The 1,153,433-nt window shown below is 41.0% G+C and overlaps 12 protein-coding genes, 4 long non-coding RNA genes and 2 pseudogenes across 59 annotated transcripts; 10 read left to right on the top strand and 8 right to left on the bottom strand.

Annotated features, from left to right (window-relative positions):
• Positions 1–90,357: 90,357 nt before the first annotated feature.
• On the top strand, positions 90,358–201,752 carry ARMC2 (armadillo repeat containing 2). 3 transcript variants are annotated; one of them, XM_032338874.1, is made up of 18 exons: positions 90,358–90,665; positions 98,253–98,514; positions 98,997–99,069; positions 109,312–109,483; positions 118,083–118,290; positions 132,521–132,597; positions 137,088–137,186; positions 140,449–140,624; positions 146,285–146,387; positions 148,084–148,307; positions 163,581–163,726; positions 169,073–169,172; positions 183,679–183,994; positions 190,378–190,500; positions 190,812–190,925; positions 193,016–193,148; positions 193,481–193,641; positions 200,283–201,752. In XM_032338874.1, the coding sequence occupies exons 2-18, from the start codon at positions 98,297–98,299 to the stop codon at positions 200,438–200,440; spliced, it is 2,601 nt and encodes an 866-aa protein (XP_032194765.1). In that variant the 5' UTR covers positions 90,358–90,665; positions 98,253–98,296; the 3' UTR covers positions 200,441–201,752. The 3 variants fall into 3 exon arrangements, with proteins under 3 accessions (XP_032194765.1, XP_032194767.1, XP_032194766.1); XM_032338875.1 differs by lacking the exon at positions 90,358–90,665 and adding an exon at positions 92,181–92,341; XM_032338876.1 differs by lacking the exons at positions 163,581–163,726; positions 169,073–169,172.
• Positions 201,753–227,982: 26,230 nt separating this feature from the next.
• SESN1 (sestrin 1) lies at positions 227,983–348,547 on the bottom strand. Of its 2 annotated transcripts, XM_032338860.1 has the most exons (11): positions 348,087–348,547; positions 347,601–347,940; positions 240,802–240,867; positions 239,835–240,035; positions 239,076–239,258; positions 237,182–237,424; positions 234,653–234,800; positions 233,394–233,506; positions 231,114–231,304; positions 229,750–229,894; positions 227,983–229,153 (listed from the first exon to the last, which is right to left on the bottom strand). In XM_032338860.1, exons 2-11 carry the CDS (start codon positions 347,877–347,879, stop codon positions 229,067–229,069), a joined length of 1,656 nt encoding a protein of 551 aa, XP_032194751.1. In that variant the 5' UTR covers positions 347,880–347,940; positions 348,087–348,547; the 3' UTR covers positions 227,983–229,066. The 2 variants fall into 2 exon arrangements, with proteins under 2 accessions (XP_032194751.1, XP_032194752.1); XM_032338861.1 differs by lacking the exons at positions 347,601–347,940; positions 348,087–348,547 and adding an exon at positions 248,250–248,520.
• A 736-nt stretch (positions 348,548–349,283) lies between these two features.
• Positions 349,284–422,222, top strand: CEP57L1 (centrosomal protein 57 like 1). Of its 11 annotated transcripts, XM_032338865.1 has the most exons (14): positions 349,293–349,378; positions 376,578–376,666; positions 377,555–377,685; positions 391,945–392,027; positions 393,241–393,406; positions 395,770–395,949; positions 397,062–397,183; positions 405,485–405,601; positions 408,724–408,801; positions 409,708–409,794; positions 412,994–413,071; positions 413,187–413,431; positions 414,443–414,587; positions 416,764–417,989. In XM_032338865.1, the coding sequence occupies exons 4-14, from the start codon at positions 392,025–392,027 to the stop codon at positions 416,980–416,982; spliced, it is 1,440 nt and encodes a 479-aa protein (XP_032194756.1). In that variant the 5' UTR covers positions 349,293–349,378; positions 376,578–376,666; positions 377,555–377,685; positions 391,945–392,024; the 3' UTR covers positions 416,983–417,989. The 11 variants fall into 11 exon arrangements, with proteins under 11 accessions (XP_032194763.1, XP_032194762.1, XP_032194753.1 ...); XM_032338864.1 differs by lacking the exon at positions 376,578–376,666 and having other exon boundaries at positions 349,306–349,378; XM_032338866.1 differs by lacking the exon at positions 376,578–376,666 and having other exon boundaries at positions 349,306–349,387.
• LOC116588136 lies at positions 411,388–411,931 on the bottom strand (annotated as a pseudogene).
• On the top strand, positions 419,510–603,262 carry LOC116588132. The gene is made up of 49 exons (XM_032338859.1): positions 419,510–419,597; positions 431,571–432,079; positions 448,854–448,942; positions 450,329–450,478; positions 452,671–452,743; positions 453,109–453,219; positions 455,824–455,937; positions 457,271–457,465; positions 458,958–459,111; positions 460,138–460,295; positions 463,765–463,917; positions 465,662–465,763; positions 477,794–477,955; positions 484,966–485,078; positions 485,466–485,601; positions 485,871–486,074; positions 493,542–493,734; positions 495,789–495,916; positions 503,077–503,277; positions 504,021–504,142; positions 506,518–506,746; positions 510,281–510,483; positions 512,748–512,903; positions 515,070–515,163; positions 516,103–516,240; positions 522,185–522,342; positions 523,429–523,540; positions 524,856–524,905; positions 526,074–526,250; positions 534,817–534,934; positions 537,770–537,935; positions 542,864–543,002; positions 551,281–551,434; positions 553,311–553,406; positions 554,456–554,620; positions 566,561–566,790; positions 567,736–567,874; positions 569,106–569,226; positions 578,853–578,962; positions 586,234–586,383; positions 587,249–587,302; positions 587,969–588,136; positions 591,297–591,449; positions 591,704–591,835; positions 592,476–592,628; positions 594,042–594,251; positions 597,659–597,779; positions 601,093–601,220; positions 603,042–603,262. The coding sequence occupies exons 4-49, from the start codon at positions 450,348–450,350 to the stop codon at positions 603,150–603,152; spliced, it is 6,585 nt and encodes a 2,194-aa protein (XP_032194750.1). The 5' UTR covers positions 419,510–419,597; positions 431,571–432,079; positions 448,854–448,942; positions 450,329–450,347; the 3' UTR covers positions 603,153–603,262.
• Positions 486,070–494,067, bottom strand: LOC116588137. Its single transcript, XR_004284797.1, has 3 exons — positions 493,903–494,067; positions 490,144–490,214; positions 486,070–486,266 (listed from the first exon to the last, which is right to left on the bottom strand). It is a non-coding gene; the product is annotated as an uncharacterized LOC116588137 (long non-coding RNA).
• Positions 603,263–614,244: 10,982 nt separating the features above from the next.
• Positions 614,245–626,261, bottom strand: CD164 (CD164 molecule). The gene is made up of 6 exons (XM_032338857.1): positions 625,963–626,261; positions 623,282–623,365; positions 621,605–621,676; positions 620,371–620,406; positions 616,632–616,688; positions 614,245–614,943 (listed from the first exon to the last, which is right to left on the bottom strand). Exons 1-6 carry the CDS (start codon positions 626,153–626,155, stop codon positions 614,777–614,779), a joined length of 609 nt encoding a protein of 202 aa, XP_032194748.1. The 5' UTR covers positions 626,156–626,261; the 3' UTR covers positions 614,245–614,776.
• Positions 626,262–626,377: 116 nt separating this feature from the next.
• On the top strand, positions 626,378–666,610 carry LOC116588130. 3 transcript variants are annotated; one of them, XR_004284795.1, is made up of 4 exons: positions 626,378–627,077; positions 632,489–632,655; positions 641,000–641,096; positions 666,428–666,610. It is a non-coding gene; the product is annotated as an uncharacterized LOC116588130 (long non-coding RNA). The 3 variants fall into 3 exon arrangements; XR_004284793.1 differs by lacking the exon at positions 666,428–666,610 and adding an exon at positions 650,208–650,616; XR_004284794.1 differs by lacking the exon at positions 666,428–666,610 and adding an exon at positions 643,937–644,555.
• Positions 631,006–666,763, bottom strand: PPIL6 (peptidylprolyl isomerase like 6). Of its 4 annotated transcripts, XR_004284789.1 has the most exons (10): positions 666,610–666,763; positions 663,061–663,156; positions 659,891–660,079; positions 656,122–656,184; positions 655,849–655,996; positions 648,987–649,043; positions 639,484–639,619; positions 634,737–634,815; positions 634,295–634,491; positions 631,575–631,593 (listed from the first exon to the last, which is right to left on the bottom strand). XR_004284789.1 is itself a non-coding variant. In XM_032338856.1 (9 exons), exons 1-9 carry the CDS (start codon positions 666,742–666,744, stop codon positions 631,543–631,545), a joined length of 954 nt encoding a protein of 317 aa, XP_032194747.1. In that variant the 5' UTR covers positions 666,745–666,763; the 3' UTR covers positions 631,006–631,542. The 4 variants fall into 4 exon arrangements, 2 of the variants coding, with proteins under 2 accessions (XP_032194747.1, XP_032194746.1); XM_032338856.1 differs by lacking the exon at positions 634,295–634,491 and having other exon boundaries at positions 631,006–631,593; XM_032338855.1 differs by lacking the exon at positions 631,575–631,593 and having other exon boundaries at positions 632,779–634,491.
• Positions 666,764–667,266: 503 nt separating this feature from the next.
• Positions 667,267–670,128, top strand: SMPD2 (sphingomyelin phosphodiesterase 2). The gene is made up of 10 exons (XM_032338854.1): positions 667,267–667,388; positions 667,595–667,691; positions 667,795–667,871; positions 668,213–668,306; positions 668,452–668,541; positions 668,777–668,859; positions 668,989–669,121; positions 669,216–669,320; positions 669,473–669,626; positions 669,726–670,128. Exons 1-10 carry the CDS (start codon positions 667,339–667,341, stop codon positions 670,109–670,111), a joined length of 1,269 nt encoding a protein of 422 aa, XP_032194745.1. The 5' UTR covers positions 667,267–667,338; the 3' UTR covers positions 670,112–670,128.
• Positions 670,129–670,264: 136 nt separating this feature from the next.
• MICAL1 (microtubule associated monooxygenase, calponin and LIM domain containing 1) lies at positions 670,265–680,856 on the bottom strand. 4 transcript variants are annotated; one of them, XM_032338842.1, is made up of 25 exons: positions 680,722–680,856; positions 678,882–679,221; positions 678,576–678,783; positions 678,205–678,309; positions 677,749–677,853; positions 677,475–677,630; positions 677,129–677,229; positions 676,277–676,534; positions 675,886–676,001; positions 675,567–675,693; positions 675,382–675,463; positions 674,685–674,832; positions 674,150–674,352; positions 673,913–674,001; positions 673,750–673,791; positions 673,491–673,574; positions 673,211–673,367; positions 672,856–672,929; positions 672,295–672,571; positions 672,068–672,174; positions 671,700–671,813; positions 671,503–671,596; positions 671,246–671,345; positions 671,070–671,143; positions 670,265–670,539 (listed from the first exon to the last, which is right to left on the bottom strand). In XM_032338842.1, exons 2-25 carry the CDS (start codon positions 679,137–679,139, stop codon positions 670,391–670,393), a joined length of 3,228 nt encoding a protein of 1,075 aa, XP_032194733.1. In that variant the 5' UTR covers positions 679,140–679,221; positions 680,722–680,856; the 3' UTR covers positions 670,265–670,390. The 4 variants fall into 4 exon arrangements, with proteins under 4 accessions (XP_032194733.1, XP_032194735.1, XP_032194734.1 ...); XM_032338844.1 differs by having other exon boundaries at positions 678,882–679,191; XM_032338843.1 differs by lacking the exon at positions 680,722–680,856 and adding an exon at positions 679,921–680,630.
• Positions 680,857–681,030: 174 nt separating this feature from the next.
• LOC116588129 lies at positions 681,031–689,430 on the top strand. 2 transcript variants are annotated; one of them, XR_004284791.1, is made up of 3 exons: positions 681,031–681,446; positions 687,236–687,306; positions 689,321–689,430. It is a non-coding gene; the product is annotated as an uncharacterized LOC116588129 (long non-coding RNA). The 2 variants fall into 2 exon arrangements; XR_004284792.1 differs by having other exon boundaries at positions 681,031–681,455.
• A 216-nt stretch (positions 689,431–689,646) lies between these two features.
• ZBTB24 (zinc finger and BTB domain containing 24) lies at positions 689,647–701,094 on the bottom strand. Of its 9 annotated transcripts, none has more exons than XM_032338848.1 (8): positions 700,921–701,094; positions 700,390–700,608; positions 699,273–700,255; positions 696,758–696,925; positions 696,212–696,295; positions 695,228–695,311; positions 691,379–691,460; positions 689,647–690,364 (listed from the first exon to the last, which is right to left on the bottom strand). In XM_032338848.1, exons 3-8 carry the CDS (start codon positions 700,225–700,227, stop codon positions 689,659–689,661), a joined length of 2,079 nt encoding a protein of 692 aa, XP_032194739.1. In that variant the 5' UTR covers positions 700,228–700,255; positions 700,390–700,608; positions 700,921–701,094; the 3' UTR covers positions 689,647–689,658. The 9 variants fall into 9 exon arrangements, 7 of the variants coding, with proteins under 7 accessions (XP_032194739.1, XP_032194738.1, XP_032194737.1 ...); XM_032338847.1 differs by having other exon boundaries at positions 700,429–700,608; XM_032338846.1 differs by having other exon boundaries at positions 700,429–700,483.
• A 9,266-nt stretch (positions 701,095–710,360) lies between these two features.
• AK9 (adenylate kinase 9) lies at positions 710,361–830,551 on the bottom strand. Of its 11 annotated transcripts, XM_032338831.1 has the most exons (41): positions 829,865–829,942; positions 829,348–829,381; positions 822,483–822,610; positions 820,734–820,797; positions 818,860–818,912; positions 818,660–818,756; positions 811,905–812,017; positions 809,062–809,250; positions 807,680–807,808; positions 805,085–805,159; positions 802,484–802,582; positions 799,111–799,250; positions 798,850–799,030; positions 794,673–794,817; positions 792,566–792,676; positions 792,375–792,470; positions 788,116–788,279; positions 780,319–780,475; positions 778,809–778,923; positions 777,032–777,105; positions 773,725–773,883; positions 763,823–763,912; positions 762,941–763,144; positions 762,457–762,578; positions 755,297–755,509; positions 753,551–753,811; positions 752,499–752,623; positions 749,080–749,299; positions 745,419–745,484; positions 733,093–733,299; positions 732,314–732,532; positions 728,984–729,197; positions 723,302–723,503; positions 721,204–721,350; positions 720,881–721,101; positions 716,649–716,845; positions 715,176–715,345; positions 714,857–714,955; positions 712,740–712,842; positions 711,454–711,568; positions 710,361–711,051 (listed from the first exon to the last, which is right to left on the bottom strand). In XM_032338831.1, exons 3-41 carry the CDS (start codon positions 822,597–822,599, stop codon positions 710,849–710,851), a joined length of 5,676 nt encoding a protein of 1,891 aa, XP_032194722.1. In that variant the 5' UTR covers positions 822,600–822,610; positions 829,348–829,381; positions 829,865–829,942; the 3' UTR covers positions 710,361–710,848. The 11 variants fall into 11 exon arrangements, with proteins under 11 accessions (XP_032194722.1, XP_032194723.1, XP_032194721.1 ...); XM_032338832.1 differs by lacking the exons at positions 829,348–829,381; positions 829,865–829,942 and adding an exon at positions 830,134–830,551; XM_032338830.1 differs by lacking the exon at positions 829,348–829,381 and having other exon boundaries at positions 829,865–829,955.
• On the top strand, positions 711,566–712,662 carry LOC116588131. The gene is made up of 2 exons (XR_004284796.1): positions 711,566–712,063; positions 712,524–712,662. It is a non-coding gene; the product is annotated as an uncharacterized LOC116588131 (long non-coding RNA).
• On the top strand, positions 779,224–779,732 carry LOC116588128 (annotated as a pseudogene).
• A 114-nt stretch (positions 830,552–830,665) lies between the features above and the next one.
• On the top strand, positions 830,666–957,308 carry FIG4 (FIG4 phosphoinositide 5-phosphatase). 4 transcript variants are annotated; one of them, XM_032338827.1, is made up of 23 exons: positions 830,666–830,976; positions 848,184–848,282; positions 849,732–849,855; positions 858,340–858,496; positions 862,991–863,041; positions 867,948–868,096; positions 871,236–871,364; positions 873,684–873,784; positions 875,045–875,207; positions 876,702–876,799; positions 880,501–880,634; positions 882,144–882,260; positions 884,101–884,146; positions 884,828–884,976; positions 886,364–886,530; positions 901,568–901,706; positions 908,527–908,585; positions 909,796–909,943; positions 910,996–911,079; positions 913,346–913,541; positions 915,823–915,905; positions 919,803–919,889; positions 936,965–937,019. In XM_032338827.1, exons 1-23 carry the CDS (start codon positions 830,911–830,913, stop codon positions 937,002–937,004), a joined length of 2,586 nt encoding a protein of 861 aa, XP_032194718.1. In that variant the 5' UTR covers positions 830,666–830,910; the 3' UTR covers positions 937,005–937,019. The 4 variants fall into 4 exon arrangements, with proteins under 4 accessions (XP_032194718.1, XP_032194716.1, XP_032194720.1 ...); XM_032338825.1 differs by lacking the exon at positions 936,965–937,019 and adding an exon at positions 956,967–957,308 and having other exon boundaries at positions 830,667–830,976; XM_032338829.1 differs by lacking the exons at positions 830,666–830,976; positions 848,184–848,282; positions 849,732–849,855; positions 936,965–937,019 and adding exons at positions 850,488–850,583; positions 956,967–957,308.
• Positions 957,309–1,050,169: 92,861 nt separating this feature from the next.
• Positions 1,050,170–1,052,150, top strand: GPR6 (G protein-coupled receptor 6). Its single transcript, XM_032338317.1, has 2 exons — positions 1,050,170–1,050,325; positions 1,050,954–1,052,150. The coding sequence occupies exon 2, from the start codon at positions 1,050,973–1,050,975 to the stop codon at positions 1,052,059–1,052,061; it is 1,089 nt and encodes a 362-aa protein (XP_032194208.1). The 5' UTR covers positions 1,050,170–1,050,325; positions 1,050,954–1,050,972; the 3' UTR covers positions 1,052,062–1,052,150.
• Positions 1,052,151–1,153,433: the final 101,283 nt, after the last annotated feature.

Raw genomic sequence — 1,153,433 nt, 5'->3', positions numbered from 1 at the left:
GACTTCAGTATATTCATCAGATGAGGCTGGCTGTGATTTCACCTTCTATGTGTGTCACAGGATACCTAGCCAGGCCCATGGAGGATCAGTCACTCAAGGGCAGGCAGTGTCCCTTGTCTACCAGGTGTCCCTAGTACAAATAGTACCTAGGGGGCAGGATAATGCCCAATTTTGAGGTTTGAGGGTCTTAGGAAATGTGGGAGCAAATAAAGAGAAGAGCAGAAAAATCTCAACCACCTCAAGATTGGCAGGGAGCTGGGCAGGGAGGGGACTGTTGACTACCGATGCCTAGTGTCCTACAGAGATGGGAGACAGGGCTTGGCTTTATGTCCTGGAAGACCTCCCCCCACAGCCAGCAGGACGCCACACCTTGACACCCCGTGCAGGACTAAAACGCGAAGGGAAAACTCACAGGATGCAATGCAAGATGGCATGAGATGGTTAAAAAAAAAAAAAAAATTGCAGTATACATTCTTTGCATATGGCATCAAGTTTTTGGTAAAAAAGTTTTCTGGTAAAAAAGTTCTGTCGTGCATATTTCATGGGAAGCTCCAGGCCTTTATAGCATTTTTGACTCTTCTAGTCTTTTTCTCATTTTCTTAAACCAAAGGGTTCTTTGGTCTTTACTGAACAATTTAGGCCTTGTTCTCATTTTTCACTTGGGATATTTAAAATGCTCTCGGGAAACAGTCCTGCCATTCAGAAATTACAAATATATCCGTGAGCCTTTATTATTCCTCAAGGTTACAGGAATTTTCCTTGGAAACTGTTGGAATCTGAGTGGATGTTCTGCCTTTCACGTCTCCTCGTGCTTTTAAAATTGCTTTCAGTGAATTGCCATCTCTGAACTTGTAGTTACTTGTTTATTTTACCACATTTAGTTGGTCTAAATATGCTTTGTCATTAAAAAACAAACAAGCAGAAAGTAATTTCAGGCACCCCCCCTCCGAAATTGCGTTTTAAAAATTAACCCGGCGAGCTATTACCGTATATCATTTGTTACCTCCAGCATGAAGCCGGTATTGACGTTAACAGATGAAGCCAATGGAACTTAAAAAAGACATCTTTTGGCATCTCTTTTAACAGTCTGAACGAAACCTCGAAAGCCATTCCATCTTCTGATTCCCAACTTTGTAAATGAGACCCTGGACTCTGCCAACTTCTCGTAATGAGGTGCTCCTTGGAAAAGAAGGCAGTCTGGGGGGTCGTGGGGGGTGGAGACAAGAGTCCCCCCATCTGAGGCGCCGAGGGGCCAATGCTGTCGGTCTCCATCTTCGCCTGACACTCTGGAGTGGAAGATTGACAGCGCTGGCACAGTAACCTCGCCCATACGGCAAGCGCGTCCCAGCAGTCTGTCCTGCCCAGGCGCTGTGCAAGCTGTAGAGGCTGACTGGGAGCCAGATCCTGCCAACGTGCTCCGGGGCTACACCCGGGAGCCCAGAGGAGGCACCGAGTGTAGCTATGCGGGGAACAGGAGCACTGCCTTGCTGCAGTGAGCCCAGAAGGGGCGGCATTGAGGGACTCCTACAAAGGAGGAGACCTCTCGCCTCGCGCTGGCCTTTAACTGAAAGGGACATCGAGGGGGGCCTGATGTGGGCCCCGGGCTCTTTTTGCACAGGCAGTTTTGTCCAGGTTTGGTGAGAAGCTAACCTGACCGAAGCTCACCATCATTTCCCCTTCAGTAGCTGTGCATCCTTAAGAACATCACCTGACTCGTCGCCAGGGTGACTCCATGGGTTCAATATCTGCCTTCAGCTCAGGTCATGATCCCACGGTCCTGGGATCGAGTCCTCCATTGGGCTCCCTGATTGACGGGGATCCTGCTTCCCCGTCTTCCTCTGCCCCTGCTTCTGCTCTCTCTCACACTCTCAAATAAATGAAATCTTTAAAAACAAAACAAAACAAAACCCCAAACCGTCATCTATGGAATGTAGATGATAATGTCAGGCCTCCAGATCACTGTGAAGAGTAGGGAGGCATTTGGTAATTCGCAAAATGTTATCAAACAGGGTGCGGTGGCATTATGACTGTGAGGGGCTCTGTGCGCAGAGGCTCTTGGCAGCCGGCTCTTGGCTTGCGTTTAGGGAGACATTTGGCTTCATGCTTCTGTTTCAAGGCCCATCACCCTGTTCTAGTCTCCCCTGTCCTTCTGCTTCCCCCCGGGACCTTGGCCAAAGCACTCCACCTGTGTTTCTGTGCCTCAGCTACTCCATCTGGAAAATGGGTCTGTTCTGTAACTTCACCTGTCTCAGGGAGACCCGGCAGAGCAGATCACATTCATTCCCTGAGCCAGAGCTTACTGAGGGTCTACTCTGTGCCTGGCACTTAGGGTAGGATTAGGAATCCAAGAAAACCTCTGCCCTTCTTCTGAAGAAGAAACAGGCTAGTGATTGGTCCACTCCAGGCCAATGCAGTTGGGTGACACAGAAAAATGGGAATGATGCCCACTTAAGTAGCAGAATTAGAAGGGACCTTCTTGCCAACTCCATCTCACTGACTCCTCTGCAAAAGAGCCGGTGCTGTGCTCTTTAGGGAGACACGGTGAAAACAGGAACCATCTGCCCTTCTCACACAGGGTTATTCTCTGCAGCCTGCAGAGCCCCAGCGGGGAGAGGCCGGTACACTTCCCCTAGTGTTTGGAGAGAGTCTTGCATTGCACAGAGAGTGTCCCAAGCAACCCCAGGTGCACTCAGCGTAGGGTGGTGTCACACCTGGGCACTTGGCTAGCTTGGCTGCTGAAAGTTCTCTTTTATTGGGGCCAAAGTCACACTAAGCATTCCAGTGTTTGAGAAGGGGGTGGTGAATGATCAACCCACAGCGAACCTCGGAGAAGTCAGGAGTGGCAGGAGGTCGTTCTTCCCTGACTCACCGACTCGGTGACTTTTCTGGCCACACCTCCAAGCTGGTACGGAGGTCCCATCCTGTCCCCCGCCTGCAGCTGAGGCGAGGACGTTGTCTGGATATAGGTTGAGCGGGGCCGCTGTGGTAGGCACAGAGCCAACTGAATTACACAGAAATGATTTCTTCCGTTCATGCAAGCACGTATCCTGCCATTTACTTATAACTGTTGTACTGAATGGGCTGGGCTCGTTGGGGTATAACAGGAAAGAGCGTCTTTTTTCTCTTGCATCACTCTCTTTCCAGACTCCTCTGTCCCGTCTTTCCCTGGGCAACATCTCAGGCAGCTCCCACGTACTCTCCAGTCCCTTTCAGGTGTTAACGAACAGCTCTCGTGTTGCAGTATTGAAAAACCTAGTCCAATATACGCTTACAACTGTTCCCCATCAAACCTGAAGCTATTTCCCCTCTCCCAGCTCAGGCTAGCCCCAAGCTCAGAAAGGTGGCACCGTCTGCCTTTTATCATTGCGTTGTCTCTTGGCTTTCATTAGCTGGTTCTGACTCCCCAAGGTAGGGCAGAGAGCGGGCAGAACAGGAAAAGGAGCAAAATAGATCAGCCCTTGGTGTCCTCTAAATACAGACGCTCAGATACTGATTATTTCCTTGTAAGGCACCTTGGTAGGTCCCTTGGATGTGCCCGACCCAACCCAGGGCCTGTGCCTCGAAGTGTCTACACTCAGACTGATGCCCTCCCTGGCTGACTCTTATGATTCCACTCTAACCCCGGTGCCACGGATACTCCATGGGCCATCTAATGCCAGGTGCTCCTCTCTTTGGCAGTAAGGCCCTGGCCGGTTGTATCAAGAGGACTTAAGCCCAGCTGCCATCTGCAGAGTCCACATGGCCCACAGAGAAGTTTTTTACCCATTGTCACAACAAACTCCGGAAGTGCAGGCCTTGCCCGAAAACATTTTTCCCCCCAAGATGGCGGAAGCCATGGCAGGCCTACAAGACCATGCAGCTGAGCGGGCATCTGCCAGAAAGGAAGATTTCAGTCTCTGTTCCTGGCACCCTCCCCTGTTCTCTGAACAGTCGTCTTCTGGCCATCTTTACTTGGATCAGTGATGGGATGAGCACTCCCTCCCCTTGCCCAGTCTGAGAGGAAAAGGAAAATAAATGCACAATACTTCTTACTAGAACTCCCTTACAACCAACGCAAAACTATGTCTATGTTCACTTCTATAGTTTTGGCCAAATCTTAACAAATCCTACATGGATGAAAGCTGCATCTCTCTTTAGAATCTGGGGTCTCTTGTTACCATCTCAGCTTTTGGCATCAGCAGAAAATCTCAAACAACAAAAACATTCCAATTTAACGCTCTGCTTTTCATTAATTCATTCGTTCATGCTATGCCGTCACCAAATACCCAGCGTGGACCATGTGCCCAGGGCTATTGCCCAGGTATGCCCAGCAAGGAGTAAGACTGGCCTGGATTTGGCCTCTTCTGGGTATGCTGGGTGCATCCACCACATGCTGGCTTCTTGAAACCTCTTCAAACCTCTGCATTTGATTATCTCAACATCCCATGAATGGGAACTCTGTCATTCTTTCGTGGTGTGTGACTACAGAGCCAGAGCTTGGTCTCAATTGCAGCAAGATCCCAAGTGCCTTTGGAGTCACTGCTAATAACTTGATCATCACAACTCTTTTAGTCTTGAGTGTGTATTGTTGATACCTGATTCTTTAGCGAAGTATGAACTTCCTTATGAGTCTATCTTTATACTAAATAGTTGTAAGCTCTGAGACAGAGGTGGTTCCCATTGTCAGAATGTATGCTAAATCCTGACACCCCATTATTTGAGAGACTGAGTTCAGGACTTTTTTCTGTTTGTTTATAAAGTAGTTCATAATTCAACAAAAGGTGTATATGTGTTTATACATTGTTCCCACTTTGTTGTGTATTTTCTTTTATTAGATTGAATTTTCCTGGTATTTTTCCTTTTATCAAAATAAGTAAACAAGTAAAGTTGCCCACTTTCAGTCTTAAATGGATAACTCATTGAAATGATTAATTTAACTTGATATTTTAAAATGCAAAGTCCTATGTTTTTAAAACACTGCTGCTGTTCCTGGCACTGCCAGTCAGAAACATTCAACTCAGAATGTCAGCCTTCTTCCTGAAGTTGGATTCTAAGTGTTTTGATTTTGTGGGAATTTTTTTTCTCATCTCATTAAACCTCTGCATAGATGAAAAGTTTTGATCTCGTCCAGGGGAAAACACCAGAGAATCTTTATTGTTGCCAACGATTACATTTTAAAAGTCTTGCTTTCTAACCCTGGTTCCCTGATGTAATATATAAATCTTGTTAACCTTATAAATATGATTTTTCAAGAGCAAGAAACGTCTCCCTGCTTCCTTTATTATGTCTAATTTGCATACCAGCACATAGTCCAAGTGTTGGCAGATAATAATATTTTAAAGGGCATTGAAGTATAGGAATAACTACATACTTGCAGATGTGTTATGAAATATACCCCGTTAGTCACTTTTTATTTGAAAGGCAGAAAACTAGGCACCTAGCAATAGCATGCCGTCATTCAGGATTAGAGAAAAGCCATTCTACCTCTAGGAGATAGATGTTACCCCCCTTTTGGGGGCTGTCGGACTAGTACATTTAATTACACAAAAGATCCTCACAAGGGACCCGGCTGTTGATTGTCCATATGCACAGTGAATGGCAGTAATGACATCCTCCAAAGGATGGCTTTTGGCAGCAGCGGCTGACAGGGGGCTTCTTGTTGGAAGCCTTCCAGACAGGTTCACAAGTCAGTCCTGTGTGGGGAGACTTCGAGGCTCTGCTTGAGAACTGTGCTTTCTCTTCTGGAAAGCCACCATCTTCTTCCTCTCTGCCCCTCTGAGTAGATTGGTAGGAGGATGTGGACCCCCCACAGAACCCAGAAGTAAGGATCCAGCACCCAATACTCATGCAGGACCTGTCTTCTCCTGTCAGCCACAGGGAGAGCCCACATTAACATCCAAATAGACCAAATTTCTAGAAGGTTCTTTTCTCATACCAGTTAGGGCAAGTAAGAAGTAACAGCAGGCAAGTAAAGGTGATAAAGAGAAGAGAAATCAAAATCTAACATTCCACTGGGAAGAAATTCCTTCAGGAATCCCCACAGGTGCTTGTCACACAATGGGGGCCAAGGCCATTCTGCAGTCATTTGCTGAGCCCCATGGCAAATTCAGGGGTTCAGGTTGAGGATATATAGCTCTGTACTCAGGCAGGTCCCTTTCAGGCAATGGAGCTTGGCATCAGAAATGTTCCAGAAGAATTAAGTTCTCTCTGTGTCATGGAGACTTTCAGCAGAAATTCACGTAAGATCAAGTCAGTATCTTGCCTTCAAGTCTTTTCTACACTGGTTAAGTAGAAGAGTGTAGAGGGGAGCAGTACAGTGGGGATTCATCTGCTCGGGGAAGCTGGGGCTTGGGGAATGGGCTTCCTTCTCTCCTTAAAAACAAACAAGGAGAGAAGGGAGGGAGGGAGAGAGAAGAGTATAAGAGCAAAAAATTGTACCCATGAGAAGTAGATACTGGTCATGGTTGCACAACATTGTGAATGTACTTAATGCCACTTAAAAATGGTTAAAAGGGGGGTGCCTGGGTAGCTCAGTGGGTTAAAGCCTCTGCCTTTGGCTCAGGTCATGATTTCGGGATCCTGGGATCGAGCCCCGTGTCAGCTTTCTGTTCAGCAGGGAGCCTGCTTTCCCCTCTCTGCCTGTCTCTCTGCCTACTTGTGATCTCTCTCTATGTCAAATAAATCAATAAAATCTTTTAAAAAATGGTTAAAATAGAAAACCTTATGTTATGTATTTTACCAAAATTTTAAAAATACTGTAATATACCCAAACTCACTGAAGTGTACATTGTTATGTTAATTTAAACATTTTTACTTTTATTCCAGTATAGTTAATGTACAGTGCTTAAATATTAGTTTCAGGTGTACAATATAGTGATTCAACAGTTCCATACATCACCCAGCGCTCCTCAGAATGGCAGTCTGCTCTTAATCTTACATCACTTATTTCACCCATCTCCCCTGCCACTTCCCCTCTGGTAACCATCATTGTTCTCTGTACTTAAAGTGTGCTTTCTTGTTGTTTGTCCCTCTTTTTTTTTTCTCCTTTGTTTATTGGTTTTGTTTCTTAAATTCCACATATAAATGAAATCATATGGCATTTGTCTTTTTTTGACATACTTAGCATTATACTGTCTAGCTCCACCCATGTTGTTGTTAATGGCAAGATTTCATTCCTTTTTATGGCGTGAATAATATTCCAGTGTGTGTACGTGTGTGTGTGTGTGTGTGTGTGCACACACACATATATGTCCCATCTTTATCCATTCATCTTTATCCATTCATCTATCAATGGACACCTAGGCTGCTTCTGCAGTTTAGCTCTTGTAAATAATGTTCAATAAACATAGGGGTGCATATATCTTTTCAAATTAGTGTTTCCATATTCTTTGGGTAAATACCCAGTAGTGCAATTACTGGGTCCTAGGGTAGTTCTCTTTTTCATTTTTTGAGGACTCTCTATACCATTTTCCACAGTGGCTGCACCAGTCTGCATTCCCACCAATAGTGCACAAGTGTTCTTTCTTTCTCCACATCCTCACCAACACTTGTTGTGTCTTCTGTTTTTGATTTTAGACGGACTGACAGGTATGAGGTGTGATACCTCACTGTAGCTTTGGTCTGCATTTCTTTGATGATGAGTCATGTTGAGTATCTTTCCGTGTGTCTCTTGGCCATCTGGATGTCTTTTTGGAGAAATGTCTGCTCATGTTTTCTGCTTGTTTTTAAATTGGCTTATTTGTCTATTGGGTGTTGAGTTGTATCAGTTCTTTATATATTTTAGATACTAATCCTTTATTGGATATGTCATTTGCAAATATCTTCACCTACTCAATAGGTTATTTTTTAGTTTTTTAAATTGTTTTCTTTGCTGTGAAGAAGCTTTTTATTTTGATATATTTCCAATAGTTTGTTTTTGTTTCTCTTGTCTTAGGAGACATACCTTGAAAGAAGTTGCCACATCTGATGTCAGAGAAATTACTTCCTGTGCTCTCTTCTAGGATTTTTATGGTTTCAGGTCTCACCTTAGGTCTTTCATCCATTTTGAATTATTTTTGTGTTTGGTGTAACAAAGAGGTCCGTTTTCAATCTTTTGCATGTAGCTGTCCCAATTCTCCCAACACCATCTGTTGAAGAAACTTTTTCCGATTTCATAGTCTCACCTCCTTTGTCAAAGATTAACTGACCATGTAATTGTGGCTTTTGGTTTTGTTTTTCTTGTTCAAGATTGCTTTGGCTATTTGGGGTCTTTTGTGGTTCCATACAAATGTTAGGATTGTTTGTTCTAGCTCTGTGAAACATGCTCTTGGTATTTTTATCGGGATTACATTAAATCTATGGATTGCTTTGGGTAGTATGGACATTTTAGCAATATTTGTTTTTCCAGTCCATGAGTATAGAATATCTTGCTGTTTGTGTCTTCAGTGTCTTTCATTAGTATTTTATTGTTTCCAGAGTACAGGTCTTTCACTTCCTTGGTTAAGTTTATTCCTAGGTATTTTATTATTTTGGGTGTAATTATAAATGGGATTATTTTCTTAATTTCTCTCTCTGCTGCTTCATTTTCAGAGTCTATAGCAATAAAAGGATTTCTTTACATTTATTTTGTGTCCTGCAGTCTTATTGAATTCATTTATCACTTCTAGCAGGGATTCTTTGGATTTTCTGCATATAGTATCATGTCATCTGCAAATAACAAACATTTTTCATATAAGGCCTTTATTATGTTGTATGTTCCCTCTAAACCTACTTTGATGAGGGTTTTTATCATGAATGGATATTTTACTTTGTCAAATGCTTTTTTTGCATCTATGAAAGTGATTATATGGTCTTTACTCATATTCTTACTGATGTGCTGGATCACATTGATTGATTTGCAAATATTGAACAATCCTTGCATACTGGAAATAAATCCCACTTGATTGAATAGTGATATTTTTAATGTATTGTTGGATTCAGCTTGCTAATATTTTGTCAAGGATTTTCACATCTATGTTCCTCGGATGAATTGCTTTTGTTTTTGGTATGAGGGTAATGCTGGCCTCATAGAATGAATTTGAAGTTTTCCTACCTCTTTTATTTTTTTGGAACAGTTTGACTGAATTGTATCTTTTAAGTGGGTGAATTGTACAGTATCTGAATGTATATGTCAAAAAGCTGTTTTTTAAAAAATAGTGTCCACAAGTTGTGTACGTGTACGTGTTTACATGCACATGTGTGTGCGCTAACAGGAGAGACTGCCAATTTCCGAGTTAATCAACCTTGCAGAGAAAGTGTCTATGAGGACCAGACAAAGGTAGGGAAGAGAAATGTAACCTGTCTGCCCATCGTTCATGGGTATCCTAGAGGAAGAAAGATGTAAAATTCAGCATATGCTAGAGTGGTATCGTAATAGTACTAACTCCACATATTTTTTTTTAAAGATTTTATTTATTTATTTGACAAAGAGGGACACAGCAAGAAAGGGAACACAAGCAGGGGGAGTGAGAGAGGGAGAAGCAGGCCTCCCACTGAGCAGGGAGCCTGATGCAGGGCTGGATCCCTGAACCCTGGTATCATGACCTGAGCCAAAGGCAGACACCCAGACGCCCTCCACGTATTTCTATCAGAGGGAGGATTCCCCCATGAAAATGTCCATGCCTGATTCCGCTTTCTCTGTGCACCTTATTTTCTGAGTCAGAGGCATGGCCAGCTCTGCCTGCACAGGCTCATGAAGGTGTGGCCACTAATGACCCAGCTGAAGCTTCTGTTTTCTTTTTGAAGCACCTGCTTGTGCTTAGGAATGCAATACATCACCTTTGATTACACCTTGAGGCCAAAGTCCCTGTTCCTGGAAGCACACCGCCACAAGTCAACGTCTCAAGGTAGAGGGGATGCTGGGCGTGGGTGGAAGACCTCTCTCCCTGCCTGGGAGAACTTGAACTATCATCACCTGGGATTCTGGGGCCATCCCATGCAGATGGTGATACTTCCCTTGCCTTTTCCCTAGAGTAGCACAAGACACAAAATCTAAACATGGTAACATGTAAAAGCGTTCAGTAAACTGTGAATCACTGTCTGCCTTCGTGGAAGTTCTCCTGGACGCGTGTGAGAGAAACCCAATAAATATGCAAAAAAGGAAGGCACTGGCTTGAAGGATCTTGGGCCACGTCTCAGAAAGCATGGCCGGAAGGGAGGCTAGATCCAGAAATGGAGTCTGGAGAGTGGGGACCACAAGCACCTCACTCCCTTTGGCTCCTCTGATTTTCATTTCTCTCTCTCTCTCTCTCTCTCTCTCTCTGCAGACTGGCTTGCAGGGCCAAATATCGTCGCTCCGTGGCACTGTGATTACACACCCCTATGTTCAAGCCACGAACCCAGACTTTTATATCAGGTCCTAATTCATACTGGTTGAGCCTGGACTGGGGGTTCACTCCTTGTGTGCTGAGTCGGCAGTGTGGGTGGGAGTCACAAGACATAAACGCGGCCATCCTTTGGCCATCACCCTGGGGATGAGCTGGACAGGCCCCGGGGGAGGCACCCGCTACAAAGATTGGGGCAACACCTGGTGGTATGATTACAAAAGTTGGTGGAAGAGTGAGTCTTAGTTTTAAGAAACTCCCTTCATAGTGTCCCTGTCTCTGCTGTCATCTGTGAATTCTATCATGTGAGCTCTGTAGAGGCTGGTCAGGGCTGGGCATTGAGGCCCAAGTGAGCAAAGGTGACGTTGGAAGGCCCAGTCAGTCAGTGGGGCAAGGCCCACGGGGTGCCCTGGGGATCCTGCAGCCACCTTGCCCCTCCTTCAGCGTGACCAGGCTACTCTGTTGGGGCCCAAGGTGTCCACGTTGCATTTCTCACAAAGTATATTACAAATGAGAGTGGGTCCAAGTCATAGAAACTCATCCCCAGCTAGCTTCAACAAAAAAGATCATTCTCTGGCTTCTTCTCCAGCTCCCTCTAGCCTTTCCTGCCTGCTGCCCTCTGAGCCGCTCCGCTCTCCAGCTCTCCACCCAGAGACAGACATGGCTAGCGATCGGCATTGACCTCCTCCTGTGAAAGGACACTGAGAAGATGCTGAAGCAAGGGCTGCTGATGCTTTTTTTCCTGTCTTTTTCTTTCATTGCCTGTGGTCTGCAATTACCCATTCCCCTCTTGGCCTTCATAGCTGTGAGAGGGTGAGCAGGTGTTGAGAGCAACTTTGTTCTTTTTGAGTCAATCTCGTTACATGGCAAAGCTCCAGCTCTCTCTGGGTAGCTGGCAGCTCCTCCAAGGCCAGACCACTGGGCAGAGATCCCAAGAGCAGTGCTAGTCTGTTTGGAGTCACAAGGAGCTGGGCCAGGCCTGCTCGTCCCTGCCCCCAAGAGCAGGCTGCTTTCAAACAGATGTACAAATAATTGGATGCCTTGGATAGAAAGCAATGGTGTAAGGTAGCAACTCTAGTGGCTTGCAGAAAAGTAAAATCTCCAAGCTGAGGACGCTTCCTTTGTCCCCCTGGCCCCCCCCCTTTTAAGATTTTATTTACTTATTTGAGAAAGAAAGAGAGAGGAAGTCGCTGAGTGGAAACTTGACAGCAGGGTTCGATTCCAGAACCCTGAGATCATGACCTGAGCCAAAGGCAGCCCCAGGTGCCCTTGTCCCCCTCAGTGCTCTGCCATCCCTCGGTCTCATCTGTCCCCCTCTGTGGCTGAGCATAGGTAAGCCAGAACTTAGCCCCTGCTAGTAGACCTCCTCCTGCTACTATCAAAGAAACTGGCGATAGGACGGCCAGGTGGGAGAGTGAGCGAAGGTGTGCAGAAGATAGGGTCTTTTCCCTGCCCAGAGTCCACCTGGGCAAACACATTGTTCCCTGCAAGACTTAACCTTTTTTTTTTTAGATTTTATTTATTTATTTGACAGAAAGAGACACAGCAAGAGAGGGAACACAAGCAGTGGGAGAGGGAGAAGCAGATTTCCCGCCCAGCAGGGAGCCTGATGTGGGGCTGGATCCCAGGCATGACCTGAGCCGAAGGCAGACGCTAATGACTGATCCACGCAGGTGCCCCAAGACTTAACTTTTAAGAAGCCACAAAGTTCAACAAGTACATGATTACATTCAGGGCTATTTAATAATAATAATGATTAGCATCTGGTCCTGGCACTAGTCACTTCACATTGGTCAATTCATTGAATCCTCCCAGTGCTTTGAGACAGACGCTTTCATCAGCCCGTTGGACAAGCAAGGAACTCCAGGCATAGATTGGTTACACAGCGCGCCCGATTTCACACAGCGAGTAAGAGGCAGAGCCAGGCGTTGAGCCCAGAGAGCCCATCTCCAGAGGACTACACAAGCTCTCTCCCACGTCCTCAGCCTCTCGGGATGCAAGTAAAACGCCATGGATGGGAGGGAATCAGTCTTTGCTGCTGTGAGCCCATGATAATTTGCTTGATTAAAAGATGCCACTAGAGAGGAGAAATATTTAAAAAATCTAACCAGTGGAAAAAGGACTTTTAGTGACTAAGCATTTCACGACCGATCCAAAGCTCAGCAGTCAATCGGCGATGCTGCTCTCTTCCCCTGGGAGTCACACCGGCCATTCTCATGGCCATTAACGAAGAGGGGCTGTGACCTTGACGTGCAAGGGTGTGCAAGAGCAGGAGGGAAGCGGCCGTTATTTAAGCCATGTGATCTAAAGGGAGGGGCTGGAAAATGAGCAAAGGTGGGAATTATTCCATAGCAGCTCAGTGACGTTTATCGTGATTTACAAAGCTGTGAACATATGGTAACTGCTGGAAGCGCGGAAGGGCAGTTGGAAATGGGTAGGCTTGAGGGCAACCAAACCAGCCACTCATCCTTCCTCCTCTTGGCTGCTGCTTCGCCCACAGCCCAGAGACTGCAGTTGTCTTTCTAGCCACTTTTGCTCCCAAACCTGCAGGAAGCCCAGGAAGAAAGGCCAGGACAAAGTAGCCCCTTTTCCTTAACCCATCCCCCTATTCGTAGGTGTAAGAGTCTCCGCTTCCTGCAAAAGTTGGTATTTGGTTCTCAGCTACTGGTGTCTCTCTCGTGTGCTGTGCCCTCCCCTGGTTTTTGCTGGATTCTTTGCTTCAGGTGGTTGGATGGGGAGCTGGAAATGAGGGGGTGGCACTTTGTCTGGGATCCCCGGTGGCCCTTGGGAATTCAGGACAAGCACTGTTTCTCTTGCCAGTTGAGAGAACCCTACTATGTGCTAGGCAACAACCCCCCTCCCTGTCCCCTTCCCCTCTGTTCTGCCCAGAAACCCTGTATCTTCCCGCTCCCTTCTGATGCCTCTGGGAGCGGCCAGGTGATGACGACCACGGTCTTCTCTGTGCCCGGTGCTGATGCACTTAGCTTCTGTCTTAGTCTGTCCAGGCTGCTAGAACAAAAGTCCCAGAGACTGGGTGGCTTCTGAATGATGGAAGCTTACTTTTCTTCTTTTTCTTTTTTTAAAATTAATTAATTTTTTTTTACCCAAATAAGCCCCCTGGCTGACTTTGTTTTTTCTTTAAAGATTTTATTTATTTTTTTGACACAGAGAGAGAGAGACAGTGAGAGAGGGAATTCAAGTACGGGAGTGGGAGAGGGAGAAGCAGGCTTCCTGTCCAGCAGGGAGCCTAGTTCAGGGCTCCATCCCAGGGCCCTGGGATCATGGCCTGAGCTGAAGGCAGATGCTCAACCAACTGAGCCACCCAGGCGCTCCCCAAAAACTTATTTCTCACAGTTCTGGGATCTGGGAAGTCCAAGATCAAGGTGCTGGCAGATCCCGTGTCCTGTGAGAGCCAACTTCCTCCTTCATGGATGGCTGCCTTTTTGGTATGTCCTCACATGGCAAAAGGGCCAAGGGAGTTCTGTGGGTTTTTTGGTTTTGTTTTGTTTTAAATAAAGGCACTGCTTCCATTTATGAGGGGTCCGGTCTCACGATTGCATCACCTTCTGGAGGCCCCGCATCCCTAACACCACACACTGGGGGGGATACATTTCAACTGATGAGTTTGGGGTCAGGGCACACATATTCAATCAGTGACAGCCTCTCTGATGATCTGCATGTTTTTCTCTCTCTCCTAAATTTTAAGATCATGGAGGTTCAGAACCACGTGTTCTACTTGCCTCCTGCCTCACGCCATCAAGTCGCGCCTTCTGTGTCTGTGAGCACACTCATCTCCGCATGCTCCATGCTGAGTGCACTGTCTCTCATCAGGAAACGAATCTGCTGCTTCATTCCCTGTTTTCAGAATCCTTTTTTCCTAACTAAGTGTCCTCAGGAAGTAGGGATAGTCCTGGAACAGAGGCCAGTTTTGCTCCCATCTGAGTGAGAGAGGTCTGAAAGTCAGTTTCATAGGTAAACTGAGGCTCCTGCCGATACCTGCCCTTTCACATAACAAGTTATCCCAGAAGGATCAGGCCAGGCAGCAACTTCTTGTCTAAGCACATCTCTCTAGGAAGTCCCATACAGAGAGTGCTAGTTTCCTTGCAATTTCCACTCTCTTTCTTTCTGAGTAACGGAGTCCCAGTGCCATTTTAGGTGACATGCATCCAGTGTAAAGACTCTCTTGTAGAAGACAAATGCAGAAATTGTTGGATGGAACCTCTGGGAAAGCTTTTTGTGCCATTCCATCCTACCTGCTTCCTGTTGTTTGGGTTGTGGATATGATGGTTGGAGCTGCCACAGCCATTTTGAGGCCATGAGGAAAAGACTAGGAGAATCACAGAGACTCAGCTCTGATTTTCCTGATTTCTTGATTGAACCAGTAATTACCCATGTCTGCATTTCTCATGACAGGGAAGAAAAGAGCCTTTTCTTATATGTTTATAAGAACCTTATATGTTTATAAAAGCCTCTTCTTATATGTTTATTTTATTATATGTTTATTATATGTTTATTTCTTATATGTTTTCTGTATCCAGCAACCAAAAGCAATTCCAAATTGATACACCAAATTAGAAGGTAGTTCAGTGATATTCAAAGGCCTTAGCTACAGGGAATATGAGCTCTTATGAAGCCTCAGTTCTCAGAATTTTTTCCTTTGCTGACAAACCCTAGTGTTACTCTTCTCTGAGTTAAGTGACATCCTTTTTGGTGTTCCCAAATTTAACTTCTCTGGCGAAAGTGAAACACGAAAGCCACTGGGCTCCCTCCCGAGAAGCAGTTTTTAGGAAAGCAAGTCATCATTTCCCTTTGACGTGTAGTCACCTGCAAAAGCATTGCTGATACCATGCCCATGAGCTCCACGTTGAAGTTCTCCAACATCTGGCAGCTGAGATGCTACTTGCTTTTTTAAGCACAAGTAAAACCAAGCATTCAAATGTTCCCAAATTAGCCTGCTAAGCATAATGTTGGGTGTCTCTACCTTGGCCCACAGCTGTCAGCAATTCAAAGCTCTCTCTCCGACAGGCATTTTTCATGTTTTTAGTCTGTGCATTTTCTTCACTCCCAACTGTGGCGAGGTCGCATTGGAGAACCTTCAGAGAGGGGACCTCTGTAGTGCCTTACCAGGAGTAGGTGTCCAACAGCTCTCTCTGGGGATGGGGCAGTGGGAAGGATCCTCAGAAGAGGACAGAAAAGGCTGCCCACGAAGCCAGAAACCCCATTAGCTATTAACCCCCTTTGAAGAGCCTCTTCCACTCAGTAACCAGGTCCCCCTCTCAAGTAGCCAGTTTAAGTAGTCGTGGGGCCATGGTGGTGATGGCAGCAGAAATGGCAGCCCCCACCTTCTTTTTGCTTCCTACCTGGGTGGGCTGAGAAGCGAGGTTGGTAGGAGGCAGAACTCTGGAGCAGATGAACTCCATCCTCCAAGGCCAACCATAATTTGTCAGTCCTCCCATCCCCCAGTGATACTGCCCAGGGCCTGAGGGCTCTTAGACTGCCCTTGACCTCCCGACATTGTTTCTCCTGTCACGCTCTTGTGAGTGCTCCTTCTGCCACAAATGCGTGGAATCAGAGAATATCCAGAGTAGAGGGAGCCTCAGAGATGGCCTCAGCTCACTTTTTCATTTGACATATGGATACATTGAAGTCTGTGGCAGAGAGACGACCTGTCTCAGGGCACGTCGCCGGTGGGTGGCCTAGCTTGAGGTCCTGGCCCCGGGCCAGCATGTTTTTCTAGGGAATAAATGATAGCTAATTCTTATATAATGTGTGCAATGTGTAAGGTCCATTGTAAGATATGGGTACACACACAGAGGCGTATTTAAGCTTTCCCATTTTATACATGAAGATTATAAGGCACAGAGGGGTTTAGTAACTTGTCCAAAGTCACAGCTAGTAAGTGGGAGAGAAGATCTGAACTCAGGCATCTTGGCTATGTTCTTGGCATTATACTGACATATTACTGTCCAGTCCTTGACAATTCACAGCAGGTTTGGATGAGGGATCCTTAATAAGTTCCTTGGCCAGAGGATTATTGGCTTAATGTCTTACCTCTGGAGGAGCATTTTCCAAAACATGAAAGCAACAGGTAATCAACCAACCAAAACAAAAACAAGAATAAATTCCATGGTCAAGTAAATTTGCAATGTTATATGAAACCATGTTCAACAGGGTCTTGTTTTGGTTTTTGTTTTACTCAGAACTTCTCAGAGCCTTTAATATGCTAGTGGACACTGAATTCTCTAAGAATGTCTAAAAGCATTTGCTAAACTCTTTGGACCACAGAATCTTTTTTGATGTAAGGATGTCATCACCTATCATGTGGCCTGTGGAAAACTCAGCTGAGTGGAAAAGGTAAATCGGGTCTTATTATGAAAATAATTTTGATCTCAGCAATCTCTTAAAATGGCCTAAGACCTCCCCCAACTCAGGGTTCCCTGGAACACACTTTGAGAACTGCTGTCCTAGGAAACCGTATTAAAAAAAAATAAGACTTAAAGCACATTATCTTGGGGGTAAATATTATCTTGCCTCTTGCAAAGGACAAAAGAGAAAAGCAGACAAAAGAATGTGGGTCTGTGTTTTGAGAATCAGTTGCTCATTCTACTAATACTTTGTTTCCTTTTTTCTTTCTTCCCTTCCCTCCTTTCTTGTCACTTAAGAAGTTTTGTTCCGCAAAGGATTTAAGGTAGCTTACTCTTCTGTTAAGTCAACATTCTTGTTGACATACTTAAGTCAAGTGTTATTATTTTGGGGAGACTCCTGACCTTCTACCTTATCCCTTAACTTCTCCTTTACCAGTGTCCAATAGGTCAATCCAAAATTTCTATCATTAGCATTTTGTTTATTTGGGTAAGGCCATGTCTTTCTAGAAAGAGGCCCAAGCTCAGACACAGCTTCAGTCTGGTGAGAGGTGTGAACACATCGGGTTGATACCTCCTCAACGTGTGTGTTACTCAGGTTACAGAGCCCATCCAGGGAGGGCATCCTGAGGGACAGGGAGTCAGGCAGGGAAGTTCTACAGTGGGTTCCTGCGTGGAATCCTGCAGAATGAGATTCCATAATAAGAAGTAACTGCTCTTTCCTTTTCAGGGAGATGTCCAAAGATGCATTTTGTTCATTTAACAATTTTATCTAGGCCCTGCCCTTGGTCGGAGGTCATTGTGTGTTTACCCTAGACCAGAGGTCTTTGAACCTGATCTCAAAGCTCAGGTCAAAGTTAATGTGGCATTTTGGGTATTGCACTCAAATTCGACAACCCGGACCAATGGCCACAAATGAAATGTGCTTCGGGTAGGCAGTCCAGGATCCCCCCTTGGGATACTGGCCCACAGCAATGGAGCGGCAGGCTTTGCTCACAGGCGGGGAAATCCCAGGAGGAAATTCCATTCTCCAGATGGAGAATCAGAGACTAGAGGGGATCCCAAGTGTCCTCTCCCCCTTAAGAATGCCACCATTGCCTTCCATGCTTCTTTGTCTTTCCCATCCTCTTGGGTTTTAGGGCTCTGACAGTTTGTCATTGGCAAGTGAGAGGGCAGGCCTGTCAGGCGATGCTAGCTCGGAATCACCAGACTCTTCCACGCTTGCCATTGTTGTGCAGGATTCAAGCTCCGGCTGCAGGCAAGGTGAGTCCTTTGCTGTTTGCCTGGTCTTGTATGGTTGGTGTGGCCAAGGTAAACTCATCCATCAAAATATTTTATAAACAACAAAACAAGTTGATGAGTTTTCCCACATATATTAGTATACACATTAGTAACATACACTCCTTTTAGAACATTTAGAAATTATAGGTGAGACAATGGAAAAATCATCCATAACCCTATTACCCAGAGATGACCACAGTCTGTTTAAGCTAGAAAACCTCCCTGCCCCTCCTTTCTCTCTTTAGCTCTGGCTTCATACCCAGCTGCATACCCATGTGACGGTCCCAGATGGGATCCGTCTGTGGCCAGAGTTTGGGCCCCTCCCCCTACATCACCCCCTGCATTGATTGGCAGCCCGGCCTGTGCAGGGAAGAGTCCAGGTTTTGTGTTGGGATTCTCAGGCCTGGAGGGTAAATGGACTGGACAGCATGGAATCTGGCCCCCTTTCTGCCTCAAGGGTGTGTCTGGCCCAGAGGAGAGAGAAATGCACACCCCGGTCTGGGTGGAATTTGAGTGCGGCTCCTTCCCAGAGAGGACCCAAGCTACAGCTCTGCTCAGACAAGTGAAGGGGAGGGAGGATGTTCATTCTCAACAATTCCTGAAGCTGCTCTTTTTGGTCTTGGCACACAGTGGTCGTGGAGCAGGGCCTCCAGCAGGGATCCCGCCCTCTTGGCCAAGTGCCTGCCGCTCCGAGTCACGGTTCCTCCAGCGCTCACCACTGATGCTACTTTGGTCTTCCTTTTAGATTTCTTAGTTCAGAGTCTATATTTAGTCTTTTCTGCACTAGAACACACATAGTAGTTAAATATGAAATCAAAGACGTCACAGACCAGCAGCCTGCTACTCCATGGAAAATGTGCGGAGAGACATGAGCTTTCACGGGCTGGGATGAATCACCACAGGTTCTCAGCAACCCACCATCACTTTTCATTCTTCAAATTAAGCAGGGAACGAGCTTGGGGGAAGCTGGGCTCTTTTAAGGCCAACACCAGCCAGCTAGAGTGAGGTTCCTCTCTGTTGGCTCAGCCTCTCCCCAGGCAGCCCCTGCTGCTTTACGGGTTTATCTTGCAATTAGTGCTAGAAGGAGACTCATGGGGAAAGTTTTGCTTGGGGGCCCAGAATTTATATGTTAAAACTGCTCCCCCTCCTGAGAGCACCAGATTCTGTAGGAGGGTTTGAAAGCAATAGCTCTCAGTACTCTTTCTAAGGAGACTCTTGAAACTAATCATCGGTGATGTCAATATCCACAAACAAGGCCCTTCCCGTGACTCCCAGTTCCTCGACTTCCTCTCCTCCAGCAATCTTGTGCTTTATGGTATTGTGGCCCCTCACACCATGGCTCTGCCCTTGACCTTATCATTACCAACAATTGTGCTCCCTCCGTAACTTCGATTTCAAGCATCCCACTCCACTGTCACAATTCCTCCTTCCTGCTCCGTCCTCTGCTCTCTCCGGTGGTTTTTCACCCTCACTGAACTCCACAGTTGATTGATTTCGCACGTTTCCGCTGTTTCTCTCCACCCCACCACTGGCTGCAAGTCCTCACTACCCTCCTTACCCACTTGGATTCTGTGGTCCCTCCTGACCCCCCACTCATGGATATATAATCAACACCCTTTGACCTCTCTCTCCCTACATTGTACTTTCCTGGCAAAACCATGACCTTGACTCAATCTACACTCTGTCCACCACGTGTGTATCTGGACAACCGGGTATGGCTGCCTGGTCTTACTTTAAATTTAGCACCACAGCCGCTGGCGGGTCCTTGGGGCTCACCCGCACTCCTGTTGACTTCCCTACACCACTGTTCTCCCATCCTTCAAGACAATGATTTCACATTTTCTCTTTCCTCCATCTTCCTTCCTTGCCATCATTTTCAGTCGATGGCCTTGCTTCCTAATCCACGGAGATTATAGGTCAATGAACCACGAAGTTGCACATTTCCTCCACTATACCCACCTGCTCACCGTCCTCTCCGCCTGTCCACTCTGCCTTCTCTCCTAGGAGAGGATGAATTCCCAAGCTTCAATCAGTGCTACTTAAGATGTGGTCCTCAGTCTTGATTGGCAGCATCAGCAACACCGGGGAGATTGTCTAAGATGTAAATTCATCAGCCCCACTCCAGACTTGCTGAATCAGACTCTCTAGGGTGAGGTCTGGGAGTCTGTGTTTCAATGGGCTCTCCAAGTGATTTTTATGCATGATGAAGCTTAAGAAGCACTGAGCTAGGTCCCCTTCTCTTGCACCTGCTCAAGGATGTCCCTCCGGAGGTTACTGCCTTTCGTGTGCATCATCGTACTATCCCCTTCTCTCCTGGGTTGTTTTCAATTACTGTATAAACATGCAGGGAACAAAACAAAACCTCTCTTGATCGCAAATCCCACTTTAGCCACCACCCCATTTCTCTACTTGTCTTTTTTTCTTGAACTCCCCTCAATCAGTCTTTTGGTCCCCCTAGACCCCAAAACTGATCTTGCTAAGGATGTTATGGCCAATTTCTATTGGCCAGATGGTCACAAAACTGTTTCCTCTCCCTGGACACACAAATAAATGATGTTTCCCACTTTCTTTGCATCTAAATGAGACCATGTGACTAGTTCTTGCCATTGGAATGTGAGTGAGGGTAATGTGCCAGCTGCAGGCTGAGGCATTTGAGTATGGGAGTACTTCCATATGACTGTCCCTTCCCTTTCCAAGGTGACCCTGGAGGCAACACACCCAAGATGGAAAGAGTTTGACTACCCTAATCACCGCATGGAAGGTCATCTACTAAACACTTGACTGCACTATAACATGAGTGAGTCATAAGTTTTTATTGTGTTAAATCAACTGATTTGGTGGTTATTTGCTACAGAAGTAAGCCTATCCTAATAAAATGATCAGTGAGCTCCAAATTCCCTAAATCCAATAGTGAATTCTCAGTTATTTTAGCAGCATTTAGCCAAGTTAGTCAGTGGTTCCTTCTTGAGAAATTTTCTTCACATCCTCTTCAAGACTTTTTTTTTCTTTCTTTCTATCTCCCTTTAATAAACCGTTTGCTCATCTTTCCTTGTATTAGCTCAGCCCAGAGCTCAAGTTCTTATACCTTTTCTCCATCAGTACTCACTTCTCTGGTAATATCATCCTTGCTCTTGGCTTTAAATAGCTTCTCCTCGAAGATATTCCCAAGTTTACATCCCTTGCCTGGACCCAAGACTTGCTAACCCAGTGGCCTGCCAGACCCCTCCACTCAACTTCTAGCAGACATCGCAGACTTGGCGCATCTGAAATCATTCTCCTGATGTCTTTTCCCCTACTTCCTCCATAATCTTCCTCTTCTCAGAAAAATGCTAACTCCAAAACTGCTAACTTCCAACTGCTTAAGCCAAAAGCCAGGGACTAATCCTTGACTGTCTCTCATTTCCCACATCCCATCATTATCGATTCCTGTAGGTCTTGCTTTAGAAATGTCAAGCTCCTCTCCTCGCCCTCACAGTGCCCTGTCACGGTGCAAGCTGCTGCCACCATCTCTTTCTTGTATTATCGTGGGGTCCCCTGATAGTCTCCCTGCTCACATTCTTTCCTGCCTACATTCTGTTCTCAGCAGAACAGCCAAGAAGAGCTTTATACACATAAATCAAATTATCTCACTTTTCTGTTCCAATCTCTCCCCCTCCCTTGACACACAGGGTTTTCCCAGATCACTCAGTATTAAAACCAAAGTTCTTAAAATGGCTCTCCGGCCCTGCACGAACTGGCTCCCCATTACCTCTCTGACTTCATCTCCTCGGAGTCCCTCCTTGGCTTGCTCCATTCCTGTAACAATGTCTTCGTTGCTGTTTCAAGTACGCTCTTGGCGGGAACACACTTGCCCAGAAAGTCGTCGCTCAGTGTGTCACTTCCTTCAGACCCCCAGTCAAACTTATCTTAATGATGTCACCTTCCCTGATTCAAAATCATGCTCCCCCACACCTACGCTCCTTGTGCCTCTTAGCACTTGCCACTACTGGGCAAACCCTAGATTCAATTATTTATTTGTTTATTGTTGCCCCGCTCCCACCAGGAAGTAAGGAGAGCAGGAACTTTGTTTATTCTGTGTCCTCAGGTCAGAGAACAATGTTCAGCATACGATAGATGATCAGGAAGTAAGCGCAGAATGAATGAAAGGATGAGTAGCTAAATGGTCCCCTCTATAGCCTTGTTGGCCCAGGGGAGGAATCAGGCCCCACAAATTGATTGCATGTGTGCTTCATTCCTGGTGAATCTGGAGTCCTTTCTTGCTCTCCCAGAAAATTTCATCTTGAGAATCTCATCTTCAAAGCCTTTTGGTATTCAACTTTGAATTGTCCCAGGAGACTAGTCTACCTTCTCCTAGAGTTGACCTCACATATGTTTGGTGACATCCTGTGTGAATCTCCAGCACCAATTCTTGCTCGTGAGGCTCCAGGGCTCCATTTTACACTGGGGGAATGGGGGAATGGGGTGGGAGGTGCTGATCCCCTGACCTGTTCTCCTACCGGAAATACCTTGAGATCTGATCATGAGAACAATGGACAGCCTGGGTTCTGCTTTTGAAAGAGTGCAGGGAAGAAATCATGAAACTTTCAGAAGAGAGGATGGAGATTTGGAGACCAATTTAGTCATAGTTGTAAGGAGAGATGAGCAAGATTGGGCGGGTTTCTAAGAGGTGCTGCTTCCTGGTCCCCCCCCCGCCCTCCAACTCTGTCTCTGGGAAAGGTTGTTGGAACCAGAAAACACACATGCTTGGCGGATGAAAAGCCTGTTTATTCCTAGTACACTGGACACTTTGTTCAGGAATAGTTCATCCATTTGAAAATATTGCCCTTGTAATGGTGCCAAGGTCGTTGCCTGCTGGGGTTATCAGCAGAGTACGTGCCAGCTCTGACTGGGGTATTTTAATAGGTGTATCATTTCCCTGCCAAAGTGACTACAGAACATTGCATAGCTAATTTGTATTCAGTGCTCTCCCTGCATGCATTCTTAATATTCAGTTTTTGTTGGGACTTTAAGAGGAAAAAAGAAAAAGAAATGAATAAATAGGTTAGGATACAATGAACTGTTTAAAAAGGAATTTTAAGTGATACTGAGTCATTTTGGAGTTCTCCGTACCCATTTGATACAATAAACATTGCAAAGCATTGGATAGTTTAAAAAAAAATTATATTCATTTTCTTCCTTTGATGCTCAATTCAACCCTGTAACGTAGGGCAGAGTGGTCCCCTATTTTCAGTGACAAAACTGAGATAAATAGAAATTAAATGTCAGACAAGGTCAAGGACTTAAATATGGTGGAATGAGTATTAGGGCCCAAGTCTCTTAATGTCTGGGTCAGATCATGTCAATCCCATCATGGCCAGCTGGACAGATATAAGGGGGGGTCCATGGAGGAGAAGGATCTGGCTGCATTTGGTCAGAATCTCTTGAAGTCTAGAAGTGAAAGTGAATAGAAAGCAACTTTGTTATTCAGTATAGACCTCTGTGTTAGCCAAAGCAAGGTAATAAACACAGATTCTTGCTGTGAAATCTGTGTGAAGACCCTACCTGTGGAGTGGATGACGAGCATCTGCTCAGGTATAACAGGGCCTGTGAGAGGTAAGCACCCTGCATGGTGGCCCCATGGCACTGTGGGAAAATCTCCACCTGGGCTTCAGGAGACTGGAATTCCAGTGCCATTCCCACAGTGCCTAGGTCAGCTGTGTGACCTTGAGAAAACCCCACATAAGACATATTTGATCACATCTGCTCACTCCCTTGGTTTATCCGGCCAACTTTTATTGCAATGTCGTCAATACAGAAATAAAAGGTAGACCCATCGAGTTTGTGAATGCCACGCTGCTGGAGAGTGTAGCTAATAATGACACATGATGGGTCAGGTTTCTAGATGATCTTGAGACTGATCAGAACACTGGGATGAAACTTCTAAGGCAAATGGGCAGAACTGTACTCAGGTTTAATAATGATGGTGCCAGGGGTGGCACTGGTCGTTGATCCATAGCTTTCTTACTCTGGGAAAGGCTTTGAGAAAGCTAAAGTCACATGCTTGGACTGGAGAATATTGAGGAGTTTGGGGGGACTGGAGGCTCAGCATGACTGGCGTTGACAGTGCAACCCAAAGCTCCAGGACAGAGGTGTGGGGCCTAGAAGGACTCCCCCTGGAGTTTGCATGCGTGGCCATGTGAGCACTGGGTTCCAAAAGAATGTTCTTTAAGAGCGTCATTGACAAATTGGAGGGGAATACTCTGTGGGGGGGACTTGATGGTGGTCTTTATATAATTAAATGGTCAGGGAGATGAAAAAATACAGAGTCTATGTAGAAAGCGGCAGGATCAGAGCTAGGCCGGTGAATGGAAACTAGAGGGAGAGGAGTTTAACTAAAAGTAGGGATGGGAGGTCTGGTGAGGGGGTGAGCTCCTTCCCATCAGACGGGCAACAGTCTGACTTCCTGGCAGGGACCGGTGTGTGGTACCATACACCGTGTGGGACTGGAGCTAAGCAAGGTCACTTGATTGACACTAGTCATCTAGGAGGTGACAGAATGTGTGTGACACAAAATTTAAATGCTGGGTGCAGGCTGCCCCATCTGAGAGAGGAGCTGTAGAAGCTGTAGAAGCTGCCTGCATCTGCCTTCATCAAAACATACTCCGTTATTCCCACATGAAGAGAGAAGAGTCTGTCTATACTCACTCTTTACTGGCCTTGGAAGCAGTTGCTATACTCTGCCCATCCCTCTGGATGTGCCTGGAGAAAATAATATTGCTTAGACAAGACTTAATGAGTGTGCTTCATTTTCTTTTCACCACTGAGGATGTTGGAGTTCCAAAAACTTCAGGGTGGGGAAGAAATTCAGAGGCAGCTCTTGTAAGAGCTCACCCTCCTGTGTGAATCTGTTCTAAGTAAATCAGGTAAGTTGGAAGCTTTGCAAACATGAATTTATTGGGTGTCCTCATCCCTCGCTCTAAGAATTGCTGCTGCCCCTGGCCAAGGGTGTGCTTCTGAGCCAGGTTTACATGCAAAGGCCCTGCTCCACCTTTTTAAAATTAAAAAAAATTTTTTATTAACATATAATGTATTATTAGCCCCAGGGGTACAGGTCTGTGAATCGTCAGGCTTACACACTTCACAGCATTCACCATAGCACATACCCTCCTCAATGTCCATAACCCAACCACCCTCTCCATAACTCCCCCTCCCCTCAGCAACCCTCAGTTTGTTTTGTGAGATTAAGAGTGTCTTATGGTTTGTCTCCCTCCCGATCTCATCTTGTTTCATTTATTCTTTTCGTATTCTTTTCATACTTACCCCCCCAAACCCCACACGTTGCATCTCCACTTCCTCATATCAGGGAGATCATATGATAGTTGTCTTTCTCTGGTTGACTTATTTTGCTAAGCATTATACCCTCTAGTTCCATCCACGTCATTGCAAATGGCAAGATTTCATTTCTTTTGATCCTGCCCCACCTTTGACTGGGGAGAACCCGTCTATAAATTAGGCTGGACCAAGCCCAGACTGTCTCCTGGAAAATGGCATTGGGCCTGGCCAGTCTGGTGGTCAGTGGCTGGCTGGAGCTGGGTGCAAGACGGAGGCAGGGTTGAACCAGTCATTTCTGATCTGTGCCTTCAATCAAACAAAACCCTCCCACTCAGTTGTAAGAGCTAAGTGAGAGCCTGCTGTGGACATGGGTGTCTCCCTCCTTCCCCTCACTAACTGTGATTTCCCTGGGACGTCATTGCTAAGAATGAGCTTGTTTTCACTGAATTCCACCACAGTAATAACCTGGGTGCTCTTGGAATTTATTGGACTCTGTATCACGGCAAGTACATATAGGTGGTTTTGAGTTCAAACTGAGAGTCATTAGCTGGCGTTATAACCTCGGACTGTGTATGAGACATGCTGTTCTCTTAACCTTTGTGATGTTGGGGGTCAGAGGTTGTGTTAGTGACTAATCTCACAGGGCTCCCCAAAGGCTTCCTTTCAGGTTTTTTAAATAATAGGCATGCTTATAGGGCTGGTGGTCATTATTTTGATTCAGGTGCCAATGCCTTACTCTTCTAATTACTTTTGCAAAACATTAAAACTCATTCTGAGGTTGTCTTTTATAATTTTTAAGACAAATGGTGTATTGACAAGAAATCGCATTTCGCATTTGGCTGTGAGTAACAAAGACCTGAAAAACGGAGACATAAGAAGTTAGAGGCTTTATTTCTCATGTTAAACAGAAACCTCCGGGTGGCATCCAGGGCTTGGTATGGTAGCTTCACGGCCCAGTTTCCTCCCATCTGCCGTCCTTAGCATGTGGTTTCCATCCTCGAGGACGTCAGATGGCTACCGGAACGCGAGCCATCAGGGCTGCATTGCCAATGGAAAAAGGGGAAGGGCCAAGAGCACAATGTTAGTTGGGTCCCTCCCAACAGCTTCTACTGATATCTCATTGGCTAGATTTAGTTCCAGGTTCATCTGGCAGGGGAGGCTGGAATATGGAAATATTAAACCTGGCTCATAGCTGCCTCAGAAAAAAATTAGAGTTCTATTAGCAAAAAGGAAGTGGGGGTGGGGAGGAGGTCTAGCGATCTGTGCTCTGTGTCTAAAGAAACATTTTTGTAAGAAATGTTCTATGGGCTTAATATTTTATCATCAAAACCTGTTTGAATGTCATATAAATTTTTCATGTAATGTTGTGAAATCTCTGGTAGGGTTTCCACGGCTGACTTACCATCACGTCAAACCAAAGCCATAATTGGCTTCTTAATCATCCCACCCAAATGGCTCTTGTTAGCCAGTTCCGCAGACCCAGCTCCGTAGTTTGCCCTTTGTTTCCCTTCATCCTTCATGTTCACCCACCCCCAGATGTTATCTGCTTACCGTCCAGGACACGTCTGAAATCTATCTGTTCCTGTCCAGCCCAGCCGTCAGGCCGACTGCACGTCCACTAATTCAGACACGGTGCTAGGCTCTGCATATGCAAAGGTCATTAAAGCCCTTGGTTGTAGGACTTCAGTTCCGGGTTATGCACCTGCACCGGTCCAGGAGCTAATCTTACTGATTCCACTTCCACACCTGCCACTCCTTGTGCGGACAGCCCTGACTCAGACACTTCATCCCCTCCTTCCCCCAAGATGGGGTCAAAATCTATGTTTTTCAGATGCTCCACAGCCTGTGTCCATTGCAGTTATGAGTCTTGGCTTCCTCTGGCCAATTGGAGGGAGGGCAGATTCTAGAAAGATCCCTGTGGTGCCACAGCAGCAGAATCTCTGGCTGCCAGCGGTGAATGGTGATGGGTAGCAAGGAACACTGCAGTGAATTTGTCAGAAAGAGGAATAGCAAGAGAATGTGAAAAGAGCCTCCTGTTTTAAGAAGGTACTTGACTACCTTTGGATCACTTCAGAGAGCCTTCAATGAGTCTTAAGAGGATTAGGCCAGAGGACTTCAGTGAAACTTTTGTGCTTTTGTTTCCTGGGGTGGAAACCCTTGATGAGTGTTACAGACAAACAACACTTCAGGTGGAGCAAGAGCTTTTCAATGACCAATTGGGGGCCCAGAATGCCATTCAGCATCTCTGAAGAGCTTTAGAGTCTACAAACATTTTCAAAATATTTCATTTAACCTTCACAATCATTGAAATGCTTTAAAAATCCCACATTTTGAGATGTCTTTACCAGAAGCATCACCAGCATCCTCAACAGTCATTCAAAGGAAGGACGTCTCCAGGCCTGTCACCCTCCTCCTCTTTTAGAGAACTCTTTAACTCTTTAGAGAGAGTGCTTGGAAGGAAGTAAAGTGAACATCTAGCTCTGTCTGCAGTTGTGGGCATTGAGACTTCATGCGGTGAAGTGAGTCTTTTGGAATTACACCAGTAAGGGGCAGAATTAGGGAGTGAAATCTGGTCATCCAACTCTCGGTGTGTGGGCAGATAGTGAGAGAAAAGGAAATGGTGACAGTGAGGAAATAAAACCCTGTCATCCTCTTGCTACTCCTGTCGCAAACCTTGCTAAGATTTCAGAGTGACAGGAGAAAGGGAACACATGGGTAGGGACGTGCTAGTGTTGGGAGAGCTGTATGTGTGTTCTGGAGGGGCTGGGTATCAAGCACATGGCTGTGTGAAGGGAGCTGGGGTCACAGATCCAGAAGCAGGATCCCAGAAATGGACTTAGAGGACCAAAGCAGGAAGACTATAATCTTCCAAGTAACTTTAGGGAGTGTGGATGTACAGACTGGATTTGGCCAGAGAAGTGAACACCTGTTCTTTCCGTTGTCCAAAACCAGTTTGCTTTCTCCTGTTCATAACCACGTCCTAACCTCCTGCTTGGGAACTACCACCGACTCCATTCGCAGTCTATGGATTTCTGGAGGAACTGAATCTAGCCCTGGCCTGGGAATCAGGGAACTGACATGGGCCTAGGTTAATCACTCTATCAAATTTCCCTAGGCGAAGTGACTGATTGAGGAATGGGCAGTGACCCAATTGGAGCCAATGAGGTTTTCCACATTCCTTTTCTGCTGGGTGTGGACCTGGAAGGGTGTAGTTCAGGGAGTAGCTGACAGCCATCTCATGGTCATAAGCCTGTTTGAGAATGGCTTTACCATTCTACATGAAGCTGAGCAGAGACGAAGATAAAATTGGATCCTGATAAACTTCATGTGAAATCTTGTACACAACGATCTTCCTCCTGAAATTTTTGGTATATAGAGCAAAAAAAAAATTTGTTTGTTTGTTTGTTTAACCCGGTTTAGGACGTGTCTACTCTCAACTGCAGTCAAATGGGTCCTGCTTCATAAAGTAAGATTTTAACTTTACATAAACTGTCTACGGAGTAAATGTTTGTTACATAGATTTCTTATAATGAAACTTCTTTCTTTTTAATGGAATTGTGTTAGAAAGGTTCAGCAGAGGGCTTCTGCTTCTGGCTAAAAGGGAGTGGCTCCTAACAGATTACCTTCCTCTCAAGAGCAACCATGAAAGCTGTCCTTGAAAATACATACAGCTCTTTGACAGCATGGAGAAGTGTTGAGGCAACCAGAACTGCAGGGGATTGGATCTCTGAGAGAATGAAGTACCATTCTAGATATAATTCTAGAAGTGGCACTCTACACTGAGTTAAGGAATATGGTTGAAAGCATGTTTTGGTGGAGGGGTAAAATAATGAATTAGGTTGAGGGCACATTGACTTTGAACTGCCATTGGGACCTCTTATTGGAAATGTAGGCCTAGGGACGAGGAGAGAAATCAAAGCAGAGATATAGATCTGGGAGTTGCCATGTGTATGGGACATGGATATTACATATTTTCTCAGATTCTCTTGCGACCACTGCCCGTTGGACCCTTGACCACTTGTTCTGCTCTAAATGGGGTCATCACCAGTTGACTGAATCTGCTTGCACTTAGGCAACTATGCCAGACACCCCCTCCTTGGTCACCCCCACACAGTGCTGCCAAATGACAACATATTGTAGATTCGGGCGCCTCCTGACACTTCCAGACTTGGATGAAATGGTTCATCACAGTTCATGGGTCCTGGCATTCCAAACAGTCACCAAGAGGCCAATGATATAATCTGAGAATGGGGGGGAGCTAACTCCCTATGGAATAAATGATGACCAAGGCGTAATAAGAGAGCAGAGGAAATTTCTATGTCCTATGAACTGATACGGAGGTATAGTGTGTCCAGCTGGCCTATTTGGAAATATCCATGTGGTCAAGCAGACATACTTGCTAATAACCTGTGACTCATCACAGTTCATTATGAAGCAATGACTAGTGTCATTGCTAGTGATGCATGATCTTGCATTTGCTTCACATTCTTCCCTTCCTCACTTCTCAAATAAAGCATAGGTACCTAATCCTTGCCTCAGGCTCTGTTTTTGAAGAAACCTGATCAAAGACAGCAGCTGATAGGTGGTAGCTGAAGCCAAGGCTATTGATGAATAGGCAGAATATGAAGAGAGGCAAGCCTCATAAGAGCCATAAAAAATATCATTAGGCAAAGGATGAGGGAAAAAGAGGAACCAGAGAAGAAGACCAACACAGAAAAGTCAAAGACACAGGATGAGCCCGTCTTCAGGGGTGAGAAGTTCTTTCTACAATGGATGCAATTAATAAAGTCTAAAGACATGGATCACAGATATTATACTTGGTAATAGGGAAATTGAGGACAAACTGTCCCATGCTTATCTTGTGTAGTTTTTAAAAAACTGTTATATATCTTCTCTTCAGTTGTTTAAATTTGGGGAGGGGGAACAAGAAGTTACATTTGTCTCAAATAGATATTACTATAAAACCTTACCCGCTTGAGAATCCTTATTAAAGTAGATCATGTTAACAGTGTGTTTTGATGTCTCTGGAGTCAACAGCCTCCATCAACCAAATGGCAAAGTCCCTCCCTCTCTTGTATGGCTCTAGGAGCCCTCCAGCAAGAAGAGGAGTGGATCACATAAAATTTCTGCTACTGCCAGGTCCCAACCATTCCTCTGCTCTAGCTGAAGCCTTCCTTTTCCTTCATAGCCATTGTTTCCATCCGTTCGATTGGTCTGTTGATGCGACCTGCCCCATCTACTTCCATGCCTTGCTAATTCTTCCCTACCATCTGAGGGTGTCTGCCACTAACACCGGGAAGAACCCCAGCACAGCTGCCTGCAGGTGTCCAGTACTCTAGCATAGCTAGGCTCCGTCGACGTGTTGTTTGGGTATCTATTGCAGAGATTGGCACATGGTCAGTGATTGATAAATGCCTGCTAAAGGAACTATTAAGTAGGAGAAACAAAGTAATAAAAATGGATAGGACATTGGTAAGCATGTAGCATAGAAACAAAACACTGTATCCTTCTAGAGTAAATTTTAGCAAAAGATACACAATCCTTATGTCAAGGAAGAAAGAAGCCTGTCAGGTTTGAGGGGAAAGTTAATGAGGGTGAAGTCAGGGAGGCTCTGAAGCCATCCCAACACATGGAAAATTAAACAGGAGGTAGGTTACATACTTTTGTGATGTCTCTGGCCTTTTACCTTGTGTAATTTCCTTTAAAATTTCTGGCCTTGTATTTTGTAGATATTTGGGGACTGTAAATCATCTTAGATGTGTTATTTGTGGATAACCAGTATATGTCACTTTTTTCAGTTTTGGTGTTTTTGCTTGCAAAGTGCCACAGCAACTCCCACTACAGTTTAGTTACTATACTGACAGCTAGTGTTAATAAGCAGTGATGCAAGTTTGTGAGTATGGATGTGATTGTGCGTGATGGTATATGAGAGAGAGACAGAGACACAGAGAGAGCCCAGTGATGAGCAGTGCCAATGTGGTGAATTTAAAACATGTCTGAAAATTCTTTGATGTTTGTCCCGTTGAGAATTAGGGTGACTATCTCCTCCCCTTGAATTTGAGCCTTTGTGATTAGTTGATCAACCTTAGTGACCGATTGGCCGATAGAGTAAGGCACAAATTACACCCCGTGTCTTCTGGTGCTAGGTCATAAAAGGCAATGCAGCTTCTGCCTGGTTCCCTTGGAATTCTTGCCTTCGGAGCCCAGAGCTGCCAGTAAGAAGTCCAAGGTGATCAAGCTGTGAGGAAGTCCCAGCCTCACAAAGCTCAGGCGTAGGTGCTCTGGCTCATAGGGCCGACTGAGGGACCAATGGACACATGAATGAAGATGTCTGCAGATGATTTCTATCCCTACTCGCTGAGTTGTTCCACCTCCAAGTCTTTCAAGCTGAGACTATAGACATTTTGAGGTAGAAACAAGCTGTTCCTACCTGGTCTTTTCCAAATTCCTGACCCACACAATCTTTACTACAGTGATTGTCTTTTACTGTTGAATTTTGGAATCGTTTGTTTGTTTAAACAGTCATAGAACTTTTATCAGAACATAGTTTTCAGTAATTATGCTTACCATGAACGAACAGTTGCTTTTATGCTTCACATACACGTCTATTTAGTATCTAATAGTTACTAAATAAAACGAAAAGTCAATTTCAGTGGCTTCTTAAAGGGCAATCCTAAATACAATATTCCTTGCAGGGTCTCCACCCCAAATGCCAAATATGTGTACATTTGTACTGTCTTGTTTATATGAACTTTACTCATAAGATTGAAGTAGGAAGACACACATAACATATTCATACCCAATTTTTAAGTAAGTGTTCTGCATTTTGATTTAGACTCAAAGGATATTTATTATGGTCTAGTATGATGCCGCTGGTAAGGGGGGCTAACATGCTAGTTCCTGTGGAGGTAGAATAAAAATAACTCAAGAAATGAATATAGGTGAGCTGGTGTTGAAGGCGAGAGGCAGAAAGCAGGGAGGAAAACATTTCAATGGTTAGAAATGGCCAGGCTAAACTAGATATTAAAGTAAAATGCCCGAATGGAATATGGATATGTATAGATATATGAAACACACATGTCTTTGAAACTTGAAAACAAAGATAGGTAAAATCATACAAAACAAAGAAAACAGAAAAATGGGATTGATCCCCCAAATCAAGGTTGAATTAAAGACAAAAAGCATTAAGTTCAGCACTAGATTAGTCATTAAGACAGAGCATCCTGTTTTAGAATGATAAAAGTGTAAATCACAAAAGACATCTAACAATTACAAATATATAGTTAATAATATACCAACAAATTAATGAAGCAAAGGCTACAGAACATAAAAAAAAAAGAAGGAAAATATCAATGGTAGATTTTAATTTTTTTTAAATCTGAGCCCAGATAGGTACATAAAAATAAAAATAGTAAAGTCCTAAATAACATAAGAAGATAGACCTCATGAATATATATTCAAACACTATATTAGAGAATATATCTTCTTTAAAGTAGAAGTATTCAGGGGCGCCTGGGTGGCTCAGTGGGTTAAAGCCTCTGCCTTCGGCTCAGGTCATGATCTCAGGGTCCTGGGATCGAGCCCCACATCGGGCTCTCTGCTCAGCAGGGAGCCTGCTTCCTCCTCTCTCTCTGCCTACCTCTCTGCCTACTTGTGATCTCTGTCAAATTAAAAAAAAAAAGTAGAAGTATTCAAACAATAGTCAGAAAAATATCACTATATTAAACTGAAAGAATATTTTATTTACTTGAAAGATATGGAAATAGTGCAGGTCAAATTCTCCAACACTATTTCAATAAAACTGGAAATATGGCCAATGTAAAGTGAGATGTGCTGTAAGTATAAAATACACATCAGATTTCGAAGACATAGTATGAAAAAATGTAAGACATCTCATTAATTCATCTTACAGTGATTATTTGTTCAACTGATAGTACTTTATTAGGTTAAGTAAAATACCTGTTTTTGTTTACTTAATGACAAATATGTTTTGCTTTTATGGCTTACATTTATTTCTATTGGACAGCACTGCTCTAGATCTTCTAGGTCTAGTCTTCTCCATGGCGAAACGACATGGCAGATAGGAAAAGAGAGAGGATGAGGGGGTCACTTTACCTCCCCTCCCATTCTTAGCTACACCCAGTCACATGTCCACACCTAACTTCAAGGAAAGAGGAAAAATGTAGTCTAGCTTTGTAACCAGGGGGAAAATGGATTTGGTTAATAACTAGTTATTCTCTTGCACAAATCCCTAACTCACACCTTATACCAATGTTAATTATGATAAAAGAGTAAAATGTTTAAAAAGAAAGAAGGGAGGGAAGAAGGGAGAAAGGGAGGGAAGAAAAGAAAACATAGATTAAATTTTTCTAATTTTTAAAAATAAGTTGCAGAAATATTTGGGGGGATTATTTTTTTTTAATCTCAGAGTGAAGACAGCTTTTCAAAGTCTGACTTAAAATGTAGAAATCTTAAAAGGCAAAGAATGATAAATTTAACTAATTTCAAAATTAAAACAATTCTCAGCCAAACAAAACAAAACACCAACAGTAAAGTAAATACCAGTCAAATTCTAACTGGGTGGGAAAAAATCTAGCACATTGAAATCTCAGCCAAAGTGTAAATTTCCTAAAGTGTAAAGAGCACTGACAAATCAATTTTAGGAGAGCAAAAACACTCAATAAAGTAACGAGCAAGGGATGGGAAAACAGATCACAAGGAAGGAATCAATGGTTCTTAATGGTATGAAGAGATTCTTGACTTTGTTTACAATAAGAGAAAAGTAGAACTACATCTTTAACCTGTCAGACAAAGAGGAAAAGACTAATAACACATCGTGTTGGCAAGGGTGTGAGGCCATGCTCTTGAAGGTACGGATTGTCTGACCTCTATGGAGAGCAATTCAGCAGTAAAATGCAGCATACCCTCATCCTTAGATCCAGTAAGTCCACTACTGGACTTTTTCTATAGAAATTTTTTTATGTACAAATATACTTGTACCTAAATGAAAAGACAAACGACAACAGTACAATAATCATGGTGAAAGACTCTATATACTTAAATGTTCACCAATGTGGAAACAGGGAAATACAATGGAATATGATAAAGCCATAAAAAGAATAAGGGGAAATAAGTCATGAAGAACTGGTCAAGATACACTCTCAGGTGACTACAACAATGTAACGATAGTGTATCTACAGAATGGAATGGTAGAACAGAGATGGACTTCTGGGACTGGAATGGGAATCTGGAAAATAATTAGGTGGCTGGAGGAAAGGGGTATGGGAACAACTTTCCTTTTATAATATACCCTCCTTGTAAATGTTGTACAGTTTGAATTTTTTAGACTGTGTATGGATTGCCCATTCAAATAAGTAAATAAGATCCATTTTTAAATTCTGGAAACAGATGCATTATTTGGGTCCTCTGAGAAGCACACCCCCAAATGAAATAAGACACTCAAGTGATTTACTGGGGAAAATGGGCAGCGAGAGCCCTCAGATGGTGATGAAGGTCTGACTCCTGAGAAGAAGAGAGGGAAGGATGGAAGGAAGTTCTGGCAGGGCCAGTGGGGGTCCTTGAGGTAAAAGGCCAGTTAGAAGAGTCCCACCTCATGCATGAATGGGTGTGCCTTAGTCTCCCTGCTGCACTTGGTCATTGGCCAGGAGCCGCTGAAGAAGCATCTTCAGAGCTCCTGGTGGCTTCATAGCTCAGCAACCAAGGCTCTCGATCGATCGCAGTGCTCCCTACCACAGATGTGCTGTCCATCGCAGCTCCAGAATCTGTTTTGACCATTCCTTTGGCATGAAGTCTGCCAATACTTCTCTTACATGTTGAATTCCTTTGATTTTATTGTTGTGGTGACTTGGGCTTTTCTGGTTTTGAATGCTTTTTTTTCTTAATCATTCACTCATGCATTTGTTCATCCATCCATCCATCCAGCATTTTATTAAGTACTTACTATATACTATCCATTTTGCTAAGTGCCAGGGACACAAAATTGAGCAAAACAGACATGGGTCCCAGACTCGTGGATCTTATAGCCGGTTGAGCTGGTTGACATGAATCAGGATCAGACAGCATGTAATTTCAAACTCTAGCAAGTGCTGTACAGAAGTGTAGTAAGTCATGTGCACATCTAACACCACTCTGGGAGGTTGGAGAAAGCTCCCCAAAAGGAGGGAAACACTGGAAGTATCTGCTTATTCAGAAAACAGGGAGAAGACAGAAGGATTTAAAGAACAAAACTAAAATCACCTAAAATTCTAAAACCCAGGGATAACCTCAACTAGAAATTTTCTTCATTTTAAAAAATGCAGTTGTCTAATATAGCACAGTCCAAAAGAAATAGATGTGTACTCTATATTTAATTTTAAACATTCTAATTGCCATGTTAGAAAAAAAAAAGAAACCAGCGAGATTAACGATAGAATTGATTTAGTCTAATATGTCTAAAATATTGCCATTCATGATGTAATCAATAAAAAATTATATAGATAATTTACACATCATTTTTTCATACTAAGTCTTTGAAATCCAATATGTAGTTGACACAGCATATCTTACTTTGGACTAGCCTAATTTCAAGTTCCCAATAGCCACGCGTGGCTGGTCGTGATCATATTAGATAAAACCAGTTATATACACATATATAGGTATATAAATATGTATATACAGGTATACATAACACCAGATTTGAAATCTTAATATATATTCAGTTTTATGTCTTATTTTTCAGTTAATGCTATATTGTGTACACTTTCCCATGACAATGTTTTTTTAAAAATCATCTTACTACACGGCAGCCAACTATTCTACGGATCTGCCATTATTTGTTGAACCATTTCCATAGTGTTGGAGTTTAGGTTATCTTCAACTCTTCAGTGTTATAAATCACACTCATTGCAATGGTCATAATAATAAAAATAACTCTTCATTTGCCTCGCGGCTCGTTACCTTGCAAAACATTCTTGTTGGAGTTACTGGATCCAAGCGAATGAAGATTTTTCAGGCTCCTGAGATATTTTATCAAATTACTTTAAGAGAGGCTGTCCTCCCCGCACCGCTGGCAGTGAGCATGTACGTCTCACTGTGACTCCGGCAACAATGAGTACTGTTAAGTTCTTCTAAATTTGCTAATTTGATTTTGCCAAATTTGACATTTCCTTATTTTCACAGGCAAGTCTTTGAGTTTCAGAGGGGCTGAATGTTCTTTGTCCTCCACTTCATTAGCGGATTCATTTCTAGTTTTAAATTACTAATTTTCTTCTGTTTAAAGTGAATTAGTGGTGCCTCTTCTATGGAATAGGGAAGGATTAGGCCTGACATTTGTGTTTATCTTTGTAAGCTAACATGGTTTGACTGCAAATTCCGCCAACAATTGTTGAGTTCTTCGAACTGGGCGACACTGGGCTGGTATTAGAGGAGATCCACAGAGACATGGACGATCGTCTCCAGGAGCTTAAGCTTGTAGAGGAAGGCAGGCCACACGTGCAGTCTGCTCACCCACCGGGCTGTGATCAAAAACAATGGTCTGGAGGTCCCCAGGGCATATGAGAGCACAGCATGGGTCTTGGTCACCTACTCCAGAGGGATCAGGCTTCAGGAAGGAAGCGAAATTTGAGACAGGCCTTGAGGACTAAGGATCTCTGGGCAAGTGGAGTAGGGTGAGAGGGCCCAGCAGACGCACAGAGGTGTGGAAACGCTCCTGGTATTTCAAGGACAACTGGGATGAGTCTGATAAAAGGTCAGTGATAGGAGATGAAGTAGGAAGGCTGCTGGGCTCATGTTCCAGCAGAATTTAAATACCCTGGTAAGGCTTCATTGTATAGATTTCGAGGATTGGTAGTGCTTTTAAGCAGTTGTTTTTCCACGAGAGAGAAAATCTGAATCCATGGACTCTTTCCTTTTCAAGGGAAAGAGTCTAAAGAGAGGAAAGATCCTACGTTCTCTGATCAGCATTTGTTCCCCAGGTTGATGGGCACCTCCAAGGTCAATGGAAATGCAGAATGGTAAATTATCACAGAATTATAATGAACTCAGATCTGATCCAGATAGAAGAAATCCTGTTGTTGTTTTACAACATGTTCATCCACAGAATCTTTGTAATGTTGGTTTCCACAAACGATTTTCTGGGTCATAAAGGAACATAGCCACTGAGATAGTGGACCTTCCTGATAGGGTCCAGCTCATGAATAACCAGGTCTTCCCATCTCAGAAATTCTCAACTAGGGTTGAAAGTGCAGTGACTCCAGCTCCCTTGTGGGTATGTGCCCAGAGGGAAGCACTCCTGGCTGGCTGCCCCCTCACAGGGTTCTAGCCACCAGGCACATCCTAACACCCCCAGCTAGACAGCAGGGACTGTCTCCCCTGAAGTCAGCCAAGCAAGAAGAGATGGGCTTTGGTTCCTCAGAACCACACCCAGTGAGTCCAGTGCATGCCACGGACTGGCCAAGTGACCAAGGCAGTGTCGGAAGACTCCCGGGGCTGGTAGAGGCTTCCCTGTCATGGCGGTGGCTCGGTCAGGTTCCAGCTTGACCCAGTTTTCTGCGAGGCCTCTTCTAGTCCTTCTTCCACCCCGTGCACTCTTTCCATCTTGACCCTCCACCTCAACCTTCTCCTTCTCCACTACCCTCCGTGTCTGTCCCCTCTACCTTCACCTCCTCCACCAGCCCCTCCACCTTCACCACCAGCACCACCCCCGCCCCGCCCGTCTCTAGCCTTCTGGAGGAACACGCGTTGGCCCGCCTTTGGAATAGGCTGACCACTGACTATCTCTGACTCAGGAATGCCTCCTGTAACACTTGGGACTTCCTGTATCTTCATTCCTCTAAACCTAATCAACAATCTCTGAGTCCTGTGAGTCCTACCCACCTCTGGACAAGGGGGAAACAAGGCATCTCGGTTTCTCTCTGGAGAGGGGAAGTACCTAGAAGCAGAGAAAGCCCCCTTTCAAGGAAGTCTTTTCCTTAGTGTCCTTTCTAGAACGCAGGTGTTAGTAACATTGCAAACACATTCTTTTTTTTTTTTAAGATTTTATTTATTTATTTGATAGGCGGAGATCACAAGTAGGCAGAGGCAGGCAGAGAGAGAAGGGGAGGCAGACTCCCTGCTGAGCAGAGAGCCCGATGCGGGGCTCGAACTCAGGACCCTGGGATCATGACCTGAGCTGAAGGCAGAGGCTTTAACCCACTGAGCCACCCAGGCACCCAAACACATTCTGCTTGGGAATTCAAGTGGAATACACAAAACCCACCCCAACACCTGGTTGTCTGTTGTTGTAGAGGCAGGTTTTACAAATGCTAACGAGCCACTCCATTTGACCTCCTAGGCAAGTACATCCTGGATCCTCTGGCCATTTGACAATTGCTAGTGCTTGAAACTCACTTTGGCTTCTTAAACCTTGGGTGGCAGACCAGAGGGGCAGGCTGGTTAGAAGCTCAATGGCCAGACTCTCCTAGAAAGGCCTGGCGATGGGTTAAGTGTTCCTCTGGCCTTCTGTTCTCTGGTGTGGAGTGGGTAGAAAGAAGGTGAGAAGGTGGTACTTTTCTTTCTCTCTCCATTTCCCTCAGACTTTCTATCTAGAATTCTCTGCACAAGAAGGAGAGGAGGATTCTTACACACATGCACGCACTCCGCATCTCTGCCTGTCACATAGGCTCTGTGAGGGGCTAGGTGAGGGCGGGAGCATATCTGGAGAAGAACGCCTAGTCACAATCCAGTCCCAAAAATGAATCCCAAATCTGTGGGTGTGTGTTGGCAGAGAGGTGGGGGCAAGACGAAACAGACTTGCATTAGCACGGTTGCTTTTTAAAAAGTATAACAGTTCGAAAAGGCTTCATTTTCTGTTTAGAGTGAACGATAACCCTTGGTGCCATTTACAGAGCAACCCTGCGAGAGAGCTGTCCTGCCGTTCTGAAACAGTAGCCAAAGGGGAGCACCACCAGGCCCTTCTGACTTTGGCTGGTTGCAGACAAAGTTTCTTGTGTCACTGCTGCTCTCCCTTACCCTGGGCTCTACCAGCTGGGTGCGGGGAAGTGGATTTGGGGGGAAGTTGGTGGGGGGCATGTTAAATCCTAGGAAACCGGAAGAAAAGAGCAGAGGAGACCTAGAGTGCAGTCCGCCCTTCTGAGGTTTGTGGTCCAGGAACAATGATGGGAGACTGCCACCTATGGGCCAGGTTCCAGGGGAGCCCGCACGTGGGGTTTGGCCAGGCCCCCATCTTCCCATAGAAGGGGTTCTTCGTGGCACAGTCACTGTACCATTGGCCCGAGACAAAGCAACTCGTTTGGGACAAGTGCGCATTTTCCTGATTGAAAGAAAACTTTTCCTGCAAGGGAATCAACTCGTCAGCTGAGTTCTGTGTATAAAGAAAATAATATAACAGACACCTCTGGACCCACCATCAAAATTAAACAGATGTTCACATCATTTGGCCACTAGGTGCCACAGGCAGAGCCCCCCTCCTCCCCCTCCGCACAACACCTAAAATTTTATGGCTGCTTCATAAAGATGAATCAGGGTCATGAATCAGAGATAAACATCATCTAGCGGGGCCATCCTAGTAGACAAGCAATAGGATAAATAACAACTGGGCAAACATCAAAGACATTACAGAGGACGCCTGTGAGGGGCGGGAGGGCCGGAAGAGTGGAATCAGGCACGAAGGGGAAAAATGAAATCGAGAAAAATAGAACTAGAGAGGGGCCTCCCAGAATGGCGATAGTAATGGGCTAAGAACTGAATGGTATAATTGCATCAACTCTGCTCCTGAAGTGAAAAAGAAAAGAAAATTCACAGGATTTGAGCTCGTGCAAGAGGAGGGGTCTGTTGTGTTAAGTGGTTTCAATAGTATCGTGCAATTGTCCTTTGATATTTGAGATCTATGTGTTCGTGACAAGTAAATTCTATTATTCCTGTTGTGTTCCATTATAAAATCAGATCTGCCACACAATGTCTACACAATATTGAATTTTGAGTGATTCAGCAAGCCGGGGTCCTGTTGCAGAGAAGGGAGTGGTAGGTGTGTGTGTTTCTTTGTATGTGCTAGTTTGTGTACGTGTGTGCATGTGTGTATCAGTGTGTTTGTGTGAATATGAAAGTGTGTGTGTGTGTGTGTGTGTGTGTGTGTGTGTGTGTGCATGTATGTGTGCACATCTTGAATAGAGGAATCGAGGAAGGATCATGGTTCTGGAACTCCAGGCTGAAGGAAGTTTAAAAGGTCCTCTGCCTGAGGTGGCAGCTCCTAGAGGAAAGCTAAGTCCACCCAGGGAAGCGGCAGCCCCTGAAAGGCACAAGGGTAGGCTCTCTGCGTGTGGCTCAGAGGCATAGCAAAGCTATAGAATCTTCTACAGAAGTCAGCAGGTAAAACTTGGGGTGTCGGGCTGTACCTCTGGGGGATGCCCAAGGAAACACAAGGGGATTTCCCAGTGCAAGCCAGCCTAGGTGCCAGAGAATAGTCCAGAAGCTGCAGGAGAAGACAGGAGCCTGTCCAGAGCTGTTCTGTCAGCCCCGCTGCTGGAGGGTCATTCTCCTTGATTCCTTAGTGAAGAGGAACTAGCTCTTGATACTAGAATCCACCGAATGTCTTTAGGGTTCTTTGTACCGAAGCACACAAATAGCGCTCATTAGTGGCTCAGTTCTCAAAAAGCCCTTTTATGTTTTATGTGTGAGCTCAAGGACCTCCAGGACACCTGGACGAGGAGGCGCCTCTCTCTCCGCCTCAGAGGTGTGAATAGTAACTGGTAAGATTTTGATATCTTTAATGCATTTGTAAATAATATGTACTATTGTCTCACTTATTTTCATTTTTATGTAAATGATACTGCATATAAATATTTACTTTGCACCTTTTTAGCTTATCATTATATATTTTGGATTTATCGGAGGACAGAGAGGTAGTTCACTCATGTTAGCCACTGTGTGGTGTGGCATTGTATAAATAATGCACATTTGGGGGCACCTGGGTGGCTCCATCATTAAGTGTCTGCCTTCGGCTCAGGTTTTGGTCCCAGGATCCTGGGATCAAGCCCCGTGCTGGGCTCCCTGCTCAGCAAGGAACCTGCTTCTCCCTCTCTCACTCCTGTTTGTGGTCCCTCTCTCGAAGTTTCTGTCTCTCTGTCAACTAAATAAAATCTTTAAAAAAATAAAAAGGGGGCACCTGGGTGGCTCAGTGGGTTAAAACCTCTGTCTTTGGCTCAGGTCATGATCTCAGGGTCCTGGGATCGAGTCCCGCACCAGGCTCGCTGCTCAGCGGGGAGCCTGCTTCCTCCTCTCTCTCTCTCTCTCTCTCTCTCTCTCTCTCTGCCTGTCTGTCTAACTGTGATCTCTGTCTGTCAAATAAATAAATACAATTTTTTAAAAAAGATTTTATTTTATGTTTTTAAAGGTTTTATTTATTTATTTGGCAGACAGAGATCACAAGTAGACAGAGAGGTAGGCAGAGAGAGTTCCTGAACAGAGAGCCCGATGCAGGGCTCGATCCCAGGACCCTGAGATCATGACCGGAGCCAAAGGCAGAGGCTTTAGCCCACTGAGCCACTGAGGTGCCCCAATAAAAAGATTTTAATAATGCATGTTTTATTCCCCTCATTTTACCCCTGAAGGCCCGGTGGCTTGTCACTACTTTTCAGCTTAGCGTATGGAGTGCTGAAAAGAATGTTCTTTTGTTTGTATCTCCTTGGGCCCATGTATCTCTAAGGAGCTTCTAGATACATCAAAGCGGAGTCATTCACAGGTTATGCATTCACTTTACCAGATATGGCCAGATCATTGTCAGTCATGGTTATAGAATTTTACACCCCCACTAGCAACAGATGAAGGTTTTTCTCTCTCTGTTCTCACCAACTGGTATTGTTGGTAATGTGAGCATTAAACATTTTTTTTTCCACTCTAATAGTTGTGACATATTATCTGTTTGTTGTAATCTGCCTCTCTTCCCCGTCTAGTGAAGTCGAGCCTATTTTCATGTGTCTCTTGACCTCCCCTGCTAATTGCTTCTTCATATCCTTTGCCTTTTTGGTATTTTCTTATTTCTCTTCTTATTTTTCGGAACTTACTGTACATTTTGGATACTTACCTACTCTTGGAAGAGTAGGTTGCAGATATTTTCTCTAAGTGCTTGTCTTATTACTTTGTTATTATTGTCATTTGTCTTGGAGAAGTTTTTAAAAATTACATAGTTCAGTTGATCACTTTTCCATGATTTTTGTTGCTTTGCCCTCCTAGGATGTTACATATATTTTCCTATGTTTTGTCTACATGTTTCCAACTTTCTCTTAACATATCTGAAATTTATTTTTGTGCATGCTGTGAGGTTTGAATATAATTTTCCCCCTTGAGAATGTTGTTAGCAAGGAGTCCCAGTGCTGTTTATGAGATAGTCACCCTTTCCCTACTGATCTGTAATGTCCCCTCTGTCACATTTGAAGTTCCTATGTGTATAATATTTCTAGGTTTTACAGAAAATCTCACCCATTGATCTGTTTACTTAGATACTGATACTAGAGTATTTTAATTGCTATTAATTTACGATGACTTGAGATTTGTTAAGGTGAGGCCTTTCTGTGTTTCAACATCGTTTTGGCTATTCTTGGGCCTTTACCCTTAGAGCTGCATGAACTTTATGAGCTGCTTTTCTGGGTCAGTGAAGGAAAAAAAACTCGCCAGGGACTTTAAATATTACTTATTAAATTTATAGTGTAAATCTAAGAGAACATTTACTGTGAAGCTCTTGTCTTCCCATATATGAACATATGACTCCATTTACTCAGGTTATCTTTTATATCTCTCCATAAGCTTTTAGAGTTTTCTTCATAAAAGTTACATCTTTTGCTAAATTTACATCCAGGTACCGTATAGCTCTTTTATAGTGTTGAAATCTTTTGACTTCAGCCTTTAACCGTGTATAGAATTCTAAGTTGGCAGTTATTTTCTCTTGACATTCTGAATATAATTTCTCTTAGTGAACTAAGAATAGATGGGAGATTCCTTAACCTGAAAAAGAGTATCTACCAAAACCATAAAAAAATTTCTTTTTAAATTTCAAGTTTTCTTTTTCTTAAAAGATTTTATTTATTTATTTGACAGAGATCACAAGTAGGCAGAGAGGCAGGCAGAGAGAGAGGAGGAAGCTGGCTCCCCGCTGAGCAGAGAGCCTGACAAGGAGCTCGATCCCAGGACCCTGGGATCATGACCTGAGCTGGAGGCAGAGGCTTTAACCCACTGAACCACCCAGGCACCCCTAAATTTCAAGTTTTCATTTAAATTCTAGTTTGTAGCATATATGGTAAAATTGGTTTCAGATGTGGAATTTAGTGATTTATCATTTCATACAACAACCAGTGCTCAATACAAGTACCTCCTTAATACCCATCACCCATTCAGCCCATCCCTCAACAAATATTCTTCTTCTTTTTTTTTTTCTTTTCGAAGATTTTGTTGTTTCATTTATCAGAGAGTGCACGCACAGCAGGGGAGTGGCAGGCAGCTGGAGAAGGAGGCTCTCTGCTGAGCAAGGAGCCCAACATAGGACTCAACCCCAGGACCCTGGGATCATGACCTGAACTGAAGGCAGACGCTTATCCAACTGAGCCACCCAGCCATCCCATCAACAAATATTATTCCTAATGGTGAAATGCTAAGAACATCCCATTTAAAGTCAGTAACAAGACCAGGAAAAATATTCAAATGCAAATCATCCTAATTACCAGGAACAGACAAAAAATGTAATTAAAAAAAAAACACTATGTACAGCTGGATTTATTTAAATCTGAGTCTCAGTCTTTGACCTGGTATATTTCATCCATTTACATTTTTGTGATTACATATAGTAATCACAAGTGGACTTATTCTTTTATTGTGTGCTTTATGTTCACCCTGTTGTTCTTTTCTCTCCTTTTCTTCTATAGAACTAAAAATGTATTTCCTGTAGTGATTCTATTGCTATTTTTTCCTATTTACTTTTAAATATAGCAGGCATCCTGTTCTGCAGTCTTGTAAGTTGATCAGTAGTCCTTGCTCTCCTTTCAAATAAAATAAGGATCTTGGGATACTTTATCTCTTATCAGTCTTCTGCTGTTTACATTTATTGTTGTTGCAGCGTTTTAATTCCATCAAATTTTATAACTTCCGTGAGTGCTTTTTCTACTATTTGATACATTTAATGCTTGTTTAGATTTGACTATATACTTATCAAGTTATTTACCCTCTATTACTTTTTAAAAAAACATATTTGCTAAAATATATAGTCAACTCTTGAGCAACACAGCGGGTGGGAACACCGACGCCCCACACAGTAAAAAAATCCATGTATAATTTTTGACTGTCCAAAACTTAACTACTAATAGCCTACTGTTGAGTGGAAGGCTTACCAATAACATAAATAATCATTTAACACCTATTTTGTGTGTTATATGTATTATATACTGTAGTCTTACGATAAAGTAAGGAGAAAAAAGAAAATGTTAATAAGAAAGTCCTAAGGAAGAGAAAATACATTTACAATACTGCCTTGTATTTATTTATTTATTTTAAGATTTTATTTATTTATTTGACAGAGAGAGATCACAAGTAGGCAGAGAGGCAAGCAGAGGTAGAGAGAGGAGGAAGCAGGCTCCCTGCCGAGCAGAGAGCCCAATGCAGGACTTGATCCCAGGACCCTGAGATCATGACCTGAGCCGAAGGCAGAGGCTTAACCCACTGAGCCACCCAGGTGCCCTAATGTGTGCGTTTGATATCATATCTAAGAAGTTTTTGCCTAACCCAGTGTCATTAAAATATATCCCTATATTTCTTCTAGGAATTTTATACTTTCAATTCTTACATTTTCATCTATGATTAATTGTGAGTTAATTTTTTTGTATAGAGTGAGGAATAAGTACAACTTCATTCTTTTACACATAATTATCCAGTTATCCAGAACCATGTGTTGAAAAAGATTATTCTTTCTCCATTGAATATTTTGTACCCTTGTTGAAAATCAATTGACCATAACTCAAGGGTTTATTTTTGGACTCTATTCTGTTAATCTGTGTGTCTATTCTTAATCTAGTATCACACTGTCTTCATTACTATAATTTTGAAATAAGTTTTGAAGTCCAGAAGTGTGAGTTTTCCAACTCTGTTCTTGTTCAGAGGGCTATTTGGAGTCCCTTGTACCTAAGTGTGAATTTTAATATCATCTTGAGTTCTGTACAAAAAGTCAGATAGGAAAAAAAAAAAAAAAAACCAGTCAGATAGGATTTTGTTAGCATTGTATTGAATCTGTAGATGAATGCAGGAGTATTGTCATTTTGACAGTAGTATCTTTCAATCCATGAACATGGGATGTCTTTCCATTTATTTAGGAATTCTTTAATTTCCTTAAAAATATCTTGTAGTTTTTAGAATACAAGTTTTGTACCATTGTACTTGTACTTTTGTTAATTTATTACTAAATATTTTGTTCTTTTTGATGCTAGTATAAATGGAATTGTTTTCCTAATTTTTTTTTTTTTTTAGATTGTGCGCTGCTAATTTATTGCTTATTGAATCCTTTCTCATGGGTTCATTTTTCCTATTCCCTGAAGTATATCTTTATGTAGTTCTTTTTTTTTTTTTTAAGATTTTATTTATTTGAGAGAGAGAGAGAGAAAAAATATACCAGGAATGTGAGAGGGAGAAACAAACTCTTCACTCAGCAGATAGCCTGATGTCAGGCTCCATCCCAGGACCCTAGGATCATGACCTGGGCTGAAGACAGATGCTTAACCAACTGAGCTACCCAGGTGCCCCTCTTTATATAGGTCTTTCATTTAGAATCTGTGAGTGGAAAATTATCTTAGTCTTTGTTTGAAAATGTCTTTATTTCATTTTCATTTTTGAATTATAATTTAAATGGGTGTAGAATTCTAGGTCTGCAGTTCTTAAAATATTTTCCTATTTTATTTTGGCTTCAATTTTTGCTACTGAGATGTCAACTCTCAGTCTAATTGCTGTTCCTTTGCAGACAATGTGCTTTTTTTACTGACTGTTTTTACATTTTTCTAAGATTTATTTTTGAGGTTCCACAGTTTCACCATATATAAGTGAGTCTTATTTTATTTATTCTAGTCAATGTTTGTTGTGTTTTTTCAATCAGAAGATTTATTTTTCTTATTAATTCTAGAATATTCTCAGCTATTAATATTTGGATATAGTAGGCTCTAGTCTCTTTCTGCAACTCCTGTGAGTATTACACTTTCTCATTTTAGACTCTCATTATCTTTATTTTGTTATTACAAAAATCTCATTCTGAATTGCACTTAGAATACTTTTCAGATCTATATGCTATTTCTTTCTTGTGATTTTTGACTTAATACAAAGTAAGGGGATTAACTCTCCTCAAAAAGAATATTAAATTTGAAAAGGAGGACTGAAATTTCTTTGTGGGGGGGAATCCCCTAAAAACACTATACCTTCTCCAATTCCACCTTTTAAAAATAGAGAATAGTCCTACAGTGGCTATAATCTTTTTAACAGAATATTGGTTAATTAATAGGATCTATGCTAGGGGAATATCTCTGAAAATAGTTGGGAGAAAAGACTGCATATTTTACACTTTTAGCTGTTGAGCCTGACAGATCAGGAGGATGCAAAAAAGCATATACTTTGGGGTCAGCTGACCTTGGGTTTCAATGCCAGCTTTGCCGTTAATCTGTTGTGGGACTTGGGCAATTTCTTTTAACCTCACGGAGTCTCTCTGAATTTTAATTTCATCATCTGTAAAATAAACCCATCAGCATCAACATGAGAAACCAATGATAAGGTATATATAAAGAGGCTTGTGCAAAGTCTGGCTAATGGCAAGAGCTTCATAAGGGGTATTATTATTTCTTGCATGAGAATCTTAATCAGAACTGGTGCCATTATGTGGGTTATCCCCATTTAGTATTTGAGATCGTCTCATTAGTCATGTCCCATCATAACCCCTTTGCTGTAACTCTGATCTCCCTAAAATACACAGATTAATAATTAATCTAGGTAAGGGGTAGAATAATTGCTTGTGGAAATGTCTGCGGTAAGTGATATTTCACACACTTTTCTCCTGCAGTAGTCCCCTTGGACAGCTACTGAAGGCCCAGAATAAAACACTGTGGGGTCCTTTCTTGCAGCAGAAGATGTCATACAAGTCTATCTGGGAGACACACCATATGGGCAAGACCTCTAGGACTCTTAAAAGATAAACGCTTAGAAAATTGAGTCAATCAAAATGGAGCTATTATAAACACACTTTCCTTGTAATTTTTCAAATGAAGATATTTAATTCTGTCTGGCAGTATCCTCTAAATTGAATTCATGTTAGATAGATGAGTCCATTGGAAGAATATAATATATTGATCAAGGAATTACTCTGCCTTTGGTGGGGCACTCAGTATCTCGAAAATTGAGGCTGCCTTGTGCTCAGGGTCTGATGGCAGATTCTGCCTTTCCTAGGCTGCTCTCATGAATTCTTTCCCTAGTGATAATTATGACAGGAAATGGAATTTTTTTTCCTGTTAGCACATTTTAATGACTAACACCCCAATCTGTGTAGTATTTAGGTCTTTTTGTAGATAGTCTTCTTTTCATGGATGGGTACAGTCACTTGAATGTAGAATAGATTCCATCTTTAGTAAACAAGATCAATTAGTGTATTATCTGCAACCCACTCTTGTACATGTCGTCATTACCTAGAGCCCAGAGAATGCTTGAGCCCTAGGTGAAACAGGGACCCCATTGTTAATACTATTAAGCTATTTAAGGTGGGGAAACTGTAAATAATTAAGGGATTGTAATAATCATAATAGTTAATATTATATGGTCTCTGTGTGTCTGGTATTACGCTCAGCATACATATATTAATATATATCTATATGTATATGATATATATTAAATTTAGTGGACATAGTAACTCTGTGAGGGAGATACTATTATTGGCCCCATTTTACAGAAGAGGAAAATGAAGCACAGACTGCATACATGTGAAACAACTAGAGAATGATCAGCTTGTGACAGTGTTTGGTCACAAGCTGATCACACTTTAGGTTGCTTGGATAGGATCATTTCAACGTCTCCAGCCTCTTCCTTATACATGTTTGGCCTCAAGCCTTGCCTCTGCTGGTGTTAATGTACCACGTTCCCTCTCTGTGGCCTTCCCAGCCCGTTGCTTGACTCTGCCACAGTCCTCCCTTCTTTGTTGCTTGGGCCTCCAAGGGCCTTCCTGATAGAGAGGGGCCAAAGTACCCGAACCAAGCTGGCACTGTAAATTTCAAACCACTTGAGGTGAAATGGAATTCCACTTCCGAAGTTGACAGGAGGTACAATAAGAGCATTAACTTGGTTTTAGCACACAGACTAATTCACAGATATCTTCAGAAGGGCCTGGAAATGTTGGACCATAAGCGAGCATTTCAAGAAGACCTTCTTAAATTTTGTTGCAGTGATTATAAAACAAAGAGCTTTCTGGTCTCCTCCTCTGTACTAGTTTGTATTAATCAGTTTGGGCTGCCATAACAAGATACCATAGACTGGATGTCTGAACAGAAGTTTATTTTCATGGTTCTAGAGGCTGGGAAGTCTGAGATTGGGGTGCCAGCATGGTTGGGTTTTGGTAAGAGCCCTCTCCTGGTTTGTAGACTGTCAACTTCTTCTTGCTATATCCTCACAAAGGATGGAGAAGAAACTCTGATGTCTCTCCATCTTCTTATAAGTGCCCTAACCCCATCATGAAGTTGTATTCTCATGACTTCATCTAAAACTAATCACCTCCCCAAGGCCCCACATCCCAATACTGTCACATCAGGGATTTGGGCTTCAATATATTTAATATCCCAAATATTTTGGGGACACGACCATTCAGACCATAACATAGGATGGGGTACTTTTAGCTCATAGAAGTAAGAGCAGCCCTCTGGCTTCTTGTCACCTCCCTAAACCCACCCTCCACTTCTTCACTGTTGGAACCTCCACGACTTCCCAGGTGATTCACTACCACATGGGACATTTACCTATAAGATCAGAATAACTGATCTTCCCACCATGGCCACTTCACAGACCAAAGAAAGTATCTTATGTAAATATTTTATTCCATAGAACTTCTGAGGAATCTAGCTTAGATATTTTTCCTCAAAATTATTTTTTAAAGGTTTTATTTATTTGACAGAAAAATCACAAGTAGGCAGAGAGGAGGCAGGCAGAGAGAGAGGGGAAGCAGGCTCCCCGCCAAGCAGAGAGTCCGATCCAGGACCCCGAGATCAAGACCTGAGCCGAAGGCAGAGGCCCAACCCACTGACCCACCCAGGCGCCCCTCAAAATTATTTTTTGTAACCCATGCATAAAATCAAAGAGTACAAAAGAATATAACATTCATTTGTCAAAACTCATCCAGTATGTCTCAATGAAGCTGACTTAAATCGGAAAAAAAAAAAGTTACGATATTTAAACAAGTCCCTCTCACATTCCTGTTCCCCAGACGCCCTAAGCCTCCCTGGAGGCCACAGCGGTTATCTTTTTGGGAGGTAGGGACTGGGGAGTAGCCTTCCAGAAAAGTTTCCTGCATGCACTTAAAATCTTCTGTTTAAAAAATATATCTATAGATATATGTATCCATATATATATGGCAGTATTGTATACACTCTTATCCCCACTTTTGCCTTCTTTTTTTTTGTTTTTGTTTTAAGATTTATCCATTTATTTGAGAGAGAAAGAACATGCATGCAAGTGGAGGGAGGGGCAGAGGGAAAGAATCTTCAAGCGGATTCCCCGTCCAGCATGGAGCCTATGTGAGACTCGATCCCATGACCCATGAGACTATGACCTGAGCCAAAACCAAGAGTCTGACACACAAACAACCGAGCCACCCAGGTGTTCCACTTTCGTCCTCTTAATAATGAATTGTGGAGATGTTTCCATGTCATATAATCAGGATTACCTCATTCTTTTGATGAGCTGCATGGTTTTCCCCTGTATGGATATAGCATTCATGCCAGTTCTTTTTTTTTTTTTTTTTAAAGATTTTATTTATTTATTTGACAGAGATCACAAGTAGGCAGAGAGAGAGAGAGAGGAAGGAGGAAGCAGGCTCCCTACTGAGCAGGGAGCCTGATGTGGGGCTCGATCCCAGGACCCTGAGATCATGAGCTGAGCTGAAGGCAAAGGCTTTAACCCACTGAGCCCCCCAGGCGCCCCTCATGCCAGTTCTTTTTAAAGAACTTCCAGGATGTTTGCCATCTTCCCTTGTTTCAAACAATGCCTCTATATAAGCATAGTTATAGAATACATTGCCATAAGAAGAATTATGGGATCAAATGGTATGTACACTTTAAGAGCTGCAAAATAGTTTAAATATACAAAAAGTATAAAGATAAATGTGACTAACAGTCCAACCAACTATTATGTTAGAGGAGTATTACATCTCCACAAGGAAAATCATTATTTCATTTAGGAAACCCCAAAGTGTAAATTCACTAACTCATGGCTTATACATTAGTGATTTGGGATAAGGAGGTGATCAGATCTTGCTTTAAGATGTTTTGCATTCAGATGCTGCAAGGATGGTAAATGTGTTCCATCTAGCGGCCTCAGGGATGTCCAAAGTGGATTGTTTTTTTTTTCTAAATCATCACCCATGTGTTCCTGAATATAATTCTTTGGTGTGCTTGACCTTAAGCAGGGGGAGTACCCGGGCCTGGCCTGATGGTGAGGAAGGCTGGAAAGAGGCCTGAATTAGCTAAAAAGTAACTACTTGGACCTCATAGAGTGTACTCCAAGAATCCAGCTATAAGAGTAAGTGACTTTATGGGGATTAGTTCTGTGCCTTTTAAAATGGAATAGGAGGGGCACCTGGGTGGCTCAGTGGGTTAAGCCTCTGCCTACGGCTCAGGTCATGATCTTAGGGACCTGGGATGGAGCCCTTCATCGCATCAGGTTCTCTGCGCAGCAGGGAGCCTACTTCCCTCTCTCTCTGCCTGCCTCTCTGCCTACTTGTGATCTCTGCCTGCTGAATAAATAAGTAAAAATCTTTATTAAAAAAATAAAATAAAATGGAATGAGCTTTCAATTTTATTCTTATCTCTTAAATTGATTGTGGCTTAATATCTTTGTAAAGGGGTGTGTGTGTGTGTGTGTGTGTGTGTGTGTGTAATTTCCATTATACTTTATTGCATTTCTTCTGCAAAGGTTTAAATAATGCTTTTCTTTTTTTTTTTTTCTATCACTCTGTTTTCTTTTTTTTTTTTAATTTTTTTATTTTTTATAAACATATTTTTATCCCCAGGGGTACAGGTCTGTGAATTGCCAGGTCTACACACTTCACAGCACTCACCAAAGCACATACCCTCCCCAATGTCCATAACCCCACCCCCCTTCTCCCTAAATAATGCTTTTCTGAATAGGAAGCGAGGCGTTCTGTCTGTGCCCATTCCCTGCTCCGTTGTGTTCACTTTCCTTGCAGGCTGCACGGATAGGGTTAAGGTTTTCCAGTTTTCCTTTGAACGATGATTGCCGTATCAACACAGCATGCTAACTTTCAGCCTATTATTTGTGTAGATGGCTCTCCAGTGCTTTTAAATTTACTTAATTAAAATTCGAGAATGGTATGATTCCAGTGGGTTACATTAGTCTCACTCTTACCTTCCTCAATCAGTTTTCTCTTACAGCCGTTTTCTTCGCAAGAATTCTTACTGAACATGACTATAGCCTCGCAGACTGCTTAACGCGTAATTCATGGCTTAAAAAAAAAAAACTACAATAATTAAAAGCGTTCATTTTTGAGCAGAGTGAAGTTAAACTCAGCTTGATATTTATGCCATGCTATATCTCACTGCCCTTAGGATGGAGCTAACTTATCCTTAAAATGAAAAGAGAAAGGCTGCAGTTTCCAGAGATTTCCTATCCATCTTTTATTTCTTTTTTTTTCCTTTGAGCTGAAATTATTCTATCAGTGAACCACCAAGTTTGATTTTATTACTGGCTTGCAGTTCAACAAGAGGGACCAAAGGATGTGTGTGATCTTTTCCTTTTATACCCAAGACATAGCAAAATTTGTACACCAGGCATGCAAGTATGGCCAGGCTCAGGACTGACCTCTTGTCCCTTTTATGTTCTTCCCTCCCTTAGTGACAGAAAAGCCACTGAACCCTAGTAGCAGCTGAGCTCTGGCAGCGACTGTCCCCAAAGCTGTACCTCCTGCATTTGAGTCCCTTGAGGCCAGCAGGGGCGGTAGCCAGTGTGCCTCTATCTGTGTATCTAGGAGAGCATGGCACAGGTAGCCATTTAAACCCTGGCAGGATGATGTAAGCAAACTGAACCAAAGGGGTTAGGAGAAAGGGTAAAGGAAAGGGGAGAAATCTCATCAGGCTGCATTATTTACAGAGAGCCGTGTCCAGGCTAAGCTGGGACTAACGCACCCCACCACCTGTGTCCTGAGCTAAATTCCTGGCACTCCGTGCTGCCTCCTCCTGGCTTCCAGAAAGGAGGAATGACTGCACAAAACAACCCCATGCTGAATTCTGTGGGGAGAGATTCATTCTTCCGTGATTTTTTTTTTTTTTTCCAACTGGAAAAACAGGTCTCCACTTAGATAAAGACAGGCAGACCCACTCTGGTCTGCAAACTGCTTGGGTTTCACAGGAAAACTGGGCGGTCTTTTGCTCCAGTAAGAGGAAAAGCCTTTGCTCCTGCCTCTGGAAGTCTGCGGCCCGCTAACCCTGCATGAAACTTGCAAACAGAGTTCTCAGCTTGGACGCCGTCTTGAAGCACGAGCAAATGTTCAGGCTCAGGAAATGATGCTAAAGACATTTTGAAAAAATGTAAGATGGGCTTGACCCAGCGTTGGCACAGGATATGTGACGGGAAGCAGCGTGCTGAGTGGAGATAACGGGCCCCGGGGCGGGCAGGGAGCTGGTTTCACACCCGGAGCCCCAGCCCCCACAGCAGGAGCCCTGTCGGAGGCGGAGAGCGGAAATCTGGCCATGCCAGGCGGCTGAGGGGACATGGCAGGGGACAGGCCATGAGGAGGGAGGGTGAGGCCACCCAAGGGCACCTTCTGACCAGCAAGGACTTGACAGATCACCTGTACACACATCGCACTTTCAAAAGTTGTGTCGGGTTTGGTTGTTGGGGACTCCGCTCACACCTACTTCTCTAGAACACCTGCTGTAGACCAAGCTGGCTGTCCTTCGGGTCTCTCAGGGAGAGACTGAACAACACCACTTAGGAAGGGGCTCAAACAAAGTGAGGCGGAGAGGACACACTGGTTACTGTTAGTGACAGGGGAAGATGGTAACTGTGAGATGGGTCTCTGCGCAGCCCCGCCCCAGTGAAGGAACCTCCCACCCATCTGCTTGGGGAGGAGGGCTCTGCTTGCTCTTCTTCCAGATGGCCGACGCCTTTGGTGGGAGAAGGGCTTTCCTTCAATGTCTGGTGCTCCTGGTTGTGATGCAGACGAGGAATCTGCTGTCACTTGCCACTCTTACGAAATCAATGTTCTGGGCACAAGAACGGGAGCTTTGCAACCCTGAGCGGTTTGTGCTTATTCACGTACATAGGGCCATTCATTTAGTAACTTCCGCTGCAGAGAGGAAAGGGCAAAACTTGAGGATGAGATGAGGAGTTCAGAGCGATTATTGTATTGGGTTTGGGTTTCTCGCGCAAAACTCTTCCTTTAAGAGTAAGCAGGGAGGTAGTAACATCTATTTGCCATTTCACTTCCCTGATGTTGTTATTGCTGCTGCAATTTTAACAGGCGTGGGGAGGCAGAACCGTTGGAGGACCCCTTTAAGCAGCAAATTTTTCATGAATTCTGTAGGGGTCACTCAATTTAAATGATACAAAAGAACCAGTTTAGGTAATGAAGTGAAGAGCGTAATCCCACGATGTTGCAAAATCAACAGACAGTATCTCATCTCTGTCAAGCAAGCCCAGACACAGGAAGATAAACATCTTTACTTCTAGATAGACATAATTCCTGCTTTCAGGTGCTCAAAATCTGAAAAAGGAGACAGACACATATACAAATAATTGTAAGACAAGGCACATACATGACAAAAGTAAAGTGTAAACCAAATCAGCAAGGGTGTTCAGGAGACAGTGATTCATTCCAGGACTGAGGCCTCGGAGGTGGGATTAGAGATAAGAGGATTCCCACAGGCAGAGTGGAAGATTTCCCCTATGAAACTCTGCTGCCTTAAAAAGGGGATACTCAGAGCGCCTGGGTGGCTCAGTCGGTTAAGCGGCTGCCTTCGGCTTGGGTCGTCATCCCAGGGTCCTGGCACCAAGGCCCACATCGGGCTCACTGCTTGGTGGGGAGCCTGCTTCTCCCCCTCCCTCTGCCTATGTGTGCTCTCTCTCTGTCAAATAAGTTGAAAAAAAGGGGGGGATACTCTGAGTCTATACCAACACATGGGGCCCCCTGTCTGATTTAGACTACATATAAAAGGCGGTTACTCAGCAATGCATGTAGAATTCTTAATTTTAGAGTTAAAAAATAGATAGATGCATAATAGTTGAGTTTTTAAGCTCCACAGGCAGACTGGATTAAAATGTAATCTCAGGACTTTCAGTGGATTGTGTTATTATTGAAAATATTTACTCTCTTTCCGCAGGGGGAAGCTTTTGTTTTCCTGTCCATTGATACGGGCTGGTCATGTGACCTGCTTTGGCTAGTGAAATCAGGGATGAAGTGAGGCAGGCCCTTGTGAGTAGACCCTTTAGGAGCCATCATTTGCTTCTATTATGTGCTCTTTTCTCTGTATTCTGATGATTAGCTAAGTCCCTGATAGAAGGTGCTCTTTGGGGGTCAGTCCGTGTCCTGGGATGAAGACAAGACAGGTTGGAGCAGAGCCACATGTGAATCACAAGGTTCATCAGCATCAGCAAGAAACAGACCTTTGTTAATGTCAGCCACTGAGATACTGAAGATGCTGTTACCGTGGTGTAACTCAGCCTACATTGGTTGATAGCTACTTTACAACCTATGGGATCTTCTTCGACCTTTTAAACCTCAGTTTCCTGGTCAATCAAATGGGGGTAATAATAGTACCTCCCTGGGAGGGTCAGTGTGAGGTTAAAATGAGTCCACTTTAAAGCATAGTGCATGGTGTCTAGTCCATAATAAGAATTTGGTAAGTGTTTGTTATCTTTAAATATGCACAGAGTTATGTCTGGAGGAATCCACACTAACTTGTAAACAACAGTTCTGTCTTGAATGTGAGATTATAGAGACTTACAGTTTCCATTTCACTTATGTCTTTAATCAAATTGTTTATGATGAACATACACTATTTTTTGAATATATACTATCTTAATAATCATAAAGGAGGGTTTTTTTTCCCCCACTTTGGAAAAGAGGAACAATAGGACCCCATACACAATAGCATCTCTGTCACAATGATTATCACATTGCCTGTGGTGGTAGGGTCTGGCCCACTGGATGGCACCAGATAGGTGCTCAAATGTTGCTACAAGTGTGATTGATCAGTTTCTCCTCTGGATAACAGGGTGGATGACAAGTAATGATGCACTATTTCTGAGATAAAAAACCCGAAGATAATACTACATAGAGCGCAAACTTAGAATACCGGCATTTGGAGTTTTTCACTGATCAATTAAATGTGCACTGAAAATATTAATTTGGAGATCAGAGACAGAGATGTGGGGCTCATCTAAGTAGAGGTGATTGGCCGAGTGAGTGTAGAGAGGGAGCATGGGCTTTGGGTTTTTCTCTAGTCCCCCTGCCCACAGTCATCCCTGCAAAGCCAAGTCCAAATCTTGTGTCAACAACAACATTTATTCCACAATTATTTACTGAACCTCTACCATGTACCAGGTCCTTATGGTACAAAAGTAAACAAGAAAATAAAATGTCTGTACTCTCAGCAGTTTATGTATTATGGTAGAAGGCAGACAATAGGCAATAGCAAAATAATTAAGTAAAATACAGAGTGTATCCTATAGTGATAAAGACAAAAGTAAAACATGAAAGGGGGAAAGGGAACATGGGACGGGCGTGTTGCAGTTTACAACAAGGTAAGTCAAGGTAGGCCTTGCTGAAGATACGACATAAGACCTTAAAGACAGGGGCGCCTGGGTGGTTCAGTGGGTTACAGCCTCTGCCTTCGGCTCAGGTCATGATCCCAGAGTCCTGGGATCAAGCCCTGCTTCAGGCTCTCTGCTCAGCAGGGAGCCTGCTTCCCCCCCCCCCCCGCCCCACCCTCTGCCTGTCTCTCTGCCTACTTGTGATCTCTGTCTGTCAAATAAATAAATAAAAATCTTTAAAAACAAACAAACAAAAAAACCTTAAGACAGGCAAGGAATCTCTATCTTTTGGGGGGAGCAGTCCAGATAGAGGAAACGGAAAAGGCAGAGGCCCAGAGGGGTAAACATGCTTGTGTTTAAAGGAATAGCAAGGCGGTCAGTGGCTGGAGCAGAATGAGTAAGGGGGTCGGTGGCAGAAAGGTTCAGAGAGACAGTAAGAGGTGGAAGAGGGGCGGTGGACAGATCACCCATGATCTCACTGGCAGACTGTGGGGGGCGTTTTGACTTTTATTCTAAGTGACACGGGAAGCTCCTGAAATGTGATTAGAGGAGCAGCATACTCTGACTGTGTTTGAAGCTGACCAGTGTAGTTACTCTATTGAGAACAGGGGCACGGAGAGCAAGGACAGAAGCTGGCGAGCATGAAGGAAGCTGTTACGGTATTAGGCGATGTGTGGGTTGGGCTGGCATGGTGGCGGAGAAGGAGATGAGAAGTCGGACGCTGGGTGTATTTTGCAAGTTGCACCCAACATGATGTACTCAGGGATTCGATGTGGCCTCTGAGAAAAGTTGATGAAGCAGGGATAACTCCACGGTGTTTGGCTTTGGCAACATAAATGATGGAGTTGCTGAGAGAGCAGGACTTAAAGAGGACCAGTTTGGGGCCGGAAGTCAGACGTTCCCTTTTAGACAGGATGACTTTGAGACGCCCTTGGGCATCCAAGCAGAGATGTGGAGTGGACCACTGGAGGCCGGAACGTCGGGCTCAAGGGAGTCCGCCGGGCTGTGTGCGCGCATTTGAGAGTTCTCCGCAGGTGAGTCGTGTCTAAGTTGTGAGCGTGGAGAAGACCACCTGAGGAATACGTACAGCAGGAAAGGGAATCCGGGCACTGAGCTTTGAAGCCCCCAACACAGACAGCAGGAGGGGGGAAAGATCGAGCAGCAAGAGAGAGGAAAGTCGTCAGCAATGGAAGAGGAGAGAGGCAGAGGGGAGCAGCGTCCCCAGGGTAAGTGCAGAAAATGGTTCAAAGAGGAGGAAATGCCGCACAGGCCCAGTGAGACGAAGGCTGAGAATTGTCCGCTGGCTTAGCCGGAGCGGGGAGATCACTGATGACCAGACGGGAGCTATGGAGTGGCATGGGGGAGTGGCTGGAGAAGCCTGACCGAAGGAAGTTTGAGAGAGAACTAGAAGAGAGGAATCGGAGATAGGGAGTGAATTTAAACAACTTTCTGGAGGAATTTTGTGGCAGAGGAGAGTAGGAAGCCTGGGATGGTAGCTAGAGAGACAGATGAGACCGAGAAAGTATTTTCTTCCTTTTTTTCTTTTTTTTTTTTTTTTCAAGATGGGAGAAATTATAGTGGTTCGTGTACTGATGGAAGGAACACATTGGAGAGGGACAAAGTGGTGATGCGGGGATGTTGGTGCTCTGGACGTGGCGGGACGCGAGGACGTGGGGTCTGTCGCACGGAGAGAGGCTGCTCTTAGATAAGGTCTCCAGCCGTAGATGGGAGAAGCAAAATGCGGGGCGGCGCCCAAGGACACAGGTGCTGGTCATTTGGCAGAAGCAGTGGCGGAGTGTTTGAGCGTGTGCATTCTCTACTGATTGTTTCTTTTGCCCTCTGGGAAGCCGGAAGCAAGGTCATCAGCTGAAAGGCAGAATGGAGGAAGAGACCCATAGGGACTAGTGGAAGTGTCAGCCAGGCCCTTCTGTACCCTGAGTCCGGTGGCCATGAATTGAAATGATCGCCGGGGTTGTGAGCTGATCTCCACTGTGGGTGTTGGGCGGAGGTGTGGAGGTGTGGGTTTAAATAACTCAGAAGCTGGACCACTAACCTGACAGAGAGGAGGGAGGAGTGGGATGAAGGTCAGATGTGAATGGGCTGGGGCGGGGGTGGGGACTGGAAAGGACTTGGGGAAGCGTTTATGATTTCTGAGAGGAAGGAAGGAAGGAGGCGTGTATTAGTTATCTTCTGCTGTAGGACAAATCACAAATGCGGCGGCTTAAAACAACACGCATTTATTACCCACTGTTTCCTTGGGTCAGGAATCTGGGCATGGTCCTCTGTTTCAGGTCTCTTTCGAGACTGCAGTGGGGAGTTAGGCAGGGCTGGGGTCTCACTGAGGCTTGAACGGGGAAGGTACACTTCCCAGCTCCCATGCCTGTTGGCAAGATTTGGTTCTTTGTTGGCTATGAGACCGAGGGCCTCCCTTTCCTGCTGGCTGTCAGCTGGGAGGCTTCCCTCTGCTCCTGGCCACATGGGCCTCTTCATATAGTGGATTCTTTCCTGCAAAAGAGAGTGTCAATAGAGAGAATCCGCAGGCAAGAAGGAAATTACGGGGTTAAATAATGTGACTGCAGAAATGCCATCACCGGGGCACCTGGGTGGCTCAGTGGGTTGAGCCTCTGCCTTCGGCTCAGGTCGTGATCCTGGAGTCCTGGGATCGAGCCCCGCATCGGGCTCTCTGCTCGGCAGGGAGCCTGCTTTCCCTTCTCTCTCTGCCTGCCTCTCTGCCTACTTGTGATCTCTCTCTCTCTTTCAAATAAATAAATAAAATCTTTAAAAAAAAAAAAAAGAAAGAAAGAAATGCCATCACCTTTGCCATATTCTTTTGGTCGGAAACAAGTCACAGACCCCATCCTCACTCAAAGGGAAGGCAATTTCACAAGGGTCTGAATACCAGGGGGAAGGGCTTATTGGGAGCCATTCCAGAGTCTATCTGCGATAAGGAGAAATGGATGAAGTGTATTTTTGAATACAAAGAAGGGAAACTGAGGAAGTTAAAACAAAAGAGAGGGCCCCCCCTCCTAGTGAAAAAAGAGGTGATACCACCCCTTGACAGAAAAAAGGTCAAAAATGGGGGAAAAAGGAGGGGGATGTATGTGACAAGCAAGCGAAGGGAGTCTGTAGGTTGAGTAGGTGAATCCCGAACAGAGCCGTGGGGCCAGCTGGATTAGAAAGTGTGGATTTGCTATGGGACCCATTGGCTGTTAAGTGATTTGCTCTAGCGATAGATGGTGCTCTGTTTTCAGCCTGAAAACTAATGGATGGAGGGATTGACCCAGGGCTGGGTGTGTCAGAAAGTCAGGGTCAAGAGTCTCTTTGGTGCTGATGAGGAAAAAGCTCAAGTAACTCAGAGTCATTTTTCTATTTCCGACTTCCACATTTCTACTTCACCAACTGTTCCAAAGTAAGTCTGGAGGTGCCCAGGCTGGCCTGGCTCTGTGAAGGCCAGCAGTCCACCATGATGCAGCAGTCCACCATGATGCATGGTCAGGTTGCCACAGGGCTTCCCAGCAGCCTCACTGGGGTCACTGCAGTGTGGAAGGTTCTCTGTGGAGCCAGGATCTCCCTTGGAGGCCCTGAAGTCCCTGCCCTACCTCCAAGAACCTCTTGCTGCTTCATCAGATGCACCAAGGTCTCCATCAGCCCTTCCTCAGGAGCCAAGACCTCTCCCACCTGCACTCTCCGCTTCCTCATCCTCTACCTCAGCCAGGGTTCGTCATGCTTCTTTTGGTGGTTAGCCCCATTCCGGGCAGTGTAAAGTGAGTTCTTGCCTGTCAACGCCCTGACCTTAAATTCACGACTATCCAAGAGGTTAAAATGCTGAAGTAAGGAGAAGATATTCTGATTAGTTTGGTAAGAAATTTCATTCTCCATTCCCTGAGTTGACTTTGAGCAAGGATGGTAGCAGAAAGAATAATTCTGTGTGGGAAGGCTCCAGGAGGAGAACATAAGCCTTGGCTCCATGTAACTGATGATTGAGAAGTGTTTTATTTAAGGCTTGGACTCAACGTAAAAGTTTTCTTGCTTTAGAAAAGTCTTAGAGAAAAGATAACCACTTCCCACATGAAAAGAGCTATGTTGGGTCTCATTCATCCTGGTACCCCCAACACCCAGCCCATCGCAAGCCCTAAATACTCCTTCAAGAAGCATCTGCTGAGCTGAAATGAGTGCTCTATGTGTGAGACAGTAGCAAATCCGAGTTATTCCTGAATGATGTCAAATAAGTGAAAACGAAAAGAAATTCTGGGGCTTCTTATATTTAATATTAGTGCTTGGTGAGTTGCTGCTATGTGGTTTCCTTTACTGTCTTCTGGCTTTAAAAAGACACTGCATTTAGTTATTTATATATTTATCATCTATTTGCTTATTTATTTATAAATTTATTTTGAAGTGGGCTACATGCCCAGCGGGGAGCCCAATGCGGGGCTTGAACTCTTGATACTGACATCAAGACCTGCGCTGAAATCTAGAGTCAGATACCTAACCAACCGAGCCACGCAGGTGCCCCCCCAAAGACCTGGCTTTTTAAAGACACAGAGTCAGGCTCTATTTTTAAGAGAAAACCCTGGAATGAAATTTTTTAAAGGCATGCAGATATAGAGAAGAAAATCACAAGGACCTACCTCCTCGCCAGGCAAAATTAAGTACTATTAACATTTGGGCATATTTGCTTCCAGCCTTTACATCCAATACTCTGTTTTTAAAACCAATGTTAGTGCACTGATGTGCTGAAAAATATGAAGTGTGTCCGTTGTGTGCCCATGTGTGTGCACACGCACGGGCACAGTGTGAACTCACAAATTTGTTCTCGCACATTTGTGGCATTTTTGCTTGTTCCTTCCCAGAGTTTCTGAGCTGGAAAGGGCTCTGCCACCAACTACTGCGGCAATCACGGAACGATGAAGCCATGATTTAACACGCCCATGTAGGGCGCACTGTCCAAACAACACATTTTTAAAGCATGAAAACTCTAAGTAATCTGTACACGCTAGAAAAAAAAATTTATCGTGACCCTTTTTCAGTTTTTCTTTTCAGAGGCAACCAGGATTACCAGTTCCTGGTGAATGTCTCCAGCGAGATAATTTGCATAGACAAACATATATTTCCTAGATCCCTACGCAGCTGGTAGCGTCCCATGTATAGTGTTTTACGCAGAAGCAGAGTATTTTGAAATTTGGGGAAGTATTTCTTAACAGTAAGGCGTTTTATCTTTTATTTTTTCTTTCTTTAAAGATTTTATTTATTTTAGAAAGCGAGTGCACGTGCGCATGAGCAGGGGGAGGGGCAGAGGGAGAGGCTGGCAAGCAGATTCCGGTGCAGGGAGCCCTACGTGGTGCTGCTTCCCAGCAGCCCAAGATCAAGACCGGAGCCGAAACCAAGAGAGGGACGTTCCACCCAGTGAGCCATCCAGGCGCCCTAACAGTAAGCGTTTGTTTTTGTCTTTTTCTTTTTTTTTTTTAATTCAGTTTATTGAGGTGTTTAAAAAATTTCACTTTATTGTATTGACATACAAAAAGTAAGTTTTGGGGCTGTGTAAATTTGACACCCTGGACTTCCTGCGTCCTTAGTCTTACCTTGGGAGTTCAGAGAAGGTCCTCCGCGGGCTGGACAGGCCCCCCCAAACTACAGATTCCCATGTCAGCCCTAGACAGTATGCTCTTACTCTCTCTGGTTGAACTCACTTACAGGCCCATAAGGAAACCCTTTGTACTTCTGGTAACTAAACCTAAATCCTGTAGAACACAACAAAGCCAAACAGAGGGAAATTTGGGACTCAGCTTAGAATACAGCTGGCCAAGCCCACACTCAGTTGCTGGAATAACAGCCAGCTGGGAAGGCTAAATTTAGCTTGGAGCCTTAAATATGGTCAGCTCTAGAGTGGCCACGGCCCCTCTGCAGACGACTGGTCCCCCTCTCTAGAGCCGGTCGTCAGAAAGGAACAACGTTTGTCCAAAGCGCTGACTTTGTGAAACCTGCCTAGTCGATCTGGTGTGATTTAATAGGCTATAAAATATTTGATTTACAGCCAATCAATAGGCAAACAGTATGATTTGTTGTTGGGGGAATACAGAGCACCGGGACCAGGAAGATGCCAAACAGTAGGAAAGGTTAATTAACATCGTAGAGTTCATTTTAAAGTCTGATTTTAAAAAAGAAGACTAGACTGGAATAGGAAGCGGGTCCTCTGGCCTGGAGGGAACTAGAAGGTGAGCAGAATGGGCTCCTCTACGTGGTCCTCTTGGGAGGCCCCCCGACTCACGCTCTGTCCCAAAGGACAGGGAGCCCCCAAACAGGGCCTCAAGTCTTGACGTTACAACTTGGTTAGCCTCAGTTTCCCCCTTTTTCCATGCTAGAGGGCTGGAGATGAACCCTGAGCCTCCAAACCTCGAGGTTTGGGATTCTTGGTGCTTTTGCCTCCTACGACTAACTGCCTCCCCACCTCATGTTGCTCTATACCTTCTACCCTCGCCCTCTGGAATCCCAAGTGTAGTAAGCACAGAGGCCTCAGTGCCTCAAAGTGAGACCTTGTTTTGCAAATCTAACTTGATAAGGAGGGAACACAAGGACCCTGAGAAAGCCGGGCATCCACCCCGATCCTGCAGACGGCACCAAAGAAGGCCTGACAACCCACGGCGCACCCCAGATGTCGGCTGGGCCTCCTCTAGGAGAGGAATGTGACACAGTTTATGGAAGATAAACAGGACGAGGTTGCCAAGTATGGCCTGAGTGGTACCCAGGGAACAATTGCAAAGACTTGTGATTTACTTCCTACACTCACACGTGCAGAGAAGACGTCTGTCTTGGTCCTCCCGAGGCCCCTACCCACAGGATGGTGGTAAAGAGAAGGCAGATGGAGCCTGACTGGCTGAAGACCGAGATGCAGTGATTTAAATATTGTCTTTAGGGTTACTTCACCTCCGTGGTTCAGTGGCTCAGTTTTCTAGGCTTCTCTGCCGCTGCCACCCCCTTCTGCTCCTCTCTTAGAGGGTGTCTAGTGGAGGGAGTGGCAGAAAAGGCTCTGCAGGCTGTCATGGCCATTGAGGGGTGGAGAGGGTGCTCTGGTCTCATGCCGTTCTGCATGTGCGGACATTCTCCATGGCCCCCAAGCTATGGCTGGGTTGGGTTGGCGTCCTCTTGGTCTCAGTGGCCTATGCACCTCCTGGTGCATTCTTTCTCAGCCTATTTGGGGGCCCACTTTCCCTCCCCATGGATCTGGGCTCCCCTCGCCTCTTTTTGTCATCACAGACCACCTCTGAGACCCTATCAGCCCTCCCTCTGGACCCTGGCCAGGCTGCCCTCCAGGGCCTTGGCAGCAGAGTGACTTTGCCTCCAGCCCTCTCGGGGCCCTGATGTAAATTACTCTTCTCCACCTGTGAGCTAAACATCTTGGGAGGGGTGGGGTGCAGGGGGTGGGTGTCCTCCCAGAGGTGGCGGTGCTGCTTCAGCAGGCCCTGGGGGAACAGCAGAAGTCCTGGGGGCGAGCACTGTGGCCAGGAGCCTGAGTTCCACAGTCTCACGGGCCCGGCTTCCTCTCCATTGTACTTGGCACTGGTGTAGCTTCAGACCAGGGCCTTGACCATTGGCTAACCGGAACAATACACGAGGTCATGGTCAAGGAGACTTGTGTTCAAGCAAGCAGCTCCCCTGCTGGGTGAGGCAGGACAGCTGGGGTGGAGAGGAAAGAGGCATCTGTTGCTGGTGAAGCCAGGGGAGGCCACGGGCTCCCTAAGAGTTCTCATCCCAGCCCTGCCTGTCCCCACGCAGCACCCTGAACTGCTATGTGCCCGACTTCTGCTTTCTGTTACCTGTTTATTAAGGACTCAGTGACTGAAATGCCACTCTCTGATTGGCCAATAAGCCATTTTTTAAAATAGCAAATTTTATGCTACCTCAATTACCACATCTCCTGGGGACGAAGTCAATTTATACAGCGACTGGTCGACATTGCAATAAAAAGGGGCCACTTCCTCTCAAGGGCCCAGAGGCAGCTTGCAGAGATGCGACTGACCGCACCAAGAAGCTTCGAGACGCCCACAGGCACGGGACTGGTTAGGGTGCCTCTCTCAGGAAAATCATCAAGAAAATGGAAGTCAGTTTGTGCCCCAAGGATGCTTGCTCCTTCTGATTTTGATTTTGGCAAAATCAAAATGAAGAGACGAGGTTCCTGCATGAAACAGCGGCCAGGGGTGCCCTGACCTACGTCCCCAATTCTGCCAACCCAGTGAAGCCTGCCATCAGGGGACTGATGAGTGAATGGGAACCAGACAACTCCCCCATTGGGGACATGGCTAGCTATCACAAATGGGTGAATTTATGGAACCAAGGGAAGGGAGGTCATGTGACCCAGCATTGCCTTCCTTGGGCCAACCCCAGGCACAGCGTGTTCTGTATTGGGTCCACTGAAGGTCACAGGGTGACTCCCCAGAGTCTGGATGCCTTCCAGGTCCCTCTTTGGAAGTAGACTCTTCCCTTTCCAAATGCTCCCTTCTCTCTGTAGGTAGTCCACGCCCAGGTGAGTCTCCAGTCCCCTGCTGCTACCTTTGACTAGAGGGGAGGATAAGGTACCCACTTACTCATCAGAAGTTTTAACCTGGGCCGCCTGGGTGGCTCAATTGGTTAAGCATCAGCCTTCTGCTCAGGTCTTGATCCCAGGGTCCTGGGGTCGAGCCCTGCATTGGGCTCCTAGCTCAGCAGGAAGCCTGCCTCTCCCTCTGCCTCTGTCCCTTCCCCTGTTCATGCTCTCTCTCTCTCTCGCTCTCAAGCAAATAAAATCTTAAAAACAAACAAAATAAGAAGTGTTAACCCGGTAGGATTTTCATTTTTAGCCTTCTAGCAATTGAAATGAAAGGCTTTTTCTCTCCTGAATGGGGTTTTAGGTCTTGGTAGGGGAGGAGATGTTCCATTTTATGGGCAATGGCCCCGGGTCAGTAAGTGCTCCTGGAATTGGCCCAGGCCTGGGTGGTGATTGGTTGACCCTTTGGGAACCCAGCGTAGGGAGCCAGAGCCTAACGGTCCTCTGCTTCCTCCAACCAGGGTGGCCCAGGCAGCGTCAGGCTTGGTCCCAAAGGAGCCAATGAGAGGAGAGCACTCACACTCACTTCTCGACCTAAAGACAGACCCACCTCTTTCCTGTGTCCTCACATAGGTCCCTGCCTTGATTCCAAGGCTTCCATCTTTGATTCCAAGGTTTCGAGATACAGACATTATCATACAAGGGACAGCATTTTATTTTATTTTATTTTATTTTATTTTATTTTATTTTATTTTATTTTATTTTATTTTATTTTTAAAGATTTTATTTATTTATTTGACAGACAGAGATCACAAGCAGGCAGAGAGACAGGCAGAGAGAGAGGAGGAAGCAGGCTCCCTGCTGAGCAGAGAGCCCGATGTGATGCGGGACTCGATCCCAGGACCCTGAGATCATGACCTGAGCTGAAGGCAGCGGCTTAACCCACTGAGCCACCCAGGCGCCCCAAGTGACAGCATTTTAGATCACATTTAATGATTTCTTTGTACCAAACCTCCTAGCCTTATTCCCTCTCCTCTACCTCTATGTTAATGTTCCCTCTACTAATAAAATGCCTGTGAGGGGAATGTCCCTGAAATCATCCTTTTTGTTAGTAGAGGTATTGTTTTATAGAAAAGCCATGGAGGCATTCAGGGGGACCTGCAATGCCACATCAATCATATAAGTAGAGCAGAAGGGCTGACTAGAGAATGAGATCCCATAAGAGAAATTAGAAACATACTGTCCGCTCAGCTTTAGGGGCTGGAGAAAGGAAGGTGGCGATTTAATTTAAGAGCTATTCCTGACAGGGAATTCAGTCATGTCAAGAAAGCTGCAAGTCAGAGGAAGAATTCTGTAAAATCAAAGGAGGCTTGTTGGGTAACAATGCTGAAAATGTCAGCCCTCCTCTTGGAGGTGAACCGACGCAGTCCAGATGAAGGCAGGCGGGTTAAAATGTCACGCTGCTTCGCTAAGGGGACCTGCCCTCCCAAACACGCTATTTGACTTCTGGATCCTTCTGTCCATGATTCAGGTTATTTATATACCATGTACAATGAAAACAAGGCCATGACGGCTCAAGAATAAATGGGTTCATTATCGGTTTGTAGAAGTGTCCATTGGGACTTACGCTTTCCATTCCTCTTCTTTTCTTTCCTTTTTTTTTTTTTTTAAATAGTTTTATGGTTTTGACATAAGCTACCACAAAACCTAATCTGGAAGTGTGTGGTGCAAATAAAATTAAATAAAAATTTCTTTGCTGTCAAACACACAGTTCTCCCATTGCAAATTCTTTTGTGTCCGTTCCCCCCAGCACTGACTGCAAAATTGAGAGTGAATGCCTCCACCGTACATTCAGGAATCACTATGGCAGGCCTCAGTGGGCCTCACTGCTTCGTCCTCTGTGTTCCCCAAGTGGAAATATCAAATCTTCTTCCATGAAGCCAGTGCTTGTGCCAGCTCCCAAACCAGAACCTCTCTTCCAAGTTCACAAATGCTTCTCCTCCTTCTTCGTATGCTCATTCTGAGTTTATCTTGTAATACACATATTTACTTATTTTTATGTCTCTCTCTCCACCTGTACCATCTTGCAATCCCTACGTTGTAGGCTCTTGGAGGGCAAGAACTGAAGTAACTTATCTGTAATTCCTTGGAAGCAGAGAATAATATCGTGAACATAGCTCACTCCTGATAAGTGTATGTTGACTGACGGTGGGTCAAATTTTTATAAGGACATTATCAAGAAAGGGACACCTCAGCCATTCATGGAAATGGTCTGTGCTCACTGTAAGGCATAAGGGATAGGAATTCCACAAACCTACCAGAGAAGACCACTTTTTAATCACTTTTCAAGAAAGCTTTTATTATTTTGGCAACTGGAGTACAATGTTTCTGCAGTTTTTCTTATTTTCTCTAATTTTAACTTTCATAAAGTTAGAGAGAAGCTAGTTGACCCTTTATAAACTTGGAGCATGATATTAAATCAGAATTTTCCAAAAGCTAGTAGAGCAATTTGGTCTGAATAGGAAGGAATCAAAAAACCCAAAGGTGACTGGGCTTTGAGGTGGGCGGGAGGCCACAGGGCACATTGAAAAATTGTTTTCTTATTTAAAAGCAAGGCTTACTCTGTAACTCATTTGACGAAGCATACCAAAATCTCCAGTTCTTTGTGCCAAATAGCAATGCATACTCGGGCTATTAAAAGACAATCTAAAGAGACCTTATTTATTTCCCCTACCTTACTCCCCAAAGGATCAGAGTTGGCTTTATATAAATATACACAATACAGCAAACAAAAATGAACAGAGATAGGTCAAAAGAAAAATAAAGAAAGAATAGTAAAATAAAGGTGAGGATAAAGTTAGCACGCTGACACATATGTTAAAAATTCTTGACTTTCTCAGGGTGCCTGGGTGGCTCAGTTGATTAAACATCACACTCTTGATCTCCACTCAAGTCTTGATTTCAGGGTTGTGAGTTCAAGCCCTGTGTTGGGCTCCACACTTGATGTGGAGCCTGCTTACAAAGGGGGCACCTGGGGTTCTCAGTTGGTTAAGCAACCCATTCTTGGTTTTGGTTCAGGTCATGATCTCAGGGTCATGGGGTTGAGCGCCATGTTGGCCTTGGTGTGAGTCTGCCTGTCCTCCTCCTTCTGCCCCTCCTCCTGCTCTCTCTTTCTCCTAAATAAATAAAATCTTCAAAAAAGAAATTCTTGAACTTCCCAGTTTGGATCTGAGTTTCCTGGGGACCAAAGCAAGGAAGGGACAGAATTTCACAGTGTGTTTAAAAATCAAACCTAGTTCTTTGTGTTCGCATGCTGGACACTGCACCCCACTTCTCAAGTGATTTTCTGCATTTAGGACTGGTTAATCTGGTGCCTGCCATGGTGAATAAATGTGTCTGGAACTGTAGGATAGAGGGGAGCCCTCGGTGTCGCCTGTGGTGCCGCTCTGTCAAGCATAACGCCCGTTGTTGTCATGAGTTGACCCAATGATGCCCGTTTTGTAAGAAAGGTCAGAAAGAGAAGTGACTCCTTCTCCGTGGCAGTGCCACAGGGAGGACTGTCAGCCGTGGTCCTAGCAGTGAGGGTTACCCCCCAGAGAGACCCTAGAAAAGTCAAAAGGGGCAAAAGAGTCTTTAACATATTCTTGACAGTTGACAACTCTCCTCTTTCTGTCTTCCAGAAACAAGGAGATTCTCTGGCGCTGAAAACCCTAGTCTGCTTCTCTCAAGTTCCTCCACAGGTGCCCCCTTCTCCAGAGGAGGAAAAAGATGACACATTCTCCCTCAGAGAGCTGTGAGGAGGAAAGCCATGTACGCAAAATAATGAATTTAATGATGTGCTGGACTGACAGCTACGCCTCCCAGGAATAGATTTTATTTTTTAAGAGGGGCTTTTGAACCCACTTAAAACTCTCGTTACCTCACTCGAGGGTTGGCTGATGACTAGATGGTGAGTTTGTAGAGCAGAGTTAGAGATTTTACAACAATGACACCTTCTCTGTATCTCTTGCACATTTTAGTGACTGCTTTGTCACCCATCAAAGACAAAGGATGCCGCGACTTGACCTCCGGCTTCTAAAACTTCACGACTGTGGCCCTAGGGGTACAGGAGACGTACTGGAGTCACTTGAGTCGGTTACCTCACTCAGATCTGATGTTAGTTTATAAAGAGGAATAACCAGAGAAGCCATTTTAGGAAATTCGGACATGAAAGCAATAGGAATACTTCCTCTTCCCTCTTTTCCTGTCACTCGTCCTCCCTCCCTCTTCCCTTTGTCAGAGGCAAACCTGATTAACGACTGGGTTGATGCTTGAAATTGGATGCCCTTAAAAGCACTTCTCTTTCCACCATTCCCAACACTGCTTTGCTTCTGGACAGTCTACAGTGTCTGCTCATGTATCACTCCACTGTCCTATTTCCACAGAAATCGTTCCGTTTGCTACTGTCTCATAGTTAAGGCCAAGTCCCAAGGTCAGTTTACTCAAGCCAAGGGCTTAGATGTGGGGTACTCACTGCTCACCACTCAAGGGGGCCCATAGCCCTTTCCCCAGTCTCCTTTGTTCTATTGCACCTGCAATTGGAATTGTCAGCAGCAATTATCGAGGGACAGCATCTTGGGATACATATATCCCGTGCAATTTTTTCTTTTTGGTATCAAGGCCCCAATTTTGTTTTAGTTTGTCCTATAGATAGCTGGGTTCCAAATATGAGCATATGGCTAACCTCAGACTTCTCAATACACAATTCCCAGTATTTTGAACACATTTTATTTATGTATTATTTTTAAATTCCAGTATAATCAAGGTGCAATGTTATATTTCTTTTAGGTTTCGCTACAGTGATTTGACAATTCTATCCATGACTCAGAGCTCATCATAGTAAGTTTACTCTTAATCCTCTTCACCTATTTCACCCATTTCCCCCCACCCCCAGCTGCCCCCTAGTAACCACCAGTTTGTTCTCTATGTTTAAGTGTCTGGTTTTTTGTTCGTCTCTTTTTTCTTTTGTTCGTTTGTTTTATTTCTTAAATTCCACAAAGAAATGAAATCATATGAATCATATGATATTTGTCTTTCTCTGACTTATTCCACTTAGCACTAAACCCTCTATGTCCATTCATGTTCTTGCAAATAACAAGATGTCATTCTTTTTTATGGTGAGTAATATTCCATTGTATCTACATATGGTGTATGTACAAACCATGTCTTCTTTATCCATTCATCTGTTGATGGACACTTGGGGGGTTTCCATAATTTGGCTATCGTAAATAATGCTGCTATAAACATAGGAGTGCATGTATCCTTTCAAATTAGGATTTTCATATTCTTTGGGTTAAATACGCAATAGTGGAATTACTAGACCATATGATAATTCTATTTTTAATTATTTGAAGAACCTCCATACTGTCTTCCACAGTAGCTGTACCATTTTGTATTCCCACCAACAGTGCACAAGTGTTCCTTTTTCTCCACATCCTTGCCAATACTGGTTGTTTCTTATTTTTTGTTTTTTAGGGTTTTTTTTTTGTTTTGTTTTGTTTTTAGCCATTCTGACAGGTATGAGGTAATATCTCATGGTGGTTTTGATTTACATTTCCCTGATGGTTAGTGATATGGAGTATCTTTTCATGTGTGTATTGGCCATCTGGATGTCTTCTTTGTGGAATTGTCTGTTCATGTCTTCTGCTAATTTTTAATTGGATTATTTGTTTTGTAGTGTGCTGAGTTATATAAGCTCTTTATATATTTTGGATACTAGCCGCTTATTGGATATGTCATTTCCAAATATCTTCTCTCATTTACTAGGTTGTCTAAATTTTAGTTTTGTTGATTGTTTCCTTTGTTATGCAGAAAAAGCTTTTAATTTTGATGTAGTCTTTATGATTTATTTTTGTTTTTGTTTCCCTTGCCTTAGGAGACATATGTAGAAATGCTCTGGCTGGTGTCAGAAAAATAACATCCTGTGCACTCTTCTAGGATTTTTATAGCTTCGGTTCTAACAAATTTGGTCTCTAATCCATTTTTTAGCTGATCTTTGTGTCTGGTGTAAGAAAGTGGTCCAGTTTCATCCTTCTGCATGTAGCTGTCCAGTTTTCCCAGTGCAGTTTGCTGAAGAGAGTGTCTTTTTTCCACTGCATATTCTTGCCTTCTTTGTTGAAGATTGACTATATAAGTGTGAATTTAGTTCTGGGCTCTCTATTCTGTTTCATTGATCTATGCATCTGTTTTTGTGCCAGTGCCATACTGTTTTAATTACTACAGCTTTGTAGTATATCTTGAGTCTGGAATTTTGATACCTCCATTTTGTTCTTTTTATTTTGAACATATTTTTAAAAGATTTTATTTAATTATTTGAGAGAGAGCGAGCACAGAGGGAGAGTGAGGCAGTGAAGCAGATTCCCTGCTGAGCAGAGAGTCTAACTGGGGGGAGGGAGGACTCAATCCCAGGACCCCGAGATCATGACCTGTGCTGAAGGCATATAGTTAACTAACTAAGCCACCCCTTATTTTGAACATATTTAAAAATAATAGCCATTAGTGACAGAGTACATTGGTTAGACAAGACTTCCCAAATACTAGTGATATCTGGGAGAAATTTTTTAATAGAAATGACTATTAGAAAGGACTGAAGAACCAAAGCTAAGAGAAACTAGACAAGAATCTATCCTCGTGAGATTCTCTCTTTGCAGCAGCTTTTTTTTTTTTTTAAAGATTATTTATTTGAGAGAATGAGAGAGAGAGAGCATGAGCAAGAGAGGAAGGGCAGAGGGAGAGAGAGAAGCAGGCTCCCCACTGAGAAGGGAGGCCCACTGCAGGGTTCAATCCCAGGACCCTGGGATCATGACCCAAGCCAAAGTTTGATGCTTAACCAACAGTCACCCAGGCACCCCATGCAGCAGTTTTTTGTTTTGAGATAACTTTTCAATCTATATATAGCTTTCTTCCAGGGACAGCAGAAATCTAGTCTCACTGGGTCGAGGAGTCACATGGCAGGGTTTAGGGAAGAAGAAAGATTTAGGAAGGGAAGGAGACCCAGAGACCGTGAATACAAAATCTGTTAAAAAAAAAAAAAAAGAGGAAAATCTTGGACTGACCATTAGATGATCCACTTGTGAAGAGATCCCAGGGCCTTAATGGAAAAACAGTAGCTAGAAACAAAATTAGCAAGCTATGTTTCAGCCACTTCCCATCACAGGGAACGTAAAGCTTGAAGTTTGAGTTCAATAATGTTAACTATTTGCTAAGACAAAAATTACTCTTTAGAGTAACATAACAGAATCCAGAGTTCTCACATGGAATCATTTACAATGTCCCTATGCATTTTTTTAAAAAGTCACTGGGTAAGACAGAAACCGGAAAAATGTGACCCATACTCAAGAAAAAAAGTTAGTGAATTCTAATGCTGAGAAGTTACAATAGTGGACAAAGGTGCTATTGTAACTTTGTTCAAGGAGTGAACGAAAACAGTACATGATAAATGAACAGATGGGGGAAACTCAGCAGAGAAATAAGCTGCACAAATAAAACACATGGAAATTCTAAAGCAGAAATGTGTACAATTAAAATAATAAATTCACTCAAAGTTTTTAATACTGGATTGGAATTGGCAGAAAAATGAGTCAATGACTTGAGACAATTCAATAACAATTCCCTCAAAAGATGAGAGAGTAAAAGCTGAAGAAAAATAACAGTCCTAGACTTGTAGGATAATATCAAATGGTTAACATACCATTAGAGTCCAAGAAGGAAAAGAGAGAGGATGAAGAAGAAAAAGTACCTGAAGAAGTAAAAGTCAAACACTTCCCAATTTAGTTAAAGATATGAATTTACAGATCCAGGAAGCTGAATAAAGCCTTAGGGGACTAAATATATACTTAGTGGGATAGACAACCATATCTCGGCACATTATTCAAAAACTCATGCAATCCAAAGATAAAAGAACGTTTTAAATGTTTCCAGAGTAAAACAACACATTTCATTCAGGAAAACAATAATATGAATTACATTCTCCTGTACTAAGAAATAAGAGAAGCTAAAAGACAGTGGAATACAATCTTTAAAGAACTGGTGGAAGAAATAAGATAATCCACTGGTGAATTCTATCAAATATTTAGTGAAGTAATAATACCAGCTTCATACAAAATTCTTTAGAAAATAAGGGCAAAAAATACTTTTTTATAAGGCCAGCATAATGCTGATACCAAAAATCTGACAAAGGCATCAATAGAAAAGAAAATTAAAGATCAATATATCTCATAAATATTAAACACAAGAATTTTTTTTTTTTTTTTTTTTTGAGAGAGGAAGGGAAAGGAGGGCAGAGGGAGAGAGAGGGTCTTGAGTAGGCTCCATACCTAGCGTAGAGCCCAGTGCGGGGTTGATCTTATACCCTTTAGATCATGCCCTGACTTGAAAACAAGTGTTGGACTCTTAACTGACTGAGCCACCCAGGTGCCCCAAGACACACAAAAAATTTTCTTAAAGATTTTATTTGCCAGAGAGAGAGAGAAAGAGAGAGCGAGCACATGAGTGGGGGAAGGGGTAGAAAGAAAAAGAGAGGGAGAAGCAGACTCCCCAGTGAACATGGAGCCAAATGAGGGGCTTGATCCCAGGACCCTAGGATCATGACTTGAGCTGGAGGCAGATGCTTAACTGACTGATCTACCCAAAAATGTGAGATTAAATTTGTGTTTTAAGCCACTACTGTGACAGCAACCTTAGAAACCAACATAGCTGCTATAAAAGACATACATTATAAAGCTACTATAATAAAGACAGTGTGATACTAGTGTAGAGATAATCATAACAAGTAATGAAACAAAACAGAATCTAGAAATAGAGCCCCACATATACAGTCTATTGATTTTTTTTCAGAAAGGTGCCGAAGTCATTTAATGGGAACAGGATAGTGTTTTCAAAATGGTGCTAGAACAACTGGATATGCACATTTGAAAAGTGAACCTTTATCTCACATAATACACAATAATTATCTTGAGATGGACTAGAGATATAAATATAAAAGCTAAAACCAAAAAGCGTGTGCAGGAAAACCCAAGATAATATTTTTATATCCTTGGATTTGGCAAAAATTGCTCAGATAGGACACAGAAAGTAATAACCATAAAAGAAAATAATTAACAAATTAGTCTTCCTCAAAATTAAAATATTCTGCTTATCAAAAGACATTTTTAATAAAGTGAATTGACAAAGCACAGACTAGAAAATATTCATAAACATGTTCTGACAAAGGTCTTGCATCAGAATATATAAAAGAATCTCTAGGGGTGCCTGGGTGGCTCAGTGGGTTAAAGCCTCTGCCTTCAGCTTCGGTCATGATCTCAGGGTCCTGGGATCGAGCCCTGCATTGGACTTTCTGCTCAGTAGGGAGCCTGCTTCATCCTCTCTCTCTCTCTCTGCCTGCCTCTCTGCCTACTTGTGATCTCTATCTGTCAAATAAATAAATAAAATCTTTAAAAGAATCTCTACAACTCCATAATTTAAAAAATGAGCAACCCAATTTATTAAAAAAGGAAAAAACTACTTGAACAGACATTTCACAAATGAAGACACACAACTAACCAATAGCATATGAAAAAGTGCTTAACCTCATTAGTCATCAGGGAAATGGAAATTAAAACCACAATGAGGTACTACCCTATATCCATGAGAATGGCTAAAATTTAAAAGATGGATATAGCTAAATGTTAGCAAGGCTGTGGAGTAACTGAAATTTTCACATGGCTGACCTAGAAGGTTGGATGTATGTGTTGGACTATAAAATGGTACAACCACTTGCAAAATGGCTTGGCAGGGTCGTACAATTAACACAGAACTGCACTTTTACTCAGGAGTTCCATTCCTGGGTATTTATTTATTCAAGAGAAATGAAAACTTACATACATGTACACACACACACACACACACATACATACACACACACACACAATTTGTACAAGAATGTTCATAGCAGCCTTCTTCACAATAGCCAAAAGCTAGAAGCAAGTCAGTGTCCTCCATCAGATAGTAGGAACCTTCCTACAAGGGTTCTTCCACCATAAAAACCAGTGTTCTCACAGTGGACTACTGCTCAACAATAATAAAAAAGGAATGAGTCAAAAATATGGATGAACCTCACAAAAATTATGTTGAACGAAAGAAGGCAGAGTCACAGGAGTATGGTTTCATTTGTGTGAAGTTCTAGACCAGACAAAAATAACCAAAAGTGAAAAATCAGACTGGTGGCTGTCTCTGAATAACTCGGAGGAGACATGAGGGAACTTTCTGGGGAGATGAAAGTGTTCTACATTGTGACAGGCGTGCGGGTTATGTGAGAGTATCCATTTGTCAAAATTACACTGTTGACATTCGTGTACATTAGTGTAGAGGTTACCTAAAAGAACCAACAGCAAAAATTATAATAACTTGGTGTCTTTGGCAGGGCGGGATGGGGGGTTGTTTGAAGAAACAGATGAAACCATAATGGCAGAATATTAGCAATTGTTGAAGCTGGGGCTTGGGTGCATGGGGGTTCATGATACTGTTCTGTTTGCTTTGTATACATTGGACATTTACCGTAACAAAGTTTTAAAAAATATAATAATTGATATATAATTCCTTTCAAGTATAGCAAGATCCACTGAACATGATCTAGTATATTTGATTAGCTGGAGGTTAAAAATGAGAAATTAAGTGGCTTTCATCAGGAATGTGTTTTTCTTTATTTCTTGGATCATCTTCATTTTTTCAATGTTCAGAAATAGAAACAAGGCTGTCACTTGAGGGCCAGAACCCTGAAAGAAAATGTATTGAGCTTATAACTAACATTGTGTCAGAGAACAGATTCAAGAATCTGATTTTATTAGAAAATTCACAGGTCTTCAAACTATACGAGAATATATTTTATAAACCCCAAACATTAAATTGTCTAATTTTTACCAAAAAAATGCCACTAAACTGTACAATGAAAAATGACTAGGATGTTAAATCTTATGTTAAGTGTATTTTACCACTATTTAAAAATGATTATGTAGGGCGCCTGGGTGGCTCAGTGGGTTAAAGCCTCTGCCTTTGGCTCAGATCATGATCCCAGGGTCCTGGGATTGAGGCCTGCATCCGGCTCTCTGCTCGGCAGGGAGCCTGCTTCCCCATCTCTCTCTGCCTGCCTCTCTGACTACTTGTGATCTCTGTCTGTCAAATAAGTGAAATCTTTAAAAAAAAAAAAAAAAAGATTATGTAAGTAAAAAGTTCCAAATGAAGAAATGAAATGTTTTTTTTTAATTTTTCCTCCACATACTCAATATTTATTCTGTTGCCCTCATGTGTCACATGGTACTCATTAGAGTTCCTGGAATTAAATACTTTTAAAAATATTCAAGTAATTGTCAAGTCCCCAAAAAGCAAAAATCTGGGATGCCAATATTCTCTGAAATTTGTAAACATAAATGTTTCATGAACAGTTGACTCGTCTACAAAAACTTCTAGATGAATTTAAGTTTAGCAGCCTGTTTTGTACCAGCCTTTTAATGTCATAATTTAAAAACCCTCAATTTGGGGGTGAGGGTAAGAAGAAGAAATGGATGGATTCCATGTATAAAGAATATTTCCATAAAAATTCACTGAAGCAATCCTTAGAGAAAGAGGTGCAGTTGTAGGACTGACTTTTCACAAGGTTCTAATTTAGATTTTCTTCAAGTGTGGGAGCTTTCACACTGGAATGTCTCTGGCCAGGCTACCGGGAGTTTTGAAATCTCTGTTCCCTGGGAACATGGTGGTTTTAGAAACAGAACAGATCTTCCTCCAGGGCAACTTTGGGCAACCAGGCGTCCAGAACAACTCAGCTGACCTGGCCAGGTAGTAGGGCTAGAGTGGGAGTTTTCTGGAATACATGAACACTCACTGCTATCTTCTGTCCTCAAGTCACTTGGTTGGAGATGTAAAGTCTTGAGGGAAAGAGTGTAATGGACTGAGCTTAGGTCTTGAGCTTGCTGCTGGCTATACAGGGGGAGGGGGGAGTGACGGGAAGTTTCTGCCAGAAAGAACTTCCAAAAACTCCTTCAGCCTTCTCAGTGGTAAGGCAGGTTGTTTTCAATTACTGAACATGATGGAGGAAATGAAATGCCACAAAAGGAAATAGAGTGCTGTTGCAGAAGGGGTGTAGAGACTGGGTCCACTTCTGAGAGGGCAAGCTGTTTAGAAGGGACTCTGAATATGGCCCCATGTTACCCATCCACTTCATTTTCACTAATTTAACTCAGGCTCCTTCAGCCCCCAAAGATGGTCATGCCTGTGTTCCTGTTTATCTCAGTCATCCTTGCAACACCAGACTGAGTGGGTAGATCAGGGCCCTGTGGGCTGCAAAGAAAACCTCAATTCCATTGACTTAAATAATCCAGAAAAGTATTATTTTCACGTAACAAGATAAGATGGGTTGGTTGAGTCAGTAGCTAAGTAATGCTGTCAAGAATTTAGATTAATTCCATCTTCCTGCCTTGCCATTTTAATCGTGTCGGTTGCTAGATGCCTACGGCAGCTCCAGACTTCAAACCCCCACACACCACTATCCAGAGGCAGAACAAGGGGATTATTGTGCCCTTGCGTCTCTTTTTAAGAGCTGAGAAATGTTTCTCAGAAGTCCCTCAGCAGATGTCTCTTCATGCCTTGTTGGTCAGAATTGGGTCACATGCCTCTTTTGCATCAAGGAAAATGGAATTTCCATTAACTGGCGTAATCAAATTTTTTTTTTTTTTTTTTTGTCCACCTGGTCAAAGTTGGGTAATGTTTTGTGGGCATTTGTCATATTTGAGGTTCCCTATATTCGAGAAATTTCCCACATTCTGAGTCCTGGAGAGCCAGGATGGAAGCAAAACTCAGCAGTCGGGGGGTATATTTGGGTGCAGGTGTGTTGCCTGGACGCCACTAATTAGACACACCTGTGCAAGACTTCAGTTCAGAAGAGAGGGAAGAAAGGAGTTAGATGGCAGGCAGAATCCCTTTTCCAGGGAAAGTGGAGGAACACCACAGAAAGACAGTGTGGTTTTCGGAGACAATTGTGTGGTGACATTCTGCGCCCGGCAGCCATGGTACAGGTGGCAATGGCCGCGCGTCTCCACTGGAGCAGTCTGGTGGTGTAATTTGGGTACTATCCCAGATTATGTAACTTTCAAGCTTGATATTCTAGTCCTCCTTGGGATCCTGTGAGCATCATCTGTCCCTGATCAACTCCTTTCTGGCTTAAACTAGCTCGAGTTGGATCTGTTATTTATTACCGGGAACTCTGCAAGGAAGAAGTAGAGAATGCTGATGGCAGGCGAAAGCCCCTCTACTCCACGAGGGGTTCAGCAGGTACTGGGCGTTATAAAGTACCACTGGACTGTATTCTGTTGGGCGCACCCCACTTACAGAGAAGACAATGTGAACGATGCCCCAGAAGTGGTACCAAGAATTCCTTGAATTGTTGCCCAGCCCGGCTTCCTTCAGGATGAATCTATTCTTCCTAGTGCTCTCCTTAAACATTTTCCAATGAATGCCTTCATGCCCTAAGAATTTTTCCCCTTGGCCTCATGGTTAGGTGTCACTCAGTAGTGTGTGGAAGACATCACAGACCAGTCTAGCCAAGTCAAGCTACGCATAGATAAAAAGGTTGAAAAAAATGAGATACTATATACCCTTCGTTTTGTGTCCTCTTACAAATAACTAAAAGGAAATGAACCTTGCCTGCAATTTTTTATAAACAATTATTTTATAATTTATTTTTAGAAATAAGAATAAAAATTTTTATTAAGCAAAAAAAAAAAAAAAAGCATGGAGACATTAATGCAACTTCCAATGACAAGTAACTGGGCTTACAATTCTGTCCCTCCCCCCACGACAGAACTGCTTGTGCCTCATAACACTGCATTATTTGCATATCTCAGCTGGGCCTGTATATTCATTAAGTCAGTACGATATATTTCCCTAACCACCAATCACCCCTCCTAGATATTAGGAGGCTGCCAGCTTATAAACACTCTTATATTAGTTTTGTATTAAACAATTGTAAAACATTGTCCTCCTTTTGGAAGATGCAAATCACTGAATCCTCTGAAAATTTGGAATAGATTTGCCTGGAATTGCTGTTTTGCATTGCCAACAGCAATGTATGTGTGGACCAGATTTACCACACCACCTCTAGCAACGAGTATGTTTTAAGTATTTTATTAATTTAATAGAAGCAAAATGGAACCTTATTACTCTTTTATTTTGTCTATTTCAACTGTTAGTGAGGTTTTCCTATGATTCTGAAGGTAAACACTCCCTCAATTAGTATTGTCATAGAATGTTCCCAGAGTCAACACCCGGCTCATGGATTGCAAATGTAATAAAGACGTGCACATTATCAAGAATGTTTCAGACAGTGCCATGTGGTTTTTTTCAGGAGCTGGTTTTAGGCAGAATTAATCCTTTTAGAGGGTTATTATATTGGATTGTCCCAGTTATGTCAAGGGATGGCCTGGGGGAGGGGTTTTCTTCATTTGTCGGAACATTGCTGTACATTTAATTCCAAATTTTCTGCTTCGTGCATAACGAAAAACGTTCACCAAATTTGCAGCAGCAAATGTAAACTGTATTTTTGACGTTTGAAAAATTTAAAATAGATTCATATTACAGAACTGCATAGGTTCTCTCTGAAATCCCTTCCCCAAAATAAAACTGCTATTTTTCAGATAAATTACTCCTCCCTTTTCCTTTTTTTCTCTGCTAGAGACATAAGCAGTCACTTAAAAAAAAAAAATACCATTGAAAGAAATTTACATTCTGGCAAATGTGGCTTAATTTTGAATGCTGGTATAGAATTTCTCACAGAAAGCCGGGGTCCTGGAAACAGAATGTTCTTTTTTGAACCACATTTTGAAAAGGGAAATTAATTGTAACTCTTGCTTTTCCAAGCTGTGCCATCCTGGGGGAGGACAGGCAAAAAGTAACTAAAATAGTTTTTGGCTCCAAGGGCCCACCAATGGAAATATTGAAATTCCTGTCCTCAAAATCCTTTCTTCTCACAGAGGCCCCTCTGGATAAAACCTGCACAGAGCGGAGGCTCTTTCACGGGCTCCGCTTTGCTACCCTCCCCGGCTCCGAGCCCACCCCCCCCCCCACCCCGCCACCCTGCTCAAGCTTCCGCGCCTTTGACCTTGTTGCTGCCCCAAAGCCACCTGTTCCCTGTGGCTACCCCCACCCTCAGCTGCAGGTGTCCGCCCAGCTGTTCTGGCTGAGTGACGAGCAGGCTTTGTTTCCTCCTGTGCATTATGGCAAGCACCCTGGGGGCACTCTCTGATAAGCTCACACCCTGAGGATCTTATCCTGAAACACACCACTCTGGTTCTCCCTGCCCAGCTGGGAGGACAGGAGCACGGCAGACGGAAGAAGGACAGAAGGACGTGTTCCCATTACCAGCACTCTGTCTAAGAATGAACTCCAAACGGCTTGAAGCCGTAAGGGCTAAAACTATAAAACTCCTAAAAGAAAACAGGAGAATAGCTTCATGACCTTGGATTTGGCAATGGATTCTTAGATATGACAACCCAAAGCATAAACAATAAAAGGAAAAAAATCTGCAGTGTGGCCAGCCATCCTGTATGACCACACAAAAGAGCCACATCTGCTCTCCCACCTGCCGAAGCTCCTGGAACCTGAGGGGTGAACGTACCTTACAAGGCGTCTATTACCTCTGCACTTGCTGCATGAGTCGCCCCTAGAGCTTCTGGGTGGGCTGTTTCCTCCCTATGCCCGCCCAGAGGAACATTCCCTCCCATGCCTTTCCTGGCTAACGGCTCATTTCCCACCACTAGGTTTCCTTCCTGTGCTTCTTGTACTTGTCTTCCCTTCTCTCTCATAAATCTCGTGGCACCATAGACTGCTAAAACCTATTTTATTTTGCAGACCCAGAAACGGAGGCCATGGAGCTCCCGTGATTTCGCTCACATTACAAAGCTGTTGAGAGAAAGGTGTGAGGCTTGACCTTGGACCCCAGGCCCTGAGCCCAGGGCTTTTTCGATAGGACTGTGAGATCTGGGAAGCTGGTGACCCCCACAGGTATCCATTTGCGGAAGTTGATTTGCAGGAGCACCTTTGGCTCTGGCTGATGGGAAAGGAAGGCATTTGTTGGTGTGGAGAGGGAAAAATATAGAGTGACAGGGAAGTGAGAGAGATGCAGGAGACTGACCCTTAGCCAGGCCAAGTGACAGGTTTTGAGCCTCAGGGCACTGAGACGGGTGTCACAGAATCGGGGAGCCTGCCTCACCTCAGGGTGGCGCCAGTGGGGAGGATGGCCAAACCATACTCTCCCGAAGGAAGGGTTCCCGCAGCTGGGGCAGCAAGGGTCTTTTGAGACGGTGGGAGCGGGGGAGCATGAGTGAGCCCCGTCCTAAGCACAGGGGGATGGCAGGGCCGGGGCGGGGGGCACACCCAGAAATAACGGGCAGGAGGCTGGGGCTGACTGTCTATGGAAAGGCCTGGATCCTAAGCGTTCCATATTGTGATCTCGGGACTGCAAGTATCACGTTCTCAAGCCTACATTCCTCTGTTTACTTATTCAACAAATACTTCTTGGGCATCTCCATGTTCCAGGTACCGTGCTGGTATTGAAGACACCCAAAGGTGAGCAAGAGGGACAAGAGCTCTGTTCTCAGGGGCTTACCATTCCATCGAGCTGAGCATTCCCATTCTCTTCTCCAGGTTCTCCTCTCTGTGACCCAAATAAACAAAAAGTATAATACATGGTGGGAAAAAAAAGTGATCAGGGCGCCTGGGTGGCTCAGTGAGTTAAGCCTCTGCCTTCGGCTCAGGTCACGATCTTGGGGTCCTGGGATCGAGCCCCACATCGGGCTCTCTGCTCAGCAGGGAGTCTGCTTCCTCCTCTCTCTGACTGCCTCTCTGCCTGCTTGTGATCTCTGTCTGTCAAATAAATAAATAAAATCTTTAGGAAAAAAGAAAAATCAAAAAAGGAGACACTTTAGAGCATCTTCTAGATCTTCCCATAGAGCAATAACCTTTCTCGGCAAAGTCGTTGAAAGTAAGGACTGCGTGTTGGTGTAGGACTCCTGTACCAAGTGCTTGGGGACATGAAATGATGCTCTTCCCTTTGGGATGAGCTTTCCTTGAAACTCCTCAGGGTGGGTTCTGGCTGGGGACCTGCCGGGCCCTCCGTCAGGAGCTGTTCTGGGAGACCAGCTGGTACCGGATGCGGTCACGTGGCTTCTTAAGCCCTTAAGCCACTTAGTGCAAAGCCTGGCAGAGCCTTAATGTGGGAGCTAGGCAGAAATAGGAGGTGGTGCGTGGCGTGGTCAGTCACAGTTGGCTGGGGGCTTGGTCCCTGCAGCTTAAAGGGCGCGGGAGACAGGAACAGTGTGCAGCCTGGAGCAGCAGAAGGAGGTGGGGGAGGGGGCGGGCGGGAGTCAGGGGGTCTCCACTCCTGATGGAAAACGAGCTGCTTTGAACACCGCTGTCTATGCCAAAAATTCCTCCTCTTAATTTGAGTTTAAACTCCCATCATCAAACATAGTTTAAAAATGGAAAAGTTTTAGGGTGCCTGGGTGGCTCAGTTGTTTAAGCATCTGCCTTTGACTCAGGTCCTGATCTGGAGTCCCAGGATCAAATCCTGCATCTGGCTCCCTGCCTAGTCTGCTTCTCCCTCTGCCCCTTTCCCTGCTTGTGCTCCCTCTCTCTCCCTCTCTCTCTAATAAATAAGGAAAATCCTTTAAAAAATTGAAAAGTTTCAATATAAACTGTGGCACTGAAATGTTTAAAAAAATTATAAGTCATTTATACCTCAAGGAAGCTGAAATTTTTAAGAATAAAATGTTAAGAAAACTGTGATTGACACATTGTTCATTTTAACAGTCTCTGGCTGTGAATTTAGAAAACGCCAGGAAAGAATGATTTCACCGAGACTTTCAGGGCTGAAATCCACTTTTTTTGGTCAGTTAAGGCCGGTCCACTGGTTCTCAGGTCTAAACAGAAATTGTTTTCTCCAGAGTGCAACGTGAAATAATCATCCTGTTTATTTCTCGACTCATATTTCTTCTATGTTTGCATTGAGGAGCTGTGCAGAAATGAAATAGGAAATGAGAGAGTGAAGTGGTTTATTTTAAACATTTTATTTTGAGAGCACTGTAGATTCATATGCAGTTGTAAGAAATAATATAGAGAGTGGGGCCCCTGGGTGGCTCAGTTGGTTAAGCGGCTGCCTTTGGCTTAGGTCACCATCCCAGAGTCCTGGGATTGAACCCTGAGTCGGACTCCCTGCTCTGTGGGGAGCCTGTTTCTCCCTCTGCCTACTCCTCCTCCTTCTTGTGCTCTCAATCTCTCTCTCTCTTTCTCACTGTCAAATAAGTAAGTAAATAAAATCTTGAAAATAAAAAAGAAATAATATAGAGAGGTTCTGAGAAGTCCCACTCACCCTTTGCCCTGATCCCTCAATGGTGACATCGTGCAGAACTAGAACACGATACCACAGCCGTGATAATGACATTGATAGTCCCTTGCTATATTTGGATTTCCTCGGTTTCACATGTACATGTGCATGTGTGTGTGTTGGTGTGTGTTTAGTGCTGTGAAACATGTTTTGAGCTCTGATGAAGGAAAGTGCTTTGCGAGTGCACAAGTGATTATCATGAGGCTTTAATTTTTTGTGTGGTTATTACTTTTGCATCATTGGTAGTTAATATGGTGTATACCCTGTTTATGTAATACCTTTTGTCTGAATAGCGTTAAGAATTCTATGACCATTTTCCCATCCCAGTGAGATATGTTTAACATCTTTAGCTCTTAAAGATATTGCTATTAGAAGCCCAAATACATTCAGTTAGATTTGGGACCTGCTAGGATTCCTTCTGTCTGAATATTTAAACATGAAGCTAGACGGTATTTCCTGGATCATCTGAATTCCAACAGTTAAATGACACTCTTCTCTATTTACATTTCCTTCTTGTTATATTGCCAAGATAATATATTTTTGGGCTGATAATTCAATAGTACATAAGTAGATTGTTTAAAAAAAAATAAGCTGAATTTAAGAACCCCAAGAAGTGGCCAAGTCAGTATCCTGGGTGACCCTCTCTAAGCCCACAGGTTCTCTAACTAGTTAGGGGGTTCCTTTTCTAACTGACAGTTGCCCTGACAGCAACTGAGAAGCAGGAGGCCTAGCTCTCCTAGAGCCTCAGGCCCTGGGGACTGGTAGCTTTTTCTGGGGCTGCAGGTTCTGCGGGGGAGGGTTGAACTAGTCAGCAGGTGTCATTAACACAGTATAAGGTCTTGAGGAACAAACTACTGACAGGTGGGGTTCTTCTGTCTGTTTACGCTCTGTCGGTGCCCCCCATCACCCTGACCTTCTCCAGGAGAGCAGTCTGCCAGGCCACACCCTGGACCCCATTATCTGGCTGTCACAACTGAGTCACCCCTAAAATCTCTTAACTCTCAGCCCCCTCTGATCAACCCACCTCATATGCTCTGGGAGGGTGTGACCTCCTTTCTCTCCCAGGCCTCCCACACCAGCACTCTCTCCTCTCCCTCTACTTCCCCATGCAGCCCAGGCCTGCAGCCTGCCCCTTCCGACTGTACTCCCCCAGCTCTCGCCAGTCCTAGGCACTGCTCTTCTTCCTGGGCTGTGGGGCACTGTAGAGAAAGCCATAGAAGCATCTCAACTAGATCCACCATGAACTTGACCAGTGGAAAACAGGAGGCAAGAGGGAACAGGCAATATATTCCAATTTCTTTGTCTCTCCTGTGGACGACCCCAAGGCAAGTGCCTCCTTGCAATTCTTCCAGGGTTCCAGAAACATCGTTGCCGAGTGCCCAGGCTTTCTGAGGGAGAGGCACCAACCAAAGGGAAGGCACAGAGGTGGGGAGATGCAAGGAGAGTCCTGGCAATGGCAATAGTCGGTTTGGCTGAGCACATGGTGCGTGTAGGTTTGTGGCCTCCGCAGTCAGACTAGCTGGGCTTACCTCCTAGAGCCGCCATTTTTACCACCTGTGTGACTTGAGGATCCGAAGCCTCAATTTCCTGGCACGTAAAGGGAGGATAATAGTTGTGCTTTTAGTGTTGAAAGATTTACTGATTTAAAGTCATCAAAACACTTAACCCTGGGGTCTGTTGGAACCCTCGAATAAATCCTGGTTATTATAATGAGGGAGCAGTACAGGCAGTGGGACAGACAGCGAAGGGTCTAGGATTTAATTTGGTCAACAGGCAGACTTCGTGAGCAGAGACGGGCACGTCTGGGAATGTGGTCTAGGACAGTTCCTTTGGTTGTTGAGTGTAGCGTGGCCTCGGAGCAGGGGTGAATGGAGTGGGATCTGAGGGGCCAGTTGGAGAGTAAATATAAAAAGTCCCCAAGATGGCATGAGAACAGTAGGGTGGCCTATCAAGGACAGCACAAGAGTCTGTGAGACCCGTTTTTTCCATCTCTGGGTCATGCAGAGTTCTATTCCTTCTGCTCTGAAAGCCAAGGATTCTTTTTACTGCTCTGCTTCCTGTTGGGTCCTGGCTGAGGCCCTCTGGCAGGAGAGCCCTGGCCTTCACTAGGGCTGCTCTATATACTGGCTGCTGCCCAGCACAGGGCCCCCACAGCTCTAGAAACCACGAAACCCATTCCCCTGCTTGCTCCTCCCCTGCAAGGGAATCAGAACACCTGGGCATGGGCAGAGATGGCTCACTGTGTGAGATGAAATCCTCCGCCCAAGCCCCAGGGGATGAGTCCTGATTGATATAAGTCGATCATAGTAATAGTAATCCATTCATCTCTGGCTGGGGCTGTGGGCATGTGGGCATGTGACACAGTTCTGAACAGTGATGTGTGGCTTCTGGGAAATTTCCCCTTTTCCCCGTAAAGAGGTATACGTGGAGAGGGTTCAGCCCCTCCTCTCTCTTCCCTGCTTTGAGACATCTCATGTGCCCCTGCAAACATCTTGTGACCATCACTGACACTTCCTAACGCCAGCCCTGAGTTGCAGGACCAACCCTGAAGCAGCCCGCTTTGAGGCTGCTTGTTAAAATAATTAATGTCCTTGGTATTGAAGCTACTGTCGATGGGGCATTCCGTCATTTGCAGCCCCAAGCTCCCAGACTAGCTCTCTTAGTAAGGTGTCACAGGTGAGGCTGGCAAAAAAGGAAAAAAAAAAAAAAGCCAGTTTCTGATCGTCATAGCAGGCTCTTCCAACATAGAAGAGGGAATTTGTAGTTGTTGAAATGAAGCAATTCAGAGTTAAGACTCCTATTGACTCCGTCCCTGAAAACTAGAACCCTCTCCCCTCTGATGAAATACCAAGTAGAGACTCTGTAATAAACTGGTAATTAAATGAACCCTCATTCATTAGCATCCCTAGCAACAGTTTGACTTGACTGCTCCTAACAGTGTGCCCTGGGGTCCTGGAACTTCTGTGCTGGGGATAATGTGCTTAAAGGCAAAGTAATACTTCAGATGCACAGGTGAAGCCTGAGCCCCATTAAATAGAGAATCTTCATGTAATTCTTTTCAGCTGATAAGTTTTAGGACTATTCTACAGTCTCGTATCTATGCAGTTCCATGAAGTTAGTTAATTTTCATTGCATTGTAAATTTCCACCAAGTTGCATTTTAATGTATTTGTACCTTGAAATTTGTATGCAGATACTGCATAGGCTATCAATTTGATGAACTCCTCACAGACATTATGTGATAAATATAATTAAAGCACCGAGATTCCATATTGACAAAAGCAGAAAGTGTCTTGAAGCGAATGTTAGAATTCTAAATTGGTGATTTTTATTCCATGCCAGAAGCAATTTTTTTTTTTCCCTCTGTGAGTCCATCTCTGTTAAAGTTGTAAAAATCATTGAGGGAATTGTGAGCATTATTTATTCAACATACATCTTTTCAAAAATATATCTAATATATAAACCCAGATAAGCTTATAGATATTAAACATGAGATGTATGTGATGTGCACTGTTATATAAACTATAAAGTCCACTGGTAGTAGGTGAATAAAATTATCTAGGAGTTCAACATTTTATTGCATTTTTCCATCTTAGAGTGTGTAATTCTCATCTTAATTCAAAATCCAAAAGTCCAGCAGGCACTTTCAAGTTGAATGTAAAGATTCCCAAGTTCCCCCTGATCCCTGTAGCCCCACACAGGATGTACTCTGAGATAAGTGAAAAGAGAAAATGCAGGGCATATTGTAACAGTTTCAGCAGCCTAGGAAGTGCCTCTCAATGCTGTGAATGAGAGGCTTCAGCCTAAAAAATTGTATTTACCCGTATACAATGGCAAGTGGCACTTGGGACTTGGGCATTGAAAACACCAGGTCTCACATCGCTTTACCAGCTCTGTGACTGTGTGGCAGATCACTTACCCTCTGTGAACCTCAATTTTGTCCACTTTCAAATTGGGATAATAATCCCTGAACTAGTCACCTCTCAGGCTAGCTGTAAACTCCAAATAAAACAATGAAAATGAAATGCTCCATATGGAAGCAAATTGGAAATTATAAAGTGCTTTATAAATGTTAGATGCTTACAATTAATATTTTATTTTCCTCTTTAATCTTTCTAAGGTATAAAAAAGATAGCCATTTTGTTTCTAAAATACTTTCAATTACAAATTTCATTATATCAAATTCTGTTAAATAGCCATCAGGTAAGCGTGGAGGAATAGCCAGGTCAGTATAACAGGCCATTGCTATGATAGCCTCAATGTTTTCTTGTGTCGTGTCATTCATTGAGGTAAGCTGGGCAGCTTTATTTCTTTAAATAATTGTGTCCTATAATTCTGCCCTTGTCACTCTTTCCTAATTGTTCTAATTTGCCTGGCAGGCATTTTCTGGCCAACTGAGTTGGCTAGCTTCTGGTTCCAGTAGTGAGCTTTCTTGTCAATTTTAGACCAAGACCCTAGGTGCAAGACGATAGTTGGTAATTGGTTCCACAACAGCTTTTTAAACTGTGGTTTCAGCTGAGATGATAAGTGAATAATCACCAGTTCCAAAGTGAAGGCGAGGCAAAGTCTCCTTAGGGCAAGTTATAAAGAAATATATAGACTCCCTGGACCAAAGGGTCTGGGCTGAGGCTAGAAATGAGAAATCAGAGAATACAGGGGCAGGATGGGTGAGGAAGTTTCTTTGGAGAGGAGTGGGGGGGCACCCCTTTCATCTCAAACCCAGTGAGAAGCCTTCCCAGAGGAGCCTGCCAGGGACTGAATGAAGTTAGGTAGATCAGAGGACTGGAGTCTGACTCACTCCGGGAAAGCTAAAGCTAAAGCTCCATCCCGAGATAGCATGGGGGAGGGGGGAGCGGGAAAGGGGTGACAGGTGGGGATTGCTGCCCTGGGATGGGCCTGCATTCTCAGAGTTATGAAAGAAAGAGATGTATGTGGTTGGTTTTTGTTTTGTTTTGTTTTTTGTTTTTTGTTTTTTTTTGGACTAGGTATGGCACCATCTTGGGACCCATCTAAAGGGGTTGGGGTAAAATCTGGATTTCTAGGGTCAGAGAATGGGTTGTAAACAAGCAGTGGGATAGCTCAGCAACCACCTGAAGAGTTCCCTGGAACGATGTCTTCATTAATAAGAAATGCTGATGAACCCAGGAGGGCCCCACATGGGGTGCTTTAACTCTAGCCCAGACACAGCAACCTCCAAGCTATTCAAATGGGGGTGGGGGGAAGTGCTCCATCTCTTGGCTTCTTTTCTCCCCACTTCCTGCCCACCTCCACCCAGGTTGCGTCCTAAAGTGGCCTCTAATGAATGGGGGAGTGCTGAGCCTAAGCCCACTGCATCTCTGCTGGGAAAGGCATCTGGAGACCTGAGACAGGAGAGGGGGATGAAGTCTTATTTTCAAGTAAAGTTTGATGCATTTGTTTATGTCTTGTATCCAACATTATAATTTTGGAATGAAGCTGTGATTGAGATTTAGTTACAATAGGACCATCCGTTATCTCCAAATGAGCAAAAAATACATGGGCGTTACCCACTTTCCATCTAGGGACAGGGGAAGACAACCAACACTGAATGTATCTTAAAACAGCTGTGAGAGATAAAAAGAAAGTTGCATTTTAAAAGACTTTTTTTTAAAAGATTTTATTTATTTATTTGACAGACAGAGATCACAACTAGGCAGAGAGGCAGGCAGAGAGAGAGAGGAGGAAGCAAGCTCCCCGCCAAGCAGAGAGCTGATGTGGGGCTCCATCCCAGGACCCTGAAATCATGACTTGAGCTGAAGGCAGAGACTTAATCCACTGAGCCACCCAGGCGCCCCAGAAAGTTGCATTTTAGTCACATCTCCCAAGTTGTGAATTCAAAATATTAGTTATGTTTTTATATTAAATGGCAAAGTTCCCTTGGTATAATGGAGTCCAGTGGCCAGTGGGACTTGATGATGTGATGACATGTTGACTCACTTGGAAAATTAAAACCTGGAAGAACACAAATACTTTGTTTCAGGCCTTAAAATTACCCAACCCACTAATAAGTTTTCCTCTTGGATCCTTTGAAGAATACTTACATTCCTTTAGTTTAGGCTAGTATCATTTCTCACCTAGCATGATGGCTTACACATAATATGTGCTCAAAAATATTTTCAATTTAATTATTCTTTACAAGATACTTAGCACCAAGGCATGTGGCATTTTTTAAGTTGACAACAACACTTCAGCTGAAAAATCCCCATATTTATAAAACGTGGTGTCAACTTGAATGGAGTGTGATTATGGTCTCACTTGTATTTCACACTGTAAAGTGTTGCTGAATGGTCTAATAGGAGAGAACGGAATTTAAACCGGAAACATATAAACGGGATTCTTTTTGCCAATCAGCTGTGATGGTGCAGTAAGTACAGAAAAAATGTTTGCCCACAGGGAGGCTAGACTTGAATCTACCACTGTCATTTGCTACACTTCGGACTGATGTTTTGTCCCCTGTGAATGGGGATGCCAGGCTTGCTTGCTACCTCAGAGTGGTAGGGACACTTAAAAAGAAAATATACAATAAAATATCCTTGGCAAACTCTAAAGTGCTTCCCCAGTGCAATTGCTTAAAAACAGCCAAACGTTTAACTTTCATTCATTGCCATATGCATAGCGCTCTATATCTATTTTCTCATTCAGTCTTCGCCACAACCACAACCAGTAGTACCTAGTAGCTAGGCACTACTAATTCTCTCCATTTTACAAATGAGGAAACTGAGAGAGTAAGCCAACTAGTTCGAGGCTATACGGGGCTGTAACTTCAATCCAGTAAAGCCTGACTTTTAACCCTAAGCACTAAGCTGTCGTCCTGCTTTTTGTTGTTATTAATATAAGTGCTGAGATCTCATAGGGTCTCAACAAATTTGGTTCGGTAAACTGTTAATTTATAAGGAACTCCTCCCCACACCTGTCTTCCAAGCGGTTCCCTCGCACTCCACCTCTCCAGCCCTCTCCCAAGACCCTCCCTTCGCTCCGCCAGCTCCCTCCGCTCCGCCAGCTCCCTCCGCTCCGCCTGCTCCCTCGCCCGCCTGTGGCCTCAGCCTTCCTACGCATGCGCCGGGGAACCGCGCAGGCCCAGTGGCCAGGCGGCGCCGGGAAACCTCCCAGTCTCTTCTCTCCCGGCCCCGCCCCACTTCGCCCCGCCCCGCCCCGCCCCGCCCCGCCCTGCTGCTCCTTCGCGGCTGCTGGCTGCCTCTGGAAACCTAAAGGATGAGCTGAAGCTCCGCAGCTGTTACTGTTACCAGCGCTAATCACAGGGGCTTTGCGTTTGGCCGGAAGCCCCTTTCCCTGCGCCGGGTCCCAGCTCATTTCCTGTCCGGCTCCGCGCGTCCAGCAGCGACCTGGCTCTGCAGGCAGGCGGTCCAGGCGCCCGGGGTAGGTAGTTTGTGTACGGTTACCATGGAGACGCCGGCCGGCCTGGCAGAGCCGGCGAGCTAGGGGGCTGGCAGGAGGGTGGGCTGGCAGGCAGTGACCGCGCTGCTGTGCTGTGTCCTGGCCTGAACCCGGGGAGGAGGGGACATTGCCGGGAGCGGGGAAGCCTCTGTCCGTACGGGAGGTGAGGCGTCTCCTGCCTAGTCACCCGGGACCTTTCCTGCTGTCGCCTGCCTTTCTGCCCCCAGAAGGGTGTATGCTCTCGGCGTCGGTTCGGGGCTGTCCTTATTTCTGTACACCGACTGTGTAGTCCACTGTGTGGAGCTTCACAGAAGCTTGGAGATATTTACTGAATGAAAGTGGTAAACCAAGGGGTTTTGTCTAGGTAGACAGCGACCTCGCCACGGTCACACAAATTGTACCTGGGCTCTTAGGCAACAGATAGGGAGGGGCCCCCCCAAAAAATAATGTAACAGTATACATTAAAATACGTCATGTGTACATATAATGCCTTTGATCGTCCGTTCCCACGACTGTCACAGCGGCTCTTCCATCTCACTCTAATTTATAATTATTTTAAATTGGTAGAAAAGCAAGAAGCACTCGATTTGCATCCTATTTTGTGAGCCTATAAAATTCTGATTAGCTATTGATTTGGCATACCTGATATTCAATAAAATACTTCATAAAAATTCTTTTTCACAATGAAACCCTGCATTTAAATTTTAATTTACAAAAATTTATGGAAACACTTAACAAACCTCATTCCCTTTCATTTGCAATTTCTTTCATTAAATGCAGTTTTTATTCATGGGAGAATTTTTATTATATCCGCCTGGGTCGTAGTTAACTTTTTCTTAAGGGCTAGGCACCACGCTAAAGCACTTTACAAGAATTAGGTTGTTTAATTATCAGAACAATCCTATAAGGCAATTATGGATATCCCTGTTTTACGGATGAGGAAACTGAAGCTTAGAGGCATTACCGTCTTTGCCAATGTCACATAGCTGTGAATTGCCAAGAGAATATTTGAACCCCTTATCCAGCAATGCACTTAACCACTGCCTCTTTGGGTGCTCATGTTAACAGAAAGGTATTTCAGAATCATGGAAAGGGTCTTGAGTGCAGATGGCCTCGACTCACCATGGTTCAGCTGAAAATTTTCAACTTTACTGTTGGTGTGGCAGCAATTTTTAATGCAGTAGAAACCATACTTTGAATTTTTATCTTTTCCCGCGCTGGGGATGGGCTCTGTCATACTCTCTGGGGATGCTGGGTAGTTGCAGCTACTCACTGTTACACACTCGCAACCATTCTGTATCTATACAGCCATCTGGTTTTTTAAAATTTCTTTTTAATTTAAAGATTTTATTCATTTATTTGAGACCCTGCAAGCAGGTGCTGAGTGGGGGAAGGGCAGAGGGGGAAGCCGACTCCCTGCTGAGCAGAGATTTTTTTTTCCCCAGGGTAAGGGGGCTCCATCCCAGGACCCCAGCATCAGGACAACAGAAAGCAGCCACTTAACCAACTGAGCCACCCAGGACCCCCACCCTCCGACCCTCCCGCAAGCCATTCTGGTTTTTATTTTAGGCACAGTATTCCATAAATGACGTGAGCTACTCAACACTCATTATAAAATAGGCTTTGTGTTAGCTGATTTTGCCCAACTGTGGGCTAATGTAAGTATTCTGGGTATGTTTAAGTTAGGCTGTGTTATACTATGATGTTCAGTAGGTTGGATGTATTGAATGCATTTTCGACTTAATATTTTCAGTTTAGGATAGGTTTTTCAGGGTGTAACCCTATCACAAATTGAAGATCTGTATTTGATTTGCAGGGAACAGAGAGTGGAGAGGATCAGCCTTTCTCTGGTTGCAGAATATCTTGATAGAGTAATGCTGCACTTAGCAAGGAGACTGGTTTAGGTAACTCTTAGTGGCAGAGAGAAAGATGGGTCCTGATAATTAGGTACGAATTTTCACAAATGAGGACTCCGAAAATTTCCCCCAATGAGTAAGAAATATTTTGTTAAAAATGAAGATCCCAGTTTCAGATTTCCTACCACTGGCTGTGGTCATCTTCTAGAGGTCCTGCGGACATCATCAACTCAGGACAGTGATGTAAGGCAGCTCATAGCCTTTTCCTTCTTTCCCTTCAAAGTCTACTTCTCTTGTTTTCTTTTAAAAGGTCTCTTGGTCCTCTGACCTCGGTGCCCCTCCAGGTTTGCATAAAGTGTCACGTCTGGCTTCTTCCTGTCCTCTCAGCTGCTAAATCCTGTTGGTTCTTCTGCTCTTGTTTTCCCTCACTTGTTCTCATGTCTCTTCTTACCTCTGTTTCACCTTTTCTCCCTCATCTCAGGCTTTCAGTACCTCATTCACGGATCACACTGTTTATCAGGTCTTACTCCCTGCCAGGCAACTTGCAGTAAAGGCAAGAAAGGAAAAGGGGGCTGAATTTGCTCTCATATTACCACTTGGCATCAAGAATCAAATGCCATTTGACAGGGTGCCCTGCTGGCTCAGTCAGTAGAGCATGAGACGCTTGATCTCAGAGTCATGAGTTCAAGCCCCACTCTGGGCATGGAGCCTACTTAAAAAAAAAAAAAAAAAGAATCAGATGTCAGATGCCATTGAAATCAAGTCCCATATGCCTTCCTAATCCACTGTAACAGATGTCTCCAATGAAAGAAGCCATATTGCCTTCAGCTTGATATTGCTTGACTCAGATCTGTATTGGAAAATGGAGTTCAGGGGCGCCTGGGTGACTCTTGATTTCAGCTTAGGTCATGATCTCAGGGCTGTGAGATGGAGCCCCAAGTCAATGTCTGAGCTCAGCGGGGAGTCTGCTTGAGATTCTCTCTCTCCCTCTCCCTCCACCCCTTCCCCTTCTCATAGGTGCTCTCTCTTGCTCGAAAAATAAATAAGTAAGTCTTAAAAAGAGAGAGAGAAGAGAAAATGGAGTTCGGCGATTCAACAAATGTTGACCTTCAACCGTGCCTCACAAAAGGAACTGTGGCTCAGAGTCTGGTGAGACAGCATAGGGACACAGTGGGAAGGTGTACTGACAGAGGCCAGCTGCTGACTTGTAGAGTATGGAGGAGAAACACCTAACAGGCTAGAGGACAGGGAAAGCCATATCCAGGGATGCTTCCTTGAAGACCTCTAAGAATTAGTTGGCTCATTACATCAGAACTACCTTCTTCTCATCGTGCCCTCTCCTGCCAGATCACATCATGTCTCCAAATCTATTAATTTACTCACCAGCTTTTTTTTTTTTTTTTAAATTTCTTGACCTGCTATTCAGTTCTCTCTCTGGTCCAACTCCAATCTGTATTTCCAGAGCTCATTCTTCTCCAACACACATCCCATATGTTCTTGGCACTCTGCCTTGGCTCACTCATTGACTTTGCTGGAAATTCCTTCTCTACTCTAGACCTAATGTCTGCCATTGCCACATGCTTCAAATTCAGCCCATTTTCCAGAACCGAGCTCAAGCATCACCTCCTCCGGGAAGCCTCCCTGACACTTCCTCCCAATCAGAAATCCTTTTTTTTTTTTTTTTTTTTTTTTTTTTGCAATCACATGGGAGTTATTTCAGTTTTTTCATTGCCCCTACAAGTTTCCACCTTGTATTAAAATCATTTGGGTACAAGCAGAGTTGACATTGTGCTGGTACACTCCAAGAAAGCCGCTCCAGTTCTGGAAATATCAGCCTGTCTCTATATTGGTACAGACATAGCCGCAGCCCCAAGGCCTCTGGTGGCCCTGCCTCTTTCCACCCCATCTCATGAGTATAGCTTCAGTATCATCTCTGGACATATGTCGTAGCTTCTGTGCTTTGTCTAAAACCTCATCCTTCACAAAACTGTTGTAGGGTTTCAGTGAGATGATGTCCTCGAGACTGATTGGCACAATGCTTGGTAGTAAGGCAAATATTTAACTAGCATTAGTGGCCTTCTTGGCTGAGAGTTGAGACAGTATTCATTCCTGTGTTCCCAGGGATCCAAGCAGAGGGCTTTGTACATAGGAAACAGTTAATCCATACTAGCCGAATGGATTTGTTCCAGTTGTCAAGAGAATTTTTGTAGAGTGAAAATTTCTGTGATACTATTGTTTTATGGTTCAGGTGTCCTTTACTATAACAGACAAGCTTTCCAACTCTGAGTGATTGTTTAAGTTGGCAAAAATCCTCTATAATAAGAATTTATAATCTAACAAAGAAAAAAATCCTTCCCTCTCCCCTAAAAACATGCTTCTCAGTTCATTTCGTGTCCCTGAAAATTCAGTCTCGAGGACATCATCTCAATGAATCCCTACAACAGTTTTGTGAAGGATGAGGTTTTAGACAAAGCACAGAAGCTAAGCTATGTCCAAATATGGACATATGTCCATATTTGATTTAGTTCATGATATATTAACACGAATAATAATAGTAGATTAACTGTGCAGATCTTACATTATTGAAACTGCTTCTCACAATGTAACCATTAAGGTTTGGGAGAAAGAGAAAGGAAGAGGGAGAGAGAAAGTTGTTTTAGAATTTGTGGTAAAAAAATTTCTGAACAAAATGATTTTTAAGCCTACTGTTCTACATTATTTCCACCAATATTTGATCAGTCTAAATTCCTGTGTGCCCAAATAAAGTACAGGACTGTTAGCACTCATCCTGAGTGAATGTCCCTGCTTCATGACTTTATGGAAGAGTGTAGTTTTCCACAAACTGAAATACAGGGGCTCGATCAGGAGCGCTACGCCATGGTGTTCATCCAGAGCACTTCCTCTAATATTTATTAGGTTTGCCAGATCACCTTTGACATTGCTAGACTTATTAGAGCTATGCGGGGCCAAAGGAATCACAAACCTGATTTGGGCTCAGGGAGAAACCTGTTCATTGCATAGGAACTTCCTCTCTCTATGTGGTGTACTTTCCTACTGCACTCGGCCTTTTATTTTTTTATTTTTTTTTTTAAAGATTTTATTTATTTATTTAACAGAGATCACAAGTAGGCAGAGAGGCTGGCAGATGGGGGGGTGGAGCAGGCTCCCCGCTGAGCAGAGAGCCCGATGTGGGGCTCGATCCTAGAACCCTGGGATCATGACCTGAGCCAAAGGCAGAGGCTTAACCTACTGAGACACCCAGGTGCCCCCATGGGCCTTTTAAAAACAAACAAACAAAGGAAACTGGTATGGCCGCTTGAGTTAGATGTAATGGGACTGAATTTACATTACCATGCATCCAAAAATAATACAGGTATCCCCTGCTTTCTGACTTCGTGCTATGTCACTTTGCTTTTTTGCAAGATTTACAATAACACCGTCTTACAAAAGCGAATGTCCTCTTCAGATTTCTTCTGGTGAGTGAAAACAGGTGTTAATGCAGGTATTTTGTAAAAACAAAGTGACAGAAAGCGGTGGCACCGTCCTCTTCACACTGTTTTGGCTAATCAGAGTTTTCATAGGAATGCGCTCTTTTAGATGGCAAGGGAAACATGTATATATGGCTATACAAAAAATACTATACATATTTTTAATAATCAGCCTTGAATATTTTAAAAATAAATAGCTAATCACATCAGAAGAATTAGAAGTAAAATGTATTTGGCCTGTCATAGTTTTTTGTTTGTTGTATTAATGTGCATGATTTTTGGAGACCTTGCTTAATTTCCAAATCTTATAACAGAAATTCCTAGAAAGAAAACACCTAGAATAGGACGGCTTATCTAGGATTTTTTTTTTACTGTTTTACCTCACCTGGCCTTTCCATATGAAAGGAATAGCATAAAAATCTGCAAGTCTTTTTGGTTTTAACACTGAAAAAATTTTGAATTAAAAAATAAAAAATGTCCTCCAAAGGCTAGTTTTTTTAAAGTGTTAGTGTTTCTCTGTAAATATTTATCTGTGCTGGCCAATCAGGTATTATGGCTGACTAAAAATAATCATGTATGTGACCAGTTTTCAAAAGTAATAAAGTACATTTAATATTTAAAAAAGAAAAAAAAGGAATGGCATATTGTTTGTAGTTTTCATCATGCTCTTTACCTCAAAAACTCTTAGGGTAGGGTCTGGATAGAACTAAACAAATGTTCTTGTTGTCTGTTGTTACATAACAACTTAATGTATAGAATCACAATATAGTAAATCCTCTTTACTTGTCTAAGGAATCATCTGTTGATTCCACTTATGGAAATGAAGTCTTTTTAGTTTCCTTGGGCATATGTCACCAAAAAATGTTTCTTTTTTGCAAAAGTTATTCTAAAATTGGGCACTGAAATATAGGAAAAATTTCCAGGCCTCTTTCTCCTTAGAGATTTTCAGGGATCTAGGTTGTTGTTGTTGTTTTAATGAACACCTATTACCAAATAGTAATTAGAATTATGTTTTTTAAATCTCGGCTGTTCCCAAGTTTAGAGCTACATAGGTGTCCTGCCAAGTTATCCAGGCCTCCCTGGGGACATGCCAACATTTAAGAAGGATCTACATTCTCATGGCCCTTGTGCATGACTTTAACTGAGAAACTAGCCTGGGAAAGAATATTTGATGTTGATAATTTGATATTTATTCCTCTAGGACACTATCTCACATGGACAGTGATTTGAATCCGTTCATTCAAATACATCATGGTAAATGTGGGGCTGAATCTTTCCCTGAATTTACAAACTACATTTATAAAAGCAAATAGAGCTTGGAAATAGGCCCCATCTATCTAAATCTAACCTTATACTTGCAGTTTGCGTGGAGGACAGCAGAGGGAAAAAAGGAAAATTTAGTTAAAATTTTAACAGAACCCCCCAGTGTTGTTTTTTTATAGATTGGAGAATACGAGATAATTTTTTCTTGCTCGTCTGTCCTCTTTCACGATTTCTCCTCTTTGTCTCCAGGTTTAGCTTTCATCCTGGCTCTCTTCCCTGCACACCATTTCCCCGGAGTGCATATATTCCCATAGGCATAACTATGCACATCAACCTATATTTTTGAAAGCTTTTCTTCCACCTTGATCTTCTAACTGTAACTGCCTGGTAGCTTTTTAATTAAAAATTGTTTGTGACGGCATACCGGGGTGGCTCAGTCATTTAAGCCATAGGCTCTTGATTTTGGCTCAGGTCATGAGCTCAGTGTCTTGAGGTCAAGCCCCACATTGGGTCCCACACTCAGTGCAGAGTTTGCTTGGGATTCTCTCTCTTTTCCTTTCCCTCTGCCCCTCCCCACTCCCCTCCCCCATCACAGGCTCTTTCTCTGTCAAATAATAAATTAAAAATCTTCTTAAAAAATTGTTTGGGCACCTGGGTGGCTCAGTGGGTTAAGCCGCTGCCTTCGGCTCAGGTCGTGATCTCAGGGTCCTGGGATCGAGTCCCACATCGGGCTCTCTGCTCAGCGGGGAGCCTGCTTCCTCCTCTCTCTCTCTCTGCCTGCCTCTCTGCCTACTTGTGATCTCTCTCTCTGTCAAATAAATAAATAAATAATCTTTAAAAAAAAAATTGTTTGTGACTTTTTCTAGTTTAATATCGAGGAATGGTTTAAACATATGGGTTTAAGCACTCTTTTCTAAACACCTGGATGAAAACAGTTCATATATTGTATCATATATTTGCAGCCTGTGGTGTCTACCTGAAGAACATTTTACTTTAAAAGGAAAAGATGCTATCTCCAAATGATAAAAAGTTAGAAAAGCTGGATCCATTTTATCGACCTTCTATGTCCAAGCAGAAGACCAGCGCAGAAATCATAAGTGAAGCACGAAATGCATTAAGAACAGTTGGGACGCAAAGACCATTTACACCACGGGAAGACCAAAGAAAACTCTTTGGTCCTGCATCTTCCAGAACACCGGAAAACAGACCTCCTTCTTCCTTCAGGTAATGACGTTTCTCTTGCTTATACACTTGGCTCTGTAAGCCACCAGAAACGTTTTCCCTTAATTCTAGGTATGAATAGTTGCTTTTTAAGTTTGATGTCTGCTAATTACACCTCTTGTATCTATTCAGAGATTCCTAAGGGGAAGTCCAGACCTTGGGTCCAACAAGTTGCTTTGGTTTGAAATGGTGAATGGTGGTTGTCATACCAACTCTATAAAATGATATGAACAGAACTTTTTTAAAAAAAATCACCATATGCATTTCTTCTTTTCATTATTCAGTATTTTTTTAATTCCCCTACAAGCAATGAACAACCTTATTAATAAAATGCTCTTAAGAACTATGATTTTTTAAAAATTGCTTCTTCCTCAAGGCTTATGCTTTAAATGCTTTTACTTGTTTGGGGACTAGAGTTAACTAACATACACTAGAAATAAATAATTCTTCACAAACTAATATTTCTTTTCCATCTCCTGTGCTAGCCTTCATGCATCCAGTTTTGAGTCATCTGAGTCCAGGCCCATCTCTGGTGCTCGTCTCAGTCCACTAGATTTTGTGAGTACCTTATATTACCATCAGTGCTGTGAAATGGAATTGGCCCAAAATACTTGAATCAGTACTTGTATATGCTAAGAAAAGGACCACATAGACTTAAGTATACTGATAATTTAATATGAAAACAATTTCATTTATATTTTTTCAAATGTTTCAAATCTTGATGATATACTTCTGTTATTTTCCTATAATTTATTTATTTTTATTTTATTTTATTTTTAAAATATATTTTATTTATTTATTTGACAGAGAGAAATGATGTGAGAGAGAACACAAGCAGGGGGAGGGGCAGAGGGAGAAGCAGGCTTCCTGCAGAGCAGGGAGCCCAACATGGGGCTGGATCCCAGGACCTTGGGGCCATGACCTGAACCGAAGGCAGACCCTTAACATCTGAGCCACCCAGGAGCCCCTGTTTTCCTATAATTTAATAATAAGAACATCAGAAATACATAGTAACTTGACAAACAGAATGTTTTACAATATTTTTTGTTTTTCACAATTTGTTTTGTTTTTTTCTTAAAGTTATACATATTTTATTTTTAATAGAAACATATACAAATAAATTATATATATATGTATATATAAAGGGTCAGAGGTTTGTTACCCAAAACACTCCAGGGGCCTCCTGTCCCCTTATTCTTCATTCTACTCTTAACCAGTGACTCTCACTTTAAACTCTTTTGGCATGTTCTTTTGGTATTTACATCCAAAATTTTAAATAACAATGTCTTGTTCCTCTCTGACTTGTGAGTTTGAAGAATTATCTAATGACTTCTCACTAAGGAAGGTGAAAATTTAACTCTTGTCTGTCTGCCCATACATCCTCACAACAGTCATCCTTTTTGGCCCCAGTGCTATTCCCAGTATAGATATATCATCACTTTGGTTAGATCCCTTTTTCTATGATTATATAAATCCTGTTTACAACTGAGTCTGGAAGTAATGATGATTACTTTCCCTTCCCCGTACCACTTTTTGTTTTCCCTGGTGTTAATTGTTGCCTTGCTTTTTTGTTCTGTATTACTGCCATCTCAACCCCAAACTCTTCTCCAGGGTTCTAAATCTACTTCACATATTCAGGCACATGAAGTATTCTATTGATTCATCTTTTTGGAGAACTTTCCCCACTTTCTCCCAGACCATTTACCCTTGGTACCTGGCACACAGCTTGCTTCTCCTTCTTGTGATGGCTTACCTATCTCCTGTATCCCAGGATTTACTTTTGGAGTACTTCCTCTGGTAGATTCTAGAGAAAGGGTTTATGGGAAGTACATTATTTGAGACCTTGATTGCTGTTTTTTCTCTCTAGAAGTTTGTAGGCTATTTCTCTTTGTTTCCAGTGTTCTAAAATTTCATGATAATGGACCTTTGTGTTAGTTTATTTTCATCTATTGTGCTGGGCACTTTCAATGGAATCTCATGCCCTTCAAGTCTGGGAAATGTCCTTGAATTATTTTGGTGTATCTTCCCCTCTTTTTTGTTCTGTTTGCTCTTTCTGGAATTTATTATCCCAATATGTAGGAGTCGCTGAACTGGTACTTCAGTTTTCTTTCCTTTTTAAAATTTTTATTTCCCATATTTCTTTGGAAGAAACTTTATCTTCTAATCCTTTTATTGATTTCATTTGTGCCATCTTTTTTTTTTTTTTAAGATTTTATTTGTTTATTTGACACGGAGAGAGAGAGATCACAAGTAGGCAGAGAGGCAGGCAGAGAGAGGCGGGGAGCAGGCTCCCTGCTGAGCAGAGAGCCCGATGCGGGGCTCAATCCCAGGACCCTGAGATCATGACCTGAGCCAAGGGCAGGGGTCTAACCCACTGAGCCACTAAGGCGCTTCTCTGCCGTCGTATTTTTAAATTATTTAATTATTTTTAATTTCCTAAAAGCTTTTTCCCTGCTCTAAGTCATCTTTTCTTATGTATAGTATTCTTGTGTTTCATGGTTGTAACATATTGAATGAGTATATTAATGATAATTTTGATTTTTGAATTATTTCCTTTTTCCTTTAAAATCTCTGTTGTGCCGTGTGTGTCTGTGTCTTAAACAACAGAAATTTATTTTCTCACAGTTCTGAAGTAGAAGTCAAAGATCAAGAGGGCAATAGGGTTTGTTTCTACTGAGGCCTTTCTCCTTGGCTTGTAGATGGCCATCTTCTCCCTGTGTCTTTACACGGTCCTCCCTCTGTTTCTGTTGCATTTTAATGTTTGCTTTGGTTTCTCTTTTTAATGTCAGAGGCTCTCCTCTGATAGCTCATGCTGCTTGTTTGGCTGCTCTTATTTGAAAGTAGAAGCATGTGGAATAGACAGGTCGACCCATAGGTGATAGCTAACCCCATCAGGGAGGACTGGCTGGGCTGTGTTGCTTATGAAACCCCCAGCAGCAGTATCTTCAAGGATTAGCAGTATCTTTAGGGATTTACTTGTGGCAAGTTAATTCTCTGTAGAAGTATATTCTAAGCTCTTGCCTAGAGGATAAAGGCTGGTTGCTATCTTCCAAGAACCAGCTGGAGGAAGAAGGTAGGAATACCTAGCATTCAGTAGGTAAATATTCAGTTAATTTCTATGTTTATAATAAGTACCCTGACACTTAACTCTGCATAGTTAGCCTGATTCAGACACCTCTGTTTTACCCTCTCTATGGAGCAAATCTCCTGACCATGTAGCATAGCTACATGGAGCTGGGAGGGAAGGAGTTACACAGACTTTCAGCCAATCCTCCTTATTTAGGTCTCTTCCCCTTTTAGCTCTGCTGCCATAAGTACCTAGTGATACTAGTTCCTTAGACTGTCATGGAATCGGGGTAGTGTTCAAGCTGCTTCTTGATTTTTTTTTTTTTAAGATTTTATTTGTTGATTTGACATAGACAGAGATCACAAGTAGGCAGAAAGGCAGGCAGAGAGAGGGGATGGGGAGAAGCAGGCTCCATGCTGAGCAGAGAGCCCGATGTGGGGCCTCAATCCCAGGACCCTGGGATCATGACCTGAACCGAAGGCAGAGGCTTTAAACCACTGAGCCATGCAGGCACCCCGCTTCTTGATTTTTATTACCGCATATATGTGTGCTTATTTGCATGTGTATATGTGTTTGTTTTTGATGAATTATTTGTAAGTAAGTTGCAGATCTTTTAAGACTTCATCCATAAAAATTTAAGTGTGCATCTCATATGAACAAGGACACTCTCCTACATCACTACAGTATTATCATCAGAGCTCAGAAAATTAACATTATTCAGTAATATCTAATGTACAGTCCATGTTCAGATGACCCCAATTATCTCCAAATGTATCTCATATTCTTGAACTACTCATCAAAATGCTTCCATGAGGAAGATTATGCTTGTTCTTATATTGTAGATGGTAAAAATAAGGTTCTAATATAGTAAGCACGAATCAATGTGCAATAAACACTTAGTTAGCCATTGTTGACATGTAGTTTCTTACACTTACAGTCTTGGAAACCTCTTGGATTTTGAGCCAGCCACAAGAAGCCCCCTGGTTTGGAAGCCCAATGTGTTTACCTTGTTGTAGAGTCGTTCTCTGTGTTCTGATTCTGTGATTTGACTCCCATGAATTGTTTTTAGTATTCTATAGTTTTTGGAGATTCACTCAGTTTGAGCCTATTCTATCCTAAGAATCTCTAGTTCTAGAGTTAACCTAGTCAAATCCAGCCCTTGTCAAACTGGTACAGTCTTTGGACTGCAGGATTAGATAGTAGGCAAGGATAATATTGGCCTTTGCTTCTGTTTAGGATCATTATAATTATATTTCTTTACTGCAGAATGGTTAGGTGCTATGTGCAAAGTAACAATAGACTCAGAAATCCCCATGTTGAGTAAAATAACTCCTTTAGTTTGAACTCCTTTTGTTATAGTAGATTATGTAAGGGTCTTACGTATATATTTCATTTTAAACTGTAATATATATATTAAATATATATATAACAGTATATTTAAACTAATTAATATATATTAATATTACGTATATTATATTACATATATATAACATATATATATAGTTTGAACTCCTTTTGTTATAGTAGATTATGTGTCTTAAGTATATATTTCATTTTAAACTGTAATATATATATTAAATATATATATAACAGTATATTTAAACTAATTAATATGTATTAATATTACGTATATTATATTACATATATATAACATATATATATATAGTTTGAACTCCTTTTGTTATAGTAGATTATGTGTCTTAAGTATATATTTCATTTTAAACTGTAATATATACTTAAGACCCTTACATAATCTACTATAACAAAAGGAGTTCAAACTAAAGGAGTTACTTTACTCAACATGGGGAAAGTTTGGAGCCCCCAGTCAAAACATTCTGAAAGTGAACTTATCCTAACCTGCCGTTCCACCTTCTGTCCTTTTCCTTTCCCCTTTGAGAGAACTGTGTGACTCCGAGACCCTCTCTCCTGCCAGAGGAGGGAGATGAGGGGAAGGAGGAGTGCGGGAGGAGGCGCGGGAACAAGGAGCCAGCCGGGGCCGCGGGGACAGGGCGGTCTCCTAGTTCCCGGCCCACTAGCTGAAAGAATTTGCGAAGACCTAAGCCACCGACCTTCAGCCCTTTCTGGCTCTAGGTGACTTTCTTAGGCTAATTTGCCTTTTAATAATTCCTCAGCTAGCAGTCAATCAAGGAAGAGGGACCAAGAAAGCACCCCATTCCAGCTGCTACGTTGAACAAATCAGCTCTCCTCTGTGAGCTTGTAGGTTTTCCCCGTATCCCTGTTTTGACTCCCGCCACCACCCCACCCCGGGGTCTGGCCTGTGCTCCTCCCCAACCCCCACACCCTCTAGCAAGTGGTGGGCTGCCTCTACGCAGGGGTGCCCTGGCCCCTGACCACTCGGGCCTTGGCTGCCTGGCCTGACTGGGCGAAGTTCCCATTAGGATCTGTAATCATATCAGACAGGAGGGAAACATGTATACCTATTTGCTGTATCAGTATGACCGGTACCTCTGTTTTCTTCTGTAGCAGCTCCCCACCTTCCCTTGACAGCTCTGAGGCATGGAGCTGTTGGGTAGTAGTAGTTATTTCTGTTTTCATTCTGCTACCCTGGTTAACTGGTGTTCAGATTTATATACACAGGAACTGCTGTAGGAAAAGAGATGTGACCCTGTGAATGAATAGGAGATTTTTGTCTTTCATTGTGTGTGTATGTGTGTGTTTTTTTTTTAAGAAACAGATTTATTGGCTCTGTGAGATTCTTTTTTTTTTTAATTTCTTATTTTTTTAATTAACATATAATGTATCACTAGTCCCAGGGGTACAGGTCTGTGAATTGCCAGGTTTTTTCATCATTATTTTTGTCAAAACAACTCTTCCTGTGTTTCCTAAACCTACAAAGTCTAGTTGGTTTAAGCCTCATACATTTTTATTAAACTTTTTATTGACATGCAGAAAAGACACAGATCGTAAGAGTGCAGCTTCGTAAATTCGCACAGACTCACCCCACTCTGTGATCAGCGTTCAAAAAGAAAAAAAATAGGTCATTACCAGCACCCCAGAAACTGCCTCCCCAGGGCAACTACTGTCTTGATTCCTCACAGCATAGATTAGGAGTTTTTTAAATTGCATTTATTTATTTTAGAGATCATGAGTGAGCAGGGGGAGGAGCCTCCAGAGGGAGAGGAACAAGCAGACTCCATGCTGAGTTCAGAGCCTGACAGAGCATTTGATCCCAGGACCCTGAGATCCTGACCTGAGGTGAAATTAAGAGTCAGAGGCTTAACCAACTGAATCACCCAGGTGCCCCAAGCATAGATTAGTTTGAGTCCTTTTTTTCCCCACGTTTTACAGGAACCAAGTTCCAAGTATTTGACAAGTTAAATAATATAATATATTCTTAAAAGAAAGGGATTTGGAATTCCCTATGTACCTTGGGGATAGGGGAAATCCAGGTTAAGAGAAAGCAGAATGCGAATGTCAAAGCAGTGTTTTTCTCTGTCACTTTTTCTGAATGGGAACATTACAGCAGCGAGTCACATGCTGGGAGTGACAGAGGAGCCCAGCACACCTGTGGACAAAAATCATAGTGATAGAGATGCACATACAATTGCCACATCCAAAGGTTATGTGCTGGTAGGAAAATTTTTTTTAACAGCTTTACTAAGGTGTAATTGATACACAATTGTATGACTCAGCGTTTCCAGAAAATAAGAACCAGTAGTCAGATAGATAGATAGATGCATACATACATACAAACATACAGATACATAGAGATTTGTTTTAAAGGATTGCCTCACGTAGTTGGGGGGTTGTTGAGAAGTCCCTCGGTCTGCTGGCTGCAAGCTGGAGGCCCAAGCAAGCCAGTGGTATCTTTCCAGTCCAGGCCTGAAGGCCTGAAAAGCTGTGGCGGACAAGGTAGCCGGTGCTGGTGGTGTGAGTCCCCGTCTGAATGTGAAGGCTCGAGAACCGGAAGCACCAGTGTTCAAGGGGAAAAGATGGATGTTCTGGCTGAAGCAGAGAGGACAAAAATACCCTTCCTCACTTGCAAGAGTTTTTGATATTTGCTTTCTAACTTCCAAGAGGTCTTTTAGTGTGCGTGTGTGTGTTCTGTTGCTCTACAAATTAAATCCTAGCAACTTTCTGAGGTGGGATGTGGCAGACCCCCCTTCCTGTATAGTAGGGAGGACCCTGCCTTTCCATCTGGTGATCCAGAGAGGCCATGTCCAAAACTGGTCAAGGCCCGCCATGCTTGGGTGAGAGTCAAGGCCAGGCACATTCTTTAAATGTTCTAGGAATTTTGTCTCATTTGATTGGGTTGTTCTATGAGAACAGTCTCATTCTTCAACAGACATTTTATCAGCAGGAACAAATCCTACCATCTGACTTTCCCAGTGTCCTTGATTATACTCGAGTCACTGGAGTGTCATGGTACACAACACCAGGGAGGTGAGGTCCTCAAGTTCTCTGAGTTCGCAAATGAAGTGAATCTTGTAACGAAACAGTTTTTACTGTTTTGCTCCATAAAAGCCGATTTGCTCCACAAAGGGGAAGGGTGTGTTGTAGAAGCTGGCAGGATGGAAATTGATAGCCTGTTTAGTAGTTTTCCCTCAAAGAACTAAAAATGCTTACATGTATTACTTTATACTTTACGTAGTCAAGTGAGATACACGTTTAAATGGAATAAATAATTTTCATTGAGGACGAGAGTCACATGGGACTAATTTTTCATTCTACAAACAGTGACGGATTTTGCACTAGGAAAATAATGTCTTTTATCAAGAAGCAGTTAAAGGGTTTTATCTTGCCATCCAGAGATCATGGAGTTATTTTCTTTTGGGTAAAAATTAGCTTTGTACATGTTCCCTTTATATAAGACCTTTTACTTTGTACCCAAAACATTTAAAACAGGGCATCTGTAAAAGAAACCATTTACTTTATTCACATTATTATTATTTGGCAGACTTTTCAATCTTTGTTTCAAGATTCAAGGTACCTGCAGAGTACAGGCTTTCTGAGATAAGAAAATCTCACATCTACATTTAATACTGACATTATCCATATATATTTAATCTTTCTTAACTATAACTAAAGCACTTATTTTCCTGTTTATACTCTTAACATTTTTGTTACTATTAGCTTCATGGGCCAAATCACATTCTTTTGAATATTTTGCAACAAGTTAGGGAGAGTAGAAGTAAAGGGACTATTAAGTAAATATAGCATAATTTATGCAGACAAGTGAGTGTTGTCTCCCTTAGAAGGGACCCCTCTGAATTCAAAATCTTTTCCACAGCAAGGTTGTGTCGGAGGCTAGGGTCTTGGCTTTTTTTTTCCTTCCCTTTTTTGAGATTTTATTTATTTATTTGAGAGAGAGGAAGCAGGAGTGGTGGGGGGTGGGGCACGAAGGGGCAGAGGGAGAGCAGGAAGCAGGCTCCCTGCTGAGCAAGGAGCCAATGCAGGACTCCATCCCAGAGCCCTGGGAACGTAACCTGAGCTGAAGGCAGAGGTTCAACTGACTGAGCCACCCAGGCGCCTTTAAAGGGCTTGGCCTTTTTGAAGCTTGGAAGAAAATCTGGCAAATATAGTGTTCAGGGGAGCTAGCCTTTCTCCAGCCTCCGTAACTGAAGTTGTTGGTATGTCAATGTCCCTGCTAGATGGTGCCAGTCTCCACTTGAGAGCAGGGCAAGTTCAGAGAAGTAAATGGCCTGGCCACAGTCACATAACTAGGAAATGGATTATACTCCAGTGTGGTTTGATCTCAGGGTGATTTACTCTTTCCGTGTATTAGACTGATTATTTTATTTTCCCTTTTTCTGTGTTTAGAAAAAAATGTGTCTCTAAAGTCATGAAGCTAATTTTTTTCCTGCCTGGTTGATGGATTGATTCTGGATGTAAATGAACAAGAGGATACAAAAAATATTTTGAAAACTATTATCATTATTGAAGTAAACAACTTCTTGGAAGGAGAACTCTAATATGTTCTAAGTTCTATTAATGTATATGAGAAATTGAGTGTTTGAAATTGAGTGTCATATACAATACATAACCTCACCCATTTTTCCAGAGCATCTGGCTTCAGTTTCAATCAGATTTCTAAAAAGTACACTGATTCACCTATTAGAATGACAGTCACTCTGTTCATATATTACATAAGTGACTTTAGGAACTTCAAGTCGATTGTTTTGGGCTAGAGAGCTAAAAGCACCTGCTGCCATAACACTACTCTTTCATAAACAGATAATCATGTTAAAGTTAGAGGGTGGAAGGGTGGATCACTAAGCAACCCCCAAAGTGGGAGTTTAGGTCCCTGCGAGGTTCTGGCCCTGGGTTAGAGGCTACCGCCATCTGGAAGTGAGACTACTAGATGCTCTGGTGGCAAAATGCCCAGTGTTTTGGTGCTGGTATTTTTTAAAGTCTTTAAGGAATTGGAATATTTGCCAGTAATGTTCCTTTTCTAAGGGTATCAGCCTGGAATTCTTGAGATGTGGAAAATAAAACATTTTTAAAGAGGTTTTATTTATTTGAGAGAGAGAAAGAGAGCACAAACAGAGTTGAGGGGCACAGGGAGAGGGAGAGGGAGAAGCAGATTCCCTGCTGAGCAGGGGGCCCGACGTGGGACTTGATCCCAGGACCCTGGGATCTTGACCTGAGCTGAAGGCAGACACTCAACCAACTAAGCCACCCAGGTGCCCCAAAACATTTTTTAAAGATTTTATTTATTCATTTGAGAGAGTGAGAGAGAGCACATGCACATGAGTGGGGGAAGGGGCAGAGAGAGTGGGAGAGAGACAGGCAGACTGGGCACGGAGTAGAACATAGGGCTTCACACAGGGCTCCACACGGGGCTCAATCCCAGGACCCTGGGATCAAGACCTGAGCTGAAGTCAGGCCCTTAACCAACTGAGCCACCCAGGTGCCCTGAAAATAAAACATTTTTGTATTGTAAGTCCAAAACATCTTCTTGTTCTTTTTTTTTATTATTAAGATTTTATTTATTTATTTGAGGGAGAATGAGTGAGAGAGAGCATGCGAGAGAAGGTCAGAGGGAGAAGCAGACTCCCCCAAAGAGCTGGGAGCCTGATTTGGGACTCGATCCTGGAAGTCTGGGATCATGACCTGAGCCGAAGGCCGTTGTTCAACCAACTGAGCCACCCAGGCACCCCGGCTTCTTGTTCTTATGTTTTAGACTTTATAATCTAAATTATTCAAGAATTCTTATATTCTTGAAAAAGTAGTTTTGCGGAGTACAAAATATGTAACGATAGTCCTTGGTGTACATAGGTGCTCAGTAACTGCTTTCTGAGCTGGCAAGAACACAAAAATTTACAAACCATTTTGATCATATTGTATCAAATGTTAGTCTCGTACAGATATCTGTTTCCGAGCATGGGTAAGTTGTTTTTCCAAACATGCTAAGCATGGTAATAGAGTATTTAAAATAGAATATTTAAAATAATGTTTTTATATTTGACAAAAACTATATATACTATATTAAATACGAATATGACAGAAACTATATATAATATATAACATATACATAATGTGATATATATGTGTGTGTGTATATATGTATATATGTATACCACATGTCATATTAAGTCAAATGGGCCAGGGAGGTGTAGAATTGGGTGGCCAGAACGAGGCCAAGTGAAGCAGTGAGCCCTGTGCTCATCCAGAAGTATCAACACCAGCGCCGGGGGGTGGGGGGGTAGGGGGGGTGAGTCTTCTTTGAGACACGGAAATGCTCGCCAATCATTTGAAAAATCTCTTTCCAGAAACCGAAAGCTCTGGCATCTCCCACCACGGAGGAGGATCCTTGCCTTGCCTTTCCCAAGCCCCCAGTGGACCCAGCGAAGATCAGAAGACTAAGCAGTGCCCGGGCTCGCTTATTCAGGGCAGCCTCCCAGGGGGCCCTGCTGCCTGACAGAACCCTGCCTCCTGCTGAGTGTAAGGCTGGGTCACTTCCTTTGAAATCTGGGGGGCGGGCATGTTTTTTTGAATGGGCACACAAAAGCTATTTTTACATGATTTTTTTTTTTTCAAACCCTACAGGATTTTTACATTAGTGAACCCTTAGAGAATATTGTTATTCACCAGGTTATTCACCAATATTGTTATTCACCAGGTTATTGTTATAACCTGGTTAAGAAACAGGGTTCATATATTTTTCTGGGCATTTAAGAAGAATACCTAAATGGCCAGTTTTGTTTTGTTTTAAAAAGTTACTTGGTAGGAAAAGAATATTACGGTAAGTATTTAATAACGAGGAGGTTCACCTGAGTTGGAAATAAATGATTTTTAAATCAGAGTTCAAACAGTTGTTAATTTCATTAGGCACATTTAAGATTCATACGATGTGCACTGAGCTGAGGTCTTTGAAAATACCTTTCCAATCCCATGGGATGATGAAGCTAAAGTTGGATGGGGCCTTCCTAGTTCTTTTCCACAGAATGGCTAGTAGATTTCTAAACCTGGAAACAAAGAAGCTACAAACCTCAAGTTCTAAGGTGTGCCCCAACCTTTGGAATCACCCCTGCCAGAGTATACTAAAGAGTTTTTCAAATTCTGCGGGAAATGACCCATTAGTGAGATGGCAATCAATTTAGTGGATCACCAGCATTTAAAAAAAAAATGAAGTAGAATAGAATGGAGAACATCAGGGCAAATCGCAGACAATAAGCTAAGTATTGCTTCAAGGAGGCCTACTGTAGTCGTGTACATGCGTACTCAGGGTCGCATTACAAATTTGTTACATATTTATATTCAACTATATTGTGACTTTATTATTATTCTATGTAGTCATAACGTTGGAAAACCGTTTTACCAGGGGCTGACCACCCCTGCTCTCCTTCACTCAATAAGGCTTGAGGAAGAAGGCTAGGTTTACAGATGTAGAGAGGAGATTATCTGAGGACGGATCCCAAAAGTTCCAAGTCACTGCCCAAGGATCCTACTTGCTTGACATAAAAGCATTTTCCTTTAATTAGTCACTAACGTTTAAATGTAGAAGACCTCATGGAAGAATCCAGATTCACAACCTCTTCTGGGAAACTGGAAGACCTGGCAACACTGGGCCCCCGTTCCGGGGAGCACCCACCCCCGTTAGCCCAGAGTACAAGCCGCGGCTCCCCATGTCTCCCCAGCCTGCTTTCCTCATTTCCTGACCCCTCCGATCCCTCGTGAACCCTGACATCGCCGAGGAGGTAGAATCAAGAAGGAAGGAAGAGACAAAGAGGCAAGACAGGGTGTGCAGATCACGCCATTACGGTGCTGTCTCAGGATGTGTGATCAGGCAACTTGCTTTACCCCAGGTGTCCCAGTGTGTTTCTTTTCTGTCAGGCAATCAGATATTAACTGAGCCCCTTCTAAGTGCCAGACGGCACCCTCGGCCCACAGGGTCCTGCTCTCAAACAGCTTGTGAGGTTTGTAAACAGTAAGTAGGAAAACAAGGAAATAAGATAATTTGGGTCCTGATAAGGACGGTGAAGAAGACAAGTGAGATAATGGGCTGGAGAATGTCCGCGGCAGGAGTACTGTGTGTGAGATCCGGCGGCACTAGAATGTGTCCTTGAGGAGGTGGCCCTGAGTTGAAATGTGACCAGTGAGAAGAAGGCGGCCATGGTGAAAGCTGAGGACAACGAGCCCAGGCTGGAGGCACCTGGAGGCTCAGAGACAGGAGGAGGGTCACTCAGGTGGTGGAGGACCCGAGGCCATTGTGGCTGGAAGATGGTTTACCCTGGGGACATGGAGGGAGCCACCGCCCCAATGGGCCAGGCAGGGGCAAATGGCCCACACTCTGTGCTGCTTGCCCTGAAAAGCCAGCGCAGGGTTTAAGGAAGGGACAGACCTCCTCTGACTTCAGTTTCTCAGCTCTAGCTGCACTTAGAATCCCCTGAGGAGCTTTTCAAATGGGCCTTCCCTGGGGACCCCGTCAGACTGAAGACATCAGAGAGGAGTGGGGATTACAGGACCAAAGTCCTTGTCATTATGAGGGGCACAGGATCTGGAGCCCGGGGTTGGGAGTGAGGTCAGACCTCTCTAGGAACTCCTTAGAAACGGGGGTGGCAGGGCTGGTGTGAGGGTAGTGTCGCTCACTAGATGTTTTGCTTCTGAGCCTGGATGCCGCCTAGGCATTTTGTGCATTTAACTCTTGGTAGCTCTCAGGTGAGCGCCCTGAGGCTCACGGAGCTGTTCGGGTGTCTGTGCGGGTGACTGAGGGATTGAGGCTTCCCCCACCATCCTCACCGTCTCTGCTTCCCTCGGGGCTTTGTGCCTTCCCTTCTGTGCCCCCACTCCCTGGCTGTTGTCTGCACACCCACTGTGGCTGCCATTTCCCAGCACTGAGACCGTCCTCATGCTCCCCGAAGGGCCAGAAGCATGCCTTTGTTGCCATTCTTGTTGCCTTGTTCGCAGGTGTCCAGGGCTCCTCATCCCCGAGGTCCAGGTCGAAGTCGGGGTCAGCACTCATGAGACAATGACAGTAAAAAGTCATTGTCATTTTAAAAGCACACATTGCCCCATTAAAAACAATATACTCGGGGTGCCTGGGGATGGCTCGGTGGGTTAAGCCTCTGCCTTCGGCTCGGGTCTTGATCTCAGGGTCCTGGGATCGAGCCCCATATCGGGCTCTCTGCTCAGCAGGGAGCCTGCTTCCTCCTCTCTCTGCCTGACTCTCTGCCTGCTTGTGATCTCAGTCTGTCAAATAAATAAATAAAATCTTAAAATATATATATATATATTCTAAGACTCCAGCCTCAGCACCATTGTCATTCGTGCAGGGGCCTCCTGGGCTTGGTATTGGAGTCTCTGCTGTCTAGCGAAAATGCCTTTCGGTGGGGGACTGAGGCTCTCAAGGCAGCTGAGCGGGGAGACAGAGGGTGTGTGCCTGCCTTTCGCATGAAGTCATTTGTAGCTGACTCTGGCACAGGCAGGGAGAGGGGTGTGGTGGCAGGTTGGGAATTTCTGACTGAAGAAAATGAAAGGGAAAGGGACGCGTGTGGCCGCCTTCGTAGGACCCGCAGTGTAATTGCTGTGTGTTCACATGGGCCTCTTGGCTGGAGGTGGCAGTGTGACTAACCCCGCCCAGGTGCTCGAGCTGGACAGAGGCCACAGGGCCGTCTCCCCCTTCTCACCATCCCTGTCCTCTTGGCCTTCGCCAAGCCCTCAACAGGCTCCTGAAATGGGCTTCCGAAGCGTCTCCTGGCTCTGCACGTTCTTTTGCCACCATTGCCGCACTGCCGTCAGCCCCCCTCACGGTGCCTGGTCTCCTGGCGTCCCTGTCTTGCTCCGCCCTCCGCTCACCGAGGACCATGCTCCCTTCGAGCAGCCAGAAGAGCCTGGAGAAACCAAGCTGCCAACCGCACACGGCTGTGAGCAGCAGCCTCATCCCGTCATCCCAGTGGACCGTGAAAAATGATTATTGTGCGCCACATGGGACACGGGGGCAGGAGGCAAATAAAAATCAGATTGCATCATCCTCTTGCTGAAAACCCTTCGGAGGGCTCCCTGTGTCTGAAGGAGTGTTTGCCGAACTGAGTCCCAGCTGTCCCTTGGACGAGGGGTCCAGTGCTCAGATCGGTCTGCCTGCTTCCTCCCTCTCGTGGAGAGCCCCAGAGCACATGGGCCTAGCTGAGGGTCAGTAAAGATGCCCATTTCATCTTAATTCAATCCAGCATTTTATTTATTCATTCATTCATTATTCATTTATTCATTTATTTATTACCATGTAAATATTTACTATGCAGTGGCTAAGGGTATGCAATGGTGGGCAATGTGGTCAGTATTTTTTTAAATTTAAATTTATTTTTTCAGTGTTCCAAGATTCACTGTTTATGCACCACACCCAGGGCTCCACGCAATACGTGCCCTCCTTAATACCCACCACCAGGCTCACCCAACCCCTCACTTCCCTCCCCTTGAAAACCCTCATTTGTTTCTGAGAGTCCACAGTCTCTCCTGGTTCGTCTCCCCCTCTGATTTCCTCCAATTCACTTTTCCTTTCCTTCTCCTAATGTCCTCCATGTTATTCCTTACGTTCCACAAGTAAGTGAAGCCATATGATAATTGACTCTCTCTGCTTGACTTATTTCACTCAGCATAATCTCCTCCAGTCCCATCCATGTGGATACAAAAGTCGGGTATTCATCCTTTCTGATGGAGGCATACCATTCCATTGTATATATGGACCATATCTTCTTTATCCAGGAAAAAAGACAGTCTTTTTAATAAATGGTGCTGGGAAAATTGGACAGCTATGTATAGAAGAATGAAACTCGACCATTCTCTTACACCATACACAGAGAGAAACTCGAAATGGATAAAAGACCTCAACGTGAGGCAGGAATCTGTCAAAGTCCTAGAGGAGAACATAGGCAGTAACCTCTTCGACATCGGCCACAGCAACTTTTTTCAAGACATGTCTCCAAAGGCAAAGGAAACAAAAGCAAAAATGAACTTTTGGGACTTCATCAAGATCAAAAACTTCTGCACAGCAAAAAGAATAGTCAACAAAACAAAGAGGCAACCCACAGAATGGGAGAAGATATTCGCAAATGACACTCCAGACAAAAGGCTGATATCCAAGATCTATAAAGAACTCAAACTCAACACACAAAAAATAGATAATCACATCAAAAAATGGTCAGAAGACATGAAAAGACACTTCTCCAAAGAAGACATACAAATGGCTAATAGACACATGAAAAAATGTTCATCATCATTAGCCATCAGGGAGACTCAAATCAAAACCACATTGAGATACCACCTTACACCTGTTAGAATGGCCAAAATGAACAAGACAGTAAACAACAAGTGTTGGAGAGGATGTGGAGAAAGGGGAACCCACCTACCCTGTTGGTGGGAATGCAAGTTGGTGCAGCCACTTTGGAAAACTTTTTCCTCAAAAAGTTAAAAATAGAGCTTCCCTATGACTCTGCAATTGCACTACTGGGTATTTACCCCCAAGATACAGGTGTAGTGAAAAGAAGGGCCATCTGTACCCCAATGTTCATAGCAGCAATGGCCATAGTCGCCAAACTGTGGAAAGAGCCATGATACCCTTCAAACCTAGCATTTTACAAATGTACTTGACGGGGGAATCTGTGTTTTGAAGAATGCAGTTTGGGAAATACTGACCTAGCAGAAGAGCTGGCACACTTTTTCTGTGAAGAGCCAAAGAGTAAATATTTTAGACCAAATGGGCCATATAGTCTCTGTTCAACCTATTCAACTGTCCTACAACTCTGTTGTAGTGGGAAAGCAAGATAGACCGATTGATAGGCCCCAAAACTTGAAGTTCTTCTCAGTTTCACATGTTTTAGAATAGTGTTCTCCTTTGAGTTCTTCCCAGCCATTGAAATATGTAAAAACCATTCCTAACTCGCAGGCTATACAAAAACAAGGGACAGGCTAGATTCAGTGGATGGTTTGCTGACTCCTGGTGGAGGGGATGAAGTCCCTACTCCTCTGCATGCACTGCTCTCTGGCGATCTGGCCCCAGACTAACATTCCAGGCCCTTCTCTTGACTCTCCTTTGCCTCTCGCCCACAGCCTGTGCACCAGCAGTATGGACCTCCTTGCAGTTCCCTGGACCTATCCTGCTACTTCAAGCCTCTTGCAAAATCGGCTCTATCATTTGCTGGACCCAGTGCAAAATGAGAATGCAGAGCTCTTTGTTCAAAAATTATTGAGAATTCCAAGATGGCAACAGCAAAGCATTCAACCAAATGCAGGGCCCTTCTAAGTAAGGGACCCAGCTTGACTGTACAGCTTATATACACACGAAGCTAGCTCTGACTCCAGACTTTTGTTCCTTTTTCTCAGAACTCCTTTTGGCCTCCTGTTAATCCTTCAGAATACTTCTCAGGCTCTGCCTCCTCTATGAATCCTTCCCTGAACAGTTCCCAACCCTTCGGGACTCTCTTGTTCTCTCTACTGCCCTTACCTGGCCCTGGGCCACACTGTACGACATTTCTCTCTTTAACACTTCTGCCTCTCTGTCTCCCCTATTAGACTCAGCAACTTCAATAGGAAAAGAGGATTTCTTTTACTGGTAGCCTGAGAACCTAAAACGGGGACTGGTATATGGTTGGTGCCAAAGCAGTATCTGTGAAATGGAACTCTTTCCGCATGGTAGCCCTGCTTGTTGTAGACTTTTGAAGTTTAACCCATGATCCATTACGAAATTAGTACAGTGTGCTACGGACGTTTACCAGGAACACAAAGGGCATTGGTACTCATGCTCAGTTTTATTGTGGACCTCCATCGGGGGAGTCAGAGGGAGCAGGGCAGCTCCTCACTGCAGTAATAACTGACAAGCTCCCTCCAGTAGACTGTGAAGTCAGAGGGGCAGCAGCAACTCCGCCCCTGAGTATGGGTCCACTTACCCCCTACAGCAGCAGCTCTGCATGGCTGGGATTCCCTACTTCTCCCCCACTGTTAGACCGCTAGCCCCCAGAACAGCACCCAACACAGGGCAGCGAGTACCTAATAACTATTCCTGGAGTAAACGAATGAAGGAAAACAATGCTAAAATGTAGGAATAGGCTAAAACTGCATTACTTAAGACAAAATCTGGGCTTTGTAATTCAGTAGTGAAGGTATTTAAGGCAGCGTGGTGCCACGGAGAGAGCCCTGGACCAGAAGTTGGGATTCTTGGGTTTCCTTAGTAATACTGACAATAACTTCTATGTTTGTAATAAATCACTTTACTAGACCATATCAGTTCATTCTTAGCACATCCCTAAGAGGTGGGAACCACTGAGGAAGATGAGAGAAAAGTTGAGTGACCTGCCCGCTTCACTCAGCCAGAACTTGACCCTAAATCTGATGGAATGCAAAGCCCACGCTCTTCAAGCTGTACGGTCCCGGCCCGCCCTGAACTTGCTCTGTGAACTTAGACTGGTCACGTAACACTCAGGTTTTCAGTTTTCTCATCTGAAAAATTAAGTTTAGACTAGTCCATCTTGAAGGTTCCTTTCAGCTTTAAAACTCATTGTTTCGAAAGCAGGGAGCTTAGTCGGAGTGGACTAAGTGGTTTTGTTGGTTTTTATTGGTTTGTTCAAGTGCAAAAAAGGAAACTTTGAGTTGCTCTGGAGAAGCTTGCAAAGCAGTATTTTCTATATGAACCTCATCCCTACATTCCCCTTTGAAAAAAATTTTTTTAAAAAGATTTTATTTATTCATTTGAGAGAGAGAGAGAGAGAGAGAGAGAGAACAAGCAGAGGGAGGGACAGTGGCAGAAGGAGAAGCAGGCTCTCTGCTGAGCGGGGAGCCCGAGGTGGGGCTCCATCCCAGGACCCCAGGATCATGATCTGAGCTGAAGGCAGATGCACTCAGGCACCGCTGAAAAAAAACATTTTATCAGAGACTCAAGTGTGCTAGCAGCATCACAAATGAGCTATTCCTAATGGCCACTGGCTGATAAAGAAAGAGTGTTGTATCATAGGTCTAAGAATCTGCAGTCATACACACAATAGTTGTTTAGTTTAGAGACTGGACTTCTGTTTGCAACTATTATCCTCTTAGTCCTCTTTAGAAAGACTTAGAAGCCAATGCCTTCCTCTTCCTACCAGCTGGCAGTGGTGTCTAGGTCCTCCCTGATCTGGGTGCTGTCCCTCTGATCAGCTCTCTTCCTCTTCTCCCTCACATACTCCGCTCCTGTTGCGTCTTGAGCATGCCAGACGCACTCCTGCCTTAAGAGTGCCCTTCCCTCTGCAGGGAATTCTGTCCCTTGTCAACCAGTGGCTAGATGCCTCACCTCCATTGCTTACCATGTCCACCCTCTTCAAAACTGCTGTCTACCCCCATCCCCAACCCTCTTTAATTTTCTCCATTTTTCTACTTTTGCTTTATTTCCATAGTACTTATTATATTATATCTTGGACCTCATTTATTGTGGTATATTATTTATTATCTGTTTATGCCTATTAGGATATAAGCCTACAAAGTCAGGGATCTTTGTTTCATCAATGATACCTTCCAAGTGTCTAGACCAGTGTCTAGTCACTCAGTACTTTTTTTTTTTAAGATTTTATTTATTTATTTTAGAGAAGTGGAGGGAGGGAGAGAGAGACAATCCCAAGCAGGCTCTACACCCAGCATGGAACCCCCGATGTGGGGCTTGAGCCCATGACCCACGACCTGAGCCGAAAGCAAGCGTCAGACACTTAACCGACTGAGTCACCAGATGCCGTAGCACTCAGTATTTTTTGAATGAAAAGTTGTTAACATGATCAAATTCAGGAAAAGGAGTCATTGTTCTGGGACGCAGAAGTATTTCTGTGGACTGGGTTAGTCATAAACCTCCATTCAAGTTCATGTAGACTCTGAGAGAGCAGAGAGAAGATCCCATTCATCTTAATGAATCGATGCTGCCAAGCCTGAAGTAGTGGGAAGGTCTTATAGATTTTGGCAACACAATTCCAGACTAGATTATAAGTAATATAAAAAATTTTAAATTGTATAAATTCTTAGATTGAGAAAAATATTGAAAGAATGATTCCAAAAATCAAAAACACTTTGACCAAACATCTCCTTGATTCTACAGCAAAGACGACGGTGGAACCCGAGGAAACAGTTGTGATGGGGGACCCTATGGTGAAAATAAACGGGATTTATTTAACAGAATCAAGAGATGTTGGCCGCTTAAAGAGTCACCCACTTCAGCTAACTTATGATGGAGGCTTCAGTGAAATCAAGAAGCAAGAAATGCTCAAAGGGACAACCACCTTGCCATCTCATCTCAGAAGTGGAGGGTCAGTATTCTTTTGATTTAGTTTTCTGTTTAGGATAAACTGTGTCATATACTAGTTTGTTTCCTAATCTTATGTAGATGATTGATTTGCATTTTCCCTTATACAAATACATTTTTAAGTTAATGACGCATGAATAGGAAAGATTTTTTTTCTCATGGCTAAATGGAGTTGGTTTTACATCATTCCCTATTTACTCCTCAGGAAAACATTTATTCATACCCACTGAACGTTGCGTTGATGGGCCTGTCAGAGTAGTCTTTGCTTTAGTTAGGCTGTTCGGCCAGCCCTCGAGTGATGAGTGATTATTCTGTTTGTGGGTTATTTGGGATTCCTGGCTGGCCTGGAATCTCACATTCCCTCCCTTGGATTAGTTCATGCTGTTAATTCCACCAAAAAGTAGACACTTTTCTTTTTCCCATGTAAAAACTTGGATTCAAATACTTATTTTGCAAACAGGTAAATAGTTAAAACAGGAGAATCCCGTACCTTTCTCTTGTCCGTGATATCCCTCTCCTAATCCCTCACAAAATTAATTATTGGGAATTACTTTATTTCATACCATGTTCCTAGACAGGGCTTTCTAGGGCTTCCCCTAGAAAATCGAGGAACAATTTTCTTACCATAGTAAGATTTGTGGAGAAATGTTCACTGTACGGACCATATGAATTCTCCGGTCCCCTCTCTCGCCCCCCACCACTCCCCGCCCTGTGTTTTCCTAAAGAAGTCTCTCGAATGAAGGGGAACTGGGGTGGAGGATGGGAGTAGAGAGGGCAGCCTCTGTTCTCTAGCCCCAGGCCAATAACGAGGCTAAGATATGCAGAAGGTCTTGGACTGGCCTGGGTCATTCAGTTAAAGTTATTTTTCTAGGACTTTCCATTGGGTCACTGTGGACAACTGCCCGGTTCAGCTTTGCCTAATAAGATTAAATTCCATGAGCCATTTTAAGACCGAGGACTTGTTGCCCTCACTTTAGATTTTGGGTCTGACTTTGGCTCGTAACACACGCCGTGTGCTTAAAACTTTTCCCGGAACCGGCTACTTGGCAGCTGGTTAGCTTAGCTGAACTGACCTTGTCTGCAGACGCAGCCCGAAGAGTGTCACACACACGGAATTCATATCAGGCAACCTAGTTGTCCTGGTCATGTTGCTTTGCATTCAGAACATTTTTTAAATTAAAGGAAAAATGAAATAACTCCTTAAGTGGAAGAGAATGACTTCAAATTGGGACTCTGGGAGCTGAGCACAAAACATCAGACTGGCCATTGCAACCGATCTTTTCCAGTTGGTGACTAAGAATGGGCTGCAGGCCTCAGAGCTTAAACATAAAAGACCACGGGAGAGCTTGAGTTTCTTCAGCGCTGAAGTGAAAAGGAAACATTTATCTTGCTGCACCCATCCTTACAGTAATTAAAGTTGACTAGGAAAAAACCAGACAAGAGCCGTTTTATTTTATTTTATTTTTTTCCTGCAAACCTTCAGATGTTGCAGAATAATCTGGCAAGCCAGAGGTCATTCTGTCTTCCTTTGCTGGGATCAGGGAGGGCATTTTCAGTTGCATATTTTATCCCACCAACAGCAAAGGAGAAATCAGTTAGGGACTGGAAGCCCTTCTTCCTGACTGTCCCAAATTATGAGGCGTCGGCGGCCCTAATTGTTTTCCTTCTGTTCGGTGAGGATGGCTTTTGCGTCGTGTAATGACTGTGTCTGAGTCGAGTTTGCAAGGCACCCTGGCGAGTTTAACTTCCAATTACATGTCTGCTTTATGAGTCTTTACCTCCTTGAATCACGGATGGAGTTTGGTTGACGGGGTGCCAAAAAAACAGTTTATACAGTAGGATTAAAACAAACCAGAAAATGGAAACTATTAGCAATTCTGTCATTAATTACATTTGTGAATCAATCTGGGACACTTGATAATTGTTTCTCGTAAACATTTAAGTGAAGAATTCCAAGAAATGATCTTTGCTATGCAGTGGAGTAGTCCCAGTTTTGATGCCAAAGCCTTACTCAATTAACATTTTTCCGTCTTTAATCCCTAATGTGGTAAATGACGACTCTTGTCAGTGAGCCCCGCTGGCCGGGGGAGGAGGGGTAGGGAATGCAAGAACTAGAAAAGGAGGAGGCTTGAGGGGACACTGGCTGGAGGAGGAGCACAAGCGGGTCTTGGAAAGAGGAAAGAGGAAGTGAGGACCAGCGCCCCGCCCCGCTCGTGCAGGGTCCTTACCCACTTGCTTAATGTGGGGGAAGTGACCACCTTCACGCTGCCTGCTTCTGGGCTGGGTAGAGAAGGAGCGGTCTATTCCGGCGAAGTAGCTTTGATTTGTACCCCCCTTAATTTAGAGTATGGATAGCTCAGACCCAGGATGGACTGGAGTTTCACTTTATGCTGGTCGTGATGGAAAAAGGATTTGCTAAGCAAGCTAGCATCATAAAAGAGATCTTGGAGGACTATGTAACTTTCCCAAAGAGAATATACTCTGAAGAACTTAGCCAGCTGTCATCTTCAAACAGTCTTGCAACTCCGACGCTCTCTCTGTGTCCGGTTAAGGGCCCATCTAAGCTTTGGCCGGCTTGCTCCTTAGGGGCACTCCATTTTCTCTTACTTTGTGTTGCCATGTGGATTGAAAACAATAAAGCTTCCATTAGAATATGAATGTGTATATATGTCTATCCACCTAGCCATTCATCCATCCAGTGGTTCAATCTGATGAACCCCTTGGTATTCCTGCTTAAAAACCTTCTAAGGCTTTCAGTGTAAAAACAGTTAGAACTATTGTTGTTTGGAAATGTGATCTTCAGGAGAAAGGCCCAAGAAGTCTTCATTTGATCTTAACCAAAAGGCCCAGAAGCGATAGTCCAAGAACTCTTTGCTGGAAACCATGATCCTTGGATTTAGGCTTGGTTCACTCTCAGCCCCTTGACTTACCTGTATGCTCTTTGGCAAGTCCCTTACCACTTTCAGGGGCTCAGTTTTCTAATCTGTAAAATGGAAATTACTGGGCATCTTCACTCCCATCTCCCCCCTAGCCTTCGCCAAGGATTGTGGGATGATTAATAAGGCCTGAAAGCCTTATCTGTAAACTGTCAAGGGCCAATAGTATTTTTGGAATCAAAAAGGAGAAAAGAGGGCTTCTGGTAAAAGGTGATAAAGCAAAGACATTCTGCAGAAACTGAACACAAGCAGCAAAGAATGAAAAACACAAAAATAAATGCCATCAATGAAGCAGAAAACCTGTTCCATCCAAAATGGCAAAACATGGAGCGAACTTTATACTGCAGCGTGGGCTTGATTTTTTTTTTTTTTTTGTCTACCCGGCATTCTTGCCTTTGGAGAGCAAGCTGTCTTGCATCATGCTCACTCCAGGTTTAGAGAAGGGCTGATCTTATCTTCCCTGCCCACCTTCCCTGGGGGCCCCGGGTAATTATGTGGCCCCAGACTGGCCTTCCGAGTTCTCCAATCCACCAACCACAGCAGTTGGTTCAGAGGTGGGCACATGATCCAAAACAGGCCAGCTGAATTCCTCTCTGGGCCTTTTGCCAAAGCCTTTGAGGAAAGTGCTCTTTTAAGTTCATAAGCTGTAAAGATGATGTGGTCTTAGAGCCAACAGTAGCTATTTCATTGCCTTGTAGAGGGTGATTTTGAGGGGGGATGTGATGTATAAACAGAGCTAAAGAAATGGAGATAGTGACCAAGTTCAAGGACGATCCATAGATACCCCTAGATCCAGCAGTACCTGAGGCCACCAAGTCCACATCACAGACTGCTCTGTTTTGTGAACCACTATGTTCCTTGTTCTTTTTTTCTTTCTTTCTCCCTCTTCTTTCCTTCCTTTCCTTATTTTGACAGGGACAGCATGTAGTATTTCAGATTAGGTTTTTGTCACTTGAAATAGTGCAAGCAGGTGTTTTGTTAGCCTGCTGGACTCTACAAAGTATAGATGAAAACAAGGGGTCATTTGAGAGCAGACACTGACCTCCTCAGATCTAGAGCAAGAGACAGATTTCACTAAGAGTGAGTCTCTCAGTTCAGACAGGTGGACACCAGTAGTCTTTAATTCAAGAAAAGAGACTTGAGGGTGTGGGCCAGCCACGGGAAATATGGAGATGCCCCTGTTAAGACCTCATTCAGGATCTAGATGGTGAAAGGGCAGGGGGGTGGAGCTGAGAGTGATGATCTCCTCATTTCCTGGAGGCCAGCTGGTGCCTGCATGCGTACCTGCGTGCATGCCTGCGTGCGTGTGTTGGCAGGGGAGGGAGTTTGCTAGGTTAGAACTCTAGGAGCCTATCACGGAACAGATTTTTCCTATGAGTCACAGTAGTACGCCACACACAGACCCAGCGGCCACATGCTTCAGGTCAAGAAAAATGACAGACTTGGTGAATGGATGTTCAAGGAAGCTGACTCAAGTTGAAGCTGTAGAACACCTGATTCTCCCCCTCTGTGGCTCCTGTTTATTCTTCAGCAAATAAATGGCTCGGTTTTAAAGATAAATAAATAGGACAAGAGTTAACATAGAACTCGAGCACAGATAAATAAAACACATAACAAAAGACAGATGAAGAAAATGGATCACAAAAGGAATTGCCCTCTAAAATAAGAATTAAAACAATTTTCCATAGTGTCAAAATTTTTTTTTAAAGATTTTATTTATTTATTTGTCAGAGAGAGAGCGAGCGAGAGCGAGCAAGAGCGAGCACAGGCAGACAGAGTGGAAGGCAGAGTCAGAGGGAGAAGCAGGCTCCCTGCGGAGCAAGGAGCCCGATGTGGGACTCGATCCTAGGACGCTGGGATCATGACCTGAGCCGAAGGCAGCTGCTTAACCAACTGAGCCACCCAGGCGTCCCCATAGTGTCAAAAATTTTTTTTAAGAAAAAAGGAAAAAGGAGCTCTTCTTTGGGTTATAAGAATTCAAATTCGAGATTCTAAGCCCCCTAAAGAGATGAAAAATATGTTTGCAGTTCTCAAGAAGTGAAAGAAAAATGTATAAACATGGAGAGGAAAGTCGTATTAGAAATAAAGTGAGAATAAACACAGTTGAAAATGCAATGAGACGTGGTGTACAGGCTGGAAGCAATCCGACAAAAAAGAAATGAATGCGGAGATGGGAACATGATTAAAGCAACTGGGATAGATACAGGAGGCATGGTGGCACTTGTAGTCTCGTAGTCTTCCTCCTTTCCCCACAGCCCGTCCTAGTACCAGCTCACTTTCAACAACTACCTGCCTCGCACTCTTCCAAGCAATTTACATGTGTTAACTCATTTGATATTCACAAGAACCAACTGACAATGGAAGAGACAAGTTTCTGAAATAGCAGTTTGAATCTGAAACTCAGTGGACATATCAACTAAATTTTACACGGAGTGCTCCACACCAAGTACTCACAGCCATGTTCAGCAGGAGAACACTACCCGGGACGGTACACCCTCAATTAGTAACTGTTGATTGAGTGGATACATGGAAGAAGGTATCCTATGGCCAACCAGGCTGAATAAGCAAGTCACATCAAAGGAGAAAACGGCAGGCTGCCTCTGGCTTTATTAGAGCACTTCTCGGGGTCAGAAGACAGTGGAGTAAGGACTATGAAGTCCTACGAAAAGTAATCCAAGATTGTATTGCCAGCCATGGTGTTGCTCAGTAAAAAGGCAACAGATGTTTCCAAAAGTGATTGAACTTGGGAACTATATCATACATGCACTTTCTAGAAAAAAATTTAAAAAAAAAAGATTGTATGTATGTATTTGAGAGAAAGAGAAAGAGAGGAGGGGGAGAAGCAGAGAAGGAGACTCTGTGCTGAGCGTAGAGCCCACTGGAAGCTCATCTCTTGACCCTGAGACCAAGACCTGAGCCAAAACCAAGAGTCAGATGCTTAACTGACTGTGCCACCATCCAGGCAACCCTAGAAAACTCTTTTTCATCAAAATGATGTGTCAAAATTCAGAAATGAGGAGGCATTCCTGGTGAGTATCGACCTTATTTTCATAGTGAACTAAAACTCTGAAAATGATGGTTATGGAACAGAAACCTTAATGATGTAATAGTAATATAAATAACCCAGACTGGTACTTGGGAGGCAGTGCAATTAGTTCACTTGATAAGAGGGAATAGATTTGTCAGTAGCTACAGTCTGAAATTGAAATATAAATTTTAAAAAGAATATTTCAGCATTCTAATGTTTTTCATTATTTTTTTTTCTTAACTTCAGAGAGATCTTTTAGAAACTAATATCTCTTGGGAAGACCCATTCATCTGAAGTTCTGCAATTCCTTCAGTTTCATCTCAATTTCTGTTTCTCTGTCAAATTCAAGTAAAATTTATACTTAATACTTTAAAATTACAGTGACATGTATGGTATGATTCTGTTTTTATGTATCCTTTGCCTGCCCTCCCTCCAAATCACTCCTCTGTTCTTTTCTTTTCTCTTTTCATCTGAATATGTGCAAAATATGTCTGGAATGATGTTTACCATATATTAGTATTTATTTCTGGGTGGTGGGATCCTGGATGATTTTTTTAAAAAAATATCTTCTTTGTACTTTCTTATATTGTCTGGCCTTAAAAATTAATAAATACATCATTTTTTCAAAAAAAAATGAAGTCATTATTATTTGAAACAATTAAGGGTAATGTGGCTGAGAAACCGTTTTCCGTTCGGAAAAGAGAAGCACCGGCCAGAATTGTTTTGCAGATCCCACCTTGTTCGGCCGTTTCCATTTAACAAGCATTTCTTGGGAAGCAAGCAGAGCCCTATGAGGGCTCAGGGAGTGGGAGACAGAGAAATGGATCCCGCCCATGAGGCGCTTTCACCGCAGCTGCCTCCCAGCTGGCTTGCTGCTTAGGCGTGGTGGCCTCTAGAACAGCTGCGACACCCATCATGTGGGAGCTTGCTACAAATGCAGAATCTCAGGCCCCATCCTGGACCTAGGGGATCGAATCTGCTTTTTTATAAGACAGCCAGGTGATATGAATGCACAGGAAAGTTGGGAAAGCATTGTTCTGTGATTAACTCTGAAGCTGGCGTATGAAAGCGCATGCCCTGGGAGTTTCAGTGGGAGAGCACCTCATTCTGACCTGAAGATCAGGGGAGGTTTCCTGAGGTCCATGGGTTTGAGATGCCTCCTGAGGCGATTTTCAGCAGGGTGGGACATGGTGTTCTTTGCTGAAGGAGCTGCAGAGGTCGAGGGGTATCTGATCTGACTTGGTGGTGGCAGTTTGACAGAAAGGCAGATGGGCTGGTGTGGCTGGATCCTGGGTCCTGAGGCTGGAGGCTGCAGGGAGCCACTGGGAAGTTTCCAGGGGGAGACTGAGTCTGGTAGCGGAGTGAAGGGCCAGGAGAGGGGAGAGCCCGGGCCAGAGGAGCCGGTTGGGAAGCAGAGTTTGCAGCTGTTCTGGTGGAAGATGGTGAGTGTGTGAGCGCCCCATTGGGAGGGTAGGGAGGAAAGCAGAGGTGCGGGCCCGCGTCCACTCTAACGTGCTGGGGAAGAGGGCAGTCTCAGCCACTCTCCCCATGAGGAGGGCTGCGGCAGTGGGAAGTTCCGGGGCTTTTCACACCAAGTGCCTTGAGGCCGTGGGGCTGTGAAGGTTAAGGGAAGCATGAACCCATGCTTGTACTGGAAGCCAAGGGAACTGGAGCTTAACTAAGTGAAGCAAACATGGTTAGCTACAAAGTCATGTCGAATCAGGTCTCTGCAAGTAGAGTTGAAGAATAACCACCTCATGACAACTGAAAAAGATACTAAGGCTATAGGTGTAATTTTTAACTATGGAATTTTTATTTATTTATTTATTTATTTTTTTTTTTTAAAGATTTTATTTATTAATTTGACAGAGAGAAATCACAAGTAGACGGAGAGGCAGCCAGAGAGAGAGAGAGAGGGAAGCAGGCTCTCTGCTGAGCAGAGAGCCCGATGCGGGACTCGATCCCAGGACTCTGAGATCATGACCTGAGCCGAAGGCAGCGGCTTAACCCACTGAGCCACCCAGGCGCCCCACTATGGAATTTTTAAATCTTGGGCTGCAACCCAATGCTATAGATACCTTGGAGGACTTAAAATTTTGACCTTATGAACCTTATTTTGAAGTCATATTCTTTCATTTCACTGGGCTTATATATAACTGTTTAAGTAGAATTCTATTTTTTAACACTTGTTATTAAGACAGAATGCCCATGTTCTTAATATGTCTAGAAACTATGTATCTGGTGCTTCGGGCCACAAAGACATGATGAAGGGACCTCCCCTTCCCCCCACCCCAGCACCATTCCTTGGTGTGGCCTTCTCAAATCACCCGCAAAGAATCTTAAGAGGCGATGAACGGGGGAGGGGTAAGCAGCCTAAAACCCATGGGCCAAATCCAGCCTAGTACCTTTTTTTGTTAATAAAGTTTTATTGGAACACAGACATGTTCATTCAGCTCTCGTCTGTGGCTGTGTGCACACTACCAGTGGAGCTGAATTGCTCTAGAGACTGTACGGCTGCAAAGCCCTCAATATTTACTTCCTGACTTGAATCTATTTAACTTGAGTCTAATTCTAAAAATGAAGTGTCTTTTTCTTAGAGAAAGGGAAAGTTTGGCTCAAATCTGCTAAATTTTTCTTTTTATCCTATGCTTACAATAACGAATCCATTTAAAATTTAAATGTGCTTTAAAATTTTTAAATATACCTTTAAGATTTCCTTTCCCATTTTCATACATGAAATTTTTTTCCAAATGGAAATAAATTTATTGCTTTTTTTCCCCCTTAATTCCAAATCCTTCTTAATGTCTTTATAGTTACTGCTTTAAAGCAGGAGTCAACAAAGTCAGGCCGGCGAGCCACATCTAGCTGGCCACCTGCCTTGTTTCATTTTATAGCCCTTGTGCCAAGAACGATTTATACATTTTTAAGTCATTACATTTATTTCTTTTTAAAGATTTTATTTATTTATTTGACAGAGAGAGACACAGTGAGAGAGGGAACACAAGCAGGGGCAGTGGGAGAGGGACAAGAAGGTTTCCTACTGAGCAGGAAGCTCCATGCAGGGCTCGATCTCAGGACCCTGGGATCATGACCCATTCTGAAGGTAGACACTTAACGACTGAGCCACCGAGGTGCCCCAAGTCATAACATTTAAATGGTTACAGAAGTACCTACGTGGTAGCCTCCATTTTGCCATCCGGCCTGTGAAGTATAAAACATATATTGTCTGGCTTTTTAAGAAAAAGTTTGCTGACCTCTGACTTAATCATTATAATTGGAAAAACTGTCTAAATAGCAAAATCTGAGTTTTTGAATGTTTTAAAAGAAATATACTTTATTTCTTCCGTGTATATATGGTCCAGAATTAGACGTTGCCTATAGGACTGAGTGGTGGATGAGCACTAGTGACTCAGTCAGTCTGTGTATGGCATTGCCTTGGCTAGAGAGCTTGGTTCTGGTTATTCAGTGAAATGTGGGACTCCTGTAAGTAATTGGGAAGAAAAGACGTTGCTTTTGCTCTGAAACATGTTGGCAATAGATCAGGGACCTGGGAATGCCATAGCCATCTTGCCGTCTTCAGTGATCCCACCTGCACTGAAGGAAGGGCAGAACTGAGAGAACTGCAGAAGGATGGAGCCAACGCCCTGATCACACTATACCTAAAATCCAGCCTAGTGTTCGACTTTTAGGTTATATGAGCCAATACATTTCATTTACTGGTTAAGTCTGTTAGAATTTTTTGTTGTTGTTATTTGTAGATGAAGATACCCTAACTAATTAAATGGTGTTATTCTGCCTCTAAGAAGAAGTTCACAAAAGAGCTTTAAAGAATAATTTCTGGAATTATTTTATTGTTGGACATCAAAAATCATTGCACAAAAATTAATTATGGTCTGACAATTTGGAACAGGAAGCTGGGAAGAAGAATTATATTGGATGACTGAATCCAGATCTAGACATGTCTGATAGACAGGAACCCTTTGCCAAATATAACACTGTGAAATTTAATGAGTCCACTATGGATGGGAGAAATCTGCCTTAGTTGCGTATGAAAGAAAAAACAAGAATTGACTAATGTTGTGATGTGACCACCAAAACCACTAACCTATTCTTAGGCTGTGTTATTCAGAATCTCTCTTCACTATTCCTCAGCCGTATCTTTAGCTTGGTGCTGGGTTCCAGACTTTAAAAGGAATCCAGACAGAGTGATACTCGCTCAGAGTGACTGAACAGGCTGACAAAGAGATCTGAAACCACATCCTAGGAGGAGGAGTAGAAGTTTGTCAGTGACATCAGTGATGACACTGGCAATGATAAACCCTTACTGAGTACTTACTAGGCACCTGGAATTCTGCTAGCAATTCCACATTTTATCGTTTGATCCTCACAACAACCGTATAGAGTGGGTTACTAGAATTTACCACTCCCTCAGATGTAAGTGAGGAAACCAAAGCTTAGGTGAAAAACAGGCATGAAGTCACACAGCTAATAAATGCGATCATAATTAGCTGATAACGTAGCTAATAAAACCATGGGATTTAAACCCTAGGAGAGGACATTAAGTGGTGAACACCATGTTTTTAAGTATGTGGAGAATTATTGAGAAGAAGGAGGATAAATCTTTGTTTCCTGTGGCTTCAATTAGTACAGAGAACTGAGAAGGTTCTTGGGAGAACAGATTTCCATTAACTGTAAGTGCATCTGTTCTCTTCTTTGGCTGAGAGAAGATTTTCTTTTCTTGATGCCTCTCTCCCCACCTCACTCTGGTTGTGGGACTTCAGCTGTACTGCTTCCCAAACGCCCTTGTGGGGCTTACTCTGGTCAGGTGGTAGTTCTTCCTCAGCGTTCTTAGCAGTGTTTGACCTGTTAATCATGCTTGCCTTCCCAGCATGCTTGGGCTCTGTGAGAATATATTTTATTTCTCCTCTTCCTTTGGACTTCTTTTCCCCTTTTCTATCCTTTACATGAACATCTAACAAGGCTTGGACCAGAGATTCTGGTCTTTTCAGCCACAAACCTGATGACTCCAGCCCCTGTGTACCACTTGGACCTCTAACAGTGCTCTTTCCCTGATTTCCACAGCTCCTTTGCCGATCCTCCATTGTTCATCCGAAACTCAATATGGCAGACATCGCACGTGCTTCACTCCTCAAACTGTTCTACTCCCTAACCTTCCCATTTCTGTTGATGGCAACCCTGCTCTCCTGTTCCTCCAGACCTACCTTCTGCTCTTTCTTCTGCCTGAAATCAACCACTAGTCCTGTCAACTGTTCATTTGCAAGATCTCTTCAATGTTATCTCTAGTCCTATTGGCAACCCCCCAAGAATTAGTTCTTGCTACGTGCTTCCAAGTCTCCTAAATTCTCTTGTCACAACTCCAGAGCCCACTACCTTCTGTTTTAGAACCTATGACAGCTCCTCATTGCCCATCTGATGGGGCCATCACCTCCCCTGAGTTGCAGGCAACGGTTCCCACATGTCCCAGCAGAAATCTCCTATTCCTACCTTGCTGGCCCTGTGAAGTTATCCCCTGCCCCGAGTCTCAGGCTGCTCACATTCCTCTTTGCCTTCACTCGTGATCCTCCCCTCCTGAGGGTTGTGCTGTCACTTGCTGGTCCCGCTTTACTCTTTTAAGACCTGCTCTATGGCCTGTTTCTCCCTCTCACTCATCACTTCCTTCTCGGCATCCGTCTAGTTCCTGTAACCTGCTGGCTTTCACAATCTAGCCCTTGATTAGAGACTTCCTTGGAACTTTCCATTTTAAAAAGTTGCTGAGCTCCTCAAAGTAGCTTTTAGACTCCTTCAGGGCAATGCTTTGTACATTCTTTATCACAACAGCATCCAGCCCTGGACTATTCAGACAGGTTCTTATTGATTCAAAACAAAAGAGAAAACCAATATTGACTATGAACTTTTTCAGAGGTACCAGTCACTGTACTAAGGAGAGGCATTGCCCTCATGTCAACATAAGAAGACCAAGGCCAAAAGCTTAAGTAAGTTCCCCAAATCTACCCAGCTGATAAATGTTGGCCCAGGACCCGGTAGTTTGGGTTCAGAGCTTACAAGTTCAACAACTGTACGAAGATGATCAGAGCGAGTGTTCGTAGATCCCAATCCTGTGCTCTTCTTGAGAACCAGCAGGACCCAGCACTGCTGAGCTTTGGTATATACTAAGAAGGACCCTTCGTCTTTCTTCCTTTCTTCCTTTTTTTTTTTTTTTTTTAACCCCTTCCCATAATTGGGATACACAAATGTGTTAAATAGGGAGGCAACCTCATCAACATCCCTGACTCTGAAAGAGTGGCCCAGTGACTTTGGAAAGCCATGAGTTGAAAACTAGCTTGCTGGTGTTCAGTAGTTATTTAGGACAATAATGAAAAGAAGGCCTTGCCTCTATTGTTCTGCCTTTCTTATTATATCTAGGAGTGAGAAGTGCAAGAACTTCCTTGGCTTCACATCCTGTCAAACTTGGTATTTTACCTTCTCATGGGGTAGATTAGATCTGTTCCATTTGAATCTCAACTCTGAGAGCATTGATGCACTAGATCCCTTCCACATACTCTTCCTTTGATTGGCCTGGGACCCCTTGGTACCAGATCTATGTTTTTACATTGCGTAAAAATAAGGCAATTGTTTCATAGTATGAAATAATTGCACATTTTGGGAAAGATTAACTTGATCTTTTCTCTACTAAATGATATGAAGTGTTAAATCAAGTGTTTAAAAAGGGGGCATGTTTATGGGAAAAAATGGTGTTTGAAGAAGCTAGTCCTTGGGCAGCAGTACAAACCAAGGGCCAAGACACAGCACTAAGTCTATCCCCAGGCTCTTACTGCATTGGCGCAAGTGTGGGGGCCACACATGTGGGTGTTTTTGAGTGACCCTGGCCCCATGTATATGCATTCTTTATGATTTTGTTAGAGCAAATCTTTTATTTGATGACAAAAATTTGTTGTAAAACTTGCACTGTGTTTTATACTTTGGAATTGTGTATAGGTATTTATTTATTTTTAAAAAAAATTTTTTTTAAAGATTTTATTTATTTATTTGTTAAGAGAGAGAGTGCACCTGGGAGCCTGCTTCTCCCCCTGCAGGGGAGGCAGGGGGAGAAGCAGGCTCCCTGCCGAGCAAGGAGCCCGATGTGGGACTTGATCCCAGGACCCTGGGATCATAACCTGAGCTGAAGGCAGCTGTTTAACCAACTGAGCCACCCAGGCGTCCCGAGTGTATAGGTATTTAAATGTAAGTACTTTTAAGTGTCAGCTGTAGTTAAAGGAAAGTTGTATCCTTCTTGGGCAGTCTCTACATTAAATAAAACCTTAAAAACAAAACAAAACAAAAATCCAAACCAACCTGGCAATATAATCCTACTATTGGCCAACCGCTATTCTTTTATTTGGAACACAAAGTATTTGTCATCTGGAGGCTGCGTGAATTTACCTTCAATTTTTCACATTTCAATTATTTGGAAAAATAAGGAATTTTTCAAAGAATATTAACTGAACGCATTTTTAAAAGTGGAAACAGGGCACTCTGTGACAAAGTAGAAAGAGCTGTGAGTTGGAAATCGTGAGATCGGGCCTCCAGATCTGACGCTGGTTTGTGACTTGGGGCACATCCAACCAATTTGGGAACAACTTCCTTGTGCACAGGGAGACAGAGAGAAAGGGTCCCTTCCAGCTCTTAAATGCTAGTCTTTTGTGGGTCCGGCAGACCTGAGTTCTTTCTTATTGTAACAGTGACCTCTTGTGGTATATTTCCTTCATCAGTTTGTTTGGGGTTTTTTTCGTTTTTTTTTTTTTTTTTGGATTTACGAAGTAAATTTGGGATTTGTTCGTTGTTGTTGTTTCTAGTAACTGTATTTAATACTATGAAGCTGCTCTGTCTTTTTTTTTTTAAAGATTTTATTTATTTGACAGACAGAAATCACAAGTAGGCAGAGAGGCAGGAAGAGAGAGAGGAGGAAGCAGGCTCCCTGCTGAGAAGAGAGCCCGATGCGGGGCTCGATCCCAGGACCCTGAGATCAGGACCCAAGCCGAAGGCAGAAGCTTAACCCACTGAGCCACCCAGGCACCCCTCTGTCTTGTTTTTTGATAGATAAATCTAAGCTGGAAATCAGACCTTGATTAAAGGACTGTAGAGTGTGAAACTCCATCTTCTAAGTAATCCTCTGTGCTTTCTTCCCAATCTGCCAATAGCTGATTCTACTCGCAGAAAGAGAAATGCTCTGGTTTTTATGCTGAGCATTGTTGTATTCCTCTTCCTCCTAGGGACCAGGGGAAGAGGAGTTCAAGAGCCTCATCTTGTTTCAACAGCTCAGACCTGAGCCGACTGGAAACCAGAGCAGGTGAGGTGCACATACACTGCGAGGCCCCAGAACTTCACCTTCAGCATCTCCACTTGTAAGAAAAACATTTGCACCCAAGATGTCTCATGTTGACTCACTGTTTGAAAACTCCAGTCACTTCTTCCCACTTGGCCACGCATCAACATTTATTTTTAGAAATTTTTATTGTTTTCACAACAGTCTTAAAATTCTTACCATTATCCAGCTCTGGGGCCTCAGACATTTATAGATCATGGTCTTAGTGAGCATGAAAGAAACGATTTTGTAAAAGCATTCAGAAAGTTGCAAAAGTTGACATTAGCATAATTCTTGAGTTAACTGGAAGTTCAAAATCATTGTTCACTTAAGTGAAGGTATATTAATTGTGTGAAGACAGCCTGTGAGGTCTTTAATCTGTTTGAGAAAAAATATAACAATATTAGTCACAGGCTAGAAATGAGGCAACTTGTATTCATGCAATGAAATATAGCAGTCACGCTTATAATATCGACTGAAATGAGTACAAACAATATTACGTGAAAATGTTAAGTTGCAAAAACAGTGACATATGTTGTTTATGGAAACAGATCTATGTGGTGACATGTAAAATCCAACATGATAAAAATAACCCCCTGATTTAGAATGGTGGTAATCCTTGGAAGGAGAGGGAGGAGGAGAAGTGGATAGGGGGAGGCAACTGTATCTGTAAGGTTTATTTCTTCGAAATAAAGGGGAGGATAAAAATACCATTAGTATTTGACCAAACTATTTGTGGACACACAGGTGTTTGTTAGTTTTTCACACTTTTTTTTTTTTACAGACATGACATTCTATAAAACCAGACTAAAATCAGATTGAAAAAATGTTTTATTACTTTCAAAACTAATTTCTTATCACTAAAATGACTTCTGTGGCCAATAGGAGTTTCTGTAACACTCAGAAAAATCTTAGACTGATTTCCGCATCAGCATTGTTGCTAAGGATTTTACATGCACTTGCTAAAAACATCAGCCAATAAACATTGTGTCAAGTTTTTGTGTCCAGAACTCAAAGCTGTGGTTAAAAACTATAACCACTGAGACAGCAAAATCGTCAAAAACATGCTGAAATTTCTGCTTGACTTACCCAATTTCCTGTTGAATCATAATTTTTATATTTAGCAAACTGTGAACCTAGATGAAAGTGCTTTCTAAAATATTAGGTTGTTGCCCAAGACTGAGGCAAACTTTATTTAGTTTTTGTAGATTTTCAGGAGTAGTCACAGGATTCCATGCTCCAGTTGCTGGAGTGGAGAGTGGTTTAGTTATATAAAATGGGATTTCTGCAGAAAGCAGCGTTGGAGGGGGTGCCTGAGTGGGTGGAGGCATGGAAAGGTCATGGCTGGACACAACCACTTGCCATGCAGTTCTTGGCGGAGGGTTGAAAGGGAACCCTTACGCCACAGTGTCTAGCTGACTTCTGCTCTGAGAAGGAACAATCTTAGAACCATTCAGAAGGGCCTGTAAGGGCCTTTCCTTTGCCAAGGTTAAATAAGTGCTCTGTGATTTCTGGCTCACCCCTGTAATTTCACTTTTCCCGGGGTGAGCGCATTATTGATTTTGTTTGCCTTAAGAAACAGATTGATAATCATTGTTCCTCATAGAGCTGTTCTATTAAAGTGCATACTGCTTAGAAGGTAAAAATGCTGATTTGAACTTATTGGACTTGGAGTCTGTATTTCTAGTAAACTTTAAGTGTGCTGTAAATATTTGGTGATTAAGTTATTTATCTGACTTACTATCTTCTGGCTTTTCACTTACCTTGATATATGCTGACCGTATTCACATGTTCTAGACTTGGTCATGTACCTGGGACTATGACTAGCCATGGGTTAGGGTTGCTTGAATATTCAGGTTTACTTTTTGAGTCCATACCTATAATTTATCAAAGTTAGGGTAGACTCATAAAAGTAATGACCCAAAAGATTGAGATGATGGTCTTCCATCCATTATCTGCAGTTCTGAAATCCCCAAACTGAAGCTTGGGAAGGCTTGGAAAGCTGAAGTGTTTTTCGGACTCATGTAGTGGCAATGCTTGAGCCCAGCTGATGGGAAGCCAAGAGTCGTCTTTGTTTCATTCGTGTGAATTTGCATGAACCCTGCCGCGGGGTGCAGCCCCAGAAGAACCTACTCGGGGTGCTGTGTGTGTTACATACTGTGTGTGTTACACAGTATGTGCACCCTATTGCCTCATTAAAATCCAAAATTTTTGGATTCCCTAACCACATCTGGTCCAAAGGCTTTGGCTAAGGGATTGTGAACCTGTACTGATATGGACTGACGTTGTCCTAAAGACAATGCACCATGCATTTCATGAATTCTTCCTAATGGGTTAGACAAATGATGGGAAACTTTGCTATTAAAACTACAGACAACACACCTATACTACTGAATTACAGCTTTGTTGATACCCTCTGGCTACTTTTTCTGCTCAAGGGCTCCTCATGCCTAGTGTGCCTGGACCCCTTTTGGTGCCAGGGAGGTTTGAGAAAAGGCAAACCTGGACTCACTGCCCCCTGGTTCTGGGGGGGGTGGTATTTCTAGTGTGGAGGGTTCGAGGGGGGCCCATGCACTGGAGAGGATGGATAAATCGCATAGCTTTCCTGCTTCTCCTGGGTGATATCATCACCGTATGCTTGGGAAGTTTAATAGGTATTGTATGTTTTTTTTTCCTTCTCAAGAGTAGCACAAATGAATGAGAGGTTTTGGAAAATGTGGATCGCATAAAATAAATGACCCATAATCCCAGTACTTGGAGATGACCTTCGTTACCCCATTTTATAGAGGGAAAGTGATGCAACTTGCCCACAGTCGACCAGCAGAGCGAGGATTCAAACCCACACAGTGACTCTAGAACCTCTAGAACTCTTAATGGGCCTCCCTAGTCAGCTGGTTTCCACCCCGACCCCCGCCCCGAGTTAAAATAACCTAAAAATATGTAGGCCATATGCCTTTTCATTGTTCTCACTCTCTTCCCCTCTTTCTATGAAACCCTGATTTCCCTATTATTTCTAACTCTTTGGGGGACATTTTGGGATCTAGGCACCCATGGTGGGCATTTGATTGATTGGTACCAGGTCCACTGTGAGCAGGTACAGACTCTGAACCAGTATAGACCGGGCACCATGAGAGGGCCTTATGGGGAGGGAGAGAGGGAGCGGTAGGGAGAAGGGAAACTGAGGAATGTGTCTTCAGCATTGCTCCGCACTGGGGTGGGGGTAGGAGGGACTCTCCGGCTACACAGTCTGTGCTTTAGATAGTGGGGTATTTCCTGTGTGACATGTAATCGTGATTTGCAGTTTCTAATACAATTCACACTGCCTTCCAAAGTCACCTCTCAGTTTACTGATTTTGCTGTGGGGTGGAGTAGCATGGAGGTCAAGAGCAAGGGCTACGGCTCTGTATGACCTTGGGCAGGTAGCTTAATGCCCCTGAACCCCACTTTCTTCATCTGGAAAATGGAGACAATTTGAGGACCTCCTCATTATGCTATAAAAGTTAAGTAGAGGCACGTGACCTCTTACGGCGCCCAGCCAGTGGCAACCATTCCTCTTCTAGGACCTACGACGTTCCAGGGCAGCATCTAATCTCATTGATTCAGTGGTATCGTGCCGCCGGATGAACGTCAGACAGCGGTGGCCTGTTGTTTTTTAATCAGGAAAATGAAATTCACATTTATTGAGTGTTACAAGAAGCCAGATGCTGGGAACTGAGCTTTACCTATATCATGTCTTTTAATTCTCGGAGCCCCACAGGCAAAGATTTTCATCTCTGTTTCACTGATGAGGCACAGAAAGGGTAAGAAGCCAGACCCCCGGGCAACCAAGGCATCTATTCCAAGGCTGTGATTTGGACTGAGATTCACAAATTCACTTGGCGCTGATTACAATGGCCTTGAAGTCATGTGTCCATTTCATTTCCTATAGGAAAGAAAGCCTCTCTGCAGGCCTTCCTTTTAGAAAAGTTTTCATTGAATGTTTTCAGAATCCTTATTCTTTACATATCTATAGTTTCCTATTAATTCCACGTTACCGAGTAGTAAGCTTAAATAAAAAATAACTCCAACTCTTTGCCTTATGGGGGCACCTGGCTGGCTCAGTCAGTGGAGCATGCGACCCTTGATCTTGGGGTCGTGGGTTCATGGCCCGCATTGGGTGTAGAACCTACTTAAAAAAACAAAAACAATCATTTGCCTTATGACAAAAATTCCAACACTTAACAAAGCTTAAGACATCATGCAGTGTCCTAACGAGAGTTTCAAGTTCTGATTTCTTTACATGACCTTACCTGATTTTGATGGGGGGTGATTTGATTAAAAGACAGTGGTTCTAATTGGAATTAGCTGGGCTTGGGGGGCAAGGTATAATTTAATTCCAGAGCTGATTAATTTTGGTGATGAATAACAAAGACTTGACGTACTCCTGGTGTACCTCCTTGTTCATTGCTTTCTCCTGGTCCGGATTTCTTTTGCAGCCTCAAAAGCTGATGTGCAAGAAAAGGAGACAGAAATAGAAGTAGATGAAGTCTTTTGGAATACCAGGATCGCACCGATTTTGCACCAATTAGAAAAGGGTAACACAAAAAGTTTTTGTTTTAAATTGAGAATATCTGTGCTTATTTCTATATTCCTCATTGCCCTGATATTTTTAGTGCACTTTGACTACCATTTCTGCAAACGTGTTCAGAAACAAGTGAAGTGATCTCTATATTCACCCACTAATGTACATAAGAAATACAGGTAAACAAGATTTTTAGTGAGTAAAAATTACACTTTAAATTCAGGAGGAGAGCCTGCTTCTAAAACTCCCCATGGAATACATATTAACTATCACCTTCTGTCCGCCCAAGAAAATGTTGGTTTGAGCTCTCTGGCATGGTGTTAATACATGAAAGTGAAAGATTAAAACAGATTTCAGGCCCCTGAAACTTTGACTAAGTCTCATGGACTGGCATGCTTGGGCGGTGTGCCCATGGTTTTCTAGATCTAAATGTGTGTGTCCTACTTTCCTAAGGTTACCACAGCTCAAGACCCCAGTGGATGACTTTTCTCCTTCTGGAGTTCCTGATTTCCACCCTCAGCTTCACTTGGGGCCCTTTATTTTAGGAGACGTGTGCAAAAACTAGTGAGGAGAGCAGTCAGTCTGAACAAAGGTTCAAAAGGAGAACATGCTAGCGGAGGAAGGCCTGCAACACGGAGGCCTGGGCCAGAGGAAGTCTTCAGTCTGAAGGACTTTAAGAGCGCTCTGAGGACACCAGCAGAGAAAAGGGAACCGGAGTTTGGGATCTGGAATGTGGATGAATCTCCCTTCTCAGAGGATTGGGGGCCCTGAAGCATGGCTTCTCTCCCATCAACTTAAGAACAGTGAATGGTGGCAGGACTGGGTTTACTTGAGCTTTTGAGGCTCTTTCTTTCTTGTTTTCCTTTTTATTTTGACATAATTTCAGACTTAGAGGAAAGTGTCAAGGGTAGTACAAAGAAACCCTGTATGCCCTTCCCTCAGATTCCCCAAATATTAATCTTTTACCACATTTGCTTCATTACTCCCTCTCTCTCTTCCTCTTGCTCTCATTTCCTCTGTAGCCCCCACCACACACGCACACACACGCACACACACACACTCCATACATAAACATTGTTTTTTTTTTCCTTTTAAAGAAAACCATTTAAGAACAAATTGCCAAGTGATGTCCCATACCCCTAGTACTCTAACATATATTTCAAGACACAAGGACATTCTGTCACATATCTGGATACTACCATACCTTACTACACAAACCTTATTGAGTTTTGCCAGTTATCCTCATAATTCCTTTTATATAAAAAGAAAATCCTGGATCACAAGTTCAAATTATTTGTCCTCTTTTCATGATCTTGACACAGTTGAGGAATACAGGCCAGTTCTTTTATTTACTGCCCCCACAATGGAGTTTGGCCTGGTGTTTTCTCACACTTAGACCGGGATGAGGCATTCGGGGCAGGTACACGGCAGGCGTGGTGCTGTGTCCTTCTCAGTGCGTCCTAGCGGTAGGCTCGTGATGCTCATCTGGTCTCTTACTGGGGGTGGGAATTTCGATCACTTGGGGAAGGTGGTGTCCAGGTTTTTCCACTCTAAAGTTACTATTTTCCTCTTTGTAATTAATAAGTATCTTATAGGGAGCCACGACTTTGTGGCTACATTGCTTTCTATGACTTCTCCAACTTTTACCTATTAGCTCTAGCCCCCTGAGAATCTTGAAAGCTCTTAAGTTCAAGTTGTCTTTCAAGGCTCTATAGCCTTTACAACAAGCCGACTGACATAAAGAGTTAATTTGATCAACAGTTTAAAATCTGACCCATGAAACTTCCTTTTTTAGTTTCTTTTAAACTAAGGCAGCTACTCCTCATTGAACCCACCAGGCTGAAGAGTTTGCAGAGGGAAGTGTTAGAAAAATGCCTTGAGATCTCCCCATGGCCAGAGAGTGGCTCACGGCCTGAACTTGGGGTTTGTGAAGAAACTGCCAGGAACAGAAGAATAAAACAACAAAACAAAAGTGTTCTTACAATAGAGCTCAGGTTTTTCCTTTTATTTAAAGTGAGTCTAAGTCATTTCCCAAAAATTCATTTATTTAAGTGCATAACCAAAAGCCATTGAAGGTTACCAAGCTATTGAGGTTTAACATTTTTTCTTAGATGTTATTGTTGAAAAGAGCTAAAAATGGCCTGAGTCATTTCCTTCTTCAGGCGCACACTTCCTCTATGTGGGCTTTTAAGAGCACATTATGGTATTTATTTAAGGTTGGTTTCCTAATTTTAAGTTTTGTGATGGGATCTATCAGATAATATTTTTCAACTGAATATCTCAGACTTGGATTCTTAGATTTCCCCTCAGGTTCCACTTTGTGTGCTTTCTTCTTCATATGCCTACTGGGATGGATACCACATTCAAAGACGGCTGTCCTCAGAATTCTCACTGTAAAATAAAATGTTCTAGGATTCTCCCATTTCCCAACTACAGTCTTCTAATCCTTCTCTCTTGTAATAACCACCTGCAAGTAATAGTGGCTGAGGTGACACTGGTGAGATTTCTGTCCCCTTGGAGCCCTCTTTTCCTAGATAATGAGCGTTGTTCTCACAGAAAAATATGGATCATTGTTTTTGTCACCAGATACATTAGAAAACAAGTATTTATTAAACTATGTTATAGGTTGTCAGTACAGTATTCTCACTGAACCATGTTCTGGTGATACAAAGATACAAAGACAAGATTCCTCCTCACTTAGCGTGACATCTGGGCGAGGGCACTGGACATGGAACACGGCATACATAGATACGTAAGGAAAAACACAGTACGAAGTAATGTTCATGGAATTTGGAAAGGTACATCTTTTCTGGAGGAGCCAGAATGTAAACAAAGCCTTGATGGACCCAAGTCAGTAGGAATGAAGGAGAGGAGAACATTCTGGGCCAGTGGAACTATGCCCCAGAGGGCTGGAGGTGGAGACACTGTGGTGTGCTTCCCCGAGACTGAAGGGAGCACCATGAGGTAGAGGGTGTTTGGGGAGTAAAGCAGGCCACCTGGGATCGGTACAGTTCTATTCTTTAACACACTCTTTGAAAGACTGTGTGTTCTAGATAAGCCGACTGATGAGTAAATAAGTCAACATGTAGGAGGTAGATGGAAAAAAAAAAAAACAAACAGGTAGATGGAAACTGCAAGAGAAGGGAAAAAACATAGTTCAGGAATTTGAAGATGTTTGGGGAAAGAATTAGGGGGTTTTACTTACACTGTGTTTGACACACTTGAAGACTTGACCTTAATTAGTAAGTGCCGCTTTACTCTCTTTGCTCTGACAGAAGAAAACATTGAAACGATTTGTGCTGCTTGCACACAACTTCATCACGCTTTAGAGGAAGGAAACATGCTTGGAAATAAATTTAAGAGAAGAAGTGTTCTCCTGAAGACCCTGTATAAACTAGTTGATATTGGTTCAGACTTGCTCAGCCTTAAACTTGCAAAAATTATTCTAGCAGTAAGTTTTTCTTTCCTCTGGTCTAGTAGACTATAGCACATAAAAGTTCTATCTAATGCTTTATTTGTAAGTCTTACAGAGATCAGAAATGCATTGTGTTCATTTAGAATCTTGAAAAAAAATCAGGGTAATAAATTGCCATCTCCGAATTTGACTAGGAACACTGTCTGAGGCTGAGGTCGTGGAAAATGTTCAAATAAGCTCTTATATTTGGCCTGTGGGTAGGTTTAAAAAAAAAAAAAAAGGTGACAATAGGCAAACACATTCAAAACAGTTTCTCAAGTAACTTGACTGGAGATCGGTATCAGGGAACCCAAGCTTGTGGTTTCTGCCCTACAGTTTCTGCCGGGTCCTTAATTCTACTCCATGATTTAGTAAATAACCGAGGGTACCCTGGACCGTGGGCACACCGGCCAGGTGCCTTATGAACCAGTGTGAAACAGAGAAGCAGCTGCTTGTGGTCATGGGAAGGCGGTAACAGAAGGCTCCCGGGACGTGTTAGAAGAAAAAGCCAGACACCAAATAAAAGTCTGGATAAGCTCTGTCTCGGACAAAATGATACCATTGTTTGAGGGGAACACTTTGTTGTCACAGCCATAAGCGGTTGGAAACAAAAGATAAGACAGAGTTATTAGAGAACCTTCTAAAAGAGCCGCTAAAACAAATGAATGAAGCTTTGTTTACCTGGTTTCATAAAAGTAAAAGCTATTATGTTAACACCCATAATTCATATAATTTAAAATCCAAAAGTACACAGGGAAGGTAAGCGTTGGCATACTTACTAAGAACTCAGTAAGAATGCCCAGTGTTCCTTATTTTGATGTCTTTCATGAAAGCAAAATATCCTGACTACATACTCCATGTAATTTGGGGGGAGAAGCTACACCTTTACTGAGCTGTCATCACAAACTGTTCACCCTCTTCTAAAACACTGTGATATGATATATGACTCAGAAAGCAATACTTCTTTGAAATGGTGATTTGAGATGTATTTTGATCCCCTCACTGGGGGTAACCGATCGGTTAGCTTTAATGAAACAAAAAAGAGCAGAAGCCACAGAGATCACTGAAGTTAAAAGCTGTAGGTAGACTTACGTTAACTAACTGGAATTTAAATAATACTTAAAAAAGAATTAAAAAGCTGACGGGTAAAGGTGAAAAGGTATCTGCGTGCTTGCCCCATTTCCTCTCTGGCCCTGGATTTGGGGTGCCCCCTAGGCCCAGGAGAGCCCCTGTGAGAGGCTGGAAGTTTCTACCAGCATAGCTACCCTGGGGAGACCGAAGCTCTTAGCTGCTGAGCAATCCATTATTTTTGGTTTTTCATCTGGATCCCAGACATTTTGCTCCCTACCAAGCCAAAAAATAGATAAATGAGACAGAGAAGGAAAATGTCATGAATTCATCAGTGCTTTCCCGAGAGAATATAATTTTGGCTATTAAAGGTGCCATTCAAATTAATTAGATATATGATACTATTTAACTATTTTAGGGTAAAAGGCTAGGTCATCTCCCAAGCAGTGATCCCATCCTGAACTCAGTTTGATTAGATAAAGCTCTCTGTGTGGCGTTGACTGCCTTGCAGAATCAGGGGTGATTTTGAGCGGGCTACACTCCAGAGTGCAGACATGGGCAGGCTGTCCGTTCTGATTAGCTACAGAATCAGGTCAGGAAGGATCTTCAAGGCCATCCAGCCCAACTTCCCACCTGCTACCTGAATCTCTCCTTAATGTTCCAAACAAGACATTGTTTTGCATAGGCCTTGGTGATGGAATTCTATATAAGTTTTAGAAAGACCATATCATAAAAAGTTAAAAGAAAAGCTAACTAACAAAATATATATTTTTTATATTATATATTATAATATATAATATATATGTTATATGGAACTAAGGTGTTTTTAATATCTTCTCTAGTTTCTGCTAATACTACCAGTTTAGTATTAAAGTTCAGACATTTAAAATTATTTATAGTTAAGGGGCACCTGGGTGGCCCAGTAAGTTGACCCTCACAATCATGGTCACGATCCCAGAATCCTGGGATCGAATCCCACATCAGGCTCTCTGCTCAGTGGGGAGTCTGCTTCTCCCTCTCCCTCTGTATCTCCCCCTGCTTGTGCTCTCTCTCTCTCTCTCTCTCTGTGTCAAATAAATAGATTAAATCTTTAAAAAAAATTTTATAGTTAAAAACATTCAGGGAGTATAATATCAGTTCTTCTGCTTTCTTGCATTTTTTTGGTTAAGTTAGTTGGAGGTTTTGCCAGACAGTCATATAATTTTAAACTTTGTGTCAAAGGATCTTACAAAAATGTATCAGTCTGTATTAAGAATTTTTTTAAGTATAAACATATATGCAATGAATGCAACTATATATTCAGGAGGGGGAAAAAAATCTGGTACTCTAGGTAGTGGGTAAAAAGAAAACAGAAAAGAAACCCCACCAGTCTGTCAAGAGTGATTATATATAGTAGTAGTAGTAGTGTAAGTGTTCTTAAACTTCTCTTTAATTTCCCAAATTTTCTTGGAATAGAAAAGACTGCTATTTTTAATGTAAGAAGTAAACTACCCCAGTACAAGAACATACTCTGTGCCAGGGACTCTTGATGCTGGGAATACAAGTGAATAAAATTCCCTGTCTTCCCTCCTGGCGCTGTATGTAGCAGGAGAGGCTGTGAAAATGCAGAGAAATGGTAGGGGTAGGGGTGGGATGGGGAGGGATGAGGGGTGGGGAGCTGGGGCCAGCACGTTGCTGAGAGCAGAACGTGAAGCACAGGGCAGGGACTGGTCTGGGTGCGAGGAAGGGCTCTTCTATGTAAGGTTGTCCATGTTCCTTGCATGTGACTTAGTATCTTACTATATATTCATGTCTCAGAGTCATAATTTTACAGTTACCAAAAGAGAAGGTATAGGAATGTGCTTTGGATGTAAACTGACCTTATAGCAGGCTTGGAAATCGTCCGGTTTTTGTTTGTTTGATCTTTAATGAAAACCCGGACGTGAGTTGTCATTTTCCCTTCGTCACTTTTTACTAAAAATAGAAGACTTGGGCAGAGATTGAGGTTAGTTGTCGTCATTCATTTCTTCAGCACGTTTTATTAAGCACAGAACACATGCTACATTTCACACACACACACACGGAGGCTCACAGTATAGCAGAAGATGGTTAACTGATTAAATATATTCTCAAGTATTAAGAACAACATCTATTTCCACTGATAGAGAATTTATTTCCACTCTCTTTAGTCAGCTCATCTTCTGGGTTTTTATTTTATTTTATTTTTAAGATTTTATTTATTTGACAGAGAGAGACACAGCAAGAGAGGGAACACAAGCAGGGAAGTGGGAGAGGGAGAAGCAGACTCCCCACTGAGCAGGGAAACGATGCTCTGCGGAGCTCGATCCCAGGACTCTGGAATTATGACCTGAGCTGAAGGCAGACGCTTAAGGAATGAGCCACCCAGGTGCCCTTATCTTCTGGGTTTTTAAATAATTTTTTTGAAACCCTTGAGCATTCCATTTTTTTTTTTTTTCCTAATTCCCATTTCCTTTTCCCTCCTGAGAACAGAAGGAGTGGCCAGCCTGACACAAGTAACAGTTTCCGATGCTTCCCCAACAGTCTCAGACTTGCACAAGCCCTGATCTCCAGGGAGTTTGCTAAAATGCAGATTCTGATCCAGCAGAGCTATCTGGGGCCCGAGAGTCTGCATTTCTAATACTTACAGAGACTCCCCAGGTGCAAAACCGGAAAGAACTCCTAGTTTTCGAGGTTGCTCTGAGATAACCTGTCCAGGGCCCAAAGCAGGGAGGCAGATGGACACTGCTGTGTGGGAAAAGCTTCCCTCCCTCTGCCCCTTGGCACCAGGCTGACGGCGCTCACCCTCGAATCTCCTACAGCGAACAGCCCTGTACCTGGTCCGCAGCAGGAGTGCAGTAATATTTGTGGATCAAACACACAATGAATCTTTTTTTTTTAAGATTTTATTTATTTATTTGACAGACAAAGATCACAAGTAGGCAGAGAGGCAGGCAGAGAGAGAGGAGGAAGCAGGGTCCCTGCTGAGCAGAGAGCCCGACGAGGGGCTCCATCTCAGGACCCTGGGACCATGACCCCAGCTGAAGGCAGAGGCTTTAACCCACTGAGCCCCCCGGGACGCCCCCACAATGAAACTTTAAGAACAAATTCCATTCTTTTTTTTTTTTTAAACTAACTGGAAAGTCATTAATAAAATTAAAGGTAATTGAAGGTAATTTTGAAGATGCTTTTTAATGATAAAATAATGACCCATAAGATATACTTATTTGTTCCGATGACCTCATTCCTATAAACATATTTTACATTCTTGCGATGAGGGCTTATAATATTTCCATCTTACAATAAGTTATAAATGTCTTTTTTAATTGATTTATTTATTTTAAAGATTTTATTTATTTATTTGACAGACAAAGATCACAAGTAGGCAGAGAAGCAGGCAGAGAGAGGAGGAAGCAGGCTCCCCACTTGAGCAGAGATCCCGATGCGGGGCTCGATCCCAGGAAGCTGGGATCACGACCTGAGCAGGGGCTTTAACCCACTGAGCCACTCAGGTGCCCCTAAATGTCTTTTTTTAAAATATGGTATTCATAGTTACACTTTCTGGGACTGCTTGATACAAATGGTATTGTTCCACAATTTATTAAATTATTCCCTAATGATGAACACTGAGGATATTTTTTAATTTTTATTACTTTAGATAAATAATACAGCGAATTGAGACTCTTTGATGTAGTTAATCCCCCTCTACTGTGTCTTTTTTTTAGAAGTATGCTTCCTTATTGTCCCTGTGTTTAATGTACTTGACTATTTTTGTCTGATTTAGAAGGTAATTTAAAATTTTGAACACTATTTGCCATTATCTCACAGCATTCCAGATATAGTCTGAAAAATGAATATATATGTATTATCTAATAAAAAATTACTTTTTTGGGTTCTTTTTATACAAATAATAAAGAGAATCATACTTCCCCTTTCTTTACTTTCCTTCAGCCCTACTAGGTTCTTTTCTAAGTTAGTCTAATCTAAAATTTTGGTATCTGTCTTCCTTTACTCTTGTGTGTTAGAGCAATTATTCTGCTTAATTAAACTTGTCAACATCCTCCCCCCTTTTATCCTCATATACACTTTAGAAAGTAACTAATAATCTCGTGTATAAGGATAAGACTTTATGAAGCAAGAAATAAATGCTTATCAGTGAATGTGCATACCCCAAAGATCATTTATACTGTATTTACCATGATTTAATGAAATACTATAGATGGCAAATGCTGAGCCTAATCTTAGATTTGTTCTTTATGGTTTGTTTGTTTGTTTTGTTTTGTTTTTTAAAGATTTTATTTATTTATTTGACAGAGATCATAAGTAGGCAGAGAGGCAGGCAAAGAGAGAGGAGGAAGCAGGCTCCCCACCAAGCAGAGAGCCCAATGCAGAACTCGATTCCAAGACACAGGGATCATGACCCGAGCCAAAGGCAGAGGCTTTAACCCACTGAGCCACCCAGGCTCCCCTTCTTTATGTTTTAAAAAATACCCTGGAGCACTTTTAAAATAGGTATTTGTGATAAAAAAAAAAAAAATGATGGCACGTCTTTATTTCCCTCTGCAATAAAAACGTGTTTTCTTTCTCTGCAGCTTAAAGTGAGTAGAAAGAATCTTCTTAATGTCTGCAAACTTATATTTAAAATCAGCAGGAGTGAAAAGAATGACTCTCTGTTTGAGAATGACAGCATTCTCGGTGAGTATCATTCAGCGCACGGGGCCCTTGAGTATGAGTGAGAAGTTTGGGGAGTGAAGTTGTCATTAATGGTGGCTAGAATATTTAATTTTCTCCTAATATCCAGAAGTTATGTGATGCCTAGTTTTGCTCTGTCCTTCTCTGTGTTTTCCACATTCTGTTTAATGTGTATCTTTGGAGCCAAGGATTGTTGGCTGTTTGTTTTACTTTTTTTTTTTTTAAAGATTTTATTTATTTATTTGACAGAGATCACAAGCAGGCAGAGAGGCAGGCAGAGAGAGAGGGAAGCAGGCTCCCTGCTGAGGGCTCCATCCCAGGACCCTGGGATTATGACCTGAGTTGAAGGCAGAGGCTTTAATCCACTGAGCCACCCAGGTGCCCCTGACTGTTTGTTTTAAATGCCTGTAGTAACATTATGTGACTTTAGCAAGTGTTCCCTACTTAAAAATCCATTTCCTGGTCTCAGATCGATTATCAGACGAAATACATATAATGGTATTTGACATAATTGAAATTTGGGGGCTTTTGATGGAGTAGGAATGACTCAAACTTGGAAGACAAACTGGAAGACGGCTATTGTAGACGTTTGACATCAGAGTGTCTCAAATGCATTTCAGATCTATAGAGAAATTTGATTACATGCTGCCTTCCTAACTAATACTGTTTGAGTCTTGGTACACCCTTAAATAATTAAGATGCTCAAATAGTTACCTCAATAGAAATCTTTTATGAATTCGCATTGCTGATCTAAGGCAAGGCAGCAACAAGGAAAATGCCCTGAGTTCTTTTTTTTTTTTTTCTTTTTTTTTTGTGACCTAGGATGAATGATCTCTTTTTTTGACGCCAGCAGACAGGGACAAAGAAAGATTCTGACAAATGATCACACTGACATTAATAAAATTAAATGGGAAAGAGGCATGATCAATCCTATCAGAATTGCCTGGGTTACCCCTAAAATCTAGTAGTTGTAGCTATTCAGATGGATGTTTTTAAGTTGTCTCCGGAACCAGGTGGATGTTATCTTACAAGTATCGTTTTCTGTGGTGATTGAGATTTCTTAAAAGACCCTGTCTTGATTAATTTCCCATTCACACAGCAACTAGTAGGTCCTCAAAAGTTTGCTGGAATTTAACTCTTGGGTGGTTCAGTTGGTTAAGCATCTGCCTTCGGCTCAGGTCATGAGCCCAGGGTCCCGGGATCAAGTCCCACGTAGGGCTTCCTGCTCAGCAGGGAAACTGCTTCTCCCACTGCTTTTCACCCTGCTCGTTCTCGCTCTTGCTTGGTCCCTCTCTCAAGTAAATAAATAAAATGTTTTAAAAAGAAAAAGGAAAAAAAAGAAATTTCACTCCTAAATTGTTTCAACTATCAATTATTCTATAATAACGCAACTTTTTTATAACTAAAAATCAAGGTTGGTAAATATTAGTAAGAGGCAAGAAATGGCATTTTGATTAAAAGAAGGTGTTCTTATTTATAAATTAATATTCTCAACCTTTTGCTGTCATTATGATTACAGAGATTTGTCTCTGCTGCAGGTAAGCTTACCTCTTCATCCCACAAGAATAACACTTAACAAGCATTTGAATGTAATATTGACCAACATTTTACAAATTGTGTTTGACGGTCACACACAAGTGCTTTAAAATAATCTCTCTCCAGTCGTTAACACATTTGTAATAATTCATCTTTTTGGCAGAATCATTGTTGGAGGTCCTGAGAAGTGAGGAGCTACAGACTAACATGGAAGCTTTCCTATACTGTATGGGGGCTATCAAGTTCATTTCTGGAAATCCACGATTTCTCAATGAAATGATCAGCAAAGGTGCTGTGGAAATATTGATGAATTTGATCAAGCAGATAAACGATGACACCAAGAAATGTGGCACCTGCTTGCCTAACTCAGGCCACTTACTAGTCCAGGTAAGTATTTTAATTGAAAAGGTTGTATGTGTCAAATGGGTTTTCATGTTCCCGCGTACCCATTACCTGCCAGGTAGCTGTAACAGGGAACAGGTGGGCTGTTACCTACAGCCAGGTGGGGGGTATCTGGCATTAGGGATCAAGAGAAGCAGCCATTGCCCCCCCACACCCCACGTGTGTGTCCCCTGGAAAGGCTATTTCATGGCTGTTCACCAAGCATCTCTCTGCACAGCTTTGACATCCATTTCTGCTACTCTGCAGGGGAAGCAGGCCTAGGAGAATAAAAGGAGAGCATCTCTCTGCAAAATGATTTCATGCTATCATCAGAATTTTAACAGGCAGAATTTTAATCTTTAGAGTTTCAAAGACTGGATATCATTCATGAGGATGGGTAGCCAATGTCATGAATCTTGTATCTGCCATAAAACGTAGAAGTTAATGACGTTGAGTGGACGGTCGTTGGGGGCTGTGTAGATGACCTTCAGGCCTGAGACTACAGTAATGAAGGTAGCAAAACTAGATACATTTAATATGACCAGGGGCAAGATGAACAAAATGTGTTCTGTGTTACTTTTATTACTTCTTTTGTGGCAGATTAAATTTCATAGTTAAACTGTTTTCACTGGAGCTGCCTCAGCTCTCATATTCATTTTTAGATGAGATTTTACTTTTTAATAGCATTTGTATGTCAGATAATATCATCTTTGATGTAATAATTCATGAGATTTGAAATGTGCTTGTCAATTAATGAGGATTGATTGAGCACTCAGAGTGCTTGGAGCCTTTGGGAGAGTGTGTTAAAAATTAGATTTAAGACCTGCCTTAAAGATGCTTAAAGTGTTTATGGTGATCATTAATTTTGGACTTTGTGGTCTGTCTCTGTTTTGAAAAAAAAGATTGGGAAACCCCTTTTAGTTGTGAATGATTCAGAATTCTACTGGATATGCCATCTTTTGTCTATGAAGACTTAGAAACCTCATTTTCATGCTGCCAGTGGTAGTGAGTTATTCAAAATTTTTCCTCAATGAATATTGTTACTTTGGTTATATAATTATTATATTTACTTACTAAAATGTAAAAAAGTACAAGGAAGAATGTAAAATCCCCTGAAATATTTTTACCCTGAGATAACACACCTCCAACATTTTTATAACCATTCTTCCATTGCATTTTCATGCAAATATATACTCACATATGCATAATTTTATATAATTCTTGATTTTTATCATGGACTGTCTTATTTTTAATAGTTGCTTTGCTTATTTTCCATTATTCTCTTCCTTCCTTATTTCTTCTGTTCTAACCAGTTAGCCCACATTGTTCGCGCTGATGTGCTCAGCACCTTTTAGTGCAATCATAGGTTTTCAAAAATGGGATATTCTATGCACTTCTGTGTTCTCATGTAACAATACACAGTGAGAACCCCTTGTAGATTCATTTTACGTTTTTTAATGACTGCCTAATATTCTACGATAAGATTATACCTCAGATTCTGAACTGTTGTCCCATTGGGGTGTTCATTCTTTTTCATTTTTATGCAGCAGCTTTTAAAATTCTTGTCTGATTAAAAAAACTGTTTCCAGGGCTGCCGGGGTGGCTCAGTTGGTTAAGCAGCTGTCTTCAGCTCAGGTCATGGTCTCAGGGTCCTGGGATTGAGTCCCGAATCAGGATCCTGGCTCAGCGGGAAGCCTGCTTCTCCCTCTGCCTGCTGCTCCCCCTGCTTGTGCTCTCTCTATCTCTCTCTCTCTGAAAAATAAATAAAATCTTAAAAAAGCTCTTTCCAACCCATTTATATACATATATAAAAATATATATGTAAATATATAATATATTATAATTTACATTATAATATATAATAAAATACATATAAAAATAAAATAAATATAATTTTATTTTTATATATGTATTTTATTTATTTTTATATTTACATTTATTTATATATTTATAATAAAACATATCATATGTAGAAGTAAGGTCATTTGGTATAAAGGAACATTGAGTATTATTGTGACCTAAAATACATCCAGTCCAGAGCTAGGACCTCTGGTATAGCCGTAAGTACAGTCCTATTCCCCGTGTTCCTCTCTTTCCTCCCATTTTCCCTCATTCAACATCCTTAAGTGCAAACTGACTCACTGGGTTAAATACCCCTCTCCTTTCCTGACATCCATGTACCCCTCTAGGGGGTGTGACAAGGGACACTGCAGTAACTTCTTCCTCCCTGCCTGCCACTTCTCACCAGGCACTGTCCTGGTCTCCAGGCTTGCTCTGAAGCTGCCAAGGATCTGGCTTGGGCAGCCTGTACGTGCCTGAGGTTTCTCCCTGGGGCACAGTCCAGCAGGAGGAAGGGCCACTGCCTGAGAGCAGGATCCCACCATGGTCACCAAGCCCCATTTGCATCAGCTGTACAGTGTCACTCCGTGTGTGTGGGGTGTGTGTGTGTGTGTGTGTGTGTGTGTGTTCACAGACCTGGGGGAGATATCGTTGGAGGGCCCCCTGACTTGGACGTTCCCTCCTCTTTCATGAAATTGAAGAAAAGTTGTTTCATGTCACATGATGGATGAGACGTAAGCCACGTGTGTTCACGAGAAGAGCAGGTGAAAATCTGCTCCTGTAAATGTGTGAGGCTGACTGGCTCATCACTAGCCCGCTCGTGTGCACGTGCGACCAAACAGGTCTGGCCACGTGCGGAATTGTTTGTTCACACCAGTTTGTGGAACTCAGTAACTCTAGTTCGTGAGACATTTTTTTAAAGCAACTTTGTTCAGTAGAAAAAATCAGTTAATTACTGTGGCTATACCAATAAAACATCTATGAGCTGGAGAGCACGTGGCAGGGCCAAAAAGACAAAGACAGGCAACAATGGCCAGTTGTGAGAGCCTCTCTTTCATGACTTTCAACCTGGAGAACCTCAGTAACTTTAGCGTACTTTCTGGGGACCTCCTCTTACAAAACTGTACACTCCAGCATCTGGGGCAAATGCTAGAGTCACTGTGTTTCCCTAAAGCTGCCCTTTTGGACGTCTGGAAGCTGGAGCCTGAAAGTTGTATAGGGTTTGGGAAACCGGCACAAAGGGAAAGAGATAAGGTGTGTTTGGGGCATAGGAGGAGGTAGGTCGGTCCAGAACAGAGGGGTTCCGTGAGAATCCGTGAGATTCATAGGCCACAGCCCTGAGTCTCAAACACCGAGCCGTACAGTGTGGACTTGGAGAAGTCGCTGGAAGTGGGTGTGGGGGGAGGAGGAGGTGAGATCAGAGCAGCAGAAGGATGACTGTGCATGAGACAGGAAACTGATCACGACCAAAATGCTGAAAAGTGATGGGAAGAGAATGTATCAGGGGTGGGAACAGATTGGAAGGCTAAGATCTCACACACAGTAGCCTCAGTTAAGAAGTGTTGCTAAGTTATTAGATTTGAGGCAGATTATCATAGAGCTAAAGGAATGAGGTCCAGGAATGGGTGTGGAAGAAAAGCTCCTCCACAGCACCTGAGCTAACGCGACCTACAGGAAAAAATACTGCAGTTTTGAGATTTCTTTCTTTATGTTGTTTCTATGTGAAAGGCTCTCTTTATCACACACACACACACACACACACACACACACTTGTGACCTGTAGGGGGCCTTGAGTTTTACACACCACACACACTCACACTCACACACACACACACACACACAATTGTGTGTTTGTGTTTGTGTTTATCACTGTATGGCTGAAATCAAGAGACATTCATTTCACGGATGATGGGAGAGGGGCTCCTCTGTGCCAAGCGTATCCTGGGTAGTGAGGAAGATAGTGGAGGACAAGAGAGCTGCCAGTAGGGGCCTACTCTTTGGAGATTCTTGTGTCCAGATTATGGTATTCTGATGCCTTGTTCTTCTACAAAAGCATGGCATTTCCACAGGTGCATTGCTGCCTTAAGTTCTGCCAATCAGATGCGTAATAGCATTTTAAGAGGCTGAGTGTTGCTGCTTGGGGGGTCTGAGGACCACCACCTTCACACCAAGTGGAAGTATTAATACTTCCAGTCTGGAGATATGACTTTGTCTGTAAAATTGTAAGAGTGAAGAAAGTTAAACCATGCACATTTACTGAATTCTGGAATACTAGAATTTCAAGAGAGCTCCCCAAAACTGGGAGAAAAAGAAAGGCCAAGTAAAACTCAAGGCCCCCTACAAGACAGTAACGGATTGCATCACCCCAGGAGGTGACCGACAGAAGCAGGGATTTGTCAGTGTCCTTCTGGAATGGATTATCAGGAGGTGTCAGGGCTCCTCTCTGATTTCTGAGGCTAACATTGGGAAGGTGTAACACAGGAAAATGGCTGGAGTCGCCTCCATCAGAAAGTCTGCTGTTGTCTCCTTCATGCCCCGTTCCAGGGGAACGGAGAAGACCTTCTGTATAATTCATCATCACAACCAACCCCTGATTCCTCTGGTGTCTCGTTTGTCCTCTGGTGTTTCGAGAACACCGCGCAGGAAGCTGCTTTACTGTTATTGAAGAAAATCTCAAGGTATCACATTTGCAGTTAGGTCCTTTATAGATATATAATGTAACTGGTAAGACCCAGATTGTCTTGAACTAACATTCCTATGTTTTTATTCCTTTGTATTCCCAAGCTTTCTTCTTTACAGCCTGCCTCATTTGATTTTGAGTTCAATCCTTAGAGAAGTATATTCTTACCCTGCTTCAGATACATCTTTGAAGTTAGACTGTTTTGCAACACCCGGATACCATGGTTTTGTTTGCCTCCCCACCTCTCCTGCCGGGCTCACTTCTTGAGGTCTGCAACCGTCCCCCAGAGGGTCCTTCTGATCCTAATCTTTCCCCCTCCTTTGCTCAGTACATCTCCCATGTCATCTTCTTCCTTTTTCTAAGAGGACATTTCTCGGTGATGTCGGTCACCCTGGCCCTCGTCACTCTCTGCTCCATTCCTTCACCTTGGCTTGAGTTTGGGGAAAAGGAAAGTGAATTAAGCAAAGAGAGATGAGTCAGACATTATGAGCCTAGATGGTTCAGAAAATGATATTATTACCATGAGAAATTAGAGAGTTATACAAGGAACTGATTTGGTGAGAGGAAGAAATTACATAACTAATCTTCATTGAAAACTTGAAGATGCCGGCAGAAGAGCCAAGTGGGGCGGTCCGGTAAGTGACTGGAATTAGAGACTAGTGCTTAGCAGAGACAGTAAAGCTAAGAAAACAGATGTAGGGTCATCTGCATGGAGGCAATAGTTGAAGTCAAGAAAGCAATGCAGCTACTCAAGGGGAGAATACAGAAAGATTACAGAGGAGGGCTGAGAACAGATTCTATGAAATGGCCAAATTTGTGGAATGTGAAAAAAACAAGTAGCCAGAAAATGAAGAAAGGACAATGTATAGGAGAGCAGAGATCTTAAACGCACGGATTGGATTGGTCAGCTTTGGCTAATGCTGTGGATGGTACCCATGGGAAGAGGACTTCTGCTCCTTTGTGTGGAGAAGTTTGAGCAGGCGGGCGGGATGGAGTCATGCTGCTAGTGGTCCATGCTCTCTTTGAAGCTTGCCTGAGTTTTTATCTCTGCATCTTTAAATTACAAGGTGTTCTGATACAGTTGGTTTTTAAAAAGCATTTCTAAGCCTAGCATTAAGTCCCTGCTTTGACTGATCTGAATTTGCTGCTGTATTCTGTGTCCCACTCCTCCTCTACCGCATCTTCAAGAGCCCGATGGTCCATTTGGCTTCTTACCTGCTCTTGAGACAGGGCTCCCTAGTGAAGAGGGGAACGGCCTGAGCTGGCCTTTCAGCTCTGCCCCCGGCAGTGCTTCTCAGTCTCTGAGCCTTCCTTCCTTCATCTTTCAACGACCAGCTGAGGGGTGTCTGGGTGGCTCAGTCGGTTGAGCATCTGGTTGGTTTTGGCTCAGGTCATGATCTCAAGGTCATGAGATCAAGCCCCAAGTTGGGTTCTGGGCTCAGTTTGGAGTCTGCTTGAGATTCTCTCCCTCTCCCTGTGCCCCTCCCCCAGCTTGTGCACAGGTACTCTCTCTCTCTACCCCTCAAGTAAGTAAATAAATAAAATCTCTTTAAAAAAAAAAAAAAGGACCATCTTTTTTTTTTTTTTTTTTAAGATTTTATTTATTTATTTAACAGAGAGAGAGAGCACACGCAGGGAGCAGGGGCAGAGGTAGACTTGATTCCAGGACCCTGGGATCATGACCTGAGCTGACTTTACTGAGTCACCCAGGTACCCAGTAAAGGACCATCTTCATGAGTAGTTGGGAAAATTAAATGAACTGACCTATGAAAGCACTACAGAATAGGACATGGCCCACAGCTGTACAAGCTGGCATTCAGCAGAAATTTTTATTAAACAAAGTAAGATCAGAGTTACCAAAACCTGAAGCTTCAAAGAGCCATTTCTTCTGAGGAGAAAAAAAGTTAAGCACAAGAAATTAAGGTGACAGAGTTAGAGGTGAATCTCAACTGTAGGATCTTTTTCATTTTTCTGTCTTTGAGAAGGTATGTGGAGAACCATACTGAATAGAAACTAAAATTGGAAGGGGGTGTTGTATCAGCAGCTTGGGATTCTGGGTACTTAATGGAGCCCAAGTCTCAGAGCCAACTGTTCCCGCTTCAAGATTCTGGGAAAAAAAAAATTTTTTTAAGATTTTATTTATTTATTTGACAGACAGAGATCACAAGCATGCAAGAGGCAGGCAGAGAGAGAGAGAGGGAAGCAGGCTTCCCGCTGAGCAGAGAGCCTGATGCAGGGCTCAATCCGAGGACCCTGAGATCATGACCCAAGCTGAAGGCAGAGGCTTTAGCCCACTGAGCCACCCACGTGCCCCAAGATTCTGGGAAATTTAAGAGATGCCTTTGACTAAAGTCTGGAGATTCAATGAAGCAGTGATTTACCTTATGTTAGTAATTAACAACTGTACCTAGGTGGTAGGGGTCCTTTAAATCTTTCTTTAGTTACATTTTATAGTTTTAAAATGTAGAGATTAATACATATTTAGGTAGTTAATTATTATGAGTGTGCAGACTTAAGTAGGAAAGTATGTTAACTCCCTTTCTCTGGCTTACCCTTGCCTATGGGAAGCCCACCTCTCAGACCATAAAATCAGAACCAAGGCAATAACTTCTACCTGAAGAAGAACTCTGGCTGTTGGAGGAAATAAATTGCACACCTATGAGAGCAAATATTCCCATAGTTTTATTTCTTAAATTCTTTTAAAAATATATTTCTTAAATTCTTCTAATTTTATTGGAGATTTGATGATTAAGCAGAAAAAAAAATTAGGGGCACCTGGGTGGCTCAGTTGGTTAAGCATCTGCCTTCAGCTCAGGTCATGATCCCAGGGTCCCAGAATTGAGCCCCAAATCAGCAGAGAGCCTGCTTCTCCGTCTTCCCCTCCCCCTGCTTGTTTTCTCTCTCTCTCAAATTAAAAAAAAAAACTTTAAAAAAATAAACAAAAAATATTTTTAAAGCGTCTTTTTGGAAGATTTTGTTTGAATAGGAAATGAGGTCATTTATTTTCTTGTTGTTTTAATTGCATATACTTTCTAATACAGTGAAATGCCCAGATCTTATATGTTTGATGAGTTTTGACAAGAACATCCAGCTATGTAATCCACACCCCTATCAAAATGCAGAAGAGTTCTATCACTCCAGGAATTTCCTTCCTCCTCTGTCCAATTAATTCCCACTCTCCTTCCCCACAAAGGGAACAATTTCTTTCTTTCTTTTTTTTTTTTTTTATCCCTTTTACCATAGATAAGCGCTGCCTGTTCTGGAATTTAAAATAAATGGAACATACAGTGTGTGCTTTTTTGTGTCTGGCTTTTTTTTTTTTTTTGTAACTTTTATTTTGAACTAAGTATAGGTTCACAAGTTGTTGCAAAAATAGTACAGAAAGGTCCTGTGTCCCCATCATCCAGTTTCTCCCAATGGTGACATCTTACATAACTACAGCACATTATTAAAACCAGCAAATTGTACAATGTTGCTGACTAGAGTACTATTTCTGGCTCATTTTGCTTATAGTATATTGTTTTTGAGATGGGATACAACTTTCTTGGTCCTAATCTTTGGTATTGGTTCTTAGGCTTGCTAATTTTGTAATGATACACTTGTTAGTGGGCAGGGGACCGCTATTTGCTACGTAGGAAGCTTCTTTTCTGGAAGGAATAGCGGTATAGTTCTATAGCTAAGAACTTCCTCACCCAGCTAGCATGAGAGAGTAGGCAATCAGAGCTCTGGCGCTTCCTCTCCACGTCTCCTCCCCTTCCTGGGAAGGACCTGTGAACAGGTAACTCATGTTCCCCTCGAACTTTCTAGGGATGGCAGATCTAAAGATCTGGGGAGACTCAGACACCCCAGACATATAATGTAATGCCTTGGGTTTTGAACTTGGAAATAAGAGAGAAACAAAGGCAAATGAGTGGGGGAGAAGATTATCACCACATTGAAAGCTGTAATTTATAGAGGAAGCAGGCTGCCATTCTCATCCTGAACCCCTGGATTAGACATGCCCCCCCCATCACAAGATGCTTCTGCCCCAGGAGGAACAAGGGAGAGAACCTCATACTCCGCAGTCAGGAAGTGAGGAACAATGGTGGCCAGGAGTATCATGATTAAGAATATCTCTTCACAAGGAGCCTCAAGCATTGGGAAGTAAATTTTCCTATGCCTGTTGTTTCCAGGGAGAGACATTTTCTTCTTAATTGCTGTCATGACCATTCAACCTCGTCTCTTCGTTGTAGACAAATTAGTTGTGGCAATAAAGAAATGTCAGTGACTTTAACGTGGAATCGGGGAAAATCCGTGTTAGTACTTGGTAGTTCTCGGTATTATGTTATCTTTCTCAGACTCATTTCCCTCCAGCAGGAGCTGGAGAGTAACGAACAGAGGCAAGTGTGGAAGAGAGTCCCAGAATAGGGCTCTGGGGGTCTGAGGAGGACAGAACCATTTCCTGCGGAAGTAGGACCCCATAGTAGGAAGGTGCCAAATGGGCTCCACAGCCAGGCACCAAGCATTATAAAGGATTATGAGTTAATATTACTTTCATATGCATAGATCTTAACTCCAATAAATTGCTTAGGAATTTAGGGTGCTAGCTTAGAAATTTCCTGGGTACGGTGGCATCTTGTCGTTGCTGCCTCTCTCTCAGCCAGAACTGTATGAACCATCCATGAGACAATACGAAACTCCTCCGGTTACCACAGAGGCTCTGGTTTGGGCATATATGTGGTCGCACATGGGCACAGATCCAGAAAATGAATGCACTTTTATTAATAGGGGGAGATGGTTTTGCTGAGGTTGGAAAATGGTGTGGCTTTGGTTCTTAAATCATTTGACACTGTTTGTGGTCTCTGGTGGCTGTATTCATTCTTTCACATCATCAGTGGGAAGTGAAGCATTTTGCAGTTGGCAGTGAGGTTGAGATAAAGCTCGAGGGATTTTGGTTATGGATGTTCCAGATGATTGAGAAATAAAGTGAATGCTTTTAGAGACAGCCAAGTGGAACGGAGGAGACAACAGACAAGGAATCAGAGCTTAGAATGCCCACCTACCTGGTGGCTGGTGGACTTTCTGAGACTCAGTTTCCTCATCTGAAAAGTGGGACTCATAATACCTTTCTTGTCTGCCTCATGGGCCTGATTTAGGGAGCAAATGAGATCAAGTTTACAGGGTAGCTCTATAAACCATAAAGCGGCTCAAATTCTTTCCATAATCACATTCAATGTATAAAAGTAAATAAAACTGAATCCTCATGCTGATTTTGGGAAAGGAAAACGTAATAACTTGCAGACTATTGATGGTGCGGTTTTTAATTGCACTATGTTCCAGAGGTTTCTTTGAAAGCTGGTTTTCTGAAATTGGGAAAATGTTCCTCCAAGGAACAATATCATGATTGATGGTGACGTTCTTAGGCTAGCCAAAAAAGACTGCTTAACTTGTAATGCACTGAACTAAGAGTTCTAAGGTGAGCTGTGAGCTCCAAGCCCTTAGTGCTCTGGGGCAGCTCTGGTGGCTGAATGCCTTCTAGGGCAGAAGCTGGTGGGCTCCCTGGAGAGTGAGGATTCTAATAGAGGAAAAATGCAAAGGGAAGAGAGAGGGCCAGCCACTCTGGAAATGAGCAGTGTGCACAGGCTCAAATCAACCACTTTGCGCCCATCCTGCCTTGCACCCATCCCACTGCAGTAGAACATGCCGGAATGGGGCCCCAGCTGCCGGGCTTGTTTTGCCATCCTTAAGTCTCATGATATCAATCAGGAGGGTCTCATATTTTAAGACAACGATTTCTTGCATCTGCTAAGGTTTTTCTTTTCTTTTTCTTTTTTTTTAAGGATTTATTTGCTTATTTGGCAGAGAGAGACAGCAAGAGAGGGAACACAAGCAGGGCGAGTAGGAAAGGGAGAAACAGGCAGGGAGCCCGACTCAGGGCTGGATCCCAGGACCCTGGGATCATGACCTGAGCCAAAGGCAGACGCTTAATGACTGAGCCGCCCAGAGACCCCAGGTTTTTTAATTAATAGTTGAAAACACAATCAGAGATCAATAACTAAATGCCTATAATCAATCTGAAAAAAAAAACCAGATGCTTTTTAATTCTAATTTTGCTATACTAAAATGATGTTTATAAATTATAAAAGCCTTTATGAATTATCTAATCACTTCTCAGTATAATTCTTCCCTTTATAATGCATCTCCCAGTGTTGAGGATGCAGTGAGAACTTTCAACGTTAGGGTTTTTGTCAAACTCTTCGGACATTTTTGCTTAGAAATTCTGATTGAAGGTGGGGCCCAGTACCTCTTGTGACCAAGGAAATTTGGGGACCCAGAAAGAAGAAGCTGCCTCAGCAAAAAGATGAGCACCATAAAGTTCTAGAGTGTAGCTTGGTCTGTTTTCAGGAGCAGATTAATAACCAGAATCCCACCACAATGCTTCTTTCTTAGCTTATACCGAAAATGAAGGGTGATGCCTCAGACATCATCTAACAGCTGCTAAGAAGCAAGGACACCGAAATTCCTATCAGCCATCTTTGTAGATGATCAGTTCGGTACTTTCCATTCTCTTCTTCCCTCTGCTCGCCTCGCTGCCCCACGCAGTCACGCATTAGGAGATGGGAAAAAAAAAGAGACATGCTTTTTCTTTTTCTTTTCTTTTTTTTTTTTAAGATTTTTATTTATTTATTTGACAGACAGAGATCACAATCAGGCAGAGAGGCAGGCAGAGAGAGAGAGAGAGAGAGGAGAAAACAGGCTCCCCACTGAGCAGAGGGGAGCTCAACCCCAGGACCCTGGGATCATGACCTGAGCCAAAGGCAGAGGCTTTAACCCACTGAGCCACCCAGGGGCCCCAGAAACATGCTTTTCTGTTTTTTCTTTCTTGGTGGGATGACACGTGGAAACTGCTCCAGAGAGCCCTTTGGAAGCTCAACAGACATCCATAAAATCATCTAACCCGCATTTCTTCTTCAGTCCTAAAGGATTTGAGACGATTTAAAAGTTTATAGACAGTAAAACAGAAAAGTACATAACTAAGCAGAGTTAGAACCCATATAAATTCGAATGGAAAGTTAAGAGCCCTGTCCACTTCTGCAAGCTTAAAGCTTGGACTTTGGTGAACTCCTGCTTTGGGGGCAGGCCCAGTGGGTGGGCTTTCCTGGCGGGGAGGGGGAGGGCAGGAAAACTCATTTGTGATTTCCGCAAATATATCTCTGTTAAAAGTGGGAGCAAGGTTGCAAGTTAAGTGGGTTGACTAGAAATTCGTCTTTACTGTTACCACAGTATTTAACGAGACTCTCCTCCTACCGATCTTGATACATTTTTCCCAGAAACAGCCCCTTGTCTGTGCTTGGCAGTCAGAAGCCCCCTTCCGTCCACCCCCGCAGTGAGATTCCTGGCTCTCAGCCCGCCTCTCAAAATGGGGAGCCTGCTAGGCTGCCTCAGCCTGGTGACCTCCTCCTGATCCCCAGCCCTCAGGGCTTTAAGCTCAGGCCTCTTCCAACCAACACCCGCCCCCACCCCCCACGCCCGCCCTTTCTTGCCAGAGGCTTCTTAAAGGAGAAAGTCCTCCTTTTCTGCTCCCTTGTCCCTTCCTCTCCTCCTCCTCCTCTTTTTCTTCTTCTTCTTTATTTTTTTTTTTAAGATTTTATTTATTTATTTGACAGAGAGAACACAAGCGGAGAAGGGCAGTTGGAGAGAGAGAGAAGCAAACACCCCACAGAGCAGGGAGCCGGAAGCAGGACTTGATCCCAGGACCCTGGGATCATGACCTGAGCCAAAGGCAGGTGCTTAACCGACTGAGCCACCCAGGCGCCCTGTTTTAACTTTTTGTAATGAGATGAGAAAAATAGTAGAAAGAGAGGAAAAAACTGAGGTCGAAACAAGAAAATAAAACCTCCTGAGAGCACTACCATCCCTTTTGCTGAGATGGTGCCTTGCCAGACGTTGGATGTGGGGAGCGAAAGGATGGTTGTAGATTGAAGTCCCCAATCCGTGAAGCCGTGGGAACCAGGGAAGAGGGCAGGTTTCTGCGTGTGATGGTTCGAATGGGTATTGCACGGCCTCTAGCTGCCTGACTTCAGGTCAGGATTCACAAGGGCATCTGGGCTCTTTGGACTCCTGGTGCGGACGCTTGTGAGTCATTCCTGGGATTGATGTAATCCAGTTGCACTTGACCACTGGGCTGTCTCTAGAGAAGGAGAACAGGTAGAGCCAGGGTCAGATGATGAGAATTTTCCACGTTATGGTGGTGATGGCCTGAAAAGCCTAAAATGACGTATTAGCCTTCCCAGAAGACCATTCCTTAGCTGGGAAACCGTGCTTTAGACCCACAGTTAACTAGAATGCTCGAGAAGTTTGTTTTCCCCTCCGATATTTTGGATGCTGAAGCTTTCAGGGAGTAATTTACTGAATTGCTATATAATGGAATTGACTTCAAAAGACCTGAACACATTTACTTGAAGCATTATTTTTATTTTCTCTGCTTTTAAGGGAGTCAGTTATATTTATCTTGCTGTGGTGACAAAGGAAAAGTAATCAAACATATGTATCTTAATTGTTTTTAAAGTTGATTAACGATGGCCATAATGAAGCTTATATTTACATAAGGCTTTACAGTACACAGAGACACTGTTACATGTTTCCATTGTCTACTCACAACCACCCCAGGAGGGGAGCAGAGACCGTAGCTGCTTTTCACAGGTGAGAAAGTGGGAGAAGAGGAACGCTGATGGGGGCCTCAGTCACGTCACCAGAGAGAGATTTAAGACTCGAATCTCTGTCATCTGACTCGAAGGCCCGTGATCCCTCTTCTGCATTTTGGGTGTAAAGTCACACAACACCGAGAGGGGAGCCTTGATGATGTTTGACTCCTGTTAGGTGATGGAGATTGGCAATGCCCTTCCCACATCTCGTCTCGTCGAATCCTCACAACTCCAGGGAGCTGGCACCATGCCCACTTTTCTGAGGAGGAAACGGTTCCCTGGGAGGTTCACTTGCTAATCGAGGCTAGTAGATGCTGGGGCTGGGGTTTGACCAGGTGTCCAGCTCCTGAGCTGACTCTTTTTTTTTTTTAGATTTTATTTATTTATTTGACAGGGCTCATAAGTAGGCAGAGAGGCAGGCAGAGAGAGAGAGGAGGAAGTAGGCTCCCTGCTGAGCAGAGAGCCCCATGCAGGCTCAATCCCAGGAACCTGGGATCCCAGGTTCCCAGGATCATGACCAGAGCCGAAGGCAGAGGTTTTAACCCAATGAGCCACCCAGGCACCCCTGAGCGGACTCTTTTTCACCAAGAGCCTGCCTCATCCTGTTCCATGAGGAAAGAGCACACTAAGTGTCGAAAGTATTAGAGAACTGAAGCATTGGTTTTTCTGACCTTTACCTTGAGTAAATTGGATTTATGGGATTGTTCTCTACTTTTTTTTACAGATTTGTTTACTTATTTTATTTATTTATTTTTAAAGATGTATTTATTTATTTATTTATTTGACAGAGAGAGAGAGAGAAAGAGATCACACAAGGGGGGTGGGGGGAGAGACAGGCAGAGGGAGAGGGAGAATAGGGAACCCAATGCAGGGCTTAATCCCAGAACCCTGGGGTCATGACCTGAGCCGAAGACAGATGCTTACGGACTGAGCCACCCAGGCAACCTGTTTACTTATTTCAGAGAGAGAGGGAGAAAGCAGGGGGATGGGCAGAGAGAGAAAATCTCCAGCAGGCTCCCCACTGAGCTGAGTGTGGAACCCCACATGGGGCTTGATCTCATGACTCTGAGGTCATTACCTGAGACAAAACCAAGAGGCAGATGCTTAACTGACTGAACCTCCCAGGCGCCCCATTCTCTTCTCCACTTTCAGACAAAGATAGCTTTCCTGAGCATTTTTTACAAAATAAGACAAATTTGGGGGTGCCTGGGTGGTTCATTTTGTTAATCGTCTGCCTTTGGCTCAGATCATAATCCTGGGGTCCTGGAATCTAGTCCATGTCGGGCTCCTGGCCCAGTGGGGAATCTGCTTCTGCTTCTCCTTTTCCCTCTGCCCCCTTCCCTGTTCATTCTCTTTCTCTCAAATAAATAAATACATAATTTTTTTTTTTAAAAAAGACAAAATTTCAAGAAATCAGTACTTGTCTCTTGGAAAAGAATGAAACTAACAGTCTTAAATCTCCTTTGCCCAGGGATGCCTGGGTGGCTCAGTCCGTTAAGCATCTGCCTCCAGCTCAGGTCATGATCCCAGGGTCCTCGGATAGAGTCCCACATCGGGCTCCCTGCTAGGCGGGGATCCTGCTTCTCCTTCTGCCTGCTGTTTGCGCTCTCTCTCTCTCTGACAAATAAAATAAATAAAATCTTTTTAAAAATATCCTTTGGCCAGAACATTATTTGATGCTACTCTTAAGCCTATAGAATGAGAGGTTTCTAATCTGTGGAACTGATGTGTCATGTCTCAGGGTAAAGTGAAAGTCTTATGAGAGATAGCTAACAAACCCAGATGATGATTACTTAACCCTAGGGTTTTGGTGTACTAATTGCTTATTAATATGAACTTCTCATTCTTTGCCTTAGAACCAAAGTAGTCTTTCTTTGCATTCTTTTTTTTTTTTTTTTTAAATTCATGCCATTTGTCCTCAGGCCCATGTTGTCTGGTAGGAGATGCCTAACAGGGGCTTGCTTGGTTTTACTACTGATTTAATGAAGCTTGTAGGATGAATTTTGTGGTACGGATTCGTGTTACTGTATTTTCCAATTAAAAAACCAAAATGGCGCAAACACGCTTTTGTCCTAGATGACGGCTACACTGAGAAACTTGGTTGATTCACCACCAGCAAGAAGTAAGTTGCTGAGCATCGGGGCCCTTCCCCAGCTCTGCTCGGTGATGGGACAGTACATGGCTGACAAGGATGTCTGCACCAATATTGCCAGAATATTCAGGTAGGTGGACTAGGAAAATGAAGTAACCTTAAACAAGTGCTAAGGCTTAAATTTGGGGTTATCTTTAATATTTGTGTGTGTGCAGCTTGCAAGGAATCCTATTTTTGCTTCTTACTTCCCCCAGCAAAAAAAAAAAAAAGAAAATCTAGTGGCCCATGTTCAAAATAAATGATGTAAAACTAATGACCCCATTTCCCGTTTATTCCTAATGTGATTCTAAACTCATCCATTGTAAGTCACCTTAGTTCTTTGGTGAGTTGTGAGTTATCCTGGGGTTTTTACAGGATAAACAAAAATTCCTCTTAGCTTATTGGAGATCAAGAACTGTATCACAAAACATGATGAACTTTCTAGTATACTTGGAAATAGTACTTAAGGATTATAATTCAGAAAGGGCAGCATTGCTTAGAAAGTCTGATCTGACCTGATTATTTGATTTCACTTGTGCGACTGAATTTGGGCTCATATACTCACTTGTCATGTTTACACTTCAAGCCAGAAGTGAGGACCGTCGGCATCAAGGTCGCTTCAAAGCAAGATGTTAAATTTCAGAACTGTCTTTAAATTATGCATTTATATTTCCTCTCTCACTGCTCCTTGCCCATGTTTTTACATAATTATCATTCTCAAGAGACCTGGGCCTTTTTAAACTTCACTGTAGTTGTTTAGTAAAATAGAACATTCTCTGAAGACCCATCGGTAACTGACCCTGGGATGAGGATGGGAGTCCAGATTTGATTTTTTTAGCCCTGTGCTTTCCCTTCTGGGTACTTAGCACTCCCATTTTGAAACACTATAAAATCCTACATTTTGGTTTTGTATCTGGTGGTGTGCAGGGATTCAATTTAATTTTTTTCCCATATGGCTAGTCAGTTGTCCCAGCACCTTTTATCAAATATACCATTCTCCCCAACTCCTCCCCTGCCCCACCGGTGATTCTAAGAGCTTAGCTATTCAAACACAAGATTCCATATACTTGTAGGCCTGTTTCTGGGCATTCTGGCCCATCCTCAGATCAGTACTGCACTGTCTCTACTGTTATAGATTGAAGTCTTGCTATAAGATAAGATGAATCCTGGGGTGCCTGGATGGCTCAGTGGGTTAAAGCCTCTGCCTTCGGCTCAGGTCATGATCCCAGGGTTCTGGAATCAGGCCCCGCATCGGGCTCTCTGCTCAGCAGGGAGCCTGCTTCCTCCTTTCTCTCCGCCTGATTCTCTGTGATCTCAATCTGTCAAATAAATAAATAAAATCTTAAAAAAAAAAAAAAGGTAAGATGAATCCCTCACCCCTTTTCTCCTTTAAGATCCAAATTCTTCCCTCTTTCTCAAGAGTTGGAGAATCAGCTAAAGTTTGTGGTAGGAACTTTAGGGTTTTTCTTGGAATAACACTGGGTATGTAGAGCAACTGGGATGCAAGTGAAGAGAACGGACACATTTATGATACAGAGTCTTCTACCAATAAACATTTATGATATTTTCTTTTATATCTTCCCATAAAATTTTATAATTTTCTCCAAAAAGATTTTGTACATCTTTTATTAGATTTATCCCTTCATGGCTTTTGCTGCAACTACAAATACAGTCTTTTAAACATATACATATATATATATATATATAAAAGATTTTATTTATTTATTTGACAGACAGAGATCACAAGTAGGCAGAGAAGTAGACAGAGAGAGAGAGAGGAGGAAGCAGGCTCCCTGCTGAGCAGAGAGCCTGATGCGGGGCTCGATCCCAGCCTGGGATCATGACCTGAGCCGAAGGCAGAGGCTTTAACCCACTGAGCCACCCAGGCACCCCTAAACATATTTTTAAAGGGGATTAAGAAGTACAAATTTCTATTTATAAAATAAGTCACAGGGAAGAAAAGTACAGCACAGGGAATATAGTCAATAATTTCATAATAACTTTGTATGGTGACAGGTAATGACTACACTTATGGTCAACATGTTATAAATGTATAGAATGTTGAATGACTATGTCATATACCTGAAATTAACATAGTAGCACATGCCAACTATATAATATGTGTATAAAATACTTCCTAATAGGTTGTTGCTGGTTTATATAAATAGTATTGATGTTTGCTTATTAATCTTTACCAAGGAATCTTGAAATTTAGGGCCAAGAGTTAGTCTGTAGATTTTCTTGGATTTTCTAGACAATTTGTCTGCAAATAAAAATAATTTGTTATTTTTTCCCCCAATTATTACAACTCTTTCCTGCTGTCCCACCTCTTCCTTACCACCTCGCTCAGGATGTCCCATTGAAAGCTGTAAGAGTGTTGGACCTGCTGCCTTGCTCCTGACTCTTCAAAGGAAATATTTTTGTGGTTTTACCAATTAAAAGTAATATTTATTGTAGGTTTTTGTCTAAACCCTTCAGAAGGCTAGGGAAGAATTTTCTCACACTAATGGATGTTAAATTTTCTTGAATGCTTGCCCTGAATCTATTTTGATTACGTGGATTTTCTTTTTTTAGTTCATTAATATAGAAGATCACAGATTAATAGATTTTCTCATGTTAAGCCACTATATACGTGCTAAGTTTAATTGGCTAATATTTTATTCAAGATTTTTCATCTGTGAGTTAGATTAGCCTGTACTTTTCCTTTTTCATATTGTCCTTGTCTGGTTTTAGTATCAAAGTTTATTCCAGCCTCATAAAATGAGTTGTGAAATATTCCCACTTTTTTTCTTTCCTAAAAGAATTTGTGAAAATGAAACTTACCTATTTCTTGAAAAATTTGTAGAACTTGTTTGAAAATCTATTTTGTCCTGGTAGGTGTATCTGCACATTCATGTGTGATTGTCACTGACTACTGATTCACTTTCTTTAATGGTTATATATTTGTTGTATTCTCTATTTGTACTGGGGTTAGTTTCAGAAAGTTATATTTTTATAGGAATCTGCCCATTTTATCTAAGTTTTCAAACAACATAAAGTCATTCCAAATATTATCTTATTATCCTTATAATCTTTGTTGCATTTTGAATCATGTCCCCTTTTATTCTTTAACTAATAATATTTACTACTACTATTATTTTTTTTTAAGATTTTATTTGTTTATTTGACAGAGAGGGAGATCACAAGTAGGCAGAGAGGCAGGCAGACAGAAGGGGGGAAACAGGCTCCCTGCCGAGCAGCGAGCCTGATGTGGGGCTTGATCCCAGGACCCTGAGATCATGACCCAAGCTGAAGGCAGATGCTTAACCCACTGAGACACATAGGCACCCCTACTACTAATATTATTTAAGAAATACTTAGATAACGGCTATCAAGTGCCAGGCAGTGTTCTGAGCACTTTCCAAATATGAAATTATTTATTCCTTATAACAACTTTAAAGGTGGGTACTATCCTTATTGTCTTCATTTCATATATAAGGAAACTGAGTCATGCAGAGGCTTAGTACTGTTCTCAGTATCCCACAGTTGGAAATCAAACCAGGCCATCTGTCTGGCTCTGGAAGCCGTATATTTAAGCATTAGGTCACGCTGACTCTGCATTGTTTATACTGATTTTCACTCCTTTTGATTGCATATGATGTTTCTCCTTTTTTTCTGGGTCAGTCTTGCCAAAGGTTTGCTAATGTTAATAATTTTGGTAAAGTATCAGCAGATTTCTTGATCCAATCCATTGTATGTTTGTTTTCTATTATATTCCTTCTGTCCTCATCTGTATCAACCCTTTTCTTCTACTACCTTTGGGTATATTATATTTTTCTTCTATTTTAGTTAGAAATTTCATTCCTTTTTTAAAATCCTTCTGAAGACTAGAAATTTTCTTTTAAATGGTGCCAAAAAGCATTTCCTTTAAATGCTTTAAATGGTGTATCTCACAAATTTTGATTTGTGGGTTTTAGGTTTTTTTTTTCAGTTATTCGGGTCTCCGTGTTTTATTTTTAAACCTTCATGTTTCTCCGTCCCATAAGTTATGTTTTTAAGTTTTCAAAAGTAAGTTTTCTAAGATATATATTCTTTTTTAAAAATTATTTTTATTAACATATAATGTATTATTAGCCCCAGGGATACAGGTCTGTGAATCGTCAGGCTTACACACTTCACAGCATTCACCATAGCCCATACCCTCCCCAATGTCCCTAACCCAACCACCCTTTCCATAACTCCCCCTCCCCCCAGCAACCCTCAGTTTGTTTTGTGAGATTAAGACTCTCTTATGGTTTGTCTCCCTCCCAATGTCATCTTGTTTCATTTTTTCCTTCCCTGCCCCCCAAATCCCCAACCCTGCCTCTCAAATTCCTCATATCAGAGAGATCATATAATAATTGTCTTTCTCTGACTGACTTATTTTGCTCAGCTTAATACCCTCTCGTTCCATCCATATTGTTGTAAATGGCAAGATTTCATTTCTTTTGATGGCTACATAGTATTCCATTGTATATATGTACCACATCTTCTTTATCCATTCATAAGATATGTATTCTTTTTTTTTTTAAAGATTTTATTTATTTATTTGACAGAGAGAAATCACAAGTAGGCAGAGAGGCAGGCAGAGAGAGAGGAAGGGAAGCAGGCTCCCCCCTGAGCAGAGAGCCCGATGTGGGACTTGATCCCAGGACCCTGAGATCATGACCTGAGCCAAAGGCAGCGGCTTAGCCCACTGAGCCACCCAGGCGTCCCATAAGATATGTATTCTTATGTTGATTTCCTAACCTAATTGTTCTTTGACCAGAGAATATAAGCTCGAAGACACTTCTCTGAAAATTTACTGAGACTTGTTAATGGCCTCGTACAAGGTCACGTTTTTACAATATTGATGATGTTTTACCTATTAATCTATCACTTAATGAGAGATTTAGGAACATCTCCCAAGTTGATACAGGTTTGTCAGTACTGCCTTGTGGGTTTTGGTTGGTTGCTTGTTTGCATGCCTTCAAAATTTTGAAGCTGTTATCAAGGCTTTTAACTTTCAGGACATTTTGCCTCTTATCGCTGTATCACTATTGAACAGTTCAACATTTGTTTCTGATGGGGTCCCAGGGGATTCAGTGGTTGGTATCTAAACAGAATTTGTGTAAATTTCTTAGCTTGTGTTTTCTGAACCACATGTGTGGTGTAAATTCACACTGAATACATGTATCAGAGACTTTGGGTTTCTCTTTTTCGAAGGATCCCCCCTGGCCCCCACCTCCATGCCCCCAGAGACTAGAGCAGACAGCAAGCCTCCTTGTGTCTTCTCTGGACTGGCGTGCGGAGTATTTCTAGCCTCTTTTTCAGGCACGGGCAACCCTTTGAACATCTGCATTTGGAGTAACCATATGTATATTTGAACTTAATGAGAAAAAAAAGTTTATTTTTATTTTCCCATTTGGCATTTCTGCAGCAAACTTACCTCTTACCATGACTGCTGTGTAGCCTTGGCCAACTACTCCAGATGTTACGCCTTGTTTTTGAAACTGATAAACAAATACCAGAAGAAACAGGTCAGTTCTTCATGCATATAATTCTTCAGAATGTCTTTGTATTGGTGTGTTCTTGTGAGCTCATGTCGGGTAGTTTTATGTTTTGAAGGTACCAGTTTCTTTGAGAAGCTTCCATCTGATGTGTTCACGGGCAGACCAAGGAGACTATTACTTGTAGGAGTTGAAGAGGGAGTAGTTTGAGGCAGAAAGGTCTACAACAGGATGGTTGATATAGTAAGATTCCTGGTTTAGGGAACAGTGTCGTTCCTCCCAGTGATTTATAGACCCTTACTTGAGAATCCTCTTGGGGTGGGATGGGCGTCATTTCCAGACCCCATCCTCAGCCTGAGTCAGATGGGTGGGGAGAGGCCTGGCCATCTGCACTTCAATGAGGACCGCTGGAACCTCTGATGCAAAGTACAGTTTGGGAACCCTGACAATGGGTAGACTCTAAAGATTCTTCTAGCCCTGAAATTCTTTAGTTCTTTGACACTTTAGTATTTAGAAGATGAAATTCTTCCAAAGTAAGGTAAATATCAGAAAGAAAATAATTTGGGATTAATGGATCAGGTAAAAGTGTATATATAGTTGTTTAAAAGAAGGAAGAAGTCACAAATGACCCCACCTTCATAAAATCATAATAGTACAAACATTAAGGTTTATTATAAGTTCTTGAATATTCATTAAATGCAGTTTATTTTTATTCAGCTTTATAAATGCTTAAGGTGACATCAGCTCTTTAGTGAGACTTTTTTTTTTTTAAGATTTTATTTATTTATTTGACAGAGAGAGATCACAAATAGGCAGAGAGGCAGGCAGAGAGAGAGAGAGGAGGAAGCAGGCTCCCCGCTGAGCAGAGAGCCTGATGCGGGACTCAATCCCAGGACCCTGAGACCATGACCTGAGCTGAAGGCAGCGGCTTAACCCACTGAGCCACCCATGTGCCCCTAGTGAGACATTTTATACATGAACACAATATATATTCATTTCCAATATGGTAAAATTTCAGAATCACTAAGTTTAAAACCAAATAATTTATGTGTATACTAAGAACATTTTAATATAAAGCTTTGTGTTTGTTTATATTGGACATCTCAAAACCACCTCCGAATATAATCCCCGTTTGCCACAAATAGCATGTAACTTATTTTTACCCAGCCCAGTACTTCTGCTGAGAATGACTAAATTTGTCAGATTTGATGCTATTATTAGCAGATTTATTAAAAGGTTACTAGTTTCTTTTTGGTTATACAGATGACAGAGAAGTTTCTATGCTCATATTATACCATGACTACATCTTGAAGATGATAAAACCTTGCTTAAAGTGTTAAGTTTTCATTTAGCTTTTAAGCAGTGATTTACAAATATGCACTTGAGTTTCTGATTCCGAGTATTTGGGCTGCAAATGCTTTCCCCTACATATTTAGTGTTTTCTCTAAATTATATTCTTTGTATGATTTCAGGGTATAAGAATTTGCTATGTTAGTGGAAGAATCGATTTGATTAATCTACCCGAAAGTATTTCTGATCTGCTATTAATTGAAGTGTCCATTAAACATTTATTAATCTAGAATTTGGTACAATATATTATCTGAACTGTAATCTTTGGACAAGTGACTTACTCCAGCAGAAAACTTAGGCACTCCTATTCTTTGTTGTCTTTTTTAAGGAAAAAAATAAAATGGTAGAAAAGATACTTTACTATAGCATTAAAAGAATTCTTTTAGAACCTGTACTTAAAAAGTTAAGTTATAGATTTTATTTTGAAGTGTTATTTTATGGACTTTCTTTGTAATTTTATTTTGTCATCATTATTCTCTTTTCCTTTGGTGTTTTGATCAGGGATGATTCAGATAACTAGAACTGGAGAGGACACCTTTGCTTGCACTAGAATTTTCAAAAGTGCGTGAAAGAAAACATTTCTGTTTAACAGTTTGATTTTAAGTTATGTCAGAACCTGTAATTTTTTAAAAAGGAAGAAAACCTATCAGTTCAGTGCTAACAAATAGCCCTGTTGTTTTGTAGCATTACTAGTAATAGCTGTTTGTTTTTCTAACTGTAGCTTGGATGATGGCCATGTTTAGTAAACAGACAGATCCCCTGGTATCTTGCCAATATGAGACACTTGTGATGTCAACATAGTTAGGAGTATGCTTTTTCTGATTCAAGGGATGAACCTTCTTAAAGTTTAATTGGCACAAACTTTTACCATGCCTCTTAGTGAACTATTTTTCACTTTGGACCAATAGTTATCTGTAAAGCAAAATTGGTGTTTCAGAGCCATATTTTTCCTCTGTTGATCTATATGATAATTTTGTGTTCCTATTAAAATTATTTTGGTTCAGAAGAATGAAGAACTCCTTGCAAACTATGTGCAGTACATATTGTTTCCAGAATCATCAAAGAAATGCATAACTTATTAAATTATTTTTATCACTGTAGTAAAAATAATATTCAGGGGTGCCTGGGTGGCTTAGTCAATTAAGCATCTGCCTTTGGCTCAGGTCATGATCCTGGGGTCTTGGGATTGAGTCCCACATCGGTCTCCCTGCTCAGCGGGGAGCCTGCTTCTCCTTCTGCCTCTCTCCCTGCTCATCTTCTCTCTCTCTCTCTCACTTTCTCTCACTCTTTCTGTCTCTCATATAAATAAATAAAAACTTAAAAAAATCATATTCAGATATATTGTATATTTCCTTGTCTTCTTAAAGGTACTAAAAATAATTTAACCTCTTCTTTTTTAAAAAATAATTTTTATTAACACATAATGTATTATTTGCCCCAGGGGTATAGGTCTGTGAATCATCAAGCTTACATATCTCACAGCACTCACCATAGCCCATACGCTCCCCAATGTCCAAACCCAGCCACTATATCCCTACCTAATTTAACGTCTTCTTTTTTAAGATTTCATTTATTTATTTATTTGACAGACAGAGATCACAAGTAGGCAGAGAGGCAGGCAGAGAGAGAGGAGGAAGCAGGCTCCCCACTGAGCAAAGAGCCCCGATACGATGCGGGGCTCAATCCCAGGACCCTGAGATCATGACCCAAGCTGAAGGCAGAGGCTTAACCCACTGAGCCACCCAGGCGCCCCTAATTTAACCTCTTCTTGATGCCCAAGGTCAATATTATAAGTATTACTCATTGCTCTAGAGGGTATCTCTCCCATCCTGGGAGCATGAATCTGTTGATGAGATTCTTTAAATGTCTTTTTGTAGATTTCTCTCTCTTCCCTTTCTACTGATTGTTAACTCTGCCTTTGGTAATCTTTACTTACATTTTGTGATTATTTCCCTGCAGTTAGGAGAGGAAACTCACAATAAAACTTGTTAAAAGTATCACTTAAAGAAGCCTTAAATACAATTGAATATGAATGGGCTCTTAATGAGGGGACCTGAGGGGACTCTTAGATGCAATAGCCCTTGTCATTTCTCATCTTCAAGGGCCAATTAGTAGTACAAGATGTAGCTCTCCTTTATGAAGCTTTTGAAGACCCTCAGTTGCTCCCACATCTGTGCATCATTTTAAAGATTCAAACATAGCCAGTACACCCAGCTAGCACACCCAGAGCTAAGGATGTCCCAAGCAGAATGTCCCTAGTCTTAACCACTTCACGGTAATGAAGAAAAATTACTCAAAACTTAGAAATAAGCTGGGCTGGGAGGCTACATGTCCTGACAAAGCCATGCTGGGGAACTGTTTAATTCTGCAGGAGAATGTATCTGTGTTTAAACTTGCTATTTACTATTTGATTAGAACCCAGGCCCTGTAAAGTACATATTAATTTGTAGATTTTTCTCTGGTAGACAAGATAACCTCAAAAGTTATGATTGTATGACCCTGGGGACTATTAGCCAGGTGCGTATCTAACCTAGTAATCGAACATTCTTTTTAATGCTTGTAAGCACCCAATTCTTTAATTGTTCTTGGAGCCAGCTTAACCATTGTATTGGCTCCCTCATTAATGAGATAAGTAATTTTTTTAATGTGTTAATTTTATATCTGTATGAGAGTCATGTTGTTAACTCTTCAAAAATTCTACATTGACTCTGTGCCGTGTTTTACTTATCCTAAAGAATGAAATGTTTACAGTTTTGATCTCTGATTTTTTTTTTTTAGTAAGAAAAACGGACACATAATTTATATTATATTTAGAAGAGCAGGGTAATTGTTCAGGCCATAAGGAAGTAGTTATGTGTCCCAACTACTTCCTAAAATCATTAACCAAAAGCTCCATACTCCATAGGTCTTTATAAATATTTCTTTTGTGATTCTCCAAATGGTTGTTTTTTGTGTAGCTGCCTCGCCCACTACTGGGAAAATTCCTGAAGGACACAAGCCTTGTTTTGATAAACCTGAGATGATGCTTGGCATACTAGATGCATGACAAAATGCTGAAAGAATGAATTTTGAGTATTTCAAATGCTTTGGAATCCGTAAAGCATGAAAAAATATTTCTTTTAGTATTATAGTACTTCTTCCTTAAATACTTACTTTCCTTTTCCTGCTTTGGAGGAGGAAATAATAATAATTTTTTCCCACATTTTTCACATTGGTGAACTGTCATACAGAGGACTAAAACAGAAGTAAGGGATTTTAAATTACTTCAGACCAGGATAGCGTCTTAGGTTCATGTTCCCAAATGGTCAGGGGAATATGATTTGTATTTCCTCTCTTTTAGAAATAAAAGTAAATCCAGAAAACCCATACCAGGCATGTTCTGCTGGGAATGTATTAATCTGCAGTGGCTAAAAACTGCTATACCTGAGATTTATTTGGATGTTGAGGCTTTGAACTAATCTTTGGAAAACCCACCAGGCTTTCAGCAACTTACAGAATTGTTAGTTCCTACAATTTTTATTTTATTTTATTTCATTTCTTTTCAGTGTTCCAGAATTCATTGTTTATGATTACAAAAATCCTAGACTAAGTTGGGTTGTAGATGTATACTTTGGAAGACTGGTAGTCTCTTAATAGACATAGCTATCACCAAGCGATTAAAGAAGCAGGAGGAGTCTATATACCTTATCTTTCTTCTGAGGGGTCAGTATTAACTTTATCTTAAAAGTCTGAAGGCTACACTGGGAATCAGCAGAGACTTCATTTTTCTGAGACTAATTTTTGAAGGAAAGAGTGTTCATGTCTAAGCATTTTTTTTTCCAAGAATACAGAATAAAAATTTAAAAAAAAAAAAAAAGGAAGGAAAAAGAAAGAGCCCTCTGCATACCTCCTTGAGTGATTTTATCAATCTGGTGAGGAGCTCTGCAGGAAATTGTGTCGGCCACTTCCATGGTCCAGCAAGGGGGAAATTCTGTTTTGACTCAGGTAGTGCCAGAGCTGATGGCTGCAGGGAGAAGTAGAATATTTCCTCCCCGTATCTGCTGATTTTCCCACTGAAGGAAAAAAAAAAAAAGAAAGGAAGGAAGGAAGGAACAAATTTTGCATGAGAAAATGTCAAAGGTTAAAAAAAAAAAAAAAGAATTCCTTTTTTTTTTTTTTAAACATTATTCATATTCATCTCTTATCAAGGTAAAGTCTGACTTCTGCAAATAAGACCGGGTCTTTTTAAAATGTACTTCATCTATGTTTATCAGGTCAGTGATAATGAAGGGTTGAGGGGCATTTTCACTTTTATATTCTACACCTCTGTGTTGTGAAAATCTGTTACAAGGAACATGGATTTTTATTTTTTAAAGTGATACTATAAACACAGACAGTAGGTCTTAAGATGGAGAGATTTCTAATTCTTTCTTGATAATAGCTCCTAAATGATCATCAGAATCACCCTGGGAGCTTTAAAAATACACATTCTCAGGGCCCCACCTGTGGAGATTCTGGTTCTGGGCTGGAATGGGGCCCAAAGGCCTATTTTTAGAGGTCGTCAAGTGATTGAAATGCATAGCAGCTTTGGGAACCCTGTGGTATAACTTATTAAAACAATTTCTCCAACATCGACAGCGGAGAGTTTCTATAAAATCTCAAGAGATTTTAACATGATGAATCCGATCAGCCACACAGGGTCAGTCTTTCTCTGAGGGGCCTGCGACTGACAGTGCATCTCCCTTGCAAAATCGGAGCCAGACTCGCAAGACAAAGCAGGTGCTGATGGGAATGCTGACGGGAAAGGTTTCCCCAGCAAGGAGGGGTAACCGGCCCTTTCGCTTTTTGCACCAAGAGCTGAAGGCTTTCTTAGCTAGAGAAAATGAGATGGTTTATTAGATGCTTCCATGAATTACCCCCACCGCCCCGCCTCGCTGGACTTGTGTCAAAACGTCTAGTCCTGGATAAAAGAAAACAAACAAAAAAGGAATCGCAGGACCACTCCCAGAGTTAGACTGACAGTGCTTGACAGCACGGCATCGTGTTGGTGAGTTTTCAGACGTGGGTCGGGAACCACTCAGGAGAGGCAAGTTCAGGCTTCCTCCTGCAGGACCCTCAAAATGGCCTCAACCTCAGGTAACTAGACAGACTCTGCGTTGTGGATTTGCATTGAGCGAAGTCACCCCCAGATTTTATTGGTAAAGGAATGTTCCTGCTGGTGTCCTGCTCTGAGAAAGTTCAGTGTAGACCCATATCCAAACTTCGTAAGTTTGCAGCAGATACATCTGAGGAAGACTTGTGTGTGTACAAAACATGGCCAAGTTGGCTCCAGCCCTCTTTGCACACAGCCCTCCAGCAAGGTGGGCCTGTCTGTGGCGGACGGTTGTGGTACCAGCCAGGGTTTCTGGTTTTTCAACAGTCTCAGAGAAAAGGAATCCACTCCTCCCAGCTCTTACAAAGGACTTCCTCAGGGAGAACAAGAGAAACGTCTTTGGCTCCTGTCTGAGGAGGTTAATTGGTCCAAGATCCACGGTACGACTCATAACTCCGGTTCCCACACACACACATGGAGACCAAAGCACAACATTTCAGTCAGCTTGATGCCGCCCGAAAGCTAAACGGTAGCACGAGGTAGAGCAGCTATTACAAATGCTAACCAAAACTCGATTAAATGACACGTCTCATTTCAGAAATGTGCATATACTGTATGCTTTATGGTGTAAACTGCATTTGGTAGAAACCAAATGTACCAACAGATGGTTCTCGAAACACAGGAATGAGCAGGGTCGGCAGCATCCTTGCAAACCGGGGCCTACCTCAGAAGGTGCCCCTGACGTCAGCATCACCACAGTTAGCGTCTCCACAAAGTATGCTTGGGTTTGTTTTCTGGAAGAACATGAAGGGATTTTCCCCACTTCTTCTGGAAATATCTATTGGGCAGGAGATCCGGTAAAATGCCTCCAAGAAGCTTTGTGAGATGGGCAATATTTCACAGAGGTCATGGTCCAGAAACAATAACCTTTATCTGCATTCCCATCACTTGCACCCATCGAGCAGCTGCCTGTCTAACCCTCTCCATTTTTAGATGGGGTCAGTTTCTTGTTGTTGTTTTTTTTTAAAACCGGAACTTCCAGAGGCAGGCCAGTCATCAGAGTACTCACAAACACTGCCTGGGAATCGCCTGGCGTGTCCTTGCTTGTGCCGCTTTCAAAGTCAGGCCTCCCTCATTCCATGTGGTATTCTTTCCGGCGAAGCGGTCATGTTCAGCCTCGCACGCACAGTGAGCCCCGTCTGATCTGGAATGCCTGGACATGGCCGTGTTGACCGCAGACCTGGAATGTCTACGGAGTGTGGGCTGACCGCACCACCGTGTGCCGTCTTTCTAGCTGTTTCCTCCTTAACGCAACCACAGGGGTGCAGCCGTCCAGAGATAGCGTGCCCTCTCTCTCTGCTCCACCTTGTGCGGGGCCAGTGAGGATTGGCCAGGAAGGCACCTCTACCCCTTCCCCTGGAGCCTTTATATGGCAACTTGGCTCCCAGCTCACCCTCGGCCTCCCGCCTGGTAGGAGCGGGCCCGTGGCTCTCTTCCCAGCCACTCTGCAGGCACATTCCCAGTGGGTACTGCTAGCATTTGGCTGCGCTCACTCCTTTTCTCAGCCTTGGCCTTGGTCTGCACTCCTGACCGGGCACGCAGCACAATAAGCCCTCAGCGTGTTCATTCTTTCCAGCTCCTGCTGCTTTGCCCTTGTGGAACTGGCTCTTCCCCCACGCAGCACGGAACCCGGACGCCTGATTGATGTCTGCGGACTTTAAAAAGAACAGAGCCCAGTGAAATTCTAGCCCTGCCTGGCACTTTGGAGTGATCCAGGAGCACGTAGCTGGGGCTTGATGAATGACTGCCGACGGGATGGATAGTTGAGGCATCCCGTGTGGTGTCTTCTGGTTTGATCGTCCACTTAGACCCTGGGTTTTGAGTCTCCAGCATCTCGGATTCTTCCGTCTTGTACAGGTCGGCACTTCTGCAAACCGCTGACCCACCTTCAGGACCCCAGGGTTAATTAGCATTTTTGCAGGAACACAGTCTGCCTGCCATGTGGGTAAAACTGATCTGTTCTTCAAGCCACCTGTAAGTTTGATTCACATGGACGATTCATGTTGACCTTTCGTTTGAGGCTGGGAATTTGGGTAAAGGTGGCAAATTGCAAATCCCAATTAGCTCTCAGATCCACGTTGCATGAGAAACTCTTAACCCAGTTTTAAATGGGGCACCATGAAGATCTTTGTAAAGTTTTCCTTTACTCACTAGACGTGGTTCTCTCTTAAGTAAGTGGCATCTGCTGACCATGATTTATTCGTTCTGGGATAGTTTGATACAGTTCCTTCCCTGGGGTTGGCGTGATGCACACCAGTTATTTTAAGGCTGGGTAGGAAGGGTGTGGGCCTCGAGGAGGAACATGTTGGCTTTGGCTGTCCGTGGCCAGGGCTAATAACGTGAGGTCTGTGGAACTGGTCGCACGGGGCCAGATGGTGCATCAGACGCTAGCTTCGACATTTACTAGGCAGTGCATGTTTTTGAGCAAGGTGATGATGTAGGAGCCTTAGGAAGCGGTGTTAATGTTGATCCCAGAGGGAGGACCCCATCAAGGGTCTGTGGCAGGTGTCTATAGATAGGGACCTCCCCCCGGGGGGGGGCAGGCATAGGAAGGAGAGGCCGGGAGATTCTGAGATGGCAGAGCAAAGGGACCTCGGCGACTCGTTGATGAGTGGAGTGAGGAACCACAGATGTCCGTGGGGCCAGGTCTGGGGGACTGGACAGGTGAGGGTGATGGGAAAGGACAAGAAGGGCTAACGGAGTTTGGGAATCTGTCCGTAAGCACAGGTGCTCCGAGTCCTGCCCCTTCTCACCGGGCTTGGACCTGGGGCTCGGTGAGTGCCGGGAAGCCTGAGTGCCCACATCTCTGAGAAGGAAAGTCCCCTTCGCTGACTTGAGGCCAGTCTCTCCCATGTGGAAAGCAACATCAACATGCCTGCCCCTTGCTTTTTTCCAGTTAAAGCAATTTCATTTATAGCAGCACGGGGCCCACTGAGACTGAGTACCGTGCTTGCTCGTGAGGAAGAATTTCCAAGACTAAGGAGAATATCCCACACCATGACTGGAAGGCACGTTGGAGGTCAGGGCTCTTGAGAGAGATGGACCTGTTTGTCCGAGCTCTGGTTGGCCACCGCTGTGGCTGCGCCAAGTCCATTTTTATGCACAACGAGAAAGTGCGTATGAACTCGTGATACTAGACTGCTTTCTTTGAGCAAAATTTTATCTCTCCTGATTCATCTTCACTTTGCTGTTTCAAAATTCATGGCTGGGGGTATAAATCTGCAAGCTGGTATTAAATTTATTAAAAATGTTCCAGAAGTTCAGGGTTGATTTGGAGGGGGCTCTCCGAGACAATCTGAGAATAAAGGAGCAAATCTGTACCTCAAAGGAGACCTGTCTTCTGCTGAAATGATTTTCTGCTGTGGATTCAAGCCGTGGTCTCCACACATGGTGACTTTGGGCCTTTGTCTAATTCTTCAAATCTTTATAGAATATTTAATCAAGGGGTACTCTGTGGACTCAAGAGGGATTGGGCTGTGGGACAATAAACGACCTCTCTGTGCTGCAGTCCGAGGCAGTCCTCCGCGCAGGGCCGACCACCCAGGGCCGGCCTCGGCCAGCCGGGGCCTCTCAGGGATTCCAGATGAGTCAAGACAAGCACCACCTCTGCCAGCCTCCTGGGAGACGGCTTCTATTTCGGCCTCGTCCATGTTCCCTAGCTCTGTAGAGAATAGAGTCGAGGAAGGTGGTGGAGGGGGACTGAAAAGCTGCCTGAGCCAACCCCGAGGAAGAGGACAGACCCAGTGAGCATAGCAGTTGCTGGAAGCTTGGTGCCGCAAGCCGCGCAATCTGCCATCCCCGTTTGTTGATCTCGCATGCCATCCTTCAGTTGGCACCACGGCTGCCAGGAACCACCCCCTCCTTTTTCCATGCGAAGGCAGGGAAAGAGGCATTGTGGCAGAGTTAACTCTTCCTGCCCCGAAGTCTAGAGTTCCTCCTTCCCCAGGCCCCCTGCCCCAGGTGGGGGGTTGGGACGTTGGTAATCTGTGCCATGTTAGGATCCACACAGATATTAGATTTGAAGGATTTCAGAAGTCAAAGGGGCCGAGGGAATTTTTCCGAAGAAGAAAAGCAGCACTTTGTTGCCCCCTGATTGGACCGCACGCGGCAGGGGCTGGAGGTCACCTGAATTTGGAAGGACAGTGATCGCTAAGGAAAGCTGCCTTTTTCTCCAGCCTGGGATGATCTGGGCCAAATACTCCTGACAAGTCAGCAAGGACGGGTAGAGACGGCACAGGCCAGAGACACCTGCTGCGGTCTACGAAGGAGGAAAACACACACAGGGAGGCAGAGGTGAAGAAGCCAGTCCTGGGAAGGGGGTGTGGCGGGGAGGGGAGAGAAGAAATAATCCAGCATCCTTCCAAAGGCAGCTGTGACCCTTTACAGGGTAAACTGAGTAGCCTGATGTGATTTAGCAGAAAGAATACCACTACTTTTTACATTTTTTTAAAGAAGTCATTGAAAATCACATAGAAGGCCTTTCCTGTGTTGCTTACCATGCTTCTGAGGAGATGGGAGAGGGGTGCAACCTGGGACCCGGCGTGAAGTCCGGGACCCGGCTGTCCTGGGGGGTGTGCGGGAGGGACTACCTGGAGCGTGGGACAGGACTGTTCAGAGGAAAGGGCTACAAGCTATCACTGTTATTGAACTAATTTGTATATCTGAATGCTTGGCACAGTGCCCGGCCCATCATACACGCCCTGGGTTCACTACTGCCGCTGTTACCACCATGACAGCTGACTACTGTTAAGTTTTCGGAGGCAGAACTCACGTGGCGGGTCTTTACTCAGACACCGTACCTCAAAGTTGATGCACAAAGCTCCTCTTCCTCAGCTTAGGAAGCATAAAACGGAATAGCCAGGAGGAACCTAATTCTCAGAAATACCCTCTGTCCTGTTGGGAAAACGTCCTGCTTTTCCGCTGGGTGTGGCCAGAGCGCAGGGGCGCTTTCCTTCCAGAACCCAGGGAGGAGCCTCTGCTCCTAGGAACGATGTGAAGTAGCCACTGGTTGTACGCGCGGAGACGGATGTTACAAGGGAACTGCGTGTGCTTGTGTGAGATGTAAGATCCACAGACTTCATCAGATTTTTCAGGGAACCATCTGGTGATCAGACACCGACAAAGGGACCTCAGTTCCCAGCGAAGGGACTGTCCCAGGTCCTCTTTCTCAAGACCTGCTCCTTTCCACTGGCCAGCCTGCCCCGGCCTCCCCTCCAGAGAGCCGTATTTTGAAATTACCTCCAACGGATCTGAATTCAGCCTTACCCCATAGATGTTAGCCTCATCCTCGCAAATGGATTAGAAGCTCTTCAGAGCCCCTTGTCCCATTTTTTTTTTTCCTGGGAGTGTATCCTTCCAGGCCCTCAGCATGGAGAGTTATCTACGGACTGGCATTCGGGTCCTGGTGGCCCAGGAGCGGGTTCTCCCCACCGGATGACTGGCTGCTGTGGGTTGCCTGCCCAGCAGAGGTTTTTCCCAGTGTGAACTCTCCTGGACCAGCTCCAGTTCTCGCTGGTGAGTTAGCCTTCGACTTTCTTCATGTTGACAGATGGTTCCCAGCTGCACAAGCCGCGGCCTCGCCTCTCCTCGGCCAGTGCCAGGGGAAACTTTTCTTTCAAGAACAAGCAGGAACAAGTTGGTGTTGGCCAAGTCACCCCAGGCAATTCCAGAAGTCTTGTCCTTTGTCTGGGACCCTCCGCTCTCTGCCACACGTGGTCCCTGCGCTGCCCACCCCCCAACCCCCAGGTCCCACCTAGACCTGGCTCCCCGAATAAAACAGGTCTAGGCCTCTGCCCTTTGTCCCTCGTGGTTGAGGCTGCTAATTACTACAGATTCGATAAGCAAAGCTGCGTTTACTGGGAATCCCTCCTGGTGATGTATTTGCATTTTATTTTTATTTTACTTTTTTAAAAAATTGTATTTATTTATTTGAGAGACAGCACACACAAGCGAGGAAGGAGCAGAGGGAGAGGGACAAGCTGACTCCAAGCTGAGTGCAGAGCCCAGCTTAGGGCTAGAACTCACAACCCTGAGGTCATGACCTAAGCCAAAAGCAAGAGGAGTCTTAAGGGTCTGAGCTACCCAGGCACCCCTCATATTTGCTTTTTTTTTTTTTTTCAAGATTTTTTTGTGTATTTGACTGAGACACAGTAAGCGAGGGAACACAAGCAGGGGGACTGGGAGAGGGAGAAGCAGGCTTCCCACTGAGTGGGGAGCCAAACGTGGGGCTCGACCCCAGGACCCTGGGACCATGACCTGAGCAGAAGGCAGAGGCTTAATGACTGAGCCACCCAGGCGCCCCACATTTGCATTTTATAAGGAGATAATTTCTTAACTGCTCTGCAAAAGGCTAGGCAAAGGAGGTCCTTACAGGATAGACTTTGTGGGAGTCAGGGCTTGGTTGTAGAAAGGTCAGGGGAATCCTGGGTTCAAATCCTAACTCACTCCTCACTAGCTGTGTGACCAGGCAGCTTCTACAAACCCCAGTTTCTGTCAGATTGCACGGCGCCTCGCACTCTGATAGCATCCAAATCGGTGAGAGCCCCTCCATGAGTGTCTCTTCAAAGTCCCTTCCTGGGGTCCCTGCATGGCTCTGTTCGTTAAGCATCTGCCTTCAGTTCAGGTTGTGATCCCAGGGTCCTGGGATCGAGCCCCGAGCCCCACATCAGGCTCCCTGCTCAGTAGGGCTTCTGCTTCTCTCTCATCCTCTCCCTCCCCCTAGCTTGTGCACTCTCTCTGTCTCAAGTAAATAAATATAATCTTAAAAAAAAAATAAAGTCTCTTCCTCCCAGAGGAATTCCCTTACCATCCACGGGTAGCGGGGAGGCCAACTGTATTCCGTCATCTGTCTGTTGTTGTAGAATTAAGAACATAATTGTTTTTGTATCCTGTTCAGTTATAATTGCTCTCAGCTTGGGATTTTTAGAAACATTTATTGTGAAATATAGCTGACTTGCAGAAAAGTGCATGAAACACACATGTACAATTTAGCAAATCGTGATAAAGGGGTTGCCCACGTCACCACTACCCTGGTCAAAGACGAGAAGTACTGCTTTAAAGCGTAACATTTATGACACAGTGATTCTCAGCTGAGGGTCACTTTGCCCCCAGCGGACGTTTAAACCTTTTTGGTTGTGGGGGCGCCTGGCTGGCACAGTTCATAGAGTGTGCAGTTCTTGATCTTGCTGTCGTGAGTTCAAGCCCCACGTTGGGCGTGAAGCCTACTTAAAACAATGGTTAACCCTTCTTGGTTGTGATGTCAATGGAGGCACTACTGGCTTCTCTAGTAGGGGCCAGGGTTGCCGCCTGCTAAACACAGCCCCCACAGCAAAGATTCTCCTGCCCTCCGAAGTCTGCTGAGCCTGGGTTGGGGAAGCCTGATGCAACACAATCTGATGAACCGTTGTGCAAAAGACCTGGTTTCTGGAAACAGTGCTTCCCTAGGAGGCGACCTCTTAGTGAAAGACGTAGGTGCTCAAGAAAGCTGTTGGTGTTAATACATATACATAACATGTTATTAGTGATGCCATCCCACTCAACTAACTGTTCTCTGGGGGATTTAAAAAAAAAAAAAAAAAAGGCCAACCAGAATTTCAGATGAAGGATCTGAAGTTAATAGCCCCTGCTAAGTACATCCCTCAGTTTGTAGTCTCTCACTGTGGCCAGATGCTTTTAATCTCCCCTGTCGATTTGCACAGATCTTGGGAATCAAATATTAGACACATTAGGAGAAGCCAGATGTGTTCCATCCTACTATTAATTAACTCGGGAATAAATTAAATACTGTACTCTTTCCAACGACTGGTCCTACCCTTGGTTTTTGTTTTGTTTTTTTTTTAATTTATTTGAAGGAGAGAAAGAGAGAGCGAGCACAGGCAGGCAGAGAGGCAGTCAGAGGGGGAGGGGAAGTGGCTCCCCGCTGAGCAGAGAGCCGGATGCGAGGGCTCGATTCCAGGACCCTGAGATCCTGACCTGAGCCGAAGGCAGCCACCCAACCAGCTGAGCCACCCAGACGCCCCCGTCCTGCCCTTCGTAACCCGCTTCTCTCTACTGCAGGATTTGGTCGTCCGCATTGTCTTTATTCTCGGCAACCTGACCGCGAAAAATAACCAGGCTCGCGAACAGTTTTCCAAAGAGAGAGGGAGCATCCCGACCCTGCTGGCATTGTTCCATGCATTCTACAAACTGGACCTGTGTGCGGAGAAGCCGGCGGCGGGAGCGGAGCAGCCCCAGACGCCCAGGCCGCGGGCCCAGGCGGAGGACGTGCTCATCAAGCTGACCCGGGTGCTCGCCAACTTAGCCATCCACCCTGGCATCGGCCCTGCGCTGGCCGCCAACCCGCAGGCCGTGGGTCTGCTGCTTACCACGCTGGGTAAGGCCCGCGCCGCCGGCCGCTGCCTGCAGGGGACTCAGGAGGCCTCAGGTGGCCTCCCGGGCGTGGGGACGGTTTCAGTGGTGAGATAGGCTCGCTTGAATGAGCTGTCTCAGCTGCAGGTGGGAAAATCCCTCTTCTGCTCAGAACTGCCTCCAAAGTAACCCAAGTTAAAAAAACATATATATATATAAATACACACACATATGTATATATGTATGTGTATGTATATCTATGTATTAAATATGTTTTAAATATATATATTTAAAATTTAAATTCCACATTAAAGATACATAAAAATATATTATTCTCATACATATATATCCGAAAAGAAAAGAAAAAAAAAGTTACTAAAATCCACTGAAGTGTACACCTTGAAAAGGGTTTATTTTTAGAAACACTTTTTTTTTTTAAAGATTTTATTTATTTATTTGACAGACAGAGATCACAAGTAGGCAGAGAGGCAGGCAGAGAGGAGGAAGCAGGCTCCCCGCAGAGCAGAGAGCCCGATGTGGGGCTCGATCCCAGGACCCTGAGATCATGACCTGAGCCGAAGGCAGCAGCTTAACCCACTGAGCCACCCAGGCGCCCCGAAAAGGGTTTATTTTATGGTATGTGAATTTTGTCACAATTAAAAAAAAGAAGGTACCAATCAAATTGCCAAAAATTGGCCAAACTAAGCGCAAACAGTTTAAAATCCTTCATTTTTCCTGCGTTACTCCACGGGATGAGAGTGTATCTTTTTCTTAGATTTTTACAGTACCTGTAATTATGGCCCCAGTCACTCTGGTCCCATTTCTCCCCATTATTCGCCACTGCACTCTTCCATAACAAACTGCCACAGGCTGGGTATCTTGACCCAGAGAAATTTGTTTCTTGTGATTCTGGAGCCTGGAAGCCCAAGGTGGAGGGGCCTGCTGGTGGGGTCTGGGTTGAGAACTGGGTAGAGGCTGACTTCTCACTGGGTCATCACGTGTCATCAAGACACATTTATTCCATTTCAGTAACTTCAGAAGTTTTAATTCATTCCAGCATCAACTCTAAAATCTAAGAATCGACATCCCATTTAAATATCATCTAAGTCAGATATTGTGAGACTCAAGATATGGTACATCCTGAGGAACAATGCCTCTCCTATGAACCTGTGAAACCAGACATGTTACATACTTCTGAAATACAGAGTTGGGCAGGTCCATTCCAAAGGGAGAAACAGGGAAAAAGGAAAAGATTGCAGTTCCCAAGTCTGCAAGCTAGCCAGGTGAATGCCATCATAGTTTAAGACCTGAAAGCCATCCGCTTTGGTTCAGTGCTCTGCCTTCCAGAACCCCTGGGGCGGGGGCTGACTTCCACATCTCTCTGTCCACGTACCGGGGCTCTGCAGGTTGGTCTTGTTCTCAAGGCTTCAGGGTGAGGGTGTCTGGCCTGTTGAACCCGAGGGAGGGGCCCTGGTTGTGATCTCTCACCTTTGGGGTCATTTCCATTCTTCTAGAAGAATAATGCCCACTCACAGCCCAATAGCTCCCTCGTCCTGACCTGTCCCATGCAAGGATAGCCTTCCTGTCTCAGAGCCTTTCCGTCCCAACTGGCAGTGTTTCTGCCCACAGAACCCCAATGTGTATTGATTGATATTCCAAACGCACATTTGGTTCACTCTCGCATCTGCTTTTACACTTTTTGCCATAGGGATAGACTAAAAATCTTCCAGATCTTCAGGTTCTACTTCTTTTTTGCTTAACAATTCTTTCTTCATCTCTCTCTCCTCACATTTTACTGTAATGTCAGGAGAAGCCAAGCCGCTCCTCAAACACTTTTGCTTTGAGATCTCAGCTTAATATCCAGTATCGTTGCTTGTAAGTTCTACCTTTCACAAGACACTAGAACGAAAACAGTTCAGCCAGTTTTTCGCCACCTTACAGCAACCATCACCTTTCCAGCAGTTTCCAGGAACCTGTTCCTCCTTTCCTCAGAATGACCTTTTATGTCCATATTTCTACCAACACTCTGTTCATGATTACTGTTGTGTTCCCTAAGAAGACGGAAGCTCTCTCTCCCGCTCTCCTCTTTTCTTTCTGAACCCTCATCCTGCCTCTAACATTTCTCATTTCTGCCATGCACCTCAGATTCCTCCAGCCTCCCGTTATCCTCCAGCTCCAAAGCCGCTGCCACGCTTTTAGGTACTTGGTACAGCCGCAGCCCACTTCGTGGTTCCAACCCCCATCCCAGTCTGCTACGATGGCCGTAACAAAAGAGCGCAGACTGGGTGACTTCAACAACAGATTTATTTCCTCACACTCTGGAGACCGGAAGTCTCAGATTGGGTGGCCATCATGGCTGGGTTCTGGTGCAGTCTGTCTTCCTGGCTTGAGGATGGCAGCCTTCTGTCTGTGGCCTCACACAGCCTCTGCTGGCATGTGCCCTTGGAGAGCATGTGCTCTCTCTCTCTCTCTTCCTCTTCCTTTTTTATTTTATTTTATTTTTTTGAAGATTTTATTTATTTATTTGACAGAGATCACAAGTAGGCAGAGAGGAAGGCAGAGAGAGAGGAAGGGAAGCAGCTCCCTGCTGAGCAGAGAGCCAGATGTGGAGCTCCATCCCAGGACCCTGGGATCATGACCTGAGCTGAAGGCAGAGGCTTTAACCCACTGAGCCACCTAGGCACCCCTTTATTTTTATTTTTATTTTATTTATTTATTTATTTGTCAGAGAGCACATGCTGTGATTAGGGGGAGTGGCAGGCAGAAGGAGAAGCAGGCTCCTCACTGAGCAGGGAGCCTGATGCTGGTCTTGATCCCAGGACCCTTAGATCATGATCTGAGCTGAAGGCAGATGCTTAAGCGACTGAGCCATGCAGATGTCCCTCTTCCTCCTCTTATAAAAGCCACTAGGTTTATTGGATAAGGATTCCACCCTTATGACCTCATTTAATCTTCATTAATCTTCATGTAACCTTGTATTTCCAAATACAGTTACGTTAGGGCTTCACCATATGAACATAATTCAGTCTCTAGACCCTTCCACTTTTTAGGCCTTGTCATTTCCCACAGTCACACCTGCACACCCATGTGCAGGGAAATTAACTACTACACAGAGGGATCAACTTAGCTACTACTTACCAGGCTCTGACAGATTTTTTCACTGCAGAAGAAACATTAATACCTGATGAAAATGATGTTTTGGGGTAACCTTTGGACTTGGCCCCCTGCTCTTCATTAAGATCCATTATTGAGTACTTAGTGCCTAAAGAATCCTATGCTAAAGGAGGTTTATCTTAGTCTGCTCAGGCTCCCGTGTAACAGACCACCACAGACAGGGTGGCTTAAACCACAGACATGTTTTCTCACATCACAGTTCTGGAGGCTGGAAGCCCAAGGTCAAGGTGCCAGCAGGGTTGGCGTCTGGCAAGGATGCTGTTTCTGGCTTGTAGATGCTCCTTTCCTCCTCTTCTAAGGGCAGCAGCCCTATTGGACGAGGGCCCCATTCTGATGATTCATTTGGCCCTTCATCACCTCCTCGCGGGCCCTCGCCCCAGATGCAACCACGTTGGGGGTGACTTCACACTGGAGCTCCTCCATATGAACTTGGAGAGGAATACCAACCTTCAGGGCATAGCATAGCTTAAAAACACATAGTGTCTGCTCTTCAGGAGCTCTGGGTCTACAGTGGAGACATGGCAGGCATGCAGGCAGGAAGCCGATGGAAGCACCGGCCTCCAGGCCGACACAGGATATGTCGAGGACTTGGAGCCCCAGCACTTGTCTCTAGACGCCAGTCTCTTCGCAGAAGTCTTTGAAAATTAAAACAAAACAAAACAAAATGTTTCTAATAAGGACTGGCCCTTTCAGCAAGCTCCCAGATTTAGAGATTTGCTGCCTTAGTGGCCAGCTCCAAATTCTAGACTTTGTTATATCCAAGAGCCAGCTACACAGGGCTCTCTCAAGCCCTCTGGCAGCAAATGCTGGCCCCAGGCAGCTCTACTGGGCACTCAGGAAGAGAGGTAATGGGAAAAACACATGGTTGAGTCAGGTATACCCGGATTCAGATGTGGGTTCTGTGAAGTCAGGCAAGGTATGGAACACCTCTCAGCCTCAGTGGTCTCATATGTAAAATGGGCATATTAGGAGGTTGATATGGACTGAATTGCACCCACCACTCCCCAGCTCCAAATATTGAAGCCCTAATCTTCAGTGTGATGGTATTTGGAGATGGAGCCTTTGGGAGATAGTCAGGTGTAGACAGGGTCATGAAGCCAGGGTGCTTGTGGTGGGATTAGCATCTTTCTAAGAAGAGATGCCAGAGAGCTTGCTCTGGCTTTCTCATTACCATGTGAGGATATGGCAAGAGGATGGCCATCTGCAAGTCAGGAAGGGCTCTCACCAGAACCCAACCACATTGGCAACCACATTGGTGTCCTTCCAACCTCCAGAACTCTGAGAAAAAGAAATTTCTGTTAATTAAGCCTCAAATCTGTGGTATTTTGTTATGGTGGCTGAGCTGAGACAGATGCACCTTTGGAGTATGAATTATTATGGGCTCAAATGCTTATAAGTGCATGTACGGCATTGTTTTTGTGGCGCTATGTGCCCGTACAGCCCTTGGTGCTGTTGTGATGGATACCTTGTAGCAAGTTCCTCTTGCCTAGATGCCAGACCCTATACAGAAGGCGGTAACACAGAAGAGCTACCCTGTCTTTTCCTGGACGAGCTAATGAATTCTCCCAAGGCAAGAGAAAAAAATCAGATTCCCGAGCACTGCCCAAGGTCTAGTGCCATCAGTCTGGGGGTGGAGGGAACAAGGACTCCTCAATGGCATTTCTACCTCTGCCGGGAGATGAGTGTGGAGGCTGAGTGGAAGGCAGGGACGGAATGACCAAGGGTCTCCTGTGCGGAGTAAGGGTTCAGTCCTCCACTTGTTGTTGCATTCAGCAACTATTTATTGAGCTCTCCTGTGTGCCAGAGTCTGCTCTCGCTGCTGGGAAGACAACAATGAAGAAAACAGTTTCACATAGCTTCCATCTTAGGACTAGAAGACAAACATCAAACACATAACAGGTCAGATGATTATGTGTGCAATGGAATAGATAAAAGGAGGGGAAGGGAAAAAGAGGAACGGATGCCATGTTATAGAGGCAGGTTAAGGAAACTGTGTTCTGTAAGATGACAGCTAAACAACGACCTGAAGAATGAGGGGAGTGAACCAAGTGGGCACTGGAAACACAGTATATTCTAGACAGAAGGAGCAGCGGTGCATGGGTTCAGGCAGGATCATGCTGATAGGTTTAAAAAAAGAAGAGGGCACCTGGGTGGCTCAGTGCGCTAAAGCCTCTGCCTTCGGCTCAGGTCATGATCCCAGGGTCCTGGGATCGAGCCCCATATCAGGCTCTCAGCAGGGAGTCTGTTTCCTCCTCTCTCTCTGCCTGCCTCTCTGCCTACTTGTGATCTATGTCAAATAAATAAATAAAACCTTTTTTAAAAGGGGGGTGGGTGGGCAAGAAGACCAGTGTGGTGAGGGTTGGAATAGCAAATGAGGAGTTCGATGTCAGAACTGGGGCTGCCTAGGGACGTCTGGGTGGCTCAGTCTGTTAAGCATCCAACTCTTGATGTCAGCTCAGGTCTTGATCTCAGCTCAGGATCGTGAGATCAAGCCCCACATTGGGCTCTGCACTGGGCATGGAGCCTGCTCCATATCTTTTCTCTTCCTCTCCCTCTGTGCTACGCCTTCCTCAAAAGAAGGAACTGGGGCTGCCCAGGTAGGACCTGAGGCTCAGGTAGGACAAGTGATGTTAGTTGACTATTAAAGGATCGTGATAAGGATAGACTCCGGCAGGAAGGTGGGAGAGGAGAAGCCAGGTAAGAGGTGAGGGATGGGCTAGGTGGTAGCAGAGGAGGTGAGAAGCGATCAGATTCTGTGTGTTTGGAGGGCAGCACGGTTAGCAGTTATGAACAGATTATGCCCTAAGGGTCATTCTGCTGAGAGGTGGAGGTGTGAGGAACAGACTCGCAGGGTAGAGCCCTCAGGAAAGCTCAGAACAGCGCAGGTCGGTTGGGGTAAGACGCAGATCAGTGGGGGTGAGACACAGCTCAGCTTGTTCATGTATTGGCACGTGCACTTGACTATAACTACAGAGCCTAGGTCAGCCTAATTTTTCCAGACGCCCTGACTGGAGGGATTGAGCTTAGAGTGTTCTAGAACTTGGTCAGGAGTGGTCCCCTGTGTTTGGTGCATTTCCCTGCAAGAAGAGTCCTGGGAAGTAAAGCAGTAAGCAAAGCCCCTGCACAGACCTTATATGGGACAACAACTTGACCCTGGCATGCTGGGGCAGCTAGGAGGTCATGTTTCTACCTCTACAGTGAATCTTTCATACCCTTTTCCTAACTTTCTTCCAGAACACAAGTCAATTGAGGATTGTGAGGAGCTGGTGATCAATACTACGGCCACAATCAACAACTTATCTTACTACCAAGTGAAGAATTCTGTCATTCGGGACAAAAAGCTATATATTGCTGAATGTAAGGTTTAGAATTGGGTTTGGGCAGATGCATGGTTGGTTAAGATTTTGACTTTTTTAATGAAACACAGAACTGGTGTCCTTCCTATTTTCTGAGTTCTTGTACAAATATCAAAGAACCTGATTTGCTTCTAAGAATTCAGAATATGGGGGAATGTTAAGGTCTTGGTTCTCGCTAAAGTCCCTTATAGTTTGTATTTTATTGTCACTTGAAAATTTTGAGCTATCGGTATTTAGAATGATGCTGATGGCTAATAGTCTTTAAATGAAAAGTTAAATTCAGTGATTTATGTCTCTGGTTCCCAAACCCAGTGCTCATAAAGCTTCTTGTGAGTAATAACATGGATGGAATCCTAGAGGCTGTGCGTGTTTTTGGAAACCTCTCCCAGGACCATGACATCTGCGATTTCATTGTGCAGAAAAATGGTGAGTTAATGACACTTCAGGTTCATAAACATGTTCTTCTTGCCAATAAACATCTAAGCAGCGTTCGAGCTTGGGTCATGACGATGTGATACTTGTCTCTGCTCTGGGACAAGTAATGCTTTACATTCTGTTCCATCCGTCCTTAAGGCCTTCAGCTCAGTGTGCCAAGATAGATCTGGGCGGGGTTCCCCCTGTTCCTCTCTCCCTTGCGAGTGCTCTGAGATGGTGTGTGGACGTGTGTGTGTTTAAGGGAAACAGGTCATCCATAGACATCATTATTGTCCCTGAGAATGGACTCAAGAGACTTTCTCCTTCATGTACTAGAACATCCCTAACAGTACGGCTTGTAATTGCAAAAAAATGGAAAGAACTTAAATGTAAATACATTATGATATTCACACAACATAAAGTTCTATATTGGGATACCTGAGTAGCTCAGTCGGTTAAGCATCCAAATCTTGATCTCACCTCAGGTCTTGATCTCAGGGACGTGAGTTCAAGCCCTGTGTTGAGCTTTACCCTAGGCAGGGGAGTCTACTTAAAAAAAGAAAGAAAGTACTACATCAATTAAAATAAATGAACTAGAGATTCACTCAACACGAATTAGCCTCAAACATGTAATACAGGAGCGAAAAAGCCGGTGATAAGAGGGTATATAAAGAATACTATCATTAAATATGTTCTAGAACATACATAACAATCATGAGTATTGTTTATGTAACGAACTTAGTAATGGTATAAGGTACAAATGGCATTTGAAAATAGTAAGACAGAAGTCACCTTTGAAGCGGAAGGGATGCCCAAAGATATCAATTGGATCTATAACGTACTGTTTCTTAAACTGAGTGGCAGGTATCCAAGATAACCATCCTCTGTATGTCTCAAATATTTCATGTATGAATAATAACTAAAAATTCCCAATTATCCATGATAGCAAATTTAGATAACACAGATATTAGGGGGGAGAAAAAGCAGCAGCAGTAAACTGTCACCCATCATCTCACTCCCCCAGAGAGTATAAACTGTTAATGTTTTGATGTACATTATTTAGACTTTTTTTTTTAAAAGATCATTTATTTATTTGAGAGAGAGAGAGAGAGGCAAGAGCTCGCATGTGCTCGAGTTGGGGGAGGGGCAGAGGGAGAGAGAGAAGCAGAACTCCCCACTGAGCAGGGAGGCCTAAGAGGGGCTTGATTCCTGGACACCTCCTCCCCCCCCAATCATGACCGAGCCAAAGACTGGGACTCTGAGGATCATGACCTGAGCCGAAGGCAGATGCTTCACCAGCTGAGCCACCCAGGTGCCCCCATTCTTCAGACTCTTAAACACAGGCATAGATGTGTCTGATGATCCCTGGGACCAAAGTCAGAGCAGGATGGCCACCTATCAGGTGGGGGCAAACAGGAGGCAGCAGAACACACACTTTATCCAACCTTGCCCAACCCTTTGCCCGACCTCTGCGGGGGCTGTTAAGACAACAGGACGAGGAGTTCCATTTCCTGGAAGTAAAGGAAAGTGGTTCTCGAAGTTAGGGGGCCTGTCTTGATCTGAGCAGCCCCCCACCCTGGCAGTCCTGCTTTGCTACAGGCCGGTTTCCAGCCCCTGAGCAGGTTCTCTCTTACAAACCCTGGAAGACTTTAGAGAGGATCTCAACAGGAGCCTCCCTTCCTCCCCTGAGGTTGTGTATTTCAAGAAAATTGCTGATGACCGTTCAAAAGGGACCTTGAGAAGAATCAGATGTTAGAGATGAATGTCACCTGTGCGGTTGGACCCAAGATTTTTTTTCCCCCCTTTTCTACCAGAAGGGACAGTATCACTGCCCTGGAGAGGGAGCTGCTGTCTAGGTCAGAGACAGAACTACATGGGCACCAAGGACTTGGGGTTTGGGGAGCAAGTTCTAGATGCAGTGGATGTTGGTAAATCTGCAGCTGGGCATGGTGAGAAAGCTTTAGGAAGAATGGATTAAACCTCCTAGCAGAGTTTCCAGTTTTGTGAGCCACTCCCCATCTTCCCCTATTCCCCTTTCCAAAATAAGGCACAGCTGGGAACCCTAAGCTTTATTGGTCTGCATTTGTTCTCTGCCCTCCCAGTACACAAGTTCATGATTGCCCTGCTGGATGCCAAGCATCAGGATATATGCTTTTCTGCCTGTGGCGTTCTTCTAAATCTCACTGTGGATAAAGAAAAGCGTGTCATCCTAAAAGAAGGAGGTGGCATTAAAAAGTAAGTTTCAAGGCATGGAGTCCTGACTCACAGTTTCCCCAGGGAGTCTGGGCCCTTCTTGTGCTTCTCCTGGCGTGGAGGTATTTCAACGTTTGGAACTGCCAAGCTACTACTTAAGAGGGAATTTAGGTTCTCCTGGACCCTTAAAATAATTCAGAAGTTGGTTGTTGCTATTTTGTAGCTGCTTAAATTTGTAGACATGGAATTTTTAAAACTAACCACTGAATTACATATACCTATTAAATAATACAGAAGGAGTATTGTCGTTATGCTGAAAATATAAGAGAGATTCTGACCTAATGACTTCTCAATTTGACTTTTCTTAAACTCAGGTTGGTGAATTGTTTAAGACATTTTGGTCCTACTGATTGGCAGCTGGCCTGCTTGGTTTGCAAAACTTTATGGAACTTCAGTGAAAATATCACCAGTGCTTCATCGTGTTTTGGAGATGAGGACACCAACACGCTCTTAGTCCTGCTGCCATCATTTTTAGGTAAGACTGTGAGTCTGTGAGTTTTATCAGAGTAAGAATTTTTTTTTTCTGTGACCTGCATGAATAAAGATTGGTATGTGTTTGAGTAGCTGTGTAAATTTTGAGATATCTGGAAGAGGTTGAGTGTTATTTACAGTGGGGACACAAAGACTTTTAACTCCTTGGACACTGTCATGATTTCTGCAGCATTTCCCCCCCCCCTTTTTTTTTGTTTTTTGCATTTTTTATAGACTGTCTAAATCCAAGATTTCAGCCTAAAGTATTGCTGCTGCTTAAAAATATATAGATGTTTTAATTGAGAAAATAAGGCTAAAAGCTACTCTGAATTGTCATGATTTTTATGTACCTATGCATTTTATTTTTAAACACTTATTTATTTTGAGAGAGTGTGTGTGAGAGAGTGAGCACTGGGAGTCAGGAGGGACAGAGGGAGAGGGAGAAAGAGAATCTTAAGCAGACTCCCCGCTGATCAGGGAGCCCTCGCAAAGGGCTTGATCTCAAGACCCTGAGATCATGACCTGAGCTGAAACCAAGAGTCTGAAGCTTAACCAACTGAACCACCCAGGTGCCTCGGGATCCATACATTTTAATTAGCAACTATATTAATTATAATGTGGAGGAGCGTCTGTGAAACTATTTTGACATTGCAGTGGGGTTCAGACCACTGAAAGGCAGGAAATCTCTGATACAAACTAAACGAAAGAGGATAGTTTCTTAAATTTAAAAAAAAAAAAACGTTCTTTAGGAGATTTTTTTTCATCCTGGGTTACGTCTGAAAACAATGATTTGAGTAAGTAAATGAGCATTTTCAATAACCCTTTCCCCCAAACGGAGGCAATGTCTCTACCATTGCCCAGCCACTGTGTGGGATCAGCAAAGCCACGTGGAAAGGCTCAGTGTGACTTAGCAGTCATGGATTCAAATCCTCGTGCTCTCTTACGGTGTGATTTGACAAGAGAATTTTAGGACCTGTCTTTTCATCCCCATGATGGGGACACAGTAATCCCTGCCGCGCTCCAGCCAATAGCGAGCCTCCATGAGACCTCTGTGCGCATCATGAAAAGACCAGACAACCACAGCTGGACAGTTTTGAGTTTAAAACCTTGCTTTTGGGGGCGCCTGGGTGGCTCAGTGAGTTAAAGCCTCTGTCTTCAGCTCAGGTCATCATCCCAGGGTCCTGGATCGAGCCCCGCATGGGGCTCTCTGCTCAGCGGGGAGCCTGCTTCCTCCTCTCTCTCTGCCTGCCTCTCTGCCTACTTGTGATCTCTGTCAAATAAATAAATTAAAAACAAACAAACAAAAAAACCCTTGTTTTTGGCCCTTCTAAGTTGTTGGTGTTGGGCTTAACCTCCCTACATGTATCTTTTCTCATCACTAAGCTAGGGACAGTCGATGGGCACTTTGCAGTTGTTAGAGTGGTGAGAGGAGCCGTGTGCAGAGAGCCTGGTACAGTCCGGGCTCAGGGGTTTATAAATTCCACGTGTTGTAACAAAGTTACTAAACAGGAACTCAGAACCAGAAGTTACCTGAAAGACTGGGGACCGCTGAGCTGATGTGAAATTTGCTTTTTTGCGGTAAAAATAATCTTGCATGTGTAGGAGTCAGGAAAAAATGAGCATGGTTTTAAATGATTGAGGTTAACAGGGTGCTCTGAGAACGTGGGGCTTCCCCAGGCTGCCGGGAGCAGAGGGCTGTGCTCGACTTGCCTGAATTCGGTTCTCAGGTGTGGTAGAACATTGGAATCAAGCGTGGAATTTTAAAAACACACACTTGTCCTGACCCCATCCCCAGAAATTCTGACTTAGGAACTCTGGGGTGAGGCTCTTTATCTGCATTTTTTGCAAAGTTCCGCAGGTGAATTTGCTCCGAGGCCAAGCTTGAGAACCCTTACTCTGGTTAATGAAGGACTTTAAGGGAAGGGTGCACCTTGCCCAAAGCCTGCTGGAGAGGCACCGGAAGGGTGTTCTGGATGAAGCCAGAGTCCCTGACTGACCCCTTCAGTAGCCGGCCATCATTTCTCCACCAAGCTGGAGATGTCACTCTGCTCTGTCTCGGTTGTTATGCAAAAAGTTCCCGTGGGCTCCCGCTTGGTCCCAGCTTCAACTAGGTCAAGGCTGCTGCTTGCTGCCCTCAGCGTGAGTCTCCTCTGCTCTTGGCTCACTCTTTGTCTCCCACTTGGGGGAAGAGGTGTGATTGGTTCCGTGCATCATTCCCTTGGGCTGTAGGCCCTTCCGGGTTTAGCCGCCTCTCTCAGAGACTCTCTCCGGCTTGGTCTGGCACTTAGGTCGGGGCTGTTGACTGTAAATAGCAAAATCGCTAGGCCATGGGACACAAAGGCCCCTTTGAAGAGGTATGGGCATGACCAGGTCTTCAGAAGGTACGGAACCTGGCAAGTGCTTCTTTCTAGAAGGCCTAGTGCCTATACCCTCCCCCCCGCCCCACCCCCCAACCTTCCCTTAGAACCAGGTTGGGCCTCTCCTTCTGCTTCCCCAGCCTCTCAGACTTTGCGGGTGCCGTACCCCTTATCTGCCTAGCCATGTGCTGTCTGTCCAGGCAGACCCTTCCCGAATCCCTTTTCAAGCCCATGGCCTGGTCCTAGGAAATCCATACTTCTTCAGTAGCAATATGAACCATGTAACTTCTCCTGTATTATTATTTTGTAACTTTTATCTTGTTTCCCCAATCCATCTGAGCAACTCTGGGGAAAGGATATTGCCTCCTACGAAAGAGGTCCTTGATAGATGTCTGTGGACTGGCTAACTTTCTAAATCCCCTCCTGCCAGCCACCCTTCCCCAGCCCCTCGGAGGGGACAGTGGCTGGATAACAGAAAGAAAGCAGGTTGATCAGGGAGCAGAGTAACCGGCACCATGGGTCAGCGAATCCTCACCTGATCGCCAGGCCCTCCTTATAAAGCCTAAGGACTGGGCTCCTTCCTGGTTTCTCCCTCCCCAGACCCTCACTTCCGACAGGGCTGTAGCTGTGTCCGATCAGTGGGCAGCAGCAAGTCCTGCGGATGGGGGGTGAGAGTGGGCTGGAGTTTTAGTTCCTTCCCAAAGATGGCTGAAAAGCTGGCCATTTGGAAAACAGGACGAGCCGTTAGATCACTGAGCCCTGTGCCAAAGTGTGAGTGCTATTTTTAGAAATGATGACAAGGTAATCAATATAGAAATGTAAGTCATTGGCTTTTTCTTGATGGGTGACTGAGGGGAGAAAAAGGAGAAACTGATGGTCCTCAGCATGGTTGGGGCATGGGGATGTTGACGTTGTTTTTGGAAAGTGGCTTAAAAAGTATGTTGTCTAGAACTTTCTGATGGATTGCAGCCACTTCTTACGAACTCATCAGCAGTGTCTTTATCTTGAAGTTCTTAAGTGGTGTACCCTGGCATGCTGCTCTACCCTGGGCTGTTTTCCCGGGAGCTGGTGATTGGGGTGTGCAGTTTATTGTGAATGTAAAGGACACAGGTCGCATTTTGTTCATTGTGAGGTATATACCACTTAGCACCTAGATTATGGGACAAGAGGTAGAGTGGGGCCCGGTGTTCAAGTTGAAGGATCACCTTAAAGGGGCTCCTGGCTGGCTCAGTCGAGTGGAGCATCCAACTCTTGATCTTGGGGTTGTGAGTTCGAGCCCCACACTGGGTATAAAGATTACTTAAAAAAGTAAATTTCTAAAAATACAAGAAAAAAGAAAAAAAGGATCACATTAATAAGCCCACGCCGAACAGCATGCACCATAAGTGTTGTGCCTTATAATAGGGCAATAATTAACCCTCAGTAGCTCCCACATGCTGAACCCCAGCTAGAAAATCGTGCAGTGAGTAGGAGAAGCTTTTATTGGTGGTGCAGGATACTTAAGTGATAATCGGGACTGTGCTATAACGATCACTGAGAAACTTATTGTTTTGACTTCCTTACCCCTTTGTAAACCTTTCTAACACCTTCACTCAAATCCTAGTATTAAAAGTATGCGGTACACGAAGCAAGCTTAAGAATGATTGGTTATCTAAACTCGTACTCTTCACACTGTGTCCAGCATCTTTAAAAAATGAGGTCGCAAAGAAAGAAAATACCAGAATCTATCCCATGTAGCAAAGCATTCTACAGTGAAATGGTTCTTATTTTTACATAAGTCGGTAAGTCACCAAGTACAGTCATGACCTGTGTACTTTTTAGGTCCCAGGCCAGAGTTTGAGAATCACAGATCTCAACTGTTCTTGAATCCACCTCTGCCGTTCTTGGTGGTAAAGTTCCAAAATTTAATACCAAGCGTCATAAGGCGCTGGTTTTTTGTTGTTGTTTAAAGATTTATTTATTTATCTATTCAAGAGAGTGAGCATGAGAGGGGGGAGGTCAGAGAGAGAAGCAGACTCCCTGCTGGGCAGGGAGCCTGATGAGTTCAATCTCGGAACTCCAGGACCGTGACCTGAGCCAAAGGTAGCTGCCTTACCAACTGAGCCACCCAGGGGTTGCGTCACAGGGCACCTTTTTTTAGGTATTTGCTGTATCTACTTTCGAACTGCAGACTGCCTTCCTCTTACCCATAGTTCTTTAGCCCCTTTTGTTATCCTGGTTTAACTCATTTTACAAATTAATAGGGTCTGAGTGTGGATAAACGAATCCGAGGCCAAACCTCAAGAAAAATAGCAGTCTTGACCTAAGATTGAAAAAAGCCCCAAAACAACCAAATCGAGGTTTACTAAACCTACTAATCCTAACCAAAGCCCCAGCAGAGAAGGGAACTGCCTGGTGCTTGGGCAGCCGCTGGCCCTGAGCCTCTTGAATAAGAGATTTCATGGTCTAATAGCAGTGTGCTCAGAAAGCCTGGAAAAGAGCGAGCCGGGAGATGTTCTAGAAGTCCGAAACTGCCGTATCTCTCCGGCTCCTCTTGGCTGGAAGGAGCCCGGTGGGAAGGGCTTCAAAGGCATCAAACACTGGTTGCTTTCTCCTTTCCGGGCCCTGATTGGCGTGTGGCTGGGGCGATCCGGGCCTCTGTGGAGCACCTTGTGTGACTGTTTATGTCTGTGCAGAATTTATCTCAGTGCTGCAGAGCTGGCCTCTCGTTCGGAGGACAGGAGGGGAGCGGACAAATGGGGATTCAGGTCCCCTTATCTTACTCTGCGGGCTGATGCTAACACCAACCACACCACAGGACGCGGGGTCAAGGAAGACATCTAGTGCAGAAAATTTGATGTCAACAGTAATGAAGCATTTTATAATGGGATTTTCATGGCCCCCGTGGAAAAAAAGTTTGCTGGTTATGTAAGAAGCACTAATTGTGGTCACTTTCGGGCTTAGTGGTTCTCACTCGCAAAGTCGGCTGCGGCCACAGACCTCAGAAGTAGAAGCGTCAATCTTCTGACCTGCAGGCCCAGGCATTTTCCTAAAATCCTTCCCATGGGGTGTGAAGCCGTATAAAAACAAGTAAACATGCTGTGGCCGGTTGGCACAGAAACCTTTGTGGCCACTTATCTTCCTATTTGGGTTGGATATACTTCCAGGTTGGCAGAACTCAGGGTGCCCTTGGACTAAGAAGCAAATTAAGGTTGTAATTTTCCTTTTTTTTTTTTTAAACTAATGCTTTTTGCATTATACATAGAGTGACTTGGGATTCTAATACTCCCTGGGATTCTCAAAGTCTCCTACTCTCCTACTACTGGCAAAGGCATGGGGGATTCCCTTTCAGTACAACACACTGGGGCTCCTTCGAAGTCGCAACCTTGATTTTCAAGTCAAGTTTACAGCATCAAATTCAACTGTGCTACTTTCCCAAAAGATTTCCTGACTCCTTTTATATCTGTGGATTGCTAAAGTAATTAACTTTTCTAATGCCCAGAATAAGGAAGGAACTATTAATATTTTGCCTCTTCTGAGAAATTGTGATCTGACTTTTGGATATGCCCTTACATCGAAACACTTAGGGATTAGTTAAAATAAGAGCTCAATTCAATCTAGGCTTTTTTTCTTTTGAGAAGATTATTGTCCTTTTTATTAAGAGATTATGAATATTATAAAATAAGTATAGTTCAAAGTGCCAAAGAGAGTAAAGAACTCCTTCTTTTAAAAAAAATTTTTTGGGGGTTGGGGGGAACGCCCAGGTGGCTCAGTTTGTTAAGTGGCTGCCTTCTGCTCAAGTTATGATCCCAGGGTTCTGGGATTGAGTCCCGCATCCAGCTCCGGGCTCACCGAAGAGCCCGCCTCTCCCTCTCTGCTTGCTGCTCTCTCTGCTTGTACTCTCTCTCTCTGTGTCAAATGAATAAATAAAATCTTTAAAACAAAACAAAACCATTTTAACCCCCCAAATCATATCTGTGTTGTCTTGGAATCAGAGATGACCCAGGATGAGTTTAACATAGGCCAACAAAAATTAAACTTTTGGGACGCCTGGGTGGCTCAGTTGGTTAAGCAGCTGCCTTCGGCTCAGGTCATGATCCCGGCGTCCTGGGATCGAGTCCCACATCGGGCTTCTTGCTCTGCGGGGAGCCTGCTTCTCCCTCTGACTCTGCCTGCCACTCTGTCTGCCTGTGCTCACTCTCTCTCTCTCTGACTAAATAAATAAAATCTTTAAAAAAAAAAAATTAAACTTTCCCCAGCAGGGTGACACTTTCAAATAATTGCTGTAATTTTAATTTTTCCGATACAGATGAAGAACTAGCACTGGACGGCAGTTTTGACCAAGACCTAAAAAACTATCACAAACTCCAGTGGGAAACAGAATTCAAACCTGTGGCACAGCAGCTTCTAAATCGAATTCAGAGTCATCACACCTTCCTGGAACCCCTGTCTATTCCTTCTTTCTAACACGATGCAGCTTCACAGAAACAGGAAGTCAGGTCTCCTTCATTCTTAAGCAGTGGTAACAAGCACAAACATTTGTTTCTTGGTATTGACAAATACTGAAAGTTTTTCAGATACTGATTAGGGAGTAGTCTAAGGTTTTTAGAAGAAAGAAGCAATTTTTTTTCTCATTAGGTATTATGGAAAAATGAATATAAATGTCCTTTCTGTTATGAGAAATGTAAGATGAAAATATATCCATGGGTTTTCTAAGTAAATGACTTTTTCTTCTGTTCTCTAGTCAGTACTTCAGTTCTAATCTTAAAATCCCGACTGAACAATTCTTGAAGTGTTTATCTGTTCTGTAGGTAAGTGAGCTGTGCGGTGAAATTAGATTTTTGTATATAGGAGGAATGGTGGTCAACGCTATGAGGAACACATTCCTACATAAATATCCATACTAATTCTTCTATCCTCTAAGAATAACTTTCTGGTTATGACTAGTATTTTTCTGGTTCTCCAATTAAGAGCAAGAATAAGCCAGAACATTTAGAAAAGACTTCTTTGGGCAATAAATAAATAGGTAAATAAATAAGTAAAATAGGTGGAAAAGGGAGTATTTTATCTTTCTTCTCACTGGAAATAAAATGACTAGACCAGACAGTCCTTCTAATTGTAAATTTCTGGGACTAAGAGGTGATGTAATGTCCTATAAAAGGGACTAGGCTCAGGCATATGGCAGAGCTCAGTTTGAATCCTAGCTATCTCCTGCTTTGGCCTTGGGCAAGCAGCTTAATTTCTTTAGCTTCAACTGTAACATAAGAATACTTGATTATAGTTCAGTTTGGGGGAAAAAAAAACCATTAAATGGGCAAATTGCCTAGTACAGTGCCTGATGTGGTTAGTAGGTGCCCAATAAATGATAACATTAGGATGGTAATTAGTTTATTAGTCTGCCATTCTTTGCAGGGTAAGTTTGGCCTTTGAATGAATGACAAAAGCCAAAGAAACTGAGATGGCCATTATCCTATTAGCCAAGTGAGGATTTGGAAATAAAAGGAGATATACTACTCTGCTTGGAAAAAAGCTGTTATTAATGGCTCCTCACCTTACCAAATGCCAAAACTAATGGGAAGAAAGCAGATACCCCAGACTGAAGCCCAGAATGGCTTTCAAAGGCCATTAGAAAATACCTAAATTTCCAGGAAGAAATAAACTTTCCTAGAGCCCTTCTAACCTGGGGCTTGTCTCTGACAAGGGCTCAGCACAATCCCCTGGGGCCATGCCTTATTGTAGAGTGTGATGGGCTCATCTCTCAAAACCATTTAAGGATCTAAGTCTTTAAATTTTTTTTTAATTTTTTATCTATATCAGATTATATATATATATGTATATATATATGAAAAATATATATATATATATATGAAAAAGATTAAACTATTTCTCTTGCTAACACGGCCCCCTCAGTACTTATAATTAATCTAATAACTCATGGTAGAATACCACTATATATGTTCTCCTTCATATAAACTCCTCACCTTCGGACTCATATACAAGCTGGAGTCAGCGATCTGCCTCCCCCACCTTTTTTTTTTTTTTTTAAGATTTTATTTATTTATTTGACAGAGATCACAAGTAGGCAGAGAGGCAGGCAGAGAGAGAGAGGAGGAAGCAGGCTCCCCGCTGAGCAGAGAGCCCAATGCAAGGCTCTATCCCAGGACCCTGGGATCATGACCTAAGCCTAAGGCAGAGGCTTTAACCCACTGAGCCACCCAGGCGCCCCCTCCCCCACCTTTAAAGATTTTATATTTTAAGTGATCTCTACATTGAACATGCGGTTTGAACTCACAACCCCAGGTTCAGGAGTTGTATGTTCTACTGACTGAGCCAGCCAGGCACCCTGCCTTTTTAAAAAAGGGATAAAGAACACATAACATAAAATTGACCATACTGTTTTCAAGTGTACAGTTCAGCTGTGTTAAGTATACTCACATTGCTCTGCAATAGAACTCTAGAATTTTTTCATCTTGCAAAACTAAAACTCTATATCTGTTTAAAAAAAAAAAAATCCCCATATCCCCTTCCCCCCCCCAGCGCCTAGCAACCACCATTCTACTTTAATTCTATGAATTTGATTAGTTCAGACACCTCCTGTAAGTGGAATTTGGCTCTCTGTACAGGCTTATTTCACTTAGTATGGTGTCCTCCAAGTCTGTCCGTGTTGACCGGATGTTCTTCCTTTTTATTTTTTTATTTTTTTTTAAAGATTTTATTTATTTACTTGACAGAGAGATCACAAGTAGGCAGAGAGGCAGGCAGAGAGAGAGAGGAGGAAGCAGGCTCCCTGCCAAGCAGAGAGCCCGATGCGGGACTCGATCCCAGGACCCTGAGATCATGACCTGAGCCGAAGGCAGCGGCTTAACCCACTGAGCCACACAGGCACCCTTTCTTTTTAAAGCTGAATAATATTTCCTTGTATGTACTTCTCATATTTTGTTTATCCAGTCATCGATCAATGGGCGTTTGGGTTGCTTCTGCCTCATGGTTATTGTGAATCATGCTGCTTTGAACATGGCATGTAAAATTCTTTGAGATCCTGCTTTGAATTATTTTGGGTATACATCCGGAAGTGGAACTAGTGGATCATATAGTGGTTCTATTTTTAATTTGGGCGGGAATATCTATCTATACTGTTTCCCATGGAGACTGCACTGTCTTACATTACCACCAACAGTGCACAAAGATTTGAATTTCTTCACATCTTTGCCAACACCTGTTATTTGTTTTTTATAGTAGTCATCGTAAGAGGTGTAAAGTGGTATCTCATTGAGGTTTTGATTTACATTTCTCTAATAATTAGTGATGCTGAATATCTTTTCATATGTTTGTTGACTGTGTGTCATCCCTGGATTAATGTCCATTCAAGTCCTTTGCCCATTTCTCAGTTTGGTCTGAGTTTTTTTAATTGTTGAGTTGAAAGAGTTCTTTATATATTCAGAGAATTCACTCCTTATCAGGTAGGTATGTCGTTTGCAAATATTTTCTCCCATTCCATAGGTTGCCTTTTCATTCTGTTGATTGCACCCTTCCATGCACAGAAGGCTTTTTTTTTTTTTTTTAAACTAATCTCTATGCCCAATATGGGGCTCGAACTCACGACCCAGAAATCAAGAGTTGCATGTTCTACCAACTGAGCTAGCCAGCCCCCCACGGACGCACAGAAGTTTTGGAGTTTGATGTCATTCTGTTTGTCGATTTTTTTTTTTACCTTTGCTTTTGGTGCTATAGCCAATAAATCATTGACAAATCCAATGTCTTGAGGCTTTTCCTGTGTTTTCTCCTAGGAATTTTAGTTTCAGCTCCTACATTTAGGTCCTTAATCCATTTTAGTTGATTTTTGTATATGATGTAAGGTAAGAGTCTAACTTCATTTTTTTGCATTCCTGGCACCCTTGTCCTTCATTTGGCTACTTGCTTGAAGGTTGATTTCTGGGCTTTCTGTTCTATTCCAGTGCTCTTTATGTCTGTCTTTTTTTTTTTTTTTTTTTTTCCTATATGTCTGTCTGTATGTCAATACCACACTATTTGAATTACTGTAGCATTGTAATATGTTTTGAAATCAGGCCATGTGAGACCTCCATCATTTTTTTTAATGGAAGTATAGTTGACCTACAATATTATGTTAGTTTCAGGTATACAACATAATGATTCAGCAATTATGAAATGCTCACCAAAGGAAGTTATCATCTGTCACCATACAAAGTTATAACACTATGGACTATATTTCCTAATGCTGTACTTGTCATTCCCATGACTTCTTTAGAACTAGTTTGTACCTCTTAATCCCCCTTTTTTAAAGATGTATTTATTAGAGAGAGAGCACGTGTACGTGAGTGGGGAGGGGCAGAAAGGAGAGGGAGAGGAAGAGAATTTCAAGCAGACTGTACTGAGCATGGAGCCTGACATGGGGCTTGATCCCACAATCCTGAGATTATGACCTGAACCGAAACCAAGAGTTGGTACACTTAACCAGCCAAGCTACCCAGGCACCCCGCTCTTAATCCCTTTCATCTGTCTTGCTCATTCCCCCATGCCCTCAACTCTGGCAAGTACCAGATTATTCTCTGTATTTTTTAGTCTCCTTCTGTTTTTTTGTTTGCTTATTCATTTGTTTTTAAGATTCCATATATAAGTGAAATCATGCAGTATTTGTCTTTCTCTGATTTATTTCACTTAGCATAACACCCTGTAGGTCCATCCATGTTGTTGCAAATGGCAAGATTTCATTTTTTATTGCGACATAATATTCCATTGTGTGCATGTATACCCCAAATTCTTCATTCATCTTTCAGTGGATGCTTACGTTGCTTCCCTAACTTGGCTATTGTGAAAAATGCTGCAATGAGCATAAGGGTGCATATATCTTTTCAAATTAGGGTTTTCCATTTCTTTGAGTAAATACCCAGTAGTGGAGTTACTTGATTATATAGCATTTCTATTTTTAAATTTTTAAGGAACCTGCATACTGCTTTCCATAGTGGCTTCACCAATTTACATTCCCACCAACAGTGCGGGAAGGTTTCCTTTTCTCCCCATCTTTGCCAACACTTGTTAGTTCTTGTCCTTTTAATAGTAGCCATTCTGAGTGGTGTGAGGTGATCTCTCATTGTGATTTTGATTTGCATTTCCCTGATTAGTAATGTTGAGAATCTTTTCATGTGTCTGTATGTCCATTCTTTGGAAAAATGTATGCTCAGGTATTCTGCCTATTTTTAAATTAGATTCTTTGGGTTTTTTTGGTGTTGAGTTGAGTGAGTTCTTTATATATTTTGGATATTAACTCGGTATTGGACATATCCTTTGCAAGTAGCTTCCCCAGTCAGTAGGTCGACTTTTCATTTTGTGCACTGTGGCCTTCACTGTGCAAAAGCCTTTTAGTTTGACATAGTCCAAAAGTTTATTTTTGCTTTTGTTTTTCTTGCCTGAAGAGACTGATCCAAAAAATGTTTCTAAGCCTGATGTCCGTGAATTCACTGCCTATATTTTCTTTTAGGAGTTTTATGGTCCCAGATCTTACATTTAGGTCTTTAATCCATCTTATTTTTTCTGTATGGTATAAGAAAATGATCTAGTTTCATTCTTTTGCATGTTGCTGTCCAGTTTTCCCAACACCATTTATTGAAGAGACTGTTCTTTCCCCACTGTATATTCTTGCCTCCTTTGTCATAGATGAATTGACCATTTAAGTGTGAGCTTATTTCTGGGTTCTCTCTTCTTCTCTGTTGATCTATGTGTCTGTTTTTGTGCCAGTAACGTACTGTTTTGATGACTTTATAGTGTAGTTTGAATCTGAGGTTGTGATATCTTTAGCTTTGTTCTTCACAAGATTGATTTGGCTATTTGGGATCTTTTGTGGTTCCATACAGTTTTCAGATTATTTCTTCCAGGTGTGTAAAATACTAATGGTATTTTGATAGAAATTGCACTGAATATGTAGATTACTTTGGGTAGCATGGGCCTTTTAGTAATATTTTCCTGTTCATGAGCATGGTATATTTTTCCATTTATTTGTATTGCCTTCAATTTTTTTCATCTATGTCTTAACAGTTTTCAAAGTACATCTCTTTTGTCTAGGTATTTTATTCTTTTTGATGCAATTGTAAATAGGATTATTTTCTTAATTTTTCTTTCTGCTAGTTATTAGTGTATAACAATGCAATAGATTTTTGCATATTAATTTTGTATCTTGAAATTTTACTGAACTTATTTATTAGTTTTAAAAGGTTTTTGGTGTCATCTTTGGGATTTTCTGTATATGGTATCCTGTCATCTGCAAATAGTGATAGTTTTACCATTCTTACCTTACCAATGTGGTGACTTTTATTTGTTGTCTGATTGCTGTGGCTATGACTTCCAGTAGTATATTGATTGAAAGTGGTGAAATTGAAAATCCTTGTTCCTGATCTGAGAGGAAAAGGTTTCCATTTTTCACCTTTGAGTAACTTAGCTGTGGGTCTGTCATATATGGCCTTCATTATCTTGAGGTATGTTCCCTCTACACCCTCTTTGTTGAGAGTTTTTAATCATGAACAGTTTTGTCAAATGTTTTTTATACTTCATTTTCTTAATGTGATTATCATGTTGATTTGCTAATAGATATTGAATAACCTTGCATCCCTGAGATAAATTCCACTTGATGGTAATAAGTAACCCTTTAAATGTATTTTTGGAATTCAGTTCGCTAAGATTTTGCTGAAGATTTTTGCATCTATGTTCATTGGAGATATTGGTCTGTAATTTTCTTTTTTTGTGGTGTCATTGTCTGGTTTTGGTATCAGAGTCATGCTGGCCTTATAGAATGAATCTGAAGAATTCCTTCTTGTATTTTTTGGAATAGTTTGAGGATAGGTATTAGCCACCTTTAAATGTTTGGTAGAATTCACCTGTGAAGCCATTTGGTTCTGGACTTCTTTTTGTTGGGGGTTATTTATTACTGACTAGTAACTAGTAATCAGTTTGATCAAATTATCTATTTCTCCTTGATTCTGTCTTGTAATATTGCATTTCCAGGAATTTTCCATGTTTACTAGTTTGTGCAGTCTGTTGGCCTATAGTTTTTCATAATAGTCCCTAATTATCCTTTGTATTTCTGTGGTGTCAGTTTGTAAATTCTCTTCTTTTCTGAGTTTAGTTTTGAGTCCTCTCATTTTTTTTTAAAGATTTCATTTATTTATTTGACAGACAGAGATCACAAGTAGGCAGAGAGGCAGGCAGAGAAAGGGGTGGGGGGAGGCAGGCTCCCTGCTGAGCAGAGAGTCGGATGCAGGGCTCTATCCCAGGACCCTGAGATCATGACCTGAGCCCAAGGCAGAGGCTTAACCCACTGAGCCACCCAGGCATCCCAATTCCTCTCATTTTTAACTGATGAGTCTGGCTAAAGGTTTATCAATTTTGTTTATCTTTTCAAAGAATCAGCTCTTAGTTCAATTGATATTTTCTATTTTTTAATTCTCTACCTATTTCCACTCTGATCTTTATTATTTCCTTCCTTCATTAACTTTGAGCTCTGTTCTTTTTCTAATTCCTTTAGGTGTGTGGTTAGATGGCTTATTTCAAGTTTTTCTTGTTTCTTGAGGTAGGCCTGAATAGCTATACACTTCTCTCTTAGAAATGCTCTTGGTGCATCCCAAAGATTTTGAACCATTGTTTCCCATTTTTATTTGTCTCCAGGTATTTTTTTAGTTTCCTTTTGATTTCTTCATTGACACACTGGCTGGTTAGTAGCCTGTTTATCCTCACCTTATATCTGTGTTTTCCAGTTTTTTTTTTTTTTCCTTGTAACTGATTTCTAGTTTCATAATGTTACGGTCAGAAAAGATGCTTGATAGCATTTTAATGTTAAATTTACTGAGACTTGTTTTGTGGCCTAATATGTGATCTGTCCTGGAGAATGTTCCATGTGGGCTTGAACAGAATGTGTATTCTGTATTTGGATGGAATGTTCTGTATGTATCTGTTACATTGTTCTGGTCTGTGTTATTCAAAGCCACTATTTCCTTATTGAATTTTCTGTCTGGATCATCCAACTATTGATGTAAATAGAGCATGAAAGTCCCCTACTGTTATTGTATTGTTGTCAGTTTCTTTTTTTTATATCTGTTAATATCTGCTTTATATATTTATGTGCTCCTAAATATTTAGATATTTACGGTTGTTTAGATATGTTACAATAGCATAGATATTTAAATTGTTATGTCTCCTTATTAGATTGATCCCTGCATCAATACTATAATGCCCTTCTTTGTCTTTTGTTATAGTCTTTGTGTTAAAGTCTATTTTGGTGTAAGTGTTGCTATTCCTGCTTTTGTTTTCCACTTCCATTTGCACAGAATATCTTTCTCTAGCCTGTTACTTTCAGTTTTTATGTGTCCTTGGTTCTGACATGAGTCTCTTGTGGGCAGCATATGAATGGATATTGTTTTTTTAATCCATTTGTTCTTTTGATTGGAATATTTAGCTCAATTACAGTTAATTATTGGTAAGTATGTACCTATTGCCATGTTAATTATTTTCTGATTGTTTTTGTAGTTCTTCTCTGATCCTTTTTTCTTCTCTTGTCTCTTGTGATTTGAAAACTTCCTTTAGTCTTGTGGTTGGATTCCTCTCTCTTTATTATTTGTGTATCTCTTATAGACTTTGGGTTTGTGGTTGCTCATATATAACTTCCTCTGTATATAGCAGTCTATGTTAAGCTGATGGTTGCTGAAGTTCAAACACATCTTAAAAGCACTGCCTATTTACTCCCTGAGTGTTTCATGTATATGATGTCCTATTTTACATACTTTTGTTTTGTGTATCCATTAACTAATTTTTATAAATAGAGATGATTTTACTACTACTTTTTGTCTTTTCAGCTCTATGCTAGTTTAATAAGCAATTCATCTATGTTTTTTTATGTTTGCTTTTTACCAGTGAATTTTTTCCTCCCATAATTTCCTAACTTCTAGTTATGGCCTTTTCTTTTCCATTTAAAAGCATCCTTTAAAGATTTCTTCTAATGTTTAGTGCAGTGAACTCCTTTAACTTTTGTCTGGGAAACTCTTAATCTCCTTCAATTTTGAATGATAACCTTGCCAGGTAGAGTATTCTTGGCCACAGATTTTTTTCATTTCAGCACTAAATATGTCATGCCACTCATTCTTTCCTGGCCTGCAAAGTGTCTGCTGAAAAAGCAGATAATCACCTTATGGGATTCCCCTTATTTATAATTATTTGCTTTTCTCTTGCTGCTTTTAAGATTCTCTCCTTACCTTCAACTTCCAACATTTTAAATTGTTACGTGTCTTGGTAAGGACCTCTTTGGGTTCAACTTGTTTGGGACTCTCTGTGATTCCTAGGCCTGAATGTCTGCTTCCTGCTCTGCAATAAGGAATTTTTCAGCTATTATTTCTTCAAACAAGTTTTCTTTTCCTTTTGAGAAATTTCCTTTTGGGACTTCTATAATGTGAAGTCATTATTCTTGATGTTGTTGCAGGGGTCTCTTAACCCATCCTCATTTAAAAAAATTCTTTTTTCTTTTTGCTGTTCAGCTTGAGTACTTCCCATACTCTGTCTTCTAGATCACTGATCCATTCTTCTTTACCCTTTAATTTGCTGTTGACTTCCTCTAGGGTATTTTTTATTTCAGTTATTATATTCTGCAGCTCTGATTGGTCTTTCTTAATATTTTTAAAAAGATTTTTATTTAATCATTTGAGAGAGATACAGAGACAGAGATGGAGAGAGAGAGCACAAGCAGGAGAGAGGCAGAGGAAGAGGGAGAAACAGACTCCCCACTGAGCTGGGAGCCTCACATGGGGCTTGATCCCAGGACCTAGAGATCATGACCTGAGCTGAAGACAGATGTCTAACCATCTGAGCCACCCAGGTACCCCTTTAATATTTTTTATCTCCTTGTTGAAGTTCTCACTGAGTTTGTCTACTCTTTTCTCAAGTCTGGTAAGTATCTTTATGACTGTTACTTTTAATTCTTTATCAGATAGATTTCTTATCTCTATTTTGCTTTGTTTTTTTTTTCCCTCTGAGGTTTTTTTGTCTTATTCTTTCATTTAGAACATATTCCTCTGTGTCATCATTTTGTTTGACTCTCTGTATTTGTTTCTATGTATTAGGTAAGTTAACTATATGTAATAGTCTTGAAAGGAGTGGGCTTATATAGACAGCATCTTGTGGGCTCCCAGTCTCCCTCATCACCAAAACCAAGTGCCCTTGCAGTGTCCCCTGTGTGAGCTGCATGTCCTCTCCTGTTATGACACAACTGCTGTGTGTACACTGGTAGGCAGGGTTGGCTCCCAGTATGGCTGGTTGCAATGAATGACATGATTATGGCAGGTGCACTAGTGGGCAGATCTGGCCTCCTGTTGTGGCTGGTTGCAATGACCAGTGCAGCTATTGCAGGAAAACTGGTAGGCAGAGCCGTCCTCTGGTGTGGCTGACTACAATGACTGGCATGCCTATTGCAAGGATGCTGGTAGGTGAGGCTGGCTCATCTCTTTCCCAGGAAAAGATTTGCTTTGGAGTGGTGCCAGTACTGCTAGGGCTGCCCATGGTGTAGTGGAGCACTAGTGACTTTGGGGGATGCTGGTCCCAACTGAGGCTACCTGCCCAGTATGGTGGGGCAGGAGCCAATTTTGGAGGCTATGTCTGCTGGGTGGGCCCTCAAAGAAATACCAGAATAGCATGAGCATTACTAGCAAGGTAGATGGAAAACAATAGAACTGGTTCTTGCCAGCATCAGGCCAGCTAGGCTGAAGGAAGGTAAGAAAAATTGGTGCCTATTTGCATTTCTGTTCCCGGAGAAAGCTCCTACAGATCTCTGCCTCTCTGGCACATACAATAAAATTAATTAATGAATCCCTTTCATGTATAATCCAAGCACTTTTCAAACTGCGGTTTCTGTACTGGGTCTTGGACAGAGTCATAAATCACTACCTCTTTAAGAGCAAAGTCTTAGTTTCCTATAGCTCTCTAGCTCTCCTGGAGTTAAGCCTCACTGATTTTCAAAACCAGGCAGCATGGGGGCTTGTTTTCCCAGTGCAGGTCTTCAGGGTTGGGTTGTCCAATATGGGGCTTAGTGTCTTTGCTCCACATGGAGAACATTTACACCTGTGATATCCCTCCTGCTTTGAGTGGCTATCTTGGAGGTTTCATTCCTGACCATGTCTATTCTCCTCCTACCTTTCTCAGTGTGGATTCTTCTTTGTCTTTAACTATCAAAGATGGGTTCTACCATTCTTCAGGTCATTTTCAGATTGAGTTGCATTGGTGTGTCCATGGGAGGAGATAAGCTCAGGATCCTCTCACTCTGCCATCTTCTTGGAATAAGCCAACCTTGTTCTTTGGGGTCCTTTGAGACTCCATATGAATTTTAGGATGGATTTTTCTATTCTTGCAAAAAATGGCATTTTCAGAGTTTACATTGAATCTGTAGATTACTATAGATATAGTGACATATTAACAATATCCTAAAGTCTTTCAATCCATAACCATGAATGTCTTTCCACTTATTTGTGTCTTCTTTAATTTCTCACAGCAATGTATTGTAGTTTTCAGGGTATAAGTCTTACATCTTCTTAGTTAAACTTATTCCTAAGTGTTTATTCTTTATGATGCTATTATAAATGGAATTTGTTTTCTTAAGTTTCTTTTTAGATTGTTCATTTTTAGTGTATAGAAATGCAACTTATTTTTGTGTGTTGATTTTGTATCCTGTAACTTTGCTGAATTTATTAGTCCTAACAGGTGTGTGCATGGGGTGTGTGTGTGTGTGTGTGTGTGTGTGTAATCTTTAGGGTTTTCTGTGTTTAAGATCATGTCACCTGCAAACAGATAATGTGACTCTTCCTTTCCAATTTGAAGACCTTTTCTTTTTCTTACCTATTTTTTTTAAAGATTTTTTATTTATTTGAGAGACAGAGATCACAGGTATGCAGAGAGGCAGGCAGAGAGAGAGGGGGAAGCAGGCTCCCCACCGAGCAGAGAGCCCAACGCAGGGCTTGATCCCAGGACCCCGGGATCATGATCTGAGATGATGACAAAGGCTTTAACCCACTGAGCCAACCAGGCGCCCCTTTCCTGCCTATTTGTTCTGGCTAGGACTTCCAGAACAACATTGAATAGAAGTTGTGAGAGTAGTCATCCTTGTTTCTGATCTTAGAAGCTTTCAGTCATTCATTGAATATGATGTTAATTACAGGCTTTTCATATTTGGGCTTTATTACATTCAGATAGTTCCCTCCTAATTCTATTTTGTTGAGTGTTTTTAATCCTGAAAGGGTGTTGAATTTTGTTAAATGCTTTTTCTGCATCAATTGAGATAATCATATTTTTTTGTTTTTTGTTTGTTTTTTTGTTTTTTTGGCCCTTCCTTCATTCTGTTAATGTGGTGAATTGTGTTGATCATTTGTAGTATGTTGAACCATCCTTGCATTCCAGGAATAAATCCTATGTCATACTTCTAATGTGCTGTTGAATTTTCTTTGCTAGTATTTTGCTCAGGATTTTTGCATCAATATTCATCACAGATATTGGTCTGTAGTTTTCTTGTTATGTCTTTTTTTAATTTTAAGTTTTTATTTTAATTCCAGTTAATGTACAGTGTTATATTAGTTTCAGGTGTACAATACAGTAATTCAGCATTTCAATACATCACCCAGTGCTCATCATACCTAGTGTACTCCTTAATCCTCATCACCTATTTAACCCATCTCCCCTCACCCACCCCCTTCTAGTTACATCTGTTTGTTCTCTATAATTAGGAGTCTGTTTCTTGATTTGTCTTTCTCACTCTCTCCCTTATTTTTTCCCTTTGCTTGTTTGTTTCATTTCTTAAATGCCACATGACTGAAATCATATGGTATTTGTCTTTCTCTGACTGACCTATTTCACTTAACATTATATTCTCTAGCTCAATCCATGTTGTTGTAAATGGCAAGATATCATTTGTTTTTATGGCCAACTAATATTCCTCTGTGTGTGTGTGTCTGTCTGTCTGTCTGTGTGTATACATGTATGCCACCTCTTCTTTATCCTTTCATTAGTTGATGGACACTTGGGCTCTTTCCATAATTAGGCTATTGTGGATAATGCTGCTATAAACGTAGGGGTGCATGTATCTCTTTGAATTAGCGTTTTTGCATTTTTGGGGGGTAAAGATCCAGTAGTTTTGATTGCTGGATTGTAGAATAGTTCTATTTTTAACTTCTTGAGGAAACTCCATAATGTTTTCCAGAGTGGCTGCACCAGTTGCATTTCTACCAACAGTGCAAGAGTGTTCCTCTTTCTCTACATATTCACCAACACCTGTTATATCTTGTGTTGTTGATTTTAGCCATTCTGACAAGTGTGCAGTTTTGATTTGCATTTCCCTGATGATAAGTGAGGATCAATACATTTTCATGTGTCTCTTGGCCATCTGGATGTCTTTGGAAAAATGTCTCTTCATGTCTTCTGCCCATTTCTTAATTGGATTATTTGTTTTTTGGGTGTTGAGTTCTATGAGTTCTTTATAAATAAATATAGACATATTGCATATGTCATTTGCAAATGTCTTCTCCCATTCTATGGATTGCCTAGTTCTGTTGTTTCCTTTGTTGTGAGAAGTTATTTTATTTTTCTTTTGTTTCCTGTGCCTCAGAAGACCTACTAAAAGAAATTATTACATCAGATGTCAAAGAAGTTAATGTCTGTGTTCTCCTCTAGGATTTTAATGGTTTCCTGTCTCACATTTAGGTCTTTAATCCATTTTGAATTTATTTTTGTATATGGTGTAAGAAAGTGGTCCAGTTTCATTCTTTTGCATATTGCTATCCAGTTTTCCGAACACCGTTTGTTGAAGAGATTGTCTTTTTCCCGTTGCTTATTCTTTCTTGCTTTATTGAAGTTTAATTAATTGACCATTCAATTGTGGGTATATTTCTGGATTTTCTATTCTGTTCCATTGATAAATGTGTCCATTTTTGTGCCAGTACTGTATTCTTTTGATTACTACAGCTTTGTAATATAACTTGAAGTCCAGAATTGTGATGCCTCCAGCTTTGTTTTTCTTTTTCAAGATTTCTTTGCCTATTTGGGGTCTTCTGTGGTTCAATACAAATTTTAGGATTGTTTGTTCTACTTCTTTGAAAAATGCTATTAGTATTTTGATAGGGATTTCATTAAATCTGCAGATTGCATTGGGAAGTATAGACTTTTTAAAAAAAAGATTAATTAGTTTCAGAGAGAGAGAGAGCATGCACATGAACATGCAAGTGGGGGGAGGAGCAGAGGGAGAGGGGAGACAGAATCCAAGCAGACTTGCACTGACCAAAGAGCCCGGCATTGGGCTCAGTTCCATGACACTGAGATCATGATCAAAGCCAAAACCAGGAGTCAGATGCTCAACTGACTGCACCACCCAGGTGCCCCAGGTGGTATAGACATTTAAAAATATTCTTCCAATCCATGAACCTGGCATGTCTTTCCATTTCTTTGTATCTTCAATTTTTAAATTTTTTTGAATTTTAAAATTTTTAATTTTTTTTTAAGATTATATTTATTTATTTATTTGTCAGAGATTGAGAGAGAGAAGGAGACAGAGAGAGAGCACAGGCAGGCAGAGGCAGAGAGAGAAGCAGCAGGCTCCCCACTGAGCAAGGAGCCTGATGCGGGACTTGATCCCAGGACCCTGGGATCATGACCTGAGCCAAAGGCAGCAGCTTAACTGATTGAGCTACCCAGGCATCTTGTCTACTTCAGTTTTTTTAAATCAATGTTTTATGGTTTTCAGAGTACGGGTCTTTCACGTCTTTGTTTAGGTTTATTCCTTGGTATCTTATTATTTTTGGTGCAATTGTAAATTGAATTGTTTTCTTAATTTCCCTTTATGCTCCTTCATTATTGTTGTTTAGAAATGCAACAGATTTCTGTAGATTGATTTTATGTCCTGAACTTTACTGAATTTATCAATTCTAGCAGTCTTTTGGTGGTGTCTTTGAGTTTTCTCTATATAGTATCATGTTATCTGCAAATAGTGAACGTTCTACTTCTCCTTACCAGTTTGGATGTCTTATTTATTTTGTTGTCTGATTGCTGTGATAGGACTTCCAGTACTCTGTTGAATGAAAGTGGTGAGAGTGGACATGTGTGTCTCGTTCCTGAGCTTAGGGTAAAAGCTCTCGGTTCTCCCCCATTGAGGATGATGTTAACTGTGGGTTTTTCATAGATACCGTTTATTGAGTTTGTTCCCTATAACTCTACTTTGTTGAGGATTTTAATCATGAGTGGATGTTGTACTTTGTCAAATGCTTTTTCTGCATCTATTGAAAAGATTGTGTGGTTCTTATTCTTTCTTTTATTGATGTGATGTATCAGATTGATTGATTTATGAATACTGAGTCATCTCTGCAAGCCAGGAATAAATCCCACTTGATCATGGTGAATGACTTTTAAAATTTTAACCTATTGTTGAATTTGGTTTGTTAGGTTGTTTTTTTTTTAAGATTTTATTTATTTTTTTGACACAGAAGGGGAGAGAAAGAGAGAGACCATAAGTAGGCAGAGAGAGAGGGGGAAGCAGGCTCCCTGCAGGGAGCATGATGTGGGGCTTGGTCCCAGGACTCTGAAATCACAACCTGAGCTGAAGGCAGAGGCTTAACTCTCTGAGCCACCCAGGTGCCCCAGTTTTTTAGTATTTTGATGAGGATTTTTCTATCTATGTTCATCAGAGATACTGGCCTGTAGTTCTCTTTTTTTGTGATGTCTTTATCTGGTCTAATTCTGGCCTCATAGAACAAATTTTGAAGTTTTTTTCCTTTTCTAAGATTTTGTAGTAGTTTGAGAAGAATAGGTATTAACACTTTTTTAAATGTTTGGTAGAATTTGCCTGTGAAGTCATCTGGTCATGGACTTTGGTTTCTTAGGAGTTTTTAGATTACTGATTCAATATCTTTGTTAGTTATCAGTCTATTCAAATTCTTTCTTCCTGTTTCAGTTTTGGTAGTTTATATGTTTCTAAGATTTTCTTCTAGGTTGTTCAGTTTGTTGGCATATAGTTTTTCATATAGTTTGTTGGCATATAGTTTTTGGTATTTTTATAGCGTTATTTTTCTTCTCTCATTTGTGATTTTATTTGGGTCCTTTTTCTTTTTTTCTTGGTAAGTCTGCCTAGAACTTCATCAATTTTATTGTGTTTTTTTCCCCCCCCTCAAAGAACTAACTCCTGGTTTCATTGATCATTCTATGTGTTTTAGTTTTCATGTAATTTATTTCTGCTCTAATCTTCATTATTTCCTTCCTTCTACTAGCTCTAGGTTTTGTTTGTTGTTCTCTTTTTAGTTCCTTTAGGTGCAAGGTTATATTTTTTTATTTGAGATTTTTCTTGCTGCTTGATGTAGGCCTGTATTGGTATAAATTTCCCTCTTAGAACTGCCTTTGCTACATCTCAAAGGTTTTGGACCTTTGGGTTTTCATTTTCATTTGTTTGCACGTACTTTTTAATTTCTTCTTTTATTCATGATTTACCCTTCATTGTTTAGTAGCAGGTTATTTAACCTTCCTCTATTTGTGGTCTGTCCAGATTTTTTCTTCTGGTTGAATTCTAGTTTCATAGCATTGTGGTCAGAAAATATCCATGGTGTGATTTTGATCTTCTTGAACATGTTCAGGTTTGTTTTCTGGGCTAATATGTGATCTATTCTGGAGAACGTTCCATGTACACTTGAAAAGAATGTGTATTCTGCTGTTTAATGATGGACTGTTCTGAATATCTGTTAAATCCATTTGTTTCAGTGTGTCATTTAAAGCCATTGCTTTTTGTTGACTTTCTGTTTGGATGATCTGTCCATTTCAGTACAGGGGTGTAAAAATCTCCTACTATTGTATTACTATCGATTAGTTCCCTTATGTTTTTTGACTGTTTTATGTACTGGGGGCTTCTATGTTGGGTGAGTAAATATTTATAACTATTGTATCTTCTTGTTGGATTGTCCCATCTATTACTGTATAGTGTCCTTCTCTTTTGTTACTTTCTTTGTTTTAAAGTCTCTTTTGTCAGATATAAGAATCGCTACTCTGCTTCCTTTTAATATCCATTGATGTGATAGCTGTTTCTCCATCCTTTCACTTTCAACTTTCAAGTTGCTGGTGTCTTTAGGTCTAAAATGGGTTTCTGTTGGTAACATATAGATGGGTCTTATTATTTTTTTTAATCTGTTCTGTCACCCTATGTCTTTTTTTTTTTTTTAAGATTTTATTTATCAGATAGAGATCATAAGTAGGCAGAGAGGCAGGCAGAGGGGGAAGGGGAAGTAGACCCCCTGCTGATCAGAGAGCCTGATGCAGGGCTCAGGACCCTGAGACCATGACCTGAGCCCAAGGCAGAGGCTCTAACCCACTGAGCCAAGCAGGTGCCCCACCCTATGTCTTTTGATTAGAGTGTTTCGTCCATTTACATTCAAAGTAATTATTGCTGGATATGTACTTATTTCCCCTTTATTACTTGTTTTCTGGTTGTTTCTGAAGATTTTCTCTGAGCCTTTCTTGTCTTTCTTGTTTTGGTCATTTTCTTTAGTGATATGTTTGGATTTCTTTCTCTTTATTCTTTGTATATTAGTGTTTTTCGATATATATAGTTACCATTAGGTTTGTATACAACCCCTCCTCCATATAGCCATCTCTTTGAAGTTGATGGTTGTTTGAGTTTGAACTCCTCTCCTCTCCTTCCCATGTTTTAGATATATGTTATTATATTTAAAACTTTTTTTGTGAGTTCCTTGGCTGATTTTTTTTTTTACAGAAATATTCATTTTTATAGCTTTTTGTGTTTCCTACCTCTATGCTGTCACTTTTGGTCTCCCCACTCAGAGTCCCTTTTAATATTTCTTGTACATCTGATTAATGGTCATAAAGTTCTTTAGTTTTTGTTTGGGAAACTCTTTATGTCTCCTATTCTGAATGACAGCCTTGTTGTATAGAGCATTCTTGGCTGCAGATTTCCCCCATTCAATCCTTTGAATATACCATGCCTCGCCCTTCTGGCTTACAAAATTTCTGTTGAAAACTCTCCTGGTAGCCTTATGGATTTTCCCTTGTAAGTTAATGACTTCTTTTGTATTGCTGCTTTTAATTTTTTTTTTCCCTTTAACTCTATATTTTACCAGCTTAATTACAGTATGTCTGGTGTGGGTCGTCTTTTGTCGATTTTTGTTGGGGGTTCTCTCTGCCTTCTGGATCTGGATATCTGTTTCCTTCCCCAGGTTAGGGAAGTTTTCAGCTATTATTTCTTCAAATAAATTTTCTTACCCCTTTTCTCTCTTTCTGGAACTTCTATAATGTGAGTATTGTTACATTTGATGTAGTCACTGAATTTCCTAAGTCTGTTCTCATTTTGCATAATACTTTTCTCTCTCTTTTGTTCAGCTTGACTATTTCCCATCACATTGTCTTCTAAGTCATAAATTTGTTCCTCTGCTTCTTCCATCCTGCTGTTCATTCCATCAAGTATGTTTCTCATTTTGTTTATTGTGCCCTTTATCTCTGCTAGATTATTCCTTATCTCTGTGTTAAGGGACTCATTCATGTCTTTTACTCCTAAGTTCATGAGTATCCTTGCGCTCATTACTTTAAATTCCTATCAGGAATGTTATTTATATCTGTTTCACTTAGATCTCTGGCTGTGGCCTGGCTTATTCTTTCACCTGGAATAAATTTTTCTCCTCATTTTGTCTGCCTGTCTGTTTCTGTGGGTTAAGAAAGTCAGTTGTGTCTTCTGCTCTTGCAAGTTGTGACTTTACAAAGAGGTCCTGGAATGCCCTGCAGTGCAGTGTCCCCTGTTCACCAATGTTCACCACTGGCATTTCAGGAGAGTGTCCTCTTTGTGCTTCTTATGCCCTGCTGTTGTGCTTGAATCACTCTTCCTTTCAGTGCAATTGTCTGCACTGACTCTCTGCCTGTTGTGGGCTGTGCTTGCTCTCTCTGGTGTCAGTTGGACTCAGGCAGACCAGCCTGGCAGACCAGGGTGGCAGTGTTAGCAAAATTTGTGCTGGGCCACTAGTCCTAAGCTGAAAACCCTGAAGTGCAGTGGTGGTTGAGGGCTGTGAGCCCTGGTAGGGGTGTGAGGCTGGGCATGGTCAGCCAGCGCTATGGCATGTTTGGGGATGCCCGCCTGGGCAGAGTGTGGCAGTTGGGCACAATGTGGAGGGGCAGCTGTGCACCTGGTGGCTGGGTCGGACACCTGTGCAGCTTAACAAAGTTTGCCCTGGGCCCAGGGCTGGGACTAGCAGGCTTGGAGCAGGTGAGTCCTTAAGGAAAACCCTTGGGTGTCATACATTGCTAGCAGTTAGATAGAAAGTGTTTGTGTGATCCCAGCCCTGCAGGTGGTTCTATGTTTATGCTGGGGGCAAGGGAGGAAAATAGTGCTCACCAGCTCCCTTGTTTTTGAAGAAGTACCCCAACATGCTCCAAAAGCAGCATGAACTGATCTGTCTCCTGTTTGCCCCCAGCATTGTATAAACTCCTGGTTTTATGTTGTCTCTCCACATAGGCTGCTGTCTCTTTAAGGGTGGTGACCCAGCTATCACTTGCCCTCCTGGCTTGCCCAGTGCTGAGTCAGCTGAGTTAAACACGATTCAAGTCCCACTCTTTTTTTCTGTTTGTTTGTTTCAATGAGAGCTTTATTAAGATGTAATTCACATACCATAAAATTTACCCTTTTAAAGTGTACAATTCAGCAGTGTCTTTTTAAAAAATTCTCTATTTAAATTCAGTTTAGCTAACATATAGTGTATTAGGGGGTAGAATTTAGTGATTCATCACTGCATACAACACCCAGTATTCATCACATCATGTGTCCTCTGCAGTGCCCAGACCCAGTTACCCCATTCCCTACTACCTCCCTTTCCCTTCACCACCTCCTCCAGCAGTCCTCAGTTTGTTTCCTTTGGTTCAGCATCTCTTATGGTTTAACTCCTTCTGTTTTATCTTACTTTATTTTTCCTTCCCTTCCCCTATGTTCATCAGTTTTTTCTTAAATTCCACGTATGAGTGAAATCATATGGTAGTTGTTTTTTCTAATTTATTTCACTTAGCATAATACCCTCTAGTTCTATCCGCATCATTGCAAATGGAAGATTTCATTCTTTTTGATGGCTGAGTATTATTCCTGTGTGTGTGTGTGTGTGTGTGTGTATGTATGTGTGTGTGTATGCACACATTTTTCTGTAATATACAGAAATATACATGTGTGCATATATACATATTTACAATATACATTTTATTCATTTATCTGTCAATGGACATCTGGGCTCTTTCCATAGTTTGGATATTGTGGACTTTGCTGGTATAACCAATGTGGTGCAGGTGCCCCTTTGGATCACTACGTTTGTATCTTTGGATAAATACCTAGTAATGGAATTGCTGGATCATAGGGTAGCTCTATTTTTAACTTTTTTGTTGTTGTTATTTTTATTAACATATAATGTGTTATTTGCCCCAGGGATACAGGACTGTCAATCGTCAGGCTTACAAACTTCCCAGCACTCACCATATCACATACTTCCCCAATAGCCAACCACCCTATCCCTAACCCCCACCCCCAGCAACCTTCAGTTTGTGAGATTAAGAGTCTCTTATGGTTTGTCTGCCTCCTGATCCCATTTTGTTTCATTTTTTCTTTCCCTACCCCCCAAACCCCCTACTCTGCCTCTCAAATTCCTCATATCAGAGAGCTCATATAATTGTCTTTCTTTGAGTGACTTATTTCGCTCAGCATAATACCCTCTAGTTCCATCCACGTCATTGGAAATGGCAAGATTTCATTTCTTTTGATGGCTGCATAGTATTCCATTGTGTATATATACATCTTTATCCATTTATCTGTTGACGGATATCTAGGTTCTTTCTACAGTTTGGCTATTGTGGACATTGCTGCTATAAACATTCAGGTGCACATGCCCCTTCGGATCACTATGTTTGTATCTTTAGGGTAAATACCCAGTAGTGTGATTGCTGGGTCGTAGGGTAGCTCTATCTTCAACTTTTTGAGGAACCTCCATACTGTTTTCCAGATTGTCTGCACCAGCTTGCATTCCCACCAACGGTGTAGGAAGGTTTCCCTTTCTCTGCATCCTCACCAACATCTATTGTTTCCTGCCTTATTAATTTTAGCCATTCTGACTGGTGTGAGGTGGTATCTCACTGTGGTTTTGATTGTATTTCCCTGATGCTGAGTGATGTTGAGCATTTTTTCATGTTTCTGCTAGCCATTTTGATGTCTTCTTTGGAGAAATGTCTGTTCATGTCTTCTGCCCATTTCTTGATTGAATTATTTGTTCTTTGGGTGTTGAGTTTGAGAAGCTCTTTTTTAGTTCTTTATCTGATAAAACACTTCCAAGTCCCAATGGTTTTGCAAACTCACAGAACTCGTCTTCTCTGGACTGTCATTTATTTTTTAAGTAGGCTCTATGCCTACTTTGAGTAGGGCTCAAACTCATGAGCCCAAGATCAAGCATCCCCTGTTCTACTGATTGAGCCAGCCAGGTGCCTCAGGCCCTCTGGTTTTTAAAGCCAAATGTTATGGGGGATTAGTCTTCCTCATGCAAGCTCTCTGGTATGAGGGCCTGTCTCTCTGTTTTCTTTGCACACACAGCTTCCTCCCTCCTATGGGCAGCCTCCTTCCACCTTTCTGGCCCTCCTAACCTTTCAGGTGCAGCTTCTTCTCTGTATTTAGTTGTGGAATTTGTTTTGCCAGTCTTCAGATCATTCTCTCGTTTATTGACTTGGATGTGGATGATATCTGTTTGAAAATGTGGGATAGAGTGAGCTCAGGGTCCTCCTACTCCACCATCTTCCCAAGCTCCTCTCTTGCAATGTGTTTGTCTGGCTTTGGTATCAGGATACTGCTGGCCTCCAAATGAGTTTGGAAGTGCTCCCACTTCTTCAATTTTGGGGAAGAGTTTAAGAATTAGTGTTAATTCTTTAAATGGTAGAATTCTCCAGTGAAACTCTAATCTTGGGCTTTGTTGGGAAGTTTCTGATTACTGATTCAGTCTCCTTAGTAGATATAGGTCTGTTTAGATTTTCTGTTTCTTCATGATTCAGTCTTGGTAGGTTGTGTGATTCTAAATTATCCAATTTTATTGCATAGAGTTGTTCAGAGTATTTTCTTGTAATACTTTTTTGTTACATTGTTTGTAATATCCCCTTTTTCATTTCTGATTTTACTTGACTCTTCTTTCTTAATCTATTTAAGGTCTGTCAATTCTGTTGATCTTTTTGAACAGCTCTTAGATTTTATTGACTCTCCCCACTCCATAGTCTGTTTTATTTATTTCTGCTCTAAATTTTATTTTCTTCCTTCAGCAAGCTTTGGTTTAGATTGTTTTTATCTGGTTCCTTGAAGTGTGAAGTTAGATTGTTGATTTGAGATTTTTCTTTAGTGTAAGGGTTTATAGTTATAAACTTCTTAGTACTGTATCCTATAAATTTTGGTATATTGTATTTTCATTCTAATTTGTCTTGAGGTATTTTCTAATTGCTTTTGTGATTTCTTCTCTGAAGCATTGGTTTGAGAATGTGTTTACTATTTACATACTTGTGGACTTTCCAGTTTTTTACTACTTATTTCCAGTTTTATTCCTTTATGATCAAAAGTTACTCTGATTTAAATTTTTACAATTTTTCTTGACTTGTTCTGTGACCTAACACGTGTTCAGTCCTATAGAATATTCCATGGGCACCTAAGCAGTCTGTTGCTGATGCATGGAGAGTGTTCTGTATATTTCTGGTAAGTCCAACTAGTCTATAGTTGTTAAAATCTTGTTTCCTTAGTCATCTTCTGGCTGTTCTACCTATTATTAAAAGTGAGTTATTGAATCTCCTACTATTATTGTGTTGCTATCTATGTCTCTCCAATTTTTTTTGTTTGCTTCATATATTTAGGTGCTATAGGATTTGTTGCCTATATATTTATAATTGTTATAGCTTCATGGTGAATTGACTGCTTTGTCTGATATTAGTATAACCACCTCTGTTCTCTTTTGGTTATCATTTGCATAGAATGTTTTTTTCCATTCTTTCACTTTCAGCCCGTATGTGTCCTTAGATCTGAAGTTGGTCTTTTGTAGATAGCATATAGTTAGATCCTCTTGTTTTATGTTATCCATTGAGCCAATCTTTGTCTTTTGGGGAATTTAATGCATTTACATCTAATATAATTACTGATATGGAGGGAATTACTATTGACATTTCATTAACTGTTTTCTGTATATTTTATAGCATGTTGTCCCTTATTTCCCCCTTTTCCTTTGTGTTTCATTATTTTTTTTTGTAGTGACACGCTTTGATGGCTTTCTCACTTCTTTCTGTGTAAATTCTAGACATATTTTATGATTCCCATGGGGAGCATATAAAAAAAATCTTAGTTACAAAAATCTATTTTAAATAGATATCTTGCATTACAAAAACTCCACTCCTTCACATTTCTGGCCACCCCCACTTTGTTAGTGATGTCACAAATTATATCTTTATATATCTTGTAACCATTACCATGGATTTATATTTTTTATGCTTTTGTTTTTGAATTCAATACAAGAACTAAAAGTGGATTTATGTGCCCAAATTACAATAATCAAGTTTTCATATTTGTCACATATTTACCGTTGTCAGATGATTTTATATTTTCATATGGTCTTGCATTGTTTTGTAGCATCCTTTTGTTTCAACCTAAAGGACTTACTTGTAGTGCAGGTCTAGTGATAATAAATTCCTTCAGATAAATTCTGGGAAAGCCTTAACTTGTCCCCTATTTTTAAAGAACAGTTTTGCTGATACAGTATTCTTAGTTGGTAGTTTTTTTCCTCTCAGCACTTAAGAGTATATCATTCTACTGCTCTCTGGCCTGTACAGTTTCATCTTTTTTTTTTTTTTTATTTAAGGAGTCTCTATGCTCAACATGGATGGGCTTGAACTCACAACCCTGAGATCAAGTCATGTGCTCCACCCACTGAACCAGCCAGGTGCCCCTCTGGCCTGAAGGTTTATGCTGAGAAACCTTTTGAAATCTTGTAGATGCTCCATTGAACAAGACAACTTCCAGGATTTGTTTTCTTTGACTTTCATCAGTTTGGTAATAATGTGTCCTCCCGTGGGTTTCTTTGGATTTATCTTGGGATTAGTTGAGCTTCTTGAATTAGTATGCCCATTTCTTTCCTCAAATTTGGTAAATTTTCATTCATTATTCCACTAAATAAGTTCACTGCTCCTTTTGCTCTCTCTTCTCCAATACCAGTAACATGTATGTTGGCTTGCTTGATAATGCCCTGTAAGTCCCTTAGGCTTTCTGCACTTCATTTTCCTTTTTGTCCCCCTGCCTTGATAATGTCCAAATACCTGTCTCCAGGGTTGCTGGTTCATTCTTCTGTCTGATCAAGTCCCTGTTGAGCTCCTCTACTGAATTTTTCAATTCAATTGTTCTCTTCAGTTCAGAATTTGTTTTTTATAGCTTGTCTCTTTGACAACAATCTCATCTTGTTTGTGTGTTTTCCTTCTTTGTCAATTATGTTTTAGTTCATTGAGTATCTTTAAGGCAATCGTTTTAAATTCTCATCAGTAAATTCAGAGATCTGCATTTCTTTAGGGTCAGTTTCTGGAGATTTTTGTGTTGTAGAGTAGGCCACATTCCCTTATTTATATGTTTTGTTAACTTTATTGGGATATGGGCATTTGAAAAACAGTCACCTCTTCCAGCTTTTACAGACTGGCTTTGTTCATTAACCCAGCTAGAAGTTCTGGAACTTCTCAAACCTTTTTTGGGGGTATATCCCCTCTTGAATTTGTGTGTGTAGTTTCATTTCAGGATATACATCTGCTTTTAACTGTTTGAATTTTCCTAAGAGGCTTGCCCCTGTTTCTTCTCAGGACTTTTCTATTTCAGTTTTTATTGTATCTGTTTGTACTTTCTTGCAACCTCTGCAGTCTAAACTGTAAACTCCCTGCTGTTCTAAGAAACCATTGTGCTCACTTCTGCTTTCAGTGGCTTGTAATCAGCCAATCCAAACCATGCCACCACTCCCACTAGTGCTCCAAGTCAGGTCTCAAGCAGCACCAAGACAAGCCAGACTGTTGGACACAAATACACAAGTTCTACTTTTTCCTTCCTGCCCGGAGGGAGGGGCCAAGAATTGGGATTTATTTGTGCCATGCTGTGCCTATACTAGAGAGAGGGGCAAGGATAAGTGTATTTCCATTAACTTCCCTACATGTTTTGGTATAGCTTCCTCCTGGTTTTAATTCTGCCTGGTGCTGTAGCTTTGCAACTGGGTTCTAGAGTCTTCACAAAGGTATTTTGGTTCTGTGCTGTTGATAACTCAGTGTCTCCATGGGAAATGAGGACCTGGTGTCCTCGTTTGGTATCACTTCCTACTCACTTGGCTTTTGCTATCTCTTGATTGATACTCATTAGTCACAGATATGCCAATAAGCTTTCACAGTATCTTCATGTTGGAAAATATGCTTATCCAACAACTTTTCTTTAAAACTAATTTGAAATGCCTAAACCATTAGAAAAATAAAACTCTCTCAGCTTTTAAATGAATTTGAAATTATCACCACCATTTATATGAAGTTAAACTTAAAAATTACAGTAAATACAGATGTGTTTGGAACTTAATTCTTATAATAAGAGATACTGAATTAAGTTTGGCCTGATAAAAAATTTCCCCAATTTTTACCACAAAACCTCTCAGATTAAAAACAAATAAATAAATCCTGGAAACCTCAACCAGAAATCTTTTCACGATTTAAGTAATTTTGCTCTTGTGGGGGAGGTTTTTGGTATCCAATATTCTATTTTGCCTCAATTATTTTGTCAATTCTTAGTTTAAAAGATTGTAGTAACATTACAAATCCTGTGTGTTTAATTTTAAGAAAACATTCTGAGGAACAGGAAATATCTATTCAATAAGGTATTGAAACATCAACTTTGTATCATAGGCATGCCTTTATTACTTTAGGTATAGGCATACTTTTTTACTTGTTAAAGTTTTCATTTCAACTTGTGATTTCTTAGTGATTCTATAAACTTCAGTGGACTAAGATAATGCATTTGGCTGATCTTGTTTGGTGATCATCCTGTTATTGATTAGAACTTCTAGCAGAGATTTTAAGAGAAAGTGTAAAGAACCAAGAGCAGAATAAGTAAAACTTCAACTATATCCACTGTAACCTCACTTATTGGGTTCACCTGTATTGTTATAACTCAGCAGCAGTCAGAAAATGGCAAAGGCATGATGCAAATTCAATGGGTAGGACCATGGATATATTATTGTAAGCTAATTAGAAATGGATTTAGGGTTATTTTTTAAGGTTTTATTTATTTGACAGAGAGACACAGTGATAGAGGGAACACAAGCAGGGAGAGTGGGAGAGGGAGAGAGAGAAGCAGGCTTCCTGCTGAGCAGGGAGCCCGATGCAGGGCTCGATCCCAGGACTCTGGGATTATGAACTGAGCCAAAGGCAGACACATAATGACTGCACCACCCAGGCACCCCTTTAAATATAAAATATATTGATAGCAACAGTCTTGTCTTCTCACCAGGGTATGTAACTTTGAAGGCAGGAACCAATTCTATTTAAAATTCTGCCTCCCTCCTCTCATCCATACATGATAAATTTGTATGCACTGGATTGAGCTCAAATGTTCTGATAAGTAACAGTTATTACAATAGCTTTGATTATATTTAGAGCTCAATGATTTAATGATTTAAATTTGACAGTATCTTTTTGTTCTGTCATCAAATTAGACTTTGTTTCTAATAATTCTTTTTAAGCTTTTAAGTAATCTCTATACCCAATGTGGGGCTTGAACTTACAACTCCAAGATCAGGAGTCACATGCTCAACCAACTTTTAAGGGGGTGGGAGAGAAGTTTAATACATTCACCAAATTAAAAGACAACATACTATAGACACTTCAGAAATCTAAATGAAATGCCAGGTGACCAACCAGTGAAATTCACCAAATTTTGGTTAAGAAAATTTTACAGTAATAGAGTAACACCCATGCCTCCTTTTCTAAAAATTACAGCCAAAATTATAATTCTTTTTTAAAAAAAGATTTTGAGAGAGCGCATAAGCAGGGGGCAGGAACAAGCAGACTCCCTGCCAAGCTGGGAGCCTGATGTGGGGCTCGATCCCAGAACCCTGAGTAAGTCAGGTGCTTACCACCGGAGACACCCAGGCACTACCAACAATTCTCATTCTAGCTTACATTCAGTATTAACCTGTGTGAACTGTCCCACATGGTAAGATTCGACAGGTCTATAGATCAATTATTATGTGGGGATGAGCCAGCCCAGTGTCCCTTGATAATCCTTATTTGAAATCTGAAACATCTCCGTTCAAAAGCACAAAGCAGGGGTGCCTGGGTGGCTCAGAGGGTTAAAGCCTCTGCTTTCGGCTCAAATCATGATCCCAGGGTCCTGGGATTGAGCCCCCCATCAGGATCTCTCCTTGGTGGGGAGCCTGCTTCCTCCTCTCTCTCTTTGCCTGCCTCTCTGCCTACTTGTGATTTCTCTCTGTTGAATAAATAAATCTATAAAAAAAAAAAAAAGGGACAAAGCATGAGGCCATAAAATAGTCTTATCTAAGACCATGAAGGTGCACTCTTCTTTGTAACTTTTAAAAGGACATTAAAAGTTTGCTATTTAATAGTCTCTCATCTGATTACAGCATTATTTAAGTGTGAATCTACTTGGTTGATAAAAGTAAACAGAAACTCAGAATGGTAACTGATTGTGTAGTCATGACTTAAGAGCTTGAAATAGGGGGCACCTGGGTGGCTCAGTGGGTTAAAGCCTCTGCCTTCAGCTCAGGTCATGATCCCAGGGTCCTGGGATTGAGTCCCACATCGGGCTCTCTGCTAGGCATGGAGCCTGCTTCCCTTCCTCTCCCTGCCTCTCTCTGCCTACTTTTGATTTCTCTCTCTGTCAAATAAATAAATAAAATCTTAAAAAAAAAAGAGCTTGAGATAGTACATAAAATTGGAGAAAAAAATGATTCTTTATTGAAAAATACCAATAATACTGACAGACTTCAAAAGCAATTCACGCTTCCAGAATACAAAGTGTACTTAATACATTTTTTCAATCTTTTTGCATTTCAAACAAAGTTAGCATTTTTGTAAATCAAATTTGATAACCCGACTAAAAATATTTTCCAGCTTTATTATTTAAACGGCTCCACAATCTTTAAAGTGGGGACCATGAGGCGGGCAGGAGCAAAGGGGCAGAATGCACCTGGGACTGCGCAGCAGTCTACAGCAACATTTCCCACAACTTCAGGCTGGAAACAAAATACTGCACAAGACAGCTGCCCTCCAGTGTCAGAGAATCTTGGGAAAGAGCATATGAAAAGATAGCTAGCTTTCCTTACAATTTATACTCTTTCATTTAAGATTGCTTTTTGAACAAAATCTTTAAGAATGCCACTGTAATTTAATTCATCCAATGAAAGAAATGAACTGTTACCATCAAAATGGCCTTTGCTGAGCTGTAATAATTCTATGCTTTTTAAAATGCAAAAAAAAATAACACATATGCAAGTTTAATTTGAAACCACACAAATTAGGTATGTAGGCTCAGATAGTAGCAGTGTTCACTTTTATTACTAATAGCTTAACTGGAACAGCCACTCTATAGTCATTCCACCAGCAGAAATAGCAGCACCAAGATCTAAAATTCTTTATGTATAAAAAGCTTATGTCATTATCCAAGTCCCATTCTCTGCATGCTCCAATTCTTGTTATCTTATTTAACATAAAAGCAACAGGATTTGGAGAGTTACTATTTGCTGTATTAAAACAGTTATACAGCATCTTGTACTGTCAAAAAGCAAAATACTGTGAACGGCAGCCCTTCTTCACAGCTCTACACTTGAAGCTGCCAAGCATTCACTGCTCGTGCCAGCAGTGGTGTTTCCACAGTAACATAGCAAAAACTAAAGGAATCATGGCACAATGGATTTCTGAATTCTTTTATCTACCATTGGTCCTGGGGCTTAGTACCATCCCCTGTAGACTATATCTGCTGATCATTCCATTATCTTTAATGGAGGAAAGGCATCAGGTCATATAGCGGGTAATGGCTCTCAGAGCGTAGAGGAGTTCTGCTTGCATCCGAGCTTCTATAAGAAGCAGATTAACATGAACCTGAATATAAAACACAATATAATTTAAGGTAGGGTAATAAGCATCCCCAATCAGTTTCTCAGCACAGCTAAAACCCCCTAAACTAAGTACATTTTCTGAGTGCTACTGAATAACTTAGAAGTCTTGACTTTGTCTAAAATGAAAGCCATCTAATGTTCTTCTTGGATAGACACTGGCTTATATTTATATCTGATCACATCCCTTCTTGGAAGTTTGTTACACTTCAGAAAATCTAGACATTGCTTTATTAGAATACCAACTTCCTCTGCCAAATCATTTAATAATTTAATTTTAAAAAAGATGGATCAAAGACCAGACATTTCTATCTATAAACAAGTAAAAAAGAGCTCTTGCAAAATGGTCGTCTTTCTCCCAAGCAGTGACAGTCAGGCCAGCACTTCTGAAGTGAGACCAGCTACCTGTTTTTATTCTTTTACTCTAACACTATAATGAGGTTCCTTCCAAGAGATATCAGGGATAGATGTGCAGGAATGTTCTTCTCTGGGCTGGAAGACGTGACGGAAAGGATTTGAGGGCCATTAGATAGCTGAAGGAGAATGAGAGTCACTGCTGAACAAACCACAACAGGTACATACCTTCTCAGAGTGCTTAAACTGCCTCCAGAAGCTATCATACATTCTTTTGGTAACTTTTTCGGGAGTGCAAACAACAGTTTTGATATAAACTTTAAAGCTACGGTCCAATAGCTGGTTAATTTCACCATAGTCATAGTCATCATATCTGTTAAAAGACAAAATGAGAATTATATTTTCAATATATACTCTTTTCTTATGAAATTATGGACAATAATAGTAAATTCTTCTTCCCTCTCTGTCCCCCAAATAACTGCTTTACAATGTTTAATTGGGGGTGGATAAGTGAACAGAAAGGGATGAGAAACAGAAGTTAGGGAGAGGAACAAAATCTGCCAGTGCCCAAGCAGGAGTATATATTTATAATCATAAAGAAGCAAACACACTGAGGAAATTGTGGGAAAAGCGTGAGAACTGCTGAAGTTAAGAATTCCACAAATCAAACAATATTTATTATTGGTTACTCTTGCAATGATATATAGATGGTAATCCACTTATGTAAATGAAAACAATTATAATTATCCCTTTTTTCTCTCATGTTTCCAGGAGTTTCTGGGATCAGATGAGGAAAAAAATGGTGGGGGGTTGGCAGACGATTATTCCAAAGAGAAGGATGATCTATAGATGGCCTCATAGCGTCTACACTTAGGAAAGGCTATTCTTTAAGCTGAGATGGTTGTATGCAGCAGTGTCTGCTCTGTCCCAGTGGGTGATGGTTTCTAGAACAGCCAGAGACTGAAGTGTCTTATTTGGTATTCAGTGGAAAAGGAAAAAATATAACAAAAAAACTCTTCCAAAGCTGGCTTTACTACTTTTCTGGAGGTAGTGAGTCAATAGTCTGGTCACTGATAAAATTAACAGCAAGATTTTACAGCTAAAATAATCAAAGTCTTACAGTGTGGAGTTCGTGTATATATGTTAGAAGGTGGTATATATGTAATGGTTGCATTTCCTATATAACATAATATGGCTGAATACCTAACAGTCGGGACATGAAAATTTTGCATTTTGATGATGTATCATGGGATTAGGTAGTCCTCAGAAGGAGCTTGAGAAGAGCTAGGAGTGCATTATAAGGGTACCAATTTCCAAGGAGATGATATCAAAGATGTTTGAGGACACACTTTTCCTTCATACTCTAGGACCAGCTTGCTTGCCCTCATCTTCCCTGGAGGCATCTGTCATTTAACTCTTGTCAATGTCCCTCACTCCCTTCTGCCTAGCTAGGAAAGAGTGGTTCATAAGCAGCATAAAAATAAGCTATTGTGATGGGAGCATCTGTATATGTGTGTCTTGCATGTGTGTTCCAAGCACCTGAATAATTGAGTCCAGAGGAAAATATTTCTTTATAAACATAACAGACTAACCTTATTCCAAACATGCAGTGAATATAGTTCCAAATAGCTCGTCTAAGCATTGAGGTATCGACATCTTTGTGCATTGCCATTGTATTATAAGTAAGATTGTAAGCAATGTGAAATTTTTCATCAATCAACTGTCCCACATCTGGATAAAGGCGATTTACCAAAGAATAACCATGGTCTTCCCAGCAATAGTCCTAAGTACAGAAAACAGAACAAATTTGAATAATTAAAATGTGGCCAAGTATATAGTTCTAGGTCTACTGTTCTGTCGATGGTGAGATTACTGGCAGTTGGAATCTCCTGCCTTTCTAGTGCATCCTAGTTCCCAGCTTGACCTGCAGTATAATCTGATGTTTTCAATTTCTATACTGCAGCACACAAAGCTTTCGTAACTCAGTGGGTATAAAAAACCAATGTGATTTTTTCTTACACACAGACTACCCATTTTCAGCTTCCTCTCACTCTGTCCTCATTCAGCCTCCAGAGGCAACCTCTCTCTTTTTCCCTCACTGCAGCTATTCCAACAGTCCTCAAATTTTGTACATTTTTAATTCAGAACCACCACTCATTCCTTTTCCTCCTCCTTCCTTTCTCTTAGTGCTGAGTTTCCTAATTCGTTTTCCTACATTAACTCTTCCTGCTTCCTTTATTTCTACCTCAAGCAAAGTAAGCCCCTACACTACTAGGTTGCTCTCATATTAATTTTCCTGGAACACCTCTTTGGTATGTTATCACTCTGATCCCCAAACCTACAAACCTGACCAATTTTAAACTAGCTTCCCACTAATCAGAAGTAGGGATCCTTTTCTTCAAACACTCAGCATCCAGCCCATTTCTTTATGATCCCTTCCCCCACTCTGTCTCTCAACTGAAGCTCAATTATTGCCTGTAGTCTCCTCTGCTTTCCAAAGCCCATGCTTCTGGATCATTTAAATCTTTCAAATCCTAATTTACTCCATAAAATTTCTAGTCTACATGATCTCTTCAATTCTATTTCATGACACAATTATATTATCAAGTAGGAATATTCTGTAACTCTTCCTTGTGCCAAAATTTTTGTCCCTATAAACACCATCTTCATCACTTGAGCAAAGAAACAAAATCCTATAGGTCTCAAATATTCACATTTCTGATAAAGGTTATTAACATTAGCCCTTCACAATAATTAAGGAAGCTGGATATCGACTAATCTGAATTAAATACTTTACTTACCTTACCTACCTAAATATTTATGCAATAGACTATTTAAAAAATACACTTAGGCTGCAGTATGTTTCTACTAATCAATTGGATTGGAAGCAGTCTTACAAAGCTTAGAGTATGGAATAAATATTTGCTAATTGATGATTTTCAACTTTTATTGTGGAACCAGAGAACATAGCTACTGAGAGATGTTTGTAAAACACTTTTAGCATCATGCCTCCTGCTAAGCAAAAACAAAGGAGGAGCCTGGTATCCTAGAGGATGACTAGGTCCCTAAGTTTCATGAACTCAATATGCACACAACTGTACTGAGGGAGTTTTACTGTGTATTTCAAAGTTAGTGACTGGGGAGCTAAAGAAACTGGGTCTACCGACAATAATTCTATTCCCTATATCACTTAATTTTATTCACTCTAAGAGATAAGTGCTAAGTACTTTTGGACTAACATTTATGTGAATCCTCATTGCTTCCAATAACACTCAGTACATATTTTAAAGGGAATTAGGATACTGTAATTGTCCTGATTAATTTTCTATTGTATCTATAAAAACTCACCCAATTAAAAACAAAACAAAAAGAAAACAAAAACTTACTCTCTCTAAAAAGAACAAAGCATATCTTTCACTTCTGATTTTTTTTTTTATCTTCTTTCCTTCCACCCACATACATATAATGCTTGAGTTGCTGGGGACATTTCTCTTGCCACTCAGGCCTGGTGCATATCAGGACCTCGTTGTAGCACTGGCGCTCAACAGGAAGAGGGGAGAAAAGCCAGTGCTCTGCATGCTACTGTTATTCGTGGCCCAGATATATCAGGGACTTGAGTTTTAGCGCACCAGGTATCTGGGAACCTAACCTAATATTACGATTTAGTTTTATGGATGAATGTATTTTGATTTCTGATTCACTGGTTTATGAACTTTAACAATAAATATATTTAAGGGAACTGCCTGACATAGAAAAGTTATTTCTTTCTGCAACATTTTGTAATTCTCAAATCCAGGGGACTTTTTCTTATTTTAAGTCAGATTGACATACTTCTAACCTGTCAGGTGCATAACACTAAGTTGCAATTTTACCTGAACTCGAAATGTTGGCACATGCATCCCATGTCTAGAGAAATCCTTATAGCCGTAACTAGTATCCTCAAAGTGACGAGACACATCTCTTGCTGGTGTGACTTCTTCATCATCTGAAATAATTAAACAAAAAAGTCACTGAAAGCTTTTCAAAAACAGGATGCTAGAAATTCATTTTACCTACAACAAGTAAAAATAGGATAACTCTGACACTGAGTAGTCAACTAAAGTCTTAAAACCACAGAGAGAAATCGCTTATTTACCAGTGAATGGAATGTAATAAGATTCTCTGTTATAACAAATATTCATGGTTGACTTTACTATGCTTTGCATTCCTCTCTTTCATATACCCTCTGATGTCCCCACTGTAATTTTAGATTATCAAGTGCTACTTTAAAGTAAGCACACAAAATCTTAACATACTTTTGGATAATCTTTATGGTGATAAATCATCTGTGCTCTATAGTGTAACACTTAAAGACTATTTCCGGTTGAATATCAATGTCCTATAATATATAATATGATCTCTCTAACACCTCAAAGGTCCTAGAAACAACTCTGGAATGGTGAATCACTTTATAATGTTTCCTGAACTTTTGGGATTATTTTCACGTTTATCTGAAGAAAATAGGAACAAAAACTTTTCCTCAGGGAGAAACAAGAGAACATCCAACCTTCATTTATACAAATTTCATTTTTTCTTTGCTATTAGGAAATTTGGTGCTTTTAACACATCTACTCTTTTCCCCACTCTATTATCAAGACATTTTGAGATACTTTAATTTTTTTCCTTTAAATTACCTGGTTTAAATATTAAATCCTATAGCCTGTGTATAAAGGCCGAACATAAAGGATTTAAGTTTGTTGTTAGCTGTCTAATAAATAGCTCCTTTGCATAAACCATAGAATTCTAAAGCTGAAAAGCAACCTTAGAGCTTTATGAACTCAATTTCCTAATATTAAAGAAGAGGAAAAAGAGCATTCATATGTTAAGTGACTTACATTCACAAAGCTTATTGGCAGTGAATTTTAGTACTAAAACTCAAATATCCTCTTTTAGTTTAGTGCTATTTATACTATAACATCCTTTTCTCGGTTGCCTGCTTTATTTATAAGCAGGAATACCTATGTAATAATAGCCTCTCTAAAAGGAAAAACATTTGATGTTTTGAAACTTTTATTTAAATTCTTTAAATAAAGTGGGGATCTTTTTGGGGAAGCAACAGAAATTCTGTTGACTATGTAATGACTGCTTTTACCTGAAGAGAAGACAAACATGCTCTCTCTTTTTTCTATTTCAAAACGTGAAGCCATCTCTTCCTGACTTGCCTCTTCTTCATCTCGACATTCTTGTAACTGCCTCATCTTTTCCATGAGGGCTTCAACCTCAAAGAAGGAATCACTTACCTAAAGAGAAAATACAACTAATGTTACATATGTAAGATAAAGGTTGAAATTTTAAAATTTTCTTATTAGGATACAAATTCTTATGAAACAGAACAGAATATAGGAAAAATAGATTGTATGATTCTTAAAGTACAAGAATGATTAAAAAATGGAATTATTTTGGCCTGTTACATATATAGATATGCAGATTTAAAAAAATGATTTTAAGAACACATTTTTACCTTACAAAATCAGTAATAATATCATTAATAGCATTAACAGTAAGTTAATGCTAAGTTTTGTTTTTTTTTTTTTAAAGATTTTATTTATTTATTTGACAGAGAACACAAGTAGGCAGAGAGGCAGGCAGAGAGAGAGGAGGAAGCAGGCTCCCTGCTGAGCAGAGAGCCCGATGCGGAACTCGATCCCAGGACCCTGAGATCATGACCTGAGCCGAAGGCAGCGGCTTAACCCACTGAGCCACCCAGGCGCCCCAGTTAATGCTAAGTTTTAAGAATTAAAATTTAAAACTAGTTGTCAATATAAACAGAAACTGCTCAGTTAAATAAGATACAAAGTAAAAGTGGTTTTGCATCAACTATGCACACTGGTTGTATTGTCATTTCATGATCATGATGTCTATCATCTTCAAATTATAGTAATCAGCTCTAATTTGCCAATTAAGAATAAAACCTGGGGTGCCTGGGTGGCTCAGTGGGTTGAAGCCTCTGCCTTCCGCTCAGGTCATGATCCCAGGGTCCTGGGATTGAGCCCTGCATCGGCCTGTCTGCTCAGCGGGGAGCCTGCTTCCCCCTCTCTCTCTGCCTGCCTCTCTGCCTACTTATGATTTCTGACAGTCAAATAAATAAATAAAATCTTTAAAAAAAAAAAGAATGAAACCTGTCCTTTCAGGGCTGGAATTCTCTATCTGACCTCTGCAAATGGGTCTGGCAGTCACAATTTGTAGTGAACTGATTCCCCCAAAATATACTACAACTCAAGTTGACTTGTTATATTCAAAATCCTACTTCTAAGTAGTCCGGAGTACATATATACATAGTGCTAACTGTACCTACCTACAAACTAAAGCTACTGCTCATTCGTCTGCTGTCCAAAAAAGCATTCCTGCCTTTCTGCACAAATACATACTCAAAGAGTACAAGTTCTGGAATTTTCAATAATGAAACAAGGTTTTTCATTTAATACATATCATTTCAGCATTAAGAGGTGGCCTCTCCATTCATATGTATGTATGTATGTATGTATGTATGTTGTGTGTGTGTATATATGTATATATATGCACATATAAATACATATATGTGTGTGCATATATATGTGTGTATATATATATATGGTAAATAACTTTTTCTTTTGCGTAAACCCATCTTGCATTTTAATTCTCTTAAGCACTAATAGACAAAATACCTATTAGTTGAAGATTTAAGGCAAGTTCTGGCCCTTCCAAAGGTGCTGTGAGACTCCCCCCCACCCCATGATCTTCTTTAGCCTTGTTCTAAATCCATCGTGGGGAAGGACAACAATCCAACTCCAAGCATCCTAGCAACTGATATACACTCTGCCTTAGACCATCTCATAACCCTTCTGTTTTAATAATCAGTGGCCAAAGGTGGGGCTATAACATGAATCCAGGTAGCTCAACAGAGGGTGAAACTGATGGTCTTGAACCTTGTCAGCACAGCAGTGATTAACTCTGGGAAAAATATTTCCCTTCATGTGCTAATCTCACAATATGTAAATGCTACTTCTTATTTAGCACCCAAAGGAATTTTGACTCATCATATTCAGGAAATTAAAACCTGCTTATAGAAAATTCAACTTGTTCTAATCTGTTTCAAAGGAATAACAAAATTAAGAAAATATAAAAGCCAGAGAAAAGGAGGAATAGAAGTGAAAATGTTTTAATAAATTTACATTCACTTTTATATATATTTGTGCCAAGTTAAACATGAGAAAGAATTTTAAAAGGAGAAATTTCCAGGTAAAGGCTGATTAAATCTTCTGAAAGATAATTATGAAACCAGCCTGTTTCTTTTATGCAAAAGGAAGGAAAAGAATGTGATCAGCATCAGGAAGTCTTGGACCGCCAAGTTGCAAGATCTCAGCCTCCCCTCATCTCACTGCAGCACCCATCCAATACTAGCTGGCTCTGCTGGGGCACATGCTGATGGCTCCTGATCCTAAAATTACTTGAGGGTCTTAAAATTTTACATATCCCTTAGCACTAAATGAGTGCTGGGCATTTAGAAGAATGAACAGATAGAGGGGCCTAATATCTCTATGGACTTCAAGGGTGGGTTTTCTAAGTCACATGAAAAAAACAATAAAACAGCAATTACTGTGATTAGTCTTATGATGATAATCCTGTAACAGATAATACTTACCGAAACATTTCCTGCTGAGTTGACCTGCATCTCATCCACACTGTGATTGCCGTTTGTAATGTCACAGATGCAGTAGTTACTAACTGAAGGAGGTCTGAAGGTGTGGCCACCATCACAATGAATTTCTGGACTGATTCCACAGCCAAACGTGAATGAGGCAAGAGAATGATAGTGTGTGAGGAGAACTACTGCATGTACCAGTTCTGCAAGGGACCAGCTGTGCTCTTCAGCTTTTAAAAGTCCCTTAAGGAAAAAAAAATGAGAACATATTTATACACTGGGTTACGGTGTTGGTAAAAGTGAATAGTTCATCTTGGTATTTAATCTCCTTAAAACAGGAATAGTCACTACATAAAACCTAGAGTAAAATTATAATTTGAGACATGCAGAACCCAGAATTTGCTAAAATAATTACTTATTTTCAAATAGAGCTTAACATAACCTGCTAATGACACTTTCATTATTATTCTGATTTTCTGAAATCCTGATTTAAATGTAATAGAATGCACTTTGCTTAAATGCAGTTGCCATATTTCAGATGGTGGATTATAAATGCATTAACTGCTTTTAGTTCAAAGTCTCATCCAGGTGTATTTCAAGTGACAGCTACTGAATAAATATGCCCGTGTTTTTCTCTATTATCAAGCTTTCTCAAGAAATCTTAAAGACAGTCGTTTGAACAACTTGACTCTGAATATTCCTAAATCATCAAATTATAATTATTATTTAAAAAACTATACTCAAGGTAAAGGCTACGAGTTTTCAGTCTTACAAATTTGTATCCCTTCTGCTTCATTATCTGTTTTATAATCTTGTATAATCTTCCATTACCAGATGATACAACAGACACTATGTTAATCATATTCAAATTTTATATCTTAATCAGATGCTTCAATTATGTAATAATATCTGAAATGTTCTATGAAATAGAAAGATAAGCCCCCAAATATGTTGTATTTTTAAGAATTTCTACTACATGGTAGTTACTTTTAGGGAATGTCTATCTACCTTTATTCTATTAGTAAACAGAACCAGAAAGAACTACTTCAAACTGCATTTGAATAAGATGCCACTTCACACCTATCAGAATGGCTAAAATCTGAAACACTGATATATCAGATGCTGGTAAGGATGTGGAGAAAAAGGAATGCTCATCCACTGCTGGTGGGAATGCAAACTGCTGTAGCCATTTAAGAAGACTGTTTCAGTTTCTTACAAAGCTAAACATAGGTTTGCCATGCAATCCAACAACCATATTCCTAGTTATTTACCTGAGTTGAAAACTTACAGCCACCCCCCCCAAAATATACAAAATGGTAAATAACCAGGATGGCTTTCAAATAAACTGTGGTACCTCCCTACATTGTATTATTCAGTAATAAAGAAATGAGCCATCAAGCCCACAAAATGCACAGAGGAATCTTAAATGCATATTGATAAGTAAAAGAAGCTCATCTGAAAAGGCAATATATTGTATGATTCCAACCCTAATATTCTGAAAGGGCAAAATAAATGACAGTAAAATGATCAGGGGAGAGAGATGAATTAAGTGGAGCACAGAGGATTCTTAGAGCAGTGAAACTATTTTATATGATAATATAATCGTGGACAGATGATATGCATTTGTCAAAACCTATAGAACTGTAGAACACGAAGAGTGGACCCTAATGTAAACTACAGACTTTAGTTAACAGTAATCTATCAATATTGATTCTTTGATTACAGCACATATACCATACTAATGATAGATGTTAATAGGAAAGACTTGGGGGTAGGTTCAAGGGAGTGGAATACAGGAACTCTGCACTTTCTGTAAACCTAAAATTGCTCTAAAAAATAAAAGTCTATTTAAAAAATCTCTAAGGGACACCCTAGATATGTTACTTCTACTTACCTCAATATGTTCTTTGGTAATAAGCCAAGGTCTATGCGCTAACACTTTGTTAAGTTCTCCTAAATTTTGTAGTTTTTGAGGAGCATTCTCTAAACCATTAAGCCACTTGGGGTCCCCACCAACATGAAGGAAATCATTTACATGGAGGTTCACTAAGTAGGAACACTGGTGTCTTGCTGCAGCCTTAAAAGAAAACAAAAAGATCAATCCAGCTATAAATATTAAAAGGTTCTGATTGGTATTTTTGCAAAATTTCCATAAACTACAGAAACAGTTTCATATAAACATTAAAAAAGATCACACATACCATAGAAAGCACCTCCAAAATACCCCAAGAACAAACAAAATATATGGTAAAAGTATTTGAACCTTAGAAACTGTATTTATATAACAACTTTCAGATCCTCAGATTAACAAACTTTTAATAAAGGTGCCAACCATTAAATAATGGAGTATAATTTAAAAACTGAACAGGAGTAGCACCACTTATGTCAATGTGAGCTATCTGTAATAGTGGACTAAATCATTTGCTCTTCTTTATTCTCATTTAATGGAAAATGGTTCTCAAGAGTATATAAATACATATTTCTTTTTACTGTTACACTTGAGAGTATACTTATTTAGAAAGAGGAAAACCACATAATACCTAACAGGAATCCAATTAAAAGAATATAAGTATTTATCCTGTATTTAAAGCATTAGCCATCTCTTAAAAAGATTAATAAAGGAGGCAGGATTTTTCACTTTATGTATACAAACCATTATTCCAATGTAGTGCCGATAATGTAGGGGTAATGGCCCATCCATTTGCAGTAGATAGTGTTGAGTTTTAAGGAAACTTTCTAGATATTGTGGGTGAAAAACCATCACTAATGTAATGTTATCCAAACGACCCAAAGCAGCAAAAGAATCTGCAAATAAAGTATGCATCTGTGCGTCTTCACTACCCACTTGGAGAATCTGTATAAAAGAGAAGAAAACCATGGTTACATAAATGTAAATTGGTTTTAGAATGCAGTGTATACCTATTTTCTTTAAGTGTCATCTAGAAGCAGGTTAAATCTGACTTGAGAGAGGTGTGAAATCTGAAATCTGAAAATTTAACTCAACTGGTAGCGAGATAGAAGAATAAACAGTCACATATTGTGTAGAAGGAGCTAAACAACAAAGGTTGAACATTAAAGGCCATCTAGATAGGTTGCTTGCAGACTTGGCCAGAATCCAGATAAAGCAGCAGATTTAGATGATCAAATTTGCAGAGCTTGCAAACAGACACTAAAGCTTTTCCCCTTTCCTTATAATGCCTACTCTCACTCATTTAAGGAGAACCAGAATTAACATCAAACAATGCTTAAAAACAAAGCACAGAAATTTCTACATATTTAGAATTAAAGATCCAATCTTGCACTGATACCAGTCTGTGGAGATGGCTGACCAAGTAACTCAGGTATGGGCAGACACCTAAACATCTAAATATAAGGAGATGGAAAATCACTGGTCAAAAACAAGTCTTACCTTTCCTTGATTAAATATGGGTGTTAGAAAAGCATCATGAAATACTAGAAATCAACATGACTGTAACAGCTTCCTAATTCACTGCCAAAGCATGATTATTAACTCTGCGTAAAACATGTTGTCCAACAGTTGTTCAGATGCCAGGATGTGGGTCATGAAAGCTTTTCCTTAAAAGCATACAGTTCACTATGTACTTTCACAAACAACATACCTCCTTTTCTGGGATGAATCTGCTTGGTCCGTGTCCTAGTGGTCGAGGAATTCTAATTCCAAGTTCCTAGAAAAGAAAATTACACCATCTCAAGCCTCCAGCAGTAAACAACATGAACTGAGGCTACAGGAATGGGAGGGAAAAACAACCAGTTGAACAGAGACAGGCTTGTTTTGGTGGTTTGTTTTCATTGCTATATATACATACCACTCCTCTGTTTGCATCGCATAGCTGATAAGAGCTTATAATATGACTAAAGACAATAAAACCTGCTTCACTAAAAGCAGAGTTTTGCATAAAGTACTTGGCAGAAAGTCTAGAACAGAAAGTTCAGCACATAGCAACCAACCCTGTGGACTGTCAGTGATACAAAATAAGACTAATGTGTTTGTACATCCAAAACTCAACCAACCAAAACACTAATCCCTGTGTATCTTGTCAAGAAATGAGAAAGTCCTAACTTCTACCTAGATGTCTTAAACTAAAAGGAGTGTAATTATCATTACAGCTATAATAACACTTCACAATAAGAGAAGAGATACTATGAAATATAGAAAGCAGTGACTTAAATCCACAAAAGAGAAATTACTGCAGGGCATGTTTTCTCTGTGGCAGAGTAAAACAATCTTAGAGAAACTAATTTTGTAAGTTTGCTTTAAGTTTTGTATACACTATAATGTTATCATCTTTGTTTATATATATTATATATATATGTATTAAAGATTTTATTTATTATTTGACAGAGAGAGATATAGTAAGAGAAGGAACACAAGCAGGGAGAGAGAGAGAGGGAGAAGCAGGCTTCCCACCAAGCAGGGAGCCCGAGGTGGGGCTCAATCCCATGACCCTGGGATCATGACCTGAGCCACCCAAGCACCCCTCCTTATATTTTTGAGAAGCTCAACTAATTAAGATATAAGAAATAAAGGTTTTCTGCCCTTTGACATAGTGAATTTAGAATCCTGTATCTGGAGTCTACTAGAATCCTGTATTTTATGTGACAGTATAATATGGTTAACAAAAACGGATATCAAGCAGTCGGGTCCATCTTTTCCCCCAATACAGAGTGCCACAGAAACAAAACTAAAATAATACAACTTTTTTTTTTTTTAAGGTTCATGTCTTATCAATCAATCTGGTTTCAAAGAAAACAAAAATAATATCTAGAATTTACACATCTAAATATCAACCCTTACTTATATAATTACATACAAATATTATTTCAACCCTCTACTGCTTCCAAAAGTCCTTCAGGATGTTCCTTTCAAAGAAAAAAAAAGGGGGGGGGGAGCAAACAGAGATGGATATGTGGCACCAATTCAAAAAATCTGGTCCAAGTGAATGAAAACCTTTTGAGCAGAATGGACTTTTTAAAATTAAGCAGGCAGGACAAAACTGAAGTAAATCTTTATTGGGAGAACTTAAGACTTGGATTCAAAGTAGGCTATAACTGCCAACTAAATCTATGAAATGTAATTCAAATAGCCATGTACTGGAAGCCAGTGATGTCTTACTCCAGTTATTCCTCACTGAGACTCAACACAGCAATGCTCTGAAGCCTTCATTAGAGCAGGCACTCAATTCACTGGTCTGGCCATGTGCATGTCTTGATTTTAGTAGCCTATAAAAAACTGCAAGAAAAAAACCCACATCCCTGCTATTCAATACATCACCTTGGCACAAATGCAGCCATTTATATAAAAACAATGACTCTATTAGCCTTTCTAACTGCTGAATTTCTGATCCAATTACATAGATTTCAAACAAAATATATTGGGCAAAACATTAAGATTAAAATCAATATTTATTCCTTCTAATTTCTTCACTATCTTATTTAAATAAGATGCATTTTAGGAATACACCCATTTCAAGGGTTTATTATTCATTTTATACCTAAGAGACACTATTACTCTTGAGGCCTTAGTATATAAAAAGGTAGCATTTCAAATGGAGGAGAAACAGATTATTCTACAAATAATATCGATACAACTAGGCAGCCACTCAGAAAAAAGTGAAGTTGGAGCCATAAATCATACTTGACTCAACACTTCAGAGATAAGTATAAAAACAAAAACAAGAAAACATTAGTGTTAGAGGAAAACACTCATAGAATGAAGTTAGGCCTAAGAATGCCATAAAACCCAGATGTTACAAAATAGAAGACTGATAAGTGTGATGACATAACAGACTTTCACATGGGAAAAATAAACATATAAAAAGTCAAAAGCAAACAGAAAATTCAAAATATATTTGCAACTCCTATATCAAAAGAGCTAAATTTCTTGAATACATGAAGATTCCTACGAATCAGAAAACCCCCAAAAACCTGACAGAAAAATGAAGACAGTTCCAAGAAAAGGAAATACAAATGGCTGAAAAATGATAACCTCACAATCAAACTCCCAAGTTAACTACACTGAGCTACTATTTTTCACCTAAAAGATTGCTTTAGATTAAAAGTTTAATAATAGGCTGTGTTGAAGAGGAGGCAGATAAACAGCCATTCATTACTTACACATTTCTGATGGGAATGTTCTGAAGCGTGAGGAAATGAGATCAAGAAATATGTAAGAAGTATAAACTACTACAACCTATAGAGTGCAATTTGTAATAATGAGTGAAATTAAGAAGTCAGAAATCCTTGGAGTCAACAATTTTGTCTTACATGTTAACCTGTACTCACAGAAATGTCACATGTAAAAAGACAATCACTCCAACATTGTTTTTAATAGTACAAGATATAAAACCACCTAAGTACCCAACAAGACTGTTTCAATGTAGTATGACCACAGACTAGAACAACATGTAGTCCTTACAAAGAATGAAGTAATTCTACATGAGTTGGCTTTAAAAGATCTCCAGGAGATAGAAATATACATACACATATATATATGTATATATATATATAGTGGGGGAGCAAAGTGCATAATATGTATGTATTAAGTTACTATCTGTAAAGAGAGGGGGAAAATTTACAATTCCATTTCTAGGACTTTATTTTACAACTACAGCAACATGTGGGTGGCATATACATATTTTTAATAACAAGACTGATAGCACATGTGCCTTAAAGAGGTTGAATTATATTACTTGGTTTTGTTTCTATACCAAAAGTATATTCAACTATCATAAAAGAATAGCTTTAGAATTCCAAGAAACTGGCTACCAAAGTTTCAGAAACGGAGTACTTTCCTATAGGTATGGCAAGGGTCTTTTCGATGATCCCATGTAATTCTCAAAACTGTGAAAGTCCGCCCCTACAGCCAAATTTGGTGGTTATGTTGGTATTACTGTCTCCCTATTCCTTGCCTTCAATGGGCAAAACCTTCCTTCCTTCTTGGTTCCTTTAGAAATATATTCTTCTAGAATGAAAACTATGTGTTTCAAAGTAGGATGTTAGTCAAAAGCAAACATGGGAATGGATTATAGACCCATTATGCTAATAACCTCTTAGTTCTAAGGTCACATTCATTCTTTGATGAAGTACCAGTCTGGCAAGAAAGCTGGAGACAGAAAGTAGAAAAACTATCAAAGGAAAGGAATTTCATTATTTTACTTAAGGGTAGTTCCAGGTAAAATAGAATTTTACGCAGCTCACACTTAGACTACCAGGGTCAATTTCCTACCTGGCTGACGAGGTTGTGAAAGGTTTGTGCCATGTAAAAGCAGAAAGAGAAATGGTAGGAAAGAAATGGAGAGGAAGTGAAAGAAAAGACTGGGGAAAGGGGAGAAGGGGGGTGGATACCCACATACTTAAAAAAATCAAGTCTTTCACAAAAAGAGTTGGTCAAGATGGATATAATGGGAAATAGAACTGTTCTAGACTCACATCAGTTTATTCTCCTACATTTGGAGGTTAGACTCAAAAAGATGTTCTTTGTTCTCTTTCTTAATAGACTAGGAACGTGAGAAGGATACAAGAATATGATGAACTCTAAGACTCCATTCCAATTTATCCCAGTCCAGATTCAGGCAGTCAGGAGATCATTTTACAAATTATTTATATTTTTATATATCTCACATTACATATATATATAATATTTCTATAAAATAATTATAATTACATATATATAAATATATGTACACAATTTAAAATCAAGTACCTAGTTCAGTATTATGAGTGGTGGAGATAGAGTCTGAATCCAGGAAATCCAGAAATCCAGTTGGTATCTTTAATTATTACTCTTTTGAGCCTCTTTAAAGAGTTTTTGATACCTTAAAGGTCCTTTTGGATACCTCTATTGTCATACAATAGTATCCTTTGTTTCTAAAAGGTTAAAAGTTTCAACTTTCTGGAAAATTCATTTTTGGGAAACACTTCTTTTCCTAGGCAACATGACAAAATTAGTTACGCTATTTTCTAGCAGGTACTGATTTAAAAAAGGTACTGCAGGTTTTCAATAGGGTGATCATAAGCTAAACGAACCACATTTCATAACTTCCTGAAGGTTACTTCGATTATGCCTTATCTGTAGCTGTTAAAGAAAATGAATTACAGACTTGGAGCAAATTTTGGCCAATCCAGATTCTAAGAGGCAGAACTGCCAACAGCAAGTGGTCTTGTTTGAAAAGCAGATGTAGATGCTAATCACAGCACAAAGCTCACAGGCTCTCCCTGAAGGTGTGGCTGGAAAAACTAACATGGGAACTAACAGTTCTTTCCTCTCAACAATCCTCCTAATCAGCATTTTGAAAGAGAGCAACAGCCTCTGCCATGACAACACTGCTGCAAAACTCTGCCATAAGATCTACTTCTTCATTAGTGTATAATATTAACACACTAATTTTCACTATATAAAAATTCTTAAATGCTGACTTGATAGTATCACAGAAAGACTATATATATCACTATATGAATCAGTGTTTGTACACAAGAAGTATGTTCTAATCATAATTTCCAATGTATTAAAGATACAGTTATGAATCTATAGCACTATCCTTAAGTGAAAGAATGAATGATTTGCCACAAATGCAAAATAAAAGCATTTCTTTGCTTTTGGTATTTATCCACTTGCAAAATTAGTTGAAAATTAAGTATAATTAGGTCATTTGAATGACTTTTCTCACTGCACTTAGGGCACTTTTAAAAAACTAGACGTTTTATACCAATATAAATACAGTATTAATTTTGATTTTAAAAAATTACAAAAGCAGTATGTGCTTTTTGAAACACACTTCAACGAAACAATAATAAATTGTGTAAAATGTGAACGCTCCCACTCCACTCTCCCTTCTTCAGGAGAATCACTTCAGAAGAATCACTTATAGGTGGGTGCTAGCCTTCTGATACTCAAAAATTTTTAAAATGAAGAGATGTAGAAGTGTTATTTAAAAAAAAAAAAAATCCTGGGCACCTGGTAGCTCAGTGGGTTGAGCCTCTGCCTTTGGCTCAGGTCATGATCTCAGGGTCCTGGGATCAAGTCCCACATCAGGCTCTCTGCTTAGCAGAGAGCCTGCTTCCTCCTCTGTCTCTCTCTGCCTGCCTCTCTGCCTACTTGGGATCTCTCTCTGTCAAATAAATAAATAAAATCTTTTTAAAAAAATCCTGCTATAACAAATGTACTGGTGCTTCTTTTAAAACTGTCATTAACTCTACTTAGGAACTTAGAAATATTCAAAATTACCTCGTTTTCCCAGTATCCAGTCTTCTATGAAATGCATTCTAAAAAAAATAACTCACAGACTTCAAAATACTAGATTTGTAAGGCTGACTTAGCCATATGTGTATTTTATACTTTGATCAGGAGTTCCATCCCTGAAAAGTGTCTCATTTTAAAGCACTATGTCAGTTTGCCATTTGAGAGTCATGTTCTTAATTCTTTTGTAAAGTTTTCCTATAAAGCACTACTTCCTAACTTATTTTCCCACATGCTGGGTGTGTTAAAAATAAAATAGAACTCTATAGCCGCTTCCTAAATACAATCCCATAAGCACTGTAATCAATGTGCAAGCTAAAATATATCTCTTTATCTTCCAGTTTACATGGCTATATTTAGAGACTGTAGATCTGGGCCAGAACCAGGGTTCTGTACACAAATACCACCAGAAATAACAGATCTATTCAAGCACAATGACTGGGGATCACTTCTATTCAAAATGAGAAAAGATCTCTTATGGCCTGCAAACAGAAACCATAAATGCTATTTCAACACTTTCATACAGTTTTCTCTCTTTGATAGAGTTTCCAAACAAGCAGTTATAACAATTTTTTTTTTAGGTTGTATTATCTGTAAACAATCAGGAGTGTATTATGTACCTATGAATTTTAAAATCTAGAAAAGTTTGTTCTAAAAACCTCACGAGAAGGTGTCTTCATTTAAAGTTAAACGACAGGGGTGCCTGGGTGGCTCAGTGGGTTAAGCCGCTGCCTTCAGCTCAGGTCATGATTTCAGGGTCCTGGGATCGAGTCCCGCATCGGGCTCTCTGCTCAGCAGGGAGCCTGCTTCCTTCTCTCTCTCTCTCTCTGCCTGCCTCTCAGTGTACTTGTAATTTCTCTCTGTCAAATAAATAAATAAAATCTTTAAAAAAAATAAAGTTAAACGACTATATGTGGTAAAATCACAATGCCGACTCCATCTACAAAAAATATAAATACGAAAACAGTCATTTAAGTGGGCAATGCTGCAGACAAACTACTTCCTATTTGGATTTCTTGAACTAAGCCAACACAGCATTCTGATTTCATTTCAAATTTTAATAACTATTTCTCTACTTTCTCCTTGTCACCTTTTGAATCAAGAGCCTTTTAAAGGTTCAAATTTTAATCAGGTTTATTTCTAAGTTTCAAATAGGGCCCTATTTACAACCACTTAGGAAAAAAAATACAAAATGTGACAATTAAACAGCTTTCTGAAGGCCATTTCAGACACAAAAGGGATGGTTAATAAACAAGGGTGAGCACTGCATAACGTCATAGAGCTGGCAGAACACACGTATTCCAGGCAACATTATCTTTCAACGGACTCCAATGTATTTTTTTCTTTTTTTAAGTAGGAGGCAAAGGGGGAGGGGGTCACTGATACTCTGTTTTGACAGGACGCTGAAGGGGGGAAAATCCACAGGCTGTTCTACCGTAAGACTAGAGCTTTGTTCGGTTCTGACTTGTGGAGACTTGTACAGAAGACAACGTTATTTACGTTTTCCATTTAAAGGACCGAGGCAGCTTTCGCTGCCAGCCTCAGCCCTTTCTGCCCGGGCCCGACTCACGATGGAGACCGTCTCTCCACCCACCACAGGCCGCCCCTTCCCCTGAGGGGCGCCGGCCAGCCCGAGACGCCCCCGCCGGGCTGCGCGGCCGGCCGGGCGGTTGCTCCAGGGGCGCCCTCCCCGAGAAGCGTTCTCCGCAGCTGTTCGGTAGGGAGGCGGGGAGGCGCCGCGATCTCGGGGCAGCCCGGGCAGCTCGGGCAGCTCTGCCCGGTCCCCGCCCTCCCGGCCCCTCGCCCGGGTACCTCGTCCTGGCCGCGGCCCCCGCCGCACTGCTTGCAGCCCAGCAGCTCCGAGACGGCCAGCGAGGCCGTGTACGCCTCGTTCGCTGTGGTGGCCAGGCGCATGTCGGCGCGGGGAGCACTGCCGACGTGCAGGAGAACCGCGGCGGTGCCGAGAAGGCGAGCGCTGACCTGACGGCCGGGGCTCGGGGCTGCAGCGCCTCAGTCAGCGCGGACCGCGGCAGCGCTGCGGCCCCGACAAACAAGCCGCGCAGCCCCGCCCCCGCCGTCACTCCGCCCGCACGGCGGCCGCATGCGCCAATGCCGGCCCGCGGGGCCGCGGAGGGCCGCCCCCTTAGCGCGGAGGAGCGGCGGGTGACGGGCGGTCTGCGGCGGCCGGCGGAAAAACAACCTCGAGCGTCCGAGCTCCCCCCAGAAGCTAATTCTCACGCCGGGAGCGGGTTCGGCCGGAGGGCGCTAGGGCTGAAGGTGCGGCGCGGGCCCTTAGGCGTCAGGGAAGGGCAAATGTGCCCCTGCCCTAGCGTCCGCAGTCGAGAGCCTGACCTCCTTCCACCCTCTCGGATTCATTTACCTGGAGCGAAACGGAGACCAGCCTCTCTGTGCTGACCCTGCCACCCCCAGGAAGAACCAAGTTCGCTTTACATTTTATGAACTATTGCAGTCCCCTTCGCCCTTTCCCAAAATGCCCAAACGACGCTGAATGGGCACAGAATGTTGGAACAAGTACGGGGCTATGGCCTATATTCAATATAAAATTAGTTTTGGTAAGCGATGTACAAACTATAAAATCATTCTCCTACACAGATAATAAGCCTTGGTGCCAATCTCTGAATTTCCTTTCTCTTTGCGAGTATATTCGAAGGCTTTAAAATTTCTAATGTTCTCATAAGTGCCCTGGGTTCTAAAGAAAGAATTTCTCACTTTGAAATCTAATGAGGAACGCGAGAAAATACAGGTTTTAAAGGAGCATAAATAACTGACATTGCTGGCCTTGGAACACGAATCTCTCAAGTCCCGTGTTAACACAATTTCCTTACACGGCTTCATTAACTTCTTTTAAAAATCAACTTTTAAATAAGATCTCTTTGTGCATGTTTGCTCTTGTGTTTTCACCAAAAGCTTACATGTTCAGGTTAAGGAAAAAAAAAAAAAAAGCTGGAACATTCTGACAGAAGGAAACAAGCAGAGTTTAAATCAATAAAAACTGACAGACACAGAATCAGGAGTCCTAAATGCAAGTAAGTTTCAGTCTTAGAAGTGAGGTAACAATGTCTCAGAGAAGAATAAGTTACTCTTACAGCTCTTAAAGTGTCATATTTTAAAAGCAGGTTAAAATGGTTATTTTTTATCTTCTCCAGATAAGGTAAATGCTGTGTGTTCTCATACATTGCTTTTACAAATTGCAAAATCATGCAAAAAAATTTTTACTGATCAAGAAAAGCAATTTTGGGTTAATATTAACACAGAAGAAAAGGCTACAGAGGCTTCCAAGCTCTCTTCCTCCGAGAACAACCACAAAAGCAAACAATATAATCAAATGCCCACTCAGTCACAAACAAACAAGCAGCAAAAATTAACTCAGTAAAACACTCAATTTGCAGCAATACCCTCCAAGATAAACTGGTTGTAGAGGAATTCCTTGGAAACATAAATGGACTTGATATATGAGGTTGTGAGCCATACTGCTAGATAATGAGAGAAGTATATGAAAATGATGACTCTGCTGTAAGAGTTGAGCTGTGATTTTTATTTTCTGGAAGGGATAAACAGTGGGGTCAGTTGTCTACTAGGGCATAACCTTGTTTGTGACATTAAAATGATACATGTGCAAAATGGAAAATGCTTAACTTTCTATTTTTTAATGAGAGGCAAGGCAAATGCATGCATTTAGCTAACCCAAAAATGGTTTAAAATAGTTAAATGCAAATCAAAACTGCAAGCTATATATATAGTAGGGTTTGATCCTTAGAGCTTGATAAATACTTACTGAAGAAGCATACAGTAAAATTGTATAGGAAGCTGCAATTAGGATTACTTTTCCTCCCAGAAAATTTCAGTTTAATTATTTATTTTGATGCTGCCTTACATAAAAAGAAAAATAATTTTAACTCTTATTCTAACTCAGTGATTTACTGAGGACCTTTAAGTTATTAAATGTCAAGATTCCTTTATGGTCTCTATAAAGACTGACTTAAGTTCTTCAAAGAGTACTAATTTCTGCCCTTTACAATATGGAGTATGGTGAATTAGTTACTTTATTCTCCAACATAAAGGGTTGCCTCCAAATAAATCTACAGTTACTAAGAATTCCTAGCAATATATTAACCTGCAAATATCATTGTGTAGATTTCACTTCTGGAAATGTTTTGTTTCAAATCTTTCAGTAAAAAGTCTGTAATAGAGTTCACTTCTTGAGTAGGCTAGATGTCCTGAAGGTGCTTCTCCTAACAAACCCGCAGTGCTAGGCATGTCTTTGCATGCAATAAACATCTGCTAAAAAAATGAAGTCCTGATCACAGAATAATAATTGGAAAGCACTAGGCTTTTGATATTTATCACAGGTTAACATTAGAGGTTAGCAGTTGCTTTATAAAGTCTGCTAGTACTTAAATATTTCAACATTTTATTTCTCTAGGAAGAATCCTGATTAATCCAAGAAATAACAGTAATTCTGAGATATCTCCTGTCCCCTAAAAATGTTTTGGTAGACTTACTCAGTAGTATCAAAGGGAGGTTTTTACATGTAATTATTAGTAATGGTCTCAACTCTTAATATTCTCAAAAAGGAGCTGACATACCTATGTAAAAGCAGGGTGGTGTCAAATTACTTTATCTGAACTGAGAACTATGATGTATTAGAGAGTTTAGACTTGAAGCTGTGGTGTAAGACAGGTTTCCTGAAGGAAGAACATCTGAGCTGGGGCTCAGAGTATTAATGGAGAAGCCTTGGCAAGAAAATTTGTGGGGGTGGCAGGAGGGAAGGCTTGAGAGATAAAAGTTCTAAGCCAAGGAACCAGCATGTGCAAAGGCCCAGAGGCAGGAGAGAGAGAGAGAGGCCCAAACACAGAAGCTGAATAAAGGAAATTTATTTGGTCTGGAGTGCGGGGGGTGGGGGGGCGGTGGGTATAGACAGAGAATAGAGTTCAAGTAAAAGACCAACAGTAAGGAGGGACCTTGTTCAAGATTCATTAAAGAATGTAAATTTCATTCTTAAGACTACTGTGGACTTACTCAAAGTTTGAAACAGTAGAAAAACATCAGATTTGCATTTCACTACAGTTTAGAAAAATATATTGCAGGGGGCAACATTTGTGTCAGGGAGAGGTTAGCAAGGCTGCTGAGGCAATTTTGGCAAGGCAATATCGTGGGTCTGAAGAACAAAAGGAACGAAGCAAAGTGTAGGGATGAAGGTGGATTTTGTCTAACATAATACGTTTCTTGAGAAAGGAAATCATGCCTCATACTCTTGTTTGAAATTGAGGAAATAAATCTCAGATTAGCTGCTCTCCTGACCAAATGGCTTTCCTACATCCATTAGATTTTTAAAACTAGTTAATTCATGGAAAAGAATAGATGTATTTTAGTAGAATGAACACTTATCAGTCCAACAGGCCTAATAACACTTTCACAAACCACATATTAAATCTTGAATTTTCCCTTTTACCTTAGTTATTAAAGTACTACAGATTTGTAGATCTATTAATAATTGGTTAGAAAACATATAGCAGTGGTTTCATTCATTAAACCAAAGAATGCCTTTAAGAGTGAGCATTTTTAAAGCATTCTTTAAAAATGCCCTATTGTCATTTAAAACATTTTATTTAGAATGCTGGTTTATAAGATAACTTCTGCTTACTAATGTTGTCAAGATTTTTTTCCTCTAAAAGGGGAACGAACCCTCCTACACTGTTGGTGGGAATGCAAGCTGGTGCAGCCACTCTGGAAAACAGTATGGAAGTTCCTCAAAAAGTTGAAAATAGAGTTACTCTACAACCCAACAACTGCACTACTGGGTATTTACCCCAAAGATACAAATGTTGTGATCCGAAGGGGTGAGTGCACCCCACTGTTTATAGAAGCAATGTCCACAATAACTAAACTATGGGAAGAGCCTAGATGTCCATCAACAGAAGAATGGATAAAGAAGATGTGGCTACACACACACACAGGAATATTATGCAGCCACCAACCCCCCCCCCCTCCGAAATCTTGCCATTTGCAATGATGTGGATGGAACTAGAGGGTATTATGCTAAGCAAAATAAGTCAATCAGAGAAAAACAATTACATGATCACACTGATAGGAATCTGAGAAACAAGACAGAGGATCATAGGGGAAGGGAGGAAAAAATGAAGCAAGATGAAACCAGAGAAGGAGACAAACCATAACAGATGCTTAATCTCAGGAAAAAAACTAAGGGTTGCAGTAGTGGAGGGGGTAGGGGATGGGGTGGCAGGGTGATGGACATTGGGGAGGGTATGTGCTATGGTGAGTGCTGTGAATTGTGTAAGGCTGATGATTCACAGACCTGTACCCCTGAAACAAATAATACATTATGTGTTAATTAAAAAAAATTTTTCCCTCCAGCTCATATCTTCCTGTTTTTATATATATAGCTTGTCTGCTAAGCACTTTTTTTCCTTTCAACATCATGTTTTGAGTACAGTGAGATCTTTTTAGCACTGAACTTTAATTTTACGTTGTTCTCTTATTTGTCCTCTACTTTTCTCACTTCTTCAATTTAATTTTTAGAATTTATCACTTATAAAGGAGCAAGACTGTTGACTGATTTTTGCTCTCATTCTCTCTGTTGGGGTTTCTTCTTTTAGAAATGCAATTTTAAATCTCTGCATAGGGTTTTAGAAACTCATAGGCCATCACCCATATTTGTAACTAACAATATTCCAAACAATGTTGTGGTTTTAAATTAGAAAAACACTTCCCTCCAAAGAATAAGCATGTTAAATTGTGGTCAGGTTTTCCCAGGTTAATAAGACTAGTAACTTACCAACTTCTACCTGTCACACACTAAAGCAACTGACATATTTAAGGCAAATATTCACTTCTATTTCCAAATTTATAAAGCAAAAACTTCTAAAATATGGGTAACTTGCCCAAGATTATAAAAGTATTACACTTCAATCAGGGATTAGAATGCAGGTCTGTCTGAATCCTGAGCAGCAGAAGGTGGGTTGCTTCTTTCAATGAGTATTTTATAAATTTTGATAACTATGTATTAGTCTTAGTTCTTGATTCTGAGGACAAAAGGAAAGGAAAAAAATCTATCTCCCTTTTTTAACATTCAGGATGAGATCTGGGGTTTGTGTGTGTGTGTGTGTGTGTGTGTTTGGTTTTTAAGAAAGAAATGATGAAATGAGTCATCTCAGTGTTTGAGAACTTCCCTCCTCTACTTTTCTATCCTGTCACTCTCCTTAGTGTCTTTTCCCAGGCCTTTGCTAACCTCATGCTGATTAAAGCTCCACTACAGAACTCACCTGAATCTGCCCTAAGACCCTACCTAAGTCTACTAAAAGGTACTCATACTACCTACCCCTATTCCTCTTAGAATAACTGGTTGATGTGGTGGGAAGAAAGGCTTCTTGAAACAGTTCACACTATTTATTGTATGAAGTACTGATACCTCATACTACTTTATTTAGTCTGATTCAATAGAATATAAGCTCCATAAAATCAGAATTTTTTTATTGTTCACAGCTGTATTTCCAATGCCCAAGTGTCTCACACATAGTAGACCCTCAGTAAGTATGTATTGAATGAACTCCACAGAGATTATTTCTATTAAAAAAAAAAAAAGCTTAACTCAAGTGAAAGCTTAACATTGAACTTCAAGTTCAATATTCAGTTTATGAAAGATTTGGGCAAAATCTTTGGGACAAAGATTTTTGGACGTTTTGGGTCTAGTATATAAGCAGGCAGGCTCTGCTTGGGAATCAGCCTGTCCTTGGGCTCAGCTCTGCTAAAGCAACTTCTATTTTTCCTAGTCTCTCCCCATTTTCTCCTTGGAAACCCACAAATAGTTCCAAGCTTCTTTGATTTTTCTTTGCTTGCTCTCCTTGCACTACAAAGATAGCTTTAAAGGTTCAGGCAATGATATATATGGCTCACTTGTTAAGTCAGGCAGGTACTTACAAGTCAGACACTGCCTGTATACATATCACTGTTTGACAAGATTCATGAACATTCTGTAACCAAGTTTGGCTTTCAACATCTTTAGGCCTAAGGTGAAATGACAGGAAATAAAGTATCTATTGAGATCTCAATATTAAATGGGAGAACTCATTCAAAAATGCTATAATTTTTAGAGGTGAACTACTTTCCAACATTATTATTAAGTTAAATAATAATCGGTTTAATTTGGAATAGGCTGAGATTCAGGTAAAAGGTGAGTGTTGGGGGAAACAGAGAACTTTATCACATATGTACTTAGGAGCTACTGAAAGTTTTAAAGGAGGAGGAAAAGGAAGTGATACAAACTCAAAAAAAGGTAACCAAAGATACTAAATATATGACACATATATCTGAGAAAATATGACTATACACATATACTATACACATATACTACTATACAGACTATACACATATACTACTGTACAATTTTTAAAATACTTTTTGAGGAGCTGGATTTCAACTCTATCTAAAACCATATATGGTTTTATATATATATATATATATATATATATATATAATATATATATATGGTTTATATGGTTTATATATATATTTTTTAAATTCTCAAAGTACTTCTGGTTTGTGAGCACAAGGGAAGAGCTGGTTTTAATACGTAACCTATAATTTTTTTTAAAGTTCTTTTACTTATTTATTTATTTTTAGTAATCACTACACCTAATATGGGGATTGACCTCATGATCCTGAGATCAAGAGTCGGATGCTCTACCAACTGAGCCAGCTGGGCACCCCTTAAATCTTTTAATCAAGTTATTTTTTTATTTATAACTCACTGACCTCCCTATCCATGCCCACCCCACCCTATGATTATTACTATTATGTAGTGAATAGAGATTTATAATGTGTTTTTCTTGCACAATTCAAAGAATCCCCACTCAATTCCTCTGTGATAATCTTTAGCTGTAGGCCCTTTAATCCTTTAAATTACCTTCTTTCTTTCCCTCCTTCTGAGATCTCTAGTTTTCCAAGAGGGTATTAAGAGCCTAACCTGGTCACAAAGTACAAGGCCACATCCAGAGACGACTTGCATGTTATTAAGCTTCTTAGAAATAAAGTGCCATTCACTGAACTTTCCCATCTGTTCTGCCCTCCAAAATCCTCACTGTAACTCTGTGGGCCATTTTCCCCTTTGTCCATAGAGTACATATACATTTGTAGTTCAACAGAAATGTTTATTTTTACTTATCACTACCATCTTTCTGGTTAGCTAAAAATATTTTTTAAAAAAAGAGGTAAGGCCACTTAAAATTATATTTTTTACAGGAGCTTAAATTTGAACAGAATTCAAGATCATTTCATTTGTAGTAACAGAAAATCTGGTTTTCCTAATTTTTGGCAACTGATTGAGAAATTCTAAAATGGGATTTTATTCAGATATTACAAATTGGAGAAGGTAGTATTCTTTCTTGTTACAGCTCAAATTTTGAAAATACATTTTGGCATAGGTTTATGTACAGATGTCAATGCTATTTTATCAATTAACAGAAATAATATTATGTAAACACTTAGCATTCAATTATGATTTATAGGTATTTACTGAATGCCAAATTACATGCATTTAATTTCTTAAATCCAATGGACAAGCAGAAATATCTTAATTTGAGTCTGGGTGTCTATGTTATTTAGATTTACACCTCTCATATAAGCCACACAGATTGGCAGATAGCTTGGGACTCTGTTAGGGAACATTAAATGGGGAGTCATCTAGTTTACTGCCCAATTTTGAAACAAACAGAAAAACAAAAAGCAGAAACCCAGTCTGTAAATCCCTTAACAGCCCTTCCAGTTTTACCCCCTTCAAAAATTTTTTTAAAAGATTTTATTTGTTTATTTGACAGACAGAGAACTGGGGCCAGGGACTGGAGAGGGAGAAGCAGGCTCCCTGCTCAGCAGGGAGCAGGGCTCCATCCCAGGGCACCAGGATCATGACCTGAGCCAAAGGCAGAAGCTTGACAACTGCACCTAGCCCCCTCAAATTAAAATGAAGGGCTGGTGAAAGCCTTATTCTCTCAAACTTTATTTCAGCTCTAAAGTTCTGTTAATATAATTTCCTGATTTTATCAAGAGTTAAGACTAACTAGAATTTAACCTCCTCCTGCACCAGGCTTGTTCCATTACCAGTGGTTTTCAAACTATATTTCTTAGGATCCATTCCTTACAAGTACTTTACAGTTATTTTTTTAAAAATATATTTTATTTCCCTCTCTCTCTCTGCCTGCCTCTCTGTCTGCTGTGACCTCTCTCTGTCAAATAAATAAATAAAATCTTAAAAAAAAAAAATTCTTAAAAAAGGGGCGCCTGGGTGGCTCAGTGGATTAAGCCGCTGCCTTCGGCTCAGGTCATGATCCCAGGGTCCTGGGATCGAGTCCCGCATCGGGCTCTCTGCTCAGCAGGGAGCCTGCTTCCCTCTCTCTCTCTCTCTGCCTGCCTCTCTGTCTGCTGTGACCTCTCTCTGTCAAATAAATAAATAAAATCTTAAAAAAAAAATTCTTAAAAATATATTTTATTTATTTGACAGAGAGAAAGCGAGAGAGGGAACACAAGCTGGGGGAGTGGGAGAAGGAGAAGCAGACTCCCTGCTGAGCAAGCAGCCAGATGCGGGGCTTGATTCCAGTACCCTGGGATCATGACCTGAGTTGAAGGCAGACATTTAACGACTGAGCCACCCAGGCGCCCCTAGAGTTATTATGAAATACTAGATTTAAGCTTATTTTTTCAAAGCAAACTACTAATGTATATCAACATTAAATGCATTAGAAACTACCATAATAATCTGTTGCCACTAGTAATTTCAATTCCTGGACTAAATAAAGCTTCTTTTATCATCTCTGTGAGCAAATGTTTGAACATTTTTGTGAATTTGTCAATGATTAGGAAAGATATAGTTAGTGTGTTCTAGCCTTTAAAAAAATTCATGGCTCTCTCTACATCTGCTGGAGTAAAACTATAGCAGTGATTGGACTGCTACAGCATGTGGGTACTTTGCTGTCTGAATCTAGAGTTCCTGTATATTATGCATACCAGAAAATACAGAATATTGTAGCCAGAATTAATAACCTCTTAATTTCAAATTTGTTTAAAACATAACATAGTGTCATTCACATAGACCAGTGGAACAGAGTGGAGAGCCCAGATATGGACCTGCAACTCTATGGTCAAATAATCTTTGACAAAGCAGGAAAAAATATACAGTGGAAAAAAGACAGTCTCTTCAATAAATGGTGCTGGGAAAATTGGACAGCTATGTATAGAAGAATGAAACTTGACCATTCTCTTAACACCATACATAAATATAAACTCGAAATGGATAAAAGACCTCAACGCGAGGCAGGAATCTATCAAAATCCTAGAGGAGAACATAAGCAGTAACCTCTTCGACATCGGCCACAGCAACTTCTTTCAAAACACGTCTCCAAAGGCAAAGAAAACAAAAGCAAAAATGAACTTTTGGGACTTCATCAAGATCCAAAGCTTCTGCACAGCAAAGGAACAGTCAACAAAACAAAGAGGTAACCCATGAAATGGGAGAAGGTATTTGCAAATGACAGTACAGACAAAGGGCTGATATCTAAGATCTATAAAGAACTCCTCAAACTCAACACTCAAAAAACAGATAATTATGTCAAAATATGGTCAGAAGACATGAACAGACACTTCTCCAAAGAAGACATACAAACGGCTAACAGACACATGAAAAAATGTTCACCATCATTAGCCATCAGGGAGATTCAAATCAAAACCACATTGAGATACCACCTTACACCAGTCAGATTGGCCAAAATGAACAAGGCAGTAAACAAGTGTTGGAGAGGAAGTGGAGAAAGAGGAACCCTCTTACACTGTTGGTGGGAATGCAAATTGGTGCAGCCACTTCGGAAAACAGTGTGGAGATTCCTTAAGAAATTAAAAATAGAGCTTCCCAATTGTACTACTTCCTCCCAATTGCACTACTGGGTATTTAGCCCAAAGATACAGATGTAGTGAAAAAAGGACCATCTGTATCCCAATGTTCATAGCAGCAATGGCCATAGTCGCCAAACTGTGGAAAGAGCCAAGATGCCCTTCAACAGACAAATGGATAAAGAAGATATGGTCCATATATACAATGGAATATTATGCTTTCATCAGAAAGGATGAATACCCAACTTTTGTATCAACATGGATGGGACTGGAGGAGATTACGCTGAATGAAATAAGTCAAGCAGAGAGAGTGAATAATCATATGGTTTCACTTACTTGTGGAGCATAAGGAATAACATGGAGGACACTGGAAGATGGAGAGGAGAAGCTGAGTTGGGGGAAATTGGAGGGGGAGATGAACTATGAGAGACCGTGGGCTATGGGAAACAAACTGAGGGTTTTGGAGGGGAGGGGGGGTGGAGGGGTTGGGTGAGCCTGGTGGTTGGTATTAAGGAAGGCACATATTGCATGGAGCACTGGGTGTGGTGCATAGATAATGAACCTTGGAACACTGTAAAAATAAAATTAAAAAACAACAACAACAACAACAACACAGTGTCTTTGTTCACATTGACTTGATAAATGATTTATTTAAACTTAAAGACATCATTAATAAAATGACAGTTTTAGATATTGCATAAATCAGAATTCTGATAATACTATTCGACTAAAGGCTGTGCTGACAAAAAAATTAGTAACACATTTGAATATCACTGCCTTATATATACCTCACATTTCCTAATATGTAATCTAGAACTCATAGTGGGTTTGGAGGATCCACGCTTGTCTACAGTTCCCTACATTATCCACCCAAGGCTTGGGTCAGGCTTTAAGGTTCAGAGAAAGATTCAAGGATTTCTGTGGGTTCCAGCAGAATGCAATGGCTGAGGTGGGGAGGAAGGTTGGTGCTTAAGTTCAAAGTCTCTTTCCCATCCATGTTAAATAGAGCCTTAAAGAGAAAAGGTTCTTAGACTTAGAGTCACAGTGGTTTATGACAGTCTACTGAATTACAAACCAAACTTGCTTTCCAATAGAACTTTCATTTAGCCTGTCCTGGATCTGGTCTACAACTGAAAAACCACAATCCTTTTAGCCCTTCTCCAGAAAACATAAATAAAGTCAATCTTATCCTTCAGTGACACACATGCCAACATGAACAATAACAGCTTTTATCATAAATCACAAAAATTTGACCCAAATTTCTTAGTAAAGCTACAACATAGTACTTTGAGATTGTTTTTTATTACCAATGAAGCTATTACTGATATCCAAATAATCTTTTGTGTTTAAAATAGGTAGGTTCTCAAAGAATACATTTGTTCTCTACAATTAGTGCTGTCTGTAAGAAGCTTCAACTTTCAAGTATCCAATGAGATTTAAAAATCAAACCACAGTACTTTAATTTGCATATTACAAGTATACAATTAAAACTATAAAACCTGAAAATATCACACATTAAATTTACAAATTGGGGGTTTGAAAAATATCTAAACTTCAAAAGATATCATAAAAAAGTATGTGGATCAGGAAAAAGAGCAAAGCAGAGTCAAAAGCAGGATGCAGTTCAAGTAGGTCACACTCAACTTTTAACTTTTTCTAAGAACCAAAAAACAAGCTTAGCAACAGCTTTCAGCCAACCACAAAGCAAACAGGTAAGGACTCAACCAATCCAGACACCAGTGAGGTCCAACCTTCAGTGTTTTTTTAAAAAAAATTATAGAGTCAGAGCAGAGCACATTATAAAACAGGATATACTGTCCTGAGTTAAAAGGAACAAAGATAAAAATCTCTTCACCCATCCTTAAAAAAAAAAAATCAGATTTTAATAACATCGTGGTAATTTTGTTTCCACCCTCTTGTGCCAGACGCTGTACATTAAAGTCACCTTTAAAATAATGTGTAATTGTAATAAAATATAGAATTTTATTTCTTGTTTGTGGTTAGAGGATAAGAGTAGGGAGATCTGTAAGAAAAGATTCTTCTCGTTTTAAATTCCCTGATACTCAATTTCCAATGTTCATTGGGGGTGGGGGCAAAAATGAAATGTTACAATCCAAATCCAAAAGTATAAGTACAAACAGTCACATCCAAATACAACCTTCAAAGCAACCAAGGAAATTAGACAGGCTGCACAGTGCTATTCTATGCAATTTTTCCTCTATATGACTCAATACTTATCCTTCTTTGAGAAGAAAAATTTCTGAGGATTTAGAAAGGATTTTCAAGAGCTACAGATTTCATCATTGTAGTGTTTAGTGCAAACCTCAGTATTTGTTCAAAGTGACAGAGTGCTACTTGCAATAGAAAAGTACAAATACTGAAGCAATACTCCATAGTTTTCTTCATTTTGCCTTTGGCTTGCCAAATTTACAAAGTATTCTAGAGCATTTACCAATATTTTCTCGAAAAATCTTCAAGAAGCAACTTTTGTTTTTTCTTCAAGTACTGCTTAAATCACTTGCTGGTTTTAGTTCCCTAAAAAATAATTATTTTAAGTAGATCAGCTTGACTTGTCATATCAATTATTTCCTGTACTATAAAACATAGCTGGTTTTCTACTAATACTGAAGGATGCTGTCCAAAACATATGTGTATTTCCCCTTAATAGTTCATTACATTCTATACACCCCAAGGAAGGTGGGGGGAAAATTAAACAGTATTTGGAGACTAGCTCTAGATTTTATTTATTGGTGATACCCTCACTTTATCCCTTTCCTCTATCCTCAACTGTCCCAGATAACTAAGCTGTGTTGAATTAAAGAAAAAGGTAATTTCAATACATCATTTGGGAAAGACACACTTTACATCAAACTCATATCTTAAATCTTAAAATCTTTCAACAGTATCCACGGATCCACCCAAATCTTACTGAAGGTTTTATCAATTACTTAACACTCATAAATGTATATACCAGGACTGGTTGTATATGTTTCTGTTAAATTCATGAACCTCTCTATTTATTCAACCAATAGTAATTATGCATCTACTATGAGAAAAGATTTCCCCCCGCCTCGGTCTGTCTTTGAGAACAATATTCATGTCTTCGTCCTATTTCCTCCCTCTCTTTTTTTATGATTTCCTATGGTGATCCACCCACTATAGTCTTTTTGCTCATAAAGGGGCCCCTGGACTAAAGAATGCCTCAAACTATAAACACAAAGAGGTACAAAGGGCTTGGAAAGCAGGATTCTGAGCTAGAGTGAGCATCTGATAGTTATTATAGCAGTTAGGTAATTTTGTGCCAACTGGTGAGGAGCTTTAAAACTAGCAACTCTGATTTTTAGTTTCAGACTTGACTTTGGAAGTAGACACACACTATACTACATGGCTTCAGATTTGATAATATTAATAAAATAGACATACTGTTGCTAGTATGTATCAGGTACTCTTCTAGCGCATTTTACATACACTTCAACTCATTTAAACTCATTTAACCCTCATAATAAACCTTTAGATAGATGCTCTTTTTACTTAAGAAATGGGAAATGGGGCACCTGGGTGGCGCAGTTGGTTAAGCAACTGCCTTTGGCCCAGGTCATGATCCCGGGGTCCTGGGATCGAGTCCCACATCGGGCTCCCTCCTGCTCTGCAGGGAGTCTGCTTCTCCCTCTCCCTACTGCTCCCCCTGCTTGTGCTCTTTCCCTCTGTGCCAAATAAATAAATCTTAAAAAGAAAAAAAAAGGGAATGGGAAACTGAGGGACAGGTCAAGTATCTAACCCAAGATGCCACGGCAAGCAAGCAGCTTAAGGTTAGAACTCAAGCATGTCTGACTCCAAAGGCATGTTCTTTTACTATACCATGATGCTGCCTGATAATGTTTTAGTTCTCTCTCCACGGTTAATATTCCAGTGACTGTGCCTCCATCAGGAAAGAGGCCAAGGGACCATGAACTCTTCTCTTCATCCCTTCCTATCATACTTTGCACTATTTTCCATGCAATCTCTTCTCAAAGACCGACTGTTCATCCCATCCTCCGTGTCCAGCTCCCTTCCCCAAATCACTAGAACCTCATTCCTCTCCAGGAAACCTGAACTGGCTCCTCACCGAGTCTACTGCCAAAATAGAACACATTTTGGTATCCATACTATCTCTCTATATTCCTTCTCCCTGGCTACTGGCTTTCTTATAAATTTCAATCTGATCCCTGTTTCCTTTATTCCACTTCCCTACTTTGGGTCCCTCTCTGAACCTTTACTCATTTCTCCCTGACACTTGAAAACATTCTTCCCTCACAGTTTTGCTAATGATATATTATTATAACTCACTTCAAAGGTCCTCTAAAATTTCATCTTCTGCAAAAAACTCTGGAAATTTTGTCATGCTGAAATGAGGAAAACCTTCTACTACTTTTACAGTTCACCACACTAATATTGTCTTTTAATCTCGAAAATACCATGCATTTTGGATTCAGTTAATAATTACTATTTGTGAATTTATTTATGTTATGTTCACAGTTTTAAAGTACAACCACAGAGTATTTATATGTCCCTTTTGGGCTGTGTTGAGAGTACATTCTATTTTTGATGCAAGGATTTGGGAAATGGAAGTGTGTTAATCTTGCTTTGAAATTATAAGTACTAGCACATGGTACAAGTATTTAAAAATAAATTTTCATTTTATTATAGGATTTGTACACAGGACACCAAACAAAAAGCAATAGGCTTGAGTCTAACTAAAACATCATCAAAATATTTAAATGAGTAAAACTGTCTTTTAGCATAAACAAAATGTAACATTTTAGGTAAAAAGAAAAAATGAAGACATAAATGAAGACAAATTGGCACACAGTCATTTTATTAATTAATAGGAATTTGAATAAAAACTTAAACCTTTTTAAGTACAAAAAGAAATAAAGTCACTTTAATAGACTTAAAAAATTAGAAAATACCTCAGTTTTTTTCTTAGTGGCTAAATATGGTATTGCCTACTCAAAAAAATTAAAGAATTCAGAGTGATTTATTTGGTAGGATTAAATCCAATGCTTTCTCTCTCTCTCTCTCTCTCTCTCTCTCTCTCACACACACACACACACACACACACACACACACACACTCTTTTTCTCTCTGTCTCTCATATACCTTGAGATATTTCCACCCACATTTGAAAATTTGGCTAAAATAGCTATTATAGACTATTGTTATAGTAATACCTCATACAACCGAATTGATTCTTTTGGGGTGAATTCTAGAACAGAATCTAGAATAAGAAAAAAAAAGAAGACATAAAATAGGTGTAACAGAATTTATATACTAAATATGTACCATACTCAGAGGAAAACTTTTGGCCCACCTCTCTTACAGACAATTCACTTTTACTTTGTGCAAAAATATAACAAGCTTATTCATCTAGTTTATAAGTTCACAGTGATTTTTTTTTTAATTTCACATTGATTTAGAAGGGAATAGGGACTACTGTTTAAACAGATAGCAGAGAAAGTGTGATGGTCAGTCATTTAATGACAAGGGAGGAGTCAGAAAAATTCTAAAAAGCAGAAATAAGAACTTGGACAGCACAACAGTAGGAGGCCATTTACTGTAAGGATACTTAGTCCTGGGAACCCTGATAGCACCACTCTCTGACAGATTAGGGTAATAACTAACCTCCATAATAATGATTCTTACTCATGTTGGACAAACCACCTAAATTAGTTGGTTGTAAAATGTATGGTTGAACTGGCAAAGTAGCAGAAATCCTCAGAAGTTAAAAATGACTAATGGGAGGAATCCAAAGAAGTAATAATTACTGAGGTTGGTAGTTATGGATCCCCAGTAATCTAGAGCAACAGTATGGGGAAGAGAAGACAAAGCCTAGGACTTGGGAAATAGGGGGATAAACCAAGATCTAGTCATGAAGCCAAACCCCAAGGGGCTATACTATCAATGGACACATAAACTAGGAAAACCAGTCTATCTACAAAAGGAGATAGAAAATTTGCCTCTTTCAACTTTTGTTCTTGGTGGAGGATTTAAGATCCCTATCATCATTTTTTCCCAGGAAGCACACTGAATCCCATGCAGAATAACTGAAAGGAAATTCATGTCTTGACATACAGTAAAACTGAAAAATTCCAAGGAAAAGGGAAGATCTTAAAGGTTATCCAAGAGAAAAGCCAGATTACCTACAAAGGAAAAACTAAACTGATAGTGTAATTTTAAAAAAAGAGTTATCTATTTATTTTAGAGAGGGAGAGAGAAGGGGGAGAGGGAGAGAGAATCCTCAGCAGACTCCCTGCTGAGCACTGGAGGGCAACAAGGCCTACCCTAGGACCCTGAGAGCATGACCTGAGCTGAAATCAAGAGTAGGCCGCTTACCTGACAGCTACTCAGACACACCTGACAGTCTATTTTTTAATAATGGAAGTCAGACAACCACGGAATATTATCTTCAAAGCACTGAGAAAGAAAATGGCCACTCTTAAATTACATTAACATATGAAACCGTCTTTCAAGAAAGTGAATTCAAGAAACACATTTTAAGATATAAAAAGTAAGTTTGCCACGGACAGATCGTCACTGAAGGAACTTCCTTTCAGGAAAAAGCAAAATGATCCCAGAAGGAAGTATGAAAAATACCATTAGCCAACAAAGAAAATGTTCTTTGCATTTGAGACTTTCATTCCATGGGTAAAATTCTTACCCATGCAAAATAGTACATTCTTTAAGGATTTTGAATAGCTTTGTGTGAACGTACACTTTTACTTCTGTTGGCTTGGAGAGAAATGGCTGGTTCCTAAATAGTTATAGTTTTAGCTTTTCAAGAAACTGCCAAACCACTTTCTACAGTGGTTGTACCATTTTTATGTTACTACCAGCAATGTATGAGAGTTCCAGTAGCTATAAACCTACATCGACACTTAGCATGGCCAGTATTATTTTAACCAATCTGACAGTGTAGTAGTGCACTGGTTCTTACCTGGGCATGATTCTACCCCCTAGGAAACATTTGATGTCAGGATACATTTTTTATTTTCCCAAATGGTAGGTAGGTGGGTTGCCACTGACATGTAGCTGGTAGAGGCCAGGGATGTTCCCAAGTATCCTACAACATGTAGCACAGCCCCTCATAATAGAGAATTATCTGGCCCAAAATGTTAAGTGCCAAGGTTAAGAAGCCCTTGTGTAGTAATTTCTCATTATGGATTTAACTTGTACGTCTTGAATAAATATGGGTATTAATCACATTTCAGTGTGATTATTGGTCATTTATGTGCTCTTTGGGAAGTGTCAGTTCAAATCATTTGTCCACTTTAAAAAATTCTATTGGTTTTCTTGTTACTGAGTTGTAATTCTTCATACATTTTGAATAAAAGCTGTTTGATATATGTGGTTGTGAATTATTTTCTTCCAGTCTATGGCTTGTGATTTTGTTTTCCTAATGGTGTCTTCTGAAGATCTTAAAACTTATAATTTTAATTTTTTAAATTTTGATGTAATCCAATTTATAATTTTTTTCCTCTAATGTTTTATGCTTGTTATACCGTAAGAATAGCCTTTGCCTGCCCCAAGGCCGCAAAGATTTTTTTCCTGTTTTCTTCTAGAAGTTTTATAGCTTTAGATTTAACATGTCATAGACTATATAAATTTTATTACATCTGAAAATCAAACTGATAAAGTATTTCTCTCCAGGGAATGGGATTACGGGTGGGTGATATTTATTTTCTTTCATATCTATTATATTTATCCTTTTGCTATAATGATTAAAAATTCCACATGCAGGGTTGCCTGGGTGGCTCAGTGGGTTAAAGCCTCTGCCTTCGGCTCAGGTCATGATCTCAGGGTCCTGGGATCGAGCCCCGCATGGGGCTCTCTGCTTGGCAGGGAGCCTGCTTCCCTTCTTCTCTCTCTGCCTGCCTCTCTGCCTACGTGTGATCTCTCTCTGTCAAATAAATAAATAAAATCTTTAAAAAAAAAATTCCACATGCAGATAACTTTCTGTGAGGGGCGGGGATGAGAACGGATGGGAGTACAGCTCTAACAGGGCTAATTTTGCCTTCTTGTTCTAGGGACCAGACCTGATCCTAAAGTCTGCTCATACACTGCCAGATACACATGTTAGCATTTTCTACATTAACACTGTATAGCAAAAAGTAAAGGGTCAAGGGTCTTTCTTTCCAAAAAATCTGCAGCTGAAGAAATGAAAAATGTTAATGGAATTGTGCAATGGTGTGTATTGGTAACATTAGAAAAGGTATTTTTGAACTGGGTTTGAAGATTACCTTGAAAAATGTACATTAGCTATCTCATGTAGATTTAGATTCTAAACCGTTCACTTATAATAGTCTAAAATTCTCACAATTTCATAGCTACTCTGAAACAGAGAATGTATGAAGATGATGATTTCAAGATACTTTTCCACCCTCTCCACTTAAGAAAATTGTTTACTATAGAACATTTGCAATAATGTAAGCAGTAAATGGGGGATCTGAAGTAGCCAAAAAGATCCTAAATTCTATAAGGAATTTCAGAGAGTTACTATTTCTAAGGATTTTAGAGCTCTGTGTCCTGAAAAGACTTTTTCTTAGCCAGTGATAACTAAAGATGCTATTAGAAACAATGGAACTCATGGCTTAAAATACAGTAATTGTACTAAAAAGGTGATCTCCAGGCTAAAGACACTTAGTTCATAGCAGTTTTACTATTCAGAACTATTCTGAATAGTGGCAGGGATGATTTTGCTTTATTAAATCTTTTTCCTGAGTACAAATTATTGCCAGAGATGCCACAAATGCTAACTTTAAAATGTTGCCACCTTTCTACTACCTCCTTTCCCTCTGATCCAACCTTTCCCCAATAAACAAGCAGATCTATCTATTCTCTGTGCTTTTCTTAGTTAAGAAAGGAAATGTTCTTTATTTTCTTATATAAGTTTGTATTCAATTAGTCTATTTTGCTGAGCTTCTTTACCCCCTCAGTAAGGTTCTTAGATACAGTCAGAGATTGACAGATAACACAAATTCTTAGATATTAAGGTAATCACCTCAGAATGTTGGACTCCCTCCTTCCCTCTCACCTTGCCCCAGTACAAGTGGCAGGTAAACATTAATAAAACAACCTTTTAACTTGGCCATAGCTTTTCCTAACACTTGGGAATTAGACTCACATGTCTGCTTCCTCTGATTCTCCATTCTTTGGTCCTGTGTTAACATGAGCAAGATCCCTAGCTCTGGAACCCTCGGAATCTATGCTGTAGTATCTGACAAGAAGTTACTGCAACGGCCCCCTTGATCTGAGAATGTGGTCTAATGAAGTACAAAAATCAAGAAGAATGGGTTCTGGAGAAGCAATGATATCAGAAAACAACTTAGGACTATGAATGTCCACAGAGGCATGAACAGTGCTCTGTGTCGATTAATGTAAAGATATAAACTGCTATGGGATGCCTGGGTGGCTCATTCAGTTAAGCATCTGCCTTCCGCTCAGGTCATGATCCCAGGCTCCTGGGGTCAAGTCCCACATCAGGCTCTCTTCTCCCTCAGTCTGCTATGCCTCTGCTTGTGTTCTCTCTGTCTGACAAATAAATAAATTAAATTAAAAAAGATATAGACTGCTACTAATGCATTCTTATGCATGCAGAGTACAAGGTAGAAGGAGACAGTGGGAGATTTAGTGTATCGATAGATGAGGCAACCGAACTTTTGTTCATGTCTTAAAATGTTATTTTCTTAGCCGCCTAAAATGATTTCATCCATGAGTTTGAGGATAGGGTAGATAGGAATGGGTGAAACAGAGAAAGAACAAAAATAACCAGGACCTGGATTAAAAAGAAGTCACAGAGGAAAAATATATGTCCGGAATTCTCAAGATCCTAAGGTTTTGGAAAGAACCATAAAATACCATGTTATGTAATGAGTATGACTCTACATAGGAACGGTGAGACAAAAAGTAAATAATATATATGGAGTTTTACAGTCCACGAACTTCAGAGTGACTTGTGCAACTTCTCACAACAACCTGTGAGCTAGATCTCATTATTCCTGTATTACCCAAGAAGAAACTTGTCGTGCCTCTGCAAAGTGGCAGAGCTATGAGTCCAAAGCAAGTCTGTGTGACTTCAGGTCCAGTGCCCTTTCCTTTCCATCTCTCAGCAGGTACAAAGGCAGCTTCAGGACTTCAGTGCATTGCCCACAGGGAGAACATGAGTTTTGTTGCTCAGCACCCAGCTGTTGGAACCTGGGGACAACTTGGGGCTGAGACCATCAGGAGGAAAAGTTTTCTTGTTCACAGTCCTGACAGCTGAGAAAGGGGCTCTGATGAGGTTTCTCCCAGACATTTAAAAAAAAATAGATTGTTTCTGTAGAGGAGGCCTGATGAAGATTTATAGAGGGGAAATAGACATACAGTTCTGGAAACTTCCAGCTGAACGGCTGTGGGCATAGCTTTGTGTCTGACCTTGGAAGACAGATGCTCCTGTATGTATGCTTTTAAAAATTCTTAATGATTATTTTCCCATGACAGTGATGTAATGGAAAATACACCGAAAACTGAAGAGTAAGATGTAGTTTAAATATTTAATGGTTACCAAAGCCAGTACTTTTAAGAATTTACTATTTTTTAAAAACTTCTTTGATTTTCAAATTCAGAAAGTATGTACATATGTGTTGTTAAAGTTTTACCATCACCTAGCCTACTTTTATTTTAAAGATTTTATTTATGTATTAATGAGAGAGAGAGAGGAGTGAGTGAGCAGGGATTGGGGTGGGGGAGTGGGACAAGCAGACTCTGCGCTGAACATGGATCCAACATAGGGCTTGATCTCATGACCCTGAGATCATGACCTGAATGGAAATCAAGAGTCGGAGGCTTAACTGAATAAACCACCCAGGGGCCCCAAGCATACTTTCAAATTTGCCTGCATTGGTTGTAAAATGAGAACAAAACATTTGATAATTATGCTGTTTTACAAACTGTCAGGAGTTTACAGGGGAGTCTTAAAATTGTTAGGAGAGCCCTAAAATTTAATTCACTTTGCTCCAACTATCCCATCACTAACCTGAATGCAATTCTCTACTCTTTCTGCAGGAAGATGCTACTGATTTCAGCATAGTGTATTTTCACATTTGATTCCATGGATGATTATTTGAGTAATGTTATTAAAAAATAAAACCAAGTGAAATGCAGCTTCAGAGCCAGACCTCAGGGAACTTAGAATCCAGTTGATAATAAAAGACACAGAAACAGAAGGCAATACTGGACAATATGTAATTATGCATTAAATTACATGCCACAAACTGCAAATATCCAGGAGTATAAACTATCAGCAAAGGCTTTATTTATTATTTAAAGATTTTATTTATTTATTTGACAGAGAGAGATCACAAGTAAGCAGAGAGGCAGGCAGAGAGAGGAGGAAGCAGGCTCCTGGCTGAGCAGAGAGCCTGATGCGGGCTCGATCCCAGGACTCTGGGATCATGGCCTGAGCCAAAGGCAGAGGCATTAACCCACTGAGCCACCCAGGCGCCCCATCAGCAAAGGCTTTAGAAACAGGTAGAGGGGAGTGGAGTGGAGGAGAGACTGTAAGGAGACTGGGTTCTGGCAGGTGGATGTGAGTTAGTAAACAGTGGGAAATAGGTTAGGGTCATTTGCAGGGAGCCTAGAAAGCCAGTGACAGAGGAGACTGGACCAAGCAGTAATGGAGCCCTAGAAGATTTCTGAGTGGTGGCATAAAGTGGTGAAAGCAAGGAGTTTCACAAGTGCACAAGATCAATGCAGGCAGGGGAAACTGTACATCTAAGAAAGAGGTAGTGAGACTAACCGCTCTCCTTCCTCTTCAGTCTCATGAGTTTACCTAACTTCACAGTCACCCAAAGAGATCATTCTTGGATTTGTGTATATGCTCTTCCCTTTTCCCTCTGCTCCTTGGCCCACGTCTCACCTTCATTCTGAAGTTAGACATCACTGCCTTGGAGAAGTCTGTGCTGACCACTCTCCGTGGGTTAGATACCTCCTTGTATATTTCCCCTGTTACAGCACTTATCTCTCTGCACTGCGCTGCAAGTCTTAATAGGCCGGCCAGTCTCCTTTACTAAACCAAAAACTCCAGGGGTAAGAAATGGCCTATCTTTCCCAGCACTGAATCCCTTTGGATAAATCAGAGGACTTAAGGAGGGGTAGAAGATCAGGAAGCAGATTTAGGGGTTACTTTTCCTAAAATCATATGAATAGGTGAGAAGACAGATACATATTTAGGCATGCTAAATTAAGGAAGAATGTAAACTGGAAGATGGCCTCAATCTCAGTCAAAGAGATTATTTTCAGCCTTTCCTTCTATCTACCCAAGCCCTTTAATGAAGGGGGAGTTGGATTAGGGTCACAGCAGAGGTAGGAAGAAGATAAACTTTTTATAACCATTGCTTGAGGGTAACAGCCTATAATTTTTTTGAAAACCACATTTTGGCCTTAAAGAGATCAAAGAATTTAATAATTTCCATTTAACAACTATCTATAAGGAGCACAGTGCTTTGCAAGAATCCACACAAAATATTTCAAAGCATTCAAAGATGAAAGAAACACAATTCCAGCCCTAAGGGACCTTACCATCCAATAAATACACACAGTGGAGTGAGGTTACAGGTATATAAGTAGGGCTACAAATTCGGAAAGGAAGAAGTCAAGGGATCATAAAAAAAAAAAAAAAAAAAAAGTTCCAAGCAGGGAAATGAGGAAATGAGGTTACCAAGCTTTGATTTGAGAAGATTAGGAGAAATTGCCAAGATGGTCTGAGTTGTGAGGAGAAGCTAAAGGCAGGTAGACTATGTTTAAGATAGTGCAAGGTCTAGTTAAGAGGTAACTGGGGTATAAACCAGAGTGATAAAGGTAGAAATGGAAGGCAATAGACATAATCAGTAAATTTAAGAAGGCAGATTCTCAAGAATCCTTTGCTTCTTTCTACTTAATACCTAAACAAATACCCAAGGTTTTTTTGGTTTTGTTTTGTTTTTTTTTTTATTATTTTTATTTTTATTTTTTTTAAAGATTTTATTTATTCATTTGACACAGAGAGATCACAAATAGGCAGAGAGGCAGGCAGAGAGAGAGAGAGGAGGAAGCAGGCTCCCCGCGGAGCAGAGAACCCGATGCGGGACTCGATCCCAGGACCCTGAGATCATGACCTGAGCCGAAGGGAGCAGCTTAACCCACTGAGCCACCCAGGCGCCCTGGTTTTGTTTTGTTTTAAGACTTATTTGAGAGAGAGAGAGAGCACGAGTCAGCTAGATCATACGGGAGAGTGAGAGGGAGAGAGTAACTCAAGCAGATTCTGCATTGAGCATGTAGCCCCACCCAGAGCTTGATCTCAGGATCCTGAGATACAACCTGAGCTGAAACCAAGAGTCGGACACTCAACTGACTACACCACCCAAGTACCCCTCAAAGATGGTTTTGATGGAGATGCTTATGGACACAATACTGAAGTTACTTTTATTTGTAACTGTTTACTTGTAGACAGAGGCCTCCATTTGTTTTTATTTCACAATGTCCCTCTGCAATTATCTCCTGAGCTCAAAGCAGCATAATTACATGAAAAGAATATAAACTTAAATGAAAAATCTAGATTCCGACCCTTGTACATTATTTTATCTCTTCATGACTTAGAATTTTCATTTGTAAAATAGGAGATACTTACTTCATGGGTTTGCTGTAAGAACAAAGTATGAGAATATGAAAACTGCTATTTGGGGCGCCTGGATGGCTCAGTAGGTTAAGCATCCCAACTCTTAACCTTAACCAAAATTTGGGCTCACGTCATGATCCCAGGGTCGTGGGATCAAGCCCCATACTGGGCTCCATGCTCAATATGGAGTCTGCTTATCCCTCTCCCTCTGCTCCCCACAACCCCCACTCGCACGCACTCACTCATGCTCTTCTCTCAAATAAATAAATAAATAAATAAACTCTCTAAAAAATATATGAAAACTGCTAGAAATATTTACAATAGTGACAGTGCCAATATTTTGACACCTTCATACTATCAGATTGCTGTCTGGACAGGAGAAAGACTCCTAATAAATAAACAAGCATTTAGTAAGCATGATCTCTCACAACTGATTCTAGCTGTGTTCTCATGAAGGTACAAGGTGGCACTCAGACAGACTATACTATTAAACATTTATAAAGGAAAAAGTAGTAAAGCATAACGAATAAAGTCATTGTCATTAGAGTCCAACACTCTGGGATCCAAGGATAAATGAAATCTTTTAGCCTTAATGTCCTTACCTGTACAATGGGAATGATAATATAGCAGCAACCTTAGAGGGCCACAGGATTACATGAAATCAAATACAGTGCCCATAAGTGATCAGTAAACAGTAAATGATCCCTAAATATTAGCTGTGGGAGTTATATAGTGAGAGCTACAATACATTGAACCAGGAGCTGTATCATATTTGGAATATAAATCAAACAACTATTTAGCATAGCATTTGTAAAATACTCTGATTTTACTCCTCCTTTTAGTGTTTTAGGCTTGAACAACGTGCATTTAGGATAAAAATTATTAGGTATCAATGTAATTTTTAAAATTTAGTATTTGTTTGTGATAATTCTAATTATAATATTTATTATGTATCTGCAAATAATTTTAATGTAAAGAAAAACCTAGCCTCAATGATTTTATAAATAGAATATATCTTAAAAATAATACAGCACTGAAAATCTTCTCTAACAATTCTTTGGCTATCTTTTATTATTGATATTTTCCAAGAAAACCCATTGGTCAATGTGGTAGGGAAGGCTAGTTCTCCCTAGAGTGTCCTCTGCTTCTCCCATAGTTAAGAAAACCCTAAATCTGTAGCTGGGCACACTGCCACGTAGAATAAAGACATCCAGTTTTCCTTGTAGATAGGTGTGACCAAGTTAGTAAGCTTTGGCCAGTGCAACTATAAAAGGGAATGGCGTGTGCACAGTAAATGTCACTAAAATGAGGAAGCATATACCTCATTCTCCCAGTAAATTCCTTCTCTGTCTAAAATGTGGACGTGATTCCAGAGCTTGGACAGCCATCTTGGACATTAGTCTTAAGAGACTAAGGCCTCATCTTGAGGCTGTTTAAAAAATGTAGAAGGACTTTGGGTACCAGGTGATTACATGGAGCTTCTAAATCAGTCCCAGACTGCCTTCCTTTGATATGACAGAGAAAGAAATTGTCCTGTAAAAGAAATCTTATGTTGGGTTTTCTGTCACTGACAACCTAATCTAATTCAATCCTAAAAAGTACAGACAAAATGAAAGCCAAATTTTAAGTTCATTTGCTTTCTTCATAAGTTTGTTCTCGACTTATACAGGTCTAGTCTTTTTATGTCCCCTTTCCTCCTATCTCCTCTGTGGACTTCTGGATTCTTGTAGATATTACCTTTGATTTGTTTCCGGAGCGCTAATCGAGGGAGAGAGAAGAGGTGAGTTCATTCAGTTGCTCTGCCACTGACATAGTTTATGTCATATTTGTTTAGTCTACCCCTGTAGGGCCCATTTTATTCTTCATCCTAGAAGTTCAACTCCATAAGAGAACTATCATCAAAAATAGCATTTATTTGTTCATTACTCCCTCAATGTATTTGTGAGCATTGATTGCATGCTAGGCATTTTGTTAGATGATAATTAGAAAAGATCCTGACTTCAGAGAGTTACTATTTTAAAATCAAAATTGAATTATGTTCTATTATTTGTACACTACACCTCTGTGGACCCATATTTTCCTATAGGACCACAATGAAAGACAAACAAATGTAAAAGATTGGAAGAAAGCAGGATATATGGAGAGGGAGCAGGAAATCAGAAGGTGTCGAGGAAGACTCTCAGAGAAAAGGCAAAGACATAACTATAGCCAAGGAAGAAGGAGGGAGAAAGAAAAGAAACATACTTATTGAATTTTACTGGGCTTCATATATCTATACAACCTCTTTCATGCATTAATGATTAACAGGGACAAGCTTATTAGACTTCTGGAACTTCTACAGCATAGCAACTACCCTTATTATTATTATTTTAAGATTTATTTATTTAAGAGAGAGCAAGAGAAAGAGAACACAAGAGGGGTGGGAGGCAGTAGAGGCAGAAGGTTAAGCAGACTCCCTGCTGAGCAGGAGCCAGACATGGGGCTTGATCCCAGGACCCAGAGATCCTGAGCCCAAGTCAGAGGCTTAACCGAGGTGCCCCTACCCTCATTATTATTACACCTGCCTTTTGCATTGCTAAAAGCAAAGACCTTCAGAAACCCTCAAAAGGCTCCTTACAATTATTTCCCAATTTTGGCCCCCATTCAGAACTTCTAACCCTTTCCTACCTCTCATTGGAACTTACTTCTACCAGTGTCTCCTGAGGGAAGAGGTGATTCTGGAGAATGAGGAGGGTATAGTTGAAATCCCCAGTTAAAATTTGGGTTAATTATTTCATAAAACTGTTGCTATAATAGAAGGCAAATATCACTTATGCTACCAAATCTACAGTCTAGCAACCTCATGCAGAGAAAATTGGCTTTACTGGATTGTCTTTAGGATTTGCCAGAGGAAGGAAATACATCAGAGTTTCAAATAATTAACATGAATCTAAACTTTGGACTGTGGCCCCTCTGTGACATACAGAAAACCTGAAGACCATTCTTTGCCTAAAATATGAAAATGGTACCCCTATTGTTAGACACATGGCCCCAAGAAAATGAAAACAAAAATCAAAAACCTAGCGACTCCGCTACTTACGTTGGGATTTGGTACTTTTTCTTTGTCATTGCCATTTTTATCTTATGTGAGGGAAAGTGTATTAAATAATACTAAAGCAGTTTGGCCTTTAGTTCTTAATACTCTACAATACGACATTATGAATTTTTTTTCTTAGGTTGTGGTTTTAACACATCACAAGTAGTTTCTTTTCCTGTTAACTTTCAGACAACTCTGCTTAATCTTGAGCTAAATACCTGGAGGAAGTGCTACCACAATCTTAGCTTTCTTGTTTCTAGTTGGGCAGTATTAGTCTCAACTTCTCTGCATTAGGAAAGTATCATGTTTGTTTATAGTTCTTTTTCTAACACTCTTGGGGCACCTGGGTGGCTTAGTCAGTTAAGTGTCCGGCTTGATTTCAGCTCAGGTCCTGATCTCAGGGTCCTAAGATCGAGCCCCACATCAGGCTCTGTGCTGGGTATGGAGCCTGCTTAAGATTGTGTTTCTCTCCCTCGGCCCCTTTCCCTACTCTTCTCCCTTCTTCTTCTCTTAAAAAATGCTCTTAAAAACAATCATAGTAAGGAGCACCTGGCTGGCTCAATTGGTAGAGCATGCAATTCTTGATTTGGGGTCATGAATTTAAGCCCCATGTTAGGTGCTTTATTTATGAACCATGTTATTTCAAGATTCTGTGATGTAACAATATTCAGTTACTATTTTCTATAAAAATGTATTCTTTCAATTGAAATCTTAGCTCAAATGTTGTACAACAAAACCCTAAAAAAAACAGTTGGCTTTTTTGGTGGTTGTTTTTTTTGGGGGGGGGGGGTCTTATCTTTCTAATTGGATTTAGGGCATACAAAAAAGTGTGTTTTTATTTCACATAGTAAATATCACTAGGCCCTAAAAACTACAATTCTCTACCAATTAGTATCTTTTCCTAGCAATAGTTATGGCAATCTTAATTCATGGGGATAACTCTGATGTACCACAAGGTGTTAACACTCCTCAGAATAAACAGTGCAATTATAGTCATCATCTGGTCCACAGCTGACATAATAACCACAGAATTTCAGAGCTAAAATTATTATAAAATAAACTGAGTAAAGCTAGAATGGGAATTTGGATAGTGTCTAAGTGGCAATGTTTTTATTCTATAGATGAAATAAGAACCAAAGGCAAAACATAGGGTTTTAATGTTAATGTATTATCATGGTAAAGTTTTAAGAAATATGGACATCTATGTGTAAAATCAGGCCCGACCTTAGGATTTGGTAGATTAAGTGGTTGCTTATTTGATGTAACTTTAGAAGTGCTTACAAAAAAAACATAAAAACTTGTCATCCAAGTTCTTCCGCAGAGATGAAAATGGTAAAAAGATACATCGTTGTCTTTCTTCTTTATGTTTAGTTGAGGTTTAAATAATGTCTATAATTCCAAAAATAGATGAATTCCATTATTTCCTGTTAAGATGTTAACACACTGCAAAAGAGAAAACTCACTGAATAATATGTAATATTCAAACCTTACACAGGCATTAAGGTTAGAAATCATGTAGATAAAATTCTCCTTGAAATCTCTTTGGAAGGTACCAGATTAAAAGACTGATAAGCCACTTTTTAATAAGTCCAAAGTAGAGATTTTGTCCACCACTATTAGAACAAATGTTCAGTTAGTTCAGCACAAGCTGGGATTCATTGGGGTGTATTTAGGAGCCTTATATACAAAAGTACATGTCTTTAACATCTGAAATACCCTCAGAATGGTGAGATGCTCAATCTATGAGAAGCCAAAAGGAACTCAGATCAATGGAGAACACTACAACTTTCTGTTTCTCATTTCACACTCACTTGGGGTATATATTCATTGAGTAGGATGTCAGGAAGAATTGCCCATGATATTTACATTAAAATATTTTGTCTCACATATAAAAATTTTTGATGAGCAAGAATAAGTGCATTTGCATAAGTTAAATCTATTAATGATGTTAATCTCTACTGTAAGGGTCACTTCCTTCCTTAAAAGTAGTTTGTTTTTTGTATAAGATTTTATTGACTTATTTGGGACAGAGAGTGGGGTGGGGAGTTGGCAGAGGGAGAGGGAGAAGCAGTCTCCTCACTGAGTAGGGAGGCCCATGGGATGTGGGGCTCAATTTCAAGACCCCAATATTATGACCTGAGCAGAAGCAGATGCTTAACTGACTGAGCCACCAGGTGTCTCAAAAGTGGGTTTGGTTTTGTTTTATGATTTTATTTATTTATTTGACAGAGAGAGACAGCAAGAAAGGGAGCACAAACGGGGAGTGGGAGAGGGAGAAGCAGGCTTCCCACTGATCAGGGAGCCCAATGTGGGGGGCTGGATCTGAAGACCCTGGGATTATGACCTGAGCTGAAGGCAGATGCTTAATGACTGAGCCACCCTGGTGCCCCAAAAGCAGGTTTTGATGTGCATCTTTTCTGACCACAATGCTATGAAACTAAGGGTCAACCACAAGAATATATCTAGAAAGACCACCTGCTACTAAAAATGCGTGGGTTAGCCAAGAAATAAAAGAAGACATTTAAAAGTACATGGAAATAAATGAAAATGAAAACACAATGGTTCAAAACCTTTGGGACATAGCAAAAGTAGTTCTAAGAAGGAAGTTTATAGGAATACAGGTCTATAATCAAGAAGAAAAACCTCATACAACCTAACCTTGCACTTACAGAAACTAGGAAAAGAACAACAAACAAAACCTAAAACCAGCATAAAGAAGGAAATAATAAAGATTATAAGAGAAATAAATGAAATAGAAACTAAAAAAAAACCACAACAGGTCAATGAAACCAGGAGCTGGTTCTTTGAAGATTAAAAAATAATAATAATAACATTGATAAACCTCTGGTCAGACTAGAGGATTATCAAGAAAAAAAAGAGAGAGGACCCAAATAAATATCTCAAGTGGGGTGGGGGGGGCTAACAACAAATACCACAGAAATGCAAACATTTATAACAGAATTATTACGAAAAACTATGTCAACAAACTGGAAAATCTAGAGGAAATGATTAATTTCCTTTTATCAAGAAAAAAAAGAGGACCCAAATAAATAAAATCACGGGGCGGGTGGTGCTGGGGGAGACTAACAACAAATACCACAGAAATGCAAACATTTATAACAGAATTATTATGAAAAACTATGTCAACAAATTGGGCAATCTAGAGGAAATGGATTAATTCCTAGAAATATATATAATTTTTCTAAACTTAAACAGGAAGAAAGAGAAAATTCGAACAGACTGATTACCAGCAAATAAATTGAACAAGTATTCAAAAAATTCCCAACAAACAAAAGTCCATGGCCAAATGACTTCAGAGGCAAATTCTACCAAACATTTAAAGAAGAGTTAATACCCATTCTTCTCAAACTATTTCAGAAAACACAAAAGGAAGGAAAATCCCCAAATTCATTCTATGAGGCCAGTATCACCTTGATACCAAAACCAGGTAAAGACATCACAAAAGAGAACTACATGCCAATATCTGTAATGAACATAGATCCAAAAGTCCTCAATAAAATACTAGCAAACCCAATCCAACATTACATTTAAAAAATCATTCACCATGATCAAGTGGGATTTACTCCTGGGCTGCAAGTATGGTTCAATGTTTGCAAATCAATGTGGTACATCCTATCAGTGAAAAAGGATAACCACCATATGATTATTTCAACAGATGCAGAAAAAGCATTTGACAAAGTACAACATCCACTCATGATAAAAACCCTTAACAAAGTATGTTTACAGGGAACATATGTCAACATAATAAAGGCCATCTATGAAAAGCCTACAGTTAACATGATTCTCAATCGGGAAAAATTGAGATCCCTTTCCCCTAAGGTCAAGAACAAGAAAAAGATGTCTACTTTATCACTTTTATTCAACAAGAGTACTAGAAGACCTAGCCACAGCAATCAGACAACAGAGGGAAATAAAAGGCATCCAAATTGGTAAGAAAGAACTAAAACTTTCACTATTTGCAGATAACATTATACTATATATAGAAACCCCACACGATTTCATAAAAAAAAAAAAAAAACCTGCTAGAACTGATACACAAATTCAGTAAAGTTGCAGGATACAAAATCAATCCACAGAAATCTACTGCATTTCTACATACCAATAATGAAGCAGCAGAAAGAGAAACTAAGAAAATAATCCCATTTATAATTACACCAAAAATAATAAAATACCTAGGAATAAACCTAATCAAAGAGGTGAAAGACCTATACTCTGAAAATAATAAAACATTGATGAAGGAAATTGAATAAAAGCAAAAATAATCTACTGGGACTTCATCAAAATAAAAACTTCTGTACAGCAAAGGAAACAATCAACAAAACTAAAAGGCAACCTACTGAATGGAAGAGGATATTTGCAAGTGACATATCCAACAGAGGTTATATCCAAAATAAAGAACTTTTATAAAACTCAAAACCCCCAAACCAAATAATCCAATTTAAAAACGGGCAGAAAAGATGAACAGACATTTCTCCAAAGACATCCAGATGGCCAAAAGACATGAAAAGATGCTCATCATCACTTATCATCTGGGAAATGTAAATCAAAACTACAGTGAGGTATCACCTCATACCCATCAGAATGGCTAAAACCAACAACACAAGAAACACCAGCTGCTAGTGAGGAAGCAGAGAAAGGGGAACCCTCTCTCACTGTTGGTGGGAATGCAAATGGGTGCAGCTACTCTGGAAAACTATGGAGGCTCCTCAGGAAGTTAAAATAGAACTACCCTACAATCCAAGAATCATCGTACTGGCTATTTACTCAAAGAATATGAAAACACTAACTCAAAGGGATACATGCACCCCTAGGTTTACAGCAACTTTATCTATAATGGATAACAGATGAACTATGGAAGCAGCCCAGTGTCCATCAATTGATGAATGAATAAAATGGATATAGATACACATCTTCTTTATATGTGTATATATATATATATATATATATGTGTGTGTGTGTGTGTGTGTGTGTGTGTGTGCATATGTTACATGTATATATACACACACAATGGAGTATTATTCAGCCATAAAACAGAGTGAAATCTTGCCATTTGCAATGACAAGGCTGGAGCTAGAGAGTATTACTCTAAGTGAAATAAGTAGTCAGTCAGAGAAAGATGAATACCATATGATTTCACTCATAAATGAAATTTAAGAAACAAAACAAACAAGCAAAGAGGAAAAAAAGGGAGACAAATCAAGAAACAGATTCTTAACTATAAAGAACAAACTGATGGTTACCAGATGGGCGGTGGATGGGAGAATGGGTGAAATAGGTGATGGGGATTGAGTACATCTGCAATGAGCACTGGGTGATTAAAATAAAAACTTTATTAAAAGGTAGGTTTTGATGGCATCTTAGGGCAAAAGGAAAAGGAATATTCTCTGAGAGCAAGGAAGGATTCCATAGTGGGAGTGGGGAAAAACAATGGCCAAAGATTAACATTTACAAATTTAAAGATACAAAGATAAAATTTAGAAATTTGTTTAGAGTACAGATATGCATATGCTGCATAAAACCTTTAAGTCACAATAGCTTATTAATCATAAGCTCCTACCTTCTCAAACATGACAGGTAATAGAGTTTACTGTAATTTCCGTTCACTTTTGCAAATAGTAACTATTAGTGTCAAAGTGTCATCCTTACATTTTATTTCAGTTCAAGAGGAGGTCCAATTTATAGTAACTTGGAGGCAAGAACATCAAATTTCAAATCCCAGATCCCTCTTATAACTCTTCTTATTCAGTACTGTCAGCGAGTACTAGCTATGTTTCTCTTGATAAGCACTGCTGAAGCACCCCGAGTGGAAGGGGCATAGTCCTAGGTTCAGTATTAAAAATCCTCAGACACCAAATTATATAAAGACAATTTATACTTATAGATTCTAAACTGGTTGACCCATTAGAGCAAAATAAAGTGGCTAGTAATGGGAAGAAGTATGTTCATACATTTCCAAACTAAGTTTCTATTAAGAGATGTTTTGGCTACACGTTCAGTTTTTCAAAAATCTTGTTGATGTATTTTTTTCCTAACTATAGTCTTGTTCATGCAGAAAATACATCCGTCAAGTGAATTCTTGTGGGTTCCAGTGTGAAAAGGAAGCAGGGATGGGAGAGGAGAAAATACAGTTGAGGGGGATTATTTCATGGCCACACATTGCACCACAGCTGTGCTGGGCTTTCACATTTGTACCATCAGTGCAAATGGAGGACTATGAGAGAATGTGGATGGCTGAGCTCGCTCAGGAACCATGACTGGGAAAACAACTACCTGGAAACATGTGCCCTATTGATAGTAAGTATTATCTTTATCATGAAACCTTCAGTCATGGGATTACAGATTACTATTTGAATTGCTAGTCCTCAACTATAGCACTAATGAAAGTTATTTAAGCAACAACAACAACAAAACAACTTCCCCCTTTTTTTTCCACAGAAGAAATAATTCAGTTCGGCCGGTCTCCTCTCACTTATAGGACATCCCCTTTTGTTATATTTAAATATGCTTCTTTAATTAATTAAGCACTAGAGTATCAAACTGAAGGTTTTTAAGGCAGTGGTGGGGGTTGAAAAAGGATGAAAGGACTGCATTCAACGTTTAGGCTTTTGATTTCTTTGTCAGCTTAGTTGTTAAATATACAAAAGTTATTATGAATTTATCAATTTAGTCATGCCACCCTGTTCTCTGTGTAAACATTTGTCCAAGGACTCTTGGGGAAACTCCAGCAAATTACATCAGTTGTTTTGCTATAATGATTAAATTAAAACAGGAGTCCTTGGTATCAATTCCTTGATTTTAACTTCTTAAAAACAAATGAAATATTAACCACCTATATGACAAACTAGCATAATTTTTAAATAATATATCTTCAGTTTGTGAAGTGTACATCATTTTAAGTTGGAACACAAAAATAGAAGACATTTTACCATTTCTTCTTTCCAAAAACAACTCAAAGATCACCTGTATAAACACTTGTGCCACTAACATGTAACCACTGAGCCAAAGGAGGGATTTTTGAGGGCAATAAATAAGTGCTAGAAGTTTCCAGAACATGGAATCAAAGTGCAGTTACAAAAATTCCTCATGTCATAGGAAAATGATAGGACCCATAATCAAAATGTGAACAATATATTTTAATAATATATTAATGATCAGTTTAGAATTGTGTAGCTAAGAAACCCAGATCTCAAATCATGTCATACTTCTTGAAATGTTTTAAAGTTCCATAGCAAAATATTCCAACACAGCATATAAAAATGATTTTTAAATAATAGCAGTAAGAAAAAGGCAACAGATCTAGGGTATAAATCAAATTAATATAATTCAGCAGGTAATTTTCCATGCATCTAATATCCTTATGCTCAAGAGCTTATGCAAACCATTTAAAATACTGATGATGAATATATGAATGCTCAGATAGGTAAACACACCCACTTATACCAGAAGAAATGACAAGTCCTTCTTCTTTTCTAGGATAGGGTCAGAGGAGGTCTAGAGGAACGTGAGGACTCTTAACATAGCTCAGTAGTAATGAGGTTACCTCTACCTTATTATGCCACAGGAGTGGTAACAAGGCATTCCTTACTCTTTCCATCCAGAAAGGCATTGTTGGAGGCCTGGTGGAGAGCTGGAACTTGCACCTCTTCCCAGAAGTTAACAAGGAGTTCCCCTTATCCCTCTGCTTGGGTATTGCTGGAGGCCAAGCAGAGACCCTGGATTTCTATCTACACCATGCAAAGGAGGCAGTGCCTGCTCTTTCCCCTACTGGAGAAATGTTAGATAAAACAAACTAAAACAGGGACACCTCGGTGGCTCAGTCATTAAGCATCTGCCTTTGGCTCAGGTCATGATCCCCGGGTCCTGGGATCAGGCCCTGAATCAGGCTCCCTGCTCAGCTGGAAGCCTGCTTCTCCTTCTCCTTCTCCCACTGCCCCTGCTTGTGTTCCCTCTCGTGCTGTGTTTCTCTCTGTCAAATAAATAGATAAGTAAAATCTTAAAAAAAAAAAAAAAAACTAAAACAATATTTAAGTTCAGTTTCATTAACATAATAACCCAAGTATACAGATTTTAGTAGAAAATTATTTTTCATACCGAGAACCATGAAGATCTTAAACTGAGTGGGAAAAAAGGCAATTAACAGATGCCAACATTCAGATGACAGAGATGTTAGAATAGTTTTAAAGCAGCCATCATAAAAATTTTTTTTTTAATTTTTTATTTTTTATAAACATATAATATATTTTAACTCCCGGGGTACAGGTATGTGAATCGTCAGGTTTAAACACTTCACAGCACTCACCATAGCATCATAAAAATTCTTAAACAAGCAACAAAACACTTGAAACAAGTGATAAAATATAAAGTTGCAGCAAAGAAATAAAAGTTATAAAGAAAAACTAAAGGGAAATTTTAGGATTAAAAAATATAATTGAAATGCAAACTCAATGGATGAACTGAACAGCAAAATGTAGTAAAGAAAAGAATCCATGAACCAGAAGACAGAATGACAGATATTATCCAATCTAAACAACAAAGAAAACAGACTGACAAAAAACAGAGCTTCAAAAACCTGTGGGTCCGTAACAAGAATCTAACATTTGTATCATTGGAATCTCAAAAGAGCTAAGATGGTAGGAATGAAAAATTGTTTGAAGAAATAATGGCTGAAAACTTACTAAGATTGGCAAAAGACGTAAGCCTAGAAATTAAAGAAGCCAAGTGAACTCCAAACCGGATTAAATCCAACATGAAAACAAATCATAGTCACTTCCAAGAAATAAAAACAAAGAAAAAAACTCTTAAAGTAAAAGAAATGGCACTTTACCTACAGAGAAAAACAATCTAAAGTACATATTTCTCATCTGAAACCAGAAAGAAGCTGTACAATTCTCAAGTGCTGAAAGAAAAGAACTATCAACCTAGAATTTTATATCCAGTGAGAGAATCCACCAAGAATGAAGGGGGAAGGGTGTCTGGTGTCTGAAGGGGCTCAGTGGTCTGGGCCTCTGCTTTCTGCTCGGGTCATGGTTGTGGGGTCCTGGGATCGGGCCCTGCATTGGGCTCTCTGATAGCAGGGGGTCCTGCTTCCCCCCCTCTCTCTGCCTGCCTCTCTGCCTACTTGTGATCTCTCTCTCAGTCAAGTGAATAAATAAAATCTTTAAAAAATATATTTAAAGAATGAAGGGGGAAACCAAGTCATTCTCAGATAAAGAAAAACAAAAAGAATCTGTTAACAATGGAAGAATAAAGGAAGTTCTTAAACAAAGATAATAATAATAATAATAAAGACCCCTGGGCTATCAGGAAGAAAAAATATGGTTGTGTCAGCAGACTTTCTTTCTTCCGAAGTTTTCTAAATTATGTTGGATCACTTGATGCAAAAATTGTAACACTGTCCGATGTGGCACTAAATGGACACTGAGGGAATACTTAAGGCAATTATAAATAGGTGAGAGCAGAGAAACATACGGGGAGATAGTTTTTACACTTCAAGCTAGTCAGTAGACTGTGGTAAGTTATGGATATATAATATAGTACATAGAACAAACACTAAGAGATTTTTGCAAAGAGATACTTAAAAAAAAACCCTATAAAGAAATAAAAATGGAATCCTACAATAATTCAAATAACCCACAGAAAGGCACTAGAAAGAGCAGCACCTGGTACCACATTGGGTTAGGTAACCGACTCTTGGTTTTGGCTCAGGTCATGATCTCAGGGTTGTGAGACTGAACCCTGCACGGGACTCCAAGCACGGAGTCTGTTTAAGACTCTCTTCCTCTGCCCCTCCTCTGCCACATGCTCTCTCTAAAATACATAAATCTTTAAAAAAAGAAAGCAAGAGAGACAGTAAAAAGGAAATAAAAATGGATAAAGAGAACAAAGAGGAAACAAAAAAAATAAAATGGCAAAGGCAAGCCCTAATATACCAATAATTATATTAAATATAAATGGTTCGTTATAGCAATTAGAAAATAGAGGATTTTGAAATGTATAGGCATATGCTGCCTACAAGACATTTCAAATATAATATAAGCAGGTTGAAAGTAGAGGACAGAAAAAGATGTATCATGCAAGCATTAACCAAAATAAATCAAGAAGTTCTGAAGATGGATGGTGGTGATTGTAGCCCAACAATGTTAATGTACTTAATGCCACCAAACTATACAGTTAAAAATGTTTAAGATGGTCAATTTTATGTGTGTTTTTTGTAAAGACAGAAATCCCTATAGTAACACCAGATAGCATAGATGTCAGAGCAAAAAAATTTATGAGAGGGAGAGAGAGAGAGAGATGAACATTATGTCACAATAAAAAAGATCAGTCCACTGAGAAGATACAGTAACCTTAAATGAGCATTTACCAAAGAGAGATGAAAAATATATGAAGCAAAACTTGATAGAACTGAAAAAAAAAACCCAGACAAATCTAAATCTATAATTATAGTTGGAAACCAAAATCCTTCTCTCAACAACTGATAGAACTGGACAGAAATTAGGAAAGATGTAGATAACAAACTTAACAATGCCACCAACCAACAGGATCTAATCAACACTTAACAGAACACTCCACCAACAGAATACACATTCTTTTCACATGCCAAGGGATATAAACCAAAATTGATCACATCATGGCTATAAAGCAAAATCCAACAAATCTAAACGAACTGAAATAATACAAACTGTGTCCTCTGATCACAATAAAATCAAACTAGAAATAAATAATATAAAGATAACAGGAAAATGGAAACTTGGAAACTAAATAGCACACATACATAATTCATGGTTAAAGTAAATGTATCAAGGAAGAATTTTAAAATACATTGAACTGAAAGAAAAAAATGAAAATACAACATATCAAAATTTTGGGGCCATAGCTAAAACAATGGTGAAGCGGCATTTATAACACAATATGCATACATTAGGAAAGAAGAAATTTTCAAGTAAATAGTTTCAGTTCCTACCCCAAGAACCTACAGAAAGAAGAGCAATATAAACTGAGAAGCAAGCAGAAGGAAGGGAAGAAGGGAATAAAGACAAAAACAACATTAAATAAAACTATAAACAAAAACAATAGAGAAAAGTGAATGACACAAAGTGCTGGTCCTTTGAAAAGAAAAAAAAAATTGAAAAATCTATCAAGACTGACAGACGAGTGAATGAGTGAGTTACTGAGCAAGTGAGAGAAGATACTCTCTTGTTACCTCTTATTACACACTCTGATTACTGTGTCAGGAATGAAATAGGAGATTATCATTAAAGAAACTGTAGACTGTACAGACCAAATAATAAGGGAGTACTCTGAACACTCATAAGTTTGACAATTTAGATGAAATGGATCAAGTTTACCACAACTAACCTACTATGAAATAGATCATGTAAATAGGCCCATATCCATTAAGGAAATTGAATTTATGATTTTTAAAAACATCTAAAAAGCAATTTTTCAAGTCCAAGTGCTAATTATCCAAGTCACTGGAATTCTACTAAACATTTAAAAAATTAACTACCAGTGGTAGTTACACTTGGGAGCACAGTGTATATAAATCACTATGTTGTACACCTGAAAGTAATGTAACATTGTGTCAATCATACTTTAAATACAGAAAGAAAGAGAAAGAGAGAAGTCAGACAGAGAAACAAATACTGTGTGATAACACTTATATGTGGAATCTAAAGAAAGCCAAATTCATAGAACGGTAGTTGCCAGGGGAAAGGGGCACGGGAAATAGAGAGATACTGGTCAAAGGGTACTAAATTCTAGTTTTAAGTAAGTTCTGGATATCTAATGTATACCATGGTGACTATAGTTAGCAATATTGTGCTGTAAGCAAAAGTGCCTATGACAATAGATTTTAAACAGTCTCATCAAAACAACAAAAAATGAGATTAAAGATGTGTTAACTAAACTTATTGTGGTAAACACTTCACTATCTAGGTATCTAATCATCGCTCTATGCCTTGAATTTACACAATGTTATATGTCAACTATAAATAAACCATCAGTAAAGGTGGAAAACATCATCTTAATAAGAACCACCTTAACAACAAAAAGAATACCAATTTTACAAGGTCTCTTCCAGAAAATAAAAGAGGATGGGCACACCTGGATAGGTCAGTTGGTTAAGTGTCCAACTCTTGATTTCAGCTCAGGTCAGGGTTGTGAAACTGAGCCTCAATTCATCTTATAAAACTAGTATTAAAAACCAAAACCATACAAAGACAATACAAAAGTATAACCCTCATGAATATGAATGCAAAAACCTTAAGAAATTTGCAAATAAAATTCAGTAATATTTCATTTATTTATTTATGAAAATAAACTTGAAAATTTTATTTTTTCTTTTTTATTGGTTTTTTGTTTCCCTCTGGATGCAACATAATTCTTATTTATTTACTTATTTGTTATGTTCGTCACCATACAATATGTCATTAGTTTTTGATGTAGTGTTCCAAGATTCATTGTTTGTGTATAACACCCAGTGCTCCATGCGATACATTTCCTCCTTAATACCCATTATTGGGCCAACCCAACCTCCCCAACGCCCTCCCCTCTAAATTGCTCAGTTTGTTTCTCAGGGTCCATAGTCTCTCATGGTTCATCTCCACCTTCATTTTTCCTTCTTTTTTCCCCTTCATTTTTCCCTTCTTTCTCCTAATGTCCTCCATGCTATTCCTTATGTTCCACAAGTAAGTGAACCCATATGATTATTGACTTTCTCTGCTTGACTTACTTCATTTAGCATAATCTCCAGTCCCATCCATGTTGATATAAAAGTTGGGTATTCATCATTTCTAATGGCTAAGTAATTTTCCACTGTATATGTGGACCACATCTTCTTTTTCCATTTGTCTGTTGAAAGGCAACTCTGCTCTTTCCACAGTTTGACTCTTGTGGACATTTCTGCATGAACACTGGGGTGCATATGGCCCTTCTTTTCACTACATCTGTGTCTTTGGGGTAAATACCCAGTAATGCAATTGCCAGGTTATAGGGTAGCTCTATTTTTTAATTTTTTGAGGAACCTCCACACTGTTTTTCAATTTTGCTGTACCAACTTGCATTCCCACCAATAGTGTAAGAGCATTCTCCTTTCTTCACATCCTCTCCAACACTTGTTTACTGTCTTGTTAATTTTGGCCATTCTAACTGGTATAAGGTGGTATCTTAATGTGGTTTTGATTTGAATCTTCCTTTGTTTTACTCAACAAAGAGTTGAGTAAAAATGAACAGTTTTTCATGTGTCTGTTAGCTATTTGTATGTCTTCTTTGGAAAAGTGTCTGTTCATGCCTTCTGACCATTTTTTGACTTGTTTTTTGGGTGTTGGGTTTGAGAAGTTCTTTATAGATCTTGGATATCAGCCCTTTGTCTGTAGTGTCATTTGCGAATATCTTCCCCCATTCTGTGGGTTGCCTCTTTGTTTTGTGGACTGTTTCCTTTGCTGTGCAGAAGCTTTGTGGATCTTGATGAAGTCCCAAAAGTTCATTTTCACTTTTGTTTGCTTTGCCTTTGGAGACGTGTCTTAAAAGAAGTTTCTGTGGCTGATGTTCTCCTCTAGGATAGACTCCTGTTTCATATTGAGCTCTTTCATCAATTTTGACTTTATTTTTGTGTATGGTGTAAGGGGAATGGTCAAGTTTCATTCTTCTGTATATAGCTGTCCAATTTTCCTGGCACCATTTATTGAAGAGACTGTCTTTTTTTCCACTGGATTTTTTTTTTTTCCTGATTTGTCAAATATTATTTGACCATAAAGTTGAGGTTCCATATCTGGGATCTCTACTCTGTTCCATTGGTCTATGTGTCTGTTTTTGTACCAGTACCATGCTGTCTTGGTGATCACAGCTTTGTAATATAGCTTGATATCAGGCAATGTGATGCCCCCAGTTTTGTTTTTCTTTTTCAACATTTTCTTGGCTATTTAGGGTCTTTTCTGGTTCCATACAGATTTTAGGATTGTTTGATCCAGCACTTTGAAAAATACCGATGGCATTTTGGTCAGGATGGCATTGAAAGTATAGATTGTTCTGGGCAGCATAGACATTTTAACAATGTTTATCTTCTGATCCATGAGCATGGAATGTTTTTCCATCTTTTTGTGGTCTTCTTCAATTTCTTTCATAAATGTTCTGTAGTGCCTAGAGTATAGATCCTTTGCCTCTTTGGTTAGGCTTATTCCAAGGTATCTTATGGATTTTGGTGGTATTGTAAATGGAATCAATTCTCTAATTTCTCTTTCTACAGTTTCATTGTTAGTGTATAAGAGAGCAGAAGATTTCCGTGCATTGATTTTGTATCCTGTCATGTTACTGAATTGCTGAATGAGTTCTAGTAATTTGGGGGTGGAGTCTTTTGGATTGTCCACATAAAGTATCATGTCATCTGTGAAGTGAATGTGACTTCTTCTTTACCAATCTGAATACCTTTTTCTTTTCGTTGTCTGACTGCTGTTGCTAGGACTTCTAGTACTATGTTGAACAATAGTGGCAAGAGTGGGCATCCTTATTGTGTTCCTGATCTTAAGAGAAAGGCTCTCAGTTTCTCCCCATTGAGAATGGCATTTCCTGTGGGTTTTTCATAGATGGATTTTATGAAATTGAGGAATGATCCCTCTATCCCTATACTCTGAAGAATTTTAATTAGGAAAGGATGTTGTATTTTGTCAAATGCTTTTACTGCATCAATTGAGAGGACCATGCAGTTCTTTTCTCTTCTCTTATTCATTTGTCTATCACACTGACTGATTTGCAAATGTTGAACCACCCTTGCATCCCAGGGATAACTCCCACCTTGTCATAGGTGATAATCTTTTTAAAGTACTGTTGGATCCTATTAGCTAGTATCTTCTTGAGAATCTTGGCATCTATATTCAAGTTCTTTTTCATGTGGTCTTTGCCTGATTTGGGGATCAAGGTAATGCTGGCTTCACAGAAAGAGTCTGGAAGTCTTTTGAAACAGCTTCAGGAGAATAGGTATTATTTCTTCTTTGAATGTTTGGTAGAATTCCCCAGGGAATCTGTCAGGTCCTGCACTCTTGTTTTTGGGGAGGTTTTTGATCACTGCTTCAATCTCATTGCTAGTTATTGGTCTACTCAGGTTGTCAATTTCTTCCTGTTTCAGTCTTGGAAATTTATAGCTTTCTAGGAATGCATCCATTTCTTCCAGGTTACTTATTGGCATACAGCTATTGATAATAATTTCTGATGATTATTCCTATTTCCTTGATGTTTGTCATGATCTCCCCCCTTTCATTCATAATTTTATTAATCTGGGCCCTTTCTTTTTTCTTTTGGATAAATCTGGCCAGTGGTTTATCAATCTTATTCTTTCAAAGAACCAGCTTCTAGTTTCATTGATGTGTTCTACTGTATTTCTGGTTTCTAATTCATTGATCTCTCCTCTAATCTTAATTATTTCCCTTCTCATGCATGGGTTAGGCTTAATTTGTTGTTGATTCTCCAGTTCTTTAAGGTATAAAGAGAGTTTGTGTATTTGAGATTTTTCTTTTGTTTTTTTTTTTTTTTCTTTTCTTTTTTTTTTTTTTTTAGTAAGGCTTGGGTGGCTACGTATTTCTCCCTTACGACCACCTTTGCTATATCCCATAGGTTTTGGGCCAATGTGTTTTCATTCTTGTTGGTTCCCATGAATTGTTTAAGTTCTTTCACTTCCTGGTTGACTCAAACATTCTTTAGCAGGGTGGTCTTTAGCTTCCAAGTGTTTGAATTTCTTCCAAACTTTTCTTGTGATTAAGTTCCAATTTCAAAGCACGGTGATCTGAGAATATTCAGGGAATAATCTCAATAATCTCAATCTTTGGTATCAGTAGAGACCTGATTTGTGATCCAGTATGTGGTCTATTCTGGAGTAAGTTCCATGTGCACTTGAGAAGAATGAGTATTCTGTTGTTTTAGAGTAGAATGTTCTGTATTTATCTGTGAGGTCCATCTGGTCTAGTGTGTCATTCAAAGCTCTTGTTTCTTTGTTGATTTTCTGCTTAGATGAAATAGAGCTGAGAGTGGAGTGTTTAGGTCCCCTATGATTAATGTATTCTTATCAACATGTCTCTTTATTTTGATTAACAGTTGGCTTATGCAGTTGGCTGCTCCCATATTGGGAGCATAGATATTTACAACTGTTAGATCTTCTTGCTGAATAGACTCTTTAAGAATGATATAGTGCCATTCTGTATCTCTGACTACAGTCTGTAGCTTAAAATATAATTTGCCTGATATGAGAATTGCTACCCCAGCTTTCTTTTGTGGTCCATTGGCATGAAGGATGGTTATCCTACCCTTCACTTTCAGTCTGGATGTATGAGTCTCTTATAGACAGCATAGGGATGGGTCCTGTCTTTTTATTCAATCTGCAACCCTGTGCCTTTTTATGGGAGCATTTAGGCCATTCACATTGAGAAAGATTATTGAAAGATATAATTTTACTGTCATGTTGCCTGTGAGGTCCTTGTTTCTACAGACTGTCTCTGTATATTTCAGTTCTATATCACTCTCGGGAACTTTCTCCTTTTACAGAAGCCCTCCTTAATATTTCTTGCAGAGCCAGCTTAGTCATCACATATTCTTTCAGTCTCTGCTGGTCCTGGAAGCTCTTAATCCCTTAATCCATTCAAAATGACAGCCTTGCTGGATCAAGTATTCTTGGCTGCATGTTTTTCTCATTTAGTACCCTGAATATGTCTTGCCAACCCTTTCTGGCTTGCCAGATTTCTGTGGACACGTCTGACATTATTCTGATGTTCCTCCCTCTGTATGTAAGGAATCTCTTCCCCTGGTTTTCCCTGTTTTTAAGACTCACAAGTTTCACTATTACATGCCTGGCAGTCATGATCTTGGGGGGTGTCCTCTCTGCCTCTGGGATATGAATTACTTGTTCATTCCCCAGATTAGGGAAGTTCTTAGCTAGGATTTGCTTAAATATATCTTCTAGTCCTCTCTCTCTCTCTCCACCCCCTCAAGGATCTCAATAATTCTGACATTGGAAGTTTCATGGTGTCATTTATTTCTCTAATTCTGTTTTCATGGATTCTAAGCTGTTTGTTCCAGGCCTCCTCCTGATCCTTCTTTTCTTTCTTTCTTTCTTTTTTAAATTTCTTTTCAGCTTAACAGAATTCATTGTTTTTGCACCACACCCAGTGCTCCATGCAGTGCGTGCCCTCCATAATACCCACCACCTGGCTCCCCCAACCTCTCACCCCTGCCCCCCTTCAAAACCCTCAGGTTGTTTTTCAGAGTCCATAGTCTCTCATGGTTCATCTCCCCCTCAACTCCCTTTTCCTCTCCATCTCCCCATGTCCTCTGTGTTCTGCTCCACAAATAAGTGAAACCATATGATAATTGACTCTTTCTCTGCTTGACTATTTCACTCAGCATCATCTCTTCCAGTCCTGTCCATGTTGATACAAAAGTTGTATCAAAGGATACATCATCCTTTCTGATGGAGACATAATACTCCATAGTGTATGTGGACCACATCTTCCTTATTCATTCATCCTGATCCTTCTTTTCTATCAGTCTGTCTCTAGATCACTAATTTGTACTCCATTTACCCTAGCTGTCAGAGTATCGAAATTAGATTGGATCTCATTAATAGCATTTTTAAGTTCTGCCAGATCAGCTCTCACTTCTGCCCTTAGAGAATCTATGTTGCCATTAATGATTTTCTCCAACCTAGGTATTGTTGGCATAACTGTTACCCTGAAGTCTATTTCCAACATCTTGCTTATATCCATAGCCATTAGTTCTGTGGCAGAGGTCACAGTCTCTTAATTCTTCCTCGGTTGGGGGTTCCTCCTCCTAGTCATTCTGGTGAGAGGTGGTTGAAGAAACAGAGTCTAAACTATTGACCAAACCCAAGCAAGATGCACCTGTTTTATACAGACCTTAGTGTTGTCAGTCTCTTGGTTCTTTCAGCCTATCTTCTGGGGGAGGGGCCTGCCGCACTATTATTCAGGAAACCCTATTTGGGTAGAGTTGCCCTACCCCCCTGTAGTGGGGGATGGGCTCAGTGAAAACCGGTTTTGGGGGACTTCTGTTCCCTGGCGGTTTTCCCTGGTGGCATTCTATGTCTCTACCAAGAGTCAGAGCAAAACTGACTATATCCAATCCTCTGTCTCAGAACAAAGAGATCGCAGTCTAGTCTCCAGAAAGTCCCCCAGGCCACACTGATTCCGTTTTTGTCTGTGCTGCTAAAAACCCCAGCGTCCTGAGTTGTGCACCTCACAGCAGTACTCCCAGCCCTCGCTTCCTCCCCTCCCCTGCCCTTTGTGCTTCTAAAATTGCCTACTGCCCCCAGTTTGCAGGCATGCCCCTGCAGCTCCTGGGCTGCCCTAAAGTTCTTTACCTGTGGCTACTGGTCTGTGAGTCTTGCCTGGTCCCCAGGGCAAGATGCCTTTGTACTCCTGTGTTATTTCACCTATCTGGTGCCAGCACTTATGGCGACTCCCCACTTCATACCTCAAAACCAGCTGCTGGAGATATTCTGTTGGTATAGATCCTGATATATCTTTTTACATCTCAGGCTGATTTCGTGGGTGTTCAGAGTAGTCTGGTATATATCCAGCTCAATTCAGGAGACCATTTGAAATAGGGTCCCCTTCTCCTCTGCCATCTTGGCCCCCTTCCCAAAATTCAGCAATATTTTAATAGCATTATACACCATGACTTAGTGGGACTTAACTCCAGAAATGTAAAGGTGGTTCAATGTCTGAAATAATATCAACAACGTCCATCATATTTAACAGACTAAAGAAGAAAAATCACATGATCATATTATCAGTTAATGTAGAAAAAGCATTTTGGTAAATTCCACTCTAATTTCTAATAAAAAAAATTATCAGAAAAGTTGCAACACAGGGAAATTTCTTCAATTTAAAAAAGAACATTTATAAGAAACCTATAGTTGATTTTATACTTAGAGGTGAAAAACTTAATGTTTTTCCCTTACACTGTGAACAAGGCAAGGATGTCTACTTTCATCACTCTGATGCAGCATGGTACTGGAAGTTCTAGTCAATGTAATAATATAACGAAAAGAAATAAAAGGCATGAAGATCAGAAAGGAAAAAAATAAAACCATTCTTATTTGTAGCTGTCACAACTGTCTATACAGAAAATCAAAAGGATAGAAAAATAATCCACAAAAGAAAAGTCCTTTTAGAACTAAATAAGGGAGTTTAGCAAGGTTGTAGGACATAAGGTTAACATAACAAAAGTCAACTCCTCTTCTATATGCCAGAAATAAACTACTAAAATTTGAAATTAAAAAAAAAAATTACACCAGTACAGAAAAAACAGAAAATACTTAGATATAAATCTAACAAAATACATACAGGATCTATATGCCTAAAACACTAAAATACTAAACTGATGAAAAAACAAAGAAGATTTAAATAAATGTAGAAATACTCCATGGATTAGAAGATTCAATACCACTAACATGTCAGTTCTTTTCATCTTGATGTACAGGTTCAATGTAATGCCAATAAGAAATCTATTTTATTTGGCTAAGATCAAGTGTAGATATAGATAGATTCTATAATCTACTGGATTCTGAAGTTTATATAAAAAGGCAAAAGACCTAGAATAGCTACACGAATAGTGAAGAACAGACACACTACCCAATTTCAAGACTTACTGTAAAGCTACAGTAAGGAAGACAGTATGGTATTAGTAAAAGAATAGACATGTATCTCAATGGAACAGAGCAGAGAGCCCCGAAACAGACTCATACAAATATAGTCCAGTGATTACTGACTGACAAAGGATCAAAGGTAATTAAATGAGGAAAGGATAATCTTTTCAACAAATGATGCTGGAACAACTGGAAATGAATATACAAAAAGAAAAGAAAAAAGAAAAAAAAAGAACTTAGACATACACCTTACACCTCTCATAAAAATTAACTCAAAATAATTTTTACTTAGGATAATAGACCTAAATGTAACACATAAAGCCATAAAAAAATTTTGTTAACAAAACAGAGAAGATCTAGATTGACATCTGATTTGGTGACTTTTTAGATACAACACCAAAAGCATAATGCATTACAAAAACGTGGTAAGCTGGTCTTTATTAAAATTAAAACCCCTTCTGTTTTGTGGCAGAAACTTAAGAAATGAAAAGACAAGCCACAGAATGGGAGAACATATTTGTAAATCACATATTTGATAAAAGAGTTATATCTAAATTTAAAAAAAAAACTTTTAACATTCAACAATAAGGAAACAACAACCCAATTAAAAAGTGGACAAAATACTTAAACATATACCTTGCTCAGGAAAATAGAGACATGGCAAAAAGCTTGTGAAAAAATATTGTCATCAGGGAATTACAAATTAAAATAACAATAAAGCAGCATTAGAATGCTGCTTTATTAGAATGACTAAAACTTTAAAATTTAAAAAATTTTAAAAGTTGACAATACCAAATAAATGCTGGTGAGGACGCAGAAACAGGAACTCTCATTCATTGCTGGTGGGAACGCAAATGGTACAACTACTTTGGAAGACAGATTCCTAAAACCTTAGATAGCTAAATTTTTACCAAATCTTAACATACAATCCAGTAATCATGTTCATATGCTTTTACACAACTGATTTGAAAACATGCACATGAATGTTTATGGCAGCTTTATCCTTAACTGCCAAGCACCAGAAGCAACCAAAATGTCCTTCAATAGATGAAGGAATAAACAAGTTGTGATACAACCATCAATGTAATATTAAGTGATAAAAAGAAGCTATCAACCCAAAGAAGGGCATGGATGAAACTTAAATGTGAAATGCCAAATGAAAAGAACCTGTATGAAATGGCTACCTACTATATGATTCTAATTATACGACATTCTAGAAAAAGCAAAACTATAGAGACAGTAAAAAGATCCATGATTGCCAGACGTTTGGAGGAAGAGGGGAAGATTGATTAGGTTAAGCACAGGGAATTTATTAGGCAGTGAAATTATCCTGTATACTACTGAAACAATAGATAGATGATATTACACATTTGTGAAAACCAAAAGAATTTTATAGCACAAAAATAAAACGTTACACAAGTTTAAAAAAAAAATCATTTAGAAGACAGGGGGATCCCAAGAAGCAATGCAGACTGTTAAAAGAGAATTTAACTGAATCACAAATGTATGAAATAACTTTGCTGATGGGATGGAGGAAAAAATGTGCTGACCTAAGCAACTTCGAAAATGAGTCGAGTCTGGGGCACCTGGTGGCTCAGCCAGTTAAGTGCCTGCCTTCAGCTCAAGTCATGATCCCAGAGTCCTGAGATACAGCCCCACATCAGGCTTCCTGGTCAGCAGAGAGTCTGCTTCTCCCTCTCCTACTGCCCTTCACCCCCTATCCCCCCAGCTTGTGCTCTCTCTCTCAAATAAATAAATAAAATCTTAAAAGAAACAAAAACAAAGACAAGTAAAATCTATAAGACGAAAGCAAAAGGAACTGCATATTAAGAACTGTGCCCTCAAATGCAACTAATGAATCGTTGAACACTACATCAAAAACTAATGATATATGTTAGCTAATTGAACATTAAAAAAACAAAAACTGTGCTCTCAGGACACCCTGGTAACTCAATTGGTTAGGCGTCTGCCTTCAGCTGGGGTTATGATCCCAGAGTCCTGGGATCAAGTCCCACATTGGGCCCCTTGCTCCATGGGGAGCCTGCTTCTCCCTGTCCCTCTACCTGCTGCTCCCCCTCCTTGTGCTCTGTCAAATAAAATAGAATCTTAAAAAAAAAAAAAAAAAAAAAGAACTGTGCTCTTATTGATAAAGTTGTTTCTCACAGGGGTATGGGTTAACAATCCTAAACTGCTGTACATTTATGCTAAAATTAAATAATTAAGTAAACGGGTTGTGTATGGTGTGAGCCATCCACTGTTCTCACTCTTGAGTGGTAATTTTACAGATAACTCAGGGTGGGGATCTAGAATGATCCATGTCGTAATGGATGAGAGTTAGAGACATCATTACAGTCATGCTTAGCTTAACAAAGAGAGAGATGGTTACATATATTTATAAGTATGTGCATATACATTGGTTAGTATATACATATGTTTCCTTACGTGTATATATACATATACATATATTATATAGTATAACACATATATATTTTCTTGCTTTGTCTTCTAAAAGATCTCAAGATCAATAAATGACACCCTAGTAGCAAAAAACACACTAGTTGATGTTTCTCTAGTCATTTTGGTAGTCAAAAACTCATTCTTGGGGCACCTGGGTGGCTCAGTGGGTTAAAGCCTCTGCCTTCGGCTCAGGTCATGATCCCAGCGTCCTGGGATCGAGCCCCGCATCGGGCTCTCTGCTCAGCGGCGAGCCTGCTTCCTCCTCTCTCTCTGCCTGCCTCTCTGCCTATTTGTGATCTCTATCTGTCAAATGAATAAATTAAAAAAAAATCTAAAAAAAACCTCAACTCATTCTTAAGTAGATTCTATAGGATGTATTCTTAGGAAATAAATTCTCTGACCTCATACATATGAGTGAGTTCGTTGTTTATACTTGAAAGTTAGAAAATTCTTGGTTCACACTTTCTTGGGAGTATCTTAAATATATAGCTCTATTTTCTTCTGGTATTGTTATCAAAAAGTCTAATGCAAATCTAATTTTCCCTGGTTAGGGAAATGCCTCAGTCTGAGTCTATATTCTTAAACACACATTATATTCTTTCAACGTACAGTTTTTCTTTTAGTTGCCGAAAAGTTTTCTTCAGTAATAGTTTTTATTAAACATTCTGTTCACTTGCTCTATTTTTTTCTTCATTGACTTCTATTATCTGAATGTTGGATCTTCTCTGCCTATCTTTAATATGTCACTTCTCACAAATTGTTTAAAAATTTTTTGCCATTTACTTCCATTTTTAAAGTTTTCTACTTTTCCACCTTCAATTTCTCTTATGGTGTTATTTGGACTCATGTTCCTTCTAGTTTAATCCATTTTTTAGAATGATTTTTTTTTCTTTCTTTTATTATATTATGCTAGTCACCATATAGTAGTACATCATTAGTTTTTGATGTGGTGTTCCATGATTCATTAGTTGCGTGTAACCATATTATGCTAGTCACCATATAGTAGTACATCATTAGTTTTTGATGTAGTGTTCCATGATTCATTGGTTGCGTGTAACACCTAGTACTCCATGCAATCTGTGCCCTCCTTAATATCCATCACTGGGGTCACCAATCCCCTTCACCCTCCCCACCTCCAAAACCCTCAGTTTGTTTCCTGGAGTTCACAGTCTCTCATGATTCTTTTGCCCTTCCCCCTCTCCCTTCCTTCTCTGAATGTCCTCCATGCTATTCCTTATGTTCCACAAATAAGTGAAACCATATGATAATTGACTTTCTTTGCCTGACTTACTTCACTTAGCATGATCTCCTCCAGTCCCATCCATATTAATGTAAAAGTTGGGTATTCATCCTTTTGGGCAGCTGAGTAATATTCCAGTGTGTACATGGACCACGGCTTCTCTATCCATTCGTCTGTTGAAGGACTTTTTCTTTTACTTCCAATCCCTTGCTGAGTTATGTTACCTCACACCTGAATTTCTAATTCAGGTTTTTGTTGTTCTTTCACTTGTGATATCATTTCTTAATGTTTTTTAACTTGTTTTGAAAGAGTAGGTTACAGTATTTGACTTATCTTGTAAGCATGTTTTCATTTTCTGTAGATATTACTCAACTCTTTTCCTCTTGTTTCTTATTATAACTTTGTGTATTGTTCATTTTTATGTGAAATTAGCTTTCTTGAACTGTTTGAATGAGATAGGGTCAGCATAGATTTTTTTAACTTCACAGAATTGCATTTTCTGTTGTTTTTGTGTAGTATTCAAAACTATAGCAGATTGCTTTCTGCAATTTTGGGGGGCTGCATTCTTCTCTGCCACGGACTTTCTTTTCCTTTCATCTCTCGTGCCCCTATTCTGCTTATTTCCACTCCCAGCACCAGAGGACCATGTCCTAGAAAGAAGTCTCACAAAGGTCAGTTTTAAGAGTTCATAAAAGCTATACCACTCCAGCTTATTCGGTTCTTCTTATGGTGAACCTTTTGTACTTACCTATCTTTGGGATGCACAAAATTCCTTCCAGTTTCAGCTAGTGTTTGCCAACTGGCCTGCTATATTTTCCAATGAGTATCTGTTGGCTCTTTTAGGGTTTTCCTCTTCTTAAGTCTATCAGACACTGCCCCGCTGCTTTCTTCTTTTTACTTCCATCCCAGGAACTGATACCATAAAGGTCTTACATTACTTCATTTCTTCCACAATTGACAATGCTGACCAATTCTTTTTTGAAGTTTCTCTTCCGTCAGTATCTGGGATAATATCCTCTTTCAGGTTTCATCCACTATTTCTGGCCACTCAGTATCAATCTCTTTTATTCTTCTTCCTCTGCAGTTTTCTTATAAATAGATATTCTCCAGTGTTTTATCTATCCTCAGCCTTCTTCTTATTGTAATATCTTCTCCCTGGTGATCTCATTCTTACATAACTTCAACAATGAATGCTGATCAAGGCTATAATTACATTTCAGGCTTTTCTCCAGAATTTGAGACCCATTTATCCAGCTACCCAATATATTTCACCTTGTTATCTCACAGCCATCTCAAATCTAACACTTAAAAGCCAAACTCATCAGCGTTCTCCCTTCATGCCTCTATATTCTTCTTATGTTCTCTCCATGTAGGTCTCATCATACATCCAATTATCCAGTTGCAGAAACCTGCAAGTCCTTATCTAGTCTTCAATGTCTCCTTTACTAATCTCTTGCCAAGTTCTGAATATTCCACAACCTAAAAACTGTGAACTCTGGTTCCTTACCCTCAACCCCAACCCCATCAGAGGATCTTGTCTATGTCTCTCCTATGTCTCCTCTGTAAGAGCAGCCTCTTTTCTGTCTCCTTGTCCATTCCACCTTCACCCTGGAGCAATCTTTCTAAATTGCAGATCTATGATATTCCAATCCTTCAGATATCCCTTAACTTTCGAAATAAAATCCAGATTTTTTACATGGCATACAATTCCCAGCTGGATCTTGTCTCTGACTACCTCTCCAAATCATAGTGTGTTCAACCTACAGTTTCTCACACATGGTAACTCTCATGATTTTGTGCTATCATACATGCTAATCTCTCTGACTGGAGCACCTTGACTTCCACCTCTTTAACTGGCTACTCCCCAGTTAGGCTTCAGGAGCCAGTTGAGGCTTTTACTCTTCTACAGTCTTTCTTGATCCTTCACTTCCTGTGTTGCCTTATTTCCAACCATTCAAAGTCCTTAGCAGAACCTTCCTTCAGAGACTTATTGCCACCCATTACAATGGTCTGTTTACCTGTCTCTCCCTCTCTGCCTATGAGCTCCTGGAGAGTGAGACCCTTGTCTTATCTCTTTCCCCAGCGCATGGGAAAGAAATGAACTTTTAGGACTTTTAAGAAATGAACTTTTGGGACTTCATCAAGATCAAAAGCTTTTGCATAGCAAAGGAAACAGTCAACAAAACAAAGAGAAAGAGGCAACACACAGAATGGGAGAAGATATTCGCAAATGACACTACAGATAAAGGGCTGATATCCAAGATCTATAAAGAACTCCTCAAACTCAACACACAAAAAACAGACAATCATGTCAAAAAATGGTCAGAACACATGAACAGACACTTCTCCAAAGAAAACATACAAATGGCTAACAGACACATGAAAAAATGTTCACCATCATTAGCCATCAGGGAGATTCAAATCAAAACCACACTGAGATACCTTATGCCAGTTAGAATGGCCAAATGAACAAGACAGTAAACAACAAGTGTTGGAGAGGATGTGGAGAAAGGGGAACCCGCCTACACTGTTGGTGGGAATGCAAGTTGGTGCAGCCACTTTGGAAAACAGGCTGAGGTTCCTTAAGAAATTAAAAACAGAGCTACCCTATGACCCCTCCATTGCACTACTGGGTATTTACCCCAAAGATACAGATGGAGTGAAAAGAAGGGCCATCTGTACCCCAATGTTCATGGAAGCAATGGCCATCATTGCCAAACTGTGGAAAGAGCCAAGATGCCCTTCAAGAGATAAATAGATAAAGAAGATATCATCCATATATACAATGGAATATTATGCCTCCATTGGAAAGGATGAATACCCAACTTTTGTATCAACATGGTTGGAACTGGAGGAGATTATGCTGAGTGAAATAAGTCAAGCTGAGAGAGTGAATAATCATATGGTTTCACTTACTTGTGGAGCATAAGGAATAACATGGAGGACATTGGGAGAAGGAGAGGAGAAGTGAGTTGAGGGGAATCGGAGGGGGAGATAAACCATGAGAGACTGTGGACTGTGAGAAACAAACTGAGGGTTTTTGGAGGGGGGTTGGATGAGCCTGGTGGGTATTAAGGAGGGCACATATTGCATGGAGCACTGGGTGTGATGCATAAAGAATGAATCTTGGAACACTGAAAAAAAATTAAATTAAAAAAAAAGGAGAAATGTCTCTTAAATAAACAATGTGAGGCATGATATGGAAGAACTCAATGGAAGTAAGAATTTACTTTTGAATCTGTATGGATTGAAAAAAATGTATCCCATCTTTTGTTCTAAAAGAAAGATCAATGTCTAAATATTCAATAATTCACACACTAGAACACAAGAGGTAGAAAGTGTTAACATTAAAAAGATTTTTAAAATCTAATGTAATATTTTGGTTTTGGTTAACATTCACTGAAACAGTGGCAAGAAAAATGTCCTTCATAAATGAACCACCCCCAATGGCTCTGCTTATAGGTAGTGTAGGCAGTTTACCACAGAGGAATGATCTGAAGATCCACCTTCCTGAAACCTTCCTCCATGATTTTGCCTATTTAACTTGAGATCGGTACCATCAGTATTGTTCCACTGGGTTTAGTCACCAAAGTGGTAGAACTACTTCTCAAGGCCTCCTGTTAAAATGGAGTGACTATCAAGGAAATAAAGCTATTTGTATTTGTATCCCTTTTGCTTAGCACATTTCTTTGCACAAAGCTGGCTGTCAACAAACAACTGTGAAATGTGTGTATATGTTCATATATATGTATTCATATATACACATCTAGATGTATATATATATATGAACGACCTCATTCATATATATAGATGCATCTATATATATGAAGTCGTTCATATATATATATACACACACACACACACACACACACACATCTAGATGTATATATGTGAATATAGATGCATCTATATATATGAATGAGGTCGTTCATATATACATCTGTATATATGTGAATGAATGATAAACAATGTCTGCAAGACTTGGAAAACATCTTGGCCATCACAGTAGGAAAAGGTGGTATTAAAATAGGAAGAGAGCAGATATTATTTATGTTAATATATTATATAACAGTATATGTTGATATATCACACAATCAGTGAAGTAAATTATATATTATATTAACATATTTTAATACCATAGAACTGAAAGGAAGTTAACTTACATAGAACTTTAAAAAAAATTTTCAAAAAGAAAACTGCATCATATGAATCAAATGTCAAAACAAACATAAATACCCCGAGAAGAGGCAGTAAATAAAACTACATATCTGACTTTGATTTGAAACCTTGGTAATAGCTTTAAGAGATATTTTAAAATGAAGATTCATAAATAAAACAGTTATTAGATTAGAAAATACATTAGAAACATTAGAAAATGTTAAATACATTAGAAATGTTAGAAATACATTAGAAAACATTAGAAACATTAGAAAATACAACAAACAAAAACACGAATAAAAGAAAGGAGGTAAATACAGGCACAACTGATATTTAAAACTGTATTTGAAGCAAAAATATTGGTCAATTTAGTGAAAAGCCAAACTGGTGATCAGGCATCTGACTTAACCACTCTCAATTTTCAACAGGTTTTGTGGTAACAGCTGTGCTCTAATCCCATGATAGAGACAGCCTGTGGAAGGGAGTAACTTCAAATCTAAATGTGTCCCCAAACAGAGCAATAACCAGCCCAACAGGGAGCTCCTTAAGGATTGACCCAACTGTGCTATCAGCTGAGGTGGTGTCTGTCTGCAATAGCACCAATTATGTAGCAGTAAACCCATTCCAAGCCTAGAAAAGACATATGGAACTTTTTTTAGTAACTGGAAAAAAAAAAAAAAAAAAAAAACCAAAACACCACCCCACATTTCAATTTATAGTGAGTTACTGATTTACCATGTGGCGAAGGAAAGAGACAAATATTAAAAGCAGACCTTGAATATATAAAAAGTATTGCAAAAGGAACAAAGTTACTTGGAATGATCTAGAAAATGGATAAAATTAACTTCCTAAGAGAAACAAACAACAAAGCAGTCTCCAACTTTCAAATAACCTATCTGTACAAATGGGCAAGCAGCATTAGTTCCCTCCCACCATCCATATCACAACACCAGACTTATTAACCAACTTTTCAAAGCCTGAGAGCAAATGTTCTGTTTTCCAGTTTGACCACAGGAAAAGCAACTTTCCAAGAGAGCCACCTTCTTAGTAAGCACCGAGAATTAATAAAATACTAGTGCCAACAAATAATTACTCATTACTAGCATCCCTTCCTTTCCATACTTTCTTTCCAGTCTCTGAATCCCAGTCTAGAATGAGAAGGCAAGAAGAAAAAATGCCAAGCTTCTATTGGGATATGTGATATTTAAAATACACATTTCTATAGGAATATTACTACAAGCAGTAGTTTGTTATGGTAAAAACTGTGCAAGTAGTGTAACTTCTAGTAAGAATGGGCTGAATACTTTTTTGGGGGGAGCTGATCCTGAAAGCTAATCACCAAGTATTAATACTGCTTATTCATAAAAATATAAGTTGAGTCCTAAATAAGTGATTTATAAACTAACTTCTGGAATAAATAGGAAACCTATTCAGACACAAAAGAACTCATTTAAGAAATTAGTTTCACAGTTTAAAAATTCTTTTTTATCAGTAGCTTTAAAGTTGGTTTTACAAAATAGCAGGATTCCATAAAGTTTCAAAGAGAATTAGAAAGACTTAAAAATTCTTTGTTTATTTCCTGAACATTTGAACTGAGTCAGACTATAATGATGCCAACTCTAGTGATAATGTAACAAATCAGCTGATTTTTTTTTTAACATTAAGGGAGTTTGGATAAGCTGCAACATTGTATACTGAGTAACACTATGTGAATTGATTCTTTGAAAGAAAAAAATGTAACCCTTTATAGAAAGTTTAAATTGGATCCCGCTTATCACCTTTACATGGGACTATTTATGTTAAAGATAGGATTCCAGGTATGAAAAACATTAAAAGAATTGTAAAACTGCAGAGCCTGGTAATCTGGTTTTCTTTTTTTTCTGTAACTGAATAGAAGATAAAAATGAATAACTAAAGTGACATCAATAGTTTTGAGGAAAGATGAAGAGGAGTTTCAAACCAAAGTCACACAGATAGCTGTGGTATCCCAGAATGGAAATTCTGCAAAGACAGGGATTTCTGCTTCATTCCCTTGGCCCAGAATAGTGCTTGGGACTTAGCAATGGCTCAGTAAATACCTGCTGAATAAATCAATAAATGAAAAGTATCCCCTATAAATTTCAGAAGCATGTAAGGAAGTTTTAAAGATAATTTTTGTTAATATAAAACTAACAGTTTTGCTGTGAGAAAACAAAATTATCTATTCCTATATCTTTATAGACATGTCAATTTTAATTGATCATAATTCTACCACTCAGAGAAAGTTACTGTTAATAATATACTTCTAGTTTTTTCTTATGCATATTTTTACACAGTTGAGATAAAAAAATACTTATAATAGTCTATCTAGCCTTCACTGTACACTTACATTTTTAGTGTAAGCCTTTTCCAATGTTATCAAAAGCGCGGATCTTCTTTATTTAATACTTTTAACATGTTATATTCAAACACTCTGTAACACTGAAAACAATTTTTAGTTCACAAATCAGTTTTATATAAAGGTACTGGTATTAAGTTATCCCCTAGTCATTGGTATTGAATTTGTGATTTAGAGGCTTAAACATTTAGAAGCCTGTGATTAAAAACTTTAGGAGAGTCTTAAGGAAAGACTATTTTATAAGAATCATTAACATCAGGTATGCTGTTTTGAGAGGAGACAGGGTATGTTTCTAATTTATTCATTTGTTCATCCACTTATCAAATATTTGTTATTGGTTTACAATCTAATGAAGGGAGACAGACATTAACTGACCAATCAACAAATTAACTTAAAATCACAACTGTGGTAAGTTGAAAATGTTAGGAGTAAAAGTGTATGGTTATATGTCTCTATATAATAAAAGAAGTCGTCTAGACTATGTGTGTGTGTGGGTGTGTGTGTATTAGGGAATTGGGGGTAGGTGGTGGCTTGGAAGTAATTTTGTCTGACGTTTATTGAGTACTTCATCCAAATGATAGTCAGGCACTGTGTTGGATACTTTACACAGCTTACTTCACTTTCTCATTTAATGATCACAGTTATCTTATGAAAATCTAATGATTTTTCCCCATTTTACAGATAAAGAAATAGAGGCTCAGAGGGAAGTCAAATAAATTATTTAAGATTATAATGCCAATAAATAATGACCTGGGAGGATAACTCAGACAAGGCAGCAGGGTATGAAGTCATACTATATGTGGTACATCCCACTTTCTAGCATAATTAACATTTATACTGAGATATAAGGGATTAGTTAATGTTAATATAGCATCAGGAAGGGAGGAAAGGGGAGAGAACATTCCTTGCAGAAGGAGAGACATGAGAAAAGCTCTGAAACAGAGAAGGACACTGTGGTGAATCGAAGAGGGAACAAAAACAGTAACAAAGCCAGTGGACTAAGCAGGAACACAGAGTTAAGGGGAAATACAGAGATGAGACTTGAAAAACAGGCAGGACCCAGGCAGTGAAAGCCCTCATGGACCACATTAAGGTTAAGGATATCAACTTCAATCCTAAATGTAATGAAAAGGCACAAGTTTCTTTTACTGCTTTTATTTGAAATTCAAAAATTTAAGGGGAAGAAAATTCACAAAGGTTGGAATGAAGGTACAGAAGAATGAATATTTGCTCAGTTTGAAAATATTTTCTGGAACCTATTGCAATACTTCAAAAACAAAAATGGTGGCTTTTAAATACCTTTTAAAATAAACTCAAAATAAAATAAACTCAACAAATAAATTCAAATGAGAAGAGGATCCTATAAAGGGAGAGTACTAGAAAATGGCTTTGGGCCAGGTTGTAACAGGTGTGACTGATATTTCATCAGCTGATATTTAATACAGAGGAATGTGGTGGCTGGCCCCAAGGATGAGCTAGAAGCAGGAAAAGTTGACATCAATTTCAGATATAGTAGTAGTACATGAATGTACATGAATGTAGTAGTAGTACATGAATGATATCAAGAGTTATGAAAATGGAAACAGTACAAGTACCATTAAGAAGCAGCCGGGGGATGCCTGGCTGGTTCAGTGGGTTAAGCCTCTGCCTTCAGCTCAGGTCATGATCTCAGGGTCCTGGGATCGAGTCCCACACATCGGGCTCTCTACTCAGCAGGGAGCCTGCTTCCTCCTCTCTCTCTCTCTATCTGCCCCTCTGCCTACTTGTAATCTCTCTCCGTCAAATTAATTTAAAAAACAAAACAAAAAAAAGGATAAGCTGGAAAAACCTGGGCTATTAATCAGCTATTAATCAGGAATTGAGAGGGGAGGGGAGGGGAAGTTTATAGTAAAAGATATTTCTGAGATAGCATCTTAAAATATCCTTCCTATATGCCAACCATCTTAATATAACAAGATTGTATGTCCCACAGACACTGTTACTTATTTATTTGAGAGAGCCAGTGCAAGTGGGAGGAGGGGGGAGAGAGAGACAGAATCTCAGGCAGACTCCCCACTGAACATAGAGCCCAACGTGGGACTTGATCCCACGACCCTGAGATCATGACCTGAGCTGAAATCAAAAGCTGGAAGCTTAAACAGACAAACCACCCAGGCACCCTGAAACTGTTCTTTACAATGGATTTGACCCTTGGATAATAAATCTTCAGTAATCTCTGTTAACATGCAGATCAGTTGCCATATGCATTTATGCAATCCTTTGAATCCCACAGATGCAGAATGTTTGACTTCCATATTTCTGAGTTATTAATTATGGCAATAATAATAAATTTCATTTAGAATGTATTTTCTGAAGCAACTGAATTCTATGATCAATTATATAGTAGAGTTATAACTACTAATTTTTTTTTCAATTTTTGGTTTTCTTAAGTTACTTTCACTGAAATTCTTTGTCCATAAATCTTAAAATGAAAACTTAAGTCATCTCTCATGTTTTATCTCTATCAAATTTTATCCTCCATATCAAATGTGATCAATTTTAGACTCTGCCACTGTGAATTGTCTTTCTGGCTATTATTTTTACCATGTCTAATTTTCTCAAATGTGATGAGAAAATTTCCTTTGCTTTTCTTTTATTGGCAAAATTACTTTGTACAGTTTTAGTAGTTTTCATCTTTATTTTGGGATTATCTCTTGCCCCAATTTTCCCTTGTCGGTTTTTCTATTTTTAATGTTACCAGCAAGATGTCCCTATTCTTTTGTCTTAGGGTTTTTTGGGGGGCAGGGGTGACCTGATTAAAACTCTCTGAACATAGTTCTAAGTTATTCTCAATTTAATTTTTGTTAATTATTTATATCAATGATGAACCACAAATTCACCTAAATACAGAACTAAGACTAATTCTGGGAATTTTGTTCCTGGAATAGAATTTAAATGTTGTAAGTATTAAGAATATAAAACAATAATTTGACTAAAAAAACAGAAATTGAGAGGTAGGAAGGAATAAGTTTATTAATTTTCTCAATTTAATAGAGTATAAAGTTCAAACATATACAAGTTTTAAAAGATGTTTTATATCTGATTTTTGTAATCCTTTAAAAATTCAATTAAAGTACTCTGTTAAAGCTCTATTATAAAGAAGTGCTATTTTTGTTCTAAGTGGAATTACTGAATAAAATGATTTGAAAGAATAATAATTTTACATCAATTTACGTGCAGTATATCCTAACCTACATGGAGATTACTACTCTTAAAAAATTCCCAATGTAACAAGAAAAAAATAACTTTTAAAATTTTCTTCTACTATTATGAATTTGACCTTCTCACAGATTTGGTGGCAATTTTGCTTACTTATAACCTATTTATTTTTGTCTTTTGATTTTTCTTATTGATTTTAAGAGCTTTTAATACATTAAGAATATTAATTTTTTTCATATGATTCAACTTTTGTTTCCAATTTGTATTTTAATTTTATAGTATTTTTGTTAATTTTTACACAATTAAAACTATCTTTTCTAGCAAAAGTTTCTTCCCCTTCTCTTCATGCTTTAAAGGACCCTCCCTAACTGGAGGTCAAATTAAATAGCACTTATATTTGTCAGTGTGAGGTAAGTTTAAACTTCTTTATTTTCCCCAAGAACTAGAATAGCTGTTCCGGCACATTTACAGAACAAATCCCCTTTTCCAACAGAATATGTTTTTGATGCTTTAGGTACCAATCCTCACTTCTACTTGCCATTGGCTATGTGGTGCCCCTTCCTCTTCCTTTTCTGCAGAGAGAAACCCCCTTCCTACCTGATCTCTGGGGAAAGAGAGGGATAATAATTTCCCTTTAATTTACTCTGTGCATCCAAGTCCTTCTCCTGTCCTCTCCAAACCTTCAGATTCATGTTTTTAAGTTATATGGTATTTTTCAAAAATGTACTTAACTTACATTAAAATGTATGGACTATGGAAGTGCCTGGCTGGCTGAGTCAGTAGAGCATATGACTCTTGATCTTTGGGTCATGAGTTCAAGACCCATGTTGGGCATAAATCTTACTATAAAAATGTATTAATTATATATTAATATTGGAGGCATCAATATTGTTAAAATACCCATATTACCCAAAACACATTTAATGCAATTCCTATCAAAATACCAACAAACATTTTCCACAGAATTAGAACAAACAATACTAAAGTTTGTATGGAACCACAAAAGACCCTGAGTAGCCAAAGCAATCTTGAGAAAGAACAACAAAGCTAGAGGTATCAAATTCCAGATCTGAAGGTATGCTACAAAGCTACAGTAATTTAAAAAGTATGGTACTGGCCCAAAGACACATAGAGCCATGGAAGAGAATAGAGAATGCAGAAATAAGTCCAGTGGTTTATGGGTTAATTAATGGTCAGAGTCACTAATGGTTAATTAATCTATAAAAAAGAAGGCAAGAATATAAAATAGGGAAAAGACAGTTTCTGCAACAAATGGTATGAAAATTGGACAATAAGAAATGAAAGAATGAAACTAGACCACTTTCTTACATCACTGACAAAAATAAACTCAAAATGGTTCAAAGACCTAAATTTGAGCCCTGAAGCCATACAACTCCTAGAAGAAAACATGAGCAATAATTTCTTTGACATCAGATGTAGCAACATTTTTCTAGACAGGTCTCCTTAGGCAAGGGAAACAAAAGCAAAATTAAACAACTGGGACTACACCAAAATAAAAAGCTTTTGCACAGCAAAGGAAACCACTAACAAAACAAGGCAATGTACTGAATGGGAGAAGATTTGCAAATGATATATCCAACCAAGGCATTAGTATCCAAAACATGTATATAAAGAACTTGTATAATTCGACACCAAAAAAACCAAATAATCCAATTAAAAATGAACAGAGGAGGGGTGCCTAGGCAGTCAGTAGGTTAAGAGTCCGACTCTTGATTTCAGCTAAGGTCATAATCTCAGGGCTGTGAGACTGAGCTATGCTTTGGGCTCTGCGCTGAGCACGGAGCCTGCTTAAGATTCTCTCTCATGCGCGAACCCTCTTACACTCTTGGTAGTAATGCAAGTTGGTGGGGCCACTTTAGAAAACACTGTGAGATTCCTTAAGAAATTAAAAATGGAGTTACCCTATGACCTTGCAATTGCACTACTGGGTATTTACCCCAAAGATACAGATGTAGTGAAAAGAAGGGCCATATGCACCCCAATATGCATAGCAGCAATGGCCACAATCACCAAACTGTGGAAAGAGCCAAGATGCCCTTCAACAGAGGAATGGATAAGGAAGGTATGGTCCATATATACAATGGAATATTATGCCTCCATTGGAAAAAATGAATACCCAACCTTTCTATCAACATGGATGGGACTAGAGGAAATTCTGCTGAGTGAAGTAAGTCAAGCAGAGAGAGTCAATTATCATATGGTTTCACTTACTTGTGGAGCATAAGGAATAACATAAAGATATTTGGAAAACGAAAGAAAAAGTGAATTGGGGGAAATCGGAGGGGAAGACGAAGCATGACGTCATGAAAGACTGTGAATTCTGAGAAACAAACTGAGGGTTTTGGAGGGGAGGAGGGTGGAGGTACAGGTGAGCCTGGTGGTGGGTATTAAGGAGGGCAAGTATTGCATGGAGCATTGGGTGTGGTGCATAAACAATGAATCTTGGAACACTGAAAAAACGAAATTAAATTTAAAAAAAATCTCTCTCTCTCCCTCTGCTCTTCCCCTCACTCTCCCTCCAAGTAAATAAATAAATAAATATTTTAAAAAATAAACAGAGGAGGGGCACCTTGATGGCTCAATCAGTTGAGTGTCCTACACTTTATCTCAGCTCAGGTCTCAGTCTCAGGGTCATGAGTTCAAGCCCCGCATGGGCTCCACACTGGGCATGTTGGCCGTTATATCTGTCAGGGTGAGGTAACTTTTTTATTTTCCCCAAGAAGTATAAGAGCTGTTCCAGCACATTTATGGAACAAACTCCCTTTAAAAAAAATGAGCAGAGACCCTGATAGACATTTTTTTCAAAGAAGACATACAAAAGGCCAAGAGACATGGGGAAAGATGCTCAACATCACTCATCATCAGGGAAATGAAAATCAAAACCGCAATGAGATACCATCTCACACCTGTCAGAATAGCTGAAATCAAAAGACAAGACATAACAAATGTTGGTGAGGATGTGGAGAAAAAGGAACACTTGGGTACTATTGGTGAGGGGGATGCAAACTGGTACAGCAACTATGGAAAACAGTATGAATATTCCTCAAAAAATTAAAAATAGAAGTACCACATGATCCATTAATTCCACTAGTGGATATTTAACCAAAGAAAATGAAAAAATTCAAAAAGATATATGCACCCCTCTGTTTATTGTAGCATTATTTACAATAATAATGGAAGCAACCCAAGTGTCTATCCATAGATAAATGGATAAAGATGGGACACACACACACACACACACACACACACACTAGAATATTACTCAGCCACAAAAAAGAATGAAATTTTGCCATTTGCAACAACATGGATGGAACTAAAGGGTATAATGTTAAGTGAAATAAATCAGAGACAAATACTATACGATTTCATGCATATGTACAATTTAAGAAACAAGATAAATGAACAAAGGAAAAGAGAGACCAAAAATATCAGACTAATAAACACAGAGAACAAATGGGTAATCACCAAAGAGGAAGTTGGGGGGGGGGGGGGATGGGTGAAATAAAGGGGATTAAGAGTACACTTATCATGATGAATACTGAGCAATATGGAATTGTTGAATCACTGTGTTATATACCCAAAGACAGTGTGCCACTGTGTTAATTATACTTCAATAAAAAATAAATATATTTTAAAAAATAAAAAAAAATTTAAGTGTAATACCTACTGAAAAAATATATGGGAACAAATATGGTCATTCCAAATAATAATATAATTCTCAAAAATTTAGTAATCATCAGAAAAGGAATGATCATCAAGTGAGACTGTGCCTGGAAAAGATTTCTTCAAATTTTCCTGAAATTTTTTAAGTTACTAATTAACTGCACAGGATATATAGTAGACACTCAATAAATGTTGTTTGTAGAGAAAAATTTATCTTTTAGGTCTGAAAATATAGACATTTGGCATAGTTTCAAGTTTCTGAATTTTTACTGTCAGAATATTTTGTGCAAACAAATATAACAGAATACAGAGGGGCAAAATAACCTAAAATGTCCTCCTGATAAACTACATTATGATTCATAAATAAGTAAACTTCAGATATTTTCTGGTAGGTAGTCACCAGTAAGAGCTTTATCCTATAACAACTAGAGGAATCACTATACCATAAACCTTAAAAAATTTTTTCAGGGGTCCTCTTATACATACTTTTATTGATTAAATCTTCTCCTAGAAAGGTACTCTTAACTCTAAGAATAGGAAATACAGGCAAACTAAAAGTAGTTACAGTTATCAAATGCCCCGGTAGTGGCATACAATGGACCTTATCAGTCCTGCCCAAAGTCCATTTTCCACCTTCTTCTCCCAGCCTGTCTCCACAACAGAGGCTCTAGAAACTAAACACTTCCATTTCCCTACCTCCCTCTCAACTGAGAGATCGTATTAACACAGCTCTGCCCAATGAGACACAAAGAGAAGTCTGTTAGCACTGCCTCTTTTCTTTCCTTCTTACCAACAGAACATATTTGTGATGTGTAGTAAGCAACCTCCAAGATGGCTCTAGGATCCCTGCCTACTATTAGTCACACCTTTGTGTAGTTCTCTCCCAAACTGTATCAGTTTGTGTGACCAACAGAACATGGCAAAAGTGAGGATATCGTACCTCCAAGACTAGGTTATAAAAGACTAACAGCTCCCCACCCCCTGACATCTGCCCTGGGAAAGGCACACTGCCAAGGTCATGAGCAGTCCTGAAAAGACATTCATGTGGTGAGATGTGGTGGTCCTCAGTTGGACTCCAGCCAAACAGTCATGTCAGTTAGCTTGGAAGCAGGTCTCCAGTTCAGCCTCACCTTCACTGGACCACAGTTCCAGCTGTTGTCTTGACTGCAGCATCATGAGACACCCTGAGCCAGGACCTCCCAGCTAAACTATTCTCAATTCTCAACCCTCAGAAACAAGGTGAGATCATAAATGTTTGTCATTTTAAGCTAATATGTTTTGGGATAATTTATTATGCAGCAACATATAACAAATACAGTGATGTCTTAAGGTACAACAGCCACCTGGTAACCCCCACCCCCCAGGATGAGAACCACATTCTAAGGATGGAAGAGGTTGTTACTGATAGAGCTGAGCACTAATTCTTTACTCCTAACATTAAGATTTCTTGTCAAGGGAAACTTCTTTCTGTTTAAGTCACATAGTAAAGTTTTCTGGTGTTTGCAGCCAAACAGATTCCTAACTGACATACTCAATTCCCAAAACGCAATTTCAGTTTACAAAAGAAGGTTCCTTTTACTCAAAGATCTGCCACTGCTCTGAAGCTCATACTTCTCCTATCTTCTAGAACCCAGTTGTTCATTTCCTGATGCAGAAAAAATACCAAGGCTGTCCTGCAGGCATTTCCAGTATTGAAAGGCAAGGGCTAAGATTATCCCTTGCACTCAAGAAACAATTACAATTCTTTTAGTAGAAAACCTACATCTTAAAAGATGTTTCCCTTTGAGTATCCTTTGAAAAACTGCATTTGGCTATACTACAAAACACAGAAAATTCAGTTGTGAACTGGTTTATATAATCTATAGGGAAATGGGTACCTTGATGATACTCTGCTTTATCATACGGATTCTTGGATCATGTTTCAGTCAAAGAGCAGAAATTGGTTGTCTCTACCCTGAATGAAATACAGAAAAAGTAAGCTTCAGTTCCAAAAAAAATACAATACCCCCCTCCTCTTAACTGCAAACCTCTCTCTAGATGCCAAAAGATGCCAGAACTGTAACATATAACAGAAGGAAAGTTTCATTTGGCAAAGAAGTAAAAGTAATTTAGATCCAGTGACCTTGCTTTGTTTTTTCATTCCAAGTGTACAATTGCTCAGAGATAGAGGCAACACAGCCCCAGAAGAGGAAGAAAAATTACAGGAAATCCTGATCTACACTTGTCCAAAATCATCAAACAATCTGAGTAACTGGTATTCACTCATATGATAGCTTTTAAGTTGTCAGCAACTCTTGGCAAATATAAGAACAGAAAGTAACTTCAGCAACTCTGAGCTCTCAAAGGCTTAGTTTTCTCATGGGTCTCTTGCCCTTAGAAAAAGGTAAGGAGTAGGAGGATCTACAAAAGGAAGTTTAGCCAGAAAGTAAACCTTCTGCTCTAAGAGATAGCATGAACCGAGATACCAGACATACTATATTTGAGAAAACATTAAGATAGTTTTCTAGAATTATGTAACTTCAAATATATAAAATTAGTAGATAATAACATCTTAGCATGTAACCAACCCAAGGAATTCATTTTTTAAAATTTATTTTTAGGAAAACTGCAAAAATGCTTTGCGATGTAAAAAACATTCTAGGATCTTTGAAGGCAGCTGGAGCATACTCCTAGATTCTAATGGTAGCTTAGTCATAATCAAGCAGGCACAAATGGCATTTTGCAGAAATGTGAGAGTTGATATTCCAATGATTGGGAGATTTGCTTTTAAAGTTTATTCAATTGCATATATTCAGAACTAATACGGCATGGACTGATAAACCTGGAACACCTCCTTGATTCTAAACATGGTCATTTGCACAACAGCTACATATAAAAAAGCAGAACAGGCAGGCAAAATTTAAAATACTAGTTCCCATCTCGCAGAGACCCACACAGCATCCCTTATACTTAGAGAAGCTGTCATATTTATGTACTGTTTTTGCTTTTGATCTGCGGAATTTAGAACTAACTTCGGTTCTAATTTTTATCTTCCTTTCGCTGCCGTACCAACCCTCTCAATAACTGACAATAACATATTGTTCCAAAAAATGACTTGTGATAATATTCCTGAGATTTTTCTGTAATTTGAGTATGTCTTCCATTCACAGGAAGACAGGCCTAGACCATAACAATGAAAGTGAACTCCACCAGAGGCAGGACAATATGAGTCAGCGCAGGGACTTCCCCTTTGCTACACCGTGGTACTCTTTGACCTACTTTGGCTTTCTAAAAATCACTCCCACAGTTCTCAGCCAGAAAGCACCAAATCTAGGCCTCTGCTGTGCACTGTACATTCATAAACAATAACAAGAACACGCATATACATTTACATTAAGGAATAAGGAGCTCATCTGTGGAGAAAGCTACACCACTAAATGAAACATTAACAAATGATAATTTGTTGTTGTTGTTTTCCCAAAATAAATTCTAAAACATTTACTTAACAGGGGACTTTTAAGAGAAGTATCATAAGAAATGTTGTCACACAAAATCTTTGGGAAAAAAAAAAAAAAGAGGTGGGGGGAGCCTGGATGGCTCAGGTCCTGATTCTGGAGTCCTGGGATGGAGTCCCACATCGGGCTCCCTGCTCAGCAAGCAGTCTGCTTCTCCCACTGACCTCTCTCCTCTCATTCTCTCTCTCCCTCTCAAATAAATAAAATCTTAAAAAAAAATGTTTTAACAGCATTTTAAACTAATGCTTTGTGTATGTATTTCTGATTCAGAGAGCCCATCTTTTAAGGAGTCTGTTTATAAAACTTTACAATTTCTAATTGCCAAGTCATCTTTCCAATGGGAAAAGATACAATCTGCCTTTTTTATGGATTAGTCAGTACTGTGGAGTTTTATAAAGATACTAGAAAAGCATCATGTGAAAATAAATAGCATGACAGTGAACTAATCTCTTTTAAAGGGAAAATTCCTTAAAGGCAAAGACAATTCCCTCCCTTCTTTACCTTTCTGGGTCAGAAAAAGTAGGCCATTAATGACTCAAATGAGTACAGCATCTGTAGGATGTTCCATTCTACTTTAACTATACAGAATAATTTGATATTTAAATTATAATTAAATGATATCATTTAATCAATCAGTATTATGTCATTGAGCCACTAGTAAGCTTCTGAAATATTTAGTACTAGAAGGTAGCAATTTTTCCCCTAAGACAAGTAACCAAGAGAATCAGGAATAATCACAGGTTTTTTACTTTTCTTTTTCAATGTCTCAAGAAGGCAAGTATATACTATACTCTAACTTTCCCTCCTAATCTTTTCATCAGAATAGAATGACTTCAAGTCAAATACTACAAATGGTTAATTCAATAAATGTGCATGAGTCTTGATTTAATTTGTGATTAAGGGCACCTGGGTGGCTCAGTGGGTTAAAGCCTCTGCCTTTAGCTCAGGTCATGATCCCAGGGTCCTGGGATCGAGCCCCACATCCGGCTCTCTGCTCAGCAGGGAGCGTGCTTCCACCCCTCTCTCTCTCTGCCTGCCTCTCTGCCTACTTGTGATCTTTGCCTGTCAAATAAATAAATAAAATCTTTAAAAAAATAAAAATAAAAAAAATAAAAATGAGTTCAATGCTTAGAAATAATTTACATGTACTACTTATAACTCAGATGTACATCTGATTTTTAAATGTGCATAATCTTAAAGCAACAAGTCTCTTCTAAAGTTTCTTTAAGAAAGAAGAACAATGAACTAATATAGATACTTGTGAACATCTGATTCCACAGACTGAACCTAAATAATTGAAAACAAAAATTATTTCAACAAATTTAGTGAACTTGGAACTTATTTATAACATAAAAGTAGAAAAATTTAAAATTTTGAACTTTCAATTATAAATATAAATGTATTATTTAAACAATACAATTAAATGGAACACATCAGAATTGATTTCACCTAAATATTCTAGGTTATGCAGTAAACTTGATCTTCATCTTCTTCTTTTAAAGTAACCAATCTGGGGCAATTGGGTGGCTCAGTGGGTTAAAGCCTCTGCCTTCAGCTCAGGTCATGGTCCCAGGGTCCTGGGATCAAGCCCCACGTCAGGCTCTCTGCTCAGCAGGGAGCCTGCTTCCTCCTCTCTGTGCCTGCCTCTCTGCCTACTTGTGATCTTTGCCTGTCAAATAAATAAATAAAATCTAAAAAAAAAAAAAATCTACATTAAAAAAAATAATCAATCTAACAGATATTTTATTTATTTACCTTCTACTAGGTGCCTACTAGTGATGTAGAAATAAATGATGAGGAAATCTGACGTGGTCTCTACCTATGGGAAACTTTACCCAAGTGGAAGACAGCCATTAATCCAAGAACTAACCAAAAGCCATAAAAGTATGGTGCTCTGAGGAGTAAGAGAGAATGGAGCTAGTCAGGAAGGTCCGCGGCTGCTTATCTGAGGAAGTTATCAGTGAGTGACATCTGAAAGATGAGTAGGAGGAGTTTATCAGGTGAAACAGAGAGAAGCTCTTTCCAAGGAAAGGAAAAAGCAGGTATAGAGGCTTTCTAGTGAGAGTAAGCACTCAGAAGCACAGTACACTGGAAAAACGAACCGTAGTCAGCCCGTGCCCTTGGGCCAAAGAGTGCAAGGAAGAGTACATTGCAAGATGAGGCCCAGAGGTCAGTAGGAACCAGCCCACACAGGGTCTTATGGGAAGGGTGACTATTCATCCCGGCTTACTCCTGCTGACCTGGCTGGCAATCTGTCTTCTCATAACAAATGTCCCAGTCTGAATGACAAATTATGTGAAATCATGTATAGAATTTTGTCCTTGCCTAAAACACCATTGGAAATGATAAAAGATTTTAAAGTTGTGTGTGTGAGACAGAGACACGGAAGAACCCACTGAGCCACCCAATTGCCCCAGAAGAAGAAAGCCCAGGGGAGCAGAAGGCCAACAATGTAGCCATACTACAACATTAATTTAAACATAAAAGTAAATATACAATTGCTAGAGATGTCCCCCATCTGTAAACTCTGAAATGTACTTCACAGTTGGTGTCAGGGGGAAAAAACATCTGAAATTGTGCCCAGTGAATGGGCAATAAAACCTTCCTGCAAACAGAAACTGCCCTTGGGCACTCGGTCACTGTCCTAGTTTCCCACTGCCCTTAGGGGCTGAGTGGGCTTCTGGCCTAAAGATAGGGGACAGGAATATGTCTGTCAGCCGCAGTGGCAATGCTATATACATTTATAGGAGATAGAGAAGATGACTGCTAGGATACTCTCAAGAGTTACTGTTTAAAAAGAAATAAGTTACAGGGGTTGGTGGGGGAGTAGGGTGGGCGGCGGAGTTAGGGTAGGGGAAAGGAAGGGCAGAGAATGCAGAAAAGAGAGAAAGCCCAGGGGAGCAGAAGGCCAGCAGGCTACCTGAAGTAACAGACCAACAATGTGCCCTGAATTCCCCATGGGCCTTACCTAGTATGCAGTTCAATGTCAATGATGTAATGGGAGAGGATGAAGCTGATACAGAAATGTTCATGAAGAAGACGAGAGCAATCAAGAGAAAGTTTGGGGGACTACTGGCGAGGAATTGCACATCTTTAGCGGAAACTCACTATCACGACATTTGCCAAATTCTTGAATCCTGAGGTTTTTTTTCTGAGATTAACACAATGACCACTACTGCTTTTTCTTTGCATTTTTCTGGTGTACCTTTGCTGATTTACTCTGTATCAGGTGGGTCTTCTGTTACATCATCATCATCACCTTCTTCTTCTTTTTAAGTTTTATTTATTTAAGTAAGCTCTACACCCAGTATGGGGCTTGAACTCATGACCCCAAGGATGAAGAGTCGAACCCTCTTCTTCTTCTTCTTCTTCTTTTTTTTTTTTAAAGATTTTATTTATTTTTTGACAGAAAGAGATCACAAGTAGGCAGACAGGCAGGCAGAGAGAGAAGAAAGGAAGCAGGCTCCTGCTGAGCAGAGAGCCCGATGCCGATGGGGGGCTCGAGCCCAGAACCCTGGGATCATTACCTGAGCCGAAGGCAGAGGCTTTAACTCACTGAGCCACCCAGGGACCCCCGAACCCTCTTCTGACTGAGCCAGCAAGGCATCCCTTCTGTTACATTATCTAATCTGATTATCCTTCCATCCAGTTTATTAAATCCTCAACAGGGAAGCTTTACCATTTGCATAAAATATTTCCATCTTATATTGTGAAGTTAATAAAGGAGGGGGAAAAAAGCCTTCCACAAGTCATTTGGTATGTAAAAATAAATGAGAACAGAATATATATATATACACACAAATATATATGAAGAGTGACACTTTTAAAGAGGAAAAAAACCTTTGAAAATCTAAAAAATTAAGGTTTTCCTCTGTTTCACTCCAACTTTCAGCCTTTTACTTTACTCATATCACTGCTAATATAAACATAAGACAATTGAGTCATGTATAAGAAGTAACTGAAATCACATGGAAATTAACAACAAATGGGAAATCATGATAAAAAGATCTTAGAATCTTAGTGAACTATTATTTAGCTTTGTCACTAAACTGCCTTTATACCTGCCAACTTTAAGGTTTGCACCAACCCCCAAACCATTTTTCCTATAGGCTATGATCATTCCAAATCCTCAAACAGCTATACCTTTATGTTCTTGAATCATATACCAAGATGACATAATATGGCTTATGGATAACTGCAGAATTAGATCAGAGTCCATAAACCTGAAGGTGACTCAGGCCACCTATCAGGCTGTAATGAGAGGTAATATACTTGACCCCCCAAGCATCACAGGTTCATCTACATAGATAATACTCTGCCCCATGATGTACTGACAGCAAATATAAAATAATTTAAGGATAATATATAGTTAAAAGCAAAAGGCAAGATCTGAAAGCCACAAGGCATAATCAATTACCAAATCAAAACATGGATCATAATCAGTTTTCTATAAATATATACAATGGAATATTACTCAACCATCAAAAAGAATTGAAATCTTGCCATTTGCAATGATGCATGTGGAACTAGAGGGTCTTATGCTAAGCGAAATAAGTCAGAGAAAGAGAAATACCATATGCTATCACTCATATGGAATACAAGAAACAAAACAGATGAACACAGAGAATGGAAAGGGAAGATAAAATAAGAGGAAAACAGGAAGACAGACCATAAGAGAGACTTAACTGCAAAGAACAAACTGAGGGTTGCTGGAGGGAAGGTGAATGGAGGGATGGGGTGACTGCATGATGGGCATTATGGGGAGCACTTGAAGTAATGAATGAGCACTGAGTGCTGTATGCAACTGATGAATTCTACCTCTGAAACTAATAACACATTATATGTTAATTAAATTAAAGTTAAATACAAAATTAAAAAAATAATCAGTTGGGGTTTTTTAAACCAGTTTAGAGAATATCAAATGTTAGAAAGAAAAAAAGAAAAAACCCAGAGAGAGCGTATCAAGTGTAAACAAGTCTACTTCATTGACAATACACTTTGGCAAAGTCTGTGTGGTGATAACGTGGTAACATGTGAGCAATCTCTACATATGTAACAGAGGCAAAAACAAAAAAACAAAAAAACAAACAAAAAAACCCCACAAAAAATCCAAAAAACAGCCCTCTTTTTTACACTTTCTACACACATCTATCAGCACGTAAACCTTCAGATTACCAAATAGATGATGATAGTTTAAAAATAAGGAAATAATTACCAATCATACACCTGGGTGCCCTTTTTTCATCAAGTGTGACATACAATTTCTTCCACATAAGAAATTGTGCTATCTGAATAAGACATCTGAAATAACTAGGGTAGTTTTTTATCCTATAAATCCAACTACTTCTCTGGCTATTGGACTAAACTTCTAATCTGCCAAGCTCACCATTTTACACTTATTTTCAGTATCTCCCTTTCAGTCACCAAATTTAATAGCTCCTTAACTCTTTTTTTATTCCCTTTTCCGTTGTTTATTTTCACATCTATTACCTTAACTTTCATAAGCTTCTATTTTAAGTATAGGGATATTTAGGAATCATTATCATTGTTGTGTTCTTACAGCTTTATAAAAAACCACTATTTTCTCTTAATGCAGTTATTATTTATTATTTACCCTTTTCAGCTTTTTTTTTTTAAGATTTTATTTGTTTATTTTATAGACAGAGATCACAAGGAGGCAGAGAGAGGGGAAGGGAAGCAGGCTCCCTGCCAAGCAGAGAGCCTGATGCGGGGCTCGATTCCAGGACCATGAGATCATGACCTGAGCCGAAGGCAGAGGCTTAAACCCACTGAGCCACCCAGGCGCCCCGCCTTTTCAGCTTTTAAGAATGTTATTTAGTTTCTCCTTTTCCTATCTCCAGGTACTCATTCAATTTTCAGGGATCAGTTTCTTTTTTAGGTGAGCCTGGGTGGCTCAGTCAGTTAACGGATATGTTTCTTTTTATTATTCAATTTTAGAAGAAATAATAATCTACTGTGTTCTAAATAACAAATATAAACTTATTAAGTTTTTAAAAATCTTTTTAATTTCCCTCTCACACATTCCTTTCCATTTGATCGTGGAGACATGAGAAGGAAACTCTGAAGCAGAGTCATTCTTTCTGAAATAGCTTCAAAGGTGGAATGAGATGACCAGAAGACTAAAAAATGACAAAAAATAACCCCCAAGATTATTACTGGGCTTAACAGGGAAAAGACTGCAAGCCAAAAAAATAAAATACATGTGTACTCAGGTGTCGAAAAGGCTCTGGATCACACATTTGTCTTTCAGACATTTGTGGACAGAGTGATATTAATACAGCAATATTTTTGGTGTCACAAAATACCTCCCATTTATTAAAGATAGAAAAATACAAAACACAAGAATAAATTTTCTTTAAAATACAGTAATGCCTTTTATCTATAATACAAATTACTATCTATAATTATAGTCTAAAGCCAATATATTGAATGGTTTTTTTTTTTACAAAGATTAAATTTAGTCTAAATTTTAAAAGATTAACTCAGTCTAATTAAGATAAGAAGGGCCAGGGGCGCCTGGGTGGCTCAGTGGGTTAAGCCTCTGCCTTCGGCTCAGGTCATGGCCTCAGGGTCCTGGGATCGAGCCCCGCATCCGGCTCTCTGCATCCGGCTCTCTGCATCCGGCTCTCTGCATCCGGCTCTCTGCATCCGGCTCTCTGCTCGGTAGGGAGCCTGCTTCTCCCTCTCTCTCTACCTACTTGTGATCTCTCTCCATCAAATAAATAAATAAAATCTTAAAAAAAAAAAAAAAAAAAGAAGAAGAGCCGGAAGTAGCTAAAAATGAGATCGCCTTAAAATTCTGAAAGAGGCGTATTTAGGATGGATAGAAGGATTACTACTATACATTTAGTGGAATGTAAAACTATAAAACTAATATAATACTCTAAATCCTGGTTTTGCATTTAAATTCTCTCCAACTAATAATCATATTGACAGGTAGTATGAATCCTTTGAAGATTTTTTTATTTTTTAATTTATTTATTTGACAGAGAGAGATGACAAGTAGGCAGAGAGGCAGGCAGAGAGAGGGGAGGAAGCAGGCTCCCTGCTGAGCAGAGAGCCTGATGCGGGGCTCGATCCCAGGACCCTGGGATCATGACCTGAGCCGAAGGCAGTGGCTTAACCCACTGAGCCACCCAGGCGCCCCATGAATCCTTTGATTTGTATCTTGATTTTTGGTTTAATAAGATATCCATAAACTAGTAACAAAAATACACAGAGCAACAATTTCTATCAATATCCCTTTCTCCCAAGAAACATGCTATAGCCCAAGATGCTTAGGAAGCACAGATTAAAGTCACTAAGGGGTTTTCTTTTTTGGCAGGGGGTGGGGTGGGGGGATGGTTGGGAGGTCTACTATTTCTCTTTTTCCCCTGTAGTGAGGGTAAGGGAGGCATGTGAATCCCTTTAGGATAGAATGAAAAAGAAAGAAGGTAGGAATCACATGTGGGCCTACTCTATTTCCCTTAGGAAAATTTGATCAATTTGAGCAACTGAGCGCTGGACATGTATCACAGCACTGAGATTATCTGATGGCATTTGAACTTAATAAAAATAAGATGAAGCCAAAGAAGTCAAGTAGATAGTCTTCTATTTTCAGTAATGTGTAATATGAAACGAAGAAAAGGAACTCATCTTGGAGGAGACTCTGAAGACTACATGATAGCAAACAGATTACATAACCTAGTAGCAGAGTGTAAATCCAATAAATTTAACAAATAGCTATTTAATTTTAGAAAAAAAAAGTTAATGGGATTTCTAGGAAGTTGATGATATAAAGTACAAGATAAATGATTATTCTTAGGAAATCTACCACAGAATAACTGAACTAACAGAATCAATGAAAAACCACAAACCTAACAAGACAAAGTTAAGGACATCATACAACCCTAAATTGGTTAAATTAATTCTAATGAACAAGTATTAAAACCAGAAAGAGGAAGGAACGCTGCAAGGGGTCCACAAAGACACCTAAAATGGTGGAAACAACTAAACCACTCTCAATAATCAACAGATATAAATGAACATTATTTTCAAAAGATAAAAGAAATAATTACTGCTCCCAAAAGGGATGCATTACAATAGAGAAGTACAGTGTTAAATGTTTTAGAGAATCTGTGTGGACAAAACCTGATTTGCCTGGTTAAGTGTCAGTGAAGATGCTCCAGTACAGCAAACATAAAACACACCTGAAGTAGCAAAAAGATGCCTGAACACAAAAGAAATATCCAGATGTGGGGGAAAAAATGTAAAAATCTTTCATCATCTCATTACCTCCTTAGACATTTGGAGAAACAAATAGAGAATATCTAGTATACCTATTGATTTCTATTGCAATATTAACAAAATCAATTATGTTTCCTTAGACAGTTTTTTAAAATACTCTTTTTAACCTTTCATTCTTTTTTAAAAAATTAATTTATTTATTTTCAGCATAACAGTATTCATTATTTTTTCACCACACCCAGTGCTCCAGGCAATCCGTGCCCTCTATAATACCCACCACCTGGTACCCCAACCTCCCACCCCCCCGCCACTTCAAACCCCTCAGATTGTTTTTCCGAGTCCATAGTCTCTCATGATTCACCTCCCCCTTCCAATTTACCCCAACTCCCTTCTCCTCTCTAACACCCCTTGTCCTCCATGATATTTGTTATGCTCCACAAATAAGTGAAACCATATGATAACTGACTCTCTCTGCTTGACTTATTTCACTCAGCATAATCTCTTCCAGTCCCATCCATGTTGCTACCAAAGTTGTTAACCCTTCATTCTAATACCACTTCACTTAGTTCCTTTTCTGATGAATGAAAGATAATATAAACCCAAGAGCCTACAGTCTGGATGTTCCACTGTCCTGCAGCCCTTACGATTCAACAAAGTAACTTGAACAACGTCTCCCCACTCATCATATCTTCTCCTTCCCATCCACAGAGATTCAGCCTATCTAGGCACAAAGGATTGTTTTACCTTTACTGCAGGGTCCTCCCACTGTAACCCACTTCCCTAAGCTCTCATGGCACTCTCCCTGCACAATGACCACTCGCCATCATTCCCCAAAGCACCACTACTATGTAGCCGTTGAGTGTAGAAGTCCTTTACGGGCACTTTGGAAGTAAAGGAATTACAATATATATAGAATGATCCTCTAAAGCTGGATGTTGTAAATACGAGATTCTCCTCCAAAACAAAAACAAAAGCAAGAATGAATGTAAATACTTCAAAGGGATCCATTTCATTGGCAGACCGTCATTCCAATGGCTATATCCCCATCTTCTCCTCCCTCTCCAGACTTCTCCTTCCCTTGTTCCTCAGTACTTAAGTCATGAAAAATCCTGCCCCCCCAACAACTGCTCTTATCTTGACTATTCACCAGAGCAATTTATTTTTGCAACTGCCTTCTAATCGGCCCTAAGTGATACTTTTCACAACCCCCATCCACCCATTAAGATATATTCTAAATACAGGTATGCTAGATATTTTATATTTGTTTCTACCCATCATCTCTCTGACCTATTCTACCTCCTTGTATGCTTCAGAATGCTCACCTGCGTGGATTGTATTGTTGGGGTTCCCTTGCCATCTGGCTTATAATTAGGTTATTCCAATGGGAGACACTAACAAATTGAAGGGCAGGGGAAAGAAGGTCAAGATACTCATTATCCTACTTTCCTCCCTGCCAGGCTGAGGGCTACCAATGGGTATACTCCTCTACTGAAGGCCATAGATCCGGTTGGGCAGGCAGCTTTCTTCTTTAGCTGTAACTCACAGGGTTCCAGTAACTACTCCCAACACTTGTTCCTTGAGGTTTGCAGCTGTTACTAGTCCAAAATGCTTATGATCCCATTCTGGTTTCCCTTAACTCTACCCACACCTCAGGCATCCCATTTGAATGTGCCAACCATTCCCTGCCAGGATCCTGGCTGACTAAGCAGGGAGGAAAAGAAACCAATTAAAAATTATATTGCCATCTTCAGAGAGATTACAGAGAATAAAATACTCATTATATAAGAACTGGTTATTCTGAGAAAGGAACAGTAAGAGAAGAAACAGTTTTTGAAAATTAGAAGCATGACTGTTGAATAAATGTGTTAATAGATGTACTGAATAGAAGAGCCAGGCTGAAGAGCAAATTTACAATCTAGAAGATAAATTCAAGGAACTCTCCAAGGTTTAGAATGAAAAGACAAAAGGTTAGATGGAAGTCTAACATTAACAAGAGGTCAAAAAGGACAGATATAACAGAGATAGTGGAAGAAAAGAAATAAAAGAATAATTTGAGATTCATATCTTTGTACTGAAAGTGTCCAAGTGCACAGGATTAATAATAAAAGGTACGTGGGGAGAGATACCTACTCTAAAATATACAATAAAATTTCAAAATTCAAAGGATTAAAAAAAACATCTTAAGCTCCAAGAATGTCCTTACTCTTAGAGATACATGATAAAATATTTAGGGGTGATATGTTTGTAACTTTCAAGAGGTTCAGCAAAAGAAGGGAAGAAAATTAGAGAAAGCTATTATGGCAAAATGTTAGTATGGGAATCTAGGTGAAAGGTATGTGGTATTTAGCTGTATTATTCTTTAAGCTGTTCAATATATTTTTTAAAAAAGAGAGAGAAGAAAGAAAAACAAGGCTTCCAGAGAGAGGTAAAACAAACAAACAAAAATAGGTTTCATAAAAAAAGAATGAGACCCAGGCTGGTATTAGATTTCTCAGTATAAACACTGGATGCAAAAAAAAAATAGTGAAACAATGTCTTCACAGTTCTGAGAGAAAATTATTCTGGCCTAGACTTCTACTGAACTATAATGAAATGTGAGGGCAAAGTAAAAATACTTTGAAATATATAAGGGCCAGAAAGCTTAATTCTCACACACTCTTTTAAGAAAAAAGAATAATAGCTTATGTAATCTAAACAACATAGCAGTGAAATACTTAAACGAAAAATTAGTTGAAACTACATTTTTATGCTAGATCAAGCATTGCATCAATTATTGCTGAAACAGTGCAATATCCTTTTAACTGGTCTTTATGCCTCCATTGTTGTACCTCCCCTATCCATTCCCACGAGGTGCCAATGTAATTTTATTTTAATATAATCTAATGTTCCATTTATTTTTTTATGTAGGTAATACATTCACTTTGAACAAAATATATTCATGTGATTTGAAGGTACGAGAAGGGATTACATTGCTAAGATTCAGACCATGGGGTCCAAGCACTTTTAGAGAACTCACCATAGGCCTCGTCCACCTGCACCCCTCCAGTTGGAGAAGAGTCCACTTGAACCCTGGGAGTCTCTCTCAAACAGGCTAAGCCCACTCTCAGGGCCTGTACGTGGGTTGTGCTCCCTATAGCCTAACAAAGGTCCCATCGGCATACTCCTAACACCCAGGGAGTAGGCAAGTGGTAGCTGGATGTGGGAAGTGCACAGTTCTGATGTGAGGCCAGGGTGTCCATCCTTCATGGTGTGGGGCTGGGCTGGGAGGACCGGGTGGAGAGACCATACATACACCGGCCAGGGCCCACCATATCAGAGTGGGCCTGGGAAAACGTACACGGCAAAAAGCCTCAGTCCCATTCTCATCCCCACCCAAAAGGCTTCCTTTCCCAGAAACAAGCACTGTTTCTGACTCAAGAGTAATCATTTAAAATCACAAAATCTGAAAATGTAGTCTCCAACCTAAGATATTTTAGTGGTTTTCCATTACTGTTAAGATAAAATCCAAAAATCCTTACGATGGTCAATATGGTGCTTCTCAAACTATAATGTTTGTTATAGTCACCTGGGGGATTCAAGTCAGATTTAGGACAGGGGTGAGACCCGAGATTTGGCATTTCTAACAAGCTCCTAGGTGATACAGATGCTGCTGGTCTGTAGGCCCTACCTTGAGTGGAGAGAGCCTATAGGAGATGAACATTCCTTTTAAGTTGTGATTTCAACTAACCCAGTTAGGGAAGGAGTCCGTTCTTTCTGGCCTGCCCACGTCACTTAAAAAGAAACTGCAGTTGGTCCAGGCAAATGGGAGGGAAGATAGATAGAAATCGCCAAGTCATGATAATAACTAACCTTTATTCATTCATTCAACAAATAATTCCTGGACATCTGTTTGTATGTGCTACCGCTGGTCTAAAGAGCCCAGTAGTGAACAAGAAAACATGTCCATCTTCGTGGAGCTTACAACCTACTAGGGTAGACAGAATCGACAAGAAAATAAATAATGTCAGGTAGTGTTTGAGACTAAGAAGGAACAAAACATCAAGATGAGGAGCTAGAAAGTAAGAACAGGTGTTATTTTAAACAACTGAGACATACACAAGGACAGATTTAGATTTTGTTTTGTTTTGCTACATTAAGTACTAAGGTGCAGGCAACTGTGTTAAGCACCTTAAAGAGATCAAGGCATTGTTATTTCAGTGATAGGAATTGCTAGTATCTTATTTTGCAGATGATGAAACTGAAGCTTAGAGACGCTAAGTAACTTGTCCAAGGTTAGACAGCTAGGCAGAACCAGGATATGGACCCTGGCAGTCTGGTTATTACCCATTTCTGTTTTAATTAGCTTCTGCTGAGGAAAAACACAACCCCCCAGACCTGTGGCTTGCATATGTATTTCTCACTGTGTTACATAAGGCCTGGCTCTACCATGCTCAGCTGGGCTCCTTGTGTTCTACAATTCTTGAAGCAAGACTTGAACTTTTTTTTCCTTTCTTTTAATTTCAGAGGCGGAGTTTAGTGATTCATCAGCTGCATATACACCCAGCGCTCATTACATCAAGTGCCCTCCTTAAGGTCGCCCAGTTAGCCCATCCCTCCGCCCTTCTCCTCCAGCTGTCCTGTTTGTTTCCTAGAGTTAAGAGTCGCTTATGGTTTGTCTCCCTCTCTGATTTTGTCTTATTTTATTTTTCCCTCCCTTCCCCTATGATCCTCTGCTTTGTTTCTTATTCCACATGTGAGTGAAATCATATAATTGTTACGTATACATATATATGAATATTACTCAGCTGTCAAAAATGAAATCTTACCATCTGCAATGACGTGAATGGTACTAGAGAGTGTTATGCTAAGACTCAAACTTTTTAAGCTCTAGGCTGCCAATTTATGACAAACATCACAAATAATTCAAGTACCAATACCACCAGACACACCCACAAGAGGATCAGCAGACCAAGAGGGATAAGCTAATACTGAATCGGTAAGATTTTCCCTCTGCTGGTTTAAAACCCCTGAATTTTGATCACTTAAACTTTTCTCTAAAGTTTAAAGAAGGTGAGTTTAATATGCAGTCGGTCACTCTAGTTTAGTGGTTCTTAATCTTTTGGAGTTACAATCTCTTTGATAATCTGATAAAACTTGGGCTCTGTCCTGAGAAAAATGTTCATTACACTATACAAAATTCTGCATTCAATTAAGGGACACACAGGCTCCTAGAAATAGCATAATCTTCCAGTTTGAGAAACCTTAAATTGTTGCATCTTCCAAAATAAATCTCTGCTCTGAAAGCTTCCTTCTACTCCCTGGTGAACAAGAATGAGTTTTTTAAACTAATTATTTCATTTAATGAAAAGACAGTTTAATTAGCATATCAATTAGCATATCAAACACATAGTCTTGTTATCTGAAACAGTTCTATAGCAAAAAAGAATAAGGACCTAGCTAGCTATTAAGAACTACTTATTTCAGCTTCTCTAAAGGCAAGTTTTATTTATCGATTACCTGTGTATAAATCAGTCACCAATATTTTTATTCTATGGTCGCTGATTTTCTTCTATACTCAGTGGCTTACAACAAGAATGTTGTTTGATTCAACTCTGGTCCCTGAGAAATACAAGTACAATTGTTAATTATCCTAAGTCATGTAAAGCTTTTTCTTTTTTAAGAGAAGGTACATTTATCCTTTCCTAATCATGAAATGCATCTCTAGACTACTAAGAAATGATTTAAAGTTCTATATCATTTTTAAATTTCATAGCGTATTACTTTAAAAAAATACTACTAAAATATAAAACAAAAAAAATAAAACAACATGGTGGAGCAAGCAGGCAAGTAAAATAGTAATTTTTTTTTTTTTTTTTTTTAAGATTTATTTGCGAGAGGGAGGAAGAGAACAAGTGCTTGAGCACACTTCTGCACTAAGCATCGAGACCGGCAGAGGGCTCATTCTCAGGACCCTGAGATGACCTGAGTCCAAATCAAGAGCTGGAAGCTTAAATGACTGTGCTACCCAGGCACCCCAATAGTAATTTTTGATACATATTACCCCAATGTAATTAAATTACAATCTGGTAGAGCTCTCATTAATAATACATAGCTAAATTATTACATGGCTAATACAAGGAGCTTAAACAGGACTATAAGGATGCTTAAATATATACTTAAACAAGGCCACCTGTGTTTGTGACTTGATCTACATTACCTTGTAAGAGAGCTAAGACTTTGATAGTTGACTACAGAATCATTAAAAAATAGGTATTTTGGGGCGCCTGGGTGGCTCAGTGGGTTAAGCCGCTGCCTTCGGCTCAGGTCATGATCTCAGGGTCCTGGGATCGAGCCCCACATGGGGCTCTTTGCTCAGCGGGAGCCTGCTTCTCTCTCTCTCTCTCTGCCTGACTCTCTGCCGACTTGTGATCTCTGTCAAATAAATAAATAAAATCTTTAAAAAAAAAAATAGGTATTTTACGGGGCACCTGGGTGGCTTAGTGCATTAGAACCTCTGCCTTTGGCTCGGGTCATGATCCCAGGGTCCTGGGATTGAGCCCCACATCCGGATTTCTGCTCTGCGGGGAGCCTGCTTTCTCCTTTCTCTCTGCCTTCCTCTCTGCCTGCTTGTGATCTGTCAAATAAATAAATAAAATCTTAAAAAAAAATAGGTATTTTACATCTTAAACTAATAACACTGTTAATTATACTTCAATTTAAAAAACAGCATCTTATTTAGTCAGTATTTTTTCAATAAAAAATGGTAATAACATTTGAATAGATCTAGAAACAATTATAATTAAAAAGGCAAATTTATATTATTTGCACTTAACAAAATCAGTAATAAAATATTCTCTAGTTTTGAAAGGCAGTATAGTTTGGAGAGTAACAGACCAAACCCTGGAGACCAAATGCCCAAGTTTGAATCCCACCTCCACTGTAGACAAGCCAAAGGAACAGTGACAAATTTAGATAACCACTCTGTGCTTCAGCTTCCTCTCATTAAATGACTGTGGTAATGAGTGAATGCAAGTATGAGAGAAAGAAATCCGAGCACTAGAATGTAAACTCTATGAGGGTAGATTCTTATCTTTTTTTCTCACTAATGTACATAGAGCCCAGAAGAGTGCCTCATGATAGTAGGTGTACAATAAATATTTGTGCAATAAATGACCGAGATTATAATTATTAATACAGTGATTTCTGCAGCAATGGAAAAACTAAACCAGTTAAACTCAGCTATTTAAACTTGGAAACTTCCCCTTTCTCTCCAAACTCCCTCCTTTAAAACAAAATGGAAATATAAGCTTGCTTAAGCTGCACACCCAAAAGCCTAAAGCCCACAGCACCAAAAGAACAGTAATAAACTAGTTTTCAGTTGAGCAAGAGTGCCATCTAGTGTTCATAAAAACTATAATCTATAGACTGAAAATCTGGAGTAAATTTTCATCCAGCTTGATGCAAGCAGAGGAAAAAAAACCCATAAATGCAAAATCCATTAGAAAAAAAAAGTCTGCTTTATTAACAGACAAAGTCTTTGAAAGAAAGGTAATTCTAAAGGCAATTCAAGAATTGTAACTTTTAAAGTTAGTATATGCCACATTAGAAGAAACAACTCAGAGTATACTGCAGTTCTACTTACCACCCACTGAGCCACCCAGGCACCCCTAACTCCTAGATTTTAAATACATGTGGGAAAATATTTTAATTTTAATCAAACATTTGGCCAAGAAATTAAAAATTTTAAAATGAGAAATGATTTTTAAAAATTAAAAAATGAGGGGCGCCTGGGTGGCTCAGCGGGTTAAAGCCTCTGCCTTTGGCTCAGGTCATGATCCCAGAGTCCTGGGATCAAGCCCCACATCAGGCTCTCTGCTCGGCGGGGCGCCTGCTTCCTCTTCTCTCTCTCTCTCTGCCTGTCTCTCTGCCTACTTGTGATCTCTGTCAAATAAATAAATAAAATCTTAAAAAAAAAATTTAAAAATGAGAAATGATTTTTAAAAACTAAAACAAAGAGCTTTCCATACAATTGAAAAACCTTAGCCTCAAATAAAGATTGTATCCAGTGGAGTAAAAATTTTTTTAAACGGCTATCAATTATGTAATCATTTTGTTCCAGTTCTGCAATAGCCAAACTCCTTAAGGAGTTGAAGCTTATAAAATGAAAAAAGATAAATAATTTTATCTGTTCCCTCTCAGATACCATTAAATTGACAGTAAAGTATACCAATTTGAGTTTGGAAGATTTGAATAAAAATTTGGGTTTGCAATTATGTTTAATCTCATTCATTATTCATTAGAGAATGCTCATAAGTTTTGGGCTTTATTTCTAATTCCTTTTCCTCTCAAATCATAGACACAGCTGAGATGTGATTCACAGCTCATTAGATAGTCACTGAATGATGAAAAGAAAGATGTTTGCCACTTCCCACCTTTAAGACCAAATGCTATTTTACTTTTAGTACAGAATGGGAAGTAGGGTATTTCCTAAGGTTGAGCAGGAATAATGGAGGTGGAGGCAAAAAAATCATGGGGGTCGGGGGCATGAAAGAAGAAAATCAAGAAGCTGCTAGAGGAGGTGTGGGCAGGCCACTCCAACTGAGCCTTGGTGGGCCCCAGCTGGGGAAGGAGCAAGACCTGGGGAAGGGCATCCATGGCCAGGCTTGTGGTGTGAGGCTCTCTTTCTCTCTGGAACTTCTCAGATGCTTTTCATGAAGAAGCAAATGGAGAAATCCACATGGCACGGAACTGAAAGCAGCCTCCAATCAACTGGCTTTAAGAAACTGAAGCTCTCAATCTAAAAGCCCTCCAAGAATTGAATTGGTTAGCTGACATTTTAATGAGTTTGGAAGTACATTCTTTTGCATTTGAGCCTTCAGTTGAGACCATGGCTCTGGCTAACACCTTAATGACAGCCTCATGGGAGACTGTGAAGCAGAGGTCCTAACTAAGCCAGATTCTCAACTCACACAAATTGTGAGATAATAAATGTGTATTGTTTTTAAGCCACCAAATTTGTTAGGAAGGAATGGATAACTAATTCAATTGTTAAACCAAAAAAGCTGCTCAAGCCCACCTGAGTTTTGCCCCCATGCTTGCAGCAGTTTCCCCAGTTACCATTAAGGCCTGGACCCTGCTTTTCTTCTTGGCAGAACTAGGTGCTCCTTTTGTGGGTTTACAGATTAGGTTCTTCTTAGTTCACCTGCCTGGTCTCTCTCTCCCACCCAAGGGCTTCTGTACCTTCGGCAGCATGAATAATAGGACATATGAGGAAACTTCCTAGCTTCAGTGACCAGACCATCCTGGAATCTAAGTGCATGTCTGGATTCTAAGATAAAATATAAGATATTATTAATTTTATTGCTTTTTGCAGTTTCTATTCACCATTTACCAACTGGTATGAAAATACTTCCGTATTGAACAAATATTACAGTGCCAAGGCATCCTGGGTAACTGTCAGCCCTGGTTTATGCCATCAGGTTAATTCCTCAGACAAGATTCAAGATCCCGGGATGCCTGGGTGGCTCAGTTGGTTAAGCAGCTGCCTTCGGCTCAGGTCATGATCCCAGCGTCCTGGGATGGAGTCCCACATCGGGCTCCTTGCTCAGCAGGGAGCCTGCTTCTCCCTCTGCCTCTGCCTGCCATTCTGTCTGCCTGTGCTCGCTCTCTCCCCCTCTCTCTCTGATAAATAAATAAAATCTTTAAAAGAAAAAAAAAAGATTCAAGATCCCAATTCTACTTCCCTTCAGTTAGTTTTTTAAAATAATTAATGTAATTTTTTAAAACTTCTTTTGGACATTTCACTCTTTAAATTCTGATGGTATTACCATGTGGAAACTGCAGAACTGGAACTATTATAACGCCAGACAATGTAGTGAAAAGGAGCTTTGACAAAAGTCATAGTTACATGTTCCTACAGGCACTGACAGATGGCAAAAAGAAAATAAAAGGGGGCCACAAAAGGAAGCAAAAAATGAGGCCAAAACTTAGTCTGCAGGAAAGTACAACAGAGCATTAATTATTTCTAGCCAGTCATCAGAGGTTTGGTTTGGGCATGCTGGAGATAGGATTGTATACTTGTGTAAACAGATGAGTTGAGGAGAAAAGTTAATTATTACAGTAAAATTTATATGCTCCATTAAGCTGTCTTTGTTATCCTAACCCATCCTGGTCTTTCCTCACTCTGGGTTAATGTAACACTCTATGTATCATATAATTTTTCTGTCCTTAAGTCATTTCTCAATATAAAATATATGCTCATTGCAAAAAAAAAAAAGTTATACGAAAACAGATGAATGTTTAAGAACATAGATAGATACTTAGGAGTCAGACATGCCTTCTACCTTCCCAGTTTTCACCACTTGAGTTATATAAGGTTCACCTCAGAGCATTGTAGGTATAAAATTAGGTAATGAAGGGAGATGGGCCTTTAAATAAAGTGCAGTTTGTATCAATTCTTCCAGAATGTGGATATAAACCCCGAATATAAAAAGGCAACAGTATAGCAAAAATTGAATTTTGTAAATCTTGTGTGACCCAGAGAATGTCTTTAGCAGTTGTACCCATTAGGCCTGGGGGCCAAGGAAAGCAGTATCCAGGAAGACTGAAAGTGCTTCTTCTTAATGATTCTGAGAATGATTTTAGATTTTGAGAAGTTCTTGTTTCCTTGGCTAAATAAATCGGAATCCTATTCTAATCTTACAACGAGTTGGTGCATTTGTATTTGTATATTTGTATATTTGTTTAGGGAAGATGTCCTCCTCAAAACCTATAATCCACCTGAAATTTTGCACATATTGTATATAAAATGCTTATTGGCACATTAATAAGCACTCAATAAAATCAACCAATTATTAATAATTATTATAAAAGGAAAACTAAAATTTCCAATAATCCTGCTCTAAAAGAGAACAACAGTTAATACTTTGGTGCACGTAATGCATTTGGTGCTTCTACTCCGTGTGGTACATACATATCTCCCCTTTCTACCAAAAATATATATTTGGCACTACTTTAAAAATTTATTTTTCACTTAAATAGTCTTTTCTTTTCTAATAAATGTGCTTTAAAAGAATTTTCAGTAACTGTATACAGCCCTTTATAAATATGTATTATAATTTATTATTTAATTATTGGATACTCAAATTATCACCCACTTACATAAAAATACATATAGGTAACACATTTACTTTCTAAACAGCATTGCAGTGATTATCATCATACATAAAATTTTCAAGTGATTTCCTAGATGTGGAGCCATTATGTACAGATTCCTTTAGCAACAACTGCACTTTTGTCAGCATGCTATCATAAAACTTAAAATTTTTAGTCAGTCTTGATTTGCTCTTAATTTTTTTTCTCTACATCATCGCAAAATTCTCAAGGGCAGTGGGTGTCTTCTACTGCTTTTTATATCTCCCACAGTGCCAGAACAGTGTCAAACACAAAGAAAAATTCAAAATGAATTCTTACTTTAAAAAATAGACTCATTTCAGCCTTAGGTGGAGAGGGAGGCCAGCTAGAGGTGCTGTGGGGTTCAGAAGAAAAAACAGTAACCCTGTCATTAAGTATTTTAACAAAGGAAAAGCCACCAACTATAATTTAATTTCATTCCAACCAATGAAAAGCATTTGATATAAACATGTAGTACTAAAATAAAATATTTATTTCAAGGTTGGACTCTTCACATTTTATAACACATCAACTCCCAAATTCAAAGAAGCAGCCATTAAAAACTAGTATAGATTGGAATTAGACACCCCTTAATCTTAATAATCACCACTAAAGAGATAATAATCTAATGTGCAAAAGGAAAAAATAAAAAAATAAAATCAAGATTAAAATACTCACTATGTGTTGCAAAAGCCAAACACAAGTCTAGTTTGGGGTCAAACTTTTCTTTAGAAAATTACTTTTATATGTTAAACTGAAGGGAAAAAAGGGTTTGCTTTATATCCATTCTCCAATACTCAGTACAGGCCCAACTGTGCAAGGTTTGTTTAAATCTTCAGTGTGTAAAGAAGATGAACTAAACTTTTAATGGAGCATTTAAGAAAAAGCAAATGGAATTATTTGTTAGTAGCTGTTACTAATAAAGGAAATACAGTATTTAGATTTTCCATCTTCTTTGACAAGAGTCATTGTCAAAATCATTTTGATTCATCATGCTATACTAGATTTTTTAAGGCACATGCCATAGGTATCAAAACTCTGACCTAACAAGTGGTATACAAAATTATGCAAAATGGCAGGCACTATTATGAATTTGAAAATATTTTGTGCTTAGCAGTATAGTTATGATGAAATTTACAACTGGCTCAATTATAACTGTGGCTCAGTTGGTTAAGTGTCTGCCTTCTGCTCAAGTCACGATCCCAGGGTCCTAGGATTGAGCCCCACATCTGGCTTCCTGCTCAGCACGTACCCTGCTTCTCCCTCTCCCTCTGCCTGTAGCTCTCCCTGCTTGTCTTGTGCATGCTCTCTCTCTCTCTCTCTCTCTAAAATAAATAAATAAAATCTTAAAAAAAAAATACTCCAGATAAACCAAAATTAAAAATTTTTTTTAATTTAACTTGCAACGTATAGGCATCAAAGTTAAAAACATCTCAACAATTATGTTAAGTACACAGTTCAAATGGAGTAATTTCTTAAAATCATATAATTTATTTCACTATTTAAACAATCAAGATTCAGATGTTCCATTTTGATCAGATAAATGTTGAACTGTGGAAAGGATAAGGAAAAAGTACTTTTCTACACTATTTAAACAATCCTTTATTATGGTTCTAGTAACAATTTTCCACAATAATGGAATAAAAGAACCCAAGAACTTTAAAGTATGCATGGGAGACATACAAACAGAAAAATGATTTCTATATGAGCTCAAAGTAATGATACAATCTGGGCTTGATTTCTAAAAAGACAATTGAGGCCCCTTTCTTTTTAGCTGTAAACAACTTGCTGTTATGACATGTAATGCAATACCATATTTTGGGAAATTTCAAACATTCACAATCCACAGGAAAAATACTCAATACTCCTACACTATTTTTTTTAAGCCCACAATAGTGCAGTCTTTCAGCTACAAAGCCAGAAGCCAGTTAAAAAACCAGTACTTTTCCACTAGAGTTACTTATGGGGCAGGGAAGGGGATGTTCGACACTGCAAACGTTAGGGTCTAAAATAAGATCATTGCAAGGAGTTACTACAACACTCACACTGCCAGCACTGTCATGGCAACAATGAACTAGCTAGGAGAATGCTCTTTTAACATTCAAAGCTAACCTTGAGTCTATTACTCATGGAAATATACCAAATTTTCTTTTAGACAGTTCACTAAAGAAATTATCTTACTTTGTAATCTCTTAATGTAAAAGTAAACCTTTCATACCCCATATTTCCAAGATCACAGTCCAGAGTCTCCCTGTAATCAGCTGAAATTTATAACGATGACATAATAAAAATTATGTACAATGAAATGTGAAATTAATCAGGTTCCAAATGCAATTTTCAAGATGGGTCAGGGTTTAAATAAGAATTTGGATATGCAATTTATTCAGTGTTTCTTCTAGAAACACCGAAGTTATACATTTCATCCTGAAGGAAAATTAATTTGGAACAAAAAGTAATAAATATTTTCACTGCTAGGAGCTTTATATTAAATTTTTATTCAGAAAGAGCAGTATAGTGATGAAAAGGGTGGTCCCTGAGGAGTCTCAATGGCTGGGAATGAAACCTGGCTCTCTTACTAGCTACGATACCTTGGACAAGTTATTTAACCTATTTGGGCCCTGATTTTTCCTCATGATAAAATAGGGACAAAATACCTACTCTTAAAATTTTGTTGTGAAAACTGAATGAAAAAAAAATGTATCTATGTATGAACATTTGTATCTAGAGGGCTAAGAACTAGGCTTCCCATAAAGAATGCCTAATCTTTCTACACTGAAAAGTTTACATTCTGTCAAACTAGAAAGATTAAAAGATTGCTGCAGATGACTTAAGGTAACTTGGTTCCAATGCCACAACAGATTTTAAAGGGGGACAGGCATGGCAGCTTAGGAGAACACACGCCACACACAACCAAGCAAATTCAAGAAATCTAACATGGTACAAAATCTCTTCAAGCCCTGTTACCTTTCTTGAGGTATCTTTTCCGCCAAGAATCTCTGATTAGTTACTTTGTTTTAATCATATCAAACTGTCTAAGCTGGGTCACTTACCTGGCAAGAATGAAAGGACTGTTTTGGGGACTTTCAGTTGAGTATGTCAGGATCCCACTGTGGGGAGCTGAGCAGGAACACTGATAGTGCGGATCCAATCTCCTCAGTAGACCTTCAAGGCTAACACTCTCTGCAGCAGGTAACTTGCCTGAAGATTCAGTTGCTTCCTGACAACACTGACATCCAAGCCATGATTTGCTTTTCCTACATTATGTGTCCCTGGAGATGTATTTGAAAGTCAAATGCTCACAAGTGGAATAATAGACTAACATGATATCAAGGGAGGAATCGAGTTCCCAGAAAGCTAAAACAGTATATATAAAATCCTTAATTTGCTTCCAAGAGGTGTTTTTTTTTTCCTCTAGGGTGCTATCCTCTAGGCCAGGAAACCTGGGAAATGGGTGAAAATTTTCCCCAGCTGCTCAGGAACCTGGGGTACCCTACAAAGCGTATCATGTTGGTGGCTCAATTTCCCATCTTTTTTCTATCACACCGTGGGGGCGGAACAGAATATTAATAGTTAACATTCACTGAGTGCTTACTGGATTCCAGTAAGCGTTGCACATGTTACCTCATTTAATCCTTTCAGCTCTATGAGGGAACTGAGGTTTAAGGAGGTTATGTAATTTGCCCAAGGTCACAGAGTTTGGCAGAATAAGAACTAAAGCCAGGTCTGACTAACTCCAAAGCCCATGATCTTGACAATTATACTCTAATCCTATCCAAATACTAAAGCAAAGGCCTTGGCCATGGACCTCCACATGGCCACCTGGATGACACATGCAACTCCTTCCGGCTGGTGCCATCCTGACATCGCAGAATGGTGTTAGACTCCCAGGAGGGGATGGATGCCACAAATTTGCCAATCACCGCTACAGCAAACCTCTGGGGGAGCCAACACCTACCTGGGGGCAGTGGCTGGTTTAAAGCACCCTCTGCTAATGCTGGACATCAGCACTAATCAGCTTATATATGAAAATTCAATGTACAGAAGACAACTAGGAGTATTAATACATGTGGATACAGAGTATAAGATGTACAAAAAAATCCTGAAGTAATGCCAGTTTGGAGCTTGACTCATTAAACCACCTAAGATCAAGTTTATCATCATCAACATCATCACTAGTATTTATTGAGTACTATGTATTTCTACATGCTTTGCATGTTCTACCCTGAGTTTGGTATTACTGTTACCCTCATTTTACAGGTAAGTAGTCTCAAAAAGTTTATTCATAAATAAATTTTGGGTTGCAGAATACTGAAAGTTACAAAATGCTTCTCCAATATGATCTCTTTTATAATCAAATCACAAGGTAGACAATTATGTAAATTCACAGATGAACAAATGGAGACTACTGAGGTTAATTTACTCATGAGCAAATGGCTGGTAAAGAAAATCCAATAGGATCTTTATTTTTTTTCCCAGTAAGATGTTTAAATTACTCTGAAGTAATATCTCTAGGCAATGTGAGTCTGTACACCCCGAGTAGTTAGAAAACAAAATAAATTAAGAAATGTTTTTCAATCAGAATCATTATTAAAACTAAGTGAAAACAGTCTCTCCCTCTGCCACGTCAAAAGATAGATAAGCACAGTGTTTGGCATATATAAAGTACACAACAAATACCTAATAAATGAAATGAGAAGAAATAATTCACTAGGTTCAATGGTAAAAATCTACACTGTCTCAAAAAAAAAATTCAATTATTTCTCCTACTCAGAACTTCTGTCATCAACAAAACTGAATCAATACAGGTTATATTTTATAATTTAAGTTTGCCAATGCACACATTACTTGTTAGATGAAACAGCAGACACACCGTAATTGGTGAGGTGTAATCACTACACAACTTTGAGAGACCTTGTTTTGTAAGAAAACCTGTCTCTCTATCTTTTAAATCACTTTTTACTTTTGAAAGGCTTCTCTTAAATATGTCCTTCAGTACCATTGAAAATATCACTCTACCACTATTCTGCAAGGCTTGGCCTTTATCACATGATTGGAAGAATATCTTGCTGTGTTTAGGCTATGAATAGCATTTGAAAAAATACTCAGTTATAATTATAGACAGCTAACACCTGCCAACTTGCTAGAAAATGAAATCATGTAAAATTTTAAGATGAGTGTGCACTGCTTGTCAAATGCTTAAGATTCAAAACAGTAAATGCTTACTTTTAGTGGGGTAAGCTAAGATTCTAACTAGACTCTACTGAATATTACACATAGAATTGACACATTATCCAAGCTAAGTTTTAGAAAGTATATTAGCTCATCAACTTAAACAATTTTAAAGTTAAAACACTAAATGAACACTATTTATACTATTAAATGAATATTCTTATTTAATGAATATGTATATATGAAAGTTGATTTCTGATTTCTGAAAGCTGAAGGCAGATGCTTAACCTAAACACTGAGCCACCCAGGTGTCCCAAAAAACAAACATCTTTTAAAAGATTTTTAGGGGCACCTGGTTGGCTCAGTGGGTTAAAGCCTCTGCCTTCAGCTCAGGTCATGATCTCAGGGTCCTGGGATCCAGCCCCGCATGGCTCACTGCTCAGCAGGTAGCCTGCTTCCTCCTCTCTGCCGGCCTCTTTGCCTACTTTTGATCTCTGTCAAATAAATAAATAAAATCTTAAAAAAAAAAATACACAAACAAGAAGCCTGAGTGTCTCAGTGGGTTGGGCCTCTGCCTTTGGCTCCAGTCATGGTCTCATGGTCCTGGGATGGAGTCCTGCATGGGGCTCTCTGCTCAGTGGGGAGCCTGCTTCCCACTCTCTCTCTGCCTGCTTCTCTGCCTACTTGTGATCTCTCTCTCTCTATCAAATAAATAAATAAAAATATTTTTTAAAAAATAAAATACACAAACATTATGAAAAATGTATCTTTATCAGCACTAGTTTAATGTGGTGTAGTAACCAAAAGGAAAAAAAGCAAAGCATGGGATGTTTCCATAGTACGCCTAGTTAGCTGAGTTTTTCATATTTCAATTTCCAGTCTGCCTAATGCCCCCACACAATGCCATCATCAATATTCTGAGGGACTTTCAGATGCCCCTGAGTACACTGTGCCTGCATAATTAAAGTACTAGGAATTTTATCAAGGTCATAAAGGTCTCAATGTAATAAATGTAGTCCAGAAAAGTTGTGTCAAAGTAAGACCTATTTTCTATTGACTTCCATTAAAAAAAGCAAGTATTTTACCATATGGTATGACAAAAATAGACTGATTTGAGAAATTGTGACAAAGAAGAGATTAAAACTGGTGGCAAACCTTGTTTGTTGTACTTCCATCCTACTATGCATTTTAGGTACTGCCCTCCTCCCCCAGCATCTCCCTTGTCCTTCTACAAGTTCCAAAAATTTCCGCATTTCTCTGGCTCCTCCAGTCCATGTTAATTTGCTTCCACATAAACACTGCCCCTTCTCAAATATCAAAGTCCTTTATGATTAAGACATAATACCAAACAGGACCCTTGTATATCAAAGTTTTAGGTGACTGATAACTCTTTATTATATGCAAGATTCCATGTCTACTTTCTGTTCAGGTCAGCTGCAGCAAATCCTTAAACTGGCTACTTGAGTTATTAATTTATTTTCTATTCAAATGGTTAAAAGATATTCTGCAAATTTCTAGAGGTTACTAAAAGGAAAATGAACATAACTCCAAAAGAGAACAGCACCCCCACACCTATTTTCTCATTCTTCTACTCCATGAATGATCTGTAGAGCACTTTTAGGGCACAAAGTGTTAAAGATGAGAAAATAATTCTAATTATGCTAAACCATTGTTCCAGAGGGTCCTTCGTGATGGAATGAGCAACCCATGACCTTAAACTGAAATCTAATAAGCAAGTGTTTAACATCCCATTTTTCTGCAAAACACCTAATCCCATTTATAATTTAAATGCTTTTAAAACACACACACACACCCCATTTTTAAATTAATCACTCCGGTTTTTGTTTCTTTCTTTTTCTTTTCTTTTTTTTTTTTTTCATGCTTGAGACCATCTGGGGCACTGTAACTGGAATATTTGAAATCTGAAAACTTAAAAAAAAAAAAACACTTAAAAAAACTAAAAAAAAAAAAAAGGGAGGTATCCTTGTTAGTTTCAGTCTTTTCTCTAAAGTCAGAACAAAGGAAGAGGACAGGATGTATTTATATATTATAAAGAGGACACAGAGGGTAGATAGTACAGATAGGATTCATCCTATAAGCCCAAGGGCAAAAAAAAAAAAGATAAGCTCTTTGTCTGCAAACCATTTAGAAAAAAAGTTAATAGCTGCCTTCAGTTTCTTCACATTCTCCATTCAAAGAAACACAGACAACCTGCGGGTAAATAGCATTCTCCACTGAGATCAAAAGCTGCTAAAGAAAGTGGTCAAAGGTAGGAATGAGAGGAAGCACTGCATAGAGAAGTAAGCCAGGAAGCTTTCTGAAGGAAAGGGACTGAGTTCTCAGTATATTAATAAAATAAGAAAGGCCAGAAAATAGTAGATATGGAAGAGAGAAACTTAGCGTAAAACTGAAAGAAGACTCATATTGCTGTGGCTGAAAGTAGCAGTGAATTATTTGAGATGCACTACCTTAAACTTTTGGCTTTGACTAGACCTAACAGTAAAAAAGAAATCAAAACAGAACAATCAGTTTAAAAGCCCAAATCTGCTTCTAGAATGTTCCTAATCTCATGTTACATTTTATATCACTATGCTTCTAATCTGAATCTAAATTATAACTAGGCCAGGGGTGCCTGGGTGGCTCAGTGGCTTAAAGCCTCTGCCTTCAGCTCAGGTCATGATCCGGGGGTCCCGGGATGGAGTCCTTCATTGGGCTCTCTGCTCTGCAGGGAGCCTGCTTCCCTTCCTCTCTCTGCCTACTTGTGATCTCTGTCTGTCAAATTAATTAATTAATTAATTAATTAAAAGTAAAATAAATTATAACTAGACCAAAGCAATACTTTATCTAGTGAGATATTAGATCAGTTCTAATAAGGCCTCTGACTAAACTTGACCACCTTGCATCCCCCTTCTTCCTCACCAACAGAAATGTTTTTGTTCAAGTGATGGGGGTGTCCTGGCTGTTAGGGGATGAATGCAGATTAGTCCAAACCAAAACCAGAAATGCCCAATTTCCTTGCCAATGACTAGCTTAGAAAAGGGCATGTGACCCAACCCTAGTTAATAAAAACTGACAGGAAATCTGCTGGAGGCTAAGAAAAGCTTTTCTTCCCTGATAGACATAAGAGAAGAAACTCTTAACTGCAGATTGGTCATGAGTGCATATGGAGCTTGGAACTGCTGGGGCAACCTTGCCACAAGTAGAGACAACACTTCCTATGCTGAGGGAAGGAAAGAAGAAAGACAGAAGTCAAACAGGTAATGTAGTTTGATAATGAATCAATCAATGACGCTTAAAATTACCCAACCTCAAGATTTATTATACTAAGTAATGAATTTCTTATTGTTAAACCTACCAACTATATATTACCCAAATTTGATATCAAATGGATACTCCAACTGCAACCCTTAACAACTGAAATGTGCATTTTACCCAAGAGTTAAAGTTTCATTTCTCCTTGGGGGGTAACAATTGCTTCACTAAATGAAAGCCTCCTCCACCCCACTTAACAAAGATATATACTTTGTTACTTATTCTAAATTTTCTAAAGCCAAATTACTTTCAGATAGTGTTAGTTGCTGGCATGTTTACAAGAAAATTTAATACTTTTCCTTTCTCATAGTACAGAAATGAAAATGATCAAATGACCATTCTTAGAAAACTACTTGGCTGTTTTGAACACTCATCTTTTGATGAATATTTACACACTTACATTCCTCCCTTTATTATGTGCATCATAAAGACTACAGTTCACCAGTAGACTATACTAATGTATCCGGCCAGTGTTAATATACCTGTTCCTTAGTTTAGAAAACCAAACATTAAAAAGGTATGATGGGGTTAAGAACAACAACAAACACAGCATAAATAAAGTCTACTATGAGAATAGAAGACCCTCCTCACCCAAGCAGGGAACAAGTCTTACTGATCTCCCAGTCCAGCACCTCTCACAGAACAGTTCTCAAAAATGTGTTCTACAGATTTGAGTATGTTGATGGGAAACCAATAAATTGAGAACAGGAATAGAGAGAATGTTCTCTCCCAAGATGCCAATTTTTTACAGGTTTAGCCATTTTTAGTTGAATCCATCCTACCCCTACCCCACCAACTCTCTTCCTATGGTCGTCTGAGCTGATTTATAGCAATTAAGAGCAGGAACAGCTACAGGAATTGCAAATTCAGTTCAGCTTCTGCTGCTTTACCAATGAATAACAGAAAGCATCATGGACACTGTATTTTATTATTTGGTTTCTCATGTGAGGCTGCAGCAGTATATAGAAGCCAGATGACAGGGGACCTTATGTAACATCTCAAGAAGTTTAAATTCTATCCTCAAGGATTTTAGACAGGAGAGTAACATGATCAGATTTCATTTCAGATAAATGACTCTGAAGTTATGATACATCAACTTGGAGGATGGGTTAAGTCTGGAGAAGTGACAGATTAACAATGGCAGAACTACAACCATAGTGGCAGAGGCAGAAATCCCTTCAGGAACTTTTTCTAATCAGATGTATCATAGGCAACTTAATCTCAACAGGTCTAAAACAGAACTCACCACCCCTCCTAAACTGATCCTTTATAACTCTTCTGTCTCAGGAAATGGCTGAACTATTCACCAAGTAGTTCAAGCCAGAAACTGGAGAGCATCCTTGATTTTGTTATATTCCCCATCTCCTGCATCCATTTCAATACTATATCCTGTAGCTTCTAATTCTCAGCAATCTCCTGGACCCATTCACTGCTTGCCACTTGTTCCCACTATATCCTACTTCATCATAATTTTTGCTTTGGACTAGTGGAATAACCTCCTAATTGATGTTGCACATCCACTCCTGACCCCCGAAATTTATTCTCTGTATTGCTCCAAAAGTAATCCTTGGAATACACCGTGGATCATGTTCCCATCTTGTTCAAAACGCCTCAGTGGATGTCAACGGTTACTAGGATAAAGTCTACCACTTGTCCTATAAGATCCTCTGTTAACCAACTCCTGCCTAAAGATAGTAAGAATTCCTAATATTACTGAGCATTTCTTATGCGCTATGGCACTGTGCTGTGTTTTGGAAGCATTGTTTCATTTTATTCTCACTGTGAGCATCATCTTAATTTTGCAGATGAGGAAACTGAGTCAAGGACAAATTATGCAACTTATTCAACATTGCAGAGCTAAAAAAGTATTGGAGCCAGATCGGGCAGAGAATGTGCTTACGTTTTCATTCTCCCTTCAAAAACATGCTCCAAACACACTGTGTTACTTTCCGTTCCTAGAACTCATCTGCTCTCTCTTGCCATGAGGTCAGTCTTCACACAACTGCTCCCTATGTGTGGAATGTCCCCCTCACAAATTTCATTCTTGCCTGGATTCTATCTATTCATCTGTCAAATCTCTGCTTAAGTATCATCTCTTCTCCAAGTCGTCCCTTACTATCTGAAATTACATTATTTGTTTATTTCTTTATGGTCTGTCTCTCCAGTAAAATATCAAAACTGTTCACCCCTGGTTCTTAGTTCTTAGAATGGCATTCACCAGGGGTTCAATAAACATTTGCTGTATGAAGGCATGCATGAATGACTGGGGATGGAAACTCCCTAATCTGGTGACTTTATTCAGGCTGATAAGTAATAAAAAGAAGCCAAATATAAATTTGTTCATCCACTGGATATTTAATAGCTTCCAGGTCCCAGACAATACTCTTGAGATCTTAACGGCCCTCCTGAGGAGACAGACATAAACAGGTGACGACAGCACAATATAGGTAGAGTGCCTGTTACAGCAGTAGCAAGAATTAAGTGCAGTAGATGCAGAGATGCAAGAAGAGTATAAATCTATGGAAAACCTTCAGAGTGGAGGAGACTCTTTAATTTTTTTCTAGGATGAATGAATCCTAAAATATATATCACAAAGTCCAGGTCTTTCACTTACGAAAAAGGGGAGAAGCATTCATTTTATACTGGGGCACTTCATGTCTTTAATTCTCACAACAGCTCTTTGTTATTATTCCCATTTCATAGATGTCGGAATCCAAACTCAGAGAGAGCAAGTAACTTAACTTGTCCACGGCTACGAGGTATGTTAATAAAGGAGGAGAAATTTGAGCCCAGGTCTGACTCTAGTACCCATTTACTTACCAATATATCAGTCCTTTGACCCTGCACTCCCCAGAGCCTAATTACTTCTGTTTTCAATACAATTCTTAACTAAATTGGTTATCTGCTTTCCCATTTGAATATAAATAAGCAGCAAAATTAAAGATTCAGGAAGAGAACAAAGTGAAGTATACTGACAGTAAGAGGAGAAACAGAAAAACTATTAAAAACTCAACACAAAAATTCCAAAAATATGGACCATGTAGTCCCATATACTCCACCCTCAGCTAAACAATAGTACTTGATGTGCATAATGATGATCCCATTGTGGAAAAAAATAGTTGTTCTAGACACTACAGTCTAAGAAAGAGAGAAATAACTTTCAAGGCTTTAAAGGGTAAACTTCAGGTATCTAGAAAATTCCTCTCTGATAACTCTGGATAAATGAATTGTAACAACTGTTCCCAAACTGTTTGTGAGAAGAAATATCCCAAGATCTTGAAAAGAGTCTTCATTTTATGGACTTGATTATTTTTCTGTTGCTGTAAACTAACCAAAATAGAAAAACTATTAATCTTAGCTTACATATCCGTGTGTGTGTATCCAAGTAAACTGTAAGTTTTAAGAACTTCTCATAAATGAATTTGAACAACACATGGATTGAGTAATTTAGACTGACCAGCATAGTGTTACTGACCATTCTTAGGATCTAAAAACAACCTTTCTCTAAACAAACAAGCCCAAACAAAACCCTTCTAATAAATCTTCCAATAAAACAGGAGAAATTGATCACATACAAAACAGGAGGAAAACTAATATTTTTCATCTGTTACACTGAAACTTAAGTAGGTACGTATGTGAAAAAGAAAAATCAAACAATTGAGGCAAACACAGAGAAAACTAATTGAATAATTTACCATGAATGTTTCTACCATTCACTCAACCTGGATTCAACTTTTTAATTTGAAGATGTTAGCTTCTTTGTAACAGAGGCTTTCATTATTTTATGTAATTCCTTTATTTTTAAAAAAAAAAAAAAAAGGTTTTTGGAGAACAGACCCTGATTTTTTGTTTTGCTTCAAAGAACATGAGAAAATAGTTCACCAATTATCCTGAACAAGTGAAGAAACATTTAATATCCTTTATCATTTGAGAGGCTTTTAAATGAAGAAACTTTCCACACAGAATATTGTTAGTAACAATGTGAAAAGTATACTGGCTATACTTACTAACAATATGTAAAAATGAATATAAGGAAAAGCAAGTCTTTACTTGCAATTAACTGTAACTTTCTCATATTTTTCTGGGAGGAATACAGTTTCTGCTAAAACTCTCTAGAAGGACAATTATTGTTTACTTATATTTGAAAACTGCTTTTATTTTAGTTCTACTTGCACAGTTTCAGCTCCAGATTCAACGTCTTCCAAGCCACTCTAAATTTAAGCTGTAGAATGAATTTGTAATGGGTTCGCAAAACCACCTAGCAGCAAATACAACGTGAATAACTGCAGGTAAAACTGCACTGTACTAGATGGAGATGGACGGTTGTAATTACAAGGTTTTCTTACCTGGACGCTCTTCAAAATAAATTCCGTTTTCTCTCTTACATCTTTAAAGGGACATCTCTTAGAAAGCATCAGCAGATGAGCAAGAAGTTTATTCAACCCATCCAAAGAAACAGCATTTGAAAGCCCGTCTGATGGACGAAGAGGTGTCTCTTTCACCGAACGAAGATACTCGGTTTTTCTCAAAATGGTTTGCTTTATGTTTTCCAGTGCTGTCTCTCTAGTAGTTGAATCTCTACTGCACAGTCCATCCCATCTCACTTCATTCTCCCCTTCAGCCATGACAACTGGAGGTTTTTTTCTTTGCCGTCTTCAGTTACCTTTCAGCATGTCCCCAAAAGCACTTTGTATTTTTAAAACGAGAAAAAATGTAAGAATAAAATCAGAGAAATCGAATCGTCATGAAAACACAAATGTCTGGGAGACATCTGGAACCAGAAGTGTCTTTTATATTAATTGCTTTCAACCAATCTGCGAGACAGAACTCACCCTCTCCTACATGAAGGGGCAGTCTTCTTGTCAGAGACTAAAAAAAAAGTTGGAAAGTTGAAACCCGAAAGCGCTGGCTCTGCTGCACAGGCAGTCCCGGGGAAGTGCTCTCCTCCGTCTCGCGGGGTCAGCGGATATCCTCACGTTGTGGAGCTGTCAAATCCGTGCTCTGCCCAAAAAGGCTGGTAACAGTTGAAGGCGCTCCAGCCATTCGGGGTTTTTTGTCTGGGCAGCCACCGGGTTCTCAGGAACATTCCCACCCCGCCCCTCCTCCGGCACCAGTCCCCGCCCCCTGCAGCTCCTCCCTACCCCTCAGCTGCCGCCGGGAGCTGGTGGGGAAATCTCGCCAAATCCTTGCTCACTGGCTGCCGCGGCCGGAGACCCAGTCGCTCGTTGGGGGCGGCCGCCTCTGGCAGCCGCTGTCCCGGCTGCAGCGTTGGAGGAAAGTGTCTCCGGCCCCAAGATTCCGGATCCCCGAGCAGACGCCTTTTCTTTTCCTATACCTGCGTCCTCGCCCACCGCCCACTAAACCTGACGGGCACAGGGCTGGGCCGCAATCCCCAAAAGCGGGGCCGGGCCGCGGAGCTGGCGGAGAAGCCAGGCGAGAGGCGCAGAGCCCGCCCCTTCGCCCAGCCCCATCGGTGGGGCTCGGCCCAGAGGGCGGGAGCAGGGAGGGAAGATGGGGTCCTCACCCCCCAGCCCCTCCCCTTTCTCCGCCCGACATAATCCAGGAGCCGCCCCTGCCCCAGCGCCCTCTTCCCCGCCCAAGCAGACGCGACCCGCGGAGGCAAAGCCATTGGAAAAAGCCCCGCCCTCCAGCCGGCTACCTCCAGACCCCAAGTCCGCGAGCGGCCGCCAACTGCTGCTGGCTGCTGCGCATGCGTGACGAGAGCAGGGAGCATGCGCCTAAGGGGCATTTTTGCGTCGGTGGCGTTTCTCGTCCTCTGACGTTGGGATTCTCCCGGTTGGAGAAGGGGAGAGAAGAGTAAGGAGTTGAAGTACACTGAAACCGTTACAGACAAGACAAGCACGGCAAAGAAAGAGGGCGTAAACACACATCTGGAAGAAATTGAATCTAAATTTAAAATTAGTCTGAAAATAGTGACAGTCTCATTATTACGCCAAATCCGAGATTTAAGAGGGCAGGGCGTCCTCGCATTGACTTCTGGGAAATGTAGTTTTGATGTACAGACGCGTTCTGTAACTACAGTCCCCAGGAGCCACTGCGACGTCGCCTGTAGCGGCCTTCGAGCCAACGGTTAGCGCGGATGGAGGTTGAGAGCGTCGATTTGGTGAGCACTGTAGGTTTGGCTGCCAATTTTTCTTTGACAGGATTTTTTCCTTCTCCCGTTTCCTCAGGTATTTTGGAGACCAGGCTATCTAGAGCTGTCCTCCTTAGTCCAGGGGTAGTGTCCAGTAATCTGCCTGGGAAGGAGTAGTCTGGGTGCCCAAGGCCGAGGGCATATGAAGGCGCGAGGAATGATCGGGACCCCAAGGGGCTTAGAAAGCAGCAAAAGGCCGGGCAAGAGGGATGCTGTAGAAACCGGTGCGTCTTGCTGCGGCTTCCGCTTAGCCCTTTGAGGTGGACTCGCTCGCGAGGGATTAGGTATCCCTGTGCATTGCACTTTTGTTTGCCATTTCATAGGGGTGTTTTGTGTTGTATGCGCTCAGTAGAATGAAATCCCAGGCAAGGCTTTGAAAGCGAGTTTTAAAATCCATTTTGTATGAGAGTAAGGGGGAAAGAAGCCCCAGTATTCCTAGATAATGAATGTTTGCAGAGATACTGCATGAAAAAAGACCTATAAAAATTTCCAAAACTTAGTACATTTAGAAGATTCATTTGTTTGAAAACTACTGTTTGGTTTTGAAAAGTCATTCCTCTTGAGAAAAGTCAAGGTAGTCAATGGACCGAGAACCAAATTCGATTTTAATTCTTCACATTGCGGAAGAGATTTTTTTCTAAAAATTGAGCCCTGGGGCGCTTGGGTGGCTCAGTGCAAAGAGCATGCAACTTTTGATCCCCCGGGGGGTGAGTTCCAGCCCCATGCTGGATATAGAAATTACTTAAATAAAAACTTTTAAAAAATAAAATAAATTAAAAAATGAAAAAGATGAAAATTTAGCCCTGTGAGGTACTGAGTACACAACAGTGGCAAAGACAGTCCCTATCTAGTTACATAACCTAATGGTTAAATGCACAGTTTTAGTACAATATGATATCTGGCTATCTGGCATGGCTAGGATTTCACCAGGGAAATCTTCATCCTGGGAAAAGAGGGCTAAAGCGACAGCATAGGGTGAAGGCTAAAGGGACAGCATAGGGTGAAGCCTAGAAGTGAGAGAGGTATGAAACTTTCAGGAAACCAAAATAAGCCAAATCACCCATATTTGGGGAGGGATGACTTTTTATCTACTGATGTATTCTGTAGCTGTGAGGAGACAAGTACTGTGAATTTTCCAGATAGTTTCTGAAAGTGACATGTCCTTGAACAGATAAGTTTTGATGAATTGGTGTAATTCGGAAGGCCTTGGGTATGGTCTACATTCTATGCTACTGGTTTAAATTCTGCTACTGATTTAAATCAGATTTTTTTTTTAAATGAGAAGTTCTTATGAATATGATTTCAAAAAATAAAAACGACATTCTTTTTTTCGTCTTTTTTTGGGCTCGTCCTCCTTTGGCCAATGCACAAAGAGTAGGGTAGTTTCTCAAATCTCGGTCCCCTTATCACATAGTTGAATATGATCCCTTCCAAATCCATGGTTTCACTACCACCTATGACTTTTAAATGTATAGCTCTATCCTCCTTTACCTTTCCAGTTTTCATATACCCATTTCCTTGATATTTCTTGTTTGATACCTCAGAAGCCTCTCAAGTTCAACATGCCTAAAACCAAATGGATGGTTATCTTTAATGAGTCTGATTCTTTTTCAGTGTTAACTATTTCAGTTAATGATCCTACCATCTACTTGTGAAAATTTGAAAACTACACATTATTGATTTCTTCCTGTCCTTCATGCCTTTATAGCCAATTATTACCAAGTCCCTTCAATCTCATCTCCCAGATAACCTCCAAATCCACCCTTTTCCCACAGTCTGCACAAGCACAGTCTTTTCCAAACTGCCATAGTGTGTTGCCTAGATCGTTGCAATAGGGATAATTCACTCTGGCCTTTCTCCACACTGGAGTCACAATGATCTTTTTGAAATGCAAATTTGACTAGACTTTTCACTTAAAATCATTCATTGCTATCTCACTATTCTTAGGCAAAACTTCTTTGTAAAGCATAATATCATTCTGTCCCTTTCCACCTCTCCAGCCTCACCTAATATTATACCTACTACTCTACATCTATCTCTGCTTCAGCCATACAGATCTTTCTTCGGTCACTGGTTCTCATATTCCCTTCATCCATTTATACACTCAACAAACATCTTTTAAGTATCTGCTATGTAATGGGAAAATCACACATCATTGAGCACAATATACATTGACACTTGAACATCATGGGTTTGAACAGCAGAGGTCCACTTACATGTTCTTTTTTTTTTTTTTTATAAATACAGTACAGTAGTGTAAATCTGTTTTTCTTATGGCATTCGTAATAGCATTTTCTGTAGCTTACCTTATTTTAAGTATACAGTATATAGTACAAATACAGAATATGTGTTAATCAATCATGTATATTACCCATAAGGCTTCTGGTCAACAGTAGGCTTTTAGTAGTTAAGTTTAGCGGAGGCATCAAAAGTTACTTGGATTAAAAGTTGTGGGATTTTTTACTTCCTGGTGGGGAGTTGGCATTCCTAACCCCCACAGTGTTCAAAGGTCAACTGTTCAAAAGTCTCTACTCTCATAAGAGCTTGCATCTATTAAGGGGAGATCAACAATAAGTATGTAATATATGTGGTAAATGAAGGCAAATGTGGAGAGAAAAAAAGAGCCAACCAGGAAGGGGACTAGGAAGTGCCAGATTGGGGGGGCAAGGTTCACTCTTAAATAAGGTGGTCAGAGAAGGGGACATTTGAAGGGATCTGAAGTAGGAGGAGGAATAAACTGTGCAGATACTTGGAGGAGGAACATTCTTGTGAAGAGAATAGCTCGTACGAAGGCCGGTGGGCAGGAGCAAAGAAATAGCAATGTGGCTCAAGCACAATGAGTGCAAGGGAGGAGAATAACATGAGGACAGAGGAAGGTCGTCACATAGGTGATTGAAAGGACTTTGACCTTTTTATTGAAGGAGGAAGCCATTGGAGGGCTTCCAGCAGATCAGTTGCATTATGCACTTTTTAAAAATGATTACTTCTTGGAAATTGTGTTGAGCATAGACCAGGGGGAAGCAAGTGTAGAAGCAGAGACACTAGTAAGGAAGCTAAAGTAATACTCCAGGTTAGAGATGATAGTGGTAGCTTGGACCAGGCAGCTAACTGGAGGCAGCGGGAAGAGGCCCACAGTCTGGATCTGTTAGGATAGTTTAGACAACAAATATTACTGATAGATTGGATATGAGGTATGAGAGTATAGGAGCCAAAGATGACTCCAAAGTTTTTAGACTGAACAACAGGAAGTAAGGAATTTAATGTTGTGGGAAAGTCTCCAGATTTGTGTATGGAGGTAAGGAGGTGGAAATCAAGAGTTTGTTTGGCCATGTAAAGTTTGAGATGTCTCTAAGATATTCAAGTAGAAGTGTGGAATTGGCAAGTTGGGTAAGTGAGTATAGAGATGAGCTGAAAGACCTGGCTGTAGATAGAATAATTGCATTTCATAGTAGTGCTTTAATAGCAGTTAAAGCCTGAGAGTAGTTGGTATCATAAAAAGAGGCACTCCTTAGAGTTTGGTTGATCTGGGGTCATCTGCAAAGGGGACTATGCAGGAGCAGCCGGTGAACTTAGAGGAAAACCCACAGAGTGTGGTATCCTAAAAACCAAGTGAAAGTGGTTAAAGAGGAAGGAGTTCTCAGTACATGAAGTGCCGCTCTGGACCAAGTGAGGTAAGCATTGATAACTGACTGCTGTATTTAGTAATATGGAGGTCATTGAGGATCTTGAGAGCAGTTTTGGTTAAAGGTATAAAAGTCAGATGGTCATTTTATTTAAGAGAGAATGGGAGAAGAACTGAAGTCAGTGAGTACAGATGTAGTACCTTTGTACTGTTTTCTTTGTCCAGACTTTTTTAGCCTGTCTTTGACTCTCCTTCCTATAGATCTTAGCTCAAATACCACTTTCTTAGTTTCCCTGATCTGATTAAATGTCCCTATAAAAATATACTCTTATTTTACCATGTCTCTACTTGCTAATGAGCTACAAATGTAGTTTTATAATAGTCTGTGATAATTTTATGAAAGTGTGCCTGCTTCTTTTTAAAAATTTATTTATTACTTGAGAGAGAGTGTGCGGGGAGGGGTGGGGCAAAGGTGGGTAGAGGAGAGAGAGAGAGAAAGAATCCCAAGCGGACTCCACACCCAGTGTGGAGCCCAGCATGGGGCTTGATCTCATGACCTTGATGAGATCATGACCTGCACCAAAATCAGGAATCGGATGCTTGACAGACTGAGCCACCCACGTGCCCCAGTGTGTGTTTGCTTCTAAAGCTTAAGCACAGAAGAGCAGCAGCTGTGCTGATTTTTGCTCATCCTCTGCAGCTCTGAGTACAGTGCTTCGCATCTAGTATGAACTTAGTACATATTTGATGGGTAAATGGAAGAAAAATACAATGTCACAGAACTTTCAAAGGTATTGTATATTTACATGTAGTTAAAAAAAAACAAGACAATTGGTAGCAGGTACTTTATTATAGTGAAAACACTTTAGAAAATTTGCCTCTTTTTTAAAAAAGATTTTGTTTCTATATTTGAGAGAGAGAGTGCATGTGTGCACAGGTCCTGGGGGAGGGGCAGACTCCCCGTCGAGGAGCAGGGAGCCTGAGACACAGAGGCTTAACGGACTGAGCCACCCAGGTGCCCCAAGGAGTTGTTGCCTTAAATGAAGAGTGCTTTAATCAAGGAAAAAGTTGACTGGCTAGTCCCTAAGAGGCCTTTATTATGAAATTCATTGATGAATTTACCATAAAAAAAAAACAGTACTCCTAAATCTTGTGAGTTTAGAAACAATCTTGCTAAGTTTATGAGAGTTTGTAAGATGTGGAGATTGTGTGTGTGTGACTGTGTGTGTGAGTGACTGACGGATTTATCAGGATGCCAGTTTATTAGTATACTTAGATATATTTGCCAAGTAGATAGCAGATAGATTCTCTGACCAAGGAGTTTTCTCTGTAAGAAAATTACATGAAAAATCATGAGATTGCTTAGAACTTGGAATCAGAACAAAAGAAGTTAGATATGTGTTATGGTCACTTAATAGCATTTAGCTAAGAGAACCTCCATCATAGAGCTTTAATTACCTCCATTTTTTTCTTTTGAGTTGCTTTTCTCTTTTTCCATTCCAGACTCTTCTTTTTAATAGAAACATTGTTAAATATGTTATAACATTTATTTTTTTAAGATTTTATTTTATTTGTCAGAGAGAGCGGAGCAAACACAAGCAGGGGGAGTGGCAGGCAGAGGGAGAAGCAGGCTCCCTGCTGAGCAAGGAGCCCAATGCAGGACTCAGTTCCAGGACCCTGGAATCATGACCTGAGCTGAAGGTAGACGCTCAACGGACTGAGCCACTCAGGCATCCCTGTTAAAACATATGCATTGTAGCCTAGTCTCTGACTCTATAAGCTAACTTTGCATATATCTGCTTTGGTCCATTATATACTGATTTATAGTTGAGCCTTCAGAGAGAAATGTTATTCCCAAGTTTTCCTGGGCCCCACATCTCATATGGAGGTACATTGGTCTTAATTAAGCTCAGCAACAACATCTGAGCTAGAGATACACATTTGGACACTCTAAGTCTTTTGGAATATTTTGTTTTATTTTGCTTTTAAGCTACTATATCTAAGTGCTTACTGTGTTTCAGGCACTCTGTTTACACTTTGCATATAAATTATTTTATGCTTACATAGCTACAAAAATCACAGAATTGACCCAAAACTTACCCACTATGTTAGCATTATACTATAACCACGCAAGTGAATATACTTGGCTATGGAGGGAATTCAGAATAAGAACTCAGCCAGGGTAGTCTGAAACTAACTAGAAAAGAAGAAAATAATCAGGAAGCCAGGAGATGGGTAACTAAGAGATTTGAAAATTTCAGAAGGAATGATTTGTCAGTATGTATAGTACTACCGACAAGTCTAGAAAGATGAAGTCTCTAGGTGGGTTGACAACTAGTAGCCCCGTTACAGTATAATATATCCATCTGGCATATATTACCATATTAATATTGAATTACTATGCTGTGTTGAGATAAAGATAGATTGACTTGGGATGGCCTGTAGGGTAAAACCATGCTGCTCCCTGAGGATAGGAGGGTCTCTCCTAAAGGGCTGGCATTTCTCTTGTTCCAGCTCAGGAAACTGAAACTCAGTTAAAAGAATTTAAGTGGGCATGGTAACTCTGGATCTCTCTGGGCTTTCCTAGATTTAGTCTTTAAGGAGGGGATGTGATAGGCATGGATTCTTAAGTGGTGGGTGCTAAAAATAATGCGAACCAGTTGAAAATAGATAAGTAACTAGGATAGAATGAGGCCTCAAAGCCCCAGAGAGAAAATTTGAAGATTTGCTACCTGGTTTCCTTTTATTATCTGTGCTCTTTTTTATTATTCTCTAGCTTTAGTAAAGTCATATTTAAATTTTATAACTTTTTATTTACTATATCAAAATACAGAAAGGAGTCATATGATCATAGATCTAACTATGAGCACCATAGAAGGAGCAGCACTCTCCCAGTGAAAGCCAGTGGGGAGGGACAGTGCTAATAAGATCTCCAAGGGGAACTCGAATACTGAGAACAGTAAGAACTCAATAAGTTGCCCTTCTGCATGTGGAGATTTTTCTTTCATTGTCAACCTCAGAAGATCTGGGTTTTATTTACCAAAGAAGACAGTACAGTTTTGATATCAGAAATTCATCAGTGACCTTTTTCAATGCACTCACAGGGGGATGGAAGGATGGAAGCCAGACATTTGCATTCATTTATTCAGCATTTATTGAAAACCTACTACAGGCAACTCTGATTGGCAATAAGTATATAGCAGCATACTTAAAAAATTCCTGTTCAGATTTGCCCTTAAGAAGCATAAAGTCTAGGGGCGCCTGGGTGGCTTAGTGGGCTAAGCCTCTGCCTTCAGCTCAGGTCATGATCTTAAGGTCCTGATATCAAGCCCCACATCGGGCTCTCTGCTCAGCGGGGAGCCTGCTTCCCCCTCTATGCCTGCCTCTCTGCCTACTTGTGATCTCTATCTGTCCAATAAATAAATAAAATCTTTAAAAGAAAAAAAAAAAGCATAAAGTTTATGTATAATATAGCCCACTCTTTGAAGAAGCTTGGCTGAGCAGTGAGCCAGAGAGATAGAGTAGTAGCTGAAGGTTTATATGAGAGATATTGAAGAAAGGATGATGTTTAGGAGGTAGAATCAGTAGAATTTAATGACTATTTGGATATGGGAGTTAAAAAAAAAGTCCTGGGTTGACTACTCTCCAGATGGTGAAGACTTAACTCCTTCCATTAATAAGAGTAGGGAATATACTAGAAATGCCAGTCTTGGGATGGGAAGATACTGAGTCCAGGTTTGCACATGTTAATATCTTGTTTGAAGGACTTAAAAGTCATGCGAGTGAACAGTACCTAGTACTGCTTTGGAACAACTTTTGCACATGAAATCTTAACTTGTTGAGAAGTATAGCTATATATTCAAATAGTGAGGAGAACATGGACCTCAGAACCCCATAATCTTGGATTTGAATCCCAAGTCTGCATTTTGCTAGGTGTATGAATTTGGCCAATTATTTAACCTCCCTAATCTTGGATGTCAGACATGAGATAGCCTTAGCTTTCTTAAGTGTACAAGGAGGATAATTACCTACTTCCCAATGACTATTGTGTAGATTTAATGAGGTAATGTATATAAAATGTTTCGATTTGCATCTGGCATATATTGGTACTCAAGATATTGTATCTTTTAAAATAGTCATCTTTGGGGCGTCTGGGTGGCTCAGTGGGTTAAAGCCTCTGCTTTCAGCTCGGGTCATGATCCCAGGCTCCTGGGATCGAGCCCCGCATCGGACTCTGTGCTTGGCAGGGAGCCTGCTTCCCCCTCTCTCTCTCTGCCTGCTTCTCTGCCTACTTGTGATCTCTGTCTGTCAAATAGATAAATAAAATAACTTTAAAAAAATAAAATAATCATCTTTGGGGGCACCTGGCTGGTTCAGTCAGTTGAGCATCCAACTCTTGATTTCAGCTCAAGTCATGATCTCAGGGTCATGAGATCAAGCCCTGCATCCGACTCCACACTGGGAATGGAGCCTGCTTAAGATTCTCTTTCCTGTCCCTCTGCCCCATCTGTCCCCCACCCTCCACCATGCTTGCTCTCTCTCTCAAATAAATAAGCATCTTTATGTAAAGTAATATTTGTCACTCAGTTCAATTGAGATTAATGAAACGTTTATAAAAGTGCTTTGTAGATGAACTGAAGAGCGTTATTTTGTATAATCTTAATATTGCCAGCATTCTCTAAAATTTGTAACGAGATCCTTGAATTATATTTCATTTTTTTCAAATTTAAAATTCATTTTTAATATTTTGTGTTTTAAGCTTTTTAATTGGGAAAGTTATAAAAAGTAAAAATACAGCAATTATTTTTTTCATAAAATAGCAGCATAAAAGATTCTATTTCTTAGCAAGACCTCCATGTCCAGCTTTATTATAAAAATTACTGAAAACACCATGTTTCATCAATATACCTATATGATATGAAACATTTAAAGAATGTATTGTTCAGGGAAATATAATTAATACATAAAATTTTATTTAATATGATGCAGTTTTACACTGTTTAATTTAGAGTCTTAGTTTCATATTGTCTGCTTTTTTTTTTTTTTAAGATTTTATTTATTTATTTATTTATTTGACAGAGAGACACACTGTGAGAGAGGTAACACAAGCAGGGGCAGTGGGAGAGGGAGAAGCAGACTTCCCACAGAGCAGGGAGCCCAATGTGGGGCTCGATCCCAGGACCCTGGGATCATGACCTAAGCCAGCGACTGAGCCACCTCGGTGCCCCATTGTCTGCCTTATTTCTGATACAACAAATAAAGTAAACAGATGTTTTTGAATTTAGAAGAACTGCTTTCTGTTGGTAAATTTTCATAAGTACATGCAGAAGATTGGGAAGCAGAATTTTTCCATAGCTGAGAACAGATTGAGATGTTTTGCTAACTTTGGGGAGAAGCAGCGTAACAATTCCATGAGACCATTGACTTGAAGCTAGACATTTAAATTCTTGCCTCTGCCATTTACCTTATTCATATTGCTAATCTTTCTAAAGCCCCGCCCCGTTTTCTTTATCTATAAAAGACAGAACATGTTGTTACCCATTTCTGATCTTTGAATATACCAAATTTAAGATCCTTGCATATGCCGTTTTCTCTACTCAGAATGCTCTTACCTAAGATTTTCAAATGACTGCCTTCCTCACTGGTTTAGACCTATCTCAAAATCTGTATCTTCAGAGATGTTTTCCCTGACCATTCTAGCTAAAGCAGACCACCTAATACCCTTTTTAATACCCTTTTTAATCTTCATCACAGCAATTCAATTATCCACTTGAACATATTTATCTGTTTTATTTTGTATTCTTCTCTGTGAAGGATCCTGTCTTGTTTCCTACTCTACTTTCAGTGTCTCAAACAGTGATTTACACATGGTAGATGCTCCTTAAATCCTTGACCCACTGGCTGACTCTCTACTTCATAGGCTCGTTAAGAGGACTCCATAAAATAATGTACATAATGCATTTAAGTGTGCAGCACCATTCTTCTGTTTGTATATTTGTTTTCCTATGTCCTATCTAATCCTAAAAACTTTTAAGACATGCTTAATACACATTCACACATATGTAAAATATAAGTTATAATTGCTGTTATCAGTAGTTAATAATATTAAGTGTGTTTACTCTGTGCCTGTATTATGCCAGGTGATTTATATGGATTTTCTTTCCAGTAACTCTATGAAGTAGGTAATATCCCCATTTTCACAGATAAGCAAGCAGAGGCCCCGAGAGTTTAAATAACTTACCTCAAAACACCTAAACCAGTAAATGGCAGAGCTGGAAGTGGAAACCTTGCCTGTCTGCCTCCTGACAAAACTCATGTTCTTCTTTACAGTGCTCTTTGCCTTCCCGCCAAAAGGCGGGTATTCAGAAAAAAAAGCAGTAGCTTTTTTCTGATGACATGTGTGGGGGGGGGCGGTAACAAACAATGGAGCATAAATACCAAGTTAGAGCCCAAGTGTTCATTCTTCTGCCTTCCCCAAAGAGGGGCTTTCTGCCTTCTTCTTCTTCTTTTTTTTTAATTTTATTTTTTTTCAGTGTTCCAAGATTCATTGTTTATGCACCACACCAGTGCTCCACGCAGTACGTGCCCTCCTCAATCCCACCAGGCTCACCCATGCTTTCTGCCTTCTTGAGGTGCCATGCCCACAGCTCTAGTTTCTTGGCCTTTTACTCATACTTGTATTTAAAATGGAAGAATCAAAACTTAAGCTGAATTCTTTATTCTTTGTACCCTTATTGTGTTTAATATCTCACATGGTCAGAAAGCCTCAAAGGTCTTTAATGGTAGCCCAACTCAAGTCTTAACAGGGCTGAATTAAATCAACAAACAGCCCTCTCTTTGACCTTTATTCATAATAACAGACTATAACTGAGGCCCTTAATTTTCTGTGTAACTTTGGGCACGTCTGTTGATCTTTCTGGGCCTCAGAGTCTTCATCTGTGAACTGAGGGCAGTTGAAGTAAATTTTTTTTTTCTTTCCCCAACTAAAGCCCATAATTTGCATTAGGGTTTACTCTCGTGTTTTCCATTCTTTGGGTTTTGACAAATGCATAATGTCGTGTACCCACCATTGTAGGATCATATATATAGAATAGTTTCATACCCCTGAAAATTACCCGTGTTCCATCTATTTATGCCTTCTTCCCTCTCCTTGAACCCCTGGCAACCACTGGTCTTTTTACTGTCTTGTAGTTTGGCCTTTTCCAGAATGTTGTATGTTTGGTATTATACAGAAAGCTGCTATAAAATACATTTATATTCAGGTTTTTTTGTCCATAAAATTCAACTCATTTAAATAAATAACTGGTAGCATGATTGCTGGATTGTGTAATCTTGTGTTTGGCTTTGTAGTAAATTCCCAGCTGTCTTCCAAAGTAGCCATACCATTTTGCATTTCCATCAGCAACGAATTCCTGTTCCTGTTGCTCCACATCCTTACCACCTTTGGTGTTGTCAGTGTTTGGGATTTTAGCCCTTCTTGTGGGTAAATGATGATATCTCATTTTAATTTGCAATTCCCTAAAACAGTATTGATCATTTTTTCATATGCTTATTTTCCACCTGTATTTATCTTCTTTTGGTGAGGCATCTGTTCACATCTTTTGCCCATTTTAAAGAGGCACAAGTTCTTTATCAGGTATGATAAAAACAGATATTTGTTTTGCAGATATTTCCCAGTCTGTGGCTTGTCTTTTCATTCTCTTGATGGTGTCTTTTGCAAAGCACTTTTAAATTTTAATGAAGGCAAACTTCTCAGTTTTTCTTTCATGGATTATGTTTTTTGGTGTTGTATGTGAAAAGTCACCCAGATTTTCTTCTGTGTTATCTTCTGGATGTTTTACTGTTTTGTGTTTTACACATAGGTTTATGCTCCATTTTGAGTTAATTTTGTGTGAAAGATGTAATAATGTCTGTGCCTAGATTTACTTATATTTTCATTAATAAAGTTTCTACGGGCTCTGAAATTATTAATTATTTTTATCAATAATGTTAAAAGGTTAAAAAAAACTTTTAAAAAGAGTATACTGGATACTTCAACCATTTAAGCATTGTTTTCAAAAATATCCCTTGGGAGTGAGGCTTTAAGTCAACCCAAAGATGGGACAAGGAGAGCTTTATCAGGACATATCAGGAGACTGTACTAACAGTTCCATTTCAGTGCTGCTTTACTGTTATCTGTTGCTAACATGTGCATTTGGATGAGTGTTACACGTGTAAATTATTTGTTGGGGAGACTTCTTACCATTAGGAGTAGATCCCCGTTATTTGTCTACATTGCCATTTCTTTGCTACTTTTCTGCCTAGTGATACAAGTTTGCAAAAGCCCATCGATGGTTTCTCCCCTACTTTCACCTTTCTGTGCCATGCTGAAGCCATCTGAACCTTCAATATTTCCTTATGTGATGACGGACTTCAATTTGTATTTAAAAGAAATTATGTTAATTGTCTACTGTTTAGTATCACAAGCAATTTTTATCTCCAAATGTTTACTTGTTTTTTCTTCTCTTTTTCTTTTTTGAGTAATAGATGACAATGGAATTTTACTATTTTTATATTAGAGCAAGATTATTGCATTGCACATTATGATTTTAGAGGTAGCCTGCCATGAGCAATTGGTGATAAAATTGTTGACCTTCTTAACCTGCATTTATAGTGATCACATCAAACATAAGAAGTACATATTAGTTCTCACTGTTTTATCATCCATGTTTCTTGAGATGCATATTTAATCAGAAGCCCAGCATGAGGGGCGCCTCAGAGGGATGGCTCAGAGGGTTGAGGGTCTGACTTCCACTCAGGTCATGATATTGGGGTCCTAGGATCGAACCCCACATGAACTTCCCACTCTGTGGAGAGTCTGCTTGTCCCTTTCTCTCTGTGCCTCTCCCCTGCTCATGCTCTCTCTTTCAAATAAATAAATATTTTTTTTTGAAAAGCATGATATTATGAGTTTATGGAAAGTGTGTACTATTACCTAGGAGATTAATAAAATTTCTTAAATTTTTTGTTCATTACTTCCTCCTGGTTTAGATTTGTAAAAGACGATAAAAGTAATTAAATTAGATACTACTTTATGATTGCTGTTGTGCAGTACTATTACAAAATCACTTCCACTTCATGGAACAAAAGAAAAGAAAAGGAAATAAAGTGAAAGGGATGGAAAAGGAGAGTCTCAGCAGTGAAAGGTCTGATTTTCTTTTTCAGAAATTAATTTTGTAGTTGAAAGAGATGTACATATTCCTTATGAATCTTTAGATAATAAAGGAAGCTCTGTGGTTACTTTCTCAGGTGATTTATTTGAAGACTTTTTTCTTTTTTATTGAGATATAGTTGACATATAACATTGTATTAGTTTCAGGTGTACAACATAATGATTTGATTTTTGTATATATTGTGAAATGATTACCACAATTAAGTCTAGTTAACATCTGTCACCATACATAGTTACCCATTTTTTTCTTGAAAAAAGACTTGTAATATTCAAGTTTTGCCTCCAGCTGCTTACCTAGTTTTTCTTATTTTGATTTGTTAGAAAGTAGCACAGCAACCAAGTGTTATGTGTATACCTTAGATGTATATATGTATGTGTGTATGTTGCCCAGGTGAATCCCAGAAGCTTTTCTATTTGAATCTTTAGATTTTATTTTTAAGATGACCCTAGCAAAATTGATTTGAATTCTTTCCAGCAAGATCAGTTTGAATTCTTTTCTTCTCAGCCTTTAAAAAGCTTATTTTCTCATATATACTAGTCTTAGAATATAGTGATTTTCTTTCATGTGTGTTATTTTCTTTCTGCAGTAAATGAATGAAATAAATGAATCAAATTCACTCTTTAGGGGCGCCTCAGTGGCTCAGTGGGTTAAATTCTCTGCCTTCAGTTCAGGTCATGATCTCAGGGTCCTGGGATCGAGTCCCGCATGGGGCTCTCTGCTCAGCGGGGAGCCTGCTTCTCTTCCTCTCTCTGCCTGCCTCTCTGCCTACTTGTGATCTCTCTCTGTCAAATAAATAAATAAAATCTTAAAAAAAAAAAAATTCACTCTTTAATTTTTTCCAGTTCTTCTGCCTTTGGTGTCTCCCAGGTTACTCTGATATGCTTGGAATGTCTAAATTTCCAATATTTCTGGCTATTTTAATACATTTATAAAAAATAAAGTTGTTTAATATGTATTTATTTTGCCCTTTCTGAAAGATTTGTGAGCTAGCTCTAACATGTATGTACAATTTATGACATAAATTTTGGAGACCGATCTCATTGCTGGCTTCATTCTTGTTTTTCTACTCTTTTTCTATTGTTTTCTACTGTTTTTCATACCCACATATTTTATGTGAGTATATACATATCTAGGTAAGATTTTAAAATTTTGTGTCATTTAAAAATACTAAATATTTCAAACAAAAGGAAAAAAAGAGTAATTTAGTAAACACTGTTTTGTAACTTTTGTTCAAATATTAACATTTTCCTTCATTTTTTTTGATGGAATAAAAAATTACATGTATATAGAAGTGTCCTTAGTATTATAATATATTGTTTTCATGTTTTAAAAAGATTTTATATAAAAGACAACTTATAATACTGTCATTCTATAACTTGCTTTTTTCACTGAACAATATATTTTTAAAGTTTATTTATGTTACTAAATGTGAATCTAATTTTTTATTTAGTTGCCATATGATGTTTCATTATATGAATGTGATACAGTTTATCTCCATTCCCTTGTTGATACATAGTTAAGTTGGCTTTTTTTTTCCCCTTTTTTTCTACTGCAAGCAAGGCTACAATTAACATCACTGTATACATCTACATTTTTTTCTAGGCTTCATTCATAAATACTGAGAAGTAGGGTTGCTAAGTAATAGGGTATATACAGCATCACAATTTTTAAATTGTCTTCCAAAATTTTCTGCCAGTTAAACTCCCACCAGTCGTTCATGGAAATTTCCATCTCCCCACATCCTTGCCAAATATTGACTTTTTTCTAAGTTTTTTTTGTCTGATGGGTGTGAAATAATTTTTCATTGTTTTAATTTCCATTTTCCAGATTGCATGGCATTTCCTGAAGTTGAGTATCATCTTGGCTTTTGGATATCCATATTTCCTCATCTGTTAACTACTCTTCATATCTTTTGTACCTTTATTGAGCTTTTTCTCAAAAATTTGTAGGAGTTTTGGTAATTCAGTACTAATCTTTTATATGTTACATGTGTTGCTTTTTAAAACTTTGTCAGTGGTATCTTCGGTTGCATGGAGTTTTAATTTTAGTTTAGTTGTTATCACTTTCCCTGTTTGTAAGTTGTCTTGTTTATTATGAAGTTTTTCATACCCAAAGTCTGAAACATATTCTATATTTTCTTCAAAAACAGTTAAAGATTGTTGTTTACATTTAGGCATTGAGTCTAGCTGGAATTTATTTTTGTGTTTGGCATGGAATAAAGATAGACGTTTACTTTTTACAGTATGGATAGTGTGTTATCCTGGCACAAATTGTGAATAGTAATCCTTTTCCTAAGAAAATGCCCTCATATTCATATACCAAATTCCCATAAATACCAGAGTCTATTTCTGGACTCTGTTTTGTTCCATTGGTCTCTTTTTCTCACCTTGTGCCAATAATTACTAACACTCTATAATGAATCTTTTTTTTTTTTTAAAGATTTTATTTATTTGACAGAGAAAGAGCGAGAGAGGGAACACAGGCAGGAGGAGTGGGAGAGGGAGAATCAGGCCTCCCACTGATCAGGGAGCCAGCCAAAGGCAGATGCTTAACAACTGAGCCACTCAGGCACCCCTATAATAAATCTTAATAGTTAGAAGAACAGTCCCTTCTTTTAATAAATCTTGTTCACAAAGATTTTACAAATTTTATTTGGCTTTACCCCATGATTCTTGTGATTTTTTTACTACTGTCTGAAAAAAAAATATGTATTTTATATATATATGTATATATATATTACAGTTTCCACATAGATTATCCAGATGATGATGATGATGATGATGATGATCAAAGTAAACTGCACACCCAGTGTGGGGCTTGAACTCATTACCCTGAGTTGGAGAGTCATATGCTCTACCACTGAGCCAGGCAACCACGCATATGCAAATTATCTTGACTTTTCTATGTAAATAATTGTATTGCCTACAAATAACAATTTTTTTTCTTTCCTTTTGAATTCTTATCCATCTTAGTTTCTTTTCCTGTTTTATTTATCCTTTGGTGTACTCTCCAGCTCGATGTTGAATACTACCACTAATAGTGGGAATCCTTGTCAAACTGTTGTTTTTAGTATCTGAGGTACACATTTGGTCTTGAAAAGTAATACTTTTAGTTTGTTTTAACTAGTTGTAATTTTAAAAGGCTTTATTAATTTATTTCTTAAATTTATGAAAGTTTATTAAAGTTGCAATTTTCAAAATGTTTTTCCTAAGCCATTTGAATTTAACTTAAAAATTTTACGAGATCATATTTTAGATCTAGTAGTCTTTGCCTGGAATTAGGACTTTGGCTTTTTCTTTGATTAATGCTAGTTAACTGGTAAACCTAGTAGATTAAGTCTTCCTTAAACATGAATAGCACCTATAAATTTAGGTACGCTAGGTATTTCAAACTGCATTTTTCTATTTAGCCTATCATATTTTCTCAAATACTTTAAACAACTATCAAGGCAGATCTTCATTTCCAATAAGTAACATCTTTCTAAGTAATTAAGCAGCTTTTGTCAATTTAATACATTAGACTTATACATTTAATAAGTCTGATTTTAGAAGTCATTTTAAACATTTTTAAAAACCTAGCACCCTTTCACCAATATGGCTTAACTGTTCTGTTTTTGGCACTTAACCATTTCTCTTTCTTGCATTTGAGCTTGGCTGTTTACTTGCAAATGTTAAATATTATCCGGTATTTCTATATTTAGATTGGAGGTGAACTTTTCTCCTTCATATTAATTCAACATTTTGTCCGAATTTTTCGTATTTTATTTTACCTACCTTTTTTTTTTTAAGATTTTATTTATTTATTTGACAGAGACAGGGAGAGTGGGAACACAAGCAAGGGGAGTAGGAGAGGGAAAGCAGGCTTCCCACCTAGCAGGGAGCCTGATGTGGGGCTCCATCCCAGGACCCTGGGATCATGACCTGAGCTGCATTGAGCCACCCAGGTGCCCTTACCCTCCTTTTTTATATGTAACTTTATAAGTCATTTAAAGGTCTTTCTAGAAGGAGGGTGTTGTAAACAAATACTTGTTGAAATAATTAAAACTATGTATTCTTTAAATGTTTAAAATCTTAATGGTTGTCTAGATAAGATTACCAAGGTATTTATAGGGGTATTCACTGCAAAGACAAAATTTTAATTGTTTTAGAGCTCAAAAATATGGCTTCAATAGAAGTTTAAAAAAAAAGTTCAACATGCAAGTAAATTTGCCTCTCTTTTAGTAGAATTTTAAAAATGGATGAAAACTTCAAGATAACTTAAATCAACCCTTTTATTTTGTAAATAAAGTTGGGAGGGGGTTTAGGTACTAATTAGGATAAGGTCACAGAACTAGTTTGAACTAGTATTATCACCACTGCACTGGTGAATCCAAATATAATGCCCACCAATAAGTAGTAGTAGAGGGAGGAATCTCTGGCCCCAGGGTGTATAAAGGCTAAGAATTTAATGTTACTCATTTTTCTCATTTTGTTTGAACCTAATTATATTTCCTTATATTCCTCTATTCAAAAGGGGACGATGATGGCTGTGAGATCTTATTGTGATATATTCTTTTTTTTAGACTCTATTCATTTAGAATATATGAGACAAATTCTACTTCTTGCTCCAAAGTACTTTCACACCAATTGTTTGAATTCTGTTGCTCGGTTGTACTCTTTTTTATAAACCCTCCTTGTTTCATGAGTTGTGTTAATGAGATAATGTAGTATTGTCCCAATAATTTGACTATCTTATGATCTGTCAGGTACTTTTGAAAGTATACGACAGTTTTTTGGTGCCATTTAATTAGATATACCAGAGTGGTTATTTACTAAATCAAGTGAGCTTAAATATAAGATCATTACAATTTTTAACTTTTTTAAGAAGGAGGTTTCTTTTTCTTCCTTTACCCTCCTATTATGGAAATAGGAATTTCTATATATGCAACAGGATGTTTTGGACAATTTGCTATTTGTTTTTTCTGTTAACACTTGTTATTTCATGTTACCAGTTACGTATCATAATATTTTGATAGTTGTCTTCTGTGTAGAGCTACTTTGAAGATTCTGTATATAGATATTACCTAAAGTCTGTTCTGTGGAATGCTCGTTTCTCAAGAGGATACCCCAAAAAGGTTTCTGTTGCAAATAAGTTTGGGAAATGCATGCTTTATCCCTCTTTTGGAAATTCACAATGATAGTAGAATGTTAAAGATAATAAAGTGGAATATTAAAAATTAAAATCTGTATTAATATTAAAGAATTTAAAAAAAAAACTTGCAGGTGAAGAAGTTGGTTAATTTTGTCTTACCCATTTCAACAAGTTTATTTGCTGGAAATTTATTTAATTTAGGGAGTAACTTCGATTAATATCCTATGAAGCTAGTGTTTTGGTAAATACTGTTTAATAGTATGAATCCTTAGTGAATGGTAGATCATCAATACTTAAATATTAAGGTAAGTATTTCTTTTTGTTTCTTTAAGCCTAGTTGTCTTTATAATTTGTTTTTTCCCTTTACAGCATTGATCATTCCATTTCCCCCAGTCATTCTTTTCCCCAGACCAGATGTTTTTATTCATTTAGCTCATCTTTATTGTGCCCCTAGAGAGCACATACTAGAAGTACAAAGATGAATAAAATAAAGTTCTGGCTCTCGAAGACCTAATTTGCTGATATATTTTTTTTTCCTAAATCATTGATTTCGTAGAGCAGGGGAAACATCTGTAAGGCACACCCCCTTACATCTTTATGTAATTTAGAGATCCATGATCAGCACTTTGCATTTACTTACTCAATTGCATGAAAAGAATGTTCCTTTTTTTTGTTTTTAGAGATTTTATTTATTTATTTATTTAACACAGAAAGAGATCACAGGTAAGCAGAGATGCAGGCAGGGGGTGGGGAGGAAGCAGGCTTCTTGCTGAGCAGAAAGCCCAGTGCAGCTGAAGGCAGAGGCTTAACCCACTGAGCCACCCAGGCACCCCAAAAAGAATGTTCTTAATGTATATATTTTGTAAAGACTTTATTCATTGAATCCAAGATGCCAACGATTATAAGGCACAGCATTACCTTATGTCCCACAGTGAAAAAAAAACATATTGCCAAATATAATTTAAAGGTGAATCCTTGGGGAGCCTCGGTGGCTCAGGCAGTTAAGTGTTTGCCTTCCACTTAGGTCATGATCTCAGGGTCCTGTAATCGAGCCCCACATTGGGCTCTCTGCTCAGCAGGGAGACTGCTTCTCCCTCTCCCCCTCCTTCTGTGCTCTCTCTCTCAAATAAATAAATTAAATCTTTAAAAAAAAAATAAAGGTGAATCCTGATTTCATAGAAGTAAAATATATGCATTCATTTATAAATAAATGTTTGCTAACTGTTAGTCTTGTATTTACTTATTTCTACTGCATTTATTGATTTGAGGACATCAAATGCTTATTAAATGACTACCCTATAAGTCCAGTGGATAACAGAATAATGAATAAGATACGGTCCCTTGCTGTTGAGGGATTATAGAGGAAGACAGATATGTGCAGACATTGCTAAAATAAAATTATGTTTGTTAAGGCAACTAAAATCAAATCACAGAAACTATAATACATTAAAGATAATTTTAAATTAAAGATAATAGATGGCTTTGGAAGAGTTATGAATTACCAACTTCAAAAAATATTGCTAATTTTTTATTCTTTCATTGTCAGAAGCAGTTGAGGGATTAGTGGATAGGAGCGAGAAATGGAAAGAAATACTTATTTGGGGGTATGTATGTGTATTTTTTTTTAAAGAAGAGAATAGAGTTTATTTTAAAGATGTTTTATGTTTTTCTCAGTTGTTATCTCCACAGGAGTTCTATTTCAAGGGAAAACAATTCTGATAGTTGTAATGTTTGTTTGCTTTAGAAATTTTACAAATTGAATTATACTCAGCCAAACATGTTTCTCTATGTGTGGATTTATTTATACAAGGGAAAACTGTTAACCTTAAGTTGGCATCTGTCTGTTGTCAGCAGCTGTGTTGGTTGGTCTACTCACTGTCTGTGTATGCACTTAAGGGAATGCAAGCTTGCTTTAATTTTGGCTTAAATAGCATTAGGAAAATTAATCTGTTAGTTTGTTTTTTCCTGAAGCTAATATAGGGGAAAATTGGATTAACTACAATTTATGGAAAGCAGTGCAAAAACAAAAAGGGCACCATATTCAGAGTCTAGAAACCCGAATTTGAATTCTGGTTTTGCCACTTATTACACATATGACGGTAAGCAAGTTGCTTCATCTTTTTGCCTTGGTTTCCTCGTGTGTTCAAAAATAACTATAATGATATTATGCCACTTTATAAGGCTAAGTTAAAATTTGATGTATAAAGGCTTTGTAAATTTTAATACTTTTCAAGTATTGATAATTTTAGATTTTGCCTTTTAGTACAGTTGCGAAGAATATACTATGTAAGACTATATACATTTTACTTTTTTTTTATTTTTTAAGATTTTATTTATTTGACAGACAGAGATTACAAGTAGGCAGAGAGGCAGGCAGAGAGAGAGGAGGAAGCAGGCTCCCTGCTGAGCAAAGAGCCTGATATGGGGCTCGATCCCAGGACCCTGGAATCATGACCTGAGCCGAAGGCAGAGGCTTTAACCCATTGAGCCACCCAGGCGCCCCAAGACTATATACATTTTAAAGAATTGAGTTTAGCAGCTTTGACTTATCTGTATTTGTATAAACTTTAGTCAAAAAAGGATGTCATTTTCTCCCTTTTAAGCATTTCAGAGACTTTTTTTTAAGAGAGAAAGGGAGGCGGGGGCAGAGGGAGAAGGAAAGAGAATCATAAGCAGGCTCCATGCTGGTTGTGGAGCACAGTTCTGGCCTGATATGGGGCTTGATTTGGAGACCCTGGGGTCATGACCTAGCTAAAATCCAGAATCAGATATTTAACAGACTGAGCCACGCAGGTGCCCCTCTCCTCTGCCTCCTGATAGGCTGTAATTTGCAGCTGATAGGAAGCTTTTAACTAAAGGATGAAAGTTGGTCATATTAAAGGAGACTAGGTTTCTTAGCCAGGATTGGTCTGGACTAGACTGGCAAACTTGGTCAACTGTCTTGATGAAATCAGCATCATGAAGTCAACCCTCTACTTTTTGCAAGGCACCAAATCTGTACTAGTTCAAAGCAAGTTCAAAACCCTGAGTTGTTTAGGCATTTCATTTATTTCACCTGAGACTATAACCTCTTCCTGTCCACCTCCATCTCTTAGCAAAAAATCTGACACATGTTAGACACTCAGCAAATATCATGGGAATTGAAATGGAATGAAAACTGAAAATTGTGCCAATTCCTAACATTAGCTTTCCTGAAAAGTCATCTCAATATTTTATGAAGCAAATTATGTAGACACAGTCACAGGCAGCCTCTGTTTGGATGCAAGAGAAATTCTTAGGAGCAAGAAAGATCCCATGCTTAGTCATCATAAGGTCTCTTCTATGCCTCCTGTATTTTGGCTGTTGGGGTACATTGGAAGGTCCTCAGCACTTGCAGCATTTGGCACAGTCAGCTAAAAGTAAAGTATGCACATTGAAAACTGCTGAAGAACTAGAATATTTAAGAGGAAGCTGATACAAATTTTCAAAGGTGCATTTTAAGTAAAATGTATTTTGATTATCTTAATTAAGCTACCCCAGCTAGGCAGGAAAATTAGATTTTGCCCTTTTGCCCTCCATGCAGTTCAATAACATATGCTGTTTCTCATGTTAAGACCGTAGCAGCTGTGCCAACAAGTCTGGTTTAGGGGGAAAATAAATAAATAAATAAAGACTTAGTGGTATCTCTTTACAGATCAGCTTGTCAACAACTCTGTTCATCAGTAGATTACATCAGCCCTTTTGTGAACAGTTGTTCACTTCAGATATATGAATCAGAAGTTGGTGTGCTTAAGATACTGCAGCTTGCTAGTAGGTGTAAGAATTGGAATTATGAATATGGAGTTCTGAATACCAAGGAGAGCAATGCTATGACAAACCTAGGTATTTGTGTTGCTTGTTGACAGAATAACTCATACACTACTGTTAGTCATTGGAACTCTCTTTTGTCTGAATGGCATAGACATCTTCCTTTTACTTTCTATTGAGGTGACTTGTTAGTAGGATTTATCTTGGAGCTCTACATGGCTTTTTTTTTTTTTTTCCTACATGGCTTTTAACTCATTTCAGTTTAACAAGCATTTATTAACTATTGAATTGAGTGCTGAGATTATAAATATGAATGAAGCTGGATTCCGGTTTTTAAGGCTTGCTATTTAAGGGAAGGACATGAACAGAATATTTCTTTTTTTTTTTTTTTTTTAAGATTTTATTTATTTATCTGCCACAGAGAGAGTGGGTGAGAGAGAGAGCACAAGCAAGGGGAACAGCAGGCAGAGTGAGAAGCAGGCCTCATGCTGAGCAGAGAGCCCAATGTGGCACTCAATCCTAGGACCCTGGGATCATGACCTGAGCCAAAGGCAGATGCTTAACAGACTGAGCCACCCAGGTGTCCCAGAATATTTCAATATAATGTATTAAGCATATAAGTATGCAAGAGGAGAGTTAGCTAGCCCAGCCACGGGGAACCAGGAAAGGGCTCAGAGATTAGTATTTGTAAGGACAAATTGTAAGGAAACTGAAACTCCAAGAAAATATCAGAGAGTTTACTATCATTGCTACTTCCACCACTGTATATTTATAAAATAGTTAATATTTTTCAAAACTAAGAGAAAGGAAATGATATAATTAAGATTACATGCTGTTTAAGTATTAGGGGAGGAAAAAAACCCTAGGTCTTCTGATTTTATCCAGAGCCCTTTCCATTACATCATATTCCTTAGTGAAACCATGCAGATGCAGAGAAATGAGGGGGAAATGCCTAAGAAAAGAGTTAGTCTCTGGTCACTAAACCCCAGAGACTGTCAACGGCTTTAAGGGATGTAATGGTAAAGAATGAACTGTCGTGCTGTAATGAAATGGATTACCATGCTTCTAGAATCTGATAAATCTGATGAATCTTTCTTTCTGATCTCAAGACACTGTTGATGGTTGTTATCTTCAGAGAGGGGAAAGCTGTGGACATGGTTGGGAATCAGTGGTCTAGGAGTAGAAAATATTTTACTTTTTATTTTGTGCATTTTAGTGCTGCTTAAGTTTTATTACCTGATACATTACTGTTTAGTAAAAACATGTTGATAGGGATTTCTGTATAGTGGGATTATAGGCCACTTAAAATTTTTAAATTAAAATACTACATAGTACATGCTAACAAATTTCATCTGAAAAGTTACTGCTGAGTAGGTTGACAGGGACAGAGTGGATTTTCCATAGATCCACCTAGAAACTATTTTTATAACATCCTTAGAATAGCAGTGGCACTATAAAACCAGTATTCCCTTATTTCTATGGAAAAGTGAATATTAAATTATAGATAAGGATGTGAGATACTTCATTTTCCACAGTCTTAGAAAAATCCCTCTATCATAGATACAAGTACACATTTGCTCCTGGGGTAAACAGTTTTCCTGAGTGAAAGAGATTCTCTGGCAGGGTGTGACAAGAGTGGAAATCAGATTTGAATTGTTGTATTAGTTACTTTAGACAGGACTGTGCTGTGAGACGGACTTTGAGGACATTTACCCACCAAAAGCAGGGAAAAGCTAGCAGTGGTTGGTTGAATAACTGGTTTCTTTGTAAAAAAAAAAAAATTTTTTTTAATGAGGGAACTCCTCACAATGATCAGTTGGTGCTTATTATCATTCTAAAGTCATTTTAGTCTTTTTTTTTTTTAAAGATTTTATTTATTCATTTGACAGAGAGAGATCACAAGCAGGCAGAGAGGCAGGCAGAGAGAGAGGGGGAAGCCAGCTTCCCGCCGAGCAGAGAACCTGATGTGGGGCTCAATCCCAGGACTCTGAGACCAGGACCCAAGCCAAAGGCAGAGGCCCAACCCACTGAGCTACCCAGGTGCCCCGCCATTTTAGTCTTCTAATAATGATGTGCTTGTTATACAGTGAAATTGCAGTTTTATAAGATGCCAGAACAGCTATGGCATATAATTTGTGCAGTGTTTATCCTGTCCTTGGAAAAGATGGAAAATGCATGCCTGAACTAGGAATACACAACTTTTCTGGAAAATTATAAAAATGCTAAAGGAATTTTTTTTTATGGTGGCATTGTTGAAAAGGGATTAATTTTTCTTAAAAAGGGCCAGAATGCTCTGGCTATAATACAAGTATTTGGTTAGTGTGTTTGTGGCCTGTGAGTAAAAGATGAAATACCGAGTATTGGATTGGGACTATAAATCATCATCCTTGGCAAGAGCAAAGTTTGCTCTTTCTCCTGTTGTGTCTGGACAGTTACCAGGGCCTGTGGGGAGCTTGGCAATCTAGTTCTCAGAGTCCCAGAGAATATTAAAGCATTTACATAAAGTTGGGATGGCAGTGGTCTGATCTCAGTTGTTGGTTGTTTAGTTCATTTTGTAATTTTTTATGGGTGAGATTTTCATATTTGGGGGAATTATAAAACATTGTTAAATGTGGGAAGGGAAAGGATTTTTATAATTGTTAATAACCTTTTATAGTTCTTACCACTAAATATAATCAATACCCATATGAAATTATGTATGGAGTACATTTGAGAACTAGAAATTAGCCTTTCCGTCCCAGTTGCTGGGCATTCAGAATAGCTTGCTGGACTTTCCATTTATTGTGTTTCAGTGATTCTAAGACTTTTTTTCAGATTTAAGAAAAGTTCTAAAATAATGATATGTCTTATAATCATTATTGGCCTGAATTAAAGTAGGATTACTTCAGAGAGGTTTTGCATTTTCCTCCTTCAGTCATTTGCATGACTACCAACCTGGGACCATTTTAAATTAAATTCTCTGTTTAAGAGTTTGTTATTAATCTCACAGGTAGTATGAACTCAGAGTATAAAGCAGTGTAAGAACTGTCTTTGAGTTAATATTCCCTCTACTTTGTGCCTAGTACTTGAAAGGTAGAGATTTTCAAGTTTCCTTGCTGTTTCTTTCTGCATGGTGGGTTTATTTTCCATTTCATTTGTAGCCTTTCTTTTGTTTCAGCTTTATTTGAGAAGTCTCCGGGTTTTTTTCTTGTGGTACACGAAAAAACAATGCATCTTATAGTAGATGGTGGCTTAGATTTGAGAAAAGACCCATCAAGACATTTGGTTAGGCCTTTACTTAAGCATCGTTCTTTGGCACTTGTTTATTTTTATGGTAGACACACTTCTAAGACACAATGTCATTGTTATACACATTTTTTTGTTCATTCCTCATTGGTGATCTTCAAACTTGAATGTGCATGAGAATCAACTGGGGAGTGAAAACTATTTCCAGGCCCAAAGTTCTGTTTCTGTGGACCTAGGTGATACCCTCTCATCTGCACTTTTGACAAATACCCTCAAGGTATCCACACCTGGAGAAAAACTAATTGCATTCTCTATCTCTAAGTGAATACTCATGGTTTCAACTGCCATCTGTATTTATTGATGACTTCTAAATTTTTATGTTGAGTCTAAACCATTTTTCTTGGATGCTAAATCCATCTCTACAACTGATGTGGCTCTATTAAAGGCAGAATACTCTCTGACCCAGGCTGCCTTGGTTCAAGTCCCAGCTCAGCTACGTAATAGTTGTGTGACCTTGGGCAAAGTTAGCTTCTCAGGTGCCTCATGTAAAATGAAATTTGAATACCTCAGAGGATCGCCTTGATAATTCAGTGGATTCACTCATACAAAGTTCTTTGACCAGAGTCTGGCACATGAGAAGTTCAGTGTAAGTGTTGGCTGTTTTTATGTTGTTATTGTTCCAAAAGCACCTCAAACATGTCTAAAATGAACCTTTTATACACCTCCAACACCCTCCATCTGTTTTCTCCTTTGACTACAGTTTTATTTAATTTCTCCCTATCACTGATTTTCCTCATTTGGGTCATACATTTTATGAATTCAACATCATATTTATCTTTAATTTGTCCTCTCCTTTATTTCTTTGTTTTTTCCTTTCCTTTTCTTTCTTTCTTTCTTTTTTTAGAGAGAGCATGGATACTTGAACAGTGGGGGTGGGGAGAGGCAGAGGGAGGGGGAGGAAGTCTCAAGCAGGCTCTACACCCAGCACAGAACCGAAGGTGAGGGGGTGGGGGGGTGGGCCTCAATCTCACAACCCTGAGATCATGACCTGAGCTGAGTCGGACACTTAACTGACCAAGCCCAGGTGCCCCTTGTCCCCTCCTTTCTATTCCCACTTCTGTTGCTTTGGTTTAGGTCTCTATCCCCTCTCACAGAGTTTTGGAATAGCCTCCTAAATAGACTTCTAGCCTCTGGTTGTTTTTCTTCATTCAGAGCTCACAGAAATCTTTATCAAAGGCAATCAGATCCTGCCATTCGGTCTGCTGGTTTGATAAACATGGTAAAATCCAAACACATGCCTGGCATACAAATCTCCTTTGAGCTAGTTTTTGCCTCCCTGTTCTGCAACACTCATTTATCATCTTCCCGCTTTATATATTACTTGTAGTAGATTCTCTTTTGCTTTCATAACTTTGCATAAACAAGTAGTATAGCATGGGAGTCAATAGTGTGCGCTCTAGAGCCAGACTGCTTAAGTCCAAATCCTGACTTTGCAGCTTAACTAGTTGTGTGAACTTGGGCAAAACACTTTTTCTGTGCCAGTTTCCTAATCTTTAAAATGGGAATAGTCGTGCCTCATAGATATGTTATGAGGATTTTACTAAGTTAATTTACATAAGCATTCAATAAATATAAAGTATTGTTTTTATTATTACCATGCTGTTTCCTTTGACTGTACACTTGATCTTCTCCACTACCCATTCTCTCACTGTCTTTTGCCTATCAGGTCCTATTCATTCATCTGTCATAAAGAGCTACCTCCTCAGTGCACTTGGGCGGCTCAGTCGGTTAAGGGACCAGCTCTTGATTTTGGCTCTGGTCATGATCACGGGGTCCTGGGATCAAACCCCTAGTTGGGCTCTGTGCTCAGTCTGTTTGAGGATTCTAACGCTCTCTCCCTCAGCCCTCCCCCCTACCACCACTTGCATACTCTCTCTCTCTCAAGTGAATAAATAAATCTTAAAAAAAACAAACAAAAACAAACAAACAAAAAAAAAAACTACCTCCTCCAGAAAGCCATTCTGAAATACCCACATTCTCTTATGATGATCCTCTGGGTTCCCATAGCACCCTTTTGTGGTATAATTAAACTCTGAATGCTTTAAGGACTACCAGTATTGTTCATATGTATTTTTCATCTCTGAATGGCCAGAGAATGAGACTTAATTGTTTTGTTCTTTCTTATTTGCTATAGATTAAGAAACCCAAAAGAGGAGGGATACTCTATTAGAGACAAGTAAACAGATACTCATAAGCAGACTGGAAAGCAGGAAATAGCAAGAGGTGAAAAGACAGAAAACAAAATCTAAGTCTGGAGCTTTCCAGTGAAGGGACAGACAGTCCAAGAAGTATCAGTGTGGTTCTCCAAGTATCATAGTATATAATTAAAAAGCTATAATATCCTAAGTCATCCCAAAGATCAAATTGTATAGAGTATACTTGGCCTAAAAGGAAGGAAAGTAGCTTAAACATTTTAGAAATATTTCTTTTAAAACCAGTTGAAATTAATTTTGGCAATTATGTAGATGAGCTTTCATTATTTATAATTGTCCAACAGCTCACCCCCCTTGGGCAGCCTGAGTAATCATTGCACTCCTGTAATTAATTCTGGCCATTGAATGTGCCCAATTTGTGTATGTGGATATTGGCCGGGGTCAGGGAGAGGGTAGGAAGCAGATTGTAATAGGCTAACAAAGTGAATTTGTGACAATTAATATGAGCACTGTTAACTTTAAAATTCATTATTTGTTGGCTCAAATTTCTAAGTTCTTTATACATTTACTAATGTTGCCATCAACCTTTCTAAGGAAAAATGGTTAGAAACAGATTTAAGCTCAACAGATAAATGTAATGAACATTGTAAGAATGTTGAAACTCTTTCAAAATAACTGATTTAAAAGAAAGAACTTTCTGAAAAAATATTACCAGTAATAATTTAAAATCCTAAGATTTATGATTTGCTTACTTAAGTGAAATATTATAATAAAACATTGTATACAAAATACATACCAAGGTACAGTATGTGACTATTTTTACAACTTAAGGCAGTATTTATAAATTGTTGGATTTAACCATAACAAATATTAGCATAGAGTAGTAGGGAAAAGTTGCTGATCTAACAAATTAGTTTCAGGGGATTCATTTTACAAATTTTTTTTTTTCTTTGATTAGGCCCTGAGGATACAATGCCCCTTTGCAGAACACAGCAGTTTGGACTGCAGGAACTTACAAAAGAAATAAACATAATTGCCTTCCCTGAGTTTCTATTGATATAGGAGACATAAGACCCCTAAAAATGAGATGTAAGTGCCCCAACACATATCCATATAAATTATCAATATTGTACATCTTCAGCTATTTTCTTCCTCTGCAGAAATCTAGTTGAGGAAACTATTTGCATGAAAATACTTGTTATTATAAAACTGATATGTGTTTATTATAAACAATGTAGAAGAAGGTTGAAATAAGAAAAATGACGGTCTCTTGTTCATCTATTAACATTTTAATATATTTAATAGTCTTTTATATATGCTTTATCACTTTTAAAAATTGGACTGTAATTATATAATTTTATGTTCTTTATTTACTCTATATTAAATCAGAAGGATTTTCTCATGAACTAAATATTCAAGATAAACTACAGGTAAAGATGGGGAGTCTAATCATTTAAGTAATCTCAGACATTGTAAAGTCTGAAACTTACTGGATTCAGATTCAATAAGGAAATTTCTAACTTTCTAATTAGATAAAATGTTCATTAAGTCTAGATATTTTAAATTCAGCAATTGATAAGTTTGCTTGGAAATCAGCTCTTATTGCAAGGCATTGAGTTGAATTAACTGTGCACATAACAATTAGATGCTCTGTTTTAATTTATAAAATAGTTGTAGAAGATTGGCATTACTTTATATTCTTTAAAAAAAAACTTAAATATGGTTGTACTCATATAATCATATTTCTCCTCTCCAGACTCATTTAAGATAATGAATGTGAGAGGAATGCACAAGAGCACTTCCCCAAAGCCATTGGCTGGGAAAGAAAATGGGAGGGGCTGTTTTCCTGAGTCTTGTATCCAGCAGGGCTCAAAAACTGGAGCTGTAGAGGTCAGCAGGGCTTGGCTAGGATAGAGCTCTGAGGGCACTGCCTTGCTCCTGCAAAGAAGGCAGGCAAACAACCCAGAGGCAGACCTGTGGAAATAGCCATCTGAGGAACGCCTGTGAGGAATTCACACACAGTGAGGAAATAATTCACTCTTCCTAGAGCTGCCCCTGAGAGGTAGCTTCAGGAGATACCTCTCCAGGGACAAAGGAGCAGGAGCAGGTGGGCACTATTTCTCGCCCCCCCCTATCGTAAACCCAGAGCCACCTGTGGAGGGCAGCTCACCTCAACACTAGCTGCCTAGCTTGCTTGCAACAAATCCCACACCTCTGTGCTCTGGTGCAACAGTCCTTCTCAGTCAAACCTCCCTCAGTCCTAGAATGGTGAGACTCTCCCCCAGAAGATCAGCACAGGCCTCTGCCCGCACCACATGCCTAAAGCCTGGAGTCTTGGCTAGATCCAGGAGGGTACTGCGCTGCCCCCGGAGAGAAGGCAGGCAAACAAGCTGGAGCCAGATAGTGTGGAAACAGTGATCTGAGAAATGCCTGGAACACACAGAAAGGAGATTATTTGCTCTTCTTGGAGTGATTTTCTGAGAGCAACGGGCACAGAGTCCCCTCTCTAGGGACAAAGGAGCAGGCGGGCATCATTTCCCTCCCCACCCTCAGCATAAACACAAAGACACCTGTCATAATCAGTACAGCGCCAACACTAGCCGCCTAACCTGCTTATACCAAGTCCCACAACCCTGCATTTCGTTGGTACCGCCCTGCTTGATCAAGTTTGCCTCAGTGCCAGCACGGTGGGCCCCTTCCCCAGAAGATCAGCAGAAACCCCTGCCCACATCACCAGAGAGTTCTGCAGGGCTTATTTCTACTGGAAGTAGTAGCAGATCTCATTTAACAAGTAGACCAGAGTATGCCTAGTTGAAACATACCACATTCTGGCCAAGGACACAACACTGCCCATTGCAGGCAAGGAGAGCCTCTGCATACAACTGGCCTAAAGGATAGAGCAGCCAAAACACAGCAGCAGAGTACATGCAGCAAACACTAGAAACCTACCCTGAAACACCAGGCCCTCGACACTACATGACCTTTCCTTCATTAAGCCATTACTCTTAGGAGCAGGAAACAGAACAGGCTTTTTTAACCCACAGAAGAAGATGGAGACTAAGACAAATGCCAAGACAGAGGAATTCATCTTGAAAGAACAAGATAAGGTCATGGCCAGAGACCTAAGTGAAACATATAAGTAACATGCCTGATAGAGAATTTAAAGCAACAATCATAAGGATACTCTCTGGGCTTGAGAAAAGAGTGGAAGATTTCGGGGCAGGGGGGCCTTACTACAGAGATAAAAGAGTTAAAAAGCAGTCAGAAATGAAAAATGCAATAACTGAAATTCGAAACAGACTTGATGCAGTGAGCACAAGTGAAGAAGCAGAGGAATGAGTAAGTGATATAGAAGATAAAATAACGGAAAATATTGAAGCTGAACAAAAGAAAGAACTGTTGTGGAACACAAGAAGAGACCTAGGGAATTTGGTGACTCTATCAAACGTAATAACATTCATATTAAAAGAGTCCCAGAAGAAGAGAGACAGAAAGGGGGCAGGAAATTTATTTGAGGAAATAGTAGCTGAAAACTTCTCTAATCTGAGAAAGGAAACATATCCAGATCCAGGAGACAGAGGACTCCCCTCAGAATCAACAAAAGCAGGCCAACACAAAAACATAATGTAATTAAATTTGCAAAATATAAAGATAAAAAACCCTAAAAGCAGAAAGAAGTCCCTAACTTACAAGGGAGTACCCATTTGGCTAGCTGCAGATCTCTCAGCAGAAACTTGCCAAACCAGAAAGGAGTGGAATGAGGTAGCCAATGTGCTGAATGGGAAAAATCTGCAGCCAAGAATACTCTATCCAGCAAAGCTATCACTCAAAGTAGAAGGAGAGATAAAGAGCTTCCCAGACAAAAAATAAAGGAGTTCATGACCACTGAACCAACCCTGCAAGAAATATTAAAGGGGACTCTGAGTGGAAAGGAAGGTCCAAAAGTGACAAAGACTAGAAAGGAACAGGACAAATCTCCAGAAACAAAAACAAACAAGTAATAAAATGGCACTAAATACATATCCATCAGTAACTACTCTGAATGTAAATGGACTAAATGCTCCAACCAAAAGACATAGGTGTCAGAATGGATTATTAAAAAAATAAAAGAGGCGCATCTATATGATGCCAATAAGAGACTCATCATAGACCTGAAGACACCTGCAGATTGAAAGTGAGGGGATGGAGAAGCATTTGTCATGCAAACGGATATCCAAAGAAAGCTGGAATAATAATACTTCTATCAGACAAAGTAAATTTTATTTATTTTTTTTTTAAGATTTTATTTATTTATTTGACAGGCAGAGATTACAAGTAGGCATAGAGGCAGGCAGAGAGAGGAGGAAGCAGGCTCCCCGCTGAGCAGAGAGCCCGATGCGGGGCTCGATCCCAGGACCGTGGGATCATGACCTGAGCCAAAGGCAGAGGCTTTAACCCACTGAGCCACCCAGGTACCCCCAAAGTAAATTTTAAACCAAAGACTAACAAGAGATGAAGAAGGGCACTGTGTCATAGTAAAAGGGACTGTCAACCAAGAAGATCTAACAATTGTAAATATTTATTCCCCTAACATGGAAGCACTCAAATATATAAAACAATTAATAACAAAAATAAAGGAATTAATTGATAATAATACAATAATAGTAGGGGACTTTAACATCCCACTGACATCAACAGACAGATCATCTAAACCCAAAATCAACAATGGCTTTGAAGACACAGTGGACCAGATGGACCTAACAGGTATATTTAGAATGTTCCATCCTTAAGCAGCAGAATACATTTTTTTTTCAATTCCAGAATAGATCACATACTAGGTCACAAATCAGGCCTCAACAAGTACAAAACGATTGGGATCATACCATGCATATTTTCTAACCATAATGCTATGAAACTAGAAAGAAAACAAGAAAAAATCTGGAAAGACCACAGATACATGGAGGTTAAACAACATGTTACTAAACAATGAATGGGTCTACCAGGAAATAAAGGAATGAATTAAAAAAAAAAAAAAAAAAACCCCACCTGGGAACAAATGAAAATGAAAACACAATGTTCCAAAACCTTTGGGATTCAGCAAAAGCAGTCCCAGGAGGAAAGTATATAGCAGCAATACAGGCCTACCTCACAAAGCAAGAAAAATCTCAAATAGCCTAACTTTACACCTAAAGAAGCTAGGGCAACAACAAGAAACCTTAAAGGCAGCAGAAGAAGGGACATAATGAACATTAAAGCAGAAAAAATGATACAGAAAGTGAAAAAATAATAGAACAGATCAATGAAACCAGAAGCTAGTTCTTTGAGAGGTTAGTAAAATTGATAAACCCTAGCCAGACTTCTCAAAAGAAAAGAGAAAGGACCCAAACAAAATCACAAATAGGAGAGGAGAAATAAAAGCCAACACCACAAAAATACAAACAATTATAAGAGAATATTATGGAAAACTATATGCCAACAAATTGGACAACCTAGAAAAAATGGATAAATTCCTATAAACATGTAAGCTACCAAAACTGAAACATTAAGAAATAGAAACTTGAACAGACCAATAACCAGCAAAGAAATTGAATCAGTAATAAAAATATCTCCCAACAAAAGTCCAGGGCCAGATGCCTTCATAGGTGAATTCTACCAAGCATTTAAAGAAGAATTAATACCTCTTCTCAAACTATTCCAAAACAGAAGTGGAAGGAAAACTTCCAGACTCATTCTACAAAGCCAGCATTATTCTGAAATCACAACCAGATAAAGACTCCACTAAAAAAGAGAACTACAGGCCAATATCCCTGATGAACATGGGTGCAAAAATTCTCAATAAAATACTAGCAATTCGAATCCAGCAGTATGTTAAATGTATCACTCACCATGATCAAGTGGGATTTATCCCTGGACTGCAGGGGTGGCCGAATATTTGCAGATCAATCAACCTGATACACCACATTAAAGAACAAAGGATAAGAACCATATGATCTTCCCAATAGATACAGAAAAAGCATTGACAAAGTACAACATCCATTCATGATAAAAACCCTCAACAGAGTAGGTTTAGAGGAAACAGACCCCAACATAATAAAAGTCATATATGAAAAACCTATAGCTAATATCATCCTCAATCAGGAAAACCAGAGATCTTTTACGTTATGGTTAGGAGCAAGACAGGAATGTCCACTTTCACCACTGTTATTTATCATAGTACTGGAAGTCCTAGCCTCAGCAGTCAGACAACATGAAGAAATAAAAGGCATTCAGATCAGCAATGAGGAATTCAAACTTTCACTATTTGCAGATGACATAATATGCTATATAAAAAATCCAAAGACTCCACCAAAAAATTGCTACAACTGATACACAAGTTCAGTAAAGTCAGGATACTAAATCAGTGTACAGAAATCTGTTGCATTTCTATATATTAATAATGAAGCAGCAGAAAGAGAAATCAAGGAATCAGTCTCATTTACAATTGCATCAAAAACCATAAGATGCCTAGGAATAAACCTAACCAAAGAGGGAAAATATTTGTACTCTGAAAACTATAAAACACTGATGAAAAAAATTGAAGAAGACACAAAGAGGTGGAAAGACATTCCATGGCTGTGGATTGGAAGAACAAATATTGTTAAAATGTCTCTAATTCCCAAAGAATCTGCACATTTAATGCAATCTCTTAACAAAATACAAACAGCATTTTTCACAGAGCTAGAACAAACAATCCTACAATGTGTGTGGAACCACAAAAGACTCCGAAGAGCCAAAGCAATCTTGAAAAAGAAAAGCAAAGCTGGAGGTATCATGATTCTGGATCCAAGTTGTATTACAAAGCTACAGATATCAAAACAGTATGGTACTGGCACAAAAATAGACACATAGATCAATGGAACAGAATAGAAAACCCAGAAATTAACCCACAACTATAAGGTCAGTTACTATTCAACAAAGCAGGTAAGAATATGCAATGGAAAAAAGACAGTCTCTTCAACAAATGGTGTTGGGAAGACTGGACCACTTTCTTACACTAAACCCAAAAATAAATTTAAAATGGATTAAAGACCTAAATATGAGACAGGAAACCATTAAAATCCTAGAGGAGAACACAGGCAGTAACTTTTTTGACAACGGCTGTAACAACTTCTTTCTAGATACGTCTCCTGAGGCAGGAGAGACAAAAGTAAAAAACTATTGGGACCTCATTTTCCCTAAATGTGTCTGTGGGGCACCACAATGGATAGGTAACAGTAGCTCTCTAATAAACAAAGGCATTAAATCTCAGCCACTGCTTTCCTTGTACACACACACACACACACACACACACACACACACAGACACACACTGAAAATTGCTAATCTTTATACTGTCCTTGGGTGATCTAATTGATAACCAATTTTTGTCTCTAGATCTAGCCTATCCCGCCTGCCTTAACACGGACCGATATTTCATTCTGATTGCTGAATAGCTTTGTCTCCAGTACCTCAAACTTGACGTATCTAAAATAGAATTCATTGTTTTCCGATAGACTTGTATCTCCTTTTATATTATTTCTCATTTCCATGAATGCCATTGCCATCTCTTCACTTGCCCAAGTGAAAATTTTGGGAGCACTTTTTTATTCTTGCCTCTCCCCCATTTTCCCATTTCACATATCGAGTTGGTTCCTAAGTCCTTTCGATTTTATCTTCTCAGTATCTTTTATGTTCCTCTCATCTACTCCAGTCTTAATTCAAACCTATATTTTTCTTTGTCTTAATTGCTTCAGCAACCTCTTTGTCCCTCTGTTAATAATTTCTCCCCCACCAGTCCATCTATCTCATAGCCACCTGAATAATCTTGTCAGAACGTAAACATGATCATGTTATTTTCCTTTATATCCTTCATTAGCTCCCCATTGCCTGATCCTATGGAAGACAGACTCTCAGTGTGATGTGCAAAGTCCTTTATGGTTTGGCCCTTACATTCCTTTTTAGCCATCTCTTACTGCTAGCATTTATTCACTGTGCTCCAGCCAAATTCATTAGGGTCTGTCATGTCCCTCAATGATTTTACATCCTGTCTGACTAAATATTTCCAAATTTCATGTCCTGTTAAGCCTCTTGTTTGCTTGTTTTGGTCTCTGTCTTTCGTATCTTACCTCAATGTCTGGTAAGGCTTGATTAAACAACTTAAATCTCGGGCACCTGAGTGGCTCAGTGGTTTAAAGCCTCTGCCTTCAGCTCAGGTCATGATCCCAGGGTCCTGGGATCGAGTCCCACATAGGCTCTCTGCTCAGCGGGGAGCCTGCTTCCTCCTCTCTCTCTGCCTGCCTTTCTGCCTACTTGTGATCTCAGTCAAATACATAAATAAATATTAAAAAAAAAAAAAACAACTTAAATCTCAGAGTCAGGTACTGAAAAACTGATTGGAAACTCCAAATCCATACAATCCATTTATTTTATCATCTTTAGTATCTTTGTTAACTTGGACTAGTCCTATTCCCTTCATCAGGATATTCCCATCTCCACTTGGATATAATCTAGACTACCAGTGTTCTGAGAACTGGAATGTTCCTGCCTTGAGTCAGGTGCCACCCTCATCTATGCTGGGAGTCCCTCAATTCAGACAGAGACACTCTGTCGTTCCCTTTTAGAAAAAATAAAACAAAAGTTCTAGTCTTATTCCCAGATGGGGATAAAGCAGTCTTCTGGCTTTATAGAGAGACAAAGAGAGTTTGGGCATACAATTTACTAACGTAAACTTTCATAACTGTTTTCTAGTGTTTGGCTCTATCTTAACTCTTACCTTACAGAGGTGCAGCTCTGTCTCAAGCCATTTGGAGGTTTTGCAGAGTAAACTTAAAAGTCACTTTTCTTCCTTGGGTTAGGAGACTGCCTTTTTTGCATTAGCTCATTCTATTACTATTTGTACATCTGCTTTCGATTTTTCCAGAGTTGTTTTGTTGTCCTTGCAGGTTGATACCTTTTTTAAAAAAGTGTTTTAGTATTATTTTAGTGTGTTTCCAAGAGGGAGCAAATTAGTATGTATGTCCACTCTGGCATATTTACCTAAACTCCTCTTTCAAAGCTGTAATTCTAAATTAGTTCTGGCTTTTCTTATTTCTCCATCAATCAGGAAGAGTTAGATAATATCTTTTGTATTCCCATGGCACTCTGTGTACGCTTTTGTTATGGAACTGATCCCATTCAGTCATATCTTATTTTTAACCTGTTTTCTCCACTACCACATATTGTTAGGCAACCAATCTACAGAATTTTTTCATCTGGGAAAACCGAATCTTTATAACTCCCCATTTACCCTTCCACCATTCTGCTTTTTGTTAATATGAACTGGACTACTCCCAATACCACTTATAAGGGAATCATACATTATTTTGTCTTTTTGGTTGTGTATTTCACTTAGCATGATGTCCTTAGTGTTTATGTTTCAGTATGTTTCAAAATTTCTTTTTTCTTAAGGCCGAATTATATTCCATTATATGCATATACATTTTGTTTATCTATTGATGGATATTTGGGTGGCTTCCACCTTTTGTCTATTGTGAATGATGCCATTATGAGCATGGATGTACAGATACTTTCTCAATTCTGCTTTCTTCAGGATATCCTGAGAAATGTCATTGTCTTTTAAGACTTTTTTGACATTTCTTGGGGCACCTGAGTGGTTCAGTGGGTTAAAGCCTCTGCCTTCAGCTCAAGTCATGATCTCAGGGTCCTGGGATCGAGCCCCACATTGGGCTTACTGCTCAGCCGGGAGCCTGCTTCTCCCTCTCTCTCTGCCTGCCTCTCTGCCTACTTGTGATCTCTCTGTCAAATAAATAAATAAAATCTTAAAAAAAAAAAACAAAAAACAAACTGGTTGGTCTAAAGCATTTAGCATCTCTTAAATATGTCTGAAGTTGTTACATTTTCAAGCCGCATGGCAGATTAGATGTTCAGAGAAACCTCCTCTGGTAAAGAACATAGAAATGCTGTATAGAATGTTAAAACAATTTTTGAAAAGCATGACTGAGTTGGAAGCAAAGGCTGTATGTAATGAGAAAACCCAGTTCCACAGAGATAAATGAGCCCTAGAGCCCATTTTATCCCTGAGGACACCTTCTGTGATCCTTGATGGCCCAGAACCTGGGCATTAAGGAGGTATTTCTGCTTGCATGGGGCGAGGGACAAATTCTAATGGGCTGCTCGTAAGTTTGGACACTGCAGTGTAAAAAGCTGGGATCCCCAACGGAAAAAAACCTATTAATGACAGGAAAATAACCTGCTCTTCAGAATGACACTGTTTGTTTCATCTTTGGCTTTGGATGAAGTGGACAAAAGAATCTTTCCTAATCACATGTGGGATTGGACTTGGAATTCATACTGCACCAAAAAACAAAACAAAACCTCAATATAAAAGCTATTGAATGGCGCGTTGAGTTTGGGGTGCCCTATGGACCTAGCAGAAACAAATAGAAATCTTCTCTGAAGAAAATTGCTTTAAATACTGGTTTTGAAGTATTTTCCTAGTTAAAGGTCCAAGTATACACATTCATTAGAAACTATTCTTGGGATCAATACATGTAGAAGGGAGAAGAAGGAAGCACTGTTAGGCAGAGAAGTCCAGCTTCGGTGAAGACCCAACTAAGGTTTCACTACTACTATAGGGAGCTCTGGAGATGGGTGATCCTTCGTTGTTAACTTGACTTAGGACAAGAGGGTCAGGCATTTTTACCCTCATTGGATGTGGACTGCCCCTGGAAGGAGCCTTGACCTTAGATGAGACAGTATTCTCTAGACAAAGCAATCACCAAAGAGGGCCAGCAGCCCAAGAGCCACTTTCTGGCAGCTTTCCCAGGAACTGGGAAAAGTTTACATTCTTGAAAGGGAATCCAAGCAGTGCATCATAATGTCCACCACAATGAGCAAAGAAAACTTGTAGGTGAATATAGCAAACACCGACTTTATAAATCAAAACAATATTGTCTAATTTGTGTAGTTAAAATAAAAATTAAAATTTCAGAACCATAGTATTATATGAGTCTGGAGGGGAGTGATGGAATTAATGCCTTCTAGGATCTGTGTTCTATAATTGAATACTATACAGAAGTGAAAATGAATACCATACAGCTTCATGTTCCAACATAAATACCAAGATATTTTGAATGAAAAAAGTACGGTTCCACTTATAGAAAGGTTAAAAGCCATCAAAACCAAACAATATATTGGTAAGGATGCATACAAATATAACTAAACTTAACAGGCATTAAAATGAGCAACACAAAAGTCAATGCAAGAAATGGGGAAGACACAGAGAGGGTTTCAACAGCACTATCACACTATTTCTTAATCTAGGTGTAGATATACAAAAGTTTGTTTTGTTATAATTCCTCTAACTATACGTGTATGTATTATGTATATGGTAAATTATTTTTTTTAACTCTATTAAGTTATTAAGAAGAAGGGGATCTGCTGGTCTTGGTGACCAGAACATACTAGAGTTGTCTCCTAAATTAGAATTCAGCTGTGCTAATCTGGATCTAGTCCATTCTACTGAGATTTAATCAGAAATAAGTTATCAGTTGTATGATTGAGTCATCTCTATTTGATTTATCAATTTTGCCCTCAGTTAGGGGATGGGATTACTCTTTTACAGGGTTGAAAATGATCCTAAATTCTGCCGCAAGTTTTTTTTTTTTTTTTTAAGATTTTATTTATTTATTTGAGGGAGAGACAGTGAGAGAGAGCATGAGCGAGGAGAAGGTCAGAGAGCGAAGCAGACTCCCCATGGAGCTGGGAGCCTGATGCGGGACTCGATCCCGGGACTCCGGGATCATGACCTGAGCTGAAGGCAGTCGTCCAACCAACTGAGCCACCCAGGCGTCCCCTGCAGCAAGTTTTTGTTAGATGAATTCAATATGTAATATAATAGTTACCATAGTCAATATTCAATGCAACCTCTCTATCAATAAGTATAGAAGCCCTACTTTTTTCCTCACAAATTCTGTGTAATCTATAAGAATCAGAGACAGCAACTTTGAATTCAGCATGAGGATAGTGAGTTCTGTCTCTCTGGAGACCTATAGCAGAGCTTAGATGACTTGTTAAAGATAGTGTGAGAATAAGTTTGTGAAATTTCATTTAGAAAATAGATGGCCTCTAAGATGCTCTTAGGCTTTACCAAGATTACATGATTCTATGCGTGATTCAGTGTTTCTTAAATGTCCCATTTTTCTCCAGAAGGCATTTTCCTGATGACACTCCATTAGGGTAGTTTCTGTTTAGATAAATATAAACAAAGTCCATAAGAGAGAATATTTTTCTCTAGCTCCATGGATTTTGGAGTGCAGGAAACTTGAGCTATGTGATTAGTAATTAGTTAGTGTCTCTGGACTTTGGCTTCTACATCTATAAAACAGGAAGATTGCAGCTGATCTAAATTTTAAATGGATATATGAAATTTCCCTGTCAATTCTAGAACTCCCAAATATTTATGACTTATACAGATTTATGGTACCATGGACTTCTCAAACATTTTGAATATAGTCCTCATTGTTTCAAACTAAATAACTTGAAATATATCCTTTGTCACCCTCTTAATACTTTTTGGAGGAAAGTGTTAGGTAATTTGTTTTTTAAGATTTTATTTATTTATTTGACAGATAGAGCTCACAAGTAGGCAGAGAGGCAGGCAGAGAGAGAGGAAGAAGCAGACTCCCTGCCAAGCAGAGAGCCCGATGCAGGGCTCGATCCCAGGACCCTGGAATCATGACCTGAGCTGAAGGCAGAGGGGTGAGGGTCAGAGAGAGAAGCAGACTCCCCTCTGAGCAGGAAGGGAAGCCTGATGAGGGACTTGATCCCAGGACTTGAGGATCATGACCTGGGCTGAAGGCAGTTGCTTAACCAACTGAGCTACCAGGTGCCCCTCTTCTCTTTATTTCTGACATCGCACTTTTATGGTTCTTTTCTGTCACAGGTTTCTCTTTCTCTTGTTTTCCTTCCTCACCTGAAATCTTTTCTATTTATACTCTTCCTTTTAGGTGACTTCTATTCTCTGTGGTTTTCTATACCATCCATATGCTGACAATGCCATTCTTTGTATTTCTATACTAGATCTCTCCTCCAAGCTTTAGAGTCTTCTAACAAACTACCTATTTCATAATTTAACTCGGATGTCTCACACTTAGACTGGTGTTTGACACATGTCAGTACTATGTGAGTAGTCATGGTCTTTGTTTTTTGTTTTGGTTTTTTTAAATTTATTTATTTGACAGACAGAGATCACAAGTAGGCAGAGGCCGGCAGAGAGAGGAGGAAGCAGACTCCCCACTGAGCAGAGAGCCCGATGCAGGGCTCGATCCCAGGACACTGGGTTCATGACCTGAGCAGAGGCTTTAACCCACTGAGCCATCCAGGCGCCCCGGTCCTTTTTTTTTTTAATGAAAGACACTATCATCTACCCAGTTATTTAAGCTGGAAAACTTGGTTTCTTCCTTTTCTTCTCCTCTTAATCTTCAAGATGCATCTTGCTTCTGTACACTCTCTTCATCTCCATTGTCACCACCCTAATCCAAATGCAGCATCATCTCACACCTGACTAACTGCAAATGTCCCCAAACTATGGGCTATTAAATATAGTGCTTAAGAACCCACACTCTGGAATTGAACTGGCTAGTTTTAATTCCTGTGTCCACCACTTGCAAGTTGTAATACCTTGAGTAACCTCTCTGCCTCTATTTCTTCATTTAAAAATAAGAATAATAATGATAATAATAATAATAATAATAACAGAGCAGTGTGGGAAACAGAGAGTACCCTATTCCTAGAACCTATTGTAGTATCTCTGTCTCCTAATGCTGTCTCCCTAACATTCCTATGGGATTATGCAGAGATGATGGCACAGTCAGCCACTAGCCAGAGAGACACTGGTTTTTAAAAAGGACTATTTTGGAACAATTGTTTCCCTCAAGAACAACTAAAAATGGTTTTCAGTACAATATTTATGACAGGTTTTTTGGGGGGTGGTATTTCTTTTTGTAGTGGCTCCTTAGCTGCATCCCACAAAGATGTCTTAATTTTATGTATTGTATAGAGAAATGGATTATATCCCTGTTTGTTTACAAGCTGTGAGTAATGGTTCTAGTTATAAATTGAATTTCCCTAAGTTTTACTAGGCTGTTGATGCAAATGAGACCCACATTTCATAGACTTTTGCCCCCATTTGCAAATCCTCTGAAGTGCTCCACAGGATTTTCTGAGGTCTTTTCAATGACCTGTAGCTAGGCTCCACACCAGATTGGTCAGAATCCTTGGAGGTTGGGGCTTAAGCACCTCTCTACTCTGAGAAATTTTTTCTCTAGAAATTTCTGTCATACATGTCCGTGAATATGTATGTCCCTTCCAGCTGCTCCCTTTCTTGCTGAATGGTACTAACAATGCACCAGAGCCCTCAAAACATCAAAACTGTTGTTAGTGATCTCTAGCAATTTTCCTTTTTATTGGAATATACCGTTCTACACAAGGCAGGACAGCTAATGTCCCAACCTTTTATAGAGATATTGGTGAAATATTTCTCAGTTTTTTACTTATAGTCCTCCCCCTTCCCCACACCCACGTTTGAGTCCACGAGACCGGGTGAGAGGTGAATTAGAATGACCATGTCTGTGCTTTACTCAAAATTACTCCTCCCTTCCTCCATCAAGTAAGGCTTTGACTTTGGATCAAGCTCTCTGTACTTCTTTCATCTTCCTTCAGAGTGAGTTTTTCTCCTAGAATGCCACAGTTCTTTATGGGTATAAACTTCTGCTGGGTGTATGCACTTGTTTGTAACTTAGACTAGATTGTAAGGGTTACGCTAGAACCTTTATTACCGTGACAGCCACTGAGCATCGTGGTGTGTCTTCTCTCATTTCTATACTGTTTTCCTTTCTTTTTCTTCACCTACCGGTGGGTTGTTACTCTGGTTATCCCCGCTTTAAGATGTGTTTACACATTTAAATAAATTTTAGTTCTAATTTTTAACTTACTGGCATCTTCTAAGTAGTCATTTACATGAAAAACTTCAAATTTGAATTTGTTTTTTAACTGGTACAAAATTTAGTTTCTGAAATAAATACTTTACCTCTTTGGTAAAGAGGAAGCAGAGTCCTCCCCAAGGACCTCAGGGTACAGTGACTTATGGCAAAACTTCATTCTTTTTATTAGAGAAACTCACCAAGAGCTGAAAACTGAGATACCTTGAGTAATTCCAAGGTTCTTGGGATAGCTTCAGCCACACACCCTCTCTGAAGATGTACAGCCATGTTCAGAACTTCTGTACTTTGGGGTCCTACCTCTATTTCATTGTGAGCCAGCTGTGACTAACTTTGCTTTCTTATTTTTTGAGGGAACAGCAACTTAGATAGATGCAGTCTCCCATGGGGAGCACACAGTATCTGAGCAGCAACAACCCAGAGGGATGGAGACATGGTTAGTAAATGGTAGCTGATACTAATAACAACAGCCAAAAACTATTGCTTCTCAAGAGCAAAAAGCATCAAATATTCTAGCAAAGCCTCCTAGGCTATTTAACTTTTATTTATTTTATTAAAAATTTATTTACTTATTTTATAGGCAGAGAGTGTGTGTGTGAGCTTGGGAAGGGACAGAAGGGGAAGGAGGGGGCAGGAACCTCAAGCAGACTTCCTGCTGCGCATGGAGCCCAACGCAGGGCTCTGTCTCACGACCCCGAGATCCTGACCTGAGCCAAACTCAGGAGTCATTTGCTTAACTGACTAAGCCACCCAGGTGCCCCTTTTCTAAAGTACTTAAATTACGGAAAGGACAGTAAGTGATTTGGGGGAAATTAGATAGGATATTGCCTGCTAAAATGGTTATAAGAGCTCTCCTAAAAAATAAAACATTAAAATTAAATAAAATCAGAATGACAAAGCTATTTTAGATTCTTCAGATTGAGAACCATTCTAAACTATGATTAGAATGCCGGTGCATTGGGGCACCTGGGTGCCTCAGTTAGTTAAGGATCCAACTCTTGATCTCGGCTCAGTTCTTAATCTTACCACCTGAGTTTGAGTCCCACACTGGGTTCCATGCAGGGTCTAGAGCCTACTTAAAAAAAAAAAAAAAAAAAAAAACTGGCACATTAAGTGGAGTCGTGTCATACTCAGTGATTAGATTCAGAGATTGATATATCCAAATTACCCTTGAAAATCCCTTAGGAAGCCAGTACATTGGAATTCAATAATCTGTCTTTAAGAATTGGATTATATGGGTGGCTTGTGTTTCAAAGCTATGTTGCCTTTTAGAATATGTACCTTCCCTGAGAACCCTAGAGTCACACTGTTTGTAGAGAGGTGCTTGGATGACAAGAGGTATATGAACTTACGATCAACTGAGTAACCAGCAGATTCACCCCACCCATATAATTAATACTCACTCCAGAGCATATGCTCACTGAAAATCAGGCAGAATTATCCATACTATTTATACAGTAAATAATAATTTTTCTCTCTTGTACTGGTGAGCTTATTATAGTTGAATTTGTGATAATTAACCTCATAAATAACACCACAGTATATGATAATGTATTATGTTACGTTTCACCTAAATTTTTGTCTAATATTTTTGTCATTTAAATAGGAAAGAATGATGCTATACTATACTATTCCTTTATTCTCTACAGATAATGGATTCTGAATTAATGCATAGTATGGTAGGAAGCTATCATAAACCTCCAGAAAGAGTATTTATTCCATCATTTACCCAGAATGATGCAGCATCTCAGACTCACCACTCCACAAACTTAGAAGCCACCACTCCTAAAATGCTTCATAGTCCAAACAGCCAAGGTAATTCTAATATGAAGTCATATTTAAAATTAGAGGAATGATATGAAATATGTTATATAAAACTTTACATTTTTATGTAGAAAAAAGTATGATTGTTTAATCTTAATAAAACTATTAGTTTTGACTCTGATGCTTAAAGTTTTTATAAACATAGATAAGTTATTTAACATTTTTTTCCCAAAGATATTATTTATTTATTTGTTAGAGAGAGGGGGAGAGAGAGAGCACGAGCACAGGCAGGCGGAGTGGTAGGCAGAGTCAAAGGGAGAGGCAGGCTCCCTGCCAAGCAAGGAGCCCGATGTGGGACTCAGTCCCAGGATGCTGGGATCATGACCTGAGCCGAAGGCAGCTGCTCAACCAACTGAGCCACCCAGGTGTCCCAAGTTATTTAACATTTTTTATTTTGGCTTCTTCAGATGTAAGATAGAAATTAACCAGCTAGACACATAATTACAATTTTATCCTAAAAAATCATGAGAAAATAGGAAAATACTCTTTGAAGAATCAAAGGTCCGATTTGGAATCTTTCTAAACTAGATGATTAGAATATTGGTGAATTAAGTAAAGTTATATCTTATTCAAGGATTAAATTCAGAAATTGCCTATTTTCAAAATTATGCTTGACATTGGAGTAACTATGAAATAAAAGTATTGTAACTTTTTTTATCACAAGTAGGCAGAGAGGCAGGCAGAGAGACGGGGTGGGGGGAAGCAGGCTCCCTGCTGAGCAGAGAGCCCGATGCGGGGCTTGATCCCAGGACCCTGAGATCATGACCTGAGCCGAAAGCAGAGGCTTAACCCACTGAGCCACCCAGGCGCCCCAAAAGTATTGTAACTTTTAAAATAAAAACTTAGGAGGATATCAGAATTGAATTAGGAAAACATACCTATGCCATATGAATTACCTTCTAAAACGCTGGTTATCATCTTTTTTAAAAATACTCTCTAATAATGGTTACCATTAATAAATAGACTAGCTTTGTGGAGGAAAAAACCACAAGAAATATTCCAAATCAGCAAATTAGGTATTGCATATCTGAAAAGCAATAAATATAATTTCTTTATCTCATTTGTTATTAAAAAAAAAAAAAAAACCCCAAAACCTAAAAAGAACCAAATGGTAATCTCTAGCAAACATCTTTCTCATTGGATATGAACTACAGGCATACCTTGGATATATTGTAGGTTTGATTCCAGGCCACCACAATAAAGCGAATATATCACAATAAAGTGAGTCAAATGAATTTGTTGGTTTCCCAGTGCATATAAAGGTTACATTTAGACTATACTATAGTCCATTAATTGTGCAATAGCATTGTGTCTAAAAAAACAAAGTACTATATATCTTAACTAAAAAATACTTTATTGCTAAAAAATGCTAAGCATCATCTGATCTTTCAATGAGTCCTAATCACTGTTCACAGATTGCCATAACAAATATAATAATAATGAAAAGTTTGAAATAATGAAAAGTTTGAAACATTACCAAAATGTAACAGAGACATGCATGCAATGAGCAAATGCTATTGGGAAAATGGTGCTGGTAGATTTACTCAACATATGGTTGCCACAAACCATTGTTCAATTTGTAAAAAATATATTATCTATGAAATTCAGCAAGGTGAAGCATAATAAAACAAGGTAGGCTGGCATATGAAAATTAACCTATAACATTTACTTATATTCCATTCCACTCCAGTTTTATAGTTTGAAGTTATAACTGAATAGAAAGTTATTTGAAAATTTTATAACTCTGAACATACCCGAACCATGATGATATTAATATAGCTGAATAAAAATCACAGTTGTACATGTGTACCACTTAAAATCTTTCAAGCCTGACGTGATTTAATCTACTAGGTTATAATATTTTTTTTCTGATGGAAGAAATTGTTGTAACTCATATATTCTGATTATTAACACTCTATCTTAGACAAAGAAACAATAAATGTTTGTGATTTAACTAAAATTGGACATATCAAGAACTGAGAAAAACCTTTAACATTAAACCTAAATTTCCATGTTAATTAGTGACACAGCATCTTAAGTTTCTTTATCTGTACTCAGGCTCTTATGCCTCCTAGACTGTATATTATTTGATGATATTTATTTTATTGAGTTAAATTTTGATTATTAGCTACCTCAAACCTAAAAAATTACTAAATACAATAATAAATATATTGTTTTTAGAAGATATGTTAGAAAAAAACTTCTCTTTTTAGAGTTTTAGTGGGTTTTTTTGAGAAATATATATTGCTTGTATGTTTTTCTGGATCACTAACAAAAATACTGTTCAGTTTTATTGCTACTATATAAGTGTTCAGAAATTTTCACTAAAGTAACAAGCAAATTTTTTTCAACAGCTCTTATTTTAGCCTTAAAAACTCTTCAGGAAAAGATTCATCGTTTAGAGTTGGAGAGAACACAGGCTGAGGATAATCTAAACATTCTATCCAGAGAAGCAGCACAGTATAAAAAGGCCTTGGAGAAGGAAACAAATGAAAGAATTCTGGCACACCAGGAACTGATAAAACAGAAAAAAGGTAAGGAAATTCAATAGTTCTCAGAAACAAGGAGTTATCAAAATTTACAACTTGAAAATAAAAAGCCCAGTCTAAGATTTACTCAAATATCTTTGTTCTTATATATATTCAAACCTTGAGGCCTTGTTCACAGACAATGTGATATTTGCATTAAATAGATATCACTTTGAGCTTCTATTGTTTATTATCCCAGTTCATAAATTCTTGAAATTAAAAGACAAATTAAGTTTTTAGACAGATTGTGAAATTAGGCTATTTTCAGAATACCAACAAAATCTAGTTTTACCTATAATATAATTGAAATACTTCACATATTCAGTCAATACTGGTTTTTAAAATTTGAAAATAGAAAGCAACACTAATAATTAGACAATACAGAAACCATAAAAATACATTAAAATTTTTGTTAACTTGAAAGATTAATTAGAAGAAATGGACAGGTAAGTAGAACTTTCTGTGGAAATTATGAAAAAGACATCTGGACCTAAGTTTTTAGAGATTTAGAATATTAGTTCTTTGTATAATTTTTACTTCATAATGTATGGCTTTCTTTTTCCTTGTACTACATTCACCTTCATAAATAATGTTCAAGTTTGTATTTCAAGTTACAAATAGAGTGAAGAAATGAGAAAATTTTTTCTAAGGTAATTGGACAAAGTAGAATAAAGAGCTGAGGAAAGTAAAAAATTAAAAGATTAGAAAGATGTTGCTTACTTCTTAGGAAATAACCATGCTGTCAGTAGTCAAGTCTTTTTCTTTTCCTGAAAGATAAAAATTTATTGATAGGAAAGAGACTTTAGGTCCTCTATTTTTCTAGATAATGTCATTTCCCAGGAACAGCCAGGATTTTTATCATTCTACAAGTCACTGACATCTTACTCTTTCAGAAGTTTGCCCTGCGGGCCTTTTAGGGGAAGACAATGTAAAACTAGTATTATGTAGTTAATGAGATAGTCACAAAATAAATGCCCACAACACTTACAGTCAGTATTTAGAACTAAAGAGTCCTGGAGCTTTTAGTTCTTGATTGAATTTATATAATGTATTTCTGTGACTACCAAATCTCTGATCTGTATGATAGCCCAGACATTATTACTTTTTCTTTTTCACAGATATTACTATACAATTAAACTCAGCTCAGTCTCGCTGTACTCTTCTAGAGAAACAACTAGAATATACGAAGAGAATGGTTCTCAATGTAGAACGAGAGAAGAATATGATCCTAGAACAACAGGTAAACACATTTTCTATAGGAATATAATATCATTTAATGTGTTTTTGAAGAATATTTAATGTCATGAGAAAATTGTATTATAATCTTAATTAGGATAGAAAGCTATATTGAGGAGATTTCCACTTACAGTGAAGCAGAGTGGGTCATTTGGACAAGCTTTCTGTGGAAGAAAACATGAAAAACTGGATAGGATATTAAAGAGGAAGGAAGGAAGGAAAAAAGAGAGGAAAGGAAGAAAGAGAGACAGGAAGGGAGGATTAAAAGGGGAAAATACTTAAAGGCATTGGAGAGTTAATGAAGTCATGAAAATCACCAATTCAAAATCTATGTGTATGCTTAAATCCAAAGAGTTTAGCCTCCAGAGAATGTGATTTCAGGCTTCATCTTTCTTAGGGAATTTCTGATTCCAGAAGAGTCCAGAGACTAAATAATGCGCTTTTTTTTTTAATATTTTTATTTATTTTTTGAAAGAGAGCAGAGAAAGAGCTCGCACATGAAATGGGGAGGAGCAAAAGGAGAGGGCGAAACAGACACCCCACTGAGCAGGGAGCCTGAGGCTGGGCTTGATCCCAGTATCCTGAGATCATGACCTGAGTGGAAGACTTAGCTGACTGAGCCACCCAGGTCCCCCTAAATAATGCTTTTAAAGCTATAGGGCTTAAGCAATTGAAGTTAGATTCCAGGGCCTATCAAGAGTAGGAACTCTGATAATTTTCCTATGCTCTGAATTCTTTGTAAAGGTGAACAAGAAAGAAAACAACCCAAATTACAACTCTCAGAGTAATCTGGAAAATCTTGTTCCCTGAAATAGAATTAAAGTGATCGTGGATAGCTAATGTTCCTGGGGACCTCAAATTATTCCTACGAACATTTAACACAGGAATAACTTTTGATCAGATATAACGATGCAGCTGGAGTTAAGACCCTATGAAAATTGTTTTCGTTAGTGTTTTATAGTTTTCAGAGTACAGTTCTTTCACCTGTTTGTTTATTCCTAGGTATCTTATTATTTTTGGTACACTGGTAAATGGCATTTATTCCTTTATTTCTCTTTGTGTTACTGCTTCATTATTGGTGTACAGAAATGTAATGGATACGTGGGTGGCTCAGTCAGTTGAGTGTTCAACTCTTGATCTCAAGAGTTGTGAGTTCAAGCCCCATATGGGGCTTCACATTGGGTATATAGCCTACTTAAATAAAAACATTTTTTAAAAAGAAAGAAATGCAATCAATTTCTGTACATTGATTTTATATCCTGCGACTTCACTGAATTCATTTATCAGTTCTAGCAGTTTTTCAGTAGAGTCTTTAAGGTTTTCTATATACAGTATCATGTCATCTATAAATAGTGAAACTTTTACTTCTTCCTTGTTGGAACACTGATGAAAGAAATTGAAGAAGACGCAAAGAAACGGAAAAACGTTCCACGTTCATGGATTAGAAGAACAAATATTGTTAAAATGTCTATACTACCCAAGCAATTAACACATTTAATCTCTTAACAAAATACAAACAGCATTTTTCACAAAGCTAGAACAAACAATCCTATAATGTGTATGGAACCAAAAAGACCCCAAATAGCCAAAGCATCTTAAAAAAGAAAAGCAAGGCTGGAGGCATCACAATTCTGGATTTAAGTTGTATTACAAAGCTATAGGGATCAAAACAGTATGGTACTGACACAAAAATAGACATGTATCAATGGAACAGATTAGAAAACCCAGAAACAAACCCACAACTATATGGTCAATTAATCTAAAAACAAACTGGGAAAGACTATCCAATGGAAAAAAGACAGCCTCTTCAACAAACGGTGTTGAGAAAACTGGACAGCAACATACAAAAACAATGAAACTGGACCACTTTCTTATACCATACACAAAAATAAATTCAAAATGGATTAAAGACCTATGTTTGAGACAGGAAACCATTAAAATCCTAGAGAAGAACACAGGCAATAACCTCTTTGACATTGACTATAGCAACTTCTTTCTAGATATGTCTCCTGAGGCAGGAGAGACAAAAGCAAAAATAAACCACTGGGACTTCATGAAAATAAAAAACTTCGTGGCAAAGGAAACAATCAACAAAACTAAAAAGCAACCTACGGAATGGGAAAAGATATTTCCAAATGATATACCTGATAAAGGGTTAGTATCCAAAATAATATAAAGAACTTACAAAACTCAACACCCCCAAACAAATAATCCAATTGAAACATGGGTAGAAGACATGAATAGACGTTTTTCTGAAGAAGACATCTTGATGGCCAACAGACATATGAAAAAATACTCAACATCACTGATCATCAGGGATATAGAAATCAAAACCACAATGAGCTATCACCTCATACCTGTCAAAATGGCTAAAGTCAGCAACATAAGAAACAACAGGTGTTGGCAAGGATGGGGATGGTGAGAAAGGGGACCCTTTGTGCACTGTTGGTGGGAATGCAAATTGGTGCAGTCACCATGGAAATCAGTATAGAAGTTTCTCAAAAAGTCAAAAATAGAGGTACCCTGCGATCCAGCAATCACACTACTAGGTATTTACCCAAAGGATACAAAAAGGTTAATTCAAAGGGATACATGCACCCTGATGTTTATAGCAACATTATCTACAATAGCCAAACAGTGTGAAAGAGCTCAAGTGTCCATTGACTGATGAATGGATAAAATGAATGTGGACCGTTACTTGGCTATAAAAAAGAATAAAGTCTTGCCATTTTCGATGACATGGCTGGAACTAGAGAGTATAATGCTAAGCATAATAAATCAGTCAGAGAAAGACAAATACCATATGATTTCACTCATATGCAGAATTTAAGAGACAAATAAGCAAAGGAGAAAAAGAGAAATCAAGAAACAGACTCTTAACTATAGGGAACAAATTGATGGTTACTAGAAGGAAGGTAGGTGGGGGGATGGGTTCAATAGGCGTTGCGGATTAAGGAGCACATTTGTTTGTGATGACCACCAAGTGATGTCTGGAACTGTTGAATCACTGTTGTACACTTGAAATTAATAGAACATTGTATATTAGCTGGAATTTAAATAAGTTTTACTTAAAGAAAAAAAGACACTATGAAAAGAAATAACATACATAACAGACTATATAAGCACTCTTACAAGTTATTTCCAGCTTGGTGCTAGCTCTAAAAGACACAGACTTTAAAATAATTATGCTTGGGGCACTCAGGTGGGTCAGTCAGTTAAGTGTCCAACTCTTCGTTTCAGCTCAGGTCATGATCTCAGTGTTATGAGATCTATCCCTGTATGGGCTCTGCACTCAGCATGGAGTCTGCTTGAGATTCTCTCCCTCTCCCACCCCCTCCACCCCTTTCACTCACTCTTTTGTTCTCTCTCTCTCTCTCAAATAAATAAATAAATAAAATCTTTAAAAATATAGTAATTATGCTTGTTATAATTAAGGAGATAAAAGACAGGATTGACATTTTCAGGAAAGCATTGGATACCAAAAAGGCAGAGCAGATTTGAAAGAGAACCAAATAAAAATTATGGTACTGAAAAATACAGTATATGAAATCTAGAACTGAATGGATGGATCTAACAGTAGATTGGAAGAGATAATTAGTAAACTGGAAGGCAAAATCATCCACATGAACAAAGAGGTGAAATGAAAGTAAATTGAGAAGAGAGAGAACAAGAGGCTCTTAGAGTGAGAAGGTCAAACTTAAGTGTAATTGGAGTTCCACCAGGAAAGGAGAGAAAATGGCACAGAAGCACTATTTGAAGAGATAGTGACTGAGAATTTTCCAAAATGGATTAAGAAAAAATCACACCACAGATTCAAGAAAAACAATCCCACAAAATCTATAAAACTAAGTCAGGATGAATGAAAAGAAATATATACCTAGGTACCTCATAATGAATAATAAGACAAGCATAAAATCTTAAAAGCTGGTGGGGGGAAAAGATTACATTTAAAGGGACAAGAATTAAAGTGACAATTGACTTCTCAAAGTACTGAATTTATAAGACAATGGACTCTGATACAGTTAAGTAGTAAAAGGAAATACCTACCAATCTAAAAGTCCTAAATCTGGGGAAAATATCTTTTAGAAATAAAGATGTGGGGCACCGGGGTGGCTCAGTCAGTTAAGCATCTACCTTTAACTCAAGTCACTGAGCCCTATGACAGGCTCCCTGCTCAGTGGGGAGACTGCTTCTCCTTCTCCCTTTGCACCTCCGCCCCTATTCTCTCTCACATATGTGCACTCTCTCTCTCTCAAATAAATAAAATCTTAAAAAAAGAAAGAAAGATGAAATAAAGACATTTAAAGACTAACAAAGACCAAGATTATCTGTTAGCAGGAGATCTGTTCTAAAGGAAACACTAAAGGACATTATTCAGAGAAAAGGAAAAGTATCTTAGATGGAAGGTCAGAGATGCAGGAAAGAAATACGGGCAGCACAAATAGGGTGTATGTAGGTGTATGTAAATCTAAGTGAATATTGTATAAAACAATAATGTTTTATGTGGCTTAAAGATATATAAAGGATTAAAATTAATGAGGACAGCAGCTTATAAATTAGGAAGGGGTAAATGTAGTTTAAAGCGTTGTAAGGTTTGGGGGCACCTGGCTGGCGCAGTTAGAACACACAACTCTTGGTTCTGAGTTCAAGCCATATGTTGGGTTTTGAGATCACTTAAAAATAAATTAAAAAATGAAAAAAATACTAAGTATTGTAAGGTTTTTTCATTGTTTTGGAAATGGGTAACAGTACCAATCAGTACTAGATTTTAATGGGTCAAGTATTTAATAGGTTTTTTTTCCAGGAACTGTAGAAGTTGACTCTAAGATTTAAAGGGAAAAGCAAAGGTCCAAGAATAGCAAAACTATTCTGAAGAATAAGGTCCTGCTCTACTACATATTGAAACAAATTGTAACTCTAACAAAATTAATATATTTGTATGGATAGACAAAAAAGAATAAACAAACAGAATATACTCAGAAACAAACTCACATGGAAAAAATACAGCAAGAATGCCATTTGCAGATCGGTGGGGAAAAGATAGACTTCAATAAGTTGTTTTAGGAAACTGGTTAGCTATGTGAGGAAAAAAAAAATGAAATTGGATCCCAATCTTACATCGTACACAAAACCAATTCTAGGTGGGTTAAAGATTTACACATAAAAGACAAAACTTTGTAATTTTTAAAAAGCAAACGCAGAACAATGTCTTGATGACCTTGGCATGGAGAACAGTTTCTTAACAAGATATAAAAAGTAACAAAACAGTAGGAAAATGGGCCCAGTTATGAAGAGGCATTTTGCAGGAAAAAAGATCTTGCAAATGGTCATATATTAATAGAAGAATTGTCATTCTCATTTAGTAACTAGGAAAATGCAAAATAACAGCACAACAAGGAACTACTTCACATCCAATCCACCAGATTGGAAAAAAAACCTATAAACCTGGTAATTCTGAGTTTTATTTATAAATGAGGGTGCAACAAGTAGAAGAGCAACCACTTCATAAATTACAGAAGATAAAACAGAACTTATTATATAATAATAATTATAAAATATGTTATATTTTATTATGAACTAACCTAGAAATTCCTATCTAGCTAAATATTGTAGATCAGTGACTTTCAACTGTTCTTTAAATGTTTTTTTATTGAGGTATAATATTTTTTTGAGTTATAATTTTTATATGGTGAAATGCAAAGATCGTAAGTGGAACGTTCAGTGATTATTGATAAATAAATGTACTCATACAATCCATAGCCATACCAAATAACAGAAATTTTCTGATAAATCTCTGTCAAGATACTTGCTGCTCTACTTCCCAATAAGGCAACTACTATTCTGCCTTACTTTTTTTACCTTAGAGTTTTTGCCTGTCCTAGAATTTTATATAATTGGATCATAGAAAATGTACTCTCTTGTTTAGCATAAAGTTTTTTAGATTAAGCCATGTTGTTGTATATATAAATAGTTTTTTCTTTTTATTGCTGTCTAGATTTTGTTATACAGATATGCCATGATTTGTTTATTCGTTTTTCATAAAATTAGTTGGGAAGATTCTTTCTTCTGTTTTCTGAAAGATCTTTTGTAAGATTAGCATTATTTCTTCCTTAAGTGTGTGATAGAATTCAAATTTGATAGAAGCTATCTGGGACTGCCATTTACTTTGTGGACCGTTTTTAGATTATGAGCTCAGGTTTTTTTTGTTTGTTTTTTTTAACAGGTATAGGCTACTTGGATTTTTTGTTTTCTTTTTGTGTCTTTAGAGATGTACCCTCTTTCGTTTCTGATATTGCTAATTTATAATTTTCCTTTTTAAAATTATCTACTCTCAGTTTGTTTTTTTTAAAAAGCAACCTTTTTATTTTTAACTTTTTATTTCCTACTTAGCTGATTTCTACTTTATTATTTCTTTCCTTCTACTTATATAGGGTTTAATTTGCTTTTCAACCCCTACCTTTGTATGTTGGAAGTTTAGTTGATTGATTTTAATACTTTTATTCTTTCTTCTAAATGTTGCATTTTATGATGAAAGTTATCGAGGTCTCCCTAAATTGTTTTACCTGCATCCCACAGATTTTTATATTTTGTATTTTCATTATCATTCAGCTAAAAATATTCTCTAACTTCTCTAGTAATTTCTTTTTAAATTTTATTGACTTCTTCTGTCCTCTGGTAAGCAGTAGCTGCTGTACAGGTTAAAATATGTATTCTTAACTTACCACACTCTGCCATGAATTAGTATTAAAACATCTCAATATAATGTACTATCCTTACTAAAGTATGCTCTACTTGTCCCCCTTTGATCTACAGCTTCCATACATTTAATTCTGCTTTTTTGTAAAACCCACAAGACATCATAATTATTTCTGCTTTAAAGGTTAATTATCCTTTAAAGAAAAGCTAAATAAGTTGAAATACGTATCTTTTTATAATTTCCAGTGTTTTTTATTTCTTTGTGTAGATTTGATTTTATGTCTGGTGTCATTTCTTTAAGGCCGAAGTACTTCCTTTACAAAAATGCTGGGAATTCTCTTAGCATATATTTTTCTGGAAAAGTCTTTATTTCACCATTATTGGATAAGGATATTTTCACTGCATATAAAATTCTAGTTGACAGCTTTTTTCTCTCAGCATATTAAAGGTGTGGTCAAAGTTGTCTTCTGGATTTCATAGTTTCTTTTTTTTTTTTTTTTTTTTTTTTTTTTTTTTTTAGTTTTTATTTATTTATTTGACAGAGAGATCACAAGTAGGCAGAGGCAGGTGGGGGGTGGGGAGAAGCAGGCTCCCCACTGAGCAGAGAGCCCAATATGGGGCTCAATCCCAGGACCCTGAGCTCATGACCCGAGCTGAAGACAGAGGCTTAACCCACTGAGCCACCCAGGCACACCTGGATTTCATAGTTTCTAATGAGAATTCTTACCTTCATTCTTCTGTGCATAAGGTACCATCATTTCTCAGGCTGCTTTTAAGGTTTTTCCTTTATCACTGGTTTTCAACAATTTGATAACAATGTGTCCAAATGCGGGTGTTTTTGCATTTGTTCTGCGTGGATTTTTAAATTTATTATTATTATTGAATCTGTCAGTTAATATTTTTCATCAAATTTGGGACATTTTTAGTCGTTATCCTTCAAATAATTATTCTTGTCTGACTTCGCTCTTCTCTCATTCTGTAACACCATTTGAATGTTAGATCACAGGTCACCAAGACTGTTTGATTGTTTCAGTTTGTTTTTTTTTTTTTAAGAGACTTTATTCTTTAGGACAGTATTAAGTTTATAAAAAATTGAGCAGATAGTCCAGAGAGTTTTCATATACCTGCTGCCCTCTCACAGTTGTCCCTATTATTAACACATTGCATTAATATGGTAATAAATACCATTAGAAAACTGTGTATAGGTGTGAAAATATATGTATAACTTTCCTTCTCTCCAGTTTCTCTATATGCTTTATTCCTCTGATAGCTGCTTTTCTGTGCTATAACTAGAGGATAAGATAATAAGGTTTGATCACCTTACAAATTTAATATAGATTTCACTGTTGATGTTTTCCGTAGTAGAAATGTTACATAAACATACATAGAAGAGTATGTTCCATTAATGCTAATATAGCTTATCTTTTTTTATATGTTTGTTCTTTAAAAGTATTTGATTTTCTTTTTTACTCATAATTACCTAAAATATGTACATGTACATACGTGCTTCTTATGACAGATTTATCGGGCTTTAACTCTCAGAAATTGTATTATTTTTGAGCCATTGGCATCACTTGCCAAATTCAGGTTTTCTTTTTATCCTTTCCAGGCCCAGCTTCAAAGGGAAAAAGAACAAGATCATAGGAAGCTGCAAGCAAAACTTGAAAAGCTTGATGTCTTAGAAAAAGAATGTTTTAAACTTACAACCACTCAGAAAACTGCTGAGGTAAGCTTCCACTTATTTCTTTGAAGTGATGATGCCAGGAATAAATCTTTAGTGTTAAATAAGTGTTAAGCCCTATATGTGAATATACAGTAAATCTGATTTATAAAACTTCTTTAACAGCTCTTAGTAATCCACATATGAATTTCTGCCTGTGGAGATAAAAATTTAATCTATTCTGTCATGGCATGAATGAGCTTGCCTTTTGATGTAAAATTGTAATTTTGGCTTCTTTTGAAATGGCAGAACATTTTCATTTGTCAGATAATTTGCCTAAAGGGTCTTGAAAAGATCGTCTTTCACTGCTTGCAGTTAAATCTATCCTCGATCCCCCCTGAAATGCCCTCTCCTATTTTAACCTACATTTTATACATATCATAGAACTTTCTCCAGGTCCTGCTTCTGCTATGAAGCCTTCCTTGAAATCTCCAACATAAAGGGAGCTCTCCCTTTGAAATGTAACTGTCCTCAAATTCTGAACCATACAATGGGTATAAGATGAAGTACTTATATGTGTAAGTGTATACATGGTCTGAGTCAAATTATACTCATTGTTTTGTTGTTTATTTCAGGTATGCTACTATTGTTTCCTTAAGTACAGTATAAGCTCTCAAGCAACAAGGAACATATCTTACGTTTCGTTTTGTTTTTTTTTATCTTTTTTAATTGAGGTAAAATTGACATAGAGCATTATATTAGTTTCAGATGTACAACATAATGATTTGGTATTTATATTTTTTTATATTTGTATATTTTACAAAATGATCATCCCAGTAAGTCTAGTTAATATCCATCACCATATGTTGTTACACAATTTTTTTTAAGTTTTTATTTAAATTCCAATTAGAGGGGGCACCTGGGTGGCTCAGTTGATTGAGTGTCCAACTCTTGGTTTCAGCTCAGGTCATGACCTCAGGGTCATGTGATCGAGTCCCATATTGGGCTCTGGCATTCAGTGGGGAGTCAGCTTGGAATTCTCTGTCTCTTTCTCCACCTCTCCCCCTGATCCCACACTCTCTCTCTTTCTCTTTCAAGTACATAAATAAATCTTTGAAAAAAATTCCAGTTAACATACAGTGTAACATTAGTTTCAGGTGTATAATAGAGTGAATCAGCAGTTCTGTGCATCACCTGGTGCTCATCACAACCAATGTAGTCCTTAATCCCCATCATCTATTTAACTCATCCCCCCACCCACCACCCTTATGGTAACCATCAGTTTGTTCTCTATAGTTAAGAGTCCATTTCTTTTTTTTTTTTCCTTTATTAAAGATTTTTATTTACTTATTTGACACAGAGCGAGAGAGATCAAAAGTAGGCAGAGAGACAGGCAGAGAGAGAGGCAGAGAGAGAGGGGAGGCAGGCTTCCCGCCAAGCAGAGAGCCCGATGTGGGACTCGATCCCAGGACCTTTAGATCATGACCTGAGCTGAACGCAGAGGCTTAACCCACTGAGCCACCCAGGCACCCGCTAAGGGTCTGCTTCTTGATACGTCTCTCTTTGTCCCTTTTTTCCCCTTTGCTCATTTGTCTCTTAAATTCCAAATGTGAGTGAAATCTTGTGGTATTTGTGTTGCTCTGACTTACTTATTTTGCTTAGCATTATACTCTCTAGTGAAATTTCAGCTCTTTCTGCCTTCAAAGTAAGGTTGGAGGTCACCTATCTACTTTTCTGTCTTGCAAAAATCATTGCCAACTTTTCTCACGTTACCTTGTGATGTATTTTTCCTTTGGTATTTAAAACTTTCTTATTCCATCCATGTCATTGTAAATGGCAAGATTTCATTCCTTTTTTTGGCTGAGTTATGGTTCATTGAAAAAATATATATTTATATATGGCAATATATACACACATCCTTTTTTTTTTTTTAAGATTTTACTTATTTATTTGGCAGAGATCACAAGTAGGCAGAGAGGCAGGCAGAGAGAGAGGAGGAACCTTTCAAGACAAAGCATCTGAAGTAAATAGAGCTCGCTGCTGAGCAGAGAGCCCGATGTGGGGCTTGATCCGAGGACCCCGGGATCATGACCCGAGCCGAAGGCAGAGGCTTTAACCCACTGAGCCACCCAGGCGCCCTTATACACACATCTTCTTTATCCCTTCATCAGTTGGTGGACACTTGAGCTACTTCCATAGTTTGGCTATTGTAGATAATGCTGCTATCAACATCAGGGTGCATGTATCCCTTTGAATTAGTATTTTTGTATCCTTTGGGTAAATACCTAGTAGTGTGATTGCTGGATCGTAGGGTACCTCTATTTTTGACTTTGAAGAACTTCTATACTGATTTCCACAGTGATTGCACCAGTTTGCATTCCCACTAACAGTGCACAGGGGGTCCCCTTTCTCACCATCCCATCCTTGCCTATACCTGTTGTTTCTTATGTTGTTGATCTTAGCCATTTTGACAGGTGTGAGGTGATGGCTCATTGTAGTTTTGATTTCTATATCCCTGATCAGTGATGTTGAGTATCTTTTCATGTGTCTGTTGGCCATCAGAATGTCTTCTTCAGAAAGATGTCTATGTCTTCTATCCATGTCTTGGGGGTGTTGAGTTTTGTAAGTTCTTTATATTATTTTGGTTACTAACCCTTTATCAGATATATCATTTGGAAAAATCTTCTCCCATTTAGTTTTATTGATTGTTTCCTTCACTGTGCAGAAACTTTTTAGTTTGATGTAGTCCGTATCTTATATTTCTATGTCTTCCTATCCCTTCCCTCCGTCAATAGCTGCACCCTTAATAATATGCACACAGTAGACATTTCTCGTGATTTGTCTATGTTTTGAATGAAACATTGAGACCCAAGACTATGATCATTTGAACTTTAAGACATTTAATACCCCCAAAACTTCATTATAGTTTTGTTGCTAGAAATTAATAATGTCTTTGCATGTACATTCTTTGCTTTTCCTTTATTCTTCTTATATGTAATAGCAGGTAAAGAAGCATAGGAAGAAAGCCAAGAAAAATCATAGTATCTTTTGACATTTCTTTTTCTGACTTTCTGCTTTAATTTGCTCAACTACTAAGAATCAAGACTTGAAGACTCTATGTGGAAAAAGAACAAAGGCTATTTGGCTCTAGTTTTTATATGAGAATCTAATTTTTTGTTCTTTTGCAGGACAAGATTAAACATTTAGAGGAAAAACTTAAGGAAGAAGAACATCAGCGTAAGCTGTTTCAAGACAAAGCATCTGAAGTAAATAGAGCATTATATCATTTATCACAATAAACCACATATGTTTCATTATACTTTGTTTTTATTATCTGTAGACTATATTTTAGACTATAATTTTGCTTTCTAGCTTGTTAGTTTTGTCTCTTTTTGCTATAATAATGAGATTATCAGTAACTCAACCATACTTGGATGCACTGCCAAAAGAAGTCTTGTAGTCTTTTGAAATTCTGACACATACACACAGAGATATGAATGTATATATACATAAATATATATATGATAATACCTGATATAGATTGTTTTCAATTTGATTGATATATATGTGTTAATGCATTATTTTATAAGCAGAAAATGATTACAGTTGCCAATAGACTTAGTAGCTTTCACATACAAAAAATAGTATTTGGGTTTTTCTTTTTTCTTTCCTTTTCTGTCCTTTCTTTTCTTTTTAAGATTTTATTGATTTGTTTCAGAGAGAGAGAGTGACCATGAGAGGGAGGAGGGTCAGAGGGAGAAGCAGACTCCCGGCTGAGCAGGGAGCCTGATGTGGGACTGGATCCCATGACTCTGGGATCATGACCTGAGCCGAAGGTAGATGCTTAATCAACCTAGCCACCTGGGGTTTTCTTTTTTTCCTCAAAAAGCACTTAAAAAAAAAAAAAAAAGGTATTGTTTACTTATTTTAGAGTGAGAGCACATGAGTTGCAAAAGGGGACAGAGACAGTCTTAAGCAGGCTCAGCGCTGAGCACAGAGCCTACATGGTGCTTGATTTCATGACCTAAGCCAGGTAGGTGCTCAACCAGCTGAGCCACCCAGGCACCCCAAGCATTTTGTCTTCATAAACTGAGACTTGATTTCTTATTATAATGTTTTTGGAGAAGTTTGTTAAAAATCAGTCATATAAAGCTTTTTCTTTAATATTGTAGCTCCAAACTGGACTTGAAATCAACAGAATTTTAATGTCTTCAGTATCAAATCCAAAACACTCTAAGGAAAAGAAGAAGTCTTTGAAGGTATGCAGATACTTCATTCTTATTTGCTAATGCTTATTTACTTTTTAAACATTTATACCTATCCATTTCCAAAAAGAATTTGAAGAGATTTATAATAAAACACATGGAATAGTGCTTTGAAATGTGAATAAAAATTGATTGAGTGGTTTTAGGTTTGAGGATAGAAAATTCCATAAAATATAGTTAAAGAAAGTGTCAGCAGTTGAGCACAAAACCTAGGTTGGTTGGTTGGTTGTTTTTTAAGATTGTATTTGTTTATTTGTCAGAGAGAGAGAGCACAAGCATGGGAAGTAGCAGACAGAGCAGGCAGAGGGAGAAGCAGGCTCCTGCTGAGCAGGGAGTCCAAAGTGGGACTTGATCCCAGGACTGTGGGATCATGACCTAAGCCGAAAGAAGATGCTTAATTAACAAAACCATGCAGGTGCCCCAGGCAAAACCTAGTTTTGAGTTTACTTGACAACCAAAGCAAAAAAGACCATGTGACAGTAGGTATATTTGTGAAACAACAGTAAGCATTCCAATTTTTCTAGAAAGATGGACGTTTTCCTAGTACTAAACTATTTTTTTCGATTTGTGCAACTTTATTGATAGAAAAATAAATTTAAGTTACTAGCAGAGCTATTAGTTGATCACTGATCCATTGACAACTTTTATCATTTGCTCAGTGCTATATTAAACAGTGTATTAGAAGGTAGATTAACTATGAGCTCCAAGCCTCCTAATAATTTAAATTAAATGAAAATTAAAAAAAATATTTGAGACTCTGTTTTGGAATGCAAAGAGTATTTGACTTCCAATTTCCATTCTCTGTAGAATAAGAACATATCATTCCATTATTAACCTGCATAAAATACATCATAGTTTCTGTTCTGTTGATGCTATAAATTAATACCAATTCTCCAGTCATAGCAGTTATGAGCATAAAGTATATCATGTAACCCAAATCTCTCTTGGTGGAAGGCTAAAGAATGGATGCTTAAATTACGTTGCTTGCTCTCCTGTGACAACTGAGCATCCATCTCCACCCCACCTCCCATGATTTCTTCAGCATGTTAGAGCAGGGAGGAATGGTTTTCATCTCATAACCAAGTTAGAGTGAAGACACCAGCCAAATAATACACATGTTCCATTTTTTAAAAAATTCTGAATCTTGGGGGTAGCAGGTGTCTCAGTCAGTTGAGTGTCACCTGATTTCATCTCAGATCATGATCTCAGGGTCGTGGAATGGAGTCACGTGTCAGGTTCAGTGCTTGGTGCAATCTGCTTGAGATTCTCTCCCTCTCCCTCTGCACAACTCCCCCATTCCCACCCCCCCAATAAATAAATAAATAATCTTTTTTTTTTTTTTTAAATTCTGAATCTTGGGCAACTCTTCTTTTATAAATACCTTGTAGTTTTTAAAAGCAGTTAATGTCTAAAGCTGGAAGAACTCAAGTCTTTGTCAGATGAGCGTGTGAATGAATGGAGGGAAATAAACAAAAAATAAGTCTGACAAGGATAAACTGGATAAGAAAATCAAAAAAGGAACAGTAGTTTAAATTTTATTCCAGCTATAATGCAGGTTATTCTGACCTTATGGTAGCATCACATGACCTACTTCTGAGTCCGTTTCCAAGATACTCTGTTGTACTTATCTCTGTTTTATAGAACCAAGCAATCTCTGGGACTAGGGGGTCACGTAACAGTGAACAAATAGATGAAAGAATTTTAGAAATAGTTAAAGCAGCACATCACTGTGATCTTAGAACATTGAGACCAATAGCTACCATTACTGTTAATATCAGGTTGATAAATTCTTGTTGCACATGCAAACTTAGGTGGTTTGAAGGAGTAGACTACAGGAAAACGAACTGTCAAAAAGAATACACCAGCTTGATAAGGGCTGTCATTAAGTTCCATGATTGTGGCTTGCTAATGAAAGGTATCATCCCCAGCAGACCTGCAGAATATTATGCTAGAGGGTTATGGACCGAATCACTAAGTTCCGTATTAATCCACTTCAGTGTCATAACCAGCGCCTTTCGTCTGGCTCCTCACTGTCTCAGTGTGTGCTCAAAGGCTGCATGGGGAAGGATCGTCTCTTCATCTCACACCAGCTCTGCCAGACACAGGCACAGAGGGACCAAGGCCTCCCTCAAGCTGCCCCTAGTACTAAACTCTTATAGAAATGTATTCTGCAATATTTTATAAAAGAGGCACCAAACGGCACAAAAGATGATAACAACACATTAGATCCTAGAAGCAGCTTTTTATAACTTAAGGTCCCCAGACCATATCTGTTAGAATAACAGTAATATTTATCTATCAGTTCAGATCTTGGAAACACAGAAACCCCTTAGATCAGAAAAGTAGTGATTATACACAGGTGGAAACTTAAATACTATCAATAAATACATTGAAAAATCAGTGACAACTACTCTGCAGATCCAAATAAATCCAAATCTAAGCAGATCTTGAAGAATTCATAAGTGACATTGTTCTTAACACTGAGAAGAAAAAAGATACTTATATATCTTGCTACTTCTTCTGATAAAGAATGAAGATATTTACGTACTCATTTGGTCTAGCTCATCCTGCATTGCTGTCAGTGAGTAAGCTGTGGTACATCCATAACACGAAATACTACACTGAAATAAAAGGCATGTGTTGGTATTTGCTGGATCCGGTTGAAGGAGATTTGGATTCATTTCAGCTTTTGACTATCACAAATAAAGCTGTTATAATCATTTGTGTGTAGGTTTTTGTATGAACATTGATTTTCATTTTCTGGGTTAAATGTCCAAGAGAGTAATTGCAGAATCATCATATATACTTACCATATAAGCACATATTTAGTTTTATAAGAAACTGTCAAATTATTTTTGAAAGTTTATAGTATTTTGTATTCCAACAAACCATGCGTGAGCGATCTGGCTTCTCCACATCTTTGCCAGCATTTGGTATTGGCACTGTTCTTTATTTTGGCCATTCTGATGGGTATATAGCCATGTTTCATTGCAACCTGCATTTTCCTAATGGCTAATGATGTCGCAGATCTTTTTGTGTGTTTATTGGCCTCTCTGTGACCTCTTCAGTGAAATGCCTATCCATATTTTTTGCTTATATTCTAATCAGATTGTTTCCTGTTGAACTTTGAGACTTCATTATATCATAAATGTCTTTTAAAACAATTTTTGTTTACTTTTTTGTCAATATTTAGAAAACTAAATGTTTAAAGGGAGGACCACCTCAGCAAACTTACTCAAAGTTTGGATCACTGCCTATTGTGACTGAGAAGGTGAGAAGGGAAAAATGAAGGTACTTGTTCAGACCCACTCCTGCTTTGTTGTGAGTGCTATTTAAATGCCATGAGTCATTTGAAGCTGTTCTTAGCTATTTCTTTTCCCCTAAAGTCTGCCAGTGCGAGCTGTTCTGTGAATTCAAGTATGCAAAGCCTCCTGCAATTGATGCAACATTATGGGCCACATATCTGTCAGAAACTTCCTGAAGTTACTGAGCCTCCATGTTTCTACAAGCCTCTTAGAACAACTTCCCAGGGTAAAGCTGAACCTTCTGATTCAAAAATTTCCATTTCTATTGGTGACAGTTTATCTGAACTTTTGATGGCAATGCAGGATGAGCTGGACCAAATGAGTATGTAAGTATTTCTATTCTTTATCAGAACTAGCAAGATATATAGCTATTTTTTTCTTCTCAGTCTTAAGAATAATTCCACTTATGAATTCTTAAAGGCCTTGCTTTAGATTTGGATTTATTTGGATCTGCAGAGTAGTTGTCACTGATTTTTCACAGTATTTACTGATAGTATTTAAGTTTCCACCTGTGTATAGTTACGACTTTTCTGATCTAAGGAGTTTGTGTTGCCAAGATCTGACCTGTTAGAAAAATACTACTGTCATTCTAACAGATACAGTCTGGTGACCTTCAATTATAACCCACAAGTGCTTTTATAAGAAAGATTCTCCTTTTGTTTTTTATAATCTTTTTAATTAAGTGAGATTTCATTAGACAAGTAGGAAAGCAATTCCTTGTTTTAAACTCTGGCTGGTCTGCATTATAAGTTTTGAAGCATCCATAGTAAATAAGATTCTGAGTGGGATACATATTTTAGGCCCCTACTTTAAATATATATTCAACAAGAATTCCAGGAAATACGAGATTTGGGTAGCTAACTCGTTGAACTAAGATGTCTGTAGAAGATACAGCTGGTTCTCTTGACAGCATTCCTTTAAGTGGGCTATCACCAAATCTAGAGATTTCTTGGGCAAATATTTTTATAGCTGCAGTTCTTCCCAGACACCCTATATTAAGAATTCCAAAGTTGGAACTAAAGAGAGTCCTTTAATGCTTTTAGCTAAGGACATCAGAATATTTTATTACATTTAGCTATGAACATCAAGAATTCAGACTTTATTTTAAGGTTCTTTAAGACCCTAAGTCTAAGATATTTCTAAATTTATCTAATCTCAAATCATAAGAGCCTTTTATATTTACCATAGATTATTAGATAACTCTATGTAAAAAGACTGTCTCTGAAAATTAATATTTAATGGACAAAAATTTATGATTGAACAGAATACTGTTTAATTATATCAAAGACATATAGTATAAGTCATAACAGTGCTTGATATTTGCTTTTCTTTCATAGGGAGCATGAAGAACTACTGAATCAAATGAAGGACACTGAAAGTCATTCGGTCTGTGAAGACATTGAATGTGAACTAGAGCATTTAGTCAAGAAAATGGAAATTAAAGAAGAACAGATTTCCAAACTGTTGAAGCATCAAGACAATGTAAGAAGGCTTTAGTAAAAGATTTTAATAAAAAGATACATCATGAAGGACATGGGGAGATGGAGAGGAGAAGGGAGTTGGGGGAAATTAGAGGGGGAGAGGAACCATGAGAGACTATGGACTCTGAAAAACAATCTGAGGGTTTTAAAGGTGCGGGGCGGGGTGGGGGGGGAGTTGGGTGAGTCTACTGCTGGGTATTAAGGAGGGCACATACTGCATGGAGCACTGGGTGTGGTACATAAACAATGAATTCTGGTACACTGAAAAGAAATTTAAAAAATAAAAAATTATTTTAAAAAAAAGATACATCTGGAGTCAGTGTTCTATTTCGGTATGATCCTTCAAATTTAAAGTCTGTATGTGTAGCTTAGTAAAAAGATGGCAGGAATCCCACAGGCCTCTTACAGAGCCATCTATTCCATTGGAATAACATTGCCTCCCACTTAACGCTCCAAGATAACGTAAAGTTAAGAGGAACAAGAAAGTTTAGTTATGTGTTCAAAAATGGCCTTGGGAAAATTGTGAGGAAGACTGTTTGCTTTGCAGCCCTCCAGGTTACCCTTTTAACCATTCTTTCCCTTTATCTCTCCTATCCCTAATGCCTTAATGAAGCCCTTTATGTTGACAGGTCTCTACTTCAGTACCATAGATAAACCTGGCTCCTCAAGCAGTACTCTAATGCTAAAACCACTATTTCTGCTTTCCCAGATCAAATTATGCTGTGTTCCATTCCCTGGGGACCTGTGCTTAGCCAGCTACAGTGTGATGTTAAGGGGTTCTCTCTCCTTGCACGTGAATTCTTAATAACTAAGATATATAACAGTTTTAATATTTTAACAGAAGAATCATGGAATATTGTAATCATAGAATATGGAATATTATAATCATGGAATATTCTATTTTATCCCAAGACAATGATTCCATAGGTTGGAATTCTAGCACTGTTAAGCTGTTGGAGCAGAAGGCAGAGGGAGTCTTTCCAGGAACCTTCAAACCACATCATGTAGCTTATCTGCCTATAGAATAATCAGCATTCATATAAGTTGGTGGTATATTAAGCTTACAAGAAAGCCCTCCTCACTTTTATAGAAAAGTAATAAAGGATTCAGAATTTTACTGCCTTTTTTCTCCTATGACCAATAAAGAGAAAAAGAGGAAATGAGACTTTTGAAGCAAATATTTCCACTTTACTGGCTTTTAAGGCTCTACTAAAGTAAATTTTTTTGTGTGATTGTGTTAGGGTGAAGATTAACTTAAACACTTTCTTAGAATTGCATAGGAGAAATTTGAAGAGAGTAGAAAAATAACCATATTTTTAATGCACATTAATTATATTTTGAAAGATATTATTTATGTTCTATTACAGCCGTAGCAGTATAAGTTTTCAAGCATTTTATCATGATAAATTTTAATCTCTGCAATTAAAATGGCCTTGGGCAAATACCAGGTTCTTAGCCAATGTGTGGATCAGCTCTAGAAAATTAGGCCTATGCATGAGTGAAACAGACTAAGTAATGGACTAGGCTTGGCAGAAATGAGTTTTGGCAAGTTGATAGGTTTTATTTTGTTTAATTCTGTCTACCCAACTGTTACCAAATACTACTGAATGAAACTTTTTTTTTTTTTTTTTTTGCACTGGCATTCAGTAGTACTTTAAATTCAGGAATTTATATATAACACATTTGACTCTGTAAATTCAATTCTAATTCCTAGTACCAGATCTTTGCTTTGCTTAATACCACCTGAAAGGTCCTTTTTCTCTCGTCTCTATTCTCCAGTTTTACTCATTTTATATCCCTTACAAATCTTCCTGTCCGCTTTTCTGAGTTCTTGATTTTCTCAGCCCACATTGATCTTATCCTACTTTAGTCTTCTCAAATAAACACTTTTTGTCCTACTCAGAGTTATCCCAGCCTAAATTATTTTCTAGTTGTTGTATATATGCTTTTCTTTCAGTGATAAGAGCAATAAACTTTTTGAGAGCAAGGATTGTTTTACTCATGATATTTTTACCTAACGAGTCCAGTGTTAGGCATATAACAGGTATTCAATAAATAAAGATCTAATGAAATTTTTAAATTTCATGTAATCTTTATAACATCAATCCACCTATTTTAGGGTATATTTTTAATATCTTTTTTTACTAAACTGTTAGATTTTTTTTTTTTCTTTGCAGGTCCGTAAACTGCAGCAAAAAGTTCAAAACTCAAAGATGAGTGAAGCTTCAGGGATTCAGCGAGAAGAGAACAACCTTAAAGGATCAAAGCCCATAAAAAACAGTCCCAGAAAATGTTTGCTAACTAACTCTCTTCAGAAGAACAACAACTTTCATCCAGTACAAGTCCATAATCTTCAAATGAAATTGAGAAGAGATGATATCATGTGGGAACAGTAACACAATAGTAAAACTGTCACCTTAAATGAACTCTGTCAGTGACATCTTGAATTGTCTAGAGTGGTTTTAATTTAATATACCTTTAAAATTTTGAATTATGTTTCTAGTCCCTATAAAGTGTCAAGTTGTAGTATTTTTTAAATTAATGCTTAATGACCTTCTACGAGTCACAGATAATAAATGGCTGTGCTTTTTTTCTCTTACTGACTGAAATACCTAATCTGTCCATGTTTTAGACACATTGTTCACTTTGCAGATTTCTTAAACTAAGTCGAAGAATTTGTACTGGATTAGTGATATTTAAAATTGAGTTAAATTTTGAGATAAAAGTACCATTCCACTTTTTCATTTAGTAGGCCTGTAACCTTAAGAACCAATGTAAAATGAACACAATAATGAAAGTCTTTTACTTTTCGCAATGCTTCCTCCCTATCTTACTTTAGAGCTGTGAAATACTTTTCTTTTTTGGAAATATAAGAGCTCTGTAAAGAGGCCTTTAGCCCAAGTTTTTAATGTGACAATTACAAATACAAACTCGTGGTTACTTTATTTTTAGATTACAGTAACTCGAGTACAGAAGCGTTTTTCTGTAGTTCCTGTTCTCTTTTACAAATCCAGGGCTGCTTTTTAAAACCAGTGACTCACCTTATTCCTTTATATCTAAAACTTTTGATGCATTTTAGTCTTTGCATTGTATATAATCATCAGTATAAATTAAGAATATGAATTCCAGTACCCACTTTTATAACAAAGTATAGGAAAAGTAAATTGGACATTTTATTACCTATCCAATAAAAAAAACTCAGAGGAATATGATACATTTTTAAAATATTTTAAAATCAGTGATGTCCTAAGTGATTTCTTTGTATATGAATGCTTTATAATAAATTTACACTTGTTGACCTATCTTTTTAGAAACTTATGGAAACTAGTATGCTCTTTAGAACTTTTTTGGTTTTTCACTGAAATCCTTTGGGGCAACTAGAGAATTGAAGTCCTCAGCTGAAGTAGAAATAGAAGACTGACAGAAAAGGCGTAATAGAAGGGAGGAACTCAGAAGCTCGGGTAGCAGTTTAAGAGATGGTGACTCCAAAAGGACAGAGTTGGAGGTACATTTTATCTACAGCTGGGGGAATAATCAAGCTATAGGTATGAAAGAATTTTCAGGGCAAGATCTGGAGGAGCTAGGAAAAGCAATTATGTTAAAGACAATCCTCCCAGGAAAATCCCTAACAGAATGTAGAAGAAAGGGGGTAATTATGGAATTTCTGGTGAGGGAAGAGGAAAACTCTGATTCATTCTCATTGAGAGAAGAGGTGTTATGTAAGAGGACCTTTCCAGACCCGAAGTGGGGAAATAACTGAAAATGGATGAATACGTGGAATTATCCTTGAAAGTAAATTATGACAGAGATGAGAGATTCTCTCTGGCTGAAGTACTGCATGTGTCCTTCACCCACTCTTATTCCCTCTCCCTCTACAGCTTCTTCAACCCCAGAGATGTTGCTTCATCTAAATTCATTTTCATCACTTTATCTACTTTTCAACTTTGCCTTTCCTCCTCAAGAATGTGAGTGCTATCGTTTCAACTTAGGGGAAACCTCACTAGACCATAATGCAGCCGGATACCCTTCTGTGCCTTTGTTCTCTATGCATTTAGGAAGGTGGTTGGCTCTACTTAGCTTATCAGTAGTGAAGTCATTACTTGCAAAAAATGTATTGCTAAAACAAAAACAGAGTCATTTTAGGAATGCTTGAATATTTCAGTTAAGAACTGAAGAGTTTTCTTGGAAAATCGGTGTTGTGTAGGAGAAAAACCGTAAGACTTCAGAATTAGGAGACTCGGGTCTAGATTTTGACTCTAGGCTTTTAATAGCTTGGACAATCAAGTAAATTTGGAGGCTCCATTTCTTATTTGTTAAGTAGGGATTATATTGTTAACCTACCTCACAGGACTGTTGCGAGGAGTAAATGAAATAACACGTCAAAGCCCCCGGCAGAAGGGTTGGTGCTGAGTAAAAATTCAATAAATATTAAATCTGACTGCCCTCCCCGACCAAAAGTGGTCAGAGAACCTGAGTTTGCATGGCTTAAAGCCTGAAAGCAGGAAGCGAAATGTATTCTTCGTAAAAGTGGAAATATTCTAATTACTTGGATTTGGTTTTTTGGATTGTTGTTTCGTTTGTTTTTTTTTGCTTTTTTGGTTTTTTTGCCTGTGTGTCTGGGAGGAGGTTATTTTGGCTTATTCCCTGGCTCAGGTTTCTAGTGAGGTGGGGGAAGAATACGGTCTTACCATGGTGCAGAAGAAATACACAATCCCACACAGCCACTTGGTTTGGAGACTGGGTTGTTGGGTAACAGCTATTATGGAGAGACACTAAAAAATTGTCTCTTGTTGCTCCATCACAGCTACTGAACTAAAAACATGTCCGGCTTGCAGACGGCTGCTTGCCAGAGCCCTTGACTCCTCAGGGGGTGGAGCGAGTGATTTCCTTCCTGGACAGGGGCAATCTGTGGTCAGTGTTCCCGAGTTACTGTAGCAACCCCGCAGCTGTGCTCTGCCTAGCAGAAACTCTGTAGGATACCATTGATTTTGCTCACTTCAGTGAAAAACAGGTTTGTTTGTTTTTTATTTAATCAGAAATGGAAAAAAAAAAATGAAGTTGGAACTTTCTAGGCAGGACCGGTCTCAGATTTGATGAAACTGTGAAACTAAGAAGTTTGAGTGTTTAACCTCGCAGGTATTGTGAGTACTCTAATCGTAGAAACAGCAGTTGGAATCTTGAATTAACTGTACCTGTGTGGGTCGTTGGTAACCTAGTCCATTTTTATTAGGTTGTGTAGCTGAGGATAGGAGGGTTGGAGGGAAATGTTCGGTTTTCAGCAGAGCAAGATTAAAGGAGATCTTAAAACAGTGAGCTTTAGCAAGTGGTGATAGTGTACTGAAAAGTTTTTGAGATTTTTAGAGTCATTTTCCTCTAAAACTTCAATTTGAACTCTAAAGGAGTAGTCTTAATCTGTGATAAGACATCAAAAAATTACATTAAAATTTGACTTGCAGTGTGGTGAGACTCAAACTAAGGGGAAAAGTCTGGTTCGTTACGCACAATGAAAGGAGTGCTCACTATGGCCAAAAATGTGCCAGCTGCTATTGTTGGTGTAGAGTAAATAGTGAAACTCCTAATGGGGTTTCCTGGAACTCTATTCAGCTGTAACTAAAGCTGTATGTACTGAGAACATTTAATTGTATGTGAAGTTTAGATAAGTTCAAGCTGACTCCCAGAATGTATAACAAGACAAACCTCTCTATGGAATAATAGCATCTGTGAGGGGAAAAACAAAACAAAACAAACAAACAAAAAATACTCCATATGGGTGCCATGGCACCTTTTGATTAAAATGAAATGAGGATAAATAAAAGTAAAATTGACTGCCATCGATGTAAAACTAGATTTATTTCTTGGTGATTAAACAGACCTTGCCAAAGCTTCAGCCTTTTTCTTCATAATCTATAAACTTATGTTCATGTAACTTTTCTCCTTTAATTCCTTTTTTATGTTTTGTTAAAGAAGGAGAATTAATCATAACAAAATTGTAAAGTTTAAAGTTTTATAATATTGTCTAGGGCAGAGTTTGTTTTTATTGTATTTGTGAATTAGTCATTTAAAGAATAAAGTGGATTTTTTGTTTCCCTGGTGGGATTTTTGGGAATGTTCTGCTTGTTCATACAGAGTCCCTGAATTCTCATTTGGTACTAGATCCTACTAGGTGCCATAGGCAATTATTAGAATTACAATTAGCACACACCTCCCAATTTATTTTTTATTATATACAAATGGTCCACTGGGTACCTGTGTGCATTAACAATTTCAGCAGAACATAACAGAGAAGCAAATTGATCTCTTGTTACTTTATACTCTGAGGCAGTTCTGTGACAATCCAAGTTCAGCGGTCTACCATATTAATGACCCGTTCGGCACTCTACAGTGTTAGGAGACTGGACCCAGTGTGGTTAGAGAAGGGATGTTAGGAATTAAGAATTATCTGTCAAAAAAAAAAAAAGATAAAAAGTTCTGATTATCTTTTAAATAAGGGTAAAGTTGTCCTTCTTACTCTCTGCCTAGGTTTCTCCGCTGTAGATACTGCTTATCTATCCTTCCCCCATTCTCCAGGTCTCAATGCACTGCTTCCTCATGGAAGTCCTCTCTAAGTCTCCCCTTCATACTCCTCTCCCATCTCCCAGATCTGGCTTCACTGCCACTTCTAGGTATTTCTCCTATCTTTGCACCTCGAACACTTTCTTGTTATCACTTGTTTGTCTTTCCCATAGACTGAAAGTTCCCTAAAGGCAAGATCCTTTCTTGCTTGTTACTGTAGCCCCGCACCCACATAATACTTGCCTGTAAGTAGTAGCCTTCTCAGTAAATATTTAATAATGACATGTCATGAAATTGTGTTAACCGCCTTTGGTGATCTCATCTGAGTAAGCATATTGGGTCATGTACAGCTGCTTTAGGCACCAGTTCAATTGTGCTACTGTTGGATCTTTCAAGGATATGTGACCAAATTTTACATAATTCCTGGTTAAAATATGCCAGTATTTTATTGTTTGTTTGTTTGGGGGTAAAGAAAAAAGGCAGTCAGGATGATGCTTTCTTTGATTTTATGATGCCAAGAGGAAGAGGTTAGAGAGCCAAGGTAGTTCTTTATTTGTATATTGGTATGACAGACTTGTTCAGTCAGCAAGTATTTCCTGATCTCTAATCAAGTCTTTGTTGATCTCCAAGATACTGTGCTAGATGGGAGATTCAAAGCCAAATTATGCATGGATTCTCTCTTCAAGTTGCCCATAGCCTGATAAGAGGAAACAAATATAACAGAAGGAAGAGAACAGTAGGTGACATAGAGGTATAATGACCATTCCAGAGAAGATGCTTAAATATTTGGCTACTAAATTTTTGTTCATCATCTGTTGATAGGTAAAGTTGAACCTATTTGTATTTCTTCATTCTCTTTCTTGATATATATAGCTTTCATTTGCTTTTTCACCTGGTGGCAGTATTGGTCTAGGATTCTTAATTCTTATGGATTCTTAATTCTTATTAATTGACGATACCAGTTCGCTTAGCATGAATTTCAAACAAGTGTTGTCCACATAACCATGTATCAAATTATGAGTAGAAAAAATGGGTATGAAACACCTAAGTAAAATGGGAAGAATAGTAGAGAATGAAGAGGGTAGAAAAAAAAAAGCAATAATGACTTAGACTAAAACAGAAAAATAATATTTTACAGAAAAGTTGTATTCTAGAGACCAATTATTGGCCTGTACAGAATTATGCAAATGATCACCACTCACTTTTCTTATGAACTTAAGCCACTCGATTTCCTCACTCTTCAGCGTCCTCATAGGTTGCACTAAGTCAGTGTTTCTCAAACTGCAGGTCATATCCTATTAATGGATTGTGAAATCCATTTAATGGGTCTCTATGAACAATTTTCAAATACTAGCATAGCACTGAAAATACACAGAGAAGGTAGTGTTTTTGTGAAACTCTGTGAATACTGGATTATAATTTAAAACGTAGTCCTAAATGTTATTTAAGGAAGAAAAAGTTGGCTCATAATAAATATTCAGACAGAATGAATTTGAAAGACGTGGGGGAAAGAGAGAGAACCAGTTTAAAATAGGAATACTCCCGGGATGCCTGGGTGGCTCAGTCGTTAAGCGGCTGCCTTCGACTCAGGTCATGATCCCAGCATCCTTGCTCAGCAGGGAGCCTGCTTCTCCCTCTGCCTTCGCCTGCCACTCTGTCTGCCTGTGCTCACTCTCTCTGACAAATAAATAAATAAAATCTTAAAAAAAAAAAAAATCAATTCAGTCACCTCTGTAATGTCCCTTTAAAATAAAATAAAATAAAATAGGAATACTCCCCAATCCCATATATGGCTTGTGACAACCCATTGCTTATCCTGGTAATGCTACAAATCTGTTTTATATATTTTACAGATAGAAGTCCCATTTTAATACCATTACATTTCCTGGTCTATAGAATACTCTTTTCAAACACTGAGCAACCTGTATTAGAGAACTTTCACTTCTCTAATGTGGGCACAAATAAGTGTATTCAACATGAATCCCTTAACGCATGACCTCATTATTCCTCATCCATTGTTGCTGTCTAGTCACTGCCTCTGTGTAGAATCTAACCAAGTATGGGTCTATGGTTAGGAAACAAATTTGTTCTGTTTTAAGACAGTTTTACAATTAATAAAGATAGGAGATTTGTGAGAAAAAGAAACTGTGCATGTCCTGAATCTGAAATGAGCAAAGATTTATCCTTGACAAACCTGAGCATCAACATTCAACACAAAGAAAAAATTAAAAATCTGATATATTACCAATGTGGCACTTTTTAAAAATCATGTCATTTTACTGAGCATTAGACCTGATAGAATAATTTTAAATGAGTGAGCAGATGGAATAGATAATAAATATCTTACCTGAAAAATAGCTTCATTAAATAAAGTACTACTCAGGGGTTACATTTCTGTGACTTCTGATATCCTCCTCAATGTATTTCTTGGTAGCCATATCAGCTCTGAATTATGGTCAGAACAAAGGAAGAAGTGCCGGAGGGAAGTAAACATTGGAACTGTGTTCATTACAATGGGACTCTACCTACTTGGCAAAAGTTTATTCACTACAAATTACTCAAGTTGCTTAAACAAAGAGATCTTAGTCTTTAGGAAAGGAGGATGGTCAGGTGAACAGGCCCTCTAGTCAGAGCTAAAATAATAAACTTTTGACCTAATTTTACATAGCCAGATGAAGTAAATTTTAGGATAACTTCAGAAAAACGCTGGAAGGGATTTTTTGGTTAGTGTTCTTTAAAGTTAAATGGACATTGACTTGTATGGTATTTCTTAGAAAAATCTATTACTGAACTGGTACAGAATGTGAATCATTTCTTGTCTGAAGTAAAAGATTGATGTTTATAGGGCAGCTGTCCAGAATCATCTTGCTGAACTAGAAAGTATTTCACTTCTCTTCACTGTAGGTCCTTTTAACTTTACAAATGTGTTATTTAAAACATAAATCATATTGGTACACTGGAAGCCCATTTTAAATGAAATTGAAAAACACTCCTGAGGATTCCATGGAATATTTATGGTTTTATAGTTTATAATTTCTAGCAAAAGAAAAATTTTTAATACCTTAAAAATATTTTCAGAAATAGCCAAATCTAAAATATGTAATGCCTATGAGAGAACAGTGCTAATATCTTAACTATTGAATGCTTGAACACAACATAAAAAGGATTATCTTCTGCTTTCCCAAAAATAAACTACAAATTTGAAGCTAAGAAATTCAGTACCAGAGTTAAAAGAAATTATTTCCAAGTTCAGAATTGCTTTTAATCTCTAAAGTAACAGGTATTTTAAAAACTTATTCTATGATTTTATGTATATAACTTCTCTGTTCGATAAACTTGGAAGAATTTGTATCTGTTATCTTATACCTTGATTCTCTCTGGTATGATTTAAATGCTAGGCTCCTACGCCACATTTTCAGATAGGGTATTTTCTTTTTGTTCATTTACAGTATAGGTCTCAAGTAGATGGAGGGCTGTGTGACTTTGATATTTGGGTAGGATAGTTGCCTGTCATTTCAAAATTCTCAGAGCCACTTCAGAACATTCCTAGGAATGTTCCGCACAAAATAGCATTTCTCTTAACCAATCTACTAAAATGCTGTTGAGTCAAGCTACCATCTACTGAAATAAAACTTAAACTACTTAGAGACCAAAGCATTTAGAAAAGAGTTTATATGCAAAGAAAATCTGCAAAGGAATCAAGCTTTAGAAAGACAGCCTTAATTAAAAGTATGATATACATTTAAAGGAAAAAAGCAACCTACAAACTTATCAAGGTCACCGAGTTTGCATTTAATCTCTTCATATCCAAAAAGGTCATCACATATCTTCAGACATCAACGTTTCCAAAATCGGGGCTATAGTTGTTTTCATTAGAAAATAACTTACAGGAAAGACTCAAGAGTTCATTTATTTGAGAGTACCAGACGGGGTTAACTTGTTTGCTGATGTTACTTTATCTCAGGGTTTCAAAGTGTGTTTGCAGGGAATCCCCAAGATCACCTTTGTATTCAGTGATTCACTAACAGGACACTCAGAACTTAGAAAAGCTGTTATATTCACAGTTAAGGTTTATTAGAGCAAAAGGATACAGACTTAAAAAAGCAACTGAAAAAGGGACACAAGGCCAAGTCCAGGAAACACCAGGCAGGAGCTGCCAGTTGTCCTCTTCCCGTGAAGTCATGCAGACAGCACTTCATTCTCCTGGCAATGATGTGTGATGATACGCTTGCTGTACCGCCAAGCAGGGAAGCTCCTCCGAGCCTGTGTGTCCAGGTTTTTCCCTGTGGGCTGATCACACAAGTGCACAGCTGACTGCCCAAATGGCTGACCTTCAGTCTCCAGCCCCTCTGCGGAACAAGCTGATACTGTATGGCCCAAGGCCATGGTGGATCATAAGTCACATTGTCACCATAGACTACCTGGTCAGGCCTCAGGCCCTTAGGTAAACAAAAACATTATCAGACAGGATATTCCAAGGGTGGAGAGGTCATCACTTAGGAGCTGAGTAAAGACCAAACCTTTCTTTGGAATGTGAAAGGTTTGCACAACTTGAGCAGTCTGTGTTGACCCCTTACTGTATAGTGTTACTTCGTTTTGTTTTCTGACTCTGGAATGTGATGCGCATTGCTTACCCATCTGGTTAGATGTAAATCTTGCCTCCAGATTTCCTTTTAAGCCCGGCTTTGACTGCACAAATTTGCCTAGTGATTTTATGGTGCAGTTTTATTACTTTGATGGTTTATTTGGTCAGTTTTATTATATGAATGTGATAAAGGGTGATGCTTAAGCACAGAGACCTCTTTATAATCTGTTTAGTGAAACTAAACAGAGCATGTGATACTAAAACTTAGGGGTTAACTTTCAAGGCTTTGTAAAGACTTTAAGGTTGACATTGGTTTATGTTTAAGATATTGCGCTTAGGCTCATATACCAAGATCGGGAACCAAGAGCCATTCAGTTCACCTCAGTCAAGTTACTTGGACCTTGTTGCTTAGCAATGGGCTTGCCATACCTAATTTAATTAGATTTAAGGCATAGCCACAGACTCAAAAGCAATTTTTAAATTACTGTTTGATAGGAAGGAGAATAAGATCTTTATTGAACTTACTCAAAATAGCTACATGGCTGTCAAAAGTCAAGGAAACTTAATAAAGGCATTTTGTGTAATATTTAACCATTTTTACTATTTTGTGGTACACATTTATGTCATTTTCTCCAGTATCAATATTTTTATGTTTTCTTGACAATATATTACTTATAAATTATATCAAGAATTTTCAAAGAATTTTTTTTCTGGAATTCCAAAGGGTCAGTTGGAACATACCATTGAAAGAATGTTTATACCAGTTTATGTAGTGTAGCCAATAGATAGTTCAAAATAAAGAAGATGTCCATTAGAAATAAAGCATTAACCATAATTAACTCATTTCATCCTAGGTAATTATTTCTTGTTTTTCTGATTTCGGGTGGAGCACTCTTTCACAAAGTCATTTGCTTCTGGATTTAAAGAATCCTAGAAATCCTGACTCTTATCTTTTGGTAGGCTGACAGGTATCTTTTTGTCATGCTGACATCAGTTTATACTGAAAAATCTGTTATCCATGAGCCTACGCCCTATAGAGTCAACAATTATGAGTGTGGTAAAAGTCTTTACTGAGGCTTTCATTCTTCTCATGTTTCTTCCAGAAGATTCAGTTTTTGCTCTGTAGCTTATCATGGGGACTTCAGGCAAATGTAAGAAAAAAGCAGAAAGTATCTGTGGATGATAAGACACAATGGCTTAGGTTAATGTGTAAAGGCCTAACAATACTAGAATAGTGGGGGGTGGAATTGTTTTTTTTCTGAAGTAACACATAATCCCTTTGCAAGATTTTAGTCAATGATTATACTGAGAGGAAAAATACTTTATAGACAGAGTAGGCATTAAATTTCATTTAATTAATGTCATAAGATATTTTAGGATTGTCACCTACAAACAATTTTTTTTTAATCAATTTTTAAAAAACAGTTACTGTACCAATCTTTGTATATGGATAGGTGTATGCTTCTGTCCAACCTGAACGTTAGACAGTTGGTAAAAATATCTTTATATTTATAGTAATACATTTTCCTTAAACGTAATTAACTTGGGTTAAACTCCTCTTACTCTTGTATAAGTTTTTTTCATATTTAGGAGGGGATAAGCTGGATGACTTTTACGGTAGCTTTGAGCTAATAAAAAATCTGCAGTATACCAACCAAACATATCTAATTATTTTTAGTATTCCTCCTTTCATAGGATAAATTAGCAAAACTTTGGGGCTTCTAGCAACTGTTTGGGAAACCCCAAAGAAAATTATTATGTAAAAGACATAGTAATAGTTTATTATTCTGAATTTGGGAAATGCCATATCAAAAAAGTTATCAGGGCGTGCCTGGGTGGTTCAGTGGGTTAAAGCCTCTGCCTTTGGCTCAGGTCAAGATCTCAGGGTCCTGGGATCCAGATCCGAGGCCAGCTCTCTGCTCAGCGGGGAGCCTGCTTCCTCCTCTCTCTCTGCCTGCCTCTTTGCCTACTTGTGATCTCTGTCAAATAAATAAAAATATTTTTTTTAAAAAGTTATCAGAGGAGAAAACATGAGTAAGTGACTATAGAAAAAAGGTTACAGGCAGTATTTAAAATAAAGTTAGCATCAAGTAATGATACTAGAAACTTTTTCAGAGGTAAAGGACTTTGTTTGAGAAATAGTTCAAGGAAAAAAAAAGAAATAGTTCAAGGGTATGACAAAAGCACAAAATGTTCGGCTCTCAAGAGTGATAATATATAATAATTATATATATAAATATTTATATATTATAAATATAAATAATATAATTTGATAATATAAGAAAACCCTGCTATTTTTAGGCACTAAGTACCTCTTAATTGTTTTTTGTTTAAACATTTACTTATGGATTTGTCAATTTAACAGAAAATCCAAATTCTAGTTTTACTCTTTGGGGATGCCATCCATATTTTATAGAGTAGGATTCACAAGTCCTTTTTTCCATCCTATGAATAAATTCATTTTTATCTAGCTAACTTTATAAAATAAGTTAATACATTTTTATGCTTCTTTTGAATTGATTATTCGTGAATATTAAAAACCAAGACAAAGTCCATTTCCCTTCATACCTTCTACAACCTGTTGTATATATACCCTCAAATTTGGCTTTGATATTTTCTGTCACATTCTGGCATAAGCAGACAATTTGACTTTAAGACAAAATCAATCTTTTTCCATGATAGACAAATAAAAATTTATTACTTTGGATTTATACCTCTTGACAGATTCACAAACATTATTTTACATTTCTTTCAAAAAAGAACATGTATACCATATGTATCTTTTCAACCTATTAATTAATGGTCATTTACAATGTATAAAAACAAAAGGCAAATCTATGTAAAAACTGTGGTTGTTGAACCCAGTATTTATTTTGTTCTCTACAAATGAGTTTCTTAGATATAATTTATATCCAAAGATTATTAATTAAATGAGTAATTCAGTTTAATATTAGTTTAGGAATTAGAAAAATATCTATAAAGTTCAATTATGTAGGCTTTCCATGAAAAAACAAACCCATCTTGCATAAGTTAGAATAGTATACTAACATTTTAATTCACCCTGTAATTAAATCAGGAAGAAGACATATGGTTGTTTTAATACAGCGTTATTAAACCAATCTAATTTGTCCAAGGATTCCTTTTAATTAGGAATATGATTACTTAAACTTTTCTATTTTTCATATTTTTCTATTTCCTAAATATTTAGGAACTCTTCAAGTTTTGTTTAAGAATACTAAAGTTTCCTTTCTATTTTTCTCTTTGCTATCAAATTGCATTTCATTACTTACTTGTCAACTTGTAAATAAGGCTATTTTTATGGTAATTTTCCAGTCAGATTGTAGCTTGAGCTAGAAGCACAGCTTTAGATTTATTAACACCTTACTTTGGGGCATCAAACTCTTTCTCACATCTTTACCTGGCTCATTATTTATGCTTTTCTATTTTCTTTTGAAAGACGAGAGAGTAAAAGTTATGTACCCAGACTTTATAGATTTCTTGCAAAGACCGTGAAGCTGTAGGAGAGTCAAGAAGCAATCATTCTCATTCCATCACAAATTCAGGCTTAATTGAATGGTTGTACCATTCAAGCAAAACCTTCTCTAGTCTCTACCCTTTGTCCTAAAACTAGGTAGAAACAATTTCAAATTTTATTCATTATGTATATTTTGTTCTCTCTGAATTTGTCTGTTGGAATTAGATATCCTTACATAGTGTGTTCAAATGACAGCTTTTATGGCCCATTAATCTCTATTAGTGTCCCAAGGGACAGCAGAAGTTGCTGTCAGAGAAAGTTTATAATTGTAAATAAATAGGCTATTATAAAAAGCTATGCCTTTCTTTTTGAGGAGGAAAGTCTTTTTAAAATGACACTAAAAGAACCATCAACTTTGATTTTATAACATTAGCCACAGATGGATCAAATGTAGTCAAAGTACACAAAACTGGCTGATGGTGGCAGCTCCAGATCTCCAATAGCTGCTCTCCTCTCCAGAGGGCACAAAAATATGTTTATCTTGATTTGAGTCAGAGTGGCACACAGCATAAAAAACAACACAGAGAGTTTCACCAATAGTAAGGCAGCAATAAAATAAATCAGTACTGGATTGAGTGATACGAACAACTTTCCAACCTCCTGGTGAAACTAAATCAAGGTCTCAAGACCCAGAGGCAAAGAAAGAGATCATCTAAATGACAGGAGCTAACAGAATTCTCAAGACAAACATAAAATACAATCAAATACGTGTCACTTGTTACCTCAAAAGACCATACAGGCCATTAAAAACTACATTATCAACACGGCTGCTGCCAAAGGAGAAATAAGGGTTGTGTAAAAATCAGAACCAGCATGAAAACCAGAATTAACCGGGACACAAAAACCAAACAAATGGTCATAAAAAGAAATAGAATCAACTAGATTAAAACCCTATTTCCACAAGAGATTCACTCTAAGACTGGGAAAAGTTATACCTCAAAGAGCCCTGAGTTGCAGTTTACTCAGCTCCAGCTACTCAATACATCTCTGGTAGATAAATACATAAAATCTTGGTAGAATCTATAGAATTGTCAAAGAAATACTCAAAGACACAGCATCTAGTAACGAAAAGTTTACTCTCAAGAAAGGTTTATAAGAAACTCCCAGGTTTTAAAATGTCTGGTTCACTAAATAAAAGAATTCAAGAATGGAGGAACACAAAAGAACCAACATGACTAGCTCGTAGTCTGCTCATGGAAGAAAAGATACAAATTGTCTTACAGGGTTGTCATAGCTACAAAGGTTATTATGAATTTTCAGCTATCATCATTGCAAAAACTGATAAAATTGCTTTTATGAGGGAGTCAGTACTTATAAACAAAACTTAAGGGATTCTTTTATCTTGGGAAAGCGAACTAGACACAGTGACTCTGCTTTTGTTTACTTATTTCTCTGTGCAAGTTGTTTTATTCTCTGATTACGATGTATATACACCCTGATGCAGCGAAGCGACATGTCAGTTTTGCTGCCACACATGCTACTTTTGGTCCTTGGTTGAAAACCCTTTCACAAATACTGAATTATTATAGCTTAAGGGAAAAAAACTAATAATACAGAGGAAAAGGCCATGTTTAAGAGAGGTACTTTGGAGAATGGATTCTTTTTTAAAGAAATTGTCTTATCTTTGTGGACAAGCTAGTAAAAACTTTGGATTAATGGGATTATAATACGAATGACTAACACAAATCATAAAAATTTGATTTTGACTGAGAAAAAAGGCTAGAGAGAAATGGTAGAACAAAATGAAATTTGCCCTGCCTTTCAGTGAGAAGTTAATTTGAATTCAAAAGCTGACTTTGTCAGACTCAAGGAAAAATATAGACAGAATTCCATACTTCAAGGATTTGTATACTACTAAGAGGACTGAGGTTCATTTAGCCCATATCTCTTTGATGAGCCTCTTCCAAACAGCAAGACAGGTTGGTTTTTCCCAGAGACCTGTTTAGATCAGCTTTGCTCAAAATGGGACTGTGATTCAAAAGTGGATCCTGACATTGATTAATAGTGAGCTCTGACCAGCAGTTTGTTTTTAATGAAACAGAATAGAAAATAGATTATCTGTGGTACCCCTAACGCAAGTATTGAGACTTCTACTTTAGGTAGGATTTAGTAGAAAGACTAGGCTCCCACTGAAACAAATAAATTACAAAGTTGAATGTTTAAAGTTGTTGGAAAACTGTGGGCAGAGCAAAGCCTAGAAGAACTAAATTTCTAGAGAAGGAAAAGCTCTCCTGGAGAGCTACAATCCCTGGCTCTTTTATTCCTTGGATCATTTACCAATTCTGGTCATACTGACTCTGTTTTTGGCATAGGGACTCTACTGGGCCAAAGAAGAAGCCAGGTGAGTTTTTGAAGACAATAGGTCCAGGCATGCCAGATTTGACTCTAAAGAAGCCTGAAACATACCCTGGGTATTTGCTGAATGTTGAAGTATAAAAGAGCCTGGAGAGCTGGTCCAGAAAGGCAGAATAAAATCTTCAATTTTATGATGCTTAGGAGACAAATTCCCTCTAGAGAGAGAGACCGCACCAACCATACGACAGGGCTTTCCCTCAAGTTTTTGCCAGATCCTGAACTTGATGTTGTGAGAGACTAAGCTCAAAACTTTTGAAGGACAGAGTTTCAGGGATGAGGACAAAGAGAAAAGCCCAGCTATCAATCAAAAACTGCAGAAGGCCACACTCGAGAAGGAAACTGGATTGGAAAGGTAAGGTCTCTCCAGAAAGCTTGGAGACAGAATCTCAAAAGAGACAGAAAGCCAGCATGAACACTTGGCCAGGCTCTCTCTCAAGACATCTGCCACATTTTGAAGCTGCGTGAGGTAGGAAACTAATGAGCTAAACTTTAAGCCTCTAAAGGGAAGAACTGATTCTCTCATAGTTTTTAAAAGCTGAAGGAGAGAGACCTGCTAAACTATCAATCAAAAGTCCAGGTTGATTTATAGCTGCAGTGTCTACAATAGCCAAACTATGAAAAGATCCTAGATGTCCATCAGCAGATGGATGTATAAAGAAGATGTGATACACACACACACACACACACACACACACACACACACGGGAATATTATGCAGCCATCAAAAATGAAATCTTGCCATTTGCAATGATGTGAATGGAACTAGAGGCTATTATGCTAAGTGAAATAAGTCAATCAGAGAAGGACAATTATTATATGGTCTCACTGATATGAAGAATTTGAGAAACAAGAAAGACAATCATAGGGTAAGGGAGGGAAAATGAAACAAGATGAAACCAGAGAGGGAGACAAATCATAAGAGACTCTTAATCTCAGGAAACAAAATGAGGGTTGCTGGAGGGGAGGGAAGTAGAGGGGTAGGATGGGTGGCTGGTGGACAGTGGGAAGCGTTATGTGCTATGGTGAGTGCTGTGAGTTGTGTCAGACTGATGATTCACAGACCGGTACCCCTGAAACAAATAATACATTATATACTTAAAAAGAAAAAGTCCAAGTGAGCCACCTCTGAAGAAAAAGGACAAAGGAGAGGTAAACTAAGTCTAACTAAAACCAGAATGCAGCCCCGATCCAATTCAATTCCTAATGGGCTTAAGATGATCAGTCCTTTAAATTATGCATCTAACAGAAGAAAGGGAGAAAGTTTACAGGGGGAAATAATACCATTATTAGTCCAGTTGGTTATTATTATTATTTTTTATTTTTTAAGATTGATTTTAGAGAGAGAGAGCATGGGGTGGGGTCATGGGCAGAGTGAGCAGATGCCTCACTGAGCATGGAGCCTGATGCAAGACTTGATCTCACAGCCCTGAGATATATGTATGCATATATATGCACAAGGAAAAGGGGAAAGATGGACAAATTGGATAAAATGATGGACAATTTTTGCAGATTTGGAACCTATAAAAATAATGTACATTATGTAATTTAAAAATACAACAGCTAAAATTGAGAATTCACTGGATAGTTTTTTTTTTTTTTAATAGCTTAGACTGAGCAAAAAATACAGTTAGTGAACTTAAGGACGGATAAATAGAAAATATCCAGAAATGAGACACAGAGACAAAAAGAACAGGATGAATAAAACTGAATAAAAGAGACATGTGGATGGGACGCCTGGGTGGCTCAGTTGGTTAAGCGGCTGCCTTTGACTCAGGTATTGATCCCAGCGTCCTGGGATCGAGTCCCACATCGGGCTCCTTGCTCGGCAGGGAGCCTGCTTCTCCCTCTGCCTCTGCCTGCCACTCTGTCTGCTTGTGCTCACTCTCGCTCCTCTCTCTCTGACAAATAAATAAATAAAATCTTTAAAAAAAGAGAGAGAGAGACATTTGGAATATAGATAAATAACCAAATGTACGTTTAATTAAGAGTCCCAGAAGGTAAGAATGAAAGAGAGTGGGGCAGAGCAATATTTCAAGAGATAATAATCAAGAAATTTCCAAAATTAATGACTCACATCTGCCCCAACATTAAAGGTCAGTGAACCCCAGTACACAGCAAGGATATATACAAGGGAAGCCACAATTAAGCACATTATGGTTGAAACACTGAAAGACAAAGATAAAATCTTGAAAGCAGCAAGAGAAAAATAAGTCACATCTACTTTCTACAAAAGGAACAGCAAGATAATTTATTTTCTGACAAATTATGGAAGCCAAAGAGAATAAAAAGACATTTAAAGTGTTAAAAGAAAAAAAAATCAGTTTATACCTAATTAAAATATCCTTAAGAAATCATGATAAAATAAAAATTTATTCAAACAAATAAAAACTGGGAGAATTCATCATCAATAGACCCAAACTATGAATACTATTAAAGGTAGTTCTTTAGACTAAAGGAAAATTAATTCAAATGCCAACATGGCTCTTCAGGAAAGAAGAACAGCAGAAAAGATAAATATGTGATTAAGTTTTTTAGATTTTGAATTTATTTATTTATTTATTTGACAGAGAGACAGAGAGAGAACACAAGCAGGGGGAGCGGCAGAGGGAGAAGCAGGCTCCCTGCTGAGTAGGGAACCCGATTTGGGGCTCAGTCCCAGGACCCTAGGATTATGACCTGAGCCAAAGGCAGATGCTGAACCAACTGAGCCACCCAGGTGCCCCGTGATTAAGTTTTTAAAATTGAATTTCAAAGCAGCAAAAATAAAACATGTTGTGGAGGCCACCTGGGTGGCTCAGTGGGTTAAGCCGCTGCCTTCGGCTCAGGTCATGATCTCAGGGTCCTGGGATCGAGTCCCGCATCGGGCTCTCTGCTCAGCGGGGAGCCTGCTTCCCTCTCTCTCTCTCTGCCTGCCTCTCTGACTACTTGTGATTTCTCTCTGTCAAATAAATAAATAAAATCTTAAAAAAAAAAAAAAACATGTTGTGGAGTTTATACGCAGAAGTTAAAGAAAAAATAACAGTTGTATGAATTGTAGGAGGGAGATAAATGTACATAAACCATCGTAAGGTTTTTATCCCTTGGACAGTGGTTTAAAAAAAAAACAAAAACAAAAACTAGAGAGGCTTCTGGGTGGCTCAGTCAGTTGAACATCCAGCTCTTGGTTTCTGCTTAGGTCATGACCTCATGTGTCATGAGACCAAGCCCCATACCCAGCACTGTCCTTAGTGGGGAGTGGAGAGGGGCTGCTCTCCCTCTGGTCTCCCCACACTTGTGTGTGTGCTTTTTCTCTATATATAAAATAATAAAATAAATAAATCTTTTACAAATACTAGCTTAATGTAAGCTGTAATAAGCCAAGGATTCATATTAAAATCTAGAGGAATGATTATCAAAGTATAAGAGTTAACAAAGTAACAGTATAAACATCATTTGGGAATTTTTTAGAAGTAAAAATTCTCAGTCCTCCCTCAGACTTATTAAATTATAAACTTTAAAAGTAGGGCCCAGAAATCTATGTTGGAATAGTGTTCTAGGTGATTCTGATGCACACTAACATTTGAGAACCACTGCTCTGGGTAACTACCAAAAGAAAACAAACAGGTATAATTAAGAACCTAATAGAAAAGGTCAAACAGAATAATAAAAACACTTGTTTAATCCAAAGTAATGAAAGGAGGAATGGAGGAAGAACGGATAAGACAAGTAGAAATAAAAACAAAATGAATAAAATAAAATTCACAGTAAGATTGTGAACATAAACCCAACTATAACAGTAATCACATTAAATGCAAATGAACTAAATGTTCCAACTAAAAGACAAGATTTTCAGATTGGATTCAAGAAACAAAAAGGCACAGATAATTTAAAAGGATTAAAAAGACATACCATATAAACACTACCCCCCCCAAATGCTTGTGTGATTGTATCACTAATACATACATTTTACTTTAAGAAATATTACTAAATGGGGGGAGACAAGATGGCAGGGAAGTAGGAGGAGGCACCGTTTCAACCTGTACCCTAAAGTGAGCTGATTACCTACCAAAGAACTCCGATCACCCATGAAATCAGCCTGAGATCACAATTATACACGTCTGGATCTCTACAGGGGCAGAAGATGCCAGTGGGCAGGTAAAGCAGAGTGGGAACGTCGGACTGATGTTGGAAGATAAACAAAAGGGGGAGGGAGCCACCAGAGGTGACCGATTGGAAATACCCCAACCCGAGAGTGCCCTGCATCTGGGGACCAGCATTAACTTGGAGACTGGTTGAAAGCATTCCAAAAGAGCAAAGGATCGTGGGGGGGAAATTACGGGAATCGGGGCAGCTAGGGACAGGGCCTTAAGTCCCCGGACCCAGGGCAGCCTCCCATGGCGCTGAGCCAGAGAGAGTGCCCCGGAGAAACCAGCTCTTGGTCCCTGAGCCGCCAGCGTGCCCGAGAACTCCTGGGGTCCGGCTCCTGTGAGGGGCTGCAGCCTCGCCAGAGGGCAGAACGCTGTGCCACGCGCTATCAGAGCCCGCGCACGCCCCACACTCTCCCCGGAGACAGGTGCGCCAAGGCCCAGCCTGGTGCTCTCGGACCCGCGTGGTGCTATCAGAGCCTGAGATGCGCACACCCCACAGCCTCCCCTGAGAGAGGTGCGTGCAAGGTGGGCACTCTTAGACCCAGAAAGACCAGACACTCCCAGCCCGGGCCGGCGGGGAAATCTCAGTGTGCGATCTGCTTGGAACCTCTCTGGTGGTCTGGAGCTGCCCAGACAGCCGCTGCTGCCGTGGTTTTGGGTACAAGCAGAAGAACCTGCGTCCCCAGGAACTGTGACTCAGAACCTGCTCTGCCAGCGGCCAAGGGGGAATTTATATGGGCTCTGCGGCACCCACAGGGGAGCAGACTGAGGCTTCTCTCTGAGAGGGAGGTCAGGGTGCAGTTTGCTTTCCTCTAAACCTCGAAAAACCATCAAAAGCGGTCAAGGTGAGAGAAAAATATGTGAACAAACATAAAAACCTCCAGAGAACAAAAACCTGAAAAAACCTGTTTCCTCAGAGCCCACCCCCTTGAGGGGGGCAGGAAGACTTAACTCAGGGAACATCATTGACTAAAAATCCACGTGGCAGGCCCCTCTCCCCGAAAACCAACCAGGAAAGAAAAAAAAAAAAAAGACTACAAGAAAACAACCACCACTACTTCATAGGACAACTTTTATTTTTAACTCATTCCCACTATTCTGGTTCATTTTTTTTTTATATATATAGATAATTTTTTAACCTATTGACCATTACAGTGAGATGTCCGTACATCAAATTCCATAATAACCTTCTAACCTGAACTTTTTGATACATAAATTTTATACATACACCTGTGTTTTTCTATTTTTTTAAATATTTTTAAAATTTTAGTTTAGTTTAGTCTAGTTTATTCCTTTTTTATTTTTATTTTCTAATATACATAGAGAGTTAAACTTCAAGGTAACTCCCTTTGCCCAATCAATGCTACCCCTATAGGTAAACCAATTTTTAATCCCCCTTTATCTTAGGAAAGTTGAGTCCTTTAACAAAGATATCAAGATACATCCAGGAAGAATCAAAATAACCTTCCTCACCCACACTGGGAATTTATAACTACTCTCCCATCTTTTTCTTCTGCCAGTGTTTCTGTGTATTTGTGTTTGTCCTGATAGTATATAAATCTTATACTTGGGGTTCTTTTTGATGAGGTTCTTCCTTTTTTTGCTTTTATATATATATATATTTTTTTTCCTCTTGTCATATACTTTTATCAGTCTTTTTGTCTGTTTTTGTTTGTATACTTCATAAATCTTACCTTGGGGCCCATTTGGGCTGAGCCTTCTCTTTTATCTTCCCTTTCTTTCCTGTCTCTCTCTTTCTCTTCTTTTTCTTTTCTTTTTTCTTTCATTTCTTTTCTTTCATTCTAAGCAAACTTGATTGCTCAGAAGCGTTCCAGGGTGCACTTTGACTGCACCACGGTCAATACATCCATCTACATCTGTTCAGTCATCTCTCACCAAAATGACAAGAAGGAGGAATGCCCAACAGAAGAAAAATACAGCTCTTTCTGCAACAGAGTTAATGGCTATTGACATAGACAATATGTCAGAAAAGGAATTCAGGCTAACAATTATCCAGGCAATAGCTAGGTTGGAGAAAGCCGTGGATGACCAAATGGAATTGACTAGGGCAGAACTGAAAGCCACCAGGGATGATGTTCAAAATGCTCTCAATGAGTTCCAATCTAATCTAAATTCTCTAAAAGCTAGGGTAACTGAGACAGAAGATAGAATTAGTGATATGGAGGACAAACAGATAGAGAGAGAGGATCAGGAGGAAGCCTGGAACAAACAGCTTGGAAGCCACGAAAACAGAATCAGGGAAATAAACGATGCCATGAAACATTCCAACGTCAGAATTATTGGAATCCCTGAAGGGGAGGAGAAAGAAAGAATTCTAGAAGATATAGTGGAACAAGTTTTCCATGAAAATTTTCCCAATCTCACGAATGGAACCAGCGTTCATGTACTAGAGGCAGAACGGTTTCCCCCCAAGATTATAGATTCTTGAAAGTCCTCGAGACACCTAATAGTAAGAATGAAGAATTATAATTGTAGGCAGACCCTCTTGAAAGCAGCTAGGACAAAGAAGCTCCTTACGTACATAGAAAAGCCCATCAGAATAACGTCAGACCTGTCCACAGAGACCTGGCAAGCCAGAAAGGGCTGGCAAGATATATTCAGGGCACTAAATGAGAAGAATATGCAGCCAAGAATACTTTATCCAGCAAGACTGACATTCAAAATGGATGGAGAAATAAAGAGTTTCCAAGATCGGCAAGGCTTAAAAGAGTATGAGACCACCAAGCTGACACTGCAGGAAATATTAAGGGGGGGGTCTATAAAAGAGGAAAAATCCTAAGAATAGCATTGAACAGAAATATAGAGACAATCTACAGAAAGAAAGACTTCAAAGGTAACACGATGTCAATAAAAACGTATCTATCAATAATTACTCTCAATGTGAATGGCCTAAATGCGCCCATCAAATGACACAGGGTTGCAGATTGGATAAAACGACAGGACCCATCCATACATTGTCTACAAGAGACCCATTTTGAACCTAAAGATACACCCAGACTGAAAGTGAAGGGATGGAGAAGCATCTTTCATGCCAATGGGCCTCAAAAGAAGGCCGGGATAGTGATTCTCATATCAGATAAATTAGATTTTAAACTAAAGACTGTAGTCAGAGATACAGAAGGACACTACATAATTCTTAAAGGGACTATGCACTAAGATGATCGAACAATTGTAAATATCTATGCCCCCAATAAGGGAGCAGCCAATTACATAAGAAAACTATTAATCAAGATAAAGAGTCATATTGATATGAATACATTAATAGTAGGAGATCTTAACACACCTCTCTCAGAAATAGATCATTGAAGCAGAAAATCAAAAAGAAACAAGAGCATTGAATGACACATTGGAGCAGATGGGCCTCATAGATATATACAGAACATTCCACCCTAAAACAACAGAATACTCATTCTTCTCAAGTGCACATGGAACCTTCTCAAGAATAGACCACATATTGGGTCACAAATCAGGACTCAGCCGATACCAAAAGACTGAGATTATTCCCTGCACATTCTCAGATCACAGTGCTTTGAAACTGGAGCTCAATCACAAGGAAAAGTTGGGAAGGAACTCAAACACCTAGAAGCTAAAGACCACCTTGCTTAAGAATGCTTGGATCAACCAGGAGATCAAAGAAGAACTGAAACAATTCATGGAAACCAAAGAGAATGAAGACACTTCGGTCCAAAACATATGGGATTCAGCAAAGGCAGTCCTAAGGGGGAAATACATAGCCATCCAAGTCTCCCTCAAAAAAATTGAAAAATCCAGAATACACCAGCTGTCTCTACACCTTAAAGAACTGGAGAATCAACAACAAATCAAACCAACTCCACACGTAAGAAGGGAAATAATCAAGATTAGAGCAGAGATCAATGAGGTAGAAACCAGAGATACAGTAGAACGTATCAATGAAACTAGAAGCTGGTTTTTTGAAAGAATCAATAAGATCGATAAACCATTGGCCACACTAATCCAAAAGAAAAGAGAGAAAGCCCAAATTAATAAAATTATGAATGAAAAGGGAGAGATCACAACTAACACCAAGGAAATAGAAACAATCATCAGAAGTTATTATCAACAGTTATATGCCAATAAGCTAAGCAGCCTAGATGAAATGGATGCATTCCTAGAAAACTATAAACTACCAAAATTGAACCAGGAAGAAATTGACAACCTGAATAGACCGATATCTAGTAACGAGATTGAAGCAGTGATCAAAAACCTCCCAAAAAACAAGAGCCCAGGACCTGACGGATTCCCTGGGGAATTCTACCAAACTTTCAAAGAAGAAATAACACCTATTCTCCTGAAGTTGCTTCAAAAAATTGAAGCAGAAGGAAAACTTCCAGACTCTTTTTATGAAGCCAGCATTACCCTGATCCCCAAACCAGGCAAAGACCCTACCAAAAGGGAGAATTTCAGACCAATATCACTGATGAATATGGATGCTAAGATTCTCAACAAGATCCTAGCAAACAGGAGCCAAGAGCACATTAAAAAGATTATCCACCATGACCAGGTGGGATTCATCCCTGGGTTACAAGGATGGTTCAACATTTGCAAAACAATCAATGTGATAGAGCAAATCAATAAGAGAAGAGAGAAGAGCCACATGGTCCTCTCAGTTGATGCAGAAAAAGCACTTGACAAAATCCAGCATCCGTTCCTGATTAAAATGCTTCAAAGTATAGGGATAGAGGGAACATTCCTGAACTTCATCAAATCTATCTATGAAAGACCCACAGCAAATATCATCCTCAATGGGAAAAAGCTTGCAGCCTTCCCGTTGAGATCAGGAACACGACAAGGATGCCCACTCTCACCACTCTTGTTCAACATAGTATTAGAAGTCCTAGCAACAGCAACCAGACAACAAAGAAAAATAAAAGGCAAATTGGCAAGGAAGAAGTCAAACTCTCTCTTCACAGATGACATGATTCTTTATATGGAAAACCCAAAAGACTCCACCCCCAAACTACTAGAACTCATACAGCAATTCAGTAATGTGGCAGGATACAAAGTCAATGCACAGAAATCAGTGGCTTTCTTATACACTAACAATGAAAATACAGAAAGGGAAATTAGAGAGTCAGTTCCATTTACTATAGCACCAAGAACCATAAGATACCTGGGAATAAACCTAACCAAAGAGGTAAAGGATCTGTACTCGAGGAACTACAGAACACTCATGAAAGAAATTGAAGAAGACACAAAAAGATGGAAGACCATTCCATGTTCTTGGATCAGAAGAATAAACATTGTTAAAATGTCTGTACTACCTAGAGAAATCTATACTTTTAATGCCATTCTGATCAAAATTCCACCGGTATTTTTCAAAGAGCTGGAGCAAATAATCCTAAAATTTGTAAGGAATCAGAAGAGACCCTGAATCGTTAAGGAAATGTTGAAAAACAAAAATAAAACTGGCGGCATCACGCTACATGATTTCAAGCCAAAACACCATGGTACTGGCATAAAAACAGACACATAGACGAGTGGAACAGAGTAGAGAGCCCAGATATGGACCCTCAACTCTATGATCAAATAATCTTCGACAAAACAGGAAAAAATATACAGTGGAAAAAAGACAGTCTCTTCAATAAATGGTGCTGGGAAAACTGGACAGCTATATGTAGAAGAATGAAACTCGACCATTCTCTTACACCATACACAAAAATAAACTTGAAATGGATAAAAGACCTCAACCTGAGACAGGAATCCATCAGAATCCTAGAGGAGAACATAGGCAGTAACCTCTTCGATATCAGCCACAGCAACTTCTTTCAAGATATGTCTCCAAAGGCAAAGGAAACAAAAGCAAAAAGGAACTTTTGGGACTTCATCAAGATCAAAAGCTTCTGCACAGCAAAGGAAACAGTCAATAAAACAAAGAGGCAACCCACGGAATGGGAGAAGATATTTACAAATGACAGTACAGACAAAAGGTTGATATCCAGGATCTATAAAGAACTCCTCAAACTCAACACACACAAAATAGGTAATCATATCAAAAAATGGGCAGAAGATATGAACAGACACTTCTCCAATGAAGACATACAAATGGTTATCAGACACATGAAAAAATGTTCATCATCACTAGCCATCAGGGAGATTCAAATTAAAACCACATTGAGGGACGCCTGGGTGGCTCAGTTGGTTAAGCAGCTGCCTTCGGCTCAGGTCATGATCCCAGCATCCTGGGATTGAGTCCCACATTGGTCTCCTTGCTCAGCAGGAAGCCTGCTTCTCCCTCTGCCTCTGCCTGCCACTCTGTCTGCCTCTGCTCACTATCTCTGACAAAAAAAAAAAAAAAAAAAAAAAATTTTAAAAAATAAAAAATAAAACCACATTGAGATACCACCTTACACTAGCTAGAATGGCCAAAATTAGCAAGACAGGAAACAGCATGTGTTGGAGAGGATGCGGAGAAAGGGGAACCCTCTTTGGTGGGAATGCAAGTTGGTGCAGCCACTTTGGAGAACAATGTGGCGATTCCTCAAGGAATTAAAAATAGAGCTTCCCTATGGCCCTGCAATTGCACTACTGGGTATTTACCCCAAAGATACAGATGTAGTGAAAAGAAGGGTCATCTGTACTCCATGTTCATAGCAGCAATGGCCACGGTCGCCAAACTGTGGAAAGAACCAAGATGCTCTTCAACGGACGAATGGATAAGGAAGATGTGGTCCATATACACTATGGAGTATTATGCCTCCATCAGAAAGGATGAACCCTGAAAACATGTGAGGGGCCCCTGGGTGGTTCAGTTGGTTAAGTGTCTGACTCTTTGTTTCAGCTCAGGTTATGATCAAATGGCTCGTGGGATTAAGCCCCAAAATTACTTTGATTGGAGGGCTTAATCCAGTTACATTTATTATAATTACTGATATATTTGAACTTATTTCTACCATACTTCTTTTTCATTTTCTCCTTTTTTTTCTGATTTCTTTTTTTTTCTGTGCTATTCCTATCAGTTTATTTCTTTTATGTTCAGTTAGCCACTTCATAGTACATAATTAGTTTTTGATGTAGTGTTCGATGACTCATTAGTTAAGTATAACACCCAGTGCTCATTACAGCATGTGCCCTCCTCAATACCCATTGTTTTTTGGGGTCCATAGTCTCTCATGGTTCATCTCCCTCACTGATTTCTCCCCCTTTGGATTTCTCTCCCTTCCCCTATGGTCCTCCTTGCTATTGCTTATATTCCACATATGAGTAAAACCATATGATAATTGCCTTTCTCTGCTTGACTTACTTCACTTAACAAAATCCCCTCTAGTTCTATCCATCTTGAGGCAAATGGTGGTTATTCATTGTTTCCGATGACTGAATAATATTCCATTGTGTAGATGTACCACATCTCTATCCATTCATTTGTTGAAGGGCATCTTGGCTCCTTCCACAGTTTGGTTATTGTGGACATTGCTGCTAAGAATATTCGGGTGCACATGCCCCTTCTTTTCACTAACTTTGTATCTTTGGGGTAAACACCTAGTAGTGTAATTGCTGGGTCATAAGGTACCTCTATTCTTAACATTTTAAAGAAATCTCCATACTGTTTTCCAGAGTGGCTGTACCAACTTGCATTCCCACCAATAGCATAAGAGTGTTCCCTTTTCTCCACATCCTCATTAACATTTGTTGCTTCCTGTTTTGTTAATTTTTGCCATTCTAACTGGTATAAGGTGGTATCTCACTGTGGTTTTGATTTGTTTTTCCATGATGGCTAATGATGTTGAGCATTTTTTCATGTGTCTGTTGACCATTTGTATGTCTTCTTTGGAGAAGTATCTGTTCATGTCTTCTGCCCATTTTTTGACGTGATTATCTGTTTTTTGAGTGTTGAGTTTGAGGACTTCTTTATAGATCTTGGGTATCAGCCCTTTGACTGTAGTGTCATTTACAAATATCTTCTCCCATTCTGTAGGTTACCTCTTTGTTTTGTTGACTATTTCTTTTTTTTTTTTTTAAGATTTTATTTTATTAGACAGAGAGAGACACAGTGAGAGAGGGAATACAAGCAGGGGGAATGAGCAAGTTAGAAGCAGACTTCCTGCTGAACAGGGAGCCAGATGCGGGGCTCGTTTTGAGGAACCTGGGATCAGGACCTGAGCTGAAGGCAGACGCTTAGTGACTGAGCCGCCCAGGCACCCCTTGTTGACCATTTCTTTTGCTGTGCAGAAGCTTTTGATCTTGATGAAGTCCCAAAAGTTCATTTTTGCTTTTGTTTCCTTTGCCTTTGGAGACATGTCTTGAAAAAAGTTGCTGTGGCCGATTTGAAGAAGTTACTTCCTATGTTCTCCTCTAGGATTTTGATACATTCCTACCTCACGTTGAGGTCCCTTAACCATTTTGAGTTTATCTTTGTGTATGGTATAAGAGAATGGTCGAGTTTCATTCTTCTATACATAGCTGTCCGATTTTCCCAGCACCATTTATTGAAGAGACTGTCTTTTTTCCACTGTATATTTTTCCCTGCTTGGTTGAAGATTATTTGACCACAGAGTTGAGGGTCCATTTCTAGAGTCTCTATTCCATTCCACTGGTCTCTTTGTTTGTTTTTGTGCCAATACCGTGCTGTCTTGGTGATCATGGCTTTGTAGTATAACTTGACATCAGGCACTGTGATGCTTCCAGCTTTGTTTTTCTTTATCATCCTTCCATTGGCAATTTGGAGTCTTTTCTGGTTCCATACAAATTTTACGATTTTGTTGTTTCAGCTCTTCGAAAAAAGCCAATGATATTTTAATAGGGATGGCATTGAAAATGTAAATTGCTCTGAGGATAGACATTTTAACAATGTTTATTTTTCCAGTCCGTGAACATAAAATATTTTTCCATCTTTTGTGTCTTCCTCAATTTCTTTCATAAGTATTCTACGTTTCTAGAGTTATATATATCCTTTTCCTCTTTAGTTAGATTTATTTCTAGGTATCTTATGGTTTTTGTTGCTATTGTGAATGGAACTGATTCCTTAATTTCTCTTTCTACAGTTACATTGTTAGCGTATAGAAAAACAACTTATTTCTGTGCATTGATTTTGTATCCTCCCACATTGCTGAATTGCTGTATGAGTTCTAGCAATTTGAGGGTGGGGTCTTTTGGGTTTTCCTCATAAAGTAGCCAGTCATTTGCTAAGAGGGAGAGTTTGACATCTTCTTTGCCAGTTTGGATACCTTTTATTTCTTTCTGTTGTCTTCTAGTATTATATTGAACAATAGTGGTGAGAGTGGGAACCCATGTTGTGTTCCTGATCTTAAGGGAAAAGTGATGATGATATTCACTGTGAGCTTTTCATAGATTTTTTTATTATATTGAAGAATTTTCCCTCTATACTCTGAGAAGTTTTAATGAGGAACAGATGTTGTATTTTGTCAAACACTTTTTCTGCATCAGTTGAGAGGATCATATAGTTCTTGTCTTTATTTTATTAATGTACTCTACCACGTTGATTGATTTGAGAATGTTGAACCACCCTTGTATCCCAGGCATAAAACCCAGTTGGTTGTTGTGAATAATCCTTTTAATGTGCAGTACATCCTATTGGCTTGGATCTTGTTGAATATTTTGACATCCATGTTCATCAGGAATATTGGTCAGTAATTTGCCTTTTTATGGGGTCTTTGCCTGGTTTTGGGATCAGGGTAATGTTGGCCTCATAAAAGGAGTTTGGAAGTTTTCCTTCTGTTTCTATTTTTTGGAACGGCTGCAGTAGAATAGGTATTATTTCTTCTTTAAATGTTTGGTAGAATTCCCTTAGAAAGCCCTCTGGCCCTGGAATTTCGTTTTTTTGGAGATTTTGATTACTGCTTCAATTTCATTATGAGTTACTGGTCTATTCTGATTGTCTATTTCTTCCTGTTTCAGTCTTGGTAGTTTATAAGTTTCCAGGAAGGCATCCATTTCTTCCAGGTTATTTAATTTGTTGGCATACAGTTGCTGGTAGTAATTTCTAGTAATTGTTTCTATTTCCTTGGTGTTAGTCATTATCTCTCCCCTTTCATTCATGATTATATTAATTTGGGTACTTTCACTTTTCTTTTGGATAAGTTGGCCAGTGGTTTATCAATCTTATAAATTCTTTCAAAGAAACAGCTTCTAGTTTTGTTGATCTCTTCTACTCTTTTTCTGGTTTCTATTTCATTGATCTCTGCCCTAATATTTATTATTTCTCCTGCTGCTTCGTTTAGGTTTTATCTGCTATTCCTCATCCAGTTCCTAATATGTAGGGTTAACTTGTGCATTTGGGATTTTTCTAATTTTTTGAGAGGGGCTTGGATGGCTATGTATTTCCCCCTTAGGACTGCCTTTGCAGTATCCTATAGGTTTTGGATCAATGTGTTTTTGTTCTCATTGGTTTCCATGAATTGTTTTAAGTTCTTCTTTAATTTTCTGGTTCACCCATTCATTCTTTAGCAGGTTGCTCTTTAACTTCCAAGTGTTTGAATTCCTTCCAAATTTTTCCTTGTGATTGAGTTCCAGTTTTAAGGCATTGTGGCCTAATATGCAGGGAATAATCTCAATCTTTTGGTATTGGCTGAGACCTGATTTGTGACCCAGTATGTGGTCTATTTTGGAGAAAGTTCCATGTTAGAGAAGAATGAGTATTCTGTTTGTTTAAAGTGGAATGTTCTGTATATATCTATGAAGTCCATCTGGTCCAATGTGTTGTTCAAAGCTCTTGTTTGTTTGTTGGTCTTCTGTTTAGAATATCTGTCCAGTGTTGAGAGTGGAGTGTTAAAATCTCTTACTATTAATGTATTATTGTCAATCTGATTCTTTATTTTTGTTCGCAGCTGGCTTATGTAGTTAGCTGCTCCCATTGGGAACATAGATAATTACAATTGTTAGATTTTCTTGTTGGATAGACCCTTTAAGAATGATATAATGTCCCTCTGGATCTGTTATTACAGTCTTTGGTTTACATTTTAATTTTTCTGATATAAGGATTGCTACTCCAGCTTTCTTTTGAGGTCCATTGGCATGAAAAATGATTCTCCATCCCTTCACTTTCAGTCAGGTTCAAAATGAGTCTCTTGTAGACAACATATGAATGGGTCCTGTCTTTGTATCCAATCTGCCCCACAGACCAAATGGATATGGATATAAGCAAGATGTCTCAAATAGACTTGACGGTACCATTTCATGGGAGCATTTAGGCCATTCACTTTGAGGGTTACTACTGAAAGATATGTGTTTATTGCCATTCTATTGTCTGTAGAGTCCCTATTTCTATAGATTGTCTCTCTAAATTTCTGGTCCATATTACTCCTGGGGTGATATTACTCTTTCTTCTTTTATGAATCCCCACTTAGTATTTCTTGTAGGGCTGACTTGGTGGTCACATATTCTTTCAGTTTCTGCCAGTCCTGGAAGCTCTTTATCTCTTCATCCATTCTGAATGACGGCCTTTCCAGATAAAGTATTCTTGGCTGTGTGTTCTTCTCATTTAGTGCCTTGAATATGTCTTGACAGCCATTCTGGCTTGCCAGGTCTCTCTGGACAGGTCTGACATTATTCTGATGTTCCTCCCTCTATATGTAATTGTTCCCCCTAATTGTCTTTAAGATGGCTTCCTTGGTTCTATGATTTGGGAGTTTTACTATTATGTGCCAGGGTGTCGGTCTGTTCTCCTTGACCTTGGGGGATGTCCTCTCTGCCTCTAGGACATGAGAGGACATGTTATCCAAATTAGGGAAGTTCTTAGTTCAAATATATCTTTTAGTCCTCTCTCTCTCTCTCTCTCCACAGCCTCAGGGATCCCAATAACTCTGACATTGGAACATTTCATTGTGTTATTGATTTCTCTAAGTCTGTTCTCATGGATTTTAAGCTGTTTGTTCCAGGCCTCTTCCTGTTCCTTCTTTTCCATCAGTTTATCTTCTAGATCACTAATTCATTCTTCAGCCTCATTTACCTTAGCAGTTAGAGTATCTAGTTTAGATTGCATCTCATTCATAGCTTTTTTCAGTTCAGACTGATTAGCTCTCATTTCTACCTTTAGAGATTCTATGTTGCCATCAATGGCTTTCTTAAGCCTAGCTACTGTCTTCATAATTGTTACCGTCAAGTCTATTTGAGACATCTTGCTTATATCCATATCCATTTGGTCTGTGGGAGAGGCCATTGTCTCTGGTTCTTTTCTTTGTTGGGAGTTCCTACTCCTAGTCATTCTGTTGAGTGGTGGTTGAGGGAATGTACAGAGTTGAAAATATTGGCCACAATCCACACAAGGTGCACCCTCTTGATGACCATCCTCTGTCCCTGTAGAGATCCAGACATATAATCTTACATCGCAGGCTGATTTTGTGGGTGTTCAGAGTAGCCTGGTACATATCTAGCTAAATTCAGGGGACTGGTTGAAACAAAGTACCCCACTCCACCATCTTGCCCTTCTCTTTTTCTGAATTCTATTGGATCTACAAGATCCATTTCTACCCTTTACCTCTACTTGTTTGAGATGGTCTGGGCCACATTTCTATTCTTCTAGTAGTCACCTTGAAATTTTTAACATAGTATTTTCCTAGCAGAGTCTAAAGTTACTCAGTATTTTTCTTCTAAACATGTCTGCTTTAAGCCCATCAAAGCCCACTTTAACCACTCATTGAACACCCACAAATGCTGCTCAAGCTAATCTTACTATCTTTGTCTTAGAGTTTAGATTTTACCACTTTTTTTTTTTAAGATTTTATTTATTTATTTGACAGACAGAAATCACAAGTAGGCAGAGAGGCAGGCAGAGAGAGAGGAGGAAGCAGGCTCCCCGCTGAGCAGAGAGCCCGATGTGGGGCTCGATCCCAGGACCCTGGGATCATGACCTGAGCCGAAGGCAGAGGCTTAACCCACTGAGCCACCCAGGCACCCCTAGATTTTACAACTTTTAAACAGGTTTTTTATTTATTTAAAATCAGTAGTTAATCAAATATACTTATTTTTCTTTAAAGGCCATTGAAATAATTTTTGAAAATCTCTTTTCTGAGACTTTAAAAGAAGGCCCAGTGCCTGTCTGACACAGAATAGGTGCTCAGTAAATGGAATCCCCCCTACCCCACCTTCTAGCCCACACAGATGTCTCCTTAATGCTAGATGTGACTGTTCAGCAGGCAGAGATTCCCCTGGGTTGGATCCATTTCATGGACAGTTGTCAAAGACTGACCTCTCCTTATGTTAACTTTGTGAGTACTGTACTTGACTGTGTAGGAAGCTAAACAGTGCAGGATTAAATGTTCTCATTTCTGAGCTGTGAAGTGTTGAAACTGATCAGGAAATGAGGCAGAATGTCCATCCTTTGGGAGAAGAATCAGCCAGTCTATGTTGCTGCCACTCTTGGCTGCCAATTGGAATGCAGCTGTTAAGGCAGCTGCTTAACTCTTTGCCCAACTTGAAAGGACACTGCCAAGTGGCAAATATTTTTCATAACAGCATTTTACTTTTGCTAAGAACAACAGTGCATTTTATTGTGCTCCAGCAGGATGCCAAACATGACAAATTTATTACTCAGCAGGCTCACAATCTAGACTGAGCATGAATGCTCATTTCTGTTTTTAATATTGATAAAAAGAGTAAGTAGTCCCCAAAGGAAGTCTCTACACAAAACATCTCTACTGCTTAATTATCTGTTGGAATGATAGCAGATTAACTTGTGAAAATGAAATAGCTCTGAAAGGAAAAATGAAAACCTAGAAATGTCCAAGGAAAAAAGGAAAGGTTAAATATTTTATTTTCTGAATTCTATTTTTAAATCTCTCTAATATAACCAAGAGTTATTTTACCCCACCTGTCCAGGACAGATGAGGGCAGCAGTAACACAGGAAACACATCATCCTCTGTATCCCCTGTAATTCATAGGTCCCATTCTGGGTCATGCAGTTAATCTATGTTGTTAATTAGAATATTGACACGAAGTACTTAGAAAACAACTGCATTGCATTTGACAGGCTATGAACTGGGTGGAGTAGGGCTGGGGGGTTATGAACTATTTTATTTAATGGTAAAAGTAATAAGCCAAATACAAACATTCAAAATAAAGAACAAACAGTTAAATCCTTAAGTATGATTTTCTTCCAAACTCCAAAGTGCGTGGGTCATGATCTTGTTAGGCTGATTTTCATTCCTGTACACACCAACTGTTTGTTTCACTTGCAGTGATTCTAGAAGAAAGCCTTAACCAACATTAATAACATTTAGTGTGTAATTCCCACAAGACTTTATGAAGACTAGATGGGTTGGACCAGAGGGATACATTCTCATTTTAATAAACCACCATCATCAAAGCTGGAGTGGAGTTGTTTCTGATGGTGAACTGGGCTGAACAAAGGAATAGTCTAGTCAATGGAGGTTCTAATTTCTTTTTTCTCTACTGTTTACTAAATGGTCATCAAATAAATGATAACATCAAATAAATGATAACAGTCTAGTCAGCCTATTTCCTCAAATTGCAAAAGCATACATTCTCATAAAGTTGACATGATTTTTAAAAATTTTTTATTTTTTATAAACATATATTTTAAGACATGGTTTTTTGAAGAAAGATAGACAAGCTTTGCACTCTTGTTTTTCAGGGATATAGTAAAGTGGTAAATGCAAATCATGGATGAAATTTATAAGATCGCTTCCACAGAAAGGATCCAGCAGTTAGAAAATGAACTGGCTATGCAACTGACTGAACTAAAGTCTGAGATAGAAGAACAGGAGACTCATCCAGCTTACAGGTAAATAGTTAGTAGTGAGAGGGCATGGTCTTCAGGGGTTTTGCCCCTACTTTCACTCCATAATCTCCATCAGCTTCCTCTTCTTTTTATACAGACGACTGGCATTATCTCAAGCTCAGACTTTATGGCTGTCTGTGTTACTTGTATTCTAGAATTGCCAAGGCATTTAGAGGCAATGTCTTACCAAAGAAAATAGAAAAGTGCTCTTACATTTCACAAATACCATTGTCTTAAAGTTCCAGAAGCTATTATACAAATCATACTCATTGAAAAGAAATCTCATTTTACCCAGAAATGTTCTCATTGAATTTGACCTTGTTTTTGACCTCTTTGTATATTGTCCTAAGAAAGGCTTCCTGAAGTCTCTTTTATCTTTTAGAATAGAGTGATGGGAAATCTTTGGATCCTTGTATTTCTTTACACCCCCAAACTACTAAACACCACTAAACACCACACCTAGAAGAATCTACCTATTACTCTGACAAATACGGAGCAACTTCTGCATGCCAGGTGTTGTGCTAGGTTCTGGAGTCCAAGGCAAATGTAAAGTGTCCACCTCTAATAATCACTTTAGCATTCTCATTCCCCTCTAGATTGAAAAAAATTATTGAGAACTGTAGGATAATGGTGCCTTGGTCATTTTTCTTTTTCTTTTTTTTTCTTTTCTGCATTTGTTCATCTGTTTGCTTTCATAAGCCCAAGTCTTTGTAGTGGTTAAGTGTCTCATAAATGTTTGATGAATGAATAAATGAATGAATGTATGTTACATAAACAATACTTGATGAACACATAAGTGAATTTCTTTTTTGTGGGTTGACATACCCACCACCAATCTCATTCATGGACACTTCGAGATTAACTGAAATGAAAAACGTGATTTGAGTAAGAGAAGGTTTTGGCAGCGAAGCCTAGGACACTGCCCAATCTTCCAGCATGCCAAAGATTTCTGAAGACAAGAGGGCAGGAAAGGGATGGCTTCCTCTGTTTCCCTGACTGCCTGTTCCCTTTCTTGTTGGTTACTGGTTCTTGACCTCCATGAGGCTGCAGTCAGGAGGCAGGTACCCAGTACTCACAGAAATTATAGCTTTGATTTAGCAATGTTTTTATTCTTAAGGCCCTTCCAGAGCTTGCCTCATTTATTTTTTAATCAAAGCCAAGATGTGAGGAGATAAGGGAGACATTATCTCCAACATCAGCAGGGAATTCAACACATTGGCTCAATGAGTTGCTTTGACTCATGTGTGGCTGAGGGACCTCCTGACTGATCTTTTCACAAGACCACAGCCCCCAGTGAGGGAATGGCTGACAAGTGTACAAACTAAGAATCTCTTTTCATTTTTCCTTAAAACTTACCCATGGGGACTAATAAGGTCATACAAACATTATTAACCTAAACTCTGCTGCCTATAAACCCTTTCAAATCTCTAGGGGGCTCCTTACATGTGTTTCACAGCTACCTGCTGTGGCTTCCTTGTTACTGTTTGCAAAGTTTCATCTTAAGACAGTGATGTCTACACCAGAGGTGTTATCCCATGGTGTTTCCAAAGCTGCCAAGTCTTGGGGTGGGTCTTACCCCAAATGGGGAGAACTCCCTTCTTCCTGCTACAGGATTCTATGCCATTCCTGGGTCCCACGGCGGTACTGCTTGTGCCTTCTCATGTCAGAGCCCATTCTGCCAACAACCCCTTTGTGACTAGGCTCAGATAGCAGAATTTGGCTAAAATAATTTCCAAAGTATTTCATGCTTGATAAATTAGCAAGAACACAAAAATAAAAACATTCTGCTTAAATGATAAGATACTAGTTTTATGTAGGGTTCAAGATAGATGTCTGATAAGCACTTGGTAGAGCTGAGGTTACTAGAGGAAGTATAGGTAAGGGAAAGAAGAATCACCATTGTGCCTTTTCCTGTATTCTGGAATTGAAACCAGACAGGTAAACCAAGCGTTGGGATAAAGAAGAGGACAATTGGCCCAGGGAAAAGGTTAGCAAACATGAGGTATACACAAGAGAGATTCAGACTGAGACAGAAGCATGTGGTCTTTACGTGCTCTCAATAATCCAGTATAATATGACATAGTTATGTAGCAATGAGCAGTTGTGAAGAGTTACAGATTAATCAGGGCCTGTCTGTAATTTCATTTATGACGGTTTCTATAACTACAGCGTTTATTGCATAAATCTTTCTACAGCTCTGTTCGAATACCAAAGGACATTTCTTACTTCAGAAGAGAAAGGGAACTGGCTCTAAAGAAAACTTTGCAGGTTAGTAGGAGAGCGTGATTGTAATACACAATTGCATTGTTAATACAGCAAGATGTTGGATTTTGCGAACGTTTTGCAAATAACCAGCTGATGTTATTGACAGTGTTATGAAAACGAAACAGCCCAATGCTACTAGATCAGAGCAGGCCACTACTTCTTTGGAGATACCCACTTTTTGTGATGTTTCAAAATTTTACAGTTTCTTGATTTGTGATATTAAGATTTGTTATACGGAAGCTGAAGTATAACAGTGTGATGTGTTGTGTAAAAACTATCAGAAATTGTATGTCATGTGCTGTCATAAACAATGATAATCTTACTTCCTTATTTCTTTTTGTGGGCCTGCTCTGTTGTCCTGGGTTCAGGTGGCGGAGTCAAAGCCCCTTGTTGTTCAAGCAGATGTCATGCAGAGGGAGCTAGAGAGCTGCCTAAGAAGAGAGTACACTCCTGAAAATTTACCTTTGCTTCTGTTGCAGGTAAGTCCTGTAGCAATCTGAAAATTGAGATCTGGAAATTAATAGAAATGTATGAGGAAAATTGGATTTCTGGTATATCCTGTGGCCGGGGTACGATTTTCTCTGCCTGTGTAGTTTGCAGAACTTGATTAGTATAAATTCTGTTCTTTCTTAGAGACCCAAATCATAGTTGAGTTCAATTTAGTTATAGTCACTCTACAATTGACTATCAGTTACTCTCTGTGCTGGTATTATGAGGCAATACAATACTGAGAAAGTCTCGGTCCCAAAGAGCTCTTGGCTTAGCTAAGGAAGATATTTATGGAAGTATCTTTCAGAAAACAACTCAAAATGTGGTAGAAAAGTTTTTCCTTTTTTTTTGAAAGATTGTATTTATTTATTTATTTATTTATTTGAGAGAGAAAGAGAGACAACAAGAAGGAGAATGGAGGGAAGCAGAAGCAGACTCCTCGTTGAACAGAGAGTTCCTTAAACATGGGGCTTGATCTCAGGACCCCAGGATCATGGCCCAAGCTGAAGGCAGAGGCTTACCTGACTGAGCCACCCAGGGGCCCCAGAAAATGTTTTCTGTAAGCATTATTATTGCAGCGTTATAATAAAAGTGAAAAAATCAGAAATGCCTACATAGCTAACACTAGGAGAGTTAAGAAAAACAGTACGATACTTAATAGAATATTGTTCTACCGTTGAATATTTGTTTGTTTGTTTGTTTTTTTGACAGAGAGAGATCACAAGTAGGCAGAGAGGCAGGCAGAGAGAGGGAGAGGAGGAAGCAGGCTCCCTGCTGAGCAGAGAGCCCGATGTGGGACTCGATCCCAGGACCCTGAGATCATGACCTGAGCCGAAGGCCGCGGCTTAACCCACTGAGCCACCCAGGCGCCCTCTACCGTTGAATATTTTTGAGCACAAGAAATTACTGTTTTTATGTAACATTAGTGAACAAAAGCCAGCATGTCTGTGTGTGTCATAATCATGGTCATATAATATGTAGAAAACTCACATGATGGACATGGATCAAAATGTCAGCGATCACTGTCTTTGGATGGCAGAACAATGACTTCCTCTTTTTACTTTGATATATTTTCTAAATTTCTTATAATAGGCATGTATCGTGATTTTTAAAATTCTTGGTTCTTTTGTGTTATGAGTTATATTCTCATTATGCATACAAATTAGTTCATTAGCAACTAGTTAGCAATGAATGAAGAAATAAATGAATCACAAAGAAATAAAAGATGTTGAGATTCTATTTGCAAGTTAAACTTTTGTCTTTATCTTCATCCAAGATTCTCTTTCCCTATCATTCTGGCGCTCTTCGTTCTTTTGTGTTTATTGGTGATTCTCAAGGGAGAGAGGGGGAGGGTGGAGATGGTGGACATTTGGCGAAGTCTGGAGACATTTTGGGTTGTCACAGTTTGAGAGTGGATTGTTGCTGGCATAGAGTGGGAAGAGGCCAGGGCTGCCAACATCCAGCTCTGCACAGGACAGTCTCCACCGCAGAGAATTGTCCAGTGCCTCATGCCAATAATAGTGCTGAGTCTGAGATCTCTAGGCAGATTTCTGGAGCCCTTTCTTGGCCTACCATCCCCCTTTCCAGTCCTCTGCTCTGCAAACTCCAGCTGTCTCAGCCTCCGAAGCTTCATTTTCTTACTGCTTAACTCAGAGAAACCGTCGTGCTCTGCTCAGGATTCCCTTTCTTACTTCCCGGTTCAGAAACTGCCTTCTCCAGGCAGAAAACCAAGGTGCTTGTAGGGCTTCTTGCATTTCTTTCCTTTCTCTCGAGGTCCACAGTGCTGCACTGTGTTGTTGTCTTAGGTCAGAAAATAGTTGTCTTGTTTATTTTATCCTATTTTTTAGTTGTTTATACGGAAGGATGAGTCTGGTCCTACTTATTCCATCATGGCCATTAATATGTTTATTATTGGAAAGAAAATAACTAACATGGTTGGTTTATTTAACTATTTTTAAATCTGAATAAAATTTCTGGTCTTAAGATTAAAACCTATAATTTATCTATAATGTGCTTTGTGTTTTTTAGACTCATAACTTCAGTTTTGAAGAAGTTTTGAGCTTAGCCTTAGACAATTATATAGGCTTTTATATCACTGTTAATTGATCACTAATTGATAAATGAAACTATAATCTGTTAAATTGGCAAAAGATCATATAGATTTAGAAACACATACTTGCTTTATTTAAAATTTAATGGTATCTTTTTATTTTTTAAATATATTTTTTAAAGATTTTATTTATTTATTTGACAGACAGAGATCACAAGTAGGCAGAGAAGCAGGCAGAGAGAGAGGGGGAAGCAGGCTTCCCAATGAGCAGAGAGCCTGATGCAGGGCTCGATCCCAGGACCCTGGGATCAGGACCTGAGCTGAAGGCAAAGGCTTTAACCCACTAAGCCACCCAGGCGCCCTAAAACTTAGGTATATTGAGCCAGGTTTCTTAATTTTATGATCTTCATATAGAGAAATCTATCTTTCTGAAAAAAACAGAGACTGATTTTCCTATTGTTAGTATTCTTAAGTCTTAATTCAGTCTTTCTACTATACTTGCGTTCTAAGTGTTAATTTTTATTGTTTTTTTTTTCTGTTAAAGTATTATACAGAGAGAATTATCCAGTTGGCCCAGAGTAAATATTTGCACATGCTTAGATGGAAGAGGTTTTGCCAGCACAGTAAGATTATGGAGCAACTTTATCCCCTTTACAAGGTAGGAAGCCTGGGAACAGAACATTTGGGCTCTCTTTTATAATGAAACAAAATGGTCTGCAAGCCTGTCAATATATATTATTAAGTATAGTCATCATACCTATACATTAGATCTCTGGACTTATTCATCCTACATAACTGCAAATTTGTATCCTTTTGACCAATAGTTCCCCACCCTGTAGCCCTGGTAACCACTGTTTTAGTCTCTGCTTCTGTGAGTTTAACATTGTTTTAATTTGTCATGTGATCATAGAGTATTTTTCTTCCTCTGTCTGGCTTATTTCTGTCTAGCATAATGTCCTCCAGGTCCATTCTTAATGTCACAAGTGTTAGGATTTCCTTCTTTCTTGTAACTGAATAATATTCCATTTTAGATATATATATAGATATAATTTATATAAATTAATATAAATAAATGTATAAAATATATTAAGAAGATGTGATATGTTATATATATCATAGCTTCTTAATTCATTCATCCATAAACAGGCTCTTTCATAGCTTGGCTAGTGGGAATAATGTTGCAGTGGACATGGGAATACAGATAATCTCTTTGAGATACTGATTTTGTTTTATTCAGATATGTACCCAGAATTGGGATTCCTAGACTACACGGTATTCCCATTTCTAATTTTTTGAGGAATCTCCATACCGTTTCTATAATGGCTGTACCAGTTTACATTATGACAACAATGTATCTTGTCCCTGTTTTTAAGTCACGGCTAGAGATGGGAAAGGAACTAATGGATGCACCTATTTGCTTTTCTGCCTGTGGCAGAAGATAATGGCACCTATTTTTAAGGATGAGATTTGAAGGAAACTTTGTATGATAGAAAATGGATTTCTATTTATTTATTTGTTTATTTGTCAGAGAGAGAGGAGCGAGAGTGAGCACAGGCAGGCAGAGTGGCAGGCAGAGGCAGAGGGAGAAGCAGGCTCCCTGCCACGCAAGGAGCCCGATGTGGGACTCGATCCCAGGACGCGGTGATCATGACCTGAGCCGAAGGCAGCTGCTTAACCAACTGAGCCACCCAGGCGTCCCAGAAAATGGATTTCTTCATGGATTTGGCTTCCTCTGCTAAAAAGCCAAAGAGTGAAGAAGCCACCTTCAGTTACCAAACATCTGAATGCACTGACTATTTGCTGAAGTCTCTCTTTCCTAAGAATGTGACTGCTGCCATTGTCAGTCAAGTTCAGAATGTGAAAGAACTTTGATAATCCAGGAGCCTCTTATTTGGCCCCCAAACAGCATTAGTCTATGCTTGGAAGCAAATGACACAAGAGAATGAGGCTTGCAAATAACCATGTTCTGTCTCTGCCTTACTCTTATATAGAAACAAGTTGCCTACATTATGCAGGAGTACAATGATGCCGTCCAGAGAGCTGAAAGATTGTCTGTTGCACGGGAAAACTTCCTTATGGGAAAAAGCAATCCTTCTAACTTAGTGACACAGGAAGACCTGACTATTTACACAAAGTGGTTTGTGTGTCACCTACACTCACTCACAACCATTCACCACTTCCTACAGGTGTGTGAAACATAGCTATGTGATGGTGTGGTGCCCTCCCAATGATGGTCAGTATTGTTTTGTCACAGCTGTCACCTACTTTTGGATTGTCACTGTTTCTGTATTGTACTTACCATACAAATGACAGGAAAATAATGAGCCACTAGTTTTTTTTCTTTGAAATCTTTGAAAACTTTTTCTTTTGAAACCTGGCTCTAATGAAACCACCCCATTAATTTAGTTTTTGCAAAGATATCTCTGTTGCATTATTTCATATTCACTCTGCAAGTTCTTGTTTTCATCATCTTGTTCAGAATTTATGATGTCCAATTTAGATCCACTTTTTAATTCAGCAATATCTAATGAGGGTCTGGCATATGCCAGGTACGTGTCCAGGGCCATGAAACAAAAATACAGTCTTTTGCTGAAGAGTAACTGGGTCCCAGGCCTGTAGGAAAATGGGCAACCAAATAGTCAACCGAAACATGATGTGGTAAGAAAGAATACAATTCATATAAACACAGAGCAAAGAGAATCACAGAGGAGAGGCCCTAACCTAGGCCAGAGGCATCAGAAATGAGTGATGTGATCCTGTTTTCATTTCAGAAAGATTATTATTTTATTATTATTATTTTTATATATCTTATAATAATATAGCATATTAATATATTAATATAAATATATAATATGTAAATTAATATAAATATAGAGATATGTAATATATAAATAATATAAATAGTGTAAAATATATTTTATAATAATAATAATATGATTATTATTATTATTTTGCCACCTAAATCTTTCTTTTTTTTTTTAAAGATTTTATTTATTTATTTGACAGAGAGAGAGAGATCACAAATAGACAGAGAGGCAGGCTGAGAGAGAGGGAGAAGCAGGCTCCCCGTTGAGCAGAGAGCCCGATGCGGGACTTGATCCCAGGACCCTGAGACCATGACCTGAGCCGAAGTCAGAGGCTTTAACCCACTGAGCCACCCAGGCGCCCCACCTAAATCTTTTCCTACTCTCCTACGGCTTATCTCAGTGATACCACCGTCCACAAAGTTACCCAAACCAGAAACCTGGCCATCATCCTAACTTCAGCCCTCCCCAGCCAGTCACTACAGAGTCTACCTCTGAATTCTCTCTCCCTAGTCACGTGATATAATAACACTCTCCTCATAAGTCTCCATTCCCCACTAAACTTTAAACTCTCTGAGATTGGTCCACAGCTTAATTCTTCTTGGTATCCCTAGCACTTCACACAGTGTCTTGTCCATTATGGATGCTTGATCAATGTAGACCCAGTTAGAGGTTAAGGTTGCTTAACACTGGTGACTGCAACAGGTCCCTCAGATCCAGATTTTAGCACCCCATGTTTGAACAGGTTCCTAAGGCCCAACTATCAGATTACTTACTAAGTCTCCTCTGTCAAAGGACTGCTCCTGAACCTGAGTCTGGAAGCTCTTGTGAGAGTTGAGTTGACATTTGGCCTCTTGGTGGTGCTTTTCTCTAGTCTCTCCAGTATTTGCCCATCTCCAAAGTGCTGAGTGTAGCTGTTAATGAAGATCCGGAGGCTAGTCAGGAGGATGAAAAGGTCTGTGTCGATGACATCAACCCTAACAACCAGGGTTCTGTATCTCCAGGCCCTGTGGATACCAGCATTTCAGGTAAGAAATTAGTCTTCTTTCCCCCAACGTAATGAGAAGGAAGATTGTCGCTTTGCACATGTGTTATTTTGTCACATGATCTTGCTTGAAATTTTTCTATATAGCAAGAAGTTATATCTTCTTAATAAACAAGTTTTTAGTATTTTCTGATGAAAAAATACGTATTTTTCTTAGCCATTATTATCTCTATCTTTATAACTGGCAAATAAAGAGAGAAGAAAAGAGGCAGTGAAATTGAAGTTGGGAGTTCTGGATTCTAGACGTGTTTCTGTCACGGCCTCCCTGTGGGCCTGCATATTTAGGTCGTTTCATCTCATTGGGCTTCAATATATTCATCTCCAAAATAAACATTTCAGATTAAATTATATCTAATATCTCTTTCTGTTTGAATATGATATATTTTTAAAGTAATTTCCTTATCTGAATCAATTTAATGGTCTTCCTGCCCTTATCCTGTGTTAGAGAAGACTAAGAAACCTAATTAGGTTTCTACTCTGAGTGACATATTTGCTTGGGATATGTACAGTGACACAGGAGCACCAGGAGAGACAGCCAACTTAGTTGTAGGGAGTTAGAGAAGGCATCTCAAAGGAAGGGAGTCCAAACTGGGTCCTTAGAAATGAACAGAAGTGAGCCAGGCAAAAGGAAATAAATAAAGGCTCTCACCTTCTTCCAATTTGTTGTTTAATTTATAAATCGTGCTCTTAGTTTGCCACAAAGGACTATGGGTAGTTCTCCTCCCACTAAGTCATTCCCCAAAGGGTCTGTTGGGTTTCTCCTGTACGCCCTGTGAAGGTGAGTGGTCTTCGCTCCCTCCCCCAGAAAGCCAGCATCAAGAGTTTATCAGATAGGTGTGGCCCAGTGTGGTGCCATGTCTAAATTATAGCAGAGAAGTTTGGACAAAGCAGAATGGCCCTTCCTGTCAGCTGAGGAGAACTTGCCTCCATTTATCTCAAGGGACACTCCATTTTCTCTCCCCAGCTAGTGTTTATTGCTCTTCATGCTCTTGATTTTGGATTTTTTTAGGGCTGACAAGAACAGAAACTGCTTTTTTCCTGCCCCAACACACAACTGAAAGAGAAGAACTAAAACCTCAGCTGGGGCTCCTGCTCTCCCATTTCAGTATCTCCTATGACGTGGAGGAGCTGAGGGATACTGCTCAGGAGATGGAGCTTTTTAACTTGGTACTTGATGGACTCTTTATTAATAAAGATAGGTGTTCATGAAAGAAAACACTACTATTTGCCACAAAGTTGGATATCTCTTCTGCCACAATTGTTTCTAGAGTGAGAAAATATAATAATAATAATGAGTGAGATTTAGATTGGCAGTTGAAGTTCTCCTCTGTTAAGAGTGCTGGGACCCTTAGTATACAACCCAGAGGGATTGCAGGATCAATTTTTCTGCAGAATTTAAAGAAAAAAGTAGGTTAGAGTCCATAGTGGATGATATAAATGTAGCCAGTATTTGGCAGATTTGCATAACGGAGTTACCTAATGTCTCCAGCCCTTTGATTCTCACAGTGTGTTGTAATAGCTCTCCTTTGGCAAAATGCCTTATATATTCAATAGAGTTTATATTGCATAGTGATTTTTAAAGTTGTGCAGTCTGCTCTGCTATAACACAGTGTTGCACTTCCTTTAAAAAAGCCTCATATTAACAAAAGCCATGTTAGAACTTATTTCAAAGACAAAAATAGGATTATGTATACACAGTTTCAAGTTTATAATATAAAGTTTTCAGCTGAAGCATCCACTATCCAGATATTTATCTAGCTCTGGGTGTGTAATATTTGCAAGTATATATATTTGCTAGGTAAAAGTAGTAAACTAATTGATCCAAACAGGCAAAATCAGATCTGAATTTTGTTTTTGAATGTCCTTTGTGTAAGAAGGAGCCACTATCTTCTCTATCACCACTTGCCTTGATATTCAGGTTTTACTTCCATGTGTGCTTTCTCTGCATGATTTTACTAGGACTATTTCTGTATGTAACACAGGCTCTTTACACTTCCTGAAACTGGTGGTATCAGATGTTCTTCAGTTTTTTTTGAAGGTGATGATGTTTTAGCTCTTGCTTTTCTTTTCATTATCACCAGCAACACTATCTACAGAAGAGCACTTCTTCTTCTTCTTCTTCTTTTTTAAAGATTTTATTTATTTATTTACTTAAGAGAGCAAGCATGTGTGAGCAGGAGGGAGAGGGAGAGAGAATCTGAAACAGACTCTGAGATGAGTGCAGAGCCCAACAGGGGCTCTGTCTCACGACCATGAGATCATGAAACCAAGGCACTAGCTGCAGGCACTAGCCACCAGGCATCTCTAGAGCAGGGCGCTTCTATGGGAGTATCCTTACCCTCAGTATCAGCAAGTATTATGATAGATGAAAGCTGGAATTGCAATAAGGTGCTGTTTTAAAAGACTCAAAATAAATACAAATAAATTATAACACAGTAGAATCTCATCAATGATAACAAAACAACATGAGGCTGTTGATCACACTGTCCCCAAAGAATAGATTATTTCCTATATTTCCAAATAATAGATTATTATACAGTGATAGTGTCCAGTTCTGATTTTCTTATAACAGTATCATGTGTAATGCCTGTGTTCACTGAATGATCACATTACAACATTTTTTTAAAGATTTTATTTATTTATTTGACAGAGATCACAAGTAGACAGAGAAGCAGGCAGAGAGAGAGGAAGAAGCAGGCTCCCCGCTGAGCAGAGGGCCCGATGCGGGGCTCCATCCCAGGACCCTGGGATCATGACCTGGGCTGAAGGCAGAGGCTTTAACCCACTGAGCCACCCAGGGGCCCCTACAACATTTTTTTCATGTGTAGGAAGAGTTCTTCTATTTGAATACTGTTTATTCTGGTTCTCTAATTCCTTAGAGCAGGATAAGCAAACTATCTGCTTCTTATTTTTAAATAAAGTTTTATTAGAATTCATCCATAGCCATTCATTTACATATTACGGTTGACTGCTTTCACACCACAACTGCAGAGCTGAGTAGTTCAACAGAGACCTATGTATTATCTGCAAAGGCTAAAATAGTTACTATGTGGCCCTTTAAGAAGAACTTTGCCACCCTAGCCCTAGACTAGTACTGTCTCCTTGAACTTCCTGCGCTGATGGACGGGATCTGAATCTGCATGGTTCAATATGTTACTCATGCAGCTATTGAGCACTTAAAATGTGGGTAGTGTAACTGAAGAACTAAATTTTAAATTGTATTTAATTTTGATGATTCACATTTGAATGTTAAACAGCCACATGTAGCTAGGGGCAACCGTATTGGATAGCACAACCCACAAGGTACCAGCGTTAAGTGGAAGAATCTTTAGCTCTGTAACTCATTAAACTCATTCTCTCATTCCAGAAACCTTTGTTAAGGCCCCAGTATGTGCCAGCACTGTGGTAGGATCTATGTGTTTGTGCGTGTAATAAAATATACATAAGATTGACCATTTTAACCTTTCATAAGTGCACAGTTCAGTGGCATTAATTACAAACACATTGTTGTGCAAACATCTCCATGTGGTTGGTTCTTGAGATTCATAGTCTGTGCCCTCAGGAAGTTCACCAGGTAGTGAGGAAATCATGATGTAGTGCGGCCAGTGCAATGAGGAAGGTACTACCACAGGCTCAGTAAGCTGGGGCTCCCTCTGGAGACAGGAGGAAGAAGTGTTCTACATTTTGGCAGGAGGAATTTATGTCACAGAAAGCACTAGTAGTCTCAGTCTGAAAATGAGAGGTGAAGGAATTGACCGAGATACCTTAAAGTGTTTTAATAGGTCCCAGCATCTGGAAACTTCTCTCTAGCAACATCTTGATCAGGTTTCTGGAACGAGAATTTATCTAACCTGTAGATTTTCTAGTTTACCAGGTGGCCAGAAAAAGTGAATGTTATTTCTAAAGGTGGACAGATTCACTTCCCATTTAGGGTCCATCTCAAAAATATATATAAATAAATATATTACATAATTTCCAATCTTTGTTTTTTTAAAATTTCACTTTTTTTTCCAATGTTCCAAGATTCATTGTTTATGCACCATATCCAGTGATCCATGCAATATGTGCCCACCTTAATACCCACCACCAGGCTCATCTGACCCCCCCAAACTCCCCCCTTCAGAACTCTCAGTTTGTTTCTCAGCATCCACAGCCTCTCATGGTTCATCTCTCCCTCTGATTTCCCCCAACTCTTTTTGGAGCAGATATTCGGAACAAGTAGTACATATATACATAATTATGGCAATGAGTTAACTGAATACGTGTGCCTCACAGATACAGATATTCAACATCTGTTACTGCCATAGTCATGTTTTATGAATTAGTTTACCTCCCAAGACTGTCCCAAAGGCAACCAATAGCTGTTTTTTTTTAAAAGATTTAAGTTATTTATTTGACAGAGACACAACAAGAGAGGGAGCACACGCAGGGAGAGTGGGAGAAGGAGAAGCAGGCTTCCCACTGAGCAGGGAGCCCGATGCGGGGCTCGATCCCAGAACCCTGAGATCATGACCCAAGCTGAAGGCAGATGCTTAACGACTGAGCCACCCGGGCATCCCTCAAGAGCTGGTTTTGAAATTGTCTACAATCTGAGACTTTTTCTGGGTTCCACTTCTCTCTTCTTAATCCTATTTAGGTTTCCAAAAAATTCCGAAGCATCTTCATGGAGCAGCAGAGAATGCAAACATTTCCAGATTATGATGCTGAGATAGCTAAAGTGGAGAATTGGGGTTTGGCAGGTCCTGGTATGGCCTTGAAAAAGAGAGCTAACTGGACTTCCTTTATAAAGGTAAGGAGACTTGTGGTGACATTCACCTGTCACAAAGTATCCTCCAAGCAGGCCAGGCAACCTGGCAGCACCAGGTCTGTCACATTCCTACTGTCTCCTCTCCTCAATGCCCTAAGCAAACTGTCCCATGGCACAAATGGTAGGTGCTTAGCCCTGTACACCAGGTTCCCCCAGCTTCTTCCTGCTGTGTGTCTATGTTGAAGTTAGCTGCGTTGACCTGCCTTCTCTGGAAAGCCCCCATACTGTCTATTGGGTCCATTCTTCTTATTAGTGAACTTGGCTGCTTGGCTAGAACCAAGAATAACACTCAAAGGTATAATGGAGTTGTATAAATCCAGCTTTTGAACCAAAACCTATTCACTGAGTATATACTGTATGTCAGGAATGACCCTTGGTTCCGGAGATACACAAATCACAAACAATACACAAGTAAGCAGATTAAACAAGGTGATTTGGGGTAATGGTAAGCACAGTTGATCCTCATTGTTTGGGGGAGCTATGTTCTATAAAGTTGCCACAAACCCTGAATTAACAAAAACTGAACCATTGCTCACAGGGGAAATACAAGGTTAGGTTCATCAACTGATAGATACACAACCTTGCTTTATGTGTAGTTCTGTTTAAAGATACTTTAATATAAGTTTTTGATTCATTAACATTGATCTTATGGCCAATAGCAATATAACTCATGCTCAAAGCTTATCAAACATAAATATTTCTTCCATAAGACATGTCACAGCCTTCCTGTACTTAGGAACACTAGGCAACCCTTTGGCACTATACTTAGGGGCCACTTTAAACATTGAAATCATCAACAAAAAACCACAAAAATATAGAAATGTGTCACTAACTAGACCACAAAAAGGACTCTAGTTTACAGAATGAGAGCTGGGACAAGAAGTCTGAATGGACAAGAAGGCCGTGTATGACCTCAGCTGGAAATGTGGAGTTGGGTGATTCAAAATTTTCACCATTCTTTGCATGCCCATGAATAACCAGGATAGATCTGCCAAAATTGATTTTGGGGTTACGAATAAATTTTTAGTGAGAAAAATTTGCAAATACAAAATCCGTGAATAATGAGGATCAGCTAGATTGTGTAGGAAAGAAGTCTTACGTGGTAAAGATGAATGTATGGAAAGGAGAGAAATCAAAAATTACTCCTAAGGAATGGGGCTTGAGCAAATAGGTGATTGGTGTAGGGAAAGCTAGACTTTCTGTTCTAAGTTGTTACATTTGCCTTCCAACTATAGATAACAAGGAAGTGGTTGGGTATCACATACTGGAGCTTAGAGCTAGATATAAATTTGAAAGTTACAAGTACATTGATGTATTTATAGCTAATGTATAGCTAAATGTATTACAGAACTAATTTTTGAAATATTCCCTGTTAAGGGATAAAGTAAAATTTTACATGTGGAATCTTTGTGGGAGAACTTCTCTTACCCTATAGGTCAAGTGTGGTATCCAAAGCTGATGGATTTAGGGTTCCTCCTGCACATGGATTGTTCTGTGTGATCCCAGATGATCTCAAAAGCCAGGCACCAACAGGAACTGCTGCTGCCTTCTTCCGCCATGGATCATAAACCCATACAGACTTCTTCCAAGTCTTCACATGCTCTAACAAACTTTCTAGCAGAGACTAGATCCCATTTTAGAAGGTCCTTGAATCTCTTTGCTTGCAACTTTTATTGAGAATTATTCTGTTACGTTGTAACTTTGTGTGAACATGTTTGTCCACTAGATTAAGCCAAAATGTGATCCTTGGCAAAAGAAGATTTTGACTAGACTAAAAGAAAGGAGAAGAATAGATGTATTAATGCAACTCCAAGCCAAGTTTTTGAAGGTAAGAAAATAGCTATGTTCCCTTGTAGATAAAATTCTGGCTGAAATTATTCTCAGAAAATTGAATTTTCCTTCCTGTTTAAGAAATATTAGCCATTGATTCTCTATAAAGGCTTTATTTGGAACTTTCTAATCTAATTGCTCAAATTTTATAATACTGTTAATTTTCCGTAGAAAGTAACAATTGTTCCAGCTTTGGCACTAAGTCTCTTTGTGGTATCAGTCTATCCGCACAACCTCCTTGAGTTTGTTTCCTAATCTGTGAAACAAAAATTCTGGATGAAATTATCTTATTTTTGTTGTGGCAAAAAGCACATGGGATAAAATTTTCTCATCTTAATCATTTTAAGTGCACAATTCAGTGGCGTTCAGTATTTTCACACTGTCATGAAACAGATGTACTGGAACTTTTTCATCTTGCCAAACTGAAATTCTGTACCTATTAAACAACAGTTCCCAACTTCCTCCTCTCCACAGCCCCTAGAAACCACCATTCTACTTTCTGTTTCTGAATTTTACCACCTTCGCACACCTCATATAAGTGGACTCATACAGTATTAGTCTTTTGGTGACTGGCTTATTTCACTTAGGACAATGTCCTCAAGATCCATCCATGTGGTTGCATGTGGCCAGATTTCCTCTCCGCCCCCCCTTTTTTTTTCCAAGAACATTTTACCAGCTTTATTCTCAGTAGCCCCAAACTGGAAACACCACAGATGTCTTTCAATGGGTAAATAAATTAATCGTGGTATATCCCATGCCACGGAATACCTGTCAGCTGTAAAAAACAAAAAAACAAAAAAACCCGAACAAACTAGTGATATACCCCAGAACCTGGATGCATCTCCAGAGAACTATAGGAGTGAAAAAAAAGTCAGTCCCATAAAGACTGTATGAGTTCATTTATACAATGCTCTTGAAATGACTAAGAGAAATGAAGACAGATTCGTAGATTGTAGGGAGACTGGTGAGGAAGGGAAAGGAGAATGGCTCTCAAAGAGGAACACAAGGGATCCTTGTGGTGATGGATCTTTTCTATGAGTTGACTATATCAAACTCAATATCCAAGTTGTGATACTGTGCTAAGGTTTTGCAAGATGTTAACACTGGGAGAAATGGAATGAAGAGTACATGGGACCTCTTTATATTATTTTCCGCCTCTTTTCTTAAATGGTGGTAAAATACACATACCATGAATTTTACTATTTTAACTATTTTTAAAGTGTACAGGTCAGTGCCATTTAGTATATCCATATTGTTGGGTAATCATCACCACCATCCATCACCAGAACATTCATCTAGCAGACTGAGACTGTTTACCCATTAAACAATAACTCCTCATTCTTCCCTCCCCCTAGTTCCTGGTGACTACCAGTCTAATTTCTGTCTCTATGAGTTTGACTGCTCTAGGTACCACCTATTAGTGAAATCAGACAGTATTTGTATTTTTACGACTGACTTCTTTTACTCACCCAGGTTCACCCATGTTGTAGGATATATTAGAATTTCCTTGGTTCACCCATGTTGTAGGATATATTAGAATTTCCTTCCTTTTTAAGGCTGAATAATATTCCCTTATGTATATCCATCATGTTTTTTGAAAATCTGTCTGTTGATGGATGTTTGGGTTGCTTCCGCCTCACGACTATTGTAAATAATGCTGCTATGGACATGGATATGTAAATACTTTTTTGAAATCCTGATTTCAGTTCTTTTGGGTATAAACCCAGGAATAGAATTGCTGGATCATAAGGTAATTCTGTTTTAATTTTTTCGAGGAACTTCCATACTATTTTCCATAGCAGGTGCAGCATTTGACAATACTACCAGCTTTGTCTGGTAGGGTTCCAATTTCTCTGAATTCTCAACAGCCCTTGTTATTTTCTTCCTTCCTTCTTTCCTTCTCTCCTTCCTTCCTTCCTCCCTCTCTCCCTCTCTTCTTCCCTTTCTTCCTTCACCTCCTGCTGCTTCTTCTTGTTACTAGCCATCCTAATGATGAGGTGATAATCTCATTTTGGTTTTGCTTTGCATTTCTCTGATGATTAGTGATTTTGAGAGTCTTGTCATATGTTTATCAGTCATTTGTATATCATATTTAGAAAAATGTCTGTAGAAGTCCTTTGCCCATTTTTTAATCGAGTTATTTGATTGTAATTGTTGTTGTGCTGTAGGAGTTCTTTATATACTCTGGATATTAACCCCTTATCAGATGTATGATTTACAAATATATTCTCTCTTTCTATGGGTTGATTTTTACTTTGTTAATTGTGTCCTTTGATGCACAGAAGTTTTAAAGTTTTAGGTAGCCACATTTATCTACTTTTGCCTCTTTTTTTTTTTTTTTTTTTTGCCTGTGCTTTTGGTGTCTTATCTAAGAAATCATTACCAAATTTAATGTTATGAAGATTTTCCCCTGTTTTTATCTAAGAGTTTAGTTTTAGGTCTTATGTTTACATCCTTAAATGATTATGAGTTAATTTTTTTCTTTTCTTTTCTTTTTTTAAATTAACATATAATGTATTATTTGTTTCATGGGTACAGGTCTGTGAACTGTCAGTCTTACATAGTTCACAGCACTCACCATAGCACATACCCTCCCCATTGTCCATCTTCCAGCCACCCCATCCCTTACACCTCCCTCCCTTCCAGAAACCTAGTTTGTTTCCTGAGATTAAGAGTCTCTTATGGTTTGTCTCCCTTTCTGGTTTCATCTTATTTCATTTTTGCCTCCTTTCTCCTATGATGTTCTGTCTTGTTTCTCAATTTCCTCATATCAGTGAGATCATATGATAATTGTCTTTCTCTGATTGACATATTTCACTAAGCATAATACTCTCTAGTTCTATCTGCATCATTGTAAAAGGCAAGAGTTTTGGGTTTTTGATGGCTGTATAGTATTCCATTATATATATGCAGATATACAGATAGTACTTATGTCATAGGCTTGTTTTGAGGATTATAAGAGTTAAAATATCTAACATACTTAAAAAAGAGTGCCTGGCACTTAAGTGTTCGATAAATGTTAGCTTTTATTAAGGGAAGAAGGCTAACTAACTATATATTTTGTATATATGTATATAAAATATCTTCCTTATCCATTCATCTGTTGATGGAGATCTAGGCTCTTTCCACAGTTTGGCTGTGTACACAGTTGTGGACATTGCTGCTATAAACATTGGGGTGCATGTGCCCCTTTGGATCACTACGTTTGTATATTTAGGGTAAATATCCAATAGTGTGATTGCTGGATCGTAGGGCAGCTCTATCTTCAACTTTTTGAGGAACCTGCATACTGTGTTCCAGAGTGGCTGCACCAGCTTGCATTCCCACCAACAGTGTAAGAGGGTTTCCCTTTCTCCACATCCTCATCAATACCTGTCATTTCTTGACTGGTTAATTTTGGACATTCTGACTGGTGTGAGGTGGTATCTCACTGTGGTTTTAATTTGTATTTCCCTGATGCTGAGTGATGTTGAGTACTTTTTCACGTGTCTCTTGGCCATTTGAATGTCTTTTTTGCAGAAATGTCTGTTCATGTCTTAAGCCTATTTTTTGATTGGATTGTTTGTTCTTTGGGTGTTGAGTTTGATAAGTTATTTATAGATTTTGGATACAAGCCCTTTATCTGATATGCCATTTGCAAATATCTTCTCCCATTCCCTTGGTTGTCTTTTGGTTTCGTTGACTATTTCCTCTGCTTTACGAAAGATTTTTATCCTGATGAAGTCCCAATAGTTCATTTTTGCCCTTGCTTCCCTTCCCTTTGGCGATGTTTCTAGGAAGAAGTTGTTGCAGCTGAGGTCGAGGAAGTTGCTGCCTGTGTTCTCCTCAAGGATTTTGGTGGATTCCTCTCTCACATTGAGGTCTTTCATCCATTTTGAGTCATTTTTTGTGTGTGGTTTAAGGAAATGGTCTAGTTTCATTCTGCATGTGGCTGTCTCATTTTCCCAACATCATTTATTGAAAAGACGGTCTTTCTCCATTGGACATTCTTTCCTGCTTGGTTGAAGCAGGTCTTCCCTTTGTTGAGGGTCTATTTCTGGGCTCTCTATTCTGTTCCATTGATCTCTGTGTCTGTTTTTGTGCCATTACCATACTGTTTTGATGATTACAGCTTTGTAATAGAGCTTGAAGTCTGGAATTCTGATGCCACCAACTTCAGTTTTCTTTTTCAGCATTCCTGGGTATTCAGGGTCTTTTCTGGTCCCATATAAATTTTAGGACTATTTGTTCCATTTCTTTGAAAAAAGTTGATAATATTTTGATAGGGATTGCATTAAATGTGTGGATTTCTCTAGGTGGCATAGACATTTTCACAATATTTGTTCTTCCAATCCATGAGCACAGAATGTTTTCCATTTCTTTGTGTCTTCCTCAATTTCTTTTTTTTTTTTTTAAAGATTTTATTTATTTATTTGACAGAGATAGATCACAAGCAGGCAGAGAGGCAGGCAGAGAGAGAGAGAAGGAAGCAGGCTCCCCGCTGAGCAGAGAGCCCGATGCGGGGCTCGATCCCAGGACCCTGAGATCATGACCTGAGCCAAAGGCAGCAGCTTAACCCACTGAGCCACCCAGGCACCCCCCTCAATTTCTTTCATGAGTGTTCTATAGTTTTCTGAGTATGGATTCTTTGCCTCTTTGGTTAGATTTATTCCTAGGTATCTTATGGTTTGGGGTGCAATTGTAAATGGGATCAACTCCTTAATTTCTCTTTCTTCTGTCTTGCTGTTGGTGTATAGAAATGCAACTGATTTCTGAGCATTGATTTCATTTTATTTATTTTTAAAAATTAATTATTTTTATAACATATAATATATTATTTGCCTCAGGGGTACAGGTCTGTGAATCAACAGGCTTATGCATTTCACAGCATTCATCATATCACATACCCTCCCCAATGTCCATAACCCAACCACCCTCTCCACAAACCCCTCCCCCAGCAACCCTCTGTTTGTTTTGTGAGATTAAGAGTCTCTAATGGTTTGTCTCCCTCCCAATCCTGTCATATTTCATTTTTTCCTTCCCTACCCCCCAAATCTCCCACCCTGCCTCTCAAATTCCTCATATTAGGGAGATCATTGATGATTGTCTTTCTCTCATTCACTTATTTCACTCAACACAATACCCTCTAGTTCCATCCACATCATTGCAAATGGCAAGATTGCATTTCTTTTGATGGCTGTATAGTATTCTAATGTATATATATACACCACATCCTCTTTATCCATTCATCTGTTGATGGATATCTAGGTTCTTTCCATATTGTAGACATTGCTGAGCATTGATTTTTTTTGTTCTGACACTTCACTGAATTCCTGTATGAGTTCTAGCTGTTTTGGGGTGGAGTCTTTTGGGTTTTCCACATAAAGTATCATATCATCTGCAAAGAGTGAGAGTTTGACTTCTTCTTTGCTGATTCAGATGTCTTTTATTTCTTTTTGTTGTCTGATTGCTGAGGCTAGGACCTCTAGTACTATGTTGAATAGCAGTGATGACAGTAGACACCCCTGCTGGAAAGGCTCTCAGTTTTTCCCCATTGAGAATGATATTTGCAGTGGGTTTTCACAGACGGCTTTGATAATATTGAGGTATGTACCCTCTATCCCTACACTGTAAAGAGTTTTGATCAGGAAAGGATGCTGTACTTTGTCAAATGCTTTTTCAGCCTCTATTGAGAGTATCATATGGTTCTTGTACTTTATTTTATTAATATATTGTATCACATTGATTGATTTGTGGGTGTTGAACCAACCTTGTAGCCCAGGAATAAATCCCACTTGGTTGTGGTGAATAATCCATTTTAATGTTGGACCATATTGGCTAGCATTTTGGTGAGAATTTTTGCATCCATGTTCATCAAGGATATTGGTATATAATTCTCCTATTTGATGGGGTCTTTGTCTGCTTTGGGGATCAAAGTAATGCTTGCCTCATAAAAATGAGTTTGGAAGTTTTCCTTCCATTTCTATTTTTTGGAACAGTTTCAGGAGAATAGGTACTAATTCTTCTTTAAATGTTTGGTAGAATTCCCCTGGGAAGCCGTCTGGCCCTGGGCTCTTGTTTGTTGGGAGATTTTTGATGACTGCTTTAATCTCCTTATTGGTTATGGCAGATTTTCTATTTCTTGCTGGTTCAGTTTTGGTAGTTTATACATCTCTAGGAGCACATCCATTTTTTCCAGATTGTCAAATTTGCTGGTGTATAGTTGCTCATAATATGTTCTTATAATTGCTGTGTATCTTTGGTGTTGGTTGTGATCTCTCCTTTTTCATTCATGATTTTATTAATTTGGGTCCTTTCTCTTTTCTTTTTGATAAGGGTTTTATCAATCTTATTAATTTATCAATCAAAGATTGATTGGTTGATTTATCAAAGATCCAGCTCCTAGTTTTGTTGATCTGTTCTACTGTTCTTTTAGTTTCTATTTCATTGATTTCTGCTCTGATATTTATTATTTCTCTTCTCCTGCTGAGTTTAGGGTTTCTTTACTGTTCTTTCTTCAGCTCCTTTAGGTGTAGGGTTAGGTTGTGTATTTGAGACCTTTCTTGTTTCTTGATAAAGGCTTGTATGGGTATATACTTTCTTCTCAGGACTGCCTTTGCTGCATCCCAAAGGTTTTGGGATGTTGGATTTTCATTTTCATTTGTTTCTATGAATTTTTAAAAATTTTTCTTTAATTTCCTGGTTGACCATTCATTCCTTAATAAGATGGTCTTTAGCCTCCATGTATTTGAGTTCTTTCCAACTTTCCTGTTGTGGTTGAGTTCTAGTTTCAAAGCACTGGGATCTGAAAATATGTAGGGAATGATCCCTACGTATACATCTTTTGGTACCTACTGAGACATAATTTGTGACCCAGGATGTGATCTGTTCTGGAGAATGTTCCATGTGCACTAGAGAAGAATGTGTATTCTGTTGCTTTGGGATGGAATGTTCTGAATATATCCGTGATGTCCATCTGGTCCAGTGTGTCATTCAAGGCCTTTATTTCCTTGTTGATCTTTTGCTTGGATGATCTGTCCATTTCAGTGAGGAGGGTGTAAAAGTCCCCTACTAGTATTGTATTATTGTCAATATGTTTCTTTGATTTTTGTTATTAATTGGTTTATATAGTTGGCTGCTCCTGTGTTAGGAGCATAGATATTTAAAATTATTAGATCTTCTTGTTGGAACAGACACTTTAAGGATAGTATAATGTCCTTCCTCATCTCTTACTGTAGTCTTTGGCTTAAAATCTAATTTATCTGATATAAGGATTGCCACCCCCGCTTTCTTTTGATGTCCATTAGCACAGTAAATTGTTTTCCACCCCCTCAATTTAAATCTGGAGATGTCTTTGCATCTAAAATGAGTTTCTTGCAGATAGCATATCTATGGGCCTTTTTTTCCGACCCATTTTGATACCCTGCATTTTTTGAGTGGCTCATTTAGCCCATTTACATTCAGGGTAACCATTAAAAGATATGAATTTAGGGCCATTGAATTGCCTCTAAGGTAACTGTTACTGTATATTGTCTCTGTTCCTTTCTGGTCTGTTACTTTTATTATTTTTTTTTAAATTTTCTTTTCATTTATTTATTTGACAGTGAGAGATCACAAGTAGGCAGAGAGGCAGGCAGAGAGAGAGGAGGAAGCAGGCAGAGAGGCAGGCAGAGAGAGAGGAAGGGAAGCAGGCTCCCTGCTGAGCAGAGAGCCCGATATGGGGCTCAATCCCAGGACCCTGAGATCATGACCTGAACTGAAGACAGAGGCTTTAATCCACTGAGCCACCCAGGCACCCCTCTGGTCTGTTACTTTTAGGATCTCTCTTTGCTTAGAGGACCCCTTTAATATTTCCTGTAGGACTGGTTTGGTGTTTGCAAGTTCTTTTAGTTTTTGTTTGTCCTGGAAGCTTTTTATGTCCCCTTCTATTTTCAGTGACAGCCTAGCTGTATATAGTATTCTTGGCAGCATATTTTTTTTGTTTAGTACTCTGAATATATCATGCCAGTCCTTTCTGGCCTGCCAGGTCTCTGTGAATAGGTCTGCTGCCAATCTAATATTTCTACCATTATAGGTTACAGATCTCTTGTCCTGAGCTGCTTTCAGGATTTTCTCTTTGTCCCTGAGACTTGTAAGTTTTACTATTAGATGACAGGGTGTGGACTTATTTTTATTGATTTTTGAGGGGTGTTCTCTGTGCCTCCTGGATTTTTATACTTGTTTCCTTCCCCAAATGAGGGAAGTTCTCTGCTATAATTTGCTCCAATATACCTTCTGCCCCTCTCTTCCTCTATTCTTCTTCTTCTAGGATCCCAATTATTCTAATATTGTTTCATCTTATGGTATCACTTATCTCTCAAATTCTCCCCTGGTGATCTGGTAGTTGTTTATCTCTCTTTTCCACAGCTTCTTTATTCTCCATCATTTGGTCTTCTATATCACTAATTCTCTCTTCTGCCTCATTTGTCCTAGCAGTAAGAGCCTCCATTTTTTTATTGCACCTCATTAATAGCTTTTTAAATTCCAACTTGGTTAGATTTTATAATCCTTTTATTTCTCCCAAAAGGGATTTTATTTCTACAGAAAAGGATTCTCTAGTATCTTCTATGCTTTTTTCAAGCCCAGTTAACATCTTTATAATTGTAATTCTGAGCTCTAGTTCTGACATCTTACTGATGTCTGTATTGATTAGGTCCACAGCCATTGGTACTGCCTCTTGTTCTTTTTTGGAGAGTGAGTTTTTCTGCCTTGTCATTTTGTTCAGAGAAGAAAAGATGAATGAAAGAACAAAATGCTGAAAGGTAACAATGACCCCAGAAAAATATACACTAACCAAATGAGAAGAGACCAAAACAGAGGAGAAAAGAAAGCAATAAAAAATATGATTAGAGGGGCCCCTGGGTGGCTCAGTGAGTTAAGACCTCTGCCTTCAGGTCAGGTCATGATCTCAGGGACCTGGGATTGAGCCCTGCATTGGGCTCTCTGCTCAGCAGAGAGACTACTTCCCCCTCTCTCTCTGCCTGCCTCTCCTGCTTGTGATCTCTCTCTCTGTCAAATAAATAAATAAAATATTTTTAAAAAATACGATTAGACTGATGAATAGAACAGAGCCACACACTTGATTTTGATTTTGGGCATATTTTCATATGTTAGAAGAAACTGCCTCCCAAATTTTTAAAGAAAGAAAGGAAGAAAATAGATATACATAAATATTTTCTCATATATATATATATATGTATATATATATATATACACACACACACACACACACGTTGAAAGGATATAATATGACTGTAGAGATGAACATTTAAAAAGATTTTTAAAAGGAATTGAGGGGCACCTGGGTGGCTCAGTCACTGAATGTCTGCCTTTGGCCAGGTCGTGATCCTGGGGTCCTGGGATTGAGCCCTGCATTGGGCTTGCTGCTCAGTGGGAAGCCTGCTTCTCCCTCTCCTGCACCCCCTGCTTGTGTTCCTGCTCTCACTCTGTCAAATAAATAAATAAAAATAAAATCTTTAAAAAATAAAAAATAAAATAAAAAAGGAATTGATAAGAAGTTGGTTGAAAAAAGAAAAAAAAAAAAACAGGGAGAGGAGGTAATCAGGTGGGAGACCAGAAAAAGCCATATGCTAGATTTAGGGTATATTTTGGTCTGTTAGAAGAAAATGTATTCCAAAATTTTAAAGAAAAAGTTACATGATTACAAAAAATAAGTTTAAAATACAGTGAAGGGATAGAATATGAGTATAAAAATGAAAATTAAAAAAGATTTTTAAAAAGGTATCGATGAGATAAAATAGTTAAAATAGGTTAAAATAAGAAAGAGGAAAATTTTTAAAAAAGAAAAATAGAAAAGAAAAAAATAACGAAAATTAAAAAAAAATTAACTCTGAAGACTAAAGAACCAGGAAAAAAGCCATGAATTCTATATGCTGTATTTCCCTAGCACTGGAGTTCCTCAGTTCTTCTTGATTAGTGAACTTGGTCTTGGCTGGATGTTCTTGCTGATCTTCTCGGGGAGGACTCTGTTGCAGTGATTCTCAAATGTCTTTGCCCAAGGCAGAATTGCACCGCCCTTCCCAGTGGCCAGGCTAAGTAATCTCCTCAGGATTTGCTCTCGGAAGCTTTTGTTCCCTGAACGCTTTCTGTACAGCTTGGGAGGAGGAGAATGAAGATGGTGGTTTCCCAATCTCCAGCCCTTTAGTTGCTGAGAGCTCAGGGCCCCACTCTTCAGTGTGTCCTCAGAGAAAAGCGGTCAATCCCTCCTTCTCCTTGGTCTCCGGCCACACTCTGAGCTCACCCAGCCTGTGACTGAGCATTTCTATCTCTGGCGCACAGCACCATTTGGAGTCTCCTAACCCAGCAGATTCCTGCCATGCACTCCCACGCTGCTTCTCCCATAGGAGGAAGAGGGGGTCTCTCTGGATCTGCCACTTGTGGGATTCCTGCGTGAAGAGCAGTAGCTCAACTGTGCCTTAGATCATGATTTAAGGTAACCCCAAACTGAGAGCTCACTCCTTGACTCCACCCTTGCAGCCAGCTGCCCTGGTCTAATACCTGGGAGCTTTGACGTACTCAGACACTCTACTGGTTTTTCCGTGACCCTGAGGATCCTGAGACCACATTGTCCCAGCGAAGTCTCCTCCTCCCATCCGCCACCCCCGCCACCTGTCCGCTTATCCTCTGGAGCAAGGTTCCTCAGTGCAGCAGACTTCTAAAAGTTCCAATTTTGTACCCCACTGCTCTACTGCTTGCTGGGATATGGCCCCTTCCCCCACAGTCTATCTTCCTGTATATTGGCTCGGATACACTTCATCCTACCTTCCAGAAAGTGGTTGCTTTTCTGTTCATAGAATTGCTGCTATTCTCTTTGACCTCCTGTTGAATTTGTAGGTGTTCAGAATGGTTTGATAACTATCTAGCTGAATTCATGGGACTAGACAAAATTTAGGTCTCCTACTCCTCTGCCATCTTGCTCCACCAGTCTCCATTATGAGTTAATTTTTTGTGTATTGTGTATGATAAAGGTTTAACTTCATTTTTTTACGTGTGGATATCCTGTTTTCCTAGAATCATTTGTTGAAGAGACTGTCCCTTCTCTGTTGAATGGTATTGACATCCATGTCTAAGATCATATGACCATATACTCAAGGGTTTATTTCTATGCTCTCTAGTCTATTCTGTTGGTCTAGATGCCCAATTTATTCCAGGACCACACCATTTTGATTACCATAGCTTTGTAATATGGTTTGAAATCAGAAAGTGTGTGTCCACCAATTTTATTCTTCTTTTTCAAAATTACATTGCTATTTGGTGTCCTTTGAGGTTTCACATGAATTTTAGGGTGAATCTTTCTATTTCTGCAAAAAAAGTCATTAGGGGGGGTTTTGGTAGGGATTGGACTAAATGATATTTGAATTTCCTTGTAAAATATTGTGTTACATGTATCACTGCCATTGAAATTCAATTCTGGGACTATTACTTGATCCTTTACCTCCAGAAGAGAAGAAGGAACATTTATTCAGTACCTACTACATGATGGGAATTTTTGCACCAATCCTGGGAGAGACATCATTGGTGTTCTTATTAGGTTGACTTGTCCTGCTCTGTGTGCAGATTCCAGGATTCCAGCAGAGATATGAGCCAAGGCTTGTGTCCTTACAAAGCTTGTACTTTCCTCATACAATCCAGCATCCTCTTCCTCCATCTCCTGGCAGCTTCCTAATAGCAAACAGAGTTTGTACCCAAAATGATGGGTGTTTATCTTTTCATTGGTGCTATAACATTTGTGGGGGTACAATCTACTTTGTATTTAGAGGGTTGTTGCAGAATTTTAAATGAGATGCTGTGTGTATTTAAATATTCACAATGTTCAGTGGATGGACATACCAAAGGGAATCATGATGTTTGAATGGGATTTTTATTTTTTAACTGAATAAAGCCCCACCTGGGGATTCTTTCTTATTTGTGTGTATATGATCAAACTTTTGCTGAATAGAAGGGAATAATCCTTTACCAAACCATACTTTTCCCTCTTGTTCTACTTGAGATTTCCAGCCCCGAGCGAGTAATGCAAGTGCTCCAAGACCATGCTGCAAAGACAATCATGCCACCTCCATCTTGTCCAACTTTTGTGGCTTCCCAGGGTTTGCATCAGTGCAACTATGACCACATCTGGGAGAATATTTATAGCAACATCAATCTCTACCAGGTAAAACAGGAAGAAATAACCAATATGCCTTTCTGTCCAACTCACTACTTTTGTGTAGACCTTAGAAATTTACCTTTGGTAGTTTTTCAGAAACCCTCTCCATAAGATCTTCATTACCCAGCCAGGTTTGTTTTTTCAATAAAAAGATTTAATTGCTGATTAAAAAGAAGAATGTAAAGAGGTATAATATAAGAGATTGCTGCTGGGACATATACATAACCGCTATTTACCAATGCAAAGGCACACATTCTAGTGCTAAACACCAAATGAGTTGGACAATTGTTAAATAGTGTGAGTCTGTAGAGGCAAAGTGGTCCCCCTAGGGTTGGTTCTTCTGGGAAAAACCTTTCATGAGGAAACTGAACTGGGTTTGAAGGACTCATGGGGCTCAGGGAAGTGGTGGTGGAGAGGGAAGCACATTGTAGAAGGGAGGCATGAACAACCATGCAGAAGAGACACTGTGTGTGGAGGGTTCAAGGCCAGGTTGGTGGAGTGAGTCATGTGGAAATATGGGGAAGAAAAGTTTTTTTAAGTGGGAGGAGAGGGAAAGTTGTGAATGTCCATAAATTTCAGAAAAAGGAATTTGTGTTTTATCCTATAAGGGAAGTGATACATAAAAAGTTGTATTTTTAGGAAGATTGATGTGGCAGCAAGGTGTTGGTTGGATTGGAAGAGGGAGATACTGCAGGCAGGGAAGCCAGCTAGATAGCTACTACATAAGATAGGCCTGAAGTTTGGCAACAAAAGGCAATTTCTATACAAAGCTATACAGGTGCCCCTTTGGATCACTACATTTATATCCTCGGGGTAAATATCCAGAAGTGCGATTGCTTGGTTGGAGTATAGTTCTGTCTTCAACTTTTTGAGGAAAGTTCGTATTGTTTTCCAGAGTGGCTGCATCAGCTTTCATTCCCACCAACGGTGTAAGAGGCTTCCCCTTTCTCTGCATCTTCACCAACATCTGTTTTTTCCTGACTTTTTAATTTTAGTCACCCTGACTGGTGTGAGGTAGCATCTCATTGTGGTTCTGATTTGTATTTCACAAGCGGACATTTAAAAACATCCAGTTCTTTTGCTTCTTGAACCAAACTTAAGCAGAAGGAGGTAGGGAGTAGGAAAGACGGGAGAAGGTTGAAGCCAGAGTCAGCCCTTATCACTAAATAAGACCGGCGCTCCTAAGATACTGGACAGTCTAGCTCTTGATCTTGAAAGAATCCTCCTTTACCTGAGATTCTGGTTTTAAAATTTGAGGGCCACCACAAGTCTGTTTCCTCCTTGACTGAGAAAATAGGGGCAATTAAAGTCCCAGGGGGGCAGATGAGGGTGAACAGGAGTAAAGGAGAAGTAGGAGGCAAAGAACAGGGGGTCAGTAGTGAAGAGCTTCACGTTTGAAGTCATGGGGAAGTGATGGTCCAGGGTCTGGCTGGACCAGCAGGCCAGAATTGTAGCAGTGCCCATGAAGACTTAAGGGGTGAAGGAGGTTATCTAGGAAAAGCAGAAAGTGCAGGGTAAGAGCAGGAGATGATGGCTCAGGTTTTTGTTTTTTTTTTTTTGAAAAGTGGAAAACACTAAGAGCTACAGCGCGAGGAAGGAGACCAGCCACACAGTGGAGAGAACTGACATTTCCTGCCATCCTCTGTTCCTGCTTCCCTCCATTTACACATGAGATGGAAAGTCAGGGTATGATGAAATGCAGTCTCTGTTTTCACCAGTCTATTTTGAATGCAGTTGCCCGTGTTAAACTGAAGGAAAGAAGAAAAAAAGAATGAAAGAAAGAAAACCACTTCCTTGGGCTATTTACTGACTTGTAAATGTTGTTCTTGGAATTGACCAAAAGAAGAAAAATGTGAACACCTACTTTCAGGTTGATTTATGGTAAATGGACCCTAGAGAATGAGAACACCTATAGATTGCAGAGGTGGATCCTGAAGGGAGGCATAACACACACAAATTAACCCTACATGTTAGTGTCATGCACGTTTCCTGTTCATTAGTTTGTTCATTCATTCATTCATTCATTCATTCAGTGATTATTACATGGATACTGTAATTATTATAATTATTAATTATTACATGGATACTGCCTTTGTGCCAGGACCCGCGCTGCTCATGGAATGAAACATGCAATAAACAGGTGGACGGAAGAGTTAATCTCATCTCTAACCTGTGGATGCCATGAGGAAAACCACAGGAAGAGGGGTCAGTGGGGTAGAGAGGAGCTTCCGCTGATAGATGGACCAAGCTCTCTGAGTTGGGAACATCTGATCCGACATTTGATAAATGAGAAGGAGTCAGCCATGCTAGTGAAGAGCTTTCCCAGTGGGGAAACAGAAAATAGCACAGCATTGGAGAAAGAAAATTCTGAGGCAACGATCAGTGGTTTTCTACTTTCCCTCCCATTTTCCTGTGGGCGTTACTTTGTGAACTCCTCATGTATTTCTGCTCTGGTCAAGAGGCACTTTATACAATATCTGAATGCCATTCTGAATATTGGATACCAGTCAGAGGAGATTAGGATGAAGTTAAACGGGGAAGATGGGAGGAGTCACAGGAATGTGGGTATGAATTGTAAAGCTCTGTGATTATTTTGCACGCATGTAGCAGTCAAGTATGAATTTTAGCATCTATACGCTGGTCAGCATTCTGATTCTGAAGTTGGCAAGGAACAATCCATACCCCATGAAAAATAACTTTCTTACTTCTGCATGAAGGAAAGCAAACCTCATAGGATTGTCCCTTTTGACAGCTCAGAAAGAATATAGCATGACTTCGGGACAATTTTGGATCCGTTTTCAGTGAATACTACTCACCAATAGTTTTTCTTTAGGAAGTTTGTTGTTGTTGTTTAGAAAATAAATGTTTTATTTCAGAGCAGTTGTAGATTTACAGAAAAGTTACGAAGATAGTACAAGGAGTTCCCAGGAATCCCCTGTCAGGTTTCTCCTGTTATTGACATATTACTTTGTCACACCCAAGGAACGAGCACTGGTACATTTACTGATATCGAAACTAGACTGTATTTGGAAGTCACTGGTTTTTCCATTACTGTCTTCTTTGTGCTCCAGGGCACCACAGTGCCTTTGCTTGTCATGTTTCCCAGGCACCTCAGGTCTGTGCCAGCTTCTCAGGCTTTCCTTGACAGTCTTTGACAGTCTTTGGGAGTACTGGTCAGGAAACCTGTAGAAAATTCCTTCACTTAAATTTGTCTGATGTTTTTCTCATGGTTACACTGGGGTTGGAGGTTTGAAGGAAGGACACCCCAGAGGTGAAGTGCCCTTCTTATCACACCGTATCTGGGACAGATGTTATCAACCTGGTATATTGCTGTGATGTTAAGCTTGATATGTGGTTAAGTTAGGGGTGTTTGCTAGGTTTTTGCACTGTAAAGTGACGATGTTTCTTCTTAAGAAGATGTTAGAAATTAATTTTAAGCCACAGAAATAATACATAAACATCTTCTTGTGAAAAATTGAAACATCACTGAAAATTTAATGCTTTAAATTAATGGGAATTCTAATCTGGTCCCCATTCCATTTCCTCAGAGGTAAACACTGTTATTGCTTTAGCTTTTTCAATACATTTACATTCAAACATATGTCCTCATAAAATATATATTATATATATATATATACACACACACACACCATATATATGTGTACATATATACATATATACACATAACACATATGTACACATATGTGTACATATATACACATATATATGGTATAATATTGTGTTTTAGTTTTCTATGTAAATTATCTGTCATACTCTGTGGATATCTTTGTTAACTTGCTTTTTTCACCCAATTATATGTCTTAGAGATCTGTCTCTGTTCTTTTTAATGCTTGCGTTATATTTTATCACATACAACAGCTCACACAGACACCTCTCTGGATACTTGTTGCCATTTTTTACCTCATTAGAAACCACTCCCACTGAACTTCCTTGTACATGCCTCCTTGTGCGCATGTGTGTTTCTTTAGAGTAGATACTTAGAAGTAGGTTTTCTGGGTCACTGACATACACATGAAAATTTTCCATAGATCCTACTGAAGTGGTACACCCTTTTTTTTCCCCTAACAAGCAACTTATGAGAGAACCTGCTTTCTCACATTTTAACATCAAACATATTTATCTGAAGGTCAACAATGTTTATATTTCTATCACATTTTGAATTGGCCCTTTATTTACCATTGGCATGTAAGGCAGGCTACTCTTTTCTTTATACACAATTCTTTTCCCAGATTCACTTAAAGATCTGGGTTTGGGGGATAAAGAAAAAATATCAGATTTTCTGATCATTGTCAATTGAAGATAATTTATAACTAAAAAGAGAGAATTATGGTCTAAAAGGATTGTGTTTTTTTAATATCCTTTTGAAAAAACTTAAAAATAATTTAACCATAGTCCTAATCAGAAGCAATAGGCCAGCCAGCCCTGTATGGATCCTCCCAAACCTTCCACCTTTGTATTTTATTAAGTTACTCATATCCAGTGCCATTCCCCAAGAAAACACCTGTTTATTAAAACGTATAGACATTAAGTACTACTATTGGCCATCATATTTCTAAAGATATGGTTTAATTGGTCACTGTTCTTTAACGTTATGGAGTGTTGCAGCGCCAGGAAACACTATATCCTGTGCCTCTTCTTTTGTTTCTTCTCACTGGCCACAGGGAGGAGAGGGCAAGGGACAGCTGGTTCTTCCCCAACAGCTTTCCTGGTCCCCTGTGTTTCCACAGATGGAACAAGGGCATAGTGTGCCCTCACAAAAGTGCTGTCATATACAATCATTCCAATGTGCAAGAAGTTTAGGGAAACAGAAAACACTCCTTTCTGGTTTCCCTCATCCAATTCAATGGAACATGTAAAACAAACATTTTCTGTTGACAATAATGACATGTATTATCACCGAAAATTTGGGAAATGTAGAAAAGCTCAAGGAAGAAAATAAAAATCAGCCATTATTTTACCCCCCAAATAAAACAATAACATTGTTAACATTTGGTATCTATCCTTCTAGTCTTTTTATTCTGTGGATATACACAAATACGCTGTGGGGATATTTAGGAGGTGGGAAATACATTATAGACGTATTTTTCCTCTGATTATTCCACCCACCACCCTCCCCTCAACCTCCCACTCCACTGCCCCTGCCAGTTTTCCCAGAAGAATTAAATTTGCAATCAGTGGAGATCTCAGAACTATCAAAATACTGCCCAAGACAATGCTGGCAAAGACCCAGCCACCAGGTAGAGTAAATGTCAAAGGATTTACCTACCTAGGAAGAAGGAACAAACACAGGTGGTGTTGACATTCTGGCTTCTGGTCAACCCTGCTGCTTACCTGCACCATGTCTAGTTCTCTTAGGGGAATACACTCACGCGCTTTGCCCCATGTCACTTCCTAAGTTTTTTCCAGTCCTGGGGTTGTGGGATGTTTACATGGAAATACACTAATGTACACATTTACCCAGAACAGACGGGAGCTAATTCTACCCACAGGCAGAATGGGAAGCCATTTAATGATACTCGATGAGACAACTGTCTTCTCACTCACTCTTCCTAAAATCCCTGCCCCAAATTCTCTTCTCTTCTGCCCGTCATAAAGATCAATAGTCTGTCTTTAGAGTCTTGGGTACTGTATTAGTTAAAATTATATTTGGCCATTGGTCATAATTAAACACAAAATAGCAGAGGATTAAAGGAGATAGGAATTTCTTTCTCTCTCCCTTATATTAAGATCCAGGGGTAGGAAGTACGGAACTAGCATGATGACTCTGTTCCATGGACTCCTCAGGGACCCACGCTCCTTCTATCCTGGAGTTCCAACAAATGCAGCCTCCATACCCAAGATCAACACCTGGTCTGAGATGGAGCTCCAGCTGTCACATTCTTGTCCTCAGCAGCAGAATGGATAATGAGGGAGAGAACCTGCCACTTCAGGGAAATTCCCAGAAGCTGCCACACGGCATTTTCACTTTGGCCAGAACTTAGTCACATAGCCACACCTACCTGCAAAAGAGGCTTGGAAATATCATCTCCATCTGGGTGGCCACGTGCCACAATAAATATTTAATTACTACAGGAAGAAAGGAAAGTGGATCTTGGGGAACAACCAGCAGTTTTTGCCATAAGGGCTTATTGGAATCCCAAGAGTGAACCATTAGAATATAAGTAACCCAAAGAGTGGGGTTCCAAGCTAACTCATTGCCACTCAGTAGTGTTTCTGTGGGTACTGGAACCACTATAAAAGATTGTCTCATGAGAATGGGGTGTATGCCCAGGGGCAGGCAGAGAGAACACGAAGAAAGGGGCTGCCAGAGGACCAGGGGCAGACTCAATATTACCTTCTTCAAGTTTTTCCTAGGACTCTGTATGTGTGTGTGTGTGACCTAGTCCTGCTCAATATCAGGAAAAATGCCTATGGAAATAAACACAAACCATGAATTCTGTGATAGATCCTGCCGGGCCGATCGACTACAGTAATCCATGGGCAGGGGGATCTAGCACATACAGGGCACCTACAAGATGCCAATCACTATGTGTTAATTCTCACAGCAATTTATCTTCTATTTTTATGCCACTTTACAAGCACAAAAACAGGATCAAGACTTTAAAATATTAAATCACATAGCTAAAAAGTAGAAAGAAGCATTCAATCCACTGATCTCTCTCAGCCTGGAACAAGGTTAGATTCGAGATGTTCAAGGTTTCAAACATCTACAAATGTGTGTATCAACTTTTCATAAGTGAATCACGGAAAAGCTATATGTGTTTGGGGGGGTGGTTTTAAAAGCTGTGAAGAGTCTTACATAACAAGGACTAAATAATGATGATAACGGTGGGCTCTAATTTATTCTAGAAATCCAGATTTTCATAGGACATGCTGCAGTGGATCCCAATACTCTTCTGCTCCTTCATATAAATATGCCTTGGGTCATGGGGTGTGATCTTGTGGTGGCCCAACTGTGACTTCATGTAATTCAACGAATGCTACTTTTTTGATAGAATGAAAATATGAGGGAAGAGGACCTTTCAATGGAACAAAATGAAAATGACCTAGCACAGATAAGTCGCTGCCAACATGCTGGTGAGCCCGTCAAGCAGAAAAAAGAGACAGGGTAAAATTAAATCATGTTATTGGTGACTCAAGGAAATGGATTAAATACAGGGAGGGGGTGGAAATTGAGTGACTGATTAATAGGTAGGTTACATGTTAACTCAAAAATATTTGAAGCTGAAATAAAAGCAAGGCTGTTCAAGCAGGTGAGACAACTAAATTAATGTTTCACCCTAGGACTGGGTTTTTCACGAGAGTAATTACTAAGAGCAATTTCTTTTTGTATTTATACATATAGAGTAATTATTTTCCTTCTAATGCATTTTTAAAGAGTAGCTACTGTGAAACTCCCTTAAGTTAAATAAAATGACTTCCGTTTGGTGTCTATGAATTTTCCAAACCACTTTGAGGTGAAAAGCATTTATTCTATTTTTCCTACCCCCTAAAGGTACAGCTTTGCAGTGGCCCTGCAACTGCTTGGTTTGGATGGTGGGGCCGGGCCCAGTGATGGGAGTCCTGTCCTGATGAGAGGAGCCTACTTGTCCTTCCTGTATCTGCGCCACCTGCGAATCAGGGAGCTGCAGGTATGTGGATAGCACAGCACGCAGGCTTCAGACTTCTGGAAGGTTTGGTTGTCCACCAAGGTGGTTTGCCTGCTCTTCCAGTAGCAACGCATTTTTACACTTCGTTCTTTGTTCTGATTTTCCCGCAACATCAGGCCTTTCTGGGGATGGTGTGTTTCTTTTTCAGCGGTGGAATCGACTTGCCAGCTTCCAGGGCCCCCATTGAGTTTTACTCTGTTGTGTGGGGACACCAAAGGACAGGGTCCTAACCTGGTCTTTCTTTGTTTCAGCGCACCTGTCTGGGAATTCTGAACTACTTCAGATCCGTTGAGCGAACACTGACAATCAACACTTCAGGCCTTACCTTGGTTGGAGGGAGTCTGGTCCCCACCATAGAAGATAGTTCTTGGGTAAATACAGCCGAGGGAGGTCTGGGCACCTCGCAAGGCCTAGGAGCTCACCACTATGTCCATGGGACAGCTGCTGAGCACAAGGTGAGATTAAGATTCTGCTGAGAGTTTTTTCTGCCTTGGTTATCCTATCTCCCAAGCCCCCTTCCTCTTGACATCTGGAATCAGTTAGCATGGTGGAGTAGCAGATGAGGTTTCTTAGGCATACGGCTTTTTAGAGAAGTTCAGTGACCACTTGAGAGTAGGACACAGGCAAACAGGACTCTAAGAGCAACCCTGGAGGGCACAATGGGAAGGAAGACATTTCAGCTGCTGGTTTGTTGACTTTACAGGGAACAGAGCCCAAGGAGCCCTTTCTGTTATCCTAGCCTGAGAGCCACATGTCTTTACCAAGAAGCTCTTATAAGACCCTCTTTGACAATTCTAGAGATACCTTTCTGCCTCTTTCCTGTTTTCGAAGCCCCAAGTGAAAAAACAGACTAGAAAACAAAGGTAGAGAAAACTTGAAAGAGCTGAAAAACAAAATATCTTTTATCCCTCTAAAAGCCTATTTGTCCCTTGGTGCTTTTAACATCTCTTGAATGTATTTTTCTATAGTCCACAAAATTCATATCAGATCCCTTTCTTTGGGAGGGAAGTTGAAAATGCCTACATTTTCTTGGAATAGTGGAGGCACTCTTGCAATATTTTCTTCTCAGTCTCTAGAAAGTTTATTCCTGAAGGTGGGATTTAATATGACCTTTATCCTCTTAAAAGATAGTTTGACAAATGTGAAAAATAAAATCTATTTATCTACCAAACAAGTCACATCTTAACCTCTATGACCCCTGACTTATGTTTGTCATGTCTGTAAGGCTGTGACATCTTATTATCAACTATCCCTAATACGCAGTGTAGAATAACACTGTCCAGTAGAAATATACTGCAAGTCATAGATACCATTTATAATATTCTCATAGCCACATTTTAAAAGTATAAAGAAATATGAAATGAACTTTAGTCATATACTGTTTAACCCAATGCATCAGAATATTATCATTTTAACATATAACCAATAAAAAGAAATAATGAGGTACTGTACATTTTTTATACTAAGTCTTCCAAATTTGGCACCTACCTTATATGTACAGTATGTCGCAACTCAGACAAGTCACAATTTCAAGGGTTCAATAGCTACGTGTGGCTAGAGGCTACTATATGGCACAGTAGAACAGCTCTAGATATTGAAAAGAAGTTTATTTTCCCATCCAGTCACATAGGGTCCTGCTTGCACTCAGTGTACAGGAGACTTCTGGTTTTGGTCTCCTTTGGCAACAAGTACCATCCCCCATATCCTTCCCATACACAGTTTTACCCTTCTGCCCTTCTCACTTGATCCTAGCTCATAGTCAGTCAAGTCCAGTCAATATGCCCCTCTGTGGACCTAGAGGGGAGGCTAAGATGCTTTTGAAACAAACACCCCTAGGGGTGCCTGGGTGGCTCAGTGGGTTAAGCCACTGTCTTCAGCTCGGGTCATGATCTCGGGGTCCTGGGATCGAGTCCTGCATCGGGCTCTCTGCTCAGCGGGGAGCCTGCTTCCCCCTCTCTCTCTCTCTGCCTACTTGTGATCTTTCTCTGTCAACTAAATAAAATCTTAAAAAAAAAAAAAAAGGAAAAAACACACCTATAAAACAAACACATCTTTCTTTTGCTAATATTAAATCTACCTCATACCATAGCCGTGCTTTATTATTTGCTAATAGATTAAAAAGGGTTCTTTCTTAGCACTGAACTCTCTCTCAGTTTGTTTGTTCTGGGATGGGAGTTGGGGGTGGCCATGAAGGAAGGGGAGGGGAAAAAAACCCCACCCTGCCCCATTGATTGTAGGAGGAGCTTCTCAAGGGTATACAATATTGTCTTCCTATGCTCTCAAAAGTGACAGGAAGAGCAGCTCCCTTAGAAGCTACCAGGAGCTACTACTCTACTGTGAGAAACTCAAGGAAGTGGCCTTCCTTCAGGATCTTCAATAGAACCACGTGGTTTAGCTGTCCTCCATGGTGCTTGGCATGGTCAGCATTTAAACTAGAATGTTTGGGCCTAACTATGTAATTCTTTCCCATGCAGGTAATGAAAGGCACCGATGGTAATTTGTTGGGGTGATCTCACAAGGTCCAGGGCCAAGACTGGTACCAAGATCTTTGGGGTTACTAGCCTGGGGAGCTGACACTGGAGAAGCCCGTAAGATGGAGACCTCTTCCTGGAACCGTGTATTTGATCCTATGATGAAAGTTTTGGGCTAGTATTAACAAGTGTTCACTCTACGAAAATACCAGAAAAGGAAAGCACCTACCACCCATCATGGGACTTTATGAGTTTACTTTAGGCATGTGTCAGAATAGAAGGAGCCCCCAGATGAGAGGGAGTAGGCCTTTCCTGGCTGTTTGACCTTGGGCAAGTCTCTTTTGGCATGGGGATCTGACACTCCATGCATGTTCAGGATCTGCCTGGACTTAGCATGCTAATAGCAGAGGCTGTTGTGAGGAAGTGGTGGGAGATGAGGTTATAGAAAAAAATCTGGCCAGACCATGAAGGCCTAGGCTCTTCTTAGGGTAGGAACTACTTCCAAGGTTGTTAGGGACCAGAGAATTCTAAGTAAAAGAATGGCCACTGCACTTTGGGGTTATCACAGAACTACCTAGACTTTGTAGACTAGTAAAGATGATAATAGGTACTATGAAGAAAAATTAAGAAGGAAAGGTAATAGAGAGAAGTGGACGTTGGTGCTGGGATGTTGCCATTGTAAGTAGGGTAAGTCAGGGAAAGAAATCACATGACTGACTTGGAGCAGAGGAGACAGGCAGAAGACAGCCAATGCAAAGGCCCTGAGGCAGAACCGTGTATAGCATTTTTGCAGGAACAGCAAGGAATTCAGCGCAACCAGAGTGATTGAGGGGGAACTTGGCAGAAATTAAAATAGAGAGATTAGAGAGGTGGGGAACAGGTTGTGTAGGGCTTTGTGGACCATTGTAAAGACTCTGACTTTGAGTGAGAAAAGGAAGCCATTGGAGAATTTTGAGCAGAAGAGTGATGTTATTTGATTCACATTTCAATATTAATGCTTCTAAATGGGGAATAGACTGAAGATGCACTAGGGTCAAAGTAGAGACTAGTTAGGAGGTTATTACATTAATCAAGGAGATGATGTGAAGATGATGTCTGAAAAGACAGCATGGTGAGAAGTGGTCAGATTCTGGACATATTTTGAAGGTATAGCCAGTATGATTTTCAGGCAGATAGATTGTGGAATGTGGAAAAGAGAGAAGTCAAGGTTGATTCCAAAGTTTGGGCCTCAGCAAGTCTGGAAGTCTGGAGTTGCTGTGATCTGAGGTGACTGGAACAGGTTTGTTGGGAACATCAGAATCTCAGTTGAGGGCATGGAAATTTTGAGACGCATAGTAGATATTCAGGCGGCAAAAGGAAATAGAGAGTTGGGTATATATCTTTCATATAGTAGGTATTTAATAAATATTTGTTGGGCAAAGGAAAGGCTCTGTTCATAACACAATGGTTGTGAGATCATGAAAAGACAATGTACATGAAATTGCTTCGCAAAGTATATCATGCTGTTAAAATGAAGAACAATTTGCTGCAGTAATAATATACTCAGCGGACGAGGCAGAGAATAAATTTTTAAATTTTCCTTTAAAAATATTTGAAAGATTATAGCTAACAGATTGAGCCATTCATCCTAACAGTTTTTGATGAAATTCTTATATTGGGCTTTTATGATCTGTAATTAATGTAAAGATTATTTAGAAAAAGGTAAACTCGTCAGAGAAATATTGTCTAATTGCCAAAAGGCCTTAGATTCGTATTCACGAATAATGGCAGAAACCAGTGGACTGAAGAGAATGAATGATGGGCCACCAACCCTCCTATATTTACTATATTCAAATAGTTATCTTGGCATCAGTTAATTTGCAGTCTTGGAAACCTATGAATCCTTCCAAAGATCAGATTATTTCTTACCCAGACAGATAATTATTGCCTTCCCTTTCCTGCCACTCCTCTAAGCATAATATTGAAGGATCAACTCTCTAGACCACAGAAACTTTAGAAAGGGGAGTCTTCCACGTAGTTGTGGAAGAAATTAAAAAGAAAATAATATGATTACCGTGACAAAACCCTGCATGAAGTGATCTGTCCATCTGGTCTTCAAAATTCATCTCCTTTTAGAGACAGGAACTGAGGGAAGAAAAGAGAAGGAATATGTATATATATGATAAATACTTTGCACTGGAAAGGACACACGTCATTTCTGGTCACAACCTACTGGCCAGAGCTCATCACCAGGCCCCACCCAACAGCAAGGCATTGGGAAGTCTGGGGAAATTTTGGTGCCAAACCATTTGACATTCTGCGTATGTTCCTTATTTTTTTTTTTTTTAAAGATTTTACTTATTTATTTGACAGAGATCACAAGTAGGCAGAGAGGCAGGCAGAGAGAGAGAGGAGGAAGCAGGCTCCCTGCTGAGCAGAGAGCCCAAATGCGGGGCTCAATCCCAGGACCCGGGGATCATGAACTGAGTCGAAGGCAAAGGCTTTAACCCACTGAGCCACCCAGGTGCCCCTGTTCCTTATTTTTAATGTCTGTCTCTTTCCACTAAAGAGTTCCCTGGGTGGTGGGATTTGTGCCAGTTTAGTTTACTGCTATATTCTTAGTGCATAGAATAGTGCCCAGTAAATTAACTGACCAGAACATTTGTGGAATGAATGACTGAATGAAGGGATAAATGAATGACAGGCTCACAGCCTGTAGGAGTAGATGAACCAAAAGTCTAGCATGGCCATGAGCTGAGTGCTATAATGGAGTTAGACAAGTCATGGGGAGAAGCACTCAGCTCTGCCTGGAGATGTAAGGAAGGCTTCCAGAGGGGTATTATTTAAATGGACTCTTGGATAGAGTAGGTACTTATCAAGGAAAGAGGAGGTGAGAGCTGGAAGGGCCTGTATGTATGAGTCCCAGAGGCATGAAGAGCTCTGCGCATTCAGAAGAGGGCCAGGCTCAGGTCCATCAGGATGGAAGTATAGAGACAGTGGAAGGAAATGAGGTCCAAGAGGTTGACACGGGCCAGCCCCCAAAACTATACCTAGAAACTCCTAGATTAGTCCAAATGGAAGCTAATAACAGCTTGGACTAGAATGGTGGGTGGTGGAGATAGAGAGAAGTGATGGGTTTGAGAGATAGAAAGTCCAGTCTACAGGAGTTAGGATAGACTGGACATGTAGGGTGAGGCAGGTGGTGTCAGGAATGATTCATGCAAGAGGAAGTGGCTTGGTGGTGGTGGTATTTACTAAAATGGGGAAGTTGGAGGTGGCCTAGGTTTGTGGGAGAAGACCACATGATTTGATCATGGTAAATGCAAGGGGCCTTTGAGATGCCTGGGAACAGATGCCAAATAGGTCATTTGGATATGTGGGTCTGGAGCTCTAGGAGGTCTGGATTACAGATATCAATTAGGGAGCAAAAAAATGGTCCCTAATCTCAGCTGTGGAATGGCACTACCTCCCAAGGAAGGAGTACAGGAGGAAGAGATGAGGTCCTAAGACATGGGCTCAAGTGTGGCTACTACCTAATGACCTGGCAGAGAAAAATGCACCTCGGGGATGGCTGGAAAGCTGGGGAGAGCAAGGAGACTGTGGAGTCCCAGCCGGCCAGGGAAGTGAGTGAGTCAAGAAAGCAGAGAGTGCAGAGCTGGGTCCCATGCTCCTGAGACATTGCGTAAGATGGCTAAGGGAAGTCTGCTGGATGTGGAGAACAATCACTGTTTTTCTTAGTGAACGTGGTTTGTTTTGCCGGAGACACGAGCTGGATGGGAACGAGTGAGGAGTGGGAGGTGGGGAAGCGGGCACAGGGAATTAGGATGGCATCTTGGGAGATTGATGGTGAGGAGGAGGAGAGACCGAAGGGCAGGAGGGCTGTGAGCCTGTTTCAGTGTCCGCTGAGAAACAGCTGATGGAGAGGAACTGGGTGTCCAAGAAGGCGCAGGGATGCTTGGGAGGTGGGACGGAATGGCCACAGAGAAGGGGAGCAGAGTCGTTCCCTGGAGTACAGGAAGAAGCAGGAGGAGAGAGGTGTGGGAGCAGCGGCTTTGTGTAGGTGGGGGTGGGGGGATGGGGGGGTGGAGGTGGTGGGTGGTGGGTGGTGGACAAGTGGGGGAGGGGCTTCTGCGGAGACACTGAAGGCAAGGCCTGGTGGGGGGAGGGGGTGAATTCAGAGGCTTGGTCAGAGTGAAGTTTGAAATTATGAGAATTATTATTAGGTTAATGATTCTCAGGATGCCACCATTCCGCCGTCATTTAAGAAAAAATGTGAGTGGAATACCCAGATCCCTTATATTCGTGTCCTGGAGCTGCCGTATCAAAACACCACAAAGGGAGTGGCTCATAACAGCTGGCAGAGAACTTTATTCTATCACAGTTCCAGATGTCACAAGCCCCAAATCAAAATGTCAGCAGGGCCATGCTCCCTCCAAAGTGTTCGGGAGAATTTCCTTCCTTGTCTCTCCTAGCATCTGGCCGTTGCTAGTAATCCTGGGGGTCACCTGCCCTTCCTTGGCTTGTAGATACTTCACTCCCATCTCAGTCTCTGTCCTCACATGGCCTTCTCCTCGACGTATCTGTCTCCACATTTTCCTCTTTCTTTAGGAACATCAGTCACTGGCTTAGCCGCCCCATCCCCCAATATGACCTCATCTTAACCATGTATATCTGCAAAGACTCCGTTTCCATATTTGGTCACATTCGCAGGTTTCAGGTGGACGTGAATTTTGGGGGGTGCTACTCAATTCCGAGACACGAGACAATATTCACACATTTTTCAAGTATTTATAGAATTAAAATAAGAAACCGGGGTGCATGGGTGGCTCAGTGGGTTAAGCCTCTGCCTTCGGCTCAGATCATGATCTCAGGGTCCTGGGATCGAGCTCTGCATCCGGCTCTCTGCTCAGCAGGGAGCCTGCTTCCCTTTCTCTCTCTCTGCCTCTCAGCCTACTTGTGATCTCTCTCTCTCTGTCAAATAAATAAATAAAATCTTTAAAAAAAAATAAGAAACCTTTAACAGCTCATGTTTCTAGATTTCAAGTGCTTCAGTGTCGCATACCCCCTATAACAACTGTTGTGGTCTCTCCACCGTCCCGTGTTATGGATGAGGAAACAGAGGCTAAGAGCAGCTGAGGGCTTGACCTAGGGTGAGACCTGACCACGGGCACCCTGACCTCAGAGACCTCCTGTACACTCAGCTCTATCGCCCGCCTTTTTCCAGGTAGCCCTGAATTAATCAGCAAAAAATGTAATCAGCTACTTATCCATCTCACTACCCTTACCTGCCAACATTCTTTGCTAATACCCCCTTCTCTACATACAGTGCTTTATACACTCGGCAGGTACAGCTCCGTGCGGACAGCCCACTGCGTGAGAGCCGGAGCCTGCCGTGTGGTCTGTTTGGGCTGGCAAAAGACAGACAGCTCTCCTTTTTCTGGTAACTTCTGGGGTTGGCTTTCTTTGCCCCAGGTCCACAGTGTCCGATTCATGGAGTTCTCGGAAGTGGAGAACCAGGACGACTACTACAGCATGGAGGCTGCGTCCGTCTACACAAAGGACCCGCACGGAGTACATATCATGTACGATGAAGCGTTGAGCGATCTGAAGGAGCTCGAGGCAGAGCTGCTGCTTGTGGCCAGCCATTATATCGAGAAAGAAAAAGGTCAGAAGCCAGATTTTGAAAAAATCAACCAGCCAAACAAACCATGAACCCTAAGGGCTCCATTTAACACCCTCCGCCTCAAAATAGAAATACAGATCCAAGAGTATCTGAAAATTCAGTAAGCACTTGCATCTCCGCGATATGCACTTGCATCTCCGCAATATGCACCTGCTTTAGAAAAGATACGGTCCTGTTTCCAGCTCAAGTCCTCTTCTTGTTGGAGACTGGAACTATTCTTTCGAAGCTTGATTATAATTCTTACCATTGTTGAGACTTACTCGTTCCTCAGTGGCATTTCTGCATTACTCACTGGGTACAAAGGCTCTCATGCCAGGCCCTGAGGGAAGCAAAGCAAGCAAGTGAAGGTAATGATTTTTTTTTTCCCCTAAGCAACAACCAAAAAAAAAAGATTGACCTTGGGCAAACAGCAATTAGAAGCAGACACATCCCTGGGTTCCTGACAAAAAAAGCACCAGGATGCAAGAAGATCTGGGTAGGAAAATGCCAGATAAAACACCAAAGGGAGAAATCATTGCTCAGGGTAATCAAATAACCTATAATATGTATTCTCTACATCCTTTTGGCATCAATCAAATGTATCCAATTTTAGAAATAGGTGAGTGGGGCGCCTGGGTGGTTCAGTGGGTTAAAGCCTCTGCCTTCGGCTCAGGTCATGATCCCGGGGTCCTGGGATCAAGCCCCGCATCAGGCTCTCTGCTCAGCAGGGAGCCTGCTTCCCTTCCTCTCTCTCTGCCTGCCTCTCTGCCTAATTGTGACCTCTGTCTGTCAAATAAATAAATAAAATCTTAAAGAAAAAAAGGAATATATATTTAAGAAATAGGTGAGGAAAGAGTAATCCTTCTGGAATAATATGACAACATTGACATTTGATTTGGAAAGAGCTTAAGAGTTTCTCGACACATTGCAACACCTAAAAGGAAATTTAGCAAGAATTTGTGCTATTTGATAATTATGCAGATGATCATGAAGAATTCATTTTCATATCGATATAAAATGCTGCTCAAAGAATGTTTGCCTGTTATCCTTTCAGAGCCAGGCAGAATTCACTTAACATTGGCTTGAACTCTGCCCTCTTTGCCACAGGCCATTGGGTGTCTGAATCATGAGACGCGCTGATGTCATCCAACATTCCAGGGCATTTAATTGCAGCGTTTGGCTTTCGTCTTTACTTTATTCTACATACTAATGCATCACTTCTATTGATACTCGTTTATAATCCAATGCAACTAAGAATTTAATTTGATGGAAACAGTCAGTAGTCATCAGCCCCATGAGCTTCCTTCAGCTAAGCTCGTCAGTATGTAGCTATCCATTGTGAAATGATTTCCCAACTGCGCTTGAGAAATTCCGATCAAAATCTTTCTCTTGTTCAGTACCCATCATATATAATTATTGAACTCAAAGTTCAGCACCTGAAAATCTCTTACTTTTTTGATATTTCATTCTGAACTAGACCACTCAAATATTAAAAGCAATAATCATGCTGATGCTGAAAATTAACATTCATGTAGTGGGAAAAGATTTTAACAGAATAATTACAATGATTACCTTTATTGATTTAAGTTAGTAATTAACCCAATTAAGGGATATCTTAGAAACTTCTCTGAAGAGTTTTTACTTGACTAACTAACATCACTTGAAATAGCAGGTTAAACTGGGTTTGTTGTTAAACCACCAGGGACCTGTTTTTAGAGAAGGAGAAATGTGTGTTTGGCCTTTAAATTATAGGTCTGAGGACATTTTAGTGAAGATTTCATATTAACTGAATTTTGGTTACATTTCTAAAATTAGTCTTTAAAACTAAAATTGAAGAGTAAAGATAAAAACCTCTACTGACTCAGAAGTCAACAAGTATGTCCCTTGTCCCACAGTCTTTGCCAGTGGCCCTCCAGCTGATTCTTAGGAATCCCTGGGACCGATTCAGTGTTTTCATTCCTGAGATGGGGCTGACTGCTCAAGGGCTGCTTTTCTAATAAGAGTAGCTTCATGGAAAGGCCTGTCTCTGGTCATTTTCATTCCCTTCTCTCTTCTAGGTCACAAAGAGGGCAGCGAGTCAAATACTGGCCAGGACTGGGGACGGGCCCATGCAAGTGTGGACAGATTTGCTGTGCTGTATGACATGTGGACTTGGGAAGCAGCCCTTCTAGAAAACAAGCGCCAGGTATTTTTCCCTAGAAAACAAAACATCTGTTAAACATTTCTTACAAAAGCCAGTATTGAAAAAACAGAGATGAAAAAAACTCAGTGGGGCTTTCAGGCAGTCTCCTAATAAAATAAATAATTATTTTATTTAAATCCTCTCAGCTGGTTGTCAGGATGTGAATAATACATTTTATTTTCTTTACTGTGGTTCCTTGTTAATAAAAAATAAAATGGGAAAGGGGTGCCTGGGTGGCTCTGTGGGCTAAAGCCTCTGCCTTCAGCTCAGGTCATGATCCTGGGGTCCTGGGATGGAGCCCCGCATCTGGCTCTCTGCTCAGCGGGGAGCCTGCTTCCTCCTCTCTCTCTGCCTGCTTCTCTGCCTACTTGTGACCTCTGTCAAATAAATAAATAAATAAATAAATAAATCTTTTAAAAAAATAAATAAAATGGGAAGGATACCTCTTTATCTTACAGGCATCATTTGCTAAAGGTCTGTATAATTTAGGCTTTTATGTATGTGTTTAGTGAGAATGGGTGATGGTTCCATTCACATTCTTTGTCCTGTCAGGGACAAGCCTCATTCTGCTCAACACAAACTGACCTTATTAGAGCCTTTAGAAATATACCACCTGTGGGGCAAGCAGCTGGTCGAGATATGCTCAGTGCAACAAGTTATGAGGGTGAGTTTAAAGCAATGAAACAGAAGGTTGCTAAATTCATCATCACACCACCAGTGGCTCACATCCCAGTAATAAATGAAACACTGCTCTTCACCTGTGAACTCGGCGTGGATTATGAGCCCCTCTGATGGTCACCAACTGTTGGGAGTTTATCTATCAAACATTAAGTATTTATCCTGTACCCGGTACTATCCAGACATTAGGAACCTACGGATAAATACAAGAAGGTAATCTACCTTTAAGGAATTTCTAGTCTATAGAACTTGATCCCATCGCTTAAGTAAAAACTACAATCCGGCGATGGACAGCTTACAGCTAAGGCACACGTGAGATCCCCAGAGACCACAATGGAGCTCTTTGCCCTGTGGGGGCTACCGGAGTAAAGGAAATGTTGGCAAGTTTTCTCAGAGGAAGAGATAGTGAATCCTGTTCCTAAGAGATGAGTCAGATGTTGTCTGTCAGAGAAGGAAAAATTCCTAAGCGAGGGAAACAGCATGACGGATGTCAGGGAGGTGTGAACCGGGGGACAAGGAGGCTACTGTGACTAGGCGTGAAGGCATGATGACAAACGAGCGGAGTACGTGTCTGGGTACAGCTGTGAAAGGCCTGCTAATCCACATTCACAGTGTATTTTATAAGCAAAGAAAGAGTCATTAGTGAGTTTCAGCAAGGGCGAAATATGATCGTAGCCCTGTTTTCAACAGCTGCTCGGGTACTAGTGTGGAGAACGGATTAGAGCAGAGCTCTTGCAGAAAACAGGTGCCCTTGTTGCAACAGTGACCTGGAGAGGTAGGAGGGACCTACCTCAGGGATGGACGAGTGAGAGCAGGAGGGAGGGTCAGGCTCGAGACACCTTTGCAGAAATGGTGCAGAAATAGATATGGCAGGATTTGAAGCCTGGATGTTGGGGTGAGGGAGTAAGGAATTAAAAATGACTTTCTCAGGGTCAGGGAGGAGGCTATTAACCGAAATGGAATGCAGGAGGAGGGGCACTTTAGAGGGGAAGATAATATTACTGAGTTCGTGGCAACAGGCATGTGAGGCGTTTGCTGAAACAGGTGTGCCTGCTTTGTGGGAGCTGGAGGTTTGAAAGTCAGGAGCAGGTATGAGCTGAGGTATGGAAGTGAACATTGAACCACAGTAACGAGTCAAATGACTAGGAAAAGCCAGAGATGTCTGAGCTGCAGCCGTGGGTAACACTTAAATTGTAGGGGAAGGGCATAGAATAAGAATCTACATGGGGCGCCTGGGTGGTTCAGTGGGTTAAGCCTCTGCCTCCCATTCGGGTCATGATCTCAGGGTCCTGGGATCCAGCCCCGCATCAGGCTCTCTGCTCAGCAGGAAGCCTGCTTCCTCCTCTCTCTCTGCCTGCCTCTCTGCCTACTTGTGATCTCTCTCTCTCTCTCCCTCTCTGTTAAATAAAATCTTTAAAAAAAAAAAAAAAAAAAAAGAATCTACGAGAAGAAAAAGAGGAAGCCAAAGAAACTGGAGGAAAAGGGAAGGAATAGTGTGTTGAAAGCCACTAAGGGAAAAAAAATTTTTTTTTTTTTTTTGAAGTAGGGAGGATAGTTACTAGTGTGGAGTGCAGAGAAACATCAAGAAAGGTGACTCCTGAAGACGGGGGCAGTGGGGTCAGTCATCAGGGTCATTGGCAGCTTCGTAGGCCTCTCAGAAGAGGTCTGGGGGTGGAAGGCAGCTTACAGTGCGCTGTGATGTGGTCAGAAGATGGGGAAGTGGGAAGGTTTTCTTTGAACTGTTTTTCTAGTAGATTAGATAGTTTACCATTTCGTCTACTTTCTGGTCTGTTACTCATAGAGATGTAGGTCACCCAATTTTTGAAAACACCTGGCTGGGCTTAAAGGGTGGGAGCCTTGGGCTTTGAATCCTGTTCCTCTTTTCAAGGGGAACTGGCCTCCGTCGAGTTTGCGTCTGCAACCTTGATCTGGCAGTTAGAAACTTTGATGGACTGAGAGATCCAGACTCAGAACGTAGTAATTGAAAAGGCCACATTAAAGGTAAATAAGACAGAATCTCTAAACTTGACGAGTTTATTGGTCCAGACAGGAGTTTTTAGCAGCCCTCCTTTTCTGGACTCTCTCTCCCCGCCTCCCCTTTCAGGGCTCCTAGGCCTCCTACAGAGGCCCCAGGCAGGACTCAGTGCCCAGAGAAGAATAGAAGGACAAAGAGGACTGAAAAACAAACGGATTTCTCCACACTTTGGGCCACGCTTCATTCTGTGTGCTAAGCTACCAGGGCTCTCCACTAGTTTCTTCTATGGTAAATCAAATTATTTTAGCTTAAAAAAAAAATCATTGAAAATGTCTTCCTCCTTTCTCACCCTAACAATACGTTCTCTATAAAACCTGAGCCATCTATGCCAAAACTGTGAAAGCGTGGCCTTCTAAATCAGAAATTTTGTCAAAAGAGCCTATTTTTAATGGATAAACCGTATTTTTATCTAGAGTACAATTGATTTCTCCCAGTACTGATTCTCCTGCTAAGTTTGCTCAGCTGTTTTTGATTGTTAGATATATTGGAGTCACCAGAGTTAGGAATTGCTCGAACACACTGGGTTGTCTTAAATCCTTAAAGTAACCATATTATGTATAAACACTCATAAAATTAGAGCTGATATGAATTTAGATGGATTAAGAACTCTTAGAGAAGCCAGGCATCAGCTGTACCAGCCACTAAGGGACACGTGGCCCAAATGCTGATTCTGTCTACAACCACCAGAGGACACATTTTTCAAGGTAGTTTGAATAAATGTTTGGAGCACTTAAAAAAAACAAAACAAAACAAAATACAACGGTGACAGATTGTGCCTAGCATTGATTTTTCTTTTTTGCACTTTCATTTGACCTAAAGTGCTTATTCTTTAAAGTTTCTTAAGTCCCAGAACACAGAGTTTGGGGTAAAAATAATACAAACACAGTCAGGTTTGAGATTATTCATTTTGGCTTTTTTTTTCTCTATTTTCTCCAATATTTGAGACTTCCCATCAGTGTGTACCATATATTATTTTGCCTGAGAGTTGGCCCTTGACACACACAGGTGACATTTGACAGGCTAGGAAGACTTCTTAGACAAATACCAGCCCAGAGTTTAAATGGAAATGGGCCAGTTAGCAAACAGATCATAAATAGAACCTTGTGAAGCAGAAAGATCATGGTCTTACCCCTGTTGGGAAAGAATTAATAATAAAATTATGTAAGGGCCCATCTGAGAGCGTCTCAAGGTCGAGGTCAATGCCTGAGAGAGCCTATTCCATGTAAAAAAGAGAGCCACATTTTCCTTTTCAAGAGCTTCCGCTGCCAAGTAAAACATGACAATATCTGGGACATACTTATACTAAATAAGTGGTTTGTTGTTTATCAGAAATTCAAATGGAACTCGATGACCTCTAAGTTTATTTGTTAAATCTGGCAATCCTATGAACAACACAAGTGAGCTTGGCCTTTTAGTGCCAACCTCTGCAACCTGGTATCAGCAGATTGAAATCACCAGCAAGAACTCTCCCCCACGACCTTTTGCCAAATAGCCAAACAATAGGACGCTTTGTACCAAAAAAAAAAAAAAAAAAAAAACCAGGTCAAGGCATACAAATGCTATAAACCGGCTCCTGGGATTGCCTTGGCCCAGTCAGAAAGGCTCAAGTTAGTCCAGAATGATTTAGGGAGGTAATTGTTTCTTTTCTGATTTCCCCCCACTCCAGGCTATTGAGTGACACCTGTCTTACCCACCACTCCTCCATTTCTGCTTTGTCTTCTGGTATTTAATCATTGAATGCTATTCTAGAGTAGAGCTCAGCAGGGGGATAAGGTAATTTAGATCACCCTGCTTGCTTCATTTTCCCTGGGACTCATGAAAGGCCTGGCAATCTCTACCTTTCTTCATTTCTCACTCTGAGATATGTGGGTCTCTAACCTGCAGAACGCCTTGTGTGTTCTGAGCTTTTAACCTCCTTTGGTGTTTTCCTTTTTGTGCTAAGGTTGACCTAAGGTCCCTTAGACCAATGTTTCCCAAAGGGTATCCTGCAAAACCGCATGCTAAGTAAAGTGCCCCAGGCCCTCCCTCCTTGTGCTTTAGCACTGAAAGCCAGATACTGGACATCTATTAATAAGGCAGTATTCGATTCCCGGTCTGCTACTGATTCTCGAGCGTTTACCTCTTTCCGGAGCCTTGGAAGCCATGCGCGGCAAGACAGAGACGCTTCTGAGTCCTTTACTTCCTTTTGCCTCCTGCACGGTTGTCACCTGTATTCAAGTAGGGCTGTGCCTTCTCAGTTCTGTCTGGTTTTGCATTCTTAGCTCTGGGCTCCAGACAAAAAAAGAGGAGCTCTTGTCTCCTTTTAGGAAATTTCTTAGTTTGTTAAGAGGAGGGCTGAATTCCTGGCCTTAAGCCACGGGGAAGACCAGCACCCAAGGAAACAAGACACACACTTTCTCTGATACACGTCAAAGTGTGCTGGGCTGTCAGGTTGGTAGAACCTGTAACCTCAACAATGCACTCCTTGCTGCCAATTAAAGGCACACCCTGGGCAAGTCAATGTGACTTTGGTGATATGGCTACAATGGGAGCTGACACCTTCCAGAACACTGAAACCTGCCTAAGAGGAGCTAGCAAAAGAAGACTGGGGAGGGGGGCACTTGGGTGGCTCAGTGAGTTAAAGCCTCTGCCTTCAGCTCAGGTCATGATCCCAGGGTCCTGGGATCCAGCCCTGCATCGGGCTCTCTGCTCAGCAGGGAGCCTGCTTCCTCCCCTCTCTCTCTCTGCCTGCCTCTCTGCCTACTTGTGATCTCTGTCTGTCAAATAAATTAAAAAAAAAAAAAAAGAAGAAGAAGAAGATGATTGGGGAGGGACATCTTGAGCAAAAACTGGAAGGGAGGATGTGTTGGATTAGATCCGCAGGGGAAAGGAATTTGTTCTGCTCTGGAATGAATGGAATAAAGCCTTAAAAGCTCCCAGTCAGAGCCGACTTATCCATCAGGCAATGTGGACTCGGTGTTTAAGACCTAAGAGCTTTGCAGGTTCCATTGAAAATGTTTGCAGTTTGGGAAAAAACACATGCATGACTCTGAAATATGAAAAGAACATACAAAATTATTATCAATAAACACTTAATTACGTGTCAGCAAAATGTAAAAACGTGGTAACTGAGCACTTCTAAACATCTCATTACATTTGAAAATTTATAGATCAGATCTTCTCACTTCATAAGAACCTCTGAACGTATACTGCCCAGAAATCATAGCTGATCACTAATTCAGTGTGTTGCTCATAGCCAAATAACTTAAAAAGCAAGATTATGAATATCATTTAACCTTTTTAAAAGAAAGTACTTGATTGGGATAGGAGTACATCTTAATATATTTAATATAATGTGCGACAGCCCTGAACCACAATTACACTGTCCAGAACTGCTTATCTTACCCTTAGGTCCCTGTTTGGGATTCCAGCCCAGGGATCTCTCAAGAGCATTTTCCTGATTAGCACCATGACTAATTGCACACAAACAGAATTTATATACAGAACATAAATTCTTAAGGTCACAGAAAAATGTAAAAGCAAAATAAAGAGCGTCCCTGAATTCCCACCCTGAGAACCCTCTTCCATGGTTACTGGGTTAGTGTCTGGGAGCTTTCTCTGGTTTTTAGAAAAGGTTTGTGACCTCCACTAGAAAAGAAGTTCCCTGCATGCCTTTGAGAGTTGTGGACGTGAAGCCCTTCCTAACACAGTCCTGTCTGGGATAAATGCCTCTGTAGTTAGGGGGCTTTTACCTCAGTCCTCTATTGTAGAATAGAGGGCCAACTCTTAAAGAAAAGGGGTCAGCAATGGAGCTGAGCATAAGAAGAGGGGAGGAAGGGGCGCCTGGGAGGCTCAGTTGGTTAAGCGTCTGCCTTTGGCTCAGGTTATGATCCTGGGGTCGTGGGACGGAGTCCCATACCGCTGAGCAGGGAGCCCACTTCTCTCTCTCCTCCTGCCTCTTCCCCGCCTCCGCCTTGTGTGCTCTCTCTCTTTCTAATACATTAAAAAAAAAAAAAAAAAAGAGGGGAGGAGGAAGCCACTCCATGTTTGGTGCTGGAGTAAAATAGAAGCGGAGAATTGTCTTTGGAGAACGGGATTGCAGATAAATATATCTGACCAAGTGACATTGCCTGCCCCGTCTCATTAGAGCTTATAACGATGAGATGTTATCTTATTCATTAGATAACCCCCCCTTTTTTGTGGAGAGCAGAGGAAGAGGGGACACAGGCAAAACTAGTGTTCCTTGCTTTGCCTTCCCTACCTCTGTGGGTTTACTAAGGGCCCTGGGGTTGCACTGGTGCTGCCGCTGCCCGCCCCAGGCTGGTACCTGAAGGGTCTGAGCCCCTCTCTCTGCTGCTGATGCCCCGGGGGGCTTTCCAAAGTCCGGGGGGGGGGGAATGGGGGGCTCCCTTCTCTTTGCTGGAGCCTAGGGCTGCCTCTGCTCTTCCCTGACCACAAACCTTATCCGCAGCTTCTTGACAGTTACTTCGAAGCTTACCAGCATGTGTTGGACCCTGAGGAGAGGTTTGCCTTAGCACAAGTGATCACTGACCTAATGCACAGACGCCCGAGGTTTGATCTCAGCCGGCCTTATTTCCGGAAGGCCTACCGAGATGAGGGCACCTGCCTGAGGCTTCACTTGGAGCTAGTGAGGGGCATCCTCAATCAGCACGTAAGTACATTTGGGTTTTAAAATATCACATATGGGAAGACGATGGAAAACCCAGGCCAGAACCCAAAAGTGTTTTCCTTTCGTCGTGTGTTCAGAATCCAGGTTTTCTAAGGCAGCGCGTAGGGCGTGTTTATTTGAAAGCTCATTTGCATTGTTGAATTCCAAGCATAACTACGGTCTTACAAGGAAGTTTCCAACCCTAATTACATTTAATGGTCCACAAAAAATAGAAAGCTCATTTTCACTAGATGATAGAGTTTAGTGGTATTGAAAGGAGGATGAACTTACCCCCTTTAGAAGCTATGAATGTATAAAGTGAGGTTTATTATTATTTTTAAGTGTTGTGGCTATTTTTAGGACGCTAAAGGAAAAATTACAGTGTAGGTCCTCTGGGGGGAAAGCCAGAGGCAGGAAGTAAGCAGGAGATGGATTGTTACAGTGCATTTACCCTAGACCTGGCTAGAATTTTTTCCTTGTTGTCAATTATTTGACAGAAAGTTTTCCTGCGCCTCCTAAGATTGTCTGAATTTGGTTGCCTTTGCTTTTCTTGGCTGACCCTGGGCTCAGACTGAAAGACCAGCATGTCTTCGTGTAAGTGAATCCTCAAGACCGTGTCTGGGTGAAAATTAGTCAAATAATGAAGGGACCCAAAGGACTGTTGTTCTTCGCATATCAAGGCTCATAATTCACAGCCATGGGAAAGCTTAACTTTTCTAATTTTAACTTTTATGCTACATTTCTAGATAGAGCGTCAGCGGGAGTATATCCAGAGGCTTTGGCAGGAAGGCCGTCCAGATGACAGCAGTAACTTCGGACTTCCCCTTAACATAATTTGCAAACAACTTATTTCCATCAACAATAGCTGGTATGGTGGCATTGTCTTTAGACATTTTACATTTAATCTCTTAGATAAGTTAAGTGTATGATGTTAAGTCTAAATAGTCTATAAAGTACCTCTCAGTTATTTGGGGAGATGAGTGAAGGGGATATAAAGGCCTTCAAAGAGGGATTCTCTCTCTCCTTTTTTTTTCTTAAGATTTTTTTTTTCTTAAGATTTCTCAAGATTTTCTTAAGATTTATTTATTTGACAGAGAGAGATCCCAAGTAGGCAGAGGCAGGCAAAGGGGGAGGGGGAAGCAGGCTCCCCACTCAGCGGGGAGCCTGATGCGGGGCTGGATCCCAAGACCCTGAGATCATGACCTGAGCCGAAGGTGGAGGCTTTAACCCATGGAGCCACCTGGGTGCCCCGTTTCTCTTGCATGCTCAATATCCATTTGTTTTGTAAGCATTACTGTAAGTAATAAAGAACACGAGGCTAGAATTTAAAATTATACCACTAGGTACAGAATCTTTCCCCTTGAGAAGTTCTATTAAAAAAAAAGTAGTTACTCTTAAAATGTCATCCGAGGGTTTAATCTGAAGTACCATGTAAGCCAATGTATGTGAAACTTGGATGTGCTTTAAAGTGTCTCAAGAAGGAATCTATTTATTCTAGGAATCTATTCTAGTTTCTAGGAAGCTATTTATTCTAGAAACCAAAAAGGTTTCTGCAGACTCACCTTGTGACCCCTACCCCTTTAAGGAGCAAATTCAATTTCCCCGAGATCACTCAGAGAAGGTACATAACTTTAAGTCACCCCCTTGTCGTGTGGTTTGAATTCCCATTCCTTCCCAGCTGTGGAGGGTAGTGAGGGAGTCGGCAAGTGGGTGATAAGCCCCAGGCTGGTCTGCATGGCCCATGATCACCATCTCTCTATGGTCTTCAAAGGGTGGAGAACTTGTCCAGTTTCTTTCCACATGTAACAAGTACCTGTTAAGCTCCTATAGCTCTCAGGCCCCTGTGCTGGGAGGTGAGGGCACAGTTGTGAACAACCGAGGCACAGCGTGGCGCTCCTGCCTAGTGCACACTTTCAGTGGGACATTGCCACACTGGGCTATGGAATGCTCCTGGGGACCAGCAGGTCGTCAGGGGATTTCATTGCTTATGTTCCAACCTTATCGCTTGAGAAAGAGCCCTGGGAGTTCCAGGCACAAGACAGCATGTTCTCCACGGACCTTTCTCAGGAGTGTTTTCTTCACTGTAACAAGCTTGGGACATCAGCTGGGGTGGGAGGTGGGGGGGGGGAGCTGGCTATGGAAGAGACTCTATTGTTCAGGAAATGGGTTTTTGGCAGAATCCGGTAGAACTATATGGGTACAAAGACCTGTCAGAATAGTCTCAAAAGCAAATGTTATTTGCTTAATGAGATTCCTTTCCAACCTTAGGGTTGTATGTTTTAAGACCTAGAACAAAGAAGAATCCCATTTGCATAGGTTTAAGAAGTATTTACGCTCTTTAGTATCATGTAGATATGTTAAGCCCCTGACTTATGCTGTATCCTCTATTTTGAAAGGAATACCCACAGATAAGCATTTTCTCATTTCTGGTCTCACCCATTTATAAAATAGAACATTCTTATGGAGAACATGAATGATTCCAGCAGCTGTGTACAGAGTTTAAAATTTCTCTTTGTTTATTACCATTTTGGGGGAAAAGGATCAAGACTCATGGAAAAATATAGAAACCAGTCATGGATATTATTTGTTTAATATTTTTACTTTTAAGTTATATTTTCATTTTTAAGTTGTTTTCAAATCTTTGACTAAATGCCAATTAATGTTTACAGGTTGACCATATACAGTTGAAGACCCATTAGGGTAGTCTGGGTAAAGGATATGTGTGATCTTTCTGTATACTGTTTCCTACCATTGCATGTGAATCTAAAATGGTTTCACAATGAAAAAGTTTAATTAAACAAGCAAAAAGAATTAGATTGGACTTTTAGGAATAAACTCTTACAGCTTCCACTTTTTTTTTTTAAGATTTTTATTTATTTATTTGACAGAGAGAGATAGGCAGAGAGGCAGGCCCCCTGCTGAGCAGAGAGCCCGATGTGGGACTCGATCCCAGGACCCCGAGATCATGACCTGAGCCGAAGGCAGCGGCTTAACCCACTGAGCCACCCAGGCGCCCCACAGCTTCCACTTTTAAAGGGATTCACGTTAAAGCAAAGGGCATGTTGTATAATCGGGTGGAGTCTGGATGGCCTCTTTGGCCCCTTTGAACTTCTAATTTTTTATAATGCCCTGGATTATAGCAGCTATTTTATAAGTCTTAAAAAATGAAAAATTCAAATATCTTTTGAAATAGATTAAGTTCTTCATTGTGTAAAATTGTCATTGATTGGTCCTCTTTTTAAGCCCAGCTTTGAAAAACATTTATCTGCTGGAGTTCCATCCTTCCCTGGGCCTGGCATCACTCATCCCCCGATCCCTTGAGCACCTCCTCCAGGAGGCCCGCCACACCTGCAGACCAAGATCCGCCAGCAGCTTCACCTTGCTGGAGAGACGTGTGCTGCGGCTGGCCCTGGATACGTGGCTTACACCGGCCAGGCCCGAGTCCTGGTACAGCAATCAGCTCCAGAGGGATGTAGGTTCTCTGAAGAGGGTCGGGGAGGCGGGGGTTCCTTGGCAAAGAGAATGTTTCCACCCAGATGTTACTACTTAGCTATGTTTTTCTGTTTGGCTCTGTTCCTCCCCTGTTTGGCCAGAGACAGATCATAGTCCTAGGCCTTGCCAACATTTTTATGTAATTCTTTTTTCATTTTTGGTCAAAGTTTCTACTTTATCAGGATACTGCTACATTTAGAAAGGAGATGTACATAGGTATGTGGGAAATGTTTTCAGGCCTAATATATATATATTTTTAACTATATATATTTTAAGGATTTTATTTTTTATTTGACAGAGAGAGAGAGATATGATCACAAGTAGGCAGAGAGGCAGGCAGAGAAGGGGAAGCAGACTCCCTGCTGAGCAAAGAGTCCTATGCGGGGCTCGATCCCAGGACCCTGAGATCATGACCTGAGCCAAAGGCAGTGGCCTAACCCACTGAGCCACCCAGGCGCCGAACAATATATATTTTTATTAAAAGTTATATATTTCATTTTCACTGAGACTATTCCTGAAATTCCCTCTTTTTGTTCTGAGCTGAGATCTGGTACAGGAGAGAGAGAGTACTGAGTGAGCAGTCAGGGACCTAGACTCAAGTTCAGCCCTGCCATTAATTTCCTGTGTGACTCTGAACATGCCTCTTAGCCTCCCTGAGCTTCCCTTTCCTATTTTCTAACATTATGTTTGTGTATTTGAGGAGATGAGGATGCAAGTGAGCTTGATGGTCTCTAAAGTCCCTTTCAACTCTAATGTTCCGTGGTTCAAACTGTGGCCTAATGATTTACCTGGCGTTTGTAGTTAGATTTTAATTCTTTTCTTTTTCTGTTAAGGCTATCACAGTTGAGCCTGGGTTCCAATTTGACCTTACTCTGTGTGGGTACATACTTTATGATGAAAGAACTTTTAAGGGCCCCAGCTGCAAAAAAAATCCCTTCCATGTGTCTGCCTTGGCCTCCTATTCCCTCTTGCCCAAACTAAAATTTTATTTTACTTTAATTAGTTTTAAATTGATCAAAAATAATCAGAATTTTAGCAAAAGAAGAAAGCAAAAAAAAAAAAATTACCCTAAATATAATCACTCAAATGCATTCACAATAAATTCACAATTCACAAAAAATTCACAATTTTTCTGAATTCAAGTCTTCTTCAAATGGGTGTTAACACAGTTATAATCATATCCTTCATACCCTACCCCCTGTTTTCCTTAGTTAACATTGTATTATATATTTTTCCATATTGCTATCTAGTCTTTATACTCACCTTTATGAGTATAATTCCCTCAAGGGATGAATCACAACTTATCCAACTATTTCCCTATTGTTGGACATTCAAGTCGTTTCTAATTTTTCATTATTATTAAAAATGTTATAAGGTACATCTCCATGCTTACAGATTTTTCCATATTTTAAATCAATTCCTTGATACATTCTTAGAAATGGAATCACTGGAACAAAATTTAAGTTTTTGGATGCAATTTGGAATATTGAAATGCCACCAATAATTTAAAAGAATACCAATTATGCTATATTATACAGTATTAGGTGTAAGCATATAAAGTCTATATATATTTATATAAGTATAAATATATTTATCTCTCTCTATACATAACATTGCACTGTTGGCATTGCACTGTTAATTTTCATTTCCTTGGTATTTGTTGACACTAAATATCCTTCCAAAAGTCTTGTTACAAATTGTATTTTTTGTGTCTCTTCTGTTCTTTCCCTTATTTATCTCTTAGAATCCTAATGTCATTCCTGTCCACTTACATGAGCTCCCTTAAACGAAAGCCTTAACTCTTTTGTCTATCATATTTTCTGCAATATTTCTCCCTATTAGTCTTTTTATTTTTTTAACTTTATTTTCTTATAGAAAAAAATCTGTTGATCTTTTTCTTTTTTAAAAAAATATTTTATTTATTTATTTGATAGAGAGAGAGAGAGATCACAAGCAGGTAGAGAGAACAGAGAGCTGAGCAGAGAGCCCAATGTGGGGCTCGATCCCAGGACCCTGGGATCATGACCCAAGCTGAAGGTAGAGGCTTTAACCCACTGTGCCACCCAGGTGCTCCCTGCTGATCTTTTTCTGTGTGACTTCGTCTATCTTCCTAAATCCAGAAAGCAAATCGTTACCCAGATGTTATATGTCTTACTTTTTTCTAATTTCCCAGGGTTTTGATTTCATTTTAAAAATATTTAACTTCTTTAGTATTCTACCTGGAGACGGGGGGTGGGGTGGGGGGAGGGTATGAAGGAGGGTATGGCTCAAAATTCCAAAATTACCAGTCAGGTATCATACTACCAGTTATTCCAGATTCTTTTCACATTGTATTATGGTACCAGATCTTTTAAATGTACTTTAAATTCTCTTATAACTCATAGTGAATATTTGAGATACCTGTCTAGTTTCCCATTGATGCCATGCCAGTTTTAACTATTATTATTATTATTATTATTATTATTTTTAAAGTGGGTTCAAATTTGTATCCAGAAATGATAAATCCTCAGATTAACCTTTTGCATTAGGCCAAAAAATGGAGCAGGTATTGCCCTCAGAAGACATGCAGAAATTAGTTTCTGCATGTCTTCTGAGTTTCTGCATGTCTTCTGCATTTCTTTATCACTTTGGAAGACTCCAAGAATTGAGAAATTGCATCTTCAAGTAGAACAGGCCTATGGTAGATGAGTGGACAGATAAGGGAGCTGGTGCACCCTTAGGGAGCCGAGCCAGGAAAGGCAGATGTGGGGCCCCCAACTGGGTCCTTGCTGGGAGTAAGGGGGAGGGTACCACAGACATCAGAGCAGAAGAGCCAACCATGCCAGGAGGGAGTTAAAGAACAATGAGGTTATTTCGAAAATTGCCCAGGGCTGGCTCTTCCATGAGGACATTGTAAAGGAAGCTTAGCGTATTGTAAAACTACTGAACTTGGAATCAGGAAGTGTACATCTACTCTTGGTACTGCTGTGAGACCTTGGAAAGTTGCAGTGTTGCTTCAGATTTTTCACTGATGAAATGGAAATCATGGCATCTGTGGTTCCTACTTCATGGGGGATCTTGTGAAGATAGATATGAGGTAATGTATGTGAAAACACGTAGAAATTTTGAAACTGCAGTTAGAAGAGGAAATTGTTATTATTATTGGCCTCTAAAATACTTGGAAAATATCAGGGATTTCTACTTCTGTTCTTTATTTTGGCTTAAAATATTTATAACAATGATAACAGTGAATGCTATGTACCAGGCACTTTTGTATATATTAATCACTTAAACTTTCCCAACAGTTCTATTAGGTATTTATTATCTACTTGTTCCTCTCAGCTACTGTAACTATTCTTATCCCCCCTTACAGATGAGGGAACTGAGAGATAGCAAAATTACACAGGCTTATAAGTGGCAGCGCTAGGACTTGAACCCGGGAAATCGGGGTCCAGAGGCTGTGCCACCTACACTGTTTTTCTTAATGTACGAACTTCTTTTTTAAGTTTTTAAAAGTGCTTTTGTTTTCTTCCAGCTGTTTTCAGCTAAAGTAATGGGAGATCCCTTTCTCCTGGAGGAGATAGGTCTGCTTGCTCTCCAGTCTGCTGCAGACGAAGGACAGAACCAAAGCCAAGGTTCTTCTGTGCAGCTCCTGGAGACATTTTCGAAACTTCTGGAACTTGTGACCCTCCGCCACCGGCTAATAGAAATGAGTCTGGAGAGTGTACACTTAGCTCGGTCAGTAGGGGGACTACGGATCTAGGTGGGGGAGAGCAGACCACAGGTTTCCCTGTCTATAAGTCTTGTTCCCTTGGTGCTCCAGGGCAGCCAGAGTGAGCTTTCTAAATGGCTGAAATGACCATTTTGCTCACTTCTTCCTTCTCCACCCAGGCCACCCTACATGCCTCTCTGACCACTCAGCTAGGCTAGGCCCTCTTCCCAGCACCTGGGCTTCCTCTCCATTCAGTACACTGCCTTTTCGTTAGATGCTTAAAACTGGTTTATCAGTTTTCCTGCTGGTATAAGCTCTCTGGTTGCAAAAGCAGTGTCCATGTTGCTTCCTGTGATATCCCATCTCCCAGTATGAGGCCTGACCTACACGGTCCCTCTGAGTATTTACTGGATTTGCTCTTAATTCTGATGAGATTGAATAGCAGAGCAGAAGCAGTAGAGAGACTAGAGGGAGGTGAGGGAGGAGTCAGTGACAGTAGCCAGGCCTGCAGAGGTTTGGAAGATTCAAGAAGGAGAGACAGAGAGATTGAAGAATGAAGTTTAAGGTATGAGTGTATAGTGGATGGGAAGACATCCAAGTGGACATGTTCTATGAACAGGAAAGATATGGAGTTAAAGGGTCTGTTGCAAACATGTATGAGTTATGTTCTAGTCCTCATGAGAGGCCATACAGACCTACAGGGTCCAGTCATCTGCCACCAACCATTACTGAGGGCCTGCTATGGCCAGGGTCTGTACTGGGGACTTTATGTGTATTCATTCATTGAATTTCCAGAATATCCTTATTAATATTTTACCAGCAAGGAAGTAGAGGCTCAGAAAGTTAAGTAATTTGCCCAAGATCACATAACTAGAAAGTACTAGAAGCAGAATTCAAACTATAAGTTAAGATATTTATTAACTTTTATGATACTGCCGGCCCATAATTTTTGATGCTTGTTTTCAGGGAGCTCACAATTTAAATGTTAGTTCTACTACAGTTTAATATGATATTTTAGTCATACAACCAAAATACTATAGGAACTCAGAAAATGTATTTTTTCATTCTTTATAAGTGGATCAAGGAAAACTTCATAAAAGAAGCACTGTTGAGGGATGAACTGTGTCCCCTGGCAGGTTCGTGTGTTCAAGTCCTAATCCCCAGTGCCTCAGAATGTCACCTCACTTGAAGGTAGGGTCTTTACAGAAGGAATCAAGTTAAGATGAAATGATTAGGGTGGGCCCTCTTCCGATATGACTGGTGTTCTTATAAGAGGAGGAAACTTGGAAACAGACATACAAAGAAGGAAGATGATGTGAAGACACAAGCAGAAGACGGCCATGTGTAAGCCAAGGAGAGAGGCTTGGAACAGATCCTTCCCTCATGGCCCTCAGAAGGAAACAACCCTACCAACACCTTGATCCCAGACTTCTAGCCTCCAGAACTGTGAGACAAATCTCTGTTTATGGTACTTTGTCACAGGAGCCTAGCAAACTAATAAAGGTGCCCTTTGAATTCAGCCTTAATGTACAACTTTTCAAAATGGAGAAATGTGTTAGAATGTGGGTGTAGGGGGTGGGGAGACATTCTAGACTCTTAAGGCTGAACTGCAAGAGGGGCATCTGAACAGGGCCTTGCTGCAAGCCGTGTAAATGTGGGAGCAGAGCTCAGACAGAGGACAGGACAGATGTAGGCTCACAAGTTCTTATACTAGGGGGTGATCATTAGGGCTCAGGGTTGGAAGACGAACTCCCCAAGGAGGGGACAGAAAAGATGAGAAGAGGACCAGGTTTTAAAACCCCAGGAAATACTAGGATTTGAAAATAAAAGAGGAAGAAGAGAAGCCAATGAAGACTGAGTGATAGTGGTCATGACGTAGGAGTGTAGAGACCCTGGATCCAAGAGAACAAAGATGTTCCTCAAAGAGAGGACAGTTACCAGCTGTAAAGAGCTCTGAGAGAAAATAGTGAGCCTTGTATTGAAAGCAGTATGGGTGACCCCATGAGCACTCTGAAGACAGAAGCCTGCTTGCAGGAAATGAGAGTTGAGGAAGTGCCCAAGCATATCTCCTCCTACGTTAACTACTATATTTAACTGTCCGTCATAGCGTAAAGTGGATTCAAGACCTTTATGACTCATTCACTTTATACTGGACTTGGCTTACTCTTGTTTTGACTTTTACTTTTGTGCTTATTCAGATTTTTTGGGTTTTCTTACCACTTACTTTTCTTTTAGTGGAAAATAATAGCAAATGCTCTTGGTTCTTTATCTAACCGCCCCCCACCTTTAGTCTCTATAAGGAACTGGCATGGGAGATGGGTTTTGAAGAGTTCCACTTGTATCTGAGGCCCATTCACTTTGAATTTGCATCACTCAAAGACAAAGTGGACCACCCACCTCCTGTCTTTATCACCTCTCTGCTGGAGGACAGTGATCAAGTGGACAGGTGAGCCTTGAAAAGGTCAAAGTGAAAATAATGTAGTGGTCGAATGAACGGCCAGTGAAAAATAATTTCTATCACCACTGGCACACAAATACAATTTTATTTCCAAATTCCCTCTCTTATATTCCATCTGTCATGGTGCCATTTCTTTTTTCTTTTTCTTTCTTTTTTTCTTTACTAAGGGTCAGGGGAGATCTCAGTGAAAGGGGATAATTGAATTGAAAAACACTGATTAATGGAAGAATTGGATCAGAGAGCTCAAGTAAGATAGAATCACAGGCTCAGCCACTGCCCAGGTTGACCATGTTTCTTTTGGGTATAAGGGAGTGGGAGGGTTTGTCTCATGGGGCAAGAAGCATGGACCAGAAGTCCAGATCGCTTCTCACTTTCCCTGGAATGAGGAAGAAGTCAGTCAAATTTTTTGAGCAGCTGTTTCCTTGAAACTCTAATCTCATGTACGAATCTAACATGCATGGCAATATCTCAGTCCGACTCTTTCGTTGGCCAGCAGCAGAAGCGGACTCAAAGCAGTGAAACTTCTTCATGCCCCATAGGTTTAGCCCGTTGCTGGAAAGAAAACACTCTGGCTAGTGGCAGATCATGAATCTACTTAGTTGGGAAAAGAATCCTTTTCCTCTGGGCAGAGTCAGCCTTTGATGTGTGCTGAGAAGAAACCTCTGTCTCCCTATTCTCTCCTTTTCTTCTAGTCTGTCCTTCCCCTGAGGGTCCAAGCTCTGTCCCTGGAGATTCCTGGTACTGGCCCCACCCCAAGGAAAGCAAAGATGACTCCAAGGGGGAAAAGTCACCTTTGTTTTGCTAGTGTGGCTTAGTGCTCAAAATGTAACTTTGATGTGTTAATACGTTAAAGGACTCCTCTCTTTTCCAAAAAGACCATGAGCTGAAATGGAGAAGGTTAGAATGATAGAATATGAATAGAATTTCTCAACCTTGGTATTATCGAGATTTGGGGCTGAATAACTCTTTCTTAGAGGGGGTTGTCCTGTGCAGCAGAAGTGGTTTATCAGGACCCCTGATCACTAACTCCTAAATGCCAGTAACACATCTCCTTCCCGACTATAACAATCTCAGATGTCTCCAGACATTTCCAAATGTCCCCCGGAGACAAAATATTTCCTAATCTAACCTGTCTCACTAGCTAAACCAAAAAGAGAATTTATCATGAGGATATAGACATGTCTCACAGAAGGCAGGAAGGGTGATTGGGCCTCAGATGAGGCTAACTAGGTCTCCAACCTGGAGCCAAGCTATTCTCTGGCTCTTCAAGGCCCTTCTACTTGAGCTGGACTTCTACACTGTTGTGACATAGGGCATATTTTTGTTCAACTGGAATCAACCAATCAGCACAAAGTGCCCAAATCATCTGTGACCTGGTCAAGCTGTGATTGGTTCTCCCAACAATGACCCAACACTCCTACAAGATCTGGGAGCCTTCTGAGTTACCAGGGGAAGGTTTATGCATCCAAGGATCTTGTCTCTTGAGTTTGCATTTATTTTATGTATGTTAATTCCATAAAGTTGCCACTTTGGAGTGTTGTTATAACAACACATATCAAACATGAGCATAGTAGCTTACATTTTAAAAATCATGTTCATGCATATTATTCCATTTAATATTTGCCTTAACCCTATGAGATAGGTGATATCTCCCATTTACAAATGAAGAAACCAAGATTCATAGATACTAAATTACTTGACCAAATCTCATAGGTATGGACAAAGGACCATATCCCGAGGCGTAAACATGGTTGCAAAGAACATTTAGAAAATTATTGGGGCAATGGAAGAGAGCAAGAACTGGACAGCTTTTAGGGAGTGGACAGAGGGCTTAAGTTAGTGAAGAGCCTGAGGACATGAGGTCGAAAGTACAAAGAGAAACAGGATAAAATAGTAGAATTGGGATCAAGAGAAAAGAATTTGGAGTCCGTGGTCACCACAAGGAAACTTCAGGGAGATCAAGTCCCGTAAGGATTGAAAAGACCCCAGAGCCCTTCAGTCTTTGGGCAGAAATATCAAGTGTTATGTAATATCTGTAGTTGGTATTATTGTGGATGTCTCAGAGCTGATCGCATACGATTTGGTCCCATCAGAAAGAGCATCTCTTGACTAATGGCACAGAACAACAGAACAATGTCATGTTTCTTCTTGCAGATATGCTCCTGCCACCCTTGTCTTAGCCATCTCTGAGGTGGATGATAACCAGGTTGGCAAGTTCAGCTTTTATACAAAGGAAGCCATCCTTAAGGTAAATTATTTTTTTAAAGAAAACTAAAGTAAAATTAAGCAATTTGCTTATGTATTTCTTTAAAAATCATATTTAATTCATATGTTTGGATCCCATATAGAAAAAAAGTTTCCAGCTCATAAATAATGATGATCACCTTGTCTTATTTGTTGTGCATATTGGTCTGGTTTGAACCCTAGAGCCTGCACCACCACTTGCAATAACTTCTGTTAGGTTTTAAAAGGAAGCACATGTTGTGAACCATCTTTGTGCCAGGTTTTTAAAATATGCACCTGTTATTGGAGCTTTTATCTGATCTTCTTAAATTTGGTGCTGGTATTTTACCCCTTCCACTTAAATGAATTTCTTTGCTCCTGTGCATGTATGTGTAGGTTTGTATTTGTGTATTTTTTACTTTTTGAATTTTTTTTAAAGATTTTATTTATTTGAGAGACAGAGAAAGCATGAGTGGGGGTGGGGGAAGGACAGAGGGAGAGGAACAAGCAGACTCCCTGCTGAGTGTGGAGCCCACTTCGGGACTCAATCCCAGGATCCCAAGATCATGGCCTGAGCCAAAGTCCGATGTTTAACTGACCAAGTCACCAAGGCACGCCTGTGTGTGGATTTTCTAAACATTAATCTAATCTTGGCGGTTTTTATAAGGCTGCCACTGGGCACATGTGCTAGTTCATCGGAGCCTACTCATCCTTTTCTGACTAGAAACCTGATGGTGTCCAGCTACAGGGCAAATCGGGCCAGGAGGGTGCCTTCCTGGGATGAAATGGTGCTTAGAGAGAGACCAGATTCAGTCCTGTGGTCAAGAAGGAACAAGGATTTCAGCTCACTGTGCAGTTTGATTCCTATGTTTACATGTTGAATAAGTGGTCATCTCAAATCCTCTACTTCATCTCTTTCTTTATGGCAGAAATTCCTAATACCTTTCACATTTTCTTCCTTTAGCTCTTATCCCATTCAGGAGTGGAAAATATGCAAGTGACCCTTGCATGCCAAGCAGCTCAGAAAAATGCCTTGATGGTGGCTGTCCAGCAGGCATCCTCCGATCCCATGCCCCGGTGGGGCTGTCCTGCTGATGCAAAGGTCAGCCTATCTAGAGAAACCTGAGACATGCTACCACTATGACAGCAGATGCCAGGGTACCCCTTCCACCCCATCTTCCCCTTAGCCTGCCCCCCCTTCTTTCCTTCTGCGCCTCCTCCGCTTCCTTCTCTTTCTTCCTTCTTTTCTATCATTTTATCTCCTTTCCTTCCCTCCTCCCCTCCTTTCCTTCTTTCCTAATGTGAGGTCAACACATGACCAGATCCTTACTGAGTCTCTTAATTTTTAGTGATTTGCTAACAATTTTTTCTTTGTGTGTTACTCTGTAATATCGGCTAGCTAGAATCATGCAGCAGAAAACGTCTTGTTCCTCCACCTCGACCCTTTGGAGATACCTGACTTTATTGTTTTCTGTTTTATTCTTCCTGCATTGCTTTTTGCAAAAGTAAACGGAGACATTTGTCCCTTCTTTTTTCTACAAAAGGTAAGACACAATGTATAACCCATTCCCCCACCCCCCGCCGATTTCTGTGGTTGTCATTGAGATCTAATTTACATAACATAAAATTTACCCCTTTAAAGTATATAATTCACTAGATTTCATAACCTACATCACTATCGAATTCCAGATCATTTTTTTATCACTTTCAAAGGAAATCCTGTACCCATTAGTAGTCACTTCCCATTGTACCCCCTTCCCTCAGCCCGCAGCAAACAGTAATCTACTTTCTGGCTCTATAGATTTTCCTATTCTGAACATTTCACATAAATGGAATCATTCAACATACAGTCTTTTGAATCTGGATTTTTTTCACTTAGCATGTTTTCAAGTTTTATCCATGATGTAGAATGTAGAATCAGGACTTCGTTCCTTTTTACTGATAAGTAACATTTCATTATATAGAGAGATCACATTTTATTTATCCATTCATCAGCTGGCAGATATTGGGTTCTGTTACTTTTTGGCCATTATGAATAAGGCTACTGTGAGCATTCGTGTGTAGGTTTTTACAAGGACATATGTTTTGACTTTTGTTAACCCTTGTTAATGTCTCTCTTTTTTTATTTTAGCCCTCCTATTGGGAGTAAAATGCTATCTTATTGTGGTTTTAATTTGCATTTCTCTAATTACTAATGACATTGAACAACTTTTCATATACTTATTGGCGACTTATATGTCTTCATTAGAGAAATTTCTATTCAAATTCTTTCCCTTTTATATAAAATAAAATTTTTCTTTTCATTATTGAATTATAAGTTATTTATGTATTCTGAATAAAAGTATCAGTATATGTATACTTACCAAGTATATGATTTGCAAATATTTTCTCCCATTCTGAGGGCCATCTTCTCACTTTCTTGATGGTATCCTTTGAAGCAGAACTTTTTCATTTTGATGAGTTCCATTCATCCAGTCTTTCTTTTGTCATTTATTCTTTTGGTGTCATATTTAAGAAATTGTTCCTGAATCCAAAATCAAAAAGGTCTACTCCTCTGTTTTCTTCTGAGAGCTTAGGTCTTGCATTTAGGTCTATGTTCATTTATGGTTAATTTTTGTACATAGTGTGAGCAAAGGGTCTAACCTCATTCTTTGGCACACGGTGTGTTGTCCCAGCACCATTTGATGAAAAAACTCATCTTCCGCCATTGAATTATCTTGACACCTTTGTCAAAAATCAATTGACCATAAATGTAAAGTGTATTTCTGGACACTGAATTCTAGTCCATTGTTCTATATGTCTATTTTTATGTTACTACCCCTGCTGTTTTGATTACTGTAAGTTGTATTAAGTTTTGAAATTGAGAAATGTGAGTCCTCCAACTTTGTTCTCCTTTTTCAGGATGGCTTTAGCTATTTTGAGACCCTTGAATTTTTATATGAATTTTAGGATCAGCTTGTCAATTTCTGCACACACACACACACACACACACAAACATTTGAGACTTTGACAGGGATTGGATTGAATCTATAGATGAGTTTGAATACTATTGCCGTCTTAAGTCTTCTGATCCATGAACATAGATGCCTTTCTATTTACATCTTTAATTTCTTTCAACAGTATTTTGTAGTTGTCAGTGTACAAGTTCTGTACTTCTTTTGTTAAATTAATAACAAAATATTTATTTTTTATTTTATTATTATAAATGGAATTGTTTTCTTAATTTTATTTTCAGAATGTTTATTGCTAATATATAGAAATGCCATTTGTTTTTGTGTATTGATCTTGTATCCTGACTAAACTATAGTTTATTAGTTTTAATAGTTTACTTGTATGTATATATGTATTTCTTGGGATTTTTTTTAAAAAAGACTTCATTTGGGTGCTTGGGTGGCTCAGTTGGTTAAACAACTGCCTTCGGCTCGGGTCATGGTCCCAGAGTCCTGGGATCAAGTCGCACATAAGGCTCCCAGCTTCATGGGGAGTCTGCTTCTCCCTCTGACCTCCCCTCTCGTGCTCTTTCTCACTCTGTCTCTCTCTCTATCTCAAAATAAATAAATAAAAATCTTTAAAAAAATAAAATACTTTATTTATTTGAGAGAGAGAGAGAGCGCACAAGCAGTAGGGGAAGGGGCAGAGGTAGAGGTAGAAGCAGACTCCCCACTAAGCAGGGAGCCTGACACAGGGCTCAATCCCAGGACCCTGAGATCATGAACTGAGCTGAGGGCAGATGCTTAACTGACTGAGCCACCCAGGCATTCCTTCTTAGGACTTTTTATACACAAGATCATGTTATCTGCAAATAGAAATAACTTCACTTCTTCCTTTCCAATCTAGATGCCTTTTCTTTCATTTCCTTGTCTAACTGCCATAACTAGACCATCCAGTAAAAAGCTAAATAGAAATGGCAAGAGTGGGTATTACTATCTTATTCCTGATCTTAGGGAGAAAGCTTTCAAATTTTTACCACTAATTACGATGTTAATTATGGGTTTTTCTGAGATGCCTTTTATAGGCTGAGGACATTTCTCTCTATTCTTAGTTTGTTGAATGATTTTATTATGAAAGAGTTTTGAATTTTATTTACATAAACTCTTTGGGACTTTGTTTTTTCACTAAGCAGTATATCCTAGAAATCACTCCACATCAGTTCATAAGGATTTTCTCCACTTTTTTAAACAACAGTCTAGTTCTCATGTGCATGTATGTTCACCAGTAAAATTAATAATGGTTTTAGGAAATCAACTCTCCAGGTGGTCTTTTAACATTAAGTCTTTTTTTTTTTTTAAAGATTTTATTTATTTATTTGAGGGAGAATGAGTGAGAGAGAGCATGAGAGAGAAGGTCAGAGGGAGAAGCAGACTCCCCAAGGAGCTGGGAGCCCGATGTGGGACTCGATCCTGGAAGTCCAGGATCATGACCTGAGCCGAAGGCAGTTGCTCAACCAACTGAGCCACACAGGTGCCCCTTACCATTAAGTCTTATGGATTCTATGCAGCTCACTATATTTAACCCTTATCAGATTTGCCAACCTCTATTTATCTATTTCTATTCTTCATGTTAATAGGAGAATTCGAATAGAATTCTCAAGAATACTCATTCCTCACTTCTACTGCCAGATAGTAACTCCCATAGAAATTAAATGCTGAGGTAGAAAATAAGGATAGAGTAAGTTATATTGATTTTTTAAAAAATCTCAATCCCCAAAACCTAATTCAGTCCCTCCTATAAGTTACGCTCATCAGATTATACTGAGGCACAGTTCATGCTCCTGAGGAATTTAGAGACCAGTGTATCGAAGGGGGACAGGCTCACAAATGGTTTAAGCACAAGTCATAAAAGAGGTTCAACAAGCTATAGAAGGAATTTAAAGAAAAAGAAAGGTCACATCTGGGGAACCAGGAAGAGCAGCGCAGAGAGTGGGCATTTAGGAAAACCTGAAGGATGAGCTTTTTGACAGGCAAGGAGAAGAGCCCTCAGATAACTCATGCTTGGGAACAAGAAAGGGCAGATGGGTACTACCGAAAATGAACCACAACTGGTGATTTTCATACATTGTTGACATAAGGAATTCTACATTCAATTCCTTTAATCTTGTAAAGAATACTAATATATAAAATAGATAGAAGTGAGGTTATTCTTATTGAAATGGAGAGTGAAAGTATTATAAGTTCCTAAGATCCATTCAAAAAACAAATGTTTAAAGTCACTGCGTTGGAGCAAGAGCAGGAATAGGAAGACATTAGGGCTATATATATGAATGAATATGTGAATATGTATAGTAATATATGAACATGTAGTAATGTATGTGAATAGATGGAAATACTGTGTGTGTGTGTGTGTGTGTGTTTATATTGCTCTCCTACAAGGGTGGGACAAGAAGAGGCCTGATGATATAAGAAGGAGGAGTAAATGATGGAGACAAAGAAAGGAAATAAGAGGAAATGAGGGAAGGGAGGAGGAAAGGAAAGAGATGAGAGACAGGGAGAGAACAGAATTGTATACTGCTACCAAAGCCAAAGGAGAAGAGAGTTTCAGGAAGAAATGAGTCACCAAAGAAGATGTACAGATGGTAAATAAGCCCATAAAAAGGTAACACCTTTTTAGTTATTAGAGAAATTAGAGTTTTTAGGAAAATGCAAATTAAAACCCTAGTGAGAAACGACTTCACACCCATTAGAATGGTTAAAATTAAAAAGACTGACCGTTTTGAGTGTTGGCAGGGATGTGGAAGATACGGAACTCTCATACACTGCTGAAGGGAATGCAAAGTGGTCAATCACCTTGCAAGGCATTTTGACAGTTTCTTAAAAACTCAAACATACACTTACCATATAATCCAGCCATTCCACTCCTGGGTATTTACCCAAGAGAAATGAAAACACATGTTCATATGAAAACATACACAGATGTTTGTAGCAGCTTTATTTAAAATAGCCAAGACCTGGAAAGAACCCAAAAGTCCTTCATCAAGTGAACAGATAAACAACTTGTGGTGTATCCATATAATGGAATACTACTCAGCAATACAAACAAATGAGTTAGTGAGATACAGCAATATGGATGAAACCAGACAAAAAAGAGTACCTACTGCATGACTCCATTTATATAAAATTCTAGGAAATGCATTCTGACCTATGGTTGGAGAAAGCAGAGAACAGTGGTTGCTTGAGAAGGGGGGCTGGGTGGATGGGATGGTCATTATTCTGATTGCAGATTTCATAGTTGTATACATATGCCAAAACTTAAATATGTGCTGGTTATTAAATGTCAGTTATATCTCATTAAAGCTATTGTTTTTAAAAGAAGAGGAAAAAAGAAAAAAGTTGAAAGTTGATGGGTAGATAGATAGATAAATGTAGAGGGAAGAACCAGAAGAGCAGGGATTAGAATGAGGCCATTTGACATTCTCAAAAGCTCATTGTTGACTGGCAGAGCAGTTCTAATGGGATTGAAAGCAAGACTAGCTTGAAAGCAAGGCTGTCCGAGTTAAGGAGTGAGATGGTGACGGAAGGATAGAAACAGTGTGCATTTATTGCTCCTGTGTCAGTCCACCTAGGCTACCACAACAAAACACCATAGACAGTTTTTCTTCTACACCCTCTTTTCCCCTCCCTTTGTCATTACATTGTTCAGGACAGCATACGGAGCCTGTCGCCATTTGCTTAGGCTGAACCACAGTGGGCACCCTGCCTCAGTTTTTCAGATCTTGCAGCCTTGAAGTCCATCAACAGTATTTCTTGAGAGGCCACTCTACACAGAGCACTCCAACTAGCTATCTTGTAGAATGGAGAATTTTTTTCAGGGCAATTTAGACTACTGCACTTTATTCTAGAAATAGTTACGCTACTGCCTCACCCCTACATTGTGCAAATACTCTCTTCCCTTCCCTCTCGTACTCTCTCCTCTCCTCCCCACTGTTTTGCTTCTCGTCTCTCTCTTCCACTCCAACTCATCCCTACTCCGTGTCTGGGGCATTTTGAGGTCAATACTACAGGACTTACAAATCCAAGAAACTTAATTCACTTTGGTTTAAAACATTTTAGGAAATAAGTTCAGATCTGAGAAATCATGGTGGAATGGGTCCAGCCAGAAGAAGAAATTCCAGAATTGTGAATGACATAGAGAATGCACCGGTAGCCCCAAGTCCAAAAGTTCCAGACACCCTTACTCAACCTTCAGAAAATTTCCAGGCTACCAAAAGGTACTACCCTAGAGGTTTGTTTAAAAATAACAAAGGTGTCTTCTTTAAGCCAATCAATAATGTAGTGTTAGGGGATTAAAGGATGCCTAAATTCCCAAAGTGACCAGCATGTGTTTAATTTTTAAGACCTCGTATGAAGACCTTGTATGAACACTGAGAAGGCTCAACTCCTTCCAGTATATGGTCTATGGAGAGTCACTGGTTCCCTATTTCAGCCCCTTTTCTCCTACCTTCTCTTTGTCTCCCCTTTGTCTTCCCTCTCTCTGTATTTTTCAAACCCAACAGACAGAACATAAGAAAGAAGAATATGGGCCTCTCCAAGTCTTCCATGTTTATCTTAAACTGAAAAGCACAGAATTACCCTCACTCTTCCAACAAGGGTTTTACCAATGCTTAGGATAATAAGATGATGCCTTATCAGAGAGCTACAACCTCTGCCGAGAGATGGCTGTAAATCAAGAATGTCCTATGATGTCCCGATCTCTTTCTACCATGACAGAAAAAGAGAGATATTTGTATTCTATAATTAATATCTTGAGTATTTCCTGTAACAGTTTAATTTAATTCTGGATAATTTAAAATGGAAAAAAAAAAAAAAACGAACAAGCAAAACTACTCTACTACCCAAGATATCATTAATCTGACATATGACCAGAGTTCGAATACCCTAAGTTCCCATTCCCAACATGTGGATGAAAGATGTAAGACTAATACATCTAGCCAAGAGGACCCTTGAGAGGCCACTACAATCTAGAAACCTCTGCAGTAGAAGCCAGGAGGGCACAAAGGGACCTGGGTAGTACAAACACTGAGCTAGGCTATGAAGTTGGGGCAGAAGAGGGACTACTGATACATGCTCCAGGCACATGGGGGCCCCAAGAAGGGTGGTGACACATCACCATCCCCAGTGAATAGAATCAAATATGAAGAAGATGAGAACCATGGAGACAGACATCTGTTCTCCTTTTGCAATGCCCAGTACTCAGCCCTAGGTTTCCTGTCCTCCAGGGAGCTTTTGTATAGTCTTCTTATTCTATGTCCACTTACTTCCTGTCTTGGGCTGAGATGTCTCTGTTCACTTGTCAGGGCTCCGGAGGCTTTTGTGTCCATTCAGCTAGAAAAGGTGGGGCTACGGGACATGATGCTGAACGCCTTCCTCCTCAGGAAACAAACCATGGCCGACAGAATGAAGAACCTTGTGAGTTTAGTGAGAAGGGCTCCCTGAAGCTCTTGTTATCTTATACATTTGAACCAATAAAAATTCTTAACTTGTAATCTCTTGCTTTCAGCCTATTTGGATAGGACTGTTGAAAATTTAAATAACTGTAAAAGGGAATTCAATAAGAAATAGAAAGGAAGTAATTCGAGCTAATTGTAGTTGAGTTTTAAAAATATGCACATTTTTTTCCAAGACCACATTTTATTTTGTCACTTTCGAAATGGAACTAGTTTCAGCACCTGCTCTCGAACATTAGCCCACTCTCGAGTGACCCACAGATGTTCAGGGGGTTTAGATAATGTGAGCAAGGGCTCTCACTATCTCATTCTTGTGTTAGCTGATTTTCCAGATATTAGTGTCATGTTTCTATTTAAGGGTTTTATGCTAGCCTAATCTGTTGGGAAATATAAAATTCAAACCTTTAATCAGTTCAAAGTATTGCTATATTTTGTGAATATGGATTCATTAATTTTTTGAGGAGAAAGTCATTAGGCTAACACATTGTTATGTGGGAGAGAAATCACAGGTTTACAATCTCGAAGTTTTTTCCCTCTCTGTGACTAAAAAGGAAATACTTAAATTTCCCAAATCCAGTTCTACAAATGGAATGTGAGGGGGCCAGACTTCTAGACTACCACTGAGCAATAATGGAGGTAAAGGACTCCTTATAATAAGTAATTGAAATATTCAATTACCTTTTTTTACTATTATATTCAAAAAGTACTGACCAAGTGAAAAATTTTATAGTTCATTAACTGATCTTCAGGATTATCCAATGCCATCAGATTAAAAGACAAGACTCCTAGATCAGAGACAAAGAACTTTATGACTCACAGCAGAGCAGGTGACATGACCTCTATGTTTGTATCAGTTCTCTTTGCCTCCCAAGTCTCAAGGGGGCCACATGGAGAAGACCAGATGTGTGCGGTGGGTTTTTGTCCCAGTCGAATGACACTGAGCTTGAGGAAGCCTCCACTTTTATGGCAAGCTTGCCATTTTTCCTGGAGGGAGAATTACCCATCCTTCAATGTTGCTCTTTGTAAACAGAACCATGAGAAATGGCCCAGGTAAAGAGTGGTCAGGGCCATGCATTCTTGGCTACTCCATAAGGATGCAGGAGTGGGAGAGAACCATGGAGGAGTATTTCTCAACAACTTGGCCTTCAGAGAGACTATCTCAACTGTGTGGCCCTTTCCTACTTAAAGTTTGCTATATGTTTGTACACATGTACTAGGCTGGAGAGTTTTTATAGCCAACCATCTAATAGAAGAACTGTCATTCTCTCTTATTATAGGATGAAGTTGGCAAAGTCAAGAGAGATGTTATAGTTGAATATTGTCAGAAGTAAGTATGGTGTATGTGAACAACATATGCTGATTTCTCTGACCCTGAATTCAATGAACTGCTGTGTTCTGTAGAAATCCAGACAATGAGTCAGGTGGTTTTCTTAATTTTTTAATTGATTTTTTCCCTACTGAACATTTATTTATTTATTTATTTTAATTTAAATTAAATTAATTAACATGCATTACTAGTTTCAGAGGTAGAGTTCAGTGATTCATCAGTCTTATATAATACCCAGTGCTCATTTCATCACATGCCCCCCTTAATGTCCATCACCCAGTTACCCCATCCCCCACCCCCACCCCTCCAGCAAACCCTCAGTTTGTTTCCTATGATTAAGAGTCTCTTATGGGGGGAGGGGAGGGGGCCTGAGAGGCTCAGTCAGTTAAGCGTTGACCTTTGGCTCAGGTCATGATCCCAGGGTCCTGGGATGGGGTCCTGCATAGGGCTCCCTGCTCAGTGGAGAGTCTGCTTCTCCCTCTGTGTGCTCTCTCATCTCTCTCTCTCACTCTCTCTCTAAAATAAATAAATAAAATCTTTTTAAAAAGGAAAGTCTCTTGTGGTTTTTCTCCCTCTCTGATTCCATCTTGTTTTATTTTTTCCTCCCTTACCCTATGGTCCTCTGTTTTGTTTCTTAAATTCCACATATCAGTAAGATCACATGATAATTATCTTTCTCTGATTGACTTATTTAACTTAGCATAATGCCCTCTAGTTCCATCCATAGCATTGCAAGTGGCAAGATTTCATTTTTGATGGCTGCATAGTATTCCAATGTGTATCTATACCACATCTTCTTTATCCATTCATCTGCTAATAGACACCAGGCTCTTTCCACAGTTTGGCAATTGTGGACATTGCTGCTATAAACATTGGGGTGCACGTGCCCCTTCGGATCACTAGGTGGTTTGTTTTTTAATAAACACAATTCTATTGGATAAAACCAAACCAAACTATCCTCTGACATGTATCAGAAATGAAGGACAGGAGATGCTTTGAAGAGGTTCATGCCTCTGCTTTCAGGCAATAGCAAGATGAACCAGATAGAACTTTCTTCTTGATGAGGTCCTCTGTTATCTTTGAAAGACCTTTTAGGGAAGTAGATTCTTCTGAGAAAGATGGAATAACTTCGATTGACTTTATGGACATCATCTCTTCTGACTTTCAGGTTCAACTGCCGTATGTCTCACTATGCTCTTCGGGGTCAGATTATGGCATACTGCAATAGTCTGAGAGCCCTGCTGGAAGATTTCCCTACCATCAGAGATACATTTTTCATGGTGGGGCAACCACAAGAAAAGAAAGGGTTGAGAGACTCCAAAGAGGGCCTCAAGGCTGACCCCAGGTGTGTAATTTCCTTTAGATCTTTTTACTCCACCTCCATACCCTACCCCTCCCAGGGAAGAGGGAAGAGGCATGTTAAATTTGGTATGGGAATCTTGCTTTCTTTACTGCATTTGACCTTGATCTCCTGGTTCAGAAGGGCAAAAGAAAGAGCTAACACTCTAAGAATAACAGTATCTTTGTATTTGAACCCAGAAGAGAGGTTCTTTGTTTATGGGCTGTTTCACTGCTTTTTCAATCTATGCAGGTTTTTGTTTTCCCCTGGAGAGCCCAGAGATTTCCATCAGTCACACCCTTTTACATAAGCCAGCATCTAAAATAAGCAAACAGGGGCGCCTGGGTGGCTCAGTGGATTAAGCCGCTGCCTTCGGCTCAGGTCATGATCTCAGTGTCCTGGGATCGAGCCCCGCATCGGGCTCTTTGCTCAGCAGGGAGCCTGCTTCTCTCTCTCTCTCTCTCTCTCTCTCTGTCTGACTCTCTGCCTACTTGTGATCTCTCTCTCTCTGTCAAATAAATAAATAAAATCTTTAAAAAAAAATAAAATAAGCAAACAAATGAGTAATCTTGATCTTGAGCTGTCCTGACTTCAAATATTTTACTTAAGGGACCAGAAGAAATAAGAAACACACACACACACACACACACACACACACACACACACAACATTGATACACCAGTGCCTTGGATAAATCTGCCTTTGTGTATTTCTCTGGCAGAGGAAAAAAAAAAATACATGTAGAGTGATATTAAGTGATAAGAACAGAGCTGCTTCCATACTTCCTTATCATGCCTTATCCAGTTTTCCAAATGTTCTTAACTCAACCTGCCTGGGGTTCACTTACCTAGATGGAAGATTTAGCATACCTATGCAGTCAGCAGCCACATTTCCTTAAAAAAGAAATAAAAAGAAAAGAAAAAAGGGAAAGAAAGCGAGAAAGAAGGGGTGTTACATAGTTCTTCCATCTCCAAGGGGGAGCAAAAATGGTGAGCTTACTTTCCTCCCTACTCTTCCCCTTAAGGCACAGAGCTTAGTGTTACATAATGGTAATACTCAATAAATACCATAGAACAGAGAGATGAAAGCGAATTGAGAGACCATTTGTATCAGACCACTCATTCACTCCCTCACTCATTCATGCGTTATTCAGCCAGCATTTATTTAGTGCTTACTTAATACCAGCCACTTTGCTACGTGCTGGAGTTATAAAGTTATAAAAAAAATTTATAAAGTTATAAAAAAATAAGCCATTGACTCTGGCAATAGATTCAGCCCAGTGGGGGAAAGCGCTGTCAACAGAAAAGTAACTTCAAAGATTTTAAAGGTAATCTGCTAGAGTTATGTGAAATGTTCCTTGAGGACACAAAAAAGGGAGTGTTTAACTGTAGCCCAGGGCCTCAGGGAGAAGTTAAAAGAGGAGGTGACAGGTAAGTCAGAGCTCACTAAAAAAAAAAAAAAAAAAAAAAAAAAATGGGGATGATAGAACTGGCTAGAGAAATCTGGAGAATGAAAAAAGCTTGAGTTTGCAGGCCCTTGACTGACCGATAGCTGGCTACCAAAATAGTGACCAGTCCTACCTTGACACAAACTCCAGTTTGTGGAGACCAGTGCCTGTCTCATGAGCTCAGCCAGTGCATCCACTTGGGTCGACTTCCACATTTACCCAATGGAAGAATGCATTTGAAGGAAGGGTAGAGCAACTACACCTCAGTACACTGACTATTTTGCTCAAGGGTTTGACTGTACACCTGTTGCCCAATGAGGCTGAAGTGTATCTTTCTCTCCTATGAAACATCACAGGATAATCCTCTGACTTCTTAGTTTCATTATCTCATCTACCCACTAGCCAAGTCAACCATTTATTAAGCCCTATCTATACTTGGGATCAAATTTTTAAAATAGTTTCCAGAAGTCTAACCACACATTCACTACATTTATGCTTAGGATCAAATGTATTCAGGAAGTCTGTTTTTGCTTCTGATCTGTTTTACTTGAAGCACCCAAATAAGGAGATCAGGAAGTAGAAAGAAAAAGAAAAAAAAAATGTCTCTGACTTGCAGGTCTTGCTCTAGTCCTGTATTGTTTATTGTAGATGACTGTGTTTCCTAAAGATCAAGGGAAACCATCATTTAAGGGGGATGAGCCTAGAGCCCTAAATCATCTGGTCAGCGTGTCATAATTTCATGGCAGGACTCTGGTCAATAGAAGTGTGAGCAAAGTAAGGGCTCTCCCAGGGCCCAAGTCATAGAGTTAGACAGTAGATAAGCAGTGACTGATAAAGATTCAGTATTTTTTGGCTATACCCATCTTCTACTTCCTAAACTCTCCAGATTTCAACCTTTCCCTTTTAATACACCACAGAGAACAGAGCAATAGAGAAAGGAACTTCTATCTTATGTGGAAGCTTGAAAAAGTATAAGATTATTTTTAACTCAAAAGTCTGTGATTCCATGTACTGAGTATTAACAAAAAATGAACATCGGCCACAAGGAGGTCGAGGGGAGAGAGTCATGGTCTTGGAGTTAGAATATTTGGACTTTGCCCAGCTCAATTGTAAGTCGCCCTGAGGTCTCAGACAAATCACATCTCTTCAGTCTTTGAACCTCCACTCTTCATCTGATGAGTGAGGACATTAAAGCAGCTCTCTGAAGTTCAACATGCTAAGATTTTCAGTGCTAGGTTGTCTAGAGTTTGATTCCGAGGAATGGAACTGCGGAGGAAAGACTTCTTGGAAAGGGACCATCTAGAAGTGTTCGTGAAATGACAGATGGGATTCAGCCCAGAACGAGATTAACTAGAGATGAAGGGACAGAGTTGGGGAATGATGAAGGTCATGGAGGGACAGGTCCTCACTCATCTCATTCTTAAAATAATGGAGTTGGGTTAGGTCGAAGATAAGAAGTTTTCTTTTATATGTCAGTTCTAACAATTAATGCCCTATGGAGGATTCTGAGACATCCCAAGCTTATGAGTGTGTTGTAATGGATTGGCAATGTCTGTCATGGCCAAGGACAGGGGCAAGGTGGCCTCCCTGGTTGTGTTTGCCATCCCTTGACCAGCAGATCCATGTCAGTTCTGTAGGTTTAAAATTCCAAGGTGCTATTTAATCCTTTAAAGGCTGTAATGTACTGTATTTACTTTCAACAGAGACGACCTTATCCCCAAATCCAAATCTCTATAGAAGAGGAGACAAGGAGAGTTCTTCTCCCAAGAAGGATGCCCCTTGAGGCCTCCTTGCTTTTCGTGGCTCCAGAGGAGACTAGAGTCTGGAGACTGGGATGATGCTTGGGCATATTTCAAGGGCAGCGGTGTCGGCTGCTGGAGTGAAGAAGGGAGAGAGGGGCTAATGTGAGAACATCAGTCAAACCCTTACTGTTTGACAGGTAGAGCCACGATCCCATATGGTGTTTATGTGCATTGAAAGAAAGCGCCCCTTCCTCTGGGCAGGTGTAGCCCCCTGCCAGGGTGCAGAGCTTGGCAAGTAAAACATAGGCTGCATCTCAGCCACTGCTGGCTGCCTCAGGGCACAACCCAAACAACAGTACATGACAACCTTGGTGCCAAGAGCTGTACTGCAATGGATAGACATTGTCCTTGCCCTTTAGGCAAGGGGAAATAGGTAGTTTTTTTAAAAAAAGATTTTATTTATTTATTTGAGAGAGAGCGAGCGAGTGAGAGAGAGAGAGAGAGAGAGAGCATGCAGGAGGGGAGGGGCAGAGGGAGAAGCAGAGTCTCTGCTGACCAGGGATCCTGATGTGAGGCTCAATCTCAGGATCCTGAGATCATGACCTGAGCCAAAGGCAGAGGCTTAACCAGCTGAGTCACCCAGGTGCCCTGGGAAAATAGGTAATTACAATACATTGCGATAAAGACTAAAATATAATAAAAGAAGAAGAATAAAAGCAACACCCTCCAGGAAATGTTCATTATTTTCTTACGGATTGGGGAGGTGGGGATGGGGAACCAGGCAGGCTGCAGGGTAAAGGCGATGCTTAACCTGGGACTTCGAGGATGGGGAGTGTTTCGGGCACACCAGGAGAAGAGCTTCAGTTCAAGCTGGGAGATCCGCAGGTACAGTGACACAGAGATGCGAGACAGCACGTGCGCTCTTGAGTGGCTCCCAGTCAGGGTGTATGAGGAAGAGCAATGAGGAGGAGAATGTACAGAATCATGAGCAAGATCCAAAAGTCTGGCATGTGTCCTTCCACAGCAGGCAAAGAGGGAGTAAGATGATGGTTGGGAATCTCATTTAGGAAGCTACCGAAGCTGTACAGACAGGAGATGTGTAGGAGGTAAAAACCAGTTGGCCAGGTGCTGGGTTTGATGGGAGGCTAAAGGCAAAGGAGGAAGCTGGGTGTTACCCAGAGCCTCTGGCTTGGATAAATAAAAAGATGGCCGTGCAATTATTATTTAATTGGTACAGAGTTTCCATTCTGGAAGATGGATAAAAGTTCTGGAGACAGTTGCACAACAATGTGGAAGTACTTAATGCCATTGAACTCTGTACTTAAAGACAGTTCCAATGATAAATTTTATGTTATGTATATTTTATCACAATTCCTTTAAATGGGGAACAAATGGTCGTGTCCTAAAGAGGAAAAATGTAGAGAGGGAGATACTGAATCACAGCTTGTAAGCCTCAGTGGTGAATTTCTTATTTCTTCCTTTTGAGACCTCCCAACAGGTCTTGATGCTCCCTAATCTGGATGTTTCCAGCACTTTCATACCTGGTTGGCCCTTGAACAACATGGTTTTGAATGCACAGGTCCCCTTATAAATGGATTTGTCTTTTATAAATATAGTAGAGTACTGTAAATGTGTTTTCCTTATGATTTTCTTAATAACATTTTCTTTTCTCTAGCTTCCTTTATTATAAGAATTCAGTATATAATATATATAGCATACAAAATATGTGTTTATCAACTATCCATGTATCTGGTCAACAGTAGGCTATTAGTAGTTAGTTTCAGAGCAGTCAAGAGTTATGCACAGATTTTTGACTTCAAGGTGGTTTAGCACCCCTGAACCCTTGTGTTGTTCAACAGCCAACTGTGCTTCCATTCCACCATGCTTCTATCATAAATCATGCATAAATCTAGTTGCTTCAGAAATGTAAGAACCTTGAGGGCAGTGGCCATCTTCATTTCATATCCCAGATGTGTACCTCTGTGTTTGACCTTGACTGAAGGGGCAGATGGAGGTAGGGGAAACGGCCCACTGGAGGTAGGGGAAGTTCCAGCCAATGGCCTTTAATTCAAATATGAAATAAGATCGTGTCATCATTTGCTGGCAAGAATTTGGTATGAGGCTGAAAGAAGTCTTGGAATTATTAGAAAAGGAAATGGGCATGAAAGCTGATCAAAGGAAAGAATAAGGGATGTCCCAGGGTGACACAGCTCAGGCTGGAAACCATTTACTCGTTGTTGCATCAGTACAATTAGTGGTGTGATTTCCTCCAGCTGTGCTCAGCAACATGCAGCTAGAAGCCAAAAGCATAAGAGTCAGAAGGATCCAGAGTTGGGGTTTTGCTATGTAGGAAAGGAGTGAATACAAGGAAGCAGAGACTGGAAGGTTCTGGTGAGAGAGTAGTTCCTATGCTTGACTGCGAGACCCAGTGTGGGCAGGGAAAGGAGGGAAGTCAGAATGGAACTGACAGATGAAAGGGGAGACCAGAGGGCTGGACGATGTCAAGGAGCATATCTTGTGGGGATAATGGAGGTTCACTGGGAGTAGATGAGTGAGGAAACTGGAATAAAAGGTGGGTGTAGGAAAAGATGGGAAAGGGGTTTTGGGGTTTAAGTCTTTGGAGGGGAGGTGGTCCCAGGTAATGATAAGGTCTGGAATGTGGCCCCAGCATGGATGGCTGGAGGGGAAGGGAGGAGAAAGGGGATGATGTCAAGCAGGTAAGAAACTGACAGGCTAGGGAGTTGGTGGGCCATCCACAAGGAGTGGGGAGGAACCCTCCTTGAGGGGCTGAGAGCGGGCTATACCTCTGCGCTTTGGACCCAGAGCTTTCTGCTACTCTCTCTGTCCTTCCCCAGCAGATGCCTGGGTGGAAATGGAAGGAAAGAATGGTTGAGAAATAAAGGGTAACACTTGGTAGAGGGCCCTGAGGGACGTATGTGCTTCTCCGAGGTCAAGGACTGGTTCAGCCACACTGTTGCTGCCAGCCCCTCGGCCTGCAACCTCGTGTGCTTGGCCGCAGGCCCTGGTGACTTTTTATTGTTGATATTTGATGTTTCTTTGGGGCACCTTTGGACATTGTGAACTGAACAATAGAGATAAGACTGGGTTACCCTGGTTTTGATCTGCTCCAGGACAGGAAAGTCTGACTTTGTGGTTACTGAAATAAAGGAAATTCTCCAAACTAACACCGTCCTTTGTTCCCAAGCCTCAAATTACCTGATTAAAACCCTGAGACTTGAAAGGTGGCTTTAAGGTCAATGAAGCACTTCACGTAGAGTTTTAATGATTCAAAAAGTCTCATACTCTGAATGTTTGATATTGAAAACATTCAGTCCTCAGTTAAAATGAGTTACATTTCACTTTAGTAAGTGGAAAGGGTCATCTGAATCTCTCCCAGAGACCCAGAAACAATGACAAGAGTCAAAAAATACCCCTGTGATTTCCAAAGTGCCCCCTAGAAGGTGAGGACCTCCCACCAGGAGTCCTTGCCAGGGATGAGGGAATTGGGCAAGAAAACTGGGTGCAAGTATGAACAACAGTGGGATGAGTAGGACCTGAAGAGTAAAAGAGAAGGGAGGCTCTAAAAATGACTCCCCAATTTCTGGCTTGGGCGACTGAGGGTTGTGGCTGTTTTAACAGAGGACGAGGCACAGGATTGGGGTGGTAGAGGGTAAGTTCAGTTCTTGCCTTCTTTGACGGAGATGATCTGAAACCCTACCAACCAACAGGAGGCAAGTTGGAAGTGGGGAGCTGGGGAGGGGACCGGGCGTGCACAGGTGGATTCAGGTATCACCGGTGAATGGATGGCCTTTGCAGCCAGAAGAGTGGACACAACCGTCCAGGACTAGGGACAGAGTAGGAAGAGCAGAGTGCTTAAGGGGGAGGGGCTGTTGTGTGGCAGGGTTAGGGGGTTCCATACCCACCGCACACCTCCTTCCACTGTCTGTCTGTGTGTCTGTGAGGCCTGCTTTGTCTAGCATAGCCGAGATGAGTCTAAGGTGGCACCCTTCTCTGGCCTTGCCCTATAACCCTCAATTCTAGGACATCCTCTTGTTAGTGTGTTCAGGTTCCCACTTGTTAACAAATAACCCCAAGGGTTCCTACAAGGTCTCTCTACTGGGCCACAGGGGTTCCTTGCCCCCTACCCAGCTTTGGCCCCTTTGCTAGATACCCTCACCTTAGCATTCTAACAGCAAACTTTGTAGAGCGCCTCACAACTTATAAAAGATTTTTCACAAGCTTGGTACTCTTTTTAAAAATTATTCCTTACATCAATTCTGTGAGTTGGGAATCATTATCTCCACTTTATGTATGCAAGGACTCAGATGGTAGTGCATCTAAGGCCACACAGCTGTGGGTGATGGAAGCTGGTCTCAGAATGGGGTCCTCTGCTGCCAGAATCCACACCTGTTAACTGCACAAGCACCATTTTCACACCAGATGAACACAATTAGACTTAAAGGCACCAAATCCATTCAAATGGAAAACAGCCCCCCTTACCCCACCCTCTGTTACAGTGGGCCACCTCATTCCTGAGATGACATAGAAACCAGGTCAAGATGCCACCTTCCCCCAGTGGGTATACCGGAAAGATCACGAGCTTCCATTGGTGTGAAGGTCAAACACAGGCAAAACCCAACAAAATAATCTTTTAATGTTTTATCCAATTTTGGTAAAACCACAAAGAAAAACTAACAGCGATGAATGTAAAATTCGGGACGGTGGTTTCTCCCCAGGGCCCCCAGGGAGGTGCATGTCAGGCTTCAAAGGCTTCAGGCGGCTGCCTTCTGCTCAGGTCAGGATCCTAGGGTCTTGGGATGGAGTCCCGCCTCACGGTCCATGCTCATGGGGAACCTGCTTCTCCCTCTCCTCCCTGTCTGTGCTCTCTCTAACAAAAAAAAAAAATTAAAAAAATAAAGTAAGTCTCAACTTCATCTCTTAGGAGCTGGGCAGGCAAGGTTCTCCTAGGACCTCAGTCTCCTCCTCTGTCAAATAACAACACGGGTACATTCTAAGGACACCAGAATTCAGTGAGAAAATACGTAACACCCAGAACGGCGCCAGCCACCTCACTCAGGTCTCTCTTTGCTTTCTCACCACACCTTTCCTGCCCTCCAAACCCACTCCTTCCTCCAACACAGCCGGGGCTAAATGCAGCCTCCCTGCTCCTCTCCGCAGTTATTTATACCCCAGGCCACCTGGGAGCCGCCTGCAAGGGAGACGTGCTGGCCCCGGGCCTGGATGCTGGGCTCCAGCTCCGCTCGGGTGTCACCCCAGCCCGGAGCAGTGGCTTCAGGGCCGTGTTAGAAATAGTTCCCATCGGGGCGTCTGCTTTTTTAAAGAGAAATGCTGTGCTGACCCAAACTTTCTTATAATGCCACAGGAGTTTTCGGGCCCGGCCGCGGGGTTTGCTGTCGGCTGACGGGAAAGTCTTCCTCAATTTATGGTTCCTGCCCCATCCTTCTGAAGTGCTGGTTATGTTCAAAACTCTGCCAGAAGAGGTTTGTATTTCTTGACGTGTGCCAGAATGAAAACCGGCTGGGGCTTTGTTATGTCTCGCGGTTAAGCGTGTCAATCACAGAGAACATCTCTTGTTTTTTTTCCAGGGATATCTAGTACCTGAAGTCTGCACAGCGCTCCCAATATTTTTGCCTGCTTCATAATCCTTTCTCTCGGGCCTCATTATTTCCCCGCGTTCTGTTTCTCCCCAGTCACTAATGAACACGAATCCGAGCCTCCCGCATTCCTTATTAATCCTCGATTTCCTCCCACACCCTTCACGGAAAATCCCACCCGGAGGCCCTGAAGCTAATGACAGGTGGAGATCGCAGGCGGAGCCATCAGCCTGTCTTTCTGAGGGGCTGCTCTGTGTACCTGACTTCCTGTTAGAGGGTCATATTGATAACCATAGAAAAAGTAAATCTAGAAATACACAGAGTACTCAAGTAAGTATTTTCTAAGTCAAGTGTAGCGCTGACTTAGAAAAGTTCTTTGTTAAGTGAAAACCTAGGTTTAACACCCTAGGTTTCTTACCTTCTTTGCCCCTGCCCCAGTTTTACTGAGATGTAACTAATCAGTAAATTGCATATATTTGAAGTGTGTAACATCATTTAACATATGTGTACCTTGTAAAATGATTACCCCAGTTAATTAACGTATCTATCTCTTCACATAGTTACCTACTTTTGCATGTGGTAAGAACACTTATCTACTCTCCTAGCAAGTTCCAAGTATGCAATACGTTATTATTAACTATAGGCACCATGCTACACATTAGATCCTCAGGATTTATTCATCCGACACTGAAAATGTGTACCCTTTGGTCAACGCCTATCCATTTCCCACTCCTTGGTAGCTACTCTTCTATGATTTCAACATTTTGTTTATTGTTTTAGATTCAACATATAAGTGAGATTGTCCAATGTGTCTTTTCCTATCTGGTTATTTTACTTAGCGTGATATCCTCCAGGCTCATCCATGCTTTTTTAAATGGCAAGATTTTTCTTTTTTTAATGTGTGAATAATATCCTTCTGTGTGTGTGTTTCACATTTTTTTATCCATTTATCCATCCACTGGACACTTCGACTGTTTCCATAGCTTGCCTATTATGAGTAATGCTGCAATGGACATGAAAGTGTAGATAATCTCTCTGAGATACTGCCTTTGAGGTGGTAGAGACTAAATGTAACACTGAAAACTGCAAAACTCTTGGAGGAAAGTGGGAAAAGCTTGACATTGGTCATGGTGATGATTTTTTTGGATATAATATGAAAAGAATAGGCAACAAAAGCAAAAATAAATAAATGCGACTATCAAACTAAAAAGTTTCTGCTCAACCAAGGAAACAACAAAATGAAAAAGCAACTTACAGAATGGGAGAAATATTTGCAAACCACATATCTGATAAGGAGGTAATACCTGAAATATGTAAGGAACTCAGGAACTCCTACAAAACAACAACAATAAAATCTGACTTTAAAACGGGCAAAGGTCATGATTAGACATTTTTCCAAAAGAAGACAACCAGATGGCCACCAGGTACATGAAAATATGCTCAACATCACTGATCCTCAGAGAGAGGCAAATCAAAACCACAATGAGAGAGCACCCTACGCCTGTTAGGAAGGCTATTGTCAGAATGACAAGAGACAGCAAGTCTTGGCAAAGATGTGGAGAAAAGAGAACCCTTGTGTCTTGTGGATGGGAATGTAAGTTGGTGCAGCCATTATGGAAAACAGTATGGAATTTCCTCAAATAATTAAAAATAGAACTGCCCTTTCTTTCATTAAAGAATTTTAGATGTTTCAAAATATATAGTATATATTTTATAACTATTAAGTGTAAAGATAATTATGTATTATATATGTAAATACTACCTTCTTTAAGTTGGATCATCATTTTCCACTTTTCCTTCACTTGAATGTTAATAGTTAAGGTCCAGGGTTTGATCTTTTTTATTTGTGTGTTTAAACTACATTGATAAATACCTACACTTTGCTTACAGGTGTTCCCTCTCGGCAGGGGTATCTGAATACGGGTTCCTGCTAGGAGTTTATCTGTGACACTTGTAATCTATCAGTGGTCCTGCAAACACATTTTGCTATGTTTCTGGTCACCAGTGTCTTTAAGCAAAGAGAAACACATTGCTTTAAACCCCTCATTCTAGGACGTACCTTGTCTAAAGGCATATAACCTGGTTGAGGAGTAGGTTTGTGTTCTGTTTTTCAGATATTATTCTATAATTACTAACCTGTATTATACTGTGAGAATGTTTAATATTCCTGTTTGAAGATAGTATCCTTGATTGATGCGTGCATGTATTTTTTTTATATTCTCTTTTACATTTACATTCTCCCTCTCTCTTTTTTTAAAGATTTTATTTATTTATTTGACAGAGAGAGACACAGTGCGAGAGGGAACACAAGCAGGGGGAGTGGGAGAGGCAGAAGCAGGCTTCCTGCTGAGCATGGAGCCCAATGTAGGGCTCTGTCCCAGGATGCTGGAATCATGAATTGAGCCACGTTAGGCATCTGAGCCACCCAGGTGCCCCAATTTGGGGCGGGGGGGGGGTTATTAGTTATTTTTATTAACATATAATGTATTATTTGCCCCAGGGGTACAGGTCTGTGAATCATCAGGTTTACACACTTCACAGCACTCACCATAGCACATACCCTCCCCAATGTCCATAACCCCACCACCCTCTCCATAACTCCCCCTCCCCCCAGCAACCCTCACTTTATTTTGTGAGATGAAGAGTCTCTTATGGTTTGTCTCCCTCCCGTCTCTTAGAAACTTCTTAAAATGTATTTCTTTCTGTTGATTTTACCCACAGGAAGCTTTCCAAGCCTTACAGCTAACTCTACAGCTAATAGCCTCTCTCCATGACATCGCGGCCTACCTTTTCAGTTTTGCTCAACTTGGAAATTGTCCAACATGTTTTGAATTTCCTCTAAGTGCTAACCCCCTGAAAGGCGACTGGGGAGGAACTGAGGGCATCGGTAAGTGATCAGCGGTGACTCGGATCACCTTTGGTATTCACTTCCGATTCTATGAAGCTCTTTTCTCCCTCCAACTTCACTGAAATATAATCCGCAAATAAAATTGGAAGCTCTTTAACGTGTACAATGTGATGACTTGATAAACACATACATTGTGCAAAGATTCCCCCCCCCCCAGTTAACTAATACAAAGCTCTTAATACTTGGAAAGACAGAACTAAATTATTCTTTTCATAAATGACAGTGAGAAGAAGGGCAAAGGGCAAACCCTTATGATATACTGTCTCCAAACTAATTAATTCCACATTTGCAGCTTAACCACAAAGTAAAGCAAGCCAGGACCTGGGCCAGCCTGGGTTTTTACCCTGTATCTGCCTCTTGGTTACTGGACGCTGGACACTTGATTCTCCGGGTCTCTCTCCATCTATAAAATGGGGGTGATAACACCTGTTTCATGGAGATGTTGTGTGGATTAAAATCTATGTAAAGCTTCTCCAAGAATGTACATGCCCTTACTATACACTAGTTTTCTTTCCTCCCCTTTCTGGCCTTTGTGAGCTAATATGGCAAGGTCAGAGCCAAGCATTCATCGTCAAGAATTTTTTGCAGACTGTCTCTGTTAGCTAACAGTAGCCTCATGGTCCTGAAGTAAGAATGATTGAGGCTTTAGTTTTATCTGCCAAGTGCTAATCCATAAACCCTAAATAAGCACTAAGTTCTAAGATAAATGCACAAGGTAAATTAAAGACTGAAATGCTTAGTAAGCTGGGTTGATCAAAAGTAGGGAAACTGATCTCGTTATTTTAATAACTTGACTTGCAGCCAAATTATGTCAGTAGTTATGTAAATATTAATTAATCACAATACATTATAACAGGGTAACCAAGGATTTTAAAGGATGAGAAGAGCCGATGGAATGAGATGATAATATGCTTATTTAAACCTAGCATTCTTCAAACGAGTGTAAGATACTCTGAATCTATTTCTCTCTGGCCAGTGCATAAAGAAAAGGTGTTTGTGGGAGACCCTGATTTGTTTGCTGGTAGATGTGCAAGGTGTCACTGCACACTGATGGAAACTGTAAATGTTCAGATGGGAGACCTGGGGAAGGGTATGAGTGGCGATCCTGGAGGAGGGTCCATGCTGGTTTCTGAGGAGAAGCAGCATGAAAAGGGGATGGCTTGGGGCTGACTCAGCAGAAAACACAGATTTTTTTTTTTTTTTGAGATTACAAGAATTGTGTAATGAGATTTCAGAACTACCAGCACGGCTTCATTGTAAGAATCAAGAAGAAAGTAGAGACGTTCCAAAGCACATTTAGGGCCTTTTGCTAATTCCAGGACTGTTATAAAAGGGGTTTACTCAGGTGATCAGCTAGGACACTCTCGAGGGAGGTGCTGGATTTGGGGAGGGTGTGGAGACTGGGCTTTAGTTAGGGATGCATGAAAGGATGGGAGAGGAAGCCATGGAGATGAGCTAGAAGCCAAGATGGAGCCAGAGCCATCTTCCCCAACAAGGACCTGCATAGGAACTCCTCCAGCAGCTGGGAGGGCAGAGTGTTCAGGGAAGGTGATCTGGGGGTACTTGCCCTCCCTTGAATCGAGGGAGAAAACTAGGATGGGTGGTCTTGGCAAGACCAGAAAAGGACACTGGCAAAGGCAACAGGCCAGAGTGCACATGGCCAGTCCAGAGGATGCTGAGCCTACCATGTGACACTGAGGAACAGGAGGGAATGAGGCCAACTTATGGAGGCCCTAGAATTCAGGATAAAGGAAATCGGTTTCTTACTATTTATACGTTTCTGAACCGAAACCATTGAAATCTGTGGGGCCCAGGCTTTCCAAGGTGTGCAATTAGAGGTATGCCGTCTGTCGTGTTGCCAGCGAAAACATTTGTGCTCCAGGGAGAATGTGCAAAGTTTTGCATACTCTGCTCTGCTGAAAATAGATAAAGAGCAACCTGCACTAAAAAAAAAAAAAAAAATCCCGCTCTAAGTTCCTGGCCCACTTCCCAGAAGGGGGCAAGGAGAAGAAGAAGTGAGGTGGACAGAAAAGATGGGTCGGTTCCCCTCCTTGCCCAACTCCTCTCAGCTACTGCCAAGCTATTTGGAGTTAGATTAAATGACTTTTGTGGGCTTAGGTGCTTTAAAATATTCTTCAAGGGGACGCTCTGCATTTCAGCCTGGGTCCTCCCACTTGACGGAGGAAGCAGCAGCCCTTTGACACGGAGCATGCGCTGGGGGGCCCGGGACAACTCCTCTCCTTCCCTGAAAGCCAGCCACTCCCTTCGGATCAGCAGAGGATGTAATCGGCACGTGGGAGTTTGCACTGTGATTTCCCTGTAAAGGTTTAGGAGGCCAGTGAAAGCCCAAATACTATCCATATAAAGTTAGGGTTTCAGGAACTCTTGAGGCAAACTAAGCGCAAAATGTATGGGTTCTTGAGTATTTATGTGGAGACAGGCCCATCGTGATTCCATATTCTCTCTCTCTCTCTGTATTTTACCAAATGGGACCCTCTTGGGGGAAAGGCTTGTTTGTTTCCTGACGTTTTCTGGCTGAGGGTCTACTGCCAACACCCCGCTTCCCACCACAACTACACGGCAACCATCTGCCCCAGCCTCACGGGGAGGCCTCCTGCCCCGCCCTGTCTGCCCCCTTCCCTCCCACCCGGCAGCCACTTGATGCCGCTAAGAAAGGGGAGCCTAAATGAGGATCCTTAAATCTGTAAACAACAAAGAAAGAGGAGTGCCCACCTCCACATCTGTGTTTTGGGGATAATGCTACAGAACAATTTTGCTGGGCAGTGATGGTGTGAAGACGTACATAAAACGCACATGTAAACGAAAAGAGAAAAATTATCTGACACCAGCCACTGGAACAAGAGAGAGATTCTTGTTGGTCTTTACTACCTTCTAACCCTTGTCCAAACACACTTTACTTTTTTTTTTTTAAGATTTTGTTTATTTATTTGACAGAGAGTACAAGTAGGCAGAGCAGCAGGCAGAGAGAGAGGGAGAAGCAGGCCCCCCGCTCAGCAGGGAGCCCGATGCGGGTCTCAATTCCAGGACCCTGGGGTCGTGACCCGAGCCAAAGGCAGCCGCTTAACCGACTGAGCCACCCAGGCGCCCCCAAACACACTTTTCATTTAACAGAGCTTTCCTTATAGGCTGTGTGTTCCTTCATATTCTTTTTTCATTGTCATTGCGGAGGGTTCTAAACCTCCCCCCCACCCCACCCCCGGTTGCTACTTAGCCCACAGAATGTCTTACCTACAGACCATCACGCTAGGCCTTGAACAAATAAGGCTCACTGACAACCCCTCCTCCCAGCCGCCACTAAAATTCTTGTATGAGTCACTCCAGTGTGACTCCTCTTCTGGTGGAAGTTTCTTTTCTGTCCAACATGACCATCAGATCTATAGAGAAGTCATAAAAATTTTGATGATTGGATCCAATTTTTCAGGGGCCGGACGAGTACCTAAAAAACATTTTTCTCTTGTACGTAAAGCATCAAATGGATATGGAATCTAGGCTGCTCATCTTTTCCTAAAGCCAAAGCATGTGGTGCGAGTTGCTAATACTCTAATACTGCTCTGGTCAGGCTCTCGTGGGCAGCTTCCCCATTCCCTCAATTCCTCTGCCTCCCTTGCGTGTGGGAAGATATCCAGTACCAGACCAGATAGGGTAGAAGCCTGCTCAGGTCTAGACAAGCTATTGAGAGAGGAACTCTGGAAATACTTCATAGCCCTCTCATTTCTCTCTTCTGCCTCAGGCTGCATATCAGGCACAGTGACCAGTTTCCACAATCCTCTTCCCGTAGCAGTCAAGTAGAGGGCCATCACTGTCGTCACTGGGAGTTGGGAACTTTCAGATCATTCTAATGTCCCTGGAAGTGTGGGCCTACCCACGTCCGCGCCATCATTTTCTTGCCGTGCTCTCCCATTTGGACTAGCTCCTCTCCTGGGCCAATAGCAGAGATGCCACTCTAGCCATCTAGACCCGGGCCAGTTTCCTCAACCCGGCACTGAGTGTCGCAGAAGGCCCTTAACTTAAATTTCCATTAAAAACACATATAAGGGGGCGCCTGGGTGGCTCAGTGGTTAAGCCGTTGCCTTCGGCTCGGGTCATGATCCCAGGGTCGTGGGATCGAGCCCCACATCAGGCTCTCTTCCTCTCTCTCTCTGCCTGCCTCTCTGCCTACTTACGAACTCTGTCTGTCAAATAAATAAATAAAATCTTTAAAAAAAAAACACATATAAGTCTGTTTATATCCAGCCCACTTTTGCAGTAAGGGTCCAAGAAATAAGTCAGTTTAGGATCTCTCATACCTATTCCTAAAATGATGAGAAGCTCCTCGAAGAGGGTGTGTGTGTGTTTATGTGTATGTGTGTGAGTGCACGCTCATGCACATAGGAGTGAGTGCATATTTCATGCTTGTCCTTAATGGTTTTGAGTCTTCTTTAACCCATGAACCAGTAACAGGAAGAGCCAGTGACAGAGGGGTTGATTTGTATGGCATGGCTATGAGAAATAAATGCTGGTTTATAATCTATAATAACTTAAGCCCCTAACAGACCTACTCAGACTTGCATTTTCCCATTCCTTGTGATTTTTTTTTTTTTTCAATCTAGAGGCTGCAGCCTTGTAAAATATAAAACTTCCATTCAACAGTACGTTCTTATTCTGCTGAAAAGCAAAGCAAATTTTTATCTTATTGAGGGAGGAAGGAAGGAAAGAAAGATAAGTCAGGCCTTGGGCTCTAGAACATAAGACTTTGCTGGTCTTGCAAAACACAATTAGTATGCTCACAAACAAAAGAAATACATTTAAGGACAAAGTTAGCTTCAGAGGTGAAATGATGGCTTGTTAGGCTAGCTGTCGCAGCCTGTATGTCACCATCGCTAACTGAAATGTCATCTGTCTTCCAGGGTCTGAGCTGCAGGAGCTGCAGAAAATGATTGACAACCTCCAGAGCCCCCAGGACCCTACCCAGGTGTCCCAAGCACTCCTCCTTCGAAGGGAGGTTATATTTTTGCAGTTTGACACCGCAGTGAGACACCTTATCCGGTAAGGGCGGGTCGTGCATCCTGTCCAGTTAATTGTGTGGGGCAAGAATCTCTGAGTGACCATTGTGGGAGGTCACTCTTGGCAAGACGGAGTAACGAGCCTTAAATAGTCAGGGGCCACAGCCTGATTTAGAACACTGTGACTACCCAATGTACCCTGTTGCAAAGGCTGTGTAGAAGGTGTTCTCATCAGATGATGATAGTCTTGATTTTATTAAATGTGATTTAAATACGTTAGTTTGCATAACAATCACTGCTGTCGCTGTTCAGGTTGTTTAATGGCGAATAATATTTTTTAGACTTCAGAAGGTGATTCTAAGAGTTTTGTTTATTTTTTTCAGCCCTTAATTACCTTTCCAAAGAACAGAATTTTCACTGCACTTGCAAAGCCCATGGAATTGGCTGAGTTAAATTTGTAAATTCAAATAAATAAATTGTAGATATTAAGTACTCTCCATACGAAAAAGAAAGTCTCTTTGGTTAATCAACCATGACTGATGAGAAAATTAGTTTGCATTGAGAGTCACACTGTTTCTAGGGTACATAATAAGTTTTGTATGGGAAAGGAAGCAGTCAGGCCTGAGCAACTCTGCTTCTTCTTAAATTGTCAAAATCAATTAACTTCCTTTGATTAATTCCCAGTGTAAGCATTTAGCCAATCAGGGGATCTCAGGAGGCTACGCTCTTACCTGTGGCTTGTAATTGCCTCCACCGTTAGCATGGGCATCTGTAGAGCATGGAAACATAGGGATTGAACTGAACTCTATTTTCTCTTTCTGTTCTGCATCTTCTTTACTCTGAGCATCAGGGGGTCTCTGGATTCAAATGAAATCAGCAGAACAACAACAAAAAATTAGACTAATGCAGTTTCTTTTCATTGACAGCTTTCTGAACTATAGCTCATCAAGTGGGTAGGATATAAAGATGGTCAGGAGGGCCATTCATTAGCCTACTGACTCTCAAACCCCTAGTCAGAATTTGTGAAGAGTTTACATAGGAGGAAGAAATAGAACTATATCCTGGATGTTCTTTTTGGATTCCAGCTATGAGGGTTCGGCTTGTTACTGTTCTCCCAGGGGAACTAGTCTGCTTCCTCTAGGAATTCCTTTGAGGGGCTTTCTTTATCCTGGCACGCCCAGCCTGCAGGAATGGAGGGGGACTCTGCCCAACATCTGGTTTTAGTAGGTTCAGTATATCTCTCTCCTCCCCCATCTTGCCTCCTGCCCTTTCAAAAGGCTTTAGAGGGAACCACTCAGGATGGTTGATCTCCATGAGTTCCTCATTTATGGCATTTCCTCTAGCCTTTTCCTTTGGGTCTCTTCAGAGTATGTATGTGTCTGGAATCACACAGTTCGTAAGTGACAGACTGGAACTAGAACCTGCATGCGTCTGATTCCCAAGCTTCAGAATTAGGATGGATGCCAGACAGCAGTGGGGGGAGAAAAATAGACTCTGGAGAGAAGGCAGGAAACAGGAGAAAAAGAGAAGCGGAAAGATAAATGTCATCCCGCTTGATGATGTTAGTGCTAAACCTGCCAACAAGGAAAAGTCCTCAGATAATCAAGAGACAGGAAGTATGGGGAAGTTCCCTCACCCTTCCCCAGAGTTCACCAACTCTGAGCGAGTATGACTGTTGACCCCAGGGAACTTTTTTGCTTATGTTAACTGAAGGCTTTTCCAGAATTTGAAAAGGAAGAACTGAACGAGAGCAGTGTGTTTCTATAGACTGGGGGGAAGTGAGGAAGGACATAGCTCAAGGTCATCAAGATAGTGGCCCTGTGATCACCTAGTGGCTCCTGCTAATATGTAGCACAGATCAGCTCTGGTAGCAGGATAAATGCACATTTCTTATTTATTTGATTTATTTATTTATTTCTTATTTTTAAAATTTAAATTTAATTAATTAGCATATAATGTATTATTTTTTGCAGGGGCACAGGTCTGTGATTCATCAGTCTTATATAATACCCAGTGCTCATTACATCACATGCTCTCCTGGTTTGTCTTCCTCTATGGTTTCGTCTTGTTTCATTTTTTTTTCACTTCCACTATGAAATTCCTTGTTTGTTAGATTCCACATATGAGTGAGATCATATGTTGTTTCTTAAATTCCATGAATGAGTGAGATCATGTGAAAATTGTCTTTCTCTGATTGACTTATTTCACTTAGCATAATACCCTCTAGTTCCATCCATGTTGTTGCAAATGGCAAGATTTCATTTCTAATGGCTGCATAATATTCCTCTGTGTGTGTGTGTGTGTGTGTGTGTGTGTGTGCGTGCACGCACGCCACATCTTCTTTATCCATTCATCTGTTGATGGACATCTGGGCTCTTTCCATAGTTTGGCTATTGTGGACATTGCTGCTGTAAACATCAGGGTGCACATGCCCCTTCGGATCACTACCTTTGTTGGATGCACGTTTTTAAGCACAAAAGTTCACTCTGTCCCTGTCAACCTGCCCTCTACCATGCTCCTGGTGGAAAGTGATATTGTCCTCCAAGACCACTGGAACCACATTGCCCAGGGCCTGTCACCTCTGGGCATGTCCACCAACCCACAGGAGTTATTTACTAGCTGATGCAAGAAATGCCTGAGAAGTGAGCTTATCTTTAATTTCAGATGAAGTAATCATTGTGGTGAAAGTAAATGCTTGGGTGATACAATGGTTCTAATTGATCTTGTCTGTTTGACAAACTTCTATCATAAACCCCTGCCTGATTTTTGTATGGCCTATGGCCTAAGGATAGCTTTTATATCTTTAAATGGTTGGGGAAAAAATTTCAAGAAAAGAGTACTATTTTGTGACACATGAAAATTGTACAGAATTCAAATCTTGGTGTCCTTAAATGAAGTTTTTGGGAACACAGTTATGTCCATTCATTTATAGATTATCTTGGACTGCTTTCACACACAGTTGAGTAGTTGCAACAGAGACCATATGAGCCACAGAACTGAAATATTTACTATCTGACCCTTTAAGAAAAAGTTTGCTACCTCCGGATTTAAAGGTCTGGATTCCTTTGTAATTCAGGAATGGAGGAGGCAAAACAAAATAAAAAGTCCCTTTAAATCTTTTTTTTTTTTTTTTTTTTTTTTTTATTTTATGTATTTATTTGAAAGTCAGAGATCACAAATAGGCAGAAAGGGAGGCAGAGAGACAGGGGGAAGCAGGCTCCCTGCTGAGCAGAGGGCCTGATGCGGGGCTCGATCCCAGGACCCCGAGATCACTACCTGAGCCGAAGGCAGAGGCTCAACCCACTGAGACACCCAGGCGCCCCTAAAAAGTCCCTTTAAAGGAACTCTGTCGAACAGAATAAAACACGTGACATGGAAGTGCTACTAATCTGAACGTATTGTTGATGTTTGGAGTGATTAGGGCAAAAAAAGAGAAACTTAAGAAGAAATCCTGAAGGTACCAGTAACTTTTGCAGAAACCTGAAGTGGGAGCACAGAAAGGGATTGCTAAAGAAAGCCACACCAACTTCTCAGTCCTTAAAGCTTTGTGGGTTTTTCCTTCATTTTTAAATTATCTTTATGCTCATCTAGCTTAAGTATCTCTAAACACAGACATTAAAGTGTGCTTCGGGGGACGCCTGGGTGGCTCAGTTGGTTAAGCGGCTGCCTTCGGCTCAGGTCATGATCCCAGCGTCCTGGGATCGAGTCCCACATCGGGCTACTTGCTTGGCAGGGAGCCTGCTTCTCCCTCTGCCTCTGCCTGCCACTCTGTCTGCCTGTGCTCGCTCTCGCTTCTCTCTCTATGACAAATAAATAAAATAAAAAAAATCTTTAAAGTGTGCTTTGGGGTTATCTGAGGACTTCTGAGATACAGAGAAGCCCTCCTGTGAGCTGGGCCTGGCTTATGACCATGGTCCTGGTCCCTAGTGTCTGAGAAGTCAAGAGCCACACCTTCTGCCCGGAGCCTCCTCAGGGCTATTTTGCAGGTGTTTTTGTTGTTGTTTTGTCTTTTTTTTTCTTTTTTATATCCTTGCACCCAGGAGAAACTCTAGCATGTGCCATATGAATTTCCTGCTCTCTGTGATTTGAACCAGCTTGCCGGAGATCACGCTCCGGATAGCTCTCTCACACACAGGAGGCGTGGTGTGTCAGGAAACCCTTGCCTGCTTATTGACAGTAAGGCAGCTGGCGGGTGGCAGGACAATTTGCAGAATTCCATGAATCTGTTCTGGTATTTTATTAGGTTGGCAGGTGTACCCTGACCCAAGCAACAAGCCGGCCTCTTGTTTCAGTGGGTTTCCCTGTTTCTTGGGTGCTGCCGGCTAGCTGTGCCTGATCAGACCTACCCTCCCAGAAGACGCAGGCCCGAGCTTCCCCAATAAGGGTCTCAGTGAGCTGCAACAGGACCCCATGATCTGTTTTCAGTATTTCAAAAGCCGTGGTAAAAAAGATACCTTTGCCCAAATGCTGTGCAGGTAAACAAAAGGTCAAGTTTCTTTTCTTTCTTTCTTTCTTTCTTTTTTTTTTAAACTGGCCCTGAGATAAGGGAGAGAAGACATTAGCTTTGGCTGAGTTCCCACCATGTGCCAACTCTGTGGGATAGGAATCATTCTCCCCATTTTTACAGAGGAGGGACTAAAGACTCAGAAAAGTTATGTAACTTGCACGGGGTCACACAGCCTGTCACAACAGAGCTTCCATCTACGCCGTGTGTCCAATTCCAGAGCCCTAGTCCTTCCTTTATATCATGTTTCTTCATTTCTTCCTGCAGCTCAGAGGCAGGGCTGGAGGCTAATGTGGTGTTGGGTTACAGTTGGGAAAATGTTTAATGGATATTTGGTGGAAAAATCTTTCAAAATATGGGGTCTGTGGAGAGGGGGAAATAAAAGAGGGTCTGGTGCTAAAAATATTGGATATCATCTGGAGACCCCTTTTTTCACAGAGCATTCGAAACATTCTATTGATAGAACGGGGATGGGTCTTACAAAGGACAGTGATCTAGACTGAGAAAGGACTAAAGTGGGGAAAAGAATAGCCAATGATTTGGGCAGTAGTGGTGCCTGTAGCTTGACTCTGGTCTCTCTAGAGAGACTAGTGTAGTCTATGATTCCGTAGCTTGGACTCACAGTCACATATACACCTGAACATATTATATTTCTGATTAGTCTCCAAGCATCTGTTAAGTAATAGGCCTCATATGGATACAAAGCTGTGTCTGGAGCTCTCGATCTGTCAGAAATTGTGTTTGTTTGTGGCCCTTGGTAGTCACAAAGTTCTGCACAAACTTGCCAGGATAAGAGAGCACGTCCGTGTTCTGTGTTCTTCTCCATGATTGTCAGTCAAGTATAGCCCCAAGAAGAGAACAGAAAAGACTCAGGAAAAACAAAGTTTATTATATTCACAGGTACTAGAAACCAGATGTATGCCATGACAGCTGCATGGGAAAGCGTCTATGTGGGTCAGGAACAAGGAGAGAGTTGAGCCATAGCCTGGAAAGGCAAGGCAGAGCAGGGTGAAGAGTTTAAGAGCTGCTGGGTTGAATCATTCCAGTGGGCTTTGGGTGGTAGAGATGGTCTCTAGTTGTTGACCAAGCCCTGGGATGAATAAAGCAGAGGAATAATGCCTTCCCCATGCAAGGGTCAGAGAGAAGAGCCATGGCTTTGGATTGGTTGGTTCACATATGAAAGCTGTGCTCCCTGCTCAGTCCTTTGTTATCTCTAAGAACCGGCTAGCCCAAAGAGGGGCAGTCTCTTTCTTAGCCAGAAAGGTCTTTAAAGATGTCAAAACATTCATAATAAATGGAAAACAAATTTAAAAATATAAGCACTATAGTCAAGGATTGAACAAATCTGATGTGAACGAAGCCAGACCCAGAGGGTGAGAGAAAGGGCAGGAATGCGACGAATCATCCAGTGGATTGGTGGGAGAGAAGAGCAGGACGGATATGAAAGGAGCCAACCAGGGAGAGGTTGTGTGGGATACTGGGCTTCTGTGCTCTTGACTCGGACTGAAGAGAAATGTTTCTATTAGAATATTCTGCTTTCTGGTACCATTGTTTTGAGGAGATCCATACAATCTATACAAAGGTGTGGGTGTAGAAAGTACCACGGGAGTTTAGAGGATGGTCAGAAGCAGCTGGATAATGAGCTCTGCCTCATTGGGCTGCGATCAGGCAGGAAGGTCAAACTCGTTTTTGTACCTTGGACAGTTCCTGCACTTTGCTTTGTAGGTAGTAGGTGCTTGATACATTGCTGTCACGTGGATATCAAGTGAATGATGTGTCCTTGGCAGGACCCACTGAGAATCGTTAGAAAACACGTGAACATATGAAGAATGTGAGAAAGTGTCCTTATTGAGCAACTCCAGACTCCATCCTTGAACTCGGCGGATAAACCAATTATTTTATCTAGTCTCTCAGTATAAAATAATATTCAACTATCTTTTGTTAATTCTCATTAAAATGTGAAAAGGTGGTATGATTTTTGTACCAGTACAATGGTTTGATGTAAAAATATAGTGCTCCCTTTATCTGTCTTTGAACTAAAGTTCACAAGCCTCTCCTGCTGATGGCTAAAAGATTAAACTTTCTAATTCCATGTCATTCAGCCACATGTAGAGCTTAAAAGTGGTCAGTCTGAGATTTAAAATTAATGAATGCAAGATGAATGAATCCCCATTTCCCTTTGTTTTAATTGCCTCCTATTCACCCTGTTGGTAAGGGAGGGGTTCTGTCCTGGGGTTACAGGGATGGCCGAACACATGTCATTCAAACTGGACAGGTGAGATCAACAGCAGTTTACTAGTCACATACACTCACAGCCCGGGGAAGAGGACACTGTGTACAATGCAAAGCCCCAGGGAAGTTGCACTTCGAAACAGAGTGAAAAACCAGCGACCATGGGAGACAAGCTGTGTGGTATCAAGATGGTGTGATGACCCCTCATTTCTGCAGGAGAATGTGATTGGTTCAATTGAATGCTTTTGTGGTCTGGCAAGGAACTGAAGCCACTACTGGGGACAAGCAGGGACTGCACATGGGTCTCTTTGGTATGGAAGGTTACTGGACTAGAAGACTTCATCTGTGGGAGCAGAGTGGAAAGGGGAACTTGTGATTAAGCATTCAAGGTCTTCCTGATTTTACCAGGGGTGAAGGTAGCACATAATATTGGACCTTAATTTTAGTCCTTACACCATGATATAAGTTCCTGCGGGTGCTTATAAACCATCATAGCAGTTGAGAAGGAACAGCTACCTCACCTACCCATTGTGGGTTATCTGGTCCAACCCCAGATCTCTTCTGATTGACCTGATGCTCAGCTCTCCACATAGACACTCTCCAGTAGGGGCTCAGGCACTCCTGAGGTCTTTCCAACACTCTGATTGCTCGTCTCTGAGAGGCTGCCTCATTTCCCTCAGTGCTATCATTTCCCTCATTTCCATCAGTCATGGTAAATCACCTTCTTTCTGATGTCTGATTTATGCAAGACTTGGGCCAAGCCCATGGAAGATCCAAGCAAAAGGTCCCCTCTGTTTTGGGATACCATCTCCTCGGTAAATCCGGTATCAGCATATTTTTTAAGGTATCCACTAGATGTAAGTTCTAGAAAGTCTTTCCTTGCTTACTAAACTCTTATTTCCTTTTGGCAAAAAAAAAAAAAATTGTAATTTTTCACGCATACTTCCTTCTCTACAACTTATGGTATAAATTTCATACGCCAGTCTTCAGGCTTTTTGGTTCTTGATATGCAAAGCCAAGTTCTGTTCAAAACAAAACAAAAAACTTCCTCTCTCAAACCTCAAGATTTTATTATTTATTTTAAAATTTGGTTTTATATATCAAGAATCATCTCTACTATTGGTCTTAAAACAGTCAATTCAGCAATCCATATCTTTGTTCTAGAGCTACAGCTGACCTGTCTGCAACAGTAGTCACATTAATTGAAAAGTTTAAATTAATATTGATTTAGATGATGAAAAATTTAAAATTTAATTCCTGAGTCCCTGTAGCCACATTTTGAGTGCGCAACAGCCACACATAGCTAGTGGTTACCATACTGGGCAGTCAAACTTAGAACGTTTCCACATTGCTTGAAGTTCTACTGGATAACGTTAGTCTAGAGTGTGTCTACCTTTCCCTTGAGGGCTGTGAATTGTGAGTGAAGAGCAACTTGTAAAGAAAGAAGGGTGAGGGAGGAGGTTGTTGAGGAAGAGACCTGTGTATACCTCAAAGTTTTATCCTGCTGCAGTAACTTTGAAGAAAGTTTTGAGTTTGAGAAGCTTAAATAATGGCATTTAATGAGATTCCCTCCATATTTGGATAGAAGAACATTCTTGGCCGCGGGAAACGCTCCTGCCTACCAGTCTGTCACAGATGGCATGTACCACGGATTGCCCCCACTGAGCAGCTCTCTTGTGAAGAGCATTTTTGCTTCACAGCTCAGCCTGCCCCAGCCACTGGATCCACGGAGCCTCCAGGTATGTCGAGAGGTACTTTTATACCTATAAAAGGTGTGTTATACATCAGGTATTTGGGCACTGTGTTTCCATTTGGTTTAAATTTTGCAGAGACTCACCCTTCTCTGGGACTCTTTATCCTTGCTTGGCTCCCCTTTATTGACTTGGGAGAGCAGCCCGGGCCCACTCTTATTCCCAGTCAGAGTCTTTGCCCCGAAACTGTTCATCAGGTGAATTGGGCCAATAGCTTATCTGTTCACAGCTGGTAGCAAAACCAACAGTTGATCTTTTCGATTTAATAAATAAGGATGATAGCAATCACAGTACATAAATTAGGTCAGCAGCTGAGGTTTGAACAGCCCTGGTTACAACAGGTGTTATCAAATGTAATCCTAGCAACCATTATTTAGGCACCAACAATATTATCCTCTTTCTACGACTAAAAGATTAAGGTTCTGGCAGACCAGAGATCAGACTGCTGGGGAGTTGTGGCAGCCCGAGGTCACAGATTGTATTGGTTATCTATGACAGTGTAACAAATCACCCCCCAAACTTAGCAGACTAAAACAATAAATGTTCATCATCTCATGTATTTTGTGAGGCTCAGGAATCTGGGAACAGTTTATTGTGTAGTTCTGGTTAGTCGTGTGGATTTCTCACCAGTCAGCAATTAAGGTATTGGCCCAGCTGTCATCATCTCAGGGGTCTACTGGAGGAGAATCTGCTTCCAAGCCCACTCACAGGGCTGTTGGTAGGCATCAGAAGATCCACTTGCAAGCTCGTTCATGTGGGCTTGTCCACAGGTCTTCCTCATAACATGACAGATGGATTCCTCCAGACCAAACAATTCAAGAGAGAACAAGAGACAGACCCCAAGGTGGAAGTCATAGCCTTTTTATTACCTCGTTTTAGAAGGGACATCCCATCTTTTTTGCCATATTTCATTCACTAGAAGCGAGTTAATTTTAGCCTACACTCAAGGGGAGAAGACTTAAACTCTACCTCTTCATGGGGAAGAGTATCAAAGAAGTTTTGGGCATATATTTAAAACCACCTCACAAATCCAGGTCTTCTGACTCCAAAAGCTCCAACCTAATGTTTATATATTACAAAGCTAAGCCAAGTAATGCCAATATCAACGCCATGTAAGTCCCACAATTTTATCTTCCCTAGCAACAAGACAATTATTCTTGGCCCAAGCCTTGACCTCATTTAGTCCTAGAGGACAGGACTGACCATGACCCCTGGGCCTGTTCCTATTGCCTTTGGATGTTGGCTGGGTTAGGTAGATGCAAGTGTCCTGGTTTCCTGCTACCTGAATCAAGTCTAACTCTAAGAACTGTCTGAAGCCAGTTCCAAGTGTGCAAGTATAGAATGGGGTCAGATGGACAGGTCAGCTATGTCCAAGGTTGCATGTGCTGCCACAAGTAGTAGAGGATATCTTGGCTGTTGGACAGTGACATGGAGAAGACAGAGGTCCACATGTTAATGTCGTGACATTGGCTTTGAGTTGTTACCTAGAACTGGAACACAGTGATGAGGAAGGAAAACATTTTAAAGTTCCTAATACTGAGAACATTTAAGTTTAAGTTTTTTTTATTATAAGTATGTTCCTGTTTTTATAGTATTCTGGAAATTCCAAACACTTGTGCTAACTAGTTACACTGAAATCTTAAGAACCCTTCTATGTTTAGCCATATTCTGGAGGGGAAAAAAAAAAGGATGATTATTCTCTCCTCTACATTATCATGGACCTTCTATCAAGACTATTTCTACATAGTAAATAAATCATCCCACAGTGTTTTGGAGTACAGACACAGAAAGCCTGCTCATACAAGATGTTTATTATTTATGGACACAGTATACCATTATCATGTTTCTTATTTGTTTCTTTTAGGCATCCATGCTATTCCCTTGGAGAGCATTTCTGGAAGATGGAGGACTGTTTCCAGTTATGAGTAGCAGACCAGATACCCTAGAATATAATATGCAGGTAGGCTAGGTCTTCCCACTTGTCACAGAGAGAACTGAATGCAGACTACAAAGCAGGCATCCTTGGGTCCATAGGTCAGCGGTGAATAATTTATGAGATAAGCAGGGGTGTTTGATTATGAAGCTATACACCCAGTGCTACAAAGTGAGTCATGTTTTCTTATGACAGAAGAGAATCATGTTCTTGGTAGTATGGGCCTCAGTAGTAGATTCAGCTGTAGTTCCCATGGCCAGTAAAGATCAGGGAGAGTGGCTGTCCATTTCCAATCACTCTCCAGGCCTCTTAGAGAAACAGCCAGGCTGGAAGTTCAGGGTTGTGTGACCAGGATCCTGGCCTCCCTATAAACAGTTGGTAGGGAGAGAATTTTTAAAGCGGGATCCATAGGAGAATTTCTTTCAATTATGTGTCTCTCCCCTGATCACCTAAGCAAATATCATTGTGTTCTCATTTTTTAAAAGTAGAAAATATAGAAAAGTACTAAGAAAAAAGTGAAAATCAGTCATAAATTTGCTTCAAAGTAATATGGAAGTGGTTAGTGGTGGAGATAGGGGCAGGCCTGGCCATAGGCTGATGCCTTTGGGGGCCGGGAGATGGGAACTATACTGTTTGCTTTTGTTTATGCTCAAAATTAAAACTGGATTTTTTTAAAGTAAAGTATTAAGAATGGTTAAGAAAATCAATTATAGCCCCCCACTAGGAAACAATCACAGTTCACATATTGGTTTACTTTTTTCCGGTATTTTTCTTATGCATACCTGTGTTTATATCTGTACTTTTAAAGGAAAATGGATCTCATACTATACGTTCACCATGTACAGATTCCACAGTAAAGTGCTGGGAACGGGCTTCCATACAAAGCTGAAAGTCTGATATATTCAAGGAGAACTTTGAGCTAGAAATGTTACTCTAAGATTTTTATGGATTTTCTAATAATCAAGAGGGCAGGGCTTATAAATATAATTATTTCTAGTTTTCTCCCAAAAATCATGTATAAAAGATACATAGAAACCTTTAGCATGGGTGTTTTGTTTTGTTCTTTTTGTTTCTAGCTGTGCCTCTGTGGGCTGAGTGAGCTTGACCTCAAGGTAGCCCATGGAGAGCTGGTGGGCATACGGCTGCTTTTGGAAGATGTACTTCTGAGCAGCCATCATGTGACCATGGAGGACCCCTCCACACAGCAAGCCACACAGGACAAACACAGTCAGATACTCCTGGTAAACAGTCTACGTAATTGGCCAGGGCTGTATTGTATTAAAAGACCTTCCTCTCTGGAATCAGAGAGCCACAGACACTGTCCAACGGTGTCTCCCAATGGGCCCCAGGACTGAGCTAATGTTGCATGGGGGCAGCAGTAGGGTAGGGGTCATCTCTAATATATGGGATATCCATTTCTTTTCACTTTAAAAAGAGAACAAAAGTTGTGGGAGACCCACTGAAACCAAATGGAACAAGTAATCCAACTGGCTGGATTTCCTTAGGAGTCACGCACATTTAGAGTTGGAAGACACATGTAGAACCAGAGTCAGAAGGACTGGAGGGGTATGACAGAGGCCCTGGGTGAACCTCTCCAGTCTGGGCTCTCATCTTCATCACTCATCTAGTCTAAGGACTTCTAGGCAAGCACTCCCTCCTTTGGACTTTTCCCTCTGAAGCTCTAAGGTACCAAGAACCTCTAGCCCACCTTATCATCACTGGAATTAATTCTGCCCATATCTGGGAACCAGAGACTTGTAGAGACACAGAGTAAGCTAGCTGGTGCCCCCATCTGAAGAGCCCCCTCTTCTGAGCCAAACATTCCAAGAGAGAGGTCTGCAGCAGCCCTGACCAATTCCTTACCTTCAATCAACTCCTCAGAAGCTACAATTTGTCACCACTGAGACCACTCTTACCAAGAGCACCACGATCCTTGTCACTAAATCCCCTGGATACTTGACAGTCCCCTTCCAACCTGAACCCCTTGTCAGCACTGGACACAGTGTGTCCTTCTTGCGGCCTCCCTACACCTGGCTTCCAAAGCAGGGCTCCCTCCTAGTTTCCCCTGGCATTGTAGCCAGGCCTTCTCAGGCTTCCCCATAGACTGTCCTCTGCCTCCTGCCCCCCTTCTTCCTCTCCCACTCCCCCAAAGTATGATTTTTTGGGTTCTGTCCCCTACTACCCTCCCACGGGTCTGCATTTTGACTTCCATGCCATTAGCCACTTCAGTCTTTGTTGGCTTCTTCCTCCATAAAAAAGCATTAAAAGTGATAGTTTACAACCGTATTAATATTTAAAAAAAAGATATCCTACATTAAAACATTTTATTAAGGGGCGCCTGGGTGGCTCAGTGGGTTAAAGCTTCTGCCTTCAGCTCAGGTCATGATCCCAGGGTCCTGGGATCGAGCCCCACATCGGGTTCTCTGCTCAGCGGGGAGTCTACTTCCCTTCCTCTCACTCTCTGCCTGCTTCTCTGCCTACTTGTGATCTCTGTCTGTCAAATAAATAAATAAAACCTTCAAAAAAAACCATTTTATTAAGCCTCAAATCCCTTATCTCCTGATTTTAAAAGAAATTAGAAGACTTTGTGGGCCCTAGGCACTGTGTCTCGTCCATAAGTGTCCCCTGAACACTCTTACTACTACCATTGGGTATGACTGAGATCTTTTCAGAGTGCTTTAGTAATTACTAGTTTCTTTCATCTTCACAACAATTCCATGAAGGGGGTACTTGCAGTATTCACCTTTTACAGATAATACTGAAGCTTAGAAAGGTTAACTGATGTGCCCGAAGTCACATATCTTGTGAGGAGAGAAACCCAGATTCCAACTGAACAGTCTGGCACCAGAGCTCCCCTCTACTCTTGCCCACTACATTGTTCCACTTCTCAGCCTCTCCCTAGACAAACTCATCTGCTTTCGTAACTTTGATGACTTTACACGTGATGACTCATGCAACGACCATCTACATGTCGTGTCCCAATTTCAATCCTGTCAGATTCATGCACTCAACTTCCTTGTTCCATCCCAGAGTCCATGCGTCCCAAACTAAGCTTATTTCACAGCCCAAAACTCACCCTTCTTTCCATATTCTCTGTCAGTGGACCACTTCTTGCCCAGTGGCCCAAGCCAAAAAATCTGGACACCCATCTTTGATTTCTCTCTTCCATACCCCACAATCAAATGCTAAGTTTTACTATCCTATTACTTTAATATCTCTCAAGTTTGTCTACTGCTCCCCATCATCCATCACCAACCTCCAGTCAGCATTGTCTCCTAATGTTAAGCTATGAGCATAACCTCCAGTTGGACTCCCTATGTTCACCCTTGCCTCCTTCTGGTACATTCACCAGGGTAATATTTTTTTTAAGATTTTATTTATTTATTTGACAGACAGAGATCACAAGTAGGCAGAGAGGCAGGCAGAGAGAGGGGGAGAGCAGGCTCCTTGCTGAGCAGAGAACCCGATGTGGGGCTCGATCCCAGGACCCTGGGATCATGACCTTAGCTGAAGGCAGAGGCTTTAACCCACTGAGCCACCCAGGTGCCCTACCAGGGTAATATTTTTAAATGCAAAACTGATTATGTCACTTCCCTCTTATAACCCTTAAATGATTTCCAAAGGCCCCCAAAATAGAATCTAAGTGCCACAACGAGACCTTCACCACCTATCTCCTCCTGGTATCTCCACCCTCAACTTCTTTCATTTTATCAAATGCGCCATGCTGTCTTTCCTCAGTAACTTTGTGCGAGCCAGTCCCTCTGGTGGAAAACTTCCTTCCTTTTCCTCCTCCCTCTCTACTTCATCATCTGATTATATCCTATTTATCTTTCAGGTTTCAACTTCCACACCACTCTTTCAGAAGCTTCTTCAGATTTTTTTACCTTTTAGCTGATGCCCCTCTATACCAATGAGGATGAACTTGCTATAAGAAACAGGTTGTCCTACTAGCCGTGACTTAAATTAGAAAGGGTACTAGTGTTTCAAAACAAGTCTAGGAGGAGATGGTTTGGGTTGGTACAGCCACTCAGGTTGATGTAGGCTCCAGCTCTGCCATCTTGGGTATGTCAGGAAAATGTCTCATTCATCCTTGTAAGATGAAAACAAGAACAAAAAACTTTCTCCTTAAGGGACTTTGTTTTTTTACCAAGGAAGAAAATTCTTTCCAGAGCCTTCTAATAGATCTTCCCTGTGTCCTACTAGCTAAGTCTACTTCAGGCAAATTAGTGGAAAAGGAAGTGTGTTGGGATGGGCTATCTAAATTCCACACAGAATTAGATGTTTCATTCAGAGGGAACGTTTGTAAATCAGGCTTGGCACCAAGAAGTACCAAGATCAAGAAGCATGCTGGGCCCTTTGGGCTCTCTAGTTACCATTACTTGGTCCTGTTTTTGATGGATTGCCATCATTCCCTGACATCCCCACTCTCCCGCACCTTCGTGCTGTATCCTGTCTCCTGTTCCTTCTTCCATCCTCTAAAACACTTAGGAAGAGAAAACTTCTCTTAATATGAATATATTAACATGCTAAGTTTATGTTAAAGTAATTATTATTTTTTAAAGGATTTTATTTATTTATTTGACAGACAGAGATTACAAGTAGGCAGAGAGACAGGCAGAGAGATAGGAGGAAGCAGGCTCCCTGCTGAGCAGAGAGCCCGATGCAGGGCTTGATCCCAGGACTCTGAGATCATGATCTGAGCTGAAGGCAGAAGCTTTAACCCACTGAGCCACCCAGGCACCCCAGTAATTATTTATTTTAATTAGTTTTATTTAATTATTTGTTTTTAAATATTCATAGACACTAGGAAGCACCGGAATTTATACTGCCTGTGAGAAAGGACCCTGGGTTTCCTGACCATGATCTCTTAGACTTGAGGCTCTTAAACTCCAAAACAAAAGTGATAGACCCTTAAAGCAGTGGTCCCAGGAGCCCTGGGTTCCTCAGAGGCAAGCTGGAGTTTTGGTGTATTTTTTAAATTTATAATGCCTTTTTAAATTGAGGTATGATTAACGTATAATACTAGTTTCAGGTATAAAACATAATGATTCTCTGTTTGTATGCATTGCTCATAGTAAGCCTAGTTACCATCCATTACTATACAAAGTTAATACAGGATGATTGACTGTATTCCCCAAACTGTACATTATATCCACACGAGTTTTTTATCTTATAATTGGAAGTTTGTACTTCTTGATTCCCTTTATTCATTTGTCCCCCAAACCTCTTCTCCTCTGGCAACCACCAGTCAGTTCTCTGTATCGATGTCTTGCTTTAATTTTGTTTCGTTTTTTAGATTCCACATAAAAGTGAAAGCATGCAGTACTTGTGTCTGACTGACTTATTTCACTTAGCTTAGCACCCTCTAGATCCATCTATATTGTCACAAATGGCAGGTTTTCATTGTTTTTTATGGCTGAGTAGTATTCCTGTGTGTGTATGTAATCACCTCTTTATCTGGTGATCCATCAATGAACCCTTAGGTTGTTTCCAATATCTCGGCTATTGCAAATAATGCTTCAATGAACATAACATGCATATATCTTTTCAAATTCATACTTTCATTTTCTTCGTAGATACCCAATAGTGGAATTACTGGATCATATGGTAGTTCTGTTTTTAAGAGGAACCTCCATACTGTTTTTCATAGTGGTGCACTATTTACATTCCCACCAACTGTGCACAACAGTTCTCTTTTTACCTTGTCAAAACTTGTTATTTATTTATTTATTTATTTAGTGATAGTTATTCTGACAGATGTGCAGTGATATCTCATTCTGGTTTTGAATTACAGTCCTCTGGCGATTAGTAATGTTAAGCATTCTTCATATACTTACTGAGCATCTGTATGGGTTGGTTGGTTGGTTTGTTTGTTTTTAGAAAATGTCTATTCAGATCCTCTGACCAGTTTTAAATTTTCTGGGTTTTTTGTTATTGACTTGTATGAGTTCTATATGTATTCTGGATTTTAACCCCTATTACGGATATGATTTGCAAATATCTTCTTCCATCAGTAGATGACCTTTTTATTGTGTTGATGGCTCCCTTCACTGTGCAGTAGCTTTTTAGTTTGATGTAGTCCCACTTGTTTACTCTTGCTTTTGTTTTCCTTGACTTTGGAGTCAGATCCAAAAAAATATCAGTAAGACAAATGTCAAAGATCTTACTGCCTATGTTTTCTTCTAGGAGTTTTAAGTTTCAGGCCTTACATTCAAGTCTTTCATCCATTTTGTGTTTATTTTTGTATTTGGTGCAGTGGTCTGTTTTAATTTTTGCATGTAGCTGTCCCGTTTTTCCAGTACCAGTTATTGAAGAGATGGTCCTTTTGTCATTCTATATTCTTACCTACCTTGTCATAAATTAATTGACCATATATGCATGAATTTATTTCTGGGCTCTCTATTCTGTTCCACCGATCTATGTATTTATATGCCAGTACCATGTCGTTTGATCATTACAGCTTTGTAGTATAGTTTGAAATCAGGGATCATGTTACTGCTAGATTTGTTTTTCTTTCTCAAGATTGTTTTAGTCATTTGGGAGTCTTTTGTGGTTCCATATAATATATTTTAGAATTAGTTATTCTAGTTCTGTGAGAAATGTCATTAGAATTTTGATAAAGACTGCATGAATCTGTAGATTGCTTTGCGTAGTATGAATATCTTAATATTAATTTTAATTCTTCTAATTCCATGAGCATGGAACATCTTTCCATTTATTAGTGTCTCCTTCAATTGACAAGTTATAGTTTTCAGTGTACAGGTCTTTCACTTCCTTGTTTAAGTTTACTGTTCAGTATTTTTTTATATGATTATCTATGGAATTGTTTTCTCAACTTCTCATTTTTATAGTTTGTTATTAAAGTATAAAAACACAACAGATTTTGTATATTAATTTTGTATCCTGCAACTTCGCTGAATTCATTTGTGAGTTCCAATAGTTTTTTTGTGGAATCTTTAGTTTTCTGTATATAATATCATGTGATCTGCAAATGGTGACAATTTTACTTCTTCTTTTCCATTTCAGATGTTTTTTACTTCTTTTTCTTGCCTAATTGCTCTGGCTAGGATTTTCAGTACTATGTTGAATAAAAATGAGGAGGGTGAACATCCTCGTCTTGTTCCCAATATTAGGGGAAAAACTTTAAGCTTCTCACAGCTGAATATATTAGCTGTCAGTTTGTCACATATGGCTTTGTTGTGTTGAGATACATTTCCACTCTACTTACTTTGCTGAGAATTTTTATCATAAATGGATGTTGAATTTTTTCAAATATTTTTCTGCATCTATTGAGATGATCATGATTTTTTATCTTTCATTTTATTAATCTGGTTTATCACGTTGATTGATTTGTGAATGTTAAACCATCCTTGCATTACTGAAATAAATCCCACTCGGTCAATGGCATATGATCCTTTTACTATATTCCTCAATTTTGTTTGTTAATATTTTGTTAATGATTTTTGTATCTGTGTTAATTGGGGATATTGGTCTGTAATTTTCTTTTTTGTGTTGTCCTCATCTGTTTTTGATATCTGGGTAATGCTGGCCTCATAAAATGTGTTTGGAAACATTCCCTCCTCTAATTTTTTGGAAGAGTTTGAGAAGGATAGATGTTAAATCTTCTTTGACTGTTTGGTAGAATTCATCAGTGAAGCTGTCTGGTCTTGGATTTTTGTTTGTTGGGAGGTTTTTGATTAATGATTCAATCTCCTTACTAGTAACTGGTCTATTAAGATTTTTTTTTTTATGATTCAGTCTTTGAAGATTTGTAAGTTCCTAGGCATTTATCTATTTATTCTAGGTTGTCCATTTTATTTGTATGTAATTGTCTCTTAACGATCTTCTATATATCTGTGGTATCAGTTATAAGTTCTTTCATTTCTGATTTTATTCCTTTTAGCCCTTTTTTTTCTTGGTTGAGCCTAGCCATATGTTTGTCAGTTTTGTTTATCTTTTAAAAAAAACCAGCACTTCATTGATTTTTTAAAATTATCTTTTTAGTCTCTATTGTATTTATTTTTGCTCTGATCTCTATTATTTCTTTCCTTTTACTAACTTGGGCTTTGTGTCAATTTTTTAAAAAGATTATTTATTTATTTATTTGACAGAGAGACAGCGAGAGAGGGAACACAAGCAAGGGAAATAAGAGAGGGAGAAGCAGGCTTCCCACTGAGCAGGGAGCCTGACATGGGGTTCGATCCCAGAACCCTGGGACCGTGACCTGGAACCATGACCTGAGGCAGATGCGTAATGACTGAGCCACCCAGGCGCCCCTGTTTGTGTCATTTAAAGCCAATGTTTCCTTATTGATTTTTTCCATCTGGACGATCTATTAATTGATACAAATGGGATGTCAAATTATCCTATTATTATTGTATTGCTGTCAATTTTTCCCTTTAGGTCTCTTAATATTTGTTTTATATTCTTTGGTCCTCCTACACTGGGTGCATATATATTTATAAAAGTGTTATCTTTTTGAGGTTGATTTCTTTATTATTATGTAGTGCTCCTCTTTGTCTTTTATTATAGTCTTTGTTTTAAAGTCTATTTTGTCTAATGTGAGCATAGCTATACCAGCTTTCTTTTCATTTTTATTTACAAGGAATATCTTTTTTCCATCCCTTCACTTTCAGTTGGTGTGTGTCCTTACTTATGAAATGAGTCTCTGAAAACCAGTATATAAATGTGCCTTGCTTTTCTATCCATTCAGCTACTCTGTGATTTTTTTTTTAGAACACTTAGTCTATTTGCATTTATTTTAATTATTGATAGGCAAGTACTTGTCACCATTTGTTACTTGTTTAGTGACCATTTTTATAATTCCTTTCTATTCCTTCCTTCTTCTCTTTCTTTCTTCCCCTCTGGTTTGGTGACTTTCTTTAGTGTTATGTTTAGATTCTTTTCTCATTTTCTTTTATATATTTAATATAAATTTTTGCTATGTAGTTACTATAAGTTCACATATATCATCCTATGTGTATAACTGTCTAAGTTGATTGCAACTTATATTTGAACATTTTCCAAACCCTACATTTGAACTACTGTGCCCCCTCATGTTTGTTTTTGATGTCACATTTTACATCTTGCTATTTTATTTACCTCAACTAATTTTTGTAATTTTAGTTAATTTTACTTTTGACTTTTTGACCTTCATAGTAGTTTTATAAATTAACTCATTACCTTTACCATATATTTACTTTTTCTGGAGAGATTTTTACTTTTGTATTTTGTTGTTGTTTTTGTTGTTAATAATTAGTGCTATTGGGTGCCTGTGTTGCTCAGTGGGTTAAGCCTCTGCCTTTGGCTCAGGTCATGATCTCAGGGTTCTGAGATCGAGTCCTGCATCAGGCTCTCTGCTCAGCAGGGAGCCTGTTTCCTCCTCTCTCTCTCTTTCCTACTTGTGATCTCTCTCTGTCAAGTAAATAAGTAAAGTCTTTAAAAAATAATAATAATTAGTGCTATTTTGTTTCTGCTGAAAGAAGTCTCTTTAACTTTTTTTTTTAAAGATTTTATTTCTTTATTTGACAGAGAGAGATCACAAGCGGGCAGAGAGAGAGGAGGAGGAAGCAGGCTCCCTGCTGAGCAGAGAGCCCAATGTGGGATTCAATCCCAGGACCCTGGGATCATGACCTGAGCTGAAGGTGGAGGCTTAACCCACTGAGCCACCCAGGCGCCCTTCTTTAACATTTCTTATAAGGCCAGTTTAGGAGCGATGAACTCTTTAAGCTTTTGTCTGGAAAACTCTCTCTCTTCTTCAGTTCTGAATGATAACCTTCAGGTAGAGTGTTCTTGGTTGGAGGTTTTCTCCTTTCAGTGCTTTGAATATATTGGGTCACTCTCTTCTGGCCTGCAAAATTTCTGCTGAGAAATCTGCTGATTATGGTGTTTCTCTTGTATATAACAATTGGTTTTTCTCTTGCTACTTTTAAGATTCTCTCTTTAACTTTTGACACGTTAATTATAATGTATCTTGGTGTGTATCTCTTATTTGGCACTCTCTGGGCCTCCTGGACTTAGATTTCTGTTTCCTTCCCTAGGTTAAGGAAGTTTTCAGTCATTATTTCTTTAAATAAGTTTTCTGCCTATTTCTCTTTCTTTTCTCTTTCTGGGACCCCTATAATGCAAATGTTATTATGCTTGATATTGTCTCATAGGTCCCTTAAGGTATCTTCATTTTTTAAAATTCCTTTTTCCCTTCATGGCACTGTCTGGGTAAATTCCATTGTTTTGCATTCTGACTCATTCATCTGCTTCATCCAGTCTGATGTTTAACACCTCTAGTGTATTTTTCAGTTCCGTTATTACATTCTTCACCTATGTGGACTTGTGTTTGGTAATTATATTTTCTATCTCATTGTTGAATCCTTACTGGGTTAATTCCTTCCTCTCCCAAGTTTGGTAAGCATCTTTATGGCATTTACCCTGAATTCTTTATCAGGTAGATTACTTATCTCCATAGCATTATGGTCTTTTTCTGAGTCTTTCAGTCTTAGAGTGCCCTTGCGTAGTTGATACTTCTCATTCAGCCTTGCCCTAGCTTTTGGTTGTTTCTTAAAACTTTGTGATTGTCTAATCAGCCTGATTTAATATTGATATGTCCTTGTCATTGAGGAGGTACAAAGGCCTGTCAGTGTTCCAAGGGGAGAAATTTCATTTAGCACCAAGTTTCAGGTTAATCTGAAGCTAGACCTACAGGCAGCAGCTTTTAAAATATGCAAATATGTTGGGGCTTTGGGTGGCTCAGTAGGTCAAGCATCTGCCTTGGGCTCAGGTTGTGATCGAACCCCATGTTGGGCTCCCTGTTCGGTGAGGAGTCTGCTTTTCCCTCTCCCTCTGTTCCTCCCCCCTCACACCACTCATATTCTCTCTCTCTCTCAAATAAATAAATAAAATCTCTAAAAAAAATACATGCAAATATAGTCTAGTGCAGCCACAGTTATAATCCCTGCTGGCCTACAAAACGTGGGACTCTACATGAATATATACGCTCTTTCTGGGAGGACTTTTGAGCCATATTGAAGCACAGAAGGTGTGCAAGGATGGTGTGTTCCTGCTTATGCTCCCTGGGAGCATCTCTGCAGCCTCTAGATGTAGAGAAAACCTGAAACCTGCTCCTCAGGCCAAAGTTGCAGCATAAGTAAATGGGTTTTTTTCACAACAAGACAGGGTTGCACTTCAGTCTACCATCTGCAGTGCCTGGAAGAGGTGGCCTGTCACATACTGTCTTTCTGACTGTGACATTCCCTTGGAGCTCAGAAATGTCAGGCCCCTTGGCCACCAGCGGCAGGCAGTCAAGGAGCGTTCCCTGTGTGGATTTCATATATCCACTAGCATTAACTAGGCAGCTGGAGAATGTAGGGGTTAGGGCACACTCTCCAGCTTCAGAAAGGCAGCAGGAAGATGTCTTGACTGCACATCCCTGGGGGCTTTGGGAATACAACAGGAGGAAGAAATGTCTTGACCATGTGCCTATTCTGGCTTTAGGCTGAGAGCAGGAAAACACTGGGACTGCTCACAGTTGCCAGCCCCAACCAGGGAGTACAGACATGTTGCAACCACCTGTGCTCACCGGCTTTAGCTGCGGACTAGGAGAATGCTGCCACTGCTTGCTCTTGCCTGCCCCAGCTGGGGAGCAGGGAAGTGTTGCAAAATGGCGCCTGCTCTGGCTTCAGCAAGGCAGACCAACAGTGCCATCACCAATTGCCCCTGCCTGTCTTTGCAAGGTGGTGGTGGGAGGGTTTTGCATCTGAGCTCGCCCACCTGTGCTAGCGATCTAAGTGGACGGTGAAACACCGGCATCTGCCAGTAGCATCCTCCATCTCTGGGGGAGTTCCTCTGCCCCTGCCCTTCCATTTGCCAATAAATCTCCTTCAGGTATAGTCCCAGGTGCTTTTCAGACTACTTTTTTTTTTTTTTTTTTTTGCTGTGTCTTCAGGTGAAACTGCACACAAACCCTTTAAAGGGAACATCTTGGGGCTTTTTGAGCAGAGCGGGGCCACATGGCCTGTAGGCTGCCCCCTTGCTGTCACCATGCTCAGCCTTGGCCTGTTGACTGTTTTCCGTTACTGCATAAAATTTTATTTGATGAAAGGCTCCTGAGGATAAAACAAATCTGGAAATCTTGGGTTAGCTCCTTAGTGAGTAGGTAGTCTCCTTGAGGGGCTGTCTGCCGCGTACAGGAGCTGTGAGCTCTCCCCTGGGTCTGGCTTGCCAACTCCGCCTCTGACCAACCCTCTTTCTGGCAGGAGCCTTTCTGTAGATATGTTAATAGCACGGGTCTGGTTACAATGAGTGGGTGTTCTTCCTGCTCTGAACCAGGAAACTTGAGTGTCTGAGGTGCTATTGCTGAATGTTCTCTGAGTCCTTTCTTGCAGTAACCTCATGATCCAAGTTTGCATCTTTGCAAAGCAATGCTCCTTTTCCTGTGACTGAGACCCTGTCCTCAGGTGAGAACCTGGATGCAGGATCCAGTTTTGTCTGTCACTCTCTGGGTGACCTTGGGCCCTCACACCCTAGCTGCAGTAGAGGGGGACCTGAAAACCTTGTTTCCTCCACATTCTCCAGGGCAGAGCGGTCCCTCAACAAACACTGAGTTAAGGCAACTACCAATGAATGAGCAAACAAATCATTATTCTAAAAGAAAATTGCCCATTGGATAATAAGTTCAAATTAAGAGACATGTAAGCTTTTAAAGGTCAGGAGAAGGACTAGAAGATAAGATTAACTTATGTTTCCATTTCCTCATCCATAAAACAAGTAAAATCCCTAATTTTAGGTCATATTACAGCTCTACTACCGTGAAGGGGAATTAAATCTCAAGTGTGTTGAAGGGTACTTTCCAGACTGCAGAGGCTAAACACAAAAGGCCTAATTTTTCAAAGGCAGATAGAAGGTGAATACCCAAGTAAAAGAGTTTTTTAAATGAATGGTACAAGACTCAAGCAGAAAGCTGAAATGGAGATATTTGCCTCTTTTCTGTATTTTATCTATTTAGAAAGGATGCTTACCCTCTCTAAGCTATAATGTGCTGTAAGCCCATAACCCATTCCTCCTACGGAGAATACACATTCTTCAAGATGCTCCTTCTCCGTGGGTTAATGTAAAAGTTTATCCTATATCAATCCTATATCCTATATCGATCTATGATTAATAAAGAAGACTTTCTGTAATGCTTTCAGCCAGATGTGTCTGGAGTGCCAGGATTCAGAAGTCCGTTCCAAAGCAGCCCCAAAGCCTCCAGACTGCTGAGGGGCCCATGCAATGCCGTGATGTCCCTTGCTGCCCTGAGATCCTTTCTGGTGCTGTGGAAGCAGCTGGAAGTGCTAAAGGAGCACTGGGGCCGACTCAAACTGCGAGGCCAGGACCTCGATTCTGTCTCCCTCCACAGACAGTTCTCAGAACTCTACAGGTGAGCATTGCTGAGGTGGAAATCGCCGTGAATGAGTGGAATCTGGTGTCTGATAAATTCCTCCCCTTACGCTGAGGGCGAGATTTGGTCTATAAACCTGGTACGCCCAGCCCCACTGAGTGCAGAGGAAACTGGGCGATGTGTCCTGTCACCAGTGCTTTACAGGAACAGCTGGGTTCTGTTGACTACAGGGACAGTGCTCTGTTCCACTAAGCAACACTGTATCTCATTTACCTAGAGTTCTGTCTCAAGGAACTTGTGCCTCTCCGGTGTCCCCACGGTGCTGACTCATCAGCTTTTTTAGTTCATAGGATCCCAGTGAGCACTAGGTAGGGAGAGGCTGCTGCTGTGACCGCCTCTCCATTTCCTGTCCCTTTGGACCCAAGTGTTGAGTCTCTCATATTTTCTCTCTCTCTCTGCTGCCAGAGGTATAATATGGTGCAAGGTCTTAGGTCTGCGGGAGGGTGGGGTGTTAGGGGTGTTTCACAGCTTCCGGCTCTAGCTGGGATGACTGAGCAGGCAGGAAAGACATGTTGCTTCTGCCATGTGTTTTGTTATCAAACAAGCATCCACCAAGCGTCCACTCACCATTCTTGGACCTTACTGGGCACAAGAAGGTTCTCTTTGGTGGCATAGTCCAAATGGTCTATCCTACAAGTTATTACAGTCAGCTTTCTTGGTAACTAGGCAGTGAGAAAACTTGTCAATGTTTTGAAGAATGAAGAATGAAATTATATGTACCCAAGGGGAAAAGTCCTCGGGATTTAATATTGACTAAGGGCGTGGCAACTGTGGCGAATTTAGATGGCAATATGAGTTTCTATAATGGGTTGGGAGGTTTATAACAATGACAGGAAGCAGAATGTGAACAAAAATAATTGTCAGAGAATCTAAACAAGAAAAAAATACGATTGTTTGCTAACTTCTGTCTCTCTTCTTTAATAGAACTGACATTCTCTATCCCAGCATGAAAGCTATAGCTAGGCGGATGGGGAAAGAAGATGAATTCGAAGGTATTATAATAAGTAGTCAGTCTATTCTTCCCCCCAAAGGAGCTTCAGAAATCGAAATAAAAACTCAGCAGGTATGCAGGAACTGTTTTGAATGTGACTGAAAATTTGCTTTACAGCATAAGCATGTAAAACTACAGATATACCCAAGTGGCATTATTTTCCCTAAGATATTAAGTGGAGATTGAAGGTATGTCAATCACTAAACAGCCTTGGAGAGAACTGAGTATTTAAAAGCTTGTGGGGCTTTGATTAAGTACATAAGTAGCCCTAATATCTCCATTTTGTAGGTCTAGAGCTTTGTATTTTGATTCTCCTCTAATGAAGGTACACTACCACAAAAAAAGATGATGATAGAGAACATACTGCCATCTTAAACTTAAAATCTCACACAAAATTATCCACTGCCCCCAACACATACATCCATGAAAATGGGATATTTAAAATAGCTCCTATGATTGATTGTTTTTCTGAGAATAAGTCATGATTTATGCACAGGTCCATTTGGTGTGCTAGAAGGTCTATGTGGGAGGTTGTGTTTCCAAGGGTTTGTTCACCTTGGTCCTGGGACACCATCTCCACATGGCTGTGTTCCCTTGTGTCTGTAACAGGCAAGGCTGTGTTCTCCTTGTTATGGTAACAAGCAAGCAAGCAAAAATTCTAGCTGTTTGAGTGTCAGTGGAAGTGTCCCCGGAAGATCAAGAATTCAGTGGCTACCTGTCCCCCACCCCTGCAACACACAGTGTTGGGACCCCAGTCCCAAGCCCATTGTTTACCCTTCTGAGCCCTGATTCTCTCTAGGAGCTGGGGTCCTCTGACAGGGAGAAACGTGGGCCCTACAATCATAATGGGTAAAGTAAGGGCACATGGTTATTGGGAGAGTTTTCTCCTAGTCATGTTTGGATTTTAAAATATTCTCATGAAATCCTCCTTGATATCTAAATTGAGTTTCAGGCCGAGGGGTTTCTCTTGTAATAACAACTCATGAAATTCCTGCCCACATTCAGAGACTCGCAAGATACATGAGGTCACCTCAGACATTGAGCACTTTGCAATTTAGCACGACTTGGTACAAAAGGGTTGTATTTTATCAACTGGGATGTGGGCCAAGAGAAAAGATGTTGGTCTCTAAAGAGGTGTATCTACCCTTGCAGAAGCACTTGGAAACCCGAGAAAGGAACCCTTCCTTCTCCCTGGGAGAGAGTAGCTGAAGAACATAGCCCCAGACCCTTCTGTAGGAATTTGACTTAGGAGCTCAAAGTGTAAGCTGAATGTAGAAAGTGACTCTTAAACTTCTGACTCTAGCTTCAGAAACTTCTGGAAAATCTTGAAATTCATATGATCCAAGAAGTATTAAGAAAAGTTAACAGAGAGAGAGCACTGGTTGTATCAGAAAAATCCAAGGAGACATGTACTCTCCCTACAGGTAAAGTATGTTTATTTTATTACTTCACAAAATAACATTAATTCATTTTTTCCCTAATTATAAAAGCAATCCATATATCATTTTCATGGGAAAAAAATTACTACAATGTCCAGAAAATGATATAAAAATTACTTTTTAACACCTCGGCTCAGAGAGAACTATTAACACTTTGACATATTTCCTTCCACTTGAAGTCTTTTAAATAGAAAACATTTGTTAAGTTCAATCTCAACTCTGCTGATTCCCTCATAACCGAAATAAAGTTGAAATGGGTAAAACACATAAGCTTTTCTTATTTGTAATATATTTAAGTGTGTGTGTGTGTGTGTATAAAATGCATATATATGACATATATGTCAAAATCTTACAAGTACATGTATTTGGGGTGGGAAGGCAGTCACAATTACTTCCTTTCATCTGAAGTCTAAAGTCAGGACCACTCCATGGACATGTGATCAGTGCACTTACAGGAGTACTTTGGCTTTCATACTTTATGGGTACCATTTTGAAACTCTTGATTTTAACTTAGAATTTGTGTTTCATGAGTCCATGGAGCGTGCACTAAGGACTTAGAGACTTGGTCTTAAACTGCCTCCTCACCTTGCCAAGAGGGGTTCTCAGCTGCCTACTCTTCTGCTTTCTGGCACCGTAAACACCTCCCCCCTAGCACTCCCACCCAGGAGTTACTACTGCCCTCCACTCCACTGGGGACCTGATCAGGAGGAATATCAGGATATGTGTACCTAGTGGTATCTCAAGGACCCCAGTCTGGAAACATCATGGTATGTCTGATGGGTGACTCAGTGGGAGCAAGCCTATTGCCTATCCTGAGATTCGTACAATACCCTGGAATGGGGGTTATAATACCCTTAGGGTTGCCTGTCCACGGCGGGCCCCCAGGAGGGAAAGTTGCCTGGCTCCACCTCTCTGCCCCCAGTGAGGGCATGGGGTCACCAGGCAGCAACTGCACACACATTCATGCTTCCGGGCACAGGATGGAACCCCTGGGTGTCTGTGAGGGTCACACTAACCTCACAAGCATTCCTGTGCCTGGGGAGCACAGCATTAAAAACGAGTAAAAACACCATGACAGGTCAAGAGAGGGACTGTGGAAGAAAGAAACCACTGTGTTTTAGTACCTATAGGGGTGCTTTTTTCCCCCTGCTTTTTCAATAAGAAGCCCTGTATTTTTATTTTGCACAGAGTGCCATAGATTACGTAGCTGGTCCTGTCCACACTTCAATGTCTACTCCTGACTCCTACTAATTCTGTAGGAAAATCTCCAACCTTTAAATGATGGAGAAGTTGTTTGATTAGCAAACTAAATTAGATCTTCCTTTTGAGACAAATTCCACAGACATTGTAATGTGCATTAATCATCTAGGTCCTCACCTAAGACATTGTCATTCTTAGCAGTGCTTCGAGTAACTGAATTCTGGAAATAGAGCTTTGGGAAAAGGCTATGCAATGAGAGGGCAAGCCACTTCTCAACCTTGGATGTCACCACAGCCCAGTGAGGTTAGCTTCAATGACAGAACATTTAGTAAGACACAAAGCACTCGTTGTCTGTGCGCATTTGCTGCATCCAGGCAGCTCCCTTCAAGTCTTGGGAGAAAATCCACAGGCACCCAACAGGTGCAACCCTCTGTGTGTTTCAGGCTGTAGTTTAATGAGACACCAGGATAGTGGGGGAAGGGAGGAAGCATTTTGGCCTTGCAGTTCTGCTGTGTGCTGCCTGGGGCAGGGTGCTCCTTGGCTGTGGTTGGAAAGGGCCTTCAGTAAGGGGCTGATGGGAGTCCGGCATAGGGGAGGTAGAGTTATTGTTAATGGTGGTAAGGTAGATATTACCAACATCTGGCTAGAGTGTGCTGGCCAATTCTAAGCGCATTTTCGGATTCTACACTCATGACTTTTGAAACAAATGCCAACAGTGAGGATGTCTTGTTATTGTAGGTTTTGTTTTGGTCTGTGTGGCATGACTCGATGTGGGGGTCCTACTGTAGTGCATTCTGCCAGGGCAAGTGATGGAGTCCCTGCTGTATGTCAGGGATGCTTTTATAGACATTTCTTCAGGGTAGCCTTCCTGAGACCTCTGTGGACCGGGAACCTTTAAAGAAGGCATTAAAACCTTGGAATGCCCACCCACCTACTGTGCATTTCAGCAGCAAGAAGCCACCATAGTGAATGGGGCTTCCAACAGGGGCCACTTCTTCATGCAGAGACCACCTTTTGCAGTCAAGGTTAGCTTGGCACTGGGAGTTTCTAGAGAGGGAGTTGGGAATGGAAATTACTGAGACCCAGGCGACCTCCCAAGCTCGTGACCTTCCCTCAGGGTCTTCTCTCTCCCTCTTGGCCAACTCTGGTGTCCACATTTATTACCAGCCAGAAAGAAACCCTCCAATACTTCTCTGTCTCCCCCACTCCTTCTCACCTTGTCTTAGAGCTTAATCTTGTATAATTTCTGAATGAGTTTCCAGTCTATCAGAGAGCATCTGAAAATGTGGCAGCCATATCTGGTCCAGCGCTAGTTTGTCGGAGCTGATCTGGTGCTCCCCTGAGAACTTTAAAAAGTCACTCCAGACATCCTTGTTAAGTCTCAGGGCTTGGCTTAGCAGAGAGTTGAATTCCACTGATTCAGAAAGGCTCTGTTGTTCCCCATATTTGACATTTTGGCATTGAAGTCATTCTTAATTGATTTTCTCAATTTCTCTGGACTTTTATAAGGTCAGCCATCTCCAAAGTGGAATGTCTATATCCCAGGGGTGTGGGAAGAAAATATTAAAGCTTCTAGATAGAGGAAATCCATATGTAAGAAATCACGTGTCACATTCCACACCGAGGTGTCTCAAAATGATCACTTTGAGGCAATCCACAAGCAAGCACTAAGAATAGTGGAGACACTTGTAATCCTGGTACGTGCTTATTGTCAGTTACATTATGAGGTTAAAAAGATAACCACATCTGATAAGAAGTCAGAAAAATAATTTAAAAAGTCAAGAAAACTTTTAGGAATGTGGATTAAGATCCATTCTCTTTGCTGGGTGAGTTTCACCCTAAGCATATCATACTAGATTAACCAGTGATGTTATTGTAGGTAGTTAGAAAAAATAAATATACACATGTTAACAGTAAGTGGACAAAAATGTTTTGCTTGAACCTAAAGTTTCCATTCCCTTGGTAACATAAACTGGTAAAGTACTCACTAATCATGGTCTTTGGGTTGCCTATGTTTACCTAGCATCATTGATCATTGTTTGTTCATGCCAGTTTTGCTTGTCATTGTGTTTGAGTAATTTAATTTAGTATTATGTAAACCAATGAAATGGGAGTACAAAAAGAGATCCGTCCTATAAAGACCAAGTTGAAATAGATAAACTGTGGTACAATCAGTCAATGGAATAATATTTAGTGCTAGATAGAAAGAAATGAGCTCTCAAACCATGAAAGGACATGGATAGAAATGCATATTCCCAAAGTAAAAGAAACCAACCTGAAAAGACTACATATTGTATGATTCCAAATATATGACTTTCGAGAAAAGGCAGAACTATGGAGACAATAAAAAGATCAGTGGTTGCCAAGGGTTTAGAGGGGAAAGAAGGATGAGCAGGCAGAATACAGAGGATTTTTAAGGCAGTGAAACTATTCTGCATGAAAATATAATAATGGATAATTGGCATTGGCAATAATTGGCATCTGCCAATTATACACTGTCAAACCCATAGCTTCACCAAGAGTGGACCATAACATAAACTATGTACTTTGGGTGATAATGACATGTCATTGTACACTCATAAGTTGTAACAAACATACCACACTGGTGTAGGATGTTGATAGTTGGGAAAGCTGTGTGTTGGGGTAGAGAGGGCATGGAATATGTGGGAAGTCTCTGTACTATCTGCTCAATTTTTCTATGAACTTAAAACTGCCCTTAAAAAAAGATACATTTGGATTGCTTCATGGTCTTTTAGTTTTCTTTCCATAAAAAGAAACAAGCAAACCAATAAAGCCACATACTAGAAAACCACACAATGTGTTATGGTTTCTAGAAGAAACATAGTACAGCTCTCCAATGAGTGGGTTCATACAAAGAAAAGGCCTAAGTTCTATGATAGAAAATTGGCAAATGTTTGTATATTTGCACATTTTAAAGTTAAATATTTTTAAGTTAAATACTTAAGTTAAAATATCAAGTTACTGCAAGTCATTTTTTAAAAGCATTCTCTGGTTTAACAGACTTCTTTTGATTAACAAACCTACTCTTAGTCTTGATTGTAAGGAAAGGACTTCTACTGTGTTTTGCAAGGGTTAGGAGGCTAGGGGGGGATGTTTTGTTTTCTTTTTTTACCTAAACAAGTTTGGGAAACTTGTGGTAAATAATGTTTAAAAAGTTTTCTTTGCTCCAGACCTTCTCAGAACCTTTACTATGATAGTGTGCACTATAAAGCTCCAGAAGAGAGAGTATGAAATGTTCTTTTTTTAAAAAATTTTTAATTAAATTCAAGTTAGTTAACATATAGTATATTATTAGGTTCAGGGTAGAGTTTAGTGATTCATCATTTGCATATCACACCCAGTGCTCATTACATCAAGTGCCCTCCTTAATGCCCATCCCCTAGTTACCCCATCCCCCTACCCACTGAAACATTCTTTAAATTTATTTGACCACAGAACATTTTTCTTCCCTTGAGAATATATATTGTCAACTCAAGGGACTAGTGTTCTGGGGAGCAGTTTGAAAAACAACAGGAATACAAAATATATACATGTATATGGTTGAAACAGTAAGATTTCAACCTACCCACTTTTGGGGGGACAGCCAGCTGGTCAGGAGAATGTTGATTGGCAGTAGGATGCCCTCAAGTTTCAGTTCTGCTTGGCTCAGGACCCAGGAGTCACTCAGGCAGAGGTTAGTGGTTGTATTAGAGAAGTGAAGTGCTAGGAAACCAAGATGCCTTTCCTAGAGGGAGGAGGCTGGAGGGTAGGGAGAGTGTGCGTAGAGGGAGAGAGGGGAAGTGGTTTGGCAAGCAGGAAGTCAAAGTTTCCTCCAGTCAAAGGACCTGGGAACAGAGTGAGAGGAAAAAACAAAACCCTAATTCAACCTCCAGTGTGCTGTCTCCTGCCCACCTCCATGCTGCCGTCAAAAACCACTTCATCTTAAAGAAGCCATGACCATACACACACACACACACACACACACACACACACACACACACACTGATATTGAGACCCATTTGGAGATCACCAACTCCACCTAGCCAGGAATTACTTCTCTTGGATGAATTCTACTTTCCCTGGCTTCCCATGACTCCTGGATACAGAAGTACTTGCATGTTTGAACTTGAACTGATGAGGAAGACGCATGGTGGGAAGGTTTCCCAGTACTTTGGTAAAATACTTCCCTTTCAGCTGAGCCCAGAGCTAAACCCCAAACCACCTCTGTGAGCATTTGCCAGGTGATGACCCCCAAACCAGAAATGGGTGGCAGATGTGGTCCCTCACCAGGCTTTTCCATGAGCCAGAGATCTACCGCCAAGGTACCCTGGAATGCAGTATCCAATTTCTTGTCTGAAAATTTTCTGAAATGTGCATGAGCTCTGTTTTGTCAAAGCTTAGACTTACAAAAGTCTTAAACATCTTAGGAAGTGTGAACTTCTAGGTGCATTAACTCTTTTGGATTTTCCACTCCAACCATGCCAGGACAATGGTGTTAGGTCTACTCACGTTTATTATCCTAAGGGAAAAACAAAGTCAGATTTATATGTTCATGATGGAAAATAGTCAATGGTAGAAGAATTCTGGAACCCCATTTTCAAAATCAGGACCACCCAATAAATAAGATAATTGCACATACCAGGGGCTCCTGCTCTGTCATAGCCACATTTCTGAGAGGATTGCGCTGGATTGTGCTGGATGCTTCCTCTTGTGGGCACCAAGTCTCTGTCAGAAAAATGAAAATATGAGTAGGAAATCACATCTGAAGTTAGAAACAGCTGGGAACAGGGTGTGGCCTTGTGTGTACTCTTGCTGTTGGCCAGCACCCCCACAACAGAAAAGGGGGAAGGGCAGGGCTTGGCTTCTACCTCTGACTCCATAGGCTTCTCTTTGTTTCCAGACTCCCCTCAGGCCATGCACAAGGAAGTAAGGCATACCTAACATAATTAAACATATACATGTGCTTTTCTCTTCCATATGGAAGTTAAGGAGTGTTGACATAGTCCCACAGTTCCAACACTGTCATATTATTTTTAAGTTTGATTTCTTTAACAGCTAATACATTTACCTGGTTCAAAACAATATGAAAATATATGTTCAAAACAATATGAAAATATACCACCCATTTCTGGTTTGGGGGTCATCACCTGGCAAATGCCCACAGAGGTGGTTTGGGGTTTAGCTCTGGGCTCAGGGAAGTATTTTATCAAAGTGCTGGGAAACCTTCCCACCATGCGTCTTCCTCATGAGTTCAAGTTCAAACATGCAATAAGAGATCTCGTTGCCGCCACTGACCCCCTTTCATCATCTCATGTAACCATTTTCATTAGTTTTTTAATATATACTATTGGTGTTTCTTTATGCATATACTAATTCATTTCTTTGTCCAATATCTATTTATTGAGCAACTAGGATGTACCATACTACTGTATTTTAGGCACTGTTTGGGGGATACATCCTTACTTTCATGGAGCAAAACACCTTACTCTTGTGGAGTTTATGATCTCTAAGGAAATGGGCAGATAATAGGCAATAAACATAAGAAATAAGAAAACAATGGAGTAAGGAGGATGATGGTGTGGGTGTTTGAAGAGGGCACATTGTAATTTTAAATAGGGTGGTCAGGATAGACTTCATGGAGAAAGTGACATATTGAGCAAAATTTGAAGGTGATGAGGGAGTTGGCTATGTGGCTGTCTGGGCAGACAGATAAACAGACAAAGAACAGCCCATCCAGAAGCCCACACAGAGGACCTAAGCAGACCATCCCTACCATGTTTATCGAACAGAAAGACCCAAGTGTGGCTGGAGTGGAGAGAGTGAGGGAGAGTACTAGGAAATGAAACCAGAGAAGAATAATGGAAAGACAATGGATCATACAGGGCCTACTCTTAGTGTTTACTCTGAATGTAATGGGGAACCTGTCCCAAATTTTGAGTGACATGATCTGACATATTTTATTTTTAAAGATGTATTTATTCATTTAGGGGAGGGGGAGAGGGAAGGGAGAGCAAGAATCTCAAGCAGACTCCCTGCTGAACATCGAGCCCAGCTTGGAGCTTGATCTCACAACCCCTAGATCATGACCTGGGCCGAAATCAAGAGTCCGATGCTTAACCAACTGAGCCACTCAGGTGTCCCTGATATGACATATTTTAATGGAATCTCCCTGGCTGCTGTGTTGAGAATGGACTGTAAAGGGAAAAGGGTGGAAGAAGGGAGAGGCTGCTTTGGAGGCTAATGCAAAAATCCAAGCATAGGAAGATGGTGGTCAAACAAATCTGGGAGCAGTGGAAGTATTAAGTGGTCAGATTTGGGGCATATTATTGAAGTAACCACTAATGGATTGTGTGTTGGATGTGGGAGAAAAAGAAGAGTCCATGATACTCCAAGATTTTTGACCTGAGAAACTGGGAAAGTAGAATTGCCATCCGCTAAGATGGCAAGTTAGGGAGGGAAGATCAAGAATTTATTTATGCCCAAATGACATTTAAAATGTTTTTAGACAATGCACCCCAATGTTTATAGCAGCACTGTCCACAATAGCCAAACTATGGAAAGAGCCTAGATGTCTGATGTCCATCAACAGATCAATGGATAAATATGTGGTATATATATATATGATGGAATACTATGAAGCCATCAAAAATTGAAATCTTGCCACTTGCAAAGACCTGGATGGAACTAGAGTGTATTATGCTAAGTGAAATAAGTCAATCAGAGAAAGACAACTATCATATGATCTCACTGACTTGAGTAATTTGAGAAACAATACATAGGATCATAGGGGAAGAGAGGCAAAAATGAAACAAGATGAAACCAGAGAGGGTTTCAAACCATAAAAGTCTATTTATCTCATGAAACAACCTGAGGGTTGCTGGAGGGAGGGGCATGGAAGGAATGGGGTGGTTGAGTGATGGACATTGGGGAGGGTATGTGCTATGATGAGCGCTATGGATTGTGTAAGACTGATGAATCACAGACTTGTACCCCTAAAACAAATAATACATTATGTGTTAATAAAAAATAAAAAATAATAAAATAAAATGCTTTTTAGATATCTAAGAAGAGATGCCAAGTGACTATTGGATCTAAATTTGAAGGTTGTCAGCATATGGATGATATTTAGCCATGAGACCAAATGAGATAGCCAAGAAAGTGAGTGTAGGTAGAAAAAAAAGGTAGATAAACCAAGGGCTGAGTCTGAGGACCCTCTCATATTAAGAGCTGGAGGGGGGGTAGGGGAAAAGAAGAACCAGCAAAAGGGACCGAGAGGGATCAAACAAGAAGAAGAAAACCAGGACAGAGTGGTATCCCAATGTCTAGTAATAAAAGTTTCTCAAGCAAGAGGAATGTGACAAATCATGTGTCATGCTTCTGGTAAAGTAGTGGTTCAAGTAAAATGAACATTTTTAGTAATGCATTTTTAGTAATGCTGAGGTCACTGGTACTTGATACAAAATCAGTTTCAGGGAGGTAGTGGGGGAGAAAGCTTCTTAAGCCTTCTCAGCAGGCTTAAGAAGGATTTTGAGAGAAGTCACAGACAGTAAAGACAGGGGTTGTGGGGTGAAGGATTTTTATGAGGTGGGAGAAATAACATGTGCTATTGTGAATGACCCAGGATAGAGGGGAGAAGTGATATTGGAGAATGCTGTATTTCTGGAGTGATCATCTTGAATAGGCTTGAGGGGATAGACCCTCCTTGAGTATATTTATCATATCCTTCTCATAAAAGATAAGAATATCTTTATACTCACTGTTCTTCACCTGGTATCTTTCACATAACAAACTATGGTTCTTTCCATATCAATACACGGGAAAGTTTCTCTCTTTTTTATATCTGCATACTATTCCATTGGAAGGACATACCACAGTTTATGTATTGCTTCCAAGATACTGCTGTCCTAAACAATGCTACTCTGAATGACTGTGTATATGCCTCATCTCATAAGGCAGCCTGTTGCCACTTCATTCCATAGTCTGTCAGCTCTCAACCTTTCTCGTCTATGACTGTAAATACAATAGCTCTTCATTTATTTCTGTGAGTTGTGTTAGGCCAAAATAGGTGTTCAGATATATGTAGGTACTTAAAGAAAATAGATATTGTGTTGGATCAATAGTAACATTTGATTTGGGATTTTTAATTATGATAACAGAATATTGTTCACTGGGCTATAGAGGTACTTTTCCAAATCTTTTCATTAGAGATCTTGTTAGAGATCTTCCTTATTCCTATGTTCTGGAGGATTCTGTGACCTCAAACACCTCCTCCCCTCCCCCTGCCTCACTCATTAGTTTTTTGTGTATTTGGAAATAACAGCTTCTTGTGTCCAGTGTTATGTCTCAGAGAATAGCCATTAATTGTTTTTCAATGTTTCCTGATACTACCATTGGTATGTTTCTCCCCCTAGACCTTTGGAAGCACCATGTCATGAAAGAAAACTTTTCCATTAACAGGCCACAAATAGTTGAAAAATTCAAACAGAGATTAATGGAAAATTACCAGGATGGTGGACTAGAGGTATGTATTAAAAGTTAATCATTTTAGAGTGTGTTTTATCGTAACAGAAATCAAATCAAGGAAGACTTTCCCTTTAACACATTTCCTAATGCTTCCCTTACTCCCTCAGAATAAAGATAGAAATTCTGAGGCTTAACTCAAAGTAGTAATCACTTGTCATTATTTTCATTTTGGAAGAAGATTGATTTCTAATAAATTATGGGAGAAAAATTAGAATATGCATGTTGGCCAATTTCAGATTTGGCCAGTTTTTTAAAGTAACCTTGGAGTTTGTTGATGAATAAGTTGTTTTAGCAACATTTCCTGTGTTTATTATTTTCAATTTTATTATTTTATTTTTAACAAATTTTTTTAGAGCAAAAGCACATGTGTGTGCGTGCACACGCAAGTGAGGGAGGAGAAGTAGATGGAGAGGGAGAGAGAGAATCCCAAGCAGACTCCATGCCCAGTAAGGAATCTATCTCATGACCCGAGATCATGACCTTGACCTGAGCAGAAATCAAAAGTTGGAAGCTTAACGGACTATGCCTCCCAGGTACACCCTGGGTTGGTTTTTTAATATAGAAGATTTAGACGAGAGAAACTAAAATAGCCTATGATTCCACTACCTAGAAAACATTTTTGAAATGTACAATACAAAAACAAACAAACAAACAAATGATCAGAAATGGTAACATTTCCACCCCTCCCTTACTATAGCATCCCCACATCTCCACAAAGGAAACCAGTATCAACAATTTTTTTGTGTTTGTATATTTATTTGAATCCATAATAACTGTATATAATATATATTTAACAATCATATGTATTTACTACATACAGTATACACACACAAGTCCTTGGAGTTGTCAACTGTTGACCTAACTACCTCTAAACAGTGTTGAAAAGAATAAGAGAGCCTATGTGGATATATGACCATAGCAGAACTTTCAGGATCATTAAATGAAGCGTAAGTTCATTAGGTAGCTATGACTCCAGTTGCCTTTGAAATTCAACCATTTTTTAAAAACCTGATTTAGCAAAATGTGCTTAATTTTTTAAAACAACATTTCCCTCCAAGTTACATTTTTCTAAGCTCTTCAAATATTCCCCACAATTTTTTAAAAAGACTTTATTTATTTATTTGATGGAGAGATCACAAGTAGGCAGAGCAGCAGGCAGAGAGAGAAGGGGAAGCAGGCTCCCTGCTGAGCAAAGAGCCTGTTGCAGGGCTCGATCCCAGGACCCTGAAATCATGACCTGAACTGAAGGCAGAGGCTTAACCTACTGAGCCACCCAGGTGCCCCATCCCCATAATTTTATAATAAACACTTGTGTCTTTAGTTATGAGGTAGAGAATTCACCAGCTTGACTGGGGACACGTTTTTCCTTAGAGCCTGATGATTGACACGTATTTCATATAAGATCTCACTTATACTCAAACGTGGTCCTGTGTATTCTGATGACGGGGGCGAAGTGGTTCCTTTTGGTCCCTGCAGCTCAGAGGATTTCAACCAGAGGTACAGAGGTGATTGGGGTGGGGCAAAAAATTTTATGGTTCTCCTTAAAAAAGGAAGGAAATTCTGACATGTGCTTCATCATAGATGAAGCTTAAAGACCTTATGCTCAGGGAAAAAAGCCGGTCACAAAAGAATAAATGTTACGTGATTCCACTGCTGTGAAATACCCACAGTAGTCGAATTCATAGAGACAGAAAGTAGAATGAATGGTGGTTTGTTAGGAGCTGAGGGGAGGGGGGATGGGGAGTTGATGTTTAGCGGGAACAGGTATTTCAGTTGTGCAAGATGAAAAGAGTTCTAGTGATTGATTGTACAACAGTGTGAATGAACTTAATGCCACTGAACTTTACACTTAAAAATTGTCTAAATGGTGGCGCCTGGCTGACTCAGTCGGTAAAGTATGCGACTCTTAAGAGTCTTGACTCTTGAGTCAAGAGTTCGAGCCCTACCTTGAGTGTGGAGATAACTTTTTAAAAAAAAATGGTTTCTGGGGCACCTGGTGGCTCAGTGGGTCAAAGCCTCTGCCTTCAGCTCAGGTCTTGTTCCCAGGGTCCTGGGATCGAGCCCCACATCAGGCTCTCTCCTCAGCAGGGAGCCTGCTTCCTCCTCTCCACCTGCCTCTCTGCCTACTTGTGATCTCTATCTGTCAAATAAATAAATAAAATCTTTTTAAAAAAATGGTTTCAATGGCAAATGTTACAAGAGTTATATTTTACTACAATAAAAACAAACAAAAAGTTTGTGGCTCAAGACCTGCTCAACCCCTATGTATATCCTTTACTCCAACATTGAAGATGGGATTGTCTAGGAGAGAAATGTGGGAATTAGGGCAAACCCATGTCAGGTATAACTATAACTAGGGCAAACCCATGTCAGGTATAACCCAAAGCACACTGAAGGGGTTGGTGTCTGCCTGCCAGTGTCTTGGAATAAGAGGACACCAGGACGTTAGATCCCTCCAAACTCTATGCCTAGTGGACCTCTAAGTCTCTTCTGGATCATATTCAGTGACAAGGAACTCTCTCTCTTCCAAGCCCACCCGCCCTCCCCACCTCTTCTGGCAGCTCTTGTTTCAAGCAGCTCTCACTGGATTGGTTTGGCCTCCCCACCACCTCCATCATGAATCCTAGTTCTGTCCCCAGGACACCACCGATCGTAGTTCTGATCCCTCACAACAAGCCGTTAGGTATCTAAAGGCAGGTCTATCGGAGAAACTCAATGAGCACCATTGCTGGTGTGTGTAAAGCCTCAGTAAAATTACAATGAAGGACCTGCTCTAGTAGTACAAACCCAAAGGGGTGTCCCTCTAGGTGGTGGGTTACAAACCGTTACCCCTTCCTCCAGATGGGTGCAACCCCAGCCAGGGTACATGAACTGGAAAAGGGAGCAGGCACCGTGCTCCCCCCTCACCTGGGTGCTTCTGGGCAGGGGACATGAGCCCTGCCGTCTCTTCTTCAGACTAAACCACCTTCATGTCCTCCACTCACTTTATATGAGTAGCCCTCCCATCCTGGTCACTCCCCTCTAAGTTGAAGATCATCTGACCAGGTGAAAAGCGCACTTGATAATGCATGTTCTGCTTTGATTAATGCCGCGAGCGTCCTGGGTATTGGCAGCCACGTCATGGATGACTCATTAGGCTGACAGTCACCTGAAGCCACGTTGCCTTCAGACATCCTGCTGCTGCCTTATTATTAGCCTTGTTCTTACTCAGTTTCTTCCAGTCTGAACTTGAAATCCTTCAAAATCTGGATTTTTATCATCCAGCATACTCTTTCTCCCTCCTAGGCTCATGTCAGCCTGGCCCCAGTCTCCTCATTCAAGTCATTACTAGGAGTGTATGTCAGGACAGGTCCCCAAGCCCTGTACTACCTCCCTGGGGGTCCCCTTCAGGCTGACCACACTCTCTGGGCATAGTCCTTCTGTGGCCAGCAGGCCATATGTTGTACTGTCACCTAGCCTATGTTCTCCATTGGTCCACAAGGACATCATGAGGAACTTTTCCAGATCTCCTGCCGAAATTCAGGTACACCTCATACAGTATATTACTTGAGGAAAAGGTTCATCTGACTTGATTTTTCTCGAATCCATACTGGCCTCTAGTGATCTTTGTCTCCTTCTCCAAATTCTAGGAAACCAGTCTTTCATGATCTGTTCTAACATCTTGCCCAAATTTTATACCAAATATGCTGACCGAAAGTTAGAGACTGACCTTTACTGCAAACCAGAACTATAATAGTCTATTGTGTGGATTCCAGAACCATTTCCATTCACATGCCAAAAGTCATTCATTCATTTAGCAAGTGTTTCTAGATCTCCTTTTCCTTCCCCCCTAGACACTTTATTAGATTAAAGGCAAAAGGTACAGTTCTTGCCCTCAAAGAACTTATGGAATCAGGTGACCCAGAAGTGTCAAAGAAGGCACTTTACATTAAATGCTTTGAGGGAGGCATACACAGGAGATACAACCCATCTAGAGGGTAGGGAAGAAATGGTCAGGGAAGACTGCCTAGAGGAGGGGTTGTCTGGGCCAAGTCTTAAAGTACAAATAGGAATTAATCAGATGAAGAGGGGCTGGGGAAGGAAGGCAGAGAAATCTAAGAAGGGAGTATAGCAGAGTTCAGAGGAGGACATTGAAAAGGAAGACAGGGTCAGCTGCTGAATGGCCTTGTAGGCAATCCTTAGGAGTCTGGATTTCATCCCAGAGTCAGTAGAAAGTCACTGAAGCATTTTGATGATATTTTAGAAATACCATCAAAACACCTTGTGTGCGCCTGATATTAGATCAATTACGAGGGGTTCCAAGATAGAACAAACCACAGAAGTGCATTTTGCTCCCAGCAAAGCCAGACTTTTTCCATAGCAAGGCCTAGTACCTGCCATGCTTCACCCCAGGCTGGCTCTCCAGAAGAATCTGGTGATTTTCCAGCCAGTGCCATTCATCACAGTTCAGGTTTAACTGTTGGTGAAGAAATCAGCCCACTGGAGGACATGGTCTTCACTCTGTGTATGGAAACCAAGGATCTGCCCTGAAGTTGGAAGATGAACATACTTCATGATGCATTTTGACACAGAGCTGACATTTAGTGAACCAGGAGGGCAAGGGTAGGTTGCAGAAGAGCTTTTAAGAAACATAATAACAAAATACAATTTCTCTGGCCTCTGGATATGCTCAAGGGGGTCCTGGCCATTCCTTTACCTCTGGTGAACCAGAGGTAACTCCCCTTACTGGGTAAAGTGTCACACTGGCTAAGAGGAAATGGTAGAAGGCCATTGAGGTTCAAGTCTACCTTGCTGCTTGTTTGGGATTCTATATCTACTATGGCGGCTATGGTGATACCGGTTTGAGAAGGGTTTACCCTGCTAAAAAGCTGTTGGAGGCCTTACTGGCATGCTCAGGTCCAGACACTGCTCTCCAGGACAGTGAGAGGTGAGTCACTGTGGCTGATTCCAAGCCCTGGCCCCAGCCCACCAGATGGGGTCACCAGCCACATCGTGATGGCCTTGAATGTGGTCTCACATTCAGGCTTTTCAATGTTTCAGGCTTTCATCATATTCAGTCTGGGAAGTATTTCCTTTGTCATTACTAAATATCATAGCCTTGACCCTGTCACTATTAAGAACTCAAGGGCCTTGGTTCCCCTTGCCTTGATGTCAGAAGATAAATCCGCCTGTCCTACTGCTCATTTTCCAGAGCAGCGTAGATTGCCCTCATGCCCGTTCCCTGTGAGGAGCCCCCAGGGGATGAAGGAGGGATGCTGACTGCCTTGCCCTGACTGCCTGGCTCCTCTTCATTAAATCCACCATGAACAGAGGGCCTCCCTATGGTTTCCATTCTACATCTCTTCAATGCACCCAAGCTGCTGTGGCTGTTGATATTTACAAAAGTTTTACTATCTTTTTTTTTTTTAATATTTTATTTATTTATTTGACAGGCAGAGACCGCAAGTAGGCAGAGAGGCAGGCAGAGAGAGAGAGGAGGAAGCAGGCTCCCTGCGGAGCAGAGAGCCGGATGTGGGGCTCGATCCCAGGACCCTGGGATCATGACCTGAGCCGAAGGCAGAGGCTTTAACCCACTGAGCCACCCAGGTGCCCCCCTTTTCATTAGGGTGTATATTTTCATATATAATTATCTTAATTGTGTGTACATGTTATGATTATATTAGAAAATAGGAATATGATGTATTAGAAAATACACTCATTAGTTTACCCTCACCGATAACTCCTATTATTATGTTGGCCCATTTCCTTCCAAACTTTATCATTTTTTTAATTCATTAACTTTTTAAAATCAAATTAGATCATTCTATATGCCCTTTTATTGCAGTGTTCTTGTTTTCAATTGAGTACATGTTATCAACATGTTTTCTTATCGATACACGTTATCTGTCCACATAATTTTTGGTGGCTGTCTAGTATTTCGTAGTATAGACAGGTGAGAAAGATTCAAACTATTTCCCTTTATTGGGCACTTTTGTTCGTTTCCATTTGTTGGAAAGCCTTACGTATATTTTTGTGTGTCACTTCTATTAGCCCCTAAAGATGAAGTTCTGGAAGAGGAATCACTGGGCCAAAGGGCATGAACATTTTAAAATCTTTTCACAGATACAGCTAGTCTGGCCTCCAAAATGCCACCCTGATTTCCCCTGCCATCAGCAGTGGGTGCGAGCCTCTCTCCTCCCTCCCTCCGTCCTGGGTTCTGTCACTGTTTGCCATCTCTGCTAGCTTGTCTTAGTAACTCGCCTTGACAAAGCCTAGCTGGGCTTTCTCTGGAGGTTGGTGGGGACACTGAGGTTCACTGATAGGACAGTGTACTGGCTCTCATGGGGACACAGGACCCACCCCAAGCCAGAAATTTCTGTAGCACCCTGCCAGTGAGCCTGAAGCCTTCCTGACCCTACAAGTGTTGCAGATAATGCTTATGTATGCATGCGGGCTGGGTTGTAGAGCAGGCCCCCTAAGACACCCAGATACACACATAGACACACTCACTGATACAGACAGGGACACACATAGACACAGAGACATATAGAGACTGTCACAGAGACATCCACGGAGAGACACAGACACACATATACATGTATTCTAATAGATCCAGACATACAAACACATCCACAAAGGTGCAGAGATGCACTCACTGATAGAGACACAGAGACACACACGAGCACTTACCTGGTCATGAATTCTCCCTGCGGAGTCTCCAGACCCTGTTCCTCAGAAGGAGAATGGACCTTACTGCCAGTACACACACTGGCCTGAGGGACGGTCCAGGGCGGCCGTGTGGGGGTGTAGCTAGCTGGACTGTCTGTTCAAGTGCATGTGAGCACCCTCCACAATGTGATGTGGGGCCAGACGTGGGAGGGCAAGGCGGTTATACTGTAAACTACTGGTAGGTGACCAGCTCTCTCCAAGTCACCACATTTCAGCATAGAACCCAGAGTAGTCCAAGAATGATCAAGTCAAACCTGGCCTTCCAAGGTACTTCAAAGATCTATTTTTCAAAGTAGGAGAATTAATATTTTCTTAGTTTGATTTACGACCCTTAAATATCTAGGGTACTTTGGTACGTGGCATGCAGGTGTCCATTTGTGCTCTCATTCCTGCCCTGCAAATACTGAGAGAGCAGACCCGAAGGAGAGACTCGCAAGGCCAGAACCCATGTTTTTCCGTGGCTGAGATATGGACCTGGGTCTGGGAGCCAAGGCAACGTGGGCCCTGGCATGTGAGGCCTTCCTGCTGGAGTTGCTGTGAATAATGCCCCTTCCTTTTCAGGTCACGTTCAGGAAAGACCACTTTGAGGACTGCCTCCTTTCCTTGGGTTGCGATGTGATGGCAAGAGAACGCAGCAACTTCGAGAGCTACTCCATGTGTTACGAGCATGTGTTGGAGCACGCTCGGCAGAAGCTCTTCCAGAAAGAGCAGGTATGTTCCCAGGGAGAGAGGATGTGTGATGGGGTAGGTATGGGGAGGGAGGCCCAGGACTCACTCTGAAGAGGAGACTAGAATGGGAAGAGGGAAGTGTTCTCACACAAGAAGGGCAGGTGAACAGTACCCCTCAAAGTCTCCTCTCACTGGTTCATTTTCCTGGGCTCTGGTATTCTCAGCTGCAAGGGTGATGGCCCAGCAACACCAGGTTGTGTGCTTTGGAGGTGTCTAGTGGGGAATATAAGACATTGGTGAAAAAGGAGTTGCCGCCCCCCCCCCCCCCCACCGGGAAAATGCATAGCTGACCTGAGCAAACACAAAGTACCTTGTGCTGTTCCTGGTCTAACAGAGAAGCCACGATCCTTGAGTAAACTCTGTCCTCAGGATGTACATCATGAGAATTCCTTAAAATGAGGTCCCACTAGTGGGATTAGTGGGATCCAAAAGTCACTTCTCCTGTCTGAGATTACACACTGCTTTAAAAAGGATTGCATCAGAGGTTCAATGTAATATTACTTTTTACCTAAGAAAAGTGCTGAAGTCTGAAAAAAAAAACCCACCAAATGAAGCATTCAAATATCCAAGGGGTCTTGGCTTCACCCCCAGTTTGGCTTATCTCTATAGCCAAGTCTTCGGCATCAGTGTGGATATCTGGAAGTGAACACTATCTCCAGATCTCATGTTAGGTATCCTAAAGTCCAGTGGGGCAATGGGCAGTAGGGCTCCAGAGGGAGCCCAGGGATCTGAAAATGAAGCTCCATCCACACAAAAAGGGGGTGTGTGGAGCATGTTGAGGTAAACTGAGGCATGGCTGGAAGAATAAATGTTTCAGTTTGGTTGTGCACTGTTTTCTCCTCTTCAGGAATTAGATATTATCCGAAGAGGTTCAGATCCACCTGAAGACAACGCTGGTCAGGTAGGTCCATTCTTCCCCAAAAGCTTCTCTTTCCCAGCTCGCAATCCACATTCTCAGCAGTATCCAGACAGGGGACTTCCTAGTGTCATTTTCTTGTGCCCACATCAAGAGTGGCCCTGAGAAGTCTCATTGATGAAGATACTCTGCGGAAACAACTGAGGAGGGTGTTTTCACTTTTTAAAGCAATAAGGGCATTATTCTTAGTTTTGGGGTGGTTTTGTTATTTTTTATTGCTTTGATTTTTCTTTTTTGTTGTTATTTTTGGGTTGGGGTTGGGGGCTTCATTTGTTTTCTTTTGAGGCCAGGTTAAGTGAATTCCAAAGAAAAGGTATTTAGGTTGAGGTGTCAAAGAAGGCCCACTTGGAAATGGAGACGAAGACAGCTGAAGTATTGTATCCAATTAAGAAGTGTTAAGTGTGTCTCTTCTGGGGTCATTCATTCAACAACCATTCATTGGACACCTACTATGTGTCTGGCACTGTTCTGAGACCCCTAAACCAACCTTAGATCCTTCCACCCATATTTGTACAATAGGATGTTTGCTTCTTTCATTAGAGTCAAAGTAGAAGAACAGATCAGACCCCAATATATGAAGAACTATTCCGTAGTAGCAGCCGTTTGTATTGCTTGAGTTCTCTTGCATTCAAACAATATTTCCGCCATTAGGTTGCAGAGCTCAGTCATACTATGATCATGGAAATCACTGCTCTGAGAGCTCGGCTCACAGATTTGGAAGAGGAGAATCTGAATCTCAACAAGCAGATCAGAAAAGAAGTCCAGGAAGAATATGAAGCATTAGTCCGAGCTCTGTTTGCAACGTGCCTGCACATAAAAGTAAGTGACATGTGTTGGACATCTGGGCGGCCCTGTGGAAGCCAAGGGTAAGTGACCTCCACAGGCACCACGCATACAGCAATGGAGGACAGAGTGGGCTGTGCGGTAACAAGAGCCTCCAGAGCCCAAGAATTCTCTGGTGCTCAGTGTTCATGGCAGGGAGGGGTCAGCAATGGGTTGTCATTGTTTTGCTATGACAGGCACTGAATTTTAGACAATTTAGATAGTTGCTGTTTTCATCACTCTGTGGCCGGCTGCCATTGCTGCCATCTGATTGCTTTTTTAAAATTATTATGTTAGTGACCATACAGTGTATCATTAATTTTTGGTGTAGTGCTTCATGATTCACTGTTTGCATATGACACCCAGTGCTCCATGCAATCCGTGCCCTCCTTAATACCCATTACCAGGCTCACCTATCCCCCCACCCCCTTCCCCTCTAAAACCCTCAGTTCGATTCCCAGAATCCAGAGTCTCTCATGGTTCATCTCCCCCTCTGATTCCCCCCCTCTTTTATTTTACCCTTTCTTCTCCCAATGTCCTCCATGCTATTCCTTTTATTCCACAAATAAGTAAAACCATATAATAGTTGTCTTTCTCTGCTTGACTTATTTCACTCAGCCTAATCTCTTCCAGTTCCATCCATGTCGATGCAAATGGTGGGCATTCATCCTTTCTGATGGCTGAGTAATAGTCCATTATATATATGGACAACATCTTTTTTATCCATTCATCTATTGATGAGCTCTTTCCACAGTTTGACTACTGTGGACTCTGCTGCTATGAACACTGGGGTACATATGGCCCTTCTTTTCGCTACATCTGTATCTTTGGGATAAATACCCAATAGTGCAATTGTGGGGTCATAGGGTAGCTCTTTAATTTTTTGAGGAACCTCCACACTGTTTTCCAAAGTGGCTGCACTAACTTGCATTCCCACCAACAGTGTAAGAGGGTTCCCCTTTCTCCACATCCTCTCCAACACTTGTTGTTTACTGTCTTGTTGATTTGGCCCATTCTAACTGGTGTAAGGTGGTATCTCAATGTGGTTTTGATTTGAATTTCCCTGATGGCTAATGATGATGAATATTTTTTCGTGTGTCTGATAGCCATTTGTGTGTCTTCTTTGGAGAAGTGTCTGTTCATGTCTTCTGCCCCTTTCGTCACTTGAGTATTTGTTTTTTGGGAGTTGAGTTTGAGGAGTTCTTTATAGATCTTGAATACCAGCCCTTTGTCTGTAGTGTCATTTGCAAATGTCTTCTCCCATTCCATGAGTTGCCTGTTTGTTTCACTGACTGTTTCCTTTGCTGTATAGAAGCTTTTGATCTTGATGAAGTTCATTTTTGCTGTCGTTTCCCTTGCCTTTGGGCATGTGTCTTGAAAGAAGTTGCTGTGGCCAATGCTGAAGAGGTTACTGCCTATGCTCTCCTCTAGGATTTTGACGGATTCCTGTCTCACATTGAGGTCTTTCACCCAATTAGATGTTTATTTGTGTATGATGTAAGAGAATGGTCAGGTTTCATTATTCTGTATATAGCTGATTGCTGTTAAGGGAGGGCAGGGGGCATCTTCTCCAAAACCCCAACAGTTGATATCACTGTTTAGTCTATTGAGTGCAACCCTCCAAACAGGAAAGTGCAGTGCCCTGAGCCAGGCCAGACCCCAGTGTCAGTAACAACACACACCTCCTGAAGGCTCACTGGGCAGATTCAGAATTTGAATTCACTTTCAGAGGGGTTTTCAACGTATAAAAATGCTGACCATCCACATCTAGTGTCTCTCACATCCAGTGTCTGGGAGCTGCTGGACTGTCAATGAGGGTCGTCCATCCAGAGGAGGAGTGATGGGGTGCCCCTGTATCCACAGCATGGGATGGGGGAGGGGGAATTCTGTCACTTTCTTATGATGCCTGAGCATCATAAGACAGAGGCCCCATGCCTAAAATGGGCCATCACAGGGCCTAGTCCAACTGCCCCACAAATGTGAATTTCAGTACAAACTGGCCTCCTCACTTGCTATCAGATGTTTTCCAAAGCCAGCCCCCAATGTGCCCTTACTTCATTGTCTCTCCTGGAACATTCCAGCTGTGCCTGAAGTTGTTCCATTGAGAGGAGCTTCCACCAGGGCTCTGCGTTGGTGGGTATCAGAGAGGATTGAAGATTCCTTCCTACTTATGAAGGATCCATAAAATACCAGTGCTTACAAACATTATAGAGTCAAAACCAAAATGCACTGGGCCTGGTACTGCAGGAGAGGGATGAACAGACAGTGAAGTCTGGAATTTGCTAAGTCATCTCTCGGGTATGAAATTATTGAAAATATTATTAAGGTTTTTTCAACTTATGCCAGATTCCTAGATGGAAAGTGGATTCTCTACTAGTGGATTCTCTCATGTGGAACTAAACTAGTTCCACATGTCCCCTACCCCCTGCCAAATCAGAGAGTCCCTGTTCTACCCCAGGGTCCCAAGTGGGTGGTGAAGCTTTGGCTGTGTGGCCAACAGCCAGATGTCTTGCCATGACTGCCCAGCTGGACAGTATCCTCCTGCTTTCCTCTCCATGGAAGTGGTTCAGAGATGAGAGGACACCCCTTTCTCCCCTCACCCAAGGATGCAGGGTCTGTAGTTGTACTTAGTGATGATCAAGCTATCCCACCACAAGTCATTATCCATAAGCCATTCAGAACAGGCTGTGTCATAATGAGATTTCTGCTGGAACCTAAATGGGAAAGTGGCCAGCCTGATTCCTTCCTCTACTTTATCTATTTTTAATGTAGTTCCTCATTAGTGGCTCATCTATAGTGTTTTATCTGGTCAGATTCTGCTGAGTCAACCTGATAGCAAAATCCGTAGGTTCAAATTCTCAAGCAACCTTTCGGGAGAGGAGGGGTGGCTCAGTTTTCTACCTGTGACCTTCCACTTTTCTATCCACCCAACTTACCTCAGCACTGACAACTTGGACTCTAACGTGTGTAGGGTCCACAATCCCTGTGGATTGTAGACAATGCTAACGGGGCTGCTTGTGAGACTTCCAGATAATTCCTGACAGAATAACTGAGTGGATGATTTTTCCATGTAGAATCATTTCTGAAAGTCAGGTTTTAGAAGGCAAGATGACTCTTCCTCCCCTGCTCTTCCTGAACTTGAGTCTGCAATTTGCAGGAAAAACTGGATGAAAACCAGATTAATTTGATCCAGAAAGTGTGTGAGCTCATCGGCGAAGTAAGAACAGAAGGGATTGACAATCTGAAGGGCCTAAAGGAGAAATGGGGCTCTGCCAGACCCGACGAAGGAATGAAAGAAAACCCAGCCAAAGTACGTGATTTCATTTAGCAACAGGATCCCTGCATTTCATCCCGGCATCTGACCCCAGGCTCACTCTGTATGCATTCCAGTCTAGTTCCCCCGAGAAAGCATTGCATCAGGCATTTAAAAGGGGGCGCTGGGGGCTGCCTGAAACCATTGTGTCATCCTCTGGAAGGCAGGGCGCTGGTGTTAGGATTTGTGCCCTTCCCTCCGGGGAAGAGTGTTGAAGGCAGCCTTTTCTGAAAGTGAGCTTCTCTCGGCAGGAGCAGCTGCAGGCTCTGGAGCAGGACAGCAGCAGCCTGGCTGCGCTGGTGTGCAAATTGAGGAGCCTGGGCCACTGGAGGCTGGCGGTGCAGCAGGCTCGCTTCCAGCGCCAGGTGAACAGGGCGGAGAAGGTGAGCTCGAGGGGAGGGAGGCCCCGCCCAGCAGGGCGTGGCCAAGGTGGGTGGTGCCCGACTTCCTGGGCGGTAGGAGCTGCTGGGGGTACAGGTGTCGGTTGACAAGTCCAACCCTCTTAAAGGATCTGGGGGTTGGGGAGTTTTCTTGGGAAGTGGCTACGTGTCAGAACTTCAGAGAAACAGGAAAGAGCCCGAAGCAAATGGCAAGGAAGCAAACGGGAGAGGAGATGAGAGAGAATTTAGCAGGAGGGAAGGGCAAGGATGGAGGGGGCGGCTTTACCGGGCTTGAGGCCGCCTCGACAAAATCCACTGCAGAGCTTTGAGTCTCGAACATGATTATCTGAGGAAAATGAAGTAAACAAAATAAATAGAAAACCAACCTCAAGACAAATTGAAACCAAAGCACAGAAAACTAGTAGTTTGGACATTTTCACTCAGTGTTTCAGCAAGTCCTAATTTACTCTGATCTGGTACACTGTCCTTAAGTGAAGACACACAGGAAGTGACTGGTGGGGGCTCCTTGCTACCGGAAGCTTTAAAAACTATGGATAATCGAAGTGGTCTAGAGATGCTTATGAAACTTAAATTGTGGGAAGGAAACTTATTTCCTATCTCACTCGGTTTGGGACGTTCACAGGAAGCTCTGCAAAGTAAAAAAGAGTGCTTGAGCGTCCAGCTAATGGCAGACCAAGAAGTGGTTTTACTTCGTCAACAGTTACGGGCTCTAAGGCAGGCCCTGGCCAGGGCTCAGGCCGACAACGCCAGGATGCTCCGGCAGCACGATAACCAGGTATCTGAGCCCCAGGAGCCCTCTCCCTGCCTCTCTCTGAGCTCACTCTGCAAAGCCTCATGTGGAGTGGAAACAGCACCATAGGCTGCCTGGTACTGTGAGCCTGGTTCAAGCACAGGGCAGGGCCAGAGAACCAGTGCGCAGACCTCAGCTTCCCTTCTCCTTCCTCTCTAGCCCAGCAACCAAGGAGGGTGGCCAAAAGGCTTTTGTTTTTGTTCATACTTGGCTAAGGCGGGCAAGTACTACCCACACAAAAGATCATTCTTCGGTGTGTAGTGTGTACGTGTGTGTTTCTCTGAGGATCTTATTACCCAGAGGGCATCTTGGGGTGCAGGTCTCTGCCCTTGACACAGACCTTCCATCTCCAAGCACACTTTCCATTGACAGCAACCTTGTGCACGCAGAGTGTGGCCCACCCGTCAGCACTATTCCCCAAACTAAGAGTCTTGGGTCTTTCCCGGATGACCCATTCCAGAAGTTGCTGCTCAGTAGGGGCTGGCCCCGAAATAAAGGTTTAAGCTCTTGATAGCTGTACCAACTCTCCAAGCATGAAGGAAGCAGAAAGACCCTAGGTTTAGAGAGAGAGAGAGGAGCTCAGGTTAAAGAAGAGCTTGGGAAAGCTGGGCATGTTTAAAACATAGCATATAATTTGTTCTTTCCGGACCCTATATCCTCCGTTATCATGCACCAGGTGAATGATGGTGTATAATTATGTAAACTGTAGCATCACCACACAAATAATATTAGTATTAGTATTATAACTGAGTTTGACCTTCTGGTGCCTAAGGTGCTACTGATAAAAAAATTTCAGAACAGGACCAAATGATTACTACTCTTTTCCCTCTTAACCATCTGGAACCTGGCTTCCCCAGAGCTATTTTGGAAGTCAAACCAGAGGCAAGATCACAGCCTCCCTTGCCCACTCACTGCAGCGTTAGGTCACACCCTCTCCTGGGGCTAACCCTTCCCTGCTATTTCGTGATGAGTGCTCAGTGAACTGCACGTGTAGCTTGTGGTAGATACAACTATGCGATTAATAGGCTAAGTAACATACATATCATCGTCACATTTGGTCACTGAAAGTTGGAACTGTTTGACTGGTATTGCTGTACAGTGGCATTACCACTTGGCTGGATTTTCTGGTTTGTTCCTTTTGTCTCCCTGACTATATTGCCTCACGGCTTACAGTAAATGCCAAGGTGGCGTAGATGCTGGTAGTCTTGTTGTCAGCTAGTAGCCCAGAACCAAACGGCTGGGCTCCATGACCCTGAGCCCAGGAGCTCGCCACAGGGTCTTGCCCTTGGGCCCTACTGGAGGGGATGGTTATCCCGTTGGGCAACTTCTCATTCCAGGTCTTTTGCTGAGAGGAAAGACTGCGCCTTCTTCAATTTCTTTGCCCTTTTCCTGCCACAGGCTCAACAGCTGAGAGAGCTGCAACACAAGTTGACCCAGGAGGCTTGCCACCGGCAACAGATGGATCTGATGAAAACCTCCAGCATGGAGAAGCTCCTGGAAGACATGGAGAAAAAGGAACAGCACCTGCAGCTCCTGACAGAAGCAGCTGAGAGGGCTTCCAGGCTGGGCCAGCTTCAGCAGAAGAGAAGTCAGAAAGAGCTCCAACAGGTAACTCCAGAGAGAGGGAGCGGCCCCTCGGAAGCCAAGCGGGATGCACCAGCCAGAGCTGGGGCCTTCTTCTGGAATTTTCCATGCCTCTGGTGTCCCCCACCTTTGTCATTTCTAGGCCCACCAGGATAATGGGAATACTTCTGCCCATGCTGAGGTGATGCTCAGGTGGCTAATGGTGAGAGGATGATGGCTTCACTGCCCTGAGGCCCAGAATCTTGGTGCCTTTATAACCCATGTGACAAACATGTTTCCACTTGACTATAATTTTTGAACTAGGGAGCCTTTAGAAAATTCCAATGGTAATCTGGAAAAGCAACAAGTATTATGGAAGCTATGAGAAGAGGATTTTATTCAAGGTATTTCTGGAACATCAGAGACAAAAAGGAAAGGCAAATGTGATTTCCAGACACAATTTATTTTTGTTAAATAGTGCCCTACAGTAAAAAAAAAAAAAAAAAAAAAAAAAAAAAAAAAAGAGGAAGATACAGCAGACGCAGACATGGATTAATGCAAGTTCTAACAAAGGAGACCACAGAATGTAATCCAATACAAAACGCAAAAGAAGTAGCACCTTCCAGAACAGGCATGTCTTATACATTCACTGAAGGAATAAATCACTTAATTCACCAGAGATATTAGGAAACTGAAGTTGGAAAGTTAAATTAGATTATTGGCCAAGTGTTTCAAGTGCTTAAGGAGGAGATCAATGAGAAGTCTACAAAAATAAATGACAAAAATTAAAAAAAAAAAAAAAGGGACCAAAATTAAACTGAGGCAATGCTAGAGAAAATATTTGTGGAGGAATGGAGAGAAAAATGGGTAGCTTTAGAATAAAAGAAAATTAGAATTTCACATTTATTTTGTGAAAACTAAACTGTGATTTGAATCCTTAAGAAAAATTTGGTGTCACATATTCGTCTTTCAAATCATACCTTTCTAAAAACCACCCGATAATAAGGCATTAGGGGCACCTGGGTGACTCAATCAGTTATATGTCCTACTGGATCTCAGTTCTGGTCTTGATCTCAGGGTCATGAGTTTGAGCCCTGTGCCTAGTTAAAAAGAGACAAGGTGTTAGTTTCTCAAAGTCTTCTCTAGTTAACAACTAATTTTTGTCTAATGGTAGAGATTCTAAAAGTAGTCAAAACAAATATTTTGAGGCTTCTCTCAAATACATCTTTTTAGTATATGCATGTAAAAATCTAAATTATTCCCCTACCCCAGTAAGCTGGGTCACAACTCCTGTGTTCCAGGCTTACTGTCCTACTCGCCACCAACTGGCAATCCATCCTCAGCCAGCAAGAGCCCCTGTGACCTACAGTCACTTCATTAATCCTTCTCCAACCTCCAATTCCAAGGGCAGATTTTGATCGTCTGACCTTGGAGAGCATGATTGTCCTTGCCTACCTCCTGCTCCTGGGGAGACCATTCAGAGTGGAGGCCCTAGAGTCATATTTCCTGATTCATGCCCTGGGGCCCTCTACTGCATGACCTTGTGCTAGATCTCCACTGCATGACCTTGGGCTAGGTTGTGGTCTCCCTGTGTTTCAGTCTTCTCATTGGTACAGGGGAGAACAACATGCTCAATTCATGGGATTTTTAGGAGGATTGAATCAGGTAGTTCCGATGAAACACTTAGAATTGAAACTGACACACAGCTCTTGATTAATATTGGCTGTATGTCTTTTTACTGGGAATCTGAATGAACGTGAACAATTTTGGAAACAGACTGACCTGGATTCAAATCCTGCCTCTGCCACTAACAGCTTGTGGATCTTGGCAAATCACTGTACCTACCTCTGTGAAGTGGGGTGGGGTTTCTTTAAGGTCCTAACACAACACAACGTCCTTCCTAAACATGTTTCTTTCCTTTGCTAATATTTTTCAAGTTGGCTTAGTCCCAGCCTGGCCTAGGGAGTCTTGATATGGTTTTCCTGGGTTCCTACCCATGAGGGCTAAGGAGCCTACACCAATCCTTATAGTACCTACATGGACCTTGGGGCTAATTCGTATTAGGAAGTGTTCCTAACTCTGGGGATCTGATCTTTTACTGAAAGTTATATTACACTTGAGAGTATCTGCACACACACAAGAAACTGCTCCTTAACATTTGTAAGATGAGCCTGTGGTCACAGCTTCAAGAGTTCACAGGCCTTCTCACTGGGTCCATGCAGACGAGAGTAGGATTTAAAACATGTGCAGCTGAAATGGATTGGTTTGCTAGGGCTGTTGTAACAAATTACCACAAACTAGATGGCTTAATACAAGTGAAACGTATGCTCTCAGAGTTCAGGAGGCCAGAAGCCTGAAATCAAGATGTGGACTCCTCCTGAGGGCTCTCAGAAAGAGTCTGTTCTCTGCCTCTCTCCTAGCTTGTGGTGGTTGCCTGTAGTCCTTGGCATTCCTTTGGCTGTAACTCCATCACTCCGATCTCTGCCTTCCTCATCCGATTGCCCTCTCCATATGTGTCCCTCTGTGAGTCTGAGCCCTTTCCTCTTCTTAGGAAGGCATCAGTCATTTTATGTAAGGCCCACTCTTAATCCAGTATGGCTTCCTCATGATTTAATTACATCTGCAAAGACTATTTCCAAGGTCACCTTTTGAGGTTCTAGGTAAACATGAATTTTTCAGGGGGTCAGGAGGACATTATTTAATCCATTATATGATTATTGCTTTTTTGTACTTTATAATTTTTAATATAATTATAATTATATTACTTTTTATACTCTTAGATAATTTTTATAATTAAATTACTTTTTATAACCTATATAAATTTATATTTATATAAATTAAAAGAAGTTTAAAAAATACCTGTGATCTCTGCAGATGAGGCACTTTGGACCCAGCCGCTCTCTGGCTGGGGGGCTAGGGGTCAGCTGTGTGAGCAGAGGGCCACATGAGTAAATACAAAGGTCATCTCTTGTTAGGGGCCTCATATAAGGCATGGGGGATGGTACTCAGGGCATCCCTGCCAATGATGAGTTGAGCCAAACAGAGATCTGGAAGAGAGAATGGGTCTTTCCTCTGCTTGAAATTGTCCAGGGACTCCCTTCCGTCCCTGTGGTAGTTTCATGGCTTTGACCCACAAGGTCCTCTGTGAACTGGACCCTTCTATTTCCTCTCCTCCCCTCCACTCTAGTCAAATAAACATAAAAGATAAAAATGTCATGAGTGAACTCCTGGCTATGATAAGGCAATAAAAGTTCTAAGCGCTGCCTCTGCTCCTCTTTGGTTGAGTTCTTGGCCTTCTTGGAGCTCTCCTCAGAAGGCTGAGTTCAGCCTGACCAGGAATGCATGAGGACTTGTATTTCTGGGGCAGCCTCGACCTACACTCTCCAAGGAACCCTAGGAACTAAAGTAGGCACCAGGAAGCATCTCTGCTTCCTAAGCACTTTTCCCCTCAGATGAGAAGCCGGCTTGCCCAGGAGCGGAGTGTGAAGCTGGATGCTTTCCAGCGCGTACAAGAGCTACAAAGTCAGCTTAGTGACGCTGAGCGATCGTCTGTCCGGATGAGCTCACCAGGCGGTAAGCAGGTCCCCTGCTCTGGCTAGCACAAACTCCCAGGCTCTCGGGTCTGAACTGAGGAGGATCTCAGGGACTAGCTGTAACAACCCAGTGGTTACTGTGTGGGGGCTCCGTGCTGGCTGTTGAGTGAATGAATGATACATGAATGAATGAAACTTAATTCTGATTTACAGCCATAACTTTCTACTTTAGTTTACCTTAGAGTATTTACATCCTATACTAAAATGTTTTAGTCATAAAAACTGGCCTCAGAAGCTTGTAATATACCACTTAAAGAACACTGGGTACTTCACTGTCTTAATCCCTTGGAACATCAATGACCACATTTATGTCTCAGATGTTATTTAGAAAGTGTATTATGATTCTTGGGTGCTGGAGGCTTGAAGAACCCTATGGAAGTGACAATCAACACTGTCCTCTGGGCCATATAGCTAGCAAGAAGCATGGAACAGAGGCCAAACCCAGGATGTCTCTAAACTAGCTTCCTCCCCTGTAAGTTGAGGACAAAATAAATTCTAAGTTCTTCTATCAAAAATATCATCAAATATCAATAACCACAACCGACTTATTGTTAAGATCAGCCAAGCCTCTGCTTTTCTCTTCTGGTGGAGCCTGGTGGTTGGCTGTGTGTGCTTTGGTTCAAATGCTGGCTCAGTCACTGCTTGCTATGTGACCTCAGGTTAGCCTGTTTGTAAAATGGGAATATTCCCTCAAAAGGGTATTCTGAGGATTAAATGAAATAAAGCACATCTGCCACGTAGTACAGAAGCACTAACTAACTGTACAAATGTTGGTTCCTATACTTTCATACGTGTGTGTCCTTTATGTTTGCTTTTGGCTATTTACTAGGTGAATATATAAGAAAACAGAGCCTTTCAGAAACCGAAAGATTGGCATCAAAGATCAAGTAGACGAAGATGGAGTGACCCTGGGTTTACTAAGAGCAGGGCTGGTGGGGCACCTGGGTGACTCAGTTAAGTGTCCATTTCTGATTTGGGTTCAGGTCATGATCACAGGGTCCTGGGATCAAGCCCCATGTCAGGCTCCACGCTTAGCATGGAGTCAGCTAGACAGTCTCTCTCTCTCCCTCTCCCTCTGCTCCTCCTTCCACTCATACTCTCTCTGTCTCTCTCTCTCTCAAATAAATAAATAAAATCTTAAAAAAAAAAAAAAAAGACTAAGGCTGGGCTCAGCTATAAAGCCCAGGGCCCTCCTTCCTGCCTCTAAGCCTGCTGCCTGGGACCTGAGAGCAGGTCTGATTTTCCTCACCTCAGTTGTCCTGTCCGAAGAGAAAGAACATACAAATATTCAAGGCCCTATTTTGACCACTGACCCTGAGCAGTTCTGTACCTTGCACTCCCCTTTTCCGTATTCCCTAGGGTTTTTCTGTCTCTCCCTTGCCCCTCTGCCTCCATCCAACCATCTTCTTCTTCTTCTTCTTCTTCTTTTTTTAATAATTAGCTCTGCACCCACAGTGGGGCTTGAACTCACCACCCTGAGATCAAGAGTCACACTCTCTACCAGCTAAGCCAGCCAGGTACCCCAGCCAAGCATTTTTTAAATCTCTTTCTGGGTTAAAGTGTCCTTTCAAACTGCCGCCCATGTCCGCCAACAGCTGCACATTTAGGAAGGAGAAACAGAGTGAGGCACAAGACGGGTAGGGGGGCAGAACCCTAATTCCCGGAACTGGGGATGTGGCAGGAGTAAAAGAGAAGCCTCTTTCCCTGGAAGCAGATGTAAAAGTTATTCCTAAACCTCAGCCCTCATCTGTCCTCTCTTAGTGACAGGATGGGCTTTGTGGAGGGCTCCCTACGTGTAGATTCATAGGGGAGGAGAGACTGGGTCATACTTGTCTATTTATTACCCATTATTACCCTGTCTATTTATTACCCAGCCTCCAAGGGGACAGCCAGGCACCTCCTGTACCATTAGTGCCAAAAGTCAGCCGTTCCCACCCCCTTCCCAGCTGTTGTCCAGTTGAAAGCCGGAGATGACCAAGGTCTCTCCTTCCCGTAGCTGTGGTAGCAGCAGCCACCTTGCTCCCCACATCAGAGGCACCGGAGGCAAAGGCAGAGTTGGGGGGCCAGCTCTCTCTACTTGGCATTAGCATGGATTCCCCTTAGGATTTTGCAACTCCTGAGAAACTATAATATATTCTAGTGCAGCTGTTCTTAAAATACTTAAGGGGGAAAAAATGAAATCACTTGGCTGACAAAACTATGAAATGTTCAGAGGCAGACTGCCTTAAGTTCTCCTGATCCAGCTTTGATGTTTTTCACAAGCATTGATTTCTCTCTCGCCGTTGCTGGGCTCTGAGAATGCTGGGAGCCGAGAGGAAGTGGAACCCCTTGGGAAGCAAGATGGCAGCCACCACTGTAGCTTCCTCTCTGTTCCAGCTCAAGGGGCAGGAGTCAGTCTGGCGATGGACAGTTGAGAATAATCATCAGCCTCAGACTGGGTAGACTCGGGTCACATGTCCCGTTTTGAGCCAATCACTAAAGCCAGAGACTAATGTTCTCAGTGGTCTTAGGACCAGCTCACATGTCCCTCCCCCGCAGCTGAGAATGGGGTCAGCTCACTCTCTTCTTTTCCCAGCAACTATTTAAAATCTTCCTGGCTTCTTCACACCTTCCAACACTGTCCTCCTCCCCAGCCAACACATCACCTCCAGTTTCACAGAGCAGTTAAAAGCCATCCAAGGGGAAAACCCCCTCTATAACTTGAGCCCAGCCCCGCTACATTAGCACTCAGCTGCTACTCGGTCCCTCCTGGTAAAACGGAAAAGCTGCCCCTTCCCGGGGGGCCAATCCCAATGCATGAGATCCTATTTATTCTACTTTTTCACTACTACAGGGGCCTTGTTCTAATCTTTATCTGCTTTCTCTCTACATACTCATATTTCCCACCCATCTACCCTTCTAATTTTGTTATTGACCATTATTTATTGACCATATATGTGCCAGGATCATAAAATCCACCATAAAATAAAATGAATATCTATCCAATTGCTTGAGCCAGAAATCTGGGAGCTATTCCTTGTCACCCTGCAAATCCAGTGAATTACAAAATCTGATTAATTTGAATAACCTTAAGTCTGTCCACTTCTACCCATCATAGTCCAAGCCAACCATCATATCCTACTCTTTCACTTGGTCATGTGACCCTCAGGCAAAAAAAATTCCATCTGGGTTTTTTCATCTTCAGAACTGATGAAGCGGATTAGATGTTCATTTTATGCTCAAAATTTTATGGATGAAATCTAGGACTATACACTGCAACCAGAGATATGATTTAACATTTTTTAACATTATAGGCCTTATACCTCGGGCTCAGTATTCCCTACGTTCTGCTCCCACATCATCCAGACACTCCCAGCAACACCTTTTAAGGACTCATCTTATGAGCAGTAAAATAACAAGAAGGATTCAAAGGCCGGACACCGTAAGTAATGATAAATTTGATTACATATGTGAAAACAATGAAAAATGTAAATATGAAATTATTAGGTTCACGTCAAAAGTACATTAAAAATATCAGGCTCTTATCTAGATACTTGGATCTAAATAATAAAATTCTAGATTTCTCACAGAGGGAATTTGTTCATGAATGGTTTCTGAATCGATGACTGGGAAGAAGGATGGCCCAGGGTTTCCCACTCTGCCTTCTTGCTGATGCTACTCCTCAGTAATAGAATTCTGATATCAAAACAATTCATCCCAAAAGCATTTATTCAATTACAATGAAATAAATGAATGTGGAAGTCAGTATCAACACCTTGCTGTGTTCCGTCTCTGAATCTCTTCTTTTCCTTCCGTCATCTGCAGTAATTAACTAGCAGCATGAGATCTCTTATCTGAGTTCCCTGGCAGAGCAGGAAGTTTCAGAAGTCATTTTAAAAATATGTGAGAAATCTACCCTCCAAAGAAACTCTTTGGACACAGATTAGGTCAAGGTACAGAACATATATGTAGATTTTTAAAAAATATGTATATATTATAAATATATTATTATATATTTATATATAATATATATTTCCACATTTTAATATTTTATATTTTCCACATTTTATTTCCTTGAGCATTTGAATGAATAAAAATGAATATATTTTATAATAATTATTTAATATTAAATATAAATAATTAATATTTAATTAATAGTTTTTGGTTTATGTAAAACGTTTACCCTCTTCCACTGCCTTCTCTGCACTACTTTGATAAGTATTATACTCTTTGCCCCATTGTTTTTTAGAATCCCCTCCACAAGTTTACATGTCAACCCATTTAAGAATTCCTGCCTCTTGCTTTGAGGAAAACTAAAAGGAAAAGATTTAATCATATTGTCAGAGAAAAATATGAGGGTATAATTTTGCAGATGATGATCTAGTTATTGGATCACAAATTCCCAGCAGTGTTTCTGAACATGTGGTTAAGAAGTCATACACGGAAAGGGAAGAAACAGATCAGGAATACCCATTTAAGGTCCTTGACCAAGTAGGACCACATTATCAATCCCCGCCGTTCGCTTGACCTACCAATCTCTGTGCAGTCAGCATTCACTAAAAAGTGAAATTCTAGTATATGTCTGTTTCTGCAAAAACCTTTTCCAAAAAGAAGCAATATTCAGTTGGCGTTTATGGGACCACAAGGGCTTTTAAAGATTCACTCCATCCCTGTTTCACACCCAAAAGCAAATGTTGCTCTTACAAGGGTAGTTGGTGATTACAGCTCATGGTTGAGAAGGCTGCATAAGTAACTAAATGCATTAGAGGAGAGCCACTGTATCACAAGATTTAAAAGGGTGATGGTCTAAACAAACCCTAATAAAAGAGGGAATGTTTTGTAGCCCATTAACTTGTGTACACTATAAAAACCCCAAACAAAAAGCCTAAGGTGCAGGAAAGGCACGAAAGAATCGGAGCCTCTTTGAATCTAAGTTCTGAATTCTTAAGAAAGGCCTATAAGACAAATCAGATAAATACAGACTGAGGAGGAATGTGCACACGTTGGGATGTAAGGCCACCAAGACTTTCTAAAAAACAAAACGCTACACTAGCACAAATGATAAACTATTAAGGAATTTTTAGATTACTCCATATATGGGATATCTTTTTTCCTTAGATGAAAATGGCTTTTTGTTGATAGATTTTATTCATAACCAGTTCCTTTATGACAAGTGGCAGGTACAAGAAGGCGGCCTAAATGGCCTGCCCCAGACTGGACGAATGACCTTGGTCTCATGAGTTAACAGTGACTTATATTACAGGTTCCTATTAAACATGAAAGAAGGACTGACTACGTCTTTCTACCCAATGTGGCAGAAAATGTTCAACGTTCAGCTTTTCAAGTTCACACGGCTCCATCCATAATCCCATAAAGACCTGACTGGTAATCATATATCCTTTTCCACATTTTATTTCCTTGATCATTTGAATGAATAAAAATGATTCTAACCTCCATGACCTTGATCTAATTTTTATTATCAGTACTATGAAGACAGTGTGGAAGGACTGAGATGATTATATCTGAAATGTCCCAGGGAAAGTAGGGTTCGGCCCTAGGTTTTAGGAACTAAGAGTTGATTTGCACTTCTACAACCTGGGCCTCAGCTTTGGTCAACCAACAGCCCCTCATTGTGGGTTCCAGATTACTGATGAGATAGGTGTGCGAACCAGGAGAGAGGCATTGCTGCTACGCAGTAATTTTTAGTAAGTGAAAAACAAGAACAGGTTAATCTCAATACACTTCAAAGCACTCATTTCTATTTGTTTCACTTAAGAACATCATCCTCTCTCTCTTTTTTTTTTTAAGATTTTGTTTATTTGACAGAGATCACAAGTAGACAGAGAGGCAGGCAGAGAGAGAGGAAGGGAAGCAGGCTCCCGAGCGCTGAGCAGAGAGCCCGATGCGGGACTCGATCCCAGGACCCTGGGATCATGACCTGAGCCGAAGGCAGCGGCTTAACCCACTGAGCCACCCAGGCGCCCCCCATCATCCTCTCTTAACTAGTTTTTTATTCTGCCTACAAATACTGAGACCCTCTTCAGAGTTTTGCGAAGTCCTAATGCAAGCCTTTTTGTTCAGACAAGAAAATGTATCCTGAGTAAAGGAATAAATGGGTAGATGAATGGAACAGAACAGACCAGAGAAACATTTACATATATACATTTATATATGATATTTGTTTAGCTTTTCAAATTAAGGGTAAGGCTGAGTCTATTTGAAGTAGAACAAATGATCACCTTACACTATACACAATGAATTCCAAATGGATTCAAGATCTATATGCACACACACACACACACACACACACACACACACACCTGCACACAGACACACACACAAACTTATTTCTTAAGTAGAACATGAAAAACAAAAGCCAAGAGGAAGATTGATGACTTAGATGTCAAAGCTACAAATTCAACATGACAATATGGTAGCAGTTATCAATTTATGCCTCTCAGCTCTAAATTCATCCTTGTCTGTTATAATTAATATGGACACTGTAAATCTTTCTTCTTTGCCCAGTACAAGATTTTAAGCTTTGTCAGGAGAGAGTAATGGAGGGATCCTGAAGAAGGAGGTTCTGGGGTGCTTCTCACTTGCCATGTTGACAGGCTTCTGCGTTAGAATGCACAGGGGAGCATGCAGCTTCCTGGTGGAGGGCCACTGGCATGGCGCCTTCAGTGAAGGGCTTTCTCCTCCCGCTCCTCCTTTCCTAAGGGCTACTTTCCAGCCTCAGTGAACTTCTCTCCCATCCAGTGAGCCTTTGAGGTCACACCCTCTCCAGTTTATGTCAGCTCTGGAGGGTCGTGGCTGCTTACTATATCTGCTATCCCTGTTTTCTTCAGAGCTCCCTTTATTGCTTCCCAGCCCGTCCTCCCGTTACATAAACCCCTTGTTATAGTTAATAATCCTTTCTATTAAACTTTCTCACAGTTGGATTACTGTGGTTCTATCTTTTAATTGACCCATGAGTAATACAGAACTGATACAGTTCAATAATACAAAACTGATACCAGTAATGGAGTGGTCTCATCTCACAGGGATGGGATTTGGGGATCTGCTTGGTTGCGCCTTTGGGCGTGGACACAGTGCTGAGCTCCTTGACAATAAGAAATGGAAGACTAGTAATCCTTTACATGCAATGGCATGACAATTAACCAAATTACTACCCATGGTTGACTGATGGAGTACCTACTTGAAGCATGTGCTTCGGGAGCTTAAATTGTTACCACACTGACTCTCATGGCAATAATCATGGCCATAAATACCAGGGTGTGGGATGGACTTTCTTGGATGCACTTGAGCACTTACAGAAGAAAATGACAAGCTCTGGTCCTTTAATTCTCAGCTCGAATCATGGTCTGAAAACCAGAGAACTTCCATAGCAGCCTTCAAAAAAATCTCTTATTTCGTGTAGTCATAGGGGTAATACTGCTAAAAAAAAAAAAAAAAAAAAAGCATAATTTTTAATTGTGCAGAATGCTAATGACCATGACAGTTGAAATCACAATCTTGTCATTTCTCATTGCTGTTGAGATGGGCTTTCTCATTTCAGTGGTTATGATGTAGTCCCAGAATAGCAGAAGACAACAGCCAAGGACAAGGTAGGTATGTCTATTACAAGGGGCAGCAGGGACCTGTCAGGAGTCAGATTATCGACCTGGCACATAGAGATCTTTGGTGGTCAGTGTGTCCCCCCAAATGAAATCACATGGGCAGCCAATTAGAATATTGTTTGATCTATACAACAGGAGAAACTCTGGTAGTCAGAAACCTGGCTTGAGTCAACATAGAGGAGAGTCATAGTCTCTCACCCAGATTCCAACCCCACATTGGGTGTGGAGTCTTCCTAAAAAACAAAATCTTGATTCTTGGGAACTCAAAGCACACAGTGGCTCAACAGTTAAAATGAAGGCTTACAGTGAGGTAGCAGAAGGAGTCTCAGGTTCAAATTACAGTGGATCCAGTCAATCCATGGGCCCACCATGTGGTTATTTCCACAGTTCCTGAGTGTATAATTGGAAAAGACATCAAGAAAAACTGAAAAGACTCCTCTACTGGTTTTTAACCCATGAGTTGAAGCCTCGTTATTTTAGGAAGAGATCATTGGGAGCCCCTGAAACTTCCCCTTTCTGGAAAGTAAACTAGAAGCAAAATTATATCCCTGGGGAAACTGCAGAGATTAAGGCCACCTTCAAAACATTAAGGAAACAAGGATGATGAGACCTATCACATTGCCACTTAAATCACCACTTTGGCCTGTGCAGAGAACAGGTGGATCTTGGAAAATGACTAGGGACTATCAGGTTCCCATCTTAACGAGGGAGTGATTCCAACCACAGCTGCTGTCTCAAATGTAGTATCTTTACTGGGGCAAATGAATATCCTCTTGGCCTTCGTTATGCAGTTGTTGACCCAATTTGTTATGCCTTTTGCTCCATAACAAATTGTAAGGACCATGAAGAGCAGTTAGCTTTTACCTGGTAGGGCAGCAGTATACCGTTGGAGTCTTGCTTTAAGGCTTTGTCAATTCTACTCCCTACATTGATCTAGTCTGTAGAGACCTTGATCATCATGATATTCTACAAAAGACACTATGTTTACAACATGCTGATTGGATATGATGAGTAGGATGTAGTATTTAGTGTCTTAGTAAGACATACAAGAACTAGAAGGTAAAGGACAAATTCCACAGAAATTTAGGGCTATTAACCCCAGTGAAGTCTCTGGGGACTCAAGGTTTTAGAGCATGTTAAGTGTCTTCCTCTAAGGAGAAAGGCAGTTTGCTTAGGCTTACACCATATACTGTGAAAAACAAAGGCATAATGCTCAGTAGGCCTTTTTGGATTTGAAGGCAACATGTGCAATATTTGAGTTGGCTATTTCAACCCTCCTCTAGAGTTACCTGTAAGATTACCAATTTTGAGCGGGGAGCAGAGCAAGAGAAGGTTCTGTCATGAACTTGAGTTACAGTATAAGCTGCTCTGCCATACAGGTCCTATGATCCAGCAGAGCCAGTGATTCTAGAAGTATCCTGGCACATATGGAGCCTTTCTCAAGCAGAAACACAGGGCAAACCTTAGGATTCTGGAGCAAATCTCTGCCCTCTTCTGAAGGTAACTACTCTCCTTCTGTGCCTTGTAGAGACTGATTACCCAACCAAGGGATAGTAGATGAGCAGGTAGCCTAAGCTTCACATCATGATTTGGGTGTTTGAGAGTCTACCTAGTCATAAACTTGAGCATGCACAGCAGCAATCTGTTGTAAATGGAAATAGTATACACTTGACTTAACTATCTGGAACAGGTCTGAAAGGTACAAATAGCTTCCATGAACATGTGGCTCAGATTCTTTCAGCACCAATGCCTGTTGCTGCCTCTTCCTCAATCAATACCTCTGGTCTGGAGTGTTTCTAACAACTAGCTAGCCAAGAAAAAAAAAAAAATTAAACCTGGCTTATAGATAGGTCTGCATGATACATTGGATCCACCCAAAAGTGGACAATTGCACCACCATGGAGCTCAGGAGTGGATCTAAATAGAAGGGGTACAAGAGGGGCGCCTGGGTGGTTCAGTGTGTTAAAGCCTCTGCCTTCGGCTCGGGTCATGATCCAGGGTCCTGGGATTAAGCCCTGCATCGGGCTCTCTGCTCGGCAGGGAGCCTGCTTCCTCCTCTCTCTCTCTCTGCCTGCCTCTCTGCCTACTTGTGATCTCTGTCAAATAAAATAAATAAAATCTTTAAAAAAAAAAAAAAAAGAAGAAGAAGAAGAAGAAGGGGCGCAAGAAAATCTTCCCTGTGAGAACTGCAAGTAGTGAATTTGATTGTCCATGGTGTCTGATCTGAGACATGGCCAGAAGTACAAATCCACACGAATTCTTGGGTAGTTGCTAGTGATTTGGTTGGACAGTTAGACTTGGAAGAAATAGTAAATGTTGGTGACAAGTAAATGTGGGAAAAGGCATGTGGATGGATCTCGGAATGGGAACACACATATTCGTATCCCATGTCACTAAAGGGCATCTACAGCAAAGAAGGCTCTTATTAATCAAGTGGATAAAATAATGCACTCTATGGGTGTCAGTCTCTTTCCCCAGCTACCCCAGTGCTTGTTCAATGTGACCCATGCCTGGGCTCAACAACATGGATTTCCCCTTATCAAGGCTGACATGCACTAGTGACTACTGCCTGATCTGTCAGGAGCAGAGACCAATACTGAGGCTGAATACGGTATTAATCTCGTGGGTAATAACCATCCATATGATAGCAATTTGTTTATATTGGGCCTTTTCTATCATAGAGGACAGAGATTCACCTTTAGTAGAATACACACATTCTGAATATGGTCTATAATGCTCCTGCCAGCACTGCTAGCTGATGCACATACTCACAGAATGCTTTATCCACTGTCACAGCATTTCCTATAAGCACTTCTTCTAATTAAGGAATCAATTTCACAGTAAAGGAAATGTTGCAGTAAACTCATGCCTGTGAAATTAACATGCCCCAATGCCCAGAAGTGGCTGGGCTGATTGAAAGGTGGGATAATTCACTGAAAACTCGTTGTAACTTAGTTGTAACCACCTTGCAAGGATGGAGTTGTCTCACAGAGATAGCATACGTACCCAGAAATCAAGAGGTAGAAGTGGGTGTGACTCATGGTGATACTTCTCATCTCAGGAACCTCAAGCTGAGCTGGCTTGGAGGTCTTAGTTCCCAAGGTTTGTTTCAACCAGAGACACAACAATGGGTCTATTGATTTAGGATCTAAGGTGAGACCACATCTTGGGATTCATAAGCCACTAAACCAACAGGCAGTGAAAGGTGTTACCCTACTGGCTGGAATAGTCGATCCTTATTACCAAGGGGAGATTGTAGTGCTGGTACACAATGGAGGCAAAGGCCATATCTAGGAACATGGTGGTTGTCTAGGTGCCTGAGCACTTCCATACCCAATAGGAAAGATAAATGAAAATCTACGCAACCAAAATAGAACAGTAGAAGACTCACATCCTTTGGTAGTAACATTTGGGTTACCACCAGGAGAACTGACCACTTGAGATTCTCAGCAAGGGCAAAATAAATATTAAGTAGTGGGAGGTCAAAAATTGACAGAGAAAAGGACTTTAAGCTTTGAATCCACCTGTTGCCCGCTCCACCATTATGACAATGGAGTTGAAGGAATACTTCTTTGCTAGGTGGCGTGATGTTTTTCAGACAGTACTGGAGGAATTTCTTTTCCTGGTTCTGGACAAAACTTGAGCAGCACACACATCTGAGCACTGTGGTGTCACTGGTGTGGCACCCTCTTGAACATGGCTTACCCTGCGTCCCCTTGGATGACTTCGCAGGTCACCACCGGCATATCATTTCCCCATAGATGCCCGGTGGTGGATTTGCAGCTACCACAAACTTCATCCAGAGAGCCAAGGTTGTAACCTTGATATTTCTGGAATTTGGCTTGAGGAAGGACAGAGAGCAGCCACTTCTTAAATTTGCTATGCCAGTATTCTTCACTGCTTTGTTTGCATTTCTTTAAAATATTACAGATAGGGCGCCTGGGTGGCTCAGTGGGTTAAGCCGCTGCCTTCGGCTCAGGTCATGATCTCAGGGTCCTGGGATCGAGTCCCGCATCGGGCTCCCTGCTCAGCAGAGAGCCTGCTTCCCTCTCTCTCTCTCTGCCTGCCTCTCTGCCTACTTGTGATCTCTCTCTGTCAAATAAATAAATAAAATCTTTAAAAAAAAAAATAAATAAAATAAAATATTACAGATAATATGTCCTATCCCTCCAATCCACTCTTAGGTCAAACTTCCCCTGTTCATATTTGGGGCTTCTATCTCCTGATTGTACTCTGGTGATATGGACACCATAATCAAAGACAGACTTGAAGAATATATCGAAGAAAATCCATTTGACCATGGATGAGCACCCAGCATGTTTTAAGAGAAAAAATCCTACAATTAATAAGACACGACAGAAAAAGACAATTCACAGAGGAAGTACAAATTAAGGACAGTAACCAAGTAAATCATTTCACTCACCAGAGTATTTAAACTTTGCCAATGTCAGATGGAAAGGATATAGAAACTCTCAGGTACACTGGCTGGTGGGACGGAAGGCAATCTCAGTTTGTTAAAATGTACAGAGTGTGGGTGGAACTAGAGGGTATTATGCTGAGCAAAATAAGTCAATCAGAGAAAGACAATTATATGATCTTACTCATATACGGGATTTAGTAAACAAAATAGGAGCATAGGGTAAGGGAGGGAAAAAATAAAAACAGATGTAATCAGAGAGGGAGACAAACCGTAAGAGAGTCTTAATCATAGGAAACAGACTGAGGATTGCTGGAGGGGAGGGGGTGAGGGATGGGGGTAACTGGGTGATAGACATTAAGGAGGGCAGTGATGTAATGGGTATTATATAGAAGACTGACCAATCACTGACCTCTACCTCTGAAACTAACAATACACTAAGTATTAATTGATTTTAAAATTTAAAAATGAGTTAAATATAAAAAGCTCAAAGTGTAAACCCTATGACACAGATCTCCCCTTCTCTACCTTACACTAGACAGAAATTCACACATAAACAAGGCAGCAGGTGCAAAGATACTGCTCTGCAGAAGTGTTACTAAAAACTAAAAATTGCAAACCTACTATCCTTCCATAAGCAGATACTGATGATACTCATACTATATAGGCCCTCAGAGAACTGAAGAATTTGGTATAGCTACATACACTAACTTGAGAAGATCTCCAAGTAGTGAGTGAGAAGTTGCAGGCTAATGTTAACACAAAAATTCACATTATGTATTTTCTAAGGGTACATACAATATATATAAGAAATGCTGGCGGAGGGGGGAGTTTAACACCAGACCAGTTCCAGTAATTACCTCTGCAAAGTGGAGGAGCCAGCAAGGGGAAGAGATTGAGGGACAGTCAAAGCAGACATACTTATCTTGTATAGTTTAAGAAAAAAAATTAAGAATATGTATTTATATATTCCTTGAAATAAAAATTAAAACATTAAAGGTCCCATCTTGAGACTGCATTTGCCCTCACACTGGACAGTGCACATTAAACAGTAGTTTTCAATACACGGGACTTTGGGCAAAGGACAACGATCCTTGAAGGACAGGAAACTATGGATCCGGACAACTGCCCCGAATTTCTAAGCCATGATGCAGAGAGAGGACGCCCAGACAGAGCCCAGTGCACTTCCTGAATTGAGGAGATGGAGCTGGAAGTCACGGCCGTTGACGACAGCTGGAGCTCCAGAGCAGAGGACCGCGGTGGAAGGCTACAGAACTCCAGAGATCTGCGGAGTACAGTCTCAGCAACATGCCGATCAGCAGACGCACGAGGTAGCTACCCATGGCTAGGAAAGGTTTCCAGGAAACAGTATCTGGAAGCCCGCACAAGGCTGGGAAAAGAGCCTGTCCCCGCTCGCCCAGACTAGGAAGCCTCATAATCCATGGGCACTGAGTACTCAGAAGGGTCTTGCCTAAGAACTGGACAACTATTAGCCCTCCAATAAATGCTGCTCTGCTCCCACCTAACAGTTTACAACGCCAAGACCTAAAAAGGATCAAACTGTTTTCTCTGTACGAGAACAAAAATAATCAGCACCCAACAGGTTATAATTTACATCTTGCACGCAAAGAAATAGAAGCATGACCCATAAGAGGGGGAAAAAATCAAACTGACCCAGTATTAGAATTAGCAGACATAGGCATTTAAAAAAAAAACAACAAAAAAAACCACTGCATGCTCAAACACTAAAGAATGGGTATAGAGACATGAACGATACAAGAACACGCAAAATGAACTTCTAGAAATGAAGACATCTGAAATGGAAAACACACTAATATTAACAGATTAAACTGTAACCATTAGTGAACTTGAACACATTAATTTGACATGAAATAGAAAAAGATTAAATTAAAAAACTAAACAGTGCATGAATGAGCTATGGGTCAACTTCCAGCAGCCCCCACGTAATTAGAATCCCCAAAAGAGAAGGGAAAGGATAGAAAAAAGAATCTTTGAAGAAATAACAGCTGAGAATGTCCAAATCCGATGAAAAGCATATATCCAAGAAACCCAACAAACCCCGAGCACAAGAACGACTAGTACAGCAAATCACTTCAAATTGCTCGAACAGCCATAGAGAAAAATCTTAAAAATCAACAAAGGAAAACAAAGACATGTGCAGAGGAACAGAAGACGAAGAGGACAGATTTCTCAGAGAACAATGCGTGTGAGCACACAACGGACCAACATTACCGTGCTGAGAGCACTAAACACTACAAGTTTCTGACGAATGCCGATCTGCTACTAGCCACTGGTCTTGGAGAGCAACAGAGAGCGAGCAGACAACCCATCCCCAAACAGACTGATAAGGTAAATTCACGAACATTAAATTTCATAATCAAAATGCAAAAACACTTCAGTTAAAAAAAAAGAACAGATTAATTCACTTAACATGTAGATTTATTTTAAATCAGTTTGGTACATGATACAGATTGGTTTTGCAGTTTTTAATGAACTGAAATAGAAATTTCTAAATACAGCAGTGTCTGCCTGTGCAATAAGTATCTGTAAGGTAAAATAAGGTGTTTTGATAGAACTACATCCACATGAACAAATCAGGAGAAAAATCTGAAAACGTTTCTGTACCTTCTGGATTAAAAAAAAAAAACAACAAATTATTAATGGCTCAAGATACTAAAGAAAGGGGGGAAAAGGCTGTAAGTTCCGTTTTAAGAGCTCTTCTTGCAAAATCTAACTGGTTTCATATTATGGTTCTGTTGTCAGAGCAGTATTCAAGATTATAGAAGATGAGAAGCTTCATCAGCTACATTTCCACAAAAACAGATGTACTGACATTAATGTGTGACAAGGTATTCATATCTAGGTAAATGATAATTATATATCACTGTAGCTAAATCTTGCCGCTTTGGGAGAAATGGAGACTCTGTATTTTTTCAAATGATTCTTGGATCTGACAGCACTCACTAAAAACTAACAGCCATGGCACCATAATAAAAATTTTTGTGAGGTTCCTAAAACTGGTATCAGAATATTACTAATGAAAACACAAAAATGTGAGGTAAACCTACCTTTTCCCAAAAACCTTTGAAGCCAGAGATTTTAAGCAATTAAGGCACTTGAAAACATTAAGTGTATGTACAAATGTGCAAGTAAAACAAACTAGCTGTACCAGCAAGTAACAAAGAAACAGTAAATCTTCATTTTAAGAACCTTGAATATAATCATATCTAAATGTAAGGAATTTTGGCTTATGAAATGGACCAAAGCAACTCATTTCCTACTACAAAATATTGAAAACCAAGTGCTAAACTCAGCCCCTATAGGCTAAGGAAACTAAAAACAAAACAAAACCAAAAACAAAAAAAAAAACCTTTAATGACCTAGAAAAGCAAAAGCTTTTTAAAAACTAATGAAAACCTCTGAACTAATCCAGTATGTCAAAGGCAGGGGAGATGTATCCCTCTGAAACTGAAAAAACTAGCGCTTCCTAAAGAAACTAAAAAAAAATAATAATAATAAAGCATGCATGCTTAATGTACTACAGGAATTGCAACTAAAAGGAAAGGATGGGAGAAAAGGAGGAAGGAAGGAAGAATGGAAGGAAGAAAGGGAGGGAGGGAGGAAAAGCAAAGCAAAGCAAAGCAAAGAAAGCGCAGCCTGTCTACCCAGGGCAATCATCATTAAGAAATCTACAGTAATCCAATCAACCAAAAAACCCTCAGATGTTCTGAAATTACACTGGTCACATTTCTGGTCTCAAAACTTAAAATGATTGTCTCATTCAAGAGCTGTAAATGACTCTAAAACAACTTATTTCCTTCTTGTCTCATAAAAAAAAAAAAAGTTACTTTTCAAGGAAGCTTGGTGAAAAATCCTTTCAAGGTACAACAGTGTTGGGATACTTCCTGAAGTGCAAAGGCAAACGTAAGAAAATCAACTTTAGCTTTATACTTCTTAAGAGCCTAAGAAAAACATTGGGAAGTTCAAAATATGAAGGCTTTCAACTTTGTAGAACATCCTTTAGCCTAAATTTTCAACTTTGTAGAACATCCTGAGCCTTGCTCAGGTCTGAAACAAAATAGTTAAGTTTTCAGTTATTACCAGCATGGTATCTAAAAGCAGGTTTGCTACAGCTAGTGAACAGTTCTATCACCAGACCAACCTTTACCCTCCTTAATGTGAAAGAACAAATCAGGAACATCTGAAGTTACAGCCTACCTTTCAGTCTGTCTTTTAAGGCACTGTTCTTTATTTTCTCAGTGATTTAAGGTGCTTTGCCAGTATGAATGATAACCTGCTATTGTTAAAGGTTTGTATCCTTTCCATTCGTTTCTTTAAATCTGGAATGTAATTCCCTGTGTGGCATCTTATTTCTAATGTAGAAAAAATAACTGTCATCAAGCACAAAATTTTACGCTAAGGATACAATTTACTCTAAGGACACTAGATTTACCAACTTATTCCACTTTTGAAAGGACAGCCAAAATTCCACCCGACCGATGCTCATTTGGCACATTCTTCTCAATTCTGGTCACTAAACTACATCCTGAGATAGGATGAAAATGATGCAGCTTTCAGGCTTTAAAATGACTAAATTTAAACTGCCAGAAGAGTCATGAGGTGTCTGTGCAGGACAATGCTTCCCACCACTTACAGAGTTACATTTGGTATGTCAAGAAGAGAGAACATAATCCCACAGCAGCAGCCATTGAAAATAAAAGAAGACAGCCACAAGGATTCATGCAGAATATTTTAAATATTCCTGTTGAGCAAAATGATTTAAGTGATTTTTCTTCGAGGATGATGCTCCCAAGTATCCTATATGCATCCTTTGAACGTGTACAGATCCTGGAGTAGCGTCTTCCATGTGGGACATCTTGAAAGAGACTATTTTGGTTTCAGTGAGTTACACACCAGTCCTTTTTAATTTAATGGGTCTGTTTACAGAGTGTGGTAGTTTCGTTCTTTCGATTTGCAGAATTTATAGAGAAAGAAGATTACAGCCTGCACACCCAAGACGAGGACAATTCCTCCAATGAAACTGGCTGCATCGAAGGTTGACTTCCTTCCGGGTTGTGAAGTTGGAGTTAAAGTGGTATTAGTTGTACCTGTTAAATAAGAAGAAAAGATAATGAGACTTGGAAAGTCCCTACTCAGAATTTCAAGACCTGCATGAGCTTATACTTTGACTTTGCCATGAGTTAAATTCTATAAAGTATCTCCTCTTGAGTCAAGTCTTTACAACTAGAATTTATCCCATTCACTCCATCTAGCAATATCAAGTGGTCAAAGCTGTCATTCAAATTCAAGTATGAAAGTGACAGAGAAAAATTCTCCTGGTACATAAATTATGCCCTGAGAACACGTCAAGCACTTTAAAAATTTGTAATTTCTTCAGAAAACATACTGTTAGTTGTTACACTAAATATTAATATTTGCGTTGAAAACTCATGTAACTTTTAAATTTTATTAAATATACAAGGTAAGCAAAAATTCGGCTGCAATTTTTCAAAGTACAAAAATTATCTTAAGTATCTGCAATTTATAAATTTAACAAATAAACTTGTTATTAAAGGTATTGTAAATCTTACTCTAAAATTTTATATTATGAGCATTACCAAACCATATGGAATAAAAGCACAAAAGTATGAATTCCCTTTTCAGAGAAAAAAATGTTTCAATAGGAAATAAAACATGAATTTCTTTTTAGGGAATAAAAGGTTTCAAGTAGAACACCATCCATTTTAATAAAAAGCAGTTTCATATTTAAAATAATTTTTTTCCAAGTAGAGTTTCAAATAAACACTGGTTCTGGTGTTGTATCCTTAGCGTAATAAGGTGGCCAGCTTTCAATTTTTTTTTTAAGGTATTTTATTTATTTGTTAGAGAGAGAGAGAGATGAGAGAGAGCACAAGCAGGGGAAGCTGCAGGCAGAGGGAGAGGGAGAAGCAGGCTCTCCCCCAACCCGCCAAAAGGGAACCCAATGCGGGGCTTGATCCCAGGACCCTGGGATCATGACCTGAGCTGAAGGCAGAGACTTAACAGACTGAGCCACCCAGATGCCCCAAGCTTTAAAATTAATCACAACTATTCTGTAATTCTTGCAAAGACAAAATGGTTTCCTTAAAACCAAGAAAGGTTGCATAAGAATAAGCCAAAAAACTTAAAAAAAAAGAAAATCAAAACCAAACACCAGTATTTTAAATAGGATAGAGAGAAGGATCATAATCTGTGTATCTGCAATGTCTTGTGGCATCACCTAAATGTGATTTTGTTTACAACACAGCAAATCATTAATTAATAAACATTATTTTTCACATGCACTTTTAACAAAGGAACGTAAAGAAATAGCGAGAAACATGGCCAAGGTGCCCATCTGCAGTGATCTTGGCTCTTTAGATCTTTCTCAATGAAAAGGATGGCTAAATTATCTTCACTTCAATTGTCATGACCTAAACACAGCACAAAATTAACTCCTAACAGTCATCAGTATTTAATTTTTAAGTTATAAGAAATGAGATCTCACTGACAAGCTGCAGCAAAAGGGTTTTAGAAAAACACTATCTCTTAACTCTAATGTGTCAGGCCAAATATGGCTATGTGTTAAAAAATGGGGACTCGCAGCAAACCTACCATTCCTGCATTAACAGCCTACCATCCTGGTCCTCCAAATATAAGAGGTGAGTTTTAGTTCACAACCATTCATGAATGAAACTGGAAAATGGGGGCAAAAATAGCACAAGGCAAGGCTGCAAACATACCCCCACGTCACCGACAGTTCAAACCCCCTCCTTACCTGACGTAGGAGTTGTGGTAGCAGTGGTTGAGGAGGCAGGCAGGGTGGTGGTTTTGGCTGCAATAGAAACAAAACTTACTAGTAACTTACATTTCCAAACCTCCCAGTATCTAGTCATTTGTCTTTAAAATAATGCTGCCAACTTCAACAGGCTTTCTATTTTCCAAAGACTAAAATAAAGGCCAAATTTCAGGGAGTGGCTCACTAACACATCCACGCAGCCAGACTACGAGTTTTTAAATTACCACAAAGCAAGCATAAAACTATCTGTGTTAACATCTATGTAAATATTGGAGTATGAAATCTATGTATACATCTGGATAATGTTTGCAAAAAGACACACAGGAAGGCAAGAATCAGTGGCCAGGCGAGGGAAGAACAACTGCTTTTTTAATGCTTCGATGACAAAAACTATTAACTTAAAAAGTTATGGTAAGAAACCAGTGGGGCTCAGGATTTCTCAAGCAGGTATCAAGGCTGGCTTATGTTTTTCATTTTGAGGGGCTGGCAGACAGTGAACATCTTCAGCTTTGTGCGGCACAAAGTGCAAAAGCAGCCGAGGACGACATGCAAATCAACAGGCATCATTCTGTTCCCATAAAATGTTATTTTAAGAACAGGTCCCCTGGGGCCACAGATCCCCCAATTTAAATTATCTGACAATGCCTGTAAAGAAAATGAACTCTTGTGAGAAGAATTAATTTGAATGTAAACACATTTTAGGAACCAAAGCACTTTATTAACAGACTTTTGTTAGTACTGATACTACTAACAGATTCTAATCAATGATACGCTAACAATACTGACAGGATTACATGTTTGTATCCTTTTCTCTCACCACGAGCACTACTGCACATATCTTCCCTACCCTGCTCTTGGGTGGACAATTAGGTCACCTCTCATTTTGCCAGCAGGGAAATACCTCATCTCACCTCTGGCAGGGCTGATTCTTAGACAGAATTCCTAGATTTTTAATCCCTTTAAAGTTGCTGCAAAAAATAACACTTTACAAACTAAGCAAACATATATTCTTTTCAATCTTAAAACACTACATTTTGTCTGACAATGGTAAGGAATCAAGTTTGCAAATTTGCCTTTTGAGTCTTACTACCAAACCCCCTGAACACGACACAGACTAATGCTTTTTTCTATAAACGCGCAAAACATTTACACACTTCTACTTCTGACCGAAATACTACTTTGACAGAATTTTCAAAATTATGCAATACTTAGGGAATATATGTTTACTAACCTACAGTATGTTCCCTTCATTTAAAAAAAAAATAGTAATTAGCAGTTAACAAAAGCTGCTACTGGTGGTGGAAAATTTTTAACAACACAGTAAACTAAGTAATCCCATCATGCAGAGTAACATGTCATTTCCTGCTGCCCATTTCACTAGGCAATTATGTAACAATAAAAATTTAAAAAGTAGCAGAACTTAACAGTTTGTCTTCCACTTATGAAAATTTCCCACTAGATATCTGATGTAATCTAGTCATTCTGTAAATAATAAGAGATTATTTCCGACTATTTTTATTTATAATATTTATAGGTACTAACAGAAGACTGTTATAATTAACCCCACTGAACACCTTTCTACATAAATCAAATTCTCTTTGTGTCATTTCTTTAATAATCCCTTAATTTCACACTTGCTCTCTTTCAGCAACAGCCATGAAGAGAGACCATGTAATAAAGGTTTTGAAGAACTGCCACTCAACAGATGCATTTTCTATAAGCAAACCCTGGCCTCCTTCCACTTACAGAACGAGAGACAGAAAACTAGAGAGACCCCATGGTACTTCACTGGAGAACCCCATATGGATCAAGCACGAAAACTACATCAAGGTTCATGGAGAAGAAATTAAAAGTGAACCCACAATGGTTCTGAAGAAACTGTTTTCCCCTTTTGGTTCACATCCCACCTTCTGGAAATTAATTTTTCCTTAACATCTGTGCTTTCATCAATCTTTTAACATCCTCCTAGTCAGTGACTACCAATGGGTGTTACCACTGTGTGCTCTCCAAAAGTTCTGTGATATTTGCAGATTTCTATGGCATGAATATTTCCACCATAATTCAAGCTCCCAACGCAGTCTCACTGAATGCGTAGCTGGGAAGAGCTATGCACAACTGGCCACCGCAAGCTGGTGTGAGCTAGCTCACCACCACCGAAGTCTTTCAATGAGTTCTGGTCCTTGATTCAGCATCTGATCACTTTTTCCTCTGAAAAACTATACCTAAAACACACACACACACACACACACAGTTTCCTGGACATACCTCTCTGCCCATCCCTACTCAGTTTCCTCTCTGATCCTCTTCTCAACCCTTAGACATTTCCGTCCCCTGGAGTTGGGTCCTCAAGTCCTAGTCTCTCTACAAGCGGTTCCAGGGGACACCACTACTGCCTACACTAATCAGCTTTGCCTGCGCTGTCAAGCTAAGAGTCTGCCATCACCTCCATCAAGTCCTATTCTTCCTACCTCCTAAGTCTATTTGCATACATCTGCAACTCTTCCCATATAGTTCTCCAGAATTCCCCTCATGGGTCATCTATTCCTCCCTGTGTTCACTCTCGTCTCCTGTTCCAACCTGCCCTCCCAATCTGGCTCTTGGCCTGCTGACTGTTCAGCTTAACCCTTCCCCACCAGGCATATCCAGATGCAATTCCCCAACCTCACTATACTCCTTCACACTCCTCACTACTGACCGCCGTGCTCCACTTGGGAAGCGACCGTCATGTTTTACCAGGGTCATTTCAAGAGTCAGTCAACATCTCCAGGAAGTTGTCACCACATCTGCCGTATTACTCCATATACACGCCTTCCTACAAATATCTCAAAACACTACGCTTATTTACTCGTGTCACAGTTACTACAATAGACAAATGCTGTCTTCTGTTTCCAGTCCCTATCATCCAGCCTGTTGTCCTGGAGTAGAAGTTTTTTAATGATTTATTCCTCCTATCACTTTGGTAAAGATTTTTAAAAGGAGAAATTATCTAATCCTGTTGAAGGGGTAGTGAAAACTTTCCAGTTGTTGATGGGAATGAAAAGCGTATCTTTCTGGAAAGCAATCAATATTCAGTCTTAAAACAATCCTATCCTCTGACCTAGGAATGCTGTTTGAATCAATTCTGTCAGGGATAACATCAAAACAGGAACGTGTGCTGCAGGAAAAATGAAAGATGACCTAACTATCCAACCAAGTGCAGGTTAAGTAAAGTGTATACAACAATGTAAAAGAGAAAACAATTCAAATGTGCATGGGCATCTTATGCAAGTTCATAATAAATCTACTGAGAGACAGAGAAGACTGGGAAAAACTTATCACTGAAAACATCCTGGTGTACCTCTGGATAATGGGAATTACAGGAAATTTTAATTTTCTTTAGGCTTCTGTATTTCCCAAGATCTTCAAAAAAATCCACAAAAAGCGGTTTGTGGACTCAATGTCCACAGCAAATCCTCCCATAGTCAATAAACGTCATTTATTCATAATTCTATTATGAATTACAAATTCCACTTATTCGTAACTCCATTATCATTCATGGAATTCCACGACACCGGCACAAACAGTTCATACTCATGTAACCATTATGGTTCAAGACCAAATACATCTACCAATTTTTTAAATTATACTAACAACTTTTAGATATTTAATCACTAATAAGTCCATCAAGAGACTTTACAAATCCTGAAAGAGGAGGAAAGAGTTAATTATCTTGTATTACCTGTAGAATTCGTTGGCATCGGAGTGGGCTCGGGTGCTATTTAAAACAAACAAACATTAAGTCAAAGCACAATCTAAAATAATACAATCCATTACACTTTTTTTTAAACTGCAGTCATGTGAGTACCACTTTTACAATGTTTACATTTAAGTACCACCTTGTGGAGGAGACTGACAGTTGCTCTAACCAATACTGATTTCCCCTTCTTTAGAAATATGAAGCACCAATCTAGAGTTGACGCTTCCCCGCCTGGAGAAAGACACATATTTCTTAGCCTCCCCTGCAGGTAGGTAGCCCAGTATAACTTTTAGGAAGCATCTGTAGGTAGATACGGGCCTCATTCCTCTTTCTGTTGGCAGAAAAACCAATTTGATGGTTGGAACATGAGCGCTTACCTCGGAGAGTAAGGTCAGAGATATTTTTCAGGAATGACAGTAAACAGCCTGGGGATAGAGTGCTACATAGTCCAAACTAATTCTGATACATCATCAAATTAAGAAGAATTATTTATTCAAGTTTTCTCTAAATTATTATCTTTTAAAACGTTTTACTTAACCTTGTTTCTAAGCAATTATTTTCATGAAACCACAGGTTTGATATAATTATTATTTTCTGACACACTGAAATAGATACTAAAAATGTTTGTTCTTTTACCACCTAAACCAAATTATGTGCATTCTACAAAGGGGTAACTGACCTCATACTAATGAAATTCTCAGTCATGAAGTTCAAGTTTGGACAGAAAAACCCCACTAAAAGTAAAACTGTTATAGGTAGTCTTTCAAGGTTACTGACACACTCCAGAAAGCTCTTTTGCTCTATTTATTAACTATGCACCAAATCAGAAGTTTGACTTCCCTATCCATTTGTAATCTTGTTAGGAAAATCAGTTGCTTCTTCTAGGAATTTTAACTATTTTCTGAGCAAAGACTTAAGGTTAAAGAGTAACCAATTTCTTCAAACTAAAGTACAAAAATGAGAAAACAGATGAATACAGGAAAGATTCAACCATAACACAAAATTCGCCAGAGATTGTGACAATCACCAACACCATAATCCGGAAAAGGGCCAGAACAAGATTGTCCAGTCCAGTAAAATGCAAATGGAGAAGGTCTAAACTACAGTCAGTTTAGACTGCCAGAAATGGCAAACCAAATATTGAAAGAAGGCTTCTGAGGCAAAGATCTTCCTCACCTCTTGGCCACTTTCCTCAGCAACCAATGTGAATACTTACCAGAACAGAACTGTGTGCCATTCACCACCTGGCAATCACTAACTGTTGCATTACGTGAACAGTAGCTTTTCTCTGTTACAGGGGAAAAAAGACACAGAGCACCAATCACTTGTTTATATTATCTTTGTTTTGTTACTAAGCTCCAGAACTGCTTCCAAAAATCAAACTCAGGCATACACACTTCAGAAGTCCAGGGATCAAGAAAATACTGTTATGCTCTTTCCCTCATTGATTAAGAAAGATTACCCAGGATTTCTCCAAATATTTGTCTAAAACCTACATGAATACACTAAACAGATAAATTGGAAACACTTAGATCCGAACTGGGGCACGACTCCTGCAGAGCAAAGGCTGCTAGATTCCACATGAGTAGGGAGAAGCCGAAAGGATCTAATAAAGGCTTAGTAACCACAGGGGGTGCCATATTAGCAGCAGTAGGACCTCTGTAGGACCTGTAGGACCTTCTCGGTTTTCTACACTTTCTAATAAAACTGCTTTCCTGACAGCCAAACTTGTAGCAAGAGTAAGGGAGACCCTTCCTCAACATATCCTACAGTAGAGCATTCAAGCCCCAAAACATGCCAACTCTGCTATACACAGCAGGAGAAAGGTGTGCACTTAAATTCCATTTTATGACATTTAAAAAAAAAAGGGACTCTCACACAATAAAAAAATTTAGCCCCAATTTAAGCTAATACCTTAATTTTATAAGAAGTTCTTAAACAGGGGCACCTGGGTGGCTCAGTGGGTTAAAGCCTCTGCCTTCAGCTCAGGTCATGATCCCAGGGTCCAGGATTGAACCCCACATCGGGCTCTCTGCTCGGCAGGGAGCCTGCTTCCCCCTCTTTCTGCCTGACTCTCTGCCTACTTGCAATCTCTGTCTGTCAAATCAATCAATCAATCAATCTTAAAAAAAAAAAAAAAAAAAAAAAAGATCTTAAACAATGTTATGTCATGACATAAGGATTTTGCCCAGAACTCACATTTCTTTTAAACAAATAAAGACACTTAATACATAGCTTTGGCTTTTTAGGTATATATACACACATGTATGTATGTACCATGTTTTACTGTTTTACTGAAAAGAAGAAAAAGCAACTACTTCCCATTAAGAGAACAGAATTTGCTGTAATCCCATGGTTCTAACAAAAACGTTATTGGTATTTCAAAGTATCTTCAACTAGCTCTTTATTCCTCAAATTAAAGGTTAATTTTAAAATTGAACAAAACACCAACTCTTTCCATCTCACTCTTTCCCATATTCTAAATATCCAACTAAGTTTTATAAGGTCTCTATAGTTCATCTAGCAGGACACCTGCAGAAGATAAATGCCTTCTTTTTCTAGGAAACCATTTTTAGGGGAAAATTTCACAACTTTCACAGCTGATTTTGGTGTACCTGTCCTCTTAATCTTCCAAAGCTCTAAAATCTCTCTTCCTTTAAAAGCTATCAAGTCTAAGGAATTATAGGGGTGGGGACAGAATGGGAGTCCAGAGATTTTAGCCGGAATGTTAAGCAATAGGAACTTGAAAGGAAAAGTATTTGATTTGCAAAGTAGTACACAATATACTTAATTTTCTACTAATTTTTAAGTGTTCAGGAATACCCTGTAGAATATCTTAAAATGATAAAACAGTTTGCATTCTCAAAATTAAAGCCATCCCAAAGCCTCTTACCTTTACATTCTATCCAAAAGCAGGTAGAATTATCAAGGCTAACGTTCACACAGGAAACACAGCTGCTGCGGTTTTCACAAGGATCTGGTGGGGAGGGGTATATAAAACCAATCAATTGGTACCTCACTTTTGAGTTTGTACAACTTACCTTTTTTAAACTAAAGTGAGCATTACGTACAGTACCAGACTTAATTCAGAGAAATGGTAAAACGTTATAACCCATCAACAAATGAATGGATTAAAAAATGTGGTATACATTTTTCAATAGAATAGTATTCCAACATATAAAAGAAAGGAATCCTGCCGTGCACTAGAACATCTATGAGCCTTAAGGACATTATGCTAAGTTAGACATTCAAAGAAGGACAAGTACAGCATGATTCCCTCCTATAGGAAGCATCTAAAATAGTTAAACTCTGAAGCAGAACGTAGAATGATGTCTGCCAGGGCTAGGGGGAGGGGAAATGGAGATCTGCTCCTGAAGCAGGGTACAGTTTCAAGTACGATGCAGTCTGGAGATCTGAGTAATACCGTGCTGTTAATAACGTACAGTACACTTAACTTTGTTAGGATGGTAGATCTTCGGTGTTTTTAACTGCACACACAAAAACACTTCATTAATTGGCTTAATAAGAAATTCCAATCATAATTAATGACTGATGACACTGAAATAAACTCAAGAGAAAGGGCGGAAAAAACCCACAAGCTAGTGGGAATGCTCAGTATCTAAACAACCCTTTTATATAGGGCAACTATTTCACAGACACTCAGGATTTCTTGAATCATTTCAAAGCATCCTTAAAAAAATAAAAATATTGGGAAAAAGGTTGTGTTATAAGGCCAAGACTACACACAGAGAAATCACTGCCCCCCAAACATCAGTTAAGACACTGCAATTTTTAATAGTAAAAAGACTTGTTACAGGTTGAACCCAAACTCGGATGATGCCCATTCTGAAAACCCGAGAGATTTGTAATTCATAAGTGATCTTCACCACTGTGACTGAAGGATAAGAGACAGCAACTCTGGAAGGGGCTATATTTATGTACATACAATTTAACAAAGTAGGACAGGGACAAGGACATATACAGTACCCTTGAGTAAGGGGTTCACAAAGTAGAAAGTAAGTTCTGCAGAGGTTTGTGTACTGATAAAAAATGCTAGTTGTCTAAAATCTTTTGTGCCTGATACTTTTGAACAGCACAATGTTATTTACAATGAACTAAACTTGCTACCTTTCATTTTAGACTGCAGTTTATACAACTACTACTTACAGAAAACAAATCATCTCCTTTGTATGACTTTCAATTACAAAAAGGCAATTAACTTGGCTATCTCTAAGCTTCTCTTTGGAAAAAACACACACTCCAAAACTACAATTCTGGAAAGAAACTGCCAAATAAGCAGAAGACAAAACATATTGTGCTCTATCATCTTAAAAACAGTGCAGTTAGAACGTCCAGCATTCCACGGCAATGTACTTTCCTTATTTAACAGTTTTTGAACTTCAGTATTACATCTTTCTGAATCTTAATTATACATTTTATTTATCTATAAAACACAAAAACCAAAGGAAGATACTTCAAAACAGTATGATCCGTCTGGGGGAGGGGAGGAAAGCCAAGGTAAAAATCCTGACACTTGAGCACTTTTTCGGTCGAGATGCCAGTTATTCCTTCCTCAATATTAACTAGAATAACCAATCACACTACATCAGGTTTTATATATCTAGAGTTCTTTTTCACCTCAAACTTATCTTCCCCTCTCTTTTGTGTTGTCACTGCACTGTCAATTTCTGCTTTAAGATTCAGTGTACAACTCAACCAGTACCCAAATCGACCGCAGAGCTTAACAAAGAGTGTGTTCCTGATCGAGTTTAAAAATCGACAACCTGGGTTTCAATCCCAGCTCACAATCAACTAAACCTGTGCTCCCCGCAAGCCACTCTATTTCCATCTTCCTCCCAGATTTCACCACCTATCTTCCAGTTTAGCCTAAAATACCAAAAAGAATATATGAAGCATCGGGTACACAAATGGGCACTCTTCTTCTTTGGTACATAGCAAATTTAAAGTTTTAACTCATCAAATGCCCAAACCTCAGATATACCCCGACACCTATCCGCAAAATCAATACGGTTAGATCACAGGCAACTTTTCTCAGACTCAAGTCTGAGACACTGGCGAGCATTCACGTCTTCAGTTTCTTTTTCCTCTTTTGCCAACTCCCGGAGAAGCCCCCTTGCGGAGATAGGATGTGGGTGGGCAAATGACTAACCCCAAACACAGGGAGTTCGACCTGATCCCCAAACTTTGGAGGCGAGTCGCCTCGCCCCATGATCAACCCCACTGCCACCACCGCGGGAGGAAGCCACGTCCCCTCTTCCCAAGCTGAAGTGAGACTGGGGATTACGAGGCACTTTTTAAGAGCACCTTGGCGTGGGACACTTCGGGGTGGCCCAGAGCCCAACGGCCAACGGGGCTCGGCCGCCCCTACTCCCCGGGGCGCTCCCTCACCCCCGCCACTCCGATCCCAGCCCGGGCTGGACTCGGACGGGCCGCCATGTTGCTGGAGCGCGGCCCGTCCCGGCCCCGGCCCCGCGCGCACCGCGGGCAGGGCGGGCGGCTCGGCTCGGAGCGGCGGGCGGGCGAAGACAGAAAACCCGTTGGGCCGGCGCCCACCTTGTGCGGGAGTGGTCACCGGCGTAAGAGTCGTCACCGTCGTCGGAACTGTCGTTTTGGCGGTGCTGGTGTTCGGTGAAAGCGGGATCGCAGTCACGGTCGGATCCGGGCTGGGGTTCGCAGCCGCGGTCAGCACACACAGCGCGGCCAGGCAGGCGGCAGCCCAAGGCAGCTGGCGGGAGAGCCCCGACATCACGTCCTCCGCACTGGTGTCCGGGCGAAAGCTGCGGCGCACTCTACTCCGTCCGTCCCTCTGTCCCCTGCGGCACCGCCTCGGAGAGTCTGGGCCCCCGCGAGAGCGCGCCGGGGTCACGTGAGGGGCCCCAGGCCACGGCGTGCGGGGGCGGGGGGGGCGGAGCGGGGGCGGGCTGCGGACGATACCAACTGCATTCCCGCAGGAGGGGGAACAGGGACAGCGAGAGGCAACGGAGGGAGGCTGTTCCGCATAGTGACTAGCCAAGTGTAGCGAAGAAGCTCCCAGAAGCAAGAACCTATTTCCATTTCCCTTCGATTACCATCCAAGATGCAGCTGGGCTGTTCTAGTTCCCGCGATAGGGAAAGCTTCCACCCTGGCCCGGATGGAACAACCTACATGAGGTGGCTCTCGGCGTCCGCGCGGGCGACCGGGGAGGCCGTAAATCCGCGGCCCCACGTGACTTTCCGGGCTTCGCCTCTGGGACGGGAGTCAGCCTGGCGTTCGTTTCCGTGGGGTGCGTTTAGACCCACCCAGTGGGTCAAGTTTGCGGTGTGCTCCCGCGTTCCGAAGGTGCTCGCACAGATTCTCAGTAGCACCCGCGCTTCTCTCTCTCGAATTTTTCTGGAAATAGCCTTGTGTTGGGATCCCTCAGGGCAATGAAGAAGCCACGTGGCTGAGTTTCTGCTCCGTCGCCCACTCCTGGTGAGCGGCCAAAACACCGAAAACGGCCCCCCGGCCTTCCAGCCGGAGCGCTGTCTACACTGGCTTTCTCTATCCCACTTGCCCAGGCTGTCTTTACCGAATTTTTTGCTACTTAAATCAGCGGTAGCCGCAGTCAGTCAACGCCACCACCACTACAGAGAATCAGAGACGAGCTGGGTTGGAAATCCATCTGGTCCGTTCCCAACCCACTTTACAGGTGAGGAAACCGAGCCTCAGACAAAGTGACTTGCCCGAAACTCGATGCTTGACATCAGGACTGGATGTTGGAATGCCCGTTAATGTTCTGGGACTGCTCCGGCTTAATTAGGATGGGTGAGCGCCACCTGATGTCCAGCCTCACAAAACAGTCACAATTGCAGCCGCGCTTATATTAACGAGTAAAAACTGGATTATAAAAGCTGTTTTTAGTGCCGGGTTTGTGTTTTTTTTTTCCCAGTTACTTGCATTTATCCGGCAAGTTTAATTATGCACGTTTACCCTAATAAAATAACACACGAACATTGCTTTTATGAGATCTGCTTTGGTATGAAAGCACCACAAAAAAGTTGACTCTAAACGTTTTAGCTTTTTTTTTTGCCTCCATCTGAAGGCTTTAAAACTTTCTAGAATCTGATCTGGGGGGTCCTTTTGTACCTTCGTCACTGAGTATTCTGTTGATTACACCAGCTGGCGATTTGCTTGATGTAAACACGAGACCATGTTTGACAGATCCAGCCTATGGCCAGAATTATTGAAAGACTTTCAAAGAAGACATGGCTGTGTTGGGGGTCTGTTGACAATTCATGAATACAAATCTGCTTTGACAGATCACTAGATATTGCTTCCTTAAGTAAAAAAAGCAATATGATGTTTATATATGCTGTTCAATTTAAGTTTTCTGTTAAGTAATCATTTCTCATTGCAAAGACCGAGTGCAGAAAACTTAAGCGCTGTTCTGGAGTCTTATTTCAACTGCAGATCATTTTCCCCATTGGAGAGTGTTTTCATTTTAGAAAAAAGGGTTGTTTGAAGATGAGAGCCTTTTTATCTTTTTTCACAGTTTATGTTGGTTATGTGTTTGTATAATCTTATTAAATATTTCACCTACTTTATTGCACCGACTTTGTTATTTCTACATCTTAGATAAATGCTAAAAAGGAAAACTTGATTTCATTGTTCATCAAATTAAATAAATTAAGAAAATAGTGGTTTGTGTAGAATTTGGAGAGAACTATGTTCCGTATTTGGTTGAGTCACAACAGTTCTTCTCTTGTGAAATGTAATTAAATGCTTTGCCCTCTGGAACTTGGGAAAAAAAAAAAAGTGCAGCCACATATTTAAATGAGGTCCCATTATCAGCCTTCAATGAACTGCCTCCTCTTCTCAGGGTAGGGCTTCCACAGTAAGCGTTTGACTATCTGACACCCAGACAAAGGAAGGCACTAGTCAGCTTTGTGGGGTTTTTTTCTTTAAGGTTAAAAACACAATAGAAGTTATGTTTTTTCCCAATACCCCCGTGGATCATCTTGTTTACACTCTAGGAGGAATACGCCCCATTGTGGAGGATATTGTTTTACAATTTGTCATCTGGGTGTTCAACTCTAGTCTTCAGATTTTTATAGTCTTTATAAGAAGACACTTCACTGTCTTGTTTTAAGGCTAGAAAAGCACTGGATTATTTTATGTTACGTGGCATCTATTGCACTAGCTCAAGGAAGGCTTCCAAAGTCACTTCACTGTTCCAGAGCAAGGTCTGGCATCTATAACACAGTTTTAACAACATGCATTAAACATTGTAATATTTCAAGTAAGTTTCAACAAAGGATTGTAATGAATCAAAGATTAATAGTGAGCTAAAATTGTAGATTTACTTTTTTTTTTTTTTTTTAAGATTTTATTTGACAGACAGAGATCACAGTAGGCAGAGAGGCAGGCAGAGAGAGAGGAGGAGACAAGCTTCCTGCAGAGCAGAGAGTCTGATGCGGGGCTCCATCCCAGAACTCTGGGATCATGACCTGAACCAAAGGCAGAGGCTTTAAAACCCACTGAGCCACCCAGGCACCCCTGTAGATTTACTCTTACTATTAACACTGTGACTGGGATTGATGATAAAATCCTAGAGATACCATCATTAGAGAAGCTCTTCACTGGCTATGGATATTTCTTCCATGACTGTGGTAGGTTACGCTTAAGAGCAGTTGTTCTCAACCTTGGCTGAATATAGGAATCACCTGGGAAGTTCTGAAAAATCCTGATGCCACGGTACCAATTTAATTACTCTGGAAAAATGCCTGGGCATCAGGATTTTTCAAAGCTCTCCAGGTGTTTTTAATCTTCAGTTTAGGTTGAAAACCACAGCTTTACTCTTCTCAGAGTATGGGTTCATGAACTAATACATTCATATCGCCTGAAAGTTTGTTAGAGATGCAGAATCTCTGGCCTCACCTCAGACCTCCCAAATGATAATCTGCTTTTTGGGGGGAAGTTCATATGTACATGTGTTTTAAAGTTTGAGAAGACTGCTTTACACTATAATCTGTGGAGAACTATTCTAAATTGCTGCAGCTCTTAATAGTGACTCCTCTACAAGATGACATCCAGCAAAACATGTTGTAAAGTTTTTGTTTTGTTTTACAAATATATGTAAGGTAGGGTACAAATGCAAAACTCTTGGATGTAGATTCTCTCTAGGCTGGCACCTGAGATATTTATTTTCATTTCTACTCTGCTTCAAACCCTGGGTCTGCTGGAGTTTTTTCTTTTTCCATTACAGGTCTCAGTCCTTTAGAAAACAGAAGGAATCCGTTTTTCTAACATATCCCTTAGGAACAACCCAAATTCAAGCTAAACTGCACCTCAGGAAGCTCTCTGATACTGTGCATTACTACTACCTCTCCCTGTGCCCAGGTATTATGCTCCTCCTCATCCTGTCTTGGGGAGCTGATTTTCAGCCAGAACACTCCCAGGTGGATATTCTTGTTTTTAAAATATTTAAGGGATTTTGTCCTGACTGCTAGAGGGCACTGCGCTGAGCAGTACACATGTCCCAGTCCCCCTCACCTAAGACCCGTCTGCCTTGTTGCCTCTCCTGCAGCTAGAGGGCTCACCTCCAGTCCAGCAGGAGCTCCAGGCCTCTAGTTGCTGTCCCTTCTGATTGGTCAGTGTTTGCATAGATCTGTGCTACTTTGATGAAATCAAAGTTTCTTGTCTCACCATTTTTCCTCATTGTATTCTGTTGTCACAATTTGCACGTTATAACTTTTTCTTGCACGTACCTGCATGCCACAAGTCTCCCAATACCAGTCTTTTTTTTTTTTTAAGATTTTATTTATTCATTTGACAGATCACAAGTAGCCAGAGAGGCAGGGAGAGAGAGAGGAAGGGAAGCAGGCTCTCTGCTGAGCAGAGAGCCTGATGGGGGGGCTTGATCCCAGGACCCTGAGATCATAACCTGAGCTGAAGGCAGAGGCTTTAACCCACTGAGCCACCCAGGTGCCTCTTTCTTTCTTTCTTTCTTTCTTTCTTTCTTTCTTTCTTTCTAAGATTTTTTATTTGAGAGAGCATGTGCATGCAAGAGGAGGGGCAGTGGGAGAGGGACAGAGAGAATCCCAAGCAGATCTACCTGACACAGGGCTCAATCTCACAACCCTGAGATCATGACCTGAGCCAAAATCAAGAGTTGGGTGCTTAACCTAGGGAGCTACCCAGGCACCCCTGTGTATGTCTTTAATACAGCCCAGCCCAGTGGTTCTTAATGTGTGGTCTCCAGGGCAGCAGCAGCAGCACCATGTGGAACGTGTTAAAAATGCAGATTCTTGGGGCACCTGGGTGGCTCAGTGGGTTAAAGCCTCTGCCTTCAGCTCAGGTCATGATCCCAGGGTCCTAGGATCAATCTCTGCTCAGCAGGGAGCCTGCTTCTCTGCCTACTTGTGATCTTCGTCTGCCAAATAAATAAATAAATATTTTTTAAAAAGAAAAAAAATGCAGATTCTCTGGCCCACTACAGACCCACTGGATCAGAAATTAGGATGAGACTCAGGAACCCATATTTTGTTGATAGGCTCAAGCATTTCTCATGCACACCGAAGTAGAAAAACCTGTGATTTATCACATTTTCAAAGACCTCTAATCAAATACCAAACTTTGTACTTCATGTTATATATGTTAACTTTCAAGGTTGTTTCCAGATATTTTGTATGATATATAAAATTTATTTGAGAGATGGCTGGCTAGATTGGCCCAATTTAAGATTCCATTTTAGGAAGGGTGGCAGATTATATAATTAACATAGTAGTTTTTAAAAATGAAGAGAGTATATCACTAGCTGTGATGGCAATCCATTCTAATTTTAAGGATATACTTTTGAATAAATCCATTCAATTGAAAATATGATATTAGTGACGAACTAAGACTGAGCATTAGAGAGACCTGCGGTTTCTTGAAGTGGTGGTGATGATATTCTTTCGGTCAGTGACAGCTTGACGGGGTTTTGTGGGTTAACATTCCAGAAGGGAAGCTCATTTTTATTGAATAGTTGCTATGTGTCAAGCGTCATCACAAGTGTCTTCACATATTATCTCAGGCCTCAAACCACTGTGAGATAGATGTACCCCCATTTTACAAAAATCAAAACCCAAAGGAATAGTACTGTTACTGATTTTGTAAATTTACTCAGAGAATCTCTAAAGTTTTAGAGTCAGAGCTAACAGCTTCTTTACTTCGATCTCTTCTTTCTACAAATGAGGAAGGTGAAAGACAAAGTTATTTGATTGCTTCATTACTAAGTAACTAGGACTAAAACACTTGCTAATTTAAGATATGTATGAAGTACAAAAACTCAATATGGAATCCTGAGGTTGCCAGACCATTCGTTCATTAACAAATAATGGGCATAGTTTGCAGTTGGGACAAACAAATTCTTTAGATAGAATTTTAAATGTTTATCTCAAATCTCTCATAATAAGAAAAATGTCCAGATACCACACGCCCCTTATTAACATCACTTAGTGTAAGTTACAGGATATGAGTTTGGCTTTGCCATATCAGCTATTGGGGCAAGATCATATAACATTTTGTATAAATTATCAGAATGCGTTTCATATTTGTAGACGTGGAACAGTCTAGAATTCCTTCTGTTGAATCAAATCAAAGTCAATTTGGTTAAATCAAAGTCCTATTTGGAGTTAAATTGGGATAAGTTTTTGAATCTTTGAATCAATTTCTTCAAATTACATGGTTAACATACATGTTCTGATACAGAATACATTCTAATACAGAAGTATCACTGTGTGAACATTTAAATGGTGGTAAGAAGAACCACTGCATATACAAATCTATGATTTAAGTTTCTACACAGCCTGAGAGTAGGACGTGGGAGTGGACAAAGGGACCGGGAACTTGCCATCCTTTAGGAAGTCGGTAGAGATCTACCTTTCCATTGCAGGTAAGTTGAAAAATAAAGGGAGCTGGAATCAGTTTCTTACACCCATGCAGGTATCTCCGTTCTTTCACAATATCAGATAAACTGCTTAATTCCCTAGTGTGTGGGTTCATGCAAGTAAGAGCAAGTAATAACTGCTGTGCTGCTTGTTATTCCATGACGAATGCTTGTTAATTTGTTTTAACTAGGATCTCTGCAAAGCATCAGTTTTGTTCATTACACGCTTCACTAGTTGGTGAGAGGCCCTGTGGCAAGCCTAGCTCCCCTCTGAAATGTCACCGGAATGACCAGAGGAACCCATCCAAGGCCCAGAGAGAGGATCTGGAGACTTCATGCAAACAGCTTAACCTCTCAGGTTGGTGGAAACTTTTCAGAACAGAGGAAGAAGAACTATCTCCTCTTTAGTGTTTCCCAAATCTTGTTATTAATCAGAGTCGTTGAGGAGCTTTTAAAAAATACAACTTCCTAGGCCAACTCCTGAAGGTATACCAGTAATTTATTAAGCATACATTTAATGAGTACATATAGCATAAAAAGGTTCTGTTCTAGATCCTGCATATAAATTATTGATTCCTTGGACCCTCACAACAACTCTGTTTGGTAGGTGCTATGCTTTGACATGAAGATTTGAAATTGAGGCACAGGGAAGTTCTTGCCTAAGTGCACGCATCTAGGGAATGGCAGGACTAGGATTCAAACCAAGGCCGTCTGGCTCCAGAACACCCATTCTTAACACTCTGCTGCCTCTGGGTCACTTGAGAATGTGACATAGGCAGTATGCTTTCTCCACATCCACCTCCAATCTTACTATAAAGGCATATACCAAATAGCAATAAAGTTGTGATTTAACGAAACAACAAAAACATCACATTTCAGTTGTCAGAAGTTAGAGATGGACGGCGGAGAGCAGGAGCAGGTGTGACTATAAAGTGGTAGCCCAAGGGAGGTCTTTTTGAAAACTTGTGTGACTTGACTGCGGTATCAGTCACATGAATCTACACATGATAAAATGATAACACACACTGTACTGATATCGATTTCCTGGTTTATATATTGTACAATAGTTGTTGTGTAAGATATGTCCATTGGAGAACCTGGATGATCAGCACACAGGACTGCTCTGTACTATTTTTGCAACTTCCTGTAAATTTATAATCCTTTCAAAATGAAAAGTCAAAGAAAGCATATGCCTCCTTTTGGCAACCTCCAAATCAATTAGAGGCCTGTCTGCTTAAGAGATCATTCTTGGAAGACAGACCTTCTGCAAAGGGCAAGAAAAACCCAAAATCTTAATGGCGTTGGCCATAGTATGAATGCAATGGCAGCAGTGGTGGAGGCAGCTGAGCAAGGTCACCACCAACAGAGTCACTCATTTCAATAACTACAAAGAGGGGGCTGAAACTAGTCCCTTACATCTTGCCGTGATTTCTAAATGACTGTGCCCAGCTGGCCAAACAGGATCCTCTAGGTTGAGCTAAATGAATGAACAGAATCCCTTTCCCACACTTCGAGACTCTGACTCGGTAGATCAAGGACAGGGTCCTGCAGTCTGTGTTTTAAAAGCTCCCCTGGTAATGGATTTAAGAATCTCAGATTAAGGAGCAGCTGATGAAGCAGGATCCCCAATAACATCTCAGGAGTCAATGATCACAGGGCTGATTTGCATTGGGATGCTTAACCCAAGCCTTTGGTTTTCATATGGTTGGTGTGGCTCAGAGATAAGCATTCTTTTCATGTCAGATAGATGCCTTTTTCTGAATGCTGCATGTAAACTATGAAATATTACAGTGAATTTTTTTATTGCCTCTTTTTTCTATTTGGTTATTTACCAACTTTCTTAGGGCAGAAATGTAGTTCACAGAGAACAAAATTCCACTCCTAGTGCTGTAGGATTGGAAGGCCATTAGGTCCTGCTGCTAAGAATGGTTTAGGCTACAAGTAGCAAAATAATCAGCCAATAGTAACATCAACAAGCAGGAGTCTATTTGTCTTACAGTAAGAAGCCAGAGATAGGTACTTGCTGGCATTGGTTCTTCAGCCCAAGAGTTGGGGCTGACATCTCCAGTTCTCTTGGCCTTTCCTTCACAACTCTGGCCTCTCTGCATTCAAGGCTGGTTGAGGGGACGGGGCAGGATCACTGGCATTCTACTCTTGTCTCACTGGTGAGATGGTATTCCATGGCCACTACTGGCTGCAAAGGAGGGTGGGAAATTAAGTGTTTTGCTTTTATAGTCTGTGGCAGAGACCAGAAAGGAAAATGGGGAGGGATTGGGTGTTGGGAGGGCCAACCTACAGCATCTGTACAGCTTTCAAATTAAATTTTATCAGGCACTATTTAATTAAATATAGAAACAGCTGATCAGATGCATAATAATAAGTTGTCAGAGAATACTGATATGAAAATCAGGCATAAAGATCTCCACTGTCAATAATTACGCATTGTTGTATTGGTCTTTCATTCTCTGTTGGAACCAATTCCAATTTTTGAAGAACTTCTGTTCCTTCAATCAATTGCCTATATAGGAGGAAAAAATGGAGAATTTAGTCATAAATTTTCACGTTAGCTTCCATCCATAAATCAAGTGTTATCCTGTTTAGCTATGACTACTTCCTGTAAATCAGATTATCAGTCATCAGTGTAAATAGCTCCAGATGTGTCCACTTTGCCACGGTTCCTCCACATCCGTTCTGGGACCCGTCCAGTTTGTCATCCTCACTGCTGTCAGGGTTATCTCTTAAAAATGTAAACCTTAAAAAAAAAATTGCAAATCTGATCTCACTTCTCCACTTAAAATACTTCAATAATTTCCCTTATGATAAAGACCAAAAATCTCCACCATGACCCGCCATGGGCTGCCTCCCTGCTGCCTTCCAGTGCTTTCCTGGGCCATGCTCCCCTGGCTCTCTGCCCCAGCGGGACTGACTTCAGTACCTCAGTATCCCATGTTGCTTCCCTGCCGTGTCTATCTGTTGTGCTCCTGCCCCCAACTCTCCCTTTGCTCCCCACCTCCTGCTTTTCCTTCAGATCTCAGTTTACTCATCACTCCTCATTGCTCCTCGCTTATGCCAAGCTCCCCATCATCTTTATAGGAGTTGTCAAGGCTAATTTGACATTTATGCTGCTTTGATTAGTTTCTGATTCTCCCATGAGGACATAGTTCATGCTTTTACTTAGCACTCAACGCCTAACACACTGTGGGGCCCCTAGTAGGCACCTCATCACCACCACTGGATACGTGAACGAAAGCTCAGAGCCATGCTAGTTTGGATCTCTGTAGACATTCGCTGGCCATGAGCTAGAACTCTCTGAGTGGAGCTAGACTTAGGATGGTTCTCTCAACTGAAAGAGAGTAAAACGGGCTAGAGAGACAGCGCTAAACACGGGACTGGTTCTCTTTGGCACTGTTTGAGCAGCGGCAGTGGCTGAGGGGAAGGTACAGTTTCCGTTTCATGAACTTTTTAGGCACATGGCAGTGCTGACACTGTTCATGCTCTAGGCAACTCCGTCCACCTCTGGCTGTCTCCAACAGAAGCCAAGACACTGAGCCCAACACAAGGTACATTCTGAGGATGAGCAAGGGACAAATGGACAGATTCACCTCTGACCAAAGAGGCTGTAGAGCCTGTTCTCCAGATTGGTCTCACAAATACTGAAGGAGCACTTACTATGTGCATCTCTCCACTGTGACAGGTGTTAAAATAGAAGATACAAGTTTTTACAGAGTGCCAAGGAGGACAAAGAAGCATGTTGATTCTGGTAATCAGGAGGTTTCTGACTTAAGCCTTGAAAGGATTTTGGCAGACTCTAGAGAGGCTGCCAAGGAACAAGATAAGCAAAGGCCCAGAGGCTGTCCTGGGAGTGATGGTACTGTGGTCTGGCTATAGGTCAGCTGCCATGGTGAGTTTCCAAATCTCTATTTCCGGCCTTGCCCCCCTTGAATACCTACTTATGGTATACCAGAGTTGCCTTCTGCCTCACCTGTAGGTATCCTAATCAGAAACATAACTCGTCCATCCTAAATCCATGATCTTCTCTCCCATATCCTCATACTCCCTATCTTGGTAAATGGCATCAACCATCCAAACAGTTCTAAAAATCCTAGGAGTTTCTCTAGACTCTCCCTACCCAGTATGGTAGCCATTGGCCACCAGTGGATTTGAAACTTAATAAATGTAGTTCCTCAGTTGTACTGGTCATGTTTCAAGTGGGCAGTGGCCATATGTGGCCACCAGCTGTCATAGTGGACAGCACAGGTTTTAGTACATTTACAACACTGTAGAAGATTCTGTGACATACCACTGCTTGATACTCTTCCATGATCGCACCACCACCATTGAAAGAGTCACTGGAGTCTTGTTGAATCTAATTTCTAAGTATCGCTTGAATCTTTTTCTGTTTACCCTCACTTCTCTGCACTGCCAGTGCTTTGGACCAGGACTTCATTTATGGCACTATTATCATAGTGCCATAGAAGCCATAGTCTTCTTAACTGGCCTTTCCAATTTCATTGTCATCCTTTGCCAATTAATTCCTCACTAATGCTAAAAAGAATTTTTTCAAAATGAGAACCTAGTCATGTTGCTCCCAATGAATTCCTCCATAGCTTCCCATCCCCTTTGGGTGGGAGTCCCTGCTTAACAGCATGGCACAGATAGCCTTTGGGACCTGGGCCTGACCGTCTCCTCCTCTCTACCCTCCTCTCTCTGTCCATTCACCACTGGGGTGCTAAGCTCTAGCCAGAACAAATGACTTGTAGATAAGAGGCTCTCCTTATTCCTTAGGGCCCCTCTGCAAAGGCTTCTCACTCTTCCCAAAATTTGATTTTACTCATTTTGATTTCAGCCTTCTCTGGCTAACTTCTACTTGAATTTCAATACTTATCTCACCTCCTCATGCAGATTTCTATGCCCACCCTATTTGGGAGTCCCCTATAATAAAATTAATTACCCCCATCACTGTCCCCAATATTTACCCCTTCTACCTATGCATGTATGAATGGAGATTTTACAGATTTGTGTTTTGACATTCTTTCCTTATGAAGCCGGTAGGCAAGACAGTCTCCCCTGAAGAGCATTCCTAGTGTCATTTATCTGAAGGGACAAGTTCATGTACCAGGAACTAGGGCTCAAAAGGAAGGTCTGTCTCTCTCTGGACCTTGCTAACCATGTCTGGGATTCCGGAAACTCACATAAACCCGGGGACGATCTGCAATGGTAGAAAGCATTAACACCAGAAGCAGCCCTGCAGTGGGGAAGGACAGTACCCCTGAAGGAGTTACACTTGGTCCTAGTATCTACTTGCCTCTTAAGGTATCACCTTTCTGCTCCCTAGTGTTCTCTTAAGGTCTTGTTTAAATATTCTAGCCCAGACTCAGCTCTGATTTGGAGATTTCAGAGATCGATCGAGATGATACTTGGGCTAGAATAAAAGAGGTGCAGTGCCCCCCCCCCCGCCAAAACCAGACAAAATTGAGTGAGCAAGATTCCCCTGGAGGAAGGTGAATCACATGGGAAATAGCAGTCGTCAAAAGGAGACCACATCCTCCACTCCGCTGCCATCCTCTAGGGATCTGTGTTCGCTTTTGCTAGAGGAGCTGTCTTCCCTCTTTCCTGTACCCCAGTGCACTCTTCACAGAACTGCCGTAGCCTGTGTCTCACTGGCTTACAGTTGTTGGTTTTCTAATACACTATAGACTCCCTAAAGGGCAGAAATTGTGCCTCTTCACTCTTTTCCTCACGACTGAGCACCATGGCTGGCATATAGTAGGTGCCTAATAAAACACTGGTTGAATGAATGAGTCAGGAAGCTAACAGAAGGGAAAGCTGAAATAGATGTGGGGTCAGATAATGAAGGCCCAGAATGCCACTCTAGACTTTAAGCTGTATGCATCTGGAGAGGGGTATATAGTGAAGAAGGAGGTGTTAAACATTTTAAAGTAGTCATGTTTGTGTTTGAGGAAGGCACCTTTTGGAAAGATAGGAAGGATCACCTAATCATGTGGATAAGATGATGGGAAGACACTTAAATGATCCAAGAAATTGTGAATATTATTTGGATTTTAAATAATTGAAGAATACATTTTCAAAATCAGAATACAGTTTATTTAGGACCAGGGAAAATAGAAGATAATACATCATTTTAGGTTATGCATCTATTAATAAAAAATTATCTTTTTAAAGAAATCTCCTTTGGATGAAAATACACTTTCTGCTTTTTCAGTCTAGAAATATCACTTGCATTACACTAAAGGGATAATTGTGGTTTAAATTAAAACTTATGAAATTTCTTCATGGGATGAAGAGTCAGTAATTATCCCTGTGGAGTGGCTGGAATAATCTAATACTTATTCAGAAAAATTCCAATACTCTGCATCATTTCAGGGAAGACCAAGTAAATTTCAACTTACATTCACTCCACTAATCAAATAGAGACATAAACACTGGAGTGATAAAGAGTATATCCATCATCCATTTTAGGTCCACATGCCCATTAGCAACTTACTAATAATATTCTAATCATTATTACCTGAGGTGTTTCCATACTATAAATTGTTCAGTTTTAAAAGTTACTTGTAATTTGGATAGTTTTCCTATATCTCCTCACTGTGTTCATGGACAGGCACTTAAATGGCTTCACCTCACTTCTGCATCTAAATATTTCTATGTGTTTAAGCACTATGGTATTGCGCATAGTAAATAAGAATGACAAAATCCTGAAGGCTGAAGATAGAAGGATGGATAGTCAGGACATTATAATGGCTGGACCTTAATGGTTTCTGTGTTTTTTATAGACAGCAAGCTTCTTATGAAATATTTATTCTAAATGTTTGTATTTGTATTATTTTTGCTTTTAAATTATATCTTCAGTAATCCCTAAACTATGTGGACCACGTTTTTAAAAAAGATTTTATTTAATTTGAAGAGAGAGAGCATGAACAGGGAGAGGAGCAGAGAGAGAGGGACAGGCAGACTCCATGGTGAGTGTGGAGCCCATCTTGGGTCCCGGTCTTACAAGCCTAAGATCATGACCTGAGCCAACATCAGGAGTCAGGCACTTAACTGACTGTGCCACCCAGATGCCCCAAACCATACATATATATCTATATTATATAGACATATAGAGACACACACACACATATATATATATATATATATTATATAGACAAACTTATAGTGTACATACCCAAAAGCCACATATTTTCTATCCAGATAGGGTGCTGGCTGTAGTGTGATGTAGAATTGTGACCCGTTGGTGTGACGGCCTTTGTTGGCCATTCCAAGAACTCCCCTTTTATTATGAGGAATTGAAAAGTTTTCATCTAGAAAAGACAGTAGATAGTAGCTCATTAAAATATTTCCAAATTGTATTGTTTCGTATTTCACTCCAACTGGGCTGTTAAAAAAGATAAGCTAGAAAATCTTCGTTAGAACTATTTTGAACATTTTTCTACATTTACTTTATCATTATTGTAGCTAAAAACAAGTGTGCTAAGAAAATTAATAATGTAAAAGGAAGTGCTTTAAATTAATAATGTAAAAGGAAGTACATTGCTGAGGAAAGGTCAGCACATTTTCTTGTGCTGTTTGGCAGTAGTAGTTCATTCAAACTACCAATGTGATCATTAAAAATACCCTCTTCGAGAAGGCTTTTGGATCCGACCCTTCCCCTCACAGCATCTTATACAGATCTCTGTGGTTGTCTTTATGACCTGTGCCATCGTTCACATGGCTTTTCTTCTCTAGTGTGTGCAGGCCAGGCACCTTGTCTCAGGATAGCCTTACTCCTAGGGCCTCCGAGTACATTAACTGGTATGTATGTGGGCTTAAATGTTGGTGATGAAACAAAGGGGATTCATAATTTTTTTTTGGAGTCTTTAAATAAATTTTAATCTCAAACTTTATATAGATTGACCAAGATTTTGTGAAAATTGATTTTTATTTTTATTTATTTTTTTTTTTTTGTAAAGTTAACAAGTGAAGAGAAGTGTATAGTGGTGAATTAAGCTGCTCTTTCAGGATGTGGCATTTCTAGCATGAGGTTACATTTACCTCCAAACTCAAAAACAGGGAAGGAAGTGGTGGAAGAGAAATTCATGAAAAGCTTTCATTCAATAACCTTAGAAGATTCTGGGAGTAATTGAGAGGTATGAGCATTAAGTGTCAAGATTTTCTGAAGATGCAGTTGCTAAGCATTTGAAGTTTCACAGCTAAACCAACTGAGCAATTAAGCCATATCCGTAGTAGTAGCTTTTAGCTTGTTAAATTGCAACTGAGTAAAAACCTCTGAAATCTTGTGAAATGCAAATAAAGCACTTTTGTACAAATGAGTCTGTATAATTACATTGATGCTCTGTATTCCTTTCAGAGCAATTAAGAAATAATCCATTAATTTTACAGAAAATTACGTGGCACAGATATCTGCCCAAAGTAAAGATTCAGAGTTTTAGCAAAATGGCATGTCATTGTTCTTAGATATATGATAAATGTTTCTTAAATTCTGTAAACACTAAAAAGAAAATTTTATAGCATAACATTTTTTTACCCAAAATTCTGTGATTATGGGAGGACTTTTAAAGTTTCATTAACTTTTAAAGTTAATATGTAGGTATAGGCAGCTCTTAACTTACAAATTTAAAATGTGTTCACCTCAAAAAAATGTGTGAAAAATAAGTAATTATGATAACGATTGTTTTAACAAGGTGCTGCCATGGAACTTAAGGACCCAAGGCTTGTCACTTCAAGACTGGCAGTGACGGCACAACAGAGGGGACTCAGCTGGTGACTCTGCCACACCAGGTAAAGCCCTTGGGTAGAATTCCACCTGTTTCTACTCTTGGAAAGCTCCCACAGAGGGGCGGGGAGCCAGCCCTCCCCTTCTTGTTCTCTACACAGTTACTGGTGGGAGTCTCTGCTCTGAAACAGGTGGTAGTGACCTCCCATATGAACTCAGCATGAGCTGCCACTGGGACGGGGCCCTTGGTGCCTCCTTCACAGCTCACTTGGGGTATGGAATGGACCCCCAGCCTTGCAGGAACAGATTATCTACTTAAAGACCAGAACCAGTGACAAAATAGAGTTCCACATAAAATTCTGTCTTTAGAGAAGCTTTCCTGAAAAATGACTATCCGAACAGTATTTTTACAGTAATAGAGAAGTATTTTTTTTTTTATCAGTAACAAGATGGAGAGTGAAAACCCCAGGTTTAAGTCAACATTTGTTTATTTGACAAATATTTTTACAGTGCCTAGTATGTTCTGAGGGTTAAGTGCAGAGCTTCAGACTTTTCAGTTATATAAAAAATGTAAACTTAATGTGCTCACATAAGTTTTTGAGGATAGGAAAAATAATAGATCCTTATTCAACCAACCCTTCACCACCCCCTCAACTTTTTCTGAATGGGGTAATTAACTGTTCTAGATTAGTTTAACTCTATCAGCCCTGAATGGAAAGGAAAAATTTCAACAACCTACCAGAAAGTGAAGTAGGAAGAACAAAAAACATTTTTTTTTAAACATCTTTTTTATTGCTGGGTAAAAATAGAAAAATTTTAAAATTTGAGTGCTGGCTAAACTAGCATAATTAATAATAATTTTATTTTTAGGTCATGTTAATTGAGACATGGAAGGAAGTTTAAAAGCTATGGTAGGATCTCAGGAGCCTCTCATTCCATTGTCTGTGACTCAGGAATTCCTGCCTCTGCCACTTACCATAAAATAGGAATCACAGTTACTGCTCTGTGGTCAAAATTGGCCTCATTTATAACATACAACGGGAAGGGCAACATGTAACTATTTGAAATAGAAATCAGAATTTATGGAAAGAAATCAATTTATGGGCTGAAGAAAATGAGTTTCTGAATCTGTTTCAAATAAAGTCATTCTGATGCTTATAAAGGAAGCAACTACCACAAGTCTGGGAAAACTGCCATGCATTCTCTCTGGTAAAAGTATAATCAGATAGTTTAGGACATTTCCATATAATTTGCTGAAGGCAGTAATATCAAGTAAAAATCTGACCTGAATATTGCAATATTAATTTTGTAAACCAAATGTTCTATTTTTACTATCATATTTAAATAATAACAGCTATATACTCTTTATTATTACATAAAAGTACATGAACTGGTGCTACTTGGCATGTTTTAATTGTTGCTTTAATGAAGCATTTGTAAGTACACATGCTGATCATGTGTGTGACATTAGGAATGAATAGCCAGTATTCATGAACACTTAAGGGGATAAACACTTAGTGTATGTTTATAACATTGAACACTAGTGACAGTGAGAGGATTCCAGCTATAGAAAACATGAATGAATTTCATAGGCAGTGGATGAACAAAAGAAGTAAGACACAAAGAATGCCTACAGTGTGATTCCATTTACATAAAATTCAGAACCAGGCAAAATTTAACTATATTGTTTAGGGATACCTACCTGGGTGGTTAACCTATCAAGGAGAGCAAGGAAGAAAGGCAGGCTAGTGGTTACCTCTGAGGGAGGTGGAGTATTGCTGAGGCTGGACAAATAGGGTGCTTCTGGTATGCTGGCAAATTTTCTTTCTTGACAAGGATGGTAATACAGGGATTTGCTTTAAAATTATGCCTTAATTGTACATATGCACTTTCCATATAGAAGTCTCAACATTTAAAAAAAAATAAATAGCCCTTAAATGGCTACCCAGACTGTACTATTTTCAGTTACTCAGTACTGACAATACATCAGGCTGTGTGCCATTTATTCATGAACATTTTCATGTTTTTAAAAGATTTTATTTATTTATATGAGAGAGAGAGTGAGTGAGCATAAGTGAGGTGAGGGGCAGAGGGGAAAGCAGACTCCCCGCTGAGCAGGGAGCCCGATGTGGGTGGGGCTCGATCCCAGGACCCTGGGAACATGACCTGAGCCAAAGTTAGATGCTTAACCAACTGAGCCACCCAGGCACCCTGAACACTTTCATTTAAAGGCAAGGAGATCTAAGAACTAGACAAATGGATATTAAATGCTGTATCTGTGAATTAGGGCACAAGCTAACATTAACAGACTGGTCTACTTAACATGACAAGAATAATCCAATATTTTAAAATATTTTTCTTTTGCTTTTTATATAAATGACATTTTTCTCTAGTCAGCCCAAACCACTCAACTGCCAATCCTTGACCAGGAGAAGGATTAGGGATATTATACATGGAGGAAAGAAAGGGCTAATATTCAGTTTCTTAACATTCAGAATAGGATTTGGGGAGACAATTTAAAAAAACTTGCGATTTGAAACAAAGCAAAATGGACTTCCTTCAAGTTAAAAAAAATGATTAACTGATTTATAAAATAATCATCTAATTATTATTTATTACATTCTTTTAAATTCACTGTGCTTAGCTTAATAAAAGTGAGTTTAGTGGTTGTAGTCATTTTTTAGCGAGCCCCGGGTTTCAGATCTGCAGCTCGTGGTAACAGGGCTCAGTGAGAGACAGGCGGAGCTGGAAGCACTGGCTGGCCCTTGTGTACATACCCCCTGGGGGTGGATGAGGGAGGAAACCCAGCAAAGCTTTGCTGTTTTGAGCAGTTACTCATCTCTCCTTGGGGGCATTTCTTCTTTTCATTTGCTGGGTTACTGAGTTTCTGATCTTGCACCCACAGATATCCTGAGTAATGGAGGCTTCCCTGAACACACTGGGCCTCCCCCGGCACCAGAGGACAGTCGCCTCCACTGTAACTGTGTAAGGATAGGAGTACGGGACAATCACCAGAGGCACAGGTTGTCCAGGGGGCAGGCAAGGACAGGAGCTAAGAGATGTGTCTCCTGCTGGACAGAAGGCCCAAGTTGTCTGAGACAGTGCCTCCGAACAGGACTCCAGGTGATCTGACAGTGGCCGTGGGGTGGACCCATACAGTGGATTTTCATCAGGGATGCAGCTTATTAGGAAAGCATCCAGGAACATCCCTTCCCCATCTGCAATGTTTTATTTTAAGACCCAACTCAAAAGCTACTCTGGGCCACTGCCCCCAACTCTCCCAGGAAGCTGTTGGTTCTTTTCCACAGCGCTCAGTTCTTCCTCTGTAACCTCCATTGGCACCGTGCCGGTAGCTAATCCCTTTGAGTATCTGTCTGCACCAAACCTAAAATCTTCGAGGTTAGAAGCTTGGTCGTATCATCTTTGTATCTTAAGGCCCTAGCACCATGTAGGCACCCAAGAGTTGAATGTTTATTAATGAATAAATAAATAAATGATGTCATTTGCCCGGTTTCATGTGATAAAGCTGGCTCCACTTGCACTTAGAAGGAAATTGGCTTTTCCTTTTCCCTTCACTTTGGTATTCATTCAATATTACTTTTTTAAAACCTTTTCATTGTATTAAAACTTAGACACAAAAGCCATAGAAAACTAACATATAATTAAAGTTATTATTAGTTATTATAAGGGAAACACCCTTTTCATCCCCACTGAGGCCCGCTTTCCCAAAAGTGCCTTGTCTAGTTCAAAAGTAACCACTTCCCTGATTTTGAAATGCTCTCATGCTTAATATTTCCTTATATACTTGGCCCTTGAATAGCACTAGCTTCGATCTTCAGGGATCCACTCATATGCGGATGTTTTTCAGTGCAGGACAGAACTATAAATGTATTTTCTTTTCCTTATGATTTTCTTAACATTTTCTTTAGCTTATTTCATTGTAAGAAAATGGTTGATCAGTCTACGGCCATACCACCCTGAACGTGCCCGATCTCGTCTCGTCTCAGAAGCTTAGCAGGGTTAGGCCTGGTTAATACTTGGAAGAGAGAAAATGGTTAATCAACTGTTTGTGTTTTTGATAAGGCTTTAGGTCAACAGTGTTAGTAGTTAGTCCACAGCTATTAGTAGTTACTAGGTAGTATAGTTTTTGCCTTTTTTTTTTTTAAGATTTTATTTATTTATTTATTTATTTATTTATTTATTTATTTATTTTAAGAGGGAAAGAGAGCAGGGGAAGAGATGGGGGGAGAAGGGATAAGCAGATTCCCTGCTCAGCAGGGAGCCCAGTGCATGGCTGTATCCCAGGCTGAAGGCAAATGCATAACTAACTGAACCATCCAGGTTCCCCAGTCTTTACCATTTTAAAAGACTTGTTATGAATTTTAAGTCTCTTAATCTTCAAGGTCTGCGTCTATCTCTTTACTTTTTTTTTTTTTAACTCAGTAGAGAGAGACTGTTGTTTTCTTTTTCTTTCTTTTATCTGTTAATAAACCTGAGCTGTTTAACCTCTAGAATTTTTCCCAGTCCAAAGTTTGCTGACTGCACGTGTTTCATTTCAGTATGTTTCAGCATTTCAGTATGTTTCTGTGTTCTTTGTCTTGTCCTCTTGCCTGTAATACTTATGTTGAGAGGGCAAGTCAATTTCAGCTTGTTTGATATATTGGGAACATCTGAGCTTAACAAATCTTGCCCATGTTTATGTGCAATGTCTAGGAGAAACACCAGGTAAATGTAGAAAATGGCTCGCAGCTGAACTGAGCTGCATCGAAACACCCACACCTCAGACATCTGCCACAGGTGACCTCAGTATGAGCTGTGTCCACCCACATCTGATGCTACAGCTTGCCTCCAATCTCCTTCCACCACTTCACAATCAGTCACAAGCTACACCTCTTCCCACACCACCTCCTCAAACGTCAGGGAGCTTTCGAGGTAGAGTGCCAAATTCATTCTAGTATTTCTGTGTTTCTTGACCATATAAATAGATGTTAAACTGTTACTGGTTTTATGAGGTTACTCTGTATTTTAACGTGTCACTGAGGAAGGGTTTTCTCGTACCTCACATTTGCCATAAGTCCTGCAGTTGGTTTTTTTTTTTTTTTAAGATTTTATTTATTTATTTGACAGAGAGAGATCACAGTAGACAGAGAGGCAGGCAGAGAGAGAGAGAGAGGGAAGCAGGCTCCCTGCTGAGCGGAGAGCCCGATGCGGGACTCGATCCCAGGACCCCGAGATCATGACCTGAGCCGAAGGCAGCGGCTCAACCCACTGAGCCACCCAGGTGCCCCAGTGCTGCAGTTTTTAATGCATGATTTTCATAGTGCAGAGATCTTTAGGACCACATGACATCAGAACTAGCTATATTTCCTACAGATTGGCAGCTGGGTCCAGAGGCTTAATCAAACTCATGTTCCGTCCCTTTGGTGGTGCGTTCTCTCCACAGAAGGCTCATAATTTCTGGTTGTCCCTGTTTTTGTGAAGTTAGCAGATAACAATGCAGCAAAGGCTTAGATCCACTATTTCACTGGAGCAGCAAAATGATACTATTCTAATTCTATTATTTCTTTCTCATCTATCTATTGGAATGCTGTTGTAAGTAGCAATTTTCTCTTACCTACAATTTGGTACAGTTCATATAGGAAAGGCAAGATAAATGCTTGATTCTTTGCTTTTGTTTATCAGTTTTTCAAGATAATGAATTTGTTTCCCATCATTCCCTCAAAGATAAGCTATTAGGCTTTATTTTATAATATGATGTCATTATGAATTCATGGATTTAAAATATTTGTTGGGTTTCAATTATTTGCAATTACTATTCTTTTTGAAGTTCAAATCTTTGGCCAGTGAGAGCCTCTTCAAGTTGTCTCCCAAGGCCTTTGACATGACCCTAGTAAATCTTTAATAGCTTTCTTGCTATCTGATAATAGCATGACTAAACATGAGTTTCAAGGCTCATTTTGTAATGTCCTGTCCTGGAACTGAAACCTGCCATTTCCCCTAGGAACCGTGGTTTCTTTAAGTGAGAAATAACACTTCAGAACACCAATGTAAATGCTAGGAGTGTGTGATGCTACTAAGTTAGTCCTTGTCCAATTCAGTGGATAGAGCTATATAGGTAGATATGATACTTTGTGAGTTTAAACCGGTATTTCCAGTACAGAATATTTGACTTATTGGCTTCTGTCATATTTGATTTGTATCTCCCTTCTTGCACATTGAAAATCATGATTCACAAGGACACCTGAAATGATGAATTTAGGAAATCCTATAATTACTTACTTTTTCCATATTACAGATATAAAAGTCTCAAAATAATACCATCACCAGTGTAATTACTGAAAATAGTTTAAAGTTTTTGCATATGTTCTCTACATTTTCTTCCAGTTTTGAAAGGGTAGGCTAAAGATACAGTCATTATATATCATACTCTCACCTTTTATTCCTCATTAAATTTTAGTTTCACAGTAACTATGTGATTACTGCTCATCACCAATCTTGATGTCAAGGTCTCTCTCATAATTTGTGTGAAACTCATCAAATCCTTTTTAAATTCTGGACAGTTTTTTTCAACATTAGTTCTTAGTATTTTGTCTATTCCCTTGCATTCATTTAATCCATTAGGGACAACTTGCCATCCATATGTTGGATCTTCTCTTTCTAGCTATTTGTCACTTTCTTATAAATCCTTTTATCTTCATTATTTTTTGGTTTTAAAAATTCCCCCCTTCCACCTTTTACTTCTTTTAAGACATGCATATCTGTCAAGTTTATTTGACCTTATTTCCTTCAAGTTTATCTCTGAAATGTTCTTTTACTGCTAATTCTTCCCTAATTCTGTAACCTCTAAGTTTTTCTAATTCTGACTTATGAGTTCTTTCCTGTCTTGTATCATATTCTCTGTGTCTTCTGGCTCATTCTGAAAATTTGTACAGTTTTGATCTGTTTTGTGAGCATGTCTTTCTAGTGTGCTTTCATGATCTGTAGTGATGTTCCTCTGCTCCTTATTCTCTTTCACTTCACCATGAAACTTTTTGTTGCCAGTTTTTATATAAAATTAGGTTTCCTACGTGTTTAGGATGTCGCTTTTCTCAATTCACAAAGCTCCCTCTTGTGCTGTTTTCATGTAGTGTTCGACAATATGGCAACTTGCTTTCTGCGCTTTCCTAGCTCTTTCCCCATTCATTTGTCACTGTTGCCTGGCTACCCTGCATAACTTTGGTTCCATTCACAGTAACATCTCCTCATTGTGGGCCTGTCCTGGAAGAGTGCCCTTTCAGATCAGTTTCAAGAGTTCAGAGAGGTTAGGCTGCTCCAGCCTCAAACCTTGCCAGGTACCTCTTACACTCACACACTGTTGGCTATTTTGAAGTTCTGCTATTCTCGAGTCAGCCAGAAGTGCTGCTTTCTCCCACACAGATGCCGACACCGTGCACATTTCATAGCTATAGGTAGTTTGTCCTCATCTGTTTGTATTGAGAATTCATTTAGATACCTTGTCACCTAGTTTTGTTTTAAATGTCATCCATGGGTTTTTAGTTTTTCTATCTACTTACACAGTCTGTTTTTATGTTGGAATTTCAAAAAATTCAAAAACTATGCCATCACCACGACCCCATCTTCCAACGATCCCCAACAGCAGTCTTAATGGGATGATTATCAAAGTACCAAATTCTGAGTACGGGCACGGCAAATTAGAAGGCTTAAAAATATAAATTCCCTTTGACCCCACAATACTAATTCTAGAAATTTAGCCTAAAGGAATAATATAATTAGGCAGAGGGAAAAAAATGTGTATACAAAGCTGTTCTGGACTAGACTGGGGTACCTTCCCCCACTCCGTTTTTAACTCCCACTTTCAGTGTTATCCCAAACACCATCTTATTTGGAGTTGTGAATCATCCAGTCTTGTTAGATTTATCAGCTGATATAGACTGACAGAATTTAAAGACACATACCTTCAAACGTTGGTCCGTAAATCGACACTCCATCATCTCCTCTTCCTTCTACTATATCTGATAAATAACAATGAGCAAACATTAGGATTTTGAGCCTAAAAAAGAGTAAAGACTGGAGGAAAAAGCTTTAAATTGTGATTCCATTTATACCAATGACTACTGTTTTAAGATCCATAATTGATCAATATCTAAACCATGAAAATATTACTGTAGTGATTTCACTGCATTTTGTAAGCACTTTAACACTCCTGATCCCATTCCCCTGATAAGAACTCTTTGAAGTAGACGAAATTATGATGCAGACCCTTTGAAATGATGATGCATTTAATTATAATTGTGGTCACAATTTAAAGGAAGTGTGTTCATATAAAGTCTGCTTGCCTCACAAGTTATTCCACAGTCCTTCTTGCTTTTCAGGAAAATGGAAAGACCAGACTGAGAAAATGAAATAGGAACAGTGAGGTCTTTTTAGAGGAGGAATAAAAATAGATGCTCTAAATAGAGTCAGTGTTCAAATTTTCATTCCCTGGAACCCCCAGTGTGATGATTCATTTATTTAGCCAGTATTCTGGAAAGGAAGTTCCCTTACAACGTAATGAGGGGGATTTTTTTAACAAGTATTTATCACGTCCCAGTTTGCATTGTGCGCGTCATGCGCGGAGTTGGGCTCAGGCAGCGCTGCTACTGTCAAAGTCCTCTACACACAAGTGACTTCTTCTCCATCCACCGCTGAAAGGGAAACAGAGCAGACTACTGGAAATAGCGGACTCTAGTAGAAACAAGGGTCTCTAAGCTCTGTACCCCCAGCCTCCCCATCAGCCTCTCTTTACTTCTTACTCTCTCTCGTTCACCTTCCTGGAGTACAGCATACAATACATCTCTGTTGAAAGACTGTGCCATTTTAACTCAGCGTGAGTTACCTATAATAAACGTGCACTGTTTTAAAGAAATTGGATGCAATAGCAAGCACGCGTAGAGATTTGATTCAGGACAGGCATGTGGCATTAAAATTCCATTCATGGGGGCACCTGTGTGGCTCAGTGGGTTAAGCCTCTGCCTTCAGCTCAGGTCATGATCCCAGGGTCCTGAGATCGAGCCCCACATCGGGCTCTCTGCTCAGCAGGGAGCCTGCTTCCTCCTCTCTCTCTCTGCTGCCTCTCTGCCTACTTGTGATCTCTCTCTCTGTCAAATAAATAAATAAAATCTATAAATTCCATTCAGGAACGGGCTCAGAAGTTGATCATTGAGCCGGAAGTTTTCAACCCTGCTCTGCCTGATACTCCCCGCGTGGTTCACCCAGAGCCCTCGGCATCTCTCAGGAGTACACTGCAGTGGCTGAAGACTAAATCCAGGATTGGGGAAGTCGAAGGTCCTCCAGCACCAATTCCTTCTGATCGTAGAGTTCACTTTGCTCAGACAAATCTGCCTGTGGTTCGCCCCCACAACTGATTCACTTCAGCATCTGTGGTACTCCTTTGCCCTCTCTAGATCACCCACCGTTCCTCTTGCCCTTTGCTTCCCATCTCCCAGGGAAATATTTTATATTGACACCCTTTCAATCAGTACTTGAATTCAGCCTTCTTTTTTTAAAAAATGTATTTATTGATTTTCAGCATAACAGTATTCATTATTTTTGCACCACACCCAGTGCTCCATGCAATCTGTGCCCTCTCCAATACCCACCATCTGGTTCCCCCAACCTCCCACCCCCGCCGCTTCAAACCCTTCAGATTGTTTTTCAGAGTCCATAGTCTCTCATGGTTCACCTCCCCTTCCAATTTCCCCCAATTCCCTTCTCCTCTCTAACTGTCCTCCATACTATTTGTTATGCTCCACAAATAAGTGAAACCATATGATGATTGACTCTCTCTGCTTGACTTATTTCATTCAGCGTAATCTCTTCCAGTCCCGTCCATGTTGCTATAAAAGTTGGGTACTCATCCTTTCTGAGGGAGGCATAATATTCCATACTGTATATGGACCACATCTTCCTTATCCATTTGTCCATTGAAGGGCATCTTGGTTCTTTCCACAGTTTGGCGACCGTGGCCATTACTGCTATAAACCTTGGGGTACGGATGGCCCTTCTTTTCACGACATCTGTATCTTTGGGGTAAATATCCAGGAGTGCAATTGCAGGGTGATAGGGAAGCTCTATTTTTAATTTCTTGAGGAATCTCCACACTGTTCTCCAAAGATGCTGCACCAACTTGCATTCCCACCAACAGTGTAAGAGGGTTCCCCTTTCTCCACATCCCCTCCAACACATGTTGTTTCCTGTCTTGCTAATTTTGGCCATTCTAACTGGTGTAAGGTGATATCTCAATGTGGTTTTAATTTGAATCTCCCTGATGGCTAGTGATGATTTCAGCCTTCTATACCTAATGTTATTTCGATACTTCTGACGACAAATTCCACAATGCAGAGTAGTGGTCCAAAGTAAACTTTAAAATCAGATGACTTCGATTTCAATCTTGATGTTAGTTACCTTTTTCAAGCTTGTTTCCTCATCTGTATAGAGAGGAATAATGGTCAGTGTCTTGCAGGTAATCCTGAGGATTAAAGGAAATCAGGTTCTACTGACAGCACTTAGTGCAATGCCGGGCAGAGCATCAGGCTCGTTCACGGGTGGCCGTGGTCATGCAGCATTGCATGCTTAGGGAATGCATCTTCTCATTACCACCATCCGCACCCTCATTATATTGATGATGATGATGATGACAAAATGTATTAAAATATACCTCAAGAAGTCCTTTGGAAGGGGCATGTGCACCCGAATGTTTATAGCAGCAATGTCCACAATAGCCAAACTATGGAAAGAACCTAGATGTCCATCAACAGATGAATGGATAAAGAAGATGTGGTATATATACACAATAGAATACTGTGCAGCCGTCAAAAGAAATGAAATCTTGCCATTTGCCACGACGTGGATGCAACTAGAGCGTATCATGCTTAGCGAAATAAGTCAAGCGGAGAAAGACAACTATCATATGATCTCCCCGATATGAGGAAGTGGTGATGCAACATGGGGGCTTAAGGGGGTAGGAGAAGAATCAATGAAACAAGATGGGATTGGGAGGGAGACAAACCATAAGTGACTCTTAATCTCACAAAACAAACTGAGGGTTGCTGGGGGGGAGGGGGGATTGGGAGAAGGGGGGGGTTATGGACACTGGGGAGGGTATGTGCTTTGGTGAGTGCTGTGAAGTGTGTAAACCTGGTGATTCACAGACCTGTACCCCTGGGGATAAAAATATATTATATGGGGGCACCTGGGTGGCTCAGTGGGTTTAAGCCTCTGCCTCTGGCTCAGGTCATGATCCCAGGGTTCTGGGATTGAGCCCCACGTCAGGCTCTCTGCTCAGAGGGAGCCTGCTTCCCCCTCTCTCTCTCTCTCTGCCTGCCTCTCTGCCTACTTGTGATCTCTGTCTGTTAAATAAATAAATAAAATCTTTAAAAATATATATATAATATGTTTATAAAAATAATTAATTAATTAATTAATTAATTTTAAAAAAAAGAAAGAAAGAAGTCCTTTGGAAAGCAGTAAGCCTTGTTGGAGCCACAAAAGGAGAATCCCACCAAAGTGGCTTCACGACTTGATATCTTCTTTCATTTTGTACTTTTCAAATGAGTAGAATGTATATTTCTTATTTATCTGTCCATTTATTTGTTCATCCTTTCAACAGTATTATTTTTAAGAATTTACTATATACCAGGCACTGTTCTGGAACCTGAGGATATAACAGTGAACAAAATAGATAAAATCCTCTACCTTTGTGAAACTTATTTATAGTCTAATGAAGAAAAACAGACACTAAAAAAATTCTTCAGGAAATATGTAATATTATGTCCAGTGATGAAAAGTGCTATGAACCAAAATAAAATATTTTAAAAATAAAAATTAGGGGATAGGAGAGCAGCAGGGAAGTAGGTGAGGAGACCCGTGTGGAGAGCGAAGTGGCAGTTTTAAATAGGACGGTCAGGAAGTCTTGCTGAGATGAACTCTGGGCAAAAATCCAAAACAGATTAGAGGTTGAAGTAAGGGGCTCACTGAGGCATAGCTGGGTGGGGTGTGTCCCAGGCAGAGGAAAAGCAAAAGACCTTAAGCTCCTGTATGCTTGATGTGCTTAGGAAACAGCAAGGGGGCCGGCGTGCGGAGCAGAGCAAGGGGAGATGTCAGAGGATGAGGTGAGGCGAGGGGTAGTGTCGACCATGCAGGCCCTGCTGGTCCCATCAGGCAACCAGCAGCGTTGGGAGGCATCCTGAAGCACAGCATAAAACCACATTAACCATATTCCAAAATTCTCCCCACAGTCTTGTGCAAACCTGGTATCTGAAGGGAGAACATTTATCGAGCTTGGTACTTCCAATATACCATGTCACTGAATCCTGAACCCTTGCCACATCCTATGATATCATATTTTCCCCCATGTTATGATTAAGAAGAAACTGATTCAGAGATGCTAAGTGCCTACGTCCTAAGTGGAACAACTGGTATGTATCAGTTGGGTTTGAATCTAGTAATCAGCACTTGTTCTCAAACTGTCCTTAACTAACCTTGTTGCTTTGTCATTTGAAATCATGAACCAAGATGTGTGCATGCTACTATTTGGAAATTTTATTTCAAATAAGTAAACAAGTCATATGACCCACTTTTCCCAAATCTTGTGCTGGGGCTCTAGAAGGGGAGGTGCACCTCTAACCAGAAACCAAATAAAACAAAAAACATAGCATCTGAGAGCCCAGAACATAATAGTCAACACTGAACTAAGTTTCAGGAAATCCTGATATTGGGCCCCTTGAGCATGGTTTTATACCAAAAAATACTTGAAAACAATCTACATGTTCACCACTGGGGAATTAGTTACAGTTGACCTTTGAACAATGCAGGGGTTAAATTAAATTTCAGCTTAACTATTAATAGTCTACAGTTGACCAGAAGTCTTACTAGTGACATAAATAGTCAATGCATATTTTGTGTGTTTTATGTATTATATACTGTATTCTTACAATAAAGGAAGCTAGAGGGAAAAAAAAAGTTACCGAGAAAATCATAAGGAAGGGGTGCCTGGGGGGCACAGTCAGTTAAACATTCAACTTTTGGTTTGGGTTCAGGTCATGATCTCCAGGTCATGAGATCTAGCCCCACAAGGGGTTCCATGCTCAGCACAGTGTGCTTAAGACTCTCTCCCCATCTCCCTCTGCCCTTGCCCCGCATGTGCGCACGAGCGCACTCTCTCTCTCTCAAATAAATAAATCTTTGAAAGAAAAAGGGTCATCCAGGTGGCTCAATCAGTTAAGTGTCTCCCTTTGGCCCAGGCCATGATCCCAGGATCTTGGGATTGAGTCCTGCATTGGGCTTCCTGCTCAACAGGGAGCCTGCTTCTCTCTCTACCCTTCCCCCTGTTCATGCTCTCTCTCTCACTCTCTCAAATAAATAAATAAATAAAAATAAACAAAAAAGAAAATCACAAGAAAAAATACATTTACAGTACTGTACTGTAAAAAATCAGTGGACCCCCCCACAGTTCACATTCCTTATTGTTCAAGAGCCAACTGTAAATTAGTATAGCAATATATGAAAAGCTAGACATACCCTAAAAATTGTACATGTTTATGTTTGTTGACACAGAAGACATACCATACATGTATATGAAGTGAGAAAATAATGAGGTTAGATAACACTATGGGCGATATGATCTCAGTTTTAGAGAAACTGAGGAAAAACAGTTAATTTTCATACAAATGCCTGGCATATTTCTCATCAGCCTCAGAATGTTCCAGATTGTAGAAAAATAATTAAGCATTATTAATTTTAAGCTTCTGCATATTTCATCAAGTTCAAGCAAACCTCCTTACACTCTAAGCCAATTATTTTTAAATTGCTGCCTGATTGTTCCCTGTGGGATACCTTCCAAAAGGCCTTTGAAATTTAATTTTGTGCTGTTAGTCAGAGACCTAGTCTGTGTGAAGTCAAAGGACTGACCTAAAAAGAAAGCGAAAATGGAGAACAAAATGCTTTACCTCTTTCTTTTATACTGTAACAATGTAACATCTTTGGTGAGAAATAAGTTGTTTTCAGATTCCTACCTTTAGGATATGTCTTAAAAGCACTGTATTTTCTAGGTACTCCTATTTATTTTGGTGAGCATTTTTCTTTTTTTAAAGAGGTGCGGGAGAGGGAGAGAGAGAATCTTCATCAAGCCCCACACTGGGCATGGAGCCTGATGTGGAGCTCGATGACTCGGTGGCTCTATCTCATGACCCGAGATCATGACCTGAACTGAAATCAAGAGCTGGATGCTCACCAACTGGGGCACCCAGGCACCCCTATTTATTTAGTTATTTACTTTTTAAAAGATTTTATTTACTTATTTGACAGAGAGACAGTGAGAGCAGGAACACAAGCAAGGGGAGTGGGAGAGGGAAAGCAGGCTTCCTGCCGAGCTGGGAGCCTGATGTGGGGCTCGATCCCAGGACCCTGGGATCATGACCAGGGCCGAAGTCAGACACTTAACGACTGAGCCACCCAGGCGCCCCAAGGTGCCCCTATTTAGATGAACATTTTAAAATTATATTTTTTATATAAAAGGTATCTTCCTTTCTTGTATCACTTTTTAATTTGGAATATTCTGTGTAACAAAACTTTATAGATTTGTTTATTTCAAAATTTAGGACATTTTTTAAAAGTATGAATGTCTTAATCATTCGGGCATATAAAATACCCTTTCAATATATGTAATATCTAATATAAATATATCTAATTCTATACGCACTTCACAAAGGTAGATAAACAAAATTCTGGACATTCTGATTTGATGTTATAATTAAGTTGTATTTAAGATTTTCAACTTACCTCCTCCTTGTATCCAACCATTTGGTACTACTCGATGAAAAATTGAACCTACATAATGTAGTCTGATTCCACTTTGAGAAAACTCTGCTTTTCCTGTGCACAAGACTTGAAAATTTCTACATGTTTTGGGACATGCATCACAGTAGAGCTACAAACAAGAATAAAAGGTTTCAAAGATTAAATATTTAGTATTTTGACAGTTACAGATTCTTTCCTCCACCTCCCACTTATTTAAAAAAATAGCAAAAACAAGAACAACAAAAAGCCTCTTACCTCAAAAACCAGTCTTCCAATTGGATAAAAATCAATAGAAATGTCCAAGAACACAAAAGCATGCTATTAAAATTAGTGAGAAAAAGAGAGTGCAGGTCAGTGTCTTAGAAGAACGTCTTAGAAATGACCCAAAATACCACAGAATAATGTTTTTGGTGATAAGATTTCAAAAGCAGGGACACCTCGGTGGCTCAATCAGTTAAGCTCTGCCTTCAGCTCAGGTCATGATCCCAGGGTCCTGGGATCAAGACCTGCATTGGGCTCCCTGCTCAGTGGGGAACCTGCTTATCCTTCTGTCTGCTACTACCCCTGCTTGTGCGCAAGCTCGCTCTCTGACCAAAAAAAAAAAAAAAAAAAAAAAATCAAAAGCATCAACAGTGGATAATGTAACAGCAAAGTTAAAGTAATGATTAAAGAAGTTTGTTTCATTTTATTATATCAAGTCTTTCCAACCTATTTAAATAACATGCTCTTTAAAACCCTTTAGTAGTGAAGCTTTGAATAACCTTTACCTGCACACCAGACTGAGAACACATGGCCTAGTAGTTATCCCCTACATTGCAAGCTAGATGTGGAAGGGAACACTAGTGGGTCCCTTTGGGTATTTTCTGTTCTGAGTAATTTGGGGAAACATCCAGCACGCGTGTCATGGGTTTGGTTACATGTGTGCTAGAATTTCAGAGAGAGCGCCAAGGAGCTACCCAGAACCAGGCCACGTCCTGTCCGGGTGGGAATACAAGGACATCATATCCATAGGAGGTGTGGGACCAGGGGAAGGGAAGAGAATATGCTGTGCTTTCGTATTACTTCAGTCATGATCTCATGCTCGCAGATGCTCCCAGCTCTCGTTTCCATCTGGCATCCTTTCTGGTAGAGACAGCTAACGTTTGTGTGATCTCGTCTAGTTTTACAAAGAGGCATCCAGAATGAAAACCTGGTCTCCATCATGGTAGCACTCATTTAGGGAGCAGAGCACATCTAAATGGGGTACATTTCAGTTCTTGGACACCCTTCTCATACAGAAAGATGGCACCTGATTTAACAGGCTGCATAACTTGTCCTGCCCTATTTCTTAAGAACCTAGGAAATATAAATAAAATCACTTTCATGGTATCACTGTCACTACTTCATGTCACTTAAGCCTTTTTTTTTTTTTAATTAAGAGACTCTAATAATATTGTGTTATCTGGCACCCGGGAATGTAGTATTATGTCCATAGTAATTATGATTAACTTTTTTGTGCCCCTCAGCTTCTGTACTACAAGTTCTAAACTGTAAGAGAAATATTATAACTTTATTATAAGAGGCATAATATAGTAAACGTCACAGGCTTGGGCAGAAAAAGATGATACACTAGAAATCACAATTCATTTATGAAATGGGTAAGACCATTCAGGCATCATTAAACATCCCTCTGTGTCAATATATTATCTTTATGCAGTTGTCAAGAGTAGATAATTCTGACAATTCCAATGAAAGAGTAAATAAGCACGACACCAGGTAATGTCACCTAGCAGCCAGACATGCAAACATAATTATCTGGTATATCATTGCAGCCCAGAAGTAAACAAGTCCCTGCAGCAAGAAAAATGTAGCCTCTGCACGAAAAAATTTAAAGATTTTCTCTGGAATCCGAGTCCTTCCTCCTTACTGCCATAAATTCGGGCTGTCGTCGTCTCCAAGCCACACTACTCTACTCTAGCAGTGTTCCAAGTGATCACCCTGCCACCAAGCTCTCCCTACTCCTACCCTGTTTTTGCACAGCCCTAACACTTTTTCCAAAAAAGCAAAGATTAAGTCATACTCTTTATGAAAAGTTCTGTTGGCTCAGCTCCCTTCTAGAAAAAAAAGGCTAACTCCTTCGTTTCGAATGGAGTTCAGAATGGACTAAGTTCAACCTTTCTTTAGTGGATCTGTTTGGGTTTTTTTTCCTCCCCCTCCTTAACATCTGGGGATGTTTCCTATTTGGAAAACTCCCTCTGGGACCCCCACCCTTTCAAGACACTAAAGACACTATTCTTCCTCCCCGCCAACTCTGTGAGAGCCAGGGTGTGTGGGGATACGACTTGGGTTGGATTAGTCTGGTGCTCCTGCCCGGGGCGTTGGATCTCCAGGGAATGGTGCAAAGACACCAGTTGAGAAGTACTTCTCAGTGAAGGTGGCAATGTGAACACAGGGCCAGCAGGCACCCATGGCAGCATCCCAGCTGCACACTTCTGGAACGTGACTCTGGCCACGTTTTCCTGCTGCCAGGCCTCCCTTGGTTCCTTCCTGCTTTCCAAAACCTGGTTCTCCAGCTTTCCTGTCAGTTGTGAGGTTACCAATATCCTTTCAATGCATACCTTTTCTCCGTAAGTAGCTTGGTATTGGTGGTGACTGATAAGCTCATTTTCCCAGCCTCATTTCCTATTATTCTGGCCTCCTTGCTGTCCCTCACCCTTCCCTGAATACACTGGGCACTTTTAGACCCTTGTCCGTGTAGGAATTAACGGCTGTGAATATTACATTCCTCCCCTTACCACAGAGTTTCTAGTATTTTCCAAGCACATTGTTTATTCATCAGACATTTACTGAGTTCATACTGTTTCAGATTGTGCTTAAGGCAATTAACAGTTAAATGAAGATGAAGGAAACAAAGGCCTTTGCCTTTTTATGGCTCAAATCCTAGCACTGGGTCTTTCTGTGGGCACAGGCCACTATAAGCATGAAATGATTTTCAGCATGTGGTTCTTGGTGTTGTAACAAGCTTCTGAGCAGAGTTACAAAGTACTTTTACCTCTGTTGCCATTCCGCCCTGATGTCTGTCTCTCACCCTCCTGGACCTCAAGCTTCATGACTGTTCATTGGAAACCTCTCTAGGACCTCAGCTTGTCTGGTCCTGCTCTTGCCATCTATGTGTCATAATTTAAAATGTCATCTTTCAGGGTGACTAGGTGGCTCAGTCAGTTAAGTGTCTGCCTTCAGGTCAGGTCATGACCCTGGGGTCCTGGGATTGAGCCCCACGTCGGGCTCCCCACTTAGCGGGAAATTGCTTCTCCCTTTGCCTCTACCCCATCTTACCCCCTACTTGTGCTCTTTCTCTCCCTCAAATAAAATATTTAAAACGTCACCTTTCTTCTCAAACTTTCCATTTGCTTAGTGCAGTACCTCTCACTTAGGTGTTAGAAAGTACTAATTAAAATTTTACATACTAGGGGCGCCTGGGTGGCTCAGTGGGTTAAAGCCTCTGCCTTCAGCTCAGGTCATGATCCCAGAGTCCTAGGATAGAGCCCCGCATCGGGCTCTCTGCTCAGCAGGGAGCCTGCTTCCTCTTCTCTCTCTCTGCCTGCCTCTCTGCCTACTTGTGATCTCTGTCTGTCAAATAAATAAATAAAATCTTTAAAAATAAAATAAAATAAAATAAAATTTTTCATACTAAAGGGGAATGGATGATTCGCTTGAACTTCTCTGAAGCAGGGGGAGGCTCTTTATGTTTTAAAATGGCTAATTAATGCATATAAATCTCTAATGGAGAGTAGAAATGTTTGAACAGGGATGCTCTCTCCCCATGCAGTCTGCCTGCTGTGAGGTATGCTTGCTTTGCACACTGTTCAGCCAAATCCTGCAATATTATATATAATCCTTTGCAACTGGATTATAGACCGCTGAGAACTTAAAACCTAATGTTCTACCATTTATATTCCTTTGTGAGGATATCAGTAATTTATGCTGAATCAATATAAATGATCAAAGATTCTACTATTTTTCTTTAAAAATTAGTGTAACTTACCTTGGTGTGTGTTAAGAATTTAGCAGCATAATCCACAGTAAGTGCCTCATAAAGTTCAGGGGGCTTAAAATCAACTATATCCCACATCTTCTGAGCCCATTTCTGAAGATCAAATGCATCACCCAGGAGCTGATCGTTAACAAAACACATCACATAGGAAGAATATTCCCAGATTTCATTCTTGAGTTCCTATAAAGGAAGAGGATTTAAAAAAAAAAAAAAAAGTGTATTGTGGTCGTGGTTGTGGGGGAACCCCATCTTGCTATAAGCACAAGCCAGAGCTTGGGATAGACTCTAACCGAATCTTTAAAAAAAAAATAATGGATTTTTTTTGCCATCTTTTAGAATTTTGCTCTCAAACAGAATTTAAGAACATTTTTAAGAGTCCAGCATCACTGAAAGCAAAGAAGGACCTAAAAGTAATACTAAAAATGGTACAGTCATTCAAAGTAGACAGTGATCTGGTAATAAAAATTTTTGTGCATAGCATACGTGTTATGTCAACTTGAAAACAAAATGTAGTCTCTGGCTTCATTTCTGAGTACATTTTACTGTGTGTATACTTGGAAAGGCTACGGGTTCTGAGTAATGCATGGTTTGCAGTGCCAAGGATAGAAAGAATGATTTTCTCCAGGAGTGGGTTCGGGGAAAGGAAACCAGGGGGCCAGCAGGGACTTCTGGTGCACTCCAGGGTAAGGAGGGAGAGACTTCCCCTTTGTCAACACTTTTAAGTCTAAGCCCCTTAAAATGAAGTACATTGGTGTGTTTATCCAAACACTAACGGTCAACCTCCTACATCCCTAGTGTGTGACCCTGATTAATGCCCCCTCGGAAGATCCGGTTTATTATGACCCAGTCCCAGTCCTGGCAAAAGTATGAATAATTTGGGACAGCTGTTCTCAAATGTTAGCAGGCAAGCAGAATTACAGATTCCTGAGCCCCACCCGAGTTTATGATTCTAGAATGGGGCCCGAGAATTTGCATGTCTGACAACATCCCAGGAGATGCTGATGTTGCAGGGCTGGAGACCGCACTTGGGGAACTGCTGACTTGGGGAACAGTTTACTTCCAGCCCATTTGCTGCACTCCCAGCTCTTCTCCCGGATTTCAGATCCCATCCTGACACCCGTATCAAAACCTGGTTCGAGGAAAAGAATAAACTTCTTCATGCTGAACTATAAATCACGGATAAAGCGTGCGGGTCAACAGCCCCTAAACTGTTTAGATTTATCAGTGTTGTCACATTTTATAGAATGCGTAACTTTAAAAAGGAACCTTTATTTATCCCAGCTATGGCTAACGTGGGTATTTATTTAACCTGGTGAGAGAAATGCAGTAGAAGGTATGCTTTACTCGGAGCCTCATGATGTAGATGCTTCATCTCCGTGGGTCCTCTGTGCATGAGGCCTCCTCTTATGCCTCTTGATAGTGGCCTGGACCCACTGGTTTCTGGGGCTTTCCAGCACAGAGACATAAGATGCTGCCCTTTTTAGAGGGGAGAGAAAGGCCTTCCCAGAGGCCCAGAAGCCACCACTCAGAGGAGGCATTACATTCTGCTAAAACATAAGGCCAGACCAGACCTAACCTCAGATGTGCTAAGAAGCACCACATATGACACAGTGCACGATGCTTACATTGAGGAAGGACCAAACCTGGCCTGAAACAAGAAAAGGATAAAGTGGCAGGTGTCCAAGAGATGAGGGTGGGAAAGGGAAGGAAGGAAGGATAGGGAATAAAGAAAAGGTGGAGAGAAGCAGCGGTGATTACCTAGAAGGCCTCATTCGGGCCCCGTGAGAAGAGCAGAAGGAAGAGAACACAAAACATCCCAAGGTCAGTAACCCAGGCTGAGATGACAGGAAACTGCAGAAGAGAATCCACACTGGTCTAAGAATCCAGTGGGATCTGTAAGAGGAGTGGGTCCAGGCCACAGAGCTCAAGATCATGGCTCTCCTGTAGGTGGACAGTGTGAGACTCGTAGGCAGTTTAAGTAGTTTGGTGATAAAAATTAAGGAAAACATATTTTTGTTAAGGTAACCAACTGTCCTGACCAGCTGTCCCAGTTTGTCTAGGACTGCCCCAGCTTTAGCATTGAAATTCTGGTTCCCAGGAAAGCCCTCAGAACCAGACAAAGCAGGACCACTGGACATCCCAGTTGTAAGGATTGGAGTTAATCGATACCTAGGTCAAAGAATAGTGTGTGGCCTATAATAAGCGCCATATGTAGGTGTTTGACTATTCTATCTGAATTCAATGAGAATGTATTATGGCTCTGAAAATGGTATGAGACTTAACAAATGTATTGTGCACTCTGTCCTGCAGCACTCATGGGACTGCACAGTGGCATGGTACTGTACAGCAGCATTATCTGTAGGATGACCACAGGGTCACAGGACATCCTTGTGCAACCAGCGCTGGTCGGGGACATGGGATTTTCATCAGCTACTGGGGAGATGGGGGTGGGGCAGGGAAACCAGGACTGGGACTTTACAGTTCTGGGCCAGGGATGGCAAGCAGGAAGTGTACCCCATTCCCACCTCACCCCAGAATGAGGTATGGCTGGGCCAGGATACCACCTTAGAACTCTTCGTGTCACATGTTCTAGGCAGCATTACCAAATGGTCAGGGTTGGCACCCAAGAGGAAATGTATCTGCTGTCCCTAGGCAGGCTCTGCTAGCCCTGGGGCCTGGGATTCTCCAAGGGTGCTTTTAGTGGGGAGAAGGCAGAGAGAAAGCTTAATTAGGACAAGGTGGTTGTATGAGAACTTGGTGCCTGTCACAGAGCTCCCAAGGCCACAAGCCCCCCACTGTGTCTGTGCTGTAGACCACCAAGACCTTCCAGAGTAAAGACCACAAGTGCCCGGGTGTCACAGGAAGTGTGAGTAAGCAGTGAGCAGGGAGAGCGGGCTAACCATTGGCAGAGGTACCTAGCAGCATTGAGAGTCTGAAACTTACCTTTATCCCATGGCTTCCAATAGAAAATCCTGTAAATGTTTTACTTTTTCTTAAAATCAGCCTGGTAAAGTAATTGAAATGATTTAGGAAAAGTATATAATTTAGAGAAATTAAATCTAGTTGCTCTAAAATCAGTACTCCTGTTTCTCCAAAACAATGCATAGTTGAGTGATTGAAGCAAAACTTTGCTCATTGCCCATACCCCAAGCATCCTTTACCCTTTTTTTCTCCTGTAGATATTGATCCCATGCAAATTCTTGAAGAGGAACTATTATAGGATCTTCAAATTTGGATGGATAATTAGTCTTCAGAGCCTAGGTTTCAAAATAGAATAATTATTTTAGTGTGAGTTCTCTTTTAAAGTTGAAATCATTTCCATTTTTTATGGGGGCTTCAGCTTTTATATAGCACATACCCAGGCCACACAATCTGGCTTAGATGCCCCCTTCTTGCTCCCAGAGGCCCCTGTGCTTACCTCCATTAAGTCACTCCCCAGCTCATCCTGGGGCTCTGGCTTACTTGCCTCTCATTATTCTAGAGTATGAGCTCCTTGAGGGCCAAGACTATGTATGTCCTAGTTTTCATGTACTCCCACTGGTCTCAACATCTGGCACACAGTGGACCACCCACACATAGCAAACGAATGAGCAAATGAACAAATTTCATGATTTGCCATGTTCTTTTAGGACCAGTTTTTCCCTAAATTAAACTCTTACTAAACTGTAGTGGATCTACAGATACTTTTATTTTTTTAATGAAAAGAAGACGTTACTTTTTTTTAACTAGTGTTTTTTTAGTTTCAGGTGTACAGTATAGTGACTCAACAGTTCCATACATCAATGGGTGCTCACTAGGACAAGTGCCCTTCTTAATCCCCAGCCCCTGTTTAACCCATCCCTCTCCCTCTACAGATACTTTTCACAAAAGCAAATGTTATTAATTTATTGATATGTGGAGAATGACCAAAAGGATATTGGTGTGGTTACATCCTTTGTGAAAAAGTGAAGTTAATACTAAATATGTTAGGTTTAGATCCTGAGCATATTTTGGTTTAACATATATTATTTTGTCTATATGGATCAGAGAAGATTCTTACTGGTTAACAATCCCTGTCCAAAAAAAAAAATGTTAATTCCTGGTATGTTGCATTTTGCTTCCTGGTCACGCAAGAGAAGGCAGGTGAGGCATGAACAGGCCTCACCTTTCTGAGTGGGGCTGAGGAAGAGATCTGCCCAACAGGGAAAAGTGACAGCTGGCTGCTGCACTGGGCGCCTTCTCCACTAAGGACAGAGCATAGCGGTCCGACTGTGGCCTAAAAGAGGACACTAGCCTGGCATGCTTCATCAAGGTGGACTTCCAAGGGGGAGAAACCAGGGCATGAGTGTATCCTGCCCTTCGGACCAGAGGGCAATAGCAGTTAGGTCATTTCCTTCTTAGACTCTTGCCCAACTAATAGGTGATGATGTGCCCTTTGTCACAGTTCTAGGATCCATGCTCAGTGTGGGGCAATTGTGTTTCTAACTGGGGGACCATACAGAATAACTAATAAGCCCAACAGTTTTCAAATTAAGCATACTTCGTCATACTTTCTTCATAATTTAGTGTCTAGAACAGACTACAACCAAATTAGAATCTATGTAATACTCTCCACAAATCTAAATTTCTGACAGTAAATTCGGTATTGAGGATTGCTCACCAAATGATGTTGTGAAATTATTCAAAGCCATATCCTTTATTAAGGTCAAACTAACTCAATTTACAGTGATAGGTTTTCATATCCAAATAGAGCTACAGTAGGTCAAAGCTTAAGCAAGGGAAAATTAACGTTACTAATATAACAAAGACATTGTAGGCAAGCTGTGGCCAGTAGGCCAAATCTGTCTGTTTTTCTAAGATTTGAAAGCTAAGAAGAATTTTCAGATTTTAAGGAGTTGAAAAAAAGATGAAAAGTTGACATCTTTCATGTCATGTGAAAGAAATTATATGCAAGTCAAACTTCAGTATTCATAATTAAGTTTTATTGGAAAACCACCATTCATTTACATATTGTCTGGCCACTTTTGTTCAAAATCTAGATGTGACTGAGATCCCTACAGCTGGTGGCCCTGAAAGCCTAATAATTTAACATCTAGGCTTTATGGAATAAAATTGCCAACACCTTCTCTACAGTGTGGAGCAGGCACAAAACACTTGTGCCCTCAGAAAAGGAGCTAAAGAAAAACAAGGGGGAACAATTTTCCTTAAATTCATTAAATACAGCTTGAGCCATGAACTTTATAGAGCCCATCAACCCAGCTAACAGCCCACAATTTCTGCTTATTTTGATGATCCATGTATCATTTTCACAGACTTACTGCTTATTCTCTTCCTCTTGATGTAAACCTCACCTGTTCCACAAATTACTCTGAAACTGAGCAAAGGAAACCTCACTTTAAATGGCGTCGGGAGGCCAGAAGGGGGAGCTCTCATGCCTTACTACCACCCCTCCTCGATTGCAGACCCGAGTAGGTCTGGAGACAAACCTTGCATTCCCAACAGGAGTAAGTCTATTTTACTCCTCCAGCAGAGGGAAGAGAAAAATGTCTCCTAGTTCCGCACCAAGCGCGGCCAATAAGATAATCAGCCAGTGAGAAACTGTCACCACCCTGAACTCTCTCACTTTCTGTCAATGGAGTTTTCTTCAGAGCAGCCCTTCGCAGCTTCCTCCTCTTCTCCATAAGGTTCCTGTCCTTTGATCTCCCAGATTGCCTTGGTTTGCCATAGCTTCTATGTCCCAAATTGCAACTCTTGTGCTATTATCAAATGTACCCATTTTGCTAGTAAAATAACTGGCTGTTTTAAGGTCGACCATTACTATTTCTGTGCTTGATATAATTACAAACTTTTCTTTAACTTTGTGGACTTAGAGCCAGCAAGAAGGCAGGAGTTGCTTAAGATTTCTTCTGTTTGAGAACATTTTGTATGAGGTATCCAGCTAGATACTTTGGGATACACAAACATGCACAGGGCATGGTCCCAGAGTCTGGTGGGGTTTTGAAGGAGAGAATTTGGGGACAATCTTAACAGTAGCATTCCCGGAGCAAACCCCAAAGATGTGCCGAGTTCTATGTTTCTCTTGCATTTGGGTAGTATGTGTGCTGCACCACTGCGGACCTGGCCAAGTTCTTCCAGTCGCTTAAAGTGTTTTTCCTTTTATATCGTTCCGTGTGTTTACAAAGAAATATCTGGATTCTCCAAAGCACTCGTGCGTCATTTCTTGCGAAATCCCTTAAGCACCTAATTCGAATGCAGTAAATGCTAGAGAAAATTTAAAGGACGGGGTCCCAAATCACTTCCCAAATGAAGTTTCCAAAAATCGCTTGGGGAGGGAGTTCGTAACAAAACAAAAAACAAACAAAAATCAGTGGTTGGTTATACCGTATCACTTCCTCCTAAACATTTTTTCATGAATTTAAAAAAATGTATAACGCAAATAAAAACTGATGTGGAAATAAAATATGTGGATAACCGGGGCGGGGGGGGGGGATTACCCTCCCTCACCCAGCAAGGTTCTGAACCTTCCTTCACTCCGATCCCCCTTTAAAGGTAGCCCTTCTCGAAGTGGAACGTCCACCGGACCCGTCCCTGCCCCCTGGGACTCAACGGACTGAGCCAGGCCGGCCGGGACACATCCCCACTACCTCCCGGAACACCGACCCCCGTCACCAGGAGGCGCGAGACCGGCAGACCGGAAGGGCCGCCCACACGGGCGGTTTTCTCGCGGTTACCTCAGCAGCGCTCTTCGCCACCTGAAAGCTGGAGCTTTTGAAGAGCCCCACCACCTTCACCCGCAGCGGCTGCTCGGGCGGCGACCGCGAGCGGCACGGGGCCGACTTGGGCCGGCACTGCTTCGGGCTGGCCATGGCGGCGCTGGGGGACGGCTCCGAGCACAAACACTGCGCGTCGCCGGGCAACCGCGCGGCTCCGCCCCCGTCCCCAGCTGGGAGGAAGGACGCGAGGGGGCCGGCGGCGACGGCCCTGTCGTCTCTCAACTTTGCTCCTGTTGTTGGTGAGCCGGGCGAGGGGCGGGAGAGGGCGCGCGGGCGGCCGGGTCGGGGCCGGAGCTTCTGCGAAAAGGAACGGGGAGCTCCCCGGGGGCCCCGCGTGCGTCGGCCCGGCCGGCCGAACCCCGCTCTGGTCTTCCCCCTACAGGGACGTCGCGCGCGGCCCTCGCCCGCCGGCAGCGCCTGATTTCGCGGTAGATCGCCTTTCGGGGTTGGCGTGCAGCCCGTTGCGCGGGGGCCGCGGGGAGCGGGCCGGCTGCCCGCGGAGTCGGACCCCGGCCCAGGGCCTGAGCGGCGCGCGCTGGGAGGCCGGGGCCTTCCGGGGCGCGCGGGGGCGGGGCCGACCACCTGTGCGCACCGCCCCGGGAGGCGGTGCCGCCCGCCCGCCCCGGTTCCCGCCGCGGCCGTCGCCGGGGAGGCCGTGCCGTCCCGCGCCCGCGGAGCGCGCTCGCCATGAAGCCCAACTTCACTCTGCGACTGAGGATCTTTAACCTCAACTGCTGGTGAGAGCGCCGGCGGGGTGGGTCCGGGGCCGCAGCCGCGTTCGCCCCCTCAGCCGGAGGACGGCGGCCTCGCTCCCATCCGGGCCCCGGCTCTACCCTGTCCTCCAGCGTCCGGGGGCGGGGGGCGCCCGCACCTCCCGGCCCGCTGCGGCCCCAGCTCCCGCGCGCCCGCAGCCATCGCCTTCCCGGGCCCTTGTCGTCCTCAGGGGCATTCCCTACCTGAGCAAGCGCCGGGCCGAGCGCATGAAGCGCCTGGGAGACTTTCTCAACAGGGAGAGCTTCGACCTAGCCCTCCTGGAAGAGGTGGGCAGTGTGGAGCTGGTGTGCACCCCTGACTGGGACGGGCTAGGGGGCGGCTGGGGACGCTTGAAGGGACTTCTCCCGGGGGCTTCACCTCTTCCCTCAGGTGTGGAGTGAGCAGGACTTCCAGCACCTGAGACAGAAGCTGTTGCCCACCTACCCGGCTGCCCACTACTTCAGGAGGTGAGACGCCCACCCGGTCTGGAAGCCTGTTCTCAGATCGGGAAGCTCTCGGTCCCACCCGCCCTTCCCTATCCTACCTGCACCCTCCCTCTGTCCTCTGGGTGTGGGTGCAGGAGTCGGTGGAACCGGGAAGAGTCACGCGCTCCAACCCATCCCAGCCTTATCAGGACACACTGTATCATCCCACGTAGGCTGTTGCCTGGAGCTTTGCTCTGGTGCTGATCTCAGCAGCAAACGCAGAAGAAAAGTAGCTGATAGAAGCTGGGAGAAGAGGGAAGGGAACAGGCCTGGGTCTTTCTCTTTCTGCTTCTCTGGGCTATTAATCAGGACTTGGTTTGCAGTGGTATCATTGGCAGTGGCCTCTGCGTCTTCTCCAAACATCCTATCCAGGAATTCACCCAGCATGTCTACACCCTCAACGGGTACCCCTACATGGTAAGCCTTATCTCAGATCTCTTCCACCTGCATCCCACCCCCACCCCAGTAACACATGGTAAAGGAGGACGACTTCCCTGGGTCACAGGGGATGGGCCAAAGGAAGATAGCTGTGCCCTGAGTTCCTGCTCCCTCTTGCCTGTAGATACATCATGGAGACTGGTTCTGCGGGAAGGCTGTGGGGCTCCTGGTGCTCCATCTAAGTGGACTGGTGCTCAATGTCTACGTGACCCATGTGAGTGAAGCTGGCAGGGCTGGGACTGGCGTCCTGGTCCTGGGAGGGAGAGATGGGACTCCTCTAGTTGGGCTGCCTGAGGCTGAGGCTGGTGGGCGGGATCTTCGGAGGTTAGGGGGCAAGGTTTTCCCATTTTTTAACCAAGTATCATGCCAAGAGACAGACACACGCGTGATTTAGACCCTCGGTAGGGACTGTCAGCCTCATGTGCTATAAGCTCACCTGTCTCACTCAGCTCCATGCCGAGTACAATCGACAGAAGGACATCTACCTAACACACCGTGTGGCCCAAGCTTGGGAACTGGCCCAGTTCATCCAGTGTGTGAGCCTGGGCTGGACAGGGGAAGTGGGGTGGGACCAGGGGTTGAGGGGTGGCCAGGGCCCCACTTATGGGAGGGCAGAGCTGGTCAGGGAAGAACGCCTGCCTCACCGACCTGGTTCCCCCAGCCACACATCCAAGAAGGCTGATGTGGTTCTGCTGTGTGGGGACCTCAACTTGCACCCGAAGGACCTGGGCTGCCGCCTGCTGAAGGAGTGGACGGGGCTGCATGATGCCTACCTGGAGACCCGGGACTTCAAGGTGAGGACCTGGCACCTGATTATTTCCATGCCTACTCCCCCAGCGTCTCTCATCTTTCTCCCCCACATCTAGTGTGAACCACTTGTTCCTCTAGGGCTCTGAGGAAGGCTGTACCATGGTACCTGAGAACTGCTACGTCAACCAGCGGGAGCTAGAGCCATTTCCGTTTGGCATCCGCATTGACTATGTACTGTATAAGGTCAGTCTTCGTGTGTCTTCACCCACCGCGTCTCTGTCGTTCACCAGCTTTTGCTTGCTCATCTTCTGTCCAGCTAGTCTAGATCTTAGATCACTGACGCCTGCAGAATGGGGAGAGGCCCTCAAAGATGTTTCTGGCCCTGACTTTCCTAGGCAGTTTCTGGCTTCTACATCTCCTGTAAGACTCTTAGAACCACTACAGGCCATGATCCTCACAGTGGCAGCCCCCTCTCTGATCACGAGGCCCTGATGGCTACTCTGTGTGTGAGACACAGCCCCCCCCAGCACACCCCCAGCCCTACTCATGGTAAGTCACCCCACCCTTTCCCTGGGTCCCTTCCCACCACAAGGCAGCCCCTCCACGCTGACCTTCTCTCTCCTGCCCCACTGCCCTGCCTTATTCTAGGACCAGAAGGATCACAGTTGATCAGTGTTTTAAAGGAGGCCTGGAGGGAGCTGGACCTGGGCGTGGCTCAAGCCCGCTGGTGGGCCACCTTCGCCAGCTATGTGATTGGTCTGGGGCTGCTTCTCCTGGCCTTCCTGTGTGCCTTGGCAGCTGGAGGAGGCGTCAGGGAAGTTGCCATACTTCTCTGGACTCCCAGTGTAGGACTGCTGCTAGGGGCGGGGGCAGTCTACCTCTTCCACATGCAGGAGGCCAAGGGTTTATCTGGGGCTCGGGCTGAGCTCCAGCATGTGCTGGGAAGGGCAAGGGAGGCCCAGGATTCAGGCCCAGAGTCTCGGCCAGCCCTGCTCCTAGGGCAGCAGGAGGGGGATGGAACTGAGGAACAATAAAGCTTGACACTTTCGTGGCTCCGGCTTTTCCTTGTAGAGACAGCAACTGGGGCCACTGGTCATTGCGACTGTCATAATATAGATGGTCAGGCCTCCTACATGTCTACTCTCCCTGCACACCGTACCTCCCACCTGTAGGCAGCCTAAGCCCTGTCTGGCAGAAACATTTTTATTGTAAACAGTGAGTCCCCATCCCAGGCAGCCCAGATGAGCAGGGTGCCACAGTCCTGGGGTTGAGGTGGTCTTCCGTGTAGGGAAGAGGGCAGGCAGCCCGCCCTTTTAGCCCTGGGCCCCCGGCCTTGAGGCCAGCTCACTGAGCCTACGTTCCTCCTGGAAGCGGACAATTTCATCTCGCCTCTCCACCACATCCAGCAGCTTCTTCAGGAGCTGTTCCTCAGCCTGACGATCAGCAGGGGTCTTTAGAGCTTCTGAAGAAGAGCACAAAGCTTAGAGAACAGGGAATTGGGCGGGGAGGCAGGAAAGGCACAGCTTAATCCCCACCTATGTGACTTTCACAACTTGGGCTTTGTTTCCCATCTGTAAAATTGGGTCTGTCCACATGAGCGGTTTGCTCGCACTGGTAGCAGCAGCACCGTTTTTAGTCCAGGTCGAGTGATTGATTGATACGGTATATATTGTATACATACGATATATGTTATTTGTACACCAAACATGGGGCTTGAACTCACGACCTTGAGATCAAGAATCACATGCTCGTCCAGCTGAGTCAGCCAGGTGCCCCTGCGGCAGCACCGTTTTTACAATAAGTAATCTTAAGCTAAAAGTCCAGCTGTGCAGCCCCAGCTGAACTGAAGGCAGAGGAGGGGCTTGGCGCCCCCTTCCCTGGCTTCCTCCTGAAATGCCTGAGAGGCACTCAGACTAGAGGACCATGTGCCTTGGTCAGTATCTGAGGTCGTGAGGCTGTGTGAACGCCAGCCTCTCCCCCGGTCCCACCTACCTTCCAGGTTCATGTAGCCTCGGAGCTCCTGGTCCACCTCACACTGCTGCTCCTCTAGGCTCAGCAGTTTCACCCTGTGGAGGGCAGGGATCGAAGAGGCATAGCTGTCCAGGGTGCCCAAGGACCCGGCTGGGGCCCGGCTCCCGTGCCAGCTGTCCCCACCTCCTGCGCCTTACGTGAGCATGAGCTCGGCCTCCTCCGCCAGCAGGCTGTTCTTCTTCTGAACGAGCTGCAGCAGCTGTTCCAGCCATTGTGCCTTTTCCTGTTCTGGGGATGCTGTCGGGAACGAAGAATGGGGGCGGGGGGGGGGGGTCAGAAGGTCTCAGAAGCATGAGGAGTAGAGCCCGCGGGGCCACAGTCTGGTGGCCGGAGGGAGTGCTGGGGGCGGAGGGATGTCCTAGCTTGTGCCCCCCGCCCCCCCATCTTTACTCACTGCTCTGGCTTCTCAAAGCCTGCTCCACCTTCGTGCCCTCGGCCTCCAGCTCTCCCACAGCAGTCTCAATCTCATGTAGTCGCCGCTGGACAGCCTGAGCGGGATAAGACAGGAGGCCCAGGAGTCTTTGGATGGCTCCAGTGCAGAGCTTCAGAGAAACTCTGACCCCCGTCGGAACGGCAAACCCCTGACCTCACCTGGGCCTTGCAGAACCGCTTCATCTCCTCCTCCCTGGCATGGCGCAGCAGAGTCCGACGCCATGTTGGGTACTTGCTCATGGTGCCTGAGTTCTTGGCAAAGGTCAGCAGAGCCTATGGCAGGGTCGGGCCAGTCAGAGGTAGGACCTGCCCGCCTCCCGGCCCCCTTGTTGGGTAGGGGCTGGGAAAGCTGGAAGAAGACAGAACTTCCTGGGCTGGAGATAAGGTAAGTTCCAGTAGAACAGACAAAGGCTTAGAGATTCTGAGAGACTGGCTCAGAGGGAGCATTCTATAGTTTTTCCTGGCGGTGGGGCATGTTTAGAGGACGTGCTGTCTTTGGTGGGATAGGTGGCCAGGTTCCTCCTCACCTCTTGCGTGTCTGAGTCCAAAGCCATGGTTTCCTCTGCCTCTTCCTCCTCCTCCTCCTCTTCACTGGAGGGAGGACTCTGTTCCTGCTCCTTCATGGCCACAACAACTGAACAGGGGAGTAGACATGGCCTGGGCCCCATGGCCTCCCTTCCCATTCCCTAGCATTCCCCTTTCAGAAATCCCAGGACCAGCGACCCTGGGTGAGTGCATCTGGGCAAAGCAGTACCTTGAGCGCTCTGGACTGGTATTCCCCAACCTACAAAGCTGCCCTCCAGGGCCTGGCGGGCCAAGGCCGAGCAGCTGCGGGGAGGCTTGGGGGGAGGTTCCAGTTCTGGGTCAGGGGTAAGCTTAAGGGAGGACAGCCGCTGGCGTTCTGGGCTGGAGAGGCGGATCAGGCGACGGGTAGGCTGGCTGGGGTTTGGGACAGGACTGGTCCCCTCCTGGGGGATGACAGAAGTTGAGGGCCCTGATGGCATGCTATTTTCATCCGGTGTGGGGAGGTCCTAGAAAACCACCATGTAGTTCGGTCAGTGACCTGCCCATTGTGCGGCCAAGGCCACTCCTTTAGACAAATGTGGACCCTGGTATTCGTTCACTGATGCCCTTCAGCAAACGGTGTTAGGCAGTGTTTGAGACACTTGAGATACATCAGTAATAAAAATCTCTGCCTTCATGCAGCTTTCCTTCTAAAGGAGAACATTCAGTTACCCCCAGTGAAGTCTGCTAGGCTTGGAGAGACCCCTTTACTCTTTCCCACACCCCCAACACACGGTTTCATAGTTTTTACCTGACTCTTGGGGCCTGGGTCAGGGCCATCCTTGTGGCCTGGCTGGGGCAGGTGCTGGAAGCAGTAGAAATATCCTGGAAAGGGTAGAGGAGGGAAGCAGATATATGATGTCAGCAGCCCCATACCCAGATAACTCTGTTGATCAGTGAGGGCAGGGCTGACGGGACTTGATTTGCAGGTGAATTTCTGCTGGCCTGGTTCCTTAGAACCCCACATTGGGGGATATGGAGGGAACAGAGAAGACTTTGAACTCAGGGGAGAAAAATGCTATTTTGGGCCTGTTGCCACCATCCAGGATCCCAGTTTCTCTCCAGTTTCAAGTTCCATGCCCCCAGACAGGGCCAGGCCTGCTTACCATCTCCTGGGTGCTGCCCGTAGTCACCCGGCCGCAGTGTGGCCTCACAGGTGCGGCAGCGGAAGCAGTTCCGATGAAAGAAGCGGCCGTCAGCACAGAGGCGTTCCAGGATATAGAGCTGTTCCCCACAGAGGGCACATAGGTCCCCGGCACCGGCCTGCATCGACCCCCAGACCACAGGGTCACCTGGGGTCAAGGCCAGCTGCAGAGTTCTTCCCTATCCTTGAAACACCCCTTTTTGCCTTTCCCAGGCCTCTGCAGACAGGGCCCCCTTTCTCACCTCCTGGGGTTGGGATGGGGGTGTCGGGGGTACACCAGACTCTGGGGCAGGTGGCTCCTCAGTACTTGGGCTCTTAGCTTCTACCTAAGGATGTAAGTGTTCAGGGAGGGAGGTGGAGGGGTAGGAGAGTGGCTGTTTGCAGAGACTAGAAAGATGTGAAAGAGAAGTGAGCCAGGAAGGGAACCTGGTAGGAGGGTTAGAGAATGCAGGAGAGAACACCCAGGAGAGAGCAGGGGACTGCATCCCTACATGCATTTACCTCCAGGCGCGGCTTCTTGCCACCAGTATCCTCCCCATTTTCCTGCAACAAGATCTATACTCAGCATGGCGCTCTGAGCTGCAGCCCTGCCGCCACCATGAATGTCCTCCCCATCATCCCAGGCACCCCCACTGCTCAGCTCCGACCATGCCCAGACACGCACCTGGGCCCGGGTCCGTTGCAGGGTCCTCTGCAGTTTGCCCAGGAACAGCACAGCACTGGAGCTCCCCGGAAAGCCTTGGCTGGCAGGGCCTGCAGAGAACGGGGGTGTCCAGGTGGATGGGGTGTCAGTGCTGTGCCTCCAGACAGCTACGGTCCAGCCCAGGACCCCGCTCCCAGCTGTCCCTCAGAGGGCACCTCACCCTCCCATCCCCCCGCCTCCCCCCTCCCCTGCTCCTACCCTCTAGGCCACCTGGGTTGTGGGGCACGTTCTTGAAGGTGCTGTGGAAGTGGCTGAGGTATGCGATGAGGCCCAGTGGGTCACTCCCTGCCACCACTGCCTTTGCAGACACCACAGGCGTGATGCCCAGCTCGTGCTCCGCCATCTTTAGCGCCCAAGCAGTCGCTTCCAGGGCCCCCAGCCCTTGCAGCTCTGAGGGGTCCCTGTGCGACGTTGGGGAGAACAGTCCATGGGAGACCAGCACCGGGCCCAGCAAAGGGGGCGAGGATGAGGAATGAGCAGCAGGCAGGGGCTGGTGGGGCACGAAAGGAGGCTAGGGCACAAGGGGTTTATTCTCTGCTCTAGACTCCCACAAAACTCGGGGGCGTGCGGCGTGCAGTGACTTGGACAGGTCGACCGCCAGCAAGTGGTGCACTGGCCCTCAACGGGGGGCGGGGGGCTACTCCTACACAGTGCTCTGCCCCCCAGTCCACGCTGCCGCAGAGGCATGAGAGGTATGGTCTGCCAGGGAGCGCCGAGCCTGAATTGGACTCACAGCAGGCCAGGCCGCAGCCGGTGCACCAGGGCGCACAGAGCCCGCCCGTCAGCCCAGGAGGAGGACAGGTCAGTGACGTGGACACCTGGGTACCCAGCCGTCTGCTCCTGGCACCAGCGTAGCAATTCCTCCTGGGTGCCTGCCGACCCTGAGAGAGGACGCTGTGCTGTGCCCCAGGGCCCTGGCTCAAAGGGAGCCTGGTCTCTGGGCACAGAGGTCAGTCTGGGAGGGGCAGGCAGGGCCCATCCTTTCTGGGGGTGCCAACTAAGCCACTACTGAGTGACACTGCCTTCATCCCAGCTGTCTCTTTCTGGAATAAAGTGGAGGAGCCAATCAAGTGGAATCCCCGCTAACCACAGAGAGAGCAGGAGGCCATGAACTGAGGGACACAGGAGGCCCGGAGCCTCAAAGGGAGGGCAGGTCTGCAATGCTGGGAGGGCTCAGCGGGCTGCTGGCTGCCGCCAGAGGGGCCATAGGGCTTGGTATCATACTGACTTATGGGCGCGCAGACGGGCCCCTGCTCTGTGCGCTGCTGCCCCCGTGCCCTTGGGGAGGCCTCGGACTTCCCCACTGTCCTCCCTTGGCCTGAGGCTGCCACCGGGCTGATGGCTGGGGCTGGCACCACACTGGGTGGCAAATATTTTAGAAAACCCGCCCGCCCCACTGCCCCACCCTTAGCCAAGGAAGGCTTGCTCACCTGCGGCCAGCTTTCCTGTATCTGTCTTGTCACTGTTCCTCCTCACGGGCTCCTTGGCCACCACGTCATACAGGTCTCGTACCTAAGGCAGCCCCCTTCAGGTCTCCAGACAGGCTGACCACCCGCCTCAGCCCATGGGTAGGGGCCTGCCATGGAGGAGTCTGGTGGGTGCCAGGGGGTCTGACCTGATTGGGAGTCACAGCCCGGAGGTTCAGGGTGGGGTAGCGGGTGGCTGGGTCCAGTGCATACTGGGCCACATTGCGGTGCATGTTTTCCGGGGAGGTCTGTGAGAGGAGCTGGTACAGGCTCTCCCTGAGGGAGGAAGTGCGAGGGAGGGCAGGGGCACGGGTGGGAGGGCACCCATCAGCACCCACCCCTTGAGAACCGCCAGGCCTTTCTTTCTTCTCTCACCCTGCCCCGTCTATTCACCCAGCATCCCACCCTCTTCCAGATCCTTGTCCTACTTCTAGCCCTGCCCTCCCCACCCCCCAACTCGGGCCTCACCGCTCTGCCAACACTTCCAGGGGCCCAGCACCCTCTGCCCACCGCTTCACCATCCAGGCGGCATCAAAGGCTGCCAAGAAGCCCCGAGCCACCCCTGTGCCCAGGGGCCAGAAGGGCTGTAGGATCAAAAAGATAGGAAACAGTTCAGTGAGAGTCCAACAGGAGCGCCCAAGCCCTACTGCCCCCCAAAATCACAGCTGATGGGGTCTGACACCACACCAAGCAGCCCTCAGCTCCCCACAACCAGCAAACCTTTTTACCCCCTCCTTTACCAGGAGGCAACCTTCCTCCCCGCAACTATGGAACCCCTGCACCTCTTTACAAAGAGTTCCCGTTTCTGGAAGCCCCAGGAAGCTCATCCTCTCCCCCCCAGAGAGCCTAGCCCCCTTACCTCCACCAGGCAGTCCCCCACCAACCCCAGCAGCAGGCGGGCACCGTGCTTCTCCTGCACCCGAGCAGCGCTCTCTGCCCGCATCATGCTTGTGAAGTCAAAGACGGAAATGTCAGGCCGCCCGTGGGCATCCCGGGCAAACTCCAGCTTCCCAAGCTTCCCATGGGTGGCGAAGTCAGCCGCAGCCCGGACAAAGCTCTGCAGAGCCTCAGGCACCACGTTGGCACTGCCCAACAGCCGGTCGATCTCCGGCCAGTCCTACAGGCCGACAGAGCAGAACCCACAGGGTCAGCCTCGCTGGACTAGAATTTGAACACCTGCCTCCCATCCTCCAGCCCCTTCCTCAGCATGGCCCCTGGCCCCACCCTGCCCCCAAGGCCTAGGACCATGCTGTTAACGGTGCACTTTCTCTGGACAAGTCCTGAACTACTCAGCCTCAGTTTCCCCATCATTTAGAGATGATATACCTAACTTCTCAAGGTATTCATGAGAATTTAGGTGAGAATATGTACATAATGTTCTCAACACAGTACCTAGCACATAGCAGGTCTTCACCTAGTTCATTCAGCAAATATTTACTGGGAGCTGACTACACTCAGGTACCATTCCTGGTCCTGGGAATCGTCAGCAAGCAAAAAGGACGAAGCCCTTGCAGAGCTTACATATGTAGCTCTGTGGCTGGTACCATTTAGCCTAGAATATGATTCAGGTTGCCATGTAGACCCCAGGGGAGAAGAGCTTGTTGAGATGGAGAAAATGTCAGAGCAAAGACAGAAGAGGATACGCTCCTTTCGCACCAGGGTGAGACACTGTGTCCAGAGCTGGCCTCTACCCCCCGAGGCCCAGGCCCACCTGACGCAGCACCCCCAGACGCAGCAGGCACTGCTTCTTGGCTGTCATCACAAAGTAGTGGGTGTCATCCTTGTAGTACACGATGTTCTCCAGATCGATGCCTGGGGAGGGCAACACCAGGGGAGGTGGGTCTCCTCCGCATTCCCTGTCATACCTCCAAACACCCAGCCATGCCTGACCTCTGTGATCGGGGATCACAGCTTAGACTGCGGTGGGTGCCCCCCCCCCCACAGGGGCCCAGGAGCTCTGGTGGCAGGATGGGCCCTCTGTCTCAGGCCCAGGGCAGGAGGGGGAGGAACCAGCCTACAGCCAGAGGGAGGGGAGATCCTGGAGAGGGGGTCCTGACCTGTGGCTTTGAGCAGACTCTGGAAGAAGCTCTGGTTGTAGATCCTGGCCACCCCGCTGATCTCAGGCACCTGCGTCTCTTCCACTGTGCGTCCATTCATGAAGTTGACCGTGATGCCAATGGCTAGTTTGCCACGCATTTCTCGCACTGTGAAGCCTAGAAGTGGGGGCAAGTGAGGGTAGTAGGTATCAGCAAGAGAATGAGGGGTATGATATAGCCTAGAAAGGCACAGGAGGAGGCAAAGATGGCTTCTTTGAAAGAAGGGATCACTCACCTTCAGGGACGAATTTACCTCCAGCAGCGGAGATGAGAACATCAAATTCATAGTTGGCCAGTTGGGCTGGGGGGTTGGGCTGGAGCTGGGCACGCCAGCCAATCCCTGGGGCAGAAAGTGTGAGAGGCACAAAGGTGTGGAAGTCTGAAGGAATCTCTCCATTCCCAGGACAAGCCAGGGAAACAAACGCATAAAGCCCTTTGCAGTTGACAGTTTAGCAAGCAATGACACACAGTCTATCAACTTACGCCTTCACGGCAGTTGTGGAAAGTAGGTAAGGAAGGACATATTTTACAGATGCTCACAATGAGGCTCAGTGTGGTTTGCACAAGGCCACACGATTGCAAAGGGCTTGGTTGACTCCGAATCCCACAGAGTCCCTTTTTCTTCCCTTTTTTCCTCCACAAGCCAAATATCCTTAGCAGATGGGGCTCTCAGAAGCAGAAAAGTACTTACCCTTTTTGGGAGGGGGCTGGAGGCCAGTGAAAGTGACGCCCCAGTGAATTTCCACCCCGAGCAGTAATACCACTTTCAACAAAAGCAACTGAAGCTGCCGGATGCCTGGAAGGGAGAGGACATTACAAAAAGGGACCCCAGGGCTGCATAGGGCCCCCAAGCACCCGTGTGCTCCCAGTCAGAGGTGGAAAAGGTCTTAGAGATCACTCAGTTCCACTGCCCATTTTACAGATAAGGAACCTGAGTCCGGCAGGTCCCCTGGCTAGAGTGGATCTCGTCCACTCTGCCCCTTGGAGGTCCCAGCAGCCCCCGACTGGCCTGTCTGGAGGCCCAGGCTCACCCGTCCTTCTAGGCTACCATGTGGTACTCACTGATGTGGTCCAGGGTGCCTGTGCAGAAGCGCCCGTAGAACTTCTTGGCGCCGAGGGCCCTAAGATCGTGAATGGTGAAGGGCCAGAGGTGCAGTACATTGTGGCGGGAGAACTTGGTGCGCTTCTCCACCAGCACCACACGGGCCCCCAGCAGGGCCAGCTCCACGGCGGCCCGCAGCCCACAAGGTCCGGCACCGACCACCAGACACTGCGAACACACACACGGCAGTATGGGCATGGCGTCCCGTCTCCCCATCTGACTCCCACCTAGCCGCCCAAGCCCTGTCCCAGGCAGCATGTGTTCACCTTGGTGTTGGGGCAGGCCCGGCCCTGCTGGTAGACAGGCTGGCCTGCTCGCTTGTCCAGCTTGGCCCACAGCGACTTGGCACTCCAGTAGTTGAGCTGGGCCTTGATCTTGTGGTACTGGGGCAGCCCCCCACCGGGCTCTACTCCCAGGGCCTCACATAGGCCCCGGAAGCTGCTCAGCACATCCTGGCACAGCTGGGCCTGCAGGAAGCTCTCAAAGTGGGCGTGCGCTGGGTTGGTGGAGGCGGGTTCAGCCATGGAGGCTGCGAGGCTCCCAGGCAGGGAGCAGCTGAGCAGAGGCAGGCAGCTGCTGGAGAGGAGCGAAGAGAAGGGGAAGAGGCTGGAGAAGGGAAGAAATGAAAAGGATGGGGAGGAGAAGAGAGCAGGCTGGTGTCCCCAGGGGCTCTGGGTCCACCCCCGAATGGCCCTGCTCCTCTCTCCCAGCCCACTCCCGATCTGCTCCAGAAAGAGCTGCTAGTCCTTCCACTCCAAGTGAAATCTGCCAAATTTGGAAGCGAACAATCGGCAGTCTTGGGCACAGCGGGCAGGAGGGAAGACGGGGAGTCTCCAGCTCAGCTTCCCTGTCCAGGGAGCTGGGAGCTCCCCTCCATCTCCGCCGCATTAGGAGCAGGAATTCTTAGCCTGCCTCGATGGGGCCCCTGAAGCTGGGCATGGGAGAGGATCTCAGAAGTGCATAGGACAGATGGCCCAGGAGGAGAGCTGTCCTTGAGGGGCAGACCCGGACAGACCCAATACCTGCCATCCCAGCTGCTGGGCACACATCCTGTCCCCTCTCCCCCCACGCCTCCCTGTGTGGGCACCCCTCGAGGACCCCGGCACCACGCTGGGCGTGGGGTGCGACTCATGCCGGGAGCAAAGCTGTCCTCCAGAGCACCCGTGATTGCCTCCTGAGGTAGAGGAGGAGCCAGGCTCCAACTCCCTAGGTTCCACTTCCCACCACCCAAACCACCTCAACAGACTGTCGGAGGATGTTGCGACTGACTGGCGTGACGGAGGGCTGGGTCTATTTCTGACTCACTGTGGTTAAAACACTTCCCCTGTGACTGGCGGCAGCTCCGGTGGGCCTGGGAGCGGTCGTGGGGGACGACAGCCGGGGTTAGCTGCTCCCAGCTTGCTCCCACTCGCAGCGACGCTCCGCCCCAGCCCCCGGGCGACCGGCCGCGCTCTCCCAGGAATGTCCCGAGACAAGGCCTCCCTTTGTCCCCCCTCTCCCTCGCTCGAGCCCCCACGCAACTTGAAGTGTGTCGAGGGGGGCCTCTCAGGGTGGGACTGGGAAAAATAAGAGGGTGTCCACGGGGTAACTCGGTGGCATCGCTGGGGCAGGTCCTTGGAGCTGACCCCCACGCGCACTCGGCCACCCCACCGGTCCCGGCTGGAGCCCGGCGGGCCTGGCCGGGGAAGGAGGAGACTAAAGTTACCCGCTGCGGGTCACTTGGATGCGGGCAGCCGAAACATCAGGAAGGACAAAGGTCTCTCTAGTGGGTTCGGGGGAATGGAAGGAGGAAAGCCTCCGCGAAGGGGTAAAGAGGGGCGACTCAGGCTGGAAAGGCCAGGACAAAGGATGTGCGAGTGGGGCGCAATGTGGAAGGATGGAGAGGAAGCTGGACCACTGGCACCGGAGTTGGGGTGGGGGGTTGGACGTCCACGCTCGGGACCGGAAAGTCTGGAGAGGGGCTAAGCAACCGAGGGGAGACGGGCCGGACCAGCCAGGCGGAGTTCCCGAGCCCCGCGGAGCGCGTTTCCCCGGAAGCGAGCCCCCGCCCCCAGCCCCGGCCCCCGCGGGCAGGGGCGCGCAGCCCGCGCAGCTCAGAGGACTTACCCGGCCTCGGGCGAGCGGGGAGGGGCCGCTTCCTTCCCCGCGGGCGTCTCAGGCTGGGCGGGTGGGGGAGGGCGGGGGCGGACGGAGGGGCGGCGGCGGAGACGCGGAGGGAAAGCGGCGGACGCCGGGCGGTGCGCCCGCTGCGCCGGGGTGGGGAGTTAAGGCCCGGCGCTGGGCCCGCGAGGCTTTATTCGCGCCTCATTAGCATCTCATTACGCCGCGATCCCGGGCTCGGGGCAGCCCCAGGGCCGCCCACGTCTGCTGGGTGGTGCCCGAGGGCGTGGCGCTGCCGACGCCTGGTTCCGCTTGGGGGTCGGCAACCCGGGCGTGGCTGGCGGAGACCCAGGAGCCCGGGTTCCCGGACGCGCGGCGCCGGAGGGCGCAGCGCGGCCCGCGGCTGCATCCCGGCACCCGAGTCTGCGGACCTAGCCCATCCCGGGCGGGCGAGGCCACCCACTCCTGCGCGGTACCAACTCTGCGAGCCGCTTCCGAGCGCTGGGCGGAGGGGGCGCTCGGGCTGGGCAAGAAGTTCGCAGAAGCTGGCGGGTCCGTAGGTGCTCTCCTCACCTCTCTTACCAGGCGATCCACGGCCCGGCCCGGCCCGGGCTCCCACGATGGATCCAGACTCGGGCTCCCCTGAGACAAGTCTGCCCCTAGACCCGGGCTGAGGGCATTGGGCACGGATTAAAGTTCCGGGAACTTGGCAGTTGGCAGCTTCCACAGCGGTAGGAGAAGTGAGAGGGCGAGGGGGTCTTGGTGTGGTGGGGGTGAGGGTGGGGTTCGACCGCTACTAAAGGGCAAATAGGAGGGGTGTGTGGGAGAGAGTCCAGATCTCCGGTATTAAAGCGGGCTTTGGAGAAAGGACCCACTAAACTGTCAATACTGAAAAGGGCTTGAGGAATCTTTGGGATCAACTTCCTCAAATTCTTGATAAGGAAACAGGGCTGAATGTGAAGGTCCTCGAGGTCATTCAGCTAGTTAATAAGACATCAGTTCTCATGTATGGAGTAGCTACTATGAGTATAACTATAATTTCAGTGATCACAACAGACCCATTTTACTGGAAGAGAAACTGAGGGTCACAGAGGTTCTGTAACTTGCAGCATGAAAGGCAGCAAGTGGCAGAGCTAGCTAGCGTGGGGCCCAGGTCCGTGTGCACTCCACCACACCCCTGTGGAGCCAGCAGGCCAAATGAAAGGCTGGCATTAGAAGAAGCGGTTTCTTTTTTAGAGGAAGTGACACGGTTACATGAGAGACATTAGAGGAATAAATGCGAGGGTCCCTCTCCTTGAGCTCCAGGGACCAGAAAGAGCTGGGTGCCCTTTGGTTCTCCCTTCCTCTTCATTCTCACTTTGTTTTCCCCTGGAAACCCGCAGGGACCCGTTCCACCTGAAGACTCACTGCTCCCAGCTCTAGCTGAGAAGCAGGCAGGGGAAGGCAGGCAAGGGGAAATGCCTGCTCTCTGCTTGGAGAGACAGGGAATTCAGCCAGGTCACACTCAGGAAACTAGGGCAGCCTCCCAGTCGGGGCCATTCCTAGCTCTTGAGTGTGACTCGTCATTTGGCTTGAAATAAATGTGCCCCAAACCAGCCACACCCATACTTAAATACACAGTGTCACAAGTATTCTGTAATCCACTAGAAATGGGTTGCAGGCTTCTAGAACCCCCTCCTGCCTTTCCCTTTCATTAGCAGATGTAAACAATGGGCTGCCCCAACTTCCTGTGTTTGCAAAGGACCATGAGGATCTGGCCCTTGACTCGGTGACTTTGTTTGCCCTTGCAGCCGGACAGGATTATGTGGCCCTCTGAAGGATAAATGGTAAAATTTGTCTTTAAAAAAGATCACAGGACAATAACGACTTCAATGCCAAAAATCTGCTGACTTGGAGTTTCACTCTCTGCCTATTAAAGATACACAGTGGGAGCACTGAGCAATGGGGAGTCTCCCGGTCTAGACTGGGTTAGGTGTGGGCAGACTTCCAGCTCGGCTTCGCGAGCTTAATGTGACCCTGACAAAGTCACCAACCAGCAGGCTCCAGCCTTACCATTTCTAAATGGAGGCAGTTGAAGAACTCAACCTCCTCAGCCCATTTTGATTCTAAAATCCCGTGATTCGATACTGGTGACCCTAAGAAATGTACAGACTCGAAGGCCTAAACTCCAAGCCATTAAGACAGGATCCATTTCCTTTGACCCACATTGGGTTCTGTGTCTCAGCAAAGTCGTCTGTTGTCCTGCGGATGACGTGTCTCAGCCACCCTGTAATATGGCCACCTGTAGGTCCGTGAGGTCAAACAGCACACCCACAGTCCCGGGCCCGGAGCTATGGCTGCAGTGTGACCGGGCAGACTCACTTCCTGATGTAAATGTAATTATGAGCTGAGTCCAAAGTGTAGAGTCCTGTGAGCAGACAGGACAGGGCACCTTAACTGCAGTTAGATGGTCAGGGAAGGTCTCCCCGAGGAAGTGACACACTGAATGCTGACAGATGAGCAGACATTAGTCCCAGGAAGTAGAGGCTGAAACCTTCCAAGCCTGAGAAACCACCTGCCTCCAGCTCTCAGGCAGGATATTGCTGAGTGTGTTTGGGGAACAGCAAGGAAGCCAGTGTGGTTGGAAGTGAGAATGGGGAAGAGGCCCAAGAGGAAGATGCATTTTGGATTTTCTTCTGAGCACAGTGGGAATTGGCAGGAGGATTTTAAGCAGAGATAACAATATTTGCCTTAGTAAGACAATATCCATTCGTTTAGTAAGACCCTCTGCTTGCCACTGAAGGCACCATGGTGAGCCCAAATAGATGGCTCTTCCAGTGGAGAAAGGGGTGCGGGGGAGGGGTAGAAAAGGCAGCTCAGGCCTTGGCAGGAGCCCAGGCAAGATTATGGGTTAAATTTGTCCAGAAGCCATTCAATCATACTAGAATTATCTGAGAGGGAGGTGTTTATTTTTTTAATTTTTTAAAAAAGATTTTATTTATTTATTTGAGAGAGAGAGTGAGAGAAAGCATGAGAGGGGAGAAGGTCAGAGGGAGAAGCGGACTCCCCATGGGGCTGGGAGCCCGATGCAGGCACTGGGAGTCTGGGATCGTGACCTGAGCGGAAGGCAGTCGCTTAACCAACTAAGGCACCTAGAAGCGCATGAGAGGGAGACTTTTTAAGTTGAGAGTTTTGTTTTGAACTCTAGTTTAGCCTGAGGAGGCTTCAGTTTAACCTCATTCAACAAGGATAAAAAAACGAAAACGAAAAGCCAAACTATTTATTTGGAAAATCTTCAAACCCATATTTTACATGATTTACTGGATATTAGGATACTAATCTGTGGATACTAAAACTTAAATAATAAGCCCATACTCTGTGACCAAGGAAGTTAGTTCCCTGACTTGACCCCTGCAAATTTTTCCCTCCTTTTGCATGTCATACTGGATATAATAGTACTTTTCAGACTCAGGTTAAAAAGAAAAGAAAAGAAAAAGACTACAAAGTCTTGTTAGTTACCTAGATGTGTTCAAGTTCTTACATTTTGTGTTGAAAATGTGATTTAATGAACTTTAATTCAAAAGGTCTTCTAGGGCACACAGGTGGCTCAGTTGGTTAAGCGTCTGCATTCCCCACCAAGATCTCGATCCCAGACCGTGGGATCCAGGGCCGCACTGGGCTCCCTGCTCAGCGGGGAGCCTGCCTCCGTCTTCCTCTGCCCCTCCCCTCTCTGCTCACGCGCCGGCTTGCTCACCAGGCACGCGCTCTCTCTCCCGTGTTCTCGCTCTCTCAAATAAATAATAAAAAAAAAAAATCTTAAAAAAAAAAAAGCTCTCCTAACGTGGTACATTTTAAGTGACAATGATTTTAGATATACAGTGTGTGTGTATATGTTATATATATACAACATATATTATATATATATTACAGCCCAAAAAAGTGTTTGTTGCTTAGTTATGTGCAAAGAATTTGAAAGCTAGATAAACTATCACAGTGACATTCCTGCATCTTTTAGAGGTCATTCCTCAACGTCTGCTGTTTACAAAGAGCAAGGGGGATTTTTTTTTTGGGTCATTTCTCCAAGCCTGCTGTTTACAAAAGACCAAGAGTTTTCTTTCAATTCTTAAGAATTTAGGCTTATTTCAGTCTGGAAAGTGAGGATAACAATTCACCTCAATGCTTAACAAATAAGAGTATTTTGGTGGCTAAGTTGGTTAAGTGACCGACTCTTGGTTTTAGCTCAGGTCATGATCTCAGGGTTGTGGGATCAAGCTGGGCATCAGGCTCCAAGCTGGGCATGGAGCCTGTTTAAGATTCTTTCTCTCCCTCTGCCTTCCCCCACTCCCCTGCTCTGATGCTCTCTCGCCCTCTCTAAAACAAAAAACAAAAACCAAACAAACAAAAAAATGTCTGCCCTAAATGTAAAATATCCTGTCAGGAGTTTGAAAAAGAGGCTCACAAAAGCTCATGTTAAGGCATTTTCAAGTTAGCAGTAACTTTCATCCAATAGGTAAATTTCTGTGAAGCTTTTTTTTAAAGATTCTATTTATTTATTTGACACAGAGAGAGCTCACAAGTAGGCAGAGAGGCAGGCATAGAGAGGGGGAACAGGCTCCCTGCAGAACAGAAAGCCTGATGTGGGGCTTGATCCCAGGACGCTGAGATCATGACCTGAGCTGAAGGCAGAGGCTTTAACCCACCGAGCCACCCAGGCGCCCCAAATTTCTGTGAAGCTTTAAACCAACAGTAGTAAAATACTGATATGAATATTAATATGATAACCATTCCATAAGACAAAGACTATGTACCTTTTATAATTATTGTTTTATGTAAAAAGTTTGTGTGCTAAAATGTCAGACACAGATCAGTTCTTAAGTAGGCTCTATGCCCAGCATGGGGCTTGAACCCACGAACCCCGAGATCAGGAGCTGTATATACGCTCAACTGACTGAACCAGCCAGGTGCCTCAGATTCTCAATTTTAGTCAAAAATTTCCTATTACATCAAGCAGACCGTATGTAAATAGAAATCCAGCTTAAAGTATCAAAAGACTGGTGATGGAAAGCCCATCTGGTAGAAGCAGTGTAGTGGGCTCTGCTGGCCCTGTGCATCAGTCTGGCTTTGCCAGTTACTATGTGACTTTGGGCAAGAGACTTCATCTGTTTGGGCCTCAATGTTCTCATCTACAAAATAGGCACATTACATACCCCTGGACAATGTCATGAAGATTAAGTAAAATAAGACTGTGCGGAAGCACAGGGTATAGGTGCCCCCCGGATGCTGCTTCTCTCCTCGTTCCAGATGTGTTACTATGGGCTGAACTGTGTCCCCCACCAAATTCATGGTGATGTCCTAACCCCCAGCACCTCAGAATGTGACTGTGTTTGGAGACAAGGCCTTTAAAGAGGCAACTAAGTGAAAATGTGGTTGTTAGGATTAGGGTGGACCCGAATCCAGTGGTGACTGGTGTCCTTCTAAGATTAGGACAAAACACGCAGGGGGCAGACCACGTGAAGGAAGACACAGGGAGGAAAGGAGGGTAGGAGGCCGCAGAAGAAACCAACCCTGCCAACAACTTGATCTTGGACTTTTAGCCTCCAGAACTGAGAAACTAGTGTTTCTGTTGCCTTAAACCACCCAGTCTGTAGTTTCTGTCATGGCAGCCCTCGCAAGCCAACAGACCAGTGATGACTGGGGGGGTCCCTGGAGTTCCCTAACCGCAGGCTGCCGTGTAAGTCCTACTTTGTGTGCCATGACACAGGAGAAAGTGGAGAAGCACAAAGATAAGATACAGACCTACCACACTTGGTTTCACTCCCAGCCCGTAGTAAAGACTCAGTAAGTGGCAGACGTTATTATCCAATTTATGAAAACCTAAATGTAAGCATCTGTAATGAGAAAATCACTATATTCTTCAGCATTATTTAACTAGTTGCTCACAACACTTAGAATCCCAGGAACCAACTGCATAAAATAGAGTAGAGGTAGAAAGTTTCAAGAAATAGATGTAGGGGTGCTTTGCTGGCTCAGTCGGTAGAGCATGTGACTCTCAACTTCAGGGTCATGAGTTCAAGCCCCCTGTCTGGCATGGTCCTTAAGTACTTAAAAAAAAAAAAAAAAAAAAAGCAGCAGATGCAATCAAATGAATAAATAACTCATTTTGATGGTGGGAGCGCCAGTCTTTCCAAGTCTAGCCCTCTACTAAGAGCCCTCTACCAAAGAGTCATTTCTTTTGAAAGTGAGAATGTGCATTTCAGTAACCCAAAGCATAATATTCTATATCCTATGAAGCACACTTTGTATTTCTGCATTTGTTAAAACAATTTAAAAAACTGTACAAGTTTAGTACAAAATAAGTTGTGAAACATTGAGCCGGCAATTTCTCAAACAATAGAAAACATTTTTATGTACATGACATTTACTTTGGGTATAGAGACATTGACCTTTAGAATTTGGGATTTCAGAGGGCAGAATGTGTATCGGGGACACAAAAGACAGGCTACATTTATAAAGCTCTCATTTCCTCCTCTCCCTTTGACAGCTGGTCAAACAAACCAGAACTCTGACAGAAGATACTTTTATGGCTGAGACCGGCTCTCAAGTTAGAAACAGGTACGCCTGTGTCATACACACAGAACCCACTAGCCACACATGGGGCTATCAAGAGCTCACAATGTGGTTGGTGTGACTGAGGAACTGGTGATGGGTTTTTTTTTGTTTTTTTTTCAGTATTTTCTTTTAGTCATCTCTTTGCCCAATGTGGGTCTTGAACTCACGATCCTGAGATCAACAGTCACATGCTCTTCTGCCTGAGCTGGCCAGGTGCCCCAGGTTTTAATTTTAATATAAATTTAAACCAGTAATTACTTCAGTTACTGGGAAAAAATTAAGTATGTCTGCAACTGTATGTGAATCTAGGTTTTCAATTGTAGATTGTATGAACTCTAAATACAGATCATGTAAGTCCAAAGAACATTAGCATCCAAATTGTGAACTAAGTAGAAAATATATGAAAAAATATAAAATATCTTATTAATATATTTTTATATTGATTACATGTTGAAATGATATTTGGCACAAGTTGGATTAAATCATTTTATTCAAATTAATTTCACCTTATTTTTAATGCGGCTACTAGAAAATTTAAAATTACATGTAGTCCACATTCTATTTCTCCTAGTGCAGAGGTAGACTGTCACAAAGCTAGTTAAGCTTGACTTATGTGACCATATTTCCTGAATAATTTTCCAGCTCTCCAGACTGAGTAGTTAAAAATTCATTTATGTTAATACCGTGTACTCCAGCAGAAACCGGGGGCCAGTAAGCTTTGAAAAGCTCGCTAAAAACTTTGCATTTTAAAGAATAAGGTTAAAGTAGATAGTTTAAATGACTAAGAGCCTGAAATAGCATTTAGGTCATAACTGTATTTGTAAAAATTTTATCTTAGGCTCCACTAGGGGGTGATTTAAACATTACTTTGGCTAATACATGTTAAGATACACATTTTAGAAATCTTGTGAATTATATATAATCAAATCTAATTTGGCAAATATGTGGGGAAAAATGCTTTCATCTTCCCTCAAACCTGAAGAAATGTATTACCTTAACCTCTAAAAAAAACCTTCTTGATTCAGGTAGAAATCAAAGATGCCTAAAGCAAGAAAGTAACTGATCTCAAGATCCAGTTCATTTTAGGATAGATTAGCCCTACTCTCCACCAGCATTATGTTAACTTACAGGTACTAGTGCCCATTCTCTTTTCCAAAATTTTCTATCAGTTCCCTTGAGAGAAAGTAATCGAAGTATTCAAAAAGTACACTGGGCTTGAAAACCTAACCCACATATAATTTCAACTTTTGACAATTAAATTTAAAATCCTACCACAGTTATAGACAGGTTATTAAGGCTCTGAGGTTCAGATTATTTTTAAGATTAGGTGATGATATTTACTTTTTAAAATGAGATGTCCATTTTGTGAGATTTAACCTACTTGGCAATAAAAATAGATTATAAGGTCCCATCTCCAGAAAGTTATCAGACACAATGCACAGATCACTTTCAGGATCGATTAGAATTCAGTAGAGTATATTTGACACTTAAATTATATTGAATAAAATCTTATATTCCAGGATAACGGAGTCTTAACTTTATCAAACAAGTATCACTGCTGACAAAAATTCAGAATTTATGGGCTGAATGTCTTGATCCAGTTTCATTAGACTTTTAAATTAAATTTTCAATAACCTGCTTTTAAAAAATATGTAAATCCAAAAAAAATAAATCCATGTTTCTCAGAAAAGCTGAGTTAAAATTTTTAAAATAATCCTGTACTTTTTTGACTTTATTATATTCATTTTGAGTTACAACAGACTTTCAGTTTCTATGCCTTTGAATCTCCCTTAAATATGACACAAGAACCCACCGTACCACACAGAGATTAAATGTTGACAGTGACTCTGTCTTAGGGAATTAGAAGATAGTAGAAGGACAGATTCTCCAGCATTGTCATCTGTCGCATTCAGCCCTGACTTACCTTAGAGAAGCAACTGTGTTGCCTTCGAGAAATAAAGAAGTGGAACAAACCATTCTACCGCATTCAACCAGTACTGGGCTTCCTTTGTTCTAGAAAAGCTAACTGGAAAGGTCAGCAAGACCATATAACCTGTGGCCGTTGACACTCAAGACTTCGAGTCTAATTCAGTGTCCCCAAATCAAAATTACCCACGACGTTCAGAGATGTCGAGGAAAATGAAGACCGATCGTCAACATCGAAGGCTAAATCCAGATCAGGACAGCACACAAGACACGAAACGCACATCTTGGGGCCTGGGTGGAGAGCGGGAGGACCGTCAGCGAGCGGTCCCGGGACCCGAAGGCTGCGTTCGGAGCGGTTCAGAGAGCCTGCCATCCTCGGACCGAGGTGCACCGAAGAGGTCCACGGCCAGAAGGCGCGTCCAGGTCAGGTCAGCTTCGGTCCGGGCTCAGCGGGGCGGGCGGGGGCACGTGGGCGGTGGGCGGGGCCGGCGGCAGCGGCAGGGGCAGGTGAGGAGCGGGGTCCGGCGCACCTGCCAAGGGCAGCTCCGCGGTCTGCCCCCGCTGCGCGTGCAGATGCTCCAGGGTTTCCTTGGAGAGCGTGATTACGTGCACCGGCTCGGTCTGCGCGGGCTCCAGCGGGCTCTCGATCACACTGAGGCCCTGCATGTGCTCCGTGGGCTCCTGCGGGGCGGAGAGAAGGAAGTTCTGCAGCGGCTGCGGTGGCTGCGTGAGCAGGGCCAGGTCGGCAGCCTGCTCGGCCGCCAAGTTCGGAGAGCCCTCCGCGGCAACGATGCTGATTCCCTGGCTGGGGCCCGGCATGAAGTTGATGTTGTGTACAGAATTGGTGACGAGAAGCTGGATTTCCTGCTCTCCGGAGGCCGCGAGCTGATACGGCTGCAGCTGGAGAATATTCCTGACCTCCTCAGTGTTAGGACCGCTGGGGGCATCTGACGCGGGCTTCTCTTTGCTGTGGATTTTCAAGTGAGCCTTCAGGTTGTCCAAGCGCGCGAACTGCAGGTTACACTCCGGGCAGGAGAAAGGCTTTTTGCCCGTGTGCAGAATGCAGTGTCTCCTCTTGGCACTGGAGTCCGAGAAGGACTTGCCACATATGCCACAGGAGTAGGGCTTCTCTCCTCTACAAAAAATACACATTGGACTTTAAGAACAGCTCTGTCTATTACTTCCTGAGGGAGAAGAAGTCAAGAGTAGAGGAAAAGTAACTCAACTGGGAGACGTAAGTCATGCGTTCTACTAACTCAAGGAGTCAGAGCAAGTCACCGCTTTTCAGGGTTTTCCGTTTCTAACCCTAAAGGGAAAAGGTGGGGATGCTGAGAAAGGTTGGTGGATGGGGCTGGGCTACATGTGATAACATTTTATGATTCTATAGTCCGTATTTTAGATAAGAAAGCAAATATTTATATATTAAACATAAAGTTCCTTTTTGTTTTGTTTTCATCTTCATGGCCAACTTTTAGATTCTTGTGGCCAAATTTAAGTACATGGGATTGACTTCAATATTGAAAACTTGAGTAGGGGGCCTGGGTGGCTCAGTCAGTTAAGCTTCCCACTCTCGATTCCCACTCAGGTCATGATCTCAGGGTTGTGAGATCGAGCCCTGTATTGAGGCTCCTCGCTGAGTGTGAAGCCTGCTTTAGGTTCTCTCTCCCTCTGCCCCTCTCCTCCCCCTACCCCCAGCTCCTTCCCTCCGTCAAAAAAAAAAAAAAAAAAAAATCCAAGTTGAGTAACCCTTAATTACATGTCTTAGAAGAACTACTGAATCAAATCTGGAAGTTGTGCGAACAAAAACATTTATTCAGAAAACATTAATTGTTTTTTCCTCCTGCTCCCCACCCCCTGAATATTTATTTTTAACTGAAGATTTAAACTTTGGATCAGCCCCCAGCACAAAATAAAAATTCAAGAAATGAAATCAGTAATGCAAACTTTTGCTGGCCAGGACCAGCTTTCCCGGTTTCTGCCCAAGTGACTTATTTCTTTATTGAAAAGATAAAATATAGTAAACTACACAGAAAGTTCTACCCGTGTAATAATTTGGGGAAAAAGATTGTATAAGTAACATATGTCATCCAACTGAACACCAGGGTTCACTGAGGATTCCCATATAAGAAAAATATCTGTAAAACTTTACCTATGGATTCTGATGTGGGTCTGAAGAGAACTCTTTGCTGTGAAAGATTTGCCACAGATTTCACAAGTAAATGGCTTCTCACCTAAAAAAGGGACAGCATTTAGAAAAATACATCCAACATAGAGCAAAAAGCAATAATCACCCAGTTTCAAAATATTAAAAGGAAAAAAAAAGGCACTACCACTCGATTCCTTGATGAGCATGAATGAATGAAGCCCTTACCCTACTGTGTACCTAAGTACTGGGTGCTAAGTGCTAAAAGGATACAGAGAAAGTGTAAGATAGGGTTCCTTCCCTTAAAACCAGAGACGAGGAGGAACATGATTATACACGGGACACGAGAGAACACACTACATTTACTCCCTTACAGTCCACCCTGAGATAACTCACAACTCTCATACCGGACCTTTCCGGGAATATCGGCGCACCGGGGTGACTTGCACATCATTCACATTTATGTCTGCCTTGCAACGTACCCAGAGTCTGACCACTTCTCACCACCTTCACTACCACCGCCGTCTCTCTGCAGCAGCCGAACGGGTCTGCCCAGCTTTCTGTCCCAGCTTCCCTGCTGTCCACAGTAAATGTGGCGACCACAGTGACCCTGCAGGCAGTCTGATCATTTCACACCTCTGCTGCAAACACTCCAAGGCCCCCTGTTCCCATCTGGAGATAAAAACCAAAGCCCTAAGCCTATAAGGAAGGCATCACCTATCTGTCTGCCCAGCCCCGGTCCTTGCCCTAAGCTTTTCTAACCTCACCAGCCACTCTCCCTTTGCTCACTGCTCAGCCTCCCAGGCCCTATGGAGAGTCACCAGACACCCCACCCCGAGCAAGCCCCATGCGGGGCTCCTGCACCCAGCACTCCTCCCCCAGCACATGTCACCTAAGGGATTCCCACTGTGGTTCACCATCTGTACTGACTTCAAGTCTCTGCTCAAATGTCACTTTTCCAGCATGGAGGCCTCACCACCACCACCAGTGTCCTCCCCTCCCGCCTCCGGAGCCAACAGTCCTTAGTCCCCTTCTCCCGTCCGTGTTCCCACAGTGCTAGCCCCACTTCACAGACTGTCCGTGTTCTTTCTCATCCCTCTCCCCCATTCGCAGGGCACTTCGTGGGCTCGTCCACTCCCACTACCCCTGTGCCTGGAATCAGGCCTGGCACAACGTCCCAGAAACCCCTGATGAATGAATGCATTTCCCAGGGTGGAAACTAAGGTCCACGCAAAACAAGGCTGCTCCAGGCTCCACAAGGAATTCATAAAGTTTCAACAACTGTTTCTTCGGCATTAGTCTGTACACCATGCATACACCCGACAGACTATCCCATCCTCCGGAAACGGAAGTAAGTGGTCCTCATGCAGGCAAGGGAACTATGCATTTAAAGAAAAGAACGAACAAAATCCCACTTAACCAGGTAACAGCCGCGGGTGGGTGCAGTTGGAAGCGGGGCTTCCCTTCCACAGCCTCTGCTGGAAAACTGATGCCAGACAGCTCTCCAAGCTCCATCCAGGCACGGCACGCCGGTGCCAGCTTGGGCAAGTCGGCATCTCCGCATCAGCTACTCTTACCACTCAGAAGGTAAAAGCCAGGCCACCGCATTCTCCTCCCTAGGCTTCCCAAACCAGAGCTGGGGCCCACGCTGACGCCAGGGTATGTGCTCCTTTCTTCAGATGCAAAGACTGAGGACCTGCTCGTCGTGTCAAGGTCCATTTCGGAAACATACTAACAGTGTTCACCCTATCATTTGGTGCCATCTGGGTTGACAACATCTGAGAAGTCTTTCTGTCTGCAAGTGTTTAAAATCATGGAAATTCTTTCCAGGAACATACAGGCCCTCAGGATCTACCTGGACTGGGCCACTTGGGACCACTTCCACGGCCACCACACTGTGCAAGCCCCAGATTACTGCAACAGCCTTCGAACAGGTCTCTCGGCCCCTGGCTCGCCCCACCCCACACCGAAGCTGGGATGATCCTACACAAATTCTAAGTCGTATCACCTCGCTGGGAACAAAATCCAGTCTTTATTGTGGCCTCCAGTGTTTGGAAGCCTGAGGGCACACCAGATTCACCGAGGACATTTTTACACCTAGCAGTTCCGAGGCCCTACCCAAGGTTAATTCACTCAGAATCTCTGGGGTTGGGACCAGGTTTTTCTTTTTTTAAAGCTTCTCAGGGGATTGAGGCCTGAGCCTCAGCTGCTCGACCAAGAAGCCCCGTTACACAGACTCCAGTTGCCGCGGCTATGCCCCTACCTGAAGCCTTCTGACGCCCACCGGCCTGGCAGTTCTCGGACAAGCTGGAAACTCTTGTGTCTCCAGGCTTTGCACCTGCTGTTCCCTCTGCATGGGATGCTCTTCCCCTGCGCAGCCGCAATGGCTGTCTCCCTCCCAGAGCATTCAGATCTATATCCAAGGTGTCCCCTCATCAGTGAGGCCTTCTCAGACACAGACAGGGGCAGCGCCACTTCCCACATCCTAACCCCCTTCCTGAGCGTTTAGTTCTCCATGGCCTCGGGCCCCACCTAACATGCTAAGTAGTCACTGTCCTTTGTCTTCCCTGGCCTGCAGCTGCGACTCTGGCCACCTCACTCACCACTGCTGCAGCCTCAGCACCCAGACAGAGCGGTGCCTGGGACCCAGGAGCTGTTCTGTGGGTGAATTAAATGTCACAAAACCTATTAATGATAACATCCGCAGAAAGATTATAGAGAGATCCCTTTTCACAGAACTCCTACTCTATGAGCCACTTATTTTGAGAAAACAAATTCGTTTAAGGAGAAGAACTTGTGTTTATTAAAAAATGTCCAGTATAAGTTAATCTGATACATAATTTTAGGAAACAATTTAAGTGAAACATTAAAGAGCCAAACTGTAAAAGGAACCTTTTCTTAGAAGATCTAACAGGTTCATTTGTAAGATGTGCTCCTTACCAAAAGGTCTAAAAGACCTGCACTTTTCCTTTGCTGTTTCTTTTTTTGTTTGTTTTTTTTGTTTTTAAGATTTTATTTATTTATTTGACACAGAGAGACAGACACAGCAAGAGAAGGAACACAAGCAGGGGGAGAGGGAGAAGCTGACTCCTGCTGAGCAGGGAGCCCGACATGGGGCTCGATCCCAGAATCCTGGGATCAGGGCCTAAGCCAAAGCCAGACACTTAACTACTGAGCCACCCAGGCGCCCCTCTTTGCTGTTCTTAAATTAAAGAATTTGACCTGCCTCCTCTTTATCCCTAAAGCTGATTTTTCTAGAGGCAGCAATGCTTAAGTTTGAAGTATGGGTTTTGGGGAACAAGTGGGAAAACCCTTGGTGCCTATGCCACCTTTGTGTTTGTTTTGTTTTACTTTCTTTTCTTAAAAAAATTATCTCAGTAATCTTCAGCACTGAAGTACACTCTTAGTGTACTTCACTGAGAACCAGAGAACAGAACCAGACTCAGACTTGTACTATTTTGTGGTATTAAATGGATTTTCTTTTCTTTTCTTTTTTTTAAGGATGCTCCACAGCCAGTGTGGGGCCCAAAGCGGGACTTGAACTCACGACCCTGAGATCAAGCCCTGAGCTGAGATTAAGAGTCAGACGCTTAACTGACTGAGCCACCCTGGCACCCCTCAAATGAATTTTCATACAGGAATAGTGCTCAGTAAGCCATCTCTGCGTTGCTAAGAAATAGGGTCGGTATCTCCCCACAGAATGGTGTTGACAGCCTTCTGCCTTGGGCTTTTAAATGGTCATCTAAAATTCCCACCCAATTTGTGATAAATGGAGCCTGAGGAGGGGACTCCTTCTCACCCCTCCGCAAACGTGACGTATACCAGAAAGGAAGGCCGAGATGGGAGTTTTATTACCTGTGTGTGTTCGTAGATGTTTCTTTAGCTGAGACACGTCCATGAACTTGCGATGGCAGTGGTTGCATTCCGGTAATGAGTGGCCTTGTCGCAACAATAAAAAAAGTGTCAGTGCATGTATGCGCTCTCTCCCTGCATTTCTTCAGTGATTTGTGTTAAAGCACTGCCCTGAAAAATAATCACTTTAAATATGGCACCTTAATTCAAACAACAACAATTTTTTTTATTAATTTGGGGACAGGTAATATTTTCCTACGCATTGCAACTCACTGCTTCCCCAGGAGAGCTGGGCCCCTTCTAATCTCCCTAAAAGTAATTTTCTTTCCCCCCTGAAGCATGGGTGTGACTGTGGCCAACTGACTCCAGTGTCACTCCCAACCCCTCATTTATTTCTTATCAGCTGGCAGGGGAGAAGAAGCTAGGTGGGGGAAAGCCTGCACTGACAGCTATGAGGTGGGGCTATTTCTGTCCAACCACCATTAGTAACCCATCAACTGGTGCCCTCTTAGTCAACTGGCACCTTTTTTTTTTTAAGTTTATTTTATTTTATTAATTTGACACAGAGAGAGAGAGAGAGAGAGATCAATCACAAGTAGGCAGAGATGCAGGCAGGTGGGGAGGTGGGGGGAAGCAGACTCCCTGCTGAGCAGAGAGCCCACTGCGGGGCTCGATCCCAGGACCCTGAGATCATGACCTGAGCTGAAGGCAGAGGCTTAACCCACTGAGCCACCCAGGTGCCCCTCAACTGGCACTTTTGAAAGATATCAATCCTGTAGGGTTTCTGTATATGGCACCAAACTGTAGTATAAAATTAAATATAAATTACAAGGTAATAAACAATTACACAAGGACCTCTAATTCACATTGCTTTTTAAGATTCTTTCCCTAAATACTAATTATCTTCCACAGTAGAACCCTACTATTTCAGAAATAATTTGTATTTATGTTTCTCCCCCACCAAATTTTTCCCTCCCTTTATTGTACCTGTATGAACTCGGTAATGGCTCTTTAGTTGCCTTTTCTGGCTGAAATATTTTCCACACTGATCACAGGTGAAAGACTTCTGTCCTGCCAAAGAAAAAACAAGACACTAAAACCCGCAAAAACTATAAAGAACTATAACACGGTGGGCCCAGGTCCCCATTTTCCATGAATGATACAAGTGACTTGCCTACGTACCCAAATGACCTCAGAGTCAAAGCACAGTACCAAAAATGTGCAAAGGTATGTGAGGCAGTAGGGAGTGGTGGGGACTGGGGCAGAACTGGAGAATTCAAGTTTCCCCAAGTCACCCAAGTAAAAAATTTCTAAGCTCTGGGAGTTAATCAAAATGTGTATGTTGAGCTCCCAGCAGCCGTTTTATAAGCTCTAGGTTAAGCCAGAACACTGTGCACAACTCTAAACTATGGCCTGGTAGAGGCAGACACCACATGGGAGATGTCGCCAGGCGGAGAAAAGACCACTGTGACCACAGGAACGCCCAGCCCAGGACCCCGGCGGCAGGTGGCCCTCTGGTGCGAGCCCAGCTACCTGAATGCAGGCTCATGTGCTCCAGCAGCGAGTGCTTGGTGGTGAGAGCCTTGCCGCACACGGTGCAGGTGTAGGGCCGCTCGCCTGTGTGCATCCGGGTGTGGACCTGCAGGGAGTGCTTCTGGGCAAAGCCTTTTCCGCACTCATTACACTTGAAAGGTCGCTCCCCTGGAATGAGAGCCCCAGAAGTCAGGGTGAGCAAGAACATGCACATCTTGGTTTCCTCCTAAATTAAAACAATAGAGGGATTTCTCTTCACTGGCACATCTCCCAAAGGCCCAGAATGGGAGAGAAAACCTCAGCAATAAAGTCTGGCAAGCCGGAACAGATGAGTCTGATGCCAGCAGTGAGGACCGCTGAGATACAACCCAAGAAAGAGCCTCCACAATGCCCAGGAATTGGTGGCACTTGTCATCTCTGAGAAAGGGGGCGGCGGAGGGGGATATATGACAGTCTGTGCCAAAGGCACTGAGACCCCCCGACAAGGCCCAAGGACCCAGAATGCCAGCCCGCTCCCCAATAAAGGATGTGGGCTGTTCTCTGAAGACGATAAAAGCCTCTAGACTCAGGGTCTCCAGGTACAGTGGAGTGGGACTGCCCCAGGGACAGCAAGTCCAAGTTTACATTTGGGGTGATGAGACTCTGCCCAGCCTCCCCTGCTCTAGTCACTGACAGCCAGGCCCAGAGCCTCCGGTGGGAGGGCAGAACATCTTCGGGAACGTGGTGGGCCAGGGTAAGAGGGCTGCAGCTGCGCAGCCAGGTGTGGGGGATGGGGTGGGGTCCAGCCACGCCACCCCCAGTGACATTGCCGGCCACAGGCCTGCTCCACACCCTCGTGGTGGCCAGCAGCTTGCAGTCAACGATTCCAACACAGGATTAAATGTGATTTTTCAAAACATCACCATTCAAGGAAGGCCTTCTAGTAGCTGCAACAGATACCAAATCACCTAAGAAAAAAAGGTAACTTGTGGAAAACAGAGGCTGCCCAAGGGAAAGCTAGGGGCTGACAAACAAGCGACTGCTGTCATTAACATGCTCACAGAGGGAAGATACTACACTGGGAACCAAAAAAAAAAAAAAAAAAAAAAAAAAAGGAATTTATAGAGAATAAAAAAAAAGGCTCCTAGAAGTAAAACAGCGTAGAAACAAAACTCTTAAGAGTTTAAAGATAAAGGGGAAATCCCCTAGAATGTAAAGCTGAAAGTGATGGGAATTAAGAGTTAAGTACTTTAGAGGGTGGTGGGTCCAGAGGTTCAACATCCAAATTCCAGGAAATTCTATAAAGAGAGAGCACAGAAAACCGATGGGAGATATTATCCGTGAAATAATCCCAGAAAATTTTTCTGGAACTGAAAGATGGGAGTTTCCAATCTGTATGGATCTACTGGTAGCCACTGAAATGAGTTGAACACTGACCCAGGCAAGAGTGAGTCAATGAAAATGTAAGAAGACTGGGGACAAGAGGGAAGATCCAAGTGCTGTTTCCCCTAACAGATATTACAGAACTAGTCAACTCTCTACACTATCCTCTATTACAGAGCAACAAATATTTCCCAAGGGTCTACTTTGTTTAAAGAGCCAGAATTCGGGGTTCTCAACCCATTTTTCAAAAACACCAAGGCCCCAATCAAACCAAGAGCTCTGGGGGCTGGCGCTCAGTCACGGGCAGTTTTAGATGCTCCCGACGTGATTCTACTGTGTGGTCAGGTTGAGAACCACACGGCTAGCTCTGCTGGAGGAGAGGAGACTTAACTAGCTCTAGTCCCTAGACTGAAGTTTACAATTAGGTTGAGGGGTTATTTAGCTGGTTAACTACAACCTGACCCAAAGCAGAGTGAGTTAAGGAAGGGAGAGCTCAAAAAGAGAAAAGGGATTTCTGCCTCGGGCCGCACTGTCCAACATGGTGCCAGTTAATTAAAATAAAAAACTCAGTTCCTCAGTCACGTTCACCAAACGTCAAGTGCTCAAAATCACACATGGCTGGCGAGCACCGTATTGGCTGGTGCAGACAGAACATTTCTGTCCTCACAAACGGGTCTACTGGCCAGTGCTGGGCCAGAAGGACGGAAGAGAAGACATTTACAGCTAGATGGCGGAATGAGCAAGTTGTCCCGACAGACCTGGGCAAAAGCATAGCTGTAGCGGTCAAGATGAGGAATGTTTACAAATCAGAAAGCCAAGTAACTCTGGCTAGAGTATGACATCCGGGTATTAAAGCCTTGAACCAATGAGGCCAAGTAAAAACAGGGTTCTGCCATCAGGCTACCTGGGTTCAAATCCCAGCGCTGTCACTAAATAGCTGACCTGGGCAAATTATTTCTGGGACTTGGTCTCTTCGTCTGTCCAATGGAGATAACATTCCCTATTTCACAGGCCTGTTGTGAGAACTAGCTGCAGGACCATAAACATAAAGATCTTATTATAAGGCCCATCACCCGGAAGTTGCACAATCAACGAATGCTATCACCATCATCCCTCCAAAACGCGCCCCACTAAGCTGCGAAAGGACAATTACCCGTGTGGCTCCTCTGGTGGACTGCCAAAAAGTGATTGTACTTAAACACTTTGCCACAGTCCTTACAACAGGCCTCAGGGCCCCCCGGGCGCCTTCTTCTTCCACAGACCCTTTTGGCTGAACTCTGCTCGTCTTCATCCCCGCCAAGTTTGTAATCTTTAAGCTTGACGGACCTCTGAATCCTCCGCTTGCTGTACCGACTCTTGCTGTCCTGCCCATCCTGGGTCTTGGGATCACAGTTCTCGTCTTTCTCAGCAGGCATTTCCTCCCCTCTGCCCGGCTCACAGGCGGGCTCGGGCTCTTCCAGATCTTTCACCGGAATCTGTTCATTCAGTGTGCCACCATCTGCCTCTTTCACCACAAAGTTGTGTCTATTTTGAACTGAATTGTTTACTCTCAGCTGTATTTCTTCCTCGGCAGCCAGTTGTGATTTCCCCTCCTGCCCACTGTTGACTTTTCTCGGTCTCCCCCGCTTCCGTTTCGGAGGACCATTTTTCTTATTAGAAATCACCACCACCGGAGCGCCAACGGTGTTCAGAGGCGTTGGCTTTGGGGAGCTGTGATTATTCTGAAAATCTGTGTAAGCCTTTACCAGGTCATAGACCTTTAAGAACTGAGCAGTGGCCAGAATTTGTTCTGTGCTTTTCTCGCTGGCCTGGAGACAACCCGTGTAGATGAACTCCAGCAGGATACCAAATATGTCGGCAACCATGCCTTCCAGCATGTAAATGGACTGGCCGATCTCCCCCTCTTCAGCAAACATCATTGAGAAGTATTCACTACTGGCCGCGAGTAAGGCTTTGTGAGCCCGGAAATGCACATTCTCCACGATTAACGTGATGTCACAGAGAAAGCCTTTCTTCCGCTGATCCTCAAAACTGGCCAGAACAGTGTCGCTGTGAGTGTCTGAGTGTACAACGAGCTGCCCAGAAGGCTCTGATGACGTTTCTGCCATTTTCTGTAGAGGCCAAGAAGCGTGAAGCCTGAAATAAGAAAATAATGATTAAAAAGGAGGACTCATCATCTACACAGATTAAACCTGGCCCAAGCGAACCTACGATTCACGTCACACGGTTAAATGAATTTGAGCATTTACCACTGTCAGGAGTGGACTTACAAACTGAGACCGCGACTCTCATCCCTGTCATACCGTTACCTAGCTAGGTGACTTTCCAACATCCACGCTACTTCTCCGGGGTCTGTTTTCTCCTCTGTAAAATTAAGGAATGGGAATCAACCATCTTGAAAGTCCTTTCCCAGCACTAACTTTCCACAGTTGCACAGATTAGAGTGGGAACTACAATGTCTCGATTTCACGCATTTTTAACCATTTTGCCTGTGAAAACATAGAAAAGAGGCAAAGAAAATGTACACGAATCTGGAGATAGCTGCAACTGAGTAAAAACCGAAGGCGCATCGGGCCTCCCTCGGCAAGGGGGTGGCACGATCGCCCAGACTGGCCGCCAGGCAGCGCCCAAACTGGCGGGAGGCGATTCTCCCCCACCCCCACCCCCACCCCGGCCCCGCGGGGCTGGGCCCCCACCACGGCCTGCGCCCCCTCGGGCGGGACAGGGGAGCGCAGGGCTGGGGAGCGCCCGACACCGCCGCGATCCCGCGCCCACGGCTGGCGAGTCCGGGGCAGACCTACCTCTCGGGGCGCCCGGCCCACCCTGCAGCCTGGCGGGAGCACTCCCGCCGGGGCCGCCCTGGCGCCCCGCTCCGCAGAACCGGCCGCCGGGGTTCCTGCGCCCCCCCCCGGACTGGGGTCCCCGCGACGCCGCCGCCAACCCGGAAGCGCCGGCGCCGGGAGCCTGCGCGCGGACGCCGCACCACGTGGCCGCGGAGGCGCCCGGGGCGGGGCCGCTGTGGCGACTGCGGAGCACCGGGGGCGGCGGATGGGGCGTGGCGTTGTCGCTGCGATGGTGTAAGTTTTCGGCCGTGTTCGGCAGGATGTCTGTCCTCGGCACTTAATCAGCTTTGTCTTTTCCCAGGCGCGGAAGCTCACGTTGAGTGTGTGACGAATGAATGAAATCGCTTTTGCCTTCCTTACCGTCATCACCACTGTCTTCGTCTAATGCTAATGTAATAATTATTATTATTTGCCTCCTAATTATTTTGCACATTCTGTCTTCTCCTTTTCCTTCCCACTTCCTATGCCTAGTCCAAGGGAGTGAAGAGAGGCGATCTAGTCAGACGGAACTGGGTACTGAGTAATCTTGGGCAGAGCCCTCATCCTCTCAACCTGGTTACCGTACCTGTAAAATGGAGACGTTAACACCAGTGTCAGCTGGGTTGGGTGGCTGTGGGGTAACCAGTATTAGGTGGGTAATGGATTTAGTGTTTGGTTGAGTTCATATCTACTAGGATTAGAATTAGCGTTGTGGTTATTCAGGCTTTCATTGTCTTTCTGACCAGTCTTCGTTGCAGTCCTGTCCTCTCCAATGCACAGGAGGAGGCAGAGCTCTCCAAGTGCAGATCACATCCAGAGACTGGAGTCACTCTCCTGATTAAAATCCAGCGTGACTCCCATGTACCCTCCTGATGAAGGCCAAGCTTCTTGATATGGCCTACCAGCCCCCTCCTACTTCTCTCTCCAACTATTTCAGCATTTTCATTCTCAGTTTATGATTCACCAGTACCTAATTGCTTACACAGATCTTCCTCCATTTACAATGAGGGTGTGTGGTGATAGACCCATCGTAATTTGAAAATATCATAAGTTAAAAATATTGTAAGTCATTTAATACACCAAACTGACTGAACATCATAGCTTACCTTAAACGTACTCGGAACACAGACATTGGCCTGCAGCTGAGCCAAATCATATATTTGGCCTTCTAACAGGAAGCCTATTTTGTAGTAAATGCTCGTTATTCACTCCTGTAATTTATTGAATACTGCCCTGAAAGTGAAAACCAACGGCTGTCTGGGTACAGAGTGGTTGTGTATGTGTAAGTGTATGGGTCGTTTACCCTCACTGTGATTAAGTGGCTGACTGGGAGCTGCAGCTCGCCGCCAGTGACCAGCACCACTAGCCTGGCAAATGATCAAAATTCAAAATCTGAAGTACAGTTTCTACTGAATATGTATTGCTTTCCACATCATTGTAAAATCCAAAAATTCCAAGTCACACTGTCATCAGTCAGGGACCAGCTGTAATTTATCCCTCCCAATATACACTAACAGATCTCCAGCATGCCACCTATTAGCCTTCAAGATTTATTTATTTATTTTAAGGATTTTTATTTATTTCAGAGAGAGAGAGAGCCAGAGAGAGAGCAGGAGCAGAGGGGGAGGGGCAGAGGCAGAAGCAGTCTCCCCACGAAGTAGGGAGCCCGATGTGGGGCTCTATCCCAGGATCTGGGGATCATGACCTGAGCCAAAGGCAGACGCTTAACCGACTGAGTCACCCAGGCGCCCCAGCCTCCAAGATTTTGAAACTGAAGATGTGATTTACCAGCCTGGTTCTTTTAAAATTTCACTAGTTTGTATTAAATTAGCCCCTTTTCTGAAGTTTTCCCTTTGTCTTGAATTGCCTCTAAATCCCAGGGTTTATGGGGATCCAAGCGGGATCCGAGTGTGCCCTGCCTGACTTCTACATCAGTAGAAAAGTGAGTGAGGGGCCAGCTACCCCGTTGTTTCTCACTGCCACAGAACTGCAGGAAAAACACTGGTCCAATGCAGGTCCTCAAGCCAGCTGAAGATCAGAGCCCAGTTAAACCAGGCACTTCCACTCTCTGTTTCAGTCCCTGCTCACTACAGCTCAAGCTCCGTGATAGGAGGTGGGTCTGGGGGATCTCCCAGTGTCTGCCACTCACCGCCGAGATCAGTCCTTTCTTCAAGGCAGTTTTGTTTAAGATCCATATTGACTTTTCTTGACATATTTGTTTTTGTTCTCTTTGGTTATTGCCGGCTGTTCTACCTCCCGCTGATCTTCATAACTTTACATCCTGCAGAAAAGGGTTTTGGGGTGCCAGTTATTCGTGCAACAAATATTTATTCGGTGCCTACTAAGTACCAGGCTCTGTGTCAGGTGCTGGGGATGCAGCAACTAAGGCCCTTGCCCTCGTGAGCCTTAAACTCTACAAAGAAGAGAAAAGACAAAAACACAAGTGAACAGATCATGTAATTTCAGAAAGTGTTAAGCTTTATAATGATGATAAAGATTGACAGGGCAAGTGGAGGGAGTAGGGTGACATTGAGCTGAGATCTCCATGATATGGAGCCAGCTTTGTGGAGGTCTGGGATAAGAATGTTCCAGGTAAGAGAAAAGCAAGTATAAAGGCTCTGAGACTGGAAGTGAGCTTGCTGATTCTGAGCAACAGAAAGGCCTGTGGCTGGGAGCACAAAGGTGGGGAGGAGATCAGAAGCAAGGTTGCCAGATTTTGCAAATAAAAAACATGGGACATGCAGCAAAACTTGAACTTCAGATAAATAATGAACAATATAGCATGGGCATTCTTATACTAAAATAACGTATGTTATATCATCATCTAAAATTCAGATTTAGGGGCGCCTGGGTGACTCTGTGGGTTAAGCCTCTGCCTTCAACTCAGGTCATGATCTCAGGGTCCTGGGATCGAGTCCCGCATCAGGCTCTCTGCTCAGCGGGGAGCCTGTGTCCTCTTCTCTCTCTGCCTGCCTCTCTGCCTGCATGTGATTTCTGTCTGTCAAATAAATAAATAATCTTTAAAAAAAATAAAATACAATTAAGATTTAATTGAGCATTCTGTTTTATCTGACAATCTTCATTGGAAAAGATGTCTGATTCTGACAATACGGGAAGTTATGAAAGCCTTTTATGACAATTATGAAGAAAGCTTCCACTACAGGATAGCTAGAAATGACAGCAGAAAATGCATAACAGAACTTAAAGGAAAGTAAAGGGCTGAAAAATGGAATTGAAATCAGAGTAATAAACTAGCTTTGGAGCCATGGAAATCCTTAGCCATGGTGTTTAGTGAAACCAGAAGCCAGGGGCTTAGGTTTTAATGGGTAAACTGGGACCAGAAGACAACGCCTTTGATGTGTATGCGGTAGGAGTCCGAACAGAGACTCTTCCGCAGAAAGCCGACCCCTCAGAAGGGCTACAATCTCCATGAAAGTGTGGGCTAGGGAAAAAAATAACAACAAATCTGCCTCCTGGCAAAGGGAGATAGCAAGAGAACATATCTTTCTTGGTCTTGGCTCGAGGTGAGAAGGACAAGTCTCCTCCAAAAATTTGTAACCTTTCAGAATTTTAAAAAGAACCACTACTTGGAAAGTCCTTCCAGAAGTTAAAATGGAATCAATGAAATTTAAAATCAATGGATAATAGTATAATAACGTTTATACATAACCACACACAAAACTCCATGGACAGATAAAACAGATGAAGTTGATGTACCTAAAAGGTAAATCTAAAAATATTACCCAGAAAGCCAGTCTGAAAAAAAGGAGATGGAAAGTATGTAAGGGAGGTCAAGGGACACAGAGAAGAGAATAAGAATGATTTGTCATATAATCTAATTGGGATTCCAGATAGAAAGATTAGTGAGAATGAGAGGGAAACAATATTTAAAGATGCTGATGAGAATTTTCTGAAATTGGTGCAAAACACGTCTTCAGATTTGGGAAACATAACAGATTCCAAGAAGGCTAAACAAACAAAAATTCACAACTAGATACCTTGTAGTCAAAGTGCAGAACACCAGAGATAAAGAGATCTTAAAAGGATGTAGAAAGAAAATACTAATTACCTATCAAAGAAACCCAGTTAACTGACAGCTGAGTTCTCCACAGCAACAGTGGAAGCAGGAAGTCTTGAGTGGAGTGATAACCTCCAGCATCATTGTGAGGACATCAGTTTTCAGCTCTTTGGGGTAAATATCAAGGAAGGCTGTTGCTGGCTCATATGGTAAGAGTACGTTTAGCTGTTGAGCTTTGTAATCAGCTGCCAAGCTGTCTCCCAAAGCGACTGTAGTGTTTTGCATTCCTACCAGCGATGAACAGAATTCTCATTATTCCACACCCTTATCAGCATTTGGTATTTGTCAGTGTTCTGGATCTTGGCTGTTCTAACAGGTGTGTAATGGTATCTCATTGTTTTAATTTGCATTTCCCCAAGGAAATGTGGAGCACCTTTTCATGTGCATATTTCCATCTGCATATCTTCTCGGTGTATTGTCTATTCGGGTCTGTTACTCATTTTTAGACTGGGTTACTTGTTTTCTCATTATTGAGTTTTAAGAGTCCTTTGTTATATTTTGAATAATAGTTTTTAATCAGATATATATTTTTGCAAGTATTTTCTCCCAGTCTGAGGTTTGTCCTCTTATTATTTTGACTGGGTTTTGGCAGAGTCAGAAGTTTTTCATTTTAATGAGGTCCTGTTTATCGATCATTTCTTTCATGGATCATGCTTCTGGTGTTGTATCTAAAAAGTCATTGCCTTATTCAAGGTCATCTAGGTTCTCCTGTGTCTCCCGTGTTATCTTCTAGGGATTTTATAATTTTGCATTTTACATTTTGATCTGTGATCCATTTTGGGGTGATTTTATGAAGGCTGTAAAAATCTGTGTCTAGATTCATTTTTTTCCATGTGGATGTCCAGCACCATTTGTTGAAAAGACCATCTTTGCTCGTTTGTCAAAGATCAGTTGGGTATATATAATTATGTTCTCTTTTCTGTTCCACTGATCTACTTGTCAATTCTTTTGCCAAAAGGACACTGTCTTGATTATTGAAGCCCTATAAAAAATCTTGAAGTTGAGTGGTGTCAGTCCTCTGACTCTGTTCTTTTCCTTCAATATTATGCTGGCTATTCCAGGTCTTTTGCCTCTCTATATAAACTTCAGAATCAGTTTGTTGGTATTCACAACATAACTAACTGGGATTTTTATTGAGATTGCATTGAATATGCAGATCAAGTTGGGAGGACTGAGATCTTGACAATATTGAGTCTTCCTGTGAACATGGAATACCTCTGCATTTAAGTTAGTTTTTTTTAATTTCAGTCAATAGAGTTTTAAAGTTTTCCTCATATATATATTATACATATTTTATTAGATTTATACCTAAGTATTTTATTTGGGTGCTAATATAAATGGTATTGTGTTTTCAATTTCAAATTTCATTTGTTCATTGCTGGCATATATGAAAATGATTGACTTTTATATATTAACATTGTTTACTGTAACCTTGTTGTAACACTTATTAATTCCAGTTTTTTTTGGTTGTTTCCTTGTATTTTCTGCGTAGGTGATCATGTCATCTGTAAACAAAGGAATTTTTATTTCTTTCTTCTCAATTAATATAACTTTTACTTCCTTTTCTTGTATTACTGCATTAGTTAGAACTTCCAGTATAATGTTGAGAAAGAGTGGTGAGATGAAACATCTTTATTTTTGCTCCTAGTGGGGAAGCTTCTAGTTTCTCACCATTAAATATGGCGTAAGCTTCAGGTCTTTGTAAATGATCTATCAAGTTGAAGCTCTCTTCTATTCCTAGTTCAGTGAGTGTTTCTAGTATGAATGAGTGTTGGATTTTGTCAAATGCTTTTTCTGCATCTATTGATATGACCATGTAATTTTTCTTTAACCTATTAATGTGGTGGATTACTTTAATTGATTTTTGAAGGTGGAACCAGCCCTGCATAACTGGGATAAATTCCTTGGTTGTGGTGTATAATTCTTAATATACTTACTGGATTCAATTTGCTAATATTTTGTGTAGGGTTTTTACATCCACGTTTATGAGAGCTGTTGTCTGTAGTTTTCTTTTCTTGTAATGTCTTTGTCTAGTTTTGATATTAGGGTATTAGGGCAGTGGTATCCTCAAAGAATGAATTAGAATGTATTCCCTCTGATTCTATCTTCTGAAAGAGATTGATAGAGAGATAGAGATTTTATAGAGAAATGGTATAATTTCTTCCTTAAATGTTTCATAAAATTTACCCATGAAGGATCTGGGCCTGGCACTTCCCATTTTGGAAGGTTATTATTTATTGATTCAATTTTTAAATAGATATAGCCTTTTTGAGATTGTCTATTTATATTTTTTTATACCATAAAACTATCATAAGGAACAAGGACAACAACAGAACAGCTTTGGACAAATAAATTTGAAAGTATTAACCCCTAACAAAATCCTACTATAGGAAGGAAAATAACCCTACAAGGAAAGTCTGAGATGTAGGAAGGAGGTGACAGAGAGAAAAATAGCAAACATGAGGGAAATCTTTATAAACATGGATTATGAAAAGAAAATGTTGAATTTGGATAATAAACTAGTTCTGAAATACTGAATAAAATAACATTTGAGATGGCAAACTGATGAATAGTATTAAGTGTTTTAAAGATAGAGGCACTGATTATCTTCAGACTAAGCATAATGTTAAGAGAAGTGATAGCTATTCAATGGATAGAAAGAGTGCATAACTTTAAAAAACTTCAGAGGAGATGAAATTAAGAGGCCCTACTTAATCCAAAAGAAGGAGGGAACAGATAAAGGAATGGAGAAGATATTGAAAGTGAGGCAGGACTAGATCAAGCAAGGTGTTTTACGCTATGTTAGCCAGAGTTCTCAAGAATAAACAGAACCGATGTGTTATGTAGAGAGATTTGGTTTTATTTGAAGGAATTGGCTCAGTGATAATAGAGGTTGGGAAGTCTAAAATCTGCAGTGTTAGTTGACAGGCTTGAGAGCCAGAAGAGTTGATGGTGCAAATAAAGTCTGAAGGCAGTCTGCTGGAGAATTACCTTTACTCAAGGAGGTTGCACTGTTTGTTTTATTCGGGCCTTCAACTAATTAGATAGGGCCCACCCACATTATGGAGGTCATTCTTAGTCTCAGTTCACTGACTTACATTTGAATCTCATCCAAAAAACCCTCCAAGTTGATATATAAAATCAATCACACATCAGACAAGAGTAGAGAGTTTAGATTTTATTTTAACTGAAGTAGGAAGCCATCAGAGGATTTTGAAGAGAGAATGATGAAATCTGATTTATATATTTAAAGACCACTCCAGGTGCTGGACGCAAAGTTGATACTAGAGGAACATGAGCAGAAGCATGGAAAGTAGGTGAGAGCAGTACAAAACATGAGAAGAGCCCAGACTCATGGTATATTCTGGAGGTAAACTTTGACGGGACTTGCTGAAAGACTGGATGTAGGGAGTGAAGGAGAGAATGCAATCCAGTTTCATCCCTAAGTTTGGGACCATATCAACTGAGTGTACATTATTACCATGAAATAATTTGGGAGAAAACTGGAGAGAGAGAAGCTGGGTGAATGGGGCGAGCATAATTAATTTGGGAGAAAACTGGAGAGAGAGAAGCTGGGTGTATGGGGCGAGCATATTAAATTTGAGATGTCAACCAGATAACCAAGTAAAGATATACAGTAGGTATATGTAGACAAGAGTCTGGAGTTCAGAGGTGAGAACAGAATTTGGGGTATTAATATTAGAATTATCAGAATATAGATTGTAAATTCTTGTAAGATCACTTGCAGAGTGAATATTGATACAGAAGAGGCTAACCAGGTTTTTTCTTTTTCCCCTCCGAATTCAATCTCCACCCTTCTTCCCCATCTTTTCGCCCTGGAAGCTGCAAAGACTTCAACAAAGCCCAGTACCTACTGGCTTCTGGGTGAATTGGGTCAATGGAGAACCCAGCTAGAGTTTGAAGGAACGAGAGGGTCACAGTCATCGAGCAGTTGGTAGAAGTCCTTTGACATTATGAAGGGCATCAAAAACATCATTGCAGGCTGTGACAGTTGACTGATAACTGCAGCAGGTGGAAACTATAGTCTAAAGCTCGTGACTTAAATGTATTTGAGGGGCACAGAAGAGTAATTGACAATGTTCAGTGCCAATAGGGCATCTTTATAGGGACCCACACTTTATAGAGATTTTATAAGATTAATTCAGTAGTGCTGCAATTTCTAGGCCCCATATCTCCTGCATTTTGTAGGGGTGATGTGTATCTGTTCACATTTTTATTTCTTACCCTGGACTGAGAGAGGTCCTCATAAATATATCCGTGCTGGTATAGACTGAGCAGACTTCACCATGCCTGGCTCACATGTGGTAAATACACATGTTAGTTAATTCCTGGAATGTCTTTCACTCTGTGGTTAGAATCTCAATTCTTATTTTTTCTTTTGTTTCAACATATTTTGTTATGAAAATATATTATACAAAAATATATAGTTTTTAAATAACATTATTGAAATTGTAGGGTCAAAGACAACATGGGTGAACCTGAAGGATATTGTGCTAAGTGAGACAAGCTAGCTGCACAGAGAAGGACAAATACTGAATGGCATCATGTATTTGTGGAACACATGATACCAAAAAGTTCAGGCTCATTAGAAGAAAAGTAAGTAGAAAGGTGGTTGCCAAGGGCTGGGCAGTAGGAGAATTGGGAGATATTTGACAAAAGGTACAAACTTTCAATTATATGAATAAAATCTGAGGATCTAATGTACAGTATGGTGACTATAGTTGATAATACTGTATTGTATACTTAAATTTTGCTAACAGAGTGGCTCTTAGGGTTCTCATTACACACACATAGAGACACACACAAAGTAACTATGTGAGGTGATGAATGAGTTAATTAACTTGATTGTGGGACGTATTTCACAATGCAGACCTGTATCAAAATCACCATGTTGTACATTTTAAATATCTATCTATCTATCTATCTATCTATCTATATATATATATAAAATCTTGTCAGTTAACCTCATTAAGCTGGAAAAAGATGAACTAACTCATTTTAGAGATTAAAAAACAAAGGCTCAGAGAAACAGATTTACCCAAGATCACACAATTAGTGGTTGTATTTTTTATTTTTTGAAGAGCCAATCTTGCTATTTCATATTCTACATTTCATATACTGCTGTTGAAAAATTGATAATATTTTAAAAACCTCATTCAAATGCAATTTAGTGAGTTTTCCTCTAACATATATACTTCTGGAAAGTGATAAGACTCCAGATTCATCCTTCTCAAAACTCCCGGTGATTTCTAATTATAAAATAATGTATAAAGCTTACTCCTTGAATATGTAAGAAAAAGAAAAGAGGCAGCCATTCAGTTATCTTAAATGTATTTATTTTGTTAGGAAAATGATAAAATGTTTTAGGTTCATGAATTTTACAAACAGCTCCTTATGTTGAAAGTGTAACCAATGTTTCTATTTTATTTATATGAATGTTAATTTATTTATTTCTTGAAGCTTTCTAACATTTACTGAGTAATTTTCTTTAACAGAGGCTGAAAATGTTAAAATGGAAATTGAACAATAGGTTTATTAAGTAAAATAAGTTACCTAAATATTCTAAATGGAATAACTATGTCATTAAAGCATGATGTTCTGGCAAATAGAAATAGATTTTTAAATTATGTCAAGACGTATGCTTCCAGAAGAGCACTTCTTCCAGGCCGGTAGAGCTTTTGAGGGCTCGCAGCCACGTGTTGCACTCAGAAGGGAAAAAGTACAACAGACAGGGCCAGATTTTCAACCGATTTCCTTCTACCCCTTTCAGATAACTCTTGACGTCCTGGTTGCAGTTGCCCAAGCAAACTATCCATTAACTGGGTCTATATTTCTAAGGGAGAGAAAGGTCTGTAATTTATGATCAAAGTCAATGGCTCTAAACTGAGGTTCCTTGTATTTTCTGGTCATCTTGGCACCCAGGTATGTGATGAGTTCACATCTCTCCACAAACTGCTCCAACTTCTTCTTATACTTCCTTCTTGAATATTCAGAACTTTGGGGATTGAAGGCTGTAGAAAATGTCAGAGAACTGAATGTTTTCTGTTAGGTTAGTGAATCACTAAATTGAAAAGAAAGAGAACTTTGTGTGTGAGATTGTTGCACAGCTATCGCTGAGAAGATATCCAAATCCCAAGTAAGATTTAAGGATTATTCCATTTTAGATCATAAATGCCTCTATTCACCATCCTCTATGGCATGGATTATTGAAAGCCGATTATATTACTCGTAGTCCTTGCTTTAAAGGCTAGAAACTCAAATCTGATATTTTCAGTAAAGTATTCACTGTCAACACAGAAACACGCACACTAATGCAGGCAGCTGACTCAGCTCAACAATTCTATATATTTACGTCATACCCTACAAATAATGTAAAATTAGTTCTGAGTAGCATCTCATTAAAAAGCACATACCTTTTAGGTGAAATGCTATATACAGTAGTGCAGATCTCTTTACACTCAAGAAGGGGAATTTGGGCTTTAAGCACCCTGCGGCATTCATTGCTTTAATCAGTGAGGTTGCAATACCCTGTAGGCGGCACAATGTAGACCACAGGCATATGTGAGTTTGGCTTCTTCTCTTAGTGGCAAATAGATAAAGAGGTTATTCTTTGGCGTCGGGGATGGGGCTTATAAGGTGGTTCTATGACCACTTAACCAACGTGGAAAGGAACACAAAGTACTTTTGATTAGAAAGACTGAAAATTACAAATTGGCTGAATGGCAGGTGGTTGATAGAGACACGGGCCTCATTACACAATTCTTTCTGTTTTTACATTTGACATTTTCCATAACAAAATATTAAGGAAAAAGGGGTCCCTAGGCTTCGATTTGTCTTGGCCTGTTTTCTACTTCCAGAACTGGCCAGACTGCCTCTGCTGTCACGGCTCTTGACCACCTGCAAGAAATTCCAGAGACCACCGTTGTCGGTCACCACAGCAAAGATTCTGGAGCCCTGTGCGGGCAAAGAAGAGGCAAGGCCCTCCTGATGAAACGTGGCCTTTTATGAGAATACTCCTCTCTGGTGAGCTTCATCTTGCCTTTCAATATTAAACCAGACTGAAGGCTTACCATCTAGGCAAGCCAAAAAAAAGGAAGTGGTTAAAAAAGTTTCTGAGAAAGGTATGAAATTGTGCCCCAGGCTTTAATTTTATAGAAAAATTTAAAAGAGCTTTTAAAATAGTGGTTGATTACAGCTAAGTTTTATTGTGCTTAAAAAGATTTATATTTAGATAAATAAAATGTGACTCGAGTAGCTTTGGGGGGCATTTGCCCTTAGATTTGCGGCAAAATATGAGTTGGGTGGTTCAGCTGCGGTGGTGGTACCGCAACTCAACACTTCGGAGCAGTGAGCAAAGCTCTCAGAGACTGAACCTTTCAAATTTAGAAAGTTTTACAGACCCTGAAATTCAAAGTAAGAATCTAACCACAAGTCAGATGTAAACAATTTCATGACAATCTCCCCTCTCTCCGCTTTGTTGCAGATATCTGGAAATGCGCTAGAGAAGCAGGGGGTTTTCTCATTTCTTATTTTCCCAGCCACCCAAAACCAAAATAGGTTCAGAGGGGATTTGCAGCTTCAAGTCAGAAAACTCTGCCTTGAATTTCAGTGTTACCAAAAAATATATATATATATAGTTAAGAAAAGAGATCATTGTACTCTACTAATGTATGTGCACAGACAATTCACGGAACCGAACCTGTTCCAGATATCCAGGCAAAGGAAGGCTCGTGAGATGGATGGGCTCCTTCAACGGGGGCAGTTTGTACGGAAGCTTCTGGCTCCAGTATTTCTCTGGCAACCTGAGAACACAGAGTTGGTCAGACGGATGCTCACAAGCACAGTCCCCGTGAGTACACGGGACTGGGGATGTGTCAGAGGGGACTAAGAGCTCAAGTTCACCAGCTGGTTTTCTCCCCTGGAGGGAAAGTGACAAGTGAGAAGATGGTGGCCGCTAGAGAGCCGTGACCCGCCGCTTTACCTGGTCCCCAGGGCTGCTCACTTATGCCTCACTTTTCTTGTTTTTCTCTGCATCCTCCTGACTCCCAGGGAACCCTTGACACAGATGCTGTGTTATACAAACAGAAGCTCGTCCATGGCACTTCCTCAACCGCTCACCACAGGCAGAGCCGCACACACTTCCTCTTTCCTGGGGGGGAGAGCTAACCTCCCCGTCAGAGCTGCCTCCGCCCTCTCCCCACTCTCCCCCCAGCCTCTCTAGAGTAATCTCTCCCCCCTTCCGCCTTTCCTTCTTTATCGGATCCTCCCCATTCCCCTGCATTTAAATGCGCTCCTAGCTTCCTCATTGGAAAAAAAAGGAAAAAGACAAACAACCTTCGCTCCTTCCATCCTAATTCACTTCTAGCAACTAGTGTCTTTTCTTTTTGAACTTCTTCAAACCGTGAGCTTTAGTAGAAGTCACACACTACTGCACAAATTCCATCCCATCTGATCCACACAGTATTTTCAGAAATTTAGATCAGTCAAGAACATTAACAACAACAAAAAGAACGATTTGGTTTAAAAAGAAAAAGAAATCTGGTTTTCACCTTGTCAGACAGAAACATCTGGCACGACGCTCTCCATACTTGGGGCCTGCCCGTTGGCCTGTCTGCCGCAGACCCCACCATGCCCTGTGCTCTCACACCCAGCCGGCTTCCCCCAGGGGCTTCACCCTCTGTAGGTAACTTCTGTGTGTGTGATCTCTGGGCTCCGGAGGTCTTCCTTTCCTCAGTGGCTACTGTAGTTACCTTCCACTCAGCTCACTCTACTGAAACCATTCCTGCCAGGTTCACCGATGACCTGTTACAACCAAACTCTGACACACTTTTCAGTTCTTCTCTTGCTTGACCTCTAAACTGTGTTTAAGCTTGTTGGGCACTGCTGGCATCCTCCAGTGCAGGGCTACCGCCCCCAGCTCCCTGAGACCTTCTCTCGTCCCCCCCTCCCAGAGCCTCCCCGACCTGGCTCTCCTTTGCCACTCTGTAGGTTCTTGATCATTCTCCTTGCAATCTCTTCTCCTCACATTTGTTGACGTTTCTCAGAGCTTGGTCCTAAGCCCACTGCTTTCCCCACACTAGTCTTCATGGGTGACCTCAGACGTGCTGTATTATTTTGAGCAGGATCATTCTAACAGCCTCAACACTGGTATTCCTTCCTCCAATCCATTATCAACACTCCAGTGATAGTCTGTTCCCAAAGCAAATTTGAATATAATATGCAAAACCAGTTAATGTATTCATACTGCCTTTTGGGTCAAGATCTACTACCTCCTGGTGATTTTATCTGACCTTCACCCTCTGGCCCTGCTGCCATGTCCAGCCTCACCTCTCAGTCCTTTTCCTTTCCTCTCCATCATGCCCAGCCGTGCTGAATTTCTTGCCGTGCTGGGATTCCCCGGGTGAGGTTTGTTTGTAGGTCTCTCTGCTTGGAACATGTCCCTCTTTCCCTTCTTCTATCCCATTCCCACTCCCCACTCAGGCCTTACTCCAACAGACTATTCACTCAGACTTTGGGGCTACCTGTTACCAGAACCCCTGGTATTTCACCACCCTAAGTGCCACTGCATTCTCCTGTAAGCAGGTGTGTAAAGTCCAACATACCTCAGAGCCTCAGGCTTTGGGACAGCGAGAACCACTTCTTAGTCATCATTACGCATGCATGTATGTGTGTGGATGCATGTTTGATGTTTGTGTGTATGTTGCGTACGTGTGTCAGTACACACAAATATATTTATGCACACACATACACACACCCCAGCATGGTGCATTGAACACAGAAGATACTCAACATTGGTAACTTGGTGAGTAGTCTCACCTCAAAAATTTCTCAAGTTTTTCTCTAGTCTCACAAATATATATACGATCACGATACTCCAAAGCAAATTTAATGTTACCAGGTACAAGGGCCTCATATCTGAAGGATGAGAAGAAAAAGATTGTATAATTAATACATGGTACTGTATAAATAAAGTGTCAAAAATGTTTCATTTTCTATCTATGTAACTCAAGGAAGAAATAAAGCATTTTCCAGTTAAATAATAGTGACCTTTGGACCCAGATGTTATGACTGTTATGGGAACTGCCTATCCTGAGTAGAGATGCCACCCTCCTTTCCCCTGGGGGCAAGGACCTGCCTGTGGTTGCCATCCTGATAGGTCACCGGACAGTAGCCCTGCAGCTCCGCACACTTGGGGAATCGGCTCTTCAGTTCTGACAGTGTCAGCCTTTTGGGGATCATGTCAGCAGGTGGCAGTGAATGAGGGGCTAATGGAGGCACATACAATTCTGGATTCTCCAAAAATTTCTGCAGGAAACGATTACAGCAATAAGACCATTCAAAACTGGAGTCCTCTGCCAGTCAAACACCCCGGGGGGCTCTCCTGCTACTCCATCTGCAGCAGCAACCCAGCTCCCAGGGGCTCTCTGCTCTGTAGTAACTCCCTCCTGGCGGGAAGGACCATCCTTAGAGTGATGGTCCCAAGTGATGACATCCAAGGGCTCTCTCCTGATCTCTCTCACTATTTACTCACTCACTCACTCGCTAATTCACATGTGCAATATTTCTGGAGCTCGTGCTCTGTTGCCAGGCACTGGGGGCACGCCCATCACTCACTGGCCGGTCTTCTGGTTCTGCAGGACCAGGAGCTAGCTGGGGGCTGTTTGGCGGAGGAGTCCTCTCTCTAGCTTCAGTCTGCTCTCTGCACCACGGAGGGGGCAGACTGGATGCATGATCTCCAATAGCACCTCCAGTTTTAAAATTCTGTGAATGCCATTTATATATGCAGGAAGAAATAAATGCCTCCTTAATAAAGTGATTTAAAAAATTCTACCTCTTTAGAGGAGAGTAAAATGTTCAGAGGCATCTGATTAGTTTTCGGCCACGAACCTTTATCTTCACAAATTACAGACATCCTGTTAGAACGGACGTGTGTTCTGTTGCATTAAACAGAAATATACTGTACAGATATACAGGAACCTGAGTGATGGAAACATTTTAAAGCACAGGAGAGACATAGGTGAGATCTTGCTTCATTTCTCCTGTGACTTCCCTTCGGCACTGTCGGACCTTAATCCCCTGGATGCCCCACCGTGGGCTGAGTCCCTATGCTCAGCATCCCCTCCATTGGTGGGAATCGCCATTGGCCTTCCCTAGCTGTTCAGCTGAGGGCCCATCACTGACTCTGAACCTCCACTGTGTTCCAAAATATATCTTGGGGTGCAGCCTCAGGACTGGCCTACAAGTTGCCTCATTGTTCCTAACATTATAGTTTCCAATAATGGGACTCCTGGTCCACAGTTCCTTGGTGTTCCCAGCTGCACCCTCACCCCTTCCTATTTTTTTTTAATTTTTATTTATTTATTTGACAGCTAGAGATCACAAGTAGGCAGAGGGGCAGTCAGAGAGAGAGGAAGGGAAGCAGGTTCCCCACCGAGCAGAGAGCCCAACGTGGGGCTCCATCCCAGGACCCTGGGATCATGACCTGAGCTGAAGGCAGAGGCTTTAACCCACTGAGCCACCCAGGCGCCCCCACCCCTTCCTATTGGATGAATTCCAAGACAGGCATTTTCTTTCTCTGGTAAATATGTGGCATTAGGAACAAACTTACATTCAGATTTTCCTGAGAACTCATTTTATAATAGTGCCCTCTGAACTCCGCGGCAAATTCCAATGAGTCAGTTACAGAGCAATCGACGAGTTCATGTGATTCTGCCAGGCTGATAGGGCAGAACTGTCCAAATTCGCCCAGGCGAGAAATCAGTTCTTGAGGTGTGATACATAACTTGTCAATGCAGGCAGCTTTTCCTATCAGTAACAGAGTCACTGTTTTATCTTTTCATAGAAAACACAGTGATTTTAGAAATTAAAATGATTTCAAGCACACACACACACACACACACACACACACACACACACACACAAACGATACAAATGCATATACATTGTAAAATTCCAAACAACAGAAAAGTAAAAGTTTCTCTTCACACCTTCATCCTATCAATTCATCATCCTTCCTGAGAGTAATCACTGTTGATTTGTATCTTTTTTTGGACTTCTTTCTATATATACACTTGCATATACAAAACTATTTTTTGCATATAGCATGCTTTTGCCACTATGCTGTAAACATTATTCTGCAACTTCTATCAGTTATATGGTCTTTGACATCTTTCCATGTCAGTTTATATGATTTACCTAATTCTTTTTTAACTGACACATAGTATTCCTTGTAAAAATATACGTATAGTTCACTTAGCCATTTATCTGTTGATGAATGTTTTGGTTCGTTTAATTCTTATCTATTATAAATTATATATATGTTATAAACTATATATATGTATGTGTATGTAAATATATGTTATATGCCTGTCTGCAGACCCACTTAGACACACATATAAATTTGCTACCTATTTTAAATTTTTCTATGAGGTATGTTTCAAAAAGTACGAATAATTTGTGGACATGACGTTATTGTGCCCAGATGGCACACGAGAGAAGGGAAGAAATGTTTTTCCAAAAGCGACTAGGTTTACCCCAAAGAATCTATTTAAAAAGGAAGAGCCCAAGGTCCTTCAGTGAACGAGTTTAAGAGTTTTCTCCCCAGTACTGCACCAGCATGGGGATTCTGAAGAAATAAGACATGCTACAGAAAATGAAAATTTTTTTTATACATCTTAGTTATAATGAGTAAATTTTGACCCTTAATACATTTTGTTATTGGTCCTTTTCACTATTGATAAGTTTTGTCTTTAAAAATTATTATTATGCCTAGGAAGGTCTTAAATTAACTACAAAATTATGAATCATAAATCAGAGCTTGTTATATGACGATGTAAACATATAAAATTGATCCTCAGGCTTCGAGTATTGGTCTACAAGCCAAAGAATGCAGAGGATTGCTGGCAAAACTGGAGGCTAAGAGAAGAACATGGAACAGATTCTCCCTTAGAGACTTCAGGGAGAATATGGCCTTTGTAACACCTTGATTTTGAGCTTCTAGCCTCCAGAACCAATGAGAGAATAATTTTTTCATGTTTAAGCCACCCAGTTTGTAGTACTTCCTCACAGCAGGCTTAGCAAACTAAGACAATTACAAAAAAACATTACTTTTGCCTTGTTGGCACTTTCTTGCCTTCACAGCTTGTTCATTTGCTAGAACGAAGGTGCCAGGTTACAAAGGTCTATATGAGAAGGAACTGAAAGTGGTCTGTGCCCCACAGCCAGCAAGAAACTGAGGCCCTCAATCCAACATCCCTCAAGGAACGAAATCTTGTCAACAATACATGAATAAGTGTGATAGTAGGTTCCTTCTGAGTCAGGCTTTCAGATGAGGTAATAATCCTGGACAATACTTTGATTATGGTTGTGAGAGTTCCTGAAGCAGAGAATCCTGTTAAACTGTGACTCGATTCCTGACCCAGAGAAATTGTGTGTGTGTGTGTGTGTGTGTGTGTGTGCATTTTAAGCTGCTAAGTTTTTATTTTTTTTAGGAATTTGCATAATTTGTTATGCAGCATAAACTAATATGCTATCCCATCTGTTGTTTTTGACACAGATGAAAAAGATAAGAAGCCCTAATATTCCTTCCCTACCAAGAATATGACACTACTATAATATTGTAGTGCTGTAGTATTATTCTGGAGTGTTAAAATGCACTGTACTATGGTATAATAATGTTTTATTATTAAAGTATATAGGATTATATAGTGCTATAATATTATACTATATGGTACTACAGTATTACAATCCTAGCTGTCCTTTAGCTCAGACGTGCTGAATCTCACCAATCCTGACAGATTTAGTGACAGGGTAATTTAGAATCACATACATGGTTTAAGCCCTAAAGAGATAAAGACACTCAAATATCTCTTCTTTTGTATTCCTGATGACATCTGGCAGTGTCCATATATCTTAATCTGGAATGTGGCCGAATGAGGAGGAATCTCTTTAATCTTCTAGCCCTGACCTTGTTCCATCTCATTAGTCAGAGTAAACTTTGGCCTTCTGATAGGGAGAGGATCATTTGAATAGCATACAAGGAAGTGTGGAATGAAAACAAAACAAAACAAAACAAAAGTCAAAATTAAATTTAAACAGTCAGGTACAGGCTAGATTATTAGGTGGAAGTTAAAGCAGAAGATCAATAAAGTTGACTTCTGTTAGATTTAACTACTCAAGGCAGAGGCAAGTGTACATGGAATAATGAAGTGGGTACCATGGCGCCTCATCCAGATCCCTCTTCAGGGCCGATGCTGCCGTCCCCCAGATGCTGGGAGCATCAGTGCTGATGGGTCTCACGTGCGCTGGGAATTGCCCATCTGTCACTGGTTAACCCTCTCCCAGAGTACCTGTGGTCAATGGCTGGCCAATGGATAGAAAGCCTGGCTCCTCCCCTCAGCTGGGAAATTCTGAAGGCCCATCCTAGCTCCAGGGCTTCCCTATTAGATCTGCTGAAGCTTTCCTTTCCACCACAGGGCAGGTCAGTTTCTTCCTCTGTCCAATTTTATGGTCCTCATTCCCCATAGGTATATTTTCTGATTAACACACAGGAAGCCCAGTGAGTTTAAATATCAGATTAATAATGAAGAATTTTTAGTCTAAGTATGTCCTTGCAATAGTTGGGACATACTTAGACTAAAAACTTATTTGTTATTTATCTGAAATTCAAATTTAACTGGGCATCCTGTATTTTGGGTTGCTAAATGTGGCAACTCAAATCCTGAGAATACTTTCTGATAAAGCTTCTGCAGACAACTTTTGATCTTATTTCATCTTGAGTCTGTTTCCAGGGAACTCGCTCTATAGTAGGGAGGGTGAAATGGGTAACAAAAAGATGAACGATGCACAAGTTTGCTTTCAAAGTCTGCCGTGGAAGGTTTTACACGCGCAATGCTTTCCAAAACTTATTGCGAGTAGGTTTCTAAAAACTCAATTCTTTTTTCCTTGTACTTGTCATGCCTGGTAATCCTCAGGTGAAAAAAAATTCCCAGTCTGCAGACAAACAGGAACCAGAGATACTGGTTATACCCAAATAATGAAGCTAATCAAGATTTAATGATGCAGAATCCTCACGAAATTCTTCCTTGTATAAGATTCTCTTCGTTGCATTGCTCTCATACCTCATTATATCTTCTCTGTATTCCCACAGTTAAGCAAAGTCACTCACCAGATGTCTGTGAGAACCCTACAGCTCAATTCTCTAGAGTCATCACTCTTTTTAGAGAGATCATATATAGACGACAACTTTCCTTCTATTTTATGTATTTTTTAGAGAAAAGTCGAGAAACTTATAGGAATATATAATCAAACATTTTCTTTCATGGATTCCAAATATATATTAAAAGCCATTTTATGCTCAAGTTTAACTTTTTGAAGATTCATTGCTGAATCTATAACTTTTTATAGATTCATTGCCAAATCTATAAAAATATACCATTATATTGGTATAATATAAATACCAAAAATGGCTTTAATTCTAGATTAATAAACAGAATTTTGCCAAGTGTCATTCCATAGCCCACTACTCTCCTATACTAGCACTTCTGAAACTTAGCTCCTTAAATGGCTTTCCAAACACTATAAACTCTTCTAGTCAGAGGATATGCATTATTTTTATGTGCTAGGTTCACACAGGCGCTGAATAAATGATAGAGTAGTGGCAGTCATTTATGAGAACAGTATAGTTGCCCATAATAACTGGCTAGTACCAAATACTTCAAAGACTGATTACGATTGTGGGAACAAATGTTCAAATTGAATGAATTATGGTAACATGAGTCAGGCAGGTGTAGACTTTCAATTAGTGTTTTATTCTATTTGAACAATTTAATGTTTTCTTACCTGCTTTGATTCTTTCCAGGTATATCTGCATATGTTTATTCACCATATGAACTTTCTTAATGACTTCATTCCATACCCACCATTTGCTGTGAAATCCATCAATCACATACCAGTTCTGATGCTGTTCTTGATAATATTTCCTAATCTCATCAATGTTTTTGCGGTATTTTGAGTTTTTGACAGCTGTAATCTGCGTGCTGTTGTGCAGTGGGTAAGGCAAACTAATAGAGAAAGAGAGTGAATGGGAAAAGCTGTTAAAAATACACTTTTTTCTGGATGGTTAAAGTTTATTCCTTTATCGTTGCTTTCATCACATACATTACCTTTGTTCCTTTTTTTTTTCCAGGAACAATCTTTTGAAAATCTCCTTGGAAGGCACATCCAACTCAAAGATGACCATGGGGATGACTGATCTAGCTTCCAAGAGACTCACTTGATACTTAGTTACAGGGTAGCCGTCGATGACAACACTAACAAGGAGAAACATGAAAATAATTCCAGATTTCTTTTCTCTCCTAACTTCCTTCCTGTCTTCTTGAACCAGTCTATCTCTTTAGGAATAGTCTCTTGCTCTTTCTTTTGTAACTTGACTTATCTTCTTTGCACTTTGTGCTCTTTATCTCTGTGTTTTTAACTTCACTCAGCCCAAGAGCCAGATGTAGGATGGCATATGAAGAAACACAGCTCTGAAGTCATACACTTAGCATCACAGAGCTAGGCTTGGATGGAACTCAAAAGGTAACACATGTAAGACTTTGAACATTGTGTTATTCAATTGGTGCCTTTATTCTAAGCATGAAACAGTGCAAAGAATACAGGCTTCAGAGGCAGACAGACACAGACTGAGAAATAGCTTGACCTCTCTGAGTCTCAGTTTTCAGTAAAATGGGGGAAATGATACTTAACCTTGCAAGCTATCTTAAAGACTTATAGATCTGGTATGTAAAGCAACTAGAATGGGGTCCTGGCACAATAAATAGTATTTTAGTAAGAGATTCAGCAAATATGGGAAAACCACTGTGCTCTAAGCTTGCTTTTCTAGGAAAGTTCTGTGGGAAGGCTAGAGGGTGGCGATGGGAGAGAGATGGGCAGTTGGGGAGAGGGGACCTGTGATATCTGGGAAGGAATCATCCCATCAGGACCCATCATGCTTCTGAGCAGAAGTGACAGAGAACTTTAGCTAGTCCAACAATCTGAGATCATGAGAGGATAACTATCAAACTGAGAGGAGGAATAAAGGGTGTCCACACATTCTGAGAGGAATGGCCGCCAGAGTCAGGAAACTCCCTCTGGGGTGAGAGCGAGCTGGGCGTACTGGCTGCTGGTCATCAGGAAGGGCTGGTTTAGAGGAAGTCACGGGATCCCCTTACTCAGTGTTCGCCAGCAAAGTCTCCAGGCACTAGTTCTAAGCTCCAGGATAGAGAGGATTTTAAGTTAATGGAGTCAGGCAAACCTAATAGAGAATGCTATGGGAGCCCCATGGTTGTGTTTCACGGTTTTCAAAATAGAGAGTAGCTCAATTTCTTCGCTTGTGAAGGGTCGCTTGAGTGACCCTCAAGATTAGAAAAATTCAGGATGGCTGGGCACTGTCCTGGTGTTAAGGTGAAGTAAGACCGTTGCCTTCACAGAGATCCCTTGTGTGCAAAGCTGCATGCCAGGAAGGAGGTAAACTCAGTTTGCGGAATTCCCAGGGCCTTCTCTAGGAGAAAAAAATCTGACACCCCGGAATCTGCTCTTCATAATGGAAATCAGAACTGTCCTAAGACTTGAGTAAGGACTAGTGGTAGGGAAGGGCTAAAAGCCTTTTAATACAAGCTTGAGGAAATCAGTGGGATTCTAGGTCAGTGACCTGGGCTCAAGGGCAGGGTGTTAGGCTGCACTGGCTTTTACACCTGGGTGTGACCAGTGGCTACACTGGGTGAGTAATGGTTGAGCAGAGGATTGTAAACTGAAGAGGGTCCTCAGGTCCAAATGTAGCATTAAGGGAGGGGCACTGCTCCCTGTGCAGAGAGCTGGGCCAGTGAGAGACTGTGTCTCCATTAGACCAATACCTTCTGGGGGACAAGGGAGGGCCACTCCTTCAACATTCCATGGAACAGTGAGGAGGTCTGCTAGACACTGGAAGTCACACTGGGCCCCTTTGTTGGCACTGTACGCCCAGAGACTCTTGGACAGCACAGGGGTTGCTGCTGCGAGGCAAGTGGCCGGCTTGCTATCCTGCCCTAGGAGTGTTCAAGCCAAGTTGTAGCCTGACTGAAAATTAAAATATATAACCACGTAGGGGCCTAAGGTTTGAGAAGTGGATCACACCCTTTACAAGAGCTTTAAACCTTGTTTAAGGTGAGGGTTTTAAATTCTGGCAGTAATTCTTGAAAGAAGTCTTTAACTCCCCCCCTCCCCCCGGCCCCAACCCCCACTTACCCTGCAGTGTTACACACACTCCCCATCAGGCAGATCTCTAAGGCCTGAATAGCCAGTTCGTCAGGCGCCGTCATTCCTTTATGCAGATGCCAGTTCAGCATAAGCGCCAGCTCTGTGTCTGGTTGGCTGTTTAAGACATAGCGCAGAGCTTCCCCTATGGACAGACGCTTTAAGCCATATTCGCTTGCAAGTTTTTGGGCCACTGGAAAACATGAACACTTTAAACTTACTCCATTTCATAGATTCATTAGTTAACCTTATTTCTAACTCAGGCTAACTGACATCCACGGTGAGCTAACTCATGTTGACATTCCCCCCAAAATTTTGATAATCAGAATTGTTACATTTTATTGTGTTAATACTGTCCAAGGTCAATCATTATTATTGCTCCAAGTATGTGGCTGATGGATCTGGTAATGAGCCAGCTCTGTGGATTTTTCTCATAACTAAACTGACATTTAAGTGTCTTCTTCCTTCTGCACCAGGTAGCAGCAATTTTGAGAAATTTACATGGCATCCTATGTGTACCATTAATATTTGGTATTTATTTTTAAGCTCTAATAATAATAAAAACTTCCATAGCTTGATATCTTATTGATATCAATAATATATTGTTATATAATATATTATATAAACTACCATAGCTTGATATCTTATAAAAATTCACCTCTATTTCAACAAAGAAATGAGAAATCAAACCAATATGGTATTGACACAAAAACAGACACATAGATCAAACCAGTATGGTATTGACACAAAAACAGACACACAGGTCAATAGAACAGAATAGAGAGCCCAGAAATAAACCTCCATGTATATGGTAAATTAATTTATGACAAAGGAGGCAAGAATACACAATGGGGATAAGACAGTCTCTTCAATAAATGGTGTTGTGAAACCTGGACAGCTTCATGCAAAAGAATAAAACTGTATCAGGAATATAATTTGGTGCAGCAAACAACATGCTATTTGAAAACAGTGTGGAGGTTCCTCAAAAAGTTAAAAAATAGAAATACCATACAATTAAGTAATTCCACTGCTGGATATTTACCCAAAGAAAACAAAAACACTAATTTGAAAAGATATACGCACCCGTGTGTTTACTCTAGCATTATTTACAATAGCCAAGACATGGAATCAAACAAGTGTCTGTTGACAGATGAATGGAAAAAGAGGATGTAATACATGTGTACGCTCGTGCCTGCGCGCGCACGCACGCATGCACATGCACACACACACACACACACACACACACACACACTGCAATACCACTCAGCCATAAAAGGAATAAAATCTTGCTATTTTCAACAACATGGATGGACCAGAGGGTATTATACTAAGTAAAATAAGTCAGACAGAGAGAGACAAATACTATTATGATTTCACTTATATATGGAATCTAAAAAAACAAATGAACAAACAAACAAAAAACAGAAGACTCGTAAATACAGAGAACAAACTGACGGTTGCCAGAGCGGGGAGGTGGAGGGGTGGGTGAAATAGGTGAGGGAGATTAAGAGGCGCACAAAACAGTAAATGAGAAATCAGGTTGTTTTAGCTACCTTTTCACCTTTTCTCTGGTAGAGGGATCTTATTTTAAATGTTTGTGATCATTTTAAATGTTTGTGAACATTAAAAAAAAAAAAATTTTTTTTAGAGAGGCAGAGTGCCTGCGCAAGTGGAGGAGTGGGGGAGAGAGCAAAAGGAGAGGGGGAGAGAGAATCTCAGATAGGCTCCAGGCCCAGCGCAGAGCCAGCTGCAGGGGTCAATCTCATGACCCTGAGATCATGACCTGAGTTGAAATCAAGAACTGGACGCTTAACCAAATGAGCCAACCAGGAGCCCCTACGTTTGTGAATGTTTAGAATCTGACTATTAAAGTCTCTTCCACCATGTTAAGAGGTTTAAATGGGCAAAATAAACTTTTTGAACTGGAACACAAAACTCCCCTTTATTATTCCTGGCGACAAATTTATCTTTGACTTCATCTCTCCCCTTCATTCTTTATTCAGTCAGTCCTTAAGTCCTATTGTTTTCCTTTGAAATATCTCCTGTATCTGTCCTTTCCATTTTATTCTCATTGCGACCAACCATTGCTCATGTAGTTATGTCATCCTGAAATACTACAACCAACCTTTTAATGGACTATTAGCCTTAAAAAAAAAAAACTGTACAAAGTTATACAAAATTCAGACATTATGGGGATATAGTTTACCCAGTACCTTTCTCAACAATGATTAAGACAGTGGATTTTTACTCTTTATTAGCACAATAAATTATATTTCAATTAAAAAAATTATATTAAAATCTTTTATATAATTTTTATGTTAGTATCATATTAATATACTGTTAGTTGACTCTGTAAGTGATATTAATTTGTAATATCTTTTCTTGTATTATTTTGTTAGGTTTTAATATCAGAGTTATGCTAATTTAAAAATCAATTTTTCTTTTTTTTTTTTTAAGATTTTATTTATTTATTTGACAGAGAGAGATCACAAGTAGGCAGAGAGGCAGGCAGAGAGAGAGAGAGAGAGAGGAGGAAGCAGGCTCCCTGCTGAGCAGAGAGCCCGATGCGGGACTCGATCCCAGGATCCTGAGATCATGACCTGAGCCGAAGGCAGCGGCCCAACCCACTGAGCCACCCAGGCACCCCAATTTGTATTCTTTATAACTTTTTGGATAAATGGACAATAATTTAGCCCATATAAATATTTGATTATATTTAGTGAGGACTATACTCCTTAATTTAAAAAAAAACACTGGAAATAAATTGGGAAACTCATTGTCTTTTTTCCCCTGCTGTGAAAAAGCTTACAAAAACACAGGAATTATCTCTTGAGTTTTTTGATTCTTTGGAAGTTTGATATAATTATTCTCTAAAACTACTGACTGATCCTGGACTGTTTTGGAATGGGATTATATTTTTGAATGATTTCTCTTTAATAGTTATTATCCTATTTAGGTTTTCTATCTCTTTTTGAGTGAATTTTGATAGTTGGCTTCCTGGAGAAGTGCCAATAGCTTTCAGGAGATTCTTTTATACTTACGAATAACAAAGGCCTGACAGCAATAAGAGAAAAGATAAAAACCTATGATCATTTCAATAAATGCAGAAAAAACATTTAACAAAGTACAACATCCATTTATGATAAAATCCCTCAATAAAGGAGGTTTACAGGAACATACCTCAACATAATAAAGTTTTTATATGAAAAACCCACATCATACTCAATGGGGACAAACCATTCAGGGGGAGCGTCTCCCCTGAAGTCAAGAATAAGACAAGGATGTCCACTCTCACCACGTTTTTAAAAAGATTTTTTATTTATTCATTTGAGAGAGAGAGAGAGCAGCAAGAACATGACCAGGGGGAGTATCAGAGGGCAAGAGAGAAGCAGACTCCCACCTGAGGAGGGTGCCTGACTTGGGGCTCAATCCCAGGACCCCAGGATGGTGACCTGAGCAGAAGGCAGACCCTTAACCAACTGAGCCACCCAGGTGCCCCCACTCTCACCACTTTAATTCAACATAGTACTGGAAGTCCTAGCCATAGCAATCAGACAATAAATAGAAAGGAATAAAAAGCATCCAAATTGGTAAGGAAGAAGAAAAACTTCACTATTTACAGATAACATACTTATTATACAGAGAAAACCATGAAGACTCCACCAAAGAACTCTTAGAACTGATAAATGAATTCAGTAAGGATACAAAATAAATGTACAGAAATCTGTATTATTTCTGTATACTAATAATGAAGCAGCAGAAAGAGAAATTAAGAAAACAATCCCACTTACAATTACACCAAAAATAGTACCATACCTAGGAATAAACTTATCGAAAGAGGTGGAAGACCTTCAGTCTGAAAACTACAAAACATTGATGAAGGAAATTGAAGATGACACAAACAAACGGAAAGATATTTCAAGCTCATCGATTGGAAGAACAAATAGTGTTAAAATGTCTCTATCAGCCAAAACAGATTTAATACAAAATACCTCTATGAAAATACCAACAGGATTTCTCACAGAACTAGAACAAGCAATCCTAAAATTTGTATGGAACCACAAAAGATCCCCAATAGCCAGTGTAATCTTGACAAAGAAAAACAAAACTGGAGGCATCACAATTCCAGACTCCAAGTCATATTACAAAGCTCTGGTAATCAAAATAATATGGTACTGGCACAAAAACAACACAGATCAATGAAACAGAATAGGAAACCCAGAAATAAACTCATATTAAATAGTCAATTAATCTTTGACAAAGCAAGAAGGAATACGCAATGGGAAAAAGACAATCTCTTCAACAAGTGATGTTGGGAAGACTGGGCAGCTCCATACAAAAGAATGAAACTGGACCCCTTTCTTACACCATACACGAAAATAAAATGGATTAAAGACCTAAATGTGAGATCTAAAACCATAAAAATCCTAGAAGAGAGCATACACAGTAATTTCTCTAACATCGGCCCTAGGAACATTTTTGCATTTATGCCTCCAAAGGCAAAGGAAACAAGAGGAAAAATAAACGATTGGGATTGTATCAAAATAAAAAGCTTCTGCACAGCAAAGGAAGCAACCAACAAAACTAAAAGACAACCTACTGAGGGGAGAAGATACTTATAGATGACATATCTACTAAAGGATATAAATTATAGAATTGGATACAAATTATATAAAGAACTTATACAATTCCAAACTCAAAAAACAAATAATCCAATTAAGAAATGGGCAGGAAACATAAACCGACATTTCTCCAAAGAAGATGTAAAAATGACCAAAAGACACATGAAAAGATGCTTAACATTACTCATCATCAGAGAAATGCAAGTCAAAGACCACAATGGGATATTACCTTACACCAGTCAGAATGGTTAAAATAGACACAAGAGGCAGTGTTGGCAAGAATGTGGAGAAATGGGAACGCTTGTGCTCTATTGGTCGGAATGTAAACTGGTGCAGCCACTGTGGAAGACAGTATGGAGGTTCCTCAAAAAATTAAAAATAGAACTACCCACGATCCAGGAATTGCACTCATGAATTTTTATCCCCAAAATACAAAACTCTAATTCAAAAGTATACATGCACTCCTATGTTTATTGCAGCATTATTTACAATAGCCATGTCATGGAAGCAGCCTAAGTATTGGATACACTTGATCTTAGGCAAAAGCCTGAGAAGTGATTAATAGATGAATGGTTAAAAAAAAGGTGGTGTGTACACACACACACACACACACACACACACACACACACACAGGAATATTACCCAGTCATAAAAAGGGACAACATCTTGCCATTTGTAACAACATGGATGGATCTGCAGAGTATAATGCTAAGCAAAATAAGCCAGTCAGAAAAAGACAAATACTACATGATTTCACTCATATGTGGAATTTAAGAAACAAAACAAACAAACAAAAGAAAAAAGAAAAAAAGACATAAGCCAAAAAACACACTCTTAAGTATAGAGAACAGATGGCTTCCAGAGGAAAGGTTGGGGGGGGCAGGTGAAACAGGTGAAGGGGACTAAGAATACATTTATCTTGATGAGCACTGAGTAATGCATGGAATTGCTGAATCACTGTATCGTACACTTGAAGTGAATAAGAACACTGTACGATAACTACAGTGGGATTAAAACAACAACAAAAACAGAGGCAAAAACACACCCTTACCTGTAGTTTTCCCAGATTTTGGAGGTCCCAGAATCATAATCCTAATGGGCACAGCAGGCTTAGGTTTGGGTTGGCGGATATATTTGATTGGGTTCTTCATAAATTTTTCTTTAGTTTCCTTACTAGATAAAAAATAAATATACTGACGATGGATTACAGCATGGACTGGATTCTCTGAAGTTTCAACTGGTTTGATGGTCTCTCCTTCACTTAGCTGCAGTATGTACACAATTGAATTAAATTCAGGTTTAAGTTATTCAGCATTTCCCCCAAATACATTTGAACAAATTTGTAAAATAAAATCTTTCTTACATTACATAAGAAAACTAATTGTAGCCAAATATTATTATTAAAGACTTTACTTATTCTTTATAAAGAATAAACTATTTTACACCCACATGCTGTTGATGAAATCTCAACTAGCTTTCAGCTTATGACAATTTTAGTTCTCCTACTTCCTTTATAATGTATTTAGTGTGTTTTTGTCAAAGACTGGAAAGTGTGTATTCATGCGCCAGTTTAACCTCACAGACAGGTCCGTTCCTAAGGGGGTGTTATGGATGGAAATGTGTTCCCTCCACTCCATAGGTTGAAGCCCTAATCCCCAAAGTGACCGTGTTTGGAGATAGGGCCCTTAAAGAGGAAATAAGGTTGAGATCGTAAGAGTGGGGCCCTATCCAGTAAGACTGGTGTCCTTATATGAAGAGGAAGAGACACCAGGAGTGCATAAGCATGGAGGAAAGGTCATGTGTGGACATAGTGAGAAAGTGATCATCTGCAAGCCAGGAAGAGAGGTCTCACCAGAAAACTGTCCCTGATGACACCTAGATCTTGGATTTCCAGCCTTAGAACTGTGAGAAAATAAATTTCTGTTGTTTGAACCACTGTGTCTGTGGTACTTTTTCTGGCAACCTGAGTACACTACTACAGGTAGGGTCCTGGGTTATCTTTAGGGGAATACTGGTAGGACAGATCCCACAGGCTTCTTATCCACATTTTATATAGGCAAATCCCACTCACATAAACATCAAGAGCAGTCAAAAAGGGGAAAAAAATACCTAAAAGGCTGTTTAAGCTCTAGGTGTGGAATGGAGTGTGAGGAATGGTCTCATATTTGCATTAGGTCAAGATGAGAACTGGGTAATTGATTGATCTTAGGTTTGGATATCTTTTTTTTTAGAGCATCAGATGGCCAAGTATCAGCCCATACTTGACAAAGGAGGCATGAAGCAGTATGTTACAACATTGCTCCTTTACCAGAGCTACACCAAGACAGTTGTCACAGGTCAATGGTATTGTCTACATCAACATTTTTGTGCTGGAGTAAATGCTAGGTATATGAAGAAACACAGGGGTGGCATGGGCATGTCTGCTGTATGTCTTGTATTTGGTTAAAGCAAAAAAAGCTGAAAGTCTAATGATTCCATTTTAAATTCTCAAACTGAGAGTCCTTACGGTAGTTTCTGTTGTTACTCAAAATACCTAGCTTGTATCCTTTCTCCTCTGTAGGTCAGATTACACATAGTGTCATCAGATCAGAAATATCAAGCTTGGCTCAGTTAGTTAAGGGGCTGACTTGAGCTTAGGTCATGATCTCAGGGTCCTGGGATCAAGCCCCACATCAGGCTCCCTCCTGAGCTGGGGGGTGGGAGGGTCTGTTTTTTCCTCTCTCTGCCCTTCCCTACCACTCATGCTCTCTCTCTCTCTCTCTCTCCTCCAAATAAATAAAATCTTAAAAAAAAAAACAACAAACTCTCAGGCACCCAAAAAGATTCAAAAAGCCCTGAAAAATGCTTATTTAAATGCTTAAACCCTTCTTACGACCATGCGCTCCTTTCTCCACAAGGCATTTTTGTGTGGTCCTGTTATGTTTGGACATAAGTCCTTTCTCCCTAAATATGGTTCTGACTTTGTCTTCTTCCTCCCCTTTCTTTCTTGTCTCAGAGAGAAGGGCATGACTATCTTTCAAAAACTTTCTAGGTGATTCTAATACACGCTTAACTCTATCTAATTCTCTATGGAGGGCACTATATTCCAGCATGATATTTGAAAATGTTTCTCTTGACGTCCTACGGCTAAGATAAAGAAGATGGCACAATTAAGTAGAACTGAAATTGACTGTGTCAATATCAACCAAGAAGGAGGTTTCAAGTAAATGCACAAGGCTCCATTTTGGATCCCATCTTCCAAAATACTTTTTATCCGCGACCAATACCAGTAATACATATTAATAACAGCTGTAAGTTTTACTGAGCACTTACAAAAAGCCAAACACTGTTGTAAGCACTTGACAATAATTAACTCAATTAATCATTGTAACAATATTGTAAGGTAGGGACTCTTCTTATTCCCATTATGCAAGTGAAATAACTCTGAGAGGTTAAGTAATTTTGTCCAAGGTCATTCATCTAATAAGTAGTGGTTTTGAACCTAGGCAGTCTGGCTCCAGAGGCCATAATCTTTTCCACTGTGTTATATCATCGATGGAAATAAAAAGGTACATGGGGTCACTATCACATGACGTTTTTTGATTGTCCTTATAACACTTAATATTATCTCTCAAGAACATATTTGTTTGTTTACTTATTTATTGCCTATCCTCCCTCCCAATCCAACTAGAATATAAACTGGAAGACAAAAGAAACATTGTCTGTTTTGTTCACTATAGTATTCCCAGGGACTAGATCAGTGACTAGCATATTCTTGGTTGAGATTTGTTGAAAATCATCCCATGTTCGAGGTTACTGAATTCTACCTGGATTAAATCTGTTTGTCTGCATTGCATAAAAATATGGTCCTTAGAAATGCTTGTTATGAACATCAATGCCACATTTTGTGTTGTGTCTCACACTTTCCAGAGGACTTTATAATCATGTATTTGATCACAGTGGCCTGGTGGCATGATTCTTTCATCTTAAAGGTAAGGAGCCAAGCAGGGTCTTAGAATAGAACTAGGTCTTTGTACAGGGTCTGAGACCCTGGGTCCAGTAAAGAATCAAAGAGATTAAATTACTTACCTAAAATTAGGTGGCAAATTAGTATCAGGGCTCAGCCCTTTAGATGTGTAATTTGAAAATATTTCTACTACCCATCTTCAGCTACAAAGTTAAAACCAAGTTGGAATCGTGTTATCTCTACAGAAGTAGATGGAATAAATTAAACCCTTTGATCACATTCCACACTTCAGAAAGATAAAACAATCACATATTTTTATAGCAAGGTAAGAGTATTGTATAATGCTTTTGAAACTATCCTCTGTCTTCTTCTTCTTAGACATACTTAAAAATATAAAAGAAAGAACATGGCTTTTAGGCACATTTGCTGCATTACCTTTACAGGGTCCCAGTAGCCAAATGCGCTTATATACTTATAGGTATAGCTGAGCATTTTCTGGGCAAGGTGTGATGTTATTGGATAACATTTTTCAAAAATGCTCTCACGATTCTCCACCAGTGGTTGCAGTTTCGTATTCATATTATACTGTACAATGTGGATTTTCCTAGCTCCATTGATGAGAATTATTGGTATCAAAAGCTTCTCAAATTCATCCTGATGAAAAAAAGTAATATAATCAAATATTTTTAATGGGATGAAGTCCAGTCACAGCACATAGACGTTGCTGGTGACAGAAAGCTTCGGTCAAAAAAAAAACAACAACAAAAAAAAAACAAATACTTTACAGTTTCTAAGTGCATATTGGCAGCTAGAACTTTTTTTTTTTTTTAAGATTTTATTTATTTATTTGACAGAGAGAGAGAGAGAACACAAGCAGGGGGAGTAGGAGAGGGAGAAGCAGGCTGAGTAGGCAGCCCTATGTAGGGCTCGATCCCAGGACCCTGGGATCATGATCTGAGCTGAAGGCAGACACTTAATGATTGAGTCACCCAGGTCCCTGGCAGCTAAGACTTTTGACTCTATGTGGCTTCCATGTTGCCCTTGATTTATTAATTTGTTTTCATAATTGCAAGGGGTGCTGGCAAAAGGGAAGCAAACCCTAAAACACACATTTCTTTCAAAATGTCAGAAAGAAACCAAGACATAAACCAAATATTTGTTCCATTCTCAAATGTTACATTTTGGATTGTGAACAGTGAAGGAAGAGTAATAACCTGGACTGCTTGTAAATTACTCATATCTGCTTCAAATTTTTCTCCCAGTTCGCCTCGCAGGCGCTCAAGCGCCTCGACCTCCTGTTCTTCGTCTTCCTCACTCATCACTTCCTCGTCTTTTGGAAATTCATCTTCCAGGATGTTCTCAATATCGTCTTCATCTTCTTCAGGCTCTTCTTCACTGAAATCTTCATCTTCTTTGCCAACCTAAGGAAGGACATGTTCTCTTTTATACATATATAAAACACACAACAAATGACTCTGCTAACTAATCCTTTGGAATATTCTGTGTCACTGGCTGTTGGTTGGTATGACATGGCAACATTCCTTTAGTGACACAGTAGAACATTAAATATCTGGCACCCAGAAATTTAATCCTTTCAAGACTCCGACACCATACTGATCCCGTAGTAAATACATAAGCAAGATAATAAATGTTACTTATGCCTATGGCTGTAATAAAGTTGCGTTTGTTTGTTTAGAGTTTTTATCTTAATTCCAGTTAATTTACATAGGTTATATGAGGTTCCGGTGTACAATACAGTGATTCAACAATTCCATACATCACCTGGTGTTCATCACAGGTGTGCTCCTTAGTCCCCATCATCTGATGAGCCCACCCCCACACCTCCAAAACTGGTAACCATCAGTTTGTTCTCTATAAGCAAGAGTCTGGTTTTTCTTCTTCTTCCCCTCACCTCCCCCAGTGGTTGATAGCTTCACTGCTGTCGAGGTGGGGGGCTCAGGAGTTCTTGGTGGGGCACTGGCTTCCTCTTACCCTTCACAGGCTTCTGGTGCTCAGGATGGCACCGGCTCTGCAAATGGCAGCCACGTGCGCGTCGGGGTGGTCCTTGGTTCTTGTGGCACGTGCCTGATGCTGCTGATGGTGGCCCACATGTTCTAGCTCATGGTGGTGCATTTTCACTGGCCAGATCTCTGCTTCCTGACCACCATCGTCAGCCTTTTTTTTTTTTTTAAATATTTTATTTATTTAATTGACAGAGAAAGAGAGAAATAGAGAGAGATCACAAGTAGGCAGAGGGGCAGGCAGAGAGACAGGGGGAAGCAGACTCCCTGCTGAACAGAGAGCCCGATGCGCGGCTCGATCCCAGGACCGTGAGATCATGACCTGAGATCATGACCTGAGCCAAAGGCAGAGGCTTTAACCCACTGAGACACCCAGGCGCCCCCCATCGTCAGCTTTTTGCAGTGGGCGGGTGGCTTCACACCCACAGGCTTGCAGTGAAGCAGCCCGTTTGGTGGAAGGAGTTGTGAACCTTCAGGTTATTGGGCTGGGCGCTGTGTGTCTGCTTGTTCCTCTCCATCAGGAAGCTGCAGCGGTTCCACAGGACCATCCGTTGCAGGTGGGTGGACAGGGCGCCTCTCACTACCGCCATGGAAGTCGAAAAGCACAAGTCTCTTTCTTGATTTGTCTCTTTTTTTTTTCCTTTGCTTGTTTGTTTTGTTTCTTGAATTCCATGTGAGTGAAATCTTATGGTATTTATCTTTCTCTGACTGACTTATTTCACTTAACATAATACCCTCTCACTCCATCCATGAAAACCAAGTCCTCAATAGCCTTCAATTACAGCATTTAATGAAATTCAAAGAGAATAAAGCATGCACTAGCTGTGTTAGCTCGGACAAGATCAGTTTCCTCATCGGTAAAATAGGAATAATAAAAGTACCTATCCCACAGGGATGGTGGGAGCATTAAATTATTTAATACATGCAAAGCCCTTCCCTTAGAGAAGTCTTGGGCAGATAGGAACCATGAAATGATAGCTATTAATGCTATTATTGTGGCATCATCACTATTATTTGTTACTTTGTATAAAGCACTCTACTAACAGAACAGTATGTGCCCTTTAGGGTTTATAGTGGATCTGAAGAAAGAAGAATAATACACAAATGATTCTTAAAGACCACGGCATGTTATTGGCACTAAGTGGTGCTGTATAGGCTTTAATATTTATCCTCCTGCACCGACTCCACACTCTTCTCCCTGAAGTATTCCTTGTATCACTTGGAGCACTGCCTTCTGGTTGGAAACCTAGAAGGTCTCTTCATTCCTTGCTCTGCATCATTGCTCACCCAGTACCCGAGGACCATAATCCTAAAAATTGCCTTAGACTGTCCTTTCCAGTACTTATCTCTTGCCTGCAATCTGGGGCTCAGCTCCCTGTTTCCTAATCTTTCTATGATTAGACCCTGGTTCCTTTAAAGAGCATCTAGAGATGGGACTTGGCCTGGCAGGTACAAGGAGTAAGATGAGAGGATAATGTCCCTTCCTGCTCCGTGCCCAGGCTCCTCTCTCTCCAACACGAGTTTGGCTATAGGGCGGTGATTTTTAGTTCTTGTTCTTTTTTTATTTGAATTTTGAAACCACTTGGTTCTCTTACCCTTTTCCTTATACTTTGACCAAAAAAAAAATAGTAATAATAATCCTGAGATTTGATTTTCTAAGGAAGTACAGAAGTATCATTGGAAGTACAGTGGGATGAATCCACACTACAAACTAGGGGCATCTCAGTTCTAAATGAACTTGTACCCCCTCTCTTGGTTCTACTTAATATCCCTTCTAATTTTTTGTTAATCAAAAAAACAATATCAGTTTAAAAATTCATTTTGGAGGTCACCTGGGTGGCTCAGTGGGTTAAAGCCTCTGCCTTCGGCTCAGGTCATGATCCCAGGGTCCTGGGATTGAGCCCCACATCAGGCTCTCTGTTCAGCAGGGAGCCTGCTTCCTCCTCTCTCTCTGCCTGTTTCTCTGCCTACTTGTGATCTCTGCCTGTCAAATAAATAAATAAAATCTTAAAAAAATTCATTTTGGGGTGCCCTGGGTGGCTCAATTGGTTGAGCACCCAACTTTTTTTTTTCTTTTTAAAGATTTTACTTATTTATTTGACAGAGTGAGAGAGAGAGAGAGCTTAAGTAGGCAGAGTAGCAGGCAGGGGGAGAGGGAGTAGCAGGCTCTCCACTGAGCAAGGAGCCTGATGTGGAGCTCGATCCCAGGACCCTGGTATCATGACCTTAGCTGAAGGCAGACACTTAACCGACCAAGCCACCCAGGTGCCCCCAGCGCCCAACACTTGATTTCAGCTCAGGTCATGATCTCAGGGCCATGAGATTGAGTCCCAAGTCAGGCTCTGCACTCAGTGTGGAATTTGCTGGAAATTCTCTCCCTCTCCCTTCCCACCGTTTCTCTCTAAAATTAAAAAAAAATTTTTTTAAATATGAGAAAATAAAAATATTCATTTTTGCTAAAAGGATAGAGGTATACAATATTATATAGGGTAAAAAAAAAAAATTCCCTTCACACTCCCATCTCTATTTCCACTTTTCTACCTAGAAAAAATTTTGGTTAACAATTTGGTTAAGATCCTTTTAGATGTTTACAACTCCATACACTCCACACACAAAATTATATTTTACAAATAAATGGGATCATTCTATATTGTACAACTTGTTTTTTAAAAAAGACAATTTAGCAGTGCATTTAAATTTCCTTCCATATAAAAACATACATCTCATTATTCTCATTTAGCCATTCTTGCATTTAAAAAATGTTTTCTTTTTTTTTTTTTTTTTTTTTTTAAGATTCGCTTATTTATTTGAGAGAGAGAGAGTGAGTCAAGTGCATGGAGTGGGGGGGAGGGGCAGAGGGAGATGGAGAGAGAAACTCTAAGCAGCATCTAGGTTGAGCTGAGCACGTGGAGCCCAATGTGGGGCTTGATCTCAAGACCCCAAGATTATGACCTCCGTTGATACCAAGAGTCAGAGGCTCAATTGACTGCGCTACCCAGGCGCCCGCCCCCCCTTTTTTGGCTGTTCTACGGAAACCAGTTTAGGAACTAACAAAGTAAAAGTGGAAGGTAGCCTTTTTGGACACCTGTGATGTTTGTTTCCTCTCTCGTACTAGGGAGGATGAGGAATTCAGCTAACTTACATTTCTCTTTTCCTTCTCTTCTGCCTCTTCCCCAGTGTTAGTCTTATTTTTAGTTCCATAATTTTATAACTGAGCGCTGACAAATTTATTTTTTTATTTTTAATTTTTTAAAGATTTTATTTATTTGACAGAGAGAGAGAGAGAGCACAAGCAAGGGGAGCTGCAGGAAGAGAGACAGGGAGAAGGAAGCTCCCCCCTGAGCAGAGAAGCTGGGCAAGGGCGCATGGACTCTACGTGTTGCTCAATCCCAGGACCCTAGGATCAAGACCTGAGCCAAAGGCAGACGCTTAACTGACTGAACCACCCCAGGGCCCCTGAGTTACCATTTTTAGATGTGTGTTTTGATTCCCCACAATTCAAGAGAATGTCCTTACCCTTCTCTTCACTTTTCCCTCTCTTTAGTTTCCAAATTTTTGTCTCCAATAGGTCTACATTTACATTTGTCTGTAACTGTACCTTAGTATTTAGTATTTCATGTAGAAATTGATTCTAAGAATTGAAAGTAAACAGTGTTTGATTGATTCTAAAAATTGAAACCCTATAAACAGCACCAGTCATATTTTAATTACATAATCCTTATTCACTACAGCAGGGATACAACCCTTTATCAACAAATGTGTATCCTCTGAAGTATCAAAGTCAAACACTGTATTTTCTTATTATGCAAAATCATGCATTTTAATCTGCCTGTATGTGGCTAATGCTTTTTTTTGGGTCTTTCAACTACCTCATATTTCTGGTTTTGTCTGTTTTTTTATATGGAAGAACCATTATTCACAAAATCAACTGGCTACGTTTTTAAAGAATATATAAAAGTCTAATTTTCAAAGAACTTAAATATCTAAAAGTGTTCCCATTTCATCCTCATACATTATAAATAATCCTTAATAATTTTTACTCAGAATTTTGGAAACATTGTCTTTGTCTCCAGTACTGTTGGTGAGAAGTCTGACACAAATCTTATCCACATTCCTTTGCAGGTATCTTTTCTTCATTTTAGAAATGCTTAAAATCTCTTTATAATGAGCACTCTTAAATTTCATGAGGAAGTAGCTAATGTACATCTCTTTTAATTTGTTCTAGTGGATATTCATTGAGCCCTTTGAATTTGAAGATCCTCTGCTTTCTTCAATATTTTGAATATTTCTTTCAATATTTTTAAGATTATTTCCTCTTTTATTTTCTCTCCTTTCATTTTTTTTTTTTGAATGCATATTGGATGTTGATCCTCCTGGATTGATGCCACATATCTCCAGTTTTTTCTTTCATGTTTTCTATCTCTTATATTTTTGTTCTATATTTGAGAAACTTTGACTTTTCTATTCTAATCTTTTTATTCAGTTTTCAACTAATTTGCATTATATATTTTAGCTTCTATGAACTCTTTTTTCTCTCTGATTTTTCAAAACATCCTGTTTTTGTTTTCTGGATAAAAGTTCTTGAATTTTCTGAGAAAGATTGAAATTTTTTTTTTTTAATGTTTAGTAAGGTTTTCTGAATTGCCTATTCATTTTAGGCTCAATTGTTCTGTTTGCTCATCTTGTTGCTCCTTAGTATTGATAATCTTTCTCAAGTATATGGTAATCCTTGGTTTTTCATTGATTTTTATGAATGGAGGACCAAGTTGGTTAATTGGTCTGCAAGCTCTGGGTATGTGAACAGGGCAGGTTGTATTGTGCTTCCATTTGAATGAGCTATGAGAATGAGACGAGGCAGGCAGGATAGATCTTTTTTCAAATGATGGGAGGGCAACATCCAACATTCTGTGGCACCTATTATCTTCAAGATGGATTATTTAATTACTTTAGAAATTATTTTCCTTTTCTTCTTCATGGGGGCAAATGTCATTGCTAATAAAGAGCTGTGGTGGCCACCTTAAATAATTTTTGTGCAATTAACTTTCCTGGACTTTTTAGATAAATCAAATTATAGGCACATAAGGAGTTCTATCCTTACAGAACTTTTCAACATGTATGTTGTTTTTTTTAAATTATATTTCTTTTGCTGGTTCCTTAAATACAATGTTGAATTTTTTAAAGGTTAATATCCTAAAAATATCCACAGGTTAATTCTTCTTAGAAAAAAAATTTTTATTTTTTCATAAATGGCAATTTGATCTTTTGAAACAGTGTTGCTTTTTTCTTTTTCTGATGTATTACACTTTTTAGGCCTTATGTTAGTTGATACATATTCTAAAATTCTAGGTCTCAGAGACCTGCCTCCAGTATGAAGGAAGAAGTTAATTTAGTCTCTAATAGATAACCACCATAAACCATGAACAGTACACCTCCCCCGCACACACACACACACACACACACACACACACACAGAGACACTTTATCTCACTCATTTAAGGGACTCAAGAGTAAACAAAGGCAGATTTTGGAAACAGTAAAAATTAGAAGGGAGCATTTGGTTTAGGATGAGTTCTCTAATTTTGTGCATTTGCTAAGAGGGCAGCCTCTGTTACAGTGGTGCTGGCATAGGGTGATTAAAACTCTGATAGGGAGCTTGGTGGCTTTCTGGCTGGGGCAACCAGGGGAAGGAGACACAACCAGGGCACTGGAGAGTGAGTGTAAACTTCAGATTTGAGAGAACCAGGTAAGGAAACAACATATTTAGTTTGTAAATACTGTTCATGTCTCTGAATCACATATGGGCTGTTTGGGAACAGTATCAATTGAACTGCCACCATTGCCCGCATGACAGACTTTGCAGGTTTGGTCTTACCAAGTAAATTGCCTGCTGAAACAAAAACACCAGGTATATAACAGAATTCAGAATCTCCAGAACATAACATTCATAATTCTAGGATATAATCCAAAATTATTCAAAATATAAAGGATTATGAGACATGACCCATTCTCATAAGAAAAGATATTATTGAATACTCACTCTGGGTATTAGAGTTACCAAACAAGAACTTTAGAACAGTTGTTATCTCTACGACTAATGCGGAAAAGGAAAATACATGAAAAGATAGGAAATCCCAGGAGGGAAATAAAAAATACAAAAACAAATCAAATGGAAATTTTAGAACAAAGATTTATAACATTTGAAATTATAAGATAACGGATGGGTTTAACAGACTGGAGATGACGGGGGGAAGGACCAGTGAACTTGAAAATAAATCAAAGGAAATTATCAAAGTTAAAGAAGAGAGCGAAGAAGACTGAAAAAGTTAATAGCCCCAAGATCATGTGGAACGATAGTGAATGATCTATGTGAAATTGATTTTCAGAAGGAGACAGAGAGCAAACAGAGCAGAAAAGATATTTGAAGAAATAATGTCCAAAGTTCTCCCAATTTAGCAAAAGACATACATTTACAGATTAAAGAAGCTTAGTGAAACCCAAACTAGATAAAATGAACAAAATGACATGCAGGCATATCACAAACTATTGAAAAGCAAAGATACAGAGAAAATCATGAAAACAGTCGAGAAAAATTATACAAGAAAACAAGAAAACAATTCAAATGACCACATTCTTCTCATCCCTCTGGTTCCCATCAACCACAGAATGAAGAGCTACAGAAATGGTAAGTATCTGGATAAATGTAAAAGACTTATTTTTCCTCTTAAAAATTTTAAGATATATGTGACTGTTTAAAACAAAAACTGCAATTTTTTTCTCATGGAGTTTATAATAAATTTGGCTGTAAAACAAGTAACTAGAGCATAAAGGGTTGGATGTATATGGACTTCTGTAGTCACGGGCTTCTTTAATTACATGGAATGATATTGACTCAAAGTAGAGTGGGAAAAGCTAAGCATGTACAGAGCAACCACTATAAAACAGTACACAGAGGTATAACTTAAAAGCCAATAGATAAATAAAATGGGTTTCTAAAGTACATTCAAACAGTCCCAGAGATGGCTGGAAAGGGAAAAGAGAAAATAAAGAGGACAAACAGAAAACAAAACTCACGGTCTCACAGAAATAGGACTAGATTTGGCGTAAGCGCTCTCGTAACTTTCTCTCAGTAGGGGAAGGGAAGGGCAAGGCTGGTTTGTGGAAGTTTATGCCAGGAGGGCGATGGAGATTACACTCAGAATGCTTACAACTAGGGAAGAATGACATAGGAAGAAATGGGAAGAGGAAAGTGCAAGACTTGTCGGAGTTCTAAGGCTTCCCAATACAGATGCAAGGTAAGCAGATACTAGATTCCCTTACTATACCTGGTTACCTTCTAAATGTGGATGTTTGGAGACACTATTCCAAACCATTTGTTTTTCAAACCTTGAAACTCAATCCAAGGGAGATGAGTCGGGGTCGGGGAAGGGGGTGGTGGTCGGGAATGTGTGAAACAGGTGATGAGGATTAAGGAATGCACTTGCCATGAGCTCTGGGTGTGGCGTGCAAGGGTTCAATTACTATACTGTACACTTAAAACTAATACTATACTGTATGTTAACTAACTGGAATTTAAATAAAAACTTAAAAAAAAAAAACCCAACTCAGTCCCCAAACTGTATGCCCTATATACACCTTTGCCTTCCGTTCCCTCCCAAAGAGCTCTCTGCACATAGACCTTTGGATTTATATACTTTACCTTCTCCCTAGAAGGCCTCAAGGATGGTCTTGGCCTGGTGCTTGGTTCTGAACCTTGTTTTAACTTCCTTCGGACCCTGACTTTGGATTACCCTTAGTACTCAGGGTATATATCTCTATTAACTCTTCACCTGGATATGGTCCCTCACAATTCTGCTCATTTACGGTCTGACTCCGTGTCCTGGCTCTTTCTGGCTTTTTCCTGTGGATGGCTACTCACAATTCAGTCAAAGAGACTGAGGCACCAGAGAAGGAGCCAGTGAACAGGAAGAGAGCCAGGATTCTGGAGCGAGGACCAGGACCAGGAGTAGAAGGGAGGCCTCTGAGGAACTGGAGAGTATGGAAACCAAATCTCTATACAAAGCGGCTGAATTATAGATTATTCTTGAGTCACACTTGGAGACTAAAATTCCACAAGATGGCGACATTTTCCTACAAAATTAATGTGAGCCGCTTTCCCCCACTCTCCCAGACTGAAGTAATTTCTAACGTTAAAAATGTATTATCTGATGCAAAAATATCAGACAGTGAGGGCAATGACTTTTGGTAAGGAGGAGAAGACAAACCTGGGAAGGGCTTTATTAGCATATGGTTTCCCAATTAGTTGTCATGTCAAGGTGAGTCATGGAGCTGCACATTCTGTACAAAAGGCAAATGGTGAAAAGGCCTCTGGTTCTGTTCCTGAAAGTAGGTTCCAAGGTCTATGTAGAGTCAAAATGGATTTGAGTCAGGGTGTCCCATTAACTGACTATGCAATCTCATTGGGTGAGCCTTGAGATGTTACACGTGTTTAGTTTTTCTTTGTCTGAGGCAGTAGCAGGACATACCATAAAATTCTCATCAAAGAAGTTAAGAAAATCCATACACAGTATTCATCTTTGATTCATTAAGAATTTCAAGAACTTTCTTCCCAATGTCAGTTTGTATAAATTAATTGTGTGGGGATATATAGCCAATTTTGTCAATGAGTAAGTCTTAGGAGAGCTAACTTACAAAAACCTACTTAATTGATAAGATAGAATATCAAATTTTTGAATGAAAATTAGTAAAAAAAAATCCCATCACTCTAATATTAACAGATAGAAAAATTATAAGTTAAGAACATCTAAAATTTATCCTGAAAACGGATTCTCTTAAGAAAAAGCAGGTTTCCTGGGGTTCTGGGATTGAGCCCCGTATCGGGCTCTCTGCTCAGCAGGGAGCCCGCTTCCCCTTTTCTCTCTGCCTGGCTCTCTGCCTACTTATGATCTCTGTCTCTCTCTGCCAAATAAAAAATAAAATGAGCATAGCTCTTGCAAGTAAAACAATCACTTAAAAAATATTAGTCTGTTTGAAAATGTATATATATGTATATATATAATGACATGTATGTTACTCTGAAAGTTTATATAATATATAGTTATATAAATATACCTCCCCCACACCCACACACTCACATATGTAATTGCTTGACTTCCTTTGTTCTTACAGCTCTCTCAATATGTCTATTAATATAATTTAAGCTATTGTTCTTAAAAACAAGGTATACATCTTTCTTGCATAAAAGAATTATAGTCTAGGTTTTCATGTCTTTTATATAAATTATCTCGGCTATATGACTTTTTAAAAAATATTTTGTTTATTTTTTTGACAGAGAGAGAGAGAGACAGCGAGAGAGGAAACACAAGTAGGGAGAGTGGGAGGGGGAGAGGCGGACTCTCCGCTGGGCGGGGAGCCAGATGTGGGGCTCGGGATCAGGACCTGAGCTGAAGGCAGACACTTGATGACTGAGCCACCCAGGTGCCCCTCAGCTACATACAAAAAAAAGAAAGAAAGAAAGAAAGAAAGAAAGAAAGAAAGAAAGAAAGAAAGGAAGGAAGGAAGAAAGCAAGCAAGCAAGCAAGCAAGCAGGTTTAACTAAAAAATAGCAAAAAGGAAAAATTAAAGTATTATTAATTCAGGAAACTAGATATTATTTTTTTTCATTTTACAATTACAAAATCCTAGGTTCAGAGAGATTAAGAAACTTGTTCAAGGTTATACAATAGCAACAAAACAACTGTTGAGTCCTTACCATGTGTCAGGACTGTGTTAGGCACTGGGGAGCCAGTAGTGAACAGAGTCAGCAAGAACTAGAGAAAGGAGAACAGTCTAGTTCAGCTCAACCCCAGAGTCTGGACTTTTTCGGTATTATGTTGCTGAGACATGTGGGGTAATTCCCCCCCCCCCCTTTTTTTTTTAAGATTTCATTTATTTATTTGACAGAGAGAGAGAGAGAGAGAGCACAGCAGGGGGAGTAGCAGAAGGAGAGGGAGAAGCTCTCCCTCTGCAGGGAGCCTGATGAGGGGCTTGATCCCAGGATTCTGGGATCATGACTTGAACCAAAGGCAGATGCTAAGCCAACTGAGCCACACAGGCACCCCTATTGGGGTGATTCTTAAGGGGACTGCTAGGGATTCCCAAGAGCTAAGGTAGTAATTATGTGTGAGCCCACGTTAGGATATCTAGATTGTTTTATTCTTTTAATCCTAAACATCAGCATGACTCCTTGAACAGAGTAGAATTTCAGAACATGTTGGTTCAGGGAATGAAGAGTAGAAGGAAGCCAGAAACTTCTGTCCTTCTGTTCATGGCTGAACGCCTAGTGTCAGGCAGGCAGTGAGTGCTCCATTAAGGTTTGCTGATGGATCAGTGAAGATCAAGGCCAATAATGGAGAGGAAGGTTCTTGTGCCTTAAATGGCGCCAGATGGCTCTAGGTCTAATGGTTTTTGATCGGCTTTTGGTTGTAGGTATTTTGTTAGGACAAAGAAACAATTGTTCTGGCCCCTATTCTACAATGTTTGGACCCCCAGTTATGGTTGCTGTGTATCAGCAGTCCTCTGTACTTAGTCCAGCACATCCATACAGGGGGAGACGTGGTTCCGTGGGCAGCAAGTCCTATTTCCTGGGATTCCTCTTCTCTCCTTCCCCTTGTTGGGTTGAACATTTTTATATGATTTGAAATCAGATCACAGGAGAGTCAGTTTTGAAAAGATGGTACAGGGTGCTTTATGCCAGAAGGAAATGGCGGAAGGCAGGAACCCTCTTCCTGTTTGCCTGGTTTACAGGGGTTACGTGTAAACTGACTGCATAAATACGAGCCTCCAGTAACTTCTTAGAAGTAGCGTGTCTAGTCACATCTCTTTAAATTCTGCACCCCTGAGTAAGCTTGGTTGCAGCACTGGTGTCGGTGAGGTCATTTCGGGCTCAGCTCCTCTCCAAACAAAACAAAATCCATGATGTTCGAGGTTTATCTTTTTCAAGAATCAGCAGATGGAGAAAAGGAACTGTACTGAGTACCGTTGCACAATATGTAAGTCTGAGAGTTCACAGGTTCTGCCTTGTTCCATTCTTTATCTCGACATAATCTTTACTTTAGGGCCAGCAAAGCTTCCCAGACTCCTTGACTAGACCTCAATCCCAGACTCCCAGACTACCTCCCTGGGGGCATGGGCTGCATGAAAGGCAGAAATGAAAATCCAAAAGAAACATAGTTTAATGTAATACTATATTTTGAATTTGATTTTTTAGACTTCTTCAGTGGTTTTCCTTCCTTTAAAAAAATGTTCATTTTTCTGATTATAAAAATAATGAAGGGTCCTTGTAAGTAATTATGGAATATCAAAAAATATAAAGAAAAAAAGTGATAATCTTACTCAGACAAACTCTGTGTACTTCCTTCAAGACTTTTTCTAAACATCTTTTTATTTTATGCTGTTGATACGTAAAAAATATATATAATATATAAATATTATATTATGGATATCCTGCCTTTTTAAAAAAAGCAACCATTTTATTTACTTACCTCCACTTTATGTCTTTTTTCTCTCTCTGCTAGAAGTTCAGCCCTTCTTTTAGAAATCATATCATCCTGTCATAGAAAGAGACATTTAAACATTTTAATGGATAATGATTAAATTACTTTTTATGTATTAGTAAACATATTTTTTCCCAAAGTGGGAATAGCATTTGGAGGGAAGGATGGTAAACTTCCCAGAAAATCTCATGATGGTGGTAATTATGCTACTACATCCTTTACTTCTGGAACTTCTCATTAGCTGTTTCCTTCCAGCGAATAAACAGCACATGAGGACAGCCATTCTTTCTACAAACATTAGAACACCTTTTTGAATTTATTATTTATTTGTTTGCTTGGTAAAGACGTAGATTATGTACATGGAGAAATAGGGAAGTACTTGGAAGCAATTTGTTGAAAATGCTTGATAATCTTTTATCATACTAATAAAATACAGCCTAACAACCTATTAAATAATTTAAGTCATAGTATCTCTCAGAGCTGAAGTTAATTGATTAGCTTATTTATTGACAAATAGCTCAGTGCTTCCAATCTTGGTTTTGTTTTTTTGTTTTGTGTCATTTTTGGGAACTACCACTAGTAACGAAATATATCTCCCTGAACCTTCCTCCTACCAACAGTAGTTCATTTCCTGTGGCCATTTGGAACACCTACAAGCTCTCTTCAGGATGAAAGCCCTTCACATTCTTTAATGCTGCTCTCATGTCCCATCTTTGCCTTCCTAGTTACAGATTTGAAAGCCTCAATCTTAAGTCTAGACCTATAGATTTGCCCTTTCAGGACATGTCTTATAAATGGAATGAAACACATAGTATGTACTATTTTTTTACCTGGCTTCTTCCATTAAGCATAATGATTTTCATCCATGTTGTAGAGTGTTATCAATAGTTTGTTCTTTTTAACTACTGAATAGTATCCATTTTATGGATATACCACACATTCATTCATTCATCTGGCTTTGTAAAATTGTAAGATATTTAAAGTATATCTTGTGACGGTTTGATATAGACATACATTGTGAAAGGACTCCTTCCAAGCAATTAATGAACACATCCATCACCTCAATATTTACTTTTTTTTTTAGTGATAACATTTAAGTTCTATTCTCTTAGCAAATTTTGATTATACAATATGATGATGATATCAACTATAGTCACCATGTTATACATTAGATCCTCAGATCTTATTCATTTTATAGCTGAAAGTTTGTACCTGTTACCACCTTCTCCCTGTTTCCCACACCCCTCAGTTCCTGGCAACCACTTTTCTACTCTCTGTTTCTATGAGTTTGAATTTGTTTTAGATTCCACATATAAATGATACCATTTACTATTTGTCTTTCCCTGTCTGGCTAATTCCACTAAGCTTAATATCCTCAAGGTCCATCCATATTGCAAATGGCAGGATTTCCTTCTTTCTCATGGTTGAATAATGTCCCACTATACAGACAAACACAACATCTTTTATATCCATTCATCCATTGACATGTTGCTTCCATATTTTGGCTATTGTAAATGCTACTGCAATGAATTTGAGAGTGCAGATATCGCCTCCATATCCTGTTTTCATTTCCTTTGGATACATACCCAGAAGTAGGATTGCTGGATCATATGGTAGCTCGTATTTAAACATTTTTTAGGAAATTCCACACTATTTTCCTCAGTGGTTGCACCAGTTTGCATTCCCACCAACAGTGCAAAAGCTTTCCTTTTCTCCACAGTCTAGCCAACATTTGTTATCCTTTGTCTTTTGATGACAGCCGTTCTAATAAGCATAAAGTGACATCTTATTGTGGTTTTGATTTGCATTTCCCTGATGATTAGTGATACGGAGTACTTTTTCCATGTACCTCTTCTCCCTTTGTATGTCTTCTTTGGAAAAATGTCTATTCAGATCCTCCGAATTTTTTTCAGATTTTAACTATTTTTATTATCAGATTTTGTTGTTGTTGTTGTTATAGAGCTGTGTAAGGTCTTGATATTTTGTGGATTTTCCTTGATGGCTTCCTTTGTTGTGCAAAAGCCTTTTAGTTTGATGTAGTCCCCATTTGTTGACTTTCGCTTTTGACGTCAACTCTAAAAAAATAATTGCCAAGACCAATGTCAAGGAGCTTACCCCCTGTTTTCTTTTAGAAGTTTTATGGTTTCAGGTCTTATGTTCAAGTCTTTAATCCATTTTGAGTCGATTTTTATGAATAGTACACAATAAGGTGCCCAGTTTCATTCTTTTGCATGTAGCGGTCCAGTTCTCCCAGCATCTACTGAAGAGATTATCTGTCCTCCATCATATATCTTTGACTTCTTTCTTATAAATTAATTGACAGTATAGCCATAGGGTTATTTCCGGGCTCTCTGTTCTGTTACATTGATCTATGTGTCTAGTCTGCTATTAAACATCTCTACTGAATTTTTCAGTTCAGTTACTATGTTCTTCAGCTCTGTGATCTCTGTTTGATACTTTCTTATATTTCCTCTCTCTTTCTTGAAATTCTTACTTTGTTCATGCATTGTGCTCCTGGCACTCTGAGCATCTTATGAACTTTATTTTGAACTCTTTGTCAGGTAAATCACTTATCTTTGTTTCAGTAAACTCTATTTCCTCTTCTCGTTCTTCATTTTCTTTGACTCTGTGTTAGTTTCTGCACATTTTTAAAGAAGCCACAACTCCTAGTCTTCACAGAGTGGTTTTGTGATAAGATGAAACTTATCTATCAGCTTGGACTGAGTTCTTGGCTGTCTCTCAAACCTTCGTGATTGTTCAAGCTACTTTCTTTGTTCTCAGTGGCTCCCAGTCATTGAGCATGTGCCACAACCTGTCAGTGTCCCAACGGGGAGGATCACACACTGGATAGATGGATTGGAAGCTGGACTCTCGGGTAGCAACTCTTTTGATGTGGGCGATATGGGTATTTTCTCATTTGTCTGATGTGTACGAGTTGCTCAGCTAATTTCTGGATTTCTTTCAGAGAGAATTGCTTCATGTGTAGCTGTGTGTGTGGGAGGAGATGAAATCAAGAGGCTCTTATATCACCATCTTGGGCGGGATCCCAGGGTATACTATCTACCACATTTCATCTATCCATTCATCAGCTGATGGATATTAGGTGTTTTTCCCTTTTTGGCTGTTATGAATAATGCTGTTATGAACATTTGTATATAAATCTTTGTGTGGATCTGTTTTCATTTCTGTTGGATAAGTTCCTAGAATTGGAATTGCTGGATTCCCTATGACACTTTTGAACATTTTATGTAATACACCTCAGATTTCAGTTTTAGAAAAGATGTCCTAAATCATTATCTAGAACTTGATGGATGGCGTCGTCATTCCAGGAACTAGTGAGAAAGCCACTGAAAAGTTTAATTCTTATGTTACCCCTCCCACTTTGGTCCTATGTTTGATAAAGGGATATGTTAGTCCTGCCACTATCTTTAATTTTTTTTGCCTAGGACAGAAAAGCATTAACACATTTCAAATCACAGAGGCCTCAAATAATATTTAACTATTTAATTATAAATAGTATTAATATTTTAAAAGTGTTTTCATATTGACTGTGGTATTAAAATAAAAAAACTGCATTTTTGTGAAGACCATTATAATTTGAATAGATGCTGAACAAATTTGTTCTCATATGTTTTTACTGGATACATACCTTGATTTTTGCCTTCAGTTCTTTGATGAGCTTTTTCCTTTCTAATTTTTTCTTTTGTTTCTCTTTCCACTTTTCAATTTGGGAAGGAAGGAGTCGATCAGAAATATCTTGATCATCAACTTGTATAAAAACAGCAGCATCTGGGAAAAATCCACGTTCTCCCAGAAACAGAGCCTCCTCAGGATACCGTGGGAATCCATCTAATATAAAACCTGTGGAACTTGATAGAAATTTCATAATTTATTTGCTTAAAATATTATATTACAAATATTGATTTAATAAATCACAACTTTATATAAGATGTGCAATAAATAGTTTTAAAAGTTTATTGTGGTATCTTTTATTTCTTGTCATATGTTTAAACATGGTGTGTCTTCTCCCAAATGTGTTGAATTTATTAAAATGTTAATATTTTATATTTATGCTTATATTATAGATAAGTTCTTTAAAATTTAGTCTTAATATTTGATGAAAAATTAAGAGAAAATAAGTTCTCTGCTTGGGAGGAATGCCCTGCCTAATGACTTCACCCTTAGGTAAAGGTGGCTTTGGCCAGCCCAGCTCTAATGGGAATCCACTTTGTGTAGTTTTTCTTCTAGTGATACTTCCTTTCATGAGACAGTTTGTATCCCCTTCCCTGGATCCCCTTATGATCAATGATAATTACTAATGTATGCATATGGCTCATATGTATAAGATGACTATGTTCAAATAGAATTGTAAAACTTGCCCAGGTATGAAGAAACTATAAGGATCAGAAAAATAACTGGAATGTGACTACATTTTTATCATTAAACAATCAGGCTTTAAGAAATTGGTTTTATTTATTTCAAAGCGTCAGTATTCATTCCTTTTTGAATGAGACTATATCCTGTTTATCTAAAAATTGGCTTGTTTTTGGTATTATATTTAAGCATGTTTTCTTCCTCATGGGACTTTTATGAACATTTCACAGTTTGAGTCCTTCTCTGACATTTTAAAGTATTTCTTGTGGTATTAAGTGGGCAAATTTTTATATTTTGGCTGTAAGATGTACGCCTTTTTCTTTAGAGATGCCTTCAGCATTGTCTCGTCATTGAGGAACAATTTCATCCCTACTGTTCCAGCTGTCCCTTCTTTGTCAATGCCTTCTAAATCTCTATCTCCGTACCCAACTTCTCTTTTCAGTTTCAATTCAGAATTTTCAAAAAGCTGCTTAATTTATTCATTGAAGTGCCCTTCAAGAATTATATACACATTACACTGTCAGAAATTAGACTCACTGTTACCCTTTCATACTGCTCTTGCTTCTGACTCACTGGTATTCAGGTGTCAAACTTCAGAGACACTTGGACTGCCCCCCAACCCCCTCTTGCTTCGCACATATAAGAGCTAAACCCTGGCATGTCCTCTTCTATACCCATTTCTATCATTTCTATCATTACACCTTAGTTCACCTTATATCTTATAATATCTATTTATATAGGTACAGATATCGTATTATCTCTCTCCAGGACTCATGCAATAGCCCTTTAAAAATGTGTTGATTTGGGTGCCTGGGTGGCTCAGTGGGTTAAGCCGCTGCCTTCGGCTCAGGTCATGATCTCAGGGTCCTGGGATCGAGTCCCGTATCAGGCTCTCTGCTCAGCGGGGAGCCTGCTTCCTCCTCTCTCTCTCTGTCTGCCTCTCTGCCTACTTGTGATGTCTCTCTGTCAAATAAATAAAATTTAAAAAAATCTTTATTTAAAAAAATGTGTTGATTTTTTCCCCCTGATTATAAAAGAAATAAATCTTACTTTAGAAAAATTGGAAAATAGAGAAAAAATGAAAAAGGGCAATATTATCCATAATCTCACATCCTAGAGATTCCTGACATTTTGTTTCATTTCTTTCCAGCTTGTTCTTCATGTGTCATCTTGCTATTATAAATAACTTTGTCTTTTTAAACTTAATGTCATATAATAACATTGCTCATGCTATTATAAATTCTTCATTTTAATACATTTTAATGGTTGCTAACACTTAACTATTTTATTTAGACTTTTTACAATTTCACTTTTTTTACTTTTTTTTTTTTTTCTTTAGAGAGAGAACAAGGAGAGGGAGAAACAGACTCCCCGCTGAGCAGGGAGGCTTATGCTGGGCTCTATCCCATGAGACCATGACCTGAGCTGAAGGCAGATGCCCAATTGACTTAGACACCCAGGCATCCCTCACTGTTTTACTTTTAATTATTCAACTCATATGCTTTCTTAAAAAATGTTAATGTATGGTGTGAGGTCAGGAGCTAAATTAAAGAAGAATAACCCATGAATGACTACATTGGTTTTTTTGTTGTTTTGTTTTTTAAAGATTTATTTATTTACTTGAGAGAGAGAGAGAGGGAGCGAGCATGAGCAGGGGAAGGGGCAGAAGGAAAGGGACAAGCAGACTCCATGCTAAGCACCGAGCCTGAAGCAGGGCTTGATCCCATGATACCAAGATCATGACCTGAGCTGAAATCCAGAGTCAGATGCTTAAGAGACGGAGCCACCCAGATGGCCCGCGTGACTACATTGTTGCAGTCGACCTGCCTGAGTTTACCACAAATAACGAGCCAATTTAAGCAACAGGAAGTTAAATAGTTGGTGGCCAATAACCTCACTCAGTCATTTGGGCCACGGACTAGGTAAAAGACTGCCCAGAGGAGCACTGGGACTGGCCGGTTACCTGAATTCTTGATAATATAGTTTCTTCATCTCCAAAGTGAGATAATAAAAGTTTCTATTCCACTGGCTAGTTGTAAGGATCAAGTAAGCTAATGTGAATAAAATATAGTAGAATGGTATCCGGCACATAGTAAGTTCCATATAAGCATTGCTATTATTGGTACTATAGTAAGTATCATTTCTCTTTTCTTCTGACAGATACCAAAGCAAACATTCTGATTGGGAAATTACAATGAAGTTTTAAATTCTGATGTCATGGAGATTCTTAAATTTGTCCTGTCTGAGGTCAAGCTTATTCCTGGATTTTAAGAAAGGGATAACACTGTGGACAGTTAGTTATTAAGTGGTCTTAACTGTAATTATTGAAAGACTCCAAGGAAAAAAGTCCAGCCCATCATCAGTGTACATGGATTTAGAATATGGATAGTCAACCATGATGACACAGTAGAATCATCTGGGGCACTCTCAAAAATACAAATGCCTGGGTCTCAATCTCACACTGCTAAAAAGTTTGATTCAGTTGTTTTGGGGAGGAGGGCCCCTGGCATCAGTATTTTTATTTTTTTATTTTTTTATTTTTTTTTGGCATCAGTATTTTTAAATTAATTCCTCAAATGTTCATAATGTGTAGAATCACTAGTTTATAAGTAAAAGAAAAATATTAAATTTATGCTGATTACATTTTTAACTTAAGAATAAAACAATTGTATAATTCTATAAAAAATTAGATACCGTATTGGTTCCTTAAGCCACCACTCGGAAAGAATTGTTTCAAGAATTTCGGGAGGTAATGGCTCATTTTCTGTTAGATTTAATCTGATTGCTTCTTCTTCTTCTGTAAATTGTACATCTGTAGGCTAAAAACAAAAATCAGAAAACAAAAAAATTAAAAAATTCTGTATTAATAAATAATAGTCTATTACATAGTTGATTAGGATGAGAACTTCTTGGTCATTTTTAATATGGCTGCTTGTTAACATTTTAAAACTTAAACTTTTTTCTTTAAATCAATATTTAATATGGTTTAAAATATTAAGTTATATATTGTAGCTAAGAGGAGTTACTAGAGATTAGCATGACTGATTTTCAAACATGGACTCAGGATATCTGTCTCTCTGCTTTTTTTGTTCAATCTATATCACACACACATGAAGCTTAATTAATTTTTTTCATTTATCTTATAATTCTTCAACCTAGATCCTAATTAAAGGATGGGCCAGCCAGGCAGTCATCTGGAATATAATGTTACATCTGGGTCCATTTACAAGGGATCATTTGAGAAGGAAAGTGTCGGGTCTTACTATATCAGAAATGGTTAAAAATGAGTTAAAATTAAGAACTCTCTCTTTACAATCCCAGAAAGAAATAATCGAAAAGTATATAAAATTTCTTACAATGCATCATTAGAAATTAATATTTTGAGATCTCTGGTGGTTCTGGGGCAGATTTTTATGATATTTGATAAAAAAAAAAAACAGAGAACAAAATAAAGGAAAACCTTATAGTCTACCTCAGACATATCAAATAACAGAGTCCCAAATAATGTTGTGTGACAGTCTTGTCAGACAAAGCTATTTAGATTTTTATTGGAGTCATGTAAAACTTAGCATTTTGTATTCTAGATGAGCGGTAAGATATGTATTTAACATATGGGGAGGATGACACATGGGGGCCAATTTTTTTTTTCTTCCTAGAAACTTTAGTTTTATACCGCTTATATTCTACTTCCCAAAAGTAATACCAGTAAGCATAATTATCTGCAAAGAGAGTATTAGTGTTACTACCAGCTTCCTTGTATTTTCTTCTTCAATCTTGACATTGGCCTGAATCGCAAGTTCTTCAAGCTCTTGTTTCGCAAACCGTTCTTCATCAGAATCTTCCTCAAATTCAGTTCCAATTTTCTTTTCGGTTTTGAGCATTAGTTTCTCTTGAAGAAATTCTTCAAACTGAATGTGGAAAATGCCCCATTTTTCCGCTAACTGTCTTCCACAGACAGTTTTGCCAGAACCGTGGGGGCCAATAAGGCATATTCTTACTGGAGGAGCCTGCCACAGAAGGTAGGTTGGGAGAGGTAGGGTAGGAGGAGAGTGAAGACAAGAAGTTTTGAGTAATTTAGAAAACATAAGGCTTATTAGTTGCTCTCCCTAAAACTGAATTATCCCTTACAACACCAATAGTGTCAGAAGGGACAACCATATACATATTTCATCAGTCCTCCTAGGCACCATATAAAAATTGAAGTTGATGAAAATAGCCCAAATTATTCAGAAGCATTTTAATTGTGTTCTATATGTTCTGTTTTAGAAAGCTGTGGAATTAGAGGCATTGGTTGTCCCAGTCAGTAGGACATGCAACCCTTGATCTCAGGGTTGTGAGTTCAAGCTCCATATTGGGTGTGGACCGTACTTCATTGGGGGAAAAAAAAAAAAGAAAGTACTGGTGTTCTCAAAAGTGTAAGTGACTATATATTGTGATTAGTTTATTTTGATCTTGTAATCCCATGCTCAGGAATTACACTAATAAAAGAATTTAAGAGAAACAAAAATGACATGCCTGAAGATTTCCTAAGTATTATATCATATCCAAAATGACAAGGATCCACAATGAAAATACTGTGAAAAATGTATAACAATTAGATGTTAAAATAGTATATGAAACTGTTGGAGCATCAGAGGTCTATGTAGAAATATATAAGCTTTCATTGATAATTGTTAAGTGAAAAAGCAGATTATAAAATATTACATACCCTGGAAAGAATATACACCCTTGTGGAAGAGGGTGAAAGTAAAATTTAAAAAATGAAGGTTCTTGTCTAAAACTGGTGCAATTATGTGTGTACTTTATTTTTAAAATGGATAAAATATTACCACAATGTGTTATTTTATTATGGTATTAAAATATACATAACATAAAATTTACCATTTTAACCATCTTTTCAGTTTAAATTCAGATATTTTATTGAGATGGTATACTTAAATACCAAAAAATGCACCCTTTTAACATATATAATTCAGTAGTTTTGAGTATATTCATTTTAGCCATTTTTAAGTGTATAAATCAGTGGCATTAAGTACATTCACAATGTTGTACAACGATCACCATTGTCTGTTTCCAGAACTTTTTCATCATCCCACACTGAAATTCTGTACCCATTAAACAATAACTCCATTCTCTTCCCACCTCCCGTCCTCCTCACCCCGCCCCCAGCTGCTAGTAATCATGATTCTATTTTCTGTGCCTATGAAATTGCCCACTTAACTCAGCTGGCTCTTAAGGTAGCAAGCAGTAAATGCAGCTGTCTCTTTTTACTTCAGCTAAAAAGACAGTATGTGTTGGTTTGACACAAGTCATTACTGCCAAAATCAAAAAAGATAATTATCTTATTTATTTTTCAAGAAGTTGTTCTTGGAACTTAGATATTTTTGCCATATTGTTATATCAGATTGGGGTTGGCAATGAAGGTTGGCAGTAAGTCCTTGAAAAAGCACCCAGAAGCAATCATTAGGACTGGGTAGTCATATTGTTTTCACCTTTAATGGTTCTTTATGAGCCACATACTCCTCAGGATGCTCCAGAAACTTCTCTTTAGCCTCAGGACTTGAAAAGTAGTAGATCTTTTCTCGATATTTAGCTGCTTCTTCTGTGCTGCCTGGTTGTAGGATGAAGTTTTCTTTGAGAAACACAGGACAAAAGTGCTTTGTATCTCCCAAGTGCCTTCTCTTCTCTTTAATTCTATCTTCATTCTACAAATATTATTCAGTGTGGAGAATAGTATTAAAAACATTTCGATGAAAGACTAAAAATTAAGTAAAAATAAATTAAAATAATGCATCTTGAATGATATTGAGGCTATAACAACATGCCTTTAAAACAATCCACGAAAGGCCAGTTCTTGTACTAAGTAATTAAAACAGTTTCTCATATCCCTCTGAGTTCAAATCTTGAATAATGTCTACTCCATAACAGTCTTTAAAATACTCAACAATTTCATGTGTATCCTTCCAGACCCTTTTTTCAAAGTATATCCAACCAATATAAATATCAATGGGATAATATTTTACAAGACTATTCTACAACAAACCTCTTTTTTCCCTCCAAAACATGATATAATGAACAACTTTCTAGAAAGGTGCAAAAATGAAACTAATCTATAATTTTCTTACACCATCTTGTTGAATTTTTATATAAGAGCTATGCAAATTCCAAAATGAGCTAGGAAGTATTGCTCTTTTTCTATGATTTGGAAGATTTTTTTTTTTTTAAGATTTTATTTATTTATTTAGAGTGGGAGTCGGGGATGGGACAGAAGGAGAGGGAGAAAGAGAATCCCAAGCAGACTCTGTTCTGAGCATCATGTGATGGGAGCCTCAGTCTCACAACCCTGAGATTATGACCTGAGCTGAAATCAAGAGTCTGACACTTAATGAACTGAGCCACCCAGATGCCCCTCTGATGTGAAAATTTTAAGCAACATAGGAATTATCGAATCAACTAAGGTAGATTAGTAGTGATTTGTAATTCCCCTCTATCTTTTTTGTTTGTTCAGATTTTATAGTTTTTCCTAGGTCAATCTCAGTAATTCATATTTTGAATATCCTTTTTATCTTGGCTTTAAAATTTATTAGTATAAAGTTCCTATAATTTAAAACAACCCTGTTTTTAAAAATTTGATTGTATACTCATTTTTTTTCAAATATTATTTGCTTTTTCTTTTTATCTAATTAGGTTTGTTAGAAGTTTGCCTATTTTATTACACTTGCCAGTGGACTGACTTTTCTTTTTTTTTTTTTTTTTTTTTTTTTAAAGATTTTATTTATTTACTTGAGAGAGAGACAGTGAGAGAGAGCATGAGCAAGGAGAAGGTCAGAGGGAGAAGCAGACTCCCCATGGAGCTGGGAGTCCGATGCGGGACTCGATCCCGGGACTCCAGGATCATGACCTGAGCCGAAGGCAGTCGTCCAACCAACTGAGCCACCCAGGCATCCCATGACTTTCATTTTTTAAAATTAGGTCTACTCCATAATCAGAGGGGGAGATGAACCACGAGAGACTATGAACTCTGAGAAGCAAACTGAGAGTTTGGAGGGGCGGGGGGGTGGGGGGTTGGAAGGGCTGATGGTGGGTATTAAGGAGGGCATGTATTGCATGGAGCACTGGGTATGGTGCATAAACAATGAACCTTGGAACACTGAAAAAATAAAATTTTAAAAACATAAAAATAAAAAAAATAAAATTAGGTCTACTGTTTTTGTCTTCTTTGCCTATTTTGTTAATTTTTGCCTTTACTTTCCTTTCTACATTCTTTTGGTTTATTTTGTTGTGCTTTCTCCCCAGATTCTGGAGTTGAATGCTTAATTAACTTTTCCCTGCTAATAAGTCCACCTTGGGTAGGGTTGCCAGGCTTAAAAAATAAGAATGTGGGTTCCAGTTATATTTGAATTTCAGATAATGAATAACTTTTTTAGTATAAACTTGTACTATACATAGAAATTATTCTTTTATCTGAAATTCAAATATACCTGGGTAACATGTTTTTTTTAAATCTGGCAACTATAATTTCTACTTCTGCTATACTATAAAGCATTTATACATGATTTTTTTTGAAGGGCTAGAAAACAATATATTTTTTTAAATTTTCAAGCTGAAATGTATAATCTATCAAAATTAAGGATTTTGTTAAAGCTGAAATAAGGTCATGTGACATTTAAAATTGTGTTGCATTTTCAAACCTTTGTTCTCATTTATATGACTTTTTGTAATGTATTCAATTATAAAAAGCAATTTTATTATTTTAATTTTTAAAAAATTTTAAATATTTTATTTATTTATTTGAGAGAGAGAGCATGCACAAGCAGGGGGGAGGGGCAGAACTCCCAGCTGAGCAGGGAGCCTGATGTGGCTGATCCCAGGACCTTGGGATTAAGACCTGAGTGGAAGGCAGACACATAACTGACTGAGCCACTCAGGCGCCCCAAATGCAACTTTATTTAAAAGCATTTTGGAATTCACAGTAAAAATATATGCTCTCAAACAATACTGAAAGTATAAGTTCTGACCTTTGTGAAAGTCAGTATAATTTTTTTTCATGGGAGTTTTATTTTATTTTTTTACTTAAAGCATTTTTTAAACAATGTATGTATATATGTATGTATGTATTATTTATTTATTTAAATTCTAGTATAATTAACATACAGTGTGATATTAGTTTCAAGTATACAATATAATGATTCAACAATTTTCTGTTTCTCAGTGCTCATCCCTCTTAATCTCCTTCAGTTATTTCTTCCATACTCCCACCCACCAGTTTGTTCTCTGTATTTAAGTCTGTTTTCTTTGTTCATCTTTCTTTTGGTCATTGTTCATTTGTTTCTTAAGTTCCACAAATGAATGAAATCATATGGCATTTTCTTGCTGTGGCTGACTTACTTCACTTAGCATTATATCCTGTAGCTCCATCCGTGTCTTTGCAAATGGCAAGAATTCATTCTTTTTTATGGCTGAATAATATTCGTGTGTGTATGTGTGTGTGTGTGTGTGTGTACCACTCCTTTTCCATTCACCTATAAATGGACACTTGTAAGTTTTCACTTCCCTGAATCTCCTTTTCTGCTCCCTAAACAATTTTTCCTCTAAAACTTCCACTTACCTCTGTCCAAATCAGACTTCAGTTCATACTGGACTCTTCCCTATTAACAAAAACCTGTCCTTATCACTTTAGTGCCCTGTTTTGCTTATCTTTAACAGTGTAAAGTATCTTTTTTGTTGTTTTAATTCACTTTTCCTTGAATTACACTTTCACTGATAGAACGCTGTTTCTTCTTCTTCTTCTTTTTTTTTTTTTAAAGATTTTATTTATTTATTTGACAGAGAGAGATCACAGGTAGGCAGAGAGGCAGGCAGAGAGAGAGAGGAGGAAGCAGGCTCCCTGCTGAGCAGAGAGCCCCACGTGGGGCTCGTTCCCAGGACTCTGAGACCACGACCCGAGCCGAAGGCAGAGGCTTTAACCCACTGAGCCACCCAGGCACCCCTGTTTCTTTTTTTTATTAGTATTTGCTTTTTATATCTCAATCTATTTGAGTCCTTTTTATTAGTATTTGCTTTTTATATCTCAATCTATTTGAGTCCTTTTGTTTTTTCAGTTGCTTAATGGTTTTTGTTGGCTTTTGACTCCAGTTTTTCCTTATAATAGGTAGATTTATAATCATCCCTAAATAAATTTTAGAAACAGAATGTGGGGTATGTGTGTAGAGGCGATGGGGTGAGGGTGGAGGTATCTTAGAACAAGGGACTCAGGGAAAATGGTCATCTGAAGATACCCCCTTCCTCTCTCTCCACTTTCTTAGTCTTAACTGCTGGGGCAGGCAGCTGGAATCCATCAGCATCTGTGGGAAGGAAACTGTATGGCATTATTTACCACTATGGGCTAGATGAGCGCTTGGAGACAAACATCAGAGAGAACAGACTATTAAGATGCCAAGTCCTAGGAGGAATTTTTTTGCAGGGATCTCTGGATTTCCTGGAAAATGTTAGCATCAGCAACTACTAGGGAAATGCTCTGGCCCACAAAAGATCAAGAAGGAGCTATATGGGTGGGAAGAGTTCCCCCCAACGCTGCATCTGGGCAAGTATGAGAAATCCTATCCAAACTTGTCTTAGGCCTCAGCAACGAATATATACCTTATCTCCCTCCATATTCCTGACCTACAGGGAGAGACCATTGCCTCTTTTAATTCTTGAGAATGTTGTCACCTAAAACACTCCAGCAATAATCCTGAACCCCACTGAGAAAAAAAAAGAAAAGAAAAAAGAAAGCCACTACCCATGTAAGGGAGTCTAGCCAACTAAATGATCAGTCAGATCAAATGGATCAACAGAGATGGACAGAACCCAATCTCATGGTAGGAAAATAATGAAGACATTAATAGAAATTCAAATGAACACTAGAAAGAGTTTACAAGCACCAATAAAATATGTAAATGAGTCTAAGAAGAGAGTGACCACTTGTAGAATAATGGCCCCTCAAAGATTCCCAGGACCTGTGAGTGGGTTATCTTGTGTGTGTGATTAAGGATGTTGAGATGGAAAGCTCATCCAGGTGGACCCAGTGTAATTAAAGGGCCCTTAAGAGGGAGGCAAGAAGGTCAAAGGCAGAAGATGAGATGATGGAGAGCAAAGGTTGAAGTAATGTGCTTTGAAGATGGAGGAAGAAGCCATACACCAGAGAATGCAGGTGGCCTCCGGGAGCTGGAAATGACAGGAAAATTTTCTCCTCTTGCAGAAGGAACTTAGATAATACTGATTTCAGCCCTTGTAAGATTCATTTTAGAGAACCAACCTTGAGAACTGTGTGATAATTGGGTTGTTTTAAGCCACTAACTTTGTGGTAATTTGTTACAATAGCAATAGGACTCCAATGAATGTCTAAAATGAGAAGACTGAAAGGAAGACATGTCTACAAATATCTGAACAAAAAAATAAAGAAATGGAGAATTTGAGGGAAAAGATAAAGATATTTGGAGGATAGATCCAAGAGACCTAATTAGTATCAGGTATTATGGAAGCAAAAAAGGAAGAGATGGAGAAGAGGCCAGAATTAATTTCTCACCGATAAAGAAAAGCATCACATACAGATTTAAGGGCACCCCAAGTATAGGAAAGTTTGATGAGAAAAGACAAACACTTGGACATATCTTGCTATGATTCCTGAATTCTGGAGTAGTATTAGAACTAACTTACTATCTTTCTTTCTTTCTTTCTTTCTTTCTTTCTTTCATTAAAGATTTTATTTATTTATTTGACAGTGAGTAGGCAGAAAGGTAGGCGGCGGGGGGGGGGGGGGGAGCAGGCTCCCTGATGAGCAGAGAGCCTGATGTGGGGGCTCGATCCCAGGACCTGAGATCATGAGCGGAAAGCAGACCCTTAACCCACTGAGCCACCCAGGTGCCCTTGGAACTCTTGTTTCTTTTTGTATTTTCTGTTTGGCAAAAGGGAAATATGTTTGTTGTTGATTTTTCCTATTGTAAAAATGATACATTTCTAATATTAAAAAATCAGATGATATAGACAAGCACTTAAAAAATAAAAATTACTGTAAGTCCATCACTGAGAGATAACCACCATTAACATGTTTAACAGGTTGAGTCAGGTATGACTGACATTAAAATAGTGTACATATTTACAGTATAAAATTGGATAATTTTTGATAGAAGTATTCATTTGTGAATTCACCGCCACCAAGATAATGAACATATTCCGAATACCAAAAGTTTGCTCACACTTCTTTGTAAAATCTCTCCTTCCTGCTACCATTTGCCTCCTTCCTGCCCCATCCCCAGGCAACCACCACTCTGTTTTCTAGCACTAAACTAGTTTGCAATTTTCTAAATTTTTATATAAATGGGATCATACAGGATATATTCTTTTTTTGCCTGGCTTCTTTCTCTTAGCATAATTATCTTCAGATTCCTCCAGGTTATTGCATGATGATTAGAAGGTTGTGAATTTCAGTCCCACCCTCAGCCTTCCAAGATGGGGTCAGGGAGAGGGGCTGGAAGTTGAATCAGCCAATGTCCAACGACTTAGTCAACCATGACTGTGTAATGAAGCCTCCATAAAAACCTAAGAGGACAGCTTTTTGAGCTTTTCTTTTAGAAGAGCTTCCATGTGCCACAAAGCAGGCCCCAAGCTCCACAAAGACTGAAGTCTCTTTATCCAGGACCTTGTCTTATGTATGGCTTTATCTGGCTGTTAATTAGCATTATTTATTATATCCTTTGATAAACCGGTAAATGTACGTAAATGTTTTCCTGAATTCTGTGTTCTATTTTAGCAAATTAATTGAACTGAAAGAGGAGGTTACTGGAATCCCTAATCTGTAGCCCATCGGTCAGAAGCACAGGAAACAACCTGGGGCTGAGGTGGGGTTTGGGGGAGAAGTCCTTTAGGACTGAACCCTTAACCTGTGGAATCTGATGCTGTCTCCAGGTGGATGGCATCAGAATTGAGCTGAATTCTCAGACCCCCTGGTGTGTCATCTTCTGGAACTGCTTGATGTGTTGGGGAGAACCTCCTCCCATGTTGGAACTGGGTCTAGGAAGCTCAAAAGAACCGATAAGGCCCCAAATTAAAAGAATCTGTTTTCATTTAATTACTGATAGATAATTAATTGGGTGGGTATCAAATGAAAATCGTTCTTAAAATTCCGGTGCTAAGGGAGTAGAGTAGGGTCTGAAAATGACCTGTTCCTTTTGCAAATACTTCTCCTTATTATCACACAAGTGGCCTCCCAAGGCCATTGCCACCTGTATCTTATGTGAAACACTCACTTCCCTTAAATTTTGTCTCTAATACTTGTAGATGTTCCCATGGAAAAAAATTTAAAAGATTTCCCTTTTCTTTTTTCATGGGTGTAGTATGTTGTCTAAGAAGCCCTGGCATTTCAGGTGTCAAGTGAAGTTGGGTGGAGGCCAAGTGTGTTGAAAAATTTATATAAATTTAAATAAAAAATTTATATAAATTTATATAAATTTATTATATAAATTTATATAAATTTAAATAAAAAAATAATTTATTTATAAAATTGAGGAAGACTGCTTGTTTTCTTGAGGTCCAAAGTGCTAGTTACCATTCTGGATATACGCACTTTCAATGATGTGACCAATGTGAATGAGCAATAATAAAGAAGTCATACCTCTTCTTCCTCCTCCTCTTCCTCTTCTATCTCCTCATCAGCTTCAGCTTCTGCCTGATAGTCTTCTGTTTCTTCATCATAATCTTCCATAGTTAACTCCCATGCAACATACTGGAAGGGTCCTGTAAAAAAAAATTAATAAATACATAAAAAAGTAACTTTTGGGAAGATATTTTTAGGATAAAAGGATATTAGCATATTATAGTAATCAAAGATTAGGAAGAGTGATTATAATGATTGATCTTAGTTGAAAGGTGTACACACACAGGTGTTCACGAATTCTTTAAGCAACAACTGGCTGGGTTGGCCAGTGCTCTTTGGGCCTCATGCTATTCTGATTAACAGATTTAAATATTTGAAGTCTTGACCCTAAATATACTGGATGCTTTACTTCGTAAACCATCAAGAAGGTCTTCAAACTTTCATGATGCTTTTAATGATATAGTAATATCTTGACAATAACTGCTAAGATTACAGCTCTTACTTTCCATAGTCTCCACTACTTTTTGAAGTAGTTCCTCTGGAGTTTTGTCAGCAATCTCCAAGTTTAAAATGTGAACGAATGACTCTTTGATTGTTCCTTCCAGTTGTTTCCATATGTAGTTGAAATGTTTAATCTTCTCTTTAATTGGCTCCATTTCAGGAACATCAGGATAAGCATCTTCTGGAAACTCAGGGAGTACAACTTCTGAGGTAAAGGTTAGAGGAAAGAAAAAAGATTCTTAAAATATTGTATCTTTAGCCATATTGCCAAAATAATTTATACTTTATAGTATTTTAAAAACATTTGAAAGAAATATACTTCATTTTCTAGGTAATAATATAAATGCATAAATTCATGTTTTAATTTATGTTTTATTTTTTGTATTGGCTTAGATGAATTATTATCTACTAAAAAGATAAAAATCATGGATAATTAATAAGAATTTTGTATGGCAACTTTATTAGTAAAACATATAAAATAAAATTTGGTGAAGAAGAGTACTAAAGAGTACTAAACCCTTTTTAAAATATTTATTTATTTATTTATTTGACAGAGAGAGAGAGAGATCACAAGTAGGCAGAGAGGCAGGCAGAAAGAGAGAGAGAAGGAAACAGGCTCCCCACTGAGCAGAGAGCCCTATGTAGGACTCGATCCCAGGACTCTGAGATCATGACCTGAGCTGAAGGCAGAAGCTTAACCCACTGAGTTACCCAGGCACCTGCTACATACATTTTTAATGTAATAAGCTAAATTAATTGCATATCAGCTGGCATACGGCATAGAAAGAAATAGGTAGGAAGTTGGTGCTATGCTTAAAATAAGGGACTGGACTAAAAGAATATGAAAAGTATTTTCACAGACTAACTATTTTTATAATATAACCTGTTTCAGATAATTCTTTAGTTTCCAGGCCATCTTTGGATCCTTTTGAAATTTCTGTTCCAACTGTGGTATCCTCAGCAGGCTCAATGACTTAAAAAAGAAATCTGATAGTTAGTGTTTGAATTTTAAAGCATTATTGCTTTATGAAGTTTCTGGCACAAAGAAAATTTCAAAACATGGTTTAATTATATAGACTATGTCTAAGTGAAAATACAGTTTTCCTGTTAGGTAAAGTATGGCATTAAATATTTAATAACTTAGGGCAGAAAATGAAGAACATGTAACAACACATAAAAAGACATGGACCAAAATAATAATGGACACATGGCACATATAAGTCTGACAGATAACTATTGTTAAATATCACTCAAACTTCTGTTCACATGCTATCAGACTAGCAGTTCCTGATATTTCTTTTAATTTCTTAAATACTCCTAAATATCATAAAATGGCAAGGAAAGACAATGATATATCAAAGCCCCAGCTGTGGGCGTAAGTGTGGCAAAACTCAGGAGAATCTCCATAGTATCACTGTTGAAGGTAGAGAGCAAACATTGTTTTCCTGGATGATGTAAGACTTGCTTCACATGCACATTCAGCATAGATGGTTCAGGGAAGGAAGAACTAATTATCTATCTTCTCACCATAGTTTTTTCTAGTTCTGAGACACAAATTTGTGTAGACCAAATTTATATTTGTATAATATTATATGAAATATACATATATATGTCTCTATAGAATACATTATACCAATCATAATAATTAAGTTATATAATTAATTATAATAGATTGCAATTATTATAATATTATAATTATAATTAATTATATTATTCTAATATCAGAATAATATTCTACTAGAGTATTCTAATGGAGTATTCTAAATAACAGAATTAGAATAGATTCTAATTAATTAGAATATTCAGATAAATAGAATTAGAATATTCTAATAATGTGATATTTAATTGTATTTACATATTCAGAATAATAATGTATAATATAATTAAATATAACAATATAGTTATATTAAATCATATTTACATATCTAGAATAATAATAATATTCTAATATTTTAAAAATATAATTATATGATATGTAATTATATTTACATATATATATAAAACACTGTAACACTGGAAACTGTCTTCCAAGCTAAAGTAGTAGCTGGGTCCTCTTTCTACAGAATTCTATAATTAAAACTCAAGAGAATAGGATGTAGAAGAAGACAAGCCTAGGGCTGCTCTGGTGGTGACATGTACGATTGTTAGGTGCTCAGTTATCTAAAGAAAAGCATTATAAATGATGGCAAAGACAAGAACATCAAGAATATACAGAGAATTCTAAACTGTCTTCATTTCTCTAATTACAGAATGCAAGTCAGAATGATGAAGATTCAGCCACAGTCTAGAAGAGACAGATAAGATGAATACTTACTAAACATCACCACTTGAACTAGGTCATTGCACATTAACTTGACCTTCAGGTCTATGTTGGAGAGTACCAGGCAAAACATTAAAGTGAAAGACACATATGGATACGTATATGTGTTGGGGGGGGTTGGGTGTGGTTCTTGTAAATACTCTACCTACCCTTCCTGTTGCCCTACTCCACCTGTATGATCTGAAGTCAGAAGCTTAATGACCAGAGCCACCCAGGAAACCCTAGGTGATTCTTTTTAAAAAATTTATATTAATTTAAATTCTAGTGTAGTTAACATACAGTGTAATATTAATTCCAAGGGAACAATATGGTGATTCGATACTTCCATCTATTACTCAGTGCTCATCAAGGTAATTGTGCTCTTTATCCCCTTCACCTATTTCCCCCACCTGCCTGCCCACCTCTCCTCTGGTAACCATTTGTTCTCTATAGTGAAGAGTCTGTCCTCTCTTTTTTTTCTCCTTTGTTCTTTTGTTTTGTTTTTTAAATTCCACACATGTGTGAGATCATATGGTATTTGCTTTGATTGGTTTATTCTGTTTAGCATTATACCCTTTAGATCCAAATGGCAAAATTTCATTCTTTTTTTTTTAATGGCTGAGTAATATTCCTGTGTGTGTGTGTGTGTGTGTGTGTGTGTGTGTGTGTGTGTGTACCACATCTTCTTTATTCATTCATGTATCAGTGGACACGTGGCTGCTTCCATAACCTGATTATTGTAAATAATGCTGCAATAAACACAAGGGTGCATGTATCCTTGCAGATTAGTGTTTTTGCATTTTTTGGTAAATACCAAGTAGTGTGATTACTGGATCCTAGCATAGTTCTATTTTCAACTTTTTTTTTTTTTTAATTTAAATTTTTTTTTTTTAAAGACTTTATTTATTTATTTGACAGAGAGAAATCACAAGTAGATGGAGAGGCAGGCAGAGAGAGAGAGAGAGGGAAGCAGGCTCCCTGCCAAGCAGAGAGCCCGATGCGGGACTCAATCCCAGGACCCTGAGATCATGACCTGAGCCGAAGGCAGCGGCTTAACCCACTAAGCCACCCAGGCGCCCTATTTTCAACTTTTTGAAAAAACTCCATAGTGTTTTCCACAGTGGCTGTATCGGTTTGCATTCCCACCAAAAGGGCAAGAGGGTTCCTTTTCCTCCACATCATAGCCAACGCTTGTTGTCTCTTGTGTTGTTGATTTTAGTCACTCTGACTGGTGTGAGGTGGTATCTCATTGTGGTTTTGATTTGTATCTCCCTGAGGAGGAGTGATGTTGAGCATCTTTTCATGTGTCTTTTGGCCATCAGAGACTTTGGTGATTTTGATGCGGATCATTTACTGTATATACAGGAGTCCTCTCACCCACATTCTGCTTTCTGTGGTTTCAGTAAATTGGTCAGCCACGGTCCAGAAGCAGATGACAAGCTGTCAGAAGGTCAACAGTAGCCTCACGGTCACGCCACCATGTGTACATCACTCACCTCACTTCATCTCACCATGCTGGCGCTTTATCATCTCTCATCCCAAGACGGGTGAGTACAGTACAATAAGATATTCTGAGACAGAGAGACTACATTCATATCTTGATTTTGGACTTCCAGCCTTCAGAACTGTGAGAGAATAAATTTTTGCTGTTTGAAGCCACTAAGTTTGTGGTAATTTGTTAATGGCAACCCTAGGAAGCTAACACATCCCTCAACAGTCTCGTTGAAACAATGCATTGGAGAGCAATGTGGAATTTAGTGAAAATTCAGCAAGGAAGCAATGAAGGGGACTTGTTGTCTTGTAGCAGACCCTGTTGGTAACTCACTCTTCTTCTTCCTGGCAGAGCCCGGCTTTTGTTCTAGTGTTTACCCTTCCCCTCCTGGCTGAGGGAGGGCGACCCCACCTCCAGCTCCAGGAATTTATCCTGATTGGTACAAGCCAAAGCGTTGTTTCCTTTCTTTCTGTTATCAGGGGATGGGATGTGACTATTGACTTTGAGAATGCTGAGATTTAGTTTAGCCTTATCTAGGAGTGGGGATCCTGAGCTCTGGCCTTTCTAGAAGTTACACAAGGCTGACTGCTAGCCAGTTACGAAGTTACTGAGGCATTAACGACTTGCAGACACCTTGCTAGGCACTTTACACAAAATGTTTCTATCCCTGTAAAAGTAATGTTTGGTAACCATTCCTAACCCAGGTTAATGAAGAACTTGAGGTGCAGAACAAGTGACGGAAGGTGTCATATAGCAACCAAGGTGAAGTTTAAAAAGGGTTAATGAGATCATATGGATTACCTGCATTTAGAGAAAGCTTCAAACTCCCTAAACCTCTGGCCTCCACCTCACTGTCCAATCTCATCTTCCTCTTTCCTCTTGCTCGCTATGCTCTGGTCACACTCAATTTCTTCCTTGTCCATTGAGTTGTGTCCACCTCTGAGCCTTCGCAGTGGAAAGATCTTGGCACAACTCCTTTTCAGTCTTTCTGCCTTGCCTTACATATCATTTTCTCAGATGACACTCTTCCTTGGCCATAATGTTTACTCTTGCTTCTTCCTTCCAAATTACCCCGCTGGCCTCCAGCTTGCTCATTCATTCAACAAAAATTTATTGAGCACCTACTAGATCCCAGGCTCTGCTTTAGTGTCTTCATACATTTTATCCATAGCACTTAACACTATCATAATTATTTTAGTTATTTATTTGTTTAGTCTTATTCTTTACCATTGAATGACAACTCTTTGAAAAGGGACTTGAGGGGTACCCGGGTGGCTCAGTTGGTGAAGTGTCTGCCTTTGGCTCAGGTCATGATCCCAGGGTCCTGGAATAGAGCCCCACATCTGGCTCCCTGCTTAGTGGGAAGTCTACTTCTCCTTCTCCCACTCCCCCTGCTTGTGTTCCCTCTCTCGTTGTCTCTCTGTCTCTGTGTGTCAAATAAATAAATAAAATCTTAAAAAAAAAAAAAAGAAAGGGATCTTGACTATCTTGATCATTGATTGCTGAGTTTTTAGTAGCTATGGCAGTGCCTGCTGCTTTGCCTGGTACTTAGAAAGAATTCAATAAATATTTGTTAAAGGAATGTATTTCTTCATGTTTATTAATAGCTGACTCTATTATAGGATGATGAGGTGCTTGGAATAAAACATTGTGATAGGAGCCAATGGTTACTGGAAGCCCAGCTTCTTTCAAGTTTCATATAATTTGCCTATACTTAACTAGTAAATAAAGAACAAATTGGTAAAGATCAAAGTGATTAACTAGCCTCTGAATGCGTCTGGATGTAATGACCTTTTTTTTTTTTTTTAAGATTTTCTTTATTTATTTGACAGAGAGAGAGACAGCGAGAGAGGAAACACAAGCAGGGGGAGTGGGAGAGGAAAAAACAGGCTTCCTGCTGAGTAGGGAACCCGATGGGGGGCTCAATGTGGGACTCGATCCCAGGGCCCTGGAATCATGACCTGAGCTGAAGGCGGCCGCTTAACTGACTGAGCCACCCAGGTGTCCCTGGATGTAATGACCTTTAAAGCACTCATTCTAAGCAATACATATGTCATTCCATTCTAAGAAGGCTAGTGTGGCAACAGGTTTGAGATGAAGCTTCAGGTGGCTTACCTGAGTACTGACAGAGGCAATGATTACCTTGTGGCCCATGACAAAGGAAAAGATGTGTTCTCTAGCATGAGGCAGAAAAAACCTTTCTGGCTATATATTACTTTCCTGGAGCTGCCAAAAAAAATTGCCACAAACTTGGTGGCTTAAAAAAATAAATAAAACCCTTAAAAAAGGGCAGGACAAAGGGGTGCTTGGGTGGCTCAGTGGGTTAAAGCTTCTGCCTTTGGCTCAAGTCATGATTCCAGGGTCCTGGGATCGAGTCCCACATGGGGCTCTCTGCTCAGCAGGCAGCCTGCTTCCCCCTCTCTCTCTGCGCCCCGCCCCCCGCCTGCCTCTCTGCCTACTTGTAATCTCTGTCTGTCAAATAAATAAAATCTTTAAAAAGGGGGGGGCACTTGGGTGGCTCAGTGGGTTGGTGCTCTGCCTTCGGCTCAGGTCATGATCCCAGGGTCCTGGGATCAAGCCCCATACTGGGCTCTCGGCTCAGCGGGGAGCCTACTTCCAGCCTGCTGTCTGCCTCTGCCTACCTGTGGTCTCTCTCTCTGTCAAATAAGTAAATAAAATATTAAAAAAATAAATAAATAAAAAAAACCAATAGAAATGTATTCTCTCACAACTATGAAGGCCAGAAGTCAGAAATCAAGGTGTTGGCAGGGCTGTGCCCCCTCCGCCATGCCAGATGAGAATCACTTCTAGCCTGTTCGGGCTTCTCTGGGCCACTGTCATTTCTTAGCTTGAGGCTGCATCATGGCAATGCCTGCCTCCATCTTCACATGGTCTCTGAGGGCGGGTCTAAGCTGCCTCTACTTCCCTTGTATACAGACACTTGTGATAGCATTTTGGGCCCATGTGGATAAGCCTGGATGATCCCCCCGTCTCAAGATATTTAGTCATATCTACAAAGACCTTTCTTCCAAATGAGGTAACATCTGCAGGTTCTAGAAATTAAGATGTGGACATTTCTTTGGCAGCCATCATTTGCTTACCATTGGGTACTCTGGATAAAATTTAAAAATTCCAAAAGTAATGGATTTATGTTAGAATGGTTTTTTCTTTTTCTTTTTTTTTCATGTGGTAAATTCATATACTGTAAAATTTACCATCTTAGCCATTTTAGGTACACAGTTTAGTGGTATCCAATACATCCACAGTGTGGTGTAACCATCACCCCTTTTCAGCCCATAACTCTTTTCACCTCATAAAACAGAAACTCTGTACTCATTAAATAATAACTCCCTATTCTTCTCACCCCCCTAAACTCCTGGTAACTATTATTCTACTTTCTAATTTTATGATTTTGACTACTCTAAGTACTCCATATAAGTGGAATCATAGGGTCTTTGTCTTTTTGTGATTGGACAGGGCAGTTTTAAGTGAAAAAAAAAAAAAAAAACAATTGCCCCCTTAACTAATTTAGAAGAAAAGACTTTGGGTGCCTGGTTGGCTCAGATGGTTACGTGTCTGCCTTCAGCTCAGGGCATGATCCCAGGGTCCTGGAATCAAGTCCCACATCGGGCTCCATGCTCAGCGGGGAGCCTGCCTCCCCCTCCCCCTCTACTAATCCCCATGCTTGTGCTCTTTCTCTTTCTCTCTCTCTCAAATAAATAAAATCTTAAAAAAAAAAAGAAGAGAAGACTTTGTGGAAGAAGAGACCTTTGAATAGAAGAAATAATCACTGGCTAAAGCAGATGCAAGACCTTTTGTGAAACAGAATGTGGCTCAGTGTGGCCAAAACAGACCATTTTACAGAAGTGAACCTGCCCTGGAGAAGCCCAGTCATGTCTACACTGTCTAGCATTGGTCTAGGATTGACCCTAACTAGAGTAGGACACTGGCTTTAAAAGATCCAGAGTAGGTTCTCTGGGGGGAAATAATCAGATTAAAAGCAACAAAACTAAATTGTTCCCTAGACCTGTTACATTTGTAAATACTAATTGTGAGATATTGTGGATATTAGAACTATGGGGATGTGTTTGATGTGTTATATTTAATGGATGTCAGTTTCTTTTATTTCTTTTGGTATTTTACGGCCTGTCTTCTTATAAAACATAGGTGGAAGAATTGTTGTCAGTCAAATTGATTAGGTATTGAAAAAAAACAATGAAGTTTCTGGTCACACCAGTCAGAATGGCTAAAATTAATAAGTCAGGAACAAATAGGTATTGGGGATGGTGAGGATGAGGAGAAAGGGGAACCCTCTTACCTGGTTGGTGGGAATGCAAGCTTGGCAGCCACTCTGGAAGACAGCATGGAGGTTCCTCAAAAAGTTAAAAAAAGAGCTACCCTACAACCCAGCGATTTCTCTACTAGGTATTTATCCAAAGGATGCAAACACAGTGATTTGAAAGGGCACCCCCACCCCAATGTTTATAGCAGCAATGTCCACAATAGCCAAACTATGGACGGAGCCCAGATGGCCTAGACAGATGAATGGATAAAGAAAATGTGGTATATGTATATACAATAGAATATGACTTAGCTATTAAAAAGAATGAAATCTTACTATTTACAACAACATGGGTGGAGCTAGAGGGTATTATGCTAAGTGAAATCAGTCAACCAGAAAAAGACAAATATCATATGATCTCTTTTATATGTGGAATTTAAGAAACAAAACAGATGAACATAGGAGAAGGGAGGGAAAAATAAAATAAGATAAAATGAGAGGGAGAGATAAACCATAAGAGACTCTAAACTAGCATCTGCCTTTGGCTCAGGTCATGATCCCAGGGCCCTGTATGGGGCTCCCTGCTCAGCGGGAGGCCTGCTTCTACCTCTTCCACTCCTCCTGCTTCTGTTCTTTCACTTGCTGGGTCTCTTGCTGTCAATTAAGTAAATAAAATCTTAAAAAAAAAAAAAGAGAGACTCTTAACTATAGGAAACAAATTGAGGGTTGCTGGAGGTGAGGAGGTCGGGGATGGGGTAACCGGATGATGGATATTAAGGAGAGCACGTGATGTAACGAGCACTGGGTGTGATACACAACTTATGAATCACTAAACTGTACCTCTGAAACTAATAATATACTACATGCTAATTAATTGATTTTAAATTAAAAAACAACAACAACAAAGAAACAAAAAAACAATGAAGTTTCTAGGTAGGAGTTCAAGTCAACAGAGTTGAGGGATTTCTAAAAGGCAATTGTGTATTTCATCCTGCTAACTCCTCTGTCTGGCACAAGGTATCTGATTTTTATACTTATTGTCCCATAAAGCTAAGGCTAATCTTGTAGTAAAAATGATGTGTGTTGAACTTGAGATTTCTCACTGTAATTACAAGTTTTGGTTACAAGTTCTGGTCCTTGTACAGCTAACAGCAGGTTCCCAGCCCTTAACTGCTCTAGACTGGCATCTAGCTGCAGGTATCTGAAGACCTCTAGTTTGTAGGATTAGTTTCTAATCTAGTAGTAATCATGCTTGAAAGTATTTTTATGCCTCATTGCCACCACAGTGGGGTCTCCCATCTTGCTGCTTTAAGATCCTCTCTGGTCCTGAGAGTGACTTTCATTGCCCACAGACTACTTCTTGCCCTGTACTAGTCCACCGAACTGGACCCCTGCAGTAGGGCTGGCTTAATGAGTGTGGGACTTGTGCACTTGCACAAGGTCTTTTGCTTAGAATGGTCTCACACTTAGACTAATGCTCTTCCCTGTCATTTTAATTTTTAGTAATTTTACCTTTGAACTGTTCTGTAAGCAAAAGCCAGAGAGGCTCCAATGGGACAAAAGAGAGGGCATGTGAGCAGAGATAGGCACAGTATGTGTTTGCTATCCCTTGCCCTCACGTTCTCATGAACATTCCTGATGCCCTGTCATTACCCTAGAATTCGAGGGGACCACATATGAGGGAGTGTGACCCACTGGTGGGGGCAGGGGAGGATGATGGCGGCCCTGAGATATCACACTTTTCCTTCAAACTAGAATTTGCTCCAGATGCTAAAAGAAGGTGATAACACTCAGAGACATGAATAACCAAGGAACCTTTCTTACTCATGTTACTTTCCTGTATTAGCTAAACACTTAGGCTGAAAAGGATGACACAGAAGGAAAAGAAAAGATAGGGCAATCCAGAGTTCCCTATCTTGCGGTCTTTCCTTAACCATTAGGAAGTTAAAGTTAGAGAGTGCGCTAGAACCTATGTGCATATTAAGAAGTGAAGTTAAAAGCTCAGCTAGTTTTGTGCATGAAGCTGAATGTACAATGAAATGCATGTAAGGGGAGTCTGGGTGTTGGGGTCTGCTTAAGAGCTAAGCATGGAGCCTGCTTAAGATTCTCTCTCCTCCCTCTGCCCCTCCCTCCACTGTTCCTGCACTCCCCCCCACCCCCCCCAAAAAGAATGAAAGGCAATGTATGTCTAAGCCGCAAAATACAAATTGTGTAATTATGGTGATTCCACATATGAGTTAAATGCTTTTATATTTGCATTTCAAAATAGCATTGTATAGCATAAAGACAAACAGTAAAATTCATGCCAGTGAATAAAATTTAAAATTTTTGTCTACTTAGAACAAGATTAATTAGCAGATAAAAAGCACCATGACAAACTGAGAGAGAGGCCATGGAAGAAAAGAAAACGCTTTATATTTTAGTATGTTTAAAAGAACTTTTCCTTGCTTTTGGAACCAGGTGACTCACAGATTACATGGCTGGCCCTGGTCCTGAGTGCCAGTACCAGGGCGGAGATCTGGCTTTCCTACCACACTACAAACCAACTGATTTGAACTAAATGGCTGCTCTCTGGGAGCTCCTGTCACCATTCTTCACCTGCTGCCATTTTGTTAATATAGAAAAGACAAATACACACACGTGTGCACACACAGACACACCCAATAGACGGGAGCGGGAGGAGGGACACGGTGGCCCTCAACAGAGTCTAACCTGATTCAGGTTCTGTTTCAGGGACCTCAGGTGCTTCAGACTCCTCAGGTAAGGATCCCTTGGTGTCCTCGGCTATCTCCAAGGCCTCAGAACCTTCCTGAAGGTAGGGCTCCTCAATTTCAATCACCTCGTCAGCCTCCAGTTCAGCCTCTTCTACTTCTAGAAAAAAATGAGGAGAAATAAATTATTACTTGGTTTAGGTCAATATATATTTCACTGGGTGCTAGATATTCTGATCAGTGCTGAGACCAAAACAAAGAATAAGGAATGGCCCCTGCCCTCCTGGAGCACGGGGTTTGATGGGACAGACAGATACTTTGTCTGCCTATTTCATCTATCCAAATGTAGCCACAGTGTGCAGTACATGTGCTCAGAGCCCTATGGGAGTAGCAGCCTAAGGGTTTTAACAGAAACTGGAAACAGCCCCAAAGTCCATTCAGTAAGAATATGGATAGAACAACACGGTCTGATATGGAGCCGTTGAAATGAAGCTAATCCAAATTGAGATGTGCTGAAAGTATGAAAACACAATGGATTTCAAAGACTTAGAAAAACCAAACGTGAAATATATTCAGTATTTTTTGTACTGATTGTTAAAATAATATGCTGGATATAGTATATTAAATAAATATAATTAATTTCACCTGTTTCTTTTTGCTTTTTAGGCAGCTACTAGAAAATTTACAGTTATGTATGCGGCTTGCATTGTATTTCCATTTGGCAGTGTGAGGCTAAATTTAATGTATAATGATGGATTTTCTTATACCTAATTACAAATAATGGAACACATTGATCAGTATGGCAAATGTAAATTTTAAAAACGCAATACCAAGCTTTATGTAGTTGCATGGAAGTCTTTCGGGAAGAAGATGGGGTGAATGGTGAAAAAACCTATCTCTGCTATTCCTTTTAATATATTCATGAAATTGAAAAACAAGATATTTCTATGCAGATGATATGGAAAACAAAGCAAAACAAAACAAAACAAATGAGCTTGTTTTCTGGACTCCTGTGGAAATTTCTGCCCCCAGTGAGTACCTTCCAAGGCTATCGGGTATGATAGTCTTTGGCATCCGAATTTTGATCTGAATTTGCATGATTAAAACACCCAGAGCAAAGCAACTTCGTGTTCTTGGCATGCCTGGGGGGGGGGCAGTCTGTTAAGCCCTCAGGTCCTGATCCCAGGTCCTGATCTCCCACTCCCCCTGTTTGTGTTCCCTCTCTTGCTGTGTCTTTCTCTGTCAAATAAAATAAATAAAAATCTTAAAAAAAAAAAGAATTATTATTATTTATTTATTTAAGAGAAAGAGAGAGACACACACACACACCACGGGGGTTGGGGTAGGAGGGTAGGGGTGGAGGGGTAGAGGGAGGGGGGAAGCAGCCTCCCCACTGAGCAGGGGGTCCAGATGCAGGGCTTGATCCCAGGACCCTGGGATCATGACCAGAGTGGAAGGCAGCCACTTAAAGACTGAGCCCCCCAGGCCACCCCTATAATAATGAAAGATTCTTAAAAAAGAAAAAAAAAAAAAAGAAGAAGAAAGGCAAAACATACCTAAAAAAAAGAAAAGTGTTCTGGGTCTACACCAGGACTACAGTACATGTAGCTTCTAAGTATGTGTCTTACACTGGGGTGACTCTCTTCTGTCATATAGAGGAATGATGGTGAGACACACAAGGAAGTAGTAACATTTGCTGAATCCTACTAGGGTTTGGAATGAAGTTATGTGCTGTACAGCAAAAACTCACAATGTATCTCTCATAGTAAAAAAAAAAAATACTTTCAATATGCGTACATGTAAATTATTTATTTTTGATTTTTATTCATATTAGGTACTTTATGTAACATACAAATAAACAGAGTTTCTATAATGATGCAGAAAGGTGTAAAAAGTTCTAATATTCTTCTAGAATTCTAATGGATAATCTGTATACCAGAAAAGTCACAGATAGCCTGAAAAGTGTTCTAAGATGCTCACACTGCCTGTGATTTTTACTAAGTATCTATTGCTTCATAATAAATTACTCCAAAATTTAGTGATTAAAGCAACGGTAACCACATATCATCCTTGCAGTTTCTGGGGTCAGGAATTTGGGAGTAGCTTAATTGGTGCTTCTGGCTCTGGGTCTCTCCTGAAGTCAAATGAAGATGTCAGTCAGGGTTGCAGTCCCTGAAGGTTTGCTTGGGGCTGGAGGACTGACTTCCCAGCTGGCCACTCAAAGCCTGAACTGAACTCAGGGAGCAGAGATAAGCCCTGTATTAAGTCCCGACCCACAGAAACGTGTACAGAATAAAAACCTAGTTGTTTTACAGTTTTGGGGTGGCTTGTTGTCAACAAAGGAAAACTGAAATACTTTTCACTTTTTTGAGTGGATAGACCCCTTTGGCAGTATGGTGAAACTTAAGGACACTCCTTAGAATAATGCTTTCAATCCCATAAAACACAATACATAAGAAACCAATTATATTGAAACACAGTTATGAAGATATCAAAATAAATTTTGTGCTGTAGGAAATTTGTGCATCTTTACTAATGCATTACATAACAAGAACTAGCAGCTGGTCTAATCACCATCATTTTGGGAATCGTGATTAAGCATACACAGGATATATGAAACTGTAACGTGATATGAAAATATCTTAGTTTCTATTGGGAAGAAAATCAAGATACTACTAATATTATTATGGTTCGTTGCCTATATTAATTATTAAGTGAAGGAAATACTAAATTCCAGGTTAAGGTTAGGGAAAATAAAGTTGTAACTATTTTCCCATTCAAGTTCACAGACCTCTCTGTATTTTATCCATGAACTCCAGGTTAAGAACTTTGGTCTTAAAAGAAACTGCTGGAGTAAGTTCTTTTATAACAGATGAAAGTTTAAGTTCAAAGACAATAGGTATAGCAGGAGATGCTGTTTTCTCAATTCCTGCAGGATCCTTATACTAGAAGTAATTCTAGCACTCACGTGTCCTATGTGACAAGGGAAGCCATTTTAAGACACGTGGCATAAGCTGTCTATTGTGGATCCCAAGTGGGAGCACACGTAGGTATCTGTGTCAGAGCTCTTTTCCTATGACTCCATTACTCTAGTGACCACACAATTTATTTTCCAAATTGGAACACTGAGCATGAAAGTGGGGCAAATAAATATTTCTGTACCATAGGCATAGCATAGACCTAGACTCTCATTAGCAAACTGGGAAATATGGTCATGCTCTCTGTAATTCCCTTGGAATACTGCAGTTGCCTGCAGTAATGGTACAAAATTAAATGACGCATTATTAATGATGTAAATCTGTGTTTGCCTTTTGATTTCTCGCTCATATCTTCCAAAAGCCTTTGGTCTGCTTCTATTCTGAATGCTTCTTCAGTGGCTTTTCTGAAATGAAAATGTCCAAAATTTAATCATCTTTGGAAATTCAGATATTTTACAATATTCTAGGGTTTAAGGTTTATAGTGGTTAAAAATTGAGTAAATTTTGCATAATGTTCATTATACTCTTTAACTTTACAATGTAAATGTTTAATTTGCTCATATTAAAGCCACTTAATTTCAGGGTTTTGTGTTTTTCCCTTTTTAGTTAAGAAAAGTTGCAATGTTATACTTTAAAAAATTTTGGCTATTAATTAAGAAATCTGTTAAAATTCATTAAAGATTGTCTAAGCTAAAAAGGTAAATGGGAGAAATTGTACCATATTCTCTTCTGAATAAGTCAGAAATGTTCAGAAAAAAAAAGTTAAGTGACAAAAAAGTGTAATACAAGGCTATGTATAATACAATTTTAATTTTGTATTTGAAGTTTATATAAATAATGATTAAGAGCCCAGAAGTATAAACTGTTAATAGTAATTATCTTTGGATGCTGGCATTATGAGAGTTTTTACTTTTACTTATTATTTTTTACATTAAAATTTTTTCTATAGTGAATAAATAGATAATTATCTTTGTAATCTTTTCAACACAGTAATAATGAAATTTGAAAAGACATGAGATATGAAAACTTAATTGTCTAGAAGGAATCTGTTTTTCATTAGGGTTGCAGCACTAAGCCTGACTTAATGGTGAAGACAGACAGGTATAAGGAAAGCTAGTAAAGTGATGGAGAAAAGTAATATTTATTAAAAATTAAAATGTGTATACCTTTAACCTAGAAATTCTATATCTAGGAATTTAGCTCTCAGGAATCGGCATACTACTGCACAAAGAAACATGTATAAGAATGTTGATTGCTGCTTTTAAAAATAATATAAAAAAACTGTATCCAGTATTCACCAACAGGGGATGAATTAAGCAGAGCCCATTCGTATCAGCTGCCCACTCTGGGGCGGTTTTCCTGACTATTTTATAGGTCTGTCATTCTCCATATTCAGTGTTCTTAGCATCCTTTCCCCATCCTGTGAAAATCTAGTTATTTCTATCCTCCTCAAAAGGCATTACTACACTTGTCAGGAAAACAATAATAAAGCCCTTCTTTCTTTTCTTTTAAGATTTTATTTTAGAGAGACAGACTGTGAGGAGGGGCAGGGTCAGAGGGAAAGCCTGTAAGAGAATTTCAGAGACGTCCTGCTGAGCGCAGAGCCAAGGTGGACTTGATCACTGGGGTATGGGGTTGGGGTGGGATGGAGTGGGCTCTCACAGCCCTGAGATCATGACCTGAGCCAAAATGGAAGCTTAACCGACTAAGCCACCCAGGCGTCTCTTTCATTTCCTTACTATTGTATTATTTCTTCAATTTGTGGTTACTGGTCAGCAAAATTATTAAAGTCACAGATAAATATGGTAAAAAAGAAAAATCTTACCTGTGCTCGTTTTTCTTTTTTTTTTTTTACAGTGTCTTGTGTGAGTAGACATTTGTTCTAGAATAGTTTGATGTTGGGCCATGAAAATATCCACAACTCAGTACTTCAGACACTGAAAATATTTGTAAACCCACTCTTTTTCTTAGACTTAATTAGAATTGGATCTACTTTGTAGACCACTGTTTTGATATTAAAGACATTTCATAAATGTAACTTGTAAGTAGATATTTAATAGCTATAAAAGATTCATTGACTTGTTTTATAATGCCGGTCATGTTTTACCTTGCTGCTTCTTCCTCTTTTTTTTTCTTTTGTAGATCATTTAGTAATCTTTCTAAAATCTTAGAGTCAACTTCAGTCTTATTCTCTAAATACAGTCTATTAAGTAAATATTTCCCTGAAATACAGATAAAGAGAATAACATTAATTTTGAAGCTCTATAAAATATAGTGAGAAACTTTGGTAATTAATGACAAAATATTGTTCCTGCCTATATCCAAATATATTTCCCTTTAAGCATTTATTAAATAGAGTCCAGGTTCTTTAAAATATCGAGACTATCTGAAATCCTTTCTAAAATGTGAACATCAGCATGGTAAAAATAACTAAAGCATGAAAAGAGGTGATGTATCATATTTTCCCCCTGGAAACTTTCTTTTGAAATATATTTCCTTAAAAGGCAAAATGACGAGAACTGCCATCTTCCAGTAATTTGCCAAAATGATCAACACAAAGGGAAAGAGGAGAGGTACCCGGTACATGTTCTCTAGGCCTTTTAGAAAACATGGAGTTGTTCCTTTGGCCACATACATGCGAATCTACAAGAAAGGTGATATTGTGGACAACAAGGGAATGGGCACTGTTCAAAAGGGAATGTCCCACAAATGTTACCATGGCAAAACTGGAAGTCTACAATGTTACTCAGCATGCTGTTGGTATTGTTGTAAACAAACAAGTTAAGGGCAAGATTCTTGCCAAGAGAATTAATGTCCGCATTGAGCATATTAAACATTCAAAGAGCCGAGATAGCTTCCTGAAGCGTGTAAAGGAAAATGATCAGAAAAAAGAAGGAAGCCAGAGAGAAAGGTACTTGGGTTCAGCTGAAACGTCAGCCTGCTCCACCCAGAGAAGCACATTTCGTGAGAACCAATGGAAAAGAGCCCAAACTGCTAGAACCCATTCCCTATGAATTCATGGCATGATAAATAAAAAGAAAATAAAAGACCTCAAAAAAAAAAAAAAAAAAGGCAAGATGACAGAATATTCTTGGCTCCTATGTCAAAGATTATTTGACTCTATAGGTCTGGGTGTATTTTCTAGGCTCTCTACTTTGTTCCATTGGCCTAGGTGTCTGTTTTTATGCCAGCATCATACTGTTTTAATTATTATAGCTTTTTTCAAAGTGACAGAATAATTAAAACTTAGTTTTGCTATCTTGATGTATTTAATATTTCCCATTTGAGGTATATAAGGACTTATATACAGTCTTTACTCTCAGCCTTATATATTTTTCAGTTAGAAGTTAGAGTGCTGAGAATGGGGTGTTAAAGTCCCAGCTCCAAAGAAGAATTATAAGGGCCTGAGGGAATATCCAGTGACCCAGCACACCATTCCTGGCCATCTACACGGTGAGTGGTTGCCTCATTTTGTGTACCTCTAGACTGTGAAGGGATTGCTGGTGTGGTATGTGTAGCGTGGGAGAGTGAAGAGTTTTCTATTTTGTATTTTAACTAAACATATTATCAGCAATAAAAACCTCATTTTCGGATTTACATGATAAATATTTACCAACCATTGTTTTCCGTATCTGACAAACAGATTACTAAATCAGGTATAATTCCTTTCTCGACTAAGGCTATCCATAGTTCTTTTATAACAGGGCAGTTGTCCAGTATCCATCCTCCAAACTTCGGGGCACCAGAAAACCTATTCATGTTTTCTTCAGCTACCTGTGAAAAATGACACACTGATATTACCATCATAGCCAGAGAAGTCAAGGATACTACTTTGATATATTGTTTTTGCAGACCCTAACCAATTATCTTTTGAATTCTTTGGACTCAAAAGAAAAAAAAAAGAGTCACTTAATTTTTAAAAAGACACTTAATTTTAATTTTAAAATTTTTATTTTTTTTATAAACATATAATGTATTTTTTATCCCCAGGGGTACAGGTCTGTGAATCGCCACGTTTACATACTTCACAGCACTCACCAAAGCACATACCCTCCCCAATGTCCATAATCCCACCTCCCTCTCCCTCTCCTCCTCCCCCCAGCAACCCTCAGTTTGTTTTGTGAGATTAAGAGTCACTTATGGTTTGTCTCCCTCCCGATCCCATCTTGTTTCATTTATTCTTTTCCCACCCCCCAAGCCTCCCATGTTGCATCTCTACTTCCTCGTATCAGGGAGATACGAGGAAGATATCTCAGGGAGATACAGTTGTAAAAAAGACACTTAATTTTAAAGCAATAAAGCTATCTAAGTTTTAAAAATGAAGAATGGGAAGCAAAAGACTTTATTAAATAATTGAACAGTATATTTTTGTTATCTGTTATTCTGAATAGAATTCAGATCCTGATTTAGGAGGTCTTGGGCCCAGGAGTATGCATTTGGAACATGTTCTGAGGTGGCAGTGGTCCGTGGAGCACTCTTTGAGTAGCAAGGGCCCAGTCCAGCTTGCCTGTTTTAGTGACAAGACTATTCACCTCCCCTTTGCTTTCCAAACAATAGGAAGGAATCGGGTAAAAACAGACCTTGCAGGTGCTTAGGGAGTTCTGCTAAACTCTGTTCCCATCCCCCCTCAGGCAGTGCAGTAGCGAGGGCTTCCGGGCAAATATGGAAATTGGTAATGTGGACCTGGGAATACACCAGCTCTGAGAAGTTCAAGTTTGTGTGTCATCATGCAATCACGTGATACTTGAAGCCAGAGGGGAAGAGATGTCACAAGAATGGGTAAAACTCACTGGCCTCTGCAGAGCTCAAGATTCCCTACTTTATGAATTTCCATCTGGATGAAGAGTCTTTTTTAAAAAATTCTTTTAACTTTGAACTCTTTAAATTAAATTAGTTAATGTAAAGTGTATCATTAGTTTCAGATTGAAGAGTCTTTTAAAAAAATTTTAAGCACTTTGAAATGTTTAAGAGAATTAAAGGGAAAAAGAAAAAGCTATAAAAAAAGAAATATAAATGAAATAAGTAAAAAAAAAAATAAATGAAATAAGTCAGAGAAAGACAAATACTGTATAATCTCACTTATATAGAGAATCTTAAAAAATCGAACTCATAGAAACAGAGAACAGATTGGTGGTTGCCAGAGGCAGGGGTGGGGGTGGGGAGAATGGATGGAGGTGGGCAAAAGGTACAAATTTTTAGTTATAAGATAAATAGGTCCCTGGGGCATAATATTCGGCATGGTTTGACTACAGTTAACAATACTATATCGTACATTTGGAAGTTACTAAGAGAGTAGATCTTAGAAATTACAATCACACATACACAAAGCTTAGTATGTGAAGTGATGGATGTTAACGAAAATTATTGTGTTAAATATTTCACAATATATACACATATAATTATGTTATACACCTTAAACTAATATAATGTTATATGTCAAATACAACTCAATAAAACTGAAAAAAGGAAGTAAAATGGTTAATGAAAATTTTACCGTCCAGTTGCAAAGATAGAAAAATAAAAGCAACACGGAGAGATAATTTATGATTTCTCAATCTCATTCCAATTTTTTTTGAAAAAAATTAATGCCTTCATAGTATTTCATCAAATGAATAGCTCTTAACCTGTTTAATCATTCTCTCACTGGTAAATATTTACATAATTTATAATTTTAATATAACATTGATAAACATCTGTATGTGCAAATCTATGCCTAAATATTGTGTTTTTAGGTTAGATTCCAAGAAGATGTGTTTTTAGGCTCATAAAGGAAGGAACATCTTAAAGATCTTTCACACACATTGTCACATTGCTTCCAAAACAGCTGTATCAATTTTCAGTTCTCCTATGTGACTGACTCATTATAGCCTTCCTGGTATGGATTGTTATATGTTTTTTAAAAATCTTTGGCAATTTGATAGGTAAGAACTTATATCCCACTGTTTTAAGTTTCATATTTTTCTTGGAATTTGAACATTAAAAATTTCAGTTAATAATTTGCATTTCTTCTTTGATGAAACAATCCATCTATATCTTTTTCCTACTGTTACATAGGGTATTCCATTTTTCTTGGTTTGTAAGAAATCCTTGTATAAGCAATTATTAGGTCATATTTATTATACATACTTTTTGACCTTTGTCCTAAAATTATTATTTTCATGTTTGTTTGTTTTTATAGAGATAATCATTATTAAGTAGCCTTTCTACTAAACTTTTGCTTTAAGAGTTTTTCCACTGTGCTTGTGCAGTCCAAATGTGGAAGTTGTCTTTCTGACTTTATCTCAAGTGACTTTATCTCAAGTGACTGAAGGAAAAAGTGAAACACTATGGGCACATCCACTGCCTCAGGGAGAGAGGTCGCTGATTCCGGGTGGGGGGCAGGTGCATAAGGCACTCAGGCCTGGACATTTCAATACTGAGGACAATAAAGTTTTGGGAGGTGAGGACTTGGGTCCTTAAGGATTTTTTTTTTTAAAGATTTTATTTATTTATTTGACAGACAGAGATCACAAGTAGGCAGAGAGGAAGGCAGAGAGAGAGAGGGGGACGCAAGGCTCCCTTCTGAGCAGAGAGCCCGCCGCCGTAGGGCCTGATCCCAGGACTCCGGGATCGTGACCTGAGCTGAAGGCAGAGGCTTTAAACCACTGAGCCACCCAGGTGCCCCAGGATACAGGTTTTGGAAGTAGCAGCAAAACAGCTTCAATGCAGGAATCTATTGAGAAAGTTTCTCCAGTTGAGATCACTGTGGAGAGAAGGGGGAACCTTCCTTAAGATTTCATATCTGAAAGAATTTCAGAGTGTATGGCCCAGCAGAGGAATGGAAGGACTCTGAGCCTTGTGGGACAAGTGGTAGGGAGGGGGCCCCAGGGGAGCCTTTGTGCATGGTCTGGGTCTGGCCCCGCTGTCACCAGAGCCATGGAAGTGGGTTCTCAGATGAAAATAAAGTGGTGTTTTCTTCGGACATCCTCAGGGGAGGGATGAGTGGGAGAAAATAATATTTAGAAAAATAATATAAATTTTCATGCACTATTCATCCTTTTATCCTTTTGTGATCTTTAACTTAATAAAAACTCCCCCCCCTGCACTTAAACATGCTATTCCTGGATTCCCTTATTCTATGCTATTCCATGATTACTTTCCATTTTACCATTTGTGAATACATAAATAAAGATATACATATATGTGTATACAGTTATACACACGGACGTATGTTTATCACTTGTACATCCAAGTATTTATTGCTGTGAAATATATCTAGACAGAGAGGGACTGAGAGAAGAGACTGGGAGAATCACGACACAGCCTGGGAGTGACACAGAGAGACATGCGAGGCACAGAAAAACACAACTTCCGTGTGAAGAACACAGATACAAGGGCAGACATGGAGAGGTTTTAGAGAAAAAACCATGTCATGAGGGAAGCTGAGCAAAAATGACGTATCACACTGGGAAGGCTGCCGTGACTAGAGAAATAGGCCGTGGTCGCCACTGGATAGCTCATGGGCTAGAAAACATACAAGGGCAGGTTTGACACAAAAACCTCACTTCCCTTGATGTTGTCCCCTTGACATTTTTCTGTGAGGTACAGGGCAAATACCTTTGGCATACGTCTATGTAAGAGCTTCAGTTAACACAACTGGGCAGAGCAATGGAAGCAGAAGGAAGTTCCCTGTGTCCCCCCGCCCCCGCCTCTGCTTCTATTGTGTGCTCTCTAACTTGGTCAGGGCAGAAACCAGGTCAAAGTGCAAATGATTGAGTGTGGGAAAAATTTCTGCGCATTCTCCACTGAAAGGGAGTGACTCTTCTTTCTCTTTGGTAGAAATGACACCTATTATTATTTCTGTATTTTTAAGTTTTCAAAATATTGTTGAACTGCAATTCTAAAAAATGCTAAAAGGAGCTAATACACAGATGTGTTTCAGAATCTTTCTTAACCCATGACTCCAGGGAGCCATGCCTAACTGTTCAGTTTGCAAATGAAATAAAACCTGTTCACTTTTCCTGGACAGGATCATACATTATGCCTAAATGCATTATTCATACCTGTTCTGCGTGTAGTCTATGACCTTCAGATCAGAGTACGAAATTTAGCAGGAGGTACAATAGAAAAACACGATAAAAATGATTACAGAAGCAACAATTGAAAAATAAGATAGGACCACAACAGTATCTAAAATAGCATCAAAATACATCAAATACCTAAAAATAAACCTAATGAGGGATACTGAAGACTTCTACACTGAAAACTACAAAACAATGCTGAGAGAAACTAAAGACTGAGATAAAGTAAGGCTATTCTTTTTTTTAAAGATTTTATTTATTCATTTGAGAGACAGTGACAAAAAGAGCACAAGCAAGGGGAGAGGCAAAGAGAGAGGGAGAAGCAGGCTCCTGGCTGAGCTGGGAGCCGGACATGGAGATCATGACCTGAGACGAAGGTAGACCTTAAACCATCTGAGTCACCCAGGCTCCAAAATAAGGTTATTCTATGTTCATGGATTAGAAGACCCAATATTGTGAAGATGGTAGTTCTCATCAAATTTATTTACAGATTCATTGCAACCCAATCAAAACCCCAGCGTGTGTGTGTGTGTGTGTGTGTGTGTGTGTAGTGGAAGTTGATGCTAAAATTTATGTGGAAGTAAAAAGGATCTATAATAGTCAAGATACTCTTGAAAAAGTAAGGAGAACGAAACAACTTATTACACAGGGAAGGATGCAGTAATAGGAGAAACAAGCTGTTAAAGGAGTCCTCTCTCCAGATTTCAAAATTTATTTCAAAGCTACAGCAGTTAATATGTGTGGTATTGGAATGTAGATAGACAAATAGGTCCATGGAACAGAATGGAGGGTCCAGAAATAGACTACACAGATAAGGCCACTTGATTTATGATAGCGAGGAAAAGTTGGTCTTTACAATAAATGGTGCTGGAGCATAACTGGATATCCATATTAGAAAAAAATTAATCATGATCATCATGTTGTGGTTTTTAAAAAAAAAACCATGTAAAATATATACATATGTATGTATTATAATTGTTATTGAAGTAGAGTTGACATAAAATATTATAAGAGTTTCAGACATACAACTTAGTTGTTCTACAATTAAATACATTACAAAATGCTCACCAAGATAAATGTAGTTACCTTCTGGTCACCATACAAAGTCATTATAATATTATTGAGTACATTCCTTACGCTGTACTTTTCATTCCCTTGATTTCTTGCATAACTGGAAGTTTATACTTCTTCCCCTTCCTCATGTTGTAGTTTTAATTTGTATTTTTCTGATAACTAATGGTGTTGAGTACATTTTCACATGCTTATTGGCCATTTGGATATATTTTTTGCATACATAAATTAATTCAAAATGAACCTTAGATCTAAATATGAAAGGCAAAGCAAAATTTACAGAAGAAAACCTAATAATATATATATCCTCCTAACCTTGGACAGCCAAAGATTTCTGAAACAGGAAGCACTAACTATGAAAGAAAAATTAATCAGTTGGACTTCATTAAAATTAACTCTTATTATTCAGAATAGAAGATATTTGTAAAGCTAGTTGCAATATACCTAGGACTCATATTCAGAACACATAAAGAACTGCAAATGAAAACAAAGATAAATTATTAAAAATGAGCAAATGACATAAAGGAGTAGATCTCTTTTTCTGGCTACTTTTTTTTTTTTTTTTTTAAGGATGTTATTTATTTATTTATTTTTAGAGCAGTTTTAGGTTCAACCTAGCTAAGAGACCATCAAAACTGATGAAAGGTCAAAAGGTCTCCTGTACAGGTCTCTGTTCTCTTGAGAAAGATGATCTGATGAGATATTTGATGTTAAAATGTCATGTGATTTAGGGGCACCTGTGTGGCTTGGTGGGTTAAAGCCTCTGTCTTCGGCTCAGGTCATGATCCCAGAGTCCTGGGATAGAGCCCCGCATCAGGCTCTCTGCTCAGCGGGAAGCCTGCTTCCTCCTCTCTCTCTCTGCCTGCCTCTCCGCTTACTTGTGATCTCTCTTTCTGTCAAATAAATAAATAAAATTAAAAAAAAAATATCATGTGATTTAGAGTCCTCCACAATCCCAGAGTGGCAGCTTGTCCTCTAATGACACTGTATACATTCCTGTATCAGAGGAGTTTTAGTACTCCTTGTAGATGTGTATCCTCCAGAATAAATGCTAAGAGAATGGAGGAAATCTTCAGTGAAGGGCAAGGATGGGGCTTCCACAGTGCTATAGACGTCCTTCACTTGCCTGTCTCTCCTCTGGGACACTTTGTCTCACTTCCCATGCAGAGCTGAGAACCCTAACGGTAGGTGGAATTCCTACACCTTGCACATATCTAATTACCACAAATTTCAGGATAACTCAAATACTGGATTATACATCAGCCTTCCACACCTGACTGATGGCTCCTTAAAGAGCTATGTTTAATTCATCTTCATAACTCTAGAATCTAGCACATTACAGGGCAAATAGTAGGTTCTCAGAATGTTTCTGAAGGAAACAACGAGCAATAGAACAACCTGAAGGAATGCAGAAGTTGAAATAACTCTATGGGAAGCTCAGAGGGGGACAGCAACTCACCTTGGGTATAGCCTTGGGCTCAAGGAGCCAACCCAACGTGTTACAGCGTGGTTTTATACTGTCATAGAATATTTTTTTCTTCTCAATTTTATTTTTAAAAGATTTTTATTTTTTATTATTTATTTGACAGACAGAGATCACAAGTGGGCAGAGAGGCAAGCGGGGTTGGGTGGGGGAAAGCAGGCTCCCTGGTGAGCAGAGAGCCCGATGTGGGGCTCGATTCCAGGACCCTGAGATCATGACCTGAGCCAAAGGCAGAGGCTTAACCCACTGAGACATCCAGGTGCCTCTCCTCTCAAATAATTTTAAATGACATAATTCTCAAATTACAGAAAAATACCAAAGAAGTTCATTGAGAGTCCAAAACAGATTTGTTGTCTTTGACTTTTGCCCTGAATGCTTACTTAAGGTCTTTGTACAAAATAGACCTGTATGGGTATCTTGTTCTTTATAAACCAAAGATAAACCTTCTGATTTGTCAGTGGTAGGACATAGCATCGGACGCTTTATTTTCCCCTTATATTGGACAATCACTTGTGTGTCCATCCATTTCCCCTATGAATGCATGTTCAAGGTGGTGAGAAGAAATAAGTTAGCTACAGAGTGAAATTTGTCTCTGTTTACAACTAATTAGCTCATAGAAGAAATATCTAACATTGGTACATGCTTCACAGGCACCATATTTTAATGAACTGAACTGAACTCAATTAAAGAAGATAAAAGTTAATGAAAGATTAATGTCAAAGGTATGAAATTATATTGCATAATTGTTTGGACATTAAAAACTACCAAAGAGCATAGGCATTTGGGTCTGGACTTCTTACCTCTTTGATGATTTCCTCTAAGATTTCAGCATGCTTTTCATATGGCTGTTCAAAGTTCATGTCCTTTGTCATTTTCACAGTCTCCTCTATCATAGAAAGAACCTCTGGATGCTCTGCAGTTACCTCTTCTATTGAGTCTTCTAATGTGTCTAAAGCAAAATAACCTAACGCCATTAATAATTTTAGTGGACAATGTTACTTGCAATAGATCAGGATTGTTAATACTTGATCCAAGAAAGTACTATTTTTGTGTTACTGCAGTACGTGCTCCAAGAAGGGGGAAATAGACTGGGGAGGAAACGTGAAGTCAGGAAATATAAAACATCAGAAGGTCAGAATGAAGGTGAGTGAGGTAAGAAGTCATGTCCAGCAGGTGCCAAAACCCAGGAAGCCAGGTAGAAGAGGGAGGGAGCGAAGGATTCCTGGGTCACGGTAAATCATGAGCATTGAGGGAATGAATCAGAAAACACGATGAATACTTCCAGTCACAAGCATGGGACCACGTGCAACAGTGAGAGGAAAAGAGGTAGGCAAGTTGGCCAGGATGGAAGAGAGGATGGCACAGGCGGGGTTTTCAAGTGTTCTACTTCATTCTTACCCTCACTTCAAGCTGAATGACTGTTCCCATGGCTGCCGTGGCTCACAGGCTTCATCAGAATATAAGTATTCATCCCCTCTTCTAACAAGACAGAAGACTGGCAGCTGCCCTTGGCTCCTCTACTTCTGCTTTTCCAGTTCTGCTTCCTGAACTGCTGTCCTAACACTCCAAAACCCGGGTCTCCTGCTAGAGCCTCATCTATCCGAGCCCAGAAAAAAAATGCCAAAGTGCCTTCAAAGAGCAGCTGCCTACTGCCTAGCTTCTGGGAACTGAGAAGCTTATTTTTAAGGGTGGAGAGAACCAGTAGTTCCAGAGAGATACCAAATGTTCTAGAGGCTGCTAGTTGGTCACTCAATATCCATTCTTCTCTTTCTTAATAACAGAACCCTGAGTTTGTGGGGGTCAGCAATGTGCCCAGCTAAAAACACTACATCTCTCCAATTCCCTTATAACCTAGGTGGCCTTTAGATAACATGGAACCAGATTATTTTCTGGTGAGTCTTCCTGTCCTCTCTCTAATGAGGAACAACTGGGCTGGGTGGAGTGCCAGTTTTTGTCCCTGCCTCTTTCCTCTTCCTGCCAAGCACACTGATATGATGACTGCGGTACCACCAGCCATTTTGTGGCTTGGTAGCCACATGCCAGGGATAGCAGAACAGAAAGACAGAGCCCTTGTCTTTCCAATATTCTTTTCATCAAAATAATATACCACATTTTCTTTTTTCTGTGCTTTTGCATGTCTAACTGTTCATCATAGAGTAGCCTTTAAGAGAACCCTCCTATGCTGTTGGTGGGAATGCAAGCTGGTGCAGCCACTCTGGAGAACAGTATGGAGGTTCCTCAGAGAGTTGAAATAGAGTTACCCTATGGCCCAGCAATAGCACTACTGGGTATTTACCCTAAAGATACAAATGTAGTGATCCGAAGGAGCACGTGCACCCAAATGTTTATCGCAGCAATGTCCACAATAGCCAAACTATGGAAAGAACCTAGATGTCCACCAACAGACGAATAGATAAAGAAGATGTGGTATCAAAAGAAATGAAATCTTATTGTTTGCAACTAGAGGGTATTATGCTGAGTGAAATAAGTCAATCAGAGAAAGACAATTATCATATGATCTCTTTGATATGAGGAATTTGAGGCAGGGCAGGGGGTTGTGGGGGGTAGGGAAGGAAAAAAGTGAAACAAGATGGGATCAGGAGGGAGACAAACCATAAGAGACTCTTAATCTCATGAAACAAAGTGAGGGTTGCTGGGGGGTGGTAGGAGGGTAGGGATAGGATGACTGGGTTATGGAAATTGGGGAGGGTATACGCTATGGTAAGGGCTGTGAAATGTGTAAGCCTGATGATTCACAGAGCTCTACCCCTGGAGCAAATAATACACTATGTGTTAATTAAAAAAAAAAAAGAAGATAGAGTAGCCTTTAAGGTAGAGTATTAATAATGTTTTAAAATTTATTATTTATTTTTAAAGATTTTATTTATTTGCAAGAGATAGAGATAGATAGAGAGGGGACACAAGCGGTGGGGAGGGGCAGAGAGAGATGGAGGAGCAGACTCTTGGCTAAGCAGGGAGCCGACACAACACGGGGCTTTATCCCAGGACCCTGAGATCAAGGCCTGAGTTGAAGGCAGACACCCAATCAACCGAGCCACCCACGTGCCCCAATATATTTTAAATCACACATTTCTCACACAGAATTTCTCAAAATTCTGAAGAAATTATTTGTGATTTTGAGATCCACAATCTGAGAGAACCATATTAACCAAATATTAATTAACTTTTGGGGGGTTCAATTTAAAATCTTGACCAGAGCTTTGAAAACTACTTTTAAATGGAGATGATTCACTGGTTTCTTTCTCATCTATGAATAAAACATTGTTAATACTTCAAGAACAACATGACATTGTAGGTGATTCCCAATACAGAGTGTGGTATGATAGGCCCAGGGGGCCAGGACTTATGTTCCCAATTTTTAAAACTGATACTACAATCATAGTAATCAAAGAGGTCAACAATAGGGCATACACCATACACAGGGAAAAACAGAGATAATGACTTAACTTATCACAAAACCAAGAGTAGTAATTTTAGTTTCATACCATGCCAGTGGATCTAAATTAGAAACAAAAATCAAATTTGCCCTTCCTGATGGAACTAACAATCTCCTGGCTCCAAGAGGTAAAGGCTGTGCAGGGAGCATACCTTTTCTCAGGGCATCCTGGCTGGATTGACATCACTTCAGTGGAGGATAGAGGCACTGATGCCTCCTACTTCTACCTTGCACTACCTCCCCCAAAGAGAAAACAGACAGCAAGGGTCCAGGGCTTTCTTTCTGTTTTGGTGCTAGGAATTCTGCAGCAGCTGAGAAGGGGCTCCCAGATATTATTTGGTCAAAAATTTAATGTCTGGGGTCCTCTTGTGAAGACTGTGTGTGTATATCGGAGGCGGAGTGCCATATGTGTGTTTCTGACAGGGCCCAGGTCAATTCCTACTAGGCTTAAAATAAAACCGGCCAAGCACACATCTGTCTGAATTGTGAGGAACCAACCAACCAAACAATCAGCTCCACATTATACAACGAAAGGAATTATAGATGCATTTAAATACTAAATGCCAAAAGGTTGGACTGATAGAAAAAAAAGAATATAAGTATGTATTAAATCTCGGGTTGAGAGGAAGACTTGGTAAGATCTGAAAGTAAATGGAAGAAATCAATAAAGCAAACATCATGATTTGACTATAAAACTATGAAAAAGTCCCTCTACTTCAAAAACAGCAAAGTGATTTAAAAGGCAAATGAACCAATGTTGAAAAAAAATATACAAAATAAGGAACTAATACAGAAAATTTTTTTAGAAACATGTAACTGATAGAACAATTTAGAAAAATGAGCAAAAGACAAAAATGGTCACCTCAGAAAAGAAATATTAATGGTTAACAAATATTAAAATATTAATAAATAAAAATTATGGAAATTATATTTTAAAAGAAAATATGCCAAGGAAACAATAACACATATCTTATATATTACTGAGGGAAACATAATTTGGAATAACTTTTACGCAAAGCAATTTGACTGTCTATAACTTCATACCCATTAAACTAGGGATTACACCTATGTCAGCAGCAGACAATGAAAAAATTCATTAAAACATTATTTGCAGTAGTAAAAAAAATCTGAAAAATAAGTTTACAACATAAGGAACTACTTAAAATTATTACCTATGAACAGGGAAATAGTGCAATAATTTAAAATGAGGATTAAAATATTTCATAATGAAGTAATATAATTAAATGCATTATAAATCAAAAAAGGTAAAAATAGCTTACACTGTATGCTCTCAAGCACTAAATGGTAAAAGTTCACAGCTCAGACTCTAGGTTTGTGATGTTCTGGTTCCAGTACATTAAAGTGGACAGATTTTAAGAAAGAATTTATTATCTTATTAGTTTTTTCTTCATTCTAATAAATCTGTTTCTGTTCTATAACTGTCCAATTTAAATCCGTAAGAGAAAAGCTAACTAGTTTTCAACCTAAATGTCCAATTTGGGGGATAATTTTAAGTTCCAATATAAACATAATAAAACATGAAATAAATGGAATGAGATCCATAAACATGGCATGAACCATTCATTCTGTTATCATCTTTACCAGTCTTAGAGGATTGATCATCGAAGACATTTTCTGAACTCTTTTTGTCTTCCTTGTCTTCTAAAGAGCCATCTTTTGGGGGTTCATGAGTGAACACTGCATGAAAGAATAATATGCTTTGTCAGCTAATCTGTTTAGATCAGAAAGGATTTGGCCAAGAACATCAGCAATATATATTTTTTTTTTACCACTTTCATCAAATGAAGACTGTGACTCTTCTAAGCTCTTAAAGCCATCAGATGGGAACTTGTCATATTCCTTCTTTTCAAATTCTCTTTCAAGTATTCTTAAAGTTGATTGTGCTAAAAGATAGTAAGGGGCTGTGTTAGCAAAATAGACTTGGGGGTAGGAAGACAAGGGTAGAGATGAAATCTTCTGCTCTAAAGAGACGTGAGTGTGAGTTCTGACCCAGGTAGTGTGGCTTTGGCAAATCATTTGATCTCTCAGTTTCAATTTCTACTGGGCAAAACGAGGATGATCAAGCCAAAAGCATTGTTGTAAGGATTAAATGAGAAAATAGACTCAAACACTAAGAAAATGCTTGGCACGCAGGAAGCCTAATGCGTGTTAGCTACCATCCTCTGTATTATAGAATTTTCTATGTTAAAAAAACCTCAGTAATCTTCACTGACAAATTTTTCTTAAAAATGTATTTGGGAGTGAAATTGCAAAGCTAGCAAATTAGTGGAATCAGCATGAAAATTCCAATTAAAAAATTTTTAAGAATCCTACTGTCAGATTTATTCTAAATCTGAATTCTAAATTATAGAATTTGAAAAAGAAAAAACTTTAAAAACTTTTAAGTTTGCAGTGTATGAGAAATGTCATCTATTTCTATGCTCTGGTGGGAGAAAGCAATTTGTGGAAAAATCTAAAATCTATGATTTCAGGCCATAATTTGATGTGAAAGGAATCACTACAGACTCCAAGAAACACCATCAATCACTGTTCCTCCTGGAGCCCCGCTAGTTCCTTCTTGATCCAGGTTTCAGCTAAATGTTCTTTTTTCAGAAAGGTCTTCCCTGCTCATCCTAACACTCCGGCACCCCTGCCCCAGTCACTGCCTGACTCAGTACCATATTATATTTTTCTATCTGTTTACTTACCACCCCCCACCCCATTAAAATGTAACAACCACAAAGACAGGAGTTTCATGTGTCTGGTTCACCTCTGTAGCCCAGTGCCTAGAATCATGTCTAACACAGAGTACTAGGTTGAATGAATGAATGAATTCATTTTGTCCAGCCTTAAATAAGTTAAATAAAAAGCCATCTTATTAGTCCTCCCCAAATTTCTCGAGTTTTAGTTTGTGAATTGTCCATGAGTATTTAGTAAACTTCCAGTTTTTATTTTGAAGATAATATATTAAAAACAAATTCATTCTGGATCATCTAGATGATCATTTGTATGGCATGTGATTTTTTTTATTATTATGTTCAATTAGCCAACATATAGTACCTCGTTAATTTTTGATGTAGTATTCAAGGATTCATTAGTTATGTGTCTTTCATTAGTTGCATACAACACGTGCCCTCCTTTATACCCATCACCTGGTTACCCCATCCCTCTGCCCCCCTCCCTTCTGTAACCCTCAGTTTGTTTCCTGGAGTCCAGAGCCTCTCATGGTTTGTCTCCCTCTCTGATTTCTCCCCATTCAGTTTTCCCTCCCTTCCCCTATGGTCCTCCACATTATTCCTAATTTTTTTAAAAAAGATTTTATTTATTTGAGAGAGTGAACGTGCACGAGTGGTGGGAGGAGCAGAGGGAGTGGGAGAAGCAAACTGAGCAGGGAACCAGGAGGCAGGGCTCAATTCTAGGAGCCAGGACCATGACTCAGCCAAAGATAAACAATCAACTGAGCCACCCAGGCACCCCAAGGATGGCATGTAATTTTAATGCTGGTCTTTTGCTCTTGCTTTTGTAATCCCTTGGGCACCATGTTGGACTTTTTTTTTTACTTGTTTATAGGCTGCTGAGAAAGAAGAGACAGATTTATTATGTAAATAACCCGTTCTATCCTAGCAAAAGCTTAACATTGCCATGTCGGAAGATCATTTCCTTGCTATTTAATAGTTTCAAGCACAGAAAATGATAGAAGCTTCCCAATTTATATAAAAAGTTTTCCTCATTTGTCAAGTTACAGAATTGTGTTAATTATCACTAAGGCTTCTTCCAGTTTCACTGCCTTATGACTGTTTTGAATACTGTGTTTGCGAGCACAGCAAGTCCCAGCCCTCGGGCAGACAGGCTGAATTGCTGACCTCCTCTTAGAACACACGTGGGACAGAGGTGGTTCACCTTGTTTTTTAGCTTGTAGTTTAATGAATAACCGCTCTCTTACAGCTTTAATGGCTGTTTCAGTGGCCTCCGCTATTGTATCTTTCACTAATGTTTCAAGGGCTTTATCAAAACGTGGTTGAACAAACGTGGCGTAGTCAATTACCTGCAAAGAATATTTGAGAAAACCAACAGAAGCACAAATCACTGTGAATATTAAGGCATTGTTCAACTATATCTATTTCTAGATCTTTACTTATCTACCTCGAAGGTCTTAATGTCACTTGAGATGTATTATTTTCAGAATTCAGTGATTTTTGAGAACATGCTTTCACAGAAATTGTCATACTTTTCATGTAGCATGATATACTTAGATATATATATCATGTAATAATAAATATCCAAGTTACACATAATTTTTAAAAAATCTATTTTACATGTGTAACAATAGGAGGCATCCATTTAAAGTATACAGTTTCATGAGTTTTGACAAATATATATATACACATAACAACAGCTATAATCAAGATATAGAACATTTACTTATTATTATTTTTTAAAAGATTTTATTTATTTATTTGACAGAGACACAGAGAGGGAACATAAGCAACAGGAAAGGGAGAGGGAAAAGCAGGCTCCCACTGAGCAGGGAGCCTGATGCGAGGCTTGATCCCAGGACCACAAGATCCTGACCTGAGCCAAAGGCAGAGGCTTAACCATCTGAGCCACCCAGGTGCCCCGAGATATAGAACATTTATATCACCTGAAAAAAGTTCCCTCAAGCTTCTTTATAGTCAGTTCCTGGCTCCTGGCTATCACTTTGTTTTTTGTCACTATATATTAGGTTTTTTGTCACTATATATTAGTTTTTTGGTCACTATATATTAGTTTTGCCTTTTCTAGAATTTCATATAAATTCTAGAATTTATTTATTTCATATAAATTCTAGAATTTCTAGAATTTCGTATAAATGGATCACAGAGTATGTAATCTTTTCCAAGCTTTTCCCCCTTAGCACAATGTTTTTGAGATTCATCAGTGTAACTGTATACACCAGTAATCTGTTCCTTTCTATTACTGAGTAGTATCACTGTGTAACCATGCCACAGGTGATGATGGTGGTGTTCTTTTTAATCCATTTATCTTTGATGGGCATTTGGGCTTTTCCAATTCAGGGCTGTTATAAATAAACTAGTAATGAACATTTCCGAGGAAGTCTTTTTGTGGACATATGTTTTTATTTCTCTTGGACAAATACCTAGATGTGGAATTACTGGGTCATATAGTGAGTGTATATTTGATTTTATAATAAGCCATTCCACTGTTTCCAAAGTGGTTGAGCTATTTTAAATTCCTAGCAGCAATTATGGAAATTGCAGTTAACTCCACATCTTCACCAACACTTGTTTTTCTGAATCTTTTAAATTTTAGCCATTCTACTGGGTGTGAAGAAGTATCTCACTGTAGTTTAAATTCATATTCCTCTAATCATGAATAAATTTGAGCTTCTTTTATGTGATATTGGTCACTCACTTACCTTCTGTTTTAATCATATGTTCAACTTTTGCCCATTTAAAAAACTGGATTAGAATTCTATAGGTATTATGAAAGTCCATTGTAAGGTAGATAATATAATTCATACTGAATATTAAGATCTTAGAAGTAGATTTCTATATGAAATCTTAGATTTCATATAGAAATTTTAAGTATAGAAATTTCATATAGAAATTTCACATAGAAATTTTAAATAAGATTTTAAGATCTTAGAAGTAGATTTCTATATATTCTATATATAAATAAATATATTTATATATCTATAAACTTTAAAGTTTAAATAATATTTCCATCCTTCTAGGTTCCACTTTGCTTTTCCCTCAATATGATTGTATTACTTTAGTCCATGCCAAAAAATATATATCCACATCATCATTTTTTAATGGATATACAGTATTCTATTAGACGAACATATTAAAATTTATTTAACTAAAATGCTAATAATGTATACTAAAGTATACATGTTTTTGCTATTATAAACTAGGCTATGATAAACACGGTTATGTATGTACCTTTTATAGTTTCTTTAGGAAAAATTTATAAAATAAAATTGACAGTTCAAAGGATATGTATGGACAGTTCAAAGGCTCTTACATAGTTCTAATTGTGATCCTTAATGGTTATACTCTCACCAGCAGTGTAGGGAAATGTATTTCTCCCCATCCTAGCTACACATCAGTATTGGGTGTTAATAGTGATCTTTGAACTCCAACAGTGAGATTGACATGGCATCTCTCTGGGTTTTTTTGCACCTCTCTGGTTATCAGGGAGGTGATAACCCTTTTCTCATGATTAGTGGCTACTCTATTGCAGCTATTATTTTGTGAATTGCTTATTTGCTATTTTTTCCATTGGGGGTTCATCTGCATATTGATTCATAAGAGCTCTTTATATTTTAAAATTATAATTCTTTAGTCTGACACATACTGTAATATAATATGAAATGACAAACCACAGAGTGGTAGAAAATATTCATAAAGCTTATTATCAAAAAAGAATTTTTATATAGACAATATAAGGAATTCCTACAAATAACATGAAAAAAAATTTCAAATGGGCAACAGACTTGAAAAATACTTTAAAAAGAGAGTATCTGAATGGCCAGTAAACAAAAGAAAAAATGTTTAACCTTGTTATTTTCAGGGAAGCACAAATTAAAACCACAGTGAGATACATCTACTAGAATGGCTTAAATTGGAAAGACCGACCATAATGAAAGTTGGCAGGAATATGGACTAACAGAGCTCTCCCACACTGCTGATGGAGTTATAAAATTGATAGAATTAGTTTGGAAAACAGTTAAGCATTATCTATACAAGTTGAATGTATGCATAGTCCATGTCCCAGGAATTTTACTGCTAGATATTATCTCCAGAATATATAAAGATATCAAGTGTGCCCCAGGAAACAGGTGCAAGAATGTTTATAGCAATATTATTCATAATACCCAAACTGGAATCAACACAAGTTTCATGAATACTCCAATGGATGAACAAATTATAGTATAATTCAATCAAGAGAATATACTTTAAAAACAAGCATGAACTGTAGCTATATGCAGTAACATGTATAAATAACATTCGTAAATATCACAATCATAATGTGAAGTGAAAAAAACCCAGGCATAAAGAACAGAAGTTGTTTAAGTCTAGAAAGTTAAGAAAGTGTGCAAAACTAACCTGTGGCATTTAGATGCACACTCACATGGTAAAACCACAAAAGAACAGGAGGGAATGCCATAAAAAGTTCAGGGCAGCAGTTACCCCTGTGGAAGGGGTAAGAGGACTGATAATGGGAGAAGACATAGGGGGCTTCAGGGTGGTGACCGTTCTTTGACCTGGGTGGTGGCTATCTGGGGGTTTGTTTTGTGACCATTTACTGAGCTTTACTTTCCTGTTTGTCATATTTTACAAAAAAAAAAAAATTAAAAGCAAATAGAAGAAGTCACCCCTGCATTCAAAGGAATAGCACTTGAAATCCGTTCACACCCCTTCCCAGGGCTGCACTGCTCTGATGATGCCTTCAGCCCCATCATCTTCGGCCTTCCCCTTCTTGCGGTCTGCTTCAGCACTACGGCCTTCACAGAATTCGCTCCATTCCAATCCCTCACGAACTCCATGGGCTCCATCCGCTAGTCATATCCCCAGTCTGCCTGCTTCTCACCATTTCTCCTGCTGTCATTCTCGTCTAAACTATAAAAAACTTCTCTTGACTACTCAGCATGGAGAACAGGATGCATGAGGAGAGAGGCCAAGGAACTGACAGGCCAGGGTATGTGTCACCAAAGAGGAGCGTATTTGCAGGTAATAAGAATGAACATAGGAGTGACTGTGTGGGGAGAGGGACCCAGAGCTAGGAGGACCCAGGAAACAGGAGATGAAGGAAACCAAAATAGGTCATGGTTGGCACAGTCTGTGTGACATTAACAGTCGAGTCTGGGGGCTGTTGGGAAGCGGGGAGAGACTGTGGTCTTGGCAGCCACAACAAGCAGCCAGGAAGAGGTCTTCCCCACTCCTGGCCCAGTGGGACAATTACCCAACTGACAGTGCAAAATTAAGAAAACAGAGCAATCCTGTGAATCCCAGAGCTCTACAAATTTTAATCAAGTATAGATAGATAGATAGATAGCTGGGTAAGTAGTTACCTTTCCTTTGTAATTTTCTGCAAGCAGATGGCAAAGCGTTGTTTTCCCTGAAGACTGAGGCCCAAATATGAACACTTTGAATGGTGGTGCCGGCATAGGTGGAAGAAGATAGGGACGTGGGTTCAATAAGAATGTTTTTAATGTTTCTTCTGATGAAAGACAGTATATTTTACCTAGGAAACTTAAAATAGGCCATAATCACAAACAATGGAAAAGAAGAATGGGCAGGTTTTAAAATTAAGTTTTGAAAATCTTACTTACCTCACAGAAAAATCTGGCAATCCGGGGAAAATGTTACCTTCTTTTAGAGTCACAGGGCATGTACGTCCCCACCGGCTTCTCTGCCATCTGTATCTTGGTGCGATAAGTTTGTAAGATGCAAGAGTACGGAAGAGCTCATCCTATTGGTAACAAATATGACACTAAAAATGTGGGCATAGTTTTGCTAAAATTAACAGTATTAAGTATTTCCTTTCTTATTTGATGGTGCCTTACTGTTTAAAAGATAATTTGGAAAGCAAGTTTTGGCTTTTTTCTTAATTGCAACCATTCTGGGTGGCTGAGTCGATTAAGCACCTGCCTTTGGCTCTCACCACCTTATCACAGGTCACGATCCCAGAGTCCTGGGATCGTGTCCGTCATTGGGCTCCCTGCTCAGTGGGGAGGCTGCTTCTCCCTCTGCCTGCCACTCCCCCTGCTTGTGCTCTCTCTCTCTGTCAAATAAATAAATAAAATCTTTAGAAAAATTGCTCACTCTGTACTGCCCCAAATTTAGTAAGAAAAATAGTTTTCTGTTTCTAAGACCTTGTTTTAAATTTTACCAAGCATTTTCTATTATAAGGTAGAATGAACATATGGTATGTAGATAGAGTGTTTTTTTAATTCTCTTTTTTTGTTATCTGATTTGGAAAAATTCTTTTTTTTTTAAGATTTTATTTATTTATTTGATAGAGAGATCACAAGCAGGCAGAGAGGTAGGCAGAGAGAGGGAGAAGCAGACTCCCCATTGAGCAGAGAGAGCCTGACTCGGGGCTCGATCCCAGGGTCCTGGGACCATGACCTGAGCCAAAGGCAGAGGCTTTAACCCACTGAGCTACCCAGGTGCCCCAGATTTGGAAAAATTCTTATTGAAAAGGTTTGGGGTGCTTGGATAGCTCAGTGGGTTAAGAGTCCGACTCGATTTCAGCTCAGGTCACGATCTTAGGGTCGTGAGATAGTGAAGATTCTCTCTGTTCAAGGTTCTCTCTCTCCTTCTTCCTCCACTCCCACCCCCACTTGCACGCTCATGCATGCTCTCCCTCTCTAATAGAAAAAAGAGAAAGAAAAAAGAAAAAGTTTGAAAATGTACCAGATTCTTAGCTAATCTAAGTTATTAAATAGCTCGATATATACAGATGGCTTTCTTTTTTTTTTTTTTTTTTGCATTTACTTAGCTCTTTTGTTCTTAAAATATAAAGTCTCCCTCAGCAGTCCTCTGTTGGTGACCTCCAGAGATGTTAAGAACCACTTCTAGAGATGGCAGATTGTTGAGCAGGGATGAGAGAAATGGGGAAAGAGGGCATGGTGGGCAACTGCTGGGGGAAAAGGGTCCAGGTTGGCTCTCTCCAGCCTTCAGATGTAGATCTCACGTGTATCTGCTGGCTCCAGAACCGACTGTGGAGGACAGATGAGAATTGGAGCTATAGTTTTGTCTGGACCACTGTTGCATCAGAGAGCAAAGACCATGCCTGCTGCAAGGATGCGGCATGAATGTCCGAACTGAAGGCTGAAAGAAGTCACCTAATGTTCAGGAAACTGTCAATGCTTAGGGGAGTTGCATGAGACAGAGAAGCCCCTTGGTGAACCACACTGGGCTACCACCTTTCTCCATGGAGTCTACAACGAACTAGGGACTGAAATGGAACAAGTTAAGTCAGGAAGCCATCATTCTTTCCTCATCATCCTTATTTCTTGTCCAATCTTGGGAAAAGTGTTTGACTAGCAGACAGTGGGGAGAAATACTGCTTAAGGGTTATGAATAATGACCCCAGTATACACAGTCATAACTTCTGCCCTTTCATGAAAAACAGGGAAGTCATCTTTAGTCCTCTATATTATGAACTATAACCTTAGGCCTATGCATACAACATCTTTTTTTTTTTTAAAGTAGCTTCTATGCCCTGTGTGGGGCTTGAACTCATGGCCCTGAGATCAAGAGTCACATGTTCTACTGACTGAACCACCAGACACCCCCACATACAATAATTTCTAAGGACAAATTTTCTACCTGGGAAATTCCCCCAGGTTTTACAGATACTTTAAATTTTTCCTCTGATGATGACCTAGACAAGGAGGCTTAGCAAAGAGACTCTAATCAGGCCTACCTTTCTTCCTCTTTAGCACTAGACAACTGAAGTCCCAGAACATACTGCAACTGTGCTTAAGACATAAGGATGACCCAGTCCAGGATCACGGAGTAACTTCTTCCTTCAAAGATTATTTTATTTGAATTATGGTATCTATTTATGATTCTCATATTTGTTGTTCAATTTCTTTTTTTTTTTAAATAAAGATTTTATTTATTTATTTGACAGAGAGAGAGATCACAAGTAGGCAGGAGGCAGGCAGAGAGAGAGGGAGGCAGGCTCCCTGCTGAACAGAGAGCCCGATGCGGGGCTCGATCCCAGGACCCTGAGATCATGACCTGACCCGAAGGCAGAGGCTTAACCACTGATCCACCCAGGCACCCCTCAATTTCTATTCATAGAGGTGAAACCAAACTTCTCAGAGTGGATCACATCCTCCAATTAAAGGTCTGAGAATGGGGGTCTGAGTGGATCAGTCAGGTAGGCATCTGACTCTTGGTTTCAGCTCAGGTCAGGATCTCATGGGTGGTGGGATGGAGTCCTGTGAGGGGCTTCACACTCAGCGGGGAGTCTGCTTGAAGATTCTCTTCCCTTGCCCCTCCCCCAGCTCATGCTCATTCTCTCACTCTCTCACTCTAAAATAAATAAAATCTTATTTTAAAAAAAGGCCTGAGGGGCACCTGAGTAGCTCAGTAAGTTAAGCAGCTGCCTTTGGCTCAGTCATGATCCCAGTGTCCTGGGATTGAGCCCATTGAGCTCCCTGCTCAGCAGGGAGTCTGCTTCTCCCTCTCCAGCTACTCTGTGCTTGTGTTCCCTCTCTTGCTCTCTCTCTGTCATGAATGACAGGAACCTTAAAAAAAAAAAATAGTAAAAAAAGGCCTGGGAGCTTTTTTAGCACTTAGCACTGTCACATCCATAATACATCAGTGTCAGGAACACAGTAGTTATTTTAAAAATGGGTTGAATGATGGAAGGAATAAATGAGTGCTTGTAGAGTTGAGGGCTTTAATGTCTTTGCTTCCTTTGGTGTTGCAAATTTTTAAAAAGAGCTTGATTTTCTTTCTCATTATTCTTGTAGCTAATTGTTCTGATTTTATTGTCTTTGTTTCAAAACTTTACTGTACTGTTCACAAAAATATTGAGCTAATATTATATCTTCTCCCTAAAAATTAAATCCATCTTTATGAAAGGTACCCTGAAATTCCTTTTTTACTTTGGAAGGATACATTAAATTAAGGTCATAAAATGTAGTGAAAAGATAGACTTTCCAACAGTCAAAAAGAACTTACATTTTCCATTATGTCAGTAATTTCTTCCTCTGTGCTCTGCAGTTTAGTTAAAACAGCTGCTCTTTTTAGGTTCAGATATTTAAGTCGGTCCATAACTGTCTAAATTTGTTAAAGAACAAATATTTAAATACGTTGACATTTGAACATCTCAAATATTCTGAAGTGATAAGCTTATGCATAGAATACTTCCTTGCGTCTACCTTCTGGTGGTTTGCTGGCCATCTTTGATGTTCCCTGGCTTGTAGATGTATCACTCTAATCTCTACCTTTGTTGTCATACAGCCATCTTCTCCCTAAGTGTCTGAGTCTCTTCTCTTGCAAGGATACCTGCCATATTAAGTTAGGGTCCAGCCTAATGCAGTATGAACTCAGCTTAACTTGTTTATATCTAAAAAGATCCTATTTCCAAATAAGGTCACAATCATAGGTACCTGAAGTTAGGACCCCAACATATCTTTGGGGGGAACACAATTTAACCCATAAAGTCGGCCCTCTGGTCCCCAAATATTCATGTCCTTAAAGGTCTAGCTCTGTGGGGCCTGTTCCGGCAGAGGGCATACAGCCATGTCAAGATGGAGGCAGAGATCGCAGTTATGTTGCCACAACCCAAGAGATGTCTGGGACCACCAGAAGCTGGAAGAGGCAATGTCTGATCAGTCTCTAGAGGCTTTGGAGGGAGCAGGGTCCTGCCAACACCTTGACTTTTTTATTTTTAGCCTCCAGAACTATAAGAAAATAAGTTTCTGTCATTTTCAACCACCTAATCTGTGGTACTTTGCTATGGCAAATTAGAAACTAACAGGGACACCTAGCAGAAGGATATGAAACGTTGACTCTGAGGTGAGAGATGGTGCATCGACAAAGTTCTGATGGAGAATGATAATCTGTGGCAGATTGTATTATTTGTTCATAATTTATCCTTCCCTCCCTTCCCATGTTAATTCCCTAGCTCACTGTGGGTAGAATATACTTCCCTAGCCCACTGCTATGGCGTTTCTCCATGTAACTTGTTTTGGCCAATGGGATGGGCAGAAAGGTCAGGCCTTTTTGGAAAATGAGGCCTGGCAAGGTTTGGCAATGTTCAACCAGTCCTATCGGAGCTTCTGCTCTCTACCTTGAGAAAAGTGTGCTTGTGTTGTAAAATACAAATTCTGGATATATTTCAAAGCAAAAGCTTACTTGGATATGGGATGTGAGAAAAAGAGAAGAGCAGCTTGAAGAGTGGATTGAACACTTAGCAAGAAGGGAAAACTGGGAGGAGCATATCTGGGGCGGGTGGATCAGAGGGTTTTTCCTGTGCACTTAAATCTGAGATAACTACTAGGCATCCAGTTGTATATACCAAGTTGCAGTTGATGATATAGGCATGTAATTCAGGGGAAAGGTGTGGGATAGCAACATGAATTTAAGAATTTACCAGCATTTAGTAGGGCAGAGAAGGGTATATAAGGAGTGAGCCCCGGGATTCTCCAGCTATAGAGGTGAGAGATGTAGACTGTCCAGTGAGGTAGAATGGAGTATATTCCTTATTTAAAAAACAGCTTCACTGAGATACAATTCATATATAATTCACCCACGTAAAGTGTAGAGTTCAGTGGTTTTTAGTATAGATTTGCACAACTATCACCACAATGAATCTTGAACATTTTCATTACCCCAAAAAGAAACCCTTTACTCATTAGTGGTCACTCCACGTTTATCCTGAGATCTCCCATTGTGGGAAACCTCATCCTAGGCAGCCACTAGTCTATTTTCCATTTTAATAGGTCTGCCTATTTTGGACACTTTATATAAATAGAATCATATGATATGGGGTCCTTTGTAACTTTTCTTTTACTTAGTATGTGTTCAAGATTCATTCATGTTGTAGCCTGTACCCAAACCTCATTCTGCTTCATTGCTGAATGATGTTCCAGTGTACAGACACACCATACTTTACTTTTCTATTCATTAGTATATGGACATTTGGCTTATTTCTACCTTTTGGCTGTTGTGAATAGTGCTGCCATGAACCTTCATGTATGTTTTTGTTTGAACATCTGTTTTCAATTATTTTGGGTATATATATCAACAAGTTGATTACTGAGTCATGTGGTAATGCCATGTTTAACTTACGGAGGTCTACCAAACTATTTTCCAAAGCAACTGCACCATTTTATAAACCCATCAGCAACATATGAGGGCTCCAATTTTTCCACATCCCCACAAACACTTGCTATTGTCTGGTTTTTGTTTGTTTGTTTGTTTGTTTTTGAATTTTAGCCATCAGTGGGTGCGAAGGGATAACTCATTACAGTTTTGGTTTGCATTTCCTTAAGGCCTCATGGTAAGCATTTTATGCTTATTGGCTATTATTTGTTTTTACTTTTCTTTGAGGCACTTTTTGTTACACAGAGATTTTAAATTCAAATGTAGTTTTAATTTAAATAAGGACAGAGGAATATGTATAACATCATATTTTAAGAGTCAAGAGGAATTTTCCAAAAGTAAGTGGTGCTAAAATATAAATACATTTTTAATGTTTATTAAAATAAGTGCAACCCAGTCAGTAACTTTTTGATTTTTCAAACCTTGGGATATTCTTATGAACATTGGACTTACCATGAAGAGCTCCTCTGGGGGTTTATTTCCATCTAGCTCAATGAGATACTGGGAATTGTGTTCAGCCATTACTTCCTGCAGAAAATAGAAAACTTATGGTCCAGGATCATTGGAAAAAACGAACATAAGATCAGAATCTTAACATACTATGAAGAAATCTTTAAAGCTAAATTGTTTGCTTTATACATAATATAATGTATATCATTTTAAGTGCTTTTTTGAAAAACAATTAGTCTTCTTATCATGAATTTTATTCTCTTTCTGATTTTTTTCTTTTCAGTTTTTCTTTACATTGATGTTTTAGAGTCCTTCCAAATAGAAAATGTTCTGGGGCACCTATCTCTCTGCATATATTCATAGAATAATTTCTACCAATCTGATAACTGAAAATGAGATTGGTTTGTTTTACTTTTTATTCCTCTAGCTATGGGAGAGGTTTGATATTTAAATATCCATCTCTGTACACTGACTAACCATAACATCTGTGCGTTTTTTTATCTGATTGTTTCTTTTCCCTAAAATTCATGGAAAGTCTTTAAGCTATATCAATTGCAAATATTTTACCATTAGTAATAAAAAAAGATTTATCTTTTTGACTTTATGTAATCTTCTATAATATAAAACATTTTTATAATAAAATATATCCATTTTCATTGTTTCTGGATTTCCTTTCTTGCTTAAATTAAATTTTCTCTATCTCAAGATTATATTAATATTCTTCTAAATTTTCTTCCACTATTTTTTGTTTTTAATATTAAAATCTAAAATTCACTGGATTTCGTTTTTGTACATTGGCAATGTTGAACTCTATTTGAACCCTATATCCCCAGAAAGTAGGGAGGGTTGAGAGATAAGACCCATCTCTATCCTTCCTCAAGGATTCAGATAAGCTCTGTCTTCATCCTTTTCACCATTCCCTAAGACTTGAGGATGTCTCCCTTGTTTACCTGCCTCCATAAAACCCCTAGGTCCCCCTTCCTTTTCCTTGAGATATTTCTCAGTAGTGAATGTTCTCCCTATTAAAATAGTCTGAACAAAATCATCTTAATTGTCCAGAGCATTTTGTTTTTCACAATATTATGTGAGGTTGGGTTCTATTCTGGTGAATAGTTTTCTAACTTTTTGAACCTTATTTTAATTATGCTTCATTTCCCCCTCAGGGCTAGCCACTTAAGGAGTTTGCAGGATATTTCTGTTTGAAGGAAGTAGAACATTATAGATAGATATGCAAAATACTCTTAAGAGGCTATGTTTAAAGGCCAGAAATAGAAGAAGAGGTAGGGAGCAATAAAAGTCATATATAAGAAAGAAATTAAATTTGGCTCCCCTCTTGGGGTCAAACAATGAGAATGAAAATGATCCACTCATTGGTCTATAAAAATATATAAGCTTTATAAAAGAACATGAAACAAATCCTTTTAGTTTCTCTATCAGAATGGAAGGGCAATTTGAGAACTGTTTTTTGTCTTTGTAGTTCCATTGCTCAGCATGGTGTGTGACCAAATACCCAAGTCTGGTAAATGTTTGTTGAATAAATCTCCAACACAAATTTGGCAGAGTCTGCCCTGGACTTTTAATCATATAAAATATGCTTTTCACATAATTGTAACTTTAGTAATCATATTTTTTAAATGTTAATTATTTTAATTAAAACCTTCTTATTCTAATATGTAATGGCCTTAATCATGTTTGCATATAATCAGCTTTGAATGGGATAACCATAGAAACCAATCTGGGGATAATTCTGTAGATTGCAATTTAAATAAATTAACAATTCCTTTTAGAATAAAAGATGTGTCTTAAATGCACATTTGTTTTGATAAACCAATAAATTATGGATTGAAAATGTTTTTACAAAATAGTCTCTTTTTTTTCTTTTTTTTTTAAAGATTTTATTTATTTGTCAGAGACAGAAGGAGAGAGAGTGAGCGAGCACAGACAGACAGAGAGGCAGGCAGAGGCAGAGGGAGAAGCAGGCTCCCTGCCGAGCAAGGAGCCCGATGTGGGACTTGATCCCAGGACCCTGGGATCATGACCTGAGCCGAAGGCAGCTGCTTAACCAACTGAGCCACCCAGGCGTCCCCAAAATAGTCTCTTAACATGGGTTTTCCAACCTCCAACCATAAATAAATACCTCTACTGACTTTTGAAAAATGTAGTTCATTTATCACTTTTCAACAATACTGCAGCTTTTTTTTTTTAATTTTTTTAAAGAATTTATTTATTTGTTTGACAGAGAGAGATCACAAGTAGGCAGAGAGGCAGGCAGAGAGAGAGGAGGAAACAGGCTCCCCACTGAGCAGAGAGCCCGATGCAGAACTTGATCCCAGGACCCTGAGATCATGACCTGAGCCAAAGGCAGAGGCTTAACCCACTGAGCCACCCAGGTGCTCCTACTGCAGCTTTTTAAAAAGTCAACTAATACTGTTCTGTAAAACAGCCTTTGGAATGGAAGTCTTATTCTAACAGCATTTTATCAAAATTAAGTAGTAGAGAATCAGATAATATAAAGGATGAAAAATGTGAAAGCTATTTAACCAGTGAGAGAACACAAGTATCAGTATTTCTATTTTTAACAATATATCTAGTTCTTACTTCTAAAGGATGAAGAATTATTTCCTTATAAAGTTTCACAATGTTTTCAATATTTTCCAAATAATCCTCAGGTCTCTGAACTATATGTTGAAGAATTTCAGCCACCATCTGCATTTCTGCAATAAATGCCTAAATGGAAAAAAAGAGATTTTCAAAATCTTCACCTTAATGATTACTTAATTTAGAAGCCACACCTCTCTCTCATTACATCTACATGCCTAAAGATGAATGAGAAGCAGATAGAAGGGAGAGTGAGGATTTTTATTTAAGAGACAATGAATGCCCCAAGGGTGAAAGTAAGATTGAGTCCAGCATTGTTGAAGACTAACTGGAAGGCCAATGGAGCAGCTGGAACACAGCGAGCAGGCAAGGCAAGACAGTCAGGGATAAGATCAGGGAGACCAGGTCTATGGCCTTTCAAATTACACGAGGGTGTTTGAATTTTCATCTACAGGTAATAGAAAGTCACTAAGGGTCATATTTTTAAAACATGGCTCTGGCTTTTGTGAAGAATGGAATGGGGATGCAGAGGAAAGTGGAAGCCAAGAGAACATATACAAAGCTACTATAGCAATTTAGGGAGATTAACAGTTGTGTGTATATAAGGGTAAACAGTTTCATGAAATTATTGGCCATCAACCCAAGTGGGTGACATGTTTGCATACCTGACTTCTATACATGGCTGTGCTACTAGGCAGACATCACAGCAAACTAGGCCCAGGGGGTTGAATTCAGTCTGAAGACATTAATTTGATTAAATCCCATAACATTGGCCTACGCTGTGTTTTTGAAATTTTGGATTAGTCGCCAACTACTTTTAAAATGCTGATTTTGGCTTCTTTGGAAAAATCAGACTACCTGGTAAAAATAGACCAGCATTCCCACATGGCAAGAGTTGGCTGGGCTGGAGCTGAGAGGCAGCTGTCCTCTGAAGAAGCGCATACACTCACTAGCTGTCCAGTGGAACTTTCTGCAGTGATGGAAGTGTTGTGTATCTGTGCTGTCCAGTTTGGAAGACGCAGCCATATTTGGTCACGAGCACTTGAAATGTGGCTAGTACTACTGAGGAACTAAATTTTAAATTTTATGTAATTTTAATGAATTTAAAGAGCCACATAGAACTCTCTGTTGCTATGAAATGAGGCAGCTTAGCTGTCAGGATGTGGAAGGACTTCCATACTGACAAGAAGGTTAAACTTGATGGCCTCTAGATTATGATCTAATAGTTCTTGGAAACGTGAAATATTTGTTCTATTCCCCCAGATTAAATAAAAATTTAAAATGTAATTTTCCCTAGTATCTTCTATTTTCTTTATCCATGCTATTATTTAATTTAATTTTAGCAAATTTTAAAAGTGTAATATATGATACTGGGATATTACCTCTTCTTCTTCTTGCTCTTCCTCCTCTTCCCCTTCTTCTTCTACTTTTCCTTCTTTTTGGGCTTCTTTCTTTCTTTTCCTACGATTCTCAATGACTTCCGGATCCCACTGATCTCTTCTGTAGATGTACCCTGTACCACCATGCTGTCTTTGCCCAGAAATTCTTTGGCATAGATCGTAGTCAGGGCACTAAGGAACAACATTAGTAATTTTAACAAGCATCCTCAGTGATTCTGATGCCCACAGGTCAGGCACCACACTTTGAGAAACAACACTTTAGGACCTTCCTTGATCATGTTCGGATTTCTTCAGGCCAACTCTATGTGGAGTTAGATGGGATGGGTATTTACTGAGCAAGACTTATTTAGGCTTCCTAATTCATTAGGCTTCTTAATTCACAAGAAAGATTTCAACCCTCTCAAGTCATTTTTATAATGTGTGTTTGCCCTTCCTTATTCAGCAACCCAGGATACCCACACTGTAGGGACTCATATGAGAGTGAGTCTGAAGGACATGCCTCAGAGCAGTGGTCCTCACACTTCAGTGGGCATCAAGAGTCATGTGAAGGGCTTTTCAACACAGATAGCTGGACACCCTCTTCTGGTTCCCCCTCAAGTTTCTGAGTCATAGTTCTGGGGTGGGCCCTAAGAATATGTATTCCTAACAAACTTCTGAGTGCTGCTGTTGCAGTTGGCTCTGGGACAGTACTCTGAGAACCACTGCTGTAGTAGATCTGGTCCTGGCCCATAATTATTTTATTTTATTTTATTTTAAGCACAGAGCCCTTTAGAATGTGAGGAAAGCTATTGGCTTCTGCTTCAGAAAAACAGATATACACAATAAAATAATTTCAGAAGGTCCACAGATGTTTAAGGATTCCTGGATTCTAGGCTAAGAGCTTCTGCTCTAGAAATTCCAAGATTTATCCCCAAGTAAGGCCAAACCACCAGAGAAATGTGTGTTGTACTGAGTTCTGTTTCACATTAGGCCCTCTGATTACACTTATGTCAATGTGTAGAAACCACCTGGATATCCACTACCACATTTATAATATAAATGAGATTAAGGGCTTTATTCTCTACATTGATTATATATATATATATATTTTTTTTTAAATTTTATTTTATTTATTTAACAGGCAGAGAGAGAGAGAGAGAACACAAGGAAGCAGAGTGGCAGGCAGAGAGAGGGAGAAGAAGACTCCCACTGAGCAGAGAGCCCCATGCCGGGCTCGATCCCAGGACCCTGGGATCATGACCCAGCAGAAGGCAGCCACTTAACCGACTGAGCCACCCACGCACCCCTACATTGATGATATTTATACTAAGACCCATGTAAGATATTTCTCTCACTTAAAATTTTAATTCTAATTTCTCTCATTTTGCTTTTTCTGAAAAACGTCTCGTCTTTTCATAGACAATGTGAATTTTATGTAAGTGATCACATTTCCCATTCTACTTTGGCTCATCAAACTCAGAAGCAAATTTATGTCCCAAATTAGTAAGCGTTTGGAGGCTAATGGCCTGTGTGTCTGTAGTTTTATTCCACCAAGTGTTAATTTCCTATACAATCTATGTTTTCCATGGCTTGGACTTTATATTTGGTTTTGTTAATTGTTTGAGATCTTTTCTTCTCTCCCTTTCACACATGTGACATTCTCAAAGTCCGTGCAGGGATTTTGACTGGTCTCCAACCACAGCCTGTGGTGGGCTGTAGATGACACCACGCCCAGCACTGCAAGACCTCCTCTCTCTCACAGCTAACACTAACACACTCCCAGGTGCCAGCATCTGAGTGGAGAATCATCTCATTTACTTTGAGCTGCAAACCCTTTGGAGAATTAGGCAGATATGGATAAAAAGCTTATTGTTAATTTTCATATAAACAAGCAGACCTGGACTTCCTGAATTCTTGTCATACCTCCATGAGGCAGTTATTATTTTTGTAAAGAGGAAGTTGTGTCTTCTAAATGTCATCTACCATATGCTGTTGATAAAGGAGAGATTGGGAACAGGGTTCAGTCTTGATTCTTAATCAATCTAGCAATGTTTTTTAACAATCATATGTCCAACTTATTTGCTCCTTCTTTCGTTTTATTTAACTGACAGACTTATCAGGTGTCTGTTAGATACTACATCTTGTGTTAGTTGATGTTTATATGAGTAAGACATGGTTTTTGCCTTCATATAAGGCAGAGTCCAGAAGGAAAATGGGCAATTACAATATATAATAAGATAATACGATAGAAGAGAGCAACATGAATGGTCATCAGGAAAGTATTCAACTTTTCTGTAGTAAGTAAGGTATGGGGATAAGGAGGAAGAGAAAAGGAGAGGAGGAGAGAGAGAGAAAAGGAGAAAGCAAGAGTGAGAGAGAACGAGAGAGTTAGTTGGTGTGTTGGTGTGGAAGGGGTGGTCATCAGGGAAACAGATGATGTCTGAAATGACTTTCAGAGGATGACTATGTTGAAGACTGTTGGAAGAGGCAGAGGGATTTCTTGTGGATGGAGCTGCAGGTGCAGAAGCACAGAGGTATCAGAAAGTAAAACTTAGTAGTCCCTATGGTTGATATATGTTATCATTTCCTTAACTACTTAATATATTTTTCAGATGTTATTCATTTATTTGAGAGAGAGAGAGAGAGAAGCAGACTCCCCACTCAGTGCAGAGCCCAACTAGGGTCTCCATTTCCAAGACCCTGAAATCATGACCTGAGATGAAGGCAGATGTTTAACAGACTGAGCCCCTCAGGAGCCCCATTAATATTCTTGCAGACATTCCTTGAATTCCACTACTGTCAAAAAGAATGATTAACTATAGTAACAAAACAACTAATATTCTTACCTTAATATTGATTATAACATCAGGTTTCAAATGTAAGTTTTTAATTAATTCTATTTGCTGCAAAGTAGTCATGGTATCCTCTGAAAGAGTTGGTAGTTCAGTGATAACATAACCTGTTGAGTAAAATATATAATTTTTAAAGTTTATAATATTATCAATGTATGAGAGCATTGACTTGTTATTGCTTTATAAGATGTCATTTGCTTATGGATGAAAAGATTAATGTAGATCTTAAAATCTACATTTATTTTCAATTAATTGTTAAGTTTATTGCCACATGAAGCATAATTATGAATACTGTTTTTCTGATCATAAATAAAATCACTGAGCTAGGAGGAGACATCTTTAAAAATTCCAAATCAATTTATTTTAAGCATATGAGGTGTCTAGGAGAGAAAATCCTTGATAATAATTCTTTGAACATTAGGAAAGCTGTAAAGGTATATTATAGGGGGTATATAGTATATTATTTTCCTCCTAAAGCTAATATTTTATAATAGAATATGTACATAGGTAGTGTTTATATAAATATGGGGAATAATAAAACACCCATGTTCTCCCCATACTGTTTAAAAAACGAACAGTTTCAATATGATTTTGGCTTAGCACATTATCTTGCATTCCCACCCAGAAACCTGAATCTGCTCATTGAAATTCACCCCATTTGCCATCATCACATTAATTTCCTTAATATATTTCTTTATGTCGCTCTCTTGCTTGAGAAAATTTTCTCTTATTATTATTCTCAATTCCCTCAGAATTAAGGACATCAGTCAATTTTTCTACTATTTTAATAGGAACTTTTTTTCTTGAAAGAAGTGACAGACAAATTGTGGTTATTCAGTTTTGGATATTTGGCAGACATTTTATAAAAAGTGAGTGGAGTGAGCCGGTCACTTCAAGGACAACTGACAGTATTTGTTCCAATAATAAAATTCCAGCAAAAATTCAAATTTTAGAAAGAGTGTATCTACTGCCATAAGCTTAACAACCTCCCAATTTTTAGAGCTTTTCTTAATGAAATTGGTGGTGAAATTAATAAAAGTGATTTTTTTGATAGTATATAATAAAAAGTATCAACATTTGGAAAACCTGCACAACTTAGTGAGTCAATATTTTCCAAAATAACCACTGCATGGTGCCTGCAAGTCATGCATGGGTAGAAGACCTAGTCCAAGTTCAAGATAGACAAATGGATTTTATGGAACAGAGTTTGAAAAGTCCTCCATGTGGTTTCAGATTCTATAATGCAAATAACTTAAGAAAATTCCCCTCAGTGAGTTTTAATGTAGGATTCAAGAATAGTCACAATTATTCTAAAGACTATTAAAATATACTTCCCCTTTCTAACTACATATTTGTGTGAAGCTGGATTTTCCTCATATATTTCAATAAAAACAATATACTGCAACAGATTGAGCAATAGGAGATATGAGAATCCAGTCGGGTCTTCTCTTAAGCCAGATATTACAGAGGTTTGCAAAGATGAAAAATAATACCACTCTTCTCACTAAGTTTTTTGATTTGGAGAATATAATTTTTTTAATAAAATATGATATCACTGTGAACATGTGATGGTTTTGTTATGATTTTTAAACATATTTTATTTTCTTCTTTTATTTATTATTTTTTAAAAGAGTTTATTTGACAGAGAGATCACAAGTAGGCAGAGAGGCAGGCAGAGAGTGAGAGGGAAGCAGACTCCCCACTGAGCAGAGAGCCTGATGCAGGGCTCCATCCCAGGACTTTGAGATCATGACCTGAGCTGAAGGCAGAGGCCTTAACCCACTGAGCCACCCAGGTGCCTTATTTTTTTTCTTTTAAAGAAATGTTTTAAACATTTCTTAGTTTCAATTTCTAATATGATAAATACTGATAGATATAATCCAAGTAAACAAAAGCTCTTTTGGGGCCTCAACAATCCTTATAAGTATAAAGGAGTCTTGAGACTAAAAAGTTTGAGAACTGCTATTCCATGCAATGCATAGAATAGTATGATTTTAAAAAGTTATTTTCTGTTGAGAGATGAATAAATGAATGTGTCTAATAAGCCAATCTCAAAATTCTCTCTTTAGAATACGCTTATCAAATGCATATTATTATCTTTTTATTTTATAAAAGCAGACCAACAACTACCATAGTAATTCCAAAATCTCATCAACTCCTTAGGCATTTCTCCTAAACTTTTTCAAACACTTTACCATCTGCTAACTATATGCTGGATGCAATCCCAAGTAGTTTAATTTCAAAAGGCCAAAAGGGAGACCTATTATCTTTGGTTTTGGATATATGAACTATAACCATGATTCTCTCCTGTCTTGCTATAATCTTTGGTTTCCAACTCTGCCTATTCTTTTGCTTTTGCTCTTGTCTTTGAAAGACTTTGAAATACTGGTGTATCCTAAGGCATCCATTCTATTCAAGGTTCCTTAAATGAACCCAACAACTCCCTGCAAAAATTTAGCCACCGCATGCATTGGCCTTGTCTCAGGAACTGGGCCAGACCTTTCTCTACTTACCGCCTCCTGCTGCTCTTGCTTTTTTTCCCCTTGGCTTCCTACTTCCTTAGTTTGGTTTGGATCTTATTGTTAAATTATCCTCCATTTGATTAACAACCTTACTGGAAACTTGTCAAGACATTGGGATGTGATGGCTGGCATTAACCTCCTGGTTTAAGGGTGAGTATTGTGGTACAGTGGCCTGGTCCTAGACTGAATGCAAACCTTGCCCAGTTCGCCCCTCCTGACTGGACATTTCCAGAGACCATCAGTCTCCAGAATTCATGCCTTCCCCTTCCAAGCAAGGGGATTACACAGTACCTTCCTCTCATTCCCTCTGCTGGCAGCACGGCCCACCATCTGTGTATTACAAAGGGATGACAGCAAGATGTTTGGCATTCTGTATGCTGTGCTCTCCAGGACCCTGTGTACTACTACAGTCACTGCGACTGAGGGGACAGCTTATCAGGCATTTCAAGTACAACTGTTTGTAGATATCCTAAACCTCAGGCATACATGTGGACTGGAATGAGTTTAAAACTTGGTCTCTTTCCTAGTGGAAGCAGCAGAAGAGTGGGTAGCTTCTGTGGAGTCTGACAGGTCAGTATTTGGGCAGCTTGAATTTTCTGAGTGATGAGTTTTAGGGTCTTACCCATTGAGAGGTGGCCAGTATCATCACACCCAGGCCCTAGGAACAAGTCTATGGAAGAGATGTGGGAGAATGGAAGAGCTTAGTTCTCTAGACCCAATTCTGGATACTTACAAGGACATTTCCTCAGAGACAGATCAGAGCTTCCAAGCCCACTGCCAGCCTCTCTAACCCCAGAGACGTGTGTGAAGATGGAAGCATAGATGAGGACTTCCCCTCTCTGTCCCATATCTCCTTGATACCATTGCCAAGCCCCTACCTTCAATGCTGAAGATGGAAGAGTGGGAGACCTCCTGCCACTCCTTGCTGCGAGGCTCTGTTTGTACCAGCATTGGCAGAGTAGACACGCTGCAGGCTAGTGTTCAGCCTGTATCAACCCCACCAGGGAGAAGCTGAAATACTGTCCATATGACTGCCCAAGGGTAACTACTTGGTCCATGCCATCCCTTTACCCCCACTTTTTTGGTACAGTGGAATGAATTCCTATTTCCACCAAACTGAAGATGGCATGCCACTGCTTTCAGATTGAAGCGATGAGAGATTCAGAGATATCAAGTAGTTTATGTTCATCCGGCCCTAATAGGTACCTGACCTCATGCCAGCCTGATCTGAATGGATACACTGGTGATCAATGACTTATGAGACCATCCACAATGGGATATGTCGGGGACAGGAAATGCCCAGACTAGGGCTGTCCATCATTACTGGAGAAAGTAAGTTTTTCTGGAATCTAGAAACAGGAAGCAAATAGGGACTTCCCAGGATGCCTAGGCATTGGCTCTGACCCAAGTTTTGAAAGCTCCTCACTTCCATTTTCACTCCTACCATCTACCAGGCTGGTGGGTAGGACCAAGCATCAGAAAGACTCCTTGATGAGCAAAGACTTTTAAACTGCATTTAGCAAGATGCTAGATTCCACAGAAATTCCTCTGGGGATGCCATAGAATAGGTGGGGGGAGTTTGGGCAGAAGGGATTCTAGGTTCTGTCCCCACTAGAGCCCTTAAAAAGCCCAGTTGTGCATACCTAAAACACAGCCATGCAATTGCATGTTAATAGTGTGGCCCTCAGACTCAAGAAATCATTTATACTGCTTCTCCTCTGTGAGCTCCCAGAGCAAGCATCAGTGTACAGTAAGTCTAGGGGAAAGAGGAATACATTAAATGATTTTAAGGGATGCCAGTCAGCAAGATCCAAAATGAAGGAAATTCTTAAACACAGATAACTTAAACATAGATAACTTGCTTTTTCAACAAAGAGAACACAAGATGATAGAAGAAAGTAGAGGGAATTTATAGATTAAAAGAGACTTGAGACATACTAATCAATTGCTATATGTGAAACCTGGTTAGATCTCCCCCCCCAAAAAAACTAAGCAAACAAAACGAACAAACAACAACAACAACACACACAAATAAAACAAACAAACAAAAAAATCCAAAAAACAAACAAAATAAAACCCCAAAATGGAAAACCAAAAAACAAAACCCAAAAATCAGCTAGGAAAAAAAATATACAAGGCAAATAATGAAATCTGACCACAGAGTAGTCAGTAGATGATTTACTATTAATTTAGTAGGCATGATCATGTAATGTGATGCTAGGTTTAAAAATATTCCTTACCTTTTTGAAATATATACTAAAACCTTTACAGATGAATTGATATGATATGCATTAGCTTCAAAATAAAGTAGGTTAGTAGAGGAATGTGGGCAGGAGGTCACATAAAACAAGATGAGACAAGAGTCGTCATCGAAGCTGGGTGAAGGACACATGGGGGTTTTATATCACTTTTACTTTTGTTTGAAATCTTCCACAAGAAGAAGTTAAAAAGATTCTGAACATCATGAATGGCATAACTGAGTAGGTTTATTTTTTCATGATTTTTTCTCTTTTTGCCTATACTTATTATTTATACCATGTTTTGGGCGGGCAAATTACTCTAAATTTTTCAAGAGGTAAGGGGAGATGAAATATAAAAAGGAGATATTTGCCTGCCTATGCATATACACGCTTCAGCTTCAATCACGATGATTTTGGAGGTCATTTATGGACCCATGTTGGAATTCTGTCATTGTCCTTTTTACTATTTAACCTCCTACGTTCTGGATGTTTTCTCAAGCTCAACTTCTTTATCACTGATCACTAGTTAGAAGACTGATGTGTAAACAAAGTATATGTGTGTGTGTGTGTGTGTGTGTATATAACATATATAATAGGTGATATTTTTCTATACGTGGGTGGATAGATGTAGTTTGTTCTGTATATCATCCACATGTAGAGAAATCTTTCTACCTATAGATGTAAATGATACAGACATAGTTTGCAGGGACGTCTGCTTTTGCAACTTCCATTATTGATTTGCTTTGGCAATCATGATTTTTACTTTACTGCATTTTATTTTTATCCCTATATTCTTTTTTTAAATCTTTTTTTTTAAAGATTTTATTTATTTATTTGACAGAGAGAGATCACAAGTAGGCAGAGAGGCAGGCAGAGAGAGAGGAAGGGAAGTAGGCCCCCTGCTGAGCAGAGAGCCCGATGCGGGGCCGATCCCAGGATCCTGAGATCATGACCTGAGCCGAAGGCAGCGGCTTAACCCACTGAGCCACCCAGGCGCCCCTATATTCTTTTTTTAAATTTAATTTTATTTTTTCAGTGTTTCAAGATTCATTGTTTATGCACCGCTCCCAGTGCTCTATCCCTATATTCTTAAGAGTCACAGCGTCCTAACTTACTAAGGATATAAAGCAGCTTGCTAAGTTTTTCTTCTTTAATTCAATAAATCTATTTTGGGTGGGTGATTTTCTCCCCAGCCCATCTTCTTCTTCCTTCTTTTGCAAATGTCACAGGGTATGCTCTTTTCTATTTAGTCGTTCTAAGCTTCAGTAGTCTTTGAAACCCCTGCTCAGCATCTGTTGGAGTGCAGGGAGACTTCTTGGGTCCAGAGTGAGAGGGTGGACGGGGTGAACAGACCGAAGCCTGCCAGTAACTGGGGCAGGAGGGCAAGCTGGCACCAGACAAGAAATTCCTGCCTTAGAAGTGCGGATTAATGCAAAGAAGGTGGACAGGACTCAGTAATAAAACTCTGAGTGAATGGGAAAGCAGTCAGCAGAGGCTGTCTGCACTGTAAGGACCACGGGAGAGTGTTGATCCCTTCCTGGATAACACAGAGCTCAAAGAAGATGGAACCATTTAAATTTATTTATTTGTTTACAAATGTAGAGTCTGAAGAATAAAAGGAAGTAAACAAAAATACGTAAGCTGCGGGCACCTGGGTGGCTCAGTGGGTTAAATCCTCTGCCTTTGGCTCAGGTCATGAGCTCAGGGTCCTGGGATCCAGCCCAGCATGGGGCTCTCTGCTCCCCATGGAGAGCCTGCTTCCCTTCCTCTCTCTCTGTCTGCCTCTCTACCTACTTGTGATCTCTGTCTGTCAAATAAAAAAAATAAAATCTTAAAAAAAAATACCTAACCTGCTTAACGAATTCAGGCTCTAGAATTCTTACTTCAGGGCAAAGGAAACAGCAACTTCAGAAATTATGTGTGCCTCATCTAAAGCATGAGTTTTAAGGCTGCTTTGATAACCACCGATTTACAAAAACAAACATACCAAAGTGAGAAACTTGCAGAGAGTTGAGCTTCTCCAACATTAGCTTTATGATAAGTTCTTCCGGAATGCTTTGACCACTGAGCAGTATTGACTGCAACTAAGAACCAACAAAGATAGTGTATATTAGTGTACATACTTCTGTGACACAGAGCTTTTTTTTTTTTTTTTAAAATCATAATAATTTTGACACTTTGATTTACCGTAACTCCTGATTCAGTTTCCCTCGCAATCTGTTCTTCCAACACTGGTAAAGCTAAAATATGAATTCAAAATATTAGCACAAGCTGATATTAGAATTGCCAAATTAAGAAACACATTTGTGTTTTATAATGGTAACAAAGATTAATATTTGCATATCACTTTAAGAGTTTTCAAAGCACATTTATACACATTATGTCACTTAAGCTAACCAAAGGATGAGGCAGCAGATTGTATTCCACAAAGAACTTGTCTCCGCTACTCTCTAGCTAAAAGATCTTGAGGAAGCTAACTTCTTAAATATCTCTGGGCCTTGCATGCTTATCCCCTGTATAGCACACAAGAGAATGTGAGGATGAAATGACATTGTGTACGGGACAGTGATTTGGAATTGTAAAGTGTCACTCAAAATTATACACAAAGTATTATTAGTCTATAGATTTTTATTACCATAGAGTTATATCCAGAGCCCATTAACTTGCTCTCTGATTAAATGAAAGGAATATGCATCAAGAAATGTAAAAATAAGTAAACACTGGTTAGAAAAAGGGGGCCTGAAGCTGGAATTCCAAAGATTATTTCCTTTTAAGAGGAGATATTCTATCCCTTATGGACGACATCCCGGGACAGAAGTGATAGGGACAAGACCTAGGGGAGGACTCAGGAACTGAATTAAGTCCCTCGTTGCTAGTCATCTATGATTGTTCTCCCCCAAATTGTACCAGATTGCAATTTCACTAACAGCACATGGAATCAACATTTCATAACATTCTAGCCAAAAATAATTATAAAAACTTTAAAGGTTCTTTGTCAATTTGATAGGCAAATATGGATCAGTGCTTTTTATTTTAAGATTTTATTTATTTATTTATTTATTTATTTGACAGACAGAGACATAGTGAGAGAGAAAGAACACAAGCAGGGGGAGTGGGAGAGGGAGAAGCAGGCTTCCCGGTGGGCAGAGAGCCCCATGTGGGGCTTGATCCCAGGACCCTGGGATCATGACCTGAACCAAAGGCAACTGCTTAAGGACTGAGCCACCCAGCACCTTGGATCAGTAATATTTTAATTAGCATTTCTTTGAATAACAATTTCTTTGAATAACAACTTTTTTCTTATATTTGTCTATTTTTATTTCTACTTTATGAACTGACAATTCACTCTTTTTTGCTTATTTTTCTACTAGAAAAAAATAGTTTTATGGATTAAAAGAATATTTTATATAAAGATAGCAGTCCTCATCTTATATACTGCAAAGAACACAAAGCAAAAAAATAAAAAATAAAATTTATCATTGAAAATAATTATGTCTTGGGGCACCTGGGTGGCTCAGTAGGTTAAGCATTTACCTTTGGCTCAGGTCATGATCCCAGGACTCTGGGATTGAGCCCTGCATCCAGCTCCCTGCTCAGTGGGGAAACTGGTTCTCCCTCTCCCTCTGCCCTTCCCAGCCCCCGCCTTGTGCTCTCTCTCTCTCTCAGATAAATAAATAAAATCTTAAAAAATAAATAAGTCTTGAAAAATGCTCTTAAGAACAGTTGTGAGGGTTTCTTTTCTTCTCATCTTTCATAGGGAGATACCCAAAACATATGTCTCCAGTAGTTCTAAATGAGAGAAGTAGAGAATTGGAGGCCAGAGAATGAAGTGAGACATTCCATACATCCTCCTAACTTCTATGAACGAAACTAAGACTAACTGGAAAGCAGAAATAAGCCTGATGCTATCATGAAGATAACATTCACTAGGCTGGTAATGTGTGATAAAGTAATTACAGCAAAATGTTAACCACAGAATCTAGATGGTATAATTCTTTACATTTTTATGCATATTTGAAAGTTTTTATAATAAAACTTTGGGGGGGAAGGGTAAGATTTACCTTCTACACGAATACATTTCCATGTCTGCGCTATCTGATGAGCTAACGTTGTCTTCCCAACCCCCTTAAAAAGAAAGATGTTATTTAAAACCCACAAGCATTTGCCAGTGAAACAGATATTCTCATTTTAAAAGACTCTATTGATGGTTACAATACATGAATATTATCAAGTGAATTTTTTGTCCACAAAAATTAATGAATAGTAGACTCTACATATTTATAGCTTATTTTTTCTCTAGTTATTGTCACATTTGCCACATTTTTTGAAGTGATTTAAATAACCTTTTTTAAATTAAGAAAATAACCCTGAAATCAGGCAGCTGTACCATTATGACATTCCAGGTACTGTCCTCTTTTGACTGCCAAATTTTGTAATTTCGAATACATATCATTGTGATTATATTGAAATCCATCACTGTATCTCTTTTCTAAAGTTTTTAGTCGTGACTGTTTTGTCAGACTTCCACCTAGTAACTTCCAAGAACAAAAACCTCCTACTTAATGGACATCTTTGAAAAGTATAATATTTTCAGGACAGTAGATCACTTTAACATAGCAACATTTGCATCTGAGTGCTCTCACTGTTGACTTTTATTTTAAACATTTTAAAATTTAAATTTAGTTGATTAACATATAATGTATTTTTTTATTTCAGAGGTACAGGTCTGTGATTCATCAGTCTTCCATAATACCCAGTACTCATCACATCACATGCCCTCCTTAAGGACCATCACCCAGTAACCCCGTCCCTCCACCCACCTCCCCTCCAACAACCTTCAGTTTCCTATGATTAAGAGTTTCTTATGGTTTGTCTCCCTCTCTGGTATCATCTTGTTTTATTTTTTCCACTCTTCCCCTATGATCCTCTGTTTTGTTTCTTACATTCAACATATTGGTGAGATTATATGGCAGTTGTCTTTCTCTGATTGACTTATATCGCTTGGCATAATACCTTCTAGTTCCATACATGTTCACTCTGGACTTGTGAAACTCTACTGAATGTTAAGAAACATAATGAAAGTTACTGGAACCATTTCTTGGTACCTGTCCCAGGGTCTATATAAAATTAAATCAAGGGTAGGATCCAGCCCTTAGTATGTGCTGTTCTGGAAAGGCCCTTTAATTCACCAGTTCAGGCTCTCTAATGGTAACTACCAACTAGTTCAATGGCTGAAAATACTGCTCATTTAGAGGTCCTTACTAGAAACGCCTAATAAGGCAGGATACCTTGTGTCATCCATTTTGGTTTCTTTTTATTTTGTGGAAAGACAATATATAGGTCCATGAACACACTGCAAAGGTAAAACACATTGCCTCTCTGTATCTTCAGATATTAATGGGAGAGCCCAGTTTGTCTCCATAGTGTCCTGTCTTCACATACTCAGAGAGCTTCATAACAAATTTCACAGAAAGTTTTATAAGCAAATTATGTTTGAAATAACTTTTGATCACAGACTACTAACAATTGTCATGCTTTGATTTTGCAATACTTTGATGAATTCTATTTCTTCATAATGTAAAAACAAAGATAAGTACAATGTAGGTTCCTTTTCAATTAGAGTGTACAAGACAAGATAAAGTTAAGAACTTACAACCAATATTGTATCAGTTGTTAAAGTCATAAAATGAAAATCTAATACTTGAAAAAATTAGCACATTTTGTGGTTTTCATTCTTGTATGGTAACATAATGTTAGGATTTTAAAAATAAAAAAATAGAGTAAATAATAAGTTAGGAAAGATAACTTACTGGTTTCCCAAATATAACAAAACAAACAGGTTTAGACAGCAAAAAGTTATATTCAGCTTCATCTTCGCTAAATATATCCGCAAATGAATGCTCTTCTGTCTCCTCTTGAGAATTCATAATATAAACTACTACAGTAAGAAAGAATACGATTGTCAGTGATTAATCTAGTTAGAAGAGGAAGGCAGGTGAGGGAGAATGAGACTATCCTGAGAATTTACTTCACCTAGAAGACGTTCCACATCCCTAAACACAAGGATTTTGCTGATATTCACAAATAAGTTAAACTTATCTATTAAAACAGTAATAGGCTCTTAGTTTGAAATAAAAAGCAAAATCTAACTATATATTGTACAAAAGACAGCTAAAATGAAGTGTTTCTGCAAGACTAAATTAAGGGAAAACATACATATATACATACATAAACATATATGTTATGATGTGTATATTTGATTAAAGATCAAATTAAATATACTATATGTATACATACATATATATGTTACACAGATATGTATGTGTCTATGTGTACATGTGTAGGGACTACCAATGGCTCTAACAGAAATCAGAATGGAAATTAGACAATACATAAAACTGAAAAAGAACATATACAACAAAAGTTAGAAGATATAACTAAGGTAGTATTTAGAAACCTTAAGTACTTACATTAGAACCAAAGAAGCTCTGAAAAATACATGAGATAAGCTCACCACTTTTAAGATGTTGAGGAAAAAGCCCCAGGAAAAATAGAAAAATATATTTTAAAAGTTAATAAAATAGAAAACAAACATATAGAGAGGGTCACCAAAGCTATGTAGTGGTATTTTGAAAAAAAGTATAAATAGAAAACTTCTGTCAAGATTGATCAAGAAGATAGAAGGCACAATCAAATAATTTTAGAAGTGTGATTTCTTATATCTTGAAATTAAGATTTTTTTATATCTATCATTAATCAGAGAATGTTCTCCATGGTATACTAATTTTTTGAAATTTGTTGTGGTTTGTTTTATGGCCTAGTACATGGTAGTTTTTTTTAAAGATTCCCTAAAAAGTACATGTGATTTATGTTATTTTTTTTTAAATGTAGTGTTCTTTAAATGAAGCTTACATTAAATTTGTGAATATTAGTGGTTAAATCTTCCATAATGCCTACCGATTTATTGTCTACTTGATCAAACAATATTAGATATATAAAAGAGGAAGGACTACAGAGTAACAATGCTACAGATGAGGATATCATAAACCAAAGTTATCCCAAATAAATTTGGAAATTTAAACAAAATTGATGAATTCCTAGAAAAATCAGCTTCTCAAGAAAAAAAAAAAGAAAACCTGAGTGGTTCTATAACCATAAGGAAACTGAGTCAGTGACTAAAAACCTTCCCACCAAAGAAATCAGATGGTTTTTCAAAAAGTTCCAAGTCTTACAATCTTACACTCTTTCAGAGAAAAGATAAAGTGGAGATTTCTTACATCAGTTTATCGGTCTTATAAACTTCACCTAAATCAGAGAATAGTGTGAAAAAACAAAACAATGTACCAATTTCGTTCATAAACAGGATTTACAAAATCCTAATATTAGCTAATTGAATCCAGCAATATATAACAAGGTAACATCAAGACAAAGTTGGGCTTTCCACAGGAACTCAAGGTTGGCCTAATATGAGAAATTAATTTATCATATTAAAATAAAAGACAAAAACTGTATGATTATCTTAGTAGGTATAGAAAAAGTATGAGACAATCAACACCCTTTAATGATTAATAAGAGATAATTCTCTTAGCAATTAGGAATAGAAAGGAATTTTTTAACCTGGTAAAAAGTATTAACAAAAGACAAACTTTACATTTAATGGTTAAATATTAAAAATGTTCTCTTCAGGTCATGACAAGACAAAAGAAAGAAAACTGTAATTATTCCCAGTTGATATGATTGCCCACATAAAAACAAATATATCACAGATAAATTTTGAGAATTAATCTGCTAATCCAATTTGCTGGATTCAAAATGATACAAAATTCAGTTGCATTTCTATACAAGATGAATTGCTAAAAAATGTAACTAAGGATAAAAAGACTTACCTTTGAAACAAAATAATAACGTGAACAGGATTAAATATTATAAAAGACATACAAACCCTTTATGGAAAAATTACAAAATTTTATAAAATGACTTTAATAGGCAGACTTCAAAAATGGAACATAACTATGTTCCATTGGTCTGAGACAATGTTCATGGCAATGAAAGTGGATTATGTGGGCCATATGCTTCCAGGTAAAAGGAATATGATTATATTTCTCTGTGGAATTTAAGAATATTCAAATGGGCTTAATATACCAATATTACTTTAAGATGTCATTATGGAACAAGACATAGTAAGAATTATTACTAGTATATTAAAAAGATTGAGATGAAAACTTCATGACAAAAGAACTAAAATTTCAAGTTATTTTTAGTAACAAAAAATAAGTAATGCCACCATAAAATGTAGTTATAAAGGAGACAATGCATCTAAATCTTTTAGAGAGATGGTGCATTTATTAAAGAGTATTAAGTGCACTAAAACCAGGACCCTAAGGCCTGGGATGGAACATTTATGTGGATGTCTAGGTACTTTGAACCCCGTGATTATCTGTGTTAGGCAGGAAACTAGGCATGAGCCAGAGGAGGATGGACCGTAGCCATCCTCACATCCCCAGCAGAGGACTATCTGGGGATCACCCCACTCCACCCATCTGGCAGTTGGTTTGCAGTTACAACATCTCAGTGGGGGAAGGATTAAGTTTGCTGTGCTTATTGCACTTGTGCAGAAAGTAGCCTCTGGTCCTTATTTAATCTATGCCTCTAGAATAGCAGAATATGGAGTAGGGTGTGAAAGGCTCACAGAGGTGACATGTTAGATGGATTTGTTAAAGGACATGTTAAATGAGGCCAGAGAACACATCAGCCACCTCGGCTCTTCGGGATGGCCAGAGGATACTCCCTTCTTTAAGTCTACAAGGAATGAACTAGTGAGGCACTAGTATCATTACTAAGCTCAGTGGTGGCTGTCCTTTGTAGGCCAGGACTGAAGGTAGGAGAAAGGCTGCTATGATACTGGGGTCCCATGTTTCAGTGAGGATGAGAGAATCTGGGAGAGCAGAGACCAGATGGCAGCACTTAACCATCAGAAGCAAAGTAGGTGTAATTACTAGAATGGGTAGGAAGTCCAGAATGGCAGCAAGCAAGATCCATAGAGATCCACGGTAATGGCTGGTAAGCCACGGAATTTCTAGGGGCAAAACAGATGAGCAATCAGCAAAATGCTGATGAACTTACATATCTAAAAATGACAAAGGGCAAATGAATCAAAGGCTGATATCAGCAGCCACAGTGGAAAATCATGATTCCTTGCCTAGTTCTTAACTCCAAAGCCCATTTCTTGAAGGGGAGGCAAGGAGCCCTTAAGAATAGGCCCCACAACACCTAACAAATATTCACAATAGGGGATTCCCCAATCCTTCTCCAAGAGAACCTATAACCATTAACTGGGGAAATACACATGGAGGACATGGGACTATCCTCCTCTTTCCAAGTCAATAGGACACAGGCTCTGAGCTGACACCACCAGTGGATTCAAAATGCCATCATGGCCCCCCGTGAGAGTGAAAGCAAATGGAGAACCAGTGATCAATGGAAACTTGGCTCAAGTCTATCCTATAGTACAGGGTCTATAGGATCACTTCGTGATTATTTTCCTGGTACGTAACAGGGATTGCAGCTGGCAAAACCTTCACAGTGATTCCCTGCCTGTGGAATAAAAGCCAATGTGGTAGAAAAGCCAAATGGAGGCTCATGAAACTGCTTACTGGCTCCTTGGCCCCTGCCAGATAAATAAGAGTAAATCATTCTGATTGAATGTATGGAAAGGTGCTAACCAAAACTATTTAAAAGATGCATAGCCCTGCTTAATTCTCTAGTGTGGCTTAAAAAAAAAAAAAAAGATAGATCATGAAAAATGATGGGGATTACTGAAAACTTAATTAAAGAATAGCCTCATTTATAACCATTGTGCAGATGAGAGCTTTGCTAGCTGGACACAGCTTCTTGTTCTTGGTAGGTAGTTACTCATCTGGCCAATGTGTTGTGTTTTTTTAAATCCCCGTCAGAAGAGAATATTAGAAGCAGTTTGCATTCATGTCAGCAAGAGATATTCTGTTTTACACCAGGACTCTCCCATGTTTGTAGCAAATAGAGTAAAAGGGGGTCTTATTGATCTATAATATCGGGTGATCAGGGAGTGGCAAATGTTCAGGATGCCTTCCTAGGACACATGAGCAGCAGAAAGTAGAAGATAAATTCACAAGGATTTAAAGGCTTGTTACTTTACTTACTGAAGTTTTAAAAGACTAGTGGTCTGGGTCATTCTGAGATATTCTCTCCAAGGTAAAGGACAAGTTATTGTACCTTACTCATTCTACCTCTGAAAGAAGGGGTGTAGTATTTTATAAGTCTCTTACTTTGGGAGACAGATGTAGCACACTTGGGGATACTGTTCTGATCCATTTAATGGGTGACTTGGAAAGCTACCAGTTTTGGGTGAAGCTCAGATAAAGAGAGAGCTCTGCTGAAGTTTTGGTGTATGATACCAGAGGCCTGCTTCTTGGGCCATATACCTGCCCAGATCCCAGGATGCGACAGGGAGGTACTTAGAGCATGGAAGAATTCTTTTGGAGTCTTAGCAAAGCCACAACAGAAACCTCTCAGCGTAGAACACTGCTGTCTGCAGCAGAGAACCATTCCCCATTCAAGCAGCTGCTCTTGGCAATGCTCTGGGCTCTGGGAGAGGATGAGTGCCTGACCATGGGACATCAGGTGACTCTGGAAATGGAAGTGCTATCATGAGCTGGGTATGTCAGATCAAGACCTCAAGTTGGACAGGCATAGCAGCAATCCACCAAATGATAAAAATGGAACACTGGGATCAGTTCCAAGCAGATCTGAAGGGTACAAATAAGTTTCATAAAAAAGCAGCCCAGACCCCATGTCACCTGTCTCTTGCTCACCAATGTCTCTCTTTTAGCTCACACCTCATATGGAATTCCCTAGGAACAGCTGATAGAAAATATTTTTAAAAATCATGGATGAATCAGGATATAATAGTGCTAGCTATAAATGGAATCCTTCTGATGAGGGAGCAGGAGGCTGGCTGAGGACAAAGCAAAAGCTGGCACCTTGCACCCCTCTCCACCTGCTCCCCTCAGTAATACGTGTCACATTCCTCAGGCACCCCTGACTACCCTAGAAGGAAAACAAATAGTTAACTTGCAGAGATCACAATCCTGCAAGGCAGGAGTCTCCCTTGGTTTACAAATGTCCTTGAGATTTACAACAAAGAAGTTACCTTATCAATAGCCCAATTTCCAAAGGCACATAACTCAATTCCTCAAGCCCTAATGTCACCCTCCCCTCCATAAAAACTGAAGGAGGCTGAAGTAGAAGGAAAAGTAAATAAAGTTAAATTTCTTCTAAACCTAAATCTCACTGACAAGGACGCTTGATAGCAGGAATGTAACATTCCACCAGGAGACTCCCAAATGTCTTAATGTTAGTGCCTCATTAGAGGGAAAGTGGCCTTGGCTGGATAGTAACCAGGCCTTCAATATCCTGACAGTCTTCTTTACCCCAATAGCCCTTCTGAACAACCCTTTGTCCTCACCTACCCAACTCCTGTGTATATATCCAGCCACTCCTCACATGCCCTGCGCAGCAGCATCTCCGTCTGCCCACGGGTCCTGTTCCCATGCTCTAATAAACCACCTTTTTGCACCAAAGACGTCTAAAGAATTCTTTCTTAGTCGTCGGCTCCGAACCTCACCCCATTGAACCTCACCTAGGTTCAAGAACTTCATCACTTCCAGACTTTAATCCCACTTGGGGGGTAGCCCTACATGATGATGATTAAGGGAAATCCTCCTTGCGGGCAGAGGTTTTTAAAAAAAGATATTTTATTTATTTATTTAAAGAGGGAGAGAGAGAGCACAAATGCAGAGAGGGAGAGGGAGAAGCAGACTCCCCGTTGAGCAGAGAGTCAGACACAGCGCTCCATCCCAGGACCCTGAGACCAAGACCTGAGCCGAAGGCAGACGCTTAATCGATTGGGCCCCCCAGGTGGTTCTGTGGAGAGAGATTTAAGCAGTATTCCTAGGTCCTCAGGTTGGAGGACAATACTGAAGGTTTGGCCCAGGGCCTTAGAGGAGCAAGATTGAAAGACAAAAGAAAATGACTTCTGGGGAACAGGCACGTGAATGAAACTACGTGAATGAAACTACGAGAGAGGGGTTAGCAAACACACTCTGTGGCGACCTTTAACAATCACATCCTTGTGTCATTATTCCCTTCTGCTCTCCCTTAAGTGGGAATTACTCTGAGACACACATCTCAGGATTCTCCAGTGATTTCAGCCCACAGAGACATTTGCTTGGTAATATCCCCTTGGTCAACTTCCTTCTGTTCATTGATGTTGTTTCCTAGGATTATTCCCATATAAAGCTCTTGACTTTGAATTTTTGTCTCAGGATCTGCTTCTGGGTGAACCAAACGGAGAAAATGTTCAAAGGGAAGTGCTGTTACAGTATAATAGAATAAATGAAAACTAATATTGGAAACCAGAAATCCACAGATATTGTAAAAGTTGTTATCCTAAATGAAAATATTAGTGCAATTTATTTAATTAATACTTGATTTCATATGAAATTTTAATATGTATTTAATACTTGATTTCATATATTTAATACTTGATTTCAGATTAATTGGTTTCCATTATGAAACAAAACAGAAATATTCTTCCTAGCTGAAAGATCCAAGTCAACATAAAATGCCAGAACTGACCTGACCATCTTTCCAGTTCTTAAGCAGGTCAAAACTATGAAAGAAAATTAAAATACTAAATAATTAAACATTTATTTTAAAAATTTGGTCATCTCTCAATTTTAAATTTACAATATGATCTCTGACATCTCCTTGTTAATAACATAATCTCGAATATCACATTATGTTATGCGTTTATACTATAATTCAACAGAGTTTTTAAAAGTTCCCTCACATTTTTAGCCGTTGGGAAACCCTCTAGTAGTGGGTTCTGTGGTTTCCAGCACCGCCCCCCTCCCCGGAAAACCTAATACTTCTGCCGTGGCGAGGCCTTATACTCTTCTAGCAGGTGCTCAGTAAATATCTGTGGAATGAAGACGTTAGTCGTTGGAACGGAAAATGGTGTGAAAATTACTTTACCGAGAGATCCCAAAGTTCAGTTTTATAAGAAAATTAACTGGTCTGGGATCCTCGCAGGTGAGGCTCCATTAATTGATACAAAACACGTCGGGGAGGGGGACTTACGACCCCTACTTACCCCGCCACAGCACAGTCCTCAGGAGCCCACAGGACCCCACCCGCCAGGCCCCAGCAGCCGCCTCGAGTGCCTCCGCGTGTGTAGACCGGTTGCCTAGGCAACCCCTGGCTGGGCTTCGCGCAGGGCCTCTTGGGAGGCCGGCTTGTAATTCATTCGTTTTTAAAAATCTTAGGTATTTACTTTTGCACTTCACTTCGTATTTATTACACATTCCTTTTCACAGGTATAGAGGGTGACGATTAGAGACGGTATGTACACTACTCACTTACGTTCACACACATCAGATGGAAGCCTTTCTCCAAAGCCGGTGCCACACCACAGGGCGCTACGCTTGGCAGTCCCCTTGAGGAATTGACAAATAGCCAGTCTCCGCCACAAATATGTGGCAAAGTCCACGATGTCCAACTTCAGGTGATATATTTTTTTAAAGGTGATTTAAAGAAGACTCTCAAAGGGTTAAAATGGATAACAAAGCGATGCAAGGGGAAAAGCACCGACAGTCGGGGAAGGGCTATCCTCTATGTTTCCAGGAAAAAGAGGGCCGAGGTAGGCAGAGCAAAAAGGACCAACTTCGAATGGATCTATCTACAATTCGGCGAACCGCTTCAAAAGAAGCAATTCAGTCGCAAATCCTCCCCTTTTCCACAGAGGTGGACCAGAAGAAGCGAGAGTCTGAACAAACCGCGCGACTTTTTCTCCGCCCACTTTTTCTCCTGCCCGCACCAAAAATGGCGCCTTTCGCTTCCTCCCTAGGCAGCACGCAGGTTCTGGGAGCCTCTTCACGCCCTCTCTACGGTATCTCCTGAAGCCCCGCCTCCGACGTGCCCGGGGCGGGGTTTGCCTGCAGGTCGCGGGCCGGGATCAGGAAACACCTGAGCTGTACCCGGTCTCCTGTGTATTTAGTGCCCAAGTGGTGTTTTCTGGCTAGATCCGGTGTCGGAGGTCTGAGGTGTCTTCTCTCCGGGCCTCTTGGGGCAGTCCGGAGGCCGCCGCACCCTGGGCCGCGGCCTGGTGTCCTGTCGTACGAGCCCCAACTTGCTCCGACCATGCCCGCGGCCGCCGCCCCCATCATCAGCTCCGTCCAGAAGCTGGTTCTGTATGAGACCAGAGCTGTAAGTTCCCGGCGCGGTGGGGCACAGTGGGGCACGCGCGGGGGTACGGTGGCAGCATCCCCCTCCCTGGGTCCCTAATCCCAGCCTTGGGCATGTGTCTGAGGGGGCTTCGCCTTGTCATCGCACCCAGGGAACTGCTGCTTTTGCTTGTACATGTTTCCACTTAAAAGCAACGGTTGGGTCACACTGTAAACAGGCGCTTGTGGTATCTCCGAAACTCTTCCTGAAGTTCTGAACGAGTTGCTGGATACTTTTAAAGAACTTTCAGAAAGTCTGTTAGCGTTTTGCATTTCGCAGTACAGGCAAGGCTATGAAAAAACATTTTTCCTTTGAGTGGTTAATTTGTGTGTTTTCCTCTTCTATGGCATACCAGTCACTATGATTGAGGTTAATTATGTGCACTTTTATTGCTAAAAATCTTGGCTCTCTCTATTTGAAAGGAAGACTTATTTTGTTTAAAGACATTTGTTTGGATGACATTTTGCTTTTCACTTGACTTTTTTACAACACTTTTTATTACTTTGAGTGGCCATGTAAACAGATACCAGTAGAATAAGATCAGTTTTTGTGTTTAGATTCTAGTTCTCAAAGATTTAATGGAATAGTGTTTATAGAAGTACATACTTTGTCATTTGTGTGGTTGAAAAATAAAGTATATCTTTTCTGACTTGGGGTAGCAGTGATTTTAGGATCTGTGTTTAAAATTGCACTTGATAGTTGCACTTGATAGTAATAAGATTGCATATGCCAGAGACCTTCCTGTTGTGCTGTAGAGTGTTTTATAAGGCGCATTCAATGAAACTTGAGTTGTCTTCCATTAGATTAAGTAGGTACTTAACAGTTTCTTGGTTATAACATGGTTCTTATTGCACATCTGCCTCGGGTCACAATTAGTGGAGAAACATTGTTGACCCTAAACTAATTTTGTTAGCAACTTCATTTGATTAGATCCAGACCCGCAGATAAAATTATAATATTCATAGATGTCTTCAGTTGTTCTCTGAGGCAAGTCATACAGAAATATTTTGACATTGAAATAAAACCTGTTTTCTGTACAATGTCCTGGTAAATGTCATTGTAGGAAACAAATACTGTTTAAAACACAGAAACTCAGCTCCTTAATAAGCTGAGCATTCATTAGGACTGGCTGAGATGTTAGTGTTCTTTCGAAAGCACAACTCGTATTATAGGGCTCTTCTGCTCAGAAACCTTCAATAGCCCCCATTTGAGGGGAGTAGATTATGAATCTCTTAGTTTGGCCTTCAAAGCCTTAGGTGATTTGTCCAAAACCTGTCTGGTCTTATATCTAATTTAATATCAATTCAACAAATATTTACTGAGAATTAACTCTGTGCCTTTATGTGCCTTATTCTGCAGTAAAACTGTATTGCTTTCAGTTCCTTATACCTTCCACAATTTTTTCGGCCACTCATTCTTTGCAAAGTCCCCCTCCTCCTTCTCCTGTCACAACCTGCCAGTCCTCCCAGCACAGATCTGGTACCATGCCTTGCAGACAGTAGGCTTCCAGTAGGTACTCGTTGAGAGTATCTAACATGAAGAGATGTGTGTTGTAGAACTTCGTTACCCCTCTCATTCACCTAACGAATGGAAACTAACTCCAGCCAGCTTAGGGACAAAAGATGAGTTTATCAGAAGGATGCTGGAGGAGCCATTGCATGGAATCACTGGAAGAGCCTAACTCCCTAGCTTCTGGAAGGCAGGAACAAGACAGCAGGGTTAGAGAACCCACTCAGAGTGCTGCCAAAGACTGGACCATAGGTACTAGGAGAAGAAATTTGATTGACTCAGCTGTGATTGGTAATCTGGCCCTGGATGGACAAATCATGTGGCAGAGATGGGATCTGGCATCCACCCCCCCCTTTTTTTTTTTAAAGATTTTATTTATTTGGCAGACAGAGATCACAAGTAGGCAGACAGGCAGGCAGAGGTAGAGAGGAAAGGAAGCAGACTCCCCGCTGAGCGGAAAGCTCCACGCAGGGCTCGATGCGGGGCATTTGTTCTTTTTCTTTTCTTTTCTTTTTTTAAAGATTTTATTTATTCGTTTGACAGATAAATGTAGCCAGAGAGGCAGGCAGAGAGAAAGGGGGAAGCAGGCTCCCTGCTGAGCAGAGAGCCCGATGCGGGGCACGATCCCAGGACCTTGGGATCATGACCTGAGCCGAAGGCAGAGACTTTAACCCACTGAGCCACCCAGGTGCCCCAAGGAATCTGGCAATCCTGACTTTATTTCCAGGAATGGTTGGACCAGGGCAACCACCCTGAGAAATGTCTGCTGCATTTAATCTTTGAAGCTCAGTTTCCTCATCAATAGAGTATGTGAATCTTCTTTTTTACATTTTGACTTAAAAATTTAAGCAGAAAGATTTGTTTGAGTAATAAGCTCAAAGCTTAAAGGACATACATAGCTCAGGAAAAAAAAACACATGAAATTACTGGCAAATAAATAGATCCTAGGAATTAAAAAAAAAAGCTGTAGCAGGTTTAATTAATGAGAAGAATAGTTAATGCCTGTGGAACTTCTATACCAGCTGCTGGTCTACATATATTTTATTATTTAATCCTCATAAAACCTTGAAGAAGGAGATCCTGTTACTACTATCACTACTGTTCACTATTATTCAGTGAAGAAAAGAATGAGGCAGAGAGAACAGTGCTATTGAGAGTGTGGTCTGGTACCTGGTGCCAGGCATAGGTAGTTTGTAACTGGATTGGGACAGATTACATATAGAAACTGAGAATCAGTGATTAGAAACCTTTATGGCTCTATGTGACAGAGTAATTGTATTCGTGATATACCAAATAGTTTAGAACATTGGGTTTGTGGTTTGTGTGCCTTTGGGTTTTTTGTTTTTGGCTTTTTTATTATGGAAATTTTGAAAAAATACAAAATAAACAGAATAATATAATAAACTCCCACATAACTATCACCAGCTCCAAAATTACCTTTCTTTTCTTTTCTTAAGATTTATATATTTTTGAGAGAGGAAGATCACACACTGCAGGGGAAAGGGGCAGAGGGAGAGGGTGAGTCCTAAGCAGAGTCCATGTTGGGTGCAGAGTCTGATGTGGGGCTTGATCTCACAACCCTGAGGTCACCACCTGAGCTGAAACCCAGAGTTGGACACTCAACCCAACTGTGCCACCCAGACACCCATAAAATTAACCTTATTAGCTATAATTCATTCCACTCCTCACCCATCACTTATTTTATAAGGTTCTTTTTCTTTAAAGATTAGGTAAATTGAAAGGCACAAATCTAAGCTATAGAATATGGAAAGAAAGTATACGTGTATATTAACCACGTCCCTGTCCTGCCCCAGAAAGTTGCCTTGTGTCCCTATCTAGTCACTTGCTCCCTTTTCTTCACTGGCAACTAATATTCTTTCCTTTTTAACCTTAGGTTAAATATGCCTATTGAAAAACTTTCCAATTTGAGTCTAGCTTTTTTTTTTTTTGCTCAGCATGTCTTCGAAGTTCATCCATATTGTATCAGTACTTGGTTCCTTTTTATTATCAAGTAGTAGTCTATCGTATACATATTCCACAGGTGGTTTATCCATTTTCCGTATTGATTTAGACTGTTTCCACATTTAGGCTGTTGTCAGGCCAGCTGTGGACAGTCTTTTTTTTTTTTTTTTTAAGATTTTATTAATTTATTTGACAGACAGAGATCACAAGTAGGCAGAGAGGCAGGCAGAGAGAAAGGGGGGAAGCAGGCTCCCTGCTGAGCAGAGAGCCCGATGCGGGGCTCGATCCCAGGACCCTGGGATCATGACCCGAGCCGAAGGCAGAGGCTTTAACCCACTGAGCCACCCAGGCGCCCCTGTGGACAGTCTTGAACAAGTATGTTTGTGATTGTATGTTTTCATTTCTTTTGGTAAATACCTAAGAATGAAATTGCTAGTCACAGAGGTGATGTTAGGTGGTTACAACAGCAGGGTATGAAAATCTCCATTGCTCCATATCCTTGTCAGCATTTGGTGGTGTTAGTTTTTTGAGATTCAGTTATTTTTGTGCCTGTATAGTGGTATCTCATTATGGTTTTGATTTGCATTCCCTGAATGACTGATGGTATTGAGCATCTTTTCACGTGCTTTTTGGCAATTTTTATATCTTCCTTTGTGAAATGTCAAAGACTTTTGCCTACTTAAAAATAATGGGGCTATTTGTCTTTTCATTTTTTATTTTTAGTTTTGTATATAATCTGGAATTAAGTCCTTTGTGATATATGTTTGTGATTATTTTCTTTCAGTCAGTGGCTTGGCTACTTCATTTTCTTAATTTTTTTTTCAGCATTACTGACATATAACTGACAAAATTGTAAGATATTTTAAGTATACAATGTGGTGACCTGATACATGTACACACTGTGTTAATGATCTTTTGATGAGCTTAAGTTTTTAATTTCAACTAAGTTTAATTTATCAAGTTTTTCTTTTGTGTTTATTGTTTTCTGTGTCCTAGGAAATCTTTACCTACTCCTAGAGGACAAAGATATTTTCCTATGGTTTCTTTGAAAGATTTATACTTTCAACTTTTACGTTTAGGGGTGTGTTTCATATTAAAATAATTTTGTATGTGGTTGTATTACTTATCTATTGTGGCATAACAAATTACTCCAAAACTTAGTAGCTTTAGACAACAATAAATATTTAATATTTCACACAGTTTCAGTAGGTCAGGAATCTGGGGGTGACTTAGCTAAGTGGTTCGGGCTCAGGGTCTCATGAAGTTGCAGTTCAGATGTCATCCAGGCTACGGTCATCTGAAGGCTTGACTGGGCTCGAGAATTTGCTTCCAGATAGCTCACTTCATGTGCTTGGCAGGTTGAGCTGGTTGTTGATTAGAGGCTTCAGTTTCTCACCTCCTGGACATTTCCATAGGACTCCCTTACTGTCTTTATGATGTGGTTACTGGATTTACCCAGACAGGGTGTTCTAAGAGAAAGAAGGGTGATGCTACAATGTCTTTTTTGACTTAGCCTCAGGATTTGCACTCCATCATTTCCACAATTTCTCTTGGTTATGCAGGTCAGTTCTGTTTAGTGGGAGAGGACTATGTAAGAGCATGAATACCAGGAAATGAGAATCATTAAGGATTCTTGGAGGCTGGCAACCAAAGGGCTTGACATTCTGTGCATCAATTGTCTAGTTTCATTTGTTGAAAAGATCACTCTTTCTTTATTGAATTCCTGTGGTACTCTTGTTAAAGATTAGTTGGATAACTGTGAGTTGATTCTTAAACTCTCTATTTTGTCCAGTTGATCAGTTTCTTTTTCTTTATGGCATTACTACCTTGTTTTCATTATTATAGCTTGATAGTAATAGGAATTCAGGAAGTATAAGTTTTCCAAATTTATTCTTGAAATCAGGAAGTTTAAGTTTTCCAAGTTTATTCTTTTCCAAAGTTGTTTTGGCTACTCTAGGTCTTATGGATTTACATATGAATTTTATAGTCAGCTTTTCCATTTCTAATAAGCCTATTGGGATTATGATTTGGGTTTCATTGAATTTATAGATCCATTTGGGGAGAATGGAATCTTAGTAACATTGAATCTTTTTTTTCAATAATAATAAGATTATTATTTTAATTTAAATATTTCTTTTTTAAAAGATTTTATTTATTTACTTGACAGAGAGAAAGAGAGATCACAAGTAGGCAGAGAGGCAGGCAGAGAGAGGGGGAGAAGCATGCTCCCTGCTAAGCAGAGAGCCTGATGCAGGACTTGATCCCAGGACTCTGAGATCATGATCTGAGCTGAAGGCAGAGGCTTAATCCACTAAGTCACCCAGGTGCCACAATTGAAACATTTCTGTAAATTAAAATTATTTATTTAAAAATGAGGATTTATTAATATTTGAATTATTAAGATATTTCACATGTGTGTAATTCAGATTCATATAGAATGAAATTCCTTGCTCATGACCTACTACAAGAAGATTTTCTTCTTTTCATTTTTACTTCATACATAGGGGACTTCTTTTCATAAACAAATTTAAGCAAGCTAATAAGATGAAACCAAAAACCTCTATTGTAATAGTAATTGTAGTGGAGAAAATAACAGGGAAAGAAACATAGAAACAGAGTATAGCAAACATTGATAAAGGAAAAAGAAAAATAAACTTACCTTTAGGTGATATTATACTAGAAAAACACTTAAACCATGTGTATAGAGAGTATTTTCTTTCAGTTAGTTTAGAACACATGGACTTTGCATGACAGATTAAATTTTTTAAAATGTTTGTAATTGGGATTATCTGAATTTTTACATTTTAGGATCATATAATAGAGTCCTTTAACCTATGGTGTATCTATCCATTTTTTAGATATTTAGTTTCTCTTAGCAATGTGTTGTAATTTTCAGTGTAGAAATTTTACTACTCCTGAGTATTTTACAAGTTTTGATATTTATTGCAAATGGGATTTTAAGTTTGATTTAACAATTGCTTGTTACTGGTATACAGAAATTGAGTTAATTTTTATATATTGACTTTATATCCTGAAACTTTGCCAAAGTCATCATGTTGAGAAGCTGGAGCTGGTGTGTAGAATTAAGAATATGTGGATTATGGGGCGCCTGGGTGGCTTAGTGGGTTAAGCCGCTGCCTTCGGCTCTGGTCATGATCTCGGGGTCCTGGGATTGAGTCCCACATCAGGCTCTCTGCTCAGCAGGGGGCCTGCTTCCCTTCCTCTCTATCTGCCTGCCTCTGTCTACTTGTGTTCTCTGTCTGTCAAATAAATAAATAAAATCTTTAAAAAAAAAAAAGAATATGTGGATTATGACCTGTTGAATTGGGGGGCACAAGCCACTCACATGGGGTCAACAGATAGCTCACTCAGCAATGAACTTTCACTTTGAGAAGTGAAGTCCACGGGGTCATTTTGGTTGAAGGTACAGTTTCAGTACACCTACACAAAGGAGGTAGAGTCACAGGATTTAGAAGTGGCGGGGTGGCAGGGTTGGGGATGGGGAGGGAATGATCTAGGGGAAGGGTAGTCCTTTGTCCTAGTCATAAGTGAGCAGGAGATAAGAGAGCAGGGTAGCAAATACCTATTACTTAAAAGGGAGCAGAAGCAGAAGTCACTCACTTTTTGTGTGCTTGATTCTTAAGTAGTATTTTAAAAGGTTTGGGAAGAGCAAAGTGGGAAATGATGGTGGGACTCCTAAGCTCAGGTCCTAATCTAAACGTTCACACTCTGGGTGTGAACAGGGTCATCATACTGTAAAATACCTAGGCTTTGACACAAAATAGTTGTTTTTCTTATCACACTCACATATTAGTTCTAATAGTTTTTTTTTTTGTCGTTGTTTGTTTGTTTTTATAATTTCCTTAGCTTTTCTACATAAAAAATCGTATCATTTAGGGAGAGGAACACTTCTTCCTTCCCAATCTGGTTGCCTTCTATTTTTTTCTTGCCTTCTGGTACTGGCTGGGATCTCTAGTACAAAGTTGAATAAAAGTGGCAAAAACAGACATTTTCTTTTTTGTTCCTGATCTTATGGGGAAAACAGCCTCCCTATTAAATGTGATGTTAGATGTAGGTTTACAGAGATGCCCTTTATCAGACTGAGGAAGATACTTTTCTATTCCTAGTTTGCTGACAGTTTTTTAAAATCATGAATAGATACTGAATTTTGTTCCATGTTTTTTCTGCATCTGCATATGACATTTCCTTTATTTTCTTAGTGTGGTGGTTTACATTAGTTCATTTACAAAGGTTAAAAGAACCTTGTATTTGGGGGCTATTTTCTACTCCGTCATGCTATGGTATTATTTTCGTATTTTGCTAGATTCTACTTACCGATATTTTGCTAGGGATTTTTATGTTCAGGGTATAAGTCTGTCATTTTCTTTAAGATCTTTGTCTGATTTTGATAGAGGTAACTTGGGTCTCATAAAATAAGTTAAGAAGTGTTCTTTCTTTTATTTTCTGAAAGTGGTTGTGTAAGATTGATGTTATTTCTTTGTTTAAATGTTTGGTAGAATTTACTATTGAAAGTGCTTGGGGTTGCTTTGTGGGACAAAGTTTGATCATCAATTTCTATAGCAGCTATAGGGCTGAGATTTATAGTGGGTCTTGAATCACATTTTTTCTTAGTGGGGAAGGGGTAGAGAGAGCGGGAGAGAGAGAATCTTAAGCAGACTCCATACCCTATGCAGGGTACAGTCTCACAACCCTGAGATAATGACCTGAGCCAAAATCAAGAGTCAGTCTCTTAACTGACTGAGCCACCCACGTGCCCCTGGAATCCCATTTGATAAATTGTATTTTTCAAGAAATTTGTCTAATTCATCTTAGTTGTTGAATTTATTGGCATTAAGTTGTTCACAATCTCTTATTAAACTTTTAAATTTAATTTGATTTTTTCAAAAGATTTTATTTATTTATTTGACAGAGAGAGAGTGAGAGGGCATGTGAGCATGAGCAGGGGGAGGGGTAGGGGGAGAGGGAGAAGTGACTTCCAGAGGAGGAAAGAGACCGATGTGGGGCTCAATCTCAGGACCCTGAGTTCCTGACCTGAGCCAAATGCAGATGCTTAACTGACTGAGACACCCAGGTGCACCTCTTATGCACCTCTTATTAAACTTTTGATATCTCTAGGATTTGTACTAAAACTTCCCCTTTTTTCCTATTATTGGTATTTTGTGTTCTCTCTCATTTTTTATTGATCCATTTTGCTAGGCATTTATCAATTTTACTATTTTGAAAGAAGAATCTTTTGGCTTGGTTAATTTTCTCTATTGTTGTTTTTTATTTAATCAGTTTCTGTTCTTAGGCTTATTATTTTTTTTCCTCTTATGGATTTTAGATTAATCAGTTGGTCTTTTTCTAACTTTATAAGGTAGAAATTTAGGTCATTGAGATTTTATCTTTTCTAATAGAAAACATTTAAAACGATAAATGTAAAAAAGAGTCAAAAGCCTATGAAAATATCAGTAGTCTGGGGCACCTGGGTAGCTCAGTGGGTTAAAGCCTCTGCCTTCGGCTCAGGTCATCATCCCAGGGTCCTGGGATCCAGCCCTGTATCAAGCTCTCTGCTCAGCAGGCAGTCTGCTTCCTCCTCTCTCTCTGCCTACTTGTGATCTCTGTCTCTGTCAAATAAATAAATAAAATCTTTAAAAAAGGAAATATCAGTAGCCTGACAACAAATAAAGCTGTATATTGCTATATACAAAAAGTTTTGTAAATCGTTCTGAAAAATAAAACACCCACCAAAAAAGGACAAGGATGTGAATAGGTAATCTGACAAAAAAGAAGTGTGAATATAAAAAGCTAATTCAACTTGCTAATAATTAAAGCAATAAAATGAAAGTAGATTCCCATTTTCACCTGTCAGACTGGCAGAGATGAGAGAGATTGACAAAAGTCATTGTTGGCAAGTGTATGAGTCAGATAAGGGCGTTCTTATTTTGGTTGATGGGTATTAATTGGTTATGAAAGGATTAGGAGAACAAAAGAACAAAAGAGACAGTGGGCAAGATGGGCTGCCTCTTGTCCTGAGCCTTCATTTTGAAGGATAACTGGGCAAAACTGCTCTGAGGTGACGCTCATTGTTACTTTTGTTTGTAGGTGGGTTTTAAGGTCTCTGGAGAAGAAGTGGGGTGGGTTGGTAGATAGCATGTAGGAGTTGTAATTCTGGCTTTGTGAAGGGTCTGCTTCCTCCCAAAACTTCCCTGTTCTCTATGGCGCCCTGACCTTCGTGTTGCCCTTCGGCAACTGGGATGATGCCCTTGCCCTTGTCTGTCCTGTGACCCGGGCTTACAGGTAAACTGAGGTCAGATGCAGCCCTACTGCTCATACAGTCTAGTGCCACTAGGACTTGCCCACAGTGGGTTTAGCAGCCTGAAGGTACGCTGGATGAAAGTGCAGTTTACCTTAGATGAGTTCCAATTTACAGTCCTTGCTTAATATAGAATGCCCTACAGGTCTTACCACTGCAGTAAGTGATCATTTTCTTTTCTTTCTTTCTTTCTTTTTTTTTTTTTAAGATTTTATTTATTTATTTTGAGACAGAGAGCATGAGAGAGAGAGCACAAGCAGGGGGAGTGGGAGAGGGAGAAGCAGGCTCCTCACTGAGCAGGAAGCCCGATGCGGGGCTCAATCCCAGGACCCTGGGATCATGACCTGAGCCAGAGGCAGCCGCTTAGCCAACTGAGCCACCCAGGCACCCCAGTGATCATTTTCTAACAAATTAACATGTAGTGGTTGAGTTTAAAATTGGTAACTGAACAGAGCTGTGGTGGATTTTTATATCTGCAAGTGTAGGGGTGAAGTTGTTGGGATGATCTTTACCCTTGCTAGTTCAAAATTGTTAGTATGTGTGTATGTATGTTTATTTAATTCCTGCCTTGTTCAAAAGGATTCAAGGACGCTTCTCCTTCCTCTCCATCCTGTCATACTAAATAGAGTAAAATAAGTAAGAACATAAGTTATGAAGCCTGCATGAAGAATGCAGGCTTCATTAGCCCGAATGTTAGCCTCGGTTTGTGTAATGAGGGAACAGGAGAGAACAATATAAGACACAGTTGGCTAAGGGATTGGAGCAGGAAATCCTACAAATCAAGGATATAGAACAGGAGAGAGAAGCAGAGTGATTATAGCTGATTTAGAAGGTGGGGTTGAAGGTGACCAAGTTTCCACTTATTTCTACGGGGATCTGAAGTTTCTCCATCAGTTAAACCCTGAAGCTGTAAAGAGTGAATCTGGGGGCCCCTGGGTGGCTCAGTGGGTTAAGCCTCTGACTTCTGCTCAGATCATGATCCCAGTGGGCCCTCTGCTCAGCGGGGAGCCTGCTTCTGCCTCTCTCTCTGCCTGCCTCTCTGCCTACTTGTGATCTCTCAAATAAATAAATAAAATCTCTCTCTCTTTTTTTTTTTAAAGAGTGAATCTGGAGGCATCCTTTTTGACCCTCAGAGGCTCATTTCTTTTTGAGCTGCCTTACTGATTGTGGGATTGCTGGAATAGGCGAAGAGGCAGGCCCGTAATACTGTTAGATTGTGCGAGGTAACTTCATGGTGATCTTTAAAACATAAAATCTTTATTCTGAAAGTTCAAGTGAAGTTTAACATTAATTGAAGCTGTCAGGCAACCTTAAAATTTCCTCTCTTTGAAGAAAGCTGATTTTCTTCCCTCAGATGAAAAGTGAGTGATTAATTAGCCTGTCATTATAAAAGGAGATAATAATGTTAATAGATACTGAACTTCCTGTTAAATGGATTACCTATTATATTCCATTTGCAGCTCATGTATATATTTTAGAAACACATTCATCTTCATACTAAGTCACCACTGTTAAAGCTACATGTTGAAATGTTAAGCTTTTTCTTGAAAAGTGATACTTCACTTTCCAGAAGAGGGCCAGCTCAGATCATCTTCCATCTTAATGGGCATTTAAATATGGTTTTCTTGGGGTATCTTACTTCTTCACCCCCATTTCTGCCAACCCCCACCCCCCCAGCATATGTACAAACACACACACACAAGCGTTTTCCCCAGCGGGTGTTGGGTCGTAGGTACTGGCCCGTGTATGTGCCTCAGGCAGTCCAGCTGGGATGGACTCACTTCCCCAGATCCTGTGTCTTCGTCTTCCTGGATGTGTGGCCTCATTTTGGTGGTGTTCCTCCTCCAGTTACTTCGTGGGAAAGGGTTCATGGGCAGTGCTTTTTTTGAGCCTGTACATTCTGAAAATGTGTTTATCCCAGCCTCACATTTGATGAACAGATTTAGTGTTGAATGAAAGATCGAAATGCATTTTCTCTTAGAATTTTGAAGGCGTGATGTTCTTGTCTTCTGGTGTTGCTGTTGAGAATTTATAATATTATCCCGTTCTTGATCCTTGATCTTTGGTTTGAAGCCTGTTCTTTTTTTTTTTTTTTTTCTCTTTAGGAGCTTGAGTTATCTTCTTTTTATCTTCAATTTTCTGAATTTTTACACTCCCACTACCAGAGATAAGAGATGCCACAAATTTCCATGCCTTTTGGGAGTTCTGTAGTGTAAATTGGATTCTTTCTTGACTTCTCCACTGTCTGCTTAGGGTTCAGCTTTCTTGGGCATGCTTTTAAGTCTCAAATGATTTTTTTTTATTTTTGTGGTTGCTATCTCCACTCTTCTCTTTGCCCTTGGGGTTTATGTAAAAAAAAAAAAAAGTGAACATAAAAAAACTTACTGTAGTTTTTAGTAAAGTGTTTGGAAGGAACAGAGGTATTCACTTCTTCGTCTTTATCCAGAAGACTATTCATTTGCTTTTTGAACGGCTGTGTTATGGATTTTGTCCCCACCGTAGCACTAAAATTGCCCATAGAACAGCCACTCAAAAGATCCTGTTGTTAGACCCCCTGGGCACTTCCATGTCCTCATCTTCCTTGACCTCTCAGCATTTTTTGTTTTTATTTTTGTTTTTCTCTCTTAAATTTCCTTAAAATTTTTTTTTAATTTTTAAATTTGATTTAGTTAACATATAGTATATTATTAGTTTCAAGGGTAGAACCTAGTGATTCATCATTTGCATATAAGACCCAGTTCTCATTACATCAAGTGCCCTCCTTAATGCCCATCACCCAGTTACCCTGTCTTCCCCCGCACCTCCAAAAACCTTCAGTTTGTTTCCCAGAGTTCAGAGTCTCTCATGGTTTGCTTCCCTCTCTGTTTTTATCTTATTTTATTTTTCCTTCCCTTCCCCTACATTCATCTGTTTTGTTTCTTAAATTCCACATTTGAGTGAAATCATGTATTCGTCTTTCTCCGCTGACTTTTTTCACTTAGCGTAATACCCTCTTGCTCCGTCCATGTTGTGCAGATGTTTGATGGCTGAGTAGTAGTCCATCTTGATCCATTCATCTGTCAGTGGACATCTGGGCTGTTCCCATGTTTTTACTATTCTTTCTGGACATGGGGCTGTAAACATTGGAGTGCATGTGCCCCTTTGAATCACTATGTTTGTACCCTTTGGATAAATACCTAGTAGTGCAATTGCTGGATCTAGGGTAGTTCTATTTTTTTTTTTTTAAGATTTTATTTATTTATTTGACAGACGGAGATCACAAGTAGGCAGAGCAGCAGGCAGAGAGAGAGGAGGAAGCAGGCTCCCTGCTGAGCAGAGAGCCCCATGTAGGGCTCTGTCCCAGAACTCTGGGATCATGACCTGAACTGAAGGCAGAGGCTTTAACCCACTGAGCCACCCAGGCGCCCCTATTTTTAACTTTCTGAAGACCCTCCATACTGTTTTCCAGAGCGGCTGCCCAGTCTCAGCAGCATTTGATGTGCACGTGATGGCTTCCTCCTTTCCCAGATGGTCTCCTCCCTTTGCTTTGATGATTCCATGCTGCTCTGGGGTTTTTTTCCAAAAACGCTGGCCATTTTTCTCAGTCTTCCAACCTGGTCCCTTATCTGTATCCAGCCTCTGAATAATTTTATATAGAGTGCTTCAAGCTAGTGTTTTGGGGGCTCTGTCTCTATCTTCACTCTCCATACTAGGTTTAATCCAGTCCCATGAGTTTGAAGGCCATGTATGTGCTGTTGACACACCCTAAGATCTGTCCTCTGAGCTCCAGACTCAGAAGTTCTTACTTGACCTCATTGGGCATGTTACAGCAGAACTCTTTGGTTTCCCTTCCAACCTGCCTCCCTACAGTCCTTCCCTAAATCAGTAAGTGGCACCAGCAGGCTCAAACCAAAGTTAAGTGGATTGACCACACACTTAGAAAAATGGGTGTAAAAGTTGGTGGCCAACTGTCCACCAGAGGGCAGTGCAGGCAAGTGAGACTGTCCACAACAGCAGGCCAGGCAGGAGCTGTGGTTTTCTTTCCCACCTAACTGGCTCCACATGAGGTCGCTTTTTCCGCACAAAACAGTTTTAGGATTCTTAGACCACTTCAGGAAAAAATGTGGATAGTTACATTTGCTTCCTTTTTCTTTTTCTCCACTCAGATCCGTTTGTAAATTCTGTGGATTTTAGCTGTTTGTTCCTCTTCTTCATGGAGTCTTTGAGAGAGTCTGGCCGGATATGTTCAGTATCTGCCCTCCCATGGGGGTGGTCTGAAGGCCCATAGATCATTGGCCCACTAGTACTCAGGAATCACAACTTTTTATCACAAGCTGCCAAAGCAGAGTCCTAATGCAATTTCTCTTTCAGTTTCCTTGGATCTATTAAAATTCTAGGAACTTCATTCAGGGATTTTGCCTTCCTTAACGCTGTGATGTTCTTCCTTACTGAGAGATCAACTTACCCAAAGAAGATGGGTAAACCCTATAGAAAGTTACCCAGCAAATTAAATAGGTGGCATTCTTTACCTAATATTTACTCCATGCCTATGGAACCAAGGTGCCAACCAGAGGTCAGAGAGTTAGTCCCAGCCTCTCCAGTGCATATAATTAAGTGAAGGGGCCAGACATCCTAAATAAATTCAGGTAAGGTCTTCAGAAGTCAGTGCTGTACATAAAAATGAAAGTGTTTTGGGAGGGAGCAGGCGACGAGAGAAGATGGTTGCAGGTGGAGACGGTAGGCATCACTTGTCTTGTCTTGGCGCTGTACATGGAGTCCTTATGAGAGGTCCTTCAAGGCCAGACTCAGCATCAGGACACCAGCCTCTGGATCACTTGCTCCAAGCCTCCCCAGATGTGTTAAGTGAGTGTCCTTCCTGTGTTGCCATCACCCAGTTCATCCTTCTATTACGACATGCCACTCACGGTTGTTACTTTACATGCTCTTCTCTGCTGAGGACAAGGACTGACTGCTAATAAGATTTGTGCATTCTCCCATTCTGGCTCCATTCTGGTCTGTACGTGTTTTTCTTTCTCTAAAGTACTCTTCTTTTTTCCCCTCTGAGTTTGTATCTCTTTCTAAATTCAGTGGCAGAGACTCACTGACATCTTAAAAAGTGAAGGGGAGAAAAGGAACTAACAGCCATCAAATGCCTTCTTTGTGTTGGAACACTCGTCACCGTATTAGCTGTTTCATGAGCATTTTCTTGCTTCATCTTGTTCCTCGAACAAACACGCCAAGCTTCTTCCCCTTCAGGTCCTTGTGCTTTCTGTTTCCTCTCGTGGGGACTGTTTTCCTCAAGTCCTCAAGATGGTGGCTCCCTTTTTTGCTAACAAATGTGAATAGCTGGGTTGCCTGGGTGGCTCAGTGGGTTAAGCCTCTGCTTTCAGCTCAGGTCCTGGTCTCAGGGTCTGGGGATCAAGCCCCACACTGGGCTCTCTGCTTGGCGGGGAGCCTGCTTCCCCCTCTTTCTCTGCCTACTTGTGATCTCTGTCTGTCAAATAAATAAATCTTTAAAAAAAAAAAACAAAGAAACAAACGTGTATAACTTACAAACCATCGTTCTGAAGTTCATTTTATTGGGTTGGTGACCACCAACCTCCTTTCGGTGGAGAGTGGGGTCCCAGTGGGGTCCCATGGGAATTAGCTGGAGCCCTGCCCTGAGTCTTTGACCTCCTGCCTCTCATTGTTCCTGTCCTTCTGGCTGCTCCTCCAGTGCATCAAGTCCCGGTCACTGGGTATCTTAAGTTAGTTTACTAATTTTATTAAAATTGCTGTATTTTTATCTCATTATAACTGGTAGTGTCCTTCAAACTGTACCCCTCCTAGGAGATCAGGGATTCCATTTTTTTTTTCCTAGCTTTCCTCTTAAGATTGGGCTAATCAGTCATCTTTTAATTGAATTTGTGTTAATAATTACAGGCACCATTCCTCCCGACATCCTCCCCACCCCAGGCCTTAGCAGGGGCGGTGCAGGGGCTGGAGTATGTGCCCCCAGAACCAGTCATCTTCTAACACATAGTTTAGTTCTGTTTAGCCTGGAAGTCTAGGTCAGAACTTTGTAAACGGATTTATACTTAATAATAAAAAATTCCACCTATTTCTGCCAATCTAGTATTACTATAATCAAGTACTCATCTTCTTTTTTTTTTTTTTTAAAAAGATTTTTATTTATTTATTTGACAGAGAGAGAGAGATCACAAGTAGGCAGAGAGGCAGGCAGAGAAAGAGGGGGAAGCAGGCTCCCCACCGAGGAGAGAGCCTGACGCGGGGCTCGATCCCAGGATCCCGAGATCATGACCCGAGCGGAAGGCATAGGCTTTAACCCACTGAGCCACCCAGGGGCCCCAATCATCTTCTGATACACACCAAAATCTTACTTTTAAAAATCTTTCCCATCCTTTAAGGCTCAATTCAAGTCCAGACTTCTCTGACATTTTCTGTACCTCTACCACTGCATGTTAATCTTTCTTGCTCTGAATCCCCATGGTTTGCATACTTCAGTTTGGCCATTAATCTAGAGAATCTTATTTGTTACTTATTTTGTGTATCTAAATATTAACTGACCGATGAGATGGTAAAATGCCAGTCGATTGGAGCAATGTCTTCTCAATTTTGCTATGTTGAAAAAGCGCCACTTTTAAAGACATTTTTAGAGAAGAATATCTTTATGTATTTTTCCTAATGTGTTTCACTTATTTTCTTAGAAGTTACTCGCCATCTTTAAGTTTTCTTAAAACATTTTCTTTAAATTTAAGATTATTATTTTTTAATATTTTAATTATTAATTTTATTCTTAGTGTTTATTTAAGAAGACTCATGTGCTCAGGTATAATGTACCAAGGAAGTATTCAGAACAGAAAGAACATTAATTATTTCCTGCAGCTTATTTTTAAAAAACGATTTGGGAAACTATACTCATTTAAATTTTTTATAGGACTTTGTAGTTTTTTATAGTTGCTATATTAAATTAATTTTCCATGTTTTACAAAAAATTTGTAAAGATTTATTTGATAAAATTTTAATATTTCCATAGCTATAATTGTCTAAGCATTCCTAATTGTATGTTGAGCTTTCTAATTCTTACTAGAGCTGCTTCTTCCTGGCAAAGTTTAAACATCAGTCTCCAATCAGTTAGGTTGATCTGTATATAATTTAATTAAGTTAACCTGACCTGGTTATTGGGTACATTTCAAATACCAGACTGATATTTATCATGACATCACTAAGAATATTTCAATTTTAAAATTGACCTTTTAGAATCAGCCTTTCTTTAATCTGCCAGTTATGTTTAACAGAAATACTTCTTTTTAAAAGTAACCTGACTTTATTACAGTATTTAATTTCAAAAACCAAAGTGTTTATAAAATGTGTATAAGGAAAAATGCCTTAAAAAACTAATGACATTTTTTTCCACTTATAGAGATACTTCCTAGTTGGAAGCAATCATGCAGAAACAAAATACCGTGTTTTGAAGATTGATAGAACAGAACCAAAAGATTTGGTCGTAATTGATGATAGGGTGAGTATCTTGCAAACCTGAAGACAAACAGTAACTTTTGTACCTGTTAAAGGTACAAAAAGCTTTTACTGATATATTTATTTTCTTTTTTTAATCAGGCATCTGACAGTTACAATTATTTTTCATGGTGGCTAGAATTTAAATCTCTAATCTGGTGTCTAGGAATTACTGATATTACAAAGTATGCTGGAATTACACTTTGTCCTTCATTGTGATTTGTTTTACAAAGCAAGCTCTTTGGATGAGGTAGTGAATATATTTTCTTGAAGAAGTGGTATTTTCAGGATTTAATCTCACTCAGTATTGCATGTACTGAAGAGATTATGTATTACTGTGCTTTAATATGAAGCTACTTGCAGTCAGGGCAGACTTTTGTGCTGCAGACTTTTTATTATGCTGCTAAAAATCACCTCCGGGTGATCTTCTGGTGACTTCCTATGCATGAGAGAAATGTGATGCTGTTCTTATCCAGTTGTTGTATTAGCCAGAGCAGGAATACAGACTTAATTCAGGTAACACAAAAACATGAGACTGTTAGACAAAAGTGAAATATAGCATGATGGTATTGAACAATTTTAACTCTTCCAAATGAGAGAACCTGACTTACCTTCTTTCTGGGAATATCCTGAACCTGTGCTGATTACTGGTTTCTCAAATATGTGGGTAGCTACAGTTTGCAACGCATTTTCACTAAGTTCTTTGCAAAACTCTTTTCTATGTTATTATAATTTTGGATAAATTGTATATTGTGATTTCTAGCCCTCTTGGGGATTATTCTTCATTCTCCCCCTATTATGGGAGTTTTTATTAATATAATGTTTTGATTCTTGGTTTTACTTGGGGATGGGAACAGTTGATCAGGGATTTCTTTAAGAATCTGAGAATCTGTGGGCCTCATAAAAATACTTATTTGTGTGCACATTCAAAACTTGGCACACAGCTCTAAGAAGTTCACAGATTTCTTGAAATTTGCTTATGATCTTTAATGTATGGTTCAGAAAATAAGTTTTGTGGGTTTTTTTTTTTAAGAATTTTATTTATTTCTTAGTGAGTGAGCGAGAGAGAGTGTGAGCAAACGGGGAGGGACTTAAGGGGAGGAAGGAAGAATGTAAAGCAGATCCTGCACTAAGCACAGAACCCAACACAGGGTTCGATCCCATGACCCCTATAAGATCATGACCTGAGCCAAAACCAAGAATTGGATGCCTAATAGACTGCTCCACCCAGGTGCCCCAGAAGGTGAGGTTTTGACAAAATTTTTTGGTATAGTGACATAAGATCTGGTAACCACCCATAATTGCTATTATTAAAGAATTTATTGGCTTTTAACATTACAGCTTAGTTGTGCACTATTATGTACTTTTCTGTGAAATAGCTAGTGATTCTTATAGGCAATAAATTATCTAAAGAATAAGCACAATCTTACAAATTAAATTTGCTTGTTTTTAGCATGTATATACCCAACAAGAAGTGAGAGAACTTCTTGGCCGCTTGGATCTAGGAAATAGAACAAAGATGGGACAGAAAGGCTCCTCTGGGTTATTTCGAGCTGTTTCAGCATTTGGTGTTGTAGGTAAGAAATGTACTTCCTTCTTACTACCTCTTTTTTATTTTTCCTAAATAGACTGCTTAATGTGGTTTTATAATTATAACCCATCATCTGTGCCTTTGGTTGTTTATAAAATTTTATTATCCATCAGTCAGATGTCAAATAGCCTTTTTTTTTTTTTAAAGATTTTATTTATTTATTTGACAGACAGAGATCACAGGTAGGCAGAGAGGCAGGAAGAGAAAGGAGGAAGCAGGCTCCCTGCTGAGCAGAGAGCCCGATGTGCGACTCGATCCCAGGACCCTGGGATCATGACCTGAGCCAAAGGCAGAGGCTTTAACCCACTGAGCCACCCAGGCGCCCTCAAAGAGCCTTTATATAGCATCTGGTATGTGCTGCTCGGTTTCATATAGGATATGAATAAGTATAAAAGTGGTTTTGGCCTTTAAGAAGTCTGTTGTCTAGCTTGGTGAGGAATGAAAAAGTAAAAAATTAGCTCAGACTATGAACATCTGCGTCACAGTCCAGACTTGATGTTGATCATTTTAGATACAGTTCTGCTTTTGTTTGAACCTCTCCATTTGAATTTTACTTAAATTCGTTCCTGCCCCCAAATCTGATAAAGACGCCTTTACTTCATTTATTCACAACCAAAGTCAAACGTGGTTTTGGCTTTTAAGGATTCTGCTGTCTAGCTTTGGGACAACAGTGAGATGCCCTACAGTCTGGTGTGGACACCATCTTTCTTTGTGGTGAGTCAATACACCTGTCTTTTCTGTTCTGTGGATCTGTCCCTGGGAGTCTTAGGCTGACAACACTAGGATGAGGGACAAAAACGAATATGCTCAAGGTAACTCCAAGATGATGGTTAAAAGCCAAGCTCTGTAGTGAAAATTAAATGAGAGTGGAGATTATGTAAGAGGTAGATGACTTGGACCAGGAGTGTCTAGGAAAGATTTCCTGGGCAAAAAGAGACTCCAACTGGAACTGAAAGAGGAATGAAACTTGGATGGATGTGGGGAAGAGGTCAGAGAACCCCAGTAGGGATGATGGCAGAGGCATAGGCGTGAAGACGTCCGTGGGTCCTGGAATGTTGGCATGGAGTTGGGTGAGGCCAGATCGCATGGGGCCTTGGCAGTCAAGCAGAGGGCAGTTCTGTCTCTGCTTCTCTGTTGCCAGAGCCTGATTTTGAGTCTGAGTTTGTTTGTTTGTTTTTTTTAAACATTTAACAACAGTATCTTTGTATTTTTTTAAACCTGATAGACTGTATGCAATGTTGACTGATTGGTAGCTATATATGTTAACAAAATTAATATGGACTCAACTATGCTATATAGTTTCAAAGTCTTGCATTTTTCTGATTAGCACTTTCTATTCTGTGACTCTGTATTTGTTAAATCTTTGGTTACGTTCTGCTGTATTTGAAGTTTCTCTCAGTGTGCTCTCACAGCTCTTCATGTGTGATCCCTTCAGGTCTGTTTTGTGTCTAGGGAAGGTCAAGAATGGTAGGTGGGTTTAGTTTCCTCTTAGGACTGGCCCCTTTTCTACACTTCCTGCTTGACAAGTATGTTAAAGTTACATATTCAACAGATGTGTGCTTGTAGATGGAAGTCAAGTGAGTTCATGTGTTCAAATTCCATAAATTCCGTAAGTGTTAAGTTCTACTTTAAGTGTTGCATATATTTTAAATTAAAAAAAAAAAAAACTGGAAATACAATGTGTCTTAAATACAGTAGGTTTAATTTCAGTATTAGTTACTTATTACACTGAAGCTATTTCTTTAAATGCTGATTCTTGGGGGCACCTGGGTGGCTCAGTCAGTTAAGCTGCTGCCTTCGGCTCAGGTCACGATCCCAGAGTCCTGGGATTGAGTTTCGCGTGGGGCTCCTTGCTCAGCAGAGAGCCTGCTTCTCCTTCTGCCTGCGCTGCCTACTGTTCCCCCTGCTTGTGCTCTCTTTCTTTTTCTCTCTGACAAATAAATAAATAAAATCTTTAAAAAATGCTGATACTTTATGATAACTTCTTTAAGTGGAAATTTCCTAAGGTGTATGCAGTATTGAATGCCTCATTAGCCAGGGTTTTTTCCTTAGTGATTAAGAGTAATGAACTGAAGATCAGTTATTGAACTGTTTAAAAATAACTACCCTTGGGTATTCTGGAGTTGTACTGGGCAGTTTGCCTTTACATTTAAATGGCCTCTAGACCATGGTCCTGTTTTGTTTTTATGGTTCTTTAGTCATCCTTCATGGTTCTTGGCATAGTTCCTTCTAGCAGTAGTCTCTGCCTCATTTGAAATCTATGGATAACTAAACTTGTAAAACCAGAAGCTTGATTTGAATCAATGGATAATTAGGTTTGTAACCAGTCATTCATTGTATACGCAAGTATTAGTAAACTTTGGGTGAGAGCTGAAGGTGTCTTATTTCTCTGACGTTCTCTGACATTCTGAGCTGTTGTGGTAGCTATTTCTCTTATGGTTAGAGGCCTCTTAGGATTGAGACTGTCCTTGGATAATGAAGTCACTGAAAGACTGACCTACCAGTAAAGTGACACAATAACGTACTAAGTTAGGATTTATTATTTTTATGGAAATGTATTTTATGTATTCTTGTTCAGCCCTGTAAATAAAGCTTAGAATGAGTGAAGAGTAAATAGGGAGTTAATGAAAGTCTATGATTTGTCTAGTAAGTACTGTCTTAGAAATAATGAGGGATGCCTATCTTTGAAAAATGTATAGTCTTGTTGTCAGATTAATGTGTATGAGATATGACTAGAATGGTTGGTTGTCTTCTATCCTATGGCCAAATATTTTCTCAGTTAACTTTTTTCAGCTGCTTGATTTGTGAATCGTATTTTGTTGGAATATTTTTAGATTGCTGTCATGCTTCATTTAGTTCACCATTGGTGAGAATCAAGAGTAGTGAGTCTTTCTTACCTGTAGTAATAGACCATATTTTTTCCACCATTGTGTCACAGACCAACACATGATCCTTCTGTACATAACTCGTCTGCAGGTTGGCCACATGTAACACATTACATGTTACAATTACAAGTTCAGTAATACCCAGGCTAATCTATGCCTGTTCAAGGCAAGTTCATTGGTCATGCACCTCGGATGTTGTAACAATCTCAAATTGCTCTAAAGTTTCTATATTCTTAGTTTCAGTTTATGTACTTGTCTTTTCATGGGCTTAGTACCCATGAAAAGCTTATGGAGCATTGCTATCATTGCTGGGCCCTAGACATGGGAAATTGGTCTACCTTGTACATTTCTGACCTGCTCCATTGTTATGTGATGGCCAGCAGGAGATTTGGGAAACCACTGACTAGGATCGTGAGCAACCCTCCCAAAGTTGTTTTATCTGGTCTTGGGATACATGGATGGAGTCAGTGGATGGTTACCTGTAGTCTTTTCCTTTTTTCCTTTTTTTTTTTTTTTTTTTTTAGGGGCAGAAGGGGGTCTTGGGGCAGAGGGAGAGAGAGAGTCCTTATGTGGGGCTCAGTCTTACAACCCTAAGATCATGACCTGAGCTGAAATCAAGAGTTGGGTGCTCAACTGACTGAGCCACTCAGATGCCCATGGTTACTTGTAGTCCACTAGACTGAGCTCTGTAACCATGCCAGCCCCTTTTGGTACAAAGCTTCAGGTTTATGGCCTTTTTCTGCTTATGTCACCTGTCCGAGGATAGTCTTTTCAGTTGCTAGTATGTTGCAGGGGGGCAGTAGAGTAAGTATCATTGTAGCAAACTAAGTGATGGACTCCATTATTATTTAAAGCACAACCCTTAGAAATGGACTGCAGATCCAAGATAATAATGAAGACAACAAAAACAGTATGAGCCTCAAGCAAGTGAGGGAGCAGTAAGTGTGGTATTAGAGTGTCACTTTGGTTCTAGAGAGCTCTGTTGTGCAAAGGTCCTATGCACCTTGTGGAGGTTTTTCATGTTTCTCTGCCAAAGTGCTATTCTTCCTGAAGGCTTTTAAGATAATGACTAGCTGGCATGGTGATCTCTGAAACAGGAATATTGCGTTCTTCACTGTTGGTGGGATCCTCTTCAGCCACCAGCACTCCCACTACAACCTCTTACACTGTCGTTTTTTATATACTTTGCTTGGTGTCCATTTCAGATGAAACAGCCTTCTCTACTTGGAGAGAGAGATCATTTTTGCATGATGACTGTCATCTTGGCTTCTTGGAAGTACTCAGTGAAATTGGTCTGGGGTCAGAAGTACACAGAATGAAGATGAAAAAACTTGTTCTCATTTGAGTGTGTTAAAGTGATGAATGGGCTGACTCCTGAAGTTGTCTGTGCCGTACTCAAGTCTTTTAATTGTTTTAATTGTTGGCTAGGTTGGATAGGAACCTTTTAAAAAAGGGAGCAACAATTCCCGTTGGTCATAAAAAGGAAGAAGAAAATAATTTCACTTATAATAAACTGAAGGCATTTGTGCTGGTAGAAGAGTCTCTTTTGTGCAATATATTTTCTTTCCTGTATTCAAATTATGAAGAGAAAAGTAGAATGGTATAAGTAGTCTTGAGCTAAAAACAAAATTAAAATTCAGTTGGAAAGTAGGTTGGGAAATTACTGCAGAGATTTTTTTGTATAAGAAATAAGTATATTGTATCAACATGGACGGGACTGGAAGAGATTATGCTGAGTGAAATAAGTCAAGCAGAGAGAGTCAATTATCATATGGTTTCACTTATTTGTGGGGCATAAGAAATATCATGGAGGACATGGCGAGATGAAGAGGAGAAGGGAGTTGAGGGAAATTGGAGGGGGAGATGAACCATGAGAGACTATGGACTCTGAAAAACAATGAGGGTTGTGAAGGGGTGGGGGGTGGGAAGTTGGGCCAGCCTGGTGGTGGGTATTGTGGAGGGCACGTATTGTATGGAGCACTGGGTGTGGTGCATAAACAATGAATTCTGGTACACTGAAAAGTAATTAGAAAACAAACAAACAAACTAGGTAGTGGGTACATGCAGGATCACTTCTTAATCCATGTACCTTTATGGTGTGAAAATATATGTAATAAAAATTAATATAAAAAAATCATTAAAAAAAAGAAATAAGTATAACAAAAATAAAAGGAAAACTCCTTCATTTTGGAAATATTTATTATTCCATGATGAGACGTGGAAGATTTTATGCTGCTTCCAAGGGCTTTACTTTTAGAAGTTTTATACTTCTAAAAGGGTAGCTTCTTTCTAACTTGCTTTTAATGAGATTGTCATCAGCTTTTTTACTCCCTATTCCTACGTCCTCTATCTTTAATCAGGGAATATTTTTGCTAGTCTCTAAGGCAAAGAAAGGAGTAAATGAACACTTTGTTGAAAGCAGTTTGTGCTTTGTGAATCTCTATAATGCAAGTATTTTTCACTATTTTAACAGCATCTTTCCTCAGTCTGGCTCATAAAATCTTTGAGGCAACTTTTTTTTTATATGTTTTAGCTCATTTATGTTAATATAGTCAATTACTAATTTCCTTTTTCTTTTTTATCAGCTGAGAATTACAAGACACAGACAGTGGGTATTTGTCACTTGTAGAGCGAAAGTTCATAGCATCAAGATCCTGGCTCAGACTTCATAGAATGTAACATTCTAAGAGAGACCGAGAGAGAGTACATGTACACATGCGAGAGTTAGTTTTGAAAGATAGTCATGCTAGATATAAGATTCTTGATTGACAGGTTTTTTTTTTTTTCTTTCAGTGCTTTGAATATGTTATCCCACAGCCTTGTGGCCTCCGTTGTTTCTGGTAGGAAGTCAGCTATATGATTGTATCTGACTCATCCTATGAGTGAGCGCAGGTGAGGTCCCAGTGTTCTTGACCAGTTATGCTGGAGTAGAACCACCACTTTATGAGTAGGAGCTGGGAAGAAGAAGGAAGCCCCGGATCTCAGTGTGACTTGCTTGGGAATAGAGTTCCAGTATCACAGAGCTGAACTGGATGAGATATTCTAGTGGCCTGCACCTTCTGAGCAGAAACTATGGCCTTATAATGAGAAGTGGGGAGAGAAGGGAAAGCACTATCTTCTTGGCTACTCCTGCCAGGAGTAGATACTCTGTCACACTGGACTGGGAGTGGGGTGTCAAAGAGAAGCAGGTTATGATTCAGATACCACACAACTTGCTGTTGTTACCAAGGCTCAGTAGATTTTCTTGAATAAATATTTCTCCATTTGCTATATGCTATTAGGACAGTTTCCAGAAACTTTGAAAGTTTTGTTTTATTTTTATAAATTTCACCAGTTATATTAGTTTCACTGGAGAGAAGGTCTACTGGGCTTCCTCATGGTGACATTTTTTTTTTTTAAAGATTTTATTTATTTATTTGACAGTCGGAGATCACAAGTAGTAGGCAGAGAGGCAGGCAGAGAGAGAGAGAGAGAGAGCGGGGGCGGGGAAGTAGGCTCCACACAGAGCAGGGAGCCCAATGAACAGCTCAATCCCAGGACCCTAGGATCATGACCTGAGCCAAAGGCAGAGGCTTTAACCCATTGAGCCACCCAGACGCCCCTCATGTTGACATTTTGGAAATGACCCTACTCCTCAAAGGGAGTTAGTTTTTACTCCCAAAGCCAAAGTTCTGGGAGCCAGAAATCTGTTAACAAGACTGTAGAGTAATTGGCATGTCGCGGAGAACTTCGTGCTTCTGAACATAACACATATGGTCTTCCTTTATCCACCAAGGTACAACATATGTACTCCAATGATTTGACATAAAATATAACTTTATAACACTCCAACATTCATAAAAGGCCTAACTATCACAAATGATACTTGTGGAAGATTGCATGAAGGATATGCAATTTACTGGATATATTGGTTGCTAAAACCCTCCACTTTTCTGGGGTCTGGCACCACTTCTCCTTGCCCCATCTAAGTCACCTAGTTATTATATTAATGGCTTTCAGTGCATTATGATTCTATAGCTTGACAGCCATTGATTAGTCTAGGGCTAGGTCCACAACCCAAGTTAGGCCAGTCCAAGTCCTTCCCTAGGAATTCTGGAATTGGATTGATTAAAAAAAAAAAAATTGTTTTTCCCCAGTGAAGCTTTTGGATGTAAAGTCTAGAGCTATTAGCAGCTGTGTTTCTCAACACATCACCCAGAGAAGTGGAGGAGGCTAGTCTGTGGGGGAGGCTAGTCTATGGAGGGAGACAAGAATGGAGCACATGTGCAGAGATGCATCTTGACTGGGTGTTTTTCTGAGGCCCAATCCTGTTGTTGCCCTTTGCTGTCATGGATCCTCTCAGTATCCTTAATGTAAATTTCTTTTTTAAAAAGCTGGCTCAAGTTGGGTTTTGCCACTAGTAATCAGGAGTCTGTGTAGTTTGTTCTTCCTTTTAAGCAATATGTCCCAAAGTATGTTTCTCGGAACATTTATCCATTGGGTAATGATTTTTTTTTTAAAGATTTTATTTATTTATTTGTTAGAGAGAGAGCACCCGAGCACAGGCAGACAGAGTGGTAGGCAGAGGCAGAGGGAGAAGCAGGCTCCCTGACAAGCAAGGAGCCCGATGCGGGACTCCATCCTAGAATGCTGGGATCATGACTTGAGCCGAAGGCAGCTGCTTAACCAACTGAGCCACCCAGGTGTCCCTAATTATTTCTTTTTCTAAAAAGAGGATGAGGGGCTCCTGGGTGGCTCAGTGGGTTAATGCCTTTGCCTTCGGGTCAGTTCACGATCCCGGGGTCCTGGGATTGAGCCCCGCTTCGGGCTCTCTGCTCAGCAGGGAGCCTGCTTCCCTTCCTCTCTCTCTGCCTGCCTCTCTGCCTACTTGTGATCTGTGTCTGTCAAATAAATAAATAAAATCTTAAAAAAAAAAAAAAAAAGAGGATGAGGTTCTGTGATCAAACGAATCTAGGGAGGTGCTTAATTTTTATCCCTTGTCGAGGTTCACAGTGCATGTTAGCATAGGTCTGTAAGTTTCTGAGAACTTACTTGGTTTTCTGTTTGTTTGTTTGTTTTTTTATTAACATATAATGCATTATTTGTTTCAGGGGTACATGTCTGTGATTCATCAGTCTTACACAATTCACATTCTGTTTGTTTTTATATACTTCTTGCTAGTATATATGTTGACTTATTTTACATATACATTACAGTCTTAGCCATTTTTAAGTATACAGTACAGTAGTGTTAACTATATGTGCCTTGTCCAGCAGATCTCTAGGACTATTTATCTTGTGAAATTAAACTCTATACCTATTAAATAACAACGCCCCTTAATCTTGTGTATATTTTTGCTTATAGCACCTCAATCCTATTTATAAAAGAATGAATGAAACGAAATTGTTTAGAACAGTATTTTTAAGTGAGATAAATGTCAGTACAGATATTTCTAGAGATTAATTATAATATGACTGAAAATTTGTACAGCTATAAATCATAGAAGTAAAGTAGGAAATGTGTCAAAAATCTTTTACCTTCTAAATATATATCTAAAAGAATTACTAACTGTAGGAAACATTATCTTTGTCTCTCTTTTTCTGTAGGTTTTGTTAGGTTTTTAGAAGGCTATTATATTGTGTTAATAACTAAAAGGAGGAAGATGGCAGATATTGGCGGTCATGCGATATATAAGATTGAAGATACAAATATGATCTATATACCTAATGATTCTGTACGAATTACTCATCCTGATGAAGCTCGGTATGTAGTTAGTGGTGGTAACTACTGTTTACTACTTTTTTTTTTTTAATGTGGTAGACCCATTAGAAGACAAAATATACTCAAAAGATTATAGATATCATGTTAAAAATGCAAAATACTAGCTCAGAATCCTATAATTTTGTTCAAGGTCTATTATAAACCTTTATTATTATGGGTAATTTATTATTACCTTTATTATTATGGGAAAATCAACAAAAGCTGCTAAAGCCATTACGTGAGATGTTATTCTTGAGGAACAGAATATTCACTCAGTCTCAACATATACTCCATGAATCACTTTGTTTATAAAGAGGAAAAAAAATGGCAAATGTAATTACCTAAATGTTCAAACTTACCGTCACCAATAATGAGACAAAACTGACATTATTTACCTTTCAGTATGAAGCAGTGGGAAAGACACAAATTACCTGTGTAGTTTTCTTGCTAAAAATACATATATTTTTGTTTTATTCTGCTGTGCTTACCACAGTGAGTGTGGCTACCATCTGTCACCATACGATATTATTATAATATTATTAACTGTATTCCCTGAGCTGTACTGTTCATGCCTGTGACTTATTTTATCACTGGGAGTTTGTACCTCTTAATCCCCTTCACCCATTTCACCCACCCTCCCCTCTGACTATACTTTACTAAAAACATTTAACTTAAATCTAAGGATGAGGAAATAATCAGACAAATCCATCCTTGTGGGGCATTCTGTAAGACAACTGGCCTGGACTCTTTAAAAATGTCAATGTCATCGAAGACAGAAAAAGCCAGAGGTCTGTTCTGGATTTTAGAACAGGCATGACAACAAAACGCAATGCATGAATATCTGTTGGATCCTGGATTAAAATGTGTGCGTGCTTATACTGGCGTATACACCTACACACATAGCTGTAAAGGACTTTATTGGGACACTTTGTATATGGATAATATACCAGGTGATACTGAATCAATATTAAGTTTTAAGTGTAAACATGATATTCTTACTTAGGAAATTTTGTTTTTTTCACATTTAAAAAAAATATTTTATTTATTTATTTGACAGAGAAAGATCACAAGTAGGCAGAGAGGCAGGCAGAGAGAGAGGGGGAAGCAGGCTCCCTGCTGAGCAGCAGGCTCCCTGCTGATAGGGGGCTCAATCCCAGGACCCTGGGATCATGACCTGAGCCAAAGGCAGAGGCTTAACCCACTGAGCCACCGAGGCGCCCTCCCCCAAGGTTTTTTCATATTTTTGAGTGAAGAGTCATCATGTCTGCTACTTACTAAAAATGATTTAGAATAAAATGTAACTTGTGCATTTATTTTTTTTAAAAAAGTATTTTATTTATTTATTTGAGAGAGAGACAGTGAGAGAGAGCATGAGCTAGGAGAAGGTCAGAGAGAGAAGCAGACTCCCCATGGAGCTGGGAGCCCGATGCGGGACTCGATCTCGGGACTCCGGGATCATGACCTGAGCTGAAGGCAGTCGTCCAACCAACTGAGCCACCCAGGCGTCCCAACTTGTGCATTTAAAGAGAGAGAATGTATATGTGTGTGTTTAGGAGAGAGATTTAACAGTAAAATCAGATGAAAGACAGAATGATATTTATTGTACTGTTTTTTTTTCCTTCCAATTTTTCTATAAATTTGAGTTTTGGAGGAAAATTATTGGTGCCTTGGGAATGTGGGAAAAGTGTATTAATATGTTGATAGAGAAAAGAATAGAATTGATTCATTTTAATATATAAATATATTTATTAATAAACATAAAGGTTAAAAAGGAAAAAAGTTAGGCATGCTTATTAGTTTTTTTTCTTTTTAAAAAAAATTTCTTTTTTAAAGAGAGAGAGTGGGGGAGGGGCAAAGGGAGAGGAAGAGAAAATCTCAAGTAGGCTCAATCCCCAGTGATCCTCAGTGACCTGAACCTAACATGGGACTCAGGCTCATGACACTGAGGTCATGACCTGAGTCAAAAATCAAGAGTTGGATGTTAACTGACTAAGCCACCCAGGTACCCCCATTTAGTTTTTAAATTTACATTTTAATTACACTCTATACTTTTATAGTGTTGTTCCAGATATACAAACCAAAATTTAAAGGTAGTGTGGCTCTCTTGTTTAAGACCCTCTGAGACAGTATATTTTGGATTCTGGTGATACTGTCTTTGATGATATTTGGAAATGGGGTTGTTAAAAAATAATCTGTGTCAGATGAAAATAAGAATTTAATGGATAAGGTGGTCCTTTTGTCTTGCACTAACTGAAAAAAATTATATCCCACATAGCTTACAGGCAGACATAGTATATTCACTAAAATCAGATTAGGTACTCCCTAAAGAAAATAAAAACTGATTTGAAAAGGTATGTGTACCCCAGTGTTTATTGAAGCATTATCTATAATAGCCAAGATGTGGAAGCAGCCCAAGTATCCATCAGTAAAAGTGAATGGGTGAAGAAAATGTGGTAGCCACACACACACACACACACACACACACACACACACCCATGAGATATTACTCAGCCATAAAGAGAAAGACCTCTTGCAATTCATGACAGCGTGTTATGCTAATTGAAATAAATCAGAGAAAGACAAACACTATACAATTTCATTCATATGTGGAATCTGAAAAACGATACAAATAAAAAACAAACCAAAAAACAGAAACAGACTCATGAATATAGAGAACAAACTGGCAGTTGCCAGAGGGGAGGTGGTGGGGAATGGATGAAATAGGTGAAGGGAATTTAGAAGTTCAAAATTCCACTTACAAAATAAATAAGTCATGAAGATGAAAAGTACAGCATAGGGAAAATAGTCAATAATATTATAATAATGTTACATTACAACAGATGGTAAGTATACTTATTATGGTGAACATTGAATAATGTACGGAATTGTCAAATTACCATGTTGTATACCTGAAACTAATACAACATTTTTTGTCAACAATACTTCAGTAATAAATTTTTTTGAAACAGTGAATCATACTAGCACATATGAATCCAAGGGATAGGAAAAAGTTGAAGAGGTTTGTATTATTTATAAACCTCATCTTTATGATTCTATAACCAGGAATAGTAAAACAAATTATGTTGTTCTATATAGTGACTTGACTTTCTTAAGGGAGTGAAATTATTTTAGTATTAGTACTATGTAGCAATAGACATTATCGAGAATAAGATACAATTATATTAATAGCTTGTTATAGGTAGACTGAATTACTATTACTAGATAGTTAAAACTTTTAACATATAAAACTACATAATTCAATAATTCACTTAAGTTAAAAGATCTGGTGGTGCCTGCCTTGTTCAGTTGGAGGAGTGTGTGATTCTTGATCTCCAGGTCATGAGTTTGAGCCCCACATTGGGTGTAGAGATCACTAAAAAAATAAATAAACTTAAAGAAAGTTTTGGTAAAATATTAGGAAATAAAATATAGTACTAGTGAACATTTCATGCATAATGACAAGTAGAAGTTATCCCTGCAACACTGGGTTGCAGTGTTTTCAACACTAGAAAATTTTCAACAAATTTTCAACACTAGAAAATTTTGGTAGAGCAGTTCACTATACTAAAATATTGTTGGGAAAAATTATGATCATCTTAATAGTTGTGGAAAATATATTTGACAAATTCAACACCCATTTGTGATCAAGTCTTTAAAAAGTTGAGAAAATATGAAAAAAAATCTATTAATCCCGTGAGGTAGATATTCACATACTTTATTCTGTACTTTTTTTTTTATGTTACAAAACTTGACAACTTCAAATTATGGTTTTTGCAAACATTTTTGCTTGTTTCTGCTACCTTCTGCTCTCCAACCTCACAGCTTTTACAAAGCACATAATTGTAAAAACGAGAATGGTGTTTGTCTTGCCCAAGTCTAAGTTCCCCACACATGTAAGTGTGTGACTTTTTTTTTTTTTTTAAGATTTTATTTATTTATCAGAGAGAGAGGGGGGGAGAGAGCGAGCACAGGCAGACAGAATGGCAGGAAGAGGCAGAGGGAGAAGCAGGCTCCCTGCTGAGCAAGGAGCCCGATGTGGGACTCGATCCCAGGACGCTGGGATCATGACCTGAGCCGAAGGCAGCTGCTTAACCAACTGAGCCACCCAGGCGTCCCAATGTGTGTGTGTGACTTTTCCTCTCTGGCATAACCAATGATAAGGAAATGGTCAAACTATAAAGTTAAGGGACTCTGAAGGGACAATCAACAGACTTAGAGATTGCTTCAGAAGCATTTCCTTCTGCAGTTTTGGATTGAATTCCTCAGGTTTTTTTTTTTAATATTTTATTTTTAAGTAATCTCTATACCAAACATGGGGCGTGAACTCACAACCCCGAGATCATGAGTTGCATTCTCTACCAGCTGAGCCAGCCAGGTACTCCTGAATTCCTCAGTGTTAATGAGAGCATTTACAAATATAAATGTATATGTGAAGCTATGAAAAAATAATAGTATTGTGTGAATGTAATATGCTTTTTTTTGTTGTTTTTTGCTTAGGTATCTACGAATTTTTCAAAATGTGGACCTATCTAGCAATTTTTACTTTAGGTAAGTTTGAACTTAGGTTTTCTCCTGTCAGTCACTTAAATATTTATATTATTTTCCAGGGTGGAAAAACAGAATCAGAGGACACACTGATGCTTCCTCTATTTTTTTTTTCCATTGGCCAAGTAATTTCATCTAAAAGCATAAAGGTATTTCATCCTCTGAAAAATTTAATGTTTGAATATTGAATGGACCAATTGCAAGGGAATTATTGTCACTATAAAAATCATCTTTGTTTTAGGTGGAGTTTTTAATGAAATATTCTTATTTTGCAATTTTTAGTTAGAAAATGAAATTTGCATTTAGTTTCTAATACGGAGTTGTAACAATGTCACAGATTGTTTTAGTTAACAATCTAGCAAAATTAGATAAAAATAAATTTATAAAAGGAAGAATTGTTGCAATACCAACATAATGCTAATGGTCTTTTATTTTTTTTTATTATTATTATTTTTTTTAATGCTAATGGTCTTTTAAATTAATAGTTTTCCTGAAGAAGAATGTGGCATAGGTATTTATGAAAACATATCCTAAGAAAATAAATTAAGAGATAAAATATTAATTCTTTCTTATAAAGAGACATTTACAGCTTCACTATTTATGATAGTCCCAAAACCACAAACCAGTCAATGCAGAGACAACTCAAATAGCAGTAACTGAATGATGGGCAAGTAAATTCTAACAGCACATTATGATAGAGCATTATACCACCACCAATGTGACCAATATGTAGGCCTAGGAGATGTAGTTATTGCGCTAAGTGGAAAATTCTGTCAGCTGTAATATCCAAACTAAAAACTGAGAACACAAAATAGCATGCTCCAAAAAGGACTTGAGTCCCAAGGACCAAACAAGCCTAAGAGTGTTGTGGCTATTGGTGTTATGCACTGATGGGATACTTTGCATTATTTACCTTTATTTTTATATTGTCCATATTGTTAACCACTTATTTATCTGTGAAATATAAACAAGTTTGCTATATAGAATGCGCTATGTGTTCATTGTTGCAAAACTGAAGGAAGTTCATTATTTTAACAGTAGTCTAGTAGAGAGTTACTAAACGAAGAATTTTCACATCCACAGATGTTTATTGAATGTCTCTTTCCATTGTGTTTATTGCAGTCATCTGCTTTTCTGTCTTTATCACTTAATTTTATGTTTATACCATCTTCAAGTTGTCACTGAAACTTGGTGGTATTGTTAGAAATGGTTTTCTCCACGAATTCAACTTTGGATCCCCACACTGAGCTCTGGGATCAAGTCATCCCATGAATAAAAGTATGTCAGTTACGGTTTTTATGTCAATAAGTAAGCCTTAAAAAGGATATACTTCATTCTTAAGAATCAACTGGAATAAAGTAATTACTCTAACTAGGAAGAATTGATTTTTGAAAGTTAAAAATCAACATCCTTCCCCCCCTTCCCCTGCCACCTGTTCAGATATTACTGACATATAACATCTATAAGTTTTAAGGTGTATAGTGTGGCAATTAGATACACATATGTATTGTGACATGATTACCACAATAAAGTTAGTCAGCACCTCCATCCTCTCATATAATTATGTGTGTGTGTGAGAAAAACATTTAAGATGTACTGTCAACAGATTTCAAGTTACAATTCATTAATGTTAATTACAGTTATCATGCTGTGCATTAGATCCCCAGATCTTATTTAACTTAAACTGGGAGCTTGTACCATGCAACCAGCATCTCCCCATTTTTCCCAGCCTACCCTTTTCCCATGCCCCAGCCCCTGGCAACTACCATTCTACTTTATATTTCTATGAATTTGGCTTTTTTAGGTTCTGCATAGAAGTGAGAACATATGGAAATGATCAGGCTTATTTCACTTAGCATACTACCCTCAAATTCCATCCATGTTGTTCCAAATAGTAGGATTTCCTCCTTTTTTTTATGGTTGAGTAATATCCTATACCCATTCATCCATTGCTGGACTCTTAGAATGTTTCCATGTCTTGGCTATTATTGTGAATTATGCTTAGAGTCAACGTGGGCCTACAGATATCTCTTCAAGATGGTGATTTCATTTCTTTGGCCATATACTCAGAAGTAGGATTGCCAGATCATATGGTAGTTGTATTTTTAAATTTTTAGGAACCTCCATACTCTTTTCTATAGTGGCTGCACCAATTTTCATTCCCACCAACAGTGCATCAGGGTTCCTTTTCTCCATAGCTTACCCAAGACTTGTTTCTTGTCTTTTTGATAATAGCCATTGTAGGAAGTATGAATTGCTGTCTCATTGTGGCTTTAATTTGCATTTCCATAATGTGATGTTGAACATTTTTTCACATATCTGTTAGCCATTTTCTTTGGAAAAATGTTTATTCGGGTCCTTTGCCCATTTTTAATTGGATTTTTTTGGGGGGGGGTTGTTTGTTTTGTTTTGCTCTTGAGTTTTATGAGTTCCTTATGTATTTTGGATATTAACCCCCTATCAGGTAGGTGGTTTGTAAATATTTTCTCCCATTACATAGGTTTCTTTTTTATTTTGTTGATTTTTTTTTTTCTGTGCAGTTTTTTAGTTTGCTGTTGTCCCACTTGTTTATTTTTGCTTTTGTTGCTTGTGTTTTTGGTGTCATATCCACAAAATCCTCACTAAAACCAATGTCAAAGAGCTTTTCTCCTTTGTCTTCTTCTAATAGTTTCATAGTTTTTAAGTCTTAATTTTATATTTAAGTCTTAATCCATCTTGAGTTAACTTTTGTGAATGGTGTAAGACAAGGGTCCAATTCATTCTTTGCATATGGGTATCCAGTTTCCGTAGCACTATTTATCGAAGAGATTATCCTTTCCCCATGTGTCTTCTTGGATCCCTTGTCAAATAGTTGACTCTGTATGCATTGGTTTATTTCTAGGCTTTCAGTTCTGTCCCACTGATCTATGTGTCTGTTTTTATGCCATGCTACTTTGAATGCTGTAGCTTTGTTAAAAGGTTTGAATCTGAAAGTGCGATGCCTCCATCTTTGTTCTTTCTTAAGATTGCTTTGGCTATTAGTGGTCTTTTGTGGATCCATACAAAGTTTAGGATTGTTTTTTTCTATTTCTGTGAAAAATGTCATTTGAATTTTTATAGGGATCTATATGGATGGCTTTGGATAGTATGGACATTTAAACAATATTAATTCTCTATGTACATGAAGTATCTTTCCATTTATTTGTTTCTTCAGTTTATTTCATCAGTATCTTATTTTCAGTGTAAGATCTCTTTCTCCTCCTTGGTTAAATTTATTCCTACATATTTTTATTTTTTTTGATGCTATTATAAATGTGATTAAAAAATCAACATCTTTATACAACTTTTATCCCTGAGATTAGATGCTAGGAAAATTAATGGCTCCAACTAGAAAATATGGTAAAATTGAATTTCACAGATGAAACAAATCAATTTCAACCAAATTAGATGAGCAAATTAAAGAAGAACTAATAATTGAAATAATATGTGAGTCTCCAGGCAAATCTAAAGAATTCTAGATACCTTCTGAAATTCTGTGCTAAACTGTATTGCTAGAGATATTTTTTAAATTGTTAATAATGTGAAATCAAGATTGTAAAATGGGTTTCTATTGGCTGCAAGGCCAAAATTACATTTCAAAGACTGTTACAACTTTTTGGATGGCTGTTACTCTCCTAAAACATGTTTTATCATAATGGCTTATATTACTTGCTTATTCCTGTTTTATTATGAAGTCGGTTATGGTACTACCACTAATAACTAATAGAATTATTTTTGTTCATACATAAACTACAGTAGATATTGTAGATATTGTAACATCTATGGAACTCCATTCAGGTATATATGAGAGTGTGACCCCTTTGCACAAGACTGTGAAGTTAGAGTGATTTCACTGGAAGTAAAAACTGCACATTACAAGTCAGTGAATGTTGATCATTTGCATTGTATTATATATTTCTAATTGTGCAAATGCCTAAGTCATGCAGTAATCTTTTTAACTGAAGTATAGTAGACATAAAATATTATTACTAGTGTCAGATATACAACATAGTGGATTGACAATTCTCTGTAGTTCTCAGTGCTCACAATGGTAGGTATAGTCATCTGTCATCATACAACGTTATTATGATATTATTGACTATATTCCCTCTGCTGTACTTTTCATCCCGGTGACTTACTTGTTTTATAACCAAAAGTTTGTACCTCTTAATCTCTTTCACCTCTTTTTCCCATCCGACCACCCCTCCTCTCTGGCAACCATCAGTTCTCTGTGAGTCTGTTTCCAGTTTTTTTGTTTGTTTGATTTGGTTTTTAGATTCCACATATAAGTGAAACGATACAGTATTTGTCTTTGTCTGTTTTATACCACTTAGTATAATGCCTTCTAGGTCCGTCTATGTTCTTTCAAATGGCAAGAGCTCATCCCCCCCCAATTAATTAATTAATTTAATTATTTTTGGTGTTCAAGATTCATTATTTATACACCACACCCAATGCTAAGAGTCATTTTTAATGGCTGAGTAATATTCCATTGTATAGATATACCAATCTTCTTTATCCATTCATCTATCAGTGGACACTTAGGTTGTTTCCATATCTGTATCTTGGCTACTGTAGGTAATGCTGCAGTAAACATAGGGGTACATATATCCTTTCAAATTAGTGTTTTTGTTTTCATTGGGTAAATACCCAGAACTGGAATTACTGGATCGTATAGTATTTCTATTTTTAATTTTTTGAGGATGCAGTGATTTTTAAGTTTCTAATTATATTCATGATTTACTATATTTTACAGTGTTTATTTGAATAGCTTTGCTTCTAAGTAATTGAACAGGTGTTAATGTGGTTCAGTTTTTAATTCCATATAGGAGCCAGGACTGAAATATATTTTGCTTTTCTAATTCATGTTAAGTTTCAGTTATTTTCTCAGTTACAGTTATGACTTGTCCCACTCACTTCAGTATAATCTCACTGTCTTGCGAATGCCCCTGGAGATGTTAAAGTCAGAAACAACCCAGCCTCGCCAGGAGAGTTTCGACATCTTTGAAGATGAAGGATTAATTACACAGGGTGGAAGTGGTAGGTGATTTTCAGTATATCTAATATAGGTTAATACGGCATCTGTGAAATGGCACCTCATTAAATTAACTTACATTTCCTTCATATTTCTCTGGCCCTTATTCCTCCGGGTCCTTATATGAGGTTTTGGATATATAAACTTGACCAGTTCATTTTTATAGAGATCATTAATCACAATGTGATTTCATTTATGGGCCAGCCGGAAAATTGTATGCTAACCTTCCCTAGCAAACATGCCTGTATTTTTAATGGAATACATTTACGTCTAGACTTATGGTGAAGTTTGAATGGAGAATTGTTTTTTTCCAATATTGGAAAATACACACCACCACCTTACTTTCCTTCATAGAGAGGTTTGGAAAAAATTCACCATGGAGTAGGAAACTGAGGTGTAGAGATTAAGATCTCATGGCCAATGTGCCAAGGAGCCAAGGCAGCGGGTCAGAGGTTGTTCTTATTTTGATTGGTCCCAGCTTGACCCAGGTGTCCCTTATAGGCCTTGTTTCTTCAGGACCACTGAAGGGTCAGTGCAGGACCACGTGTGGGCATCATCCTGGAGATCCTAAATGAACCAGTCACATGGTACCTTTATCCCTAGATTTTTGGATTGGTCTAGAACTTTAAAGCCAGGGGCATTACTAAAGTGAATGTGGTGAAGGAATCATTTCAGACTTAGAGCAGTTTAGCTGAATTTCATATACTTTGGAAACATAGTAAGTCAATAATGTCTTGGGCACCTTGCCCTGTGCAACCTGAATAATAGTGATGCAAATGTAGATGCAGAGTAGGTCTGTAATCTAAAGTTCTAGCAGTGTCTTTAGAATCTAAAGTTCTAAAGTGTCCTTGCAGGACGCTCAGAAAGAGCCTCTTAGCATTTTGTGCTCGCTTAGCATTTTGCCAAAGGTAACCATTCGCTCTAAGACTTAGAGTGTTACTTAAACTGGATGCCATTTGTAGCATTGCCCTTAATCTACTAGATTGAGTATAGCTTGTGCTAAGGCCAAACTCAGTGCAACGTCCTTACCTCAGAACATCAAGATCACTTAAATTTGCCCTGGTTTAGACTCCCAAATTGTAACATATACTACTAGAGACAGGTGGAGGTCAAAATAATGTGTGCCTGAATATTTACTTGCATCATGTCTTCTAAATATCCCACTTAGGAATAGAAAAGCTAAAAGTATTTCTAAATTTGCACTGTATGTCATCCCAAATCTGAACTTGAATATTTGTTTTGGAATCTAAATTAAGCCTCTAAAAGCCACTTAATTTTTTACTATCTTTGGAGCAATTCTACATGACAGATATGAATAACAGTGTGTATTAGGTTTTTATAGCTGCTATAACAAATTACCACAAACTAAGGGACTTAAACCTATACAAATTTACTGTTAGAGAAGTCAGAAGTCAAAATAGGTCTCAGTGGACTAAAATTAGGCTGTTGGCAGGGCTGTGTTCCTTTTTTGAGACTATGCAGACATTTTCTTGCCATTCTATTTTCTAGAGACTGCCCACATTCCCTGGCTTGGGGCCCCTTTTATCTTCAAAGTCAGCAGTGGCCAGCCGAGGCTTTTCCTGCATTACATCACTCTGACTCTTAGATTCCTGTTTTCCTCTTTCGCTTATAAATAATGACCCTGTGATTACAATGGGCCCACCTGGATAATTCAAAATACTCTCCCGATCTCAAGGTCATCTGAGTTAACAGCATTAATTCCATCTGCAAATTTATTCTTCCTTCCTGCCATGTAACATAAGGTAGTCACATCCTCTGGTGATTAGGACATAACATCTTCTGGGGGACACTGTCCTTCTACCACATAGGGGGAAACTGATAGGAAACAGAGAGTGAGGGCAGAAGATACAGGGGTAGGTAGAAAAGGAAAATAATACATCTGTTAAAAAGTCTGTACCATGTCAGGCAGTGTATTAGTCACTTTGCATGTATTATTTAATCTGAACATATCTTTGAAGTGAATAGTAGTATCATTTTACAATTCAGAAAATTGAGGTTCAGAGATGTTAAGCAACTAGCCAGAGCTCATGAAGACTGGTAAGTGGCAAAGACAAGGACTCTAGTTCTTGTGTGTACTATTCGTGCTCTGTGTAAAGCATTGAAAGGGCAGAGGAGGTTCAATTTTTATGACTCAAACCAAGTGTATTTGTCACAGTATATAAACACTCTTAACATACTATGTTTTGAGAAGAAGAACAGCCTGCTATCCAGAACTGTTAGTATTTTTTTTTTAAGGTTTACTTATTTATGAGAGAGAGAGAATGAATGGGCATAAGCAGGGGGAGGCGCGGAGCAAGAGGAAGAGAATTCCTTAAGCAGACTCCCCACTGAGCTCAGAGCCTGGCCCAGGGCTTGCTCTCAGGACTCTGTGATCATGCCTGAGCTGAAATCAAGAGTTAGACACACAACTGGCTGAGCCACCGCAGCATCCCACTGTTACAGTCTTTTAAGCCATAAGCAAAAACATACTTAGTTCTCATTTTGCCCTTTATATGTTTTGTAAAACTCATTGATGTTTAATAAGTATATCTGGATATGCTAAAATCACATTTGATGAAATTAATTTCTTCGTATAGAAAAGGCCTGATAGGGTAATAACTCCCACTTACAGAAGTATCAGTAAGGCACCAGGCATGTTCGAAGCAATTTTTGTGCATTACCTTCAATTATGGTCTTCACAACAACCATGTGATACAGGTACAGATGTATGAAATGGACACTGCGGTAGCAAATAGCACTCTTGGTCCCACCTGCAACCCTGCTGATGAGAGGCAGGGCCAGGGTTTGGACCCAGGCGCTCGGCACCCCCAGAGCAGCGCTCCCAGCCGCTGCCTGATGCTCTCTCTCGGCCTTAGTCGTGTATTTGTCCGTGTGTCCTTCATGTCCCTCTTGTTTACTTTTCTCTTAAGTTAAAAACTCCCACAAATCGGAAAAATACGTTTATTCTTTTACTTTGTACAGAATCAGTACAGTGTTCTGGGTGATGATATGAGTTATAGCCACTGAAAATGACAATGCTCTTAATCAGACATTTTATTTTGAAGTTAAAAACAAAAACTCTAGAACTTAAAGAGGAGTATAGACCATTTCCTTATATTTCTGGTACCGACTTCTATTTTTCAGGTGTGTTTGGGATCTCTAGTGAGCCTTATATGAAGTACGTGTGGAACGGTGAACTTCTGGATATAATTAAAAATGCTGTGCATCGTGACTGGCTGTTGTATATTATTCATGGGTTCTGTGGGCAGTCAAGTATCCTTTCTTTAAAAAAAAGTTAAGGTATATATTATTAAACTTAAGCTGTGTCAATCTGTAGAAGACTGTACACGAATTATAAGATTATTCATTACCATTCTCTATACCCAGCAGGAAAACTTACTGATGATATCAGGAATACAGAGGAATACAGACCATTTAAACAGATCTCTTATATACACAGAGAGATAAACAATAGAGAAATGCTGTGTGCTTAGGAAGTAATAGAGGCCATAAGTATCATTCATTTCTGAGAGGAGGAGCAGAATCACTGACAGGTGGGGAGGACAGGGCAGGCTCCTAGGAAAAGTCAGGCTTGGCCTGAGCTCCAAGCAAAAGTCAGACCTGAGCAGGAAGCAAGCAGCAAGCTCCGAGGTGGGGAAAGCACGATGAGTGTAGGGGTAGAAAAGTTCATGGGAGTCTTCTCCTGCCTTAGGGTGTAAAATCCTTGGGAAGTACAACCTAGTGGGTAGTGGGGTAGCTAGTCACCAGATTGCATTGGTGGTCAGACTAAGTAAGCATTCTGGGTTTGGTGCCTGAACTTTTGAAAAGCTTTTTCAAGAGGGTAGTGTAGAGGGGAGTACTTAGGAGGGTTAAGTTGACAGTTATTTTCAAGTTGGATTAAATAAAATGAGACCAGAACAGGGCACATGAGTTAGGAAGAGTTTGCTGTGGTTCGGGCATAATGTAAGAAAGGCCTGGATTGGAAAGGGACGTAAGAGATTTAGTAGATGCAGGTTGAACCTTAGGTTAAGCTGATTTTGAGTTCAATTTTATAAATACTTTTGTTCCCTTTTACTTAACTTGTCACTATGGTTGAAACCTTTCCAGAAAGTGCTGTTATGCTACGAGGCTTAGAGAGGCAGTATTTACTTTCTACGAGTAGTATTTCGTTTTTTCCTGTCCCTTTTTGAGATCACGTAGGGCATTTGTACACCTAGCTTGTTTTCCAGTTGACGTTCTTTCTTGTGTCTTAGGTTTTTTAAGACCTATGGTGAAAATTTTAAAGGAGTGGTTGTTTTGAGATCATTAAATGAGTAAATTTGATCATGCATATTTTGCACTAGGACTTTTGGGAGGAGTGGGATCAAGGGGTATAGCTAGAGAGATCAGTCCTAAAGAGCACCTATGGCGCCTTCTTTATGGCACATGAGGGAGAAGAGAGGCTAGATGCTGACACAAAGGAAGTTTAAAATGAGGATGAGTAAGATTTATGCCCCGAACTTGCAAGTCAGGCTCATTAATTTATAATAATTTCCAAGCAGTGAGTATTAGTATCTGCTTGGTTTGTTCACTGAATAATGAGATTTAGCCCTGAATTACCTTTTCTGTTGCCAAAAGTGAAATGTATCTGGAAAGAACACAAAGTTTTCACCACCAAGGACACCAAAAAGAATGTGTTACAGTTTCTAAAGGTATTTTCCAAGCGGCAGTTCTAAACTGTTTTGTATCCTCAAGAGCTAACTCAGGGCCAAACCTGTATTAAGCACAGTAAATGTTTGTGTTTTTAAAAATAGCGAATAGCACCATGGATTATAATTTTAAAGCTCATTAGCTTAGGTGATGAAACTAGTTTCCTAGTTATCGAGCATTTAATGAATTGCGGAAGTCTTTACGATGGTAAAAGAAATTGCTGTATAGTCAGCATTTACTGTAGGACAGGCACTGGTGGACAGGCACTGGTTTACACGCGTTACCTAACCTAGTCCCCCCAACCACCTCATAAAGTTAGTTACTTTACTAGTACTTTCACCATTTTACAGAAGATGAAACTGAGGCTCAGAAAACTAAATAAGGTGACATAATCAATAAGCTGTGTATCGGTTCAGTAATTCAGTGTTTAGTTTTTGTAGTTAGGTGACACATTTGGGGAACTTTTACTGTATTACACATACTCCATTCCCTACGTATGATGTATTGCTTCCTATTTAACCCCCTGTTAAGCGGCATTGCTCTCTTTGAGCTGTGTATGATCTCTGAAGACCAAAGGAGGATTAATTGTACTTGTTTACATCCTTTAGTTGGCAATAAGGAGAGACCAGGCCTTCCCTTGGCCACGAACCTGACACCTTTTTACTGTTTCATCTGAAATGCATGGAAACCACTCCTTAGGGTGGCTTGTTTTTGCTTTAATACCTGCCTCATTTGGAAGAACAGTTAGACCCAATGCTGTTCCATTCTTGGGTGGAACTTTTGGGTGTTCTTTAACCTTCTGGACAAGCTATATTTAAATGCATATTTAAGGTCTAATGATTCTCTTGGTGGGGTGTGGCGGTTCGGTGTGAATGCTCAGATAACTTTAACTTGATTTCTAAGAGCTGTTGATCTACGGACGACCCGTCTACGTGACTCTAATAGCTAGAAGATCCAGTAAGTTTGCGGGGACCCGCTTTCTCAAGAGGGGCGCCAACTGTGAGGTAAGATGCAGAAGAAGCGGCACTGCTGACGTCTTAACCTTTCACATCAGCCTTGCTGATGGAGGTAGCCAAGTGGAATTCTAGAATTTGGCATTTCTTAGTTTGGGATGTGATCAAGAGAATAATTAATGCTCCAGGGTATCTGACACTTGTGAGGAATGTGACTAGTATACAGAGGTTCTGAAAAATCAGCTATCTTAGAGCGACTTATGCATTGCCTTGGGGAGTTATGACAAGTCTCATGTTTTGGAGGCTGAGCCATTTCTGTAAGATATGAAAAAACATAGTGCATATTTAGTGTAGTGACTAAAATAGCAAAGCGCCTCCATTGGAGGAGTAAGGGGAGGGGAGCCCTCAGTGGAAACGCATCTTTGATGAGAAGACAAAGTAGAGCGAGGCATGGAAACCCCATCCCCCCTACTGCCACCTCTACTTTCGTTTGGCTCCGGGCAGGGTCTTAGTCTGCTCAGCCCTGGAAAATAACCATGACAGGGGTCCTATCCTTCCGTCAGTCATGTCCTCTCCTCCAAGGGTTTCATCTCTATTTGCAGTAGACAGCTTGAGTCTTACCCAGATGTGAGATCAAGTGGACAGATTGAGTGAGACATTGGGTTTTAATCCTGGGTTAAAATAGCAACATTGTTCTTAAAATTGTATCAACAATGAAAATAGTTATGACTGGTGCGCTGAGAAAAATCACAATTTTGCTATGTTACTTATTTTTGAATATTTTACGGATAATTAAGCAGACATATTATTAATGCCTCTGAAATTATTCTTTGTCCTATCCGTCTGTACTTTTATAAGCCAAGCTAACTCTAGACCTTTTTTTCCCTTCTGTCCATCAGGCATTATTTGAATCTCACTCTATTGTCCTTTCCTTCCTCCCTGGTCTTCAGAATTGAAGTTTTATATTCTGCTAGTCTTCCTAACCTCCTGTATAATTTCATGTAATTGTTTTCCTTTTCTCTCCCTCTCTGCCATTTATATCACTCAAGCTGTTCTCTGTCTGCTACTTGTATTATTAGCTATTTAATTTGATTTTTTCCTAGTCTATTCTGGGCTATTTTTAATTGCCTTCCTTTGTTGCATTTTAATGGTTTTCCTTTCCTAATGTGCACATTGAATATTGATCAACATTTACCTCTTTTAAAGTGTTCTAAGAAAGGGAATTATAATTTCATTGTATACTTGGAAATTTTTTTCCATTAAAAAATTCTAAGAACATAAAATATCTTTAAATGCCACCTTTCTTTTCAGGGCGATGTTGCAAATGAAGTGGAGACGGAACAAATACTCTGTGATGCTTCTGTGATGTCTTTTACTGCAGGAAGTTACTCTTCTTATGTCCAAGTTAGAGGATCCGTTCCTTTATACTGGTCTCAGGACATTTCAACTATGATGCCTAAACCACCTATTACATGTGTGTGGAGCAGTCTTTTTTTTTATATATTTTAAAATTTTATTATTTACTTATTTATGTATTTATTTTTTGGAGCAGTCTTTTTTTTTTGCAGATGCATTTGCATTCATATATTTACTATATTTTGTCAGAGAGATTATTATTTAAAGTGACCCTATTTACATGAATATAGTATTAAGTGTAGATCTTAGGTTTTTTTGTTTGTTTTTTAAAGATTTTATTTATTTATTTGACAGAGAGAGAGATCACAAGTAGGCAGAGAGGCAGGCAGAGAGAGGGGGAAGCAGGCTCCCTGCTGAGCAGAGAGCCCAATGCAGGGCTCAATCCCAGGATCCTGAGATCATGACCCGAGCCAAAGGCAGAGGCTTAACCTACTGAGCCACATAGGCACCCCTAGACCTTAGTTTAATTCACCATAAATCCAGAAAAGAACTAAATTGATGCTTGCAGATTTCAACCACTGATTAAAATATCAATTCCACTATATTTACTACCATTTCACAGTAGAGCATAAGGTATAACCAATTCTTTCAAGAATTCTATAATGTGGGGCGCCTGGGTGGCTCAGTGGGTTAAGCCTCTACCTTCGGCTCAGGTCATGATCCCAGGGGCCTGGGATCGAGTCCCGCATAGGGCTCTCTGCTCATCAGGGAGCCTGCTTCTCCTCATCTCTCTCTCTGTCTGTGTCTCTGCCTATTTGTGATCTCTCTCTCTGTCAAATATAAATAAAATCTTTAGGGCGCCTGGGTGGCTCAGTGGGTTAAGCTGCTGCCTTTGGCTCAGGTCATGATCTCAGGGTCCTGGGATCGAGTCCTGCATCGGGCTCTGCTCAGCAGGGAGCCTGCTTCCTCCTCTCTCTCTCTCTCTGCCTGCCTCTCTGCCTACTTGTGATCTCTCTCTGTCAAATAAATAAATAAAATCTTTAAAAAAAAAAAAAAAGAATTCTATAATGTTTTGTTTTAGGTTTAAAGAGAGCTTCAGGTTTTTTAAAATTTAATTTAATTTAATTTTTTTTTTGAATTTTTTTTCCGTGTTCCAAAATTCTTTTTAATAGAAGAGTTACTATTAAAAAGACTGCTCCAAAATAAGTAAGTAAGTAAATAAATAATAAAAACTCTTCTTTACCCATACTTTGAGATGATGCAGTATTAGAGAAATCCATGAATTCTTAGATCCTAACAAAGTTTTAGTACTGGAAAGTAGATAATTTAGAAGAAGGACTTTTGTTATTTTATTTCGTAACATAAGTTTTCTTTAATTTTGGCTGCTAGTAAATTCTATTTTACTTCAGAAATGTGAGAATCAGTCAAATTCAGTAAATATGTGACAAGTGAGTATCTGATAAGCTCAAGAGGAACTTGGGAAGTAAAACGACTAGATTAGTTGAATTGCATTTCTTTGAACGTTAAAAAAGAAAACAAAACCTTATACTTCTCTTCTTCTTGCTTTATGATTTTCATTCTGGTATTTATTCATCCTTTTTATCCCCCTTAGTGGATCAGGCAGATCCATTTGCACATGTGGCTGCCCTTCACTTTGACCAGATGCTTCAAAGGTTTGGCTCCCCCATCATCATCTTGAATTTAGTGAAGGTATGATGTGTCCGTCTGTTTAGTTATGAAATGGAGGAATATTTTTCCTCAGCACAAAGGGGTTTACAAGCTTGCTTTACCTCTCCCCAGAGGAGAGGTTTCTAGATTTTCCGTGTTGTGACAGAGCACTGTGTCTGACCGTCTAAGCCACTGTCCATTGGCCTAGGTTCTGTGTGGCCTCTTCCCTAGGGAGAAGCAGCAGTATGTTTCCAAGGGAAGAAAGCAATGCTGTCAGTCTTCTGATTTCCTTGGGTGAACTGGAGATGAGTGAAGTTCTGCCTTAGTTTCCAAGACAGCCTGGAGAAGGAAGCATGGAGATCACAGAGCCACAGCCTAGCCTTGATATAACCCATTCCCTTGACAATCAGAGATCTCTTAGGAAGGTTACATGCGGTAATAAGATCTGAAGGCTGGAGTCAGAAACTGGGGTGGTTTAAGAACAAGGTAGACAAAGTGGTGGCCTGGCCTTACAGTTCTGTGCTTCTTTGTGAGAGTACACTGTCTGGTCAGTAGATCTCATGTACGTGAGTAGGCCCTTGGGTCAACAGCCTAGAATGGAGACAAGGAAACCAGATAAAAATTGTTTCTGTATCTGTTGCCACCATGTGCATTGAAGAGATTTCCGTCCACAGCCAAGAAAACCCTGAACACAAGGTTATTGTTATGTTACGGTTGTAGCAGTGGCCAACAACTTAATAGTGTGAGATTATTCTGAGAGGTTGGTGAATAAATGTAAACAAAAAACAAGGAATCCTATGTCCGTTTAGTTCATTATTTAACAAGTCTTCTCAAAGGTTTCCTTTGTGCCATGGCAGTCATAGAAACAACTCATGCCTTCATAGAGCTGACAGTCTAACAGAGGAGATGGTGAAGTAATGCCGAAGTACCAACACATGAGAGCTTATAATGGGAGAGAAGTTTCTGAGGAGGTGATGAGGCCGTGCAGACTGAAGGAAGAGGCATTAACTAGGCCAAGAAGAGAGAAAATAGTATTCAGTTCAGAATTGCGGGTTCCGAGGCCCTGGGTCAGGAGAGGGGACATGGTGCGTTTGGGGAAGGAAACGCCATGTATGGTGGGGTCCTGACGACGAGGGCCAGAGAGATGATGAGGGCACTGTTGTGGGATGAGGCTGAGGAGAGAGCTCTGGCCGGACCCTGCAGAGCCTTGTAGGGTGTGTCGATGAGTCTGGTCTTTATCTTTAGAGTTTAATGGGAAACCGCTGAAGGTTTCGCATGAGTGAGTAAGAGGATTGTGATCAGACTTACATTTTAAAAAGTCTATGCTGACCTCAAGAGAACATGTGGATAGGCACAAGGTTAAAGAATGCTGGAAGACCCCATAGGTGGATAGGCACAAGGTTAAAGAATGCTGGAAGACCCCATAGGAGGCTATTCTAATTGTCCAGGGAAGGAGTGGCCCTGGCTTAAACTGGGGTGGTATGGTAGAGATGGACAGAAGCATGCGGAGGGCAGAGACTGGGCGATGGGCTGGCTGTGACAGGAGGGAGAGGGAGAGGTCCGGCTTGACTCCCAGGTTGCTGGTGACTTCAGGTGGCTGGATGGTGATGCCATTCACCGAAACAGGGAACACTGACTTTGCTTCGCGTTTTACAAAGTCCTTATGCTGCTGTTAAAAGCTATGGCTAAATGGAGATTCAGTCTATGATGCTTGAAATAATTCTGCATTAAATACATAGATTCAAAAAATAATATCCGATACATGGGGTTGTAAAGTGTTCCTGCCCAGGTTTCTCAAATGTGCATTTATTTTTTAATCTTTAAAGGCTAGTCGGCGGACTTAGAAATTGTACTTGTTTATCATTCCATTGTCAAAAAAATCCTGGCAATAACTGGATATTAACTAGAAAATAGTTTAGAGATTAAGTTACTGTTTTGTGGAATGGAAAGAAAAGGGTTTTTGTTGTTATTGTCTTTGTCATTAGTTATTTTATTCATAGGACAAAAGAAGGTGTTTATTCAGTTCAGTCGGAAAAAGTATTTACTCGTGATTAGCGTCCAAGAACGCATTTGTGTGTGTGGAATGATACTGAGGGATCTTCACTTTTTTTCCCCACCTCCATATGAAGTCACTAAAGTGAAATATTCCCCTTGATTTCTTTTCTCTCTTACCATGTGCTGTGAATGTCCCCACCCCCCACTTCCCTTGTTATGGAAGTTTGAGGCGCTGGTTGACATTTCGCCACAATCCCCACAATCCCTGTGCCTTCAGTGCTGTTACTGGGGAATCAATAGAAAGTCAACCTGTAGTCAGGCATAACTATTTGGAGGTCTTTAGTCTGAGGACCCTGGATGGTCACTGGAGGAGTCTCTGAACCCTTGAGATGATATGCAAAACCACTTGTGTGTGTGATGTTTTCATTTGGTTGTAGCAGGGGTCTGTGCCCCAAAGGAGGTTGGCTTACTAACGCTAGCCCCCGACAGTCAGATGGGGCACAGAGCAAATTCCTCAGAGATGACCGATGGTTGATTGGATAACCTGTTCTCCCCATCTCATGAAATGTCAGATTTGATCAAATTTCATAAAGGTTTTGTTTCCTTTAGTTGATATGAAGGGCTTTTGAGAAAAATTCCAGATATTTAATTCTCTCAGATATAAAAAGCTAACTACATGTTCATTCTAAACTGATTTAACGCTTCTTAATCAATTCTTTGCTAATTCCTCCCATTTGGTTTACTCAGCTGTGCAAAATAGATACCCTTTTTGTTTCCACAGTGGTTAGCTAATTAAATTCATGACAACTGATAGCTAATCACCATGATTGAAAACAGCGGAGACCCATTTTGATGCCAGCCGTAGTGCCTCCACACCATGTCAGTGTTACTATCACTGAATTGTTTTTCCTTGTCTCTAAGTGAAGTCCTGAACAGGATAACAATAAAAGGAGTTAGTTTTGATGAATAGTCCCCTGTGGCAGATGCCCTGAGAAGAGATGATCATGTTTTATCACTTTTAAGCCTCACATTTTTGCTGTGAGGAAGATACTGTTGTTGCCCCATTTTATAGATGAAGAAATAGAGGCCTAGGAAAGTTGAGAGCTTTGCCAAAGGCTGCGTGGCTAGCAGGCCGCAGCCCGAGAGCTCTCGAATGAGAAGCGTGTGATATGTAATGGGGTATACAGCAGGCAGGGAGGCAGAAGGTAAGATTCTCGTGAACACCTCTTAACCTCATTCAACCACAGTGTAAAAGGGGGAGAGGGGGAAGGGCCTGCCTTGGCTACTTCACAGGGGATTTTGTGAGAGTCCAATTTAAGAACGCCTATAGGCTGTCAAAGCACTCTCAGCCAGTTGAGGGATTATCCTTCCAGACCCAGTTGATTTTGGTGACCCTTAGCTGGCTGAAGTTGGGGGTTTCTTTCTTCTGGTCCTTGGGGAGTTGTGCTCTGCTACAGTGGGGTGTGGAGTATGTAGACCAGCCCCAGGAAGGTGAACTGGGATTCTCAGGGCTCCAGGAAGTTACTAAAAAGAAATGTTATCTCCTGGAATTTTTGAAGCTAATTATCTGTTGATTTTAATTCAACAAAGCATTTATTTCTCTGCATTTATATTATTTTTATTTTAAGTTTTGTTTCATATATTTAAGACTTTGGCTTCTTGTCTTAGCTGAAAAGTAAAACTGTTAAAAGTCTCTTCCTCTGATTTGAGGTAATTAGAATCCCCAAAATGTTTAATTTTTGATAAAGGAACGAGAGAAAAGAAAGCACGAGAGAATTCTGAGTGAAGAGCTTGTAGCCGCTGTGACGTACCTCAACCAGTTTTTGCCTCCTGAACACATGATTATTTATATCCCTTGGGATATGGCCAAGTACACCAAAAGGTGAGTAGATATTCATATGTTTGGTTCTGGCATTATCCTTTTCTTGTGATGTAAAATTGCAGGAAACTGATCTCTGTGGTAAAGTTAATGTGGGCAGCTGGGTGGCTCAGTGGGTTAAGCATCTGCCTTCAGCTCATCATCTTCTCAGGGTCCTGGGATCAAGCCCCACATCAGGCTCCCTGCTCAGCAGGAACTCTGCTTCTCCCTCTTCCCCTGCCACTCCCTTCTACTCATGCTCTCTCTTGCTAGCTTGCTTGCTCTCAAAAATAAATAAGATGTTAAAAAAAATAAAGCGAATGCTCTCTTTTAATTTCCTTTATGAATCTGCTTGAGGGGCTGTTTTGCTACTGATGTATAATTTGAGTGCTTCAATTAATTGACCAGACTCTGTTTTCTGTTTTTGTTTTTTTTTTTTTTTTTGCCCATGACTTATATCACTTGGACATTCTCTTTGAAGTAGCTGGTCACTTCAGGACATCCCTGTTCCACGACTTTTCCCTCACAGGCATTGGCTTCACTTTTCCATGTTTCATCCTGTCCTCCTGTTTAATCACTTTCTCAGACGCCACTTTCAGACGATCTCACCTGTGGATAAACCTGCAGTAACTCCTGAATGTTGGTAGTAAATCCAGACTCCTTAGTGTAGTGTTAAAGCCCCATCGCCTGGTTGGTTCCAGAATGTAATAACTTTTTCTTTGTTCTGGGGCCAGTCTGTTCCTGAAAACTGAAACTGTGTGCTCAGCTCCCAGTGTGGCTGCCGGGGTCCCATTCCTGAGCCTCTGTCCCTGTTGTTCGCGACCCCCAACCCTCCGGGGTACTTTCCTACCCCTCCTTTACCTGTCAAGAGCTGACTCAAAACATATCATCCCTGGGACCTCCTTTCTTCAACCTCGCCTTCTCCTTTTACTCATGTCCCAGGCATCATAGAAACACAAGGTTTATTTTGAGGCCTCATTCGTATTTTTAATGTTACTGGCTTGTTTTGTACTGTAACTCATTGTGCTTTTTTCCCAAATCATTTTGTATAGTTAGATACCCATGCGCACCTCACACACACATATGCTCACATTTTCCTCGCCTCTAAGCCTGATCACAGGTGGGCACCATTTGTATTTATTTTCCAGGGTTTTCTTCCTCTGCCACCTCCACTGTATATCACACACGCCTCACAGTCATCCTGTGAATGCATATTGACTTGACTGCTGGGACTCTTAAGTAGTGAAAGGCTTTGGGAAAAGCTCTCCAGGGGATGTAATGTGCCAAGATTAAGGCTTGCCAAGAGCTGATGCGGCCCTTCATGTCTCTTTGCACCAAATCCTGTTCGTTACTGAGTACACATTATACGATAGAAACTAATTATTACAGTGTTCCTGTTGGATACAAACCAGAGATTTTAAAAATTAAATCCACGAATATCATTACTATTGACTCTATGTGCTTCAGATATAAAGGGTAAATATATATTAAACAGATTCTTCTCACTTTTCTTGTTCTTCCTCCTGTCATCAGCAAGCTGTGTAATGTCCTTGATCGACTTAACGTGATTGCGGAGAGCGTGGTGAAGAAAACGGGTTTCTTTGTAAACCGTCCCGATTCTTACTGTAGCATCCTGCGGCCAGATGAGAAGTACGTATGGTATTTAAAAACTGAAATCAAACATTTTGCTCTCATGGATAACTATTCTAAATATGAGCAGTTTGTACTACTTGAAAGATGGATGAATTTATTGGGACAGACAAGACATTCCGGTGATTGTGGAATGAACATTCACTGTGGGCACAGGACTTCCTCTGGTCATGTATCTTGAGATGGAGGCCGAGGAGTCTTTATCTCTTACTTCATGGAACAAACATTATATAAAATATTTCTGTAAAGTGAAGTTTTCTGCAGTGAATCCTATTTTTCAGCATTAAATAGGAGCAGGAATTTTTTTTTTTCCCTCGACTGAATACTAACATTTTAATGAAAATAATGTTTATCATTGTATTACAGTTATTTTCTCACAGATCTTTCATTATTACTGCTTTGTGAGTTTCTTCAGATCAAGGATCATGTTTTATTTATCTTTTTAGGATCTGATATTGTATATCCCCAGCATTTTATTTTCAGCTACAAAGTTAACTATAATGGTTAAAAAAAAAAAAAAAGACAAAAAACCCAACCAACTGTATAGTGTGTGTGTCTTCAGAAGTCCTCCTTTTGTAGAGCTGATATCAATGAGGTAGAAACCAGAGATACAGTAGAATGCATCAATGAAACTAGAAGCTGGTTTTTTGTTATAATTTGAATTTTAGGGTACTTGTGGCAGTGGTCCACAAGACCATTCTCAGGCTCAGGGATCCACTAGGAAATCTCAAAGCACTCATATATTGTCGTACTCATGGCTGTGATTTATTAAGGTCAAAGGATACAAAGCAAAATTAGCACAGGGAAAAGGCATGTGTGGCAAAGTCCAGAGGAAATAGGTAAAGCTTTCTGAGAGTCCTCTCCTAATGGAGTCCCACACAACATGCTTAATTCCCCCAGCAGCTTGTTGTCAGAGAATGGGTGAAACATTGCCAACCAGAGGAGATGATGAGATACTCAGTGCCGGGGTTTTTCATTGGAGTCTGGTCCCCTAGGCAGCTTTTGCTTGGCACACACCAAAATTCCTGACTTCCAGTAGGAACGAGGATGTTCAGCAAAACTATATTGTTTCAACAGACAGTTTAGGAACAGTGAACCACTCTCGTCCGTCTGGGAACGGTGGGAACTCAAGTTCCCAGATGTCAGCCAAGGGCCAACCATATAAGCAGGCCTTTCTGAGAATAGCGGTCAGGCAGGCCTGTTGTGTGAACTGTCTTCTGAACTGAGCCTTCTTTAAAATAATGAAGATATTTTAAGAACTTAAAATATTTTAAATCATTAAAATGCTTTAAACCATTAAAATAAAATCTCAATATCATTATATATTGCTTAGAACATATTCCCAGGCATTCCTTAGCACATGGAGAAAATAAGTAGGAAGGACAATAATAAGGATATCTGCAAAAACAACCCAAGGAATGCAGCAAAGCTCCACGAAGAAATGCTGGAGGAGGGAGAGAGTCTGACTGTTGAGGGGAGAAGGATAAAGCTCAGTGCCCTGTGATTACTATTCATGTCTGTAGAAACCAGACAGGAAATGGGCTTAAAATAAAGCAAGAGGGATTTTGGTTGACCATGGGAGACAAATGCCTGGGTGTGGGACCCTGGGGCAAGATAAGATGCTTCTTTCCTGGGCTTCCGTTAGGAAAGAGAGCATAGAGAGCCTTCCTTCTGAGTTCTTTGCATATTCACTTGCCAGAAAGAATGAAAGAAGCAGAATCAGTTGATTATTTTGGCGCATTCAGCCCTGTTCCTTTGATTCCTTATAAAGAGCTGGAACCAAAAATGAATATAGATTATGCTATTAAATTTTTTCTTAAACATCTATTTTTAAACACAGGTGGAATGAACTAGGAGGATGTGTGATTCGCGCTGGTCGCCTGCAGGTATAGATGCTACTCTATTAATAATACAAAGAATCTGTATTTGCAGTGTATGATGTTTTCTGAAAGCAGCCATGAGAGAGAGATACTTCTTATTTAATGAAAAATTATTAACTGTTTGGAAATGATTTTTAAAAGCCTAACTGCCAGTATTTAACTCTTACCAAGTGATACGCAGCTAAAATAATAATGGCCTGTGGATTTTTTCTACATAAGATAGATTTTATTATTGGAAATTAAAACATAAACAGAAATGGGAAAAGAATAAATTAGAATCACTTTGTAAAACAAGCCAGAAACGATCCCAATATATGTACATATAATAATTATGCTTTAAGAAAGATATGGCCTCAACCACTGAATATTTGGTTTTTACAATAAAGGAGATGTATCCGAATAAAAGCATGTATTTTAGTAATTGGTCCATGTGGAAAACATTCACTGTTTTATTTTAAACTCAGGAAGAAAATTCAAATACAGACTAGTAGGTGTAATGATGCCAGTGCAGCAATTTTAAGTGAGCAGCAAATGTGACTTTTCTAGAATGTTCTTCATTGTTTGTTCAGGAATAATACCCTGCCTACAGCTTTTCTTCTGTTTTTTAAGGAAGGACATCTAAAGTGGGATAGAAGCAGTTTTGGCCCCTGAATAACGGTTGACAGTCTTAACGGTATTTCTGTTTAGACTGGCGTTCTTCGAACCAACTGTGTGGACTGTTTAGACCGCACCAACACAGCACAGTTTATGGTGGGAAAATGCGCTCTGGCGTACCAGCTATACTCCTTGGGACTGATCGACAAGCCGAATCTGCAGTTTGATACAGACGCAGTTAGGTAAATCTTTTTTTTTTTTTTTTTTTAAGATTTTATGTATTTATTTGACATAGACACAGCAAGAGAGGGAACACAAGCAGGGGACGTGGGAGAGGAAGAAGCAGGCTTCCCACCAATTGGGCAGCCCGATATGGGACTCGATCCCAGGATGCTGGGATCATGACCTGAGCCGAAGGCAGACACTTAATGACTGAGCCACCCAGGCACCCTGCAGTTACGTAAATCTTATTTTCCACCTTTTGAATGCTGGTAATCACAGAGAGCAAAACTGATTAATAATAAGGACTTCTATGAATTTGCTTCTTCTTTTAACTTCTCAAAAATTATGTTGCTCAAACACATTTTTCAAAATAATTCTGTAATATTTTATTAAAGACCTGTGTGTTGTTGCCATGGGTTTTATTTTTTTGTGTGTTTTAATTATGAATAAATACTATGTGCTTTATATAAATCCAGAGTGCTTTAGATAAATACAAAACTGGTGGGTTTTTACCAAACAAATGCAGGGGTGCCCAGGTGGCTCAGTTGAGCATTGACTCTTGGTTTTGGCTCAGGTCATGATCTCAGGGTTATGAGATCAAGTCGAGCCCCATGGTGGGCTCCGTGCTCAGCACGGACTTGTCTTAAGATTCTCTTCCCCCCTTTGCTCTTCCCCTTTTTTCCTCCCCCACTCCTGTCCTGGCTCATGCGCACTCTTGCACACTCTCTCTCAAATAAATAAAATCTTAAAAAACAACAACAACAACAAATTTAGATTGCATTAGAAAGAAGAAGTCATGTGCCTTCATGCATTTTGAATTAAAAATATAAGGTACATGAAAGATTGATTCTTCATGAAGGATTACATTTCTTCACTGTCCATTGGATCTATGCCACTGTGTGAAGTGCTCTTTCTTGAAAATACAATGGCGCTTGTTATTGGTCATCTGAGGTAGTCATAAAGGCTCTGTTAGGAAAATGAGCAACTTCCAAGTGGCCAGATCCACAGATATCACAGCACTGAAAATCTTAACAGGCACTTGGAGAAATACAGGTTTCAAACATGTTCTGAGGAAAGAGTATGGTTTATCTGTCGGTGGCAAGAGCTCGTCAAATTCTATTGTGGGAGGTAAATTGATTTGGCAGAAAGTTAGGAGTCCTTTAGTCTGGTTAGAATCACCTTGGTCTGGCTTTGACGCCTTGTGTTTTTGTTTCTCCAACTTCCATTTTAGTGTTTTCTAGGACTTTTTTTTTACTTACTAGACCATCACTGTAGCATATATTTTACATATGGATTTATCATCAAGAGTCTGCTTGAAAGGCTGTTAGGAATTCATATGTGGCTAACTGAACCATGTGTGTCATACTTCTGGTAAAATTTTGTAATGTTTATTTTTCTTTGATATAGGTTATTTGAGGAACTCTATGAAGATCATGGGGACACCCTTTCCCTTCAGTATGGTGGTTCTCAACTTGTTCATCGTGTAAAAACCTACAGAAAGATAGCACCGTGGACCCAGCATTCAAAAGACATCATGCAGACCCTGTCTAGATATTACAGCAATGCTTTTTCAGGTAATTCTGCAATAATAAGCCATTCTAAAACTTTACCTGATATGCACTTTTCTTCTTAAATACACACCGTTTTTGAGCAATCTGGCTAAGTAAAACCAAAGTTTAAAATAGAATCTCACTTTGAATGTTCTAAATAAACATTTGTTCAATAAATGAATGAATAAATTTTATATTTTAAATAGTGCAGTGTTGCATTTTTCCACCCATAATAGGAGCTTTTAAGTAGTGCAGAAGATTTAAAAAAAAATGTCTATTTTATTTATTTATTTGAGATAGAACAAGAGAGAACACGTGCGGGCAGGTGGGAGGGCAGAGGGAGAGAGAGAAGCAGACTCCCTGCTGAGCAGAGAACTTAGTGCAGGACTTGATCCCAGGATCCTGGGATCATGACCTAAGCTGAAGGCAGCCACTCCACTGACTGAGCCACCCAGGAGCCCAGTAATGCAAAATACTTTGATTCCTTGGCTTCTGTCACCTTGCGTTACATAGATAAATCTGTTTGAGGGTATTTAATCATTATTTTAAAAATAGGATTCATAGTCTTGACAAGCTAATTTTTTAAATGTCAGCTAGAAATTAATAGTAGCATTAACACTAAATTATATCTTTCTTTGTTTTATGACTTGTGAATACTCAAAAGTAACAAGTTGTTAAAATGGTACTTCTGCTGCCTCCATTCTGATGGAATTTCCAACATAATAGATATCACAGACCAAATCCTCATATTCTTCTGCTGGAGAGACGGCATAGAACTGTTAACTTTGGATTGCTGTGTAGCAGAGCTGAAGTACAGCTATGGACTGAGGAGAGGGCTGCCATGTTGGGAAGGGCCTGCCCTCCTAAATATGATTGGGTCAAAGGATCTTTGAGTGGTTTCCTGGTGACCAGACGTAGGCTTCATGAGGGAGGGTGGTAGCATGGGACTGACCTCAGTCCTGGCCGGAGGGACCCAGCAGCAAGAACCCGGAGGTGATCCCTGGATTCCTAAGGAAGGAGTTGTGAAAAACTGGTAGGAAAAGTTGCTTGGTCCACACCAAGGGAACTGCAAGAGAGTCTCTGGTGACGGGAACTTCTGAAGCATGCCTGAAAGCACCCACAGAGTCAGCTTTCAACATTTCTTATTCTCAGAGAGAATTCAAAGTCTGTTTGCTGTGTTACAATGTAAGCATATCAGTTTTCCATGCTGCATAACAAATGATTAAGAACGGCCTAAGACAACATGTGTTTATTATCCCACGATGTCTGTGGGGGGAAGTCCAGGCACAACTTAGCTCGATTTTCTGCATAGAGTCTCACAGAGCTGCAGTCAAGATGTCAGGCAGGCTGTGGTCTCATCTGGAGGTCAGACTAGGGAAGGATTTGCTCCCTGCTTGCGCGTCTGCTGGTGGAATTCAATTCCTCATAGTTTTTTTGTGACTTTGGGACTCTTAGTAACTTGCTTCTTCACAGCCTACAAGGGAAAGTGAGTTTCTAGAATGAGTTTTCCAGCAAGAGAGTCTTACAATTGTGGGGGCGATGGCCCATCCCTTTGCCATATCCCATTGGTTAGAAGCACATCATATCTCCCACCCCCTGCAAGGGAAATCGGTATCAGTTTGCTAGGGCAGCTGTAACCAAATAGCACAAACAGGGTGGCTCAAAGCAGCCCAAATTTATTATCTCACTATACTGGAGGCTGAAAGTCTAAAATCAAGTTGTTGGTGAGGCCAGGCACCTTCTGAAACTGATAGGAGAGAATCCAGACTTGCTCTTTCCTTTCTTCTGGTAGTTTGCCAGCAATCCCTGGTGTCCTTTGGTTTGTAACTGTGGCACTTCTGTCACTGCCTCCGTGGTTACATGGCCACCTTCCTTCTTGTGTCTGTGTCAGTGTCAGATTTCCCTGGTCTCATGAGGACACGAGTCCTATTGCATTAGGTCCCATCCCAATTTAGTGTGACATTTTAACTTGATTACATCAGCAAAGACCCTATTTTCCAATAAGATTATACATTCACAGGTATTTGGGTTTAGGACTACAATGTATCTTTTGGGGGAGACAGTTCACTGTATAGCAGAGAGTATCACACTACAGTACGAGCACCAGGAGGGTGGGGATCATAGGGTTCGCCCTGGGGCGCATCGCGCCAAGTAAGACCTTCCCTATTCACACACTTTGGAGGAAACAGAAGCTGGTGGGTAGCCTGGTGGGCATGGGAGGGAAGTACAAGGCAATCTGTAGGTCCTGCATGTCATTTACCCCATGCTGTCCTCCATTGCTTGTCTCCAGATGAACTGACGCTCTCACATTCCCTGAATAAATTAGGCTGCTTAATCATATGCTGTTTCACCCATTGGAACACATGACTGCCATCTTCTCCTGATGCCTAGCCGGGCTCAAGAGCTCACTGTACTTTGACTTGCTCAAAGAAGGTCCTCCAGGGTTTGTTCTAATGGCATTCTGTGTTTTTCCTTCATAGCACTTAGCACAGTTGCCGGGAAATCATTCACGATGCCATTAGTTCCTGCCATGAGGCCAGAGAGCCCCATGGGCAGCTCGTTCACTGAAGTGTCCCCAGTGCTTTGCTCATGGCACACTAAATATTTGTGGGATGAATTAATAAACACATGAGTTAATTTATTACCTGTGTCCTCCCCAATTCCCCCTTTTCCCTGAATTACAAAATTGACAGGACTAAGGATGCCAGCCTAGTAACATGTAGCTTATCAGCGATGCCCCGAGACGGCTCAGATCATTTCTTTTGCATTCTTGGAGCCCATTATAGTACTCTGGGTAAGCTCAGTGTATAACATAAACCACAGAGTCCACTGCGGACCTTAATGAGAATTTAGATATTCCTCTTTATGCCTGCTCCTTGAACTGGGTTTAAAACTTAAAAATCAAAGTAGAGTAATCCAAGCAAAAACTGAGAGGGAAATTGAACTTAGAGATTCTGGCCAGTGGCATAAGTTTCAATTCTAGATTTCTAAAGGAAAAATATTAAAGCATTTCCATCATCTTTTATTATCCCTAATGCTCTCATTACCAGTGAGAACATTAATATGTACTGATGTATTCAAATTGGCCACAATGTGAGCTAGAAGTAATTGATTATTATCAGTCATGAAACACAAAATTACAATGGGTTTCACTTGTTTTTACCAATTAGAGCATTGATTAGAATAGGGTTATCTCCCAGAAGGTGTGCTCACTGGCTCCTCTTTGTGGTGCTAGCTTCCTAGGGCTTCTGTTAACAAAATCCCACAAGCTAAGTGGCTTGAAGCGGCAGCAGTTTCTTGTCCCACAGTTCTGGAGGCTCAAAGTCCGAAATCAGGGAATGAGCAGGGCCGTGCTCCCTGTGAAGGCTCTAGGGGAGGATCCTTACTTCATAGCTTCTGATGACTTCTGGTGATCTGTGGCTTGCCACAGCACTGTCATTCCTACCTCTGACTTTGCCTGACATTTTCCCCTTGTGTCTGTGTCTACATGGCATTTTCCCTGTGAGTCTCACTCTTCTTGTAAGTACATGAGTCATATCAGATTATGGGCTGCCCTACTCCAGTGCGACTGCATCTTAAGTGGATTGAATCTGCAAAGACTCAACTTCCAGATAAGGTCACATTCACAGGTCCCAGCGCTTAAGTCTTCAACGTATCTTTTTTTTTTTTTTTTAAGATTTTTAAATTTATTTATTTGACAGAGAAGAGAGACAGAGAGGGAACATAAGCAGGGGGAGTGGGAGGGGGAGAAACAGGCTTCCACTGAGCAGGGAGCCTGATGTGGGACTCGATCCCAGGACCCGGAGATCATGACCTGAGGTGAAGACAGATGCTTAACGACTGAAGCACTCAGGCGTCCCAAGGCTTCAGCGTATCTTTTTTGGGGGGACACGGTTCAACCTATAACACTTGTATAAGTTGTGTGTCCACAAGTACATATCTCTCAGGGGAGGGGTTACCACAGGGAAAGGTGGAAAACTGCCCCGATGGAAAGGAAACATCCACTCTTTTGCCCTCTGACATCATTGTCCGTGTAATGGGAATCATTATTGACTAGATAAGGACCAAGTGAAGTTTATTTAAATAATACTGGGGGACAGAGAGAACGAATGTAGAGATGTATGTGATTTAAAAAGCAGGGAGGACTATTAAAAGATAGAAGATGGTCAAGAAAAAGTGTAACATGCACATAATGGAAGTGTAAAGCAAAACTGTACCACTGAAAGAGGAACCACTCTGAAAGCAATTATTTTATAAATAGTGTGGCTAAAACAGACTTTATTTTGAGAAGCATGGTATCCTTGAGGCATACATCTTATTTTAAAATTACAGTGGCTATCATATAATGTTAATATATTTCTAGAGCCATTTTCTTTAAAACACTCAAGATAACTTTACAAAATTTAATCTCATGTGATTCCTCTGGGGCGGGCAGGAAGACACTTGACATTAGGTTGTTGGAAATTTTTTCCCTTTCATTACCCAAAAAATGTAATGTAGATGGACAAAGGGCAAATTAAGTCAAAAGACAAGCTAAGGAGAAATTTGAAACCTACCAAAAAATGCTAATTTCCTTTAGATGTAAAGAGCCAGTATTTCCTTTAGATATAATAAGCCAATATAAAGGGACCAAAAGTTGTGGAGAAAAAATGAGCAAATGACATGTACACTTCACAGGGAAAGCAATGCATATGGATTCTAAACATATGAAAGAAAGCTTAACTTCACTCATAATAAGAAAAATAAAATTATGATAGAGTACCACTTCATATATCAACAAAGATCAAAAAGGTTTTTGATCCTTGGGACCTTTTGATCCTTGGGTTTTTGATCCAGGACCCCTCATAGGGGTTTTTAGTCATTGAAGTGTAGTTGATGTATAATATTATATTAGTTTCATGTAATCATGAAGTTTATATTAGTTTCACGTAATCATGAAGTAATCATGGTAAATCTAGTTACTGTCACCCATACAGAGTTGTTACAATATTATTTATATTTTCTATGCTATACATGCAACCCCATGTCTTATTTATAATTGAAAGTTTGTATCTTTTAATCCCCTTCCCCTAATTTGCCCAATTCCCCTTCTCCTCTTGGCAACTACCAGATTGTTCTCTGTATCTGTGAATCTGTTTCTGGTTTTTTTTTTTTGTTAATTTGTATCATTTTTTAGATTCCACATATAAGTGAAATTATTTTCTCTATCTGACTTAGTTCACCTAGCGTAATCCCTCTAGGTCTATCCAGATTTCATTCTTTTTTAAGGCTGAGTAATATTCCATTGCATGTGTATCACTTTTTTTAATTCATTCATCTATCAGTGGACACTTAGGTTGCAACCATATCTTGGTGATTGTAAATAATGCTACAATGAACGTAAGGGTACATCTTTTTGAATTAGTGTTTTTGGTTTTTTTGGATAAATAGCTAGAATTGCCAGATCATGTGGTAGTTCTAGTTTTAATTTCTTGAGGATTCTCCACATTCTTTTCCATAGTGGCTGCACCATTTTGCATTCCTACCAACAGTGTACAAGGGTCCCCTTTTCTCTGATTCCTCACCAGCACTTGTTATTTCTTGTCTTTTTGATGGTAGCCATTCTGACAGATGTGAGGTGATATCTCATTGTGGTTTTGATTTGCATTTTCCTGATGATGAGTGATGTTGACCATCTTTCCATATGTCTGTCAGCTATCTGGATGCCTTCCTTGAAGAAGTGTCTCTTCAGGTCTTCTGCCCACTTTTCAATCAGTTATTTTTTTGGTACTGAGTTGTGTGAGTTCTTAATATAGTGAGGATATTACCCCCTTAATGGATATATCATTTGCAGATATATTCTCCCATTCAGTAGATTGTCTTTCATTTGTTGAGGGTCTTCTTCACTGTGCAAAAGCTTTTTAGTTTGATGTGGTCACTTTTGTTTCATTTTACTTTGCTGCCTTGGGATTTCATCATTGGTTTGTATAGACAGACTGATGCCATATAGGCAACCCACTTCACTCTCTTTCAGGCTCTTTTAAAAAACTGTTCTTGAGGCTTCTCATCTTAGCGTGCTTTGAGGTTTGTCTTTAAGAAGTACCATTGGTTTCTAACACAGCTGGTTACATTGGTAGTTGGAGGATGCCAAGAAGAGATACCTAGGAACTCCCGTCAGATGTTAGGGAGAGTTTTATTATTATAACTGTCTGAAGGAACTTGTTAAGCTGCTTCTAACCTTTTTTTTTTTTTTTTTGCATTTTGGTTAGCTGAATTTTCTTGCTGAAGCTTATTGAATTTCAGTCCTGTTATATGAAGAAAAAAAAGATACAGGATACCTTTAGCAGTTAATAATAGATCTGCTCTGTTCATGCATACATGTATACATACATACACACATGTGCAGCTTAAAATTGTAGGGTGTGTGTGTGTGTGTGTGTGTGTGTCCGCGCGCGCACGCATGGAGGGGAATCATATCCTTCTCAAACAGAGATTTCAAAAAAAAAAAAGAGACATTCACAAGGTAACGACTGCAAAGCTCACCACACATGGGAAACATGCGGAGGAGGCATCCCTCAGCTTTGTGGTCATGCCTTAAGGTTGTAGAACAGTTTTACTCACTTTCTGCTCACCACTGGAGCAGAGGCGTACAAGGGAGAAGAACATTTTAGTTTATCAAGACTAGTGAGGCAGCCTACTAAGGTCATCCTTCTAACAGGTTTAAGGTGGATAAGCTGTGTTTGGCTCTAGCAGGGAGGAGACACTTGGCAAAATGTTTTGTTTTAATAACTTTTTAAATAACATTAATAACTGTTCACCGGGCCTGCAACCAAAGCAGTTAAACATGGCAAGAGAAAATGCTGTAGCTAATTATGCTCCATTTTAAACTGACTACAGGTCCCCAAAGGACATTAAAACAACCTGCCAGTCCTACTACGTTTCTCTGGTATATTCCTTCTAGCGGAATGACCATTTGGAAATGACCACTTTCCAAAAAGACCGTTTCATACCATTTCATGTCTTCTCCTAAAATCTACAGCACCCCACTCTCCACTGTGACCTTGCGTGTCATTGAGGTGAACTCCCTCTTCAACATCCTTAAGGACAGCGGAGCCTGTCCTTATCTGCACCTCTAGTTTCTGTATTGTATTACAGTGATTGGAGTAGACCTGTCCCATCTTTTTTTTTTTTAATTTCACTTCAGTGTTCCAGAATTCATTGTTTATGCACCACATCCAGTGCTCCATGCAATATATGCCCTCCTTAATACCCACCACCAGGCTCACCCAACACCCTCCTCTCCCAAACCCTCAGTTTGTTTCTCAGAGTCCACAGTCTCTCATGCTTCATCTCCCCCTCAGATTTCCCCCAACTCACTTCTCCTCTCCATCTCCCCATGTCCTCCATGTTATTCCTTATGCTCCACAAATAAGTGAAACCATATGATAATTGACTCTCTCTGCTTGACTTATTTCACTGTCCATGTTGATACAAAAGAGGCGTATTCATCCTTTCTGATGGAGGCATAATACTCCATAGTATATATGGACCATATTGTCTTTATCTATTTGTCTGTTGAAGGCATCTTGGTTCTTTCCACAGTTTGGTGACTGTGGCCACTGCTGCTATGAACATTGGGGTACCCTCTTTTCACTCCATCTGTATCTTTAGAGTAAATACCCAGTAATGCAATTGTAGGGTCATAGGGAGGCTCTATTTTTAATTTCTTAAGGAACTTCCACACTGTTTTCCAAAGTGGCTGCACCAACTTGCATTCCCACCAACAGTGTAAGAGGGTTCCCCTTTCTCCACATCCTCTCCAACACTTGTTTGCTGTCTTATTCATTTTGACCATTCTAACTGGTATAAGGTGGTATCTCAGTGTGGTTTTGATTTGAATCACTCTGATGGCTAATGATGGTGAACATTTTTTCATATGTCTATTAGCCATTTGTGTGTCTTCTTTGGAGAAGTGTCTGTTCATGTCTTCTGCCCATTTTTTAAATGTGATTATCTGTTTTGTGTGTGTTGAGTTTGAGGAGTTCTTTATAGATCCTGGTTATCAGCCCTTTGTCTGCAGTGTCATTTGCAAATATCTTCTCCCATTCTGTGGGTTGTTGACTGTTTCCTTTGCTGTGCAGAAGCTTTTGATCTTGATGAAGTCCTAAAAGTTCATTTTCGCTTTTTGTTCTTGTTTCCTTTGCCTTTGGAGACATATATTGAAAGAAGTTGCTGTGGCTGACGTCGAAGAGGTTACTGCCTATGTTCTTTATGATTTTGATAGATTCCTGCCTCATGTTGAGGTCTTTTATCCATTTCGAGTTTATCTTTGTGTATGGTGTAAGAGAATGGTTGAGTTTCATTCTTCTACACATAGCTGTCCAATTTTCCTGGCACCATTTATTGAAGAAATGGTCTTTTTTCCACTGTGTATTTTTTCCTGCTTTGTCGAAGATTATTTGACCATAAAGTTGAGGGTCCATATCTGAGCTCTCTACTCTGTTCCACTGGTCTATGTGTCTGTTTTTGTGCCAGTACCATGCTGTCTTGGTGATCACAGCTTTGTAGTAAAGCTTGAAATCAGGCAACATGATGCCCCCTCTTTTGTTTTTCTTTTTCAACATTTCCTTGGCAATTCATAGTCTCTTCTGGTTCCATACAAATTTTAGGATTGTTTGCTCTAGCTCTTTGAAAAATGCCAGTGGAATTTTGATCAGAATGGCATTGGAAGTATAGATTGCTCTAGGCAGTATAGACATTTTAACAATATTTATTCTTCTAATCCATGAGCATGGAATGGTCTTCCATCTTTTGGTGTCTTCAGTTTCTTTCATGAGTGTTCTGTAGTTCTTCGAGTACAGATCATTTACCTCTTTGGTTAGGTTTATTCTCTGTATCTTATGGTTCTTGATGCTATAGTAAATGGAATTATTTCTCTAATTTCCCTTTCTGTATTTTCATTGTTAGTGTATAAGAAAGCAACTGATTTCTGTACATTGATTTTGATAGAACAAATCAGTAAGAGAAGAGAGAAGAACAAATGGTCCTCTCAATTGATCCAGAAAAAGTATTTGACAAGATACAGCATCTATTCCTGATTAAAACGTTTCAAAGTATAGGGATAGAGGGAACATTCCTCAACTTCTAAAATCTATCTACGAAAAACCCACAGTGAATATCATCCTCAGTGGGGAAAAGCTGACAGCCTTCCCTTTGAGATCAGGAACATGACAAGGATGTCCACTCTCACCACTCTTGTTCAACATAGTATTAGAAGTCCTAGCAACAGCAATCAGAAAACAAAGAGAAATAAAATGTATTCAAATTGGGGCGCCTGGGTGGCTCAGTGGGTTAAGCCGCTGCCTTCGGCTCAGGTCATGATCTCAGGGTCCTGGGATCGAGGCCCACATCGGGCTTTCTGCTCAGCGGGGAGCCTGCTTCCCTCTCTCTCTCTCTGCCTGCCTCTCTGTCTACTTGTGATCTCTCTCTGTCAAATAAATAAATAAAATCTTTTTAAAAAAATGTATTCAAATTGGTGTTGAAGAAGTCAAACTCTCTCTCTTCACAGATGACATGATACTTTACGTGGAAAACCCAAAGACTCCACCCCCAAACTACTAGAACTCATAGAGCAATTCAGTAACATGGCAGCCCTGGCCCATCTTAGGCCAGCCCCTCTGCCATGCTTTGAGTCCCATCCCTTCATGCTTGCCTATAAGTAGACTCTCATGGCTGCACATCTTCAGTCCCCGCTCCTCTGCCTCATTCCCATGATGCATGAAAGCCCTCCTTAGTATTTTCCATCGGATCTTTCCTTAACATACCCAGTCCCATGCCTCCGTCCAGCTACAGTCCTATTTCCTTGGTTTCCTAAGCAAAACCTCTTGAGTGATCTGCGTGCGTGTTTCCTCTCCTGTCCTTTTCTCTCCATCTGCCTCACGGCATCTGCCCTGTCATTGCTGCTGAACCTGTGCTTGTTAGAATCACCAGCCCTCTCCCTATTGCCAAATCCAAGGTCATCTCTCTGTCTTTATCTTTTTTTTTAAAAAAGATTTTATTTATTTATTTGACAGACAGAGATCACAAGTAGGCAGAGAGGCAGGCAGAGAGAGAAGGAAGCAGGCTGCCTGCCGAGCAGAGAGTCCAATGTGAGGCTCGATCCTAGGACCCTGGGATCATGACCTGAGCCGAAGGCAGAGGCTTTAACCCGCTGAGCCACCCAGGCGCCCCTCTCTGTCTTTATCTTTCTCAGTCTTTCAGCAGTTTTTAATCACGGGTGACCCACTCCTTGTTTCTTGAAACTCACCTCTGTGATCCCTCACTCAGTCTCCCTGGTGACATCTCCTGCCCCATTTCTAAACCCCCTTCTCTTTTCTCTCTATACTTTTACCTTAGGGGCATCTCATCCAGCTCGTAAATACTCTGCATTTGATGCTCACCTTTGCGTCTCTAACCTTGACTTCTCTACAGAACTCTGGACTCATTTTTCCAAAAGCCCACCTAGCTAGCATCTCTTCTTGAATATTATGTTAGTTTTCTATAGGTTCTTAATAAACTACAGCAAAATTAGTGCCTTAAAACAACACCCATTTATTATGTCATAGTTTCTGTGGGTCAGAAGTCTAGGCACAGCATTCCTCAGCTGTGTTCTCTGCTTAAGGTCTCACAAGGCTGGTAAAAATGAAAGCAGTTAAGTCAAATGAAGTCAAAAGAAGCCAAAATTAAGTTGGTGTTGGCCAACCTGGGCTCTTACCTGGAAGCTTCCAGGCTTGTTGAGGTTTGAGATCAGTGGTAGAATCCCATGACTGAAGTCCCTGTGGCCTTGCTGGCTGTTGCCTGGGGTTTATTCTCAGTTTCCAAAGGCCGCTTGCCTTCCTTGACTTCTGGCCCACTCCATCTTCAGAGCTGGCAGTGGCACATTGAATCCTTTTTGTGCTTCTACTATCTCTGCCTTCCTTTCTACTTTCCTCTTCTGCCTTTGAAAGATCCATGTGATTACAGTAGGCCCCCCCAAGATAATACAGGATAATTGCCCAGTCTTGGAGTGAGTAGTTAGTAACCTCACTTATATCTGCAAAGTCCCTTTTGCTGCGTGATATGAAATATTTGTGGGTATGAAGCTAGGGAGGAAAGATCTTGGGGCCCAAATTTCTTTTTTCTTTCTTTCTTTTTAACATTTTGTTTATTTGTCAGAGAGAGTGAGCAGAGTACAAGCAGGGGGAGCGTCAGGCGAGGGAGAAGCAGTCTCCCTGCTGAGCAGGGAGCCCAATGCAGGACTAAATCCCAGGACCCTGTGATCGTGACCTGAGCGGAAGGCAGTTGCTTAACCAACTGAGCCACCTAGGCGTCCCTTGGGGCCCAAATTTCTTACTACCACGGGTATCTAATAAGAGTCTCAAGCTGATCATTTCTTTTTTTTTTTTTTTTTAAGATTTTTAAGAGCAGGGGAAGCAGGCTGCTTGCTGATCAGAGAGCCCAATGCGGGGCTCGATCCTAGGACCCTGAGATTATGACCTGAGCCGAAGGCAGAGGCTTTAACCCACTGAGTCACCCAGGCATCCCTCAATCGATCATTTCTGAGGCAGAAGTCCCTTACTCTGACTCAAACCTGTTTTTCCACTTGCCTTTTCCACCTCAGCACCTGTTGCTCAGTTCAGAAACCTTGGAATCATCCCTGATTTCTTTATTTTCCTTACTTATCCCCACTGTCCCAGTCACATCTCTCGGCAAATCTCATTGTCTCAGCCCCAAAATATACCGTAAATGCTTCTGCTGTTTTTCATCCTGCCTGCCGCCATGCTGGTGCCAGAAACGGTCACCTCTGTGTGAACAACTGCAGCACTTCTGCTTCAGCTCTCTGCCCCCACACGTTGGCTCCTGTTCTACAACATGATTTTAGTTGCTTTATGGCAGTCTATCCTTTAGAAACACAGAAAGAAATCATAATTTATTTAGTTATTATTTTGCATTTTGGTTCCTCTTAAACATCTTTAAACATATACTCTTTTTTGGCATATCTTTGATATTATCTTATGGAAATTCTAGAAGCATATTTATTAGGTCAGAGTATAAATATTTTCAGGGCTTTAAGTATGTGTGTGTGTGTGTGTGTGTGTGTGTGTGTGTTTATAATAAATATAAATATATGTATATTTAAAGCCCTGAAAATATCTATACTATATCTATCTATACATAAATACATATGTATATATATTTAAAGCTCTGAACATATCTGTATCTGTATCTATCTATATATAAATATGTATGTATTTGTGTGTGTGTGTGTGTGTGTGTGTGTGTGTGTGTATACCCCATGAAAACTTTGGTAAGTTGAAATGACATAAAGTGGGGAGTATCCCCCTCACTTTCCAGAAGTTTGAGTTACACTACTTTGCTTTTAGGAAAAACTTGTGTTAGCAAAGTAACAGCTATTTTCATAAAAGTTAAAAACCTCTTCAGATTTCTTTCCATTAACATGAGAGGTACTAATGTAGGTCTTTTCCAAGCAAAGTGGCGTAATGCAGACTTTCAGAAAGCAGGGAACCCCTGGGTTGCCAAATTGCCTTAGAGAAAGGATACTGTACAGCAGTTAATATTCCCTGGGCAGAGTTATAGAAGTGCCCATTTTGATAAGTATTCGCCAGCCTAAGCAAGTAAAAAGTGGCATTCTGTTTTAATTTGCATTTGTTTGATAACTAGTAAGGTTGAATTTTGGTAGGTTTATCTGTTTCTATTTCTTTCAAAAATGGCGCACTTCTCTTTTTCTGTTAGGGTGTTGATCTTTGCCTTTCTCACATTTAATGGGTATTTATTGAGTAACATTTCTTTCCATTATTGATTTCAGAGCCCACTTCATCACATACTTAATTTAACATTAGAATAATAAGTATTCTAGTTCTAAAATTTTTTTTGCTAATAAAAATAAAAAGAATTGTTATTAAAAAAAAGAACTGTTCGATTCAAGCCTGATCTATTTAATACATACATAATAAAAGTGGTTAGTGTTTAGCTATTTGAGTGAAGTGCGACTGGTCCATTACTCTCTTTTCCTTTAAAGTGTGATTGAGTACAAAAAATAGGCAGTCATTGCCCTCTTATTATCCACAACTGCAGAGAACCCACCTGTGTTAAGCTCGTGTCCATATCCAAAGTTCTGCTGTCTTCCCGAGGGTGGTTGTCTTACTTGCAGTCAAGACTAGGCTGGAAAAGAACCCCAGGCTCATTAAACTGGCCTTAGAGTCCTTGGTTAGTGACCATATCCCTCACAGATACATATTTATAGAACAGCAGCACATTCAGCAAGTCTTCATTGTGATCCTTTGAAGCAGTAGCCTTCATTGGGTTAATGTTTCTCACCGCTCACATCTTATCATACTTGTTAAAAGTTAAAGGAAGCAGCTATGAGGTTTAAAGGATGAAAGCCTCCTTGAAAACATGGCTGAAGATGGAAAGCTTCTCTAGACAGTAGTAAGATGTCTTGAGGTCCTGCATAGCATGAATTATTAAGTGCCATTAAGATTATACAGGAAGCATAAAGAATGTAATTACTATAAAAGCAATACGTGGGCCCCTGGGTGGCTCAGTTGGTTAAGCATCTGACTCTTTGTGTTTCAGCTCAGGTCATGATCTCGGGATCCCGAGATCAAGCCCTGCACTGGACTCCAGGCTCTGTGTGGAATCAGCTTGAGAGTCTCTCCCTTGCTCCCTGCCCCTCCCCCCTGCTCTAAATCAATCAATCAATCAGTCAATCAAATCTTAGGGGAAAAAGTGGTATGTTTACTTTTGCATCATGTAAAGAGGGTACAAATTGGGGAGGTAATGTCTGCATGATTTAATACTTGTTTTCTCTCAAAAGTGGCAGAAAGGCCCCAAATTTGCTCAGGTTATAAACACATCCCTTTTATACATTACTTTTGGCCTGAAAGGTAAATGCTGTTTTAATGGAACACTTCCTGTCAAAAAGTAATAACACTAATACATGTTTGATGTGCCGTATTTCATTTATTGCTTTTGCTGAGATGACCAAATAGTTCAATGAGAACAATGTTGCTAATTTTAGAGATAGCTGTGTTCACTATAGCTGTTGGAAGAAGATTGATTTTATGGTAATGTTATCTTGTTTCGAAAGCAGTCATTTCTACTGTGCTTTTTAGTTCTGTGCTCATTTTCAGAAAGAGGGTATTATTTTAATCGTGCATGTCTGCCCTAAACTTGAATACACAGGGCTCTGAGACAAGAATGGGAGGCAGGAAATGAGGGGAAACAATGAAGGATTCTGGCGGGAGGTGGGGCGAGGGGAGACGGTGCAGAATGGGAAGGGTGCTTCATGAGATCCTTTAGTGCTCATCATCATTTTTACCAAAATATAATTATAAAAGGAAGGAAGTACAATATATGTGCATATGTGGTTAGTAATTTTGGAGTGGTTGAATAGTTAGAATGAGGCTGTTACCCATGTGCCCACTCTGCCTTCATTATCAAACCCAGAAGGGAATGGGCCAGGCCCACCGCTGAGGGGACAGAAAATGTTATAAACACTGTCTCTGCTAAAGAAATGGAGACTGTCTTTTCAAGGATTAGAAGTGGAAGCTATGGGAAGCAACTTGTTCAACAGAATAGGGGTAGCTGTGGGATCATTTTGCTTATTTGTTTCTGACACTGTCTTCTTGTCTTTATAACAAAGTAAAGATGTATTTGTTTCTGGTACACTGAAGAATGGTGAAAATGTGTTCTTACCTAAAAATAAAATCACTATGGTATTATGGCAGTTCTTGATTTTTAAGAGTCTCTCAAAATTCAAGAAGCAATATGTGTTCACTGTCCTCTGTATTATGAAAGGAATGGAGCAAAAAGGAAACATCTGGAAGCAAGATCTTAATTCTGCTCAAAATCTTGGTGACTGTTTTAGATTTTGTGACTATTTTAGATTTTAGATGTGTGTGACTTCTGAAGTATAAGTACTATTATTTTCAAAGGTATGTTTTATGAAATCACAGTTGTACCCTTCTCCTCCTGAGAAAACATTCTCCTGAGTTGTATATGTCAGTAGTGATTTCCTAAAATGCCTATTTTTGTTTTTTAGATGCTGATAGACAAGATTCCATTAATCTCTTCCTGGGGGTTTTTCATCCCACTGAAGGGAAACCTCATCTCTGGGAACTCCCAACAGATTTTTATTTGCATCATAAAAATACCATGAGACTTTTACCAACAAGAAGAAGGTATTCTTCTAGTCTACTGTATAAACTCAGATTTGATGTTACTTTGAGTATGAAATATTTTCATTTTTGAGTAATAATCACATAGGCTAAAGTAGTCTTACTACATGTTTGCTGTGAGGAACTCTGTGTTGTTGGTGTCCTGATACTAGATCTGGGAAATTGTCATTAACAATTGGTGGCTTTCATTTTTTGTAAGATAGAAAATTTCAGAACTTCATCATTGAAGAAAAGCTAATCACTAAGACAAACCATCAACATTATTTCTGAGTGCTTCCTACAAATGTGGAACTGAAAAGAACCCTCTTATTTAAGGAGTCAGTCTTTGGTCTTTCAAGTGAGGGGTCCAAGCAGCATCACTTTGGAATGCTAATGGTGTTTCTTTCCGGAAGCATAACCTGCTCTTGGTGACACCGGTGAAGATGGGGAACTAGAACAGTGACCCGGGTGGCAGACACCATCCCCAACATCTCCTTTACCCAGGCCTTTCTAGAGTCAATAGCCATTTTAGGTTCTTTTGATGACAGTGGAATTGATATTAATATTCTCAAAAGAAATAAAGTTTTTAACTGTAGTGTAGCCTCTGGGTCAGGTTGATTCTGTACCTGAGTGACCTTGGATTAGTTATTTTAACCTCTCCCCACCTCATTTTTCTTACCTGCAGATGTGAATGGTAGACACACTTCAGAGTCATTGTGAGGGTTTAGTGAGAAGACTCATTAGTGTTTTTAACTGAGGCATCATGTACTAATGTAGTGAGTTTGGCCACACAAGCAAAATTTTCACACACAGGAGGCTGGAGACTGGTGCATTCTTCTTAGAGGCCTACAATGTCAAGTTCTCTCATAATGCTTTTCTCTCACAGCATCAGTTTACTATGGCCCTTATTTTGTGCAACAGTGCTTCCCAAACACTATGGGGGTCAGTGCTAGTCTGGGCTTCATTGTGTGGACAGACCACAGGGAACTGTACAATTAGCAAGTGCTGATGTTACAGCTGTTATCAAATTCTGTGTTACTTCAGGAGTGCTAGAATATATAGGGATGGGTCAGTTTCTGTTCTCAGATTTGTTCTTCTAAGTGCATGTTGTTGGAATAACCAACTTACTATTTGAGTTTACTTTCCCTGTTAATGAAGCACTGCTGGTTTTTGCATTAAATGATTGCCTCTGAATTTTTGCTGATAAAAAAGTAGAACTAATTATGTTTATTGGGTGAGAGATGAGTGTAAATACCCATATTTAACTCTAGTGATGCAATTGACAATGGGTAAATGTGGGTGATTTTCCAAAATTAAATATTACCTTCCAGTATTAAAGCTGTTAACACACAGGTTGGGAAGAACCAAAACTCAATTTACTCCTGCAGAAACGAAATCGTGTATTGCAAGTGTACATTAAACCACTTGCGTACCTTGAGTTACATAACTGATCACTAAGGCAGGAGGTGGTCAGAGCTTATTTGTTGCATCAAAAGAAGCTGCTGTTATAGCTCCATTTTCTTAAAAAAAAAAAAAAGGAAACTGAGATTGCAGAGAGAATGTGTCTTGACTGAGATAATTCAGCTCATTAGATGACTCAGCAAGAATCAAATTTTTTTTGAAAATAAAGTTTTATCAAAGTAGATAATATGGCTCTCTCAGTTGGTTTGGTCTCCTCGTTTTTTCTCCCAGAATATCACAAGAGTACATATTGGTTATAAACAGTACTTAAAAATACTGTAAGACACATTTTTATTTTGGACTTTCCGATGTCACCCACGAAACTGGTTATTTTGGTGACAGCTAATATTATAATTCTTAGATAAAATGAATATTTTAGCCAGAGGAAGTTAACTGGGTGAGAGCTTAGACATCACGGTTGGGTGGGGCAGAGTTAGAATTTCTGCCAATGTGTGACCTCTGACCTGCCGAACTCTGGAAACCCTTCTCCTCATCTGTAACATGGAGAGGACTATGTACACCTCACAGGGTCATTTTGAGGATTAGGTGAGAAACTGTGTGGGAATTACTTAGTACTGGGTCTGACACAGAATCCACACAGTCCTAAAGTGGCCAGGTTCTGGACAGATGGCCTCCAGTTTAAACCTGAGACTGTGGGCAATTTACATAACTGGTCTCAGTCTCAGTGGCCATTATCAGTAAAATAGAGATAATAATATCATCTAACTTGTACATTTTTCTGAGCATCAGATGGAATAATATAAATGCTTACTACACAGCAAACCCAACAGATGTCAGTACTGTGATTATTCTTTAAGGAGAATCTATTCCCTAGTTGTAAAATTTATTTAAAAATCATCCAGGATGACCATAAAATCTGGAAACTTAGATAATATTATTTTATCACTTATTATGATATGATATCAATACCCACTTTATATGTATTTGCTTGTGTTTCCAAACTGGGTGACCATACCATATTTTATATTGTGTTTACCAGTGTTTACTCTGGTATGTGTATATATATATATATATATATATATATATATATATATATTTTTTTTTTAAGATTTTATTTATTTATTTGACAGAGATCACAAGTAGGCAGAGAGGCAGGCAGAGAGAGAGGAGGAAGCAGGCTCCCCGCTGAGCAGAGAGCCCAATGCGGGGCTCAATCACCAGACCCTGAGATCATGACCCGAGCTGAAGGCTGAGGCTTTAACCCACTGAGCCACCCAGATGCCCCAACTCTGGTATATTTTTATTGAATGATAAGGGAAGGGGGAATAATTTTTGCTCTGACTAGAATTCATCCAAACCAGGACCTCTTGAAGTAACTACTTCCATTACTCAGAATCCCACATTTATCTGTCTGCCCAGAACTGCTAGATGAAGTTTTGTCCTGATTTAGGTTAATGTGTCATACATCATCCAAGATGCTATTTATTGACTCAGTGTTTATCATGTCACTGAGATGTTTTTACATATTAAGCGCTAATTAATTCGTTAACCCAGAGTTGGATGGTTTCCTGGCCCTGTTCCCTGTCTGATATGTGAGTTTCCTCTGCGTCTCTCCAGGAGAGGTCATCCGGCCTGTGCGCAACCAGTCCTGATTTGTCCCCTGGGCGGTGTCTGGTTGAGGAGGTTCTTTTCAGACAGTCCACTTATACAGTTCTTCCCCACATCACCTGAGATCTGCTGCTCTGTACCTTTACCTACTAATCTCAGTTCGACCCACTGAGACCTTAAGAACACGATTTCCCTATCCACTTTATGGTCTTTTAACTATTTGAAGACGAGTTCACACCTTCTCAGAATCTCTTCTTTAGGATAAACAGCCCCACTCTCCCCAGCTATTCCTCACAAACTGTGATTTCAAGTCTCTTCGGGGTTCAGAATGCTCTTCTCTTACGGATCCCAGTCCACAGCAGTGTTCTTTTTCAACTCTGGTGCCCAGACTTGGGTTCAGTAATGGTCACAGTTTGATCTGATTTGTGCCAAATATCGTGGAACCCACTGGAGCCATTACTCCTCTTATCCTGGTTACTCTGCGTTTATCATTAACTATAAGATTGCACTAGCTGTTTTTAGCAATGCCATCATAATGTTGACTCTCTGAGCTTCCTGTCCATTAGAACTCCCAAGTGTTTTTAACATGATCTGCTACCAGGCCTTATCTATACCATTCTTGTATGCTCATTCGAGCATTCTTGGTCATGGTCATATATGCTTTGCTTGCTTCCAAGAGAAAAGGTTTAATTGTATTACCTTTTTATTAACATTACTAATGAATTTGCAGCTTCTTTAGATATAATCAGCTGGTCTTCTTGATCCTGATACAAATCCTTGATGAAAAATATTAACTAGAATAAGGTAGATGGCAGAGCCCTCTGGGACACCACCAGACGACTCCTTCCACCTTAACATTGTTTCATAATTTGGGGTTGGAATTATTAAAATGGCTGTAACTGACTCTACGGTCATCATTTAACTATACTGTCCTCCTGCCCCTATTTCTCTATCTCATTCACAAATATTGATAGCTTTGCTAAAGTCCTTGTGCTAGTTCAGAGGGTTCCCATGTTCGTTAGGGGAAATAAAGAGTCTTTTTTTTGAAGTCTCCCTAACCTTCCTTTGTGAGTGAGCCAGTGGAATTGAGCACTCTTCATAACAGCAACCAAAGAAGAGAGAGCAGCTGACTTATGAGGTGTTGTTTGCAAAGGAAGAAGTAGCATGAACTTGCAGTCTCAGTCATCTGATCCCTGGTTCCAAAGCAGGTTTCTCTACTGCTTCCGGTCTCTTCCTCTGAGTAAACGTACTCAGGGGTAATGGTAACCAAGATCTCGCCCCTGCCTTGGGCTGAGCCCTCTCAGATGCTCTCATCTTCCGTTGGTCTCAGTTCATCTTCCCTAGGGCAGGGGTTTCTCAGGGGCTTTTGTGCTTCTGAGACCCACCCCGTAGAGCTGGACTTTAAAAAAAAAAAAGTATGGTTACATTGCTTTAACCTGCGTAGGGAGATACAGTTTAGTAACCTTCAGAAAAAAAAAATCTATGGCCTGTTTCAAGTCACTAACAGATGCTCTCTTAATTCTTTTCTCCACCTGATACATTCTGAGCTTAAACACATTCTTTATCATGTTTACTTCTTTATCTGAGGGAAGCTAATGGTGAAGAACATTCTTTAGGAAATTCCTTATATGTTAGCCGATACTTTTTTTATTTTCCTCCTCTGCCAAGATTAAGTGATTACAAAATAGAATTTACACCCATGTACACATGCTTGTGTATACACACACACACACACACACACACACACACACCTTAAACAATTAAGCCATGCCTTTTCATTCTTCTGATCTGATGGTCTGATTCTCCTATTAGAAAAGCAAATGAGATTAGACTGGTATCTTTTGGAAGTGGATTCATGGAAGTCACTGGTCATCTTTTTAGGTTACTCACAACATATCTCTACTTAATACTTGATTCTGTTATCTTGCTAGAATTGACATCACACTCATTGGTGTATAGTTCCGGAATCTATTACCCTCTCACTTTCAAGCATCGAGACTGCATTTGCCCATTTTTAGTGTAAGTTCCATTCTTAACTCTTTTTGGAAAGATGATTAAGCCCCGGTGGTACCAAGACACTTGAATTCTTTTAGAGATGCTCTGCTGTCTCCTTTCATCTCTTGGGCTGTACATGCTTCTCTGTTCTCTTGTTTTTATCTTTCCAGCATGAAACTTCTCATGACTGTTGAAGATCGAAAGAGTGCTGGGATTAAGTAGCTCTGCTTTTTCTGTCATTATTTTCAACACAGCATTTCTAACACTATTCTCTGTGTCAGACACACAGTTGTGCTCTGTAAATGTTGAAAGATTGAATGAATTATCCACAAGCAGCTGGCATAATCCTTTTCTGTTCTTTTCATGCTCTAAAGCCTTGCTATGCAAAAAGCAGTGTGAGGACTGACCCTTCTGGTGTCACCCAGGACCTTCTCATCAACACAGAATCTCAGGCCCTACTGAATCAGAACCTGTCCTTTTACAGGATCTCCCAAGTGTTTGTGCGTGCACTGAATTTCAAGAAGGACTGTTGTAAAGCATAACTTCAGTCTCAAGCAAAGCTTGAAGAACTTTTCCTGTTACCATCTCACTTTCCCTCTCACAGTTAATTAGGCTTCATGTTCCTTTTTTCGATCATCCTCAGTTATATATTCTGCTTGCCATCTCTAGGAGACTTCTCTCTGTTGCCCATTTCATTTAAATACCCCCACATCTTCATAATTGGGATTATCCAAGATTGTAATGTCAGCGTTTTATTTTTAGAAAACTTTTCATTTATTTAAAATTATCCTTTTAGCATTTTTGGTCAGAGGCCCTTTTTTTTACTTCTGAACCTTGAAAATCTTTTTTTTTTTTTTTTAAGATTTTATTTATTTATTTGACAGAGGTAGAGAGAGCACAAGTAGGCAGAGTGGCAGGCAGAGGGAGAGGGAGAAGCAGGCTGTCCATTGAGCAGGGAGCCTGACATGGGGCTTGATCCCAGGCCCTGGGATCATGACCTGAACCAAAGGCAGCCACTTAACTGACTGAGCCACCCAGGTGCCCCGAAAATCTATATTTTTAATACATTTTGATATACTATTTCACATCATTCCCCTTCCTAGCACTCATGAACTTTGATATAGCGTTTTTTCCCTAAAAATCCAATATATCAGAATTTGATTTAGAATTAAATCCGACGTTTCAGATCTTGGCTCAGAGCAGATGCGTCTTCTGGCAGAAATCCAGGTGATTGAAATTCCCTACCTTCCTCTGACTGGCCTCTGTAATGAAGTAGCGAATATTTACTGTTAAAGATTAACAGGGCCTCCACTATTTTCTAAGGGACCTTGTTCTTTAGGACTATCCATTCACTTAATGATTTTGCTTAACTGTTGTAATTAACTATACACACAGACCCCTATCCATAGAACAGAGTGGAAAAAGTAATCTAGTTCTTAGATGGCAAGACAGTGTTGCTGATAGCACTTGGGTCAAGGTCCCGCTGCTCGTTGGCTTGCTGAGTAATGCAGGCACAGTCTCTGGGGAGAAGTAACCAGCAGCTCCTAGAATCTGGCTTAGTATACCCAAATATTTTTTAGCTAAAAGTCAGTAACATCAGAACATCTTGATTCTCAGGTGTGCTCATGGCATTTTTGTAGATCTGTGACATAGCTGAAACAAGAAAGGGGTTGGGAAAGAAATGAATGTGTTGAAGACCTCCTATGCCCAGCAGCATCTTACAGTAGACCATAAACCCCTTTTACCCAGTGAATTATAGAAAGCCAGCCCTTACATCTGGCCCATCTTATCCTTTCACTTATTTTTTTAAATTTTATAGTTACACTTACTGGTGGACTCCAGAGGTAATAAAACATTTACCGCTACCGTATGATGAAGGTAGGTACACTGTTTCTCTCTTAGTTTTTATACCAATATATTTTAGAATTATTCCTAAATGAACTTGAAGCATTAAATTCTTTGCATATAATATTTCATTAAAAAGACATGAATGACTACTCAGTTTCATGTTGCTGCTATAATAGAGGATTTTAACATCTTAGATAGCTTTCTAGGGGCAGTGATTATGTTATACTTCTTTTATCCAAGTAGACCAGGAGCTTGTACTGTGTTTTATAGTTATTAGTTATGTCCCTGAAATGTCTAATGGATATAATATATTAGTTTACCCTTTTAAGTTAGTACTGATTATATTTCTAGGTATTTGGGGATAATGGGAAAGAAGTGAAGACCCACTCACAAGGAGAAATAAAATCTTCTCCTGTATCTAAGCAGTGGAAAAAGACACATATGTATATATAAAAGTACATTTTAGTCACTAACATGTAATTTGTCAGAAAGGCAGGACATTTTTTATGTTAAATGAATGACCTCAAATATACAATACATTTGAATGATGTTTCCAAATTGAAATAATTGCTCGGTTTTAAATAGAATGTAGTGCTGTTACTGATTCCCTGACCTTGAAGAAGTCCGTCTTCCCAGTTGTGAAAGAGCACTAAGTAAGATCAGTTCCCAATCTGGAATGTTCCTCTTGAGGCCTCCCATCTAATCATGGTTAGGTATTCCAACTTTGGATGGTAAAGGCCATAAATTAAGAAGATTACAAATGATTTTTAGTTCTTAGTAAATTATTAATTTTTTAAAAGTACTTACAACCTTGAAATTCTGGGAAAAATCATAACTCATATTGCAAAGAAGGTTTTTGTTCTAGGAGAAAGGAAAGGACTCTAACAGTCTAATGTTGGCCATGAACAACAGTCTACTGTTGGCCATGATTTGAAATATAAAAGAAAATATAGTGAAATAACTGCACAATTTTTATCTAGAAGGCAGAAGGTATTTATTTATGAGTAAAAAAGAATTTAAAGACCTGAATAGTTTGATTTCTAAAAAACTCGCTGTTCCCACCCAGACTTCCAGGGGCCTTCCTGCCTCCTTGGGGCTTGTCACACTTGGCTTTGCACTGTATACTCTGTGTACATATGTCATCTCCTTCCCAAGTGTATGAGTGCTAGAGGCAGGAGCTGAACCTTGTTTGCCAGATATCATCTGAAGACTTTATGAGTAATAGACATATCTCCCTTAGTTATCTGTGCTGCGAACTTAAAGAAGTTGATAGTGAAAAAATTCCACCGATATGAAGAAGAGATTGACATCCACAACGAGTTCTTTCGACCGTATGAACTGAGTAGTTTTGATGATACCTTTTGCTTGGCTATGACAAGCTCAGCACGGTACGTTGTGAGTGTCCTGAGACTGTTATAAGAATATTTGAACTTGAGTTTTCCTAGTCTATATAGCTATGTCTTGCTTTGCCACAAGTGCAATAGGCATTTGGATCAGATTCCATTTTACTTACTTTTCCTTCAAAAAATGTAATGGGGGGGGGGGCACCTGGGTGGCTCAGTGGGTTAAGCCGCTGCCTTCGGCTCAGATCATGATCTCAGGGTCCTGGGATCGAGTCCCGCATCAGGCTCTCTGCTCAGCAGGGAGCCTGTTTCCTCCTCTCTCTCTCTGCCTGCCTCTCTGCCTACTTGTGATCTCTCTCTGTCAAATAAATAAATAAAATCTTAAAAAAAAAAATGTAATGGGTCACACTTGGAGTAATATCCTTGCCAGGCCATTAAGTTTCATTAGCATAAACCATGCAACTCCGGTCTTTCTGGCACCTCTGAGGAGTTCGGTCTGGTTACAATAATCGGGAGGTAGGCCTTGCACAGTGCGGAGAGAGCTTCAGCCTATCTTAGTATGTGGTAAACCAGAAGTTTCTATTTAAAGTGTCTCGACAGTGTTTTAATGAATTAACCCCAGCCTAATAAGGTAGATGGTGATAATTCAACTCAAACACTTCTGTGTTTTTGATTATTATGTCAGCCTTCCGAGGTAGTCTATTATAATAAAAACGTGGTAAAACCGAGTACTTAGTGTTTTGCCCTTGGTCTTATGAGTTTAGTTTTACCTGAAAAGTAATTCTGATGTCTAAACAAAGTGTACACATTGTGGCAGTGATTTAGATAGAACTCTGTTCCAGTAGAGAAAAATCTTAAATTCAAAACCACTGGGTCTCAGAATCATGAAAAAAATGCCCAGTGAAGACCGATAGCATTGAAGTTATTGGTGCCATTAGTTCATGGGACTTTATAGCCTTGATCACCTAAGCTCCCCTGAATATTTGGCTCAGAATATACGTAAGGACTAAGAAGAAATAGTATAAAAATGTGAATTGAATGAAAGTATCCTATGGATGGACAGTGATTCATATGGCATTTCTTTCCTCTTTCTTCAGTGACTTTATGCCTAAGACCATTGGCATAGATCCAAGTCCATTTACAGTGCGTAAACCAGATGAAACCGGAAAATCAGTCTTGGGGTAAGATTTGCATATAGAATGAAATTTTAAAGATTCATGTAAAACAATATGGCACTTGCAATGTAATTGGCACCAAAAAGAATAACTTCAAGTCATATAGTTTGGAGCACATTCCATTTATTGCATCTGTGCTGATAGCTTTTTCTTCACGCTGGGATCACTAAAGAATTCAGCATTGAAAGAATTTATAGGAATTTCAGCAACATGGTACATTTTATTATTTTCAATTAGGAATATCACAGATGGCTAGGGACAGGTAGCAGATAATATGTGTTGTGTCCTATAAAAAAAAAAAACTCGGCGTTCTCAGTTTCCTACAACGTAAAATACTTAGGTAAAAATTTATAATCATTTTATTTTTGGTGGCATCCTGAGGAACCATTAAAATAAATACGCTCAGATAAAGAAATTAATAAGTTTTCTGTGTGTTACTGTAACATTGTTTTGGGGAAGACTGTTACATCCAATAATGTGAGAAAGAAGTCAAACCATGTTTATGTCTTCATGCTTAGAAACTGGACTGAGAGGTGATGTGTTCTAGCATAATCTGTTATTGCCGCTAACTTGAATGATTCCAGTGATGAGATTTCTTTTTTTTTTTAGACTCTGGCCAGAAACCCTGGCCAGACTGTAGATATTGAGTCCTAATCATATTTGTAGGTGTGTATGGGATCCTGGTTGGGTTCTAGCTACATGTGGTTTATGCAATGAGATATATATTACTATTTCCAGATACACCATTTCTGTGGCCTTAAATACTAGTTGCATGTTTAAGCCTTAGACCAGAAACTAAGAAATTTAAGAGATGTCCTCAGGAGTTCAGAATTCAAGAAGTTCCTGGAAATGCATAAATGACCAGCTACATTATTGTATGGCACAGAAATTCCACTAATTTTAATTTTTACTTTACAGAGAGTCAGAAACTAGCTTATTTTCTATAATATTAATATAGTAATCATTATATAATAATATTTTATTACTTTATATTTTATTATAAAGGTAAATATTATAAATTTATAAAATTAAATAAAAATAACATTATTATGACTATTATGACTATTATTATATATATCATATCATATATAATATATAAATGATATATATATATGATATATATAATAATATATGATAATGTATAATATGATAATAATATGATAATGTATAATAATAGTAATATAATAACCCATGGTCAGATAGTACTGCACTTTCCTTTCCTAGAACATTTCAGAATATTATGGTATTTTAAGTTTTTTATAGAGAATAGTTTTTAAAGATTGAAATACTAAGCGTTTTTTATCAAAGCCAAAAATATTACTATAAAATATTTTCTGAATTTAAAAGAAAACAATAGGGGCGCCTGGGTGGCTCAGTGGGTTAAAGCCTCTGCCTTTGGCTCTACTCAGCAGGGAGCCTGCTTCCTCCTTTCTCTCTCTCTGCCTGCCTTTCTGCCTACTTGTGATCTCTATCTGTCAAATAAATAAATAAATAATCTTAAAAAAAAAAAAAGAAAACAATATTCTTACTCTCATATTTGGAACTAAAGTAAATACTTTTATAAATCTGAGTTTGAGGTATATTTGCCCCCCCATCTATTCCCTACTATTAGTAGGAATGTCTAGCAAATATAGTTATTTACTAATAACATAGATTTTTAAAAAGATTTTTATTTTTTAATTTTTTCGGTGTTCCAAAATTCATTGTTTATGTATCACACCCATGTTCCATGCAATACGTGCCCTCCTTAATACCCACCCTAATAACACAGATTTTAAAATTTAGCTTATGTTCATCAGTTTCCCATTACTATGGTACAAATCGTTAGCTGATGCTGTGATTGATAAAAACTGTAGAAGGGAAGGAAATTTGGATATTGACCTTCCCTTGAAGGTTTTACAAGTTGTAGCTAGGTAATTTACTAATGTCCCAAACACAGTCTTCTATTATTGTACCAAAATTTTGAAAATACTGATTTCAGTTACCAAAGGAAGGCACAGTAACCAAGTGGTGAGAAGACTTCTGCATTGGTTTACATGCACTTACTAGTTTATGTTCTGAATTTATAACGGCTTAAATTCATATATAGTCAGTACAAGTTCATGGAAAAATGTTAAGGTTTTCTCTTCATCACAACGTGAACCCAGAAACTAGTTGCTCACAGCCGTTTTCTTGTGCTTCACCAGGACTAAGGTGTTGCACAGAGTCATACATAGTGAGTCTCAAGGGTTTGGTTTAAAGATGCTTTATATCAATATTCATTTTCTTAAAGGAACAAAAGCAATAGAGAAGAAGCTGTCTTACAACGGAAAACAGCAGCCAGCGCCCCGCCACCCCCCAGCGAGGAGGCTGTGTCCAGCAGCTCTGAGGATGATTCTGGGACCGACCGGGAGGAGGAGGGCTCTGTGTCTCAGCGCTCCACCCCAGTGAAGATGACGGACACAGGAGACAGTGCCAAAGTGACCGAGGTGTGTGGGAGAGGAGCTTATGTGGTCTGGCTTGAGGCTTGGGGAATGATCTCTAAAATTCTACTTTCTGTTAGAAGGCTGAGAGAAAAAGTCACATTATTTCTCATGCTTGCCATTCTAATGTGTGGTGTTTGAGGCACTGCAGAGATGAGAATTTTTTTTTATATTGAACTATAGTTGACATACACTGTTATATTAGTTTCAGGTGTACAACATAGTGATCTCACAATTCTATGCATTACTTAATGCTTACCTTGATTGTAGTCACCTAGGACGACGTTATTACAACATTATTGACTGTATTCCCTATACTGTACTTTTCATCTTCACGACTTAATTATTTTATAACTGGAAGTTTGTACCCCTTAATTTCCTTCACCTACTTTTCCCATGCCTGTACTCCCTCCCCTCTGGCAACCACCAGTTTGTTCTCTGTATTTATGAGTTTGTTTCTGTTGTCTATTTGTTTTTTAGATTCCACATATAAGTAAAATCATATGGTATTTGTCTTTCTCTGTCTGATTTATTTCACTTAGCATAATACCGTGAGGTCTAGCCATGTTGTCAAAAATGTCAAGAATCTCATTGTTTTTTATGGCTGAGTACTATTCCATCATGTGTATATGTATATAAATACTACCTCTTGTATATCCATTTGTCTATTGATGGATATTTAGGTTGCTTCCATATCTTGGCTATTGTAAATAATGCTGCAATAAACATAGGTTTGCATCTGTCTTTTGTATTTGAACTGTTACTGTGTTTTTTTTAGGTAAATAATCCGGAGTGGAATTACTATATCATATGGCATTCTGTTTTTAATTTTTTGAGGAATTGCATTCTGTTTTCCACAGTCATTGCACCAGTTTACATTCCCACATACAGGGCATGATGGTTCCCTTTTCTCCATATCCTTGCCAATACTGCTGTTTCTTGTCTTCTTGATGCTAGCCATTCTGACTGGTGTGAAGTGATATCTCATTGTGGTTTTTATATGCATTTCCTTGATGATGAGTGATGCTGAGTATCTTTTCATGTGTCTGTTGACCATCTGGATATCTTCTTTGGAAGAATGTCCATTCAGGTCTTCTCCCCATCTTTTTTTATCAGATCATTTGTTTTTTAGGTGTTGAGTTGTAGATGTTCTCTTATATTTTGGCTACTATTCCCTTACTGGATATATCATTTGCAAATATCTTCTCCCATTTAATGGGTTGCTTTTTTTTACTTTATTGATAGTTTCCTTTGCTATGCAAAAGCTTTTTATTTTGGTTTGTAGTCCTAGTAGTTTATTTTTGTTTTTGTTTCTCTTATCATAAATATATTGCTAAGACTAATGTACAAGAGATTACTGTCTATGTTTTCTTTTAGGGGTTTTATGCTTTTGGGTCTCACATTTAGGTCATTAAGAGATTAATACATTTAGCATAGACATTATTGAAATGGTTTCATTTTGAAATAAAATTGGTGTTTTTGTTCCCATGTATAACAATAAATTTCTTATCACTTCAGAATTTTTAAGAGAATCCTGTCCACTTTTGAGCAGCACATCCACTTGAGGTCCATTTATTTCCTTGCTTAGCATATTTTTGGAAGGTAGGGTTTGGACCTGGGCCTCACAGTCTTTGCATAGCCCCAGTGGAAATTCACTTTGTTCAATCTGACATTACCAGTATAAGGGAACCTAAAAGGGAAGATAACTACAAAAGGACCAAATTTAGCTTTAGGGAAATCTGATTCCCAGAAATAGCCAGAAGTCATAGAAGTAGATATGGCAAGTAAAATGTGATAATATAAGGATTGAATCCATAATTCTAGGAGTTGGCAAATGACAGCCACTTGTCAAAATCCAGTCCACTGCCTCTTTTTATAAATAAAGTTTTATTGGAACTCGGCTGTGCCTACTTGTTTACATATTGTGTATGGGGGCTTTTGCATTATAACTGCATAGTTGAGTAATTGTAGCAGAGATGGTATGACCCAAGGAACCTAAAATATTTACTATCTGGCCCTTTGCAGAAAAAGTTTTCTAATTCCTGCATTATACAAAAGGAACTAGTAGTTATTTAATAGCTTTTTACCCTAAAACAAAGTATTTTTAGTGGAAATAAAATCAGATTTTTAAAAAATAATTAACTGAGAAGTTTAATGAATGAACTGAAGAAATATTGTGATTGCTTTTGTGGAAAATTTCACAGGTTCATTTTCTTCATCTTTGGAAATAATTAATATGCTAGCTGTCTAAAAATTTTTCCTGGTTCCTTTTTGTTTTTAACCCCAGAATGTGGTCCAGCCCATGAAAGAGGTATATGGAATTAACCTCTCAGATGGTCTCTCCGAAGAGGATCTCTCCATTTATTCAAGGTAAACTACTTCTATGTAGAATTAAGAAATACATATTGCATGGAGCACTGGATGTGATGCATAAACAGTGAATTCTAGAACACTGAAAAGAAATAAAATAAAATAAAATGGAAAAAAGAAATTAAGAAATGCAAAAATATTATTATAATAACTTATGTCTAGTATAACTTCTAAAAATGAAAGTGGTCAACAATACAGAAGGAAATGAATTCCACTTGGAATACAATACTAGTGTTTAGGAGGTCAAATTCTGAAACATTGGTTTCTATTTGGAGTTAAAGGGCCTACTGCCTGAAACTCTCAGTCCCCTCAGTGATAAAAATTGATGATGTGTCCATGTATTCGCACCACCTATAGATAAGCTGCAAGCTGAAGTGGACATACATTTCTGTATTTTTGCATTAACAAAGTCCTCAAATTGTGGACCTTCTTACAAAATGAACCTGGGTATTGATGGTTGAGGACATTGTGTTTGCGTTAGCTCTGGGGTGCTGGTGGGAGTGGTAGTTGAGGAGGAAAAACATCATGTCAGAATGTTCTAGAACTTAATTAGACAGACTAAGCTGAAAGAGGATCCACCAAAAGGTTTTCTGTGAAATCCTATACATAATTGTGTGTGTGTGTGTGTGTTTCTGGGGAGAAACAGAATTAGAGTTATCAGAGTCTCAAAAGAATCCCTCACCTAGAAATCCTCAAGAACCCAAGATAACCGCTGTTAACACTTCCTCAGCTTAATACATGCACTGAGAAGACCTAATTATTTCATGTAAATACCATCCCACTTTATTCATACAAGTTTGGCTTATATAATATATGATATTATATAATAATATCATATAAATATTATAAATAAATAAATATAAATATCTACAATATAAATGAGCACTGATGTTCCACTTTTTTTTAAGGGGAGTATTTCATTTGCTTAATCCATCAAACTGGATATTGATGCTTTTTACTTCATTCAGATTAGTAAAATCTGCTATTATATGTGAAATATAATATAAAATATATGTAAATATATATTTACATAAATATATATTATAAAAATATAATATAATATAAATATAAAATATAATAAAAATATATGTAAAATATAAAATAAAATTTGCAGCATCTCCTAACAGCAAAAACCCTGGTATGACTTTCATACTAGTACTGTCTTAACAGGAACCAGTTTAGTCACCCTGAATTCAGGCCCGGACACACAGGTGCACAATCACTTTCCCACCACAGTTGTCCCGGCAGTGCGGCTCAGCTCTTCAGCATTTGAAGTGAGCCCTTATAAGCAGCATGGTCTGGAAGAAGGAATTATCTGGGGTTAGTGACTGAATAATAGCCCTTTGCTTATTGCAGAGAGCAAGAACACTTCGGTCAAGGACTGACATTTTCGCTCACTTTAATTAAGCAAAAAGAAAGTGTCTCTTGCTTCAGGCATGACTTTTGCTTGGAGCCTTTTTAGCTCAGACTGCCTCGGAGGCCCACTTCTAGTCCTCCCTTCGCAGAGAGTGAGACACAGCCCTGTTCGGCCATAATACCCCCCGGGAACCAATCTATGAAGGAGACAGTGGCAGGCCCACGGGGAGGGGAGTACTGCTGGGGAGGGAGGAATCCATGTCCTGGAATAAGATTCTGTGTTTGATATCCTGAAGAACAGCACCTCCTCCTTTGATTTGCATAACAGTGGACAGTGTTTTATTCCTTCTTCCGACAACTGTGTAGTGAGCTGAAAAGATTATCCCTCTTTATAGGCCAAGAGCCATTCAATTACTTATTTAGGAGACCTTTCCTGTGCTCCGTGGGTACCTGGGATTTTTGGGATTTGCAATCCTTTTTTATTCTATTGGTAATATCACCTGCCGCTGCTTATGATGCAGACCTGGGGCGGGAAGGGAAACAGAGGTCTGGTATCTCTTACCCTCTCTGTGAGTCACTTTTTACTGTGGGCAGACTGCTTCTCCTGGAGGCAGAGGCGTCTCCCCTGTTCATCTGTCACGGGCACTGCTGTGGCAGAGGAGGCCTCCCTCCATCGGTATTGAGGGTGAGGCTCTGCCAGGGGATGGCCAAGGATGTTCAGGAACAGACTGGGACCCTTCTTGCCTCACCCAGGCTCTGGGGCTCTCTTAGTGCCGTGTCTGATCCAGAGGGCAGAGAGTCACGGACAGGGTGAAAGTCCGTGTAGTTCTGGCCTAAACTGGCCTCAAAAGTTCTGCCCTCTCCCGCCGCAGTTCTGCACTCAGTTGGCTAGTATCCACCAAAGATTGTGCGTGTAAAGACAGTGGCCTGGCCTGGCTTGCCTGTCACAGCTCCCGACCAGGCAACCACAGGACAACGTCGGGAGGGAAGGAATGCGCTTGGAACTGGCATCTATAGCCTGTCTTCTAGCTTCCTGTTCTCCTGCCTATTTTTCCTACATTTGGCCTCAACTACCTCCAAACTCCTGAAGATCTCTTGGTTTTGTAGTTTGGTTCTAATTGCTTAGCCTGTTTTCTATACCTTCCTTTGCCCTCGGCTTTTCTGATGTCTTTGGTTTGCTATCTCAACCGGACCTGGAAGTTTTCTTCCTACCTCCTCAAAGCTTCAGCCCTGTGCCAAAGCATCTTTTTTTTGTTTGTTTTAAGATTTTATTTATTTATTTGACAGAGAGATCACAAGTAGGCAGAGAGGCAGGCAGAGAGAGGGAGAAGCAGGCTCCCCGCTGAGCAGAGAGCCCGATGCGGGGCTCGATCCCAGGACCCTGGAATCATGACCTGAGCTGAAGGCAGAGGCTTTAACCCACTGAGCCACCCAGGCACCCAATAAAGCATCTTTTTAAAAAAATATATTCTGACAATTATGGTCCACATGATTTGGGAAGTTTAAAATTCTGTACAAATAACAGGTGTTATGTGATATTCTTCCCCCAAAATGGATAAAAAATGTTTATACTAGCTAAAGATAAAAATTGGATAAAAGTAAGTTATTTAAATGTTTTCCAGTAGCACCCTAATGCCTTAGTAATTGGTAGTTTCTGCAGTACTTTTCTTGACCTTGAAAAAAGCTAATAAAATAAATTATAAGAATATCAATAATTATGAAAGAAAATATTTAAAATAGTAGAAAATTGGGCCTGGAATTTAATCCTGCCGCATAACCTCCTGGGGGCACATTAGAACAAAACTACAAGCTGTGTCCCTGAGGGGAAGATGGAGGCCTGGCGCACAGACCACACTAGGACAGGTATGCACTTGGGAAATAGCAGGTTGTCCTTGGCCCATCAGCTCATTGGCTTACTCTAAGGTATCCTTTTATCCTATGAAGCTGGCAGGCGGCAAGTCCCTATGACTCTTAGCTTCAAGTCTGAGTGGGTGTTGTTCTTTCGGGAGGGGTGCTATGGCCGAGGGGCTCAGCAGATGGTCTCCTCCGTCCCCTGTCCTTCATAGTTGAAAGTACAGGAGTGGCTGGAATACACTTAGGGATTCTTGTGGCCCTAAGGAGACAGAGTCCACATGCTGAGTTTCCAGCAGTGTCCCTGCTTTGGGAGATGGGTCCCCAGCCCGATCCTTTTCTTTTCTTCATCATCTCTCACTGCGAATGCCTCTCCTCATGTTTCCCAGCTTCCTGCTGCAGTCACCCTTAGATAAGGGAGGCTCTGAAAGTTCATCTTCCTGGCTTCAAGATCACTTCAGTTCAAGTTCTATGTCCCCTTGAGGTAGACTGAAACACAGAAATCCTCCTCCTTCATTTGTACCAAACCCACTGTAAAATCAGGCCCCCATTTGTAAGGACAGTCTGGGGCTGCATAGGGCACTGTCGTGTGCTTCTCCGGAATAAGCAGTCTGCTGTCTTTTGAAAGCTCATACCATTTTGTGTAATCTGCTAAACTTCAGCTGAGTTTTTATCCACTGTAATCTGTAGGTTTGTTCAGCTGGGTCAGCGTCGGCATAAACAAGACAGGAGCAGCCAGCAGCTCTGTTCCAGGTGCCCAGATGGAGTTATAAAACTGTAAGTACTAGATTAGACTGTTAGAGAAATGCTTGTATTCATGCCATTTGTAGTGGGGGTTTTTTGCAGACTTTTTAAAGAAAATTTTTCGGTCTTGTCCCCGTATTAGTGTAAGCACTAAAGCATCTCCTCCTGATGTCTTATCCAAGAATAACTGGGTAGCTGCGGGCATGGGAAAGAGATCGGCGGCTATGACTTGAAATGTACCCTTTGGAGGTGGGATTGAAGTTCGTGGAGGCTTTTCTCCATAGAGACAGGCTCCTCGGGTTCAGCACCAGACCCTTGAGGGCAGTGATGGGTTTGTCTGTTCTAGCCATGTTTCCCCACTGCTTCTAATGACTTGCCATAAGTTAAACAGGTGTTTAGCAAATTTTTAAACAGATTCAGGTTCATATCCTAGATCACAGCTCTATTACTTCTTTTTTTTTTAATCTTGATTAAGTGACTTCAGTTTGTATGACTATTTCCTCATCTGCAGAATGGGTTGGTAATGGCACCTACTCTGTAGGAGGGTGGTAAGCTTAATAATGCATTAAAATGCTGAGAAACAGTATCTGGAAAAAGTTCTCAGTAAGTTCTAATCATCACCACCACCACCACCACCACCACCATCATCATCATCATCTTCATCATCATTCTCTGCTTGTTGGGACCAAACAAAGCAAAGGTTGTGACCCAGAGAGGCTCCTGATGCTATGTGATCAGTTGAGTTTCTTCCAGAAAATGGGTCACTGTGAATATTAAATGAGGTTGTATACATGAGGTGTCTAGATCAGTGCCTTGCCTTTGGTTGATGTTTAGCAAATGTTCTCTTCCCTTTTCTCAGAGCAACTTTATCAGTTTATTTAATACACTTTTGATCGATATTGATGGCCTAACCTTCTCTGTGTACTACATCTGCCTGTTCCTGATTGATAGTTGAGGGATGGCTATCATAATGCAGGCAAAGACTTGAGCCTTGGAGAGTAGTGGCTAGGAGTTAGAAAATGGAATAGATTTGGGGAATATTTGGGAGGCAAAATGGGACTTGGATACTGACTTGGATACTTGGATACTGAGAGAAAGAAGTCCTTATCAAGAATGACCCTTCGATATTTTGGTTTGTGTAACGGGTTTAATTGGTTGATTGAAACATTTATTCATTTGCAGATAGGTACGGAGTATCTAGACCATTCCAGGCTTTCGTTTACTGAGGTCAGGCGTGCTGCAGGAGGATAGAGTTTGCACTTACAGCACCATCCAGATGGCCATGTTTAGGAGGCAGTTGGGTCAAGGGATCTGGAAGTTCTGGGGATACAAATGGGGATGGTTATTTCCTTCTGGGGATGTATATGCCTATGGGTAGTAATTGAAGCCACTGGCTAGACATTAGACCACCTAGGAAAAGAGAATAGATTGACGAAGGGTCTTCAGCTGAGTCTTGAGGGGATCTGAGTCTAGCATCTGAGACTGAGAGAAACTTCCAAAAAAGGCACAGATGGCTAATCCAAGAAGGGGGAGGAATGGGAAGAAGGCCTGCTTATCCTGCCCTTCTCTCCCCACCGCCGTTTGTTTCCTCTTTTTCTTTTCTTTTTTTTTTTTTTGGAAATATATAAACTCCTATTAATTTAGACACCATTTTTTCTTTCTTAAGTCTAATTAGCAAATGGAAGTTTGCGCTCCCAAATGAATCGAAATAGATTGGCCAGAAAAGGAAAGTATTTAAATATGTTAGTAAAAAAAATAGACTCTGTTAACTAAGTTATATTATACGAATTGATTATTCCATTAAAATCGTATGGCACAACTTGGGAAAAAAAGATGATATGAATATAACATACAAAATAAAAGTATTTTGTGTTTTCTTCCATATTGCATCTGCTTTGATCCACAATTGACCTTGCAGTAACTACTTTTAAATTCTTTTCTTGAAATATTTAGTATTTACTTTCCTGAGTCCTAAACCATATGAAAACCTTATGGATCTAGAATTTTTTAACCTTTGCACTTAATTAGTAAAGAATCTAACACATGTGTCTTTTCACAGAGCATCTTCAACAGGGTAACAGAAAGCCCAGTAGGTTCAGCATTGTGTTGTCATGGCAACTGCCCAAGAGTAGAGTTGTGGTTGTTTTTTGGGGGGGATCTGTGTCTCTGTGTATGTGCATGGGTGCCTGCTTTTAACTGAAATCCTCTAACTAGAATCTTAAAATGTCAACTATTCATTTTTAAATTTTGAAAGCTGTCCCAAAACCAAGAGAAATTAGATTTATATAAGATTATTGGACTTCTCATCTTGTTATGTTTTAGGCTTTAAGACATTTTAAAACCATAATAAGTTTAAGTTGAAGTTTGTGTGTGTGTGTGTGTGTCCACTCATCTCTTGATAATTTACAGTCTTACCTATTTTTCTTGAAATCCTGAGACAAACTAATATTCCTTTTCTAAATGTTAGGTAAACACAATGCCAGATATAAAAATTATTTGTAAACAACTCACAGGGAGCCAGTGTAGCAGGGGCCCCTGGTATATACGGAGGTGCAGAAACCTGGGTGGGGTAGCTGGGCACTTTTCATCCAAGATTCTGGGGACATTTCGTAGAAGTGGATGTTGAATCCAAACTGGTCCATGTCTACATGTTAGCCCAGCCACTCCAAGCCGTATTTCTTTTGAGTGTGACCCCTCCCTTTGACTCCTACTGCTCCTTGAGTGAATGGTGGCAACTAGGGAGCAATGATGTCAGCTGACTTTCACTGACTCTCACTTAATACCTTAACCTGAATTAAGTCAATTCTCATAGTAACCCTATGACCTTTCTATCAGCCTCATTGTACAGATGGGGAAACTGAAACAGAGAAATCATGTAACTTGCTCACAAACAGGAAGTGGAAAAGCCAGGATTCAAACCCAGACAGGCTGGCTGCCCAGCCCTAAGCCATACATGCCTCATTCACCAGCTGCTTTTATAACCACTGTGGTAGAAATCCTGAGTAGTTAGCGCGAGCAGCCCTCAAGTTGATGCTCTGACCTCATCTGGGTTTGTAGACGTCTCTGCATGCAGACATAATGTTTCTGCTCTGTTAATATTGAGTTTTGTTTCACATTTCAATGTAATATTTAAGATAAGACAACTTTATTCTCTTCCTAGTACCCAGCATATTGTCCCCAGTGTAGACATGCTTCTTGAGCAAGGATAGTTTGCGTGACATAAAGCACGGTATAGAGGCCATTTAGTCATTATCAGAACAATATTGCTACTGTTTTTGATTGCTGCTATCCTACTAGGTTGTAAGTTCCTGGTAGGCAGCCCATCTTTGTACGGGCTGCCCCCACAATAATATGCTAAATTAAGTACTCAGTATATATTTGTTGGAATGTTCTGAATCTGTCCCCGCCATCCCTCCCATGACTTTCAGAGTCTGTATGAGGCCCCCTGAGCATCCTGACCTAGAAGCCCACCTCACCAGCCTCTCCCTGGTTTTCAGCCACCCTCCCAATGGCTCCTTTCTCCCCCCACCCTTGAACATTCTTTAGTTTTCCCCCCATTCTGTTTCCCGTTCATAAGCCCTCTGCCCTCCCCTACTTCTTTGTTCCCTTCTGATAGAAGACAAAAGTAAGTGAACCAAGTTTTTAGCTTTTTTCGTTTCCCCTCTATCCTGTTTCCACATGCACTGGTGACCAAAAGTAGAGCGAGAAGGCCCCGAGTGGAAGGCCTGGCTGTGCCAGGACAGGCAGGGTGACATGTGGCCCGGCGGTGACTCACCGTATTCATGCAAGACCAACCTGTTCTCATTTTACACTCCTACCAGTTCTCTGGGAGTTTTTAACTGAGCAACAAATGCCAATCAGTGCAGGTTAAAAAGAACATGAACACGTATATTATTAGTGCCTGCTATTCTATGGCTCACCTATTCCAGGAATAGGTCTCGCTTGTTTCAAAACTACCTCTAAGAAATGGTTCAAAATATAATACATAGAGTGGATGAATACTATCTCGCTTAGGGTTCTTCCAACACAGAGTTAGCTGAAAATGAATAAAGTAAATAAGGATGTTTATTCTATTAGGACCGTCATGTTGCATTTATTCCCTCAGTCCATTGCAGAGTAAGAAGCATTTACGGACCTTGAGGTGAATGACCCCGGGTAAGGGTTTCTGTTAGGGGACCTGCTTGCCAAATCGCAGTGAGAACGAGCGCACCTTTTCACACTGACGAGATGAGGATGGACCAGTGGCTGTGATGAACTCAAGTTTGTTTTCTTGTGAGTCATTTTCAGTGTATTCCCCATACCCGAGTCGCTCTCTGGGGTTCCCCACGCTGATCTCATCCAGTGCTCTGCAGACAGTGCTCTGGGCTCTGGGCTGCGGGCCCAGGATTTCTACCTTCATGGGTAACACTTGCTTGCTTTCCTAAACCCCCGCAGAACTTTAAAGGTTGAAGGATTCAGAGCAGTTGGGAGGCAGTAACCAGTGATGAATCCGCGAATTCCCTCCACACTCGGGGAGATGAGAGGCGACAAGGAGGCCGGTCTGTGACCTCTTCCTCACCCCAGAAGTTACCATAACAGTCTCGGCTCCTCCTTCCTTCTGGCCTCTACTTTTCTCTCTTCTCTTGTGCCCTCTTTAGGATTTCCTTTTTATATTTTCTATTCCTAAATGATCCCTTTCTGTCCACTCTCTCCACTTCTGGATTTCTTTTACTTTCGCCTTCGGCTCTCTCTGGCCCTGTCCTCTCCCTTGCCATGCTCTCTCATCCCGCCAGGGTAGTTTGAACTGGGTTTTGTTTGTTTGTTTGTTTGTTTTCTTTTTATTATAGTAGCTACTCCAAAACACAGGTTTCCTTCCTGTATTTTACAACAGTGCTTTTCAGGGGCCCCTAGGGGGCTCAGTTGGTTAAATATCAGCCTTTGCTTGGGTCATGATCCCAGGGTTCTGGGATCGAGCCCTGCGTCAGGCTCCTTGCTCAGCAGGGAGCCTGCTTCTTCCTCTCCTCACACCCTCATGCTTTTTCTCAGTCTCTCTCTCACTTAAATAAATTATTAAAAAAGAAAAGAACAGTGCTTTTCAAACTATAATTCTTGACTCATAATTAATCGAGTAGGCCTCCATACAGTGAAATAAAACAAAACTGAACTGAATCCAAAAAGAATTCCAGTGCAAGGCAAAGTATAGTTGTCTTGTTGAGTAAAATCTTCTTTCTCTGTATAAATACAGCCATATACTGGTTTGCTATGCAAAGTGCATTTCTTTTTTTTTTTTTTTAAGATTTTATTTATTTATTTGACAGACAGAGATCACAAGTAGGCAGAGAGGCAGGCAGAGAGAGAGGGGGAAGGAGGCTCCCTGCTGAGCAGAGAGCCCGATGTGGGGCTCAATCCCAGGACCCTGGGATCATGACCTGAGCCAAAGGCAGAGGCTTTAACCCACTGAGCCACCCAGGTGCCCCACAAAGTGCATTTCTTATTGCCGGTGGTAGTCACAGGTTGGATTTACATGAATGCACCTTCTCTGGAACCACATGAATTAAAAAACTTAGTTCCTGGCATGTAGGTGTTTGATAAGTGTTTGTCGATTAAATGAAAGTGTGTGTGTTATGTGTGTGTGTAAATGATTATTCTTGGGAATAAGTAGAAACAGAGAAGGTAGTCAGGAAGAAAAGGAGTCGGGAAGGGATAAGAAGGTATTCTGTGGTATGTCCATAGTGGGTAAAGTAAATGCAGGCCTTGAAAATTATACTCTCGTTACGTAAAAGGAATCGAGAGTTAGGATGAGCCTGTAAAAGGAAGAGGTAGCAGCAAGCTGCCACGGAAAGTCAGAATGACAGAGCCATTAGATACAGAGATAAAGCGAATGTCTCTTTGCTTGAATATTATCTACAGTAGGGTCTGCCTACTATGTTAAGAGAAACTTAATGGAACAAGGTGAAATCCTGAAACATTTCTAGCATATAAGGAATCATAAATGTAATTTTTTATGGCGAAAAAATTATATATCAATTTAGCCAGTGGGACTCAGTTTAGATGATCCCAATTTTGTTGGCAACATCCAAAGCATCATAGTGAGGGGCCAGTCAAACATGGGCCTTCTTCTCTCCATAAGGCCTGATCAGGGTGTTGACCTTGGCCACATCAATGTTGTAGAGTTTCTTCATACCCTGTTCCATTTGGTGCTTGTTGGCCTTGACATCCGCAGTAAACACACTGTGTTGTTGTCTTCTGTTTTCTTCATGGCTGGCTCAGTACTCAGGGGGAACTTGATGATGGCTTAGTGATCTAGCTAGTTTCTCCTGGGGGCGCTCTTTCGAGGATATTTGGGCTGCCTTTGGAGACTCAGAGTCTTGAATCCTCAGAACACAGGTGATGTGCGGATCTTCCCTTTTTTTGTGACTGCAGATGGCTTTTGGCACTGCTTTCTTGGCCTTCAATGCCTTTGCTTTGGCTTTGACTTTGAGAGGGGTAGGGGTTTCCTTCTTAGCCCTCCGGCACCATCTTCATAAAAGGGATTTCCAAGGCTCATTTCCAGGGGCTTAGAGAGCAGAATCTCAACAAAAGTAAACTTAATTTTAGGTACTTATGTTATTAATGTAAGGTATCAAAATGACTTTATTGTGTATTTTTAAATTATGTACGTTGCTTATTTTATTTTGGTGATTCCTACTTATGCGAACTTATACAGGTTCATCTGAGGTCTTAAGTACTCCCTCGACATGGGTTTTGTTGTTGTTGTTGTTGTTTTCAGGAAAGGTAAGGTAAACTTGTGTAAGGTAAGCTCTTATCTTACTTATAAAGCATGAAGGGGCTTCAGTGGCAGCTATTTAATGCACACTCACTCTGTGCCAGATTAGGCATTTTCAGTGCACAGTTGAAAGGGAAACAGTCCCTGCCTCTGAGGGTTTGCACTGACCCATGGGATCAGCATTTCTAGGTGGTGGGGAGGTGCTATGAAAATGTTAGCAGAGGAGGCTTTAGGGGTGCATAGAAGAACCCAAATCAGATAGAGATTCCTGGGTAGGTTTTATTATCAGGCTAGACTCCAAAGGAAAGATGGAGTTATTTGGTAGAAGAAGACAAAGAAGGCACTGGACAGAGGCTTCTGACCATGCAGCAGCTTTCGAGATGCATATGTAACTCTGTGTCGAAAGTAAGGGAGTTGTCAATGAGAGTCACAGGCAGATAGGAACAAGATCAAGTGGAGATGCTAAGTGGGAGAGTGTGGCCCTTACCCTAGAAGCTGGTTTTAATCAGGGAGTGTGATAGGCTTAGTTTTGCATTTTAGAAAGGTCACTCTGGAAATAGTGTGGAGAATGAATTGGAGGCCGGAAGATAAACAACGCATCTGTCGGAAATATCAGGACAAGAAAAGGATTGTAGTCCACACTTGGCTGTTGAGATAAAGAAGGGGGATTATTTTTGCAAAGGTAGAATCTATAGGGCTTGGCAAGACTGGGTACAGTGGATTGGGTGTGAGGAACATGCAAGAGGCCGGGTGTTTTCTAGTTTGATGGACTAAATCTGGCAGTGGGTCACCGGGATTGGAGATGCATGATAGACTTAAGTTTGGGGGCTAAGGTGTTTCATTTATGACAATAATAGCACATATAAGATGATTGTTAGATTACAGAGATTAGATAAATTTAAGTTTGTGTTTTTGTTTTGTTTGGTTTCTTCCCCCCCCCCCCCTTTGGCTCTTGATTTTAAAAACAAGCAACTTAAATTTCTTCCTCTAAAGGGGTTCCAGGTTAAATAGATTATTATACATGCTTTTAAATTTTTCTAGAGACCCCTGTTCAGATTAGAGGACAAAAAAATCTTTCAATTGCTGATAGAGGTGAAGAATTTTACAGCTTTACATGTATTTTTAGCCCATAAAGCACTGTCTTATTTTGTATATGAGCAAGCAGGTTAATTCTGGGGGAGCAGATCTGGATATCTGATAGGCCCATGTGAGGGGCATTACTCATTGGTTTTCTTTCCTCGGTATACAGGAGTCACATTTTGTAACTGTTTAACCTTTTGTTATTTTGTTAGTTTACCCAATTATCAGTTTTCTGTATGGAAGGTGAGTAGGATGGTTTGGGGCAGATGCGATGATGACTGAGCCTCATGCTGTGTCACCGTGGCTTCATTCCTTTTGCACAAAGCGAATGTGTGCCCAGGTATGATGTATTCTTGGCCCCTGCCTCCTTTGATCATATATGAGAAGTCTTTTCAGTTAAGATAAATTTTTGGTTGAAAGACGAAAAAGCTTTTGATTTCGTCTTTAAACATAGCTGTACTATTCAGTGTGTTATTCAGAATCCCTTGGTTCTTTTACACATGGTTTTAAAGAACGAAGTACATATCCCGTTAAGTCCTGATCATGTTTAATATTCACTGATTGGCGTCAGTCGTCTTTTGATGTTAATAAAAATAATTTTTACTTATCATTTTATATTATCACTCATTTTACTCATGGTCTTCTGAAGAAATTTGAAGAATACTACCATGGAAATCAGTTGCATTATGTTTTCATGATTAGAAGTCTGCTCGTATTTTATAAACATCATTCTGCCATTCCCTCCCAATTTTATGAGAACAGAAAGTCCTTGGTAAATAGAACCCAATATGTGGGTTTTGGTGTGTTTTTTTTTTTTTTTAAAGATTCATTTATCTGAGAGGGAGAGAGAGCAAGAACAAAGGGAGGGGGCAGAGGGAGAGAGAGTCCTGTGCAGACTCTGCGCTGAGCAGGGAGTCAGACACAGAGCTCAGTCTCACAACCCTGAGATCACAACCTGAGCTGAAACCAAAGTCGGATGCTTAACGGACTGCACCACCCAGGTGCCCCTAATATATGGTATTTTTCATCTAAAACCAATCTAGGGATGACTGGTTGGTGAAGCACTTGACTCTTGGTGTGGGGGTTGTGAGTTCGAGGCCCACTTTGGGTGTAGAAAGTGCCTAAAAATAAAATTGTCAAAGGAAAAAGAAAGCAATTTAAAGGTAAATAAATAAATAAAAAGACTATGAGTTCCTTGAGGGCAGAGCTTATCTGCTTTTGTATCCCCAGGCCCTAAAAGCTTTAAATAAATTATGAATGAGTACTAGTCAATATTTAATAGTTTTTTTTAAACTATTATCTCTTTTAGGATAATCATGCAATAATTGGGAGGGAGAAGTACCAGGGTTAACCAATGGAAGCAAATGGCTAGACAGATGACAACTATTTGTAAGCTTTGGACTATACACTTGACCCTTGAACAACATGGATGGTGTGGGGGCCAACACTCCCTACCCTGCACAGTCTGAAATCTGTGTTTAACTGGAGACTGCCCCAGAGCTTAACTGCTAATAGTCTACTATTGACTGGAAGCCTTACTGAGAACATAAAGTCAAGTAACACATATATTGTGTGTTTTATACATTATATATTATATTCTTACAATAAAGTAAGCTGGAGAAAAGAAATTGTTAAGAAAATCATAGGAAAAGAAAATATATTTATAGTACTATACTATATTTATAAAAACAAAAAACAAACCTCCATAAATGGACCTGCACCATTCAAACCCACGTTGTTCAAGGATCACATGTAGTTCATTTTCAATTTTAGAGGTAGTAACTCAAATTTCTTGTCGGATATCTCATCAGTTTCTCAATTGAGAAATATTGCTGTCCTTATTAGTTAAGTTATACATTCTATTAGTAGAACAAGCTAAAATAGGGCCAGGATTTTCTTTGTTCATTTATTTCAGTTCAGCTGTATTGAGATATAATTGACGTACAACATTGGATAAGTTTAAGGTATACAAGGTAATGATTTGATATATGTATCTATTATAAAGTGATTACCACAGTAAGGTTAATTATCCCATCCATCACCCCTCATAGTTACAATTTGTGTATATGTGTTTGTGTATGTGTGTGTGTGTGGTAAGAATTTTTAAAAATCTACTCTCTTAGCAACTTTCAATATATAATACAGTATATAACTGGAAGTTTGTAGCTTTTGACTGCCTTCACTCATTTTGCTATCCCCTGCCTTCTGCATCTGGCAACCACCAATCTGTTCTGTTTCCCTAAGTTCAGATTTTTTCCATTCCACATACAAGCGAGATCGTACAGATTTTGTCTTTCTATGTCTGACTTATTTCAGTTAGCATAATGCCCTCAGGTTTTATCCATGTTGTCACAATTGACAGAATTTCTTTTTTTTAATGGTTGAATAATATTCCATTACACACACACACACGAACACACACACATTTCATAAATATATTCATCTCACATTTTCTTTATTCATCTGTGGGTAGTCATTTAGCTTGTTTCCATGCCTTGCCTATTGTAAATAATGCTGCAGTGAACATAGATAGGGGTGCAGATAACTCTTCAAGATAGGTATTTCCTTTCCTTTGGATTTATACCCAGAAACTAAATTGCTGGATCATATGGTATTTCTGTTTTTAATTTTTTGAAGAACCTCCGTACTGTTCTCTATAATGGTTGCACCAATTTACATTCCCACCAACAGTGTAAAATGGCTCCATTTTCTTCACACCCTCACCAACACTTATTTCTTATTTTGTTGTTGTTGTTATTTTGTTTTGTGTTTTTGATAAAGCTCTTCTAATAGATATGAGGTGATATCTCATTGTGGTCTTGATTTGCATTTCCCTGATGATTAGTGATATCGAGCATCCTTTTGTGTTCCTATTGGCCATGTTGTGTGTCTTCTTTGGAAATATGTCTATTCAGGTCCATTGCCCATTTTCAAATTGGGTTGTTTGGGTTTTTTATTATTATTATTTTTTTTTTTTTTTTACTTTTTGTTACATGAGTTCTTATATATTTTGGATGTTAATCCCTTATCAGATGTGTGGTTTGAAAATCTTTTCTTCCATTCTGTAAGTTGCCTTTTCATTTTGTTGATCATTTCTTTTGCTATGTAGAAGCTTTTTAGTTTGTTGTAGTTCCACGTGTTGATTTTTGCTTTTGTTGCTTGTGCTTTTTGTGTCATATTCATAAAATCATTGCCAAAACCAATGTCAAGGAAATTTTCTCCTGTTTCCTTTTAGGAGTTTTATGGTTTCAGGTCTTACATTGAGGTCTGTAATCCATTTTGAGTTAATTTTTGTCTGCAACATAAGATAGGGGTCCAATTTCATTCTTTTGCATGTGAATATCCAGCTTTTCCAGCACCATTTATTGAAGAGATTGTCTTCTTCACAGAGTGTTCTTGGCTCCATTGTCAAATATTAGTTGATTGTATATGCATGAATTATTTCTGGGCTTTCAGTACAATTCTTTTGGTCTAGCTCTCTGTTCTTATGCTAATGCCATACTGTTTTGATTACTGTAGCTTTGTAAAGAAGTTTGAAATCAGGAAGCATGATGCCTTCAGCTTTGCCTTTCTTTCTCAGGATTGCTTTGGCTCTGCAGGTCTTTTGTGGTTCCATGTAAATTTTAGGATTGTTTTTTCTCTTTCTGTAAAAAAAAAAAGAAAAGAAAAGAAAAGAAAAATGCTATTGGAATCTTGATAGGGATTATATTGAATCTAGAGATTACTTTGGGTAATATGGACTTTTTAACAGCCTTGACTCTTTATAGTCCATGAACATGGGATATCTTTATTATTTGTCATCAATTTCTTTTATCAATGTTTTATACTTTTCATTGTTTAGATCTTTTACCTCCTTGATTAGATTTATTCCTATGTATTTTATTGTGGATTATTTTTTTATTATGATCAGTAGTTCCCAGCTATTATTGTGTTGCTGTTTATCTCTCCGTTTAGTTTAGTTATATAGTTATGTGCTTCAATGTTGGGTAAATAAATATTTTCAATTCTTACATCTTTATGGTAAATTGATCCCTTTTACAATTATATAATTACTTTGTCTCTTTTGACCATTTTTAACTTAAAGCTGCTGCTGCTTTTTTGGTTATAAATTACTTAAAACATCTTTTTCCATCCCTTCACTCTCAATCTATGTGTATCCTTGAAACTAAAGTGAGTTTCTTATAGGCAGCATATTGCTGGATCTTGTGTTTTATCCATTTAGCTACTCTAGTCTTTTGATGGGAGAATTTAATCCAGTTATGTTTAAAGTAATTAATGATAGGTAAAGACTTACTATTGCCATTTTGCTCATTGCTTTCTGTTTTGTACCTTCTTTGTTCCTTGCTTCTTCTCTTGCTGTCTTCCTTTGTGATCTGATGACTTTTTGTAGTAGTATGCTTTAACTCCATTTGTTATCTATTTTAAAATGATAACAACTTCAATGGCATATGGAAACTTTATACTTAAACATCTCTTCCCCTTTGCATTTAGTTACTGATGCTACAAGTTATAACTTTTTTATATTATCTATACAATAACAAATTATTGTAGGTAAGCTTTTTAGACACATTTATTTTTTAACCTTTAGAGTTGCAAATGAATTACACACCACCAATACAGTATTAGAGAATCTGACCTTGATTATATATTTACTATTACCAGTGAGTATTACACATTTATATGTTTTTGTGTTATTAATTAGCATTATTTAATTTCCATTGCCCACCAGGCCCCTGGCCACAGGGGGCCACCAGGTTGGCTCTGCAAATAAGCACAGCCACTGCCTAGGATCTCTGCTGGGGCACAGCTCCAAAGAGAAATGTGGTCTGCCAAAATTGTGCACTGGTTACTGTAAACCCTGCCTACCTTCTCTGCTTCTGATTCTCAGTGGTGAAGTCCTGCAGGGTTCCTGTGACCCCTGTGAGGCAACATCCAGACAGGCCTCCTGGGAAGGACCCTGCAGTGCTGGGGGAACTAGATGTCCACTTTGGGCTCTTTTTTCCTCCCACTGTAGAAACCATTGGTCCTTGGGGCCCCTCTTGGTATGGCACTATGCGGGCCTGGGAGGGGGCAGTGTGGTCAGAGTATAGCTACTCCTCTTAACCCTTCTAAGGTTATCCTTCTCAGTCTTTGTTTTTCAGGCGGTCCTTCAGCCTTATCCCTGGGTTCTGAGATTTTCACATTACTGTCCTTATGCATATTTGCCAGTTGGTCTTGCAAAAGGGACTGAAGTCGGGAATGACCTATGTCACCATCTTGAGCCATGCTTTTCTGATTTTCAGTTGCCTGCTGCTACCAAATTGCTGAAGCTCTTCAAAAGAATTCTTCAAAAGAATTCCTTCCCCATATATAACTAGCTCTTAGAATCCTATCAGCATGTCTAGAATAGAACCATGACTTCCTGATTTCCATTTGCCTGTTGTTTTCAAATACATGAAGCTCTAAAAGTTTTGCTTTGTTTTTATATTCACCTCACTCTTAGAATCTTATGATTAAAAAAATTATGGCAGTTTGATCTCAGTTGAAAAGAAAGAAAATTTTTCCATTTTAAAAAATCTTTTCTCTCAAACCCCTTTCCATTAGCTTGTAAAAAACAACTCTAAGATGGTTTATATCCATTAGAAAGGGGTCATGGTTTCTACTTTGTATGTGTGATGTCACCAAAACACTAATTAAGCCCGAGAATATCTGACTAAGATGTATCCTGTTATCCAGAAGTAAAAAGGGATTGAGACTATCTTGACTTTCTTAACCATTTTGTTTTTACTATGTATAATTGTGTTACTTAAAGTTAAAATAAAGTCAACCAGCACCGTACATCAAAATAATATTTCTTTGAAAATAAAACTTTGAGGCTTATTTCAAAAGATGAATGGTTAAATTGATAGTTCCTTTATGATTTGGTTAGGAAGCAGGAAAGTAAATTGACTATAGTTAATATGTTAGATACATTTATTTTTAATAATAGAGCTGGGAAAAACATTCTGATAATCTCAGAAGAATCAGTAAATGTATAATAGATAGAACAAGAGCAAAATGTAATTTTAGGTATCTTTTTGGGAACTCTAAATAAAATTGCTAGCATACCTCAGATATATTATGCATTTGGTTCCAGACCACTTCAATAAAACAAATACTGCAATGAAGCAATTCAAATGAATTTTGCATTTCCTAGTGCATATAATAATTATGTTTACACGGTGTAGTCTGTTAAGTGTGCAATAGCATCGTGTCTACAAAAATAACGTACAGACCTCAACTTAAAAATACTTTATTGCTAAAAAATGCTAACCTTTTAGCAAGTCATAATCTTTTTGCTGTGGAGGGTCTTGTCTGGATGTTGATGGCTGCTGACTGGTCAGGATATGGTTGCTGAAGGCTAGGGTGGCTCTGGAAATTTCTTAAAATGAGACAGTGAGGGGTGCCTGGGTGGCTCAGTGGGTTAAAGTCACTGCCTTCACCTCAGGTCACGATCTCAGGGTCCTGGGATCGAGGCCCGCATCGGGCTCTCTGCTCAGTGGGGAGCCTGCTTCCTCCTCTCTCTCTGCCTGCCTTTCTGTCTACTTGTGATCTCTGTCTGTCAGATAAATAAATAAAATCTTTTTAAAAAAAAATGAGACAACAATGAAGTTTTGCCACATCAGTGGACTCTTCCTTTCATGAGATGCTGTTGGATAGCATTTTACCCACAGTAGAACTTCTGGAATTGGAGTCAGACCTCTCAAATCCTGATGCTGCTTTATCAGCCAAGTTTCTGTCATATTCTGAATCTTTTGTTGGCATTGCAGCAGTCTTGACAGCGTCTGCACCAGGAGTAGATTCCATCTCAGGAAGCCACTGTCTTTGCTCAGCCATCAGAAGCAGCTCCTCATGAGAGCAACCTTTTCTCATGAGATGGCAGCAGTTCAGGCCCATATGCAGGCACTACCTCTAATTCCAGACCTCTTGCTGTTTCTACCACATCTGCAGTTACTTCCCCCACCGAGTTCCTCAGAGTCATCCTTAAAGGTTGGAATCATTTTCTTCCAAACTTTTATTAATGTTGATATTGTGTTGTTCATCTCCACTGCAACTAGCCTTCAAGAAACTTGTCAAGGGGCACCTGGGTGGCTCAGTTGGTTAAGTGTCTGACTTGGTCTAAGGTCATAATCTCCAGGTCTTGGGATCGAGCCCCATGTCGGGCTCCAACCCCGTGTCAGGCTCGCTGCTCAGCGAGGAGTCTGCTTCTACCTCTCTCCCCGCCCCTCTCCCATCTGTGTGCTCGCACATGTGCACACACTCTCTCTTTTTCTATAAAATAAATAAAATATTAAAAAACAAAGAAACTTGTTAAGTTATAGTGCAGTATCAAAGAAGAATGTTCACAATTATCTGGAATGATTTATAAAATACTCCTTCATTTTCTAACTTCACATCTCTGTGATGTCAGAGTTTCTTTCCTTTTTTTCTTAAACTATGTTCAGTTAGCCAGCATATAGTACATAGTTCATTTTTGATATAGTGTTCAGTGATTCGTTAGTTGCATATAACACCCAGTGCTCATCACAACACGTGCCCTCCTTTATAGCCATCACCTGGTTACCCCATCCCTTCACCCCCCTTCCCTTCTGCAACCCTCAGTTTGGTTCCCACAGTCCAATCTCTCATGGTCTGTCTCCCTCTCTGATTTCTCCCCCTTTGGATTTCCCTCCCTGTCCCTAGGTCCTCTGTGCTATTGCTTATGTTCTACATATGAGTGAAACCATGTGGTAATTGTCTTTCTCTGCTTGACTTACTTCAGTTAGCGTGGTCCCCTCCAGTCCCATCCATGTCAATGCAAATGGAAGGTACCATCCTTTCTGATGGCTGAGTAGTATTCCGTCGTATATGTGGACCACATTTTCTTTATCCATTCATCTGTTGAAGGGCATCTTGGCTCTTTCCACAGTTTGGCTGTTGTGGACATTGCTGCTATAAACATTAGGGTGCATGTGCCCCTTCTTTTCACTACATCTGTGTCTTGATACAGAGTTTCTTCATATACCTCAACCAGAACAAATTATCATGACAGATTCAGCCAGACAAAGATTTAAGAATTCAGTTGTCTTGTATTAAGACATTAAAGAGATTGTGAACATGCCAAACATTACTTCTTTGTCACTAATTTTCTTTTGTTTTGGAAAATGTAGTTATTTTTCATTAAAACATATTATGTTGGGGCTCTTGGGTGGCTCACTGGGTTAAAACTTCTGCCTTCAGCTCAGGTCATGATCCCAGGGTCCTGGGATCAAGCCCTGCATCAGGTTCTCTGCTCAGCAGGGAGCCTGCTTCCCTTCCTCTCTCTCTGCCTGCCTTTCTGCCTACTTGTGATCTCTGTCTGTCAAATAAATAAATAAAATCTTTAAAAAATGTATTGTGTTAACATTTACTATGTTTACTATTGTTATTTTTAAACTAGTAAATATTTTTTAATTTCTTTTTTTTTAAATATTTTATTTATTTATTTAGCAGAGCGAGAGCAAGAGAGAGAGAGAGAGAGAGAGATCACAAGTAGGCAGAGAGGAGAACACAAGTAGGCAGAGAGGCAGGCAGAGAGAGGGGGAAGCAGGCTCCCTGCTGAGCAGAGAGCCTGATGTGGGGCTCGATCCCAAGACCCTGGAATCATGACCTGAGCTGAAGGCAGAGGCTTAACCCACTAAGCCACCCAGGCACCCCTATTTTTTAATTTCTTAGTTTTAATTTCTCATATGGTAAATATCAATAGATGTAACCCATATAAACCAGCTATTGGGGTCCTCAGGAATGCTTTTAAGAGCATAAAGTGGTGGGTACCTGTGTGGCTCAGTGGGTTATGGCCTCTGCCTTTGGCTTGGGTCATGATCTCAGAGTCCTGGGATCAAACCCCGCATCGGACTCTCTCTTCAGCGGGGAGCCTGCTTCCTCCTCTCTCTCTCTGCCTGCCTCTCTGCCTACTTGTGATGTCTGTCAAATAAATAAATCTTAAAAAAAAAAAAAAGCATAAAGTGGTCCTGAAACTATAAAGTTTGAGACCCTAATGACTTAGAATGTTTGACCATTTATGTCAGAATGCAGCACCGAGGCAAACAAAGCATTTCTATGTAGCAGCCTTGCTCAGTCCTTACCAACAGAATGAGATCCATGACTGGCTGAAGAAATGTTTATTTTCTGTTTTGTTTTGTTTTTTAATTGTTTCAGAAATCAAGGAAGCAACTTTTTTCTGTTTAAATGTTTCTATCAAAAAATGACTTGAACCTCTTAGGATACTTTCAGGTCCAAATAACAGAACACCTAACTCAGCTGGTTTAAATGATAAGGTGATTTAAAATTTCATGTCACTGAAGGATCACAGATAGGGCAGACCCCAGACTTGACTGGTTGAGGAGAAGCGCCAGTTTCTTTCCATCTCTGCTTTCCCTTCCTCAATGTCACCTCATCCTCAAAGTGGCAGCAAGATGGCTGTAACGTGTCCGGGTGCCATCCATCATCAGACGCGGTAGTGCTAAAGTGAGAAGAGGGATGTTTCCCCTGTATTTCCTCCTTAGCAGCAGGGAGCTCCCAAACCCACTGAGCAGACTTTTCCTCGTGCCTCAGTGGTCAGGATTGGGTCACATCTAGTCCTTAACTGTGTCACTGCCAACGGTTGTGGGTTGTTGATTAAAATAATCATTTTCAAGGGAGCTAGATATGAGGAAGTCATCTATAATGACTTAGTTATCCAAAACAAAACAAAACAAAATCCTTTGGGCCTGTTCAGTTAACTGGAAATCCACTTGCACAGATGCCCAGTAAGAGGCCGCGCAAAACTGTGGAAAGTGTTCTAAGCCTGAGAACCAGGAGCCTTGGAGTCTGGTTCCACATCTGACACTCCTGGGCTCTGAATCCCCTCTCATGGCCTTACCTCCTCATCTGTCAAAGGAGGGCTCAGACTAGCGCACTAGTTCTGTGACCCTCTGGTTCACTGGTTCCTTCATTCACTCCCCTACTCTTTCATTCAGTGGTATTTATAGAGTGCTTGCTCTGTGACGGAAGTCACAGCGTGCGACATACACCACTGTTGCCTGTTTAACCACAACCATCTGCTCTTCCCGCACTACACACACAATGAGAGCCCCAAGGGGAGTCAGATCCAAACTGGTTGTGTTTTTTTTGTTGTTTTTTTTTTTTCATAGAATAAATTGTTTAATGCCCTGGGCAAAGAGCCTGTGCTGCAAAAGCTCATTAGCGGATAGTGACATCACGAGAGTTCTCTCTCCTCTTACTAAAATGTAAAATCTCTCCAGAAATGGGAACAAAGAGCCACAGTCATATTTTGACAGAGATGGGTCTTTGTCTCAGAGAAGCTGCCCCTGGGCCTGGCTGGCTGTGATCGCTGAGGTTCCCTCCGTCTCGGGATGGCTGTGAGGCGGGGAGCAGGCATGCAGAGAACAGAAGGACAGTCAGGAGAAATGAGACTGTGTTCTCGGAATACTCCAGGGCACTCTTATGTTTTATTTTTCAGATAAGATGTCAGAAAGGTTTTTCTTTTTAAACCAAGTTGCTAAAATTTTGCAGGTCTTCTCGGTTGCTGTGTGGGTCCATTTTTCTCGTCACATGAGGTGTTGAGGTAGCTGCAAGTATTTATCTGGGAGAAGAGGATTTGGAGTCACGTGATCACTCCCTCAAGTGATATTTGAGTCGCTGTCAGGTGAAGCAGAGCATTTTTAAGTTGCTTTAGGGACTAATATAAGTACAATGTAGAAGGAAGAAGATCTCGGGTCACTGCAGAGAGAATCTTTCCAACACACTGAGCTCTCAGCAACGACCTGGAAACAGTCCACTATGAGAAGTCGTGAGTTCTGCCATCACTGAGAGCTCTCAGGAAGAGGCTGGATAACCTTCTGCCAACCATGTTGTGAAGAGGTTCTTCATTTGATCTGAGTGTAGATAAGGTGACTTGGAAGGAAGGTCATCTCTTAGATTCTATAATTATCATATCTGTGAGACCTGTGATGGCTTGAGATCAGTAGCAGTTTGAAACGAAAGCAGGTGATTCATTTACTCACCAAATATTTATTGAGCACCTACTATGTGTTAGGCACTGTTCTAGACACGAGATAAAGAACAAGACTGGCAAGACACTTGGGCACTTGTGTTCTGGGTTGACAGACAAGCACTGAAAGAATAAATGAATAAGTAAGACCATTTCCTGTTAGGATGTATGCTCTGAAAAACACAAGGCAGCATGATGGGAGAGAAAGATTGGAGCAAGTAAGGGTGGGGATGTGTTTTAGATTAGGTTTGGAGGGCAGGTCTCTTGGAGGAATCAGCCCAGGAGCGGAGACTGGAATGCAGACGAGGCATTTGCCCTGGGAGGACTGGGGAAGAACGTTGGAAGCAGAGAGGTCATGCATGGGAGAGCAGAGTAGGAACAAGCTTGGCAGGTTTGAGAAGCAGGCAGAAGGCTGAGTGAGAGGCCAGAAGGATGTGTATGGGAGGGAGTGGGCATGGGTAGGGGCCAGATCTCACAGAAGCTCTCTCGAGAGCTTAGCGTTCCTCTGTCCATTGGGAAGCCATTGCAAGGTTTTCGGTAGAGGGGCGTGCTCCAGTTCACACCTGTAAAAGATGGCTGTGCTTTCTTTTTTGGAGGGTGAATTGTAGGGGGCAAAGCAAAGAGGAAAAAAAGGAAAACTCAAGAGAAATGTGGTTTCACAGAAGCCAAGAGAAGAAAATGTCTCGAGAAGGAGGGAGTGGGCAGCAGTGTTGAAGACAGAAAAATCAGCAGGAAAGTTATTGATGGCCTTGATGAGCAAATGTTTTCGGGTGGTAGCTTTGCATACCCACTTAGAGTGAGTTTAGAGAAAAATGGGGAGTGCGTAAGAGGACGTGGGGAATAGAAACCATTCTTTCAAAAAATGCTGTGAAGGAGCACACAGAAATAGGAACATATCTGGAGGGGAATGTGAAATCAAGGGACTGTTTCTTAGATCAGCTTATTCCAGCAGCTTCTCTGTGTACTGATGGAAGGGGTTCTACAGAGAGGCAGATCTCAGGGACGCTGGAAAAAGAGGTGATTGCAGGAGAGCTGTCCTCGAAAGGGCATTGTGTTTTATATTTTTATTGAAATCCGTAGTTTCATTATCTTTGCTATTGATTAGTTTATTGGGCTATTTTTGTATTACGTTGAACCATATGAAATTAGCAATATTCACCTACAATTTTTGACCTATAAAAAGTACCATCATGTAATTCCACCTATAGTAGAATTAGAATTTTCTCCCTTAGACACTTAAATTTCTGTCATAGCTCTTTATAATTTATATACATTTTTAATACGAAAACAATCTCAAACTTACCTAAAAGTTGCAATTACAGAAGAATGTCCCAAACCATTTGAGAGTAAGTTTCAGACCTGATGTTCTCTCTCTCTCTAGCATTTGAGTGGATATTTCCTATAAATAAGAACATTCTCGGGCGCCTGGGTGGCTCAGTGGGTTAAGCCGCTGCCTTCGGCTCAGGTCATGATCTCAGGATCCTGGGATCGAGTCCCGCATCGGGATCTCTGCTCAGCAGGGAGCCTGCTTCCCTCTCTCTCTCTCTGCCTGCCTATCTGTCTACTGTGAACTCTCTCTGTCAAATAAATAAATAAAATCTTTAAAAAAAAAAAAAAAGAACATTCTCCAACAAAATCACAGTTTACAATCTAGTAAAATCAGGAAATGAACATGAATACATTGTTACCAAATAATTCCCTGGTCCCATTCAAGTTTTTGCCAAATGTCCCGGTAATGTCCTTAATCCCAAAATGACCTTGTTTTCCATCTCACACTGCATTTAGTTGTCATGTTGCCTTAGTCTCTCTCACTCTGGAACACTTCCCCATTCTTCCTTGATTTTCATGACCTTGACACTTTGATGGATACAGGCCAGTTATTTTGTAGAATAACCAAAGATTTGGGTTTGTCCTGATTATCTTCAGGTTATGAACCTCTGGCATGAACCTCTGTGATAGTCAACCTTCAAACTGGCCCCACCTCCTGTTATCCTCACCCGTATGTTGGTCCCATCTTCCTGTTATCCCCACCCCAAAGATCAACCGGACTTGATCTTTGTGACCCAGAGCATATAGCAGAAGTGATTAAGTTATGACATGCTCTTGGATCACGTGCTCTGTGTGAAGCAAGCCTCCATGTCATGAGCCACCTTAAGCATAGGCCTACATGGCCACTGAAGCATCTACCCAACATCTACCCAGAAGGCCTCCCAACAATGTTGAGTGAGCTTGGAAGTGGATTCTCCAGCCCCAGTTAAACCTTGAGTTGACTGCCCCGCTAGCTGACCATTTGACTTCAACCACAATCATCTGACCCCCCAGAAACTAGGACTTAGTAAATGTTTATTGACTGAGGGTACAAAATGAGTACATGCTGGAGTATCACAAAAGTGACGGTGGGTTCTTTCCATTGCATCCTATCAGGTGGCACGCAATTTCAATTTGCCCCATTTCTAAGGATCTTTATTTCCATCCCTTGGTTAAAAGTGGTACCATCCAGGCTTTTCCCCTATGAAGTTGATCCTTTTTCTTTTAATTGATGAATATTTTGTGGGAGATACTTTGAAACTCTGTAAATATCCTGTTCTTTATCAAACTTACCACTTTTACAGTTATTTTTCTCAGTATGAGGTCTTGGCTTCCTGTTTTATTAAATAGGGTGTAATCTGTTACTGTCCTTATTTATTTTGATGCTCAAATTGTCCCAAGTTTTACCTGAGCCCCTTCAACCTGGCTCCTGTGTTCTTTGGACATGTCCTCATCATTCTTTGAACACTTCCCTTGATTTCTGGCACAAGATGTTCTGAGCTCATCATGTTCTTTTCTTGCCCTAGCCCTGAGATCAGTCATTTCTCCAAGGATCCCTGGTTCTTTTTAGTGGAAAATGGTTTAAAAGGCAGGGTCTGGGCACTGGGTGTGTCTGTTGCTATTAAGGTGTTGCTGCTCCCAGACCCCCTCAAAAGACATGTGCACATTTGCATATGTATCTATGTAAATATATATACAAGTATGTACTACACATGTTTTATATATTACATAATACAAGTGTATATATTTATAAATACAGTAAATTTAAATATACAGATATTTAAATCTCTGAGTTCATATTGATACCTCTAATTGTAGGGTATCCAGGGTCTCTGTCCTTCTCTCTCTTTCCATATTAGGAACCCCTTTCTTCCACAGGGAGAAACTTGGCTTCTGTTACCCTTAGTGTGTTTATTTATATGATTTATCCCTCTGATATGATCAGTCTCCTATCACCATTACATTTACCCCTTACCCCATACAAACACCCTCCATTTGGGCTCCAACTTCCATTGCAGTGTTACCCACTCTCATGAATGGCCTCCTCAACCCCTTGGGAGGCAACCCCTCCCCATGGATATCCGTACTTTCCTTTCCCTGCTCAGGTCCTGACATATCACCTCAGGCTGCCCCTACACGAGGATATCCTCCTCACCCACTCAGGCCTTAACCCCTTAACCTGTCCTCTGTAGAGCTGCCCTCCTTACCCTGCTTGGGCTCTGATTCCCCACTTCGAGCCTTCCCTCCCAATGTGGATGCCCTCTTACCCCACTTGGGCTCAAACACCTACAGGCTGTTACAGGCTCCCTCTCCTTGCTCTGCCCCATCTAATGGCTTTAGAGCTGACTCGTTCAGGGGAGGAAGGGGAAGAGCAGGGCTTTATGATTTTATAAGGGTGTCATTCTGAAAGGGCCATTCTCTCCCTCCATAGAGGAGTTGTGAATTTCTTCTTTAGTGCTAGGTTCCAAATTTCTGATGACCCCAGAATATCTTGGGAAACTTGTTGGAATACAAATACCAAAGCAAACAAGAGATAACAATAAAAATGGAACAAGCAAAATGTCCCTAGAAAATGGTTAAATAGATTATAGGGAAGCATTCACTTTTCATTTTTGGACTTTTGGTTACTCTTTAAATTTTCTATATATATACTTTTATGTACATTAATAATACTAACAGACTGTGGGCCTTGCTTTATAATTTTCTATATCAAAGCCATAATTAGCATTATTTTTTTAAAAGATATACAATATACAGAAGTTAAGACCCTATTAGTCGAGATTCTGATTCAGTACATCTGGACTAGAGCTGGGAACCTGTGTTCTCTGAAATTCTCCAGTTGAATGTAATGATCAGCCAGGTTGGGGAGTCTCTGCTCCGTAGGAGTTCCCTGAGCAGCTGTCCACATGTCCACTGGGAAGCACACCCAGCATTCCATCACAGGTGAACATTGACAGAGACAAAGCCATAGGAGTCTTTCGGGAATCTCAGGACTGTTAGATTTTGTTTTGAAGGCTCATGATCCATCTGATACCTCCTTCCAAAGAACCATTTTCTCTGATTCTCCTTGTTAGTAAAGTGAGGGACGGCTCTGAAAAGAGGTAGGCTAAGTACTCTTTAGAACTACCAAGGCCATCAAAGACAAGGATCATCAGCTGTCACCCCCAAGAAGAAACCAAGGTGACATGACTAAAAATGTAATGGATCTTGAATGGGAGCCTGGACCAGGAAAAGGACACATCTGGACTTCAGCTAATAATAATGTGTTGATATCAGTTCATTAATGGCAACAGACGTCCCAGACTCATGGAAGATGTGAATGATCAGGGAAACTAGGTGTGGCTGTATGGGAACTCTCTTGACTCTGCACGATGATTCTACAAGTCTCAAGAGGTTCTAAAATAAAAAATTTATTAGAAAAATAAACTGCTGCTGCTGTTCCAGGAAATTTGAGGACCAAAAGGACAGATTGTTCCCAGAGGTCCCTGTGTCATGCCTGATGGGTGACCAGTATCCCTGGGGCAGAGTTCGGCCCTGCATATAGGTGGGGAAGGGCTGACTCTGAGAGGTGCAGTTATGTTCTTTGCCCTTTGAGAACAGCTGTTACGTGCTTGATGTGCACCCTGTCCTTTGGTGGCAGGACAGTCCCAGTGCTATGCAGGAAAACCAGCCCCTGTTGCCTGTGGTGCAGAGCCAAGTGTGCTCCCATTATACAGTAGCTGAAATGTTCAACTTACAGCCTGCAGAACAATGCAGCCAAATATCACTGGCTGCTCGTCTGGTGTTTGTCATAAAACAGAGCTGAAATAGAGGGGAAACTGCATTTCTTTTTGTACTAAGATAGATAATGTGTCCTCTAAACGGGAGGGAAACCATACAGTTTATAAATTGCATCCTAAATTGGCTTTTACATAGTTTAGATCTGAGAATCATCCTGCTTCATTTCTCTGAACCCAAACACTCTTTTAAAAACCCAAATGACATTTTTATTTGATAGTTCTCCGAGAGAATGTGCAGTGTCATTGTACGTGTTATTTGTACATGGACAAATAAAAATGTCAATGGGTGTGGCCGAAACATAGAAAGTACCAGCATTGCTGCTCATCGGTGTGCTGGTGGCAGACTGTCCCTTCTGTCCCCTCGGGCAGCAACCATACCCATGCCCGAGTGCTGGAAGTATCCCTTTCCCGCCAGGACCATCTCGGAACAATGCTCACCTGGAAAGGCTGGCTGCCTGCCCCTTGGTAAAGCAAGAGAGAGCCAGAGCTGTTTCGTTTTTATTCTGCAACAAAAAGCTCTTCTGCTGGTCAGAGATCAGTTGTGAAAACATAATCCATTCCACATAGAGTAAACCAGAAGTGATTTGTTATAGGGCTTAAAGTGACTTTCAGAATCGCTGGAGGGGTGAAAAAAAAACTCTAGACTGAGCTTTTAAGGAACAACTCCTCTCAGAGTGGCTTCTGCGTTTGCCCTAATCAGGAATCTGTCCCAAGTAGCTGCCGGGTGCCACACCAACCACCTCAGCTCTCACCAGGAAGCCACCATCCCCGCAGCCAACTCAGGAACGTGTTGCCTTTGTGGCTGCCTGTTGAACTGATACCCAATAGCTCGCTTCTTTCCATATGACTTGGTTTTAAATCTAAGCCTCCTGTGAGTACAAGGGCTGAGTAGAACCTAAACCACATTTTGAACCCAAATTGCAAGGGAGTCTGGGATTTTTTTTTTCCACTTTTCAGCCCCCACACACTAGAAAGGGAGTTCAGGTAGATATTGGGGAATCTAAACACTGTTATCTGTCACAGTCTACTCGTTAAGCCACCAGGTATCCATGCCTACTCCTGTGCTATCCACAGAACCCACTCCTTTCCCCAGTGCCCACCATCTCTAGGTTCTGTGCAGTCATCTTTATCAGGTCCAGATGAGGCTTCTCATGATCTACTGACCTGTGTACAAAAAAACTACCTGTCTGCTCCCTATATACAATGGTTGCAAAGGAAAATAAAAACTCAGAAAGAGAGAAAATAGGAAACACGTGAGTACCATGAGAGTCTCCTGCCAAAGGGAGAAAATAGGAAACATATGACTCCCGTTAGGCAAGAATGGTGAAGGCACCCTGCTCAGATAGCGGGGCAAGGTCCTTGGGCAGCTCTCCGGAAAGACTGCCTTGTCCACTAAGCCCCGTGACCTAAATCTAACCGATCTACTAGCCATCTCCCACCCACTACAATAAAAGAATAGCTGATTTTCCTAACTCTGCTTGGTCTGCGGCTGCTCTGGAGGCCCAGCCTCATCAGCCAGGTGCAGGTGAACCACAACACGAAGAGCTCCTCCACCTTCTGCCTGCATCCCCGAAGTCTCTGAATCACTGAACAGCTACCACATCTGGACATCTGTAGTGCGCTGCTGTCTCGGAGGACAGTAGGACCTGACCAAGTAGAAGCAGGAATCTAGCTGAAGAAGACTTTCTTCCAGAGCAGCCCTGGATGGGCAGAGCTGTCGTGACAGGATCTCTGCCTCGGCAGCAGGGACGGGATAGCCACACAGGCAGTGATGTGCCAAATTTAGGGACAGCTTTGGAGGTAGATGAAAAATATTCTTTTAAAAATAGCTTACAGGGGCATCTGGGTAGCTCATTTGGTTAAGCGGCTCCCTTCGGCTCGGGTCATGATCTCAGAGTCCTGGGATCGAGCCCCACTTTGGGCTCTCTGCTCAGCGGGGAGCCTGCTTCCTCTTGTCTCTCTCTGCCTGCCTCTCGCCCTACTTGTGATCTCTGTCTGTCCAATAAATAAATAAAATCTTTTAAAAAAAATAGCTTTACCTAGGAATACCTGGGTGACTCGGTTGGTTAAGTGTCTGACTCCTGATTTTGGCTCAGATCATGATCTCATGATCCTGAGACCCAGCCCTGCGTCAGACTCCGCTGCCCTGGACGTGGAACCTGCTTAAGATTCTCTCTCCCTCTGCCCCTCCCCTGCCTCTAAAAATACAGCTGTGGCCAGTTGGTTCTGGGAAGAAGACAGCAACAACATAGTTTTAAACTCTGAATCTCACATAAAACTGAACAACCAGGTAGCGAAAGCAAATACCCGTAGGCATTTACCTCAAAACTGTGAGAAGATATCCCTAAATACAGGGTCCCTAAGACAAGCAGGCGGTGGTCTAAGGGTCACCAGGCTTACATCATATCCATGTTTGTACAAGAGGAAGGAGCAGGGAAGGAACAACAGGGCATCTGACACACATGAGTAGTGAACAGGAACGCATGGGGGCCTGTTGGAGGCTTTACCCGATTCAGTACCAGCTGAGTGCAGGGGCTTCCGGGTGGATTCTGAAAGTAGTGGGGCCAGTCTGGCCATGTAAATGTTTGAAACCAACCACCAAAGCTCCCTCCAGGTCAGGGGACCCATCTGACTCCCCATGGAGTCAAAATTGAGCAGGACCATGACAGGAGACATGAAGGAAAGAGAAGCAGAGAAAGGGGAGAGGTGCAAGACCTCGGGGAAAGCTGCGTGCGTGGCTTTGAATACATCACAGAAGCAACCCAAGAGGGAGTTCTGTCAAGTCAGTCAGACTTTCTTCTCCACCTTCTAAAGGTTCAGGAAAACTCATTTTACATAATGAGCATCAGAAAAGTATCGAGATTCCACACCATATAAGGTGACGAGAGGAACAGAAGAAGACAGAGGAGGCCTGTTTCCCTGCAGACCGTGAAAGCATGCCAGGAAGACATCAGCAAAAGAGATCAAAACTGAAGCGTGCTGTTTCAAAATGTGCTTAAAATACAAAACTTAAAAATGCAAAAAGAAATGAAAAACCACAAAGATTTAAGAGAAAGTGTCAGATACTGGCAATAGGTAAAGAAAATTTACTATGGATAATAGGAGTCTTGAAGAAGAAAAATAAAGCAAGGGAACAACAACAACAAAAAATACTAGAGGCACCTGGATGGCTCAGTCAGTTGATCGTCTGACTCTTGGTTTCGGCTCAGGTCATAGCCTCAGGGTCATGGGATCAAGCTCCGTGTGGGGCTCTGCTCGCAGCGGGGAGTCTACTTGCCTCTCTCCCTCTCCCTCTGCACCCTTCTCACCCTCCACTTTCTCTGTCTCCAAAATAAATAAATAGATCTTAGCAAAAATTTACTAAAAACTGTAATGCTAAAAATACCTTCTGAAATAACTATTTAAAACTATATATTGAGGGGCACCTGGGTGGCTCAGTGGGTTAAGCCTCTGCCTTGGGCTCAGGTCATGACCCAGAGTCCTGGGATGGAGTCCTGAATCGGGCTCTCTGCGCGGCAAGCAGCCTGCTTCCCCCTTTCTCTCTCCGCCTGCCCCTCTGCCTACTTGTGATCTCTGTCAAATAAATAAATAAAATCTTTTAAAAAAACCTATATATTGAGAGAGCACACCATATACATGTGAATGGTGACCCAGAATGATACAGTATAGTACATAAACTAGACTTTAAAGGGGCAAAAAAAAAATCCTTTAGCTATCTAAACCAAAGGAAAGACTTGTAAGAGAAAAATAATTAGATCATCCTCAGACTTTTTACATGGGGAACTCATTATATCAAAAAAAAAAAAAAGGAGTAATAGGGAAAGAAATATGAGCTGAAGGTATTATTTCCAAATCTTTTAACTATGAAAGCAGAGACAAACTGTTACACGTAAGAACTCAGCATATTGTTCCCATGAGGCCTTCCTGTGGGATGTAGTGGAGAAGGAACTTGAAACAATCAGAATGACTGGAAAGGCAGTGATATAAAGACCACTGTGAGCTGTAAACTTATAGAATCAAAATGCGGGTTAAAAGAGGGAGAGTACAGTATGTGAAAAAATGGGGAGGTACTGTGGGCAGGACAGGCAGAGTAGAGTGTCTTCAGGAATCATATTGGTGGCAATAGTTAATTGTAATTCCAATGCTGATATAGGTTCAATATGGGGCACATGAAGTAAATAATTATGGGCTGTTCTAACTCTGCCATCCTCTTTGTCCCTGGGAAGCAGGAAAAATGTATAAGTACATGCATTCACACATACAGTGGCCCCAGGAACAAGGGGAATCCCCAATACCCACATGGTGGTCTTGAAATACCAATTCCCCCACTAAAAGGAACCAGAGCTCTGGGAGAAATAGCTGATTCCAGGTCAGCGTCAGGAAATGGACACAAGGATCCTGGAGCATCTTGTCAATCTAGATAGCAAGAAAGCCATTAGTGATTGCTGGGGTCATATCAAGAGGATTCATGAATGAACTTGAAGAGACTCCCACTGGACAAGGATAGGATAATTTGGAACTTCAATAATAATTGCAGTGGAATGGAACTCATCAAATATGTTTAAATCCATGAGTTTATAATTTTTTTAAAAAATTCTGATCACTTTGGAAGGGCTCTAGGGAACCATGTCATTATCCAGAGAACTGGAAAATAAAGGGGAAAAGAATCAAGTATATGACACTTTGAATTGTATGAATTATACCACTGGATAATCAAATAAGAGGTGAGGAAAAGCACCCTTAAAAAGAAAAAAAAAAAAAAAAAACAGAGTTTCAACTAATTAATGAAAAAGAAATAGCATGGGCAGTCCCCAGTGTTAACAGATGTAGGCATTGAGCATTACTGGCTGTTAACATCAAAAGAGATAAACAACTTAGTCCGGCCCTCCTGATGAACCAGCACCCCACCGCCTCCAGACTTGCCAAAGCAAGAGAAGCAAATTCTCACCAAGCTTCTGGATGCACTTGCTGACTTGCAGAAATATAAAGGACAGAGGCACATTTTGAACTGCATTATAAATATGCAGTCAGCAAAATCTAGGCTGAGAGAAGCTCTACAACCTGGATATTTCAATCGACGAATTGTAAGGAAAAGAAAGGCGAGAGAATCTGTAGATTAAAAAGCATATCCCACTTTTGAAAATGGGCAAGATTAAATGAAAGTCTGGAGATGCACATTTGAATGAAAAACTCAGTTTTAAAAGCACAAGGAAGAGATTACTGTGCCAGTTGGGATAATAGTGACTATGGTTTTGACGGGAATGGGGCACATGGAAAGGGTTTAGCTGCCAAAATTTCTGTTTCTTGACCCAGGTGGTGTCTACTTTATAATATTTCTATGTGTCTGTTTTGTGTGGCTTCCTATGTCTGTGTTTTATTTTGCAATAAAAGTGTGAAATGCATCGACAGTTCTGAAACACAGCAGTTTTTCCATGGTAAATATTGGGTAAACATTGTTAATTTGTTTATGTTTGACAAAAAAATCACTTTTAATTTAAGGCAGAGATGTAATGTCACCAAAAACTTTACCCGGACAAACCTGTAACAGCCCCTAAGATGTATATTACATTGATTCTTTTCTATATAACAATATAAAGTCACATTTTAAGAGCAAGGTGTTCCAGCCCTAAGAAATAGTAAATATTACAGTATGTTTTCTAGATTTCCTGGCTCCATTGCCCTGGAGGCTCATCAGCTGTCCTTTTGTTCCGTATCTGTGTGTTGTAAAGGTCCATAAAATGGACATGGTAAAAATGAGTTCACATGGGCTCATTTGAAGCACGTCATTTTGTGGGGCACATTGGAATATACGGATTACCCTTTCCACAGCAATGTGTTCAAAGACTACATATATGTATATAATGTATGTAAGCACAAATATATTTTAGTGTATATGAGCATTGATCTGTATTATAGGTAAATATTTTATCTGTATATGTAGCATGTTTGTGTGTAAACATACGCTATTTCTTCATCTAATGGATCTGGTGGAAAATGACAAATGAGTCTTCCAAAGATAGAGTTTAACAGCCTTAGACGTGGCGAATGCATATGGTAGAAGGCAGATGAGTGTTTGAGAAACACCCAAGAAGGGTTTTGCTGTCCTTGTGCTCTCTTCATTCCCATTCGCCACCTGCTCCTCTCCTGTCAAAGTCTTAAAAGACCTACTCTGCTTTGTGGAGTCAAGGTTCCTTAGTGCTGAGCCTTTGAAGGTCCTCATACACACACGGAGCAGCCTGCGTGGCGTCTATGGTGTGTGAGGTTACACCCTTTCCGTCCCATCAGCACAGATTATATTCTTTGCTTCCTTCTTATCACCGCTTTTTGCTTCTGTGGTGGGTTGTTTAAAGACTGGCATGATTGTCCTCTTCTCATTAATGAATTTTAACCTGCCTGTGGGATTTCCAACCCTCCCTTTCAGTGTCTCTGTTGGAGGACAGCCCAATCATCTTGTTATAATAACAGCTACTAAAAGGATTTGGAAATGTTTGCACATAAAGAAATCAGATTTGTTCATTATTCTGTGACATGCTCACTAGATTTCAGTGGCATAATAAAGCTGAAATAATTGGGCTTTGTTAGAGATCATATATTAGATTCATAGCATTTAAAAAAAAGATTTATTTATTTGAGAGAGAGCGTGTGCGTGCACAAGCAAGGGAAGGGGCAGAGGAAGAGAAGCAGACTCCCCACTAAGTGTGGAGCTCAATGTAGGGCTCGATCACCTGACCCTGAGATCACAAACTGAGCCAAAATCAGGAGTCAGAGGCTTAACTGACTGAGCCGCCCATGGGCCCCATAGATTCATAGCATTTTGTGTGTTAATATAGACTTGTTGTCTTTTAGTAGGAATAAAAAGGAAATTAATTTCTTTACCTTGATAACGTTTAGAATCTTATCAGCAGTACTAACATGGTTCAGTTTCCCATTACACGGGTCACGGGCTAGCGCTTGCCCCTCCAGCCCACCACCTTCACTCTGTGGTATCACATGTATATACCTGAAGACAGGTGGAAGTATCCTAGAGGGGCAAGGCAGCAAATGATGAGAGCTTACCCATATTTCTGGTGTTGAAATTGGCACGACAGGTATGTAAAAGTGAATATAGGCTGTGCCTGCTTTCTCGGACCCCAGAATAGAGGGGTATGTTTTGCCTTTTGTTGTATTAGAGGTGATTTGAAGATTGACACATTCTTCTTGATTTCAGCCCATGTGTAGTAACTTTGTTAATCTGCATGAGTTGCTGTTTTCTCACCTCTCGAGGATAAGGACCCACTGCTTCTGCCTCACCATTGTTTTTTGAGCAACTCTGATGGCTTTATCCCAATAGAAGGCACTCCGGCTTGCCCTCAGTTTCCTTGTCCACTTACGGATTATCTGAAGAAAGGAACTGAAGAGAAAGCTTCTGATGGGAAACCCTAGCTACCCCCTATCATCTTAAGTAATCCAAATCACACTAAATTCAGGTTCTGAATTTAGAAACCCAATATTCCTTAACCAGATGTCATTCATTCATTCAATGAATAATTTTGAGCACTTACCATATGCCAGGTGCTCTTCTGGCCATTGGAGATAAAGAGGTGATCAAAATGGTATTCATATTTCTAGTAAGTATATAAACACATAAATAAAAGATCAGAGAGTGATAAATACCATATAAAAATATATTAGGGTAATGAGCTTAGAGAGACCTAAAATTGGCCAGAATTTGTGAGGAAAAAATAATAGGGAAGAGGTTTGAAAACATTCCATCCCATAGATCTTTCTGTGATGATGGAAATATTCTATATCTGTACTGTGTCCAACAGCGATCATTTGCTGTGTGTGGCTCACAGACACTTGAAATGGGACCCATGCTACTGAGGAACTAATTTTAAATTTCATTTAATTTTAATTATATTTAAATAGCCTCATGTGGCTAATGACCACCATATTGGACAAATGCGTTTTCAAAGCCACATTTTTCTAATTTTTTAGAAAATAATTTCTAAATAGAAAAAATATTTTTTTCTATTTTTTCTATTCTATTATTTTCTATTTCTATTTACTTTAATGTTATTTAATAATAATATTTAAATAATTTAATATTATTAATATTGGTAATCTAATATTATTTCTATTATTTTCTAAAAGTAATTATAAGACCTGCAGAAAGACAAATAGACGAATAATCAAGGACTGGTGATTTTAAGGCATTTGCTAAGGTTTTACTCCACTGAGACCAGAGCACCTGAGCAATTTGAACCTGCCCTTGTGATAGTTTCTCTCGGAAAGCAGAGGAAATAATGAAAGAAATGACCTAATTATCAGTTATGACCAACAAAGAATCATTTAGTTGATTCTGTGAAAGAAACAGGAAACTGGGAGTTTGGGAAGCAACAGACAGGAAAGAGATTCTGAGACCAGAACCATCACAGAAATTTCTGGAAGTGCCAAATGGAGTCTGATGTATACCAAAATGCTAATCATGGGAAAAAGAGAAGATTTTAACAAATGCACAAGTATCACGTATATAGTATTGTTGAAATTATATAAATATGGTCCCGTTTTTCTGTCACCAGCCACAAATTACTGGGACATAACTAAATTAAGAAGACATTTCAGTCTGACCGATTGAATATTTCCTTGTAAGATAGGATTATTATCAGACATGATCATATTATAACCAAGCGAGTAATACCACTTTCAAGAAAGAGCATAAAAGGGCATCAATAAGTATGTTCTTTAAAAACATGTGGTGTGTCTTCTCAATTTCTGCCTGAGGTGTTTCTCTTCTGTGAGCGGGAACTGCAGCGGAGGCCAAGTGACATTGGTCCCTGGTGTTTGAAAACACTAGGCAGTCTGGGTTAAGCAGCCCGTAAATGAACTTGCACATATATTATTTTAAATAAGACCATAACATTCCTTGAGGGGAAATACAGAGCTCTTCTTTGAAGATGGAACTAGGTTCCATAGATAAAAAGAAATGAGCCCACACATTTGTAATTATAATCTTTTATGTCCAGAAATACTACTGGGAACTACTTGAACTAGGAGAAGGAGGTCTTATCCCTTTGGGGGCTGTAAGAAGTTGAAAACAAAACTCCCTCTGTTGATGGTCAGGAGAGAAAAGTGCAACCATTTTTTCCACCATGAAAGTGCAGTAATAAGCCAGATTTCTCGACTGGAATGAGGAAAAGAAAGTAGTTTCACAATTTCCACCTCATTTAGTGTTTAAATACTGGTCTTTTTTGTCTAGAAACAGATGCCATGGAAGCCAATAAAGACTGTTCCGTGCAGTATTGAAAGCATTACTGGGTTACCTATCTCTCTCCGATACCCCCAGAGACAAGGTGCTGACCAGCACCCCCCTGTGAGGGTCTTGGATGTTTTTGTATTTCTTTCCCACCTTGGAAATGTGTAAGCTCCTGCAGAAATCAGATCTATCTCTTCCTGAGGAAATGTGTGGTGTCTAGTATATTTGCAATTAAATGTCGAATTATGATTCTTGATGGAGGCTTCGCGGTAGTATATCATTGGAAAAGAGAGTTGTTTCCAAGTGTTCCATGCTGCTGACTGACCACAAATAAGATCTTCTTTAGCACTTTAGATACATTTTGGTCTTCTTAGACCAAAGAGTCTCACACTTAAGCAAGTGTCAGAAGCACGGGCCTTGCTAACCATTTCAGTGGGTCTGGAGTAGGGCCTGAGAATTTATATTTCTAACAAGTTCTCTGGTGATGCTGATGCTCCTGGTCTGGGAACCACACTTGGAGAGCCACTGCCTTAACACCATGGGGAGCTCATTGTCACTGGGTTCTTGACAACTGAGTAAAACAAAGAAACAAAAGTTTCTCTGTGAATCGGTTTCTTCCTCCTCATTTTTCTGATTATGCCAATGATATTGGGTATCTCTGAAGTGTCTTTCTGGCCCCAATCCAATAATAAGCATTCTAATATTACAACTTTGTTATTTAACATAGACTTTGAATTTAGAAGAATAGAAAGGACAAGGGGGATGGTTGATGCATTTTCTGACTCCCTGTGTTGTTTTGAAACCATAGTGAGGTGGTGCTGGAACCCTAAACCCAGCTTCCAGTCAGTTGGATGTCATTTCAGGCTGATGTCTGGCTTTTCATATTGAGTGTGGTAATGGTCTCCATGCTTCCACGTGGCCGCGAGGCAGTTAACCAAGAAGTAGGGTGAGGACTCCTGGTTGCTTTACTGGTCAGAAAGCAAAGGCCCTGGGTGAAAGTGGCTGATCTCTGGCCCCATCCGAGGTTGCCCCGGCCCCACATCCACAGGCTTGTGCCCAGCCGCCATGATATTCCACATAGTCAGCCGAGGCCTCTGAAGGGTCAGACAATGCCTTGGTCACTTGGCATTTCCTCTTTCTAAACCCCTGAAGGTTGAGTACCCAGACGGTATCTTCCTACATCTATCAAATGTCTGGTGTGATTTCGGCCAGAGAGGTCACTAATGCGCAGACAGTTCTGGGCAGAGAGGTTTGGCTTCAAAGACAGGACAGAAACCATTAGCCCCATTTTTAGATTGACTTAAAATATCTCTCTCCTCTGTGACATGGAGGGTCTAATCCCTATGCTTCCTTCCTCCAGGATGAGTGTGAAAATTAAGTAAGATCATATACGTAAAAGAGATTTGAGAAGGGGAAGACACTAGACAGGTGTAGATGGTGTGGTTCAGGCATAGTTGCTGTCTGTGACTGGTACTTTGATGACAATCTCTAAAAACCCTAATGGAGTCTTCATTTCAAAGGTTCAGGTGAAAAAGGTTTGCTCCTGAATATTAGCTACCATTAAAGAATTCTAGCATTTCAATGTGAATTATGTGAATGACTGGAGAGTTGCTATGTTTTTGTGAGGGAAGATTGAGGAGAAGAGTTCGTATTATTAATCATCCTAATTGTTCACCATTACAGTGTGTTCTCCACAGACATCAAAATAACTGTCACTTCTGTGTTTTGAAGAAAGCTCTGCCGCTAGGCTGGAGGCCAAATTGAGGTTCAGACGTTTCAGGATGTCTTTTACCTTCATCTTTCATTTTTTTTTTTAATTTGAGTAAATCATTTTCCTTTGGTTTTTATTTACTTAAAGGTCACATTCTGATATTGTGTGAAATTATTTAAGTGCTTTAAAAAATAGGAGTATTGGGACACCTGGGTGGCTCAGTGGGTTAAACCGCTGCCTTCGGCTCGGGTCGTGATCTCGGGGTCCTGGGATCGAGCCCCGCATCGGGCTCTCTGCTCAGCAGGGAGCCTGCTTCCTCCTCTCTCTCTGCCTGCCTCTCTGCCTGCTTGTCATCTCTCTCTGCCAAATAAATAAATAAAATCTTTTTTAAAAAAAATAGGAGTATTTCACAAACTAGATACCAGATTTGAGTTGAAATGTATTCTCCTGAGGTGAAAACAGTTGAGGTTGGTTTCCAGAAAGAATGTTCCACCTCCAGTTCTATTTTATTTTCATGGAATTTAATACATCTCCAGCCATGGCAGGATGTGTTAGCATTCCAGGGAAAGACAAAGCACACTGTTTTCTGGGTAAGAAGACCCCCCATTTGATGGTAATGTGTCCTAAGAGGATGGGGCATTACTGTACAACTCCTGTCTTCCACTGTATGTCTGCACTTCCTGTTGTCTTTTGAAGTGTTGACATCCCAAGTCCAGACCTAGCTGGGGCTGAGGCCCAATTCTGCTCCTGCCAGCGGAACAACTCCCCCAGCTGCAGGGACCCCAGCTAAGCAAAAACCGCCAGGCATCCAGGATGCCTTCCTGATGGGCTTAATAGATTCTTTGGATCTTCTCTCTCTGTGTTACCGTGATGCTCTGGTGTAGGAAGTGCCCCCCACCTCACAGGACCAGCCCTGGGGTACATGGTAGTGTATTGTCATTGTACACCAGTCCCTCATGGCACCATTTTTTGTGGACTGTCTTCCCCATCAGTGGACCCTTCTTGACCCTCCATTCACACTCTGCACACATGCTCACTCTGCATCACACCTGACTTGGCTGACTGACTCATCCCTTGAGGGCCTGCTGTCACTAAGGATGCAATAACTAGTAGGTGCTCCATCTTCAGTGACTTAAGGTTGTGTCAGACACCAAACTGCATTTTGACAAGGCCCTTGTGGAGACAGCACCTTCTTCAGTGGGTAGAAGGAAATTCCACACATGAAGTTAGGCTGCGTGGTTGGGAATAGGGGTGTATTTTTGAATAAAGAGATTCTTGGGTGCTTTTCAATACCCCAGAAAGGAAAGAAGCTGGATCTTACAGATCTACAGTCTCTCAGCAAAAGCCTGAGGCCAGATGTGTTTCAGAATTCACAGTTTTGGGGTCTTAGCATAACAGGATGGTACATCCCCAGTGTGATCTGAGGACTTGTCTGATAATGAAACACATTAATATTCACACGAAGTGGAATGAGTATTGTTGGTTCAGGTTAGGATACGCCACCAAATGAATTTCAGCTGGATCACGTTTTACCATCCAAGTAACATTTGGTCATTAAAGCTTTCAGGATTTCAGAATTGCAGATAAAGAATTACGCACCTGTAATTATTAATCATAGTTGACATTTACTGAGCACTTACATTGTGCCAAGCATTATGCTAAGGGAGCCCTTTATACATACAAACTCATCTGCTCTTCTTCTCCATGTGAGGAAGGAATTCATATCCCTTACTTCATGGATTCCTTGTAAATCTTCCTTTTAAAAACTATAATTGTTAGAACTAATAAACGAATTCAATAAAGTTGCAGGATACAAAATTAATATACCAAAAAAAAAACAAAACAAAACCACTGAGTTTCTATGATGTATCAAGGAGCAGAAAATGTACAGCCCCCACCTAAAGTTACTCTGGTCGTGTGGGGGAGGCATATGGGTGCACAGACATAGGTGTGCCTGGGGCTGCAGGAACAGAGGAGGGGTGCCTGCCTAGCCTGTGCTTCAGGGAAGATTCCCTGCACAGTTGCTGGGTCAGCTCTGTCCTGCGGGCAGGAGAGGAAGCCAGCTTAGGAGATACAGGGGAGGTCACTACCACTACTTATTACTGTTAAGTCCGCATGGTCGTCAAGGTCGGCAGCTCTCGAGTGCTTTGAGACCATAGCTCCCTTGTGGGTCCTTCACTTTATTCTCTTTAACGTAGCCTTGTCTTCCCTTCCCTTTTGTAGAACACCTATCTCAGCTTTCTCACAAGACAACATCTATGAAGTTCAGCCTCCTCGAGTAGACAGAAGATCTACAGAGATCTTCCAAGCCCACATCCAGGCCAGTCAAGGGATCATGCAGCCCCTTGGCAAAGAAGACACCGCCATGTACCGAGAATACATCAGGAACCGCTACCTGTGAAGAGAGCAGGTCCCACCCATCAGTTGACTCACATTGTAATCTGTTTTTCTCATCCTAGAGAGTTAATTTCCTAGGAGTCCTTTACCTCTGAAAGTTTTTCCTTTTTGTAACTGGGCAACTATAAATGATGGGAAATAAAGAAATGATTGGATATATTGCTGTTATTGCCTTTGCTTTTCTTTAGAAATACGTTTTTTAAGAAATGCAGTCAACAGGGACTCCTGGGTGGCTCAGTCACTTGGGCAACCGACTCTTGATTTTAGCTCAGGTCATGATCTTGGGGTTGTGAGATCAAGCCCCATGTTAGGCTCTATGCTCACTGCAGAGGCTGCCTGAGATTCTCCTGTCTCTCTCTCTCTCTCTGCCCCTCCCCCTGCTTGCAATCTCTCTCTGTCTCTCTTTAAAATAAATAGAATCTTTTTAAAAATGCAGTCAATATAATATCACAGCATAATTAAGAAATTAGCAGGGATTTGTTGAGCACCTGCTGTGTACACAGGTACTATGGTAGAGTCTAGAGGAGTATCACAGTAAGCAAAACAGGCCAAAAAGCTCCTCTTTTGTGCAAAATGAAGTCAGAGTATTTTTCTTTGTAGTCAATGTATTTTTTAAAATTTATTCTGATTTTATGTTAACTTCGTGATTTGATTTTAAAAAAGCATTATTTTGAAAACTCTTGTTCTTAGGAAATAAATGCTGAAGTATTTATGAATAAAGGAACAAGATGTCAACAAAGTGCTCTCTAGTGGTTCAGGAAGAAAGAACAAATGGGGCAAAATATTAATCAGTGGATCTGGGGAAGGGTAAATGGACTTTTTTTTTAAACAATTCTTACAATTTTTCTATCAAAATAAAATTCTTACAATTTTTATCAATCAAAATAAAACATTAAAAATGTGTTACCCTGCAGAACTTCTGTGGTGTGCAGTTGTGTTACCTGATTTGATGTCTGGTGTCTGGTCAGGGTTGACTCGTCATGTACTTGGTTTGCTCACTGTAGAGTCACACGTAACAGGGACAATTTCCTGCCTTTCCTGAAAGTTGGACACAAATGATGTGATCTCATTAGGCCTGTGCTTTTTTTTTTTAATAAGTCGTCTCAATTCTCCCTCCTCATAAATAAAATAGAGAAGAAAACCAAGCTGTCTAATGGGAGAAGGAAAACTGACTATCTAAATGACCTTTAGGGGGTCTCCAACCCTGAGAAGCTGGAAGTCTGTGGAAGGTTCTCCACTGCAGATTAAAAGCCCCTAATCAGCAGACCTTTTTTTTACTGATATCATTCATAAAACCAGGATTAGAGAATGACAACAGGTGAGAGAAAATTTCTGTTGGTGCGGTCTTGTTACCTACCACGGTAGCTTGCTCTACTACATGTGGGATCTCTCTCTCGTCTTCCCAAGTCAAAAAATCATCTCAGATTGCTGGGAAAGTGGGAGTTATAGCTCAAACCTGGATCTTCAGTTTTTTAAAATTGATTTTTAACATGTCTTTTTGGAGATCTATCTCCTTATGACGAGAATGAAGTCTTTGTGAAGATCTAGAATGTAGGTCTTCTTTCATAACCTTCTTCAGCTGTGAAGGAAGGCTCACAATACTTCCTTTGGTGTGTTGTGAAATTTAGAGGGAATGTATGTGAAACATGTAGCCATGATTCCTGGCACATAAATGACACTAAGAGAATGGGTAGTTTCCATGTGCAGTGGTGGTGGTTGGTGATGGTGGCGCAGTGTTCGCAGTAGAAGGCAGTGGCTTAAACATGATTAACGTGGTTTTCAACATGACAAATGAACATTGTTTTGACATAACAAAGATGGTAGCTGAACTATTAATTTTGTCATTAATTCAGATTACTTCCTCTTTAGCTGTACAGGGAAGTACAAATTGATACCAAAGTAGATATAACATTTAATCTCTTAAAAGAGCTTATTTACCTCAAGGAGCATGTAAATGAAGTGAATGTATCTATGAAAACACTAAAAAGAGAGTATAGAAGGCTGCTCTAATTTTTAGACCCAAAGAGAAGAAACCTGTACTGATTAAGAGCATGAGCTGAGACCCTTGTCACTTACAAGTAATCTCAAAGCCTCAATTTTCTCATCTAGTATAGAGGGTGGGTGAAAGAAATGAGAAAACACCTATAAATCATCCGGAATGGTGTCTGTCGCATAGCAAACATTCACTAAATGTTCGCTCGATAAGATCATCGATAATGCGTGCTTGCCACCACTTCCTTGCCTGGTGCCGAGCATCATCTCAGAGCAAGACCACATCTGCACTGTCACCATGCCACTGTCACCTAAAACAGAGAAGCCTTCCTACATCACTTTGGCATTGTTCATTTTAATTTAGATCAAGCAATACGAATGAACCATGAAACACAGTAGATCAAAAACTGAAGTATCAGCAAACAATGAGGACATTCTATGAAATAAATTCTGTTGACCATGTTATACCTGAGAACAAAGTAAAAACATACACGTCACAATTGAGTGTGAACTTCTTAGGCGTGTGTGTGTGTGAGATGGTGCAGGGACGTGCTTTCTTAAAGCCGCTTGATATAAATCTACACACCAGAAGAAGCTAGGTCTTATTTTGGGAAACCGAGAGATGCTTTGGTATGAGTTTTTCCCGCTCACTCACGGCTGCCATGCCATAGAGAAGGCTGGAAGCATCCACGGCACAAATGACTGGACATGCAAAATCGTTCTGCGGTCGTAAGGCAAAATCTGTATGACTGTTAACATTAAACTCAGAGGAGTTTAATTTCAGATGTTGTGGATCCAAACTGAAATTGTTTTATGTGAATTCCATTTCTCCACAGAAAAACAATTCCTGTCAGAATTTAAATCAATTGGATTCTTCCATGTGAATAAATCAGTTGTCGCTTGAAGATGAGATTCCAACTTCGTTGGGTTTCTGCAGGTAGAGAGTTCAAAAATCATTCTGTATTTTATTATATGTTTCACAATAAAGCTTTATTTTCCCAATTCATGAGTTTTCTCCTTCCTAGAATTTACCAGCTGCCGAGTCCAGAAGTGTTTTCTCCTCGTGGGAAATGACCTGTCTCACCGTTGTCCTCACGTGTGCCGTTGGGGCTGGCTAGTCAGGGTAAATTGCTTAGAATAGCCAGAGAAGGCAAAGCTGGCCTAGATGACCTTTTCTTGCAAATCACATTTTCCTCTTTTGTAATCGGTTTCAAGATGCATTCCCTTTTTCTGGTTTGCCCCCTGGCATTTTGTATTTGTTCTGCTGAGACCTGTACCACTTCTCAGAATCTCTCCTGCCTGACAAACGACAGAGCTAACGGATGATTGTGATAGTTAAATGAATCCTGCATTGAAGGGAAAATGATCTATTTTACTTCCTTATTGAGACTTAATTCGCTCCCTTTGGAAGAGGTGATAGATGACTCTGGAAACTGCACGTGTTCTGACGTGCTCCTAGCAGAGGTCAGGCTTCTCTATCTACGTGCACACGAGCAGCTTTCCTCAATAGGCTCTCGAGTCCCCTTTTCATTTTCAGAAGCTGGAGGGCCATTTACTAATAAAGAACAGTGAGCTACTGTTTAACTCCTGGTACCCACACACAAAATAGTTTATGGGTTCATTTCTTCAGGATCTTCATCTGAGTGGACTCCCAAAGTGATGGCCATCCAACTGGGAAGTAAAAACTAGAGCCTCCATAATTGAAGAAGGCTTTTCATAAAGAAAATCACAAAACTAAACCACTTTATATCCGTTTATAGAGGGGGAAAAAAAAGGAATGGGAAATGGGATTTGCTAAACCAGGCAGTGGCCAAGATGCTGATCAAAGAGAAACATGGCTTGACAGGAGAGGATCACAAATCCTATTGCCCCAAGGTTAATTGCAGAGACAAGGAAAGTGCCACCATCTGCGTTTTCATTGCTGCTGAAAGGTAAATCATTCCAGCTGTCCCCGAATAATCATCATTTTTTTCCTTTTACACCGAGAATTATAATTTAAATACAGAGTTTTCTTCTCTTCCCTTGTCTCTCTCTTCCTCCCTCCATCATTGTACTTTAGAGATGATTGGGTTGATGATAAAATTGACCATCTCGTCCCAGGGTGGCAGAATGGCTAAGACAGGTGCGTCCCAAAATTCTGGCAGTCAGGGAAGAGGGCTGTCACGACATCATCTCTCGTGACTCAAGATCGGATTCTGGAGGATTTCCTCTGGGGAGGGAGTGCAGACAAATCCGTGTGTGGAGCTCTCTGGCTTTGGTTAGAAGACATTTCTGGAAGTACATGGAGGAAGGAAGAAGGTGTGTGTGTGTGTGTGCTGGGCAGCTAGGGTTCGAGTGTGTGCGACACAGTCCCTCTCCTGAGGAGTGCCTCGCCACACCTCCTGCTACCATCCCTCCCTCTGCCCCAGAGTCAGGGCAGGGCAGGAGAGTGAAATGGAAGTCCTCTCCTCTGCCACTTTTCTTCTGGAATTTGCTGAGTACCAGCAGTGTGCTTGGAGCCAGGCTAGCTGCTGGAGTTTAATGAGTTAAGGGTGAAGAAAAAAAAAAACTGTTCCTTGCCCCAAGGAGCCCACAGCATAGAGGGAAAGACAGATGTGTAAACAATCTCACACAAAATGGTTTCTCAAGATCACTGCTCAGCACAAAGCCGCTGGGGGCCCGAGGAGGGTATGGCTAGCTCTACAGGGTAATGAGGGAAATTTTTACTGAGCTTGATTTTGAGAGAATGAGTAGAAACCTGACAAGGAGGGATAGTAGAGAAGGCATTCAAAAGAAGAAGAAAAAGGGCCGCCTATTTGGGGGGCCAGAAAGTTATTTGGCATTGCTGGGCAGAGAGATGGTGGTGAGGAAGGTGGTGGGAAAAAAAAGGTCAGGAAAAAAGTTGGAAAGATAGGTCAGGTGAGATTGTGGAGGACCTGAATGGGCTAATGCTGTGGTTCTCAAAGTTTTTGCTCTCAAAACCCCATTACAATTTTTTAAATTATTGAAGACCTCCAAAGAGCTTTTGTTTATATGAATCTCAGTTATCAGTATTGACCACATTCAGAAACTGAAAACTCTTTTTTTTTCTTTTTAGGATTTATTTATTTATTTTAGCGAGAGAGAGGGAGAGAGAAACTCACGCAGACTCCACCCTAAATGTGGAGCCCGACCTAGGGCTTGATCGCAGCACCCTGAGATCACAATCTGAGCTGAAACCAAGAGTCAGATGCTTCATCAACTGTATCACCCAGGCACCCCAGAAACTAATAACTCTTAAATATTTATTAATTCATTAAAAATAGCAATAATAAAACTATCCCACCTTAACAGCATATTTTTAATGAAAAAGAATCTTTCAAAACAAAAAATAATAATAAACCCATCCCATGTCGACAGAAATAACATTTTCTAATGAAAAGTAACTTTTTCAAAAAAAATTTAATGAAGATTGGCATTAGTTCATATTTTTCAATCTTTTTAACGTCTGGCTTGGGTTAATGGAAGACAGCTGGGTTCTCATATCTCCTGCATTCAGTCTGTTTTTTATGTTGTTTTGGTTAAAACATGTGAAGAAAATCAATCTTAACAGATATGAAGTTGAGAAATGGAGGAACATTTTAATAATAATTCTTTTAGATTATTGTGGATAATTTTTCTTACAATGCCAAAACCCAGTAAGTGGTAGTTCCTTAAAAGTTCGCTGCATGGTGAAATCTAAAACTATGTCAATGAACTTTGCATAGTCTGTGACATTAAAATTGGTATAGCTTATACTTAGATCTTTTACCCAAGCTTGATTTTGTAACATCACACATTGGTCATTTAGAAAATACTTGTTCACTAAGATAGGCGGATCTTGCAAATGTTGACATGTTCATGTATCGCCAACTTTCAGCACCGAGAAGCTGCCAAGTAAGTACACAGAATTTCCAAAATCCTAATGTTTGCTTGAAAGCTCAAATGTTATCATTGGCAACAAATATAGCCAGTTTTCTATATAATGACAGGCTGATTTGATTCATTTTCAAGAAAAGAGGCTGCCAAATACCCAAACCTGATAACTATAGCTTGTCTGACAGTCCTTCTCTCAAGTAAAAATGGTCTTCCTTGGAAGAGTGGCTAATTCAGCTCACAACTCAAACAATTGCAACATTCCTCAAAGGCAGCCACTCTACTTGGGTATGCAGCCAAAACACTTAGGATCCCTTCCCTATCATCACACAGTATTTCAGAAGACCATACCCAAGTGTGGGGATTTCATAAAAGTAATTTTCACTGCTTCTTCAGGGACATTCTCTTTTTTTTTTTAATTTATTTTTTATTTAATTTTGGCATAACAGTATTCATTATTTTTTCACCACATCCAGTGCTCCATGCAATCCATGCCCTCTATAATACCCACCACCTGGTACCCCAACCTCCCCCCCACCCCGCCAATTCAAATCCCTCAGATTGTTTTTTAGAGAAGTGAAGCTGGCTGTTCTCCGAAGGCAGTGAGCGAGGCACAGGGCACAACCGTGTGTCCCTGCCTTGATTCACACTCACATTCCAACAGTTTTCTCTGCATTGCTTTTGTACCCTCAGTGCCAATGTCAACATGGAAAGTAAAGCAAATAGTATCTAGTATCGTTATGAAAATAGTTTGACCTGGCTGACTCCCTGAACGAGTCCGAAGAACTCCCATGCATCTGTGAGCCATGTTTTGAGGACTAATATGCTAAGGGATTAACAGGGTCTGAGTATCAACTTTGGGCCAGGTGGGACCCACTGACGGGCTTGAGGAGTATTCACAGCATCCCGGCTTCTTATAGTACATACCACACTGTTCTGTCGAGCGAGTTAGGTGTCTATCTCCCCAAGAAGACTGAGCACTGGGAGACAGAGCCAAACCACCCTTCTCTGCATCTCCCAGCCCAGAACCCCTCTGGCTGGCACTCAGTATATGCTGTGGAGGCTCAGGACCAGCATGAAGCTTGAATCATCCTCTTGTCTTGGAGTGTCTAACCCATTAAAACCATGTTCATTCATTCCCACTTTCAAAGCCATCCAAGGGAGAGTTGACTGTGTCTTCCTTTAACCCCCACTCCCCAACTTGTTGCATGCCTCTACCTGCTACTAGCAGGGGTGTGCTATGTACAGACCATAAACTTTGTCTTTCTGGAGAAAAGAGATTTATGTGAATATAGATTTTGCTTTTATTTATCACATCCAAATGAATCAGCCATGCCGAATCCTAATTTTGTCAAATTAGGTCATTGTAACATTAAATACTGTACTGGCAAAGTTGAAAATTCTTAACTATGGATATTTTCACCTTATGTGTTTACTTTTGGTGGCTTTTTGGAGATTATATTACTGTGGGTTTTTTTGTCATTGTTGCTAACTATTCACTGAACTATGGAGAATTAGAATGTCATTTTCCACTTCGAGATGGATTATAAAGGTTTGAGTTTTTTTGAAAGATACCGATAACGATTTTGTTAAGTTTGGCATTGCCTCAATAAAGTCTAATGCCTCTGAAAAATCAATTTGAGAAAAGATACCACATGTTGGCAAATCACATGTGATAAAAGCTTTTATGAATCTCTCTTCCCTGATTATAAACTCATCTTTAATTCAGTTCAATAAAACATTTAATTTTGTCTGTATCTTCAGGGACAGAAATTCGCTGGTCAGCTTGTTCACAGAAAACATTTAATAAATGGAAGTATGTGACCTTTATAATCATCATTTTAGGTTAATTAAGGTTGTGTAAAAAATCTATTTTATTTTTTCCTTATGAAATCTTTGGGATAATAGAATTAAATGTCTCTCTACATCTTCTGAGAATCTTCTGCATTAAAAAAAAAATGGTCTATTCAGAGATAGACCTTTTTTTTAAATAAAAAATAAGAAAAAAACTGAGGGTTGCTGGAGGGGAGGGGGTAGGAGAGATGGAGTGATGGGATGATGGACATTGGGGAAGATATGTGCTATGGTGAGTGCTGTGAATTGTGTAAGACTGATGATTCACAGACCTGTACCTTTGAAACAAATAGTACATTATACGTGAATAAAAAAAATAAAGAAATTAAGTGATATAAACTTGCAGTTAAATAAATTTTTATTAAAATAACAGTAATAAATACTCTAAAAAAATAGTCTATTCAGGACACTCAAATTACTACCTGCATTAAGGATCTCCATTTTATACGCTTATTAAGGTGAGTTTATTTATTTATTTTTTAAACAAAAAATTGCAGGACATTGGCAGCTACAGCGAAAGAGCTCATCTGGATCTGGGTCCGCCTGGCTGTCAGTGGAAATGTCCCACACTCACACTCACCCAGAGCCCTTCATGTGCTCCAGGAGGCTAGGACCAATCCAGGACTGTAAGAAACTGTCCTTTTCTTTAATAGTGGCACTAATCTTCACTTCGTGCCCTGGGATATGGTATTTCGGATTCCTGACCTTGGCCCCTGGGGAGGGAGACATTTCAAATGTCACTTGGAGAATTCTTAACCCACAGTCAGTCCAAGGATGCAGCGTGGAGATCACTCCAACTGCCAAGTCCATCAGTTCCAATGACACACTTGACATCAGGGGAGGTGACCACAGCAGACCCAGTGGGTCCACAATGAGCTGGAGTCCATTTATTACCTGGTCTCTGTGAGTGACCACTCACTCTAACTGGGGAGCCCAGTGACACTCTGCCTCTCCAGGTATCAATGTCAAACCACCTCCTTGTCTAAGGTGCATTGATAGGTCTAGGTCATGCCCCCTCCCCAGGGTCTAGTCACTCAAGTCAATGGCCACAGGTCATGTGCAGGGAGGTCCAGAGCAACAGCCCTGGGGGACCCTTGCCGCGTGGAGCAGTGTCCTTTTCTCTGCCCATGCAGCCCCTTCCTCGGTCAGTGGGCACTACATCTGAAATTGTTCAGGTCTGGGAACTGAGCAAGGCATCGTGGCTCTTTACTTTTATTGTGGCCTTTTTTTATTGGGGTATCCTCAGCCTCCTGCTCCTTCAGTCTTTCTCTGCTTGTGAAGTTGCATGCTTGCTGGATGTCCATTTACTCCCCCCGCCCCCTGGCCGGGACATTGTGCTTTCTCACCTTCACCTTGTGGGATGAGCCCCTGAGCTGCTGGTCCCCTTGATTGGTCATTACAGCAATCGTGGCCTCCTGGCTCTGGCAGGTAAGCGCTGTCACCTGACCTCTATGGTTTCAGAGGTCCCCCTGGTTATTGTCCCCCTGGTTATGGGCAAGCTCAGCTCTGTGGCACTTCTCTTGCCTGTGCTAGTCCTGGCCTGCCAGCGGAAGCCTCTAGAGCCCTTCCTGGTGATGTCAAGGCCCTTCTCACCAGCCCGTTCCTGATGGTTCCCGATGGCCTTGCTGAAAGCTATGTCTTCCGGCCTCACATAAGAAATCCATCCCAAGGTTCCCCCTTGCTTGAGACTCCCTATTCTCTATTCCTTCCTCTAACCCCTGCCAGAGCAAGCCAAGCATTTCCAGTTGGCTCAGCATGCAGCATCACTTTCCCTGGGCTTCTAAAAACCACACCAGCAGCAACTGAGTCTCATCCTAGAGGGTCCCTGCCAGGGAACTAAGTCCTGTTCCTGAGAAAGTGTCCCCAGGTCTGTGTGTTTTTGCTTACTCAGTCTTCCATGCTGCTCTCTTGATCAAGCCCCTCGAAAAGGAAGTCTTCTTGTAGATACAATGATTTAGGCATCAAAATCCAGTTCTAGGGCACCGTCCTGGCTCCTGGGGCCCATGCTGACCAATAGAGCTCCTGCGGTGTATGAGCCCTCCTCTTCCTCATCTGCCTAGCACCTCCCCAGCCAGGTTATACTGGAATTTAACCCTGGTTATAGGCCTGGTGACATAAGGGGTCACCTGTCAACTTGTTGGGGACAGGCCTCGGCAGCACATTCTAGCACGAGAGAAGGGCTCACTCTTCTTACAAGAGTTCTGCAACCCCTGAGAGTTCAGGGCGTCAGCAGAGAGAGTATCCTCCCAGAGGCATCCATCCAGATGTTTCTATCCCATATTTTAGAGTCCCAGCTGTTCTCAGCCAAGCCGCATAACCAGTCCTGCCTAGACTGAGCATGTAAGCCTTTCTGGAGCTTCAGTCCAGATTCAACAAATGCTTCAGTCCTCAATATGCTGCTCGGCTGTGTCTGCTCTTCCACTGTAGAAGAGAAAGGCCACTCTTCGGCTACCCGGGAGGCCCTCTGGCTCTCAAGTACCTTTCGTCTGGTTGTTACTGGCCTTCCATGTCTCACGGTCCCTTGCAGGGCATCAACGCAGCGCAGCAGTTACCTGTCATCCCCACTGTCCTTGTAGGCACGCTTCCATCTGTATCTTCCAAGTTCCTGTGTCATCGCACCTACATGTAGGGCATCCACTCCCGCTGGGATGTCTTCCCAGGTCACCACCAACAAATCCCCACCAGTTGTCCTCTGCCCAGGTATGTGGAGCTCAGTGTTCTCTCTGACCACCAGGATGTGCACGAATTTATCTTAATGCCCGTTTTCTTGGGCTTCTCCTATCTCGGGTTGCCAGATAAAATACAAAACACTTGGTAAATTTGAATTTCAGATTATCAATGATTTTTTTAGTATAACTATGGTCCATGCAATATTTGGGACATTCTTAGGCTTTGAAAATTGATTATTAGCCTGAAACTCAAGTGTGACTGGTGAGCCTGTCTTTTTATTTGCTAGACCTGACAACCGTACACCCAGGACCACTTATGTGAGTTCAGGTTCTCCAAGAAGTAGAACAGATTTACTGGGGACATGTCTGTGAAGGATAAAGGAGAGGGACCCAGGGAGCTCTCTGACACTCGTGAAGGGGAGACGGGACGGAAGGAGGATTGGGTAGGAAGAGTCCCAGACTCCAGCACAGTTCAAGGATGGTTTGGCCAGGCTGCTGGGGAGTCCTCCTGCCAGAATCACCCATCAGAGGGATTCTGCATCACCCCGCTACCTTGCTCAGAGTATCTGGGAGCAGCCTGGAGGAATGTGGCCTCAGCACAATTGCAATGGCGGGCCCAGAGGGATTGTGGCCGAGGCCCTCCCTCGACTATGTTCCCCATGCAGGAGATCTGAAGAGCATCCAAATGGTCATTCTGTCAGTCCATGTCCTTTGGGCACCAGACGTCAAGTTAAGCATATAAGAGGTTTATGGGGGGAAAGTCTGTGAAAGACTGAAGGAGACAAAGCAAGACCGGGCAGTGAAACTTCTTCAGATTGCAAGGTTTGTTTGACCTCCATGTGAGGAAAGGGAGAAAGAAGCAGGATTTGGCGGAGACCTCCCAGTGTGATGAGGGTATGAGGAAGTCCCATCCAGCTTGACTGGGAGCTCCAGAGAACAAGCACTCTATAAGGGAGCCCCATGTTGAAAAGAGATAACTAGACCTTAGTACTGTCACCTGCCCAAGCATGGGCTGGGGGCTTGTCCACTAAGAGCACAGTCTCAGCTCCAACACTCTGCCCCTGCAGCTCAGGGTTGCCACCCAACTGCATGGCTCACAGCTGGATGGAAGATTCTCGAAGGTAGAGCCGAATGGTGTCCCTGCATGGCTCCCACCATCACTGCTAAACAGAGTTCTGCACCATTGATTAAGTACCCATGACTGTATCCATGCGGGGACCACAACAATGAGTAAGACCTAGTAACATTCGTGTCTTGGGGAGCTTGTGGTCTAATTGAGCAGGGAAGAAAACCAGGAGATAATTCTGATACAATGTAGAAAGGTAGGGGTGCTGGCATGCTGTTATTTCAGGGTATGTTATTGGCCCAGCCATTAGGTTACCAATGACTTTCAAAAGGTAGGATTACTGCTCTGAGACAGTGTACCTAGAATAGGATTTAGAGCCGGAGATCCTGGGTTCAAATCCCTGGTCCTGTGCTTCGTGAACAAGGACTTTGTATGATATTCAACCTCTGGGGGCCTCATTTTCTGTTTCTCTTACATGGCATAGGATGACTTTTGAATAGTATGAACCTCATTGTGTTTCCCATAAGGATTACATGAGACATTTCATTCAAAGAGTTGAGAAGAACTCCTGGCCTATAACAAGCACTTTAAATGCCAGGAATATTAGGAGGAAACTCCAGGCCAGCTGAGAGTCTACAGCCGGGGAATACTTTGCTGAAAGCTTGAGAAGTGTAGAGAGATGAGGCAATCTTCTATAGCTCAGAAGCTAGTTCCATTCTGATTTAAAGATGAGAAATACAAGGAGAGGTGGTGAGAGGTGAAGCAGCTGATGCCAGTGAAGTTTCTTACAATAGTATAAACACACAAGATGCTGATTCAGACACTAGACTTTGGGTGTCATTAAACTTCTGTCTACCAGCAGGGCTCCTGTGTAGAAAGGGCTATATCTAAGATATATCCAAGGGTATATATCCAAGAAAAGCAGGGCCTAGAATGGTTCTTTCATTCATGCAAGACTCCCAGGCTTCTTTCTGAGCTAGAAAATATTTGCTGAAGTAAGCATACAGAACTGCCAAGACTGGGATTCTGGACAGAGGTTATGGGTCTGGAAGGGTGACCTAAAGTGGATGGGAGGGCAACCTGCCCTTGCAGGGAGGGCATGGTTTGTTGGCTTTATCCATGTGCATATAGCACAGTGGAGCATGTTTATTCCAGTCCCAGAGGAGCAGATTCTCACTAGGAAAAACATCGGAGGAAGATTTTCCACACGCTGGGGACATGGTGTGCATGAACACTGAGGTCTGGCAGGGAAGCACATAATGGCAAGAGAAGTCTTCCCTGGGGGGTGTAGTAGAGAGAAGGAAGGCTGAGACCGAGAGTGAGAAAAAGTCTTAAAGGAATTGTCATGAAATGAGTTTGAAAAGGAATTTCACTAGGCTTTAAGTGTGTTTGTATATGTGTTTTTTTATATAAACATATTTTACAAAAAATATACCTGGACTATTTTTTTTTCCTTTAATTTCTTTTCGGTGTCCCAGAATTCATTGTTTATGCACCACACCCAGTGCTCCATGCAATATGTGCCTTCTATAATACCCTGAACCAGCCTCACCCAACCTCCCACCCCCGCCCCTCCAAAACCCTCAGTTTGTTTCTCAGAGTCCACAGTCTCTCATGGTTCTTCTCCCCCTCTGATTTCCCCCAATTCACTTTTCCTTTCCTTCTCCTCATATCCTCTGTGTTATTCCTTATGATCCACAAGTAAGTGAAACCACACGATACTTGACTCTCTCTGTTTGACTTATTTCACTCAGCATAATCTCTTCCAGCTCTGTCCATGTTCATACAAAAGTTGGGTATTAATCCTTTCTGATGGAGACATAATACTCCATTGTATATATGGACCATATCTTCTTTATCCATTCATCTGTTGAAGGGCATCTTGGTTCTTTCCACAGTTTGGCGACTGTGGCCATTGCTGCTATGAATATTGGGATGCATATGGCCCTTCTTTTCACTACATCTGTACCTTTAGGGTAAATACCCAATAGCACAATTGCAGGGTCATAGGGTAGATCTATTTTTAATTTCTTTTTTATTTTCTTTTTCTTTTCTTTTTTCTTTTCTTTTTTTATTTTTAATTTCTTAAGGAATCTTCACATTGTTTTCCAAGGCAGCTAAACCAACTTATATTCCCACCAACAGTGTAAGAGGGTTCCCCTTTCTCCACATCCCCTCCAACACACATTGTATCCTGTCCATTTTGGCCATTCTAACAGGTGTAAGGTGGTATCTCAATGTGGTTTTGATTTGAGTCTCCCTGATGCCTAATGATGATAAACATTTTTTCATGTGTATGTTAGCCATTTGTATGTCTTCATTAGAGAAGTGTTTGTTTATGTCTTCTGCCCACTTTTTGACGAGATTATCTGTTTTGTGTGTGTTGAGTTTGAGGAGTTCTTTATAAATCTTTGATATTAGACCTTTGTCTGTAGTATCATTTGCAAATATCTTCTCCCATTCCATGGGTTGCCTGTTTGTTTCGTTGACTGTTTCTTTTGCTGTGCAGAAGCTTTTGATCTTGATGAAGTCCCAAAAGTTCATTTTTGCTTTTGTTTCCTTTGCTTTTGGAGACATGTCTCAAAAGAAGCTGCTGTGGCCGAAGTCGAAGAGGTCACTGCCTATGTTCTTCTCTAGGATTCTGATGGTTCCTGCCTCATGTTGAGGTCTTTTATCCATTTCGGACTACTTTTTTAAAGGTGAGTTCACACTGAGGGCTCGATCTTAAAGCCTTGAGACTGTGTCCTGAGTGAAAGGCAGATGCTTAATGACTGAGCCAAGCAGGCGCCCCTAAATAAATAAAATCTTTAAAAAATGTGGCATCACCCTGAGACAGGTCCTAGAGGTCGCCAAGTTGTATCTGGATTACACAAGTGTGCTGTGAAGGCTGGCATGGTGACAGGGGCAGATGCCTTGGGTTAGAACCTGAGGACGGCTGCTGTTTCCACAGTGCTTGGGGGGCCACAACAGCCTTATCTCTTTGTAGCCATGCTGCACAGCTGGGACCACCCTCCTTGGCCCCAGCTCTATGAAGCACAGCAGAGACTGCCTCTCTGACCAGACACATAGCACCTTCCAGAACCACAGGAGTTCAGGGCAATGACCTCAAGCTCAGAGCAAATGACCGCAAACCTTTCCCTCAGCTTAAAGCATACAGAGAAGGATGGGGTAGGATGTTTTCCGGTCTTGGGGATACAGTCTGCCCCTTGGGCCCTCTCCACCAAGAACTGCTCTGGGAGAGGGGAACAGATGGAAGAAGCCCTTAACCTCAGGAAGCATCAGGGTTCCAACTCCTTGGGATGACATATGCTTATTAGAAAAAGGGCGGGGCTTCTCTTTATTGGGGGTGGGGGCAGGGCCAGGCAGGAACTGAAGGAACTCAAGGAAGTCAACAGGACCCAGTTGCTTCCTGTGGCAGGCTGGCCTTAGAGTCGCATATGTGAGTGAGGAGGGCAGAACACTTAACACTTCAAAGAGACCATTTCGTTTCATTTTAGAAAGTCATTCTGTTAAGGTCATGAATCAACTCATCTAGCATCGAGAAAAACCCTATATGTGAAAATCCTTAGCTCATTTAAAATGATGAGATGAGCCCTGGGTGTTACGTACAACAGATGAATTACTGAATTGTACATCTGAAAGTAGTGATGTCTCTATGTTGTCTAATTGAATTTAAATTAAAAAAAGAAACAAAAAAAATTATATATTGTGGATTCCCTTTTTAGCAATGAGAATCTGATCGAATGGGAGGGTCTACCTCCAGTTCAATGACTATTTTTTGGGTGGGGTGTCAGGTGTGTACCAATGGCTAGATCTCAAGTCGTAGTTTGAGGCCCAGTGTTGACTAGAGACTTCTCATTGTTAGAAGGAGCCAGGGCATCCTGGTCTGAGTGATATGCAACCTGGGGCTCTGAAGAGAGTGGCTCTTGATTGCCCTGGTTTTCTGACTCTCCTCTTTAGTACATGTCAACACTGTGGTTTTTTGTTTGTTTTGTTTTGTTTTGTTTTTTAAGGTTTTATTTATTTATTTATTTGACAGAGAGATAGAGAGCACAAGTAGGGGAGCAGCAGGCAGAAGGGGAGGGAGAAGCAGTCTCTCTGCCAAGCAGGGAGTCCAATGCAGGGCTCGATCCTAGGACTCTGAGATCCTGACCCAAGCCGAAGCCTTAACCAACTGGACCACCCAGGACCATGGGTTTTGAATGAAACCGGTTTATGAGGCAGTTCCTGTGTGGGTGCTAATACACCGAAGTCAGTTTCAAATTTTAAAATGCCTACATATTTGAAAAAAAAAAAAAAAGCTGTGCTTTCCTCAGCATGAGAAGACTTTCTGATTGAAACTTCAGGAGACACCAAAGTCTATTATTACTTCTTTCTTTGGGAAATACATTATGAAATACATTATGAAATGGAACTTGCTATGGGGCAGACATTTGCTGTGGAGAAATCCACAGGAAGGCTTCCTTCCTCTGTGGGAAAACAGTGTTCCCTGGGGCCCACGTAGAATGAAGAGTCCCGCCAGCTTCACGGGGCAGGGATAACACTGCAGGAAGGTGGCCGTGGTGCCCAGATCTGGCTATGGGAGCCCCCGTACTTGGGAGTGAGCCCAACTAGACAAACCTGGAGCCCTGAACAACTTCTCAGCCTTAGCAGTGAGCCACAAACCTCCACTTCCAGATACACTTCCAGAGATGAGCCCTCCTGGGGGTTTCTGACACTCACGTTTCTGGGCATCGACCCTTCCCATCCCCCGCCACATAGCCGCAGCCTTCTATGTGACTCTTCCTGTCTTAAGAGGTTCCCACTTTCCTCCAACTGAGATCCTCAAAGACTGTGAGAAGATGACTGCTTAGCTAAATGACTGCGTCCATTGACTCCTTGGCTTAAACACACCTCCAGCAAATTCACTCACCAATCTCTTTTTCTTTTCTTTTTTTTTGGTGCATCCGCTAGGTGTGAGACTTGGTACCAGCATAGGGAGACTGTAGAATCAGCAACCAGTTCTCTCCCAGCTTCCAAAAGGAAAATGCAGGTCAGTAGAACCATTAATTACAGGATTAGACCTGAACACCTGCTAGGTGCGAGGCCATTTGCTAGAGACTGGGAATACAGTGGCAAGCAACATTCCTTTCCTCAAGGAGTCTATGGTTTGGTAGGGAAGGCAGGTGAGGGAAGGGTACTTTGGCTGCGTAATGGCAAACATTGGCGATATCTAGTTGAGTATAGGGGATCAGGGGAGAACATGCAGGAGGGCACCCAGGCCAGCAGGATTTTGCTGGTTAGGTTGAGATTAATACATCTAATAAGGCACAGTCGAAACCCCTGCACAGGGAGGACTTCACGGGCGGGACGGCAGGAGATGTGGTCCCAGAGCCCTTGCGAGGCAGCCCAGGGAATGTCCAAACAGCCGAATGGCACAGGCAGTGGCAATAGCGGTCACTGATGGTATGTGGTGGTCAGGTTTGTGTGCAAAAATCGTTGACTGGTTTTGCATGGGTTGCCGCCTTCCAACAGCTTCCCATAGCTGGCCGAAGATCCTGGCCTTGGAAAGAATGTCGCAATCCCAAAAACATCTGTTGAGAATTGCCATTTAGAATTGCCGCATGGTAGCTGAAACCACAGAGAAGCCAAGGGGTCTCCTTTTCTACTTTCAACATCAGGAACAACCACTATCCGGGTCTGAGCCTGGTGCCCGCCTCTTCCTTGCCCTGAGACGGTGACCGCTCACCCCATCAAAGGGTCAAGGCAAACTTGCCCCTTTGCCATACATGACAAAGCAATTTCTCCACGCATTCTCTTGAAAAATTGTTTTCATTATGAGGGTTGGACTTTCCTCCCATATTTCGGAAGAAAGGGCAGAGGAGATCATAACAGTTTTTTTTGTCACTGCAGGCAACAGATTACCCACAGCACTTGTCAAGGCAGGAGCCCTGCGGGGACACCACCAGGGGCTGTGCCCGTCCTGCAAGTTGGCTCGCCTGAGGAGGGAGCAGGTGACTCCATGCCAGCAGGGGTGGCCTCTGTTCCTACCCTTATTGTCCTCAGCTGCAGGATTTAGCAGTTAGCTCCCACAGGCAGCAGTACCTGAAGACTCCACTCTTCAGGGACCCAGATACTGAATTTGAAAAAGCACCGCTCACCACTAAGCCAGACCAAATGCCCCCCAAAGTGGGCTGCCTCCGCAGACGGTCTAGTCTGAAATGAGGAGCTGCCGGAGTGACTCTTGGGGCGCTGCGAGGCTGGCGAGTGGAATGGATTCTAAGAGCTGGAGAGGCAGTTTAGAGCCATAAAGGGCCTGAGGAAATAGCATTTCCCTCTCCAGATGCTCTTAAAGAACTACTTATGAATCTCTGCCATCGAGTTTAAGTTTATATTAATTCGTTCTCCTCAAGTCAACCCTGCTTAGCAACAGCAACTCTGCCATGCCCTTGCATGAGGTTGTCTCTACAGAGCAAGGGCAGACAGGTTCAAGTTCATGTGTGTCGCTAGGGTTTTGGGATATGTTCTCGCATTAATCCTCACAAGTCTCTGGGATCCTTGTTATTTTCCTTGTGGTAGGAGAGTATCAGGAGAGATACCCCTGAGGGTTCCCACCAGGCCATTTAAGGACGGCAGCCATTGACTAAAAGGAAACAAAAGGAGCATTTTTCTTTTCTTTCTTTCTTTCTTTCTTTCTTCTTTTTTTTTTTAATTTTATTTATTTTTTTTGACACAGAGAGAGAGCACAAACAGGGAGAGCAGCAAGCAGAGGGAGAAGCAGACTCCCCACTGAGCAGGGACTCGATCCCAGGACCCTGAGATCATGACTTGAGCCAAGGGCAGGCACTTCGTTGACTGAGCCACCCAGTTGCCCCAAGAGGAGCATTTCTCTCTTGGTTTCCACAGGCTAGCGACGGGAAGGAAAGACAGGACTGTTAGAATCACCAAAATGTTCAAAGATTTAAAAAAAAAAAAAAAAAAAAAAGAGGCCTCCTCTTTTGCACCCCTCTCCCCACCTACCACACTAGGAAAAGATGATAGAGAAATAAGAATAGATTTTGGAGGGTCCTGGAGGGGCGGTGGCAGGTCACAGGTTCCAAAGATGGTCACAACAGTGCCCTCCACTTGCCATGCTCTCCTTACAACTTGGCAGTGGCAGACTTCTCAGAGACAGGTGGAGACTATGCCTCTTTCCTTGAGTCTGGACAGGCTGGAGAGCAATGGTAATTAGCGGCCTGTGGGTTCTGAGAGTTGTCTTAAAAGGCCATGCAGCTCTGCTTGGGAGCTGAGACACTTACCTGTGGAGTCCTGATCAGCCAAGCTCTGAGGAAGCCCAGGTCACACAGAGGGGCCACAGGCAGGTGTCCTGGCCAGCAGCCCCAGCTGAGGTCCCCACTGCCATCCACAACCACACATGTGAGGGAAGAAGCCTCCAGATGATTCCAGCTCCCAGCTGTCAAGTTGTGCCTAGCTGAAGCCTGAGACAACAGAGCAGAGAGAGCTCAGGTGGCCCCATATAGATTCCATGAGCATAATAAAATGGCTGCTTTAAGGCCCTAAGTCCGGGGGTAATTTGTTACACAGAAATAACCAGAACAGGGCCCAGCATTCTTTTTCCAGGGTTGAGAATTTTTTTTTTTTAATTTTTATTTACTTATTTAACAGAGAGAGAGAGAGACCACAAGTAGGCAGAGAGACAGGCAGAGAGAGAGGAGGAAGCAGGCTCCCTGCTGAGCGGAGAGCCGGATGCGGGGCTTGATCCCAGGACCCTGAGATCATGACTTGAGCCAAAGGCAGAGGCTTCAATCCACTGAGCCACCCAGTTGCCCCCAGGGTTGAGAAAATCTTAAATCCTACTGGCACATTAGAGGATTCCAGAACTGAGGATCTGTGCTTCTTGGGAGCTCTGGGCTAAGATCTCAGAGACATATGGCTACATGCTGGCAGATAGGGCTTTGGGCAGCCTCTTGGATTCTAAAACTTAGCATGCTCTGGAGTTAACAGGACAATTCCTCTATCCTCAAACATGTCATAGATGGGAAGGGATGGAAAGAAGTGGTCCCCTGTGAGGGCAGATGACTAGGGTCAGACAGGATGGTTCAGACAATGTCCATGTGGCCAGATGGCACTGAAGACCAGATGCCACTCTCTGCTGCAGCCCCACCAAATGCCTGGCAACAGGTGAGCCTCCCAGAACCGAGACACAATTAAGAATCATTGGCTGTGCTGCTTACAGAACACAGAGCCCTTCTGGATTCCCAGGATTAGAGACTAGGGACAAAATCTTGGTTCCAGGGGAGAACCAGTGTGCTGAGAAAAGGGAGAAACATTTGCTATTTCAGTGTCCAGCAGGCAAGTGTCCCACATAGTAGCTCCCAACTGGAGGTGATGCAAGCATGCTTCCTTGGGATGGCTTGTAGGAAAACCAAGTCTCATGATGGGCCATATCCATAAAGAGCCCATAGTTAGTGCCACGGAGGCTGAGGTGCACTCAGGTGGAGTCATCTTGGACACCAGAAGGAACAGAGTAGGAATTCTGAATCTATGGGAGTGTGGGCTCAGTCAGTACTCACTTTCTTCCCTGTAGTAGGCTGCCAGGATCTGGAAGGAAAAGGCTGGTGGGTTCCACACTGAATTTCCTTGACAGAAGCCCTGGAAGGGGAAACGGTCACATGGTCTGCTGAGGCAGATTGGCCTTGAAATTTCCCAGTGAGGTCCCTGAACTCTGAACTCTCTTCTAGCAAGTCTGAAGTCAGAGGGACTTACAACTTGCAAATGGCCAATGGATGTCGATAGCTTGCAGAAAGGAAGGGGAAGTTTTCAGTAGTGACTTATGCCAACCCATGGCTGATCACAGAAGGGGTGACAGATGTTCTAGTAGATTGAGTGCCTAGTAGACCTTCCCAGTACATTGTCCCACATGTTCCTAGTAACATGTGGGCAAGCACATAATTCTGGAAAATATGAATGGCCAGAACCCTGGAAGAGATAAGAACATGTCACCCCCAAATATGCCACTTTGTCATACTCATCATTTTGACCTAGAGACAACGGAGGAACAGATACAAGAATGGCTCTCTGACCTCCCCATTTCTACCTAAAAGTAGGGCCTACATTTCCTGAGAAAGGGGACCTCTTAATGTCAGGAAGAGGAGAACATCCTTATTACTGGAAATGGAGAGTCAAAGCAGAGATGAACCTGCATAACAACCCGCTAATATAACCTTGATCTTCCATTAATTTCCCCCATATGTTTCCAAGTCACTTTCCCACTGTCTCCTGACCCAGCCCAACTGCCCTTTTCCTTTGTTCTATCATCTGCAAAACTCATTTTTTTTTGTTGTTTGTTTGTTTTTTTGTTAAAATGGGGTAGAAGCTTACTTCTTTAGGGCTTCATTTCTAGTGAAGGCCTCCATGTATGAATAAAAATGATCACATCAAATAAAATTTGTGTGTTTTTCACCTGTTTTTTTTTTTTTGGTTTTTTTTTTGGGGGGGGGTTTGGTCAGTTTAATTCCTATGTCCAGGCACAGAACCTAAAAGGGTAGAGGAAGTCTTTCTTCCTCTACAACACGAGAGTGTCAGAAAGTAAGCCTCCATCAGCTTAAGGGGATAGGGGAACCAAATATAGAAATGGAGTTACGGAGGAGCAAAGAGATCTATTTTAGACACATGTGAGTTTATGGTCCGAGATATTTACCAACTATCACAAGCTGGCTCCCCAAAGACCACCAAGAGACTCTGTTAAAAACAAAGTTGAATTTATTCTTTAATGCAGGAGACAACACTCACTCCACCTTGGTGGGGTCTCAGGTGGGAGAAGGGAAAGTTAGAATCAATGCAGAATTAGAATTTTGGCTCAAGGTGGGTCTTACAGTGTAGGACCTGATTAAGACTGGGTAAGAATCATGATGTGACAGCCCAGGATTGGTGGAAACAGCAAGGGGAGGATCTGGAGTGGAGGGCTTCAAAGGATATTTTCTGTTGACGCTTCCCACTGAAGAGTTGATGCGTCTTCTAGGAAGCTCCTGTAATGGGCAATCCAACTCTGTCCGGTCCTAGAAAAGGAAAGTCAGGCTAATAAAGACATGCTAAAGACTTGCCAGTGAGGACTGAGAAGTCATGTTACCAGACAGTAAGTGTGGTTTCAGTTCTGGGTGTGTGGGCTGAGTGTGGGAGTGGATCATTCTGTTCTCACCATTAGAGTATAGCCATTTTACAGATAGGAAACCTTAAAGGTTAAATAACTTACCCAAAGTCACAAAGCAAGTAAGGTTTAATAGTACAGAGGTTACCAGCACAGGCTCTGACATGAAACTCTGGGGATCATACACAAGTTTAGAAAGTTATTTAATTTCTCTGTGCCTCAGTTTTATCCTCAGAGGATTCAAGACACAAGTTTAGAAAGTTATTTAATTTCTCTGTGCCTCAGTTTTATCCTCTGTTAAAAGGAAAGCATAATCTTGTGGTGAGGATTCAAGACAGCAATGGCTGGAAAGCCCTTAGCCCAGCGCCTACCACTTTGCCCAGGAAATAATAGCTAGCAGTAGTAATAGTTGCAGAAATAGTAAGAACGGTGGTAGTAATAATAATACATGAAGATTGAGTTCAGACAAGTTCTGATTCCAGAACAGAATCAGCTCCATAATTTGCCCTGTATAAAACAAAACTGCAGAGTCCAAAAATTATTAAGAATTTCCAGACAGGGACAATAGCACATTAAACCTAGCATGGGACCCTTCAAAGTGCCAGACCTCAGGTGCTTGCACAGGTCCCACGCCCATGAAGCTGGCTGAGAGCTCCTTTGAGGGAAACCTATCCTGCTTTTAACTAGCACAGCATCATACCCACTGGTTTTTCCCACATCACAGCTGCCTTCTGGAAAGTTTGGAAGCCCAGTGCAAGGCTGCCTTCCTGCAAACTCTACAGCTCTTTTACCAATGCACACCCTGCAAAACCTGACTTTCCCAACTTTGCCAGATTAAGTTGCAGCGAGAAGCAAGTATCCATGGCCTTTTGAACAGACTCTTCTGTGGAAAGAGACTGGGAATATTCTTAGCCCCTACCCCATGCCACCAAAGGACACCAAGCTCAGACTTCAAGTCTAGTTCTCTACATCTTTCATTTAAAAATCATATTACATCTGCCCCTGATTAGAGGAAAAGCCATAATTGGTTTTGAGACCAGCTTGGTAAGATTATCTAGTTCCATTAATTTCTATTCTACTTTCTGAACTTAAGTACAGAAGAGATCCTAAACTTGAACCTGGTCCATCCAAGTCATTATGAAGATACATTTCTCAAATAGGGAATACATTTCTCAGTTCATTAGCAGTTCATTAGCTTGATTTATATCAAGATACAGGCCTTCCTTCATACTCCTGTGTGGAGGTTCAGCGAGCAATGCTCAGGGGCACCCAGTACCATGTGTGTCAAATACATAACAAACTAGCTTCACTTCAAGAACCTTCCTGCATCTTTATTGGGTATTATGAAGAACACTGTATATAGAGATCATTTCTGGTTGTTGAGTGTTTTAGTCTTCCTTATCTGATTTTCCACCATTTGACTTGGAAATCATTGTACTCTTAGGGTCGGATGAAAAGCCGTCACCTTATAAGAAATGAGTCTATGACAAAATCCTTTGATATCATTCTGAACAGTCAGGGGAACATTAACAAGCAAGTACTTTCTTCTTTAGTGGGAAGCAATCCTAAAAGCACCTGCTTCCCAGGGCACAGTTAGTCACTCCTGCTTTGAATCCAAAAGGTGCGTATTTCCCAGCATTTGCCAAAACTTGTTTTGTTCCTGTCTTCTCCATTAGATCCAGAGGTCCTCAAAAGCAAGCTCTGTACCTTCTTCCAGCACCCAGATCTAGATTTCCAGCACCCAGCCCCGTGGTAGGCATAGAGCTAAGAAGTATTATGTTGTGCTATAGTAAAAAATAGACATGTTTGTTCTTTGACTCTGGTTCTTAGCACGCAGTTCCTAAAACCCTTGGAATTTCCTGAGTGATAGGAATGTCTTGCCTGCCAATGACCTGACTCAATGGGGGGCCTAGTTAGCTTCAGGATGGAGGGCTGATGGCCAGAAAGCCAATGATGTGATTCGAGTCGGAACCTTCAGCCCCGCCTTCCAACACCTATGGAGGGGAGAGAATCTGGAGATTGAGTTCAATAGCCACAGGTCAATTATGTCATCAGCCAAGTCTAGGTAATGAAGTCTTGGTCAAAACTGAAACAATGAGGAGGAGGAACTTCTGTGTTGGTGAACATGTCGATGTGCTGGCGGGGGTGGAGAGGTGTTACTCCCAGAGAAGGCATGGACGCTCTGTATCTCCCACCATTGATAACTTGCCCTATGTATGCAACTCTTCCATTTGACTTTTCCTGCATTGTATTCTTTATAATAATCTAGAAATCATTAGCGAAGTGCTTTTCCAAGGTCTCTGAGTCATTCTAGCTGACTATTAAATCTGAAAAGGAGTAATGGGAACCCCCAAATTTGAAGCCAAGTCGCATGGAAGTATGGGTGGCTTGGGGGCTCTGTGTCGCAAGTAGGATCTGGAGCGAGGGGTGGACTTGCGGAACAGAGCCCTTAACTTCGGTCTGGGTTACTCTGGATACTCTGTGTCAGAACTGAACTGAATTACAGAAGTTAGAGAGACAGAGGTCATGTCCCTTCCCTTGAATAGGGGCAGGTTTGCAACTGCTTCGACCAACAGAGTATGGTAGAAACGACTCCTTTTACCTCCAAAGCTAGATCATAGCAGCTTCCCTCTGGTTCTCACCGAGAATTCTCCCTCTGGGGATGTTCCCTTTTGGAAACCGCCTGCCACACCGTGAGAAGTCGTGGCTACCAAGCAGAGCCGCAGGAAGGTGTCTGGTTGGCTGTCCCAGCTGAGCCCAGCTGTCGAGTGCCTGCCAGGTATGAGTGAAGAGGTCTCCAGATGTTTCTAGGATCCCAGGAACTCGACTGCCCAGCTAGAGTTCCAGAATCCTGGAGCCAATACGGGCTTTTTCTGCTGTATCTTATCCAAATTCCTGACCCTCAAAATCCAGGAGCATAATCAACTGAAGGGCCATTGTTTATGCCGCCATATTTGGGGTAGGTTGTCCCGCAACAGTAACTGGAACACAGTACCGCCATGTAATGCCCACCTTCCTAAAACTCCTTTTCTTTATTCTGAGTGAGTCTGTTTATTATAAGGGCTGTGTATATAAAAATTAGGCTATCAGAATTTTGTTGCCTGCTAGTTATTTAAAGAATGGGTGATTTTTTTAAACAAAAAATTATGGCTTTTCAGGATGTAGGGAAATGTTTTTGTGGAAGGCAATCCTCCAAAAATGTAAATCTTTCCACACATCTCTGATTATTCTCTCAGATCAATTCCTAGAGATGGACCTGCTGGGTTAAAAGACATGCATATTGTTATTGATCATTTTTTTATTGATCCACATGACCTCATTGTCGAGTCACATCACTGACTCAATGCCCTACCTCTCCTCCAAGGCTTGGGGAGCTGCTGGGGAGAGGGCTGGTCTGTCCTTTCTTGCTTTTTCTTCCTCCATGTTCGCTGTTTCTTGGTCCCCTGGAGTAGAGTGCGGGGAGGAGTGGAAGAGATAGAAAAGGGGCAAAGTCTTTTTACCTGGTATGGCTCTGTCTTAAGTTGCCTTTCCCCTGAGTATTGCATATCCAAGTGCTCAGTGCCCTGTAGAACACAGGATAAGTCATTTGAGAGGTCTGTGGGACGCTTCCTGTCACGTGGGAGGGAGGTGTGCCTGCATTGGACCTCCCCTCCCCACTAACTTTTAGCCCACACAGGAAAACCCACAGGCTTTTGCTGCTGGTCCATTTCCCTGCAGCCAGTTGTCACCTCTCTGCAGGGTACCAGCAACACAGCACCTACAGCTTCCTGCCACGGCATGCACTTGGCCACAGGCAGCCATGCCTCCTTATCATGACAGATGGTGGGTGGGGTAAGGTGGGCTGCTCCCCCTCTCTGCCATGCCATGGATAACCAGTTCCTTTCTCCAGCTCAGTCAGCACGTGATGCAGAGTAGCCATTGTGCTCTAGCAAATGTTTGGAGGGGACCTGCCTGTCTTTCCTTGCAGATGCCCTCAAATCCTATGATCCAACTGGATGGGGGCCAGGGGAACACTCTTCCATAGGTCACGAACTCCTTATGTGATGCCTCCTCTAATTTCCACATCTTGGGTTTATAGAAACCTGGTTGAGGGTGGCAGGGAGATTAGTGGAGCACTGTGGAGCTGGGTGTGGGAGCCCTCTCTAGGATGGAGAGATAGGGCATCTCTCTGGGGCTTACCCCATTAATCAGACAAGAGGAAAAACTCCATTTGAAATTCTCCTATGGTAATTGGTTAAATAATTGTGGTATATTCTCTACAAAGGAATAAAATTTAGCCATTCAAAATCTGAAGGCTACTTAATGGGAAATATTTATTGATATGTATTTATTGGTGTCTATTTAATGATATATCATTAAATGAAGAATGTGAACTCCAAAGCCACATAATTCCATATTTGTAAAATACACATCATGTAATTTATTACGTATAGGAAGAAAAATCATTAAGAACATTCACCACACTATTGTTTTCCCAGAGGGATAGAATAATAGATGTTATTCTTTTCTTCTCTATGCTTCTTGGGGGGTTTTCACATTTCTGTGAGCACGTGCTCCTTTGATAAGCACAAAAATTATCACTGAAAAATAAAATTACATGTTCACCTCCCTCTTACCCACACCACCCTCCAAATGTTCTTTTTCCTTATTAACTTTCAAGGTTTCAGCAGGAACGAAGCTGTTCTCCTTCCAAGCAAATGAAGGCACCGTGAGAAAGTCGGCACGTGCTGGTGCTAACTTTTCAGCAGTCAGCAAGACCACACGTACACTGCACCTGCCTCCATGGGGGCCCACAGAGCTCTGTAGCACAGCCTCCCTATGGCTGTTTCAGGGAAAGTGCCCGGAGCTGAGGTCTGCCTGGTGGAACCCCCCGGGAGGCTCTAAACGCAACTGACTCCATGGCAGCACGCCAGAGTGGGACCGGTGGGCAGCCCAGGTAAAGAACCCCTGCCCAAGGCCAGGAGCCTCACACACAAGCTCCCCTTTCTCCTCTTCCAGGCACCTTTTCCCGGAGTCCCCTCTGTCTGCTTCTCCTCCATCAGCCATCTGAAAGTATTTGATTATAAATGTGGTCTCCAAAGTTACAATTAGAAGCAAGAAGATAAGCATTTTTGGCCATTTTCTGGATTGAATAGTACCCTCAAAAGATTCATGTCTGGGAGCCTGGGTGACTCACTCAGTCGGTTAAGCCCTACCTTTGGCTCAGGTCATGATCCCGGGGTCCTGGGGTTGAGTTCCCATTGGGCATCCTATTCAGCTCATCCCCCCACTTGTGCTCTCTCTCTCTCATGCTCTCTCTCCCAAATAAATAAATAAATAAAGTCTTTAAAAAAAGAGAGAGAGATTCACGTTAACCTGGAACCTTAGAATAAGACCTTGTTAGGGTCTTTGCGGATGTCACCAAGGTAAGATGAGGTGATAAGGATTAGGATGGGCCCCGCAGCCCATATTCTTACAAGGAAGGGAAAGTTGGAGACGCACACAGTGGGAAGAAAGCTACACACGGGCAGAGGTGGAGACAGGTGTGATGTAGCTGCTAGACTGCGGGCCCCCTCCAGAAACTAGGAAGGAGGAATGGTGTGGACTCGCCCTCAGAGCCTCTGGAAGGAGCCAACCTTGCTGATTCCAGACTTCTGGCCTCCCGAACTGTGAGAGAGTAAGCCTGTTATTTTAAGCCCCTTAGCCTGTAGTCATTCGTTCCAGCAGCCCTAGAAAATGCACACCAGTCTTTTCAGAGGTCTCCCCCTGGGAGCAGAGAAACGATGCCCCATCACATCTCTCTAGAAGAGGGAAAGGCTCTCCTCAGCACAGCCCTTTTCTAGACCTCAAAGTTCTCTCCCCTGAGTTCCCAGTTTTCTTTGTGCACATGGGAAAATGCCTCTTAGATAATTTATGTCAATTTCCTTTCAATTACATGTAGCACAGGAGCTATTTGGTTTGAAAGGTGGGAAAAATCCCCGCTATACATTCTGTTCCATTGCTTTTCCTACCTCAGTCTGAAGACTTCTTATTAGATTCACTCACCTGGTAACTAATGAGAACTGCCAGCCTTTAAAAAGCAATTACTTCTAAGTAAAATAAGCACTTCTCCGAACGAGTCAGAAAAAGCTGTGTATACTGTAAACAAGGCAATGCGAGTAACATTTTGCTATTTCTGCTTCAATCCTGAAAAGCGTCCCTCATCAGGACCATCTTTAATAGAGGCTGGGAGAACAAGGAGGCTTTAAGTGGTCATTTACTTCATTCTCCAGCTTTCCCAGGGGCGGCACCAACTATGTAAATTAAGTTCCATTTGGTTGAATAAATCATTACCGCACTCCCTCTCTGCGAGGGTTAGGGGAGACAAGGAGACCGCTGCCCTCGGAAAAAGCACAGTCCACGGGGAAAGCAAATAAGCAGCCATGGATTGGAGCCTGGACGTAACGCAGAAACTTCTATGCTAAAGAGGTGGCATGGAATGACCTTCCAACGAGACAGGGTGAATTCAACACACATGGGTACCTCTGCTCGCTTCTGAAAATGCAGTAACATGAGAGTAATAGAAAAAAAAAGTATGCACAAACAAAAAAGGGACTAAGAGAATTGGAAAATAGACCACAGCACATGAGGAAGGTCATCAGTTTTGGTAGGATGGAGAAGAGAGGAAGGAGAGGAACAGAGCCGTCTGACCACCGAGGGCCCCCAAAGGGTGCAGAACCCGCGGGGCAGGAATTGTGAGCTGTGGGAGGCCGGGGTGGGTAGGAGATGGAAAAGAAGAGGTCTGCTTGAAATTCTGTTTAAGGAGAGATTAGATCTCAGGGCGGGAGCAGCAAACAGGGGCCGCCCCTCCCCACTCAAGTAGGGGGTTTCCTGTTGGAGAACAGAACTAAGAGGGGCTAAAGTCACAGTGGGGAGTGGGGAGATAGGGGGCAAAATGATGTTCTGAGAGTGAACGTTGACTTCTAAACCAGAGGCTCTCAGCCTTGTGCTTCGTTCCCCACTCCCAAGATACCAGGCATAGAGCCTGCAGGCAGGAGACTCCATGCATTCTCTATGAAGACAAGGAACGGTCCCAAAGAAAGGGTGTAAGGATAATGACAGTTGGGGTTTCTGGAGGGAGGAAAAAAAGGAAAAAGGGAGAAAGAAACCCAAGTCATCCCTGAGTCACCTTATAGATCCTTGCCCTAAACCCTGTGCACCCATGGACAGGCCCCTCCCCACAGCCCACAGAGTTCGACCTTTCAGAGCTCCATGATGACTCAAGTAGTCTCAAACATCTGAGGGAAGTTTTTCACATGAAAAATAGAAATAGAAATAAGTAAACAGCAAAAAGCAAACTCAGTAGAAAGAGAAAAGAAAACTACCCATGGCCCCCAATCCTATAGTTAATAGCTCTGGAGACAGAATGCCTCCCCAACCCAAGAAGAATCTGCCGCTCAAAAGGAATGTTATCCACAGGAGCCAGGAAGTGGAAACAACCTAAATACGTACAGACAGGTAAACAGTGAAGAAACTGGGGTATGACTACACACGATGGAATATCATTCAGCCTCAAAAAAGGAGGAAATCCTGTCACATGCTAAATACAAATGAACCTTGAGGACACTATGCTAAGTAAATAAGCCAGTCACGGAAGGACAAATACTGCATGATAACAGCTACATGAGGTATCCGAAGAAATCGAATTCATGAAAGTGGAAAGCAAAATGGTGGTTTCAGAGGCTGGAGGGAAGAGAAAGGGGAAGAGATGCATTTCAGTCAGGCAAGATGAAAAAGTAGATTTGCTGTCCAGTAAACATATAGTGGACAAGAGTATACTGTACACTTAAAAATTTGTTAAGAGGGAAGTTTCCTATTAGTTGTTTTCTTACCACAATTGAAAAAACAAGAAAGAAAATGAAAGAAAGAAACAGGGTTGGGGGTGTTCCTGGGTGGCTCAGTCAGTTAAGTGTCTGCCTTCAGCTCAGGTCATGATCCCAGGGTCTTGAGATCTAGTTCCGGGTCAGGGCTTAGGGAGGAGTCTGCTTATCCCTCTTCTCTCTGCCCCTCCCTGTCTCACTGGTGTGTGCCTGCTCTCTCTCGCAAATAAATAAATAGAATCTTTAAACAAACAAACAAACAAACAAACAAACAAAAAACCCCTCAGCTCTGGTCCATACCGGCTGTGGTTTTTGCCTATCTTATCGAAAGTTCTGCTCTATGTTACTTTGTTCAAACCTCAGACATACTCCTTTTACACCATCATTTGCTTTTCTCAAGGAAAGAAGTTTAAAGGGATGGGTTTAGGTCGTTGTATGCCTCCAATTTAACAGACTGAAATAAAACTTGATTTTAATATTTGAAAAAAGAAGTTGTGGTTCTTCCAGTTTCCTCAGATTTTTGTTTTGTTTTATTTTGTTTTGTTTTTAACTCTAGTATAATTCATGTTCGTGTTATATTGCTGTCAGGAGTACAATCTCGTGATGCAATCCTCAGGTATTTATTAAAGTGTCTCCCAAATTTGGTAAGTTCCTAATGGGACATTTGCCTTTAATCATGCGGAAATTTCAATTTATTTTCTAATAGCCCCTGCTGTTTTAAGTATAAATGATGATCAATTAACAAAGAGGAAATTATTATCTTGAGAGGAACTACCAACTATCTATAATTCTATGAACTCAAAAGAGCTTTTTGTCTGAGCTTGGAAATCGAAACAAAGGGAAACAAACAAAATAGTTAATAGACAAAAACCTGGGTTGAAATATTTTAAAGTTAAAGTGTTTGTTCAACCAGAAAGGAAGTAGTTCAACTCATTAACAGGGCACATTGCCATAGATAAGTTTTGTGAAGAGCTGTCAGATCAAGGATTTGCGCTAGAAGAACAACATGTTTAAAAAATTTGTCTTTTTTTAAAAAATCATGGTGAAATAGACATGACATACAACATCATTTTAATCATTTTTGCGTATACCATTCAATGGCGTCTAATTACATTTACAATGTTGTGCAACCAATGCTGTTATCCATTTCCGGAATTTTGTCACCACTTCAAACTGACACTCTGTACACATTAAACTGTAACTCCTGATTCCCCCTCCCCGAGTCCCTCGTCATCTCTGTTCCACTCTCTGTGAATGTGTCTGGTCCAGATTCCTCAGATAAATGGAATCAGATAGCACTTGTCCTTTTGTGTCTGGTATACCCCACTCAGCAAAATGTCCTCAAGGTTCATCCATGTTGTGGCATGAGGGGCTACATTGTATGAAAACAAGTCAATGCTCCAAAGACGATGAGGCAGGAAAAGGAAATCCTATCTAATTTAGCTGGTCCGACCCTCCGCCTTCAATGACTAATCATTTTTTTAAATTTTATTTATTTATTTGAGAGAGAGAGAGTGAGTAAGCATGAGCAGGGGGAGGGTCAGAGAGACAAGCAGACCCCCAATTCAGTGCTCACTCCCAGGATCCCAAGATTATGACGTGAGCCAAAGTCAGATGCTTAACCAACTGAGCCACATGGGGGGCCTCTTCAATGACCAATCTTACTAAGGTTAGATACACTTGAGAGTTCAGGAGTGCACTTCAATTCCTCTGTGCCCCTTTCATTTCCCAATTCATCAAACAATGTCAAGAGAGGCCCTTTCTCTCATTGTTTATTAAGCCCAAGTATACCCCCATATATGTACTTTGGGGTCAGAGAAAGAGCCCCAGACTTATTGTGACCTTGGGCGACTCAGTTAACTGCTATGATCTTCAGTTGTCAGTGAGATGAAGATAAAAGTCATGACCTAAGAGAGTTGTTATAAGAATTGAAGGACATGCCGAAGCACTTTGCGAACTATAAAATATTATAAAAATATCCCGGCAAGCTGATCAGACTCGGCTGTGGTGGGGCATGAGAATAAACATGAAGCAGTTCAAACTGTCTCACCATTTAGGCTAAAGCAATGAGGTACCAGGATGGTTGTGGTGAGAGAGTCCTCCTCCTGCCGTCTCTGCCCTTACACTGGGGGTAACAACACTGGCGACTCACCGAGTTATTATTGAAAGTAACTAATAACTTAAAAAATTACTGCCTCACTCATTGCTCTGTGAGGCCAGCGAACAGTCCACTCTGGGTGACATGCAGGTGGCAAAGGGACTAGATGGATAACCATGCCCTCAGAGAAGCAGACTCTTATTTTGCCAATAGGGTCAATCTTCCCACCACTCTCTGCCCAGAGTTGCTAATGAGTGGCAAAATTGACTGCTCTCACCTCTTCTCACAGCAAGGGCTTGCCTCTAGTAGAAGTGCTAATGAGCCCTGACACAGTCCTCAGCAGGAGGCTGTGGAGGAGAAGCAAGAGTCCTGTATAATCCACTCAGTGTTGCAGAATATTCCAGAACTATCCAAGGAGAACAACCATCTTCTTCCCAGCTTCTCCCACTTGGTCAGATGTCTCCAGAGTCTGCTTTTTGCACCAGGGTCAACACAAGTATCTCATTGTGTCAATCCTCACACCTTCAACAAGCTTAGACGAGAGAGAGACTCAATGGCTCGATTTATTTGACAGTTGTTCCCTTTAGTTGACCACTGGAAGCAGACAGCACTGCTGCGGGGAGCCCATCCCCTGGACTGTGTTTCCTCCACAGTCCATCATTGTGTTTCTCCAGCAGATTGAGTAAGGGCTACTCCAGAAACACCAAGCACAATAGAGATGTTTAGAAAGAAGGAAGGGTTTCCAACTGAGAAGGTGGGAGAGACCCACAGAAGATGTCAGAACTCAAGCTTTGTGGCACCAGCATAGGAATGCTGAAGTGTGTGTGGACACACTTTGAGAAAGGCATGAAAGGATGCACACCAGGCTGGGACACACTTAACTGCAGGGCTATGGAGTGTGGGAGGCAGATGGAGAGGGTTTGCTCCCTGTCTGATTTGTAATAACAAGCATGGGTAACTTTTATATTAAAAAATTCAATAAAGTGAAGAAGAACAAACAATCTAGGGGTTTTCTTGTTGAACAACAGTATTTCATATCCTGTAAAACACTTCATTTTACAGTGGAAATGAATCACTCTCCGTCTCCTCAGAGCCTGCACCAGGAGCATGGGTGGATTTGCCCCTTTCTAGGTAAAAAAAAAAAGAATGAATTTCAAAAGAACATTGGTTATTTCATGATACCCCCAGGTCCCAGTTATCTAACACAAAGGTGTTGGAGATGGGAAAACTGAGCAGCTTAGAGAGTAAAGAACTGCATGGCCTGCAGTTACGGTGGCCAGCTGGCCTGGCCTGCCAAGTCCAAAGGCATTGCCCAGACACTGAGTTCATGGGCACAATAACCCAGGCAATCATCGATACAGTTAAGTTGCTATGGCCTTCTGCAGATTTACAGCTGGAGGGCACTCTGGGAGCCAGCAATGACTTAAGCTTGGTTCACTCCGAGGCAGCAAAGGGCACATTCTGGAGTTCCTCCTGCACAGGGCTCCCCATCTCTGGAAGTCACAATAGAACTTGCTTTAAATTTCACTATAAACCAAGCAGTGCACACGTATCCTTTGCCCCAGAGCTCATCTTCTCTGGCCTGCTGGAATCTCACCACCCATCTTAACCATCTTTTCTACATTCTGTGGAATTCTACTGGGAGAACTAATACTCAGCAAAGTCATATTTGTAATGGAGATGTTTATGACTTAGGAAAGGAATTCATGAATATTGTTGGGTGAAGCATCCTTCCCAGCAAAAAATGACAAACACAAATAGAGTAAAACAAAACCTACACCAATTTTGTTGCCTGGCTCCAGAGAGTTCTGGGTCAAACTATGCCTCTCAAAGTGGAACAGCAACATCAGTTTTGTGATATGCCAATCCTGTTTTCCAATAGCAACACCTAGGGAGTCCAGCCACTGATGTTTGCTCAAGAAGATAAAGGATGAGAAAAGAAAAAGTAGGGACTCTGAGAACAGGGCAGGTGCTTAAAGTGTGTATTAATTGCAAATAAGAGATTAAGTTAATATAACTAAAGACCCCCTTCTGAGGGCAAGTATCATTAAATACCTTGGGTTGGACCACCAAAACCCATCAGACACCCTCCTTTTCCTGGCAGTTACATACTTCCTTCTTTCTCTATGTCTCTATAGATCACTCCTTGCCTGCAGAGATTAAAGGCACCGTGGCTATAAGGACTCTGCTTGTTTTGTCCCTAGAACCTTCTCCCTTTCTGGCTTCCCAGTATTTACCGTCCACTTGTTTGTCATGGATTTGCCTCTGACCTTGGTTTCCTGTAGTGCAATGCATGCTCTTTCATGCCCTGAAGACTTAAGAAAAAGGACAGATACCTCAGGGTTCCAAGAAGGTCCTTCATGATTTCTTTTACCTTCATCACAGGGGTACGTTACCAAGATGTGGTCCATTCAAATTTATCGTTCCTTTTTCAACTTTTCCCCAAAATATATTTTTGCCCCTTGTAACCTGCTTGGCCTGACATCACATGTTGGATGAGTCAGCGCTGTCTCACTTAAATGCAGCTAACGCTAAAATTGTGTTATCGATTTCTGATGCTCTCTTGACTTTTTTCCTTTTTGTTGGTTTGTAAAAAGTTGTCTCGACTAATATTACTCTAAATATGTAATGCTGGCTCTGGCCCTGTCTCATTCCCAACTTGTCTTGCTTACTGTCATTTATTGGAGTCATTTACGTCAAAATGTATTTTTTTTTAAGATTTCAAATAATGGATTTTTCCATTCTAAAATAGTTCCAAATGTTATCCAGTCTCCTTCTGGTCACAGTAGAGCACATCCATGCTGATAGGGTGCATTCGTTCTGACATGCATAGAGTAATAGTAGGCCAGTATTGAGAGTATACAATGACCAAGCATCAGAAGATCTGGGAGAAATCCTGGCTCCATTACTTACTACCTGCATGATTTTAGGCAAGTTGTTCCATTTCTTTGAGCCCCAATTTCCTCATTTATAAATTGAACTCTTTGCATTTATCCATAGGGATTTTGTTAATGTTATTGTTAATATAATTGTTTGTTGTTGTTTGTTAATATTATTGCTACTCTCCGATAGTCCCACTCAACTCTTTCTTAAATTGAAAACACAACCAGGTAAGGTCAGAAGGGTCTTGTGTAGACTATGAGAAGAACCAGAGTGAGAGAAGGACTTGCGCCTCCTTCTTAGTCTCTTGGCTGATGTCATCTCAATCTTTCAAGAGCCAGCCTAAAAAAATCACCCCTTGAGAAGACAGCCTTGAGTGCCCCAGGTCAACGGGGGGTTGCCTTTCTTTGTTCTCCAGTAGTATCCATGGTAAGATTTCTCTCCAACCTTATAACATAGAGTAGACATCAGAAAATCCCTAGGGAATCCAATAGTTAGGAGTTTGACCCCTTATATGAAAATATACATTGGGAAACAGAGGTTTATGTGACTCCATTAAACTGTTTATTATATCCACTAAAATAAAATAATAAAGATGGCATCTTTTTTTTTTTTTTTAAAGATTTATTTATTTATTTATTTCACAAAGAGAAATCACAAGTAGATGGAGAGGCAGGCAGAGAGAGAGAGAGAGGGAAGCAGGCTCCCTGCCGAGCAGAGAGCCCGATGCGGGACTCGATCCCAGGACCCTGAGATCATGACCTGAGCCGAAGGCAGCGGCTTAACCCACTGAGCCACCCAGGCGCCCTAAAGATGGCATCTTAAAGAGAATATTAGTAACATTTACACATCCTGCATTAGTAGTAATGCACACCGTATCATTAACATCCATTTGTGAGGAGAAAAATCTTTAGATTTTCCCTTCCTCGATGTTTCAGTGGAATGCTTAAAAATAAAAATTTTACTTTCTTATAGATAAGTATGCCCAATAAAAGTGTTTACCTTTCCGCTTGCTTTGCCACCCAAATGATCAAAGCTTTTCTGATTTTATGTCTTGGAGTTGTTAGCTCCTGACATCCAGCCCTCACTTATTCAGAATAGCTTGGAGAATTGAGACGCCTCGATGCATAGAAGTGTATCAACTCCTTCCTGTTACACAAGGTCATTCAGCCTTGGGTCTGACCATGATAACTTCACCCACATCCCTTCTGTTAGCCTTTCTAGTAAACATCTCCACTTCTCTCCCTCCTGAGGGAGACTCCCAGTTTCCTTGCTCTCTCCTCCAATGTTGCAGTGAAAACGTCTCTCTCAGCCCTGCCATTCACAATATCCCCTTTCTCCCCTCTTGCCCCAAGCTCTGTCTTCTTCCCCAGCCCCAATCTAATTACTTCAAATGAGAATGATTCGATGTATAAATACTAGGACTGGAATTCCTAAGACAGATGCTAGAATTTCATGTAAGGGGAACAGAGGTTCTGGAGAATTATCATTGTCATCACCTCTTTAATGTCTATCTCTCCCATGGACTGTGAGCTTCTGGACCTGGAGGGGTAGGGGGAGCTGCATTTTCCTATGCCTCATTTTATCTTTAGCACCAAGAACAGATTCTGACACATGGGAAGGCTTTGATGCATATTGGTTGAGGGAACACATGCTTGCCAAGAGATCACTTTCATGACCTAGTCCACCTGTCAATTTCAGACAGATGTACTTTTTTAAGATGTCCTCTTCCGGGTTATAATTTCAGCTACTAAATTAGAGAGCTATAGAAAAGAGGTACAGAAGGGCAGGAACTAAAGAAGAGTTCAACTTATTTCTACCTACTTCTACTTAACTAAAAGGAGTAGGTGTAGGAGACTCAGGCTGGCCAGGGAGTTGTGGGGCGCAGCCCCGGAGGTTGGGAAAGGCTTGGTGCCCTTCAAGGGAAACCTTCAGAAACATGCCACATGTCTCCAGGCATCTCCTCTCACAGTAAGGACTGCCTGGGATATGGATCTGCCTGCAGGCTGACCTACCCATATTTAATGCCAGGGTTGTGTCCGTGTACGTGGTAGGAAGCCCAAGACATCTACACAGATTGTATGGCCACATCCCTCTTCAGCCCTTCTCCAAGGTCCAGTCTCATGGCTTTTTGTGAAGCCATTAATACAAATGTTCGCTCTGAGTTCTGATTTACCGTCACCTGGGGCATTCTCCTGCATTGCCCAATGTCAACGCACACACCTTTCCAACCTGAATATACCCTGGATGTGGGAGCAGACTGCTTTATGGGAGCTGAGCAATACTGTACTACTCTTTTTCTCACATATGAAAGGGGGAAAAGCTCAAAGTTTTCAGGACAAACTGGGAAAGTTGATGCCCTTCCATTAGTAGGAGCTGGCTGTGCTGTGGAAGGGATGCAGTAAAAGGTCCGGAGGTGGTGAGACTCTTGGCACTGGGGACAACGGGGTCCAAACTTTCATAAAGAAACCACTTCTTCGCTATTTCAGGTCCTGAACATTTCCCAGTTAACCCTAGGAAGTGTACATATATTTCCCCAATGGAATTAACACAGAGAATCGCTAGTCAAAGATCTTAGAGAACAAATTAACATCCCACCCAGTATTTTTTTTTAATTTTTTATTTTTTATAAACATATGTTTTTATCCCCAGGGGTACAGGTCTGTGAATCACCAGGTTTACACACTTCACAGCACTCACCAAAGCACATACCCTCCCCAATGTCCATAATCCCACCCCCTTCTCCCAAACCCCTTCCCCCCAGCAACCCTCAGTTTGTTTTGTGAGATTAAGAGTCACTTCAATAAATGGTGCTGGGAAAATTGGACAACCACATGCAGAAAAATGAAATTGGACCATTTCCTTACACCACACACAAAAATAGACTCAAAATGGATAAAGGACCACCCAGTATTTTTAACTCCAAAACCATGTCAAATGAGATCTACCTTTTGAGATGCCAGCTCAGAAGAACAATGGGCTTGACTCTTTTAATGAGTAGACTTTATTTTTCAAAGCAGCCTTAGGTTTACAGAGAAACTGAGCAGAAAACAGAATCCTCGTTATACACCATCCTTCATTTCCTCACGTGCATTTTTGCCTACTGTTAACATGTTGCTTTAGTGTGGTGTATTTATTAAAGCTGATGAGCCAATATTGATACATTGTTTATGTTGCATATATATAGTTTATTTTATATTTATGTCAATATTATGTTTATTGTATATATTGTTTTTAATTTTTATTATCTAATTAAGGTCTGCATTAAACTTATATAAGTTTCTATACACAGAAGTCTACATTAAAATTCATTTCTTGTATTTTACATTCTATGGATTTGACATATACACCCACTATTACTGTATCATACCAGGATAGTTTCATTTCCGTGAACAGCCCCTGTGCCCTACCGATTCATCCCTCCCTCCTTCCCTACCCCCTGGCCACTACTGATATATATTTTTTAATTACAACTGTTTATTATTTTTCATCATTCTAGGGGTTAGGGACACTCCACTAATGATTATCCCACTCCACATGTCATTTGGTTTCAGCTGTAGTCGTCAGAGGCCCCAAAGGGCAGGAAGACCCAAGATGGCTTACTCAGAGATCAGATCTCTGGTCCCTTGGCAGGGGTAGTGGGAACACTTGGACTCATCAGGAACGACTGGGACCCGTGAGCACTATGGATGTTTTTTTTTTTTTACTGTTTCTCTACATTCTGCTTTTCCCAGAATGTCATATTATTGGAATCATACACTATGGAGACTTTCCAGACATTTTTTTAACCTAACAATATGCATTTAGGTTTCCTCCATGTCTTTTTGTGGCTTGCTAGCTCATTCCTTTTTTAAAACTACAGGAATTTATTTTTTTAATTATTTAAATCCAAGTAATTAACATACAATGCATTATTGGTTTCAGAGGTAGAGGTCAGTGATTCATCAATCTTATACAATAATACCCAGTGCTCATTACATCACGTGCCCATTCCTTTTTTTTTTTGCTGAATAATTTCGCATTTTCTAGATGTACCATATTTATCAATTCACCTATTGAAGGACATTTGGGTTGCTTCCAAATTTTGGTGGTTATGCATAAAGCTGCTATAAACACATCTGTGCAGGTTTTTGCGTGGACTTCAATTTTTAACATGGGGTAAAAACCAAGGAATGTTATTGCAGGATTCTGTGAGAAGAATATGTTCAGCTTTGTAAGAAATCACCGAACTATCTTCCAAAGTGCCTGTGCCATTCTGCATTTAAACAGCGATAAATGAGAATTTCTGTTGCTCCACATCTTTGCCTGCACTGTTGTCAGAGTTATTAACGGGTTAAATAATTAACAGTGTTATTAACGGGTTATTAGCTGTTATGATAGGTATGTAACGGTATCTCATGATTGTTTTAATTTGCAGTTCTGTAATGACATACGATGATGAACATCTCATGGTATGCACATGTGCCATCTGCCTGTCTTCTCTGGGGAGGCGTCTATTGGCGAGTTTTTTTTTTTTTGCCCATTGACTATTAAAAAAAATTGACTGGCATTTTAACTGAATGAGCTAACTGGTAGAGCCGACTAGTTGTTGCCTCCTCTATTGACAGAGATTTTTAAGCAACTGTAACAAACAATTGCTTTAAAATAGGGCACTAAAAACAGACCGAATCTATAGAGATATGTGGTTTTTGTTACGGTTTGTGTTCTTGGTAATTGGAGAACCTCTAAAACTGCTTTTTCTAGAAATAATCAAGAAACACTCCCCCTCCTTTTTTCCTTTCATCATTTTAAAATAGTACTTTCATATTCTTCCTCATTAATACATTAACACATTTTACAAAAGAAAAGGAAAACCTGAGCCATTTCTTGAGTACAGAGTGGAATTTTTACTTGCAATAGCCAAGCACGTGTCAGGAAGTCCAGCTTTCAGAACAACTGGCTCCAGAACAAAGAGGTAGTTCAAGTTGTGTGGCATCAGCCATCCCGATAGGACACAGCTGGGGCATTCTGATACACACGAGATGTCCCTGACTTTGAGGCTCATTGAGGACGCAGAGATTTGTCCCCTTTTTGTCCTTCAGAAAAACTGTTATTCGGGGCTTGTGCCTGAATGCAAGGCTTTCCTGAACGTAAGCTTTCCCCAGCCACCTGGTGTGCATTTGTGAACACTTTGATAAGGATTTCTACCAATCTTCCAGAAACCCTGTTATAATTCATATGCCCACTGGAAGGATATAGGGTACCTGCATCCTTACCAACCTGAATCGTTTAACGGTTTAAATTCTCTGTCAATTTGACACATGAAAAAATGACTTCTTGTTTTAATTTTCTCCTCCTCCTCCCTTTTCCCCACCCCCCCTCCCCCCTCCCTCCCCCTCCTCCTTCTTCTTTTCCAAACTTCTTGCATCTGGGGACCCTGGGCCCTCCAGGCCCTCCCCCAGCACCAGGGTCAGCCACCACTCGGTGTTTTCTCAGAGAAGAAACATTTTCTTAAAGACTTATTTATTTGTTTTAGAAAGAGAGAGAAAGATTGAGGGGGTGGGTGGTGGGAAGAACAGAGGAAGGAGAGAAACTCAAGCAGACGGTGCCATGAGTGGGGAGCCCAACATCGGGCTCAGTCTCACAACCCTGACATCCGACCTGCACCGAAACCAAGAGGGGACACTTAACCGACTGCATCCCCCGGGTGTCCCATCCCTTTCTTGTTAAGCTAATGGTCTATTTTTTTAGAGAACTGCCCATGGAAGACCATATAAGCAGGATCATGGTCTTCATGGTTTCTTATAAGGACAGAGGCAAACATAACAGAAAGGGGCTAGTGGTGCCTCACTGGGGTGGGTTAGAAATGATCTGCCAGAGAGAGTGTGTTTCATCCTGGGGTCCCCTGGAGTAGGAAGGCCCCAGTTAACAAGGCCTGTAAGGTGGACCCACTATTTGAAATGAATGTAATCTGTTCCCCACAAAAGAAAGAGCCAGACTATCGATGTTTGTCTTACCTAGAGATCCACCATCAGATAATAAGTGCACATATCAAATAAGGACCCTTTCGTTTCCCATTCTTCCTCTGCCCCCTTGCCTCAACCATGTGCAGTATGGCGAGTGAGTGTGAAAAAAGGTAGCCAGTCAGGTGGGGAAATACTAGAGAAACCAGCAATGCTGCCTTTTACCACTGTAGGTTTCTAAGCTTGAATTAAACCTACAATTGGAAAGTGAAGATTTTTTTTTAAGTTTTATTTATTTATCTGATAGAGAGACACAGCGAGAGAGGGAACACAAGCAGGGGAGGTGGGAGAGGGAGAAGCAGGCTTTCCACCAAGCAGGGAGCCCAAGGCAGGGCTCGATCCCAGGACCCTGGGATCATGACCCAAGCCGAAGGCAGATGCCCAATGACTGAGCTACCCAGGCACCCCCATAAAAGAGAAGAATTTTTAAACGGGATGAGGATTGAAATTCTGATTTTAGACAGAAGTGGAATTCTCATATCACAAACTGTGGGATCTGAGACTTCATGCAGGGGTGGGCATGACTAGTCTAACAGTGTGGCTATAGAAAGTCAGTTGAGGTAAGGAAATAAAGTCGGTTTGTGCTTCTACCCTACAGAACTCATGTGTTCATTTCCTTCAGCCGCCATGACAGAGGACTTCCAAAATTGTGGGCTTGGCAGGGTCATATGCCCTCTGAAGCCCCTAGAGGAAGAAACTTCCTTGCGTCGTCTGATTCTGTTCTTTGGCTTATGGCAGTGAAACCCTATTCCGTCTCTATCCTCCTATAGAGTCTTTCCTCTGTGTTTGTATGTCTCCGTGTCTCCACATGGTGTGCTCCCCGTGGGTCCAATTTCCCTCTTCTTAGAAGGACACCAGTCATACCAGATTAAAGCTCACCTTAATCACTTTATCTTAACTTGATCGTATCAGCAAAGACCCTATTTCCTAATAAGGTCACATTCACAGGTGCTGGGGGTTAGGACTTCAGTATATCTTTTTCAGGAGGCGGGGTGGCAGGTGGGGGACACAGTGAATTCACAACAGTCCCCCTTGCTAACATGCTCTCTCCGCCAGTGCTGTGATGTGATGATACTGTATGGCCAGCTCAGAAACGGGTTCAATACTCCACTCCTCTTGTCCTCAGGCTGTCTGCTGCCTCACGGTTCTCTTGGAGAGAACACAGGAGGGAGACCACTCTGAGCCATTTTCAGTATCAAGTCAATGGCAGTATTTCATGTACAGGGGACCCTACAGAATGCATTTCCTTTATGATCCCATATTTCATACATATCTCCCTAAAACACATGTCACTGATCAGGTAATTTAGAATGGAAATGTCAGCTTCTTGGGCAGGATGGGACATAATCTTAAATTTCACAATCTACAGTGCTTAATATCAGAATGCCATTCAGCAAATCTTATGTTCTTTGGGATAAGTATTTTTTAAAACGCATTAAAAACATTTTTAAAGTAATATTTCCAAAATGCAGAACTATATTTCTCAGAAAAGAAAGGGAAGAGATTTCCTCCCCCAAGCAGATCCTCTGACATGGCTCTGTATGGTGGGAAGGGAAATTAAAGATAAGGAGGCATTAATAGTGAAGCCTCAACCCCTCTCTCCTGTAAACAGAGGGTACACAGAAAATAGCAGTCTTGGACTGTGCGTGCCAGCAGCTGGGAACCCAACTGAGCTTCTTCCTCCCAAACTGCAAAGATTGGGGAAAACAAATCATTGAGGGCACGACGTGTGTACAAAGATTAAAATCAGCCATTAGGTTGGTTTTGTAATTCCGCCGCTAAAACACATCAAAAATGGTTCCTGATGGAAGAATTTTGGAGATGATGAATACTGAACCCAGAAACTGGAATGAAAACGGCGTGAAGAAGGAATTGCCTTGCCAAACTTAGAGAAAATGTTTATCTTCAGACGAGTGCAATCTCTCACAGACTTCCCACAAGCCTTCTGCAGCAATTTCCAAATTCAGTTGCGATTTGAAGAACACCTCATCCCTTTCCGGGTCCCATCCATCCATCTTCATGGATCTACTCATGAGATCGATGGCTCTACCTCCGAGTGACCTTAAGCAAGTAAAAGAATCTCCTTGTGCCTCAGTTTCCTCATCAGAAACATAGATCCATACTTCTGTGAATATTAAATTAACATCTGTTTGTCCTTTAGCAAGCTCTCAATAGTTTTTATAGTTGTAGTTTTCATCACAGACTGGAAGAGCAGGTAAGTATGAATTAGAGATGTGATTCTCCCTGCTGAAAATAAGGAAAGCGATTTCTCTCTCTCTCCCTGGTTGCTTTGTGTATTTCTCATCCTTTTCAGTGTAAATACTTATAATAATTAAATAAGTTATTTAGTAGGGTTTGTTATGTGAATCCTCTGGTGCCATTTCTGGGTTGGAAGAGTCTCCAGTTGTCTCCGGTGATTAAAGAATTATCCAGCCCTTCCAGGTAGGTAGGGGAGGGTGGAGAGCTTTTCTTGTGTCTGCTTTTTCTCAGTTGCCTCCAGCTTGAAAAGAATCTTTATGCCAGAGTGGCATATTTCGGGGCGGCATGCTCGGAACCCCTCCAATGCATATCACATTCTGGTTTAATGCTTATTCGACTACCTTTGTGGCATCGATCTCTACTCCTCTTGAGGAGGGCCTTTCTGGGTCGGGAGAGATTTTGTTTTCTATTCTCCCCATACCATCCAGTAAAACTATATCAGGTACCAGCCCTGTGCCAGGCCCAGTCTTCCCCATCAGTGTAGCCGGAAGCTGGGAGTAGCACAGGAAGTCGCCTCAGCTCCCTCTCAGCCAATCTCTGACAGGACAACACTCTGCTTGCTTCCAGAGAACAACTCTGTTCTGTGAGGACTTCCTCTCCCCTCCGTCCACTATCTTTTCATGCTCTCATAATTAAATTATCCCACTGGCTTAAAGGTTTCTCTTTAGTAGATCTGGTTACTGTTTACCAAATGCTCACTATGTGCCTGCCCCATGTTATGTAGTTACTTACATTAACTTATTTAATCTGACCCTATAAAGTGGGTACTATAATAATGACCATTTTATAGATGTGGAAGGTAATGGAAGCAGATGAAGTGATTTGTTCATGGTCGCAACAGTGATAGAGCCTCGCGAGATTCACACCCAGGGCCTTCAGGCCCTCAACCTATGACAGGATGGAGCAGGTGTGAGCCGTGGAGAAGGAATAGAAGCCAGGGAGGTTCCTAGCATGGAGTAAGGAATTGGGCCACAAAGTAGAAGAAACTGAAGTAGAGGCTTTCATAGTGAATCTCTATCCCACCTCAGCTCCCCCAGTGCCCTTCTCCAGAGAACCATGATTGGGAGGTCCTCATGTCGTTCCACAGCCGGGGGAGGAGGGTTCAGGTGTCCCTCCCCAGGTATCCCAGTCTCACCCACTAGTCTTGGTTGTACTTGGACACTGTAGGGGTGTGGAGGAGATATATATCTATATCTATATTATATCAATCATATCATATCATATCATATCATATCATATCATATTATATTATATTATATTATATTATATATATGACATGAAATTGGTCAGAGATGGAACCAAATCATGGGGGTACAGCCAGGGTTCACCCTGGGGCTCTGAACAGGCACCTAGCTGGGTTGTGGGAGTCTGATTTCCAGGTTGCTGGGCTAAGGAATGACTGTCTTTGTCCCCAACAAGGGGTGTAGGGCAGCTGGCTCCACAGGTCATCGCTGGCTCTCCTGGGGCTCCAGGACCTTGAAGGTGGATCCTGGTGGGGAGCCTTTGCCAAGTCCACACTTTTGGCTCTTTCCACCTGGCAGACCCAAGACAAAGGAAGAAAATACAAGAAAAATGGCCAGTTAACACTTCAAATAATGGTTCAGCCCACAGCAGGCCCATACCCTACCCATTCTTCTATTTTACGCAAAGAGGAACCGCATTGGTTTTCTCCTCCTGACAAATTGTGAGGTATGTGCATTCTTACTTTCATTTTACAGATGAGGAACCCATGGCTGCAAAAGCTTGAGTCATGTGACCCAGCCCCAGCAAGTTCAGGATAGCAGCACCGGCGCAGGTGTCTTAGGACGTGGTGCGAGGGGCTCTCCCGGCTCCAGGCTAGGGCTCTGATACCAGGTGATGCTGCGAAGGGGCTACTCTGCGCTCTCCCTCAGAAGCATTCACTGCTGGACTCTGGGAAAAAAGTGAACACAATGCTGGGTGCCAATCCTCAACCTTCAGCAATGAGAAGGTTAGACATGGTTGACTTTCTTTGGCTCAGGGGGACCTCACTGAGGCAGAAGGCAACTCAAGACAGCCTTCCCAAATACTCCTTTAACCCCCATCACAGTCCTATTCTTGCCAGGGCAACAGAGCTGGTCAGGCACTCCCAATACCCCTCACCGCCTAGAAACAGAGTACCAGTCCTCACAAATGGCTCAGGAACTGACAGTTTCCAGAAACTCCACAGATCTACCTCCTTCCCATCTCGCACTGCCACCAAGGTAGGGGAGCAGCGGGGGCAGGGGGCAAACAAGGGTGTGAGGGAGTATCTGGTGCCAGCCCACCCCTCCTCTGTGTGCCCCATGGAGGGGTAAATGTGACAGACTGAGGCCAGGTCCTTGAGGGAAACTGCATTCTTGCTTTCTTCCTTCACAGATTTGCTTTCATCTCTTTGGCTTTTCTCTTGGGATCAAGGAAACCATGGGGAGAGGAGGCTTCTGTAGTCCTCCACTGTCTGCCCCACCCCCACCCCATCATTGGTCTGCAGTCCAGCTGCCTTGGGGAAGGGTCCCAAAGCTGTTTTGGGCAGCAAAAAGGCCAAGACATATGGGAGCTTTCAGAATGTACTTGGAGACTGACATCTTATCATTCGGAATGACCTCACCAGGTCAGGAATCGGAATCCCCACTACCAATGTGGGCTCAACTCCTCAATCAACCCCAGGGAGGCAGACCAGGCTGTGCGGCCTCTCTGGAGGATTTCTGGAAGGGTCCTGAAGAATTCCCATGGAAAAAGCTAACATTTTATATATGACCAAGACTCAAATTTTCATTAGGTAAAAATAAACCATCCTTTCTCTTGAATGGAATCATTTTCGGAAGCCAATTCCGAAGTCAATTCCCAGTAAAATCCTTCAGGTTTGGATGTTCATTATTCCCCTGACGGTGTTTGAAGAAGGACCATGGCAGGCCGGCTCCAGGTCAGTCACTCCTATTATCAGCCCTGCGTACAGGCAGCAGAGAACCAGGGGAAATGATGGAAGAGTGGAGAAGATTTGAAATCTTACCACACAGGGAACTCAGTCTGAAGGAATGGCTTTGTTTTGTCATCCTCTGTGAAAACTCATTGATAAGAAATGTTGGTTTGTGTCAAAATCAGAACATAAGTTAAATTGAAACCTGCTGAAATTCCTTCACTTTGAGAATAACCTTGGGACGTATATCCTTCAAAAACTTTTCTCCATTGTATTAGCTTGCTAGGACTTCCATAACAAAGAACCATGGACTGGAGGACTTAGAAAACAGAAATTTATTCCTCACAATCCTGGAGGCTAGAAGTCCAAGATCAAGGTGTCAATAGGTTTGGTTTCTTTTGAAGCCTCTCTCCTTGCCTTGCAGATGGCCGCCTCTTTGCTGTGTCCTCACACAGTCATACCTCTGTGTAGGCTCCTGTCTGTTTCTGAATTTTCTCTTCTCATAAGGAGATTAGTCAGATTGGACTAGGAAGCACCCGAATGACCTCATTTTAATTTAATTACTTCTTTAGAGATCTTATTTCCATATACAGTTACATTCTGAGATGTTGGGGGTTAGGACTTCAACATATAAATTTGGGGGATACAGGATCCAACCTACTAATCTCTATGTAAGAATATACCTTTCTCCCCAAAAGGAAATCATAATGTAATGACTGTTTTGCAACCTGCTCTAAAAGTTTTTTTAATATGCATTATTTCTGTGCCAATAGATACAGAATAGGTTCTGGTTCAGATTGATGGACTAAGTAGATGCGTTTTCCTCCTATTCCTTCCCAAAACTGAATTAATAACAATAGTGCACATTTACTGGGTGCTTATTATGAGCTAGGCACCATTCTGACTAGTTTGCCTGCATTCAGTTATTCAATTCACACAACTCTGTGAGATGGGCATTATCTCCTTTTCAGATGCTGAGGTGAAGAGCCAATGGTGTCTTGTGTGAGGGACCAGGAGGAGTTGCTTTCTTGCAGGGAGAGCCATGAATGTGCTTAAAGATACAGAGAAGGGCTGGGAGAGGTGGAGGCTCAGAGGTGGCTCCCCCATGGTCAGGGCCTCCTGTGTCTGGTGTCTACATCCTGGTCCTGTCCCACTGCAGGTAGCTGCATGTCCTGACTCCCACTCGAATCCCTGGGTGCACTGAATTTCCAGGACCCAGCGATACACCTTGTGCATAAGAAGCTCATATAAATATTTTTCTAAATAAATACACATTAATATGAGCATCCTGCAAGTGTCTCTGACAGAATCATTCTTATATATTGAAAGGTTTTTAAAGCATTTTTAAATTTCCCGGGGGCAGGGAGCAAGCATTCTCCATTCCACAAGTTCCATCTCCAGCCACAGTGGTTAAGTGGGAGAAAGGAACCAATGAATGGCAGAAAATCCCCCTGTGCTTCTGAAAAACAAACAACAAGGGACACCTGGGTCACTCAGTCATTCAGTGTCTGCCTTCGGCTCAGGATATGATCCCAGGGTTCTGGGATGGAGCCCCGCATCGGGCTCCCTGCTCTGCGGGAAGCCTGCTTCTCCCGCTTCCACTCCCCCTGTCTGATCTCCTCTCTTGATGTCTCTTTCTCTGTCAGATAAATAAATACAATCCTTTAAAAAAATCTCTCTTAAAAACAACAACAACAACAAACAACAACAACAAAAACCAAAAAAACCAAACAAAACAGAAAGGGAAAAAACCCTCGGTTAATGGCAACAGCACTGATATTTTCTCGCTTTACCATTTGCAAATGGTTTTCAATTGGCAGAGATTCTGGGCCTCCAATGAAAGCACTGTTTACCTCGTACGAAGGAGAGTGCTCTCACTGTCCTCCATCACCATCCGACTCCATTTTAGACAACTTGTTTCCCCAAGACTATCACCAGCTTGGATGACACTACGGATGAACATGCTGCCTGAACACAAGCCAGGAAACCCTCCCTTCTTCTTCACACCACCTCTCTCCACTAAAACCTAATGGGAAAAGTCACTTCCTCCACAAAGCCCTCCCAGACCTACTATCCTAGCAAGTCCCGCTCAACCCTATCTTTGCTCCCTGAGTCCGCAGGTGCCTGGATCCCTGGATGAAAGAGACAGCCACTAATTCTCCTGCTCCCCTTAGCACAGACACACAGAAGTCCCATACCTACATCATTAGTCCTAATGACTCCATCTTACCAGAAACACAGTGCTCACTGCTCCTGAGGTGGAGGCCCACCAGAACGTTTATGTGCTGGAAGGACGCCTTGTCATGATGACTGAAGAGCATTGTCAAGGATGGCCACTCATTGTCCCTGTTCTTGCCTTCTGTTTCACCCAGTTGCTTTCCACGGGTTCCAAGTCATGCAAAGGCTCCTCGAAGGGAACATTATAGACATTCACCACCCTCATCTTAGTGCTCAATACATCCTGATGCTTCATGATTTTTCTTAATACATATATTTTACACACACACACACACACACACACATGCAACATTTACAGTTTTATTACAAAAGATACAACTCAGGACCAACCCAATGGAAGAGACAAGAGCCAAATGGAGCAGGGCCAGGTCTGGGCTGGGGGTGAGAAAGTCCTCAGTACAAGAGCTTCTGCCCTGTGGATTTGGATGTGCCTAATGGTTAGTCCATGTTTATAAGCCATTATGTCACCTTCTTTTATATCTGTCTCCTTACTGAATGGAATAAAAAGAAATCAAGAAGTAGAAGAGACATGAGAGGCTGTGTTTTCCTGCAGCTCCTCCCTCCTATTTTCCTATAGTTACTCAGGCTGGATAAATTGATTTCAGTCACAATTGTGAAAAGATGATCCTGATCACACCACAATTTCCCCTGTATCTTAACAAAAAGAAAATTTCCAGATTCTGAGTGATTTGTACACACACACACAAATTGTTAAGAGAACAAAATGTGCACGGTCCTTATTAGCATGGATTCTCTATGTCCCCTGAAGAGGACATACTGTACAGGCAACACAAAGTAGTACATTTAGGAGAGTATAAACAGGCAATTCTGAAGAAACGATTTTAAACAAATAATTGCTAGAAGAACAGAGCTTGAAAGTCTTTAAAAAAAAAAAAAATGAAGAAGAAGAAGAAACCCACAAGACAAATGATTGCCTGTTGTTAGAGTTTGCTTGTCCTTCAAGGAGAAAGCAAGGTTCAAACTTCCCTCTATTGCCAACCAGTGTGCAAAATAGTGGCCATAAACCAATTCTCTCTGCCATTCCGCCTTCCCCAGCCCATGCCCCTGCATTACGCAGGCTCTCACCTGGTGAGAACACTCTGGCATCCACAGAATGGTGCAGCCTAGAGGACACTGTGCTGCTGAACAGGCATTTTCCATCTCCACAATAACCGTGTGTCTGAACCAATGTCACCCTGTGTGTGGGGAGCCAGGCAGCTCCCCAAACCTTCAGGGGAAAGATGGTCTCTTGTTCTTACAAAGGCAAGGGTGAAGGGGTATGAAGTATGGGTTAGGGAGGAAGAGGTGAGCAGTGAGCAAGGGTTGCTACAAGGAACTGCTGAGCCAGAGGTGAGCAGTAGTGTTCACTGGACCCCCATTTCTAGGCATCCTGGCCAACCACCAGCACATGGGAGAGGTGCGTTGGAAAGGGAGCCAGCTGACGGGGCTTGCTGAAAGGGGCCAGAATCTGGCAGGGGCTGTGACTCTCAGCGGTGGTGAAAAAGTTTTCCTCTTCACCCTCAGGAAGTACACAGTTCAGTGTAGTGACCACGGGGAAGTCACTTCACTACTTGGAGTCTCGGTTTACTAAACTGTGACATATGAAAGAGATCCTAGAGCTTTCCCCTAAAGATAAAACCAGATGATGTGTATGAAAAACACTTATTAAACTAAACATTGTCTTACCATGTGATTCAGCAATTCCACTCCTTGGTTTTTATCTAAAGCAGTTGAAACATTATGTGTACACAAAAACCTGCACACAAATATTTACAGCTGTTTTATTCATAATTGCCAAAACTTAGGAGCAACCAAAGTATCCTTTAGTAGGTGAATGGTATGTCCACACAATGGACTACTATTTGGCAATAAAAAGAAATGAGCCATCAAGCCAGGGAAAGAAATGGAGAAATCTTAAGTAGTGCTAAGTGAAAAAAGCTAACTTGAGAAAGCTACATTCTGTCTGATTCCAAGTATATGGCACTCTGGAAAAGGCAAAACCATGGAGATGGTAAAAAGAGCAATGTTGGCCAGAGGTTTGGAGAGAGGGAAGGGGAATGGATGGAGTAGGAGATCAGGGCAGCGTAACTGCCCTGATAGAAATATTAGAAATATAATAGAAATTTTTATAATAGAAATAATAGAAATATTTCACTATACCTTTGTCCAAACCCATAAAATAAATGTACATCAAGAGTGAGCCATAATGTAAACAATGGGCTTTGGATGCTTATGATGTGTGCACATGGGTTCATTAGTAGTAACAAAACTACTACTCTACTGGGGGTGTTGAGAACTCTCTGTATTTTATGCTCAATTCATTGCTATGAGATGGTTAGGTGTATGAGGCGCTGGTAGGATATGTATGTAAATTTGCTTCATGGGAAGAGATTAGGTCTTTCTTAGAAAATGGGTGCGGCAGACAACCCCGCCCAGATAGATATTTTTAAGACCAGCACTGTTATAGCTGGTGCCGGCTTCTCTCAGTAGAGGGCTGCTCCTAGCCATTTGGGTCAGATTAAGATGTCCTCATGCTCTTTCTAAGTCTTTTGACAGGCCCCATTGACCTAAAACCCAAGCCTTAACCTGGCCTCACCAATCTACTCTGGCAACTATGGTCCAGTGGCTCCTTGAACCAGTCATCCATCCGCCCAACTATCTCACCCACATGCCTTTCTCCCAATCAGCCAATAACACCACTTGTCACACAACCTGTATCTTTGTTCCTTTAAATCAACATGACATCAGAGGAGGGAGCAGCATTATAGATAGGGAAAGGAGTAACCTTTAGGAGTCTTTGTATTAGCTCTGGAACCACCCCCTCTGGGTGAGAATCAGAGGCCTGGCAGTGGACGTGGTGGTGAGAACCCAGAGAGGGGAGGTTAATGATGGCCACCACTCTGGGAAGAAAGCTGGGATTGTGAACCTGGTGGAACCTGGGAATAACTGAGGCAGCCACGGGGTCTAGGGAGCTGACTTTCCTTCAATTTCAGGTTGAGGTAAAGACAATGAAATGTTTTATTCTCAGACTGATGTGACCTCAGAATCATAGGTATTTTTTCCCTAAGATTTTATTTATTTATTTGCCAGAGAGAGAGAGAGAGAGAAAGAGGTAGGCAGGGGGAGAAGCAGGCTCTCTGTTGAGCAAGGAGCGCGATATGGACCTGATCCCAGGCCTCTGGGATCATGACCTGAGCCAAATGCAGGCTTAACTGACTAAGCCACCCACACATCCAAGAATCATATGTCTTGCTGCTAACTTGTTTGTTTCGGGATGCCGTATTTTACCAATGTCCTCCTGAAGGTCACATTTTCAAGTCCACATTCATTGTTTTCAGCATCAGTAAGCCACAGTGACCACCCACAAAGCAATTCACATGTTACATGTTACATAGAGATGTATACCTTGCAGCCAATGGTCAGGAGAAGAATTTGAAACACATAGAAATATCCTTTCTAGCAGAAGGGCTACAAACTGGCAGACTTCCTAGGGTGCTAGTTAGCCCAAGCTCTTCTCTGAGAACTTCTCGGTGTATTAGCAAAGGCCTCGTGTCTCTATCCCTGATTACCACTGACTGCAACAAGGACCAGACTTCCCTTGGAGCAGCAGGATGAGGCTGAAGGGAGGACCCCATGGGACCATTGATTCCCTCATCATTATGGGTCAAGGCAGTTGTTAACTATGACAGCCAAAGACCCATTAGCGATAATGCAGTCAAAATGGAAACTCAAAATGGCTCAAGTCTAAGACAAGAGCAGAATCTGTGAATTAAGAGATTGAGTCATCCTTTGTAAGCCTAGGAAAAAATATATCAATTTATAGATTGTCATCTCAGTACCTGAGAGGGAGCTCAGAGAAACAGAAAAAGGAGAAATATGCAGAGGTTGAAGTTGGCTTTTATTCTGCTAGGTCATCAATAATAATAATAATAATAATAATACTTACATGATAGTACCATGAGCCAGGCCCTTCTCTAAGCAATTTACGTAGAGAAACTCATTTCATCAGACCATGATGTAATCACCTCACTGATTAGGACCAATGTGGGGCTGCCCATCCCTTAAAATCTCTCCTTGATTTCTGCCCTTTATAGGTGACCTGGGCTCATGTGATGTAAAAAATAGCTTAGTCATGGGGCACCTGGATGGCACAGCATCCGCCTCTTGGTTTGGCTTAGGTCATGATCTCAGGGTCCTGGGATGGAGCCCCATGTCTCAATGCATGCTCAACATGGAGTATGCTTGAAATTTTCTCTCCCTCTCGCTCTGCCCCTTCTGTTCATGCTCTCAATCTCTCTCTCTCTAAAATAAATAAATAAATCCAATAAAAAAAATAGTTTAGTCATTAGCCTATAGTGAATGCTTGAAAATCTATCATGAGCCACTAGATAAAGATGTCATTGGTTAAATGCAAATCCATCTGTAATGGGATAACTCTTTATATTAAGAATAAAAAGTTGTGTCAAGTATCATCTATGGGTTAGCACTATCATAAATATTATTTCATTTAATTCTCACAGTTCCTACAAAGCAGGTGGTATTTGGTGGAAACTAAATTTAAGAGAGCACAAGGAGCTCACTCAAATTCTCCGAATTAATACATAAAAGGACCAGGATCTGAGCCCAAGCATCTAGCTCTAACAACACCCAACATGTTCTTGCTACTATACCTTATGCTTTAGCCCTATGTTAATACTTTTTCCTTTATTACTCCTTCACTATGAATTTTTAATAAATAATGACTTTTTCAACATAACCATAACACAATTTTCATACCCAACAAAATTAACAATAGTTTACAATAAAGCCCTGGTTGCCTCAAATATGTCTTTTTATTTTATTTATTTATTTATTTTGAATGCTAAAATTAATGGTGGTACTTTTTTTTTGAATGAACTAATTTATTTACTTACTTACTTACTTACTTATTTATTTATTTTCATTTATTTATTTTCAGCATAACAGTATCATTATTTTTTTCACCACACCCAGTGCTCCATGCAATCCGTGCCCTCTATAATATCCACCACCTGGTACCCCGACCTCCCACCACTTCAAACCCCTCAGATTGTTTTTCAGAGTCCATAGTCTCTCATGATTCACCTCCCCTTCCAATTTACCCCAACCCCCTTCTCTCTAACTCCCCATGTCCTCCATGCTTTTTGTTATGCTCCACAAATAAGTGAAACCATATGATAATTGGCTCTCTCTGCTGACTTATTTCACTCAGCATAATCTTCCCGTCCCATCCATGTTGCTACAAAAGTTGGGTATTCGTCCTTTCTGATGGAGGCATAATACTCCATAGTGTATATGGACCACATCTTCCTTATCCATTCATCCGTCAAATATGTCTTTTTAAATTGACTTGTTCAAATCACCATCAAAATATGAGCCACACACCTCATTTGGATGATTAGTCTTTTTCTCCCTTTGATTTTAAAAAAAAGAAAACTGAAAAATTTGAAACCTACAGAAAAGTCAAAAGAATAGTATAAATTAACACTCGTGTATCTTTTAATAAATGTCACTGAAGTTGGCATGTGTCTTATATCTCTTTTCATCTCTAACTGTTCCACTTCTTTTTAAGAAATCTCATTTATTTCTGATTAAACTAAGTCATTTGACCTGTAGAATTTCCCATGTACTTAATATTTCTGGCTAAATTACTCATGATGTCACTTGATGTGTTCCTCTATTCCCTCTATTTCCTGAGACCTGGGAGTTAGAGCCAGGATTTGATTACATTCAGATTCTTCATTTTTTGGGAGGGGAAAGAATACTTCACAGGTGATGTTGTATACTTCCTGTTGCATCTCATTAGGATGTACATGATACCTGTTTTATTTAACCTTGATCTTTGGGTTCAGGGGGTGTCAGTCTGATCCATATATTACAGAATCCCCATTAACGTTTAACCAAATGGCTTTAGCAGCCATTGGTGGCTGTTACCTCAAATCATTATTTTGTTAGGGTTTGCAAGCCAATATTATCATTCCCACTGCACTTGCTAGTCATGTGTCTTCTGTAAAGGACTTCTCCACAGCAACTCTTTGGTTGCCATGAGGTATAGTTTAGGAAAGGCAGGATAACTACTAGATTATTTTCCTTTATTTGTCAATTTTCAGAATAATGAGTTGGTGTTCTGGCAACTTTAAGGGTAACTAAGGAGGCTTCATCTATTATGGCAATGGGAAAAGGGGGTAGAGGATATGGTGTATCATCATGAGGCCAGGACTATTACTAAATATTTCAACTCATTGCAGTATTTACTTTATGTTCAAACTGTCCCATCCTGGACAAGTGGGAGACCCTTCATGTTGGCTACAATGTCATTTTGATGTGTCATAGTAATCTTTGACAGCTTCTTTGTTTTCAGGCATGACAAGATGTTCCAGCTCAAGGAGCCCTTGTTCCCTTTCCTGGGGAATGGCATCTAGAAAGTACAATCTGGGAACCAGGGGTGTTTATTGTTATTGAGTTACCATTGCTTCCAAGTCTTTTGAGTGGACATCACTAGGAAATATCAAATTTTTAAAAAAATGAAAAATAAATCATGAGTTTAATAATGATATTTTCAATTTGAAGTAAGAATGACAGGATTTTATTTAAATTTCCTGATTTTATTTGTTTATATGTCTATGTTTTATCTCCTTGCACTGAAAATCTTGGTTTCTTTTTAATAAGATTAGGGCAAACATATTTTGTTTTATCCTATTTTTTGGTTTCAAGATAATATCAATACTACCGCCACCAACAAGAGCACTAAATGCAGAGTAAGGTCTCTGGGTATCTTCGTGGTTCTTCTTTGTCCTTGGGATAGATCCCACAAAGGATGTGTAGTGAAAATACTGTGGCATTATCTTTTGGAATAACCCTCCTACAAGTAGTTATGCTATCAACTAGATATGTAATGTTTTTTGTTTGCTGTCCATTTTTAGGGGACTCTGTACATAATTAAAAATTAGATAAAATATTTACTGGTTCCAAAATCAAACCATAAAACAAGGTACATTCAGAGAAGTCTAGCTTCTATTCAACTCCCTTCCCTTCTGTCCTCTCTACTCCCCAGCGGAAACTCTTTTAAAATGAGCATTTGTGTGTGTGTGCATGCACACATTTGTGTGTCAATGTGTGTGTGTGTGTGTGTGTGTGTGTGTATTCTGGATATCTCACCATAGCAGTTTGTGGAGATCTTTCTCATTCTCTTTGACAGCAGCATGGTATTCAATTTTAGTATGTTCCATAGTTTATTCAACAGACTCCTTCTCTATGGACATTTGGGTTGTTTCCAGTCTTTGGTTATTACACGTTGTGCTTGGAGACTAGTTTCATGTATACATCATCAAGTATTATTCCCAGGGTATCTGTGAGGTAGAATCCTAGAGGTGGAGTGACTTGCTCAAAGGGAAAATTTATTTGTAGTTGAGCTAAATATTGCCAAATGCCCATTGCTAGTAGTGCCATTTTGAACTACTCGGAACTAGTGTGTGTGTGTATATATATTCTGGTGTGTGTACTGAGTGTATACTGAGTTCCTTTGGTATGCTCAACATTGTGTTTGTGAAGATTAACATCTGGAAGATTCTGCTGCACTAGATCTTTGGAAAACTTGACTGCTTTGTTAATCAGCCAGGTTTTCAGCCAACTTGGGCATCCTGCTTTCATTCTTATCTTCTTTGAAATGGTAAGTCCAGTTTGGTGTTCTAAGCACATGCCAGGAACGCAGGTATGAGGAGAAACGTGTTCCCCGGAGTGAGTTCAAAGACCTTGTGAAACTTTGACTGCTGTTGGAAATAAGATTTGTTTATTCATATATTTTTAAAGATTTTATTTATTTATTTAACAGACAGAGAGTGTGAGAGTGCATAAGCCGAGGGGAATAGCAGGCAGAGGGAAAGCGTAAAAAAGGCTCCCTGCTGAGCAGAGAGCCCAACATGGGGCTCAATCCCAGGACCCTGGGATCATGACCTGAGCCAAAGGCAGATGCTTAACCAACTGAGCTACCCAGGCACCCCCAGAGATAGTATTTATATGTATTGAGTCTAGTGGGCAAGTAGTTAACAAGCACAAAATTCATCACACAGGTGGGACTTGCTCATAGCAACCAAGAATGAAAGAAAACCCCAAGTGAGTCATTATTTTTGGGTGCAGATTCTGACAAAGGTTATAGTAGAGATTTGTAGATGAGAGATGAGAGGAGTAAAGGCCTATGACTTAAGTCCATGGCCATCAGGTCCTTCCTGCATTTGCTTTCCAAGTTCTTCTACGATTAAAGACTGCCCAAGGTGGGGGCTCCCATCCTCCATTTTGTAGACGACCCTTCCATACATGAAGTTGTTGGTGGGAGTGTGGATCTTCCCCTGTATATGACTTAACTTATTTAACCCTCACAACAGTACTTCTATGAGGCAGATCTTATTATCTGCACTTTCAAGAAAGAAATATAAAGTTCAGAGAAGGTGACAGGCCCATTTTCCAATATTACTTACATAGTGAAGTCAGCCAGTGCTCTTAACCACTGCACTGAGGTCCAAAGCCTCTGAGGGGGATGAAACTCACAGAGGTTAGCTCTAAGAGCCTGATAATTGTCACAGCCTCTAATTCCCATTTATTTCTTATTCTGAGGAAGGGAACCCTAGAAAGGGTATTGGGCCAAACAAGTAGCCTCTACTGTGGGCTTGTTTTTCTCATGGAGGTCTCAGAGGTCATCACTGGGCTTTGTTCACTCTGATGTCCAGCAAACATAGACTCAGGTCTCTCCTGCTGCCAAACCCGGGGAGGACAGGCCAAGCAGGCCAATAGGCAGAGGCCAGAATGCACCTTCATGACCCATCGTAACCATATGGCACTTGTATGAGCACCAAGCTGCACCTTTTCTCCCTTAATTCTTGTCCCCCTCCCCATGTCCCTATTTCTGATCAGATTTGTGATCCTCATGTCATTTCCAACCAGAAATGGCCAGTTCCCTCCACTCTCCATGCAGCCCATAGACTGAACCCTGTGCTAATCTGGACAGCCAGCCCTGGGATTGAGATATGCCCACCCACCTATAAGTACAGAAGCTGACCACAGAGTCCAGGTGCTGGGTGTCTCTATATATTGGGCCAATTCACAATGAATGCTCATTGCTATTATTATTGGCAGGAGTGTATAAATGTTTAGATTTGGTATGTGATCATTTCAAGAGATAACCAAGACCTACAAACTTAGCCATAGGATTCTAAAGACCTATAAGACTGGTGAGGAGAGTGGGTGATCAAGTAACATTTGGAAAAAATGGTTTTTGATGGTCATTAGATCCAAAGTCACCAGCCAGGAGATTCCCTTCACCATTGTAAAGGGGAGGTTTTTCTGGGCCAAGGATCAGACTTGGCTCACCTTCTCTTGGTCTATGGTGACTTCTCAGCATTTGGAGTCTAACAGGTTGTTACTACTTCTTGTTCCAAGTGGTATGACTTAATCAAAAGCCACCAGTGTGTCGTGCAAAGCCTAGGTAGACTCTGATGTCACAGCCCAACCTTCTCAAAGGATACCTCGACCATTTTCTACATCAGTGGGGCAGCAGGGCCATGAAACACTCATTGAGAACGATTCTAATTGTGGGGTTGGACCCAGGCTATGGCGAGAAACAGTGTAGAAGAAGAATCTGGAAGCTACAACCTGTGGACTGAACCTTTTACTGGGTGTAGCACTAAGCTCATTTGGGTAATTGACAGAGGAGAGAAAAACAATAAATAATCTCTCTCTCAAACCCGTCCACTCTTCAGAGTCCTGGTTAATGATGAAATGACCTATATAGTCACTTAAGCCAAAGACCAAAGACTATTCTCAATGCATTCTTGCTTTTCTTTTTCTCCACTTATATAGATAGCCACTAAGTCCTCCAAGTTCTATCATATTAACTTTTTTCTCTATCACTGTCATGGCCTTAGTTGAGGAGTTCAGTATTACTCAGCTGCTTCAATCACCCCCTGGCTGATCTCTGCCCTCAGCCACACCCTCCCATCTAGCCACCAAACCCGGTCCTGTCACTCTCAAGTTTAAAACACCTTTCAAATCTCTCCATGGCCCAGAATATCCAAACTCCTTGGCACAGAGAGAAACTGCCCTCAAGTGTCCCACCCAAGATCTATCCCCAGCCAGTCTCTCCAACCTCACTTCTCATCATTCCCCGCATGTACTCTACAAGTCATGATAGGTTGGGACATACTACTTAATAAACAACTCCCCAGATCACTGTGTTTCAACACACCACATCCTAAAAGAAGATAGGAAGTGTAATCTCAAATGTGCTGGGCAAGAAAGTAGAAATAAATATGGTTCAACACTAGTAATGTCAACTTGTGCCCCTTGTGCCCCTGGTATTCCCCAAAACAATGGCCACTGTAGCATCTGCTGCTGTGTGATGCCTCCATGGATTTGCACATTTTCCCACTCTCTGGAATGCTTCTTTCCTATGTTTCCACCTCTCCTAGCCTTTCTTTCTCTCCCAACACATCATCTGGGAAACTCTCCTTCATGGTTTTCAGAAACAAGACTGACTGTCTGCTCTATGAAGCCTTCCCTGACAGTGTTAGGCCCAATAATGAATGGTTTGCACCTTCCTTAATGCTACAAGGACAAGGACAAGTTATTGAGCTTGGCTTTCCATGTTGACATTGATATATCTCTTCTTCCAGCTTCCTTATGTCCTAAGATCCTGACATAGACCCTGACAGTAGCAGTTGCCCAGTAGATGTGTATAAAGTTATATTGAATGAATGAATGTGGCACTTTACTTGGGAGAGCTTAGGTCTTTCCCCATGGGCCCCACCCCCAAACAGACTTTCCAGATCCAAGAAGGTTGGACACAGCAGTCCATGTCAGAGCTGATATCCTCTTGTCTCCCTAAATGCTCCATCTCTATGTCAGATGGTTCTATGTCTCCTTGGGCTCGCAAGGAAGGAGCTCCTACATCAGTTCTCCTTTTCCTCAATTGCCTCCTAACTTCTACCACTAAGGCAAGCTACTTCAACTTCTTCTAGGGCCCTGCCAACTGGCTCTCAACAAACCCCATTCTGTAAACATGGTCTCAAACCACCTGGCTTCCTTCTTCCTGTCCTTGAAAACTAATTTACCAACTAATATTCCAGTCCCCTCTAGAGACCTGATCAGTGTTCTTGGTGAGCTGCAAGAGTAATAACTGGTATTTCTTTCTTCCTATCATCTTACCAATAATCTGTGCATCTAGGATATTTTCCCCTCATTTTCATTCTCTGCCGTCAAAGCTCATTTTGTTGTTCTCATTGCACATACTTAAAAGCTCAGAGTGAGTTAGTGTGGCGTCTGTGCTTCCCCCTGACTAGCTGTGCCTCCCAGATTACTATCCACAGTAGATTTAATTAGCACAATATTTACCTCTTCTTCTTGCTCATTAATAAAGATATCACAGCAGAGCAACTCCCATGACAGATCTCCTGAGCCATATCCAGGTGTATGAATGTGAGAAGAAGGCCATTTGATTATTTGTGTGCTAATTGACATAATAATGTGTTCATAACCATTTTCCCAGAGGCTCAGCAGCCTCCTCAGAAGCAATTGTCATACAATTATTAGTTGTCTTCAACTTTTTCTTAAATCAATAAAGCATTTATGAGCTCTTCCAAAAATATTATCTTCACTATTCCACATATTCTTATTTGTCCAGAGTCCCCCAGATGGAAGACTATACAAGCAAAGTCAAAGGTACAGAGCTAGAGGAAGAGGAGAGAAATAATGAGCACGACTCCTGCAGGGTTGCATGGGGCTACCTGTCATGGGTTGAACCCATGTGGTTTGCTGTGCATTGAGAGGTGACTGTTGGGGCATTTGTGGTTACCTACTCATTTTCTCATCTAAACCAACTGAGATTCGTATTTGAGGAGGGAAATTTCACAACCGAATTCAGAGACCTCTATCTGCAACACTGACTGTGAACACTTCAGCTATGAATCCCAGAGCTCCAAGGGTTTTTGGACAAGTCAAAAAACTCTTTATGTGAAATATTACAGTAGGGGCATTGAACACGATTGTTGTACATCATCAGTATATATGGTGACAAAGAACATAAACTGCCCTCCCATAAAGATGTTCATAAGACATCTGTGAAAAGGGTGACAGTGACATAGGGTATACTTGGGAGTAGGACATGTGTTTTGTCTTGGTCGCTTTTGCTCAGTCTGTTCCTCAACATCATCTGAATGTTGGAGAGGCCGACGTCCCAGTCCCTGCATATCCTCTCTCATTTGGTGACCTCATCTGGTCCCATGCCTTAAATAAATCCTCTATGCTGATGAATTCCTCATTTCTATGTCCAGCTAGGACCTGCCTCCTGAAATTTGGACCTTTAGATCTAACTGCCTAGATAATATCTCTTCTTGGATATTTTTAAAAAGAACTATTGCAAACCTACCGTGTTTAAAACAAAATAGAATTCTTTTTTTTAATATTTAATTTAATTCTATTTTTTTGTGTGTTCCAAAATTCATTGTTTATGAACCTCACCCAGTGCTCCATGCAATATGTGCCCTCCTAATACCCACCAACAGGATCACCCAACCCCCCTCCCCTCCAAAACCCTCAGTTTGTTTCTCAGAGTCCACCATCTCTCCTGGTTTGTCTCTCCCTCTGATTCCCCCCAACTCACTTCTCCTCTCCTTCTCCCCATGTCCTCTGTGTTATTGTTTACGCTCCACAAGTAAGTGAAACCACATGATACTTGACTCTCTCTGTTTGACTTATTTCACTCAGCATAATCTCTTCCAGTCCTGTCCAGGTTGATAAAAAATTTGGGTATTCATCCTTTCTGATGGAGGCATAATACTCCATTGTATATATAGACCATATCTTCTTTATCCATTTGTCTGTTGAAGGGCGTCTTGCTTCTTTCCACAGTTTGGCGACTGTGGCCATTGCTGCTACAAATATTGAGGTACAGATGGCCCTTCTTTTCACTAAATCTGTATCTTTGGAGTAAATACCCAATAGTGCAATTGCAGGGTCACAGGGAAGCTCTATTTTTAATTTCTTAAGGAATCTCCACACTGTTCTCCAAAGTGACTGCACCAACTTGCATTCCCACCAATAGTGTAAAAGGGTTCCCCTTTCTCCACATCCTCTCCAGCACTTGTTGTTTACTGTCTTCTTGATTTTGGCCATTCTAACTGGTGTAAGGTGGTATTTCAATGTGGTTTTGTTTTGAATCTCCCTGATGGCTAATGATAATGAACATTTTTTCATGTGTCCGTTAGCCATTTGTATGTCTTCTTTGGAGAAGTGTCTGTTCATGTCTTCTGCCCATTTTTTTTTTTTTTTTGACATGACTATCTGTTTTGTGTGTGTTGAGTTTGAGGAGTTCTTTATAGATCCTGGATATCAGCCTTTTGTTTGTACTGTCATTTGCAAATATCTTCTCCCATTCCGTGGGTTGCCTCTTTGTTTTGTTGACTGTTTCCTTTGCTGTGCAGAAACTTTTGATCTTGATGAAGTCCCAAAAGTTCATTTTCACTTTTGCTTCCTCTGCCTTTGGAGACATGTTTTGACAAAAGTTGCTGTGGCCGATGTCAAAGAGGTCACTGCCTATGTTCTCCTCTAGGATTTTGATAGATTCCTGCCTCATGTTGAGGTCTTTTATCCATTTCAAGTTTATCTTTGTATATGGTGTAAGAGTTTCCTTCTTCTACACATAGCTGTCCAATTTTCCCAGTACCATTTATTGAGGAGACTGTCTTTTTTCCACTGTATATTTTTTCCTGCCTTGTCGAAGTTTTGTTGGCTATAGAGTGGGTCCATATCTGGGCTCTCTGTTCTACTGGTCTTTGTGCCTGTTCCAGTATCATGCTGTCTTGGTGATCACAGCTTTGTAGTAAAGCTTGAAATCAGGCAATGTGATGCCCCCAGTTTTTTTTTTCTTTTTCAACATTTCCTTAGCAATTTGGGGTCTCTTCTGGCTCCATACAAATTTTAGGATTGTTTGTTCAAGCTCTTTGAAAAATACCAGTGAAATTTTGATCAGGATGGCATTGAAAGTATAGATGGCTCTATGCAATAACAATGTTTCTTTTTCTGATCTATGAGCATGGATGCTCTTCCATCTTTTTGTGTCTTCTTCAATTTCTTTCATGAGTGTTCTGTAGTTCCTCAAGTACAGATCATTTACCTCTTTGGTTAGGTTTATTCCCAGGTGTCTTATGGTTCCTGATGCTATAGTAAATGGAATCGATTCTCTAATTTCCCTTTCTATATTTTCATTGTTAGTGTTTAAGAAAGCAACTGGTTTCTGTACATTGATTTTATACCCTGCCACATTACTGAATTGCTGTATGAGCTCTAGTAGTTTGGGGGTGGAGTCTTTTGGGTTTTCCATATAAAGTATCATGTCATCTGCAAAGAAGGAGAGTTTGACTTCTTCTTTGTCAATTTGATGAATATGGATGCCAAGATTCTAAAACAAAATAGAATTCTTTTTTTTTTTAAGATTTTATTTACTTGCCAGAGATAGAGAGAGAGAGTACACACAAGCAGGCAGAGAGGCAGGCAGAGGCAGCGAGAGAAGCAGGCTCCCCGCTGAGCAAGGAGCCCAATGCGGGACTCAATCCCAGGACCCCAGGATCACGACCTGAGCCGAAGGCAGTGGCTCAACCAACTGAGCCACCCAGGCGTCCCCAAAATAGAGTTCTTGATCCCTCCAAACCTGTTCCTTTCCTAGTCTTCCCTATTTCACTCAACCAACTGTGCAAGTCAAAACTCTAACCTGCCTTCTATTTTTCTTTTCCCCACATAGCTAATCCATCAGCAGAACTCTGTACTATGCATAACACACAGCTCAGAAGAATCCATTTCTCTCCCCCCTCTCTCTTTCTATCTCTCTCTGCTATCATCCTAGAACAGCACATCATCATCTTCAGCCTGGACTCAAGCAATAACTTCCTACCTGGTTTTCTTATTTCCACTTTCCTTAGAGTGACCAGAGAAAATCTTTTAAAAACAATAATCAAATCATGATATACTGCCCCCCCCCCACCTTCTGAAAGCATTCTCATGATTTTCTATCTCTCTTAGAATAAAACCTCAATGCAGTTCCTGGGTTTTACAAAGGGCTGCAAGACCTGGACCCTGCCTCCCTCTCCTCTTCATGCACCATGCTCTAAGCTTATTACCCTTTTTTTTGGTTCCTCAACATCCCAAATTAGTTCCTTAATAGTGCTTTTGTACTACAAGCATCTTCCACTAAAGGACTTTCCCCCCGTATCTTTGCATGGCTGGTGTCTTCCTATCATATTGATTCCAGCTTTAATGTCACTTCTTCAGAAATACCTGCTCTGACACCTTCCCCCTTCTAAAGCAATTGTCCAATCCTTCCTTCACAGATTCTGTTTATTCATCTGCACACCATTTACTCCCTACATATTCTTTTTCCCTTATTTATGTACATTAGAATGAGAGTAGATACCTTGTCTCATGCTCACTTGAAATATTCCCAGCCCCAGATAACTATGGAATGAATAAACCAATTTACTTAACTATATCCAGCTGGCTGTGAAGGAGGCTTGATCATCCTTCTTTACACATGAGAAAAATGTCATCTAGTTGGGCTGCATGACTTCCTCAAGGTCCTACAGCTAGATCAGTGATAGGGCAAGTCTTCTGAGTCTTATTCTAGCTCTCTTTCCACTTATGTTGAGGCTGCCTCCACATGGAGAATTCCACCTTGAGAAAAATGTCCTCATCTTCCTTAAAAAAATTAGATGTCCTGAACACCGATGCAAAATAAGAATGGCATGTGGACTGTGGATGTCAATGCAGGGAGGACCAAGTTTGCCTGAATCCTAAGGTCTGTGGATTTCTGTTTACCAAATGTGATGTGACGTCCAGGAAGGGAATATGGCAGAACACAACCACAATCAAATTGGGGCTCTGTGTGTGTGTGTGTGTGTGTGTGTGTGTGTGTGTGTATGTATGTGTAATGAATGAGTATATGTACACTCCGCTTCTCATCTGCAGCTCCTTTATGCCTGCACTGAACCAAGGCTCCTAGGATGAGTCATAGCCACCAGGATGCATTCCTTGAACTGAACCAGCAGCATCTCCTTCACCAATCATTGCTCACCTAGGAAACAAGCCCAAGGGAAAGGTTGAGTGGACCACAAGGCAGAGTCTGCAGGCACCTCTATTATTAGAAATGAGATTGCCAATTCGTTTTCCAAGTTGGGAAGGAGGTCTTCTGGTTCTGTCACTGGAAGGTGATCACCCGGCCATTCTTTTCCAGGTGAACTAGTGGCACTACAGGCATTGACAATGGGTAGCATTTACTCAGGCCTGAGTATTTCAGAAAATGTGTAAAAAATTGTTCCTATGGCAACAAGAAGATGGCAGTTCAAGTCTGCTACTCCTGCTAGATCACAAAATACAGCAGCCAAGTTCTTCCTCCTCAGACTAAAGCTCTCCTTGAAAAAGAAATAATTACATTCCCAAGCATACCTTAACCTCAGCTTAGCTTCCAGATCTACTGGTTTGGAAAACACAGTCAGGGTCCTCCAGGCTGCATTTCCAAAATCTCCTAAGGATATCCAAGGAACAGAAAGGCAAAAGCTGGAAGCCTGCTCACCTCCTACTGGCTTTTTGTAAGCCTCCAAGCTTATTCTGGGCTCTCTAGTAGGTTCTCTTTTGTTGGCCAGCTAAATATAAGTGTTAACACCTGGGCTTGAAACTTCAGCTGCCACCCTCCATTTTCCTTGGTCTCCATGCTTGAGCTACGGAGATTTTCACGGGTATCAGTGAGGATTAGCAAGCCCCTGTTGCTCTGGAGACTCTACCCTGAATGGAAAGATTTGACTGAGGAGCATGGGAAATCAGCTGGGGGCTTTACCAACTGTTATGACAGTGAACAAATCCCTTCATCTCCATGAGTTTTAGCTTCCTTACTTCTAAAACAGGGTATATGTGTTATAGTATTATTGTAAACATTTAGTACAAAAAATAGAGCATCCAGTACAGTACCTGGTCAGTGGTGGCCCTTCATAACAGCCGGTTATCCTCCCCTTGATTCCCTGCTCCTGAGACCATGGCTCCTTCAGGAGGACAGACTTTCTAGACAGAGGCAAAGATGAATGGGAGGAGAGAGCATCCTTGATGGGCAGAGAGGAAAAGAAGAGGGACGGTGGGCACCAAAGGATGCTATTCTTTGGGGTGGGGTCATGCGGTGTGTGTTGGGTGGAATCCAGATAGAAAAGAAACAAGATGTTCGGGAATATCTGTCAGAAATCTTCCAGGTGGTATTTTTTAAAGGCTGCTGAATAACACTTTCTTGGTTAATTGACATTTTCCTTGGTCCTTTATTGCTTATGAGTTTCACCAGAGCTGTCCAAATGAGGTTTGAAATCTAGAGGGACAGGAGGCTGTGGAGTAAAGCAGGTGAAGCAGCACAGGGCAACCTTTGCAGGCCTCTTGATGGAAGCCACACACCACCTTTTCATGAGGAGAGAAAAGAGGAGGGGAAGGGAGGGTGGGTTATTTAATACTTTACTTCTTAATTCTGCAACCTGCTCGTCTTCCACCATGGAGCTGAGAAAGCTTTTTTTTCTTTTCTTTTTTTTACTTTATCAATAACACATTGCCTCCTGTAGGGGCAGAAAACAAAACAAAACAAAAACAAAACCAAAAACAACGTGGATGGAACTAGAGCGTATCATGCTTAGCAAAATAAGTCAATCGGAGAAAGACAACTATCATATGATCTCCCTGATATGAGGAAGTGGAGATGCAACATGGGGGGTTAAGGGGGTAGGAGAAGAATCAATGAAACAAGATGGGATTGGGAGGGAGACAAACCATAAGTGACTCTTAATCTCACAAAACAAACTGAAGTTTGCTGGGGGGAGGGGGTTGGGAGAAGGGGGGTGGGGTTATGGACATTGGGGAGGGTATGTGCCTTGGTGAGTGCTGTGAAGTGTGTAAACCTGACGATTCACAGACCTGTACCCCTGGGGATAAAAATATAAAATAAAAAATTTTTAAAAAAATCTTAAAAAAAAAAAAAACTTTTTCCTCACCTTCCTGGGTTATCTAGCTGGGGCCCCAGAAATTAAAGTGATAAAAGATAGATTAACAAGAGAAAAAAGTGTTCACTATGTGTGGAGGTGGTTAGAATTTGGGGGCTCCTATTCCATCCCAAAAGGGGCACAGAAGGTGAAGGAAAGGTTAGACAAAGGAAAAGGGATTTGGGGCTTTTTTTTTTTTTTTTAAACCAAAAGTAACCTACTTCCATTGTGGCTCAAAACCAAAACCAAAAAGCCTTTTTTCCTAGCTTGATTATGGACACAAGAGGTATTCCACAGATGATAAAAAAGGTGTAGATCTCGTGATACAAAAGGTGTAGATCTCATGATCCAAAGTCACTCCCAAAGATATCCAAAAAGGAGAATTAGATGAACCCTCTGAGAGCTGGCAACTTCAAAAGGAAGTCAGCCACAATAGTGTACAACCCAGATTTCTGTCTAGCCATCTACAGATTCATGGGCTCCCAACCTATTGGTTGGCCACCTATAGACACTGGCCTACAACCCATGCCCCTGGCAGGCAGAGAGTCAAACCAAGCTCTTAGGACGTGAAGCAAGACAAACAGGAAAATAATGACCATCCCTGGAAGAGAAACAACCAATAACCAATGACTATGCAAAACCAAATTAACAAGAGTCACAACACAGATCATAAATTCTTATCAATATTTTTCTCTTGTTAATCTAAATTTGGCAAGGCAAAGATAAAGAGACTCTTAACTGCCCTCTGTCCATTGCACTTTGTAGGCAGAGATCTGCAAGGTTTACTTGGTAAGAGTTTCTACCCCATGTCAGACATTCCAAGACTAGCGGGAGCCTTCAGAGTGAGTAAAGTGTCCCAGCTTCATGGCCGCTGAACTGTGGGAAAACTCTCAGATAACCCATGCCTAAACTAATAAATCTTTCTATAATGAGTTGCCTTGGAATATACATATTTTTGATGTGAAAAATAGGAACAGCAGGGGCACCTGGGTGGCACAATCAGTTGAATGTCTGACTCTTGGTTTTGGCTCAGGTCATGATCCCTGAGTCCTGAGATGGAGTCCGACGGTAGTTTCCCACTCAAAGTGTAGTCTGCTTGAGATTCTCTTTCCCTCTCCCTCTGCCCCTCCCCATTTGCTGGCTCTAAATAAATAAATAAAATGGGAACATCAGCAACATTGGAAGGGGAAGTCACCCACAGGACAGCAGCTGGCTCTTCTTGGAGGGAGGACCCAAGTGTCCTTGCAGGGGTCCTGCAGAATCTCTGGCCCTGGTCTGTCCATTTGGCTACAGGAAAGATGGACACAGAGACAGGGGATCCAAGTGGAGAAATCTAGAGGGAGGATGTCAAGATGGCTTGCTTTGCAACCACCACGGGCTCCCGCAAGGACTGCTGTTGAGCAGAGCAAAGATGGAAAGGCAGGGAGGACCCTGGGCTTGTTTCTGAGGGAACTCTGGGCACTGAGTTAAGCAAAGTTCTGTGCATCCTACCCAGACCCATCTTTAATATGCAAAAATGGGTCTTTAATATACAGTGATGGCTCATTAGAGATACATCAGGCACCCTGGCTGAAATGGGGCCATCCTTCACATTTGCTACCTAACAGACCAGCACTGCTTAGTTGGGGAGAAGCTGCCTGCCACTTGAAGGAAATCGACTGGGCCTCCGTCTGCCCCAAGCTATAGGTTCCTGGGACCCTAGTCCTCCAGCCCTGGCTCTCACTCCCAGGCTGAGGGACAACAATTAGGGGTAAAATTTATAGCAAATATGGCTGTGACACTGAGGAGCCAGGGATCTGCAGCATCATTGGGGGTCATTCGTCACTGGAACACCCACCACTGGTGTCGGTTCATGGATGCTTCAATCCCAGAACCGCCAGGAACTCTGTGCCCATTGGAAGGTGCAGAGGTGATTTCAGGAGACACACTGTCCTTACCCTAATCGATTTGCCCCAGAGAATGCAAGTATTTGGCTCTATTTATTACTGCTGGTTATTACTACTGTTACTGCTCAGATAAAATATTGCCAATCAATCCTTGTCCTAAAAGACTCTCAGCCTAGATAGTATAAAACCAGCCATATGCAATCCCCACTCCTCCCGGCCCCCATGCTCTGTCCCAGCCCCCAGACCTCTGCACATACGAAAAAATCCCATGAATTGGTTAAGTACATAGATTCTAAAGCCAACCTAGATTCATTTCCTAACTCTGCCCCTTACCAGTGTGTGATTTTGAATGAGGTTTATTAAGCCTTTCTGTGCCTCTTCTTGAAATTTGTAAGATAAAGCTAATCAGAGTACCTCTCTCATTTCTTTTTTGGAGGTGGTTAAATGAGATGATGTGTATCACTTATGTGCATGCCAGGCTCACAGTTCTCGTGGTTGTGGCATTGTTACCATTATCATCCTCTGATACCTCTGTGCCTAGTATAATGGAAAGAAAATCAGCTTTGGCCTAAAGTTGGCTTGGGTTCAAATTCTGCCTCTGCTACTTATCCATGGGATAACCTTAAACAAATCATTTAACCTCTGTTAGGTTCCATTTCCTCAGCTAGAATTTCTCTCCCCCCACAATGCAGTCAGACCCAAGGAGTGTCACACAAATTAAACCTCCAGCCTGGAACCAGCTTGGCACCTAGAAGCTGCTCCGAAGCCATTTGTTGAAGTTCTTTCACTTCCTCAAGCCCAACTTACATACTTTCTCCTCCAAGTCTTCCAGACCCCACGGGAGCAATGATTCTCTCCTTTACCATTTATTTTTCTAGCCAAGTCCTGTATTAGTTTTCTAGGGTTTTCTAGGGTTGCCATAGCAAAGTACCACAGACTAAGTGGCTTCAACAACAGGAATGTCTTTTCTCATAGTCCTGGGGGTGGGAGGTCCAAGATCAAGGTGTCAGTAGGGGTTGCTTCTCCTGAAGTCCATATCCTTGCCTTGAAGGTGGCCACTGTATCCTCCCGTGGCCTCTCCAGTCCCTTGGGGCTAGGACCTCATTTCACGGGTTTAGGTCACATGACCTCATTTAATGTTAATCACCTCTTTAAAGGCCCTATCCCTAAATACAGTCACATTGAGGGTTAGGGCTTCAACCTATGAAAGTTGAAGGGACACAGTTCAGCCCTGACCAAGTGCCTGGCACAGGCCACAGCAAAGATGGGGACTCTGGTGTAGACTGAGCACGTGAGTGTCAATGCCAAACCCCCCACTGCTGGGCCAGCAGGTCAGACGTGGCCTTGTCTTGGTCAGTGTCATGCTGAGGAAAGGGGGACAATATACTATGATAAAAGAATGTTATAAAACTTCCTCTTCCAAGGTACGCGGCTGCTGGAAAACACTCATTCATTCATTCATTCATTCATTCATCGAGTGTTATGTGCCGGGCTTTGGGCTGGGGTCTCCATACGATAGACATGTTCTTTTTTTGTGGCTCGCATGGTCCAGTGGAGGAGGAAATCATTGATAAGAGAATCCTTCAAATATGTGTTGTGAACTCTAGTGGTGTGTGAAGGAAAAAACACAGCATGGGAGAGGCTGTTTGTAATGGTGTTTCCTGATCGAGGCTGGAGGAGTCTGGAGCTTACTGGTGGGACAGGACGACAGGCTGGTTTCCTTCTGTAGGAAGCACCGTGAGTCCAAGCCTGCCCACACTGGGACAGCTAAGCTTTAGTGATATTGGTCTGGAGGAGCCTGGGCTAAGGGTCCCGCCCCCACACAGATCCTCAGGGCCTGCTCAGGGCTGGAGGTTAGTCAATTACCTGTTCAGAATCTTAGTAAAATTTTTTAAAGGAGGAGGAAAAAAGATTGAAACAGCAAAAACAAAAGTGATCCTCTGACACAGCTTTCTGGCAAGTTCGAGCAGGAAGGTGGGCCAGCTGCTGAGCTGCGTCTCCGTTAACAGATGCGCGGGGCGGGCAAGAGGCAGGTCACGGGCACGGTGCACTGGCTGGGACCCCTGCTCCTCTGCTCCCACACGGCAGGGCCAAGGAGCCTCCACTCCAGGGAAGGGCTCCCCAGGGGCATGGGATCACTTGGGTCTTGTGAGAGCTTCCTCCTGAGAGAAAGACAATTCTAAGAAGAAAAAGAAAAAAAAAAAAACAGGCAAAAGGAGGCAGGCAGAGCTCAAGGAAACGTGGGATCTCAGCTTTGTCTAAAAACAAGGAAGAAAAATTCCTTGTTCTTGTGAGAATGCTGGCCTGGGGCTAATAAAGCAAGGCGAGCCACAGGGAAGCTGTGAAACCCAGACATTCTGCTGTCTCGCGCCTCCCCTTTCCTGGTGCCTTCAGACTTTGGAAGTCGCCCTCAGCTTCACTTCCTCTCATGGGAGGGAAGGACACCAGTGCTAGGAGTTCGCCACGTACCACATCTCAAGGAGCATTTGCTGTGCACCTACCATGTGCCGGGAATAGCGAGCTGTGGCCCAGACCCAGGAGGGGGCTAACCAGAGACCAGAGATCTGCCAGGCCCTGCCCTGGGGCTCATGGGGGCGCTTACTTGAGCCCCGGAGGAGCCTGGACAGATGTGAGAGAGGAGGCAAGAATGACAGGCTGACAAGTAAGGGGAAATTATTTGCAGCGGAGGAAGCTCAGAGGCGTGAAATAGAACATGATCTTTTAAAATGACAATTAGGTATTTATTGCTGGAGGGCAAAGAAAGAGGCGAGAATAATGGAAGGAGTAGGAACAGAATAGAATGGTGGTGGCCGGGGTGAGCGTGGGGGTGAGGGAGATGGGAAAGTTTGGGAAAAGTTTACAAATTATCAGGGATGAGACAAAAATCTGAGGATCTGATGTATAACTTGGTGATTATAGTTGATAATACTGTGTTGTCCAGTTGAAATTTGCTAAGAGAAGAGAACTTAAGTGTTCTCCCCAGACACAAAAGCTCAGTATGTGAGGTGAGGGTTGTCTATTCCGGGGTTGTGGGCATCCTTTCGCAATGTATATGTATACCACATCATTTATTACCTTATACACTTAAAATATATTATAATCTTATTCATCAATTGTATCTCAGTTAAGCTGGGGGAATAAAGAATGAGGGAGAAAAAGAAAGAAGGGGACAAGTGCTGGTTAGAAAGGTGGACGCCAGATCCACAGGAGACCTTAGGAGCCATCACAAATGGACTTTAAGCAGGAAAAAAAAAAAAGATTTGGTATGATCAGATTTGCAGTTTAGAAATATCTCTCTGATAAAATATAGAGGCAGGGAAATCTATTGGAAGAGCATGATAAAAATCTAGATCAGGGGTGAGGAGAGACTGAGCCAAAGCTGTGGTGGCAGGAAATGAAGAGAAGGGAACGGACGCTGCAGATACTGTAGCCTACTAGCATCACCCTGGGGAAAATGAAGTAGAAAACTTGTGGTTAAGAATATGGAGGTTGGAGTCAGCTCACGTGAGTTCAAGGCCAGCTCTGCTACTTACCAACTGTGCTGCACTGGGCAAGTTGCTTCATCTCCTAGTATTTCCGTTTCTGGGCCTGTGACTAGAGATAAAAATATGGCTTGCCTCACAGGCTTGCTGGTAAGATAAACCAAACCAACAGAAGTAAACACTCAGAGCTGCTCATCTCACACCGCGTGAACGCGTTAGCACCCTAGCGAGCCTGGCTATTGTCAGGACTATGGGATGCAGGGAAAGAAGGGGAAGCTAGGAGAACATCCAAGTGGAGGAAACGGACATGTCTGTTTCAGTTTGCACTTTGTTTCAGGACAGAGTAGGATCCTTACCCCTGGTAAGATCCTTCTCTGCAGATGTAGACTTTTCATTCACAGTTCAATGCTGTGGTCTTGGCAAGTTTGCTCTGTTCAGACTGGACCCAAACCCTTAGTTGTCTTCCCTGCACCGTCTTCGAAATTTCTGCTCAGGCCTCAGCCCGCGCATCATGAGCCCGCAACCTGCACCCAGAACTTTCCAGTGCTCTGTGGCCAGGGCCCAAGGGGACTCCCCCATGCGTATCATCACACATATTCCAGCCCTCTTGGCAGCCTCCATTTCTGGTTAAAATTGTAGCTTTCCTCCAGAAAATAGAGAGGATGAAACACATCCCACTTCATTTGATGAAACCTACATAATCTTGATACAAAAATCTAATAAAGACATTATATGAAAAGAAAATCGCAGATCAATAATCTTCATGAACATAAATGTAAACATGTGCTCGGCAAAAGGTTAGAAAACAGACTGGAGCAATATAGGAAAGTGAGGTTTCTCCCTTTTTGTCCCTTTATTGGTTCATAATCAATGTAAAGTCTGTTGCACATTTGAAAATATATCAGTGTAATCCACTATATGAATAAAATAAAGGAGAAAAACAGATGATTATTGCAGCAAATAAAGAAAATTTAACACTCATTATAAAAATTCTGGAAACTGAGAAAATAAGGGAACTTCTATTTTGGTAAAGCTAACACCTTACTTAATGGAAAAGTATAGAACATGTTCCCAATAAGGTTGAAAACATAAAGAATGTCCACTTTTATCACAACATTCTAACATGTTACTAGAGGTCCTGGCCCATGCAGGGTCAATAAAAAGAAATTTATAACATAGAAATTGAAAAGGAATAAGCAAAATATTATTCAAAGACAACACAGTTGTATTTGTAAGTTATCTTAAGGAATCTATACAAAATTCCTAAAACTAATAAGTGAATTTAGCGAAGTCACGGAATAGTGAGTTCAACCATTTAAAAATTATTCTTTTACATATTCTGGTGAACAAAAATTGGGAAATGAAAAATTTAGATATTTCAAATAATATCAAAAACTGTAAAAAAAAACTTACAGTTTGGAAACTGCCAAACATTGTTGAGAGAAATTGAAGACTGAAATAAATAGAGAAATATATCATGTTAATGAATTGGAACATTTAATATTGTTAAGATGTCAGTTCTTTCCAAATTGATCAATAAAGTTAATATACTCCCAACCAAAATTCCCACAGGCTTTTATTGTAGAGATTGAAAAGTTGATTTTAAAATGTGTGTAGAAAGGCAAAGGGCCTAAAATAGTCAAAACTACTTTGAAAAGAAGAATAATATTGGAAGACTTATGCTACCTGAAATCAAAACTTACTATAAGGCTACAGAAATCAAGAGAATGTGGTATTGACATAAAGACAGACATATAGGTAAATGGAATGGAATAGGGTTCAAAAACACACAGCCCACCACACACACACATACACACACAGATACATACATGGTTTAAAAAAATTTTTTAAACAAAGGTATCAACCTAATTCAATGGGGTAAGAAATAGTTTTTACAATAAATGGTACTGGAACAATTGGGTATTTATGAGGGGAGAGGGACTAAACTTAACCTCAATCTGTACTTCATACCACTACAGACATTAAATCAAAATGAATCAAGACCTAAATGTAAAGTCCATAAAACACCTAGAAGAAAACATAAGAGAAAATCTTTGAGACTTTGGGGGTAGGCAAAGATTTCTTAGGACTCAAAAGAAGTCTACTATAAATGAAAAAAAAAAATGAATGAAATGGATTTCAAAATCAATATATCTTGTGCTCTTTAAAAGACACATTTAAGAAAATAAAAAGTCAAGTCACAGATAGGGAGAAAATATTCATAAACTATATACCTGAAACAAATTACCTTATCTGGAATATATAAAAAACGTACAACTCAATATGAACAAGACAACCTACTTTTAAAATAGGTAAAATATTTGAACAGCTAAAAGAAAATTTAAGAGTGGTTAAATGAGGACATGAAAAAGTGTTCAACATCAGGTCATTAAAGAAATGCAACTTAAAACCACCATGAGATCTCACTTCACACTCACAGAATGACTAATATTAATTAGATTGAAAATTAATAAGACTAAGTGCTAATGAGGATGTAGGAAAACTGAATCTCTCATGAATTGCCTTAATGACTTTTTATAAACTTACGGCATGAGCCAGTCATTCCACTCCTACGTATTTACTAACAAAATGATAACATGTATGCAAAAGGCTCGTACACAAATATTTCTAGCAGCTCTACTCATAATCACCCCAAACAGCAAGAAACCCAAAAATATCTATCAAGAGGTGAATAGAAGAATTATAATACATTTAGTCAGTTACTCAGGAATAAAAAGGTACAACTTGGATAAACAAAATTTATGATGCTGAGTGAAAGAAGTCAGAAACAACCAACTATGTACTATATGATTCTATTTATATGAAGCTTATGAAGAGGCAAAACTAACTTAATGGTAGAAATCAGGGAGTGGTTTTGTGTGAGGGCAGGGATTGCCTATAAAGGAATAAAGAGAACTTCCTTGAGAGTGGTGGAAATCTTCAAATACCTTGATTGGAATATTGATCACATGAATGTATTGATTTGCCAAAAGACAGAGAATCACACACTTGGTATTGGTGCATTTCCCTCTACGTAAATTTTCCTTAGTTTTTAAAAAAGCAAGAAAAATAAATTACAAAAAAAAAACCCAACCACACAACCAAAAAGCAATTCTCTTCAACTTGAAAATAATCCTTTTGATTTACCCAGGGTAGTTAAAACTTTATGTCCACACAAACCTGCCCACAGATACTTATAGCAACTTTATTCATAAGTAAGTGTCCAAACTTGAAAGCACGGACCAAGATGTCCTTCAGGAGGTGAATGGGTAAATACTGTAGCCACCCAGACAATGGAGTATTATTCCGTGCTAAAAGGAAATGGGCTATTAAGCCATGAAAAGACATGGAGAACACTTTAAGGCATATTGCCCCGTGAGAGAAGCCAATCTGAAAGGCTGCATTCTGTATGATTCCAAATATATGGCATTCTGGAAAAGGCAAAACTATGGAAACAGTAGAAAGAACAGTGGTTGCCAAGGATTTGGAGAGAGGAGGGTGACAATTGTCACAAATGTGCCTCTCTGGTGGGGATGTTGACAGTGGGGGAGGCTGTGAGGGGCGGGGGACGGCGGTATATGGGAAAACTGCGTCCCTTCCCCTCAATTTTGCTGTGAACCTAAAATTTTTGCTCTAAAAAAATCCAAGTCTTTTAAAAAGCGTATTTTTTCAGCTCTGCAACACCCCATCAGAAGGTTTGATAGAGCGATTTGAAAGAAAAAGCACAAATGATTTCCACATCACAATATAAGGTAACAATGTCATGTGAAATGTAAAACTCCACTTTCCGTCCATTGTCTTGGGTGCAAAGGATACTAATGAGTGGGGAGCACTGACTCTACCCTGGGGAGCATACCATCTAGGAGAGGAAAAGCAGAATGGAGTATGCGAACAGTGATAGTCAGACCAGCGGGGGCAGGAGAAAGTTCAGGAGGCCAGAAGATCACCAGCGGAGCACCTCGCCTAGGTTGAGGACTAGGGAAGGATTCCCGGCACAGGAAAGACTCAACACCGTTGAGTCTCAGACGTGTGACCAACGCAAAGAAGCTGGAGAAGAGGGCTCTGGCCAGAAAGACAGCCACTCCCCAGGAGGGGGGTGGGAAGCGGTGGGAGATGGGCGGGAGGGAAGGAATGTGGCTAGGCTCACCCTGAGCCTGGGGTGAGGCTGACCCCAGGCCCAGCCCTCAGAACCTTGGATTAAAAATGTGTCCTGTTAGCTTTGAAGCTGTGCACTTACTGAAAGGAATAAACATGGCATGGACATGGTCAGTTTTGTCCTTTTAAAAGATTATTTTGGGTGCAGGGTGAATAGGGGTCTGCCTCCGCATTATCTATTGGAAATATAACTCAAGTCAGGGTGCCAAGGTGGTTCAGTTGGTTAAGCGTGGGATTCTTCGTTTCTGCTCAGGTCATGAAGTCATGGGGTCATGGGTGGAGGGATCGAACCCCAGGTCGGGGTCCACATTCAGCTGGAAGTCTGTTGAAGATTTTCTCTCCCTCTGCTCCTCTCCCCCACCATAAACAAAAATAAATCTTGAAAAAATATATAACGTAAGCCACAAATCCAAATCACATATGTGCTTTTAAATTTTTCTAGTAGCCACACTTGTAAAATGTAAAAAAATATTTAAAACTGGATACAATAGATCTGAATGTTTTATGAAACTCAAAAATCCCTAAATATGGTCATTTGGACATGAATCAACATAAAAAATTAATGAGATTTTTCTACCTCCTTTTTGTCATTATTCTAACGTTTCAACATCCGGTGTGTACCCAGGGCACATCTCACTTCAGGCCGGCCGCATCTCAGGGGCTTGGGAGAGGCAGGGGACAAAGGACGACTGTGCCACCAAGTGCCGTCCAGTTGGAGGCGGAGCTGGCTGAGGGGCCAGGGAAGACTGAGGATGGTGGCCTGGGACAACCAGCGGGGCAGCAGGCTGGATCTGGGCGGTCATCTGGAGAAAGAACTGCCAGCCTTCAGGACTGATTGTCAACACCTCAGATGAACTCCTCCTCCCAGCAGCCTGGCTTCCGTGCCTGTCACACCTAACGCAGGGCAGCATTTGACGTCGCTGAACATCTTTTCCCTCTAATAGTCTGTTCCTTGACTTCAAGCACATCACACCCTCGCACTTCTCTTCCTACCTCGGTGGCTCTTCCTTCTCAGGCTCCTTGGCTCTTTTCTTCCACATCTGTCTGTCCTTCAAGTTAGGAGAGTTCCAGAGCTCGGGTCTGTACCCATTCTCTCTTCCATCTATGTCCTCCTGCTCCCCTGATGAGCTCACCTGGTTCCTGGCCTTAAACGCCACCTGCAAGCTGGTTTCCCAAACAAAGACCCCCAGCTCGGATTCCCTTTCCTAAACTCCGGATTTGTAAATCCAACTCCTGGTCAGCAAGTGCACGTGGGCATCTGATAGCATCTTCAATGCCCCATGTCCCACACTAAACTCTTTGTCTTCTCCTGCAACCCTTCCTTCTAGCTGCCTTGAGTCATCCTTGACACCTGTTTCTCTCTCATAACACATATATCCAGTCCCACTGTCACTTCCTCATACAACTCATTCCCCTGGACCCCTGCTGTCAGCCTAGTCTAGATGCCCATCTTTCGCCTGGATGATTGCAAGAGTCTGCTAACTCGTCTTTCTCCTTCTACTCTTTCCTCCTTGATACAGAAGCCAGAGTAATTCTGTTAATATACAAGTTCACCCCTTTTCTTTCAAAACTTTCCAAAGTCTCCTTACTTCACTAATGGTGAAATCCAAAGTCTTCCTAATGGCTTTGAGTCCCAGTGCAGCCTGTCACTTAAACTCTGACCTTTTCCTCTTCTCTTCCTCTATTGTCTAGCCACACAGGCTTCATTGCTTTTCCTCAACATACCAGGAATTCCCTGCCTCAGGGCCTTTGCAATTACTGTTCTCTGAAACTTTCTTCTATAACATAGCTGCTCCCATTCTCACCTCTTACATTTTTGCTCAGAAATTACTTTCTCAATGAAAAGGAAGCTGAGCATTCTTTTGGCTTCTTCTCTGTTATGATTTTTTTCATAGAACTTACCATTTTACAGACTATGTAATTACCTATAAATTTTGTGTGTTGTCTATCTTCCCTCACTAGAATATAAGAAATGGAGGGATTTTGCTGTTATTGCTTTTTTTTTTTAAAATATATCCCAAGCACTAGAATAGGACCTGACACACTCAACATTGGACAGATTAATTAAGCGAGTAAGTAATGAGTTGAAATGAGATAAGATGCAATAAGATGCAGCAAGATGAAATGAAATGAGGGGAAGAGTTGGTCAAGGTCAACTCCCAGATTTTTAGCCTATAAAACATGGCAAAGTCTCTATAGACTGAGAATATCTTCAAATATACCTCAGAGAGCCATTCAGGGGTCATAGGATGTTACTGGCTCCAACAGTCATACTTGTGTGAACCCTCAGGTCACTGCTACTTCCCACAAACAGAACAATCTTGGCCTTCAGGTGCTCCCAGGAAATATGTCATCCCTAAGTAGCTGAGTTTCTTGTAGTTTCAGCTCTGAAGTTTTTTTTTTTTTTAATTTCTTTTCAGCATAACAGGATTCATTGTTTGTGAAGTATTTTTATATTAACAAATGTAATGGGAAGTTCTAAATCACATACCACATTTTCCAGCCCCCCCAAAAGTGCTTGCGTTAACTTTTTTTTTTTTTTTAAAGATTTTTTATTTACTTATTTGACAGAGATCACAAGTAGGCAGAGAGGCAGGCAGACGGGGGAAAGCAGGCTCCCCACTGAGCAGAGAGCCCGATGTGGGGCTCAATCCCAGGACCCTGGGATCACGACCTGAGCTGAAAGCAGCGGCTTTAACCCACTGAGCCACCCAGGAATCCCTGAATTAACTTTCTCTTGATGTGTTCCAGGTCATCCTCATGAATGCGAGTGCTATGAGAGGAAGCACTCCAGACAGTCTGCAGCTGGAGGGATATTTGCTCCTGCAGTGAAGTCCCAGCTACGCTACTCACAGAGTTGGTGGTCTGGTTATTAATTGTCTTTGTTATCAGGATGCCAGCTGTCCTTTCCGAACATGACCCCAGACCCTTTCTTTGCTCTCTAAAATGCAGCCTCAAAATACAATTGACGCTTATTTTCATTGTGAAGAAATGAAGAGTAGTTTCTGGTAAGAGATTTGGCTATGGTTAATGAGCAAGAACTGTTGTACATAAAATGTGGAACATCAGTTGTCTCGATTCTTGATCAATGAGTTTGCCAGATAGCCAGTGTGTTATTGTACAACTCATAATTGAAATCAACTTTTGAGAAAGTCAGTGTTTGTTTCAGAAATGGGGGTGGGAAGGCAGGGAGGATGAGCCTCAGAATTATAGTATAATGACCCCCAGAGATATCCACATCCCAATTTCTGAACCTGGAAATATGTCACCTCCCATGGCAAAAGGGACTTTGAAGATGTGACTAAGGTTACGTACTGATAGACTAAGAGTATCTTGGATCATCCAGGTGGGCCCAACGTAATCACAAGAATCCTTGAAAGCAGAGAACCTTTCCTGATCATCATCAGTGGAAGATGTAACTACAGAAGAAGGGGCAGAGGATGGGAGACATGGCTGCTCTTGAAGACGGAAAGAGGGTCCAGGAGTCAAGAAATATAGGAGAGACTCTAGAAGCTGGTAAAGGCAACAAGAACCATAGCAACAACAGGTTATCCCCTAGAGCCTCTAGGAAGGAACGGGCCTGTTAACTCCTTGACTTTAGCCCAGTGAGATCCATGTGGGACTTATAACTTACAGAACTTTGAGATAATAAATTTGTGAGGTTTCATGTCCCCACCCTGAAAAAAACAACAAGAAACATCATGAAAATAGAACCCTGTTCTACTCCTATTACCCCAGAACAAAGCCTATGCCAACATATGAAGGGCCTATGGGACAAGTTGCATGGGCTACCAAGACATGTGGCCTGGAACCTAGAGATGGTCTGGGGTGACAGATGTTCTTAAGTGATGAAATCTTTGAATGCTGAAGAAACTGGCTCAGTTATCCTTCAGTCCCTCCAACTATTAGAAGACCACTGAACCAGAGAGTGATCTATCAATGATCCCCTTGGGCTTGGAAAGAGGCGATGTGCTTCCCCAATCTTGCCTCATGGCCATGCATGTCCCCTTGGCAGAGCCAAATGTCCTTAGCAGACTGGTGGGTTTACATATAGTGCATCTCAGCTTCCATCACTTCCTGGACAGAACTTGGTTGTTGAATCCAAGCATAGCTCCAAGGTCAGGAGGCAGAAAGGGAATTGCTTTTGAAAAACAGGAAGCAAAGCTCACAGCAGTAGCCAGGCTTCCCTTATACATAGGAAGGTAGATAACCATGATAACAACCAATCTTTATGGGACACTTACAATGTGCCAAGCACAGGGCCAAGCATTTGCATGCATTCCTTCCTTTAAGACAGTCTTCATGAATAAGACAAAATGGCACTTTCCAAGAGCATCCTGTTCTTAGTGTATTTATTTCAAAAAGTGTCCAGATGCAATGGTAAGCTATGATAAAACCCTTCCCCTTGGTACAGATGCAGTAATAATGATTCAACACACTCCTGCCCTCCCTGTGCAGCTCACACGGGGCTTCCCACTAAAGCCAAGAAGATTTGTCAACCCTCCCCTGTCACCAGCCCTGAACCATTCCTCATCTGGACTTTAACAGCTTCCTAAAATCTCCCCAGAGGAGAATGTCTGCAGGCTGCAGGTTTCCTCCTCATTCACTCTGTGTACATTTACTGAGGCAGTAGCTTGTTTCAGGCCCTGTACGTGGTGCTTGGAATACATTAGGAAGTGATGCATTGATCCCTGCCCTCAAAGAACTTATACTCTAGCGGGAAGGGCGTGCCAATAAACAATAAACAATAAAATAATAAAAAATAATAAAATAAAAAATAATAAATAAATTAAATTAAAATAAAAAATAAACAATAAATAGTAACATAATGATTAAATTATATAGTACGCTAAAAGTTGAAAAAGGACCATGGGGAAAGGGTAGAGCAGGAAAAGGTAGGAAAGGGGAAAGTAAAGGATGGGAATACAAGTTACAATTTTAAATAGAGTAGTCACAGCAGGCCTCATGGAGGAGGTGACTCTGAGCAGACTTGAAGGAAGTGAGGGAGTTAGCCATGGTATCTATCGGAATAACATTCAGGCAAAGGAATGACCAGAGCAAGGGCTCTGTGTTGGGAGTATGTCTAGTGTGTTGGAGGTGGAACAAGACTAATAAGGCTGAAATGGGGTTAGAGCAAAGGAAAACGGTAGCTGTGTTCAGAGAGGGAAGAGGGACAGCCAGCCATTTGGGCCCATATGGCCACTGTTGGGCCTCAAAGATAAGAGTCACTGAGACTTTGGAGTAGAGGAGGGGCAGAATCTAATTTTCATCTTAAAAGCTTTATTCTATCAGGAATAGAATGAACTTGGTCAGCGTTGAGAATAGAATGGTCAGAGTTAGTTAGCCTTGGAGGAGGTGAGACATGGTCAGTTTCTGGTTCTTGGTTCAGAGCCCAAAGGACGTCCCAGTGGATTCTCTTATCACCTGTGAGAGCCGAGAGAGATCTTCTCTACAGGTCCATGTTTCTCTCTACGCTACCAGTCAACACTTTAAATACTTTCCAGAAGGAAAGAGAGTTTTCTTCACTTCATGAGAGTTTTCCTAATAAGTTGAACAGCAGCTTCACGCCAAGATGCTGGGCTACTGGCCACGTATAGTCATGAGCTGAGCCTCTCAGAACAGGTGTCAAGTCTGTGCCTCCATAACACCCCACCTGGCTCCTGTGGGGTCCACGTTGCAAGTGTGCAGGGGGGAGGTGTAGTTAAGAGTAGAGTTCTAAAACCAAACTGCCTGCTTTCAAACCCCAACGTGAACAATTACTACTTACGGAAACTTGAAGTAGGGACTTTCAACCCCAGGTTAAAATGTGGGTAACATTATTTCTCATAGGGTTACGTGCATAATGGTCCATGATAATGATCCTATGTTTGCAGTCTGGAGACATCCCTATAAGGGGCTCGATCTCACAACCCTGATATCATGACCTGAGTGGAAATCAAGAGTTGGCCACTTAACTGACTGAGTCACCCAGCAGCCTCATGAGATGATGGAACATTTTGGGGGATATAGTGGTAATGTGTAGGAGGCTGAAGAATGTTATTCACACCAAACATGTGAGAATAGCCGAAATATCAACACTATGTTTCAGTGACATCTGCTTTTCTTCATCTGATAGCTCCCTTTTATTTTGTTATATTAAGTATTCCTTATGTTTCAAGATAATTTTCCTTTCACAGTGTAAACAAACGCCTGGAAAAAATTAATTTTCAAAAAAAAATGACTTTAGTCATTTGGAGCAGCAAAAGCAAAAGTACCAGCTGCACTGAAGCCAACTTAAAATGAAATTGCTGATATTTGCCTACAGTTTAGATAAGTAAACATAATGGAAAGAGTGTGTTATTATTAGGAATGAATGGGGACACGTCTGATCTAGAAGCGTATTGGGGGAAAGGGGTGGGGGTTGGGTTCTTCCATTCTTCCATATCACTGATTCCGGCATGGCTTCCGAATCAACTGTAACCTTCCTTAGGACCCAGGAACACCAGCTACCTCCTCTGTCCCAGTTATATAACACAGCACTGCACACGTGTGTGTGCAAGCATGTGATCACACACAGAAACTGCAAACACACACCTACATAATATGCATGCATGCACACACAACCAACGTGACACAAGTGTGCAGTACACATCCCCATAGGCACACATCCTTGGATAACACACAGGCTCAAAAAATGCATGCCCACGAAACATGCATACACACATGCAGACACCTCTTAAACATGTCACCTATGTGCCCACAGCACATGAGCCCTACATAACCAGATGTATGACATGTGTAACACACAGCTGCACCAAAAACACACACACACACACACACACACTGACTTTTCTTGGTCCTCATAAGCCCCAGTCTCAATATCTTCATAGAAACAGCTCACCTGGGCAGGAAAAGGGCCATCTAGACCACCTTAACTTTGGTTTTGTCACAACTTTCAGTGTATTCAATAATATAAAAGGCTACTACAAATATCCCCAAATTATCACAGTGGAGTCCCATCAATATCTTATTCCCAGGATGGTTGTGAAGCCTTTTGAATTAAAATTAAGATACCATGGACAAGGGATGAGACAATGTGTCCTTTCTATAAAAACTGAACACAGTGTTAAGTGCTGACTTGACACGGTTGTTTGAGTGGAGTGTGAGAACAGGTATGAGTGAAACTTGGGACAAATGGTTTTAATAAAAAATTTTGAAGCAAGAGAAATCATTTCATGTACAAGACCTGGACTCGAATTCTCAATATATCCCTATGTATTTCATGATTTAAAAAATAACAAATGTATTATCTGTGTTTTTATCAATCTGTCAAGTGACAGAAAAGTTGAATTATAGTGACTTGAGCAAAACAGAAGAGGAAAAATTGTTCTGTCTCATGTGGGTATAGAGTGTCCAGAGCTAGTATAGTAACTCCATGATAATCAAGGACCCAGGCTTCTTCTCCTGTTGCTCTACAGAGCGGAGGAGCTCTGTACCTATCTTCAGGACCCAAGATAGCTGCTCCACCTCCAGCCATCATGCTAAATTCCAGCAAGCAAGAAAGAAGAAGAAGGACAAACCCCTTCCTTTCAGGAACACTTTCTGGATGGTCCATACAACACATGCATTTGCATCTCACTGGTCAGAGCAATTAAATGACCACACCTTGCTAAAAGGGATGCCTAGAAATACGCTTTTTATTCTAACAATCAGCTAGAATGGGAGGTTCCATTACTATAAAATAAAAAGGGAATAGATACTGGGAGACAGCTATTGGTTTCTGCCAATGCACTAAATATGACACATTTTTTTAAAAGATAAATGTAGCCTCCACTCAGAGGTGATCACTGTTAACATTTGACGTGTGGCGTATATATACATATACATATTTATAATTTCTTTTACAAAACTGAGTCCACAGTGTATGCCGTTGGGGGTTTTTTTGCTGTTGTTGTTGTTGTTGTTATTTTCATTTTAGGAATGTCTCTTTATAATTATATGTAGATATTTATCCTTTTTTAAAAAAAAGTTCAAAAGAAAAATCTAATTAACCCACCTCTACCTAAGAAAATAAGCATGTTATAAGTGTCATTCAAATCAATTATTCCTGCTGGAAGCATCATTCAGTTTGGGGTACAGGGTAGGCATGTAATTCTACATCAAGTAAAAAGACGGGAGGATGTGAGAACCTACGGGAGGATGTGAGAACCTACGAAAGGGCCGGGTCTCTGGCTGGAGGAACCCCTCGGGCCCCTGACACCCTGAGGACGCAGGCAGAAAGAGGACTCTGGGTGTGGATTGTCCCCTGTGTACACGGAAGAATGGCCAGAGGGAAGGAAAGAGGGCAGAGTCCCGCAGGCTTCCTCCTCTCTCCCCAAACCCTCCAGTGCTGCTGGCTGGATTATTGAACTCATGATATTTTGGGAAAATTATTTTAAGGATTCAGCTGTTTATGATACTTAGGGCTTTATTCCCTTAGCAACCTCTCCCAGGTTTTAGAAACCTTCTCAAAAGATCAGAGGATTGCATTTCAGATAAGCCTCCAGAATGGAGAGTTATCTTAGCTCAATCCAGAAGTATCCGTTCCCACTTGCTCTCATGGACTGGGCCTGATTTATTTGCTTGGTCTCCACAAGTGTGTCACAGAAAAGCAGGCCCTTTCTGCTCTCCACTCCCCGCTGTCTGCCCGAAGCATCTATTCAAATCATCTCTCCACTCAGAATCTGCCCCGAGTCTCTGTTTCCTCCTGCACGAAATCCAAATTCTTCCACTTGACCTAGGGGACCCTCCAAAATTTGCTCACTGCCCCTAACTGATTCCCTTGTCCCCAGACCACACATTGCATGGACCACACTTCAGCTCCCCCTTCTAGAGCCAAGATGTTCTCTAAGGAAGTGAGACTTTGGGAACCAAATGGGTCCCCCCTTAGAAGCTGTGTAGCAGTGAATTTTCCCTATCCCCCCTGAGCCTCTTTTCTTCATGTGTTAAGCAGGAGTGATAAACAACAGTCCAACAGGGCCATGGGTGGGCAAAATGATGTGCCTGGCCCATGGCCCATGGCCCATGGCCCATGGCAAGGGTCTAAGTGAATATGATTCCTCTCCCCACTCCTCTTCTCCTGTAATTACTTCCCTCTGTTTAGGGCTTCTTTTCTGTTCAGAGTTTCCAGTGGGTTGTGTTCCAACCAGATGCCCACCTTGTCCAAGGCTAGTCTCTACTGTGCTCCCACTGGGTTGGGCTCTTTAATAACCCAGAGCCTACTGGCCTCCCTTGTAGCTGAGGTACTAATTTCTGACCTCCCTGAGGAGCTCTGTACCATAATTTAAGAGCCATGATCTCCCAGACCTGCCCAAAGTCTCTGCTGTCCTCACGTGCCTATACCTTCCTTGGGTAGACATACCGACCTTGGCCAGAGAGTTGGGCTTTTGCTACTCCGAGGAGATTGCAGCTTCCGTAGGGTCCAGCCCCTCCTGGGAACTTTTGTCTCCCCAGAAGATCTCTGTCTTCTCTCTTCTCCAATAAATGTCAGAAAATCTCTACTCTGAAGTCATGTTATGCCTTTCTTAGGTTAGACACAGGGATATATGTAACCTTTTTTTAAAAAAAAAACTTTATAAAAATTCAATACTCTTGAACAATCAAAAGTAAAGGGGAAAAAAGGGAAAATTTTCCTCAATTTGACATGCAAAAGATTAATATCCACAGTAGACTTGATCAGGTATATAGGACCAGCTTTAAGTCCTAACAGACAGAGGTTAACAATAATAGATCATTCAAATAAGAGAAAATTCAAGTTGCTTAGATAAAGCGAGACAAATGGTCTATCTTAGTGGAAATCATATAAATATAATTTAAATCATTAATGAGATACCATTATACCCTTTGAACTGAAAGAACATTTTAAAATAATAAAACCCAGTGCTATAAAAGCTGCAGAGAAACTTGTATACTCACAGAGCGCTATTGGCATTCTAAATTATTATAGTCATTTTGAAAAGCAATTTGGCCGTGCATTTCAAGAGCCATGAAAATGTATCTGCCCTTTGGCTGACAATTTTCATGTTGAGATAATCAAATCAAATAAAAATAATTTTGCTCATGAAAGTAATCTTTGCAGCGTTATCTTCGATAGCAAACATATAAACAATCTAAACGTCTAACTGCAGGAGAATGGTAAATTAAATGCCACTCTGTGTCTTCAATGTAATATTGTGTAGCCATCAAAATGATAACCGTAAAGACCCTTTCCATTTACCATCCATTAGCTGGGGTCCTCCTCCTCAAATTTCACAAAGAATTAGAAGGCGATGTCTTGAGTCTGTGGCTCCCCACTTGAAATTCCTGTGTGTGGCTCCAGCTGGACCCCTCTTCATTCCTGCCCCTCCACCTTTCTTCCAGACCCTCTATTTCTTTGTTCCCCTCCATCTCACCCCCTCAAATAACTACTTTCTCTGAAATCAACTTTGGCCACTCAGCTGTCTCTTTTCTCTTCAAATTTTTAAGTGAAATCTCACTCTTGGACTTACATCTCTAGCTAGATAGGGCCCTATTACTCTCCTCCCCCTGGAGCCAAACTGCACTCTTCCTTCTCACCTTGCATTTACAGCCCGTTCACTCCAGCCGTGCTGCCCCCCTCCCCACCTTCCTGCACCTTCAGTGAAGTCACCAGTTAACAGCCTGGAAAGTGTTCAGCTAACACGTTTTTCTTCCCTGACCTCTCAGGATATAATATGACTCTCTTCCTCCTGAAACTCACTCTTTCTTTGATTTCCACACCCACTCTCTACTCCCTGACGGAAGCTGAGTTTCCATGATACGTCCTGCTTCTCGGATGGCTCTTCTCAACTTGCTCCGTGGTGACCTCTTCATCTCCCCATCAGCAAAGACTGTATTCCCCAAGGGACTGTCTCTAGTCTTCTTTGCTTAGGTTTATCAACTCCCTTCAGTTGGAGTCAGAAGACTGGGATTCAAATTCTGACTCTCACTTTCCAACCATGTGGCAAAGTTCCTTCACCCCCAATCCTCAGCATCTCTTCCGTAAAATGAGAAGTATGATAGGATCCATCCCATAGAGTACCATAGTAAATGGTACAAATTCAATGAATGGTATTATTGTTATTATTATTTTAAAGATTTTATTTATTTATTTGACACAGACAGAGATCACAAGTAGGCAGAGAGGCAGACAGAGAGAGGGGGAAGCAGGCTCCCTGCTGAGCAGAGAGCCTGATGTGGGGCTCAATCCCAGGACCCTGAGATCATGACCTGAGCTGAAGACAGAGGCTTAACCCATTGAGCCACCCAGGTGCCCCTTGTTATTATTATTATATAGTATCTTAACCTATGTTTCCAATCTACACCCCCTGCTGAGTTTTAGAACCACCCCTCTATTCATCTTTACTGGAGATTTGCAGCTGGTTGTCCCACCTCAAACTCAGTATGTTCCCAGTTGCCACACTGCCTCTCTCCAGGCCCACTTCTGTCCACACCTAAAAACTGGAAGTCATCCTTGATACCTTCTCTCCCTTTATCTGTGTCTGTCTACCTCCTCACCCACCCCCAGGCATGTCCCATAAAATACTCCAGGTAGAATTCTCCAAGCTCACTTCCTAATTACTGGAATGGGGAAATGCTAAAATGGTGAATGTTGAAAATTTGAAGTCTTAGAGGAGGGTAGAACTAAACATGGAAGGAGCTGGGTTTCTGGACTGATGATGCAAAAGGCTGTCTGCCCATCAAAAAACTTGTTTTGAAATTCATGTGAGTAAGAAACAACCTTCTAGTATGTTATGTCACCAAGATATGGAGAAGTATCTTTCACAGCATCTAGATTTGCTTTAACTAATATAATACACAAAACATGCAATGGATCCATCAACTCCTCCAATCTCCTCCATCAGTCCCCCCTGATAGGTCCCCAGAATCTCCTATATAGATTCCTACAGCAGCCTCCCCACAGGTTTGCCTGACTCTACTCTTACCCTTCTCTACTCCATCCATCATAGAGTTGTTGGTAGGTAAGAGGGATCCAATCTGATGATATCAATCACCCTTGCTTAAGAAAACCTGCCACAGGCTCTTCATCACCTTCAGGATAAAATCCAACTCTTGCTATGGCATAGGAGGCCAAGCCCTTCATGAATTGGTTCCAACTATCTGGTGTATCTCTTGCTCTTTTGTCTGACACACCAGCCACAATTAACTACCCACAGGCCAGTGACTTGTGCCAAGTGCCTTTGACCTCATGCCTCTGCACCTACAGATCCCTCTGCCTGGAACATTTCAACGTCTTCCTAATCTAAATGCTACTCATCCTTCAAAACTCAGCTCGGGCATCATCTCTTCAGAGAGGCCTTTCCTGACTCTCCAGGTGGGGTGAGAGTCTCCTCCTGAGTGTCCCCTTTACTCCACACTGTTTTCATAGGATCTATTTACTTGTTTCTGAGGATAGACACTTATTTTGGTATCTTCATTTTCTGGCACAATGTCTATCATGTAGTAGCTGCTCAATAAATGTTTATTGAGTGAATGAGTAAACAAAAGTAATTATTAAATAACTATAATGTAACATATAAAAATATTTATAGCATACTCTTTATTATGAAGTGAAAATTTAAATTGTGCTCTATATATGTAGTATATGCATTATGTATAAGATATGTATGTATGTGGTAAATTCTGAAAAGTCACTCATTAGATGTTTATTGAGTATCTACTCTGTACCAGATAGACTATACTGATGGAAAAATTCACTGGAGCTGGTTCAACCCTCAAAGAAGTTATGATCTGGGGGAGGTGGGGATGCAATCCTAGTTCCTGATGGGAATGTGCGTGAAAGTTTATCTTTCAAAATTCCCTTTAATTTTTTTTTACAATACATTTAAAAAGGAACTTATAAGGCAGCCAAGATCATCTATAAACAGCTGTTCATAGTAATACTGAAGTTATAAAATACAACCTCTATCATTTTGAATACATCTATTTCAAGTAAAGCCTCTTAGAATTTTGGAGTCTACACACCTTTGTGTATATTGAATCGATATTTGTTTGCTTTCTCATAATCTTGCTGATATCTTACACATAGTGTACCTCTGGTGTCCTGTGTGCCCTTGAACAACTCACTTTACCCCTCTGAACTTCAGTTGCCCCAGCTGCAAGGTAAACCCCCAAATCCATGTAATTGTTTTAAAGAACGAAATGAGATAAAGAGTATGAACGTGCTTTGTGAGCTCCAAAGCACCTTGAAAATGTAGGGCACAGCAGAGAAGATTTCTTCTGTGTTACTTCTCAAAAATACCAGTAGAGCCAACTTTCTCATTCTCATGCTCAAAAAGTCAGTACTAAACTAGTCTAACTGAATCTAACTTGTAACATTATGCATATCCCCCATGAAACTCCATGAAAGTTATTTTTGCTCTCTATGAAAAAGGACATAATATCTTTAGATGCTACTATTTTTCCTAATTTGTTTCTGATGCAAAAAAAAAAAAAATGTTGCTTACCACTGAATTAAATAAAAAATTTCAACTGCCCTGCCCAATATTCTACATCTTGTGGACATGTAATGATAATAATAGTGGTCTTCTCCTTTTCTAAATTTGGTGGGAACATCAGGTTATGCTGACCTCCCAGAATAACAGTCCTTGGAGTAAAGGCTACTCACCTGGCATGAAGTAGGAATATCCCTAATGTGTTTGGGCATACAGAAGCAGTAGGTAGGTGCCTTGGGCTTCATGACCCCTGTCCAGTGTCTGAGGGGGAAAGGAAACCCTGAAGATGGTGAGAGCAGAGAAGTGAAGATATTTTGAATATCATTCATCTGCCTCAGCATGTGTCCCCAAAAGATTACACTCCATCCAATATGTTGGACCTGGACAAATGATATCGGCTGTTCAATGGTCCTTTGTGATTGCTGCCTCCTTCAGCAACAATCTTTCTTAATAACAGCCTCATATGTCTCACTAAACACCTGCTCTCTTCCTGAGCTGTCAGCGTAAGTATCTGTGTACCACCAAATAGACTTAGACTTTCCAGTAGAAAACTAGACTGCTTGCCTCTAAGAACATAGATCGAGTGTGTGTGTGTATGTGTGTGGGTGGGTGGGTGGGTGTCTACAGATGCTCAGAAACATGGGCCAGAATTGCTAGCATGGGTCTTTCCAACCTAGTTTTATAAGGTTTAGACAGCTTGACTGACTGCAGCTCTAATTTTGTAAAACAGAATTGGTTTGCAAAAATCTGGGCCAGGAGAGGGCACACCTGGGAAATGGCTGTGAACTCAGAACTAGGAAGGAGGCAGATGCTGAGGTGTCTCGAGAGTATTCTGTACATCTACAGAAAAATAGAGGGTCCAGGGCAACCATAGTTTATATATCCCTGATGGGAGCCACTGAGTTCATCAGAGCCCACAGGAAACCAAGTGTCAGCAATCATCTTGGGCCATAATGGAGGTTCTGTGGGTGTGGAAAACTAAAGGTTTGTAGAGGAGATCTAGTTAGTGCCTTAAATCTGAAATTAAACTAAGTGACTGGATTTTACCAAAATTTTTTTGTTGTGATTATTCCAAACTCCACTTCACCACTTCAGTTGCATGCTAAACTGATAAGGAAGGAGATTGTACAATTGCTGAGACAAGTGTTCTCAGCCCTGGCTTTCTATTAGCTTCTTTAGAAAATCTGATGCTCGATCCTCATTCCAGACCAAATGAATCAGACTCTTTGGGTGAGGGATCCAGGAAGGAATAGTTTTTAAAAGCTCTTCAGGTAATTCTAATGCACAGCCAGTGTTGGGAACCACTGGCTTAGGCTGAAGTGGGCAAAAGTTACCCAGGGGAACCAGAGAAAGAGTTGTTATTGAGAGGATATAATCTCTGGGCATAACCTCAGACAAGGAAAGCATTCTCGTGTTAGTGCTTAGATAATGCTAGAATAGAAAGGCACCAGAGGATATGATGGGCATGCACCAGAGTTGGCAATGATGAGTGACTACAAGTCAGAAACCAAATTTTGCTTGCCCCAAAACATAACTAGAAACCAGACAAGCTGGTAGATGAATGATACTTTTCATCAAGTATCAATGATCACAGAACAGAAACTCACTCAAGTTAGCTCAAGATTAGGAAGGTTTGTAGTTAAGATACAAATGGCAATTTCAAGGCATAGTTAAGATACAAATGGCAATTTCAAGGCATCCAGGGACCCAGGCTCCTAGATTCAGGAATAAGACACTCAGTGATTCAGTCACCCCCTCCATCTCTCAGTCATTTGATCTTCATCTCTGTTCTTCTACACATCTGCTTTTTTCTTTCATTGCACCTGGCTTCCTCTGATTACTCATTTCACACAAGGCTCAACAGGAGTGCTCCAACACTAACTTTTAATGATCTTTTATATCCAGAGTCAACACTGACTGACCCTTGTCACAAAGTGTCTTAATTCAAATTTTCAAGAAGAATCTGGTCCCCAGCTCAACAGAGAATAGCTGGCTGGTCTTATCTAGCCATGGGTCCAGTGTTGATCTCCTCCAAAAGCTGGGCTGGGAGTGGAAAGTGCTCATAAGCTAAACATTTTAGAAGACCACTGGAGGGGCGAATACTTATGAGGAGCTGTTGGAAGAGTAGATAATGAAGTACCTATAATATTTATTTATAACCATAACATACCTTTCTTCTTTCCCATCTTCTGCCTCCCAGGAAGGAGGGGATATAAGAAGGAGCTTGAAATAAGGTGTTCTGTCTACTTTCAAGGTTCAGCCTAGCAACTGAGAGAAGTAACCACAAACTGGCATGACAAAAAGACAGTCTACAAACCCTCAACCAGCATTTATATACATAATTCTATATATGCTATCTTCCTCTTGAGACCACCAAAAAGTTCACTCTTAGCAATGGTAAAGGCCTCAAGGTGTTCAAGGCGAATCTCACACTTTCGACTGCATTGTGTGTAAAAATGTAACACATATAGACATTAAGAAGGATTCTCCTCCTCTTGGGCCTTTATCTGATTGGAAATTTTGTAATTAACGTGTTATTATAGTGCTTTGGCAGTTCATTTGACAGCTCTGCAACAACATTTTTGGCTTTTACATGAGAATCTTTTACTGAAACTCTTTTCAGAAACTTGGAACTTCAGTCAGCTTGGGGATTCATGAAAATGGTAGATGGAGAATTTTATAAACCTCCCAAATAGAAAAATTGTGCATAAACTCATTCTATTGTCCAATGTTGGCTATCACAGCCAAGAATTAAATGGTCCTATAGTTATCTTTCTTTCCTCTAGTTAAGTTCAGCTGCATTGAGGCAAGGTGTCCAGAAGGAGTCTGGACTTGGGGGTTATGTTTAAAGAGAAAAAAACAGAGTAAAAAATCTACCTCCCACACTAGCCTGTACACAGTCTGAGTTTTGATTTGTTTGTTTTGATTTTTCTTTGTAGAGCCCATGGGGCTAGAGGCGAAGTGAAGCCAGGAAAGCGAAGAGGGAAAAGCAGGGGAAGCACCAATAGCAAATATTGTCTATTTTTACTTTTTCCCAGAGCATGTGGTCCCTGAAAGTCATGGCTGTGAACTTGGTATTATGCCACCATGCCACTGTGCAATCATTTATTTTAGAGCTTTCGAAGAGGTCAATTATTTCAGCTTTTGCCCAAGTACAACTATTGGAGATTCTGACTGATTGAATAAAAGAAGAAGTCTACTACTTATATTTTACTGACAAAACAAAACACCTTTAAACCAAAAGAATGATTTATCTGGGCTGAAAATAAAACTCCTGCCTACTGAAGTCTGGTGCAGCTGAGTTATCACTATTTTCATCCTGTAATTTGTTTTATAGGGTACTAATTAACAGGGCAAAGTCTGTTGCCAGGAAAGTAAATCACATTTTGCTGTTTTCTTCTTTTCTGAAAAGACACAGACCTGATATTTAATTGAAGAGCAGGTTCCAAGGGCACTATCCACACCGAAACTGGGAAACACTGAGCTGGGAAATCATGGTAAAACCTCCTGTGTAGAGTTCCAGAAAGACCTTGGGGAGGGAGAGGAAGGAATGGAGGGAAAGAGAGAGGAATTGCACAGGTAACTTCCAAAAAGACTATTTTCCTCAAATGTCCCATCTTTTCCTTGTTTATTCAACTCTACATTTCTCCTCTGGCTCTACTCGACTGACACCCACCACAAACATCCTCTCAAAAGCTCATTTTCCCCCTGGTTCATTCATTCCTGCCTGCAACAGAGTACTGTATCTTTTTTAAAGGTAGCAACTGTGTGGTCTGACCTCCCTGCTCTAATCTCCTCCTTCTCCGGACGTCAACACCCACCTGAGCCTCTCAGTGACCTTTGACCGTGGGCTGAGCGGTCACACCTGACCCCTCCCCGCCCAGCTCACCCTCCTCAAAGACTTCATCCTCCTCTCCCTCTCCTCGTTCCCTTATCCCACTCCTGGACGTTTTGGACTGGAGGTGGCCGCTACGGCTTCTGCTCCCTCCTTGAACCCTCTGAGACATACTTTGGGGGTGGAGGGATGGCGGTGGGGGGTTAGTGATGGGCGGTGAAACCGAGTGAGTGTCGCCTCGCACCCAGGAGCGGGGAGCCTGACGTCACCTGCCTGTCAGTCTCCAGCGGGCGCGCTGCTCGTAGCCGCCTTTTCTGCCTCTGACTGTGTCTCTCACTCTCGGCGGCGCCAGCACAGCCACAGGAGCCCGGCGCTCTGCTCCGCGCGGGCCCTGTCGCCCCGCAGGCATAGCCGCGCGCGCGGGGAGCGCAGCCTGGCGCCCCGCTGCAGCGCTCATGATCAGCGACTTCCTGAAGCCCTGACTCCCCAGGTGAGCAGCCCTGCTCCCGAGACGAACTTTGAGGGTGTGGAGTAGGGAAGGGGTGAAGGATGGCCAGGGGATGAGTCCTTAAAGCCGGAGAAATGGGGGCACGCTTGGCTCCACATACTCCCGGCACACAGCCTGCCTCCCCAAAACCCCTTTCTCAGGGATCTCTGTGCCTTCAGGGCCCGCTGAACTCCGAGACCTCAGAAACTTCGGTTTCAGCACCGCGGACAGCGACTCCGCCGCCCAGTTTAGGAGAAAGCCTAACCCCGGCCGCCGGAGCCCAGGCGCGACTCAGCCAAGGCTGATACCTCTAGCTCGGGGCAAACTGATGCGTGTGCAATTACAGGCACACTTACGGGACTGATCTTTGTGCAAGCGAGTGCATGCTGTCCGTGCACATATCTGTACAAAAACTCAGATCTATTTGTGGGGGCATTCGTGTGCATTTCACTCACTCGCTCGCTCGGTCACTCAACAGGTATTTACTAATTTCAGGCTCTCGATACTGCTTCCTCGCTCTGCTCTGGGGTCCTGCGGTGGGATGAGCAATAGGAGTCGGGCACCTGAGCCTGGGAAGTTCCCGGGAGGCTCGAACCACACACCTGACGCTTGTTCTCCCTTTTCCAAGCAGGGTGCAGCGACAGGCCGCAATGAACGCGAGCGCTTCCTCGCTCAACGAGTCCCAGGTGGTGGCAGTGACCGCCGAGGGAGCGGCGGCGGCGGCCACAGCGGCAGGGGCGCGGGACAACGGTGAATGGGGACCCCCTGCAGCGGCGGCGCTGGGGGGCGGCGGCGCGGCTAACGTGTCCCTGGAGCTGTCTTCTCAGCTGCCGGCCGGGCCGCCGGGGCTGCTGCTGTCGGCGGTGAATCCTTGGGACGTGCTCCTGTGCGTGTCGGGGACGGTGATCGCAGGCGAAAATGCTCTGGTAGTGGCTCTAATCGCGTCCACCCCCGCGCTGCGCACGCCTATGTTTGTGCTGGTGGGCAGCCTGGCCACGGCCGACCTGCTGGCGGGCTGTGGTCTCATCCTTCACTTCGTGTTCCAGTACGTGGTGCCCTCAGAGACGGTGAGCCTGCTCACGGTGGGCTTCCTCGTGGCTTCCTTCGCTGCCTCGGTCAGCAGCCTGCTGGCCATCACGGTGGACCGCTACCTGTCTCTCTACAACGCGCTCACCTACTACTCGCGCCGGACCCTGTTGGGCGTGCACATCCTGCTCGCCGCCACCTGGACGGTGTCCCTAGGCCTCGGGCTGCTGCCGGTGCTCGGCTGGAACTGCCTAGCAGAGCGCGCCACCTGCAGCGTGGTGCGCCCGCTGACGCGCAGCCACGTGGCGCTGCTCTCCGCCGCGTTCTTTGCGGTCTTCGGCATCATGCTGCACCTGTACGTGCGCATCTGCCAGGTGGTCTGGCGCCACGCGCACCAGATCGCGCTGCAGCAGCACTGCCTGGCGCCACCCCACCTGGCAGCCACCAGAAAGGGTGTAGGCACGCTGGCTGTGGTACTGGGCACTTTTGGCGCCAGTTGGCTGCCCTTCGCCATCTATTGCGTGGTAGGCAGCCGCGAGGACCCGGCAGTCTATACCTACGCCACCCTGCTGCCCGCCACCTACAACTCCATGATCAATCCCATCATCTATGCCTTCCGCAACCAGGAGATTCAGCGTGCCCTATGGCTCCTGTTCTGTGGCTGTTTCCAGTCCAAAGTGCCCTTCCGTTCTAGGTCCCCCAGTGAGGTCTGAAGGCTCCCTCCCTCCGTCCTCCTGCCAACACCACACCCACAACAAGCCACCCTTCAGTGAGCTTCTCGGTGCCTGCTGATGAACTCTGAGATCCCAGTGGTGTGATTCTGACTTTGGAAAGAAAGGAAGAGAGAATAAACATAACTACATCAAACTCACAAAAGACAAAGAGGCTCTTTGGCACTTTACATATACAGTGTATACATGTGTACATATATATACAAATATTTGTATCTTCTGAAGGGGTTCAGGATGTGGGCTTTCCTGTTCTGTGAAAAAAACTAACAAAAGATGTGGTCGTGTACTCAAATTGTACATCACATTTGTCAAGTGAAGACATTATGATACTGCTTAATTATAGCACTTTATTTTTAGCTGCTGAACTGCCAAAACAGTGTTGCCATTTTTCAGGGGCAGGGGAAGAAGAGTAAAAGGTGTATTTTTGTTGTATGTGATAGTATATTTTGCTGCACATGCATCAGTAAATTATAACATATTTTGTACACAAATAAACACAAAATAAAAATGTAATTTGGGGCCTGTGACTACCGGATTACTATTTAAAAGCTGGAATATTGGTACATTTCCTTAAAAAGTTTATTATGTATCATAATACATAATGAAATCTCCTATGAAATCTTAATGTCAAAAACCATATGCATCTGCACATTGTTCACAAATTGTCATGGAAATACTTAATACAGATTTGAGTGTTGGGGGGGACTGACAGGGAGTAAGAGTCACATAACAGTATTCATAGGACATTAAAGGATTATTGGTATTATTAATCTACAAATTAATCTACTCCTTGGTTTCTGGGTTCTGAAGACAAACTCCAGAGGGTGCTTGAAACCTTTCCTTCCTCTTACCACACGTGCACTTGTGAGTTCTGAAACAACTTAGTTATAGCTTTCTCAGTCTGGAAAGAATTTTAAATGTTTAAAATTCATATTAACTGAGTGTATTTTTGCTGGCCCATTCTTGTAGGAAAATGCAAAGAAATCAATTCTTCCAAGACAGGATTCCAAGATACATTGTGTTCATGAGATAAGTGAAGGTATGCCCAGCAGCCCCTTTTGAGGTGATTGTAGCTTCAAAACACAGGGCGTTAAGACTCCTAAGAACCAAGCATTCCCAGTTCACCAGTAAATATGAGTCATAGTTAAATGGTTCCCCTCTTCCCCCTCTTATAGGATGATGTAAGGATAAATAAGTTAACACATGTGGACATGCTCTGAGCATCTGTGAAGAAATACGCACATGAGCACAAGTTGTTATTGGTCTTAGACCTTGGGAAAATACCACAAGCAAATTTTTTTTCTTCCTACAGTCCACAAGTATTTGTTGAGTGCCTATTGTTTGCTAGACACAATTTCAGATCTGGAATACAGAAGTGAACAAAATAGACAAAAAGTTTTCTGTGCTCTTAGTGCTAAATTCTAGTGAAGGAACTCAATTACAGCAAAGAAACACACACATAGAATGAGAGATTTATTATATAAAGAGTTTGCTTGTGCAAGTTTGGAGGTTAAGAAGTCCCAAGATCTGTAGTCAGAAAGCTGGAGACCCAAGAAAGCTATGTATTGGTATTGTTCCAGTGTGTCTCCAAAGGACTGAGAACCAGAAGAGCCCATGGGCGCAAAACCCAAGAGGAACTGGTGTTTCATCTTGAGAGCAAATGCAAGAGAATGGCCAAAATTAACAAGACAGCAAACAACAAGTGTTGGAGGGGGTGTGGAGAAAGGGGAACCCTCTTACACTGTTGGTGGGAATGCAAATTGGTGCAGCCACTTTGGAAAACAGTGTGGAGATTCCTTAAGAAATTAAAAATAGAGTTTCCCTATGACCCTGCAATTGCGCTATTGGGTATTTACCCCAAAGATACAGATGTAGTGAAAAGAAGGGCCATATGCACCTCAATGTTCATAGCAGCAATGACCACAATAGCCAAACTGTGGAAAGAGCCGAGATGCCCTTCAACAGACAAATGGATAAAGAAGAGAGCCAATTATCATACGGTTTCACTTATTTGTGGAGCATAAGGAATAACATGGACGGCATGGGGAGATGGAGAGGAGAAGGGAGTTGGGGGAAATTGAGGAGAAGACAAACCATGAGAGACTGTGGATTCTGAGAAACAAACTGAGGGTTTTGGTGGGGGGGGGCAGGGGGTTGGGTGAGCCTGGTGGTGGATATTAAGGAGGGCACATATTGCATGGAGCACTGGGTGTGGTGCATAAACAATGAATCTTGACCACTGAAAAAATAAAGTTTTTTAAAAATGCATGAAAAGACCAATGTTCCAGCTCAAGACATTCAGGCAACAGAAATTCCCTTTTATTCTTTTCTGGCCTTCAGTTGATTGGATGAGGCCTATCTACACTAGGGAAGACAATCTGTTTATTCATTCTACCATCAAATGTTAATCTCACCCAGAAACAATTCAGGAATAAGTCTTGACCAAATGCCTGTGCATCCTGTGGTTTAGTCAAGTTGACACATAAAATTAACCATTACATCAAAAGAGCACAATCATCCAAAATAAAGAAGGAAAAGTGTTTAAGGATGAAGCAGTCAACTGTGCCAAATGTTGCTGAGAAGATAAGTAAAATGAGGATTAAAGACAATGACTATAGATTTTTTTAATGTCGATATCATTGGTGAACTTGACAAGAGAAACTTGATGAGTGTAAAGGGGAAAAATAGCTTGATTATAGAAGATCCAAGAGAATGTGCATGAGCAACTTAGTCTCCAACATCGTGCAACAGAGGTCTGACCTTTTTAACGCTGTGAAATATATTAAGTTTTATAGACAAATGGTTTTATAGTATCTGTAAATTCAGAGCCAGGAGGATCGGCCTTATTGCTCATTCATCACATTAACATTTTCTGAAGAACTAACCTTCATCGAGTTTTCAGCATCATCAGACACTTTCAGGCCCTATTAGTATCCAGAATGCGTTCAAGCATACTGAAATAACAAGAGCTCGAGCTGTAAACATTTCCAAACATGTGGTGAAGAAAAACAATATAATTCCCGAGATGGAACAAAGAAGTCGATATTACTATACATTTTATAATTACAGAGAAAAATTCCTTGCAATCAGTGAATGAAGAAAGTTCAACACTAGGATAATAAGACAGGGACCATGGATCTCACTTCAATCCATTTGGTATTCATATTCAACTTCAGCGCTAGTCCTAATCAAAATGTTTGTGAGAGCCAAGAACAAGAAGATACTAAACAATCAGGTTGTTAATATCCTGGCTTACGCAGTTGGCCAGGCTGTGTAACGTCAATAGGCTTCAGATTAACCAACTTGATTATGTGGGGATACAAAAGTGTGACTAGGTCTTGAAATACTTCTATGGAGGAAGGTCACATATTCATCTGACTAATCAAGTATTAACAATCCCCTGTTTCAAGACCCTATGCCAGTTGCTGGAAGCATAGTCTTTAAGAAAGGCAAGATTCTCTCAAACATGGAATTACCTACCCACTTTGCTATGTAATGGGCATCCAAAATTTTCTGCATTTAAAATTGGGCCTCTGATCTTTATCCAAGAACCTTCTATTTCCCCCCCTCCTTACTATCTAGGTTAATGACAATGTCATCTTTCCAGGTGTTCAGGCCAGAAACCTTGAAATCACACTTCCCCTTCTCTTTCTCTCATGGCTCCTGTTCAATGTATCAGTGAAGCCCATTGTCTTTACTTTCAAAATATATCTAGAGTCCAGCCTTTCTTACCATCTCCATCACTGTCATCACCTCTCACCTGAAATGCTGTAGAAGCCTTTCTCTGGTCTCCTGGCTTCCGTCCTTGTGCCCTACATTCTACTGTCTACACAGTGGCTCACCTCCATGAACAGCTGCTCCCTTGACTACCCTCCAGACCCAGGCATGAGACCACCAACAGTCTGTTTCAAGAGGAAAAACTTGGGGAAAGTAATATTTAAGCCTGGAAATAGGCCTTGAGTAAGAATTTCTTGAGGAAAGAACTCTGGGCTGGATACCTGATACCTGGCCTAAACATGGGGACATAGACGTTTTACCCCAAGAGAAGGAGCACAACTGGAAGAGCCCTAGAGCAGGGACCTCTAAGGCCCGAAGGGTCCTGCATGGGCCAGGATGTTAGTTTTCTATTGCTGCTGTAACAGATGAACACAATCGTGGTATCCTTAAAACAATACACATTTACAGGTGCCTGGGTAGCTCAGTCAGTTAAGCATCTGCCTTGAGCTCAGGTCATGATCTCAGGGTCCTGGGATGGAGCCCCCATCAGACTCCCTGCTTGGTTGGAAGTCTGCTTCTCCCTCTGCCCACCAGCCCCCACTCTTGCCCTCTCTCTAAATGAATAAAGTCTTTAAAAAAAAATACATGTGTTTTTTCTTTCATAGTTACAGAGATCAGAAGTCTGAAATAAATTTCACGGGGCGGCGGGGGCAGAGTCTGTTCGTTGATGTTTCCATTCCATCTTTTAGAGTAGCATTCCTTAGCCGTGGCCCCTTTCTCCATCTCCAGTGTATTATTTTGCCTAAATGATCACGTTGCCACCTTCTGTAGTCAAATCCGCCCCCCCTTATAAGGAAATTTAGGATTACATTTAGGACCTGCCCAGGTAATCCAGGATAATCTCCCCATCTCAAAATCCTTAACTTAATCCCATCTGCAAAGTCTCTTTTGCCATCTAAGATAATAATCATTGCTCTGAGAGCAGTATTGATGAAAAAGTATAATGATAAAAATAAATCAGAGTAGTAAGGATCTCATACAAAGGCTAGAGGAATCCTATGGAAGACTTCACTAGGGTGGCAATACTGCATTAAGTCCCGAAGAACAAAAAACTTTGCATGGCAAAGGACATTGAAGGGCGGCATTTCAGACCAGGGGGACAATGTGAAGCACGAAAGTGTGGCCCATTTAGAAAAATGTATGCTGTTCTGTATGGCTGGATTGTATAAGATTGAGACCTTACAGAGGAAGTAGCAGCAACTAAGTCTGGAGAGAAAGGCAGGAGCCCAGTCACAAAAAATAAGTATTGGAAATTGATTGTAGGTGGGAAAAACTGAAAGCCAAGAGACCGCTTCAGAGGCAGGTCCAATCCTAGGAGCAATCCCAGTCAAGGTGATGTGAGCCTCAGCTAAGAAGGGCAGAAAGGGTGAGGAAAAGGAGATGAACTCGAGAGATCTCAAAGTAGAGGATGTCCAACTCAAAGAATGATTGTGGGGATTGAGAAACAGGTTAGGAGCCAGGGGTATTCAGCTGCGTGGATTCTCTGAGATGGGAACATAGGGAGAGAGGCAGATTTGAGGAACAGGGTGGTGAATCAAGTTTCTCCATATTATATTTCAGGATCCGTGGGATAGTCACTCAGAGGAAGCCAGTGACTTTGAAGTTCACAAAGATGGCTGGGACGGAGACATCATTTTGGTAATTATCCATCTTAAATTAAGGTAGAAGTAAAGCCATGGGAAGGAATGGGGAGAGGTCAAGGTCACAGTCTGGGCCAAATAATATATAGAGTACAATGCAGGAAAGCAAAAGAAAACAGGAGACCGATGAGGAGCATCCAGGGGCAACCCTTGGAAAGCCAAAATGAAAAATGTTTTAAGAAGGTAGTGACCAAATTGCATAAAGTCTGCCCAGACATTAAGTAAGAGAGGATTTAGAAAATGTTAGATTTAGGAACATGTTGGTCATGGGAACCTCTGGGAGAGCAACTTCAGTGGAGAGCAGGATCAAGGTTAGATTTCAGTGACCTGGAAAATGCAATTTATCCCACTTTCCCCCAATAAATTTAACTTTAAATGAAAGAAAAGAGATAGGGTAGTATCTAGAGGACAAGAAGGGGTCACAAGATAGTCTTTGTTTTGTTTCTTAAAGAGAAGCAAAAAATGAATATATTATTAGACTAAGAGGCAAATACCATATAATGAGGAAAGCAGAGAGAAGAAACATGGCTGTTGGGGTGAGGCTTCAGAGGAGAAGAATGAGGGTCCAGACAGGGTGTCTCAGGGAGAGAGGGACTTAGCCAGGAGGAGGTGGAGACAGAGCTTCTCTGCTCTGACAGGAGGCAGGGCAGGAATGATTGGTACTGATAGAGCTAAGTTTGTAAGTGGTGGGAGGAAGTGCACTGAGTTCCTATCTGACAACCTCAATTTATCTGAAGGAGGAGTGCCAGTTAAGACACTATTGCAAGAAGTATCAAGAACCTGAGTTAACAACATTGGGAACAAAGCTGTGACCTTGAGATAGCATAATTATTTAATCAAAATTAAAGGCCAGCCCATACCATATTGATGGTAGGAATGTAAAATGGTACAACACTTTGGGAAATAGTTTGGTAGTTTCTTAAAAAGCTAAACCTATGCCTACCATACAATCCAGCCATTCCACTCCGAAGTATGTACCCAAGAGAAATAAAGCTATGTCCATATTAAGACTGGTACATTAATGTTCCCAGCAGTTTTATCTGGAATAACCAAAAACTGGTAAGAGCTCAAATGTCTTTCACAAGATAAGCAAATGAACTAATCATGGTACAGTTATACAATGGCACAACCAGAAGTTAAAAGGAAAGTACTATTATTGCATACAACAATATGGCAGGATCCAAACAAGATGTGTTGAGTAAAAGAAGACAGGCCCAAAGAAAGTACATAGTAAATTCTAGTTATATTAAATTCTTGAAAATAGTGACAGAAAGCAGGTCTGGTTGGGAGTTGGGGGTGTAGGGATGAGAAAGAGAGAGAACCAAGATTCACAACGGGTCACAAGCATGATTTCTTGGGTGTACACATATGTCAAAGTTCATCAAATTGTGTACTTTAAATACGTACAGTTCACTATATGTCGATTATAGCCTCAATGTCATTGTAATAAATAAAGTTCAGAGAAAGAATCACAATAAAATAGCAACTAATTAAGAATAATACTCTTCTTATATAAAATAAAGCAAAAATTTCAATATGACATGGTATATTAATCAGAATAGACTAAGCTATGCTGTAGCTTAATTTATGATTAATTTGATATTAATTTGTTATTAATTGCTAGTTTATGATTTAGCCCAAATCATAGTGACCTAACACAAAAAGAAATTCTCACTTGTACACAGTTAACTACACTACCTGGGTGACTTCCCAAGGCAACTATTTCCCATCCAGCAAGATAGCAATTCACCTTCCGGCTCTATTCCTGCAACATGAAGCCTTCTCTACATTCACCAGGGCAAGGGAAGGGAACTCTGGAAAGTATCATGCCAACAATGCAATGTTGTGGTTCATAAATTACACGTCTACTCACAACCCACTGGGAAGAACTAGTCACAGAGGGCCACCTAACTCAAGGGTGTGAGGAAATGTAATTCCGTTGAGTGCTCAGAAAGAAAGGTGAATCAGAAATGGACATATTCAAGAATATTTCATCATTCACGGCTTCAAGAACTAATCCATGGTCCCTGCCATTCCAAACTAACCATCAAGTTGTAGACAGAGAAGAGATTCTCAAGATTCAAGCCCAGATTTTCAAGTATCATTTCATATGAGATGGAGTTTTGTGGTCCTTTAATAAAACTTATATATGAGGGCTGTTGAGTTCAGTTAGCAGAACACAGTATGAAAACATACTGTGAGGTTGAGCAGAAAGGAAGCATTGTGCCAGAGAGGAGCCTGATGTTCTAACTCAATCAGACTTTGCCCCCGGTCACACAGGAGGAGAGAATTATGAAAGTTTAGCACAAACCCTTCTCTGAAAACAAACAATCAATCCTAAGCCCATGCTGTTGGATTTTTGTGGATATGCAAATTGAGGTTAAGAGAGCATTTAATGACAGTGGTCAGAGGATCCAGAAATACCTGAATTCCACCCACAACATTATTAAACACCTTAGGGAAATAGTGAGGGAGAATATCAAGTCAAATTAATAGTTGTTGGAGGAAGTGGGGGAGAAAGTTTGCTGGGACTGTGAGCAGTGGCTTTGGCATATCACCCAAAGGCAGAACATGCTTGGAGGCTGGCTTCTGTCCTTTTTCCTGAAGCCAGGCAGGCCCAGAGAGGCTCCATCAAAAGACTGATTTGCTTCGCCCAGTTTAAGCCCTCAATATTCAACTCCCATGTCTCAGATCTTGGTATTAATGGTTGCAATGCAAAACAAACCAACATCAAATTTGCAGACCTGAGGAGAAGAGAATCAGGAGAGAGAGAAACACAGAAATGTCCAGCGTCCACTTAGCCTGGACCTGGTTGCTTGAGAGGATAGACAAAAGGAACTGGCCAAGACTCCAGACGAGGAATACCACTGTCTCTATCGCTCCAGCCAGAAGGAAGAGCGCATGCAGCTGGCCACTTACTAGACAGACCAGTCAGATTAGCACTCCTGCCATTTAAGGGTGGGAGTGAGAAAGGTAATGGGAAGAGAACTGTATCTTACAGCGTGGTTGTCTTCTGACTTTCTAACTAGTTGTGAGACCTTAAGCAAATGCTCACCTGTACAGTGGGAAATCACAATAATATCTACCTGCTTGTGTTGTTGTAAGGATTAAATGAGTTAATATATAAAGATCGAAAAGTACCTGGTAGGTGGTAGCATCATAAATACCGTTACTGTGACTGTTGGTGGTGTTGTTATTAAGCAGTCTTAATGTAGGCTGAATTTCCAATAGTCTAGATTTTATAGCCTGAAGTGCATTTTGTTTCTCAAGTTGCCCTCTTTCCTATTTTTCGTTTATCTGTTTTCAGTGATCTATATATCTCAAAACTTGTCATTTCAATATCTTGAGCTGCTTCTCTGAAAATAATATGAATATAACATATGATATTCATATAACATTTTTGACACATGATTAAGATTTATCTCCAAAACAGCAATCCAAGTTGATATTATGCCCATTTTTTCCAGTGGACTGAAATTAAGATCTGAATATGAATATTTGTCATAAAATATTGATCTTTAGGGGCCCCTGGGTGGCGCAGTCAGTTGAGCATCCGACTCTTGGTTTCAGCTCAGGTTGTGATCTCAGGGTCATGAGATCGAGTCCTGCCCTCAGCGTGGCGTCTGCTTGGGATTCTCTCTCCTTTCCCTGTCCCTCACACTTGTGCTATTTCTCTCTTTCTCTCTCTCTCTCTCTCTCTCTCTCTATCTCTATCTCTATCTCATATGTCAAAACTTGTCAAATAAACAAATAAATCATTAAAAATACATACATACATACATACATAAAATATTGATCTTTAATTTTGAAATAGAACCTTGATACTTAGGAATATTTGAAGAGAATAACACTAATGCTGATTATGTCATCTCAGCTTCCCTCAAACCAGATTCTTTGTACAGAAAAACAAACAAAAAACGAACTAGTAAATATACTTAGAGTCTTTTTGTCTCTCTTTGTCTCTATCTCTCTCTAACACAGACACACACATGCACTATGTAATGTGCTTGGGAGTCCCTATGATTCCTAGGGCTCACTCACTAGCAGGATACACTACACACCCAGTAGTAGTTTGGGTTCAAGGATGCTCTGCAGAGCTGGATTATTTTCTAGATAAGTGCAGCCATAAGAAAGAAATCTGTCGGGATCCTCTCCAGAGGCATACATGACCAGCAGAGTGAACATTCCCGGGCAGAGAGGTGGCCAAATGAACACACTTGAATATAGCCCCGCGAGTGGCAGGAGAGGGGAGAAGGACCTATCATCACTGAGAGGACCCTCTGAGTATAGTTACTTAGTCCAGGAATGTCGTGTTAGGGGAAAGGGTCTATGTTTTACAAGGCACTTGGGTGTGCAGGTGACAGCTGCGTTGTGGAAGCCTCCCAGCGTGTTGAGTTAAGTCGTAGTGCAACCAAATCCAAGAACGAGTACAATGCCTGATAGTGGGGTGACACTGTAATATTCAAATCAGCCTTATATTAAAAGAACCATTGCTGCAGATGTTATGATGACTATTATTAATGGGAACACACAGCAAATAAGCAGGATAAGCAGGAGGCAGCATTCTTTCTTTCGCTGGAAGTGTGTGAAATCTGTTTTGCACATATTTTACACAAAGGTGCCTACAGAAACCATGGCAGAAGGTCAAGACAGCTAAGCAATCATCTGTTCCATAACATTTTGATAAATTACATTTCCACTGCCCTGAATGCACATCCACTTTATTACTGAAATGGTGACAGCTGATAACATTATCTTTTGTTGCTGAGACATTTAATCAGTGATTGGTGTCACTGGACAGGCTGGTACCAAACCGGTAGAACTTTCTCTATCATGCAATGTGCATGTGAAAACCAGCCTGCTCGAGCTCCCCAGAGTCCATGTAACTCCAGGAGGCTGTGGCTCCCTCCCTTCTCCACGCAAGAGCCGCCTTCTCTGTCCAGCATCTGTTGGTGGTTTGAGTGGTAGAATCAGAGAGGATCAGGGCTGGAAGGGACCTCAGAAGACATCTGGTATAGTTGCCTTGGGTTTCAGAGAGTGCAATCGGGCCTCAGAGAAAGCAGGTCACTTCCCCAAGATTGCACAGCTAGTAAATGAGGAAGGCACAACCGGAACTCAGTTTATCCAAGTCTCGCAGTATGTCTCCTGTGTTGCATGAGGGGTTTGGTGATCTGTCCACCATATAGACTCAGGTGTGCTCCCATCTGTCTGTACAGCCGCTCTTGGCCCCTCCCTGTGTGCTCAGAGATGTCCCTTCCTTACTCTTAGAAAATCAGCAGGGCCAGGACTCCCCAGCAGCCCAGTGCCCGTACTGAGCTCTGAGCATTGTAGGGCTGGAGCCCCAGGCCTGATTTTTGGCAAGGGGTTGCTGATGGAACTGTTAGCAAAGCCTGATGTGCTCTCTTTTGGTCTACAAACCCAAGGGCCCACTGCTTCAGAGTCCTGGTTCTCTGGTGTAATGGGGGAAGGAAGTTTTCACCCCAGACTCTGCTTCTCATTCTCTCCAGCCTCAAAGTTTGACGGCTTTTCATTGTTCCATCAGAGCCCACAAGACCGAATGAAATCACCCAGGAAGGAGAGTTTGGTGGCAGCTTCCAGCTCCATTGTTGGGGATGACAATCTTTGGCTAAACATCTGATGAGCTGGTCACAGCTAAATCATGCAGTTGACCATCTTAAGGACTTTAGGCAAAGCTTTTAGTCTAATGAGTTGAGTTTTCTACCTCCCCCAATTAACTCTAATATAGAAAAATGAGTTAAAAGTTAAATTTTAGGGGCACCTGGGTGGCTCAGTTGGTTAAGCATCTGCCTTTGGCTCAGGTCAAAATCTTGGGGTCCTGGGATCGAGTCCCATGCTTTCTGCTCAGCCAGGAGTCGGCTTCTCCCTCTCCCGCTCCCTCTGTGTGCTCGCTCTCTCTCAAATAAATAATATCTTTTTTAAAAGGTTAAATTTTTATTCTATTAAAAAAATTAATAGGAAATTCAAGTGAGTGCCTATCTATGTCTAGAGAAGGGAGGGCTTTCTGAGTTTAAAAGCAATGAGCAAAATACAAGGTAAGTAAGAAATTAAAGCATGTGTGCTAAAAGAAACCCTGCCATAAGCAAAATTAAAACAAAAGGAACATAGTAGAGAAAATATTTTTAAAATACATATGACAAAAGTGTTACTCTCTTACATCTGAAGAAATTTTACAAACCAAGACAATATTAATGAACGCAACAGGAAAATTGACAAAAACATGAAAGGCATTTCACAAAGAAAAGTAAACAATGGTTCAATTATATTACCCAAAGAATGTGAATTAAAATGAGATGTCAGCTTTCATCTAGAAAGTCAGGTAATTTTAAATGAAATTATCAAATACAAAACAAAACAGGAGCACCGGGGTAGTACAGTTTGTTAAGTATCTGACTCTTAGTTTCAGCTCAGGTGGTGCACCCAAGGTCATGAGATCAGGTCCCACATAAGGCCCCACCCTTGGTGCAGAGTCTGCTTGAGACTCTCTCTCTCTCCCTCTGCCCACCCACCATGAGTACACTCTCTCTCAAATAGATAAATATCTCTCTCTCTCTCTCTCTATATATATATATATATATAAACAAATCAAAACTCACACTGTCTTGTTGGGTTTCAAATATACATAGAGGGGCACCTGGGTGGCTCAGTTAGTTAAGCATCTGCCTTCAGCTCATCTATGATCCTGGAGTTTGGGGATGGAGTCCTGGGATTGAGCCCACATTGGGCTCCCTGATCAGCGTGGAGTCAGCTTCTCCTTCTGCCCTTCCCCCTGTTTGTGTTGGCTCTCGTGCTCTCTCTCTCTCTCTCTCTCTCTCTCTCTTAAAAATAAATAAATAAGTAAAAATTTAAATATACGTAGAACTAACATGTAAGACAGCAATAACGTTTTGTTGCGTAAGAGCAGAAACTTATGAATTAGAAAAAAGGTATGGTGGTGAAAACTGTGCATTGTTTGGGAAAGGGAAACAGTGCTGCATTAGTTTCATTTAGCTGCCATAACTAATTACTACAAATTGGGTAGCTTACAGCAATAGAAAGGTATTCTATCAAAGTTCTGGAGGTTGAAAGTCAAATCAAGGTGTAGACAGGGCCATGCTCCCTTTGAAGGAGAGAATGCTTCCTTGCTTATTTCCGCATTTGGTGATCCTGGGTGTTCCTTAGCTTGTGGCTACATCCCTCCAATCTCTGTTTCCATCTTCACATGGCCTTCTAGAACCTGCGTGTGTCTACTCCTCTTCTGTCTCTGATAAGGACCCACCCAGGTAATCCGGGATGATCTCATCTCCTGAGATCCTTAAGGATATCTACGAAGATCCCTTTCCTAAGTAAAGCCACATTCAAACGTGTTTTATTCAGCATGTATAGTTATTCTTGGTGGAAGAATTGGTTTCTCACAAGCTAAGCCTCTGTCATAGACAGAGGTCCCTAATAATGTTTCTCATGAATGAATTCAATGAGTTACCACGTAGTTTGGATGGACTCCTCCAGAATGTGTGTTTTCTGTGTGCGTATTTTCAATGTACATTGATGGTGTTGTGCTGCGTGAAAATCACCTTGTACTTTCCCATGTTTCTCTTGGCACCGCGCCTTGTAGCTGTCCTTCCGGCTGCTGTGGACTAAAGATGATGCTGCCCACTGCTGCGTCTCAGTGTGGGCCCCCTGCCAGTCTCCCAATAATTGATCACATTGATCCCAACTTTCTAAAACCACAAATAGTATCGAAAGGAACATTCCCAGCCTTTCCCCCTTATTCACCAGCCTGAAAATTTCTTTGAATTATATATACCCAGGAGCAGAATTATTATATCACTTGATTCAGAATTTTTTTGTATACTTGCTAATATACAAAACAATTGCTAAATTTGGTGAAGTATTACTATATTGTTCTCCAAATGACTTTTTTAAATTTAAATTCAATTAGCCAACATATAGTACATCATTAGTCTCAGATGTAGTGTTCAATAATTGATCAATTGCTTATAACACCCAGTGCTCATCACATCATGTACCCTCCTTAACGCCCATCACCCAGTGACTTCATCCCCCCATCACCCCTCCCCTTCAGCAACCCTTAATTTGTTTCCTAGAGTTAAGAGTCTCTCATGGTTTGTCTCCCTCTCTGATGACCTCCCATTCGGCTTTCCCTCCTTTCCCCTAAGATCCTCTGCCTTGTTTCTTATATTCCATATATACTAACTGTATGATAATTGTCTTTCTCAGACTGACTTATTCCACTCAGCGAATGGCCTTACCTCTGTATTAATTGTCCAGTATCTCAGAAATATCCAGCAGTTGGGAGTTTTCCTGGCAGCAGGATGGACGCGGCTGGGATGCTTATTATCATGGCCTCACCCCTGCTTCCTGCTCTGGCCTCCTCAGTTTTACCACATGAACTGGCCCCACAGGCCACAGCTGATCGGTCAAAGGTGGACACCGGAGCCACGTTGAGCCAATCGGATACTCTTCTACCCAAAATTTGGGACAAGGACACCGAATGACCCAGTTAAGGATGCAGACTCTTGAAGTGAAAGTTTTTATAAAGTCAGAAATGGACTGGTTCCACCCCATCCAGCACATTTTTGCACTGAGAGCGAAGCAGGGAGAATGGGCACAGAGAGACACCGACAAGGAGCCTGACCTACGGCTCCGCGGGAGAGGAAAGAAGCCCTTTATCTCCGTGACCCTCTGGACCTGGTCCTTGTGAGTCTGGCTGCATGTTTGTTTCCCATTTTGGATGTCTTCAAGATTGGTTCCTTGTTAAATCCTCAAAAAAAAAAAAAAAAAATTAAAAAATTAAAAAACAATTTTTTTTTTAATTTTACCTATGCTTGCTTAAACAGGCAGAGTTTCTGGTAACCAGTTAGCTCCTAAGAAAATATACAGCTTATTTTCCTGTCTTTATAGACAGAGCACCTTTTTTTGTAAGTAGTTTTCTTGGCACACAGCTAACTCGTTCATTTATATATGGTCTATAGCGGCTTTTGGACCTGCCAGGGCAGAGTTGTGACTGTACGGCCCACAAGGTCTAAACCATTACCTGGACCCTCGCAGAAAAAGTTTACTGACCCCAGCTGAATCTTTAGATAACCCAGAGGCATCTTTATGAATATTATCCGTTGGTACAGTGCCGCACTCAGGAATGCTCGAGTTGTACAGAGGGCTGTTTGTGCCGCACTCAACATCCCCAGAGAGCTGTGATGCTCTGATGACTGGTTTTTGCTCTCCCCCACTCATGGCCCTTGTGCTCTTCGGGTGGGCTGGTGGCTCCTTGGTAGCTGTTCCCGTGTCTCTCGCGGCCTCTGATGCCTGCTGGGCCCTCCCCTTGCTCCTTCCTTATTCCCTCTCCTTTCCCTGCAGCTTCTCACTTAGCATTTTTGCCTTTGAATGCAGATTTTTAGGGCCAGCCCCAGGCCTCCCGTGCTTTGGTGAGGAACTGTCTAAACACATTGCCTTTCCTTCAGTCTTCTTACCTGAGGTTCTTCTTACCCATCCTTTCTTGTTTTGTTTTGTTTTGTTTTTTAAGATTTTATTTATTTATCTGACAGAGAGAAAGAGAAAAAGATGGAACACAAGCAGGGGGAGTAGGAGTGGGAGAAGCAGGCTCCCCACCGAGCAGGGAGCCTCGATGTGGGACTCGATCCCAGGACCCCGGAATCATGACCTGAGCCAAGGGCAGATGCTTAAAGACTGAGCCACCCAGGTGCCCCTTTACCCATCCTTTTAATCATAATTTTCTTTTTCTCTGGTGTTCAGACTCTTGATACCTCAACCTTGTGGAAAGTGCTGGAAACAGAGTAGTGGAAAGATACAAAAAGGACTCCAGTAGTTCTCCAGGACACGTTAGGTACTAGGCATCCGAACAAGTGTAGGGTTGGGCCACCCACCCTGTACATCTTCACCTGGACTTCACCTGGCTTGGCCCCCCTGCCCACACCTCTGACCCAACTGCTCCCACTTCCACACAGGGAAGGCTGGGCCAGACTTCCAGATAAATCTCTCCGCAGATTGTCTGGGCACACAAAGACCCCACCCTAAACTACACCCTGCTCTTTAGAATCATCATTCTGGCCATCTTTGGGGGTGACGAATGTGAGGACAGACCCAGACACCCAGATCCATCCACAGTCTTCAGGAGGCAATAAGGTCCTTGAAAATCGGGTGGTATGATTTCCGCTGCCCAGAGGATGGCACCTTGGAAGTCAGACTTGAGCCTCTGCTCTGACCCTTCCCTTGAAGGGCTGTGTGACCTCAGACAAGGCCATTCACCTCTGTGGACCTCAGTTGTTCACCTGCAAAATGAGGGGCTCTGCTGGAGGCGGCTGCTAAGTTATCTTTCAGCCCTGCCACTCTGCTCTGACCAGCTCACCAGCCAAGATCCTATCTGTGATGGAGGTAGAGAGATGCTGTGTTGGCTGAGAATCGACTTATTCATCAGGATCTCAGGGGAGCCCTTGCTTAAATACCTTAAGAGGGGGTTCTTCATATCCAATAGATCCTCTGTTTTTTAGGCAGAAATGCTTTGAAAATTGGTGGACTTTCGTGTTCTAGAGTTCACCATAGAGCTCCAACCCCCTTAGAGAAAGGAGTATGGTGAGCAGAAAAGTGAGCTGATCTTGTCAGCTCCTGTGCTGTATTCCAAAGTATTTCTGATATGGCACATTACTGATGGAAATATACATTATAATAAGGTATAAAATGGAGTATTATTTAGTATTAAAGACAATATGGTTTTATGACCTTACAAAAGTTTCAAATGTAGTACTTGGCCTCTTGTTCCAAATTTCTAGTTCAATTTCCTGCCAGTATTCTCCACACACAGTAGCAAGGTCAACTCTTAATCAACTCTTAATCATCGTAGTGAGATCTGGGATGGCGTGGGTTTGCAGCAGCAATCATCTCTATAAGAACAGCCACCCTGCAACACATTTCAGGACTAAGGATGAGTCACTCAAAAATACACTTGCTGGTAGAGTTTTACAGAAAGTCATAGCAGCAAATAGTGGAAGCCATGGTAATGGGAGCCCAGTGAGGAGAAAGTCCAGCTCTTATCCATGGAGGCTTTAAGAGGCTTAAGAGGGACATTTTCTTCTTGGAGGTGAATTAATCCTAAATTAAGAATTCATTTGGAAATTTTAAAAAAAAGAGAGAGCTGATGTTTACTGTTCTGTTTAAGAATAAACAGGATGAGGAAGGTAAAATCTGAGCTGGTTGTATGACTTTTGTGTTAAGTTAACATTTTTAAGAAGGAGGTCTTTAGTGCCTTTGAGCTTATTTCTGATGTGTATTAGTCTCCTACTGTGGCTGTAACAAATCATCACAAATTTAGTGGCTTAAAACAACACCCACTTATTCTTCTGCAGTTCTGGAGGTCAGAAGCCTACCATTGATCTCTACTGGGCTCAAGTCAACAGGCCTGGTTGCTTCCAGAGACTTGAGGGAGAGAAAATAGTGTTTGCGTCTTCCATCTTCTTGAGGCTATCCTTCCTTCACTCTCCGCTCCCCAGAATCTCTCCTCATCTCCCCATCTCCATCATTACATGGCCTTCTCTGTCGGACTCTGACCCTCCCGATTACAAGGACCCTTGTGATGGCATTGAACCCATGCATTTAGTCCAGAATAACCTCCCCATCTCAAGATCCTTAACTTAATCTCACCTGCAGAGTCCCTTTTGTCAGGTAAGGTAACAGTCACAGGTTTCCAGGGAATATGACATGAACGACTTCAGGGGTCGGGGGCTGGAGAACAGTCCTTGTTCCACTTACCACACTAGGTATATCCAAATTCTCTATTTGGTGGAAATTAACAAAACTTCTTGAAAATTAAGAGAGCAAACAGGTTTTTAGTTAACCAAAGTATTTTTTTTTTAAGGTTTTATTTATTTGACAGAGAGAGATCACAAGTAGGCAGAGAGGCAGGCAGAGAGAGAGAGAGGAGGAGGAAGCAGGCTCCCTGCTAAGCAGAGAGCCCGATGCGGGACTCGATCCCAGGACCCTAAGATCATGACCTGAGCCGAAGGCAGCGGCTTAACCCACTGAGCCACCCAGGTGCCCCATTAACCAAAGTATTTTAATATCTATTGTATGTGATAATGATATTACAATGTGGCAACAAGAAAAGTGTCCAAATTAGAGAGGACTCACATTTTAATAGTCTCCTCCATTTTTCCTGACAAAGATGGAAATTTTATTTTATTTTTTTTAAAGATTTTATTTATTTATTTGACAGAGAGAGAGATCACAAGTAGGCAGAGAGGCAGGCAGAGAGAGAGAGAGGAGGAAGCAGGCTCCCCGCTGAGCACAGAGCCCGATGCGGGGCTCGATCCCAGGACCCTGAGATCATGACCTGAGCTAAAGGCAGCGGCTCAACCCACTGAGCCACCCAGGCGCCCCAAAGATGGAAATTTTAAATAAAAGCAGCATTTCTCTCAGCTATGAAGACCAAGCATTTTTTTTAGATGATAAAAAAATTCTTATTTTAAAATTAAAATATTGATTAAATGAAATATTAAATTAAATGAAGAAATATTGATTCATTTCTTCTTGGTCAGAAATAAATCCATTTTATTCTAAAATCTCAGAGTTTCTAACCATTGTTACATCCTCCGTACGTGCCCTCTCACTCCTGTGATAGATGCAAGATTGTGATCGGCATCGTTTCTGTTAGTCTTAAGAGGAACCACAGGTGGCACAGGTGAGAATACTGTTCCAGCTTGGAACAGCCCTTATCTATCTGGAAGCCAGTTAACAACTAGGAAGCGAGCAGAAATGAAGAGTGAGCCTCCCAAGCCGGAGGTCTTGAAGACCCCCACTCAGCATCCTGTACTCCGTTCTCAGGAGAGCCATCAGGCCCACACACAGAGCCACACTACTTTACATTAATTACCTAACACAAATGTGATCACCTGATTTCCCGAGGAGACTGGAGATGGAAGGAGAAGGCAGTGATTTACCACAGGAGGACACAATGGCTACAGCATCCGTGAGCTCTGGGGCTGAAGACGTGTGTGGGAATTTCGATGAGCACGCAGGCTCCCACACAGACCCTTCCTGAGTCTCCATTCCAGCAGAGAAAGAATAGCCCAGTCTCCTTCAGTGTGCCCTGAACAATGCAAAATAGCTGTTGTTTAAAAAATTAGCTTCATATCACCTAGGAAAGGAAAACGATGTGTGGCTAGCTCTCCTTAAGAAAACAGAGAAGGGGGTGCCCGATCTCTCCCTCAGTTAACTGTCCAACTCTTGATCTCAGCTCAGGTCTTCTTCTCAGGGTCGTGAGTTCAAGCCCTGCATTGAGCTCCACGCTAGGCATGGAGCCTACTGAAGAAGAAGGGGGGGGGGGGGTGGAAAGGAAAAGGGAGAAGGGAGGAGGAGGGGGAAGGGGAGGAAAGAAGTATATGGATGATTTTAGAAGTTTCACAAAAATTTAGAAATGCTCCCCTCACACTCTAATTTGCTTGAAAGGATAAAGCCCCAACTACCCAGAAAACTCGGTCCCCTTAAGTGACTTACTCTCTGGTCTCTAGGTAGCCATGATTTTTTTTTTAAGATTTTATTTATTTATTTGACAGAATGAGATCACAAGTAGGCAGAGAGGCAGGCAGAGAGGGAGAGAGGGAGAAGCAGACTCCCTGCTGAGCAGAGAGCCTGATGCAGGACTCGATCCCAGGACCCTGGGATCAGACCTGAGCTGAAGGGAGAGGCTTTAACCCACTGAGCCACCCAGGCGCCCCAGCTATGATTATTTTATAAAGTAAATTTTCATTAATTCACATTCTACTCATTCAGAATTTTTGATAATTCTATTCCACTTGAAATGACTAAAATTTTGCCTTTGAATAACATACAAAGAAAGGGTATGCCAAACAAACTACTAACATCATGAGACTTTAGAGAGATATATTTAGTCTGCTTATCAAACAATGTAAATAAAATCCCTTGAAATCCTTCTCTACAAATAGAAGCTACTCAGATATGTTATTTTCTGTTCGTTACTCTTAATGGGAGAACATCTCAATATCAGTTTCAGGTTATGTACATAAAAAATAGTCTTTAAAAGATACATTTCTTTAAATATTAAAATTCAGACTCACCACCTCAGTTTGTCCATGTTAATGAGACGCTGTTCTCCTTCCCGTGTATTATGTTACAGTAAAATGAGTGAAAACTAAATGGTTTGAAACCTATGTAAAGCAAAGATTTCTTTAAAGGCATAATCACTATTTATGATAACTCAGGATGTGAATTATAAAGCCTTTCTTTGTTGAGTTGAAAAATCAAACACCCTTTGAATTGAAAAATGCACCCCAGTATATTCAAATTATACACCTCAATATATACAAAAGCTTCATAAATGTCTGCCCATTGTCCTAATTTTTCTCCTGTAGTCTTATTTTAAAACAATGAAAAAACGATTTTTTACATTCTGTAAGTCACAAACCAACAGATGAAACAATGAAACTGCAGATTGGAAAAAGTTGCATGTATCTCATGGGATCACCAAGGCCCTGGAGTTGCTCACACAGATGCAGATAGAAACATATCTGGGACATGTATCTGGAAGGTGAGGATTAGTATTTAACATTTCTAATTTAAAGTCAGTTTAGGGGCGCCTGGGTGGCTCAGTTGGTTAAGCATCAGCCTTTGACTCCAGTCATCATCCCAGGGTCATAGGGTCGAGCCCCACATCTGGCTCCCTGCTCAGCAGGGAGTTTTTTTTTCTCTCCCTCACCCCTGCCCCTGTTCCTGCTCTCTCTCAAATACATAAATGAAATCTTAAAAAAAAATAAAATAAAATAAAATTGCTTTACAAACAGTGGTTGTATCTGACTACATAAACTATTTTGGAAAAAGAAGTTAAATTCAGCCCCAACAAGTATTTTATTTCCTCTGGCAACTGAATTTGGTCTCATCCGATGGCTTATAAATGGTCAGTAATGGGTTAATACTTTTGACTTCTAAATGGTTGATTATTTAAATGATGGTTGAGAAAACAAAAGGTTTGACTAAGTGATATATTATACGTGAGATTTGCTTTGCATTAATCCAGGAGTGGAGGTAGATCGTTATAGATGAAAAAGATGGACGGGGAGTTGAGGGCTGCCGAGGGCGGGGGATGAGTACGTAGAGATGGGTCACACTCCTCCTTCTACTTTTGGTATGTTTGATGTTTTCCATAATAAAAAGGAAAAACTATTTATGTTGAAGACAGTTGAAAGAAATTAAGACTAATTACTAGTTTAGCATCAGAAAAGGATGAACTGTGGTTAATTAACCTCATTTTCTTAAATGGCCTCTCCAGGGTCTACACTGTGGACATCTACAGATGGTTCATACAGTTCCGTCCAGAACTGAGTCTTCAGGCCTGCTGGACCCAAGTGTGGGTAAGTCAGTCCCAGAATGCTGGCAGCTTGGGGTTCCTTTTCCACAGCATCTGGGTGGTCCCTGGGCAATGTCGGCCCACCCACCATCCAGATATGATAAGGTCCAAGGAATTCATGGATGAACATTATGAGATTTTCACACAATAAAGATTCTGTGATTTTTCTAAACCCTCAGGCCCCTCATTGGCTTTGACCATGACTCAATACCTGATTCTCACTGAAAATGGGCAAATATGTACAAGCACACCTACACCTGCACATTTAGAAATGTATAATTACACCCCTACCTTGTTCCCAAAAGGATTTAAGGTATTTGTGCACATGTGAAATAAAACTTAAATTAGTTTTGCCATTTAAAATTTCTCTCCCTAAAATAAAGCCCTATGAATATTTATCTCATATTTGCATAAAAAAGGCAAACATCTTGTCATGAGACCCTTTTGTTCAGTTGGCTCACATCACTCAAGCTCAGGATGAGGAACTTTCCTATTTATATACAGAATGTTAGATTTGCTCTTGACTGAAATGTGCTTAAGATCAGAAAAGTTGCCCCGTTAAGAATTTTATGTTTCCTCAGTGACATCTGCTTCAAATTCTGATTTCATGATTCTTCAGATTGGTTTTGGTCATGGACATGCAGTCCATGCCTTGTAAACGGACACACATAAATACGAATGTTCAAGTACCTCTTGCGTGGGGGGACACTTTCTGCTGGAGATTACTCTGCATTCCTCTTTGTCATCTCGTCACCCATCATCATTAAGTCTCAGATTCCAAAAGTAGAGAGCAATTTTCTTGCTAAACTAGAGCCAAATCTCCAAAGATGACTTTGACCATTCAAAAACTAAAGAATTGAAAGAATGTTCTGCTAGAGCACCATAAGCAGGGATACTACACCATTACGCCCACTTACGATCAGTGCATAGATAGAGCCTCACTTGACCAAAACTCTGGTTCGTTTGCAGGCAATCGAAGCTTGACCTTCCTGGGTAGCAAAGGGACAGGGCGTGCTCTAGGCATGGCCACTCCAGCCAGAGGAACCAAAGATCATGGAAACAATGGGAATTCACTTCAAATCAAGTTAAGTTGGAATAAGGAATTACAATCACATTTTTTCCTTCAACATTATCAAACAGGCACTAACTCTGTGTTGAGAATTCAAGAATGCCTATGTCCTGGTCCCTGCTTCACTGTGTCCCTGAGACCTCAAATTTGTTCTATCTCTAAGGTAACTCTCTAGAAGCTTGGGAACATTTAATATATTAGCCAATAGGAGCAATGAAAAGTTAGTAAATGTGGTCACAGATAAACAAAGTTCCCTCAAGAGCCATTTGGGAAAGCCTAGAAAATGAGTTTTAAGCAAGCAGACCAGAGATAATTCTCCAAATTATCTGTGAGGCGTTGACATCAGTCTTCTCCCCAGACCCTTACACATAGGCCTACTTGATGGTCCACTTAATGGTTCAGGCTGCACGTGGAGTCTCCTGGAGACCTCTTAAAGCTCCTAATGCCCAGGTCAAACCCCGGACCCATTCTATCAGAGTCTCTAGGGACAGAATCCAGGCATAAGTATTTTTTTTAAATTTTATTTGTTTATTTGTGAGAGAGAGAGTATATACATACATGTGAGCTAAAGGAGGGGCAGAAGGAGAGGGAGAGAGAGAATCTCAAGCAGTCTCCATGCTGAACATGGAGCCCAAGGCAGGGGCTTGATCTCACCACCCTGAGATCATAACCTGAGCTGAAATCAGGAGTTGGACAAGTAATCGACTAAGCCACCCAGGCGCCCCCAAACATAGATATTTTTTAAAAACTGCTCAGATGATTCCACTATGAACCCAAGTTGAAAAGCCAGCATTTTATATTTGTGATCTCATTTCTTTAAAATAACCTCATGAAGTGAGTGTGTCCATTTCCTATCCTATACAGGAAGGAATAGGCTCAGAGAGGTCTTGAAATTTACAGGGAGTTTCTACCCTATGTTTGTCTGATTCCAAAACTAAGGTTAGAACAAGGGCTTTCCTCCCATTATTATCTCCCATCCAAGTACTAGCCAGGCCCGACCCTGCTTAGCTTCCGAGATCAGACGAGGTCCGGCGCGTTCAGGGTGGTATGGCCGTAGACTCCTCCCATTATTATCTAAGGAAAACAGCTCTTCAGGTATTGGCCCTAATGTATCAGACTTCAATGACACATAAACAGATTAGTTTTCAGCCTCAGAAGCAAAAAGTGAGACTCTTAGTGAATGGAACATAGGAAGGAAATTTTTCCTAAGAGGAAGAGGTTGGGGTGTTCTGGACTTTGGGTTATGATGACACCATGACTCCTTAGCCCCATGGCCTGATGTAGGTCTCTTGACTAAACATTGGGTTGATTGTGTTGCACTGAAATCTGGTTAGGGCCTGACAGATGGATGCTCTTCCCTTGAGGAAGAAATTGCCCGAAGCGACAAACAAGATGTCAGTGGGAGAAAACTCTTTTTCTCTCTTGAGTTAGGTGTTCTAGGAGTCCAGAGCTCTCCAAGCATGGTGATGGAGGGAAACCAGAACATGCCTTAGTGAGGCCATCTGGAGGCCAAGCAGCGAGGTACTTTGTATTCTTAAACCTGACTACACATCCTGGTCCGTGGACAGACCTTTTTTTTTTTTTTTTTTTTTTAAGATTTTATTTATTTATTCAACACAGAGACAGCACAAGTAAGCAGAGCAGCAGGCAGAGGGAGAAGGAGAAGCAGGGTCTCCGCTGAACAGGGAGCCCGATGCAGGGCTTGATCCTAGGACCCTGGAATCATGACCTGAGCTGAAGGCAGATGCTTAACCGACTGAGCCACCCAGGTGCCCCCTTGAACAGACCTCTTTAAACATGGAGATTCCCAGACTCCAGCCCAGTCCTATGGACCAGTTCCTACAGGTGGGGTAGAAATATGTTTTTTAAAGTTTTTCTAGGTGGAAATCACTTAGAAAGAGGCACTGTGGACAGAAGAGGAAGGCATTACATTTTATAAGTACAAGTAACTATCTTCCTCTCTGTGTTTCTGCCCCTTTTGTCCTCCCGCAGCCCACAGCATTGCTTGTTTCAAATTCTAGCCTAGTCTGTCGTGTACTATGAGTTCTGTATCCATGCTTGTGGCAAAATACGAGAAAGGAACTGAACACCAACCTCAGGCGAGTATGGTGATAGAATGCCATCTGGGAGAGCTGCCCATCAGCAGTTAAATTCAAACCAGAAAACCAGATTCAAGTTAAGTAAGCCTAGTTACGTAAGCCCGGAGATCTCCGAGCACTGGTTTCCTCACCTGTTAAATGAAATAAAGAATGCCTAGAATGCATTTAATACAGTGCCCGTAGGAAAATGAGAGCTGATAAGCACAATATTTTTTTTAAATACTGGTTGCCTTTTCTACGTGGCAATAAATAAAATTGTTCTCATTTCTGCCAGCTTTTTGCTGTGAAAGGCAACCATTTCCTCCCATCCCTGGGCAAGGAGAGCTATACCCAGATGGAGGATTTTACCAATCAATTGGGCAGTGAGGTCAGCCCAAGGACACTGGACCCAGATTAGGCATTGGACAGGTACAAAAATATTAACTTGTCTGTGAGTGATGAAGGATTCATTATTCATTATTTACATTTTATAATAGGTATTATTTTAAAAATGACCCAAAGTGGGATTTCTTTGATCTGCCAGCCCCCTGGTATAGAAAATAGAATTTAGTCTACACAGAGCTTTCTGAGGAAATCGTCTCCTGCATTAGACAAGCTCTAGTACTTAGGTTTACGAGAGAGAAACTTGCAAATGGAAAACCAAGTGCAAAGATGGGTGATCAGCTGGGGGCTCTATCAGCTCTCATTTTCCAAGCTTTTGGACTATTTCATCCTTCCATGTAGACCCAAACCACCAGAAGTTGCCATTGTATCTGGCAACTATTTTCTATTATATCCACGGTGTTGTGCTAGGGGATGGGGCCAGTTTGGGTGGGAGTGGGGGACCGGACCATGAGGAGAAATAGCGCATAGCCCTGCCGGAAGAATGAGGCAGTGCTTGAACTAAGAATAGGAGCATCCCCTCTTCTTGCTGTTTTGAGACCCCCGCTACCTGCTCTGTCCCCCCCCCCCCACGGCCCTCCCCGGGGTTCACTCTGCTCTGCCTCTCCGGCCTCTTTGCTGTCCCAGTCTCAAGATTTTTCCCCATCGCAGGACCTTTGCCATGTGGTCCCCTCCACTTAGGGTGCCCTCCCCCGACACTGAATTTTCACAGAACCTCCTTTCTCTGGATCGGTGGGAACCTGGCCCTGTTGCCTCTTCTGAAAGGCCCTTTCTTGTCTCTCCAGTCCAAACGAACATCCCCTTTCCTCTCCCCTCCTGCTAATCTCGCTCTCAATCCCTCGCCGGATTCCTTCATAGTCTGCTATATCTCATCATTTATCATTGATTTGTGTGTCTTTTAACTCCCTCACAAGAACGTAAAGCCCACTCTGATATTCCCAGTGCCTATCACTGTGCTTGGAACACAGTTAGTGTCCAGTAAATATCTTTAAATACATGAATGAGTCACAGGTCATAGCAAAGCAAGAAAGAAGATTTGAAATCAGAGAAATTACAGATCTGAGTTCAGAGAGGAAAGGCAGAGCCTCGTGGTGCTGAGGGAAGATGGTTATGGTCCCAACTCATTGCCTCATTAGACCTGTGGGAATGGGTGTTGACCACACTCCTGGTCATCTCAAGGTAGATAGCAACAGGGGTGGTCATCTAAAAAGCCACTGGGTATTTGGGGGTATCTCAGTAAGATGCCAGAAGACAGGACAGGTTACCCTAAACTTGCTTCATCAGTCTGAATTTGCCTCTCAGGAAGCAGGCTGAGTAATCCTGGAAGGCCAGCCTCCAGGCCATGACCAAGATCACTACATGACCAAGATCACGACCAAAATGCCTACAGCATTCTTGCTCTCGTGCTGAGCATGAACAGCCCACATTTATTGAGTATCTCCTTATGGGTCAGGCCCGAGCTTTATCGTTCAGTGCCATAGCAGCCCTGTGCCAGCAGGTGTTCCTAGGAAACTGCGGCAGAAAGTAGTTCAGTAACTTACCAAGGTCACCCAGACTAGGAAGTGATAACGCTAGGGTTCAGTCCCAAGCATCTCATTCCAGAAACTCTTCTCCAAAACCCTGCCCCTCTCTGCCTCCCAAAGCTGTTCACACACACAATGGATGGATTTTACTCCTAACCACTCCAGCTCAAGTGGAGTCTGCCAAATATTGAAAAGCAGTTTTTGAGTCAGATAACCTATTTTGCGAAATTCTATGAACTTTCCCTTTCGAGAATGTGGGAGTTCAGTTAATTGATCTATGACAGTGGAGGAGGTCTTCGCATAAGGCTGGGATGGTTTTAACAACCTGATTCTTCAGCATCTTGCCAGCACAGGGAAAGAGCCCGTTGTGGTCTCACCCAGCTTTGGGGCCGTGGGGTCAGTCTGCTGGTTTGTTGGAAGTCCCCAGAGGCGTCCTGCCACCCTTCAATGAATCTTCCTTCTCCTCCAGCTCCTCCTCCTCCTCCTTCTCCTCAAGCTGCCTTTTGGATGGCTTCCCCATCTTGGCTGGTATACCATCTCAAATTAAAATGCCAGCTGGAGGACTGGCACACACAGGCACACACAGACAGCTCACGTGGAACACTAAGCACTGCTATTACTAAGAAGCTGCTAGTAGCACGCAAGGGGCCAGGGTCCAGATCCTCAATCTTTTTCACCCAAAATGATACAGAGGCACAAAAAGCACAAGTTCGCTGGAAGCTCAAGGTGGTGTTGGGTTTTTTTGTCCCATGTTGGCATACCGTCCTTGGAACTGTCCATGCTGTTGGGACTGCGTGGGGAAGGGAAATACATTGTTTTGGCTTCCCGCACAAAACGGCTGTGGAAACTCATCCATGCCCATATCAACATCTGGATCTATTAGGAAAGAGTACGGGGGAGACTAGAATCCCTGGTTGTCTTTTCCCCACATAAGTGACAGCTCTCACGGGAACCAGGTAGGCCCAGATTTCCCCTGCTTTTTATCCCCACACGCTTTGTTCTGCTAGACTGTACATAAAGGATTAAAGAGGCTTAAAAGGGGGCCCATGGAGTGTCCCACCCAGCGTTATAGAAAAGCGTGTGGCCAGAAATGTGTGCTTTTTCTACCCTAGGTCTGTTGCGATTCAAAAACAAGATTTTTTTTTCTCATCAGCCTATAGAAAAATATAAATCTGCTTATGGCCAAATTGTAGAAAACTGCTGAAAGACATTTTTAATCTTAGGTAAAGCCTCAAATTACTCCTTTTTTTTATTCTTTTCTGGTTACTTATTGTTACAAAGCCATTCCAACAAGTTCTTCTTGGAGACATTTCTAAAAGGCCTCTGAAGCAGGCAGAGCTGAGTCTTCTTATGAAACTCGAATTTTCATATCCCTCTTGACCAGCAGTCAGCTGGCGGTGGGGCTCTCCAAATGGTCCTGAATTCGGCTGCCTCACTGGGTGAGCAACTGTTAGAGTTATCTGTGAAAAATGGTTTTGTTACTGAAATATTTTAGTATTTAAAATTAAATAATAGGGCGCCTGGGTGGCTCAGTGGGTTAAAGCCTCTGCCTTTGGCTCAGGTCATGATCCCAGGGTCCTGGGATCGAGCCCTGCATCAGGCTCTCTGCTCTGCAGGGAGCCTGCTTCTCCTCTCTCTCTCTCTGCCTGCCTCTCTGCCTACTTGTGATCTCTGTCTGTCAAATAAATAAATCTTTGAAAAAAAGATTTTTAAAAAATTAAATAATAAATAATAAATAATAAAATAAAATAAAAAATAAATAAAATAAAATAAAAAATGTCTTAGCTACTAAAGTTGGACAAATGTACACCCTGAACTTCAGCCATTTTCTTTGTCACAGATTTGGCATTTTCTAAGGTGGGGCCCCAAGCAATATAATCCTATCAAGGGCTTCAGATAGGCAGACTTGTGCAAGCATATTCATAGCAGAGCTCTTCGTAAAAGTCAAAAATCAAAAGCGGCCATGATGTCTCTCAACAGTAGAATGGTTAAATGAGGTCTGGTCACAGAAGAGAATTCTACCCAACAGTGAAAATGAAAAACTATCGCTACACGCAACGACATGAGTAACCTCGTAAACAGTGTTGTGTGTAAGGAGCCAGACAAAAAGGAAGATGTATTGTTTGAATCTACTTGTATAACGGAGTTCAAAAATCTCCAGCAATAATGGCTACCGTGGTGTTTGCTTTGTTAATCATGACACGGGCTATATGTCGTGTGTTTGCTGTTCTTTTCCACACGTGAGTTATACTTCACAACAGCAATGAAGTGATATTTTTAAAGAAAATAAATAGGAAGTAACTAAAGTCAGTGCATATGGTCCACATCCTCCAATAATTTAGGGGGGGGGGGGAAACTGGCTTCGTCTTCATCTTGGTACAATTCAAAGATGGATCAGTGAGGCTGGAAACCAAAGGCAAGAGTGAGTCTCCCCAGGGACATTTAGTATTGCTCGAAATCAAATCAGCTCCGAAGTTCCAAGTCTCACTTGGGAAAGATACCTAGTGTTGAACTCTGGAGTTTCAAATTCCATGTGACCAGCTTCCTAAAGGCTTTTTATTTGATGAACAAATTGCACTGCCAAGAAAACGTCAAAATTCTATCAAGCTTAATTATGCAATTTCTGTCTGTAAATGACATCCCTCCTGTACCTGGTGAGACCCACCCATGCACTAATAGGATGTGACAGCTACATCACCAACAAAGCTTCCCCCGCCTTCAGTTCTCTTCAGAGGTGAATGTCTCCTGTTTGGGAGGCACTGACAGGCCCTTTAAGAAACATGAATTCAGTGAAGTCTCAGACTGGGACACTGAGACCACCAAGGCTCACCGAAGCACCATCCTTGCCACCAATGGCTGCCCACAGAAATGAGGAGAAGGAATTCATAACACTGCTACCTTTTCAGACCAAAATTCGTTCTTGATGGAAGTTGTGGCATTCTGTTTGCTTGGGTTTTTCTTTGGTCAAGGTCATAGGCAATGTATTCCTGTCCAAAGATCTGGAAACCCAAAGGCATCCATCCATGAGCATCCTGAACTGAGGATTTGTCTAACCTCATACTGTTACCACCTATAAGGCAAAAGGGAAAATACTTGTTCCAAGGGTTTGCCTTGTTTCTTTGTCCTCTTTGAGTGAATGAGCAAAAGACTGAAAGCTTAGGTTTCTGATCCCAACAGAAACAAAAGTTCTTTCAGAGCTGGCTGTAAATATATTCCTTCCCAATGTATTTGGGCTGGGGAAAGGAAACACCCAGTGAGCTAGAAAGAAAAAAGGAACAGTCCCCTCTCCAGCTCCCCTGAACCACACACCCAGTCCTTCCCTCAATTCCCCACTTGCTTGGAGTCCAGTGGAAGATGCCAGAAGAATTTAGAGATCAATCAACACTCCCCATGCCCTCCGTCTACCCCTGGCTCTCTTGGAACTTCCTTGGAAATACAGAGGGTGCCACTAGAAGAAGGAACTATAAAGTAATAGGGCTGGATGCTTGTGTATGTTTCACAGGTAGTATGCAAGCAATCTCCATGTCCAAAATCGCAAATTCTCATGCAGGCGCTGACATTATCCTACTGGTGCTGATCCTACTAAAAAACATTTTGGTAATAGTTCTTTTGAAATCATTTGTGCATGCAGTGAGGCCCTTTTGTAATGTAAGTATTGGGGGAAGTGTGTGTGGATGATTTTATGGAGCTAGTTCAAAGAAACGGACACGTTCTTGGCTTTCCCTCGTAAATATTTTTAGAGGGGGTAGAGGGAGGAAATGTCAGGAATGACAAAGGGAAAACTCAGGGCTGGAAAATTCTCTAAATCCGTGGTTCTCAAAGCGTGGCCCTTGACTGGTAACCTCACGATCACCTGGGAATTTTTAGAAATGCATGTTCCCCACACTCCTTCAGACCTACCTAATCCAAATTTCTAAATGTTCCAGGTTTCTTTTTTAAGTCTGATTTCATTTTCACTTTCTTTTCTTTGTGTAAGAATAACTACTAACACCTTTGGATTTCTTTCCAGCCATCATGTGGGGATCCGTGTGTGAATAGATCCTGTCCTCTCCATTTGAAACCGTATGATTTCACGTTAATACAGAATAACCCGGTCCTGCTTTCCTGTGTGAACTGGGTCACTTCCGCAGCTCACCGATCTGGTTTTCCCATAGCTAGTGGGAAAAAAAAGAAAAATTACCCAATGCAATTTTCCCCTCAAGAAGCAGCTTGCTTCTCATCTTTAATTAATTCTCTTCCTTGCAGAAACTCTATTCGAGTTAAATCAGGATTCCCTGACCCTCTGTGAGAGAAAAAGAGCAATTTCTCTATCCCAGAATCCTAGCATGGGAGATGGGCTTGGTGGAGGGGAGGGAGGCAGAGCGGGCCTGAGGGGTAAGGGAAAGTAGTCGTGAAATCCAGAGAAGCTCGGGGGAGGGGGGACCATGAGATGCTGCATGGAAGGAAACGGATCTGGAAGCCATTATAAGAGGAGGCCCGTCTGACTCTATCTGAGACATACTTCCTCCTTATAAAACGATTTCGGCACCTTTTTTAAAGTAAATTCAAAGAAATGAAGAAGAATTACATGACAATAGATGCTGCCTCTCCAGCCCTGCTTCTTTCCCTACTCTATTTCACCACAGAACTGTGAGTCCCCAGACAGATGTTTGTGATTTCAATATGGAGGATGACAGCGTCATGAAGGATCACGCGCACCAAATTCCAACTTCTTTTAACGATTTCTAACGACTGTTGGAAAGGAGCGGAAAACTCAAAACATTTATGACACCAAGAATTGCTTTGGGAAACCCTGAATAAATTTTCAAATCTCTCTAACAGATTTGTTTCCACAGAAGAGAGAAACAAATGGACCAACAAAACAGAGTGTAGCCACTCAATGGAATATCATTCAGCCATAGAAAGAATGAAGTTCTAATAGAGGCTACAGCATGGATGAGGTTTGAAACCCTCATACTCAGTGAAAGAAACAACACTCAAAAGACGCATATCACACGATTCCATTCTCCCAAACAGGGAAGTCTAAGGAGAAAGTGGATTTGTGGTACTCAGGGCTGGGGAAAAATTAGATGATCACTAAGGGTGTGGAGTCTCTTTAGGAGGTAATGAAAATGCTTTAAAATTTTGATGATGGTAGGGCGCCTGGGTGGCTCAGTGGGTTAAGCCTCTGCCTTCAGCTCAGGTCGTGATCTCCGGGTCCTGGGATCAAACCCCACATTGGGCTCTCTGCTCAGCGGGGAGCCTGCTTCCTCTTCTCTCTCTGCCTTTCTCTCTGCCTACTTGTGACCTCCCTCTCTGTCAAATAAATAAATAAAATCTTTTAAAAATAAATACATAAATAAAATAAAATGTGGTGATGGTTGTACAGTTCTGTGTATACACGAAAAAGCAGTGAATCGTATCCTTTAATTGGGTGAATTGTATGATGCTGTGTGAATTACATCTCCATAAGCTATTTTTCTTTAAACTCTGTTTTCCTAAGTTGTTAAGGTTTTGTCGGGAAACCAACCAGTGGTGCTGGAATGAGACCACCTTTATGAGATGGATGATTATGAGTTCATGTAATGCAAGTTTCCCCCAAGGCTTGACACTACTTCCATAAAGTAAAATCTGGAGAAAAATTGAACCCCAGGCTTTGGGGCATTGAAAGGAAAGGATACAAACCAAATGAGTGGAGGAGTAGAGAAATGAGGTGAGGAAAACTTACATGAAAAGCAGGCGTTCAGGGATGTGAAACGGTGCCTGAATAAAGACTCCGGGTCCTCAGTGACCTCGAGAGCAGCCACGGCGAGGACTGGGTGATGTAAGAAAGCACTGGCAGGTAACCCGGCAACACACGTGAGGAGGGGCCCTGGGCACACTGGAGATGGGGGCCAGAAGCAATAACTGAATGGTCCAGCTGTAACCTCCACTCCGCCTACGGGTCCATCTGCTGGCTGAAGGTCATAGGAACACAACTGGCTCTCGGCAAAATGCCCTCAGCAAAACCCCCAAACTGACCAAGTCATAAAGCAGCATCCTGACACAGACCCTCGGCTAAGGTTCCAATCTGGAACACAGGTGTCTACACTCTTTGAGAAAGAGTACACAACGTGGGGTCGATGGGCTAAACTATCATAATCCTAGTGGGCGAGGGGGCTGGGTGGTTATGCCGCCCATAACCGTTCGGTTATGCTGAACGAGCAGGACCTGCCCCAATCTTCACCTAAGGCAGAGCAGATAGCCAGAACCCACTGACAAAGTAACACTAGAGGACACACAGTGTCCATGGGATTTTGAGGAAAGCTGTTAGAGGAGGGGCCAGAACCCAGAAGAGGGCTCGAATCTAGAATCCTTGAAGGGAGGAGGGCTCCCTACACTGTCCAAGCTGACCAGCCCAAGGCAGTGGTTTTCAAAGCGTAGTCTGGAAACTTACTAGAAAAGCACATCCCTGCTGAATCAGAGACTCTGTTTTAACGGGATGCACTGAAGTTGTAGAACCATTGGCTAAGTCACTTCTTCCTCCAGTGACGCTAATATGGAGCACCTGGGAGCTAAGTCCTGCAAACTTTCTGAGGAATATTCAGTCGGATGGTCAGCAGCAACCGTGTCTGAGGAAGAGAAATGCCCAAGTAACATGCACCAAGAACAGAAAACCACTGAGATCTACCCAAGCCCAGCAACACATGCTGGGCCTTCCGCTGACTCCCTTTTATAAGCAGAGCCCAAAGGATGAGCCGAGGTCCTGCACAAACACATCTCCCCACCCTACCCTGCCCTCCACTCACTTCCCACAGGGTGGGGATTCCTGAGAGTCCCCACCTTCAAATAGGGCTTTCTGGTTATGAAGTCCACCGGCGGATATGGTGGCCTGGGTTATTCCATACAAGAACCTTGTGAGGTAGGGCCTCCCCAGCAGACATGAGGAAAAGGGGGCTCACTAAAGATCACCTGACTGGGAGAGAGGGGTACCAGGAATACACCTCGTCCTCTCTCTCAGGTCAGAGGGCTGTCCTGTCCCCTGAACAGCTACCTTCCTGGGGAAAGGGCTCCCAAAACCTCACACAACTGACTCAAAGTCTGGTGGTTCTCAAAATGAGAGCGGATATTCCAGGTTTCTTCACTCTTCCCCTCACTGGTCCTCAATCCCTTCCAGAATCTACTACCAGCCTAGGCCATGAGGCGCTTCTGTTCATCAGTCACCCTGGTTGGGTGTGTGGATGGTTAAGTCTCTGTTCATGGGCCTGGGAAACCCTACCATGCATGCACTCTTGTTTCAGGAATACTGACCCCAAGAGAGCCCTTGCTCCCAGCCTTGCACCATTTAAATGGTCTGTTTGGGGACTTTGCCTTATCTTCTTTCCCCTCCCCAGTCCTTCCACAGTTCTGGATCCCAGCAAACCCACTACCATGTTTGTGTTTGGTAATAGTAGAAGCAGATAGTGTTTCACTTAATAACGAGTTATTGTAGAAGTTGTTCCACACAATTCTAGCATTTCACAGCCTTGTATGTGTATGTGAGAGAGAGAGAGAAAAAGATTATTACATGACTGAGAGGTACCTTTGGGAAACACTGTGTGTTGCACTCCCCTTTACAAAGCACATTAACTTGTTAAGGGCTCTGAGAATTCTGTTATCAGGAAACCTACTGAACTTTATTTGCTCATATCCTCCCAAATATATTTGATTACTGAACTATTTCTCATGGGAGACTTACTTCTCAGGACAGGAGTGTCCCATGGAAGGCATTTAGGGTGATGGGATCCTACCTTTTCCCCCATCCCATACTTCTCTCTGTTGGTTTTGTCTGAAGCAGACTAACTGTCTGCAGCCTTCAGAGGACTGTGGCTCTTACTCTTAGATTTTTTCCGCAGCCCAGCCTTCTAGGAGTGGAATCATCCTGTCCCTTGGAGCCTGGCTGCTTCTCATTAGCCCCTCCCCACTTCAATGAAGGACAGAATAGCCTCTAAGTCCACAGCCCACTAAGACTCACCATGGAAATCCTGGTTTTCTATCTAAAGGGTGTTTCTGGTATTTCCTTAATCCTAGGACAGAGAAGACTGTGGTTTTGTAAGCTTGGTGAATGGCCCAGCCTTTCATGGAGCAGGACCCCAACCCCCACCCACTACCACCCCAGCTTTCTTTGGTGAAGGATAGGTCAGGCATAGTCTTCAACCTGTTGGAGATATAGAATCACAGATATACAGCAGAATCCAGAGTCATTAACAGAGACTTGTAAGAAATGACTAAAATGCAGACCTGGGCTTGGGAGGGAGGTCAGGGCTAGAACTAGAGCACAGAGCTCAGGAGGGAGGACGCTGAGGACAGCATAGCTTCAAGGGCAGAATGTGAGACTTGAAGTCTGAGGACCAAACTCTGAGAGTCAGAGACTTCACTTGGCATCCTCGACCTGAAAAATCTCTCATTTGTTCTCATTAGACCCATTAAATCAAGTACAACTTAGAAAGGGCTGGCGTTGGCACTATGAACACAGAGAAATTTCACAGCAAAAAAAGAGGATGCAAACACCGAATTACCATTTTCAAATCTTTAGCAGAGGTACAAAGAATTGACAAAACAGAAAATTTCTCAAAGAGTAACATGTTACAAAATGTTGTTCTGCATACCTTTGGGAAGCCTCAGAAATGTGAGGTAACTTCAATAGAATAGCTGCAGTTAAAAACTCTGGGTATCTTTTACAGCTCCTTATAAATGACAACTCATCTTCAGGCTCAGAATGACTTTCATGTCACCATGCATGGCTTCTACCCAAACTCTGCAAACCATCCCCAATCATCCCTTACACATTCCTCACTTCCAAGCACTGTGGGGTTTAGAGCTCTTTATTTCCAAGGAATTATTTCTCATTCTGGTAGCGATGTCCTAGAGGAGCCAGTCAACAATATTAGAAAGAACAAATGCAATTAGTTATTGAGAAATAATTTGACTATAAAACAAAAATGTATTTCGAAACTGAATTCACACAATACCACCTCAAAATGATCTTACGATGGAGTAGAGGGAAGGAAAGAGGAAAAATTCATAATCTTGGTGGCCTTAAAAAAAAATGTGCTATTTAGAACAAAATAGACATCTTTCTCCTGCATTGAACAAGTAGCTCCTAACTGTCTTCTTTGAGGCTTTTGCAAAAGATTACTCCTGAGGCAGGAAACCAAACCTAATGTACTCATTGTCATGAAAGCTAAGATTACATTATATTTCTTCTAAATTGGTCACCTAATGAGATGGACTCCAGGTGAAAATTGAAAGTGTGTTCTCCGGCTATCTTGAACTCTTGTTAAGGGAGGGTCCCTCCGTTGCCTTTCAAAAAGTCAAAAGCCCCTTAGTGGCTTACAGCATTTTATACAGCTTCTCTATGGCACTTTCTCAAATTTAGCACTTGCTTTGGAACATCAGTGACGATTACAAAGGGTCTGACCGGGTACGTGTGCAGCATGCTCGAACAGGAGCTCACAGTTTTGTCCATGGCCCCTGGAGATTGTTGTGCTTGAGGATGGTTGTCAATCATCATTGGTAAGATTCTTTTATCCATAGATTTGTTAAGACAAAAATCAAAAGGAAGTCTTAGCAATGAAACACTGTCTCTCCCCTGTTCTTTTATAGGCACATTGTTTTAAAACGTATCTGGGTTTCATCTTAATCATGGATGGTAAGACACACAGACATGGAAACAAGTATTAAGAAAAAATTTTTACTGGGAGATTTCTAGAAATAGGAGGCATGGCATACCACCACATAGGGCCACTTTGGGAAGCACCAGGGTTGGTCAGGAGGCAGAGGAGTGAAGGAAAAACCTAAGCCAAAGCCTTTATCATGGTTTTCCCAGAAAGGAAAGGATGCAGCAAAGTGATTGAGGGCAGGGGACACACTGGGTCGGAGTGTGAGAGAGATAAAGGAGGTGATTGAAAATATGGACTTTGGATTGGTTGCTTTGCCTGTGAAAGGCGTGCTCACAGGCAAGTTGTTTACTGTCTCTAGGAATTAGCTAACCCTGGGGAGGGACAGTCTTTCCAGGATTAGCAAGGCCCCAAGATGTCAAAGCACCATAAAATATATAAAGTGAAAAACATCACCTGATGTCCTTCCTGGCAATTCTCATTTCCTCCTAACTCCTCTCCAACAAGGATACCAGGCTAGTCTTGATGGGCTCACTAGGCCCTAGTAGTACAGTACTACTCTTTCCCCATGCGAGAACCCTTCCACAGCATCCTGGCTAAGAAACATTTTATGACACCTGTATGTCAAAATCACTTGGAGTCATTCATTAAAAATACAGTTCCTTGATCAAATTCCAGACCCACAAAATCAAAATTTTCCAAGGCCTTCTGAGATGGTTAATCTTATGTCAAGTTGACCGGGCCCCAGGATACCCAGCTATCTAGTTAAACAATATTCTTTTTCTTAATAGGTGTGCTTTTTAAATTTTATTTATTTATTTATTTGAGAAAGAGAGAGAGAGAGGGCACGAGCTCCAGTGGGGGATGGGCAAATGGAGTGGGAGAGGAAGAGAATGTCTAGCAACTCTACCCTGAGTGCAGAGCCCAGTCTCACAGTCCTGAGATCATGACCTGAGCTGAAACGAAGCACCAAATGCTTAACTGACTGAGCCCCCAGTCAGCCCCTGATTAAATAATATTCTGAGGGTGTTTCTGGATGAGATTTGAATCAGTAGACTGAGTAGAGCAGACTGCCCTTCCCAATATGGGCAGGTCTCATCCAATCCATTGAAGGCTTGGATAAGACACAAAAGGCTGAGGAACGAGAGAATTTGCTCTCTCTGTTGGATCCTCTTTTGAGCTGGGGCACCAGCCTATTCCTTCCTTTAGGCTCAGAGAAGGATTAACACCACTAGCTCTCTTGGTTCTCAAGCCTCGGCGCTAAGGCTGGAACTATATACTATCTGCTCTCCTGGGTCTCTAGCTTGCTGAATGCAGGTCTGGGGACTTTTCAGCTTCCATGACTATATATATCTCCTGTTGACTCTGTTTCTCTGGAGAACCCAGACAAATACACCTTGAAATTCCATCAAGTGCCTCAGATCCGCAGATTAAATTTGGGATGTGTACCCTCTGGTCCCCTATCCCTTCTGGCCCAAGACTTCTGTGCCTCAGCACACACAGAGTTCTCCTTCCTCTTTTTTTTTTTTTTTTTTTTTAGTTTTTAGTTTTTATTTATTTGACAAGAGAGAGATCAGAAGTAGGCAGAGAGGCAGGCAGAGAGAAAGGGGGAAGCAGGCTCCCTGCTGAGCAGAGACGCCCATGTGGGCCTCGATCCTAGGACCCTGAGACTATGACCTGAGCCGAAGGCAGAGACTTGACTGACTGAGCCACCCAGGCACTCCTCTCCTTCCTTTGCTTGGTACACTAATGCCCAGAACTACCCATGTTTCTCTATATCTATGAGTCCACTGTCCTGACTACTGTAGCTTTATGTTAAGTCACAAAATCATGCAGTATAACTAAAAGCTCCAAATTTGTTCTTTTTACTGAAGGTCAACTTTTTATTCAAAATTGTTTTGGCTATTCTAGGTCCTTAGCATTTTCCTATACATTTCAGAATCAGCTTGAAATTTCCATAAAATTCCTTCTGGGAGTTTGGCTGGAAATGCATTGAATCATAGAGCAATTGGAGGAGATTGGACATCTTATTAGCATTGAGTCTTTCCATCCATAAGCATGGCATATATCTCCATTTATTTAGATTTCCTTTAATTCCTCTAAGCAATGTTTCACATTTTTCACTGTATAGGTCTTGCCCATATTTTGCTAAATTTATTCCTAAATATTTCATAATTTTGATGCCATTATAAACAGTATTACTCTTATGCTATTACTAAATTATTCATTGATTATTCACAAAAATTCAATTATTTTTGTATACGGGCCTTGTATCTTGCAACCTTGCTAAATTCATTTATTAGTTCTAGTAGATTTTTTGTAGATTTCTTAGGATTTCTTTATATAGACAATCATGTCATCTATAAATAAATGCAGTTTTATTTCTTCATTTCTGATCCATATATCTTTTATTTCTTCTCTAATCTTATTAAACTGGTTAGAATCAGTACAATGTTGAATAGTAGTGATAAGAATAAACATTCTTACTCTATTTTGAATCTTAGGAGGAATGCATTCAGTCTTTTTTTTATTTATGTATGATGATAGCCATAGGATTTTTGTTGATGATATTTATCTAGATGTGAATATTTCCTTCTGATCTTAGTTTACTGAGAGGTCTTTTTAAAAAAAGATCAGTTTTGAATATTATCTAATGCTTTTTATACTTTTAATCTGTTGAGATGATCATACTATTTTTCATTATTAGTCTGTTTAATGTGATGGATTACATTGACTAAGTTTTGTATGTTAAACCAACCTTGCATTCCTAGGATAAACCTCACTTGGTCATAATGGTCTTCTTTGCTGGATTTAATTAGGCAATATTTTTAAAGAATTTCTTTGTCTTCGTTCAAGAGAGATATTACTCTTCAGCACTTTTTATGTGCCTAATATCTGCATTATCTTATTTTGAGTCTCAGAAAAATCTTATGAAGATAATATGTCGTGCAACTTAATGTGGATATAGGCCTTTAAAATCCCTGTCAATCAGACACTTATGCCAACACTTTTTTCTTTCTATAATGTGTATTGATAATTTTTAGATGAGAAAACTGAGATTAAGTTTAAGATAAGAAAACTAGATTAAGAACTGAGTAACTTGTCCAGGTGTTAGAGCTGGGATTCAAACCCAGGTCTGTCTGGCTCCCACCTTAATTCATGCTGCCTTTAGAGGGAAGTGATTCCTTTTCACCTTGTGTAAGGATTCTGTAGCACTTAGAAATGCACTTGGCTACAAAGAACAGAAAACCTAATGGACAATGACTTGTTTAAATGGACTTTTTTTTTTTCATTTTAGAAAGTCCCGATTTATGAGGTTCAGAGTCGGCATACTGGCTTCTCATTGTCACAGGGACCCAGGTTCCTTCTGCCTTTTCACTCAGCTCTCCCTAGGGTTTGCCTGCCACCTCATGGGCACAAGCTGGCTGGTCCATCCTTAGCACGGGGACAGGTTTTAAGCAGGAAAGAAAAGACAGGCAGAAAGCAAAAGGAGGTTGCAGTTCAAGTCTGCCCCCCCTCTTAAAGAGTGTCCCAGAAACAACAATTAATTCCTTGGCCAGAACTGGGTCACATGACCACCCATAGCTACAAGAAAAACTGGAACTGCGGTGTTTCCCCCTAAGCACACTGTCTACCCCCTCGGGGAACCTTGCCACCCTTTGCAAAACTAGGTATGATTAACAAATGGATTAGAAAGAGAGTAACCTTCTGCTTGGACTATTTCCCACAGGCCACCAAATTACAGTGTAATATGTATATGATCTCATATACATGAATTTGACCTCATATACATGAATTTGACTCAATTATAGTCAGTGGCTCTCCTTAGAAGTGTGGCCTATCTCTTCAGCTCAAGCATTCTGTAAATGAGGATTCTGTGAGACCATCTATAGTCTAAGCTGAACTAGAGTTTGCAAAGAGACTTGAGCTGAAGTTCTCAGAGTCGTTATAGTGGGGGTTGGCCTGTTACCAGTTTTTTCAAAAATAAAATTTTATTGAAATATAGCTATGTTTAAATATTGTCAAAAGCTGTTTTTAGTTAACAGAGTATTAAATGCTTGCGACTGAAGCCTATAGCCCACAAAGCTGAAAATATTACTGTTCGGCTCTTTACAGAAAAAGTCTGTGGACCTCTACTCTAAAGCAGTGCTGCCCAATAGAACTTTCTTTGATGGCAGAAATGTTGTATATCTGTCCAATATACTAGCCACTAGCCATCTGTGGCAGTTGAGTGCTTGAAATGTGGCTAAGGGGACTGAACAACTCAAATTTAAATTTTTTGTAGTTTTAATTAATTTAATGAATTTATTTATTTATTTTTAAAGATTTTCACTTATTTATTTGACAGACAGAAATCATAAGGAGACAGAGAGGCAGACAGAGAGAGATGAGGAAGCAGGCTCCCTGCAGTGCAGAGAGCTCGATGCGAGACTCGATCCCAGGACGCTGAGACCATGACCTGAGCTGAAGGCAGAGGCTTAACCCACTGAGCCACCCAGGCACCCCTAATTTAATTAACAGTTTAATATAACATTGGCTACTGTATTAGACAACGCAGCTTTAAAATGTTAGTGCATCTTAAAGTAGATATAGGCCTTCAAAATTCCTGTCAGTCAGGCACTTAGACTGAGTTAAAATCTTTTTCTTGCTATCATTGCTTGAATTAACAAGTTCCTTACATCTTTGCAGCTGAAGAAATGGAGACTCGCCCCAATTAACCAAGTTGCTTAGAGTTACAGTGTTAGCTAAAGATAGATCCCAGAGTCGAACAGTCTCCACATGGCCTGTGTGTAATGTTTGCCAGGTGTGAGTGTGAATCCATATTTGGTTCTTTTGGAGTTACGGGGTGATGTGGAGGGCTTTGCTTTTCACTGCCCTCCGTGAAATCTGTGTTAATAACATCTTGTCCATTCTTAGCTCCCTGTTGCTTTTTCTCATATAAGATGATAGAAGGATTTCTGCTATAAAAGATACTCATTATTTTATCATGAATAGTCTTCTTGGGAAGTTTTCAAAGAGCTGCTTATGCTCCAGACTGTTCATTATGATCCATTCTCTCTCTCCCTGGAGAGAGAAAACAAAGGAGACCCAATGACTTCCATTTCTGTGGTGAGGGAGCAGGAGCTGCACTTCACTTGCTCCCAGGAGGAACCAGAATAGGGGGTCCATAAATGCTGCCGACCGAATGACCCTTCCAGCCAAATGTAAGGGGCTGTACCCAGAACACCAGCAAGGAATTAGCCCTGTGCAAGTTCAAAATGCAACATTCCCTCCCGTGTTTGGGCATCTGTGGACCCATTCTGGTTTTCCTTGGTTAAAGGGCAGGTGTTAGCAGTCCTTTCTGGATGAGTTACAGAATACCATTCCTCTCTCTCCTTCCCTCCTCTTCTTCCCAACTCCCCATTCACACTGGCCTGGCAACCCGCTTTCGCCATCAAATGAGATAGTGGGGAAGAAACAGAATTTATGTTGAAATCCGTGTCATCGTGAAAGGAAAGGGTGCCCTGGCTGGGACAGGGCCTGAGTCAGGCCATGTTAGATTTGACTGCTACGTGGGTGAACCTGCAATTTGTGGAAATTAAAACAGATTTTAACATGCCTCCGGTGTCTCTCAAGTGTAATAGTTTGAAAAGACCAAAACTGAAAAAAGAGTACATGAGAGAAAACATCTTTATTAAAGATCCAAAGGGTTAATATTTATATTACAGGAATAACTTATAAAGATTTATTAAGAAAAGATTGAATCTCTGACTTAGAAATGAGAAATGATACATACAATCCACACAAAAAGAGATATAATTATCCAAATAAATAGGGAAAGTGTTCCCATCCCCCATCTCTTAAAATAACCAACAAACCAAAATATTAACCTAAAGAGGAAGAACTAGAGAATATGTATTAAATTGACAAAATGTAGAAAATCTGATAAAACCCAACAACGATGAGACTAATAAAACTTAACATTTGTACCCTGTTAAGTGTTACTGCAATTTGACACAGAACTTTGGAAATCTATTTGTCAATATATATTAAAAGCCATAAAAAATCTTCAGATCTTTTGACTGTGAATTGTGTGTGTGGGCCTGCAGCGTTCTGTGTATTATAATGTTTTGATGTTTTAAAAACGCCTCCTGGCTAAGGAGAGATTGCTCCTCAGGCTAGCCAGTTCTTAGAGACAACAAAAGCACTCAGCCCGGAGCATGGCTTTGATATGCAAACTAACCAATCCAGTCCACTATCTGGCCCCTGAGTCCCACAAAGCAACATTCCTCTGCCTTAATCCTTTCAGGACCACTGTTCAGCATAAAAGGAGAACTGGAGAACAAAAATAGTGAAAGCAGTTTGATACATTGTGGTGAAAATATTATGAGTGAATTTTTTCCCATTTGATACTAGTAACTATTAATAATGTTGTCCAGGCAATAGAAATATTAAAAGTTTCATAGCTGATAGATGTAAGTAACATCTATTATTGGGGGATATAGGTATCTCAAGAATATAATATGAAAACATCTGTACCCACTTGAATTATTACTTTTTATCCTTTAATTTAATTAAAATGTAAGATGAAAGACATCTTTCCCTAGAATTGATATCTATTTTAATATAATTTTCAAATTGTGAATCTTGTCAAGAATGATGACTGGAGTGGTGAAGGCCAATCTTCCCCCAAGGCCTACTAGAATACCCCCTACCGCCCATGATGCTCTGGAAGAATCCACTGCCCCAGCTCTGGATTCCCACAATCCTTCACTTCACCAGGTGCCAAAGAGGTAATCTTATCTCAGTCACATTTGAGCCCAGAATGTCTGTTCCTCTCTGGGGTCTGCTTCAAAAGGGTTACATCTCCTCTTGACCTTGCTCTTAGAAATGATTTTTTGGATATGACATCCAAAGCACAGACAACAAAAACAAAAGTACGTAATTGGACTACCTCAAACTAAAAGGCTTCTGCACAACTGGAAAAAAAAAAATCAACAAAATGAAGAGGCACCTATGAAACAAAAGAAAATATTTGTAAACTGAAATCTGATACAGGGTTAATATCCAAACCACATACCTAATAAGGAACACACACAGCTCAGTAGCAAAAAAAGCCAATAATCCAATTTTTTAAATGGGCAAAGGACATGAGTAGACATTTTTCCAAAGACGATATGCAAATGGCCAACAGGTACATGAAGAGGTACTTAATATCACTAATCATCAGGGAAATGCAAATCAAAACCTCAAGGAGATATGACCTCACTCCTATTAAAATGGCTATTATCAAAAAGACAAGAAACAACAGGTGTTGGTGAGGATGTAGAAGAAAAGGAACATTTACGTTTGGTTGGTGGGACTGTAAATTGGTTCAGTCACGGTGGAAAACAGTATGGAGGGACCTCAGAAAATTAAAACTACAATATGATCAAGCAATCTCACCCCGAGGTACATCTGAAGGAAATTAACTCACAATCTCAAAAAAGAGATATCTGCACTCCTATGTTCATTGCAGCATTATTTACAAAAACCAAGATACGGAAGCAACCTAAGTGTCCACCAACAGACGAATGCATAAAGATGTGGCATGTATATACAATGGAACATTTTTCAACCATGAGAAAGAAAGAAATCCTACCATTTGCAGTCACATGGATGAAGCCTGAAGGCATCACGCCAAATGAAGGAAGTCAGACAGAGAAAGACAAATAATGAATGATCTCACTTATATGTGGAATCTGGAAAAAACCAGATCAGGACACCTGGGTGGCTCAGTCATTTAGCATCTGCCTTTGGCTCACGTCACAATCCTGGAGTCCCAGGACTGAGCCCAGCATTAGGCTCCCTGCTCAGCTGGGAGTCTGCTTCTCCCTTTTCCATGCCGCCCCCCCTGCTTGTGCGCTTTCTCTCTCTCTCTCAAATGAATAAATAAAATCTTTAAAATAAAATAAAAGAAGATATGGGCGCCTGGGTGGCTCAGTGGTTAAGCCGCTGCCTTCGGCTCAGGTCATGATCTCAGGGTCCTGGGATCGAGTCCCGCATCGGGCTCTCTGCTCAGCAGGGAGCCTGTTTCCTCCTCTCTCTCTCTCTGCCTGCCTCTCTGCCTACTTGTGATTTCTCTCTGTCAAATAAATAAATAAATAAATCTTGAAAAAATAAATAAATAAATAAAAAATAAAAGAAGATAAAAGAAAAGAACCAAATGATAGAAGCAGAGAATAGATTGGTAGGTACCAGGGCCAAGGGGTGGGGGTGGGGAAATGGGTGAAGACGGCCAAGGGGTAAACCTCCAGTTATAAATAAATTCAGGTACAGCACGGTGACTACAGCTAACAAACTATTGTGTTGTGTTTTTTTTAAGATATTATTTATTTGACAGAGAGAAATCAGAAGTAGGCAGAGCAGCAGGCAGAGAGAGAAGGGGAAGCAGGCTCCCCGCTGAGCAGAGAGCCAGATGTGGGGCTCGATCCCAGGACCCCGAGATCATGACCCAAGCAGAAGGCATAGGCTAACCCACTGAGCCACCCCGGTGCCCCACTAACAAACTATTGTATGTCTGAAGTTGCTAAGAGCAGATTTTAGAAGTTCTCACCATACACACACACAACATTGTGACTATTTGTGAAGTGATTAATGTGTTGACTAACCTTATTGTGGAAATCATTTCTCAAAATAAACATACATAAAATCATCTTGCTGTATACCTTAAACTTACATAAAGTTATATGTCGATTATATTTCAATAACACTGGGGGAACGGGATATATCTGAGGCTGAAACACAGAATCTAGGTTGGGTCCCAAACCTAATGGCAAGTTTATGATTTTCAGTTCGATCAGGAACTAAAAAGAACCACGTATTGAGTAGTCATGGTATTTCCAACTCACACATAGAATAGGACAGAATTGTTACAAAACCTAAAACAGTAAAGACAATAAAAAGCATTTAGACCTGTACCCCTGGGGCTAATAATACATTATATGTTAATTAATAAAATAAAATAAAAAGCATTTAGATTCCCTGACAAGACCCCACACAAATTTATATCGAAAAGTCTCCTTTTTGCTTAACCACTTTTCTCAGAAAGCTGTTATGATAAATACACCATTTTTAGCAACAGACTTGTTTTCTCTCGTGGCCGCTATGATTACACTATGATTATGTTCCCTTTTTTGCTTCGGTTGCTAGGAAGCTCAAAGTCAATTTCGCAGCCCATTTCCGCTGTCCAGGAGTTAATGGTCGGTAACTACCTTCGTGTTTCTACCTCACCTATAACTTTATCTGCTTTTCTTTCCATTATTTTCTCTTTATTTCAGTTTTCCCAACTACTTATCTTTTATCCTGTTGCAGATAATTTTATAAAGTCACTTGAATCCATTTTTGAGAGAAGGAAGCACACAGATTAATCAAATACGGAATTATGCCTATTGTCAGAGTTTCTGACCCTCCTCCCGTAGGCATCTGACAATCTAAAGAAGTACAGCTGGGGGCAGACTGTAAGTTTTGACAAATGCGGACGCCTAGAGAACCATTACACCACCCGAGATGTAGCAATTTTCCCCCACTTCGAAATTTTTCTTGGGCTACTTTCCAGTCTCTCCCTCACCCCACATCCACCTGTGCCACCACTTAACTGCTCTCTATCACAAATTAGCTTTCCCTGTAAAGTTTCATACAAATAGTATGTTTTGGGGGATTCATTCATGATGCAGCTCAATTATTTTCATTGATGGGTATATTCCGTCATAGGGATTCTCCACATTTTGTTTATTCATTCATCTGCTAATGGGTTATTTCGGCTGTTTCCAGTTTGGGTCTCATAAAGGTGTTATGAACATTTACATAAAAATTTTTTTGGACATATGCTTTCATTTCTCTTGGGTAAATACCCAGGGTCATATAGTAAGTAAGTGTGTGTTTAACCTCATAGAAAACTGCCAAGCTGCTCTCCAAAGTGAATTTACGCTCCCTCCGGCAATGGAGGAATTCCAGTAGTTTCAAATCCTTGGAACACTTGTAATTGTCAGTCTTTTTAAATTTAGCTGTTTTAGAGACTGTATCATGGTGTTTCACTGTGGATTTAATTTGCATTTCTCTAATGACTAATAATTCTGAGCATTTTTCATGTGCATGTTGACCCTTTGTATACCTTCCTTTGTGAAATGCTTATTCAAACCTTTTGCCCATTTTTTCACTGGATTTTTGTCTTATTGTTGAGATCTTTATATCTCCTAATACAAATCTTTTATGATGACAGACAGGTAGAAATAGCCACAAGATAGTCACAAATATATTTCTTTACATTTAGTAATAGATACATTTTATGTATTTATGAATATAAATACACATATTTCATTTTTATTTTATTTATATATTTTATGTGTTCTATAAATGTATAAAATAAATCTATTATTTACATATGTAATTTATTTATAATATAAATACATAAATTTGTGAATATTTTATCCCAGTCTGTGGCTTGCCTTTTCATTTTCTTAACATCTTTAGAAGAGCAGAGCATTTAGTTTTGAACAAATCCAATACCTCAATCTTTTTTTCATGGTGTGTGATTTATGTGTCCTAAAACTCCTTGCTTGCCACAGAATCACAAGGATTTTATTCTGTGTTTTCTTCCAGAAGTTTTACAATTTTAGCTTTTATATTTAGGTTTGTGATCCATTTTGAATTAATTTTTGCATATAATTTGATGTAAGATACTAAGCTTGTTTTTTTTCCAAAGGGATACTGGTATCATCTGTTGAAAAGACTATCCTTTTGGGGTGCCTGGCTGGCACAGGTAGTATAGCAGGCAAGCCTTGACCTCTGGGTTGTAAGATCAAGCCCCACATTGGGTGTAGAGATTACTTAAAGGTAAAATCTTTTTTTTTTTAATTATTTATTCATCAGAAAGAGAGAGAGAGAGAGAAAACTCGTGGGGGGAGGGGCAGGCAGAGGGAGAAGCAAGGAAGCAGGACAGGGGACTTGATCCCAGCACCACAGGATCATGACCTGAGCAGAAGCCAGACATTTAACCACCTGAGCCACCCAGGCATCCCTAAAAATAAACTCTTTAAAAAAAAAAAATAAGAAAAAGAAAAGACTATCCTTTCCCCCATTGAGTTACGTTAGCACCCGAAAATTCAATACGTTATTGAAAATCAAATGACTGTAACTATGTGGTATTTACTCTGTTTCACTAATGGATATAGCTACCATTATGTCGATACTACACTGCCTTGATGACAGTAGCTGTACAGGAAGCCTTGTAGTCGAGTAGTATAATATCTCCAGCTCCCACCTTCTTTTGGGGTTCTGTGTAGTTCGTCATCCTGAGGCTTACAGGGACTCCGTGTACCCACTTGCCCTTCCCTGAACAGCATCATCAACAGTAGATCCAACTAATTTCATCACAGATCCCATCAGTAAAACATTTGTGCACCTGTACTTCCAATCTATATACATGTAATTATATATACACTACAGACCCGAACTACTGTACCAGTATTTTGTGTACTTCAGAAAGCACAAGAAATATGGAACGTGTTAGAGAATGAGATAAAGTACTCTTTCTTATTTTTTAATATTTCATGTTACTTATATACACAGCATTTAGGTAGGCACCTAATATTCTATATATAGTATGTGATATGCACATTAATATTTTCCATTTTAAGAATTCCACGTTGGGACATCTGGGTGGCTCAGTCGGTTAAGCATCCAACTCTTGATTTCGGCTCAGGTCATGATCTCAAGGTCATGAGATCAAGCCCCTTAGAAGGCTCCATGCTGGATGTGAGCCTGCTTAAGATTCTCTCTCTCTCTCCCTCTTCCCCTTTCTGCCTCTCTCTCATTCTCTCTCTCTAAAAATTAAAAAAAAAATTACATTAAAAAATGAAGAATTCTACCTTAAAAATGCCTTTCTGTGTGCGTGCATTTATACGAGAGAGGGTGTGTGTGTTTCATTTTATCTCATTCTTCAACATTTTTTGTATTTTTGTGCTTTATGAAAGCATATCATCTACTGGTATAGTAGTACATATCATATATATGTATACACACATTAATATTTTCTATGCCAAGCATTTTCCTGTGGTTCAGTTGAAGTGACCACCTTCCTTGGAGACCCAAGCCAAGCCCTTCAGGGGCTCTCCTGTCTCTCCATAGACTGACTTAACACCTTCTCCACCCCGTCCACACCTTTCCTCTCTCACACAGTCACCCCACTCCGCTCCTCCGTCCTTTAGAGTCAGAACAACCTGGGATTAACTCCAGCCGACAGCTTACCAGCTGTGTGAACATGGACACCATATGTGACTTCCCTGGGCCTCGGTTCTCATTGGTGAAACTGGACCGTAGCATGAACTGTTTTTGGTGAGGAAGAGAGAAGAAACACTTAGAGTGGAGCCTGGCCCAGACTGGGTGGTCAGTGACCGGTGGCCCTCGCCATCAGTTTGCCAGACGGATCACTCCTTCCTCCAGCCCGGTTCATCCTGATCCTTCCTACTGTGCTGGGGGCCCTTTACCTTCTAGTTCAAGGTCAACCGAATGCTGAACACTCCAGCCCACGCAATCCCCCCCCACCCACTCCCCATGAGCTATTCTCCTTTGTCTCGACTCCCTGACCTTCCGGACTTAGGCCTAGGCATCCCCCGATTGCTAATGAACTATTTCTGTCTATTCTCACTTCCACGCTCCTGGAGAGGGGGACCACACAGGTCCTCCTTCTCTGGTGCCCACTGCAGGCGGCACTCAGGCAAAGCCATTGAAGTGGGCATGTGCCCCTAAGTGCACTCTCCGAAGCCTTCACGAACCCCCCCACCTCCTGGCATTTTACCACCCTTGGTCCATTTGCTGAAATCATAAGTTTGCCTCCGTTGGCCTGTGAAATCCCACAGGCTCCTGCAGAAGAGGCCACTCCAACCAGACACTCCAGCAGGTTCAGCCGAGCTGGGATCAGCATCTAATCATGTTTCCATCACAACACAGTGAGAAACGTGTGACTGGCCCTTAGCAACGGTCTCTCAAGACAGCTACCCCTATAGAGAGCTCATTAAGTTAGCAGAGCACACGTGAGGCAGAATCTAAAAACAGACCCGTGCTGTCTGAAGTCTCATGCAGCACGTGGCAGAAGCTGGAAAGGGCAAGGAGGGAGCCTTGCTCCCAGGAAGGGCAGGGAAAGAGAGAGAATCTGCAGGGCAGCCAGACCCCGAGGGAGTCCAGACCCCCAAACAGGAGAGCTCTGGACTCGCTGGGCTAAAGACCTTGAGGGCCAGCTGGACTAGCCACCCCGCCCCCACAGGCAGACGACTGCTCCTAGGACCGGGAGCTCTCCTCCACTTCCCAGACCCCTAGGTGATTTGGAACCCAGGACATAGCACCGCCAGTATCTGGCTGTGAACAGTATTTGAAATAGTGAGAATCTTACATTTTAAATTCATTTCCATTCAGCAAACCCTAGGCATCTACCTTGCTGCCGATGTGTACCCTAGGTGACACGCCTCACCCTGAAGAGGTCTACGTGGATGTAGGTAGGACGGGTAACGAATAGCCCACAACTCAGGGTAACACACAATAAACTAACAGAGGAACAGGGGAGCATTCTGGGATCAGGGAGGAGAAAGGAAGAGTAACACCAGATGGGAAACCAGCTATCATGGAGCGCTGCATGGAAGAGGCAGCGCTTGCCCTGACCCCTGGCACCTGCAAGCTGTCTTCCTCAGTGCTCAGTTGAAATCAGGAAGGACTAGTTAAATGGTTACATAAGGAAGCGTCCAGGAACTTGGTTGTCACTTGTGGCTGGTTGTCGAAGGCAGCCCTGAAGTGCTACAGCTCCGTTTGTCTTTACGGATCCAGAGGGACTCAGACCTCCAAGAGCCGCCACCAAGGACCCTGCAGCTTTGTACTCTCTGCTGGGTGACCCCCTCTCTCATGGAGCCCACGGAGTAAAATGGGCTTCTGGGCTCACTGTGATGTAAAAATATGATGGTGAACTAGGGCAGCACGTGCTGGTGATTTGCGGCTTTTAAAATGGCTTTGAAATGCAAAACAGTCTCAGCCACCTTGGCTGAATGCTTGCCTTCAAGCAAAAGCCTCAGGAGGGGTTAACACTAATCCCTCTGCCTGAAGTGTGCGAAAAGCAATCTCTCTGCCTCAAGGGGCAGCAAACGTGGAAGGAGAGGCCAGGAGGGTCATGCAGTCCACTCCCGGAAGGTGGTACGTTTACAAAAGACCTCAGAAGAGCAGGTGCGGGAGCAGGCGTCTTTAACCTGAAGGTCTAAGCAGACCATAGGGACAGCAGGAAATCGGGTCAGAAAGATAACAAAGCCCTCACCCACACAAATGCACGTGTGCCTGCTTGCGTGCCCACACCCGGACAGAGAGGGAACTTTCCGGAGTGTGCGGAGTTTAAAACAGGACCACAGACATCTGGACTGCGGGAGCCCGGGCCAGAGATCTGGATCCACGGCAGCTCCTGAGGGTGTAAAGAGAAGAGCGGAGGCCCCCTGCGGGGTGAGAATTCAGCTGTCACCTGCAAAGTCCCTGGGAGGCTCCATCCCCAAGCAGCACACACCTGAAGCAAGAGTGCAGCCCACGCCTGCTTCAGTCAGAGCCATGGTCAAAGCCAGAACACCCACGGAGGGTTAGCTCTCGGACCTCCAGGTAGAAGTTGGCGACCAAGGGGCTGGAAAGACCTGGAGAGGGTGGCAGGGCTCTTGGGTGAGGAAATGCTTTGTACACACTGTGAACTGTACAAAGGTCAGGTTTTCGCTTTTAAGGAAATTCACTTCAGTTGGAACAGCTGATTCTCAGCCTCTCAGCAGCTAGTGCTGTTGGCTTCACTCCCACCGTCCTCCCTGAGAATTAACTGGTTCAAATATTTATTCCTGGGGCACCTATGTGGCTCAGTGGGTTGGGCCTCTGCCTTTGGCTTGGGTCCTGATCTCGGGGTCCTGGGATCAGGCCCCGCGTTGGGCTCTCTGCTTGGCGGGGAGTCTGCTTCCCTCTCTCTCTGTGTCTGTCTCTCTGCCTACTTGTGATCTCTCTCTCTTTCTCTCGCTCTCAAATAAATAAATAATTTTTAAAAAAATGTATTCCTTTGGTACATGCTTACAAGCCCCTCACACGTGCTAGCTTCAGCAGAATGAATAGGACATGGCTAGTGCCCTCCAGAAATCCACAGCCTGGTAAAAATTCTCGAAAGATACTCATTCCACCAAGTGCACGGGATCCGAAAGGAGGCGAGGATGGCTTGCCCTAGAGAGGGGAGAAGGATGGGGGCATTGCTGAATTCTGCACCAGGGAAAGACCAGGCTGTAGCACACCTAAGTGTACCTCTGATCTATTTAAAAAAAAAAAAAAAAAGATAGCTCCACTGTGAGTGGCCTTTCCACGTGCAACAAAATGAAAATGGTTGTTTTGACTTCGGAATAAGCCGCTCTTTCAATTAGAACTTTTCTGAGAACGGACGTGGCCGTCGCTGGCAGCTGCTCCCTGCCGGCTCCTGAGTGAACCCCGCGGGTTGCATGGGCACCAAACAACATTTAATAATTTCCTATTTCACGCGGTCCACTCGGAGGCCAGGCAAGTCCTGCTTCACGTGAGTGGAGCCCATTGGACTCATTCTAGTTCTATTTTCAACTTCCTGTCGACCCAAATCCCTCTCTGGCCCCAGGAGTTAAGACTCCATGTTCCAGTTACATAAATTTTAGGCCCCAAAATAGTCATGCATGCTGACAGCCATTTGTCCTGTCTCCTGGGCCCCAGGGCCCCGTGTCCTGCTCGGGTGACCATGACGCCTGCCAGCCCTCTCAGGTGAGCAGGGCCGGGAGCCTGCAAAAGGTCTCGGGAGGGGAGGCCCAGACCACCCAGCCCGGCATCCTGACTCATGGTGCCTAGTCCGCATTAGAGGACATGAGGAAGAAACTTCTTAACCATCTTTTGAGAAATTTCAAGCTAGCAGAAGCATCTCCAATCTCAGTATGTTAAATACCACCGACTAGGCGGCTTAAACAAGTCCAAGAGCCTAAAAGCCCAAAATCCACGCGCCCCGAGAATTACTTTCCCCTGAGGCCTCCATGCTGGGTTTGCAGGTGGTTGCGCTCTTGCTGTTTCTTCAGAAGGGCCACACCTCTGTGCACAGGTGCCCCTGGTCACTCTCTGTATCTTAACCCTCTCTTCTTAGAAGGACACCAACAGATGGCATTGGGGCCACACGAACAGCCTCATTTTAATGTCATCTGCTCTTTAAATACAATTTCCGAATATAGTCACATTCTGGGGTTAGAATGTTAAGGCTTCCATGCATAGATTCGGGGGACACATTTCAGCCCATGAGAGGCTTCTCGAAATGGACTGTTTTGTCGATACTCACCAGTCTCGTCAGAAACCCTTTCCCTGGGTGTGTGGCATCAGGGTGAGGAGGACCAGATTCTCATTTCTTCTCCTTAGCTTCCCAGTCACCACACACCATTCTGCGGGAGGCCGCTGATTCCAGGCTCAAAGGCCCCTAGGAAGGACAGCCAGGCCATTGTCTGCTGAGATCTGCTGAGAAGCAGACAGGACGAGGAGGAATGGGAGAGAAATGGGAAAGAAGAAGGGGGAAGGGAAGATTGTTTTTTAAAAGGAGAGCAGAAGGACAAAGGGTAAAGCAGGGATGAGCTCAGAAGGGAGAAGCCCACTTGCCTTTGTTTCCAGAATCCCCGGAGAGTCTAACCCTACCCAGTCTAGAAAGCCAGACCCAGGCTTTGGAGCCAGACCCAGGCTACTTGGCTTAAGAGCTGCATGGTCGTGGATCAGTCACTCACATTCGCGGTGCCTCTGTTTACTAGTTCACTCATTCTACAGAGTAAGTTCCACCTTTCAGACACTGTCCTAGGTATTAGTTTCTTATTGGTAAAATGGGAATAATAATCCGCATTTGCAGAGCAGTTGGGAGGATCCGAGATAAACACGGAGCGCAGCGTCTAGCATGTCATAAAGTACCCTCTGTGAGTCCCTCCTCATGCAGGTGTAAGCCTGTGACAATCTGTGCTTGTTCACTTCTGAATCCCAGCACCTGAAAAATGGCTAAGACTCAGGGATATTTGAGGAAGGAAGAAAGACGGAGGAGACAGGAAGAGGCAAGCATGGCACACTGGCCGTGACCATCATGGCTACCACCCGGGATGGCCCAGATCCTGGGGCCTCCTGAGAACAGAGTCACGTCAGCACCAGATCCCGGAGCCACATCCCTTCCTTTCTTCCTCAGCAAGACTTCTGGGAACAGAAGACCGTAGGTTATTGGAAAGACTCTGGGTCTGCTTTAGCCTAGCCCATGAGACAACTGGAATTTGTCACTCCTCTAACTTCACCCCCACTTTAAGTCGCCCCTCATTCCTGATGCCAGGAACTCTCTTGTCCCTTACGGGGTGCTAGGAAAGAGGGGTGAGAGAGGCCAGAGCTGAACTCCCCAACACTGTCCTCCCCAACAGGTCTCCTTCCTGATAATCCCAGAGATCAAGTGTGTGGAATTAGCCGATGAACAAATTCTCACTAGAGTGTGAATACACACGGCAGCTTGGCCTGACCCATCCCAAGGGTTCTCACCCTATACCGGAGCCTGTGCATTACCAAAGACAATCATTATGTGAGCCCACAAAAACAGAAAAACTAATCCCGAGCAGAAAGTCTCACGAGACTTGTGACCGCCTGAACCCCAATTTCCCTATAAGCCAGGCTATCGGTGCTGACCGACATTTTTGGCTTGGCAGAGACAAGCGAAGAAATCCTGTCTTCTGTCTCACTGCCTTCTCAATACCTTCAAACACTGCCAGGTATTGCCTATTATCACTTTTAATTTGACAGGAAATAATTTCCTGACACGTGGACCTCTCCCAAGAAACCACTCACACGAGCTGAGCTGAAAAACTGGAACACCGAGGGAACACCAGTCACACAGACCTTCAACATCAGCCCCCTTCCTCCCACACCCTCTTCTTTGGAAGAGAAACAGAGTTTGCCTTCCTTCTCCTCGGGGCAGAAATCACTAGAATGGGGAAACAGCTGCTTCCAGTGCTTTCTAGCCAGACATTTGAAGGCCTGCATTTCTTGTATCTTAGCAAAGGATCTGGGGGTTCAAAGCAGGTCCCACCTGCTCCATCCCGGGCCCAAGGCTAAAGTGACAGCAGTCCCAGAGCAGAGGGAAGAGCCACTAGGAGGCCGGTCCCTGCCCCGTGTGAATCCCACACAGTAGCTAATCACAGAGCCAAGACAGGAAGAGACTGTGCTTCCTTTCCACAAACTGAAATTTGGGTTTCATGGGACATTTTTTTGCGGTCTCTGGTTACTTCCACGTGCCGTGAGATTACTGCTGATCACCCTGAGGAATGGCCTCCAGGAAACGGGACTTCCCCTGGACACTCTCATTTGTCTTCCTGATACAAAGGTGGCCAGGGACTATGCAGCAGGGCGAGCACATTCTGGAAGTCTGGGGCAGAGAAGGAGAGCCAAGATCTGGAATGGAGGAAGCCAGAAACCAGTCTGGAAAAGCCATCCAGTTCTTACAGCTCATATAGAAAAGAAACTTGATAGCAGTTTCCAGAACACTGACAGCAAGCCTAAACATGACATTGCCAATGAAGATTTGTGAAGTTGGGAGAAACTTTACTAAAACATAATCATGAAAAACAAATTTTAATCAGCCAGATTGGATGAAAAATGAAGCGTCTTTCTCTTTTCTCCATAAAAAAAGTTACAAAGTCATTGAGTGTGCAAGCAAAAAAAACAGAAACAAAACCAAAAAGGAATAGTGTTATAAGGGCATTTCAAAGAACTAATGAAAATAGTATATTGTTTGAATTTTATAATGTCTGTGTTCTTTGTGATTTCTCATGCTAAATAAATACTCACTATTATACCTAATTTTGTCATGTGTGTTTTTGTTTTTAAGAAGGCCGCCAAAATTAAGTAAGCTTTGGGTCCCACAAACCCTGGATGGAACCCTGGCAGGGAGTCACTAGAGAAATGGTTGGAACCCATCAGGAAGAAGTCAGCCATGTAACAACAGCAATGATGTTCTCCCTGCTGGAGCCCCAAACAGTGATTCCACATAAGAAAGGCAATCGAGCATGCAGTCGCTTTGGTTCATAAATAACAGAGAGTTTCGTGGTTAAAGGAAACATTCTTACTTGCACAGGCCAAGGTGAGTTGATACAATGTGAGTTGTGCCTTGGTAACTGGAACCTCCAGAGGAAGGCAAGATCCAGTATTAAGTGAACTTTGAACTTTGCCCCCTGGTTCTGGCTGGGTGCAGCTGGGGTGTCCCCCATGGGAACGGGGGAGTCTGTCTCCTGCCAGGATGCTTGGAGGCGGGGGAGCTTCCCTAGCGACCTGGGTCAGAGGAAAGGAAAACTCCTTTTGAGCCGAATGAATGATTTTAACCTCCGGAGTCTGCTTTGATAGCCCATTTTTCCTTGGCTTTCATTTTATTCCTCTCTTTTCAAGTTATTTTATGTTTGGGGACATGAAACATCAACAAAAAGTCAGATCAACAGTGACCCGCACCTGCAGGTTGGGAGGGGGAGCCAGAGTCCACGCTGGTGCTGGTGGGGACTGAGATTTTAACAGGGCCCCGGCGGGGGGCAGGGGAACAAAGGGCATGCCCTGTCCTCTGCCTATTTTTAGAATGTTTGCCAGTTTCTTTAGTAACTACTTTTTAAAGTATTATACAAGAAAATGAAATAAATGCTTATGTTTGAAAAAATAAATAAATAAAAATCTCCTGCCTGCTCTTAGCAGAACCAGCAAACGGAGTTGGAGGCCTCAGGCAAGGGGCAACAAGTGAGGCCACAAGGTCACCTTCCCCCAAACCACCTGAACTTCCAAGTTTCCCAGAGGACATGGGGCCTGAAACTGCTTTTTTTTAAAAAAATATATTTTTATTTATTTATTTATTTGACAGACAGAGATCACAAGTAGCCAGAGAGGAGGAAGCAGGCCCCCCACCGAACAGAGAGTCTGATACGGGGCTCGATCCCAGGACCCTGAGATTATGAGATCATGACCTGAGCCGAAGGCAGAGGCTTTAACCCCTGACACTGCATTTTTAACAAAGTATCCACGCGCCTCTCTTACCCAGAATCTGTGAGCTGAGAGCAAGGGCCCTGGACCAGGCCATCCTTCTGTGAGGTACAGTGCCAGGATTTGAGGGCTCTCGTTCCTGGGACCCTGCCCCTCTCAGGAGGCTCTCCTGGCTTGTTTGGAGCACCTTGATTACAAGAGGCTCATTGGAAGGCCCCAGGGAAAAGGAGGGAGGCAGGCACTCAGCAGCGGCCACACAGCCAGCCTGGGGACTGGGGGCTGGGGGTGGGGTCCTGGAAGGACTGTCCCCAGTAGCTGTGGAGATCCAACACCACAGCTGTAGCTCTAGCACCCAAACCCCTGGGACTCCAGCTTTGGTGACTTCCTACTCAAGCTCACTTTGGGCCAGAAGACTTACAGCCTAGGGAATCTGAGGTGTATCTAATACATTATTATTATTACTCTGTGTTGGGAAGAGCGGCTGTCTGGTGGCTCTAGAAGAGCCATGACGAGTGGTCTCGGTTTTTGTTTTGTTTTATTGTTTTTTTATTGAAGTATGGTTGACACAGAATGTTCTATTAGCTTCCGTGTACAACAGAGCGATGCCACAATTTTTCTATACCTTAGTGCATGCTCGCCATCTATCACCACACAATGTTATTACAATAGGATTGACTTTTTATTAATCCCCATAACCCCCAAAGCACTTAACTTCCCTCTGTGTGGCAGAGTTACATGGTTAAAGAAACATTCTTACTTGGAGATGAATATTGTACATTCATTTATAGGATTCGAGCAGCTGGGATCCCAAAAGGAAGTTGAGACAGGATTGGATCTCTGAGCTTTGGGATAAGAGAGGCACCTGAACGTTGGTTACAGATTCAGCGTCCGGGCCCTGCCTCAGAGGTCCTGCTACAGATCTGAGGAAGACCCTGGAAGTCTGCGCTTCCAGGTGATTCTGGTGAAGGTGGCTGCTGACCTCACTTGGAGGCTTGCATGAGACTTAAAGTAGATTAAATTCACAGAAGTGCTCAGAATGGTACTTCATATATCACAAAATGCCGAATAAAACTTTCTGTCACTCTCCTCCATTCTGGGCTAGATGTGGGGTGGGGGTGGGGGAGATAGCCGTGAACCAGATAAACGTGTTGCCTGCCCTCTAGACGTTAAGGATAAAGTGATGTGAAGAGCTGTGGGGTCAGGGGTTTTTGCCAAAGCCCAGTTTATAACTGGAGAAGCTTTTCTGGGCCACAACCAGGAGCTCCCTAGCTTTACCTGAGGTGACCATCTTGGCTTTAGAATTTGTACAAAGCAAGATTCTAAGCGTCAATTTTGTCAGAAGGTGGGTAGGAGAGGTGTCTTAATTCTTGTTTGCATGGCTCTGCGTGCAAGATTGAAAACGAGATGTCAGTTTCTCATCAAACACCGGCAATGAAGGAGAGTCTGGTTCCCACATCTCGAGAGGAGGAAACCAGGCAGGAAGCTGCTGATCTACGGGGCATGGCACTGGGTCCTTTCACAGAAACCACATTACGTGATCCTCACGGCAACCTTGTCAAATGGGCTGTATCACTGCATCTTTTTTTTTCTTCTTTATTTCAGAGAAAGAGATCACAAGTAGGCAGAGAGGCCGGCAGAGAGGGAGAGGAGGAAGCAGGCTCCCCGCTTAGCAGAGAGCCCCATGCGGGGCTTGATTCCAGGACCCTGAGATCATAACTTGAGCCGAAGGCAGAGGCTTAACCCACTGAGCCACCTAGGCGCCCCTGCATCTTATTTTTTTTTTTTGAAGATTTTATTTATTTATTTGAGAGAGAGCACAAATTGGGCGGTGGTGGGCAGGGGGGAGAGGGAGAAGCAGACTCCCCACTGAGAAGGGAGCCCAATACTGGGCTTGATACCAGGACCCAGGGATCATGACCTGAGCCGAAGGCAGATGCTTAACCAACTGAGGCACGCAGGCACCCCTTACTACATCTTTATATGTGAGAAAGCCAAGTCTCAGAGAGGGGGCCCCAAGCCTAGGTTTCCACAGCTAGAGAAATGGCTGCTGAGCCCAACTCCAAAACTGCCATTCTTCCCACACAAAATAGTAATGTATTAGTACATCTCAGGAGCCAACTCGGATGCTCTAAGCTCTAAGTCTTCCGGCCCTCAGCTACTCTGGTTACCACTGCACCAGGAGGTCTATTGCTTGAGGCTGACACCCCGCATCTATGACTCCCTACAGCACGGGAGAGCCACGCCACAGGATGTGGAGGAGGATTCCTCAGCAGTCATCCCAGGAGCCAGGAGACGCAACCCAACAGTGTGGGGCGGCTAACTCCACAGGGGATGAACTTGGGCCAGCGAGGGATTGAGGCTCAGGAGGGACCCAGGAGATAAAGGCCCCCTCCATGCCCCCTGCTCCTGTCCAACAGACATCTCATGGGGCCATCTAACAGGTGGGTCTCCTCTGAAGCCTTGGCCGGCACGCTAGCACGCTGCCCCACACTAGCCTCCCCACCCTCCCCGCCTCACCCCGGCTACCCCAAGGTTGCACTTCCTGACAAAGCATTAACCTTTAGGCTTTTCTTCATGTTCTGCTTTCCAGGAAACCCAGGCTGAGATTCAAAAGGAGCAATGTTCAGATCGAATTCTCTCATTTAATCCCTATGACACCCACATACTGTTATCGCAGGGATACAGATACAGTAGCGTGTGTTGAAACTCCCAAAGCTTTGGGAGCAGTGCCACCCATGCACCTGCCTCTGGATCCCGCACCTGGGACCCTGCACCAGGAGTGTATGTTCCTGACAGCCCCCCTCCCCTACCTGGTCCTGCATGTGCCTCACCTCTGGTTTGTATTTTCTGCAGAAGGGAATGCTAGAGGAGCGCCCTTAGCCATTCTCTCCATCTTATTAAAGAATTAAATTGTAAGCGGTTCCCACTGTAGTCCCAGCCTCCCTTGCAGCTAGGTGCAGCCATGTGCCTAAGCGCTGGGAGCAGTCCCTGAAGAAGAATTAGCACGAATGGTTTCCAGAAGGTGCCCTCAGAGGGAGGGAGACTCCCTCTTCTCCCAAAGCTGGAATGCAGACATGGTCATTGGACTTAGAGCAGCTCACACCACAAGAAGGAAGCATGTTGAGAGCGACCGTGCACAGAGATGAAGGGAGCCTCGGGGCCCACCCCCATGGCCACCTTGCAGGCCCGGGACTGCCCTGCTCAGCCTGGGATGTAAAAGAAATAAACTTTGAGTTAGTCTGTCTACTCGTCTCTCAATCTTTGCCTCCACACCCCAACTTACATCCCAAACTACTTTCCAGTAGGCACTGTGGCACGGCTGCATGGAAGCAGGCCTCCGGGTTCGATGGATCTGGGTTCAAATCCTGATCCCACCCAGGAGGATGGCTCTGATTCTTGTACTCATCTTCTTTGACAGCCCCTTTGTAGACCCACTTAAGAGACAATCATTCATATATCACATGTCTTCAGCATGCCCTGGGCTCAGTGACTGAGTTCAGAGACTCAGACCGTTGGGTCAAACTCCAGATTCGTATGTTCCAACTATATTACCTCGGACAGGCTGCTCAACTTCTCTGTTCTTCCATTTCTTCCTATGTAAACAAGGATGCTAATACTAGTGTTAAAGTTAAGGAAGATCACAGTCACCCACTATGAATGCGGAGCAGCCAAGTTTCCTAAGACTTAAAAATCCTTGGCACAGAACTTGCTCTATGTTAAGAATTCAATCAATGTTAGCTGTTGCTGCTGTTGCTGCTGTTGATGATGATTATATTATTATCATCATCATTCCTATGTTGAGCACAAAGCCTGGTGCATAAGAGGCATCAGTAAACATTTTTAAAAGGATTGAATGAATGAAGATCTAAGCCATATTCTGTGGAGTGGAAGAAGCCACAAAAATGAACCAAATAATCGAGGTGAGATGTTTCAGCCCAGGCAAGATCAGTACCTATCAGTGTCCCTTAAAAAATGCAGCTCCTCAGTCTACAGACCTTCACAAGCATCCCTCAAGCTTGAAATATGGGGGTTTGGTGTTGTTTATGCCAAACCAAAGCCTAGGCCATGATTCCATACGGAGCTCCCCAAATAATGGAACTCCCTAACAGCCATGGAAGACTGTTCATAAAATGCAAACATCCAGGCCACTTCTACTCCAGGTGTTGACTTGTGCTAGCTGGTGAAGCCACAGGAGTCTAAGACTGTTGTCATTCCAAAAATGATGAGTGTAATTCTCACCCAGGAGGCCCCAGTTAGGGCAGCCCCAGCAAAGCACAGGGGCCGACTCCACACAGAATTCCTCCTCAGGGCTGCCCAGAATGAGCACCTGCCCTCCACTGGGCCGAAGGTGCCCTCTGCTTAGGGGAAGGGACCCAACCAGCCGCGGAGTGTGGAGTCTGACTCCCTGGGTTTGCAGTCCACTTTCCAGCTCCATGAGCAGTTATGTGGTCAAGCTTCTCTCTCTGAAACCCGATTTGCTCATCTGTCAGATATAACAATCCGATCTACCTCACAGGGGGTTGTAAGAAGTAAACGAAACAGTTCATGTCCAAAGTTTACAAGGGCGCCTGGCACAGAGTTAGGCCACAATAAACACTGGCTATGATTTTTGCGCTGTTTATTCTCTGGCTGGGGCCCGCTAGCAGGACGCGGTGGTCTGTGCTGCTGCCTGGAGCTTGGCCGTCCTTCCTGGCCTGCCCTCTCTCAGGCCCAACGACCCCGCAGACTCCTCACCAGACAGGGCCTCCCACCCCACTACCCGGGCGACCGCTGCCCCCGGGAACATCTTTCCAAGTCTCACCCCTATATCCAGTGTGCCCCGTGATGTTTTTAAATTAAAAGTGAAGGAAAAGAAATCTTTCCGAGTCTTTTATAAATTAAACTTGAAGTAACAGTACAGCTGAGGCCAGTTGGGTGGGCTTTGCTTTTCCCTTCTCTCAATTCTTTCCCCTCAGAGAGATAAGGAGGGCGTATTTCTGGGGGAGGGGACTTTGCCACTATGAGGGTGCAGGCAGGCAGGTGTGGATGGCCCCAGGGGCACTGCCAGGCACTAGCTCCTGCACTCTGCTTGGCAACGGTTCTAGAGAAGGTTCTAGACAAGTTGTCCGTGCTCCGCTGGGAGGCTCAGGAAGGGTACCCCTCCCTTCAGCAGGCTCACGGGACTGCATAAGGCAGGGAAATACTGCCACCTGTTGATCATTCAGAAACCTTGTTCGAGCACCAACCAATTTCCACGCGCATGCACTTAGTAAAAATTAATTCAGTCTTTTTACTAGTGCCGAATACTTAGAAAATTTGGTACCTTGCATTCTTGCTCCAAGTGTCCATTTTTGCACAAATAACTCACGAATAGAGTTAAAAGTCACCTTTCAATCCCAGTTCCCTATTGGAAATTCACCTTTGAATAAGCAGGTGATCACTGCATATACATTTGTGAAAGTTACATAAGGTCAGAGGAGTAAAGGAGTCTCAAGCTTCAAGTTCAAGAGTTCTGGGCTCTGTTTTTGGATGACTACTGCTAGCTGTGGGGCTGGCCACGTCCCCTTCCCCTGACAGGCCCTCTTGTAAGTGAGGAAAGTGGGGACTTCCAGCTCCAATCCTATAGGTTCTGGGTACCTAGTAACACCTAATGTAATAAGACATTTCAAGTGAATTTTAGGAAAATTATACTGCAGGAGTTCTACTTTAAGAAAATTAGTAGACAGGCTCTCTTTGAGGCCTCTGCAGGGTGTTGTTACAAGACTGCAACAGTTCACTGGGCCTGTAGAAAAGAGGAGTCTCAAATCAAGAGGGTGACTGGGGGAATGACTGTACATTCATTTTCCCCACATTTATTGGAATGGTTCCCTCCCATCTTTTCCAACAGAAGGTGGGGTGTCCTCAAACCACCATTGGTTGCTGTTGCCTCCAGGAGCCCAGATCTGCCCCCACAGCACACACACACACACACACACACACACACACACACACCCCAAGTGAAGGAACTGAGGCTTCCCCATGTGAAGAACCCCTGGGGCCAGAGAACCCAGCAAAGTTTGTGAGCAAGCAGCAGCCTACCCTACAGCCCCAGCCCCCTGGGTCTGTGACTCTGGAGCTCTGAAGGTTTGCAGCCTTGCAAACCTAAAAACAGGGCCTTGCAAGTTGCACAGTCAGCCACAGAAATGGAAGAGCAAAGGGGGCTCCAAGGTACGTGTACAGCCCTGATGTGTTACATCTTAAACTAAAAATGTGACTACACATTTGCTAAAATAGGAAAATCAGTTGCAAATTACAGCAATCAAAAAAGAACCTTTTATTGTAAAATTTTTGAGATGCTGCTTATACTCATTAAGCACATGAGTTGTATCTAAAACATGCTCACTTATTTCGTCTCACTCGTTCTCAGACGTCGGGCCTCAGAATCAGGTTTAGTTACTCCATATCTTGGACCTGGGTGGTCAGAAGACCTTGTCAGCCTCGCCTGCCAACAGCAAATCTCTTCTTTCCGCAAAGGCCCCCTCGGCGATCACTTGAGAATCTGAGGCATATTCTCCCCGAAAACTAGGCCCATTTTATAGTTTCTGATGTGAGAAACAAAGGCAGAAAAAAATTATTAAATTTCCTTACTACCTACAGCCCATTGACAAGTCCTTGAAACAGAGTGACATTCACCCTAAGGACTCAGCTGCCTTAATGTTAATACCTTGCTAAGGCAAAAGGCAATCTTAGCCAGAGTTCCCCGCGCCCCACCCCCCCACCGTAGGGTAGAACTACCCTATGCTATGGAGCATTGAATAGTATCCATGACATAAAACTTATTATTTTAATTCTCTGCAGAGGTTAACACCAAGTTGTTTTTCCCATACACAGAGCCCTGAGGGTTGGGAGGGTCTCTTCTGGTCAGCTAGCTTAGCTGCACAAACAATAGAAAGGGGAAGCATCGCTTCCTTATGCAAGAGCAGGAGAGTCAGAGAAAAGTCTGGGAAGGAGCACCAGAGAAGCAAGGAAAGATCATCTGGGGACATGAGGCTGTAAAGGGAGCCCGAGGGCGAGGTGCGGGGGTGGATTTGTGGAGACAGGCAGTCCATCTCCAACTGAAATCACCCCCCAGGGCGAGCGTTCTTAGAAAAGCAGGCTGAGGGGTGCCTGGGTGGCTCAGTTGGTTAAGCGACTGCCTTCGGCTCAGGTCATGATCCTGGAGTCCTGGGATCGCGTCCCACACCGGACTCCCTGCTTGGCAGGGAGTCTGCTTCTCCCGCTGACCTCTCTCCTTTCATGCTCTCTCTCTCTCAAATAAATAAATAAAATCATTTAAAAAAGAAGAAAGAAAGAATGGAAGAAAGAAAGAAAAGAAAAAAGCAGGCTGAGCCCCAGGCGTACGAATGGTCAGCAGTGTCCCTGTGGCGGGGGGAGCCCTCCAGCACCCATCCGACCGCCTGCAGCTAGAGAGAGCTACCGCTCCAGGGAAAGAAGGTGCGGAGAGTCCCAGGGAGTCTGTGAAAAGATAACCATCGCCCCCAATCAGACCAGACCAGGGGGCGGCCGCAGCCAATGGTGCACTTTGCTCTGGTCTTCCCCTTACCTTGAGGCTTAGAGGGAGAGAGTTCTCCTCCTCCAGAAAGATGTGAGGAAGCGAAAGTGTGTTTTCACCGCCCTGCTCAGTTTCCTTCTTCTTTCCTAATCCTCACGTCCTGTCCCCATCCGCCCAGCTGCCAGCCGCCTTCCAGCTAATCCGCACATCCAGGAGGAAAGGCCCATCTGCTTCAACTAAGAATTCCCTACAAAGCAATTTGCATTTTATTAATGGGCCTAGAGAGACAGAGAAGCCTTCAAGAAATCAGCAGTCAGCGCAGGCTTGTGGGGGCAAAGGTCCAGTGGCCTCCTTGGGAGGGAGGGAGGCGGGAAGTCTGGAGAAAGCCAGGCTCCGGTGATGGAGAAACAGAAGCCCAGTACACTGGTGTAGGCCACAGAGAGGGTGGGGACCTTCTTGGAGGACAAAACAGGAGATAGAGTTTCCATTTCAGCACAAAGTATATACTGATACAGAAAAAAGCCGCAGATGACAATCATTTGAAATGATACACCATCCTATCATTGTCTGACTTGGTGACTTTGTTTTCTTTCCCTCTTCGATGCTACATATTTTATAGATTTATTTTTTTTTAATTAAACAGATCAACATAGAATTTCCCTTTTAGAATTACCTTTAAACGTCATTATATGAGATATCCTGAGGCATTGTGGGAACAATTTGAAAATGACAGTAGGTTGTTTTGTTTTTTTGTTTTTTAATGTTTGCACAAAACAAATTCATCAAAATTGACTTGGTTATAACAAAAACTTTAGCAGCAATGTATTTATTGAGATGACCTCTACCCAGCTGTTTGTATGAATTCTAGATACTTACGCTTGGCTTATTTGTTCATTCATTTTTTTTTAAGTTTATTTATTTATCTTCAGTCACGTTCACATGCACAAACAAGGCAGTATTTTTCCTGTACGTATTTTTGTAAATCTGCATTCTTCTAAAATGTATGTTGTTTGCTCACTGTCTTTGTGACTTTTTTCCCTGGGCCTTCTGTTTTTGGGGTCCAGCTAGGCTACTTTCTCAGTAGCCAGGTGGCAAATGGTCCAGGCAGAGCCCCATCTCATTCAGCACTGTCTTCCTCATCAGGAAGTTTCCAACTCTCTGTCCCCACAAACTATTCTGTGAGGAGCAGTCTCCTTAAGGACCGGGGGAGAGTTTCTCTGCCTAACGCTCAGGACACAATTGATGGGTCATTGCAAGATGCATATGCCACATTTTTCTAAGTAGGACCAGAAAAATTACTGCTCTTTCCAGAAGGATTTGAATGAATCATTCCTTCCCTTGAGTGGCACCTAAGGGTTCCCACATCCTTACAAATACCTGGCATTATCTAACTTCATATTTTTGCCAGGCTCATGAGTAGAAATTAACATCTCATTGTTGCTTCAGTTTCCATTGTCCAGTTGCTCATTATCTGAAGGATCTCTTCACCTGCGTTACACAGGGTTGTGCAATTAGCTGCTGAGGTAGATAGAAATGGCAGACCCTATCCTTTGTTCCTTTTTTCTAATAGGGCCTCTGTCATTTTATTCTTTATTTGCAGGAGGTTCTTGTGTGCCTAGGTCCCAGCTCCTTTGTTTGCTTGTTGTTTCTTTGTTTTGTAATGTGATTTGTGCTTTCAAAGTTTTGTTGAATAATTCTTTCCCTGTTTCTGGGTCACTGAAGTAACTCTTGTATTTTCTTGGATTAACTCTGTACTTTTATCTTTTCTATTTTGGGTTTTAGTTCCTCTCCAGCCCCCTGGTGATGTGGTGTCCAGTAGGATCCAGTTGTGTTTTTCTCTACATAGTGAATCAGATTTCCCATTTGTACCAAACAATCGCTCCCTCCCCCACTGACCTGTGGTGTCACCTGTATACAGTTAGTTCACCCACAGCTTGGATTTGTCTCTGAGCTCTCCTGTTGATCCACTTAAAACAAGTAATAATGGCTTGGTAGTGTGTCAGAATCTACGAGGATTAGCCCCTTCCTTGTCTTTACTCTTCTTTTTTAAGGCAGATTAGTCATGAATCTTTATTCTTTCATATAAATGTTAGAGTAAATTAACCAAGTTCCTTAAAAAAAAAAATCCAACTTGAATATAGATTAAAATCACGTTTGATTTATAGCTTACTTTGAGGAATAATTGACATCTTGATAGTATCTTATCATGCCATCCTAGAGTTGGACTCTCTCATCTTTCACTGACATATTTTAGGGTGTTCATAGCAGTTTAAAAGTTTTCTCCTCAAAATTATTATATAGTTTTGATCAAGTGAATTTCTGGATAATTTATAGTTTTTTTGTTTTTATTATAAATTATCTTAATTCTGATTATATAATGTAAAAGATACTATTAATATTTACAGGTCGATCTTAGCCAGCACATTGCTAAATGTATTACTGTTCATAATTTATAATTCCTGTTGCTTTTTCTAGAAAGAACATTTAAAATAAAAAACTACTCTTCCCATTCAATCTTTACACATATTTTTTTTCCTTTCTTTCAAATATTATCCAGGACCTCTAAACGCCTGTAAGGTAACATTAACGGGTATCTGTAATAGCAAGAGTAGAGTTTATTGGTATGCAAAGGGCATTATTGTTCTGATCTCTATCTTAAAGGAACCACAGCTAAACTTTTCCTGTTAGGTATAAGTGTGTATCTGCAAGAAGATGTTGGTACGTAAACTTTATTGACTTAAGAAATTCCTTTCTATTCCTAACTTGATAAGAGTTTTTATCATAAATAGGTATTAATCCTTTCCGAAAGCTTTTCCTGCAAAGATTAAGATAATTATATAATTCTCCTTTATATGTGTAGAATGTGGGGAATTACATTGATTAATATTCTGATGCTGAGCCAACCTTTCATATCTGGGATAATCCTCACTTGGTTCTAATGTATTTTTTTTTTAAGTTTTTATTGATTTGTCAGAGAAAGAGAGAGAGACAGAGAGCACAAGCATGGGGAACAGCAGAGGCAGAAGGAGAAGCAGGCTCCCTGCTGAGCAGGGAGCCCAACACGGGGCTCGATCCCAGGACTGTGAGACATGACCTGAGCCAAAGGCAGACAGTTAACGGACTGAGCCACCCAGGTGTCCCTTGATGCATTATTTTTTAGAAATAAACTCATGTATTCAGGCAGTATTTTACTCTCTGCTTATATATCTACATTCATAAATTAAACGAATCTAGAATTTTCTTTATCTTTCTTTGGAATCAAAGTGATACTAGATTCATAAAAAGACCTGGGCAGCTTTTGTTCTTCCTCTTCATTGATACAACCGGTACAACTGCACAAGATGAGAGTATCTATTCCTTGAAATCTTGGTGAAATTCACCTGTAAGTCTGTCTGAGTCCGGGATATAGGAAGAGGTAGGTCTTTGACCTCCTTTTCAATTTGTTTCATGCTTATTGCTCTAGTTCAAGTTCTCTCTTTTAGACCAACTTTAACATTTTGAATATTTTTTTTATGAATTCTTTTCTTTCATCCTGGCTTTCAAATTTAGTGGCAGATAGTGGTCACGTGTCTTTCCAGTCCCCTTTCATCTTTCTGTTCTTTTCCTAGTTCTTTCCCTCTTCTGATTCTGTATTTTTAAATTACTTTTACTCTTTTTTTCCTTAATCAATCTTGCCAGGGATCTGTCTTGTTAATTCCTGAAAACACGTTTTGTCATCCTGTCCATTGCAGTTTGTGTTTTAGGACCTCATTGATTTCTGCCCTTATAAATAGTTCCTTCTTTCTTGTTTGCTCTGTTGCTCTTCCCCAAATTCTCTTATTGATTGCTTACTTCATTTGTTATTCCCATTCCTGTTTCCTGATAAATGTATAGAAAGCTGTAAACTGTCCTGAAACCTTCAGCCGGTGCCCACAGTTCTGATGTACGACGTTCACCGTAGCTCCGCTCTTCTTTAAATTCCTTTATGATTTTCTCTGTATCTCAAAGGTTGCTCAGTATCAAATTATGTTGTTTCCTAACAAAAGGACTTGTTTGGTTCTGTGTTTCTTATTCATTTCTAAATGTATTCAGTTTCAATTTGTTGCCTAGAACATGATCTGTTTTTGTAAACGTTCCAGTATGGTTGAAAAGAAATCTTTGTTTTGATCTTCATTTTATTTTATTGTTAGGTCATGGATAGCTCTACTTTTTTTTTTTTTTTAAGTAGGATTATCTATTTCTCTCTGCCATTCTTTTTGTTGGTTGGACTATTTCTGAAGCTTTCTAAATAGTATATAAATGTTTACAATGGGTATATCTTTTCTTCCTTTATTTTTTATGCACATATGTCAATCATCTGTGTCTTGTGATATTTTTTGCCTTCAGTTCTCATTTTGTAAGATATTAATATTGCTGTCCCAATTTTCTTTTTGTTCGTGATTGCCTGGTCTATATTTTTATCTACTTTTATTGTCAATTTTCTATATTTTTATCATGTGTGTCTTTTACAGACAATATATTATATCATATTTTATTTGTGTTTGAATATACTCTGAGAGCCTCTATCTTTGGTAAGTTTAACCTTTTTGCTGCCACACTAGAATTTAGTTACACTATCTTATTTATTTTTATTATTTTTATAGTCACCCTGCTATACATTGTATGCCCGGAATTTATTTTTCTTACAACCAAGGTTTGTACTTTTTGACCACTTTCATCCATTTCGCCACCAACCCCACCCGCCTCCTCTGGCAACCCCCAGTCTGTTCTCTGTATCTATGAGTTCGGTTTTTGCTTTGCTTTGCTTTGCTTTGTTTTGTTTTAAGATCGCACATATAACTGGGATCATACGGTATTTATTTTTTTCCATCTGACTTACTTCACTAAGGGTTGCGCCCTGCAGGTCCATCCAGGTTGTTTCCTTGCTTTCCATTTGTTTTCCATTTGTTCTACTTGCTTTCTCTTTCCTTCTTTGCTCTGTTCCTAAATTCCGCTAACTATTCCAAGTTTTCTTCTCTAAGACTGAGATGATACGCTCCAGTTTCATCCTTTTTTTTTTTTTAAAGATTTTATTTATTTATTTGACAGAGAGAGATCACAGTAGACAGAGAGGCAGGCAGAGAGAGAGAGAGGGAAGCAGGCTCCCTGCTGAGCAGGGAGCCCGATGCGGGACTCGATCCCAGGACCCCGAGATCATGACCTGAGCCAAAGGCAGCGGCCTAACCCACTGAGCCACCCAGGTGCCCTCCAGTTTCATCCTTATGGTAGTTTTCCTTAAGCCCCATACTCCTATTTCTCTCTCCTCATAAATGCGTAGCTCTCTCTTACCTCCCCGCTTCCTTTACTAGATTTCGCATCCTCTTTCATGCTCCCTCTGACTCTGCCCCCTCCGTAATGTGGATAGAATTTTATTTCCGGGTTATGACGTGAGAAGGTTCTTTCCCTTCTGACACCAAAGACATAGTGTTTTTTCCAACACTACTTTTCAACTCTCTAACACCAACTTCGAGCCTTAAAATTCTGAAACTAACGACCCAGAGTTAGTCGGATTCCACAAGGTTCAAGTGCCTTGCCCTCTAAGACAGCCCTCCCTTCAGATGCCAGTCACAAGTATTGGTTCCTGGGTCACCCACGTTTCTGTCCAACTCGGCTATAGAGTCAAGGATTTTTACAACCCCCCGCCCCCAACCCCAGGTTGGATGAAGAAGACACGCAGGGCAATGTCTTGAGCCCTGTCCGTGTGGGAACGTCTCTGTCCATGTGGGGGTGGCGTTGACCACCCCCCAGCATGCATGCGAATGTGTTCACCAACTTAGAAGTTCCCCAAACCCCATCGATGATGGATTTTTTACAGAAGTTTCATTTTGTGGACATGATTGATTAAACCATTGGCCATTGGTGATTAACTGTCTCTAGCCCCTCTCTCCTCTCGGAGGTTGGAAAGTAAGGTTGAGAGTTCCCAGCTTCTGAGCACGGCTTGCTTTTTCTGGCCATGAAGCCCCTATCCTGAGGCTATCTACGGGTCTGCCAGGAATTGTCTCATTAGCACAAAAGGTGCTCTTACCACCTTAGTACAAGAGTCGTAGAAGCTCTGTGCCAGGAATGGGGGACAAAGACCAAATATCTTTCTTACATCACATTACGTAAATACATTTCCTTCCATCCTAGCTTTAAGACAATAGAAAACTTCACCAAGATACACGGTCACTCTTCTTTCCCACAACTCTCCCTCCACGGTCAGGATTTATTTCTCCTATTATTTAAATACTTCTTCTGAGGGACTTTAAATACTTCTTCTTCTGGGTGGCTCAGTGGGTTAAGCCGCTGCCTTCGGCTCAGGTCATGATCCCGGGGTCCTGGGATCGAGTCCCACATCAGGCTCCTTGCTCGGCAGAGAGCCTGCTTCTCCCTCTGCCTCTGCTTGCCATTCTGTCTGCCTGTGCTCGCTCGCTCTCTCTCCCTCTGTCTCTGACAAATAAAGAAAATCTTTAAAATAAATAAATAAATAAATAAATAAATACTTCTTCTGAAAGTATTATCAATATGGGTCTTTTTGTGGCAAAACCTTTGAAGCTTTATATGGCTGAGAACATTTCTTGTGTGGCCTTACGTCTGAATGATAGAATAGGTTGGCTGAATAAAATGTTTTAGTATCAGAAAATGTATCTTTACTATTTCTTCAAATATTGCCTCTTCTCATTTTTATTTTCTCCATTTCTAGGACTCTAACTATGTGGTTGTAGACGTTTCTCTATCTTCCATTTCTTTTAGCTTTATTTTTTTAATACCTATTTCCTTTCTCATCTTACCATTTTCTGTTGCATTCTGGGAGAATTTCTTAATCTGATCTTCCAACTCACTGATGGTTTTTTAGCTGTATCAATCCTACTAGTTGTGTGCCGTCTTAATTTTACCTCTTACCTTTTTCACACCTAATATTTTCTACTTGGTTCTTTTTGGTGATTTTTTTTTTTTTTTACTCTTGCTAAAATCTTCCTTTATTTCTTTAAGTGTATTTATAGTGCTTGTTTTAAATTCTGGTGTATCTGTTCAAATACTTCTGCCCAGTGGGATACATTGTGCAGTTTATTTATTTATTTAACTAGCCCCTGAATTTTCCAGTCACTTTGGCTCATGAACTTCTCTTCCTCTCCTCTCCTCTACTTATTTCACCTGTTAATATTTCCTCTGTTTTGTAATATGTGTTCTCAATGCATAGGGCCAAAGACACGAGACCGTGTCAGTTCCAGTGAGTTTAAGGGGAAGAAAGGGGTACAGCTGTGGATTAGAGAGTCCCCAGTCTCCCCCCATGGAGAGTCCCCAGCACCATGGGATTACTACTGATTCCTCGGGGCTGTTGGCCTTCCACCAGCCAGGCAACAACTTTGGTTAAGCTTTCATCTTTGAATCTTTAGGGAATGGCAGGGGAGGTAGTCCCCTAGCATGTAATTACCCATCCCTGGGGGTGTAGAGAGGGCAGGACAGGGATGACTCTCAGAGGTTAGCTGTTGGGTCCGCATCCTTTTTTTTTTTTTTTTTTTTTTTAGGACTTGATTTATTTCTTTGACAGGGATAGAGAAAGAGCATAGGAGGGGAAGCAGAAGATGGGGAGGGAGAAGCAGGCCCCCCACTGAGCAGGGAGCCTGATGCGGGGCTCGATCCCAGGACCCTGAGATCATGAGCCAAAGGCAGAGGCTTACCCAACTGAGCCACAGAGGTGCCCCTGGTCCACATCGATTTTCATCCCTTCTTCCCCCTGGATGGGCTTTTGAGCTGCCATGAATTTGTCCTGCTGACGCCTGTACCAGAGGTTGCGGCGGCAGCCACAGGAGTCGACCTTGAAGAAGCAGGCTGCTGGTGCCATGAAGCCACTCAGGGGAGACTCGAGGACAGCCCTTAAAGGGCTTTTCTCCAGCTGGTCTCCTCACTGTGCTGCCTCTGGTTCCCTTCACTTAAGAGCTCAAGACACCCTTCCCAGGGGCTTGTTGGGAGTTTTGTTTGTTTGTTTCTTTTGTTGTTTTAAGGTCTGTTTTGTTGTTGTTGTTGTTGTTGTTGTTTTCCCAAATGCACATTTTCTTCTCGCTTCTCTGTTTCTTCAGTATTGACTGGCAAGTGGCCCGATCTAGTCTTCCATCTTGGTAGCAATCTAACATAGTATTTAATAAGTGTCTGTGGTTGATTAGCAAAGCTATCAGAGAAGCATGTTTTTCTGTCCAGGTTTTTTGTTTTTGTTTGTTTTAGATGGGAAAAGGTTTTCAACTAGCTATAAGGGTTAAGTATATCCCTGGGGGTAGGAAGGAGAAATAAATGGATTTCTCGTTGTGTGCCCACTAAGGGCTGGGCACTTGCTAGATGCTAAATATGTGTGTGGGTATGAAATCTCCTCCACAAAGATTGTTTCATTTCTTTATTTCTCTCAGTCAGATAACCAGCCTGGGCCTCTACCCACCTGGCTAGTGGAAAAAAATCTATCTCAGGGATGAAGGGAGCTTTCCCTCCCTAGAGTCATGCAGAAGTCCCAGGAGAATGAGAACTTAGGCAGTTTAGAATGTTCTGGAAAGGGCAACTACTTTTCTATTCCTACTGGCTTCTCTTGGAGGATGCTGGGGAGTCTTTGGACAGAGGCTGTCTGCTGCTTCTCTGTCAGATGTCATCCCAGAGGGTTTCCTCTGAGATTTCCAAAGCAACAGCTGGAAATGTACAACCTCCCTCCTCTCAAATGCACACCCACCTGCTCCTTCAATAGAAGTGGAGAGGACCAACCCTCACAAATCAGGATCCACGTCCTCTGATCTTTTCTCAGCTGTAGGGGATTTCTCTTCCCGTCCCTTTAAAATCAAGACCATTCCCATCTCTTTATCTTCAAACACGCCTCCATCTTCTCTGGACTGGGACCATCCAGCCTGCTCCCCCTAAATGAATTTGAAACATGAAAGCTTTTCCTCTCCCCTGCGGGGTGTTGAGTTTAAGGACGACAGTTCAGAACTTTAATAACACAATGCTACTTTTTCCAAGGACAAGGCTGGGAAAAGATGACCTAGGTAAGTTTTGTTTATTTACTTATTTTTAATTCTGACCTTACTATATAGATGTTCTGTCATTCCATTTCCTCCAACACCCTGTATAGTTGCTGCCTTTCTTCGCTACCTAAATCCTCCCCAGGTGCTAGAGTTGGGGGAGGGGTTTTTTGTTTGTTTGTTTGTTTGTTTGTTTGTTTTTAAAGATTTTATTTATTTATTTGACAGACAGAGATCACAAGTAGGCAGAGAGAGAGGAGGAAGCAGGCTCCCCGCTGAGCAGAGAGCCCGATGCGGGGCTCGATCCCAGGACTCAGGGATCATGACCTGAGCCGAAGGCAGAGGCTTGGTTAAAGCCTCTGAGCCACCCAGGCGCCCCAGGGGAGGGGTGTTTGAATCACTTTCCTTACCCAAGATCACACCCTCTCCCCAGTGGCTGCTTGATGAGGGATAATGGGTGAGGCACCAAGGACTAGCCCCTCTTGACTCAAGGTGGCACAGCTCTGAAAGGCCAAATTTGGAGCTCCCTGTGAGCTGGCAGAGGCCTTGTCCCATCTTCTGCTGCCCAGTCCTGCTTCCTTCCCTTCCCCTACATGTGTTGGCTCCCCAAGGCCCTTCTTCCTGCACGTGGATCTCTGCCTCAAAGTCTGTCTCCCACGACTAGAACGAGAGATGGATATCATGTCTTCACACTTTACATATGTGGAAACCAAGGCTCCGGGAACTTAAGTACTTGGTCAAAGGGGAAATTTGAGACTTGACTGTAAAATCTGTCTGACTCTCAGACCTTTGGATACAGTTTTGGTCTGCCCTCACTAGGGCAGGAATGTGGAGTAAAGAACATTTATTCAACTGCTGGCTCCCAGATCCTTCCTACCTGGCACCATGCCCCCAAGATATAATCACATAACTCTCTCTCTCTCTCTCACACACACACACACTTCTTTGCACACTTCTTTGCACTACCAACTCTTCCATGTCAAAAATTCCCAAAGAGGTGTGGGAACTGCAGCCTCTAAAGGTTTGCCTCAAATGTCTTTGCAACTTCAGCTGCAAAATGCCTGGCCCTGGGCTGGGAAAGGGGACCAGACTGCCTGGCATTCCCATCAGGGCTGACGCGGTGCTCCCCCTGTAGAGTCCTGGGCAGGGAGAACCACCTCCCAGGCTCCGAGAACGGCAGCTGCCCCCATGAGGGTGTCTCCACTTCTCCTCCTCTTGTCCTCCCCCGTTGCCCAAGAGAACAGAGCTAGGGAAATGCTGGTTTTCCTTTTTCCAGACAGAATCAGGAGTTGATGCATTCTTTAAGAACAAATGCCATCTGCTGTCGGAGCCCAGCTAGTGACTCTCCGGGGCCTCGCTCTCACTGACTCACTGACTCACTTACTCTCCCCCGAATGCCCCACATCAGTGTGCTGCGTGCTGAAATCTTTTCTGAGGGTAAACATGTCTGCTTTCTGCCTAGGACCTTTTAAAGAGAGGATCCTGTTGTGTTGGAGCCCCTGAGAGAGCCTAATGTCAGAAAGGCACCCCGAGCTAGGAGGTCACCCCACCCCACCCAGAGGGCCGGCAGCACCCTCACAGCAAAACCCGGCCTCCAGAGCACCTCCAGCTGGATTTCTAACCACTAGGTCATCATGGACACAACCCATGCTGCTCGTTTCACACAGGGGATCCAAAGCTCCTTACGGACCGTGTGTGGCTTGGCTCTGGCCCCCCCTCTGCTTTCCTGGTGCTGGGAGAGCCGATGAGAGAAGACAGCGGCCTGGGAGGGGATAGGAAAGACCACAGCCGAGATGCTCCGGAGCTCTTAGAGCCACTGGACAGAGGTTCGGGGCCAGGCCCCACACCCAGCCAAGGGCCCACAGCTTTGAGCAGCGGCCTTTTCCATTGAGCGTTGAGAGGACAGCTCCAGGGGTCCTGGTTAGCTCCCCCCCAACAAACGTTTTATTAAAATACTGGAAAGAAAGTTGAATATATCACCTGAAAGACTTAGAAGAGTTATGCCATTTTGGTAGCAGAAAGGACATTAGCAACATCAGAGGCCCAGCAGCTTGTGGGGGTGGGCCTGGCCTCAGCAGGTGTTGGTCCGCTCCTCCTCTTGTGGGAGCAGCTGTGGTCCCTGAACCCTGAGTCTGTGCACTTCCCCTGCTCAGCGCTCCTCCCACTTCCTGGACAGCCACATGGCCCTCATGCGCTCCACAGGGTACTTTTGGAGTCACCACCCAGAGCCAAGTTCTGCAATGGAGCTGGGGACAGGACAGCAAGGGGAAAAATAAATTTCAAATCCATCACAGAACTTACCAAGTCTAGGGAGGAGAAGTAGCACTAAACACAAAACTTAGACAAATAAGAATAAAGCTATCATCGCACCAAGTGCCGAGAAAAGTACTTGCTGGTACTGGGAGAGTGCGCGGTGAGCTAGTCAGACTTCCCTAGGGAGAGTGCGCGGTGAGCTAGTCGGGCTTCCCTACGGGGTGGCGGTTGAGCTGACTGAAGGAGGAACTGACATCCTAGACTGTATGGCCAGTCTAGGCAGAGGGGGACAGCAGTGACAAGAGGGAGTGTGAGTCTGTAAGCACAGAAAGATGACCGTGAGTGGTAGGAGGGGTGTGCTGTGAGCCTGGAGAGGGTCCCGGTTGGCCAGAAAAATGCAAAGTCCTTAACACCTGTGAACCAGTGCTGTGAAATAATCAGATTTGCATTTTAAAAATCAGGATTCTAAAGAGGGCACGTGTTGTGATGAGCATTGGGTGTTAGGCGCAACTAATGAATCACTGAATACTACATCAAAAATGAAGGATGTACTATATGTTGGCTAATTGAACATAATAGTAAAAAAAAAAAAAAAATCAGGATTCGCTGCAGCAGAGAACAAAATAGGAAACGATGGTGTAGACCAGTTAGGAGTTACCGCTTAGACCAGAGTGATGACACAGGTGGACAGGAGGGAACAGGTTTTAGAGTCTGATGAAGAAGGGTCAGCGAGACTTGGCAGTAGGCTCCATGAGGAGGAGAGGGAGAAGGAATGTCAAGCAGGACTCATGGGTTTTGGTTTCATAATTGGTTGTGTCGTAAGAAGAGGACCATATCTGATGGTGAGAAACAATGAGTGCATTTTGGACTTGAGTTTGATGGTGCTTAGAGACACCCAGTTGTATGGTTCAAGAGGCAGCTGGATACCTGGGGCAGGGGCTCTGGGCGAGGCATCTTACATCTGAGACAGGTGTGGTTTCCAAAGTCCCAGGCAAGGACATGCTCTCCCAGGGAGCATTTACAGAACAGAGAGAGCAAGAGGTTTGTGGGTGGTGGAGGGACTCTAACAGTATAGACCCTGCAGAGCTAAGGAGAGCTTCTAGAGAAGCAGAAGACAAAGCCAGAGAACGTCAGGTCACGCGGAATCCCATCGAGAAGAACATGTCTCCTGAAGAGGAGGACTCTTTTTCTGGCCCCAGTGGAGTAACAGGGACCGAACTTACCCTCCTGCGTGTGTCGTCTAGAGACAAGGCACACGCAACACTGGTTTTCAGACTTTGAAAAACAGAAAGCACAAGAAAGCCACCCAGTCCACTGCCTGGAGAGAGTTTCCAGGCTGCTGGGCAGCAGGGGAAACCTAGGCAGAGCCTGATGGCTTTCCTGTTCTGGGAGACAGAAGTGAGAGTTTGGGGAGACCTCCTGAGTCATTCCTTTCTTTTCTTCCAGAGATCCTGAAGTGGCTTTGAAATCTGGGTTTCATGGTGTGTGTGTGTGTGTGTGTGTGTGTGTGTGTGTGTGTGGCAGGAGAGGGGGCAGACTGTTTGGAACCAGCTGTAAGGAGCCTCGTGAGCAGATAAAAATAAAGCATGCAGCCTGGCTGGGAGAGTGACGGAGAGGCCCCGTTCTTCTCGAAAAGTCCAGGTGCAGGGGGAAAGAGGTGCAACCTTTGCAGGGGTGAGGAGCTGGCTGAGAAGGGCGGACACAGCCTGTGGGGGTTCCGGGGCCCTAGTCAGAACCAGTGTCTCTCCTCCACGATAGGATTGCCCTTCCTCGGCCTTGTTTTCGGAAAACCTCTCTGGAAATTCAGTATCACACCTGTGTTTGCCAACTTTCCAGTAAGAAACAGCCCCCAGAAGCCCACCCCCCTGGAAGAGACACAGCTACCATGTTTTTCCTCCGAAGCACTTTGCCTGTTCTAGTTTGTGTTCTAGTTCGTGCACGTTCTTTGCATGTTCTAGTTCCTGCAGTCCCCAGGCTGACGTTCCCTGCGGGCGGCCCATCCCGTATGGCAGGGACAGGGAGAGGCTTCCTGTGGGTTTTCAGGACCAATAGCTTCACATAGAGGAAGTGATCCCCAAATCAGTCTGCCAGAGGGCCTGCTCCATGGGCCTCAGAGAGCCAGGGGCTGCCATGCCACACCAAGAATCTCTAGCCAGAGAGCCAGCTCCGAGAGCGGGCCAGGGGCCCGTCCACTCCCAGCAGCCCTTGCAGCCAGGCCAGGCCGACTGGGAAGGATGAGAAGTCGGGACTAGGAGCCAGAGTCCTGTAGAGCCCTGTCGCCAGGCCCTCACCGTGACCTTGAACTAACCCCAACTAACCCCACTTTCCTTGAGCTCTGGGTGAAGCATGGTCGACACACTGTTCAATCCCCCCTACATCAGTTTCTTGAATTTCTACTTAGAACATCGGTGTCTGTCAGATAAGAGAGGAGCTCCATTAGGCTCCAAGCGTCACAGTTTCTAGTAATTACCATCAGGCACAAACAATGGAAAAAACCTCAACAATGGGTGTGATTTGAATCATTAACTTTTCAGAACTGCTCACAAATGAATCATTTCATCCACAATCAACTTCTATTTTATGTTATTTTTCTCCTCGAGATAGAAAATAGATAATTACGGAGAGAAGAATTGGGAAAACTTTCCACGTGCAATAATTTGTGTTCGGAAACATGGAAACAAACATTTCTCCAAATGTACGAAATGACTCCACACAAAAATCTGTTATCGTTGTAGAAGACCTTGCAGCGTGGATTTAGTGCAAGTGAGCGTAGCTGAGAAACACGTCTGTGATGTAAAGCACATCGAATGTGAAATATGCATGTATGGGTGTGTGGGTGTACGTGTGTGCTCCTTATAATACAGCCCCTGTGCTCCTCGCTCTGTGCAACCCATGCATAAGTGGGCATGAAATGCTTAATAACAACCCCCCGAGTGGCTCTACCCAAGGAGAATGTCTGATGGAGAGACACGAAGAAAGGAGCAGAGTCAGTGACTGCTACGCAGCGGGAAAGGACTTGGTAACTATGGCAACTTGCTTTAGAAGTTGGCCTTTCCCAGCCAAAAATCAGGTGCGCCCCGTCAGCCCTCCCACTGTCACACCAGAGGGAGGGAGAAGCCATTCAGCAAGGGCGGCAGCCAGCCACACAAAGGGCACGCCAAGGAAAGTGAACCCCTTTTAAGCGCCGCCCCACAGGGCTCTTGAAGCCGCAGACTAGGAACAAGCAGGAGGAGCGCAGGGGTGCCTGGGTGGCTCAGTCCTTAAGCGTCTGCCTTTGACTCAGGTCATGATCCTGGCTTCCCGGAGCTCTTGGCTCAGGTCATGGTCCCGGGGTCCTGGGATGGAGCCCCACTTCGGGGTCCAAGCACGGCAGGATGCCTGCTTCTCCTTCTCCCATTCCCCTGGCTTGTGTCTCTCTCTGCCAATAAATAAAATCTTAAAAAAGAAAAAGAAGAAGAAGAAGAAGAATGAGGAGGTCTCAACAGAAAGACTGAGATTTGAACTGCAAACAGAATGCAAAGTCTTCCTAAATGAATACATGAGCCCTGTGGTGGCCATTCTCATGCAAACTAGGTGGGGACCCAGAGAAAGATAAGCACATCATCAAGACGAGAGAAGTGAGGGGGCCCGGAGCGGGGCAGGGAGCACAGTCTTTCTTCCCGGATATGGTTCCGCCCATTCAAGAGGAAGGAGGGACTGGAGTTCACCCCAGGATCCCACCATTCATTGGATAGATTTTGTAGCTGTGGCAAAATTGTATGTTTGACTCTTAGTCAACTGCAGAGAGCTCATGTCGTCTCACTATATGCGTGAGAGCTGCCATGACAAAATCTGGAGTGGAAAGAGCTCCTCAAAGAGAGTGAGACCACGCCCAGTGACCGTTAGCGACCTGTCTCTGAGAGGGGGAGCATCCCTCGCATTGGAAAGGGCCCGGTGAGCGGCATCTCAGTGAGGACTCAGGCTCAGTTTACGCATCTCCTTGCAGCACCGGGCACAGCGGTGTGTCCCTTCACATCTCCTCGGCCTGACTTCCAGAGAGCCCCTCTCCTGCTTCCCTCTGAGCCAGCTGAGTGCCCTTGTTCACTCCCCTTTGCGGGATCTTCCTTTATCCCCCTAACATTAGCTGACCTGCGGCTTGGAAGTCCTCATGTCTCCTCTGCCTTCACCTTGTGTGATCTCACTGGCCACCCGCAGGCTCACTACACCCGCACACCAATGACGCCCACACGGACTGCAGCTCTGAGAGTCGAGGCTGATGAAGCCCAGCTCACCGGGTGCCCGTGGAGGGCCAGCGGGCATCACACACACACACACACACACACACACACACACACACACACACACACAGCAGGGCCGCAAACCGTCCTCCTGAAACAGACAGTGGCTCCGCCATCCAAGTACGGCCCCGCTCTGAGCCCTTCTCACCCCTGCCCAGCCCCTACCCTGGCTGGCCCCGTCATCTCGCGTCTGGATTGTACTAAATCTGCCCTGAGTTCTCAGGTTTTGCCTTTTTCTCTTTCCTACAGTCTGTGCCCCACTCGGCACCTAGAATCTCTGAAAACCACAAATCAGTTCCCACCGCCCACCTTGCTCCGATGTCTTCCGGTTCCAGTAAGAACCCGGCCTGGAGATCTTACCAGGGCCTTTGGGGCCCATGGTGCCGCGGTGTGCCCGCCTCTCCAGCCTCCTCTCTGACCACCCTCCCCTCTGCCCACTCCGCTCCCGACACGCTGGCTTTCTTTGCTACTCCAGACGTGACGTCAGAGCCTCACGCTGGCTAGAACCTCTGCCCGGAACACCTGGCTTAGCTCATCCCCCTCTCCCGGCTTGTGTTCTCTCCTCAGACCCTCCCCCCCATCTTCCTTACACCTTCAGCCCCACATTTCCTTCTGTCCCTTTATCCCTCTGTCCTTCTCTCTGCCCCACTGATGCCTGTATCATCAGAAGGGATTCAGTCCCTCCATAGACTGTGAGGTTCATAAAAACAGGGGCTACTTGTTGTCGCTCGCTGCCCCCCCCCCCCCCAGGCCTCAGAACAGTGCCCGGCTCGTGGTGGATGATCCGCAGGTATTTGCACATGAACGGATACACACGCGCAAGAAGAAAACATCTGCACGTCCGTGTGCTGCGTTGGCTGGGACATGTCACGGTCTAGCGGTTTTTAAGCTCCTTTTGATTTTGTTGCTAAATGATCTGGCTCTGCTAACAAATGAGGTGGTAAGAGAAATCGTTCTGCCGGAGAATTAAAAACATCTGGGGTCAAGACATGGTGCTAGCCCGCGTCTCTGACAGAAAAGAGGCTTCGGAAATTTAGCCAACAGAGGAGTGTGCAGAGAAGTAGAATAAGATTTGGAGCTGGAAGAGACCCTCAAGGGAGACATTGTTCCTCCCACCCTGTGTCCTATGGGCTCACAGGCCCCATGCTCGATCACCAAGCCAGCCTCCCAGTACAGGTGCCTCCCCAAGAAGAATGCTCCTTCTAGTTGCTAAAAAAAGAAAAAAGAAAGAAAGAAAGAAAAAAGATTCTCTCCATATCATTACAGAACTACAGACTACTTAATAATAGCACCACGCATTCAGCATGAACTAACATATTTGCCATTCACTTGTTGGATCCTCGAAGCAACCCTGTGAGGTGGCACAGTCAGTAGTCCCATTTCACAGATGACACCACCTAAGTACAGACCAGCTAAGTGACTCGTCCAAGGCTAGGGTGCGAGTTAAGACAAGGAGCCAGGGCGCAGCTCGAGGCTGGATTTCAGCATCCAGGCCCTTCGTCACCTGCATAATCTCTCTGTTCTTAGCTGGAAGGGTTTCTCATTTTAAAGAAGAAAAAGCTAAGGCAGGGTGTGTCAGTCAGTAAAGTGTCTGCCTTCAGCTCAGGTCGTGATCAGGTCATGATCCAGGGGTCCTGGGATAGAGCCCCGCATCAGGCTCCCTGGTTAGGGGGAGTCTGCTTCTTCCTCTGTTGCTTGTTCTCTCTCTCTCTCTCTCTGTCCAATAAATAAATAAAATCTTTTTTAAAAAGAAAGAAAAAGCTAAGGCAATGACAAGCGAGGTGACTTGGCCAAGGTCACACAGCAGACAATGGACAAATGGGGGTACATCCAGGTCTACATTTCCTGTTCTCTCTGGTCGGCTTGAAAGATCTCAGGGAGCTATTTCGGCCCCTGGGGAGAGGGCAGCAGGGAGGTTTTATGGTGGAACCAGTCCTAACTACAGTTAAACGGTAAAACCAATAGAAGAAATTGCCTCGAGCATTTTATAAACACGGGTAGGAGTAATTAAAGCAAGCATTCAGAACTTATTCTTAGTTTAAGGGGAAAGGAGCCTTTTGTATTTGGAATTTTTTCCTTTTTACTTCTTTCACTACAAGGTGCTGTGTGATGTCTGCTTAAAAAGTACTTTTAACTGAGTTTTGCTCTGCTGTCCCCCAATAATGTTTACTTACTTTAAACCTGGGGTGGACGGCATCCTCTGTGTTCCTTAATTGTATCACTTTCAAAGACAGCACTGTGTGTGGCCCTGATGAAGTCCTGGTGGCCGAATAGCATTGCCAGGACTTGCCCTGGTCCTTGTGCCTAAACATACAAGGTGAAAGACGTGACCTTGAGCAAGACAGACCCTTTGGGCCAGTTTCCCCATCTAACACAAGCAGGCAGGCCTACATGGTTTCTTGTTCTCTGTGGGGCCTTCTGATTCTACCCACAGAATAATTAACAACAGTAGGCATTTGCCTATTAGCAGGCTCTGTGCTAGGGTTTTGTGTGCATTTCTCATTAAATCCTCTCAGCGTCACTATGACATAGATGCAATCATTATCCTCATTGTACAGATGAAGAAACTAAAGCCTAGGCAGGTTAAGAAACTTGCCCAAGGTCACAGGAGAGCTGCGGGGGGGAAAGGCAGAGGGAGAGGGGGAGAGAATCCTCAAGCAGACTCCCTGCTGAGCGTGGAACCCCACAGGGGATTGGATCCCATGACCTGGAGATAAGGACCTGAGCTGCAACCAAGAGCTGGAAGCTTAACTGACTGCAAATGGTAACCTTCTCAGCACTGATCAATAACTTGCTTTCCTCCCCCGCTTTCTCTTTTATCTCCAAAATTAAGCAGAGAGGCCCTTTTTCTTTTAGGTTTTTTGTTTGTTTGTTTGTTTGTTTGTTTAAGGGAATGTGGGGCACCTGGGTAGCTCAGTCATTAAGTGTCTGCTTTCAGCTCAGGTCATGATCCCAGGGTCTTGGGATCGAGCCCCGCATCGGGCTCTCTGCTCAATCGGGAATCTGCTTCGCCCTCCCCCACCGCTCCTGCTTGTGTTCCCGCTCTTGCTCTGTCAAATAAATGAATAAAATCTTTAAAATAAATAAATAAATAAGGGAATGAGGAGGATAAGGACGGGGCCCATCCAGAGGATCCAGAACCTTAAAAGTTGTCATAGTCCGATTTCTAGATTCCGTGCCCCCTAGTACCTGGAGCTTGTGGCTCTCTTCCTTTCTCTTCTACACCTGAGGGTGCAGTTCTCCAAATCTCAGCATCCCCCCCCCACCCCCGCCTCTGCAGTCCCTGACAGGCTCAGTGCTTTGTTCTGTCCTTCTTCGTCAAAGTGCCTCTCACTAGGGAGCAGTCCCGAGCTGACAGCCCCCAGCCCCGGGGAAACAATGCTTCGGATCAGCAGGGTGCTCAGGGGTCCCCTGCCCTCATTCAGGAGTCGTCCATCTCAGAGAAATTTGCCATCCACGGTCACCCCGGGCAAGCTGGCACTTTGTAACTTCAGCAAGTGACAAGAGTCGGAGCTAGGATGTTAAAAATAGGATTGCAAGGGGAGGGTTAAGTAGAAGAAATAATGCAAAGAGAAATGCAACTCGATAACCGACTGGTTCATAGATGGAAAGAAAGGAGAGAACTGCTGTGTAAGCCTTAGGGTCCAGGACTTGAGGCTCAAGCAACCAGAAGAATGGTGGGGTCAGAGTTAAACAAGACATCCTTTGTAAAGGGCTTTCAAAACTTCGTTTTTTTTCTAGGTTGAATACTCTACTTATCAAATTTCCGAGGCGGACCGGGCATGGGGAAATCTGTGGGTAATGGATTTTCTCCGGCCCTTCTCTGCACGTTTTCTGCCGGATTCCATGGGCGGCTCTGCCCCTCGGCTGCCTGTCCTCTAACCCCTGCTAAAGTGATGAGCTGTATCAGGTGTGGGCTGATAAAGGCAGAAGCTGTCCCCTCTCCCAGGGGAAGCTACATTTTAAAAGGAGTCTCAGGAAGAAATAAAGTGTTAAGACAAAAACAGAAGGCACCTGTAAGAGTGGAATTAATGGGTCCTAGGGTTCATTTTTTCAGATGAGCTGGTAGTGCTAAAATCCCATGACTGGTTAATCACAAGGTTAATTCTGTTCTATTGGGATCGCTTAATTTCAAAGCTTTTCTTGCCTGACAGACTACTGCTTATCACTGGAGCTTTAGTCTTGTTCTTGTGGGAGGTACGAAATTACTTTCTTTCTTTCCTTCTTTTTTTTTTTTTAACAAAATTACTTTCTAACCATCCTTTTTTTATTTTAAAAGATAACAGTAGGGGAGCCTGGGTGGCTCAGTGGGTTAAGCCTCTGCCTTAGGCTCACCTGCTTCCTCCCCTCTCTCTGCCTGCCTCTCTGCCTACCTGTGATGTCTGTCTGTCAAATAAAATCTTAAATAAATAAATAAGTAAATAATAAAAATAAAAGATAATTCTTCCACATTTCCTGACGGTCTGTTCTGGTGGGTTTTTCCGTGGTCCGTTAAGAGGTCCTCTATTACTGGGAAAATGTCATGTTTAATGTCTCATTAAAGGAGGATGAAAACTCCATCCCCACATCCAGACCTTTAGGAGAGACACATGGCTCTTCTAAAAGAGACAATTCCCCGCCTGCCCCGTTAAGTGGAATGCAATAGAACGAGCTGATCTGTTTCCACGAGCAAGTGCTCCCGGACCAGAGCCAGGAACTCAACAATGCATGCAGCCGGCAGTCGCCAGTTCCAACTCAACTGGTCTACCAGAGGTCCAGCTCGAGGAGACACTTACGGCTTCGCCTCCTCCAGGCATTGGACACTGAAAATGTTCACGCTGCATCAGTAGAGGGTAGAACGGTGCAGAGCACAGAATCTGGAGCCAGGCTATTTGGGTTCAAAGACTTGCTCTGCCAATCACTACTTGGGTGACCTCAAGATATTTATTTCACCTTCTGTGTCTTGGATTCTAGAAAATGGGCACCCTCTTCACACCTACCCTACAGGGTGGTTGTGAACACAAAAGGACATCATGTATGGAAAGCTGTTAGTGTTAACTTTTAATGACTTCAGTGACTGAAACATTTCTTATCATTTCAGATTTTGCAGGTATTCAATTTTGCAAGGGATTTTAGTTAAAATGAGACAAAAGAAAGCAGTATCTAGCCTCTTTAATGATTTCCAGTTTCCCTTGGATGTCTTATGGTCTAGTAGTGATGTGCACACGTGACAGGCCACACACTCAATGGCAGGGATCTCTGGGGACACTTTAGAGCCACCCTTCAATTCTCATTGCCCATCAGGGCCACAGAAGCCCTTTCTAAATTCCTTCAATGTCACGCTGTCGTCCCTGGCAGAGTAGCCAGTTTCGACTGAACTCAGCCAACAACTTCTCACTTCTGCTTCAAGTGAGCACCCCGACCATAGAGACAAGACCGTTCAAAGACACCGCATAGAGATATACTCCACACCCATGTCCTGAAGACACGCTGAATGGATGGGTCCTTTTCATCATGATGTTTTATTATTTCAGTGCTGTGGAGCTATACAAATATTTATTGAATATTTATGCTTGGTGTTTCCCCTCTATGTGAAATGCCTCTCATCTAAGTGTTAATTCATGTTTGTTGATCTGTTGAAAAGTTAGGATAATCTTAAGCGTTTAAACTGGTGGTTAAAAATTATTTAGAAGTATTGTCATTTAGATACGCTTTCCTCTGTGTTCTGGCATCTAACCAGAGTAGCTTTTTCTAAAATACCATAGCAGAAAAAAAAACCTCTACTCCATATATTTTTAACAGTTCCTATTTTTGTGGAGTTCAGCAGGGTTCCAAGAAAGAAACATAGTGAGTTTAGTATTTTACCTTTTAGTTTAGCTAACGATTACCAAATTAAAGCCACATATAATTTAAGACAGTTCATACTGCTATTAATAAAAAATTTACTTTGATAGCATTATTTTTAGATATGAAAATGGAACATGTTTGAATGAACTCCAGAGATTACATATTTTCTTTGAGAAGACAAATCATTTCCTGCTGAAAATAAAAGGCTGAATCAAATACTGATGTTAGAGATCTGATAAATCTTATTGAAGAATTACAGAAGTACATAAATATACCTAAAAGGTAGCTCATTCTAGGAGAATATATTATATAAGTTTACATGTATGGTATATATTTTCTTCCTTCAATCTATTTTCCTAGAAACTGAATGAAGTATTTTAAGTTTGAACCAACCCAAAAATGGCTGTTTCATATTCTATATTACCCAATTTCTTATTCTTTTATTTCTAGAAAGACTAGATCTCATCCTGGATAATGGGATATCTGGCACAATTTAATTTTTTTAAAGATTTTATTTATTTATTTATTTATTTAAGATTTTATTTATTTATTTGACACAGAGAGATCACAAGTAGGCAGAGAGGCAGGCAGAGAGAGAGGGGGGAAGCAGGCTGCCCACTGAGCAGAGAAGCCGATGTGCTCAATCCCAGGACCCCGGGATCATGACCAGAGCTGAAGGCAGAGGCTTAGCCCACTGAGCCACCCAGGCTCCCCTGGAACAATTTAATTTATCTAAAGATCTCAAAAGGCTACATCTAGAATAACAGGAGTTTTACCAAAGAAAAATAGGGTTCTTCAGGGTTGTGAAATGTACAAGGGTAGGGTTGGATGAGCTCAGCTGACACAGCTGGATTCAGCGGGATGTTCCTTCCTCTACAGCTGTGTTTGTTGGACATTACTCTCTCACAATATTAAAATCACAAGAGAACCCAAGACACTCAAGTCTTGGGTGTTAGTTGAAAGGCACCCAGGGACTCTTGGCCCAACACTTTCCTGAAATGCAAAAATCGCCTTGTTAAATTATCATTCTTTTGGTTTAAGCTTTTCCAGTCTTCAGTATCTCCTGTTAAAGATGTTATAGGTACTAAACTCTTAGCCACAAATCTTACGGGTGATTAGCTTATTGACTTGCTGTTAGTGTACAAGCCCACTTGAGACACAGAAGAGGACTAGTATGTTTTGTTGGTGAGATGGGGGTGAAGCATTGCGGGGGGTGTGCCCAGTGGGGTTAGGGGGCCTCAGAGTCGCTGCACAGTGGACAGAGGAAGCCCTGAGGTGGTTGGAAAGGGGTATGTGGAGTGGGATGAGATGGAGAGGTCCTTATGACTGAGGTGGGAAATTTATTCCTGGAGAGAATGGAAAGTGTAAGAAGTAAACACTTTGTCTCTGTATATACATGTATGTATACATACGTGTGTGTGTGTCTGTGTCTATCTTTCCTTCCCTCCTACCTCAGGTTGGCCTTGGCTGGTGATTCTAACCCACCATCAGTATGGTTTTCTGCAGATTTTTTAAAGCTCCCAAGTATGATTTTTTTAAATAAATCTTATTTTGAAATATAATTTTGATGTGGAAAATGCATATAATCTGTAGAAAAAAGTGGCAATCTTATGATCTAGAGATATAGCTGATATATAGTTCATTCAAGAGTTCAATGTTTTATTATTTTTGCATAGTTGGATTATGTCGATAAGATTTTTAAGAATCTGGATATATGTTTGTTTTTAAGGATTTATTTATTTATTTGACAGAGCGAGAGCATGGGGGGTGGTGACAGGCAGAGAGAGAGGGAGAGAGAGTCTCAAGCAGACTCGGTGTCGAGCAGGGAGTCAGTCTTGGGGCTCCCTCACACGACCCCGAGATCATGATCTGAGCCAAAATCAAGGGTCAGACACTTAACTGACTGCACCACCCAAGCGCTCCTGTTTCCTCAATGGTTAAAACAAAACAAAACAAAACAAGTAAACAGCAAAAACCATTAAATGTTCCCTTCCTAAGGAAAGGAATTATGATTATAATTATTATCTTATTATTATTTTTTAAACAATCCTGTTTTTTCCCTAGAGATAAAACCTAAGTTCCATGGCATACCCTCTCCTTCCTCCAAACTCTTGCCCTTTTGTCATGGTGTAACCATTAGCTTTGGTTTGCTTCCAGCTGCTATTCCGAAGTCTCCCCCTCACCCCAGCCCTGCCCCATGAGACAAGGTTAACCTCACCTGAACAGTCAGCTCTCTTGTGCTCAGGATTTTACTTCACTCTCTTCAATCCCTATCATTCCCTTGTGCTGTAACATAGCAGGACTGTTGTTGGTTCTGATCTTTACTATAGTACAAAGCAAATCTTAAGTACTCAAACGGTTGACAGATTAAACTGTCCTGTTCAGACCTTGCTGTGAGTGCCTTCCCTAGCTTTCAGCCCTGGGGACAGAAATGGGGCAAGATGGACTCTGTTTGCCAGCCTGAAGGCTTATTAAACCCCTGTTAAATTGAGTTCTTTCGGACAGGCTGTCCTTGTTTTTGGAAGAGCATGATTATTTCCCTGTCTGGACCCAAGTATACCCTTCCGACATCAAAATTGCTTTCCATGCTTTGGGCTCTGCTAAGAAATCACCAATATGCCTTCTCTCCTGGCCCTGGTCCCCTGGCTCTTTCCCCAATTTGCTAATCAGAGCCGATCATCTCCACTAGCGGATTCCAACCTTCCAGTTTATTCTTCCTGTCCTTGCCATTTGAATTCTTAATGCAGTGAGCTGAGTGTCTCCAACCTCTCATTCAGAATTACCTCACTCTGATTCCTAGGAGTGTATGTCTACACCCACATCTTCTCTGAAAAGCCTCCTATTGCTGTATACCCTTGTCTCTGTTGTCCCTGGAATATCTAAGTCATATCAGGGAACGTATTCCTTCATGAACCACATCGTTCATATATACATTCGCATGTTAGAAAGTTTCCTGGGAAAACAGAAATTTCATATGCTTTGGCGCATACATTTCATAAATTTTATGTATTGCAAAACATGTAAAAAGAAAATGCCTTCCAGCTTTTGCTACAACAAGCTAGTTCAGATATTAAAGTGAGCTGAAATTTTCATGGACTCATTTATTATCTGCCTTCCCAAAATGTAAAATTCTGGTAAGAATTTTTGGGGGAGGAGTCAAGATGGCGGAGAAGTAGCAGGCTGAGACTGCTTCAGCTAGCCGGAGATCAGCTAGATAGCTTATCTAAAGATTGCAAACACCTGAAAATCCATCGGCAGATCGAAGAGAAGAAGAACAGCAATTCTGGAAACAGAAAAACAACCACTTTCTGAAAGGTAGGACCGGCGGAGAAGTGAATCCAAAGCGACGGGAAGATAGACCCCGGGGGGAGGGGCCGGCTCCCGGCAAGCGGCGGAGCAACGGCGCACAAAATCAGGACTTTTAAAAGTCTGTTCCGCTGAGGGACATCGCTCCAGAGGCTAAACCGGGACGAAGCCCACGCAGGTTCAGCGTGGCCTCAGGTCCCGCAGGGTCACAGAAGGATCAGGGGTGTCTGAGTGTCGCAGACCTTGCGGGTATTGGAACGGGAAAGCCGGCTACAGAGACAGAGCCGACAGTAAGCTCACAGCTCGGTGTTACCTTGAACTGGTCGCAGGCTCGGAGAGCTCAGAGCGCGGCCGGAGGTCAGGCAGACGGGAGTAACTGGGCGCTGTTCTCTGAGGGCGCACTGAGGAGTGCGGCCCTGGGCTCTCGGCTCCTCCGGGCCGGAGACCAGGAGGCCGCCATTTGTATTCCCGTCCTCCGGAACTCTACGGAAAGCGCTCAGGGAACAAAAGCTCCTGAAAGCAAACCCGAGCGGATTACTCACCCCGGCCCCGGGTAAGGGCGGTGTAATTCCGCCTGGGGCAAAGACACTTGAGAATCACTACACCAGGCCCCTCCCCCAGAAGATCAACAAGAAATCCAGCCAAGACCAAGTTCACCTACCAAGGAGTGCGGTTTCAATACCAAGGAGAGCAGCAGAATTCCAGAGGAGGAGAAAGCCAAGCACGGAACTCATGGCTTTTTCCCTGTGATTTTTTTTTTTAGTCTTGCAGTTAATTCAATTTTTTTCTTTTTCATTTTTTTGTTTTTTTCTTTTCTCGCCTTCGGGTAAATTTTTTTTTTTTTTTTTAACTGTTACCTTTTTCTTTTTTAACGATTGTTTACTAGTTTATCTAATATATATATTTTTTCATTTTTACATTTTTCTCAGGTGTTTTCCTTTTTTTTTTTTTTAAATTCTTTTCTTTTCTTTTTTCTTTTTTTTTTTTTTTTTCTTTCTTTTTTCTTTCTTCCTTTTTGAACCTCTTTTTATCCCCTATCTCCCCCCTCACGATTTTGGATCTCTTCTAATTTGGTTAAAGCATTTTTTCCTGGGGTTGTTGCCACCCTTTTAGTATTTTACTTGCCCCTTCATATACTCTTATCTGGACAAAATGACAAGACGGAAAAATTCAACACAAAAAAAAGAACAAGAGGCAGTACCGAAGGCTAGGGACCTAATCAATACAGACATTGGTAATATGTCAGATCTAGAGTTCAGAATGACAATTCTCAAGGTTCTAGCCGGGCTTGAAAAAGGCATGGAAGATATTAGAGAAACCCTCTCGAGAGATATAAAAGCCCTTTCTGGAGAAATAAAAGAACTAAAATCTAACCAAGTTGAAATCAAAAAAGCTATTAATGAAGTGCAATCAAAAATGGAGGCTCTCACTGCTAGGATAAATGAGGCAGAAGAAAGAATTAGTGATATAGAAGACCAAATGACAGAGAATAAAGAAGCTGAGCAAAAGAGGGACAAACAGCTACTGGACCACGAGGGGAGAATTCGAGAGATAAGTGACACCATAAGACGAAACAATATTAGAATAATTGGGATTCCAGAAGAAGAAGAAAGAGAGAGGGGAGCAGAAGGTATACTGGAGAGAATTATTGGGGAGAATTTCCCCAATATGGCAAAGGGAACGAGCATCAAAATTCAGGAGGTTCAGAGAACGCCCCTCAAAATCAATAGGAATAGGCCCACACCCCGTCACCTAATAGTAAAATTTACAAGTCTCAGTGACAAAGAGAAAATCCTGAAAGCAGCCCGGGAAAAGAAGTCTGTAACATACAATGGTAAAAATATTAGATTGGCAGCTGACTTATCCACAGAGACCTGGCAGGCCAGAAAGAGCTGGCATGATATTTTCAGAGCACTAAACGAGAAAAACATGCAGCCAAGAATACTATATCCAGCTAGGCTATCATTGAAAATAGAAGGAGAGATTAAAAGCTTCCAGGACAAACAAAAACTGAAAGAATTTGCAAATACCAAACCAGCTCTACAGGAAATATTGAAAGGGGTCCTCTAAGCAAAGAGAGAGCCTACAAGTGGTAGATCAGAAAGGAACAGAGACCATATACAGTAACAGTCACCTTACAGGCAATACAATGGCACTAAATTCATATCTCTCAATAGTTACCCTGAATGTTAATGGGCTAAATGCCCCTGTCAAAAGACACAGGGTATCAGAATGGATAAAAAAACAAAACCCATCTATATGTTGCCTCCAAGAAACTCATTTTAAGCCCGAAGACACCTCCAGATTTAAAGTGAGGGGGTGGAAAAGAATTTACTATGCTAATGGACATCAGAAGAAAGCAGGAGTGGCAATCCTTATATCAGATCAATTAGATTTTAAGCCAAAGACTATAATAAGAGATGAGAAAGGACACTATATCATACTCAAAGGGTCTGTCCAACAAGAAGATTTAACAATTTTAAATATCTATGCCCCCAACGTGGGAGCAGCCAACTATATAAACCAATTAATAACAAAATCAAAGAAACACATCAACAATAATACAATAATAGTAGGGGACTTTAACACTCCCCTCACTGAAATGGACAGATCATCCAAGCAAAAGATCAGCAAGGAAATAAAGGCCTTAAACGACACACTGGACCAGATGGACATCACAGATATATTCAGAATATTTCATCCCAAAGCAACAGAATACACATTCTTCTCTAGTGCACATGGAACATTCTCCAGAATAGATCACATCCTCGGTCCTAAATCAGGACTCAACCGGTATCAAAAGATTGGGATCATTCCCTGCATATTTTCAGACCACAATGCTCTAAAGCTAGAACTCAACCACAAAAGGAAGTTTGGAAAGAACCCAAATACATGGAGACTAAACAGCATCCTTCTAAAGAATGAATGGGTCAACCGGGAAATTAAAGAAGAATTGAAAAAAATCATGGAAACAAATGATAATGAAAATACAACGGTTCAAAATCTGTGGGACACAACAAAGGCAGTCCTGAGAGGAAAATATATAGCGGTACAAGCCTTTCTCAAGAAACAAGAAAGGTCTCAGGTACACAACCTAACCCTACACTTAAAGGAGCTGGAGAAAGAACAAGAAAGAAACCCTAAGCCCAGCAGGAGAAGAGAAATCATAAAGATCAGAGCAGAAATCAATGAAATAGAAACCAAAAAAACAATAGAACAAATCAACGAAACTAGGAGCTGGTTCTTTGAAAGAATTAATAAAATTGATAAACCCCTGGCCCGACTCATCAAAAAGAAAAGAGAAAGGACCCAAATAAATAAAATCATGAATGAAAGAGGAGAGATCACAACTAACACCAAAGAAATACAAACTATTATAAGAACATACTATGAGCAACTCTACGCCAATAAATTTGACAATCTGGAAGAAATGGATGCATTCCTAGAAACATATAAACTACCACAACTGAACCAGGAAGAAATAGAAAGCCTGAACAGACCCATAACCAGTAAGGAGATTGAAACAGTCATTAAAAATCTCCAAACAAACAAAAGCCCAGGGCCAGACGGCTTCCCGGGGGAATTCTACCAAACATTTAAAGAAGAACTAATTCCTATTCTCCTGAAACTGTTCCAAAAAATAGAAATGGAAGGAAAACTTCCAAACTCATTTTATGAGGCCAGCATCACCTTGATCCTAAAACCAGACAAGGATCCCACCAAAAAAGAGAGCTATAGACCGATATCCTTGATGAACACAGATGCGAAAATACTCAACAAAATACTAGCCAATAGGATTCAACAGTACATTAAAAAGATTATTCACCACGACCAAGTGGGATTTATTCCAGGGCTGCAAGGTTGGTTCAACATCCGCAAATCAGTCAATGTGATACAACACATCAATAAAAGAAAGAACAAGAACCATATGATACTCTCAATAGATGCTGAAAAAGCATTTGATAAAGTACAGCATCCCTTCCTGATCAAAACTCTTCAAAGTGTAGGGATAGAGGGCACATACCTCAATATCATCAAAGCCATCTATGAAAAACCCACCGCAAATATCATTCTCAATGGAGAAAAACTGAAAGCTTTTCCGCTAAGGTCAGGAACACGGCAGGGATGTCCATTATCACCACTGCTATTCAACATAGTACTAGAGGTCCTAGCCTCAGCAATCAGACAACAAAAGGAAATTAAAGGCATCCAAATCAGCAAAGAAGAAGTCAAATTATCACTCTTCGCAGATGATATGATACTATATGTGGAAAACCCAAAAGACTCCACTCCAAAACTGCTAGAACTTATACAGGAATTCAGTAAAGTGTCAGGATATAAAATCAATGCACAGAAATCAGTTGCATTTCTCTACACCAACAGCAAGACAGAAGAAAGAGAAATTAAGGAGTCAATCCCGTTTACAATTGCACCCAAAACCATAAGATACCTAGGAATAAACCTAACCAAAGAGACACAGAATCTATACTCAGAAAACTATAAAGTACTCATGAAAGAAATTGAGGAAGACACAAAGAAATGGAAAAATGTTCCATGCTCCTGGATTGGAAGAATAAATATTGTGAAAATGTCTATGCTACCTAAAGCAATCTACACATTTAATGCAATTCCTATCAAAGTACCATCCATCTTTTTCAAAGAAATGGAACAAATAATCCTAAAATTTATATGGAACCAGAAAAGACCTCGAATAGCCAAAGGGATATTGAAAAAGAAAGCCAACGTTGGTGGCATCACAATTCCGGACTTCAAGCTCTATTACAAAGCTGTTGTCATCAAGACAGCATGGTACTGGCACAAAAACAGACACATAGATCAATGGAACAGAATAGAGAGCCCAGAAATAGACCCTCAACACTATGGTCAACTAATCTTCGACAAAGCAGGAAAGAATGTCCAATGGCAAAAAGACAGCCTCTTCAATAAATGGTGCTGGGAAAATTGGACAGCCACATGCAGAAAAATGAAATTGGACCATTTCCTTACACCACACACAAAAATAGACTCAAAATGGATGAAGGACCTCAATGTGCGAAAGGAATCCATCAAAATCCTTGAGGAGAACACGGGCAGCAACCTCTTTGACCTCAACCGCAGCAACATCTTCCTAGGAACAACGCAAAAGGCAAGGGAAGCAAGGGCAAAAATGAACTATTGGGATTTCATCAAGATCAAAAGCTTTTGCACAGCAAAGGAAACAGTTAACAAAATCAAAAGACAACTGACAGAATGGGAGAAGATATTTGCAAACAACATATCAGATAAAGGACTAGTGTCCAGAATCTATAAAGAACTTAGCAAACTCAACACCCAAAGAACAAATAATCCAATCAAGAAATGGGCAGAGGACATGAACAGACATTTCTGCAAAGAAGACATCCAGATGGCCAACAGACACATGAAAAAGTGCTCCATATCACTCGGCATCAGGGAAATACAAATCAAAACCACAATGAGATATCACCTCACACCAGTCAGAATGGCTAAAATAAACAAGTCAGGAAATGACAGATGCTGGCGAGGATGCGGAGAAAGGGGAACCCTCCTACACTGTTGGTGGGAATGCAAGCTGGTGCAGCCACTCTGGAAAACAGCATGGAGGTTCCTCAAAATGTTGAAAATAGAACTGCCCTATGACCCAGCAATTGCACTATTGGGTATTTACCCTAAGGATACAAACGTAGTGATCCAAAGGGGCACATGCACCCGAATGTTTATAGCAGCAATGTCCACAATAGCCAAACTATGGAAAGAACCTAGATGTCCATCAACAGATGAATGGATCAAGAAGATGTGGTATATATACACAATGGAATACTATGCAGCCATCAAAAGAAATGAAATCTTGCCATTTGCGACAACATGGATGGAACTAGAGCGTATCATGCTTAGCGAAATAAGTCAAGCAGAGAAAGACAACTATCATATGATCTCCCTGATATGAGGAAGTGGTGATGCAACATGGGGGCTTAAGTGGGTAGGAGAAGAATCAATGAAACAAGATGGGATTGGGAGGGAGACAAACCATAAGTGACTTTTAATCTCACAAAACAAACTGAGGGTTGCTGGGGGGAGGGGGTTTGGGAGAAGGGGGTGGGATTATGGACATTGGGGAGGGTATGTGCTTTGGTGAGTGCTGTGAAGTGTGTAAACCTGGTGATTCACAGACCTGTACCCCTGGGGATAGAGTATTATGCCTCCATCAGAAAGGATGAATACCCAACTTTTGTAGCAACATGGACGGGACTGGAAGAGATTATGCTGAGTGAAATAAGTCAAGCAGAGAGAGTCAACTATCATATGGTTTCACTTATTTGTGGAGCACAACAAATAGCATGGAGGACATGGGGACTTAGAGTGGAGAAGGGAGTTGGGGGAAATTGGAAGGGGAGGTGAACCATGAGAGACTATGGACTCTGAAAAACAATCTGAGGGTTTTGAAGGGACGGGGGGTGGGAGGTTGGGGTACCAGGTGGTGGGTATTATAGAGGGCACGGATTGCATGGAGCACGGGGTGTGGTGCAAAAATAATGAATACTGTTATGCTGGAAATAAAAATAAAAAAAATAAAAAAAATAAAAAAAAAAAATTCTGGTAAGAAGGTGCTGATTTTATTTTCTTAGGAAGATAGCTTCCGTGCCATTTTAAGTTAATGTGACACTCTCCAAGTACAAGTCACGGTAGGAGACTTCAATCCTAATTAAAACCAGCTCCTTTCTTTCTTAAAACTAACCATGTTATTAATGTGGATCTGGCACTAAGTTTTTAAACTGATACAAGCAAACTTGCTCTGATTTCTGCTCATTCTTATTCAGGTTTCAGTGTCACAAATCGCCACTGGCCAATACTAAAATCATGTTTTAATGAAATAAAACCACCATTAGTATTTCTGAATTTACGAATTTTCATTAAAATATTCAGAGACTATCTTTTGCCCTGTTTACCGGGCAGCAGATTGGCGCCAAGACCCTGCCCACAGAATCCCAGATAATCAAATAATTAATCTGTTATCAACTGCTTTGCTTGTCCCTTTCCTTTAAGCTACTTTTCTTTCTTCTACATGCCAGACTGGTACCTTGTGCAGTCGCTCGCTGCAAGCCGCGAGAAATATCTGTGTGGCGCTGGCATGTGCAAAGAAAGGACTTTCAACCTGCGGTAATCAGTCAGAATTCCTTTGCTGCGGTTTTCTAATACAAATCATTTGTCACTAACATCTATGAAATCGGAGAAAGTTAAGTAAGTATTTTAAAATCATACATTCCAAATAACAGTAGACAGCATGATTTTTAAATCAGATCTCACCCTAAGGAAGGACTGAGATTTAAAAAAAAAAGTGATGATACCTCTAGAAATCATGCTTTGAAGATTAATAACAAATTACACATGTGGAACTATGATATAAAATATCATAATATTCCTGTGAGGTGAAAATAGCTTTATTGGAGAAATACTCGGTGCCCAAACTATCAACCACAAAGTTCCTTATTAAAATTTCAAGATGGTAACACCGTTCCGAGCACATAGTAACTTCAGGCTAACGTTTCTCACAATAGGATGGAATTAAGTGTAAGCTGATACATAAAAGGTATCTGATGTTCTTTGTATTATTTCTTATTCTTGTGCATTCTGTAAGTTGAAATTATTTCCAAATAAAACACATTTTAAAAGTCAGTTAGCCAGTTTGTGGGTTTAAGGGAGAGAGAGGGTAGGAAGCAGGAAGGTGAAGAGGAGGGGTAGATGTTAAGTTTCCAGCCAAGCACAACGAGTCGGCTGAGGCCTAGACCTAGAAGTTCTGGTTCTGATACTGGCTATCACCTTTCGTTAATTACAGGAAGAAAGACTTTTTATAGCAAATTTTCTGACAAAAAAAAAAAAAAAAGTGTTCTTTTTTGGCCTTGGTTCAGAGTCCGAAACCCCAGTTCTAAAAGGCCCTCCTCTAAGATATGCCCAATTTTCAGAATGTTCCTGAAAGGCTATAGACAGGTTGGTCACAAGAGGAGAAAATTCACTCATTTTTTGATGGTTCCAGTTGCAGGCAAGTCTCAGACAACCTCACCCGCTGCGTGGTTACAATGTAGTCTGTCAAGAGCTGTGAAAGGTCTGAGATTTCATCCTGTTTGCAAGCTGTTTTCCTGGATGCTGACAGAGGACATGAGACAGCTGAGTAAAAAGTGAACTATATTACTACTCGCCGCAAAAGCAGTAGCCAGAGTGTCAGATGTTCTCAGTGGTTCCCCAAGCTCCTAGTCCCACGGAGATTGGGGGTGTGAATGGGCCTACACATAGATGGACCTGCATACCCAGTGGGTTATATTCTGGGAGAATAATACTGAGCTTGGGGTATCCATGTTTTAGAGCAGGAAGCAAGAAAGTTTCCTCTTCGTTTGTGAGAGAGAGATTACCTCATTCCTTAAGGTTGCTCACTGCAAAAACAAAGCTGAGACATGGCCCAGGTAAAGAGTGGTCTGGGCCTTGCTGGAGTGCAAGAGGATAGAAGAGTGCCTGTCTCCCAGTGGAGTCCCTTCTCAGTCAGAGATCGCTGACGAGTGGTCCGGTGCAGGTTATCGGTCATAACCCAAACATTTTCAGAATGGAGCTGATGGAGTGGGTTGTGTAAAAAATAATGGGTAGAAGTGGAGAGGCAGGCAAGTACAGCTCATCCAAGGTTTTCTCTTCGATGAAGAAATAGGAAGTGTAGAAGAAGAGCGCAGGAGCTTATGAATTAGGGGCTAGAACCTCCCAACGACAATAGGCGAGGTCTCTTTTACTTGTACTACTTTCACTTGAAGCAGCAGCTGCTTCTTCCTCCCTGAGCCTCTCCTTTTGTCCTCTCCGGGATGGCACTTGGGTGGCTGGCCCTTCTTTGCACTGCTTTCCTCTGAGATGTTTTTCAGTCCTCGATACTAGCTGAAGTCATTTGCTTCTTGTCCCTCCTTTGTATCTTAGACTTTACTGAAGGTTCTAGTTTCACACTGACACGAACAGAATTTAATTTCTCAAATACCCAAAAACTTCTCTCGCAGTCCCAAGATCTCAAAGGTACAGAGATACTCAATGTTTTTATTTTTTTTAATCAAGAATTAACAACTAAAAAAAAAAATTAAAAAATCACATACAGCCTCCATACATTCCACAAAACATGTATTGATCACTTTCTTCCACCTAGTATTGTGCTAATGCTAGAGATACCACATTTATCAAGACAGGTACTTATTCCCAAAGATTTTACCATCTCTGCCTTATAAACTAAGGTTGTAAGGCGTATGTAAACAGGATGCTAACTGGAACTTCTGTGCTTTATCATCCCAGAACTGTTAAGACTGAAAGTGAGGTCAAGAGTAACCAAGGACACACCCTGCGGGAACACTACCATGAACCAACCACATCTGGGACCAGATTCTTCCCTTTAGGGCATACAGGATTACCACCATCCACTTCTAATCTGCACCACGCGCCACGTATTAGGTAGAGCATTTACAAGGCCAAAGAAGGAGTGGTCAGCAAGAACCTTAAGAAGAGTGTGGTAATTCATGGTTGGCTGAGTGGGTGTCAGGAGGGCTGTTGGTTCAAGAGAGACTAATTGACTGGGGATGCCTAACAATGAGTTCTCTATTTGGTTGCTAACTGAGCTGCAAAATCTGCAGGGCACCCAGATTGTCAACTAAGTATGGAAGGGGAGTTCTTGGGAGTGGCTTGACAGGTGCTCCCTGGACAGTGGGGTCATGTTATATATATACAATCTATGCACAGATACTAATCTATGCAATTTCAATCAAAATCTCAAAAAAAGTATTCATGGCATTTGCTAAGTTGGTCCTAAAGCTCATTTGAAAGAGTAGAGGGCCAGAAATAACCAATATTCTTCTTAGGAAAAGAAATTTGGCCTTAATCGATACTTAGAAGTCTATAAGAATCGGGAAAATGTATTGCTGTAGAGAAACACTGAATACCACCATTCTCATTCATACACTGGAATGTGATATGTGAGAGTGGGTGGCATTACAATTCAGTGGATAAGAAGGCCTGTATAATTGTTTATTATTCATAAAGAAAAATGATTCTTTATTGTATACCCCAAATAAAAATAAATTCCAGATAGTTAAAGACCTACCATAAAAAAGCTAACTTCTAAAGTTTTCAGAAGAAATTATATGACAATATCTTTACAACCTCGGGGTAAAAAAAGCTATCTTTATTCAGCAATGAAAAATACAACCATAAAGAAAATTAGTAACAAGTTCACACATTAAAACTGAAAACTTCTGTATGATAAAACTCTTCATACTCAACGTTAAAGGCCAGGTACAGATTGGGAGAAGATATTTACAGTTCATATTATTGTATAATATAAATCACTACGAGAAAGACAAATATTCTCTTAGAAAAATGGGCCAAGGATACAAACAGATGCAGATGAAGAAACTTAAATGGCCAATAAAGATATGAAAGAAAATAACTACAGAGATAATGTTTCAACCATTCACCAGAACTACAAAGATCATCAGTACCTATCCTTGCTGGAATATGAGACAAGGAATTTTAAAACAACAATGATTACTATGTTAAAGTCTCTGACAGAAAAAGTAGACAACACACATAAGCAGAAGGGGAATTGAAGCAGAGAGATGGAAATGATAAGAAAGATGAAATGGAAATGCTAGAAATGAAAAGCCCTGTAAGGAGCCGTAATGCGTCTGACATTAGTAACCTGACACAGCCAAGAAGGAAATCTGCGAACCTCACAGATAAGGCAATAGGAATTACCCAATCTGAAACACAAAAGAAAAAAAAGGAGTGTGTGGGAGGGTGGGTAAGAAAGCAGAACAGAGAATCCAGGGGCTGTGGGATAATATCAAATAATCAAGCACATGTAATTAAAATCCCAGAGGAAGACAAGAAAGAAAACATGGCAGGGAAGCAATTTGCTGAGATAATGGCTGAGAGGTTTCTAAAAGTTCCGTAGATGAACCTGATGATCAGCCCAGTTTAAAAACCACTGGGTAAAGGGTAGGTAACTCCTTCTCACTCCATGAACTAATAGCGCAAGTGAACTGGAAGTGTAGATAGAAGCTTTACGAGACGTATCTGTATTCGCTGCATTAATGAGGCATGAATAGCGCTGACAAGTCAACATAATAGGTCAGCAGAGGATTTGGTTTAGAGCCAGACGATTCTCTATGTTAAGTATGTTTCCACCTATCATGTCTAATTATTTTTTTTCTGGAAAAAAAAACAAACCATCTTACCTTTCCTAAAAGAGGTGCTGCTGTACGGGCTTCACACCTTTATAAGAAGATGACTGCAAGCTACTTTAGATCTGGGTCTTTCTTTTCCTTACAAGCACATAATAATCTTATGCATCTGACGCATAGCAACAATTTGTAAATATTTGTTGAATGATCAAAAGAAATGAGCAAAAATGAAAAATGACACCTGGGACTTTTCTCCAAAGAGAAAAATTCAAGTACAAGGATGGACACATTACCCTTTTAGCTTGATGCACCACAAACTAACCTTAGATCTGCTTTTTAGCACCTCCCAATAACTAATACTGGTGATAGTGACATTAACTCATTCTTTCATTATTTTAACATTCACTAAAGACCTCCAGAGTCTCCTATGAGGCTAGGGCTTACACTGAGGGCTAAAGATACAAAAATGAACAAGTTGGACTTCTCAAGGTGCTCACAGTCTAATATAAGGAAATAGTGATATAAACAAATAATTACAATACATTCTTTTAAGTGTCATATTAGTTTCACTTTTTAAAATGGAAATGATGTCCACAATATCCTTTCTTAAAAGGCAGAAAATTCATGGTACCTTTCAGCAATCATAGTAACTAAGGACATGGGTTTTAGAGTGAGACAGACCTGGATTCAAATTCAGGCTCTATTCTTTATAAGCTGTGAGGCATGGGTCACAACTTCTCTGAAACTCAGCTCCTTCTTCTGCAAAATGGTGGTAATACTAGTTCCTACCTCATTCTGTTGTTAGGAGGATTAAATGAGATTCAGAGTGTAAACTACACCAACACAATGAAAAGGCAGCCTACTGAATGGGAAAAGGTATATACAAATGATATATCCAATCAGAGGTTAATATCCAAAATATATAAAGAATTTATACAACTTAATACCAAAAACCTCCACAAATAATCCAATTAAAATGGGCAGAAGACCAGAATAGACATTTTTCCAAAGTCATACAGATGACTAACAACCACATGAAAAGATGCTCAACATCACTAATCATCAGGGGAATGCAAATCACAACCCAGATGAGATACCACCTCATACCTGTCAGAAAAAACAGAAACAAAAACAAAAACCCACAAGAAACAAGTGTTGGTGAGGATGCGTAAAAAAGGAACCCTCATACAGTGTTAGGAATGTAAATTGGTGCAGACACTGTAGAAAACAGTATGGAGGTTCCTCAAAGAATTAAAAATAGAAATGCCACATCATCTAGTAATTCCACTACTGGGTATTTACCCAAAGAAAATGAAAACACTAATTCAAAAAGCTATATGTACCACTGTGTTTACTATAGCACTATTTACAATAGCTAAGATATGAAAGCAATCCAAGGGTCCACGGATAGATGAATGGATAAAGATGTGGTACACACACACACACACACACACAGGAATATTACTCAGCCATAAAAAGAAGGATTTACCACTTTTAACACAATGGATAGGCCTAGATAGTTTATGCCAAATGAAGTAAGTCAGACCAAGAAAGGCAAATACCATATGATTCCATTTATATACAGAATCTAAAAAGCAGAACAAATGAACAAGCAAACAATAAAACAGAAACAGACTCATAAATACAGAGAACTGGTGGTTGCCAGATGGGCAGGTGTGGGGGAATGGGTGAAACAGGTGAAGGGGATTATGAGGTACAAACTTCTGGTTATGAAATAAATAAGCCACAGTGATGAAAAGTACAGCACCAGCAATGTAGCGAATAATATAATAATACTGTATGGTGACAGATGGTAACTAAACTTACCATGGTGAGCACTGAGTAATGTCATGTATAGAACTGTCAAATCATTGTTATACACCTGAAACCAATATAACCTTGAACAATAATAGTAATACATTCAATAATAAAAATTTTAAAATATAAATAAAGGTACACTTCACCAGAGGGAATAAAAGGGTCAACGACTTAGGACAGTGCCTGAACAGATGGTTGGTGGGGGAAGGGAGTGGTAATGGTAATAACAGTAATATATTTCCTTTATAATATGTAAAATTTTAATCCTTGATTATAAGGAAGGGAGATTTACCCAGAATGATTTCGTTTTCATGAATTCTAGACAGCTAATATTTTAACGAACATATATTATACCAACAACCGTAAGTAGAAAGATGTATCCTCCAGGAGAGGTATTATCAGTGATACCTCTTAGGGGACCATTTATAATCCACAAAGACTCTACAGTCACCAAAAAGTTAAAACAGACTTTGCAAGTACAAATAAATGCTTCAAATACACACCTCCTTCCCTCAAGCAAGACTGCTTCAAAGAAAAGTGCCACTGGGGAATTTTAATTTATGATGAAGTTTTCACAATATGTGTAACTTCAAATAGCATCCTATGAGTCCCCAAGCA

This window comes from Mustela erminea, chromosome 4 (genome assembly GCF_009829155.1).
Source record: "Mustela erminea isolate mMusErm1 chromosome 4, mMusErm1.Pri, whole genome shotgun sequence".
NCBI classification, from domain to species: Eukaryota; Metazoa; Chordata; class Mammalia; order Carnivora; family Mustelidae; genus Mustela; species Mustela erminea.
This window is presented reverse-complemented; position numbering and strand designations above follow the sequence as displayed.

Bases quoted from the DNA above. Each gene is read 5' to 3' on its own strand.
- MICAL1 (XM_032338842.1), bottom strand. From the start codon at position 679,139: ATGGCTGAACCCGCCTCCACCAACCCAGCGCACGCCCACTTTGAGAGC. The intron at 672,175-672,294 runs GTACTGCTTTGC...TCCCCTGTTCAG, and splicing joins ACCAGTCCAGAGCGCTCAAG to TTGTTGTGGCCATGAAGGAG. The intron at 670,540-671,069 runs GTAGGTGGGACC...GCTCTTCTTCAG, and splicing joins AGGCTACATGAACCTGGAAG to AAGCTCTAAAGACCCCTGCT.
- CD164 (XM_032338857.1), bottom strand. From the start codon at position 626,155: ATGTCGGGGCTCTCCCGCCAGCTGCCTTGGGCTGCCGCCTGCCTGGCC. The intron at 620,407-621,604 runs GTAAGTATTCAC...TGTTTTAAATAG, and splicing joins TGGCACACAGTTCTGTTCTG to CACCCGAGCCCACTCCGATG. The intron at 616,689-620,370 runs GTAATACAAGAT...TTTCTATTGCAG, and splicing joins GATGCCAACGAATTCTACAG to CCAAAACCACCACCCTGCCT.
- SMPD2 (XM_032338854.1), top strand. From the start codon at position 667,339: ATGAAGCCCAACTTCACTCTGCGACTGAGGATCTTTAACCTCAACTGC. The intron at 667,389-667,594 runs GTGAGAGCGCCG...TGTCGTCCTCAG, and splicing joins ATCTTTAACCTCAACTGCTG to GGGCATTCCCTACCTGAGCA. The intron at 668,860-668,988 runs GTGTGTGAGCCT...TGGTTCCCCCAG, and splicing joins GAACTGGCCCAGTTCATCCA to CCACACATCCAAGAAGGCTG.
- AK9 (XM_032338832.1), bottom strand. From the start codon at position 822,599: ATGAATTCTCAAGAGGAGACAGAAGAGCATTCATTTGCGGATATATTT. The intron at 792,677-794,672 runs GTGAACCACCTC...ACTATCTTTTAG, and splicing joins ACTACAAGCTAAAAAACAAG to CACAATCAACTTTAAGAATA. The intron at 733,300-745,418 runs GTAAGTAAATAA...GTCCTTCCTTAG, and splicing joins AAAAAAGACATAAAGTGGAG to GTTGGCAAAGAAGATGAAGA.
- ARMC2 (XM_032338874.1), top strand. From the start codon at position 98,297: ATGCTATCTCCAAATGATAAAAAGTTAGAAAAGCTGGATCCATTTTAT. The intron at 118,291-132,520 runs GTCAGTATTCTT...TCTTCCTCCTAG, and splicing joins TCTCATCTCAGAAGTGGAGG to GGACCAGGGGAAGAGGAGTT. The intron at 190,501-190,811 runs GTAAGGTTTAGA...TCCCAAACCCAG, and splicing joins AAAGCTATATATTGCTGAAT to TGCTCATAAAGCTTCTTGTG.
- ZBTB24 (XM_032338847.1), bottom strand. From the start codon at position 700,451: ATGTTGGAAAGTCACCTAGCTAG. The intron at 696,296-696,757 runs GTAGCTGGGCTC...TTTCTTTGGCAG, and splicing joins GCACATGAGCCTGCATTCAG to GACAGAAGTCTTTCACCTGT. The intron at 691,461-695,227 runs GTAATAAAACTC...TCCCTTTTTTAG, and splicing joins ACATCTACGAACACACACAG to GTGAGAAGCCATTTACTTGT.
- GPR6 (XM_032338317.1), top strand. From the start codon at position 1,050,973: ATGAACGCGAGCGCTTCCTCGCTCAACGAGTCCCAGGTGGTGGCAGTG.
- PPIL6 (XM_032338855.1), bottom strand. From the start codon at position 666,744: ATGGCCAGCCCGAAGCAGTGCCGGCCCAAGTCGGCCCCGTGCCGCTCG. The intron at 655,997-656,121 runs GTAAGAGGCTTT...TCTTGTTTGTAG, and splicing joins TTGGAAGACTGGTTTTTGAG to CTCTACTGTGATGCATGTCC. The intron at 649,044-655,848 runs GTAAGTTGAAAA...GTTATTTATCAG, and splicing joins TGGTTGGATACAAGGAGGAG to ATATAGTAGAAGGAAGAGGA.
- SESN1 (XM_032338860.1), bottom strand. From the start codon at position 347,879: ATGGCTGAAGGGGAGAATGAAGTGAGATGGGATGGACTGTGCAGTAGA. The intron at 240,036-240,801 runs GTATGTTGTTTG...TCTTTTATACAG, and splicing joins GATTCATCCCAGAAAAGGAG to ATTCTCCAAGTGGGTAGTGA. The intron at 229,154-229,749 runs GTATGTACCTGT...TTTTATATTCAG, and splicing joins AGTTTAAGCACTCTGAGAAG to GTTCATGTTAATCTGCTTCT.
- CEP57L1 (XM_032338862.1), top strand. From the start codon at position 349,355: ATGGAGGTTGAGAGCGTCGATTTGGTGAGCACT. The intron at 393,407-395,769 runs GTAATTCTAATA...TTTTTTCAACAG, and splicing joins TCATAGTCCAAACAGCCAAG to CTCTTATTTTAGCCTTAAAA. The intron at 405,602-408,723 runs GTAAGCTTCCAC...GTTCTTTTGCAG, and splicing joins CCACTCAGAAAACTGCTGAG to GACAAGATTAAACATTTAGA.
- LOC116588132 (XM_032338859.1), top strand. From the start codon at position 450,348: ATGCAAATCATGGATGAAATTTATAAGATCGCTTCCACAGAAAGGATC. The intron at 452,744-453,108 runs GTTAGTAGGAGA...TCCTGGGTTCAG, and splicing joins CTCTAAAGAAAACTTTGCAG to GTGGCGGAGTCAAAGCCCCT. The intron at 522,343-523,428 runs GTACTACCCTAG...TTCACTTGTCAG, and splicing joins AATTTCCAGGCTACCAAAAG to GGCTCCGGAGGCTTTTGTGT.
- FIG4 (XM_032338825.1), top strand. From the start codon at position 830,911: ATGCCCGCGGCCGCCGCCCCCATCATCAGCTCCGTCCAGAAGCTGGTT. The intron at 871,365-873,683 runs GTATCCTTTCTT...TTGATTTCTAAG, and splicing joins TGGGTTCTGTGGGCAGTCAA to AGCTGTTGATCTACGGACGA. The intron at 884,147-884,827 runs GTATAGATGCTA...ATTTCTGTTTAG, and splicing joins TTCGCGCTGGTCGCCTGCAG to ACTGGCGTTCTTCGAACCAA.